The following is a 1153433-nucleotide window of genomic DNA, read 5'->3' on the forward strand; positions in this document are numbered from 1 at the left end:
AATTATATGTGCAAACCTAACCTCAGTTTGTAATGTAGAGTGATTCACAGGGGGAATAGTCAGGCACCTTCATTTTGTCTGAATCTTGCAGTTTCACTATCCAAAGCAAGATCTATAATAGCTTTCCAACCTCCGGCTCACACTCAAACACTAAAATATACAAGTTACAAAGGTAATGCCCCAACAGAGTTAATGGAAAGCCTACGTTTCACCGTTACTTGCCATGAATAAGTTTGTGTTCCTCTGCCGTGCACAGCTCCCCTAGATCCAAATCAAGCACTCCAGATCAGAATCTCCCCTGTTTGATCGTGTTCACCTTTGCTGATTGCAGCCAGATTCCATCCAAACAGAGGAGTGTCACTAACTATGCCTAGAGTTCAGGTTGTTATTGCTGTAAATGTTCCTGATGTTCCTCAGTTTTAATCTGCCTTTGATCTGCCCTTGAACTTTTCCCTTTAAGAGGGTTTATTTTCAGGAGGTGAATCAGGAGAGAAATGATGTGAAGGTATGAATCATCTACCATTTTATAATGGTTTCATATCTCTTCATCCTTTAGTAAGTTTGCTTCTGAACCACTGATTCCATAACTATGCTTAATACTCTATGACTCTATGCTTAGATGGGCATCTTGGTCGGCATAGATGAGTTGGGCTGAAGGGCCTGTTTGTGTCCTGTATGATTCTCTCGTATATGGTTACTTGGAGCATGACATTCTATGCAATGGCAAGGTCATGTAACGGCAAGACAATGCGATGTAAGGGTTCTGCTTTAACAAGCTCTTGCAATGGCAAGTTGAACATTTCTAATAGCATTGACTATAAGAATTGTGTTTGAGAGGAAGGGAGGGTGAAGGTGGGTTGATGGAGTCTACAGGCTCGTGGAGTGTTGGGGAGATAGGACACCGAACAAAATAAAGGAACAGTAATGGTGGTGGTGAAAATGGGGACAAGAGAAAGAGCTTTAAATGCTGATAGCATCAGTGGGAAGAAAATGAACACAGAAGTACAGGAGTAAGCTGCACATGTACACATGGGCATGAACATGCACATGCTTATACACACACGTACAAAAATGCATGTAAAACACTGTAGGCACACAGACACACATGCATAAGCACAAAATGAACACAAATGTGAAGAGACTAATGTATAGATGTGCACACGTGCGCAAATATACGTATGCATACACCCACTCTCGCTCGCACACACACACACACACACAAGGCAATCCCATTGTGACATTGCTAAAGCAATATAACTGAAAGGGTTAACAATTGCCAACCTATTATTATTAGAAACATGCAGATAAACTCACTGATGATGACTGACAGAATCTGATATTGAGGCCAGCTGCGGTCATTCCCGAGATGACACTGATGAAAATGATAAGCTAAATGCCACAAGCATCCCAATTGCATTATCAGCTGAGACTGTGTAAAATGTCAGTGCCTCGCTGCTTTCTGTGAATAACTAAGTCGGACTGTACGTAATGAAGGGAGATATTTGTCATGATTGAAATGTGCTGCCATTGATCTTCCAGAAGTTGCTTCTCTGAAATTCATCTTTGTCTCATGTAGCTGAAATCGAGATGACCTTGTGTTGGCTTTTGTTACCCGGAGCTGTGTTGGTGAAGCAAATGTGTCTACTTAACAAATATTTACAGAGCTCCAAGCTTCACCAGTGCAATTCTAGGGTTTGTGTGGGGTGGGGCGGGGAGGGTGATGGGAGAGGAGTGGGACAAGATGGTGGGGGAAGGGGTGGGGATAAGGTTATTACCAATGCTGCCAACTACTTCAAAATAGATGGATCAACTGCAATAATTGTCTTAACTAGTATAGTCAAGATCAAAGGACATAAGAAAAGGTAATGATTGAAAACTGAAATACAAGGTGGAAAATACTGAAAATAACAACAGATCAATGTAGCTGTAACAAGGGAAAGACTGCTTCTGGTGTAGACACAACCCATCAGCGATCTTGCAGCATTTGATTGACTCCTTTTTCTTTGAGTTCACTTGAAATCTTGTGAATTACTTTTTTTTCTGATTTAAATTGAACTGACATCGCTTCGTCAAGGGCCATGTGATACAAACTGGAGTACTTTGCTTCATGAAATACTGTGTGTAAATCCTTTGCATTAATCATCCTGGGTAGGTTAATTGGCCACTGTAAATTGCCCTTAGTGTGTAGGTGAGTGGTAGAGTCTGGTAAAATTGATGAGAATATGGGGAGAATACAATAGAATTAGTGTCAATGGGTGCTTGGATTCGTGTCAATGGGTTGGCACGGGCTCAGTGGGCTGAAGGTCCTGTTTCCATGCTCTATTTGCTCTGGGCTGGGTTATGGTCTGGGACTGTTTTCAGTGAAGTTATAGAGTCATAGAGTAATGCAGCATGGAAACAGGTCCTTCGGCCCAACTCATCTGTGCCGACTACAATGTCCATCAAAACTAGTCCCATTTGCCCACATTTGGCCCATATGCTTCTAAACCTTTCCTGTCCTTGTTCAAGTTTGCCAACAGGTAAGGATCCTATACCATCCAAAGCTATCGTCTTTTATCCGAGATTTCAAACTCAGGCCCAGGCTGTCCTCTCAATGATCACAAAGGATTCCTACGTCAAGGAAGAGGTGGGCAATTTTCTTTGGTGCATGGCCAATATTTAATCCTCAGTTACCACTTGAAATGACGTAGGCTTCATAGCACTGAAACAGACCAACCTGACAACTGCCCGATCCTGGTCAGTTAAATCTGCCGGTGTTTCATTCTATTCACTCCTCATCAGATCCTGTTTGCCACAGAGAAACAAAGGACTGCAGATGCTGGAATTTAGATGAAAAACCCTATGCTGCTGGAGGAACTCAGCAGGCCAGGCAGCATCCGTGGAGAAAAGCAGGTGGTCAACGTTTCAGGTAAGGACCCTTCTTCAGGACTGATGATGGGAAGCCCAATATATAGGAGGGAAAAGCAGAGCAGTGATAGGTGGACAAAAGAGGGGAGGCGAGGTGGGCACAAGGTGGTGATAGGTAGATGCAGGTAAGAGATAGTGATAGGCAGGTGTGGGGGAGGTGGGGAGAGCAGGTCCACCGGGGGATGGGTCAAAGGTAAAGAGGGGCAGTAAAAAGAGAGAAAGGTTAGGACAGGGACAAAAAGAAGAGACATGGTGGGTGTGGGGGGTTTGGGGGTTTCTTAAAGTTGGAGAATTTAATGTTCATGCCATCAGGCTGCAGGGTTCCAAGAAGGAAAATGAAGTGCTGTTCCTCCAGTCTGCACTTGGAATTCTCCTGGCAGTGGAGGAGGCCGAGGACTGACATATCCGTGACGGAGTGGGAGGGGGAGTTGAAGTGACTGGCAACGGGGAGATGCAGACCGCCACATCTGTGGTGGTGATTTTCCTTATTCTACCCATGCTGTGGACTAACCTGCCATTTGCAACACTTATCTGGGATTGTGCCTAAGCCAGTCCATCCCTGTTTCATATGTCCTGGAGCTTCCTACCCAATAGCACTGCAGCAGGTGAAGAAGGTGGCTCATCACCTTCCCACCGGCAGCTAGGAATGGGCAATAAATACTGGAAGGATGCACCTTCACTTTTGACCCCAGCTGGTGACGCTGGGGATATATGTTACACAGAAACATACACATGCATACATACATATAAGTATATGAAAGCTTACTGCAGTGGTTGGTGACCTTTTATTTCAATTGATCTGGAGTTATTAGTATGGAGTTGTTGTCCTTTAACGGTGTCGAACACTTTCTATTCTCTCCAGGGTTTAAACCAGTCTGACTGATACCAGGATCAAATACAATAACACTCAAGTGAAATTTCTTTATATTTTAATGAAGGAGTTACTCATTTTGATGTATATTAAACATAATGGCAAAATGCATTGGAGTTTAAATTGGGTTTATTGTTTGATTGTTTACTCCGATTTTTCTTCTCTACAATCCCCTGCCTTTGCAGAATAAACCTGTGCATTGCCAGTTCAATCCATGCACTGATTAGTTTTCACCTGGCTGGGAGGAGGAGGAGGAGGAGTGGGGTGGGTGGTGGGAGTGGGTTGTGGAGAGCTATTACTCATGCAGGTACAATAGTGAACTGTGTGTGCTACCGGCCCAGAGGTCAGTTCATGTCAAGATATGAAATTGCTGTCAACTGCAGCTCAATCAGTACCAGTCTCATTTCTCAATTATGTTTTTGTAGGTTCAAGTCCCACTCCAGAAAGCTGAGCATGAAAATCTAACTTGGCCATCAATGGTGCTGTGAAATTAAACTCATCTCCCACCGGCAGGTTTTGATGCAACGTTACAGAGTGCTGTAGACTGCACCCTGAGTACAGCTACAGTTTTGAATCATAGAGTCATATGGCAGAAAGACAGGCTCTTTGGTCCATTGTGTCCACATCAATCATCAAGCACCCATTCACACCAATGCTAGGCTAATCCCATTATTTATTCTTCCCACATTCCCATCAATTCTCCTCAGGTTCCACCACTCACCTACACACTAGGGTCAATTTATAGTGGCCAATTAACCTACCAACCCACACATTTTTGGGGTGTGGGAAGAAACTGGAGGACCCAGAGGAAACCTATGTGGTCACAGGGAGAACATGCAAGCTCCATACTGACAACACTGGAGGTTAGGGTTGGACCTGGGTCGCTGGAGCTGTGAGGCAGCAGCTCTACTGGCTGTGTCACTGTGCCACCCCACGTGGTTTGTAGGCATGGACTGGTCTCTATATTTTAGGAAAAATATTTGTTCATTGGAGACAGTGCAGAGAAGGTTCACTGGGTTGATTCCTGGGATGAAAGGGATGACATACGAAGAAAGATTGAACAGGTAGAGGCTATACTCATTGAAGTATGACAGATCCATTTCAAAGGAGAGCAAGCTGGCAGGGAAGTCCCTGGTGACTTAACCATTATTTATGCCTCAGTTAATATCTTTAATATAGATGATCTAGCCATCATAGTATTGATGTTTGTTGGACCTTCCTGTGCACAATCTGGTTGCTGTGTTTCTTACGTGACTACACTTTAAGGTGCATCATTGACTGTAATGAGGTTTAGGACTTCACATACATGGATGGCCATGGATAATGTGCCAAACAGAAGGTCCTGCATAAGGACACAAGAAAATAGGAGCAGAAGTTGGCCACTTGGTTCCTCAGGCCTTTCCCACCATTCAATATGATCATGGCTGATCTGCACTGGCCTCAAGTGCTCTTCTGTGCCAGTTTCCTATAGCCCCCAATACCCTGTCCTTTCAAAATAAATTATCTACTTCCATCTTAAATAACTGGAATGAGCTAGCCTCCACGATCCTCTGGGGTAGGGTATTCCAGAGATTCACTGCTCAGAGAGAAGAAATTTCTACACTCCTCCATTTTAAATGATTGGCTCTTTATCTTGTAATTATGCTGGTTTTCCCACTGGTGAAAACATCTCAACATCTACCCTGTCAAGTCCCCTCAGGACCTTCTTGCAGCTACCGTCGGACAGGAGGTACAGAAGCCTGAAGTCCCACATCAACAGGTTCAAGAACAGCTACTTCCCTTCAACCATTTGGTTCTTGAACAAACCAGCACAACCCTATTTACTAACACTATGACCACTTTGATCACTTTGCACTAAAATTGACCTTTTTTTTGTCTTAATTGCATTCTTTCTTGAAAAAAGTTTAATTTATGTTTAATTTATGTTTTTGTTGTGAATGTTGCTTATATAATGCTATGTGTTTGTGATGCTGCTGCATGTAAATTTTTCATTGCACCTGTGCATACACGTACTTGTGCATATGACAATAAACTCGACTTTGACTTTTTTTTAACTTTGATATGCCTCAATGAGGTCACCCTTTATTCTGCTAAACTCCAAAGAATACAGACCCAAACTGCTTAGCAAGATAAGAGTGCATGGGAGTTTTGGTAATATGTTGGCACAGATAGGGGAGTGGATAACTAATGGAAAACAGACAGGCTTGAGGGTTGAACTGGCTTACTCCCCCTGTTCCTGTTTCCTATGCTCATGCATTCTACGACTTCCTGAAAAGACGGTAAAAGGAGTTAAGCAAACGCAGGTCTTTATTTCACTGAACTTGTCAAGTTATTTTTAAGCTGGTGTGGTCACTGCTGGTTTATTTCAGAATGGTCTGCGCAGAAAAGAATCCATTGGCTCCCATTACACTCATCATGTCTGGTGTGGATGGCTCCAGCATGACTTTGCAAGTGATTCTTAATTACACCATGAGTTAGTCTTGTGAGTTGTATATATAATTGCTTCTGAGCAATCTTGCTTCTAAGGCAAGATGAAACACTGGGAAAATTAAAAAAAAATGTCTGAGCTTGAATAATGAGTGTTGGTGAACTATTTAGTTGAGATGGAGGCGAGGAGGAAATTCTTCCCTCATAGGGTCAGGAATTAATGGAAATTTTTATTCCAAAGTTATGTGGTGGGTGAGTCATTGAATTCACAGCTGAGATGGATAAATGTTTGGATATGGGAAGCCATGAGAACAAACAGGGAGGTGGAGCTGAAGTCAAGATCAGATCAGCCTTGATTTTATTGAACAATGGAGCAGGCTTGAGAAACCATATGGCCAACTGCTTCCTCTGGTTCTTCACCCTGCACATCCAGCAGGGGGCACTGGAGAGTCAGCTGAGGCCAACTCCCCAATGCAACCTCACCTGCCCACGCCCTAATTGCTCCCTGTTTATCCTTTACTCTTGTTCTCTCTGAACAAAAGTACTTTAGTTTAAAATTACTATTGTTCAAATCTCTGTCTGATCTCACTGTGCTCTATAACCTTATCTGCTACCAGTACTTCTCTAATTCTGGTGTCTTTCACATCCTTAATTTCTTTTGCTCTGCCATTAAAAGCCTCTGCCATCTAAGCTCTGGAATTCTCTTTCTAAATCTCTCTGCCATGTTCTCCCCCACCTCCTTTAAGAGGCTCTTTGGTCATCATTCCTATGATCTCCTATGTGTTTCAGTGCCTGATGAAGCTCTTTACTATATTCAATGAGAAATGCCAATGTAAGTTATTGTTGTTGCCTTGTCCTTAACATGTCTCTTTATCTGCTAATCTGGGTGGGGCAGAATCTTTCCAAGAAATTCACCCCTGGTCCGTCGTGTTAAATGTGTTGTATTCATGGTGCCAACACTTGTCTCTGATATTTATTCCATTGAATTTATTGACCATTAATTGGTGTTGAATTTCAGGGCAATTAGTGAGAGTCAATTTCTGCTGTTGGTACTCAAAACTGTTCCTCCTTAAGAAAGATCACAGTTTCCCCAAGTTTTTCAGCTACGAAAATAAATACCCAAAAAATAAGTGTCAACAAGTAAAAGCCCAACAAATTTTCACATTTGTCAATAGACTGGGTAAACATTTCAATGTTCTGAAGGTTAAAGGCAGTCGCACAGTCTAGTATTCTGTTTTGCTTTCGGCACTGTTACTGTTAAGAGTCTGTTAAGCACTTGCCAATAGAATTTCAATTTCAGGTGTGGGGAATTCTTCATTACGGTCAGTCAATCAGCAGAGAATTAGATGTAAGAGCCATCAGTGAACTGATTCCGAGCCACCTCAAGGTGTTTTCTGGGACCATGATATATTAGCAATAACTATGGACAACTCATTAGTAATTAACACTGAATTGTAGGATAGACAGAATGGGAAGTGGAAAATTAATGTTTCCATGGTCTCCTTAGAGTTAGGGCACATTATGTCAGACCAGTCCAGAGGAAGGATCTTGATCTGAAATGTTGACTTTTTATTTCCTTCTACAAATGCTGCCTGACTCACTAAGTTCCTCCGGCAGCTTGTTTTTTCCTCCAGGCATTTACGGTCTCTTGTATCCCCCACGCCAAGGTCTCCCTGGACATGAATGTTCCTATGGTCCCTTTTACTCTTTACGTCCGACCAGAATTTGACCTCGCAGAGTGCATTACCTCATACTTGTCTGAGGTAAACTCCATCTGCCACCACTCTGCCCAATCTTTAAAACCTATCTGCATTTAACTAAAAAATTATAGCAGTGTTCAGTCAAGGTGGTAAACCTGGCCCTACACTCACTTAACAGAGCAATTGCTTCTGGTTTAGCCTCAGGCAAGTTTTTGAGTTCAGCAATTGAGAGCAGTTATTGTGCTTCTGGTGACGTTGGTTGCCCAGGACAATTCTACTCACAGAATCATGACATCACAGAAGGAGTCTACCCAGCTCGTCAAGCCTATGCTATCTCCCTGTGGAGCAATCTGGTCAGTGCCATTCCTCTGCTCTTTCCCCAAAGGCATGACAAATTATTCTCCCTTTAAATCATTGTTCCACACAAAAATCATTTATAGCCTGTTCAGCTTCAAATAAATTTAAGTGTTTCTTGCTCTTGCAACTGAAATTGGCCAGGTCCACAAAAGACTTTCTGTGGAGATGAATACCTGACCTCTCTTCCTACCTCATCTGTATGTACAGTATGCCATTTGGCTAAACAAACAAACTGCTGGAGGAACTCAGTGGGTCTGGCAACATCTGTGGAGGGAAATGGGCAGTTGACGGTTCAGGTCATGCCCCTTTATCTGGACCGAAAGATAGAGGGGAGATAGCCAGTATAGAGGGGTGAGGGGAAGGGGTGGAGCAAGAGCTAGCAAGTGATAGGTGGATCCAGGTGAGGAGGGGTGATAGTCTGATGGAGGAAGGAAGAGGGGAAATAGCGACAGAAGCTGGGAGGTGATAGGTTGAGGCAACAAAGGGCTGCAGATGATGGAATCTGATAGGACAGGGAAGGTGGAGCATTGAACTATGGGATGGGCAGATAGGAACAGCTGACATCTTTCTCCCACGGTTGAAATGTCTAATGCTAGAGGCCATGCATTTCAGGTGAGAGGGGTAAGTTGAAAGGAGATGTGCAGGGCAAGTTTTTTTAACACAGCAAGATGAAGAGCGTTTCAATTGAATCTTCAAACCACAGACAGCGATGGATGCCTGGAATGTGCTGCCAGGGGTGTTGGTGGAGGCAAATACGATAGGGGTGTTTAAGAGGCTCTTAGGTAGGCGTATGAATGTGCAGAGAATGGAGGTATTGGTTTATTATTGTCACTTGTACCGAGATACAGTGAAAAACTTGTCTTGCATACCCGATGGTACAGGTCAATTCATTACACAGTGCAGCTACATTGAGTTAGTACAGAGTGCATTAACGTAGTACAGGTAAAAACAATAACAGTACAGAGTAAAGTGTAGTGACATAGAGTTTAATTTTAAAAGTGTAGAACAATTATAGTAAGGGTAATGAGTAGATCTGTAGAGAGCAGCTTGCAACGTGTTGCCACGCTCCGGCGCCATCTTGCTTTTTTTCCCATTGTGTAGGCAGAAGGGATTAGTTTAGTTAGATGTTTAATTACTAGTTTAATTAGTTCAGCATAACCTCTTGGGCTGAAGGGCCTGTTCCTGTGCTGCACTGTTCTATGTTCGATGTCCTTTTTTGGCAGCAGGGGGAGGGGACTCAGCGGGGGGAGTGTGTGTGGGTGATGGGCAGATGGAGTGAGTGGAACAGGGTAGAGAGTCGGGGGATAGGGAGACTGGGCTGGTGTAGGAGGAACTGGGTCGATCAGGAGATGCCATTTGGCTACATTTGTATAAAATACCCAAATGCTCCATTGGAGCGGTTTGGCCTCAAGACTAAATCTGAGTACTGTACCAGATTTCTTTCCAGCGTTTAAAGTACAGCACATACAAACAGCATTTATAAATATCCATTTGTCTTTAATGTGCCATAAATAATAATTTTCCTTAATGTGGGATAAGATCTGCCCAGGCAGGTAGGCAAGGACCCAAGTAAATGGAATTCATATTGACTGCAAGGAAGGAACATTTTTCTATTCTACTCTTAAGTGCTAGGCTGCGAGGACTTATTGTGTGTTAATAGACCACAAAGGTTCTGACAGCCTTTCTTAGATGTCAGCTTACATTTGTGCTGTAAGCTAATTCTTCATAATGACTCTAAGGTCTGCTTAGCTTGTGGCAATGCAGGATGAAGAGCGTTTCAATTGAATCTTCAAACCACATAGCTGGAAGTGATACTTGCTTTCCAAAATAGGCCTGTTTGAGCTTGGCAGTCTTGTGAAATGATAATTGCTGATCGCTGGAACAATTCCCCAGCTTAAGCTCAGCTGGTGACTTGGTTAAAACTCTGCTTTTGGAACAGAAAGAGATCCTTCCCCCAGTCAAGTCCCAAAATCCCAAAGCACAGCATTAACTTCCACATGTATGCTGGTTACGTGTCACCAAAACGTCTCTTATCTGCAGCACTGCTCCTCCCAACATTGACTCCTGGACATATAGGACTTCTTCCAATATTGGGAAGTGTGAAGCCAACATCTGCACTCCCTGTTACAGGTTTTATTTCCTAAACTCCAATTCCACCCATCTTCCCCAGCATTGTCAGAGGCTGATTGAGACTTTTTATTTGAAGTAAGAAATAACTGATGCTTAAAATCTGGAATAAAACCTGAACATGTTGGAATACCCAGCAGGTCAGGCAGCATCTATGGAGAGGGAAGCAGTGTCAAAATTCCATCTGAGACCTGAAATGTTGATTTTTTTTTAAAACAATTTATTTGTTTGTTCACTGGATGTGGGGCATTACTGGGAAGGCTAACAATTATTGCCCATCCCTAATTCAATCCTAAGCAAAATGGTTTTCAAGCCATTTTGGAGGGTACTTATGTGTCAACCACATTGTTGTGGGTCTGGGGTCTAAGCAGACCAAGGATGTCAGATTATCTTCTGTGAAGGGTATTGGTGAAGCAGTTGGGAGTTTGCAGCAGTCTAGTAGTTGCAGTCGCCTATCATGAGACTAACTTTTCATTCCAGCTGCCATGATTGAATGAAAAGTTATACCTCCCAAACAATGGCCCAGAGCTCTGAACACTAGTGCGGTGACATGACCACTGTACCAGTAACCCGAACTCTCAGCAACCCTGTGGTCATATCTGGCTCTGAGACAAGCTGCCTTTTGACATCCACACCATCACGAAGCCCACTTATTTCCACCATTGTAAAACTGACTGACAACGCCTCCTTCTGCTCCCCTCTGCTGAAGCCTTGTCTTCTTCATCATCTCTAAAGCTGACTGTTCAATTGCTCTCCTCCTGAACATTGCCCATTTCACCCACATAGACACGAGGACCTCCAAATCTCTGCTGCACATCTCTCCTTCACCCATCATCTGGAGTCACAGAGTTACCTGTACTCACTGACCTACATTGGCTTCCAGTTAAGCAACAACTTGATCTTAAAATTCTCCCACTTGTTTTAAAGTCCCTCCATGACCTCAGCCTTCCTCAGGACTTCCTCAGGGTAGTGTCCGAGACCCAACCATCTTCAGCTGCTTCATCAATGACCTTCCTTCAGTTGTAAGGTCAGAAGTAAGGATGTTTGCTGGTGACTGCACAATATTCAGCACCATCCAAAACCCCCAAGATAATGAAGCAGCCTACATCCAACTGCAGCAAGAACTGGACAATTTCAAGTCCTCCAAGCCATCCACCATCCTGACTTGGAGATACATCGCCGTTCCTTCACTGTCGCTGGGTCAAAATTGTGGAACTCCCTCCCTGACAGCATTGTGGGTATACCCACACCTCAAGGACTGCAGTGGTTCAAGAAGGCAGCTCACCATCACTTTCTCAAGGGCAATTAGGTATGGACAATTAATTGCTGGCTCAGTCTACAAAAAAGTCCACATCCCTTGAATGAATAAAAAAAAAAGTCCTCTTGATGCCGTGTGTTATGACAACAATCTAATAACAATCCTCATTTATTGGTTAGGATGCACAAAATCTTTCCTCCACTTTGCATTGGCTGCCAGATTGCTATTAACTCCTTGCTCTTCATCTCAGACATCCCCCACCCCCCCGGCACTTTCTGTCCTGCATTAAAAGATTCCATTGACTCACCTATTTTCTTGGCCTCACCAAAAATCATTTATCTTCCCCCTTCTATTTTCTCACTTACTATGACACATGACAGAGGTCATTCAGCCCATTAAATCCACACCCACTCTCCAGTAGGGCAATTCCATCAGTCACACTCCCTCTAGAGGATTTAGAGAGGGTGCAAAAGAGGTTCACCGGGATGTTGCCTGGATTAGAGAGAACTAGCTATAAGGAGAGCTTGGTCAAACTCGGATTGTTTTCCCTACAGCGTTGGAAGCTGAGGGGGCGACCTAATAAAAATATCTAAAATTAGGAAATGCATGGACAGGGGATAGTCAGAATCTTTCTTCCAGGGCGGAAATATCAAATACCAGAGGGCATAGCTTTAGGGTGAGAGGGGGAAAGTTTAAAGGAGATTTACAAGGCAGGGCTTTTACACATAATGTGGTAGCTGCTTAGAACACACTACCAAGGGAAGAGATGGAAGTGGATACAATAGCTTGTAATACAATATTATAAGAGGCATTTAGACTGGCACATGAACAGGCAGAGAATGGAGAGATATGGACCATGTGCAGACAGATGGGTTTAGCTTGGATTGGCATCATGGTCGGCACAGACATCATGGACTGAAGGGCTTGTTCCTGTGCTGTATTTCTCTATGTTCGATGTCACAGGGAGAGCATGCAAACTCCACATCGACAGAACCAGAGGTCAGGATTGAAGCTGGGTTGTTGGACAAGCTGCGCTACTATGTTGCCTATCAAGTTTTAAGGTTTTTCTGAAAGAACAAGAGAGAGATAGGGAGGTGGGGAGAGTCAGGGAGGGAATGCCAGTCCGTTGGTAGCTGAAGGCACAAGTGCCCATGGTGGAGCGAATAAGTTTGGGAATAAGCAAGAGGCCAGAAATGGAGGAGTTCAGACATTTCAGAGGGTTATCAGGCAGGAGGAGTTGTAGATACCCTGAGAGGTAAGGCTACAGAGGGATTTAAAAGCAAAGACAATAATTTTAAAATTAAATTGACTGCGACCCAAGGTAGATCAGTGAGCATGGAATCAGAGACTTGGTATGAGATAGCGCCTGTGTCACAGAGTTTTGGAGGTAACAGACATGGCTGAGATTTTCAGCACTAAGTGAGCAGAGTTAGGTTAGTTTACAGAGATGGAAGTAGGCATATTTGTGTGAAGAGTTCAAGAAATGTAAATAGCTCTCACTGAGATGGCTGGTTAAGGTTGCTCAGACACTTTTATTTATAGATTTCTCTGTTGAATGACATAATGAAGTTCCAACTACAGTGAGTCTTAACAAATAAAAAGAGGGATCAAGGCCCATGGGCCGCACGTTAACCAAAGACAGAGCCTTTGTACAAAATGTCTGCTCCAAAGTTATCTCTGAGCAGCAGGTTTAAAGATTAAAACACAGGAACAAAGGGAAGCTTAGAGGCACCAACAAATGTGCAGATATCATCCTCGATAACATTAAGGATTTTGTGACAGCAATTCATTCTGTGAATTTATCCTTTAAAATTTGCCTCCAAACAAATATCCCATCACAGTAAACCTTTCTGCTTTGTAGGAAGGTTTAATGATGAGATATTGCCTTTTGGAAATCCATAACGGGTCTTTCAAATGAGTCATTTATCAATTTAGAACATGCTTAAGATTCTTGACATTCACCTCAGTGAGTCCGTGAACCCAGTCGGTATTGTTGTAATAGGTTAGTCAACTTCTTACAATACATTAGTTTGTTGCTGGTTGTAACAACAGCGATGGTGAACCAGAGTTAAGCCCTTCTGTCGGCCATTGAGACAGATTGATCCAGACTGGTGGCAACTTCAGTAGAAAAAGACTGTTAGCTTTTAGGTAGCAACTAATGTCGCACCCAGGTTGACCTCAATGAGTGTGAGGCAGTTGCCTGGGCAGATTTCTCATCTCAAGGCCTTAATGTGTTTGGTAACCTCTGGAATTAAAGTGCTGTATTTCTGTTGATGTGCTTCCAAATTGACTTCACCATCAATTAAGTGGCAGTATAACCACACCCGCAATAAAAAGACAATTGGGTCCCCGCTGTAGTCCTCCGACTGGAATGAATCCAAAGCATCTGCAGGAAATGTGCTGACAAGAGTGTTGCCACAGTGCAGCATATGTCTTCTGCTCCATTGATCAGCTGAAGCATGACTTAAAATAAATAGCAATATCGCTGAAAGAATGTGGAGCACATAGTAGAGCTAACAATTAAAGAATGGAAGAAAGAAATGCATTTATAAAGCTCCACAACTACAAGATTTTTCAAGCATTCCACAGCCAATGAAGTACATGTGATTGATGTAAGAGTACATTCAGATGATGTAAGAGATCTGAATTGTGCTTCTTTAGCTAGCTTGAAATTCTTGCAAGCAAGCAGTTCTCAAATAATATGTAACTTTTCTTTAACTAGGCTGGTTTTGTTTTCAACTGTATCACTACTGTTTTAGCAATATAATTTCTACATATTTTAATTGTCAAATTAAAGCAGAAAGATATTCCAGCTCTTGGTAATTTTTTTTATTTGCTTTTGACCAGGTGAGTTTTGATAAGATTTCTTTATTAGTCACATGTACATCGAAACACACAGTGAAATGTATCTTTTGTGTAGAGTGTTCAGGGGGCAGCCCGCAAGTGTCGCCACACTTCTGGTGCCAACATAGCATGCCCACAACTTCCTAACCCATATGTCTTTGGAATGTGGGAGGAAACCGGAGCACCCGGTGGAAACCCACGCAGACACTGGGAGAACGTACAAACTCCTTACAGACAGCGGCCAGAATTGAACCTGGGTCGCTGGCGCTGTAATAGCGTTACGCTAACCGCTACACTACTGTGCCTGCTGAAGTTGAATGATGGGTCAAGAACATAAGAACAAATGAAATAGAAGCAACAGTAGGCCATTTGGCCCCTCAAGCCTACTCCACCATTAAATAAGACCATAGCTGATACTTTACCTCAGCATCACTTTCCTACACTAAACTGTATCCTCTAATTCTCTCAACATCTAAAAATCTGTCAAATATTATATAATATACGTATTATATATTACTTAAAAATCTCTTTCTTAAATATTCTCAAAAATTTAATGGAATTTATACCAGCTCTCTTTCTTGGATGTAACAGTTGCCAACATGAGTTTCACCCTGCTCAATAAATTATTACCATCTTTTATTCTGTGCCTCGTGCATGAGGGGCTTCTTCCTCCTATTTGACACCTATTCATAGTTTGCAAAAATTACCCTGTGTATAAGGAAATTGACCCATAGGTTGATTCACTGAACAGTATAAAATCTGCATTGCAGGTGGCACAGCAACACAGCTTGTAGAACGGTTGCCTCACAACACCAGAGACCTGGGCTCAATCCTGACTTGGGTGCTGTCTGTGTGGAGTTTGCATTGTTCTCCCAATGACTGTGTGGTTTCTCCAACTGCTCCAGTTTGCTCCCACATCCTAAAGACATGCTGGTTTGAAGGTTAATTGGCCGTTGTAAATTTCCCCCCAGTGTGTCGGTGAGTGTTGGAATCTGGGGAAAGTTGAAGAAAATGAAGGGAGAATAAAAAATGGGATTATTGCTGGATCAGTGTAAATGTGTGTTTGATGGTCCGTGTGGACTTGGTGGCCTGTTTTTGTGCTGTATCTTTCTGTGACTCTACTTTGCAAAGTCACTTTGAACATAAAATGTAAAGTCAAAGTTGACATGGCAAATGTTACAAGGGAAGCTATTGAACACTGCAGGCAAGCCCAGGTCTGTGGGACTGAGGGATGTACTTTGAAGCAATGTTGATGGAGCTGATTTATTGCAAAGGGGTGTTATTATTGGACCTACCAACCACAAATTGCTAAATATCCTGTTACTGAATATGATGAATCTAGCCTGACGTTTATGAAGGGGGTCCCATGGTAATAATATAATTCATTTATAGAATGTTAGATCTAAGGGAAAGTGATACTTTGCAACGGAATAACAAATGAAGTGTCTAATGTATTCCTATCATCCTTTCCCCTTGTTTATGAAAATAAATGTTTAAAAGGAGTGATATTTAAAAGGCAGTTATAAACCTATATTAAAAATACCAACTAATGACAGAATAGGGAGTTAATCATAATGCAACTGTAATTAAGTAAGCAACTCCTACACAATTTATTAAAGACATTTGGATAAATGTTAGAAGGAGGACTGAAATATATATAAAATAGTTGAAACAAATTATCTTTGCTGTTAAAATGATTCCATGTCTTTAATAGAGGCAAATGTTATAAAATTTTAATGACATTTTCTGTGTTCAGCAAAGAAATGACTATCAGGTGTCTGGCTTTAAGCCATAATAAGTGTAAGTTTAATAACATGAGCTGTTCCTGCCGTTATCTATATCAAAATTCAATATAGTCAGTGATAACCATGGCAACAGTGAGGTTTCAGCATTCTTAGCAAATCAGCCTGATGCCAGAATGCAGGATTTGTGAATGGCTCTTAAGATGCACACAGAGGTTTTATACCAGTTAGATTCATTCATTTATATTGAGCCCATCACCAAATCATATTGTGAGTGCTATATGCTCTCTCAACTCTACATAATGCATATTCTTGAGTTTACTGATTCCATTATATCTGCAAGTAATTTCAGATCTGTACAGGTATGGTTTGCTTTTGGGAATTGGAAAACAAAGCGATTGTAAAAATGTGCATCCCTGGGGCAGTAAAAATCAACAGCAACGTGGGCTAAAAGAACCTATTGTCATGTGGAAGATAAAACGTCATCCAAAACTCTTCACAGTGATGTAAGAGAGATGGATGCTGAACCAAAGAGAGACCAAGAATTTAATCCAAAAGCTTGACTTAAAGAGGTGGGTTTTAAGAAGGTTTTAAAGGTGATGAGAATCGTGAAGAGACAGAGAGTTGTGGAAAGAATGCAAAAGTATTGGGTTTAAAGCATGGTCACCAATATGGGATAAGGGGGATGGGAGGGACAGGATTGGCAAAGACCTGCTGGAGGGACAGAGAGTTTAGTCGAAAGTAATTGAAGAAAATTACAGAGCTAAAGTTTCAGAAGCTAAGTGTTTAGTTCTTGGCTCTAGAAACAGGAGACCAAAATCCTCTTGAAGATGTAACAAAATAAATATTCCATAGGCAAATTAGGGCAAAGATATTCCAGAAGATCCTTCTGCAATTCACTAATACACCAAAAGACCACAATAACCACAATTGCTCTGGTATTTCATGTGCCTTTTATAAAACATCATCTCTGCACTAGCCAAAGCCAGGGGCTACCACTTTTAACCCAGGACAAAATTAATTGCCATTTGGGCTAGTGATTCAAGGTCAGCGCTGATACAGTATGTTAATATTGATATTGGTTTATTATTGTCACTCGGAGCGAGGTACAGTGAAAAGCTTGTCTTGCAAACCGATTGCACAGGTCAATTCATTACACAGTGCAGTTACATTGAGTTAGTACAGAGTGCATTAATGTAGTACAGGTAAAAACAATAACAGTACAGAGTAAAGTGTCACAGCTACAGAGAAAGTGCAGTGCAATAAGGTGCAAAGGTCACAACAGGTAGATCGTGAGGTCATAGTCCATCTCATTGTATAAGGGAAATATTCAATAGTCTTATCACAGTGGGGTAGAAGTTGTCCTTAAGTCTGGTGGTACGTGCCCTCAGGCTCCTGTATCTTCTACCTGATGGAAGAGGAGAGAAGAGAGAATGTTCCGGGTGGGTGGGGTTTTCGATTATGTTGGCTGCTTCACCAAGACAATGAGAGGTAAAGACAGTGTCCAAGGAGGGGAGGCTGGTGTCTGTGATGTGCTGGGCTGTGTCCACAACTCTCTGCAGTTTCTTGCGGTCCTGGGCAGAGCAGTTGCTGTACCAAGCCATGATACATCCAGATAAGATGCTTTCTATGGTGCCTTGGTAAAGGTTGGTGAGAGTCAAAGGGAACAAACCAAACTTCTTTAGCCTCCTGAGGAAGTAGAGGCGCTGGTGAGCTTTCTTGGCCGTGGCACCTACATGATTTGACCAGGACAGGCTGTTGGTGATATTCACTCCGAGGAACTTGAAGCTCTCAACCCTCTCGACCTCAGCACCATTGATGTGGACAGGTGCGTGTACACTGCCTCCTTTCCTGAAGTCAATGACGAGCTCTTTTGTTGACATTGAGGGAAAGGTTGTTGTCATTAGACCATTCCACTAAGCTCTCTATCTCCTTCCTGTAGTTCAACTCATCACTGTTTGAGATACGGCCTACAACGGTGGTATCATCTGCAAACTTGTAGATGGAGTTAGAGCAGAATCTGGCCACATAGTCATGAGTATATAGGGAGTAGAGTAGAGGGCTGAGGATACAGCCTTGTGGGGCACCAGTGTTGAGAATAATTGTGCTGGAGGTATTGCTGCCTATCCTCACTGATTGTGGTCTATTTTATTGCCTGGCAAATTTAATGGAGCCTTTTGTTCATGTAATGGAAAGGCTGATGAATGTAGTGCAGTCAATATTGCAAATGTGGATTAATAAAAGGTGGTTTTGCAAAGTGTCACATGATGGACTTGTTTAAAAAAAATTAAGATCAATGAGATTTTTTTTCTCAAGCAACCCCTCAGCATTGAGGATAACTTGCTTTCACTCTGGGTTTGTGAGTTCTGAGGTGACTGAGGAGACCAGTGTCAAAGCCACAGATGGGACGGGTACCCGGCAGGGCGGGCAGGTGGATAGTTCGTGAGGTGATACACTCTTTCCACTGCAGAGCTTCAGTGTGCTCTTGATGCAATGGGCTATAGGACTGAGGGGATCAATGCTTCATGATTAAAAATTGGCTGAGGGGCAAAATGTATGGAATAAAAATAGAATCATGTAATCATAGAATTGTACAGTACAGAAACAGGCCCTTTTGGCCCAGCTCATCTAAGCTGACCATGATGGTTACCTATGCTAATCTCATTGACCTGCATTAGTACTGTATCACTTTATCTCTTTCCTATCCAAGTACCTGTCCTGGCTCCAACACATTGATGCAATCGCGAAGAAGGCACGCCAGTGGCCCTACTTTGTTAGGAGTTCGGTATGTCACCAAAGACTCCTACAAATCTCTACAGATGTACGGTGGACAGCATCCTTACTGGTTGCATTACAGCTTGGTATGGAGCCTCCATTACACAGGATCGCAAGAGGCTGCAGAGGGCTGGAGATACAGCCAGCTCCATCATGGACACAACCCTCCCCACCATCGAGGACATCTTCAAGAGGAGGTGCTTCAAGAAGGCGGCATCTATCATTGAGAACCCTCACCATCCAAGACATGCCTTCTGCTCGTTACTATCATCAGGGAGGAGGTACAGGAGCCTGAAGACCGACACTCAATGATTCAGGAACAGCTTCTTCCCCTCCATCATCAGATTACTGAATGATCCGTGAACCTATGAACACTACCTCATTATTCCTTTATTTTTACACTATTTTTGTAATTTATAGATTTTTATGTCTTTGCACTGCACTGCTGCTGAAATACAACAAATTTCACATCATATGTCAGTGATAATAAATCTGATTCTGATTCTGATTTTTATGATGCAGGTTTGTCAACCTGAAGCGTCAACCATTTCCTTCTTCAGCGATGCTGTCTGCTGAATTTGCAGCATTTTCTGTTTTTATATCAGATTTCTAGTGTCTGCAGTATGTTCTGATGAAGGGTCTGATACTTCTATTTCTCTCTCTACAGATGATGTCTGATCTGCTGAGTATTCACAGCATTTTTTAAATTTTTTAATTCAGATTTTCAGTATGGTAAGTTTTTATTTGCTTTTCCTCTGCAGCATTTTGCTTTTTTAATGAAGTAATTTTATAGGGTTGGTGAGCAAATATTCTGTCAAGTGTTATTTACCATTTGGCTTGGTTTCTTTCATGGCTATCCCCAAATTCATAGCACCAATGGTCCAAGGTATTAACAGCTGTACAGCACTTCACAATGAATTCCCAATATGTGGGCAAGGAACTGCAAAGAGTTGCTGTCCTAAAGCTGATGGAAGATCAATTATAACATGTACAGTGGCATCATCAAGCAAATTGTTTAAAAGTAGAAAAGTACTTATGGTGCAGTAGCTCTTAAATGGGCTGCTGAAAACTGTGGATCAATCTCAGCTGGTCAAAGATAATTTTTAATATTATTTTCTAATTTGAGTAAAGGGTAATTTTGTATAATTCATGTTTAATTCATGTTTTTCTTGTGAATGTTGTGTATCTGATGCTACGTACCTGTGATGCTGCTGCAAGTAAGTTTTTCTTTGCGCCTGTGCATACATGTACTTGTGCATATGGCAATAAACTTGACTTTGACTTTCAACTTTGACCCTAAAAACTTTGGCTTGAACCAAAGGGAATTGTCTTTCCTCACGAGGATGCATGTGGGTTTTTTCTGAGTGTTAGTTCAAACCTGACTTCCACAGAATAGAGAAGGTAAACAGTTAATTTTTTCTTAACAATCATTTACTGTATTTCCCAATCTGATTTTCACCTGTCTCTTTGATAGATCCTTTACAAGGTACAGCATTTTGTTTCTATTCATTTATGGGATGTGGATGTCAGTGGCATACCACCCTGGATAACCTTTAAACAGATTGGTTTACTTAGCCATTTCAGAGATAGTTGAGAATTGAAATGGCAGTCTGTGGTCATGTAAGGCCTGATTAAGTGGAGATGGCAGATTGCCTTCCTTAATAGGTATTATTGGTGTGCTTTCAAAGACAATCTGGGAGTTTTCTACTTGCTGGTCATTTAAATTTCATACTTGTTTCACTAAGGAGTTAATTGAAATGCCCCAGCTGAGCACTGAGTCAGCAAATGAACCTCTGCTCGATAAGAGCATAAGAAATAGAAGTATGAGTAGGCCATTTGACCCCTCGTGTCTGCTGCACCACTCATTAAGATCATGGCTGATCTTCTAGCTTGGCAATCTTTTCCCGCATTTAATCGCTTGGTTCCCATAATATCCCATCTGCAGGCAGGCACGGTAGTGTAGCGGTTAGCATAATGCTATTACAGCGCCAGCGACTTGGGTTCAATTCTGGCTGCTGTCTGTGAGGCGTTTGTACGTTCTCCCCGCATCTACGTGGGTTTCCTCCGGGTGCTCCGGTTTCCTCCTACATTCCAAAAAACGTACAGGTTAGGAAGTTGCGGACATGCTATGTTGGCGCTGGAAGCGTGGCGACACTTGTGGGCTGCCCCTAGAACACTCTACGCAAAAAGATGCATTTCACTGTGTGTTTCGATGTACATGTGACTAATAAAGATATCTTATCTTATCTTGTATCTAAAAATGCATTAATCTTTGTTCCGAGTATACTTAGTGACTGAGTCTCCTCAGCTCTCATGAATAGAGCATTCCAAAGACTTGGTGAAGATATTTCTTCCTGTCTCTGTCCTGAATGTCCATCCCATTGTCTTGACTCTATGACCCTCGGTTCTGGACACCCCAACCAGCAGAAACATCTGCTCTGTGTACACCCAAATAAGGCCCATAAGATATGATCCCCCAGGTGCAGTGAAATGCAGTTCTTGCTAGGAAAGTGCCTTGAAAACAGGGTTAACCTGTATATTGTCGAACCAGAGGGGCCAGGAATATCCCAGGTTTAATTTCTTTCCACTTGAAATTGACCCTTCTTCCCAACACACACACAAACACACACACACACACACACACACACACACACACACACGCTCTGATCCCTACTCCCATCACATTCTTAAGGTGCTTGATAGGGTAGATGCAAAGTTTATGTTTCCTCTGCTGGGGATGTCCAGGAACCAGGGGTAGGCCATGCAGGATAGAGACGAGAAGACGTTTCTTCACCCAGTGGGTGGTGAACTTCTTAAATTTTCCACTCAAGAGTCTGCAGAGTCTCAGCCACTCAGATGAGAGATTACAAGATTTTTAGTTGTTTTGGAAATTCAGGGGTATGGGGTTGACACAAGAAAGAGGCACCGAGGTGAAGGATCAACCATGATCTCATTGACTGGAAGAGCATTCAAGATATGGCCTACTCCTGCTTCTAATGTTCTTAAGTTCACCCAATTTGTTCTGAATTCATGTAGCCAAGGTAACCTCTGGCAGGGTGGGATGAAGACAGAGCAACAGTCTCTCAGCCAGCAGGGGAAATACTGCCAACACCTCAACCCTGATTGTTATCCAGTAACATCCCTGCTGAGAGGGAAAAAAAATATCAGCCTGGATTCCGACCCCCAATGGCTACCTAGCAACCACTGCAGGAGCCCATGTGTTGACACGTCATGGAGACCAGCAATGGGCCAGTCAGGAAGCCTCATGATTGAATGAGCTGCCAATGCTCGCTGTCAAGGATCATACATTCATAATGACCACCGGGAAGTAGCACCAAATGGCCCCAATGCCTGTGGAGCTTTAGCCCAACAAAGAGTTGAATCTTTTAGTAAATAGGGAAAAAGGTGACAGAGAAAAATTACTGAGAAAAGTAAGTGGAAAGGCACAAAGCTGCAATAGGAATTGCTGACGTCTTCCCATTCAGTGTCCACTACTCACACAGCTCAGGAAAGAGCAGCAGCTTGCTATTATAGAATTATAGACACAAAGCCCTCTTTTGAAGACAATAAGACCCACTTTGACCTGGCTGTCACTTGGTGAATGTGTTATCCCTTTAGTGTGCTGTACCAAGGGCCCACTTTTTATTTCCTTACAAATTCAGTGACTGTCTACCGAGGTTTCTTCAGAGTTTGTATTCATCAAATTAGCAGCTGCAACATGATTGTGGATTTAATATGTATTTTTTATATAGGCCCATAATTCGGCATAGCAAGGTTTGTAAGAGTTGGAAAAAAGTTGAATCAAGAAATAATAATTTGAAATTAATAATGATTAGCACTTTGATGAAAAGGACAGAGAAAAACTATTTGTAGTTTGAATAGTTAGTTTTGGCATTAATGGCTTCTATTAGCTGCTTTGAATCCTCCCAGAATCATAGAATCATTACAGTATAGAAGGAGCCCATTCAGCCCTCAAGTCTAGGAAGAGCTATGTATTCAGTCCTCTTCCTTCGCTCTTTTCCCCGATCCCTGTCCTCAAGTGCCCATCCAATTTCCTTTTGAAAGCCTTGACTCTTTCCACTACTGCTACAAGGAATGAATAAATAGTCCCAACCACATCCCCTCATTTCTGTCTTATGAAAGTGACATTCATTTCTGTTTTGTCAAAGTCTATCTCTCAATTTATATTATTTGCCTGGTAACTTATTAAATGTCATTGCCACTTCCTTGCCTTCCTTTATTTGCTGCTAATTTTCAAAGCTTTTGTAACCTTTATAGTTATTGCTCAGGTTCAGCTAATCAATTCTCTTCAAAATTCTGACAACCCCTGTTAGATTACCACAAAGTTCTTTCCAGTGAGAACAAATTTGACTTAACTTCTCTCTATAACAGGCTTTCTGAGCCCTGCTATCATCTTCAGTGATTCAACCTCTTGAGACCAATACTATCCAGTTTATGGTTTTGCAGCAAACACCAAAATACCATTAACTGTCTTTGGTCTAGTTTTCTACCTATACCAACTGCTCAGTCCTTTAAGTCCACAGCTTTTTACATTAAACACAGTCTTGTGCACTTATTTCATTCCTCAGTTTTCTCGGCTGAGAAATTTTGCCCAATCTTTTAAAACCTACCAAAGATTTAGTCACCTGTTTTTTTTAGCTTGGTTTAGTCACCTGTTGCTTAGCTTTTCATTTTATTATACTTTGCTGAACGTTTCAGGATATTAAAGGCAATCTATTCATGCAAGTTGCTGTTGTGGGCAGTACCTCTATTTGGAATTGTGTCAAATGCTTTTTGACAACATAAATCTATAACACCCTCTATGGGATCATTATATATTTGGAAACTCTCCAGCAGGTTAGTTAAGCATTGTCTGCCCTTTCTAATCCTTGCCTGTTATCAAGCTATGCCTTTCTATGTGTTTATCCACTGCATCCTTTGATATACTGATAATTTTCCCATCAGTGATGTCAAATTGGCCACCAACTGCTTAAATAGGATTCTTCCCCTGCAATAAAAGTTGAAAAGGTGCCAGTCTCTGTTACAGTTTTCACCACTCCACAAACAATACTTTATTCAGGTTTTAAAGAGATAGAACAAAATATTTTGTATATTTTATTGTTATATGTACAGATAAATAACTATAAATTAATACGAAGTAAGCAAAGAGACAGTTTCAGAATGACCCAGGTTTACTGTGTAGATCCAGATATCACACAGGTCACAACAGTTGTTCTGGGGAGACAGCGGTTTCCCTGAACAGGCCAAGTACATTATAGTGTTGAAACACCGCAAACTCTCAAACTGTCCCTCCAGGAAGCTAAAAAATGATGAAAATCCAGTCTGATGTTCTAAATTGTGCAAAATTGAAGATACATTTATGTTTACTTTTAAAGCTTTTGCAGATTTTACTTGAAAATATTCAGGAAATAATTGAATTAGTTGTAAAAAGAAAAAGAACCCAAAGATTTAACATTATTGTTTGGTTCAGTTGGGCATTTTGCATTAAAATATTTTGTGGTCAACATTATTTTAGGGTGATGATATGAAACAGACAGTATCAGAACAGCTACCCCACCGCAATCTAATATTTGGTCCCACTGGAACTGAGTTTGGCATTATGTATCATTGGTGGACGATCTGATAAAGATATCCTAAGTCACCAGCAAAAAAGAATTACTACTACTTTTTTTCCCAGTGTGAATGAAGAATATGCAAATGAGACTAGTTTCGATGAGTATCTTGGTTGGCATGGACCAGTTGGGCCGAAGGGCCTGTTTTTGTGCTGTATGACTCTATATGTCGAATTCTTCCATTCCAAATCAAAATTGTATTGAAATGCTCAGGAATGTCTGGTCATGATGCATTACTAACTTTGGAAAAATAACAAGTCAATTTTTTAAGCTTGTCAACAAAAGTATATGGAACTGAAGAGTACTGACAGGACCAAGCTACATTGCTGGTTAATTGTCGATAACTAATTCTCATCACAAATTCTGTCACTACCAAACAAATAAAATTGGTTCTAATTTATGAAATAAAGCAGATCATTTATTGGATAAAAGGAAAGATCAATAAGAAGCAAGCATTAGGCTATTTAACACAAAAAGAATCCACAAGCAAGTCTGAAAGGAATGCTGTTTTCATGAAGCTAAAACAATTAAAATAGATTTGTAAGTGGCGTATATGCAATCTGTTTTATATAACTAGGACTATTTACAGACAAAGACTATATATTCTGTGTCAACATCAAATTTGCAACAGACTGTAGTAGTTGTCGGAATTGAATAAAATCAAACACTTAGGATTTTTAACCACATGTCCACATTGAAACTCAATCTGAAGTGGAAAACCCCTCAGATGACTGGGTTGAGGTTGTGTCATCTTGAGTGGGACGGGACAGAACCTGGGACTTAAGCTTGTCTGTATTTGGGTTGAATGTTTTTTTGTTTGCTTAGGCACTATGTGCCAGCTGTCCCTGTACACTGCAGAAAAATAAAGGCCCGTCATGGTGCCTCAACAATAAATAGGCTTAGTCCAGAGTTCAACAACAGCTGGTAATCAGGTGTTCCCACTGCAGGACTGACATAAATCAGATGCAAAGAGAGTGCTCACTCTGTTCAATCTCAACCAGTATGGCTAGACTCCAACCTCAGAACTATATTTTCAATACTTCACCAGTGGGATATTCAACATGTGTGCAAAGTTTGGGGAGTGGCAGGGAGAGTAAACATGAGTCCCAGACCTTCTTTAAAAAATTATATGTCATGATGCTATGGATGTGCATGCACGTATTCACACTACAACACCTAGGATGTATACGTGGAGGCTCTCCAAAACTCAACAGATTCCATAGCCTGCACATTCATTTTAATACACTGGATCTCTTTGACTGCTAAGTTGCTCCAAGTACTTTTACTAACATGATCACTTCTTTGCAATGGACTACTTCTAACCATCAGGATAAGGTGACGTTGGCTTTAAGATGCTTGCATTCATGAGAAGCAAAGGACTTTCACCCCATGAGTCTACATTGGATTTACACTCACAGCCTGTATCGGGAACAGTGCTGTAATGAATGTTTTTACTAATAAAGATGAGATCCACATGAGAGAGATATATCTTACTTATTGTAACCAAAGAAGCAGTTTAGTTGAGCAATGACTACAGGGATCCTGGGGTTCCTTTGACATTAAGCTCAGACAAGCACACTCACTTCTTCACTGTGTCTACTAAGGCCAGATTGAAAGAAACCTAAGTTTTCCCACAGACTTAATCGCCGTCCTCACTCCACTGACTGTGTTCATTTGTTTGTGAAATGTCAGGGATTTATTCTGAGTTCCAAAAGTATCATTATTATGTTGTCCTCTCCATTCTGCAGTTGATAAAGAAGCAAAAGAGATAAAATACTGAAGCTCTGTTTGGTGTTGGATAAGGGGATGAATCACCAGACTCATGCAGTGCACAGATCCTAGCCTTATTTATAATCCTAAACTGAAATCAGCTATTATGTTCTGCCAATTAATAACTCCTAGGCAGGATTTTGAACATGATTTTTCTGAGAACAGAGGGATCAAACACAGCACAGGCAAAGAGTGAAAGAGTGCAACACACTCAAAACCATGGCACCTTTAACTTTTTGTCTTTGGCTAATTATAGATCCAAAATCATATTTGAATTAATATTATTTACTTAAGTGACCGACAGTGACTGTGATTTGTCTGCATAAATAAGACAGGGAAAAGTTCAAGAGCAACAGAAAGATTCTACCATAAAGGATCCAAATTGATTAACTGCAAAGTTAATCAATAATCCCAGGCATGGAGTATCTTGAAAGGTGCTAAGACTGAAGACCAGGAGGTGGTCCAGTGGTCAGATTCATGCTGGAGGTTGTTTGGCAGGGTGCGTCTCCAAGGAAAGGGGAAAATCTAAGTACAACCAATTGCAGGATATCTCCCTAAATTATCCAACTATATGAGCAACTTTCTGCTAAATGGTATCCTTTCAAAACATCTTCAGAAGATCTTTTTTGTGCTGGAGCTGCCTTGAAATAATTTCCAGTGGTCTGGCGTCAAATCCCACGATAGATCACCGTAAATATGTATCCAGCAGTGCACTTATACTAGACAGGGACACAGGTGAAAGTTGCATTCCTACAGTGTAGGGTCAGACATTGTGGCACAAATGGTGAGATTGCCTTTCAGTAGAATCACATGACCATTATGAAATACCAATCGGATTCATTAACTGAATTCATATACTGTGGAATTAATACTGAGAAGCCTTACCATACTTTGGTCTAATACTGAAATTAATAAAAGTTAAAAGACTGCTTTTGGAAAACACTTTGACTTTGCAATTGATTAAAAACTGTGTGGTTCTAGAATATCTTCTTTGAGGGTTTTGTATCCAGTTCTGTCCAGTCCCAGAAAAGCATATATACAAACACTTATAATCTAACCTTTAATTCTTCCTACTTTGAAGCCGTTCAGAGTTTATTTTTTGAGCTAAGAATTGCATCAAATACAGATGTTGAAGGGACACACTTTCTAAAGCTGTTAAAGTAAAAGTTATACAGCTAAGATCAGAGCACGTTTCTACAACATTCATGTAGACCGGCAGGATTAAGGTGTTGGAACCAGGTGGAATCTCTGGTGGTCTCTCACTGCAGAAGTGCCTTCAGGATTGCATTCACTTCCTCAGCCACAGCTGTCAGTGCAAACTCAAACTGCTCCTGCAGGAAAATAACCCAACACAGTTAGAATAAATTGCTATCTTATTTATGCGCTTATAGGACTTAACCTTTGGGAAACCATTTCCCTTATTCATTCCATGTTACAGACGTCCAACATTCATTACCCATCTCTCAACAGCTTGCTGGGCCATTTCAGGGACACAAGAGTCAAATACAATTACTTTCATATATAGGCCAAGCCAGTTATGGACAACAGAATTCTTTAAAGGAAATGAGCAACCCAGATGTGTTTTTATAATAATCAAATAGTTTTATAGTCTTTACAATTCCAAATTTTATTTTTAGTAGATTGAATTTAAATCCCACAAGTGCCATGGTGGGATTTCATCTCATGTTTCCACATTTACCAGGATGTTGCCTGGATTGGAAAGCATGTCTTATGAGGATAGGTTGAGCGAGCTAGGGTTTTCCTCTTTGGAGAGAAGAAGGATGAGACGGGACTTGATAGAGGTGTACAAGATGATAAGAGGCATAGATCAAGTGGACAGTCAGAGACTTTTTCCCAGGGCGACAATGGCTAATTTTAAGGTGATTGGAGGAAGGTATAAGGGGGATGTCAGGGGTAAGTTTTTTACACAGAGAGTGGTGGGTGCATGGAACACACTGCCTGCAGAGTTTGTGAAGGCAGATACATTAGGGACATCTAAGAGACTCTTAGATAGACACATGAATGATAGAGAAATGGGGGGCTATGTGGGAGGGAAGATAGATCTTAAACCAGGATAAAACATCGGCACAACATTGTGGGCCGAAGGGCCTGCACTGTGCTGTAGTGTTCTATTTCCAGTCCAATACTATATTCCCAACATTTTGACACGTGTCTGTTGTTTTTTTTCTACTGTAAACTTAAAGTTCCATGCTGTTGACATTAGTTATCCTTGCAGTTTTTGCGCCTCCTCTTCCTCATCTTCTTGGTCTTGTCACAGGAAAATTATCAGTACTCTGGCTGAAGTGTGTGTTGGTTACACAATGGACAGCCAGGTCACTCAAACAGTACTACTACCAACAAGAAGGACGAGGGCAGCAGCGTGTATGGGAACATCACTACCTGTAGGCTTCCCCTCCAAATCACACATTTGTCCCATCTTGGAAACATACGGCTGGTCCTCTAATATCCTTGGGTCTAAATCCTGGAACTCCCTGACCTACAGCACCGTGGGAGTACCTTGCCTAGAAGGACTGCAGCAATTGAAGGTGGCAGCTCAGCATTGCCTCCTGAAGGGCAATTAAGAAAGGGAAACAAATGCTGGCATTCCCAGTGACACCTCTTATTCTGAAAACTCAATCAACAAAAAACTAACTGGAACTAGCCTCTTAAGTGTGACTGTAAACATTGACTGGTGTCAATGGCAAGATGCTTGAATATGATCCAGTCCTCACTACAATGATGCCACTGCAGACTGTGGGGATTGGGGCTGATTTTCTCCTGACTCAAATTCACCCCAACCTGTTGAAGGATGGGCTCCAATTAGATAGGAAATAGGTCTGTTTTGAAATTTTGTCGTAGACCTGCTTTGAAATTCAAAATCCTTGAATTTGCCAAGGTTTTTAAACACAGGCCTCCTTCTTTCCATTAAATTTCTGCTCACAGCCAGACAACTGAGGACGTCAGCTGGGGAGGGGACTGGAATGAGAGAGATTGGGGGGTGGGGGGGGGTGGAGGTGGTGAGGTGGGTGTGAGTGGGTGGGAGTCATGATCATGTGGGGGGATCTGATGGTTGGAAGGGGAGGGGTCTTATGTTGGTCGGTGGGGCTTGTGTAGTGGTGATTGTGGGTCTGAGGGTTTTTAGAGGTGGTCCATATTGTTAGGGAGGGCAGAGACTGATGGGAAGTTGAAGGAGGGAGTTTCATGGTGGATGGGGAGAGCCTGATGGTGGGTGTTGGCAGGCGTGGGTTGAGAGCAGATATTTTGTGGTGTGCTGGTTTATTGGGTAACACAGAAATCGCTGGAGGAACTCAGCAGGTCAGGCAGCATCAATAGAGGGAAATGGACAGTTGACATTTCAAGTCGAGAACCCTTCATCTGGACCAGTGTCGACCCTAAATGTCGACTGTCCACTTCCCTCCATAGATGCTGCCTGACCTACTGAGTTCCTTCTGCACTTTGTGTGTTGCTCCAGATCCCAGTATCTGCAGTCTCAGAATCAGAATCAGAATCAGATTCAGGTTTATTATCACTGACATATGTCATGAAATTTGTTGCTTTGCGGCAGCAGTACAGTGCAAGACATAAAGACATAAAAATTACTATAAGTTACAAAAATAAATAGCGCAAAAGTGGAATAACGAGCCTCTTGTGTCTCTGGTGTATTGGGTAATAATGTTGCCTCGAAGGAAACATTCCTGCCTCTATGGCCCTCATATCACTTACTTCATACATTAAGGCCTTCTCACCAGCCTTGGCTGTTAAGTTTCCCAAGATCTGGGTAACCTGTCCAACATGAGCTAAGGTAGCAGGACTTCTAACAAAGGATCATTATGATAGTTAAAGGAATCCCGCGAGTGGATTAGTCACCTGTTTGTCCCACCTGGTGGGTGGTAGAAGCAGATCTTTTAATAGGGAAGATTGTTTCCTTCTTAAAAGCAAAATGAATTTCAGACCTTTGGGAAAAGTGTGGGGGTGGGTCTAATTGGATAGTTCATTTAGAGAATTGGCACAGGTATAATGGAGCAAATGACCTACCTCTATACTGTGTGATTTTATTTCAAACACTGGAAAGTCAGTTTTTAGAGAGACACGTTCCAACAAAGACTCCAGCCCTGAAACATGATCTGCCCTCCCTCCTCTCAGCTGTCCATGGACCTACTGTGTATTTCAAATGTACCTGATTTCTATTTCCCCTTATACAGGACTTGTGATAATGTTCTAATCATTTGACTTGCTGCTCAAACATTACGAAATAGCATATTGCTATTAGATGTGAAGAAGCTTTTTCTTTAAAAAATATTCCATTTTGACGGAGCTAATTCAGTCATCGGTAATAAGTGGGATGGTTAGTAAATGATGCTGGTACCAACTCTCACCTTCTAGTGTGTTACAGGACTTACTATAATTGACATTTCAAACCTGACTTTCAATCCACAGATTTAAATGAGTTCCAGGCCCTTTTAGTCTTTATTTGTATTCAGTGATGTGAGTGCATGGTTTGTTTAGATCCATCAAAAAACAAACCCAGAACTCTCCCGAGAGAACCTCCTGCTGGTCTGTAATTAGATATTTATAATTCACCACGCGTCTGAATAAATAAATTAGAGTGTGTGAGAAGGCATGTTGTTGCCTAGCAGCAGTTAGAGCAAGCTTCCGCCGTGATTAGGATTCTTCTACCTAGGTACAGGACTCAGAGCAGAAACTTGATTTGGTCCTTTAGGACACCTGAGAGGCAGTGCTTTGGGGAAAGCTTAAAATCAAACCTCCAGTCTCAGATAGCACTGCAAGCACTGAGCAAATGTTTCCATTCTCAGAATACATAAAAGATTGGGATTTCATCTTCCCCCTTTGCCTCGTTCTCTTTCTAATATGCATTGATTTGCTGCACATTTTCCATCTTCATTCAGGGGCATAGGCTATTTAATACCTCAAGCCATTCACTTTCTGGTCTGTGACTCTAACACCTTTCCTCTTTTTCCCTTATTATCTTTAGTAAAGAAAAAAAATAACTCTCAAATTTAAAATTGTCACTCAGCCTATCATCATTTGGGGTTTGCAGGAGAGAGTTCCAAATTTCTAACTTCCTCTGTGTATGGAAGTGTTTTCCTACTTTCATTCCAGAAAGGCCCCAGACTATGGATACCCAGGTCCAAAACTCCTTGACCAGCCTCTACCTTAAAAACTTAAGTGATATCACCTTCTAAATTCCAGGCTGCAGAGGCCTTCTTGTTATGGTCTCTTCTCATGACTTAACTCTTGTGGACAATCTAAATTTCAGTTTAACTTACCTTTGTCTGAACCATCATTGGTCTCTGGTCTCTCAGATGTTCCAGTGTAGCAGCTATATCAATCTCCTTAGCACCTGTAAATAAGCCAGAAATTGAAGTGATGTCAAAGTGTGCCATCATTTCCATAAAGCCCATGTATCTCATCAGATTAGATTCTGTTCCTCCTCAATGCCAACCCCACCACATAACTCACACTCAAATTAAAGATTTATTCTCTCACTAAAAACACTTCAAGTCATTGACCAAACATTTGCTTCAAATAGCATTATCATTAGGATTTCAGTAATCACAGTAGGTTCTGTGGTGTTCTCCAGTGTTCTCCAACCTAACACGGGTGAGCTTTACTTATCATTTGAAATGGCTGTTTCATTACCTTCTAGACAGACCAGATGGCTGTAGATTGCAGAACCAGGGATTGCAATTTCTATATATTTGGGGCATTCCATTTTGAATCAAGATCAGGAGAAATTTCTTCATCCAAAAAGTGATAAACTTATGGAATTCTCTAGCCCAGAAGGTAGTTGAGGCCAAGTCATTAAATATATTCAAGAAAGAGGTGGATATATTTCATAATGCTAATGGGATGAAGGGATATGGGGAGAACGTGGGAATAGGGTACTGAAGTGGACGATCAGCTATGATCATTTTGAATGGAGGAACAAGCCCAAAGGACCTTATAGCCTATTCTGCTCCCATTTTCTATGTTCTTCCCAGGAGTGGACAGTAAGTGCTAGCTTTGCTGGCAAATTTTGCTTTCAAGAATGAATTAAGGTGTTCAAAGTTCTGTCTGATCAAATCGTTATGCTATTTTGAACTGCTCTGCACTTGAAGTATTCACTTTTTGTCAGTGGTGGTGGGAACAGTTTGGAGTGGTAGAGTTGCACAGTGATCTTATTATGTGCATTTCTTTTCTTTCCCTTTTACAATGTATCGGTACCATTGGCCTGACAGTACTGGGTAAGCAGGAGGGAAGTATACAGTAATTGAGCATTGATGTACAGAGGGATCTTAGGGTGCAAGCCCACAGCTCCCTGAAAGTGGCTGCATAAATAGATAGGGTGGTAAAGGAGGCATATGGCATACTTGCTTTCGTTGGTTGGGGCATTGAGTATAAAAGTAGGAAAGTCATGTTGCAGTTGTACAAAACGTTGATTTGGCCACACTTGGAGTATTGCATGCAATTCTGTTTGTCGCTTTACGGGAAGGATGTGGAGGCTTTGGAGAGGGTGCAGAAGAATTTCATCAGGACGTCGCCTGGATTAGAGAGTGTTAGCTATGAGAAGTTGGACAAACTTGGATTGTTTTCTCTGGAGTGTCGGAGGCTGAAGGGCGACCTGACTGAAGTATATAAAATTATGAGAGGCATAGGGAGGATAGATAGAGTCTTTCTCCCATGGTGGAAATGTCAAATACCAGATGGCATTGGTTGAAGGTGAGAGGGGGGAGAGTTTAAAGGAGGTTTATAAAGCAGGTTTTTTTTTACACAGAGAGTGGTAGGTGCTTGGAATGGTCTGCCAGGGGAGTTGGTGGAAGCAGATACGACAGTAACGTTTAAGAGGTATTTGGACGTGCACATGAACAGGCAGGGAATGGCAGGATATGGACCTTGTGCAAGTGGATGAGATTTGTTAGATTGGCATTGTTGGCACAAATATTGTGGGCCGAAGGGCCTGTTTCTGTGCTGTATTGTTCTATGTTCTATATTCTATGGAGGAACACAGCTGGTCGAACAGCATCTGTGGGGGGAAATGAAATGTGTATGTTTTGGGTCGAGAGTCTGCATCAGGACTACTGGGTACCACTGCGGGCCATGGGAAAGTAGTATTTTCATATTATGAAACAGTGCTTTGTAAGGGGAAGGTTTACAGTGGTCAAACCATAAATAGACCCTGGTGCTGAGTCCTCATTATACGGTCCATTATCCTTGCTCTGTAAACTGTGACTCATCTGTCACATAAACCACTAATGCAGCATTTCAACACCTTTACGTTGACAGTGATCAATCAATAATTATCAGTGTTACAGTAATCACCTTGTCGAATCCCAAAAGCCTCCTTCTCAACTCCTGTTCTCTCACCTTTCCATTTTAATTGTGGCCAAAATCACTTATTGATGAAAGCCAGAATGGGAATAACTCACTGAACATTTACCTAATTGCTGATAACAAATCTGGCAGCCTCCTCTTCTGTCATTTTTTTAATAAAAAGAACCACATTTCACATAAATATTCATTAAAAATACACTTCCTGAACTGGCAGCCTGTGTTCTGCAGGATGTGCAAATTCCCAGCTTTGCGCAGTTAATTGCCCTTGTGTTGTTCCTGTTCAGTTTAAAATGGCTCGAATTTACAGTGACAGCAAAGAGGGTGTTAAGATTCCAAGCCGCACTCTTTGAAAGAGATTCAGCCACAAGACTTGAATAGATGCAAATGCATTAACGGCTTCAGGGTCATTATGCAAAGACAAAAGTGTGCAAGTGACAACTGAGTGAATATTGAACAAATTATATCCTTGTTTGTCAATGCAAGGAGTGCTTCAGATACCCCAGTGCTGATTTTATATCCAGGAGGGAGCTGGATTAGTGACAGAGCAGCAACAAACAATCTGCTGGAGGAACTCAGTGGGTTGAGCAGCATCTGTGGGGGGTGCGGAGGGGGAGTGGGGGAGGGAGGAGGAATTGTCAACGGTTTGTGTCGAATCCTGAAACGTTGACGGTTCCTTTCCCCCCCACAGGTGCTGCTCGACCCGCTGAGTTCCTCCAGCAGATTGTTTGATGCTCCAGATTCCAGCATCTGCTGTCTCTTGAGTCTCCCTAATGATAGAGGAGGTCACACTCAACTGCTGCTGAGGCAATCAGCAACCTATCTGATGCATTGCACACGTGAGGCCTGGAAGGCATGAACGCTAGGGCCTTACCTGCATAGACACCTCCCCACCACCAACATTCATCAGAAGCCAGTGGGAGGACAGAGCTACTTATTTGCAGAGGAGACACAAGAGACTGCAGAAGCTGGAATCTGCAGCAACAAACAATCTGCTGGAACAAGGTCCTCTCGCAGATTGTTTTTTGCTACTTACAGGCAGAGGCTGAATATTAGATGTGAGGAATTTGAAACACACCAGGATGTTGCCTGGATTGGAGTGTATTAGCCATTCAGGAGACGTTGGACAAATTTGGACTGCTTTCACTGGAGTGTTGGAGACAGAGGAGAGACCTGATAAAAGTATTTATAATTATAAGGCATAGATGGGATAGATAGTCAGAGACTTTTTCCCAAGGTGGAGAGGTCAAAGACTAAGGGCATAGATTTAAGGTGAGTGGGGTAAAGTTTAAAGGAGATTTATATGCAAGTTTTTTTTACACAGAGAGAGGTACGTGATTGGAGCGAGCTGCCAGGGGAGTTGGTGGAAGCAGATATGATTGCAACTTTTAAGAAGCATTTAGACAGACACATGAACAGACAGGGAATAGAGGGATATAGACCGTGTGCAGGCACATGGGATAGCGCCTCTACTTCCTCAGGAGGCTAAAGAAATTTGGTTTGTCCCCTTTGACTCTCACCAACTTTTACCGATGCACAATAGAAAGCATCCTATCTGGATGTATCACGGCTTGGTACGGCAACTGCTCTGCCCAGGACTGCAAGAAGCGGCAGAGAGTTGTGGACACAGCCCAGCGCATCACGGACACCAGCCTCCCCTCCTTGGACTTTACCTCTCGTTGTCTTGGTGTAGCAGCCAGCATAATCAAAGACCCCACCCACCCGGGACATTCTCTCTTCTCTCCTCTTCCGTCGCGTAGAAGATACAGGAGCCTGAGGGCACGTACCACCAGACTTAAGGACAGCTTCTACCCCACTGTGATAAGACTATTGAATGGTTCCCTTATACAATGAGATGGACTATGACCTCACGATCTACTTTGTTGTGACCTTGCACCTTATGGCACTGCACTTTCTCTGTAGCTGTGACACTTTACTCTGTACTGTTACTGTTTTTACCTGTACTACATCAATGCACTTTGTACTAACTCAGTGTAACTGCACTGTGTAATGAATTGACCTGAACGATTGTTTTGTAAGACAAGCTTTTTATTGTACCTCGGTACAAGTGACAATAATAAACCAACACCAATACGAAATACCATGGTCGGCGAAGACATTGTGGGCTGAAGGGCCTGTTCCTGTGCTGTACTGTTCTATGGTCTATATTCTATGTTTTATGTTCTACGACAGGGTGGATACGGAGAGGTTTTTTCTTGAGGAAGGATCTAAGATTAGTGGTCACTGTTTAAAAATGAGCGGTCATCAACTTATGACAGAGATGAGGTGAATTTTTTTCTGTCAGAGGGTTCTGGGCCTTTGGAACTTTCTTACTCAAAAGGTAGTGAAAGCAGAGTCTGTGACTATTTCAAAGACAAGTAGATTCTTGATAAACAAAGAGGTAAAAAGTTACCAGGGTGTAGGCGGGAATGTAGAGTTGAAGATACAATGTGATAGTGGAGCATGCTTGAGGAGCTGAGCCTAATTTGAATGTTTATATGCAAGTTGCCAACACTTAAATAGATCACAGCTGCTGGAATGGGATGGATACTCATGACAGGAAGCAGCTAAGGTTTTGTTATGGTGCCTTGTATGGAGGCTAAAGTAGTTAAGTTACTGCGTTGTTAACCAAAGAGTGGGATTGTTGGACAAACTGCTGGAGGAACTCAACGGATCAGGCAGCATCTGTAGATGGAAATGGGAAGTCAATGTTTTGGGTTGAGACCCTCCGTCTGGACTGGATTTGTCCAGATGAAGGGTCTTGACCTGTAATGTTGACTGTCCATTTCCCTCCACAGATGCTACCTGACCCGCTGAGTTCCTCCAGCATTTGTTTGTTGTTCCAGATTCCAACATCTGCAGTCTCTTGTGTCTCCATTTTTCTGCTCTGCTGATTTGGTCATTGACCTGACCATGAGAGGTTGAATCTCAGCATAGCAACTGGGCAATATAAATTTAAGGAATTAAGTATAATCTGGAATAAGCCTGCATCAGTTATTGTGAACACGATACTGCTGGATTGCTATAAAAATCCAATTGTTTTACTAATGCTCTTGAGAAGAGGAGATCTACTAATCTTATACATAACCCTAGACCGAGCACTGTGGTTCATTCTTATCTGCCCTTACAAACGCCCATACAACCCCTAATTTCAGGGCACTAAATGCCAGTGGCTTCCATATAATAGATAAAGTCATAGAGTCATACAACATGAAAACAAGCTCTTCAGCCCAACTGGTCCATGCTGACCAAGATGCCCATCCAAGCTAGTCCCACTTGCCAGCAGTTGGTCCATAACCTTTTAAATATTTTCTATCCACGTATATGTCCAAATGTTTTTTAAAAGTTGCCATTGTACCTGCCTCAACCACTTCCTCTGGCAGCTCATTCCACATACATACCAACCCTTGTGTAAAAAAAGTTGCCCCTTAAGTTCCTATTTAATCTTTCCCCTCTCACCTTAAACCTATGCCCTCTAGTTCTTGATTCCCCAACCCTGGGAAAAAGACTGAGTGCATTCACCCTATCCATGTCCCTCATGATTTTATACACCTCTACAAGATCAACAATTCCTGAATGAATGAGTAAAAGGTTTATCTGACAGAGAAGCTATGCCAAACCAAGCCCTGATGACACCATCTTAATCAGCAAGAGAGGATGCCCTGCTTCCCAGTGTTTGTGCCTCTCATAGAATGGACTTAACTTGCAACACATAGGTTGGAGCTGGGAGGCATTAATCCTGCAGACATTTTAACAGTTCTCCTTCCTGGATTCCTTCAGGTGTGCAGGATCAAATGTTGACCCTCAAACACCAGTACTAGTTATGGATTGCAGAGTAAACTTCACTCTGCTCATCCATCAATGTGACTCAATGGCAACCCACCCAAGAATTACTTCTGCACAACATTTCTATTTTCTGCACCAGTTATTATTATATCCTTCCCAGGGAGACTGTCAATTTAAGAACATTAAACATAAGGCATATGAGCAGGAGCAGGCCATGTGGCTGTTCAATCAGATCATGACTGATCCTCCATAACTCTCGATTCCCTTCAATTCCAAAAATCTATCTCAGCCTTCAATATACTTAATGACTCAGTTTCCACAGGTCTTTTGCTGAGAGGATCCTAAGAACATAGAACAGTACAGCACAAGAACGGGCCCTTCTGCCCCACAATGTCTGTGCAGAACATGATGTCAAATTATACTAAATCTCTCTGCCTTCATATCCATATCCTTCCATTCCCTGAGTATTCATGTGTCTATCTAAAAGCCTTTTAAATGCTACTGTTGTATTTGTATGGTGTGCTGGCCTTCATTAGTTGGGGGATTGAGTTCAAGAGCTGTGAGGTAATGTTGCAGCTCTATAAAACTCTGGTTAGACCACACTTAGAGCACTGTGTTCAGTTCTGGTCGCCTCATTATAGGAAGGATATGGAAGCTTTGGAGAGGGTGCAGAGGAGATTTACCAGGATGCTGCCTGGATTAGAGAACATGTCTTATGAGGAAAGGTTGATCAAGCCAGGGTTTTCTCTTTGGTGCAATGCAGGATGACTTGATTGAGGTGTATAAGATTATGAGGGGCATAGGTAGAGTGGACAGGCAGCAGCTTTTTCCCAGGGCGGCAATGGCCAATACCAGAGGACATCTGTTTAAGGTCGGAAGAGAAAAGTTTAGGGGAGATGTCAGAGGTGAGTTTTTTAACAGAGAGTGGTGGGTGTCTGGAATGCACTGCCAGAGGTGGTGGTAGAGGCTGATACAATAGGGGCATTCAAGAGACTCTTCGGTAGGCACATGGATATAAGAAAAATGGAGGTTTATGGGTTGGTAGGAGGGAACGGTTAGATTAATCAAGAAGTAAGTGTTTATATAGGTCAGCACAACATTGTGGGCCGAAGGGCCTGTACTGTGCTGTAGTGTTCTATGTTCTATGCTTCCACCATTATCTCTGACAGCACATTCCAGGCACCTACCACCATGTAGGTGTAAAAGGCATGCCCCACACATCTCTATACTTTACCCCACTCACCTTAAATGCATGTCCTCTTATATTTGACATTTCTACCCTGGGAAAAGGACTCTATCTATGCCTCATAATTTTATAAACTTCTATCAGGTCTCCCCTCAGCCTCCAATGCTCCAGAGAAAACAACCCAAGTTTGTCCAACCTCTCCTTATCCTTCAGATAGTTTCTCTCATTGTCCTGTCTGAAAGCCATTAACATAGCTATAAACAAAACGCTGGAAGATCTCGGTGGGTCAAGCAGCATCTATGGAGGCAAAACTTTATACTGACGCTTCAGTTCGAGACCCTGCTTCCATAGATGATGCTTGACCCATTGGGTTCTTCAGCATTTTGATTTATGCTTCAAATTCTAGAATCTGCAGTCTCTTTTAATGTAATGTAATTAATATCTTCATTAATGTAGCTGTGGCTGAGATGAAAGCACTCTCAGCCCTGAAAAGTGCAGGTTCAAGCTCCATTACGGCAATGAACACAATGATCTCACCTGATAGTTCAGAGATTGTTGTGCTGTCGGAGGAACCATCTCTTAAATGAGCTGTTAAACCTTATCTCACCTCACAGGTGGACAATTCAAGGGGTGTTATCCATAGAGTGCTACCCTAATGGTCTAATGTCTAACAAACATGTCTTATGAGGATGGGTTGAGTGAGCCAGGGCTTTTCTCTTTGGAGAGACGGAGGATGAGAGGTGACTTAATAGAGGTGTACAAGATGATAAGAGGCAAAGATCAAGTGCACAGTCAGAGACTTTTTCCCAGGGTGACAACGGCTAACAAGAGGGGAGGAAGATATAAGGGGGATGTCAGGGTTAAGTTTTTTACACAGAGAGTGGTGGGTGCGTGGAATGCACTGCCGGCAGAGGTTGTGGGGACAGATACATTAGGGACGTTTAAGGGACTCTTAGATAAACACATGAATGATAGAGAAATGGAGGGCTATGTGCGAGGGAAGGGTTAGATAGATCTTAGAGTAGGATAAAATGTCGGCACAACATTGTGGGCCGAAGGGCCTGTACTGTGCTGTAATGTCCTGTGTTCTATGTTCGAACATTGCTAAAACCAAATGGTCTGGCCATTGTCATATACTGTTTGGAGGAGTTAGCCGTGTGAAAATTGGACCGTGCATTTCTTACAGTATAACACTACACTTCAGAAAGTATTTCACTGGCTGTAAAGCATTGGGGCACTATGAACTCAGGTTTGTATATAAATTCAGGTATTTTATTTATTAGCAGAGGGTTTCCTGTCCACTAACTGTTTTTTTACCATAAATACCAAACAGATTAAGAGCCTTCAACCATGAAAGATTCTGCATATTTTAACCAACATTAATTAAAATAAAATAAAAATTAAATAACAGTGTGTTCTGACTGCTATTAAACATGGCATAAATTGTTCAAATTGTGGATCTTGATGTCTACAGATCCCTGCCTTCTCGTTTTCACCAACCCCATGCCCCTTCTTAACTGGCCTTTGTGGGTCTGTGGTTTATGAGAGGTACCATTGTCAGATATCATAGAATTAACAAGATAATTAATCATATAATTAACAGTCAAGAAGGAGACCAATCAGCCTCATGCATCAATGCTGACCAAAAATAGACAAGGACAATTTCCTGTTCTGAGTCCAAAGCCCTGAAGAATGAGCAATCGGTTTAGTCCAAATCCCTGTGGCCTCCATATCCCTCCAAGCATCCTGTTAGCTTCACTTTCAAAGCTATAAATGAACTGCTTCCACCACGCCTTCAGGCTGGGCACTCCAGATCATAGCTAGTCACTGTGTAAAGAAGCTTTTTCTCATCTGTTCCTTGGTTCTTTCACCAATCGTCTTTAAACCTTCACTTGATCTTTCTGCTGATAGGAACAGTTTCTCTCTTTCACTTTGTTCTGATCCATCATAATTTTGAACATTTTACCAAATCATGACTCATCTTTCCAAAGGGAACTATCTCAATATAGTAGCTGTAGCTTTCTGTGTATTAGTGAGTGCCTAAGCCATAAGCAATTAGGCAGAATTAGAGAGCTGTAAGGAGAACACTCTGAACTACAGTGTCTGGCCACAATTATGTGTTAAAAGTCAAACCATGTGATACCATCCTGTTCTTTGAGATACTCTACACACTCATAACAATATATACAAAACTATGCTCAGTTTCTCCAATCTATGCACCAAACTAAAGCCCCTCATCTCTAGTTCCACTCTGCTAATCGTGTACTCCATCCACCATTCACATTCTTAGATAACAAACTTTTTAAAAAAACTTTTTATTTATACAGCATGGTAACAGGCCCTTCCTGCCCAACAAGCATGCACTGCCCCATTACATCCATGTTAACCTACTAACCTGTACATCTTTGGAATGGGGGAGGAAACCAGAGCACCCGGAGGAAACCCACGCAGGCACGGGGAGAACGTACAAACTCCTTACAGACAGCGGCAGGAATTGAACCCTGGTTGATGGCGCTGTAATAGCGTTACACTAACTGCTACACTACCGTGCTGCCCTTCTTCATAATGTGGGGTGCTCAGAATAGACTTGCCACTCTATAAAGAATGTGTTTTATAAAGTTTCAGCATAACTTGCTCATTTTTATGTACATTATACTTCTATTAATAAAGACCAGAATCCCATAGCCTTTTCTTTTCAGAAATAGCCTCCATCCCATCCAGAAACCTAAGCTCCTAATTCTGTCTGCCAAGGTGTAAGTATAAATTTCTTGATCCCCATCTCCTGTCACCACCATCCAACCATTGTCCTTTTACCAATCCAATACACAGGAACTGAAAACAGCCCAGGCAGTGGAGAAAAAGCAATATTACACTGAAGATGAAGATCTACTGTGAATAGATTTCACATTCCCAGCCACCAGCTCAGATACTATCACTGTATGTTATTAAGCCTTGCAGTATTCCGGGAAAGCAAAGAGAAATGAATAAAAATGCAAAAACACAAAGTGCTGGAGAACTCAGCCAGTCAAGCAGCATCTGTGGAAAGAGAAACCAGTTAACACCTTGGTTCAACCATGTAGTCGCCACAGCCAAGAAAGCTCACCAGTGCCTCTACTTTCTCAGGAGGCTAAAGAAATTTGGCATGTCCCCCTTGATACTTAACAACTTTTATCGATGCACCATAGAAAGCATCGTATCTGGATGCGTCATGGCTTGATATGGCAACTGGTCTGCCCGGGACTGCAAGAAACTGCAGAAAGTTGTGGACACAGCTCAGCACATCACCGAAACCAGCCTCCCCCCATGGACCCTGTCTATACTTCTCACTGCCCCAGTAAAGCAGCCAGCATAATCAAAGACCCCACCCATCCGGGACATTCTCTTTTCTCCCCTCTCCCATCAGGTAGAAGACACAAAAGTCTGAAAGCACGTACCACCAGGCTCAAGGACAGCTTCTATCCCGCTGTTATAAGACTATTGAATGGTTTCCTCGTACGATAAGATGGACTCTCAACATCACAATCTACCTCGTTATGACCTTGCACCTTATTGTCTGCCTTATTGTACTGCACTTTCTCTGTAGCTGTGATACTTTACATTCTGTATTGTTTTATCTTGTACTACCTCAATGCACCGTGTAATGAATTGATCTGTGTGAATGGTATGCAAGACAAGTTTTTCACTGTACATTGGTACAAGTGACAATAATAAACCAATTCCAGTTTGGGTACCCTTCCTTAGAAATGGGAGAGGGGAGGGGGTACTGGAGGGGTTTCAGTTTACAAAGCAGAGTGGTGGGAGGAGTGAGGTGTAAGATAAAAGACTATATGGAGATAAGTTCAGACAGATCAGGAGCACAAATACTGACTATTAGGGAGGTATTTTACAGAAACATGGTGAGAAATGGAGAGAAGCATAATAATAGGAATTGATGAGAGATCAGTTTACTTGACATTGGAGAATTCAATGTTAATTCCAGAGGGTTGAAAAATGTCCAGATGAAAGATGTTCTTCTGGTTTATGTTGGGACTTGCTATGCCAGTGGAGGAGGCCACAGACAGACAGGTCAGAATAGGAGTGGGATTAAGAATTAATGTGGCAGGCATAAGGAAGCTCAGGATAACCTCTGCGGACTGAGCGCAGGTGCTCTGCAAAGTGGTCACCTAATCTGTGTTTAGTTTCCCCAATGCAGAGGAGGCCACACTGTGAACATTGAATGCAGTTCACTGGATTGAATTACTGCAGCAGCTGGAATGACTGTTTGGGTGCAAAGCATTTGACCATTGCATCTACCTTGTGATGGCTGGATTCTGTCCAAATTGTTCAGTAACTCTTCAGTCTGGGCATTCTCTGGGGCCTGATCAACCTGAGTGGATAAGAAGCACACCAAAGCCCAGGCACTCTTAACCCCGCAGTGTCTACTACTAAGAAGGGCAAGGGCAGCGGATGTATGGGAACACCCACCACCAGCATGTTCTCCTCCAGTTCACACATTACCCTGACCTGGAAATATATCATTCCTTTGCTGTTTCTGGGTCTAACTTATAGACCTCCCTCCTGGACAGAATTATGGGAGAACCTACAGCAGAAGGACTGAGCTCGCCATCATTTTTGCAATGGTAATCAGGGATGGACTTGCCAGTGATGCGCAGATGCCATAAATGGATCCAAAACAAAAATCACTGTGGATCAACCCATTGAGGAAGAGCAGAGTTGTTGGTCATCTCCATCCTTTTAACTTGGGGTCACGGGATGGAGGTTTGACCTTAGTTGCTTGTGAAGAATGCAGACAATACCATTAATGAAGTCAATAGAACCAAATTTCAGACGTGGATAAGGCATGCACCTCATTTAACACGGCCAATGGGATGATGACCCTAAAGCAACACATTGTTCATAAGGAAACCATGCCATCTGAAAGAATTATCCACTGAGGTTCCAGTGTCCCAGCTTTATCATTACTGAGCCCTCATGAAGGTATCCATTTCCTCCCTGAAAGCTACAACTGAATTTGGTTCTACTGCCCCTTACAGTGAGCAGAACAACTCGCTGCCTTAAACAGTGAATGTTTAATAGCCAACCAACTGAAAAATGCATTGCAATTAAACATAATATTCACAAGATCACAAGACAAAGGAGCAGAAGTAGGCCATTTGGCCCATCGAGTCTGCTCCATGAGCTAAACTAATACTATTCCTATCTAGCCCCAATTTCCGGCCTTATCCCCATATCCCTTGATACCTTGACCAATTAGATACTTATCAATCTCCTCCTTAAACGCCCCCAATGATTGGGCCTCCACAGCTGTACGTGGCAAAGAACTCCATAATTTCACTACCCTCTGGCTAAAGAAATTTCTCCTCATTTCTGTTTTAAACCGGTACCCTCTGATTCTAAGATTGCGCCCTCTAGTCTTGGACACATACTTTGTAAAAAAGAATGCATGCCAAGCAAGATACATCCCAGAAGTATCAGTTTTTATTTTGTTGAACTCAGCATTGTTTTAATGGTGGACTATACACAAAACCTGGACAGAACACACATCTCTGCAAACAACCAAATCCAATTACTGGATTTAAGGCAGCTACTCCTGAATATTTATATTTTATCCATAGGGATTAGCTGGGAAAGCTTTGCGGGTCACTAATGATCACAATTCACCAGAGCAACCTGATGCAATTTCTTTTCACAGAGCAGTCTGCAGTTGCTTTGGCAAAAGAAATACACAATTCTTTATTTTGGGAGGAAGACTTTACCTTGATCAATGAAGATGAAGATCCTATTGGAAGCAATTAATGCATGCCCTGTTAAGTGGAAATCACGCATTCCCCAACATAAGGTCTAGCAATGCTCCTTCCCTCATTGGTCTATCTACATACTGTGTCAAAAACGTTTCCTGGATGCACCTCAAAAAATCCACTCCTCTGAGCCAATAATTCTAAGGCAATCCTATTAATATTTGGGAAACTGAAATCCCTATAGTACAATCACCTTATTTTTATTGCACCTCTCTGATATCTGCCTACATTTCTCTTCCTCTATCTCCGGTTGACTATTGGGAGGTCTTTAATACACCCCCAGCAAAGTGAAAATACCCTTTTTGCTTCTAATCTCTACTCATATGGCATCATTTGAGGGGCTTTCCAGGATATCCTCCCTCAATAATGAGGTGATGCAATCTTTGACCAACAGTGCAATACCTCCTCCCTTTCTACTTCCCTCTGTTTTGTCTGAACATTCTATACCATGGGGTATTGAGTTGACAGTCTTGCCTGTCCTTCAACTACTCAGTAACGGCAACAATATTGTAGACCTCAATGTTAATTAACGCTTTGAGTTGATTTACTTTACTAATACTCCTTGCATTAAAATAGGTGCACTTTAGCTTTGAATTCCCTTGACGTTCACTGACTCATGTTCTATCTACTGGACTTACTTATTATGCTCCCGGTGCTTGTACCTCTTCATCTTAACAAATATACTGAACTCCCTTCCACTGCCAACTCAGTGCAAACCTTCTGCAACCTGCACTACCTGCCTCCCTGACTGCCCTTCCTGGTGGTCACTCATCTCTCTTACTGTACCTCAGAGTGACCAGCACACTAAATATACTATGTACTACATTCTCCACATCTCAGATGGTCTACGGTGAGTCCATCCACAGCTCCAACTGCTCTGGGCACTGCTTGTTCCCTTGTGCTTAAATAGAAACTGGAAATCCCATGTTGACCAATTTTCCCTTTGCAGAGTTTTTGACCTCTGACTTATCAGCCTGTCAAAAGCCAAGAGAAGGAAACACTCCAATCAAATGGATGGTACCTCTCTCTGGGAAACCAAGGTTTCATTTCTCACTGAACACAATTACACAAAATTACACTGGGCATTCCTTTAACAATTATTAATTGTTTTACTCAACTTTTTCTTTCAGAATATCAAGTATACAACTTCTCCAAATGAAAATCAAAAAAAAACTGCAGATGCCTGAAATCTGAAACAAAACAAAATGAAAACAAATTCTGAAGCCTGAAAGTGGCGTTGCAGCTGGACAGGGTGGTGAAGAAGGCTTTTGGCACGCTGGCTTTCATCAGTCAGGACTGAGTATAGAAGTTATTTTGCAGTTGTACAAGATGTTGGTGAGGCCACACTGGTAGGATAAGAAAAAAAAGGGGCACAGAGGGGAGTGGTTACTGGATGTTAGAGAAATCGAAGTTCATGCCGTCAGGATAGAGACTAGCAACGTGGAATATGAGGTGCTGTTCCTCTAATCTGTGTCTAGCCTCAACTTGGCAATAGAGGAGGATGTGGACAGGCCTTATCCCACCGTCCCCTTCTCTTTCCCCTCCCCTGCCTCTCGATCTGCCCAGCACCCACACATTCCTCCCTCTGGTTCCCCTCCTCACCTCCTTCCCTTTATTCCATGGTCCACTGTCCTCTCCTATCAGATTCCGTCTTCTTCAGCCCCTTGTCACTTCCACCTATCACCTCGCAGCTTCTTACATTGTCCCCACTCTCTCCCTCCCTCCCCTCTCTATCACCCCCCCTCACCTGGATCAACCTATCACCCACCAGCTCTTGCTCCATCCCCTTCCCCCACCTTTTTATACCGGCCATCTCCCCTCTTTCTTTCCAGTCCTGAAGAAGGGTCTCGACCCAAAGCATTGACTGTCCATTTCCTTCCATAGATGCTACCTGATCCGCTGAGTTCCTCCAGCATTTTGTGAGTTACATTTGGAGAATTGTGTTCAGTTTTGGTCATCCTGCAATAGGAAAGATGCCATTAAGCTGGAAAGAATGCAGAGGAAATTTATGAGGATGTTGCCGGAACTTGAGGGACTGAGATATGGAGAGAGGTTGAGCAGGTTGGGTCTTTTTTCATAGGAGCGTAGGAGAATGAGGGGTGATCTTAAAGAGGTATGTAACATCATAAGGGGTATAGATAGGCTGAATGTGCACAGTCTTTTACCCAGGGTTGGGGAAACAAGAACTGGAGGGCATAGGTTTAAGGTGGGAGGGGAGAGATTTAATACAAACCTGAGAAGCAATATTTTCACTCAGAGGGTGGTCTGTATATGGAATGAGTTGCCAGAAGAAGTGGTTGAGGCAGGTACATTAACAACATTTTAAAGGTACTTGGACAGGTACATGGATAGGAAAGGTTTAGAGGGATATGGGCCAAATGCAGGCAAAAAGGACTAGCTTAGATGGCAACCTTAGTCGGCATGGACCAGTTGGGCCGAATGATCTGTTTCCATGCTGCATGACTCTATGACTCTAAAAGCAGAAAATGCTGGAACAACTCAGTAAATCCACTGTGGAAAGAGAAACAGTTAACGTTTCGGGTCTGTGATCCTTTGTCAGAACTGTTCTGATGAAAGGTCACAGACCCGAAATGTTGACTGTTTCTCTTTTCACAGATGCTGCCTGACTTGCTGAGTTTTTCGAGCATTTTCTATTTTTGTTACTATTTCTCCAAAGTGGTTTTATTGCCAATTGCACGTATCGATTGATCCTTAATATAATTCTTAACCGAATAACAATGCAGTCTCAGTTCTGCTCTGCTGTGTCAGATTAGTTAGCGGACTAAACATTTAGGTAGGAAATTTAAGTCTCACAAGGAAATTTGGGCCTCATCCACTGTAGATCGCCCCCTCTTCCTATCCCCCCCCTCTTCCTGAGTATAACAACACTCTGTCTGCCAAATACTCCTTAGAACTGATCCTAATACTTCCTTTGTTAGTTATTTTCCACTTCTTCCTGACTATTCCAGGAAAAAGTCAACTGGTGGAATTTAATGGAAAACTGGGAGTTTCAAACGTGGTGGTCTTCATTTTAAGGTGGAAAAAATCTGTTTCCATCTGACATTCCACTGAGAGTTAAAATTGGAAATACTAATATTCCCATAATTCCACAAATCACTTTAATACTTAATTGTGCAAACAATCTATTTATATAATTCCGTGTGTATAAAACACTGATTTGCACAAAACACTGGTTAGGCCACAACTGGAGTAGTGGATCCAATGCTGGTCACCACATTTTAGGAAGAACGTAAAGGGTGCAAATAAAATTCATTGCAACAGTCCCAGAGATGAGGGATTTTGGCTGTAAGGTTAGGCTGGAGGAGCTGGGGTTATTCAAGGCAAAATAGGTTTGAGATGAGACGTGATACAGACATAAAAGATCATTATTGGTTTAGGTAGGTTAATTAAAGCAATTAATGAATGGTTCAAAGACCAGGGGACGCAGACTTAAAATTCCAGACAGAAGCTGTAAAAGCATTTATTCACAGAGGACAGTTATTAACTGGAACTCAGTGTATGAAGGGATGGTGGAAAGAGAATCAATCTGGCCCTTCAAAAGTGAATTGTGTGAGCATTTAAGACAAAGTAATTTGCAGGGCTATAGATAAAAGTAGGGCGATGAAATCAATGGGAAGGTGTTATTCGGAGCCAGCAAAGGTTCAAGGAAAGATGGCACAGTGACGTAGCTGGTAGAGCTGCTGCCTCACAGCTCTGGCAACCTGGGTTCGATCCTGACCTTGGGTGCTGTCTGTGTGGAGTTTGCATGTTCTCCCTACGACTGCGTGGGTTTCCTCTGGGTGCTCATGTTTCCTCCCACATCCCAAAGATAAGATTATTTATTTATTAGTCACATGTACATCGAAACACACAGTGAAATGCATCTTTTTGCATTACTGAGAATGTGCTGGGGCAGCCCGCAAGTGTAGCCACTTTCCGGAGCCAACATAGCATGCCCACAGCTCCTAACCCGTACGTCTTCCAAATGTGGAAGGAAACCGAAGAACCCAGAGGAAGCCCACGCAGAAACGGGGAGAAAGTACAAACTCATTACAGACAGCAGCAGGAATTGAACTGGGATCGCTGGCGCTGTAATAGCATTACCTGAACTGCAACACTACCGTGCCCCACCTACTGTGCGGGGTGGTAGGTTAATTGGCAGCTGTAAATTGTCTTTAGTTTGTAGGTAAGTGGTAGAATCTGGGGGGAGTTGATGGGAATGTGGGGAGAATAAAATAATGGGATTAATGTAGGATAATTGTGAATGGGTGGGTAGATGGTGAGTGGGCCGAAGGGCCTGCTTCTGTGCTGTATTTCTCTATGACTCCATGCCCGAGTGGCCTTCTCCTCTAAGATTCTATGACTCCTTTGTGTATATAACTGAACATCCGTATCAGTGGGTTCAGGATCTGATTTTTATGATGGTCACTGCCAACTTGGCTTTACCTTCACTGTTAATGTTTAAGATCAAGAGACTACAGATGCTGCAATCTGGACCCAGACACAAAAAAGCTGGAGGAACTTGGCAGGACTGGCAGCATCTTTGGAGGTTTGTGTTTTGCCTCGCCTTGACAATAGAAGAGGCCGAGGACAGATATGCCACTGTGGAAATTGGGAGGAGAATAGATGCTGCCTCCTTAGATGCTGCCGGTCCTGCTGAGTTCCTCCAGCTTTCTAGATTGTGAGTAATTTATTTGCATAATTACCCTTTACTTTGTAATGGACATTGTAGTGTTCCGTCCAAAGTTTTCAACTTGTCATGATCTCCTTCCCACTTTGTCAACATGACAGTTTCAGAAATTTGTGTTTTTTCAATCATTGCACTGGGTACAGTTACAGATCTTCACCATCTCCATTTCACTGACAAGCACCCGCAAGGTTACTGGAGCCACATCCCATACCCCTTCACATAGAGCAGCTCCTCAGACACTCGTCACTGTGAGCTTGTACTCTCTTTGCTAAAGCTCCACTATTGACCCCGCGTTAGAGAAGCAAGAGCCATTCTCCACGTCCCACACTCGCACATCACCCTTTTGTTTAGAAAGACTGGCGAGAGAGATTTAGTGGTCGACAACCTCACTTTAGCCTTTGATCAGCAGATGAACACTGGGATCTCTTTTGCTAGCCCTCAAAATTTTTTTAGCACAGACAAAGAGAGCCTTGGCCTCAGAAGCCAGGCTAGGTTTCTTTCAGAACAAAGTCTTTACTCGCCTCTCAGTTTGACAGCCTGGGAAAGACCCAGCTCAGCAGGGGTTCAGATGCCCACTCTGCCCTTTGATCTCTCCATTCGAACTGAAGACAAGAGCATTTCAGACCACATGGACTACAGGCAAAAGTAGCAGAGGTCAGTGATAGAATAGGATGGTGATCCATTTGGAGGAACATTCCTTCTGCCCAGTTTCACATGACTTCCTCTGTATTGTGCAAGCATTAAGCCCATGGTTTGAAAAGCAGCTCGACATTGTATGGTCGAAAGAGGTTAAAAAAAAAGGCCTTCAATGTACCACTTAAAAATACGGTCATTCCACAAAGCCATTTCAGGTTCAAGAATCTCATCCTTTTCTCCTCTTCCAAAGTAAATTCCATCCACCTCTTGTCTAACAGTACATTGGATCTTGCAGTTACTCTTTATTCTTTATTTTGTAACCATTAATTGCACTCAACTGTTACGCGATGCTTGGCCTTTAGTTTGGAATGAACTGACACAGAGAAGACTGTGGCAGTGCAAATAACCATAGGTCATTCAGCAAAGGGCAGAATCTGCCCTGAACATATTCTCATTTAGCCCATCTCTCGAATGCAAGTGCCTGTGGTTTCCAGGGCAACAGCCGCCACAACACACACGCGCGTACGTGCTAGGAAGCAACAAAAGAAGCCATCGACTCTCACCTTTGCCCATCCTATTCAGAACCATGTCAATCAGAATGTAGGTCCCAGTTCTTCCAGCCCCATCACTGCCAACAATAAGAAAGGAGGAAAGGAGGGGGGAGGGGAAATGGGGGAAGGAGGATAGAAAAAAAATTGCTATCAGCACCGTGTTATTCAGATGAAGAATACAGCTGCCATCATCTCTCTCAGGGTGTGGGGGCAGGGCTGAGAGACATATCCACCAGGCCCTCAATCAACAGTTTAGCAGAAAACTGCTGTTTTTCCTCAGTAGAGTGGGCTCAGTTGATATGGCTCCCTTTCCCCATCCCTTCGATTAATTAAAACAAAATCACCGAGGAGTTGTACTTGCCTGCAGTGAACAATTATCGGACATGAGCGTCCCCTGTAGCACTTGTTCACTTTTCTGCAATGAAACAGAAGAGATTGAATTTAAATAGGCAGCGTTATAGTCTGGAACATTAACACCTGACTGTTGAAGTTCATCACTGCCAAACAACTCAATTACACTTTAGGATTTGAGATTTTAAAACCACTGTGCAATTTGTGTGTGAAATTCGGACGTGTATTTTTTGCACAGAGAAGCACCTCACCCTCAATCGAGCAAAGTGACAAAAACGTACAGCAATTAATGATACAAACCAGCCTTCAGCTCAAGGGAGAAACCACCATGCAAACCGTTAGCAAACAAAGGTCAAAGGTCGTTAGAGGCCAAGGAGAGGATTTTTCCCCCGCATTGTTCCCTGCTGCAGAGTCACAGTTTCCAATGATCACTTTTGTGACTATGCAACTGGGCTCATATTACTAGCTGCAACATCACAAAAATGACACTGGCAACTGTTAATGAGCTGGTAACATAAGGGTTTGTCCATTTAAAGAGTGAATACTGTTAGTAAATTCTGTGGCACACAGCAAGAAAACACATCAGCTGAGGGTAATATTGAACAGAATTTCAAATTTAAGAGTCTTTCGCACGCTCTGGTTAATTTTTGCCCTGTTTTAGACTCACAATCTCCTTTCAAGAGTAAATTTGCTCCCTCTTGAGACATGGAATAAATTAATTAGACATATCAGCTATCTATCTGCAGTCAGAAGATGCTGCCTCTGCTGTGTTGGCTGGACTTCTTCATCGCGATACCACTCATGCATTGGCAGTCAATGTCCTCGCCAGCACCCAAGTCTGGCAAAATTGGTGCTTTAGGCCAAACATCTAAGCACGTTGACACACAAAGTCTTACAGGGTCACCGGTGAACTACCGATCGAGTTCTGCATTTCACTGGTGACACCAGCAACGCCTCCGAGCTCCCTGAGAATGGCAAGTGGCAGCGGGGTGGGGGGGGGGGGGTGCGGGTGGGTGGAGTTATAGGAAGCACACGGTGGGGATGAGGTGGGGCCCGTCTGGCTGCTGTACCTGCGGAAGTCCAGGAGGGACCGAGTGGACGAGGGGACGGCCTGGTCAAACCAGCTCAGGAAGTGGAACTGCGTCACTGTGCGGGTCTCGTTGGTCTGGAGGTTCTTGAGGTAAAAGCTGCGTACCAGGAAGTCTTCACACCAGATGTGCTCCGAGACGAGGTTAACCTGAAGTTGACAAAACCTTTCACAATTAAGGGGTTATTACCAAGAAGCCCACGTCACAGAAACAGATCGAATAAAAAGGGTTAAGGGTTACGGGGGGAAGACAGCAGAATGGGGTTGAAAAAAAATCAGCCATAATTGAATGGTGGAACAGACTCAATGGGCTGAATGGCCTAATTGTGCTCCTATATCTTATAGCCATTCAGTCCCTTGCTGCACATTAGCTTCTTCCTAACTTACGGCACCTCATCCCATCAACATAACCCCCTACTCTTTCTGTATTTATCTATTTTTTTCCTTTGGAACATCTATGTTATTTGCCTCAACTACTGGTGTTATTCTAACATTCACCAAGTAAGGCCATTTCTTCTGAATTAATTGGATTTATTGGTGAATGTTTTACACATGTTCTCCATTCTGTTCTTCGTTATACGTGCAAACATCTCCTCGATCTCTTTGGGTGGTTCCTGCTTTACATTAACTGGGGACTGTAACATGGATTTAAAGGTGATAGGATCTAGAATTCATGCTGAAACGGGTCTCACAGCCAGTCCATGCTGTGTTTATGCTCCACATGAACCTTCTCCCTCCCATCTTCTAATCTTATCAGAATACGTAGGAGGGAGGTGAAGGGGGGGGGTCCATCAACATGTTGCATGGCTCTGGAGACAGTGCAGCTTCTTCTCTCTGGGGTGCAGTTTAATTTTCTCTAAATCGGATTCATCTATCAGAATAAATGATCTGCTATCCTCCCCTTGTGCACTTACACACACACACAGGACAGGAGACCTTACACACTGACACATAGTATTAATCATTTTACACTCACAGATAAGGTGAAACCTCACACGCACGTGCATTGTGCGCACGCACACACACACACACACACACACACACACACACACACACACACACACACACACACAGGCAGTACACATTTATACATATAGCTTTACTCACTTAACACACTTGCAATTGAACACTTACCATGGCTTTCATAAAAATATCAAGACTAATTTTATCTTCCTTATACTAGTAATAGAGTCACAGAGTCATACAGCACAGAAACAGGCCCTTTAGCCCAACAGGTCCATACTGACCATCAACAGGCCATCTGTACTAATCCCATTTACCAGCACCTGGTCCATAGTCTTCTATGCCTCAGAGATTCAAGTGCTTGTCTAGATACTTCTTAAATGTTATGAGGGTCTTTCCCTCCACCACCCATTCCCGATTCCAACCACCCCTATGGAAAAACTTCAAAACCTCCTCCTCATTAGCTTAAACCCATGACCTGTGGTTTTATACACCTCTGCTATGTGGCCTAACCATCGACCCTCACTATAGCTCTCTTAATTTTGGAGTACCTCAATCAGGTCCCCCTTGGTCTCTTCCTCATGGAAAACAAACCCAGTCTATCCAATTTCTCTTCATAACTGAAATGTTCCATCCCAGGCAACATTCTGGTGAACATTGTGGGCCAAAGGGCCTGTACTGTGCTGTATACTCTCTGCACCCTCTCCAGTACATATGTGCCCTTCCTATAATGTGGTGACCAGAACTGCACATAGTGATCCAACATTAGCCTAACCAATGTTTGCAGCCTAATCTCCCTGTTCTTATATTCTATGCCCCAGTTTTTGAAGGCAATAACTCAAAGTCTTCTTATCCATTTTACCTGCTGCCACCTTAAGGTACCCTTGGACTTGTACACCAACGTCCCTCTGTTCCTCAATACTTCTTGGAGTCCTAACATTTATTGTTTATGTCTTAGCCTTATTAGTCCTCCCAAAATACATCACCTCACACTTAGCAGGATTAAATTCCATGTGCCATTACTCTGCTCATTTTACCAATTGATTAGTATTATCTTGTAGCCTAAAACTACCCTCCTCATCATCACCAACACCACCCTGTTTTTGTGTCATCTGTGAACTTACTAACCATACCTCCAACATTCACATCCAAGCTGTTAGTTTATATAACAAACGGTAAGCCTCTCAGCACTGATCCCTGTGGTACACCACTGATCACAGCTTTCCAACCAAAATAAAAGCAACCATCCACCATTACCCTCTGTCTCGTATTACTAAGGCCAATTTGGGATCCAATTTGCCAACTTCCCCTGGATCAGTCAGGCTTTAATCTTTACTAATCCCATTTACCAGCACCTGGTACATAGCCTTCTATGCCTTAGAGATTCAAGTACCTCATCAAAGGCCTTACTGAAGTATATGTAAGCGAGAGTAGCTGCACTGCCGTCATTAATAGACTTTGCTACAACATTGAAAAATTTAATCAAGTTGGTCAATTGGTCAATGATGGCCAACTAACAGCACTAATAGCGGCAGCTCACTATGGAGACCTCCAACAATCTTTTTGTGTGTACCTTATCAAGAGCAAGAACAGCGGAAATCTGGCTCTGCTCCTTTATTTTTTACTAAAGGACCATGACAAGTTGCACAAGAGGAATCAAAACTTAGTTCGTCAGTGCAATTAAGTCTCTGCATTCTGATGAAGGTCTTTGACCAAAAGCCTCTCTCCACAGATGCTGCCTGACCTGCTTAGTGTTTCCATATGCTCTGTTTTTATTTCAGACTTCCAGCACCTCCAGCTTTTTTGATTTTGTTGGATCTTTTATGGTATATTATAGATAGAGTAATGGAATTGTAGAGTAATCCAGCTCTTTCTCGTAGAGTATACGCAGCTCGTTGCATCTATGCGTGAAGAAGTTTCCCCTCAGGTCCCTTTTAAATCTTTCCTCTCTTACCTTAAAGCCATGCCTTCTAGTTTTTGATTCCCTTTCCCTGGGAAAAATACTGTGTGCATTCACCCTATCTATGCCCTTGTGATTTTATACACTTCTATAAGGTCTCTCCTCAGTCTCCTGCGCTCCGTTGTTCTACCTTTCCCTATAACTCAGGCCCTTGAGTCCTGGCAACATTCTCATAAATCTTTGTTGCACACTTTCCAGCTCAATGATGTCTTTCCCATGACAGGGTAACCAAATCTGTGCACAATACTCTAGTTGCGGTCTCACCAACATCTTGTAGAACTGCAGCATAATGTTCTGACTCCTTTACTCAATGACTGATGAAGGCCAGCATGCCAAACGCCTTCTTCATCACCCTGTCTACCTGTGATGCCACTTTCATTTTTTAATGCCATAAAACAATGCCAATCCTACATATTGAGGGTGGCACTCCATCAATGGAAGACTACCTGAAGACAAGGTTGAACTCAATTTGTATTTTTACAAGACCTTTTACCAGGCAAAGAGCAATATGGAATGCTCCTAGTGACTTTGACAAGAACAATTTCTGTTCGATGCCGAAGTGGGAAACTTGGTTGAATGTATTCAGACAAGAAATCTGCAAAAGGTGGACATGAATTTGAGAAGTGACAATTCATTCAGGGCCCAGTTGGGAAAGGAAGGTTGGAGATGAAGTGGCAGTTTGGAAGGATGAAAGGGTCAAGACTTGTGCTTTTTGAGAAGATGGTGAGGGCAGATTTGAAAGAGAGAGAGAGAGTCAACACCCATGGAAAGAGAACATTTCATAACCTGAGATAGGATGGATTCTTGAAAAGAAAGTTGGGTGGTCAGCAGTTTAGTGGGGTGAGGGTCAAAGGAGTGGAGGCGGGTGTCATGGACCAACTGAGCTGAAGAGAGATTAGAAGAAGATGCTGGTATGGAGTTAGGGCTGGAGGAAATTTACAAAGTTGGCCTTATAGGCTTGGGGGAATGAGAGAATTCGGAAAGACAGTTCATTGGATGACCCCAATTTTAAGGACATATAAATCTGGGAATATATGAAACAGGAGCAGCAGTAGGCCATTTGGCCCCACAAGCCTGCTGTGCCTTTCAATAAGATTGTGTCAGATTTTTTTTACCTCAGCACCATTTTCCTGCATTGACTCCATATCCCTTGAGATCTAAACACCCACCAACCTTGGTCTTGAATATACTCAGCAGCTGAGTCTACAGAGTCCTCTTGACACCCCAGCCAGGGAAAACATCAACACTCATTTACATTGTCAAGGACAAGACAATTCAGGGGTTTCACTGACATTCCAACATAATGTCTTATCATGTTTGAATCCCCACAGCATCTGGCGACCCTGTGATCTCTGTCTCGGAGGCGGATGTCATAACATCCTTCAAGAGGGTGAACCCTTGCAAGGTGTCAGGCCACAATGATGTAGCTGGCCGGGTACTGAAAACTTGCGCAGACCAACTGCCTGGAGTGTTCATGGACATCCTCAACCTCCCACTGCTGCAATCTGAGGTTTCCACCTTCTTTAAAAGGGCAGTAATCATACCAGTACCCAAGAAGAGCAGGGTGAGCAGCTGCAATGACTATCACCCGGTAGCACTCATATCTACCATAATGAAGTGCTTTCAGAGGTTGGTCATGGCTAGAATTAACTCCTGCCTGTGCAAGGACCTGGACTCACTGCAATTCACCTACTGCCACAACAGGGCTACAGCAGATGCAATCTCACTGGCTCTCCATTCTGCTTTGGAGCACCTAGACAACTGCAAAACATGAGTCAGGCTGCTGTTTATCGATTACAGCTCAATGTTCAACACCATCATCCCCTCAGCACTAATCATCAAGCTTCTGAACCTGGGCCTCTGTACCTCCCTCTGCAACTGGATCTTCGACTTCCTTATCGGGAGACCACAGTCAGTGCGGATTGGTAGTAACATCTTCTCCTCTCTAAAAATCAAAATAGGTGCACCTTGAGGATGCGTGCTTAGCCCACTGCTCTACTCTCTCTACACTCATGACTGTGTGGCTAAGCACGGCTCAAACTCCATTTATAAATTAGTTGTTGGTAGAACCTCAGATGGCGATGAGGAGGCATACAGGAGTGAGATAGATCAGCTGGTTGAGTGGTGTCATAATAGCAACCTCGCACTCAATGTCAGCAAGACCAAGGGACTGGTTGTGGCCTTCAGGAAGGGGAATTCGGGAGAACACATACCAGTCCTCATTGAGGGGTCTGCGGTGGAAAGGGTGAGCAGCTTCAAGTTCCTGGGTGTCAACATCTCGGAGGATCTATCCTGGGCCCAACACATTGATGCAATCACTAAGAAGGCATGTAAGTGGCTCTTACCGCATTAGGAGTTTGAGGAGATTTGGTATTTCACCAAAAAATTTTACAAATTTCTACAGATGTACGGTGGAGATCATTCTGATTGGTTGCATCACAGCTTGGTACGGAGGCTCCAATGCACAGGATTGCAAGAGGGTGCAGAGAGTTATAGACTCAGCCAGCTCCATCACAGGCAAAACCCTCCCCGCCATCGAGGACATTTTCAAGAGACGGTGCCTCAAGAAGGAGGCATCCATCATTAAGGACCCTCACCATCCAGGACATGCCGTCTTCTTGTTACTACCATTGGGGAGGAGGTACAGGAGCCTGAAGACCCACACTCTGCGTTTCAGGAACAGCTTCTTCCCTTCTGTCATCAGATTTCTGAATGGTCCATGAACCCATGAACACTACCTCATTATTCGTTTTTTTGCACTACTTATTTATTTTTGTAAGTTATATGTATTTTATGTCGTTGCACTGTACTGCTGCCGCAAAACAACAAATTTCAGAATCAGAATCAGGTTTATTATCGCTGACACGCATCGTGAAATCTGTCGTTTTGTGGTGGCAGTAAAGTGCGAGACATAAAAATCACTACAAGTTACCAATAAATAATAAACAAATAAATAAATAAATAGTGTGAAAGAGGAATAACCAGGTAGAGTTCATGAGTTTGCGGACCATTCAGAAATCTGATGGCAATGTGTTGGGCCCAGGATAGATCCTCTGAGATGTTGACACCCAGGAACTTGAAGCTGCTCACCCTTTCCACCACTCACCCCTCAATGAAGACTGGTGTGTGTTCTCCCGACTTCCCCTTTCTGAAGTCCATAATAAATTCCTTGGTCTTGCTGACGCTGAGTGCGAGGTTGTTGTTGTGACACCACTCAACCAGCCAATCCATCTCACTCCTGCATGCCTCCTCGTCACCATCTGAGATTCTGCCAACAACAGTGGTGTCATTGGTGAATTTATAGATGGCGTTTGAGCTGTGCCTAGCCACACAGTCATGAGTATAGAGAGAGTAGAGCAGTGGGCTATGCACACATCCATGAGGTGAGCCTCTGTTGATTGTCAGCGAGGAAATTTCATGTCATATAAGTTGGTCATAATAAATCTGATTCTGATCCTGATTTGAGATATATTTAATTACTTGAACTTAAATAACACAAGTTAAGTGGTGGGATTTTAATCCATGCACCCAGCTGATTAATCTTAGCCTTTAGTTACTGGTTTGATAACTTAATCATCACACGACCAAACCCCCTGCTTAAGCCCTCTTTCATTATCAACGTTGATGAAGCGTTCTCACACCCATAGTTGATGATGAGACTGGAGGAATCTAGGGTTTAAAAAGACCGTCTGCTGTAGAGAAAGGAAACCTAGGGTTATTTTTGCTATCGTGGGTGATGCTGGAAAGGTATGCTGTTCAGGCAGAATAGAGGGATGTAAGTGTTACGGACTCGGTGAAAGTCCCTTTAAGATAGTGTGTGTGTGTGTGTGTGTGTGTGTGTGTGTGTGTGTGTGTGTGTGTGTGTGTGTGTGTGTGTGTGTGTGTGTGTGTGTGTGTGGCATGCTTACGTCAATCGAAGATAAAGGACGTAATGACGTTGTTGAAGAAGTCAGAAGGAAGAGAGAGAGAGAGAGAAAAGGGAGAGAGACACCAGCCTGCTAGTCTCTCTATCGATGAATGAGAAACAATAACTGTGTCTGTTACTGCAATCCACGTATGGAAATTGGAAGTAATCCAGTGGAGTTCACCTTGTTGCTGACCTGTAGAAGGAAACAGGTATTTGTGTGTGGACAACCACGATTTGGATGCTTTTCGGGGTGAGAAAGTCACTACCAAGTAAACACTGAAGTGTCGTTTGGGTTCCAGCGTGGAACATCTGGATTTCGTAATTACTCTCCCTATGTTCTCTACATCTACATCTTATCTTCAGTCAACGGTGGTGGATGAAGAAGCCTTTGCTCATGTTTCACCTTATGGCTTGCTGAACTGAACTTTAAGAACCATTCCTGGACTTGGAGTTTGGGACTTTGCCACACACACACGAAGAGTTTAGTTGTGGGGTTAATGTTCAAGGTTTAACATTTTTAATTCTAATATATTAACATTTTTACTTCTATTTTTCATATTATTATAAGTAGTGATTAATAAAATAGTTTTTAACACTGAATCATGACTCAGTGTGTTTCTTTTGTTGCTGGTTCGTAACAGTAAGCAACATCTGTGGAAAGAGAAATGGTTAATGTTTCAGCTCTTGGTCTCAGACCTGAAGCAATTACTGTTCCTTCTTCCACAGATGCTGGCTGGCTTGCTGTGTTTCTAAAATTTCCTGCTTTTTATTTCAGATTTCCAGCATCTGTAGTGTTTTGATTTTCATTTCTAGGGGGATATGGTCTGATCAAGTCTGGCGATGAATGATTAAACCTGCTGTCCTCTATACCCAATGTAGACTGGCTTCTTGTCTTAAGAGAGTACAGATGAGGTCAAAGTGAGAGTGGGGCATCATATGTGGAGGCAAGGGTGTGGTTTGGCAGATCAGTGGCTGTAAAATCTCAAGTCGAATGTGAATCTCAGGCTACAGAAGTGAGATTTCCTTTATTATTTATTTTTGGGATGCGGACATCACCGATAGAAAAAATTTTAATGCTGATCCTCGATGCTTTTGAGAAGCTAATGGTGAGCTGCCCTCTTGAACCATCTGGTGAAGGCAGTCCAAAATTGTAGTGATGTAGCAAGTTCCAGGATTTTGATCTAAGGATATGGAATGAATGATACATTTCCAAGTCAGGATAGAACGTGTCTGGGAGGGAATCTATAGGTTGCTGATGCTCTTGATCCTCTAGATGACTGAGGCCTTGGGTTTGGGAAAAGCATTGGTGAGTAAATGTGGTGCATTTTGTAAATGGCACAAAAACTAGCCACAGTGCTCTAGTGGGAGTCAATGGTTAGGGTTAGATTGGATGTTTGTCAAGTGATCTACTCTGTCCTGGAAGCTGCAGAGCATCTTGATACAGTACTCGTCCGGCCAAGCGGACTGTACTCCATAACACTCTTGACTTTCATCCTGTAGATGGTTAGGAATATGTGTTGTGAAGATTTGATGGAGAGTCGGCCAATGAAATCAGAGGATTGAGAGCAAGGTGAATTGAGAAGGAGGTTGAAGTCACTGGGGTGAGAAGTCAATCGACGCAGGGGGCTGAACAAGGAAAATTGCGAAGATATTTTGATGATAGATTAGATGGGCAGTACTTCAAATGAGGTGAGGGGGTGGAACAAGATGAGGAAGGATAGGGCGGAAGAGGACCAGGGGTCAGACCCAAGATGTGGTTTGGTGAGGGGTTTGCTTGAGTGGGGAGGAGGGGGTAGGTGAGGAGACAGTATTTTGGCTGATGGCATCATGGACCATTAATTGGGTTCTTTCAAGACACGTTAAGCTTCCACAGTGAACCCATGGTTGGCAAGGGCCTTATTCACAAGTGAGCCGCCATCCTTGAAGAAGAGGTAGAGGAGGATGGTGATAGTTGATTCCTTAGCACAGACCCCAGGGACTGCCCTGGGTAAGGTGAGTTAGGTGGGCAAGGTGAGTCTTGAGGTAAGAGGGAGGAGTGGAGTGGTTGTGCGTGGAGAAAGCAACTATCATCTCAATGGGTTCTTCAGAGGGTAACATGCAAGATGTGGGTGGAAGCTGTAGGTTTATCCAAGTCTCAGGGTGAACCCTTATTTAGCAGAGGGCTGGAAGGGTTGGTAGCACTTTGGTAGTCCTGGGAACATGCTACCAACCCTTGCAGCCCTCCACCAATTCACTTCCAAGATCGTGATTGATGAGAGTGGCACGACTGGGGGCAGAGGAGGAATGTCAGTCCAGCAGACATAGGAATGCATCCCACTGTAAGATCAGCAGAAACACCAACAGCATATGATGCAATAGAACACAACAGGCAAACACCACTGCCATTCAAACTCATAACCAGGTTTGTGAGCTGCTATCCTCTTCATACCAAACTATTCACGATGACGATATCTATCTGTGGAGCTGGCCTATAGCCAGGTTTCTTGGGGATTGTGAGCCATTTACGTATTCTAATTCCTTCTCTCTCATAGTTTCATTGAGCGACTATCTTTTTAATCTTTCCAATTTCACATTATTGCTCTCTCGGTCAAAGTTTATGGGGATGCACTGCCTCGTCAAATAAAATATTTTTACAGTTTCAAAGGTTTAACAGTGTCATTAAACACTCTTCAATTTTCTGTTTCATTTTAGTTAGAAATTGCATTCGTCCTAGAAGCATTTAGCCAATTCCTAAATCCTCTACTAGTTCATCATTTGTTCAGTTTTCTTCCCTCCAATGCAATTAAATTTTGATTATAACATTGTGATTCTATGACTCTATTGCATGCTGTAAGGCCCTGGTTTAATTTCACATTCAGTATGGCTACGATAGTGGTTGCAAATAGGACATCAGGTCACTGGTAGTGATTGACTGTGCATTTAAGATTCGACAAATATGACAGGGCTAATTAAACATTGTAAACTGTGACCATGAGAGCAATAATGTGAAATTACAAAGATTAAAAAAGGAGTCTCTCAGTGAAATTGTGAGAGACATGATGGTTCTCTGAGACATCTGACACTAAGCTACCTAGTTAAAATAATACTATATAGATTGATACAATCATCATGAATAACTTAGTCCGAAGGAAAAGGCAGAAAAGTTGCAGCTTAACTTTGCAAACAGTTCATTTTTAAAGTTGTTGCTGTGTGTGTTAGAGTCACAGATTGAATAAGTGAAATACTGATCTTCAATGAATTACACTGCACCTTACCTCATAGATGTGGTAGAGGTTTGAACCCTCATCTGGCCAATAATGGTGACACTGCTGGACTCCATTTTCTGTCAAGGGCGTCAGCATGACGATAACCACACAGCCGTGCTCCCAAACCATCTGAAGGGAAGTAGAAATGACTGTGGTCACAATGTGAAGAGATAATTACTTATTATCACTGGATCACAATCAGAAATCACACACACCAACTAAAAGAGAAACATTTTTCAATTCTTATTAATGTTTTGTTTGCCAAGCTGTAGAGAAAGCTGATTTTGCAGCTTCCACTCAATGCTATTATTTTCTCCAAGAATTCATAACTGTGATGGAGATACTAAGTTGTATAAACATGATAGAATTTTTATAAAAATGACATTTCCTTTAGGAACACAGATTTCTGTTTTCACTGGTGCTTAACACAAAAGGCTCATTCCCAATCCCTATGCAACAACGTCACTTAAATGTTCCATTGCATTTCACTTCCCATAAGGTTGGTACAGGGATCGGAGAAACTCTAATCAAAATGAGAAGAAATACATTTTTATGCTCATCACCAATAAAGGGAGCATTGGTTACTTTATCTGCAGTCCAAAGGCCACTCATACATTGTGCAGAATTCTGGAGGGAAAAGTTTGGAAGCCTCATTAAAATGCTTGGTGAATTTGGGAAGATCTGTTGATGAGGGCATTCAGATACCTTTCTAAAGCTCAAAGACTGAAATGTGACCTAACTTCATCCGTGATGTGACTGGTGTAAACTGCTTGAGCAAACGACAAACTGCCGGAGGAACTCAGCAGGTCAGGCAGTCGACGTTTCGGGTCAAGACCCTTCACCTGGACTCGATGGAAAGTCAGATGAGGGGTCTTGACCCGAAACATCGACTGTCCATTTCCCTCTGCAGATAATGCCTGACCCATTGAATTCCTCCAGTAGTTAGTTTGTTGCTCCAGATACCAGCATATTCAACCTCTTGTGTCCCCAGCAAACTGCTTGAGTATCATTACTCTGTTTCTTTCCAACAAGGACACCTAAATTGGGCTTAGTCTTATTGTGAGGGAAGGTGTTGAATTTACAGCCTCCTGTGTTTCTTATGGAGTGTGTACAGAATCAAGGGGAAGGAACTTGGTTTGGTTGCAAGTGTAATGTATTGAGGTCAATGGAACTGAGGATCAGGAAGAACATAAGAATATTAGAAAATAGGAGCAGCAGTCGGCCACTCAGCCCAACAAGCCTAGCTGTCCATTCAACATGAATCATGGCTTATCTGCCCAGGTCTCAACTCTTCTTCTGTGCCAGTTCCCCATTGCCCTCAATTCCCTAATCTTTCAAAAATGTATCTATCTCCTGTTTAACGATCCCCAATGATCCAGCCTCCGCAATCTTCCAGGGTGGGGAATTGCAAAGATCCACCACCATCTGTAAGAAGGAATTGTTACACAACTCAGTTTAAATGACGACCTTTGATCTTGTAACTGCAAGTTGTGGTTGATAGCCCTGCACACATTCAGCACTATAATCACCCTCTGCTCTGAGTATTTCACCAAACCTTTTTCCTATCTTCCACCCTCTTTTCTCACATCCCCTTGCGAAAATGAATCCCCATACCCCTCAACCACTAGGTATTTACTAAAAATTTTACAAAGCCTTCAGGCCTTATTTTTAAATTGATCTGAAAAGATACCAGTGTCAACTGTTGGTTAAAACTGTGGCTTATTCCTGCAGCTTTTTATCCCAGTTTCTATTCCCCTAGCTCTTATCATTATGTTTCTGAAATGTAAGCAAAGCTCTTACCTGCCAGAAGTCTGCCACCGTGGCAGGAAGTGGCCCTTGAGAAGCAATATATGCGGGGTTCCTGGGGTCATGGTCCATCTAGGTGGAGGGAGATAAGAGGTATGTGGACATCACAGAGATCTATATGTTTGGTAACAGTGCGATTCATCATCGCCGTGTGATTCATTACAGTTCAGAATTTTCAATGCTGCCATCCAGGGTTGTTCTCACAGGCAAGCTAATAACTTTTGCAGGGTTTGGGATGGAGCAGAACAGAAGATGGAAACTACTAATAATAAAAGTAATAGATTTTTATTTACATAGCATCCTTTATGACCACAGTACATCCCAACTATATTCAAAATAAGTACTTTAGAAATGTAAGCATTTCAGTAATTGGCCAAATTCCACACAAAAAGCCTATTGACATGACTCTGCCGCAAGAAGGCAAATATCTATCATCAAAGATCTCCACCGTCTGGGCCACGCCAGCTTCTCACAGTGACCATCGAGCAGGAGGTACAGAAGCCTGAAGTCCCACACCACCAGGTTCAAGAACAGCTACTTCCCTTCAACCATTCGGTTCTTGAACCAACCGGCACAACTCTAATCACTACCTCAGTATAACAAAGCGACGAACAATTTGACCACTTTGCACTACTATGGACTTTGATTTTTTTTGTTCTAATTGTGCTGTTTCTTGTAATAGTTTTGTACATGTGCCTGTGATGATGCTACAAGTAAGTTTTTCATTGTATCTGCGCATACATGTACTTGTGCATATGACAATAAACTCGACTTTAACTTTGACTTGAGCATCTGGTGACATTCAACGACGGGCAGCACACCAAGTATAACTCCTCAAAATACAAATACTACACCCACTGCACAAGGTAGCTGAAACTTCCATTTAGTGCCTTATCCAATAGATAGCACAGATCAGCACTCCTTCGGTTCAGCACTGGAGTGTCAGCTGAGATCCTGTGCTCACATCTAAGGAGGACAATCTTCTTTCTCGGAGACAAGAGAACAACTCACCGAGCCAAAGCAAATGTCGACAGGCTCAGTGGGCCCATCAGTTTTGGGTTATTCATAAATGTGTTCAATCAAATTTTCAAGCTGCGAGACAAATCCTTTCTTCTTATTCATTGTACAATAAAAAAAATTCAATAAGGTTAGAGTCCAGTAATCAGAAATGAAATAGAGATGCAGATCAAAAAATTAAATCAGATACAAATTTAAGAAGCAGAGCACTTGGGAAAAAACTGGTCTAATGTATTCCTCAGGGATGGAAGATTCAAAGAAAAACCCAGCAGTACTGGAGTGCTGAATCAGGACTCTTTTCAGCTTTATTGATAGGATTATTTATCAATCAGTGGACCATGATATAACTGGAGGCACATTATCACAAGATGGTCTTTCAGGGTTGAAGTCTGGATGCGATGATAGAGCCCATACCTAAGGAAGGCCAAGTTAACCCACATTGTTACTGGAGATATTTCTGATTTATTTACTGCACCAGTTTTAAAAATGTACAAACGTAAACCATATAATGCCCTGGAGCATATTGAAATCCTCCTCCCTAGACACTATATGCAGCCTCCCTACTTACGCACTGTGTATTACATTCCCAGTTTATGGCTGTCAGATCCTGAAAACACTCAACGAAACCATCCGAGACAAGGAAACAAAATTGTTCACAGCTGAACACCTTTTTGTGTGGAAAGTGGGCACAGCTTCAGAATCCACACCTCATGCAGAGGTTAACCCACACCTGCAATGCCCAGAATTATCCTGAAGATATTTATGTCCGTTTTGAGCTGCAGGAAAACTGAAGCCATTAAGAGGTTGAACATTTGCTCTCGATACCTGAGATTAATTTAGGCTCTGCTTCAATGCAATTAATACATGGCTAAACTGAAACAGGTATCCAATATCTTTTGACATTCAAGAACCTTTCAAGACCACACCCAAAGCTAGCTCACACTGAGGGACTGAGTAACATTTTAGTCAGGGACAGCAGCATGTTGAGACAATACCAGATAATGCATAGCTCATAAGTACTGACATCTCCAACTAACAACTATTTCAAATGACTGCCTTAAAATCTAAGCATTGAAATACAGGCAGTGTTTACTTCCACCAGCATGACTGGGCTGTTTCACAATGCTCCACCTTAAAATACACGAGTCAATAGACTCCATTAAACAGCAAGTGCATAGCAGTGAAGGGCTCTGCACCCTTTACATTCTCTTTTGAAAATTGCTCATAAAAATTTCTTTACAAGAATGTGAAGAGTTTTTAATTTGGGGATAATGATGTCGTTATGAACCACAATTAAAGCACTTCATGCTACAATAAAAACGAAAAATACTGGACACAGTCAGCAGATCAGATAGCATCTGTAAAAAAACATAGTTAACATTACAGGTCAAAGTTTGTCAGATGAAGCATCTTTGACCTGAAACATCAGCTCTGTTTCTCTTTCCATAGATGCTGCCTGACCAGCTGAATGAGTCGAGCAATTTTTTAAAATTTCAGATTTCCCGTATCTGCAGTGCTTTAGATTTTCACTTAATGCTGTAACTTTACTTATTAATGTTAGTAAATGGAAGAAAATTACCATACTGACCCTTTCTGTCATGTGCCTGATGTCAGAAAAATTGTTGTATAATTTGACACTGGTTTTATCGATGAGAATGACAAAGTAGAAAGGAATGTACAGGGTGTGCTCCAGAAGAAATTTCTATGCTCTCATCTGCATGAGCTCTCGTTAACTTAGCCTAACGGTTCAGTGTGACTTACATCAAAGGGACTCATCTCTACCCTAGCCAGCGGCTGAATAATAAATCTGCTTTTAACAATTGTATTATGTTGCAAGTCCATTGGAACAGAAGCAGAACCATTTGGAGAAAATGGGTTACGGTAGCATTGTGGTTGGTTTAAAGTCATGCTTGGACTATTGATTTGGAGATTTGAACTCAAGTTCCACCATGGAACACATGGAACTTAAATTCAAGTAAATAAATCTGGTTTTCATTATCACTAATGGTAACCATGAAACTACTGGATTGTCCAAAAATCCCCATTAGTTCACTAATGTCCATCAGAGAAAGAAATCATCCATTCTAAATCATTCTGGATTAAATGTGACTCGACCGCCTCCATTGTGATTGACTCTTAACTGCCCTCTGAAGCAACTTGCTGAGCACTCAGTTCAGGGGCCATATGGAGACGGGCAAAAAAAAATAGCAGGTCCTGAGAATGAACTGTACATCAACATTAAAACATTTTCTCTCTTGGTACTAAAGAAATAGTAGAATAATTTTTCTTTGTGTGACAACCACAATTTTCACCATTCTTTCTTTGGCACCACAGTGTTCATCAGGTGGATGTCAATGCTCAGATTACATATGAACGTAAAAAAATGGTAGCAGGAGAAGGCCACTTGACTCTTCAATCCTGCCCTGCCATTCAATGTGATCATGGCTGATTTGCACCAGGACTTCTCTTCTGTGTCAATTCCCCATAGCTCTCAATTCCCTGAACTCTCAAAAATGTATCTGCTTCGCCTTTAAACACTTTTAATACCCTCTGGGGTAGAAAATTTGAGAACCTCTGTGAGAAGAAGTTCCTACACACCTCAGTTTTAAATGTCTCCCAGCCCACTTTATCTTGTAACTGTGTCTCCTTATTCAAGATTCTTCCATTAGTATTAACATGTTGACATCTGCCCTGGCAGATGAAGTGTGATCTTATATGTTTCAGTAAGATCACACTTCATCCTTCTAAATTAAAAATATTAAAGACCTATTTTCTTTGGCTGCTCATGATAGGACAACCTTCTCATGCCAGGGATTGACCCAGCGAATAGAGAGACCTAGGGGATCCAAGTCCATAGTTCCCTGAAAGTGGCAATATTGGTCAATAGGGTGATGAAGAAGGCGTTCTTGCCTTCATAGGTCAGGCATAGAATATAAAATAACATTCCGTTATTTTGCAACTTTACAAAACACTGGTTAAGCTGCATGCAGTATTGTGTGCAGTTCTGGTTGCCACACTGTAGGAAGGATGTGATTGTGCTGGTGAGAATGAAGAGGAGATTCACCAGGATGTCGCCTGGATTGGTGGACTCTAATTATCAAGAGAGATTGGATAGGCTGGGCTTTTTTTTCTCTCGAGCAAAGCAGGTTAATGTGTGACCTGAGAGAAGTATGTAAGACATAGATAGGTAGATGGTCAAAAATTTTTTTCCCATGGTAAGGGTATCAAAAACAATAGGGCATAGTGTAAAAAACTTACTCCTCAGAGCCTCTTTAAAATTCCTTCCTTTCACCCTCTCATAAATAAGCTTTATGTACAGACAGTGGTTGATAGCTGGAACACACTGCCTAAGGAGGTGGTGGAAACAGATTCAACTACTACATTTGAGGAGCATTTTGAGAAGCATCTAGCCAGGCACTTAAATAGGCAAAGCATAGAAGGATACTGATCTAATGCAAGCAAAAGGGATTAGAGTAGATGAGTAAAAATATCAGCATGAACACAGTGGGCTGAAGAACCTGTTTGTGTGCTGTACAACTCTATGACTCTATGAATCTCCTTTGAACTACCTCCAATGCTAGTATATCCTGAAACAAGGGGACGAAAACTGTGTACAGTACTCTGGGTGTGGCCTCACCAATACCCTGTACAATTGTAGCAATGTTTCGAAATACCAACACTCCTGCAATATACCATTTGCCTTCCTAACCACTTGCTGTTCCTGCCTGCTAACCCTTTGCGTTTTGTGCACAAAACCATCTAGATTCCTCAGTACTTCACTTGTCTGCTATCGCACACATTTCAGATCATTCCTCTGATACCCTCTCCCCTTTGCTCAGTGGGAGCAACAGAAGACTGGAAAGCATGTTTGGTGAAGTTCCACAGGACCTTTCCCACTCCACCTCTGGAGTCCCATCTAACTGTGTGGGCAGTTCTATGTTGGTAGTCTGGCCAATCAAACACTGAAGGAGAAAGACAGGAACTCCCCAGCCAGGCTCCTCACTTTTGCTTGGGATTTGAAAGAAATACCTTTTGCTTAGGAGTTGGGCCTTTCATTAAGATTTTCCTTCTGTGCCCAAAAAATGGTGGCCCTGCATTTCTTGCACATCTTCTGACTGTCTCTGAACTTCTCAAGTTGCTCTGCCGTTCAACAAGATCATAGCCAATTGTTCACCTCATCTTGATGTAAGAGAGTCCTGAGGTGGAAGCAAGCATGGTCATCATTATACTTTTTACCATATTCTATATTTGGAGACTTTGGGGGATGTGAAGACGGGGAGGGGTGCAGATGCTAAATTAACATCACACACAAATTAATCTTTCTTTTGGTGCTATGGCTATCAATCAAATACAGAATATTTAACAATAACCTTGATCTGAAGGCATCAACACTGTGGTCCATTATATTCTGAATCGATGTCATCAGATATGGTCCATGTAGTATTCACACTCATATTCAAAATAATGCTAGCAAGGCCAGAGTTAATATTCATTTAACTCTGTAAAAGGATGTTTTAGAAACAGAAACTAATATATAGGAGTCACTTTTAAGAATTCAATCTAATCTCAAGGGTCAGATACTGGTCCTTAAAGGAAATTCATATTTTAATAGTCTTCCAATCTGATGAAGTAATTAGGGCATCAGAGGAATTTTCTTGCTTTTCAGATTTGCCTGTTAACTGCAAGCTTCAAGCACCAGCAAGGAAAATCTGTTTTAATTCTTTAACCAAATGCATAATTAAGCTTCTTTTATGCCTGTGTCATATAACTAGAGAAGCAGGACATAATAAGCTTGAATTTATAAAAGACCCCATTCTGCGACCTTCACATGCTTTCTGTATTCTGTTGTGCATTTCATTATCCTGCTCCTATCTGGGTCACTCAAAATTCATCAAGCTGAGGGTGCCAATTACGGATCAGCCAAAAAGTTCTGACTGTCACTCAAGGAATTTCCAGTGTAAATCTCTGGAGCGTACACAAAGCAAAGTCACAAATTCCTCACACAATCTGGCTGTCAGTCGAAGGGTACACAGCCAGCAATTACAGCATTCAGAGAAAAAGATGGGAAATAAACAGAGACTGCACGTTCTCCTAGCAACACGTAACTTAGTCCTAATGACAGTCTTTTGCACAGAGCTGTAATTTCTCACAGCGTAATTAAACTGAGACCTTGTATTAAGATTCTCCAGGCTGGAAGAATGTGGTTTTCAGAGTATTTATTTTTTTTCTTTTTCTCCGTCTTTGCCTTTCAGTTTTACGTATTTAAAGTAATCCAGTAGTTTTCATGATGCAGGAACACCCAGGCTTCTTTCTAAATGCCATCAGATAAATCAGCAATTGGATACACTCAGATCCTGTAAACCTGGCACTTACCACAGCCACTGTAGCCACTAAACCAATCATCACTTTCACCATTACATGAAAGATAATTGCAGTGTTTTGCCCCTGCATTTCAGTAAAGAAAGGAATTAGTGTCATCTATTGTAATTATGTTAGACTACCAAAAATTCCAGGATTAATGGGTTAAATTGTGCAAAAAAAAGTAAACATTGTGTTTTGTTCTCAGAGGGTTTGGATTAGCACCAGCAAAAGTAATCAAATGTCGCTGCCTTCCTTTGATTTTTGTGAAATTAAACTGTTTACCAGGGTGGAATAAAAGGGGAGGACCATTTAAAATTAATGCCAATCACAGTGCTAGCAAGGTCACAATCAGATGACAGGCAAGTAAATCTGATGAGAATTGCTGCTCCACTTGCAACTCACCTCTACACAATCAGTGAGCAGGTCAGAGTGCATGTGCCTGGGGCATAATGCATAATGCAGTTTGCTTCTGGGATGGGTGCAAGAGGAGCAACATTGTTGTGTGGACAGCCTTCAAGTTTGGATGAATCTTAACTTCCCCGTTGAAATGGCCCAGCAAGCCAAGGGCAGTTGGAGGTGAACAACAAATGCTGGTCTTCCTAGCAATGTCCACATCCAGTTGAGAATAAAGGTACAGTGACTCCAGCTTACTTTTTTTGAAATGCGAATGCAACTGAATTAGAAAAGCACAGGGGCAGAGAGCAGGGATAACTGAAGAGGAAATGGGTCACCAACACTGACATTAAACATCTACTGTGTATGTTGTTCAGGGAGTAGAGAGAGGGAGGAGAAGCTGTGGGCCTTATATTAAAATATTGGAGAAGAGTATCAGACATCCAGCATCTGCAGTTTTTTTGCAATTCAGGAAGAGAACAAATATTTGACTTACTAATGTTACATTGCTAGGATGTTAGATGAATAAAGAGCCTCTCCTTAAGTTCCTCATGTTTTAGACTCCTGTCATTGATAACTATTTAGCATTGCTGTTTGCCCTGAAGATAATAAACACATGTAAAGGATCAAGGAAATCCAGGTTTTATGTATATAATTACACCATCCTCAAATTTCCACCTTTAACAATGGTCTTCAATCCTGGCACCTGGACACATCTCAGCCCATTGGGGTGACTCACCAGCTCACCTGAGACACACAGGTCAATTTCCTGCAATAATGAAGGTTCAACATTGGTATAAAATTAAGCCAAGAGGTTCAGGAGCAATCAGCCCAGAACTTTGTTGTTATAGAGTCATAGAGTCATACAGTTATACAGCATGGAAACAGGCCCTTCGGCCCAACTGGTCCATGCTGACCAAGATGCCCCATCCAAGCAAGTCCCATTTGCCGATGTTTGGCCCATATCTTTCTAAACTTGAAAAATAAAAGTAAACACAAAACACTGTAGATGATGGAAATCTGAATGAAAAACAGAAGATGCTGGAAATACTCAGCATGTCAGGCAGCTTTGTTGTGATCTTTATAAGGATTTAAAAGCAATTTTTCCTTACTGAGACCAGATCTATCTTTAAATGACATCAGTCAAAGTCATGTTACAAACAGATGTGCCTCTTTTATTCAATGTGGCTGGAGCGAAGATGAAAGAAAGATAATTAAGATAAAAAAGTAAGTGCTGGAAATCTGAAATAAAACAGAAAATAGTGCAAACACTTTGTAGGTCGGGCAGCATCTGTGAAAAAGGAGAAACCCTGGTCTCAGACCTGAAACGTTAACTGTTGCTTCTTCCACAGTTGCTGCCTGACCTGCTAAGTCTTTCCAGCAGTTTCTATGTCTATTATGAAACATATTTAGAAGTTTTGAAACTTTTCAAATATAAATCGGAAAGGTATTGTGTGAATTCTGCAATTTCCTCAGGCACTGTTTACTTAAGGCCATTTTTTTTGTTCCAGAATTTGCTAATACGATTGGCAGGAAACTTGGATGTAGACATTGGCAAACAGGTGCACAGAAATACAAATAGACAAAAGGATGTGACAAGGTAGATGATTAGAGGATGTTTCCCTCATGTGGGAATCTAGAATAGAGGGTATTGTTTCAGAATGTTTCACTCATTTGAAATGATGAGAAGGAATTTTTTTCTCACAAGGGTCATGAATCTTTGGAATTCTCTACTGGAGACAGAAACTGTGGATATATTCAAGAACTATATTGAGATCTTGTCATAGAGTCATAGAGCACGGAAACAGGCCCAATTTGTCCATGCCGACCAAGATGTCCATCTAACCTAGTCCCATTTGCCTGTCTTTGGCCCACATCTATTACCTTGTTATTCCTTCTTTTCACACTGTTGATTTATTTTTGTAATTTATAGTAACTTTAAGTCTTTGTACTGTACTACTGCCGCAAGACAAAAAATTTCACGTCATTTAAGTCAGTGATAATAAATATCATTCTGATTATCCCTCTAAACCTTTTCTATCCATGTACCTGTCCAAGTGTCTTTTAAATGTTGTTAATGTGACTGCCTCAACCACTTCCTCTGGCAGCTCATTCCATGTACGGATCACCCTCTAGGTGAAAAGGTTGCCCCTCAGGTTCCTAATAAATCTCTTCCCTCTCAGCTTAAACCTATGCCCTCTAGTTCTTGTTTCCCCAACCCTGGGAAGGAGATGTGTGCATTCACCCTCTCTATATCCCTCATGATTTTATACACCTCTATAAGGTCACCCCTCAAATCTCCTATGCTCCAAGCCTGCTCAACCTCTCCCTATAACTCAGGCCCTCGAGTTTTGGCAGCATTCTTGTAAATCTTCTCTGTGCTCTTTCTAGTTTAATGATGTCCTTCTTAAAACAGGGAGACCAAGACTGTACACATACTCCAAGTGCGGTCTCACCAACGTCTTGTACAACTGCAACATAACGTCCCAGCTCCTAAACTCAATGCCCTGACTGATAAAGGCCAGCGTGCCAAACACACCTTCTTTACCACCCTGTCTACCTCTATCTACCTTTGGCTATTGAGTCAAGGGTTATGAGAAACAGGCAGGAAAGTGGAACTAAGGCCAAGATCAAATCAGCCATTGTCTTATTGAACAGTGGAACATGCTTGAATGGCCAAATGTCTTACTCCTGAGGAAATAAATGAAAAAAAGGATTAAAAATTATTTTTGTCTAATCAGCAGCTATTAATGAGTTAATAACTCAGTTGAAAAGCTTCATAATTGCCTCCTTGAATAGTCTGATATAATATATAAATAATTATGAAATAATGGTTGTAGATTCCAACAAATTCCAACAATGAAATTCTTCAAAGACTAGAATAAGCTCTTCAATGACATTACTTTTAAAAATTTGCAAATCATATATGACTTTAACTATGATGAGCATAAACTTTTGTTTGTAATTATTACTGTTAAATGGTTCACTTTGTATTTTAATCTGATTTAATCTGTGTCTTAAAAGACCCTTATTGAACATTAACTGCTTAAAAGCAAATTAATTGTACCCTGTAGCCCACGTTCAAGAGTTTAAAGCAAACTAAGCCTTTAATGCACTTGACGATTTCTGGCTGCCAGTCTCTCTGTGACGACTACAGCTTCACATTTACTTACACAACCCCTCCATTCAGAAGGAAGATTAGCCATTATTCCTCCATGGTTGATATTTCACTACACGTTAATAATGATCCAGTGCATCAGCCGTAATTATCACAATTTTATTCGGCGCAGTAGTTCTCCTGACATTGTAATTATAAGTCTTTCTTGCATCTAGCTGAATAAATATTGCTTTTAGTTTTTTTTAACACATTGTTTAACAAAGACAGGGATGGATTAGGCCTTCACCCTTCTTACTGGATTTACGCAACACGATAAAAAAGATTAGTGTAGGAACGTTTGTACGTGATTTGAGCACAATTTCCTATGTACACATGAATCTGTGGGTTGCTGCCATTCCAGTCTCTAGCCCTCTGTCTTCTTTCAAAATAGGGCAGCATTTTAAAAAAAAATGATCTTCTGGTAAAAAAAACAAATTCTCTCCTGAAACATTAACATATCTTTCTCTTTTGGAGGTGGACTAACGGGCAAATGTCAGCAATTGTTTTTCAGGTTACATTGAGATGGCTATCAGCCTATTGTGATTGCTCTGTATTGCTGCTTGTAACTGTGCAATCAGCATCAATATTGAGAGTCCTGGGTTGCTTTTTTGCTGAAACTCTTAAGTTTGCATTATGTTCATTAGAATACTTTCATTGGCTTCAGGGCCAGACCAGTAAAAAGTGAGCCCTCAACTGACAATTTTGAGGATGTCAGAGAATCATAGATTGATAAAGACAGTCATAGAGAGATACAGAATGGAAATAGACCCTTTAGGCAACAGAGTCCATGCCGACCATCAAGTACTCATTTTTACACTAGTAAAAGACATTTGGATAATTAAAGGACATTTGGATAACTACATGGATAGGAAAGATTTAGAGGGATATGGGCCAAATGCAGACAAATAGGATTAGCTTACATGGGCACCTTGGTCAGCATGGACACGTTGGCCGAAGGGCCTGGTTCTGTGGTGTATGACTCCATGACTCTAATCCTACCCTGAACCATTTTAGTGTTCCCACATTCCCATCAACTATATCCAAGATTTTACCCCTCACTTACACACAAGAGGCAATTTACAGTGGCCAAGTAACCTGCTAACATGCATGGTTTTTGGTTTTTGGGGTGTGGGAGAAAACATGAGCTTCTGGAGGAAACCCAAGCGCCGCTGGAGATCAGGATTAAACCAGGGTCGCTGGACCTGTGAGGCTGTTCTGACCACAGTGTCAATTAGACATCAACTGATCTGGCTGGGAGGGTGGGGAGGGGCACGATATTTTGACCCTACCAGGAAAAGCTGATAAAGGGAGAAAATGGAAAAAAAATTCCCCGTCCATGAAAGTTCGTCGGATGTCAGCCCACACCAGCCCCCAAGGACTTGGAGGCACAGGGAACTAGTTGGTTGGGCTGTCTGATTCTCCATAGGGTACCTTTCACAGTGACAAGGTTGGTAAAGGTGCAATCCTCTGGCAAGGCAGAGTCTTCCTTCTGGCAATAGGCTTGAGGCATAGTCTTGTCATAACCAACGTACTGTTTGGTCAAACAGGCAAGCACAATGACCACGTGGCAACACCCCCGGTAGCTGTAGGATTGTATCATTGTCCAAGTGAGACATCACAAAGATGTTTGCATCACCTCTACCGTGACAGGTATTGATGGCTGATGGACTGATGACTGTCTAATCCACTGTTACTCCAACTGCTTGGCCCCAAAACAAGGGCAGTACCATAAACACTGCTGCAAGAAAATCAATGTCAAAGGTTAGGTTGTGAGTTAGTGGGTAGTGGGAAAACTATCCCTCTTGTGCTCATTGATCTTGTTACTGGAGATTCAGTCTCACTGGACCCTGCCAGTTTAATTTGGCCCACACCTTCATTATCCTGGTCCCTCTTCACTCACCTTTATTGTGATCTGTGCCTTATTCTTGATTCCATATCTTAATAGGGTGGGATAGGGGTCCCAGGTATCGTAGTTGTGTATGTGAGGTGGGAGTGGGAGGTTAAGTTGGGTTTGTGGAGGGCTTTGGCTTGTGGGGGTGTTGGCAAGGGTTTGTCAGGGAGTTCATATTTTAATAGTCTTCCAATCTGATGAAGTAACTTGGCCATGAGAGGAATTCTCTTGCTTTTTAGAGAGCTGATCTCAGACAGCATTTCACAGCAAGGCCCCAACAGAACATTGCTGCAGAAAGTTTACAGTGTCTGGACTGCCCAGAAGTCCACTATAATTAATACCTTTTCTGCCAGAAAACAACAGGACTGGTTTGATGAGAATGATCAGGTGATCCAGGAACTAATTACTCAAGGTGTTCCTGGATTGGATACTCCATGGTTCTGAGGGTCATAGACTGCACAAAGTCTTTCTCCCAGGATTGGGGGATCGAGAACTAGAGGGCATAGGTTTGTTAGAGGGGAGAGGTCTAATGGGAATTTGAGGGGCAACCTTTTCACCCACAGAGTGGTCAGTATATGGAATGAGCTGCCAGTGGTTGAGGCATTGAAAAGGTACTTGGATAGGTACATGGAGAGGAAGGGTTTAGAGGGATATGGGACAAACATGGGCAAATGGGACTAGCTTAGATGGGAATCTTGATCAGCATGGCCCAGTTGGGCCCAGGGTCTGTTTCTGTGCTGTATGACTCTATGACTCTGGTGCCTTAAGGGAAAAGAAAAGCTCTGCAGGCATCTGAAAGCCAAGGTCCAATGGCAGCCCATGACCTAAAGAATAGATGGTGAGTGGAAATAACACGAGATCCAGCAGCTTACTCCTAACTATGAGATGTGTGGATTCTGCAGCACTGTCAAGGCCATCCACAACCCAAATGGTCAAATTAAGGTGAAGTTATCAAGGACAGAGAGGCCGCCACTGCCTGCTGGAAGCAGGATTTTGAAGAACTCCTCAACCATGATATAAGTGCCCTTGACTCCCTCTCACACAAACTATCAGGTCTAACCAACCAATAAGAAATCAAATAGGCTATATCCTAAGTGAAAAACAACAAGGCCTCTGGAGCAGCTGATATCCCTGTTAAAGTTGTAAATCTTGGCAGAAGGGAACAAATTGACAACCTTGGGACACAAGAGACAGCAGATGTTGGAATCTGGGGTAATACACAAAAACCTGGAGGAACTCAGCAGGTCAGGCAGCATCTATGGAGGGAAATGGACAGTCGACATTTTGGGTCAAGACCCTTCATCTGGATATGATGAAGGGTCCAGGTGAAGGGACTTGACCTGAAATGTCAACTGTCCTTTTTCCTCCATAGAAATTGACAACCTCAGGTCCCTGCTGGAGTGGAGCAAATCCAAAGGACAAATGGGAAACTGTTCAATCTATGCCATCTCCACTTCAGAACTGTAGTCACCTCAAGTTCAGTCATTGAATCACGGCATGCTTATGTATGCATACGATTAGATGTCAAGCTCAAAGTCATTGTTACTCATTTACTGAAGCATAGCATGGCCTTAATATCCACAAAAGACTCTCTACCTACCTGCCTGTGTTGTATAACATTACCCTTTGACAACAGAATCAAAGAATCATAGAATTACAGAATCGTACAGCATGGAAACCGGCCATTCGGACCAACTTGTCCACTACAACCAGTGGGCACCTTTCTGTATTAATCCCATCTCACAGCATTTGATCCAAAGCTCTCTAGCCTAAGGGATTCAAGTGTTCATCTGGATTCTTCTTAAATCCTGTCAGCGACCCAGTTTCAACCACACTCTCAGGCTGTACATTCCAGCTACTGACCACTCTCTGAGTGAAGGTCCCCCTCATATCCCCTCTAAATCTCTTCCCACTTACCCTAAACCTGTGTCACCTAGTTTTATCTACCTCTGATATGGGGAAATGTTTCCTGCAGTCTATATCCCTCAAAACATTTTATACCTCAATAATGGTCCACTATGAGAACTCAGCAGTCGAGCAGTATTGCGGAGGGAAATGGACTGTCGACAATCGGGTGAAACCCTTCATTTAGACTAAAAGAGTAGAGGGGAGGCAGCCAGTATAAAGAGGTGAGGGGAAGGGGTAGAGCAAGAGCTGGCAAGTGATAGGTGGATCCAGGTGAGGAGGGGTGATAGGCCAATGAAGGAGGGAAGAGTGGAAATAGTGACAGAAGCTGGGAGGTGATAGGTGGAGGCGACAAAGGGCTGCAGATGATGGAACCTGATAGGACAGGAAGGTGGAGCATTGAACCAATTAAGGGAGGTGGGGAGGGCAGATGGGAACAGTGAGGAGAGGGGACCCAGTGGGAGGAGTGTGTGGGTGATGGGCAGATGGAGTTGGTGGAGGGGGGGGAAAGAAACTGGGTGATGGGGGGCTGGGGGGCTGAGGTGGGGTGGGGTGGGTGTAGGAGGAACTGAGTAGATCAGGAAAACAGAGAAAAGAGAAAAGGGACAGAGGGGGAACAGGTTACCTGAAATTAGAGAATTCAATATTCAAGTCATCAGGTTGTAGACTACCCAGGTGATGAAGGGTCTTGGTCCAAAACATCGACTGTTCAGTTCCCTCCACAGATGCTGCCTGACCCAATCAGTTCCTCCAGCTTCTGCAGTCCCTTGTATCACTAAGTGAACCAGTGTCAGCTTCCTTTCCCAGGTCAACACCCTCAACACTGAGGCCCTTGTTATGTTCAGTCAACTCCGTTGGGCAGGCCATATTATCCCCATGCCAGTCTTCCAAAACAATCACTCTATTCTGAGCTCTGTTACGGCAAGAAATTATCAGGTGGACAGAGAACAAGATTCACAGATATGCTGACACCCTCTTTGAAAAAGTTTTACATCTCCACTGACTCCAGGGAATCCCTAGCCCATGACCACTGAAAATGGAGATGGAGCATCCAGAATCGCATTGACAACCTTGAGTCCATTAATTAGAAGCACACAGAAGCCAAGTGCAAATGGCAGCAGGAATATATCCCCTCAACAAACCACTCACCTGCCCATATCAAGGATCACCGACCTATCTGTGGCAGAGTCTGTGGGTCACACGTTGGCATCATCAGCCCCCTCAGAACCCGTGGAACTGGAGTGGGGGCAAATTGTTCTCATGGATTCTCTTTACAGACCCACGATTTTAGTCTGTTCGATGCCAAGTCTCTCTTCATCACTAATTCCTCCAAGCTTTGTCGACTCTGGACAAAATGTTAAACTGTTCTCACCTTTTAATAGCCATTTCTTTCAGATTTCCAGCACACAATTTTTCCTTCTGGTGAACTCAGATAATTATTCTCCTTCTTCCAATCATAGCTCCTTCAGATTGATCCCCAATGCCACCCTCTTTCACTTTGTACTATAATCCTTTTCGTCTCCTCCGTCTGTACTTTAGGGTCAGTTTATCTTTGATATGTTCCAAAGCCTGGCCTGCTGAGCATTTCCAGCACTTCCTGTTTTGAGTTCAGATTTCCAGCATCTGCAGTATTGTGCTCTTGTGTCAGCCTGTCCTCTGAACAGATGCTGATGGAAGTGCTGCATGGCTGCAACATTGGAGACACAAGAGACTGCAGGTTCTGGAAGATGCAGCAAAAAACAAGATGCTGAAGGAACTCAGCAGGTCAGGCAGATGTTGCAACATTGCAGGTGCTGCGATGCCTGCAATATTTCCCGCTTTCCAGGGTTCATATCATTGTCTTCCTCCGTAGTGGGTATGGCTTCTCACCCAAATGTTCTGGATATACTCCGAGCCCTTCCTGTGGACACAGTACCATACAATACTCACAGGGTATCTGCTCAGGCCCTGACCCCCTTCACCAACTCAGAGCCACCAGGATGTTGCCTGGATTGAAGCATTTCATTTATAAGGAGAGACTGGATAGTCTAGGTTTGTTTTCTCTGGGGCAGAGGAGGCTGAACAGTGACCTGATAGGGGTATATAAAATTGTGAGGGGGATACGTGGGGTAGATAGCTATAATAATTTTCCCAGATTTGGTGTGTCTAAGACAATAGCTTTAAGGTGAGAAGTAGAGGTTTAGAGGGGATCGAGGGGGAACATTTACACACAGAGGATGGTTATAATCTGGAATATGCTGCCTGAAGAGCTGGTGGAGGCAGATACGCTCACGGCATTTCAGAAACATCTAGACAAGCACTTGAATTGCCAAAGCTGCATGTAATGCGGGTAAATGAGATCAGCAGAGGTAGGTGCACCGGGCGGCAAGGACACGGTGGACTGGGGGGCCTGTTTCCATGCTGTATGACTACAGAAGTTTCTGCTCCACCTTTGAAGTTCAGTGGCACCTTAGAATGGAATTTAAAAAACTAGTGATCGTCGAAGTTAAAATTACATTACGTGCCTATTACTGGCAGTCCTCTGGTAGGTGAAAGTAAACCTCGCTACTCAAGCAGCTGATTGTGCTCATGGTTTAGAGGAGTCAGTGCTAACCTCACCAGCTCAAATGGGCCCCAACGACACTGTTGACCAATTAGCTCTACAATTAATTCACCAATTATCTCCTGATGCATGCTGCAGTATTATGTGTTGCACACTTAACTGCTGTAGATTTAGAAATCAAATTCATTTCCATGTTTCAAAACAACATCTCCCATGGGGGTTCAATGGGTACTGAATCATGCTGATTAGAATGTCCTCCAGCTGGATTGTTGACTGAAGAATTTAGAAATAGCGTGGGTAGGGTCCTTGAGACTGTTCTGGCATTCGTTAAGATCATGGCTGATCTTCCATCTCAGTCCCACTTTCCAACACTATCCCCTTGATTCCATTAACGTCCAGTAATCTTTTGATCTTGGTTTTGGATGAATTCAATGACCCAGCTTTCACAGCTCTCCAGGTTAGAGACCATAAGATATAGGAGCAGAATTAGGCCATTCAGCCCATCAAGTCTGTTCTGCCATTCAATCATGGCTGATTTTGAATTCAATAGAGAGTTCCAAAGATTCACCAATCTCTGAGTGAAGGAATTTTTCCTCACCTCATTCGACATAGCCCATCCCTTTCTCTGAGACCGTGGCCCCAGGTTCTAGTCTCCTCAGCTAGAGGAAACATCTTCCATGCATTTATCCTGTTGAGTGCTATAAGCATTCCCAAATTTTTAAAAAGATCTCCTCTCAGTGTTCTAAAATCTAGAGAATACAGGCTTAGTCTACACAATCACCATGGACAGAACAGAGGAAAGACATCCAGATTCCCGTTCCTCACTTCCATCCTGTAGCCTTGTGTCTAATATGCAGGGAGGCAAAAATGAGACCCACTGCACATAGTGTCTACACTCATTGGAGTTCCGGAGAATGAGAACTGATCTCATTGAGGCAGATAAGATTCTAAGAGGAATTTGAGCATAGAGGCTATTTCATCTGGCTCCATGCTCAAATGAGATGAGAAATAGAGGGCATAGTCTCAGGATATGGGTTTGGCCATTCAGTACAGAGCTGAGGAGAAATTTCTTTGTGTATACCTTTGGAATTGCCTCCTTCAGATGACAATTACAATGTTTAAAAGACATTTGGACAGGTACGTGAATAGAAAAGGCTAGAGGGATATGGGCCCAACACAGGCAAATGGGACTAACTCAGATGGACATTTTGGTCAGTAAGGACAAGTTGGGCTGAAGGGCCTTTTTCCATGCAGTATAACTCTATGACTTTATGACCATGGATGCTCAGTTACTGAGGATATTCAAGGACAATAATGATACATTTTTGGACACAAGAGAAGTCTAGGTGTTTGCACAGAGATGTTGCCTGGATTGGAGGGGCTTAGTCATAAGGAGAGATTGGATAGCCTGGACTTGTTCTCACTGAAGCAAAGAAGGCTGAGAGGTGCACTTATAGAGATTTATAAAAGTATTAAAGGCATAGACAGGGTGGATACCAAGAATTGTTTTCTCAAGGTGGGGGGATCTAACACAAAAGGGCATAGGTTTATGGTGAGAGGAAGGCGGGGATCAGAGGGGAAAGTTATTCATATTGAGAGTGGTTGATATCTGGAACGAGCTGCCAGAGGAGGTGGTGGAGTCAGATACAATCACAATATTCAATAGACGCTTAGACAGGCACTTGAATAGCCAAGGCACAGAAGGCTAACATATTGTGTTTTACTTGCTAGGTACAGTATAGCTTGCTGTGCAGTACCTCCTTCACATGCAGGGGGCGATGTGAGTGTGAGCATTCCAGTACTTTGCGTCATGAGGTGCAGGAAAATGGGTCAGCTTCCAGTCCCTTGGTCGAGGAGGAAGATGCATCCTGATCCCTCTGATTCTGCTACCATGTGGGTTTCCTCTGGGTGCTCTGGTTTCCTCCCACATCCCAAAAATGTGTGGGTTGGTAGGTTAATTGGCCACTGTAATTTCCCCTGCAGTGTAAATGTCCATCTGAGTTAGTCCCATTTGCCTATGTTGGGCCCATATCCCTCTAGCCTTTCCTATTCATGTACCCGTCCAAATGTCTTTTAAACATTGTAATTGTCATCTGAAGGAGGCAATTCCAAAGATATACGCAAAGAAATTTCTCCTCAGCTCTGTACTGAATGGCCAAACCCATATCCTGAGACTATGCCCTCTATTTCTCACCTCATTTGAGCATGGAGCCAGATGAAATAGCCTCTATGCTCAAATTCCTCTGAGAATCTTATCTGCCTCAATTAGATCAGTTCTCATTGTGGTAGAATCTGGGGCGGGGGGTGGGGTGGGGGGGAAAGTCGATAGGGATGTGTGAAGAATGAAATAGGGTAAAGGTAGGATTAGTGTAAATGAATGGTTGATGATTGGTGAGTAGTCGGTGGGCTTAAAGGCCTGTTTCTGTGTTGTATGTCCCTACAACTCTAAGGCTCAGATCCTGCTCACGTCACTGGGGGAGGATCGGAACCCACACACCTTACAGAATCAGTGAAGGGAGTGTTACTAACTGAGACACAGACAACACCTGTGAGGAAAACTGAAACATCAGAGTGTACATCTGAGCAGAGTAGCATGCAATCTCCGTAGGTTTCCTCCCTTGTTTTAGTTTCTGCTGGGAACTTTATTAGATAAATGCCCGTGCATCACAGACTAGAATAAAAATCTAACTCAGCCACGCAAGTTATTTTCAGAGGGATCATGTGATGTGGAGATATAATAATCAAATTTTAATTTAGGCTGACGCATCGCTTCAACAGTCTAAATTAAAATGCAGATGAATAAATCGGGAGCAGGACTGTCATAGAATTAATAAGGAGATGCAGACATGTTTTTCCTGAGTGAGTTTGTAGATTAAGCCTCGGAGGCAGAAGCTGCTTCTTGATGGAGTATTAGAGAAGGACAAAAGATCCAAATCATCTGTGAATGATGTTTTGGACCATTTCAGAGTTGGCCAACAAAATCTGGAAACTCCAGTGAGAAGAATGTGTTCAGATGAGGTACCGAGACAGAAACCCACAGATTTCAGGTGGAGATAGCATGGTTAGAATGAGATCCACTGCATGAAGCCATGGGGAGAGGTTAAGGTGAAGGATATTGATGTATTGGAGGGCAGGCTGGATATGCACAGGAAAGGGAGCCAATAAAGGCAGACAAAATTATGAGCAGTACAGATAGGAGGTTAGTGAGAAACTTTCCCCACAACGGAGATATCTAAAACTAAAGGAAATAGGTTTAAGATGAGGAGTAAGAAGTTTAGAGGGGATCTCAGGAACTTTATTTTAGCCAGACGGTGTTTGCAATGTGGAATGCACCTCTGAGAAGTAGTGGAGGCAGGTATTCTTACAACATTTACAAATACCTGGGTGAGCACTTGAGTCACCAAGACACAGATATAGCTAAGGGCCAAACTGGTTAGTGGGATTAGTATCAGCAAACAAGATGCTGGAGGAACTCAGTGGGTCAGGCAGTATCTGTTGAGGGAAACGGACAGTTGATGTTTCAGGATGAGACCCTCCATCTAGACTGACAGATATAGTGAAGGTAGCCTGTGTTAAAAGGTGAAGGGAAGAGGTGGACGAAGTGATAGGTGGATCCAGGTGAGGAGAGGTGACAGGCAGATGGAGGAAGGAAGAGGGGAAATAGCGACAGAGGCTGGGAGGTGAGAGGTGGGGGTGACAAAGGGCTGCAGATGATGGAATCTGATAGGAAAGGAAGGTGGAGCTTGGAATAAAGGGAGGTGGGGAGGGCAGATGGGAACAGTAGGGGAGCAGACCCAGTGGAAGGGGTGTGTGGGTGGTGGGCAGAGGGAGTGGATGGAGGAGGGGAAAGAAATAGGGTGATGGGGAGTTGAGTGGGTGTAGGAGGAACTGGGTAGATCAGGTGGAGAGTGAAAAGGGACAGAGGGGGACAGTTTACCTAAAATGGGATTAGTATCGATAGGTACTTGATGGTTGGCCTGGACATGGTGGTCCGAAGGGCCTGTTTTTATGCAATTCTATGACGAGAAAATTATGGGCTGGATGAAAAACTGAGAGTAGGTTCATGTGCAGCATGGACTAGTTAAACCGACTGACTTGCTTCAGTTCATTTGGTGCTGAGAATGTAATTCTAATCACAGAGAGAAGGCAGGATATTTACCACACGCCACTCATATGAAGCCACTTATATTCACATGCACAGCCATTGGTGTTTAAGGCCAACAGAGCTAAAGGGATGGTACATCCCAAGAAGGTCCCTACAAAAGCTCTCTTCTGGCAAATAATCTCAAAGGATCAAATGGCAAACATTCTTTTTAGCAACTGATGAGCATCAAAGCAGCATGGCGGTAACAGGCAAAGCATTCTGATTGTGGGGTGACTTCTCATCAGCAGCTTTTGGAGGATTTAAACTGCTAAAGGTGCAATGGAATATTAGATCAAGCCTGAGAGAATGCTAATTTCAACTATAATTTTATTTCATTATAGTCTTAACAAAATAAAATTTATTTATTCTCCATCAGCACTATTCCTCACGTATTTCACCCTATGAAAAATAAAGCTTCAGCAAAAACTGTGAGGCATCCTGTAATGTGCATGAATGAGCAATGGTCAATGTGAGACTATGTCAAAAGTAAGACTTGCATTTTCAGAACACTGTTTGTCGCTTTAGGTCATCCCAAAGCCCTCTGCAGCTAATGAAGCACTTTATAACATGTAGTCACTGTTGTCATTTAGGAGACTCAGCTGCTAATTTGTACATAGCAATCTCCCACAAGAAGCAAGATGTTGAAGAGCAAGTTATGTGTTTTAATGTCCAAAACAATGCTCCTCTTTGGATAGGACCAGTTGACCTTTTATGTTCTTCTGAGAGAGCTGATATGGCCTTCGTCCAATAGTTATTCAGAAGAAGGCATCACAACAGTACAGCATTATTGTACTTGATGGTCAGCTCAAGTCCTTGGAAAAGTACTTGAACCCACAAGCTTCTGACTCAAGAAATGAGAGCATTACCAGCTGAGACATATTTGTATCCCAAACTACCATTAAAATACTTCTTTTGGATTTCATTTTCAAATCAAAAACCAATTAAATTGACATTTAGTGCACAATTACTTTGCAACGACAATGCATACAAAGGCGCATAGCTCAATGATCAGATCAGCAGTTGGACTCACGTGTGCATTGAAGTGGATCAGTTAGCTTTGGTTGGTGGTGGATGGGTGGGGTATAGCTCCAGTCTGCCTGAGATTGGTTGGAAAGCTGTCAGTGTGCAAAGTAGAGTTTCCGTTTTGCACTTGCGGATACTTTACTGCCAAATATACTGACAAGAGGTGATTTGCTCCCAGAGTCTTTCAGTGAAAACACTTATTTCATCACCACGTTTTTAAGCGTTACGAATCCTTTTAAAAAGAACATTGGTTTGGAAAACTCTAGCTACAACAGCAATATGTCTGACAGTCATTTTCACTGGTAGTGTGGGATTACAGTTTTGTCTTTCGTGTTTCCATATCTTGTGGTAGAATATAAAATGGGTTTAGTGTAGGATTAGTGTAAATGGGTGGTTAATGTTCAGTGTGGATTTGGTAGGCCAAAGAGTCTGTATCCATGCTCTGAATTTATGAATCATCACAGCAGCAGTTCCATCTACCCTGCCTTCACATCTGCTGGTAGCAGATTCAAAAGTAACTTTCAAAAGATAGGAAAAAAAGATTTTCAAAAGGAAAAAAAAGTAGGGTTACAGGGAAAGGGCAGGAGTTTGCAACTAACTGGGTAGCTCCCTTAAAGGAGAGACTTGTTCTTCGATGGCCTCTCACAACACTCCAGAGGGCATCGAGCCAACAAAGTACTCCTGAACTGTAATCGCTGTTCTATAGTAGGAAATGCGGCAGCCCATGGAAGATCGAATTTGAAGGCAGAATACAAAGTTAATGGCAGGACTTCTAGCAGTATGGAGGAACAGAGGGATCTTGGGGTCCACGTCCATAGATCCCTCAAGGTTGCCGCGCAGGTCGATAGGGTTGTAAGAAGGCGTATAGTGTGTTGGCCCTCATTAGTCAGGGTATTGAGTTCAAGAGCTGCGAGGTAATGTTTCAGCTCTATAGAACTCTGGTCAGACCACACTTGGAGTATTGTCTTCAGTTCTGGTTGCCTCATTATAGAAGGATGTGGAAGCTTTGGAGAGGGTGCAGAGGAGATTTACCAGGATGCTGCTTGGATTGGAGAGCATGTCTTATGAGGATAGGTTGAGTGAGGTAGGGATTTTCTCTTTGGAGAGAAGATGAGAGGTGACTAGATAGAGGTGTACAAGATGATGAGGCATGTGGACAGTCAGAGACTTTTTCCCAGGGCGAAAATAGCTAACATGAGGGGGCATAATTTTAAGGTGATTTGGAGGAAGGTATAAGGGGGATGTCAGAGGTAAGTTTTTTTACACAGAGAGTGGTGGATCCGTGGAACGCACTGCCAGCAGAGGTTGTGGGGGCAGATACATTAGGGACATTTAAAAGACTCTTAGATAGACACCTGAATGATAGAAAAATGGAGGGCTATGTGGGAGGGAAGGGTTAGATAGATTAGATAGATATAAGAGCAGGATAAAATGTCAGCACACCATCGTGGGCTGAAGGGCCTGTACTGTTCTATGTTTTATTTGTACACAGTAGGCACACATGCATACTAATGTGATAATGACCAATAAACTGATTTAGAAATGTTGATTGTCCAACACATAGAACCATTGCAGCACAGAAGGGGGCCATTTGGCCCACTGAGTCCATGAGTCCATTCTCAAACCATCAGCCCCATTTCCCCACTCTTTACCCATAATCCTGCAAATTATTCTTTTATTTTTTAATAACGATTGATTAGGCCACAGGGAATAACTCCCCAACTCTGTGTGGAATTTTTTTTGTTTACACCCACTTTTCTTGTTGATAGGTTATTGACCTGAAATGTTTTCCAGCACAGATGCTATCTGACCTGCTGAGAATTTGCAGTACTTTTTGTTTTTATTAGTACAGATGGGGGATTGGTTTAACATCCCATCCAGACGTCAGACAGTAAGATACTCCCTCGGTCCTGCAGTGGAATGTCAGGATAGAGTCTGGAGTGAGGATTTGAACCCAGACTCTCTTGACTTGCTGGTGGATTACTTATTGGGTTATAGCTTATACTGGGAAACTGCTGACACGATTGGCCAAATGTCTTGGACAGGATGATATGTACCCTTCAGACATTTCCATCTTATCTCAGGCATTTCCATCTTAACCACTTAGATAATAAACAGGCAGGGCAGAGGACCTGTCAGTTATAGAGCCACTTGAGTCACGTCCATCAATAATGAGTGGCTATATCTTTCACCCAGCTAAAATGGTGAAGGTCAAAATGATGACTAGTGTGATAAATTTGCTTCCCAAGTACACTCACTGTAGGCAAGCAAAGCCGGCCAATGTTCGATGATGTGAAGTACTTACTATTGGGCTTGCGTTGATGTAGTCCGAGTTTGAGTGACTCAATTCAGCTTTGAGTGTTATTCTGGAGTGATCATCTGCAGAAAGGAAAAATATGTCAGCTCAACATTTAGGAAGGCTTCTTACCACTATATAGATTTCCTGCCTCCTCATTATCATTCAGTTTTCACTCCTTTTTCTTGCTTGTTCCTCGTTGATTTGGGACTCATTTTTACGGGCGCTGGGCCTTGTGACCCTCATTTAGGCACCATTCTTCACATCAGTGTCAGGCTCCTTGACCACAGTCCTGCCCTTGTGTGTTTCCAGCAGGATGTCAATCAAAAACATTAACTCTGGATGATTTTCCCCTCTCGCAACCAGAATGAAGGCATCGAGTTCACTGCAGTGCAGCAATAAGTAGATGAGTGCTAAGTCATTTCTGAAGCATCATTTTTCAAATTGTTGCTCGATTTTGATCAATTCTCATTCTCTCAAACACCAGGGAACATGGCCCAATCTTGGTCAATCTGTCTTCACAAGAAATCCTTCTCATCTCAGGAATTAACTTGGTGTTGATTCACTTTTACTTCCAGGGCACTCAATGTGCACACCTGTCATTTAACTTTCAACTGGCAGGAGAGGGTGATATACTTATAAGTGATACAAGAGAAGGCCATTTGGCACATCAGGTCTATGCCAGCTCCCAGGGAGCAATCCCATTGGTCCCATTCTCATTATTTCTACGAACACCTGCAACTTACTATCTCTCATACATACCTATTAGCTCCCCTTTGATTCTTTTTGCTATTCACCTATAATTTACAGTGGTTGATTAACCTACCAGCCTGACTTTTGATGGCGGGAGGAAAACGAGGCACACAAACTCACACAGTGATGGGAGAGAATGTGCAAATTCTGTAAGGGCAGTACCTGAGATCAGGATCAAATCTGGGTCCTTGGAGCTGAGAGGTGCCAGCACTAACTGCACTAAAAAGCTTAATCAATTGCTGCATTGCGATTTGCTGACAAGATTTCAAATGAATGCTCCTCCATCGCTTTGAGCATAAATGACACGTCCATTCGTCTCCTTAGCAAGTACAGCATCAGCATTACAATGCAACTCATGATGGCTTTAGCACTTTGTGTGAAACTCTGGCAAACTGTGCAAACCATATTGTAATCACTCCAATCAAGTGAGTAAACCAGACATCAAAAGGCCAACTACCCAAACCATTGATCTGGCTCAGAGTGACTCGTTCAAAAGTATGAATTTAGGAGGAGGAATGAGCCACTCAGCCTCTCGATAACTGAGGGCACGTACCACCAGACTTAAGGAAAGCTTCTACCCCACTGTGATAAGACTATTGAACAGTTTCCTTATATGATGAGATGGACTATGACCTCACGATCTACCTTGTTGTGACCTTGCACCTTATTGCACTGCACTTTCTCTGTGGCTGCGACACTTTACTGTGTACTGTTATTGTTTTTACCTGTACTACATCAATGCACTCTGTACTAACCCAACGTAACTGCACTGTGTAATGAATTGACCTGTACAATCAGTATGCAAGACAAGTTTTTCACTGTACCTCAGTACAAGTGACAATAATAAACCAATACCAATACTAATACCAATGACTGATCTGATTGTAACTTGTCCTCCTAGCTTCAATTCCATGGTTATTTAAACAGATAATAAACCAGTACCAACTCCAAAATACCAAATTACTTGGGCATTTTGTAGCTGCTTTCTTTCCCAAATAACCATAGGTCACTTTTCTTGTCAGAGAGGAGGAATAATGCTGTGCTTTGCAGTGAAGGGGAAAGAAAGGGAACATTGACGATCGAACATGACTTTAATCCACATTGATTAATGGCAAGGAGTGGCATAGTCATTGCAGAACAGCCAGTAAAACAACTGCCTCACAGCTCCAGTATTCCAGTTTCAATCTGGTGCTCTGTGTGGAGTTTTGGTGTTCTCCCTGTGACCGCGTGGGTTTTCCCCCGGTGCTCCATTTTTCTCCAGTTTCCTCCCATATCCTCAAATTGTGTGGGTTTGTAGGTTAATTGACCATTGTAAATTCCCTTTAACTGGGAGGTAGAATTGCAGATATCATGGAGAGAATGGGTTATGGGGAAAATTGGTGGGGTAATGGGTTTGTAAGCTAGTATAGACCTGATGGGCTGGTGGTCTTCCATGTGGTAAAGAAATATGGAAAATTATGGAAAAAATTCTCAGCATTAAATAGCTTGTTTTTGAATTAAAGTAATAGCGGGATACTTAAAGTCTTGCCTGAGAGTCAAGCATGTTGGGGAAAAAAGTGAGTAGTTGGGAAGTTATGGGTTTGTGCAGCACTGTTTGCTGGTGAGTGGACAAGTCTCCAACCACCAGGTATCTGGTATAAACAGCCAAACCATCACATCAAACAAGTATAACTGAACCTCAGCTTCCACTTAGGTATTACATTTTAAAGATTCTTGGTCAGTAGTACTAAGTGAAAAATATTTCACTTCTGATGCAAGTGTAAGTGATTTTTGGAAGCACAGTACAAAGCACATCCACTACTGTTTGGCAGGTTTAGTGCAAACAGCCAAGGACAAATTTCTCATCAAGTCACTTTGGAGCTCTTTCCCCTTCCAATTTAGCCAATCAAGTGCATGCTATCTCCTTATCGAGCGATCCATTTCCTTGCTCTTTTGCCAATACCCTGCAAGTTATTCTTCTTCAGTCATCTACCCACTCCATTTTTGTAAGTCCATGTTGACCGCTGGATCTATGTAAGAAGGTTTTGCACTTACAACTTTGTCATGAATATCCAACAACACGGATCTTCTCCCACTGGGAGACATTAATCCTATCCACATCTCCCCCTACTTCAACTTAAAACTAACGTTCTTCTCTCTGTCACAGTTCTGATAAAAGGTCCTCCTCCTGAAACGCTAATTCTGCTTTTCTTTCCTATTTGGCTACCTGACCTGCTGAGTGTTTCCTTTGCTTTCTGTTTTTGGTTCAGATTTCCAGCATCTTTTGATTTTCAAGAACTTAACCTACATGGCACCACCAGTTGAGTTCTGTTCTTCTTTTCGTTCTCCTCTCTGTCTGCGATGCTGCTGTTGTTCGGCTCCGCCTGGTAGGCGCTCAGAGCTTCCCATTCTTTCACCAGACGGTTTTTGTTTCTTAAGTGATCCTCCATGTAAGACTAAAGCACAAAGAAAACAGACAGGACAATTTAATGATATCCCTCTCGTAATCTTACCTTGTAAAATTAATTGGAGAACAAGGGCATAGTTTGAAAGTTGCCTTACAGTATCTCACAAAATTTATATCCAAACCCTGCAGGAGTTTCTTTGGGATTTATTCCAGCACCAGTGGATTTTGACAGGATTTATTGCAAATTCTGTGTTTTACTATAGAATTCTAACAGATTCATTCTAAAACCCATGGCTTTAAGTTGTGCTATCGTGTGAAAGCTTCTCTTTAGTATTTAAAATGCTCCTTTGTTATGTTAACTAATAAAGACAGGTGTGCAAAATTATGAGGGGCATAGAGTGGATAGTGAGAAACATCTCCCCTTATCAGAGGTGTCTATAACCAGAGGGTGTACGCTTATGCTGAGGGGTAGGAGGTTTAGTGGGGAGGTGTGGAAGGGTGATTGGAATCTGGAACTGAGTGGGTGGTGGAGGCAGGTACTTTCACAACATTTAAAAAAGTATTTTGATCAACACTTGAAACATCATGGCATTGAAGGTAATGGGTTGAGTGCTAAAGAATGGGATTACTATAGATAGGTATCTTATTGCTGGCAGAGACAAGGTAAACGGAAAAGTCTGATTCCATGCTGAATGGCTCTATAGGTTTATGATCTGTCAAGTTTCCTCAGGATTTATCCCAAAATTCATAGAAATCAAAAGATTTACTTTGAAGATTCTGCATGTGACTAAAATGAGGAACGTTTATTTTGGGAAGATTGTGTTTATTTCTATAGTGGAACAGAATGGGTTACTTCATATATAAAAGAATTTTGCAGCCCATTCTGATACAATTGTTCTCATATTGGTTGTTACTGTTGAACCAGTATCATAGAAGGACATTAAGCCAACTACAAACATCTTGTCTGATATGCTCAAATATATTTTTCATCAGCTGCCCTTTTCTGAATCCAATAGTTCTTCAAATTCACTTGGTCCCTGTTACGTAGTTGAAGGGATTATCAATTTGTATTTTCAAATTTGAATTTTCATCTGAGACCGGTGATTTTTCTGTGTTTTTCCGACACAGACAAAATTAACTAATGGACGTCTGTAGAAACGGAACCTATTTATTATTTGAGCATGGCCTGTATAGTAAAACCAAATAAATGAAATCCAATTAATTCAATAAAGTGCATATTACTTGCAACTTTACCTCTCTCCTTCGCAGCCATTCAAGTAAAATGGGGCTGTAAATTCTGCACCATGACTAAACTGGCACAGGTTTAGTGGATAACTTTTTCAGTTTAACTGTTAGAAGGTGGTAACTCTTTTGCTTGACTTCATAAGGAGTCCAAGGTCAGAGCACAAAATCACCAGCGATCAAGAATTTTGGGGCTCATGTGTGTTTGCATCTGTCGCTAGTTCCTTGTGGTACTGCCAATGTGTGTAATCCCATAGGATTACCCATTTTTAATAAAGAATTGATGCTTCTCCAGGCTTCTAGCATCTGCAGTATTTTGCTTTGAATTTTTTCCAAGATCTTGAAATGATAATAAACTAAAGCATTTTTTAAACATAGACATATTGCTGATTTATAAGGGAGACTCAGCAGAGCAATAGGTCTGGTTGTAAGACACCTTCTTTCTATTAATCTTCATCTATTAATCATCAGATGACTCAGAAGATGCTTCTCAGAAGATTCTGTGACCTACCAGTAAGAGCATTATTGCTGAAGTTCTGCAAGAAATCAAATCAAATTGTTCAAAATACCAAAAGAAAGAAGATACTTGCTGTGCATTATTTTTCAGTTGCAAAGAACACCAACTACTGTTACACAAATGAATGTGATATATGGGCTTGCAAATTAAATAGTGTACATCTAGCATCAGATTGACTCTGTAACGTAGTATACTGTAGTAACCACTTTTGTAAAGTAGAAAACACAGCAGCCAACTGTGCACAACAAGATCCCACAAACTGGAAGATTATGACCAGATAACTTGCTTTATTGATGTTGATATTTTTTGATATTTATCAATTGATAATTTTATAGTTATTCATTTCCTGGAGAGGCCAGCATTTATTGCTAATCCCTGACTTTCCCAGAGCTAAGTGATTTGCTCAGCCACCTTGGAGGGACAATTAAAAGAAACCAAATTGCGATGGTCTGGAGTCACCTATAGGCCAGTCTGGGTAAGGATGGCAGATTTCCTTCCCTGAGGAATCCTGGTGAACCTGATTGTTTTTTTTGACAGTCCAGTAGTTCTAAGGTCAGCATTACTGACATTAGCATTTTTTTAATTCCAGGATGATTCATTTGAATTTAAATTCCCCAGTTGCTGTACTGGGACTCAAACTCATGTCTCCAACCCAATATTCTGGGCCCCTGGATATTGATTCAGGAATAGATACCAGCCAGGTCAACAATCCCCAATTAGTTCAGAGGGATTCCTACTCTATGATACTTTTAAATATTATTATCAACATGCAATAAATGACCAGTTAGCTCAGCAAAATAGAGTGTGCTTGTATTGGTAGCCTCCTTATATTTTACTACATCTCCCTTCTCCCTGAGGTCAAGCTTGCTCCCTGAGTATCAATGAGTTACTTATCAGGACTGGTGGGTGGAGTTGGGGGGGGGGGGTGCGTGGTTGCAGATCAGATGCTGCCCTTGACTGAATAGAATAAGATTCCAAGAAACTGAGATCTTCGATAAAATGAGGATTCCAATCATTTTGGTCCAATACTGGGATTTTACCCCTTCCAAAACACAAATAATGGCCTTCCTGCACAGCTTAGGAACATTTGAAAGCTTCCCATCATTGCTCTGGAACATTTGAGGAAATATTATCTTCATGATGCACACACCACTATCCTCTCATCACTTCTTCATGAGATGTCAGCTACTTCAACATAGACTTAAGGAAACAAGTCATGCACGTACTTGGCATCTTTCATACACCTTCATGCCTCAGAGTTCTTCCCAACCAATACAGTGCTGTTGAAATGTTAATGCTGTTGCAATGCCAGCAAACCCCAAATGGCTCTGTTGCGTCCATGGCTCAGTACCACATTCCATAATGCATTTGTCCACCACACCCCTGGAGGTTACGATGATTTATTCTTATCAAGTAAAACACGAACTAAATTATGGGATGAACTTCAAAAAATTGCAGATGAGTTGTGTACAAAATAAACCAAACTGTGGAAAAGTTGTTACTTAGATTTTCTATGTTCTGATGCTGAGATAGAGCATCAAACATGATTGCGTTGAATGGTCAGGCAGGCTAAATGGACTCGATGGCCTTCTCCTGCTCCTATATTTTTTCTCTTTTTGTTGGAATAATTTGCAAATATCAGTAAGCATGTTCATGTTGAAAAAATACTTTTTTGTACTTAGAAGCACTTAATATGTGCCAGTACTACATTTCTGTGGAATGTTTTATCTTAGTAACTTTTAATTTCACAAGGCACACCCCTTGGTGCACTGAAGTCCATTGTTCAATCCGTGGATTGGGGATGTGCTGCAGAAACAGGTGAGTCTGGGCTCTGCAGATGGCAAGCCTGGATGTGACCAAGAGGGAGGAGAGGGATCCAGGAATAGCTGAGATGGAGCCCAGAGATCTTGGGAACAGTGACTAAGAGCAGAGACTCTGGGAACAGTGGTCGAGGGCACCGACCCTGGGAACAGTGATCAAAGGCAGGGACACTGGGAACAATGAATGGAGGTGGAGACCCTGGGAACATGATTGTGGGCAGAGACCCTGGGAACAGTGAGTGGGGCCAGACACCCTGAGAACTCAGTTGTGGGTGGAAACCCTGGGAACAGTGATTGAGGGGAGTGACCCAGGAAAAGCGATCAAAGGGAGTAACCCGGGAAAAATGATCAAGGGGGGGGTGACCCAGGAACAGCGATCAAGAGCAGAGACCCTGAGGGTGAGAAGAAAGCCAGAGACTCTGGGAGTGACTGAGTTAAAGTCTAGAGAATCTGAGAGTGTCTGAGAGGGATGCCTGAGACCCCAGGAGCAAGAGCAGCTGGATGATCTGACCCATTGAGCAGAGGCCTGACACTACAGAATCTGCAGTACTGTAACTTGAGGGATCCTTATTCTTGGATGTAGTGGAAGTGTTTCCACATGAGGAGGCCAAAAGTAGGTCCAAATGATCTCTAACAAATCCAGCATGGATTGTTGACTCTGAAACTGTTGGAAACTCTGAAGCAGTTGAGCTGATCAACCTTTACGCATTTAAGGGAAAACTAGATGGAGACATGACGGATAATGGAATAGGTTAGGCTGGTGGAATGTGATGAAACAAGTTTAGAGGAAGATCATGTGGGACATAAACACCAGCATGGACCAGTTGGGCCAAATGGCCTGTTTTTGTAACCAGACGCACCACTGACTTCCACACCATTAAATACTGTTTGTTTTCATTTCTGCAGCTGTAAATGGGTGTACGTGAAAATTTGGAATGTTAAATTTGTACTTGGAAGAGCTGGCTTTGTCAGGTTTTTGCAACAACTGATAGGTTTCTGGAAAATTTACGAGGAAGCAATGTGCAATGAAGAAAAATGTCATGGGAATGAACAACGACAGACTTGCCACTTTAGTAATCAGTGCCGCGTAGCCGCCTTATGTGTCAATGGCATCAAATTTATGTCAATCACCTCTCTTTTATATAATAGCTTGTATTTCCCTGGTTAGATCTCCGGGCAGAGTGTCTCAATTAAAAGATAATCTTTGTGTACTCATATAATGTAAGACCAGGAAATCTAGGCTCAAAACTCCTGGGCCTAGGGTATACTTAATGAGTTCTGAGTTGGGAGCACTTTGGGAGCTGTTACCCAGAGTACTGCATACAGTTTTGGTCACCTTATTTAAGAAAGTATTGGCCTGCCTTGTTTATTTAAGAAAGTATTGGCCTGCCTTGGAGGCAGTGTAGAGAGCTGCTAGATGATTTGAAAAAAGGGGGTGTCTTATGAGGAGAGGTTCAGTAGATTGCCGTGTAGAAAAATAGCAGATAATCTTACTAAAGCATATACGATCCTGAGGAGACTAAATAGATGCTTTGAAGATATTTTGCTTGGTGGGGGCATCTAGAAATGAAGACATAGCTTTAGAACAGAGGGTCACCCTTTTAGGATAGATTTTTTTCTCTCACTAGGTTATAACTGTTTGGTATTTCCTACTCCAGAGAGCTGTGGATGCTGAGTTATTGAATATATTTAAGGCAGATCTTTGGACTATAGGGGAGTCCAGGGTTATGGGAACAGGCAGCAGTGGGGAGCTGAGGTCAAGATCAGATCAGTCATGATGTGATGTCGGTTCTTATATTCTTTTTATATGTCTCTCCTGAATTTTTTTCTATTTCCATTGAACCTAAAGCAGTGGACACATTCCAGTGCAAAGAGCCACTGGAAGTGAGAATGAATCACTTTGCACTGCTTGACATGTATCAACGTTAGGCCAAAGGGTATAATGATGGATGAGACAAAGTCATAATGTCATGAAAGTGAAACTAAATTGCCTATCACTTTATTCCTATTGGGTAGTGTGAGATAGAAGTGCTGGGGGTGACCTTAGGGGTGGCCCAGTGACACGGCTGGGAAAGCTGCCACCTCACAGGTCCAGTGACCTGGGTTCAATCCTGACCTGTGACCATGTGGGTTTCCTCCAGGTGCTCCAGTTTCCTCTCACATCCCAAACACATGTGGGTTGGGAGGTTAATTGGCCACTGTAAATTGGCCCTAGTGCATAGGTAAGGGGTAGAATCTGGGGGACGTTGATGGAAATGTGGAAAAAATAAAAGAATGGATTAGTGCAGGATTATTGTATCTAGGTGGCCGCTGGTCAGCATGGACTCGGTAGGCTGAAGGGCCTGTTTCCCTGCTGAATGACTCTATGATTCTCTATGACTCTAGACAACATCTCTGTAATTCATTCTTGATTACCACATACTGTTTTAGTTATACAGTGTGCTTAATGCTATCGACCAGAGATGAATTTCTAGGCCATTACATGCACATTATTTCGATGGGTTTGCTGTTACTGTTGACAGATCGCCACGCAACTGCCCACTAACGGAGGACGATATTGTGTGGATCAATCAGCCTGACTCGCTCAACTTCCTGGTTGCCCTGATGGTAGGAGTTTACACTGCAGAAGTTCTCACAGTGCAACTCTGCACTGGGTAGACCTGTGCTGCACTTCCAGACAAATCTGGCTCCCTCCTCTCTATGCACGCCAGATTTTATTAGCAATATTAAAGTAGTAATAACAGATGTCAGCAGTGTGTAAAAGGATCATGGCAATCCAATCAAGAGCTGCCGAGGTATTTCAGCTTCAGACACTCTGGATGCAACCACTTTAATCAGCCCAGTCCACTACACCACAATCTACCCTCCTTCCTGACTGTACAGAGGCAAAACAAATACATATAAAATTACAATATACAATGCTGAGCATGAATTGATGCTCAACGTTTTTCCAAAATACACAATTAGTTGGGAGGTAGTGCTCCTGACACCATTAATGTTAGTGTCGGGGAAGAGAGCAATCAGATCCTGGCTGTAGCTTCTCCATTTTGTTTGCTCCTATGTGATAGTGCAGAATAAGCTCTGAAACTATTCCATTAATGAAAGCTGCAAGGAAACTGAGTGTAAAACAGCATCAGTCTTGCATCGCTATTACCTGCTATAAACGCCCGTCAGCAAAGTCAGATCCAGGGTACCTAAAACCATGGGTTTTAGGTTTCATCACATGATCACTCTCATCTACCCTGCCCCAGCTTGTTAATCAGCCCTTTGAGGTATTCTACAAATAGATAACACTCACTTTGATGTTTTTATAATTCATAAGGTGCTTAAAGAAAATTTAAAAAAAACAAATCATTGGACTTTTTCGAAAGGATTCTTCCTCCTGGACTCCAGACAACCACTTCCAAGGAATTAATTGTCGATTCTTGGAGAATCCAGGACAGAGATGAAGGGTTGGCCATCCTAAGGCATAGCTGTCACCTTCTACTTAGTTTGAAATGCTTGACTATAGCTGGTGAGTGGCTACAGAGAGGTCGGAGGCATGACGGTGCAGAACTGGGACTCCAGACCCACTTTCCTTGCTAATGATGAAAATTAATTGAAAGTGTAGTGTGTAAAATGTGAGTGTACCATGTGATGTGACTTTGATAGACTATTTTAACAGAGCATTTGTTAAGAATCTACGCCTTCAGTAAGGATCTGCTGTCGATAGCTCCACCTCTATTAGTAAGCAGCAACAGCATATTGACCATGGGGATGGGATGCTGCTGTTTGAGGGAGAAGCAGGACAGAGATAAAGTGTAAAGCAAATGGGTTACAGAGTTCTCCAAGTAGCAGATGGCAGGAAGTGGGCTGTGAGGTAGAAGCAGACTCAGCCACTGGCCCTGCATATGGAATTACTGGAAGTGGTCCTGAGCAAAAATGATATTGTTAAGTTCCCACGGGGAGGACACAGAACAGAGAAATGGGGAAATATGTGGGACAAAAGAGATGCTGGTGGGACTGGAGACCAATGAGATGCTGATAAGCCTGTTGGTGCCACATGCTACCAACATGGTCTGTAATGAAGAGAAACTTAGTGGGTCAGGCAGCATCTGTGGAGGGAAATGGACAGTCGACATTTTGGCTTGAGACCCTTCATCTGGACTGAAAGATAGAGGGCAGATAGCCAGTATAAAGAGGTGAGGGGAAGGGGTGGAGCAAGAGCAGGCAGGTGAAAGGTAGATCAGGGGAGGAGGAGTGATAGGCAAATGGAGAAGAGTGGAAGTAACGACAGAGGCTGGGAGATGGTAGGCGACAAAGGGCCGCATACAATGGAACGGAAGGTGAAGAAGAACCAAATAAGGGAGGTGGGGTGGGCAGATGGGAACTAGGGGAAGGGGATCCAGTAGGAGGAGTGTGTGGGTGATGGGCAGGCGGAGTGGATGGAGGAGGGGAAAGTAACAGGATGATCGGGGGCTAGGGATGGGGGTGGGTTTGGGATGGGTGGTAGGAGGAACTGAGTAGATCAGGAGAGAGAAAAAGAGGGACAGGTCACCAGAAATCGGAGAATTCAATGTTCATGCTTTTGGTTTGTAAACTACAGGCGGAATATGAGAAAACCTTGGAAGGGACATTTTGATATGGCACTGTTGAGGATTTTTGAACACTGCAGGTTTGATATTGCAGTCTGGGAACTGAGGAAACAGATGTTTCCGGCTAAAGATACTTGCAAAAAGGTGCAATTTCCAGACCTCTTTAGATTGGGCATCAGGATTGGTGGTGAGTGGACTGGTGAAAGAGAGGGTTCACAGTGAATATATGGTTCCGGAGGTAGATTGAATAGGTGCCAGAATGAAAATGGTCCTTAAAAATGAGAGGCATGATTCCAAAGTTCAGGTGGGAAATAAGACCACAGAGATGGCAATGGTGGCATGGTCTTCCTTGTGGCCAATTTGTGTGGACACCACAGGTGGGTTCAGTTGGAAACAAGTAGGTCATGTGAGTGCCAAGGCTGGGAAGGCAACAAGCCACATGGCTTTCAAAAAATGAGAAGCCTTGCCATGCACATTATGGGAGCCATCGGCCTTAGAATACCTGTTCAAGATGGCCTGAGGAGCAAGTCCCAAGAGGCTATTTGCCAGAAAAGATGATTGCCCCTCATATGGGCTTGACAGAAGGGGCCAAGGTTACAGAACAATCCCACAGGGACACCATTCCCATGGTTGAAACACATAAAGTGGAGCTGGAAACTGGAATGCTGAATAGGATCCATTGCATACCCCTGGAGAGCGATGAAAGACATTTAAGGCCACTTTGTTGATAATGGAAGCAACTATTAGAATGCAGCAAGCTGATCTGTCAAAGGCCAAAATGTGTATCTGAAACACCTCAACCATTTCCCTCGAGGTGGAGCAAACCAGTGTTGGTCACATGTGCAGGAAGGGCCTTGGGGGAAGTAAACAGTTGGGTCAATAGTGGAGGCAGATGGGTCCAGTTAGGTCCAGGTTATGGAGAGAGTGATCCCTGAAGAAATCACGGAGAGAGTGATCACTGCGGAAAGAGCCCTGATGTAGGGCTTCGACCCGAAGCATCAACAATTCCTTTCCCCCCACAGATGCTGCTTGACCCACTGAGTTCCTTCAACAGATTTGTTTGTGGGTCCAGTTGTCAAATGTAGTTATGGGTTATGAGCATGCACAAGCAACCATGGGAATAGATTGGATCAAATCATTCATGTTGAGGGACAGTGTTTTTGAAAGGATCATAGGATTAGGCTTCAGAAACCACTCAAACTTCCAGATGTACTGGCTCCATTGGAACAGACCACTGGTCTGTGACTCTCTGGTCTGATGGGCTTGAGAGGTGCCAAGCATTCAATTGACAGGCACTAACAGACCACAGGAAGGCATGGAACATTTTGATAGTCAGAAATGGGGTTGTTTGGTGATGATTGCACAATGTTTAATTCCATCTGCAACTCCTCAGCAAATGAAGCGGCCCATGACCTAGTCAACATTCAGGTATGGGTTGACAAGTCACATGTAACATTCATGCAACAAAAGGCGACGTCCTTTTCCAACAAAAGAGTGTCTCATCATCTGCTTTTGGAAATTCAATGGTGTTGCCATCCCTGTGTCCCCTACCATCAACATCCTGAGTTCACCATTGACCAGAAACTCAAGTGGACCTATCACATAAACCCTGTGACTGTAAGAGCAGGTCAGAGGCTGGATATCCTGCAGTGAGTGACTCACTTCCTTTCACCCCCAGGTCCTATTCACCATCTACAAGGCACAAGTCAGGAGTGTGAAAGGATATTTCTACTTGTCTGGATGAGTGCAATGCCATCACTGAAGAAACTCGACTCCACCCAGGACTAAGTAATCTGCTTGTTTTGTACCCATCCAGCACCCTACCCTGATGAAGGGTCTCTATCTGTAATACCGGCTATTCCTTTGCCTCCACAGATGCTGCCTGACCCACAAGAGTTTTGCCAGCAGTTTTTCCTTTGCACCATTCATTCACCACACTACAGATACCCAGTGGTTACAGTGTGTACCATCAACAACATGCACTGTGGTTACTCACCCAGGCTGCACTGACAGTACCTCCAAAATCCCTATCAGACGAAGGACAACGGCAGCAGACACATGGAAACCACCACCACCTTCAGGTTCCCTTCCATGTTATGCCATCCTGACTTGTAAACATTTCATCATTCCTTCATGGTCATTGGCTCTAAATCCTGGAACCCACCCTCCCAACAGCACTGGTTCAAGAAAGTAGCTCACCACCAACTTCTCAAGGGTAATTAGGGTTCAGCACTGAATGCTGGTCTTGCCAACTAAGTGCCGATCTTAAGAAACAATGAATAAAGATAAAAAGCTATGAAATTTTCTGGGACTGTGAGACAAAATACAATCTGGAACAAGAGTGTAGTAAATGCAAGCATCCCTCTCCAGAAGGCAGGTCTGATTATCAAGGGCAAGTGGTGATAAACAGGTACCAACACAGTTGGACTTTGATGATAGTTCATCAGACAAAGCAGAGACTGAAACGAGAGCCAAGCAGTTTAACTTAAGACATTCCTGGGAGGAGGGAAGACTGCATTGTGGCCAAAGAATGTAAATGTTGTGCACTAAGAAGCCTGAAAGAAAGTTGCATGACACAGACAAAAGGCCTGTGATGAAGCACATAGAATGGGAATGTGGAATCTTTAGAGAGTGGGTAATACTAACAAAGGATTTACCTTCAAGAGGCACAAAGAGAATAGTGAGAACATTCTTCAAGAGTCATGGATTTGCAGTGCTAGCTGCTTGTGTGTCTGATGGTAAGAGCTGGACGTATGTCTACTTTGCTACAGGCCTTTGGTCTCTTGGCTGATCATTGATGGGAGTGAAAGATTAGGACAGAGGACGGCAGTAACAGAAGCTCCTACCAAATGAGGTTAAGAAACTGACCTGCAAAGAAAAGTTACAAGCCGATCAGAGAATTAGACCAGGGTGGTGACACAGTGGAAAAGACGTTCAGAGTCCGGGGCCAGAGGAAGACAGCCCACTATGGGTAGCTTGACTCAAAGGCATCACTTGGACAGTGATGTGGCAATCTCAGGCCAATGGAACCATTCACAAGCTGATGGCAAGCAATTCAAATCAGGAGTCAGTAAGATGTCTGAAGAGCATGGAGAGCCAGTTTCAGGACCACAACTGTGCCACCACAAGAGTCCATAAGCAAGATTAGAAGCAAGGGGCTCTGCATGAGGTGCTGCAGTGTGATAATGCCCATTGAGTCTGGCACAGACGATATTGACAGAGAAGATTAGACTGCACAAATTCAGGGGAGAACTCAGTGTCTGGAAGACCCACTGGTTATGGCATTGCGGCCTGGATTGACTCTAGTGCAGAGCAGCTTGGAAACTTTCAGGGTAGACTGCATTGCAATGTGACAGCAGGTCCAAAGCTTTGAAAATCCTGTGAGAGATGTCACAGCAGGTATGGGCTTATTAATGGCAGTCAAATGCAGCAAAGTCAGAATGCTGTAGGATAGCCTGAGAACAGGCACGGCAGAGATGAAAGACTTGGAGACGACCCAGAAAGGGAAACTCAGGGGAGCTGACTTTGTAACTTCAAAAGGGACAGCAGGAAAGAGGGAAGTGGCTATATGTCAAAGAGTCAAAGAGGGAGTCAGGATGCAAGATGGTGTGAAAGCAGAGACACAAAGATGGAGAGTCATTAAAAGCAACCAAAGTAGAGAATGTTGCAACTCACTTCCTGGTATCCAATAATGTACCAAATACAATATAATTGGAACCATGTAATTATTGATAGTTATTAGTCCCCGTGTTACAGTTTATGTAGAGTGGTAGACAAATCATGATCCAAATTGTGTAATACAACGTATTCAAATTCAGTAGAATAATTTTGTTAATGCAACTGTTGCGTAGAAAGGCACAATATATGAATGAGACCTACATAATGAGGTGATTCACTGAAATCATTAATGCCTGAAGTAGAAATTTCAGAGATGCTATGTTTAGCTTGTAGTGAGATTGAATGTTTACAGTTGTATATTATTATAAATAGTCAATGGACTGCATAACAATAGAGTCACAGAGTTTTGCAGCCTGGAAACAGGCCCTTCAGCTCAACCTGTCCATGTTGACCAAGTTGTCTACTTGAGCTAGTCCCATTTCCCTGTGTTTGGCCCACATCTCCCGAAACTTTTCTTATCTATGTACTTGTTTACATGTCTTTTCAACTTTGTAGTTGTACCTTCCTCTACCACTTCCTCTGGCAGCTCATTCCATATACCAACCACCCTCTGTGTGAAAAAGTTGCCTGTCAGTTCCCTTCTAAATCTTCCCCCTCTCACTTTAAGCCTATCCTGGGAAAAAGACTGTGGCAATTTACCTTATCGATGCTCCTCATGATTTTACATACCTCTATAAGGTCACCCCTCAGCCGCCTATATTCCAGGGATAAAAGTCCCAGCCTATCCAGTCTCTCCCTTTCAGTCCCGGTAACATAATTGGGAACCTTTTCTGCACTCTTTCCAGCTTAATGACATCCTTCTTACAGCCAGGTAACCAGAAATACACACAGTATTCGATATGCAGTCTCACCAATGTCTTGTACAGCTTTAACATGACATCTCAAATCTTGTACTAGTGCCCTGAAGGATGAAGGCAAGCATTCCAAATGCCTTCTTCACCACCTCGTCTACAAGCGTCTCCACTTAATGAATGTAAATAGTGAATAGTTTTGATGGGTTTGCTACTTGTTTAAACAGAAAGCAGAATAATGTATCTAGGTGTAAGTGTATCTTTAAGAATGGAGTGTACCATCTGGTATGACTTTGACAAGCTTTATAAATGTACAGGAGTCTACAGACACCACATGATGCATTACCAGTGGCTTTATAAACCTGCTGTCCTAATTTTGCAAAACACAGAATAGATATGAACAATCAGCCTGCATCTTGGTAAACACCTGCAAAGATTACTTCAGAGTTGGAACTGGTCAGTTCAGAAGTGGATTTTTGCCAATTTTGTGCAATTTTACAGCTTTACATTCATGAAGCTATTCCTAAACCTAACTTTTAAAGCTATAATTGGTATGGATGGATACATCAAAGAGAAATAAGTATGTTACTATGGAGCAATAACAGGAATAACATATTAACAAGTATGGGAGTAACATGGAAAACAGCACAGCCAGAGATCAGAGAAAAATAAAGAATGAGGACATAGAGCGTTTGGAAATGAAATGCTGAGTGCAATGAGAGAGTTGACAGAGGGAGGAGAGGGAGGAGAGGAAGTGGAAGCATTGAATGGGAAGCTGGAGAGAGTACCGCGAGACAAGGAGAGAGGTAGCAGCAAAAGGGATGATTGAGAGAGCACAGAGAGAATTTGGAGGGAGTAATGAGAACATGGAAGAACGCTATCAAGTAAGGATGGTCCATGGAGTCACAGAGCTATACAGCATAGTTATGGACATAGCCCAGTGCGTCATGGAAACCAGCCTCCCCTCCTTGGACTCCGTCCTTACCTCTCGCTGCCTTGGTGAAGCAGCCAGCATTATCAAAGACCCCACCCACCCGAGTCATTCTCTCTTCTCTCCTCTTCCATCAGGTAGAAGATACAGGTGCCTGAGGGCACGTACCACCAGGCTTAAGGACAGCTTCTACCCCACTGTGATAAGACTATTGAACGGTTCCTTTATACAATGAGATGGGCTATGACCTCACGATCTACCTTGTTGTGACCTTGCACCTTATTGCACTGCACTTTCTCTGTAGCTGTGACACTTTACTCTGTACTGTTATTGTTTTTACCTGTACTACCTCAATGCACTCTGTACTAACTCAATGTAACTGCACTGTGTAATGAATTGACCTGTATGATCGGTATGCAAGACAAGTTTTTCACTATATCTCGGTATAAGTGACAATAATAAATCGATACCAATACCACAGCAATGGGTACTTCAGCCAACCAAGTCCATGCTGACATTTTTGCCCATCTATACTACTCCCTTTTGCCTGAACTAGGCCTGTATCTTCCTATGCCTTGCCTATCTAAATGACTATTAAACATAGTGCTTGTATCCTACTTCACCACCTCATCTGGCAGAGAGTTCCAGATATCAACCACTCCCCGTGTAAAAGACTTTCCCTTTACATCCCCTTTAAAAATTCTTCCTCTCATCTTAAATCTATATCTTCTTGTTTGTAATACCTTGACCATGGGAAAAAGATGCTGCTTCTCTACCTTATCTAAGCCTCTTATAATTTTATAAATCTCTATAAGGTCACCCCTCAGCCTCCTTTGCTCCAGGGAAAACAAACCCAGTCCTATCCAATTTCTCTGTTCATCAACATTCCTTAGCGCCCCACCTTTCACTGTATATGGCCTTCCCCTATTTGACTTCCCAAAATGCATCAGCTTGAATTTGTCGGGATTGAATTGCATCTGCCAGTGCTCTGCCCAATTTTCCACCTGATCTATATCCTGCTGTAGCCTTAGACAACCTTCCTTGCTATCCATAACACCACCAATTTTCATGTCATCCGCAGTCTTACTAATCATACCTCCTACATTCATATCCAAGCTGTGTTTATATATCAGACAACAATGGTCCCAGCATTGATCCCTGTGGTGCACCACTGGTCATGGACTTCTAAATGGAAAATCATCCTTCCACCACTACCCTCTGCCTCCTCACACTGGCATTATTAGCCAGCTCACCTTGGATCCAATGTGTCTTACCTTCTGGACCGGCCTACTATACGGGATCTTGCCAAATGCCTTACTGAAGTCCATATAGACAACATCTACCTCCCTGCCTTCTTAGTTACCTTCTTAGTAATGAGGTTCATGCTACAGTAGGAACAGTATGCATACTGTGGAGTGAAAGAGTGCCAAGAGAGAGAATGAAGACATGAGAGAGAGAACGTGCTTATACAGGATCAAGGGAATGCTGTGAGGAGAGATGGAGAAGAAGAAAATGCTCAAGAGAAAAAAATGTTGGCCATTGAGAGGAGACACCTCTGATGAAACGTTACTGATCTGAAACGTTATAATTCTTTTTCTCTTTCCACAGATGTTGCCTGACTTCCTGTATATTTGTAGCGCTTTCTAGTTTTATTTCAGATTTCCAGCAAGTGGAGTGTTTTGATTTTATACTGAAGTCCCCTAACTCTGGTCCCATTCCAGTTTGCCTTCTCACACCCTGTCCAAGGCCCTGATCTCCTTCCTATAATGTGGTTTTAAGAATAATTAGTACATAACAACATATGGCAGGCAATGACCATTTCCAACAAGAGAAAGTCTAATGACTTACCCTTGATATTCAATGGTATTACCATTACTGAGTGACCACCGACATTCTGAGGATGAACAATCACCAGAAACTTAATTGTACCAGGCACACAAATACCATGGCTACAACCGCAACTGCAGGCTGGGTACCAAGAACAATCAAGAAAGTTGACACTATCCTGATCAAACCAACTCCCTTCATAGGTAACTCAACCTAAACATACATTGTCTCCACCACCAGCACACCATGGCTACAGTGTGTGGCATTTACAAAATGCACAGCAGTTACTCCCCTTGGCTACTCCTGCAGACCCTCCCAAACCTATAATCCCTATTACAAAGAAGGTTGAGGCTTCAGGTGCATGGGAGCACCACCAGCTGCAGGTTCCTTTCCAAATTACAGAATACCTTGACTTGGAAATGTATTGCCATTGCTTCATTGTCGTTTGGTCTGAATCCTGGAACTCTCCATCCAAAAACACTGTGGAAACACTTTCACAAAAGGACTGCAGTGATTTGAGAAGGCGGTTCAACACCAGTTTTTCAGTGTCACTATGGATGGGCAATAAATTCTAACCTTGCCAGTGACATCTACATCCTGAAAAATAAATAACAATAGAAGTGCTGACAATCCAGCTGGACCCACATTTCCTTGCTTCTATACCCTATGGCTCTATTTATGAAGCCAAAGATCCTGTATATTTTTTAACAGCCCTCTGAACTCGTCCTGCTAATTTCAGCAACATGAGTGCACATCCTTAAGTCTCTTTGTACCTTTCACAATGATACCCTTTAGTTTTATTTTAAGATTCCTCATTGTTCCTATCAACATATATCACTTGACACTGCTCAATTAAATTTCATTTGCCACATCTCTGCCCATTTCACCAGTCCACCTACTTCTCCCTGAAGTCTGGTTCCAACCTCCTCATGATTTATAATGCATCCAACAATACTCCAAGGAGTTTGATTGTGAATATTAACTTCCAATCTACTCAACAAAACATGCGGAGGAAAGAAACACTGTAAACCATAGAACCTCACTGCACTTGGATGAATGAATGTTAAGAATGTGGATAAGACAATTGAAAAGGAAATGGTTTATATAACATTCTTGGAGTTCATGAGTTGTACTTTTAAGCAATTCAAATTAATTGACTGGTGTCTTGAATATATCTCATAAAATCATTATTTTTGTTCTATTCTGTTAATTTCTTATGCTTTAATCATATATTATCATCATATATGGATGTAGGGTTTCAATATGTTCTTCCATCTTCTACTCATCTGAGTTTGTAAGTGATACCCAACCTTATTCCTTAATTGTAAACCTTTTCCATTTTTATTATAGGTATATTTTAACATAGATGCAAGTTAGATCCATCATTTCTGCACAAGGAACTCTTTACTCCTTTTATGCAATAAAAGTAGATGCAATAATAAGGCACACCGATATTCATTTGGTATATGATATTTGTTTGTTGAATTTAATGAGTTGAAGGAGCTGATTGTGCGGGGAGGTTCTACCGGATGGGAAGTACTTCTTCAGCACTGGGTACAGAGCTCATGAGTTGGGTTTGAATGAAAAGTCCCATGAGTTTCACTTTTCCTGAATAGTAACTCAGCCTAGAATCTCCTGGAAACCTGTGCTGTAACAATGGCATTAATATACTAAAACATGCACCACCAGACTCAAGGACAGCTTCTATCCTGCTGTTATAAGACTCTTCACAGTGAATGGTAGGGCCCTGGGAAGTGTTGTAGAACAGATGTACCTTGAAGTTCAAGCACATGGTTCCCTTAAAGTGGAGTCACAGGTAGACAGGGTGGTGAAGAAAGCTTTTGGCACGCTGGCCTTCATCAGCGAAGGCATTGAGTATAAAAGTTGGGAAGTCGTGGTGCAGTTGTACAAGACGCTGGTGAAGCTTCTCTTGGAGTATCATTTTCACTTTTGGTCACCCTGCTATAGGAAAGATGTTATTAAACTGGGAAGACTGCAGAGGAGATTTATGAGCATGATGCCAGGACTTGAGGGAGTGAGATATGAAGAGGGGTTGAAGATGCCAGGACCTTATTCATTGGAGTGTAGGAGACTGACGGGTGTATAAAATCATGAGGGGCATAGAATTTTTCCCAGGGTTGAGGAAACAAGAACTAGAGGGCATAGTTTAAGGTGAGAGGGGAAAGATTTAGTAGGAACTTGAGGGGCAACTTTTTTACACAAAGGGTAGTATGTATATGGAATGAGCTGCCAGAGGAAGTGGTTGAGGCAGGTACAGTAACAACTTTTAAAAGGCAATTGGACAGGTACATGCATAGAAAAGGTTCAGAAGGTTATAAGCCAAATGCTGGGACTAGCTTGGATGGACATCTTGGTTGGCATGGACCAGTGGGGCCAAAGGGCTTGTTTCCGTGCTGGACTACTCTTTGACTCTTGAACGGACCTCTTTTAGGATGAAGATAAGCTCTTGACCTTACAATCTACCTCGTCGTGGCCCTTGCACCTAATCGTCTACCTGCTTTGTATTTTCTCTGTACTGTAACAGTAACACCATATTCTTCATTCTGTTATTGCTTTTCCCTTTGTACTACCTTGATGTACTTGAAATGATCCGTATCATCTTCAAAACAAAGCTTTTCATTGTATAGCAGTACATGTGACAATAATAAACCAATTACCAATTAAATCTCTTTTCAGGAGTGAAATAATGATTAAAAAATGTCACAGATGTGTTAACTACATTGCTCCATAATTTTCTGGGATGTTGAGAACCGTTCTCTAAAAAACTCATCAACATGAACCTGCCAATATTCAAATGAGCTGTGTGAGTGAATTTCCTGGATTCATGCATACACTGAGAAATTTGGGCTCAGGTATGAAAGAAGTCAGTGAACTCAAGCCAACAATGTAATTTATGACTTAGATTTGATTCTCATCATTTCTCACATTGAAGTCTACTTCAACAGTTTTGGTCATTCACTCTGTGTCCTTCTGCAACTTCTTGCTCCTGTTGCTAGATTATTCCACCTCTGATAGTATGCACACCTGGTATTGAGTTTTGCTTGCCTAAATTATTACTAGATCTAGAAATGTCCTGGAGACCTGGTGGAGGGAGGAGGCTCCAATTTTTTTATAATACTGCCAGCCAGAGAACAGACCTTGAATTCCACTCTATCTGTCTCCTATTACCAAATCTCTGATCTATTTGTAAGATGATACAGTTGTCATACTCAGCCTTGAGAGTCAGCCCTTTGAAGGGATATATGCACGTTATAAGCAGCAATCATCCCGCTGCTGGAAAGAGCTGTGGCTTCAAGATTTGGCACTGTAATCATGGGAGAAGGGAGGGAGAGGTTTCCAAGGACTCAGGTGGTCCTGGACAGACTAGTGGAAGTAAGTATCTGTAGAGACCATGTCTTTTGTGTAAGGGAGCTACAAAGTCTTTGTATGCCAGTAGTTTGGGGAAGGGTGCAATGGTAGGAAACCCCCATGTCCGCTCTGTCCCAGGAGGCTGAAGAAAACAACATAAAGTCTTCTCCCCTTGGGTTAGATGCTTGGGTGACCTCTTTAATGCAAATGTGAGCAGCAGACTGTGAGATGTGGCATAACTTTCAGCATTTTGTTGCAGAAAAATAATATTCCAGCCTTTGGGGCTGTTTATTTTTAGATGTCAGTCAGAAGTTCTATTTATACTGTAAAAAGAAAAAAAAAGAGAAAGATAGAGAGAGATTTCAGTGGATTCGGTGGGAGGAAGGGCCTGTTTCCGTGCTGTATCTCTACGACTATGACCTGGAATTTTCTGGCAGGGCATGATAGGACAAGTTGAAACAAAAATTTTGCTGTGCAAACTTATGCTACAATTTCCTTGAGAACTAACGTGCACCAGAAAATAGCACTGCCATGGACCTCAGAGGATGCAGGACTAATACCAGTCCCCTGAAGCCTCGGAAGACAGCATTACTGATAGTTTAGAATGACTGTCTCCTGCCACCGCCTTTCATCCAGGGAGCCTCTATCTCTCCTCTCCCCCAATGATGAATAAAGGGGGAGTGCCCAAGGTATTAGGCGCTCTGTTTATTGGACAACAGATTGAAAGGTGGGGATTCCTAAAAGCATCAGTATCAGATACTCACAAAGAAGTTTAGAAGAATGAGGGGTGATCTATAGAAGTTCCTAAGAGGGATGTCAAGATGTTTCTTCTCGTGGAGGAATCTCAAATAAGGGAACATAGATAGAAGATAAGAGGGCAGTCATTTAAAACATAGGTGCATAGGAACATCTTAAAAGAGGGTAGTGAATCTCCAGATTTCCCTATTCCAAAGGGTTGTGGAAGCTGGATCAGTGGGAATGTTTAAAGAGGAAGCAGGAAAACTTTTGAAAGGTCAGGGAATTGAGGTCTGTGGGGATCTGGTACAGAAGAGGAGGTGAAGCCTGGGGCTGATCAGCCATGATTATATTGAATGGTGGGGTAGGTTTGAGGGGCCAAGTGGCCTACTTCTACTCCAGTTTTCTTATGTTCTTATGTGAGAACTGTCAGAACAGTAGACGGCAACAAATGGAATGAAAGAAAAAACACAAAAGGTGAAAATACATTGCTAAATTATGGCCTAGAAATTCCTTCTCACATTGTTGAAAAGAAAGCACTGTGCAATTGAAACTAGGCTGAAGCTGGAGCAGGCGATACTGTACCCATCTCTTAGCCTCTTAAGTGCCCGGTGGAGAATTTGATCCTTGGTTTTCTTTTGCATGAGAAAAATTTTTCTGGCTTAAAGCTCCCCCAAATAATTCACCATTGAACAATATTCAACTCCAGAGTGATTTCAAACTCATTGGTCTGAAGAGTGACAGTTTAGTCATGGAACAACCAGCTTTTACTTACCTTGTCTCCCCTGAAACAGTGCAACAGGCCAACACGCACACTGTGTTCTTTGCTAGGCTGCTCTCCAGCACTCTGCATCCTCACTGCTCACACTCAACACTGGGCCTTCCTTGCATCTTCAATGATTTTCCTTTACTCCAAAAAGGTTTCCAATGGGGATTTGCCTGCACCTAACAGTTCTCTTGATAGAGGGTGTGGAGATGGATCATAAGCATCAGAGCCACACAGGCAGTCAAGAAGACCGTGTGAGAGGAGGTTTAAAAATGCTTATCAGGCACGGTAATGTAGGGGCAGGCATGGTAGTGTAGCGGTTAGCATAACGCTTTACAGCGCCAGCGACCTGGGTTCAATTCCGGCCACTGTCTGTAAGGAGTTTGTACATTCTCCCCGTGTCTGTGTGGGTTTTCTCCGGGTACTCTGGTTTCCTCCCACTTTCCAAAAGACGTACAGGTTTGGAAGTTGTGAGCGTGCTATGTTGGCACCGGAAGTGTGGCGACACTTGTGGGCTACCCCCAGAACACTCTGCGCAAAGGATGTATTTCACTGTGTGTTTCTATGTACATGTGACTAATAAAGATATCTTATCTTATCTAGATCTTATACACCCAGAATGTACATAGACCCATGCTCATAGTTGGACTCCCTTGAGGATCATTATCCATGCAGTTCCGGCAGTTCAGAACTCACTTGTTTCTGGACTACTCTGCCCATGGAGGTCAAGGTCACAGTTGCTCTCAACTTCCCAGCCTCAGGATCAGGCAGGTGCTGATGCCACACAACAGGCTTACTATTAAGAATGGGAGCCCATCGAGTTTTTGCGGCAATAGCAGCATGGGAAGAAAACTGGCTAAGGAACAGGAAAGAGAGAGTAGTAGTGCACAGTTGTTGGAAATTCAGGCACAAGAACACAAGAAAATAAGAGCAGAATTAGGCCGCCTGGCCCCTCAAGCATGCCCTGCTATTCAATAGCTGCTCTACCCCAGGCCTGAGCTTCTCTTCTGTCTCTGTACTCCAGAGCCCTCAATTCCCTTTCGAAAATGTATCCACCATCTTGAATACTTCTCATGATCAAGCCTCCACAGCCCTTTGTAGAGAATTCCAGGGATTCACCACCTGGTGTGAAAACAAAAATTCTGTGCAGCTCCATTTTAGAGGACTGGCCCTTATCTTGTAAGCAGGGCAGGCAGAAAAACTGATTAAAATCATACAGGATCTTGGGCTTTATTTATAAAGGCATAGAGTGCAAGAGCAAGGAAGTCATGAGGAATCTTTATAAAAGACTGGTTCGGCCACAGAGTGTCCAGTTTCAAGCTCCACACTTAAGGGAAGAGTTACGGCTGCAGTGAGAGTGCAGAAGATATTTGCTAAAATGATTCTATGGATGAGGGACTTTAGTTGGGGGGATTGACTGCAGAAGCTGGGGATATTCTCCTTGAAATAGTGGATGTTGTGAAGCAATCTGATGGAGGCAGTTCAAGTCAAGAGGGGTATAGCCAGAATTGATAGGGAGAAACTTTTCCCACTGGCCAAAGGGTCAAAAACCAGGGGACACGGAATGAATGTGATTGACAAAGAACTAAAAGTGACACGAGGCAAAGGTTTTGTATGTAGTGAATGGTTAAGGACTGGAATGAAATGCTCAGTGGTGGTACTGGTGATAGTTTCAGCTGTTGTATTCAAAAGCAGCTGGCTAAGTATTTGAGAGGAAAGAATTTCGCAGGGTTATAGGGAGAGGGTGGTTGAGACACACTAAGCCAGTAAGGACTAAATGGATTGAATGGCCCCCATCTATGCTGCAACTATTCTGTGATTCTGTATGTTTTTTAACCAATAAACATGAATCATCCAGAATTTAAACCATTCAATTTGCTTTAAGGTGGTTACATGTGATTTTAAAAAGCACATAGAGACTGAACCCCAATCCTTCTTGTTTGTGGAATGCACCAGTCAGTGGTGTGACAGTGGTAATAAAATCTGGCAGATTAAAAGCATGCGAGAAACAAGATTCTTGTACTTGTTTATAAAAATAAGGCTTGAATGAATGAATAAACTAAGGTAAAGCCTAAACTACCCTATGTTATCACTGTGGATGTCAATTCAGTTTCACTTTATAGATACTGAAAGTTCATGAAAGTGGGGTTTCTTCAATAAATGAAAATATCAAATTTAGTCAAACACAGAAAACTGCCCCAAGTAGCATCTTGAACCTAAACAAAAGTAAAACCTGGAACATTCCTGTCTTCAGCACCTGACATACGGCCATGAAACCAGACCAGACTGCCTAACTGGGTGCGATTACTGATCACATTCTCTGTACAGCTCTAAATTTGCCCTTTAATATCCAGTGTGAATTCAAATAGTTCCAACACCTGAAAATATGCCAACTGTGACATTAACATGTCAAATCTAAAGTCAGAATCTCTCCCGCTGACATAAAATAAACACTATCGTCTAGGAATCCTTCATCACAAAGTTATTAAAAAAATTCAACTTTTTAACTTAAGTTTTGAAACAAGCTGAAAGTAAATATATTAAAGGTAAACATGAGATAACAAGAAAAAGATAGTGTAGGTCCGCTAGCTACATACTTATGGAGCTTGAAATTTTTGGGGATTAACCAAAAACACTCAAAAACATACAAATAGACGACTTGAAAAAAACATCCTGTGTCTTTATTCATGAATTTGACATGTTGGGAATCTTCAGCTGTGCCACATTTACACTTTCGTTCATTTTGTTTTACTAATGTTGCATGTGGATTTCAACATATCCACATGTACTTCTGACCAATCCCAATAGTTTGTGGAATGCACTGATCAGTGCAATGCTGGTGGTGACCTGGTAGGTTATGGGAAATTTTAATAAATTAATATGACTTTGAATGTCTATGTGTTATTATTACTGATTTCAATTTATACCGTCTGGAGTCCAAAAGTTGATGTATTCCTTGACTGTTTTTTAATAACCAAAAAATATCCCATTTTGTGAAAAATAGAAATGAAATAGAGAAACTACTCCCCAACTGAGCCAAAAATACCAACTGGAAAATTCAAGTCCTACTTATAACACACATAATAACCATTAACCAATCAGATCTTACAATGCACAGCAAGAAGTGATCTCTAAATGTGCACTGAAATCCTCACAGATTCCTAAAAACTCGAAGGGGTACAATCGTCAATGTACTGTCATTTTGAACTAGACTGCCTTGAACATTCGGTTACAAAATGAAAGTGATCTGGGACCAAGCTGCTCCCTTACAAAGGAATCCAGTAGTAATTGAAAGAGCAGAATTTTGACCTTGATTCCTCATCTCCTCTTTTGGTTCTTCTTGTCAGCTCATCACAGACCAGGAATCAGATTTTCAACACTCAGTTCTGTATAACTTGATGACAAACTCAAAGAGCAAATATCATGTTGTGTGAACGGTATAAAATAAGCACCTATTATCCTTGTAAATTGAAACACAGAAGCACAAAAAATGAGAACAGGAGCAGGCCATTCAGCCCATCAGGTCTGTTCCATCATTCAACACAAAAATCACTTTGTTCACTTTAGTACCATGTCAAAATAAATATTTGAATAGATCCCTTCAAAATGGCAAGGATGATCCTGCTGGCTTTATTCAGGCTCTGGGCATTTCAGGAGACAAAATTGGGTGAAAGGTTCAGTTCAAGCGCAGATACCATACAATCTGTTTTCTGCTGAGTTGCAGGCTTAAAGCATGGGCAGCCATGCCAAGAGAATGAATCATGTGTAGGTGTGTGTGCAGGATTTGGTGGGGATGGCAATAGGGAGATGGACCAGCAGGGGCATATGCAAAAAGCTGGAGGAACAGCGGATCAGGCAGCATCCATGACGGAAATGGACAGCCGACATTTCAGGTCGAGAGCCTTCATCAGAGACATATAACCTGTTAACAATCACCTTAAGGATGTGTGTGTATATGTGTTTAACATGCCCTCCAGAAGTGATCATACATAAATTCCCTGGGACCAAGGCTCTGTCTCATGGGACGAGAAGGCACGTGGACCAGGGTAACTCCTTAAGCCTGCTGTAAGAAAGCCAACTAGGCCAGAGTGCCCCTGCGGATGCTGTAGTTACAGCTTACAGATGGGTCCTCTCAGCTCTTACAGGTTGTCCCTGCAGTATTTGAAGTGCCTTTTTCAGAGCTATGGTAATCTTCCATTCCTCTGTCAGCTTGGTTAGTAGCATTCTCGCTTCTGAGTCTGAAGGTTCTGGGTTCAAGGTCTCGAAGGAAAGTGATCTGGGACCAAACTGCTCCTTTACAAAGGAATCCAGTAGAAATTGAAAGAGCAGAACTGCTCGTGAACTGTGTGCAACGTCTTCAGAGGCTTGAGCAAAAACAAAATCCTGTGCTGTACTGAAGAACTGCAAGTATTTTCACAGCAGATGTTAAACTAGCAAGCCCAGTGCTCTCGGAAGCAAAATATCTCATGGCATCACTTTGAAGAGGATCCCAGAGTCCCGGTCACTGTTTATCATCATGAGGACAGATTATTTGGTTTGAAAACAGAAAATGCTGAGAAAATTCAGCAGGTCAGGCAGCATTGTTTTGGGTTTGTTACCCCTTTATTTAGTTGTTGTCACAATGCTGCTTAGGGGAAGTTGTCGTGAACAAGAGAGCTGCTGAGTTTCCGACATCATCAAGGGGAATTAAAAGTTGCAGGGATCAGTCAGTGGATTTAAGGCCAAGATCAGATAAGCCATGTTGTTATTGAATGTGGAGCAGGTTTCAGGGTCCATATGGCCTATTCTTGCACCTTATGTTCTTATTATTACATTGTCCAAAATTACTTAATTGATTTTGGGATGTGAAAGGTACTATATAAATGCAAACCTTTCCTTTGTTTACACTTCCCAAAGTGCAATCATTAGAGAGGCATCCCATAGGAGTGTGGTACTGTGTTGTAGTGGTTGGTGCTACTCCCTCACAGCTCCAGGGACCCACGTTTGATCTTAATCTCGGTTGCTGTCTGTGTGGAGTTTGCATGTTCTCTCTGTGACTGTGTTTTTTTCCCAGGTGCTCTGGTTTCCTCCCACATCTCAAAAGTATGCTGGTGGGTTAACTGGCCACTGTAAATTATCCCTTAATGTCAAAGAGTGGCAAAAGAATCACAGAGTGATCATATCTCTGTGATATTGGGATCATATCAGGAGATAATTACAGTGTTATAATAGGTGAAATGCTTTCCTTTTCCTTCTGCTCTTCTATGTCTGGAGATGCATCTAACACAGAGCAGGACATATTTTCAGATGAACAGGTCATTAGGTTGATTCACAATCCCTTACTGTAAAGAAAGGCAACTAGATTGGCATCTTTGTCACCATGGGTGGTCCTGCCATGACTTGAACACCCATCAGCATGGCCTTCAGACCATGCATTCCTGTCAATTCTATTCTGGGTGCCAAAAGGTTCTGCCTTCAATAGAATAAAGACAGGACACTGTGCTGTGCATATTCAGAAAAATAGGATCAGGCAACTTCAATCTATTCCATACGAATGGCTAAATCAGTAGCCAGAAATAAATTTTAGAATTATCATCTCAGCAAGAACTCAGTTAGCAGCAGAATTTAGAAGCAATGGTCCAGATATTTGACCTTTGCAAGGAAATGAATACCTAAATGCACTTGATAGCTATTACAGAACATTTTCGAAAGAGAATTGGATAAATGCTTGAAAGGAAAAAAAATGCAGGGGTAAGGCAAAACAGCTGAGGAATATAACCATCTGGGCAGCTCTTTCAGGACAATTACAGTGGGGCTATGGTGATTCAAAATTCAATTTTACCTACAAGGATGGAAAAATGCTGGAATCCATTATTAAGGAAGTAATAACAGGATATTATTACTTGTTGTCAGCCATCAGTTGCGGCAGGGTTTACATGCTATAACGGGCTATAAAATGAAGTCAGGCAGCATCATTGACAGCAGTGCATCCCTTCCTGATGAGCTTAATGCATTCTATGCACATTTTGAACCTCTAATGCACCTGAACCCATAGTCACCGTTGAGGACATAAGTTCAGTCTTCCACAGAAAGCAACTGGCCCGGATGCTGTCCCTGGCCGTGTTCTTAGATCCCGTGCAGATCAGCCGTCGGGGCTTTTTGCAGACATTTTTAACCTCTCCCTGCTTCAATCTGAGGTTCCCACCTGCTTTAAGAAGACCACTATCATCCCGGTACCAAAGAAAAACAAGGTAACATGCCTTAATGACTACCGACCAGTGGCTCTGACATCCACCATCATAAAGTGCTTCGAGACACTGGTCATGGAATGCATTAACTCCAGCCTCCCAGACAACCTCGACCTACTGCAATTTGCCTGCCACTGAAGCAGATCTACGGTGGATGCCCTTTCCCTGGCCCTACACTCATCTCTGGAGCATCTGGACAGTAAAGATACCTATGTTAGTCTATTGTTTGTTGACTACAGCTCCACCTTCAATACTATAATTCCAAGCAAACTCATCAGCAAACTCTGAGACCTATGACTCAACACTTCCCTTTGTAACTGGATCTTTGACTTCCTGACCAATAGACCGCAATCAGTAAGGATAGGCAGCTACACCTCTGGCACGATTATTCCCAACTGCACAAGACTGTGTCTTCAGCCCCCTACTCTACTCCCTATACATTCATAACTGTGTGGCCAGATTCTACTCTAACTCCATCTACAAGTTTGCAGATGATACCACAGTAGTGAGCCGTATCTCAAATAATGATGAGTCGGAGTACAGGAATGAGATAGAGAGCTTAGTGACATGGTGTCATGACAACAACCCTTCCCTCAATGTCAGCAAACAAAGAGCTGGTCATTGACTTCAGGAAAGGGGGCGGTGCACATGCTCAGGTCTACATCAATGTTGCTGAGTTTCAGAGGGTTGAAAGCTTCAAGCTCCTAGGAGTGAACATCACCAATAACCTGTCCTGGGCCAACCACGTAGATGCCACGGCCAAGAAAGCTCACCAGTGCCTCTACTTCCTCAGTATGATAAAGAAATTTGGCATATCCACTTTGACACTCACCAACTTTTATTGATGCACCACAGAAAGCCTCCTATCCAGATGCATCACGGCTTGGTATGGCAACTGCTCTGCCCAGGATGGCAAGAAACTGCAGAGAGTTGTGGACACAACTCAGCACATCACGGAAACCAGCCTCCCATCCATGGACTCTGTCTATACTTCTCGCTGCCTCGGTAAAGCAGCCAGCATAATCAAAGACACCACCCAGCCCGGACATTCTCTCTTCACCCTTTTCCCATTGGGCAGAAGATACAAAAGCCTGAAAGCACGTACCACCAGGCTCAAGGACAGTTTCTATCCTGCGGTGAAAAGACTATTGAATGGTTCGCTCGTATGATAAAATGGACTCTTGACCTCATAATCTACCTCGTTATGACTTTGCACCTTATTATCTAGTTGTACTGCACTTTCTCTGTAGCTGTGACACTTTGCATTCTGTATTGTTTTACCTTGTACTACTTCAATGCACTGTGTAATGAATTGATCTGTATGAACGGTATGCGAGACAAGTTTTTCACTGTACCTCGGTACAAGTGACGATAATAAACCAATTCCAATTCCAGTATTTAGGACAGGTCCAACATGGTTTCAGGAAAGGGAAATCGTATTTGACAAATTTATTACAGTACTTTGAAGACATCATAAGCTGGGTGTATAAAAGCGATTCAGTAGATGTAAATGTATTATAATTTCCAAATGGCAGTGCATAAGGTGGCACATAAAAAGTTACAGCACAAGGTGTGGCCCTGGGGTTAATTTAGTATGTATAGAGGATTAGCTAACTAACAAAGATCAGTGAGTAGAGTCATGGAGTCACAGAGTAATACAGCACAGAACAGGCCCTTCAGCCCAACTCGTCCATGCCAACCAAGATGCCCATCTAAGGGATAAATTGGACATTTTCAGGTGGGCAAGCTGTAACTAATGAACTGCCACAGAGATCCTTGCTCAGGCCTCAACTGTTCGAGAACCAAGTGACCTGAAGCTAAATGTGCTGATGTTGCAAAGACAGGAGGTAAAGCAAGTTGCAGAGAGGATGCAAAAGCCTGGAAATTAGATTTCATTCACCTTTGATGCATGAAACACATGTTGTGTTTTCCATTAATGCTGAGTCAAGTGTGACCAAAAAAAATAGCAAAATTGGGGCACTGTTTCTATAAGAAATCACAGTTGTGGGTTATTCCCATTTAAAAACACTGGGAGACAACTTGCATGTTCAAAATGACAATGGCTGCCTCCTCACTCACAAGCTCCCTGATGGGAAGTTCACCAGAACTTGTAGTGTATTTGATCTCTGTGTGGCAGACATGCAAGGGGAAGATCAAATGGCACACCGATGTGACGTTCCCCATCGTGCTACAAAGTGGAGTAACAAACAATCCAGATTGTTTGTTGCTCCCGATTCCAGCATCTGCAGTCTCTTGTGTCTCCATGCTCCTGAGTGGCTCTGCGACAAGACTGGGTTGCTGCCACATGGTCTTTATGAGTGTTGCCCTTCTGTGAAAGAGCAGCAAGTTAGAATCAAAGTTGGGGAGTCAGTGAAAACAAAAGCAATGTCCCAGTGAGGACCCTCTAATTCATGTGTGGTTCCCGGCTTGCTGTGTGAGGTACTCTTTTCTTTGAGTGAACCACGAAGATCACAGGTTATAACACTCTGATCACATTTCTGTCAATAATTTGGAAACACCCAGTGTGCATGACCTTGACATAACCAGTCACGCAAAATAAGAGACCCAGGTTAGGGTTAGTCATGACAACAAGTGTCCAGCCCTATTTAATGATGGGAAGACCTCTACAGGAAATGGATATAAGCACTGCAAAGTATGTGCAAAACAGTTTTTTTTTATGTGGTTTATCCATAAATATTTAGGACTTGGCAAACTGGACATTGGAAAACATTGTGCTGGGGAACAAGAACACTTTGCACTAAAAGGCGTACAGGATGTTAACGAATGATATTAAGACAACCATAATCATACCCAAATTGCTTAACACTACACTCACCCCCATCCCTGCATTTTCTTTCATGCTCACCTCTTCACAACATTACTTTTTCTAACCTCTTCTAAAAATTTAAGCCATGCCCTAATGATAGAAACAGACTGTTGAATTGGCTCTGGATCGTTATGATTGGCTTTGATACAGCAAGTAAAAAGAAAAGTAACAAAAGGGCAAAGATTGAAGGTTAGTGCAAAAATGCCACTGAGAGTTGAGGAATATTTTTAATGCAGTGACTGGGTAAGATCTAGAATGCACTATCTGTAGGGAAAATGAGAATTCATTATTAATTTCCAAAAGGAAATTGGATAAGTCTATGAAAAAGAGAAAATTACAGGAAATGGGGATAGATTGAAGATGGGATTAATTGGGTCAGCCCTTTAAAATGTTGTCACTGCCGTAAATGACTAAGTGGACTCCTTCTGTGCTATTAAACTCATTGATAGTTTTCTGTCCATTTCAAACATAGATCACCAAGTAGAGAGGTGACAACACTCAATTGCCTAACACTATTCCATACAAAGCAGTCTGCTTGATGCACATCCCATCTTCGTTCTAAACATTAATTCCTCCACTCACAGGTACACTGCAGCTCCAGTGCGTACCATCTATAAAATGCCCTGCAGCTGCAGAGGCAGCCCCTTCCCGACCTGCAACCTCAGCCATCACGGAGTATGAGGGCAGCAGGTAGGTGGGAACACGTCTGCCAGCAGGTTCCCCTCCAAATCGTACGCTATCCTGTCTTGGAGATATATCACCAGTTCCTCATTGTCACCAGGTCTAAATCCTGGAACTCTGACCCCAACAATATTGTGGGAGCATCTTCACCAAGGCATTTGCAGTGTTCAAGAAGACAGCACACCACCACCTTCTCAAGGGCTATTAGGGATGGGCAATAAATGCTGGCTTTGCCATCAAAGTCTACATCCCAAAAGGTGATTTGAAAAAAAAATAATGGGTTACTTTCTGACTGAGTATGAAACAAACATCCACTGGATTTATACCATAACATGAGATGGAGTTTTTGCTTTTGAGCAGATGCTTGGTGAATATAATTCCCCCATTAGACTGAGTCAGGAGGAGGAATGAACTTTGCATTTCATTTCAGGAGTCCCACAGTGTCTTATATCTATTCAATTAACACCAGTGGAGGCAATAGTGAGGAATGCACGGGCAACCTAATTCATTTGCACTACTTTCAATACATCTATCATCAAAGATCCCCACCATCCAGGCTATGCCATTTGCTCGCAGCTACCATCGGGCAGGAGGTACAGAAGCCTGAATTCCCACACCACCAGGTTCAAGGACAGCCACTTCGCTTCAACCATTCGGTTCTTGAACTAATCTGTACACCCCTCAGTCTACACCTCAGTATAGCAACACTTTGACCACTTTGCACAACAATGGACTTCATTGTTGTTCTAATTGTGTTCTTTCTGTATAATTTTGTATAACTTATGTTGTTAATTTATGTTTTTCTTGTGAATGTTGTGTATCTGATGCTATGTTGCCGCGGCAAGAAAGCTTTACATTGCACCTGTGCATACAATAAACTTTGACTTTGACAGGAAGCAGCTAAGCTTTTCCCACCAGCAGCTATCAGTTATAATATGACAGGAGGAGTTGAATGATTACCAGTATCATGTGTCCCGTGGAGATGTCCATGTTGGACTGGACTGGCTCCTCGCACCAGGAGGAAGTGCTGCTCCGAGTGGAAGGGCTCGGCTGTGGACCATCGCTGAACTGAGAGGAGACACTATTGATGCGAGAAGCATGGGCAGTCTCCGGGCGCTCTGATGTCTTGATCGCCATCCGTTGGCGGCAAAGCTCCTGAATCACAGGGAGAGAAAAATAAAATTAATTGGAATTTATCCAGGTTTTTTTTAAACAGCAGTCACTTGGGAAGGAGGTGGGATTCTGCCTGTGCTATCAAGATTGAAACATAGAAACAAAGAAAACCTACCGCACAATTCAGACCCTTCGGCCCACAAAGCTGCACCGAACATGTCCCTACCTTAGAAATGACTAGGCTTACCCATAGCCCTCTATTTTTCTCAGCTCCATGTACCTATCCAAAAGTCTCTTAAAAACCCTATCGTATCCGCTTCCACCACCGTTGCCAGCACCGTTCCACTCACCACTCTCTGAGTAAAAAACTTACCCCTGACATCTCTTCTATACCTACTCTCCAGCACCTTAAACCTATGTCCTCTTGTGACAACCATTTCAGCCCTGGGGAAAAGCCTCTGACTATCTACCCGATCAATACCTCTCATCATTTTATATACCTCTATCAGGTCCCCCCTCATCCTCCGTCGCTCCAAGGAGAAAAGGCCGAGTTTCCTCAACCTGCTTTCATAAGGCATGCTCCGCTTGATAGGCTTGATCGGATTTGAGTGTGAAACTGAAGTGAGACATTGAACATCAATCTGCAGCTTTCTCCACATCAGCTCCCAGCCACCATAAAGGATTGGCTGACATCCAGAAAATAAACACTAACACGTTCATATAACATTCTAATGCACAGAAAGTCAAGTCAATTCCTTTAAGTTCCTGATCCTTCTTTCATATATAACATTAAAGACAAACAGAAAACACTGGAGATACTCAGCAGCCTATGCAGTGTCTGTGGAGATCGTAACTGCGTCAGTGCTTCAGGGTACCGAACCACTGACTTGAAACAGTAACTCTGTTTCTTTCCTCACAGACACCTTTCCTTGAGAAATCCGTAAAAAGACCCCAGGTTGTCCCTGAAATGAAAAAAAACAATATTCAGCAGGTCAGGCAGCGTCTGTGGAGAGAGAAACAAAACCAATGTTTCAGCTTGGTGATCTTTTAGCAGAAACGGACTTATCTTCCTGCTTTGCACTGCAAGGTAAAACCCATCAGCGCTTCAAGAAATAAGTCGTGTGTCAAATGCAAGCTGTACGTCTTGTAATATGGAACAAAATGGTGACAGTCACTCCTCCAGGCAGTGTTACAATGAGCTGGCATTGTCACCAGTTATTGCACTGAGTAAGACCAAGGTTCTCATTTGCTGGTTGTTTTTGATACCAAATGGTTTACTGTCAAAGTACCTATAAAGTATCCTGCAGCAGAGAGTCAATAACTAGGGGGATAGATTTTCTTCAAATGCGAGAAGGATTAGAGAGGAGCTGAGTGAAAATTATTTCACTTAATAAGTGGCAGATGTCTGAAACTGATTATCTGAGAGAGTGACGAAGGCAGAAATCCTAACAGCATTTTAAAACTACCTGCATGATCACTGGGTGAGCTGCAGCCTAGAGCACTATGGACCAAGGGCTGAGAAGTGGAATTAACCTAGAGATTATTTTTGGTTGCCGTGGACACAGTGGACTGAATGCCCTCCTTTTGCACTGTGCATTTCTATGATTCTACGATTGCAGCATTTTGAGCTATTAAAAGAGCACACAACTTTATGTATAACTTTTACATTAAAAGAAATTTCATGCTGTAATCCTTTCATTCATTGAAAAATACATATAAAGAACTGTAACTCAAGTGTTGAAATGAAGAGAGCAGAAGACTAATACAGCCACATTGATTCTTTTCCATTCACAGGATGTGAATGTCACTGGCAAAGCCAGCACTTATTACCTGTGAACTGACAAGGCAGTTAGCAGTCAACCACGTGGTGCATCTGGTGTAACACACAGGCCAGACTGGATGGCAGATTTCCTTTCCTAGAGGATATTTGGAGGGAAGATGGATTGTTATGGAGGCCGGAGAGACTTGTAGGACACTATATTTGGAGATGAATGGGCTTGCATGAAGACTTGAGAGTACAATTCTGCCTTTATGATAAGGCAGGTGATTCTAATAAAGTGAGTTATCAACCTTGCAACCTACAACCCACCCAGATTTCAGGGCTCCTCTGCTTCTAACCTCTTGACTGTCCTATACTTTTATTGCTCCACAATTGGCAGTCATGCTTTCAGCTATCTGCACCCCAAGCTCTGAGATTCCCTTTTTAAACCTCATCTCTCTGTGTTCCTTTAAGATGCTTCTTAAAACCAGTCAATTGCCTGATGTGACCCTTGGTCAGAATTTGTTTACCAACTCACTTTAGAAATGCAGGCTAGAAATTCATCTATGCAAGACTCAAAAATAGACATTGCAAAGACAAAAATCACATTAACAGCATTACCAAATTTTGTGCATTACCAAATTTTGTTATTCCTTGGAGCGTAGGAGAATAAGGGGTCACCTTATAAGGTATGGATTTCCTGCCGTGAGAATTTTGTGCACCTCAGCACTGCTCAAATGACATCGGCAGTTAGGGAACAGCCAAAAATTGTTGCTGGTAATATTTTCAACTACATAGGTCTGAATCATGACCAGTACGGTTCACATACAGAAAAAATCAGCCTTTAGTAATACTGAAGGCTCAGACTGAATATCCTGGTCAGACACATTTCTCCAACAGTCATAAGCAGAGCCTTGTACATTTCTCCACTGAACAAACAGAGCTAATGTGATAGGATTGGTAATAGGATAAGTAACGTAATTGCAGTGTGATATGGTCCTAACTTAGGCAAATCAGATTAATGTCGATGGGCAAAAAGGTCGGCATGGATCGGCTGGGCCGAAGTGAACACTTCTGTGCTGTACGACTCTATGACTTTGCAAAACTCAAGTAAACTGACCCAAACTGGAATCTCAGTCATGTTCTCTTTCAGCAGATTCCCCCCTGAACTGAAGTAGCCAGAAATGAAGAAAGAAATCTTGTAATAACTAAACAAGGCATTTGACAAGATGTCACATAAAAGGTTGGTGCACAAGAGCTCATGGTATTGAGGGAAGAGTGTTAGCATGGATTGAAGACTGATAATTGCATAGGAGACAGAGAGTCAAACTAAATGGATCTCTTTAGGATGGAAGTATGTAACTAATTGAATGTCCCAAGGATCAGTCTTGGCCCTCAATTATTTATTATCTATGTTAATGACTTGATAGAGGCGGCCAAGGCATCTAAGTTTTGCTGATAATACAAAAATAGGTGGGAGGACATGCTGCAAGGAGAATATTTGGACTCTGAGTGTGTGAGTGAGTGAGTGAGTGAGTGAGTGAGTGAGTGAGTGGGTGAAAACTTAATAAATGGAGCTTAATTTTGGAAAGTGCAAGGTCATGCACTTTGGTAGGAAAAATCAAAAGGCAGACAATTATCGAAATGAGTGAAAATCATTGAAAGCGGCATCACGGGTAGACAAGATGGTGAAAACAATGTTTAGCACACTGGCCTTCATCAGTCAGAGCACTGAGTATAGGAGTTGGGACATAATGTTGCAGTTGTTGGTGAGGCCACACTTGGAGTACTGTGTACAGTTTTGGTCACCCTGTTAAAGGAAAGACGTGGTTAAACTTGAAAGAGTGCAGAAAAGATTTACAAGGATATTGCCAGGACTAGAGGGCCTGAGTTATAGGGAGAGGTTGGCCAGGCTAGGTCTTTATTCCTTGGAGCGAAGGAGAATGAGGGGTCACCTTATAGAGGTTTATAAAATTGTGAGGAGCATAGATAAGGTGGATGGTAGCAGTTTTTTTCCCAGGGTAGGGGAGTCCAAAAGTATGGGGCATAAATTTGGGTGAGAGGGGAAAGATTTAAAAGGGACCTGAGGGGCAACTTTTTCACGCAGAGGGTGGTGCGAATATGGAACAAGATGCCAGAGGGAGTGCTTCAGGCAGATACAATAGTTTCTTTTAAGAAGCGCTCAGATAGGTACATGGAGGGTGGGGCTTAGAGGGATATGGGCCGAACGCAGGAAATTGGGACTAGATGGATGGGCACCATGGTCGGCATGGACTGGTTGTGCCGAAGGGTCTGTATCCGTGCTATAAGTACAGAGATCACCAATAGCCAGTCCTGGTCCAACCACATGGACACCACGGCCAAGAAAGCTCACCAGCGCCTCTACTTCCACAGGAGGCTAAAGAAATTTGGCATGTCCCCTTTGACACTCACCAATTTTTATTGATGCACCATAGAAAGCATCCCATCTGGATGTATCATGGCTTGGTATGACAACTACTCTGCCTGGGACCGCAAGAAACTGCAGAGAGTTGTGGACACAGCCCAGCACATCATGGAAACCAGCCTCCCCTCCAAGGACTCTTGTCTATACCTCTTGCTGCCTTGGTGAAGCAGCCAGCATAATCAAAGTCCCTACCCACTCAGGTCATTCTCTCTTCTCTCCTCTCCCATCAGGTAGAAGATACAGGAGCCTGAGGGCACGTACCACCAGGCTCAAGGACAGCTTCTATCCCACTTTTCTATAAGACTATTGAATGGTTCCCTTATACGATGAGATGGACTCTTGACCTCACAATCTACCTTGTTGTGACATTGCACCTTATTGCCTACCTGCAATGCACTTCCCTGTAGCTGTGACACTTTACTCTGCATTCTGTTATTGTTTTTACCCTGTACTATCTCAATGCACTCTGTACTACCTCAATGCACTGTGTAATGAATTGATCTGTATGAACAGTATGCAAGACAAGTTTTTCACTGTACAAGTGATAATAATAAACCAATACCAATACCAAGTGGTAGATTAGCCCTCATTGCAAGGGTATTGGAGTTTAGAAATAGACAATTTTTATTATAATTGTATGAGGTGTTGGTGAGGCTATACCTGGAGTACTGTACAGAGTTTAGGTCCTCTTAATTAAGAAAGGATACATAGTCCAGAAGATATTCACTGGGATAATTCCTGGGAATCCAGTGCTATCCTATTACGAATGGCTAAAGAGCTTAAATTTGTATTGCTTGGAGTTTGGAAGAATGGGATTTGATCTTACTGCAATGTAAAAGATCTTAAGATGTTGAGATGTTGCCACCAGTGGGAAAGTGTTGTCAAGGGGAAATAGTTACACAATGGAGGAGTGGGTCATCTAAAACTCAGGCACAAAGGAAATTCTTCTCACGGAGGGCGGTGAATCTTTGGAACTCTCTGCTCTGGAGGGTTGTGGATGTTACATCATTGAAGATATTTAAGTGAAAGTGGATACATTTTTGAAAACTTGGGGAACTGAGGGCTACGGCGAGCTGACACAGAAGAGAAATTGGAGAAATTGAGGCTTTTTGCAGATGAGCCATGATCATATTGGCAGGGCAGGTTTAAGGAGCTGAGCGGCGTACTTCTGCTCCTATTTTCTTGTGCTCTTATGTTCTGCAATGCAAAGGTGAGCAGCAGAGTGTCATATGTTTCTAAGCTCACCAAAGACAACTTGATGGATACTGAGACAACGTTTCTGAGAGAGGACAGAGTTTGTTGGCCGAGGTTTGTCCAGCATTCTAAGTTGCTTGGAACAGTTCAGGGATTTTGTTAACAATGTCATGACAACAGAACAGACAGATTTTGAGGTTGCAGTTTGCTATTCTAACAAAATTTGATTGCAATGTTGCGACTTGGTACAACAACCCAACAGAACCAAAGGTTGTATTCTCCCTCAACCAATTGCAAAAATACTGTTCAAATCACCCACCAGACGAAAGTAAAAAGAGGGTAGCGTTCAGCTTTTACTTTACAGTCTGTCATTAAGCAGATGTTGCAAGACGGTGTAATAATAGTGAATAAAACACAAACTGCTGGAAATACTCAGCAGGTTGGACAACGACAGTGGAAAGAAACTTAATGTCTCAATGACCTTTCTACAGAGCTGGCAAAAGTTTTAAAATGCAGAGAAAGGAGGAAGTGAGGAGCGAACACAGAGGAAGCTCTGTGACAGGGTGGAAGGCAGGAGAGACTGAGTTTAAGAAGGGGTGATAAAGTCGAATGAAAAGGGATGTTAAATCGAGTGAAAGAGAAAAGGTTTGAGGAGGTGCAAGGAGGAGAAGATAAATAAAGTCTGAAATAACCTGAAAAAAAAACTGAGTATGATGGGAATGTAAAATGCTAAAACTGGAGTTACTAATTATCTGAAATTGCTAAATTCAGTGCTAGCTGCCGTTTGTTATTCACTGATTCCTTCTGCCACACTCTTTCAGCTGGCTCCACCACAACTTGTGTCTTTCAATTCCTCCTGCCTTCTGTAGATATTACCTTTTAGATTCTCCTCACTTCCCCTTTTCTTTGTACCTTAAAACTTGTTTCATCTCCAAAATTTTCCAGTTCTGATGAAAGTTCAACATGAAGCATTAACTCCCTCTCTTTCTCCATGAATGTTGTCTGATTTCCAGCACTTTCTGTTTTATTTTGGATTTCTAGCTTCTGCAATATTTTGATTTGTAATAACACTGACATCATCTCTATGATATATAACCTATTAATTAAATAATATCACAAAAATATTCCTTGCTGACTGTAAACATTCTCCGGATGCATTCTTAAGCATGCAATATTTCATCATCAAAGATATTTTGACAGTAAGATATCAAAAACCATTTGACCACTGTATAGCAAATGGAACCAGCAAATGAGAACCTTTGATTTACTCAGTGCAATAACTATTGCCAATGTTGGGCATTTTTATACTGCCAGGAAGAATGATTGACAGCATTTTGTTTCAGATTATAAAATGCATTGTTCACTTCTGACACTCTACTGATTACTTGAAGCGCTGATGGTTTTACCTTCCAATGGATACCAGGAAGACAGCAATCCATCAAAGATGAGTGTAACCATTCCAAGCATTTTGGTAAAATGTGATGAAAGCTATGGGTGTTTGGCAGTGTGGGGGAAATCTAGTATGCCTTGTCTTTCCTCGTTCTGGAGAATGGTCTAGGACCTAAAACATTGAAAACATTAAACATTTCATAGATGCTGCCTGACCTGCTGAGTGCTTTCTACATCCTCTGTTCATATTTTAGCTCCTTGAGCCTGTCCCACCGTTTGATGAGATAATTACTGACCTGTGACCTCACCCCATGAACCATACTTTTCCCCATCTCCCTGAATGTCTTTGATTGACAAAAATGTACCAATCTGAAATTGAACAACGAACATAGCATGAACTGCCATTTGTAGCAGAGGGATCCAAACTTCAACTCCAGGCACAGTCTAGGTCAGACATTTATAAAGCTGAAGCTAAATCTCCGTGCTTCTACATTTTCACCATTTGACAAGTACTCTGTTCTATCCTGAAGAATAAGAGGTGATCTTATTCAAACATCTACAATTCTAAGAGTGCTTGATATGGAAGATCATAGAATCATAGAAACAGTATTGAAGCGGGCCCTTTCAACTCTTTGATCCATGCCCACTGTGGTGTCTATCTATGCTAATCCCATTTGCCCACATTAGGCCCGTATCCCTCTACTTTTTTCCTATCCAAGTACCTGTCCAAGTGCTTTTTAAACATTATGATAACATCTGCCTCCACTACCTCCTCTGGCAACTCATTCCAAATATTTGCTACCCTCTGTGTGGCTTTCTTTCATTAGCCAGGGCGTAGAATATAAGTGCAGAGAGGTCTTGGTACAACTTTATAAAACATTGGTTCGGGCACAGAAGGAATAATGTTGTGAGGACGTTTTCTCTGGTAGATGAAAGTTGATGTATACTATCAGGATTGGGGGTGGGCATCCATTTGACTGAGAGAAAGAAGAATTTCTTCTCCAAGAGTGTTGAGAATCTTTGGAATTCTCAACTCAAGAATGATGAGTGGTGAGTCATTAAGTATATCCAGGTCTGAGATAAATAAATAGACTTTTGGACTGGAAATCAAGGATTACAGGGAACAGGCAGCAAAATGGGACTGAAGTCAACAATCATATCAAACATAATCTTAATGAATGGTGGAACAGGCTCAATGATGCTCCTATTTAGGTTCTTAAAGTATAAGTCCTCATGCTTAACATTAATATGTCTCTTAATTTAATTCTTCCATCTATACTGCTAATACTCTGAAGACAGACATGAATGCAGGAAGTATGTTTAGTAAGTTTGCAGATGACAATGAAAATTGGTGGGGTTGATTGCAGTGAGCTACAGAATGAGATTGATCAGCTGGTAAATTGGTTAGCGCAATTGTAAATGGGGTTTAATCCTGTTAAGTGTGAACTCGTGTATTTTGGGAAGTCTGACAAGGGAAGGACATAAACCGTGAATGGCAGGGCCCAAAGGATTATTGAGAGACCTTGGTGTACAAGTACGAGATCCCTGAAGGTGGCAGCACAGGTTGATAATATGGTGAAGAAGGCATAAGGGATGCTTGCCTTTATTAACCAGGGGCAGCCGGGGATTAGCCAGACTAGCATAGAATATAAGTGCAGGGAGGTCTTGGTACAACTTTATAAAACATTGGTTAGGCCACAGTTGGAATAATATGTGCATTTCTGGTTACCATACCACAGAAAGGATGTGATTGCATTGGAGAGGGTGCAAAGGACATTCACTAGGATGTTGTCTGTGATGGAATCCTTCAGTTAAGAAGAAACTTGATAAGGCTGAGTTTGTTTCCCCTGGAACAGAGGAGGCTGAGGAGGAATCTGATAGAGGTGTGCAAAATTATGAGATGCATAGTAGATAGTAAGAAATTTTCCTCAGTGGAGATGTGTCTAATACCAGAAGTCATAGGGTTAAGGTGAGGTGTAAGAGGTTTAGAGAGGATCTGAGGAAGAATTTTTTCACCCCGTGGGTGGTTGCAATCTGCAACCTGCTTCTGAGAAGGTGGTTGAGGCAGGTACTCCCAAAACATTTAAGAAGTATCTGAACAAGCATTTGAATCATCAGATTCTTCAGATGAAATGCTGGTAAATGGGAGTAGTATATGGGTACCTGCTGGAGGTATAGACATGGTGGGCAAAAAGGGCCTGTTTTTGTGCTGTATGATGTTATGACTCTAGTGCTGCGTATCATTGTGTCATCAGGAATCTAAGTCACATATAAATATGGTGAATCCCTCTGACAACACCCTGCAAATTAGTACATGTGCATCTTTACTCTCTGGCTTCTGCTGCTAGGCTGATACCTAGCTTGACCAATAACTTACCTTCAATGCCTTAACTTTTAACTGTAGGTAACAGCCCTTATGAAATATTTTATCCAATGCCTTCTGGAATTTCATATGAATCGCATCCATTGATGCTCCCTGTCCACTTTGTTCACTGTCTCTTCAGTACATCCAATCAGGTTGGGCATATGAGTTTCCCTTCACAAACCTAAGTTTTTCATCTGCCTGTGGGTCAGAAGATTGTGAGTTCAAAACCCACTCCAGTAGCCTGAGTGCATGATTTAAGCTGACACCTCAATCAGTATTTACAGGGTTCTGTATAGATGGAGATGCTGTTTGTCATACAAGAGGCCTTGTTTGACCTCCCAGGTAAACTTAAAAGATCCTGTGACACTACTTTGAAGAGGAGCAGGGGAGACCTTCCATATGAACAATAATTAATAATTATAAACTATAATAGCCAGACCTGATGGTGTTCTGGTAACTCCTACTTACATTAACAATATGATCGTTACAGGAGCTTCAAACAAGGGTATTCATTTTAACTCCAACAACAAGGAATTTACTGCATGCCGTCTGATCACATGATGTTTTACATAATGATATACCAACAAGCCACACTGCTTTCCTTCTCTGAAACAAAATGTGCAAACTCTTTTCACAGTTGTACACAGTACTTGTAGATCCATCTGTTGACTCATTTGTGTACTTGGCTCTGAAGTTGTTACTGTTACAACCTCTACATGTGACTCTTAATCAGTAGTTGATTCCATGTTAATGTCAGGAATAGATTCATCATCAAATGTTTCTTCAGTACTTACAAGTACATCACTTGTTATGACTATATGGAATATGGACATTTCTGATCTGAAGTCCAAAACAAACCAAAACACCGTTCTGGACGGCAGATGTGGACAACTTCACCAAGTCTTGCATTTCATTCTGGACGTATCACAGCTTGGTATGGCAACTGCTCTGCCCAAGACTGCAAGAAATTGCAGAGAGTTGTGGACACAGCTCAGTCCATCACGAGAACCAACCTCCCCTCTACTTACTCTATCTGCACTTCCTGCTGCCTCAGGAGGCAGCCAACATAACCAAGGACCCCTCCCACTTCGGTCATTCTCATCTCCCCCCTTCCATTGGGCAGAAGATATAAAAGCTTGAGAACACATACCACCAGGCTCAAGAACAGCTTCTGTTCCGCTGTTATAAGACTCTTGAATGGACCTCTTATATGATAAAGATGAACTCTTGATCTCCCAATCTACTTCGTCTTGGCACTTGCACTTTAATTGTCTGCTTGCATTGCACTTCCTCTGTAGCTGTAACACTATATTCTGCATTCTTTTTTTTCCCACCTTTTGTACTACCTTGATGTATTTATGTATGGAACGATCTGTCCGGATGGCATGCAGACAAAAAAAAACTTTTCACTGTATCTTGGTACATGTGACAATAATAAGCCAATTCCAATTACCAATTTGTTGCCTGGGCTGATGAATCTAACTCTCTTACTTAATTGAAAATGTTTCTCATTTGCTTTAATTACTGCCTCTCTACTCTCCCCACAAAGTTCGGCTGTATGAAGCTCAATCACACACCAAGATGACAATACATTAACAGCTCTGCCAGAGTAAAACCAATAGTAGTGTGGGATCACAGAGTGTTTAAACAAGAAGTTAGTCCACTAATGACTCATATAGCGTAACTTTATTCATGTAATCTTTTTGCGACCTAAGTGGAAACAGGATGGTATGGAAGAATCAGTAGAAATTTGATAACATTATATCACAAAAGCTCTCAAATAAATGCAAAGTGAAACATGGTCCACTGTCGGACACTATTTCTGTCAGTATTCCTTACGTAGCAAAGATCCAATGTTCAACTGTCATACAAGTACCTACATATCTAGCTTCAATTCATTTTGATAGTGTATCCATAAGCAGAATGAAATGACCATAGCCTTTTTGACCAAGGCTACTTGGACTCTCTTTGGAAATCTACTTGAAATCTCCCTTCTAACTTCTCTTGGATTTATCGAGTGTATTTAAGGCAGAGACTGACAGGTTCTGGATTGGTAAGGGGGTTAAGGATTACAGGGAGAAGGTGGGAGAATGGGGTCGAAATCATAATCAGCCATGATTGAACAGCGGAGCAGATTCGATGGGCCAAATGGCCTAATTCTGCTCCTATATCTAATGGTCTTATGCAACTTTTCTTCTTGGGAGATGCAACAACAGGATGCAAACTATTGACCAGAGAAGATTTTTTTGGGATCCGTTGCATAAATTTCTGTGGTATATTATGCGTAGTCTATTTAGATATTTATTTAGTTATTATTTTATTAGTCACATGTACATCGAAACACACAGTGAAATACATCTTTTTGCATTACTGAGAATGTGCTGGGGGCAGCCCGCAAGTGTCGCCACTCTTCCGGCACCAACATAGCATGCCCACAGCTCCTAACCTGTATGTCTTTAGAATGTGGGAGGAAACTGGAGCACCCGAGGGAAACTCACGCAGACACGGGGAGAACGTACAAACTCCTTACAGACAGTGGCCGGAATTGAACCCTGGTCACTGGCGCTGTAATAGTGTTACATTAACTGCAACACTACCGTGCTGCCCACAGTGTTTAAAGAGGGTTTGAAGTTACACATAGGCCAGACTGCGTAAGGATGGCTGATTTTCTCTCCTGAAAGACATTAGTAAACCAGCTGGGTTTTTATGACAATTTGGTGTTTCTTTGTAGTCATCATCATAGGGCCTGTAAACTGAACTTAATTTCCACAGTTAGCATGGCGGGATTTGGACTCAGGTCCCTGGACTGTTAATCCAGGTATTTTACTAGTTTGATAATTTAACCATTATGTCACCACCATACTAAAGGGACAGTTCAGCAATGAATTATCTGTTTCCTTGCAGTTCTGAAGTCTACAATTTGGTAAGAACAAATCACAACAAATTTAAGCAAACTGCATTGCACTATCAATTGGATGAATAATGGGAATATAATAGGTGTGGTTTGTAGATATGTTAAAAGATATTTGATGAGGTATATCAAAAAGGCTTGTTAGAAATTTTCAGGCAAATGGTATAAAGCAAAATGGAGCCAGAGTTAAGTTATAAACTGAAATGCTGGAGACACACAGCAGGTCAGGAAGCAACTGTGAAAAGGATTCATCTGGTGTTTGGTTTGGAACGGTTCAGAAGAACAATCATCGACCTGAAGCATTAACTCTGTTTGTCTCTCCAGAGACGCTGTCTGACCCGCTGAGTGTTTCCAGCATTTTCTGTTCTTATTTCAGATATCTGGCATCTTTGCTTTTCAACGGACTTGAGTGATGGCCAGGAAATAACAAAATGTAGTAAATAGGTGCTGCTTACATTAGAAATAGGTTATGAATAATATCCCCAGGACATCTTTGCAATGGGTGGCTTTGGGAGGATTGGTATAGATTGGCAGGATGGGCAGACTTACGCAGATGGGATTTATTGTGGATAAGCAGAAGGAATGGACATACATCTTTAATGGAAAGAAACTAAAGATGTGGTGAACAGTGAAATGTATGGTTTCAAATATTTAATTTCCTAAAAGGTAAATTCAGATGACTAAAGCTACATAAAAACAGGACAACAGTATGTTAAAAATAAGGGCATGTACCGCCAGAATAAATGAAATATTCCTATAAACGATACATAGGTTAGGCTACTGTTAAAATACCTGTGTTCATTATAGAGAGGCTATCAGAATTACCCAGTGGATACAAGTAAACTCACCAAGACTAGAAAACTATAATTAAGAGAAGAATTGGATAGGTTTTGATGGGATTTAGGAAGAAATTTGATGGTTTGGTTGAGAAAGGCTATTTCCTCTGATTAAAAATTATTGCACAGTGAGGAAAGAAATGGAGGAAATGTATTTAAATGCAAAAAAAACAAACTGTTGGAGGAACTCAGTGGGTGAAGCAGCATCTGTGCGGGGGGTGGGGGAAGGGATTGTCGATGCCTACTGTCGAGACCCTGCAGGGTCTTGACCTTTCCCCCACAGATGCTGCTCGACCCACTGAGTTCCTCCAGAAGTTAGTGTTTTGATCAAGAATCCAGCAACTGCAGTCTCTTGTGCCTCCAAATGTATTTACATTGTGGGGAACCTGCAATCCTTTGCAGTTGATGATCACCACAGAGATCATTGGATTTTTTTTGTGGAGGAAAATCAGATAAATATTTGTATTCAGGAGAAAACACATAGCTCTGGGGTAGATGAGGAGACAGCAAGATTAGCTCCCTATTGATGCATAGAGTGCCAGGATAGACACAATGAGAAGAATAGCCTTGTTTGATGCTGCTAACATGCACATTAGTTAAAGAAAGAGGAGCATATCTACTGGTTCTGCTATTTATACCTCAATTGACAAGCAGAGAAATATGAGATAGAAAGTATAGCAAAATAGAATATTTTTTAAATGGTGAAATACTAGTAAATAAAAATAGAAAATATTGGAAATACTCAGCAGGTTAGGCTGCATCTGCGGGAAGAGAAACAGGGTTAACGTTTCAGGGTGAAGACCCTTCATCAGAACTGGGAAGGAAACAAAAGAAGCTCGTTAAGCTGCAGGGAAGGTGGGAGAGGGTGGAGGAGGGGGGATGTCTCTGACAGAGTAAGTATAAACAAGGTTATCTGGGCAGTGAGTGACATTTTGATTTTCACTTACTGGAAATACTGGTAATTTATAAACAGAAAGATTTTAGTTTGGTAATTCACAAACCACAGGAAGTAAACATACGGGTAAAGGAAGCAGAAAGGAGACCAAATTGTGAATTGCCTTTTAGTTCAGGAGGAAGAGAATACAAAAGGAAGAAATCTTGCCGCAACTGCACAGGGCTTTGGTAAGGTGACACCTGCAGTACTGTGTGCAGTTTTAGTCCCCATACTCAGGGACTGATATACTTGTCTTATTGTCGGTGAAGCAAAAATTCACTAGAATGATTACTGATATGACAGAAGTATGAGGATAGGCTGAGTATGTTCGGCCGAAAGTCATTAGAGTGTAGGAGACCAAAAAGTAATCTAACTGAGTTTTACAAGATTCGGAGAGTGATTGGTAGATAAATAGTGAAAGGCTGTTTACTCATACTGGAGTATCTAGAACTAGGATTATGGTCAGAAGATAAGGGGTCAGCCATTTAGGTGATATAGAGTCATACAGCATTGAAACACACAGAGGATTGCAAATCTTTGGAAATCTGTACCTAATAGGGCTATGTATTTTCCAGGATGAGACTGACAGATATTTGACAAAGGGAATCAAGAGGTTAGGGGGATTGAATGCATAAGTGGGCTTGAGGCACTGAATGGCAGAGCTGCCTCAAGAAGCCACTTCCACTGCTATTTCTTACATTACAAAGGACGTTGAACTTTCCTTACTGCATGGAGTAAACAAAAATGGTGTCTCTTCGCATCGTGTGAGGTTCTGACTTCACATAGGCCCAATTTTGTGAAGGTGAGAGAAATGGAGTTGAAGTACAAATCATTTTGTAGGCCAGTTCTGGAAAATCAAAAGCAATGCCTTAAGACACAACTATTTACTTTCTCAGTCAGTTATAGACTACAGACCTTCCAACTTACCTTATTTCAGGGGTGACATTCTGAGTGCACAATTATGCTTTCATTATAATACATACTCAATGTTTTTTGCTTTTTAAAACCCTCCTGTTTTGTTTGTGCCATCTATTCCAGTGGTTACAAAGTCACAGAGCTTTACGGTTCCCTTTCTGTTTTGGTGTCCTCCTGTATGCTGCCCATTGTGTTCGCCCGAGATGGACAGCAAATGCCTATGCAACCATGCAATGTATGACAGCCGAGCCTGATCCCGTCCACAAACACAATCTTCCCAGCAGAGGTTGCTGAATAGATATTGAGATCAAGAAACCTGGTTGACCTTTCCCATCACCAGCCTAGAAACGACATGGTCTACTGCTCTCTTGAATATTCATTTTCTTTGTCCAGATTAGGTTCTGCTGCTTGGTTCAAATCAGGTTGTGAGACTGAAATCTTCAAAGTCTGAGCAGTGGATTTATTGACTGAATCATGATCAGAACTCCCCACTGAGACTGTTCACCTCAGGTTCTTAATTGTTTTCTCATTCCTGGTGAGATATGATGAGTGTGCTCAAACTAAATCAAAGTAATACTCAGTCGTGTCCCCCTCTGAAAATGTATTTGCTGTGCCTGAGGTAATTACATAGAGTAGCAGAGATGGTCCTTTATGCTTCGCAAGTCCAGCAGTAATCATTAATTACTTTATCAAATGATGTTTGGTACTAGTATTCTAATCATTTCAACAAGTAACCCTCCCTTTAATGTCAAACCATGGAAGTTCTAAGAAACGATCAGTCAACAAAGTGGTGAAAAGTCACTGCCTAGAAACATTAACTGTTCTCTTTGTTGAGCATCACAAACAAATATGCTCTTTTTTAATTTCGGACTTCCTGCATCTGTGGCATTTGGCTTTTGTTGGAAGAGAAAACCACTTGGCATTAAATGGTTTTTGTTCTAATTTCCACCCACCTTCTCAAGGTGCTGATGCTTAGCAGGTACAGTTCCAGCAGCTCTGGCTGCCCTGATATTGGCAACCATACTATACATTGGCAGATTTGGCAAACCTTGGCAGTCAAGATTTGCCTTACCCACCTGCAAGGCCATTTATCATGTGTGAACATGGACAGCGCACATCAGTCACATCAATCCTGCGCTCACCCACTGTCTACCATTCCAGCAGTTGAAGTACATCACTCAGGACCACCAAGGCTTCGTTTGCCAAGGTTGAAGGCACCATAGTCACTTGTAGCATCTTAACTACTTCTACCTATGAGATCAGCTCACATAGTCAAAGTCATGACCAAATTAACGGCTTTCTGCTCAGAGTGGCTCAAAACTATATGAAGCAGTGCACATCCAACACAAAGCTATCAATGCAGCTTGCCATCAGTTTTGAACAAACAGTCTCAACTTTCATTAGCTTATTAGCTCATCTGATCCAGTTATACATCAGTTTCAAGTCGCTGACTTATTGTTGAAGGCCATTAAACGTCAGTTCTTTGTGTGTCATTGCACTGATAATCATGACCTAATGGGAGCACAGATAGATGTGATGGGCGCTAAGATACTCCACTTACTAGCTCATGCATTTCCTCTTCCCTCTGCCAATACCCTTCGAAAGGCCTCCCCTTAGCTCCTTCCACAGCATAGTCAACCATTTCTGTTCACCTATAGCTGTCATTTACCCAATAAATATAAGATTTGCTTTCTTATTAACTCAACTTGAGCTCATTATAAAATCAATATGGATTTAACTGTCAGACCCTCAGGAGAAAAGGCAGTAAGGTCGCACACAGAAACTTAAACAAATCCAGCATGGAGAAACAAATGTTTAATTACCAATTCAATTAATGAGGACTGTTATACAATGGAAAATTTTCCTTATAATAATCAGAGCTTGAATGTGTAGAATGTATTTAAATGATGTGGAAGTCAGATACCCAAAGCTGGTCCACATTTTAAAATGTCTTCATTAAATTCTTTCAGCAACATTGCAAATACAAGTTTTAACCCAATCAAGCTAATCTTGCAATATCATTAGTACCTCAGTCTTTCCTCTCAATGTATCAGCTAATGGTAGCGTTTTTTTTGAAGCGAGTACTCATGCAAATCTTCAACAACTTGTACTGAAGTTAAATCTGTATATTGATCCCACACAGGGATCTCCATAAATGGGAGTGACTGCACTTACAAATTCAGTCTGTCGTTTAACAAAAACTGCAGCTGTATTTGTAGCTTGGAGCTTTCTCACACCTGATGTGCAGAATGATTGTCAGCTTATTAATGTGAACTCGTCTTTTTAAAGTCAAATTATCAGATACTCACAGGGCTTCTCTCGAATCCTGAGTGAGAAACAATTGTTGGCATACCTAACTATACGTGGTTTTCATTTTGGTGTAATGTTTAGAAGTATTATTACTATTGACTATACCTGAGAAACAAAGCTGATGTATGTACCCCTGTGTAAGAAGAAGAGGCAGCATTGTATGTATGCAGTCGGCAGCCTGTGGTGATTTCCAATATGAATGATAAATTGCTCTACACCAGCTTATAACTACATTCAAATTCCTGGTGATCTGTGGTATTATGGGAAATAAAAAGATTAATGGACATTAAAATATTTTCATTTTCATTGATATTAGAGGCCTTCAGCTCCTTTTGAGCCCCATTCCAAATAACTAGTTCTCATTCATTGATTTGAATGGGAAGACGAGAGAATTTAAACCACTAAAGATCTTTACCGCTAAATACTGAAATTCCACCAGGGAATCTCAGTGCTGAGAATGTATTGTCTTGGTTCTATTACATCTTATAACGTTTGTCGATAGCTTTTAAGGAGCATTGTTTTGGATTGATTATTTTCAATATACTTACCCACACTACAATATTTGTCTTGGGTTTTATTCTACATGTAATTATTTTTAAATGATTGGACTCATTATTTTAAAATAGGTTGGTGAGTATCATAGTTCTAACTAGAGCAGCTTCCGCTAAACTGAAAATGATGCCTTCTGCTTATCACCCACCCTGTGTATTGGGCAGAATGGAGGGGTGAACTCTTATCTGAGGGATCAGTTACTCTTTGTTTTAGGTACTGATTTCTTTGGTTTTGGATCTTTTAGTCTGAGGGGTTACTGTGGGAGCTGCTTTTCATCCTTCATCCCCAACCTCTACCTATCATCACTATGAAACACACTCGGACATGCTAAGTGCTAATGCACACTTGGAAAACTTGACTAATCAATTGTACATTCTTGGCTACTCTTTGAAGACATGGCAGTCTTTCTGTGTTTCAGATGCACCTCCATGCCACCACAGGCAACACATAATTTTGACTCCTTGTGCCCTGGAAGATTTTCAGCAAAATTTCAATATTCTGCAACGCATACAAACCTGTGGTGAAGACCTGCCTTGTAACGTGCTTTGGCTAAGCAACCTTAAAATGCCACCTATTGTACAGCTGGGCAAACCAGAGACTTGCTGTGTGTCTCGCTCTCCCCCTCAGTCCAGTGTCATAGCTCTGATCCTTGCACTTAAACAATCAAAACAAAAATTAGGCCCGAATATAATCTAAGCCTGAGCACAACTAATGGAAGAGTTTCCACAATAGCATTCACTTTTATTTTTCCACTTTTTGGATGTTAATATTTTAACTTGTAAGATTTGTTTTTTTTGTGTGTAGTTTTAAAAAGAGGATAGGGGCTCAGGTTTACTGTTGATAGCAGTGGGGCAGTGCACTGTAAATCTTATGGATTGTTAGGGATTAGCCAACCCTGCAACCTGACCTCTTGTTTCTCTAACCCGTCCTTCAATCCTGAGCTGGTTTGAAAATAATAAGAGCCAGACAAAAGTAGAATGTTAATTATGTTCCATTACAAAATGATGGCCTTAAGTACAATGGATAAGGAATAACAGTCATTTCTTCCATTTAAAGGTGGGTTAAGCAACAGGAATGGCTGTTCAGACTCTAAATAAAGATAATTATTACCTGGTAGGCGTTTGTGGCATCTGAACTGACTGTGGCATCATGTCCCAGTGCGCTCAGCTTCTCCTTCAGTTTGTGGTGAGAGCGATGCCTAAGGCAGTAGATGATCCCTGATGCAACAAGAACCCCAATGATGCAGACGATGGAGATTATTGTTAAGATAATAAATTTGGTCGAGTCCTCTTCATTGGCCCAGTGGGGGGATGCACGCAGTTTGCTCTTCTGTAGTGCGGGGGGCGGGGGGGGGGGTGAGTGGGGAAAGAAAGAGAGGTTGGTTAAAAAAAAATGTTTCATTTGCAGAACAATCCAGAGATCAGTGGGTGTGATTTTTGTTCTGTAAAAGATTGCATTGGCCTTTGCAATCTTCTGGTTTATTCCTTTCTACTGCGAGACTCTACAGCAATTCATCGTTGTCAGCATTAATCATTAGATATATTAATAACAATTTAAAAAGAAGCAAAACAAAAAGAAAACAAGCATGCAAAAAATTTTGCTTGCAATTGCCAACAGAAATTAATTTAAACTCATGCACAGTTGTTGCAAGATGGGGAACAATTAGCACTCTTTCTAGTACCCATTTTCACTTGGTTACAAATGGATTTTTTAATTTAACTCCTGAAAGCTTAGCCAACCTATTCATTATCTCTACTATTCTGCTAGTAATTTTCTGCTCGCATTCACGCGGCCAACTTCTAATTTATGCTTGTAAGCAATGTATAGAGAGCTGGTTCTAGCCCAGTCCATTTCAGTCCCTTTCACCATAAAGGCCACCGAGCAATTATCAGTAGGCTCGACAGTCGGAGCTTGTCCCTAATTAGCCTCTTGCCTTCAGTCCACGGGATTAGCTGCTGCTGCCACTGAGGCACAAGTTAATGGGAAGCTCATGCTGAATAAAGGCTCCGAGATCTTCCTGCTTTGACTATGCACCGCAGAGAAGGATAGTGAGGCGTGGTGACCCCCAGGAGGTGAATTGACAGCAGCCCCATGCTAAGCCATGCAAAATTGTTTTTCTCCTTAAATGTATCTGTCCTTGAAATCTTAGTTCCCGGGTGTCGTTACATATAAAAAATTCTCTATTTGTGGCCACTCACTCCAGAGCAGGGCTATCCCTTAAAAGATGACCCTAAACATACTTTATACTCTTTACTTCAAAGATTTTTTTAAACTTGGAAAAGATTTCAGGATAGGAGTCTGCCTCAGTGTGGGTGCAAATCAGACCAGACTAGAATCAAATATTTAATTCTGTCCCAAGTCATTGAAATTAAATATCAGGTGCTGTGTAGGATGGGCTTGTCTCTGCAATACTGCCTGGTTGGTATTGCCACCTGAGAAGAATTTCTCTCCTGTTAATTCTCTAATACCGATGATTAAAATAAGAAGAAAAAGTTTCTGCTTGCAAATGCATGAAATTTCAAAAGATTTTGTTCCTTTAATAGATTTGCTTGGCTGACTTACATTCATCTGAAACAGCTAAACGTGAGCTATAAAAGCCCTGAATTAGCGCTGTCAATCTTTCCCTTTGAGCAGCCTTCACATGACTCTCAATAAGGCTGAATGCTTAAAATGTTAGGGGTTTTGAGTGGTGGGTGGGGAGAGAATCCTTTTTTTGTGCGGCTGTTTCAAACGATTTTGCATCAAGCAAGCATGGAGTTTAATTAGCTATTCTTACACAGGATATACAAAGGGAAAGAAAATGCCAAATGCTTTAATTTTAAGTGCAATTAGAAGAAGAGAAACAACATAAATATATCTGTGTGATCTGGAATGGGTTGCAATCCCTTTATAAACATCACACAGAAATTTGTGGAGGACGTTTGTTTAGTTAATAACATGCTCTTGCTTTTCTTTTAAACACCTGATACACGAAAAGTTCTTCACAACCTGAATGGTTAATCGTGTTCTGTGATTGAAGAATTTTGGTACACTATGTAAGAAATGATGAAGGGAGATGCTTAAGTGTTTTATCTACTAACTCAAATCAATTACTTTATACTTCAACATTTTGAAATTGTATCAGAAAAATGATTTGACCTTCCCAGAGCTATATAATCATGCCAGAAAAAAGGTGTTTCCCCCTTCTTTGTTATGTAATAATGCACACATATGTTGATGGTATGAGTTTAAGTATGTTTTATGCATGGTGCACACTACTAAGATCAGTTGAATACCATTGTATGAATGATGAAGTGCACCATACATTCCTGTTTACAACCAATTCACCTCCTGAAGGAACATTATGATTAACATAGATTGAACTGAATTTCCAGACAAAATTTTTTCATGGTTTCATTTGTTTTTGCAAAAAAGGAAGAAGAGAAATGTAATATTTTTAAAATGCACTTGGAAATATTAGGAAGAATTGGCTCGTGTGAATATTTATGTTTGAAACTCAAGAGGATTCATCTTAGTGATTTGCAGAACAATATCTCCTAGAAAACCCAGGGCTGTTATCTTCTACGAGGCGATGGTTTTCCATGCTAGATGTTGAACAGTCACTAAGTTAAGATTTAAACATTAATTTGACTAGGCCTGTGGTATTTAAAGATCAGTTGTTGACCTGACATGTCCGTTTTAGTACATCCTTTCAAATTCAAATCCAAGTCTGACGCTTTTTTCTTGAATTTCAAAATAAGCTGCACAAGAGGATATGAGGAGATATTAAAATGGCATTTTGCTGACTAGCTTTATATTTAATAGTAGTCAAGATGCAATAGAGATCTTCATCCCTGGAATTGGAAGCTGAATTTTAAATGCAATAAATTTTTAACTTTACATAAAAGAATTAAAAGAACAAATTTAGGGTTCTCGTAGAAACATATTACAAAAATTTGCCGTGAAATTATATATTTCATTATAAAATATTCAAGCAGGAAGTCAGTGTTGCAGTATAGAAAGAATCCTAAATAACTGGATTTATAAAATGAGACAAGGATTGAATGTTACTTAAATGTTAAAAGGGATTTGATAGAGTAGATGTACATAAACCACTTCCTTTGGCATGGAGGGTCATGAATGAGGTGGGACATAATCTCAAAATGAGAGCAAGGCCTGTTAGGAGGGAAATCTGGAAGAACTTCTTCAACAAAGGGCAATGAAATTCATGAATCCTCAGTCCCAGAGGCTGTGGAAGGTGGGAGAAATGGTGCTTTCAAGACCGAGAGCCACAGATTTGTGCTGGGTCGAGATATCAAAGGGCATGGGAGGAAGGCGGATAAATGTAGTGGAGGTGCAGTTTGGTTATGGTCTAAATGAGTGGCGGTACAGACTCAAGGGGCAGACTGGCCTCTTCGTCTTCCTAAAGGTACTCAACAAGCTTGATTACTTCGGGATATTAGGGAACCGTTAGCAATTCATTTATTACTGTAAGTCTAATGTTCAATCAGTTGCTAAACCCTCAAACATGCACACAGTCTCGGATTTTTTTTTAAGGCATAAAAATTGTTGCAAAAATAATTCTGGATGTCCTTGCAAGAAAGGAAGCAGTCAACTTATCACCAGCAGCACCAGAAGCCAAGAATTAAATGGTTTAATTTTGCAAGTTTGGCTTATTTTATCATCCTAGGGGGAAACTGTTTCTGCATTTACTTCTGGGCAGATGTATGATGTCTTTTCTGGGGCCCTTTCATACACTTTAGCAAAATACGTAGTTCTACAATTTTTTGAGTAAAGCAGAGGGTAAATATAAATGTATACACATAACCATTTTTTCATAGCTCAATATGTTTTAATAAATTAAGTGCTAGGCAGTGCTCTTTTTATATTTCAGGGCGAAGCAAATAATTCAAAAGGAAAGTCCCAAAAGCTTTTTTTTACACCAATCATCATCTCCCCCCCATCAATATTTAAACTTTTGTGTTTTTTTAAAAAAAGAAAAATATATTAAATGCATTCACTCAAGCAGAAATAATCGTGTATTAACACTTGACATTACAAAATCCTTTCAAAAAGATATTACTAAAACATGAGGCATTGTCATTTAAAACTGCAGGAGAAAAATAAAGCTTTGTGCCCCTGATCACCATTGTCCCGCTATATCACTGAAAATTGTACTTGCAAATTTATCATTCATTGTAGCCGAAAGGATGGAGCAGTTAATATTTAAACCATCTTCTTCAATATAAATTTCTATTTAATTGACAGTTGCTGAGATACTGCCATGTGATGCCAAAATCTGAAAAGTTTATTTTCTTTTTTTCCTTCTTGTGAACACCTTCCTTATCTGTCCTGTCTCTCAAAAAAAACTTTTCGATGTTACCATGGTGCAAACCAATACTAGAGAGCACTCTCAGTGTTCTGCTTTTAATTTTGGGTGAGTTTATTCTTTTCTGTCCAACAAACAATGAGGCATCAATTTATCAATCGGAACGGGGTCGGTTTTAATAGTTTTACCTTTTCAGAAAAAAATCTGCCAAGACAAGGGATTTAAAGACATTTATTCTCTTGAGTGAGGGTATAAAGGATTACAGAAATCAAAAAGACAAAGGGTAGAAGGATTTCTGGAGGTCTGGCTTATTCAAATCACTGAGAAAGGTCATAGCGAAAGGCACAGACCTATTCATATGAAGAGACACAGTGATCTTTCAGTGACCTTAACACCAACGCTCACATCATCTGTAAGTGGAAAAATGACACTATTCCTACTGCTTTTCTCTTTGCTTTATTTTCCAACATTATGAACTTATAAACCTGAACAAAGAAAATATTACGGAGAAATCTACGATGTTTTGGATGCTAACCCGTTCTTCAACGAACAAAACAAATCCCCAATTGCGCCAACGTTTCGAGGCTACTTTTAAGATTCTTTTGAAATGCAGTCCCGACCCTTGTTCCCCCACCAATACCCCCCATCAGTGCCAACTGACTGATGCAAAATTAATGGAAGTAAGAGCCCTATTATTACTAAGCACGCAAACACAATTCACTCAAACCTTCTACGGTTCAAAGAAAGTTACTGTTACTGAATTGGCACTTTGTAAAAAGAAAGATCATGAAAGAGGAATAATTGTTTAAAAAAAACATCAAGTTAGTCAAAAAAAATCACCAACACAGGATCCTCAGAGATAAATAACCAAAAACCGGGGCAATCTGATCATAATATGAAACAAATATCACATACCTGAATTCATTGCTAATAATTTTTCAATTTCAAAGGTTTTCAGCTGCTATCCTTTTAATGCAAAGAACCAGGGGGAAAGATTTGACCCGAACGCTTCATTTCTTTTTGCTTCTTGCACTTCCAGCTTCTGATATTAACCGTCCATCATTCATTTTTCACAGGGATGAAGCCAGCAGCTGCCTTGCTTCATTCAGCTGGAGTGCTTGCAGTGGTTTGAACTTCACAAGAAGGAGGAGGAGGTGGAGGTGGAGGAGGAGGAGGCAAAAAAAAGGGAAACGCAAGATTCTCTTCTGTGGCCTCTCAGTCTCAGAACTGGCCTTGTGTGAGAGGGTGATGGGTTTTTGACCACAAAGTGGTGGTCTGAGCCCCTCCTTATATTAGCCAGCCCCAAAGCCCCTGTCTACACCACATGTCACATCCACTGGTTGCTATGGTGATGCTTCCACATGTTGCTGACAGTAATTAGATAAGAAGCTTTTCTGTTAATAAACCTTACAGGAGTGTGAATACGAATGGATATCAATTTTGTCACTCATTTGTAAAGCTGCTTGAGACTTCTGTTTGTACCCCGCTCAATTTTTCCGTGTTAGCTGCATGCGAGTTCCCTACAATGTTTTTTTTAAAATTTTCCCTTGGCACCATTCATGAGTTCAGCCTGAGAGTGACAAAATTTGAGCCCCAAACTAAATTAACCCTTGTGTGAGCAAAGGGATGTGGGTTCAGTCCATGGGCAGAAAAGCCGAGGTCCGAATAGAAAGGTGAATATGAACTACAAAGCATATTAATTAGCTTTTGGTTGGGTTAGGCGAGCTTGCATAAGGCAACAGCTGCAGCAAACAGGAAAGGGAAAGAAAGGAAGGGGGGAGGTAGTTGTGAAGAAGAAACCATGTCAGGCGCAGATGACAAATCTTGGGAGGGCTCTTCAGTTTATCTTTCTATTCAATCCCCCTCCCTCTGTGTTTCCCCTATTGTTTCTTCCTGTGACAGCTGGAGATGGCAGTCCTGAAGACCTGACAAAATGAGCTCTTTCACAACGCACCAGTCTTGGCGCTTGCGGAAAGAATAGCGGCCCCAGGAAGGTACAATTTAAACTGAGGCGCAAATATGGCCTACAGCTTTAATTCTACCAAACCCAAGTCAAAACGTCCCTCGGAGAACCCCGAGGTAATTATTCCGTCCTTAATCCACTGCCAGTATTAGAGTGCAATTGATCTCAAGTGCTGGCGTCTTGGCTGATGTGACCAGAACGAGGTTTGCTTGATTAATATGATCGGCCGTCAATAGATGTTCGCAATTGATTGAGATTTTTTTTTCTAGCAGCCATCGTCATAATATTTCAGAAACCAGCCGTGGATGGAAAGAGGGGTGAATAAATCCCCATTCCCCCGATGATAAGCAAATTCACCCCAGGCATCCGTGGTCCAACTAGCCAGCAGGAACTGCCTCACTGCTCGGAATTGTGCTTTCAGATAATCACCTTTGCCACTAATTCCACACTTGTTTCTCTTACATATATTTATTTTAGCAAATTTATCCACCTTCCGGCACTGAGTGTTTTGATGATCGTGGATGTAATTGCTTAGCTTTGGTAGCCACTACAGTCTTCTGCCTCAGTGGATGGTGATTTCCATTCTGCTGTGGTTTCTGATATAAATCCATACGATCAAATGTAAAAATTAACTGGTGCAGATCACAGTTGGTGTTAACAGCAAATGAACATTTAACACATTCATCTCTCCATTATATTGGCGGAGGTGTTAATGAAGGTATTTAAAAAACCCTCATAAATGTTAAACAACACATTAAACACAAACAGCAAATTCTACCCTTAAATACCATACCCACCTCACCCATGGCTGCCCCACTCTATTCCACTAGGGTCTTTTATACACTTGGAAAAGCAAAGTGCTGCACCTTGAAGTGATTGATGTGCAAGAATTGGAACAACGTCTTTATCTGCGCCAACCTTGAGGGACATTTGAAATTTGAAGAGGGTTTTCGGGCGCTTCTTGCTCCCAAGGCTGAAAAGCTGGGCAAATTACCTGACGCCAGGTCTCAGCCCATCAGAGCTTCAGGTGTGCCTGAGAATGCAGCCGTTCAACAATCAGAAAATTTGAGAGCAGGGCACAGCCCTGATAGATGCTCTTGGGAGGACAAGGCTCACTCACTGGGAGACCAGAGTGAGAATTATTATCTAATATATTGTGCCAGCACAGTACTGAAACAATTGCCTGCATCTGTCAAAAATACCGTCAAATATATTCAAGTAAGTCAGGCAGCACCTGATGAAGGGTTCTTACCCTGAAACTTTAATTCTGCGTCTCTTTCCACAGATACTGCCTGAACTGATGAATTTTCCCAGCATTTTCTATTTTTACTTCATATTCCAGTGAATGGCAGTTGGTGGCTGTCTTGTGAATGAGGATGGATAATCAAAGCCAGTGTCTGACTATTTGACCATCTTTTGTGTCTCTATTTGACCATTTCATTCACTTATTCATTTTTTTTTAAGGGGAATATTTTGTGGAAAGAACCTTGCTCTGGGGAAACCCCTGACCCAGGAAATTTGAATGCATTGTTAAAGGCGGCTACTGAAATATTACTAGAATTCCTTGAAGGGTTAAGAAGAATAAAACAAACATAAAATGACTTGTTTTCTAAAGCAGTTCAGGATTTACAAGAAAGGCAACAAGGGGTGGGCGCAGCGGCAGAGGAAGTAGAGCTGCTGTCTCGCAGCTCCAGCGACCCAGGCTCTGTCCAGTTGAAGTTTGCACACTGTCTCAGTAACCATGCAGGTTTCCTCCACGCACTCTGGTTTCTCCCACATCCTAAAGATGTGGAGGTTAGTAGGTTAATTGGTTACTGTAAATTGTAAATAAATGAACCATGGGGTTGATAGGAATATGGGGAGATTAAATAGGTTAAATTAGGATTAGTATAACAATGGATGCTTCATGGACAGTGGGCTGAAGGTTCTGTTACTGTGTTGCGAGACACCAGGTAAAAATTTAGCTCTGATTAGACCTGACCAGGTTTGTGCCATACTAGGTAATCTAATTGCCCTTCACAATACCAGGGTGTTATAAAATGCTTTGCCATGGGGTACTTCTTTGAAGTGAAGGCAGTGTTGCCACATAGGACACGCAGCAGCTAATCTGCTCATAGGACAGTCATGTAAACATCAATGCAGGTTGAGGATCATCTGTATTTAGATGTTTGTTGAGGGAAAACATTGACCAGCTGTTCCAAGCAGTTCTACTGGATCTTTTACCTTCAGTTCTGAAGATATAGGGAACATCTCTTCAGAAAGATGGTGCAGAGCTCCCTCAATACTCTGCAGGGAGTATCATGGTCAAGCCTTTGGAGTGAAACTTGAACGTGCCAGCTTTGGATGAACAGAGAAGATAGCTGTGCTTGTATCACACCAGACAATTGAATGACAGTCTAAGTGTCTTCATGGCCATGGAATGATCTGGTTTAGCTGTATTATTATTTACTATTGAACAGTCTGCCTCTTGAATAATGGTCAAATGCAATAGCTGTCAACACGTAGAAGACATTTTTGTGACTGTCTTCTGATAAACAATAAATCAATTCAGGAAAGGAGGGAGGTGCTGAAAATCTGGGAAAAATATAAACCACTTTTATCAGATAAATCATTTATGCCAATATTCATCATATATCAATGAACTCTTCCCAACAGGAACGGGGAGACAAGTTGGCTAATGAACAAAGTATCCATTTCCCAAAGTGTACCATTGGTGCTTGTTCCTGTCTTAGAAAAGCCTGAATGTTATGAGCATAAATGCAGTAAGCAAAATGGTATTGAAGGAAGGGAAGCATGTTGGCTGCAATAGTTCAAATCTACAGTTAATTTAATTTGCTGTATTAATATTTACACTCTTGCCACATATGGTGATGCTCTCTTTGGTTAAAAGGTCGTTGCCTTGATTAAAAAAGTCCATGAGCAACCCCTTGGAATCAAATTGGTGGTGTCAGGATTGCCAACAACAGTCAGTCACACGTAATGGATTCCTTGCTAAACCCGGTGCTGTTGTGGACAATTTGCCTTTTCATCTCTAGACAGTTGTCGTCCTTTTGCAACCTAATCCACCCTGAGCAAAGCGGCATGAAGTTTCTTTTGACAGACCTTGGGGACAAGAGGTTGTTCACCTGTAACAACCCTTTCTACTGGCCCAACCACTATTTAATGGAAAAGGAATACTTACATTTAAACCATTGGAAAGGTAATATCAAAATACTGTAATAACATTTAATAAGAAAAAAAATCTGAGCTGGTTTAGAACGCGCTGCCTAGGGAGATGATGGAATCAGATGCAATTATTACATTTAAGAGACACTGAGACAAACACTTAACTAGGCAAAGCATAGAAGGAGATGGTCCTAATGCGGGCAAATAGGATTAGTGTAGATGGGCAAAAAGGACGGCATAGATGTGGTGGGCTGAAGGGCTCGTTTCTTTGCTGTACAACCACTATGACTCTGTGACTCTAATCCTACCCTATCCCATTATATTCTCTCCACATTCCCATCAACTACTCCCTAGATTTTACCCCTCATTTACAAATAAGAGATAATTTACAGTGGCCAAGTAACCTGCTAACACACGTTTTTGGGATGCTTAAGGTCAGTAGTATCAAAATGTTATACTTTTGGCCTGTTCCTTGCTATCATCACGAGGAAGAGTTTCAACCCCCAACCTTCCTGCTTTCATTTAAGGAAGCAGCATGGCTAGAAATTGGATTGATGTCAGAAACAGGTGCCAATGGCAATCGGTTGGCAGACATGATGCTTTCACCGAGTTCAGTGGTGGGCCTTGGCCATAAATGGCTAGGAGGGATCCACAGTGGATTCTACCTGGGTACCTCCAGTACCACTTTCTTAAGGCTTTTCTCATGCTTTTTTTTTGTTAAATTAAACTTCATTCGCAAAGGGAAACTGAGAACCCATTGACTCGATAATATGGAAGTTCTTAAAAATAATCGACAGAAATAATGGAGACTTTGCTCCACTAAATAGCATCTTGGAAGAGCTACAGAGAGATGGTGCATATATTTGATCTCTATACAGAAGCTGCCCAGTTCCTCCGGCGGGGGGTTTGATGCTTTGCCATTGAAAAAACATTTGCACCATGAATAAGGAGGCATCAGCAGACTTAAAGATGAAAGAGACAGCAGGTAAGAGTGCTCCTTGGGACAACAATTAGACTACACTACACAAGTGGCAGAGAAAGAGTTGGGTGGAAAGCTTTTAGCTCGGCTTCAACAATGAACCGGGTAAGATTAAATACAGTAGCAAAGGCACAAGGTTACAGCTGAGGAATCCAAAAGCAACTGCAGATGTTGGAGATCTGAAATAAGCATCGTGGGTATACCCACACCTCAAGGGCCGCAGCAGTTCAAAAAGGCAGTTCACTACCACCTTCTCAAGGGCAATTAGGGATGGGCAATTAAATGCTGGCTCAGACACATCCCTTGAATGAATAACAAAACCCCAGAAAACACTGGGAATGCTTAATGGGCCAGGCGGCATGAGTGGTGAGAGAGACAGAGCTAATGTTAACCAGCGGGACCTGTTCAGTACTTCCAGCATTTCAGCATTTTCTGTTTTTATTTTATATTCGCCTATAAATAACTGCTACAATCACAGGGCATGACTTTGCCCACTTCCCTTACTTTTCAGATGATAAATGCCCCTCTTAAAATGACAAAGCAATGCATTTGTACAGCCAATGTGTTAAAGGAAAATTAGAAGTTACAACTTAAATATTTACAGTTTTGTCAACAGTGTGTTTCAGATTATCACCCCGCAACTTTAACCCATTTCAATTATTATCAAACACACACAGGTAGGTCTGTTTGTGTTCGCTAAACAACGCTGATAATTTTAACCCTAACCTTATTCCTTCCTCTGGGAATCCAGATTTTTATCCAGATATATATGGGGAGGATAACATCCAGTAGAACTGGACAAAGGGCAATGAAGAGCGAAATAAAAGTGGGGGCTACCAATAAAACTAAGAAGTTGGGAGACAAGAACAGTAAACACACCAGGGGTAAGTGCCCTGCTGCCAACAAGCTCAGGACCTAACCCTAAACCAATATTGTAATGGTGACACTATTGAGTTATTTCTCGCTCTTCCCCAACTCTGCCCTGCTTCAGCTCATTTGCTGTTTAAACTCACATCTATGCTGTTATTGACTGTAAACTTGACCAATGCACATCTGCCTGTCCTCTACGGCACATGTTCTAACCCAGCCAGTCCCCTTAGCCATTGTCCCTGTTCTTGCTAACTTGCAGTGGTTCCCATTAAGCAATATCTCAATTTTATAATTCTAATCCTTACTTTCAAACCTCTTTATGGTCTTGCCCTTTCACATCTCTGCAATTAGCTCCAATACTATTTCCTTCTGAGACACCTGGGGTCCTCCATATAGACTTCTTCAGAATCTTAGAATTTAATTGCTTCTCTACTCACGGTTGTGCCTTCAGATGCCTTGACCCTAAACTCTGGAATTCCCTCCCCAAAGGTTTCTGCTTTTCTACCTCTGTGTCCAAGCTATAGGACATCAGAGTTAATTGCACTTATCTGGTGCTGACTACTTCATTTGATTGTCCTCCTGTGAAGCACCTCAGGATGTTTCTATGAGAACTAAATGGAATTTGTTGTTGTCATTGGTTTATATTACTGAGATCTATATTTATTTTTCCATTTAATAGATTTATGTAGGATTACATAGAATATATGGCACAAAAACAATCATTCAGTCCAACCCAACCATGCTGGCAATTATGCTCCCTGGAATCTTCTCCTGTTTTTCCCCACTCTATCTACACCAATTCCACATTCTCATCACTTTTTGGATAAAGCAGCTTCTATTGAATTCCCTACTGGATTTCTTGGTAACTCTCTTCTATTGATGACCTCTTCACCATAAATAGAAACATTCTCTCTACATCCACTCAATGGAAACATTACATAATTTTTAATATCTTGATTTGATCTTGATCAGCCATTTTCCCTCAAGCAAAAGGAGGCCCTACAGTTCATCCTTTCTGGGTACATATACCCATGCATTTTTGGTACCTCCTCTGCAAATTTTTCTTGCACCCATTCCATTGCCTCATATTTCCTAGCTATAATATGATAACCAAAACAATACATCATGTAGTACAACCACGGTTTGATAGGTTCTTCATGACTTCCCCTACTAGTCTGTTCTATCCTATAGAAATAAACCCAATTGCTTGGTTTGCTTTGTTTCTGCTAATCCTGTGGTGCAACCTTTAATGACTAGTGCACTTGCATTCCGAGATCCCCATTTCTCTACCCCACTCATACCTTCTAAGTAATATGTCAGCTGCCTTTTCTTTCCACCAAAATATACTAGCTTGCATTTATGTACATTGAACCTTACCTGTTAATTATTTGCTCATTCTACATGCTTATTAATGTCCTGTGGTTTGTTGAATTCCCCTGCACTTTTGATTATATGTTCTCTCGTAGTAGTTTTGGGATCTTACCATATACACATTACAAAAGTCACGATATTTCAAACACACTCTCAGTATTGTAGAGCTGCTTGGGATACCTCGAGCTTTTAGTAATGCAGCTCTGCTTATCTTCTGGATATCAGCTGGAAAGGAGAGTCGTAGAGCGGGGAGGGGAAAGACCCTGTTGATGGGGTTTCTAAGAGGGCAATTCCTATGACAGGTTGGGGAGAATGTTGTTTATATGTGGAATTGGGCTGCCTGGGCCTCCAACCCTGCCAAGCAGAGTAATAATAGATACAATCAGGAAGTAAAAGAGTTGTGGTGCATTGCCACATTGCTTGCGATCACCTGGATAAGAAAATGGAGAAACTGGGGAGAAAGGTCCGGGATTATATCCTTTCTTAACCACAAAATCTCAGCAATATTATTTTTATAAATACTATACATTTTTCACTTAAATACATTACGAATATCAAAAATCATAAATTAATTTTTTTATATGACTGACACCATTATGTGAAATGTGTTGTTCTAAAAATCTAATTTTAATTCTCTTTATCAGTGAAGGTCACAAGAGCTAGAACCTAGGCATTAAAGTCCATCCACAGCTTTTAGTCACGGTGACTGGGTTTAGCCACACCGTGGTTGACAAAGTAAAACAATGGATGTTGAAAAGGCCATCCACCCTATCAGGACCACAGAGGTGCTCCATCATCTGTCTCTATTCTTACTTCAGTCCCCAGAATCTATGAAGCACAGACAATAGAAAAACACGAAACTATTACTGAACTCTGAACTCTAGTTAATGAGCAGATGATCACTCCTATCAAGAGCTTTCTCCACACACGTCACATTAAAGAGTAAGGTTTCATCATTGGGATGTTGTTGTTGTTTAAAAATGTTACAAAGATTTAGTTCTAATGGCAAATTTTCTGCACTGAAGGCGTGAATCTCTATTTTCTCCCCACTCTGAGGTCTCTGCCCCCACTCCTCACTAATTTCTTAGGCCACTCACAATTCACAGGAGAAGTTAAGGCCACTTTCATGCTCTTTCAGTCTCCCTCTTGCTTTTGTACAATTTAAACACAGAAGAATGACATGCGCATCAGGAGCTGCACAGCACATATATACATATATATATAGATATAGATAAATAGATAGATAGATAGATATAGATATATATAGATAAATATTTCTTCATAATTACTGGGCTCAGTTAACACCCCCACAAGGTGTAAAGCAGATCTAGGATAGGCGCTAAAATAGAAGGGGAACTCCTACACATTTTTCTCCTGCCACAGTCTGACCTATTGGAATATTGAATTGAAAAAGCAAAGACACTGACCCTAAGGAGGTGGGGTCCTGCTTAACTATGCAGATTGGGCTCCAATGATACCAATCAGGTGGCATACAATTTTAACCTGAGTGGGAGGAGCTGCTGTGGCAAGAATACAACTACTATCATGGGAGTTGGCAGTGCACGGCTAATGGTAACTAATTTTAGAAAACTTTAATGACATTGCCTGAAAAAGAATTAGAGGTATGAATAAAGCTGAAATTTTAATCACCGTGGAAGGTTCCAAAGAGATATATTAAGACAAAAAAATACTGTTAAAGTAAGAATGAACAATCACATTTAAGTTATTAAGGTTAAAACTAATTAGTGACATAACATGATAAGTTTAACACAACCGTATGATGGCACTGTACTAAAATAGTTGTATTTTTAAAAAATAAAGGAATTTATTAATTAGCACTTTCATTGTGATTCTTTAAAAACATTTAAAATAAACAACCCACTTTTTCAGAATTTTCTGGGTTAAAGTTCTTGTGCTTCCCTTCAATTATGACAACATTTTGCACTCATAGCAAACTAACGAAACACCTAAGCTCCGAGTGTACCATTAGAACCAGAGACCAATACAATGGCGGAAGAGGAAAAATGAAGGGAACAGGATGAACGTACAGTCAAAAAAGCAGGGTTTGCTAATCTTAGACTGAAGCATTACGTTGAAGGGGAGAGATCCTCAGTGCATGATGTTCCTTTGCTTAGCAGTTGAATTTAGAACATTGCACTATTGGTCACAAGCAGACCAACTTATGTTTAAATTTACTCCTGTGCATACTTTGGCATGTATTTCAGCAGACTCTAAAACAAGAACAGAAATTGTAGAAAAAAACGCAGCAGGCCAGGGAGCAGCTGTGGAGAGAGAAACAGAGTTAATGTTTCAGGTCGAAGGCCCTTCGTCAGAACTGGGAAAGAGAGAAAATGAAGTAATTTTAAATTGCCAAGATGGTGAAGAAAAGGGAATATATCTGATAGAGTGAGGCCATGGTTGCTATGGAGATTTAAAAACAGAAAAAGAACAGAAAATGCTGGAAACAGTCAGGAGGTTAGGAAGCACCTGTGGAAAGAGAAACAGAGTTAATGTTTCTTTCAGAGAGAGATGGGGGAGAGAGAGAGAGAGAAACAACATAAATAGTGGAACGTAAAAGATATGAAATGCAAATCTATAATGCTTGCCCACTGACAAGGTTCATTGCCTAGTACTAGATCCAGCATGGCCTCTCCTCTAGTTGGCCTGTCCACATACTGTGTCAGGAATCCTTCCTGACCACTTCTAATAAATTCTGCCCCATCTAAACCTTCTGCTCTAAGGAGGTGCCAATCAATATTAGGGAAGTTGAAGTCACCCATGACAACAACCTGGTTATTTTTGCACCTTTCAAAAATCTGCCTACTAATCTGCTCCTCAGTGTCCTGGTAGCTACTGGGGGGCCTATTGAATACTCCCAACAGAGTGATTGCTCCTTTGCTGTTTCTGACTTCCACCCACACTGACTCAGTAGACGATCCCTCTATGATGTCCTCCCTTCCTACAGCTGTGACACCATCGCTGATGAGCAATGCGCCCCCCCCCCCCGACCTCTCTCCCTATCCCTTCTGAAGCATCTAAACTCTAGAACCTCAAGCAGCCAATCTTGCTCCTGCGACAGCCAAATCTCTGTAATGGCCATAACATCATAATTCCATGTACTGATCCATTGCTCCTGGTTTCATTAATAATTACAGTTCCCATGGACTGAGGTTTGACTGGAATGGAATTGAAACTAGGCAAGCTTCAGTGAATTGAGGAGAATTCAGATTCAAATTATCAAGTTAGACCACTTCATGGACAGGATCACCATTGGAGCATCTTCAGCTCTGATATTTTAGAGTACAAAATATACTTACTTCTACAATGTTTCTAGAGGGTGCATTGATGAATATGGTTCACTAAGTAGATATGGATGATCAAAGCTAAACAGAAAATAAAAAGGGAAGCAGCTAATAAAATTTGGACCAATGATATTACTGTTGCTGTCTGTTTGCCCCATTACAGGAAGGATGTAGAGGCTTTAGAGAGGGTGCAGAAGAGGTTCACCAGGATGCTGCCTGGATTACAGTGTATTAACCAAGAGGTTGGACAACAATATTTCTCTGGAGTACCAGAGATTGAGAGGAGACCTAATAGAGGTTTATAACATTATGAGAGGCACAGAGAGGGTGTTTTCCTAGGGTGGAAATGTCAATTACTAGAGAACACAGCTTTAAGGTGAGAGGGAGAAAGTTTAGCGGAGACGTATAGGGTAAGTTTTTTCATACAGAGCGTGGTAGGTGCCTGGAACTGGCTGCCAGGGGTGGTGGTGGAAGCAGACACAATGGCATTTAAGAAGCATTTAGACAGGCACATGAACAGGCAGGGAATGGAGGGATATGGACCATATGTAGGCAGACAGTTTTAGTTTAATTTGGCATCATGGTCAGCACAGACATCGTGGGCCAAAGGTCCTGTTCTGTGTTCTATGTACATAATTTGGGCTTTGGTGGAACATTCAGATTTGCTAATAACACGAGATAGTTGGTTAAGCAAACATCAAGGTGCTTCAGAAGGATACACACTCATTATAGGAATGAGGATACAGATGGCAGATGCAATTTAATTTGGAAGTGGTTCACTTTGGAAAACAAAATACTGAGAAAAAAACTGAATGAAAAAAAAATCCAAAGTGCACGAAGGAACGAGAATCCTAAGGGAGCGTATATATAATTCCCAGAAAGCCATCAAAAGGTCAAAAAACACTTTGGATGTTATAAGCAGTGGCTTGGGAACAAGAGCAGGAAGATTAAAATAAACTTCTGCAAGGGAATGGGAAGACCACAGTTGTATGTCATTTTAAGCCACCTCAGAGAAAGAATATTAAAGCCATAAAGGGTGTATGATGTATAGGATGAAATCAGCAATAAGAAATTATGGGTCATTTTCATATACTCTTTACTGGGAAAATTTACTTTTTGGGTTACACAGTTCAGTATTGCTTGGCTCAGCTATTGTTTTCCATCAATACTGGAAAACTCACCTCTGGTCAGCTAATTTTTCACTAAGAATGGAGCTCTTATTTGTACCCAACATACTGTATGTAATTCCTTTTAGATTAATTCAGCAAGAAAACCTGCTCTTAAGTAAGGGTCCTCAGAGACCTGTTGTTTATAATACCCAAGGTAGCAGTCAAGCTCCACAGGTTTAATGTTAAGTTAGAGCCTAGTGGCAGCTCGGGGAAAAAAATATTTCAACATGCATCAGTACCCAGTCTCTGGATAAGAATAGCAACATATTACACAACAAAGCTGATGGGTGAACATCACTTGCTAACCAGTGAGGAGGGTTTAACTTCAAGACTGCTCCACTGCATCTGACCCAACAGAGCTCAATGCTGGCATCTGAACAATGGGAAAAATTTGGGGGCAATGGGAAATTGAGAAATGTAACAACTCATTGCACTTTCATTGCATTCACCAGTAATGCTATTAAACATGTTAGTAGAGAGGAAAATGAAATGATCCCAATACTTAATTACACAATCTTACAAGTCTTTGGTGTTAAGAATTACTCTTAAAGGAAATTAAAATCAAAAGATTGTCAATACTCAGAAGGTCAGGCATCATGTGGAGAGAGATACCAATGAAAGATCATCAAATTGACATATTAACTCTGTTTCTCTTTCCACAAAAGATGCCCAATCTGCTGAGTATTTTCAGCATTTTCTGTACTTAATTCAGAGTTCTAGCAACTGTGATTTTTGTTTTGCTTTAAGATTACTTATACAGGATCTTGCCATAGTCAATGGGATGGACTATAGACCAGCAGATGTTATCTAATATGAGATGATGGCTATTTGAACAGGAAACAGGTATGCACCCATTGAAGATGTTGAGTGAGCAAAAGACTTGGGTATGATTATGTATTATTCATTGTGCAGTTATCTCCACAATGCCAACAAGTGTTGAGTTATGTCTAGGCATACCATTAACCTTGCATTGATCATTGCTAGTCTTCAAAATTCTTTGATCTTATCTTAAGATTTCAATATGTTCATTAAAATGTAATGGCAAAATGGACAAGAGAGAAGACAGCTGAATTTTCTGACAAGGTAGTAAACATATGGAACTAATTTTCACAAAAATATGTTGAGCTGATTTATATAAGACAAGGTCATGATAAAAATATTGCAAATAAAACGATTTGAGGTTTCAGAAGTATAAATAGAGAAGACTGAATTCAGTGTAGACACTAAACCCCAGGGCCGCTGGGACAATGGGAATTTTGGGCCACAATTTCCTTAAAGCTTGTCAGAACAATGGCACAAGTATGATATGATAATGATTTTTAGTGCAAAAGATTAAGGAAATTCAAGCAATTTTTACTTTGTGCCCAAATTTCATCAATCTATTGCAACAATTCAGTGAAACCTCTGGCAAAATTCTCTCCCACTTATTATCACAAGCCAACCCCTCCTCCATTTACACCAGCTGTGAATTTTAGGTACTGTTATATCACGGTTACATTACACTTAAGGAAAACCTTAAGGATTGTTGACTCATACATCGACATTGTATTTGCTGTTTCCTTTGAAATGCAGTCAAAGCAATAGAGTAATTGAAAAGATTCTCCAATCATCTTTTCGTAAACTGGTTTTGAGTATCATACTGCATAATTCATTTAACTGCCACTATGTTTCCAGTTCACATTTTCAAACTTTATAATCTTCATGCACAATATAGGGAGCATGTATAGAATTGTAAAATGGTTGCAGCACAGAAGGAGGCCATTTGGCCTATTGTATCCACAACTGTGCAATTCACTCATTCCATCCCTTCAAGCCCTTTTAATTCACACCATATACTTATCCAACTTTCTCTTGAAAGGCACAATGGAAATGTCTCCACCACAGGCATGAGTTCCCTGTTTCTTTAACACAGGGCTCATTTGTCACCAATTTTGCATTGCAGTGTCTCCTCATGAAAGTCTCCGGAAATTCTGGTGCAATTTGCTGTTTGAGTTAATTCTAGGTCATTGGCTGTAGAATGCATCTGGGGCATTATTTGCTTTTGGGCTCCAGGTTCATGCACTTATAACAGGTGCTACTCTTAAATGGAAATATGTATTTTGAAACAAGTAGCATACATTCGTCAAAAATCAAAATGAAAATGTCAGCCATTTAACCAAAGAAAGGTTATCTTTTACCATTACATTCCTTTCTTCTCTATGAATGCCTTAATTATTCCATCGCAACCCTAGCTCTTTGTTGTGGTGTCACTTTTGCCAGTTTTCTTTCCCCAAGGGGGTTGGTGGGGTGGGGTGGGGGTAGTTGGTGGTTTAAGACATATCCAGAGATTTATTTGATTCAGTGAGGCAAATTTGTCAATGACAGAAGTGAAATATGTGGTAAAAGTCGGGAAAATAATACTGGTTTTCTTGAATGTGACAGTAAATCATTAGTTTATTATGTTCAACGTTGTGCTGATAATTCTCATGATTATATGTTAAGTATTGAGTGACCAGCAATGTGCAAAAGAATCCTTAATTCAAAAGTCATGGAAGGACAAAAAAAAGTGTTCCTGGAATATTTAAAATGATAACAGTATACATTGAAAAAACAAATTAATTAACCGTTGCCTTCCCTTGGATAAAGGAAAAGTTCCCTTTGTCCACGCTGTGCTGAGACCACTTAGACCAGCTGCTGAACCAAAATGCCACAAAGCAATCGCTCAAGCTTTCTCACACAATTTAATTTACAATGCTCTGTTCACACCTACAGACACAACTTCAGCTCACCACCCCTGCAAGTCTACATCCATTAGCTGTAGAGAAATTGGAACTGGCTGGTTTCCTGTAAAGTCATAACAAAGAACTCTATGGGTGTGACCCTCCCACAAACATTTCTCTTTCTCTCTCTTGCTCTACATACAAAAATGCACATTTTCTTTGGAATTATCACACCTAGTACGCTATTTCTGTAATAACTAAACAAATTTAGACCAATAAATAATTCAGGAGAATTCTAAACACGTATATTTACAACATGGTAAAGAAATTCAAAAAAGGGGGCATTTACACATGATAAAAGTATTTGAAAAATGTCACATGTATACATGTTAAAATGCTTATCTGAACACAGGATGGTGGCTGGAGCTACATTTTCTGGCTGTCTTCACTTGCTGTTGAACTGAGTCAAACACATTTGTGGGTCTGGAATCACAAATAGTCCTGACCAGGTATGTGTGGTACATTTCCTTCCCTTAAGGTTATCAGTGATTCAGATGGGCTTTTATCACACGCCACAGGGTGAGTCATATTAATGTTAGAGCCACAAAAGTTGCAGCAGGCTCTTTTAGAATGAAAACCATTCACAAAAGACTTTAATCCTCAAAGCGTTAGCTGCAGTAGTTGTTATCTACCTCTGCTTATTTATTATGCTGAATGTTCATTTAGTCATAAAGTTATTGAGGTGACCATGTTATTAGTGTTAATGACGAATTTATTAACAATATCTGCTGTATGAATCAGCTATTATTAGAATGTCTTTTGGCAGAATACCAGCTAAAACCTGTGAGTCATAGTCTGCCGAGCAAGGCTGACCTGATCTTAAGCTGCCTGGGCAGAAACATGAAGATTTCAAACCGTTTGTCAATAACCTCAACATCAGCTCATCAGGAGATCAACACAGATTCCAATGCTGTAAATGATTGACCAAAAAAAATATTATGGGCAAGGGGGGAAGGAGCGGGTGGAGAAAACACTGTAACTTCTTCAGAGATGGATGCAAAAGATGCTGCAAGCCTAAAGTAGGAAACAATATAATGTAACAAAGGCACATATTTAATAGAACATAGAACATAAAACAGCACAGCACAGGAACAGGCCCTTCGGCCCACGATGTTGTGCCAAACTAATTAACCTAATAACACCCAATGCCTTCTGCCTGCACAAGGTCCATATCCCTCCATTCTGTGCACATTCCTGTGCCTATCTAAGAGCCTCTCAAACACCTCTTTCGTATCTGCGTCCACCACCACCTCTGGAAGAGCATTCCAGGCACCCATCACTTTCTGTGTAAACCACTTTTCCCGCACATCTCCTTTGAACTTACCCTCTCTCACATTAAATGCAAGGGACATTTTGACCCTTGGAAAAAGATACCGAATATCTACTCTATCTATGCCTCTCATAATTTTATAAACTTCCATCAGGTCTCCTCCTACCCTCCGCCGCTCCAGAGAAAACCACCCAAGTTTGTCCAACCTCTCCCAATAGCACATGCCCTCTAATCCAGGCTGCATCATGGTAAACCTCTTCCGCACCCTCTCCAAAGCCTCCACATAATGGGGTGACCGGAATTGAATGCAATACTCCAAATGTGGCCTAACCAGCATTTTGTAAAGATGCAACATAACTTCCTGACTCTTGAACTCAATGCCTCGATTAATAAAGGCAAGAATGCCACACGCCCTCTTTATCACCCTATCAACTTGTTCGGCCACTTTCAGGGAGCTATGGACCACAAGATCCCTCTGTATATCAATGCTGTTAAGAGTCCTGCAACTAACTGTGTACCTTCCCTTGACATTTGATCTCCCAAAGTGTAACACCTCGCACATGCCCAGATTAAACTCCATCTGCCATTTCTCTGCCCACATCTGCAACTGATCTATATCCCACTGTATCCTTTGGCAATCTTGTACACTATCCACAGTGCCACCAATCTTTGTGTCATCTTCAAACTTACTAACCCACCCATCCACATTTTCATTTAAGTCATTTATATAGATCACAAACAGCAGGGGTCCGAGTACGGATCCTTGCGGAACACCACTAGTCACAGACCTCCAGCCAGGAGGTCTGGACCACTACCCTCTGTTGTCTATGAGTGAGCCAATTCTTAATCCAAATGGTCAAGTCACTGTGGATTCCATGCATCTTAATCTTGTGGATGAGCCTACAATGAGGGACTTTGTTGGATGCCTGATTATAATCCATGTAGACAATATCCACTGTTCTACCTTCAGTAATCACCTTTGTCACCTCCTCGAAAAACTCAGTCACATTAGTAAGACACGACCTGCCCCATACAAAGCCATGCTGACTGTTCCTAATTAGGCCATGGTTTTCCAAATGCTCATAAATTCTATCCATGAGCTTTCCTACCACTGATGTGAGACAATAATTTCCAGGATTATCCCTACTTGAACAAAGGAACAACATTAGCTACTCGCCAGTCCTCTGGGACCTTGCTTGTGGCTAGAGAAGACACAAAGATCTTGGTCAAGGCCTCAGCAATCTCATCACTTGCCTCTCTCAATATTGCATCAGGCCCTGAGGATTTGTCCACCTTAGTGTTCTTCAAGAGACCCAACACCCCCTCCTTCTTTATCTCAAAATGCCCTAGCATATTATCATGCTCCACAACTATCTTCCATGTCCATCTTCATGGTAAATACTGACGCAAAGTACTCATTTAGGACTTCGCCCACATCCTCCACCTTTAAGCACATGTTTCCTCCTTTGTCCTTGAGTGATCCTACTCTCTCACGGTAGTGTAGCGGTTAGCGTAATGCTATTACAGCACCAGTGACCCGGGTTCAATTCTTGCCGCTGTCTGTAGGGAGTTGGTACGTTCTCCTTTTGTGTCCGCGTGGGTTTCCTCTGGGTGCTCTGGTTTCCTCCCACATTCCAAAAAGACGTACGGATTAGGAAGTTGTGGGCATGCTATGTTGGTGCCGGAAGCGTAACGACACTTGCGGGCTGCCCCCAGAACACTCGACGTAAAAGATGCATTTCACTGTGTGTTTCGATGTACATGTGACTAATAAATAAATATCTTATCTTATCTTATCCTTTTGCTCTTGATGTATGTATAGAATGCTTTGGGATTCTCTTTAATTCTATTTGCCAAGGACTTTTCATGGACCTTCCTGGTTTCCTAGTTCCCTTCTTGACTTTTTTTCTGGCTTCTTTATATTCAAGGGCCCTATTCGATTTTAGCTTTCTAAGACTTAAATGTTTCCTTTTCCTTCTCATCATCCAATCTCTCTCGTCATCCAAGGTTCCCTTACCTTGCCATCCTTCTCATTCCTTCTTACTGGAACATACCGGTCCTGTATTCTGTGCAGTTTGTCTTTAATCTACAGATGTGGACTTGCAGAAAAACAGCCGTTCCCAATTAACTCTCCACAGCTCCTGCCTAATACCTTTATAATTTGCCCTCCCCCAATTTAATACTTTCCTGCAAGGTCATGGCTACCTTAAGATATAAGGAACTGTGTTTACTGTTTCCTAAATGTTCAGTCACCCGGCCAGGCTCATTTCCCAATACAAGATCCAGTATGGCCCATCCTCTAGTTGGACTATCCACTTACTGTTTTAAGAAATTCACTTGGATGCACCTAACAAATTCTAGCCTGCTTAACCCTTTTCCACTAAGAAGGTCTCAGTCTAAATTGGGGAAGTTGAAGTCATCCATTACGATAACCCTGTTGTTTTTGCACCTTTCCCTAATTTGCTTGCATTTCTGATCCCCAATGTCCCAGTTGCTATTAAGGGATCTACAGTATAATCCCATCAGAGTGATTGCACATATTGAGTTCTACCCATACAGAGTTAGTGGATGAGCCGTCCATTATGTCCCTTCTGAGTGCAGCTATGATACTGTCCCTGATTAGTAGTGCAACTCCTCTCCCTCTTTTACCTCCCTCTCTACCTCTTCTGAAACATCAAAACTCTGGAACATTAAGTAGCCAGTCCTGTCCCTCTGTCAACCAAATCTCTGTAATGGCCACAACATCACAGTTCTACATATTGATCCATGCTTTAAGTTCATCTCCCTTCCATCCCATCGTGTATATTACCTTGCTTCTGCCTGTCCTTCCTTGCAGACTTACTGGGCACGACATCTACCTTCCCTTCAATATTTCCACTTTATGACCCAGTGCTTTGGTTCCCATCCAATTCTGTATGAACTTCCAGTCTCCCATCTGCTTCACTGCTGCTTTGGATCCCACCCCTCTGGCCAATCTAGTTTAAACCCTCCCTAGGTAGCTCCCATGTTGCCAATATGGAAAATTTGCCATTGTAGAATTGGCTGGAAAATAATGCCTAGAAAGGTTTATAGGGCAGGCAGTGGGAGTAGGTGGTTTATCATTGCTGGACCTGGCTCATACTAAAGCTAAATTTCAGGCCCTTTTTTATATTACTCCACAGATGTGGTTGTACCTTTCTGTTTCAATTTGTTTGTTGTTTCCTCTTCTGCCTCCGTTTTTTTAAGTAATTGGCCTTTGATAACTTTGGTCTGTATCCTATCACAGACATTCCCTCTGTTCTCTCCATCTTTCCTTCTCTCTGTGACTTAATTCATGCTTGCTTCCTCACTCGTCCCATTCTGATGAAAGGTCCCTCACCTGAAATGTTAATTATACAGAAGCTGTTCGACCTGATGAGCTCTTCCAGCATTTTTCTGTTTTTATTTTGGATATCCAACATCTGTAGTTTTTTTGTTCATATGCTAAAACTTTTATGTTTAAATTTTGTACTGAACTTTACCTATTGCTGGTAAAGTTCTGAGCTTTGCCTATCTGACTGTGCTCATTGTTAACAGAATTTCCAAGAGGGGTTCCTTAGGCTGCTGTTAGCCCTTTAATTAACAAATGAATGGGGCCTAATGCACACTTTGGCCTGTCACCCTTAAAGCCTGCAGCCACCTACATCAACCTGGTGACACTCCTAATTCAGGCCTTGAATGAGGATCAAACCCCTATTTTCTACCATAAGTTCTGCTCCTTGTCTTCATGAAGCAGAATTAATGAAAAAGATAAGGAGAAGCGGCTGATCCTTTTTTTTTCTTTGTTGGTGGAAAAGATGAGAGGTTTCTGGCATTTTCACAAGCTGCTATTGAAAGGATTTTAGTCCACAAAGGTTAGTCAACTAATTATGCACACTGAACTAATAAGGTCCTGCGTGCAGCACAAGACCCGTAACATTAACTTGGCACTTTATTACCATGTGTCCAGGATTATTCAGCTGTAATTAGAAACTTATTACACTCTGGTCCCTTTTGGTTTTTCTTTAAGTGAGCAACCCTGTTCTGAATACTTTATATGAAATTACGATCATTTATAGTTAGTTGACAGATCAAAAATATCCTAATAGACTTTTATTCAGTCGTCAGAGATCAATATAATTTTCAAGGTTATTTAAATTATGGCTTGTAGATTAAAATACAAATTTCAAGCAAAATGATTAGCTGGCTATTTGCTAAATAATTGAATACAATACTATTTAAATGATGATTGCATTCCTAATTACCTGATTCATTCACCATTCTATGTGAGTAATTCTAAATGGTATTGCAACTAAATAATGTAATTTGGACCGAATCAGTTACATTATTCAAGGTGACGGTCCTTTACTAAGCTTGAGCACATGGCAACTCTCAGGGATGGGGAAGGGGTAAGATACAAAGAGCCTATGGGGGAAGGGAAAAGGGCTTCACATAGCAGCTGCTTGAGGGCAAAACTAGCCAGAATTTAAACAATATTCTGTATTTATATTGCACCTTTGACATTACAGAGACCAGGATGATCATTAAACAAAGTAAAACTGACACCGAGCCCCATACGGTCGACTTAAAGGGGAAGGGAAAAGATAGACGCCTTGAAATTGCATCACACAGAACTGGTTCTAACTTGATTTAGCCCAGAGCAAATTGCATTCACACCCTTTGCTGGCTCATATCACATTAGCATCCATAGAATCTCTCACAAAATACAAAATCGGATTGTAAGTGCTTCTATATACATGTAAAAAGGAAAAGAGTAGTGCAAGTTAATGTGGGTTCCTTACAGAAATTATATTTGGGAATGAGGAAATAGCAGAAAAGTGAAATAAATGGAAGAAGATACAGAAAGTGTCCCAGAAATAGTGGAGAACTACAGGTCTCAAATAAATGTGAAGTTCAAAGAAATGAATGTTAGTAAAAAATCAGAACAGGAGAAATTAATGGGATGGAAAAGCGACAAGTCCCCGGGATCTGATGACTTGCATCCCAGGGTTTTGAAGGAAGTGGTTTTGGAGATAAAGGATGCAGTGGTTGTCATCTTGCAAAATTCTGTTGCATCTAGAATTCTTCCCACAGATTGGAAGATAGCAAGTATTTAAGAAAGGAGATGAGGGGAAACAGGGAATTAGCTTCACATCAGTCATGATCTTCCATATATTGCAGGGCAGCTTTTTCTCGGGCTGAGAAACTCAAGTCTATTCAGTGTTTCAGTTGTGACTCACCACATGATCTCTGGTGTCTTTAGTGTTGGAATACTTTCCCTGCTTCTTAACAGCCAGAGTTGTGCATGTGGTTTAATCAGAACAATACGCAATTTGATTATTTCCTCTTCTGATTTATAAGCCATCCTTCAGTTACGTATGCCTGACATGAACATCCCTACATACAAACGAGCTCCCATAATGTTACTAAATTCAAAAGTCCAATGTACCTACATGCATTCGCTCCTACAAAGAACAGAACTAGTTCCCTCTCTCTCTCTTTCCACTTTTAGTAAATGTTCTTTCTTATCAGTCTTATGTGCTTTTGATGCCATTCATTACAATACTGTGGATGCGTGTTTACCATATTGAGTGATCTTTGTGTACTTTCTGACTTATGGACAAAATTGACTTATGGATGTTTGTAAGAACATAACCGATTCATTACCCAAGGACGGCCTGTATATTCTACTACTTAAGATAAGAAAATTATTAGTCACATGTACATCGAAACACACAGTGAAATGCATCTTTTGCGTAGAGTGTTTTGGGGGCAGCTCGCAAGTGTTGCTACTCTTCCAGCGCCAACATAGCATGCCCACAACTTCCTAACCTGTACGTCTTTGGAATATGGGAGGAAACCGGAGCACCCAGAGGGAACCCACGCAGACACGGGGAGAACGAACAAACTCCTTACAGACAGTGGCCAGATTTGAATCCGGGTCGCTGGCGCTGTAAAGCGTTACGCTAACCGCTACACTACCGTGCCTGCCGAAGTACATTAACATCCTACTGGCTTTGTGGGCTGGATAGAGGTTGGACCTACACTTATTTTATCCTGAGGAACAAAAGGTGAAAACAGAAAATACTGGAAACACTCAGCAGGTCAGACAGCATCTGTGGAATGAGAAACAGTGAACGTTTCAGGTCAAAGACCCTTCATCAGAACTGAGAGAGCAAGAAGGCTCGTTTAGGTAGCAGAGAAGGTGGGAAAGGACAACGGGTGGAACAAGGGGAATGTCTGCAATAGGGTGAAAATGATGTAGCCATTAAGTGAGGTGATTTTATTCAAATACAAAAGACCGAGAACTTGACTACAGAGTTAAACTGGAAAGGGTGCAGAAATTCACAAGGATGTTACCAGGACTGGAGGGCTTGAGTTACAAGGAGAGAACGGATAGGTTGGGACTGTTTTCCCTGGAGCATTGGAGGCTGAGGGGTGACCTTATAGAGGTATATAAAATCATGAGAGGCATAGATAAAGCAAATGGTCTCAGTCTTTATTCCCAGGGCAGGGGAATCTAAAACTACAGAACATAGACTTAAGGTGAGAGGGGAAAATTTAAAGGGGAGATGAGGGGCAAAGGGTGGTTTGTAATGCAGAATGAGTTGCCGGAGGACGTGGTAGACATGGGTACAATTACAATGTTTAAAAGACATTTGGATAGGTACATGGATAGGAAAGGTTTGGAGGGATATGGCCCAAACACAGGGAAATGGGTCTAGCTCAGGTAGGCAACTTGGTCAGCATGAATGAGTAGGGCCAAAGGGTCTGTTTCCATGCTGGAGGACTCTATGGCTCTATGACGTGATAGGTGGTTCCCCTCGTGAGGGAACCTGGAACTAGGTGGCTCACCCATTTAAGAAAGACAAGAATGGAATATTTTCTCTCGTCTAGAGAGCTGGGTAGGCGATGTCATTAAATATGTTGAGGACTGAGACGTACAGATTTTTGGTCTGTACATCGATTTTTGATCCTTAGTGATGTTAAGGGTTATGAGGAACAGGCAGAAAAGCAGAGCTCAGGTTAAGGTCACACCAAGACCAAGATATTACTGAATGGCAGACTAGGCTTGCAGGGCTACCTAACTACTAGCTTTGCAATATTGCCAACCTTATAAAATTCACCTCAAAACACGACTTTTCCTTCCATTGCATAGCTCTTCATATTTCTCTGTATAACATCATATTAATCTACACAGAACTCATCTCAAATAATTGATATTAAAAATGAATCTTGCAATTATAAGGCATCTTTCATGACCCCAGGCTGTCCCAAGGTACTTTATGGCCAATTCCGAAATGTGAAAATGTAACCACCACCACAGCACAGCCACCAATTTGCACACACACCTTCCCACAAACAGCAATGTGGTAATGGCTGGATAATCAGTTATTGATGTGGCCTGAGCAGCAGAGATAACTCTCCTCCTCTTCCCGAAAACAGTACTATGTCATCTCATATATCCACCTGAGGCAAGGGCTCGGTTCAACATCTCACCTGAATGGCAGGACCTCCAGCAGTGCAGGGATCCCTCAGTACAGCACTGGAATCTCAGCTTAGATTTAGTGCTTTAATTCCATTACAGCAATTGCTACAATTGAAATGTATTTCATCAATGGTCTGCACTTATTGCATGTCCTCTGTTCTATGTATGTCCTCTGTTGTGTGAGTCTGGGGGAAACGACATTTCGTTCCTCCATGTGTTTTTATAGCATACGGGTGAAAGACAATAAAGTATAACTTAACTTAACTTAACTTAGGAAAGCTATGACTAAGTGAGAGAGGGTACAGAAAAGATTCACAAGGTGTTGCCTGGATTGGAGGGCTTGAGTTATAAGGAGAGATTGAATAGGCTGGGACAGTTTTCTTTGGAGCACGGAGGCTAAGAAGTGACATGATAGAGGTGTATAGAATTTTCAGAGGCATAGATAGGGTATACAGCCAATGCCAATTTCCAATGTTAAGGGTGTCTAAAACTAAATGGTACAGGTTTAAGGTGAGAGGGAGGAGGTTTAAAGGGGATCTGAGGGGTAAATCTTTCACACAAAGGGTAGTTGGTATCTGGAATGAGCTGCCAGAGGAGATGCTGGATGCAGGAATAGTAAAAAACATTTTAGTAAAAACCTTTCCCGCAATGTAAAAAAAGAGCTGGTCATTGACTTCAGCAAAGGAGGCAGTATACATGCACCTGTCTACATCAAAGGTGCTGAGGTCAAGAGGGTTGAGAGCTTCAAGTTCCTGGGAGTGAACATCCTGGTCAAATCACGTAGATGCCATGGTCAAGAAAGCTCACCAGCGCCTCTACTTCCTCAGGAGGCTAAAGAAATTCATAGTGTGTCCTTTGACACTCACCAACTTTTATCGATGCACCATAGAAAGCATCCTACCTGGATGCATCACGGCTTGGTATGGCAACTGTTCTGCCCAAGACTGCAAGAAACTGCAGAGAGTTGTGGACACAGCCCAGCGCATCACGGACACCAGCCTCCCCTCCTTGGACTTTACCTCTCGCTGCCTTGGTGAAGCAGCCAGCATCATCAAAGACCACACCACTCGGGTCATCCTCTCTTCTCTTCCATTGGGTAGAAGATACAGGAGCCCGAGGGCACGTATCACAGGCTCAAGGACAGCTTCTATCCCACTGTGATAAGACTATTGAACGGTTCCCTTATACAATGAGATGGACTCTGACCTCACAATTTACCTTGTTGTGACCTTGCACCTTATTGTCTACCTGCACTGCACTTTCTCTGTAGCTGTGACACTTTACACTGTACTGTTATTGTTTTTACCTGTACTACATCAATGCACTCTGTACTAACTCAATGTAACTGCACTGTGTAATGAATTGACCTGTACGATCAGTATGCAAGACAAGTTTTTCACTGTACCTTGGTACAAGTGACAATAATAAACCAATACCAATACATTTAAGAGGCATCTGGACAGGTGCTTGAATGAGCAAAGCCATAGAGAGATATGGAATTAATGCAGGCAAGTGGGATTAGTATAGATGGGCACAATGGTCAACATGAATGTGTTGGGCCTGAGGGCCTGTTTCTCTGCTGTACAGCTCTATGCATGTATGACTCTATGACATGCTGTGTAAAATAAAATCCTAATGTCACAATTAGTTATTTTCGCCCTTGTTTTATACCTGTGACATCTCGTCCTTCCTCCGTCTACTAACAGGAATATCCTCCCACTATCGACTCTGACCAGAGCATAAATCGTTTTATACACTTCTATCAGATCTCCCTTCAGCCTTCTCTTCTTCAAAGAAAATCTTCCCTGGATCTTCTCTAATGCCTTCTATAATGTGATGAACAGAACTGAAGACAATATCCAAGCTGGAACAGTGTTTTAAATAGATTCAACATGACTTCTCCACTTTTATACTCAGTGCCTTTACTGATAAATCCCAGAATTGTGTATGCCTTATTAACTGCTCTCTCAACCTGCCTTGACATCTTCAATGACTTGTGCACCCACCTGCACCAGCCCACGTCCCCCCTCGAGTCCCTCTGCTCCTGCACCCCTTTTAGAACCACTTCCTTTATTCTATATTGCTTCTCATATGTCACCTCACTTTTCATGGCATTAGACTTCTTCCTCCCAGCCTGCTTATCTCCTGCTGCAATATATCACTGTCCTCTGCTCAGTTCACAATAGAGCCAAGTTGTGCATCATCTGCAAATTTAGAAATGTGGCTTGCTCTGCCATGTCAAAGTCATGAGTTCAGATCAAATAAAGCAATGGGCCTAATACTGATCCCTGGGAACAGCACTATACATTTTCCTCTGGTACAAGAGTCAACCAGTCACCATGAACCTCTGTTGCTTGTTACCAAACCAACTTTGTATCTGTGCTATCAATGACGCCTTTATGTTGCACACTTTAACTTTGCTGATAAGGCTGTTATGTGGCACCTTATTAAAAAGCCTTCTGGAAGACCATGCAGAGCATATCAACTGCATTACCTATTATCTCATTAAATAATTCTACCAAATTTGCTAAACAAAATTTGCCCTTAGCAAATCCATGCTGGCTTGCCTTAGTTAATCCATTTTCTTCTGGGTGATTATTAATCCTGCCCTGGATTAATGCGACTAAGAGCTGAGGTTAAACTGACCGGTCTGTGGTTACTAGTCTTACCCTTACTCCATTTTTTGAACATGGAAGTAACATTCACCACCCGCAGGTCCCCTGGCATCAGGCCAGTATCTGAAGATTACGGTCAGTGACCCTGTGAATTCCTCCTGTTCGTCCCTCAAAATCCTAGGATGCATCCCACCCAGAGCTGATGATTTACCCATTTTCAGTACAGCCAACTGTTCTAATTCCTCAGTAAAAGAAAATCATCTAACTGCAGATGCTGGAAATCTGAAACAAACACAGAAAATGCTGGAAACACTCAGCAGGTCAGGCAGTATCGTGGAAGGATAAACATTAGCATTTGGTGTCTGAGACCCTTTGTCTGAACTGGGAAAGAGAAAACTACAAGTCAGTTTTCAGTAGGAGAGGAGATGTGGGAGGGACGTGGGAGGAACAAAGGAAATATCTCTGATAGGATGAGTCCAAATGACTTTATGGGAACTATTACCAGTACATAGAACTTCTTTGTGCAATGTGTTGTAAATGGTGAGGCTGTGGGGCATGCAGCAGGCCTAACTATATAAATAGAATAAGAAAAAAATGAGCCAACATGATGACAAGCAGAAATGGCCAATTCTGATACATACAGAAAGAGTCAGCTACTTAAAGTTAGAAAATTCAATAGCATCCCAGACAGAAGGTGTTTTTGTTTCCTAATACCTCCAAGCTACCAAATTTTTAATGTACCTAGTGTCTTAACCATTTACTCTTTTTATTACATTTTGAGAATTTTCTTCACTGGTGAAGACAAACGTTCAGTTGTTGAGCATATTCAACATTAACTGAAAGAATTAAGTGATGTGGTGAACCAGAGGGCAAGAGAATAAAGTACAGGATCAGCCGTGGTTTCACTGTATGGCACAGCTGGCTCAAGGACCCAGCTTCCCCTGCTTCTATTGCATAAGAAGGAAAACACACACAATTTTTAATTAATTTTGCAAACATTTTACACACCACTAACCAAAGATTGGAACATGCACATACCATTAAGGTAGAATCTGAAATGGCATAAATAAAACATGCAAAAAAATAACAAAAATAACTTTATTTTGAAATAAATTATATTTTGAAATATTTATGTGAGGTAAATACAATCCAGGTACGTAACATTGGCTTTTAGGGCCAGACAGTTTGCCAAACTGATTATGAATTAGTATGCCATCAGAAACTCACTTTGACTTCGTGCAGGAAACAAGATATTTTCAGAATATTTTATACCAAGCCTAATTTGTGAATGCCCCTGGAAGTTTTGTCAGTCCAACTGATTTTCCTTGACTGTAGGGGAGAAGTCTGCTCAACGTCCCAGCCTGTGGAGAGAGCTGAATCACTGAAGGCAACAGTGTGATCTCTGTGTTAAACTATGCAGGGATCTCAAAGAGGCTTGACTTTCATCGTGCATTATCAACTGATACCAATATTTTTCCAAGACTAAATCTTCAAAATCTGTGAATTAGTATTTGAAAACTGTTTCCTGTCAAAGTGACAGATGTTGGGGAAACTGAGAAGTGGACCACAAGCCAGCAATCCAAGGGGAAAACCCTCTTCTACACCCCTTCCAGCTCTCCACTACAGTTGGTCAGGTGGAGGATGGACGACTGGTGGAGTGGTAGAACCTTTGCAAATTGCATCCATTCCCCTCAGTGCATAACTACTTCCAAATTTAGCAGCAGCAGCAGGTTGGAATCATCTGTTCCTTTATATCCAAGTTAATCATTCTATTTTCACCCCATCATTAAAGCTTTTGCTGTCACCTTGAATATACATCATCATATAATCCCTATCCTCCTCTTGCAAGTTGCACACACTCCCGAATTTAAAGTACATCACCATTCCTTCATCATCAAGAAATCTAAATCTCCCTACCTAATGGTACTATGGGGTGGGGTGGTGGACAGGGTAAGTAAGGAGGTGTAAGGATGGAACTGATGCTGGAAATAATTCTCTGGTGAGAGGTCATTGTCCTGAAATGTTAACATTATTTTTTTTCTCACATGAAGTTGCCTGATCTGTTGTCTGCAGGCATGGACTGGTTCATTTTCTGAGCAGTTGCAAATGGAAAATGAGCATTGCGCCATCAGCAAACATTCCCACTTCTGACATTATGGTGGAAGGAAGGTCATTGATGAAGCAGCTGAAGATGGTTGGATCCTGGAGATTACCCTGATGATCTCCTACAGTTATGTCCTGGGGCTGGGATGATTGAACTCCAACGACCACAACCATCGTCTTTTGTATGAGGTATAATTCCAACCATTAGTCTTTTCCACTTAATGCCCATTAACTTCAGTTTTACCAGGGCTCCCGAATTCCACACTTGGTCTAATGATGCCTTGGTGTAAAGGGCAGGCACTCCGACCTCACCTCTAGTACTCAGATCCTTGGTCTAAGGTCGTGATGATGTCTGGTGGAGGACTTGTGGAAATTCGGAGCTTACTGATGGACTTGGAACCTCAAGTGTTTCATGAGATTCCACCTCAACCTCCACATCCTCCCCAATTATGCGAGAGAATCTCACAGATCCTGTGTCACATCAGGCCTGACGTGGAATGGTTGAGCACATTGAATTTTATACAAAATGTTAATAGTGGTGATTAGAACAACAGCAATGAATGAATGAGCAGAACCCAATGGCCACAAAAGGGAGACGGGGAAGGAGAACTCAAAGGAACTTGGTTAAAAGAATCACACTTGCAGAAGTCTTGCAATTAAATTTATAATCAACATTTGCTGGCATTTTGCCCAAACACTGACATTGCTTCAATAATCCATCACTGCAATAATCTACTGATTGTTTTTGGATTTTAAAACTAAAATCTGTAATCTTATGGATATTCTGATATATAATTTATAAGTATAATGAAATCTAAAACTATATTTGACTTTTAAAACTTATTACATTTTGCACAATTCTCTCTTAATATTTTATGAAGCACTTAAAGCTATTTACAAGTTTAAAACCATTGAGGAAGGCTTTTAAATTGCAGCAGTTCAGACTCACTCTGGGCACCTGTCAATTTTTGTAGGCGAGGCTTGGTCTATTTTATCACACATTGGTCACACTTTGGACTCTGCACTGGTGCATCCAGTGATGACTCTGCGAGGGGATTGGACCTCCCAGTTTAACACCAAGTAGCTCTGACAGAGAATGGTAGCGGACTTGAGTGGGCGGCCTAAGCTAGCAAGTTTCAACACACTGAGCCACATCCGGTGAGCTTGTCCTGCCAGTTGGACAGGACATATCCATGGGTAGTGATGTTGGAGTCTGGGACATTGCCTGGTAGGTCTGACCGTTGGTCAACAAGTCTATTAAACAGGTCTCCTAAATTAAGGACCAGTTCCCAAATGGTAATGATTTTGCATCGTTAAGAGGGAGATCACTCAACCTAATAGGTCCATGTGAGATTCCAGTGGAGCAATCCAATCAGTCTCATTCCCCCTGTCCTGCAACTTATTCTCTGTCACATGCCCATTAACTTCCTTTTGTCCTTTTGCCACTTACCTACACCAACGTTTCTAAGAGCGGAGGTTAAACTGACTGGTTTGTAGTTACCAGACTTATCTACTGTGCCACTTGGTTGGAGCAACAAACAATCTGCTGGAGGAACTCAGCAGGTCGAGCAGCATCTGTGGGGGAAAGGAATTGTCAACGTTTTGGGTTGAAACCCTGCATCAGGACTGAGAGTGGAGAGGGAAGATAGCCGGTATGAAGAGGAGAGGGGGAGGGTGAGACAGGGGTCAGGGGTCAGTCTGTAGTTGGTGGACTAAGGAGGGGTGAAGGATGATGGGCAGACAGACCCAGGTAGGGGAGGGGGAGGGCTGGGATTGGGAGACAAGAGGCTGGTGGATGATAGAAAGAGGAAGACAAAAAAACATAGAAGGAGCCAGGTGTGGGGAAGGGAGGGTGAAGGTGGAGATATCTAGGAATCTAGGAGGGTGATAAGCAGGAACACAAAATCTACCAATGCTGGAATCTGATAAGTAAGGAAGGTGATAATGGGAAGCGTTACGGGAGAAGTGAATGGCAGATAGAACCAGATGGGGCAGGAGGTATCCGATGGGAAAATGTGTGGGTAGTAGGTCGACAATTCCTTTCCTCCCACAGATGCTGCCTGACTCACTGAGTTCCTCCAGCAGATTGTTTGTAACTCCAGATGCCAGCATCTGCAGTCTCTTGTGTCTGCCACCTGGCTGGGTTCTTCTTCGATGAACCTCATGCCTAATTCAATGTTTGGTGGTTCATTAACTTTTATTCTCATTGCATTTATTGCGATGTTTGAGTACAACAGAGTGGTTTGCTGAACTATTTCAAGGAACAGTTATATGTCAGTCAGACTGCTGTGGTCTGGAGCCATGATTAGGTCAATCCAGGTAGGAATGGGAGATTTTCTTCCCTTATGAACCAGATGTGTTTTTTATCATCATGATCACCATTATTGACATTAGCTTTTTATTTCAGATTATATCTAATTAACTGAAGTTAAGTTCCCCAGTTCCTGTGGTAAGACTTCAGATCATCAGTCCAGACATCAGAACTATTCATAAATTCATAGAGTTCGACAGCACAGAGACAGGCCCTTTGGCCCAATTTGTTTATGCTGACCTAGATGCCTATCTAGGCTAATCCCATTTTCCTGCATTTGGCCCATATCCCTCTAAACTATTATTCCATCACACCAGTTAACGTGGTTTCGTAAAAGTCCCTGTCTATATGAATTGTGAATCCACAATCTTGGATTGTGCTTCAGTCCTTGAGTTGGGAGACACAGGGGCAGGTTTCCGATGCAAGAAAAAAACTTAGCAGGTCTAGATTACTGGATACCATTGAAATTTAAGCTCTGTGGGTAACAGAACCTGCAGAGCTGTCTCTTTAGGGGGTTGACTCCTCGTGGGTCTCCATATTGACACAGTGTTAACTTGTCACTTTTGCCAGTACTGTAATGTTTGTTAATGTCTGCTAATGGACACTCAGTTAACAAAAATATTCATTCTAAGTGAGCATTTACTCAGAGAGCCATTTGCTCCTGGTAATCAATTCCACAGTGATTGCCAAACAAGAATAAATGTATATGGGTGATGAATTTCACATCACAAATGTGCAGAGTGACAGAGATGGGAAGGGCCTGTAGTTATATGTCAAATAGGTGACTGATATATTAATACAACACTTCCCAACATCCGAGGATGTCACCAAGTGCTCTACAGCAATGAAGTCCCTTTGGAGTGTTGCAACTTCTGTAACACTATACTTCTCGCTGCCTTGGTAAAGCAGCCAGCATAATCAAAGACCCAACCCACCCGGGACACTCTCTCTTCTCCCCTCTCCCATCGGGCAGAAGATACAAAAGTCAGAAAGCACGTACCACTGGGATCAAGGACAGCTTCTATCCCGCTGTTATAGGACTATTGAACAGTTCTCTAGTATGATAAGATGGACTCCTGACCTCACAATACCTGCCTTGTTATGACCTTGCACCTTATCGTCTACCTGCATTGCACTTTCTTAGTGGCTGTTACACTTTATTCTGCATTTTGTTATTGTTTTACCTTGCACAACTTTGATGCACTGTATAATGAATTGATCTGTACGATCGATATGCAAGACAAATTTTTCATTGTACCTCGGTACAAGTGACAACAATAAACCAATTCCAATTCCAGTGCACATGACACACTGGGCTGCATTATGCTCAGCCTAATCCATGTCACAAGTTTGTATCCTGCGCAATCCCTGTGGCCATACTTATCTCTTGCAACCCTGTAGGACAAGTCGAGCCCCAGAGCTTGGTGCCATGGCTGTCTCACAAAGCAGAGTAGTTTGTGAGTGCAACTAGGTCTCAGGTGATGGATCCTGAGGCCCTGCATCTGAAACACCCTGATGGCCTTTTGACAGCCTGTGTTGGCATAGGCCTTTTCAATTGTTTCTAAATGTCCTAGATTTAAAATGGATTAAAATAAAAATAATATTAAAAAGTACAGAAATATAAATTTATTCAAAACACAATTAACTGATGTCTTATTATAATTAGTACCAACATTTTTCATGAAAGAAAACAAAATCCGACCATTTACCTTCACTGACCTTTTCCATTTGGATTAGCGACCCCAAGCAAATGAATAGGGCTGTGCTAAAGAAGCTGAGGGGGTCAGGTGTGAACTATACCTGTCTCCTCAGCTCACAATGTCTGGATTCAGTGCTGAGTTCAATAGGGGAGCAAGAGGTCAAATGTGTAGCACCTGACCTCCTGTCTACTCCTGGTTTCCTGAATGCACTGATCTGCATGTTGCTGTTGGTTGGCAGTTCTCTGTGGAACCATTGGCTGGTGAAGTGTAATCTGGGCCATGATGAGCCCAAGCAATTGGAAAAATATGAAGCTTCTCCATTTTATGGCTGGAAACTGAATCACTGGAGAAACGTCACAACATATTTTGATCTCTTGATTTTGCTTTATCACTGAAGTCACTGAAGTCACTTCATTTAAATGTCCCCAAAACATGGACCTATGTGCCCCATGGTTCAATAACAGAGATCCTATCGTCAGCCTTGAATGGGCTTATAATGAAAGTAAGAGCATTATAAATCTGCATTGGAGATGCTCCTGACTTAAGCCTTGCAGATGGTGGTAAGGTTCTGGGGTATTGGGAAGAGTGCCTGGATGAGTGCAGCTCCATCACAGTCAAGTAGTTTGATTCCACCACTTTAAAGTCCCTCCACCAACTATGCACGGTGGCTGCAACCATCCACTAAAGGCACTGCATTTTCTCACCTGTGCTATGAAAGCACCACCCACACCCTATGACATCCACCACCAAGAAGGACAAGGGCAACAGACACGTGGAAACCCCAACCCCTGCATGTTCCCTTCCAAATCACATCGCATCCCAATATTGCTGGTCTAAATCCTGGAATTTCTTACCCAACAGCATTGCAGGAGTAGCCACACCTTCATTTTAACCCACTGTGACCCTCCTGCCTGGGAGTTAATAAAGAGATACTGCACAGAATAGGCTCTTCCGCCCACTGAGTCCGTGTTTGAGACTAAACCTACCCTAACACATTTAATTCTCCCCACATTCCCATCAACTCCTTCCCAGATTTGAAACAACATGGTGTGACAGGCAAACAGTAAAATAGAATTTGCAGCAGGAAGATAGTGCATCTTACAAAGAGTGTAAGTACTTTGTGCAAATCTATCTGTATTATTGTCCGTACATAAGATGCCACAGTTATTTTAATTGTTATGATGATAATGAAGCTGCACTTCTAAAACAAAATTTCAGGGAATTTTCTCACTGGATGGGGCCTAACATCAAAAGTAAATGTGCTTTGAAATTTGTATTTCTACTTAAAAAAATACTAGAATATTGTTCCTTGATCTGCCATAGCCGATGGCTATTTATTTATAATGGCCAGCCATCAAAAGCAAGGAGTAATTAGTTGTATTAGAATTTTCCTAGTTACTTTATCTGTGCTCTAGTTGTTCTGTACATGTTCATTACTGGAACAGCAACCTATGCACGTAAGAGAAAGGATTTTTTAAAGAAACTCCTAACCCACAACTGCGTAACCAAACAAACCAGACTCGCATAAAGAAATCCTATGGCCATGTTGTCAAAAATCAATTATGAGTGTGGCATCTGTTTACACACCTGGATTTTAATAGATAGATCTATACATTATAACCAGGGGTTATTTAGGTTCCTGAAAAGATATTAAGTTTAGAAGTGCATAGCACATTTCAACAACAATTTTTATACAAAACAAATTGCAACATCAATAAAAATAATGCACTATGAAATTTGAGAAGCCCTTTTAGAAAATGCTGCAATGATGTTCCTTCATATACAACGCCTATTCATTTGAGATGACCAAAATTAGCTGAATTGGAAATTGTTTAATCTGCTTTATCTGCATGTAACAGATAATCTTAGATTACATGTGATATATATGGTTTTCCTCAGTCATTATTCACACACAAATGAGCAATACTATCTCAAATTGACAAACAAATGGGTATGGTGGTGTAATATAATGCGTATATACTATTTCAAGTACCTTTAAGAACTAGTTTAAATCATGTGGTTTGACTGATACATTGTCGTGTGCAGACATTGAAGCTCAGCTGACTTACTGCTGTAAATAAAGGATGTTCTATTTATGGCTCCATGTTGTCTACTTGCTAATGCTTGCAGCAACACAGACGCCACATGGTTAATCACTAAACTAGTCTTTGGAGACCAAAACTATCGATCTGGAGAGGTGAATTTGAATCCCATCAGAGCAGCTGAGGAATTTTAATTCAGAACAAAAATAAATCTTTTCTTTAAAACAAAAATGGCCAGTGCTGGTAATAGTGACTGTGAAACTACTGGACTGTTGTAAAAACCACTGGTTCATCAGTGTCCTTCATGGAAGGGAATTTGCCATCTTTACTCAGTCTAGCCCATGTGTGACTCTAGAGCCTCTTCAATGGCTGAGCCAGCCTCTCAGTTCAAGGTCGAAAGGGATGGACAATAAGCGCTGACCATGACAGTGATGTCAATATCCCAAGAACAAACAATTAAAAGTATCCCATGTCATAATCAAGTCAACAAAATGTCCCCAGGCAGCTAGTCCAAGATTTGTTATTGTCCTTCTGTTACTTTTAAAGATGGCGAGTGGTAGGTGATTGCAGGATAGGGGGGTTGATGAGAATGTGGGGAGAATAAAATGGAATTAGTGTAGTATTAGTGTAAATGGGTGCAACAAACAATCTGCTGGGAGAACTCAGCAGGTCGAGCAGCATCTGTAGGAGGAAAGGAATTGTCGAGTGTAAATGGGTGGTTGATGGTAGCACAGACTCAGTGCGACAAAACATCCATTTCAGTCTATATGATTATTATCCCTGTTATGTTTTGGCCACTGCAAGGTTGAACTGATTCAATGTACAGATGCAGGTCTAAGCCCAGCCATAAAATAAACTAAACAGAGGAAACATTAATCCTATTGCATCGTCATCATCTGCACGATGTCGTAGTGCAGGAGGGTTTCCAGTTCCCAGGATTCAGGATGACAAATGAGGATGAAAGGACTGTCACAGCACTTGGGAGAGCCAGGAGCCAGGCTGCAAGTGAAGCCCCATGACTTCAGGTTTCCAAGACCACTGCCTCAGTCACTGTTGATGTACATCTTCCTATTGCTACTCAGAAATTGATGTTGTCCCTTTGTCTGCTTCTACCAGCAATACGTTTCCTTCCCTCATTGCACTGGTAAACCTCTGCCTGGGAGTGGGTGGGGGAGGGATTTACTAAATTTTTTTTTATTTACAGTGTGGTAACAGGCCCTTCCAGCCCAATGAGTCCACGCCGCCCATTTTAAACCCAAATTAACCTACCCGTACGTCTTTGCAATGTGGGAGGAAACCGGAGCACCCGGAGGAAACCCACGCAGACACGGGAGAATGTACAAACTCCTTACAGACAGCGACGGGAATCGAACCCTGATCGCTGGTGCTGTAATAGCGTCGCGCTAACCGCTACACTACCGTGCCGCCCCAAATGTCGAACATGGGAGAGTGGGGGACAGGTGGTATTACTGTTTCAAACTCACCTTGTGGGTCAAATGGCAGAAATGGCTGAAGTGGGTGGTGTTCTCATTCTCCTGTTGCCTAGGGTTTGGTACAATAGTGGTTAGCTTTTGGCCTGAACAATATCCAGAGGCCTGAACAATGGATCGGCAGACATGAGTTCAAGTCCCAGCCTGATAGCTGGGGAATTTAAATTCAAGTAATTAAATAAAGTCTGGAATTAAAAAGCAAGTGTCACTAACGGAGATTCCAGAGTGTCATAATGAAAACTCAGCTGGCTGCATACTATCCTTCAGGGAAGCAAATGGCACCAGGGTGGCACAAGGCATACTGAAATGTTAAAGTGGGATCCAAAATATAACAAACATGGCATGCAGAACAGTGAAGTTGCAATTAAATTCTGAGTTACCTTTACACTGGAATATTTCTAAATCACTAAAAGAGTTCTTTAGGTCCTGGGGAAGGGGAGGGATGGATTTTACCCATCTGGTGGGTAAAATGTGCATATGGGAGGTGGATGTAACCAGGAGGAGGAGAAGGATGAAAATGAGTGATGTTGGGCTGGAGGAGGTGGGGGTGGCATGGGAAAGGGGGAGAAAATGGGAGGAGGATCAGGAGGAGAGGGATGGGGGGAAATAAACACACTGGAGGTGAGGGTTACTTAGAAAATTCAGTGTTCATACTATTGGGTTATAGACTACACAGGCAGAATTTGTGCCCCCCGCTCTCTCCCCCCCCCCCCCCCACAGATGCTGCTCAACCCGCTGAGTTCCTCCAGCAGATGGTTTGTTGCTCCAGATTCCAGCATCTGCAGTCTCTTGTGTCTCCACTCACCCCCAGCCTCCCAAACACCAACTGTATGCCCCAGGCTCCCGACTGCCACTGGATTGCTGCCCACTCACATCCAGCCCCCTGAATGCCGATTGACTGCCCTCCCATTCACCTTCTACCCCAAGACTGCCGATCGACTGCCCCCACCCCACTCGTCCTTAGCCCTCCAACCACCGACTGACTGTGCCCCGCCCCCCTTTGCCCCCCTGCCCCTCACCTCCAAACTCCACCTGTCAACTCTCACCGCCCCCCTCCCCCAGTGCGTTGAGCTGCGGGCAATTAACGTGCCTCTGGAGGTGCCAATGAATTTCTAGGTGGACGCCTGCAAAGGTTGGATTTCTGATTAAAGAGCAGCAATCTCGTGAGCGCTCCCTGTGTGAGGAGAATAGATCAACACATCAGAAACCGGTGCATATCACATCGGAAATGATACTGTGAGACAGGCTTGTGGTTGGGGATAACAGAATCCCTCAAATTAGGTAAAACCTAATTAACCGTACATATGGAAAAGGTCCCTGGAGCCCCAGAATGGGAAATTTATGACGAGATTATCATATACTTGCCATCCATGGGACTTCTTTAGTGTAAAAGTGCCTCTTGTGCACTGAACCTTATCTTGGGAAAGGCTCTGTGCTTCCTGATTCCTTACAATGGAAGAGTCATTGTAAAGTTGCTCTGTGGGTAATTGATGCCTTATATTGTAAAAGCCCGTAGGGCCAATTATGTGGTCCCACTGGAGTACTGGCAGGACGGAGCTGCTTCACAGGTTTGCCACAATGAACTTGGGGAGATGACCTCCTGTGAACAGACAGGAGTTCATTTAATTTTAATTCCGGGGTGTGCACATCTTGCGTGGCATTTTCCATGGTTCTGAAATGCAGGGTGTGAGGTGTAAATCATGGATGTACAATGTTTGCAGGACGTGTGCAAGGTCACAAATGAGGTTACAGTAAATGCTAAGCTGGGAGTACTTTCAAGCACACTTTGACTGCTTTTCTGCCTTGCCTGATACTGAGGGAATTTTAATATTGAGGAAAGCATGGGTTTGGGTGTGGATTAGGGGTTAAAGCCAGTGGGATTCACAGACCAGCTCCCTCCAATTTGCCAGTTTCAACACCTGAATCCTGCTGTGCGCATGCAGCCCACTGAAGAGAGGCAGTCGGCAATTACTGTAAAATGAGATCATCACAGACACACTTGGCCAAGGCTTCTGCCTCAATACCAGCACTTATACTGGGACTTACCCACCCATCAACGCACAAAATGCCGGAGCAACTCAATGGGTCGGGCAGCACCTATGGAGCGAAATTAGACAGTCAACGTTTTGGGTTGAGGCCCTTCATCTGGACTGAAAGATAAGAGGGGAGGTAGTCAGTATAAAAAGGTGGAGGGAAGGGGTGGAGAAAGAGCCGGCAGGTGATGGGTGGATCCAGGTGAGGGGGGGGGGTGTGATAGGCAGATGAGGGAGGGGGGACAGTGGAAATGATGTCAGAAGCTGGGAGGTGGTAGGTGGAAGTGACAAAGGGCTTAAGATGATGGAATCTGATAGGAGAGGAAGGTGGAGCGTGGAATAAGGGGAGGGTGTGGGGAGGGGAACCAGTGGAAGGTGTGTGGGTGATGGGAGATGGAGAGGGCGGGAGAAGGGAAAGAGATAGATTTATGGGAGCCAGAGACGCAAGAAATTCTGCAAATGCCGGAATCTGGTGCAATATGCAAAAATAAGTGCTGAAGGAACTCAGCAGGTCAGGCAGCATCCATGGAGGGAAATAAACTCGACGTTTCGGGCTGAGACCCTTCATCAGGACTGGAAAGGAAGAGGGCAGAAGCCAGAATCAGAAGGGGGAGGGGGAGGGGTATACGCAGGCAGGGGATAGCCAGGTAGATCAGGAGGAGCAAGAAAAGGGAAAAAGGGAAAGAGGGAGATCAGTTATCAGAAGTTTGAGAATTTGATGTTCATGCTGCCAGGTTGGACACTGCTCAGGTGGAATATGAGGCTTGTTCCTCTAATTTGCATTTAGCCTCGACCTGGCAGTGGAGGAGGCCATGGACAGACATGTCAGTGTGGGAATGGGAAGTGGAATTAAAATGGCTGGCCACCAGGAGATCCCGGCTGGCACGGCGATGGAGCGAAGGTGCTTGGTGAAGTCGTCCCCCAATCTGCATCCGGTCTTCACTGGCGTAGAGGAGGCTACAATTTGAGCACCAGATACAATAAATCCAGATATCCCTGTGGAAGTCCTGTTTCCCAGTGTTAGACCTGGGAGCAGTTCTCTCTCCTTTTGTGGCTAATAGGGCTGAGTAACCTCCCACGGGCTTCCAGCTGGCATACTGGGAAACATGCCCGTTGAAACCTGGCTCAAGTAACAGCAGCCCTATTTAAATGAATTGGAGACAGCAGCTGCCGGGAGAACAGTTTTATAATTGTCTGTTCAAGTTAGTTTCACTGCCATGAAATGACTTTTGAAAGAGTGAGTGCGTTTTTACTGTACTATATGTAAAAAAAATTCTTAACTGCATTTTTATTATTTTAACAGGTCTTAAGCGAAACTGAAAGTTTATGAAAGTCGAAGTGTTCAGAACTGTTCAATATCCACTGAGGGGTGGGGCCTCGACAGCCTCCAAAGCCATTGTGTGAGAGCAGCCGGCTGCCTGCACTGAAACAATCCTGCACTTCACCAGGTTGGAGAGCCCAGGTTCTTACTGAACCCTGTGTAGGAGTCACGTTGGAAGAAAGTGTGTGGCCCAGGGGCAGTGGCCAGTGATCTCAGGGTAACAGAAGATCTACCCAAATACTGAAAGGCCTGGATAGAGTGGATGTGGAGAGGATGTTTCCATTCATAGGGAAGTCTTGGATCTGAGGGCACAACCTCAGAATAAAGGGACGTCCGTCCAGAACTGAGGTGAGAAGGAATTTCTTCAGCCAGAGGGTGGTGAATCTGTGGCATTCATTGCCATGGTGGGCTGTGGAGACCAAGTCATTGGGTGTATTTAAGGCAGAGATTGATAGGTTCTTGATTGGTAAAGGGGTTAAGGGCTATGGGGAGAAGGTGGGGTTAACAAAAGAAATCAGCCATGATTGAATGGCGGAGTAGACTCATTGGGCTGAGTGGCCTAATTCTGTTCCTATATCCTATGGTCTTATGATCTTATGGTCTTAAACCACTCACTCAGTTAGGCATCAGGGTTCTCCCAGCTTCCTGACAATCTCAGAGCATACAGTGGTAATCAATGATGTCAAACCAACCTCAGCCACATGCGTTAGGAATAGGAGGAACAGGCTCATTCAACCTGTTCCACTATTCAGTATCAGCGTCTAACTCATGTCAGATCCTACTGGGATCATACAGCACCGAAACAGTCCCTTTGGCCCACCCAGTCCATGCTGACGCATTTACACATTTTATTCTCCCCATCTAGAAAAATGGAGGGCTATGTAGGAGGGAAGGGTTAGATAGATCTTAGAGCAGGATAAGATAAGATCTTTATTAGTCACATGTACATTGAAACACACAGTGAAATGCATCTTCTGCGTAGAGTGTTCTGGGGGCGCCACGCTTTTGGCGCTAACATAGCATGCCCACAACTTCCTAACCCGTACGTCTTTGGAATGTGGGAGGAAACCGGAGCACCCGGAGGAAACCCACACAGACACGGGGAGAACGTACAAACTCCCTACAGACAGTGTCCGGAATTGAACCCGGGTCTCTGGCACTGTAAAGCGTTACGCTAACCACTACACTACCGTGCATAAAATGTTAGCACAACATCGTGGGCCAAAGGGTCTGTACTGTGCTATAATATTCTGTGTTCTATATTCCCATCAAAATCATTCAGATCCCACCATTCACCTATGCACTTGGGGCAATTTACAATGCCCTATTAACCTAACAGCCCACTCATCTTTGGGGTGTGGGAGGAAACTGGAGCACCCAGGAAAACACGCACAGTCATGGGGAGAATGTGTACGCTCCACACAGACAGCACCCGAGGTCAGGACTGAAATGGGGCTGCTGGAGCTGTGAGGCAGTGGTTCTACTAGCTGCACCACTGTGCCACCTATATCACGATGTCCTCAAAAGGGCTCAGCTCCTTTGAGGAATCACCATCAGGAATCTCCACTAATAACTACCACAGGAGCAAGGACCCTGGAGGTAAAAGACATGGCAATTTAAGAATATAGGACAGCACAGTGGCACAGTTAGTAGATGTGCTGCCTCACAGCTCCATTGACCCAGGTCCAACCCTGAGCTCTGGTGCTGTCTGTGTGCAGTATGCACGTTCTCCCTGTGACTGTGTGAGTTTCTCCTGGGTGCTCTGGTTTCCTCCCACATCTCAAAGATGAGATGAGGTGAGATTTCTTTATTAGTCATATGTATATCGAAACAGACAGTGAAATGCATCTTTTGTGTAGAGTGTTCCGGGGGGCAGCCCGCAAGTGTTGCCACGCTTCTGGCGCCAACATAGCATGCCCACAACTTCCTAACCTGTACATCTTTGGAATGTGGGAGGAAACCGGAGTACCCGGAGGAAACCCACGCAGACACGGGGAGATCGTACAAACTCCTTATGGACAGTGGTCGGAATTGAACCCGGGTTGCTGGCGCTGTAATAGCGTTATGCTAACCGCTACACTACCACTAATTGGCTGCTGTTCACTGTTAACTACACCTACTGCAGGTGGGTGGTAGAATCTCGGGGAATAGAGGAATGGATCTGAAAATAAGTTACAATGAAAACTAGTGGGGGAATGGAATTGCTGTGTGAGCTAGTGTAGACTTGATGGGCTAAATGGTCTCCTATGTCATAAAGAAATACGTTACAGCCTGGAATGATGGGGATGATTGCATTTCTCCAGTGGCTGGAACAAGGTCAATGTGCCTGCATGCCATGTGGCTTTTATTTCATCATGTATCCAAGTTGCTCTGTTGTCTGGGGTGCCAGCATCATGGGTCTATTGTTCATCTTATACTGTCCCTGCCAGTTGCCAGATCTTTGGAGCACCCCCTCCCCCACCATCAGACTCTCTCCCTCTCCCTGGTGTTCTGCAGGAGCCCCACTTGCAAGGAAGGAAAGTCAGGACATTTTACTGATTGCAGTGCCACATGTTCATCCAATGGGATGGGTGCTTTTAGGAAGGGTTATTATAGGGGAGCTGCAAAACATGGGAGGGTGAGGAAGTGATCAGAAAGTGAGCAGTAAGTGATGGAATAGACATAAAGTCATGCTGCACAGAAGCCCTTCAGTCCAACTAGTCCATGCCGACCAAGATGCCCATCTGAGCTGGTCCCATTTGCCTACGTTTGGCCCATATTCCATAACCTTTCCTATCCATGTACCTGTCCAAGTGTCTTTTAAATGTTGTTATTGTGTCGACCTCAACCACTTCCTCTGGCAGCTCATAGAACTTAAAACATTACAGCACAGTACAGGCCCTTCAGCCCACGATGTTGTGCTGACATTTTATCCTGCTCTAAGATCTATCTAACCCTTCCCTCCCACATAGCTCTCCTTTTTTCTGTCATTCATGTGGCTATCTAAGAATCTCTTAAATGTCCCTAATGTATCTTCCCCCCCAACCTCTGCTGGCAATGTGTTCCACGCACCCACCACTCTCTGTGTAAAAAACTTACCTCTGACATCCCCCTTCCTCCAATAACCTTAAAATTATGCCCCCTCATGTCAGCCATTTTCACCCTGGGAAGAAGTCTCTGACTGTCCACTTGATCTATGCCTCTTATCATCTTGTACACCTCTATCAAATCACCTCTCATCCTCCTTCCCTCCAAAGAGAAAAGCCGTAGCTCACTCAGCCTATCCTCATAAGACATGCTCATTCTATATACACACCACCCTCTGCATGAAGAAATATTTCCCCTTTCCCCTCTAGTTCTTGATTCCTCAACCTTGGGAAAAAGACCATGACCATTCACCTTATCTGTGGCCTCCTTGATTTTGTACACTTCTATTAGGTTACCCCTCAGTCTCCTATGATCTGATGAATAAAATCCTAGCTTGCTCCACTTCTCCCTATAACCCAGTCTCTCGAGTCCTGGCAATGTTCTTGTAAATCTTCTTTGCACTCTTGAGCAGGTCGAGTGAGGGAATGGAACAATATGAAGGCAGTTGAATGTGCTGGTGCACTCGCCTTTCCTGTCCATCTTCTCCAAATTACCTTCCTTGAGATTAGATGAGTGATTTTTCACAGTCATAGAATCATGCAGCACAGAAACAGGCCTTCTGGTCCAGCATGTTCATGCCAACCATCAAGTACCTATCCATAATAATCCCACTTGTCAGCCTTCCTTCCCTTCCTTATATTCTAGATTGCAAAGTTGAAGAAGCTGGCAACTACCATTGGTGCATTCAGTAATTCCACTGTCCTGAGTTAGGTGTTGCTTAGCCACGGTCATGGGTTTGGAAACCAGGGCTTCGACACTGAAGCGGTATCTCTGATCCCCACATCAATTAAAGTGCTGCTCCAACATGGTTTGTTGGACTACTGAATTTATCAGTTTCTTCAATCATCTGATGTAAGGCTGATCAAAACGGCACCGATCAACTCAGTCTCCGGTCCTCAGCCTTTTCAGATTACTCCCCCATACACTACTGAAACAGGCCCTTCTGCCCATTGATGCACTGATTCATGTCTTGATGTAGAGTCTCGACCTGAAATGGCTAACACGAGGGGGCATAATTTTAAGGTGATTGGAGGAAGATATAAGGGGATGTCAGGGATAAGTTTTTTACACAGAGAGTGGTGGGTGCGTGGAACACACTGCCTGCAGAGGTTGTGGGGGCAGACACATTAGGGACATTTAAAAGACTCTTAGATAGTCACATGAATGATAGAAAAATGGAGGGTTATGTGGGAGAGAAGGGTTAGATAGATCTTAGAGCAGTATAAAATGTTGGCACAACATCTTGGGCTGCGATGTTCTATGTTCTATGAAAAGTCGACCATCTCTCTGCCTCCACAGATGCTGCTTGACCTGTTGATTTCCTCCAGCAGTTTGTTTTTCTTTGCTCCAGATTACAGCATCTGCCGTCCCTTGTGTTTCCTTCCCATTATGTTCACGCCAGCCATCATGTCCCTATCTATACTCATCCCATTTTCCAGTACTTCAATGCCTTGGCATTTCAAGTGCTCAGCTAAATCTCTTTATGTTGTGAGAGTACCTGCCTCCATCATCCCTCAGGTGGTGTGTTCCAGATTGCAACCACCCTCCAGGAGGAAAAGTTCTTTCTCACACCCCCTGTGAAACATCTTATCCCTTATGATAACTTATGCTGTTTTCGGCACATCTGTTCAAGTGAAAATTTCCTGCTCTCTATCCTATTTATTCCACACATAATTTTGCATACATCCATCTGTCTCCCCCTCTCAGTCTCCTCCTCTCCAAGGAGAACAGACCCAGCCTATCCAGTCTAAGCTTCTCATAGCGAATTTTCTTAGGAGTGAATTTCCTCAGAAGCAAGCGAATTTCCACAAGAATAAATTTCTTCAAGGACTGAAGGTCCCTGCGCAGTGGGGAGGGTGGTTGAATTTCCTCAGTAGAGTGAATTTCCTTGGGGATATATTTTCAACAGCAAGTACACTCTCGAGGGGAGATATCTTGAGGAAAATTCACCTATTCTGAAGAAAATATTTTTAGCAAATTTAATATCATAAGATACTCATTTACCATTAGCAAGTCCAAAACGTACAACAGCATAAAGCAAAACAACCAGTTAGAATTCTTATGAAATAATTGTCAATATCGCCTTAAATTCTTGAGGGAGTTGCAGTTAACATGTTCCACTTTCCGTGCACAGAATTAATAGATGAAAATGGCACCCAACGCAGACACACTGTGGAAGCTTAAAAACAATATTGCCTAGAAAGTCAGTAGCAATGAATGTGCAATATATGAGCATCATTGCTTGTGCTCTGCGGAAATGCATTTATTAAGGCAGTGGAATGAATTTCAGAAGCACAGCGCAAGACAGTTATCATTATATTGCCTGTTTAGCACTTTTGTGTGGGGAGGAATTTCTAGGTGGAAGATATTGACGTTTGAATGTAATTGTTATGCTAGAATTTGAGAACCAGTGATCCTGGGAGGCACTGGGAATGCTGATGCAGAAGCTACTGTTCAGAATTCTCCACATGGAAAGTTCATCATAAAATAAAATCACACATATAAAATATAAAATAACATATAAAAGACATAGACTTTTGAGTCTGCAATCTATGTGGGAACCCCTTCCCTTGGGAGTGACCATCATCTGCCCAAACACATAATAGCCTAATCCTACTACTACTTATGTTCTTACAATCAGAAGGTGCTAAATAGCAGTACACTTTTGTAAATATTTACATTGCAACTTAAAAAGGATGGTTTATTGAGAAGAAAATGTCCCTACTTTGGTGGTTTTGATGGAACATGCTCTTAGTGCACACATCTACAATTTTGCTACAAACAAAGGCTTGAAAATCCCATAGCTCTCCACTTTATTGTGCTTAATCTCATAGATATAGATTCAGAGAATGTTTGAATTTATTTTCATTGGATTACAGAATCATCCATATAAAGGGCTCCATAGAAATGAGAGAAAACTGAATGAGATAAGCTAGAAATGATACACAATGCACTATATATTCTGGCTGGTGGTCTTAAAATGGAAAATAAATACTTTAATACTGGTTCATTGCAGTCAAAATGAACAATCTCCTTTCTGAATTAGTGGGGGCAATTGGACAGCAGATTGATGTTCAAGCCCTAAGTGACGATGAACTCTGACCTTCCTAATGCATCATTATTTCCATAACAAAACACAATGAACAGGCACCTCTGAAAATTCTTTAAGCTCTCTATCTCTGAAAACAGGCACTCTAAATGGCTCAAGCTTAATGATCGGCCTTTGGTCAAGGTTTAAGGTAATCATGGTTAAGATGCGTTTTGTACCACGTGCCTTCGACAGTGAGGTGTTGTTGAGCCAATGAATTTTTTCAGAAGGCAATCAATCAATGAAAATAAACAATAAAAACCCAAACAAAAAGGTGTGTTAGTTTTATCTACAACTGTAAAATATCATAATGTTTGACAAAGAACAGCCTTTGAGGGTATAGAGCACAGCCCATTGCAGCACAGCACCAGACAGACCAGGTTCAATCACATTACAGTTAACTAAACACTTGCATTCCCCAATCTCAGTACAACCCATAATAAAGTACTTGTAAGGATAGCTAGCCCCTGTAGCTAAAAATGAAATGGCACTCAATCAACTCTGCAGAGTCCCACAAATAGCAATGGGACAACATTGAGATAACCTGCTTTGAGGACATCAGTTGAGAGATAAACAGGGAAGAAAATCCCTTTGATCCTCTCTGGAATAGTGCTATAGGACCTTGTACATCCAGCAAAGTGGGCTGACTATGCCCTGGTTTAATGTCATATCCAAGAGGCGGCACACCCTCAATACTGCACTGGAGTGTCTGCCTGGATTACAAACTCAAGCCTCTGCCTTGAACTCACCACCTTCTGAATCAGAGGCAAGAGTGAGTCAGTGATGATGACCCCATTGCCTACAGCCACGTTGGTACTAAGGGCAGAATTTTATGCATCAGCGAACGATAAGAAGTTTCATCTTCTGATTGTCCTTTAATGATTTACACTCCGTGTCTCACATCTGTACTGCAGGTTCAAATAAGCAAAAACAGTTACACTAGGCCAAATGGTTGTTATTGCTTTGAACTTTCAATGATCCGATGCATCAATACAGACAGGATCCAATTTTACGCACCTGTAAACTTTGATGATTTAGCTCCTAAATTAGTATTCAAACTGCGTAATCAAGTATAAACAGTAATCAAATTGCTGCTCCTTGTGCTAGCTATTGCACAAACTCCAAACTGTACTGTTCTTAGAAGACACTACACAGTGTTCTTAAAGATACTAGAACACAACTACACTGCAATAACCTTGCTGAAATTATACACTGCCCACAATCACAAGGTTCACCTATGAAGAATGGGATCTTAATAAAGCACCAGAGATTAACTGAGTCCCATGGTGGCTTGGACAGTTTGGGTGCTTTCTGCAAAGGAGGGAAGGAAATTTGAATCCAAATACAGTTCCTCCTTGAAAATCAAAAAAAACTGTAGATGCTGGAAATCTGAAATGAAAACAGAAAATGCTGGAAACACTAAGCAGGTCAGGCAGCATCTGTGGAAAGAGAAACAGAATTAACTTTACAGGTTGAAGCTGAAACAGATGGCTGTTGCAGGTGTTTGTTCCTGAAACTGTTGTGAGGGGATGTGAGTTCAATTCAGCGAGCTTCCTTTCTGTTTCTCTTCTTGGGCCATAAGGTGAAAGTAGCAAAAGTTGAAGATGTATCATCAATGGTCTTTGACCTGAAACATTAACTCTGCTTCTCCCTCCACTGATGCTACCTGACATGCTGAGTGTTTCCAGCATTTTCTGCTTTCATTACAACTTCTCCTCTCCTGTTGCTATAATGGCATTGTACAAATGAGAGCCTAAGTCAGTGAGCCATGTCATTTGGTAACCTGCCTGCGTGTTTTCCCTCGTGTTATCTGGATAACTCTATTGCTTGAAGTGATATCATGTCATCTGCAGCTTATGATAGCATTCATTTTGCATTTAAATTGGTTTAAAAGCTGTGAAAGCATTTATATCGGTGACACGATGCATTTGCGTTCTACATCAACTGAGTGTCTAACTGATTTTCCAGCATCAAAAAGCTGGACCTTATCCTTAGTGAAATAATCATAGTTCGACAGTTGGATCTTTCAAGAGATGGATGTGTGACTTACATGGAAAAAATGAGATGCTTTGCCATTTTGATAGTGTTTGACATTACTGTTTCTTAAAGAAGGGATCTTCAGCTGAGAGCAGGCTGATTATAGGCAGTGCAAGCAGCTGAGCTTCTTGATTGGCAAGGGAGTTTTTGATACTGTGAATCTTCAAAGTAGACGGACAATGAAATCCGGTGCTCATCCCTCCCACAGCTTGGCAAGATGCGGAAGGCTAATGTCTTCTTAGAAGTGAGCAGCACATTTAGTGACACATTTAAAGGTCTAGCGTTTACAGTGAGTAATCAGCAAGGTTGTACTTTTCACTTTTGAAAACTGCACAAAATTCTCTTCACAAACTATGAGTAAGATTCTAGAAATACAATGTGGTTACTTCAAAATTTGAGTGCAAAAAAAAGGCCAAGAAGTTGGATTGATTGATGCTGTTTATTTCAATGCTATTGAGAATATACTTACCTCGGAGTGAAAGATGATAATAACTATTTCTGGGTCTTACTGTGTCAATGTGGTTCACTATTAAGTACCATCCGAAATGTCCAAGCAAGCCACTATGTTCAGGAGACAATTAGGGATGGGGAATAAATGCTGGCCCTGTCAGCGACATCCATATTCTGTGAATGAACAAATGATAAAATATTAAACAAGGACAGGGTCAGGCTCAGCTATGATGACTGCAGAGGTGAAATTGTCCAGCAACACTAATGGTATATGGGTAGAGTACAGGGGGAATGTTCAGTCTTATGATGAGGCAAAAACCCTAGGCTGACACTCACGTGAGGGAGTGCTGCACTCTTAGGTATGCTGTCTTTGGACCAAGAGCCCAACTTCTGTCTCAGGTAGAGATAAAAGGTCCTGTCACACATTCTGAAGAAGAGAAGGGGTGATTTGCAGCCAGCATCTCTGAGAACATTATGGGGGGGGGGGTGGGGGGGGGTCCCTGGGTTACTTAAGGGTTCCGCTCCTGAGAACTGTACGTAAACTAAATTTTCCAAGAGTCAGAAACAAACAATTTCCTCCAACATAATGTGAAATCGTTAGCCACGACAGCCCTTAGGGATTGATTTGCAAGGACTAGACCGGGGAAGGTCAGTATACTGTATGTGATGGGAGTTGTTACCAGCAAGTGAACTGTGACAAATGTTTGTCTGAATTCAGCCAGGTGGAGTGATGGGGAGAGATGATCTGCTGATCAGTGAGAAAATTATCAGCCATTTAATAAAAGAAAGTGCACTAACAGGAAGTGCTCAGGGTTCATAATGTTTGATCTATCCTGAAGGACCGTTTGGAGAAGGCATTGTCTTTTTCTATGGGTGATCTCTGCATTGTTTCCTGGTGAAGAGATTCAAGTACTGTACCTGAGAGCAGAGTCTGGGAGGATTTGCGTAAAGTCAGATTTCTGTAAGTCAGGTCTTCTGTAACCTGGGGATACCCCGATTTATTTGTCAATGCAAATCATTGCCTTTCATTTAAAGGAGAGCTTGATTAGGTAAGAAGGAGCCTGATGCAGGGTTTCGACCCGAAACATTGACAATTCCTTTCCTTCCACAGATGCTGCTCGACTCGCAGGGGTCCTCCAGAAGATTGTTTGTTGCTCCAGATTCCAGCATCTGTAGTCTCTTGTGGTCCTGATGCAGGGTTTCGGCCTGAAATGTTGACAATTACTTTCCTCCCACAGATGCTGCTCGATCTGCTAAGTTCCTCCAGCAGATTGTCTGTTGCTCCAGAATCCACTGTCTGCAGTATCTTGTGTCTCTGAGGAGCCTTGTGTGTTCAGAGGCCATTTTAAACTCACATGTCAAGAATAAGTTGGTTGCTTCTATTCAGAAAATTGTGATCTTTGCCAACTAAAACAAAATATTTCAGTTATTCGCATCCAGGTGCCAGAATTGAAAATGTTTTGATAGGATTTTATGCTCATTATGTGTGTCAGTATGAAGTGGTGTTTCCATCAGTAAGTGCTTACAAGCAGGTGTGGCACAGGCTGTGACCTCAGCAACATCCTGGCAAGCATCCCTTACAACATCAGGGATGCTCCCTGCACTGCCCTGCAGTTAGACCTTTGACAGTGCTCTGCTCTGGGCTCACAACCAGGAGGAACTGAGCTGCCATGGGCCAAATACAACTCACGCAGAAGCAATACACTTCAGACAAAGGAAACTTCTGAATCCATCCAAGGTGAAACCTGACTCATTAATACAGCATCAGAATGGTGGTTCACTAAATCAATTCCTCGGTTTTCCCCCCGAGATGGTAGGGTTTGGCGGGGTGGGGGTGGGGGGACGTTGGTTGAGGCAGGTGACTGTGTATTGGTGGTGAGTGTGTGAGACAGGAAGGCAGTGGTAGTCACAGGCTTGTATTGTGGTGAGGTGTGGCAGGTTTACAAATAACAGAGCAGTTTTTACGTGACCTATATTAAAATCCTAGACAAGCATTTTAAACCCATAAAACTTAGAAAAAAAGATGAAGGGTGTATATTCCACTGTGTATGAAGTAAAAAAATGATATTTTATATCTACAGTCATGGTGTTTCATCATTGTTTCTGCTTAACTCAGAGCAGTGAGACCTGTGATGTACAAGAATTTAAATTGGTCCAATTCTGAGGGGCAATTTAAATGCATATTATACAACTCATGCTTACACCTGTGTCCTTCATGTCCTTAATGACACCCCAGATGCCCTCCACCCCTGTGCTCCAACTGAAACCACATAGGTCAAAATCACCCTCTGTGATTGCCTTCACATTTAGCTTCATCCTCCTTAAACCCTGCCAGCCAAGGATAGTGCTGCCAGGACATTGCCCTGCCACACATCAGCCCGATGTCATTACCATCCGTGAAATTGTCCAACAAATTGTATTCAACCAGCCTCTTTAACATGGTGAACATCTTGGGGGATTCCATAGAATGGGAAGAGAAATTAATTAAAGGAAATTAAACATCAATTATCTCTGCTGGAGCAACAAACAATCTGCTGGAGGAGCTCAGCGGGTCAAGTAGCATTTGTGGGAGGAAAGGAATCGTCAAAAATTCGGGTCAAAACCTGGCATCAAGACCCTGCTCCAGATTCCAGCAACTGCAGTCTCTTGTGTCTCAATTATCAATGCTGTGAGTATTTAGGAAAAGTGAACTTCTGCTTGGTTATCATGAGATTTTCAAAACCGGATAGAAGAGCCTTCAGGCTTAAAGGAATGGATGCTGAAGTGTCACTCTGAGGAGAATGAAGCCTATGCCACCATTTAAGGATTGAAGGGAAGGAGAGCTGGAAGGTCAGGAGTTAATGCTGCACAGATATTTGCAGCTGAGTTCTAAGCAAGTTAGAGTTCATGCAGAATGGAAAGTGGGAGAGTGACAAGGAGAATATTGCAAGTTGAGTCCAGATTAAGGCTTCAGGGCACTGGAGGTGAGACAGGGCAGAAGCAAGTAATGAGGCTGAGAGAGCAGGAGGTGGCTCTGCTGTAGATGGCTGGTTGTGTGTGTGAATGCATGTATGTGCATGCATATGAGCATGAATGCTTAAGTGCATGCAAAAGTTTGTATGTGCATGTATAAATGTGGGTAAATTTGTGCGTGAGCATGTGTGTGTGTATACTTGTGTGTGTGTTTAGAAATGCATCTGCATAGGCAGCACAGTGGTGCAGCAGAGCTGCTGCCTCCCTGCTCCAACAACTCGGGTTTAATTCTGATCTGTTTCCTCGTGGTGCTCCGGTTTCCACCCACCCCAGGTTCAAACTGCCCTTAGTGTGGAGAAACAGGGGGGATCTGAAGGAAATGTGAGTGGAATTGGTCACAGGGAAAATTCATTAATTTTCCATTGGCTAGAACATTTCTTATTCTACACAGGAGACCATTGGCTGAATGGTCTCCTGTGTAGAATATAGAAATGTGTGTATGTGCATGCATATGCCTGAATGTGTTTGGTCATGCATATATATCTTCGTGTAGGGGTGTGCCTGTCCTCATGCATGTGTGCATCTGCTTTGAAAAGTGTGCAAAAGGAATGAGAGACATCCAACAGAACAGGCAAATCTCTGCGCAGGCCACCTTAACAGAGGATGTACTGGCACTGGAAGCAATCCAAAAGAGATTCACTCAGGCTAATTCCTGAGATGAGAGGATTTACTTAACATGAACAGCTAAGGAAATTAGATCTGTATAGAATGAGGGTGGGAGGGGCGAGATCTTGTAGAAATATGTAAGATCCTTAAGGGACATGATGGGGTAGATGTTGAGATGCTTCCACTGGTGGGAGAATCTCGAACAAGATGATATAGTTACAAGATACAGGACAGTTATTTAAAACTGAGGTGTGTAGGAATCCTTGGAATTCTCTATCCTAGCGGGTTGTGGTGGTTAGATCACTGGAGTTATTTAAAGTTGTGGTAGAAACATTTTTCAAAGATCGGGGAATTGAGAGCTATGGGGAACTGGCATAGGCGTAGGATAGATCAACCAAGATCATATTGAATAGTGGGGTAGGTTTGAGGAACTGAGTTGCCTACTCCTGCTCCTATTTTCTTATGTTCTTAAGCTGTTCAATGCACTTGAGAAATGTGAGAGGAATGAAAACAATTTGTACTTAGGAAGCAGCTTTAAAATAACAAACATCCCAAGGTAACTAGGGAGCAACTGCCAAACAAAGTTTAGCTCCAAGCCTCAGAAGACCATGAATGCAAGTAAGTTTTCATAATCTTAAAAGGTGGGTGGAGAGGCTCCAAGAGGGAGTTCCAGTGGTTTGGGTTCGACAGCTGAAGCCAACTGTGAAAGCCAGCAAGAGGTCAGAAGTGGAGGACTGGAGGTCACGGAAAGGGGGCAGAGGTTATGGAGAGATCTGAAAGCAAGGATGAGATTTTAAGATCTTGCTTTTCCCAAATGGGCACCAAGGAAGGTCAGCAAGCGCAGGGGTCAATGTGTTAGTGGAACTTGGCGGGGGTTAGGATACAGACGGGAGGGTAATTAAGGGATACTGGGAGCTGAAGCCCATCAGTGAGAACAGAAATCTGAGAACAAACCAACTGCAAACATTGGGGAGGCAAAAGTCTCCTTTAAATGAAAACAGGAGCATATGGGTTTTATCTTTCTCCAGAGAAACTGGTAAGACTACCCACCATGAACAACTGCCCTCACCAACATGTCCCTCCCACTGCCAGTCTGTCAGAGAATGCTTTAAGAATTTAGGCTGCTATTTCTGTCAAAAGTACAATTTTTGTACCAACCGCTCCCCACTGACCTCAACAACACTGAGGGGTCTTTTCACTCTGAGGACATCCTGCTAGGACTGAGAGTGATATAATACCGTGGCTACTGAAAGACAGAAAACGCTGGAAACACACAACAGAATAAGGCAACACCTGTGGTGAGACTGTTTCTCCCACTGAGAGTTTCCAGCATCATCTGTATTCATTCAAGAGCTGCACAAGTTCTGGAATGTCAATGTGAAAGTTATTAATCCATCCTTTACATTGCTCTCAGAGCTAATACATTCAATGCCATTGGCACAAAGTCCATTAAATTGTCTCAGTCCAATTATAATGACAAATATAGCTAGATTATACCTTTCCTCTGCTTCCTTTTCTCTTCTTCCCTGGTTGCACAGACTGAGCCCTGAGTGTGTTTATTATGAGCCGAGCCCAGTCCTGTGCCCACTGAATCCCCATACACAAACACTCTGGAACAGGAGATGCTGAGTAAGTAGGCTTTCTGATTCAGGGTTTTGGCCCGAAACGTCGACAATTCCTTTCCTCCCACAGATGCTGCTCGACCCGCTGAGTTCCACCAGCAGATTGTTTGATGCTGAGTAAGTGATCAATGGCTGGTGACCTTACCCCTAGAATGTGGCACACCTACCACCCTAGGAATGGAGGTCACCTCACCTCGGAGGAGTGCTGGCATCTGAGTCCTCCCATTTTGTATGACCTGTTTAAATTCCTGCTGGGATTCAGAAAGACCCATTGCACAACTCAGCTTGTGATTGATTTTGCTCATTTATACTTACGTTTCCTTACAGCATAGAAGAAGGCCATTTGTGCCATTTCTGTCTCTCAGAACAATCCCATCAATCCCATTCCCCCCCTTATTACTCTGTACCTTATTCTATTTCCCAATCCTCCTAACACCCACCTGTACTACGGGCAATATACAGTAGCCAATTAATCTAACAGCCAGGACATTTGGGATGTAAGACAAGACAAGATATCTTTATTAGTCACATGTACATCGAAACACACAGTGAAATACAGCTTTTGTGTAGAGTGTTCTGGGGGCAGCCCACAAGTGGCGCCACACTTCCGGCACCAACATAGCATGCCCGCAGCTCCTAACTAGTACGTCTTTGGAATGCGGGAAGAAACCGGAGCACCCGGAGGAAACCCACGCAGACACGGGGAGAACGTACAAACTCCTTACAGACAGTGGCCGGAATTGAACATGGGTCGTTGCCGCTGTAATAATGTTATGCTAACCGCTACACTACTGTGCCTGCCCTGTGGGATGAAAGTGGAGCACCTGCGGGAAACCCATGTGATCACAAGGATAACATATTACTCTACACTGTTAGCACCTGAAGTCAGAAGAAACCGGATCAATGCAGATGTGCCATCATGCCGCCCATAGTTTAGAAGTCAGCTGTGGCTCATGGGGTGACACCTTTTCCCCTTGGATCAAAGGTTGGGGATTTAAGCTCCCCTCGAGTTACTTGAGCTTAAAATTTGAGACTGCCGCTCTGGTGCTGTACAGAGGGAGCATACCACTATCAGAAGTATCGTCTTTCAGAAAAGACACCAAACCAAGACTCTGCCTGCTCTCTCAGTTTGTATAACAGATCCTATGACACTGCTTCGATAAAGAGCTGCATAATTAGCTCTGGCACCCTAACCAATATCCATTGCTCGATCTGCATCATAAAACAGATTTGCCTTTATCACAGTTGTGGGATCTTACTGTGCCTAAGTAACAGTTGTGTTTCCCACATTACAACAGTGGCTGCACTTCAAAATCAATTTATGGCTTTAAAAACATTGGAGATGTTGAAAGGGGTGTGGTGAGAAGTTGTTGCTATTTAATGCAAGTCTTTTGAATTCTTGTCAATTGAAGTTTCTGTGCCTGTAGTGGATCTGGTCCCTTATTGACACAGTCACCCCACCGTTGGAACTGCCATGCTGATCAGGATCAATGCCAGGAGGGAGCTCCCGAAATTTGAACCGAAGGCTGTGGTGCTTAAAACAAAAAATTTAGGGACTACAAAGCTTAATGCATCAGCTGGGAGAGAAGTGCAAGGTTTAATAGTTCTCAGGTTATTATCATGGAGGGTCACACAGGTCGTGGGGCTCTCAGTTCAAGTTGGAGCCCCTCTCTGACTCCAGCACAATGAGATTAAGAGACATTTTGACAGGCCTGGCCAAAAGCATCCCAATTAGAGTCTCAGCAGCACAGCAGCAGACTGGCGGAGGGGAGCACTGTGCTGCCACAGCTCGATATTTCTGGGAGGGTTACATTTTCCTAAAACAGTTTTATGCCATTTATCAACAAACAATTACTGTCGTCCCTCTGTTTCATCATTAGGCCTGCTTCTCCTTGCCACGAGTTTAAAAAAAAATGCACTGGTGCTTGGCCTAATTTTTCATTATCATCTTCATTAACCGCAGCAAGTGGGAGCAAAAGGGCTTATCCTCTCTCCTGCCATCACTATGGCAACCCCTCCATAGCTTGGCTGCCGACTGTCCACAGGATAGGAGAGATTGTTATGTCCTTATTATTCCGCCTCTCTCCCCATGGCAAAGGTGAACAGCAATGTGCCAAGCCCTTGATTTATCCCCAATGATTTCTCCTGACAGGCTGGTATGGTATCTCAAGTTAAGGCAATCACTCTGATTTCACAGTTTAATTACTGCTAATCTGAGGGAATGTGGCCAATGCTAATGAGGCAAAAGCAATCAGCAGAGTACGCAGGAGTCTGTCACGCCTGATACACCTTTAAAATGACAAAAATATTGCCTGAAGCACAGTGTTGATCAGAAACTCTTTTGAGGCTATCATTTTCAAGTACCTGACCAAATCCCTCCTTTTGAAATATCTGCCATAAAGCTTCCCAAAGAGCCAACACGTTTACCCAGTGAGTGACTGCATCATGTAGACTAAACAAGTCCCAGCAACAGAACCCCACACAACCTGCCCAGTTTGTGCTGGGTATCAATGAAAAACAGAAATGCTGGAAGAACTCATCCAGTCAAGCAGCATCTGCAGAAAGAGAAACTGGTTCATGTTTCGGGTTGAAGACCTGAACTCAGCAGCTGCAGTTTTATTTGTTTCCCTCCTGTGCGAGGTTTGCTGCTTGTGTAGTGTCAGAACAAGGTTCTCAATGCTCCTGGGTTAAGAAGCGATAAAGCACTCCAGGATAGATAGTGTTATTTTATTTAACATGCCTGTCCCATGCCAATGTAGTAACAGTGTAAAAAATATTGTGCATGTTTGTTACACCTTTTAGCTTTCAAGCTTTTGCAGAACAACAGCATTGAGACCCACAGTCTTTGTCAGCACTCTCCCTCTCCCTCCCAGCCCTGATGAAGGGTCTCGACCCAAAACGTCAATTGTTTATTTCTCTCCATGGATGCTGCCTGACCTGCTGAGTTCCTCCAGCATTTTGTGTGTGTTGCTCCCTCTATTTAGATTTCTTCTAACCACTGCTTCAACCAAGACTTGGTATTTTTGAAAACCATGGCATTAACTGTGACTGTTTCATATATCTCTGGAGGGCAGGTTTAGTAAAGGGTTGCAGGCTTGAACCCCATTCCAAGATTTTAGCAGACATTGTCCACAGAACAAAGGAGCTAGTCATTGACTTCAGGAAGTGGAGCGAAGCACATGCCTCTGTATATATCAATGGTGCTGAGGTGGAGATGCTTGAGGTGTAAACATTACCAAAAGCTTGCCCTGGTCCTACCACGTAGGTGCCATGGCCAAGAAAGCACACTAGTGCCTCTACTTCCTCAGAAGGCTAAGGAAATTTGGTATGTCCCTGTTCACCCTCTCCAATTTTTATAGATGCACCACAGAAAACATCCTATCCGGTTACATCACAGCTTGGTGTGTCAATTGCTCTGCTCAAAACTACAAGAAGTATCAGAGAGTAGTGGACGTGGCTCCATCTATCACAAAAACCAGCCCCCCTCCATGGACACTGTCTGTACTTCTCGCTGCCTCGGAAAAGCAGCCAACTTAATCAAAGACCTCACCCATCCCGGATATTCTCTCTTCTCCCCCTTTCCATCAGGCAGAAGATACAAAAGCTTGAAAGCATGCACCACAAATTCTAGGACAGCTTCTATCCCGCTGTTATAAGACTCTTGAACAACCTCTTGTACTTTAAAGATGAACTCTTGACCTCACAATCTACCTCATCACAGCCCTTGCACCTTATTGTCTACCTTCACTGCACTTTCTCTGTAACTGCAACTGTAATACTATATTCTGCATTCTGTTATTGCTTTTCCCTTGTGTTACCTCAATGTATTTATGTTTTGAAATGATCTGTATGGACAGCTTGCAAAACTAAGTTTTTCACTGTACCTCGGTACATGTGACAATAATTAATAAATTCCAATTCCAAATAGACAATCTGACACCCTGGTGAAGATACTTCAATCAGCTGGCATTGCTTCTTTGACCTGAATTCACCTATGCAATGGTGCCTGCCATCCATTGCAATCCATTAGTTGTGAAACATCTGCAGTATTTATGTTGTGCAGAACAATGAAATGGACTCAGGACAAAAGCAAGAACTCCTTTCCTTTCACTCTTAGCCACTGGAAAGAGATTAATCATTTGTTCTTCTCCTACTATACACAATTACTATAGAATAAAGAGTGGCTTGGCTTATAAATAGCATTATATACATAGAGTTATACAGCATGGAAACAGGCCCTTCAACCCAATTTGTCCCAATGTTATTGTACTTCCAATATCTCCTTCTTTTTCAGCAGACCCTCAGGATTGAGGATGAATTGCTTCCCTTCAGGTTTTATGGGTCTGAGGTGGTTGATAAGGTCAATATGGGAACTGTACATGGGTAGGTGGTGCCTGACGGATTGGGCTGGTGGGTAGTTTGTGAGGTGGTGTACTCCCACTGTTTACACAGGGCTTCTTTATGTTTCTGATGTATAATCCAGCTTTCACCAACATGGGCAGGCAGTTTTATGAGCTTTTATGAGCTAGGGCCTTCTTCCTTTTAACAGGAACTGCATTACAAAAGCAATTTGCCTACTAAAGTGCTTTAAGATGTTTTGCCAAATTCAAGTATCACTCTTTATTATTGAAGGGAAGTGCAGAATAGTTTCAGTTGCTTTATACTTCAGGGAAAGTTAATGAGATGCATTTGAATGATGGAGAAGGTGAGAAAGAAGATCACACATGGCATTGAATCTTTTGATTGCTGAACACCTCTGGTAAAGCTCTGAGGAAAAAGTGGATGCTCTACAATGTGAGATTTCCCAAACACAGCTGCATGAAGGGGCACTGGTTGCTCTAAGCTGTCTTACTGAGCTTGAAGTTAATGGAGATACTCATGGAGAGCAACTAATAACTAACCCACCCCCTCATTCCCCAAAAGCATCTCCATAAACTGAGCCAGTATTATTATCACCCACTAAGGAGCAACTGCATCAATCTTCATTGATCAGTGCAACAATATAACATGCCAACTCTCTATGGTACCTTGACTAAAAATAGTACATGGGATGAAGGGATCAGTCATTTCTGAACTGAGGTTGAATGCTGAAGGGCTGCTGAGAACCATGTCGTGAATTCTAGCCATTAACACAAGCCACTATTGTACTGCTGCCTATTCTAAAGGGAGATGGGAACGCTTTGAGCTGTATCCTGACATGCACACTGCTACCCATCTGCTCTGATCTACCTCACTCACCACAACTACTTTTTCTGGCTGAATTCCCCATGTGATATGTTTAATATCCTCTCTCCAATCCATCCCTCTCCCTGATTTCTCTGAAACTGAACCTGGCTGCTGGTGTTATATTTGACGCCAGGATGAGTCAAAGTCAAAGTAGAGTTTATTGTCATCTGCACAAGTACATGTATGCACAGGTGCAACGAAAAACTTACTTGCAGCAGCATCGCAAGCACATAGCATCATTTAAGCAGCATTCACAAGAAAACATTAATTATGCGCAATGTGTATACACTTGTGCCACAGTGTGTTTCCAAATACCCCTGCTTATCTGCTGTTGAAACTTTCATCCATTTCTTTATTACCTCCACCCTCAACTCTTCAATTGTTCTCCAGGCTGGCCTCCCTTATTCTACCTTCCATAAACTTGAGTTCATCCAAAACTCTTCTGGCAATATCTTATCTAATACCAAGTCCTATTCCCCTATCAATCTTGTCTACATTAATTTGGGTTAAGTAACTTTAATATTGTCAACCTTATTTTTATACCCCTTTACAGATCATCTTCTATTCTGTCTGTAACTTTTCTAGATATATGTGCTCTTCCAATTCTACCCTACTGATCATTCCTTAGCTTACTTGTTTCTTCCTTAGTAACACCATCTTCACCTGCCAAGGCCCTAAACTCTGGAATTCCCTCTACCACCCTTTCAACCTTTAAGACCCTCCTTAAGTCCTAACTCTCTGACCAAGCACTTGGTCACTTTTTCCAACATCTCCTTTTGTGGCTTGATACCATGGTTTACCTGGTAATGCTCTTGCAAAGCATCTTGGACATTTTGCCTAAATAGCTGCTTTTGAAGTCATGAAGACAGATACAATGTATTGGTCAAATGTCCCCACCACTGTTTTATTACTCATTATAATTTCCCGTCTTTCCCTATAACTGACCTACATTTATTTTCACAATCAACTTGCTTTTTGTGTACATATAGGAATTTTTCCAATCTGTTTTACAGTCTCGTGCTACCTTAACAACAGTGAATGGTGCCTCAGTAAATCTAGATGCTCAGATGTTAATTAATGTGCAGCCACTTTCAGTGCTGCATCTACCTTTCAAAATTAGATTAAAGCAAGGAAGTTATAGAGTCATATAGAGTCATACAGCATGGAAACAGGTCCTTCAGCCCAACTGGTCCATGCCAACCTGGACTTCTATCTAAGCCAGTCCCATTTGCCCTGTGCTTGGCCCATATCCCTCTAAACCTTTCCTTTCCATGTACCTGTCCAAGTGCCTTTTAAATGTTGTTAATGTATCTGCCTCAACCACTTCCTCTGGCAGCTCATTCCATATATAGACCACCCTCTGGGTGAAAACGTTGCCCCTCAGGTTCCTTTTAAATCCCTCCCCTCTCATCTTAAACCTATGTTCTCTAGTTTTTGATTCCCCAACCCTGGGAAAAAGACTATGTGCATTCACCCTAGCTGTGCCCTTCATGATTTTATACACCTCCATAAGATCACCCCTCATTCTCCTACATTCTAATTAACCTACTCAACCTCTCTCCATGACTCTGTCCCTTAGGTCCCAGCAACATCCTTGTAAACCTTCTCTTTGCTCTTTCCAGCTTAATGGCATCTTTCCTATTGCAGGGTGACCAAAACTGAACACAATATTCCAAATGTGGCCTCACCAATGTCTTGTACAACTGCAACATAACATCCCAACTTCTATGCTCAATGCCCTGACTGATGAAGCCAGCATGCCAAAAGCCTTCTTCACCTCCCTTTCAGGGAGTCATGTACTTGTACTCCTAGGTCCCTCTGTTCTAAAACACTCCCCAGGACTCTACCATTCACTGTGAAAGTCCTACCCTCATTTGACTTCCCAAGATGCGACACCTCACAATTAATCGAACTAACTCCATTTGCCATTCCTCTGGCCACTTACCCAGCTGATCAAGATCCCTCTGTAAACCCTGATAACCATCTTCACTGTTAATGACACCACTTACTTTAGCGTCATTTTTTTACCTATTTTAATGGCAAACTTACTAACCATGTCTTGTACGTTCTCATCCAAATCATTGATATGGAAGTTGTGTAAGTTTTAGAGGTAAATTAATCGCAAGTTAATTTCTAAGATATGTCGGGTAGACAGCAAATACAAAAATCAACAGCTAGTCAGAGAAAGCCTACTTTAGAAATAAAGGATTTTCTAATTTCTTGTGTTTTCACTAATTGGAGAGTCTTGAATGAAGGGACAAGATAAAGAGCCAGTTACTTGAAATGGAGGTGTGTAGAAATTTCCTTTGAAATTTCCTCTGAAATTTCCTCTCTCTGGAATTCTCTACCTTATAGGATGGTGGAGGACAGATCATTAGAAGTATTTAAGGTGCAGGTAGATACATCTTTGAAAGCTTGGGGAATTGAGAACTATGGGGAACTGGCACAGAAGAGGAGTTGAGGCCAGCATAGGTCAACTATGATCATCTCTAATGGCAGGGCAGGCTTGAGGGGCCTAGTGGCCTACTCCTGCTCTTGCATGTCTCACGGCTGTGAGATGTGAATTAAGGTACATAACACCTGCAAGGCATATATCAGTGCCTCTGAGCTGGGAGTGGTGCGGTTAGGAGAACAGTAGTGTAAAGGCTAAACTCTGAACTGAACAAAAGGAGCAAAGCATGTCTCAGCCAGCTCAGGTAAGTCGACAAAGCTTTCTATCGTAAGGAGCAGAAGATATACAGTGCTCTGTTCACACTTCTTCCACTTCTCTGTGTAATTGTGGCTTTCTCTGTTATCTTTCCATCAAGAGCAATTTATTTCCTGAGAAGCAATGTATTCCTGTACACAATGGGGCTTTGAGTACTGACACAGTTTTACAGCAGGGGCTAGGAGGGTCACTTCCTCCACGCTCAATGAAGACAAAGAAAAAAAGTAGCCTAATGGTTTTGCTGGGTTAGACGGTAAAAACATTCAAAAGTGTGCATGAGTGCGCACTCTTCAGTGGCAGATTAGACTTTCTTTTTTGTCCTTGTTTCCCAGTTGGTTGGCCTGAAGACTAAAGCTTTTCCTGGAGAAGGTGGGTCACAGTGTTTCAGTAATGAAATGAGGATCTGACCTTTGAACCAAGGGTCACTTGGCATGTCTGCTTTGAGCCGCCCCTGCATGGAGGTCTCCCAGATCCGTGAATTTCAAAACAGGACCATTGAGCTCAGCTGTCTTAATGACAAAGCTGCAACTGTTTAGAAAAACCATGTATTCTGGTGTGAGGAATGGGAATGGAAAGAAACTTCCTCCTCAGATCTCTTTTTCCCTCTCAAAAAACATTTTGCAACCTGGCTTTTAGGCTCATTTCCTGATATTCTTTTGGAACTCTCAAGAGTCAACTGCAGAGTTTTTAACTGATGTAAACTGATAAATTGGTAAATTGCTTTAGTATTGTCACAAAGTATTGCTTTGTTTTGCATGCCATCCATACTGATCATTTCATCACATCAGTGCATTGAAGTAGTGCAAGGGAAAACAATAACAGAATGCAAATAAAGTACTAAAGTAACAGAGCAGATTTAAAAGAACATTATTAATAATTCTTACAGTCATAGAATTAACATAATTGGCCCAGGTTATGTGATTATTATGAATGCAAGATCCAGAGCAGCTGAGATTTCAGCATATAAGTTGTTTGACATGTAACTTCCAAAGTATCTTCATTGGCAACATGGTCTTGCAGCCTTATGCACTGTCATACTGTAAAATACCTTGACAATATTACATTTTGCTGCATCAAATTAAATGAGTTTATTGTTATTGCTTGTAGTTCTTGCCAGCCCTGACTTTATGTATGTGGATTACAATTTTCTCTCATGAATATTTCAACATATAACTGATTTTTCAATAATAAATTTATTTTTATTTTTAAAAAAAGTTTTATTTATAGTTCAGCTTCTACCTTTAATCTTATATGTGTGTTACTTTAGTGCTCCCACTCTGACCTCCCTACCTTTCTGTGCTGGCACAGAGTTGAGGGCAACATAGATCAGCCATGATCATATTGAATGGCAGGGCAGGACAGATGAGCCTGGAGGCCTACTCCTGCTCATATTTTCTTGTGTTCTTACTCTGGTATGTCTCATGACTGTGAAATATGATTTATTGAGGTTATTTGGGTGCTATGCCCACCAACTGGGGAGCAAGGACAAAAAAGGAAAGCCTCAGTCTAATCTGCCACTGAAGAGTGCGCACTCATGCACATTTTTGAATGTTTTTACCGTCTAACCCAGCAAAACCATTAGCCTACTTTTCTTTCTTTGTATTCACTGAGAGTGGAGGACTCAGTGTGGAGGACATGCTTCCTATACTGTTCTATAGAGCTCCATGTAAATTTGAGGCAAAAAACCCTCATCTCACCAGGCACATCACAGTTTCTGGATTAAATGCTGAATTAAATAATTTCAGACAATCGGTGATTCCAGACTTGTTTCTCACATTTCGGGTGGTCACATTATACTCTCTCTCTCCCTCTCCCTCTCTCTGCCTTTCCCTGTAGCTTCAGATTTCATTCTTCTCCTACTTACAACTTCCCCAATCTTACTTTGTTCTAGATTCCAGCACCTGCAGTCTCTTTGGTCTTCCCCCAGTCTTAGCCTTTGTCATTCACCACACTTATGGTAATTGGTAATTGGTTTATTATTGTCACATGCACTGAGATACAGTGAGAAACTTTCTTTTGCATGCCATCCATACAGGTCATTTCATTACAACAGTGCATTGAGGTAGTACAAGGGAAAACAACAACAGAATGCAGAATAAAGTGTTACAGTTACAGAGAAAGTGCAGTGCAGGCAGACAATAAGGTGCAAGGCTCTGACAAGGCAGATTGTGAGGTCAAGAGTCCACCTTATCATACAAGAGAATCAGAATCAGGTTTATTATCACTGACATATGTTGTGAAATTTGTTGTCTTGTGGCAGCAGTACATTGCGAGACATAAAAATTACTATTAGTTACCAATAAACAAATGAATAAATACTGTGAAAGAGGAATAACGAGGTTCATGGACCGTTCAGAAATCTGATGGCGGGGGGTGGGAGGAAGCTGTTCCTAAAATGTTGAGTGTGGGTCTTCGGGCTCCTGTACCTCCTCCCTGTTGGTAGTAATGAGAAGAGGGCATGTCCCGGATGGTGAGGGTCCTTAATGATGGATGCCGCCTTCTTCAGGCACTGCCTCTTGAAGGTGTCCTCAATGGTGGGGAGGGTTTTGCCTATGATGGAACTGAGTCTACAGCAGACTCTTCCAATCCTGCGCATTGGAGCCTCCATACCAGGCGGTGATGCAACCAGTCAGAATGTTCTCCACCATATATTGTAGAAATTTGCAGGAGTCTTTGGTAACATACCAAATCTTCTCAAACTCCTAATGAAGTAGAGCCACTGGCGTGCCATCTTTGTGATGCATCAATGTGCTGAGCCCAGGATAGATCCTCTGAGATGTTGACACCCAGGAACTTAAAGCTGCTCACCCTTTCCACTGCTGACCCCTCGATGAGGACTTGTGTGTGTTCTCCAGACTTGCCCTTCATGAAGTCCACAATCAATTCCATAGTCTTGCTGATGTTGAGTGCAAGGTTGTTGTTGTGACACCACTCAACCAGCCGACCTATCTCACTCCTGTACACCTCCTCGTTGCGATCTGAGATTCTGGCAACAACAGTGGTGTCAATGGCAAATTTATAGATGGCATTTGAGCTATGCCTAGCCACATAGTCATGACTGAAGAGAGAGTAGAGCAGTGGGCTAAGCACACATCCTTGAGGTGCACCTGTGTTGATTGTCAGTGAGGAGGAGATGTTATTACCAATCCTGACAGGCTGTGGTCTCCTGAAAAGGAATTCAAGGATCCAGTTGCAGACGGAGGTACAGAGGGCCAGGTTTTGAAGCTTGTTGATTAGCACAGAGGGGATGATGGTGTTGAACACTGAGCTGTAATCAATAAACAGTATCCTGACATATGTATTGCTGTTGTCTAGGTGCTCCAAAGCCGAGTGAAGAGCCAGTGAGAAGAGCCACTGTAGACCTGTTTTGGCGGTAGGCAAATTGCAGCAGGTCCAGGTCCTTGTTCAGGCAGGAATTAATTCTAGCTATGACCAACCTCTCAAAGCACTTCATCACAGTAGATGTGAGTGCTTCCGGGTGATATTCATTGAGGCAGCTCATCGTGCTCTTCTTGGGCACTGGTATGATTGATGCCCTTTTGAAGCAGGTGGGAACCTCCAACTGCAGTAGTGAGAGGTTGAAGATGACCTTGAACACTCCAGCCAGTTGGTTGGCACAGATTTTCAGTACCCTGCCAGGTACACCATTGGGTGCTGACACCTCACTTGAGAGGTCTCTTGAATAGCCTTTACCACTCTCTTTCAGTTAGCACCACCACCGCTTCTGTCACTCACTCTCCTGGATTCCACTCTATCCTATTCCTTCTCTTTAATTTGCTCTGTACCCCCACTTTTTCTCCCCAAAATGAAACATGCAGAACATTTCCAGCATTTTCTATTGCTACTTCAGATTTCCATTACTTCAGTATTTTGCTTGGGTGCATGTTCTGAACTTCGAGACCCTTCATCAGGACTGAAAGATGGAGGGTCTATCTCCTCTCTTACTTCTCAACTCGAAACATCAACTGTCCATTTCCCTCCACAGATGCTGCCTGACCTGCTGAGTTCCTCTAGCGCTGTGTTTGTTGCTGTCTGAGAGCTTTCTTCAATGTGAGTGGCCACTCAGCAGCATGCCAACATCACTGAGACTAGAGGGATCAGGGATTTATTTGAACTGTTGTCTGATAGCAACCAGTGTTGGAAAAAGGACGTCCTCTCCAAGAGATTACTAGATCATTGTTGGCAACACTCTTCGAGGTCAGTGGTAGGCACCATTGCTTCACCACTGACTGCAAAATCCATACATTAAATCAAATAATTTTTACAACTGTCTTGTAAAATACCCTCAAAATATTATACTTTGTTGCATCAAATCTAAGTGAGTTTTTATTTATTGCCTTAAAGACTGGTGCCAAAGGCACACATTATTTTGGATTAGGTTTGTAATTCTCTCCCTTGTTGACCACTTCTTGATTTTGCCATGTTGCTGACTTGCTGCAACCCACAGGGTTGTGGAGCAAGTACTGGAAGGTTGATTAGGCTGAGTAGCTCCTTATCGATCAACAGAGACACAACGGCCTCTTCTTGTATTGTAACTGTTCTTTGTGTCATAGAGAGACACAGCACAGAGGCAGGTCCTTCAGCCCACTAATTCATGCTGATCCATCAAGCACCCATTTTTACGCTGAACCTACCCTAATCTATTTCATTCTCACCACATCCCCATCAATTCCACCCCCCCCCCCCCCCAGATTTTACCACTCATCTACATAGTAGGACTGATTTACAGCATTCAATTAACCTATCAGACTATACATCTTTGGAATCTGGGAAGAAACCAGAGCACTTGGAGAAAATCCGTGTAGTCCCAGGGATAACGTGCAAACTTCACACAGACAACACCGTAGGTTGGGATTGAACCCGGGTTGTTGGAGGTGTGAGGCAGTGGCTCTATTAGTTATGCCATTGTGTCACCTTTGATTCTCTGATTCTATGATTAATTTGTTTCACTGGCATGGTTTGCTTTTACTTCTGTACTCAGTTTTTCCAGGTTTAGTTTGCATTCAGAGCCCATGTCTTAGGAGCTTAACTCATCTTCATCAATTGCCCGTTCTTGGTGCATTACGAAGACAGTTTACTTCTGTACACTGTATCTACTGAAGACACTCAACTCCCAAGTCATTAGAAACAGGAAATAAACTGACATTTCACTTAAAAGCTGAACAATCTTTTAAAGAGCTCAACAGGCAGTCAGACACTGAGGCTGTTAAAATTTGGTGTGTGATCATTGGTAACCTTTAAAGGGTTTATAGAACTGAATTGAATCATTTCCAGACTATAACAAGAGATTAAAAGGCAGCATAAAGGGAATATTTAGCTACACTGTATGTAATTCTCTCTCAAGATATTTTAAAAATCGTATTAATGTTTTATGTAGGTTGCAGGGGATTTGTTAGAACACAATGGTGTGTGGCTATTGAACCACCTCCAAAGGTGCACCATTGCTACAGTGAGGTGTTTGGAGAGATTTTACCGCTTTGTACCACGGGAAGCAGAGTGGGAAGATGACCTTGACCCTTTGGCATTTCTGCCATTGGTAATGTGACCCTTTTCTTTAAATGCATTTGTTTTCAGCTTAGCTCACACAATGGAAAAATAACTCATTTTAGGAAATGAACTTTCAGCTCCTCCTGTGTGCTGGGAGCCTGAGTATAACCCACAATCACCAATTACATACAAAGGGGGCACTGAAGTTAGAAAATGTTGGGGAGAAATGGCCAATCCATCCAGCAAAAGCTCAGAAGATCAAAGTTGCTCACCTTCCATCTGTGCTTTCAGTTTCAGAAAATCATTGGCAACAAGAAGAAAATATTTCTGCTATTGCCGGCTGAAGTGTGCCAGAGAAATCAAGGCACCAAAACCAGCAAGTCTGCGTTTTTATTGCTGTCTGTAAGCAATTCAGAAAAATACCACCAGCTGTTCTTAACTTGGGCCCATATCACATCCCCCAGTAGGGCCTGATCACTCTAACTACATCCATTTGTCCATCACTTCAGCTGTGCTTCAGGCTCTGAGTTAGAGCGTTATGAGTTCCTAAGACATGAAACAGATTGCTGTTCCTGTGCAACATTGTAAGCCTGCTACACAGTCAGAGGTGTTGGCCCTTAGCTGCAGAGTTAATTTAAGGCCCTGCCTGACCTCTTCAGTGGATGCAAAAGAGCCTATGGCACATTTTCAAAGAAGCACGCAAGAGCTATCTCTGGTGTCCCTGCCAATAGTCAGTCCGCAAGTCACTAAAACTGATTATCATGGTACTTGCTGAATAGAAATGGGTTCTTGTATTTCCTACGTTACAACAGTGATATTTCACTGAGTGGAGGATAGTGTGAAAGATGCACAGGTTGATAGGGTGGTAAAGAAGGCGTATGGCATTTGGCCTTCATTAGTTGAGTCAGGAAGTTACGTTGCAGCTTTATAACACTCTTTTTAGGCCACATCTGGAGTATTAGGATGGCGCGGTAGTGTAGCGGTTAGCATAACGCTACCACAGTGCCAGCAACCTGGGTTCAATTGCCGCCGCTGTCTGTAAGGAGTTTGCACATTCTCCCCGTGTCTGCATGGGTTTCCTCCGGGTGCTCCGGTTTCCTCCCACATTCTAAAGACGTACGGGTTAGGAAGTTGTGGGCATGCTATGTTGGCGTGGCGACACTTGCGGGTTGCCTCTAGAACACTCTACGCAAAAGATACATTTCACTATGTATATGTGACTAATAAAGATATCTGATCTTATTGCATTCAATTCTGGGGGGCCCATTACAGGAAGGATGTGGAGGCTTTGGAGAGGGTGCAGAAGAGGTTTACCAGGATGCTGCCTAGATTATATCCATGCTCTAGGAAGAGGTTGGACAAACTTAGGTTGTTTTCCCTGGAGCGGTGAAGCTGAGGGGAGACCTGATATGAGAGGCATAGATAGAGTAGACAGCTGGTATCTTTTTCACAGGGTTGAAATGTCTATTACTAGAGTGCATGTATTTAAGGTGAGAGTGGGTGCTTAAAGGAGATGTGTGGGGCAAGTTTTTTTTACACAAAGTGTGGCGGTCCCTTAAATTAAGATTAAGAGATTAAGATATCTTTATTAGTCACATGTTCATCGAAACACAGTGAAATGCATCTTTTGCGTAGAGTGTTCAGGGGGCAGCCCGCAAGTGTCACCACACTTCTGGCGCCAACATAGCGTGCCCACAACTTCCTAACCCGTACCCGTACGTCTTTGGAATGTGGGAGGAAACCGGAGCACCCGGAGGAAACCCACGCAGACACGGGGAGAATTATGATGTGGAACTAAATCCCAAAAAGAAACAAAAGAACCTGCATTTGCAGTGTGCCTGTCGTGTCCTGGGGACATCCCAAAATTCCTACAGCTATTTATTTTTTGAAGTTGGTTATTATAGTTTTATTTCTTCTTACTCTGTCACTTGAAGTCAAGAATGCCTTGAACCTATTCCAATCCTGTGGTTCTGAGGTGACAAGTGACCCAAAAGTGGAACAGGTGGTGCCTGACAGAGTGAATGGGTGACTTGTTTGGGACATCGGGTGCTTTTCCTGCAGCTTGTGCTTGGCCTCCATGTGCTCCTTTATAAGAGTTTCAATGTGCCCAGAAGCATCATCGATGCTGCTTCTTCATTTTAAATTGTCATGAGCTACAGAGTCTTATAGAGGAGGGGGGCAGATGGTGAAGATCTTACATATTTCTCCAAGAAAACTTTGAGAATGTTCTTAAAATGTTTTCTCCTAGAAATCACGTGCCTCGGCAGAACTTTGGTGATATTTCTCCATTGCAGTGCGCTGCCTAGTGGAGCAGAGGCATTTAAGAGGCTCTTAGATAGGCACATGAATGTGCAGAGAATGGATGGACATGGGCATTGTGCAGGCAAAAGGGATTTGTTTAGTTCGGTGTTTAAATACTAATTTAATTAGTTTAGTACAACATTGTGGTCTGAAGGGCTTGTTCCTGTGCTGTGCTGTTCTATGGTCCATGTTCTATGTTCTATGCTCTTTAGGTGCAAGTGCTTCATTTCCTGCTATCTGCAGTCTTAGCTTCTGTCCACTCAGTAGCACTACAGCATGGCTCCAGCCACCTATAACAGGGACTGAGATCTCCACCATCACAGTCTCCAGCCAATTCAACCTAATATCAAAAAATGGTTGAGACCACTGGATACGATGAAGGTGACAGGACCAGACAGCATCCCAATGGTAGTACTGAAGACTTAAGCTCCAGAACTAGCTGTACCTCTGGTCAAGTTGCTCCAGTATAGTTACAACATTGGCATCTACCCCAACAATGTGGAAAATTGCCCAGGTATGTCCTGTTCACAAAATACAGGTCAAATCCAATCCAGTTAATTAATGTGAGGTCTCCTCTCAATTATCAGCAAAGGGATGGAAGCTGTTGTCAATTATGCTTTCAAGTGGCACTTACTCATCAACACCAGAGTACCAAAACAGACAGAATATTCCATGCTTTGTGGTAGGAGGAGATTACCAGGTGGACAGAAACAAGGATTCAAGGATGTGCTAAAAGCCTCCACGAAGAAGAGCAACATCACCACAAACTGCTGAGAATCTCTGGCCCATGATCATTCAATGTGGAGAAGCATTCATCAGGGTATTAAGAACATCAGGCCAAGTATCAAGGACAGAAAGAAGGTCTGCATAAATGATGGAAGGCATGCACCAGCTCATAAACTAGGTCTAAAAACTCCCTCCCCAAGAGTAATGTGGAAGTACAGTGATTCAAGAAAGCAGATCATCACCATCTTCTAAAAGTCAATTAGAAGTGGGCAATAATGCTGGCATAGCCAGTGATGCCTAGTTCCCAAAAAAAAAGAATCCAAAATAATGTGGAACAAGCCAATTTACAGACCATGTACAATCTACACCATATCAAGAATTCTATCCAACTTGCTTCATCTTATAAGACTCTTGAATGGACCTCTTGTACGATAAAGATGAATTTTTGGTCTCTCATTCTACATTGTCATGGCTCTAGCACCTTATTTGTCTACCTGCCCTGTACTTTCACTGTACCTGTAACACTATATTCTGTATTCTGTTATTATTTTTCTCTTTGTACTACCTTGATGTACATGTTTGGATTGATCTGTCTGGATGGTATGCAAAACAAAGTTTTTCACTGTATCTCAGTACTGTGAAAATAATAAACCAATTACTTCTGCAAAAAAGATCTGGTCACTCCTAGGATCCTGCTCCATCTCACTGATAGACTACTGATAGGAAGCCTCCAGTGCAAAGAATCCCATGTGGCATGACAAGTTAGTGTGGCACAGGGATTGTGCTGAGATTGCCTTTGGAGACCTGGGCTGCATGATAAGACCCACTGAATCAAAATCCAGTGTCCTTCCAGCCATTTCTACGGTTCTTTACTTCAGTGTCCAAGCCTGCCCTGAAAACTTGGTAAAAGCCTTTCACTCATTGATCTGTAGGACCTGTTTGGGGAGCTATATATTTAATAACAAAGAAGTGATTGCATGGCAGCAAATTCATTTCAGGGCTTACTTCTGGACCTTGAGAATTGGGAGCACCATCTGGAGCCCGTCGATCACATGCCAGTGCAGGAAACTCTTTAATCAGATTAACATATCAGCAATTCCCATCAATTTCTGTAGCTGTTACTTCCTGTTCAATGTATCCTGGCTAAGCAATTTCACAATAATCAACTAAGAGGCTAGTGTGGAATACAGATGATGAGCATAAGTTACTGCACATCTGCAGGAGTAAACTAGAACACTGATGATGAAGCTATATAAATATTTCTTGTTTGCTGGATGGATTTCTTAATGTGGGGAAACAGTTTCAATATCTTCCTGCAGTACAACAGTGACAAGGTGTCAAAAATCACTTCAGTGGCTGAAAAGCACTCGAGGCCTTATGAGGCCATTGAAGTCTCCATCTAATTGCAAGATGTTTTGTTATTCTGGGAGAGGGCTGCTCAGGACGCCAAAAGAATGGTCACTTTTGAATAAGCTTCAATGAACCAAGTTGGGCAAAGTAGATGATGGTGTAGATTGTACATGGCATGTAAAGTGGATTGGTTTATAATGGGTAGATTCTTGTATTAATTTTCTTAATTAAATACATGAAAGGTGTCATCCATGTTAAAGTTGTACCTGTGGCAATAACACAGCACTACATACAACTATTCTCTGACAATGCATAATCCAGACCCATTTTATATGACTTCAACATATATAAGTCATATAAGACCCTGAGTCAGGGCATTGAGTATAAGAGTTGAGATGTTATGTTGCAGTTGTACAAGATGTTGGTGAGGCTGCACTAGGAAAGATGCCATTAAGCTGGAAAGAGTGCAGAGGAGATTTACGAGGATGTTGCCGGGACTCGAGGGACTGAGTTATGAAGAGAGGTTGAGCAGCTTGGGACTCCTTTCATTGGAGTGTAGGAAAATGAGGGGTGATCTTATAGAGGCGTATGGAATCATGAGGGGTGTAGATAGGGTGGATGTGCACAGTCTTTTTCCCAGGTTGGGGAATGAAGAACTGGAGGACACAGGTCAAGGATGAGAGGGGAGAGATTTAATAGGAACCTCGGGGGCAACCTTTTCACCCAGAGGGTGGGCAATATATGGAATGAGCTGCCAGAGGAAGTGGTTGAGACAGGTCCACTAACAACATTTAAAAGGCACTTGGATAGGTACATGGATAGGAAAGGTTTAGGGGGATATGGGCCAAACACAGACAAATGGGACTAGCTTAGATGGGAATCTTGGTTGGCATGAACCGATTGGGCCGAATGACCTGTTTCCATGCTGTATGACTCTATAACATCTAACGATAAAATTATTGTTATTGTGTTACAATTAAATCAGATAAGTCAAAGAGTGAAAGAGAGGCAAATAAAATTGCAGAAAATATGTCAGAGGTGGCAGAAGCAGAGATACAACCACATTTTGTAATCTGCATCGTGCTGAGATATTGGTCACCACTCCAAAGTCCTTCAATACAGTGATGTGAAAAATAAAGAAACCTCTCCTTAAGCTTAAGTTGTTCCATATTCTGGAAGAGATCTGGTTCTAATTAATTCCATCACTTCTATATCTACTCGTCAACCTGTAGAGTTCTGTAGTGTGTTGACATAGTTATAACATGCCCATAAGCTAACTCAAATTCTAAACGTGAAAAATCTTCCCACGTTATGGTCTCCATTATTGCTGCTATTGGGCAATTTAATTAACACTTCTGGTGGCACTGCAAATGGTTCAATAAGCCAAATTTTCACTGATATGTGGCAAGATAGTAAAGAAAACTTGTGATGCTTGCACTCATCGCTATTATTGAGAGCACTGCTCCAGGAGAGAGTCTTACCACTTAACCTTGCCATTCAATGGCGTTACCATTACCGAGTCCTCCCGCATCAACATGCTGAGGGGGGTCACCACTGAGCTTAAGTATAACTAGTCCATTCACATTAGTAGAGCAGATCAGAAGCTGGATGAGCATCCCGTGATAAGTGACTCACTCCCTGATTCCCCACCATCACCACTGCGCATGTCAGGAGTGTAACACAGTATGCTCCACTTGCCAGGATGATTACAACTCCAGTAACACTAAAGAAGCTCAAAACCATCCAGGATAAAGCAATGCACTTGATCTGCACCCCATCCAGCACCCTAGACATTCATTCCCTCCAACATCCACACACCATAGGCACATTATGTACCACAGAGAAAATGCACTGCAGTAACTCACCAAATCCATGACCTCTGTCAGCTGAAAGGACAACAACGGGCACATGGAAATGTCATTATTTGTAAGTTCCCCTCCATGTCTCACTATCCAAAAATGCCTTTGTTAGTCTGTTTTTGTTTAAAAGGATACATCGTACACTGGAACACAGCTTCTTCAATGCAAACATCAATCCAAGATTGTCTCCCACCGGTCTGACAGCAACCTCTTGAAAGCTCTTCTCCCTCTGTTCGAACCAAAGTAACATCTACAGCAATAATCAGATTCCAGAATGCAGTGGACTGTGCTGTAGTTACATCTTCAATGAAGGAGCTACAAACAGCTCCACTCCTGCTCTGAAGCTTACAGCAATTGAAGGTTTAACATGAATGTCAGTAGAACAAAAGTTTTCTAGCAACTTGCTCCTAGTCATCATAACCAGCAAAGAACATCCACACTGACAGTGAGGAGCTGGAAAATGCAGAATACCTTGACAGCCATCTGTCCCAGAGGGTAAATATACATGTTGAGATTCAGTACAGAATCCATTGTGCCAGCCTTGCCTTTGGCAGACTATATAACCAGATGATCAATAACCATGATATCAAAAGATATTTGCTTTCAACTGCCACCCTGCACTCACTTTCCCATGGCCCAGATATGCCACTTCTCTTCCTTTGTTTGACTTCTTTATCTCCATATCAGGAGATAAATTGGCAACTGATACCCATTACGAAACCACAGCCCACTATCTCCATAACACTTCCTATTGTGATACTTCAGAAATATCTTTCCTTTTCCTTAACTGTGGCTTCCCCCCTACCATATTAGACAGGGCTCTCAACCGCATCTCTTCTTTTCCCCACTCTTCTACTCCCACTCCCTCTCTTCCAAGGCAGAACAAGTATAGGGTTCACTTGTCCTCCATCCACCACATCAGCCTCCACGTTCAAGAAATCATCCTTCAAGTTTTCACCAACTTTAATGAGATTCCATCTCCACACACATCCTCTCCTCCCTTCCTCTGCTAGCTTTCCCTCCACAATTCCATGGTTCACTCTTCCATCTCCACCACTTACTCTCCTTCTCATAGAGCTATCCAATGCAATCACAGGAGATGCAACCAATTCCTTCCCACCATTCATGGATCCAAACAGGCCTAGGCGAAGCAGTGATTCACTTGCATTTCTTCTAATCTAATGTATCACATCTGGCGCTCACGATGTGGTCTCCTCTACACTGAAGAAACCAAAAACAGATAGGGTGACGACTTTGCAGAGTGCGGCTGTTCAGTCTTCCCCAGCTTCCAGTTGCCTCTCACTTGAATTTTCCATTCCACTCACGTTCTGACCTCCCTGCCTTTGGGCTCCCATCCCAACAAAACCCAATGCGAGTTTGAAGAATAGCGCCTCATCTTCCATCTTGGCACGTTGCAGCCTTTGGGATTCAATACTGAATTCAACAATTTCAGATAACCAGCCCTTCCTGCTTGTATCTGAACTGGCCAATCCTGACATAAGACGTCACCTGTAACATTTACTCTTTTATTTTTTTCTCCTCAGGTGCTACCTGAAGATTCAATATTTCCAGCCTTCTCTTCAGATTTCAGATTTGCGGCAGCTGCTCTGTTCCTTTTCTCAGAGTTCCAGTACCTTTCTTCTCTCTCTACTGCCCTCATTCATCTTCTTCTATTTCAATGTGATAAGACGGGACCTGCAAATGTAAACTGGGAGCAGGTGTTGGTATGGGTTTATTATTGTCACATGTACCAAGGTGCAGTGAAAAGCTTTCGTTTGCGTGCCATCCAGTCAGACCATGCCATACGCGGTGGTGAAAAGAAAAACAGAATGCATAATATAGTGTTGCAGCTACAGAAAAATGCATTACAGGTAAACAAATAAAGTGCAAGGGCCACGATGAGGTAGACTGAGAGATCGGGAGTTCATCTTTAACATATAAAAGGTCCACTGAAGAGTCTTATAACAGCGGGATAGAAGCTGTCCTTGAGCCTGGTGGAATGTGTTCTCAAGCGTTTGCATCTTCTGTCTGATGGGAGAGGGGAGAAAGGAGAATGGCCAGGGTGGGAGGGGTCCTTGGCTGCTTTCCCGAGGCAGTGGGAAGTGGGGACACAGTCAATGGAGGGGAGTCTGGCAAATCTACACTGACGTGGGGGTTATGCAAAAGGGAAATGGAGTTCAGGGCCTACATGCTCCTGTAAGGGTGAAGGATAAGGACAAGTCCAAGAAACCCTGGATATCGTGGATTAGCAGGTACAGAGAATTGAAAAGGGGGATAGCCTAACTACAAATAATGTAGGGGGATACTTAAAAGGGAAATAAGAATGGCAAAGTGGAGGCATGAAGATGTCACTGGCAGACAAGATTAAGCAAATTCTCAAAGCAATTTGTAAGTATATTAAGGCCAAGAAGGTAACCAGGAAGACAGTAGGACCTATTAGGGACCAAAGGGACAAACTATGTGTGGAACCACAGGATGTAGGTGGGGGCTTAAATGAGTATGTCTCACCTGTTTTCATTAAGGAGTAAGAGACAGTAGTGAGAGAATCCAGGGAAAGGGCTAGTGAAACTCAAGAACAAGATATTAATGAGGAGGAGGTATCAGATGTCTTTGGGGGCTAAAAGGTGGATAATTCCCTGGATCCCGATGAGGTGTATCCCAGGCTGCTACGGGAGGCTCAGAAGGAGATTGTTGGGGCCCTGACAGAGATTCTTAAATCTTCATTGGCCACTGGTGAGGTGCCAGATGAGTGGAGGACAGCAAATGTGATACTCATCATCCCTCAGTTAATGAAGGGTTAGGTTGCTAAATAACTTTGGTGATGTGAAAATTCAGGCCAAATCACTGTTTTCATGTTGTATATCCTTTATAATGTAATCCTATGCAGTTCTGGTCATTCAGGCCTTAATAGGCTCAGACGTGTTAACCTGGCATTATTTTTGCCCACTCCTATGGTTCTGAATGAAGTGCGGAGAGTACGTACAGTAATCATAACCATCTGAGACAGGTCTCATGTGCAGGAGATCATTTTCTATCCTTTGCTTCTCATAGATTTATATACTGTAGCACCATGACTTCCCAAGCAAAGCTTTCTCCTCTGTCACCATGCATGGTAACGCTACATTATGTGATGACTCAATCAGGTTTAACCTAGCAACCACAAATGTATACTGGAGGGTAAAAATCCTGGGTAATTATAAATGTACGTATAAAGTCAGAAGTATGTGGGTGTGCACTTAGGGTTCCTTGAAAGCCAAAAGATGTGTGAATCATTTGAATTCCTGATATATAGCTTATTCCTAGCTATCTATTACATCCTTCATATAAATCATAGCTCTGAGCACTTGACAGTTGCATCCATTTCAAGTATTTAAGAAAGTAGCTGGTAAATCATCTCTTATAAAAGCACTGAACAATAAAGTGGTACTATTTCTGTCACTTCCAAAACATTGCACTGGAGTTACTCTGTGTGACATTATTCCTACCTTTCAGGTTCGTCATTGACTACAATGTAACGCTACTATAATTACAGACCATCCACAGATTTCTTCAAGTCTGCACTGAATAGAAGAGCATGAGTCAAAGAAATCATAGAATCATTATGGTACCGAAGGAGGCCATTCAGTCCAGCAATTCTCTGCTAGGTCCTTCTAGAAAAACCTAATCCCTCCCATTCCCCCCCATGCCCTGCTTTTCCTTAGAGCCCTGTAAACTGTTTTCCAATATGCCAATCCAGGTTCCTTTTTGAAAACTGATTCCGTTTCCACCAGATCTAATAGGCATCAACTCTGAGAACCTTATGATAGGTCCCATTTGAGGAAAGACACTTTTTTGTGTAAGTGGGAGGAGGGGGTAGGCAGTGATTGGAGGCCATGGGTTTGGGAAGCAGCAAAGAATAGGAAGCCTCAGGTGCGGCCATCTTGGGAGTTTTGGAGGGGTACAGATGAAGAGACAGGTGGGCCAGGAAGGACGAAAATCAGGGATCAGGAGCCTCCTACGCAACAGGGAGCCTAAGTAATTTATTCACATCCTTGTCAAACATTGCACAAAGACATGCACCTAGAGGACAACAAGTTCCATGTTTCCCAGCAATGTTTCATTGGATTTTCATGGGGAACAACGTCATCCTGTTCATCCTTGAATTGGAGATCACATAGGTGGTTGTAAAACTGACTTGCTCTTGAAACAATCTGGAAATGGTTGTTAGCATATTTCCCTCTAGAAATATTGATTTCCAACTACATAATACTTAAAAATGCTGTAATTGAATCTCCAGGCAAACATGCTGTAAAAACTAAGAACGTCATTGTTGGCATCAGAGGGAAAGAAACCACTTCCAGCATTTTTGTCTTTATTTTAGATTTCCAGCAGCTGCAGTTTTTTTTTGATTTGCAAATATGGAAGAGAATGGATGGGAATTTTTTGAGTGTTCTTTTCGAATTGATCTTGAGGCAAAGAAGAGAAAGGTCCTAGCATCTTTCTTGTGGTTGGGGGAAGGATTGCGCAAGGTCTGTGCTACGATTGGGCTCAATGGGCCAAATGACATTTATCTCACTTCCTGCACTCCTGTGTTCTTTTGTTATACTTATGTCCCAATTCCGATATTTGGAACCATTGTGCTACGGGCCATTTAATCAGTCATTAGGCAATTCGATCTTCTCTATAAACGGAGCACTTAAAACAAAACTGATCTTGCACAAGAGCGATCAGATCAGGTTTCAGAAACATCCTGCATTCTCTGAGCAAAATCAAATCAGATCTTTGATTTTCTATATTTATATCTTGCTGAGCTCCAAATGGAAAATTAAGGATACTTGAGAACACTCTCAAGACACTCATTATACTGCGATCTCAAGCTGCTCATGCATGGAGCTTGCCAGGAGCTGCAGCATGCAGAGGGGTTTAAAATGCACAAAGGTGCAACTGGCAACATGTGCTTCTCCAAAACTTCACAAGTACACTTGTTTTGTCCTGATGCAGGGTCTTGACCACAGAGCTCATCCAATAGTTTGCTTTTTGCTCCAGATTCTAGCATCTGCAGTGCTTCAGAACTCAGAAGTCATCTATGTCTTTATGCAAGGGTCATTTTACAAGAACAGAAATAACAGAAGTAGGAATAGACCATATAGCCCTTTGTGCTTGCTCTGCCATTTGTCGAGATCATGGCTGATCTCCAAGCTCAGCTTCATTTTCCTGCTCATATACTTTAATTCCCTTATCATCATAAACCAATTGTTTTGAATGAATGGAATGATTGAGCCACCACAGCCCTCCTAAGTAAAGAATTCCAAAGAAATGTTTCTTCATTTCAGATTTAAATAGCATTTCTGACACAATACTGCAATTCTGACACAATTGGTGCATTTTCACCAATGTCCTACACAACCATCATAAAACCTCTTTACTCCTGTGCTCAAATCCTCTTGTAACATACCTCCTAACAGCTTTCTGTACCTGCATTTTGCTTTAAATAATTAATTTACAATGACATCTATGTCCCTTTGACTACCTGACACTATAATAAAGTCACTCTGCTTTTCTGCTTTGTGAACCAACGTGGAGGACCTTATTGTTTTTCCACATTATATTCCATCCACCAAGTTCTTGCCCACTTACTCAGCCTGTCTACATTTTCTTGAAGGCTTTTTACATCCTCCTCACTACTCACAATCCCATCCAGTTTTGTATCATCAGCAAACATGGAAATACGACATTTGGTCCCTTCAACCAAATTATCGATATACTTTGTGAATAGCTGGGGCTCAAGCACCAATCATTGTGGTCAAAGCCCACTAACCTGAGAAAGACCTATTTATTCTCACTCTTAGCTTTCTCTATGTTAACAACTCTCCATGCCAGTATATTACCTCCAATTCCATGTACCCTAACTTTGTTGACTAACCTCTTGTTGGAATCTTATTGAAAACCTAATTACTCCACTTCCACTGGTATCCCTTAATTATTTTACAAGTCACATCCTCAAAGAACTCCAATTGATTAGACAAACATGATTTCCTTTCATAAATCCAAGACGACTCTGCTCAATACCTTTAATCTTTTCTCAGTGTTCTGTTATTATATCCTTCATAATAGATTCTAGCATAGCATTGGATGTGTCCCATGGAATCAATATATGGAGTACCAATGGCACATATTTAAACACTGATAACATGAGATCTCCTTTTCTTCCAATTCTTTTCCCATCCTCTCTCTTCTAGCAGTTTATGGTTCTTCAAGTGCCCATCTTGGTCCTTTTTAAATGTGGGGAGAGAACAAGTGTAGAGACATCTTGCTTCAATAACATGAGGCCTGGTGAGATTACAAATTGTGAACAGGTTCAGTCTCTACCTGACGTAAGATACCTGAGCAAAGTGTTTAAAAGTGGGATAGTAAGAGTTCAGAGTCAGCATGTCCCTGTAAGGGTAAGATTCAAAGATGATAGGTTATCAGCTACTTTCTTAAATACTTGAAATGGATGCAACTGTCTCAGTGCATCCCTATCAGTCCCTTCCCTACTTATTTTCCTGTAAACTGTTCTCCTCACATCCCCATTAGGTCCCCCCAAGATTCTACTACTCACCTGCACACTAGGCACATTTTGCAGTGACCAGTCAACCTACCTGCAACACAGCTTTGGAATGTGGGAGGAAACCAGAGCACCCAGGGGTCCCAGAGAATGTGCAAGCTCTGCACAGAAGACAACTGCGGTTAGAATCGGACACATATCACCGGAGCTGTGAGGTAGCAGCACTACTTGTCGAGTCACCATGGCACCGATCTATACTAAGGAGGCCGATGTGTACAGGTCAGGGGCACAATAAAATCCACTCATTTTACAAAATGTTCTGCACAGCATTTGGTGACCCTGTGATCTCTGTCTTGGAGGACGATGTCAGGACATCCTTCAAGAGGCTGAACCCTTGCAAGGTGTCAGGCCCCGATGGTGTACCTGGCTGGTTACTGAAAACCTGTGCTGACCAACTGGCTGAAGTGTTCAAGGACATCTTCAATCTCTCACTGCTGTAGTCTGAGGTCCCCACTTGGTTCAAAAGGGCAGCAATCATACTGGTGCACAAAAAGAGTAGGGTGAGCTTCCTCAATGACTATCTCCTGGAAGCACTCACATCCACCGTAATGAAGTGCTTGGAGAGGTTGGTTATGGCTGGAATTAACTCCTGCCTGAGCAAGGACCTGGACTCGCTGCAATTCACCTACCGTCACTGGCTCTTCACTCTGATTTGGAGCACCTAGACAACTGCAAACATACGTCAGGCTGCTGTTTATCGATTACAGCTCAGCGTTCAACACCATCATCCCCTCAGTACTAATCACCAAGCTTCAAAACCTCAGCCTCTGTACCTCCCTCTGCAACTGGATCCTCGACTTCCTTATTGGGAGACCACAGACAGTGCGGATTGGTATTAACATCTCCTCCTTGCTGACGATCAATCCAGGTGCACCTCAAGGATACGTGATTAACTCACTGCTCTACTCTCTCTACACTCATTACTGATTGGCTAAGCACAGCTCAAATGCCATCTATAAATTTGCCGATGACACCACGGTTGTTGGTAGAGTCTCAGATGGCGACGAGGAGGCGTACAGGAGTGAAATAGATTGGTTAGTTGAGTGGTGTCGCAATGACAACCTCCCACTCAGCGTTAGCGAGACCAAGAAATTGATCATGGACTTCAGGAAGGGGAAGTCAGGAGAATACACACACCAGTCCTCATTGAGGGGCCAGCGGTGGAAAGGGTGAGCAGCTTCAAGCTCCTGGGTGTTAATGTCTTGGAGGATCTACCCTATGCCCAACACATTGATGCAATCACAAAGAAGGCACACCAGCAACTCTTCTTTGTTAGGAGTTTGAGGAGATTTGGTATGTCAACAAAGACTCTTACAAATTTCCATAGATGTACAGTGGAGAGCATTCGGAATGGTTGCATCACAGCCTGGTTTGGAGGCTCCAATGCACAGGATCGCAAGAGGCTGTAGAGGGTTGTAGACTCAGCCAGCTCTATCATGGGCGCAACCCTCCCCATTGTTGAGGACATCTTCAAGAGGCGGTGCTTCAAGAAGGCGGCATCCATCACAAAGGACCCTCACCAGCTGGGACATGCCCTCTTCTCGTTACTACCATCAGGGAGGAGGTACAGGAACCTGAAGACCCACACTCAATGATTCAGAAACAGCTTCCATCCACCATCAGATTTCTGAACAGTCCATGAACCCATGAGCACTACTTCATTACTCTTTTTGCACTATTTATTTATTTTTGTAATTTATAGTAATTTTATGTCTTTGCACTGTACTGCTACCGCAAAACAACAAATTTCACGTCATATAAGTCAGTGATAATAACCCTGATTCTGATTTTGATTCTGATTCTGACATTATAATGTCAAAAATGAAAACTTTATGTGGCTAAGCTTAGCATTATAGAAACTGGGAGATCAGGAAGGGTGTCTCGTTTATAGAACTGAGGGATCATCATCAAGCTAATTGTAATAGGATGCCAAGGTAACAAAATCCTATCTATTATTTTATGTTGTTAGCCTATGAAGTTAATCCATTAAAGGGAAGGAATTCTTCCACAAACTGAGCATTCATTCCTTCAGATAATCCCAAGGTGCTTTACATGCAATTGAGTGCTGTTTCAATGAGGCTAAAACACAGCAGTCAATTTGTATGCACCGAGGATCCACAAATGGGCAAATATTAAGGTTTGTTGAAGGATTGGCAAGGAGAACTCTCTTGCTGTTCTTCAGAAATCCACAACTGGAACTTTTACATCCATTAAAGAGGGCTGCTGTGGCCTCAGTTTAACACCTCATTCCAAAAAGGCAGCACCCCTGGCTATGCTGCCCTCCCCAGGTAGTGTGCTGGACTGCCGCCCTAAACATAACTGAAAAGTTTGACAGAAACCCTTAATACTTAAAAACCTCTATTATCCGGCAAGCAACTTAACTTCTGTTTTCTTCAAGGATGCTACACCCCTGAAAAGATGATTGGTCTGACTTTCTCTACAATATATATAAAATTGCTCCTGAAATGTTTATGGAGAGTCTCCTCCATAAACATTTCATAAGTCCATCTTTCTTGCAAGCAATTTTAACAAATTATAATGTTTGTTCTGTAATAACATGAGAGTCACAGTGATGACCCTGTTCTGAAAAGGCAGGGGTCTCACAACTTCAGCTAAGTTTACCAGTGGATGTGGTAATGAGGTTGAGGGGAAGTGAGATGGTTCAGGCAATGTTACCAATATTTACAAATGTTTCTCCATCTCAGAAAGGTGGGATAGCTATCAATCACAGCCCTGAATATACTGAATATCCACATTCAGTATATTCAAGGCTGTGATCGATAGATTTTCAGACACCAAGTTAATGAGCTGATACAGGAAATCTATCAGGAACACATCCTGGAACTTGGGACCAGACATGATTCGGCCATGTGGCCCCTCAATAGCTCTTATAGCTATGTTCTTATTTTAGCTGATTAAATGCACTCCCTGCTTAACAAGGCATTGTTGCAGCTTCCTTAAAGGTACTTAGGAAACTGTAATTTTGAGGATGAAAATTTACAATATTCCAAATGGTGAGAATTCATAATGAAACTCAGAGGATATTTTACATTGGCTAGGGATTTTTATTTTGCATAACATGACTGTTTAAGAATAATGGGACAAATTGATGATTCGCCATTATGACATATCACAAGAGGAGCTTTATGAACTTATTTGCAGTTCTGCCGTTCTTCTGGTTTAAAACACACGGCAAAGAACCTGAAGCTGTTGTCACGAGTAAATTAACCTAACCAGATATTCAGGTTTTTTGCTAATAGCAAAGAACTGCTGAGGAATATTTAGAAATCTTAACAACAAAAAGAACCCCAGAAGTTGAAGCAACTCACAAATTTTGCATTTAGTTAATCATCCTAAAAGATAACGTAAACCTATCAAATTCCAAATTGTTGAGGTATCAAATTTGCTGTGATAAACATTTATTGCAAAAATATATCAAAGCTGACAGCCCATTATAATTTCCTCTCTGAACAGTGAGCATCACACCGTTTGAAGCTAAGCTTGAGGCATTTTTTTTATTTGCCGCTAGACAAAAGGAGTCCTTTTTTTCCTCACTTATTCGCGTTATGTGGCATGAAAATGGGTGGCAAGTTTTACAGCTGGTTAGATTTCACCTGGGTCATTCAAACTCACGAAAATGCAACACCGGAAGGATTGGCTGGCAAGGCATTTCTAGGCAGCTTTTCTGTCGAGTGCGGCCACAGATGCTGGTAGCAACATCTGATGAGCCGGACACCTCTAGTGTTGTCTCAGCGTGATTGTGGCCTGAAGGACTTGGAGTGAAACTAATTTCCATATCAAACCCAATTTAGATGAGATGTTCTTGGTTAAAAAGAAGCCGTCGCTTCAATAGCCCCTTGATTAGATTTCATCTCCAGAGCAGACGATCCAGTCAAATATGAATATTTATTACCAAGGATGCTGATCTTCTCCCTTTCATCACACTGATACCGAATATTTTTCACCACTAATTTTATGAAAATGTAGGCAAAAGAATGTTTGCACATAAACTGACAGTGCTTCAGATAATCCTGTTTTTTTTTGTCATATTGAAATGATAGCTTCCCGTTCATTCATGTGATAACAAGACCTCAAACATTGTTTTCCATCTCTAAATCTAAATCTTAAGATCTTTTGGAAATTAAAGGCGAACATGTACAAAAGACGAACTTTAATAGCTGGAATATATTTGCATTTATTTGAAGGCAACATTTTCGTTTATTGGCCGGCACTAAAAGCTGGATAATTCACCGAATAATAATCGCAGCCTGAATGCACGTTTTCTCCATCCAAAGGTTAGCCTTCCATCAGATCTCCATATAGGAAAGAGCACAGACCTGATCCTCTATGAAGGTGACAGTACATTATTTGGATTGTTCCTGGGATAATTTGTACTTTATGTTCAGGTGCACTTAATTTCCCCATTTAGCAATGTATTGATGATATCGGAACAGTGGTGCAGCCAGAAGAGCTGCTCCCTCACACCTTCAGCAGGTTCAGTCCTGAGTGGAGTTTGTACATCCCTCCTGAACCCAAGTGGGTTTCCTCCTGGTCCTCTGGTTTCCTCCCACATCCCAAAGACGTGCGGGTTGATAAGCTACTTGGCCAATGTAAGTTGCCCCTAGTGTTTAGGCAAGTGGTAGACCCTGGGGAGAAGTTGATGGAAATGTGGGGACAGTAAACACAGGCTTAATGTAAATGGGTGCTTGATGGTTAGCATGACCTCAGTGGATGGAAGGGCCTGTTTCTGTGAGGTATGACTTTATGGCTAAAAAAAATAGCAACTGACTATAATAATTACAAATGCATCAGTTTGTATGTCAGAGAAATATCATCTCAAGGAAAAAACTGTCCTTGGATTAGAAATACTAAATGAAAATTAGCATCTGAATATTATTTAAAGGGTTCTAAGCTGAGGTCCATTTGAATAATGATGGAGCAGTCATAGAGTCATAAAGCACCGAAACAGGCCCTTCAGCCCAACTGGTCCATGCCGACCAAGATGTCCACCAAAGCTGGTCCCATTTGCCTGCATTTGGCCCATATCCCTCTAAAGCAGTCTACACAGACTCCTCTCATGTAGCATGTCAGATGCATGGAGGATCTGAAAGGATTATAGCAGACTTTACACAACTTGCAGTGAGTCTCCAATTTACCTTTATGTCTTATTTCTGTCTTATTATGTTTTGTGTTGCTAAGTTATTTGATTTCTGAGCAGGCATTTTTCAAAAAGTGGTCTGCAAAAAAATAAAATGAAATAAAGCTTTAAAGTGGTCATGAAAAAGTTATCAACATCAATCTCAGCCTGGTATGGCAACTGTCTGTTCTAGACCGACAGAATCTGCAGAGAGTGGTAAACACAGCCCAGTCCGTCACAGGCTCGTCATTTCCTTCCATCCAGTCCATCTTCATGGTGCGTTGCTTCAGGAAGGCTAATAGTATCATCAAGGATGCCTGCTACCCTGGCCGTTCCCTTCTCTCTCCTCTACCTTCTAGGAGAAGATACAGGAGCTTGAAAGCCCAGACATCCAGACTTAAGAACAGCTTCTTCCCCACTGCTCTCAGACTTCTGAACCAATCACCTCTTTCACCCCCTTCCCCGGTGATGCTGCCATGCTCTTGGACTCTTAATTCTCAGTTTTTCTGTTATTGTCACTTTAGCATTTCTTTTTACATTACTTTCGATTGCACTGCAATCTTTGCACCATTCTGTTGTTTTGTGCTCATCGCTGTATTTATTGTTGTATTTATTATTACCATGGATGCTGTTTACTCTGCGAGCTTCACAGGAGCAAGGAATTTCATTGCACCCTGGTGTATATGACAATGAACTAATCTGAATCTGAATTTCAAGACTGAAGGTCGGGAAATAAAAGAGGAAATAGTAGCATTGGACAGAAAATTGGCTAAGTAACAAGAAACAGAGAGTGATAGTAGTAGTGAATGGTTGCTTCTCAGAGGGAAGCAAACAGTGGAGCAATCCAAGGGCTGCTACTTGGACCACTGCTTTCCCTGTGACTGCGTGGGTTTCCTCCGGATGCTCCGACTTCCTCCCACATTCCAAAGACATACAGGTCAGGAAGTTGTGGGCATGCTATGTTGGCACCAGAAGCATGGTGACACTTGCGGGCTGCCCCCAGAACACTATGCAAAAAGATGCATATCACTGTGTGTTTCGATGTACATGTGACTCATAAAGATATATTAAAAAAATCTTAATAAATATTAATGCATCAGACTTGGGAGTACAGAACACAGTTCCTAAATTTACAGATGATGCAAAGCTTCGAGTTGTGGTGAAATGTGAGAAGGATAGTAGTCGACCAAGGAGATGTGGACAGGCTGGAAGAATGGACGGATAAGCGGCAGACAAAATTTAGTGCTGAGAAATGTGAAGTGTTGTATTTTCAAAGGAATAATGAGAACAGGTGATATAAAGTAAGGGGAACAATTCCTACAGGCATTTTAGAGCAACTTGGTTGGCATGGATGAGCTGGGCTGAAGGGCCTGTGCTGTATAACTGTTACTCTACGGTTCTACCTCCCGCTGAGGCTGCTCCAAGAGGTGGAGTGTTCCCTGTGTATCAACAGGGCATCAGTGAAGCCTGAGGCCCTGCCCCTGACCACAATGATAGTTTTTGACTGCTCACTGCCCTTTAATGAGACTTTAAAAAGCCCCTGATAATCAGAGACATTTAAAAATCTTTTGTATGGATTAAATAATTTTTAAAGTATTTATAAAAAATAAAAATAATACATTTCCTTTAAAACACTTTTAAATGAGAGAACTTACTTATAATATTGTACAATGAAAAAATCATATTCCTGCACTTACCTTTTTAATCAAGGTTGTCAACCTATTCAAATGACTGTGATTGTGCAACTTACACCAGTGCATTAGTGAGCCAGTTCAGGGTGTTTGTACTCTGCTTCTGGATTCAGCACTGAGTCTAATGGCTGATGGGGTGGTCGGATGTGTCAGGACCTGTCCTCTAGCTTGTTCCTCACCCCGTGTTACAATAGGCAGGCATGGAAATCAGGGACGAGCTGACTCTTACACTGCACTAACCAATAGCATAGCCAGTGAGCAGCATCTTCCTGGTTGGCAGGTATTACGTGCGTCATCTTTCTTATACACATTATTGATATTACTCTTAAATCTTCCATCTAAATCAGCCCGACACTTGTTAGGAGTTACTTCTCTCTCGCTAAAAATCCAAAAGTACTGATGAGAGTGTATGCAATCTATGAAAAGTGTCTTAGCTAAACATTCTCATTTACTTTAAATAATCAGGTTTTTCTCCTATGCCATGGTTCAGGCATTTAAACAATTTTAAAATCCCTTTCTTTCTCAAGATAGCTTGTCCACCACTTGTCATTCAAGAAAAACCTCTACAGTAATCTAATGCACAGATGAAGATGATAGACTACTTAGATAAATACTAGTCCAATACTCCTCAAGAGCCTTCAAGGTTATGTACTTAAATGTGGTCTTGGATATAATAAGCTGTTGATGATGTTTTCTCTTTATTTGCCCACAGAGTCGATGGCTGCATTTTTATTGTCAGCTCTTCTTAGGATTGAGGATGACTTACTTCCACTCTGGTTTTGTGGGTTCTGTGGTGGCCAATGAGGCCACTGCAGCAAACCACATAACCTTCTACAGATGGGGCAAACGATGGTTGACGGGATGTGTGGGTGGTCAGTTTGTGAGGTGGTCTGTTCGTTCTGCTGCTTATGTAGGGCCTCTGTGTTCTCCCAATGCAAGGCTTAGAGGTTCTCAATACCATCCAGAATGCTCTTTCTCCACTTCGAAGAGCCATGGGCCAGAAATTCCCAGGAGTCAGTGAGGATGCTGTATTTCTTCAGAGAACATCCTTGAAACTTCTGTCTCCCTTGTAATCTCACATATTCAGAGCTCAAGCAAATGTTGCACAGACTTCCTCAATCACCTGTTATCAGGTGAATGTGTGAATATCCATTCATTTGTTAATTTCCTGATGTATGTTTATGGTTGGCTCCAGTACCACACTGGAGCACCTTAAGGCCAGATGTACCCTTATGCCTTTAATTTGGGTTTGAGGGGTGTGTTTGCCCTGAGACAGAATATTTATAGCCCAGCAATGAATTTATCTAGGCAAAGAAATAAAAAAAGATATTCACAACAACTAGATGTCCCCAAAGGGCCTACTACTTTTGAAGCATCATCACGCTTGTGATGATGTAGGGAACATGGCATCCTGTCCCTTTGAACAGTGCTGTCATCATTATCTGATAAACCAGTTCAATGACGCTGGTTGAGAGACAAACATTGAGGGAATTCAAAATCTTTTCTTTGAAAAACTGTGATTGTTTTTTAAAAGTCAACCACAAAGGGTTCAGTTTAATCACCCATCTGAAAGAACCTATTTCTGACAGTGCGGCACTCTCTCAGTACCACATCAGAAGCATCCGACCACACAACTTCAGCAGGACGATGAAGAACCAACTTTACAAACATGGAGTTACAGCCATATTAAGACTCACCATGTCGAAACTGAAAGGCAACAGTTCAGATACTAATGCACATGTAACACTTGGAGAAATTATGAAGCTATTGTGACTTATTATTTTAGCCTTTATTACCAATGGTATAGCACAGCCAGCTGACTTGGCTGAACTGCCCCCCTTTAGTTGTGACAAAATGTCCCAAGCTGATTTTACTTTGTGACCAAACAAATAAAGCTGTGGTGTGCCTTGTTAAGTGCGAAACAAGCCCACACTTTTGTTCGCCGCCACAGTTTGTGGGCTTTTTCCTCTGGAATCTTTTGGAAGGGCCGCTTTTCCCTGAGATAACAAAGAGCCAAACACCCAGCATAACTATTCATGGAACAATGAATCCCAAAGTTTCAATTGTACTGGGTCATGGCTGGAGTTAAAGCAGCATAGGTTGGAAAACCTGCTTCCATCACTTCTTTGCAAGGTGCAGGGAGAATGAAATATAGAAGCCAAAAGGCCTACCTGGAGTAAATCTGAAAAGAAAAACTGTCCATAATTAAATTCTGAATGGCATCAAGTGGCTGAGAGCTAGAACTGGCTGCTTGAAACCCCCACTCTACAGACTGCACTCTGATTGCAATGTTTCATGCAAAAGCAGTTACCACTTGCCACCGACTGGAGTGAGGTTCACAGGTAAACAACTAGTAATCTGTCTTAAATTATTCATGAGCAACTTGACCTTCACTGTAAGTAATAACAGTAATAGGAATAAAAGTAACACACCCTCTGAAATCAGTCAGTGTCTATGTGCACACAGAACCAATTGTACAGCTATGTCCACCAACAATGATGCACATTTCCACATAATTCTTTTAGTCTCTTTCCACCCCAGTTCCGATCTCTTTCCACTTCTCCAAATTTGACCCACTGTGTGTCCTGCACTCCTTCCTGTCCACCATCATTCACTCCTACATCTTGGATATCTCCACAAACCCTTGCCACTTTGCAGGCTCTGTCCTCCCCTTCACAGGTCTCTTCAAAGCCTATCCCTCTGTTGATGGTTGGTCAGCTCCCCTGATTTCTTTTGCATTTCTGTTCTGCAAACATGATTGAATGAAGCATCATGTTATGTGCAGAGAATAACTGAGCATGAAAAGCAGTAAGCTCTCAAAGACTATCAACATCTGGAACAGAATACTGCCTAATATACACTATGCTTCAAACACACCAATTGATATTCATGTTTCATAGACTCAGAGTTATACAGGAACGTCTTGTACAGCTTTAACATGACATCCCAACTCCTGTACTCAATATCCTGGCCTATGAAAGCAAGCATGCCAAATGCCTTCTTCACCAACCTGTCTACCTGTGTCGCCACCTTCAAGAAACTATGTACCTGCACCCCTTGACCTCTCTGTTCTACAATAGTGCTCAGGGTCCTACTGTTCACTGTGAAAGTCCTGCCCTGGTTCACCTTATCAAAATGCAATTGCATCCACTCACCACACACACTAGGGACAATTTACAGTGGCCAGTTAAATTGTCAACCAGCACATCTTTAGGATACCAGAGAACACCTGGGGAAACTCACAGGGTCACAGGGAGAATGTGAAAATTTCACACATTCTCCCTGTGACCCTGTGAGTTTCCCCAGGTGCTCCATTTGGAACTCAGCATTGAGAATGGCTGGTTCAGTGATATCGTGGTTAGTGTTGCTGCCTCACAGCTCCAGACACTCAAGTTCATTCCTGACCTCCGGAGGTCATAGAGAGATACAGCACAGGAACAGGCCCTTCAGCCCACCAAGTCTGTGCCGACCACTCATTTACACTGATCCCACATTCATCCCATTTTTAAAAATTCTCCCCACATTCTTATCAGCTTCGCCAGATTCTACCATTCATCTATAATCTAGGGCCAACTTTCAGTGGCCAGCTAACCTGCCAACCCACACATCTTTGAGACATTGGAGGAAACTGGAGCACCCAGGGAAACACATGAGGTCACAAGGAAAACGTGCAAACTCCACACAGACAGCGCTGGAGGTCAGGATTGAATCCGAGTCTCTGGTGATGCGAGGCAGTGGTGCCAAACTGTTGTTGTATTTCATTCTGGGTATGGTGAATTTTTGATCATATAATGGTGAAAAAAGCAGCTCTATGCCATGAAACCTCTTGGCTCCACTATATTCAGCAGACAACCCACAGATGACTACACAATGCATTTAATCTGTAACCCTGCAACAGACTGCCAATATATACCATGCTGCAACTGGACTGAATTCAATGCTAACAGGCAGCCATGGCTTCAAGCATCACCTTTTTCACAACTGCTTTGATCTGACATTCTGCAAGGGGAAAATACACAAGAGTTTGTTTCTTAATTTAAACTTTGCTTCAAGGTAAATCATTTCATCACCTGCTATATTTTAGGACATTTCAGATGGAACACAAAAAAATTGTTTGGTAGAATCTGTCCAGCAGAGTTAAATTTTTGGGATTGATCGAATCTAAAAGGATGTACCCTGGTCATTCTAGGAGACAGCACAATTGTCAATCTGAGTACGGAGACAGACGGAAGAACAAAAAAGAAAAATAAAGGTCTACCGAACTGGAATGAAATAAATATGACAAACATCAGTCAAACAGTGGGCTCATGGCAAAATACTCCCGGCGATCTGTGGGAAATGCATGTTGATTTGTGGGCTTAATTATTTTGGCTGTTAATTATGATTGTTACTTTAAGGTTATTATTACCTTAAGAAATTGTACACACCATACTTTGGGTTCAGCTGAACGTCAACTGCTACAATAAATGTGAATCCTCGATACTCCTCGTCTAAGTGAGTTACGTAATATTCGTCAGTAGAGAATAAGAAGAAAAGAATGCACTCCTGATAAGGAAAGACCTATTATGAAAGTCTGCATTGTTATAGTGAGACTGATGAGTTTGCAACTTTAAAAATCTTGCAAAAAACTAGACTACATCTCAATACTTAAGTAAAAAGTAGCACAGAAAATCAGGACTCAAGTCAAGATGTCAGAAACTCCACACATTGGGTGCATCACGAAACTCGGTGAATATCATGGAGGCATTTAGCTTTTACCTTGAATGATTGGCTACGTTCTTTCAAACTAATAACATTGTAGAAGTAACAGGCGAGAATGCTAAAGAACAAATGTAATGATCCGTGAGTGAAAAAAAGGCAATGCTCCTCAGGGCCCTGCCATTTACTGAAAACTTTCCTCTTATATTTGACCTCCCAAAGTGCAAACCTCACATTTGTCTCAATTAGACTCGACCTGCCATTTCTCGGCCCATATTTCCAACTGATCTATGTCCTGCTGTGTCCTTTGACAACCTTCCTCACTATCCACAACTCCACCAACTTTTGTGTCATCTGAAAACTTTCTCAGCAGATCACCTGCATTTTTGGTCAACTCTTGTCTATATATCACAAATAGAGGTCCCAGCATTGATCCCTGCGGAACACCACTGGTCACAGACCTCCATTCAGAATAATACCCCTCCACCACTACTCCCTGTCGTTTACGGCTAAGCAAAATTTGAATCCAATATACCAAGTCTCTGTGGAACCCATGTACCTTAATCTTCTGGTTCAGCCTACCACGAGGGACTTTGTCAAAAGCTTTACTAAAGTCAGTGTAGACAACATCCACTGCCCTACCCTCATCCATCATTTCTGTCACCACCTCAAAAAACTCAGTCAAGTTTGTAAGACATGACCTCACCTGCACAAAGCCATGCTGAACATCCCTAACAAGTCCATGCTTTGCCAGATGTGAGTAGGTCTTATCCCTAGGGATCTTTTCCAATAATTTCCCTACCACTGATGTAAGGCTCACTGGCCTATAATTTACTGGTTTGTCCCCATTGCCCTTCTTAAACAAAGGAACAACATTGGCTATTCTCCAGTCCTCTGGGACGAGTTTGTAAAAACCGGCAGAAAATACCAAATATTAAAAGCTGCTATCTGCAAATGTCACACAGGCAGGGAAAATATTCAGAACACACCAAAGGCGTGCCTTGAATGTCATAGAAGTAAATGAAGTAAAGGAAGAGTGTATTAACCCCACAGATGGAAACAGAGGACAAGCTTCTGTAAATTTAAACAATTCCTCTGAAGCTGTCCCTTGGGATCGAGGATGGCTTTTGCTCTGTGGATTCTGAGATGCCTGATGCATCCAATGTGAGAACCATTAACTCTGCCACAGGTAGGGTAGAAAATGCATCATGGGGCAGACAGTGGATACCTCGGGAAGTGGGGTGCTCCTTCCGCTGTTTTCTTTGAGCTTCTGGGTGCTCCTGAAGAGACTTGAGGCTACCCCGCATGCTCCATCTCCATTCTGAATGGTTGTTGTCCAGGACTAGTGGAAAACTGTTCAACACTGCTTTACTCTGGAGTTTAGAAGAATAGGAGTTGAACTCACTGCAATTCTTGATCCTGATGCCGGATCTCGACCCGAAATGTTGACAATTCCCCCTCCCACCCCAACAGATGTTGCTCAACCTGCTGAGTTTCTCCAGTAGTTTGTTGTTTACTCCAGATTCTAGCATCTGTAATCTTTACTGTCTTTATTTAAATTTTTACAGCTTTGATAAGGCATATGCATAATCAGTTCTCCCCCTAGCTTGAGCATCTAGAACTGAGTTGGGGAATCAAAAACAAGGGCATAGGTTTAGGGTGAGAGGGGAAAGATTTAACAGGGAACTGAGGGGAAACTTTTTCACCCAGAGGGTGGTCTGTATATGGAATGGCCTGCCAGAGGAAGAGGTTGAGGCAGGTAGATTAATATTTAAAAGACACTTGGTCAGGGACATGAATAGGAAAGGTTTAGAGGGATATGGGCCAAACGCGGGCAAATGGGACTAGCTTAGATGGGTGTCTTGGTCGGCATGGACTAGTAGGGCCGAAGGGCCTGTTTCTGTGTGGGTCGGGCAGCATCTATGGAGGGAAGTCTGGAGGCAAGCATGGTAGTGTAGAATTTAGCATAATGCTATTACAGCACCAGTGACCCAGGTTCAATCCCAGCAACTGTCTGTAAGGAGTTTGTACGTTCTCCCTATGTCTGCGTGGGTTTCCTCCGGGTGCTCCAGTTTCCTCCCACATTCCAAAGATGTGCGGGTTAGGAAGTTGTGGGCATGCTATGTTGGCGCTGGAAGTGTGGCAACACTTGCGGGCTGCCCCAGAACACTCTATGCAAAAGATGCATTTCACTGTGCGTTTCGATGTACATGTGACTAATAAAGATATCTTATCTATGACTAGCTAGGGATCACAGTGTCAAGGTAACGGGGTGAATCTTCAGGAGAGTGAATTTTCAGGATTCTCTGCCTAAGAGCTCTGTGGAGGATCAATTGTGGCATACATTCAATACAGAGATCGATAATATTTCAATTATAACGGGGATCAATGGATTATGGTGTTAGTGCCGTAACGTTGTAAAAAGTCACACATGGTCTTATTGAATGTCGGAGCAGATGTGAGGGGCAGAAGGGCCTACTTCTACTATTCCTCATGTTCTTATGGCAGTGCTGAATGCATGTCATAGTTATCAAAGAGTTGCTGGATCTCCCGTTCTTACTCCTCGATCTATTCTTTAATTCAGGAGATTTCTGTTGGACCTTGGCCTTCCGATGCCTTGTAGAGCTGATGCCTTTCCCTTCAGGTATGGTGAAGTTTCCAATTCAAAAACTGTGCTTGCAGTTATTTGGCTCTGGATCTCCTGGTCACTGTTATCAAATCACTCCTGGTATTCTCTAATCAAGGAGCCAGGATTCGCTTTACACCTTAATGTACCTGCCTCAGCCACTCTCCCTGCAGCTCTTTCCATATACAGACCACTCTCTGGTAAGAGCACAAGCAGGTCATCAGGCTCCTCAAGCCTGCTGCACCAATATAATGACCAAGGCAGTTTCTATCACCTACCGAGGCAGAGAATTCCAGAGATTCACCATCCTCTATGAGAATAAATTTCTACATACTTCCTTTATCTAGCTGTTACAGCTCATTGTTCAAGACACTCTCACTAGTGAAAACATTTCAACATCTACTCTATCAAGCCTTAGGATCTTATACATCTCAAGAAGGTAATGCCCTCGTCACGTTATTACCACTGGGGAGGAGGTACAGGAGCCTGAAGACCCACACTTAATATTTCAGAAACAGCTTCTTCCCCTCTGCCATCAGATTTCTGAACGGTCCATGAACCCATGAACACTACCTCGTTATTCCTCTTTTGCAGTATTTATTCATTTTTGTAACTTACAGTAACTTTTATGTCTTGTACTCTACTGCTGTCGCAAAACAACAAATTTCACGACATATGTCAGTGATAATAAACCTGATTCTGATTCTTATTCTGATTCTTCTGATTCTGAAGGTCACCCCTCATTCTTCTAAACTCCAAGGAATACCAACGCAAACTACTTAGTCTCTCTTGGTAGGACAAACCTCATATCCAGGAATAAGCCTGGTGAATCTCCTTTGTGTGACTAATAAAAATAGCTTAACTTAATTTCTCAGGTAAGGGAACCAAAGCAGTATGCAGTATTGCAGGTGAGGCCTCACTAATACCCTGTACAATTGCAACAAAACCTCCCTATTTTTAAGTTCCAGCCCCTTTGCAATGAAGACCAAAATGCTGTTTGCCTTCTTAATTACTTGTTGGACCTGCCTGTTCATTCTTTGTAATTCATGCACCAGAACACCTAGGTCCCTCTGTCATGCTTGCTAGTTATGATGGGCTTCAGGACACTCTGTGGCTCCTGTTGTTTAGAATTTGCCAGGTTGTCTATGAGGCTCTGTCTGAGGAGGGCTTTCTTTGCAATGTCCTTTAGACCTTCAACGTTGATTTTCTTGCAGTAGCACTTCTGTTGCTTTGGTGCCAGGATGATGAAGATAATGGGGCAGATTAAGTTAAACTGCAATTAAGATAAATGGTCAGAGTGGTGTGAAGCATTTCAATAAAGCAGCAGGTCACTGACTGGAAGTGCAAGACCCTTCCAGGAGCAATGTCTTACCATGCTAAGAATACTTGGAGAGATCTTTGAGATAACAGGGAAATTGGGGGGCTGGTAATCAGTGTAGACTACTTGAAAATCAATAATGGATCAGAGGGAATGGATCCGAGTACCTGAGGCAAGCCCATTTTGTTTGAGCCTCATGTTGCAGAAGATGATTAGGGGTAGAGAGCAGGGTCTCTTTTCTCTCCAAAATCACATGTTCTGACACTGGTTCATCTCAGCAAAATGGATGGAAGAGATAGATGTTCAGGATAAACAATGGTACAGACTAAAATGGACAGAACCTGGGAGGATCAGAAGCAACACAATGAGCCGACAGCAGAGAAAGGCGTGGCTATAGGAGAGCAGTCTAGTCCAGACATGGTGGAAAGCACTGAATGGGTAGACAACATGCACACTTGAGGAAACAATAGTCTGTGGGAATGAAATGTCAGTCCATGTGGAACTGCTGATGTTCAGACATACAAGCTATATGAGTATCCTGAGGGAATGGTCCTTGCAGAATAGGAGGCAAGTCAGAATGAAGTGGAGACACAGATCAAAGTGAGGTCATCTGGGAGCTGATGATGACCCTTCAACATCACTAACATCCAGAGCAGATGTGGGGAAGATGCAGATCACTGCTGCATTGTTTGGAAAGTCTCAGAGGATTAAGAAATCTGCAATATACTCAGAGCTGATAATGTACATACATGTGTTGATAGCATCCTGAATGTAACAAGTTCATTACTGACATGTGTGAATTTACCTGTGTGTATCTGTTCTTAATGTAAATACATTTAGGTCTTGCCCCATCCCTCCCCCTCCAGCTCTTGCCCCACTCTCCCCCCAACAGCTCTTGCCCAACCCTCCTCTTCACCTCTTTATACAGGCTATCTTTCCTCTATTCTTTCAGTCCAGATGAAGGTTCTCGACCCAAAACACTGACTGTTCATTTCCCTCCACAGATGCTGCCTGACCCTCTGAGTTCCTCCAGTAGTTTGATTTTTGCTCCAGATTCAGCATCTGCAGTCTCTTGTGTCTCCTATTTGTCCCTTATTGTCCAGAAATATGCCAGTCTGTGCTATGAATAAACATAATGACCGAGTCTCCACCGCTGACAAGTGTAGAGAATTCCAAAGATTCACTACCCACTGAATGAAGACATTTCTCCTCCTCTCAGTCCTACATAGCCCATCCCCTTTCATCAAACTGTGCCCCTTGGTCCAACGCTCCTCACCTTGAGGTAACATCCTCCTTGCATCCAGCCTGTCAAGGCCTTTAAGGATTTCTTAAGTTTCAATGAGATATCTTGTCATTCTTCTAAACTCTGGGGAATACAGCCCCTGTCTGCTCAATCTCTCCTCATATGGGAAACCCGCCATCTCTGGAACCAGTTTGGTGAATCTTTGCTGTACTCCCTCTAGGACAAGTGTATCCTTTCTTAAGTAAAGAGATCAAACTGTACACAATACACCAAGCCCAGTTTCATTAAAGCCCTATTGATTTACTAATATAGTTCATTACTCCTGTTCTCAAATCCTCTTGTAATAAATACTAACATACTACTTGCCCTCCTGGTTTCTTGTTGCACCTGCATATTGGCTTTCAGTCACTTGTGTACAAGCACCCCTTGGTCCCTTTGAACATCAACACTTCCCAATAACTGAACATTTAATAAATACCTTGCCTTACTGCACCAAATTGTCTAACTTTACATTTTTCCACATTATATTTCATCTACCATGTTCTCACCTTCTCACTCAGCTTGTCCACATCCACTTGAAGCCTCTTTACATACTGCTCACAACCCCACTCAGTTCAGTATCATCTTGGCAAACTTGGAAATGTGACGTTTGGTCCCCCCAGCCAAGTTGCTGATATAGAATGTGAATAGCTGGGGCAAAGCACCAGTCCCTGTGGTACCCAACTAGCTATATCCTATCAATCTGAGAATGATCCATATATCTTCACTCTTGCATTTTGTTCATTAATGGTCAGCAAATTGCCACTGATGCATACCCACTTCATGAATGTTAATAATGTTTGTCCTTCCAACCTACTTGGTCATTGACTTCAGGGAAGGGGGCAGTGTACATACACCTGTTTACATCAATGGTGCTGAGGTCATGAGGGTTGACAGCTTCAAGTTCCTGGGAGTGAACATCACCAACAACCTGTCCTGGACAAACCATGTGGATGCCACGGCCAAGAAAGCTCACCAGCGCCTCTACTTCCTCAGGAGGCTAAAGAAATTTGGTTTGTCCCCTTTGACTCTCACCAACTTTTACCAATGCACCACAGAAAGCATCCTATCAGGATGTATCACGGCTTGGTATGGTAACTGCTCTGTCCAAAACCGCAAGAAGCTGCAGAGAGTTGTGGACACAGCCCAGCGCATTACGGACACCAGTCTCCCCTCCTTGGACTATGTCTTTACCTCTCATTGTCTTGGTGTAGCAGCCAGCATAATCAAAGACCCCACCCACCCGGGACATTCTCTCTTCTCTACTCTTCCATCGGGTAGAAGATACAGGAGCCTGAGGGCACGTACCACCAGACTTAAGGACAGCTTCTACCCCACTGTGATAAGACTATTGAACAGTTCCCTTATACAATGAGATGGACTATGACTTATGACCTCATGACCTCACGATCCACCTTGTTGTGACTTTGGACCTTATTGCACTGCACTTTCTCTGTAGCTGTGACACTTTACTCTGTACTGTTATCGTTTTTTTTGTACCTGTACTACATCAATGCACTCTGTACTAACTTGATGTAACTGCACTGTGTAATGAATTGACCTGTAAGATCGGTTTGTAAGACAAGTTTTTCACTGTACCTCGGTAAACCAATACCAATACCAATAGATTTACGCACGATATTCACTCTTGCAAGAAGTGCACTGTGAGCTTGTTATTATCTGCACCAGGTTCATTTTCTGCCCTGCCTCTGAAAGCATGTTACAGTAGGATGCATTGAAGCCCAATTGTTCCACCTTAGGAAAACAGCATTTCTGACCACAGGCTAAAACTCTTGTTGGCTACCTTATTTTGTTGGTAGATTTAATTAATATTAATCAAGCACACCAGTATCTCCAGAGATATTATTGCTCCAAGCACCAGATTACAGAATCAGCTCACAAGGATATCCTATGTATCTATCTTACAATAATTTTCTCAAGCAGATTGTGTCAGAAGGGGAAAAAAATGAGCTGAATAATTTTAAGAACAAGACTTAAAGTCTTAAAGACTTAAAGTGGCAGGCATGGTAGTGCAGTGGTTAGCGTAACGCTTTACAGCGCCAGCAACACAGGTTCAAATCCGGCCACTGTCTGTAAGGAGTTTGTACGTTCTCCCCGTGTCTGCGTGGGTTTCCTCTGGGTGCTCCAGTTTCCTCCCACATTCCAAAGACATACAGGTTAGGAAGTTGTGGGCATGCTACGTTGGCACTGGAAACATGGTGACACTTGCGGGCTGTCCCCAGATCACTACGCAAAAAGACGTATTTCACTGTGTGTTTCGATGTACATGTGACTAATAAAGATATCTTATCTTAAAGTGAGTGAGGACAACTTGCTGAAAATGAATTTGTAAATGGTAGGTATTTGATTGTTGTCATGGACATGGTGGGCTGAAGGGTCTATTTCTGTAGTATATGACATTATATAAAGGTTGGTTATAAAAGGGTGTAGCATCATTTGAAATCAACTGCTTATTACGGGGATAAATGCACTACTTTTTCATTAATTTATTAGTAAGTCTAAATGCAAGAGCCTCTTTGTACTGACTATGACTAACACTAGAAGTAAAATGTGGTGAGCTCACACTTGAAAGCCTGTAGCCACACTGCCATACCCATTGATGTGATCCATCTTGATACCAAAGCAGTGTGAAAAGGAGGTGGAGGAAAATGGTGTAAGAAGGTAAGATAAGATATAATTTATGTAATAGTTTGGAGGGAGGGGTAAAGATAGAGCAATGCATTAGAGACACCACTTGGAACTGAATCCTACACAATTTGGCCCATTGTACAAGCACCAGCATTTTCGGAAGAGCCACCTAATTAGTCCTTTTTCCATACTTCTGCAATATTTTTCTTTCAAAGTACACATCCAATTTTCCCTTCTGATGACAAGCCATTCCTGGTGCCTTGCCCAGAATTGTTTATGGAGCCTCTCCAGAAATAGAAACAGCTGTCAATTACGATAGCAATAACATCATTTTCAATATCATCCCTTCATCCAATATTTTTACACGTAAAACTGGATCTGTTTATATACTAGTAGGTAATCACAAGAACTATTATATATCCTTATAATTTCCACATCAAATGCATTTAATACATAACTGAACAGTAAGACGGTTCTGTTCCAGGGAAGTTCCTACCTAATTATAGAGACAATCTGAGTGCTAATCTAACATTGTTTAGCTATTGCTCATAAAGAGCATTGCAATTGTGTCTGTGTAATCAATAAAACCAGTGAAATCAAGTACAAAATGTCTAATCTTTGTTGAAACTGCAAATGAATATTTTTTTGATTCAGAAGTTGGGGCTATTTCTGGAAGCAATTTAGTAGGGAATAATCCGGGAATGCAACAACCTCTTAACTGTCTTGAGGAATTTATTGGTTTAGCTTTGTAAATGCTAATCTGCCTCCAAAATTTTCCACTTGCTTGCAGTTTAATGAGTCCCCGTCTCCCCATATTATTTATTCAGAGCCTGATACGGTAACGTTTCAAACATCACAAAGCGCTGGAGGAACTCAGCAGGTCAGGCAACATCTATGGGGGGAAATGGATAGTCAACGTCTCGACTCAAAATGTCAACTGTCCATTTCCCTCCACAGATGCTGCCTGACCCGCTGAGTTCCTCCAGCACTTTGTATGTTGCTCCAGATTCCAGCATCTGCAGTCTCTTGTGTCTACAAAGGGTCACTGACCTGTAGTGTTAACTCTGCTTCTTTCTCCACAGGTGCTGCCTGACCTGCTGAGTATCCTCAGTATCTTCTGTTTACATCTCAGGTTTCCAACATCTGATGTTTTTTGCTTTTCATCATGAAAGGACTGGACTGTACATCCGGCAATGAGTCAAATGCCAGGGGTCAGTCGCAGACTTCTTGTTGAAGGGGCCAAAAGTCAGAAATCAGGAGGAAGCCCAATGACTTATCATATCACCCACTTGCACAAGAAGCAAAGTTACCCTCAGTGAATAATTGAATAAGTGTGGGAGCCACATGGTTGAAATTCCAGGAACCACCAAAGGAGGTGAGCCAGTCCTATGGGAAAGCAAATTCAAATAGTGCCATTTGTATTTTTGCTTTTTACCTTTAATCTTCTCCCCGTCTTTTACCAACCTGAATAAGAAATAAAACTCATCAAGTCTTGTTCAATCAAACTAAAGAATCACACTAGATAGTCAAATTTACCAAGGTGTCTTTAGTGCTCTGGGATGTGCTTCATTGATACCCTCACAGAGTGTTAAGCAATTAGTAACACTGCTGTCAGTGCCTTAAAGTTTGGTGGGTTTGATCATCTACTTAGCAATGGTACTGGAATAAGCAGCAACACAATATTATGGAGCTGTTCAGGGATTTAATATTAACCACACTCAATGTGTGGGATGACTCCAATGGAAAGTTAAAATTGAGCAGGATTTAAAATGAGTGTTATGAATGATACCAATGGATCAAAATCTCCCCTGTTGTCCTGCAGAACCTTTCTAAATTCACATCTAAGTAAAACAGCTAGGAACTTTACATATGGGACAAAAATATAGATGGTAGTTAATTTTTTTACAGATGATTACAAAGTTGTGGCCTTTGGATCGGGCTTTGCCCCACACACTTCTCAACCCAGACCACAGATCGAGTAATCTAATCAAGTCCCTAATGAACTAAAACCTGCACTGTTATTTTCTGGTTCGTCCAGGATAGGGTTCCCCGGCTGAACAATTGGCTGCAAATCACTCACCATAGAGAACATAGAATGACCACCTCATTCTCAGTAAAGAAGCAATGTCCAGTGCATACTGTATATGCTGAGCTATTCAGTTATTGTAAGAAATCTGAAGACAAAGCAACGTAACAATTAATTAGAGCCAGCATTAGTCCACAGGGTGTTCAAACATCCATTTTCCCTGGAAGAAACTTCTTAATTTAAGAACTGCTCTACAGAATTAAACTATGGGGCCTATTTCTCTGTACACCTTTGAGTTGAATAGAATAGGTCTGGATATGCTCTGTAAGTTTAAAAACTTGCAACCAAAACTATGGTTTTAACCGATGGGATTTCTTTCACTGAAGCCCATGTTTTGAAGTAAGCAAAGACTTTAAAGCTTCACAGATAATGCCTTACTTTTTAATATTTTACCCTTTGCACTAGTCACAAGAAATCTCAACTCCATCAGTCAACCAGCAAGGATTCACGTTTCAAATAAAGGCACTTCCTGAACAGAAAGCATTGTGAATGGACTGATCTTCTCCTAACTTAAATATGTGCTTTAACTTGGCCTTAGCGATTGATGGGTGAAAAACAAAGCTTATCTCAGCTGGGCTGTGAACAACCATCAACCACAGACAGTAACAGTACAGAACAGCCCATTGTAGAGGTTCCTTTCCAGAGACCAATAAAATGATCACCACCATCTTACCTTGTAAACTTTTCTGCTTCGAAGTTATCACAGAAGACTGTCTGTTTCACTCATTCCCATGCACCTCCTGTATAAAGATATTTCTCCCAACCTCCCATCTCACTCATTTAGAGATTAGTTCAAATTTATGACCCTTTGTCATTGACTCCAAGAGAGTGGAAACAGTCTTCACTTACTCAGAAGTCATTGTAATGTTAAATTGTTTGGCTATTTGTCCCGAGTGGGTCCAGTGAGAAGTTAATTACAGGATGTGGACATAACAGGCAAGGTGAGCATTTAATGGCCTTCCCTCATTGTTTGCTGAACTATGTGACCCATTGGGCCATTTCAAAGGGCAGTTAAGAGTCATCTACTTTGGTGTGGGTCTAGAATCCTTCATGGGGCTGACTGGGTAAGAGGTTTCTTTTAAGTGAACCAACTGACTCCATGGGCCACTATTGCTGATAGAAGCTTTTTAATTCCAGAATTTAATTAATCAACTTTAAATTTTCCAGCCATGTGGGTGGGATTTGACCTCCTAGCTATACAGCTGTGAAGAGTGTTAGACCCACAACTTCACCAAATTGACAACGTACTTGCACCCTGGTACAATCACTATACTGGGCATGATATTGGCCACTTTTAAATTGAGGCCCTGATCCATTTGATGCCACAGATTTCTCTAAGGAAGTTAACAGAAGCAATTTACTGAGGCTTCCGAGGACTGAAAAAGGATGAAAACCACATGAACATAGCACACCCAGTTTCACACAAAGTTTGACTATTGGTGTCCCGTAAGGGCTTAATTACTAGCTTGCTTGCTGGGCTACCCTCCTACTTCAGGTGGTAAATAACTTTGACTGAGTGCTGCTGTGTGAAGAATGCCTTTGGTTGTACTCCAACAATGGTGTACCCATTGGTGGAGTCAAAGAGAATGTAATGATATTTCAGGGTTCAAGACTAAACTGAAATGCTTCTGTTGTCGGATAGTCAGAAAGCACAGAAACAGGCCTTTTGGCCCACTGAGTCCGCAGTGACCAATGAGCACCAATTTACACTAATCCTATCCTAATCCCATTTTATTTTCCCCACATTCCCCACAACCTTCCTCCAGATTCTACACTCACTTACACACTGAGGCAATTTACAGTGGCCAATTAACCTACCAACTCACACATCTTTGAGATGTGGGAGGAAACCGGAGCACCCAAAGGAAACCCACCTAGTCATGGGGAGAATGTGCAAACTCCACAATGACAGCACCGGAGGTCAGGATTTAACCTGGGTTACTGGAGTGTGAGGCAGCAGCTCTACAAACTGCATCATTGTGTCTTCTGTTCTGTGTTTGTGTTGTTCTCCAGTATATTCATGTTAAGCATACTGACATGTCTGTGACGTATTTTAAAGGAGATGTAATGCATAGCTAAAAATAATCTCTCGCACATGACACCAGAAACAACATACGCAATCAGAGGATTCCCAGAAGGACACCCAGCCTGTTACTGCTGGGCAATCAATCACCAGATCAATAACTGCTACTGGGTTATGATAAAATCATACAAGCAAACTATTGCATTTGTCCACCTAACACTGTTGATTAAACGGCACCAAGAGGACCACTTACCATCAATCAAGTGAACGACTTTTAGACTTGTGGTTTATGAGTTTATTAGATTTGCTTTGCAGCTCACAGGTAGCTATTACTGCATATTTGTATGCTAAAGGGGATGGAATGCCCCAGAGATTCCTCCTGTTAAAAGTAGTTTCCCATTTTATTAAGTTGTATAACAGATAGGGAAATGGGGAAGATGGATAGGACAGGAGGAGGCTGGTGTGGAAAGCAAATTGTGGGATAGTTGGTTTAGATGAATGGTCCTCTTGTGTGCTGTACAGATCATCAGTTTTGTTTGTCATTTTAGTGACTGGACTGTACAGCTTGCATTGATGCAAAACTAAAAGCAATTTTCATTGATATAACTTGAGTATATAATTGAATCATTAAACATTAAATTTCATCCTTGGATTGGTAGTGCTGACCCTGTGACATGGGGACACTTGGCCAGTCTGCTCTGTATTGAAGTTGATCAGACCTACATTCGCAAGCAGAGTGCAACATGGAGATGTTACTATATCATGTGTCTCATGCTACTGATCTGAGGATCAATTTTTTCCCTCCTAAGGATAAAAGAAGTTTTGTTTCAGAAGTGTATGTGGAATGATACACAAGTCCTCTCATGCCATAGTCTAAAACCAGGAAATGAATTGCTTTTGTCGACGGTCAATAGTATCATAAAGTGGCACTAATTCAGATTCGAGAAACCGAATACCTGGCTGTTCAAACAGACAGTACTTGCAGCTTACCTCACCCATGCCAGTTTGTAAGATTTTTAATCCTGTTTCCTTTTCCAGTTTTCCTTTGTTGGCCACTGAAAAAACAAATAAAAGTGAGACAGCTTAAAATGGGGCTAAATGTACAGAGGATTGCAAAACCAAAACTGTGAAGCAGCACATTGGCAAGGAAGATGCCAACAGCATCAGAACCTTTGGGTATGTCAGCCTGCCCGACCCTCAGACCGGACTTTCTTTCAGTGGGGAGACAATGTGCTGAGCCTAATTTTAGAAACAAAATGTGACTTGGTGCATTTGGGTCCTGAAAAGCGACAGGCAAATCTCCATTGGAAATTCTATTACATTTTGCTTTTGAAAATCCATTGGAAAATGGCTGGCTTTCAAAGTTCATGCACAAAGAATCCTGATGGAATCCAGTGAGGGCTGTTTGCCAGCAGAAATGTACCTTTTTGAATTAGGAAAGTTAGACAATTGTGAGGCAGCATGGAAAAGGTGGTTAACACAGATAGAGCCAACTGAGGAGATATGGAGAAGAGAATTAGCTGCAGCAGGGATCAGTTGGGCTGAACATCTGTGCTGTTCATTTTGTATAATTCAATGTGAGAACAGCACACAGGAATGAAGTCTCAACACAACAATGCTCAGATGAATTTCACCAACCAAAAATTCTATCCACTCATATACTGCTGGGTCCTGTGTTTATTATAAATCGTGACACTATGAGAGTCATAGAGTCATACAGCACAGAAACAGACCATTCAGCCCAACTGGTCCATGCCAACCAAGGTTTCCATCTAAGCTAGTCCCACTTGCCCACGTTTGGCCAACATCCTATCCATATACCTGACAAAGTACCTTCTAAATGTTGTTAATGTACCTGTCTCAACCACCTCCTCTGGCAGCTCATTCCATATATTGACCACCCTCTGGATGAAAAAGTTGCCCCTCAGGTTCCTATTAAATCTCTCCCCTCTCACGTTAAACCTATGCCCTCATTCTTGATTCCCCAACCCTGGGAAAAAGACTGTGTGCATTGACCCTATCTATGCCCCTCATGATTTTATACACCTCTATGAAATCACTCCTCTTTCTTCTATGCTCAAGTCCTGACAATATCCTCGAAAATCTCCTCTGCACTCTTTCTAGCTTAATGGCACCTTTCCTATAGCAGGGTGACCAAAACTGAACTCAATATTCCAAAGGCAGCTTCACCAACCTCTTGTACAACTGCAACATAACATCCCAACTTCTATACTCAGTGCCCTGTCTGATGAAGGCCAGCATGCCAAAAGCCTTCTTTATCACCCTGTCTACGTGTGAAGCCACTTTCAGGGAACCACGTACTTGTACTCCAAGGTCCCTCTGTTTTACAACACTCCCAAGGGCCCTACTGTTCACTGTGAAAGTTCTACCCTCATTTGTCTTCCCAAAATGCAACACCTTGCACTTATCCAAATTAAACTCCACTTGCCATTCCTCGGCCCATTACCCAGCTGATCGAGATCCCTCTGTAATTCCTGATAACCATCCTCACTGTCTACGACACCACCTATTTTAGAGTGTTCTTTTATAAGATGGTTAATTTCCCCATAAATTGCAAAGAGTGAAAACCTTTACAATGGGAGGTGAGCAATCCTAAAGCTTCGAAGAGCAAATAGCAAAATGAAAGGAAAGCTTGCATTTATGTATTGCCTTTCAGGCTCTAAAGGTGTCTCACTGCACTCTACAGTCAAGGATATACCTTGCAAAACTAGTCATTGATGTAGAGTAGGAAACACAGCAGTCAGTGTACAGACAAGCTCCATCCAGAATCGTTGAATACACAACACAGAAAACAGCTCCTTTAGCCCACTGCGTCAGTGCCGCCCATCGAGTACCTGTCAATACTATTCCCATTTTCCAGCACTTGGCCCGTGGCCTTCTATACTTCAGCAGTTCAAGTACTCCTCTAGATACTTCTTAAATGCTCTCAGAGTATCTGCCTCCATCATCCCCTCGAGTAATGCGTTCCAAATGTCACCCTCTTGCTGAAAACATTGTTCTCCAAATCCCCTATAGATCTCCTTAAACCTATGAGCTCTGGTGTCATAACTCTTCTGCAAAGGGGAGGAATTTCTTACTATCTGCATCACTACGCCTCTCATAATTTTATATATCCCCTCAGTCTCCTCCACTCCAAGGACAACAAACTGAGCCTACCCAGTCTCTCCTGATAACTGAAACATTCTATCCCGGCCAACACACTGGTGAATCTCCTCTGCACCCTCTCCAGTGCAATCACATCCTATGGAGAGCACTGTGACCTGAACTGCACATAGTGCTCCAACTGTGACCTAACCAATGTTTTATTAAATGGTACCTTAACCTCCCTGTTATTATATTCTGTGCATTGGCTAATGAAGGCAAATATCTTGTGCTTTCTTCACCACCTATCTACCAGTGCTGCTGCCTTCAGGGATCCTTGGACTGCACACCAAGGCTCCTCTGGTTCTCAGTACTTCCTAGGGTCCTACCACTCACTCTGTATATCCTAGCCTTATTAGACCTCCTAAAGGTACAGAGGCCTGAAGTTCCACATCACCAGGTTCAAGAACAGCTATGACCCTTTAACCATTCGGTTCTTGAACCAACCAGCACAACCCTAATCACTGCAGTTTAGCAAAACTATGACCACTTTGATCACTTTGCGCTAAAATTAACTTTGTGTTTTTTATTCTAATTGTGCTCTTTCTTGTAAAAATTGTGTATAATTTATGTTCAATTTATGTTTTTCTTGTGAATGCTGCTTATATGATGCTATGTGCCTGTGATGCTGCTGCAAATAAGATTAGGGTTGTGCCGGTTGGTTCAAGAACTGAATGGTTGAAAGGATGTAGCTGTTCTTGAACCTGGTGATGTGGAACTTCAGGCTTCTGTAACATTGAGAGATCTAATAAGGCTAGGATATACACAGTGAATGGTAGGACCCTAGGTGCATACGTGCGTATGACAGTGACTGTGGATGAGAAGTTCTCAGAGACTTTTATTTAATTCAGTCAGTAATGCCTTTTAACTGTGTGGCTTTTTTGCATTTTATTTTTGAGTTAGTAATCTGAAGTATTTTTATTTTTTAACACCTCCTGCGAGTTTTCAGTATTCAACGTCAGTGACAGCTGGTGAGCCTGGGGACTTACTGGTTGTTGAAGCCATCCTGGGAGTGCGGCCAACCCCTTGTGCAGGGAGAGGCCCTGTACAGCCATGGGTCTTGTCTATGAGTGGATGTCCGCACCCAGGAGCCTGCTGGAACTAGCAATGAGACCCAAGGACAGCAGCTCTGACATCAGGGCAGCCGATGCTCAGTCCATTATGTACCCACACATCCAGTTCCTCTCACACCCACCCCAGTCCCCATCACCCTGCTTCTTCCCCCTCCTCCACCAATTCCATCTGCCCATCACCCACACACTCTGCCCACTGCTTCCCCTCCCCTTACTGTCCCATCTGCCCTCCATCTCCCCATCTGCCCTCCCCACCTCCACCTTCCTCTCCTATCATCTGCAGCCCTTTGTTGCCTCCATCTATCACCTCCCAGACACTGTCATTAGTTCCCCTCTTCCTTCTGCCATCTGGCTGTCACCCCTCCTCACCTGGATCCACCTATTGCCTACCATCTCGCTCCACCCCTTCCCCTCACCTCTTTATACTAACTATCTGCCCTCTATCTTTCAGTCCAGATGAAGGATCTCGACCTGAGACGTCGACTGTCCATTTCCCTCCACAGATGCTGCCTGACCCGCTGAGTTCCTCCAGCAGATTGTTTGTTGCTCCAGATTTCAGCATCTGCAGTCTCCTGTGTCTCCATGTACCCACACATCTTTGCTACCAGTGTGAACACTGAAAATGATTTCACTCAGCAGAATCTTCTTTATTTATCCATTCTTCAGGATTTGGGCATTGCTAACATTTAATGCTCGGCTCCAATTTCTGTGAGTTGGGCTCGCTGCACCATTTAACAGTCAAACATGTGGGTCTGGAATCACACTTAGGTTAGACCAGGTAAGCCTACAGTTCTGTTAATAACAATCCAATAATGTTATGGTCATCGTTACTAATGACTAGCTAAATTCCAGATTACTAACCAAATTTAAATACAGCTGCCATAGAGAGATTTGAATTCATGTCCCCAGACTGCTAGTCTAGGCCTTAATCACTGCGCCACCAGCATACTCAGAGTCATTGGTGAAAAGTAATTGACTCCTCCTGAGGAGCTAGGTCTCCATCTGGCCAGGTATGGTGACAGGTACCTGAGGGAGAAACTTGGAGTGGGAATTCTTCCCCTGATGCTATACTCTTTTTAGCTGTGTGAAGTAGAGCCATCTCAAATGTAGAGAGACACGATGGTGAATGAATGGTTGGGCCAATGTTAAGTTCTCTAAGAAAAGGCTATAGGAATGATATACTGGAAGGATAAAATCAAAGGACATGAAAGGAACTTCTTCATTCAAAACTAACGTGTAACCTTTCAATGAAAGGATATCGGAATTTTTATGGCATTGTAACAATCGCTAATGTCACAGGGAAGGAAATTTTATGCAAGGACACGAATGTTTGAGAAATATATAGAACCACAACAACACAAAGAAGGCCACTTAGCTCTACTAAGTCCATTTTGGTTCTTTGAACGGCATTCCATTCAGTCCTATTCCCTTGCTCTTTCCCGGTAGTTCTGCAAATTGTTTTCACTCAAAATGTCCATCCAATTTTCTTTTGAGCACCCCGAAAGTCTCTGTTTTCACCTCCTTCACAGGCAGTGAGTTCCAAGCCTTAACCATGCTCTATATATTAAAAAAAGCCCTCACAATGCCTCTGGGTATTTTTTTTCTCTTTGAACCTCTGCCTGTCTGGTCATTGAACTACCTGCTTGTCAGAATAGTTTCTCTCTAATTACCCTGTCTAAACTTGTCATGGTCTCGGACACCTCTATCAAATTGAGCAGGGCAGTTTCAATCCTCTGCAGGGCATCTACATTTTAAAGAAGCTTCCCCTTTTAAATTTCACAAACAAGTTTGCACCAAATTCTGAATATCCCAATGTTTGTAACGAGGCAACAAAACCATGCACTTGGGAAAGGAGAAATTTAAATCAAATATTGCTTCTTTTAATACCTAGAATTATGCTAACACACCATAAATAAGACAGAGTTTCTAAACTTAATGCATTTTGCTGCATGTAATTAAAATGGAGGTGATTGTCTGATACATATTAGACCTGGTCTGCTAATTAATCACATAGTCCTTTCAAAGCAGACAATTAGAGAAGCAAGGAATAGGGAAGGATGAAGGCTAGTAAGTAGAAACAGCACGTTACTAAAGCTTCAACCAAATTATTGTCTGCAAATCTTTCATGAATGATGCCCATGAACAAAAAAAGGGCCTTTTAAAAAAAATAAAACTCCCCAGATGAAGGATATGCAAATAAGCTGGAAGAGCTGAACCCTATAATGTTCTCAAAATTCTGCAAAGGCCTATTTAATTAGTATTTTAATTTATCAAAATTATTCTTTGCACTTGACAATTTATGCAGTATTCTATGTAATTAAGCATGCGGCTTCAGAGGAATAATCTTGCCAACGCTGCTAATAGCAGTTATTCTACCCTGAAAGGAACTGTGTATGTCTCAACTCTGATCTAGATTACAATAAGGAGAAATTAATGGCTTTTTTTCTTTACCAAGCTGCATGCTGGGAGTTCCACAGAATATACCGTTCCGCAGCAGAGCAGTGGTAATCAGCCAAGAAGGGTAAGTATTTTCAGTCCTGTGTATATGCCTATTAGCAGCTTGTCAATATTAGTTCCCAGCTTAAAGAAAAACACACTGCTTGTTTCTAAACGCTTGATCTGAATGTGTGGCTTGCAGTAGAACTGATGACAGCTTGGTAAATGTTGGTGTCAAGACCAATTTTAAAACCATTTTTCAAATTATTTTAATTAGATATTTTTCCCATTCTCACTTGCATTAATTTAACTTCTGGTTTCAATGTTTTAGCTTTCAATCTGTTTGCATGAATTTTCTAGTCATCCAATGTGACCTGAAGTCATTTAACCAGGCAATAGGCTGGGAACTGGGTGAGGGTGGGACACACTACTGTCATTCCTGTGGCTCTAATGGCCAACTCAGCCATTATGTTTTAGTGAGGTGTACCTTCTTTCAACATATATTAAAAAAATGAATTGAGTCTGTGGCAGCTTTTCTAAAGCATGGAATGGATGACAGAGGTTTTTAAATTAAATATCTTAAGACTCAGTCTCTAGATTGCTCCCACAAATCACTGGAAAGAGATTTCCAGCCAAAGCAGTTGATGTGAGACAATTAAAGGTTAAAATGATTAAAAATAGCAGTGAGATTTAATGTTGGCAAACTAAAAGATAGGGTTAAAAACAAAAGAAAATGCTGGAAACACTCAGCAGGTCAGGCAGCATCTGTGGAAAGAGAACAGAGGTAACATTTCAGGTCGAAGACTCTTTGTCAGAACTGGGAAAGAGAGAAAGCAAGTTAGATTTATGTCGTAGAGAGGGTGGGGCAGGGACGGATAGGACAAAGAGAATATCTCTGACAGGACGAGGCTGGGATTGCTGTAATAATAAACTGTAGATTGAAGCTGCAACTTATCAACCGGATGTTATCATCTGTAGTTTATCCCCATAATAAACCTGATCTCACCCTAAAAGAGATATTCCCTTTGTCCTGTCCATCCCTCCTAAATCTTCCCTGCAATTTAAGTTAACCTATTTCCTCTCTTCCCCAGTTACTGCTAAAGGATCTTTGACCTAAATTGTTAACTCTGTTTCTCTTTCCACAGATGCTGCCTGTTCTGCTAAATGCTTCCAACATTTTCTGAGTTTATTTCAGATTTCTAGCATCTGCAGTTTTTTTAAACTTTGATTTAAAGGACGGAGCTCATCTCCAAAGTCCTCTGGAGAATAATACACACATATTAGGCACATGAGGAGATCACTCAGCCCCTCAAGCCTGATCTGTAACTTATTAAGATCATGGCTGATTTATTGAACATCAACTCTAAATTCCCATCTACCTGTGGAAACCTTTCACCCTCTTGCATGCCAAGGATCTATAGGGAATCCATTTTATGTAAAAAAATAGAGGCATCTGAGAGGTTACAAAAATTATGTAGAAGGATGAAAGCAAAAGTAAGAAATTACAATGATCAGGAAAAATTGAACTCTCTGGGCCTTTGTTCTCCAGAGAATGGACAACTGAGAGTTGTGCTCAGTCCCTAAGATGAGGAAGAGTTTTGAAAGGATAGCAGTAGAGAAAATGATGGGGAGTCCAAAACAAGGACCATTACTATAAGATTGACACTAATTAAGAACTCAACACTTTCCCTCTGTTTAGTAGTGTGTTACAATGAGCAGCAGCTACCAAGAGGAATTGTGGCAAATGCCTTGAGTGCACTTAATGGAAAGTAATGTGAACACAAGGAAGAAAGGGTTATTCTGAAAAGGTTGGCAAGAGGTTCATGTAGAGAATAACTGGCAGCATGGATTGATGTTCTATCTAATTCTATGCAAAAGAAGGAGCTTTACCAATGGTTTGAAAATTTTAGGACTTTTATTAAAGAGCTCAGTCACAGCTAAGAAAACCCATTACTCCACAGACCATGAAGGAAATTCAAGATAACATCTCCACCAAAAGAATATTTTCTACTTTCATTTACTTATATTCCTGCCATTGGTTATGTAACACATGCAGCCTTGTGATGCACCAACTTGTTGTGCCCAATTAAGATGGGAGAGGTATGTTTTGTTTGTCACCTTTGCAGCAAAATCATAACTGTACTCTTCACACACAGATAATAAGATTTTTAAAATATCTCCTGAAAGCACTTCTGTGGTCATTATTTCTAAAGCACCAGAAACTTCAAAATAATACTTTATCCCCCTCTTCTGAAGGATGATGAACGTCCTAAAATACAATTTCTCTTCAGATTGTGAATAAAGGGGATTTTATCCTCAAAGTTTCTTCAAAGGTTCAGCAGTTATGCTCAAGTATGGAAGAGATGGCAGACTAGGTTGCTTACACACACAATACTTTGACTTTTTCTCCAGTGGCCCCCACACAGTGCTAATTCCATACACAAATGAAATCCTATCGTAAAATGCTTTAAGAGCACAGCAATTGACCCTGAGCCAAGAGGACATACAAACATATGAGTTACGAGCAGGAATAGGCCACCTGCTTCCTCATTGCTTGTTGTACTTGCACACCAGCCTTTGTGAGTCATGCACTAGGACACCCAGATCCCTCTGTGTCTCAGAGCTCTGCAATCACTCACCATTTAATTAACATGTTTCCTATTTATTTTTTCCATCAAAATGGTTAATTTTGCATTTTACCACATTGTACTCCATTTACCAGACCTTTGCCCACTCACTTAAGCCTCTTTATGTCCTCTTCTCCCCGAGGGGAGATGTCATTGAAAACCACTGGATACTGAAAGGCCTGGATAGAGTAGACGTGGAAAGGATGTTTCCATTAGTGGGAGAGTCTAGGATCCAAGGGCACAGGCTCAGAATAAGTGGGAGGTCCCTTTAAAACTGAGATGTGGAGGATTTTCTTCAGCCAGAGGGGTGTGAATCTGTGGAATTCATTGCCACAGAGGGCTGTAGAGGCCAAGTCATTGGGTGTCTTTAAGGCAGAGATTGATAAGTTTTTGATACTTAAGGGGGTTAAGGGTTATGGGGAGAAGGCATGAGAACGGGGTTGAAAACAGTTTCAACCATGTTTGAATGGCAGAGCAGACTTGATAGGCCAAATGGCCTAATTTTGCTTCTGTATCCTATGGTCGTCACAATCTACTGTTCTATCTGTCTTTGCATCATCAGCAAATTTAGCAACCATATCTTGCGTGCCTTCATCCAAGTGACTTGTATAAATTGCAGTGCAGGAATGTTAACCTTTCAGCATTGCTCCTTGGAATTAAATTTTCTTTGTATGTCTGACAAGTTTGCTTTCTACTGAACTTTCCCCTGCCCCTAACAACCATTGGAATAGTGGAACAGGAGTAGCAGGTTATTTAACCCTTGAACCTAGAACTTAAAAACTTGCACAAGGATTATGGTCTACTAGACAGTGATGGTCCCTGTCCTCCTATGTGACTCTGAGATTCAGACTACCTACTGCAGACACCTCACTGGAGAGAAAACACCAATTCTAATTCTGAAAAACCCTATAAATTCATTTGAAAGATAAGTGAACCAATGTCAGTGTTCTTGCCCAGACCGACATTCTCATTATTTACACAAAGGATAGATATCATCCACCATTGGTAGCATTGACGGAGGCACTGCCTCAAGAAGGCAACATCCATCATCAAAGATCCCCAGCATCGGGCCTTGCCATCTTCTCGCAGCTACTATCGGGCAAGAGGTACAGAAGCCTGAAGTCCCACACCACCAGGTTCAAGAACAGCTACTTCCCTTCAACCATTCAACTCTTCAACCAACTGGCACAACCCTAAGCACTACAGTTTAGCAACACTATGACCACCTTGATCACTTTGCACTAAGATGGACTTTGCAGTTTTTGTTCTAATTGTGTTCTTTCTTGTAAAAATTGTGTATAATTTATGTTTAATTTATGTTTTCTGGTGAACGCTGCTTATATAATGCCATGTGCCTGTGATGCTGCTGCAAGTAAGTTTTTCATTGCACCTGTACATACATGTCCTTGTGCATATAACAATAAACTTGACTTTGACTTTGGTCTGGAACTCACTGAGTGCACACATAGTGGAAACAGACTTAATCGTACATAACCAATCATAGAGAACTGGATGGGCACCCAAGAGAAAATAATTTGGAGGGCAAAACAAGGGGAATAGCATGGGTGGAATTGCTCTACTAAAGAGTTGGAATGGCCTTGATGGCCTAAATGGCCTCCTTTTATCTGATTCTGTGATTCTATTGAAATAGTGCAGCATATATTTACTGGGCTGGTCCAAGGAATCAGAGACTTAAAACCATGCAATATGTTTATTAGATTCCAATGGAAGTGTTCTAATTTCCCAAAATAAAATTTAATTGAGTTTGCATACGGCTAATAATTTACAATAACTTTCACAGGTTAAAAAAGAATAAATGGTTGTGTGGGCCTCATTACCATTGAGTATCACAGGAGATCAGACTCTTATACTTTTTAATTTTAAGCGGTGATCAGAGTAAGGGGTGTGTTAAGCACAGGTGGCTGTCAAAACTGAATTAATCACACAATTTAAGGGGAAATTAGATAAATACTTGAATAGGAAAACTATTGAAGGCTAGGGAGACACAGTAGGAAAGTGGGAAGGATGATGCACCAAGATTTCTCCAGCTGCGAAACTGGCTTTGGATAGCTGTAGAGCATTAAAGTCAGTGGAACTTGCTACGGATGGAGGTGTTAGGATGGGGAGGCAGTTATGAGTTGGGTAGTGGGGAGAGAGGTGGCTGTAGACTGACTATCGACTTGAATGTGCTTAAATGAAAACAGAAAATGCTGGTAATACTCAACAGGTCAGGCAGCATCTGCAGAGGGAGAGATAGAAATAACATTTCATCAGAAATGGGGGAAAGTCAGGGGTTTTAAGATGCAGAGAAAGGGAGGAAGGGAGGGCAGGAGAAAGCAAAAAGGTCTGTGAGGGTGGCAGATGAGCGATTAAATGACATAAAGCAAGGTGAAAGAGTTTTGTAACACTTAAGGGGTCAGAATCGGATGCTATGTCCAAATGTTCAAGGCTACTTTAACCCCCTATGATCCTAAAATTTCAATAGCTTGAGAAAAGACCATGGAAATCCTCTGACTGTTGTCACTGGACAGAGAAGAAATCCAGTCTCCAAAAGTTTATTGGTATCTTTCATCACCACAAGACTCTTCTTCTTCACCAGTCCCTCAGGATTGAGGACCACTCACTTTTACTCCCAGCACGTGGGTTTCAGAGAAGCGTAATCATAAGCAAATCCTTTTATAGCGAATGCTGGTGTTCTAAACTGGAAGTATTCTATACCTAGCTCACAGGTGGGATGCTCACTGACTGTCAAGCCACCAACTGCACATCCCTGTCGAATATGATTTTTTGGGTCAGAAATGAAATGAGAATTTTGCACAAGCCTTTGGGAATAGATAGTTCAGTCGCTGCTCACTTCTGGTCCATGGTTACAATGCTTGGGGTCACGAGCCATGTTATTTGAAGAAAAGTTCCAACTAACGGGGTACGAGCATCAACAATAATGATGACGGAGTCAGCCTAAGGTTGAGGACAATGGAAATGTTAAAGATGTACTTTAGTGGCAGGTGAAAATTCATCCTCAGAAGCCTGTGTTAAATATGCAGCATTGCTGGAGGCTGCAAGTCACATTCTTATTCTGAAATCTGTAAGTCGAGACAAATTTCGGAAGCAGAGTGCAGAGATCACCATGTTCCACTTCTAGTACCAACAACTGAGGACAAATTTCACCTCTGTTCTCTAACCAACAGCTTAGTAGAATCTCAGAACTATGGGTGGAATTTAACAAGAAGGAGGAGAACTGAAGAGGCCATATAAGATGTGGAGAATAGAATGAAAGAACCCAATTAGCTGCCTGATTGACTGTGCAAATCCCCAGATGAATAAACTGAACAAATATTTGGGTGAAATAGTCTTGTCTGAGCTTGGCAGGCACCACAGTCGTGCTTCAGGTGAAGTAACTGTATCCATAAATATTAAATAATTCAACTAATAAACAGATCTAGCCAGCTGACAAAACTCATCTCTGGTGACTTTGCTCAAACACACTGATGTACGCCCGTCAAACGAAATTTGGCAAAAATCCCTGGCTTCACTGACAGTAATCCACAAATGCTGATTAGCACTTGAAAAGCTGACAGGTGACTTCCAGTTTATTTATTGCTGGCCTACCTGTCATTTTCTGTAGCAATCAATTCTAACAAGATTGTTTACGTTGCACTTTCCATCGTGACAATGCAAGTACAGGAAGGTGCCTGAAACAAAGGACTAACAAAGAGAAGGGATGGATGAGATGGAGCAGAAGAAAGTATTGGACAGAAGGAATCTTTAATGTCAATTTGGTCACCTGTTATATTCTACCTAGGTGAAAAATCAGGAAAATTTGACATGAATATCAGCTTCTGGTCAAATCACGTAGATGCCACGACCAAGAAAGCTCACCAGCACCTCTACTTCCTCAAGAGGCTAAAGAAATTCAGTTTGTCTCCTTTGACACTCACCAACTTTTATCGATACACCATAGAAAGCATCCTATCTGGATGCATCACGGCTTGGTACGACAACTGCTCTGCCCAGGACCACAAGAAGCTGCAGAGAGTTGTGGACACAGCCCAGTGCATCACGGACACCAGCCTCCCCTCCTTGGATTCTGTCTTTACCTCTCGCTGCCTTGGTGAAGCAGCCAGCATAATGAAAGACCCCACCCACCCAGGTCATTCTCTCTTCTCTCTTCTTCCATCAGGGAGATACAGGAGAAGATACAGTATCCTGAGGACACATACCACCAGACTTAAGGACAGCTTCTATAAGAAGATTATAGTGATTATAGTGACTATTGAACGGTTCCCTTATACGTTGAGATGGACTCTGACTTCACAATCTACCTGGTTGTGGCCTTGCACCTTATTGCACTGCACTTTCTCTGTAGCTGTGACACTTTACTCTGTACTGTAATTGTTTTTACCTGTACTACATCAATGCACTCTATACTAACTCAATGTAACTGCACTGTGTAATGAATTGACCTGTACGATCAGTATGCAAGACAAGTTTTTCACTGTACCTCGGTACAAGTGACAATAATAAACCAATACCAATACCTTTAATTGGTCCTGTTTAGCATTTGAAATTTTTTGCTCTGAATAGATTATCAACTCTTCAGACACATTCCTCACCTTTGGTATTGCATGAAAAACTGCACTTTCAAATTTCCAGATGATCAACCACTGTACTAGGAACTAACATGAACTTGATAGGTCGAATGCCCTTCTTCTGTGCTGCAATAAGTGTATGATTCAGTGTGTTCATTGATCTCCTGAGATGTCAAGTTGAGAAATAATTTACCTCTCTCGATGGATCTTAAGGGCCAGGTTGATGTTCACCTGGACTCATGGCATTATCATTAAAGTTTAAGATAAACGCAAGCAGTAAGAAATGACTGCTCACGGTGTGGAACTGTTAAGTAGATTCTGGCTCAGCAGGATGGAGTTGGGTTGTTTATGAATGGAGCCCAAACCACTACTAAACTCTGGCCAAGGCTGGCAGTTACAATGTATAAAGAGGAAAGGCTGCAAAGAACCTTAAAGAGAAGGTTAGAGAGGATGTGAGATTCGCATGTTACACGGATTGCTTGTGTTCAAGGTCATCATCCGATTCTACAAATTCTTAATCGCCTGCTATAGCTTTTATGACAAATTGTATTACCTATGTGGACAGACATCAATTATTTTATATAGAACATAGAACAGTACAGCACAGGAGTAGGCCCTTCGGTTCACCATATCTGCACCAACCATGAAGCCAATCCAAACTAATCCCATCTGCCTACACATGGTCTTTATCCCTCCATTCCCTGCCTGTTCATGTTCCTGTTTAAATTCCTGTTAAACATCACTATCGCATCTGCTTCCACCACTTTCCTGGGCAGCCCATTGAAGGCAACAACCACATACTGTGTAAAAAACCTGCTTCGTAAGTCTCCCTTAAACTTTCCTTCTTTCACCTTAAAGCTATGCCCTCCAGTATTTGACAATCCTATCCTGGAAAAAAGATTCTCTCTACCCTATATATGCCTCTCAATAATTTTACATACTTCGATTAGGTCACTCCTTCGCTTCTGACACTCCAGAGAAAACAATCCAAGTTTGTCCAACCTCTCCTTCTAGCTAATACTCTCTAATCCAGGAAACATCCAAGCGAAACTCTTCTGCAACCCCCTCCAATCCACATCCTTCCTGTAATGCAGTGACCAGAATTGCACACAATACTCCAAATGTGGCCTATACAGCTGCGACATGACTTCCTGACTTATACAGTATACTCAACAACTGACTGATGAAGACAAGCATGTCCTCTGCCTAGGGCAGACACGATAGTATAGCCGTTAGTGTAACACTATTACAGCACCAGCGACCCGGGTTCAATTCCCGCCGCTGTCTGTAAGGAGTTTGTACGTTCTCCCTATGTTTGCGTGGGTTTCCTCTGGGTGCTCCGGTTTCCTCCCATATTCCAAAGACGTACGGGTTAGGAAGTTGTGGGCATGCTATGTTGGCGCCAGAAGCGTGACGACACTCGCTGGCTGCCCCCAGAACACTCTACTCAAAAAAGATGCATTTCACTGTGTGTTTCAATGTACATGTGACTAGTAAAGATATCTTATATTCTTTACCACCATCTTTCTCCAAGGAATCTGAATTATGTTCACCCCACATCAAAAAATTTGAAACCAATGAATGGAAAATGCAACTACTTCACGTCACGTGCTGGTTGTGGCCAAAGTCTCCCTATTCATCAATAAGTAACCTATGGCATGAACAAGGTGTGGGTTCAAACCACTCCAGGCACAAATACAAAAAAACTAAGTTGGCACAGCAGTGCAACGTCACTGGAGTGCCACAGTGTCAGAGGTGCCATTTTGTAGAGGAGGTATTAAATCAAGGCCCTGTCTCCCCTCACGTGAACTCAAAGATTCTCTGGCATTTGTTTGAAGAAGGAATGGGTCTTCCTGGTGGTGGAGTTCCCATGGAGATTCCCAGGTTTAAACCCAGCAACAATGAAGGAATGGTGGTATATCTTCTAATTAGGATTGGAGGGAAACCTGCAGGTGGTGGCGTTCCTTTGCATCTGCTATCCTTGTCCTTCCTGCTGATAAAGGTTACAGGAACGGGAGTTGCTGTTGGAGTACCCTTGGTAAGTAACTGCAGTGCAATTTGTCAATGGCACACACTGCAGTCACACAGGTGGAGGGATAAGTGCTGAGGGAGGTGGACAGAGTGCCGATCAACGTGCTTTATCCAGATTGGTGGGAAGCTGAATGAATAGTGACACGAAAAAGACCATATCCCAATGGAAAAAATAACAAGGCCTTGGGAAGCAGATGGTATCCCCATTGTTATCCCAAAACTTGACAGTGAAGGGCTTCAGTATCCAATCCACAACTTCGCGCTCACATCTGAGAAGAGGAGGATGTACCAATCTGCCTCAAAGATGGGGGGTTAGCTCAGGTAGGCAACTTGCTCGCCAAGAATGAATTGGACTGAAGGGCCTGTTTTCCATGATGTATAGCTCCATGACTCCATGATCTTACTCAAGAAAGGAGACAAGGGGTGGCAAGGTAGAAGTGATCCCTGCTTCTTCTATGCATCTGAGACCTGGACTAACTACAGTAGGTACCTCAAGGGACTGGAAGGATGCCTTCAATGCTGCCTCTGCAAAATCCTCCAAATTCATTAGAAGGATCAATGCCCCCTTCCAGGCCAACAAAACCAGCGCAAGGCCCTTGTTACACTCAGTCAGTACTTTGGGTAGGCCACATCATTTGCATGTCTGATACCAAACTCCCAAAACAGACATAGAGTCATAGAGCTACACAGCACGGAAAACAGGCTCTTCAGCCCAATTTGTCCATGCCAACAAAGTTGCCTTACTGAGCTAGTCTCATTTGCCTGTGCTTGACCCATATCCCTCTAAGCCTTTCCTATCCATGCACTGTCCGAATGTCTTTGAATTACCATAATTGTATCCGCCTCTACCACTTGCTCTGGTAGCTCATTCCATATACCCACAATCCTCTGTGTGGAAAAAGTTGCCCCTCAGGTCCCTTTTAAATCTCTCCCCTCTCATTTTGAACCCATGTCCTCTGGTTTTGGATTTCCCTACCCTGGGGAAGAGACTGCGGCTATTCACTTTATCTATCCCCCTCATGATTTTATAAACCTCTATAAGGTCATCCCTCAGCCTCCTATGCTTCAGGGAAAAAAGTTCTAGCCTATCTAGTCTCTTCTTATAAATCAAACCCTCCAGACAACCTGTTCCATGCTCTGCCACGGGGAGAGATTACCAGACAGACAGATGGAATGTTTCAAGAATGTGCTGAAAATTCCCTTGAAAACCTGCACCCATCCCTCCTGACTCCTGGGAATTAATTGCCCATGATTGCTCAAAGTGGACATGGAGCACTTGGGATGGTAGTGGGATCCTTGAGTCCATGCATCAGGAGTTCACAGAAGCCCAGTGTAACCATCTCACAAGCTACGCACCTGCCCACCCTTTCAGACATCTCAAGATGATTTCGTGAAAAGAAGCGTGGTTGAAGCGGAAGCTTAGACATGGTGGATTTGAGGAGCATTTCCAGCACAGTTGGATATCCATGAGGCTGGCCAATCATATGGGCCGGTTCCCCTGCACCCCGCTCTGAATCCTATGCCACCTGTAGAGAAACACTGGGTGCCAGGGACAATTAGGAAGGCACAGGGGAATGTGATTAGTTGGATTGGTCTACAAGGACTTCAAGAACTGAATGGCTGACTGCGCACTATTGATTCTTTATGCCCTTGCATTAAATATCCCTCCCTTTGCTAAAGCAGCAACCTGTCCAATTTTTAAATAGGTTGACGCCTCTGTTGAAGTAGCAGATGGAGGATTGATATTGCACATTATAATTTTAACTCAATGGACCTATCAAACTTTGCCACTCCCACTCACTCAATTAGAACTCTGAGTAATCCATTGCTTTGTTACTAATACAGCAGAAAAATTACCTCAGGAGAATCACAAATCAATTTAATAATGCATCCATCAATTTTAAGCTATTTGTTAATATTTTACACATTTTATTGTTTGTGCTTGATGAGCCACTTTTTGTTAATCTGAGCCAAATTCAATATTTTTGATGTTGCTGAGATGAAAGATCACTTCGAAAGTACAAACCCTCAGGTGTATGTCTCCTGATGGATTTAAGAGCCACTATTTATAACTTAGACGGAAACAATCCGTTTACTGGATGGAAAACTTCCACTTTTTGTGTGCTGTTATTGCTAGATTCTCTAAGTAAATTTTCATGGAAATCTTAAATGCTTCACATACATTAACTGGAGGCTATCCCCTTTATCCAATGACTCCAGGAATACCATCGTTTTAGCTGTTAAATTTGAAATTTGGATCTTTCACAACCATGCCTAATAATATTAACCCTGTCCCTCAAAAACTCCCTTTCACCTAGTTCGATCAAACATTACTTCTGTTTCCAATTCCTTCTGTTGCTTTCCTTCCCTCTACACGCGAGTCCACACCTTGTATTCCAACTCTGGATTACTGATCTTCAGAGAGACTGAGAAAATAAATGACGAGTAAGGAGACCATTCGACCCATCGATTCTATGATGGCTGTTAATGGGCTACCCAGTTCTATCCCAACTTCTAGCACTTTGTCTGTCGTTCTGCAGGCTATGGCTCTTGAAGCACACTTCCAGTGGGGCGAGAGTTTCTGCCTTGCCCACCCTTTCAGGCAGTGGGTTCCAGAACCCTACCGACCTCCAGATCAAATTATGTTAATTTTTGATCCAGAGTGAAGCTCCCTCTACACCGTCCCATCACACACTCCCAAGGCCAGACACAGTGTGAAGCTCCCGCTACACTGTCCCCCATTAATGCCCCTCTAATCCTTTCAACCTATGCCCCCTGGGTTTTGTTCTCTCAGCAGAGGGAACTGGTCCTTCTTATTTACTCTACCTCGCTCCCTCATACTTGATAATTAAGTCTCCCCTTGACCCCTCTGTTTGAAAGAAAGGAACTCCAACCATGCCATCTTTCCACACAGCTAAAATTGTCTTGTAAATCTCCCCTCCATCCTCTCCAATGCAATCACATCTTTTCTGTGAATATGGTGACCACTTAGATTGCATCAACTCCATTCATACAAGAGCACTTCCTGGCTAGTACTTATCCATCAGCAATATCTAAGGACCACTGGATTGTCTGATCTCTGCTAATTTTGGGAGCTTTCTGCGCACAAATTGCCTACTCTGTTTCCTACATTACAACAGTGACCATACATCAACATTACTTAATTGGCTCTATAGTGGCAGGCGACATACAGTATGTAGGTCTTGAAAGATGTTATATAAATGTAAGTCTTTCTTTCTTTGAACAGAGCAAAGAAAAACTGCAGTTTAACGAGACTATTACATTTTTGAGATAACTTTGGAAACATTCATTAGGTTGTTCCATGAACAACCTCATTTGCAGTCTCTTAGCAAAGAACTACCCACACGTACTGCTGGGAAAATTTAGAATGTTTATCTGTTCCATGTTCAACCTAAGCCTTTGAATTCCCTGCAGGATGGGCAGAGACACAGACCTCTCTATTTTTACCTGCTGTTTCAGCTCTCGACCTGCAGGTTTTATTCCTTGATGGGCATAAAAACTTGTAATACTACACCACAGCCAAAAAAAAGCCCTCCTGTGACTGGTGGTTAGATTTCTGGCTTCCGAAGGCTATCAGGTGATATTATTTTCCCAGACTTTTTTTCTTCCATTATACTGAAAACTGACTTTCAAATTAAAACAAAAGGACTTGACTTTAATGAAAACCAATGGTGAATCAAGATCTTCTACTTGCTGAATGACAATGAGGCATAGCAGTGGACTTTCTAGTGGTTTGGGAACTGGGGAAGAGAAAGGTAAAGGCTTGAATTTCAAATCACTTAAACTTTCATTTATAAAAATAACAGGGTGGATCTTGTATTGTCTCAGGAACTGAGGAGTTCATGTTGAAGCAGCAACAGTTTTCTGATGTTATTGGAATAATGATGGGTGTGTATAGCTTGATGCACAGAATCCTGGTCTTCAGTTTTGACCTCTTGATCATCCCCAAATCTAACTGCTCCATCAGTAGCAGCGATCCTTCAGCATACAAAACGCCCTGGTTCCACAATTACCTCCCTAAACCTCAGCCTGTATACCTCTTTAAGATGCTCCTTTAAACTTACCTCTGACTAAGCTCGTGGCCACCTATTCCAATGCAAGGCTCAATGTTCAGATTTTGTTTGTGAAGTGCCTTGGAGGTTATAGGATTTTAATGCCATGGTCTAACTGCAGTTGAGGTTGCTGTAGTAAAATCTCCTGGGAGGCTTCACAGGAGCCAAAATCAAACCGACGTCCATTGCATCAGTTGGTCTTTGTAGGTACTTCAGCAAACAGCCAATAGATCTTTTGGCAGCAACTGACCTATAGTATGTAACACCTTCCATTGTGAAGAAATGGTGGCAAAGTATTTTAATCAAGGATGCCGCCATTTAATGGATCTTGCCTAGGCTGGAGACTTATAGTTATGAGGTCAACTCTCTAGGTTGGGATTGTTTCCATTGCAACAAAGGAGACAAGACTGGGACAAGTTCTTATTGAGGTGTATCAGAGGCCTGGACAGGACATCTGAACATACTTCTCTTAAGCAGAAAGGTCAACTGTGTGAATGTGTGTGTGTGTGGGGGGGGGGGCAGGAGTGGGGTAAATGCGTGTTGATGTGTTGATTTAAGATATCTTTATTAGTCACATGTACATCGAAACACACAGTGAAATGCACCTTTTTGCTTAGAGTGTTCTGGGGACAGCCCACAAGTGTTGCCACACTTCCGGCGCCAACGTAGCATGCCCACAACTTCCTAACCCATATGTTTTTGGAATGTGGGAGGAAACCGGAGCACCCAGAGGAAACCCACGCAGACACAGGGAGAATGTACAAACTCCTTACAGACAGCGGTGGGAATTGAACCTGGGGCGCTGGTGCTGTAATAGTGTTATGCTAACCGCTACACTACCATGCCTGATTTAAGTTAATTGGTAGAAAACTTAGAGGACAGTTGGGAAACTATTTCACTATTTCACTCCATGAGTGCTGGGAGTCTGGAACTCAATGCCTGAAAGGGTGGCAGAGGCAGAGACCCTCAGCTCATTTAAAAGTACTTGGATTAGCACGTAGGGTCATACAGCGCAGAAGCAGGCCCACCATGTCCATGCCAACCATCAAGCACCCATCTATACTCATCCCATTTACCAGCACTTGGTCTGTAGCCTTCTATTCATTGGCAATTCCTGTGCTCAGATGGATAATTCTTCAGCGTGAGAATACCTGCTTCACCAGCTTCTCAAGCAATGTGTTCCAGATTCCAACCATTCTCTGAGTGAAAATATTTCTCCTCACATCCCATATCTTAAACCTAAATCTTCAGCTATGGGGAAAACTTTCCTGCTATCCAGCTTATTTATGTCCCTCATAATTTTGTCGATCTACATTAGGTCCCCCCTCAGCCTTCTCCACTCCAAGGAAAACAAATCCAGCTCATCCAGTCTCCTCACAACTGAAATGCTCTATCCCAGGCAACAGCCTGGTGAATCTCCTCCTGAAAAGCTGTGATCGGCAGGGTTCTGGAAAACAGGGAGTGGGACTGATCTATAGGCTGAATGTCCTCTTTTTATGCCTTTAATATCTATGAACGCTAAGTTCTGGCGAGATAAGGGCAGCGAGAATATTATCCCTCCGTGTCTCAAGGTTCTGATCACATTGTCTTTTCATTTTCTTTTCAGACTGCATCATTTGAGATTTTATTCATTTCCTGATCTCCCCATTAGGAATTACATTTCTTTCTGCGCCATGCATTGCTTCGCACTTTGATGGCGGTGAGATTGCCCCACAATCACTTTCACTCGCTTGTCAAGCAAGTTAAGGACTCTTCTACTGGTGATTGCCCCATTCAAATAAATGCTGAATGACACGTTTATAATTAGATCCTGAAACATTACACTTTTCAGTTAGTGGAATACAAAAAATGTGAGCCTGTCAGGAATTCCTGAGTAGTCTGCTAAGCAGCTTTGATTTTCAGAGTTGATTAAGGAATTGTTGCTACGGTGACACCCATGACACCAACAGACTACCTTTATTAGGGAGCAGCGATTGCAGGCAGCAAGCATTGTAGAAATAGAATGAAGAAACTCAAATTATTTGCAGCCAGCCAGGCTAACAAGTTGAACCATGATTGGTGAGGAACATTTACTAAAGGTGCTGAAATTATAGAATGCTAAAATGAGAACACTTGAGACGTGCATCTGAAAACAAAACAGCAACCTGATGAATTGGATCTCACTGCCAAAATGTTCACCAAGTACTGGGTATACTGAGGCATATAGTCCTTTCTGTGCTTAATCAGTAAAGGGCAGGGAAATTATATATCAAAGTCTCGGTAGGTACAATTCCCACAGAACTAAGAGTGGATAATCAATTTACCAAGCCTCAGAGCCTAGAAATCTGACACTGTTCTGAGTGATAGTGAGGGTTTTGATATATTCTGTGATAACACTCTTAACACAATGTTAAACTGGTTGATTCAATTTTCTTTTACAAACAATTTAAGAGAGGAATTTCATGCAGAAATTTTAACTTGAGCTGCAATGAATTGTTCAGTCTTGGAACTTCCACTGTAGATTCTGCTGTGATCTGCAGCTGACATCTGTCTGTGTGACATTTCCAACTGTAGCAACCAGACAGAAGCCCTGGGGGAACCTTCCCCTTCCCTGGCTCAGGATACTGGGAAAACTGCAACATGCTTATCATCATGCTACAGGTATAATAGAAAAATTTAAAAGACAGGGCAAATAAGGGCAAATAGGACTAGCTTGGATGTGCATTTGGTCGGCATGGACCAGTTGGGCCAAAGGGCCTGTTTCTGTGCTGTGTGAGTCTATGGCTCTATGACTCTACTTGAAAGATCCATTCCACACAGATCAAAGAATCTGAACAAAGATTAAATCTGGGGTGGAGCATTATTGGCATCAAGAACTGCATTTTGGTTGATCTTCTGTTTACCAGAATGCATTTTTATGACAGCAGTACCATAGTAAAGTTTAAAAAACCTTTACGATTATATGTTCTTAGATAAATTTAGCCTAGAAGTTCAACTTCGGTGAGTGATGCAAAATGCACTCCATTGTCCCTTAGCACATTGTACCCTGTTGCTGAAGTTCAGTAGAGTTAAAGCCATGATCAAATCAGCCAAGATCATACTGAATGAGAGAGTAGGCTTGAGGGACTGTATAGTCTACTTCTGTTCCATTTTCTGACCTTATTCTGTTCAGTGGAATGAACTTTGGAGGCAGATTACAACATTCTTATGGCACTATGTAGTATGCTTCCAGGGATGAATTTCCAGCACACTGACTTCTACAACTAGTTTGACTACATTTCCTCCCATTCCATTTCTCTAAGGACACCATTCTTTGCCTCATTTCTCAGTCTCCATTGCATCTGTCTCAATGATGCCACCTTCCACAAAAATACTCCTGATATGTCTTCCCTTTTCCTCAACTGTGACTTCCCTTCTACCACAGTTGACAACATCTTCTCAATTTCCCATACTTTTGCCCTTTCTCCCTCTCCTCCACCCAGAGCAGGATCCCCACGTCCTCCTCTTCCATCCCACCAATCTCTACATTAAATTCCAACAGATTGTCACTATCCAACCCCTTTCAGCATTCTGAAGAAATTATTCCCTCTGTGATGTTCTGGTCACTTCCATCTCCAATAGTACCCACTCTCCTTATGGTCCCTGCCCATAGAATCACAAAGGATGCAACACCAGTTCTTATATCCTCTCCCTTCCTGTTGTCCAGGGATCTCAACTGTAAATTAACCAGTGACTTACCGGTACTACATCCAATTTAGAGTATTGCAAAAATGCTGAAGATGTGATCTGCTCTTCACTGGAGAAACCAAACACGGATTGGGTGATTGCTCTGCAGAACTCCTTGTGTGCAGTCCACCACAGCGACCCTGAGTTCCCGAAACCAATCATTTTAATTCTCCATCCTACTCTGATCTCTCTTTCTCCTTTCTTTTCATCACTGTTCCAACAAAGCCCAATGTAAGCTCAAGGGACAGCATCTCACCTTCTGACTGGGGTCATGACAGCCTTCTACACTCAGCACATAATTCAATAGCATCAAGTAATCAGTCATTCTGTATCTGTCTTGTATCTCACATTTGCAGCATTTTTTCCTCCTTCATGTCCTCTGGTAATTTTAAATTTCAGTCATCTCCTCAAAAACAAGAAGGCATAGGTTTCAGGTGAGAGGAAGGAGTTTTAAAGAGGATTTGTGGGGAAAGTTTTTTATTTTACACAAAGAGTGGCTGAAATCTGGAACTTGCTGCCAGAGGAGTAGGTGGGAATCAGATACAATCACTGCATCTGAGAGACGCACTTGAATAGGCAAAGCATAAAAGGATGCAGGCTTAATGTGGGCAAACACGCTAAGTGTAGATGGGCAAAATAGCCAAAGGGCCCGTTTCTGTGCTGTATGACTCCTCCTATTTCCACTTCCTCCTTCAACAGATTTTGTCATTCTTTCACCTTCACCACCGCTCCAATCATTCCATCTCACTTGGTTCGTTCTCTCCAGCCCTCCCCCTCTCTCTGCAACTCATTTTTCCTACAACCTCTGATGAATGTCTGTCGATCTGAAATATTAACTCTGTTTCTCTCTTCACAGGTGTTGCCTAAAGTGCTTGGCGTTTCCAGCAGTTTTTATTTTGCTTCAAACTTGCGGATGTCATTGGGGATTTGTAGTGCACAAAAGCTGAAATGATCCCCAACATAATGGGGAAGCAATGAACATGACTGAGATCTTGTACAGCAGCCGAGAAAAACTGAGAACAGCAAGCGATGTTACAAGGAGTGAAAACAAAATCTGAGTGTCACAATTCACATTGACACTTAACAAGTATAAGGAAGGGACATCGATGTATGCAGTATGATGATTGAGGACACAGTGGCTCAAGCAAGTATTGCTGCTCCCTCACAGCTTCAGCGACCTGGGTTTGATCCTGACCTCCAGTGCAGACTGCGTGCAGTTTGATGCTCTTCTTGTGACTATGTGGGTTTCTCCTAGGTACTCCAGTTTCCTCCCTTATCCTGAAGATATGCTGTTTTCTAGGTTAATTAGTACTATAAATGATCCCTAGTAAAGGTGGGTGGCAGGAGAATCAGGGGAAGTTAATGGACGTGTAAAAGATTAGATTACAGGAAAATGTAGGGAAATGGGACTGATGGCATTGCTCTGAAAGCAGACTTGAGGGCCTCCTTCTTTATTATGAGAAATATGAATTGTCATTGACCTTAAGCATTCACCTGTTTCTCCCTCTACAGATGCTGGCTGACTGGCTGAGTATTTCCAGCATTTTCTGTTTTTACTTCATGTATGTGTACTCCTTTCACAATCTCAGGACATCCCAATGTGGTGTGCGGCCAATTAAATTTGGTCCCTGTTACAATCAGCCTGCTCCTGAAGATCCTCAGGAACTTCTTCTGTAGGTAAGAGAAGGATGACTAATTTACAAGTGGGTAAGTGAAAGTATGAAACTGTGCAGATTCTGTCATCTAAAACTGATTTATTTACAGGGTTGGATTGTCCTCATGGCTAGCCATTGGTTCCACAGAAATCCAACAGCCAGTTGCAGAGATGAAGGGTGGACCACAGGTATATCTGATCTCACACCACTGAGTCCAAGGAGCTCCGTAATGACCTGAACTAAGCAGCCACACACACTGATGCCAATCATGGTGGCTGACTTAGTCCAGTCCCATTCACCTGAAAGAGGCCACCAACTTTCAATAAAAAGACATCTTTTTATTGACATTATTTTAATTAGTAATGATGTTTTAATTAACTTACATCAGGTAATTATGCTTCTAAGTGAATAAGTTATTTACATGTTTTTGGTAATAATGTTTTCAAGACTATTTAAGTGTTATTCAAACTTTGCAGATGTTTCATCATCAGAAGCACTTGGAAGAAGTGAAAAGGCCTTTGACAGCTCAAGCTGTCACAAGGCCATCAGAGTAGTCCAGAGGCAGGGACTCAGACTGGCCTGCCCAAGGCCTGGTTGCCACTTGCAGACTATTCTGCTTGGTGGCTGTGAGATTGTTGGGAGCTATGCATGGGTCAATTGTAGGCCATGTTCAATGTGATCCAGCCCAATGTAACCTTCTTCTTCCAAAGGGTCAGGTAAGAGGATGAATAGAATATAGAGAGGTGGAGGGCCCTCACTCTACAGGAGATGTCATTCTCAAAGTCCTTGATCAAGGCCCCAACATGTCCTTGGTGATAGAGACCAAGAATGCGATCCTTCTAAATGTACATTCTCCTAGCTTCAAATATATTTCATCAGATACAAAGCTTTCAGTGTGTTGCACTGGAGCATGTCCCATGTAAAATTTGCATATATATGGTAGCCTGTTGAATATGAATAGTGATTGACTCAGATATCTTTCTCTTACTATTATATTGTCATGCCTGATATGGTCTACTGCTCCTTACCAGTGCAGAGGCCAATTTGAAACAGGTTTCAGCCCTGAGTTGACAAACTCTGCTGTGATTAAGAAGTGGGAATTAGTTTACTTTGTGTACAAAGGAGTGAGGTAGGATGGTGGAGGCGTTTGGTTTGAAGAAAAATTAGCTGGTGAATAAGAGGCACAGCATCATGAGATCAAGAGCACCTTAGTGTGACACTCAGGCCAACTCATAAGCACAAAGATATGCACTCTCATGAAGTAAGAGTTCGCTGTTTTGAGCATTGAAACCTGGAAGCTTGCCTCAATAACAACATTCGCACAAGAGATCTCAGATACACAGAGGCCAAGTGCGACGAATGAGAAAACTTAATCTGCAAATGTCTTTTATTTTATTGTGAACGATCAGCATTGTTCAATTTCTTTTCATTTAAGTGCGTCAGTATTTTGCTAGGAATATTGTACTTCCAAGTAAGCAGTTAGTACAGAAGGAAGTAGAACATTTATTCAGTATCACCTTCTAATGGTGTCCTCATTTTATGACAACAGTTTGGTCAAGTTAATCAGAAGCAAGTTATTGACATGAAATTTCATTGTGCTGTGAGTGAATGCTCAGAGGAAATCCAGACAGACAGCAACTGAGTACTTGTAACTGAGCCTGCCCAGTTACCTGGTCACCAAAGAAATCTGAGGGTGGTGGTAGATGGAGCATATTCTGCCTGGAGGCCAGTGACCAGTGGTGTTCCACAGGGATCTATTCTGGGATCGCTGCTCTTTGTGATTTTTATAAATGACTTGGATGAGGATGTGGAAGGGTGGGTCAGTAAGTTTGCTGATGATACAAAGGTTAGTGGTGTTGTGGATAGTGTAGAAGGTTGCTGTAGATTACAACAGGATATTGATAGAATGCAGAGCTGGGCTGAGAAGTGGCAGATGGAGTTCGGCCCAGAAAACTGTGAAGTGATACACTTTGGGAGATCAAATTTGAAGGCAGAATACAAGGTTAATGGCAGGACTCTTAGCAGTGTGGAGGAACAGAGGGATCTTGGGGTCCATGTCCATAGATCCCTCAAGGTTGCCGTGCAGGTCGATAGGGTCGTTAAGAAGGCGTATGGTGTGTTGGCCTTCATTAGTCGGGGTATTGAATTCAAAAGCTACGAGGTAATGTTGCAGCTCTATAGAACTCTGATTAGACCACACTTGGAGTATCATGTTCAGTTCTGGTCACCTCATTATAGGAAGGATGTGGAAGCTTTAGAGAGGGTGCAGACAAGATTTACCAGGATGCTGCCTGGATTGGAGAACATGTCTTATGAGGATAGGTTGAGTGAGCTGGGGCTTTTCTCTTTGGAGAGAAGGAGGATGAGAGGTGACTAGATAGAGGTGGAAAAGATGATAAGAGACATAGATCGAGTGGACAGTCAGAGACTTTTTCCCAGGGTGAAAATGGCTAATACGAGGGGGCATAATTTTGTGATTGGAGGAAGATATAAGGGGGATGTCAGAGGTAAATTTTTACACAGAGAGTGGTAGGTGCATAGAACGCACTGCCGGATGAGGTTGTGGGGGCAGATACATTAGCGACATTTAGGAGACTCTTGGATAGATACATGAATGATAGAGAAATGGAGAGCTATGTGGGAGGGAAGGTTTAGATAGATATTAGAGCAGGACAAATGTTGGCACAACACTGTGGGCCGAAGGGTCTGTGCTGTGCTGTAGTGTTCTATGTTCAAAAAGAAGGAGAGGGAAAAGGCCAGCTTCTGTAGGCGATGGACATTTTCTCAGCAAGTTTTCATCCATGCACTGAGCCTGAATGTGCAAGCATCTGATTCCTGTGACAAGCTGAGAGAGAGAGAGAGAGAGAGAGAGAGAGAGAGAGAGAGAGAGAGAGAGAAAGTAACTGAGCGAGTGAGTGAATGAATGAGAGGGAATGTGTAGGTGAGAGGGAGAAAACATGAATGAGTGTGTGAAAGAGAAAGTGAATGTGTGAGAGAGAAAGATAAAGATAGAGAGAAAGAGAAAGACGTAACAGAAGGAGGCTGAAGGGTGACCTTATAGATGTTTATAAAATTATGCCGGGCGTAGATAAGATAGTCATGTTTTTTTTTCCAAAGGTAAAGTAGTCTATAACTAGAGGGCACAGGTTCAAGGAGAGAAGGGAAAGATTTAAAGGGGATCTGAGGGGCCGGTTTTTCACACAGAAGATGGTGGTATATGGAACGAGGAGGTGGTAGAGGCAGTACAATTACCATGTTTAAAATGACATTTGGACTGTACATGGATAGGAAAGGTTTAGAAGGATGTTAGCCAACTGTTGGCAAATATGATTAGCTTAGATATGCAGTCTGGTCGGCATGGATGAGTTGGGCCGAAGGGCCTGTTTCCATGCTGTATAACTCTATGAATCTCTATGAATCTATGAATCTCTATGAATATATATGTATAAAGCAGGAAGGGTACTAAGTGTTGAAATCACACAGAGTACCTGTGGAATCTGCCAGATTCCTAGTGTAAATCAACATGCCTCATTAACCCTGAGACACTGGCTCAGCTAGAGCATCTCTCAGGAACATTCTCAATGACTTCATGAAAGCATTGATATGCACACTTCATGCCAACCAGCCAGCTTCCACGTATTTGGAGACAGCCTCTGGAGGACCAAGGCATGGGCTCCAGTGAACTCAAGCCAACTCGAGGCACAGTCTTCCAGAATGGCAATGGGTACTGCGAGGATTCTGATTCAGGTACATGGATAAATAAAGCTGCACATTTTTACAACTTTGTAAATAACAAAAAAGCAGTGACTCTCAAAACATCATCCACAGCTTGACATGGACAAGGGACAGAAGCATGTCACATAATCAAACACACTACATCATCTGGGAAAAAGTAGCTGGAAAAGATTCTCAGGCCAAGCCACAGTATATATGAGCTTTGCAGCAAACTCAGGGAAGGCTCAGGAACGACCTTTTCCGGTAGCGCGTAATCTAGGAGTGTCATTACAACGTCAAGCAGCATTAGTTCATAGAGGTCAATGACAACCACAGCAACAACAATTTACTTTTATTTTGTAAAATATCCCAAGACATGCATTTAAGGTGAGAAGGGGAAAAGTTCAAAGGAGATGTGCAGGGCACGATTTTTACACAGAGCATGGCGGGTGCCTAGAATGCGCTGCCTGGGGTGGTGGTGGAGGCAATTACAAACGGGACATTCAAGAAGCTCTTAGATAGGCACATTAATATGTGGGAAATGGTAGGATATGGACATTGTGTAGGCAGAAGGGATGAGTTTAGTTGGGCATTTTATTACTAATGTAATTGGTTCATCACAACATTGTGGGCTGAAGGGCCTGTTTCTGTGCGGTACTGTTCTACGTTCTACTTCATTCCAGTCACCAACAAAATCTGACATGGGCTTCCTAAAAACGTATCAATGTGACAAAATGCTTGATCAAGGAAGTGAGATTTAAAATGAAGTGCATCAAAGGAGGAAAGGGAGATTGTGAGGCAGCAAAGTTTGGAGAAGGAATTCTGGACCCCAACAGCTGAAGGCAATGGCGGAGTGAGGAGACTCAGGGCTGATCAAGACGGCAGAATTGGAGGAGTGCAGATACCTTAGAGGCTTGTCCAGCCACAAGAGGTTGCAGACATACAGAGCCACAGGGCCATGCAACGATGCGAAAATGAGGAAGGAATTAATAATCAAGGCATTGATTGGTAGGGAGCCAATGTGGTTTGGCAAGCACAGGATAATAAGCTGATCTGGATTGTGTGTGGGCAGAGAGAACATCTTCATTATTATCCTCGATGCTTTCCACATACAGAGTAGGTTGAAGGGTGCCCTGCCACAAAATTGCTGCTTCTTGCCAGTTTCTTGTCACCCTCCTGAAGCTGCACATTCTTACAATGTAGCATCCAACTTGTCAGTTCACGAGACATTACATTCTGCCAGCTCTTTTAGGGCATGCAGCAGATTTGTGAGGGTGGAGGGAAGAGCGAGGAAGGCTTGCCAACAGTATTAGATGAGGTGGCCCATGGGAAGTTGAAGGTCTTGCACAATATCAGCACTGGGTGGACTTCTTTTCCATATAATTTTCCCAACTCAAAAACTTGAGCTGCAAGGATTGAGTCCTGGCCAGTCCCAAGAATAACTGTAAGACACTATTAGTCCTGAAATCACTGACAGAGGCAATGTTTGGTGGTCAGCAATGAGCTCCCAATTACCTGAACCTGCCTTAGAGAAATCTTCCAAATGTGCACAACAGGAAGTGCCAGAACTCATCCCAATAGGTCAAAGCAAGTTCTGTCCACAATAAGGCACACCCATAACACATTTACCCTTTTCCTTCTTCTTCAGCAGCCCCTCGGCATTGCGGATGACTTGCTTCCACTCAGTTTAGTGGGTTCTGAGGTGGCCAGTGTGGGAACTGCAGACTCGTCCACAGATGGGGCAGGAAGTGACTGGTGGGATGGGCAGGTGAGACGTTTTGTGAGGCAGTGCACTCCTTCCACGCGATTCTGATACGTGGTCTCAAGGTTGTCAATACCAACGTGAAGCTTTGAGCACATCTCTGAATCCCTCTTTGTTACTCTGGTAATCTCCTCCCGTGACCAAGTTCAGAAGAGGGTGTTATTTTTGAGAGTCTGGTTTAAGACATGTGAACAAAGCAGCTGACTGGATGCGACTTGGGCTTCAGTGGTGGGGATGTTGCGTAGTGGAGGACACTGCTTTGGTTCACTTTTCCTACCAGTGAACTTGGAGGATTTTGTAGAGACAGCATTGCTGGTAAATTTCCAGTGCCTTGAAATGCCTGCGGTATATGGTCCAGGTCTCAGAAGCATGTGAGAGGGAAAGGATGATGGCCTGGCACATAACTCATGGGCTAATGGGCAGCAATGATCCCTTCCCTCCAAATGCCTCTGAGACCTGGGCTACTCATGACACAGAACAAGCTCTGCCTACAACCACACCTGCTTACAACACATGCACTGTAGTTATCCCAACCCATAGCACGCCCCGCCCACAATATAACAACCCACAGTTGGAAGTGTATAAAATTATGAATTATGAAAAAGAAAGCAATATCTTTTTCCCATTATTGAGCAATCCAATACCAGAGGGCGTGCATTTAAAGTGAGGGGGGTAGGTTCAGAACAGATGTGAGGGGTACTTTTTTACTCAGAGAGTGGTGGATGCCTGGACTGCGTTGTCTTATAGAATGGTGGAGGAAAATTCATTGGGGGCTTTTAAGAGGGGCTTGGATGGGCACATGAATGAGAAGAAAATGGAGGGATGTGGAGATTCTGTAGGTAGGAGGGAATAGCTATGTCGGCACAACATTGTGAGCTGAAGGGCCTGTTCTGTGCTGTACTATCCTACGTTCGATGTAATCCCAACCCACAAACAGCTCTGCCCACAACAGGACCCACCCAGAACACATGTACCTGCATTAATTTCAACTCACAAATAGCCCCATCCACAATACATCTACGCACAGTAATCCTAGCCCACAACAAACCCAGCTCACAACATGCCTACCTACAGTAACCACAAGCTCTGCATGAGATAAGCTCTGACTGCAAACTGAATCCTAACAAGCTCATCCAAAACACACACATGCGCATAGTCATCCTGATCCACAACAAGATCCACCCAGTACAATTTCTGTTCACATGTCCCTAATTTTCGAAGTGCAGTTTTGGGCTGCACTCCCTCATATTTCCTATGTCGTTCTCATTTGTGGGATTCAAACTATGAACTCTCAACTTCATTCATTTATAAACTTGAACGAGCTCTTTTAGTCAAGTGAGTCTTGCCAGTTCCATTTGGGCATGCAGTGTGTGGTTCCTGCTTCATCTGAACGAAAATGGTAAACACTCACTTCAACCATATGACACAGGAGCAGAATTAGGCCCATCAAGTTTTCTCTCCCATTCAATGATGGCTAATTTTTTTTCAACCCCATTCTCCCCACAAACTTTAACTCCCCCCCCCCCCTTACCAGTCAAGAACACATCAGTCTCTGCCTTAAATACACCCAACGACTTGGTCTCTACAGCCCTCTGTGGCAATGAATTCCACAGATCACCACTCTCTGAAGAAATTCCTCCTCATCTCAGTTTTAAAAGGATGTCCCTTTATTCTGAGGCTGTGTCCTCGGATCCTAGACTCTCTTACTGATGGAAACATCCTCTCTGCATCCACTCTATCCAGGCCTTTCAGTATCCAATAGATTTCAATGAGATTGCCTCTCTCATCTGCTGAGCACCATTGAGTACAGGCCCAGAGACATCAAACGCTCCTCATACACTTGCTCCACCTGCATCAGACATTCTGTGCAGGAGCAGAATTGGCGAAGGGGAAATAAAATCTGCACACTTGAACAATAATGAGGATTTACCACAGCTCAGCTTTAACATTACATATCGGAGGCAGAAAGTTCTCAGAATTAGAATCAGATTTATTATCACTGACATATGACATGAAATGTGTTGTTTTGCGGCAGCAGTACAGTGCAAGACATAAAAATCTATAAATTACAAAAATAAATACATAGTGCAAAGAAAAGGAATAATGACGTAGTGTTTATGGGTTCATGGACTGTTCAGAAAACTGATAGTGGAGGGGAAGAAGCTGTTCCTGAATCATTGAGTGTGGGTCTTCAGGCTCCTGTACCTCCTCCCTGATGGTAGTAACGAGAAGAGGGCATGTCCCGAATGGTGAGCGTCCTTAATGATAGATGCTGCCTTCTTGAGGCACCACCTCTTGAAGATGACCTCGATGGTGGGGAGGGTTGTGTCCGTGATGGAGCTAGCTGAGTCTACAACTCTCTACAGCCTCTTGCGATCCTGTGTTCTGTGTTCAAGCCCAGGAGTAGTGCAATGCTCAGAGGAGCTGCCTTGATAGGGGATATTGTTTTGGATGGGACGTTAAACTTACACAGATCTAACTGTTCAGGTGGCCACACAGGATTAAATGGCAGAGTTTGAATGGAGCATTTCATTCTCTCAGTGGCCCAGACAATGCTCCTCTTCTCTCAACCCCCGCCACCCAAAACAGGGTCATTACTCACCATAAGACAAAGGTGTGAGCAATTTGACTATTGCATTTGCCTGCATAAAAGTGACTATACTTCAAAAGTAATCATTGCGAAGTGCTTTGGGGTAGCATGAGCTCACGATTAGATGTGATATAAATGCAGGCTCATTCTTTTCCTCATAAGAGAGCTGCATTTGGGTGAGAGTACTTAAAACTCAGCTGAAGTAATAGGAATAAGACTCGCTGATGAGCTGCCTGGAGTCTGCGGACAGAGACATCTCAAGTGAAGGACCTACTCACATCACTTTAATAAACCTGGTTCTAACTGAGCAACTTCAGAAGAAAAATATGGCCAGCTTTATGTGTCAGGCATGCAACTCACTTCTATTTGAACACGGTTTGTGAGGAAGATGGATAATATAACATGATATCCCAAAGCACTTTGTAATGATTACTTTTGAAGTGCTTCTGAAGAGAATGGTGCCAAGTGAAAAGAGGCTGAATGACAGTTCTGAACAACAGACGAACCAACTGAACCCTGTTTGACCCCTCCCCCCATGACCCTTCACCCCCCCACCTCAGTCTTAGTCGCCTTCCTTTGCCTCAGTATTGGACCATCCCTCTCGGTTGTAGCTCCCCCCACTGCTGCCCTTGGCCCCCCTCCCCAGCCACTGTAATAAATGAACGACACCAGAAGAAAAGTCTGGGAACTCCTTTGTTGCTCCAGATTCAAATCAAGCAGGAGGACGAGACTTTGTGCTTTTCACACAAGGAACAATCCCAGCACAGCGGTCGGCCAGCAGAATGGATCGGGTGGGTAGTTGTGTTCTGGAGCAGCTGACTCCGTTTTGAAAGAATGCAGGTTCCCGTCAAATCTGAAAGCTAAGCATGGGAGGAAAACCTCAGGATCCCATGCAATACAAGAGGTAACTCATCCTGCTGCAAAATCAAGGCAGGAAAGGTCCAGTATCCACTGGAAAAAATAGAGGAGAAAAAGATTTTGCATTGAGTTGAAAGATGGGGAGAGTCTTCCCATTTATAGAAAATAGGCGATATCTGACATGTTATCCTGGCATAAGGGGCTGAATGGCCTCCTCCCATTGCTAAGGCACAAAACTGACAGACACAGGACTATGGATGAGAGCCCACACTGTGGAACCATTGCATAGGACATGCAGAACGAGCAGTGTCAGGAGGATTTTGTTTTCTGCCCCACAGATCAGCAGCTGGGTACCAGATGGAGACACAGTCTGCCTGGTACGAATAGCACATACCAGGGATCACTGCCTTCACATTCTCTGTAGCATTCTTTTCTCCACTTTTCATTGGATGCTACAGAGAATATGAAGGTTTAAAACAATTTTTTCTTAAAGTAAAACAAAATGAGAGGAGATGCATCTTTTTGCAGCCTTACATTCCACTGAACTCCTGAACCTTCTCATGTGTTTATCCTTAAAGAAGAGAAAGTGAAGTGGCGTTCTCTGACATACCAACAGACCGACTGCCTTTGCATTTTGACTGATAAATGTTTCATCAGTATTCTGTACAAGATACGAAATAGAACATGGGACAGTACAGCACAGGAACAGGCCCTTTAGCCCAGTGTCTGTGCAGAACACAATGCCAAATTAAACTAAATCTCTTCTGTCTGTACATGATCCATATCCCTCCATTTCCTGTATATTCATGTGTATATCTAACAGCCTTATAAACTAGTGTGCCTGTCTAAATGTCTCTTAATTACAACCATTGTATCTGCCTCCACCACTACCCTGCTTGTTCCAGGCACCTACCATTCTCTGTGTAAAAAACTTGCCCCACACATCTCCTTTAAACTTTCCCCCCTCATCTTAAATACGTGTCCTCAAGTACTTGACATTTCTACCCTGGGAACAAGATTCTGACTGTCTATCCTACCAATGCCTTTCATAATTTTGTAAACTTTTATTGGGTCTCTCCTCAGCCTCCGATGTTCCAGAGAAAACAACCCATGTTTGTTCTGGGGCAGGCACATTAGTGTAGTGGTTAGCATAACGCCAGCGACCCGGGTTCAATTCCGGCCACTGTCTGTAAGGAGTTTGTACGCTGTCCCCGTGTCTGCAATGGTTTCCTCCAGGTGCTCCAGTTTCCTCCCACATTCCAAAGATGTACGGGTTAGGAAGTTGTGAGCATGCTAGGTTGGCACCGGAAGCGTGGCGACACTTGCAGGCTGCCCCCAGAACACTCTTTGCCAAAGATGCATATCACTGTGTGTTTCGATGTACATGTGACTAATAAAGATATCTTATCTTATCAACCTCTCCTTGTAGCTCATACCCTCTAATCCAGGCAGCATTCTGGTGAACCTCTTCTGCACCCTTTGCAAGGCCTCCACATTCTTCCTGTAATGGGGTGATGGGGTGACTTAGAGAGAGGGAGAGAGAGACAGAGATTGGAGCTTGTATGCTCGGATTTTCCTCTTCACATAGTTGAAGACAGAACTTCAAAACTTTCTTAGTCTCCCAGCCCAGTGCTGTTCGTTGAATGCCAAACTACGACAACCCAGTTGCCTGTTAATGCTTGAGAGGCAATGAAGCCACTTTTCAGATGCTGATCACAGCAGAGCTGGGGAACTATCATATTGCAAGCTTGGCACATGCAACTGAGAGAAAACTTCCACTCTATCGTGCATTTAATCTGTCTAAGATCAAAGAAGTCTATTTTAAGTGAAAATAGGTCATATTTCCAAATTTAAAAACATGGCAGTGCAATATTTTATAAAAGTGTCCAAATAATAAATGAAGGGAAGATCAAAGATGACGAGATCTATTTTGCTGCAATTGCAATTGGTTGAAATAGTTCCCCCAGAAAGGTTCATTCAGCTGTTAATATCTAAGAATTAGAAACATAGAAAACCTACAGCACAATTCAGGCCCTTCGGCCCACAAAGCTGTGCCGAACATGTCCCTACCTTAGAAATTACTAGGCTTACCCATAGCCCTCTATGCGGGAATCTTGTGCAGGAATCCATACGATTACAAAAGTTACTAATGAGCAGTAAGTGATTGCTTCCCAGTTATCAGGAAGATTTACAGTTTCAATTGCAGTAGGTTAATGCAGAGATAGAAAGAAAAATGGAAAGTGCCGAGAAACCTGTATGAATAAAATTATCTTCAACTTTTCTTCTATAATCTAAGTAATGACCACATAAATGTCAACATATTGGTGGGAACCAATTCTTCACAAGTTCTATAGAGATTAATCTGGGGGTATGGTAGTAAAGTAGTTAGAACATAAAACACTACAGCACAATACAGGCCCTCCGGCCCACAATGTTGTGCCGACATTTTATCCTGCTCCAAGATCTTTCTAACCCTTCCCTCCCTATTTTTCTATCATTCATGTGTCTATCTAAGTGTCTCTTAAATGTCCCTAATGTATCTGCCTATTGCTAGATTACAAGATTAGTACATAAGGTAAAGTGGATATGATTTCAAATCCCTGCTGGAAATTTAAAATCTAGGAATTAAATAAATAAAATTCATCAGTAATCAGTGGAGGTTTTTTCACCTGCATGGTTCACTAATCTTCTTCAGGGAATGAAATCTGCTGTCCTTTCCTGGACTGGTCCGTATGTGACTCCAGTCCCATAGAAATGTATTTTATTCTTAAATGCCCTCTGAGCAAGAACATGAACCATTTTAAACATAAGTTTCAGCATGGAAAGGATTAATGCATTTACATGTGACTAATCATAAGATCAAAGAAATACATTTAAGCAAAAATTGATCATACTACTAAATTTCAAAATGTGGCAAAACAATGTTTCATAAATATATCGAAATATTAAATGAAGGGAAGGTTAAAGATCAAGAGATCTATTTTGATTGAAATAGTTCCCCTGAGGTGGGTGACACCGTTAGTGCTGCTGCCTCACACTTTGGGTGCCCTCGGTGCAGAGTCTGCATGCGGTTTACCTCTGGTGCTCTGGTTTCACCCTGGATCTCAGAGATGTGCTGGTAGGTTAATCGGCTTCAGTAAATTACCATTTAGAGTAGGTCAGTAGCATAGAGAATGAAAGGGGAATTGTTGGACATCTGAGAAGGAGAATAAGTTGCAGGCAGGGCTGCAGAGAAATAAGGAGGGGGGAATAGGTCTAATAGATGACTAATAGAGCTACTGTCTCACAACTTCAATCCTGACTTCTAGTGTTGTCTGTGTGGAGTTTGCACATTCTCCATGTGACCTCTGGGTGCTCTGGTTTCCAAGGTTAATTGGCTACAGTAAATGCCCCAAGTGCAGGTGGGAGGGGAATGTGGGGAGAATGGGTTACGTGGAAAATTAGTGGGGAAATGGGATTGTTCTGTGACTTGGCATGGGCTTGATGGGCTGAATGGCCTCCTTCTATGCCATATGAAAATATAGAATATGGAAACACGGTATTGCTTCCTTCAGAGCCAGCACAGACTCGATGGACTGAATAGCCTTCTACTGTGTCATTATAAATATAAGAAACAGGGTTGGAAGCTCAGGAGAAATTCAAACCAGGCACCAAGGTAATAAGCAGTCTGGTTCAGTCTGAGAGGAGAAGGGATTCAGTGGCAGAAGTATGGAGGCAATGACTACTCTGTCTGATATTTAAAAAGACGTGCAATTATATAGTACTTATTGCAACCTCAGAGTGTCTCAAAAGGCTTCACAGCTATTGAGGTACTTGATGAAGAGTAATTGCGTTTTTTAATGCAGGAAATATGACAGACAACCTGCACAAAAAAGGGACCAAGCAAATCAACATGTTAATGACCAGGTAATCTGGTTTTAGATGCTGGTTAAGGGATAGAATTTCTGCCAGGACACCAAGGGGAACTCCAATGTTCTCCTTCAGAATTGTGCCCTGATATCTTTTTTACATCTACCTATAACCTCCTCGTTGTCCATGGAAATGGTACCGGAGGATTGGAGGGTGGCAAATGTTGTCCCCTTATTCAATAAAGGTAGTAGGGATAGTCCAGGGAATTATAGACCAGTGAGCCTTACATCTGTGGTGGGCAAGCTGTTAGAAAGGATTCTAAGAGATAGGGTCTATGAGCATTTAGAGAATCATGGACTAATTAGGGACAGCCAGCATAGCTTTGTGAAGGGAAGATCTTGCCTCACAAGCCTGATAGGGTTCTTTGAGGAGGTGACCAGGAAGATTGATGGGGGTAGTGTAGTAGATGTGGTCTACATGGATTTTAGTAAGGCGTTTGACAAGGTTCCACATGGTAGGCTTCTTCAGAAGGTCAGAGGCCAAGGGATCCAGGGAGCCTTGGCCATGTGGATTCAGAATTGGCTTGCCTGTAGAAAGCAGAGGGTTGTAGTGGAGGGAGTGCATTCAGATTGGAGGGCTGTGACTAGTGGTGTCCCACAAGGATCGGTTCTGGGACCTCTATTTTTCGTGATATTTATTAATGACTTGGGTGAGGGGGTGGAAGGGTGGGTTAGCAAGTTTGCAGACGACACAGTGGTGTTGTGGATAGTGTGGAGAGCCGTCGAAGCTTACAGAGGGATATTGATAGGATGCAGAGCTGGGCTGAGAAGTGGCAGATGGAGTTCAATCCAGAGAAGTGTGAGGTGGTACACTTTGGAAGGACTAACTCCAAGGCGGAGTACAAGGTTAATGGCAGGATTCTGGGGAGTGTGGAGGAGCAGAGGGATCTGGGGGTTCATATCCACAGATCACTGAAAGTTGCCTCGCAGGTGGATAGGGTAGTTAAGAAAGCTTATGGGATGTTTGCTTTCATAATTCGTGGGATCAAGTTTAAGAGCCGCGAGGTAATGATGCAGCTCTACAAAACTCTGGTTAGACTACACTTGGAGTACTGTGTCCAATTCTGGTCACCTAATTATAGGAAGGATGTGGAGGCCTTGGAAAGGGTGCAGAGGAGATTTATCAGGATGCTGCCTGGATTAGAGAGTATGGATTATGAGGAGAGACTAAAGGAGCTAGGGCTTTACTCATTGGAGAGAAGCAGGATGAGGGGAGACATGACAGAGGTATACAAAATATTAAGAGGAATAGATAGAGTGGACAGCCAGCGCCTCTTTCCCAGTGCACCAATGCTCAATACAAGAGGGCATGGCTTTAAGGTAATGGGTGGGAAGTTCAAGGGAGATATCAAAGGGAGGTTTTTCACCCAGAGAGTGGTTGGTGCATGGAATGCGCTGCCTGGGGTGGTGGTGGAGGCTGATACATTGGTCAAATTCAAGAGATTATTAGATAAGCATATGGAGGAATTTAAAATAGAGGGATATGTGGGAGGAAGGGGTTAGATAGTCTTAGGAGTGGTTTAAAGGTCGGCAAAACATGGTGGGCTGAAGGGCCTGTATTGTGCTGTATTGTTCTATGGTTCTATGAATGACAGCTGCAGTGACCCAGGTTCAATCCTGACCTCTGATGCTGTCTGTGTGGAATTTGCATGAGTGATACGACAGAGCTCACTCAGGACTGCACTGAATTTCAGTTCAAGTTTTGCATTACAACCCCACCCACATTCTAACCCTGAAGTGACAGCTCTACCAATAAACCAAGGCTAACTCCAGTGAAGCAAGACAGAGCCAAGGTAATATGGGCTTATTTTGAATAGTCACAATGGCAGTGGAATGGGTAGAGAGAAGTGGGTGAGGGGGTACCTCTCTTGTCAGACCAGTTGGTTGCATTCTCACCAGTGAATCAGGAGGTTATAAGTTCAAATGCCATCCCAGAGGCTTGAATATAAAAAAAAATCTACACTTAAATCTGGGCGCCATACTGAAGTAATGCTATATTGTCAGGAGAATCACCTTACAGATTAGGATGTTAATCAATGCTGTCTGTGCTTTCTCAGGTGAAGATAAAAAAAATGAGGGGAGTTACTCCTGGCATCCTGGCCAATAGTTACCTTTAAATTATCATTATTAACATTATTTGCCTGGATTTACCACTTTGCTGTTTGCATGAGTTTTGCAAGGGCAAATTTGCTACTGCATTTCCTATTTATAACGTAAGATAAAGAAGCAGCAGAAGGCTATTCGATAAGATCACAGATAATCTTTTAGCTAAGCATCTTTCCTGCACTAACTCCGTATCCTTTGATTCCATTAATACCTAAAAATTTATCTCCATTGCTACACTGACTATATTTCAAGGGTTGTAAAGTACTTTGGGACATAGTGAAAGGTGAGACTTAAAACAGAGTTTTTTTTCCTTTATGTTGTCAGAATTTTTTCAGAAGGGTAGTGTGCCAAAAGGAAAGTGGAGAGCAGGCCAGGGATCTGAAGACTCTACAGATATCGGTGCTGAGGGGGAGGAAAGCCATTGATGGAGATATGTGGGCTGCATGTTAAAGGGTGGGAGCAAAGGTGGTCCCACCCAGCTGAACTACGAAGAAACACTGTGACAGTATCGATCATGCTGAAAGCTGCAAGAGGACAATGAAGGTAGAAAATGCACCATGGTTACAGTCACAGCGCTCGTCTTCAGTGACCCTCGCCATGTGTGCAGTGTCAATTGAGGAGATTCATACATAGAGTTACGGAAAGGAAGGAAATGGATTTGAAGGAGTACTCCTCATAAAAGCAGGGGATTAACAGTAAAGAGAGCAAAGCAATCTCACAACCAACGGATCAAATCAAGACTGCCACCTTGAGTTATCGATGGTGGTGGACAATTAAATAGCTAACTGCTGCAGGAGGCTCCAAGAACATCCCCGTCTCCAACGATGGTGGGCCCAGAAGGTGAACGATACATGATCCATCTCGGCTCCCTCCTGAAATCCCTGCCATGACAGAAGCTAGTCTCCAGCCAATTTGATTCAGAGAAATGGCCTAGAGCATGAGATACAGCCGAGGCTATGAGACCAGACAACATCCCAGCTGTAGCACTGAAAGCTTGCAATCCAGAATCAGCTGCATCTCAAGAGTGAGTGTGATCACCTGCCTTTGACATTCAACAGCATTACCATCACTTACTCCCCCTCCATCAACTTCTGGTCAACTACCATTAACCAGAAACTCAACAGGACCAGCCAGTTAAATACTTTGCCTGCAAGAGCAGGTCAATGGCTGGATATCCTGTAGCAAGTGACTCACCTCCTGAAACTCCAAGATGTTTTCATCATCTTCAAGGCGTAACTCAGGAGTCTGATAGAATCCTATCCACTTGCCGGGATGAGTGCTTCACCAACAAATCTGAGGAAGCTCAATACCATCCAGGACAAAGAAACCACTTGATTTACACCCATCCACCACTCTAAATATTCATTCCCCCCACACTAACAGAGCACAGTGGCTGCAGTGTGTATAATTTACAAAATGCACTGCAGTTACTCACCCAGGCTGATGCTACACCAACTTCTGTCACATCACCTCTACTACCAAGGACAAGCTTAGCAGATGTATAGAAACACCACCACCTGCAGGTTACTCTCCAAGTCACACACCATCCTAACTTGGAAATATATTGCCATTTCTTTATCATTGTTGGCTCAAAATCCTGGAAATCTCTCCTCAACAGAATTGTGAAACTATCTTCCAGAAGGACTACAGTGAGTCAAGAAGCTGGCTCATGGCCATCTTCCCAAGGGCAATTAGGCGTTGGCAGAACATAGTGCACTTGCCAGCCAAAGCCAGGTCCCAAAAATGAATTAAAAAAAGGGGACATTCAAGCAATGTGGAGAGGAAGGGAAGGTTGGAACTGGGATCCATGTGATTACACAGGAGAGGGTGCAAAGGAGGTTCACTAGGATATTGCCTGAGATGGAGTGTTTCAGCTATGAGGAGAGTCTGGATAGTTTATGGTTCCCTAGTACGATAAGATGGACTCTTGACCTCACAATCCACCTTGCACCTTATTGTCTACCTGCGCTGCACTTTCTCTGTACTGTAACACTTTATTTTGCACTCTGTTATTGTTTTACCTTGTACTACCTCATGCACTGATGTAATGAATTGATCTGTATGGACGGTAATGAAGGCAAGTTTTTCACTGTACCTCGGTAAGTGTGCCAATAATAAACAATTTACCAATTTACTCCTTGGACCTGAGGAGGCTGAGGGGACCTGATGTGGGTATACAATTATGAGGGGCATAGACAGGTAGAAAGTGAGAAACCTTTCTCCTGAGAAGTATCAAATACTATAGGGCATAGCTTTAAGGTGAGAGGGGGAAAGTTTAAAGGAAATGTGTGGGGCAATTTATTTTTACGCAGAGAGTGGTAGGTTCCTGGAACAGGCTGCCAGGGGTGGTGGTGGAAGCAGACACAATAATGGCATTTAAGAGGCATTTAGACAGGTGCATGAACATGCAGGGAATGGAGGGATCATGTGCAGGCATTTGGGATTAGTTTAATCTGGTATCATGGTTGGCACAGAGATAGTGGGCTGAAGGGTCTACTCCTGTGCTCTTCTGTTCTATGTGCTACGTAGTAGTGATGTCTCTAACTAGAAGGTATAGGTTTAAGGTAAGGGGTAGGAGAGTTAGATGGGATTTGAGGACAATTATCTTCATCCAGAGGGTGGTTGACTGTACTGCCTGAGGATGTGGTAAAGCCAGGGTCTCTCAAAACACACACCGTGGCGTAGAAAACTATGGACTAAGTGCTAGAAAACAGGATTAGTATAGGTAGTTAATTGATGACCAGCATAGACTCAGTGGGTGGAAGGGCCTGGTTTCCATGCTGCATGGCTCTATGCAAAAGCTCATGGGTGCAGGGTTGGTTCGTAAGGAGAGGGGTTGATCAGAGCCCTTTTGATCAGTCAGATGATTTGAAGAAAATGATAAATTCAGCAGTCCAACAAACCATGGTGTGGTAATCAGAGATACTGCTTCAGTATGGTAACCCTGGTTCCCAAACCTATGCTCCCACTGATCGTGCCTAAACAACACCTGACCCAATGGAGCAAAATTACTCCATGTACCAATGCTGTTCGCCGGCTTCTTCAACCTTGCATTCTACCATACAATAAATAGATGAGCCTGCTCCTCAAAGATAGCACCTGCAAACGGTGCTGTACTCCCTCAGCACTGTATTGGACAGTCACGTTAAATATTCCTGCAGAAGTCTCTGAAATGATTCTTGAACAAGCTACAGCTAGACCTGCCATTGCAGGTAGGGAGAGGTGTAGAACTTCCACTCCGAAAACTAACTAGGTTTTCACTAAGTCTTACAAGTAATTAGATTTGGATAAACAAATTGAACTCTTATAAGCCCACTGTACTCCTATTAAAGCACTATAGTTCTTTCTGCAGATAAACAGATGTAGTCTCAACAATTACTGGATCAATTCTAAACACAATATGGGGTAGAATAAAACAACAAAGCTAAGAACTGATTGGCAACATCAAAGGAAATAAAAAAAATCACTGAAATGTATTCCAGCCAAGCACAAGAAGTAATCAGCACCTTCCCTCCACCTTCAGGTTGCAGTTTATATTCTAGTCAGCAACGTCTGGAAAATGAGTTTGCAAACAGTAGGCACTTCAGTCTGAGGCCAAGCTAAGCACAAGTTGCACAGCTGTCTTGCAAACATATCAATCAATAGAGAAATTTTAAAAAATGTCAGCTGTATGCTTTCAAGAGATGATGTATCTGTGAACCTGCATTGGTGAATTTGGTGATAATATGCAGCCAGTTTATTACAACAATCATTAAATTGCTTACTATGCCTGACAAGAGTGTTGAATGGCCGGCCTTCAGCTTTCCAGACAAACCGTTTTGTGTGTGTGTGTGTGTGTGTGTGTGTGTGTGTGTGTGTGTGTGTGTGTGTGTGTGTGTGTGTGTGTGTGTGTGTGTGTGTGTGCATTCAAATGCGTGTGTAAGTATGCATATTTATTCTGTGTATAGCATGCATGTGCATTAATTTATGTGTACGAATATATTTGTATGTATGCGTGCATTTGCGCAAATGTCTGATACACGGCTGTATGCATCCATGTGTATGCTGTGTCTGCATAAGTGCATTTATGTGAGCATGCATGTGCGCATGAGTATCTGTATGCATGTACACGTGCAGCTCTGTGTGCATGCAGCTGGTGTGGATGTATTTGTGCATATATATGTATGTGCATATGTGTGTGCATGTGTGTGCACACACACCTGTGTGAACACGTGTATGTGTGTTTGTGTGTGTGCGATGTCAGGGTGCATTTGCATGTGATTAGGGTGTGTTTGTGTGTGTATGTATGCATACATGATCAATCAAAGCTCTTTGAAGCATCTGAGAGCTCTTTTTAAGATGAGACATTCATGGAGCTGCTTTAGGATTTGTTGCGCTTGAAAAGGGTTGCTTCAGAAAACGTTACTATGCAAGTGAAAGTGGGCTTTGAAGTTTACAGAGCCATCAGATGTACATGAAAAGGGACAGAACAGGTGAATATCATCAAAGAAATAGCCAAAACAGCTGAAAGCAGCACTGTAAAAAGCAAATATCACCTGCAGTTAATTATATGTCAGTGCGATGATACTTTGCCTCCCTTCCCCAGGGTCCTTTCATGTCTCCCACAGCAAAACAAACTAACTGAGTAGAGTGTTTAATGCTCTTTTTAAAGAGGATAGCTGAAGGTGGTCACCAATGTTAACTTTAACTATATTTAGACATTTATGGCATTTTACATATCCCTTTTTCAAAAAGACAAGGCAGCAATGCAATGGAGAACAAGCAAGAAATCTCAAATAGTGAGAACCAGCCATTTGACTTTTACAATCACTAGAGAAATAGTGATTAATCAGGAAGATTTTAGTACATAAATGCTATGGTTTATGTCTTGATGCTTGTTGAGTATGTGCCCTTGTGGGTTGTTAGTGAAGTAACACGTAGTGTGCAAGGGACTTGTGAGAAATGTGGAGAAGTCTAAAAGTTGTGTCCAGTTTATTTTAGGTCCTCAGCCTGTGCAGAAGTGTACAACAGCGCGCACACAAGCAGATACATCGTAAGCGATGTCACTAATGTAGAGTCAAAGAGTCATACAGCATCGAAACAGACCCTTCTGCCCGCCATGGCTACGCCACCCGCTGTACCTAGCTACACAAATCCTATTTACCCGCATTAAGATCTCTTTATTAGTCATATGTACATCAAAACACACAGTGAAGTGCATCTTTTGTGTAGAGTGTTCTGGGGGCAGCCCGCAAGTGTCGCCATGCTTCCGGCGCCAAGATAGCATGCCCACAACTTCCTAACTAGTTCATCTTTTGAATGTGGGAGGAAACTGGAGCACCCGGAGGAAACCCACGCAGTCACGGGGAGAACGTACAAACTCCTTACAGTGGCCAGATTTGAACCCTGGTCACTGGCGCTGTAAAGCGTTACGCTAACCGCTACACTACCGTACCATGCATTAAGTCAGTAGCCTTCTATGTCTTGATGATTCAAGTGCTTGTCTGGATGCTTCTTAAATGTCATGAGAGTATCTGCCTCCAGACCTCTTCAGGCAGCGCATTCTCCAACCAGCCTATGTGTGAAAAAAGTTTCCCCTCAGATCCTCTCTACACTTCTCACCTTAAACCTATTCACTCTTGTCTTAGACACCCACACTGTGGGAAAAAGTTTGTACTATATACCCTACCTATCCCCATCATAAGTTTATATATGTCTGTCAGGTCATCCTCAGCCTCTGCTCCACGGAGAGCAAACCCAACCTATCCAATCTCTCCTTATAATTGAATGCTCCAGTCCAGGCAACATACAGATGAATCTCTGCACCCTCTCAGTGCAATAGCATCCTTCCTACAGTGTAGTGACCAGAACTGCACACTGCACTCCAGGTGTGGCCGAACCAATGTTTTATAAAGTTGTAACATGATACTCCAGCTCGTATGCGCACATCACTTGTCAATGTGCTTAGTTATCTTTTCAAAAAAATTCATTCAAATTTATTAGACATGATTTCCCACAAACAAAGCCATGCAGACTATCCTCAGTCCATCCGTGCCTTTCCAAGTGAAGGTAAATCCTGTCCCATGGAGTTTTTTCCACTAGTTCCCACCACCCACCCCCCCTCCCCAATTGACGTTAAACTCATTGGCGTGTAATTATCTGGCTTATCACTGCTGTCCTTCTTGAATAGAGGAACAACATTTGTTTTCTTCCAATCACCTGGCACTTCACCCATAGCTAATGAAGATGGAAACATGTCCGTTAGGACTCCAGCAATCTCCTCCCTTGCCTACACACACACCACATTTGCTACTTTGTGAATTCCACACTGGAACCATTTACTCTAATCTCACGCCTCCTGTACTCTCTGACTTTATTCTTCTGATTCTCTATTCATTGCTGAGAGATTAGCTTGGTCTAGGTAACTACTGTAATGTCTTTCTCATTCTAGATAAGGAGATTTCGGAATCAGAATCAGGTTTATTATCACTGACTTACATGCCGTGAAATTTGTTGTTTTTGCCGCACTACAATGCAAAGACATAAAATTACAATAAATTTCAAAATAAATAAACAGTGCAAAAAAAGGAATAATAAAGTAATGCTCATGAACAGTTCAGAAATCTGATGGCGGAGGGGAAGAAGCTGTTCCTAAAACATTGAATGTGGGTCTTCAGGCTCCTGTACCTCCTCCCCGATGGTAGTAATGAGAAGAAAGAGGACATGTCCCAGATGGTGAGGGTCCTTAGTGATGGATGCCGCCTTCTTGAGGCACCACCTCTTGAAGATGTCCTTGATGGTGGGGAGGGTTGTGCCCGTGATGGAGCTGACTGAGTCTACAATCCCCTGCAGCCTCTTGCGATCTTGTGCATTGGAGCCTTCATACCAGGCTGTGATGCAACCAGTCAGAATACTCTCTACTGTACATCTATAGAAATTTGCAAGGCACACCAAATCTCCTCAAACTCCTAAAGGAGTAGAGCCACTGGTGTGCCTTCTTTGTGATTGGATCAATGTGCTGGGCCGAGGATAGATCCTCCGAGATGGTGACGCCCAGGAACTTGAACCTGCTCACCCTTTTCACCTTGTTTTCTTGTTACTTCCGTGATATATTGACGACATCCCAAATGCAGGCAATTATTCTGCTCTCAAATGTTTCAAATTTGTCAATAGTGGGAGAGAGTTAATAATCTTTTTTTAAATTATATGAATTATGGATAATTTGGATATAAAAATAATTATTCAATCCAGACACAGGATTAGTAAGTGGAAGTGGAGTCACAGGTAGACAGGGTGGTGAAGAAGGCTTTTGGCACACTGCCTTCATGAGTCAGGGCATTGAGTATAGAAGTTGGGAGGTTATGTTGCAGTTGTACAAGATGTTGGTGAAGCTGCACTTGTAGTATTGTGTCCAGTTTTGGTCATCCTGCTATAGGAAAGATGTTACTAAACTGTAAAGGGTACAGAAAAAATGTAAAAGATGTTGCCAAGACTCAAGGGAATGAGTTATAGGGAGAGGTTGGACAGGCTAGGACTTTTTTCCTTGGAGGGTAGGAGGCTGAGGGATGATCTTATAGAGGTGTATATAATCATGAGGGGCATAGATAGAGTTGGGGAATCAAGAACTAGAGTGCATAGGTTTAAGCTGAGAGGGGAAATATTTAATAGGAACGTGAGGGGCAATTTTTTTTTACACAGAGGGCGGTATGTATAGGAATGAGCTGCCAGGGAAAGTGGTTGAGCCAGGTACAATAACAACTTTTAAAAGACTGTTGGAAAGGAACATGGATAGGAAAGGTTAACAAGAATATGGGCCAAATGTGGGCAAATGGGACTTGCTTGGATGGGCATCTTGCTCGGCATGAACCAGTTGGACTGAAGGGCCTGTTTCCATGCTCTATGACTCTCTGACTCCGGTAGACATGACATTTACTGGGGTGAGGAGAAAAAAAGATTTTCACACCCAGCACAAGGAACCACACATGTGCCTTTCGTTGAAAGACCAGACCACTGAGAAGACAAAAGAAACAAGGGGAACTTGTGCTTGGATTCCTGCTCCCTACCAGGGATGGAACTTTCTTCTATCACCCTAATGGAGTAGATTCTGAGCAAAGGTCAATAGGTGTGTGGGAGTACCTTCACCAGAAAGACTGCAGTGGTTCAAGAAAGTGGGTATCCATGACCTTCTCAAGGGCAATTGGCCATGGGCATGAATACCACTTCACCAGCAAAACACAGATCCCAAAAAATAAATAAATAAAACAATACAAAATAATTCATTTATAAATATTTAATTAAGACCAATACTGAAGATCATACAGATAAAGTTTTTAACATAGATAAACACTTGACTGAAAACCTGCAATGTTATCTACGCAAGTCAACAAGCCAAAATTAGATAATGTGAATTTTAATGTGCAGGCACAGTCCCCGTCTCAGCAGATTAAAAGCATGAAAATGCTTGATAAGGCTCATGTAAAAACTCAATTCTTTCACAGTTCAAGCTATCAAAAATTCTACTTCAATTATTTATCTATTCTTTGCCAAATAATCCCATGGGACCTTTCAAATCCACCTGGGCTGCCGAATGGAAGTTCAGTTTAACACCTTACCAGAAAGAGCAAATCTTCAACAAAGGATTCTCTCCTGGAATAAACAATATCTCCACATAGTTCATTCATAAAGATGAATCTTGAAGTCTACGGGAAAGGCTGCCAAGGCTGCCAAGGCTGTATGGCTAATACACTGGAACTATGCAAGTACTAAATGCACCATCTGAACCACAAACTCAAATCATAAAATAAGACTTAAACTCACAGTTTTCCTCACTCAGAGAAAACTTTGCTCTAAATGTTTAGCTGGGTAAGCAATGCAGCCTACTCTTGTAACCTGCAAACCAGTCCCCAAGCATAAATTTCACAAATTCCATTTTGAGACTATCAATAGATGCAGTCTTGGCTGTGATTGTTAGGAATCTGTTACCCGCAGCAATATCTTGTCCTGTTTCTTTGAGTTGTTGATGAAATTCGAGGGTGGTATAGATTTTTGGACTACGGGGGAATCAAAGGCTATGGAGATCAGGCTGGGAAGTAGAGTTCAAGCCAAGATCAGATCAGTCATGATCTTATTGAATGGTGTGGCTATATGACAGATTGCTGCACCTACCTCTTATATCTTAACTTAAAATACTGAAAACTTTGCCATCTAATTGCTAGTTAGTCCAAGTCAGATAGCTTGGAGTATTGTGTGCAGTGCTGGTTGCCACACTATGGGAAGGATGTAATTGTACTCGAGAAAGTGCAGAGGAGATTCACCAAGATGATGCCTGGATTGGAGGCATCTGCTATCATGGAGAGAGATTGGATAGACTGGGCTTGTTTTCCCTGGAGCAAAGGAGGCTGAAGGTTGATCTGATAGAAATACATTAGATTATACAACTGAGAGAATGGGCAAAGGTATGGCAGATGGAATTTAATGCAGGCATGAGGAGTGATGCATTCTGGGAAGTTAAATCTGGTCAGAACATACACAGTAAACAACAGAACCCTGGGGAATGTTCTAGAACGGAGGGACCTAGGGGTACAAGTTTATAGTTCTCTGAATGCGGCAACACAAGTAGATAAGGTGGGGAAGATGATGTATGGCATGCTTGCCTTCATCGGACGGGGCATTGAGTACAAGAGTTGGGACGCCACGTTGCAGTTGTATCGGGCATTGATGAGACTGCACCTGGAAAATTGGGTACAGTTCTGGGTGTCATGCTACAGGAAGGATGTGATTAAGCTAAAGGGGGTGCAGAAAAGATTCACAAGGATGTTGTTGGGACTGGAAGGCTTGAAGTAGGAGAGACTGAATAGGCTGGGCCTGTTTTCCTGGAGTGAAGGAGGCTGAGGGGTGACCTTATAGATATTTATAAAGTCATGAGGGGCATAGATAAGTTGGATGGTCACAGCCATTTTCTTAGGGTAGGGGAGTCTAAAACTTGAGGACACAGGTTTAAGGTGCGAGGGGAGAAATTTAAAGGGGATCTGAGAGACAAGTTTTTCCGCAGAGAGGGTGGTGGGTGCCAGAGGAAGAGGTAGAGGTGGGTACAATTACAACATTCAAAAGACATTTGGACAAATTCATGGATAGGAGAGGTTTAGAGGGACATGGGACAAATGCAAGCAAATGGGACTTGCTCAGGTAGGTATCTTGGTTGGCATGGATGAGTTGGGCTAAAGGGCCTGTTTCTGTGCTGAATAATTCTATGACACTATTATGAGAGGATAGGTAGAGTAGGTAATCAAAATCTATTTCCCAGGGTAAGGGTATCAAAAACAAGGGGGTAGTTTTAAGGTGACAGATGGGAGATTAAAAGGGGATCTTAGGGGTAAGTTTTTTTACACAGAGAGTGGTTGATGTCTGGAAGTCGCTGCCAGATGTGGTGGTGGATAAAATTACCATGTTTAAGAGACATTTAGACAGACACATTAAAAGCCAAGGCTTAATAGGATGAAGTCCAAATATGGGCAAATGGAATTAGCATAGATAGGCAAACAGGTTGGCATTTACTGACACTTTACTCTGTACTGTTGCTGTTTTTACCTGCACTACATCAATGCAGTCTGTACTAACTCAATGTAACTGCACTGTGTAATGAATTCACCTGTACGATCGGTATGCAAGACAAGTTTTTCACTGTACTTTGGTGCAAGTGACAATAATAAACCAATACCAATACCATGGACATGGTGAAGGGAAGGGCCTGTTTCTGTGCTGTATGACTCTATAACTCCATGATTATGACTGAGCTTGCTTTGGTTAGAATAACTTCATTTGTAACCAGCTATTTGATGAGTATTATTATCTAAAAACATTTTGGTCAATCTTGATGAACCATATCCAGATACTTTCACATCTTTTCTCATGGAGACCTGTGGCCCTGTATGTGCTTGATGCCTGTCCAATGGAAGAAGCAGGCCTGGTGATCGAATTGTTTCATCTCAGTCCATTTGGATTCTGTTGAAAGTGAGCCACAGAAATATACCTGGCTCTAACATATCATACACATTCTGTCAGAGAGATTTGCCTCTAGGTGTCTGCGTGTTAATGATGAACCTTTGCAGAAATTTGATCTATCCCATGTGGTGAGTTGCCAGCCGAAGAATGACTATAGACATGGTATGCAGCCAATGAGAAGCTGATGACCAAAGAATCTGCTACCAGCGTCTTAACAGATTACAGCCTATTACACAGCTACCCCAGCTGTTTGCAGAGTGACAGACTGTGGCCGACTCAAACAATGTAATGAAGATTATTACAATAACATGATGAGCCAGATATCTACACACAAGGGGCCAGGTCTGCATAAACGAGAAGTCAGGTATCTACACACAAGGACTAAGTCGCCATAAATAAGAAGCTAGGTTGCCACGCAGGTTGATGGGGTTGTTGAGAAGGCGTATAGGGGGTTGGCCTTCATTAATCGGGGTATTGAGTCCAAGAGCCGTGAGGTGATGTTGCAGCTCTAATAGAACTCTGGTCAGACTACACTTGGAGTATTGCGTTCAGTTCTGGTCACCTCATTATAGAAAGGATGTGGAAGTTTTAGAGAGGGTGCAGAGGAGATTTACCAGGATGTTGCCTGGATTGGAGAGCATGTCTTATAAGGATAGGTTGAGCGAGCTAGGGCTTTTCTCTTTGGAGAGAAGGAGGATGAGAGGTGACTTGATAGAGGTGTACAAGATGATAAGAGGCATAGATCGAGTGGACAGTCAGAGACTTTTTCCCAGTATGACAATGGCTAATGCGAGGGGACATAATTTTAAGGTGATTGGAGGAAGGTATAAGGGGGATGTTAGGGGTAAGTTTTTTTACACAGAGTGGTGGGTGGGTGGAATGCACTGCCGGCAGAGGTTGTGGGGGCAGATACATTAGGGACATTTGAGAGACTCTTAGATAGATACATGAATGATAGAAAAATAGAGGGCCATGTGGGAGGGAAGGGTTAGATAGATCTTATAGCAGGATAAAATGTCAGCACAACATTGTGGGCCAAAGGGCCTGTACTGTGCTGTAGTGTTCTATGTTCTAGGACTCTACCCAGGGAGCCAGGTATCTATACTAGGTCTCCACACTCTGGGCAAGGTCTCCATGGATGAGAGGACAGACATCCACCAACAAGAGTTCAATATCCACCGACAAGAGATCAGACGTCCACTTACAAGGGCCAGATTTCCACATACAAGGAACCAGGTTTTCACACACACTGGACCAAGTCTCCACACACAAGGAACCAGATCTCCACATACAAGGGGGAAGATCTCCATAAATGAGAGGGAAAATATCCACATGTGAGAGGCCGTATCCACAAATATATCCAGAAACTAGCAGCCAGGCATTCACGTAAGAGGCCAGGCATAAGAGGCCAGGTATTCACATGAAGTGACAAGTATCCACTTATATTTATTCATTTTTCAGGATCTTAATATCTTGGCAAGATCAGCATTCATTACCCTTAATGCCCCTCAGAAGTTAGAGGTGAGCGATATTCTCCAACCACTACAGTTCTCCTGGTGAAGGTGTTCTGAGGTGAATGCAGGAGATACAGGATTTAGACCCAATGACAATAAAGGCAAAGTAATATATATGACTTATAGGGGAACCTGCAGATGGTGGTATTTACATGTGCTTGTTGCCCTTGTCCTTCTTACTGGTAGAGGCTGCAGGCTCAGGATGAGCTATTAGAGTAACCTAGTTGAGTAAGTTGAGTTTTTGTAGATGGTACACACAGCAGCCACTGTGCACTGGTGGTGGAGGTTAAGGGTGTGGATGGGGTGCCAGTCAAGTAGGCTGCTTTGTCCTGGATGGTGTGAAGCTTCTTGAGTGTTATTGGAACTGCACCCATCCAAGCCAGGGAAGAGTATTCTACCATGCTCTAGATTTGTGCCTTGCAGATAGTGGAAAAGCTTTGAACATCAGGAGACAAGTCACTCGGCACAGAATACCCAGCATTTTGCCTGCTATAATAGCCAGAGTATTTTATGGCTGATCTAGTTGAGCTTTTGATCAAGTGGTGACCTCCTCAATGTTGACTGTGGGGGACTCATTGAAGGCAATGCCATTTAACACTGAGGATAGGAGGTTAGGTTCTCTCTTGTTGTTGATAGTCATTGTCTGGCACTTCTGTGGAGTGGATGCTACTTGTGACTTATCAACTCTGTGCTTGAATGTTATCTTGGTCTTGCTGCAGGCAGGCATGGGTTGCTTTATTTGCCAAGGAACTGCAAATGAAAATGAACGCTGTGCAATCATCAGCCAACATCCCCACTCCTGATCTTATGGTGGACATTGATGAGGCAATAGAAGATGGTTTGGCCTTGAACAGTGCCCGGTGGAACTTCTGGAGTCACATTCTGGGGCTGGGATGATTAACCTTAACAACCACAGGACATGGATCGGAAAGGTTCAGAGGGATATGGGCCAAATGCAGACAAATGGGACTAGCTTAGATGGGAATCTTGGTCGGCACAAACCAGTTGGGCCAAAGGGCCTGTTTCCATGCTATATGATCCTATGACTCTGTGATTCTATGACCTTATGACTCTACTTGAAAGTACCTGCCTCCACTACCTTCTCAGGTATTACGTTCCATATGATCTCTGCATCACCCTACCTGTGCTGCCACTTTCGGGGATCTTTGGACGTGCACCAAAATCCCTTTGTTGTTCAGTACTCCCTAGGATCCCACCATTCATGGCATATGTCCTATCCTTTTTTAGACATCCCGAACTATGTACCCTGGTACGTATCAGGATTAAGTTCCAGCTGCCACTGGCCAATCCAATTTCCAAACCGATCAATATCATTCTGCAGACTAAGACTATCCTCCGAGTCCTGTATGGCAAGATAACTAGATTGACACCTCATGGACAGATTGACACCTCGGGACAGCATGTCCTCTGCACTCCTCATTGAACCAGGATTGACCCCCTGGGTTGTTAGTGATGGTAGAGTGAGGGATATGCTGGGTCATAAGGTTACTGATTGTGTTGATGTACATTTCTGTTGCTGCTGAGAGTCCACAGTGCCTCATGGACACTCAGTTTTTAACGGTCTGATGTGCTCTGAGTCCACCCCATACAGCATAATTACAGTGCTACACAACACATTGGAGGGGGACCTTGGTGTGAAGGTGGGACTTCATCTCCACAAAGATCACTCCACAAAGTTCACTTCTACCAATGCTGTAACAGGTAGTCTGGTGAAGAAAAGGTCAAGTCAGTTTATTGTTTGCATTGGTTCACTCACTACCTGCCGCAGACCCAGTCTGGAATAATATCCTTCAGGACTTGGCCACTGAGATCTGTGATAGTGCTATTGAGCCACTCTTAAAACTTTATTTTTTAAAAATCTTTTTTATTCAGCATGGTAACAGGCCCTTCCGGCCCAACAAGTCTGTGCCGCCCAATTACACCCATGTTAACCTCCTAACCTGTACGTCTTTGTAATGTGGTAGGAAACCAGAGCACCCGGAGGAAACCCAAGCAGTCACGGGGAGAACATACAAACTCCTTATGGACAGCGGTGGGAATTGAACCCCGATAGTTGGCACTGTAATGGCGTTATGCTAACCGTTACGCTACCATGACAATGAAGTCCTCCCCCCCACCCCCCCAGATACGTTCTGTACCCTAATGCTTTTCCTTGGAGCCGAGGAGGTTGAGGGAGGACATGATAGAGGTGTACAAATTTATGAGAGGCATAGAAAAGGTAGAGAGTAAGACACTTTTCCCCAGAGGGTTCAGGTTTAAGATGAGGAGTAAGCAGTTTAGAGGGGAATCTGAGGAAGATTTTTTTGTCACGCAGAGGGTAGTTGGAATTTGGAACACACTGCCTGAGGGGTCAGTGGAGACTCTCACAACAGTTAAGAAGCCATAGAGCCATATAGCACAGAAACAGACACTTCAGCCCACCCTGTCCATGCCAACTGGCAATTAACACATGATTAATTAGCACTTGAATCAGCAAGGCACAGTAAACTGTGGCAAAGTGCTGGAAAATGGGATTAGAATAGAAAGGTACTTGATGGTCAGCATGGACACAAGGGGCCAGGTGTCCAGTCACAAGACAACGGACAACATCTATACAAGGAGCCAGGTATCTATATGAGGGATGTGGTATCTATTTTTTCCAATTAAATGCAAGGTCAGACGCTTACTAATGCCCTGCAGAAAATGTGTCTGATATGTATTAACAAGAATTAATGGAAACAATTATCACTGAAACACAGTTTCAGATCAATATGAACTGTGATATGACAACCTTTCATCACAATGCCCTTCAAAAATGAACAGACACATTCCCTGTCACATTTGTATTGCTGTTGTTTTTCATGGTTTATTCCTAATCTCAGTAATCTGTTGATAACAACAAACTGCATTGATACTTTCTGTCTGATCAAAAGCAATCACTGCCCTTTGTCATGTGTTCTGCCTTTGGAACGTGTGACTGACCACTGAGCAAAGGATGCCATTTCATTCAAGATGATAAAAAAATGGTAAGGGCCTTGGCAATATGAAATGGAAATAAATCCATTTTAGTAAAAACGAAAATACTCCTAATTAGGTTTTGCACTCATCACAATTTAATAATTATTCGAAAGATGATTGCCTACTGCATCAGTAAACCCTTTCTGTGAAACAAATTTTGATATTCGGACCAACTTTGTCTACACAAGAGTATGCAGATGCTGGAATCTGAAGCAACAAAGTATTGCGTGTAGTTCTGGTTGCCACACTACAGGAAGGATGTGGAGGCTTTGAAGAGGGGGCAGAAGAGGTTTAGCAGGGCGTTGCCTGGATTGGAGAGGTTGGACAAATTTGGATTGCTTTCTCTGGAACATAGGAGGCTGAGGGACGACCTGACAGAAGTAAAGTGGCATGCAAAAGTTTGGGCACCCCTGGTCAAAATTTCTATTACTGTGAATAGCTAAGCGAGTGAAAGATGACCTGATTTCCAAAAGGCATAAAAGTTAAAGATGACACATTTCTTCAATATTTTAAGCAAGATTACTTTTTTATTTCCATCTTTTACAGTTTCAAAATAACAATAAAGGAAAAGGGCCCGAAGCAAAAGTTTGGGCACCCTGCATGGTCAGTACTTAGTAACACCCCCTTTGGCAAGTATCACAGCTTGTAAACGCTTTCTGTAGCCAGCTAAGAGTCTTTCAATTCTTGTTTGGGGGATTTTTGCCCATTCTTCCTTGCAAAAGGCTTCTAGTTTTGTGAGATTCTTGGGCCGTCTTGCATGCACTGCTCTTTTGAGGTCTATCCACAGATTTCTGATGATGTTTAGGTCGGGGGACTGTGAGGGCCATGGCAAAACCTTCAGCTTGTGCCTCTTGAGGTGGTCCATTGTGGATCTTGAGGTGTGTTTAGGATCGTTATCCTGTTATAGAAGCCATCCTCTTTTCATCTTCAGCTTTTTTACAGACGGTGTGATGTTTGCTTCCAGAATTTGCTGGTATTTAATTAAATTCATTCTTCCCTCTACCAGTTAAATGTTCCCCGTGCCACTGGCTGCAACACAAGCCCAAAGCATGATCGATCCATCCCTGTGCTTAACAGTTGGAGAGGTGTTCTTTTCATGAAATTCTGCACCCCTTTTTTCTCCAAACATACCTTTGCTCATTGCAGCCAAGAAGTTCTATTTTAACTTCATCAGTCCATAGGACTTGTTTCCAAAATGCATCAGGCTTTTTTAGATGTTCCTTTGCAAACTTCTGACGCAGAATTTTGTGGTGAGGACGCAGGAAAGGTTTTCTTCTGATGACTCTTCCATGAAGGTCATATTAATGCAGGTGTCACTGCACAGTAGAACAGTGCACCACCACTCCAGAGTCTGTTAAATCTTCCTGAAGGTCTTTTGCAGTCAAATGGGGGTTTTGATTTGCCTATCTAGCAATCCTACAAGCAGTTCCCTTGGAAAGTTTTCTTGGTCTTCCGGACCTCAACTTGACCTCCACTGTCCCTGTTAACTGCCATTTCTTAATTACATTACGAACTGAGGAAACGGCTACCTGAAAACGCTTTGCTATCTTCTCATTGCCTTCTCCTGCCTTGTGGGCATCATTTATTTTAATATTCAGCGTGCTAGGCAGCTGCTTAGAGGAGCCCATGGCTGCTGATTGTTGGGACAAGGTTTGAGGAGTCAGGGTATTTATAAAGCTTTGAAATTTGCATCACCTGGCCTTTCCTAACGATGACTGTGAACAAGCCATAGCCCTAACAAGCTAATGAAGGTCTGAGACCTTGGTAAAAGTTATCTGAGAGCTCAAATCTCTTGGGGTTCCCAAACTTTTGCATGATGCTCCTTTCCTTTTTTCACTCTAAAATTGTACAAAACAAAAATAATACACTAATCTTGCTTAAAATGTTGAAGAGAATATTTCATCTTTAACTTTATGACTTTTGGAGATCAGTTCATCTTCTACTCACTTAACTATACACAGTAACAGAAAGTTTGACCAGGGGTGCCCAAACTTTTGCATGCCATTGTATATAGAATTATGAGAGGCATAGATTGGGTAGATATTCAGAGTATTTTTCCCAGGATGGAAGTGTTAAATACTAGACGGCATAGTTTTAAGATGAGAAGGGGAAAGTCCAAAGGAGATTTGCAAGGCAAGTTTTTTTTACACAGAGAGCGCCTAGAATGCAGTGGTAGAAGCAGATACAATATCAATGTTTAAGAGGCATTTTGACAGACACATGAATAAGCAGGAAATGGAGGGATATGGACCACATGCAGGCAGATGGAATTAATCTAGATTGGCACCATGGTTGGTGCAAACAGCCTGGGCCAATGGGATTGTTCTTGTGCTCTACTGTTTTATATTCGATGTTTAGACCAGACTCATGAAACATGTAAAGTGTGAGATGAGTTGGAGATTTTCCACCTCATTCCTCTTGGGTGAAGGCCCATAATATATCAAGGTCTCTAATTTGCCAGAGGGACAATGCTATACAAAGAGAGACCACAATCATTACAGCCATTGGAAACATAGTTTACTGGTTCTCTTTTCTTCTTGAGGCTATGTTATTGTGCGAGCTTTACCTCACCTCTAGAAAGACAAGGGTCTCAGACATGTGACAAATCCCCAGGACCAGATGATTTCTACCCATAGGATTTTAATCGAAGTGAGAACAATGCAGGTGCCTGAAGTTTCATTTTCCAAAGTTCTTTTAATATGGGAGTCATTCCTTTAGTATGGAGCATAGTGCATGTCACTCCATTGGTAAAAAGGGATGAAAGAAAGAAATTGTGAAATTGTGGACATTAGCTTAACTTCTGCTGCTGGGAAAATATTAGTGTATAATTACGGATGGATGTAATTACACATTTTTTAAAAAATTACCTGATTGGAGGAAGCCAGCATGGATTTGTAAAGGCTAAGTCATGTCCAATGAATCTGACTGGATTTTGAAGAGTTGACTAAATGATTGACTTAGAGGAAAACATTTTGATTGTTTAGTATTCACGTGCCCACCATATATCTACTATTCTATTTTCATTCTTTTCCTTTACTTATTTTATTTTTCTTTTCACTTCCTCCCTCAGATTACTATTTTTGGTGTGATTCTCTTTAGTTACTCACCTAGCATGTGTCACACAGCCCTGTCTTTCATATCATCATCTTCTCTATCTCCTTTCTCACCCAAGGAACTGTGGCTCTGATTCCAGTATATTTTCCCCTTATGGCAATGCAACTAGCCTGTTCCCAACATATCTTGGCATAGAAATTAAATCGCAGAGTGCTGTGCATTTCATAGAGTCATACAGCACGGAAACTGGCCCTTTGGACCAACCTGTCCATGCTCACCAAGGCGTCTATCCAAGCTAGTCCCCTTTGCCTGCGATTGGCTCATATTTCTCTAGGCCTTTTCTATTTATGTACCTGTCCAAATGTCTTTCAAATGTTGTAATTGTACCTGCCTCTACAGCTTCCTCTACAACTACCGAGGGAAAAAGATTGTGACCATCCACCTTATCTATGCCCCTCATGATTTTATAGACCTCTACAAGGCCACCCTTCAGCTTCCTACGTTCCAGGGGAAAAATGACCTATCCTATCCACCCTCTCCTTATAACTCAAGCCCTCCACTCCTGGCAACATCCTTGTGAATCTTTTCTGCACTCTTTCCAGCTTAAAGACATCCCTCCTATAGCTGAACAACCAGAACTGAGCACAATACTCCAAGTGCTGTCTCACCAACAACTTGTACAGTTGTAACATAATGTCTCAACTCCTGTACTCAATGCACTGACTGATAAAGGCTAGTGTGCCAAATGCCACCTTCACCACCCTGTCTACCTATGTTGCCAGTTTCAGTGAACTATAGAACATAGAACACTACAGCACAGTACAGGCCCTTCAGCCCACAATGTTGTGCTGACATTTTATCCTGTTCTAAGATCTATCCTACCCTTCCCTCCCACATAGCTCCCCATTTCTCTATCATTCATGTGCCTATCTAAGAGTCTCTTAAATGTCCCTAATGTATCTGCTCCCACAACCTCTGCAGGCAATGTGTTCCACGCATCCACCACTCTCTGTGTAAAAAACTTAATCCTGACATCCCCCTTATATATTCCTCCAATCACCTTAAAATTATGTCCCCTTGTGTTAGCCATGTTAGCTATGTGCCTGTACCCCTGGGTCTCTCTGCTCTACACTCTCCAGGGCCCTACTATTTACTGTGTAAGTCCTGCACTGGTTTAACTGACCAAAATACAAGAATGCTGCACAATTAAAATTAAATCTTTGAGAGAGTGAAACGGACTGTTTCTGACTTGTTCTGTGCCAATCTAGAAATTTGAGTGAGCACCGAGTCTCAATTGTGGGTCTCATACAGTTTCATCAGTAGGCATGCATCAAACTCCATTAGTCACCAAGCTATACCCACTTTGGGGCGCTGAAGGAAACATGGGGCCATGTTATTCAGGAAGCAACCTTAACCAGATGCTCCCAAGACAACTAGGTTTTAATAGCACAGTTTCCACTGGGATCCCACAATGGAACATCCCATTACTTACCTTTATACTTCAAGATCCATTGCATCTACCAACTCCTTCCCCAACACACATCATCTGAGGCCCCAGACTCTGCATTACATCTTTTTCTCTTTGGCACATACGACATTCAGCTCCATCCAGCAATATAAGATCTTTTTGTTTCGATAACATTATATCTTCTGCTCTCTTCAGCATTTAATATCCTCTTCTCTCACACACTGTACTATTTTCCTCTCTCGAGCATTATAACATCTACTTTCTCTGACACTATAAATTCTTACTCTCTCTTCAGCACCGTAATATCTTCCTTTCTTTGATCTCTGCTACATATTGCTTTCCCTGGCACAATAACATCTTTTTCCCTTACAAGCATGGTAATATATTCCTCTCCCTCCAGTCTCATAATATCTTCCTCCAACACTTCAATGCCTTCCCCTCTCTCCAGTACTATAATATCTTCCTCTTTCTCCAGCACAATAATATCTTCTCTCTCCTGAACTATAACATCTTTCTCTCCCTTTAGCAGTGTTTAATTACTCTTCAGCTCTGTAGTATTTTCCTCTGTCCCTCTCCACCTCCATACTGTATTTCTCCCACTCCAGTACTGTAATGGCTTTTTCCATCTCCAGCTCTGCAACATCGTCCCCCCTCACCAACATCATAACGTTGACCGCCTGCTTTTCTCCAAGGATGCTGCCTGGCCTGCTGAGTTCCTCCAGCATCATTGTGTTTTTCATCTAGATTCCAGCATCAGCAGTCCTTTGTTGCTCTCATAACATTTTCTTCTCTCTCCGGCAGTAATATCCTCTTCTTTCTTCAATACTGTAAAAGCTTCAGCACAGTTACATATCCCTCTCTTTTCTGACTCTGTAATATTTTAGTCTAGACCGGTAATGTCTTCCTCTCTATTTAGCACTGTCATTTCTTCCTCTCTTCCTTGCATTGTATTATATTTTTTCTCTCTCCACTGTTATATCCTCCTCTGTCTCTGGTACTATATCATTCTCCAGCACTGAAATATCTTCCTCTCTCTTCAGCATCACAATATTCTCCTTTATCTGTCTAGTACCCTGTTTCCCTTCTTTCCTTCCCTATCTTCTCAAAACACTTTACATCCAGGAATATTAAATGCCTTTCAGTTCTCAGGAGTACATCTCATTCCCAGTTCACCAACTTTATTCACCAGATTTGGTGCATTTATACACATGCATCTTCAAATGTCTTCTGTGAAATCTCCCTCAATTTGCTAATAACTTTTTTTTCACTTCAGTGCTACCTAAGACTCCCACTCCATTGCATATATTATTTCACTTTTCTACTGTTAAATGTTGATACCTATACTCCTGCCAAATTAATGTTAAACCTTCTGCAAAGATGTGAGCCTCCCAGAACCTGTTGAAGTGCAACCCATTCACCTTGACAGGCTTTTCCTCCCCAGAACTGGTCCCAATGTCTTAAGTTTCTGAGGATTCATGCATCATGTCATCAGCCATGAATTAATCTACCTTATCTTTTTAGATGGACTCTGACCTCACGATCTACCTTGTGACTTTGCACCTTATTGTCTACCTGCACTGCACTTTCTCTGTAGATGTGACACTTTACTCTGTACTGTTATTGTTTTTACCTGCACTACCTCAATGCACTCTGTACTAACTCAAGGTAACTGCACTGTGTAATGAATTGACCTGTACGATCGGTATGCAAGACAAGCTTTTCACTGTACCTCGGTACAAGTGACAATAATAAACCAATACCAATACCAATATTTCTGCTTTTGCTGGGTTATGTTTAAATCTGCTAGAACAATGACAAGTGTATGACAAAACCTTCTTATTACAGTTGAATTAGAACCTTTGGTCCCTGCTAATGAAATTATAAAATGAGCCAAAAAACAAATTGCTGGAGGAAACTTAGTGGGTCAAGCAGCATCTGTGGAGGGAAGTAAACAGTTGATGTTTTGGGTCAAGACCCTTCCTCTGGACTCAGATGAAGGGTCTTGACCCGAAACATTGACTGTCCTTTATTTGCTCAAGATTCCAGCATCTGCAGTCTCTTGTGTCTCTGTAAAGCTATAATGGTTGCCTATAAAGGTAAACCAACATGACAGCAGTACCGCCGGCCTGGATTTTCAGGGGAAAATGCTGGCAGAGTCACCTACATCTTCCAGCATGACCATCACTAACTTTGTTTTTTTCACCTGTGTGTATTCAAATCTCAAAGTTACTGTGTGCAGTTCACAATTATTTTGCCAACTGCACTCTGATGCCAGACCTCTCATGGAATTCAATGTAGAAGCAGAACGGTGCAGAGAATTCACACAAGAATCCTAAACTGTATTGGACCTATTCATTTAGATTTTAAGCCCCTTTAAATATTTTTATGATTCACAGATATTTAATTTTTTCTTTTATTTTAGAAAATTTTTGAAATGTTTAATAGATTTTGCTTTTACAGTTCTTTACCATTATCCTGTGGTCACTGAGGAGAAGAGTGGAGATGTCATTAGGGCAGACTTTCAATGCTCCCTCCTCCTTTCAATGAGTGAAAGTGTGCATCATCTCTCATTGTCCATACCCACACATGAGGATTGGACTTTTGTGGGAGTGGTGCTGCAGCAAATGTTGCCTCCCCTGGGACAAGGCAGGAGACATTGGAACAAAAACCAGGGCAATGTATATTTCACGAGCTGATGTCCAACGTAACCAGCAGGAGGGGACTTCCTTGAGGAGAAGGTCACTTTTTCTCACAAGCACAGGAATCCTGGCAATAATCTGACTGAGGCGGAAAGTGCTTGATTAAAATGTGGGACCCATGGCTCACTTAAGCAAACTTGCATATTAATATTGGTTAATATGCCCATTCACAACTCTCTTTAATGATTGCAGGCCTGTTGTGTCAGACTTGGTATAAATATTTTTTTTGAGTAAAGGGTTGCTCCCTCATGGAAAGCTTTCTACTACAGTGAATTCAGAGTGAAATACGGCTTTGTTTTCACAATAATTCCTAAAGAAAACAGTGGTTAAGAGGCAATAGCAGTCCAAGGTGACTTTATTAGAGAAATTTGTTCTAGTTGTCATTATACATAAAATATAATGTCACTCAAAACTATGGGAAAAAAAACAGGACACTGACAGATTGCACCGTTGATTAAACGTAGAGAATCCCTTCTTGCTTAAGTGTCAGTTGCTGTACTACCCGTAACTAATTCCGATGCTTGGCAAGATGTATGGTTACAGGCTAATGTCTGAAGGTGTCAATATATCGAATTTTGCCATTGCTTTTTGATCATTTTAAAAACCAGAAAATTCTTTAAAATCCTGAAAGCAAAATGTTTTGGACATTCTCCCAAGTGGGATATAAATGAATCCAGTTGTTAATTCATTATGCCTGGGGAAATAAAAAGGTCATGTTACTTATGGCCACTACTCCTTAACTGTGGATAGAAGCTTTGAGGAACGACTTGCTGAACTATGAATACACTTAAATAATAAAAATGATTAAAGCTGCCCTGCTGTGCAACCCCTTAGCAGCAGATGATGGTCCTACAGATCCCACCTCTCCATTTCTTCCTGTCTAAAACCATAGCAACCAATAGTGAAAACAAAGCAGCAGAGAGCAACCGACGAACAAGGTAATGCAAACCTTATGAACAGCAACAGATGCTGTTACATTACTGCAAGAATGAATTGGGATCTATATTGTGATAGGTACAAGCATACTATTTGTAGTTTTTGTTCAGCATCACTCACTGGTGCACTACATTCTGTGCAGAAAATGTACATTGTATCTCTTGATGGCACATGAACTGTGTTCTGAAAATAAACACGGGGCAAGACACAGATTTGGGTCTTAAAATGTCATTTAAAAATAGAGCTCTGGGAACAAGACCTAACACATGCCTTATGAAAAACAAACATAAAGCTGTTAAAGGGGAGTGGAGAGGGTGTAAGGTGTGAGTATGACAAAATAACATGGACCTTCAGCCTACTGAGTCCTTCATCTGCCTGAGATTTCTTGCTCCATTCAGATAATCTGCTACCCACACTCACCCACCCTCCCGGTAATAAAATATCCTCCTGTATTTTCTAATTGTTACAACAAATTCCAAAAGCAGTACTATCACTAAAATAGAACAAAACCTCCTTCCAAATCTACCCATAAAATAAAAGTGATGCAACCGGCAGCAGAGCCTGTGTAATACAGAACAAGACTCCTATGACTGTGTGGGATTCTTCCACGGGCTCCTGTTGCTTCCCACCCCCAAGGCTAATTGGCCACTGCACATTGCTCCTAGTGTGTAGGTGAATGGTAGAATCCAGGGAGAGTTGATGGGCATTTGGGGAGAATAAAATAGGATTAGTGTAGGATTCGTGTAAATGAGTACTTAGTCGTCAGCACAGACTTAGCGGGCCGAAGGGTCAGTTTCCGAGTTTGTATCACTCTATGACTTAGTCAAAAACAAACTGAAGCAACTGGAGAATCTCGCAGAAAATAGGCAACAGACAGAAACATCAGTACCTAGAGGAAATTTTCAGAGCAGTGATTGCAAAAATATCCCCACTGAAAACAATAAAACCAGTTTACGGTATCCACAACTGAAGATTTAAAAAATGTTGGACCCTAAAAAGCAGCAAACTGAGACAAGATATGATCTAGGTTTTCCCTAGTATTGCAAAAGGAGAAATGGTGGAGAATTTAAACGAGTGGAACAATTATACAGCTACAGGAAGAAAGCATATCATAATGCACACTTCAAGGAGTATCCCAAACCACCAGAAGATGCCACATGGTGTCACCATGGGAAGTGCAGAGACTGGATGCTGTTCTTCAGCCTCTGCACTTCCCAATCTCTTACCAATATCACAGAGACTTAGTGTTGGGTGCTCAATTATATTTAATTTCCCAATCTCAACTCAACCGTCCAACTTTATTTGCAGCCCTTGTTAGAACTCTTTGAGAATTTGGTATATGGACAAAAAGGGACAATGACCAAAAAAAGATCAGCCAGAGCACCCTCAGTCCTCTACCCACTGCCACTGTCCAGAGTTCCAATGCTATTCAGCTTTAAATGTTAAGGAGAATGGTGGAGAGATCCTATTTGTGGAGGATGAAGATTATGCAATGGATTGTCCAGAGAGAGGTTCTGGAGGCCAATTGCATTTGAAAGTTCACGATTAATGATTAAGTATCTAGAGAAAAATATTGTTATAATATACGAGAGGATGCAATAAGTCATTGACCTGGGATTGACTGGCAAGACTGGTAATTCTTTGTTTACACGTGGCTCAGATTTTATATCTCTTCCCCAAAAAGCAGCACCCTCAATAATGCTGCTCTCACTGCTCACTGCTACTCAGCAGTGTCAACCTGGAGTTGGTGCATATATCTCTGGAACTGAAACTACATGCTTTGGGCTCAGAAGCAAGATTGCATCACTGACCCAAGGCTCTGTCTTGGAGATAATAAAATTCTCAGTCTGAAATTCAAACAACAAAAAAGTCTGCTTGCATTCAATAATGAATTACTTTTCTTTTACATGAAATCAATCGTTCTGGCAATCAATGGCAAATTATTGCAAGCAAATTACAGTAACAATGTCAGAAAGATGGTTAAATCTTGAGACTGTCACTATGCATCAAGGACACACTGTCAGACCATCAGCAAGTATTACACAAAACACACACACACACACAGACACACACAAAATACACAAATATTCATGCATACACACACATATACACACACACAAATACACATCTATAGCCATAGACATCCACACAAATACATACACACACAATGCATACTTACACACACAAATGCATACTTACACATATACATAGACACCCACCACATACAAACACCCAAACACACACACACACACACACACACACACACACACACACACACACACACACACACACACACACACACACACACAAATGTGAACATGGCCTGTGAAGATTTTGTTGTTTTTAGAGTCATAGAATCAATGTGTTGGGACCAAGATAGATCCTCTGAGATGTTGACGCCCAGTAACTTGAAGCTGCTCACCCTTTCCACCGCTGACCCCTCAATCAAGACTGGTGTGTGTTCTCCCAACTTCCCCTTCTTGAAGTCCACAGTCAATTCCTTGGTCTTGCTGATGTTGAGTGTGAGGTTTGGTATTCAGATTTGGTACGTCACCAAAGATTCTTGCAAATTTCTACAGATGTACGGTGGAGAGCATTCTGACTGGTTGCATCACCCACTGGTATGGACACTCCAATGCTCAGGATCGAAAGAAGCTGCAGAGGGTAGTAGACTCAGCCAGCTCCATCACAGGCACAACTCTCCCCACCATCAAGGACATCTTCAAGAGGTGGTTTCTCATAAAGGCAGCATCCATCATTAAGGACACTCACACCTGGGACATGCCCTCTTCTCATTACTACCATCAGGGAGGAGGTACAGGAGCCTGAAGACCCACACTCAACATTTCAGGAACAGCTTCTTCCCCTCTGCCACCAGATTTCTAAATGGTCCATGAACCCATGAACACTACCTCACTATTCCTCTTTTGCACTATTTATTTATTTTTGTAACTTTTAGTAATTTTATGTCTTTATGTCTTGCACTGTACTGCTGCCATAAAACAACAAATTTCATGACATATGTCAGTGATAATAAACCTGATTCTGATCTGATTCCGAATCATAGTTATACAGTACAGAAACAGGCCCTTCACCCCAGCTTCTCCATGTCGAGCAAGCTGCCTAACTGCATTAGTCCCATTTGACTGCATTTGGCCCATATCCCTCTAAACCCTTCCCGCCCATGTACCTGTCCAAATGCCTTTCAAATGTTGTACTAAATGTTATTTTTCGGGGGTGGGAGTGGGTAGTGTTGGGTAGGTCTGTAGTGCTGAGTGTTCTGGCTCTGCTCCTCCATGACGTTTCAGCATGCTTCTGAACCAGGTTCTCTATCACCTTCATTTCTTATCTAGTTTTAGTCAGATGAGCCCGAGTTGTGAGGGTTCATCCAGGATGAAACCCAAGCACCTTGGGTGAGGTTCTGTTGAAGGAAACCCACTGCTCTTTCATGAGATTCTTGTTGGTTGGTGGGAATATGGGCATCAGCGTCTCATCTGGGTCAGAGACTCCAGGTCTGGAAGTAGCATTCCGGTTTGTGCACACTGTTTGAGAGCATCCCACTTACTTCTTCTAACATTGACTCTTCTGTAAGCTGTCCAATATCAGTGGGGTATAGATGACTTCCCGGGATTCACTGCAAGACCTTGCAGCATAGATGCTGGAAAAGCCAGGTGCAAGCAATGACCCCAGCGGCATGGTGTTGTTGAATGTTTTGTTCAGCTGGTTTTGTGGCCAAGAGAGAAGAGAAACATGTTTTCTTCACCAGGGTGCTAATAACCCTGACAGTTCTGCAGCATTGAATGATCCTGGGAAATTTCCACAGTCGGTCTTTGTTCCAGATTGTGCCATATGTCAGCGACAAAACTGTGAAAGCAGTTCCAGCTTTCATCTGCTTCTGGAACCCTGCTTCAGTGTTAACAAGGCTTCGTCAGAGCAACTTCTTCCCTCTCTGACATCTACCTGCTCAGTTCAATGGGTGACTTCTGTTTTTACTCGGTTAAGGATGAGCTGATCAAACATCTTATACATTGTGGGAACTTATACACACACACTCATACATTAGCAACTCAAGTCTCTCACATATATAAACACACATTCAAGCATATACATAGGCACACTCACACAAAGATGTATGCTCAGTGTGCATACACAGTGATGCTTAAAAAACACAAGAACATCCACGCGTATGTTATGCACTTGCACACAAACATGTACACACATACAAGAGTGTGTATACACACATGAACACACTCAAAACTAAGGTGGGGCTCAGTTAGATACCTGTGCCACAACCACGAAGTGTGATTAACCCACATCTGTCTGTGACCCAACAGCAGTAACTGTGCTATTGACTTCCTGAACACATCACCTCAGAGCCCTGACACTTGCAACCACACGTGCAGACACAGTTATTTCAATCATTATAGAGATAGGCTCAGGCAGAATCTGCACCTGGTTAGACAAAGGCCATGAGCAGTCTGCAGTGGGTTCAGGGGGCTAGCCCCCTGGTGGATGAGGTCACACACTTGTTCACCAGGCCAGGACCTTGAGTAGCCAGAAGGTTGAGGGCCATGCACGATGAAAAGCTTAGTGCAGTGTATGTGGACAACATCAAGGGTCAGGGTGGAGGCCAGACCCCATCCAGGAACATTAGGTTCCGGCTCCCACCGAGGAATATCGGTCCCGTTCCCACCCTGGAACGCCGAAGTCTAGACCCGACCCAGGAATGTCAGAATATCATTTGGGATCCCACCCTGGAATGTCAAAATCTGGGTGCCATCCTGGAACATTGGAGTCTGGCTTCCACCCAAGAACAGCAGTGTCTGGCTCCCAGCCTTGCAAAGGGCCCTGCACAGAGCCCAGTCTCCAACGTTTCCAGCATGAAAGTGGTGCCAGCTCTATTTCTATAGTCAACTCAATCACCTTTCAGCATCTGATTTGCCAGTGTCCCAGCTGCCATTTCAACCAAAACTGTGGGGAGGCGGTGAAGTGGTGTTAGGGGTAGCAGGGTTGAGAGGAGTCAGCGAGGTGGAGCTGAAGGGAGGTGGAGTGGAGGGGAAGCGGTTAGGTGGAGCTGTCTGTTGTCAGTGTATCTGTGGAGCCTGATGAGTTTTCCACTGAGGTCTTCTAGCAGCAAAATGAAGGTCAAGGTGGGGCCAAAGGACATATCTCTGGCAGACCCCAGGGCATGTAATGCTGGAGAAGGAGCTCAAGTAGGCTTTGCAGGTGAGACCTTGGCTAAGGATGAAATCAGATTCACGTGCATCTGTACAACAAGGCATTTGATCCATATGCTAAAGGCAAGACGTTAGCCAGGGAGAGGGTAGGACAAAGGAGGAAATTTATGCCTGGAGCCAGAGGAAGTGGGTGAGGTAGTAAATGAGTTCTTCACGTCAGTGTTCACCATGGAGAAGGACATGGATAATAGTGAGATCAGCAAGGGTTTTGCTGATATTCTACGGCACGTTTCAATTAAGGAGGAGGAGATGTTAGGTTTCTTGATATTCTTCAATCAATGTGGATAAGAAACTAGGGCCAGATGGATCTATCCCAGGCTACCCATGCAGGAAGGAAATTGTCAGGGCCTTGGCTGAGATATTTGTATCCTCTCTGGCCACAGGCGAGGTCCCAGAACACTGGAGAATAACCAATGTTTTTCCTTTGTTTAAGAAGGGCAATTGGGATAATCCAGTAAATTACAGACCGGTGAGCCTTACATCAGTGGTAGGGAAATTATTGAAGAAGATTCTTAGGGACAGAATTTACTTGCATTTGGAAAAGCATGGACATATTAGGGATAATCAACATGGCTTTGTGTGGGGGAGGTCATGTCTCACAAACTTGATGGAGTTTTTTGAGGAGGTAATGAAGATGATTGATGAGGGTTGGGTAGCGGATGTTGTCTATATGGACTCTAATAAAGGATTTGACAAGGACCCTAATGTTAATCCAGAAGATTACATGGGACATAGGATCCACAATGAGTTGGTAGGTTGGATTCAAAATTGGCTTGGTCGAAGACAGAGGGTACTGGTGGAGGGGTGCTATTCTGGCTGGAAGTCTGTGACCAGTGGTGTTCCTCTGTTGTTTTTAATAATTATAAATGGTTTCCATGAAAATGTAGATGGTCTGATTAGTAATTTTGCAAACAACACAAAAATTGGTGGATTTGTGGATAGTGAGGAAGGTTGTCAAAGGATACAGCTGGATATAGACCAATTCGAAACTTGGGTGGAGAAATGGCAGCTTGGTATTTGGTATTGGTTTATTATTGCCACTTGTACCGAGGTACAGTGAAAAACTTGTCTTACAAACTGATCTTACAGGTCAATTCATTACACAGTGCAGTTACATCAAGTTAGTACAGAGTGCATTGATGTAGTACAGGTAGAAAAAAAACAGTACAGAGTAGTGTCACAGCTACAGAGAAAGTGCAGTGCAGTAAGGTGCAAGGTCACAACAAGGTAGATCGTGAGGTCATGAGGTCATAGGTCATAGTCCATCTCATTGTATAAGGGAACTGTTCAGTAGTCTTACCACTGTGGGGCAGAAGCTGTCCTTAAGCCTGGTGGAATGTGCCCTCAGGCTCCTGTATCTTCTACCTGATGGAACAGGAGAGAAGAGAGAATGTCCCGGGTGGGTGGGATCTTTGATTATGATGACGTTTAATCAGGACAAATGCATTTTAGGAGATCAAAACAGGAAACTATACAGTAAATGACAGGTCCGTTAAGGGCATTAATGTACACAAAGTTGCACCACAGGTTAGCAAGGCCACTGAAAAAAAACAAAAAAATTGTACTTACTTCCACAGGTAAACTAGGGAAGCCACACAAAATCAAACCTCATGCTGCATACATCTCTGGTCACTATTTTGTATACAGAATATAGAGGTTTCAGAGAAGGTTTACAAGGGAAGTACCTGAAATGCAGGGATATACCCACCTAATGAACAGATTGGACCTCTTTTCTCTTGAGAAAAGAGCTCTGATGGATGATTTAATAAAGGTCTTCAAAGTTATGAAGAGTTTTACTGGGGTGGATCCACTTGTGCTGAAGAGCTCAACTGGAGCACATCAATATAAGATAGTCATCAAGAAATCCATGGAGCTTGTTCTATAGGAAGTGATTGAAGTTAACAGTATGGACATACTTAAGGGGAGGATAAACAAGCATAGGAAGGAGAAGGGGATAGCAGGTTATGGTGATAAATTTAGTTAGGGAAAGATGGGAGGAGGCTCAAGGGGAACATAAAGGCTAACAAACAGAGTGGGCCAAATGTCCTGTTCCTCTGTTGTATATCCAACGTCATCCCAAGTTTTGGAAGAGGATGCTGTGGTAAACTGCAGATGGAGGGAAGTTAAGAACCTATCGAATGCCAAGCTAGCCTCAAAGCTGTATAATCCTCTGACTCTCTGACAGCCAGTCCAATATTCTAGAAACCCATCCTATATGTGATTCCAGACCCATGATGATGTAGCTGGCTCATAACTGTTCTCTGCAATGGTCCAGCAAACCATTCTGTTCAGGGGGCAATGAGGGACTCACATAAATTTTAATCTGAGCAGTGACAGCCACATCCCCCGCATGAATAAATAAACCAGCCCCAGTAAAAATAACCTTAAAATACGTTCCTCAAAAAATCGGTTTCCTCCAGAGGTTTCTGTTGCGATAAGGCAAAACTCAACAGAGAACAGCAGAAGTTAAAAAAAAAGATTATATTGGAAGAATGTCAAGAAGCCATGGCTATTTGATCTCCTTTCATGACTGCTTTATATTCAGTAAGAGTGGAGATCCCTGTACACTGCTGCAGGCAGTGTGGCCCAGGAGGGCTGGTTATGTAGTGGGAAGTCAGCAAGGCAACACTTCCTAACTTACTAGAAGTGGGCAGCTGCCACAATGACAGTGGGCCTCGTGGCTCCGCAGATCATGATACAGCCTCGCAAGGGAGCTGGGGAACTTGATTTGCTCACGTCAAGGTTACTAGAGCCTAAACAGAGATACATTGCCACAGTGCCTTGGGCATGAAAAAAAAGCAAAGCACCTTGTTGGCCTGAGAGCAAGACTGCCTCCAGCCTGCTTGTGACTTAATTGTTCCTTGGATGCAGGAAGGGTGAGTGGGAGGAAAGGTTAGGGTTAGAATTGAGGAAAGGTGATGATGGAGAGAGACTGAGGGAGGAATGGGGGATGGGAGGGAGGTGTTGCGAAGTGGAGAGTGACCGTATGGTTCTCATTATACCTATGTTCAGGTGTTCTGGTGGTTTTGCATTGACTGAAGTGACAAGTGCTGAAAGGATGACCATTGTCTCCCTGTAACCACTCTTTGGTTTAGTGTCCTGGGCTCAGCCATCTTCAGCTGGTTCATCAGTGATCTTCCCTCCATCATAAGGTCAGAAGTGGGGATGTTTGCTGATGATTACACTGTGCTAGATCCATGTGTAACTCCACAACAAATGAAGCAGCCTTTATCTGCATGTCGCAAGGCCTGGACAACATTCAGCCATAGATTGATACGCGCAAAGTGATACTTACACCACAAAAGTGACAGGTGATGACCATAGAGAGTCTAAGCACCTAGCCTTAACATTGAATGGCGTTACCGCCACCAACACCCCCCTCCACCATCATCCTGTGTGATGGATATTTACTTTTCAGACCCCAAAAGGGCTTATTGCTAACCTCAACTTTTTAGCACAGCAGCATGACCTGTCCAAAGGTCAAGAAGTGGTTGCTCATTAAGCTGAAGTCCCTTTTGCAAAAACAGCAGAAGTTGTCCAAGGCTCAAGATGTTTGTTGTTTGCTAAATTAAACTTCTAACCAATATTCCCTGCTCAGCCTCTTAACATAAACAAGAGAACAATGGGATCCATGTTTCCTGAATTAAACCCTCCAGTCACCTGGCCTGAAAATGTGGTTGAGAAAATATCACATGCCAATAATGTCAACTAAGTGAAAAACAGTATAAATGTTAGAAAGCAGTCAGGGTAGGGGGAAATGACACAGAGAAGGGGTTACAGAACAAAGACCTAGAATTAATTCCTCAGCCTTTGGATTTTGCGATGGATGACTTGCTCATTTGCAACTTGTTGGTATGACTTTTTAGCTTGTAAGAATTGTACTAGTGTTTGGAAATCCTTTGTAAGTTACAAGTCATTGTTAAGAATTACTTATTAGAATTAAACGTGTCTCACTTAAAATAAACTGTATTTAAACTGCTTCATTAGCTGGAAGTATCTTCTCCCTGGTTGGGAGGAGGGACCCACCGCTTGAAATAGTGATTATTAACAGCTAGACCTTTCTGTAGATGAAAGTATTGAAGTAAACTAGTCGAAGTGTAGGTTGATACAGTATAATCTCCCTATGGTGAGGGTACTCGTAGGTACTTATGGCAGATAGAACTTAAAGTCTTGACTTAAGTTTAGAGCTCTCGGACAGTACACTCAATATCATCACACCTGTAGGTCCCCATTGACCAGAAACTCAACTGCATTAGCCACAAAATACTGTGGTTACCCGGGCAGGCTAAAATCTGTGATGAGTAACCCACCTCCTGACAACCCAAAGCCTTTCCACCATCTTCAGGACACGTCAGGAGTGCAATGGAAAACTCTCTGCCGGATAAGTGCAGCTTCAACAATTCTCAAGAAGCCTGACACAATCCAGGATAAAGAAGCCTACCACAATCCTAAACATTGATTCCCTCCACCACCAGCATGTGTACCACCTTCAAACTGCACTGCAGTTACTTGTCAAGACTACTCCAACAGTGAATCCCAAACACACAAACTCTATGCCCCAGAGAGGGACAAAGGCAGCAGGTGTATGTTACTACCACATCCTGACTCGGAAACATTCTATGATCCCTTCATTATCCCTGGGTCAAAATCCTGGAGCTACCTACCCAACAGCACTGTGGGAGCACATTCACAAGAAGGACCAAGCAGTTCAAGGTAGCAGCTCACCCCCAACTTCTCAAGGCCAATTAGGAATGGGCAGTAAATGCTGGTCTTGCCAAAGCTTTCCGTCATGGTAAGGCACCCTGCACCACCCAAACAGCTTGCAATCTGGCACACACACATGCTGATTGACACTGTCTGCCAAGGGAGAAGCAGATGGATTCTGCTCTCTAGGGGTATACAGTGTCTGTGACCTCACTAACCCAAGGGTGTGGAATGCAAGCTCCAAGGATAATAGCCTTGGTCTCCCAATGTTTCATGGGGGAGAGGGCGGGGAGGGACTGAAGAAGGGGTAATTGGGAGTGGGGGGGGACAGCAGGAAGGGATTTGGGAGGCAGGAGGGAGTGGAATTGGGTGGGGGCAAGGGGAGGGGAGAGGCGAGGCCTTATCTTTATCTTCATCCTCAAATTGCTCTTCTTTCTCTCTCTCTCCCTCTCTCTCCATAGCAGAGTGAAAAGGTGGCCTTCAGCTCATTCACAAAGTGAGCGGCTTGTCATGGTAATGGAAGTTGAATTAATCAGCTCCCTGCCTGCCATTTTCCATGTGTTGTTGCTGATGCATTCAACAGTCGTCTTTCAAACGGATCAGCGTCAATAATCATCAACTTAGACAGAACACAAGAGAATGTACGGAGACTGGGGCTGCTACCAGAAAACCTCCACTAGTTCCAAACACCAGTAAACCCTGTAAAAAAGATCTTCAATGATGCTGACAGTCTTGGCCAAATGGCTCCAATGTGAAGCCATGTAACTAATATTAACTAATCATGGTCTGCCGGCGTATTAGTTAACCCCTTTCCTCCAGTGGCAGGTTGAAGTCCCACTCTTTGACTGTTCAGTTGTGCTGAACTGCTGCTTTGGTGACAAACCTCCCAATCCCTCTTTATTGCCAAAGATGAACAATTTAAAGATTCTGTCTTCGTTTCAGTGGAGGAAACCTGACAGCCTAGACTCTCCAGAGAGTTAATGAGATGATCCTCTTTTTTTCTGTAAAATTCACCGTGGGCTCAATACTGCCCAGGACTAATGTAATGTATTGGAGACACAGAGACTGCAGGTGCTGGAAGCTGGAGCAACACACAAGATGCTGGAGAAACTCATCGGGTCAGGCAGCATCAATGGAGGGAAATGGATGGTCGACGTTTTAGGTCAAGACCTTTCATCTGGACTGAAAGTTAGAAGGGAGATAGCCAGTATAAAAAGGTGGAGGGAAGGGGTGGAGCTTGATTCAGCAAGAGATAGGTGGATCCAGGTGAGGAGGGGTGACGGGCAGATGGAGGAGGGGAGAATGGAAGTAGCGACAGAAGCTGGTAGGTGATAAGTGGAGGTGACAAAGGGCTGAAGATGTCTATATTTCTTATGATGAACAGAGAAGATTCAGAGGAGTGATGAGTATCATTGAATTGATAAAACAAAGAAACTAGAAAGGCTTAGTAGTTTAATGCTAACATGTAAACATATGAATTAGATGCAGGAGTCGACCACTTGGCCCCTCAAGCCTGCTCCACCATTCAATAAGATCATGGCTGATCTCACTGCGTTCCAGTGTTTGCATTCCATGGTAAAAAGTAAATGAAAATCTGGGCAGAATTTTCTCAAAATATTTAAGGTAGCAAACATGTTTTTACTGCTCTAGACTCTACCAAGAAAATCTGCTTGTGACAGAACCTGAGTTTTTCACTGATTTTCCACTGGAGCCTCATTATATTTACCCTGCTCCCAAGTAACATCCATCCACTTGAATCCAATTATGGGAGGAACAAAGTCCATCTGCATAACAATGACCTGCTAAAGCAAGTTTCATGGTTATCAATCATTAGTCGAAATGTTTCTTGATTGAGATCATCTGCATCGTCTTTGCACAAGACTTTCTTGGCAACTGTTGCATTGAAAACAAAAGTTTTGCTATTTCTTTAATTTACTCATTTCATGGAAATGGTAAAGCCAGCACAAATGGTAAAGGCCAGCATTCTTTGCTCCAAATGCTCTTGACGAAGTGGTGGTAAAAATACCCATCCTTTCACGGACCTTTCATTTATTTCTCTCTAATCCTTCCCCATATTTTCCACACTGTAAGATTTGCCTTATCCCTAACTTTTCACAATTCCGATGAAATGTCATTGATCTGAAAAAGTTAACTCAGCTTCTTTCTCCACAGGTGCTGTCTGACCTGCTGAGTGTTTACAGATTTTTATTTCAGATTTCCAGCATTGGCAGTAATTGGCTTTTGAGTCCTCAACAGTATTGTTAAGTAGGGAGTCCCAGGATTTAAACCCAGTGATGATGAAGGAACAATGATAGATATCCAAATGAGGATGGTGTTCAACTTGGAGATGTACCCGTAGGTGGTGATGCTCCCATGACCTCCTCCCCTTGTCCTTCTTCATGGGAGAGGTCACTGGTGTGGGAGCTGTTGTTGGAGTAGCTTGAGTAACTACAGTGCATTTTATAGATGGTACACAGCGTGCCAGTGGTGGAGTAAGTAAATGTTTCATGTAGTGAAAGGGGTGCCAATCTAAAGATACCCCATCTAATTCTGAAACATGATGTGGCTTACAGTGTTTAAATGGCTGTTTGATGGCTTCAAATGTATCCTTTTTATAATTGATAAAATAATGAGGAGAGATGATGTTTCATTGAAGGATGCCAGCTTGTCTCTTGCTGTGTTGAAATGGTGTTCTGTTGAATGCTAATAAGCTACTCAGGAAACTTGACCATAATTTGATAAAAGCAAAAAGACACCAACATATATTCTGGTTTAGGTTGAATCAAGGTAACTTCAGCTTAGATCTGCTGGGAAACAAATTTCAATGGCAGATAGTTTGGCTTTTATGGCAATTAGCTTCCATCAAATTCTTCCTGGGAGGCACCAGAAGAAATATTAAGCTTTGAACCCTCGAGTAACCACACCAGGAGTGTGCACATAAATAAATATAAATATGATATGCAGCTCATCTATTTTGTTTCCTAATACACACAGTTGATGGAAATTAATTTTGACAATGACCGACTCCAGTGCCAACGTCCTGTTCTGTAATGCACAGAAGTATTCAACAAGTCCATTGTAGCCATGTAATCGAACCCCTAGGACGCAACCCCTTTGTATCTGCTTATAAATTCCACAGTCAGAAGCGGCAATCCAGCTGAGACTGGAGTCTGAAGGTCATTAGAGATATGTACCAATAAAGGTACACACATAAACACACACACACACACACACAGACACACACACACACACACACACACACACACACACACACACACACACACACACACACACACACACACACACACACACACACGTAATCAAAATGAACTACTGTAAAGAAATGCTTTGAGAGGTTGGTTATGGTTAGACTTAACTCCTGCCTGAGCAAGGAACTGGATTCACTGCAATTTGCCTACCGCCACTATGGGTCTACAGTGGATGCAATCTCGTGGGCTCTCCACTTTGCTTTGGAGCATCCAGACAACTGCAAAACACATGTCAGGCTACTGTTTATTGATTACAGCTTGGCATTCAACACCATCATCCCCTCAGTACTAATCACCAAGTTTCAAAACCTGGGCCTCTGTACCTCCCTCTGCTACTGGATCCTCGACTTCCTTTACGGGAGACCACAGTCAGTGTGGATCGGTAGTAACATCTCCTCCTTGCTGACAATCAATGCAGGTGCACCTCAAGGATGCATGCTTAGCCCACTGCTCTACTCTCTCTACACTCATGACTGTGTGGCTAAGCACAGCTCAAACACCATCTATAAATTCATCAATGACACCACTGTTGTTGGTAGAATCTCAGATGGCGATGAGGAGGCATACAGGAGTGAGATAGATCGGCTGGTTGAGTGGTATTGCAACAGCAACCTCACAATCAATATCAGCAAGACCAAGGAATTGATTGTGGACTTCAGAAGGAGGAAGTCAGTAGAACACACACCAGTCCCCACTGAGGGGACAGCAGTGTAATGGGTGAGCAGCTTCAAGTTCCTGGGTGTCAACATCTTGGAGGGTCTATCCTCAGCCCAACATGTTGAAGCAATCACGAAGAAGGCACGTCAGCAGCTCTACTTTGTTAGGAGTTTGAGGAGATTTGGTATGTCACCAAAGATTCTTACAAATTTCTATAGATGTACGGTGGAGAGCATTCTTTCTGGTTGCATTACCGCCTGGTATGGAGGCTCCAATGCACAGGATCACAAGAGGCTACAAAGGGTTGTAGATTCAGCCAGCTCCATCACAGGCACAACCCTCCCCTCCATCGAGGACATCTTCAAGAGGTGGTGCCTCAAGAAGGCGGCATCCATCACTAAGGACCCTCACCGTCTGGGACAGGCCCTCTTCTTGTTACTACCATCGAGGAGGTGGTACAGGGGTCTGAAGACTCACACTTAATGATTCAGAAACAGCTTCTTCCCCTCCACCATCAGATTTCTGAATGGTCCATGAACCCATTAACACTACTTTATTATTTCCTTTTTTGCACTATTTATTTATTCTTGTAATTTTTAGTAATTTTATAGAGTCATAGAGTTACACAGCATGGAAACAGACCTTTCGGCCCAACTGGTCCATGCCGATCAAGATGCCCCATTCAAGCTAGTCCCATTTGCCAGCATTTAGCCCATAGCCTTCTAAACTTTTCCAATCCATGTACCTGTCCAACTGTCTTTTAAAAGTTGTTATTGTACCTGCATCAACCACTTCCTCTGGCAGCTCATTCCACATACATACTACCTTTTGTGTAAAAAAAAATTGCCCCTCAAGATCCTATTAAATCTTTCCCCTCTCACCTTGAACCTATGCCTTCTAGTTCTTGATTTCCCAACCCTGGGAAAAAGACTGAGTGCATTCATCCTATCTATGCCCCTCATGATTTCATACACCTCTATAAAATCACCTCTCAGTTTCCTGCACTCTAAGCAATAAAGTCCTAATCTATCCAACCTCCCCCTATAACTCAGTCCCTCAATTCCTGGCAACATCCTTGTAAATCTTTTCTGCACTCTTTCCAGCTTAACAACATCCTTCCTACAGCAGGGCGACCAAAACTGAACACAAAGGTGCATTTGCACTGTACTGCTGCCGCAAAACAACAAATTTCACGTCATACAAGTCAGTGATAATATATCTGATTCTGAGAACATATGTACACACACAAGCAAGGCACACACACAGTTCAAACACATACACATCATACACAATCAACATGCTCACACCACCCACACATGCACACAATCAACACACACATGGACACCTGCATAACACATACATTCACACGCAAACATAACACACCCATAGAGAAAGACATGTCCTGACAAACACATACATGAACTACAGATACAAATGCAGACATTAACACACACTGACATGGATGCATACAATCTCGCACACGGACATGCACACACAGAAACAAATGGATATAGAACATAGATCAGTACAGCACAGGAATAGGCCCTCTGGCCCACGAAATTATGGCAAACTAATTAAACTAGCAATTAAGTGCCTAACTAAACTAATCCCTTCTGTCTACACAAAGTCCATATCCCTCTATTTTCTGCACATTCATGTGCCCATCTAAGAGCGTCTTGAAAGCCTCTATTGTATCTGCCTCCACCACCACCCCTGGCAGTGCATTCCAGGCATCCACCACTCTCTGTGTAAAAGTCTTGCCCTTTGAACTTACCCCTCTCACCTTAAATGCATGCCCTCTAATATTAGACATTTTGAACCTCAGAAAAAGATACCGGCTGTCTACTCTATCTATGCCTCTCATAATCTTATAAACTTCTTTCAGGTCTCCCCACAGCCTCCCCCACTCCAGAGAAAACAACCCAAGTTTGTCCAACCTCTCCTTATAGCACATGCTCTCTAATCCAGGCAGCATCTTGGTAAACCTCTTCTGTACCCTGTTCAAAGCCTCCATATGCTACCTATAATTGGGTGACCAGAAATGAATGCAATACTCCAGATGCAGCCCAACTTGAGTTTTATAAGATTGCAACAAAACTTCCCGACTCTTGAACTCGATGTCTCGACTAATAAAGGCAAGTATGTCATATGCCTTCTTGACCACCTTATCAACCTGTGCAAGCACTTTCAGGGCGCTATAGAATTAGATCCCAAGATCCCTCTGTACATCAGCACAGTTAAGGGTCTTGCCATTAACAGTGTACTGTCCCTTTACATTAGATCTCCCAAAGTGCAACACCTCACATTTGGCTGGATTAAACTCCATCTGCCATTTCTCCACCCATATCTGCAACTGATCTATATCCTGCTGTATCCTTTGGCAACCTTCTACACTATCCATAACACCACCAATCTTTGTATAATCTGCAAAATTATTAACCCACCCATCTACATTTTCATCCAGGTCATTTATATATATCACAAACAGCTGAGACCCCAGTACGGATCCCTGCAGAACACCACTAGTCACAGATCTCCAGCCAGAATACTGGCCTCTATGGGCAAGCCAATTCTGAATCCAAATGGCCAATTCACCATGAATCCCATGCATTTTAATCTTCTGGATGAGCCACCCATAAGGGATCTAAAATCCACATAGACAACATCCACAATTCTACCTTCATCAATCACCTTCGTCATCTCCTCGAAAAACTTAATCAAGTTAGTAAGACATGACTTGCCCTGCACAAAGCCATGTTGACTATTCCTATTTAGGCCATGGTTTTCCAATTGCTCATAAATCCTATCCTGAAGAATCTTCTCCGGTAGTCTCCCTACCACTGACATGAGACTCACCGGTCCATAGTTTCCAGGATTATCCCTATTTCCCTTCTTGAATAATGGAAAAACATTAACTACTCGCCAGTCCTCCAGGACCTCACTTGTAGCTAGGGAGGACATGAAGATCTTGGTCAAGGGCCCAGAAATTTCATCTCTTGCCTCTCTCAACAACCTGGGGTAAATCCCATCTGGCCCCGGGGACTTATCCATCTTAATGTTCTTCAAGAGACCCAACACTACCTTCTTCTTTATCTCAAAATGCCCTAGCACATTAGCATGCTCCACACTGATCTCCCTATCCTCCACAGCCTTCTTCTTGGTAAATACTGATGCAAAGTACTCATTTAGGACCTCTCCCACATCCTCCACCTCCAAGCATAAGCTCCCTCCTTTATCCTTGAGTGGTCCTACCTTCTCCCTAGTTATCCTCTTGCTCTTCATGTATGTATAGAATGCCTTAGGTTTCTCTTTAATCCTATGCACACACAAATTCATTCATAGAGTACACATATATGCACACACATACAAACGACATACATACATGTCTCTTTCTCTCTCTCACACACACACACACACACACACACACACACACACACACACACACACACACACACACACACACAATGTTCAAATTGATTAGCAGACCAAAATGTAGCCACAGTGATCACCAGGGCATGTAGGCTCACACTGTTGAACATTTCATTTAAACTCCTAGGAGTTACTTGTATCGAAGGCTAGTGCCTAGAGGATTTCTGAGCTGCAGCAGGTTTTGAAACCTCCAGTGTTTGTTGGCAGCTCAGCCAATTAATATGAGGAGAGTTGATCCAGTTACAAAGTGTCTGGCAACACAGTGTTTAGCAATTAGGCAATGTGATGTAAATGCTGCACACCGTGCATTAGGACACAGAGAGAACAGTGCACTGCATATGAAAAATTTAATTGTTTTTCCAACAGTGGGGGAGAAGGTGAAACTAATCATATTTAAGGATAGGGTTTTGCCTCGTGGTGTGCTGTGCTACACCAGTTGTGAATAAAGAATGTGCTTTCTGCTGTATTCTGCTTGGAACACAATACTGTTTAACACAGAGATGACCTGCAGCCCTTAAGTGGCAGAACGGCTGGCTCTTTCTCTCATCTCCAGGAGGTAAGTCCCAGCACGAATTGGAACACAGAACATAGAACATAGAACAGTACAGCACATGCCCTTCAGCTTGCAATGTCTGTGCTGAGCATGATACCAAGTTAAATTAATCCCTTCTGCCTGCATATGATCCATTTCCTGCATTTTCATGTGTCTAGCTACAAGCCTAGGGGACTTAGGGGGTGGCCATTGCAGGGAGAATGCTAACAGCACAGAGGAGGCATTTGGCCCCTCAATTCCCTGTTGGCTCCTTGCAAGACCAAAACAGCCTTTTCCCTGTAACTCTGCACTTTTCTTTCAGACATGACTCAGTTCCTTTTTGAAATGCATTGAATTTGCCAATCTCAAATTATAATAGAGGAAATATCAATGAGATATTCTCAAAACACGAGAATTTCAAACTCTTCTTTATGAAATAAAAATACGTTTCTTTCATTTTCTTCCCCGGCAATAAAGTCCAAGAGGGATGGGAGGCATTTTTTTATTATCTGGAATGCATGACGGAAGTAGATTGAATAATAAATAAACATATACTTGGAAAGAGGGCATTTGAAGGTCTATGGGCAAAGAGGAATGGAAATGGGAACTAATTGGGAATGTTTAAGAGGAATTTAGACAGGCACATGAACAGACAGGAAATCAAGGGATCTAGACCATCCCAGGTAGATGGGGTTAGTTTGGATTGGCATCATGGTTGGCGCAGACATGGTGGGCTGTGCTGTACTGTTCTATTTTCTAATTGGAGAGCTCCTTCAAAGAGATGTGCAGACACAATGGGCTGGCCAGCAGTAAACATGATCAAGATAGTACCTGACAGAAAAGAAATGAATGTGTCAACAGAAAGCTTATTAAAGTGAAACTTGCTGGTTCCAGTATAAATTTACATCTTGTTCTTTGCAGTAAAGCTGGAAAATATTGAACAGAAGCTGAGTCATGTGTCCCTCGAAGATGAGGAGACGTACATGAAGGCTATTGGTCTGGTGAATGCCTGTTGGTGTCTCTCAACAGAAGTCAGTGACTAATGTCAGAATGAGCAGAACTTGCAAAGGAAGTTAGAGGAAGGAGAAGTAGCAATGGGTAGTTTTGAACCAAATCATCTCTCAGAAGAATGCACAAATGAAAGTGATCCCTACTGTTGTGAATTCTCCACTGGCTGATCCAGCACTATCCACAGAATGCAAAAGGTAAAACGCATCTGTATAAAACATTGGCCAGGCCACATTTGGAGTATGGAGACACAAGTGACTGCAGATGCTGGAATCTGGAGCAACAAACAATCTGCTGGAAGAACGCAATGGGACGAGCAGCGTCTGTGGGAGGAAAGGAATTGTCAACATTTCGGGATGAAACCCTGCATCAGGACAGTTGGAGTATTGTGTGCAGTTCTGGTCCCCTATTACAGGAAGGATGTGGAGGCTTTGGAGAGGTGCAGAAGAGGTTCACCAGGATGCTGCCTGGATTAAATAGTATTAGCTATAAGGAGAGGTTGGACAAACTTGGATTGTTTTCTCTGGAGTGTCAGAAGCGAAGGGGCGACCTGATCGAAGTATATAAAATTATGAGAGGCATAGACAGGGTAGATAGTCAGTTAGAGTCTTTTTCCCAGGATGTAAATGTCAAGTAGTACAGGGCATAGATTCAAGGTGAGAGGGGGGAAAGTTTAAAGGAGGTTTACGTGTCCAGTTTTTTAACACAGAGTCATAGGTGCTGGAACACAGTACCAGAAGAGGTGGTAGAACCAGATAAGACAGCAATGTTTAAGAGACAGGCACATGAACAGACAAGGAATTTAGGGATATAGACCACATGCAGACAAATATGCAGCTTAAACTGGCATCATGGTCAGCACAGGCATCGTGGGCTGAAGGGCCTGTTCCCTTGCTGTACTGTTCTATGTTCTATACATAACAAATAGCCGCCAATCAGCACTCTGAACCCAGGTTTTTGTCTTGCTCCCCTCTGAAATTTTATTCAACCTACATTTATTTTATAACATCACTGACATGAGTAACATCCCAAGGTGATGTATGGTAACAAAAGCAAACAATGGACTGGATACCAATTCAGTGAGATATTGGGAATGGGATGGGAAGGTGGGAGGAAGAGAGTGATAAAATGCTGGATTCAGAGGTAAGTGTTAAATCAGCGGCTAAGAATAAAGATTGAGTTACAACTTTTTAACTGATGCAGTGTTGGTACTTGCCTGAAACAAAATAGCTTACAAACATTCATTTCATAAATTGATTCACTCCTAGAGAACAACTTCAAACATTAAGAACAGGGTTTCTCCTTGCCAGTAGGCAATGTTTCAGTCTACACTAAAGAATGCTGTGGAAAAAGGAATTTAAAGAAGAGCTTGTAGAGTCGGTAATCTACATCTCTCTCCCCTTCCCAATGGTGGGTGCATCTTATTCAAGGTCCAAAGGATGTTGATGGGCATGAAGATAGGGATTTTCAACTAAAGAGGTTTTGGGAGAGAAGGCTCTGTTAGACTGGAGATTGTGGGAAGCAAGACTTGGTGTAGAGGTTTGGATGAGTTGTGTTTTGAGGCAGGTTGGAGAAAGTAGGAGCAGGTGGGGGGAGTGTTTCCAAATAACCAAGCATTCCAGCAGCAGATCAGCTGAAGCAGGTGCAAGTGGACAAAGTTACAGAGATAGACATATCAATCTTCATGCTGGAGAGAATAAGGTATCAGCCATGGGTACAGTCATGGAATGGTCAAATTACTGGACTAGTAATTCTGAGGTTTGGAGCAAAGAAACAAAGGATATAAATTCAAAACCCAAATGTTCTAAAATTCTTGAGTTAAAGATAATCTTGATATTAAAGAATCATATTTGTAGAAGTGACAATGAAGCTGTTAGATTTTCATACAAAATAAATTAGCTCAAAAATGTTCATTGGAGAATTCCCAGCACAGGGTGCCAAGCATGGTTAAGGTCATCCTAACTTTTTCTGGCCCTATAAGGTTATGACAGCCCTACACCATTGTGCTTGGCCATCAAATGCCCTCCAACATGGGCTGGCAAGCCATCCCATTGCATCACCATATTCCCGGGACATCTAGTCATACCAGTCTTCATACTGAGGCCCAGCTAATGAATGATTTTAAAGGATGCTCAGATCAAGGTCAATTATGACGGTCATAGAATTATAGAATCTTACAGCATGGAAGTAGGCTATTCAGCCCAACTCGCCCACCTCGACCAGTGGGCACCCTTCATATTAACCCCATTGTTCGGCACTTGGTCCATAATCCTCTGTGCTAAAGGGATTCAAGTGCTCATCTAGACACTTCTTAAATGCTGTTAGCGACCCAGCTTCAACCATTCTCTCTGCTTTTGAAGTACTTACCTGTTTCTGCTTGAAGAAGGTCCCCTTCATATATGCTCTGAATCTTTTTTCCCTCTTATCCTAAACCTATGTCCTCTAGTTTTATCTGCTTCTGATATGGCAACAAGCAAAATCTTTGGCTAAGATCATCTGGATTTTATAGATCAGTGGAATTAAGCCAGGTCAGTCCCATCAAACAGGGTAATGAAGGAGAAAATAGGCGTGAGAAACCGGTGGGAGGAATCAAGAACAAGCAGGCATCTTAATACCAGGGTTTACATTTCAATTCAATTACCTGTCTGAAACAGTAATTTTCTCTTTCTCTCCAGACGCTGCCTGACCTGCTGAGTCTGGACATCCAGCATCTGCAGTATTTTGATCTTGAACCATGAATGAGAACTGGCCACTCGAGAGTGAAATAAGAAACAAACAGTCTGGAAGTCTGTAACTCTCTCCTCCACAAGCCTGTGGATGTTGGCTCAATTAACATTTTCAAGACTGAGATTAATAGGTTTATGCTCGCTGAAAGTATCAAAGGACATGAATCAAAGACTGTTACATAGAACTGAGGTGCAGATCAGCCACGATCTAATTAAATGACATAATAGGCTTGATGGGTTTATTCTCCTATATTTATAAAACACTTTGCTGTTAGCTTTGATATCCCTTATATTTTTTATGCTCCCTTTTGTAGTTTTATTACTTTCTTTGCATCACTGTGATGTTTTTATAGTTCTCCCAGTCCACTGGATTTTCATTGTTCTTGCAGTTGTGCTGTATCCTTGCCTTATTTGAACTGCTGGCCTCAGTAGGGACTTGTTTCCCCAGCACTGCTTGTGGGCCAGCAGTGCTTCTCCCAGTCTCCCAAATCAAACCTCCTATAATCTGCCCCTCCCTGAAACCCATCAACCTCTCTGAAACCTCCCACCCTCTCTCCCCTGTCCCCACAGTCTTCTCTTCACCACCTGCAACCAGATGACTTGCCCCACCCCTGATCCGGCTGCTTCATCCCATCCACCACCCTCCCCCAATTCTGATGACTCACCACTTACCAATTCACCCCTGCCACCAACTAACCCTTCCCCCTATACCTGACCTGGCCACTTCAATTCCCCCCTCATGATCTAATGACTCAACAAACTCCCCCCCACGCCCCCCCCCCCCCACCACCCTCCCCAACTGGATCTGGCTACCTCTCTCAGCCAACAATTTAAGCACCATCCTTCCCCTCAGCTATTCTGCCATCTGATGTTGCAGCTTTCGTCCACCCATACTTCCATTCAATGCCTGATATCTTGGTTAAACCTTAACTTTGTCCATTATCTTTCTCCTTAGCCTGGGATCAGTTCTCCCCACGTCCACAATCCAATGCCCCTACCGTCACCTCTTTCTTCCTCCTCTCTGTCCCCAGCTGCAACCTTAGAGAGCGGGATGTCCCACACGGCAGCCTGATTCTCCAGTGAGGTCAAGCCATTAAATTCATAAACCTCACCGTCCTCATATTTATTGTTTCATGGGCAGGCAGTCACCACAGCAAATATTGGGGCCATTGTTTGGGAAACCTGTTCCAAATGTTCTAGATTTAAGCTATCTGTGTATCCCAGACAAGTGATAGTCAAATTCTCTTATATCACATTGTTTCACTGCTTTTCATATTTATACATTCCTTATTAAATTATTACTACTAGTTGGCAGGTAGCAAATTCCTCCAGCAATGCTTCTAAATTCTACTCAGGGTACATCCACAGCCAGATCAATTATACCAAAATCCAGCTTCTTTTTATCAATGTTGCTACATACTGTATCCTCCTTTCTCAATCTCCCGGTAAACACTTGAATTTGTATCTCCTGTATATTCAGCTGCTGATCATGCCCCAGCTTGTAAAATCTACCACATATTTTACATTGAATGTGTGCACATCTAACTCATTTCAAATTCTGGATGCTTGATGACGCCCAAATGTAATCACTCTACAACTGTCATAGAGTTATACACAAGGACACAGGCCCTTCAACCCATGGAGTCTGTGCCAACCAGCAGCCACCCACTTACACTAACTTTACATTAATCCCATTCTTTTATAGACAGAATTGCCTTCAGTTGCCAGGGTTCTCATTTCTGGAATTCCCTCCCTAAATTTTTCCATCTTTCTTCACCACTTTCCTCCTTAAAGACACCCACTGAAACATACCTCTTCAGCCACACTTTTGATCAACTGCATTAGATTCATGTGGCATGGCAACACATTTTTGTAATTGTATTCAGATACATTAAAGGCATTTAGACAGACATTTAACTGAGCAAGGCATAGAAGGATACATAATGCTGGAGAATCTCAGCAAGGCCAGGCTCTGGTACTGGAAACCATGTAGACTATAGCAGTGGAGTCAGGGGTCTTGGCACTGGACACAATGCAGACTGTAGCAGTGGAGTCAGGGGCCCTGGTACTGGACACAATGCAGACTGTAGCAGTGGAGTCAGGGTTTTAGCAGTGGACACAATGCAGACTGTAGCAGTGGAGTCAGGGGCCCTGGCACTGGACACAATGCAGACTGTAGCAGTGGAGTCAGGGTTTTAGCAGTGGACACAATGCAGACTGTAGCAGTGGAGTCAAGGACCTTGGCTTTGGACATCATGTAGACTAGAGCTGTAGAGTCAAGTGACAAATACAGCTTGCTGAACCTGTAAGTAAGTCTTGGACTTTTGCATTTACTGGTGCACACATGGAAGTGTTGGACATTTCAGTTTCATTGATCAATTTCAGGTCACTGACATTTCCAATCAGAACTCCCAGCAATGGTCTACAGGATCTGTCCCAGTATATTTTTAACTTTATCATTCTTGATTTATTTTTAACATGTGATTTATCATTCCTTTCTGCAATATTTAGAGGTTGGTGGGAATTTCTGATTCTTTAATATACTTTGATCTCTGTTCTTTCCATCTCTTCAGGTCAATGACATCCTCACCAAATTCCACTCTAATTCCGTGGTTAAGTTTGCAGATGACACCACCTTAGTGGGACGGAAGGAGATAGAGAGCCAAGTGGTATGGTGTCAAGGCAGCAACTTTTCAGCAAAACAAAGGAACTGGTCATTGACTTCAGGAAGCGGGGTAGAGTACACAGCCATATCTGTATCAATGGTGTTAAGCTGGAATTCCTAGGTGTAAGGAGCTTCAAGTTCCTAGGTGTAAGTATCACCAACAATTTGTCCTGGTCCAGCCACGTAGATGCCATGGCCAGAAAAGCACACCAACACCTCTACTTCCTCAGATGTCTCATACCGATTTTTATAGATGCATCATAGGAAGCATCCTATCCAGATTCATCACAGCTTGGTATGGCAACTACTCTGCCCAAGACTGCAAGAAATTCTAGAGAGTTGTGAACGCAGCCCAGTCTATCATACAAACCAACCTCCCCTCCATTGACTCAGTCTACACTTCCCGCCGCCTCTGGAAAGCAGCCAACATAATCAAGGATCCCTCCCACCCCAGTCATTCTCCCTTCTCACGTTGGGCAAAAGATGCAAAAGCTTGAGAGCACGAACCACCAGACTCAAAGGTAGCTTCTATCCCACCTTTATCAGATTCCTGAATGGACCTCTCATACGCTAAAAGATGAACTCTTGATCTCTCAATCTACCCTGTCATGGCCCTTGCACTTTATCTGTCAACCTGCACTGCACTTTCTCTGTAGCTGTAACACTATATTCTGCATTCTGTTTTCTTTTTACTATCTTGATTTAATTATGTATGGAATGCTCTATCTGGATGGCATGCAAAATAAAAACTTTTCACTGTATCTTGGTACATGTGCCAATAATAAACCAATACCCCTTTGACTAAGTTATGGTCCTTCCTAGAGTCCGACTTACATTTTGCCTTCAGTTTGGGTGCACCCTTCCCAGTAGCTTCTGAACAGCGATGAAGTTATATTGTAGCACAATATTCAGACCTGAGGGACAGAGTCCAATCATTTTCCACATTCACAGAATTCCATAGTGTTCAGCCACCAATTCATCAAAGTGAGGATTTTGTTGGCAAGTTCTTGGCTAAGATTTTGGACTCCTTCATTTGAGTATAATAGCTTTCTTAACACAAAAATACTGAAGAGTTATTTTAAAAAGCTTTGTGGAGTTTACACATTCTCCTTGTGATTGCATGGATTTCCTGAGGTTGCTCTGGTTTCCTCCCCCATCCCAAAGATGTGCTGGTAGGTTCATTTACCTCTGTAATTGCTCCTAATGTGCAGGTAGCTGAATGGTAGAAGAGTCATAGAGTCATACAGCATGGAAACAGGCCCTTCAGTCCAACTGGTCCATACCAATCAAGATGCCCATCTAAGCTAGTTCTATTTGCCTGTGTTAAACCTTTCATAGAACATAGAACACTACAGCACAGTACAGGCCCTTCGGCCCACAATGTTGTGCTGACATTTTATCCTGCTCTATCTAACCCTTCCCTCCTGCATACAGTAGACCCCTATTTTTCTATCATTCATGTGTCTATCTAAGAGTCTCTTAAATGTCCCTAATGTATCTGCCCCCACAACCTCTGCAGGCAGTGCGTTTCACGCACCCACCACTCTCTGTGTAAAAAACTTACTCCTGACATCCCCCTTATACCTTCCTCCAATCACCTTAAAATTATGTACCCTCGTGTTAGCCATTGTCATACTGGGAAAAAGTCTCTGACTGTCCACTCGATCTATGCCTCTTATCATCTTATACACCTCTATCAAGTCACCTCTCATGTCACCCATCCATGTACTTGTCCAAGTTCCTTTCAAATGTTGTTATTGTACCTGCCTCAACTACTCTCTCTGGCAGCTCGTTCCATATGCACACCACCCTCTGTGTGAAGAAGTTGCCCCTCAGGGAGAACGTAGGGAGAATAAAAACATTGGATTAATGTAGGAATAGTTTAAAACTGGCGGTTGATAGTGAGCACAGACTCAGTGGGCCAACAGGCCTTTATCTGTGCTGTATCTCCCCATGACTCTGTGACTCTTTTATTTTCCTTTCCACTCTCTCCCTGTCACTCTACATCAGCTTGTTCATGGGAGAAGGGGATTGTGCCACACAGCCAATTTTCATCGTGCCGTCTTCCAACAACCCTGCATCCATATCCATCAGGAAACTTCATGGGAGAGGGATTGGAATTGAATTACTGCCAGTTTAACCTTCCCATGTCAAAGATCGATAGACTGACACAACACTTCCTTTCCATTTGCCTGGGAACAACCATTGAAATGGCAGCTGTGAAATGGGCGGCCAGTCTACATGGTTTGGTTTCACAGTAGCCAGTGAAACCCAGAGGCTGCATTCAAAACCCACCCTGATGGATTGTGAAAATGAACTGAATAAACCTGGCAAATTTGGAAACCAGCATCAGAATAAAAAAGACTAAGCAGGCTCATCAACTTCCTCAGGCAAAGCAGCCCTCCACCCTTACGCAATCTGACAGAAATATGCATAGCGGTTAGCATAATGCTATTACAGCGCAGCGACCTGGGTTCAATTCCTGCTGCTGCCTGTAAGGACTTTGTACGTTCTCCCCGTGTCTGCGTGGGTTTCCTCCGGGTGCTCCGGTTTCCTCCCGCATTCCAAAGGTGTACTGGTTAGGAGCTGTGGGCATGCTATGTTGGCGCCGGAAGAGTGGTGACACATGCGGGCTGCCCCCAGCACATTCTTAGCAAAGCAAAAAGATGTATTTCACTGTGTGTTTTGATGTACACGTGACTAATAAATAAATATCTATATATCTTGTACATTTGGGACTTGTGCTCACTGATGTCAGTGAAACAAGCCACACTGATGTCAGAGAAACTTGGGGCAAGCACTAAACGTTACACTGCCAGCATCATCTGCATCCTAAGGAGATTCATTAAGGACAAAGCGAAGAGAGTTACAAAAGACAAATCGTATGTGAATCATTTGGTTATTTTGGACTCATTAGAGAAAAACAAATGCATGCTTATTTTGTGCTCAAAAGATATCAAGCCATTTTGAATAGCTTTCTAAAAGCATCCATCCAAATTGCTCTGTTAGGCCATCCAAAAACTTTCCTGATTTCAAGAAGATCTTCCTAACACTGGAAAGTAACATGAATAGTCGTGAACAAATTTTTGCATGTTTAGAGGGGTAGAATCTTTTGCTAAATAATTGAAATTGTAACACTCTTCCCTGTTACATACTGGTGGATTTTTAGGCTTTGTTGTGGTTCATCTGGTTGATGTAGTTTCATTCTGGGAGATCTGTGCTGCGCACTGACTCATCATTGGACAGCAAGGATATTGATTTGGATAGTAACCAGAGGCCAGGTGAATAACAGAGGCTGAAATACGCTTCTTGATAGTTTTGCATTATTCATGATTATTTATTTGTGTCCACGTGCACACATAACTGCAAGGATTTCGGTGTCAGCTTTCTTAATGTCCCAACATACAACCGAGACATGAAAACTAGTCTGTGCTAACTGAATGTTATTGCATTCTTCGCATGCACTTTCACTCCTTTCAAGCAGTGCATTTTAAGTGTAAATCCTTTAATATCTACCTAAAATTAGTTGAAAAATAAATGTCACTATATTACAGTTCCAATTATACCACACATAACTCTAAACCAAGATTTCAAAACCACTTAAACAACAAATGCCAAATGATTGTGAGGTATTGCTATCAGCTGAAAGATAGATACCAGGATATGGTCACACCAGGCTGACAACCCCAGCAGTAACTCAGTGTTTTTCTCTCTGCAGATGCCAGCCAATCTGCTGAATATTTCCAGCATTCTCTTTTATTGCAGGTTTCCATCAACTGCTGTGATTTGCATCTCACAGTTGCTGCATATCTTTTTCCTCCCTTTCCTGCCCTCATTCAACGTTGCTCTATTTTCACTCACCCAGACACTCTCCTCAAAGGTCACCAAAACCAAATGTGTCTGATGGTCCCAGATGTATTGCCAGCCAGGGAGTGGATACCAGATGTAGAGACACTGAGCTGCCAGTCCCAACCCTGTTATGGATACCACATTATTACAACACTGGGTTGATGGCCCCAGCTGTACTATAGATATCAGGTAATAGTAACTAGACTCACAGTCTCAGCTATGGCATAGATACCAGGCTGTAGTAACACTGGGCTGATAGTCCCAGCCCCAACTATACTATTTAAATACACAGTCCATGCACAGATATCAGGCTATACCAATACTTGGATGATGGTCTCAATTGTATTAACAATATTAGATTATAGTAAGACCTTGCTGGCAGCCCCAGTTATACAACAGGTACTAAGTCATCCTTGATCCTGATAGACTACTTATGAAGAAGATAGATAAGTAGATAGATATGAGGTTTTAGTAACACTGGGCTGATGGACCCAGCTGTACCACAGATGATAGATTGTACTAAAATATAGCACCAGTAAAAACTTGTGCACTTATCATCCAGAAGCCACCTAAAGCCTTGAAATTAGTGCCAGGCTCATTAGGTGGTCAGCAGGTCAATTTGCAGCATTTGTCTCACTTTGTTTGAGGGATGTAACGGCTGAGTTAGACATGTGTCCAAAATCTGCAGTGCATCTGCCAGTTACCAAAAGATCCTGTGCTTATTTTGGGAAAATATAAATGCAGGATTCAGATATGAGAATTAAAATAATGTCCTGGGTCACGTTTATAACCTAAGCAACATTCCACTGTAATTTCGGAGCTGTAAAGACTTCCAAGCTAAGACTGCTAAAGAAACCCATTTAAGAAATGTGCAGGTGTCTGTGACTGATGCATTTTCCTGATGATCCAATTTTATACTAACAGCAATGACATGATGTTTTTTGACATCTAAATGATTGAATCTCTGCTCTCACTGCATGCTTTGCCAGGTTACACAATGTGATATCGTTATGGGTTACCTCCTTATTACTGATCTCATTAGACACTGAGATTGATCGCCAGCAGGGCAGATTTCATGTTTAGTATTTAGCTCTTCCTTTACATAACAATGTCTTTTTTGAAAAATAATCAACTAAGTTTGTCACTAACGCTTATTTGGTGATTTTATTTTGCCATGTATTGGATATAATGACAGTGTGGTGTCTGGGTATGTTGCCATGAAATTGCTTGGCATTATAGAACATAGAACTATACAGCACAGGAACAGGCCCTTCAGCCCATCATCTGTGCTGACCATGAAGACAACCTAACTAATGCCTGCTGCCTACACATGGTCCATATCCCTCTATTCTCTGCCTGCTCATGTGTCTGTCTAAGTTCCTTTTAAACATTGCTGTCATATCGGCTTCTACCACTTACCCTGGCAGTGTGTTCCAGGCACCTACCGCTCTCTGTGTAAAAAACCTTCCTCATAAATCTCCTTCTAAACTTTCCTTCCCTCACCTTAAACCTATGCCCTCTCATATTTGACATTTTCACCCGGGGAGAAAGACTCTATCTGACTGTTATGCCTTGCTTTGTCAAATTAAGGTGGGCTGACATTAATAATAAAACAATACATCCATTTATCATAACTTAAACAGCTCAAAACACTTCACAATTTGTAAATACATTATGCTCAGCCTGATAATAACTACCTCTTCTGCCCCAACATTGCACCAGCCCTAAGCTTAGAGTTCTGACTGTTATTTCCACCACTGATCTCTCTAACTGGAATTGACAGCAGCTCGTATTTTATATGTTCTGAAAGTGAGGGTTGTTTACGGCTGTGTCCACCAGAACATTGTTTGAGGCAGCCATTCCATATAAGGTCACTGGAACCAAACACTTTCACCCCATCAGCTGACCTGGATTCAGTGCAACTGCCTGAGATATCAGCAGTACTGCTGGCCAAACACTTACCTAGTCAACAACCTAGACTCACTTTTTCATGGACAATTGTATTTGCATTATAATGAAGGATAATGACTGGATAATCTCTATTTGGTGTTGTTTGTAAGATAAATATTGACCAAGACACTGAAGGAATGATAAACTATTAAACTTATCCCACATTGTGCAGTTTTTCTACCCAGATGCATATATTATTAACATAGGGTTTTAGCTCCTATATTACTGGAGTGATAGAATAGTCATGCAAACAGGCCATTCAGCCCAATGTCCATATTGACCATTGGGCACCTTTCCATATTAATCCCATCCCCCTGCACTGGATCCATTGCCTTCTACGCCAAGGCAATTCAAATGCTCATTTAGATGCTTCTAAAAGCTGTCAGTGTCCCAGCTTCAACCATTCTCTCAGTCAGTGTATTCCAGGTACTTACAACTGTCTGGGTGAAGAAGTTCCTCCTCATATCCCCACTAAGTCTCTTCCCCCTTATTCTAAATCTATGTCTTTTAGTCTTATATAGGGAAGTGTTTCCTGCAGTGTACACTATCTATACCTTTCGTAACTTTATATATCTCAACTATGTCCCCTCTTAACTTCCTCCTCTCCAGGGAGAACAGACCTTGCTTTTCCAGTCTCTCCTCATAACTGAACTGCTCCATCCCAGGCAACATCCTGGTGAATCTCCTCTGCACACTCCAGCACTATCACATCCTTCCTATCATGTGGTGACCAGAAGTGCATGCAGTACTCCAGCTGAGGTCTGACCAAGGTTTCATGTAGTTGGAACCTCCTTACTTTTGTAATCAATACTCTGATTAACGGTCAGCATCATACATGCCTTCCTCACCATTTTATCTACCTGTGTCACCACTTTAAAGGATCTTTGGACTTGTATTCCAAGGTTCCTCTATTCCTCAATACACGCCAAGATCCCACCATTCATAGTGTATGTTCTAGCCTCATTAGTACCCCCAAAATGCATCACCTCACATTTGATTAACGTTCATCTACCATTTTTCATCCTACTTCACCAACACATCCATATCTCTCTGCAGCCTGAGAACAGGTTCCACACTATCAACAACTCCGTCGACCTTCACGTCATCCGCGAACTTACTGATCATGCCTCCTACATCCACGTCCAAATCATTCGTGTATATTACAAACAGCAATGGTCCCAGCACCGATCCTTGTGGGACACCATTAGTCAAGGCATTCAATCACAAGACCAACCCTCTACCATTGCCCTCTGTCTCCTACTGCCAAGCCAATTCTGGATCCATATTCTGGATACACCTGTCTACATCAATGGTGCTGAGGTCGAGAGGGTAGACAGCTTCAAGTTGCTGGGAGTGAACATCACCAACAACCTGTCCTGGACAAACCACGTGGATGCCATGGCCAAGAAAGCTCACCAGCGCCTCTACTTCCTCAGAAGGCTAAAGAAATTTGGTTTGTCCCCTTTGACTCTCACCAACTTTTACCAATGCACCACAGAAAGCATCCTATCAGGATGTATCACGGCTTGGTACGGCAACTGCTCTGTCCAAGACCGCAAGAAGCTACAGAGAGTTGTGGACACAGCCCAGCGCATCACGGACACCAGTCTCCCCTCCTTGGGCTCTGTCTTTACCTCGCATTGTCTTGGTGAAGCAGCCAGCATAATCAAAGACCCACCCACCTGGGACATTCTCTCTTCTCTACTTTTCCATCGGGCAGAAGATACAGGTGCCTGAGGGCACGTACCACCAGACTTAAGGACAGCTTCTACCCCACTGTGATAAGACTATTGAACAGTTCCCTTATACAATGAGATGGACTATGACCTATGACCTCATGACCTCACGATCTACCTTGTTGTGACCTTGCACCTTATTGCACTGCACTTTCTCTGTAGCTGTGACACTTTAACTCTGTACTGTTATTTTTTTGTACCTGTACTACATCAATGCACTCTGTACTAACTTGATGTAACTGCACTGTGTAATGAATTGACCTGTAAGATCGGTTTGAAACACAAGTTTTTCACTGTACCTCGGTACAAGTGACAATAATAAATCAATACCAATACCAACTTGTCCTGGATTCCATGAGCCCTAACCTTTTGAACTAGTCTCCCATGTGGGACCTTATAAAAGGTCTTACTAAAGTCCATGTAAATCACATCTACTGCTCTGCCTCATTGATACACTTTGTTACTGCTACTGCTTGAGGAAATTGGCTTGCAAGCTGAAAGGATTTATAACAGTATCTTTGGTTAAAAGGTTTTGAAAGATGGTTTCCAGCTGGAAATCACAGAAGCAGGCTGAGGTGATGCCCATAGTCCACCTAAGATGGTACCAGTATATTAGCTGAAACAGGGTTAAGGAGAATGGAGGCGATGTTACGAAAACACTCAGACAGAATAAAAGATTGAGGTGGGGTTTAAGAAGGGTCCTTATCTGGATAGTCGTAAATACAAAGCATTGTAAGGATACAGTAGGAAGATCAAAGATAGGAGAAAGATATATGGATGACACTACAGTTCTTCAGAGGAACCTAATAACTGCCCATTAGCATTTGATTCGTTAATGGGTTAAATTAATAGTGATGGACAGGCAGCTCTCAGAACGGGCTTTCTTAAGTTGGTGCATGAGGGAAAGGTAGGAGGAGAGTGGCCTTCAAACTCCTCATGAGGTTTGCTCTGCTCTGGGCAGTACCATACAATTCGTTTTGCAGTTCCCCTCTCTCCTCCTTCTGCCGACAAAGATGCCCAGGGGCAGAAATTCACCTTTGGCACCCCGTGTGTAGGAGACTACCAGCAATTGTGGTTTCTGTCATGCATCTGGTTCCTTGCTGGCCTTGGCCTATTCAATGGAAGACTCTGCTGCTCTCTGGCCTACTGCCTACTACTGGCTCAGCTTGTCTGGACGACTGGGTCATCTGCTTGTACTTGGCATGATTATATATTTTAATAATTATGGTAACAGTTATTAATTATGAACCAATAAACTGCAGTATCTTACAACCCTGTCTCAGTAATCTGTATTGAGATAGAATCAAAATCTTACATAATTAATTCCATAAATAATCCATGATCTACATAGCTTCTGGGGAAAGAAAAAAAAGTCCTGCTGCATCTCAGCAACTCAATCAGAGTGACCTTAAGCTGATTTTTAAGTCAAGTCTCTGCTGATACCATCTGAGGAAGAGCAGCAAACTCATCGTGTGGCCTAACCAACATTCATCTCCCAACCAAGACTTTGATTAATGAGTTCAATTCTGCATTGAGGCAAAATGGCTGCCGTCCTTGTCAATAGTGCAGAACTTAGGGTGGACGGTGGTAAAAAGTGGCCCATCCTTGTTCCTAGGACAGGACCCTTGAACGCCTACAATTGTTTGCTTCCACAGCAGAGCTCAGAACACCACTTGGGCTCTTAATCACTTTTTCTGTGAAGACATTAATCCCAGATTTGCCATCAAGTGGTTTTTGATGTGTGGTCCTGTACTGACTGAACTCAAAGTAGCTCTCAAGATGAACCCTATTTTTCAATTCCACTTTGCAGCTTATAGAATCTCAATAAAGTTACACCCTATTTTCTTCCTTTGAAAATCAAATCGATTAAGGTATCACCCCCCAACCTCTGTTGCTATCTCTATCCTTCTCTCTCCCTACCTGTGGCCAGATTCTGCTCTAACTCCACCTACAAGTTTGCAGAGGATACCACTGTTGTAGGCCGTATCTCAAACAGCGATGAGTCAGAGTACAGGAAGGAGATAGAGAGCTTAGTGGAATGGTGTCATGACAACAACCTTTCCCTTAATGTCAACAAAACTAAAGAGCTGGTCATTGACTTCAGGAAAGGGGGCAGCGTACATGCACCTGTCTACATCAATGGTGCTGAGGTCGAGAGGGTTGACAGCTTCAAGTTCCTGAGAGTGAACTTCACCAACAGCCTGTCCTGGTCAAATCACGTAGATGCCACGGCCAAGAAAGCTCACCAGCACCTCTACTTCCTCAGGAGGCTAAAGAAATTTGGTTTGTCTCCTTTGACTCTCACCAACTTTTACCGATGCACCATAGAAAGCATCCTATCTGAATGTATCATGGCTTGGTACGGCGACTGCTCTGCCCAAGACCGCAAGAAGCTGCAGAGAGTTGTGGACACAGCCCAGCACATCACGGACACCAGCCTCCCCTCCTTGGGCTCTCGTCTTTACCTCTCGTCTTGGTGTAGCAGCCAGCATAATCAAAGACCCCACCCACCCCGGACATTCCCTCTTCTCTCCTCTTCCATCAGGTAGAAGATACAGGAGCCTGAGGGCACGTACCACCAGACTTAAGGACAGCTTCTACTCCACTGTGATAAGACTATTGAACGGTTCCTTTATACAGTGAGATGGGCTATGACCTCACGATCTACCTTGTTGTGACCTTGCACCTTATTGCACTGCACTTTCTCTGTAGCTGTGACACTTTACTCTGTACTCTTATTGTTTTTAACTGTACTACATCAATGCACTCTGTACTAACCCAATGTAACTGCACTGTGTAATGAATTGACCTGTATGATCGGTATGCAAGACAAGTTTTTCACTGTACCTCGGTACAAGTGACAATAATAAACCAATACCAATATCAATACCATCTGTCAATCAGCCCTCCTCACCTGGATCCACCTATCACTTGCCAGCTTTTGCCTCACCCCTTCCCCTCACCTCTTTACACTCACTCTCTCCCCTTTACTCTTTCTGTCCAGATGAAGGGTCTCGACCCCAAATGTCCACTGTCCATTTCCCTCCACAGATGCTGCCTGAGCCACCGTTGCTCCAGCAGCTTGTTTTTTGCTCCAGATTCCGGCATCTACAGTATCTTGTGTCTCTGCTGAAAGTTCATCATCCTAAAGCATTAACTCTGTTTTCTCTAACTGAAGATTCTGCTCAGTATTTCCACTATTTTGTGATTTTATTTCAGATCCCCAGCACCTGCTGTATTTTGCTTTTGAATTATAAACCTCTCTTTAACCTTGCCTCAATTATAAGAGGACTCATCATTTTAGTTCTTTCCTTCATTATCCATGATTCCTTGATACCTTCTGTCTATTGAGAGTGTGGTGCCCATTGTATAGACTAGCCAATTCATCATAAAACCTCAGTGTGATGACTTCAAATTATTAATGAACATACAAGATCAAATATCTGCTGAGAGGGAAACTAAGGTAATGTCTCAAGCCAATGAATTGTTATTAATCTAAAGTAATAACTCCGCTTCTTCCTCCACAGATGTCAGCTGACCTGCTGAGTGTTTCCACCATTTTATTTCAGATTTCCAGCATCTGCAGAATTTTATTTTGAGATCTGTTTGCCTTGAATTGGCTATGGTCAATGACGACTGAGGCCGTTAACCTCTGTCTCTGGTCCAGCATGTATCAAACAATTCACTTCGATGTTCGTGAAAATCAACAAAGCTGCAGACACTGGAAATCTAAAACAAAAATAGAAAATACCAGAAATACTCAGGAGGTCAGGCAGCATCTGCATGGAACAGACACAGTGTCAACTTCAGGTTGGGAACCTTTCGTTGGAACTGAAAAGGAGACAAAAGAAGCTTGCAGGGAGGTTGGGGAGAGGGATGTCCCTGATAGAGTAAAACCAGGGTGACCATGGGAATAAGCTGTGAACAAGGTTAAATTGTTCATCTGCAATATTAACTCAGCTGGTTTATTTTCTCTCTGGGAGTGGAGGACATGCTCCCTGACCTGTTGGGCAGGTCCTGTGGCTCTGCATTTTGCAACTTTCACATTCTTTTGTCTGTGTTCTCATCCTCTAACTGCTCCCATTCACTCATTGACCAGATAGCCTTGTTTACCCCAGTTTTACCCGATCAGAACATCCCCCTCACCCACCCTCCCTGCAGCTCTCCAAGCTTCTTTTGCCTCCTCTTCAGTTGTTTGTTTTCATTTAGATGCCCCTCTCTTTCCTCCTCCTGATGAGAAAGACACCCAGGGACAGAATCATAGCACAGAAACAGGCTCTTTTGGCCCACCTTATCCATGCTGACCGTGATGCTTATCTATGCTAATCCCATTTGCTCTTATCCCTCTATGTTCTTCCTATCCAAGTACCTGTCCAAATGCCTTTTAAATGTCGTAATCATATCTGCTTCCAGTACCTCCTCTGGTAGCTCATTCCAGATTTTCACCACTCTCTGTGTGAAAACCCTCAGGTTTCCCTTAAATTTCTCCCCCTCCCCCCTTAATCCTATGCCCTCTAGTTCTGGACTCCCATGCCCTGAGAAAAAAGATTTTATCTATCCTATCAATGCTCCTTATAACTTTATAAACTTCTCTAAGGTCACCATCTCAGCCTCTCACATTCCAGTGAGAATAAATTCAACCTATCCAAATCTCCCCTTATAATTACCACCCTCCATTCCAGGCAACACGGTGCTGAATCTCTTCTGCACCCTTTCTGTTGGTGTCACATCCTTCCTGGACAGTGGCGACCAGAACGGCACACATCTTTGGCCTCCAGGGTGCACTATTATCCACTGCCAATTGTAGCCACTGCCACACATCCATTTCCCAATTTTTGATCCCACTGAACACGAGAGCAGTTGCTCTCTTGCCCAACGTTGTTGAATTTCGTAGTCAATAATTCTTCCTATTGGTTCTTAAATTGGTTCTTCAAGGTTCTTAAATTTCTTGGCTTCTTTGGGATTTGGCCAACTACTTTTTTCAATCAGTTCTTGTAAATAAATTACAAACAAAAGGTTTTTAACACTGATCTTTGGTGCACTCTACCCATTACATTTCCTCAACCTTGCCTAACAACAATAATCAATCTCAGCTTTTAAAAGTTCTACTGACAGCCTAGACACCCTTTTGGATGAGGATGTTCCAATTCTAAAAGCTCAGCTCTTATTTTAAGGTTACTTCTCTTTGCTTTTGACTCCCCACCAAAGGATGTTCTTCCTCTCAGCATATCCTATCTGCTTTAACACTTCAAGTAGGAAGCTCAATGTAAGCTTGAGGAACAGCCTTCTGTCCAGGTAAGTTGCAACCCGAAGGACTTAACTTTGAATTCAACAATTTCAGGTAACCAGCCCCTTTGGCCGGTTCCGGTGTATCGTTATCTCTGTTTTTTCTCTTTCCACAGATGATACCTGATCTGTGGAGTATTTCCAGCCTCCTCTTTTGTATCACCTCATCTCCATCTTGTCTCAGGTATTCCTTTAGTTCTCTCTACCCCACTCCCTCGCTGCAGCTTAAACCACTCTCGTTTTCTCACTTTTCAAGTCCTTGACCAGAAATATTAACTCTGTCTTTATCCCAGTCGAGTATTCCCAGTATTTTCTGCTCTTATTTCATATTTCCAGCATCTGCAATTTATTGCTTTTTAACTTCAGCAGGTTCACCCCTTAATATAAGAGAAGATAAGGTATTTAGATGGACTATGACCTCACGATCTACCTTGTTGTGACCTTGCACCTTATTGCACTGCACTTACTCTGTAGCTGTGACACTTTACTCTGTGCTGTTATTGTTTTTACCTGTACTACATCAATGCACTCTGTACTAACCCAATGTAACTTTGCACTGTGTAATGAATTGACCTGTACGATCGGTATGCAAGACAAGTTTTTCACTGTACCTCGGTACAAGTGACAATAATAAACCAATACCAATACTAGTCACATGTACATAAAAACAAACAGTGAAATGCATCTTCTTACGTTACTGAGAATGTGCTGGGGACAGCCCGCAAGTGTTGCCACTCTTCCGGTGCCAACATAGCATGCCCACAGCTCCTAAACTGTACGTCTTTGGAATGTGGGAGGAAACTGGAGCACCTGGATGAAACCCACGCAGACACAGGGAGAACGTACAAGCTCCTTACAGACAGCGGCAGGAATTGAACCCGGGTCATTGGCACTGTAATAGCATCACGCTAACCGTTACACTACCATGCCACCCACACTTGGAAGAAAACAAATTTCAATAAACAGAAAACACTGGAAGCTCCCAACCGGTCAGGCAGCATCTGTGGAGAGAGAAACAGACCAAAAGCCTCAGGCCAATGGCTCTTCAGAATTATCTGATTTCAGATTGCCATCATATGTTGGATATGCATTTAAGGTGAGAGGGGGGAGATTTAAAGGAGATTGTGGGGCAAGTTTTGTTTTAGACAAAGAGTGACTATAACGGGCTGCTGGGGTAGTGGTGGTAACATATGATAGAGGCATTTAAGAGGCTGTTAGATGGTCACATGAATATGCAGGGAAAGGAGGGACATGGATCACGTACAGGCAGAAGACATGTAGTTTGACTTGGCGTCATATTTGGTGCAGACATTGTGGACTGTAGGGCCTGTTCCTGTGCTATACTATCCTATGTTCTATGTTTTATACTCTGTGACTTTCATGCGAGCAAGGAATTTCATTGCACGCTGGAGTATATGACAATAAACTAATCTGAATATTGTTCTTAGAATACAAGTTTAATCTAACCAAGATGGGGTGAGGATAGCTTCTTGCATAAACCTAGATGGAATCATTGTTTCCCTGTCCCGCGAATACCCCAATCATCACCCACATGCCTTTCCAAAGATCGGTATTGCAGCTTGCACAAGGCAGACGCCAGAGCCTGTCCTCTACTTATACAGTGCTATCTCCCAATGCACACATATTATGATTGCAAAAGGTTGTTCTTTTTCTTCTTTGCAGCTGTCAGGAAATAGCCCACAATGCTCCTCTCCCACTTTGGTGGATTATGAGTGCAATTATTCGAACATCCAATCCATTGTTTTCCTGAAAATAACATTTTAATCAAAAGAGTCACACAAAAAAATGAGGAAAATATTTCAGCATTGTTTGCCCCATTATTAGCTTCCCTCTTTTATTTGTCATCCCTTTTCCTTTTGTAAAGGTTTTCTGTCTGTTGTAAGTGCCTGAATATTACTATCAGATAAATAGTAGGAACTGTTTGCTTCTGGTAAATAGCCAGTTTTATTTTGCATTCATTATAATAACAAGTACCGATTGCTTATTGCAGCTTTCTCGACAACAAAACAACGCATTTTCGCAACTCGACTCGCACTGTTCCATAATGAAACAGATGGTTCTGATGTGCACACTTCTCCTTTTCCATGAATAAATATTTTGTTGGAAACCACTTCTGCATTTTCAATTTAATTTCTTCGATTAATTAAGTATACCTTACCAGCATTACATACAGGCCTCTATCTCAATATTCATAAAAAGTCTAATCTGCATTAATAATGATTAGAAGCTGAATGCAGAAAATACTGGAAACAGACTCTATGTACCCCTTGATATCTAAATTGAGGAACCATTAGTTATTTTCCTGAATTTGTAGTTCTTCTTTAGTAATTGGCTTTTCAATTTTAAATAATGCCAGCGAACTTTTCTAGCACAGATGTTTATCCATTTTGATAACACCCTGCACTGTATAGTTAATGCAGGGTCCTAATCAAGACAGTGTAGAGCTCAGCTGCAAAAAAACACACATTTAATGAAATGTAAGCTTACAAAGATAGTAAAAAAATCCCACTGCTGTATATTGACATATAGTGAATACAACTTCCAGAGGCTTCTGTCTCTAAGTACAAGCTGAAAGTGTTGGGGGAAGAAAACATGATAACATTGTCAACATCTGAAAAGGTAAGAGACAGTCTTATCTTTTAGGCAAAGGTTGAAGGATTCCTACTGGTAATTCTTCTTTAGACAAGTTGAGACAGCTGTTTTGTACTTCATGTTAGATTTCCATCATTTGATGCTTTACACGTTTTTTAAAATCTCAGCCTGCAGGGGGAGTCAATTCTGTAGGGCTGGGGCTATTGGGTGGAAGATACGCACCCTTACCACTCTGAATCAGTTTCACTGAACTCCAAGAAAAGGTCCATTAGAATGACTGTAAACTAGATGTGGAACCATTTATGACAGAGCAACAAAGAACCTGGTGCAGGAACGCAGTGGCCAAGCAGCATCTGTGGGGGGAAGGAATTGTCAGCAACACACACAAAATGCTGGAGGAACTCAGCAGGTCAGGCAGCATCTATGGAGGGACATGAACAGTCAACGTTTCGGGCTGAGACCCTTCATCAGAACCGGAAAGGAAGAGGGCAGAAGCCAGAATAAGAAGGTCAGAGGAAGGGGAGGAGCACAGGCTGGGAGGTGATAGATGAGTTCAGGTGAGAGGGGGAAGGGAGGTGTGTGGGGGAGGGGGAAGATGTAAGAAGCTGAGAGGTAATAGGTAGGAGAGGCAAAGGGCTGAAGAAGAAGGACTCTGGTAGAAGAGGGCAAGTGGACCACGGAATAAAGGGAAGGAGGTGGGCAGATGGGCAGGTCATGAGGGCGAGGGAATGGGAAAGAGAAGGGGTGAGGGGGGCCACAAGAATAAGGGAAGACAAAGGAGAAGGGGGAAGGAAAAAAGGGCAGGGGGGAAAAGAGGGGAGGGGTTACTAGAAGTTATAGAAATCTATGTTGAGGCCATCAGGTTGGAGACTACCAAGGCAAAATATGAGATGTTGTTCCTCCACCCTGCGTCTGGCCTCAAAGTGGCAGTAGAGGAGACCATGGATAGACATGTCAGTATGGGAGTGGGACATGGAATGGAAGTGGCTGGCCACCAGGAGATCCTTGCTTTTGCGGCGGACGGAGCGAAGGTGCTCGATGAAACAGTCACCCAATCTGTGTCGGGTCTCACTGTTGTAAAGGAGGCTGCACCGGGAGCCTGGATGCAATAAATGACACCCTCAGATTCACAGGTGAAGCACTGCCTCACTTGGAAGGACTGTCTGGGGCCCTGAATGATGGTGAGGGAGGAGGTGTAGGGACAGGTGTTTGCACTTAGTGCAGTTGCAGGGATAAGTGCCGCAAAGGTCATCAGTGGGGAGGGATGAGTGGACAAGGGAGTTGCAGAGAGAGCGATCCCTGTGGAAAGTGGCGGGTGGGGGGAGGGGTGTTGCGAATATGTGCCTGGTGGTGGGATCCCATTGGAGGTGGCGGAAGTTGCAGAGAATGATGTGTTGGATGCAGAGACTCAAGGGGAGGTAGGTGAGGACAAGGGGAACCCTGTCCCTATTATGTCAGGGGTGGGATGGGGTGAGGGCAGACGTGCAGGAAATGGAGGAGATGCGGGTGAGGGCAGCATTGATGGTGGTGGAAAGGAAACCCCACTAACTGAAAAAGGAGGACATCTCAGATGTCCTGGAGTGGAAAGCCTCATCATGGCCTCCGCCACATCTTCTGGTGACTAGCCACTTCAATTCCACATCCCACTCCCATACTGACATGTCTATCCAAGGCCTCCTCTACTGCCAGGTTGAGGCTAAATGCAGGTTGGAGGAACAACACCTCATATTCCAACTTGGTAGTCTCCAACTTAACGGCCTCAACATCAGTTTCTCTAACTTCTGGTAATCCCTCCCATCTTCCTCCCCTCCACCCCCCTATTTTTCTTCCTCCCCCTTTGTTTTCCCTCATTGCTGTGGCCCCTTTACCCCTTCCCCCACCCTCATGACCTGCCCATCTATTCCCCACCTCCTTCCCTTTATTCCATGGTCCACTGCCTTCTCCTATCAGATTCCTTCTTCTTCTACCTGTCACCTCTCAGCTTCTTACATCTTCACCACCCCCCCCACCCACCTCCCTTCCCCCCTCACCTGAACTCACCCATCACCTGCCAGCCTATGCTCCTCCCCTCCCCTGACCTTCTCATCCTGGCTTCTGCCCTCTTCCTTTCCGGTCCTAATGAAGGGTCTTGGCCCAAAACGGTGACTGTTCATTTCCCTCCATAGATGCTGCCTGACCTGCTGAGTTTCTCCAGCATTTTGTGCGCTTTGCTCCAGATTCCAGCATCTGCAGAATCTCTTGTGAAAGGAATTGTCGATATTTTGGGTCAGAACTGGAACCCTACATTGTTTGTTGCTCCAGATTCCAGCATCTTCAGTCTCTTGTGTCTCCATATGTGCCAGAACCTGGTCTTGCAAAGAAGTCCCCTTAGTGACCAGTTGAGGGCAGACAACAGCCAGTGGGAAACTCAGTCGTCATTGTGGATGGGGTGGTGAATGGACGAAGAACACCATGTGTGAGATATTCCCATGTACTAAGCCCAGAGCATTAACTCAGGCATATTTCCCTGCCCATTGGCTTTGTGGAGACCACTTGAGATAGGATCAAGTCCAGTTTTATGATTTCCCATTGGAAGAGTAATTGAAATGTTTAAATGATGTCCCCTTTGTATGTAAACAGTGTCTTAAAGAGACCCGAATCTCAATTCTATCACTCTCACCATGGAGCCCGAAGGCATTTAAGGACATAATCTATGCTGATTCCAAAGAGATTTTAAGGTGAATTCTTACTGTTGACAGTGTCATCTTTTGAATGAGATTCCCCAGAGGGGCAACTCTGCCTGCTCAGATATAAAAAATTCCATGCTACCATTGGAAGGAAGTTGTCTCAGTGTCCTGGCTGACATTCACCCAATAATGTCACCACTGGGAAGATGTAGTATTGAGCTGCAGAGAATAGGTCTGGATTAGATTTGGGACATAGGGACCTTCCCAACTGAATGGTCTGCTTCCCTCACCGCTTGGGTTCACATATTACAAACACCCGAAGGGCTGGAGGGCAGCCGGTCCATAGAGCCAGTTTCAGGCTTTGGGAGAGGAGGGAAGGTAACTCGGATTGGGAAGTGGAAGCAGGGCACTTTTCTGTTGAGCAAGGAATGGGTGTAGAAGCGAACACAATAAGACAAAAGAAGCGATAACTTTGGAGTAATAAGGGAACGTTTAACACCAGGTGTTATGGATTACTGTTGGCAGATTCAAAGCCTGGAAAATCTGCTCAAATGCAAACACAAATAACCACTTGTACAGATTTGCTGCCACACCAACAGTGGCAGAAGACTACACAGCCTATCCTCTCAGCTGCAGCTGGTAAGTTGCCTGGGGAACAAACAGAAAGATTCATGTGAGACTCGGTAGGAACACATGTTGCTGTCAGCCCTGAAGACACCAGTGAAACTGGCCTGCCCTCAGTGTTTTCTTCTTTGCAAAAGGAGGTAAAAACTCTTATTTCAATTTATCTAAGTGTGTAATTATTTAAAATAACAGGATTGTAGAAGCACTGGGAACATTAAACTGCAGCCAAAGGCTTATAGAACATAGAAAAACTACAGCACAATTCAGGCCGTTGGGCCCACAAAGCTGTGCTGAACATGTCCCTACCCTTTTATGTAGAAATCGAGAGGAAAGAAGGATTTCATATCAAGCCTATGAAGGTATAGGTGTGTTACAAAAAACACATCCTTCATGTGCTGGGAAAAGGGAGGGAAATTGGAGTAAAATAATATTTTGTTGGTTGCAGCCACTCAAAACAAAAACAATATTTTAATAAAGCAAAATACTACAGATGCTGGAAATCTGAATTTAAGGGCAGAAAATGCTTGAAATGCTCAAGCATCATTGGTGGAAAAACAAAGTTAATGTTTCAGGTTGATGACCTTTTGGCTTAAATAAAGCTACTGAGCAAACAGAGCAAGAACTTTGGCAGAAAAGGGTAATTCTATTTTAGTTGAACCCAATCCAGGTTGGAATGGTCCCAAATTAAACGTCACTTCAGTTCAGAATTAAAAGAAAATAATAGGACTGTCACAGCCAAGCAAAAATGTCATCTTGACACAGCTGGTACTATGCCCACCGTAATTTCAGAATATTGATGGTTCCAATCCCAGTTCAGGATCTGAGCATGTAATCTAGGTTGGCATATCAGTATAGCACTGAAGGACTGTTGTACCACTGGAGCTGACACCCATCAGGTGAGCTGTTAGCCTCTGCCAAGATCTGCCATTCCTGGTGATTCAGTTCAATGTTACATATTCCCATTAGCCATTGTGTTTGCCTGCAGTCACTCTAATGCCACAGCAAGTCATTGCATGCTCTTGGATTGCTTCTGAGAGACACGATAATCCATGAAGACATTTGTGTCTTTCTTTGCTTCACAGTTATCTTCATGAGTCAAGGTACCTGGTTTTGATGGAATTTGGACCAGCACTATAAAGGCAGCCACAGTATCATTCTGTAAATAAAATTCAACAAGTAATGTCCAGCACAGCAGGGTAGTACTTGCTGGGTATGTCTCACAGCCCTGCTATTAGCAACACATAACACAAAACCAAGAAGCGTACAGACCATCCCCAGGTTATGAGCACATGACTTATGGACACCCCTACATACAAACAAGCTCCCATAATATTATTAATTTCAAAAGTCCGATGTACATAAATACGTTCGTTCCTACGAACAGTAGAACTATTTTCCTCTCTATCTCCGCTTTTAGTAATTGTTCTTTCTTATCAGTTTTATGTGCTTTTGATGTCATTCATTACTATATCGTGAAGGTATGGTTACCATATCGAGGGACTTTTGTGCATTTTCTGACATGGACAAAATCAACCTATGAACGCCTGTAAAAACAGAACCGATTCTTTACCCAGGGACAGTCTGTAATGTGCTTCTGTCACATTAAGTCATCTGACCTCACCCTATCAGTGATATTCCTTTTGTTCCACCCATCCCTTCCCCTACCTCCTCTGTTACTGAAAACTAACCCGCTTTCTCTCGCAGTTCTGACCAAAGATCTCGGATCTGAAACATTAACCGTTTCTGTTTCGACACACACTGCCTGACCTGCTGAGTGTTTCTAGCATTTTCTGTTTTTAGCATAGTACCACTCCACATGGCCCACCTAGAAAGCAATGTATTCTGAAAATTAAAAAATAAACATTTTCCTGTAAATATTAAATAAAAATATCGAAGGATCTTCAACCTGTAATGTTACCTCTGCTTCTCTTTCCAAAGATGCTGCCTGACCTGCTGAGAGTTTCAAGCAATGCATTCTCACAGACTGCCACTTGGAGTGGCTTTCAACTGAAAAGTAAAACTGAATTTAAATTAGTCCCTTTAAAGGATAATTATCTTGTGTAAAAGCAAGCAAGCCAGCAGGTTATCTCAGTGCAGAGATACTGCAGAGAATGTTTTATTCCTTTGCATTTGATGGGAGAAAAAATATCAATGAGCAAACTGACAAGATAAAGCAGTTAGCACCTTTATCCTGCAACTCAAGTTTAGCAGGAATCCCATTCTGCTTCCCCTCATTTCACTTGCTTACAGTCTGAAACAGGTGAAAGAATAATACCAGAAGATAAATAATGCTTCCTATTAAGTTGTTAAACACTCCAGAGCTATTGCTATATTTACTTACTCATTCAAGGATTGTGAGCATCACTGCCCAGGCTAGTATTTGTTGCCTACCCCTAACTGCCCTTGGGAAGGTGATGGTGAGCCACCTTCTTGAATCGTTGCAGTCCTCGTGGTGAAGGCACTTCCAGAGTGTTGCTCTGGGAATTGGACCCAGTGGCGACGAAGGAAAGATGGTACATTTCCTTTCTTTCTTTTTCAATCTTTTTATTAGTTTCCAAATTAATACAGATTAATATATAACATTGATGATTGTACATATAATACAAAGAGATCAAGAGAGCAATCATGACATAAATAATCATAAAGAATAATAAAATATAAAAAAAATCTTTAGATCTCATGATCTCTTAGTAGATGAATATAATATAAAAGAAAGGAAAGAAAAAGATTTATTGTGTATATAACTGAAAGGAAAAAAAATCCCCAAATCAATAAAAAATTGTAAATAATCAAACCAAACTAAAAAGAAAATTTCAAAAAAAAAGACAAAAAAAACTGGACTGAAATTCCTCAATAGAAACAGAGCAATATTATGTCGTCAACTCCGTTCCTCTAAATTGAAAAGTTATTGAAAAGGGATCTATGTCATATGAAAGTATTGAATAAATGCACTCTAAATGTCTTCAAATTTAAGTGAAGGATCAACAGTACCACTCCTAATTTTTTCCAAGTTTAAACATGATATAGTTTGAGAGAACCATTGAAAAGTAGTAGGGGGTATTGGATCCTTCCATTTAAGCAAACTGGATCGTTTGGCCATTAGTGTGACAAAGGTAATCATACGGTAAGCAGAAGCAGATAAATGGCCAGACTTTATCCTTGGTAATCCAAAAAGGAACATTTCCAGATCAGGATGACTTGTAGATTGGAGGGAGACTTGCATATGGTGTTCCCATGCACCTGCTGCCCTCATCCTTTTGAGGAGGGGATTGGCTAGGGCTGCTTAGCTTGGCCAAGTTCTGACGGAAGATACAGGAGCTTGAAAGCCCGGACAACTAGACAAGAAGTTTCTTCCCCACTGCTGAACCAATCACTTCATTTACATCCCTTTCCCAGTGGTGCTGCCACATTTTGAATCCCTTAATTCTACCTCTTCTGTTACTGTCACTTTAGCATTTCTTTCTACACTACCTCAGTTTGCACTACTAGACTTTGCACCATTCTCTTGTTTTGTGCTCGTCACTGTACCTATTGTTGTATTTATTATTACCATGTATACTGTTTACCCTGTGAGCTTCATGCAAGCAATGAATTCCATTGCATCCTGGTGTATATGATAATAAACTAACTTAACTAACTAACCAGACCCAGTTCCCTTGGCAGTACCCCCCTGACCCAACACCCACTGGGTACCTCTAAGGGACTGAGTCATCACTTCTGTAAAGTGATGACTCAGTTTGAGTTTAAGGCAGAGCTAATGTACCCCCTGATTTTATTTCCATCATCTCCTTGTTCCACAAATATTAAATACACAAACTGCCTTCCAAGGACAGAAGTAATGGCAGACTACAGGAGAAACAAAAGCATACAAAACGATAGGGTCCAATTCAATTAGCTGCTGAATCTGTGAGAAGCATCTGTTCCTGACATAATCCATTTCAAAGGCACTGAATCTTTCAAGAGTGTTTTTACTATGATCTGCTTTTGCTGTATATCTTGTAATTGTGTAGCTGGTAGCATACTAGTAGCATATTACTCGAAAATTTATTCTTCATTACAGAGTGAAGGTTTTCTTGTTAAAATTTTCGTCCTCACGAATGAGTTTGCTTTCATCTTGTCCCCAGCACTTCTAGATACCTAATTTCAAAATTACTTGTTCATGGCTGGATTTCCTACCATTATTTCACTGACAGGTGCAGCTATTGCTTCCCACCCTTTGAAATGTTTTACTCTGGACTCTCTGATAGCTCAAAAGGTCAATGCTATGAATTACTAAGTCACACAGCCCAGATGCATCAGTCAGTCAGTCTCAGGAACATCGCTGATGTGAAAATTAACCTCAGTACTTCAAGGTGAAGGAGGCACAAAATCAGTAATCAGGGCAGAAATTTCTGATTGCTGACTCCACCTCAGGAAAATACTTTCCAGAAAAAACCTGCAGTAACTGTGCAGAAAAGTGAGCGAACCAGTTATACTGTACTGTTTTGAAATTAGCATAAACCCAGCCACCAATGTAAATGAAGAATTAGACTTAGGGGACAGAATGCAGCCCGATTAATATTTGAGCATGTGGTTAATTTCTGTTACCCATCTTGCATTTGATCAGTTTTTATATCAAAGGGTAACTGACTCCTGTTTACATCAATGGTGCTGAGCTCGAGAGGGTTTAGAGCTTCAAGTTCCTAGGAGTGAACATCACCAATAACCTGTCTGGTCCAACCACGTAGATGCCACAGCCAAGAAAGCTCACCAGTGCCTCTACTTCCTCAGGAGGCTAAAGAAATTTGGAGTGTCCCCTTTGACCCTCACCAAATTTTTATCGACGCACCATTGAAAGCATCCTATCCGGATGCATCATGGCTTGGTATGGCAACTGCTCTGCCCAGGACCGCAAGAAACTGCAGAGAGTTGTTGTGGACACAGCTCAGCATGTCAAGGAAACCAGCCTCCCCTCCATGGACTCTGTCTACAGTTCTCACTGCCTCGGTAAAGCAGCCAGCATAATCAAAGACCCCACCCACCTGGGACATTCTCTCTTTTCCCCCCTCCCTTCAGGCAGAAGATGCAAAAGCCTGAAGGCACATACCACCAGGCTTAAGGACAGCTTCTATCCCACTGTTATAAGACTATTGAACAATCCCCTTGTACAATAAAATGGACTCTTGACCTCACAATTTACCTTGTAATGGTGTTGCACCTTATTGTCTGCCTGCACTGCACTTTCTCTGCAATTGCAACACTTTATTCTGCATTCTGTTACTGTTTTCCTTGTACTACTTCAATGCACTGATGTGATGAAATGATCAGTACGGATGGCATGCAAAACAAAGTTTTTCACTGTACCTTGGTACATGTGACAATAATAAATTAATTTACCAATTTAGCAATTTACTCACTATTTCAAGGGAGGTATAAGAAAAGCAGGGGATTTATCCATTCTTTATCCCTCAACTATCGCAAATCATCTGCTCAGTAGTACCACGCAGGTTGTGGCAGCTTGCTGTGCAACTTGATTGCCATCTTTTTTCCATTACAATCATGACTGCACTCCAAAATTCAATAGCTGTAAAGCCCTTTGAAACATCCTGTGGCCTTTAAAGATGTTTTATATATGCAAGTCTTTCTTTCTGGAGGTCTTGAGATAGTCTTTCAGAGAATGGTGGTAATATGTTCAAGTCAAGTTGAGGTTATTGTCATATGCACAAGTATAGTGAGGTACAGGTACAGTGAAAAACTTACTTGCAGCAGCACTACAGGCACTTAGGTACAGGCAACACATAGCAAGTTGGTTAAATTAATTGAACAACATGTGGACCATATCCCCAATCCCATGGTTCAAAGCAACTGATTTAACAGCATCAGAGTCAAATGAAATTGCAGATCTTTAAATGATTCGAGGCATATTGCTGAACACAGTGAGAACAGTGAAAGGTTGAGGGAAATATTGTAGAATTGTATGATTCATAGAATCTTAGATGTACATACTCAAAGGAGATGTTCATAGTCATAGATTCATGCAACATGGAAACAGGCCCTTTGGCCCACCATGTCTGTGCCAACCATTAAGCACCCAATTATACTAATCCTACCCTAATCCCATTTTTTCTCCCCACATTCCTATCAACTCCCTCTAGATTCTGCTGTTCACCTTCACACTGGGAGCAATTTACAGTGGCCAATTTACCTCGCAATCCGCATGTTTCTGGGATGTGGGAGAAACCCGGAGCACTTGAAGGAAACCCACATGGTCACAGGGAGAACATGCAAAGTTCACAACATACAAAGCTTCCCAGGTCAGGGTTGAACCCAGGTTGCTGGAGCTGTGAGGCAGTAGCTCTACGAGGAACACCACTGTGCAGGCCAGAAACTAAGTGGAGGCAGTGTCAAATTAGGTAGATTTTCAACATCACCCAAGGAAGGCTCAGTGTTAACAAGCTGAAATCTAGTGCTATGAAGCAGAAAGGCAGATGTGATCATTGTGACTGCACACAATATCAGGCTAATGAGTGCAGACACAAGGAGCCTCCTTGTCAAAACTGTGGTATCAAGGGACATTTGTCAATAGCTTGCTTAAAAACAAACCTAGACCATGGGCAGCATGGTGGCACAGCCAGTACATAGAACCATAGAACACTACAGCACAGAAAACAGGCCTTTCGGCCCTTCTAGTCTGTGCCGAAACGGTATTCTGCTAGTCCCATTTACCTGCACCCAGTCCATAACCCTCCAGACCTCTCCTGTCCATGTATCGATCCAATTTATTCTTAAAACTCAAGAGTGAGCCCACATTTACTACATCAGGTGGCAGCCCATTCCATACTCCCACCACTCTTTGAGTGAAGAAGTTCCCCCTAATGTTCCCCCCAAACCTTTCCCCTTTCACCTTAAAGCCATGTCCTCTCGTAGTTATCTCTCCTAATCTAGGTGGAAAGAGCCTACTCACATTAACTCTGTCTATACCCCTCATAATTTTGTAAACCTCTATCAAATCTCCCCTCATTCTTCTGCGCTCCAAGGAATAAAGTCCTAACCTGTTCAATCTTTCCCTGTAACTCAACTCCTGAAGACCCGGCAACATTCTAGTAAATCTCTTCTGCACTCTTTCAATCTTACAAATATCCTTCTTATAGTTAGGTGACCAGAACTGCACACAATACTCCAAATTTGGCCTCACCAATGTCTTATGCAACCTCACCATAGCATCCCAACTCCTATACTCAGTACTTTGATTTATGAATGCCAGGATGCCAAAAGCCTTCTTTACAACCCTGTCTACCTGCAACGCCGCTTTCAGGGAATTACGTATCTGAACTCCCAGATAAAGGGTTCCTCTGCACTGCTCAGTGCCCTACCATTTACTGTGTATGTCCTACCTTGATTTGTCCTTCCAAAATGCAGCACCTCACACTTGTCTGCATTAAATTCCATCAGCCATTTTCTGTCCCATTTTTCCCGTTGGTTCAGATCCATCTGCAAGCTTTGAAAGCCTTCCTCTCTGTCCACTACGGCTCCAGTAGTACACCAGTAGTGCTGCTGCCTCTCGGTTCCAGCCACCTTAGTTCGATTGAGTTTTATGCATTTTCCCTGTGTCAGTGTGGGCTTTCCCCTGGGTGCTCTGGTTTCTTTCCACTTCCCAATGATGGGCTGGATGGTAAATTATTTGTAAATTGCCCATTGTGTGTAGTGATTGTAGTGGTAGTGATAGAATCTGCAGAAAGTTGATAGGAATATTTGGGAAAATACAGTGGCTTTAATGTAGGAAGAGTGTTGATGGTGCTTGATTGTCAGCACAGACTCAATGAGCCAAAGGAACTGTTTCCTTGCTGTATGACTCCAAAACTCAAGCAAACAAACAGTGCAAAACTTATTCAAACAACAGTAAAATACAACATCCATGTGTATTAGGTGAAGAAGCTTACAACTTCGAAGGATCACATTCATTTTTCAGGCTGGATCAAAAGGAAACTCAATCTTCCCACATGTACATAAATATGGAAGGAAAGAGAATGTCAATGAGCATTGGCACTCGTGATGCAGTATCAGTTACGTAGAAGCAAGGATTTAAGCAACAATGGCCAGATCGTTCAGTGAAGTTCAAGGAATCATCTGCCTTCCTTCATACCTACCCTGGGGAAATGATCAAGGTAAAAAGGGATGTGTGAAGTTAGAGTGAGAAGTGGTGAAAGAGCTGTCTCTTCTGATTGTCTCAGGGAAAGGATCTAATTTGTTTGGCCAAAGCTGACTATCAAACATAGGGTGAAATTGGGTGATCAAGAGAATGAAGAAACTGTCTATATCGGTTGCACTTGACAAGCAACCTGAGGTGTTTCATGTTGAACCCCCTAGCATTCAGGATGTGCAAGTCAAGATTCACCCAAAGGAGAACGCTGCATTTCAGGATTTTAAAGCATGACCTGAACCTTATCATCAGAAGTAAAAGGTTTGGAAAGAGTTGAAGAAACCACAGGAAGCAGATTCAGATTTTGACTAGACTACTCTGATTGTTCCTGTAGTGGAGACAGACATCATTATGATCAATGGAGCTGCAAAGCAGACTGATATCTGTCACGCAGCTAGAAGAACTCTTGACCTGTCAATTTGTCAGCATGGAGGAGTTGGGCCAAAGGGCCTGTTTCCATACTATGACACTATGACTCCATAGCATGCTTATTGGCAGATCGAGTTATACAAGGGTTCAAAGCAGGAATCAGTGATGAGTACTTGTTTTGCATTGTTCCACTACAATAGACTTCCACTTGGAACAGCCTCATTTCTGGGAATTTGATCCTAGGACTGCCTAATGTTGTAAAGGTGACATTTTAGTGCCTGGAAAGATGGAGCAGGAACACAAGGAGAATTTGGAAGGTGAACTTTGATAATTAGGAAGCAGGACTGTGGCTGAGGAGAGTAAAGTGTGTCTTGGCTGTCTTGGTTATAAAATAGATGCTGAAGGACTCCATCCAAATAAGAACAAGGTCAGGACAGTACTGGATGCATCTTCATGGTTGAAGCCTGTCACAAGTATCATGTTTATTTTTTGCCACCTTTAAGCAAAGAATTAGGACCTTTACTTAAGATGCTGAATCATAAGACAAAGTCGAAGTTGGCACAAAGCTGTGTTACAATGGTCGAAGCAGTTACCGCAGAGTTCACAATCCTTGTTTATTATGTATGGTCCAGCAAAGCTGCTGATGTATTGCTTTGGTGAAGATTTGTCACAGAGGTTGGAGAAGGGAGATGGATTTGCATTAACGTTTCTTTCCCATACAGAAGAATGATACTCTCAGCTAGAGAAAGACAGTTTAACTATTGTCTATGAAGTAAGGAAGTTCAACAAGTAACTGAGTTTCAGACCACAAACCTCTGGAGGGAATTTTTGATGAATCCAATAGATGCCGCAGATGGCTGTGGCTAGAGTTTAGAAATTATTGTTAACATTGTCTATCCACAATAAAAGTAGACATTATAGTCAGAATATTGTTGCGCTGAGTCAACTGCCAGCTGGTGTAACTCAATGTGACATGCCAGTACTGAGTGCTGCATCACAGCTTGGTGTGGCAAATGCTGTACCCAAGACCAGACAAAGTTGCAGAGTTGTGGACACAGCTCAGTCCATTACAAAAACCAGCCTCCCCTCCATGGACTCTGTCTACACTTCCTGCTGCCTTGAGAAAGCAGCCAACATAATCAAGGACCCCTCCCACTCCAATCATTCTCTCTTCTCCCCCCTTCCATTGGGCAGAAGATACAAAAGCTTGAAAACACATACCACCAGGCTCAAGAACTGTTTCTATCCCACTGTTATAAGACTCTTGAATTGACCTCTTGTATGATAAAGATGAACTGTTAATCTCACAATCTACCTGATTTCTACCTTATCTGTCTACTTGCACTGTACTTTCTCTGTAACAGTAACTGTTATTGCTTTTCCCTTTGTACTACCTCAATGTACTTATGTTATGGAATGACCTATATGGCTTGCATGCTAAACAAAGTTTTTAATTGCATCTCGGTACATGTGACAATAATAAACCAATTTCCAATTGAACCACTGCTGGAATACATGGACAATACACCTGTCACAACCCAACCACTTGCTCCTGTCACAAGGCATGACTCTACCCTCTCACTGGTTACTACCACCTCAAGCATGGATGAGAAGAAAAGTGTTAAAAATGACTGATTGTTAACATATTATGGAAAATGGCTCAAGCTCAGTGCATAGAATGGTTGGTCCTTTGGGGATCAAGACTTGTTTCTCTAAGATAAGGAAGAGCAGCTTGCCTGAAGCAGTTTCATGGGCACATAGGAACATCTCCTTTTGAGCAAGTTTCCAGAAATTTTGTCTGCTGGCATGGAACCGGCAAGTATTTGGAGGAGGCAACTTAAAAGAAAATGTTACCATCTACTGGTGATGTTTCAGCACAAAAAGAGCTGCATCATTCACAACAAGCAAGGAAACCACCAGATGGAGTAAATTTGTATGTATAGAAATGTTTATTTTGATGCAATATTTTAATGTATGTTTTTATCTAAATTAAGGGGGAAGAGAAGTTATATCCTGAGGGCAATTTAAGAGATGACATCACTGTACAGATGTTATGATTATATTGTTAACAACATGGCTAATGGATGAGTAAATGTTGCTGTGGTGAGTAGTACGAGTACGGGAGTGGGAAGTCTCGTTGCTGTGGTAAGCAGGACGGGAAGCAGTTTGAAAAGGTAGGCCCGTTGTTGTTGTTCTTGTTGCTGTGGCGAGTTGATAAGCCTGTTGATTAGCTAATTGGATAATTAAGCAGCAGCTGCCAATAAAAAGAAGTTAGGGTCAAGCGGAACAGCCATTGTGGAATGGCCATTGTGTGAGTGGACAGTGTTAGAGTGGGGAGCTGAGGCTTTGGCTAAAGAGGGCTCGGTGTGAAGAGGCAGAGGCTTCTGGTAGGTTCTCTTTCTTTCTCTGTTATTTGTAATCTTCGTATGGAACAGTAGGAATGGCAGTCAGGGCAGTAGTATGCTCCTCCTGTAGGATGTGGGAAACCAAGGAGACCTCCAGTGTCCCTGAGGACTACACCTGCAGGAAGTGCATTCAGCTGCAGCTCCTTACAGACAGCGTTAGGGAGCTCTGGATCATTTGGGAAGCTGAGGAGATGATGGTCAGGAGTTATCAGGAGGTACTTACATCTAGGGATGTAGGTAGTTGGGTGACCAGTAGGGGAGGGAATAGGAATAGGCAATCAGTACAGGATAGCCCAGTGACTGTTTCCCTTGATAACAAGTATATCGTTTTGGATGCTGATGGGGGCATGAATCGCCAGTGGATAGACACAGCAGCCGGGTCTCCGGCACGGAATCTGGCTCTGTGGCTCAGAAGGGAAGTGGGGAGAAGGGAAGTGCAATAGTGATAAGGGATTTGTTGGTTAGTTGGGGGGGGGGGGTACAGACAGGAGATTCTGCAGACAAGAACAAGACTCCTGGATGGTATGCTGCCTCCCAGGTGCCAGGGTCAGCAACGTCTCGGATCGAGTGCACAGCATTCTTAAGGGGAAAGGTGAGAATCCAGAAGTCATGGTGCACATTGGCACCAACAACATAGGTAAGATAAGGGATGAGGTCCTGAAGAACAAGTATTGGGAGTTAGGAAGGAAGCTAAAAAGCAGGACCTCAAGGGTAATAATCTCTGGATTGCTGCCTGTGCCACGTGCCAGGTAGGGTAAGAATAGAAAGAGACGGCAGACTAATGAGTGGCTGAAGAGTTGGTGCAGGGGGGCAGGGATTCAGATTCGTGGATTATTGGGATCTCTTCTGGGGTAGATATGACCTGAACAAAAGGGATCGGTTACACCTGAACTGGAGAGGGACCATCGTCCTTGTGGGTAGGCTTGCAAGAGCTGTTGAGGAGGGTTTAAACTAGGTTGGCAGGGGGATGGGAAGATTAGAAGGTGGATCAGTTGGTGTAGAAGTAGACGCAATGTGTACAGAGAAGGTGAGGAAGGATAGGCAGGGGACGGGGCATAAATTCAATCAGTTAGATGGGTTGAAATATGTTTACCTTAATGTGAGAAGTGTTAAGAATAAGGATGATGAACTTAGAGCATGGATCAGTACGTGGAATTACATTGTTGTGGCCATTACAGAGACTTGGCTGTTGCAAAGGCAGGAGTAGCTGCTTGAAGTTCCAGGGTTTAGATATTGCAAGGGGGTAGAAGGGGTGAGGGGGGTGACATTGATAATCAGGGATAGTATCATAGCTGGAGGAAGGGAGGACATCATAGAAAGATCTTCTATTGAGTCAGTGTGTAGAAGTCAGAAACAGGAAGGGAGTGATCACTCTGTTGGGAGTATTCAATAGGCCCCCAGTAGCCACCATGACACCGAGGAGCTGATAAATAGGCAGATTTTAGAAAGATGAAAAAATGACAGGGTTATTGTCATGACTTCAACTTCCCTAATATTGATTGGCACCTCCTTTGTGCAAAAGGTTTAGATGGGGCATAATTTGTAAGGTGTGTCCAGGAAGGATTCCTGACACAGTATGTGGACAGGCCGATTAGAGGAGAGGCCATGCTGGATCTAGTACTAGGCAATGAAGCTGGTTCAGGTGAAAAACCTCTCAGTGGGTGAGTATTTCGGGGATAGTGACCACAACTCCCTGATCTTTAGCATAGCCATGGACAAAGATAGGAGTAGACATTACAGGAAAGTATTTATTTGGGGGAGTGCAAATTACGACAGTATTAGGAAAGAACTTGGAAGCATAAACTGGGAACAGATGTGCTCTGGTAAATGTGCTGCTGAAATGTGGAGGTTGTTTAGGGATCACTTATGTGAGGTTCTAGATAGGTTTGTCCCGCAAGGACAAGGGAAGGAATGGGAGAGTGAAGGAACCATGGTTAACAAGAGAGATGGAATGTTTAGTCAAGAGAAAGAAGGAAGCATATTTAAGGTTTAGGAAGCAAAATACAGATAGAGCTCTTGAGAGTTACAAGGTAGCCAGAAAGGACTTGACAAGTAGGGTCAAGGAAAACCCTAAGGTGTTCTACAAGTATGTGAGGAACAACAGGATATCTAGGGTGAGGGTAGGACTGCTCAGGGATAAGGGGGAAGAAATGTGTCTGGGGCGTAGGAGGTAGGGGAGGTCCTAGATGAATTTTTTGCTTCAGTGTTCACCAGGGAGAGGGGCTTTGACGAATGTGATGTTAGCATAGAACAGGCAAATGTGTTGGAGCGTGTCGAGGTTAAGAAAGAAGCAGTGTTGGAGCTACTAAAAAGTATTAGGATAGATAGGTCCCCGGGGTCGAACAGGATATACCCCAGGTTACTATGGGAAGCAAGGGAAGAGATTGCTGGAGTGTTAATGATGATCTTTGAGTCCTCCCTGGCCATGGGAGTGCTACCAGAAGATTGGAGGATGGCAAACGTTGTTCCATTGTTCAAGAAAAGTAAAAGGGATCATCCCAGGAATTATAGACCAGTGAGTCTTACATCAGTGGTGGGCAAATTATTGGAGAGGATTCTTAGAGACAGGATTTATGAGCATTTGGAGAAGCATAGTCTTATTAGGGATAGTCAACATGGCTTTGTGAAGGGAAGGTCATGCCTCACAAGCTTAACAGAGTGTTTTGAGGAAGTAACAAGACAAATTGATGAAGATAGTGCAGTGGATGTGGTATATATGGATTTTAGTAAGGCATTTGACAAGGTTCCCCATGGTAAGCTCATTCAGAAAGTCATGAGGTATGGGATCCATGGAAAATTGGCTGTGTGGATTCAAAATTGGCTTGCCTACAGAAGGCAGAGGGTGGTTGTAGAAGGGGAGTATTCGACCTGGAGGTCAGTGACTAGTGGTGTTCCGCAGGGATCTGTTCTGGGACCCCTGCTCTTTGTGAATTTTATAAATGACTTGGATGAGGAAGTGGAAGGATAGATTAGTAAGTTTACAGATGACACAAAGATTGGTGGTGTGGTAGTTAGTGCAGAAGGTTGTCGGAGGTTGCAACGGGATTTAGACAGGATGCAGAGCTGGGTGGAGAAGTGGCATATGGAGTTCAATTTGGAAAAGTGTGAAGTGATACCCTATGGAAGAACGAACTTGAAGGCAAAGTACATGGTTAATGACAGGATTCTTAGCAGTGTGGAGGAACAGAGAGATCTTGGGGTCCAAGTACATAGATCCCTCAAAGTTGTCGCACAAGTAGATAGGGTGGTTAATAAGGCATATGGTGTGCTGCTCTTCATTAGCCAGGGGATTAAGTTCAAGAGCCGAGAAGTAATGTTGCAGTTCTATAAGACTCTGGTTAGACCACACTTGGAATATTGTGTTCAGTTCTGGTCACCACATTATAGGAAGGATGTGGAAGCTTTGGAGAGGGTGCAGAGGAGATTTACAAGGATACTATCTGGGTTGGAGAACATGTCTTATGAAAAGAGGTTGAGAGAGTTAGGGCTTTTCTCTTTGGAGTGATGGAGGATGAGAGGACACTTGACAGTGGTATATAAGATTATGAGAGGCATAGACATGGTGGACAGCCAGCACTTTTTACCCAGGGCAATAATGGCAAATACTAGAGGTTACACATTTATGATGTGTGGGGGAAAGTTCAGGGGAGATGTCAGAGGTAGGTTTTTTTACACAGAGACTGGTGGGTGCCTGGAATGGTGGTAGGTGCCAATACGATAGATTCATTTAAGAGACTATTAGGCACATGTACGAAAGAAAAATAGAGGGTTATGGGAGGTGAAGTAGACAGGGGGATAGATTGAATGGGGATAAGGCTTATATAGTTTGGCACAACATCGTGCGCCAAAGGGCCTGTACTCTGCTGTACTGTTCTATGTTGATCTATGTTAAATGGTAAAATAAAGTGGCAATATAAATGGAGCCATGTGTGGCTTTTACTTTAAATTCGCAAACATTGAACAATAGATATTATTAAATGTTGCACATGGTTTAAATTTTAATTTTAATGTTGGCAAAGCATATCCTTCCTGCTTACTACCTGGAGAATAATTTCGTTGCTTTTAAATTATTTATTCTTCTAAGATATCAATGTTGAAACTGTTTGTCTGTAAAGCCGGATCAATTTTGACAATAACACAAAATCAAAATAGTGCAGATGCTTCAGAAATAAAAATAGAATGTCCTGTAAATACTCAGCAGGTCAAGCAGCATCTATGGGGAGAGTTAACATTTCAGTCAGTGACTTTTCATTGGAACTCAGAAAAATTTTGCACTAAAATGGACTTTTTTTTTGTTCTAATTGTGTTCTTTCTTGTAAAATATTTCTATAACTTATGTTTAATTTATGTTTTTCGTGTGAATGCTGCTTGTATGATGCTATGCGCCTGTGATGCTGCTGCAAGTAAGTTTTTCATTGCACCTGTGCGCACATGTACATGTGCACATGACAATAAACTTGACTTTGACATTGACAATAATTCTGACCACAAATGATGCTTGACCTGCTAAAAGCTCATTATTACACTAGAATATTTATTTATTATGTTTACCTTTGAACACAATAAAAAGGCACACAACCCCCCAAGCCTGGTCCGTATTCAATAAGATCATGGCTGATCTGATCACTGACATTAAAATGTAGCAGCTGCTACCGTGATGCGAAAATAAAGGCGTGAGCCTGTGAACTGTTGAACGAAACTGATTTTTCTTGCGCCTTCCGTGGGCCTTTCAAGGAGTGCGGTTCCCACCCTCCGAACTCGGAAATGACGTACGCGCTACGTTATCAACTTTTCGTGCACGTGGGTTCTCCCCCGTCGCTCGGGGAAGATGAAGGCCCAGCGCCATCTTGGGCCTCACCCATTGCAACGACGTGCGCCCCGACCGTCGAGCCAGTTCGCTTGCTCGGACAGTGAGTTGCTATAAAAACTACTTTTCTGCCTGTTCCCCATAACCCTTGATTCCTCTGTGGTCCAAAAAGCTCAGCCTTGAATGTATTCAATGGAAGAGCACCCACAACTCGCTGAGGGAGTGAATTAAAAGGTTCACAACCACCTGTCAGAGGAAATTCCTCTCCATCTCAGCATTTATACAGATCATTTGTCCCATAACTCTGATTCTAATTTTAGTTCCAAACTCGATGGACCAAATGACTATTCTGCGTCATGAGAAATTTGGGAATATTCCCTCAATAGAAGAATACCTACCCTCTCAAGCCCCCTCTACAATACTTTACCAGATTACTCCTCATTCTTCTAAACTCCAGAGAAAAGAGCCCAATCTTCTCAATCACTCCTCAAAAGACAATCCTTTCATCAATCTCGTCTAACATCTCTGCACTGCCTCCAAGACAGGTACATGCCCCTTTAAACAAGGTTACCAAAACCGTCTGCAGTACTCCAGGTGTGGCTCACAAAAGTCCTCTACAGAAGTAGCAGGACTCCATTACTTTTCTACTCTCTCTCTCTCTCTCTCTCTCACCTTCCAATGAACCATCATAGCTGCATACTAAGTTTTGGTGTTTCTTGTAATGACAGCACCCAGATATCACTTGACCACCAGCATTTAATAGTCATGAGCCATTTATTCTTTCTATCAAAGTGGATAACCTCATATTTCACCACATTTTACTCCATCTGCCATCTTCTTGCCCACTCACTTGACCTTGTAAGTATGAAGAGTACAGGATGGAAATGAATGTAGACAGTACTTGAATACTTGAGTCCTGAAGAAGGGTCCTGACCCGAAACATTGACCGCCTGCTTTTCTCCACGGATGCTGAGTTCCTCCAGCATCATTGTGTTTTTCATCTAGATTCCAGCATCTACAGTCCTTTGTTTCACTTGAATGCTATTAACTGAACATTGAAAACCAAGCACTATTATTAAAAAAAACAAACTGCTAGAGGAGCTCAGCAGGCCAGGCAGCATCTGTGGAGGCAGAAGGATGGTTGCTGTTTCGAGTCAAGACCCTGCATCAGGGCTGAGAGTGTAGCGGGGAGATGGCCAGTATAGAGGGAGTGGTGAGGCAGTGGCTGGCAGGCAATAGGTGGGACCAGATGAGGAGGGGGATGATGGACAGGTGGAGCCAGGTGGGGGTGGGGTAGGGGTGGAGTTGTGAGACAGCAGCTGCTGGGTGATAGGTGGAGACAAATAAAGAGAGAGGAAAAACAGAGGAGCAGGTGGAGGAGGGGAGGTTCAGGGTAGAGACAGTGACTGGAAGGTGATAAGAGGAGACACAAGAGGCTGCGCATACTGGAATATAATAAGTAAGGAAAACAATAAATGGAACCAAATAAAGAAAGGATGACGGGCAGATGGAACCAACTGGGGTAGGGGACAGGAGACCCAGTAGGTTAATTATGTGGGTGATATACAGATGGATCAGAGTGACCAACAGAGGATCTCTTTAATCTCTGGGATTTAAGGATTAGGAAATCAGTATAGGAAAGAATGAAGAAGATGGAATCAGGGAGTGAACTCAGTGCCAGGAACAACAACCTAGCCCTTAACATCGGCAAGACAAAAGAGCTGGTTGTTGACCTAAGGAAGTGGGGGAAAGGGGATTGGTGAACGCAACCCTGTCCTCATCAGTGGAACTGCTGTAGAGATGGTCGACAGCCTCAAGTTCCGAGGCATCCATTTCACCAGCAACCTCTCCTGGTCCCTTCATACTGATCAAGAAAACACATCAGTGTATGCACTTTCTTCGGTGCCTGAGAAGGTTCGATGTCCACGAGGATTCTCTCGAACTTCTACAGGTGCACTACAGAAAGCTTCCTGATGGGTTACGTCTCAGCCTGGTGTGGCAACTGCTCTGCTCCGGACTGATGGAACCTGCAAAGAGTGGTAAACACAGCCCAGTCCATCACAGACTTCTCACTTCCTTCCACCCAGTGAGTCTTCACTCTGTGTTGCATCAATAAGGCTAACAGTATCATCAAGGATACACTCATTGCTGTATTTACTGCCATATTTATTATTACCATGGATACTGTTCACTCTGTGAGCTTCACGTGAGCAAGGAATTTCATTGCACCCTGGTGTATATGACAAGAAACCAAACTAACGAGCTAGCAACAGAAAGAGAAATAAGAGAAAAAACTAAATTGAATATTTGACATTTTTAAGATCTCCCTGAAAAAAATCAAAACCCTGAAGTCACTCAAATCAGATTCCACTCTCATAACAGCTAATTTTCAGTAACACAGAGGTTGATTGGCAGTCGTTACATTTATGGCATTGCTGAAAGGGTACTTACACCTGACAAAAAGACTTAGATTTTGGTGGTGAGTTTAATGGGAAAATTTAGCAAGTTCCCATTGAAAAGGGAGTTTAAGGGTGAGAATTTGAGATTAAAAAAACTGACAGCTGGAGAGTTTATCTAAAGGCTACAATGTATGCTTGAGTAGATTTAATCACTTTGCCTGAAGTTGCTACTTTATTTACCTTTAAATAACATTGAGTGTGTTCGTTTGACAATAAAACCTTTGATATTCTTTGATGGGAATGTTATAAAGGATTTGGGAATCAAAACAGAAAACTACTATAACTTGAAATTTTGTGGCTTGATGTGGGAAAAGGGGGAAGGTGAATTCATTACTACACCTTCAACAAACTTCAGCTAACTTACTCTTTAAAGGCTTTAAAATAATGGGTGGCAAGTTCAAGGGAGATATCAGAGGAAGGTTTTTACCCAGAGGGTGTTTGGGGCACGGAACACGCTGCCTGGGGCGGTGGTGGGGGCAGGTACATTGGTCAAATTCAAAAGATTACTAGATAAGCATATGGAGGAATTTAAAATAGAGGGATATGTGGGAGGAAGGGGTTAGATAGTATTAGGCGAGGTTTAAGGGTCGGCACAACATTGTGCACCGAAGGGCCTGTATTGTGCTGTACTGTTCTATGTTCTATGTACTCGAATTAGCAAAACATGCATTACCATATGCAAATTGTAAAAAAGTAAGACAGAAAGAGCTGACATCTTGAGTAAAGTCCTAAACTGAAAGGGTCAAAAATCCTTAAACAGCACCATAGTTCGGGCATGTGTTAATCTACAAAATGGAATATTTAATTAAATATTGAATTTGAGCACCCAGTTAATACAGAGCCTCAAGGGATTAATGTGGAGATTAATCCAATTAAATGTTGCTATTGAAGATGCATTATAATGTAAAACTAAAACGTATTAAAAATGGTAAGCTCCACAGAATGAAATTCCACAGATGGTGAGTTGACTTGATTCGAAGAGTCTTTAGCCTTGGAAAGGAAGTGAGAGATAGAGTAAGTATATGCAGCTGCATTACCAGCAGGGAGTTTTAGACAAATCTCCAGATGTGTTTTTGATCCTTTACCACCTTCCTTCACTTGGAAATGCTCCTATTACTGTGCCCACCCCAAACATTCTCTCTTCTCCCCCTTCCCATCGGGAAGAAGATACAAAGCCTGGAAGCACATACCATCAGGCTCAAGGACAGCTTCTATTCCGCTGTTATAAGACTGTCAAACAGTCCCCTAGTATGGTAAAAAGGACTCTTGACCTCATAATCTACCTCGTTATGGCCTTGCACCTTATTGTCTGCCTGCACTACACTTTTTCTGGAACTGTAACCCTTTATTCTACATTCTGTTATTGTTTTCCTTTGTATTATCTCAATGCACTGTTGTAATGAAATGATCTGTATGGATTGCACGCAAAACAAAGATTTTCAAAGTTTTTCACTGTACCCCATCATGTGTGACAATAATAAACTAATTTACCAATTTACTATTACTCCAGGCCCTCAAACAACACTGTAAAAGCACTTGCCTCATGGATTCTGCCCTTCCTGTCTGCTGCGTTTCCCAGCCATTGGGCATCTTGGCTAGGCTTAGTTAAAAAATAGAATGGCTATCAAAATGAAGACAGAGCTGGTTGCACTATATTCAATTGGCGACAAGGAAGGCGTACAGGAGTGAGATAGATCAGCTGGTTGAGTGGTGTTGCAACAACAACCTCGCACTCAACGTCAGCAAGACCAAGGAATTGATTGTGGACTTCAGGAAGGGGAAGTCTGGATAACGCATACCAGTCTTCATTGAGAAATCAGCGGTGGAAAGGATGAACAACTTCAAGTTCCTGGGTGTCAACATTGCAGAGGATCTATCTTGGGCCAAACACATTGTTGCAATCACGAAGAAGGCATGCCAGCAGCTCTACTTCATTAGGAGTTTGAGGAGATTTGGTATGTCACCAAAGACTCTTGCAAATTTCTACAGATGTACAGTGGAGAGCATTCTGACTGGCTGCATCACCGCCTGGTATGAAGGTTCCAATATGCACAATCGAATAAGCTGCAGAGGGTTTTGGACAGCCAACTCCATCATGGGCACAACCCTCCCCAACTGCCTCAAGAAGGCAGCATTAGTCATTAAGGACCCTCACCATCCTGGATATGCCCTCTTTTCGTTACTACCAACAGGGAGGAGGTACAGGAGCCTGAAGACCCACACTCAACATTTCAAGAACAGCTTCTTCCCCACTTCCATCACATTTCTGAATGGTCCTTGAACCCATGAACACTACCTCGTAATTCTTCTTTTGTACTATTTATTTATTTTTGTAACTTATAGTAATTTTTATGTCCTGCACTGTACTGCTGCCGCAAAACAACAAATTTCATGACATATGTCAGTGATAATAAACCTGATTCTGATTCTAACTGATCTGTTTTCCAGAAATGAAGTTGATGTCCACTCCTCAGTCCACTCCCCTGCCCATCCTCTCCATTAAGACTGGATGTGAGTAGATTCCATCCCAGAGTTTTTACAATTTCACTTTTGACCACCAAAACCAATCTAATTCTTGGGAATTGAAATTCACCCTGTGTCTGCCATTTTTTCCAGTTCATTAGATGACCCTATCTTCATTTGAAATATGACATTTATGATTACATTTCAAAATTATCCTGCTAGCCCCGGCCTGTTCTGAAGTTGTGAAAGGTGGTACCTAAACATACGTCCTTTCCATCTTGCGTTTGATTTATGAGAGGATAATACATTTTTTCATATAGTATAATAAATAAGTCTCTCTAAGACTAGGTATTTGTGCAAGAATTATTATAAATGTTATGTTCTAATTTAAATGTATATTTCCTAAGTAAATAATAACAGCGGTGTGCTTTTTTACAGTAAAAGTGATCTACAGTTACATCTGCAGCAATGAAATCTGGCATTAAACTATTCGTGAATAGCCTGCTTTACCAGTTAACCAAGCCTCACTAGTAATTAATGTTCTGCACCCTTGCCATGTTGCATAATTATTGTCAATTCTTTTTTTTCCAATTTAACTTTAGAAGAACCATAGAACCATACAGCACAAAACAGGCCCTTCGGCCCACCATGTTGTGCCATCCATCAAACCACCCTCACACTACCTAACCCCTTCCTCCCGCATATCCCCCCATCCCACACTCCTCCATATGCCTATCCAACAAGCTCTTGAACCTGTTCAATGTATCTGCCTCCACCACCACCCCAGGCAGTGCATTCCATGCACCAACCACTCTCTGGGTGAAAAACCTCCCGACATCTCCCCTGAACCTCCCACCCATAACCTTAGAGCCATGCCCTCTCGTCTTGAGCATTGGTGCCCTGGGAAGGAGGCGCTGACTGTCTACTCTATCTATTCCTCTCAGTATTTTATGTCTCCTCTCATCCTCCTCCTTTCCAGTGAATAAAGCCCTAGCACCTTAAGCCTCTCCTCATATTCAATACTCTCTAATCCAGGCAGCATCCTGGTAAATCTCCTCTGCACCCTCTCCAATGCCTCCACATCCTTCCTATAATGAGGCGACCAGAACTGAACACAGTACTCTAAGTGTGGTCTAACTAGAGTTTTGTAAATCTGCATCATCACTTCACGGCTCTTAAACTCAATCCCGCGATTTATGAAAGCCAACATCCCATTGGCCTTCTTAACTGCTCTTTCCACCTGTGAGGCAACTTTCAATGAACTGTGAATATGAACCCCCAGATCCCTCTGCTCCTCCACACTGCCAAGTACCTTGCCATTCACCCAGCACTCTGCCGTGGAGTTTGTCCTTCCAAAGTGTACCACCTCACACTTCTCCGGATTGAACTCCATCTGCCACTTGTCAGCCCAGCTCTGCATCCTATCAATATCCCTCTGTAAGCTCCGACAACCCTCCACACTATCCACAACACCGCCTATCTTAGTGTCGTTCGCAAACTTACTAACCCAGCCCTCCACCCCCTCATCTAAGTCATCTATAAATATCACAAAAAGTAGAGGTCCCAGAACCGATCCCTGCGGGACATCACTAGTCACTGCCTTCCAATCCGAGGGCACTCCTTCCACCACAACCCTCTGCTTTCTACATGCAAGCCAATTCCTAATCCACACAGCCAAGCTTCCTTGGATCCCTTGGCCTCTGACCTTCTGAAGAAGCCTACCATGAGGAACCTTATCAAACGCCTTACTAAAATCCATGTAAACCACATCCACCGCACTGCCCTCATCAATCTTCCTCGTCACCTCCTCAAAGAACTCTATCAGGCTTGTGAGGCAAGATCTTCCCTTCACAAAACCATGTTGGCTGTCCCTAATCAGTCCATGATTCTCTAGGTGTTCATAAATCCTATCCCTTAGAATCCTTTCTAACAGCTTACCCACCACAGACATAAGACTCACCGGTCTATAATTCCCTGGCCTATCCCTATTACCTTTTTTGAACAAGGGGACAACATTCGCAACCCTCCAATCCTCTGGCACCATCCCTGTGGACAACGAGGACTCAAAGATCCTTACCAGCGGTTCAACAATCTCCTCCCTAGCCTCTCGAAGCAGCCTGGGGAAAATCCCATCAGGCCCCGGAGATTTATCTGTCTTAATATTATTTAACAACTTCAACACATCCTCTCTCTTGATATCTACAACCTCGAGAACATTACCCCTACCAGCACTCCCTTCCGCGTCATCAAGACCCCTCTCCCTGGTGAATACCGAAGAGAAGTACTCATTGAGAACTTCCACTTCCGCCGCCTCCAGGCAAATTCTCCCACCTTCGTCCTTAATCGGACCTTAACTTTACAAAGTTTTGAAAATACTTTGTAATATCTTTGTTGTACTTAATGTTTAATTATTGAGTACTTTTGCATTTCAAAGAAAAACAACCTTGGCAAAAGGAAATTGTGGGATTCAGTGTTTTGGTAAGTTGGTTTCAACACTATTCCTGTGGCTGACTGTCCCATTGCCTCCACAGGTGCTGCTTGACCCACTGAATTTCTCCAGCAGTTTGTTTTCTTTAAATTCTTGTGGTGTTGAGCACACAGCACTAAACACTTACTAATTCAAAGTTAATTTGCACTCAGCAGTACAATGGAGACACAAGAGACTGCAGATGCTGGAATCTGGAGCAGCAAACAACTTGCTGGAGGTACTCAGTGGGTTGAGCAGCATCTGCACGGTGAAAGGAATTGTTGACATTTTGGGTCTTGATGCAGGGTTTCAACCCAAAACGTCGACAATTCTTTCCCCCCACAGATGCTGTTCAACCTGCTGAGTTCCTCCAGCAGATTGCAGCACTCAGCAGGCCATGTTTCCCAGAGAGGCTACAGAAGGATGAAGATGTCAGTCCACATAAGGAAGCAGAGCAGTTGTAGTTCAAAGACATTTCATAACTGCAAAAGCAGGATAACTGCAATACGCAGAGAAAACACTGGAAATCCACAGCAGATGAAGAAAGGTTAAGATTCAATATTGTGAATCCTTCAGGATTGACCCGACATCACCAGGAATTGAAGAGTAATCTGCAGAATTCTTTTGCAAGCAATCATGGAGAAAAAATATAGAAGCACTGTAAGTGTTGCTATGTTATGTTATTGTATTGACTTTAAGAACACTGTGTAATTCCCTTTTAAGAACACTGTGTACAAATTGTGAATATACACTGTACCAATGCATGGAAATATAGAAACAGCCACGAATCCAATTTATTGAACAACAATGTTTGTGTTAATAACTAATATAGGAATTAAGTCACAAAGAATTTGCAGGAACTTAAAGAAGAATTACGGATTTTTGCAATTTTTCTCTGATGATTTCTGTTTATTATGAATAAATAATATTGAAAGTAGGAAAAATGGATCTTGGGTAACAGAATCACAGAATAGTTACAACACAGAAGGAGCCATTTGACCCACTGAATCCACACTGGCTGTACATCACAATACATCTACAGTAGTTTCACAACCCTGTCTTTTTCTATTGTTCTGCAAGTCTTCAGATACTTACCCAGCTACATATGAATTTGCTTCCACTACTGCTCCTGGCAGTGCATTATAGATCCTAACTTCTTGTTGAAGGTGCCAGAAATTATAGACGGTGATCTTTTGAAAATAGTTGTGGAGTCAAACAGTATAAAAGAGCTTTTTCTGACGTTAACTTAATTTTGTTTTCCACAGTCTTAACCCTTGGAACAGCTTCTATCTACTTCATCTATATCTTTTCTGATTTTTAATACCTTTATCAGATCTTTCTTTGTGACATCCTCTGTTCCAAGGAAGACAAACCCAGCTTCTGCAGTTTATCCATGTGAAGTCCCTCATTCCTGAAACCTCCAGCAGCTTTTTACAACCTTCTTTTCTAAAGTGTGGAACCTAAAACTGGACAGAATACTCCAATTGTGACCAGACCAGTGATTATAATGTTCATTGTGGCTTCCTTGTTCTTGTACTCTATGCCACTGTCCCACATACTTTCTTAAACACTTTCTCCATCTGTTCCATTTCAGAATTCAACGCTGAACTCAACAATTTCAGATGACTTGCCTTTAATGCTCATGTCAAAACAGGCCTTTCTGGTGCAAGGTCATCAATCTGTAACACCAACTCATTTTTGCCCTCTTTCCACAGATGCTGCCTAACCGCTGGGATTTTCCGGCACTCCCCTTTTACTTCAGATTTCAGGCAACTGCAGCATTCTCAAAAGTTGAAAGTCGAGTTTGTTGTCATGTGCATAAGTACATGAATGCACAGGTGCAATGAAAAACATACTTGCAGCCCAGCGCATCACGGAAACCAGCCTCCCCTCCTTGGACTCTGTCTTTGCCTCTCGCTGCCATGGCAAAGCAGCCAGCATTATCAAAGAACGCACCCACCCGAGTCATTCTCACTTCTCTCCTCTTCCATCAGGTAAAAGATACAGCAGCTTTAGGGCACGTACCACCAGGCTTAAGGACAGCTTCTATCCCACTGTGGTAAGACTATTGAACTATTGAGATGGACCCTGACCTCACAATCTACCTTGTTGTGACCTTGCACCTTATTGCACTGCACTTTCTCTGTAACTGTGACACTTTACTCTGTACTGTTATTGTTTTTACCTGGACTACCTCAATGCACTCTGTACTAACTCAATGTAACTGCACTGTGTAATGAATTGACCTGTACGATCAGTATGCAAGACAAGTTTTTCACTGTACCTCGGTACAAGTGACAATAATAAACCAATACCAATCACAGGCACATAGCATTAGAGACACAATATTCACAAGAAAAACATAAATTAACCATACATTATTCAAAATTATACAATAAAGAACATAATTAGAACAAAAAAAACAAAGTCCATGGTAGTGCAAAGTGGTCATAGTGTTGCTATACTGAGGTAGTGATTAGGGTTGTGCAGGTTGGTTCAAGAACCGAATGGTTGAAGGGAAGTAGCTGTTCTTGAACCTGGTGGTGTGGGACTTAAGGCTTTTGTACCTCCTGCCCGATGGTAGCTACGAGAAGATGGCATGGCCCGGATGGTGGGGATCTTTGGTGATCCTCTATATTTCTCTGTATCTTCTTTCCTGCATAGTTTTTCTTTCTGTCTCCTCGTATTGTCCTCCAGAAAGACTGGCTGCTATTAACAAGCCATCGCCACTGCCTCTGTCAACACCAATCTGTGTCGTCTACTTTCTTTTGGTTTCCAACCTATCAAAGATATTTATTCCCTGCCCTCTTCCTCCACTACTATCATACAGCAGTAAAAATCATCAGAGTCCGTTTGGTGTGAAGAGACAATGCATTGTGATGATGGATCTTATTCTGGGTGCCCAATGAAATTCAGAGGGACAGTGGGGAGGGGTGGGGGGAGGTAGGAGCAACACATGGAAGCAGGAGAGCATGTGATGAGAACTCCAAGAATGTATTCCCAAAGAAGTAGCTTCCTGTGGGACACAGGTTGCCGTGACATCTGATATCACAGGTTGGGCAGTGATGACATGGGATAAACTACTCAATGTTGCTGGCAAATTCACAGGGGATTTTTATGATCATTCTGGCAAATAAAATGATTAAAAGATACAAGAGATATATTTTTGCTCTTGCCCAAAAGTTACAAACATCTGGATGTTCCTGTAGTCTTAGGTTTCTAGCTTTCATTTTTGGATGCTCGCTGTGCACTGTTGCTAAATTTTGGCTTCACTTCCCAATGCCAAAGATTCAATGTTTTATGTTTAAATTCAGTATTAGGTCAATGTTGGAATATTACTGTTGCAATACTGAAAGATAGATTTGAAAATTCACTCCAAGAACCTACTTTGCACACCTGGGAATGTCCTCCTGTCTTCTGATCAAATTCTGTTCAATACTGAACTGATTGATTAATATTCAGACAAATTAGCAAACTAAGTAGCGAGATATGACATTCAGACAAAACCAAAAAAAGACATGGAATGTTGAACTGCGTGTGATTTTGCAAGTCAAAACTTTATCCAAAAAAACAATTTACAGAATGTGGATGCTGCCATCAGAATTTCTCTGTTCCATTTATTGTAGGATAATTATTTCCTACTGATACGTATTCTTTTGAGGGCAGCCTTACTTCTCATTGAGAAGGACTTTTCATGCATCAGTGGCTAAATTTCTATTATTTGGACACACTAATGCAATGTGACAGCCTCGTATGCAGATGGGGATCTCATGTCCATACCTTTGACAAAAGAAAACATATGTCTATATTCATTCCATCACTTCCCGCATGAACAAACCCTCAGCCTTCCAATCCAACATCCAGATGATGTGAAAAATACTGACTAGGTTCAATCATTTGGTTTCAATGGCTCTACAACACAAGAACTGAACCTACCTGCATTTCAACAGACAATAAAGTCACAGAGGCAAGAATACAGTTTGTTTAACCCATTCCGTCTTTGGCAACGTGAAGCACATTTCATACTTTTTAAAGATTTAAATGAGGTAAAGTTTGTTCATTTGAAGTGGAATATTAGGTATTAAGAGGCTCTCTGAACCTTCAAAGGTGTGGTTAGCAGTCCCATTGTAACGTTCCTTTTAATCCACAATGGAACGAATTTCAGGCGCAGATACTGTGTGCTGACCATTGGCACTTAGTGCTCTCTACTGGGGATAAATTTTTGCCAAGTTCCCTTTAGACTAGAAACTAGTCTACATAGTTCCTGCATAAATGTGAAGACTCAAAAGATAGAACTACAGCCCTAGCAGCCTCATCTCCAAAAATGGAAAGAAACAAGAATGGATCAGAGTAAATGATTATCACTCATTTACATTCTACATTAATCACAACTTTTATTCTCTCCACATTCTCACTCCCCTCAGATTCTACCACTCACCTACACAGTAGAGGCAATTTACAGTGGCCATTTAACCTACCAACCTACACATTTTTTGGATGTGGGAGGAAACCAGAGCACCTAGAAGAAACTCACGTGGCCACAGAGGCATCCATTGCCCTAAAGGGTGAACATGGAAAGTCCGTTCAGATAGCACTGGAGGTCAGGATAGAGCCTGGGTCTCAGGTACTGTGAGACAGCAGCTCTACTAGCTGCACCACAGAGCCACCCATCGTAGACTCAAGGAGCTCAGATCATTTACTTCAGAGCAGTGTCTTTGTCATTACTAACCATCTAGTCAGTGCCTGATAAATGGGGGAGGATCAGTGCATCTGGATTTACTCTATTTAAGAATAGCAATCGTTTGGACTGGACTTTCCTAGAACCTCTTGTGTGGTGAGTGTTGACTGCATGCTTCCAACAGGAAGCTAGATTCATCTCTTACTGGGATAGAGATCACATCAAGCTCATCCTTGTTTCTTTTTATTTTGTTCTGAGGTCTATTCTGTTCTGAATTCCTTTCCATATTTACTTCATTTCTGAGTTTGGTCACCAAAATGTCGCAAAAGAAAATGCAGTAAGACAAAACAACATATCATCAGAATGAAAGCCTGAGAAAAGAGAAACAAAGCAGAATAAAATGATAATAAGAAAAAGGATAATCAGAGACCTGAGAACAAATGCAACGAAAAAAACTGGAACAATACAAAGGAAAGTTGGAGAAAGAGAGAGGGAGACAGAGGGAGAATACATTACTTACAAACACCAATAAAATTGAAGAACTGGTCCAATTCAACATCAGGACATGCAATCTAAAAAATTGATTTTTTTTGCTGCTAAAGTCATATTTTTTCTCCAGAAGCCATTTCACTGTAACTTAGCTCTTGATATATGTGGAGCATAATGAATGCAAAATATTGGTGGGAGGAAGGGAAACTTCTTCTGTAGTAATTTTGGCTAAAGCATCAGCATGGGAACAATGCTGGAAGTTGAATCTTGTTCAAAAGCTGCCTACTTCTGCCAAAGCCAAAGAGACTTCACAATGAGTTCTGACAGACAGCCTCAGACCTGAAACTTAACTCTATTTCTCTTTCTATGGATGTTGCCTGACCTGCTGAGTGTTTCCAATATTTTCTGTTTTAATTTCAGATTTTGAGAACCTGCAGTTTTTTTTTAACTTCATCCTTTCAATGGGAAGAAGAATTGTGGAGATTGAGTTTAGGGTATTGGAGTGAATTGGGTCGATAGAAAAGGAGGCACGGTGCTTCATAGTGTGACTCAATTTCCAGTGTATAAGGCAACATGCTGTGATATTCTAGCTCTAATGGAAAAAATGTTTCCATTGTTACACTTCAAATGGAAAACCATAATCCTGTATCCTGCCAATGTCTGTATTTTGATATCTGGAACTCACTGCTTGTAAGAATGGTAGAAAGTGGTAATCAAACTTTTCAAAATGTAATTGGATGGGTATTTAAGGGAAAGTAATTCACAAGGACACATGGAGAGAGCAGAGGAATCGGACTGAATAGAACACATAAGAACATGAGAAAATACAAGCAAGACTAGGCCACCAGACCCCTCAAGCCTGCTCTGCCATTCAATATGATCACGGCTAAACTACCACAGGCCTCGGCTCTTCTTCTGTGCCTGCTCCCCATAACACTCAATTACTCAAAATTTCAAAAATGTATCTACCTCCTCCTTAAGTACTTCTTATGATCCAACCAAGAGGAGGCTGTTCTACAAAGAGCCAGCAAGAACTCAATGGACTGATCAGTAATATAACAATTCTGGGACTCTATTCAATGTTGACTGAGAACTGTTGACATTGTCCCAGTGAGTCATCTTGGACAGCACAGCTTTGGGCCAGACCTATCCAGTAGCTCAAGATTGCAAAGGCTCAAGATCAAAAACTGAAACCCTGCCAAAAAAAGATGGAGCATGGTACTCCTCTCTAAACAACCAGGTAATTACATCTGGCGTTTTGACAAGTGTGCACTACAGTGAAGGTCAAAACCTTTAGCGTTCACAATCTATGCTAATCAGCTCAGCTGGTGAGCAGCTCGCCAGCCAAGGTTTGTGTAATTAGAAGATCTGTAAGTGGGTTTTCACTGTCGCTTCACACACCATGTAAGTGAAGTAGCAATGTGAGCTAATTTCATTTGTCACGGGTTTCTTACCCATTATTTAATGGATGCCCCACTGGTACCACTGTTTGCCTCATAGTTGATCATATGACTTTGTTAGCTGGTAAAATGCAGAGCTTCTGAGATGGAGCCTCACTCTGTCCCACTGCCTCCAACACTTCCCAATTCCACAGCATATCCCTACCGCCAAATCTTTCTCTGCCCCCCACCAATTCAACCACTTCTCTCCCTCCACTGCCAACTCCTCCCAATTACGATCATTTTCACTCCTTTGATTCCCGTTATTTGCCCTCTCCCCAATTCCAACTGTTTCTCCCCGTCCACCCTCCCTCAGTTCCGGCCATCCCCTCACAACACCAACTGCTTCTTCTCATCTATCAACTCCAACTGTTTCTTTTCCTTGATCCTAGTCCGTTTCCCTTTCCTTCCCTTCAGCATCAGCTACATCCACACCCACCCCTCCCCCCAACAGATTCTAGCTGTTTCCCTGTCCGCCCCTTCTCCCAACCCAGTGTTTCAAAGAGACTGCATCGATGCCTCTGGTGGCACAGGGACCCACCTCAGCATATGCTGAAGGTCCTCCAGTATTATTGGTGCCGCCGGGATATCCCTCACCACAAAGTCAAAGTCGAGTTTATTGTCACATGCACAAGTACATGTATGCACAGGTGCAATGAGAAACTTACCTACAGCAGCATCACAGGCACATGGCATTAGAGACACAACATTCACAAGAAAAACACAAAATTATACGATAAAGAACACAATTAGAACAAAAAGAAACAAAGGCCATTGCAGTGCAAAGTGGTCAGTGTTGCTATACTGAGGTAGTGATTAGGGATGTGCAGGTTGATTTAAGAACTGAGTGGTTGAAGGGAAGTAGCTATTCTTGAACCTGGTGGTGTGGGACTTCAGGCTTCTGTACCTCCTGCCCAATGGTAGCTGTGATAAGATGGCATGGCCCAGATAGTGGGGATCTTTGTTGTCTTCTTGAGGCAGTGCCTCATGTAGACATTTCCAATGGTGGGGAGGGATGAATTGGTGGAGTGGTGAAGTGGTGCTGACACCAGCTCTGCTTCCTGTTCCATAGCTCAACCAACACCAACAGAGGTCCAGCTGACCAGGAGACAAACAGCAGTCGGCCATTTTGCTCCTTTCATGTGAATACAATATAAACTCTTATCAAATCTGTGGCAAAACAAAGCTCTCAACTTGCAAGTGGCACCAAATGAGATTCTAAATTCAACATCTGGATTGTGGCCACACAGACTAATGACTTTTAAAAGGCCCATTACTGAAATGGGGCCATTTTTCACTGCAGCCTGATGCTTGGATTTATGTACACACCACCTTGCTTTTATTAAAACAATAAGACTGTTCTCCAAAGCACCTATATTACAATCCACAGAGGAAAATAATAAATCATCGACCTGACACTCCTATTTGTAAGAAGTGAAGCAAAGTATTGCTACGTAGAGGGTTCTCCAGCTGTTTCGAAGGGAGGCTAATTACTGTTGCAAACTAATATAACTTTGCCCCCAGCATATTGCTGGCACCCATAAACACCCACAACAATCAGAGGAATACAATAGATTACAGGTACTGGGTGAAAAGTAGGATCAAGGAACCAGCCTGGCTCACTATATAATAGGAAATAGTGCTCAGACCTTCCAGACTGTGGATTTCAATGGAACGTTACATATCACTCATAATTTGCACAGATTAGTCAGAATTAATAATAAAAAATGTAACTTTTTCTGAAATCTCTCTACACATAAAACCTTTAAAATAAAATCCAAGAGCTTATTTATTTTGGGAATATGGGGAAAAATTAGTGTCACTCAAACTTCTTTTCCCAGGAAATATTGTGATCAATTTGGCTTGTTCACCACTTTTTCTTAAAAATTTGCTCAGAATGAAATCATCATCAATTCTTTTGAAGAACTGTTAATAGATGTGAACATCAACTAATCAGCTGTAAGGTATTTAAATTGAATTTGAATAAAGTGAGAAAGCCTAAAGGGTCTGTTATGATATCACTTTCAGTCAGTTGCAATTGTGTTCTATAACAATAGAGGTCTTGATGTCTGGAAGGAAACAACAAAATGTCCACTGAGTAAATTACTAGATTGAATGTACAATCTAAAAAGAATACATCTCACTGTTCTGGTGTTCATGCTCTCTTTACGTTAATAATCTAGGAGCTAGCCAGAAAAAAAAACAATTGTCATAAAAACCCATTGGTTCATTAATATTCCTCTACTGCCCTTACCCAGTCTGGCATATATGTGATTCCAGACCCACAACAATGTTGTTGACTTCAAATTGTTTTCTGAAATGGACCGCCAAACCATTCACTTGTAATCCTCAATGTTACTGTCGCCTCCCGAAAAATGAATTTAAAAGAAGCCTTCTCCCATCTTTTCTCATCAAAGTTTATCAGCATGATACTTAATTCCCCTTAGTTCAAAGACAAATCACTCCTTAAACACTATTCACCTCAACCACGTTGCACTCCCTGTACGAAGAGATTTCTTCTGAATTCCCTATTGGTTTCTTACTCTTATGTTGACGGCCGCCAGCTTTGTTCTTCCCTGCAAGTGGAAGCATTTTTTTGACTTTATCAATACCATTCATCATTTTAAAGGTGTGCGTTTGGTTACCATCAGTCTTAACTTTTCAAGAGCAAGGAGATGTCGTCTGTCATCTTCGCTGTCCTCACATCTTCCTTGGATTGTTTTTTGCTAAGTACTCATCAGTGCTTTCATATCCTTTTAATAATACAGAACAGTGTGTGATAGTTAGCACTGGCCCAATGCAAGTTTGCTGTAACTTCTCTATTTTCAACTCTGTCCTTCTGGAAATAAACCCCAGCTGGTGCTTGGCTTGCTTTTATCATGGTGTTATTAACCTTTGTCACTACTTTTAGCAATCCGTGAATTTCTACTCCCAGAACACTTTGTTCCTATACTCAATTTAGTTTCTTATCATTGGAAAATATGTTCTTATTTTTCTTACAAAAATGTAATGTTCACAATATACTGAAATTCATTTGCCCATTCTTCAAGTTTTTGAGGTCATCTTATAATTTATTGTAGCCCTTCCCTCCCTCCAAAATGGTAGTCATCCACAAACTTAAACATTTTATTTTTAGTTTCAAAGTCTAAACTGTTGAATAAATTGTGAACAACAGGTGTCTTTGTGGGACCGCATTTCCAACCTTTTGCAAACATCGATTGCTGTCCTTTATCTCAGCTCTTCTCCCTTTGTCCTTCAGCCAGCTGGATAACCATTCTCCAACTCATCTCCTGTTTCCACATGGTTAGATTTTATCATTGATTATTACATGGTACCTTCTTGAAGGCTTTCTGGAAAGCTTGACAGAATGCATCAGCTGCATTACCCTTGTCTTATCCCCTTCAAAATAATAAAATATCCCATGGCATTCCACAGGAGCTTTATCAAGAAAAAAACAACCCAAAGAACTAATAGATCTGATGGTCAAAGGGGTAGGTTTTAAGGAATGTCTTAACGAACATAACACGAAAACAGGCCCTTTGGCCTAACTGGTCCATACCGACCAAGATGCCCATCTAAGCTAGTCCTATTTGCCTGTGTTTTCCCATATCCCTCTAAACCTTTCCTATTCATGTACCTGTCCAGGTGTCTTTTAAATGTTGTTATTATTGTACATCCCACAACTGCTTCCTCTGGTAGCTTGTTCCGTGTATGTACCACCCTCTATGTGAAAAGGCTGCCCCTAAGGTTCCTATTAAATCTTTCCCCTCTCACCTTAAACCTATGCCCTCTTGATTCATCAACCCTGGGAATCTTATCATAATGCACAGAGGTAGCCTATTCAGCTGATCAAGCCAGTGGTAACACTGTTTACTATCCTCTGGTCTAAAATACAATGGTTTACCATACTTCTCTGATGTCTTTTTTTAAAGACAATTTCCTATCCTGCTGTGTGGAAGAGGTGGCAAGGAGAAGGCTAATGGTGGAGCAAATCATTTCAAAGTTGGTTAACCAAATCTTTCCCTTTCAGAATTTATGGTGACTATTCATGATGAGATTTTTTTTGAATTTGATAGCTTCTATTGTCTCTTTTAATAAGAATTCTGTTACTTTTTCTACCATTGATTGCCTGAGGGATCTGTGGTAAACATTGAAGCTAAATAATATTTAATATTTCTGCCATTTTGTTACTGCTGCCAGTGAATTTATTTTATTCATCACATGGTGGCTCAAGTCCCATCCCAACTTCTCCGACTTCTATGTGAAAGATTTTACTACATTGTTTTTCACTAATTTCATAGTTGCTGTCTGCTTTCTTAATCATTTTATTTCTTGATTTGGCTCCTAATCTCTTGGTCTTCTCCCTTGTCTTGTTCCCTCTGTTTGATTTCTGCTCACTGTGTACCTATTTCCTTACAATCAAGTTTTGAATTACTTCTTTATTCATCTGTTGCGTCTCACCGGTGCTTAGTTTGTTCTTGTTCTTTAATAGAATATATTTTTCCTGGACTCAGTTCAATACTTTTTTCAGCTTTTCTCCAATCTATCACCAAGGACCTCGACATCCACTTTAACTATAGCTTTACACCACAATATATGAAGATCCCTATTGTGTGGATGTTCTCCTAGTGTTCTCTTGTCTGATCTGGTTCATTCCCCATTGCAAAACAAAACAGTATATCTTCAACTTGTTAGGCTTCTTACAATATTTTTTAGAGAGGAATCCTCTTCTCACTGTAGGATCTCCCTGAATATTATTGTTATTATTATTATGTTTCTTTAAACTTATTTTCCCTAATTTATTACCTCTACCTCCCTAAAACTATTGGTGGTCTGTAGACTACTCCTATTACTAAAATTGAGGGGTTTCAATTTTTATAGATAGGACAGTTTCATTTGACCAACATAAGGTCATAACTGATACTAATGGTTGTTTCGTTATAATATCAGGGAAAATAAATAATAGACCAATGGTATTGGCTAATATTTATGCTCCAAGTACAGATGACCCAGGATTTTTTGAATGATTTTTGTCATTTCTACCAGACTTGAACTTTTATTCTTTGGTCTTGGGAGGAGATTTTAATCTCTGGCTAGATCCCAAATTAGACAGGTCATCTACTAAATTAGCGGTTCCTAATAAATCAGCTTTATTTCTTCAATCGTTTTTAATGAAAACTAGGGTTATTGACACCTGGTGTTTTTTGCATCCAGAGGATAAGGAATATTCCTTTTTCTCTCATGTTCACCATACATATTCCAGGATTGATTACTTTTTTATTGATAACCAAATGATTTTATCAGTTCGATCCTGTGACTATAAAGAGATTGCTCTTTCAGATCATGCTCCTGTGCTTCTTTCCTTTAATTTCCCTGGGCTCCCTCAGACAAATAGATTTTGGCATTTTAACCTAACTTTGTTATCGGATAAAAAATTTTTCCAATTTATGGAGAAACAAATTACTTTTTTTTAAAGAGAATTCATCAGAACAGATTTCTAGTCTTATTGTTTGGGATACTTTCAAAGCCTTTATTAGAGGTCAAATTATTTCTTATACGGCAAGCATTCGGAAAAAAGCTGACAGAGAAAGAGCTGATCTAGTTGATCAATTGAAACTATTAGATCAAAAATATGCTTTGGATCCAGATCCAGCTTCATATAAAAGGCGAGTTGAAATTAAAACTAAATATGATCTTCTTTTAACTTATCCAATTGAAAGTCAACTTTTAAAAGATAAAAGTCAATTTTATATTCATGGAGATAAAACAGGTAAATTACTGGCTAACCAATTAAAAATTTCCAGAGCTAGACAACAAATTAAAGAAATTTCGAAAGCCAATGGTGAGAGGACAACTGATCTTTTAGAAATAAATGATACTTTTAGAGAATTCTATTCTAAACTTTACAGTTCTAATTTTCCTAAAGATAATACTGTAATGGATAATTTCTTTGACCAATTAAATGTTCCACTGAAAATCGAAAACAGTTGGATCAATCTATTACATATGAGGAAATCGCCGAGGTTGTGCGATCTTTACATTCTGGAAAGACTCCGGGTCCGGATGGATTTCCCGGAGAATTCTATAAGGCCTTTTCCTCTTTACTTATACCTCATTTATGTGCTGTCTTTTCGGATTCTTTTAAATTGGGTAGGCTACCACAATCTTTTTATGAAGCTTCTATTTCACTATTACTAAAATTGATCCTTACTTACTTTTGGCAAAAGCATATGGGATCGGCTTCTGTCTTACTGAAACCCCTGCCACATTTTACTTCTGATCCTATATTATTGCTTGCAAGTACAGTAGCTCCTCCACCTCTGTTGCCCTCTCTATTGTTTCAAAAGAATCAATTCTAGACTTGATTGTTCCACGGCCAGCTTCAGAAGTTCCAACTATATCTAGGTTGATATGGATTTTCTGGGATATCTTCCAGTGCTTTGGGGCTAATTCTAAAATCCTATCCCTCGGAAAACCAAAATACATTGATAAATATTTATGCAAATATAATTTAAGCTCTTAAAAGAGACTAAATACAGTAATTTAGCATGCATGTTGTGCCAGTTGGAGATACCACTATTTAGCAGCAACAGTGGGATTTACCAGCACTGGAATTGCTTCTGGATGTTGACACAGCAGAGGTATGAAACTTTGGTGTTCAGCAGCACCGGATTAGGTACTCAGGAATAAAGTAGATTTCTGATGTCTTCATCTTTCACAGAACCAACCTGACCTTTCATGGACTATTGATCAATGTGGTGTTTGTTTCTTCCAGTCTGCGCTATTCCCACATTTTCCAGGACAACCTCCCATCTCCTGCCCTTTAAAACTAAACTTCAGTTTATCCAAAACTCTGCTTCCAAGTCCCCTCCTTCTATCACCCTTGTGCCTGGCTCCAGGCCAAATAACAATCCAGTAATAAGACTCCCTTTCTAGATTTCAAACCCCTGAATGGCCTTAGCTATCCTGACCTCTGTAACTTTTTCCAGCATCTCAGACCCCAAGATCTCTGCACTGCTCCAATTTAAGTCTCTTGATTTTAATTTCTCCATTTTGAAATAAACCTCTCCATTTCATATCCTTTGAAATCTAATTTATTGACCAAACTCCCTAAGTGGCATGGTGTCGAATTTTGCTTAAAGATGCTGCTGTGAAGTACATTGGATAGTTTTATTTTGTTAAATGAGCTGTATAAATGGAAGTTCTTGTCTCACTGGTGAATCTGAGGCATTTTCCAACTCCAACTGGAGTGGTAGGGAATGGACTACACACAGAGGTTCACAAGCACTGGTTTGTAATCTTCCAAGAGAATTTGGCAAAAAATGAATGCAATGTTTTGTGAGGAGTTCCTTGAGTCTGTAGCTACATGACTGTACCCCAGCTGTCACCAATTAAGATGTTTATGTTTTCTAGTTATCAAGGCACAGTGGATGGTAATGAGAGCCCTTCTTTTGCTTGAGAGGTTTTTGAAATTTCAATGAATTTAAATTACATTGTAGATACACACACACACACACACATAAACACACACACAACTACTTGATGCATTTTCTGAAGTACAAAAAAATATTTTACTAATAAGTGCACTAGACAACTTTCAACCTAAATTGCCAGAATTAGCACACCTCACAGCAAGTGGCTTGAACTGGATTTTTTTTCATTACTCTTCAGTTTGCATTACACTTCCAATGTCAAGTAATAGAAATGTAAATGGGTAATGGCATCAGCCACCTGACGGAAGTCATGCCCAGTTGTTGATTTCTAACCTAAGGGAAGATGAGACAGAAAGATACAGAGAAGACAACAGGGAACATGGTGAACTTAAGAGAGAAGTAGAGAAAAAGAGTGCAGTTTACAGAAGAGAAATAGAAAGGAAAGGCAACAAAAAAAGGAAAAATAACATGCAGATCAAGCAAAAGAGGAGGACATTGTATTCCAGCTGTGGGTCTTTAAGAAGTTGTAAACAAATAGAAAGTGGGTGTGTGAAATGTGCATTCTTGAGCCATGGAGTATGAGCCAGTTTGATCATCTTGCTTGAGAACAGCAAAACAGCATTCAGGTGAATTTCTGGAAGCAAAGGGACCGAAGTCCGCCCAGTTCATTTCCATCATCCATGTGAAGCATGCTGAAAAGATAACAAAGCAATTGATCCCTATCCCTGATAGGAGATGAGGAAACACCCAACAATGGGAAACAGAAGATCCAAAGGCAACTTTTTCCTCCCGGGTGTGCCATGTTCTGTCACAAATTACTTCTGCCCACTGCGTCTATGCCGACCAGCATCCTATCTACACTAATCCAACTTGCCTGCATTAATTCCATATCCCTCTATACCCTTCTCATTCGTACTTATCAAGAGGCCTCTTAGGTATTGTTACTGTTCCTGCTCCGCCTCTGGCAGCTCCTTCCAGATACCAACTACTCTGTGAAAAATTTACCCCTCAGATCCCTTTTAAACATCTCATCTTAAACCTATACCCTCTAGTTTTAAGCACCCCTACCTTGGGAAACAGACACTGGCTATCTATGCCTCTCGATCTCCTTCGCTCCAGGGAAAACAGACCCAACCTATCCAATCTCTCCCAATAACTCAAGATGTTATTTCCTGAAATAAATTTATCCTATTTGTATTTCTAAGTGTCAAAGCAGCATTTTATTTTACCTCCTGACACTAACAAAAGTGTAGATGGCAAAAAGATGGTACCAAAGTACAGTCCGGTACAAAGTGTTTTAGACTTCTTAGATAAGCTTACTTGCTGTTGGAAAAGACCACATCATCTCACTGTTCTCCCTTCGACCCCCACATTGAGTTGCACATTAGGACCATGACCCACATCATTAAAAGGCATCCATATGGCATCAACCGTCACTCTTATATGGGTGCGATGAGATTAATTTATATTCTGGGAAGAAATTCAGCAATTTCTTGACATGATGTGTCGAAATAGAAGCCGATGAAAGGTTGGAATGGTTTTGGTTTAGTCTGGCCTAAGAGTGAAGTGACACATATTGCCAAGTAATCAGTAAGGAATCAGAACTCAGACCATACCCCCACACCATAAATTGCTGGATTTTTCACATTTTAGTTCTATGCCTTAAATATGCCATTACTTTTTTCCCAGAGACATTGAGTTCAAATGACTTTCAGACTTGCACACAAATTCCAACACTGTTTTACAGAAGTGGCCTGACTCTTGCCACCAAAAGCATAATTTAAACATAAGCAGAAGCTGAAAAATGACACTCTTATTTATGTAATATCATTTTCTTCCCCCGTAAACATAAATGCTTCAATAAACGTCAACTGAACACAAGTTTCAAAATCTATCGTGTTGCTTATTTTCAAATAAATTTGAATAACAACCATACAACACTGGGATGAAATCATTTACATTGATTAAGCTGACTAAAGCCCAACAATTCATTTACAGAACTGGACATTGCTGTAGTTGACTGAGTGACAGCCCTTGGCAAAAATATTGGATCTAAACCCAGCAGGGAATAATTAGTGTACACAGCGAACAACTTAATATTTACATGTAATCAATTTCTTGTGAATTGTTACATTTGTCAACATCTTTTAAATGCTGCAATCTGTATTTTCAAAATTTGAAACCTCAGCCACTGAGAAAAACAATGGCTTTGTAGGACAAAAAGGCTCAAACAATTTGATCGGTTCATGTTCTGTCGGTGTGGGTTTGCCAAATAATTTTTCACAAGTGGTTGTTTTCAGATGTTATTATTGGGTTTTTTATTGGTTATGTGCAAGCCACTTTTTCCTACTTTTGATTTGTATAATCCCCATCACTACAAATGTGATTATTTTAAACCAATTATCTTGTAGGGTGGTGAGAGATTGAAAGTAAATGAGGGATGTTTTCGGAAGCACAGCAGGAAGTGGATGCTCCCTGACAGGAAGTGCTAGCAGCCTTGGAACACAGGCCATTAAGTTTCTCAAGCCTGTTCCATCATTCATTTGGACTGTGGCTGCTCTTCATCAGTGTCCAACTGCCTTTATTCAAATAGTTCAAGAATAGCTAGTTCCTTTCAACCATTCGCTTCTTGAACCAACCTGCACAACCCTAATCACTACATCAGTATAGCAGCACGACAACCATTTCGATCACTTTGCACTACAATGAACTTTGTTTTTTTTGTTCTAATTGTGTTCTTCCTGTAACAATTGTGTATAATTTCTTGTGAATGCTGCTTATCTGATGCTATGTGCCTGTGATGGGCACAAAGTATCAGATATGCTGTGTGCTGTGCAAGTAAGTTTTTCACTGTACCTGTGCATACATGCACCTGTGCATATAATAATAAACTGGACTTTCAACTTTCGAGTTTCTTATTCCACCTGTGTAACAAAAACCTGTTAATCTCAGTTTTTTACGATGTCATCTTAGCCCCAGCCTGCACAATGTTGGGCAAAGCGAGCTCCAGATGTCCACACCACTTTAGGTGATGAAGTGCTTCCTGGGCTGGCCCTGTATGGTCCACCTCTGCATTCCCCCACCCGATGATGCAGTTGCAACCTACACTACTGGCTCCTTTAATCATCTCAAACCCCTTTGATCTTCTGTATACAATAAACAAGTCTTTGGAACCTGTCCTTAAGGTACTAACGCATTTGAAGCAAAACAAAAGGCAGATGGTACACAAAGGAAGTGCTGCCTTGGGACACAAGAAGATGAATGGGGCACTTAGACCCTTGAACTTGTTTTGCCATTTAATGAGATCATGGCTGTTCTGTGACCCTGGCCCTGAACTCTTAATTCATCCATTCCTCAATTTATAAAATGGATGAATTCTTGGAAAATGTTTTGTCAAGTGAAATTTTATGTCAGAAAAGCTGAGTGAAATGCATCGTGAGTATTTTGGTGTATTCGTCCCTGTGGGCAGAGACTTGTGCACAATGCATTTTAGTGAGAAATAAGAGTCGAAAATCAAAGACATGTACCCCAAAACGTCAATGCCATTACAGTGAAAATTCATAAACTGAACCACCTTAAAATGATGAATAAGTGGTACATTTGATGAACAAAATGCTACCAATCTCAGATTTAAAAGTAACATCTGCTGAAGTTTGCACATAAAATGGCTTCGTGCAAATATCAGTAACAGGCATCCGAATAGTAATGCTCATGGTGAGATGTGAAATTCTTCCCATGACTCAATTGCCCATAATTGTGGGTAGGGATACTGGGCAGCTCTGTGACAGGCAACAATTCATGCCTCGCCCTCTTATTTTCTCACACTGCAACCACCTTATGCTGGTAACAAATTGAGATGGGAAGAGATTGACTTGGAAGATATTAGAGGAGGAAGCAATACTTTAATATATCATCAGGCAAGAGCAAATGTAGTTTTCGGCTGCAGTGGGTTCAGGGGGCAGAAGATAATTGGAGCAGAGAGGACAGACATAAATTCGACTGGTCAATCTTGAGGAGATTGTTATGGTTAAGCCAAAGTAAATGTTTATCGTAAAGGTGAGGGAATCTACTCCCAAATTTTGTTTAACCTGCTGCATTTTTAAAATGCCCATTTTCTATCTCTCCCACCCTTCCAATAAGTGAAGGACTTTTCTACCCAGTTACTGTTTGTTCATAAAACTACCACATTCTCTGCTTGCTGGCAATTTAAAGAGTGATTTTCATGAACCTACGTTCCCAGCAGGGACCTGCAATGAAAGCCGTGTATGGGCCAGAGACAAAGCTGCTAGACTGTTGGATCGATTCTTTGACTCATGTTGCATTCAGAGTCAGGGTCACTGAATTGTCCCTTAAATCCAAACTCTGATTCACTAAAGGGTTGCTGACCATATTGCTGGCTGCTATGGTAACCAGCTGGCAACCTACTCCAACGTCAGACAAACTGAGAATAGAAGAGTGTCTCAGTCATTTAAAATACCTTTTGTAGCAACTCACCGTCCGAGCAAGCGAACCAGCTCAGCGGTTGGGTCGCGCGTCGTCGGAGCGGCAAGGCCCAAGATGGCATTGGGCCTTCGCCTTCCTCGAGCGATGGGGAGAACCCGCACGCGGGAAAAGTTTGATGACGTAGTGCATACATTATTTCCATTTTCGGTGGGTGGGAACTGTTCCTCTTAAAAGGCCCGCGCAAGGCGGGAAAATAAACTAGTTTTTGTCCTGCAGCCCACCGACTAGTGTCTTGCTTTCACATCGCGGTAGCAGCTGCTACACTTTAGTCATAGATTCATGGAGTTATACAGCAAGGAAACACACCCTTCAACCCACCAGGTCTGCACTGACCATCAAGCACCAATTTACACCGATCCCATTTTATTCTACCCCCACTCCCGACCTAGACTCTACCACTCACCCACACCAGGGGAAATTACAGTAGCCAATTAGCCTACCAACGGGCACATTTTGGGACGTGGGAGGAAACCGGATTTGCCGGAGTAGACCCATGCGGTCACAGGAAGAATGCGTAAATTAACACAAACACTGGACGTCAGGACTGAACCCAGGTCACTGGAGTTGTGAAGCAGCAGCACTACCAGCTGTGTCACTGTGCCTTTCCGTTTATTCTCCTAGCCTCTCACTCACTCCCTCACTCAGTGTGAGTCTCTGACTCTGTTTCCTCTGCTCTCCATGTATCTCTCAGGTTCTGTGCATCTTCTTGATTTAACATTCACACTTCTCCTTTTGAATCCTTGCCAAACATATTCTCTTCCCACATTTATCTGGGATTGAGTCTCCTGGCTAAAGCCCATTAGTCTTTTGTCTTTGGGCCTTTGTTGTTCTTGGGGCTTATTGGAAGCATAACACTAGACGTGGGTCACAATTGCAACCCCGTCCTGCTCCACACCAGCTGTGCGTTTTCCCCGAGGCTGTTCAGCCATGCCCTTCCTGCGAGGTGCAATAATCCGTGAGCAGCAACCGGACTCAGGTAGCTACTGTGGGTGCCCTGATGGTCTCGTAACAGCTCACTCTGTCAAATTGTTTTCAAATGTCTTTCACAAATCAGTTCAAACAAAAACATTAAAAATCTTAACAATTAATAAAAACAATAAATCAACTTTAGATCCAATTAGCTGATGTAAATTAATTAGAGGATTAATATTAACTGAAACGAGGTGGGGTAAACAAACCACTTATCTTCACATGTTTTTATGAAGGTTGGCAGCTCTGTGCAAGTGAAGGGGACTGTCCGAGATGTGCCAACTGTGACTGGCATCACACTGAGGGACCAGACGCAGAGCGTATCTGGCCGCTGAGCTCAAGGCATTACAGAGCTCCTCTACACCCAACGGTGAGTCCAGGGACAGAGTGGGAGTCAGATCTTGCCCACTGTGTTTAAGTCAGGAAGAATTAGTGGACCAACCAGGAGTATAGAGGATTTTTGACCTGTGGTAGGGAAAGGGCTATTAGCACAAAGGGCACCTTAAATGTTATATACTGTATATGCACATGTATCATTGACTATTATTTAGGGGACAAGGGGTCTTGTTATAGTGCCCTGGTGAATGGTGCAGTGGCGTTGACTGTTCCCTGGTCAATTTCTCCAGTTATCAACTGGGTAGATTGTGGTTGTAGTTGCCAGGAATTGAATCACATGCGGAGGCAGAAGACACTGCAGATGCTGGAATCTGGAGTAAAAAAACAAACTGCTGGAGAAACTCAGTGGGTCAGGCAGCAGCTGTGGAGGGAAGGGAATGGTCGACGTTTCAGGTGGTGACCTGCATCAGTGTAGAGGGAGGACAGCCAGTATAAAAAGGAGAAGGGGGGTGAGGCAGGGGCCAGTGGGAGATTGGTGGACCTGGATGGAGTGAGGGGTGATGGGCAGATGGAGCCAGGTGGGGGAGAGGGAAGAGTGGAGCTGAGAGACTGGGGGTGGAGGGGGTGACAAGTACTGAGAAAGGGCACGTGGCTATAGAAGCGAGTCTTAGTGAGAACGTGGTTAGTCTTGGTGAGAGTGTGGTGGAAACCACAGATGGGAAGCAGTGAAAGAGGGACTCTCAGGACTCCCGTTGAAGGGAGGCACGTGTGGAGGCTTGCACTAGACCAGCATCAGCACGTTCTGGTGCCAACTGCACAGGATTCTCATGTGAGCACTGCCTGCAGACTTAAGTGCTTCAGAAGAGTCAGTGAGGGGTTCTTGTCCATTTGTGAATACTGACTGAAATATCCTGAGCGGAAACTGTCCTGAGCTGAGTAATGTCATTGCTGGGGTGGCAATCTTTGACCCCAGGATGGCTAGGAGCTACTGTGCAGCTTGGGAGACCATGTGGAGAAATGGTGAAACAGGTACAGGAATGAGCACTCTGCTTCACTGATGCGGACTTTGAAGAACACAAGAAAGTGCGAGCAGGGGTAGTCCAGCAGGTCCCTCAAGCCTTGCCCATCACTTAATATGTCCATGGCCGATACATGCTGGTCTCTTCAGTGCCAGTTCCCCATAACCTTCAATTCCTCAATCTTATAAAAAGTTATCTATCTCCACCTTAAATAAATCTAATGATCTGGCCTCCATTGCTTTTTCAGATGCTTCCAAAGATTCACTACTCTCTGAGAGGAAGAATTTCTATACACCTCCATTTTAAATAACCAGCCCCTTTTCTTGTAACCATGTGCCATTGTTTGTGACTCTCCCACTAGTGAAAACATCTCAACAACTACCCTGCCAAGTCCCCTTGGGATCTTGGCTGGAGAAACAGTGTCCTGTATGTTCGGAGCTGAGGATGCTCCAATGGGAGGAGGTGGTCAGGGAGGTCAATGATGGGGATGATGCTCCAGGACCTGATGTCAGTGCAGGAAAAAAATAATGACCTCACTGGTTATGGTAAGTGAATACTGGTAAAAGTCAGTGAAAGCATTTGCAAAGTCAATGCCACTTCACCATTCAGCAGGGTGGTATAACAAGACCCCTTGTCCTCTAAACAATAGTCAATGACACATGTGCATATGTATAACATTTAAGTTGCCCCTTGAACAGCACTCAAATATAAATTCCTGTGTAAGCCTCTGTCGTTTGCAATTCATTTCTTGCTGCATAGAATGAGACCATTCAGCCAAGTTGGCACGTGGTGCTTCATTGAAGGAGCTACCCATTGATCCCTTTTCCTTATCTTTGCCTCAGACCCCTGCAGTTTTCACCCCATCATCCAATTTCCATTTGAAAGCTGTGTTTCAGTCTTCCAGGCAATGCTTTCCAGATCCCAATAGCTCACGGCACAAAGAAAAACTCTTCTTTTCTCACTTCTGAATCTTTAGTCAGTGATCTTAAATCTGTGTCCAGATCCAAACAAAAAATGAAAGGTTCCATGATATCAAACATAAGCTCCACAAGCTAAGAACAAAAGACAAACTGCATTCTGCAGTAATTACTGAATCTGTGGTCAAAAAGTCAAAAATAAAGACCTTTCGTTAAAGCACCAGGATTTGTCTAAAGGTTGCTGAAGAAGGAGTAGTGTTGGGTTATTAGGGGAGCAGTTTACTCCCGGAGGGAATTACTATTATAACAGGATGTCTGTGTGCATTGATTCACATTGTGGAGGTGCATCACGTGTAGCATCAGAAGATCCAAGGAAGCTATAGCTTATGTTATTTAACAAAGTACGAATGTGCATTATTAGGACCAATTTCTAGGGCATTAAATGCAGGGTGCTTTTTTCTCCAAACCTTGGGATTTTGGCTTGCCTGTCAATGCTAAAATTAATTGGTCATACCCACTCATCTTTGAGCTGGGGTGATGACAAAGGTTTTCCTTCAATAGATACAGTCCATGTAATGAGGATGTCCTCACAACATTGCATACTGCTGAATTTTCAACCAATATCAACAAAAGGGACGGGAACTTGGAGGTGATGGAGTTTCTATGTTTCTGCTGCGTTTGCCTCAAAGGATGGTGGAAGTTGCAAGCATCGGAGGTACTTCCAAGGAAGCCTTGATGTGCTGACCTCCAGCATTTCTGGAGAGTTAGACACAGTAAGCCATTGAAAGCAAAAGAGGATATTTAGAAGCATTCATGCAGAAAGAGAAACAGAGTTAATGTTGAGGACCCTTACAATTATGAGTGTCTAAATAAGAATATAAGAATGTAAGAAACAGGAGTAGGCCATTCAATATCATGACTGATCTTTTACCTCAGCACCACTTTCTTGCACTGACCCCATCTTCCTTGATACCCTTATTATCTATAATCTATTGATCTCTGTAACAGGGACAAAGAATCATAGAGCACAGAGATAGGCCCTTCCACCCATCATCTATGACAATCATCAAGTAGCAATCTGTACTAGTCTCACTTATCAGCATTTGGTGTGTAGTGTATTATGCCCCGGGAACTGGCCTAAGAAGTAATTTTCTGTTTTAAATGTACTCAGTGTCCATGATTTCACAGTCATCCTGAGTAGAAAATTCCACAGATTCATTACCATGTGGATGTCAAAATTTCTCTGTCTATCCTGAATAGTGAAGCCCTTAATCTATCTCCCCTGGTTTTTGGCAACCCTGCCAGAGGAAACGTCAACTCTACATCTACTCCGTCAAGTGCAGCAAGAATTTTGTACATTTCATTGAAATCACTTCTCATCCTCCTAAAGCTCAAGAGAATATAGGTCTAGTCTGCTTAATCTCTACTCATATGACAAACCTGTCATTCCTATTCTTTGCTATTAATTAGGGATGAGCTCAATACAATGGCGAGAAACAATCTTGGCTTGTCCAAAACAGATCTTTCTCCAGTTAGAAGTTTATAGAAACATAGAAACATCGAAAACCTACAGCACAATTCAGGCCCTTCAGCCCACAAAGCTGCGCCGAACATGTCCCTACCCTAGAAATTACTAGGCTTACCCATAGCCCTCTAATTTTCTCAGCTCCATGTACCTATCCAACAGTCTCTTGAAAGACCCTATCGCATCCGCTTCCACCACCATTGCCGGCAGCCCATTCCATGCACTCACCACTCTCTGAGTAAAAAACTTACCCCTGACATCTCCTCTATACCTACTCCCAAGCACCCTAAACCTATGTCCTCTTGTGGCCACCATTTCAGCCCTGGGGAAAAGCCTCTGACTATCTACCCGATCAATGCCTCTCACCATCTTATATACCTCTATCAGGTCCCCCCTCATCCTCCGTCGCTCCAAGGAGAAAAGGCCGAGTTTCCTCAACCTGCTTTCATAAGGCATGCTCCGCATTCCAGGCAGCATCCTTGTAAATCTCCTCTGCACCCTTTCTATGGCTTCCACATCCTTCCTGTAGTGAGGTGACCAGAACTGAGCACAAGTGGGGTCTGACCAGGGTCCTATATAGCTGCAACAATACCTCATGGCTCCTAAATGCAATTCCATGATTGATGAAGGACAATACACCATATGCCTTCTTAACCACGGAGTCAACCTGTGCAGCTGTTTTGAGCGTCCTATGGACTCAGACCCCAAGATCCCTCTGATCCTCCACACTGCCAAGAATCCGACTATTAATACTATACTCTGCCATCATATTTGACCTACCAAAATGAACCACTTCACACTTATCTGGGTTGAACTGCATCTGCCACTTCTCAGCCCAACTTTGCACCCTATCTATGTCCTGCTGTAACCTCTGACAGCCCTTCAAACTATCCACAACACCCTCAATCTTTGTGTCATCCGCAAACTTACTAACCCACCCCTCCACTTCCTCATCCAGATCATTTATAAAAATCACAAAGAGTAAAGGTCCCAGAACAGATCCCTGAGGTACACCACTGGTCACCGACCTCCATGCAGAAAACGACTCTTCAACAACTACTCTTTGCCTTCTGTGGGCCAGCCAGTTCTGGATCCACATTGCAATGTCCCCTTGGATCCCATGCCTCCTTACTTTCTCAATAAGCCTTGCATGGGGTACCTTATCAAATGCCTTGCTGAAATCCATATACACTACATCCACTGCTCTCCTTTCATCGATGTGTTTAGTCACATCCTCAAAAAATTCAATCAGGCTCGTAAGGCAGGACCTGCCCTTGACAAAGCCATGCTGACTATTCCTAATTTAAATTTCAATTTTAAATTTAAATTTTATTTACAGCGTGGTAACAGGCCCTTCCGGCCCAATGAGTCCACGCCGCCCATTTTAAACCCCAAATTAACCTACCCGTACGTCTTTAGAATGTGGAAGGAAACCGGAGCTCCTGGCGGAAATCCACGCAGACACGGGACAACATACAAACTCTTTAAAGACGGCGACAGGAATCGAACCCCGATCACTGGCGCTGTAATAGCGTCGCGCTAACCGCTACGCTACCATGCCGCCCCTAATATTATACCTCTCCAAATGTTCATAAATCCTGCCTCTCAGGATCTTCTCCATCAGCTTACCAACCACCGAGGTAAGACTCACTGGTCTGTAATTTCCTGGGTTACCTCTACTCCCTTTCTTGAATAAGGGAACAACATCCGCAACCCTCCGATCTTCTGGAACCTCTCCCATCTCCATCGATGATGCAAAGATCATCGTCAGAGGCTCCGCAATCTCCTCCTCGCCTCCCACAGCAGCCTGGGGTACATCTCATCTGGTCCCGGCGACTTATCCAACTTGATGCTTTCCAAAAGTTTCAGCACCTCCTCTTTCCTAATATCTACATGCTCAAGCTTTTCAGCCCGCTGCACATCCTCACTACAATCCCCCAGATCTTTTTCCATAGTGAATACTGATGTAAAGTATTCATTAAGTACCTTCACTATTTCTTCCGGATCCATACACACTTTCCCACTGCTGTGCTTGATAGGCTCTATTCTTTTGCATCTTATCCTCTTGCTCTTCACATACTTGTAGAATGCCTTGGGGTTTTCCTTAATCCTGCCCGCCAAGGCCTTCTCATGTCCCCTTCTGGCTCTCCTAATTTCCTTCTTAAGCTCCTTCCTGTCAGCCTTATACTCTTCCAGATCTCTAACATTACCTAGCTCTCTGTACCTCTCGTAAGCTTTTCTTTTCCTTTTGACTAGATTTATTATAGCCTTTGTACGCCACGGTTCCTGTATCCTCTCGTGACTCCCCTGTCTCATTGGAACATGCCTATGCAGAACTCCACACAAATATCCCTCGAATATTTGCCATATTTCTTCTGTACTTTTCCCTGAGAACATCTGTTCCCAATTTAAGCTTCCAATTTCCTGCCTGAGAGCCTCATAATTCCCTTTACTCCAAACGCCTTTCTAGTCTGTCTGTTCTTATCTCTCTCCAATGCTATTGTAAAGGAGATAGAATTATGATCACTATCTCCAAAATGCTCTCCCACTGAGAGATCTGACACCTGACCAGGTTCATTTCTCAATACCAAATCAAGCACAGCCTCTCCTCTTGTATGCTTATCTACATATTGTGTCAAGAATTCTTCCTGAACACACTTGAAAACTCCATCTAAACCCCTCACTGTATGGAGATGCCAATCAATGTTTGGGAAATTAAAATCTCCCATCACAATAACTCTGTTATTATCACACCTTTCTAGGATCTGCTTCCCTACCTGCTCCTCGATATCTGTTACTATTGGGCGGCCTATAAAAAACACCCAGTAAAGTTATTGACCCTTTCCTGTTCCTAACCTACACCCACAGAGACTCAGTAGACAGTCCCTCCATGACGTCCACCTTTTCTGCAGCCGTGACACTATCTCTGATCAACAGTGCCACTCCCCCACCTCTTTTGCTTCCCTCCCTGTCCTTTCTGAAACATCTAAAACCCAGCACTTGAAGTAACCATTCCAATCCCTGAGCCATCCAAGTCTCTGTAATGGCCACCACATCGTAGCTCCAAGTACTTATCCAAGCTCTAAGCTCATCCGCCTTGTTCATAATACTCCTTGCGTTAAAATAGACACATCTCAAACCGGTCTGAGCACGTCCCTTCTCTATCACCTGCCTATCCTCCCTATCATACCTACTACTAGCTTTCTCTATTTGAGAGCCAAACACCTCTTCCCCAGTCTCTCCAGTTCGGATCCCACCCCCCAGTAGCCTTAGCAAACCTCCCTGCCAGGATATTGGTCCCCCTGGGATTCAAGTACAACCCGTCCTCTTTGTACAGGTCATACCTGGCCCAAAAGAGGCCCCAATGATCCAGAAATCTGAATCCCTGCCCCTTACTCCAATCCCTCAGCCACACATTTAACCACCTCATTCTATTCCTATACTCACTGTCACATGGTACAGGCAGTAATCCTGAAATTACTACCTTTGAGGTCCTGCTTCTCAACTTCCTTCCTAACTCCCTATAGACTTTTTTCAGGACCTCATCCCTTTTCCTACCTAAGTCGTTGGTACCAATATGTACCACGACATCTGGCTGTTCTCCCTCCCTCTGCAGGATATCTTGGAGGCGATCTGAAACATCCCGGACCCTGGCACCTGGGAGGCAAACTACCTTCTGAGTTTCTTTCCTGCGTCCACAGAATTACCTGTCTGCCCACCTAACTATAGAGTCCCTGATCACTACTGCCCTCCTCTCTCCTTCCCTACTCTTCTGGTAGGCTGTCTCCCCCAACAGTACTCAAGCAGGAGTACTTATTGTCAAGGGGTACAGCCACAGGGGTACTCTCTAGTACCTGACTATTCCCCTTCCCCCTCCTGACTGTGACCCACGCCTGACTCCCGTGGCTCCGGTGTGACCACCTGCCTATAACTCCTTTCTCTCACTTCCTCATTCTCCCTGACCATACAAAGGTCATCGAGCTGCATCTCCAGTTCCCTAACACGGTCCCTTAGGAGCTGCAGCTTGACACACCGGGTGCAGACGTAGCCTTTCTGGAGGCAGGGAGACTGTGGGAACTCCCACACCTGACACCCAGCACAGAAAACTGCACTCATTCTACTTCCTCTTCTCAAATCCCCTACCTCGCCTTGCCCCTTTACGCCTAAGCCCATTGAGCCAAAGCCCAATCACTCTGCTCCCTCTCACTCCACTGCCTGCTCCGACGCTGCCCGCTGGATATGGTGGTCTGCTTTTTAAACTGCCCGCGCGCTACCTGCTGATGTCACGCGCCTGCGCAGTCCTGCCCCACTATTCCCGATGAGAATTATATAAAAAAAACTTATCTGTTCTGAAGTCCCGAAGCCTGCCGAAATGAAACCAACAAAACCTCCGAAGTTTTTTTCACCCGCTTTTTAAACTGCCCGCGTGTTACCTGCTGACGTCACGCGCCATAACCAGAGAAGTACCACAGGTATTGGTGCTTGAGCTCCAAATATTCACAATCCATATCAACAATTTGGCTGAGTGGACCTAATGTCATAATTCCAAGTTTGCTGGTGATATGAAACTAGTTGGGAGGACAATATAAAGAGGCTTCAAGGGGATATACACACATTTAGTGAGTGGGCAAGAACATGGTGGATACAATATAATGTGGAAAATCTGACATTATCCATTTTGATGCACAAAACATAAAAACAATTTTTTAAATGATGAGAGACTGGGTAATGTTAATATTCAAAGGGACCTAGGTGTCTTTGTACACAATTCATAGACAGATAAATTTTGACATCCACATGGTAATGAATCTGTGGAATTTTCTACTCAATATGACTGTGAAGTCATGGACACTGAGTACATTTAAGATTAGCTTGTGTCCTTGTACACAAGCTAACATGCAGGTGTAGCAAGCTACTAGGTACATTGGCCTTTACCTGAGAGAATTTGAGTAGAAGAGCAAAGATGTCTTATTGCAATTGTATAGGGCATTGGCAAGACTGCACTTGGAGTACTGTGTAGACTTCTGATCTCCTTAACTAAAAGGGGATATAGATGCCATACAGAGAAGGAATGCAGCAAGGATTCATCAGACTAGTTCCAGGGATGGCAGATTTGCTGTATGAGGAGAGATTAAGAAGACATGGCCTGTGGTCTTTTCCCCAGGGTAGGGGAGTCCAAAACTAGGGGGCATAGATTTAGGGTGAGAGGGGAAAGATTTAAAAGGGACTTGAGGGGCAACTTTTTCATGCAGAGGGTGATGAGTATATGGAAAGAGCTGCCAGAGGAAGTGGTTGAGGCAGGTACAATTGTATCGTTTAAAAAGCACTTGGATAAGTACATGGACAGGTGGGACTTAGAGGGATATGGGCCAAATGCAGGAAATTGGGACTAGCTGGGTGGCACCGTGGTCAGCATGGATTCATTGGGCCAAAGGGCCTATATCTGTGCTGTATTGTTCTTTGACTCTATGACAAGTTAAGGTTTGTCAGATGTAACTTTGAAACGATCTGGACTCTTGATATGGTTGTGAACAAATCTTCCACTTTTGTGAAGTATTGGGTGGATTACATTCAAGAATTTGATTAACACCTACATTATAATCACCACAGACTCTTATGCTACCATCCGATTTTGGTACTCCAACTATGGGCCTGGCACAACAACTTTGTTCTCAGACTTGAGTCTTTTCATTTCATGCTCCACCTTTCCTCTCAATCTGGGTATGGCTTGAAGTGAGCAGGTCTTGCATTCCTCTCAATTCTTACAATAGTGTTGAACCCTGGAACTGTAATGCCTGTATTAGTGAACAGCATTGGGTACCTCGTTATTATGTAGCCTTGCAATGTAAATTTTGCTTTAGTGTGAAATGTCTCATTCCAGTCTAGTTTCAATGAGCCTAAGCAACTTTTTCCTGACAAGGCTGGTTTGTCTCCTTTCACTGCAATCATTCGTAATTGACACATTGCTCCTGTGCGTAGAACTTGCACAAGTTACAACAATCTTGTCTCCTCCATAGCTGCGTAACTCTGCCTGTGATTTCTCCAACAGGTGATTACTCAGCTTTACCGCAGTACCAACTGATGCATCCAAGTCAACCTCCATGGTAACTAGAGTTCTTACTCACTCTACTTCGGCAGTGATGCCCTGCAAATTGCTGATGAATATTCCTGCACTCTTGATGAGGTGAACCTCAAAGAAATCAACCATGTGTTGTTCTTTGATGATATGGCAGTGACTGATGAGTCCACCCTCCAATATTTTCTGTACTGTTCCTTTTAGACATCCCTTCGCAAGATGGCCAATCTTCTTGTAACTATAGCATTCTGACTTCAAGAATGGATAATTCTGTGCCAAATGCTGACCAAGGCACTTATAGCAAGACTTTGACTTATGTTTGCCACTGTGTTCACCATGGCCACCTCCTGTTATCTGGGAACATTGACCACTTGCCACAACCAAAATCTTGTGAGCTGACTGCCTTCTTGCCTGCAGCTTATTTACTTTTGAAGATCCCTGTGGACTATTCTGGGCATGGACACTCACGCAAACCTTCACCAAATAGATCCATGGACAGTGTTGTTTGACAAGTCAAAGGAAAAGTCAAATTACGAACCATCAACAGTGTTCTTTCTATAAACCAGACAAAAAAAAATGTTGCACAATGCTCCCACCAAGCAATGTCCAAATTGGCAATTTATTGAAAGCTTTTAGAGTGCTGTAATTAATTCACAGTTTGGAGTCCTTGTACCAAAACATAAAACTTCAGCAATATCCAATGGCTCAGGATTGTAATGCTGTTCCAACTTTGCCAAAATATCTTTGAGTGATGTTTCCTTTGACTTTGCTGGGACATGCAAACATTTAAAGGTTTCATAAATCTCAGGACACTTCTTCAGTCTTAAACATTCCCCTTTTTCTTTTGATCACCGTCAAATTTCAATCTGGGTCAACGGAAACTTCCACATTATTCTTTGTAGTTAAAAACCAAAAGTCATTGCCGTACTTTCCTTCAGTCACCTCCGTGCATCAGATGAGTGCTGCATCTTGGAACAACAGAGCTGTCACATGTATACTTTTTACAGGCTTCTCTACCTAATCCAGTTCCAGGACTCACCCTGCTCTGTAGGCCTCAAAATAAAACCAGATTTTGTTTTTTTTACCTTTTAGGGAAAAAAAAGATGCATCAAAAAATCCCTCCAATGGTTGACAGGTTTATCCTCCAACAAAGTACTTCAGCTGGGAAATCTGTTATCCTGTACCATCTTTGCTGCAAAACTGTGATATTTTCCAGGGGACTCATATCACAATGTTCCTCAAGTTTATTCTGCTCAGAGCTGTAGTCTATTCCTCCAGCCATAAGATGGCACTATTATAACTAGTTAGGGCAGCACTTCCTCACAGCATCCGCCATAGAGTCATGAAATCATATAGCATGGGAACTGGTCCTTCGGCCCACCAAGACCATGCTGACCATTAAAAACCCATTCACACCAATCCTTAACTAATCCCAGGTTTTAATGATGAGAGATCAAGTGGCAAAGTTTGTACCTCACACTGACTTTGTTGTTAATACATGTTTTATGCACAGTTAATGTCTGAAGGCTTAGGATTTGTGATTCTCCTGCATAATGTACACAGTGCAATATCACTCCTCCCACTTCCCCCACCCCACAACCTGACTATAAATGGGTGCAAATCCCTGCACAGCATAGCTGTAACCCACAAAAGCTGTGTCAATTTTAAAATGCCGCATTGGTAGTCGTATCACCCAATTTCAATTAAGCTGATCCAAAATGGGGTCAAATGCTTCCTTCTTACCTCTGTCTTTCACTGATTTGTGGCTGGGCTCACAGCTCGTACTGCTTTCTCCTGCCAGCTAATTTTTTTGGGCTTTGCAGTCTGAGTCAGTATTTAATTGCCCATCCCTAGTTGCCCTTGAGAAGGTGGTGGTGAGCTGCCTTCTTGAACCGCTGCAGTCCTTGAGGTGTGGGTAATATTGTTAGGGAGAGAGCTCCAGAATTTTGAACCGGCAATGGTGAAGGAACGGTGATATATTTCCAAGTCAAGATGGTGTGCGGCTTGGAGGGCAACTTCCGGGGGGGGGGGGGGTTGGAGGGTGGTGGTGTTCCCCATGCTTTTGCTGCCCTTGTCCTTCTAGCTGGTAGATGTGGTGGGTTTGGAAGGTGCTGTCTAAGGAAGCTTGGTGAGTTGCTGCAGTGTATCCTGTAGATGGTACAAACTGCTGCTACTGTGTGTTGGTGGTGGAGTGAGTGAACAGTTGTGGATGGGGTGCCTATCAAGCGGGCTGCTATGCCCTGTATGGTGTCAAGCTTCTTGAATGTTGTTGAAGCTGCACACATCCGGGCAAGTGGATGACTGCAGCATGCCCATTAATTAACTATTCTACCCTCCACTCAGTGACCAGCAACATTTCTTCTTCACCTGCCTGCCCGAGTTACCATTGTCTAAACCCATCAATCGAAAAATGCCAACAATTATCAGCCACAGAGCATGTGCAGTAATGATTTTTATTTGACACACACAAGAGCATTCTACAAATCCCGATCAATGTTTTATTATTACATCTTTTCTTGGGCAGGTTTCAGCTCTCTTTTTTTCTCTTTAGTCTAAATCTGCCTTGTAAATTGGGAATTGAATGCTTCAAGCTGGAGGAAGATAATGATCAGATATCACCTTCCTTCTGGCAAGGATGTTCGGTGTGATGCTGCATTCCAGCTCGATGATACATGGAGCAAAAGTTGCACTTTCACCTCCTCCCTGTTCTACCTGCAGTGCATGACAATCTGCCTGGATCACTTCTGATGGGGGAGCCAAAAGAAACAACCATTCCCCCACCCTACACCTGCCCCTTCCAACCTCCCTCCTTGCCATCATTATTTTGCTTAGGTCAGACACTGCTATGAAATAAGAAAAATCATTATCAAACCACACCAGGCTACTGTACACCAGTGACCAGAGGCTCAGGGTTTTGTGCATTTAAAATTTCAAGAGTTATATCAGAGAAAAATAATTGTTCACCTTGGAATATTAATATAGATGCTGCTTTCTTGCTCCCAGTAAACACTAAATGTGCTCCCTGTGGCAGAAAGACAATGTATAAAAGAGGGAAGACAGTTCTAGTCTGACAGTTGTCAGAGTGCAAGAGCCTTTGGGACTGCCTTGATTTTGCCACCTGCTCTGATAGAGATACAATCTGGAAGAGCAAAAAATTATCAAGCAACAAAGGAAATAGCACCACAGCATGGGATCATCCATCAACAGATTAAAATACATTGGTGTTGCCACTGAGGGTAAACATTAGCTTAAAATTCTGTTCAAGGAATACAACTGATGGAGTGGTATGAGCAAAGGTCTGTGTCCCAAGTCTTTGTGGAACAAGAACAGGAGATTCCAGGTACATTTGATGCACATGGAATATATTGATGTACATGCTTTTATACAAAATAATGTTCATGGGATCAGAGTGAAGAGGATAAAATAAGATGACAAGATATAGGAGCAGAATTAGGCCATTTGGCCCATCGAGTCTGCTCCGCCATTCAGTCATGGCTGATCTTCTTTTAAACCCCATTCTCTGGCCTTCTCCCCATAACCTTTAACCCCTTTACCAATCAAGAATCTATCAATCTCTGCCTTAAATACACCCAATGACTTGGCCTCCACCACCCTCCGTGGCAATGAATTCCACAGATTCATCACCCTCTGGCTGAAGAAATTCCTCCTCATCTCAGTTTTAAAGGGACATCCCTTTATTCTGTGCCCTCAGATCCAAGACTCTCCTACTTATGGAAACACCCTCTCCACAGCCACTCTATCCAGGCTATTCAGTATCTTGTAGGTTTCGATGAGATGCCCCTCATGGAATTTATTGTTGATTTGCAGTTGCTCAGAGAGAATGCCCATGAATCTTCTTCTTGAATACATTTCTTATTGGATGGGACTTCCCGGGTGTTGTCTAGGGTGACTCATCCTCAGTTTCATCTCGGATTTCACAGGGATTTAGGTTAATAGAGTTTCATTTGCCTTGTAAGCTCCAGGGTTAGTCTTTCAGACCAATGGCCTTTCATCAGAACTAAGAAAAGTTGGAGCTGAAATAGGTTTTAAGATGGAAAAAAAAGGGGGAGAGGGAAATAAGAATAAAATGGAAGGACCATGAATGGGTGCATTAAATGGCAAAAAGGATAACAAAGTCAGGTGCAAGAAAAATATAAAGACATCACTAATAACAAGGAAGTGCATATCCTTCCACACCAAAGTGGTCTTGAAGGCCCATGTTTTTCTCCTTGAACAGAGGTGCAACTAGTTTCCCTCTACCAACATGGTCATTTGTCTGGCTGTATGTCTTTAACTCCACTCACCTTCTCCAGATCGAATGTGTAGCTTTGGACACTCAAGTGGGCCTAAGCTATGCCTGTCCTTCGTGGAATCTGTGGTTAAGTCTTTGTCTCAGTCCTACTTGGGCCCACTCCTTCAACTCTTTCCCAGTACATCATATACCGGTGTTGCTTCCCACACTCATACAGAACTCAAAAATTTCATTACTTTTGTTGCCAACTTCCACCCGATTCTCACCTTCCTCTGACCCCTCCCTTCCCTTTCTGGATCTCTCTCCATCAATCATAGCTGAAAGGTTAGTAAAACAAAAATCCAGTACAAGCTCACAGACTCGCACAGCTATCTTGATCATACTTCCTTCCATTCTGCCTCCTAGGGCAGGCATGGTAGTGTAGCGGTTAGTGAAACGCTTTACAGCGCCAGCGACCCGGGTTCAATTCCAGCCGCTGTCTGTAAGGATTTTGTGCGTTCTCCCCGTGTTTGCGTGGGTTTCCTTTGAGTGCTCCAGTTTCCTCCCACATTCCAAAGACGTACGGTTTAGGAAGTTGTGGGCATGCTATGTTGGCGCTGGAAGCGTGGTGACACTTGCGGGCTGCCCCCAGAACACTCTACGCAAAAAGATGCATTTCACTGTGTGTTTCGATGTACATGTGACTAATAAAGAGATCTTATCTTAGAGTCAGAGAGTACAGGGTAATACAGCAGAGAAACATGCCCTTCAGCCTACCATGCCCATACCAACCATAAGTACCTATCCATATTAATCCCATTTACTAGCACTTGGTCTGGAAGCTACTATGCCTTGGCGATTCAAATGCTCATCCAGATGCTTCTTAAAGGTCGTGAGAGTACCTGCTTCTTCCACCTTCTCTGGCAGCGTGTTCCTGTAAGGACACCATTCCATTCTCCTATATCCTCAGTCTCTGCTGTATCTACTCCGATCATGAGACTTTATACACTGAGATCTGCCTTCCTTCTTCTTGAACTGTGGCTTCTCCTCTGTCATAGTGGACAGAGCTCCTGAATGCACCTCAAGTATTTCCCACACCTCTGTTTGTGCATCCTCTCCTCCTCTACAGAACAATGATGGAGTTCCTCCGGTCTTCACTTTGCATCCCAGCAGCCTCCACATTCAATGGATTTTCTTTCACAACTTCCACCACCTTGAATGAGACTCCACCACCAGACACATTTTCCCTGCCCTCCCTTTCACCATTCCAAAGGGAGGACTCCCTTTGGGACCTTATGGTCCACCAACCACTCCCCTTTTCATTATGTAACCTGTCCTTTTACCTTTCCCTTCCTCAAAATCCAGGGACCTATACTGTTTGTCCTGGTGAAGAGCAATTTACCTGCACTTCTTCCAATCTAGGGTACTTAATTCAGTGCTCACAATGTAACCTCATCTACAATGGAAAAAAGGAAACATAGATTGGGTAGTCACTCTGCAGAGCACCTGCATTCAGTCTGTTGGAGTGACCCTTAGCTTTCAGTTGCCTCCCACTTTAAATCTCCATCCCACTCCTGCTCTGATCTATTTCTCTGTGGCTGCCTTCACTGTTATAAAGAGGTCCAATGGAAGCTTGAGAAACAGCTTCCATTTGGACATGTTGCAGCCTTCTGGAGTCAACATTGAATGAACAGCTTCAGATGAGTTGCTTTCTCTGTTGGTATCAGAACTGGTCTTTTCTGGTGTAGGTCATCCATGTACAATAATATTTCGGTTTCTTCCCCACTATTGAGCATTTTTTGCAGACCTGCATTTCATAGCTTTTATGTTTCATTTCTCAATCTCTCTCTCTCTCTCTAGCTATTCTCATTTATCTATTGACCAGATCACCTCATCCATACTGCAACACTATCAGCTATTCCCTTTATCATATTCATCCCTCCTCCACTCTCTGCAGCTCCCCTCTGAACCCTTAATGCAGGGTTTCGACCATAAACGTTGACAATTCCTCTCCCCCATAGAAGCTGATTGACCCGCTGAGTTCCTCCAGTAGATTGGTTGTTGCTCCAGGTTCCAGCATCTGCAGCCTCTTGTATCTCTTTAAAACTAACTTTTTTTTCTCTCATTCCCTGTTCTGACGAAGGGAAGGGATGGAGCAAGAGCTGGCAGGTGATAGGTGAATCTATTGAGGAGGGTTGGGGGGAAGGGGGGGAGGTTTGAATAGGCAGATGGGGGAGGGGAGAGTGGGAATAGCGCCAGAAGCTGGAAGGTGACTGGCTCGAGTGACAAAGGGCTGAGGCCTTTTGTGTGTTGACCCAGGTTCCAGCATCTGCAGCCTCTTTTCCAATAATCTGTTCCTGAGGCAATGAGCTGAAGGATCTCTGGCCAACCATTTTCATGCAACTAAATGGACTGTTGAACACTTGAGCTGTAGTACAGCTCAGTTTCCTTCCAATTCCATGGTGCTTTGCTTATTAGTTGGGTCAAAAGTGAATCCAGAGTAGGTTGCAGATCTAAAGACTTTTGAGTACTGATACTGAAACCTACTTGTTTATAATGAAGAACTTAATACCTTCTGCATCTTGATTTCTACGCACCTGAACATTCTATGTCCTGAAGGAGTCCCAAGGACATCTTACCAATTCATCTCAGACTGTTGGGACGGTATCGTTCAAAGAAGCATAAAAACTTTTGAAGTACGTGGATGCGGTTGAGAAGAAACAATCTGCTGCTATAAAATAATCAATAGATATCACCATCCCAGGGTCAAGACTTTTAAGAGATAGTACCTTCATGGTACATAAGTGTGGCAAATTAAACTTGGATTTGGGCCAAAGACAAATATACAAACTCATGCTATCAACTGCACTTGGAGATGCTGTGAGATACAACTAACTCCACCTCTATCGAGAGGGCATTGTTAGACGTGAAAGCACACAGGGCTACACGGGCATCAGATATCCAGTATGCAGGGACTTAATGTCACCACATGGCTGGTTCACAAGAAGACAGTATAAGCCTGTGTACAAGGCAATAATATCAGGCAGCATACAGGGGCATAACTATTTTGAAGCCATACTTATAAAGGCTGAAGCATTCTCCTGATAAATCTACCTAACCTGAGTGTCCCATACAAGGAAGCAAATGTCAACTGTACACATCTCATCACAGATACATCACCAAAGTCTGATTGTGCCTGTTTTTTTCACCAAATTTTGATAAATCCAAACACAGACCTTTTCAAACACAAAGATAACATTTTAACCAGAACACCAATGGACAAAACCATCGAGCTTCAGGTCAGATTATAATGCCATGGGATAGATTCTCTCCTTACTTTATGTACATGAAATTGGTTCCGTGCATCAGTTATCTTCCTGTTACTGCAGCTGCCACACTTTCACCTCAAAAGGAAATAATTGTCAGTGTGTTTCTATAAAGGCTGGTTAAGTTGAACATCTACACCATAACATCAACATCTGCACCTCGCACCAGGCCTGGTGAGCAGACAGGCATCTTTGTTGGTATAAAGTTGACTGAGAACAATGATAAATGTGTTCTGGGTTTCGTACTCTTGAGAGCACTTTCAACATGGAGCATGTTTCTCTATTCAGCTTGCAGCTTACCTGACATGGTAGCTATTGCTTCACCATGAGAGGATTAATAACTCTATATAGCAGGTTATCAGGTGCACAGGAAAGAGGAGGTGATAAAAGAAAGATGTTTAGTGGGAAGGGGGAATTGGCCTTAATCATTAAAGATGAAATCACCTCAATGATGACAGGACATAATAGAGATAAGCAGACAAGGAACATTTTACAATCAAGAAATGAGGAATAGAAAAGTTTGTTCAGGATAATCTTCCACAACAACATGCTCTAGAACAAACAAGATGGCAGGCCAAATTAGATTTAGCAATTAGTGAAAAGACAGCTTCAGTTAAAAGTCTAAAAATATTTGAATATTCATCTAATAGCAATAATAAAATTATTGAACTCAATGAAGTGCTCAAAAGGTAGAAGTGTAAAAGAGCTAATATTTAGGCACCATTTAGGACCTGTTATTTTATCATGGGCAGCCTCTGCCTGTGTGCAGTGAGACAGAGACTGCCCTGCGGTAAATTAGACCGATCTGCAAATGGGTGAAATCACAGTAGATCAACAGGAGGCATTGATATAATGCAGGAACAGTTTATACTAAGAAATGATCAGGTGCACTCCCTGCCAAGAAAAAACAGCTAGGCAACCAAAGAAATAAGGCATGGCATAAAACTAAAAGAAAAAAATAGATGAAAAGGGAAATATTAAAGCAGACCCTGGGAATTGGCATGGATACAAAGAGCAGCACAAGATGATAAAACAGATGGTAAGTGCTACAAAGAAAGTAAGAGGCATAAAAATCAACATAAAAATTGTTTGATTTATATTAGGAAAAAGAAGATGGTGTTCAGGAACAATGTGACCCCTTAAAATGGAATCAAGTGAGACTAGAACTAAAAATACGACAGACATATCGAATGATTACTCGGAGCCAGATTTTATAGTCAGGGAGAAGTTAGGAAACTGAATGTTTCAAGGAAACTAATATCTTACTAAAATCAACTGAATAGCATAACAGTAGTGAAGAAAATACTGGTGTTAAAGGCCAGCAAATTCTCAGAAGTAATAATCCAAATCCCAGGATTTTAAAGGAACTATAATTATCCTAAATTCTTGAGATTCAAAAACCAGACCTTTGCATAAGTTTATTGAGAGGGGGAAGCCAAAAGATTATGGTACAATGAGCTTAACACCTGTTGTTGGCAGATTTCTATGGTTCACAATTACAGATGGAGTGACCTTGAAAATCTTCAGTCACACACAGAGGCAGCCTGGAGCTGTGAAGACGCCTGACAAACACAATTACATTTTTTGAAGAAATGTAAGGAAGTACACAGAGCAAACTTGACTTTGATGTGGACTTTTAGAAATCCTTAATAAAGTTTGTTAACAAAAGTTGAACTTCACAGAGCTGAAGACAATTCACTGATCTGGCTAGGAAACTGGGGTACAGCAAGAGGTACAAAGCAAGCAAAATGGACAGGTATTCAACTTGGCAGTATGTGACTATGGAAACAAAAACAGAATCTTAGGTCATATCCTGAGACATTGATGCTGTTTCTCTTTCCGTAGATGCTGCCTGACCTGCTGAGTGTTTCCAATATTTACCATTTTTATTTCACATTTCCTCTGCAAATTTTTTTTGGGATTTTCAGGATGAGACTACGGTTGTCCTGTAAGCTCATTTATTGGGGCTACAACTCTCAACAAGACTTATAAATGATTTAGTTGATGAGATAGAAAACTATTTATCCCACTTTCTCAATGGCACCATGATATTGTAAGCAGTGTAAAAGAAAGAGATAGCAATAGATTGTGAATTGGCAAAACTAACATAAATGGTTATGCTGGAGCACTTGTGGTTGTTCTCCTTACAGCATGGAAAGTGGAGAGGAGATTCGAAATAGATACAGGAGATCATGAGTGATTTAGGTTGGAGGAATAAAGGCAAACTGTTCTCATTAGTGGATGCTTTGAGGAACCAGGGCATGGATTTACAATTCTGGACAAAACATAGCAGTGGGACAGGAGAACAACCCTTTTCTAGAACATAGAACATAACAGCACTGTACAGGCCCCTCAGCTCACAATGTTGTGCCAACATTTTATCCTGCTCTAAGATCTATCTAACCCTTCCCCCCCACATAGCCCTCCATTTCTCTATCATTCATGTGTCTATCTAAGTGTCTCTTAAATGTCCCTAATGTATCTGCCCCCACCACCTCTGCCGGCAGTCCGTTCCGCATACCCACCACTCCCTGTGTAAAAAACTTACCCCGACATCCCACTTATATCTTCCTCCAATCACCTTAAAATTATGCCCCCTCGTGTTAGCCATTGTCGTCCTGGGGAAGAGTCTCTGACTGTCCACTCGATCTATGCCTCTTATCATCTTGTACACCTCTATCAAGTCACCTCTCATCTTCCTTCTCTCCAACGAGAAAAGCCTTAGCTCACTCAATCTATTCTCAAAAGACATGCTCTCCAATCCAGGCAGCATCCTGGTAAATCTCCTCTGCACCCTCTCTAAAGCTTCCACATCCTTCCTATAATGAGGCAGCCAGAGCTGAACACAATACTCCAAGTGTGGTCTCAGCAGAGTTCTATAGAGCTGCAACATTACCTCGCAGCTCTTGAACTTAATACTCCGACTAATGAAGGCCAACATACCATATGCCTTCTTAACAACCCTATCGACCTGCACGGCAACCTTGAGGGATCTATGGATGTGGACCCCAAGATCCCTCTGTTCCTCCACACCGCTAAGAGTCCTGCCATTAACCTTGTATTCTGCCTTCAAATTCGATCTTCCGAAGTGTATCACTTCACACTTTTCCGGGTTGAACTCCATCTGCCACTTCTCAGCCCAGCTCTGCATTCTATCAATATCCTGTTGTAATCTACAGCAACCTTTTACACTATCCACAACACCACCAACCTTAGTATCATCAGCAAACCTACTAACCCACCCTTCCACATCCTCATCCAAGTCATTTATAAAAATCACAAAGAGCAGGGGTCCCAGAACCGATCCCTGCGGAACACCACTGGTCACTGACCTCCAGGCAGAATACACTCCATCTACCACCACCCTCTGTCTTCTTTGAGCGAGCCAATTCTGAATCCACACAGCCAAGTTTCCCTGGATCCCATATCTCCTGACTTTCTGAATGAGCCTTCCATGAGGAACCTCATCAAATGCCTTACTAAAATCCATGTACACCACATCCACTGCTCTACCTTCATCAATATGTTTTGTCACATCCTCAAAGCATTCAATCAGGCTCATGAGGCACAACCTGCTCCTCAAGAAGCCATACTGACTGTCACTAATCAGCTATGGTTCTCTAAATGCCCATAAATCCTGTCTCTAAGAACCTTCACCAGTAATTTGCCCACCACTGAAATAAGGCTCAATGGTCTGTAATTCCCAGGGTTATCCCTACTTCCTTTCTTAAACAAAGGAACAACATTTGCCACCCTCCAATCATCTGGCACTACTCCTGTGGCCAGTGAGGACGCAAAGATCATCGCCAAAGGTGCAGCAATCTCTTCCCTCGCTTCCCATAAAAACCATGGATATATCCTGTCTGGCCCTGGTGACTTATCTAACCTAATGTTTTTCAAAACTTCCAACGCATCCTCTTTCCTCACATCGACATTCCCTAGTGTATCTGCCTGTCGTACGCCATCCTCACAAACATCAAGGTCTCTCTCTCTGGTGAATACTGAAACAAAGTATTCATTAAGGACCTCCTTACCTCTTCCGACTCCAGGCACATGTTTCCTCTTTTAACCCTGATCGGTCCTCCCCTCACTCTAGTCATCCTCCTATTCTTCACATACGTGTAGAATGCCTTGGGGTTTTCCTTGATCCTACTTGCCAAGGACTTCTCATGGCCCCTTGTAGCTCTCCTAAGTCCATTCTTAAGCTCCCTCCCGGCTACCTTCTAACTCTCCAGAGCCCTGTCTGATCCATGCTTTCTAAACCTCAGGTAAGCTTCTTTCTTCCTCTTGACAAGATATTCAACCATGGTTCCTTCACTCTACCATCCTTACCCTGCCTCAATGGGACAAACCTATCCAGAACCCCATGCAAGTACTCCCTAAACAACCTCCACATTTCCACTGTGCACTTCCTCAAGAACATCTGTTCCCAATTTACACTCCCATGTTCCTGCCTAATAGCATCATAATTCCCCCTCCTCCAGTTAAATACTTTCCCATATTGTCTGCTCCTATTCTTCCATAAGGCTATGGTAAAGGTCAAGGAGTTATGGTCACTATCTCCAAAATGCTCTGCCATCAAGAGATCTGAAACCTGATCAAGCTCACTGCCTAGCACCAGGTCCAGAATGGCCTCTCCTCTAGTCGGCCTGTCCACATACTCTGTCAGGAATCCTTCCTGGACACACCTAACAAATTCTGCCCCATCTATTCCCTTTACAGTACGGAGGTGCCAATAAATATTAGGGAAGTTGAAATCACTCATGAGAACAACCCTGTTATTTTTGCACCTCTCCAAAATCTGCCTCCTGATCTGCTCCTCAGCATATCTGCTGCTATTGGGGCTCTGTAGAATACTCCCAGTAGAGTGATCACTCCCTTCCTGTTTCTGACTTCCACCCACACTGACTCAGAAGACGATCCCTCCAGGACGTCCTCCCTTTCTACAGCTGTGACACTGTCCCTGATCAGCAAAGCCACTCCCCCACCTCTTTTACCTCCATCCCTGTCCCTTTTGAAACATCTAAACCCCGGAATATCCAACAGACATTCCTGCCCTTGTGACAGCCAAGTCTCTGTAATGGCCACCACGTCATAGTTCCATGTACTTACCCATGCTCTAAGTTCATTACCTTTGTTCCTGATACTTCTTGCATTAAAGTAGACACACTTCAGCCCATCCAACTGACTGCAATTTTGCCCTTTCCAATCCTTCCTTTCAGTCTTTCTACACTCTGCATCTACTTGTACACTAAATGCACCAACCTCTGACCTATCACACTGGTTCCCATCCCCCTGCCAAACTAGTGGTAGGTACACCACCTATTATTATTGGTTATTTATTATTGGTTTATTGTTGTCACGTTTACTGAGGTACAGTGAAAAGTTTTGTTTTGCATGCCATCCATTTCATCACTTCAGTGCATTGAGGTAGTACAAGGGAAAACAATAACAGAATGCAGAATAAAGTGTTAGACTTACTGATAAAGTGCAGTCCAGGCAGAAAATAAAGTGCAAGGCCATAATGAGGTAGATTGTGAGGTCAAGAGTCCACTTTATCGTACTGGGGGATCGTTCAATAGTCTTATAACAGCAGGATAGAAGCTGTCCTGATGGAGACAGAATCAAGCGAGGCTCTCAGGAAGGAACTGAAGGTTAGTGATCTTGCAGGGCTACAGGGAGAGTAGTGGAATGGGTGCTGGTACAGACTGGATGAGACAATTGACCTCATTCTGTGCTATAACAATTCAGTGATTCTATGATTCAAAATAATTGAGTGGGAAGTCATCCGATTTAGACCAAAAATGGTTGAAATCACCTACTTTTTGAAGTGATAAAAAGCTCCAAGCAGGTGTGAATGCCAGAAAATAAAGGCCAAAATTAAAGACAAAATTTCACAGACAAAATATGCTGAACAGTTCGGTGAGGGAGCAGGAAAATTGCATTTGCTCCAATGAAAGACACAACAGGAAAAGATATGGACTTTTTTTTCAACCAAATCTTTTCTGATGCCATGAGAAACAATGAAGGAAAGCACTGGCCAGACTCTGAGAGTATCATGGCAGCCATTACTGTCTCCAACCTAAATTTCTTCAGAAGGATGGATAATGTCACTGCTTCTTCATTTTTTAAAATGCTTTCCATTGGCCCAATGCTGCCACCCCACACCCAATAAAGCTATGTCATCTTTCTACTAAAAACTGCTAAGAGAAAAAATCTTCCGACTTTCAGAGGGTCCATTTGTAACACACATTTTCTGTTTACGGTTCAGCATTCATGCATAATGTCACAGCAAGTCCAACACCTACATCCCGCGCAACTGGTCTCTCAGTTCGTTCACAGGGACCTTCTCCAGGAAAATATTGCTTTGTGACCATTAGATTTCAGTTTGAGATAGGTGCTGCTCAGTCAGATGGTGCAATCAGCATTTACCAATGGGATGAACTGTCTCCTTCAGTGACCTTATTGTCTGCTTATTATCATCTTCAAGTCCTAATTTTAATTTTGCTCCAAGCACAATGCACGGAGAGATTTCACTATTCTATGCCATGTCTACATCTCTTAATTTACATCCATCTCTTCCACAAACAATGAAGTCACCGGCTGTCTTAATTGACTCAGTGCTGTTACACTTCAATTTCCCATCTGCGGCACCAGCCTCTTGACTGTCTCTTCCATTAAATGTCAATTTACTTGTGCGTGTTTGACTCTTGGTGGTGGGGGTGGGTTGGTGGTAGTGATAACAGCAAGGTTCTTTTCATAGATTTTACATACAGAGTAAAAGCAATATTCCTACCTGCAATGTCCACTACATCAGCAGTTGACAGGTTTTGACCATTGACATCAACTTGGAAGGTCACGGCTGGTCCAACCATACTGGAAGATAATTGAAATTGATGACAGGCTTTAGAATGAATTCTATACATGTGTGACAGGCAGATTCATTTCTCAGTATATTTTATAAGGTAACAAAATAAAGATTTTAAGTAACTCAGGGCTGATTTGGAGTAACATATTACCATTTTAGTCATTATTTCAATCGTAAATATTTCATTATAAGTTGTTCACCCATATATGTATTACCTGGTCATGATTACATCAGTGTTTGTGTCGGCATTCTGTGCAGAGATTAGCTGCTACATTTCCTACTTTACTGCAGCAGCAAAAAAAAAGTTTGAGGGCTGTAAAGTGCTTTGGGACTTCTCGTGGTCATGAAAGTTGCTACGTAAATGCAAGTCTATAAAAGCTTAATATCTAGGAGCAACTGATGGATCCCTGACTTCAAACTTCACCACAACAAGTCATGCTGTGTCCCACATCATGTGGTTGGCTTGGAGTGAGAGAAATGCATGCTTTGTCATAGAGTTATGAAGTCATAGTGTTAATCATCACGGAAGCAGGCCCTTTGGCCCAATGTACATGCTGACCCACATCTCTTCCTGAGCTGGTTCCATCTGCCTGCATTTGGCCCATATCCGTCTAAACCTCTTCCATCCTTGAACCTGTCCAAACGTCCTTTTAATATTGTAATTGTACCTGCCTCTACCACTTCCTCTGGTAGCTCGGTCCATATACCCACCAACCTTTGTGTGAAAAACTTGCCCTTTACATCTCCTTTAAATCTTTCCCCTCTCATCTTAAACCTCTGCCCTCTAGTTTTAAGCTCCCCTACCCTGGGAAAAAGATTGTGACAATCCAAAAAATGGCACCAGAGCATGGCAACTCATTGCAAGCTGCTCTCTACAGATCTACTCATTACCCTCACTATAATCATTATACACTTTTAAATTTAAACTCTATGTCACTAACTATTACCTGCACTACATCAATGCACTCTGTACTAACTCAATGTAACTGCACTGTGTAATGAATTGACCTGTACGATCGGTATGCAAGACAAGTTTTTCACTGTACCTCGGTACAAGTGACAATAATAAACCAATACCAATACCAATACCACTCACAATTTTATAAAACTTTATAATGTCTCTCCTCAGCCTCCTTCACTCTAGGTAGAATAATGCCAATCTACCTGGGCTCTTCTCATAACTTAAAACTCCCAGTCCCAGCAACATCCTTGTGAATCTTTTCTGCACCCTCTCTAGCTTAATCACATCCTTCCTATAGCATGGAGACCAGAACTGCACACAACATTCCAGGTGTGGTCTCACCAATGTATTGTACAGCTGCAGCATGACTTGCAATCTCTTGAACTCACCACTCTATCCGATGAACTCAAGCATGACATATGCTTTCTTCAACACTTTGTCTACCTGTGTCACCATTTTCAGGGAAGTATGTACATGTACCCCTCTGTCTCTCTGTTCTACAACACCCTCCAGGGACATGTCATTTACTGTGTAAGTCCTGCTCTGGTTTAACTTCCCAATATGCATCACTTTGCACTTTTCTGAGTTAAATTCCAGCTGTCACTCCTTTGCTCACTTTCCCAGTTGATCTAGATCCTGTGATAACCTTAAGCCAAATTTCTTCACAGTCCACCACACCGACAATTTCGGTATCATCCACAAGCTTACTAACCATGCTACTTATATTCTCAACCAAGTTATTAATACATAAGAAAAACAACAGGGGACACAGCACTGATCCTTTGTCAGTAACTCAGATGAGGAACTTACTGAACTCAATGCAGCAGATGATTGGAAGTGGTGTTTTTTGGCATTGACTGCCACAGATCCAGGATGTGTTTGCAGCCAAAGTCCTCAGGCCATTAAAGGATGTCCAATAAATAAAATTCAGGTGTTCACATCCCAAGAACAAATGAAAAGGAAAGGCTGATTAAAGTCATCAAGATCTGCCAATTTCGCCAGAATGTACAAAGTTTGCAAATTTCTACAACAGCTCCTCCACTTTCACATGGCAGACCAGCTGCAAAGTCTGGGCACAGCTCCACAAGAGACTATTTTACTTCTTTAAGCACTGAGAACAGAGCTGTGCAAACTGCCAGCCCTGCGCAGCAAGAGCAAAAGAAAGATTGAAGACAAACAGAAGCTGGGTTTCACAAGCTGGGGAGCGACAGCTCAGTTCAGCCAAGGACATCCAAGGCTCCAATGAATTAAAGCACTAACTTATAGTGCAACATTTTCTAAAGTCCCATTTTAACTCTGCACATATTTCTTCTGTGGCTCACAGGCCTGTTTAGTTGCTGACCAGATAAGTGTGTCTGCACCTCAGCTGCCACAACTGACCAACAGATCAGCCACAATAATTATTCAGCTGACATCATGTGATCTAAGAGAACAAGCACGTTAAGAGCACATATCTTAGCATTATAAATTTTAACTTCAAGCAAAGAGAAAATGCCAGCAGGGAGGCTGAAACAGATTCAATAATAACTTTTATACGAAGGAAATTAAATAAATGCTTGAAGGCGGAGAACTTGCAGAGCTATGGGGAAATTGTAGCATAGTGGGACTGACTGGGTACCTCATTCAGAGACCAAATGCCCCACATCCACACTCTAACATATCACTATTGGATGAAGACTGCTTGGCACTGCAGCCTGGATGACATCCTGGAGCAACAAGCCAATGGTATGAACATTGAATTTTCCAATTTCAGGTATCCCTTACCTCCTGTGTTCCCCCTCCCCCCCTCTTTCCCTTCGATCCACCTCCAGTCCTCCTATTTTTGTTCCTTTCTCATAACAGCCCTCCAGCCCCCACGTCACCTATTTTCCAACCAGTCCCTCTCCTAGTTCCGTCCACCTACTTCCCACAAATTTTACCTACAGTATTCTCCCATTCACCATTGACCCCTGTAGCCTCTGTGTTCCTGCTTATCACCCTGCTAGCTGTCTCCATCTTCACCTTCCTGACCTGGTTCCATCTGCCTTTTTTTTGGCTGCCTCCACCTATCACCCGCCTGCTTCTGTCTCCCAACTCCACCCCTCCCCTCCCCTACCTGGCTCCATCTGCCCATCATTCTTCACCCATCCTTGGTCCACCAATCACCAACTGGCCCTTCTCTTCTTTACACTGGCTATCTCCCCTCTCCACTCTCAGTCCTGATGCAGGGTTTCAATTCAAAACGTCGACAATTCCTTTCCTCCCACAGATGCTGCTCGTCCTGCTGAGTTCCTCCGGCAGATTGTTTGTTGCTCCAGGTTCCAGCATCTGCAGTCTCTTGTGTCTCAATTATGACTGACTACATTTTGCTGGCAAACAGCCTATTTCTTCACACGGGCTCTGCTGTAACACATTTTCTTAAAGTGAAGAAGAAGCAAAGCTCTGCTCCTAAGTTGTCACTTCCTTGAGTATGGCATAAGGAGTGCCTGAATCACAGCAAGGTTACACTCTGGAAGGAGGCCTTCCAGTGGCACAGCTAGAAGAGCTGCTGCCTCACAGCTCCAGCAACCCTGGTTCAATCCTGACCTTGGGTACTGTTGGTGCCAAGTTTGCACGTTCTCTCTGTAACCAGGTGGGTTTCCTGTGAGTACTTCATTTGCCTCTCTCATCCCAACACCATGTGATTTGGTAGGTTACTTGGCCACTGTAAATTACTCTTAGTGTTCAGGTGTGCAGAAGAATCTGGGGGGAGTTGATGAGAACGTGGGAAAATAAAAAAATGGGATTAATGAAGGGTTAGTGTAAATGGGTGGATGATGGTGAACTCAGTGGTCAAAAAGGTCTGATTCCAGACTGTGACTTCATGAGCTCCATGTAGATTACCAACTCGGACTGTTACCCAATCTCCATTTCCTTGGGAAGAGGTGACTCTTCCCATCTGTATCCCCATCCTCAACAATGGTGGAGACCAGTTCATAAGACTGTAAGATATAGGAGCAGAATTAGACCATTTGGCCCATCGACTCAGCTCCGCCATTCAATCGTGGCTGATTTTTTTTAACTCCACTCTCCTGCCTTCTCCCTGTAACCCTTAACCCCCATGAGTGCATCCTGACAACATCCCAGGTGTAAGCTGTGCTCCAGAGCTAGCCACACCTCTAGCCATGCTTCATTACAGCCACTATGCAAAATATGAAAAAAATCCCAGGTATGAGCTGCCCTCGAATAAGACAACAACTGCAATCCAGTATTGGCTTATCAGTTTACTCTGAAACATCAGTAAAATGTGGCAGGTATCATCAGTAGTGCTCACCAGTAACTGCTCACTGATGCTTAGTTCAGGTTTTCCTGGGATAATTCAGCTCCAAACTTTAGCACAGCTTTGGTCCAAATACAGACCAAAGAGCTGAATGGAAGTGAGAGGACTGTCTCAGACATGATGGCAGCATTCAGCCATCATGGATTTACCTAGAGCCAATGAGCAATAAAGAGTAAAGGTGGTTGTAGTTGTTGGAGAACAATCTCCTCAACCCTTGGGCATTACTATAGGAGTTTCTCAGGATGATGTGCTAGACCCGACCATCTTCCATGCAGTACTTCATCAATGACCTTCCTTCCATCATAAAGTCAGAAGCGGGGACACAATGTTTAATTCCATTCTCTACTCCTCAGATAATGAAGCAGCCCATGTCTGCAAGCAGCAAAACCTTGACATTGTTCAAGGCTGATCCAAAAGGTTAGAACCTGCAGGATCCAGGCAGGCTAGCATATAGATCCGCAATTGGCTTGGTAATAAGAGGCAGAGGGTGGGGGTGGAGGGTTGCTTTTCTGACTGGAAGTCTGAAACCATTGGTATATCACAAGCATAAGAGTTGGGATCTTTGATGTTTGTGAAATACATTCATGACTTGGGTGCGAATATAAGAGGGATAATCAGTAAGTGTGCAGCTGATACAAAAATTGGTGTCACAGACAGCAAGGTGTGTTGTTTCAGGTTCCAGTATGATATACAGTATTGAGCAGAGTAATGGCAAATGGAATTTAATCCTGACAAGTGTGGTGTGGTTCATTTTCGGAGGGCAAATAAGTATAGCACGTACACAGTAAATGACAGGGCCCTATGGAGAGTTGATGAACAGAACAACAGGGTAAAAGTCCATGGATAAGGTGGTGAAGAGGACATATGGGATGCTTGCCTTCATTGGTCGTGGCATAGAATATAAAAGCTGGAATGTCATGTTACAACTTTATAAAACACCGGTTCAGCTAAACCTGAAGTAGTGTGCAGTTCTGGTTGCTACACTATAGGAAAGTTGTGATTGCACTGGAGAGGGTGCAGAGAAGATTCACTTGGATATTGCCTGGATTGGACCATTTCAGTTATAAGGAGAGATTGGATCGGCTGAGTTTGTTTCCCCTGGAGTGGAAGAGGCCGAGCAATGACCTGAAAGAGGTATACAAAATTATGAAGGGGATAAATAGGGCAGATAGAAAAAGCATCTTTTTCCCGTGGTGGGGAGGTCTAGGAGGGAATAGGTGGTTTAGAAGGAATCTGAGGGAGAATTATTTTTTATACAGAGGTTGTTTGGAGTCTGAAGAAGTGTGGAGGCAGAACCTCTCATGACATTTAAGAAGCACCTAGACAAGTACAAGGTACAGATGGCTGTAGACCTAATTCGGGTAAATGGAAGTAACGTAGATAGGTACAACGGGCGGCAAGGACTTGGTGGGACAAAGGGACTGTTTCCGTGTTGTATGACTCTATGAAGAAATTTAAAGTAAGTTGCTGATTAATCTGCTTGTAACAGGCTTTAGGGCAATGCATTTCATATCAGAGCAATTTACTAATTAATAAAATTCTCCTAATTTCCCACCTGCCTTTTTGGCAAATCGTCTTCAATTTGTATCCCACAGTTACTGACCTGCCTTCCAGCAGAAACATTTTCTTCTCAGCCGGTCTATTGAAATGCCTAACAATTTAGGAGCCTCCATTAAAACTCCCCTTAGCCTTCATTGCCAGAGGGACAACCCTTCCATCATGTAGGGTCATGTGAACATTTGCATCTGTCACTTGCATTAAATAAGGAACAACATAGGGACAGACACTGCCTCAAATCAACTGGTAGACAAAAAAAAGATAGACAAAAAACAGAGAGGTTGAAACTCTTAAAAAATTATAAGAGGCTGGGGATAAGCAGCAGGTCTGAGTACTAATGCGTCTCAGTCTGAATCAAATGTGTATATCTTCTCTTCAGACATTGATAATCTTGCTGAGTATCTGCAGGGTTTCCTGAAAAAAAGGTTTAAATGTCAATAGTGCTGCTCATCTTTGTGTGAGTACATCCTCTTGGATGTGTCACAGCTCAGACCACAGGGATCAAGGAAATTCAAGTAGCAATTATTGAAGGTGTTTTTTCCTGAAATAACTGTAAACCATTTTTGCAGGCAACAGGTGATGTATTAATATCGTTCAAGGTATCATTTTATAAATAGCTCCTGAAATTTGCTGGGATAACTAGCAGTTCCAATTAAAACATTTTCTCAATTATAGAACTTGCCTTTGCAGAAAATACACATTTTTCCTTCTACTATTGGCAGAATTAAAAGTTTGGGATGTACATCAAGAATTTAAATTTGCATCGCATCATTATAATGAGATGACAACTTCAAGTGCTCGATGTATCTTCATGAATATATTTGTCATCTTGCACATTGCGTGCAGAGCTATATTGAACAGAGGACAATTTGTAATGGATCATTTTTGAAAGAATGCTCATTTAACTCTTCATATCTTTTTATATCAATTCATCACCCAAGCCAAGAGCACGAAAACTAAGTGTGAGGAGGCTTTTAGACTGTCTTTCCTTACAGTAAACCTTTCTACTAGTATTCATTTATGTTCCTTTTTATTACAAAAACAATGATGGTTTCTTGAACTTCATTATTACCATAATTACAATAATCCACCCAAAACTAACACACCATAACACCTTAGAAATGAGTTGAGAGTGAATACATTCGACATCAAGACAACATTTGATGTCAGCGCGGCATTAAGGAAATTTGGCAAAAATTAAAGAAAACTGTTGATGGCATGCTGAGTGCTTGTAGCATTTTCTATTTTTATTTCTGGTAGAAATGAAGTGAATGAGTGTCAACGGAAAAACACTACACTGGTTGGAATCGTAACAAGCATAAAGGAAGATGGTTGCTGATGATTACACGATGCTTAATTCTATTTGCAACACCTCAGCAGATGAAGAAGTATAATGCAAGATCTAGACAACATTCAGCCATGGTCTGGTAAGTGGCAGGTAACATTTATACCACAAAAGTGCCAAGCCATTATCAACTCCAACTGATGCACCATGGTGAAAGTGAGAACCATCTACAAAATGCAATGTAGTTACTCACAATCCTGATTTGGGTAATTTTTTGGTGTTCCTAAATCCTATAACTATATTGTAGCAATATCTTCATCAGAAGGACTACAGAAGTTCAAGATCACCACTGGCTTCTCAAGGGCAATTAGGGACAATGAATGCTGGCATTACAGGCAGCTCCCAGATCCCAAAAATGAATATAAAAAGTCTTAATGGTCTGTGAATTTGTAGCGGTCTGCTCAATAAGTAAATTGGTTTATTACAGTCACACATACCAAAGTACAGTGAAAAGTTTTGTTTTGCATGCCATCTGTACTGATCTGTACTGATCAGTGCGCTGAGGTAGTACAAGGGAAAAACAATAACAGAATGTAGAATAAAGTGTTACGGTTACAGAGAAAGTGCAGTGCAGGTAGACAATAAGGTGCAAGGTCATAACGAAGTAGACTGTGAGGTCAAGAGTCCATCTTATTGTACTAGGGGATTGTTCAATAGTCTTATAGCAGTGGGGCAGAAGCTGTCCTTGAACCTGATGGTATGTGCTTTCAGGCTTTTGTATCTTCTGCCCGATGGGAGGGGGGGGGGGAAAGAGAGAATGTCTGGGGTGGGTGGGGTCTTTGATTAAGTTGGCTGCTTTACCAAGGCAGCGAGCAGTGTAGACAGTCCATGGAGGGGAGGTCGGTTTCCGTGACATGCTGAGCTGTGTCCACAACTCTCTGCAGTTTCTTGCAGTCTCAGGCAGAGCAGTTGCCATACCAAGCCATGATGCATCTGGATAGGATGCTTTCTATGGTGCATCTATAAAAATTGTTGACAGTTAAGGGGACATGCCAAATTTCTTTAGCCTCCTGAGGAAGTAGAGGTGCTAGTGAGCTTTCTTGGCCATGGCGTCTACATGGTTGAACCAGGACAGGCTGTTGGTGATGTTCGCTCCTTGGAACTTGAAGCTCTCAACAATCTCGACCTCAGTGCTGTTGATGTAAAGAGGATCATGTGCACAACCCCCTTCCTATAGTCAATGACAAGCTCTTTTGTTTTGCTGACATTGAGGGAAAGGTTGTTGTCATGACACCATGCAGCTCTATCTCCTTCCTGTAATCCGACTCATTGTTATTTGAGATTTGGCCCATTATGGTGGTGTCATCTGCAAACCTGTAGATGGAGTTAGAGCCGAATCTAGCCATGCAGTCATGAGTATATAGGAAGTAGAGGGCTGAGGACACAGCCTTGTGCGGCACCAGTGTTGGGAATAATCGTGCTAGAGGTGTTGCTGCCTATCCTCACTGATTGCAGTCTGGTGGTCAGGAAGTCAAGGATCCAGTTGCAAAGGGAGGTATTGAGTCCCAGGTTGAGGAGTTTGAAGATGAGTTTGCTCAGAATTATAGTACTGAAGGCAGAGCTGTAGTCAATAAACAGTACCTAGTCTAACATAGGTATCTTTACTGTCCAGATGCTCCAGAGATGACCGTAGGGCCGGGGAGATGGTGCCCACCGTGGACCTGTTTTGATGGTAGGCAAATTGCAGTGGGTTGAGATTGTCTGGGAGGCTGCAGTTAATGCGTGCCATGACCAGCCTCTCGAAGCACTTCATGATGGTGGATGTCAGAGCCACCAGGCGGTGGTCATTAAGACACGTTACCTTAGTTTTCTTAGGTACTGGGATGATAGTGGTCTTCTTAAAGCAGGTGGGAACCTCAGATAGAAGTAGAGAGAGGTTAAAAATGTCTGCAAATACCCCCACCAGCTGATCTGAGCAGGATCTAAGGTCACGGCCAAGGACACCATTCAGCCAGATGCTTCCCACGGGTTCACTCTCTGGAAGACTGATCTAATGTTCACAACGGTGACCGTGGGTTCAGGTGCATTGGAGACTGTCAGAGTGGGTGGTGACATTCCATTCCCCTTCTGTTCAAAACATGCATAGAATGCATTACGCTCAGCGAAAGAGATGCACTGTTGTTGGCCATGCTGCCCGATTTCATTTTGTAGCTCATTATAGCATGTAAGCCCTGCCACAACTGACAGCTGGTCTGGGACTTGATTTTGGACTAATATTGTCTCTTGAACATAGAACATAGAACATTACAGCACAGTACAGGCCCATCAGCCCATGATGTTGTGCCAATATTTGGCGTCCCTGACATCTTGGCATCCCTAATAACTTTATGAAGGTATGCATAAAATGAAGACTTCATATTGAAAAGGGAGTCTCAAATTTAATCCATACAAGTATGCGGTAATGCATCTTGGGAGGTAAAATTCTGGTGGGGTATATTGTGTAAATAGCAGGGACCTTAGGAATGTTGACGTACAGAATGACTCAAGTCCCAAGTGGCACACAACTGGATAGTGTAGTGAAAAAGCATTTGGTATGCTTGTCTTCATGGGCTGTGGCATTGAGTGTAAGAGTTGGGAGGTCATGTTGCACTTGTACAAAACATTAGTTAGACTGCACTTGGAGTATTTTGTACAGTTCTGGTCCTTCTCTGTGCATTGTCACCTTGTCATGGTGGAGGTCCCTGACAAAGAACAATCCAACCAAGACCTCAACGGTGGAACAGGCGGACGAAGTTATTTCAAACTCAACGGCTGTGAAGGCGAATGAAGGCTGCAACAAATCCATCAGCTCCAATCGTCGTGGTTTCCATGCCATTGGAATTAGTTGGTTGATTTGTGAAGTACTGTGTGCGTTTTGTAGTGCAACATCAAGTACACGTTAAACAAACACATGCACAGGCGTCTTCGCTCTGTGGGCTTAATTTTCAGAGCCAAGATTGGACTCATAAGCCACTTGAGAGCCCATAAATAGATCAACGGAATGAAGACCATCATCCTCGAGGGATAGCCACGACAACGACGACGACGACGACAGTTCTGGTCACCACACTACAGGTAGTGTAGATGGAGTCCCTGGCTGTGTCCTTAGATCCTGCACAGATCAGCTGGTGTAGACTATGTGGCAGCAATGGAGAAAGTACAGAATAGATTCACCAGGATGTAGTTATAGGGAAAGACCGGACATAGAGTGGGTTTATTCTCACTGGAACGTAGGAGGCTGAGGGACGACCTTAAAAAGGTTTGCAAAATTATCGATAAGAAAGACAGTCAGAATCTTTTCCCCAGGGTAGGGAAGTCTAAAACTAGAGGGCACACGTTTAAGGTGAGTGGGGAGAAATTTAAAGGCGATCTGAGAGTTAAATGTTTCCATACAGAGGTGTGGTGAATATTTGCAACAACTTGCCAGAGGAACAACTTGTGGAGGCAGATACTATTACAGCATTTAAAAGGCATTTGGACAGATATTTAAAGAGGAAAGGAGTGGAGGGATACGGGCAAATTAGCATAGACAGGCATCATAGTCAGCATGGTAGAGTGGGCTGTAGGGATGCTGTACTGTGGGATTCTGTGCTGTACATTTTTATGATTCTATAAAACTAATTCTTGCATGGTCAAAGGAAAATCTGCACTAGGACAGTGGTGTGGAAATACAAAGCTATCTTATTCTGAGGTACATGTCTGTCAGGCAATTTAGTAAATCTTACTGAAAGCAATGGACTTGAATACTACGCAATTTCTTCTTATTTTCTAGACTGCAACAGTAATTACACTTTGGCTGTAAACAACTTTGGGAATCCCAAAAGTCACTACTTAAATACAATTCTTCCTTTAAAATGGCAGATATTTAGCAATGCAGCATTTAGAATCAGAATCAGAATCAGATTCAGATTTATTATTACTGTCATATGATGTGAAATTTCTTGTTTTGTGGCAGGAGTACAGTGCAAAGACATAAAAATCTATAAATTACAGAAGTAAATAAATAGTGCAACAAAAAAGGAATAATGAGGTTGTGTTCATGGACCGTTCAGAAATCTGATGGAGGAGGGGAAGAAGCTGTTCCTGAATCGTTGAGTGTGGGTCTTCAGGCTCCTGTACCTCCTCCCCGATCAGAGTAATGAGAAGGGGGCATGTCCAGATGGTGAGGGTCCTTAATGACGGATGCCGCCTTCTTGCCGTTGACTTGTAAATAAATTTAGTAATTTATTTACAAGGAAACACTTTTTTGCATGAAATACAACTTATATTTAAACTGTGTTGTTCTTCTGTTTGAGAAATGGAAACCAGCTACGTGTCATGTCTAAACTGAGCTCTTCTAATATAACGCAAAGGCACCAGTCACATCTGTACACAGACTTGTCAGCATCAGTGTCCCCAACCTTCTGCACGTTTCCAGTGTAACCATACCCCCTAGTGGAAGGTGACAATTCAGCATCATGTCACCTTGGCAATTGTCTCTGAATCTGATCCTGAATCCACTTCTTTTTCTGATCCCCACTACAAAGAAAACCATTTTGCTTAAAAATATAGACTCAATGTTCCAAAGTGTTCCAAATCTCCCACAATTCCATGCAGATACAATAGTGGCACTTAAGAGGCTGTAGATAGACACATGAATATGCGGGGAATGGAGGGATATGGATCACGTACAGACAGAAGAGATTCCGTTTAATTCAGCATCGTGTTCAGCGCAGACACCGTGGGCTGAAGGGCCTGTTCCTGTGCTGTACTGTTCTATGTTCTAGCTCAACTCAATTTGATTGGTAGGTTAATTGACAAATGTAAACTACCCTTAGTGTAGGTGGGTGTCAAGAGAATCAGAGGGGTTAAAGGGTATGTGAGATAGAAAGTTACAGGCAAATGGGATTGATAGGATTGCTCTGAGATCTGGCATAGACTCGATGGGATGAATGACTTCTTTTCATGCCCTGCAGAAAAATGGCGAGACTGACAATGCAATATTTACTACCACCAATCAATTTAGAGGAGGCAACTAGCATCCAAGGTACAGTTGTGATGCAAGAGGAGTTGAAGTGTCCTGAATATAATGAAGCAGTAAGTGTTTGAGAAAACTGCAATAATGGAATTGATTGTGTAAAGTGAGGTTTTAAGGATGTGGCGTTGCTGTTCAATAAAACCACTGATGATCGGAAGAAAAAAAATATAATTGTCTTTCTTTTATGTCTATAGTTTGTGAGCAAGTATGAATAAAACAAGTGGTGGCATGTTCATTCACCAATGACTACCAGATCTGGACTGTTGAAATAAAGGGATCTGAGGGGCAACTTTCTCCACACAAGGGGTGGTGGTTATATGGAATGATCTACCAGAGGAAGTGGTAGAGGAGGGAACAATTACAATGTTTAAAAGACGTTTAAACATGTACATGGAGGGATATGGGCCAAATGCAGGGAAATGGGACTAGGTTAAGTAGACAACTTGGTCAGCACAGAGGGCCTGCTTCGGTGCTGTTAAAGTTCTATGACTCTAAAAGCTACACAGTGGTCACAGTGACTAAAACCATCCAGCATTAGAGATTTACTTTGCATTAACATATATTTAAATAGAGGTTGAAAATGAAAAACTTCAGATGCACCGTGTGTCTAGTATTCCTTTTGCTGCAATGCTAAGGTTACAGATCTTACAAATCCACAATCTGCAAAGAAAAAATGCAAGAAACATACAACAGTTCTGTCAATCCCCCCAAAAATTACAGGTTAACATATGCTTTTATTTGTATTAATTTCATTCATAAATGAAGTAATTATATTTTTATAACAGATTTCAAGACATCAGGAATTCCCACTGTTGTAGGAAATGTGCCAGTAAAGAGCAGTGCGACAATGATACAGTAATTCATAAAGTTGACATTGGTTGAGGAATAAATATTGGTCAAGATAAAGAAAAGCTTGCCTGCTCTTCTTTGATCAGTGCCAGGAATCTTTTTTACCTCTACCTGAGAGGCAGGTAGGGCTTCATGGGAAAGGGAACATCTCTGGCAGCACAGCACCTCCTCCCAACCGCACTGGCATTACATTTCTGTACCCAGTTTCTGTGCATTACATGAAATTTCTTGCTTTGATTTCTCTGAAACAAAATATCTGCCAACTTAAGTATCTGCAGGGACTGTGGGGTTGGGGAGAGGGGGGATTGGGGAAGATTGTTGGGGGGTGGGTGGCGGGTGGGGTAAGAAGACTTCATTGTATCTGGACTAGACATTGCAAGCCAGCATTAAATCTTGGCCCCTTGACTGAATTTTCAGTCGTGTTTGGCAGCTTGTTCCTCAGGCTAAGTAATTTTTTGCTATTGTTTTAGTTAAGATTATCAAGCAGAGCTACTCCAGCTTAAAGCAATAACCCAGTGGTGGATCAGTAGGAATATAAACCATAAATATTTAACTGGGGACAATTGAGACTGCAGATGCAGATATTCAATTGGGGTTCCTTGAACCCAGTGGATCACAAGGATCTCATAAATCTCCCGTCACTACATCTGGGCAATCTTTTTGAAGTCACAGAGCAATACAGCATGGATACAGGCTCTTCGGCCCAACCAGTCCATGCCAATCATGGTGCCCACCCAGCTAGTCCCAATTTCCTGCGTTCAGCCTATATCTCTCCAAGCCCCGCCCCTCCATATACCTATCCAAGTGCTTCTTAAATGATACTATTGTACTTGCTCCAACCACTTCCTCTGGCAACTCATTCCATATACTCTGTGTGAAAAAGTTGCCCCTCAGGTTCCTTTAAAATCTTATGTGCAATTGTTTCTTTCTTCGGTGTACTCATAACATCTATCACAATGGCTACACCATGTTGCTATCAGTGCTGCCCAGAACCCAAGGTCTGGATTCCCAAACCAACCCCACTTTGATCCTCCACCTCTATCAGGATCCACAATACACTCCTTTAAACCCGCAATGTCCTAATCTGGTTTAACATTAAATTTTTATCAATAATCCCTCTAGCCATTAAATAGTGATGCATATATGTAAATTATTCTTGTACAACAGTGTCCTGATAGTGTGATAAACCTCGTGCCAAAGGCTCTCAAGTACACGGAAAAAACATTGTGTGGAGTAGCCTGAACTGTTCAGAAAGCACAAGGGATGTATTCTCAAATCACAGATCCAGTACAGTGTCACAAATCTTCCCCTGTAACAGCCCATATGGATTAACCAGGCAGTAACTGTCCAGACATTCTTTACAGCTGAGATCTATCTTCGTGCAGTCTTGCCTCCAGCCAAGAGTACAGTGTCCTCATCCCTGAAGGACACAGTACTGACACTGTTAACAACAGAGAGGACAATTAAACCATCAAATCAAAGAGTTAGAGGTGTTGGATTTACAACCAGAGTACCCTGTAACAAGGTATTGCTGGATGAGGGAGAGGAATAAGACGCATTGTAACGGCCAGTTGTAAATTAGGATTTATAACTAAACTGTGTTAAATCAGAAAAGCTAAATGCTCCTTGCCTTGCTCTACTGTTGCCCATTTTACATAGACTGCAATCTACCAGAACAATTACAAATGTAAATGAAAATCAAAAATACTGCAGACGTTCAAAATCTGAATTAAAAGTAGAAAATGCTGGAAAAACTCAGCAGGTCAGACAGCATCTTAATCCTGTCAACCAACCTGTTCAAAGACTCCAGAGATTTAATTCCACTGCCTTCCCTTGAACAGAGATCCTGTGTTAATCATTGCTCAGCAGGGTCCAATTCTTTGGAATCTCTGCCCCAAGCGCCCCAGCTTTTCTTCACTCTTCTTTCAAAAAGCCCAGGTCTTGGTGCCCCACTTCATCTCTTCTTCCTGAACTTCTCCTTCTAGTCTGATTATCCCCATCCATATGGAAGTTAAAATTCCCTATTGAAACTGCTTTAGCACACACCTGTCTGATTCTTGCACTAACGTAATGCTATGATCGCAGAAACAAAAGCCGTTCCATCATGTTATGTGAACTTTTAGGGACAATCAGGACGGAGACAACAGAACTAGATGGGTTAAGACCACATCAATACCAACTCCAACAATAGTTCTACATCCTCAGATGACTTCTTACCCCTCGGTACATCTCTTATTATTGACCTCTTTCATCTTTAACTACCACAGACCTTGTAAACTGACATATTTACTTCCCAGTTTTGATTGACTTGCAGCCATGTCTCACTAGTAGCTACCATGTCAGACCCTACATGTTAAATTTACACCTGCAATTCATCCAATTTATTCCTTAAACTATGCGTTTATAGAAAGACCACATTTTATGGGCCACCCACCCTCACCATGTTCCTTATTTTGACAGATTGCAGAGTCATAGTTGCACCCTCCACTACCACTTCCTCTGGCAGCTCATTCCATATACTCACCACCCTCTGCATGAAGCAGTTGCCCTGCATGTTCCTTTTAAATCTTTCCCCTCTCACTTTAAACCCATGCCCTCTGGATTTGGACTCCCCTACCACGGGGAAAAGACTTTGGCTATTCACCTTATATATGTCCCTGATGTGATCCAAGTGGACTCTCCTACCTGTGAATGGTAGATTGGTTGAGGTTATTCCCCTGTGATGACTCTCTCACTACTTATCATAATCCCAGGCAGTTTGGTCAGTCATGATACCAACATTATTGTCTTGTTTATAAACATTGAAATAGCTGAGCTGACAGCATTTTCTGCCCATGTACTCCAATTCTTTTTCCCTGGAGGTGTCCAACCACTAGGTGACTTCATAGGGTCTGGAGTCAACATTCAGACTCCAGGCTCCATGAGGGCATTCCCCCCACCATCCATCATCCTCTAGCCCTCTCCAGTCTCTCCGTCCATCCTACTGGCAATGAAGGTGCTGGGATTTTGGGTGATGGATATGAATGGTGTATTAGAATGTTGCTCCACCAGTCCCCCAAATATGGCACCAGTCTCCATCTGCTGGTGAGGAGAACCTTGGAGGGTCAACTGAGCTGGTTGTGGCTTTCTTACGTCCATGATTTGACACCTGAATCGCAGCTGAGTGGTCTGATCATTTTCACTCCCTGGCTGTGAAAGTTGCTGCTGTTCACGTGCATCCCATTGCCTCATCGTTGCAGGTCAACTTAAATCATTACAAGGTTAAACTCTGAGTGAAAACCCTGTAGTCTATACGACCCTTGATGTTAATAATATAGTGAGTCTGGTGAGAACGGTTTTATTTTGCATTCATTCAGGTTTGTTTTGCTGGAGGCAGGTGATGTGGTGCTTCACTGGAGTGTGGAAAACTTGAGTGGGTGAATACAATGATTTATGCAGCACTATAACTTGAAGTACCGTGCATTGTACAATTCAGTTTGACTTGAAATGCCGTTTTATTGTATCTTGCAGCAGGGCAGAGCAAATGAAAAATAGTAATGAAAGATCTGGGGGTAGAAGTCAGTCATGCACAAAACATATTTTCGAACAGCACTTATTACCACACCGCATGTTTAGCAAGTACAACAGAGGACACATTTCCATCTCCTACACTCTTAAAGCTAACACGGCATTTCCTTTCATAGGTGCCGACCGACTGATCTGCATGGGCTACAGGAGCATTGTGGTTGATTTAGTGGACTAACACCCAGCGGCTCAAACCAATGATCTGGAGCCATGAGTTTGACTCTCAACCATGGCAGCTGGGGACTGTAAATCCAACTAATTAAATAAATCTGCAATAAAAAAGCTGCTATCAGTAATGGTGACCATGAAACCCCAACTGATTCATTATGGCCCTTTATCTGATCTGGCCTGTGTGTGATTCTAGACTCAAAATAGCGTGTTGGCTCTTAAATGTCTTCTCAAACATGATAGAAAACTGTTTACTTCTGGGGAATTAGGAATAGATAATCAACTGGCCTTGCTAATTATGTCCAAATCTGATACACAAATAGGGGGGAGAAAACACATCTTTTAGTGTTTCAATTTCAGATTTTTCAACATGCAGTTTTCCTTTCTTATTGTATAACATTTCAAATATTACTCATGCATCCCACCCACAGTCAAAGTCCATCGTTAATTAGTAAAATTAATTAATAAATTCAAGGCTTGTTCTGTCAAAAGCAAAATAAGATGAAAAACTTCTCTGGGTGATATTTACCTATTTCTCATCACTTTAAAGTAAACTTAGAGCCTATAATGTGATATGCAAGAGTTTTGGTAACTATAAGAAAGCACTATAGAACCATAGTTACAGAAATAGGCCCTTCAGCCTAGCTTATTCATTCCGACCGAGGTGTCTTCCTGAGATAGCCCCATTTGCCCCAACCCCTCTAAACCTTTCCTATGCACGAACTGGTCCAAATGTCTTTTAAACTTTGTAATTGTACCTACCTCCACCATTTCCTCTGGCAGCTCACTCCACATACCCACCACCCTATGTGTGAAAAAGTCATCCCTTGAAATCTTTCCCCTCTCACCTTAAACATATGCCCTCTAGTTATAGACTCCCCTTCCTTAGGAAAAGTACTGTGACCATCCATCTTATCTATGCCCCTGATGATTTTATAAACCTCTAAGGACACTCCTCAGCTCCAGGGAAAACGGTCCCAGCCTATCCAAATTCTCCTCATAATTCAAGCCTTCCAGTCCTGGCAACATCTTTGTGAATCTTTTCTGCACCCTCTCTAATTTAATCACATCCTTCCTATAGCATGGTGACCAGAACTGCACACAATATTTCAGGTGCGGTCTCACCAGCATCTTGTACAGCTGTAACATGATGTCCCAACTCATGTACTCATGCCCTGTTTGATGAAGGCAAGCATCCCTTTGTGTAGCTGTGCTAGTTGCCTTTTTTTGTTTACAGCATTCCATTGTAACTTTTACTATGTTGAAATGTACATTTCTATTTGATTTTGGAAGCAAAGAAATATATGCCCTCCAGATAGCAATGACTGCAGGCTCAGTATATCAATTAAATGAAAGCCAATATCAGAGCTTTTCAAATTAAAACCCTCCGTCCTTCACAATGAATGTTAATGCAGTGGTACTCCTTCCCCAGCACCCTTCTGTTTGCAAGGCTCTCTTGAGAAGATATTTCTCAATTCATACTCCTTCTGTGACCAAATGCTACAACGGTTTTCTTCTTCTTAGGCAGTCCATCAAGGTCAAGGATGACATCCTTCCACTCAGTTCGGTGGGTTCTGGGATCCACCTGCCCTGCCGTGGATGAGGCAGGAAGTACTAATGGAGTTGGGTGCTCCTTGCGCTATTTTCACTTGGCCTTTGTTGCTTCCAATGAAAAGGCTCAACTTCTCAGTGCCTTCCTGGTTGTCCCTTCTCCATTTTGAGCAGTCACGGGACAGGAATTCCCATGAGTTGATGACACTGTTACATTTTTTTCAAGGAGGCTTTGAGAACATCCTGGAATTGTTTCCTCTGTACCCTTGGTAATCTCTTGTCATGATGGAGTTTGGAGAGGGCAGCTTGACTTGGGAGAATGGTCTTGAGCATGAGAACAAAGTGGCCCAGCCATCAAAGCCAGCTGAGTGTAATTAGAACTTCAGTGTATGGGATGTCGACCTGGAAGCAGGACCTGACTTTGATCATGTGTCCTGCCAATGGACTTGGAGGACTTTGGAGAGTGCTTTCGGATGCCTTTTTAGGCTGCCCATATTTAAAAAATCTATATAGAATGGCAGGGATCACTGTTGCCCATTAAAACTTGAGCCTCATGCTGGGTTTGAGGTCTTGGCCATTGACACATTCTGTCAGATGGCCGAACGGCTGTGCAGGTGCACTAGGGATGCTGGTGAATTTCAATATCATTGATATCAGCCCATGCTGATTGGTGGTTTCTATGGTATGGTAAGTGGACAAAATTTTCCAAGGTTTCATCGGGGATCTCAACTCTCAGGGAGTAGTATTTGTGTGGCAAGCAGATTGGGAGAGGTGCTAGGTTTTGTGGATGTTAAGCGTAATACTCATTCACTTCTATGCTTCAGTGGATATGCAGACACTGATTTGAAGTTTGGCCTCTCAATGTGCAAATTTTGTCTGCTTACTGCAGCTTGATGGAGTAATGTTGGTTCAAGAGTTTTAACGTATAAAAGTAAGGAAGTGTTGATGAGGCTCTATGGGGCACTGCTGAGGCCTCATTTGGAATACTGCATGCAGTTTTGGGCCGCTTATCTTAGGAAGGATGTACTGATGTTGGAGCAGGTTCAGAAAAGATTTACGAGGATGATTCCTGGAATGAGAGGGCTTATGTACGATGAGTATTTGTTGGCTCTTGGACTGTACTCACTGGAGTACAGAAGAATGAGGGGGGATCTCATAGAAACATTTAGAATATTGAAAGGACTGGACAGAGTAGATGTGGCTAAGCTGTTTCCCTTGGTGGGTGAGTCCAGGACTAGAGGGCAGTCTTAGAATCAGAGGGTACCAGTTTAAAATAGAAATGAGGAGAAATTTCTTTAGCCAGAGGGTAGTGAATTTACGGAGTTCTTTGCCACATACAGCTGTGGAGGCCCAATCATTGAGGATGTTTAAAGAGGAGATTGATAGGTATCTAATTAGTCAAGGTATCAAGGGATATGGGGATAAGGACAGAAATTGGGGCTAGGTAGGAATAGCTTTAGTTTAGCTCATGGAGCAGACTCGATGGGCTGAATGGCCTACTTCTGCTCCTTTGTCTTGTGATCTTGTGAGTTGTCCTGTAAGTTCGTTGATCAGTTTCATTCAAGCAGGAAGCTTGATGGAGGGGAGGTGCAAAAATCCGAGAAAAGCCCTGGGCCGATGGTGCAACCTTGCTTGACATTGGTCTTCACTCAGATTGTGTTGGACTCATTGGTTAGACACAAACTGCATGTTAACACATAGCAGGCACAAGATGGAGATAGGTTTCTGAGGGCAGCCAAACTTGTGAAGGATTTTCCATTGTCCTTCTCAATTAACAGAATCAAAGGCCTTGTGGGCTTAAAAAGACTGAACAGTGATTGATGGTTCTCCCTGCATTTTTCTTGGAGTTGACATGTGGTGATCATGACACTGTGACACTAGGTGGATGGAACTTCCACTGTGCTTCGGGGATCAGCTCTTTGGCCACTGGAAGGAGGTAGATGAGGAGGAACCTGGAGATGATGAGTCCTATGGCAGACAGTAAGGAGACCTCTGCCATCAGTGCAATCAGATTTGCCTCTTTCATGGGCATAATATGGCATTACTGTCATCCACACTTCCCAGAAGTGGGAGGTGAGGCTGTGAATTTGCATGGGAAGTTCTTCTCTGTTAAGTTATAGGACCTCTCCATTCTTGATAAGCTTCCCCTCATTCTTAACTTTCAGCTGTGTGGGCCCAAGGGTGTTTTCGGCCATAGGTGATAAATTGGTTCATTATTGTCACACGTACCAAGGTACAGTGAAAAACTTTGTTTTGCATGCTGTCCACACAGATCATTTCATCACATCAGTGCACTAAGGTAGTACAAGGGAAAAAACAATAACAGAATGCAGAATTAAGTGTTACAGTTACAGAGAAAGAGCAGTGCACGCAGACAATAAGGTGCAAGGCCTTAATGAGGTAGATTGTGAGGTCAAGAGTCCATCTTATCGTACTAGGGGACAGTTCAATAGTCTTATAACAGTGGGATAGAAGCTGTCCTTGAGCCTGGTGGTACGTGCTTTCAGGCTTTTGTATCTTCTGCCCGATTGGGGGTGGGGGGGCAGTGTGGAAAGAAGAAAGAATGCCTTGGGTGGACGGGGTCTTTGATTATGTTGGCTGCTTTATTGAGACAGAAGTGCAGAGAGAGTTGATGGAGAGGAGGTTGGTTTCCGTGACGTGTCGAAATGTGTCCACAACTCTCTGCAGTTTCTTGCAGTCATGGGCAGAGCAGTTGCCATACCAAGCCGTGATGCATCTGGATAGGATACTTTCTATGTTGCATTGATAAAAATTGGTGAGGGTCAATGGGGACATGCCAAATTTCTTGGTGGTCTTGACAACATTGAAAAATCCACACACTCCATGGGTATCAGCAAGTTGTTTGACCTCTTGTACGCTTTCCTCTTATCTGTTCTTTTGCAAATTGGCCTTCAAGTACTGGTAGAGACATTTCCAATCCAGTAACCCCTAGCTCTTGGTAGTTCTCATCAAACCAGTCCTCCTGGCAGACTAGACACAGTGGAGACTCTGCAGTTCCTATTGGCTGAGGCTTGTCAGGTTGCCTGTGAGACGCTGTCTGAAAGAAGCTCTTTTTGCAGCATCCTTAAGACCACTGGCATTGATTTACTTGCTGCAGCATTTCTGTTGCTGTTGTTGTTTTGAGGGGGCATGATACTGACCAATTAATTGAAATTTTTAGCTCTAATTTTAGAGTCTTCTGCTGATGTAATTCCCCAAGGAACATCTTCAAACTGAAAATGTCATAATTCTCTTTAAATTATGCTTGCACAAAGTCAAAGGTGTAAATCATTGCAAATGACACTGGCACCAGTAAGGGGATAAAGAGGAATTGTGCTACAGGGACAGGCTTCAGTTCAAACAGAGACCAGTCAGCTAGCAGCAAGGGTTAAGGAATCTCTTGGTAGGGCTTTAAGATTAAATAGAAGAGGGATCAGGTGAAAGTGAAGCAAGCCTGAAGACATCCTGAGGTGAGAGGAAAGATCAGACCAAAACCTCATCAAGGGTGACATAAATAGTCAAGGAACAAATAGAGTTAGAAATTAGTCTAAAACAACTGTTTGAGATAAAATGAGATGAATATTCAGTAAAGGAATATTTAACTCCCCACCCAATAAAATAGGCAGGAACAATCTGTAGTGAGGAACCTGTTGTTATCAGAGTAACTGAAACATGGCCTCACAAAAAACAGGCTTGACTGCATAATACTGTATAGCATAACCAGAAAAGGACAGAGGGAAGAAATGGGCCCATAGAGCTCAACTAAAGAAGAAACACTGCTGCACCTTGTAGTGGGAAATGAACGAGAGCAGATAAAGATTGTAAATGTAAAGGAGCATCCGGGCAATAATGATCATAACATAATAAGCTTTAAGACAAACACCGAAAGAAAAGGAGAAAGACCAAAGTAATATATTTAATTCATTTTTCAGGCTGTGAGGATCACTGGCAAGGCCAGTGGTTATCACACTTCCTAATTTCTCTTTAAATGAGTGGCTTGCTAGGTAGTTCAGAATGAACTGCATTTCTGTGAGTAAGGCCAGGGTGAATAAGTGTGGTAGATTTCGTTCCTGAAGGACATTAATAGAAATTAGAATAAAACTGATTTTAAGGGAATGGCGATGAGAATGGAACTCATGTGGATACACTGGAGGATAAATAAAAAACACGGTAGTGGGAAACAAATGGTGATCAATTGAGTCTCAGTGAAATATATTCTACTGAAATGATGACACATTGTGGATGAAGAAAGAGAAAGATAAACCTGAAACTAAAGATAGAAACATTCACCAAGGACACAGACAAGCAAAGGAAGGAAGACAAATGAGAGAATGAAAAGAATAGGAAACAAGCCAGAAAATAATTAGGAAGCAATGGAGAAAGTACAAAATAGGACAAAAAGGACAATACAGGTGTTCCCAAACAGGAAGCCATGGATGAACCGGGAGATCCACTCCCTAGTGAAGGAGAGGACCGCCGCACACAAATCTGGTGGTCCTGATCTGTACAAGAAATCGAGGTATGACCTTTGTAAAGCTACAAGGGATGCCAAGAGGCAATACCAACTCAAAATAGAATCCCTGACCAGCCATCAGTTATGGCAGGGCTTACATGCCAAAACAGGCTACAAGACAAAGTCGGGCTGCATAGCTAACAACAGCGTATCCCTTCCTGATGAACTTAATGCATTCTATGCACGTTTTGAACAAAAAGGAAGTGGATTGTCACCATCCACTCTGACAGCCACCAACGCAGCTGAACCTGTGATCACAATGGAGGACGTAAGATCAGTCTTCCGGAGAGTGAACATGAGGAAGGCACCTGGCCCAGATGGTGTCCCGGGCCGTGTGCTCAGATCTTGTGCTGATCAGCTGGCAGAAGTATTTGCGGACATATTCAACCTCTCCCTGCTTCAATCTCAGGTTCCCTCCTGTTTTAAGAAGACCACCATCATCCTGGTACCGAAGAAAAGCAAGATAACATGCCACAATGACTACCGACCAGTGGCTCTGACATCCACCATCAAGAAGTGCTTTGAGAGGTTGGTCATGGCACGCATCAACTCCAGCCTACCAGACAACCTGGACCCACTGCAATTCGCCTATCGCCGAAACAGGTCTACAGCGGATGCCATCTCCCTGGCCCTTCACTCAGCTCTGGAGCATCTGGACAGTAAGGACACTTACGTTAGACTATTGTTGATTGACTACAGCTCTGCCTTCAATACAATAATACCAAGCAAGCTTGTCACCAAACTCCGAGACCTAGGACTCAACACCTCTCTCTGTAACTGGATCCTTGACTTTCTAACAAACAGACCGCAATCAGTGAGGATAGGCAGCAATTCCTCTGGCACGATTATTCTCAACACTGGTGCACCTCAAGGCTGCGTCCTCAGCCCTCTACTCTACTCCCTATACATTCATGACTGTGTGGCCAGATTCTTCTCTAACTCCATCTACAAGTTTGCAGATGATACCACCATTGTAGGCCGTATCTCAAACAGTGATGAATCGGAGTACAGGAAGGAGATAGAGAGCTTAGTGGAATGGTGTCATGATAACAGCCTTTCCCTCAATGTCACCAAAACTAAAGAGCTGGTCATTGACTTCAGGAAAGGGGGCAGTGTGCATACACCTGTCTACATCAATGGTGCTGAGGTCGAGAGGGCTGACAGCTTCAAGTTCCTGGGAGTGAACATCACCAATAACCTGTCCTGGACAAACCATGTGGATGCCATGGCCAAGAAAGCTCACCAGCGCCTCTACTTCCTCAGGAGGCTAAAGAAATTTGGTTTGTCCCCTTTGACTCTCACCAACTTTTACCGATGCACCATAGAAAGCATCCTATCAGGATGTATCACTGCTTGGTATGGTAACTGCTCTGTCCAAGACCGCAAGAAGCTGCAGAGAGTTGTGGACACAGCCCAGCACATCACGGACACCAGTCTCCCCTCCTTGGACTCTGTCTTTACCTCTCAGTGTCTTGGTGAAGCAGCTAGCATAATTAAAGACCCCACCCACCTGGGACATTCTCTCTTCTCTACTCTTCCATCGGGTAGAAGATACAGGTGCCTGAGGGCACATACCACCAGACTTAAGGACAGCTTCTACCCCTCTGTGATAAGACTATTGAACAGTTCCCTTATACAATGAGATGGACTATGACCTATGACCTCATGATCTACCTTGTTGTGACCTTGCACCTTATTGCACTGCACTTTCTCTGTAGCTGTGACACTTTACTCTGTACTGTTATTTTTTTTACCTGTACTACATCAATGCACTCTGTACTAACTTGATGTAACTGCACTGTGTAATGAATTGACCTGTAAGATCGGTTTGTAAGACAAGTTTTTCACTGTACCTCGGTACAAGTGACAATAATAAACCAATACCAATACCAATAAATATAACTATCAAGGAAATAGAATAAGGACATTTTCCACACTGTATATAACCTGAGGAAAACCAGGATAGGTGTAGGACCAATAAGGAGTAAACACAAGCCTCAGGTAAGGACAGTGAAAGTGTTAATATTAAAGAATGATAGACATGACATTAGAAGAGATCAAAAAGAATGTTAATACATTTTCATGAATGACAACTGATAAAATATTTCTTTTTATTATGTAGATGCAACAATGCCTCTGCTTTCTCTTGCCTAAAGTTTTTTTTCATTATGCACAGTTCTGAAGTTTGGTTAGTTTAAGGAAGGTCCTTACTGATAGACAGTGGATATGATTCCTGTGAAGGCCAGTTTGCTTAATGTCAGTGATAATCGAACCCTTGAACAAATACCTAATAGAAAAGCATTTAGAAATTGGAAAAAAATAAGAATAGCATGAATTGCAAAAGGAAGTTTTGGGGCATTCTTGCAGCCTGACATCACTTTTACTGGAACCAACCTGGACACTTCTGCTGAAGTCCCAGTTTCCAGTGCTGGCCTGGGCCTAAATCAGTAGTGCCTTCTTCCAACTTGCTGTCACCCATGTCAACCGCCCTGCAGACTCCTGGGACAGATCACATGCCCACAGGCTACAGTCCATTTTCTTGCCTAACGCTGGGTTAAACCTGAACCAAGCACATGGGGCCCATTCAAAAGGGAAGAAAAGTGTTCAGCTGCCAGAAGTCAAATTATTTATTATTGATGATCTTAATGTTTTTCATTGTTTTTCTTTTTTGTCTTTTTAAGTGTCTTAAATGTTGAAAATATTAAAATTCATACAGTTACTGAATGTTTGGAACAAATATTCAATTGTTCCAGTAACATTGAGGCTTTAACAACCAGTGAGCCTGGGGCAAGGCCTCACCATGTGTTAAAGGCATCTTGTGAGTGCAGCCAGCTGCTTGCACTAACACAGCTGCCATTTGGCAGTCTGTCACACCAGAGTGTTGGGAGCTGGGCTGCCTGCAAAAGGCTGAACTGGGGGTCGCACTGGAGGAGCAGGAAGCTAGTGTTCTTGAGTTATCAGAAGATCTACCTTCTTATGCTTGACTGATCATATGGAACTCTTAAGTAGTATCAGAAAGGGTCAATAAGGGCAATACAGGAGATGCAATTTGATTCTATGATTCTATAATTCATTTAGGTTTTTAAAAAGGCTTTGTCAGGTTTAAGATAAGATAAGATATCTTTATGAGTCACATGTACATCGAAACACAGTGAAATGCATCTTTGCATAGAGTGTTCTGGGGGCAGCCCACAAGTGTCGCCACGCTTCTGGCGCCAACATAGCATGCCCACAACTTCCTAACCTGTAGGTCTTTGGAAAGTGGGAGGAAACCAGAGCAGCCGGAGGAAACCCATGCAGTCACAGGGAGAACGTAGAAACTCCTTACAGACAGCGGCAGGAATTGAACCCGGGTCGCTGGCACTATAATAGTTACGTTAACCACTACACTACCGGATTGTAAATTGACTTTAAAAAATGTGCAGGGATTAAAGTCATAAAAATATACAGCACAGAAATAGGCCCTTCTGCTCACTGAGTCTGCACTGAACATCAAACACGCATTTATACCATTCCTACATTAATCCCAAATTCTCATCAACTCCCCCTCAGATTCTACCACTCACCTGCACACCAGGGGGAATTTAGGGTGGCCAACTAACGTACCAACCCACACATCTTTAGGACGTGGGAGGAACCTGAAGGACTTCGAGGAAACCCACACACTCACAGGGAGAACATACGAATTCCACGCAGAGATTGCACGCTGGTCTCTGGCTCTGTGAGGCAGCAGCACTACTATCTGTGCCACTCTGCTACCCATTAAAAGTAATTACTGTTGAAAGATGGGAAGTGGTGTCTCCCCAAGTGCTGGAATCCCTGGTGTTCCCCATTTACCTTATCAATTTCAACTCAGGGAGAGAATATACCACTATACAATTTTAAAACTTGTTGATGAGTCCAAGTTAGGGGTGTGACTAATGCAGGAGAACATTAATAAAAGGATACAGGGACATTGTAGATGGTGCAAAAAATATACTAGAATATCACAAATGGGAGGTCACAAGCATTATGATAGATTGAATGGGGTGTGATCTCTAGAAAAGAAAAAGTGACCTGATAGAGGTCTTGGAAATAATGCAGGGTTGAGGACAGGTGGAAGAAGATGGCAAGATATTTCCATGTGCTGACAACACCATAGAGTCATAGATACTACAGCACGGAAACAGGCTCTTTGGCCCATCTAGTCCATGCCGACTTGATCTTCTGCCTAGTCCCATCTACCTACACCCGGACCATATCCCTCCAATCCCCTCCCATCCATGTACCTATCAGAACCCCTCTTAAATGTTACAATTGAACCTGTATTTACCAGAACCAGGGATATAAATATATGGTACTGAAAACCCAGAGGGGAATAAGTGAAATTAATTACCACAGGGAGAGTTGAGGTAAATAATACAGATGCATCTGAGATCATGAGTGAGAAAAGAACGAGATATGCTGACAGCACTAAATGAAGAATGGAAGAGCATAAACAGCAGTATAATAGGGCTTATTTCTACATTGAGAAGAAGTTGTAATTCAACTAAATGTCTGTCATGCTTCAAAAAGTATTTCATTGTCCTTAAAGTGTTTCAGGACAACCTGTGGCATCATGCAAATACAAACCTTACTTTCATTGAAATTTATCAATTACTTCTTGGAATTGGCATATTTATGAATAGAACTTTTGCCATCCAATAGAAATAAGTATTCAGTAGGTCGGATTTAATTAGAACCAGGGCCTGACCGAGTGCATCCTCAGACTTTGTGGGAGGCTAGAGAAGAAATTGCAGAGGCCCTTGCAGAGATATTTGCTTCATCGTTAGCCACTGGTGAAGTTCCCAAAGACTGGATGGTGGCTTATGCTGTATCGTTGCTTAAGAAGGGTAGCAAGGACAAGCTAGGGAACTACAGGCCAGTCAGCCTAACATCAGTGGTGGGGAAGTTACTGGAGGGAATTCTGAGGGACAGGATCTACCAGCATTTGGATAGACAGTCTGATTAGGAGGAGTCAGCATGGCTTTGTACGTGGAAAGTCGCTCTTGACAAATCTTTTAAAGTTTTTGAAGAGGTAACCAAAAAGGTAGATGAGGCTAGGGCAGTGGATGTTGTCTATTTGAACTTTAGCAAGACCTTCAACAAGGTCCCACATGGTAGGTTGGACTGGAAGGTTAGCTCCCATGGAATTCAGAGAGAGCTAGTTAGGTGGATTCAAAATTGGCTCAGGGGTAGGAAGCAGAGGGTGGTGGTTGAAGGTTGTTTTTCGGAATGGAGGCATGACTAGCGGTGTACCACATGGATTGCTGTTGGGACGCTTGTTATTCTTTATTATTATATATGAATGCACAAGGCTCGATCAGTAAGTTTGCGGAGGTGTTGTTGACAGTGAAGAAGGTTATCGTAGATTACAGGGGGATCTTGATCAATTAGGGAAGTGGGCCGAGGAGCGGCAAATGGATTTTAATAGTTAAGTGTGAGGTGATGCATTTTGGAAAGTCAAACCAGCGTAGGACTTATCCTATGGATGGTAGGACACTAGGGAGTGTAATAGAACAGAGGGACCTAGGAGTACAAGTGCATTGTTCGTTGAAAGCGGTGGCACAGGTAGTCAGGATGGTGAAAAGGTGTTTAGCATGCTGGCCTTCATCAGTCAGGGCGTTGAGTATAGGAATTGGGAAGTTATGCTGCAGTTATACAAGATGTTGCTGAGACCACACTTGGAGTACTGTGTACAGTTTTGGTCACCCTGTTACAGAGAAGAGGTGGTTAACTGAAAAGAGTGCAGAGAAGATGTACGAGGATGTTGACAGGACTAGAGGGCCTGAGTTTTAGGGAGAGGATGGCCAGGGTAGGTCTTTATTCCTTGGGATGTAGGAGAATGAGGGGCCACGTTACAGAAGTGCTTAAAATTATGAGAGGCATAGATAAAGGTGAATGGTAAGAATCTTTTCCCCAGGGTAGGGGAGCCCAACACTAGGGGGCATAGGTTTAGGGTGAGAGGGGAAAGATTTAAAAGGGACCTGAGGAGCAACTTTTTCATGCTGAGGGTAGTGAGTATATGGAATGAGCTGCCAGAGGAAGTGGTTGAGGCAGATATAAGTGTATAATTTAAGAAATACTTCGATAGGTACATGGAAAGGCGGGGCTTGGAGGGATATGGGCTGAACGCAGAAATTGGGACTAGTTGGGTGGGCACCGTGGTCGGCATGGTTGGGCTGAAGTCCCGTATCCATGCTGTATTGTTCTATGACTCTAGCTGACACCTTGAGACTTTACCCATTTAAGTTCACAGAGCTCCACTGTAATGTTGGTAGCACACTCATCCCCAATCCAGGGACCTGAACACAAAAATTCACTCTAATCTCATAATGAAGGATTGAGAAAGTGCTGGAGGTACAGTTTTTTTTTTATTAGGTGAGCCTTTAAACCAATGTCCCAATTCTCAGATGGATCAACCAGAGACCATAGCACAGTTCTGAAGAAGGGCAACTGATTAGAACGTCAGATGCTTGCCAATGCTTATACTGCAACCGACTTTACTGAAGTTAACTGCTGCCTTTGGAAGCCTGTGTGTATAAACTGGATGCTGTGGTTTCCTTACGTTACATTTGACTACACTTCCAAAGTACTTTATTGATAATGAAACACTTGGGACAGCTGAGATTGTGGATGGTGTTACATAAATGTACATCTCCTTTCTTTTCATTGCAAATTCACCTTTCATCCTGAATTCCAAATCTATTCCATACAAAACAAGCATACCTGACCTGGGCAAATTACCTCAACAATGATCCAAATATCAAATTTTGCAGCTAATTACCATGCAGACGAGAGGCAATATGACTCAAGGGCTCATTCAACACTTGTTATCTTCAACTTTTACTACATCAACAGCAATTCCCACCCCTACCGATGAGCCATTAATCACAACACTTCAAAACATCCAGCTATCAGATGGAAAAGAACAGGTGAATTAGGAATGCTCACTTGTTTTATATTTTCCAGGTGAAACTGTAGCATGAAATATTGGTGAGTAAGACAGTAATGCAAGTTTATTGGTATGAACTTCTTGTCATTTTAATCAAATGTTGACTATTTAAAATTGTAGTGTAATTCCACAGTAGTGTAGCAGTTAGCATAACGCTTTTACAGCGCCAGCAACCCGGGTTCAATTCCTGCTGCTGTCTCTAAGGAGTTTGTATGCTCTCCCTGTGTCTGCGTGGGTTTCCTCCGGGTGCTCCGGTTTCCTCCCACATTCCAAAGGTGTACGGGTTAGGAAGTTGTGGACATGCTATGTTGGCGCCGGAAGCGTGGCGACACTTGCGGGCTGTCTCCAGAACACTCTACGTAAAAGATACATTTCACTGTGTGTTTCGATGTACGTGTGACTAAATAAAGATATCTTATCTTATTTGCCTGGTTAAATGTCTGAAATTAGTTGCTGTCAGGGTGGTAATTCCAAAGCTACATTTAGTGTCCATCTCTGATTGTCCCAAGAAGTGACAGGTTGCCTTCTAGAGCACTGAAATCCTCCCCCTGTTAGTGCTGTGATAATAGTGTTGGTACACATCAGGCTGTTAGTCCAGTGACAAAGAAGGAACAGTATGGCTAACATGGCAGGCCGATGGGTTTGTTCCTATGTTCTAATGTCTTGAGGCCGAGTCCATTCTTATGATCTTGCCAATCTTACACTTCTTGATGGGAGGATCTGGTCTCCAAACTTCAATTTCATGTTATAAATTAGCTTTATAGGGTGGGGTATGGTGATCCTTTTAATCAGGCACCACCATCAATAGGGCATAGTGGCGTTAGTGGTATGTTACTGAACTAATAATCTGTGGTCTGCAGAAATGATTGGAGCCACAAGTTCGAATTCCACCACAACAGCTGGGGAATGTAAAATTAGTTCAGTAATAATCAGTACTGGTGATCATGGACCAACATCAATACCTGACTGGTTCACTAATGTCCTAGATGCAAGGAAATCTGATGTCTTTACCTGGTCTGGTCTAGAGTGACTCCAGACACACAGCTTTGGGATTGACTGCCCCAGGAGACCACTTTGTACCATCTATAAGATGCACTGTAGTTGTTCTTCAAGGCTTCTCCCAAACCCATGACTCTACTATGAAGAAGATAGGCTTGGAAATTCTAGCCCAGCCAAATCTGTGTGCTTATGTGAAACACAGCCAGTCACAAACTACTATTTTGGTCATGGACTTCCTATTGTAAATTTCAGTCAGTAGTGTACGAGTCCTTTATCATTGGAAATTGTGACACCTGTGAGTGAGGAGTGGCCAAGTAAGTTTCTTTTCCCCAAAAATATACTTTAATCATAATACATAGAGAAAATGCAATTGGGCCATGTCTTTCTCTATGATCACTGTACCAGCAATTCAACACATTCTCTTAAAATGACTCAACATCACTCACGTTTCTTCTTTAAACAATGCAGTGTGAGGTGTTTGAGAGGCTCCACACAGGTTCCAGCTCCTCAGTGCCCCGCATGCTTCCCCACAGATCCTTTACAATAGCTGCACTGAGCTTCAGTATTGGGTATGCCTCTACCTTGGGGAAGCACCTACCCAAGCCAGGTTCCTTGCACCAGCTTGGATCTAAAAATCAGTCACACTGAACTGGCCACAGGGAAGCCCACTCTTGCAAGTGTGGTCCGTGGGTAGAGCAAATGAGAACCCCCGGTAGTGGTGTTGCACTACACTGCACGTGACTGCACCTGCCCGCACCTGCCCAGGGTCCTAAGTGCTTCAGGCAAAAGAGGCAACCCAGAACAAACATGGAAACATCACTATTTTCAATTATGTTTGATATTTCATTGAAATTGTGCCACACAAGAAACTTAGAGTCATGAAATCCAATTTAACGGCACATATTTTCTTATGAATTACTGGATTATTCAAAAATCCATATATCATGCCCGAAGGCATCACTTATAGCTCAGTGTAAGTCACTCAGCAACATGGATTCCTTAATTCTTGGACTTTCATGCGTCAGATAAATGCATGTGCACAGTTGGGCAGGAGCCAAATGCAAGACTTGCTGCAGCTAAAACAGCAGCTGGCACATAATCACTCAGATGTGTCAGAAACCCTCTGAGACACAAGAAGGATCAAATGTAATTTCCTTCAAACATGAGCCTCAGCGTTTTGGAGATACCCACAATTGCCCTGAACTAGCAGCAATACCAGGGTAAAAAAAGACGGTCACATTGTAAGAGGCAGTACTCAGCCTAAGGAAACAACATGGAATAAATTTTAGTTGGAGAGAAAAGATGTTACATTTTGAATGCAATGCGAACAACACAATCATTGAAATGTTACTTTGAAACTTTGACATTCAGTCAAAGTTTATTTAAAATAGGAGCTTTGCAAATGCAATCCCTTTGCTGTAAACAAATTCCTCCTCATAAATAATTCAATGCCCTAAATTCTCATTTGCAGTCACCCAGCAGTGTGCCATTTGTTCTGGCCTGGTGTTACATTGAACAATTTCACTGCATTACATGTAAAACGTTTTTGGCTCCAGAATTTCCCTTGGGAGGAAAATATAAAGGAGGGAAAGGGAAGGAAAAAATAAAGCCGCGATGAGCTACAGAAATGTAGTGGCTGTGAAAGGAACTATTTAAGAAACTTCAACACTTTGTCCAAACAGGTTGTGCCAGTCAATAATTTCCACCCTCATTACAAGCCTTTAATATTGCGTGGTGCCTGTTTGTCAGGAAGGAAGACGTGGAGGGCTGAGGTTTGGATCAGTTATGACTTTATTCTCTCAAAGTCTATGTTTCCCACTGCGTACTTCATTAGCAAAAAAAAAAGTAACTCAATTAGTTTTGAAAATGCTTTGGTTTATTTCCAACTGATAATTTGACAAGGCTGCAATACCTTAATTAGTCTGGCAAAATGAGTCTGCTGCTAATATTGAATTTTGAAAATAAATTAGATTCAAAAGGGTAAATGGAAAATGTCTTCCAATTTTTTATAAAAAGAAACCAAAAGTGCTATTAAAAATTGTGGTTTGGCTCAGCTATATAAAACTTTGGTTAGGCTGCACTTGGAGTATTGTGTGCAATCCTGCTCGGCCAATTACAGGAAGGATGTGGAGGCTTTAGAAAGGATACAGAAGAGGTTTACCGGGATGCTGCCTGTTTTAGAGTGTATGAGATATTAGGTTGGACAAACTTGGGTTGTTTTCTCTGGAACAGAGGCTGAGGGGAGATCTGATAGAAGTTTATAAAATTATGAGAGGCGTAGATAAGGTAGACAGTTAGAATGTTTTCCCCCCAGGGTAGTAATGTCTAATACTAGAGGGCATGCATTTAAGGTGAGAGGGCGAAAGTTCAAAGGAGATGTGAGGGGCAAGGTTTTATTTTAAAAAAACACAGAGTGGTGGGTAACTGGAATCTGCTGCCAGAGGTGGTAGTGGAGGCAAATAGGATAGAGGTGTTTAAGAGGCTCTTGACCATGTGCAGGTGGAAGAGATTTAGTTTAATTTGGCATTGCGTTCAGCACGGACATTGTGGGCTGAAAGGCCTGTTCGTGTGCTGTACTGTTCTATGTTATCCACAATTCAAGAAACATGGTTTATTGAAGTGTAGTCACTGCTGTAATGTAAGAAATAGGGCAGCCAGTTTCTTGCATGGTAAACTGCAGACAGTAACAGTTATAGTGTTGTGCAGCAAGGAAACAGGTCCTTTGGTACAACTTGTCAATGCCAACCATGGTGCCTATCTGAGCTAGTCCCATTTGCCTGCATTTGGCCCATATGCTGCTAAACCTTTCCTCTCCATGTAACTGTCCAAATGCCTTTTAAATGGCATAATTGTACCCCTCTACTACTTGCTCTGGCAGCTCGTTCCATATACTCACTACCCTCCGTGTGGAAAAAGTTGCCCCTCAGGTCCCTTTCAAATCTCTCCTCTCTCACTTCAAACCTTTAGTTTTGGACTCCACTACCCAGGAAAAAAGACTGTAACCATCCACCTTAGCTATGCCCCCTCATGGTTTTATAAACTGAGGTCATCCCTCTGACTCCTTTGCTTCAGGGGTAAAAAGTCTTAGCCTACTCACATTACTCCAAATGTGGTCTGACCAATGCCTTATAAAGCCTCAGCATTACATTCTTGCTTTCACATTCTAGTCCTCTTGAAATGAATGCTAACATTGTATTTGCCTTCCTTACTACTGACTCAACCTGCAAGTTAACCTTTAGGGAATCCTGCACTAGGACTCCCAAGTCCCTTTGCACCTCCAATTTCTGAATTCGCTCCCCATTTAGAAAATAGTCTATGCCTTTATTCCTTCTACCAAAGTGCATGACCATACACTTCCCTACACTGTATTCCATCTGCCACTCCTTTGCCCATTCTCCCAACCTGTCCAAGTTTTTCTGCAGACTCCCTGCTTCCCCAACACGACTTGTCCCTCCACCTATCTTTGTATCATCTGCAAACTTGGCCACAAAGCCCTCAAATCAGTCATCCAAATTATTAACATATAATGTGAAAAGTAGCAGACCCAACACTGACCCCTGCGGAACACTTGTCACCGGTAAACAGCCAGAAAAGGCCCCCTTTATTCCTACTCTTTGCCTTCTGCCAGTCACCTTTCCTTTAATATCATGGGCTCCTATCTTGTTTAGCAGCCTCATGTGCAGCACGGGAGTACGTTATAGTGACACAGATCAAGAGAAAAAGCTCTGAAACTCCCTCTCTAAACATCTCTACATTGTCATTGGGTCTAAACCCTGGAGCCCAGTACCAATGTGGGAGCACTTAACCCCACAGACGGCAGTGTCATAGAGACAAACAGCATGGAAACAAACTCTTCAGCCCACTGAGTCCTCACTGACCATCAAACACTCATTAACGTCAATCCTATACTGACCCATTTTATACTTCCAATCAGCCCAGCACATCCACATCAACCAGTGGGCAGCCATCCACACTAATCCCATCTCCCAGCACTTGGCCTATATCCTTCTATGCCTAAAAGATTCAAATGCTCATTTAGACACTTCTTAAATGTTGTCAGTGACCCCACTTCATCCTCTCTCTCAGGCAGTGCATTCCAGGTACTCACCATTCTCTGTGTGAAGACCCCCTCCCCCCACCTCAGATTCCCTCTGAACCTCTTCCCCCTTATCCTACATCTGTCCTCTAGTTACAGGGTGCAGAGGAGATTTACCAGGATGCTACCTGGATTGGAAAGCATGTCTTATAAGGATAGGTTGAGCAAGCTAAGGCTTTTCTCTTTGGAGAAAGGGAAGATGAGAGGTGACTTGATAGAGGTGTACAAGATAAGAGCCATAGATCGAGTGGACAGCCAGAGACTTTTTCCCAGGGCGGAAATGGCTAACATGAGGGGGTATAATTTTAAGGTGACTGGAGGAAAGTACGGGGGGGGGGGGGGATATTAGAGGCAAGTTTTTTTTTACACAGAGAGTGGTGGGTGCGTTGAACGCGCTGCCAGGGGTGCTGGCAGAGGCAGATACATCAGGGTCATTTAAGAGGCTCTTAGATACACACATGGATGATAGAAAATGGAGGTGTATGAGGGAAGGAATGTTTAGATTGACCTTAGAGTAGGTTAAAATGTCAGCACAACATCGTGGGCTGAAGGGCCTATACTGTGCTGTAATGTTCTATCCAACTTCTTCTTATAACCCAAGCCCTACAGTCCCAGTAACATCATTGTGAATCTTTTTTTGCACCCTCTCCTGTTTAATGACATCATGCTGAGCAACAAGATGAACAGAACTCTAGGCTGTGGGGCTAAATATTAGTCAGGTCACTGGCAGCACACCCTCTCTCTAAGCAACAGGATCAGAATAATGGGCAAAAGCCATGAGGGAGATGTGTGGAAAAACCTTTTGCTCAGAGTGCTGACAATTTGACTCCCCAGCCTGTAAGAACAGTGGATCCAGTCAAGGCATTCAAAAGACTATTGGATAGACACCCGAGAGAGTCATTTAAGGTGGCATGGGGAGAGAGCAGGGAAAGGGGCAAACAGAAGTGCTCTTATAGGGAACTACCATCATCTTAATGGGCTCTAATCATTCGATGATTCTTCATAAACCAGAGTTGTGGGCACTTTTCTATCCAGCTTATAGAGCAAATGCAGCCTTGGTTTAACATTTAATCCAAAAGACAATCCCCATACGAATGAGCACAGATCACAGCAGTGGGATAGGATGCTGGACCTTCAGGGTCTGAGGGCATACTGAGGGCAGATGAGTTGCCTAGTTCTGTATGGCAGGCGATTCATCAGCTGGGTCTGTGATGTAACGGGGATTCGAAAGCATCAAGCTTATGGGAGATTCACTGCTCAGGTCACCATTGCAACTGGATGGGTGAGCTTTGCTGCTACTCCTATTATCCATTTATTAAGATGGAGAGAATCAAGTTCTTATAACCACAAGTGCTGCCTCAGTCAGGGAAACCTGATTACTATTTGGTCTCTGATAAACATTTGCTCCCACTCCCAACCCCAACCCATCCAAAAAGACCACAAAAGGATTCTTCACGGAGTTGCTTTTGTTAATTGTGCAAATCCCTAATCAAGGAGAACAAGCCTACTATCTATTATCTTTGGTAAATATTAAATCAGTTGCCATCCACTGCACCTTTGAAGTCTGAGCTCCAAATGATTGGAAACCATGGCACAGTGTGAAGGAGAATGATTTTGTACCAAATTTATTATAACATGGAGCTTTCAAAGCCCTTTTATTGATTCCAGTAAAGTAACCTTCAATCCCCCCACCTGTTTACCACCTTCATCCTGAACGGTTACCATGGTGATAAATGGCTTGTGGGCTGTTTGAAGACAATATTATGCAAAACAAAAATAACTCATAGCTCAGTGGTTTTTAAAAATGTGTTATTTCAGACAAGGGACCCACACTTCATAGAAGAATGGAATTTAACTGCGCAGGAGACCACCAATGTTCCCATCGCCCCTTGCTGGTCCTCTGAAAGATCCGTTTTATTAACTCCACTCCTCAGCCCTGGGTGTTGTTCCTCAGCAAGCACAAAATCAACTTCATTTTCCAGCTCCTGTGGCTTCCACTACCCTTTACGGCAGAGGTTGAATTTAGTTGTAACCCTCAGTGATCCCATGAAGAACAAGTTATTGTTGCCCACCTCCCCAATGGAGAAGCTAACCCTGCTCCCTCCAGTTTGTCTGGTTTGGCCACTACACCTTGCTGGGAGGGAAGGGATGGGTGGTGAAGACAGTGGACATCCCCTGGGTGTTTGCAGACGTAACAGTGTGGACACAGGTCATTTGAGCCATGGGCACTGCATCAGTGTTTAGGGTCCACTCCAGCCTCCTCTCACCCTTCTCCATCACACATCTTCAGCAGATCCTTCTCTTTCATTTCCCTACATGTACACATTGAGTTTCCCCTTAAATGCATTGATGCCGGTCATCTCAACCATACCAAGTTCTACGTTGTAGCCAGGAATGGAACTTCCAATCAGTCAGTCAGTCATACAGCACAGAAACAGGCCCTTCAGCCCAACAAGATCATGCTGATCATCAAGCATCCATTTACACCAAGGCCATTTTATTCTCCCCACATTCCCATCAACCCCTCTAGATTCTACCATTCACCAACACACTAGGGGCAATTTACAGTGGCCGATTAACATACCCACACGTGTCCTTGGGATGTAGGAGGAACTGTAGTCTCTGTACTAGTAATGTCCAACCAACTGCCAGAAATACCAAGCAGTGCTCTTCCAGTCAGTCACCCAAACGTGGATGACGTTGGCATCTCCCTCAACCATCACGGGCACAACTCTCCCCACCATCGAGGACATCTTCAAGAGGCAGTGTGTCAAGAAGGCAGCATCCATCACTAAGGACCTTCACCACCTGGGACATGCCCTCTCCACATTACTACCATCGGGGAGGAGGTACAGGAGCCTGAAGACCCACACTCAACGTTTTAGGAACAGCTTCTTCCCCTCCGCCATCAGACTTCTGAATGGTCCATGAACACAACCTCGTTATTCCTCTTTCGCACTATTTTTGTTTGTAACCTATAGTAATTTTTATGTTTATGTCTGTACTGCTGCCGCAAAACAACAAATTTCACGACACATGTCAGTGATAATAAACCTGATTCTGATTGTAGCACCACACTGCCCACAGCAAAGGGCTGCTGTAAAATTAATTTCATTCAGTGTTAGCAAACTGAGACGATAGGCTATCCATGGGCTGGTCCACTCCTTAGGCAGTTACTTGGGGTCGTGGATGACTTATGTCCACTCCGTTCCATTTCTGAGACGGCTGATGAGGCCCATGTGCACCAACAGGCCGTGTCACAAATGGGCAGGTGGCACTTGACAGGGAAGGTGGCTGAGTAATTTAGGATGTTCTGCACTCCTTCCACTGTTTATGTATGATCTCCATGCTTTAAAGATGTTTAGTGGTTTTTTTCCCTGAAAGCATTCCTTGACCATTTTGATTGGTCACAGGATAGGGATTCCCATGAGTGAGAGAGGGTGTTACAAGTTTTCAAGGAGGCTTCAAGAACATCTTTGAAACATTTTGTCCGTTCTTCTGGAAGCCCCTTGCCGTGACAGAGCTCGGCATAGCCGGCATGTTTTGTTTCTGGTATTGGGTGTGCAGATGATGTGGAGCTCAATGTGAAGGATGTTGTTCTGGGGAAAATTACAACACTGGTTTGCCCATCCTGCCAATAGATTTGGTGGGTTGACAGAGGAAAAACTCAGTGGTGGTACCTTGCCTGTGTTCAGCCATTATTTTCTACGTCCAAATAAAGAAAAACGTGTTCGCAAATATATTTTCCTTTCAAAAACCATGCCTCCGAAAACAGCAACTCCCACTGATCCACTTTAATGTATCCATCTTCAAATACCTAATTTTGTTTTATCTTAAATGTATTATTAAAGTGTCTCTAGGGGATAAATATATATTCCACGTCTTCTGTTAACAACCCAAAGGCTATGATGTGATGACAATATATTCTCTCAGATGTCTTCCATTATGAAAAAATCATGATTCCCTCTGAGGGAATGTGTTAATCTTGAGAGATTTCACAAAGGGTTCATTTGTTTCTAAACATCTCCCTGCTTCTTAAAATTATCCTGCTAACCAGCATCCTTGCACATATACCTGAGCCTGTGTACATACGTCTGTATATCACATAAATTCCTTCAAATATATCCACTTTTACATAATACTTTCATGCAAGTGCCAACATGCAAGTTACAAATTATATTCCCATCAACTGGCTTGTTTACAAGAGAGTAGGGAGCAATGAGATTACTTGGGATGATGAGCTGATATTGTAGATACAGAATATTTTTTGATAATTTCTGAAAATGCATCCAATCGTTGAAAATTTTATGTAAACAGATAATTAGTAGGAATTGATATTCTTCTCCCAATGACTGATTTTAAAATATCATTACAGTTCTTTTAATGAAAAGGCAACATTTTTTTTCTTTAACTGAATGAGCTGGCACATATTCAGACATCTAGTTCAGTGGCAACTTAGGTACTCAGTGAATGGCTTAAAGTCAATAAAAATGAATAATCATTGGCTTAGGCCACTTTAATGAAATTTAAAATGTCTTGTCACAAGGGACCAGCACAGAAACCTGCCTTGTGCAGGGAGGAGAGTGTGGAGTCTGTTTCATTTATGCAATGTTTTATGGATTCAGGATATCCTCAGCTGCACATGACAATGATGTATCCCTGGGCTTCATGCACCACTTATACTTTGAGCTAAACATGACCAAGAGCACTCAGATTATAAAACTCACGCATTTTCTCATCCCTGACAAGGCGTGGCCTCTCCACTCAGTTCGTAAGCTCCTCCTTTTAATTACAGGACCCTGAAGACCCACACAGAGGTTCAACAACAGCTTCTGCCCCACCGCTGTCAGGTTCTTGAATCGACCTGAAAAACCTTAACACTACCCCAGCTATTCTTTTTTCTCTCTTAAATCTTGCACTGGTATCATAATGTTTATTTTGTTGTTTATTTTGCATATATGTATGTATAATTTATGTTAATTTATGTGTATGTTAACTTATTTTTGTCCCTTTCTTGTAATGTACTGTGCTGCTGCAACACACTAATTTTCATGGCATTTATACCCTGTGCATGTATTGCCTGTAACAACAATAAACTTGAACGACTGACTCTAACCCCAAATCTTTTCCTCATCTTCAAGATACCTCTCAAGTCTGTGGACACTTATTTACTCCTCCTTGTCCTGACTAGATTAATCTTCTTTTGCTGACTGCATCTACTCTCAGGGAATGAACAAAGATAAAAGTGAATCCAAGGCGAGGAGCAAAGGAACAGTTTGCAGATGGAGCAGGGAGCATTTGAAGAGCTTAGATCGCCTCATGCCCAAGTGTGGACTTGCAGGCTGCAAAACTTAAAGCAGATTTTCAGATCCAAACCAAACCACAAAACTGAGGTCAAATGAGAGAGGCTATTTGACCCAAGCAACTCATCCTGTTGTAGTCTTGATAATTCGGTGTTAAGGTGATTTACAGCCTCTCAGTTTTGTGTGTCTCATTAATATCATCGCAAACATGCAGAGATCTGAGGTACGTAAACAATAGGCACATAAACAGGCCATTCAGCCTACCCTGTCCATGCCACTCATGCATCTTTCCATCTTTCCTCATCTAAATCTGTGTTACCCTCTATTCCCCTCTTCTGCTTAGACTTGTCCACAGTCACCTTAATTTAAAACATTTACTTCAAACACTTCCTGCAAAGGTTCCACATTCTCTCCACACTTTGGATAAACAAGTTTCTTTTGACCTCCTTACTGGCTGCCTTGTGATTATCTTGCATTGATAGCCTCTCGTTATGCTCTTCCTGTCATGTGGAAATATTCTTCTTGCACCCACTCTATCAAAATCCATTACAAGTTTAAAGAAATCCATTGGGTCAACCCTCAGCATTCTTCTCTCAAGAGGAAACAGGGCAGTTTGTTCAACCTTTAATGATAAATATTCTTGCATTTCTGGCACCTTTATAAACCTTCTTTGTACCCTCTCCAATCTTTAAAATATTTTTTAATAATCTGTCAAACAGAAATGTATGCAGTACTCAGAGGGAGGTTTAGTTTCCTTATTTTCCGATTCCACCTCTTCAGAAATTAGCATGAGTGGTTGGTTTCCTTTAAAGCCTTGCTAATCTGTGGTGCAACGCTGTGATCACTACATTTGTACTTCAAGATTCACTCAGTTGCACCATGACCATTTTATTGAAATAGAAGAAGGAAGAGCTCGACATTACTGCACTGACAGAATCATGCCTAACCAACAAAAGGGACAGACTCCTCCATCATAACGCCTGGGAATGTCCTGGTCCACTGGAAGGACAGACCCACCAAGGGATTGGTTCTGTGAAATGCAGACATGTAGGGGGCAGATCCTAGTGTCCTCAACATTGACTCCAGATCCCAATAGGTCCCAAGGCATAATGTCAAATATGGGCATGGAAACCTCTGGGTGATAATTACTAGCAACCACATCCCATCAGGTGATGAATCAGGGGTCCTCCATGTCGGGCAACACTTGGAAGAAGCATCAAACATAGCAAGAGCACAGTATGTGTTCTGGGTTGGGTCCTCAGTGTCTATCACCAAAAATAGCTTGGTAGCACCACCAGACCTGGCCAAATGCTGATGGGTTTAGTTGCCCGAGTGAATTAACACAAGGGAACAAAATAACAGCAATCTGTGGCAGATGCATCTGCCTAGGACAGCACTGGTGGAGGTGCTAGCCTGCACAGTCCTTGTGAAAATGAAACCCCATCTTCAACTTGAGAACACTGTCTCGTTGGGTGACACTACAATCATGCCAAATAAGACAGACTCAAAAGATCTGGCAGCTCAGGAGTAGGCATCCACGAGGTGCTCTGGACCATAAGCAGCAGCAGAAATGGACAGCCTCACAATGTGTAACCTCATGGCCCAGCATATCCTTCACTCTACTATTGGTCTCAAGCCTCAGGATCAACCCTGGGTCAATGAGTGCAGAATGGCATGGTGGAAACAGAGTGCGGTCTCAACCATATCTCTGCTACAACACAAATACATGCATTCTAATCAGCAAAGACATGCTCTGAAAAGAGCCGAGGGGTCCCTCAACCGACAGGTAAGAGCAAAACTCTGCAGTGCTGCATAACTAGACATGAATCATTGTGGACAATTAAGTAGCTAATGGGTGGAGGTGGTCCCAAGAGCACCCATCCTCAACTATAGCAAGAGTACCAGGCAATGCACGTCTCAGACAGGAGAGAATTGAACTATCTACCCTTGATATTCAATAGCATTACCATCACAAAGTCACTAACCATCAACATCCTGGGATTCACCATCAACCAGAAACTCAACTTTGATTGAGTTCAAGAGCCATGAAGTAATATTGCAGCTCTACGAAACTCTAGTTAGACCACACTTAGAGTATTGCGGTCAGTTCTGGTCACCTCATTACAGGAAGGATGTGGAAGTTTTAGAGAGGGTGCAGAGGAGATCCACCAGGATGCTGCTTGGATTAGAGAACACGTCTTATGAGGAAAGGTTGAGTGAGCTAGGGCTTTTCTCTTTGGAGCAATGGAGGATGAGCGGTCACTTGATAGAGGTGTATAATATTATGAGAGGCATGGACAGAGTGGACAGCCAGCACCCTTTCCCCAGGGCAGCAATGGCCAATACCAAAGGACATCTTTTTAAGGTGAATGGAGGAAAGTTTAGGGGAAATGTCAGAGGTAGGTTTTTTTCTTATATATTACACACACACACACACACACACACACACACACACACACACACACACACACACACACACACACACACACACACACACACACACACACACACACACACACAGCAGTAGGTTCCTGGAATGCACTGCCAGGGTGGTGGTAGGGCTGATACAATAGGGACATTTAGAAGACTCTTTGTACTACCTCAATGCAATCTGTACAACCTCAATGCACTGTGTAATTAATTGATCTGTACGATCAGTATGCAAGACAAGTTTTTCACTGTACCTCAGTACAAGTGACAATAATAAACCAATACCAATAGGCACATGGATGTAAGAAAAATTGAGTTATGGGCTGTGTAGGAGGAAAGGGTTAGATTGATAGTGGAGTAGGTTTATATAGGTTGGCACAATATCATGGGCCGAAGGGCCTGTGCTATACTGTTCTATGTTCAACTGGACCAGCCACATAAATAGCAGGGCTACAAGAGCAGGTCATAGGCTGGGTGACTCACCTTCTGACAGACCAAACCCCTTCCTTCCTCTACTAGGCAGAAGTTTGCAGTATGATGGAATACCTCCACTTGCTTGGTTGGGTGTTACTCCAGTGTTATCCAAGAAAGAGCAGCTCACTTCTTTGGGTTCCCATCCACCACCCTAAGATGTCATGCCCTCCACCAGCAATAACATAGTGATTGCAGTGTGTACTACCTGCAAAGTGCACAGTCACTTAGTCACCTACACATCTCCAATCACAACTTCCAAACCCATGAGTTTTACTACCAAGGAAGACAAGGGCAGTAAGGAACATGGGAACAGTTCCACCTGCTGATTTCCCTCTAAAGCACACACCATCCCTACTTGGAAGTATAATTGCTGTTCCCTTCATTTTCACTGGGTCCCAAGCCTGGAACTCCTTATCCAACAGTGCTGTGGGAGTACCTTCACCAGGAGGACTGCAGCATTCAAGGTGATAACTGCTGGCCTTGCCGGTGACACTCACATCCACCCATGTACACATTTTTGATTTTTTAAAGAAAGAGACTGCTGCATTATTCCAGTCATCTATAAACAGAGTTTGCTTCATTGAGTGATGCACACAGATTAAATTCCAAGAACATTCATATAGCACTTTGGAGCAAATAGGCGAATAAAATCTGAACCTGAGGCATGAGATATTAGGACAGGTTTTGAGGATAACCCAGGAGGTTTTAATTAAAGGAAATCACTAGGCTTTGGGTCCAGGCTGCGATAGTGAGGGAAGGAATTGGTGGAGGGTGGGTGGGGGGGGGGGGGTGGGGAGATGCACAGTGGGCTAAATTTGGAGGAGTGCAGAGATCCCAGAGGGATGTAGAGCAGGAGAGGAGGAAAAGATAAAGGTAGAGAGGTCTGAGTGGGATGGGGGAGAGAAAAGAGACAAGACCATACAGCGAATTGAAATCAGGGATGAGAATTAAGGATATATAAAAAGATTATGATGTTCTTTAAAGTTATTATTCTGTTTAATGTTAGTTATCACAAAATGTCCACTTTCCATTCCCTTTTGGTTTTAATAATGTTAATACAAAAATCATGTGGCTCTAACACATTAAAATTAATTTCCTCCTCATTGTAAGATCTATGGAACCCCCTGCAGTGACCTGATGCACCCTTAGTGCTTGTTATTCCATCTCACTCTGGCAAATTATTCCCTTTGGTTGCTGTTGAGTTGCCAAATGTCAGACTTCTGTACACCTGCACCTGTTTCATTAGCGTTGTATCTTCCCCCAAAATAGTCAAATTAGACACGACTGCCATCAATCCAGCAACAATTTACAACAAACCCAATTTGATTTTGGGAGCACAAGTCAATTAACAGTTTAAGTTTGCATTGATTTAGCAGAGTGTAAGTTTGTAAAAAAACTGTGCAAGGTACATGTGGTTTCAAAACTAGCAATTAATGAGTCACCGAACAAAAGGAACCGATTTAAAATCAGCCAGTATGCTAACTAGATCTGCTGAAAGGTTACTGGCTAAGTGATGCAAATTTTTCCAGCAGATGATTCATCTGATTAGGGCACCTTAGGAAGCAAAGTGAGTTGTGGATGTCACTGGACTGGATTTTATTGCCTATCCCTAACCGTCTCTAAATATCCCCAAGCCAAGTGGCTTGCAATATTATTTCAGATGACAGTAGGAGGATCAAAAAGAAGCGAGAAAGGTTCGAAGTGAAAGGAGTATGTTTTAAAAGGGGATCCAAGGGGCAAGTTCTCTTTACAAAAAAAAGAGTGGTTGACATCTGGAATATGCTGCCAGAAGCAGTGGTGGAATCAGATACAAAGATTACATTTAAGAGGCATTTAAACATACACTTAAATAGACAAGGCATAAAGGATACAGTGCACCTTATTGCACTGCACTTTCTCTGTAGCTGTGACACTTTACTCTGTAATGTTATTGTTTTTACCTGTACTACATCAATGCACTCTGTACTAACTCAATGTAACTGCACTGTGTAATGAATTGACCTGTACGATCAGTATGCAACACAAGTTTTTCACTACCTCAGTACAAGTGACAATAATAAACCAATACCAATAATGCAGCAAATGGATTTAGTGTAGATGGACAAAGTTGGCATGGATATGGGGGACCAAAGGACCCATTTCTGTGCTGTATGACTCTATTAGAGTCAACTACTTTGGTCTTAGCCGGCTTCTGATATGGAAAAGCAGCCTATACTGACTTGACTATCTGTGGACCTGCTTTGTTCCAACAAGGTTCAAAGTGAGCTTGACAGCAGCTCATCCTCCATCTGGGCACATTGCCACCTTTGGGACTCAACATCAAACTCAAAAGTTTCAGGTAACATGCTTTCACTGTCTCAGAACTGGCCAGTTCTGTTGCAAGGCTGTGCATTTGCAATATTAATCCAAGTTTTTCTTCTCTCCACAGACACTGCCCAATTCGGTGGCCATTTCCATCATTCTCCTTGAGATTTTAGGCTCAGCAACAGCAATGGCCTGCATTTCACAGCTTTACATGTTCTGTTGTTAACTCTCTCTCTCCACCAACTCCCATGTTAGAGTCTTACAGCACAGAGGCAGGACCTCAAGTCCACTCTGCCCATGGCAACCACTTTAGTTACCAATACAAGTCCCATTTGCCCACATTTGGTCTGTTGTATTCTTTGCCTTGGTGAATCAAGTCCCCTCATTAATCTGTTAACCAGAAAATCCATAAATGTCTGGATCACCTCAGCAACCCTGGTCTCGCCCTGTCAGAGATATTTCCTTTACCTACCCTTGCCACTACACTGAACTAATTAGTTTCCTCACTTTCCCAGTTCTGACAAAAGGATTTCAACCCAAAACATTAACTGTTTCTCTTTCCACAGCTGCTGCCTGACCTGCTGAGCATTTCCAGCATTTCAGATTTCCAGTATCTACATTTTTTGATTTTCAGCCACAATGGTGATTCTGGAGACAAACTGGGGTGGGCAAGGATAGCACATTTCTTTCTCAGAAGGACATTATTCAACCTGCTGGGTTTCTCTAACAATCCTGTAGTTTCGTGGCAACATTACCAAGACCAGCTCTATGTTTTTGTGATGACTTAAATCCAAATCCTCAGGTGTCCTAGTGGGATTACAATGTGTCTCTGGATGCTACATTTTAATACTTTGCCCAGATGGTCACTTTGCCACAAATGTGTCACACAAAATGTTTGATTTATTAGAAAACAAGCAAGAGCTGGATTCATGAGAAATGTCAATGAACTTCAGTGCAGCTACAATCACGAGGTAGGTAGTGGGAGCAAATCGAGCTGATCTTGACCGACGCACATCAGTGGCCCAGTTGTAGAAGATGCAGTGTTAGAAGCTTCAAACACCACAAAAGGTGGAGCAAAGGTGCTGCATTGCTGATTTGCATTGCATGCCATTACAAGATAGAGACAGAGACAATCCTGAGAAATCCTCAAAAGGCAACAAGGGAGAAATTCCCTGAACCTGCTGCTTGCTTCACTCACTTTCAGCTCAGTTGCCATGCCGTATCAAGCTGGCACAGAACTTTGTACAGAGCCCTTCCTTTCCAGCTTGGGAGTGGAGGCCAACTCCAAACCTGTGGACCAAGGCATCATGACAGCTGATGCCTCGGCTTCCATTACAGAACAAGCAATAGCCTGATAGTATTGCAGTGGAATCAGAACTGCTGCTATCACGAAGACACAAGATACTGCAGATGCTGGAATCTGGAGCAACACACAAAGTGCTGGAGGAACTCAGCAGCATCTATGGAGGGAAGAAAACAGTCGACGTTTCGGGCCGAGACCCTTCATCAGGACTGGAAAGGAAGAGGGCAGACGCCAGAATAAAAAGGTAGGGGAAGGAGCACAGGCTGCCGGGTGATAGGCAAGTCCAGGTGAGAGGGGGAAGATAGGTAGATGGGGTGGGGAAATGATCGGTGAAGCTGGGAGGTGATAGGTGGAAAAGGCCAAGGGCTGAACAAGATGGAACCTGATAGGAAAGGACAGTGGACCATGGAATAAAGGGAAGGAGGTGGGGAACCAGAGGGAGGAAGGTGTGGGTGATGGGCAGGTTGAGAGAGCAGGGGAGGGGAAAGAGAAGGGGTAATGGGGCCAGAGGAGAGTGGTTACTGGAAGTTAGAGGAGGTGATGTTGATGCCATCTCCAACCTGACAGTAACACTGTCCTCTCCTATCAGATTCCATCTTAGAACATAGAACAATACAGCACAGGAACAGGCCCTTCAGCCCACAATGTTGTGCCAAACCAATTACATTAGTAATAAAATGTCCAGCTAAACTAATCCTTTCTGCCTACAGAATGTCCACATCATACCATTTCCCACACATTCATGTGCCTATCTAAGAGCCTCTTGGACGCCCCTATCGTATTTGCCTCCACCATCACCCCAGGTAGCAGATTCCAGGCACACACCACTCTCCGTGTAAAAAAACTTGCCCCGCACATCTCCTTTGAATTTACCCTTAAATGCATGCCCTCTGATATTAGACATTTCAACCCTGGGCAAAAGATACTGGCTGTTAGAGTAAACACTATCTATACCCCTCATAATCTTATAAACTGCCATCAGATCTCCCCTCAGCCTCCGCCGCTCCAGAGAGAACAACCCAAGTTTTTCCAACCTATCCTCATAGCAGATGCCCTCTAATCCAGGCAGCATCCTGGTAAACCTCTTCTGCACCCTCTCCAAAGCCTTGATATTCTTACTATATGGGGGCAACCAGAACTGAATGCAATACTCCAGATGTGGCCTAACTAAAGTTTTATAAAGCTGCAACATAATTTCCTGACTCTTGAACTCAGTGCCTCTACTAATAAAGGCAAGCATGCCATATGCCTCCTTTACCGCCCTATCAACCTGTGTAGCCACTTTCAGGGAGCTATGAACTTGGACCCCAAGATCCTTCTGCTCATCAACACTGTTGAGGGTCTTGGCATTAACAGTGTACTGTCTTCTTTCGTCCTTTGCCTCTTTCACCCATCACCTCCCAGATTCTCACATCATTCCCAATCCTGCTCCCCCACCACCTACCTATCTTCCCCCTCTCACCTGGATTCACCTATCACCCGCCAGCTCGTGCTCCTTCCCCTCCCCCCCACCGTTTTATTCTGGCTCCTGCCCTCTTCCTTTCCAGTCCTGATGAAGGGTCTTGGCCCGAAACATCGACTGTTCATTTCCCTCCATGGATACTACCTGATCTGCTGAGTTCCTCCAGCATTTCTTGTGTGTGGCTGTAGCTATCATGATAATGGATAGATTAGTTTAGACAGGCTTTGAGGACATTATGGCATTTCAACAATCAGTCCTCAATAAGGACCTCACAGATTCAAGTGGAAAACTAGCTGCCTTGTATGAAATCAGTATGCTACCCCATCCCCTACTTTCCTAAGTCAAGTCAAATCAAATAACGAAGGTGGTGTGAAGTCCCACACCACCAGGCTCAGGAACGGCTACTTACCTATAGCCATCAGAATCTTGTACTAACTTGCACAACCCTAATCCTACCTCAGCAATGGTACACCACAGATCACCTCTTGCACTACCATGGTCTTGTCTGCGATTGTGCAAAAACAAGACCTTAGTGGACAGTTAAATATATTTAGCCGATCTGGAGTGGACAGTATCTATGAAAGGAAAAGTGCACAGCAATTTCAAAATGAAGCAAATGTCCCCGGCTAAGCCTGAAGAGAGCCAGAGGTGCAGGAATTGATGACCACCATGACCACAATGGTTCCACTCCTATTCTATGGCGAGTTTGTGTTTGGTCTCCTACATTGAAGCAAACTCACCTAGCACACTGATCTTCACCAATGTGCAAGTAGGAGAGCTCGCCCTGAAGATACAGCCTCCTGCTGAGAGCCATTCTACCCTCTCTCCCCATCATCTAACAGGTTCACTGCAAGCCTTCTACTCATTTTCTCTATCAAAGGGCACTCTTTGGGGAATGGTAACTACAGCAATCATGTCCAAGAGATGCAATGATGTTATCATACATACATCATAAGCACATGCATTTGTTATTAGTTGATAGTAAAGTCTACACACATATTTAAGCCCCTTTTGTCTCCCAGAGTTTACTGGTATCTTTCATCACCACAAGACTCTTCCTCTTCACCTGTCCCTCAGGTCTGAGGACGACTCACTTGCATTCCCAGCATTCTGTGGTGACTGATGAGCCAATGTGGGAATGCAAAAACTTCTGCAGATGGCTGACAGTATAGTTTCCTTTCACTGTTTACACCGAGCTTCAGACCCAGGGATTTAAGACTCTCGGTGCTATCCCAATACTTCGCCACTTTGAGCTGTCAAGAGCCAGGGATCTCCAAGAATCAGTGGGGATACTGCAATTTTTCCAAGGAGGCTTTGATTCATGGAACATAGAACAGTACAGCACAGGAACAGGCCCTTTGGCCCACAACGTCTGTGCCGCACACGACACTGAATTAAACTAAATTGCTTCTGCCTGTACGTGATCCATATCCCTCCATATTCATGCATCTATCTAACAGCCTCTTAAACATGACTTTTAGGTAGATATTAGATTCATTTCCTCTGTCCTCCTGTTCGTTTTTTGCCATGACAGAGCTTTGAACAGGATGACTTGGGAGTCTGGTGTCAGGCTTGCAAGTAACATGGGCAGCTCCACAGAGCAGGGTATAATTAGGGCCTCAGTGCTGGGGATGCTGGCCTGGGAGAGGACTTTGACACCAACTTGCTTATCCTTACAAGATGACTTAATAAACCATCACCCCAAGTGCACTTTAAATGGTGATAAGGACATTCACAACAATAGGCATGTTTCAGCTCCAGAAATAAAAATGGCATTTTGAAGAAAATCTTCAAAGCATTGATTGTGTACTGTGGATTAAGAACAATGACCACAGGACCTCAATAGTCTGCAGTCAGAGAGGGAATACATCTTGAACATCAGGTGATTCACTGGGTACACAGTAAACCTGTGCAGTGGCAAGAAAGGGAAACAAAACCAACAGCAGCTATCTACAGCACAGAGAATTGCTGGGGACAAAAGAATTAAACAGACAGAGAAGCAAGCACAGGTTAGACCATAAGACATAGGAGCAGAATTAGGCCATTCGGCCTATCGAGTCTGTGCCACAATTCAATCGTGGCTGATTTTTCCCCCCTTCAACCCCATTCTCCCACCTTCTCCCTGTAACCCTTAATCCCCCTAATGATCAAGGCGGCATCAATCTCTGCCTCAATTACACCCAATGATTTGGCCTCCCCAGCCCTCATGGCAACAAATTCCAAAGACTCTCCACCATCTGGCTAAAAAAATTCCTCTCATCAATTTTAAAGGGACGCCCCTTTATTCTGAGGCTGCTCCCTCAGATCCTAGACTCTCCTACTAATGGAAACATCCTCTCCATACCCACTCTATCCAGGTCTTTCAGTATTTGGTAGGTTTCAATGAGATCCCCCCTCATACTTCTGAACTCCATCGAGTACAGGCCTAGAGACATCAAATGCTCCTTGTACGTTAAGCTGGTTAGACTGGTTTGTGTGGTAACACAGCAGGAAATGGACCTCAAGCACATACAGGCTATCTAAGTAGCCTAAGCTTGTAGATTTGGGCTTGTGATGAGCCCATCACAACAAACAAGGTTGGAAATGTTCTTCATGGTAAATAACATTCTCAAAATACAGGATCATGTTGAAAACGTGTGGACTCTAAACACGACTATAATGCAGTACAGGGTGGCTAAGGTTATTTTGCACTGAGACTCAATGCACATTTACTAAACTGGCGGCTCCACAGAAAGCCAAAGGTATTCCATTTACAGAAATAGTGCAGAGATTGGAGGATTGCTTCAATGCACAAGAATTTGAAGGAGCAGAAAGTTACAAGCGTGCCATGTGGAATCAAAAAGGAGAAACAACATCGGTGACAATATTGTTGCAGTGAATAATTTATCCAGACGTTCCAACTTTGATGAACTCTTAAACTGTGAAATAGATTGTGCATGGCTTCAATGCTGAGTGCACTCAGTCCAAATTGTTAAGCACGCCAGAGTCCCATGTTTGGCTTGTGGAAATGGCAGTGAAAAATGTCAAGAAACTTTGCCCATTGCAAGGCACAAACATTATAGTGGCTTCCAGTCAGAAGGCACCAGCAAAGGCTCTGTTCTTGAAATAATATCAGCATCATGTGAGTGCAACTGCAGTGAATTCTTGCTTCAATTACAATGGCAACTATTCACCACGCATCTGATACCTTAAGGCAGCAGAGTGTTAAATGAAATCAGAAGAAGGAACATAAAGTGATGGAATGTATCTCCAAGCCTAGGACAATTAATAAGAGCAATGGGATAAATTCCATCCCTGCACTGAAAGAAAATTTGACCATTAGCAAAAAATAAAAATCAAAGCCAATTCCAATAGAGGAGAACTGGACTTGCATAAGCTATTGGCGGAAATGACAGGAGGCAGCAGAATTTCAAGAAGTAAGTACAAATAAATAATCAGGATGGAGAAATGGATATTAACACAATGGGTTATTCCATCATAAGTAGTGATACTAAAGTAGGAAATTCAGTCATCTACAGACGAAGCATTAAAAGTAATAAGTCAATTACAATGTACTGTGTTTTAAAACAGTCAACAAATGAAATTGCCAATAACCATAGCTATTACACAGAGCATATGGCATTACTGAGCAAGGATAGGCTACGAAAACTCCCAATCTATTGGAACAATGTCTTTAGTGTCCATGCAAGCACTGAGACCATATTGGAAACACTATTAACTACAGGAAGAAATCTTTACAAAGCACACGTACAGTAGACGTCAATGCCAAACCAGAGCATTGTAAACCTTGGATCATGCCATATTTTACTAAAGATAGGTCTAAGATGAATAAGACAAGCTGGGAAGCAGTGGAGTCAATGTGAAATTGGGTCAAAATGATTGGGCAACCCCAATCATGGTTTTACCCAAAGTTGACAAGATGATTAGATTAAATAGCAACTATAAAGTGATCTTCAGCCAGGCATGTAATAAGAAGCTATACCTATTGCTAGTGCCACAAGGTGTTTTCCTGTTACAGAGTTGGTGGGAGCCAAGATCTTCACAAAATTAGTCCTCTTGCACACATACTCTCAATTACATGTCGGCAAGGAAGGTCTACATGTGGTCTTTATGAGAGCTAATTTTACGACAAACAGATAAATATCAGATCAGCTATGATCTTGTTTCTCCCGCCTTGATTTCTTACAATATGGAAGGAAGCCATTCCATTCTTCAAGTCTACACCAGCTCGCAGAGCATTTTCATCAGTCCCATCACCCCTCTTACTTGCATGTAACCTATTCTCACAAACTCCGAGACCTAGGACTCAACACCTCCCTCTGTAACTGGATCCTTGACTTTCTAACAAACAGACCGCAATCAGTGAGGATAGGCAGCAATTCCTCCAGCACGATTATTCTCAACACTGGTGCACCTCAAGGCTGCATCCTCAGCCCTCTACTCTACTCCCTATGCACTCATGACTGCGTGGCCAGATTCTGCTCTAACTCCATCTACAAGTTTGCAGATGATACTACCGTTGTAGGCCATATCTCAAACAGTGATGAATCGGAGTACAGGAAGGAGATAGAGAGTTTAGTGGAATGGTGTCATGACAACAACCTTTCCCTCAATGTCAACAAAACTAAAGAGCTGGTCATTGACTTCAGGAAAGGGGGCGGTGTACATACACCTGTCTACATCAATGGTGCTGAGGTCGAGAGGGTTGACAGCTTCAAGTTCCTGGGAGTGAACTTCACCAACAACCTGTCCTGGACAAACCACGTGGATTCCATGGCCAAGAAATCTCACCAGCGCCTCTACTTCCTCAGGAGGCTAAAGAAATTTGGTTTGTCCCCTTTGACTCTCACCAACTTTTACCAATGCACCATAGAAAGCAGCCTATCTGGATGTATCACGGCTTGGTATGGCAACTGCTCTGTCCAAGACCGCAAGAAGCTGCAGAGAGTTGTGGACACAGCCCAGTGCATCACGGACACCAGCCTCCCCTCCTTGGACTCTGTCTTTACCTCTCGCTGTCTTGGTGAAGCAGCCAGCATAATCAAAGACCCCACCCACCCAGGACATTCTCTCTTCTCTTCCATCGGTTAGAAGATACAGGAGCCTGAGGGCACGTACCATCAGACTTAAGGACAGCTTCTACCCCACTGCGATAAGACTATTGAACAGTTCCCTCATACAATGAGATGGACTATGACCTCATGACCTCACAATCTACCTTGTTGTGACCTTGCACCTTAACGCACTGCACTTTCTCTGTAGCTGTGACACTTTGTACTGTTATTTTTTTTAACCTGTACTACATCAACGTACTCTGTACTAACTTGATGTAACTGCACTGTGTAATGAATTGACCTGTAAGATCGGTTTGTAAGACAAGTTTTTCACTGTACCTTGGTACAAGTGACAATAATAAACCAATACCAATACCAAATGCCAATCAATTCCTTCCCCTCTGCCCCATACCCACCAACACTAGGGGCAATATACAGTACATACCAACCAGCATATGTTTGGAATTTGGGAGGAAACCAGAGCACCCTGAAGAAACCCACGGGGAGAATGTGCAAACTCCATGCAGACAGTACTGGAAGTCAGGATCAAATCAAGGTTACTGGAGTGGTATGGCAGCAGCACAATCTGCTCAAGAATAGGTCAACCATGATCTTATTGAAAGGTGGAGTAGATTTGAGAGCCATATGTAGTGTAGCGGTTAGTGTAACACCGTTACAGTGCCAGGGACCTGGGTTTAATTCAAGCTGCTGTCTGTAAGGAGTTTGTACGTTCTCCCTGTGACTGTGTGGGTTTCATCTGGGTGCTCCGGTTTCCTCCCACATTCCAAAGACGTACGGGTTAGGAAGTTGTGGGCATGCTATGTTGGTGCCGGAAGCATGGCAACACTTGTGGGCTGCCCCCAGAACACTCTACACAAAAGATGCATTTTACTGTGTGTTTCAACGTACATGTGACTAATAAAGAAATCTTACTTTAATATTCAACATTACCTCATATAAATATGCACAGAGGTCTGTACTTTTTAAATACCAAATTGCTATTTGGAATTAAGTCAACACTGGAAATTTTCTAGTCTATAATGTCAAGACCCTGCAAGGCACAGACCAATATTTCTCTAACTAAGATCACCTCCTCACTGCCACCACTATTAAAGAAGCCATTTTAGAGCAGACTTTCAAACGTCACTATGATGTGAAACTTAAACCAAGTAAATGCACCCTTGTCCAACCAGACAGGCACATGGACAGGCAGGGAATGGAGGGGTACAGATCATGTGCAGGCAGATGGGAGTTTAATTTGCCATCGTGACTGGCAAAGATATTGTGGCTGAAGGGCCAGTTCCTGGGCTATACCATTCTATGTTCTAAATGAGGATCTACAGAGTAAATAATTCATGCAACAGCAAGAACACAAGAATACAAAAACAGAAGAAGATAGGAGGAGTAGTAGGACAAGGCTGCCCCACCATTCAACATGATCATGGCGGATCTGCCCCAGGTCTTATTCTTTTCTGTGCCATTTCCTCTCCTCAACTCATGCTCCCATTTCTTGCTCCCTTAGGATCTGATATTCTCATTCTGCTAAACCCTAAAGAATACAGATCTAATTACTTTAACTGCTTGTGAAAGGACCACCTTCTCATCCCAGGAATTAACCTAGTCAATCTGTTTTAGACTGCCTCCCGTGCTAGCATATCTTTTCTTCAAAGAAAGGAAATGGACCAATATTAGTGCATTATTACACAGTGATATTGAAGATTAAGTATGACCATCAAACTAAGTGGACACTGTTGTTATCAGTTATATCATGGATGGTAAGAAGCCAATGTATAAGGTGCCAGCACCATTTTTGGAGTGAAGACTAATCTCTACTGCAAAGATATTTCACATTTGCATAGTTTAGACTTCTAGACCTCCTGATGTTAGAGCTCCTGGTGTTTGATTATTATAGATAGCACCTATCAACACCACAAGCTCCTTAATCACCTCTAAATGCACCCACCCATGTCCAAGGGCAACAAGAATTTGGTAGAAGTGAAGAGTTAGCAGCATTCTTTTCTGCACACCACTCCCTGTAGACCTCGCAAACTACACTGAGGTCAACACCACCAGTAGCTTAGTCCAAAGCAGCATTCTGTAAGTCAGCCAGCAGCTAATCTAAATACAATGAAAGATCTCTTTAAACAGTACAGGGGTTGGGGTTTGAGGAGACAGTTGGTGATCTTCCCTGCTGCTAAACTCTGGCAAATCCATGAGATTGAACACAGGGCATTAGCGGTGTTTAATTTCATGCTGATCCAGTTTGACACTATTGACATCAAATGAGTGCCAATTACATAGAACATTACAGTACAGCACAGCACAGGCCCTTTGGCCCACGATGTTGTGCTGACATTTTATCCTACTCTAATATTTATCTAACCCTTCCCTCCCACATACAATTTGCCTACTCTGCATAATCCCAACATACAAGACCACCACACATTACCTTTCTTCCCAATATTGCAAACAGGATAAATTGCACTGCAGAAGAAGTGCATCAAACATCATGGAACCAGTTCACCACCCACAGTGCCCAAACAATGGCCACTTTGCATTTTGTAGACATAGATGGTTATTAGCAAATCCCATGGTGAAGTCAAGCTTCTGACATTTGGCCAGCTGAAAACACAATGAGATGTAAATGCCTTACTTGTTTGGGATGAGCTAAGCATGAACCTTAGCGGCTGAATTCGCTGCCCACGCATCTTATAAGAAACAAATTAGATATGAAAGAAAAGCCTTCAACCCAAGTTGAATGCAATAGAGGCTTAAGAGAAAATCTTCTATTATAATAAAATCCTATAGTTGCCAAATTAATATCTCCTGCAATAAGGTTATATATTCGGGATGCACGAAAGATTTCTTTAAAGTAATGGCTTTGTCAGAGATGGTGTTTCATATAGATCATGAGGCATCTATGCCTAGAATACATCTGAAGAGGCAGTGAATCTATTGTAACATGAATGGAGATACATCAACGTGCTAAATCACAGCATAAGTCAGTTAATACTCCCATCAGTCTTTTTCAATTTTAAAAGGCTAAAGAATGCAAATGATACCTCACGTTGAGGGCACTTGTGAACATCTTAATAGCTATCCAGATCATAGCAACAAAGAAATGGAGCAGGCAAGAACTCCAAGTTTAAGCTGGGCATGAATCATCTATTACCCAAACATTTCAAAATCCTCCCAAGAGAAAGATGCAATTTAAAAAGGCTTTTAAGAAGCAGACAAGAACCAAGTGAGTGATTTACTGACATATGACAGGTCCACATTCACATGCAAATTTATGTTTGGGAAAGAAAAACGAATTGGGATGGAGTGGCCCCATGCCACAGAGTGGGGTGCCGGGTCACCTCTTCAAACAATGACTCTTTCAGTGAAAGGTAGGCAATGAAAAGCACATTTGCTGAAAGGCAATAATGTTTACAGTTGTGGGATTCAAGACTGATGATTACACAGTGAATGATAAATTTGCAGACCTGAATATCGATCAATAGAAACAGCACACCAACACAAAATTAGCCCCAACATGTCTCTGTGTGTTAGCTTGCAGATAACATGGCCAAGTTCACATCAGAGTGGTACAGTGGCACTGCTGGCAGAGTTGCTGTCTCACATCTCTGGCAACCCAGCTTCAGTCCTGACCTCCAGTGTTGCCCGAGTGGAGTTTATACATTCTCTCATTGGCTGTGTGTGTTTCTTCCAGATGCTGTGTGAAGGTGAATGGTATGATCTGGGGGAAGTTGATGGGAGTGTGTTGCAAATAAAATAGTATCGGTGTAAATGAGTGCTTAATGGTCAGGGCAGAATTGATGGACTGAAGACCCCATTTCCAAGCTGTATGTAACTCCCTTCTCCAGTTCAACATAATTCACACCTGGAATACTGCAAAAAAAACTTTGGGTGGAAGGATATACTTGCATTGAAGGAAGTTCAAACAAGACTCACTAGTACAAAGGAATGAGAGAAGATTGGATTTATACTCATTGGAGTTTAGAAGAATGAGAAGTGACCTCATTTTAAAGACATTTGGATAAGTACATGGATAGAAAAGGTTCAGAGGAATATGGGCCAAATGCAGGCAAATGGGACCACCTTAAGTGGGCACCTTGATCAGCATGAATGAGTTGGGCCAAAGGGCCAGTTTCCATGCTCTATGACTCATTGAAATAGAGGAGGTTCTGAGGGAGCCTGAAAGGATAGAAGCTGAAAGGATATTTCTCTTGGTTATACAGGATATATCTACAACCAGGGCATGGTTTCTGAAGAAATGATTGCCTGCTTAAAATGGAATTGAGAAGGAATTTCTTCACTCAGAGGGTCACAGTCAAGAAAGACAGTTTTGAAGGAATGATGGGGTACTGGGTTAGTACAGAGAAGCAGTGCCGAGGTAAGAGACCAGCCATGATCTGCTGGAATGGAGGCATGGGCACAAGGGGCCAAATGGCCGACCACTGCTTTCTCTGTTTGTTGTTTGGTCTACAGGGGGTCTGATGGTAATGTGGACAAGAAAACAGAGCTGAGGTCAAGATTTGATCTGCCACAAACATACTGAAGAGTGGAGCAGGCTTGAAGAGCTATACCCTTTCCCATTCCTTGTGTTCCTATCTCACTTCTACTACTGAGGAATGACTATTTGGAATGCGTTTCAGCTTCCTTCCATTGATGCTAACAGTCAACGGCCAACACTTCTGCACCAAGAAGAAACTGGATGGACTGAATTTCTGGCTGACACCTCTTTTAATACACTGCCTAGGCAATTCAGACTGCACCTCTCACACCCATCACCTCTACCACCAAAAGGACCATGGACAATAGGTTCGTGTAACCACAGCCACTGCAGAATAATGGGAACACCAGCAGCTATGCGTTCCCCTCCACTTCATACAACATCCTGACTTGGAAGTATATTGCTGTCCTTGCTTCATTGCTGGGTCTAAATCCAACTCCCGACCCAACTATCCTGGGGTAGCCCCAGCATCAGAATAACTACAGTGTTTCAAGAAGGTGGCTTAACCAACAATTTTGAAGACAATTAGAAAAACATGATTAAATAAAAAAAAGAGACTGACCTCTTCTGTGCGCTGGGTAGCCACAGCTAATGGGTTAACATGTCCCTCTTATAATCATAAAATGCTCAATAAACAGTCAATAAATTAATTTCAGTTGAACTAATTATAATGTAGGAAAGCATGTTCATTAATCTGCACACTGCAAATTCCTGCGAACTGCGTGAGATGAATAGTCAACTAATTTTACTTTTGTCCAATTGATCATGTCGGCTAATACCCTGTTCCTCAAAACATGTTGAGGAATTTGAACTGCCCATGCCCTAGGTACCAGCAGTTAATTAGTTCTAACATTTCCTGGGATCACTGACAATGCAATGCTCCCTCAGTTTTGCACTGAGCATCCACCTGTATCATGTACTCCAGACCTGGACGCAGTCCAAGCATAGAATCTTCTGGCATTAATGAAAAAGTTACCAATGCAACCAAGCCGAAAATTAGAAAGAATAAGACACAAGCAATCAGTGTGTAACAGAGAGTTAGGTATTCAAAAAGAAAAATCTGGAAATGTTTTGATGTATCAAGAAAATGACCCATCAGGGATAACAGGACTGGTAACTGCAGATCTTAGGTACTTGACAAAAGGACCCGGGGGGGGAGGCGAGATGAAGATAATGTTCTTATGTAGCAAACCGTTAAGCACATTGCCTGAAAGGACGGCGAAGTAGTAGCAGTGGAAAGAGAAAGTGGAGAAATAACAAGACGACAAATATTTGCAATGTTATGGGGAAAGGACAGGGGAATAATTGGACAACACTCTCAAGAACTGCATGGGCCGAATGGAGACAAAAGGCTGCCAATGGTGGAATCTGGAGCAAAAAACAAACTGCTGGAAGAGTTCAGCAGGTCAGGCTGCGTCTCTGGAGGCAAAGGGCTGGTCAACATTTCAGGTTGAGACCCTGCATCAGGACTGGGAGTGTAGGAGGAAGATAACCAGTATAAAGAAGTGAGAGGAAGGGATGAGACAGGGGCTGATAGGTGGAACCAGGTGAGATGGGAGATGACAGAAAATGGAACCGGTGGGGGAACTTGATAGGCTGCATGTCCACACTCTGCACTTCTGTACTATTCTGTGATACTATTTTCTGGAAACTAATCTCCCTTCTGCCAATGGTTTGGAAGAGAATTGCTTGGTAGGTACACTTTGCTGTTCAGCATTTTCATGTGCAGTATACATTGGTTTACATGGACGTCAGGAATGTGCTGGAAGTCCGGTGCAGTGGTATCTGACCTCCAGCACAGTCCCGACTTCTGCTCTTCTACACCTTTGCACCCCAAACCTCACCCCCATAACAACTTCCCTGCTCTACTACTGGACGCTGTATTCAGACTCAAGGCCTACCCAAAGCGTAGTTGCCTTTTGCTCAGCCTTGCTGGGCAGCTGCAGTTTGAACAGATTTACGGGACAGCAAAAGGCTAGTGCAGCTACAGAGTTGGTGTAGGAGAGAGGATGGGGATGAGGGGGCAATGACGAGGCAAGACTCAGATTGAGCACCTTCCAGCTCATAGTGTTGCTCTCCAAAAGCTCAGATTAAATGTAAAAGTGAAAAGCAAACAAGCAATAATATTTACTGGAACTAATGATAAGCAAATTCAAAGAAAGGAGCCAATTGTTGCATATGTATTACATGTTCTTTCCCAAGAATATGCTGATAGATAAATCACAAATTCATTAAAAATCTAATAACTATTAATTCAAAATTAATGACATACTTAGGAACTTCTTTTGAATTCATGAATTTTACAAAAGCACACATATTGTGAAATAGTATTTGTTCAAGGTCAGTACTGCAGAGAGCCAAAACACCGTAGACTGATTAAGTTCCAAAGTATGGAGATGCCTCCTGTAGCAGGGAACTGATGAGAGGCAAGGCCTTTATTCAGTTGCCTTCCTCTCTTCACTGTTGGATTTCCACATGCAGTCTATTACTGCACTTCAATCGCAAGCTGTTGTTGCTATTTCCATTTGAGATTCCAGAAGCTGAGAGCGCAGGAGGCAGTTCCTGGGGCTTTTGTGCCATTTATTTGGCATACCAGTAGACACAGGTCTGACTGGCAACAGTAAATCTATTTAACCTGTCGAACTGGATTTAAAACCATTGGCAATGGGAGCTGGATAACAGGCCCTAAGTTCTCAAAATGTAAAGGATGCTGGAAATAGAGCCAGTCAGGAAAATCAAAAGGGAATTGAAGGGGTAGAATCATGAGCTGCATTATAGAAATGATGAAGAAAAATATATTTATATGGTTCCTTTTGGAATCTTGATATACCAAAGCACATCATGGCCAACTGGGTACTTTTAAAGTATTGTCATTGTTGTAAAATACAAATCCTGATGATCAATACTTTGCAGAGCAAAGTCCAATAAACAGCAGTGACATTAAAGATCATTTGCTTTTTCATGAGAAGTTGGTTAGGAGGCAAGGAAGACTCCCACATGTTCCTTTTAATAGTCTTATGCTCTCCTGAGAGGGCAGGCAGAGCTTCAGTTTACATCTCATCTTAAACTGTGCCTCCAACAGTGCAGGGTGCCCTCCGTACTGCAGTGGAATGTCTACTTGGAATTTCAGTGCACAAGGGTTTGGAGTGGGACTTGAACTCACAGAATTCTGACTCAGAGGCAAGAGGATTACAACTGAGCCACTGCTGATACATGAAGCTTAACCTGGGTCGGTCAATTTCCATTTATTGTCCCATCAAACAAACCTTGTAGCTGAAATGGAAACAACATTCCTGTTACAGTGAAAGGTCAAGTACAAAATCTCAATGTTGTGTAAGCCATGACTGATCTGCAAGGAGAAGTAATGGAGGAAATATCAATAGAAACTTGTCCCTCTAGGTGAAATCTACTTAATTAAGTGTCCCTTGCTAAGACAAGTCTATTAACAGTGACAGTTTTACTACACTGCTTCTCAGCTCATTTCTCGGTTCATTCTCTGCAAAATGTCATTTGGCACCATTTTACCTTTAAATGGTGCCTTACTGACCTGAGCAGATGTTTGGCAAACGTGTTGTAGCTGGAGGACTGAAAATTGCAGAGAATCACAGAAATCATAAAACTGTACAATGTTCAAGGAGACTATTCAGCCCATTGTACCCGTGTTGGTCAAGAAAAGAGCTACCCAACAATCCCTAGGTCTGTTGCTCTGCGGATCTTGGCTCTTCAAATGCACATTGGAAGTGGAATTGGAAGTGGTTGGTTTATTATTGTCATATGTACTGAGATATAGTCAGAAGCTTTAGCTTGCATGCCATCCAGGCAGATCATGCCATGGTAGTAAAAGGAAAACAGAATGTAGAATATAATTTTACAGAGAAAGTGCTGTGCAGGTAGACAAATAAAGTGCAAGGGCTACGACGAGGTAGATTGGGAGATTAAGAGTTCAACTTTTAGAGTACAAGAGTTCCATTCAAGAGTCTGATAACAGCAAGATAGAAGTTGCCCTTGAGCCTGGTGGTACATGCTCTCAAGCTTTTGTATCTTCTGCCCATCCAAGTACTCTTTAAATGTTTTGAGGGTTTCTGCCTCTACTGCCCTTTCAAGCTGAGATGTCTAGACCCGTACCACTCCCTGGATGGAAAATATTCTCATCTGCCTTCTACCGATTACTTTAAATCTATGCTCCTTGACTCTTGACTTCCCTGCCAAGGGAAATAGGCATATTTCCTCCATCTAGGCTTCTCAGTCTTTTAAAAAAAAATCATTATGTCAATTAAATCCCCCCTCAGACTATTTTGTACCAAAGAAAACAACAGCAGTCTTTCTGATATTTCCTCATGGCTAAAATTCTCCAGTCCTGGCAAAGTCTTTCCAAATCTTCTGTGATGCATAATCCTCCCCTTCATGTTGCATATCTCAGCTAATAAAGGAAATCCTGCAGGCTCAAACATTTTATTGAGCTGCCCTGCTTTCTTTAAGGATCTGTGGACACACATTCAAAGGTCCTTCTGTTCCTCCACACCACTCAATATCCTCCCATTTGTTGTATATTTCCTTGCCTTGTTGCAGCTGTCCAAATACAATACCTCATATTTCTCAGGGTTCAAGCTTTTTTCTCATGTCCCCTACACCTGTCTGAATCATTACTCTAAAAAACCATTACTCCTTGCTTCCCACCACTCTTGAATCACTCCCTGTTGGATCCCACAACCTTTTACCTTTTTGACTATCTGGCCATGTGGCACCTTGGGGAAAAATCCTAGCTAAAAATCCCTGAAATTGGATCAAATGCAGTGCTCCCATCAACCCCTCTTGCTGCCTGTTCAAAAAAATTCTGAGAAGTATTTTGACCTTTATCTGGCATTGTATGCTGAGGGAGTCAACAGTTATATAAAAACTTATGTAAGATTCTGAGGGGGCTTATCAAGGAGGAAGCTGCAAGAACATTTTCCATGGTAGGACAGTCTATTACTGCAGAGGCAGTCTCTGAATAAAAAGGTCAGCCATTTAAGATTGAGATGACGATGAATTCTATCACTCCGATGGTTGACAGTCTTTGGAATTCTCTGTTCCAGACAGCAGTGGATGCCAAGCTTTTAAGTACTCAAGGCTAAGAAAGAGATTTTTGTATGATAGGGGAGTTAAGGTTTGAGTTTTAGTGAAACGTCATTAACCATTACTTCCTTCCACAGCTGTTGCCTGACCAGTTGAGTACTGCCAGTATTTTCAACTTTTATACTAAATTAATGGGGGCCAGGTAGGAAAATGGAGTGGAGGCCAATGGTTAGATCAGTCATGATTGTATTGAATAGTGGAGCAGGCTCCAAGGGCTTCTATCTTACATTCTACTGACTGCCACTTTTGAGTTTCAAATCAATGTACACTCAGGCAGAACCTCTCCTAGTTCAGTATCATGCTAAGAATTAAACCCAATTTTACTAAACTTGTTCTATCAATCAAATTAAAGTTCTTATGGAGAAATTAATGTTTCAAGTCAATGGCAGCACAGAAGTACAGCTAGCAGAGTTGCTGCCTCATAGCGCAAGAGACCTGGCTTCAGTCCTGACTTCAGGTCCTATCTGGAGTTTGCACATTTTCCCTGTGTTTGTGTGGATTTCTTCCCGGTGCACTGGTTTCCATCCACATTCCAAAGACATGCAGGTCAGTAGGTTAGGTGGCCAAAGTAAATGTGAAGTGTGCAAATGAGCAGTAGAATTTGGAGATCTGATGAAAATGTGGGGAAGATAGAAATATGGGAAAAATGTAGGATTGCTGTAGATGGGTAGTTGATGATCAATGCAGACTCAGTGGACCAAAGGCCCGATTCTGTGCTGTTTGTCTCTATTACTCAATGACCTTCATCAGCACGAATGATCCGTTTTTCTTTGCACAGGTGTTGTCTGACCTGCCGAACACTTCCAACGTTTTCTGTTTTTTCTTTCAGATTTCCAGTATCCGGGGTATTTTCCTATCGAAAGAGCAATTCTCATCCAGTCTTTGGTCATAATACAGAGAGGAACAAAGGCAAAAGTCACTGAGACCTACAGATTTCTTGCACTTTGTGTGCCATTGGAGCTGGCATGGAGAAAAGATAAATCTCATTTTTTATCCCTGGCATAGTCATCCCACAATTTGTTTGGCAACTTTGTGATACTAAGCAGCTACAGAGTAAATCTATCCCTGCAAATATTCTCAACAGTTCTTTTTTGTCGGCTTTGCACTGCCATTGCTCAATTCATTTTATTTCCTGCAACGTCACTTCCCCGTTGAATTCTGAATTTGTCCGCACATTGCCTTTGTACGAAACTGGCTCGTCTTTTTTCCTGAAGTACACACACTGCTAATTTGACTCCAGCTCAAAGGGGAAGCTGAGCCCAATTCATGTCTCTTCTGATTTGTATTTTCATTGACTTTAATGTAAAAGGGAAATCTGAGGGAGTGAAAAACCAGGCTGCCGAATTGTTGTTGCACAAAGTTGAAATTATCACCATTGTCTTTCACTCAGCAAGAACTAAATTTTCTTTGCTGCAAAGGCCCTTGCCACAAATATATGGGGGAAAAAAACTGCAGACCAACCTGACTTCAATTTCCCAAGCATTACTGTTAACCTTGGGTCTGTGTGTAGCTTGCCACCAAGTCACAAGTTGTGGGTTCAAGCTCCACTCCTGAAACCCGAGCACAAATTCTCGACTGACACTCCAGTTCTATACTCTGGAAGATGCTATCTTTTAATCTGGTTCTCCTGTTCCTACAGGTGAATGCAAAGGATTTTTAGAAAAGGGGAATTCTTTCCTGTGTCTAATCACTACTTATTCCTGAACCAATATTATTAGAAGAGATTCTGTAGTCAGTTGTATTTTGCCGTTTCTGGGATTTCACTATCTCCAAAGTGGAGGTGCATTTCCTACAATACAACATCAACCATGATTCAAAAGTAATGCACTTGCTGTAAAGCATTCAGTTTGGGAAATATGCTATGGAATTTCACCAATAGGAGTGGGTTATGATTTAGGTCTCCCACACACACAAATCAACATTTAGTTCTGCTAAACTGCAGTTCTGTGGCTAATTCAAAAGGATCTCTCTAAATAGCGCATGCCAACATTTCTTATTCTCTTTGGCACCCACGACTATATCAGACTAGCAATATCTAGAGATTGGTTGGAAAAAAGTGTAAGAAAACAATTGATTGGGAATAGCCATGTTTCATTCCAGTTATGCCATCAACCTTCCACTGTAACACAACAAAACCAGCCCATAACTGATCAACATTTAAATCCGAATAAAAAGCATGCCTCTCAATACTCCTTTCAACCTACAGCTGACATCCATAAGACTGAATACTACACAATTTGTTTCATCTCACTCATTCATTTTACCCTGGTGCTTATCCGCAACCTGAACTTAAGTTATTTACTAAAGCAATACAATTAAAGTTTAAAAGAAACTATGTTTCTATGCATCTGATCCATTCTATCTCACTGAAATTAAAAATAACCCTTGTGTGTTTCGAACTGCTTCCACTCAAAGATGCATAAATACTACTTATGACACTTCAGACTGAAGCACTAATGAAATAATATTTTCTGACAGCTGTGGAATCATTAAGAGTGCCAGGACTATACGAGGAGAGCTGTAACTCTGTGCACAAGCAGATGTTCCTGGCAGCAATATTCAGGAGCTTGGAGAGATTGACTGTTGAAAGCAATGAATGTGGAATGGGTAAATTTCATTTTAATCCAGCAGAGACACAGTTATGGAAATGGTTTGCTGACTGGTTTAACCTCAGCAGTAATCAAAATGTTAAAAGGGGTTTAAGGTGTGTAGAAAGCAAAGACTGGGATTACCTTTAAAAGAGTTGACTGATTGAAACACAACTGATAAGCAGAACTTTGAAAACTGATATTCAGCACTGGAGCAAACCTGGAACAACTTGCATTAAACATCACCCGCTTCCCTTTTCCATTGGAAGTCATGGAAGACAGCCAATGATGGTATAGCCTGATGGGAGCAAGATAGGGGGAGGGGTGTGGGGAACAGATTTGCAAATGGATGTTATTACAACTGGAAGATGCCACAATTGCCAAAGGATTACTGCTTGGGACAGATACCTGTCAAAATATACACAAGTTATTCAAATGTGTGGGAGCCATTAGCAAAACTGGTATTTATACTGATCTGTATTTATACTATCTACATAGTGAAGCTAGATATTAATTATTCAGTGGGATCTGGACTACGTAGATATTGATGCCAATTGGAGATAAAGTGCAAGGTGGTGAATACCGGTGCAAGGAATATTAACATTACTGCAAAGTGAACAGCTGTGGCTCCTGCATGGAGTTGGAGGATACAACACAGACTATTGTGTACAATTCCAGACCGAGAATCTGGGAACCATGCAGAAGTTTATAAAGGGTGAGCCAGTGGGTTTGTGTCCTCGGGCAATTATTAAACAATAGAGCAAGCTGACCCATAACAAAGTGGACACAGACTCCATGAATAATTTCAAAAGCACCTCAACCAGATTTAGAATTGGCAAAGGCATCAGAGACTGAGCAGAAACCAATAGGTAATATCCATTTTCCGTTTCATTAGATGAAAGGAAGTTCCCAGACTGAACAAGCATTTTCTCAGGTTGACCGGCGATTTGCTGTCTTAATTACTGCCACCATATACCTTGTACCTTTCCAACATCCTAAAGAAACATTATTTGTACATAAACCCTCCCCAGACAATATAAGAAAAGAAATACTATACATACTTGACATCGCTGAAGACGTTCATCTGCAACTTCAGAAGATGTGCCAAATCTTCCATCAATTCCACGCCTTTCTCTACACTCAGGGGGCTGTTGGGAGGAAGGAGTGGGGGAGGAAAATATAATATCAATAATAGGAGTTCATTAATAGCTGTTGAGTTAAAGGTCCCAAATGAGCCATCACCTTTGACCATTTGAGAGTGCAAACAGCAGCACATTATATTCTTGTCAAACTGCAAGTTTAATGGCAGGAGAATTGGGATCAGTCGCTGCTTAAGACATGATGAATAACCTAAATTCTCCACCAATCATAAAAACAATTAGCCGCAAATGGAATAGATATAAAAGATAAGACGCATCAATAGTCAGTCTTTGTCTATTAACAAACAGAAAATAATTAAACTTACCATAAAGTTTCAATTTCAAGTGTGGAATATAGCCCAATTGAAACATTAATTCTATAACTAAAGCTTTGGTTAAAGGATATTGCTCGAACTTATTCAAGTGTTTCTTTCTTCCAATCAGCTCCTCTTACAAGTACCTTGGGTCAACTAAAAATGATCATGAGAAAATTAAATGAGATTATATGGGGATGTGCATTATTTAGGATGTTTATAAAGCTAAACTATTCTGGCAGGGAATGTAGGTTTTTCTACTGACATTTTTGTTGTTTAATTGTTCCACATCACTTGGTGCGTCTGGTTACATGGGGTTCCAGGAACATTGGATGTAGAAGATATGCAACAGAGTGAAATGCAAGTTCTTTCCTAATTAGTGCAAACTAATCTTGCACATCATATCAGAAATTTAAATTTTTAAGCACCAACTTTCCCAAAAAAACATTTACCTTGATGAAAGATTTAGGATTTGAACATGGGATACTACATAATATAAAATGCTGCATTAATATATTCAACTAGATTTTGAAATATCCAATGCTGCTGTGAACCAACAAAGAGTAAACATTGCTAACTATGTAAAACAGTCTTATTGGTAATCTGTAAAAAGAGAATACATTTTGACCACGAGTTCAATGCACAACACGATGCTGTTTCAGATGGTACTTGTACCATCACTGAGTATAATGTTATCAAATTTCAGAAATCTCCAGTGCACAAATGCTGCTACATTGTGCGTTCAGTGCAAGCGACTATTGACAAATTCAACCCTGTAGTCTCTAACGTTAAGGAAGTTCCCAGAATGGGGTGATTTGCGTTAGTTTCACCAAAAGACAAAACTAATGTGGACGGCACAATGGGGCATCTAGTACAGTCACTGTCTCATAGATCCAGCGACCTGAGTTGACATGTTCTCCCAATGACTACGGGGACTTCCATCGGGTGCTCTGGTTTCCTCTCTTTTCCCAAAGACATGCACATTGGAAGGTTAATTCTCCACTGTAAATTGTCCCTAGTGTGTAGGTGAGAGGAAGAATCTGGGCGGGGGGGGGGGTGCAGTTGATGGGAATATGGGGAAAATAAAAAGGGATTAGAGTAAATGGTTGCTTCATGGTTGGTGTTGCCACTATAAATTATGGTTCTAGAGTCATAGAGTTATACAGCATGGAAACAGGCCCTTCAACCCAACTCATCCATGCCAACCAAGATGCCCATCTAAGCTAGTCCCATTTGCCCTCATTTAGCCCATATATGTTGGAATTGAATGTTTATATATATCTCATTCTTTCCTGGAATCTCAAGGCCATGGAATTTCTTCCCACTTCCTATCTCCTTCTACTCTTATTCTCTGCAGCCATTCTCCAACATACAACTTCTACTTAATGTATCAGGGCTTATCTCCTACTCTCTATAAGCTTGGTGACTTAGCACCCTGCAAGCAGAACTCCTGTGTGGTGCTTTTCCATAGAACATTACAGCACAGTATGGGCCCTTCGGCCCACAATGTTGTGCTGACCTATATAAACCTACCCCATGATCAATCTCACCTTTCCCTCCTATACAGCCAATAACCCTCCATTTTTATTACATCCATGTGCCTATTTAAAAGACTCTTAAATGTCCCTATTTAATATCATAAATATCAGCCTCTACCACCACCTCCAGCAGTGCATTCCAGGCACCTGCCACTCTCTGTGTAAAAAACCTACCTCTGACATCTCCCCTAAACTTTCCTCCTCTGACCTTAAACTGATGTCCTCTGGTATTGGCCATTGCTGCCCTGGGGAAAAGATGCTGGCTGTCCACTCTGTCTAGGTCCCTCATAATCTTATACACCTCTATCAAGTCAGGTCCAAAGAGAAATGCCCTAGCTCACTCAACCTTTCCTCATAAGACATGCTCTCCAATCCAGGCAGCATCTTGGTAAATCTCCTCTGCACTCTCTCTAAAGCTTCCACATCCTTCCTATAATGAGGTGACCAGAACTGAACACAATACTCTAAGTGTGATGTAACCAGAGCATTATAGAGCTGCAACATCCCCTTGCGGCTCTTTAACTCAATCCCCCTGACTAATGAAGGCCAGCACCAGAAGCCTTCTTAAACTCCTATCAACTTGGGCAGAAACTTTGAGGGATCTATGGACTTGGACCCCAAGATCCCTCTGTTCCTCCACACTGCTCAGAATCTTGCCATTAACCTTGTACTCCACCTTCAAGTTCATTCTTCCAAAGTGTATCACTTCACACTTCTCTGGATTGAATTCCATCTGCCACTTCTCCACCCAACTCTGCATTCTGTCTACATCCTGTTGTAACCTACGACAACTTACTACACTGTCCACAACACCTCCAGCCTTTGTGTCATCTGCAAAATTACTAACTCACCCCTCCACTTCCTCATCCAAGTCATTTATAAAAATCACAAAGACCAGGGATCCTAGAACAGATCCCTGTGGAACACCACTAGTCACTGACCTCCAGGCAGAATACCCTCCATCTACTACCGCACTCAGCCTTCTGTGGGCAAGCCAATTCCAAATCCATACAGCCAAGTTTCCATTGATCCCATGCCTCATTACTTTCTGGATGAGCCTACCATGGGAAACCTTACCAAAGTCCATAACCACCTTATTAAAGTCCATATACACCACATCTACCACTCTATTTTCATCAATTTGTTTTGTCACCTCCTCAAAAAACTCAATTAAGTTCGTGAGGAATGACCTGCCCTTCACAAAGCCAAGCTGACTGCCCCTAATAAGACTATGCTTCTTCAAATGTTCATCAATTCTTTCCCTAAGAATCCTCTCCAATAGCTTGCCTACCACTGACATAAGCCTCAATGGTCTATAATTCCCAGGATTATCCCTATTACCTTTCTTAAACAAGGGAACAACATTAGCCATCCTCCAATCCTCTGGTACCACTTCTGTGGCCAGTGAGGATGCAAATATCATCGTCAACACCCCAGCAATCTCTTCTCTCGCTTCTCGTAGTGACCTGGGGGTACATCCTGTCTGGCCCCCAGAGATGTTTTTCAGTAGCTCCAACACTACCTCTTTCTTAAGCTCAATATGCTCCAGCACATTAGGCTGCTCTACGCTGACCTCGCATTTGTCAAAGTGAACACTGAAGAAAAATATTCATTAAGAACCTCCCCATCTCCAGGCACAAGTTTCCCCCTTTATCCCTGAGCAGTCCTACCCTCACTCTAGTCATCCACCACATATGTGTAGAAAGCCTTGGGGTTTTCCTTAATTCTACTCGCCAAGGCCTTCTTATGTCCCCTCTAGCTCTCCTAAGTCCCTTCTTAAGCTCCTTCCTGGCTACCTTATAATTCTCAAGAGCCCTGCCTGATTTTTGCTTCCTAAACCTTAATTATGCTTCCTTCTTCCTCTTGACTAAATGTTTCACCTCTCTTGTCAACCATGGTTCCTTTACCCTGCCATCCTTTCCATGTCTCAGTGGGACAAACCTATCCAGACCCCATGTAAGTCATTCCTAAACAACCTCTATGTTTCTGCTGTGAATTTCCCTGAGAGCATCTGTTCCCAATTTACTCTCCCAAGTTTCTGCCTAATACCATTGTAATTAGCCCTCCCCAATCAAAAACTTTCCCATATCAAACTTTTCCAGTTAAGAGGCAAACAAATTTTATCACTTATCAATAAATGGAAATTGATAAAATATCATAGAAATTTGGCAGTGTAGTGGCATAGCTGCCTCAGAGCTCTAGCGACCTGGTTTCAACCTGAACCTCAGGAGCTGTGCTGTTTATGTGAAGTCTACACGTTCTTCATGTGACCACATGGGTTTCTTTCATGTGCTCCTGTTTCCTCACATATCCTAAAGACGTGCAATAGTAGGTTAATTGGCCAATGTAAGTTGCCCCTGGTGTGTAAGTGAGTGGTAGAATCCAGGGGAAATTGATTGGAACATGAAGAGAAAAAAATAGGATTAGTGTAAGATGGGTGTTTGCTGCGGACTCAGGACCTGTTTCCGTGCTGTAGGACTCTATGATTCTAAGTTTGATATAAAGCTGACAATAAGCTAAACGTCTCTTGGTAAATTCAGTCTTTCAGAAATGAACAAGTCTTTGATAAGAAGGAACGAAGTAGCAAGCTCTACCATAACAAGCATTGGGAATCTCAAATAAAAACATAGCATGCTGAAAACAATCAGATTTCAGGCAGATGAATTGTAACTGTTTTTCTTTCCACACATGCTTCCTGACTTGCTGGGGGTTTCCAGCATGTTCTGTTTTTTGGTCAGATTTCCATCGTCTGCAGTCTTTTTGATTTTCATTGGGAATTTCAGTTTTATGTTGGAAAAGCACACAGTTCCATGTGCATTGAACTACATGGGAGATCAACCGTAACAGAACACAGTAACAGGTGCTTCCATAAACTGTTTAACAACATTTTGAGATCAATTTGAAAGAATGTAAAATAAAACTGCAGGTAACTCTTAATTGATTTTCAATTAATATTGATTTCCCACTCGCATTTCTCCCTCCGCCCCCACTGCTCCCATCCCAAAACATCTGGCCACACAGACAACAAATACCTAGGTCTGGTCAATGCCAAGTTACCTGATTTCAGTCACCATTTCCACAATGACCCTCAAAGGTTCCAATATGGTAATAAAAGCCTTGCCGCTGTCCATTAGCTGACAGCTGTGGTTTGAAAGCAAATGGACTTTAGTGCAAAGGATTAAGTGAGGAAGTCTTGTTGCAAATATACAGCATTTCGTGAGACCACACCTGGAGTGCTGTGCACGGTTTTAACGTATGTACCGAAGGAATGATATACTGTCTTTGTGTCACTTAATTCCTGTGACGAGGGGTTTGTCCCATGAGGAAAGATTGAATAAAACTAAGCAATACTCTGGTGCTTGGAAAAAAGTAAGAGGTGATCTTACTGACATGTACAAGATGGGAGATACTGAGAGGTTGTTTCTCCTGGATGGAGAATCTAGAAATAGATGGCTTTCTCTCAACTTATGGGCTTGGCTGTTTAGGATTGAGATGAGAAAGTTCTTTACTCAAAGGGCTGTGGAGTCTCAGAAGTTCTTGACCTCAGAGGGCTGAGAATGCTTAATCACTGAGCATATCTAAAAATATGATGAATAGATCTTAGGGTATCAAGAACATGGGGATTGGGAGGGAAAGTTGACAAGCCACAGGAGTAACTCTGATCTTGAATAGTGGACAGGCTCCACCAGTCCATGAAATGAATTCAATGCCAATCTTCAGGTTTCAGAGTGAAACCAACAAGCTGCAGCAGTTTCTCTGACTGATGGAGGAAAACATAACTGCAAGGTCCAGCCCTGCTCTCAACCAACGGACACACATTTATACTTTGGGTAGAACCACCTGATACTACAGAAATGGCAACTGCACGTGGTAGTTCAACACAAGAGCAAAACACAGAGGATATTGCAAACACCTAGCAGGTCAGGCAGCATCAATGGAGACAGTGTTAACAGTTCAGCTTTCTTTGTCACAGATTTGGAGGCTGCATTTGGAATATCGTGTTCAGTTTTTGTCACCCTGCTATAGGAAAGATGCCATTAAGCTGGAAAGCGTGCAGGGGAGATTTACGAGGATGTTGCCAGGACTCAAGGGACTGAGTTATGGAGAGAGGTTGAGCAGGTTGGGACTTTTTCCATTGGAGCATAGGAGAATGAGGGGTGATCTTATAGAGATGTATGAAATTATGCGAAGCATAGAAAGGGTGAATGCGTACAGTCTTTTTCCCAGGGTTGGGGAATCAAGAACTAGAGGACATAGGTTTAAGGTAAGAGGGGAGAGATTTAATAGGAACCTGAGGGGCAACTTTTTCAGCCAGCGGGTGGTCAGTATATGGAATGATCTGCCAGAGGAAATGGTTGAGGTAGGTACATTAACAACATTTAAAATGTACTCGGACAGGTAAGATAGATAAGATTAAGATATCTTTATTAGTCACATGTACATCACAGTGAAATACATCTTTTGCGTAGAGTGTTGGGGGGGTACATGAAAGGGAAATATTTATAGGAATATGGGACAAATGTGGGCAAATGGGCTTAGCCTATCTGGGAATCTGGGTTGGCATGGACCAGTTGGGCCGAAGGGCCTGTTTCCATGCTGTATGACTCCATGACTAAACGAGGAAGAGTTTGGATGAAAGGTCATCGACCTGAAGCATTAACTCTTTCTCTCCATGCCCGGATGAGTATCTCCAGCATTTCCTTGCCTTTTTAATGCTGATTGTTTCTTCACCTCCACCCACCCAGCCAAACCTCAGGAAGTCCTAAGAACCTGACCTTTTCATCCAAGTTGTAAGAATAGGATTAGACTCCTCCTTGGAATATGTTGGGAAGATTCAGAGAAGTATTTGTGCATTGCCATTTCCTCAATTCTGGCCTCTTGTTAGTTGCCACATTCAATTCCTTCAACATGGTCAGTCATGCCTTCAGCTGCCAGGAATGTAAGTTCTAGAAATCTCTTCCAATAAATTTCTAGCTCTTTTCCCTGGATGATGCTTATTAATACCCATTGCTTTGACCCATCTTTAATACTCTGGCCTAATGTCATTACATTCTACAATGTCAAATCTTGACTGGTAATGGTGCCATGAAGATGCTTGGATGTTTATACTATGCTAAGCTGCTACATGTGAATGTGGTTGTTGTTATTTTCAGGTTCTGGAAGTATTCACGTGGAACAGAGCGGGGAGCAAATTCTAAAGAAGCTTGGTCATGATGGATTTTACTCCAAATGGATCTTCTTGACCAATTAACTCATACACCCTTATCCACATGGATGATAAGACGAGGAAATAAATTTAATTTTAAGCTTTAAAAATCATTGAAGCAGCAGCTGGCAGAACACAATGGACAATTTCTTCTTCACCATCTGTCATTTTTCCACTGATGTCTAATCTAAAGGAACAAGTGAACATTTTCTGAACAGACATGAGAATAAGACCTCATCTATGTGCAGTTCTGGGCACCATGTTATAGGAAGGATGTGATAGCACTGGAGAGGATGCAGAGGAGAATCACCAGGATGTTGCCTGGGATAGAGCAGTTCAGTTATGAACAGAGATTGGAGCTAAAGTTTCAGCCTTTTTTTTTGTCATTACTGAGGAAAAATTTGGATGCGAGGTCATTGACCTGAAGCATTAACTCTTTTTCTCCGTGCCCTGATGAGTATTTCCAGCATTTCCTTGCCTTTTTAATGTTGATCGTTTCTTCACCTCCACACAAGAAGAACCTGACCTTCTCATCCAAGTTGTAGGAATAGGATTAGACTATTATTTTCTCCCTTGAGCAGAGGAGATTAAGAGGGGGCATGATTTATAAAATTATGAGGAAAGGGCTAGGGTAGACTGCAGAAAACTTTTCCCTATCTTAGAGGTAGATAAAGCTACAGGATTTAGGGTTAGTGGGAAAAGAGTTGGAGGAGATACGAGGGGGACCTTTTTCAACCAGAGAGTGATAAGTACCTGGAACGCACTGCTTACGGGAGTGGTTGAAGCTGGGACATTTAAGAAGTGTCCAGATGAACACATAAATCACTTAGGCATAGAGGGCTATGGACTAACTGCAGTGCGATAGGGATAACAGAAAATGGTGAGCACTGGACAGTGTGGATGCGTTGGACCGAATGGCCTGTTTCCACATTGTATGATTCGATGATTCTACGATTCTAAAAAAAGGAAAAATCTGCAGAGCCGTTGAGAAAGAGCAGATGTTTGAGACTAATTATTTGTACCAGCAAAGAGCTAGCATCAACATTATGGGCCAAATGGCATGGGTCTGTGCTGTATCACTAACATTACTAACATGATTAGCTCTAGCAGATAGAGGATACATTCTAGACACTCAGGTTTTGCATCAGAGCCTTCAGTGTTAATGACTTTTGCAGATCATGAAATCTTTGGTGGAAGGAATTGGGTCAGGAAAGCACTAACTCACATGACCTTCCATCAGATTATTCAAATTGGGTGAGGATTGGTCTGTGCACAGACCTGGACCATTCAGCCCAAATACCATATACTTGTGTTTATGGTCCACATGAGCCTCTTCCCACACTGGTTCACCCAACCTTATCAGTAGGTCCTTCTAATCCTTTCTCTCTCATTTTTTTAATGTTTCCCTTAAATAATTTTTTGTCTCAATTGCTCTTTGTGAAATTCATTCCACTTTTCTTCCATTCAGTGGGTAAAACAGTTTCTCCTGAACTGACTACAGAATTAATCAATAACCTTCTTGCATTTATGCCCTCTCATTCTGACTGCCTTGCAAATGGAAACCCTTTCTCCACATCTGCCTTATCCACTCTTTTTCACCATCTTAAAGACCTCAATCAGTTCACCCCTTGTCCTTTTTCTGAAGAATAAAGTCAAAGACAGTTCACTCTTTCCTTATAATAACAGCTTTTCTGTCAAGGTATCACCTTGTCATCAATGCCTCTGTATCCTTGTTATGGACCAGAACCATTTACATTTCTCCAGTTCTGTGGTGGGGAGTTGCACTTTCCTTAATGATCTATCAATGAGTTTGCTGATTTGCTGCTGATCCACCTCTGTGGGAGCAACAGAAAGGCACAAAAGGTGAATGAGATCCAGGTGAACAGTTTCCAAGGACAGGATGAATTAATACTATAAAATAGCCCCCTAATGGCTCTACCTGGGGGTTTCTCTAGTTAATGCTGATCTTGTCCTTGGCTCCCATGCAGCCTCACTGAAATTTTCCACACTTCCATTTACATCATCTACCAGTAACTTATGCCTGGCTTCAAATGAAAACATTTCATTCAAAGAAACCTCTTGAATTAACAAATCACCAGTGTGACTCATCTCTTGTTCTTTAGAGACAGAGGTTTGGAACAGAGTAATTAACAATAATTTATCTTGCCCTATTATTATATCCACTAGTTGTCACTTCTGTGAATCCTTTTTACACTTTTTCTAATATCTATAGACCGGAACTGTGCAGAGTTCTCCAATTGTGGGAGAGGGACTATCATGGTTCTTATGAAAGGCATTGACCTGAAATGATGACTCTGTTTAGCTTTCTATGGATGTGGCCCTCTATTCCATCCACAGCAAACCCAATCTAGGAGAACAAAACATCACTGTCTGGTGAAGTTCCCATTATAATTCACTTTTTTGTTAAAGACATGATAGTCCCGATACTTACTTTTGTTCTGTCACGATATATCCACAAAGATCGTTTTTTGATGATTCTACATCCAGGCTCAAGTCTCCAAGCTGAGAATTTTTCTTCTGAGTTTCTTTGTACAGAAAATTCCCATCAATTTCCTGATTGTCAAAATCTGACCCATCTTCTAAGCCAAAGATGCCACTTTTGGACTTCCTGGCAGTGGACACCTCTCTGGTGATAGTGTTGCTTTTCACATTTTCTATACCAACTGTTCCACTGGACGAGAAGCCAAACCTTTTGACCTGGTTTTTGTGAGAGTTGATGTACAAGGCGTCAAGACCCAGAACTTCAGTAAGAATTTGCTTCTCTTCACTGCTCATCTCCTCTGTGTGGGGAATTTTCCTCTGTGAAAAGGATTAATCAGTATTAGTTAATATTAAATTATAATGATGTTTAATTCCTTTAGACACTTATGTACAACAGGCTCCACACAATGGTCAGACTAAGTTCCACATAGAAGTAAAACATCCACTTTGTTATCACTTGCTTGATGCATTCGTTATATACCACTTCAGCATTGTTGCATTTAAGGTTTGGCACAATGGTACAGCAGGTAGTGCTGCTGCCTTGCAGCTCCAACAGCCTGGTTTGATCCTGACCTCCTGTGATTCTGTACAAAGTCTGCACGTTCTCCCTGTGACCATATGGGTTTCCCCAGGTGTTCTGGTTTTCTCCCACATCCCAAACACATGCTTGTTGGTCAGTTAATTGTCTATATAAAATACCTCAAGTGTTGTTAAGTGGGTGGAAGGAGAATTAGGCTGGAGTTGATTGGTGTATTAAAGAGGTTGCAGGAAAATGAAGACTGATGCAAAATACTTATTCAGTTTGTCCGCTATTTCTTTGTTCCCCATTACTATCTCTCCAGTGTCATTTTCCAGCAGTCCAATGTCCACTCTTGCCTCTCTTCTACTCTTTATATATCTGAAAAGACTTTTGGTATCCTCTTCTATATTATTGGCTAGCCTATCTTCATATTTCATCTTTTCTCCCCTAATTGCTTTTTTAGTTGCCTTCTGTTGGCTTTTAAATCCTCTAGCTTCCCATTATTTTTTTCAATATTTTATGCCCTCTCTTTTGATTTTATGCTGTCTTTGACTTCCCTTGTCAGCTACGGTTGCCTCATCATCCCTTTATAATGCTTCTTCCTCTTTGGGATGAACTGATCCTGTGTCTACCGAATTACTCCCAGAATCTCCTGCCATTGCTGCTCTACCGTCATCCCTGCCAGGGTCCCCTTCCAATCAACTTTGGCCAGCTCCTCTATCATGCCTCTGTAGTTACCTTTACTCAACTGTAATACTGATACATCTGATTTTAGCTTCTCTCTCTCAAACTGCAGGGTGAATTCTGTCATATTATGATCACTGCCTCCTAAGGGTTCCTTTACCTTTAAGCTCCCTAATCAAATCTGGTTCATTGCGCAACACCAGGTACTGAATTGCCTTTTCCCTAGTGGGCTCGACCACAACCTGCACTAAAAAGCCATCTCGTAGGCATTCTACAAATTCTTTCTCTTGGAATCCAGTGCCAACCTGATTTTCCCAATCTACCTGCATATTGAAATCCCCCATGACTACCATAACATTGCCCTCCTTACATGCCTTTTCTATCTCCTGTTGTAATTTGTACCCCACATCCTGGCTACTATTCAGACGCCTGTATATAACTCCCATCAGGGTCTTTTTACCCTTTTTCTTAACTCTACCCACAAGAACTCTACATCTTCTGATCATATGCACTGCTTGCTAAGGATTTGATTTCATTTTTGACCAACAGAGCTATCCCACCCCCTCTGCCCACCAGCCTGTCTTTTCGATAGGATGTGTATCCTTGGATGTTTAGCTCCCAGCTGTGATCTTCTTTCAACCACGACTCTGTGATGCCCACAATGTCATATCTGCCGATTTCTAACTGTGCTATGAGCTTATCTACCTTACCTCGTATATACTGTGTACATTCAAATATAATACCTTCAGTCCTGTATTCACCACACTTCTTCTCAAATTTGTCTCCATGTTGCCTGAAGTTAAATTCTTAGCCCTTTCTAAGCTTTCTGTCTTATTCCTTATTCTGTAGACTTCAGTAACCTCTCCTGCACTCTCCTTCCCTTTTACTTTATCCATACTCTTCCAATGTTGAACCCACCCCCCCCCCCCCTACTATTTAGTTTAAAGTCCCATCTACAGCCCTAGTTATGCAATTCACCAGGACCCTGGTCCCAGTGTGGTTCAGGTGGAGCCCGTCCCTCCTTCCCCAGTACTGGTGCCAATGTCCCACAAATTCAAGCTCACTTCTCCCACACCAATCTTTGAGCCATGCATTTAAATCCCTGATCTTATTTACCCTGTGCCAATTTGAACGTGGTTCAGGTAGCAATCCAGAGATTATTACCTTTTTGGTTCTGCTTTTTAATTTAGTCCCTAGCTGCTCAAATTCCCTCAGCAGAACCTTTTTCCTTGCTCTACCTACATCATTGGAACCCACATGGACTATGACAACTGGATCTTTCCCCTCCCATTCCAAATTTCTCTGCAGGTCAGATGAGATGTCCTGAACCCGGGCACCAGGCAGGCAACACAGCCTTCAGGTCTCTCGATCCTTGCAACAGAGAATTGTGTCTATTCCCCTGACTATACTATCCCCAATCACAACTACATTTCTCTTCTCTGCCCCCTCTTGAATGGCTCCCTGAACCACGATGCCACGGTTTGGTTGCTCATCCTTCCTACAGCCCCCACTCTCACCCACACAGGAAGCAAGAATCTCAGACTTGTTGGACAAGTTCAAGGGCTGAGGCTCCTCCAGCACTACCTCTTGGATCTCCCTACCTGCCTCACTCACAGTCACACCCTCTTTTCCCTGACCACAGACCCTAGTTAATCTAATGGGCGTCACTGCCTCCTGAGACACAGCGTCCAGGTAACTCTCCCCTTCCCTGATGTGTCGCAGTGTTTGAAGCTCAGATTCCAGGTCATCAACTTTGAGCCTGAGTTCCTCGAGCAACCGCAAAGGGGTCCACCAGCTCCCACATCATGCAGCTACAACACATCACCTGATCCTGCATCACTATTTTATTTAATTAGTTATAATTTGATGCCTTTTTATTTAACTACTATAAAAAAACCTTATCTGTTCTTACCTGCCAGTTTCTTCCCTACCAATACTTTGTGGTTCAATGACAATTTAGTGTTAGATATTTGTTTCTTTTATAAAGCTCACACTAAGCATTTCATTGTTATCTGTAGCAATGGGCAATCATCTCTGAAGTCCTCATAATTCACGTTTCAAAATGTGTTTGCTTTACAAAATAGATCACAGTTCAAAAAAATATTCTACAAACCTGTATAGAGATCCTTTCATTTAAGTCATCCGCTTGTTTTCCTATAAATATAAAAGATAGCATCCATATTAAAATGTTTCATTGGTAAACCAAAATATCTTTAGATAAAAGTATATTCAAATATTGTAGCCCCTCCACTTTCTCCTCCACACAATGCCATGGGCTGTTGAATAAACTGTACACTACCTCGTGTGGGAATGAGCCAAACAGTGCTGGTATTCCTCATATTCCATCCCATTCCACAACAAATCCACTGTCTGTTGTGGATCTACCAGACTGCTTCACTATGGTCAGATGGGGGGGAGGGGCAAGGGGGAGGGGTAGTGAAGAGGTGGTGAGGTTCGAGAGGGTGACCTAACTCAACATTGCAATGAGCACCAGAGTGCCTCACACATGAAAAGAAATTCCTTCATCCGGAGGGCCTTGAGGTTTATAGTGCTTAGTTTATGTGGGCTTCAAAGGTATATTAATGGGTGAATAGGAAAGACAGGTAGGTGGAACACAATATGGGAAAATGTGAGGTGATCTACTCTGGTAACTTTTGTACTTAAAAGTTTGAGTAACTTTTGTACTTTAAAGTTGAAGAAGGATTGAAAGGTCTTGGTGCTCAAGGGGTCCTAAATGTCCTTGCACTGAAAGTGAACATGCAAGTACTGTGAGAAATTGGGAAGGCAAACAATCTCTTTATCGCTGCAAGAGGATTCATATACCAAAGAGATACCTTGTTTCAATTATCAGGAGCTCAGGTGAGCCTGCATTTGGAATTCTCTCTACAGCTCTGGTCTTCTTGTCTAATAAAGAATATACTTGCCATGGAGGGAGTGCAGCAAAGATTTACCAATGATTCCTAGGATGGTAAGTTTGTTATTTGAGCAGAGATTAAGCAGACTATACCATTACTCTTTTCATCTTAGAAAAATGAGAGCTGAAACATACAAAACTAGTGGCTGATTGGGATGTCTAGAACCAGGAGTCACAGCCTCAAAATAAAGGGTCAGGTTCAGAGATGAAAAGAAATTCCTTCACCCAGAGGGCATTAATGCTTTGGAAGAGGTTTGAAGTGCTCAGTTTATGAGTCTATTTCAAGACAGAGATCAATAGATCTTTAGACATTAAGGGAATGAAGAGAAATGGGGTTTTAGAAAAATGGTGCTGAGGTAAAACATCAGCCTTGTTTTATTGAATGGAGGAGCAGGCACAAGGGGGTGGAATGACCTACTCCTGCTTCTGTTTCTTATGATCACAGGAACACCAGTACGTATTAGACAGCATGATATAGCCCCTGTATAGTACTGATGCCCAGACTCAAAAACATCATCCTATATTTTCAGTTAGCCTAGAGTTACAGTGTGTAAATATGTCTGAAAGTTTATCATAATGACAAGTGCATTGACAATTAACCTATAACATTCTTATTAATAGTATTTCATGTTTTTTTCAATTCCTGAGCACCACTTGGGAAGGTTATTGCTTACAGTGGTGAGTATTTACTTTTGTCTGGTATACAATTGACCAGAGGACCCCCCTATTAATAGTGCTAAACATGCCATTAGCAGAGGCCAAGAGCATGCTGAACTCTGCACTAGCTTATACAAAACTGCTAATATTTTGCATGTTTAATGCATCTGACTGAGCAGGAATGTTTTGGAGAATCTGTTTATTCTTGTTTTCATTAATTTACATGGTTCCCATAAATCTTGGGATCTTGATTTTGGATTTATCCTTAAGCAAGGCAAGCGTCCCTCCAAAGCCTCCACACTCGCAACATTCAAACAGGCCAAGCAAGCAATAAAGGAGAGCAAGTCCAAATAAGACTGCCAGGTCTGGGCTTTAGAGCTCCAAGGTCACATTTGGCCAATGAGCTGCAGACACAATATACATGGTTCATGACAGCTGTGATTAGGATAATGACAAAGTACAAAGAAGTCCATTCCCTGAAGCCCAGAGTGTTCAGACTGCTGGCCCACAGAGCACTGATGGAGCCTGTGGATATTATGATGATTCTCAATGAGCCTGCAGTCCTGCATTAGAGTTCCTATTGTTTTATAGCACAATAGCACAGACCTCACTCTTCCTATAGGGATTCTCTCAATCAGATCTGCACTACATTGGATTGCCTTTCACGTTCGTCCTCATAAACATCTGCTAGCTGCATTATGTCAGGCACCAAAAACTTGGTAAAAGCATGATTGCTGCTAAAATGAGGCTGAAATGAAACACACTGTTCAATTCTGTTCTGCACCATTTTACCTGGGAGAGCCCGACTCCATCAGTTCAATGTCCCAGTTCAGTGCACATCCTCACTCAACACTAGGGCTCTCATAATGGTGTCATTAATATTCTCTTGATTTAACATTCCACATCATTTCGGCTGCTAATACCCAACATACAAGTTCCAGAAGTGACCAGTCTGCCTGCACTGATGCATTGTACAAAGGTCACCTTGATTGTAACTGAAACTAACTGAATAGCATGGAGGATTACCAAATCAGCTTCTGTTTTGCAGTGGCCGTCTTAAGACAACTGTTGTCTGCTAAGATCCTAAGGGGGGGATAGGATAAATTTTGAGATGTTTCCACAAGTGGGAGAGTCATGGACAAAGGGACATAGTGACATAAATAGGAGCCTGTTATTTAAAACTGAGGTACATAGACATTTCTTCTCTCAGAGGGTAGTGTATCTCTGGAATTTTCTCCCACCAAGGGTGGTGAAGGTCAGATCTTAAGATATATTTAAGGTGCAGGTAGATAAACATTTTAAAGATTGAAGATTTGAGAGTTATGGGGAACTTGAGGCCAGCATATATCAGCCATGTTAATATTGAATGGTAGGGCAGGTTTGAGGGGCTGAGTGGCCTATTCTTGCTCCTATTTTCTTGTGTTCTTGCTGGCAGTCAATCGCACAATTTACTTATATTTTCAATGTCATTCTTTGGTTACAGTGTTCTAGACTGGCCCTCCAACTATGATCTCTCGCCTGGTAGAACTCATTTTCAAGCCTTTCTCACAGAGCGCTGCCAGTGGTTTAATCAAATTCTAGAGCAAATGATTGTCCTTGTGCACTGCCATCTCCGATGAGCCACAAACTAACCGAGCCTGTTGGAGATATGTGCATTCATTGCCTGGAACAGCTGCTATTCTCATCAAATGATCAAAAAACTCTTCAGTTTTTTAAACAAATTTTCCGGTCTACATTCACATTATTGGGAATATGATTTTGCTGCATTTTTATGACGTGAGCAGTGTGTGTCTATCAAGAGAAAGGGCAGAGATACTCAATTATCAGATTAACTAGCAAGGTCCCACAAAGGATCCGTGCTGTAGCCACAACTATCCAACTTAGTTTTCTCCAAAAGTCTTATGGATTCATTTCTCCAACGACAAAAGACAGGTGGCATGACAGATAGTGCAAAAGGATTAAAAAGAGATGAAATTATGTGGCAAAACTGGTAAATAAATTCCTATGGAGGGATTACATATTTATCAGAATCTTTCAAGGGTTAAATTACATGGAGACGGTCCTTATCTGTAAGAAAGTTAAATTGTCCTTTTACCACATAATCAAAAGTTGTTCCTTTTCAAAGCCATTCTCCCACCTTCACCCCGTAACCTAAACCCCTTTACCAATCAAGAACCTATCAACTTCAGCCTTAAATACACCCTATGAAGGGCAGTGAATGCAGAAATTGATAGGTTCTTGATTGGTAAAGGGGTTAAGGGTTACAGGGAGAAGGCAGGACAACCAGTTTGAAAATAAATCAGCCATGATTGAATAGCGAAGCAGACTCGATGAGTTGAGTGGGCTAATTCTGCTCCTATAGCTTATGATCTTGTAAGTTGCATGGAGAACAGATGGCTCAGAAGCCAGTTGTTTTAGGAATCAAAACCAGGAAATTAAAAACTGGGCTTTGGTCTTTCTGCTGGCAACCACTACAAAACCTATCAGAACTTGGCCGAACAATTTAACAGATTGACGGTGGTTACCCAAAGAGGAATTGTGGCATGTGGTTGGCCAGGAGGAATTCAGCCATTGCTTCCTAATTGTGGAGAAAATGCCCCAACCCCATTCATGAAATTTTCCTCAACTTGCCTGGGAACAGGCCATTCCCTCTCCTACCCATAGCAATTTGAAGTGCTGTAGGTAGCAGGGGGAAGTACTATGTGAGAGCGAGTTCTCCTTACCCTGCACGATCTCATCCCTGTTGATGGTTCCCTCTTCTTCCTTCTGCTGGGCTTCTTGGCTGCTTTTGTCCCCTTCTTTTGTCCTGTCATTGTCCACAACCTGGAGAGCATCGGCTATGACACTGGACAATGCATCCAGCTGGTTGGAAGTCAGGCCGTCCAGATCCACATGCTGTGTCCCCAGCTGCTGGACCACAGACCGAATGAAATTCTCTGTTGGAAAGCAGAATGCAAATCAAGATGGCTCTAATAAAGAGGAACAAGTGGGTCTCCCGCAGCATTTGGTCAGAGTGCCTCAGACAACACCAGAAAATGTGATGGCTGAATTGTGACAGGAAGGTCAACTGCTCTGCCCAAGAACACAATAAATTGCAGAGAGCTGTGGACACAGCTCAGTCCATCACAAAAACCAGCCTCCCCTCCATGGACTGTCTACACTTCTCGCTGCCTCAGAAAAGCAGCCAACATAATTAAAGACCCCTCCCACCCCAGACATTCTCTCTTCTCCCCTCCTTCCATTGGGCAGAAAATACAAAAGCTTGAAAACACACACCTCCAGGCTCAAGAGCAGCTTCTATACCGCTGTTATAAGACTCTTGAATGGACCTCTTGTACGTTAAAGAGGAACGTTTGACCTTAAATCTACCTTGTGGCCCTTGCACTTTATTGTCTACCTGCACTGCACTTTCTCTGTAACTGTATCTGAAATATTATATTCTGCATTCTGTCGTTGCTTTACCCTTGTACTACCTCAAAGTACTTATGTTTTGAAATGATCTGTACGGATGGTTTACAAAACTAAGTTTTTCACTTACCTCGGTACATGTGGACAATAATAAACCAGCACCCAATACCAATAATGGAAGTATATCCTAAGTCTCTTAATGTCAACGTTATGGGATTCACAATAGAACGCAACAGATAAGCTGACTCACAGCACAGTATAAATTTAAATTGGTATATTGGTTTATTATTGTCATATGTACCAAAGTACAGTGAAAAACTTGTCTTGCATACCGTTCATACAGATCAATTCATTACAACAGTGCATTGAGGTAGTACAAGGTAAACAGTAAAAGAATGCAGAATAAAGAGTTACAGTTACAGAGAAAGTGCAGTGCAGGTTGACAATAAGGCGCAAAGTCATAACAAAGTAAACTGTGAGGTCATGAGTCCATCTTACTGTATTAGGGGACCATTCAATAGTTTTTAGAACAGCAGTATAGAAGCCATCCTTGAGCCTGGTGGTACATGCTTTCAGGCTTTTGTATCTTCTGCCCGATGGGAAGGCGAAGAAGAGAGAACATCCAGGGTGGGTGGGGTCTTTGGTTATGCTGGCTGCTTTACCAAGGCAGTGAGGAGTATAGACAGAGTCCATGGAGGGGAGACTGGTTTCCGTGATGTGCTGAGCTGGGTCCACAACTCTCTACAGTTTCTTGTGGTCATGGGCAGAGCAGTTGCCATACCAAGCTGTGATGCATCCAGATAGGATGCTTTCTATGGTGCATCGATAAAAATTGGTAACGGTCAAAGGGGACACGCCAAATTTCTTTAGCCTCCTGAGGAAGTAGAGGCGCTGGTGAGATTTCCTGGTCGTGGCGTCTACATAGTTGGACCAGGACAGGCTATTGGTGATGTTCACTCCTAAGAACTTGAAGCTCTAAACCCTCTCGACCTCAGCACCATTGATGTAAACAGGAACATGTGCACCGCCCCCCTTCCTGAAGTCAATGACCAGCTCTTTTGTTTTGCTGACATTGAGGGAAAGGTTGTCGTCATGACACCATGTCACTAGGCTCTCTATCTCCTTCCTGTATTCCAACTCAACATTATTTGAGATATGGCCCACTATGAAATTTAGGACTCAAAAGGAGGGCATTTGGCCCATCATGTCCATGCCAGTTCAGTGCCACCTAATACTCATTTCCTGAAACCTGCTCCTTAGCTTACAATATAGCAAGTGCTCATCCAAATATGAGGAACAAATGCTGAACGTACCCTTTGATATGGAAACAATATATGATTTAAGGAAGTGCTTTATTCAATGTGGAGCATGTGCAGGGAACCACACTGAGATGTCCCTCAAAGCACTAATGATACAACTGAGTCCCAGTAAATGCATAGTGAAATACCTTACGTATCTAAGTTTCTTTCAAAGCAAAATTAGTGACACTGAAAATAGAACTCTCCAACGCACAGTATGATCTAATACTCTCTTTGACTGGCTCCAAAAGACCTTACAGGGGTTCATTGTACTGCAGTTGTTAGGCAGAGGCAGAGTGAAAAATCATAACAGAGTTGAATAAACACGTAAGAAAGAAAATAAAATGTAAATGTGTAGAGGAGAGTGAGAGGGGACTAAACAGATGGCTCAGTCAAAGACACATCTGTTGGACCAAATGGCTCCTGTGCTGTAACATTCCATGGTTCTATGATAAATAGCCTTTATAAACTGCAGATCTCTACAGTTAAATATATTCATTTACTTATTCCTTCATACCATCCAGGTAACTCAGTGGGTCTTTTCCACTGATCCTACTGGGTTTACGTGGCATCCTCTCCTCCTTCATTCCTCGGTGCTGGTCATCCATTTCCCAATCCGGCAGCCTGCCCCTGGCCGTGTTTGGCCCTTCCTCCTGTTCCTTCCTTGGTGCGGCCAAAGCTTCCTGACTCTGGACGTCTGGTTTGACTGACAAACGGACTCCCCTCTCAGCTGACTGCACTGCCAGCTTCCGCGCCATGTAATCCTCCAGCAGCGCTGCCAGCTGTGCCTTGTCAAGAGCTTCACTCCCAGGAGGGTCCTGCTGCTGCACTGGACTGAAGAGCTGAGGCTGCTGGTGCTTCTTGCCAGTGTACGGATGATGGGACGCAGGGAAATGGTCTGATGGTACTCGCCCTTGGACTCTGGGTGGGAGCTCTTCCGAGGAGGAGGAGGAGGACTGAATGGCCTCGCTCTGCTGCGAAACAAAAAGAAGGCAACGTGGGTTGCAAATCATCACATACTCCATGATTTTTCATTGAGATAATCCAGGATAACAAAACACAGAGTGTTATTTTTTAATCATTGACAGACAAGCTGGCATTTATTAGCCCATGCTGTATTATTCCATGGCACTATAATAGGTATTCACACAGACGAAGGCCTTTGAGAAAGAGCTGCTGCAGTCCTTAGAGTCATCCATCGGATCATATAACGCAGAATCAAGACCTTTAGCCCCTTGTGTTCATGTTGGTCATCATGTACTATTCTATACTAATCCCATTTTCCAGCACTTAGCCTGTAGCCTTCAATGCCTTGGGATTACACGTGCTCATCTAATGCTTTGTAAATCTTTCATGCAGAGGGTGCTTGAAATCTGGAACACACTGCCTCCACCAAAACTGTTCCAAACTTCAAACATCCTCCGGATGAACAATTTCTTCTTCGAGTCCCCTCCAAACCTCCTATTCCTTACCTTAAACTAATGCCCTCTGGTTACAGACGCTTCTGCCATGGGGAAAAGTTTCTTATTATCTACCCTATCTTTGCCCTTCAAAACTTTGCATGCCTCAATCAAGTCCTTCCTCAGTCTTCCCTGCTCCAAGGAAAGCAAGCCCAGCCTGTCCAGTCTCTCCACATAACTGAAATGCACCATCCCAGGCAACATTCTGGTGAACCTCCTCTGCACTCGCTCCAATGCTATCATGTCCTTCCTATGGTGTGGCAACCAGAACAGCTGTGGCCTAACCAATGTTTCATAATTGTGTACCATAACCTCCCTGCTCTTATATTCTATGCCCTGGCTAATGAAGGCACATGTCCCATATGCCTTCTTAACCACCTTATCTAGCTATGCTACTACCTTCAGGGATACTTGGACATGTACACCAAGGTCTCTCTGTCCCTCAGTACTTCCTAAAATCCTACCATTCATTGGTTTGCTTATTAGTCCTTGCAAAATGCATCACCTCACATTTTTCAAGGTTAAGTTCCAGCCCCCATTTCTCTGCCCTTCTTGGCATCAATATTATTCTGTAGCCAAAGACAACTCTCCACACTATTAACAACATCACCAATTTCTGTGTCATCTGCAAACTTACTAACAATACCAGTATTCATATCCAGATTATTATTCTCCCAGTTTAAGTAACCCCCCCCCCCACCACCAAACTTCTTCTCTTCTTCCCTTTCCTAGCCTCTTTTTTCCTACTCTTTTTTCTCTCCTTATGTTTGACCCATCCCCTGGTGGATCTGCTCTCCCCTCCTCCCCTGCACCTGCCTATCACTAACGCTTACCTGCAACTACCTATCACCACCCTCTGCCCACCCCGCCTCCCCTCTTTTGTCCACCTATCACTGCTCTGCCTTTCCCTCCTATATATTGGGCTTCCCCTTTTCCTACTTTCAGTCCTGAAGAAGGGTCCTGACCCGAAACATTGACCGCCTGCTTTTCTCCATGGATGCCGCCTGGCCTCTAAGTTCCTCCAGCATCATCGTGTTTTTCATCCAGATTCCAGCATCTGCAGTCCTTTGTTTCTCCAGATTATTAATGTATGTAATAAACAGCAGGATTCCCAGTATAGATACCTGTGAAACACCAGTGGCCACAAAATTCCACCCCACAAACAATCCCCCACCATCACCCTCTGCCTCCTATAACCAAGCCAATTCGAGATCCAATTTGCCAAATTGCCCTGGATCCCACAAGCTCTAACCTTTTGGACCAGCCTCCCATAAGGGATCTTGTCAAAGACTTTACTGAAGTCTATGCCAACTACATCAACCGTGCAACCTTTGAAAAATTCTAATTAGTCAGTCAGGATCTCCCCTAAACAAAGCCATGCTGATTATCCTTGATTAATCCCTGCCTCTCCCGATGAAGATTAATCTTGTTCCCCAGAATCCTTTCCAATAATTTCCTTACTATCGATCTTAGACTCACTGGCCTATAAGTACCTGGCTTTTCCGTGCTGCCCTTCTTGAATAGAGGTAGTACATTGGTGCCAGCCCCCGGTCATCTGGCACCTCTTCTGTGGCCAGGGAAGATCTGAAAATTTCTATCAGAGCCTCTACAATCTTCCCTCTTGCCTATACAGAGGTTATAGGGAAAATTAGTAGGGGTTGAGATTGCCGAGATTGAGATGGACTGAATGCGTTGCTTGGAAATATGGAAAGCTCATCAGGACCTGGGGATTTATTTACTTTTAAGCTTACTTTTAAGATATCTACCACCCCCTTTTCAACAACAATCTGTTATAAAATTCCACTTTCCCCCTACAGTGACAATGTTGTTCTGTATAGTAAATTCAGGTGGTAAGTATTCATTTAAGACCTCACCTTCCTCCTCTTGCTCCAACCACAGATTGCCACTTTGGTCCTGAATGGGATTTACTCTTTTCTTGCTAACCCTCTTGCCCTTAAAATACTTATAAAATTCTTTGGGATCTTTTTTAATGTTGCCCACCAATGCTATTTCCTGCCCCATCTTCACTTCCTCCGTTTTCTATACTCCTGCAGGGCCTCAACTGTTTCAAACTCTCTGCACCTGTCATTTTATCAGTACTTTATACATATCTTTCTTTCTTTACCCAACTCTCGATATCCCTTGTCATCCAGGGATCCTTGCACTTGCTGTCCTTAGCTTACAGGAACACGTTGGCACTGAACTCTCACTACTTCATTTCTTAATGACTCCCACCAGCTGCATGTGGATTTACCTGCAAGTATCATCTCCCAGTCCACTTTTGCCAGGTCCTGTATTATCATTTTGAAATTGGCCTTCCCAATCCAAGACCTTAACTTCTGGTCTACTTTTGCCTTTCTTCATAACAACCATATTATTGACAGAATTATGTTTACTATTTCGGAAATGACCTCCCACTGATATTCCCTCCGCTTACCTGGCTACAATTGGAGTCATAGAGTCATACAGCATTTCGGCCCAACTTGTCCATGCCAACCATGGTGCCCACCAAGCTAGTCTCATTTGCCTGTGTTTGGCCCATATCCCTCTAAACCCCTCCTATCCATGTATTTATCCAAATGTCTTTTAAATGTTGTTATTGTACTTGCCTCAACCAATTTCTCTGGCAGCGCATTCCATATACGTACCTCCCTCTGCGTGAAGAAGTTGCCCCTCAGGTCCTTTCTAAATATGTCACCTCTCATCTGAATCCTATACCCGCCAGTTTTCAGTTCCCCTTCCCTGGGAAAAGGACTATATTCGTTCACCCTATCTATACCCCTCATGATTTTATACACCTCTAATTCATACACTTCTAAGACATTCCCAAAGATTAAGTCAGTGTTTCCCACGATCTACATACTGGCTCAGAGAGTTCTCCCAGTGCACTTTAAAAACTCTGCCCCATTTATACCCTTCACATGAAGGCAATCCCAATTAGTATTGTCGTATGATTGCATTTGTTACATTAATGGCCAAGAGATCCATTCTATTTAAATGGAAGGACCCTATACCTCCTACCACATTTCAATGGTTTTCTCAAACTATAACATGTTTAAACTTAGAAAAAATTAGGAGTGGTACTGTTGATCCTTCGCTTAAATTTGAGAAAGTTTGGAGTCATTCAGTATTTCCATATGATATAATCAGACCTTTATCGAATCCCTTTCAGTAACCTTTGAATATAGAGGAGCGGAGCTAACAATATAATAATGTTTTTTTTAACCAAAGAAATAACAGTCCAGCCTTTTGTTTTTGAAGTTTTTGGTTTGCTTTTGTTTATTATTATTTTTTTTTAATTTGGGGGTACTGTTTTCATATAATTAAATTTCTTTTCAAATTCTTTTGTATCATGCTCACTTAGTAAGAGATTGGGAGAGTCAGATTATATATTTTACTCCCCATGAGTGTACATGTCAACTGTTATTATTGTAATCCCAATCGCTTCGCACCATGTGTATAATCACTAATGTTATGTATATTAATTTGAAATTTAATAAAAAGATTGAAAAAGAAAAGTATTGGGAAAATTAAACCCTCCTACTATTATTACCTGATTAACAATTCTCTACGATTATCTACACACAGAGTCATAAGGCTAGAGTGTTAGAGTTATACAGCATGGAAACAGACTCCTTGGCCCAACTTGACCAAGCCAACCAAGTTGCCTAACTGAGCTATTCCCATTTGTCTGTGTTTGGCCTATACTCCTCCAAGCATGACCTATCCATGTAACTGTCCTAATGCCTTTTAAATGTCATAACTGTACCTGCCTCTACCACTTCCTCTGACAGCTCGTTCTGTATATGCACCACCCTCTGTGTCCAAAGTTGCCGCTCAGGTCTCACTTTCCCCTCTCACTTTAAACCTATGCCATCTAGTTTTAGGCTCTCCTACCCTGGGGAAAAGACTTTTTGGCCCTGCATGATTTTATAAACCTTTATAAGGTCACCCCTCTGCCTCCCATGCTCCAGGGGAAAAAGTCCTAGCCTATTGAGCCTCTCCTTATAACCCAATCCAGTCCAGGATTTATATCCTTGTAAATCTTTTTAGCACACTATCCAGTTTAATGAGATGCTTCCTATAGCAGGGCAGCCAGAACTGCACACAGTACTCTAAATATGGTCTTATATAGCAGTCACTGCATCTTTTCTTCTGGATCTTCAACAAACTGTTTGGAAGCCTGTAGTATATCCCCAACAAAGTGATCACCCCTTTTGTTTCTAAACTCTACCCATATGGTATCATATGAAGAAACTTCCAGGACATCTTCCCTCCTAATGCAGTCACAGAATTCATGATTAATATTGGAATGGCATCTCCTCTTTTACATCCACCCTGTCATTACTGGAGATTCTATACCCTGGAATGTTGGGTTGCCAGCTGTGCCAACTTTCAACCTTGTCTCTCTTTAGTAACAATATCATATCCCCTCATGTTGATAAATACCCTCAGCTTATATGCCTTACTTGTCAGACTCTTGTGTTAAAATAGATGTACTCCAGCCTTGCATTCCTCCCATGTACCTTATCAAGTCCTTGTATGCTTTACCACTGGACTGAATTTGTTTTCTTCCTGTGACTGGCAGCCACCCATTCCCTCGCGGACTGTATTCCTTAACCGGCATGGTGACCACCTCTAAAAAGGTGCTACCTGAGTAACTCTCAGCCAGCGCTCAAGCTCTGAAACCTGGCACTCAGGCTCATCAAACTGATAGAACCACCTGCAAACATGGTCATCTTCATCTTCTGTTGAAGGTACTCACATTGAGTTCCAGGATTCTGACCCAGTGACGATAAAGAACTGGTGATTCCAAGTCAAACTGGTGTGTGACTTAGGGGGGAAGCTGCAGGTGGTGGTGTTCACATGCTCCTAAGCCTTTGTCCTTCTTGGTGGTAGAGGTTGTGGGTTTGTGGACTGCTGTTGGGAGTAGCCTGGATGAATAACTGTAGTGGATTTTGTAGGGAATACTCACTATAGTGCATCAGTGGAGGAGGAATGAATGTTTAGGATGGTGAATGGGGTGAAATCTATATTTTCAGACAATATAGAATTAGGCCAGAAACAAAAAAAACTGCTTTAGGAACTCAGCGGGTCAGGCAGCAACTGTAGAGAGAAATAGACAGTCAATGTTGCGGGTCGAGACCCTTCATCTGGACTCTGGATCTTTAGACAAGATAAGGGGTCCTGACTCAAAATGCCTACTGTCCATTTTACTCTACAGATGTTGCCTGACCCATTGAGTTCCTCCAGCAGTTTGTTTTTTTGCTCCAGATTCCAGCTTCTGCAGGAGAAGCTCCATAGAAGATGGCCATTCAGCCCACTGAATCCATGCCAGCTCTCAGAGGGTGGCACGGTAGCCTAGTGGTTAGCGTAATGCTATTACAGCACCAGCGATCAGAGTTCAATTCCCGCCATTGTCTGAAAGGAGTTTGTACGTTCTCCCCGTGACTGTGTGGGTTTCCTCCAGGTGCTCCGGTTTCCTCCCACATTCCAAAGATGTACGGGTTAGTAGGTTAACATGGGTGTAAATGGGCAGCACAGGCTCATTTGGCCGGAAGGGCCTGTTACCATGCTGTATAAATAAAGTTTTAAAAAAAAGTTTTGAAAGTTTTAATTCCCAACAATCCCATTCTCCCAATTATTTCCCTATATTTCCCTATAACCTGTTCTCCCTTACCTGCCCATCAACTCCCCTACAACCAACCTACACAAGGAACTATTTACAGTAGCAAATTAACCTACCAATCAGCATGTTTTAAGTAGACTGCTTTGGCCTGGATGCTGTCCAGCTTCAAGGGTTGGAGCTGCACTCATCCAAGCAAGATGAGTGCATTCAAACACACTTCTGACTTTTCACCATTTTTTCAGGAGACTTAGAGTAGACTGACAAGAAAGTAAATAGATATTAGGTTTATCCTACTTTATATAAGCAGAACATACTCAGCCAATGCTAGTAGTGCAATTGGCCTATAACCCATATAAAAAGGTCTATTTTCTAGGAAAGAAAGGTCTAAGGAGGCACGGCAGGGTAGCGGTTAGCGTAACGCTATTACGGGTTCAATTCCAGCCACTGTCTGTAAAGAGTTTGCACGTTCTCTCCGTGTCTGTGTGGGTTTCCTCCAGGTGCTCTTGTTTCCTCCCACATACCAAAGATGTATGGGTTAGGAAGTTGTGGGCATGCTACGTTGGCGCCGGAAGCATGACGACACTTGCGGGCTGCCCGCAGAACACTGTGCAAAAGATGCATTTCCTTATGTGTTTCGATGTACATGTGACCAATAAAGATATCTTATCTTACTTTATGTCCAATTGGTCTATGTTAAGATTCCACAAATGAGTTTTCCACAGCTCTACTGACCTACAGACAGCAATGAGTTGCAAAATCTACCTGAGCATTATGACTTCTTAGACCTTAGAGAGGTGGCTCAACCAATGTTATAGGCTAGTCTGATACTGCTGTTGATTATGACAATCTCCACAGGAGAAAGGAGCTTTGAACAGAAAACAAGCCACCGCTTTTGGAGCAGGACATGACTCAACCTAGGAAATAATCATTTTTGAGAAATGGGAAATGGAAAAGCAGGCAGGAAAGGCAGAGCCAAGGTGTGACTGAGGATTCTTTGACCTCTTGCTTTCTCAGTCCACGTAATCATTGGAAATGATAGCTACATCAGGCTAACAGCAAATGGGCAAATCTATAGAGAACTGTCAGCTACCTGCAGTCCATGTGTTGGTGCGTTCCAGACCTGCGTGCCTACACACTGCAGCACAGAAGAATGGAGGTCAAATGAGGCTGCATCTTCGAGTTCTCGCCCTCCTCTGGAGTCACCATTAGGTCCATGGGCTTTCCATGAACCAAATGGCTCTCCTTTCTGGATCTTGCCAGCAATGTCCACTCCTACTATCGTTAAAGGATGCTTTCTGTCTGGCCCCTCAGCTATATAACGGCCACGCCTGGCACATCAAGCACTGTGGTGGGATTTCAACCTATGTCTCCAGATGAACGGTACAGGCCTTTGTCTGTTAACCACTTGGTTGTCATAGCCTCACATTCTTTTTTACCCATTTGGTTATGAGATGCGGACATTTCTATAGGGTCATCAACCTTCATTCTAAAGTAAAGTGAATGTATGTGGTTTCCTTTTTACTGAGTGAATAAATTATATTCATGTTATAATAATTTACATCATTTTATAAATGAATTTATTTTTAATTAACTATTAATGATTTTTATTTTCTAATTTTCCCCCTACTTGTTTCTACATGTCTACAAGTATCAGAGACATTCGGAAGCAGTGAAGGGGCTTTGAAGCCCGAAGCTGTCAGGGAGCCAACAGGGTACCCGGAGGCTAGGGCCTCAGTTTTAACTGCCTGAAACCTAGTTGGCCCTCGCGGCCATTTGGAATGTCCCTGGCAGCAAGGCTTTAAGGGGCAAGATTAGTGTGGCTGTGGAAACAATGTGAGGTGCATGCCGGACGCAGTGACACCCAGTCCATTATCAGCTTTGACAATGTTTCCTCGAAGATGACGCCAATGATATGGATGGTCAAGTACAATCCAGGCTCATTCTGTATTTGCTCTAATAGTTATTGTCCTTTCTGTCTTCACTGCAATGTCAGAGCAAGCAGATTCCTCTGCAGTAACTGCAGCCAGCACCATGCCACAACCCCAATGTATGGCATGCAGTGACAGAGGGACTTCCACTTGGGCATGTTAACAGAGAGGATGAGGCACAGTAGAACAAGAGCAGGAAGAAAGCCTCTCGACTAAGGACAGTCAGAGGAAGTTGATGGTCATGTAAGAGAGAATCAGTTGACGGGAAATAGATGGGAGAAAATGCTGGACTGATGGGAATGCTCTGAATGCCGGCATAAATGCAATGGACCAAAGGACCTCCTTTATGTCACAAGAAATTATGAATACGAATGGTCTGTCCTCCAATAGCAGCACAGTGGACAACAATCTCCTTGTTTCCATAGGAATATGTTACCACACTTTGTGTGTAAAGAGGTTGAATTTCTACCTGTGATGTCCACATTCATGTTTTCTGCTTGCCTGTAGGCTTCTGGTATTTTGATATGTAATGTCAAGTTTGTGCATCAATTCTTCCTCGTTGGTTAGATCTCTGGGGATGAATTTTACTTTACTTTCACCACTGTGAAGGAATCTGGCAGGACGTATTGATCACACACTTTGGAATCTGCCCAATTTCTTTCCTATTAAAAGTCAGCCAGGTTCTACAAGGGTGGACGATCAAATTGACCAAGTGTAAATCGACCCCTCTGTACTTAATTCTTCTCTAATTGGTTCATTTGGCTACCATCTCTATTGTTATTCATCAGTTCTATATGCAAAACCTTCCTCCAGTTTTAATTTTCTCTGCTAACAGTGCCAAGCAGCACAATGTAGTAGAAAACAATTCCCAGTGATACAGACTGCTTGCTAATACCCAACCATGCATACACAGAGAATATCTTTTGATTAAATAATTCAGCTAAAAACTTGTGTGTTCAAGTCCCACTCAAGGCCTTCCATCTCGTATAGCAGAAGTGGTGCATTGGATTTTTTAAATGTACTCTTTCAGAGGCAGTGGAGATTGCTGGCAAGATGCGTGGCATTTATTGTTCACCCCTGATTACCCTCACAGACTGGCGGAAAAAGCCAACAAGTCAGTGGTCTGGAGTCACATATAGGCCCTGACAGGATAAGAATGACAGATTCCCTTTCCCATTCCCTGAAGTCTATTACTAAATTAGTTGAATTTTGAAGAAAACTTAGTGGTTTAATTGTCACTGTAAAGGAAAATAGCACTTTATTCCAGATTTATTTAATCATTTAAATATCCCTGCTGAAGTGGTGGGATTTGAAGTAAAGTATCCAGCTAATTGGTCTGAACCTCTAAGTATGAGTCCAGTAACTTAACTCTTACACTACCAGGGCATGATTGGATGTCTAATGTCTAGCAGAGCCAGTCAAGCAGTTTCATATCCCATGACAATGAGTGAGGAAATGAAATTATACCAATCATGTGGGCAACAAATTAATGAACAATCTATCGAAAAGCAAAAAAAACTAAAGGTACTGAAAATCTGAATTAAAAACAGAAAATGCTAGATATATTCAGCAGGTCAAGCAGCATCTTTTGAGAGAGAAACTGAGTCAATGCTTGAGGTCAATGAACTTCCATCAAACCTAAAACGTTAACTCTGCTTCTAATTATTCAGCGGCCTTCCTCCTGTCCGAAGGATTAGGCTGCATTCAAGTCATTGCAACTGAAGCTGGATGGGTCCTTCCTGAGAGTTATCCTAAATATATTACATTTTATGCTACTATTATTCTAAACGTGAAGGATGCTCATGAGCAAGGAAAGAAAAAGACAATCAATTCAGGTCAATGTTGTGGAGATGGTATTAAGTATTGCACAAAGGAACAAAAAGTGGTGAACGTGCATACTCCACGAATGGTATTGGAATGTTTAAGGATTAAAATTAAAGAGACCAATAGGATTTTTGCACAACCAGCACAGTTTTCAACAAAGCGAAACAGCCTTTGGAGTGGTGGACACTTTTGGTGAAGGGAAGGAGGTCAGCTGGGTATAAGAGACACAGACATCTTAGAAACCTTTCAAGTCAAAGGTGGAGTTATTGTGGCAATTGTTTCTAGAAGGAATCTCCCAGTTCAGTGAGCACAGATTCTGACAATAAGTAAAAGTAAGAACGCTGGAGACACCCAGCAAGTCAGGCCACATCTGTGGAAAAAGAAACAGGGTCAACATTTCAGGTTGGTCTGCTCTCCGATGCGATTTCCATCTGTCTCTTTCGCCTGGTTCACACTCCGTGGTGTCTCTTCTCCTCCTTGTCTTTGCTAAGGTGTTGACCAAAAATCTTTAGGGTCTCCAACCCGAAACATTGACTCTGTTTCTCTTCCCACAGATGCAGCCTGACCTGCTAAGTATTTCCAGCACCTTCTACTTTTGTTTTAGATTTCCAGGATCTGCAGTTTTTTTTCTGATATTCGATCTGTGGAGAAACAGACTGGAGAAATGTTTCAGGTCAAAGACCTGTCATTCAAATCACTTTGAATGAAAGGTCATTAACCTGAAATGTTAATTATGTTTCTCTCTCCAAACTTGTATGAGTATTTCCAGCACTGTGCTTTATCTCAGATTTCCAGCTTTCAAAGCATTTTGCTTCTGAAGATAGAGAGGATTGTGGGGTCAACACATGTACTTTAGGGTCAAAGGCACTGAAATTGGGGTGTACAATGGCTGGAGAAGGTGTTTTGAATCGCAGGAGAAGGTTGCAGAAAAAGAAAATAACATGGATAAGGATCTTACAGTCAAATCCCTCAAATAGAGTGAGGAAAGGCAGAATATGAATATAAAGCACTTAGTCAAAGAATCATAGAGTCATAGAGCACGGAAATAGACCCTTCAGCCCAACTGATCCATGCCGATCAAGGTTCCTATTTAAGCATTTGACCCATATCCCTCTAAACTTTTCTTATCGATGAACTTGTCCAACTGTCTTTTGAAAGTCGTTACTGCACCTGCCTCAACCACTTCCTCTGGCAGCTCACTCCAGATACATAGACAATAGACAATATAGACAATAGACAATAGGAGCAGAAGTAGACCATTCGGCCCTTCGAGTCTGCACCGCCATTTTGAGATCATGGCTGATCCTCAACAATCAATATCCTGTTCCTGCCTTGTCCCCATATACCTTGATTCCCCTATCTATAAGAAACCTATCTAGCTCCTTCTTGAAAGTGCCCAGAGAATTGGCCTCCGCTGTCCTCTGAGGCAGTGCATTCCACAAATTCACAACCCTCTGGGAAAAGAAGTTTTTCCTCCCCTCTGTCCTAAATGGCCTAGCCCTTATTCTTAAATCATGCCCCCTGGTCCTGGACTTCCCCAACATCTGGAACGTATTTCCTGCCTCTATCCTGTCCAATCCCTTAATAATCCTGTATGTTTCAATCAGATCCCCTCTCAATCTTCTCAATTCCAGCGTGTACAATCCCAGTCTCTCCAACCTCTCAGCATAATACAGTCCCGACATCCCCGGAATTAACCTCGTAAACCTACGCTGCACGCCCTCTGTAGCCAGGATATCCTTCCTTAACCCTGGAGACCAAAACTGTACACAATACTCCAGGAGTGGTCTCACCAGGGCCCTGTACAAATGCAAAAGAATCTCTTTGCTTTTGTACTCAATTCCTCTTGTAATACAGGCCAACATTCCATTAGCCTTCATCACTGCCTGCTGCACTTGCTCATTCACTTTCAGTGACTGATGAACAAGGACTCCTAGATCCCTTTGTATTTCCCCCTTACCTAACTCCACACCATTCAGATAATAATCCGCCTTCCTGTTCCTGCTCCCAAAGTGGATAACCTCACACTTATCCACATTAAACTTCATCTGCCAAGTATCTGCTCACTTACCCAACCTATCCAAATCACCTTGAATTCTCCTAACTTCCTCTTCACATGTCGCACTGCCACCCAACTTTGTATCATCAGCAAACTTGCTAATGTTATTCACAATGCCTTCATCTAAATCACCAACATAGATCGTAAACAGCTGTGGTCCCAGCACCGAGCCCTGTGGCACCCCACTAGTCACGGCCTGCCATTCTGAGAAACATCCATTCACCCCTACCCTTTGTTTCCTATCTGCCAACCAGTTTTCTATCCATGTTAATACCCGCCCCCCAATTCCATGAGCCCTAATTTTACCCACCAATCTCCTGTGTGGCACTTTATCAAATGCCTTCTGAAAGTCGAGGTATACAACATCCACTGAATCTCCCTCATCTATTTTCCTGGTTACACCCTCAAAAAACTCCAGCAGATTAGTCAAGCATGATTTGCCCTTAGTAAATCCATGTTGACTCGACCCAATCCTATCATTGCTATCCAAATATGCCGTTATTTCATCCTTAATAATGGACTCTAGCATCTTCCCCACCACAGATGTTAGGCTAACTGGACGATAGTTCCCCGTTTTCTCCCTCCCTCCTTTCTTAAAAAGTGGGATAACATTAGCCATTCTCCAATCCTCAGGAACTGACCCCGAATCTAAGGAACATAGGAAAATGATCACCAATGCATCTACAATTTCTAGAGCCACCTCCTTTAGTACCCTGGGATGCAGACCATCTGGACCTGGGGATTTGTCAGTCTTCAGCCCCATTAGTCTACCTATCACCATTTCTTTCCTAATGTCAATCCACTTCTGTTCCTCTGTCACCCTCTGCCTTTTGTCCATCCTTACCTCTGGGAGATTTCTTACGTCTTCCCCCGTGAAGACAGATCCAAAGTACTTATTAAATTCTACTGCCATCTCGCTGTTTCCCGTAATAATTTCACCCGATTCGGTCTTCAAGGGCCCAACATCGTTCCTAACTAACTTCTTTCCCTTCACATACCTAAAAAAGCTTTTGCTATCCTCCTTAATATTCCTGGCTAGCTTGCCTTCGTACCTCATTTTTTCTTCCCACATTACCTTTATAGTTAAATTCTGCTGCACCTTAAAAATTTCCCAATCTTCTATCTTCCCACTCAGCTTGGCTCTGCCATACTTCTTCCTTTTTAACACAATGCTATCTCTGACTTCCTTTGTCAGCCACGGTGGCCCCTTTTCCCTCTTTGAGTCTTTCCTTCTCTGGGGAATAAACTGATCCTGCACCTTGTGCATTATTCCCAAGAATACCTGCCATTGCTGTTCCACTGACAATTCTGCTAGGATGCCCACCCAGTCAACTTTAGCCAGCTCCTCCCTCATGGCTCCATAGTCTCCACGCTCCGTGTAAAAAAACTTGCCTCTCAAGTTCCTTTTTAATCTCTCTCCTCTCACCTTAAACCTATGCGTTCCAGTCCTTGATTTCCCAACCCTGGGAAAAAGACTGAGTGCATTCACCCTATCTACACCCCTCATGTTTTAATATACCTCTATAAGATCACCTCTCAGTCTCCTACACTCCAAGGAATAAAAACCTAACCTGTCCAAACCTCTCCCTATAACTCAGTCCCTCAAGTCCAGGCAACATCCTTGTAAGTCTTTTCCGCACTCTTTCCAGTTTAATAATAATTTCTTATAGCAGCGCAACCAAAACTGAACACAATCGTCCAAGCGAGGCCTCACCAGCGTCATGTACAACTGCACCATGACCTCCTAACTTTTATACTCAATGCCCTGACTGATGAAGGCTAGTGTGCCAAAAGCTTTGTTCCCACACCGTCTACCTGTGACTCCACTTTCAGGGAAAGTGGAACGTTTTCTCATAAACTGGGCCACAAAGTAACTTTCTGCAAAACTTTCATACTGCTGTAATGCGTAAGAAAAATCCAAGGAAATGCTGGGAACAGTCAGACGGTCAGGAGGCAACTATGGAGAGAGAATAAAGGGTCCATCAATACTTTGTTGCTGGGGAGAGGGAAAGATAATATGTGTTCAGATGCAGAGAGTTTTGGTGGGGGGTGGTGGGATAAAGAATGAAAGGGAAGATCTGTGCAGGATGGATTACACAAGAACATAAGAAATAGGAGTATGAGTAGGCCACCTGGCCCATCAAGCCTGCTTCGCCATTCAATAAGATCATGGCTGATCTGGCCGTGGACTCAGATCCACCTACCTGCCTTTTCCTCATAACCCTTAATTCCCCTACTATGCAAAAATGATGAGATGCATGACAGGGTGAGGAGAAAGGAGATGGGGATGGGACAGGTAACAAAATGGAAGACCAGTGTACAAGAAATCTGCCCTTCCCATTTGCACCTCTTCACCATTTGTTTCCCTACTTCTCCTCTGTTGCCTTAAACCATCAAGATAGAGGCTCTCAGTTCTGCTGAAAGATCTTTGGCCTGAAATGTTAACATTCTCTCTCTCCATGGTTGTTGCCTGACCCGTTGAATATTTCCAGCATCTTCTGGTTTTATTTCAGATAACCAACATCTGTGGTATTTTGCTTTTGTACCATGATGGATTTTATCATTTAATCTCTGCTGACATTCACCCGACCGCAGACATTCCTTCTGGTTTTCTCCTCCCCTCTCTCTGTTCTCCGCCACTTGAACCTTCTGGAGACTTGATACAATTCTGACTTCTTCTAGTTCCGGGGAAAGCTCCTCAACCTGAAATGTTAACTCTCTTTCTCTCCCTGCAAGTGCTGCCAGATATCCTGGAGTTTGACTTTGTTATGCTCTGCCTGCTTCCCAAGACAACTGTAAGGTGTGCAATTCCTTCCATTAAAAAGAACCATTGCTGCTATATATTGTAACATGTTTTATAGTTTTCAGTGGTAGTAACTGTCAAGGGCATTTATATATTACTGACCATTTTAAAATGGAATAATGAAAATCAATACTAACCTTGTCAGTTCTGGTCTTATGAGATGGCATGGGATTATCTGGTTGGGATAAAGCGCTGAGAAACTGAAGATATTGATGGAGGGACTTGAATCTTTGCAGGTCACCGTCTTCTGCCCCTTCATAATTTTCCTCACTTGCCATTTTTTGCTTTGTAGCCCTAAACAATTAAGAATTAGCAGTCACGTGAGTTAAACTGCAAGTGACATTCAAGCAATGAGCTGCAACAGTTCAGCATTAATTGATTGAGCAAGTCACTGCACACCATAAAACACAACAGACTTCACTCAGCAACTAAGAGGCCACGGTTCTGACACAGCCTCAGCCCAAAGCATTTGATTCACAACAAGGATCTTAATTTCATCTTTTAGTCTTGTCTTAGAGTGATTTCCTAGAGGATGCCTAATGTTTGGAATTACTTATCTGGTAGGTGGATGAGGTTGTTTAGTTTCATCAAATCTTCCTTTTCCCTGTGCTCTAACTCCCTGTGACTACATGGATTTCCTCTGGGTGCCCAGGTTTCCTCCCACATCTCACATACATGCAGGTTAGTAGGTCTAATGGCTACCACAAATGCCCCAAGTGTGTAGGTGAGTGGTAGAAGCAAGTTGATGAAAATGTGGGGAGAATAAAATGTGGGACTGATGTAGGATTAATGTAAATGGGTGATCAATAGTCAGTGTGGACTTGGTGAGCTGAAGGACCTGCATCTCTCTACGACTCGTTGACACTATAACAAGCTAGTATTCACAGCCCATTAACAAAATAAACATAAAATTCTTACAGGGCTTCAAAGGGTAAATACTGAGATGCTGTTTACCCTGGCTGGAGATTCTGGAACTAGTGATCCTGCTACCAAGATCAGGGGTCAGTTGTACAGGACTGAGATGTGGAGGACCTTCTTAATTGAGAAAGTTGTGAGTCTCTGGAATTGCCCTCTCCAAGAAGCAAGTTCTTCCAAATCCATGAGAAGGATGAGGACAGCAGGCACCCGGGAACACCACCATATCCAGGTGCTACTCCAAGATGCTTCCCATCCTGATTTGGAAAATAAATTGCCAGTCCTCCATTGTCACCGTGTCTCACTCCTGGAACTCATTCCCTAGCAGCACTGTGAAGCACCTTCACCAGAAGCACTGCGTGCTTTCAGAAGTCTTTGATTTGAGTGTAACCTCAACTCTGCATCCTCATTTGCCCATGATAACCTTTTATCCCCTTGCTTATTGAGTGTCTATCTACCACTGCCTTTACGCAAATGCTAAGTTCAAGTTTATTGTCATTGAATGTTTCCAAGGATGAGGGAATTTAGTTATAAAATTAGTTTTGAGAAGCTGGGGTTGTTCTCTGAGCAGCAATGAAGGTTAAGAGATTTGGCAGTGGTGTCTGTGATTATCCTAGATTTAGCCAGGGCAGATGGAAAGATGCAGCTCCCACTCGTGAATGGTTCAAAATTTTTTTTGATATCTTTATTAATCACACGTACATCAAAACACACAGTGAAATACATCTTTTGTGTAGTGTTCTGGGGGCAGTCTGCAAGTGTCGTCATGCTTCCGGCGCCAACATAGCATGCCCACAACTTCCTAACCCGTACGTCTTTGGAATGTGGGAGGAAACCGGAGCACCCGGAGGAAACCCACGCAGACACGGGGAGAACGTACAAACTCCTTACAGATAGTGGCCGGAATTGAACCTGGGTCGCTGGCAAGGGATACAGAGAGGAAACAAGGAAAACCTTATTTACACAGAGTGGTAATGATCTGGAATTCACTATCTGCAAGAGTAGTGCACAACCAGAATCGATCAGAACTTTCAAAAGGATAATAAGTTTCAGCCTCCTTGGGAAAGAGAGGGGTAGGGAGTGAATGGAATTGATGAGATGGCTCTACAGAAAACTGGCACAGAACTCATAGCCCAAATGGATTCTTTCTACGCAGTTACAATTCTATGATTACAATTTCTGGACAAATCAAAGCGAGGGACTGGATGTAGATTTGATTGAATGGAAGAAAAGGCTCAAGGGGCCATTTAGACCACACCTGTTTTTATGTCTTAATGTTCCAGCAGAGCTCCTGTGTAAGCTACAGGCAGGATTGTGGTAAGATAGGATCAAGACATCCATCTAGTCTCTTGACAGCCAGTTAATAAGGCTCGATGGGTGGAAGATGTAGCAGAAGAGAAGCACAGCATCACAGGTCAGCACCTTCACTAAATTTGATCATATTATATAAAAGTGGCACAATGTTTAGTCAGTCTGCATGCAGAGGCACAATGGATTTTTCTCCATAACCTGACAAGGAGAACCATTGGACAATTATTGGGATTAGTCATTTTCACTGATGAGCCTCCTTTTTCTCACACTTTCCTGGGGTTTTCCAAGCATTTTCTCCTTATATGTCTGCAATGGGATGGGGGCAGGGGGGCAGCTAATAAAGTCATCATTAGGGTACAGAAAGGAACTATTCAGCCCATTGAATCACTGCAGACTCTAAGTAAGTCAATATTCCAAATTTTATGCCCCCACTCCTTCCCCAGAGCCCTGCAATTTATTTTCTATCAAATGCCTTTTCAGTTCATTTTTGAGGGCACTGATTGATACAGCCTGTAAAGAACAAGCCAGTGACCACACTCAGTGGCATGACATACGAGTTAGGAGCTGGAGTGGGGTCACATGGGATCTCAAGACTGCTCTGCTATTGAGCTAGATCATAGTTGTTCTGCGACTCCATATTCCCACCTACCTGCGGTAGAATTACACCCTTTCCTTATCAACTATCTATCTACCTCTGCCTTAAAGATATTCAAAGACTGTTTCCACTGTTCTTTGAGGAAGCGAGTTTCAAACGCTCTTGAGCTTCTCAGCGGAAAACAATTCACAGTTTAGAATTATTATTCTTCCAAATTTATTGGTTCAAGAAGAATTATTACTCCTACTAGAAACAGAAAGGAAACCGCAATTGTTGAGAAATATTTTTGCCTCTCAGCCTTCACAAGGGTGATAAATGAGAAATAACTGACAAGAGACAGGAAAGGGACACCATGTACAGGAGCAAAAGGGAGACGTCACACATGGAATGACACAGCTGAATCCAATAGGGGCAGACATACTCGGATTTCAACCACAGATGAAATGGCTTCTGATGATTATCTGTCATACGTGAAAGAGAATGAATGAAATTATAATGGAACTAGTTTATATTCCCTTCTTGTTTCCAAAGAAACTTACCATGAAGATCGATCAAGCTCCCCATATGGGACTTAACTGTTCTTCAATATTTAATGGTATAATTTCTTTCATGTTTATGCCAAACATCTTTTTGTTCACAAATCAAAATTTGTTCAAAGCTTTGTGCAGGATTTAACTGTTTGAGGATCTGCAGAGGTACTGCTTGGGGATTACTGCAGAGGTACATGGAATATAGAACACTACAGCACAGGAGCAGGCCCTTCAGCCCACGATGTCTGTGCCGACCATGATGTCAACAGGAACTAAGCCAATCTGCATGCACATGGTCTATATCCCTCCATTACCTGCCTGTTCATGAGCAAGTACCTCTTAAGCACTACTATTGTATCTGCTTCCGCTGGCAGCGTGTACCAGACACCTACCACTCTGTATAAAAACTTGCCTTGCACATCTCCTTTAAACTTACCCACCCCCCCCACCTTAAAATAAGATAAGATTTCTTTATTAGTCACATGTACATCAAAACACACAGTGAAATGCATCTTTTTGCGTAGAGCTTTCTGGGGGCAGCCCGCAAGTGTCGCCACGCTTCCGGCGTCAACATAGCATGCCCACAAGTTCCTAACCTGTACATCTTTGGAATGTGGGAGGAAACCTGAGCACCTGGAGGAAACCCAGGCAGACACAGGGAGAACGTGCAAACTCCTTACAGACAGCAGCCGGAATTGAACCCGGATCGCTGGTGCTGTAAAGCGTTATGCTAACTGCATTCCCTTTAGTATCTGACATTTCCATCCTGGGAAAAAGACTCTGGCTCTCTACCCTATTTATTCCTTTGATAATTGCATCAATTTCTATCAGGTCTCCCCTTAGCCTCTGACGCTCAAGAGAAAACAACCCAAGTTTGTCCAACTTCTCCTTATAGCTAATCAGGAATATTTTGTTGTGTGTGTCTGAAATATTCTGAGTTTATTATCTTAAAGTGCGATTGTATTTTACTTGTAAACATTTTGTCTTTAAAGAAACATTTCTAACTTCCTCCTATTGTGGAATGCACTACCAGCAGAGGTTGTGGGAGCCGATACATTAGGGACATCTAAGAGACTCTCCGACACATGAATGCCATGGATGAACTGGGAGATCCACTCCCTACTGAAGGAGAGGACTGCTGCACACAAATCTGGTGATCCTGATCTGTACAAGAAATCGAGGTATGACCTTCGGAAAGCTATCAGGGATGCCAAGAGGCAATACCGACTCAAAATAGAGTCCCTGACCAGCCGTCAGTTATGGCAGGGCTTACATGCCATAACAGGCTACAAGACAAAGTCGGGCTGCATAGTTAACAACAGCGCATCCCTTCCTGATGAACTTAATGCATTCTATGCGTGTTTTGAACAGAAAGGAAGTGGATTGTCACCATCCACCCTGACAGCCTCCAATGCAGCTGAACCTGTGATCACAGTGGAGGACATAAGATCAGTCTTCCGGAGAGTGAACATGACGAAATCACCTGGCCCAGACGGTGTCCCTGGCCGTGTGCTCAGATCTTGTGCTGATCAGCTGGCAGAAGTATTTGCGGACATATTCAACCTCTCCCTGCTTCAATCTCAGGTTCCCACCTGTTTTAAGAAGACCACTATCATCCCGGTACCGAAGAAAAGCAAGGTAACATGGCTCAATGACTACCGACCAGTGGCTCTGACATCCACCATCATGAAGTGCTTTGAGAGGTTTGTCATGGAACGCATCAGCTCCAGCCTCCCAGACAACCTGGACCCGCTGCAATTCACCTGTCACCGGAACAGGTCTACAGCAGATGCCATCTCCCTGGCACTACACTCAGCTCTGGAGCATCTGGACAGTAAAGACACCTACATTAGACTTTTGCTTATTGACTACAGCTCTGCCTTCAGTACAATAATCCCAAGCAAGCTTGTCACCAAACTCCGAGACCTAGGACTCAACACCTCCCTCTGTAACTGGATCCTTGACTTTCTAACAAACGGACCGCAATCAGTGAGGATAGGCAGCAATACCTCCGGCACAATTATTCTCAACACTGGTGCCCCACAAGGCTGCGTCCTCAGCCCCCTACTCTACTCCCTATATGCTCATGACTATGTGGCCAGATTCTGCTTTAACTCCATCTACAAGTTTACAGATGATACCACCGTTGTAGGCTGTATCTCAAACAGCAATGAGGTGGAGTACAGGAAGGAGATAGAGAGCTTAGTGGAATGATGTCATGACAACAACCTTTCCCTCAATGTCAACAGAACAAAAAAGCTGGTCATTGACTTCAGGAAAGGAGGCAGTGTACATGCACCTGTCTACATCAATGGTGCTGAGGTCGAGAGGGTTGAGAGCTTCAAGTTCCTGGGAGTGAATATCACCAACAGCCTGTCCTGGTCAAGTCATGTAGATGCCACGGCCAAGGAAGCTCACTAGCGCCTCTACTTCCTCAGGAGGCTAAAGAAATTTGGTTTGTCCCCTTTGACCCTCACCAACTTTTACCGATGCACCATAGAAAGCATCCTATCTGAATGTATCACAGCTTGGTACGGCAACTACTCTGCCCAGGACCGCAAGAAACTGCAGAGAGTTGTGGACATAGCCCAGCGCATTACGGACACCAGCCTCCCCTCCTTGAACTCTGTCTTTACCTCTCGTTGTCTTGGCGAAGCAGCCAGCATAATCAAAGACCCCACTCACCCAGGACATTCTCTCTTCTCTACTCTTCCATCAGGTAGAAGATACAGGAGCCTGAGGGCATGTACCACCAGGCTCAAGGACAGCTACTACCCCACTGTCATAAGACTATTGAACGGTTCCCTTATACAATGAGATGGACTACGACTTCACGATCTACCTTGTTGTGACCTTGCACCTTACTGCACCGCATTTTCTCTGTAGCTGTGACACTTTACTCTGTACTGTTATTGTTTTTACCTGTACTACCTCAACGCACTCTGTAGTAACTCAATGTAACTGCACTGTGTAATGAATTGACCTGTACGATCGATATGCAAGACAAGTTTTTCACTGTACCTTGGTACAAGTGACAATAATAAACCAATACCAATACCAAATGGAGGGCTATGTGGGAGGGAAGGCTAGATAGATATTAGAGCAGGATAAAATGTCGGCACAACATCGTGGGCCGAAGGGCCTGTACTGTGCTGTAATGTTCTATCGTACTGGTGGAATTTTTTGACATCTTATGAGTATTCCAGCTTTGCAGTAATCCCAGTAAATGTGTCATAGAAACATAGGAAAGTACAGCACAGGAACAGACCCTTTGGCCCACCATCTCTGTGCCGACCATGATGCCAAATTAAACTAATCCTATCTGCCTGCACATGCTGCATATTCCTCCATTCCCTGCCTGTTAATGTGTCTATCTAAATGCTTGCTAAACATTGGTATCATATCTGTTTCTACCACCACACCTGTCTTCGCGTTCCGGCACCTAACATTGTCGGTGTAAAAAACTTGCTGTGCAAATCTCCTTTAAACTTTCCCCCTCACTTTACAGCTGTGCCCTCAAGTGTTTGACATCTCCACCCTGGGTAAAAGACTATGACTATCTACCCTTTCGATGCCTCTCATAGAGTTAGAACATGGAGCATTACAGCACAGGACAGGCCCTTTAGCCCACAACGTTGTGCCGACCTTTTAGCCTACTCTAAGATCAATCTAACCCTTCCTTCCCACATACCCCTCCATTTTTCTATCATCTATGTGCCTATCTTAAGAGTCTCTTAAATATCTCTAATGTATCTACCAGCACCCCGGCAGCACGTTCCACGCACCCACCACTCTCTGTGTAAAAAACTTACCTCTGACTTTCCTCCAATCACCTTAAAATTATGCCCCCTCATGTTAGCCATTTCCGCCCTGAGGAAAATGTCTCTGACTGTCCACTTGATCTACGGCTCATCATCTTGTGCACCTCTATCAAGTCACCTCTCATCCTCCTTCTCTCCAAAGAGAAAAGCCCTAGCTCACTCAACCTATCCTCATAAGACAAGCTCTCCAATCCAGGTAGCATCCTGGTAAATCTCCTCTGCACCCTTTCTAAAGCTTCCACATCCTTCCTATAGTGAGGCGACCAGAACTGAACACTATCTTCTAAGTGTGGTCTAACCAGGGTTTTATTTATCAGGTTACCTCTCAGCCTTCAATGGTACAGAGAATATAATCCAAGTTTGTCCAACCTCTCCTTATAGCTAATACATTCCAATCCAGGCAGTATCCTGGTAAACTTCTTCTGCACCCTTTCCAAAGCCTCCACATCCTTCCAATATTGTGGACAATACTACACATGATACTCCAAATGTGGCCTAATCAAAATTTTGTACAGCTGCAACATGATTTCCCAACTTGCCCCAACCAATGAAGGCAAACATGCCAATATGTTTACTTCACCACCCCATCCACTTGTGTTGCCACTTTCAGGGAGCTATGGACCTGCATCCCAAGATCCCACTGTACATCAGTGCTCCCAAGGGTCCTGCCATTTACTCTATACCTTCCCTTATACTTGACCTCCCAGAGAGCACCACCTCACACTTGTCGAGATTAAGCTCCATCTGCCATTTCTATGCCCAAATTTCCAACTGATCTGTATTCTGCTGAATCTTTTGACAACCTTCCTCACTATCCATAATTCCACCAATTTTTGTGTGGTCCGGAAATTTGCTACTCAGACCTACATTTTCATCCAAATCACTAATATATACTACAGACAACAGAGGTCCCAACACTGATACCTTGGGGAACACCACTGGTTACAGACCTTCAGTCAGAATAACACACCTCCACCACTACCCTCTGTCTTCTCTGGGCAAGCCAATTTTGAATCTAGCCTACCAACTCACCATCGATCCCATGTGACTTGATCTTCAGGACAAGCATACCATGAGGAACCTTGTTAAAAGCTTGACTGAAGTCCAGGTAGACAACATCCACTGCCCTACGCTCATCAATCTTCTTTATTACCTTTTCAAAAAACTCAATCAAATTTGAGAGGCATGACCTCTGCCACACAAAGCCATGCTGACCATCACTAATAAGTCTATGCCTTTCCAAATCAGAGTAAATCCTGTCCCTAAGCAGTGTCCTAAGACCAACCGTCATCAATTGCTTCATCAATGACTTCCTTTCATTGTAAGTCAGAAGTGGAGATGTTCGTTGATTGCACAATGCTAAAAATTGATTCACGTCCCCTCACCAAATGCAGATGTTTATGCAGCAAGACCTAAACTATAAACAGGCTGGCAAGTTGCATGTAACATTTGAGCCACACAGCGCCATATAACTACCCTGAAATTCTAACCATCACCATGTTCCACGGGTTCCATGGTGAGTTGGTGGGTTGGATTCAAAGTCGGCTTGGGTCATAGAAGACCAAGCGGCAAAAGGGTGTTATCCTGACTAGAGGTCTGTGACCAGTGTTGCTCCACAAGGATCAGTGCTGGGACCTCTGTTGTTTATAAGTTATGATAATGATTTGGATGAAAATGCAGGAGCTCTGACTAGTAACTTTGCAGATGACACAAAAATTGGTGGAATTGCGATACTTGGAGGATTGTGTGCAGTTCTGGTTGCCTAGCTTTAGGAAGGAAGCCATTAAGCTGAAAAGGGTGCAGAAAAGATCCACAAAGATGTTACTGGGACTGGAGGGCTTGAGTTATAAAGAAAGACTTGATAGGCTGTGGCTTTTATCCCTGGAGCGTAGGGAGTTGAGGGGTGACATCATCGAGGTATATAAAATTATGAGGGGCATAGGTAAGGTGAATGGTCACAGTTCTTCTTTCCAGGGCAGGGGAGTCTAAAACTAGAGGACACAGACTTAACGTAAGAGGGAAAACTTTAAAGGAGGCCTGAGGGGCAACTTTTTTGCCCAGAGAATGGGGGGTATGGAATGAGCTACCAGAGGAAGCTGTAGGGGCGGTATAATTACGACGTTTAAAGGACCTTTAGATAGATGCATGGATAGAAAAGGTTTAGAGGATATGGGCCAAACGCAGGCAAATGGTACTAGCTCAGGTAGGCAACCTGGTCAGCATGGACGAGTTGGGCCAAAGGACCTGCTTCTGTGCTGTATAACCCCATGACTCTGCAGTGAGGAAGGTTGTCAAAGGATACTGCAGGATATAGATCAGTTGGAAATTTGGGCAGAAAAATGGCAGATGCAGTTTAATCTTGACAAGTGTGAGGTGGTGCATTTTTGGAGGTCAAGTGCAAGAGGAAAGTATACAGTAAATGGGAAGACGCTTAGTAGCATTGATATACAGAGGGATCTTGAGGTTCAAGTCTATAGCTCCTTGAAAGTGGCAACAGAAGTGGATAGGGTAGTTAAAAAGGTATACGGCATGCTTGCCTTCACTGGTCAGGACGTTGAGTATAAAAGTTGACAAGTCATGTTGCAGCTATATAAAACTTTGGGGAGGCCACATTTGGAGTATTGTGTGCAGTTCCGGTCACTGCATTACTGGAAAGATGTGTAGGCTTTGGAGAGGATGCAGAAGATGTTCGCAAGGATGTTGCCTGGATTAGTGTATTAGCTATAAGGAGGGATTGGACAAACTTGGACTGTCTTCTCTGGAATGAAAAGGTGGTAGCATTAGTAGTGGTGACGACTCCTCGTGTGTTGTGTGGACATTCATGCCAGTAGGCAAACAGCTTACCGGCATGAACGTTCATGCAACACATAAGGAATGGTCACTGCTATGAGATATTAGAAAGTCACTGAACCATGAGTCTTAGAATCTTAAAGTAAGATAGGAAGAACTTAGATAAGGAATGTATTTTGTGGTTCCCTTTAAACTTGCCAGAAACTTCACCCTAGTACCTGCACTAGGTGCTGTTCAACCTTCTCCTTGAAGGGGACATTGGCCAAGTAACGTACAGCAATGCTGATGTAACTTTTATGCAGTGCCTTCTTACATCTCCCACTGATCCAAGGAAGAGCATCCATGACCATCAAGCTGACAAATCTTAATATACAAGGCAAGTGAAGAATGACATCTCTCTTTAGGAACAAAGTTAAAATAGAACCATGGGGGGGGGGGGAGAGGGGGGAACTTTCAAGGTTTATCTCCAAATGTTGCATCACAATCCAACAAGCATTTTTCAGACAGAGTTTTCCCACCACCATTTTGAATCTGGATTTCTTTTACATATTCACTTCTCTGATCTGAAATGGTTCGTTTCAAAGCAGCTACAAGCACTTCTTGAGGGCTTTTGTCACGAACCAGCAACAAAAGAACCACACTGAGCATGATTCAGTGTTAAAAACTATTTTATTAATCACTACTTATGATAATATGTAAAATAAAAGTAAAAATGTTAGTATGTTAGAATTCAAAAATGTTAAACCTTGAACGTTAACCCCAAAAACTAAACTCTTCGTGTGTGTGTGTGACAAAGTCCAAAACTTCAAGTTCCGGAATGGTTCTTAAAGTTCAGTTCCGCAAGCCATAAGGTGAAAAATGAGCAAGGGCTTCTTCAACAACCACCGTTGTCTGAAGATAAGACGTAGATGTAGAGAACATAGAGAGAGTAAATACGAAATCCAAATGTTCCACGATGGAACCCCAGCGACACTTCAGTGTTTACTCGGTAGTGACTTCCTCACCCCGAAAAGCATCCGAATCGTGGTCGTCCACACACAAATACCTGTTTCCTTCTACAGGTCAGCAACAAAGTGAACTCCACCGGATTACTTCCAACTTCCATACATGGATTTCAGTGGCAGACACAGTTATAGTTTCTCATCCATCGATAGAGAAAACTGGCAGGCTGGCGTCTCTCTCCCTTCTCTCTCTCTCTCTCCTTCTTCTTCTTCTAACTTCTTCAACAACGTCTTTACGTCCTTTATCTTCTATTGACATAAGCATGCCCCACACACGCGCGCGCACACACTCTCTATCTTAAAGGGACTTTCACTGAGTCCGTAACACTTTCAAAAGACATTTGGATAAGTACATGGATAGGAAGGGTTTAGAGGGATATTGGCCAAACACGGGCAAATGGGACTTGCTTGGTGGACACCATGGTCAGCATGATTGAGTTGGGCCGAAGGGCCTCTTTCCGTGCTGTATCACTCTATGATTTCTCATCAAGTCCAGTGCTTTATTTGCTAATTCTTCATCAATCACATCCCCAGAAAGCATATTTCATATATAATTCTTAGCCTCTCTACCTACTCATCAATAACCACACATACAGATTTAGTGTCTTTAAGAATGGAAACTGGTCCCGTGTTTATGTATTCCTGAAATCTTTTATTGTCCGCCTTGCTGAATCATTTCTTTTTTGTCTACAGTAAAGATCAATTTTATTTATTCCTCCATCTCCACAGATGCTGCTTGACCCACTGAGTTCCTCCAGCAGTTTGTTTTTTTTCTCCAGATTCCAAGATCTTCAGCCTCTTGTGTCTCCGTCTATGTACACTGAGAATTAAAAGTATACCCAGCATGGAAGACACCACTTCCATTCTCAACTCTGATGAATTATCACCCACTGTTTCTCTCTCCACAGATACTGCCTGACCTGCTGAGTATTTCCAACATTTTCTGTTTTTATTCCAATCTGAATAACCCTCCTTTATCTAAACCCAATGCTGCTCTATTTCTGCATTTGCCATAAGTTTATCCAGCAATTATTTAACCTGACCCCTCTTTGAATACCATCTGTAAACCTATATATACTACATGTTTCACCTATTCAATCATGCATCTGCTTTATCTATTCCCCACCTATTCAATCCATCATCACCTGCAAAAAGTATTATTACATTTCTTCAACTTGACTTTACAAAATTCTGTGGAAAATATTTTATCTCATGTTCAGTGTAGGCGGGGTAGTTCCACTGTTAATACAATCAAACATATTCAGAATGCGTAGGCACGAGGTTCGGTGAGAAAGGAATAATGAGGGAGGGAGCAGACAATTGCTGTCCACCTGGTGAATTTCAAAGTTAACAAAAAGTTGTACATGCTTTCATTCTTGGAATTCCTTCTCCATCAATATCTATATGGTACCCATCTTCAATTTGCTAGCATCTTCCAGAAATGCCCCTGCCTGTGTTGAGTGGCTTAAATGAAACTCTACACTCAGATTGCTTTCATAGTTATTTATTACCCACAGAATTGGTCCTCACAGGAGACCCTACTGAGGACAGGCTTTCAGCAGTACCACAGCAATTCAGCACTTTAATTCTCACCTCAAGCTGTCTGAAGAACCAGTTTCAGGATGCAGGTGACGGGTCAGGTGGAGATTGGAAAGTTCTTTAGCAATTACCTGCTGTGTAGCTTCATCATGCCACATTAGACCTGTCAGAAATAAAGAGCAGAAGTGAATCGAAAATACAATTATTCTGCCTCTTTTCTACCAACGTCAAACATTACCTTCCTAAATTTAGGTTTGCTTCTCAAAAAAGGCTGAGTGTTTTTTTAAGTTAACATGTGTGAGCCCAGGTGATAATGCATTTTAGACCAATAAAGTGTGACCACATTGCATATTGTAGTGAGAACATTTGTTTAGTTATTTCATGGCACTAACAATGATCTCCAGCAATGTCTTCTGCCTCCAGCCTCTTGGACATTGACAGTAGGTGCCAGCAGATCACTGATCTGAGTCAAATACAACCACATCCTAACAGCAAATTGTCAGGCAACAGCTACTGGTAACTTACACAGGACCTTCAACATGGCAAAAACACCCCGAGAAGCAGAGACTGACAACATTTAGCATCTGCATCATAGGTGGAGTCAATGAACGCTCTGTCAAAGCAATAGATGGTGAGTAGGATCTTAAAGGCGAGGGAGAGGGGTGTAGTAAGGGAGCTGGTTCTGGACGCAGGCATCTAAAGACATCACCACCAATGGAGAGAAGGATATTAAAGATAAATAAGAGGCCAAAGTCGCAGGATTAATGAGACCCCGGGGAACTCTAACATTTGGAGCAGTTATAGAGCTAGAGAGGGGTGAGGTATGATCTCAAGAAGAGCGGGTATTGATATAACCCCTTCAATATTGCAACAAATTCCAAGATGCTTTATAAGAATGTCATTGAGCCATGTAAAAAGGTGTTAGGGCAGCAGAGTTCTGGATGACATTTGGTCAACAGAGAAGGTAGTCCGTCTGTACTGGACCTGGTGAAGTCTGGAGTGATGGAGACATAGCCAAGTTTTTTAGCAGTAGGTAAACTGAGGCAGGGATAGGGCCAGGCAATGCTGCAAAGGTGGCAGTATTGGTGTGGATACATAATCCGAAGCCCATCTCACACCACACCATGGCTGTAAACGCTTGGGTTCAGTCTTGAATGACTCACTGGTCAGGAAAGAGAGATACTGGATAGAATGAAAAACAATGGGTCAGGAAACACTGACAATTAGACAGCGGACATTAGTGTATTCTAAATATCTGTGTCCAGGCACTGAAACGCCAAGGTATGGAACACACAAGAGGTCAGCTGTGAATGGATCTGCCTCTCACCCTGAACTCACCATGAAGTCCAGGATATTCCATAAGTTTCTGAGCCAAAGGACCAGACATACCTTGCATCTAGCACCTCAGCCTTAACCCTGGTGTACCCAGTGTGGCCCATTCACTTCAATGAGATCACCAAACTTTACAAGATAAGTATTTTCCTTTACTACATTTTAATTAGTATTATTACTTTTATTAATTTACACATTCAATTTGGTTTTAAGTCAATTTATTAATGCTATGTTCCTAATATTTAAAAGACAGTTGGGCAGATACATGGATAGTAAAGGTTTAGAGGGATACGGGCCAAGTGGAACTAGCTTAGATGGGCATCTTGGTCGGCATGGATGGGTTGGACCGAAGGGCCTATTTCCATGCTGAATGCCTCTATGACTCTATCTAATATTTAATTTTTTTAACTACTTAAATATTTTTCAACTGCATCTAAACATCTCACCATCAGACACTTAGAAACACAGACAAGGTCTTTGGCTGCCTGAGCTGACCAAAGGCCCTCAGGATGGCCCATTCAATTCTGTCACTCGCTGCACCTCACAGAAGGTTCACAGCTGCAACCCTAGCGAGGCCTCAGGAAGTGGCTTGGCCACCAGTGGTAGGTGCCAGAACAGGGCTAGTGGAGGCAATGAACAGGAAGCATGAACACAAGGTGTGAACGGGAGGCACAAATGTGAGGCATAGGCTGGGTTCAGCACAACCTGGCCCATTGACTTTAGTGTACCAAATATTTTTTTTGGGGGGGGGGGGTGGGGGGAAATCTGCTCAACCTGTACTGGGTGTCAAATTGCCAGACAATTTTAAACTTTATTTCAAGCATTATTTATACAGCACGGTAACAGGCCCTTCCAGCCCAACGAGCCCACACCGCCCAATTACACCCACGTTAACCTACTAACCCATATGTCTTTGGAATGTGGGAGGAAACCGGAGCACCCGGAGGAAACCCACACAGTCATGGGGAGAACATACAAATTCCTTACAGACAGTGGCGGGAATTGAACCCCGATCACTGGCGCTGTAATAGCGTTACGCTACCGTGCCGCAGTGGGATGAAGTTGGGTGGTGCTGAGGCAGAGCTGTGTGTCGCCAATGTACACATGGAAACTGACATATGATATTAGTTTATTGCTGAGTACTAGCCATGAGGAAGATCCCTCCTTATTCTTGAGCTTGCTGCAGCCTGTGACAGCAAACATTACTCACTCATGGAGATCAGTTAACTCTGATTCTCACACTTATTACTAAGGTTCTGACAGGATACATGTGCCTGGCTATTTAATTCTAACATCAAGGGACTTAGTACAATAGTTCATTGTCACCATCACATATAGTAAGATCGACATTGAAGGGAGATGCGCACAGCGTCACTTAATGTCAACAGGGATTGTGAAAGGACGGTCTGCACAGGGAGCACTGTGGATCAAACTATGCCTTGGCAAGGACTGTACCTGTTATTTATCTATTCCATTCTTACATTCAACATGCTTACTTTCATAAGCATAATAAATCCTTGAGGAAATTCACACTGTGTTATGCAAATACTTATATTATCAATGTATCCTAACCTAAATAATATCTGTGTTTACTTACAGCGGGCAGATTACATTAACAATCTCTGCTTTAATACTGTCATTCCATTTACCAGCTGAGATGAAGCAAATTAAATCTAATGTGGATGCTGAGTCAAAGCTGACATAATCATTATGGCACATTCAGCTCATAAAGTCCATGTTGGCTCCTTGTAGATTAATCCTATCAGTCCCTTTCCCCACAACTATTTTCCCTTAAGAACTTATCTAATTCCCTTTTGAAATCCTTGAGTGATTCCATTTCTACCAGTCAGTGAGTTCTTGATCATAACTACTCTCTGCGTAACAAGGTTTATCCTCACTTTCCCCTTATATCCTTTACCAAACTTTGTATTTGTGCAACACACAAAAAACGTTGGTGGAACTCAACAGGTCAGGCAGCATCTATGGAGGGAAATGGACAGTCAACGTTTCGGGTTGAGACCCATCATCTAGACCCTATGTTTGCGCCACTGGTTCTAAAATCACCCATTAATGGGAATTAGCCTCCAGCCTCTACCTTGTCTCAACCAGATGACCTTTATCAAATCTCGTCTCAACCTTCTCCATTCCAAGGAGAATGACATAAGCATGTGAAGTCTAATCTTGGAGCCGAAATCCTTCATTCCTAGAACATTTCTAGTAAATCTTTGCACAAATGTGGGATCAGGTGTTCTGAGGATCGGGCACGAAAATGGAGCTGAGGCTAAGCTCAGATCAGCCACGATTTGACTGAAAAGCAGAACAGGCTTGAGGGGCAATGTGGCCTATTTCTACTCCTGATTGTTATGTTTCTATGGATTCATAGATTAATGGAACTACACAACATGGAAGCAGGCCATTCAGCCCAACTCATACATGCTGACCGAATGCCTATCTATGCTAATGCCATTTGCCTGCGTTTGGCCCAAATCCCACTAAACCATTCCTTTCCATAAACCTGTCCAAATGTTGTTAAAGATTTTAACCTATTAAAACCTATTAAAGATATAAAACTGATATCGTGGGGGTGGGGGGGGGGCGGGAGAACTGGTTTACCCATGAGTGACAAATGCTTGGAATAATCTACTTGGTAAAAGATCACAAACATCTGGACTTTCAAATACTTCATTTAATAGCTGCCATAGCAACAGATGTAAGAGGATGAGTGTTTTTATTTCTTTTTCCAGTATTTCTTCACAGCTTTATTCTGATAGCCCACCTTTTTCAGTAGCAGTGAAATTGCCTGCATTTGTGACCTATGTACTGTGCAACTTCTGAACAGTAAGTTAAACACGGAAGCTACTCAGAGTGACTCCACTCGCTGCACTGATTTGCAGCCTTCTCCAGCGTAATCTCCAGAATTGGTGAATCAGGAAAAACTTTCTACCAGAAACTGACCAACTATTCTTTCTGCAAAATATGCTGAGAATGTCAGCTTAAATGCTCCGTAACTGAATTTCAAAATTCAATGGATCTTGAAGGAATAAAATATTCTTTTCTGTTACATTTTTGACAACCTTGCTAATTATGTTATAGTCCTACCTTGATTTTGTGTGTATGCCTCATCCATATTTGCATTTTTGCACAATTTAAAATATTGGTTAAAAAGTTTAATTTTATTTTCTGTTCTATCAGAATTTTTCAATGTGATTGGCTGCTCAGCTTGCTTTATGCCATCGCTGTTGCAGGACACCAGGGACCTCTTTGAACCAACAGGATACCATGTTGGAGGAGGGGAATCCCACACTACAGACCTTTCGTAAAGCTCAGATGCATCTCCATTGAATGCAAAATGTATGCACACTGAATGTTTTCATGTTAAAATCCCACAGGGTCTTGTAAAGGCCAACGTTGTTTTAAGCAAAATATTCTTCAGGCTTACAACTTAACAGGCACACACAAACTTTGTTAAAAATTTAATTCACAAGAAAACCTGTGGTGCAAGACGCTGAGTCCCAATGTTTTATTTTAGAGACTCCAGATCAGAAAGTAATTTCCAAGTATTCACTGATTACAAAAGACCTGTGAAGCAATGGGAGATCAGTTAATGACCGCTGGCAATGAAGTGTAGGAAATGCTCCCACTGTTGACTGTGCTTTGGTTGTGAATGCCACTTCAGCTGAGCATGCAAGGAAGGATCATTGCTCAAATTGGCAGAGTACTCGTGTTTCTACCTTCAAAATATGAGCACAGGTAAACACACAGAGTTTTGGATACATCTTTAACATTTGTTACGTCACCTTATACTGGGGAATAAAGGTGGTGGGGGGAAGGTGATTGCTCCAGGAACCAGCAGAGGCTCACTTCTATGTCATAAGAAGTATAAATATGAGAGATCAGAGAATTAGAATGGAAGCTGTGTCACTCTGTCACCCTCTCCTTCCACCAACCTTGGTTCTGCACCCCAGAAGAAACTTGCCCATGGTAAACCTATCACTTTCAGATTTAGGGTTAGCAATTGAACTCATTTCAACTGATTTCTGTTGAGAGATTTCCACAGCTCAATTTGCACAAAGAAGTGAAAAATCAACAAGCTGCAGATGCTGGAAATCTGAAGTAAAGCGTAAAAAACATATTTTGAAGTTATTTACAGGTCTGTCTGATTTTATAGTCACATTCTCTTGTGCCAGGTTCTCTCAGCAGGAGAGAAAGTCTCTCTCAAGTCATTCCTAAAATATGTCAAACCTATCCCTGGCAACCATACGTTCTGTTGCTCTTCTCTGCCTTCTCCTGAAGAATCTGGCTTCAGGCAGGGGTAAGGATTGTAAGACAGCACCCTTTGCACATTAGGGACCAAACCTGACATCCCATCTGATGGATGCTTCCTCCAGCAAGGTTGCTCGGCAACTGTGAAGAGAGGGGATGCTGACCAATTACTTCCTGCACAACAAACCCCCACACCACCACCACTACTTACTTCCACCTGACCTATCACTCTTGCCGATAGACAGAGTCATAGAGAGATACAGCTCAGAAATAGGCCATGCAGCCCACTGTCACTGCAACCCCATCATGTCAACCATCCACCACCCACTTACACTAATCCTATGTCAATTGCATTTTTTGTTCTCCCCAAATTCCCACCTACTCCTCCCAGAGTCTACCACTTACCTACACACTAGAGGCAATTTACAGTGCCCAACTATAAGGAAAGAGTTAAATTAGTCAAAAGTCATTTCTGATTCCTCCTTAGTATGTGCAATAGAGTGTATCACAAAATGGTGTCAGCTCAGAATGTGGGAATGTTTTGAGAACTTATGGGAGAACAGATGCACATCCTTGAGATTAGATACTGGTGAAGAATGTTTTCTTCTTTACAGACCTGTCGTTTCTGTTTCTAAATTGGGTGTTTAGGCCGAAGGTCATGAGTGATAAGAAGATACAGGCTGGTAGCACTAAGGAATGGGAAAGTACTGGGGTAAAAGTCATGTTAAGCTTTTGAGGGTTATAAAAGGGGGCACCTTTGTGCAAATCAGGATTTTCCCTTAGGCTGGGTGGCGACCAATGCTAAGACACAGACAGAAAGCTACGTGATAGGCTGTCAGACACCTGAGGTTCCCTCCGGCATTATATAGATCAGTTCATTGATTGGTTGATAAGTATTACTTTGCTTCCTTCTGTATTTTAAGTATTCTTCTTTCTTTCTGTATTTTATTCTTCATCTAACTCTAATAAAGTAGTTTCTATAACCTTTAACACGTGTACAGTGCCTCCTTTGTTTGCGAATACCTCTTGTTGCTGAATCAGGAAAGAACAAGGAATGAATTTGAAAATATTTTCGTTACACCAACTGACCTACCAACCCGAACGTCTTTGGGGTGCGAGAGGTAACTGGAGCACCCAGTGGAAACCCACATGGTGACAGGGAGAACGCGCAAACTCCACACTTACGGTCCCCCAGGTTGGGATTGAACCCAGGTCTCCGGCGCCATGAGCCAGCCACTCTACTAGCTGTTCCACTGTGCCACTCCCACCAGACTTGGGTCAACAAACTTGAGAATACCAGCAGATTAACCATGTGGTCAGCATGTTTAAAGCAGTGACTAACACACAAGCTGAGCCACTGGGGAGGCCATAAAAAAGTTATAAAAACCGATTGACGTAGAGAAGGCTATTCAGCCCATTGAGGATATGCTAGCTCTCAGAGCAACCACATCAATTCTATTCCTCCCCTTATATCCCTGTAACCTATTCTCTCTCACATGTCCATCAACTCCATCCTGAATATCCCAGTGCCCGCCTACACTAGGGGCAAATCACAAAAGGCAATTAACCTACCACCCAGCAGGACTTTGACATGTGGGAGGAAACCCATGCAGTCACATGGAGAACATACAAATACGTGACAGCACCGGGGGTCAGGATTGAACCCGCGTCACTGGAGCTGCGAGGCAGCAGCACTAACTGCAGCACCATTGTCCCACCCACCTTTTGGGAAAAAAATACAACATTACTTTAAGGTTCACAGGATATGGACAGTGCTGGCACAGCCATTATCTCCCACCTTACTGCTTAACCCTGAACTGGCAAGGCACTTAATCCTCAACCACAGGCACGGTAGTGTAGCGGTTAGCGTAACGTTATTACCGCGCCAGCGACCCGGGTTCAATTCCAGCCACTGTCTGTAAGGAGTTTGTACGTTCTCCCCGTGACTGCGTGGGTATCCTCTGGGTACTCCAGTTTCCTCCCACATTCCAAAGACATATGGGTTAGGAAGTTATGGGCATGCTATGTTGGCGCCAGAAGCATGGCGACACTTGTGGGCTGTCCCCAGAACACTCTATGCAAAAGATGTATTTCACTGTGTGTTTCGATGTACATGTGACTAATAAAGATACCTTATCTTACATTGGTGGGTCTGGAGTCACATATTGGCCAGACCAGCTGACAGCTGATTTCCTTCCCTGAGAGAGACATTAATAGGTTTTTACAAAAATTCATGATTATTCATTGATACAAACTTTTAATTCTTGACTTAAATAATTACTTGAATTTAACCAGACAGAGTAGTCTTGTTTTCCCTGCAGCAGCGGAGACTGATAGAGGTGCAGAAAACTATGAGGGTTGATAGAATCCTTTTTCCATGGTGGGGGAGTCTAAGAAGGAATAGATTTAATATGAGAACCGGGAGCTAAAGAGGGGATCTGAGGGGATATTTGACGCAGAGGGTGAAGCCTGGATTGCACTACCTGAAGAGGTGGTGGAGGCAGAACATTTAAGAAGCATCCAGATACACACTTGAATTGCCAAGGCAAAGAAGGCTACGGACCTAATGTGGGCAAATTGGATCAATGTAAGTAGGTAGAACAGGCAACATGGATGTGGAGGACAGGATAGTCTGTTTTTGTGCTATACAACTCTATGACTCCATTAGGGCCCTGTATCTAAGGAAAGATGTGCTGGCCCTAGAGAGGGTCCGCAGGAGGTTCACAAGAATGATCCCAGGAATGAAAGGCTTAACATTTGAGAAGCGTTTGATGTCTGTGGGCCTGAACTCGATGGATTTCAGAAGGATGAGGTGGGGATCTCAATGAAACCTTCCGGATACTGAAAGGCCTGGATAGAGTGGGTGTGGAGAGGATGTTTCCATTGGTAGCAGAGTCCAGGATCCAAGGGCACAGACTCAGAGTAAAGTGATGTCCCTTTAAAATTGAGATGAGGAGAAATTTCTTCAGCCTGAGGGTGGTGAATCTGTATAATTTGTTGCCACAGAGAGCTGTGGAGGCCAAGTCACTGAGTGTATTCAAATTTAAATTTTTAATGTTTTATTTACAGCGTGGTAACAGCCCCTTCCGGCCCAACGAGTCCGCGCCGCCCATTTTAAACCCAAATTAACCTACCCGTATGTCTTTTTGGGAATGTGGGAGGAAACCAGAGCACCCGGAGGAAACACACACAGACATGGGAGAACATACAAACTCCTTACAGACAGCGACGGGAATTGAACCCCAATCGCTGGCACTGTAATAGCGTCGCGCTAACTGCTACGCTACCGTGCCGCCCCAAAGGCAGAGATTGGTAGGTCCTTGATTGGTAAGGGGGTTAAGGGTTATGGGGAGAATGTGGTTGAAAAAAATCAGCCATGATAGAATGGCGGAGCAAACTCGATGGGCCGAATGACCTAATTCTGCTCCTATATCTTATGGTCTTATAGTCCATGACTCTAGATTCTTCAGCAGCCATGGTGGGATTTGAACACACACCTCTGCATGAATGGTCTAGAATGCATCTAGGGTCCAGTAACTTAATTACTATGCTGTCGTACCCCCAATGGTAGAGAGAGCAGAGACAGATGTGATGCAGGCACATGTTGACTGTTGATGCAGAACGCAGCAATAGGCCCTCGGGGAAGATGCCATACCCCTGCCTTTTCCCTGGAGCAGTAACTCTGTGTGGCCATCCACACCAAATCTATCAGGTCGGAATAAGCCTTAAGTATTTCTGTCATTGGCCTCAGTCTGAATATGTATCCACCACCACTCACACACTAGGACAATTTAAAATAACAACTTTTGACAGATACTTGGACTGGTACATGAATAGCAAAGGTTTAGAAGGATATAGGCCAAAGGCAAGCAAATGGGAGTAGCTTAGATGGGAAACTTAGTCAGCATGGACCAGTTGGGCCGAAGGGCCTGTGTTCATGCTGTATGTCTCCATGACCAGTCTATGACTCTAACAATTAAACTACTAACCTGCACGTCTTTGGGAGCAAACTGGAGCACCCAGAGGAAACCCATGCAGTCATAGGAAGAACCTCAAACTCCAAGTAAATTTACTTTTTAAAAAAAGTTAATTTTAAATTAACATCTCTGGTCATCAGAGACATTTAAAAATTACTTAAGGGGCATTGACAGTGATGAGCCGATAAGAAGGGCCGTGAAGGGCAGTCTGGGAGCAGCATCCACCACCTCCTGAGCCCTAGTTGCCCCTGATGTGACAGCTAGGATAGGTGGGTCTCAGGGGGATTGCAGAATGTGCAGATTTGGGGTAAACGTGGGGGGGGGGGGGAAGGGGGTGTTTGACAAGCACCAGTGGCCAAACCAAGTCGAGTACGATAATATAACAAGTAATATTAGAGGGCATGCACTTAAGGTGAGAAGGGGTAAGTTCAAAGGAGATGTGTGAGGCAAGCCTTTTCTTACACAAAGTGGTGGGTGCCTGGAATGCACTGCCAGGGACGGTAGTGGAGGCAAATACGATGGAGGCGTTTAAAAGGCTCTTAGATACACACATGAATGTGCAGAGAATGGAGGGATATGGACATTGTGTAGGCAGAAGGGACAAGTTTAATTACTAGTTTAATTAGTTCGACACAGCATTGTGGGCTGAAGGGCCTGTCGCTGTGCTGGACTGTTCTATGTTCTATGTGTTTGAATAGTGAGTGCAATTATGAAAATAAATGCTTAAGTTTCTCATTTTCTCAGCAGGTGCCAAAAGAAGCACCAATTCACATGCCAAGTGTGGTGGTGGCTTGAACTCTGTGCAAGGTAACCTAACCACAGTCAAGTAAACAGGAAAGGCTTCAACATTCAAAGCAGAGGTGAAATGGCAGCTGTATCCACATTGCCCCCTTGTGGATAGAGTCATCCCTGACTAGACAGCAAGCAGCAGTCAAGTCCCATTTGTCTAGTGAATGCTCATTTTTTTATTGCAAATTTTATTGTTATTTTTACTGTATTGAAGATATGCTCCCTGGGAATGCTTGAAAGCAAATGCACACTCCAAGGATCCTGAAGAAATCACTAACCCACTCTAGCAGTAATTTCCTACAAATATTAACTCTCTCCCAGCGACACTTGGTAAATATTAACCCAACCTACAGCAACAGTTGAAAATATCTGTGCACATCCCACAGAACATTCTCTCAACCTTCTGTAATTGTTAACATGTTCCAGGAGAATACAATCCCAGGACTCCTGCAAACATCCTCACACTCTCAGGGGTCCTGGCAAAGCCAAGGAAATTTGGCATGTCCCCGTTGACCCTCACCAATTTTTATAGAAAGCACTGTAGAAAGCATCCTATCCAGATGCATCACAGCTTGGTATGGCAACTGCTCTGTCCGAGACCACAAGAAGTTGCAGAGAGTTGTGGACACAGCTCAGTCCATCTCGAAAACCAGCCTCACCTCCATGGACTCTGTTTATACTTCTCTCTGCCTCAGAAAAGCAGCCAACATAATCAAAGACCCCTCCCACCCCAGACGATCCCTCTTGTGTCCCCTTCCATCAGGAAAAAGATACAAAAGCCTGAAAACATACACCACCAGGCTCAAGGACAGCTTCTATCCCGCTGCAATAAGACTCTTAAACATACCTTTTGTACATTAAAGATGAACTCTTGACCTCACAATCTACCTCATCATGGTCTGCACCTTATTGTCTACCTGTACTGCACTTTCTCTGTAACTGTGACACTATATTCTGCATTCTGTTGTTGCTTTTCCCTTGTACTACCTCAATGTACTTATGTTTTGAAATTATCTGTACAGATGGCATGCAAAACTAAGTTTTTCACTGTACTTCGATATATGTAACCAATACCGATACCAATACCAAAATTCCCACTCGAGCAGGGACCTGACTTCCTAACCTTCCAAAAATGATGTCATCTATTGCACAGCAGTAGAAAATGTGTTTGATAGCAGGCAGAACTACTGGGTAGGGATGCAAACAGGTACAGGAAAATCAGAATGTCACACTAAAGGTTCACTTCGTCAGCCTTAAACCCACAGACCAATGATTCAAAGGTGAGGTTGATCTTTGGGGTTGAAACATTGCTCCGTAACCTCCTCCAGCCCCATGAACATAAGAGTATAATAGGAGCAGGAGTAGGCCAATCAGCCCCTCCCCCAGCCAATCAGATCAAGGTTGATCCATTCTCAGCTTCAACAACCTTTCAGTTTAAATGTCTGTCAACATATCCAATGGCCCTGCCTTTCATGTTGAAATATCCAAATTGTCAGGAAATTCCTCCTCATCTCCATTGTAAACGGGCAACACTTTATTTTGGGACTATGTCCTTCAGTTCCAGATACCCCCATTAGGAGAAACATCTTCTCAGCATCCACCCTGTCAATCTCTCTCTCTCTCTCAGAGTCTTATATGTTTCAATAAAATCACCTTTCATTCTCCTAAACTTCAATGATTAACCTCAACCCCTTCTTCACAAGAATCAACTAAGTGAACTTTATCTGCACTGCCTCCAGTGCAAGTGCATCTTTCCTTAAATATAGAGACCACAACCACACACAGTATCCCGGTGCAGTCTCATCATCACCTCTGAAGCTGCTTGAAAAAATAGTCCCTACTTCTATAATCTATTCTCCTTGCAATAAAGGCCAACATTCCAAGGGCCTCCTATGCTGTATTTGCACACCAGCCCTTTGTGTTTCATGAACTAGGACCCCCAGATTTATTCTGTAAAACATTCTGTAGTCTGACTCTATTTATGTAATAATTTGTATTTTCATTCTTCCTTCCAAAGCAAATAACCTCATGTGTCTCCATATTATATGCCATTTACCAACTTTCTTTTCCTATATGCCTTTGGGGGCTCTTTGTGTTCTCGTCAAAACCTGCTAACCCACCAACCACTGGTAAATTTGGCGACAGTACAATCAGTCCCTCCACCCAAGTCATTAACGCAGATTGTCAACAGTTGAGACCCCAACACTGATCACCCCATCAGTTACTGACTGCTAATTCCAAAATGGCCCAAATTTTTCTCGTCTGTTAGCCAATACATCACCACCTACTCAGCGCACTCTTATCTTGTGCAGTAACCCTTTATGTGACACTTTATTGGAATGCTATTTGAAAATCCAAAATCTCTGCACCTACCAGTGCTCCTTTATCCACCCTGCATGTTACATCCTCAAAGAACTCAAATAAACATGACTTCCCTTTCAGAAATCCATACTGACACTGTTTTGCTGTCTTTTGATTTTCTAAATGTCCAGTTATTACCTCCTTTAATAATAGATTCTAGGTTTTTCCTCAATGACAGACATTAGGCTAACTGATCTATAGTTTCCTGCTTTCTTGTATAGTGGTTTCACATTTGAAGTTTTCCAATTATCTGGGACCTCTCCAGAATTGAGGGAGTTTTGGTAAACTACAACCAACGCATCCTCAATTTCTACTTCCTTTAAGATCCCAGAAGGCAAACTATGAGGTCCAGGAATATTGTCAGTCTTTAGCCCCATTAGTTTGCTAAGTCTATTTTCTCTAGAAATAGTGATTAGTTTATGTGCCTCCCCACCCCCACCACCTTTTCGCCACTTGCTTATCTATTATTTTTGGAGGTTTTTTTTTAGTGTCTTTTACCACTAAAATGGACTCAAAATAATTATCTAGAATCATTGCATATTATTAATTCCCCAATATTATCCTATAAGGAACCAACCTTTGCTTCAACTACCTTCTTTTTACATTCCCAACAGAAGCTCCGACCGTCTGCTTTTAAATGATTTTCTGCTTTACTCTTATAGCCTAGGTTCTCCCTCTTCAAAATATTTTTAGCTATCCATCTCTAAAAAATTCCCAATCCACTATTTTTTGCAACATTGTATGTCTTTTCTTTCAACTTGATGCCATCCCTAAATTTTTTAGTTAGCATGGATGGTGCATCTTTCCTGTAGAGTCTTTCTTCCTACCCAGAATAGGCCTCTTTCTCTGCTGAGAGTTATGAAATATCTCCTTAAATGTCTGTCATTGCTGACCTATTCTTAAATCTATTTTCCCGGTCCACTTTAGACTCCCACAGAAATCACTATGCTCTTCCAGTTCTGGGCTCTTCTGCACCCCTGCTGAACATAGAACACTACAGCACAGTACAGGCCCTTCGGCCCACAATGTTGTGCCAACATTTTATCCTGCTCTAAGATATATCTAACCCTTTCTTCCCACATAGCCCCCTATTTTTCTATCATTCATGTGTCTATCTAAGAGTCTCTTAAATAACCCTAATGTATCTGCCCCCACAACCTCTGCCGGCAGTGCATTCCACGCACCCACCACTCTATGTGTAAAAAAACTTACCTCTGACATCCTCCTTATACCTTCCTCCAATCACCTTAAAATTATGTTCCCTTGTGTTAGCCATTGTCACCCTGGGAAAAAGTCTCAGTCCACTCGATCTATGCCTCTTATCATTTTGTACACCTCTATCAAGTCACCTCTCATCTTCCTTCTCTCCAAACAGAAAAGCCCTAGCTCGCTCAACCTATCCTCATAACACATGCTCTCCAATCCAGGTAGCATCCTGGTAAATCTCCTCTGCACCCTCTCGAAAGCTTCCACATCCTTCTTATAATGAGGCGACCAGAATTGAACACAATACTCGAAGTGTGGTCTAACCAGACTTCTATAGAGCTGCAACATCACCTCGCGGCTCTTGAACTCAATACCCCGACTAATGAAGGCCAACACTCCATGCGCCTTCTTAACAACCCTATCAATCCTATTGATGAGGCTACCTGATGAAGGTGGGGTGTTGCGGGTGGGGGGGGGGGGTGGGGGTGGTGTCGGGGGAGGTTCCATATTCCAATAATGCCAGCTCAAGACCTGTCAGGTGAAACATCCTGTTTCTGTGCTGGAAATACTACACATCATAAAGGAGGGAGAATGGAATAGTACGATACTGGGGCTGGTAGGGGCCAATGGGGGAAGTCGAGGGAATCATTATAGTTGTATGGGGTGCAAATACTAGACCACAGAGGCCAAGGGTTGTGTTTGTGCCCCAGATTCTATGTTATTCTGTAAAATAAATATAGTATTAGTTTGCCTTCATCTGTTATACACTTAAGGATCACTAGATGGAGGTAGGTATCCACCAGCACGATTTCACAAAACTACCTTGAATTTGCTGAAATTGAACAGCCTGGATTCAAAAGAATATTTTAACTTTGAAGGTGTGTTTGCTCAGTCTATAAAAAACACACACTCGGTAGGGTTGAATCGGGAGACGTTAAGCGATACACCACAGAAAACAGCAGAACACCACAGTACCAGCAGTGAGCTCGCAGGGCTCACTGACATGTCACATCCAAGCTTGGGTCCCAGCCACTGTTTACAAGGATGTTGGAGCGTAATGTGGAACAGCCTTGCCACTTCAGGTCGGCATCTAGAAAGCCGGAGATATCGCTGACGCAGGATCAGATCGTTCACTCTGACCCTGGAGCCCCAAAGGGCTTGGGAGGTTTGCCACCAGATTGGCAGTGCAAAGGCATGGCTGGGTTACTGCGCCAGGAAAATGAAAATAAAAATGTCATGGAGATTAGGAGCAAAGCTAAGTGAGAGAATAAACAGACGGAGAGCGAAATTGGGGGAGAATGAACAAGAGGGAGTGGGACCAGGGAGAGTGAACAGAGGAGTGTGGACAGGGAAAGGGTACAGGGCAGAGGGGACCTAATGGAGAGGAAAGGCACTGCGTGAGATTTGGCAGGGGAGCAGGGCTTTTGGAGTGACCAGGACTTTTGGAGTGACCGGGAAGAGAGGCAATGGACGTGAACAAGCATGGGAAAATAGCCCTGGATTTTGTGGAGAGCAACACTAAGTGAGGTGTAATAAACAGAGAACATTACTGCTGGAAGAGTGGGAGAGCTTGGCTCCCTCCTATGCCAACAACAGTATGCCTTGCAAAGAGGATACCCTAGACTGCAATGAACTGTGAGGCAGCAGGAATAAACTATCCTCAGGACGTAGCTCTATTATTTCATTGCTATGATTTGTCAAAAACACTATTAACATTGCATCGGGACTTGCAGAAAGTGAAGACCTTGGTCTTTTATTGTCTTGCAATTCCCAAACTCCTACAACTGAAATGCAGCATTAAATCTTTAATTACATTGCACTTTAATATTACCATGGCAACATGGACACAAAACTCTTTGCTTTGATGCCTAGAAACAAGTAACTGTGTACAGAGAACACAGATCACAGCTTTTATTGCTGTTTAATTCTAGACGTTATCAAATCCACTTTTTATGACTGCAGCTCCTAGGATAATGCAAGAGGCAGCTGTAAAGAGCAATGAAGGTGGGTTGTAATACATTGGCTATTGAGCAAATATATGAGAGATTTATCAACTGCAATTTGATAATTCAGCTCACAAATCATGAACGAGGTTATTATGAAATTTCTGACATTTAGTGGGCTCTTCCAGGACAGATTTTTAATAACATTTATCCAACAGAGCTGTGAATGTTCAGATTATGATGTTGGGTGTGGCTGGGCTAACATCTAGCTGCTGAAACAGTAGGAAACAGTAATTGAAATAGGGACCTTGGGCTTTTTTAATGAAGCCATGACATTGTTAAAATCATCTGAGGTGTCCTGAATCATCAATAGGCAGAGTGAGTACTTTCCGTGTCTTCGAAACCAGGAGACATCCCAAAAAGCTGGAAATTTGAAATAAAGCCAGGAATTGCTGAGTACTTCCAGCACTGTCTGTTCTTATTTCAGTCATTCTGTCTTCAGTTCTACTCCAAGACCCTGATAAAAATCTATGATGCACAGTAAAATATCTCCAGACCAAATTCCTTGAGACTCAGTAACATTTGGATTATGAATAAATTTAGATCATAGATCAGTGGAATTTTTGAGTACCTAATGAAACATTTAAATGTTATTTGCTTATTATATTTTGTTTTACACTTAAGTAGTACAAAGAAACTGTGTGGAATTTATATAAAGCATTTATTTGTTTTATTTATTACATTCATTGAGTTACTTGCTTCATGAAGTTTGGATCTTGAATGTTTCCAAATTACAGATATACAAGACCAATTAGAACAGAAAATATTGGGATACTCCATGGGGTCAGTGGAGAGAGAAATAGAGTTGATATAAGTTGATAAATTGGTTTATTAATGTCACATGCACCGAGGTACAGTGAAAAGCTTTGTTTTGCATGCCATCCACACAGATCAATTCATTACAATAGTGCATTGAGGTAGTACAAGGGAAAACAATAACAGAATGCAGAATAAAGTGTTATAGTTACAGAGAAAGTGCAGTGCAGGCAGACAATAAGGTGCAAGGCCATAACAAGGTAGGTCAACAGTCTATCTCGCCATAGTAGGGGACGGTTTAATCGTCTTATAACAGCGGGATAGAAGCTGTCCTTGAGCCTGGTGGTACATGCTTTCAGGCTTTTGTATCTTCTGCCCGAAGGGAGGGGGAGAAGAGAGAATGTCCGGGGTGGGAGGAGTCTTTGATTATGCTGGCTGGTTTACCGAGGCAGTGAAAAGTATAGACAGAGTCCATGGAGGGGAGGCTGGTTTCCATGATGTGCTGATCTGTGTCCACAACTCTCTGCACTTTCTTGCAATTTTGGGCAGAGCAGTTGCCGCACAAAGCCTTTTTAATAGAGCCGATACTGGATTCCATCCACCAATCAGCCCTCCTCACCTCGAGCCACCTATCGCTTGCCAGCTCTTGCTCCACCCCTTCCCTTCACCTTTTTATACTGGCTATCTCCCCTCTGCCTTTCAGTCCAGATGAAGGGTCTTGACCTGAAACGTCAACTGTCCATAGATGCTGCCTGAGCCACTGAGTTCCCTTCCAAGCCTTAGGATCTTATATGCTTGAATAAGGTCATCCCTCATTCTTCTTCATAAGGTCACTCCTCCATTCCCCTTGTGACAACTCGATGTCATGAGCTTAAGCAAGGCTCCAACACTGCCACAAATTAACAACAGCAAAGGTCTGAGCACAGGACTTTGGGGCATTTTCTCCCTCCATCTCTTAACAAAAACAAACTGCTCCCTTTCACTCAGCCAACTTCTTATCCATTTTCTGCCTTGAGTTCCAGCTCCCCCCACCACCACCACCACCCCCACAGCTTTAAGCTAACACAGCAGCCTCTCATGAGGATCTCTTGACAAATGTTTTCAGAAGTCCAGCTGTAAAGCAGTGAAGTCTGGCACAGTTCACTGCATATGTCATGAGATGAGCTGCCCGACATTTACAACCTTTCTTAGTGATGCTCTGAAAAACTGATTAGGAATGACAATTTTGAAATGGGATCTTCAAATATTTCAAACTGCTATAATGTTCAGATTTGCACCAAATACCTGATAGCCTGCAACACCTAGAGTCACAGAGAGAGATACAGCAGGGAAACAGGCCCTTTGACCGACCAAGCCCACATCGACACATCAAGCACCCACTTTTACACTAATCCTGTCATAGAGTTGTACAACACGGAAATAGACCCTTCGGCCCAACTCGTCCATGTCCACCAAGCTAGTCCTATTTGGCCCACACCCCTCTAAACCCCTCCAAGCCAGGTGCTTATCCAAATGTCTTTTAAGTGTTATTATTGTACCTGCTTCAACCACTTCCTTTGGTAGCTCATTCCATATACGCACCACCCTCTGCATGAAGAAGTTGTCCCTCAGGTCCCTTCCTCTCACCTTAAATGTATGCCCTCTAGTTTTTTGTTCCCCCTCCCTGAGAAAAGGATTATGTGCATGCAAACCCCTCATGATTTTATACACATCTATAAGGTCATCCTTCAGTCTCCTATGTTCCAAGGAATAAAGTCCCAGCCTGCCTAACCTCTCCCTATAATTCAGGCCCTCAAGTCCTGGTAGCATCCTCATGAATCTTCTCTGTGCACTTTCCAGTTTAATGATGTCTTTCCTATAACAAGGCAACCAAAACTGTATGCAATACTCCACGTGCGGCCTCATCAACCTCTTGTACAACTGCAACATTACATCCCAACTCCTATACCCAAGGTCCGGACTGACGAAAGCTAGTGTGCCAAACACCTTCTTCATCACAGACGCAAAAAAGACTGCAGATGCTGGAAATCTGGAGCAACACACAAAAATTGCTGGAGGAACTCAGCAGGTCGGCCAGCATCCATGGAGGGAAATGGACAGTCGACGTTTTGGGCAGAGACCCTTTATCATGTCTCTTGGGTCCTGATGAAGGGTCTCGGCCCGAAACTTCATCTGTCCATTTCCCTCCATAGATACTGCCTGAGCTGCTGAGTTCCTCCAGCATCTTTTGTGTGTTGCTCCTTCTTCATCATTCTGGTTGGCATGGTAGCGCAGCGGTTAGCGTAACGCTATTACAGCACCAGCAACCCGGGTTCAATTCCGGCCGCTGTCTGTAAGGAGTTTGTACGTTCTCCCCATGTGTCTGCGTGGGTTTCCTCCGGGTGCTCCAGTTTCCTCCCACATTCCAAAGACGTACGGGTTAGGAGCTGTGGGCATGCTGTGTTGGCGCTGGAAGAGTGGCGACACTTGCAGGCTGCCAGCGCTCTCAGTAACGTAAAAAGACGCATTTCACTGTGTACATGTGACCAATAAATAAATAACTTATCTACTTGTGACGCTGCTTTCTCCTTTGTTCCTGTCCATTTGCTTGTCCTAACCCACTTTACTCTGCCCACACTCCCATCAATTCTCCCCGAGATTCCACCACTCATTTACACAAACTAGGACAATTTACAATGGCCAATCAAACTACCACTTTTGGTACATGGGCGGAAACCAGAGCGCCTGGAGAAAGCACACATGGTCACAGGGAGAATGGGTAAACTCCCCACAGGCAGCACAGGCAGTCAGGATCAAACCTGGGTTGCTGGTGCTGTGAGGCAGCAGCTCTGCTAGCTGCAGCACTGTGTCACCCTGCCCAGCTTCATGTCACCTTCAGCAATGCTGCTTCTCCCAGTGAGTTGATTAGCCTCTTCAAAGGTGGCTGTATTGGCCCTGATTACAGGCACCTCCAACGTCTAAGCTTCCTGAAGAAAACGCGGCCATTGAAATATTCATTGCATTCAACCTTTTCCTATCTGATCATGCAACCTCTTCCACCTATTTCAATCTTCTGTGACTTTTTGTGCTTCCATCCAACTTAACCAGATCTACTTTTATTTCATGCTGCCACAGCTAATCACCGCTACATTGGGAGAGGCTGCTCCAATCTCCTCTGGTTTCTGGTAGAATTATTAAGGCAAACAAGTGGGCTATTCAGCCTACTTAGCCTAATCAAAAGAAACCTGCAGCAAGGCTCCTTCACAAATTTGAAGTGGGTGAATGATTAGAAGGGAGTTCTACTCAGAGGATGCTGAGGGTTTGGAACTCACTGCCTGAAAGAGTGATGGAGGCAGAAATCATCATTGTACTCGGAAGATGTGCTGCAACTTACAAGGCTGTAAACCAAGAGCTGCAAAGTGTGATTAGCTTAAATAGTGAAAATCAAAAAAAAAATTGTAGACGCTGGAAATCTAAAATAAAAACAGAAAGTGCTGGAAATATTCAGCAGGTCAGGCTGCATCTGTGCGAAGAGAAGCAGGGCTAATGTTTCCAATTGAAGACCCTTCATCAGATCTGGCTTGTCTTGGCTCGTAAAGTAATGATTTACAAGGATGTTGCCAAGACTAGAGGGCCTGAGTTATAGGGAGAGGTTGGCCAGGCTAGGTCTTTATTCCTTGGAATGTAGGAGAATGAGGGTCAACCTTACAGAAGTGTTTAAGATGATGAGAGGCATTGATAAGGTAGATGGTAAGAGTCTTTTCCCCAGAGTAGGGGAGTCTAACACTAGCGGGCATAAGTTTAGGGTGAGAGGAGAAAAATTTAAAAGAGACCTGAGGGGCAACTTTTTCACGCAGAGGGTGGTGAGTATATGGAATGAGCTGTCAGAGGAAGTGGTTGAGGCAGGTACAATAAGAAGCACTTGGATAGGTACATGCAGGGGTGGGGATTGGAGGGATATGAGCTAAATGCAGGAAATTGGGACTAGCTGGGTGGGCACCATGGTCAGCATGGACTGGTTGGGCCAAAGGGCCTGTATCCATGCTATATTACTCTGTGACTCTATGATATCAAGGTCCATTCACCTTCATTGATCTGCCAATCTAAATCTCTGCTCCCTTTCATTTTGCAAATGTCTAAATTGTGCCTGGAGTTTGACAGACATAAGATAAGATATCTTTACTATTCACATGTACATTGAAACACACAGTGAAATGCATCTTTTGCGTAGAGTGTTCTGGGGGCAGCCTGTAAGTGTCGCCACGCTTCTGGCACCAACATAGCATGCCCACAACTTCTTAACCCGTACATCTTTGGAATGTGGGAGGAAACTGGAGCACCCGGACGAAACCCACGCAGATACAGGGAGAACGTACAAACAGACAGTGGCTGGAATTGAACCCAGGTTGCTGGCACTGTAAAGCGTTATGCTAACCACTACATTATCTGTTAAATATCTATCCGAAGAATCTGCATAGTTTCCTTGGAAGAACCCAAAGTGGTCTCCAGGTTTTGACCCCTGTCAACATCCAGACCTCAGAGCCAACAATGATTATATGGAAGTACAGGAAACAAAGGCAGCCAGTCTCTATAGTGTGAGCAGCTTCACATATCCAAAAAAGCCCTATAGTCTGTTTTAATTTATGTGGGCTCTCTCATGGTCCCACCATACACTTTGCTTTTAAGAAAAACACCTAAGTCCTAAATGATCACTATTCCTCACACTGAATATCACTGTGTCTGTTGTCAATGAGTGGCACCAATTTAAGACAGACATTAGATATATTTTTTCTCTGTTTGCAAGTCATGGGTCTTTGGAACTCTCTTCCTCAAAGGGTAATGGAAGCAGTCTTTGAATACTTTTAAGGCAGAGGTAGATAGATTCTTGATACTCTAGGGGGTGAAAGATTACTGTGATAATTGGTAATTGGTTTATTATCGTTACGTGTACAAAGATACAGTGAAAAGCTTTTGTTTGCATGCCAACCAGATGGATCATTCCATACACAAGTACATTGAAGTAGTACAAAAGGAAACAAAAAACAGAATGCAGAATATAGTGTTACATTACAGAGAAAGTGCAGTGCAGGTAGACAAATGTAGACAGTGCAAGGGAAACAACGGGGTAGATTGAGAGATCAAGAGTTTAACCTTATCATCTAAGAGGTCTGTTCAACAGTCTTACAACAGTGGGAGAGAAGCTGTCTTTGAGCCTGGTAGTACATGTTTTCAAGCTTTTGTATCTTCAGCCCTCTGGATGGGGGGGAGAAGAGAGAATGACCAGGATGGGTTGGGGGTGAGAGCATCTTTGATTATATTGGCTGCTTTCCCAAGGCAGCAGGAAGTGTAGACCGAGTCAGTGGAGGGGAGGCTGGTTTTCGTGACGGACTGGACTGCATTTACAATGCTCTGCAATTTCTTGCGGTCTTGGGCAGAGCAGTTGCCATACCAAGCTATGATGCTTCTGAATCGGACGCTTTCTATGGTGCATCTGTAAAAATTGGCGAGGGTTATTTCCTTAGCATTCTGAGAGAGTACTTTCTTGGCCATAACGTCCACGTGGGTAGACAGGAATAGGAGCTGAGTTTAAAAACAGATCATGCTATGTTCTCATTAAATGGCAGAGCAGGGAGAATAAATTGGTAAATTGGGTTATTATTGTCACATATATTGAGGTACAATGAGAAACTTTGTTTTGCATGCCATCCATACAGATCATTTCATTACAACAGTGCACTGAGGTAGTAGAAAACAATAACAGAATGCAGAATAAAGCATTACAGTTACAGAGAAAGTGCAGTGCAGACAGACAATAAGGTGCAAGGCCATAACAAGGTAGATTGTAAGGTCAAGAGTCCATCTTATTGTACTAGGGGACTGTTCAATAGTCTTAGAACAGTGGGATAGAAGCTCTCCTTGAGCCTGGTGGTACATGCTTTCAGGCTTTTGTATCTTCTGCCTGATGGGAGGGGAGACAAGAGAGAATATCTGGGGTGGGTGGGGTCTTTGATTATGTTGGCTGCTTTACCGAGGCAGCGAGAAGTGTAGACAAAATCCATGGAGGGCAGGCTGATTTCCGTGATGTGCTGAGGTGTGTCCACAACTCTCTGCAGTTTCTTGCAATCTTGGGCAGAGCAATTGCCATACCAAGCTGTGATGCATCCGGATAGGATGCTTTCTATGGTACATTGATAAAAATCAGTGAGAGTCAAAGGGGACATACCAATTTCTTTAGCGACCTGAGGAACTAGAGGCGCTGGTGTGCTTTCTTGGTCACAGCGTCTACGTAGTTGGACCAGGATGAACTATCAGTGATGTTCACTCCTGGGAACTTGAAGCTTTGAAAGAGTGGCTTACTCTTGTCCCTAATTTGTAACTTTGTACATTGGACCTTTCAGAAAAGGTCACCTAAGAAGGATCAAAGGTTTCCTCCATCCTTACCTATCCAGTGCTATTCCAAAGGCAAACATCACATTGATTGAAAATAGCTGCTTCCCTTGTGTCTGAGGTACAGCATTGGATTAAACTAAGTGGAATGATTCACATATAACCCAGGGTGGATTCCATGAATGCCTGGGATGTTTCCCTTTCCCACTACCAGCAATCTTCAGCAACAAACAATCAGCTGGAGGAACTCAGCAGGTTTTGTGTCACCCACATTCTTCACCTTGATAAGAACATAACAACAGGATCAAAGCTGAAAAGTTTGTCAATCTGAGACCCCACCATTCAGTATCATTGCCTATCTTCTGGCTCCCACTCTTACCTCCCCCCGCCCACATCCCATGATTTTCCAAGAATCCAAAATGCTACCATCCTGAATATGTTCAACAACTGAGCACCAGTGGCCTTCTGGGCCAGAGAATTCCAACGATTTGCAACTCGTTGTGTGGAGAAGTTTTCCATCTCAATCCCAGATGGTTATGCCTAACTCTGAAACTGAGAACCCCTAGTTCTAGACTCCTTCATCAGATAAACAGTCTCCTGGCATCAATACTGTCAAACCACTTAACAAATTTATGTGTTTGATTGAGATAATCTTTCATGGTTCTAACCAACGTAATATACCTAGTCTGCTCAGCTTATTCTCTCCTGCCAGGAACTAGACTAATGAAGCTTTGTTGCTCTTCTGCTGAGGCATGTGTATGTTCCTTAAGTACAATAAAACTGCAAAATATACACCAGGGCGTGGGCTCACCAAGCCTCTACATAATTACACTGAGACCTCTTTATTCTTATGCCCAAACACTTTGTAATAAAAGTTAACTGTTTGTTTGGTGCATCTACATTTTAAGTATCTATGACTCATGTACAAGGACACCCAGGTCCCTCTAATTACCTTATTTCTCAACACTTGAGCAAGTACAAATTCTGCAAATCAAAAAAATTTAAAATGAGATGGGGCCCAGAAGTCAATGGTTACGCCTATAACCTTTTCTCCCTGACAACTGAAGACTGTTAAACTGTTACCATTTTTACAGTTGCACCATTAATTCGTAAAATCAACTGCTCTGTGTCACAAGCCCACGCATGAACTAGGTTCAAATAAATGTATGTAGCACAAGACAACAAATGTTCAGGTTGTTTAAGATTGAAACATATTTGTGAGGATGTAGTGCAGTTATACCAGAACAGTGAAGCTGTACTTTCTGATCACTTACACCCATTCTTCTTTCTCTTCTTCTACTTAGGCAGTCCCTCAGGATTCAGGATGACTTACTCTGTTTTTTGTTGGCTTTGAGGTGGCTATTGAGACCGGTGTGAGAACCACAAACTCTTCCAAAGATGGGGCAGGAGGTGGCTGATGGGGCAGGCCAGTGGGTAGTTTGTGGGGTGGTCTGTTCCTTTTATCACTGACACAGGGCTTCTGTGCACTTCAGATGCATGGTCTTGAGGTTCTCAATACCATCCCAAATGCTCTGCCTCCACTATTAGCAGTCCTGGGCCAGAGGTTTCCAGGAGTCAGTGGGGATATTGCTCTTCTCCTTCAAGAAAATCTTTCAGTCTTTTTCTCTGTCCATCTGGTAATGTCCACTCAGAACAGAACAGTGTGTCTGTTTCAGGAGTCTGGTGTCAGGCATGCAAACGACTTGGACTGCCGAAAGTAACAAGATCCTCAATGTTGGGGACGTTGCCTGGGAGAGGAAGTTAATGTCATTCACTTATCGTTCCAAAGAATTTGAAGAATTTTGCAGAGACAGCAATACCTTGAGGCACCTGCTGTAAGTAGTCCAGGTCTCAGAAGCATATAGGAGGGCAGGAATGACTGCTGCCCAGTAGACCATCAATTATGTGCAGGTCTGAGATTTTGATCTGCAAATACTTTTGTTTTTCTCAATTGACCCAGACAGTGCTGGCACACTCAGGGGTGTGGAGAATTGGTGGAGACGTGGTGGAGAGGAACTTCAGCCACAAATTTACAACCTCAGCTTCAGAGCAGAACATGTCAGGAATCTCAGAGATGCCAAAATTGTGATAACATTCAAGAAAGGAGAGAAATCTGATGGTGGTAACTATAGAAGGATCTCCCTGCAAGTACCAGTGACAACTGTTCATAGCTTTTTTTAGACCTCTCAAAAGCCTTTGACTCCATTAACCAAAAGGGATTGTGCAGCATCCTTCTTAAATTTGGCTACCTGCAGAAATTCGTCTCCATAATACATCTGTGACACAATGGCCAACTTGTGATCTTGGTCTACAACAGTCCCACTCTCAGTCCAGAAAGGTGTCAAGCAAGGCCCAGTCACCCCATTGCCCTCTTCTCAATCTTTCTCCCTAGAATGTTGCACTTCACCTTCGACAAAGAGGAGTGCAGCTAATCTGCAGGATGACTAGGTAATGGTTCACTCAAGATCAGCTCCACTCCAGAACAGGTCACCCCAAAGTTCAGTCACCATGTTGCAGTATGCAGGTGACATTAGCATAAGCACACATTTGGAGATCAAGCTTTAAGCTGTTATCAACTTCACTGAAACACGTGAGAGCACAAGGCACGCCAGCATGTTTACTTTCTTAGGAAGTTAAGGCAGTTCAGCTTGTCACTGAACACTAACAAACTTTGACAGATATACTGTTGAAAGTATCTTGACTGGTTGCATCATGGTCTGGTGCACCAATTCAAATGCGCAGGAATGTATAAGAAGCTGTAGAGAGCAGCGGACTCAGCCCAATACATCAAGGGCACATCCCTCCCCACCATCTACAGTATCTACAGGAGGCGCTGCCTCAAGAAGGCAACATCCATCATCAAAGATCCCCACGATCCAGGCCATGCCATTTTCTCACAGCTACCATTGGACAGGAGGTACAGAAGCCTGAAGTCCCACATGAACAGGTACAAGAACAGCTACTTCCCTTCAACCATTTGGTTCTTGAACCAATCGGCACAACCCTAATCACTATAGCTCAGCAACACTATGACCACTTTGCATTAAAATGGACTTTTTTTCTGTTCTGATTTGTGTTCTTTCTTGTAAGAATTGTATATAATTTATGTTCAATTTATGTTTTTCTTGTGAATGCTGCTCATATGATGCCATGCGCCCGTGATGCTGCTGCAAGTAAGTTTCTCATTGCACCTGTGCATACATATGATAATAAACTCGACTTTGACTTCAACTTACAGTTACCATTTGCAAAATGAAGGACTTCTATCAATCTGCCCCTGTTGTGCAACACCAGCCTCCAACGATAAAGGTCCATAATATGACCTTGGAAAATGTGATGCACTTTCCATATCTCAAGAGCCACCTCTCAATGAAGACAAACATCGATGGTGAAACTCTCCACCACTTTCAGTGCACCAGCACAGTCTAGTAATCTGGAGAAAGGGGTGTTTGAAATCAAGATCTTAAACCCGACACAAAGTTCCTGGTCTACACGGATTTCTTCTCTCCTGTATGCTCTGAGACCTGGACCACCTATAGAAGGTGGCATAAAGCACGGAGAGAAAAAACACCGATCCTGTCTCTGTGGAATTCTCCTGCTCAATTGGCAAGATAAGCAAACCAATCTCCTCCTCTAGGCCAACATCCACAGCTCTGAGGCCCTAATTGGAGTCATAGAATCACAGAGCAATGCAGCACAGAAACAGACCCTTCAGCCCAACCAATCCATGCCAACCACAGTGCCCACTCATCTAGTCCCAATTTCCTGCATTCAACCCATATCCCTCTAAGCTCCACCCCTGCGTGTACCTATTCAAGTGCTTCTTAAATGATACTATTGTGCCTGCCTCAACCACTTCCTCTGTCAGCTCGTTCCATATACTCACCACCCTCTGCTTGAAAAATTAGCCCCTAATTGCATTGTTGGCTCAGATGGGCAGGCCATGTTGCTTGCCTGCCCAAAACCAGGCCCCCAAAACAATCACCCTATTCCACTTCTGGGTGATTACTGGGTGGACAGCGGAAATGATTTGAAGATGTTCTTAATGTCTCCTCAGAAAAGAGTAATGCTGACTCATAGGAACACATGCCCCATGTCATAGAGCCATACAGCATGGAACAGGCCTTTCAGCTGAACTGGTCCATGCCGACCAAGATTCCCATCTAAACTAGTCCCATTTGCCCATGTTTGGCCATATCCCTCTAAACCTTTCCTATCCATGTACCTGTCCAAGTTCCTTTTAAATGTTCTTAATGTACCTACCTCAACCACTTCCTCCAGCAGCTTATTCCATATACTGACCACCCTCTGGGTGAAAAAGTTGTCCCTTAGGTTCCTATTAAATCTCTCCCCTCTCCTGCCTGGAATACGTTGCCTGATAGGGTGGTGGAGGCAAATTCATTGGGGGCTTTTAAGAGGGGCTTGGATGGGCACATGAATGTGAGGAAAACAGAGAGATATGGGCATTCTGTAGGTAGAAGGGATTAGTTATGTCAGCACAACGTTGTGGGCCGAAGAGCCTGTTCTGTGCTGTACTGTTCTATGTTCTCTCACCCTATACCTATGTCCTCTAGTTCTTGATTCCCCAACGCTGAGAAAAAGACTGTGTGCATTCACCTTAAAATAGAGGTAGAGCATTTGGGATAACACTGAGAACTTTGAGACCCGTTGTTGGGAACATAAAGAAGCCCAGCATGAATGGCAGAAAGGGGGCATGACCTCCTGAACTACTGATGCACCTTCTCCATCAAGCAGATCCTGCCTCAGCTATGGCCAAGTCTGTGGGTCCCAAATTAGCTTCAGAAGCCATCTCAGAACCCACAAAATTGGAGTAGAAGCAAATCATCCTCAGTCCTCCGGGAGTGCTACAGAAGACAACGTAGGGACTCAGACTGCCTGTGCAATTCGCAAGAGCTTGCTTGCATCTCTCCCACTAAGTGCGGTTATATCAATATCCAGTTCCTTTCACATATAAACAATCTCTTTAAGAGTTGCTGTTGAATCTGCTATTACCAACCTTTCAGGCAGTTCATTCCAAATCATAATGAGTCATTGCATAAAAACATTTTTCCTCTTCACATGTGCCCTGGTAATTTTGCTAATTATCTTTAGTCTGTGCATTCTGGTTAAAGACCTTCCTGCTAGAGTGGAAACTGAAGCAATGACGGAATTGTACTTTTTTGGTTTAACCACCAAAGGAAATAGAATGGTCCCAGGAATGAGGGGATTCAGCTGCGGGACCATAAGATATAGGAGCAGAGTTGGGCCATTTGGCCCATCGAGTCTGCTCCCCCATTCAATCTTGGCTGTTTTTTTTCCCCAACCCCATTCTCCGCCCTCCTCCTCATAACTATTAACCCCTTTACCAATCAAGAACCCATCAATATTTGCCTTAAGTACAGCCAATGACTTGGATTGCACAGCCCTCCGTGGTAACAAATTCTGCAGTTTCACCACCCTCTGGCTGAAGACATTTCCTCCTCATCAGACCTCCTCAGATGTCCCTTTATTCTGAGGCTGTGCCCTCCGTACTGAGACTCTCCTGGCAACGGAAACATCATTAAGAGAAGGTGGGAGAATGGGGTTTAAAAAAACGTCAGCCAAGATTGAATAGCGGAGCAGACTTGATGGGAAGAGAGTTGATAAGATATCTTTATTAGTCACATGTACATTGAAACACACAGTGAAATGCATCTTTTGTGTAGAGTGTTCTGGGGGCAGCCCACAATTGTTGCCACACTTCCGGCGCCAACGTAGCATGCCCACAACTTCCTAACCTGTACGTCTTTGGAATGTGGGAGGAAACCAGAGCATCCGGAGGAAACCCACACAGACACGGGAAGAATGTACAAACTCCTTACAGGCAGCGGCCGGATTTGAACCTGGGTCGCTGGCGCTGTAGAGCGTTACGCTAACCACAGGATGTAGACTGGTTTAGATGGGGTAGATAGAGAAGAGTTGTACCCATTAGCAGATGGTTCCAGAACCAAGAGGCACAGATGCAAGGTGGGGGGGAGGGTGAGAGGGAAAACATCTTCACTCAGAGTATGGCTATGATCTGGAATTCACTTCCTTTAGGTTTAATGGAAACAGCACCGGTCAGCGCTTTCAGAGGGAAAATGGACTGCATCTGAGAGAGAACAACTTGATTGGCTAAAGTGAATGAGCTGGGTGGATGGGGGGGGGGGGGGGGGTGCGGGGGGAAAGGGGGGTGTTGGGGAATGGGAGATTGCTAGATTGCTCTGGTAGGACAGTACATGGACATTTCACCTCCTTTTGCCTCCCTTTTCTGCCATGATAATTCAATTGTGCAAGTAGATGGGTCCATTTTTCTGGTTGCAAGATTTTATCCAAGCCATAGAAGCTCTGTCCAACTAGAGCCCAAAACGCTGACTCCTTTCACAAGGAGTCCTTAACCTTTGTCTGCAAAAAGGAGAAACATAAGCAAGTTATCTACATGGAGGGAGGGTAAAATGAAAGACAGCTGAATTATGGCAGCTCCGTGAACACACCACCAATTGATTCAAGAGAAACTCTTGCAGGAACTGTGGAAAAATGTATCTGTTCATTTCCCCCAGTCAGGAAGGGCTGAATGAAAAGAGAACATAGAACAACATTGAAAAAGATGGAGCAAGACAGATGCTGTCCACAATTTTTATTGGATCACAAGATAAACTAATAGACAGATGGGCTTTGAAGTGTAATCAGAATGCCTTTCCTCTCAGGTTACATAACTGCCAGAAGTCAATTAAGTTTAAACTACAGCAGTGCACAGCCATTGATTCAGCAGATTTGAAGACTTGCACTAAATGACCTGGGGATGGGGGGTGGGGGTGGGGGAAGACACCTGAAGACAAGTAAAAACATAATATTGTTTGCACACGTGGCTGGGACCAAGATTAATTTCAGCGTAAGCCCAGTGCTGACAGTGTGGGCATTCAATTATGACAACATCTCCCCAGAACAGTTATCTATGGACATATTAAAGAAAAGATTAATAGATTCATAAACTCAGCCCGACTTGTTCATGCCGACCAAGTTGCTTATCCATTCTAATCCAATCTTCCTGCATTTGTCCCACAGCCCTCTAAACCTTTCCTATCCATGTACCTGGAGACACAAGAGACTGCAGATGCTGGGATCTGGAGCAACATAAAAGGCGCTGTAGGAACTCCACAGGTCAGGCATTTTGAGTTGACGTTTCAGGTCGAGACTCTCCAGATCTGGACAGTCCAGATGAAGGGTCTTGACCTGAAATGTTGACTGTCCATTTCCCTCCATAAATCCAGCTTGTCCCGCTGAGTTCCTCCAGCGCCTTTTGTGTCTATCCATGTACCTGTCCAAATGCCTTTTAAACATTGTTATTGTATCTGTTTCTACCAGCTCCTCTGGCAGCTTGTTTCATATCCCCACCACCCTCTGTGTGAAAAAGTTGCCTCTCAAGTCCCCTTTAAATTTTTCCCTTCTCACTTTAAACCTATACCTTCTAGTTTTAGACTTCCCTACCCTGGGAAAAAGACTATCTACCCAACTATGCCTCGATAAGGTCACCCCTCAACCTCCTATACTCCAGGGAAAACAGTCCCAGCTTATTCAATCTCTCCTTATAACTCAAGTCCTCCAGTCCAGGCAACATCCTTGTGAATCTTTTCTGCATCCTCTCTATCTTCCTATAGAAAGACAGTTGAATTCATACAACACCTTTTGAATCACAGAGACATCCTAAAGCACCTCACAGCCAATGAAGTTCTCTTCAAGTGTTGTGATGTAGGAAAAATGGAGTGACAGCTAACTTGTAATATTAAGTTCACACAAAAAAGCAGGGCCCAATAATCTATATTTGTAATGTTGATGAAGGAATAAAGAAGGCCTGCACAACAGAAAGAACTTCACTCCTCCCCACCTAAACAGGGTTATGGGATCAAGTCAATGCAATAAAAAATCTCCAGACCAATCGGCCCAACTGTTTCATGGTGAGGATGTTGCTCCATTTAAGCCTAACCCCACCAGTGTTTTTCTCCATTCCTTTCTTTCTTTTGGGACGATCCAGCCTTCCCCTGAAGTGCATCCAAGCTATTCACCTCAACCATCCCTCATGGTAGTGGGTTCCACATTCTAGACTCTCCCTGTATAAAGAGTTTTCCTCTAAGTTCTATGGATGCCAAATTCCCTCTCATTGTACAACTACAGGTCACAGACCACAATCAACTGCTTCATAATATCACAAACATACATAGAAAGATCCTCCTCTGGTTTCCAGCTACATTATAAATGTTTAAGAATATAAATTAAAGTTCATTTTCACCTTTCTATGGATTCCTACTTAATATTTAAATTACTTTAGCTCTGCCCACATTTGGGTTCCTTTTTTCAGTGCTCTGAGATTCTCAAACAATGTGTAATGCTAAAGCTCTGAAGGCTTCTATGTGTATATTCAAGCAGTTGGTCACTGCATATCTAGACACAGACCACCTTAACACTGAAAGGTTAAAAACTACTTCCTCATATTTTCTCTTGATATAGGAGGCCATTCAGCCCATCAAGTCTCAACCAGCTCTCAGAACTTTCCCATCAATCCCATTCCCCTACATGTTCCCCTGTAACTTATTCTTTCTCACATGCCAGCTAACTTCTCCTCATTATACATAGCTAGTGGCAATTTACAGGGACTAATTAACCTACCATCATGTCTTTGGGAAGAAAGTGAAGCATCCAGGGGAAACCCACACAGTCACAGGGAGAACATGCAAACTCCACACAGATAGCACCAGAAGTCGGGATCAAATTCGGGTTATTGGAGCTGTGAGGCAGCACTATATCTGTGCCGCCTTTCTGTTCAATAATTCCACAGTACTGACATTGAGGACCGTGATGTCTATAAATGTATCATCTGTCATAACATATACCAGGGGTATGGTGAGATTGGTGACTTTCAGTGGGGACCCTGATGAAAGATAACATGTGTCCTCCTTCTGCATCAGTAGACTGCACTGGGCACGTAACTCACAGCTGGCTTGGAATACTCCAGTTATCGAAAGTTCAATCGTAGCCCCTGGCAGAAGTGTCAAACATACACAGCTTGAGGTAGGTCTGAACTGAAGGAAGAGAAGAACTCTCTGGCTGCTTCTCTGGTGATGAACAGCCAATGAGACAGACTCTCAAGACAAATGTGATTAGTTCCGTCTTAGTCAAAAGACACATTTCCTTAAATAGGCCAGATCTCCTTTCATCTCCAAAGCTAATCAGAGAATAAAGACCTTCAAGTAATAAAGCATGTATGGATTTTGGATATGCATTTTAAACAGCAGCCGTTAAAAGTCACATTTGGAAAATAATGAGGCAAAATAAAACTCATAAATGCAAGGGGCCATGTAACAAGCAGTAATATATCAATACAAATGTGAAATTTTGAGGCTAATAGTGACATTCACTTTAAAGTTGCATTTTTCAGATTGGCCAAATGAAAGAAATTGCATCTTCCCTATTTCTCAGTGCCCAGAATTAGATATAAAACTCCAATTAAGTTCTAACCATTGATTTATAAAAGTCAAGCAGAATTTTGCACTCTGTGGTATTGTACATGCTTTCAACAACTTTATCATCTTTCAATTGCGCCTTCAAAGATTTATCTATGTGACCTCTCAGGTTCATTGTCATTCATGCCCTTCCAATCTTCCTTAATGCATACATACATCCCACTTGATCAAGCTGCATATTAAATTCACACCATATATAATAAGATTCAGTGTATAAGTTGCACCTGGATATAATTCACTCCCCACTTTGAGAGATGTCAATTTTTGGAAAAGTTCCTGGTGTAGCGACTCACCGCACCGGCATCGAACCGGCTCCCGACATCGCGACGTTGTGGGAGGCCCCGATCCAAGATGGCGCGGGGCCCTCCTTCTTGCCCAGCATTGGGCTGGGAAAGCCCGCAAGCAGGAAGGTCAGGTGACATGCGCGTGACGTCAGCGTGGGAACTGTAGCGCGGGAAGTTTTCAGCTATTAAAGGCGCACTGCTCCCCGGGTCAGCATTCGACCTCTGATTTTGAAACCAGCAACTCTGTGTCTTCATTTCATAGTGTGTAGCTAGCCGCTACATTGGTGACCCCGACGGGCCCAAACGTTTTTGGACCCACGATGTCTGCACAGCAAGAGGTACAGGCAGTAGCCCTTCAACTGCCCACCTACTGGACCCTCCGGCCCCGTGTCTGGTTCGACCAGGCCAAGGCCCAGTTCCAGGTTCGCCAGAACACCAGGGACGACACCAAGTACTATTATGTGGTGGGCGCCCTCGACCAAGCCACCGCTGCCCAGGTCGAGGATTTCATCCAGGCGCCCCCGGAGGAGGAGAAGTACGATAAGTTCAAGACCGTCCTTCTCGAGACTTTCGGCCTTTCCCGACGCAAACGGGCCTCCCGCCTACTTCACCGCGATGGGTTGGGCGACAGACCCCCCTCCGCGCTCATGAATGAGATGTTGGCCCTGGCAGACGGGCATAAACCCTGCCTGCTGTTTGAGCAGATCTTCCTGGAGCAGTTACCTAATGACATCCACCTGCTCCTGGCGGATGCCGATTTCAGCGAACCCCGGAAGGTGGCCGCCCGGGCGGATGTCCTTTGGTGGGCGAGAAAGGAGAGTGGGGCGTCCGTTGAGCGTGTTGCCACGCCACATACCCAGTGGCCCAGCAGGCCGGCCACCATGCAGGTTTCCGGGAAATGCCAGAGCCAGCCGCCGCTGATGGCTACGGCGGCTAGCCACCCGGATAGCCTCTTGCATGTGTGGGACAGGCATTCCGGACGTCGGTTCCTGGTGGACACTGGAGCCGAAGTCAGCGTCGTGCCTCCCACCGGCCGCGAGACTCGCAACTGCACACCGGAACCCGCCCTCAGAGCTGCCAATGGCAGCGCCATTTGGACCTTTGGCACCCGGTTGGTAGACCTCCAGTTCTGCACCTGCAACTTTACTTGGAGGTTCATTCTGCCGCCGTCGCGCAACCACTCCTTGGGGCAGACTTCCTTCGTGCCAACAGTCTGCTGGTTGACCTGCAGGGTAAGCATTTGGTACATGCCAGGACCTTCCAAATGTTCTCGTTGGGTGTGGCCAAGCTGCTGGCCCCACACCTCGACTCAGTCACCACATCAACCAACGAGTTTGCCAGGGTCCTGGCAGAGTTCCCATCTGTACTAACGCCCCAGTTCTCCACCACCTTGTCCAAGCACGGCGTCCAACATCACATCCCCACCCAGGGCCCTCCCCTCCACGCCCACGCCTGGCGGCTACCCCCAGACAAGCTCCGCCTCGTGAAGGAGGAATTCAAAAAAATGGAGGAGCTGGGGATCATCTGCAGGTCGGACAGCCCATGGGCCTCTCCGCTACACATGGTCCCCAAGGCAGCTGGAGGCTGGTGGCCCTGCGGCGATTACCGACGCCTCAACGACATTACTACCCCGGACCGGTACCCCGTGCCGCACATTCAGGACTTTGCTGCCAACCTACATGGGCGGTCCATTTTTTCCAAGGTCGACCTCGTCCGCGGGTATCACCAGATCCCGGTGCATCCGGACGACATTCTGAAGACGGCGCTGATCACATCTTTCGGCCTCTTTGAATTCGTCCGGATGCCCTTTGGTCTCGAGAACGCTGCTCAGTCCTTCCAACGACTCATGGACGCGGTCAGGCGTGACCTTGACTTCGCCTTCATATACCTCAACAACATCTTGATCGCCAGCAACAGCCGCCAGGAACATTTCACGCACCTCCGCCAACTCTTTTCTCGCCTGAGGGAGTTTGGCCTGACCGTCAACCCAGTCAAATGCCAATTCAGGCTGGAGACAATCGATTTCCTGGGTCATCGGATCGACAAACATGGCGCCATGCCCCTGCCTGCGAAGGTCGACGCCATCCGCCGTTTCGCCAGACCCCCCTCCATCAAGGGCCTGCAGGAATTCCTCGGTATGGTAATCACCGGTTCATACCATCCGCGGCCCGCATCATGCGCCCGTTGTTTGCTGTCCTGTCAGGTGGAAGCAAGGACATTGTTTGGTTGGAAGAGGCTCACACCGCGTTCGTTGAAACCAAGCAGGCCTTGGCGGACGCGGTCATGTTGGTGCATCCGTGCACGGACGTCCCGACTGCCCTCACGGTCGACGCCTCCAGCACAGCGGTTGGAGGCGTGCTGGAACAACTTATCGAAGGGCGTTGGCTACCGCCGGCGTTCTTCAGCAGGCACTTTCGACCACCAGAGCTCAAATATAGCGCCTTCGACCGCGAGCTGTTGGCGTTGTACCTGACCATCAGACACTTCCGTTACTTCTTGGAGGGCAGGCCTTTTACTGCTTTCACCGACCACAAGCCATTGACCTTCACCTTCCACAATGCCTCAGATCCCTGGTCCGCACGGCAACAGCAGCACTTGTCGTACATCTCAGAGTTCACCACTGACATCCGCCATCTGTCGGGGAAAGAGAACGTGGTCGCGGATGCACTGTCACGGCCCACCATCCAGGTTTTGTCCCGGGGGTGGATTTCAGCGCCTTAGCGGAGGCACAGCAAACGGACATGGAGATGCCCAGCTATCGCACCGCAGTCTCAGGCCTGCAACTGCAAGACCTTGTGGTAGACCCCGTTGAGCGCACCCTGCTCTGTGATATCTCCACGGGTAGACCCCACCCCATCGTCCCAGTTGCCTGGCGCAGACTGGTGTTTGATGCCATCCACGGCCTTGCACACCCATCCATCCGGACTACTGTCCGGATGGTGTCAGACAAGTTCGTCTAGCATGGCCTGAGTAAACAGGTTTCCGAATGGGCCCAGTCCTGCACTGACTGCCAGACCTCAAAAGTACAGCAGCACGTCAAGGCCCTCTTGCAGGATTTTCAGCCTACCCGCCGGAGGTTCAACCATATCCACGTCAACCTGGTCGGCCCCCTCCCAGTCTCCCGAGGAGCGCGGTACCTCCTCACGATTGTCGATCGTTTTACCCGCTGGCCTGAAGCCATTCCCCTCGCAGATACCTCCGCCCAGTCCTGTGCACGGGCCCTTTTGTCAACTTGGGTGGCCCGTTTCGGTGTCCCGGCACATATCATTTCTGACAGGGGAGCTCAATTCACCTCCGGCCTGTGGTCTGCTGTCGTTGACTTGTGGGGTTCCCGGATCCACCTCACCACCACCTATCACCCGCAATCCAATGGGCTGGTGGAGAGGTTCCATCGCCACCTGAAGTCGGCACTCATGGCCCGCCTTAAGGGGCCTAACTGGGTAGACGAACTCCCCTGGGTCCTGCTGGGGATACGCACCATGCCAAAAGAGGACCTGCATACCTCGTCCGCGGAGACAGTCAACGGAACGCCCTTAGTCGTCCCGGGCGAGTTCCTACCAGCCCCTCGGGGGCCAGAGGAAGGACCTACCGTGGCGCTCGACTGGCTGCGCGAGCGGCTTGGAAGCCTGGTCCCGATTCCCACCTCGCGGCACGGACAGGTCCCGGCCCATGTGCCAACTTCCCTCCAAGACTGTAAGTTTGTCTTCGTCAGGAGGGGTGCACCCCGATCACCGCTGCAACAGCCATATGAAGGACCGTTCCGGGTCGTCAGGAACAATGGATCTACATTCGTGCTGGACATTGGGGGGCGTGAGGAGGTGTTTACGGTTGACCGGCTGAAGCCAGCTCATTTAGACTCAGACCAGCCTGTAGTGGTACAGCGAGCGCGGCGCAGGGGCAGGCCACCCAAGTCATAGTTTCTTTAATTCTGGTTTTCGCGACGGTATTGCCGGTTCTGGGGGGGGGTTATGTAGTGACTCACCGCACCGGCATCGAACCGGATCCCGACATCGCGACGTCATCAGAGGCCCCAATCCAAGATGGCGCGGGGCCCTCCTTCTTCCCCAGCACTGGGCTGGGAAAGCCCGCGCGTGGGAAGGTCAGGTGACATGCGCGTGACGTCAGCACGGGAACTGTAGCACGGGAAGTTTTCAGGTATTAAAGGCGCACTGCGCCCCGGGTCGGCATTCGACCTCTGATTTTGAAACCAGCGACTCTGTGTCTTCATATCATAGTGTGTAGCTAGCCGCTACACTGGTATCATTTCATGAACTGCTCTGTCCATATGACTGAGAACTACTCACTTTGCAAACTGTACAAGAACACAAGAAAATAAGAACAGACCACCAGGCCCCTCAAGCCTGCCCCGCCATTCAATATGAACATAGCCGATCTACACTGGGCAGGGCACGGTAGTGTAGTGGTTAGCATAACGTTTTACAGGGCCAGCGACCCAGGTTCAATTCCAGCCACTGTCTGTAAGGAGTTTGTACGTTTTCCCCGTGTCCATGTGGGTTTCTTCTGGGTGCTCGAGTTTCCTCCCACATTCCAAAGATGTACAGGTTAAGAAGTTGTGGGCATGCTACGTTGGCGCCGGAAGTGTGGTGTCACTTGCGGGCTGCCCCCAGAACACTCTACACAAAAGATGCATTTCACTGTGTGTTTCAATGTACATATGACTAATCAAGGTATCTTATCTTATTCCTCTTCTGTGCCAGTTCCCCGTGGCTCTCAATTCTCCAATCTTTCTAAAAATTACCTCCTTTCTCTTTAAGTACCTCCAATGATCTAGCCTCCACAACCCTTTGGGGGTAATGAATTTCTGAGATTCACCACCCTCTGTGAAAAGAAATTTCTATGACCTCTATTTTGAATGACTGCCCTTTAATTTGTAACTATGTCTCCTTATCTGAGACTCTCCCACTAGTGAAAACATCTCAACATCTACCCTGAGATCTTATATTCTCAATAAGTTGACCCCTCATTTTCTCTAAACTCCAAGGAATACAGGTCCAAATTGTCCAGCCTCTCTTATTAGGACAATCCTCTCTTCCCAGGAATTAGCCTGGCAAACCTCCTTTGTACTGTCTCCATTGCTATTATAATCTTTTTTTTAGGTAAGAGGACCAAAACTGTGCACAGTATTTCAGATGAGGCTTCACCAACACCCTGTACAATCGTAACAAAACCTCACTATTTTTAAACTCCAAACCTTTTGCAATAAAGGCTAAAATGCAGTTTGCCTCCTTAACTACATGTTGGACCCGTCTTCCAAATTTTTGTATGGGAAAACTTGTTGCCCAGATTACAAGGTTTGAAAAGCTTGCAAAGAAAAGCATTACTTCATGACCTTCCCTGAAGTCTATCAACAGCAGTAACGTAGGTAGGTACTGTAGACCGTCATTACTGAAGCAGCAGGTGAAGGCGATCCCCAGGGATTTGTGCACAGAATAATTACAACAGGGAGAGTAATGAGAAGCCAAACCAGAGAAGTCGACTTATACCCCAAAATTTATGGTATCACTAAACGTTCATTTAAAAAGAAAGGACACTATTTTTGCCAAGATAACACCACTGTAAAAATGACGAAAAATCAATGTCACCACATAAGTGTTTGGATAGGATGTGGTACTCTTCAGCATTAGGTGGGAACTGTTTGTTCCAAGTCTAGATGACCTATAATTCCTTTGACTAGCAAACTCGTAACTGACACAGTTTCGATTAGCTTGTTACACAGCCAAAACCGCTCTCTATCCTTCACCACAAGTTACTAATGAGTCCAAGATGGAATTCAGGAGAAACCTCTTCACCCTGAGAGAGGTCAGAATGTGGAATGAAAAGCTGAGGCCAACACCATTATTGTATTTAAGGCAAAGCCTAATAAGCACGAGAGGGTAGGAGGGACAGAAGTTATGTTCATAGAATCACAGAGGAGCACAGCACAAAAGCAGGCCTTTCTGCTCACTGAGTCCATGCCCATCATCAAGCACCCATTTTGCACTAATCCTACCTTAACCCCCAGATTCTACCACTCACCTACACGAGGGGTGGGGTTCAAAGCAAAGTTAAAGTTGAGTTTATTGTCTTATGCACAAGTACATGTATGCACAGGTGCAATGAAAAACATACTTGCAGCAGCATCACAGGCACATAGCATCATATAAGTAGCAGTCACAAGAAAAATATAAACTAAACATAAATGATACACAATTCTTACAAGAAAGAACACAATAAGAACAAAAAAAAAGTCCATTTTCATGCAAAGTGATCATTGTGTTGCTAAACTATAGTGATTAGGGTTGTGCAGGTTGATTCAAGAATCGAATGCTTGAAGGGAAGTAACTGTTTTTGAACTTGGTTGTGTAGGACTTCAGGCTTCTGTACCTCCTGCCCGATGGTAGCTGTGAGAAGATGGCATGGGCGGGATGGTTGGGATTTTTGATGATGGATGTAACCTTCTTGAGCAGCGCCTCCTGTAGATACTACGAATGGTAGGAAGGGATGAGTTCACTACTCTCTGCAGCTTCTTACGTTCCTAGTTTGAGACTCGTGGGAGGAGGCTTGGTGGATCCAAATTGCTGCCATTGGCCAGTTGAACCTAATGGCCTCTTTTTATGCTGTGGATTCAACTTAATGTAACATATTAGAACAGAGAACATAGAACATTACAGCACAGTACAGGCCCTTCGGCCCATGATGTTGTGCCAACATTTTATCCTGCTCGAAGATCTATGTAACCCTTCCCTCCCGCATAGCCCTCCATTTCTCTATCATTCATGTGTCTGTCTAAGAGTCTCTTAAATGTCCCTAATGTATCTGCTCCCACAACCTCTGCCGGCAGTGCGTTCCACGCACCCACCGCTCTCTGTGCAAAAAACATACCTCTGACGTTCCCCCTTATATCTTCCTCCAGTCACCTTAAAACTATGTCCCCTTGTGTTAGCAATTTTTGCCCTGGGAAAACATTTCTGACTGTCCACTCAACCTATGCCTCTTATCATCTTGTACACCTCTGTCAAGTCACCTCTCATCCCCCTTCTCTCCAAAGAGAAAAGCCCTAGCTTATTCAACCTATCCTCATTAGACATGCTCTCCAATCCAGGTAGCATCCTGGTAACTCTGCTCTACACCCTCTCTAAAGCTTCCACATCCTTCCTATAATGAAGTGACCAGATTTGAACACAATTCTCCAAGTGTGGTCTAACCAGAGTTTTATAGAGCTGCAACATTACCTCCCAGCTCTTGAACTCAATACCCCGACTAATGAAGGCCAACACACCATATGCTTTCTTAACAACCCAATAAACCTGCATGACAACTTTGAGGGATCTATGGACATTGACCCCAAGATTCCTCTGTTCCTCCACACTGCTAAGAGTCACATATTAATGAGAAGCAGCTTAGGTACAGGCACAGTAGTGGTCCGAAACACAAACTGCTCCTTTGCTTCATGCTTTTGGATGATATGGTAAGGCAGTAGCTATTTTTCCATCTGCACTGCAAGGCTGTTTCCATCCTAAATGAATATGTTGGGCTGAAAAGCTTTCTTGCTTCATAGTTACATCTCATGGTGGCATTAGTGATTCCAATTAAGTGACAGGTATATGATGGGACAAGTAATTGCATTCTTCATATGTTTATCCAACACATGATAGGGAACACAAAATAATCAACAGCTGCTTGAAGACATCAACACCTTCTAATTTCCTTTAATAGACCTTCTGTTCAAACAACTTTGATGTGCATGTTTACAAATCTCTCAAATAACTCTGCTACCAGCAATGCAGATGACAGTCATCAAAGATACAGGCTGTTCACCATCTGATCTATTAACAATAGCAACATATAGTCAGCAGGATTGATATTATAATGGCCACGTCCACTGTTCCAATAAATATTGGGAAGTGGCTCACCATCTGGGTTCCAAAGGATTAATTACCATGGACCCATTTACTAAATGTGTATGAATCATAGTGTGTATTTTTTTTAATTGTTACTATTCATTCTCAGGATGTGGGAGCAGTTGGTAAGGAGGGCATTTGTTTCCTGTATACAGTTGCCCTCTGGTAGGTGATGGCAGACTTCCTCCTTGAACTGCTGCAGTCTGTGCACCAAAGATGCAGTCCACAAATGATCTGCTGGAAGATCTCAGCGGGTTGAGCAGCATCTGTGGGAGGAAAGGGATTGTCAACATTTCGGGTTTTCGACCCAAAACATTGACAATTCCTTTCATCCTGCAGATTCTGCTCCACCCACTGAGTTCTTCCAGCAGACTGCTTGTTGCTCCAGATTCTAGCATCTGCAGTCTCTTCTGTCTCCAAAGATGCAGTCTAATCAGGAGTTGCAGGTTACACATCCAGCAGCAATGAAGGAACAGCCATAGGTTTGCAGTTGAGGCTTGTATGTGACTTGGAGATGCTGGTGTTCCCGTGTGCCTATTACCTTTGTCCTTCCAAGTGCTTGAGCTCAGAGATTTGGGAGATGGTCCACAGATCATAAGTTATTGCCGTACAATCACCATACAGATAATCAACTGTATCTTTCTAGACAGGTGAAAAGTACTCTGTCACATGCCTGTCTTTTGCCTTCTGCGAAGATGGAGAGGCTTTGGAAAGTCAAGTGGCAAGCTCTTGTCACAGGTTATATAGCCTGTTATTTGGCTGACTGAGCTCGTGGGTGAGCACCCCCCCCCCCCCCAAGCTGTGAATTGTGTTACAAAAGATGAGGAAGTCAAGAATAGGGGAGTTAGTTCTCTCAAGTTGCCATTGATCAACTTGTGTGGCTTCACAAATTTGGATCTTGAAACAGAAGCTTATTGGAGGCCCAAGAGGTTTTTAGTTAAGGGTAGTGGGAGATGGGATTTGCTGTTATGTTCCTAAAATGGAGCCACCTTCATTAGTGCTGCAGGCTTTGAACAGTTTTCACTTGTTAGGTCTAACAAATTTACCTAAAACCTAAGCTGCCAGGAAAGAAAAAGGAAGTTCTCCATTAGCTTTTGGCTCCCAGCATCTAGCTCCTTACTCTTGAGATGTTTTCACCCATATTACTCTCAGCTGACCAGATCAGTGGTCTGCAACGTCCTTGTCTAGTAGCAGAAAAGGCAATTAGGTCAGTGATCATGCACATATTTGGCCTTTTGGAAGGCTTTTGATAAAGTCCCACACAAGTTGGTCACAAGGTGTTGCACACAAATTTATGGGTAAAATACTGACATGGGACAGGAAGCAAATGTTTTCGAGGTGGGCACATTAGCAACATTTAAAAGCCATCGAGATAAGTACATGGATAGGTGAGGTTTAGAGGACTATAGGCCAAATGCAGGCAGATAAGATATCATTATTAGTCACATGTACATCAAAACACATAGTGAAATGCAACTTTTGCTTAGTGCTCTGGGGACAGCCCGCAAGTGTCGTCACGCTTCCGGCACCAACATAGCATGCCCACAACTTCCTAACCCATATGTCTTTGGAATGTGGAGGAAACCGGAGCACCTGGAGGAAACCCACACAGACATCGGGAGAACATACAGATAGCGGCAGGAATTGAACCTGGGTCACTGGCACTGTAATAACGTTACGCTAACTGCTACACTACTGTGCCTGCCCACTAGCTCGCTGGGCATCACAGTTGACATGGATGAGTTGGGCTGAAGGGCCAGTTACCGTGCTGTATGACCCTATATAGTGTGAGTCAACCAATCTTTCTTTGATTGGCAAATTGTGACTACTGGTGTACTGTGAGGATCAATGTTTGGGCCCCAGGTAGTCACAATCTATTTCAAAGACTCGGGTGAAGAAACCATTGTCCTATTACAAAGTTTGCTGATGGAAAAAAAAACTAAATGGGATTTTCATTAGGGAGAAGCATGTAAAGAAGCTTGAAGGCAATATGGAGAAACTGGGAGATGTTGATGGAGAGAACGGGTTACAGGGAAACATATAGGGAAATGGGACTGATGGGAATGTTCTCAGAGCCGTCAAAGACTCGATGGGCTGAATAGCCTCTTAGCAAATATTAAAGGAACTAAATTCAGATATAACAGCTGGAAAAAACTGCACATCCTATTTACAACCAGAACTTAATGTTGCATTTCAAAAGCACAGGCCAGGATTTAGAATATCGTGCTCCTCGCATCTCATCACCAAAAACTCTCATTCACAATTTTTGATTTTTAATACTGACTGCATTATCCTAATACTCCATCTGCATTGAAAGTTCAAAGATGATAAATCCTTTGAACTTCTCCAGATTTGAGCGCAGTTTGCTTTTCAGGACATTAGTGCAGTCTGTACTAATAATGTTTGCATGTTTGCATAGACGCAAACTGCCATTGTCATAGCAACACACTGCCATGGTACCGAATCACATGCCACTGAAATTATTGCTCAGCAAATAAATATTTGCCTCTACAACATGGTCATTAGTCTTCACTATTATCTTAACCTAATGTTGAGCCAAGCTGCCATAATATTTGATTAGTCTCTTCTATCCCTTCTCATGAAGGCCTGTGAGACCAGTTTAAGAAATCAGTGCCAGAAAAAAATCAAAGTACAAAAATGTCACACCATGGTAGATTTTATCTGACCTCCTGCTTCACAGGTCTCCATTCTCACATTCTCCATGTATCAGTCATGGATCGAGCTACTCTATCCCGCTGCAGGGAGGAGTGCATATTCATAGAGCTGCATTAAATAGTAATGAAGTTAGCTTTTTCGGATCCAACACCAAGGACACAGTAAAATAAAAACAGAAAGTGCTGGAAATACTCAACAAGTTAGGTCGCATCTGTGGGAAGAGTGTCAGCTTGAAGGCCCTCCGTCAGAACAGCAGAGATGACAATCACTTAATACTGAGAGCAAGTGCTATCCTGCAACATATTCCATTTTCTTTCCTTCCTTCTGTTTATATGATTTGTTGACTGTTTCTGTTTTCAGAGAACTCCAGTACAGGTTTCAATACAGGTTCCAACCCCTTCTGATTCAAAATAGATTGTTAAATCTTACAGGCAGCGAGCTCCTTGTTCACATCGACATTATTGGCTGTGGTCCATTGGAACCTTGATTCGGTCACAGCATTGTGCATTGGGGTCTTGTCTACCCCCTCAGTGGCTCCCTTCCAGAGAGATGCTTGGGACCAGTGTCAGTCCATTTGAACTTAAAGTTTGGCATCTGCCTTTGGGTTTTCAGTTTGTCTTTGGCTTCGTCTCACTCTCTTAGAATACATTTGTCTGATTGAATGATATTCCATGCTGCTTCCAGAATTCCATATCTATCTCATGGTCGTTTATAATTTGCCTTCATAACCTTCCAGGGAAGCAAATGTCATCTTACAGAGGGCAATCTGTCTTACATGAGGTGTTATTAGAATAGCCTTTAACATTTGCCTGATCTAAATAAAATGGGACCTTGCCCATGGACTCTTGTCTTGCAATATGATATTTGTGCTGTACATAGAGGATTCTCAGGTCTTTGATGGAGTTCATCTTGATCTTCGGTTCTTGCCCCATATTTATTTTCTCAGAGGAAAAATTCAGGCAAACCTTTCCTACATTGAATTGGAATTGGTTGCAATACAGTGAAGAGGTTTTGTTTGCACGCCATCCAGACAGATTATTCCATACACAAGTACATCGAGGTAGTAAAAAGGAAAACAGAACGCAGAATATAGTGTTCCAGTTAAAAAGCAGTGCAGATAGACAAATAAAATGAAATGATGCAGATTGGGAGATCAAAAGTTCATCTTTAGCATATGAAAGGTCTGTTCAAGCGTCTGATAACAGTGGTATAGAAGCTGTCCTTAGCTTGGTGGTATGGGCTCTGAAGCTTTTGTATCTTCTGCCAAATCTGTACAGGGAAATGGACAGTCGACATTTGGTTCAAGTCCCTTCTGGATTCCAGATCTTTAGTCAAGATGAAGGGCCTTGACCCAAAACATCAACTGTCCATTTCCCTCTGCAGATGCTGCCTGACCCACTGAGTTCCTCCAGCAGGTTGTTTGATACTCACTTGAAAGGTGTGCAAGTCCACATGGCTTCATCTGGAAGGAGCACTCAGAGCCTTAGTTGGTGGTAAAAGGACAGGTGTTGCATTTCCTGCGCTTGCGGAGGAAGATGCTATGGGAAGGGGTGTTGGGGTGATTAAGCAGCAGAATCAGGGATTCACAAAGGAATATTAAAAGCAGGGGTGTGGTGAAGTTCCATGAGCTGGAAGAAATGTGGAGTGATCTGACAAAAGTAGAACTTGGTGGGGTGGGAGATGAAGACAAGAGGAACTCTACTGTAGTTCTGGGAGAGAGGGGAACAGGCAGAAATATGGGAAGTGAGGTGGAGAGAACAAGACGGAGAGAAATCCTTGGGTGAGGGAAAAGGAAGACATCTCAGAATTGGTATAAAAGGTGGCCATGGCAGAACGATTGTATTGGAGAGATTACAAGAATGCAACAGAGGGGGAACTGGTGGATCTGTTGCCTTACAGCGTCGGTGACCCGGGATCAATCCTGACCTCCAGTGCTGTCCATGTTCTCCGTGACCATGTGTATTGTCCCATGGATTTCTCTTGGCTTCCTCCCATATCCCAAAGACAGGTGTGCTAGTTGGTTAATTGCCCTTATTGTGAAGGTGGGTAGTAGAATCTACGGGATAGAAGGGATTAATGGGATTGTGAAGAGAATAATTTGGGATTAGTGCAAGATTAGTGTAAATGGGTGCTTGATGGTCTGCATGGATTCCATAGAACCATACAGCACAAAACAGGCCCTTCGGCCCACCGTGTCGTGCCGTCCATCAGACCACCCTCACACTACCTAACCCCTTCCTCTCAATGGTCTAAAGGACCTATTTCTGTGCTTGATGACACTGACTTCTTACTGGAACCAGGGCGGAAGTGACAAACAGTTTTGGGATGAAAAGTCCTAACAGCAAGGGGGATTAGAGGAAGTGTGTCCAAGCTGGTTGGAAGTCAGAGAATTTGTATTGGATATTGGTCATCAGCCTTCCCTATATTACTGCTTGTGAACACCACAGATTTTAATTCAACTGCTTATCATAGAGAGCTGTGCCTGATTTGGAGAGAACAGTTATTGCTTTGTGCTTGATTAATAGACTGTCTACAAACTAGTTAGTACATTCCAAAGTTAGCTGAAGGTCTGAGGAGTTTGAATTCTCAAACTGTTTATTACTAAAATACCATTGCTGACTTTGACCAGGTTTAACTTGGATGCTCATTGTTTACTTCCATGGATGATCTGACCTGCTTCATCCTGGAGTTGGTGGGTTTTCACAGCTGAGCAACCTCTGTTCGGACATACTAAAGTGCCATTTACTCAGCTTGTAAACAGCCCACTTTCACCTGTCAAGCAGCATTTAAATTCAATGACGATCAAGTCAATTATTTAGTGGAACAGCATGATTGCACAAACCACTTACGATGCTGAGCAAATTCTGAAACTGTTTCAAATTTCATTTCTCTACATCACATAATGAAGATTTTAAATTTATATGACAATTTCCATAGTACTCAAACCATTTCAAAGCACTGTACAATCAATCAAGCAGTTTAAAAGAGTAATCAGATGTAGAATATACGTGACTTTTCCCAAATATCTCAATAATCTGACATATCCCATGATGTAACTAACCCTTGTGAGGGTGAGACACATAACTGGTGTTCTATTAAAAGCTGCTGTTTAAAAAGATAAACATCCTACTTAATGAGTACCTTTGAGGGACAGTTCCTGTAGGATATCACGGAGGCGCTGAAGATCGTTTGGTGAAACTTCGTATTTGAATACGTCTATCGCCGTGACCAGCTGACACCTCCCAAATATTCCATCTGCAAAAACAACAGGAAGCTTCCTGAATTATTGTTCAAAGATCTATGCATCTCTTATGGCATTGTCTACATAAAGAAAGGGGAATAAGGCATATATTCATCATCACACAAACTGAAGGACCTTTCAGTTTAAGTTGACATATCGAAAAACAATCTTAATTAATAGCGAACATAACGTGCAGAGAGAGGGAAAGCATGTCACTATGACACGCGTATTCAAGCTCGAAAACGAGCACTGCCACCTAACATTAACGATTTTAGTTTGAATTAGTCATTGAAAACTCAGAGAGGAGCACTGGGAGATGATCAATATACTAGTCACAAAGCTAATTACAGCATATTCACGACATTCCTGTTCAAGCTGTCAGCTATGGTCAAGTGTGGAATATAAATTGCACTTTATTGTTTATCCTCTCCCCGCACAAGGAGACTGCAATAATCTTAACTTGCTGGGTTTATTACAACATTGATGTCAATGCGGCTCACAGACTGCATGCGTGATTGAAACAAATTTAATCAATGTGGCATGAGGAGAAATATTGAAAATGGAGGGGCCCAGCAGATTGTAGGATAAAAGCACAATGCCACTGAATACTGTAAAACACATCCATTTGTAGAACAGTTTCTCGACTATATAAACCCTGAAGTGTTTCAAAGTTGAGTTTAAATTGACATTATTGTCATTTGCACAAGTATTTGAACGCACCGGTGCAATGAAAAACATACTTGCAGCAGCAAAACAGGCCTATAGCATCATATGAGCAACATTCACAAGAAAAGCATAAATTGAGCATAAATTGAACATAAATTATACACAATTTTTACAAGATAGAACACAATTAGAATTAAAAAAAACAACAAAGTCCATTTGAGTGCAAAGTGGTCACAGTGTTGCTAAACTGTAGTGATTTGGGTTGTGCCATTTGGTTCAAGAACTGAATGGTTGAAGGGAAATAACTGTTCTTGAAGCTGGTGGTGTGGGACTTCAGGCTTCTGTACCTCCTGCCCAATGGTAGCTGCTAGAAGATGGCACGGCCTGGATGGTGGAGATCTTTGATGATGGATGTTGCCTTCTTGAAGCAACGCCTCCTGCAGATACTACCGATGGTGGGGAGGGATGTGCCCATGATGTATTCAGCTGAGTCTACTACTCACTGCAGCTTCTTATGTTCCTGCACATTCAGACCATGATGCAGCCAGTCAGGATACTTTTCAACCAATAAGTTTTATAGTTAATGATGTACAAACATAGCCACTGTTATCAAATGTAGCAGCCAGTTTGCAAAGAACAACGTCCCACAAACTGCAATATGATTTTGTTTTCATTAATTTGCAGGAAGTGGATGTCACTGACAAAGCCAGCATTTATTGCCCATCCCTATCTGTGCCAACAATGAGGAGGCAGTCAAGAGTTAACCACAATGATGGGTTTGGAGTCACATATGGGATGGACCAGGTAGGGATCAACAAATAAGAAGCTGGAGGAACTCAGTGGGTTAGGCAGCATTTGTGGAGGGATATGGGCAGTCAGCGTTTCGGCCGAGACACTTGATCTGGACTGAAAGACAGAAGGGAAGAAGTGGAGCAAGAGCTAGCGAGTGATAGGTGGATCTTGGTATGGATCTATTTAGAACCATAGAACAATACAGCACAATACAGGCCCTTCAGCCCACCATGTTGTGCCACCCTTCAAACCACACCTAAGACTATCTAAGCCCTTCCTCCCACATATCCTTCTATTTTAAATTCCTCCATATGCTTATCTAACAATCTCTTGAACTTGACCAACATAGCAGCCTCCACCACCACCCCAGGCAGCGCTTTCCATCCACCAGCCACTCTCTGGGTGAAAAACCTCCCTCTGACATCTCCCTTGAACTTCCCACTCATTACCTTAAAGCCATGTCCTCTTGTTTTGAGCATTGGTGCCCTGGGAAAGAGGTGCTGGCTGTCCACTCTATCTATTCCTCTTAATATCTTGTATACCTCTATCATGTCTCCCCTCATCCTCCTTCTCTCCAATGAGTAAAACCCTAGCTCCTTTAGTCTCTCCTCGTAATCCATACTCTCTAATCCAGGTAGCATCCTGGTAAATCTCTTCACCCTCTCCAATGCTTCCACATCCTTCCTATAATGAGGCGACCAGAACTGGACACAGTACTCTAAGTGTGGCCAAACCAAAGTTTTGTAAAGCTGCATCATTACTTCGCGGCTCTTAAACTCAATCCCACGATTTATGAAAGCTAACATCCCGTAAGCTTTCTTAACTACCCTATCTACCTGTGAGGCGACTTTCAGTGATCTGTGGATATGAACACCCAGATCCCTCTGCTCCTCTACACTGCCCAGAATCCTGCCATTTACCTTGTACTCCGCCTTGGAGTTTGTCCTTCCAAGGTGTACTACCTCACACTTCTCTGGATTGAACTCCATCTACCACTTGTCAGCCCAGCTCTGCATCCTATCAATATCCCTCTGTAAGCTTCGACAGCCCTCCACACTATCCACAACACCACCGATCTTTGTGTCATCTGCAAACTTGCTAACCCAGCCTTCCACCCCCTCATCTAAGTCATTAATAAATATCACAAAAAGTAGAGGTCCCAGAACCGATCCCTGTGGGACACCACTAGTCACAGCCCTCCAATCCGAATGCAGTCCCTCCACCACAGCCCTCTGCTTCTACAGGCAAGCCAATTCTGAATCCACACTGCCAAGCCTCCCTGGATCCCTTGGCCTCTGACCTTCTGAAGAAGCCTACCATGCAGAACCTTATCAAACGTCTTACTAAAATCCATGTAGACCACATCCACTGCACTACCCTCATCAATCTTCCTGGAGAGATTTCACTGAAGAGATTAGTGAGGGGTTAGCACCAAGAAATCCATCTCTGGTCAGTTGCACTAGATGTGTTATACATTCATGCCAATGCCTTGAACTCTGCCTCTGAAATTGATTTGACTGAAGTCAGTTCTGATGTGATGGTAGGGTTTTAGTGCTACTGACTGGAGATGACTCTAGACTCCAGACAACTCTGCTTCAGTGATGTTAATTAAGGGCTCTTTTATATCCACCTGAGAGAAAAGAGAGCCTCAGTTTAAACTTTCTTCCCAAAAGCAAGACCCCCAACACTACAGCATTCCTTCAGTTCTGAGCAGGTCTGTTAACTTCACCTCTGTACTCAGCTTTCTTGGGTGGGACTTGAAACCATGACCCTTGGACTCAGATGTGAAGATGCTGGAGCACAGCCACAGTTCATTATACAATTTTTGCATGATGTAGCCTTCAAGATGTAACATTGAATTCAACCATTTCAGGGAATTTTATTTTCTCTGTTTGTAACAGAACTGGCCAGTTCTATTTTTGGTTATGCACCAGTAATATCTGCTCAATTTTTCTCTCTCCACTGATCTGCTGACACTTTCTACGGCTCTGACCTGCATTTCACAGCTTTTTCACGTCCCTTTGTTTGTTTTCTCTCTCAAATATCCCTCACGAATCTATCAATCAGATGGCTTCATCAACAACTTATCAGCAGAGCAACCCCAGCCTCACACTATCAGAGGCTTCCTTCTGTCCTATCCTTCCCTTCCCCACCTTCTCTACAACTCCAAACTAACTTGTTTTTCTCTCTTTTCCAGTTCTGATAAAGGGTCTTCAACATGAGACATGAAGTGTGTTTCTTTGTCCATAGCTGGTGCTTAACCTGCCATGTATTACCAGCATTTTCTGTTTCTGTAACTTTGGCTCTATTCAAGTCAATATGAGTATTGGATGTTTGGATACCACACATTTGGATAAATTTATAGACATAAGTGGCATCAAGGGGTATGGAGAGAAAGTGGAAATATGATATTGAGATAGGTGTCCAGCGATGATCGTATTGAATGTCAGAACAGGCCAAATGGTCTACTCCTGCTCCTATTTTGTATGCTTCAATGAACAGGAAAGGCAGCAGGTCAGTTCCATTAGAAGCTTCTTGTTTTAGAACCAAATTGACTGAACAAGGATATTCAGTGAATTCAGAAAAGAGAAGAAAGGAAAGCTTGGAACTAGTCACAGTCATTCTGACACTTGCCTGCAATTAGGAAGAAACACATACAGATTTCTTTTCAGTGAGCTACAATGGTGAATAAATTTTAAAAGATTGTTGTTAAGTGTTCTGAGAACACACTTAGGCTGTGAGGGGCTCAGTACAGTGTTATTTTTTTGTCATTAATAATGGGACTGTGTCAAGACAGGATCTCAATGATTTGGGTCCACTGCATCATCATAACACAACACCCAGTTCCCGCTCACATCTCTTTTCAATAAATGGCTCCTTTCTACAATGCAACAATTTAAATATTAACTAAAATGTTGGAAACATTTAGGACCCTGCAATCATTCACATGCACCCAACAGACTAGGCATGGTCTCAGTTTTGACATCTCAGAAATCCCAGGCTTTTTACCCGGTTAGTCTGAGCAGATCTATCTCAGTCCCTTGACGCAGTAGTGGAAAATTACCCAAGGCCCCTTCCTCTTGGTTAGGAAGCAGTGAATTCTGGCAATAAAAACTTGTTGTGTCTGTTAGGTTCGGGTGGTATTAGCTCTCATTGTTGGGCCATTTCGAACTAAAGATACCAGCATTCACACCCCCCAGCCTGAAGTGAGAAACAACATCTTGCATGAGGAGGTACAAGAGGCTACAAGTGCTGAAACCTGGAGCAAGACAAACCAGCTGCTGGAAGAATTCAGCGGGTCAGGTAGCATCTGTGGAGGGAAATGGACAGTTGATGTTTGAGGTCGAGACCCTTCATCTGGACTGGATGAGGGGCCAGAGGAGGCAACACTTGAGGAGCAAGTTTCTCTGCAAATCACTTGGTACCTCAAGGGAAGGAGGGAGAGAAAACAAGAAGAAATAAGGAAGAAAACTCAGACAAATGGAAAATGTAAGGAATTATTATAGGCTATGGACTGTGACATTCAGAGTAGTTGGTTAGAGTGCAAGAACTCTGCTGAGAGTAACTGAGGCTACCAACCAATTCAGCCAAACTTGAACTTGCTTTGTTCACTTTTGGGATCTGGATGCCACTGGGAAGGCCAGCATATATTGCCTTCACAAATTGTCCTTGAAAAGGTGGTGTGAGCCACTTTCTTGAAGAGCTGCAGCCCTTCTGGTGAAGGTAACCCCAGAGTGCTAGAGAGGAGGGAGTTCCAGGACACAGACCCATCAAAGATGAAGGACTAACAATATATTTCTGAGTCAGGATATTGAGCAACTTGGAGGGAAATCAGTAGATACTGGAAAGGGTGAAGAAAAGACTCAAGGATATTACTGGGACTGGAGAGCTCGAGTTAGAAGGAGAGGCTGGATAAGCTGGGACTGTAAAGTGCAGGAGGTAGAAGGGTGACTTTATACAGATATATAAAATGACGAAGGGTGTAGATAAGGTGGATGCTCAAGTCTTTTTCCCAGGATACGCGAGTCTAAATTTTGAGGACGTAGATTTAAGGTGAGGGGAAAGATTTAAAAGGGACCTGAGGGGCAACTTTTTCCACACAGAGAGTGGTTGGTATATGGAGTGAGCCACCCGAGGAGGGTGTGGGCAGGGAGGGGGGGTGGTAAAATTACAACTTTTCAAAGATGCTTGAACAGGGTCATGGATAGAAAAGGCCGAGAGGGAGATAAGACACCGCAGATGCTGGAATCTGGAGCAACGAAATCTATTGGAGGAACTGAGTTCCTCTCCTGGGAGGAAAGGAATTGTTGACGTTTCAGGTCGAAGCTTTGCATCACGTCTTTGCTGAGTTCCTCCAGCAGATTATTTGTTAGGCATAGAGGGATATGGGCCAAGTGCAGGCAAGTGGGACCAGCTGAGATAGACATCTTGGTTGACATGGACGAGCTGAAGGGCCTGATTCCATGCTGTATTACTCTATGGTGTTCCGATGTATCTGCTGCCAGTCCTTCTCAATGGTAGAGGTTGTAGGCTTTGGAGGTGCTGTCACAATAGCTTAGGCGAGCAACTGCAGTGCATTCTGTTGACAGTACACATTGCAGCCACTAGATATTTTAGATATTAGATATTTATTTATTAGTCACACGTACATCGAAACATACAGTGATGCGTCTTTTTGCGTTACTGAGAATGTGCTTGGGGCAGCCCGCAAGTGTCGCCACTCTTCTGGCGCCAACATAGCATGCCCACAGCTCCTAACCTGTACGTCTTTGGAATGTGGGAGGAAACCAGAGCACCCGGAGGAAACCCATGCAGACACACGGGGAGAATGTACAAACTTCTCACAGACAGTAGTGGGAATTGAACCTGGGTCTCTGGCACTGTAATAGCGTTACGCTAACCAGTACACTGTGCCGGTGGTGGAGGGAATGGAGAAAGGGAGGAGAAAACTAGGTGGGCAGATGAGTGTGTGGGAGGAGAAGGCCAGGGGTGTGGGTTACCTGAAACTGGAAGATTCAATATTCACACCATTGGGTTGTAAACTGCCCAAGCGGAATACAAGATTGTTCTTTCAATCTGAGTTTGGGCTCTCTGCAGCAACGGCAAAGGCCGAGGACAAACAAGTTGGTTTGGGAGTGGGAAGGAGGGTTAAAATGACATGCAACTGGAATCTTGAGATGGCTGTTGTGGACAGAGCACAGTGCAACTGTCAATGCTTGGTTTCACATTGCGAGCACTGAGTGTGGTAGACCAGGTTGGAAGAGGTGCAGGTGAACCTCTGCCTCACTGGAATGGCTGTTTAGGTCCCTGGATGGTAGTGAGGGGAGAGGTTGTACTTGTAGGGGAAAGTGCCAAGGGACAGGGAGGGGTGGGTAGGTAGGTAGTAATGAGAGTTGGGAGCAGATGAGGAAGTCCCAAAGAGAGTGGTACCTGCAGAAAGCAGAAAGGAGGGGAAGATATGACTGGTGGTGTGATTGCAATGGAGCACTCCCACTCCATCACAGACACTTCAGCCCCCACCCCCTCCCCCCCACTGCATCACTGATGTCAGTCCTCAGCCTCCTCCACTGCCAGAAGTCCAAGCGCAAACTGGAGAAATAGCACCTCATTTTCCATCTTGGAACCTTGCAGCCTAACAGCATAAACATTGAATTCTCCCACTTTAAGAAATCCCCTCAACCCCAACACCCCCACACCACCCCCCCCCAACCATGCCTCTTTTCTTCCCTTTCCTCTCTCTTTTTTTCTACCCTTTTTTCCTCCTTACCTTTGATCCATCCCCCAGTGGATCTGCTCTCCCCTCTTCCCCCGCACCTGCCTATCACTATCTCTTACCTGCATCTACCTATCACCTCCTTGTGCCCACCCCGCCTCCCCTCTTTTGTCCACCTATCACTGCTGTTTTCCCTCCTATATATTGGGCTTCCCCTTTTTCCTATCTTTAGCCCTGAAGAAGGGTCCTGACCTGAAATGTTGACCACCTGTTTTTCTCCACGGATGCTGCCTGGCCTGCTGAGTTCCTTCAACATCATAGTGTTTTTCATTTAGATATTCCAGCATCTGCAGTCTTTTGTTTCTCTTGCAATGGAGCTGATGGGAATAGCGGAGGATGATGTATTAGATGCGGAGGCTGATGGAGTGAAAGGTGAGGACCAATACTGTTGTTCGGCCTCGGGGGGGGGGGGGGGGTTCAGAGTAGACATAAGGGAATATGGAGGAAATGTGTGTGAGGGTTCCATCAACTATGGCAGACAGGAAGCCACACTTCTGGAAGGAGGAGGACATTTCAGAAGCTCTAGAATAGAAAGGCCTCATCTTGAGGACAGATGCAATGTATTTGAGAAAAGGGGAATGCATCCTTACAGGAAGCAGGGTGGGAGGAGGTATAGTCGAGGTTCTTCCTATCACCCACCAACCTCCAACACTCCCCCCCCCCCCAATGTACTGAATGTAACGCTATATAGAACATAGAACAGTACAGCACAGGAACAGGCCCTTTGGCCCACGATATCTGCACCGAACACGATGCTGAATTACACTAAATCCCTTCTGCCTGTACATGATCCATATCTCTCCATTCCCTGCAGTTTCATGTGTCTAATGGCCTCTTAAAGACGACTATCATATCTGCTTCCTCCACCAGCACTGGCAGCTCGTTCCAGGCACCTATAACTCTGTAAAAAAAAAACTTGCCCTGCATATCTCCTTTAAATGTTCCTGCTCTCACCTTAAATGCACACCCTCTAGTATTTGACATTTCTACCCCGGGAAAAAGATTCTGTCTACTCCTCTCATAATCTTATAAACTTCTACCAGGTCTCCCCTCAGTCTTTGATGCTCCAGAGCAAAAAGCCCCATTTATCCAACCTCTTATAGCCCATATCTTCTAATCCAGGCAGCATCCTGGTAAACTTCTTCTGCACCCTTTCCAAAGCTTCCACGTCCTTTCTGTAATGGGGTGACCAGAATTGCACACAATACTCCAAGTGCGGCCTAACCAAAGTTTTATAGAGCTGCAACATGACTTCCTTACTCTTATACTCAATGCCCCAACCAATGAAGGCAAGCATGCCATATGCCTTGTTTACCACCCAATCTACTCACGTGGCCACTTTCAGTGAGCCATGGACTTGGACCCCAAGATATACTCACAATCCTTCCTGTTCCCTCTCAGTCTTGATGCAGAGTCCTGACTTGAAACTTTGACATACACTTTTTGCCTCTACAGATGCTACTTGATCTGCTGAGTTCTTACAGCATTCTGTTTCTGTTCACCCCACAATGTGCCTTCCCAAAAATCAAACAAACTGCAGAAGTGAAATTCCCAAATCGTCACCGCTTTTCACACCCACATAATCACTTCAGTTTGAGTGCTGTCTTATTCATTAATGTTGATTTCTAATTACGATAACTGAAATCTGTGTTTGGGGATGAATCAATTGCTGAATGTGTGAGTTACAAACTGTTCACACACAACGAGAGTTATCAGTTAGCAGTACTTGACTTGATTATTTGGCAAACTGTCCCAAGTTTACCTAAAGGGACATTTTGCACATCTTGCTGAAGCAGATGTATTCTCTCTCGTGGAAGCCGAGTAGCTCTTTTATAAGGACAGGGTTTTTTCAGATAACGAAGTTAATCAACTCAAAGAAGCATCTTGCACCCAGCTTTCTTAATCCTGGCCCTCTCTTGAAAATGAAATATACATTAAAACTATTTGTATCTTGGATTCCCTTCCTTGTAGTTTCATCCACAGTTCTAATGCTTTGGTTGATGTTTTTTCACCTGATTTGCTTCTAATTAATTTCAATTTCAAATCCATTTTTATCATACTACCATTTCTAATCCTCTTCACATTCTTGAAATTATCAAGAAGGTCATCTTAAAACCTTCAGTGTTGGAAAGAAATAACTGAGGTGAACTCAGTTCAGCACCATGTCCATGCTGTCTATTTCAACTCGTACACAAAGCATGAAGAGAAAGAGTGAACAGAAAGTTAAAGTTAATTAGACACCTCATAACATGTGAACATTAACATTAGGGCAGTGCATTTAAACTGCTCTTCCTCTGATGGTGGAAAGCGGAAACCCAACACCTCTCATTTTCAAAACCAGAAAATGCTGGAAACACTCATCAGGTCAGATAAGATTTATTACTGTCAGGCAGCACCCGTGAATAGAGAAACAGAGTTAACATTTCAGGTCGGCGAACCTTCATCAGACCATTTTGATAAATGATCTCTCACCTGAAATTTTAACTCTGTTTCTCTATCCACAGATACTGTCTGACCTGATGAATGTTTCCAGCATAGTGCAGAGGACTGTCAAAGGATACAGCAGGATATAGATCAGTTGCAGACATGGGTGGAGAAATGGCAAATGGAGTTTAATCCGGCTAAGCGTGAGGTGTTGCACTTTGGGAGATCAAATATAAAGGGACAGTACAGAGTTAATGGCAGGACCCTTAACAGTGTTGATGTACAGAGGGGTCTGGGGTTCAAGTCCATAACTCCCTGAAAGTAGTTGATAGGGTGGTAAAGAAGGCACATGGCATGCTTGCCTTTATTAGCAGAAGCACTGAGTTCAAGAGTCTGGAAGTTATGTTACAGCTTTACAAAACTCTGGTTAGGTTGCATCTGGAGTATTGCATTCAATTCTGGTTGCCCCATTATAGGAAGGATGTGGAGGCTCTGGAGAGGTTTGCCAGAATGCTGCCTAGAATAGAGGGAATGTGCTATAAGGAGAGATTGAACAGACTTGGGTTGTTTTCTCTGGAGTGGCAATGGGGAGACCTGATGGAAGATTATGAGAGGCAATGACAGAGTAGACAGTAGGTATCTTTCTCCCAGGGTCGAAATATCTAATTCCATAGGGCATGCATTTAAGGTGACGGAGGTAAGTTCAAAGGAGATGTGCGGGCCAAGTTTTTGTTTTACACAGAGTGCTGGGTGCCTGGAATGCACTGCCAGGGGTGGTAGTGGAGGCAAATATGGTTAAGGCTCTTAGATAGGCACATGAATGTGCAGAGAATGGAGGGATGCGGACATTGTGTTGCTACAAGTGATTAGTTTAGTTAGACATTTAATTACTAGTTTAATTAGTTCGGCAGAACATCATGGGCCTGTGCTGTACCTTTCTATGTTTTGTGTTCTATGTTCTAAAAAACTGCCTGTGTTGGAATTCAAAATATGAATAGAGGCCAAAAATGTTCAGCTCAGTTGGAAAATGAGATGTGGTGAATAAAACAGGCAGTACTGGATTGGAAAGGACAATCAGGCAAGTTGTATAATGGGGGACGAGTCTGATATTGCCAGTTCCATGCCCTCCCTCCTCTCCCCCAATCCAACTGGTTACTAATTCCACTCGGAAAATGCAGGTGTTAACTAAAACCACCAATTCCTGTAACAGGAGCGGAGTCTTCTGCAGCACAAAGAATGTGGATGGCTACTCCACATCATTCTGTTCAACAGGACCAAAAACCAGTTGAGGGATATGGCAGGCAACCAATATGACACCGTCTGATTCACACCATTCCATAGACTGAACATCAGCCCCAACAAAAGACAAAAGCATTTATTTTTAAGGCACGTTCTACATTGCTTTTAGAACGTGCCAACATGCTTTACAGCCAGAAAAGTACTTTCAAGATGAGGCTACTGTTGTAATACAGGGAACATGGCAGCCAGCATTTCACAGTGAGCTCTTACAAACAGCAACCATCTATTGATTATCTATTTTAACAACACTGAGTGATGGATAAGTATTGGCAACAGCAAAAACTAAAGGACTGATTCAATTTTACCACTATTTCTTGACAAAATAAACAAGATTTTACAATAATTTTTTATATATTTTAAAATAAAAGGCAAGTAAAATTCATTTATATAAAAATGAAACCAAGTAAGGGCCAGGGGAGATCTACTGGTGGTAGTAAGTACAAAGTAAGATATCTATCTCATAATAACCAGTTTCACTGACATTTTGGGAAAAGTATACCTATAATCTATGCAGATTTTCAGCAATATTTCAACCAAAAGCTGTGTTATTCCTTCCAATTTGCATTACAATTCAGAATTCCCTGTCAGAAGCAGAAGTGTATTGTCGGATTTACATGAAAAGGTTTTATATTCATTTCACATCTTCCATATCCCTTTCAGAATATCCTAAGATGCCTCGTTGCCTATGAGGATCTTTTGAAATGTAGCCACTGTTGTAATATCATAAATGTGGCTGTTAAATTCGTTCACAGCAAACTCTTACAAATACCAATGTAATACTGACCCGAGAATTTGGGTTTATCTTTACTAATGCTGTGTGACTGATGAATATAGGCCAGGATTAAGTCCCCTACACATCTTCAAACATCTAAGCATGTTCCTCCGCAACACTTTAGTTTTTTTATTTTCAATAAAATTTGTTAAAAGAAATAATGTTATTTTTACAAAAAGCAATTGTATCAGAGCATGGAGAAATTTTCTACTAGTGTTAACAATTTACAAAGCTTCAAATCTCATAACAATCGGTTCCACTAACATTTAATCTTTCTGGAGAAAAAGACATTACATTTAAATCCATGCAGATTTTTTGCTAAGTTTCTATCAAAAAGCAGCGTAACTCCCCCCTCTTCAAAATACTGCTGTGCAGCTTTTAATACATTGGATTTGGATGCCCTGGTAATGCTGGCATTTATTGTCCATCCTTAATTGCCTCTCAATTGCTACAGACCCAGGACTAATTTCTATCCATGAGTTAAGTGGCTTTATTTGACTCCTGAAGTGCACTTACATCGTTCTCTGCCATACCAGAAATCAGTCAATATGAATGTACTGGTAAAAAGTTTAAATTACTTTCTCTTCTGTGTGGAGGGCACATACTGTACAATGGATCATCCAAAAGGCAGCACCTCTGACAGTGTAACACTCTCTCAGTATTCAAACGCAGAGGTTTACTCCAGAACAGTGTTGCCAACATGGACTTGCTATTTTACATTTAAAAAAAATCACATTAATGTTTTGCCATTTTTTGCTGCTAATTCAGAAGTCATTGGGCAAGGATTTTAATAAACACTACGGCAATCAAGCAATCCTTTCGCCTTCCAACTAGATATTTTGAATTGTTAAGGGGTTGGAAACTATGATGTGTTGCTAGGAATGAGCTGTTATAGTTTACAGTAGTGCCTGGGAGCCAGTTTATGGGTGAGCCACTTGTTTTGGGCTTGTTTTGAATGGCAGAGGCACTTGCTTTCCTTGCAAAGCCTGGCAACATTAACTCAGAGGGAAGACGATTCTAATGTTGACCAGCAGAGATACATAATGGAATTATCTTGTAATATTTCCATGGAAAGGAGCACCTGAGCTACCCATACCCATAATTCTGGCTGGAATGAAGACAATCAGCAAAGAGGTGACAGAAAACCCAGAAGAGGTGGATACCCTTGCATTGCCCAGTCTCAAACGGAACACAATGACACATGACTATGAACACTTTTTTAATGCATCAATACTCAGAACTTTCACTCAGTTCCACTTTGCACCACAGGTTCCCATTTTTTTTTAAAGAAAGGATATACTAGCATTAGATGCAGTCCAGAAGAGATTCACCAGGCTAATTTGTGGGATTAGAGGGTTGTCCTATCATGAATGACTAAAAACAGTTGGATCTGTATTCTGTGGGGTTTGAGAGAATGAAGTGTGATCCTACTGAAATACAGGAGATCCTAAGAGGGCAGGACTGGGTAAATGCTGAGAGGTTTCAAATTGTAGGACAGTCTCAAACAAGGGCACATAATTACAAGGCAAGGGTGTGGTCATTTGAAACTGAAGTGCATAGGAATTTCTCCCCACAGAGCATGGTGGATATCCGGAATTCTTCATCCTGGGGGATTGGGGAGGTTAGATCACTGGAGGTATTTAAAGAGTACAATTATAAAAAACGTCTCCCTCCTTCTAATCTCAAGCTTCCTTGCAGTAAAGGCCTCAATGTCATATTATTGACATAACATTATTTTATTGTATCCACTTTAAAACTCTGCATACTTCCTTTTAAAGGATACCATATTTCATTTTTTTAAGATCATATTGTACAGTTGTGACTGTGTTCAGAGAATAAGGCAGTAAAGAAGCAGAACACTGCTCCAAAAAAGTCCTCCAACATGGATGTTTAATCACTAACACTGAGGCTAAACTTTCAGAGTTAATGCCTCAAACGTCTCCACGTGGTTAGATTGCTTCATAAACCTCCAGCGTTGGAAGTTTCTCTAAATACTGGGAATCCTGAAACCATTCTGCTTCCCTCCTCAAATCTCATTCCCCAGTATAACATGGTCGTAACACATCATGGCTCATTCTCCGCTTCAGTTCTTCTACCAAGATCTTCATCCATGCATTGTCACTTGCAGACCCAATTCTTCTTTCATTTAACTCACAGGATATGAGCAACAGTGGCAAGGCTAACATTAAAGGCCCAGCCTCAACTGCACTTGCATAGATCCACTTGCTCAGCCATTTCAGAGGGCAGTTGAGAATCAACCACATTGCTGTGGGTCTGAAGACACAAAGACTGTACTGGGTAAAGAAGGAAAGTAGTTTCTCTTCTACAAAAGACACAAGACCTGATGACCATTAAAATGTAGTTCTGGTTGGCTCCCCACATTCCCATCAACTTCTACCTTTCCTCCCCAGTTGTATCACCCAACTACAACTACAGGCAATTTACAATGGCCAATTAACCTAACAACCCACACATCATTGGGATGCGAGAGGAAACTGCAGTACCCAGAGGAAAAAATATGCAAGCTCCACACAGACAGTACTAGAGAACAGGACTGAACACAGGTCACGGGAGGTGAGGCAACAGCTCTACCAACTATGCCACAGTGCCAAACTTCCACAAACTTGACATTACCCAAACCTCTGCTGCTGATCCGAGTGCAGATCATCATCACCTGTACTCACTGGCCTACCTCAGCTCTGGATTAGACAATCGGCCAATTTTAAAACTACTTAGTTTGTGTCTCAGACATATGGCTCACAGAGATCTGTCTACTCCACAGCAAACAGAAAAGAGAGTCTTTTTAAAAAGTGAAGGAAGAAGAAACTACAACTTCTCCCAATCAAAGCAAGGCAATTTCTCCAGAAAAGAAATGCAGTGAGTGCAGGATGGTTACATATTAAGGAAGTGCATAAAAACAACCTGAACTACATACAGCCACGTGGGCTCTTAGCTTGAATGACAAGGGAATTGCCCAATTACCTCCATCTGCAGGCTCTTAGCTTGAATGATGGGAATTGGTCAATCACCTCCATTTATGGGTGCTAGGCTTGAATGACAGGGGAATTACCCAATCACCTCCATCTGCAGGCTCTTTGCTTGAATAACAGGAGAATTGTCCAATCCCCTCTATTCTCACTGCCTTCAGTGCTGCTACTAAATGCAAACCTTTTAAAATTTGTTCTCTTGATGTCAGCAGCTCTGGCATTTTATTGCCCATCACTAATGGCCCCAAAAGCTGAATTTCAAAGCAAGTCGAGTTCCCAAATGTTTGTAGCAACAGAAAGATATTGTTGGGTTTTTCTATTAAATGTTCCTGAATAAGCATTTATCAGCCCTTTTCCCACCCATAATCAGTCAGGTTTGCATTGCGTCTGAGTTTCTCCAGGCTTTAGCATCATAATTTGTTTTATTGAAAGGTTTGTTGTGTAAAATGAAAGAGCAATAGCAGGGAACCTTTCTACTGAACTAGTATTTGGAATCTCCTTCAGTGCCAAACTGCTGCTGTTGCTAAGCAACCAGACTAGACAACCTCTTAACAGATTTATAATGTTTCACTGGAGACCAGCAAGACAGACAAGGCCCTGCTGCTTAGGATGTGGTATGTGCAACTTAGCCATACAGTAGAAGTTGGACACCATCAGGACACACGTGTGTGTGGCAGAGTCTGCATGGTCTGTTTACACAGTTCTCTCGTGCCGAGAATTCCAAAGTTTCACAGCGTCCTGAGAGAAAAATTCTTCTTCTCAGTCAAGTATCTGACCTGATATTCTATTCCACTTTCCATCAACGGGGAGAAGTCCAGGCAAAATCCATCCTGTCAAATTTCCTCAGAATGTACATTATTGAGTATCCTGAGGGAGGGGAAAGTCTATATAAAATTCTTATTATATTTTCAGAAGTGCAAACATATATGTTTTGTGGAGTTTTGTGGAGAGGACAGAGTGCTGAATAGTAAATACACTTAATTGAAATAGGCCCACACAGGTGCTGCTTGATAAAGGCTTTGCTGAGTTCATAAAAGCAAACTAATGCATCATGAGGTGGTCAAGGACTATCTGCATAAATCCAGTGTAACACAGTAGTGTAGCAATTAGAGTAACGCTATTACAGTGTCAGGGACCGAGGTTCAGTTCCGGCTGCCGTCTGTAAGCAGTTTGTACGTTCTCCCAGTGTCTGTGTGGGTTTCCTCCGGGTGCTCTGGTTTCCTCCCACATTCCAAAGACATACAGGTTAGGAAGTTGTGGGCATGCTATGTTGGCACCCGAAGCATGGCGACACTTGTGGGCTGCCCCCAGAACAGTCTACGCAGAAGATGCATGTTCCTGTGGGTTTTGATGTACATGTGACTAATAAAGATATCTTATCTTATTTGTTCAGCTGAGCTACCACACAGCAGTGAGGGTTAATAGGAGAGCGCTCCATGGCTATGCGAGGACAGGAATGGATGGGGGAGGTGATAAACTTCCGGAGATCAAATTTGAAGGCAGAATACAAGGTTAATGGCAGGACTTTTAGCAGTGTGGAGGAACAGAGGAATTTTGGGGTCCACGTCCATAGATCCCTCAAGGTTGCCGTGCAGGTCAATAGGGTTGTTAAGAAGGCGTATGGTGCGTTGGCCTTCATTAGTCAGGGTATTGATTTCAAGAGCCGCGAGGTAATGTTGCAGCTCTATAGAACTCTGGTTAGACCACACTTGGAGCTTTGTGTTCAGTTCTGGTCACCTCATTATAGGAAGGATGTGGAAGCTTTAGAGAGGGTGCAGAGGAGTTTACTAGGATGTTGCCTCGATTGGAGAGCATGTCTTATGAGGTAGGTTGAGTGAGCTAGGGCTTTTCTCTTTGGAGAGAAGGAGGATGAGAGGTGACTTGATAGAGGTGTACAAGATGATAAGAGGCATAGATCGAGTGGACAGTCAGAGACTTTTTCCCAGGGTGACAACGGCTAACACGAGGGGGCATAATTTTGTGATTGGAGGAAGATATAAGGGGCATGTCAGGGGTAAGTTTTTTTACACAGAGGGTGGTGGGTGCGTGGAATGTACTGCCAGCAGATGTTGTGGGGGCAGATACTTTAGGGACATTTAAGAGACTCCAAGAGACACATGAATGATAGAGAAACGGTGGGGCGGGGGGGGAGGCTATGTGGGAGGGAAGGGTTAGATAGATCTTAGACCAGGATAAAATGTCGGCACAACATTGTGGGCCAAAGGGCCTGTACTGTGCTGTAATATTCTATGTTCTAAGATGAAAATTGCAGCAAAGAACCCCCCACAGGAAAAATGCAGTGAGTGGAGGATGGTGACATAGTAATGGTGCACAGCGAGAGATAGGAGTTTTCAAAAGAAGTGAGTCTCGGGACTTTCTGTTCAGTTTCACCTAGCAGCAGCCTAAAAGAGGCACATTTGCAAATTGTTAGTTGAAAATTGATTGGTCAATTAGCTAATTGGCAGCAGCCAATAAAAAGAAGTTACGGTCAAGTTGAGCAGCCATTGTTGGAATCGGCAAGTGTTAGAATGGGGGATCTGAGGTTTTGGCGTGAAGAGGTGGCGGAAGTGAGCAGAGGCTAAGGTAAGGTTCTGGTAAGTTCTCTTTGTTTCTTATTCCCACAGTTAGAGCAGTGGGAATGATAGGGTAATGGTATGCTCCTCTTGTAGGATGTGGGAAGTCAGGGAGTTCTCCAGTGTCCATGATGACTATATCTGTTGGAGGTGCACCCAGCTGCAGCTCCTCATAGACTGCATTAGGGAGCAGGAGTTAGATGAACTCTGGATCATTCTGGAGGCTGAGGGGTATATAGACAGGAGCTACAAGGAGACAATCATGCCTAGGATGCAGGTAGCTGGGTGACTGTCAGGCGAAGGAAAGGTGATAGGCAGTCAGTGTGGAGTACCCTGTGGCTGTTCCCCTCAATAACAAGTATATCACTTTGGATACTGTTTTGGGGGGTGGGAACATACAAGGGGAACGCCACAGTGGCCAGGTCTCCGGCACTGAGTCTGGCTCTGTCCCTCAGAAGGGAAGGGGGGGGGGGAGGAGAAAGAGAAGTGTGGTAGTGATAGGGGATTCATTAGTTAGGGGAACAGACAGGAGATTCTGTAGACAAGAATGAGTCTCCCAGTAGGTATGTTGCCTCCCAGTTGCCAGAGTCTGATGTCTCAGATTGATCCCACAGCATTCTTAAGGGGGAGGGGGAGCAGCCAGAAGTTGTGGTACACATCTGTGCCAATGACATAGGCAGGAAGGGTGATAAAGTCCTGCAAAGTGAGTTCAGGGAGTTGGGTGTTAAGTTAAAAGATAAGACCTCCAGGGTGGTGATCTCAGGATTGCTACCTGTGCCATGTGCTGGTGAGGCAAGACATAGGAAGATAGTGTAGTTTAACATGTGGCTAAGGAGATGGTGCAGGAGTGAGGGCTTCAGATTTCTGGATCATTGGGCTTCCTTTCAGGGCAGGCACAAATGGGATGGTTTGCACCTGAACTGGAGGGGGACCAATATCCTTGTGGGAAGGTTTGCTATTGCTGCTTGGGGGTGGGGTTTAAATTAGAGTTGCAGGGGGCTGGGCAGGGCAGCAAGTGGAGAGGCTGTGTGGAAAGTAGATCTTAAGCCTACAAGCAAAGACAAATCAACAGGTTGAGCATGGTGGGACTAATGTTCTGAGATGCATCTATTTCAATGCAAGGAGTATTGTAAGTAAGGCAGATGAATTTAGCGTATGGATTAGCACATGGAATTATTGATGATATAGCCATTAGTGAGACTTGGTTGCAGGACTGGCAGCTCAATGTTCTGGCATTCCAATATCTTAGACATGATAAAGGAGGTGTTTGGGGGGTGGGGGCTGCTGGCATTACTCATCAGGGAAAATGTTACGCCACTGCTCAAAGGACATACTGGAGGGCTTGTCTACTGACCCAGTATGGGTGGAAATGAGGAATAAGAAAGGGATGACCACGTTAATGGGACTATATTATAGACCTCCCAATAGTCAGCGGGATTTAGAGGAACAAGTATGTAGAGAGATAGCACACAGTTTCATGAAATAAGGTTGAGGTAGTAGGTGATTTTTAACTTTCTACATATTGACTGGGACTCGCATACGGTAAAGGGATTGGATGGCATAGTTTGTCATGTTTTCAGGAAAGTTTCCTTGGTCAATACGTAGAAGTCCCTGCTAGAAAGAGTGTGATACTGGATCTCCTCTTAGGGAATGAGACAGGGCAGGTGACAAGTGTGTGTACAGGGACACTTTGGATCTAGTAAACCATAATTCCATTAGTTTCAAGATCTTTATGGAGAAAGATAGGACTGTTCCTCTAGTTGAGACTCTAAATTGGAGTAAGGCCAATTTTGGTGGCATCAGAAGGGATCCGGCAGGCATGGATTGGGATAGGCTGTTTTCCGGCAAAGATGCTTGGTATGTGGGAGGCTTTCAAAAGTGAAATATTGAGAGTACAGATTCTGTTAGAATAAAAGGCAGGGCCAACAGGTTTGGGGAACCTTGGTTATCGAGGGATATTGAGAACCTGGTAAAGAAAAAGGTGGTGCATATCAGGTATAGGCAGTTAGGATCAAATGAGGCACTTGAGGAGTATAAAAATTCAAAAGAACACTTGAGAGAAATCTGGAGGGCAAAAAAGGACATGCAGTTGCTCTGGCAGACAGGGTGAAAGAGAATCCTGAGGGTTTCTATAGCTATATTAAGAGCAAAAAGGTAGCAAGGGATGAAATTAGTCCTCTTGAAGATCAGCATGGTCATCTATGCATGGAGCTGAAAGAAATGGGGGAGACCTTAAATGAATTTTTTGCATCTGTATTTACTCTGGAGACAGACAGGCTATTGAGACAAAATAGTGGTGAGGTCATGGACTGTACACAGATTAGAGGAGGAGGTGCTGGCTGTCTTGAGGTGAATTAAGGTGGATAAATCCCCCAGCACCTGACAAGGTGTCCCCTCTGACCTTGTGAGAGGCTAGTGCAGGAATTGCAGGGGCCCTGGCAGAGATTTAAAACCACAGATGAGGTGCTGGAGGATGGCTAATGTTCTGTTGTTCAAGAAAAGTTAATAAGTATAGGCCAGTGAGCCTGACGTCAATCATGGGTAAGTTATTTAAAGGTATTCTAAGGGACAGGATTGTATAAGTATTTGGATAGTGCCTGATTAGGGATAGACGACATGGCTTTGTGTGGTAGGGCATGTCTAACCAATCTTGCAGTTTTACAAGGAGGTTACCAAGAAGGTTGATGAAGGAAATGAGTGGACATTGTCAACATGGACTTTAGCAAGGCCTTTCCCAAATTCCCACATGGGAGGCTGGTCCAGAAGGTTAAGTCACTTGGCATTCAGGATGATGTAGCAAATTGGCTTAGCAAGAGAAGCCAGAGAGTGGTAGTAGATGGTTCTCTCTCTGATGGGAGGCCTGTGACTAGTGGTGTACCACAGGAATCTGTGCTGGGTCCATTGTTGTTTATCATCTATATTAATGATTTAGATGATAATGTGGTAAATGGGATCAGAAAATTTGCTATTGACACCAAGATTGGGGGCATAGTGGACAGCAAGGAAGGCTATCAAAGCTTGCAGTGTGATCTTAACCAGCTAGGAAAATGGCTGGAATTTAATGCAGACAAGTGTGAAGTGTTGCACTTTGGGAGGACAAATCAAAGTAGGACTTGCACAGTAAATGGTAGGGCTCTGAGGTGTGAGCTAGAACAAAGGGACCTGGATTACAGATCCATAATTCCTTGAAAGTGGTATACAGGTAGATAGGATTGTAATGAGAGCTTTTGGCACACTGGCCTTCATAAATCAGGGCACTGAGTACAGGAGTTGGGATGTTATGTTGAAGTTGTACAAGATGTTGGTAAGGCTGAATTTGAAGTATTGTGTGCAGTTCTGGTCACCTACCTACAGGAAAGATTGTAAGCTTGAAAGAGTGCAGAGAATTTACAAGGATGTTGCTGGCACTTGAGGGCCTGAGTTATAGGGAAAGGTTGAATAAGTTAGGACTTTATTACCTGGAGCACAGGAGAATGAGGGGGGGATCTTAGAGGTATACAAAATTGAGAGGTATAAATAGGGTGAATGCATGTAGGCCTTTTTCCCTTTCAGGTTGGGTGAGACTAGAACTAGAGGTCATAGGTTTAGGGTGAAAGGTGAAGTATTTAAGGAGAATCTGAGGGGGATCTTCACTCAGGGTGGTGTAAGTGTGGAACAAGCTGTCAGTGGAAGTGATAGATGTGGGTTCAATTATAACATTTAAAGTTTGGATAGGTTCATGGATGGGAGGGGTTTGGAGGGATATGGGACTAGGCAGAAGATCAGGTCAGCATAGACTAGATGGGCCAAAGGGCCTGTTTCTGTGCTGCTGTATTCTATGACTCTATGGGGGTGGGGGGGAAACAACCTGAACTACATGTTTGCTTTGAACTCAGTAAAGGCTTAATCAAACAGCAACTGTGGAGCAATGAACAAAATGCTAGAGGAACTCAATGGGTCAGGCAACATCAGTGGAGGAAAATGGACAGTTGATGTTTCTGGTTGAAACCCTTCATCTGGACAAAGATAAAAAGGGAGATAGTGTAAAGAGGAGAAGGGAAGGAGTGGAGCAAGAGCTAACAAGCAATAGTCACCTTCAGGTGAGGCAGATGGAGGAAGGGAGAGTAGAAATAGTGACACAAGCTGGGAGGTGATGGGTGGAGGTGACAAAGGGCTGCAGATAATGGATTCTGATAGGAAAGGAAGGTGGGGTATGGAACTAAATATGGGAGGTGGGGTGGGAAGATGGAACATGGGTGTGGGCCTATTTCAACTAAATGCATTTGCTATTTGGTGCCCTGCTCTTCCCATCAGACCGTTGCTTGAGGTATAATTTTTCTTAACTTAAGAATATTATGTAGCCTTTCACCTCCCTCTGGTTTCTGAGGAGGTTTGACAGAATTGGTTCTGAGGATTTCTCCCATGGAAACAGAACATCTGGTCAGCCTCTTGACCAAGAAGAGGAATTTCTTCCTTTAGGAGGCTGTGAAACTTTGGAATTCTTTACACTAGAGAACTGGATGCCAAGTCATTATCTATGCTTAAGCCTGAGAGATTGTTGGACTACAAATGTTTGTGGAAAACAGACAGTGGAATTGAGGTCAAAAGTCAGATCAGCTATGTTCTGATTGAATAATAGAGCAGGCTGGAGAAGCTGTATGTTCTACTCCAGCTCCCACCTCTGATCTTGTGTCCAAATCACTCAGTCAACCACAACCCACTTGGAAGATATTACTAGGAAAGATCAAATGGCTTCTTTCTTGAAACAAATTGGTCATCCTTAAGCTGAAACCAAGATGAGTCTTCCTAGTTCTTCACATATGTGAACACAATAAAGCAGTAGATAATTGCTACTTTGCACTCAGAGTTGCTAAGTTTTGTCTAATTGGCATGACTGGTCAGAATTGTTTGATACATTCTCATGCTCTAGTTATCTTATTACTCATCCCTAATTGCCCTGAGAAGCTGGTGGTGAGCCTTCTTCCTGAACTGCTGTTAGTGGTTTGATACAATTGAATCATTCGCATGGTGGATCTGTTAGAGTGAATCACATTGGTGTGGGAGTGGAGAACAGAACTAGTAATGATGTCAGGTTCCCTTCTCAAAGGAGATCAATAAACAACTTTTTGTTCTTTATTTTAAAAATCTAACTTGCTCACATTTGTTGTCAGCTTTCGATTTCTAGATCATTCAAAGTGGCCTTAAACTTTCAAAATAGTGCTGGTGGGCTTTTGAACTGAGTTCTGAATTACTTGTCCAGTAGCATAATCATTGAAGTCCCCCATGCTACACTTATTTTAACATTGCTTGTTTTAAAGAGAAACTTTTAAATTGGTTTGTTTTAGAACTTCATGTTTCCCAAAGCATGTGGCAGCCAATCAGGCTCGAATAAACTGTGGTTGACAAAAATGTGACCAAGGCATTGGCATGAACTACCCTGTTGTTCCTCAAAACAGGCCCATGCTTCTTGGAGTTTAGTGAACAACCCTCTGGAGCAGGACTTAATCTGCTGCCTTCTGACTTCAGGGTGAAACTCCTACTAATTGATTCATAGCTGACAACATGCTTTGCCTCTGCAAACTTTGCAGAATGCCTCTAAGCATCTAATGTCTCTAATCAGGATGATGTAGTAGTGCAGCTGGTAGAGCCACTGCCTCTCAGCTCCAGTATCCCAGGCTCAATCCTGACCTCCATGTGTGGTGTTTGCACATTCTCCCTATAACTATGGGTTTCCTCCCACATCCCAAAAATGTGTGGGTTGATCGGTTATATGGCCATGGGTAAATTCACCCTAGTGCATAGATGAGAGGTAGAATCTGGGGGGAGTTGATGGCAATGTGAGGGAAATAAAATGGGCTCCATCAAAATGGGTGCTAGATGGTTGGAGTGAATTCAATGGACCAAAGGGCCCGTTTCAGCACAATGTGACTCTATGACCCTGATGTGTGAGCTTGGAAAGATTGTACTCTGCCTCTGAAACTTGATGCAGTGACTTCATTGGAATGAAATTCAAAGGCAAGCAGTAGTCAATGTGTGGATATGGCCATGTGGTGCCATTGACAGGGGATAAATTTCTGGCTCAGTAACCAAAATGAAGAAATGGGTGGCTTGCTGGATCTGCTGGGAACCGTTCAAGCAGCATTTTTGGAAAGGAAAACACCAACATTTCAGGTCAAAGACCCTTCATTAGTTCTGTCAGACTAGCATTTTATTAAGTAATATTTATTAGAAATAATTGTTCTAAATATTTTGATATGTTAGAGTACAATGCATTTTTTTATTTTGATTGTTCTGATGAAGGGTTATCAACCTGAAACTATTTCTTTCCCCAAATGCTTCCTGATAGTTATGGAAAAGGATAGGACTGGTCCACAAGTTAAAGTCCAAAGTTGAGGCAAGGCCAATTTTAATATTAGACAGGAACTTTCAAAAGTAGATTGGGGGAGGTTGTTGGCAGGTAAGGGGATGTCTGGCAAGTGGGAGGTTTTTAAGTGAGATAACGTGAGTTCAGGGCCAGCATATTTTTTGGTAAAGTGAAGGGCAAGGCTGGCAGCAGTAGGGAACCCTGGATGACAAATATTGAGGCTCTGGTTAAGAAAAAGGAGGCATGTCAGGTTAAGGCAGCTGGGATCAAGTGACCCCTTGAGGGGTAAAGGGAATATAGGAGTACAATTAAGAGGGAAATCATCAGGGCAAAAAGGGGACATAAGATAGCTTGGCAGATAAGGTAAAGGTGAATCCAAAGTCTCTACAGGTATGTTAAGGTCAAAAGAGTAACTCGGGAGAGAGCAGGGCCCCCTAAAGATCAACAAGGTCATCTATATGTAGAGCCACAGGAGATGGGTGAGGTTCCTAAACAAATTTCTCATCTGTATTTACCTTGGAGAAAGACATGGATGCTAGGGAACTCTGAGAAATTAATAGTGATGTCATGAAGAGTGTCTGCATTACAGAAGAGGTGTTGTATGTCTTAAAATGCATAAAGGTAGGTAGTCATGTCATCATCTTATAGCTACCATTAGGCAGGAGGTACAGAGGCCTGATGTCCCACACCTCCAGGTTCAAGAACAGCTACTTCCCTTCAACTATTCTGTTCTTGGACCAACCAGCACAATTCTAATCACTACAGTTTAGCAACAATGACTTTGATCACTTTGCACTAAAATTGACGATTTTGGTTCTAACTGTGTTCTTTCTCAAAAATTTGTGTTTAATTTGTTTTTCTTGTGAATGCTGCTTATAAGATGCTATGTGTCTGATGCTGTTGCAAGTAAGTTTTTCATTGCACCTGTGCATACATGTCTAAAACAACATTCACACTGAGGTAGACCCATTTTGGATGTCATCTGCAGCTTTCTGGGAGATAGAAGTAATTTCCAAGTCCTACTTGTCACACAGAAAAATCCAAGATAAAAGAAATCCTTGTTTTTCCTGAGAACTCTAAACAAGTCTGACATGAGACCAGCTGCAGCACTGCACTATGTGCCAGTGATTGGTCCCTGTTGCCATGGTGATACAAGATCCTTGGGATCACTTTTTGTAATTTTCTAGAGGTCCTTCATCTATCAAAGAGAACCAGAGGCCAATTGAAGTAGTCCCTTAATAGATCTGAATTTCTCTCCTATAAGTGCAAAAACAAAGTCTGATAATGCAGCAGCAAGCTCCTCTTGATTAAAATCACAAACCTATCCCTTTCCAGTATGCTCAGACAACTGTTCACTCGGTATGCTACAGTGTGTGACCATTAATTCACAAAGATAACACTCTCAAAAATAAACAACATTGCAGCACAGACTCGAAGGGCTGAATTATCTTTGTGCTATAATTATTAATGGGCTCTTCACAAGTTGTTTAAATTCACCTGACTTCTATTTTTGTCTGTATACATATTTTATCAATGCATTGGATTATGCCTGACTTGTACCCTTCTTCTCCCTGGGATCAATTGAACTCGAAGTTTGGAGGACACAGCTATCCTGTGACACAGCTGTCTGTGACCAGTGGATCCTGTAGCCCCACCCAAGACCACCCCGATGGCCTTTTAAATTGTTTTTTCGCTGATGATCAAGATATTTAAAAACACTTCAACTAGATTAATTGCAAAATGTCAAAATTGTTTATTTTTTAAATTTTACTTTCTTTACACTTTTAATTATGATTGTATCTCATGAATTTTAAACAATCACATCTATACACATTGTACTCTAGGTCAGCTATCCTGTGCAAGTTTATTATGCTGGCAGTGTGAAGGAGATGCCAAGTGCATTCAGCCCAAAGCTCAGGATGTTTGTTTCATCACTGGGCTCAAAGGGCAGGCACGCTAGTATAGCGGTTAGCATTACACTTTACAGTGCCAGTGACCTGGGTTCAAATCCAACCACTGTCTGTTAGGAGTTTGTATGTTTTCCCAGTGTCTGCATGGGTTTCCTCTGGGTCCTCTAGTTTCCTGCCACATTCTAAAGATGTATGGGTTAGGAAGTTGTGGGCATGCTATGTTGGTGCTGGAAACATGGCAACATTTGCAGGCTGCCCCCAGAACACTACACAAGGATGCATTTCACTGTGTTTCAATATACAGGTGACTAAAGATATCTAATAAAGTTATCTTATCTGAAGTGGGAAGTCTGTGCTGGCATTTCAGTTCAAGCTCATCTCTGATTTCTGTTTCAATAAGAGGATACAGACATCCTGGAGGTATCACCCAATGAGGCCAAATGGGTAGAACCTGGGAATGAGAGGGGTGATCACTTTGCAGTAAGGCATTTGACAAGGTCCAGTGTGATAGGCTGGTGCAGAAGGTTAAGGTACATGGGATCCAAGGCAAGCTGGCTAATTGGATCCAAGCTGACTTGATGATAGGAGTCAGAGGGTAGTAGTGGAAGGATGCTTTCACGATTGAAATTCTGTGACCAGGGTGTACCCCAGGCATCAGTGTTGGGACACTTGTTCTGTTAATATACATTAACTGATGAACTGAGTGAGCATTGATTCAATGTGTGGTCTGGAATTTTAGAGGATCAGAGTGGAACATCCCTGGCCTGTGTTACACAGCAAATGAGAACCTCCCAACTCTAAAGATGAGATGTAATGCAAAAGTGGCCAGTGGTTTTCTGTTCATTTTCTTTTCCTCTTCTGAGAAATTATATAACTTGGGGTGCAGGATCCAATTATAGAGTTGTACAGCAATAGAAGTAGGCCCTTTAGCTCACTGCACATGCCAACCATCATGCCTAACATTGAACATATAGAACAGTACAGGCACTGGATCTTTGGGCTATGATGTTGCGTCAAACTAATTTAAACTGGTAATTAAATGCCTAAATAAACTAATCCCTTCTGCCTACAATGTCCATAATCCCTGCATTCTCTGCACATTCATCTGAGGCCTCTTAAATGCCTCTATCGTATTTGCCTCCACTGTCACCCCTGGCAGCACATTCTGGGCACCCAATACTCATTTTCCCCCTCTGGTATTGGTTTATTATTGTCACTTGTACTGAAGTACAGTGGAAAAACTTGTCTTGCATACTGATTGTACAGGTCAATTTATTACACAGTGCAGTTACATTGAGTTAGTACAGAGTCCATTGATGTAGTACAGATAAAAACAATAACAGTACAGAGTAAAGTGTCGCAGCTACAGAGAAAGTGCAGTGCAATAAGGTGCAAGGTCACAACAAGGTAGATCATGAGGTCATAATCCATCTCATTGTATAAGGGAACTTAAATGCATGCCCTCTAGTATTAAACATTTCAATCCTGGGAAAAGGATACCGGCTGAATCTTCTATCTATGCCTCTCATAATTTTATAAGCTTCTATCGGTCTCCCCTCAGCCTCTGCTGCTCCAGAGAAAACAACCCAAGTTGTCCAACCTTTCCTTGTAGCACATGCCGTCTGATCCAGGCAGCATCCTGGTAAACCTCTTCTGCACCCTCTCCAAAGCCTTCCTCTTTCCTATAACAGGGTGAGCAGAATTGAATGCAATACTCCAGATGCAGCCTAAACAGAGTTTTATAAAGCTGTAACATAAGATCTATATTCACCTCACTTGCCTGCATTAATTCCATATCCCTCTATGCCCTGCTCATTCAAGTACCTGTCCAGATGCCTCTTAAATGTTGTTACTGTTCCTGCCTCCACCATCTCCACTGGAAACTCATTCCAAACATTCTTTGTGTGGGGAAAAATTCACCCCTTGTGTCTCTTTTAAACCTCCTCCCTTTCACCTTAAACCCATGCCCTCTAGTTTCTGACACCCCTACCATGGGAAACAGACACTTGCCATCTACCCTGTCTAATGCCTCATCATTTTGTATACCTTTGTCATGTCACCTCTCTCAGCCTCCTTCACTCCAGGGGAAAATAGACCTCGCCTATCCAATCTTTCCTGATTACACAAGCCCTCCAATCCAAATAACACCCTTGTGAAACTTTAATGCACCCTTTCCAGCTTAATCACATCCTTCCCATAGTGTGGTGACCAGAACTGCACACACTATTCCATGTGCAGGCTAACCAACATTTGGTTGTGTTTCTGCGTTGCATCTGAAGAGGGTAGGATTTTTAATGGTGATTCCTCTGCTTTTTATGTCAATCTATGCAACTACTTTCTCTGGAGCAGCACAGTGGTACATGTGGTAGAGCTGCTGACCTACAGTTCCAGCGATCTGGGTTCAATGCTGACCTCTGGCGCTGATTGTGTGTTGTTTTCCTAGTGACCCTGTGTAGTTTTCCACAGATGCCCCAGTTTCCTCCCATGTGCCAATTGTAAGTTGACCCTAGTGGAGGTGGGAAGTAGAATTGATGGGAATGTGGGGAGTTAGCTCAGTTAGGCAACTTGGTCAACATGGACGAGTTGGGCCAAAGGGCCTATTTTCATGCTGTATCCTCTGATTCTTAATAGGTTACAGGGAAAATTAGTCGTGGAAAAGAGTTGTTCTGAGCTGGCAATAGACTCGATGCACTGAATGGTATCCTTCTATGTTACAAGGAAATATGGGAAAATATATTCCACATGAGGAATTATACTGTCCACAAAAGCTTAAGGTGTATATTGGACTGAACACCACCCTTTACATGACATGTATGGAATACATATCTGCTCTTTACTAAACTGCCTGCCATTAAGTATCCAGATGAACTACTACTGTCCTTTGCTTTGCTGCACTCTGATGTCTTATTACCCAGCTGCTCGAGAATTAAAGGGAGAACAAAGGCTGTATTGGAATCGACTCCCTTTTGAAAGCGAGCCAAGTAATAATTAGTATGGCTCTGGGTTATGTTTTATAAAACTGTGAACAACATAAAGGTTACAGCTACTGATTTGAGAATTTTTTTTCACAAGGTGCCCCATGCTCCTGGGCTAAGTACAAGCCCAAAATGATGTGATATAAGTCTCTTTAGATTGCTGGATAATGGCTCCTAAATGAAGTGAATTTTGGCTGTTTGAGATATCCCAATGGATAAGAGCCTATGAAAATTCTAAGCACAAGACATTAAAACTCTACCTCAAGGTTTCAACTGTCTTTGATTTGATTACTAAATTAGCTCTTCAGCATGAACAAAATGACCGGGCAGCTCATGAATATCAGTTGAAAAAAGAAATCCAAAATAAAAATTTGGTGTCAATGGTGACCATGAAACTACCTGATTGTTATAAAAAGCCCTTTGATTCACTGGGGTCCTAAAGGGACAAAAGTCTGCCATCCTTAGCTGGTTAAGCCTATGTGACTCCAGACCCACCTCAGTGGATGACTCTTCACCGCTCTTTCACTGCTGTTGAAAATGGCATAGAGAACCACATGAGATGTGCAATAAATGCATGGTTGTCTACAACCTACTGACTAATAAATGGTAGTGCAAATTGGGAACTCTGTGTCCCATCAGCTGGTAGACCTTTCAGCAGAGCACAGATCCAATCTTCATGTTCCCTCCTCCTGGGAGAGGTTGGTATTAGTCACCTGGATTTTTTTTTAGCAATGAACTACACATCCCACCACGAAAAGCTATGAAATTAAGTTCAACAATTTGCAAGTCAGATGAGAAACCAGGATTGAAAAACACCATATTAAATTTACCCAGGCATTCAACTGTTACAAAGAGACTGATTAAAACCAGTCCAGAAAGTCTCCCCATATCATTCACTGGGATTGTTTATTTGATTCAACCTCGAGTAGCCAACTACTTTATAAAGCAACAAGGGCAAGTACAGATATGAGCTGTAATTACCGAGGAAAATGTGTTCTCCAGATTGGTATCGATCAGTAATCTATTAAACATTAGCACAGACTCCTCCAGCAAAGTCCCTGAACAGCTATCCAAACAATATATGCCTCATTGAGTTGGAACTATACACAGAACACCAATGAAAGAAAATGGTTCCTCTCATGAACCTGTTTGCTGTAGCATGCATGTGACTGTAGATATTGTAGAATTTACAAGAGAGCCTCTGGATTTCAAATACATTTAATGTATTAAGCTTTGTCTCCCAAGAATCAGTGTCAAAAATACTCTCCTAACAAGAGTCCAAATGAAAAATTCTCAGTGTTAGATGCTAACATCTGAGTACAAGGGTAAAGAGCTGAAACCACTAAACACACAAGATTCGTCCGTGGCTGAGCTTCAAGTTGGATTGTGATGGAGGAGGCTCATCCTGTTCTGCTTTTTATGCTGTGGTCCCCATGGCTGTATGACTTGAAGCTACACTTTGCAGACTATAATGCTTGACCATTTAGCCCAGTTCTGGTTTGTGATTTCTTCCTAGTCCTTAAAACTCTTCCATTCCCAAATGGGGAACTTGCCTCTCTGTGGTTCAAAATGATAATTACTTCCTCCTGGGTGCTCTCCTCCTCCAGATAAGAAAAGATCACTTGGTTTCCTTATTGGCTGCCGCGAATGTACTCCTTCTAAACTGTCCTAAAAGCAGTTCTTGTACTTATACAGATTCATTCACAACCTCAGGACTGCTGAACAATTTTGCAGCAATTAAGATATTTTCATGAAGCACAGTTACTAATGGAATATAGGAATTGTAACCTTAATTTATGTGCATTGGAAGATTCCAAAAAAATGAAACCTCATGTGACCCTGACATTAATCTGTGAGATGAGGGAAGCATTGACCAACACTCTTGAAGAGAAAGTCCTTTCTCTTAGCTTAAGATATTTACTTTAAACACCTGCAGCAAATGAGAACCACCAACTGCTCCAGCAACCCAGTTTCAATGTTGCCCTTGGTTGCTGTCTGTGTGGACTTCGTACATTCCTCCATGTGCCCTGGTTTCCTCCCAAATTTCAAAGAAGTGCTGGCTGGTACTATTTGGCAACTGTAAATTATCTGTAGTCCAGGCACTCGGTGGAAGAATCAGCAGGGGAGTTAACGGGCAAGTGAGAGAGAACAGGTTACAGGGAAATAAGCAGGGGGAAATGGGACTGACGGAAATGCTCTAAGAGCTAGCATTGACTCGAAGGGCCAAATGGGTGGATGGTTGTGGAGGCTAGATCATTGGGGGTATTTAAAGAAGTAGATACATTTTTGAAAGATCAGGGAATTGAGGGCTTTAGCAAACTGGGACAGAATGGGAGATGAGGTCTCGGGCAGATTAGCCATGATCATATTGAATGATGGGGTAGGCTTGAAGAGTCTAGTGGCCTACTCCTGCTCCTATTATATTCTTAAGTTATATTACCTCTTCCAACTTAAACTCCTGTAACAAGGGGAGAAATGATTCTTGGTGGGATGTCCTGAGAGACGTACCTTGCCTTAGTTTTCTGTGCACAGGTGAACTGAATCACAAGCACCATTGAAAGAGGAAGGGTCTTCGACGTGAGACATTAACTCTCTTTCTCATTCCACAGATGCTGCCTGACCTGCTGAGTGTTTTCCAACATTTTCTGTTTTTATTTCAGATTTCCAGCAGCTTCAGTTTTTTGCTTCTCACAAATTCAACTTATTGGGCATGATGTAAAAATAATCATTACCAAGACATGGTTACAAGTGCTAAGAGTAAAATTCACCAGGCTGTAAGGATAGATGGCAAACATGGTGGAGGGGGGAGAAATTGCCTTTGTGATGGAGGATGAAATCATTTCAAATGAAGACAGAAAATAAGAAGAGGTAGCAGGCTGTGGAGATGGGTAGAATTCTGTTCCATAGTGGGAATTGAGTATGGGTCCTCTGGTTGCAGATGTTAAGTGACAGAATGCACAAATATATAATCAGCATGTGTAAAGCTAGCTGTTTTATAGAAGAATTTAACTCTCAGATAAATTAGGATAAGTAGAGGTGCATTTGTCAGAAATTTCTGAATTCTGCTCGGCATTGTTTTCTGCACTTTTACACCCCTGAATCAACAATGAGGCAGGCCATATTATAATTAACAATGAATAATAAGGCAAATTTAATTAATAGTTTAATGGTCCGTGAACATTTGCTTAATGGCATTCATAATATAATTGAATTTAATGTGATGTTTAAAATGGAAAAGCATGAAACAGTTGGACTAATATCCAGAAATAAAAGGCTGTCTTCTGTATTATCAGACAGAGACTGTCCAGAGTAAAATGGGTAAAATGACAGAAGGTGTTCGGAACTTCTTTATTATATAGATTTTTAGGAATTTGAGCATTGCCAGCATGGCCAAGTTTTACATGTCCTTGAGAAGGTGGTGGTGAGCCACCTTCTTGCATCACTGCAGTCCTTCTGGTAAAGGTGCTCCCACCGTCCTGTTGGGCAAGGAGTTCCAGGATTTAGACTCGATGCTCATGAAGACCTGGCGAGGTATTTCTAGGTTAGAATGGTGTGTGAATTGGAGGAAAAGCCACAGGCAGTGGAGTGCCCATGCAACTTCTGCCTTTGTCCTTCTGGGTGGTGGGGTTGAGGGCTTGGGAGTTGCTGTCAGAGTAGCCTAGGCAAGTAACTGCAGTACATTTTGCAGCTTAGGAAGAATTATTGGACTGGGAGGGAGTGCAACCTAGATCTACCACAATAATCCCTGGACAGCAAATTAAAAGAAATAGAGTTAAATTACAAAAAGATAACACAAAATATAATTTATATTTCCTGGAATTTAGAAAGTTAAGTCATAAAAAAAAGTATCCCCAAATCAATAAAAAAAATTGTAAATAATATAACAAACTAAACTATAAAGAAAAATTTTAAAAAAGAAATGAAAAAAAAAGAAAGAAAAATCTGGACTGAAATTTCTCAATAAAAACAGAGCAATATTATGTTGTCAACTCCGTTCCCTTAAATTGAAAAGTTATTGAAAAGGGATCTGTATCATATGAAAGTATTGAATAAATGGACTCCAAATGTCTTCAAATTTAAGCAAAGGATCAACAGTACCACTCCTAATTTTGTCCAAGTTTATACATGATATAGTTTGAGAAAACCATTGAAAAATAGTAGGGGGTATTGGATCCTTCCATTTAAGCAAAATGGATCGTTTGGCCATTAATGTGACAAAGGCAATCATACAGTAAGCAGAAGCAGATAAATGGTGAGACTGTTATCGTTGGTAGTCCAAAAATTGCAGTGATAGGGTGAGGTTGTAAATCAATATTCAATACAGTTGAGATAATGTTAAAAATGTCTTTGCAATATTTTTCCAAAAGAGGACAGGACCAAAACATATGTGTCAGAGAAGCCACATTCGATTTACATCTGTCACATATAGGATTATAACGGTGATAAAAACAGGCTAGCTTATCCTTTGACATATGGGTCCTGTGTACTACCTTAAATTGTATCAAAGATTGTCTGGCACACATTGAAGATGTATTAACTAAATGAAGAATTTTCTTTTTTTATATACAATAAATCTTTTTCTTTCTTCTCTTTTATATTATATTCACCTAGTAAGAGATCGTGAGATCTAAAGATTTTTTTATATTTTATTACTTTTTATGATTATCTATGTCATGATTGCTCTCTTGATCTCTTTGTTATTACATGTACAATCATCGATGTTATATATTAATCTGTATTAATTTGGAAACTAATAAAAAGATTGAAAAAGAAAAAAAAAGTTAAGTCATGCTTTTTCTTTAAAATTTTCAGAATATTATAGGATAACTGGGCAATTAGAAAGAAATGACTCCCATTGATTGGAGAATTTTAGGAATCAATTGTGCATGAATAAGAGAGATAAAAATATGGCATCCTTATTCACAAATGACAGTTGATGCTAGATCAACTCTGAGTCTGCTAGATCAACTCGGATTCTGCTAGATTTGTATTAATTGAAGGTATTATGGGTGTAGAGAGAGTTAGATTTCACAGAATGGTCAGGCCAAGAGGTTCTTCCTGCACCTGTGTTGCCAGGTTCAACCCATCCCTTTTTGTATATTAATTATCTTTCTTTCCATTTAATAAATGTGATTTTGGAGCCATCAATATAAGGCAGTCATTAATCAATCTCATATTTGTTAGGGTGAGAAAGGGAACACTTGAGGAAATTTGTATGGATGCATTCGAAGGGAAGGCAAATGTGTATGAGGAAGTAAAAATTAGAGGAATTACATTGACAGGATAAGTTTAAGAGTGATTGTAAACTGTAGCATGGATCAATTGGGCTGAATGGCCCATTTATGTGCTGTAAACAACCTTTTAATATTTTGCATATTTTTCTGTCTTATTTTTGGTTCAAGCCTTCTGGTCCTGAGCCAGTTCTTTGGATTCTTGAACTAGGAAACAACACGTATGGATCTATTCTAATTAATGCATTCCTGCTCCCAGCTGTCCCTCTATACTCATCAATGTTATGTTCTCCTCTATGTGAAATTTGAACTGACAATGTGTTGTTGCATCACCAACAATGCAACACAACTCAAAGTGTGAAATTTCTCAGAAAAAGAAAGGGCCTGTTATTTTTTTCCAATCAAAATTACATGTCAAACTTCCCTTCTCAATTTATGTAATGGCTAAGAAAATTCTCCCATCTGTCACCACAAGCATAATTTTATTCCTTTTGCAATTTCTGAAGTTATGGAATTATTTCATCCCCCATCAGGGAAAAGATTCTGCATGGATAACAGATACAAGTTGACGTCAATGTTTTAACAATAATGCACTGGTTGTGTTTATTCATTTTTCAGGACATGAGCAATACTGGGAAGCCCATTCCCAAACTACCCTTAAGAAGGCGTTGGTGAGCCACCTTTTTGAACTCCTGCAGTCCTCCTAGTGAAAGTACTCTCATAGAACTGTTAGTTAGGGAGTTCCAGGACTTAGACTCACTGACAACAAAGGACTGCTGATATATTTACAAATCAGGATGGTGGCATGACCTCAAGGGAACCCTCAGATGGAAGTTTTCCTTTGCAATTTTCCCTTGTTGGTGGTAGCATGGCAGGTTCGGGAAGCTTAGAGTAGCCCAGGTGAGTCATTTTTTTTTACAACAGAAACAAAAAGCAAAGTCGAAGGTTGATTTCATCTTTAGAGGAATCTCATGTGAAATCTATTATTTTTATTGATACCATGCGCAAATTGCATTACAAAATAAATCTAAGATGGTAGTTACTACAACTTGATTTGAAGTAGGGCAAAATGGATGTTCCTTGTTGCCGCCCTTCATAATTAACAATGGAAGGGGCACAGATCTTCTGCAGAATACCTTTATAGTAACAACAGTATGCAGTTTGTCTTTTCTATGTTGTTTTAATAAGACCGTCAACCCTTTTAACATTTGAAAGGGTTGAAATAGTGTGCAGTTCGATATTTCAACCACTGTTAAGCTTTTCAAACATTCTAATGCAACTATATCAAGAATGCTGCCGTCTTGATCTACATGATGATGGAGAGCAATTCTGAAGTATTTTGTTGCAGGCTGTTTCTGTTTAAAAATGAGTCGTAATGTCATTTTCAGTGAGACACCCCCATAGAAGATATCTCCCTTTCCTCTGAATTAGGCTCATGAAGTGATTGAGATGAATACAATTCGACCTTGAACATATTTTGATAAAGTATTCAGTGCAGGCGTTTGGCACAAAAAGAGAATTGCAATTAAATGAAAAGTCCAATGTGTAGAAATGAAAAATGAATGAGAGCAGTACAATCTACACTGAAGGCAACTGGATTTGTATCACGTAACTCTGGCACAGAGGCACAAAAGTCTTAATGATGTGGATTAGTGCCAACATAAAGTAAGAGTTATCTCTTCTGCTCCAGATTAGTTCTGTAACAGAAATATGTATACCTTTTTTTCCTTTGTCATTCATTACTTCTTGGGTGTCAGCCGTAGCTCAATGGCATTGCTTGCACCTCAGAGTGAGAAGATGGTGGGTTCAAGACTCACTCTAATGCTGCACGGTCAGAGGTTCCATCTTTCTGAGGCAAGGTTAAGCCAAGGCCCTGTCTACTCCCACAAGTGGATCTCATGACATTACCTCAAAGAAGAGCAGGGCTACTTTCCCCAGCTTCCTGGTCAACACTTATCAGAGCTGTGAGCACATCTCAGTCCATCACACAAACGAGCCTCCCCTCCATTGACTCCATCTACACTTCCCACTGCCTCAGGAAAGCAGCAAACATGGTTAAGGACCCCTCCCATCCTGGTCATTCTCTCTTGTTCCCCCCCCCCCCACTGGAAAGAACATACAAAAGCTTGAGAGCACTGACCACCAGGCTCAAGGACAGCTTCTATTCTACTGTTATCAGACCCTCTTATAAAATAAAGATGAAGTATTGATCTCTCTGTCTACCTGCACTGCACTTTCTCTGCAATTGTAACACTACATTCTGCATTCTGTTTTTCCTCTTTATTCTACTTTGATGTTCTTATGTATGGAATAATCTGTCTGGATGGCATGCCAAACAAAAGTTCTTCACTGTATCTCAGTACATCTGACAATAATAAACCAATTATCCCTCTATCAACAGCACATGAACAGATTGGCTAATTGTTATCACTTGACTGTTCGTGGGAGCTTAGTTTGCACAATTTAACTGTCACATTTCCTACACCGGGACAGTGACTCCACTTCAAAAAGTGTTTAACTGGTTACAAAGTGAGTCATAACATGCTCCATACAACTAACGATGCCGAGAAATTGGATTAGAGAAAATTCATTTATGCCTATTACTAAATGTCAATAGAGCATGTTTTGCAATATTTGAGCACCTCTCTTAGGGAAATTTGGCCTGAATCACCCCAATACCAATGTCATTCCCCATCATATTTTGTGCACATAACAACATTATCAATACACACTGGGCATTTTATTTTTTTACAGCAGAAATTGGATTAAAGGGCTGCAATTGCCTTCCTGTGTTATTAGCATACATTTCAATGAGAAGCACATCACGCAGACCTGAGTGAGTTATTTCGAACAAATCCCTTACTGCTTCTTTTGAATTTTACCAGAACAAAAAATGTCTGCCGCTCATGACACAAGGTCCAATCATGGTCCTTGATACATTCTCTGGCACATTTAAAACCAATCACAGCCCTGGGCTCATCCCCAGTTTGATTGCAGCCAATCACAAGCCCCTAGCTCAGCCCCCAGCCCACTGGCAGCCAATCATCATCCCAGCTCTTTCCCGGACTAGTTGCACAATTGTGCCCCTGGCCTGATCTGCCTGCTTGCACCCCAACTTGATAAGGCTGCTCCATTGCTCAGGAGACTCTCCCACCTAAGTTTCCCCACTCCACATCAATCTCCCTTGATTTCCCCTTCCCCCTGTTTCCTGCCCTCCCACTCCTTCCCTCCACCATTTCTCTGCTTCCTTCATATCCATGGCAGCCTGCCAGAGAGATCACTTTCACACTGCTGACCCACTTCCATCGCTGCTGCCTGTCTTAAAAAACAGCAGTTTGTGTAAAATGTACAGATTGGATTTCAATGTTTCTTTAAGTATGCAAATCATCCTAATGCTTCTTTAAACTATGGATGTCCCAGTTTTGCAATACTTAACATTTCATGCATCAAAAATATGTGCAGTCCAGTCTCTAAGCAAAGATGTCTTCTTCTTGATGGTTCTCCTAAATGTATTCGAATTCATGACAGCTTTCCGTCTATTAGAGGTGACTTTATACTGAGTTTTGAGTCATTTCTACCTCAACTGTAAAGAGCATAGAAAGGGGCTCATTTCATGCTGGTTTCTACTTATCTGCAATCAGAAATTCACAAGCAGCCGTGACCCATTATACACAGCAGTATATTATAATTTTACAGCACGGACTGAAGCCACCTGTCTGACAGGTCCATGCCAGTTTGTGTTCAACGTGAGCCTTCAATGGCCTCACTATATACTTGCCCTACCAGCATATTCCTGCCATTCCCTTTTCTCTCATGTATTTATCTAGCTTCTCATGAAGTACACCCCAGTTTACTGCATCAAGCACTCAAATCCCACAATTTTATGAATCTCCTCTCACCTTTTTTGCTTTGCACATACTTAGAATTATCTGCCCTTAAAGGGGAAGATCAGATCAAACATAGTTGTAGCTTCATCGGAGGACTGCATGCACAGTGGATGACCTGACCACAGCTTTAAACTGTATCCTCCAACTTAAGAGTCTGAACTAAAAGAAGAACAGAAGTGCTCGGCATTAATAATGGAGGACCTGTTGTCTTTCCTTTTTGGAAAGAGAGTTCTCTGTTTATCCACACATACTTTTACAGAATCTTTATTCACTACCTCAACATGGCTCCATTCACCTCTGTATTCTCCCTCCACAAGGTCTTGCAGATCCTGGTTCCATCAGTGCTTTAGTCCATCATGCATTGGGGTTTTCGGTCAAGCACTCAGCACTCTATCTCCATACATCTCTTGGTTCAATCCCTCCATTGCCCTATACTCTTCACAAGCTTCCAACATTTCCATAGCAACTCCATCACGGGCACAACCCTCCCCATCATCGAGGACGTGTTCAAGAGGCGGTGCCTCAAGAAGGCAGCATCCATCATTAAGGACCCTCAGCACCCGGAACAAGCCCTTTTCAATTTACTGCCATTGGGGAGGAGGTACAGGATCCCGAAGACCCACACTCAATGCTTCAGGAACAGCTTCTTCCCCTCCGCCATCAGATTTCTGAATGGTCCATGAACACTACCTCATTATTCCTCTTTTGCACTATTTTTATGTCTTTATGTCTTATACTGTATTGCTGCCACAAAACAACAAATTTCATGACATATGTCAATGATAATAAACCTGATTCTGATTTCCCTATCCCAATTTATTTCATTTCTATCCTGCCATCTACAGATCCCTTCAGTAATTTTGATCACCACATCTCTGTGCATCAGCCACCTGATCCCACTTTGGACTCATCAGCCACTACAGAACCCACAGAACTGGAGAGGAAGGAAGCCAGCCTCAAATCTGAGGCCCAGATCTTGTAAACATATATGTATCAAATTTATTTTCCTCATGTTCTCAGCCACTGACTCCCCGGGCCTGAATCAAGACGCAAGAATTAAATTAATAGCAATGCCACTCGTGTCCTTCACACATGAACGAATGGCTCACTAGAAGCTCTGCAAACACTTTGGGTCCTGGATCTGAAACATTAACTGTTTCCCTTTCAACAGATGTCACCTGACCTGCTGAGCGTTTCCAGCATTTTCTGTTTTTATTTCTGCAAGCATTTATCCCTGTTTTCCTGGTCAGGGGTCCAGCCTCCACTTCCCAACTTCTGAAGGAATGTAACTGGGATCAAACATTTTGAGGTCTATTTCTTCTTCTTTCCCTTCTCTTCTGGTTCCCTCTCTAACCACAGAACCTCCTGCTAGTATCAATACATGGGACCTTCCTGCACTGCTTTCCAGCACCGTCTGTTCAAAGGATTTCTTGGCTTGGTTCATCTGAGACAGCTGTTACATTCCAGTATTAATTGCACTAGAAACAACTGAATCGACAAAATCAATAACAATAAAGATAAATCAAGCTTCATGTATCAAATGTCACCCATTGCCAGTGAGAGTTACAGAGAGGTCGATATCACTCCTAACTTGATAGGTGAACAGCTGTTTCCACCATGATCCTCCCCCAAACCCACCAGTAGTAGGCAGTGGTATTACTGAAGGCCACCAACTCAGTTTGAGTTTGAAACGCTATACTGCAATGCAATATGCTATATTGAAGTACAAGAGTATAAAGTCATCAGGGGCATAGATAGGGTGAATGCACACAGTGTTTTTTTCCCAGGGAAAGAAAATCAAAAACTAGAGGGAATAGGTTTAAGGTGAGACAGGAAGGATTTAAAGGGGACCTGAGGGGCAACCTTTTCACCCAGAGGGTGGTGGGTATGTGGAACAAGCTGCCAGAGGAAGTGGCTGAGGCAGGTACAATAACAACACTTAAAGGACACTTGGGACAGGTACATGGATAGGAAAGTTCTCGTGGGGTATGGACCAAATGTGGGCAAATTGGACTAGTTTAGCTGGGCATCCTAGTTGGCATGGATGAGTTGGGCCAAAGGGCCTGCTTCTGTGCTGAGTTACTCAATAACCCGATGACTCTATGCTATGACCATGAAATAGGCTGCAGACTGTTTAACAAACCACCAGGAGTACAAGATTATGAGGGACATAGAATAGGTTGATAATAAAAAACTTTTCCCCAGGGTGGAGTTGTCTAAATTGAGAGGGCATAGGTTTAAGGTAAGGGGTTAGAGGTTTACAGGGGATCCAAGGAAGAAGTTTTTCACCAAGGGGGTTGTTGGAATGTGGAACTCACTGTCTCTCACATCATTTAAGAAACACCTAGAGGAATACTTGAATCGCCAAGGCATGGAAGACTATGGACTAAGTACTGGTAAATAGGATTAGTATTAATGAGTACTTGATGGTTGGCATTGACGTGGTGGGCTGAAGGGCCTCTTTGACTCCATGACCTTTTAGCTCTAACTTGACTCTGACTGGTACAAAATGACCATGGCACCCATTGCACAATTAGAGAAAACTCTTTAGACTTCACTTCATAAAACATGTAACACACTTCTCCCCAATGGCAGCAAATTAATAACATCCCTAACATTATGATAATTGTGCAAACTGCAGATTCTGCTGCATATAGGCTCTACCACAATGAGCCAGAACAAAAATATCTACTGACTTTTGCAAATTGATGTTTTTAATAAAATATACTTTTCTGCAATATTGTCTGTTTTATCTGCAACTCAGTCTGAATGTTTTAATTTCATCCTGCAATTTAAACAGTGCCTAAAGCATCACAAAACTTCTGGACTAAAATGACAGGGATGTGCAATGGGAAGAAAACCCTTGGAGCAAAGTTTGCAGCATTTTTGAATGATAACAGTTACCATAATTAGATTTGAACCAATAATTCAATTCCAGGAGTTCCTGAGGACCATAAAAGGTGTAGTCTAGTGCTCTTAGTTTATGGTGCCAACATAGATTTTCAATTGGATTCTAACTTTAATCCACTTACTGCTATTTATGATCTTCTCTGGAAGACATGCAAACTGTTCACCTCAGTTCCTAACCAACTGAAATTACATTCTAAGGTTACCCTTAGGAAAATGAAATCAGATTTTCCTTTCTTTATAATGACCTGCAGCTCTGAATGTGTGACCATATCCTCAGTATTTTTCTGTATGGCTTTCCTGCTGGCTAATGATGAGAATGTGACATCACCATGTGCTCCGCTGGACTGGATTTGACTGCCCCTTAAAAGACATTACATAGATGGGTACTTGATGGTCGCCCTGGATGAGATATGCCAAAAAGCCTATTTCTGTGTTGTATGACTCTATGACATGAATGTTTTCTCTTTTTTGAGACTGATCCAGGAGAGGACATTACTGTGTGTCTTGGAGGTGAGAGACAATGGTAGAAGGAAGGGAAATCTGTGTGCAGCAACCAGCTTGGTGCATGACATTGGTTAGATGGACCTGTTGGTCTTCTCCTACCAACTTCTCCAACCATGTGGCATAGTTATTAACAGATCCTGGGGCAGAGGAGATTGGCCAGAATCTGTTACCTGGATTGGAGGAGTTTAGTTATAGGAAGAGATTAGATAGACTGGGCTTATTTCCCCTGAAGCAAAGGAGGCTGAGGGGTGACTTGCTAGGGTTATATAAAATTATAAGAGGCATTGATAGGATAGATCATCAGAATTGCTTACATACAGTAGAGGTATCAAAACAAGAGGACATAGGTTTAAGGTGAGAGGAAAGAGTTTTAAAGATCTGAGGGGAAAGTTTTTTTTTCACAAAGAATAACTGATACCTGGAACTCACTGCCAGAGGAGGTAGTGGAACATAACGGTTAGCGTAACACTATCACAGCGCCAGCAACACGGGTTCAATTCCGGCTGTTATCTGTAAGGAGGTTGTACATTCTCCCCGTGTCTGCATGGGTTTCCTTGGGGTGCTCGGGTTTCCTCCCACATTCCAAAGACGTAGGGGTTAGGAAGTTGTGGGCATGCTATGTTGGCGCTGGAAGCATGGCGACACTTGCAGGCTGCCCCCAGAACACTTGATGCAAAGATGCATTCCACTGTGTGTTTCAATGTACACATGACTAATAAAGATATCTTATCTTATCATACACTCATACATTGAAGAGACATTTTGACTGACACTTGAAAACGCAGGGTACAGAAGGATACAGAGTTAATGTGGGCAAATGGGATTAATGTAGATGGACAAGATAGACATGGTGGGCTGAAAGGCCTGCTTCGGTGCTGTATGACTCTATGACTATGAGTGACAGCTCTTTGAATTCTATTCCTCAAGAAGTATGGTGGGACTTGTATCCATCTCTGGGCAACATCCTCTCCTCAACCATCAGCATACCATGTCTGCTGTATGTTAGCTATGTTCAACAACAGCTTGTAAACCTGTACTCTTCACCAACTAGAATGATAAGGTACATCAAAATACCAAGATCCTCTACAACCCACACGCCATCCTGACTGGGATATATGTTGCTGTTTCTTCATCATAGCTCTGTCAAAATCCCGGAGGTACTCTCGAAGTAATCCCACTATATGGAATGCAACTATTGAAAGAGAAACACCACCACCTCCTCAATAAGGGCTCACTACACCCTCTTCCAGAATGCAGCTCAACATGCACTGCTGGCAGTCAGCTGTGTGATGTTCAATGGGACTTCCAGCTCCTAGCAAGAGTCACAATGGTCTACATAATTTTAATCAATCTTTTAGATACAGCATTAATGGAGTTACATTGACTGGCACAACTGTGTACTTAACCTTCGTGTACTTAACAAACATTTGCTCATGAGCCATCTGGCAGAGGGAAGGGAACACCAAGCTGTGCTGATCCCGTGAAGTTTGCAAATCAAAGTTCATTTCTTTATCAGAAACACAAGAGACTGCAGATGCTGGAATCTGGAACAACAAAGAATCTGCTGGAGGAACTCAGCGGGTTGAGCAGCATCTGTGGGAGGAAAGGAACTGTCAACATTTTGGGTTGAAATCCTGCATCAGGATGGGTTTTTGACCCAAAGTATCGACAATTCCTTTCCTCCCACAACCACTCGACCCGCTGAGTTCCTCCAGCAGATTGTTTGTTGCTTCATTTCTCTACCACTCAAAACTTGCAGCCGAACATTACCTATCTTGAATGCTTCTTCCCTTTCCTCACTAAGCCAAAGTGTTTTTTTCACTCCTATGGTTCTGAACTTGGCTTTATCACTGCTACCTCCCCATGACACCTGTCCAAGTTCATCTTGACTGTGACAGCCACCTCTTTCTCCATTGACCCCAGTTCTAAACTAATGACCATCCAACTTCTCCACCTGTTGGAGCTCAAGGGAGTCAATAAATCTTTGAGCACAAGGAAACTAGAATGACAAGGGCATCAGGCAGAAAAGCAGGGACTAGGCGGAAGTTGCACATTAAGTGATTCATCACACCCAATGGGTCGTGGAACCTACACTTGCCGTAATTTCTTGGGTACAGTGTGGTCCTTAATGTTGGAATTGCCGATATAGTACCAACAAATGGCAGACCCAGTGGTACCCAGAGTTGGTACTGGGATGTGATTGCACTGGAGGGGGGGCAGGGGAGAATCACCACCATGTTGCCTGGGATCCAGCATTACAATTATAAGGAGAGACTGGATAGACTGGGGTTTGTTCTCCTTGGAGAGGGTTCGGGCTGAGGGGAAACCTGATAGAGGTAGACAAAACTATGAGTGGTATAGATGGGATAGAAAGCAGGAAATCTTTCTCCATAGCAAACCATAAGCCATAGTTTCAAAGTAAGGAGGAGATCCGAGGGAGAATTTTTTTCACCTTGAGCATGGTTGGAATCTGGAACACAGTGCCTGAGGGGGTGGTGGAAGCAGGTAGTCTCGCAACGTTGAAAAAGTATCTGGACAAGCAGTTGAATTCCCAAAGCATAGAAGGCTATGGACCATGCTGGGAAATGAGATTAATATGGATTGTACTTGATGTACAGCATGCACATGATGGGGTGAAGGGCCTGACTCTAGGACTATGTATCTATAATCACTGCTTTCCTTGGCAGGGATGACTGCAGAAGATTACATGGGGTGGGTCAGTGAGGCTTTAAGAGCAGGTAATCTAATTTTTATAAAAATATATGTACAATCAGCACACTAGCTGTCTGGTAAAGCTGCTAAAGTCCTTAGGAATCCTCACGACAGCCCCACTCTTTAAAAGGTGCTGTCTGTGACAATTTTGGGATGGCGGCAGGGAGAGTGTACTTTACCATGTGTGAACAAGTAAGAACAGTAGACACTCGTCTCTTCAGGTAATAGGATAAACCATTTAATATGTTTGTCATCAAGATGAAGACCAAGCACTAAAAGGGACTTTGGCAGAAAACTAGCTAAGTAACAGGAACCAGAGAGAAGTAGTGAACAGCTGGAGCGAAGTGTGCAGTGGAGTTTCCCAAACACCCAATACTGCTTTTATTAATATCTATTAATGATTTGAACTTGGGTGAACAGGACATAATTTCCTAAACAGCAGAACTGTTGTGTGTGAGAAGGATAGTAATCTGCTTCGAGGATATAGCCAGGCTGGTGGACACATGATAGATGATACTGATATTGATGGCATTGAGTATAAGAGTTGGGACATCATGTTAACAGTTGTACAAAACATTGGTTGGGTCGCCATTGAAGTACTGTGTGCAGTTCTGGTCACCACATTACAGAAAGTTTATGATTTAGATAAGATGGACTCTTGACCTCACAATCTACCTCGTTATAGCCTTGCACCTTATTGTCTACCTGCACTGCACTTTCTTGGTAACTAACACTTTATTCTGTGTTCTGTTATTGTTTTCCCTTGTACTACCTCAATGCACTGTTGTAATGAAATGATCTGCAATGATCTTTCACTGTACTTCTGTACATGTGACAGTAATAAACCAATTTACCAATTTTGGTAGAGAGGGTGCAGAAAAGATTCACAAGGATGTTTCCAGGAGTAGGCAGGAGACGTAGGATAGGCTAGGTCTGTTTTCTCTGAAGAGAAGGAAGTGGAGAGGTGACATGATAAAGATACATAAAATTATGAGAAGCATAGTTAGCCAGTGTCTGTTTCCCATGGTAGGGGTGTCTAAAACAAAGAGGTCATAAGTTTAAGGTGAGGGGGAGGAGGTTTAAAGGGGATCTGAGCGGCAAATTTTTCACACAGAGAGTGGTTGGTATCTGGAATGAGCTGCCAGAGGAGTTGGTGGAGGCAGGAACGGTAACAACATTTAAGAGGCATCTGGACAGGTACCTGAATGAGCGGGACATGGAATTAATGCAGGCAAGAGGGATTAGTATAGATGGGCATAATATTCAGTATAGATGCAGTGGACCTGTTCCCATGCTGTCCCACTCTATGGTTCTATGATATTCAACAAAGAAAAGTGCAATAAAAAGAGAAAATGCTGGAAAAACATTTTTTTTTGATTTTCACAGAACAATGCAAACTGTTACATTTTGGTCGAAAGAACAGCAAGAGGCAGTATAAACTCGAGGGCACAATTGTTGAAAACCCCAATAGAGAGATCTGAGGTTATGTGTGCATAAGTCATTGAAAGGGATGGGGCAGTAAGTTGTTAAAACAGCAGAAGGGATGCTCGACTTAATAAATAGGGAGATTGAGTACAAGAGCAAGGGAGTTATGATGGACCTTTACAAGACATTGGTTTCGACCACAACTGTTCAGTTCTAGACACCAGGGAACTGGATAGCTCTTACATAGAACTGGCATCAGACTCTGCTGGCCGAATGGTTTTCTTCCATGCTGTAACCATTCTGTGATTACATGAATTGTCCAAAATAACCAGAGAACTAATTTTAAGGTCATACATTCTGCCCTTATTCATGCACACAATTTTGATAGTCTATATTAATCATAAACTTTACAGAAATTTCTAAGGCATAATTTAGTTGGGACATTAAAATTTACCTATCATCCAAAAATGATGCAGTATGTTGTGCTTACAGTGACAGCTTCACAGAGGTCCTATCTGTTATGGATGTGGACTCCTGGGTGTGGAATTTGTCGACGGCACAGGGAATCAGATGGAATGTAAAACAGCCTATTAATCTGGGTATCTATCTTGGTACTCAAGACAGATTTCACCCTCGGGTATTCATAATGGAAAAGCTTTGCATAAAGATGTGCAAACAGGAAGTATGTAAACAGTGGAATGTAAGTATATTTGTGACATGAGATTATAACTGTTCCAAATCTTGGATTGAATAGATATCACCATCTAGTGCATAAAACAGACAAGAGTGAATACACTTCAGCAGTATGTCATTGGTTGTTAAAGGGCTTTGAGGCATTCTGAGGCTGTGAAAATCTTTCTCTCACTCTCATACAGAAACCACTAAACACCAACTGCATGCTTTGTCTTGAAAACAATCAAATCAAGGTGAGCTGCTCCATAATACATGAATATAGATTGTACTCTCACATCGAACCAGTTTATTAGATTTCCCCAGAGTGAAACACACTTAGTTTTCTTTCATATCCAACAGGATCATCATCTCAGGCAGTGTGTGCACAGTCCCTCAGTGGCCAAAGCAATGCATCCCAAATGGAGTTCATTGGGTCATAATGGATGTACAGGATGTATGGTATGCATATCGATCCAGATTTATTGCTGCATTTATATAACAGCTTTCCTGATCAGCATCTTGAAATATGAACCCACCAATTAATCAAATAAATCTGGAATATAAAATCTAATAACAGTGAGAGTGAACATAAAACTAGCAGTGTCATAAAACCCATCTGGTTCACTAATGTCGTTCGGGGAGGTAATCTTATCTGGCTGGCTTATACAAGAATCCAGAGCCACCAATGTGGTTGACTCTTATCTGTCTCCTCAGTTCAGGAGCAATTAAGGATGGTTAAATAAACGTCAGCACATCCCAAGAACGAATTCGCAAAAAATCTCCAAAGCAATTTACTATCCATGAAGTATTTTTGAAGTCGCTGCTGCAAAGCACAAAACACATCAGCCAATTTGCACTCTGCAAGCTCCCTCAGATAACGACGTAAGAATGATCAGATAATCTGCTTCTTTGTAATGTGGAGGGGGGGATAAGTATTGGCCAGGACACCCTCCTAGTCTTCGAAATGGTACCATGAAATCCAATGGATCCACCTGAATGCACAGAAAGGGCTCAGATCGACATCACATCTGAAATACTGCACCTCCAACAGAACAGCATTCTTTCAGTAGGGCACTGGAGCCCAGATTTTTGTGCTCTGGTATGAATCCTGGACCCACACCATGGCTCAGCATCACGTCTAACATTGAAACTACTAACGTACCTGTGCACCAAAGATATGAATGTCATGAGAGTACACAAAAACACAGGGAAGTAGCAGGAGTGGGCCATCTGCCCTTGCAACTTCCTCTTGCTAAATGCCCTGAAGATTGAAACCTGTCATTAGCCTCCATCATAAAAGCTGTGAGCCTTGCTGTGGACCTGACCGCAACCCTCCACCACCCAAGCCACTCCCTGTATCTGGTTGATGTAACCTCCTATTCAATGTAAGCAAAACATCAAACCCATATTCCCTTACTCATCAAGAAAACCCATTCCCTACATCAACCTGCCACAGCCCACTTGTAGCTGAGGCCTCAATTTATGCCTCTGGCTCTCTTGGCTGATCCCCACCCTTCACCCTCCATCCTCCATAAACAGGAATCTTGTCTATTGATCTTGATATGAGTTCAAATCCCACTATGGTACCTGAGGAACTTAAATTTAAGTATGTAAATAAAAATCTGGAATTGAAATAAAAAGCTGGCTTCAGTTATGTTATCCATGAAACCACTAGATTTGTTCATTAAAATCCTTCATCTTTACCCAGCCTGGCCCATATGTGACACCAGAGCCACCAACATAGTTGTCTTTTAACTTCCTCCTTGGTTCAGGGGAAATTAGGAATGGACAATAATAGCCAGAGATACCCACAGAGATACAAAAAGTAAATAGCATTAGCGCATTCACTGATCTGCTGTCTGTATCCTATTCCACCTCCCCTCACCAATCACCCACAAACTTGCTGACCTAAAATGGCAACTATTCTCCCAATGGCTCTACTTTTATATTTTAAAAATTAGGTTCAACCAGACTAGTGGGACTGGGGTCAAATTTAGGATAGACCTGGTAAGGTTGACAGATCTCCATCTCTGAACGACCTCAGTGAACCAGATGGGTTTTTACAGTCATCAGCTGGTTTCATGACTACCATTACTATGAGAGTATTTTTTTCAAAAATCCAGACTTTTAGTTAAAATCTCCCAGCTGCTAAAATGAAAATAACACACACAAAATGCTGGAGGAACTCAGCGAGTCAGGCAGGAATCTATAACCCGTTGAGTTCCTCCAGCATTTTGTGTGTGTTGCTCCAGATTTCCAGCATCTGCAGTCTCTCTTGTGTCTCTAAAATGAGGATAACAGCTTTCATGTCCACAGCCACTCCCCATCTCTCTGACTCTGGCTTTGAGTTCAATCCCCCCTCTCTCTCTCTTTTCAATGGATGGGAACGAATAAGGGAACACTGGCTAAGTTGGGACAGCTGTTTCCTTCGCAGAAGAGGACACTGAAGGAGATGTATGTAGTCTAGGGGTACAAAATTAGAGAGATCTAAGCATGATAAATAGGAAGGGGCTTGGGTGAGTGGGCAAAATCATGGCTGAAGCAGTATGGCATGGGTAAAAGTGAGGTTATCCATTTAAGCAAGGAAAACAGAAAGGCAGCATATTATTTAAATGGTGCTAGATTGAGAAATGTTGATATACAAAGAGACCTAGATGTTTTTGTACACCAGTCATTGAAAGCAAATATGCAGGCACAGCAAGTAGTTGTAATAATGGTTTTTGCAACAAGAGGATTTGAGTACAGGAGCAAGAGTATCATATACAATAATGGAGACATGGGATACTCTTCATGCTGTAATCTGAAGCAAAAAACAAACTGCTAGAAGAACTTAGCGGGTCAGGCAGCATCTGTAGAGGCAAAGGGGTGGTCAACATTTCAGATGCAGGGTCTCGTATATGGGATACTACAGGAAGGTGGGAGCTGGCCTGAGAGATCATCCATGATCTTGACGAATGGCAGAGCAGGCTCAAAGGGCTACATGGCCTATTCCTACTTCTGTTATTTCTGTATAAAGAAATAGATCATTTCTGTGTTCTGAAACTTACCAAAACAAGGAGACACAAGAAACTGCAGATGCTGGAATCTGGACCAAAAAATAAACTGCTGGGGGAACTCAGGGTCTTGACCCAAAACATTGACCATCCTTCTGCCTCAACAGATGCTGCCTGACCTGCTAAGTTCCTCCAGCAGTTTGTTTTTATGTACAGTGCCTTGATGAGACTACAATTTAGCCCAGACATAATTCTGAGGAAACTCAAATTTTATATATCTTGACATTTTTAAAGCACTTCCTGGAAAACTTTTAATATATTCACCCACCATCTTATCAATGTGATTTCAGAGGTGATAGAAGTAACATCAACTCGTTATGTAGATAACATAATCCGGTCGACAATGGTTCCCATTTAATATGGGTCATGGAAACTTGACTGGGTCCATTACATTTTATTTGCTGCTTCCTGCTATGTTGAGTACCATCCTTTGGCAATGAGGCAGACACTTGACACTCCATCACAGCTTGGGTTGTCTCACCTGCCAGTTTTTTCCTTCCCGCTTGTGCTTAGAAACTCACACATTTAATTACTAACATATGCACAAGTACTGGGGCCAAAAGGTCTTTTGCAACACTCCCACCATAACTCTGCAAAGTTCGGCTGGTGCCCAGAAAGACAAGATCCTGATTTTGTCTGAGAATTTCCCTTGAGTGTTGTTAGCTGGGCAGGGGTGGGTGGGATGGGGTGGCATTTGGTGTGATAGAGGGTGTGGTGCTACATCTCTTACCGGACAAGGCCAACATAAGTGGGAGCGTATATGGAAGCAGGCATTCCCAGAGCTGAGGCTCTCAACTCCCTGGACTGATAAGATTGACAGTGGGCACACAAGTTGAGGATGTCTTCTCAGTCTGCTGACCAGGAGAAATAGGCCAAATTGTCCAGGCCTAGATCGAAGCTTCCATTTCCAAAGACTGGGCATATTGTGTGTTTATTTTTTTGGTCCCTCACAGAGGGGGTACTTCACATTTCTCTTTACTGGATGAGCTGTCAGCCTTGGATTCAGTACCTCTCCTGTGCAAATTCCCATGAGCTTAATCCTTAACTTTGTGATTGGACACATTGCTGCTCAGAAAAATGGAGTCAGCCATGCTGCCTCCTTATTGACTTGCAATCTTCTGCACATGCTCACAACCATACACAGTGTTCTTAAAAGGGAAGTATGCAAATGTTCTCAAAAGAGAAACATATGGTGTTTGCAACATGGATACAATAATAAAACACCATACCCCGACTTCCTTTCACTCCTCACACCAGAACACAGTCTCCAGGATATGATTGCAGGGATCCATCCCCAACTCATGCAAATGAGGTGACCTCCCTCAGGAACAACCCACCTGTGGGCACAGGCACTTACTAAGAAAACAAAGGCCAGTAAGCGTGTTGACTTTAAGTAATTTACTGGACCATTTAAAGTATTTGAATGAAGGGACTGCAATAAGAGCCTTGCACTGACATTCAAACAAATGCATCTCAAGGTACTGCCCATTTCCTTGTGGTACGTTCAAGGTTAATAAGTCATGCAGGAATTAATTCATGAACGAAGATCACATTCCATTTCATTCACTGGAAAGAGCAGGAAAATTGGACTTACTGGACTGCTCTTACAAAAGGATGGCAGTGGCTCAATGGCACTGGCTTCCAATGTGTTATAATAATTCTATTATTACAACTATTATAACAGAGGGATACTGGGTCCATGTCCATAGATCCCTCAAGGTTGCCACGCAGGTCGATAGGGTTGTTAAGAAGGCGTATGGTGTGTTGGCCTTTATTAGTCAGGGTATTGAGTTCAAGAGCCGTGACATGATGTTGCAGTACTATAGAACTCTGGTTAGACCATACTTGGAGTATTGTGTTCAGTTCTGGTCACCTCATTATAGGAAGAATGTGGAAGCTTTAGAGAGGGTGCAGAGGAGATTTACCAGGATGCTGCCTGGATTGGAGAGTATGTCTTATGAGGATAGGTTGAGTGAGTTAGGGCTTTTCTCTTTGGAGAGGAGGAGGATGAGAGGTGACTTGATAGAGGTGTACAAGATGATAAGAGGCATAGATCAAGTGGACAGTCAGAGACTTTTTCCCAGGGCGAATATGGCTAACATGAGGGGGAATAATTTTAAGGTGATTGGAGGGAGGTATAAGGGGGATGTCAGATGTAAGTTTTTTTACACAGAGAGTGGTGGGTGCATGGAACATACTGCTGGCAGAGGTGTGGGGGCAGATACATTAGGGACGTTTAAGAGACCCTTAGATAGCCACATGAATGATAGCAAAATGGAGGGCTATGTGCGAGGGAAGGGTTAGATAGATATTAGAGCAGGATAAAATGTTGGCACAACATTGTGGGCCAAAGGGCCTGTACCGTGTTGTAATGTTCTATGTTCTATTCTATGATCTAGTTGGCTGGCTTCCCGGTCAGTGGTCCCAGAATACAATGATAATGGATTTAAACAGGCCATGCTATTGTTATCAATTCATCCTGGACATGATGTCAGGAAATACCCAAAGATGGACTGCAGTGGCGTCATGTTACATTATTGTTACTCTATCCACTTTAACAACCCTGTGTATTCCCCTTTAAGTGTCCTGTCTACAGTAAGTGAGCATGTGCAGCAGATTGCAAGGCAATAAAGTAGCACTGTGGGCATCATTCCGTGAGCAATAATGCACGTGTTTAATCAGTAACATACAACTACAACTGTCAGAGTTTGGAAACTCTAAGCCCAAGTCCACCTTTCCCTATCTAAGCATGCAAGATTTATCGGATCATCTCAAATTCTTCAAATATGTGAAACTGAAACGTAAGGATTGGTACAGAAAGTCGCACAGTGCTGGTCTGAGGAAATAGATGAGGTTCTGCGTGACTGCTTTGAGTCGGTAGACTGGTCCATATTCAAAGACTCAGCAGCCAACCTAGATGAGTATGTCACTACCGTCACAGACTTTATCAGCAAGTGTGTAGAAGACTGCATACCAAAGAGTTCAAACCAGGTGTTCCCAAGCCGGAAACCATGGATGAACCGGGAGACCCACTCCCTACTGAAGTCAAGGATTGCAGAGTTCAAATCAAGTAATCCTGACCTATAGAAGAAATCAAGATACGACCTTTGTAAAGATATCAGAGATGACAAGAGATGACCAGACCAAAATCGAGTCCCAGACCAGCCAGCAGTTGTGGCAGATCTTACATGTTATAATGAGCTACAAAATGAAATCAGAAAGCATCATCAACAACAGTGCATCCCTTCCTGATGAGCTTAATGCATTCTATGCACGTTTTGAGCAGAAGGGGATTGGAATGTCACCACCCACCCCGACAGCCTCCAATGCACCTGAACCCACAGTCACCGTTGCAAAAGTAAGATCATTCTTCTGGAGAGTGAACCCGCGGAAAGCAACTGGCCCAGATGGTGTCCCTGGCCGTGTCCTCAGATCCTGCACAGATCAGCTAGCAGACCATCTTAACCTCTCCCTATTTCAATCTGAGGTTCCCACCTGCTTTAAGAAGACCACTATCATCCTGGCACCTCAGAAAATAAGGTAACTTGCCTTAATGACTACCACCCAGTGGCCATGCCATCCACTATCATGAAGTGCTTCGAGACGCTGGTCATGGCATGCATCAACTTCAGCCTCCCAGACAACCACGACCCACTGCAATTCACCTACCACTGAAATAGGTCCACAGCGGATGCCATTTCCCTAGCCCTACATTCATCTCTGGAGCACCTGGACAGTAAAGACACATACATTAGATGATTGTTTATTGACTACAGTTCCGCCTTCAATACTATAATTCCAAGTAAACTCATCTCCAAACTCCTAGACCTGAGACTCAACACCTCCCTTTGCAACTGGATCCTTGACTTCCTGACCAACAAACCACAATCAGTAAGGACAGGCAGCAACACCTCCACTACGATTATCTTCAACACTGGTGCCCCACAAGGCTGCATCCTCAGCCCCTATTCTACTCCCTATGCACACATATCTCATGGCCAGATTCTGCTCTAACTCCATCTACAAGTTTGCAGATGATGCCATCGTAGTGGGCCGAATCTCAAATAACAATGAGTCAGAGTACAGGAAGGAGATAGAGAGCCTAGTCAGCAAAACAAGAGAGCTGATCATTATCTTCAGAAAGGGAGGCGGTGCACATGCTCCTAATTACGTCAACGGTGCTGAGGTCAAGAGGGCTGAAAGCTTCAAGTTCCTAGGAGTGCACAGCTCAGCACATCATGGAAACCAGCTTCCCCTCCATGGACTCTGTCTACACTTCTCACTGCCTTGGTAAAGCAGTCAAAATAATCAAAGACCACACCCACCCCAGACATTCTCTCTTCTCCCCCCTCCCATCGGGCAGAAGATACAAAAGCCTGAAAGCACGTACCACCAGGCTCAAAGACTACTTCTATCCTGCTGTTATAAGACTATTGAACGGTCCCCTAATACAATAAGTTGGATTCTTGACCTCACAATCTACCTCGTTGTAGCCTTGCACCTTATTGTTTGCCTGCACTGCACTTTCTCTGTAACTGTAACATTTTATTCTGCATTTTGTTACTGTTTTCCCTTGTACTACCTCAATGCACTTTTGTAATGAAATGATCTGTATGGATGGCATGCAGAACAAAGTTTTTCACTGTACTTCGGTACATGTGACAACAATAAACCAATTTACCAATTTACCAAATCCCAAATGTTATTTTTCTGGAAAAATTCTTATTAATTTGCATTTAAATTATTTAATCCTGACTGCCTCCATCATCACATGGATCACATGTGACTCCAGTGTCAATACTTTGCCCAGTATCATATATCATGGCTTCCTAGTATAATACTCCTACATGTCAGCTCTGTCTTGCCTAACACAACAAAAGCCTCTGAACCTTGCTGACCACAACACATATCATTTTTGGGTGGCACAGTGGTACAGTTGGTAGAGCTGCTGCCTCACAGTTCCAACGACCTGGGTTCAGTGCTGGCTGTGTGGAGTTCGTATGTTCTCCCTGTGACCAAGTGGGTTTCTTCCGGTGGTCCAGTTTCTTCCTACATTGCAAAACATGTGGGTCGGTAGGTTAATTGGTGACTGTAAATTGTGTATAGTTGAGCAGTATAATCTGGGAGGGGGGGCTCAGATGGGAATGTGGGGAGAATAAAATAGATTAGGGTAAGGTTAGTGTAAAAATGGGTGCTTGATGGTCAGTGTGGACTCAGTGAGCTGACAGGCCTGTTTCCGTGCTGTACCTCTCTATGCATGAGAAAGTCCATTGGGAGTGACTATTTACCTAAGTAAAAGACCTTCATAAGGACTCTTCCTGAAGATTGCACTGTTACTTGTGGAAACAGAACAGCTCCATTTCCCTAGGTGATTGAAATTCAGTAACACAGACAAACATTATGAACACTGCAAATGGAATTGGCTCAAAATTCCCATCTTGTCTGTAACTAGGAGACTCAAAATGATGCTATCTGCCAGAGGTCGTGTCGCTGTTCCACAAATGTCTCCGAGCTCTTTAAAGAAAAGTCCTCCTTTAAAAGAGAAAACAAAATCACACAGATACAGGAGCGAGATGAGTGACTCAGGTTACATAATATTTCTTCCACCAATGGAATTAGCCCCAAATTTGCTGGATGAGAGTTCCCTACCCTTGAAGAAGGGCCCATGAAGTCTCCATCTGTGAACCCGTAACACAAATGTACACCCTCATTTGCTGCAATTTACGTGCTCACTTAAGTGGGTGACATTTGTGAGCAGTGTGGGGATGGAAGTGCCCTGGTCCATTCTCCGAACCCTTCTGGACTCTGAGACACAATTTGAAGCTGAGAAACAACCAAAAATCACCTGCCTTTGCTACATCCGATCTGGTTCCAGTACTGTAACTTATGTGGCTGATGTAAGATCGTTGGTGCCACGTTAAGAATTTTATCAATAGGGAATACAGTAATGTTGTGGTCAAGATAGTTCTGTACTATTGATCCAGAGACATGGGTTTGAATCTGACTATGGAAGCTGGGGAATTTAAATTCAAATAACTAAATAAGGTTGGAATTTAAATATAAACGTTAGCATCAATAATAGTAAGCCAGTTGCTATAAAATGTATTATCTAGTTCATTAAAGTCCTTCAGGGAAGGAAATCTGCCATCCTGATCTGGTCTAGTCTATATATCAGTCCAGACCCACTAATGTGACTTCTATTGAGACACAAAAGACTGCAAATGCTGGAATCTGGAGCAACAAACAATCTGCTGGAGCAACTCAATGGGTTGAGCAGCATCTGTGGGGGGAAAAGAATTGTCCTGATGTGGGTTTGGACCCAAAACGTCAACAATTCCTTTTCCCCTACGGTTGCTGCTCGACCTGCTGAGTTCCTCCAGCAAATTGTTTGTGATGCTTAATAGCTTTCTCACTTCTAAGGATGGACAAAAAATGCTGGCATTGCCAATGCCTCCACATGCTATGAACAAATGAAAAAAAGCTAGAAACTGCTCTATGTCTATATTGCAACAGTGTTTATAGTAAGTCTCTGTCTGTGGTGAGAAGCTACCTGCCTGTGTGGTAATAGGTCAATAGTAGAGAAATGCTGTATTGCACAATGCAAGTCTGTTTATAAACAAAGTACCTTTGCTGGTTCAAATAACAGGCCACCTTCCAGTATCTTAGTGAGTGAATGAGAGAAAGATGCTGAGCCAAGAAACACTTTATTGGTGCACTATGGAATCCCCAGTAATCTCCTTTCACATACCGAAGTGCTCTCCAAACTTACAGTACCTCTTCAAAAGTCTCTCCTAAATGATTTAATAAAACTCAGGGCTTGCTACCTTATCCATTACCCTTTATTTGCTATCATTACTATAACATTTTCCACTGTTAAATTTAATAATCTCATTGGCCAACTACACCACAGAAGCCTTGAAAGTAGCGATGAAAGCTTTGAGTTCAGATGCCTTTCCAAACTGCATTCTGGCCAACTCTCATTCCCAGAGGCAAAACATTGCGTTTTCTGGAAATCAACATCTGAACTGGGAAAAGTTAAGAGGTAACAACAGTTTTTGGATGCAGGGAAAGGGGAAGGGGTGAAAAAAGCACAATGAAAGGTCTCTGAGGGAGGGGACTGGAGAGATTGAGTAACAAAAGGGACAACACACAGTCAGGTGAAGAGGTTGGGAAAGGCATTAGTGAATAACAAACACTGGGTCTAGAAGAGGTGCAAGTAGGAAAAGATGAATAACTGTCAGAAATTAACAGCAGAGAAACAAACCATCTGCATTTTTTGATGTTATGAATGCAGGAAATGAGACAGAAAGTCTATATGCAAACTATAAATTTCCTCAGATTCCCTCAATTCTCTTAGATACAGTATATCTCTTAATTCTGCATAGAACAAGGGGAGCAGCAAGTCGTGATTTACATTGTTTGTATTGTAATCAGAAGACCCTAATCAAGGGGCATCACATCAGTCATTATCGGGTACTAGACAGCAATATAGTAGGATGGTATTCCAAAGTAATTTTAAAAACACCATCTGTTAAGTCTGCCTTGTTTCGCAATTAGTCCAAATCAATGAGATTTTCATTCTCATTCCAAGTGCATTCTGATCTGCAGTACTAATAACATCTGCTGGTATGTTCAATTTACTGCAATTACTCAAGTCCAAAGCAAAAAATTAACATCTAAACTGCTCGATAATAAAAATAGATAAAGGTCAGCTTCTATTTTGCAGAACTACAAAAAAAATTTATCATAAGATTAAAAGTACCTCTGAACTGGACTTTGACGTTGTCAAAAACAATCAACTTACTGTGGATGTTCTCAAATTTTGTAACATAAAAATCCTTCTTATTGCAACCCTATCACATTTTCCCACAACATTGCTCATATATGCAGGATCATGCTTTTTGTGTCAATCTGGCCTGTCCCTTTAAGACCAAGTCATTAAAATAATTCCAGCTTGATAAAAGTGAAGGCAAATATGAAGGCAGCTGGGAAATTTCTGGTTGCACCACCATGAATGACTTCCCTAATTTCTTCTTTTCAAGACTATTTTGTTAAAGATGTGACACCTTAAAGTCTGGCCTGTCAGCTGGAGTGAACAGTTGGGTGATGGATATGTGCGCTATGAACTTCCTCAGATTCCTTCAACGTATTTTACCACATCATGTAGGCTTCCTTAATTAAACTGCCCACAGTGTAGCAGTACAGTAGGGGTCATAGAACAATAGAAATTCACAGCGGGGAACACCATGCAGCTCCTTGAAACTTTGGTTAATCCCACTTCTTCATAAACTCCAGAAAATTTACAACAATGACCACCTCCAACAAGAGTGTCGAACCACCTACCCTTGACATTCAATGGCATTGCCATAACTGAGACACCCACCAGCAACATGCTGAAGTCACCACTGAACAGAATCTCAACTGGATCAGCCAAGATCAATAGGTCAACAGGTTGATATTCACTGTTTAGTGACTTCCTGACACCCCAAACCTTTCTGCCACCCCACAAGGTAAAAGTAATAGAGTCATAGTTTTACAGCATGGAAGCAGCCCCTTTGGCCCACAAAGTCCATGCATCCATCAAGTACCCACTTGCATGAATCTACACTAATCTTGTTTTATTCTCCCCATACCCCCAGCATCTGCCCCCAGATTCTACCACTCACCAAAACATGAGGGGTAACTTGCAGCAACCAATTAACCTACCAACTTGCATGTCTTTGAGATGTGGGAGGAAACCAGAGCATCAAGAAGAACCCATATAGTCACAGAGAGAATGTACAAACTCCACACAGACAGCACCGGAGGTCAGGATTGAACCTGGGTCACTAGAGCTGTGAGGCAGCAGCTCTCTTCGCATGCATGTGAGGGAATATTCTCGACCTGCCTGGATGAGGGCAGCTCCAAAACACTCAAGATGCTGCTCACAAGCCAGGAAAAGGCAGCTCACATGATTGATTTCCGATCCATCACCTTAAATATTTATTCCCTCTCCCACTAGTGCACTGTGGCTGCAGTGTGTGCCACCTAAAAATGCACTGCATTTAGCTTTTTTTTTAAATGGTGAGAGATTGGGGAATGTTGACATTGAAGAGATGTGTGCGTCCCTATATGCAGTCACTTCCTGGAGTACTGTGTAACAGGTTGGCTGCCCTACCCTAGGAGAATTTAATTGCTGTGGAGGGAGTGCAGCAAAGGTTCAGCAGAGTGGTTCCCAGGATGATGGGTCTATCTTATAACGAGCAATTGAGTAGGCTGGGCCTATATTCTCTAAAGTTTAGAAGGATGAGAGGTGACCTCCTTGAGATATAAAAGACAGGGATCAACAGAGTGAACACAGGAAGGATGTTTCTCCTGGCTAAGGAGTCTAGAACCAGGGGTCATAAAGGATCAGCTGCTCGGGACAGAAATGAGGAGAAGTTTATTCATTCAGATGGTTCTGAGTCTTTGGAACTCCCTGCCAAGGAGGTTGTAGTGGATCAATCACTGATTGCAGTTAAAAGAAAGTGGGATAGATTTCTGGATATTAGAAGAATCAATGGATATAGGGAAAGGGTAGAAGTATGGTATTGAGATAAAGAATCAGCTATAATCTTGTTGAATGGCAGAATAGGTTTGAGGGGATGACTGACCTAATCCTGCCCATATTTCTAACATGCTTATATTCTTATACTAATGCTACTCCAACAGAACCTCACATAACTTCTATCACCCAGAAGACCAAGGTCTTAAAGATATATGGGAACACCATCACCTACATGTTACCCTCAAGTCATCCCAACTACTTGGTGATTGTCACTAGGTCTAAATCCTAGAACTCCCTCCTCAACAACACCACATTCTCAAGGACAATTAAGAATAAGTGTTAAGATGCTAACTTTGTCAGCAATGCTGCAATTCTGAAGAATTAATAAAGAAATAAAAATCTTCCTATTAATCCAATTAATCCATGACACCAGAAGACATTTAGAACTTATCCTCTTGGTAACCCTGGCCTCACCCTATCACAGATATTCCCTTTGTCCTATCCATCCTCCACCCCCATCTCTGTAACTTAAAACTAGCTTATTTTCTCTCTTTCCCAGTTTGGATAATGGGTCTTTGAAATATTAACAGTCTCTCTTTCCATAGACGCTGTTTGACCTCCTGAATGTTTCCAGTTTTCAGTCTTTCCTTTGAGTCTCAATTAGTCTAGCACATATTGTGAACCATGTTCACCACAAGGTGGTGTAGAGTTCATTTTCGGCCCGGAGATTAAACAACAAAGAGAATAGTTATACATGCATGTTACTGTATCTCAAGCTTGTGAAGTGCTGCTATTGTTTCACTTATTTCAATCCCATGTCAAGTTACAGAGGTAGATTTTAATATGGGGCAGGTTTCATACACCAAGCACACTCAGCAAACCAAGTCTTAGTCTGGAGAGCAACAAACAATCTGCTGGAGGAACTCAGCAGGTCAAGCAACATCTGTGTTGACAATTTGGGGTGAAACCCTGCATCAGGAGTGAGAGGGGAGCAGGGGAGAGAGTCAGTATAAAGAGGAGAGGGAGAGTGGTGGGACAGGGGCCAGTAGGTGATTGGAGGACTGAGGAGGGGTTGAATACTGACCAAATATTCATCTTCCAAACTGTGTGTATCCAGTGCATCACAAATTTGAACTACTTCAAATACTGCTCAGTCCTAAAGAGTTTGGACTGGAGATCCTATACTGTGTTAACTGGCCATTTCATTCCTTTCTCCTGTTAGGACTGGCCTTTTGCCATATAAAGGAGGTCAAATGTAAGAGGAAAATATACAGTAAGTAACAGGACCCTTTGGAGCATTGACATACAGAAGGATTTTGGGGTCCATAGCTTCTTGAAAGTGGTGATACAAAGTGTAAAGAAGGCGTACGGCATGCCAGCCTTCATTGGTCGGGGCACTGAGTATAAAAGTTGGGAAGTCATGTTGCAGCTATATAAGTTCTGCAGAGGTTCACCAGGCTGTTGCCTGGATTAGAGAGTATTGGCTATAAGGAGGGGTTGGACAAACTTGAAATATTTACCCTGGTGTTTCAGAGGCTGAGGGAGCCACCTGATAGAAGTTTATAAAACTGAGAGGCAATAGATCAGGTAGACAGTCAGAGATTTTTTTTTCCCAGGGTAGAACTGTCAAATACCAGAGGGCATAGCTTTAAGGTGAGAGAGGGAAAGTTTAAAGGTGATTCATGAGGCAAGTGTTTTTTTACACAGAGGGTGGTAAGGTGCTACCAGGGCAAGTGGTAGGAGCAGATATAATAGCAATGATTAGGAGGCATTTATACAGGAACATGAACAGGCACAGAATGGAGGGATATAGACCATGTGCTGGCACATTGGATTAATTTAATTTGGCATCACGATCGACACAGACATGTGGGCTGAATGGCCTGGTTCTTTGCTGTACTGTTATATGTTCCATGCTAAAGCTCAAAACACACAAGGAAAGTCAATGGATTTTCCCAATTGCTACTCTTCCCATTTTACACAGAGCTCTTCTCCTCTTCAGTGATGCTGCACAAGCATCAGGAAACATGACTGATTAAGGAGTTTTTCTGAAGATGCAGTCTACTGGATCAAACCACCCGGAAAAAAATCAATCTTCAAGGCAGAAGGAATTGAGATGCACCTTCATTTTAAAATTAACTGATTTGCGTCATGTTTAATTGCCTTCATAGTATACAATGATCAATGATAAATGTACAGATATGGATGGACAGGTATAAATATGCATACATCGACACAAGTGAACGTACACACACTCCACACACTCATGCATGTGCTGTACACACCCACACGCACACACCACAAACACACACACACACACACACACACACACACACACACACACACACACACACACACACACACAGCAACAGACGTACTACCATTTACATAAACAGAACCACATTTTTTGTTTGTTCATTTGCAGGATCTCGACATTATGGGAAATACCAGCATTTAATTGTCCTGTGAGGCAGCACAGTGGCACAGCTGGTAGAGCTGCTGCCTCACAGCTCAAGCCACCCATGTTTGATCCTGACCTCTGCTGTCTGTGTGGAGTTTGAACATTCTTCCTGTGACTGTATGGGTTTATTCTGAGTGCTCCCGTTTCCTCACAGATCCCAAAGATGCACAGGTTGGTAGGTCAATTGGCCACTGTAAACAGCCTCTAGTCTGTCGGTGGGTGGTAGAATCTGGGAGAAGTTGATAGGAATGTGGGGAAAATAGGTCAACAGGAAAATTCATGGGAGAATGGGGCTGCTCTGTGAGCCAGCATCTACTCAATGGGTCTAATGGTGTCCTTCTATGCCATAAGGAAATATGGAATAATGGACGGGTCCCCAAATGCCCATGAGGTGATGGTGGGCACCTGCCTTCTTGAACTGCTGAAGCTCTTCTGATGAGGATACTCCTACAATGTACAGAAACAGTTTAATAAAAAAAGCATTCTTTGGATCTGGGCATTTATTTTTAAACTTGGCTGTCCTTGAGAATGTGGTGGAGAGACATATTTTTTGAATCACTGAGATGAAAGCACACTCACAATAATGCTTGGTACGAAGTGCACCATTTTGACCCAGTGAAAATGAAGGAACAGAGATACATCACATGTGTGTGTGCGCGCGGGGAGGGAAGGGGAGACATGGATGTGATTGCTTTCCTATGTATCTTCTGAACACAGACACACATGCAAACATACGCACAGACACACACGCACACCTTCCAAATCAGCAGATTTGCAGTAGAGAGGCTCTTGTTTTGAATAAGATCTACAAACTAGGTTTTTAAACAGCTGCTGACACATTTTATCACTGAAGGTTGAAATCTAGCCACAGGTAAGTGCAAATAACAATGGGTTAGAACAAAAGAACACAAGCTGGAGTACTGCGTACAGTTCTAGTCGCCACAATGTAGGAAGGATGTGAGCTCATTGGAGAAGGTGCAGAGGAGATCTACCAGGTTGTTGCCTGGAATGGACGTTCCAGTTATAAGGAGGGACTGGATAGGCGGGGTTGTTCTCCTTGGACTGGAGGAAGCTGAGGGAGGAACTGACAGCGGTATACAAAATAATGAGTGGCAAAGGGAGCGTAGATAGTGAGAAATTTTCCCCATGGAGACATCTAAAACCAGAGGACAAAAAATTTAGGTGAGGAGTAAGAGGATTAGAGGGGAACTGAGGAAACATTTTTCACCCAGAGGCTGGCTGTAATCTGGAACACCCAGCCTGAGAAGGTGGAAGAAGCAGGTACTCTCACAGTATTTAAAAAAACTTCTGGAGGAGTACTTGTATCACCAAGGCACAGCAGGCTATTCATCAAGTGCAGGTAAATGAGATTAGTGTATAGGTCCTCCCCAAGTTACAAACGCCTGACTTATGGACACCCTGTGCATACGATCGAGGGTTTGGGATGGGGAGGGATCTACCACAAAAATTGCCATCAGCAATTTGGAGAATATGGCTGTTGCTGCAGTTAACCCACAAGCCTGCAGAACCTCATCAAGAATTCAAAGGAAAGATGGCATTAATTCTGATTCATAGCATCATTCATGCGGGGCTACAGGCATCTTCTACCAGGTGGGAGCGGGGCATCTCCACGTGCCTTCTCTCCCTACTGCCCCACCCCCCTCCCCCATCCCTGAACCACAACAATTGGGGGCTGGATCGAGACAAGCAGAGCTGGGAGCACTGAGCAGACCCACTCACTGAGGCTGGCTGACAGCTATTCTGCCCGTACCTGCTCACTCTCCTGGCACAGCTGTTTCTGTGATCCTCCCCCACTCACTGTTTCAGTTCATTTCCGACTTCAAGTTATGAACAGTTCTCAGGAACCTGTACATGGGACATGGTGGGCCAAAGGGCCTGTTTCTGTGCAGGATGAGTCTATGACAAGAGAGTAGGAGTAGGAGTAGCCACCTGGCCCACAAGCCTGCCCTGCCATTCAATGTGACCATGGCTGATCTGCTTCAGGGCTCAACTCATTTTCCATGCCAGTTCCCCATAGCTCTCAATCCTTAATCTTTCAAATATATATCCACCTCCTCTTTAAATACTTCCAATGGACTAGCCTCCAAGGGATACAAGAAAGGGTGCAGAGGAGATTTACAAGGATGCTGCCTAGATTGGGGAGCATGCATTATGAAGACAGGTTGAGGGAACTCGGCCTTTTCTCCTTGGAGCGACGGAGGATGAGAGGTGACCTGATAGAGGTGTATAAGATGATGAGAGGCATTGATCGTGTGGATAGTCAGAGGCTTTTCCCCAGGGCTGAAATGGTGACCACAAGAGGACACAGGTTTAAGGTGCTGGGGAATAGGTATAGAGGAGATGTCAGGGGTAAGTTTTTTACTCAGAGAGTGGTGAGTGCATGGAATAGGCTGCCGGCAACAGTGGTGGAGGCAGATATGATAGGGTCTTTTAAGAGACTTTTGGATGGGTACATGGAGCTTAGAAAAATAGAGGGCTATGGGTAAGCCTAGTAATTTCTAAGGTAGGGACATATTCAGCACAGCTTTGTGGGCCAAAGGGCCTGAATTGTGCTGTAGGTTTTCTATGTTTCTATAAAAGCATGATAATGGGAAACAATGCAGTTTAGCTGAATTTGGAGAACTCAGTGCTTATTGCAGGATGTTGGAAAGTGCACGCACAGAAGATAAGATGTTGTTCTTCTACTTTGTGTTCGGCCTCACTATGGCAGGAGAGGAGGCTGCAGATAGTCAGGTCAGAAAGGGACTGAGAGTTAAAGTGGCAAGCAATAGGAGTCTCAGGATCAGCCCTGCTGACTGAATGTTGGTGCTCCACATATCGATCACCCAATCTGTGTATGATTTCTCCAATGTGGAGGAGGCCACCTTGTGAACACTGAATGCAGCAGGTTAGATTAAAAGTGCAAGTGAATTGTTGCTTCACCTGAAATGATTGTTTGGGGTCCCTGGATGGTGGGAAGAGGTGAATGGACTGGTGTGCAAATTTTCCAGTTGCATGGGAAGGTGCCGTGAAGCAGGGGTGGTGGGTGGGATGGAAGGGTGGTCCAGGGAGTCACAAAGTGAGCAGTTCTATTAGGGGAGGAGAGGAGAAGACATGACTGGTGGCGGGATCACGTTGGAGCTGGCAGAAATTGCGGAGGATCATGCATTAAATGCGAAGTCTGGTGGGGTGGACTGTGATTAGCAGGAGAGCTCTATCCTTATTCTGTCTTGGGGAGAGGGGGTGAGAGCAGACATGTGGGAAAAAGAGAAAATATGGTTGAGAACTTCACCGCATTAATTACATGTCTGCAAGCAATAGTCAGCAGGCATTAAAATGCCCACTTATGCAAAGCTAATGGTGATGCATGTGCAGTGCTACTGCTGTATATTTCTATTGAACTGTGCATCCACAGACCTCCATTGTCATTGGACTAATTATGCACCGTTAGGTTCTCCAGTGTTCTGACACCAATAACTGCTCATGAAGATTAAGAGCCATATTTAAATCCATTATGGCTAGATCAATACCTGTTTAATGTTTAAAACATTGTAAACAACTCTTTCTAATCATGTAAATGACTAAAGGGTATTGCAATTATTTACCATTTCTCCAGATCATATATCCATGATAACTCACTTTGGGAAAGGATTAACAACCAAAGCCCTACCAATGTTAAGTGTGCTTTATCAGTAGGACAATGTGCACTATGTGTCCAATCTTCCTCAGCTCAAGTGACTTCTATCTTATTCATGATCTACTAACATTAAAATATTTCACTTTGACCAAGGTATGTGAGAGATTCTTCTTTCAAGGACCAGACTAATCTTAGTAGCACTTATCATTGGGATACATACATCCAATTTCAATTGTCATAACTTTTTTCTATTTGTTCAGTAAATGGAGAACATGCTGGCAAAGTTGGCATTTATTGTCTGTCCCTATTTGCCCCTGAAATAAAGCAGTAATTCAGAGTTAACTATGTCAGTGGGATATGGAGTCACATAGATAGGCCAGACTTGTTATGGACAGCAGATTTTCTTAAGGACATTAGAGAACCAGATAGGTTTTTATGATGTGATGAGATGTTTATATAATGTGAATAAGGGATAAACATAGGCTAGGACACCAGGGATAACTAGCCTATATTTTATCAGAGTAGCATCATGCTTCTAGATTAACGAGAAGGAATATCTCATTCAAAAGACAATATTTGCAAAGAAGCAGCTTGAACTTTGGTCTTGTTTCCAATAAGACATTCCAGCTCACAACTTCACCTGACTACAGGCAAGAATGCTACCAACTGAAGTATGCATGACAAAATACTTGCAATTACAAGCAGCCTTGTGCCATCCCTTGCTGATCATCATTTAGCAACAATATCAATGATGGCCATTCTATACATCCACTGTTAAAAAAATATGAGGGTGAAACCAATGGCAGGATACCGCTCCTAAAATCGTTGCCCATTGCTGCATTGTATAGAATCATAGAGAGTCACAGAGTCAAACAGCACAGAAACAGGCCCTTCCGTCCAACTGATCCATGCCGATCAAGATTCCCATCTAAGCTAGCCCTATTTGCCCAGGTTTGGCCCATATCCCTCTAAACCTTTGCTATCCATGTACCTGTCAAAGTACCTTTTAAGTGTTGTTAATGTACCTGCCTCAACCCCTTCCTCTGGCAGCTTGTTCCAAATACTAACCACCCTCTGGGTGAAAAAGTTGTCCCTCAGGTTCCTTTTAAATCTCTCCCCTCTCACCTTAAACCTATGCCATCTGGTTCTTGATTCCCCAACCCTGTGAAAAAGACTGTGAACATTCACCTTATCTATGCCCCTCATGATTTTATAGACCTCTATAAGATCACCCCTCATTCTCCTACGTTCCAATGAATAAAGTCCCAACCTGCTCGACCTCCCTCCATAACCCAGTCTCTCAAGTCCAGGCAACATCCTCATAAATCTCCTCTGCACTCTTTCCAGCTTAATGGCATCTTTCCTATAGCAAGGGGATCAAAACTGAACACAATATTCCAAATAGAGCCTCACCACCTTCTTTTACAACTGCAACATTACATCCCAACGTCTAAACTCAGTGCCTTGACTGATGAAGGCCAGCATCTATAATGAGTTTAATATTCTTGGTCTGTAGTCTTGGCAGCATAAGCAAATAAATAAAAACATTAAAAATACATACTTGCACTGTTAATAATTACGGAATTACCATCTGGGTGATTTTGTTCTTTATCCTGAGCATGACAAGAAATAAAGAGAATCCATCATTCCACTTGTAATAGAGTGCTGGGTCAGGTGCTGGGATTGAAATACTCATACTCTCACTACGTAAAAAGTTCAGTTGACTTAAGTCAACAGAAAGCTCCAAGCTACAGCTGTGTTATTATCAACAGAGACTGAAATAAGTGATGGTTGTTTGATGATAGTCCAAGCATGGGGAGTAATTTCCATCGACTTAATGTTTACTTCAAGCACTTGATTTGGTGATTCTGATTTTAATTAATTATTGAAACTGAGAGGAGATTGAACATTCAATTAGTTCAAATTTATTCATGTGTAGGAAAAAACCAGGTATGATGTGTTGGGATCAAATGTGATAAAGGATTGCACAGTGTTGCCCAAAACTATTGCTATACTCTGCAAATTGGACATATCTTTTATTTTAAGCGAGGCCAAGGAATTTCACCAATGAAGAAATGCTGGAATTTTGAAAGTGAAGCAGAAAATTCTGGGAACAGGCAGCAGGTCAGCTGGATTTTACAGGAAGAATGAGAGCATCGCAGGTACATCTCGAGCGTGGGCAGCCAGTGGATCAGAAGGAAACCTTGATGGGACTACGGGGGAAGGATGGAGGTGATGACCCTCACTACGACATTGAAAATGTCCAGACAACAACCATCTACAACAGCGAAAGTCTAATAGTATATCCTCGATATTTAATGGAACCATTATCACAGAGCATCCATCATCAGCATGGGCAGTAGTAAGGTGGTCACCATTGACCTGGAACTCATTTGGGACAGCCACATAAACAGCATGGCTAAAAGAGCAGGTCAGTGGCACGTGTCTCACCTCCAGATATCCCAAGGCTCTTCCACCATCCACAAGGTTCATGTGAGGAGTGCGATGGAATATTCACCACTTGCCTTGGTGAGTGCCACTCGAACAACATTAAAGAAGCTCAGTACCACCCAGGACAAAGCTGCCTGTGTAATTGGCACCAAAGTCACCACCTTAAAATATCATCTCCTCCTCCACCTACACACAGTAGCTGCAGTGTGTGTCATCCCCTGCTGTTACTTATCTAGTCTATTCTTACAACACCTCCCAAACCCACAAATTTGATTAGGTTTTTTGAGGAAGTGACAACGATGATTGACGAGGGTAGGGCAGTGGATATTGTCTACATGGACTTCAGTACAGCATTTGTCAAGGTCCCTCATGGTAGGCTGATCTGGAAGATTAAGCCACATGGGATCCACAGCTAGGTAAATTGGATACAAAACTGGATTGATCATAAGAGACATGTAATGGCGGAGGGTTATCTCTCTGACTGGAGGTCTATGACCAGCTGTGTTCTGCAAGGATCAGTGCTGGGACCTAATGATCTGGATCAAAATGTAGGTCGTCTGATTAGTAAGTTTGCAGATGACACGAAAATTGTTGGAGTTGTGAATCGTGAGAAAGGTTGTCAAAAGATACAGAAGGATATAGATCAGTGGGAAATTTGGGCAATGAAATAGCAGATGGAGAAACAAAGGACTGCAGATGCTGGAATCTAGATGAAAAACACGATGATGCTGGAGGAACTCAGCAGGCCAGGCAGCATCTGTGGAGAAAAGCAGGTTGTCAATGTTTCGGGTCAGGGCCTGGAAATGAACCTGGATTCCACGTGGAACAAGATGGCGGCTGCAAGCAACGTTGACCGCCTGCTTTTCTCCACAGATGCTGCCTGGCCTGCTGTTCCTCCGGCATCATTGTGCTTTTAAATAGCAGATGGAGTTTAATCTGGACAAGTGTGAGGTGTTGCACTTTGGGAGGTTAAAAGGGAAGTATACAGTATACAAAAGGAGAGTGTACAGTAAATGGCAGGACCCTAAGGAGCATTGATGTACAGAGGGATCTTCGGATGCAAGTCCATAGCTCTCTGAAAGTGGCAACACAAGTGGACAAGGTGTTAAAGAAGGTGTATTGCATGCTTGCCTGCATCGATCGGGGCATTGAATATAAAAGTCGGGAAGTCGGGAAGTATTAAACTTTGGTTGGTTCACATCTGAAGCATTGTTGCAGTTCTGGTCGCCACGTTACAGGAAGGATATGGAGGCTTTGGAGAGAGTGCAGGAGGTTCACCAGAATGTTGCCTGGATTGGAGAGTATTGGCTGCGAGGAGAGCTCAGACAAACTTGGATTGTTTTCGCCGGAGTATCACGAGGCCGAGAGGTGACCTGATAGAAGTATATAAAATTACGAGAGGGATAGATAGGATAGATAGTCAGAGCCTTTCTCCCCAGGGTGGAAATGTCAAATACTGGAGGATACAAGCTTAAGGTGAGAGGGGGTAAGTTTAAAGGAGAGTCATGTGGCAAGTTTTTTTTAACCCAGGGAGTGGTAGGTGCCTGGAATGTACTGCTAGGGGAGGTGGCTAAAGCAGATACAATAGCAACATTTAAGAGGCATTTAGGTAGGCACATAAACAGGCAGTGACTAGAGGGATACAGTGAATGTGCATGTATATGGGATGAGTTCGATTGGTCTCATGGTCAGTGCAGGCATGGTGGGCCAAAGGGCCTGTTCCGGTGCTGTAACTTCTACTATGTAAGTTCTACCACCAAGAGGTTCAAAGGCTTCAGGTACATCGGAACACCACCACCTACAGCTTCCCAGTTCTACATCACCATGACTTGGAAATATGTTCATTGTTGCTGGGACTAACTCCTGGAACCTTCTTCTTAACAGCACCACGGGAATACCTTTACCAGAAGGACTACAGTGGTTCAAGAAGACAGCTCACCAGCACCTTCTCAAGGGCAATAAATGCTACCCCAACAGGTGATGCAAGGGTCCCAGAAAATGACTAAAGGGAACCAAATGTTTACATAGGACAGTGCAGCACAGGAACAGGCCCTTCAGCCCACAGTGTCTGCTCCAAACACAATGGCGAATTAAACTAATTCTCTCCTGCCTGTATACGGTTCATATCCCTTCATTCCCTGCACATTCATGTATCTTTCTAACAGCCTCTTAAACACCTCTCTCCCCAGCAGCCCTTTCCAGGCACCTACCACTCTCTGTGTAAAAAAATCTTGCCCCACACCTCTCCTTTAAACTTTCTCCCTCTCACCTTAAATCCATGCCCTCTAGTATTGGAGATGTTGCCAAGAAACAACTCTCTGTTTAATTTATTAACATTGACATTATCCACCATCTTTTCTGAACAGTAATTAGTAAGCAGTGTTTTAATTTTGTTTTTCATTAGCATCTGTGTAAAGTCATTAAAGAAATTACCTCTTCACCATTCCCTCATTCAAACCCAAGCTTGCACTCTATGTTTGGAGTTCTTGGTTACACCATATTGTGAGCCATGAGCTTATTCTCACAAGGTTTTGGCCGAGTCTGATGCCAATTCATTTTGAATAAAATTCATTCCATCAATCATCACATAACTGTAGGGTGGATTCAAGACCTGAAGCTCTACTGTGCCAAGCAGTTATTGAACACTTACAGAGACTTATTAGCTCTGCTACTTAATGCTTCACAGTATTTGTCCAAGCAGATGTGATATATATCTTGCTATCAAATTTTATCCTGATAGTCCAAGTAGAAAGTGAATGAATTAGCAGAAAGAACTAAGCAGTGCACTCAAAAAGAAAAAGAAAATGGATCACAACATTTTAAATGAGAGTTTTAACAAGTTAAGTAAGGCATGAGGTCAAATCAGAGTATATTAAGTTTAAAATAATATTAGAAAAAACATTTTTTTCCATTCAAGGAATGGTAAATGTCTTGGAAAGATCACAGGAAAGGTCATGGAATGAATAAACTAGGGGATATTCAAATACAGTAGGCTGCTTGGGAGTACCAGAGTGACCCCAACCCTCCTGTACACTTCAGAGACATGGACTATCTACAGCAGGTAGCTTAAAGCACTGGAGAGGTGCTCCCAATACTGTCCTCCAAATCTGTTGGCATACGTCAATCATTGCTAGTGTCCTCTCCCAAGCTAACATCTCCAGTTTCAAGGCTCTAACGACATACAGTCAGCTATAATGTGTGAGCCACATCGTTTGCATGTCTACCATTGGACTCCAAAACGGGGACTCCGATACTCCAAGTTCAATCACAGCAAGGGACTACCAGGATGACAGTGGAAACTACTCAAGGATATTCTCAAAGCCTCCTTAAACAAGTGCAACATCCTCGCCCATTCTGGGAATTCCTGGCCCCTCAAAATAAAGGCAGAACACTTAGGGTGGCACTGGGAAGCTCCTTCAGCAGCAAAAACCCAGTGAAAACATTAAAACAGTGTACCACCTCCCATAATACTTACCCACCCACCCTGCATACCCATAATACCAACCCATCAAGCAGACCCTGCTTCATCTGTGGCAGAGTCTGCAGATCCCACCTCAGAGTGGGAGTGGAAGGAAACAATCCTCAATCCTCAGGGACTGCTGCTGAGCAGACCAGGTAAAAATGGTAGGTTACCTCCTCTGGTTCATTAGTGAACCAGATGAATTTAGAGGACATTCCAGGAGTTATGATAAGCGTGTGGGCAGGCACGGTAGTATAGCAGTTAGGGTAACGCTATTACTGTGCCAGCGACCCGGGTTCAATTCTGGCTGCTGTCTATAAGGAGTTTACACATTCTCCCCATGTCTGCATGGGTCTCCTCCGGGTGCTCTGGTTTCCTCCCACATTCCAAAGACGCATGGGTTAGGAAGTTGTGGGCGTGCTATGTTGGCGCCGGAAGCGTGGCAACACTTGCGGCCTGCCCCTAGAACACTCTACGCAAAAGATGCATTTCACTGTGTGTTTCGATGTACATGTGACTAATAAAGATAGCTTAAATCTTATCTTTTTATTCCAGATTTATTTCATTATTTTAATTTATATTCTCCAGCAGATGTGATGGGATTTGAACTCACGACACTGGATCAGTAGTTCAGGGTCTTTGGACTGTAACTTAACCATGATGCTACCATCCCCAAATTAAAAAGTGGTGGAACCATTCAGCAGCATCTGTGAAGAAAGAAACAGTTAACACTTTGGGGTGAGACATCACAGGTTTCATGCATTGCAGAGTCCAGGAAAAGTGGCAAAGGGTCTGTTGGAGGTAATTATGGCAACGGGTCCCTCAAAGTCTGGCAATATTCGTAATGGGTCTCAGGAAAGTTAGGTTTTCTAAGGAGTCCTTATAAGGAGTATAATTTGAAAAGCACCAATCCAGTTTATTAGAAGTCAAATGAGCACACATATTTCAGACACAGAATGCTTCTGGCCAAATGTATCTCAAAGCAAACTCAAATATAAAAAAGTCATAAAGCTATTCAAATGAACCTGCAGTAACTAGCAATTATCCATTACCCTGCAGCAGGGGAAAAAAAATCACACAATATGCTTCTGCAGAGGCTATTATTCACAGTAAAATTCTCTAAAGTGCTTTGCTTTACTTACAGTCAATTAACATGCTTCCTTCTTGGGAAGAGTACTTTGGAAGTGATGTAATTCAATAACCCACATGACCGTGGCAAATTTAGTTGCAGTAAAGTGACCAAAAGTGCTGGTTGAAGAAATAATAGGAAGGAAGGTCAGGACACTGCTGTTCCTTTAGGAATTGAATCCTATTCAGTTTGGTGTTTGTGGGATTCAGATACCATGAATCACAGAAATATTATAACTTCTAGATAGGAAAAGCAAGGAAAAAAATTACAGAGCTTTTTAGGTCCTCAGTTACCCTAAATATTGGACAACCAATGAGCTGCAGGCACTGTTGACAGGCACTCATCCACTTTCTGCACAGCAAGGTTTATCACAATGAGTGAATGAGTGAACAGTTAATTGGCCAGGATATCAGTGAAATCTTTGGTCTGCCTCAGATAAAGCCACAGGATCTTATTACATCCTTTTGGCCAAGCAGATGGAACCTCGGTGTAACACTTCATTCAGACAGTATACCACTTATAGATCGGAACAGAGAGAAATAGGAGCAGGAATAGGCCATTCAGCCTTTCAAGTCTGCTCCTCCACTCAATACTATCACAACTATATCAATATCATACTCCCACTCTCTCCCCATACCCCTAGATGATTTTTATGACAAGAATTCTATATCTTTCTTAAATATATTCAGTGACTTGGCATTCACAGCCTTCTGTGGTAGGGAATTCCTCTGAGTGATGGAATTTTTCTTCATCTCTTATCCCATATCCTGAACCCTGGTCATAGACCCCTCAGCCAGGGGAAACTTCCTCCCTGCATCCAGCCGGTCGAGTCACAGAGTCATACAGCACAGAAACTGGCCCTTCAGCCCACCACGTCCAGGCCGACCTTTTTGCCCATCTACGCTAATCCCACTTGCCCACATTAGGACCATATGCTCCTATACACGGTAGTGTAGCAGTTAGCGTAACGCTTTACAGTGCCAGCAACCCGGGTTCAAATCCGGCCACTGTCTGTAAGGAGTTTGTACGTCCTCCCCGTGTCTGCGTGGGTTTCCTCCCACATTCCAAAGACGTACGGGTTAGGAAGTTGTGGGCATGCTATGTTGGCGCTGGAAGTGTGCAACACTTGCAGGCTGCCCGAGAACACTCTATGCAAAAAGATGCATTTCACTGTGTGTTTTGATGTACATGTGACTAATAAAGATATCTTATCATATTTAAGTGTCTGTCTAAATGCCTTTGAAACACTGTAATTGTATCAGATTCCACCATCTCCTCTGGCAGGGAATTCCAGATATCAACCAGTCTCTGTGTAAAAAAAAGCTTACCCTTCAGATCCCCTTTTGAAACTCCTTCCTCTCACCTTAAACCTATGTCCTCTTGTTTTTGACACTTCAATCATGGGAGAAAAGATTCTGACCCTACCTATGCCTTTCATAATCTTATGCATTTCTATCAGGTCACCCCTCGGCCTCCACTCCAGGAAAAACAAGCTCAGCCAATCCAATCTCTCCCCATAATTTAAGTCCAGTTAACATCCCGGTGAATCTCTGCTGCACTTTCTCCAGTGTGATCACATCCTGTGAAAAATTTGTAGGTTTCAGTGAGATCTCCTCTCATTCTTCTAAATCCTGGTGAATGCACGCCAAATCATCCAATCTCTCCTCATACAACAGTCCTGTCATCCCAGCAACTCTCCTTCAATGTTGCACTAAAATGTTCACCCTGATGATGGGTAAAACAGAACACGAGCAATTCCCATCGGGACTCTACTTAATTCAGCACAGCTGGAGTGACAAACAATCTGCTGGAAGAACCCAGCGGGTCGAGCAGCATCTGTGGGAGGAAAGAAACTGTCGACGTTTCAGGTCGAAACCCTGCATCGGGACTGAGAGTGGAGAGGGGAGGTGGCCAGTCAAAAGAGGGGAAGGGGAGTGGTGAGAAAAGAGTCCGAGGTGATTGGTGGACTGACGAGGGGTGTAAGATGACAGGCAGGTTGTGCCAGGTAGGGCAGGGGAGCGGAGGGTGGAGTTGGGAGACAGTGGCAGGTGGATGATAGATGAAGGCAGACAAAGAGAGAGGGGAAAAAATATGGAGGGGCAGATGGAGCGAGGTGCGGGGAGGGGAGTGTGAAGATTGGAGCCAGCTGCTGGAGGGAGATAGACAGGAACACAAGTACAGCTGCTGGTACTTCACTGTGCAGCTGTCAGAGAAGGGTGCCAGCCCTGAAAGGGACACTCTCAACAGCAGCCAAGCAGCGGCCACTCTCATCACTGGCATTCCATGCCCAGCAATATGTTCAAGCCAACAGTGTTAGATAATGACATCGCTCACTATAAGTCCCAGTGGTCTGCCAGCTGGCTAGGATTGCTGCAGATCTTTTGATGCATCGCCTAATAAAGCTGCTAGTGTCATGCATTTCTGGTCTATTGGCTTCAGGTCAATCAAGCTATTGACAGACGTGTTTCAATTGAAATGGACTGCCTCGCTGCAGGGGGGTAAACTTGAGGATTCATATGATTGGTGTCAATGCTGCCATCTTGCTCTTGCAAAGTGACCTTCACTGTGAAGTCAATTCCTATGTCAGAAATCTTCTTCCCTGGTTGGTCTTGCTCATGTAACTAAAGCAGAAATTACTGGAAAAGCTCAAGGGATCAGGCAGCGTTTGTGGAAAGAGAAACAGTTAACATTTCAGGCCGAAGACTCTTCATCAGAACCAAGAAAGAGAGAAAGCTGGACTAGCATGGCTCCCGGAAACTTGCCGTTCGCCACCAGGGAATTCTTCCCATGATCCACAGTGAGCTACACGTTGTCTCCAAGCTATTAAGGGAAACCTTGAGGGCACATGAGCAGTCAATGGCTGCCTGTACTTAGAGTCATAGAGTCATAGAGCAATACAGCAGGGATACAGGCACTTCGGCCCAACCAATCCATGCCGACCATGGTGCCCACCCGGCTAGACGCAATTTCCTCCGTTTGGCCCATATCCCTCCAAGCCTCGCCCTCCATGTACCTATCCAAGTGCTTCTTAAATGATATTATTATACCTGCCTCAACCACTTCCTCTGGCAGCTCATTCCATATTCTCACCAGCCGCTGCATGGAAAAGTTCCCCCTCAGGTCCCTTTTAAATCTTTCCCCTCTCACCCTAAACCTACACCCCTTAGTTTTGGACTCCCCTACCCTAGGGAAAAGACTGTTACCATCCACCTTATCTATGCCTCTCATCATTTTAAACACTTCCATAAGGTCGCCCCTCATTCTCCTTCATTCCAAGGAGCCTGACCAACCTCTCCCTATAACTCAGGCCCTTCAGTCCTGGCAACATCCTCGTAAATCTTCTCTACACTCTTTCCAGTTTAACCACATCTTTCCTATAACAGGGTAACCAAAACGGTACACAGTACCCCGATTGTGGCCTCACCATCGATTTATACAACTGCAACATAACGTGCCAACTCCTATGTTCAATGCCCTGATTGATGAAGGCTTGTGAGAAACAAGCAATGCCGTCAAATCCCAGTGTCCAGGATTTCACTTTTGCCTCACTGAAATTAAAGTAATTCATATCATTTTTTTGCAAGCACAGCATTTTGGGGATCTCTCTGATGCTGCAAACAGCCACAAGTTTAGAGACATGGCAGAATCTGCTGTGACCACTTGGAAAGATCCCGAGGTGAGTGAGTTGAGAGCCAATGTGAACCATGACCTCTACAAAGAGAGCAGCTGAAGCACAAAATGTGGCTGAAGGTCTCCCTGCAGAATATCAGATAGCTTCGTGGTGACGGTCTTGGGAAACCCGATCCTGTGAATAAAGATGTCCTAGGATGTTGTGTCTCTGAAGATTCTGTGGGAATAGCTGTGGGAATGTCTTAACCTCCTGCTCAATAGTCCCCAACCCACTCTGACTGATCGTTACAGTGCCTGCAGTAATGGAGTGCTGCCAGTGGTATCCGCACTGAAGAAACCATGAAGTGACTACCTCAGCAGTGAATGATGGGGGAAGAACTCACTGTTAGCTGTAGCACACTCTATGGACACTGAAGTGTCCAGTCAGATCTCTCGATGTCAGCAATGTGTCCAATTTGGGTGGGGATGGTCAGAAATAGAAGCTGCAAGAATAATTATATTGGTTAGATGCTCGTCCAATGCCAGGGAAACATCCTAGCAGGAGGAATTGCAGCTCAAAGAACACACTCTAAATTTGCAATTGGAACTATTTGTCCCAGAAAAGATTGCTAGCAAGATCTACTCCGGGTAAGAGTGAAGCGGGATCACATAGAGCAGAAAGAAACAGCACTACACAATCTGATGTCTTATATGGCTACTTAGACAATATCCCCATCAGATTATTGGAGCCTCTGAGGGCCAACATAATGAATCTGTGGAAGCCAGAGTAAATACGACTTACTGTTCTGACAAACGGTCTCCATTCTGATACGTTGAATCCACAGATGCTGCCTGACCTGCTGAGTGTTTCCAGCATTCTATACTTTTATTTCTCATTTCCAGCATCTGAAGATTTTTTGATATTCTTTCAAACACAGCCAAGCAGAAAACAATTTTGGACAATAGAACATCAATAAAAAGAAATAAAAATAGTAAATTTTGGAAATACCAGGAGAGGCATCATCTGTGGAGAGAGAAACAGAGTTAATGTTATAGGCCAATGCATTTTAACAAAAGGATATCAACCCTGAACATTTGCTTTGTTTCTCTCTCCACAGATGCTGGCCAACCTTCTGGGTATTCCAGCATTTTCTGTTATTTGCGATTTCCATGCCTGCAATTTTTTCTACCCATTAATAACATGCAGCTCCTCTCACTACTGAGAAGAGTCTTATATTATTAATAGAAAGGAAAATACTGCAGGTGCTAAAAGACTTTTATTTTCAATGACTTGTTGAGAGACTTATACATATCTAGCAACAGCTGACCCACTCTGAGTGACCATTACAGTGCCTCTAGTAATGAAGTACTGCTAGTGGTGTCAGCACTGAGGAAATTATGGAATGACTACCCAGGAAAGAGTTTGACATCACTGTAGACTGTTCTACAGTGCATATGGGATCTCCTGTACAGTGTATATGTAAGTGCTTTAGTTGAATTCACCTCCTCCTGAAGCCCTAAAGTTAATTTCTAAAAAAGTGAATGTGAAGTCAAGCAGAAAGCAACTGACATTTAAGCTCCAGATGAAGGCTATTTCTACTATTGCCTGATGTTTGGTTCTGCTTTATAAACATCCCTAGTATGTACTACTTATTGTTCTTTCCTGCAGTTGGTGAGATAGTTGTTGCATTGGTTTTTAATTTTCCAAATTCCATAGATTTCAGGAAGCTTCCACTGGCTTGAAAAATAAACAAGCAGAATTCCTTTATTTAAAAAGGGAGAGAGACAGAAAGAGGGAAGCTACAAGCCATTAGCTTAATTCTATTATAGATATAATGTTAAGATCTATTATTAGACACTGTAGCAGAGCACCTGGAAAACTTCAGGTAAGTCAATACATTTTTGTGAAAGGGAAATTGTGTTTGGCCAAAATATTGGAGCTTTTTGAAGAGGTAACATGTATTGTGGATAAAGGGAACTGAAGGATTATTGTACTTCGAGTTCCAGAAGGTACTTGAAAAGGCACCGCATCAAAGGTTATTGTGAAAAATAAAAGGAAGATATTGGCATGGATAGATGGTCAGCTGGCTGAAAGGAAAATGGGAGTTGGCATAGATGGGTGTATTTTTCAATGGCAGGATGTAACAAGTGGTACACCGCAGGGATCAGTGGTAGGTCCTCAGTTTTTTACAATTTATATAAATGACTTGGATACTGATTTGTTAAATTTGCTAATGACACAGAGATTGGTTGTAAAGTAGGTTGTGAAGTGGATATGAGAAGGCTATAAAGGGATATTGATAGGTTAAGTGAGTGGGCAAAGGTCTGGCCATTGTAGTATAATATGAGAAAATATAAAATTCTCCTAATTGGCAGGAATTTTTTTTTAAATATATCTAAATGGTAAATGATTGCAGAGCTCTGAGATGCAGAGAGATCGGGAAGTCCTAGTGCATGATTCTCAGAAAGTTAGTATGCAGGTACAGCTAGTAATTAGGAAAGCTAACAGAATGTTATCCTTTATTGCTAAAAGAATTAAATACAAAAGTAGGGAGGTTATGCTTCACATATAGGGCATTGGTGAGACCACATCTACAGTACTGTGTACAGTACGTCTTATTTAAGGAATGATGTTACTGCATTGGAAGCTGTTCAGCAAAGGTTTACTAGACGAATACAGTGAATGAGTGGGTTGCCCATTAGGAAAGGTTGGACAAGTTGGCATGTATCCACTGGAGTTTAGAAGAGTGAGGAGGGACTTGTTTGACATATCTAAGGACCTGAGGGTCCTTGACAAGGTAGAGAGGGTGTGGAGAGGATGTTTCCTCTAGCAGGAGCTTCTAGAAGTTAGGGTCATTATTCAAAAGTAAGGGGTCACCTAATCACAACAGAAATAAGACAAAACATTTTCCCTCAGTGTGTCATGAGTCTTTAAAACTCTTTTCCTCAAAGACCAGTGGAAGCAAAGTCTTCGAAAGTTTTAAGATGGAGGTTGATAGATACTTGAAAGGTTACCAGATAGATGGGAATGCGGTTACTATCCGATCAGCCCTGATCTTATTAAATGGCAGAGGAGAACTTGAGAGAGTGAGTAGCCTATTCCTAATGTTCCGAATGTACACCCCCAACTAACATTGCTGGCAGTCAATGAGGACCAAAAGGTTGTGCATTACTTTTTGAGTTGATTTGAGAAGTTAGGGTGTATTCTGGGATGCTCAACGTTACACTGGCCTGAATTTGTAAGTGGCACAGGGCATCTGTTTCTGTTGGTGATAAATGAAGACCAATGGATGGTGAATGATAAGATAAGATAAGATAAGATAAGATAAGATAAGATAAGATAAGATAAGGTAAGATATCTTTATTAGTCACATGTATATCAAAACACACAGTGAAATGCATCTTTTGTGTAGAGTGTTCTGGGGGCACCCGCAAATGTTGCCACACTTCCGGTGCCAAAATAGCATGCCCACAGCTCCTAACCAGTATGTCTTTGGATGGAGAACCCGGAGCAAACCCACACAGACACGGGGAGAATGTACAAAGTCCTTACAGACAGCAGCTGGAATTGAACCCAGGTCACTGGCACTGTGATAGTGTTACGCTAACCGCTACACTACTGTGTCCCAAGTAAACTAGCCCAGTGCTCATTGACCTACATTGTCACTCCCTATGTGCCCAAACCCTGGAGCCAAAATACCATAGAACCATACAGCACAAAACAGGCCCTTCGGCCCACCATGTTGCGCCGTCCATCAAACCACCCTCACACTATCTAACCCTTTCCTCCCGCATATCCCTCCATCTCACATTCCTCCATATGCCCATCCAACAAAACTCTTGAACCTGTCCAATGTATCTGCCTCCACCACCACCCCAGGCAGCACATTCCATGCACCAACCACTCTCTGGGTGAAAAACCTCCCCCTGACATCTCCCCTGAACCTCCCACCCATAACCTTAAAGCCATGGCCTCTCGTCTTGAGCATTGGTGCCCTGGGAAGGAGGTGCTGGCTGTCTAATCTATCTATTCCTCTCAATATTTTATATACCTCTATCATGTCTCCTCTCATCCTCCTCCTTTCCAGTGAATAAAGCCCTAGCACCTTAAGCCTCTCCTCATATTCCATACACTCTAATCCAGGCAACATCCTGGTAAATCTCCTCTGCACCCTCTCCAACGCCTCCACATCCTTCCTATAAGGCGGCAACCAGAACTGAACACAGTACTCTAAGTGTGGTCTAACTAGAGTTTTGTAAAGCTGCATCATCACTTCGTGGCTCTTAAACTCAATCCCACGACTTATGAAAGCTAACATCCCATAGGCCTTCTTAACTGCTCTATCCACCTGTGAGGCAACTTTCAGTGAACTGTGAATATGAACCCCCAGATCCCTCTGCTCCTCTATACTGCCAAGTACCTTGCCATTTACTTTGTACTCTGCCCTGGAGTTTGTCCTTCCAAAGTGTACCACCTCACACTTCTCCGGATTGAACTCCATCTGCCACTTGTCAACCCAGCTCTGCACCCTATCAATATCCCTCTGTAAGCTCCGACAGCCCTCTACACTATCCACAACACCACCAATCTTAGTGTCGTCCACAAACTTACTAACCCAGCCTTCCACCCCCTCATCTAAGTCATCTATAAATATCACAAAAAGTAGAGGTCCCAGAACCGATCCCTGCGGGACACCACTAGTCACTGCCCTCCAATCCGAGGGCACTCCCTCCACCACAACCCTCTGCTTTCTACAGGCAAGCCAATTCCTAATCCACACAGACAAGCTTCCCTGGATCCCTTGGCCTCTGACCTTCTGAAGAAGCCTACCATGAGGAACCTTATCAAACACCTTACTAAAATCCATGTAGATCACATCCACCGCACTACCCTCATCAATCTTCCTCGTCACCTCCTCAAAGAACTCTATCAGGCTTGTGAGAGAAGATCTTCCCTTCACAAAGCCATGCTGGCTGTCCCTAATCAGTCCATGATTCTCTAGGTGTTCATAGATCCTATCTCTTAGAATCCTTTCTAACAGCTTACCCACCACAGACATGAGACTCACCGGTCTGTAATTCCCTGGACTATCCCTACTACCTTTTTTGAACAAGGGGACAACATTCGTCACCCTCCAATCCTCCAGCACCATCCCCGTGGACAACGAGGACTCAAAGATCCTTACCAGCGGTTCAACAATCTCCTCCTTCGCCTCTCGAAGCAGCCTGGGGAATATCCCGTCAGGCCCCGGAGACTTATCTGTCTTGATATTACTTAACAACTTCAACACATCCTCTCTCTTGATATCTACAACCTCGAGAACATTACCCTTACCAGCACTCCCTTCCGCGTCATCAAGACCCCTCTCCTTGGTGAATACCGAAGAGAAGTACTCATTGAGAACTTCTCCCACTTCCGCCGCCTCCAGGCACATTCTCCCACCTTTGTCTTTAATCGGACCTACCTTCACCCTAGCCATCCTCCTACCCTTCACGTACGTGAAAAAGGCCTTGGGATTTTCCTTAACCCTACTAGCCAACGCCTTTTCATGTCCCCTTCTAGCTCTCCTCAGCCCTTTCTTAAGTTCCTTCCTTGCTACTCTATATTCCTCACGGGCCCTGTCTGAACCTTGCTGCTCATACCTTATGTATGCTACCTTCTTCTCCCTAACTAGTCGTTCCACCTCTCTCATCACCCACGGTTCCTTCACCCTGTCATTCCTTCTCTGCCTCACCGGGACATATTTATCCCTAACATCCTACATAAGATCCCTGAACATTGACCACATCTCCATGGTACATTTCCCTTCAAAAAGGACATCCCAATTTACACTCCCAAGTTTTCTCCTTATAGCCTCATAGTTCGCCCTTCCCCAATTAAATATCTTCTTGTCCTCTCTGCACCTGTCCCTGTCCATGACAATTTTAAAGGTTATGGAGCAATGGTCACTATCCCCCAAATGCTCACCCACCAATAGATCCTTCACCTGCCCCAGTTCATTTCCTAAAACTAGATCTAACATGGCATTCCCTCTAGTCGGCCTTACGACATACTGCATCAGGAATCCTTCCTGGACACATTTAACAAATTCCGTCCCATCTAAACCTTTGGCACTAAGCAGGTTCCAGTCTATATTTGGGAAGTTGAAGTCTCCCACTATAACAACCCTGTTATTTTTGCTTCTCTCCAAACACTGCCTGCCAATCTGCTCCTCTATATCTCTACTGCTACCGGGGGGCCTATAGAATACTCTAGTAGAGTAACTGCTCCTTTTTGTTCCTTACTTCCACCCATATGGACTCTAGAGATGATCCTTCTACAACATCCATCCTTTCCGCAGCTGTAACAGTGTCCCTGACCAGTATCGCCACCCCTCCTCCTCTTCTCCCCCTGATCTTCCTGGTCTTCAAGTCCCTCCAAAGCATGACTTTTTCCTTATCTCTGTAACTTCCTCCAGCAGAATAACTTTTCAACAAATCTGTATTCATCCTATTCTGACCACTTAATGCTTCTCCCATTACTCATGGGCTGGAAATGACTCCGATGTCATAGAACATAGGACAGTACAGCACATGAACAGGCCCTTTGGCCCACAATTTCTGCGTCAAACATGATACTGAATTAAACTAAATCTCTTCTGCCTGCACATGATCCATATCCTCCCATTCCCTGCATATTCATGTATCTATCTAACAACCTCTTAAAGACACTACCATATTTGCTTACCACTATCCCTGGTAGCCTGTTCCAGGCATCTACCACTCTCTGTAAAAGAACTTGCCCCACAAATCTCCTTTTATCTTTCCCCCTCTCACTTTAAATGCATATCCTCTAGTACTTGATATTTCTACCTTGGGAAAAAAGATTCTGACTATTCTACCCTATCTATGCCCCTCATAATTTTATAAACTTCTATCAGGTCTCCCCTCAGCCTCCGACGCTCCAGAGAAAACAATCCAAATTTGTCAAACCTCTAATCTAGGCAGCTTTCTAGTAAACCTCTCTTGCACCCCTTCCAAAGCCTCCACATCCTTCCTGTAATGGGCCAACCAGAACAGAGTAGATGTGGCCAAGCTGTTTCCCTTGGTGGTGAGTCCAGGACCAGAGGGCACAATCTTAGAATTAGAGGGTACAGGTTTTAAAACAGAGATGAGGAAAATTTCTTTAGCCAGAGGGTGGTGAATTTGTGGGATTCCTTGCCACGTACAGCAGTGGAGGCCAGATCATTGGAGGGCTTATAGATATCTAATTAGTCGGGGTATCAAGAGAAATGGGCATAAGGCCGGAAATTGGGGTTAGAATATTTTTTTTGCCCCCTCCCTCAATTTCTCATTTCTTTTTCTTTTTTCCCTTTTCTTTGGAGCAGACTCGATGGGCCGAATGGCCTACTTCTGCTCCCTTGTCTTGTGATCTTGTGATCTTGTGAACTGCACACAATACTCCAAGTGTGTCCTAACCAAGGTTTATATAGCTGCAACTTTGTTGCTCTCAGCTTTAACAGGGCAGCTTGTTTGCCTCCAAAAACTTAGCATCTCTTCCCACTAGTGTGATGGACAAAATAGGTTTGTTTCAGTATAGGGATTATATTGTACTTTGGGAGAGGACCAAACATAGAGCCTACAGATATAAGACAGGCACTAATAAATCTATAAGGAATTAAGGAGCAACTTCGCACTTAAACAGTTGTTAAAATGCAGAATGAACTGGCACAGGGAGCTGTGTGGATCATAGTTCACCGCCTGTCATGGAGAGCTGGATAAGCATGAGGTTATAAGGGATAAGATGGTTTGACTGATAGGGAAGCAGAATGCGAAGAGGATCATGGGGAACTGCAACATGAGACAAATGACCTACTTCCAACTCAATGTAACATTCTCTGACACCCACCCCAGAAACAAAGAAAGGAAAACCCCTTCTTCAACTTCAAGATGTCCCAAAGCATTTACAGTTTTGAGATGTCATCACCATTGGGCAGGAAATGCTGCAGCTAAACCATGCAGAGTAAGATTCCACAATAATAACCTCTCTTTCGTGAGGTTGACTTGAGGAATAACTACCTGCCCAGACACTTGTAGCCTTATTTTTACATTCAATTGAGAGAGAAAGCTGGTGGTTCCTGCAAACAGCAATGAGGTAATGTTCAGAAAAATGGCGTCACTGCAGTTGCTGCCTCATCCAGGTTTGATCCTGACCTCCAGTGCTGTCTGTGTGGAATTTGCGCTTTCTCCCGTTTCCGGTTTCCTCCCAAATCCCAAAGGCATGCTGGTCGGTTGGTCAATTGGTCACTGTGAATTGCCTCTCGTGTGGATGGGCGGCAGGAGAAGCAGGAGTCAGGGTGGTAAGTTTTTCCATGTTTCTTTATGACACAGAAGGAGACCATTCAGCCTGCTGAGCCATGCTGACTCGCAGAGAAATCCCATTCCCCCATTAATTTTCCCTGTAACTATTCTTCCCACATTCCCATCAACTCCTCCCAGATTCTCCCACTTGCCTAAACACTGGGGGCAGTTTACAGTGTCTTATCTATCTGCCAACCTGTCTCTCTTTGGGATGTGGGAGAAAACTGGAGCATCCGGGAGCAAACGCACACGGTCACAGTGAGAATGTGCAAACTCCACAGAGGTAGCACTAGAGGTCAGGATTGAACCTGAGTCACTGGAGCTGTGAGGCAGTAGCTCTACTAGCTGTGCCACCATGCTGCCCTTTAGTTGATGAGCAATTGGTAATTGTTTATCGTTGTCACATGTACCAAGGTACAGTGAAAAACTTTGTTTTGCATGCCATCCATACAAATCATCTCACAACATAAGTGCATTGGGGCAGTACAAGGGAAAAGCAATAACAGAATGCAGAATATCATGTTACAGTTACAGAGAAAGTGCAGTGCAGGTAAACAATAAGATGCAAGGTCATGACAAGGTAGATTGTGAGGTCCATCTTATACAAGAGGTCCGTTCAAGAGTCTTATAACAGTGGGATAGAAGCTGTCCTTGAGCCTGGTGGTGCGTGTTTTCAGGCTTTTGTATCTTCTGCCTGCTGGAAGGGGGGATAATAGAGAATGTCTGGGGTGGGGGGGATTTTTGATTATGTTGAGAGAATAGGTTACAGGGCAATAAGTGGGGGAATGAGATTGAGGGGATTGCCCTGAAAGGCAGCATAGAGTCAATGGGCCAAGTGGCCTCCTATGTCTTAACAGAATATGGGATATATAGATAATAATGTTGGTTGAGAGCTGAATTTTGGTGAAGACAGGAGGACTCCTCTGCTCTTGTCTGAAAAGTACCATGAAAACTTTTACCTCTGGGGCCTTGTGTTGATGTCTCATCTGAAAGGTTGTGTGCCTGGCAGTGTAGCACTCCCTCACTGCTGCACGGCTGTGTCAGCTTAGACTTTTGTGCTCTGGTCTTACGGACTGTGCAACAGACTTCACATACATGTCCAATACAGAATAAACATCGGCTCTTTCATTTCCTGGCAGTCAACCGTAAATTACCACACAGCAATTAAGCCATATTATCCTTCAAAGACAACAGCCTATGAGAGAAAAAAGGCATCAACAGCTTCCTCTGTTTCTCTGAGCTCTAAAATGTTGGTGATAGTCAAAAGGATTCAGCCTGCAGCTTAAATAGTTGGGAGTACATTGGTCGAGTTCACCTCCCACTGAAACTCTCAAGGTAATTTCGAAGAATGTGATGTGAACTTGAGCAGCAAGCAGCTGACATTTAAACTCCAGATGAAGGCTGTTTCTAATAATACCCAGTGCTTGGTTGTGCTTCACAAACACTCCCAGTATCTGCTCCTTATTGATCTTCCTCAGGCAATCAACACAATGATTAAAATCAAGGAAGATGGGGTGGGTGGCTGATTGCATCTTTGTGATTTATAACAGAGGTGTGGTAATTTCCTTAGAATTATACCAGTATGATTGAATTATGAAAGTAATTGCCTCCGGATGGCTGGCAATCCTGCTGGAGGCACACTGTGCCTTTTCCTAGTCCCATCTCCCACATACGAGTAATTAATGTGCTGAGACAGACTAAGGTTCACTCCTTCCCCAAGAGTCAATTATGAAGCAGAACCAACTACAGTTTTAAATCTGCGAGTGACAGCATGTGCTCTCTTCCTTAACCTGTGTCACACAGAAGTTATTTCATTATCTAATCGTCTTGTGCCAAGAGAAGTCAGAAGAGCAATGCAACCTGGGACGTAAACATGACTTACACAAACAATTAGAGAGCAGTGTGTGTATGCTATCTACAGAGCATCCATTTCAAACCACAGCCCCTAATCCACTTTAGGAGCAGGAGTAGGCCATTCAGCCCCTCAACCCTACTCTGACATTCAATAAGATCGTGGCTGATCTGACTGTGAACTCAAATCCACATTCCTGCTTGTCCCTAGTTATCTGTCACCCACTTGCTTCTCAAGAATCTGTCTGCCTCCACCTAAGGTAAATTCAAAGACTCTGTTTCCATTGCCCTTTGAGGAAACTAGTTTCGAAGACTCACGATTCAAAATTATTTTCCCTCATCTCATTCTTAAATGATTATAAGGCTTAAGGTTTGAGCAACTTTCCTTCCAGTAATATTCATTCTCATTCATTCCTAATAACCACAGAGCGATGGCTGAGTAATGATCATGGTCCCAGTAATAAGACGGGGAAGGGGAGGCCCAAATCAGCCAAAGAACCCTGTAAGTCTAGAGATATGGAGCCCCAACTGATCTCAATGACAGGGCCTTGATAATGAATCATAACACCAGCTTCCACCATACTGCAAGTCCTGTGGGTTGTGAGATGTTGGCAGGAGCCCTTAGTGATGATCCCTGGTACAGTGACAGGAGAGGCTGACTCAGTAGGCAAGTGTGCAGCCTTGGTTTGGCTGCAACTCAGGGTCGGGGATTGTTGGTGAAAGTTTCTTTGAAGGACATCAGGGATGAGGATTTCTGTCTCTGGCAGCTTCTCCCCCTGGGATGTTCTGCCAGAGACCACCCCTCCCCTCCCCCGCACATCCAGCCTATCCGATGGTTACTGTAAAACTCAGGAATGTCACCAGCTGCACAATGGCGCATTAAACAGGCTCCCTATCTATCTTTTGTAGCAGCTACTGACCAATTTCTGCCCTCTAAAATTCTAAGGGATGGGAATGTCAGCCATGTAGTCCAATCCTGATTTCTTAACCTACTACCTCCCAACTCTATCCTGTCTGTTTGAAGGAGAGTATTGTTGGGGTCAAGGTTAAATTCAACGTTCCTGCTTTTGGATGACAACACATCAGCATGGCTGGCATGGACACAGGTTACAAAGGGCCTGTTTCCGTGCGGCATAACTCGATGACATGAACTGACAGAGAAGTTATTTTGACTGGCTGTAAAACTGCACCATCTCAGTCCTTTTGCCTCGGCACTCCACAGTTCCCCTGTCACTGTATCCAGCTCTCTCTCAAATGAAGCCAAGGCTTTCAAATTCAAATGAGTGTTCCCGTCAGGCAAGGCTTGCCTCTGGCTGCAGGAGGTCAGGAAGCACCTGCAGTCTACCAAAAGGTGGCAGAGCACCAGCAGAGAGGAGCTTGGACGGCAGTGTAAACCACAAGCTGGGCACGCAGCTAAGTTGGAGGTGGCATCCAGAAGGCACACTGGCTTCCAGCCTGAGGCAACTCCCTGCTGCAGATTTAGAAGTCTGGATTTAACCTGATGGCTATCGAGCACCCACGGGAAAAGAGCCCGTTATTTTGCAATGACTTCAAAAGTTTAATAGTTTTCTACCCAGAACAACTTTAGTGTCACAGTCATACAGCACAGGCCCTTCAGCCCATCACATCCATGCTGAGCTTTTTGCCCATTTACACAAATCCCATTTGCCCATATTAAGTCTGTATCCTATTTAAGTGCCTGTCTAAATGTCTTTCAAACAGAGTGATTGTATCCAACTCCAGCAGCGAGCTCCAGATATCAACCACTCTCTGTGTAAGTAACTTTCCACTCAAGTACCCTTTAATACTCCTTCCCCTCCCCTTAAACCTGTGCCTGGGTTCAATTCCGGCTACTGTCTGTAAGGAGTTTGTACGTTCTTCCTGTGTCTGCGTGGGTTTCCTCCGGGTGCTCCGGTTTCCTCCCACATTCCAAAACGTAAGGGTTAGGAAGTTGTGGGCAGGCTATGTTGGTGCCGGAAGCGTGGCGACACTTGTGGGTTGCCCCCAGAACACTCTACACAAAAGATGCGTTTCACTGTGTGTTTCGATGTACATGTGACTAATAAAGCTATCTTATCATCTTTTTTATGACACCCATAGCATGGGAAAAGATTCCATCTATCCTATCTTTGACTCTTATAATTTTATATACTATTAGATAAGCCCCTCAGCCTCCTTCACTCCAGAGAAAACAAGTCCAGCCTATCCAATCCCTCCCCATAACTCAGGTCCTCAGGTCAAAATCCTTATCTGCAGGGAGAGGTTCAAGACCTTAGGACAGTACAGGGTGCAGCGGGCAGTGCTGCTGCATCACAACCCTGGAGACCCAGGTTCGATTCTGACCTCTGGTGCTTACTGTGTGGCATTTGCATGTTCTCCCTGTGGCCACATGGGTTTCCCCCAGGCGATCTGGTTTCCTCCCATGTTGCAAAGACATGCTGGTCAGTAGATTAATTGGTTATTATAATTACCTCTCGTGTGGGTGGGTGGGGAGTTGATGAGCATGTGAGAGAGAATATGTAAGTGAATGGGAGAATGGAGACACAAGAGACTGCAGATGCTGGAATCTGGAGCAACAAGCAATCAGCTGGAGGAACTCGTCAGGTCGAGCAGCATCTGTGAGGAGGAAAGGAACTGTCAGCATTTTGGGTCGAAACCCTGCATCAGGACTGAGAGTGGAGAGGTGAGACAGGAGCTCGAGGTAATTGATGGACTGAGGAGGGGTGAAAGTTGACAACCAGGTTGCACCAGGTAAGGGGGGGGGGGGGTGTGGTAGTGTTGGGAGACAATGGCAGGTGAATGATAGATAGAGGCAGACGAAGAACAAAAAAACATGAGAGGCAGATGGAGTGAGGTGTGAGGAGGGGAGGGTAAAGGTGGAGAAATCTGCTGCAGGGGGAGATAAGCAGGAACACAAAGGGCTACTAGTGCTGGACTCTGATAAGTAAAGGAGGTGATAATGGGAACCATTGGGGAAAAGGTGAATGGCAGATAGAAACAGAACCAGGTTGGGGCGGGGGTGCAGCCCGTGGGTGAACTGTGTGTGGGGGAATGGGATTGATGGGGTTGCTCTGTGAACCAACATAGAATCAATGGGCCAAATAGCCTGCTTCTATGTTGTGAGGACTATGAGAAACAGCTTTGATCTTGTGAGCTCTTCTATGTGGTTATCATATTAGTCAGACTTTCCTTTCATAAATATCCTCGTGTTTCTTCTGTTTTTATTCAGCTTATCGTAACTCATTGTTTGTGCGGTGGTTATCTCTTGGTACATATGTTCCTCTGCTATTTGCTCAATTTAGCCCTTGTTGTTGTAAAACTGACCCGGTGTGTAAAACCATGGCTGGTGACCATCACTCAGTGAAACTGGGCCATGTCAGTAAACAGTAAGTGAGTGCATCTTTTCAGCACAGATCCATGGTCTAATTTCTGCATTTACTCAATGCTGCTTCAGTCCAAGGACCTCTTCTGTCCAAAGGATTTCAGTCCTTCTCAGCTCTCACGGTTTGCAGACAGCAGCCTACAGATGTGCATACAGTTGTTGGTCCTGGTCTCCCAAAAGCCTTAGTGTTTCCTCTCATTCAAAGATGTGTAGCTGATGCTTCCTCCCTGCTTGCTGGGTTACTGAGACCACCACCAGGTTATAAGGATACCATCAGCTTCTAATAACCAGGCATTCTTGTCGATGTGTTGCAAGTCCTCACAGTGATTACTGTGTAACACAGTAAGTGCAACGTTTTCAAGCACCCCTCAAAGGGACATGCCGCTATAGAAGCCACATACATCCAATTGTTCTCCAGAACTAAGAGGGAGTGTTGTCAATAAATGAATGGATGTTGCAATAACTGGAAGTGGTCAGAGGGACCTGGACAAGCCGGTGTTGAACATGCTTGCAAGCCATAAGAAGTAGGAACAGGAGAAGGACATTCAGTCCCTTGAGCCTGCTCCACCATTCAATAGGAAAGTGGCTGATCTGACATTTCTCATCCACTTTCCTGCCCCTAACCCTTGATTCCCCAACTGATTACAAATTTATCTCATCAAAGACTTACAACTCTCTGAGAAAAGAAATTCTTCCTCAGCTAGTCTTATGAGGATGTTGCCAGGACTCGAGAAACTGGGTTATAGGGAGCGGTTGGGCAGGCTAGAACTTTAAACTTTAAATCCGTACTATAAGTATGGATTCTCCAGAGCTAGTTCCTGGCAGGAGGTTGCCAGGGAGATCTCTGTAAGGAGACATAGGTCTCTGCAAGGACATGAGTGTGGTTTAGGAATGCCTGCACTTGGCAGAAGCCTGCACTGCAGCCCACTCCCCATACATGTTCTGCCTGAGTCACAGAGTCATAGAAACACACCCTTTGGCCCCCCAAGTCCTCGCCAACCATCAAGCACCCATTTTTACATTAATCCCAAGCCATTTCAGCAAGCACCCATTTTTACATTAATCCCAAGCCATTTCATTCTCCTCACATTCCCATCAACTCCCCCCACCCAGATTCTACCACTCATCTACACACCTAGGCACAGCCTACTGCAGCCAGTTAACCTGCTACTCTGCACGTCTTTGGGATTTGGGAAGGAAACCAGATCATCTGGAGGAAATCCACATGGTCACAGGGAGAATGCACAAAACTCCACACACACACACACACACACACACACACACACACACACACACACACACACACACACACACACACACACACACACACACACACACACAGCACCAGAGATCAGGACTGAACCTGGTCACAGGAGCTGTGAGGTAGCTGCACCTCTGCAAAGCCGGGTAAAGCAATCATGGCACTCGCAAGCAGATGCAAAAACCCACAGACAATGAAAATTGGAAATAAAAACAGAAAATGATGGAGATGCTCAATATGACAGTGGTACAGCAGACTAGGTGGCAATGGCACAGTGGGTAACGCTGCTGCCACACAGCTCCAGCAACTTGGGTTCGATGCCGACCTTGGGTGCTCTCTGTGTGGAGTTTGCACGTTCTTCTTGTGCTCCAATTCCCAAAGATGTGCTGGTAGGTTAATGGTCTACTGTGAATTGCCCCTTGTGGAGGCAGGAGAGGTGGGGGGGGTGGGATTGAGGGGCTGGTGGTGAATTGATTGGTAAGAATAGGTTGCAGAGAAATAAGTGGGGAATGGGATTGATGGGAACGCTCTGAGGGTTGATATTGAGTCAATGTGCCAAATGGCCTCCTTCAATGCCGTAAGAAAATATAAATATGAAACGTGAGAGGAGTTTAGGCATAAACTAATGAGAAGTATCAAAGAGAAAGATCCTGCATCATGACACAAATTACAGCAAGTCCTTGAGAGCAATATGCAGAATTCCCTTGAGCCTCACAATGCCTTGCAATATTAAAATGCCACAACCTGCCACAGTTGAAAAATAAATCAGCCTGATCCTTTCAAATTATACTTTTGGATCTCCAGTGAATGCTGACGCCTGCCACTATAATCTTAAGGAGCCACCATTCGATCCAAAGGGAAAGCAGCAAGATCGCAGTATATACAAAAGAGTAAAAATATCAACACATGGACAACAGTGTCACATGGACAATCGGCAGTTATGTAGCTGTGGAAATCACATTCCTGGTTAAATACTGAGGAAGAAACTACATTAACAGTCAAGGTTAGATGACCTTAGTGGATGAAGGAAATGTGATGTGATGGTGTTGGAAGTATAGTAGATTTATATCCAGCTAATAGAGCTGTTGCCTCACAGCTTCACTGACCTGGGTTCAATCCTGACCTCTGATGTTGTCGGTGTGGAGTTTGCACTTCCTCTGTGTGACTGCATGGGTTTCCTCCAGGAGGAAAGCCATGTGGGTTGGTTGGTTAAATGGCTACTGTATGTGTGTGGGGGCGTTGATAGGAATGTGAGGAGAATGAACTGGGATTAGTGTAAATGGATATTGCATAGTTGGCTTGGATTCATTTGGCCAAAGGGCCTGTCTCCAAACTGCATGTCTCCATGACTGACCTGGAAACATGAGTTGGAATCCCATTGAGGCAGCTGCAAAGTTCAATTAATTAATCTGGAATTAAAAAACCAGCATCATTGAAGTACTAGATTTTTGTTAAAACAATGGCACACTGCTTCTGAGTGCTATTATACAGCAGCAAACTTGGGAAAAATTCCCATAGGCTTTAAAATCTAACTGCTTTATAAACAGATGCAAAGACTTGCTAATTTTTTTGGAATTTAACAATTTAAACGGAATAACAATTGAGTGAATTCCATTCTTCAAAAAAACAGCACTTGAATCTAAGTGCAAATTTCCACAACCATTAGACATCCCAAAGCACTGTACAACCAATTTAATAGTTCTTGAAGTGCAAATGCTGTTGTAACATAAGTATGGCAGTCAATCAGTACACTTAGCATTCCACAAACAGAATCGAGATAATGATGAGATAATCTATTATAACAATGTTAACTGGGGGAATAAAATTTGGCAAAGCATTGGACTTCTTTGCTGACCCTTTAAAAGTATTGTAGGGCCTTTTAAGCCTGTGAAGAGGCTTCGGGTTAATGTCTCATCAGAAACAGCACTTCCAGTAGGGCAGCATTTCTCTCAGTACTGCTGGAATGTCAGCTTGGATGAGAGTCAGAGAGTGAGACAGCATGGAAACTGGCCCTTTGGCCCAACTCTTCCGTGCCGACCAAGATGTCAGTCCAACTTAGTCCCAGTTGCCCGTGTTTGGCCCATATCCCTCTAGGTCTTTCCTATCTATGGACCTATCCACGAACCCATCCACATGTCTTATAAATATTGTAAATGCATTTGTATCTGTGACTTCCTCTGGCAGTTCGTTCAATATACCCATCACCCTCTGTGTGAAAAAGTTGCCCCTCAGGTCCCTTTTAAATCTTTCCCCTCCCACCTTAAACCTATGCCCTCTAGTTTTAGATTCTCCTACTCTGGGAGAAGACTGTGACCAATCATCTTGTCTACACCCCTCATGATTTTATAAAGGTCACCCCTCAGCCTCCTACGCTCCAGAGAAAAAAGTCCCAGTCTATCCAGTTTCTTCTTATAACTCAAGCTCTCCAGTCCCAGTAACATCCTTGTGAATCTTTTCTGTAACCTTTTCCAGTTTAATGGCATCCTTCCAATAGCTGGGCAACCAGAACACGTAACGCTTTACAGTGCCAGCGACCCCGTTTCAAATCTGGCCACTGTCTGTAAGGGGTTTGTACGTTCTCCCTGTGTCTGCATGGGTTTCCTCTGGGTGCTCCGGTTTCCTCCCACATCCCAAAGACGTACAGGTTAGGAAGTTGTGGGCATGCTGTGTTGGCGCCGGAAGCGTGGCGACACTTGCGGGCTGCCCCCAGAACACTCCACGCAGAAGATTCATTTCACTGTGTGTTTCGATGTACATGTGACGAATAAAGATCTTATCTTATCTTAAAACTTACAATATTCCAAGTGCTGTCCCACCAATGACTTATACAGTGCTTAATGCCCTGACTGATGAAGGCAAGCTTGCCAAATGCCTTCTTCACCACTTTGTCTACCTGTGTCGCCACTTTCAGGGAACTATGTACCTGTAACCCTGGGTCTCTCTGTTTTACAACACTCTTCAAGGCCCTACAATCATGTCTTCCATCATAGATACAAAAACCTCTGACTCAAAATTAAGGGTGCTGCCACTGAACCATAAGGAGGATGTAAAACCTAGTCTGTACAACATTTTGTTTGCACGTATCTTGAATGCTGTGTCCAATTTTAATCATCCAAGCACACAAGGAACAATTTAAGTAGGTACCACCACAAAAAGGGGAAGGGTAAATTGGTAAATTGGCTTATTATTGTCACACATACCAAGGTACAGTGAAAAGCTTTGTTTTACATGCCATCCCTACAGATCACCTCATCTCATCAGTATATTGAGGTAGTACAAGGGAAAACAATAACAGGATGCAGAATAAGGTGTTACAGTTATAGAGAAAGTGCAGTGCAGGCAGATAATAAGGTGCAAGGCCATAATGAGGTGATGGGATTAGTCCACCAAGACCCAACACTGATTCGATGGGCCGCAACCTCCTGCATTGTAATGCAATGATATGATAAAAGTTGCTAGTGTCGGAAGATGAAGTTATGAGCAGAGACTGCATCCTGGACAAGGGAACGCTGTTGAGATAACCCATATAAATGATACAGAACAGCAGATTAGGGAAACCATAGGATGTGGCATTCTGATTCAAACCAAGGAAATGTAGAAATTACATCAACAACTTCTTTCTTCACATTAACAGTGATAAACGTGCAGGATATAACTTTATGAACTCGAGCTCCCAAACCAGCTGGTATGCATTTTGGAAATTCAAGTGTAGGGCAAAGGCAGATTTAAAAAAGATTCTTGTCGGGTGAGCCTGAATATCGAGAGTTCTTAAATCCAAATATTCTATCTATGGGGTGGAGTGTATGTTAAGGTATAGAAGTGATGGGTCTGTGGGTCTTTCTGGAACAATGAGCCTCAGTGTTTAAGCATTTAAAACACAATGAACACTTAAATATGAATAGATGCAAAATCATCACTTCATGTAGAAAGCCATTAAATTGTATTAGAAGATGTGCAAAATGTATCCTACACCCCATTTTCATTATAGCTAGACTTGTCAGCTCATAGATCGGAACATTCGATCTTCCCAAGTTAGGAGCTGCAGTTAAGTGTAACAATGACCTAACAATTTGCCGTATTGTCCTAGGACAATACAAGGCAATTATGCAGATCTATGCATCCAAGATCTACTCTTTCCATGGGGAAGCAAACCAGGAAAACAATACCATGAGCAAATATTTCCAACCTAACCGAGATATGTTGGGACCACTGAATTAACTGCCCCTCTCATGAATGCAGGTTAATAACTACATGGTAGCATTGAGCACTTCAAGGAGTGTTGTTGTGCATGAAGACACTCAGAGCTGGCTAGTGTTATGACATCAGTGTGATGTGCCCACAAACTGTCCAAACAGTTTGTACGAGTTGGATGTCAGAGTCCAGCCTGACGACCGTTTCCGTGGAAACCAGCTGGTGGCTCAAGTACAAGTACAGCAGGAGGTGAATTTTGGAGCCAAAACAGCAAAATAAACACAGCTGAGAATATTTCCCTGGAGTTAAACACCAGAGGAGAACAGAAAAAAAGGAAGCATGAGACCGTCATGCCTGCCCTGCCATTCAATAAGATAAAGGTTTTTATCTCAGTGTCATTTTCCTGCACAAACCACATATTGCTTGATTCCCTGAACATCTAAAGATCTATTGATTTCTGTCTTGAATATGAGAACAGATTGTGCTTAGTGTACCATACTCAATTCTCCTGGTAAATCTTCTTTTCAGTTTTATTGGACTTTGAAAACAAGGTCCATGTTTGCACTGTATAAACGTTTAGTCTATTTCTGTGACCTGAAGCAATGCAATAAAGGAAAAAGAAAACTGCAGACAACCAGGACAAAAGTGCTTCTGTTTGTTTCATTAGTGAAAGGAAGAAAAGTTTGCATTTATATAGCTTCGCTCACATGCTCAGACCATTCCAGTCAATGCGTTACTTCTGGAAGTATAGATGCAGATGCTGTTGTAGTGTTGGAAATACGGCAACCCATATTTCCCTGGAATTAGGCACCATTTGGTATGTCACCAAATACTCTTCCAAATTTCTACAGATGTACGGTGGAGAGCATTCTGACTGGTTGCATCACCGCCTGTTATGGAGGCTCCAATGTGCAGAATCGCAAGAGGCTGCAGAGGGTTGTAGACTCAGCCAGCTCCATCACAGGCACAACCCTCCCCACCATCGAGGAAATCTTCAAGAGGCGGCACCTCAAGAAGGCAGCATCCATTATTTAAGGACCCTCACCATCCGGGACATGCCCTCTTCATCGAGGAGGAGGAGGTACAGGAGCCTGAAGACCCAGACTCAATGTTTCAGAAGCAGCTTCTTCCCCTCTGCCATCAGATTTCTGAATGGTCCATGAACCCATGAACACTACCTCGTTATTCCTCTTTTGCACTACTTTTTTTGTGTAACTTACAGTAATTTTTATGTCTCGCACTGTACTGCTGCCGCAAAACAACAAATTTCACGACGTATGTTTGTGATAATAAACCTGATTCTGATTCTGAGCCCATTTGCACACAGCAAGCTCCCATTCTTGACCGGATTACCTACTTCAGTAATGCTGATTAAAGACAAATTTTGTCCAGGGATAACTTCCCAGTTCTTGTTCAAAATAGAGCAAATAGGATCCTTTATGTGCTTGTGAAAGAGCAGGCAGGGCTTTGGTTTAATGTCTCACATGAAAGTGGGCTCTTCTGACATTCCCTTGGTACAATACTGAGTTTTTTGTTTAGTTTGTTTGTATTTTTATATTTCAGGGTTTTGTACTCCAGTCTCCAGGGTGGAACATGAAGGCACAGCACTGTGACTCAGAGGTGAGAGTGAGAGCTACTAACTAAGCTGACACTGAATCTGGTGGTCTAGGTCCCAGTGCAAATCCAGAGCACACATTCCCACATTAATTAACGAGGGAATGTTGCACTATCAAAGTGGGTATCGATTGTAAAACAGAGTACTGATCTTCCTGTTCCAAGATTCCTTTCCACTGCCCAGAAAAACAAGCAGTTCCCCCATCTGCCTAGCCAATATTCTTCCGTGAACCTGCACCATCAAAGCAGACCAGTTGATAATTCAGCTCACAGTTTCTGAGGGATCTTGCTGTGTGTAACATGATCACCAATTCTGCCTCCATCACAGCACTGATTGCATTTCCAAGAACTTGATGCCTTTGTGAGTGGCCTGTTACATTGTAATAAAAACTCAGTCTCTCTTTATTGCTTCCTTAGCACAGAAAATGAAACAACTGCTTCTGGTGCTTCCTATATACAGAAATGCACAACTCCCCAGTTGTCCATTGCTACATCACAGTGTATTTGTCAGAAGTTTCCAATGAGTCCATCAAAGTTATCACAGACAAGTGGAAGAACTGCTTCAGAAACAACAAACAATGTGCCGGAAGAATTCAGCGGGTTGGGCAGTATCTGTGGGAGGAAAGGAATTGTCGATGTTTCAGGTCAACAATTCCTTCCCCCCCCCCCCCCCCCATCAGATGCTGCTAGCCCCGCTGAGTTCCTCCAGCAGATTGTTTGTTGCTCCAGATTCCAGCATCTGCAGTCTCTTGTGTCCCTGAACTGCTTCAGAAATTTGACCCATCCTTCCTGTCTCCAGTCTTGCCAACAATCTCAATCACAGTTAATATGTTCCTTGTAACTGTTGTACTGGTGCAGAGACAAAGGCCCCACGTGAATGGCATCCAGCTCAGCACTGAATACAACTGACCCTCAAGGCCAGTTGTGACCGTTAATGTCCTCCAGCATTCTAAGACTGTCGATAACCAAAGTTTTCCAGATAAACTATTATCAGAATAAAACACAGAACAGTACAGAAGAGTATGGACCCTTTGGATCACGACCTATATAAACCTACTCCATGATCAATGATCAATCTAACCCTCCCTCCTATCCAGCTCATAACCCTCCATTTTTCTTACATATCCAAGAGTCTTTTAAATGTCCCTGTTGTATCAGCCTCTATCACCACCCCCGGCAGTGAGTTCCAGGCACCCACCACTCTCTGTGTAAAAAACCTACCTCTGACATCTCCCCGAAACTTTCCTCCACTCACCTTAAACAGATGTCCTCTGGTATTGGCCATTACCGGCCTGGGAAAAAGGTGCTGGCTGTCCACTCTGTCTATGCCTCTCATAATCTTATACACCTCTATCAGGTTGCCTTTCATCCTCTGTCGCTCCAAAGAGAAAAGCCCTAACTCGCTTAACCTTTCCTCATAGGACGTGTTCTCTAATCCATGCAGCATCCTGGTAAATCTATTCTGCACCCTTTCTAAAGCTTCCACATCCTTCCTATAATGAGGCGATCAGAACTGACACAGTACTCTAAGTGTGGTCTAACCAGAGTTTTGTAGAGCCGCAACATTAGCTCAAGGCACTTGAATTCAATCCCCCGACTAATGAAAGCCAGCACACCATACGCCTTCTTAACCACCCTATCAACTTGTGTGGCAACTTTGAGGGATCTATGGACTTGGACCCCAAGATCCCGCTGTTCCTCCACACTGCTAAGAATCCTGCTATTAACCTTGTACTCCGCCTTCAAGTTCAATCTTCCAAAGTGTATCACTTCTCACTTTTCCGGATTGAACTCCATCTACCACTTCTCCGCCCAACTCTGTTGTAACCTACGACAACCTTCTACACTATCCACAACACCTCCAACCTTCGTGTCATCTGCAAACTTACTAACTCACCCCTCCACTTCCTCATCCAAGTCATTTATAAAAATCACAAGAGCAGGGGTCCCAGGACAGACCCCTGTGGAACACCACTGGTCACCAACCTCCAGGCAGGATAGTCTCCATCTACTACCACCCTCTGCCTTCTGTGAGCAAGCCAATTCTGAATCCACGCGGCCAAGTCTCCATGGATGTCATGCCTCATGACTTTTGGGATGAGCTTATCATGAGGAACCTTGTCAAACGCCTTACTAAAATCCATATACACCACATCCACTGCTCTACCTTCATCAATTTGTTTTTTCACCTCCTCAAAAAACTCAATTAGGCTTGTGAGGCACAACCAGTCCTTCACAAAGCCATGTTGACTATCCCTAATAAGACTATGCTTCTCCAAATGCTCATAAAGCCCGTCCCTAATAATCCTCTCCAATAGTTTACCCACCACTGACGTAAGACTCACTGGTCTATAATTCCCAGGATCATCCCTATTACCTTTCTTGAACAATGGAACAAGTTTGCATTCTCCAGTCCTCCGGTACCACTCCTGTGGCCAGGGAGGATGCAAAGATCATTGTCAACACCCCAGCAATGTCTTTCCTCACTTCTCGTAGTAACCTGGGGTATATCCTGTCTGGCCCCAGGGACTTATCCATCCTAATGTTTTTCAGAAGCTCCAACACTAACTCTTTCTTAACCTCGACATGCTCCAGCACATTAGCCTGTTATACGCTGACCTCACATTCGTCAAAGTCTCTGGTGAACACTGAAGCAAAGTATTCATTAAGGACCTCCCCTACCTCCTCCTCCTCCGAGCACATGTTTCCCCCTTCATCCCAAGCGGTCCTACCCTCACTCATCCTCCTGTTCTTCACACACATGTAGAACACCTTGGGGATTTCCTTAATCCTACTTGCCAAGGCCTTCTCATGTCCCCTTCTAGCTCTCCTAAGACCCTTCTTAAGAAAATTTATGATAGAGAAAGATGCCATTTGGTCCTCCATATCTTACATACATTGCCTCAACTAATAGTATCCATTCCTTCTGCCACCATCCTGCAAGTTAAAATGACTGTTTTCATCTTTTTCCCAGTTCAGACTAAGGGACTTTGACCTGAAACAGCAACTATTTCTCTTTCTACAGGTGCTGCCTGACCTGCTGAGTATATCCACTGTTTTCAGGTTTTGTTTCAGATTTCCAGGATCTGCAACTTTTAAAAAAATTTTCAGAGTATAATATCTCAAATGTTTCTTCTTCAACTCTTTATCTACCTATCCTGCTGCCTTTAAGGATCTGTGGGCAGTCACTCCATCGATTCCTCCCAACACACTTCCATTTACTTCCATTTCCTTTGCGCTATAGTGCCTCCCCTAATGCATTATCTCACACTCCTCTGGACTAAGTACCATTTGACAATTTTTGCCCATCTGACCACAGGGCCAATTTAGGTATTTTTGTAAATTTCCTCCACAATTGTCTAAATCATTTATATCACAAGAGTCAAGGGGCTGAGTACTGATCCCTGTGGGCCCCCAATGACCTCCTAGTTACAAAACAAAACATCAGTCATTAGCCTCTGCTTCCTGCCTCCAGGCCAATTTTGGATCCAATTTGTCATTCTCACTTCAGTCCCATGAGACTTAATTTTTTTAATCTGCCTGACTTGCAGGAGCTTGTCAAAAGCCTTGCTGAAAATCATGTAGACTACATCAAGTACACTTCCCTTATCGACCATCCTTGTTACCTCCTGAAAAAATTCAGTCACGTCACTCACGTATGACCTTCTCTTGACAGATCTACATTGACAGTTCTTGACTAGTCTGTGTCTTTGTAAATGAAGGTTTATAGCTATTACTGGTGTACAGGATCATGACTGGTTTAGGTAAAGCAAATAAATGGGCTGAAACCTTCTTTCTGTCCTTTCCAGAGAAAGCTTGAGGTAAGCACATGTAACTGTATGATTAAATTCAGCAAAGAGAGAAGACAGTTCTACAAGCAATGTGCTCTCAATAACAGATAACCAATCACTGCATCCAGTTATAGTGAAACCTATTTATGCAAGAAGTGAACATTCCAATCTATCACACACACCTTGCCTAAAGCAGTGACTTCAATCACTCCCAAGCACAAAATGAACAAGACAGACGAGATATTCTTTTGCTAAGTATCTATAATATCAGCTGTTTTACAATGTACACTGTTCCTAATGTTCAGCTCTCTTGAATTCCCTATTAGATTTATTAGTGAGGGAACCAACCACTGAAGGGGAATAAAAACAGAAAATTCTGGTAATACTCAGCAGGTCAGGCCGCATCTGCAGGAAGAGAAACAGAGTTAGCGTTTCAGGTCAAAGAGCCTTCGACAGAACCAGTTAACTCTGTTTTTCTTCCCACAGATGTGGTCTGACTTGCTGAGTATTTCCAGCATTTTCTGCTTTTATTTCAGATTTCCAGCATCTGCAGGGATTTTTTTATTTTAACTCCTCGAAGGAGCTGTCTGGATGGAGTTTGTCAGCAGTTTCCAAGTTTCACCAGTGATTTTCTTTCTCCGCTCCAGATGTGAGAGAAGGAGGGTATTGAACAGAAAGGCACTATACTCTAGTGCCTTTCTGCCCAATACCCTCCTTCTCTCACTCTGTTTCTCCCCATCAAGTAGATTGACAGCGCAGTCAGGTCCAAACAGGCCGGACTTTACAATTTCAGCTAACATCCAAGTGGCTGAGAGAGGAGGGCTTCCAGCCATTTCTCTAAAATAATATATTACAAATCATAAAGAGATACAGCACAGAAACAGGCCCTTTGGCCCACCCATCAACCACCCATTTAACTAATCCTACATTAGAACACAGAACATAGAACATTATAGCACAGTACAGGCCGTTCGGCCCACAATGTTGTGCCAACATTTTATCCTGATCTAAGATCTATCTAACCCTTCCCTCCCACATAGCCCCCCATTTCTCTATCATTCATTGTCTATCTAAGAGTCTCTTAAATGTCCCTAGTGTATCTGCCCCACAACCTCTGCAGGCAATGCGTTCCACGCACCCACCACTCTCTGTGTAAAAAACTTACCCCTGATATCCCCCTTATACCTTCCTCCAATCACCTTAAAATTATGTTCCCTCATGTTAGCTATTGTCGCCCTGGGAAAAGGTCTCTGAATATCCACTCGATCTATGCCTCTTATCATCTTGTGCACCTCTATCAAGTCACTTCTCATCCTCCTTCTCTCCAAAGAGAAAAGCCCGAGCTCACTCAACCTATCCTCATAAGACATGCTCTCCAATCCAGGCAACATCTTGGTAAATTAGTCCCATTTAGTTTTTATTCTCCCTGCATTCTCATCAACTCTTTCCAGATTCTACCATTCACCCACACACTAGGAGCATTTTACAGAGGGCTAATTAATCTACCAACCCGCACTTCTTTGGGATGTGGGAGGGAACTGGAGCACCCAGAGGAAACCCATGCAGTCATAGGGGTAACGTGCAAACTCCACACAGACAGCACCGGAAGGCAGGATTGAACCTGGGTCTCTGGCATTGTGAGTCAGTGGCTCTGCCTTCTATGTCACTGTACACCCCCCCCCCCACCCATTTTATTCTAAGGTACAGCTGTGGTCAAAGAGAAAGCTATTTTTAATTTCCAGTTACCAACAGAATGTTTCCTTCACTTTCCCTTTCCTAAACTCCTAATTAAGATTTGCCCAATCAATTAAGAAAACTATTGTAAATTTTTGTTGGCTATTGCAATCCATCTCTCACCAATTAAATAGCTTTGTGAATGATAAACACGTTAAACATGACTCAATATACTTCAGGTTTTTCAGTTAATTAGTGAGTTTTGAGTCACACAGGCTAACAAGATGCCAACACTCAGGGGGGAAAAAAAGCTGTTGGCTACATTTGACTCAATAACAAAAGCTAGAAAAGAGCTCCAAAAGTTCGTAGAAAAATAGGCAATGATCCTCTTCATTAGCCAGAGACATGAAATCCATTGGTACCATGAGCTCTGCATTGGCTCACTATCCAATTTGAAAGTGAAATGAATTGGTGGCTTCACAATGCACCAAAAAGGTTCAGGGGGAGAGCCTCACTGCTCCACCCTCTGGTTCACCAGTCTGTCTTTTCTTCCCCTCAAAAGTTCAAACTCTGAAACCAGGTAAGCTCCGCAAACAAACAAGCTCCACGTGGAAAGGTGCCACAGAAGTGAGAACATCCAGAGATTTAAAAACTCCCCTGTTGAAGCAGAAAGTAAAAGAATTTTAAACTGTGAGCACTGGGTAAAAATAATCAATCCAGAAGATATTACCAGACAATAATAATAAATGAACATCTTTAACTGTTGTTTTCCTATTACAGAAGCCAATTACAAGTAAGCATTTATATAGCATCTTTATGACCTCTGTGTGTGCCAGAATGCATTACAACTAGTGAAATACTTTGCATTTCATTTGGTAATACAGGAACCAGAGCAGCTGTTTTGAACACAGCAAGGTCCTGCAAGCTGCAATGCAATGGAATCACAAAATGATACAGCACAGAAGGTTCCCAGTTGGTTAGTGCTTTAAATGGCTGTTTGGAGCTCTCCATAAGTCCATCCCTTGCTCTTTCTCTGTTTAAAAAACAATAATCCAATTTCTTACTTGGAAGGAAAGGTTTAGATGGATATGGGCCAAACGTGGGCAAATGAGATGAGCTTTGATAGACATCTTGGTTGGCATGAACAAGTTGGGCCGAATGTCCTGTTTCCATGCTGTATTATTCTACAACCCTAATCGTTCAAGGGTTGCAATCTATGTACCTTAAATCATGCAAATGCACTTGCATGCCAAACATAATAACATGCCAGTGGAAGAACAGAAACATCCAAGATAGATTTGTTTGGCCCAGTGTAAAACTAATTCAAGAGGAACCCTGGGGACGATGCTAAATTGTGGGAGGTTGAATGCAGAATGGCCAGGTTTCACTGGTAACTGAGGAATTGCCAACAATCATTGTACTGGCAACCACAAAGAATGCTTTTCTTCCTCATGTTACCATCGATGGGGTTTCATGTTTCTTTTCAATTGCAAATATTCACAGCAGTTTAGAAGAATTAGAGGAGAGCTCATGGAAATATGCAAAATTCTTACAGGATGTGGGATAATTATTTCCCCTGAGTGGAGGATCTAGAACCAATGGTCATTGTCTCAGGATATTGGATGAGACATTTAGGACTGAAATGAGGAGAAATGTATTCACTAGGGAGTGGTGAACCTGTAGAATTCTCTGCTACAGAATGCAGTTAAGGCCAAGTCACTGAATATATTTAAGATACAGGTGGATACAGTTCTTGATACAAAAGACATCAATAGCACACTGGCATTTATCAGTCAGGGCATTGTGTATAGGAGCTGGGACTGTTGCAGTTGTATACGTCATTGGTGAGACTGCACTTGGAGTACCGTGTTCAGTTTTGGTCACCCTGTTATAGGTAAGATATGGTTAAACTGGAAAGAGTGCAGAGAATATTTACAAGGATATTGCCAAGACCAGAAGGCCTGAGTCATAGGGAGAGGTTGGCCAGGCAAGGTCTTTATTCCTTGGAACGTAGGAGAATGAGGGGCAACTTTATGGAAGTGTTTAAAATTATGAGAGGCATAGATAAGGTGGATAGTAACAGTCTTTTAGCCAGGGTAGGGGAGTCCAAAACTAGGGGGTATAAGTTTAGGGTGAGAGAGGAAAGATTTAAAAGGGACCTGAGGGGCAACTTTTTCATGCAGAAGGTGGTGAGAATATAAGAATGAGCTGCCAGAGGAAGTGGTTGAGGCAGGTACAACAGTATCATTTAAGAAGCACTTGGATAGGTACATGGAGGGGTGGAGTTGGAGGGCTATGGGCCGAACACAGGAAACTGGGACTAGTTGGGTGGGCACCGTGGTCGGCATGAACTGCTTGGGCCAAAGGGCCTGTATCTGTGCTGTATCGCTCTATGACTCTATGACTGTAAGAAGTATGGGGAGAGAGAGTTAGAATATGGTATTGATATGGAGGATCAGCCATGATCAAATTCAATGGCACAACAGGGTTGAAGGGTTGAATGGCCTACTCCCGCTTCTATCTTCTTTGACTATGTTTCCGTAAAAGGGCACCACACTGCAAGCACCCTCTGCGGGTCTGAGGCGCGAGGGCTCTCTGTCACAGGAATAATGACACTTGGATTCATGCAAAGGTGAAAACAAACTGCAGAATTTTCATTTCTGTTTATCTGCCTGTCCGGGACAAAGTGCCTGAGTGAATGAAGGACAAAGTGTTTCATTGCCACACACGGCAACATCTGAGCTTACAATGAACTCAGAAGTATTCATGCTATTGCAGAGATACCATGAGTATCAAATTAGAAAGGGTGTTTCAGTTCTGCCAGCAAACATGATAAATACTGTGTCATAAATTCTTTTACCCTGGGTTTTTTGAGCTATGATTAAAAGAAGTTGTGCAAGTTTCGAGTAACAATGACCATTTGGTTATAGTGTCGATTTCTGGTCACCACACTATAGAAAGGTGTGAATGTCAAGAGAGGATGCAGAAGAGATTGACTAGAATGGCTCTTGGTATGAGAGATTGGACAGTCCTGATGAAGGGTCTTGACCCAAAACGCGACTGTTTCCCTCCATAGATGCTGCCTGATCTGCTAAGTTCCTCCAGCATTTTGTGTGTATCACAAATATAGATAACCCGGTCAGTACAACCTTGCTGGTTGATGGAGTTTGCTGAAAGAAATAGGTTCTCATGGTCTCTACATCAACATGCTGTCTACCATTTCGAAGTATTTCATTGACATTAGATTTATAAGGGATATTGTGAAAGATGCTATCTAAAAATAAGTCTTTCTTTCCTTTCTTTCTTTCAGGATCGCAAGATGCCCATACTCTTGAATTCCAGTATTTTCTGTCTAAAACTCCAAGCATCCCTGTGTACACATCCCAGCGCCTACAATAACCTGGTCAGTGGGACATCAGTCAACACTGGTGTGGGACTGGAGTCACATATAGAACAAACTGACTAACAATAGCAGATTTATAGCTGCTTTTAAGGATATTAGTAAACTAGCTGGGATTTTACAATAGTCACTTAGTTCACAGTCAGTCTGACAGACACCGGCTTTTTATTTCTGCAGATTTCCTTGAACCATATCTAAATAAAAATTTAACTGGAGTGTGAGATGGTATGGGACAATAAGCAATAGTTTAAAATTCATATCAAACCGCTCCATGGCCTTACAGGTTTTTAAACCCAATGCATTAAACACAACGTGCAGTAATTTTCCAATCCAATGTATTCTAAATGTTACAAGGCAAATAAAATAGGAAAAGATTGTAGACTTTCTACTCCATTGCATCAGCAGTGTGTTCCAGATTCCAACATCCCAGCAAGACTACCCTATCTGAAAACCAACTGGACAATCTAACTAACTATACTGGGCAACCTTTCCTTCTGCAGATTGGCCCACGACCTCTGAAGTCAGTTGTAGAGGTTGATGCAATGTTCTTGATTAACATGTTAGACAATGCCCATTCCTGTTTAAAGTATAAATGTATAATGAATAGGTTAGCTTAGCCTTGCTCGACCCTTCAATGGCAAAACAAACAAAGAGGCACATCAATCTTCCCAACTGTGGTGTTACACCTCGCTCTAGTGTGCACCCACTGCACATGTTATTCCACTCTTTAACATCAGTCAATAAATTAATGCCATGTTATAAGAATAGAATCAGGATCAGAATGAGGTTTATTATCACTGACATATGTTGTGAAATATATGAAACCTCATTCTGATCCTGATTCTATTCAGTACAGTGCCAAGACACAAAGACATAAAAGTTACTGTTAGTTACAAGGTTCTGCATGGTAGGCTTCTTCAGAAGGTCAGAGACCAAGGGATCCAGGAGGCTTGGCCGTGTGGATTCAGAATTGGCTTGCCTGTAGAAAGCAGAGGGTTGTGGTGGAGGGAGTGCATTCGGATTGGAGGGCTGTGACTAGTGGTGTCCCACAAGGATCGGTTCTGGGACCTCTACTTTTTGTGATATTTATTAATGACTTAGATGAGGGGGTGGAGGGGTGGGTTAGCAAGTTTGCAGATGACACAAAGATCAGTGGATAGTGTGGAGGGCTGTCAAAGCTTACAGAAGGATATTGATAGGATGAAGAGCTGGGCTGACAAGTGGCAGATGGAGTTCAATCCGGAGAAGTGTGAGGTAGTACACTTTAGAAGGACAAACTCCAAGGCAGAGTACAAGGTAAATGGCAGGATTCTGGGCAGTGTAGAGGAGCAGAGGGATCTGGGGGTTCATATCCACAGATTACTGAAAGTTGCCTCACAGGTGGATAGGGTAGTTAAGAAAGCTTATGGGATGTTAGCTTTCATAAGTCACGGGATCGAGTTTAAGAGCCACGAAGTAATGATGCAGCTTTACAAAACTCTGGTTAGACCAGTCCTGGTCGCCTCATTATAGGAAGGATGTGGAGGCCTTGGAGAGGGTGCAGAGGAGATTTACCAGGATGCTGCCTGGATTAGAGATTATGAGGAGAGACTAAAGGAGCTAGAGTTTTACTCATTGGAGAGAAGGAGAATGAGGGGAGACATGATAGAGGTATATAAAATATTAAGAGGAATAGATAGAGTAGACAGCCAGCACCTCTTTCCCAGGGCACCAATGCTCAATACAAGAGGGCATGGCTTTAAGGTAATGGGGGGGAGGGGGGAGTTCAAGGGAGACGTCAGAGGGAGGTTTTTCACCCAGAGAGTGGTTGGTGCATGGAATGCGCTGCCTGAGGTGGTGATGGAGGCTGATACATTGGTCAAGTTCAAGAGGTTGCTAGATAAGCATATGGAGGAATTTAAGATAGAGGGGTTAGATAGTCTTAGGAGTGGTTTGAAGGTCGGCACAACATGGTGGGCCGAAGGGATTGTATTGTGCTGTATTGTTCTATGGTTCTATGGTATAAAAATAAATAAATAGAGCAAAAGAGGAATAATGAGGTAGTATTCATGAGTTCACGGACTGTTCATGGGTTCATGAGGATGTGCAGGCGTTGGAAAGGGTGCAGAAGAAGTTCACCAGGATGTTACCTGGATTAGAGAGTATGAGCTCGAAGGAGAGGTTGAACAAACTTGGATTGTTTTCTCTGGAATATCTGAGGGGCAACCTGGTCGAAGTATACACAATTATGAGAAGCATAGATAGGGTAGACAGATGGAGTCTTTTTCCCAGGGTGGAAATGACAAATACTAGAAGACAATGGTTTAAGATGAGAGGGAGAATGTTTAAAGGAGATTTATGTGACAAATATTTTTACACAGAGATTGGTAGGTGCCTGGAGCGTGTTGCCAGGGGAGGTAGTGGAAGCAGACATGACAGCAATATTTAAAAGGCACATGAACAGGCAGGAAATTGTGGGATATAGACCATGTGCAGGCAGGTGGACAGTTCAAATTGGCATCATGGTTGGCACAGGTATCATGGGCTGAAGGGCCTATTCCTGTGCTGTACTGTTCTGTGTTCTAACATAAGAAATAGAGTCATACAACATGGAAACAGACAGTTCAGCCCAACCAGCAGGCACCCTTCTGTATTAATCCCATCTCTCAGCACTTGGTCCAAACCTCCTACGCCTAAGCGATTCAAGTATTCATCCAGCGACCCAGCTTCAACCTCTCTGTCAGGGACTGATTTGCAGATACTTATCACTCTCTGAGAGAGGAAGGTCCCCCTAAATCTCTCCTCCTTTACCCTAAATCTATCTCCTTTAGTTTTATCTACCTCTGATTCTGGGAAAAGTTTCCTGCAGTCTACCCTTTCTATACCCCTCATTATTTTATATACTTCAATCATGCCCCCCCCCACTTCAACCTCTCCAGGGAGAACAGACCTAGCTTCTCCTGTCTCTCTTCAACTGAACTGCTCCATCCCAGGCAACATCCTGGTGAATCTCCTCTGCACTACCACAGCGCTATCACACCCTTCCTACAGCATGGTGACCAGAACTGCACGCAGTACTCCAGCTGAGGTTTGACCAAGGTTTTATAAAGTTGGAACATAACCTCCTGACTTCTGTATTCGATGCCCCAACTAATGAAGGCCAATATCCCATATGTCTTTTTAACCACGTTGTCTACCTTTGATGCCGCTTTCAAAGATCTGTGGAATTCTAGAGAGAGTCATAGAGTCATAGAGCACTACAGCACAGAAACAGGCCCTTCGGTCCATCTAGCCCATGCCGACCTGATCTTCTGCCTAGTCCCATCTACCTGCACCCGAACCAAATCCCTCCAAACCCCTCCCATCCACGCACCTATCCAAACTTCTCTTAAATGTTACAATTGAACCTGCACCTACCACTTCTTCTGGAAGCTTGTTCCACACTCGCACCACCCTCTGAGTAAAGAAATTTCCACTAAGATTCTGCTTAAATATTTCACCTTTCACCCTAAGCCTATGTCCTCTAGTTCTAGTCTCACCCAACTTTAGGGGAAAAAGCCTGCATGCATTCTCTCTATCTATACCCCTCATAATTTTGTATACCCTTATAAGATCTCCCCTCATACTCCTGCACTTCAGGGAATAAAGTGCTAACCTATTCACCCTTTCCCTGTAGCTCAGGTCCTCAAGTCCCGGCAACATCCCTGTAAATTTTCTCTGCACTCTTTCAAGCTTATTGATATCTTTCCTGTAGTTCTATATGAAGGTCCCTCTGTTCCTCAGTATTTGCTAAGACCCTACCTTTCATGGTGTTTGCCCTAGCCTCATTAGTGTTCCCAAAATGCATCACCTCACACCTGGCTGGATTAAACTCCATCTGCTATTTCTCAGCCCATTTCACCAACACACTGATATCTCCCTGCAGCCTAAGACTACCTTCCACCCAATCAGCAATCCGCCAATCTTCGTGTCATCCATGAACGAACTGATCATGCCTCATGAATCAGCATCCAAGTCATTCACGTATATAACAAACAACAAGTTTCCTGGCACCTACCCTTGTGGGACACCACTAGTCACAGGCATCCCATCACATAAACAACCCTCTACCATCACCCTCCTTACTCAATTGCCAAGGCAATTTTGGATCCTGTTTGTCAATTTGCCATAAGCCCTAACCTTAGGAACCATTGTCCCATGTGGGACCTTGTCAAGGGCCTTACTAAAGTATATGTAAATCACATTTACTGCCCTGACCTCATCGATATCCTTTGTTACCTCTTCAAGGAATTCAATCAAATTTGTCAACAGGATCTGCCCATGATGAAGCCATGTTGGCTGTCACCGATTAGTCCCTGCCATCCAAGTGATCATTAATCCTCTCCCTCAGAATTTTTTCCAGTAGCTTCTCTATCACTGATGTTTGGTTCACAGGTCTATCATTACCAGGCTTTTCTTTGCTGCCTTTCTTGAAAATGATGACCATGTTTGCAGTCCTCTGGTCCTCTGGTATGCCACCTGTGTCCAGTGAAGATCAAAAATCTCAGCCAGTTCCCCAGCAATCTCTTCCATTGCCTCCCGTAGGAGAAGTAGGCCATCTGGCCCTCCGAGCCTACTCCACCATTCAGCTAGATCATGGCTAATCTTCTATCTCAGTGTCATTTCCCCGTATTCCTTAATTCCCTTGATGTCCAGAAATCTATTTCTGTTTTGAATTAACTCATTAATTGAGTTTCCAGAGCCATAAGGGGTAGGGAATTCTAAAGGTTCATACCATCTGAGCAAGCTCTCCCTGGATCCCATTCAATCTAACTTTCCATAGCAGCATACCATGCAGAACCTTATCAAGGGCTTTACTTAAGTCGATATAGACTATGTCTACTGCCTTGCCCTCATCGACCTTCTTGGTTACTTCTTCAGAAAACTCAATCAAATTCGTGAGACATGATCTCCCATGCACAAAGCCAAGCTGACTATCCTTAATCAACCTGTCTTTTCAATGTATGTATATCTTATCCCTCAGAATCCCATCTAGTAACTTACTTACCACAGATGTTACGCTTATTGGTCTATTGGTCTATAGTTCATACATTTTACTTTATAGCCTTTCTTTAATAAAGGCACATTAGCCACCCACCAGTCTTCCAGCACTAACGATGCTAAGGATGATGCATATATCTCAGCCCGGGCTCCCACAATTTCTTCTCTAGTTCCCACGGTGTTCTTTGATATACTTGATCAGGTCCTGGGGATTTTTTCTACCTTCATACATTTGAAGACATCCAGTACCTCCTCTGTTGTAAATGCAGACTATCCCTAAGACATTCCCAATAACTATGTCAAGTTCCAATGTCCACGGTAAAAACAGAGGAGAAATATTCATTGAGGACCTCACCTATCTCCTGCGGCTCCACACAAAGATATCCACTTTGATCTTTGAAGGACCCTATTTTTTCCCTAGTTACTCTTTTTCTCTTAATATATTTCTAAAATCTCTCTGGATTCTCCTTAATCTTCTCTGCCAAAGCTATCTCACACTCCCTTTTAGCCCTTCTGATTTCTTCTTAAATATAACTTAAACTCCTCCAGGGATTCACTTAATCCCAGCTGCCTGGACCTGATTGATGCCATCTTCTTTTTCCTGACCAGAGCCTCAATATCCTTCGTCATCAAGGGTTCCCTACCCCTGCTAACCTTGCCCTTCACTCTAACAAGAACATGCAAACCTTGAACTCTTGTTATCTCATTTTTAAAAGCCTCCCACATGCCGACGTCCCTTTGCCCTCAAACAACCTACTCATGGTAAAAACCAACACACTATTTGCCCTCTTGGTGCACCTGCATGCTGGCCTTCAGAGACTTGAGCCTGGGTCATTTTGAATATCAACACTACCCAATCTCTCTCCATTTCACACATTTTCTGTTATGTTCATCAAAGCGGATCACCTCATATTTTTCAACATTATATGTTGGGGAAGGATAGTGGCTGTTGAGGATGGGACGGGGAAGGTTAGAGTGTGCATGGGCAAGATTGCTATGAAGAAGAAACATACCTGCCCCCTCAAATTCTCCGAGTAAGATTGAGTCTGTTAACTGATGGTGAAGCAGGCCAAAACCACCCAGGCAAGTTCTGCTTTCAAGCCATTTGTGGGCCTTTTATGTACAGCAGAGTGTTCGGCAGGTGATGTCAACTCAGCGTCATCTGCTGTTTGATGTCCCTGAGCTTCCAGCAGTCTCTGTACGTACAATGGCAGAGCACACAGTGGCCCAAACCTGAAGCTCAGTCTGGCCAGGAGTCATCAGGTGATGGTGTCCTATGCCTTTGTTTATCCACAAGTGTTTTTTGAGCTTCTATCCGAGGTCACACTCAAGTACCTCAGACAGGGATTATGATAGACCCACTGGACATCTGAGTTGACATTAAGATTATATTTTGGAGAACGTATTTAAATTACCACAGTCTTGTAGGCACTACAAAGGTGTTGGTTCATAGGTCTCCAGCCATCTCACCTGATTAACTAGGGAGTGAGTGCCAGACTGTGCTCACTCCCTTTCCCCACCTAACTCTCTCCTGTTTCCTGTTCTTTCAACCTCGGTGGTGTTCTGTGCTATGGAGCCCGGGTCAACTCACACAAAATGCTGGAGGAACTCAGCAGGTCAGGCAGCATCTATGGAGGGAAGTAAACAGTTGACGTTTCGGGTCGAGACCCTTCACCAGGACTGGAAAGGAAGAGGGCAGAAGCCAGAATGAGTTCGGGGGAGGGGGAGGAGCACAGGCTGGCAGGCGATAGGTGAGTCCAGGTGAGAGGGAGAAGGTAGGTGGGTGGGGGGGGGGGGGTGAAAGTGGATTTTGTGGCGTGTGGGGTGTCTGTTGTACAAATAAACATTTCCAATCACTGGGTGAAAAGCCCCATGTCAGTAAAGGAAAAACCCAGGCACAAGGGACTGCAGATGCTGGAATCTGGAGCAACAGATAACCCGCTGGAGGAACTCAGCAGGTCGAGCAGCGTCAGTGGGGGGAAAGGAATTGTTAACATTTCGGGTCGAAACCCTGCATCAAGACTCAGAGTAGAGAGGGGAAGCAGCCAGAATGGAAAAATCCAGACCTTAGTGTGTCCTCTTTTGCCTAACTTTTAACGAGGAGTAACAACAGCCACCAATGGTTAGTTGGTCCTTCCAATTTTTTTAAGTCTTACATAAACCTATTACTTTGGGAGTGCTTACACAGGATTATCTGGAGCTCAGCGGTTACAGTAAAAATGATGCCTACACTGAAGTCACACAGCTCCTTTGCAAAAGTAATTTATGTTTCTCTTAGCTGTTCTTTTGCAGCCACAGTGAGAGTCACTGAACTTCAGAGTCATTAATTTTGAACCAGCATAGGTTGCTGGAGATACAAACTGTCAGCTTCCCTGAGGGCGAAGCAAGAATTTTCAGTGAGTTACAGTTACTAAAGTAGCAGGGAATGATCACCTCCAACAAGAGTCCAACCATCTCCCTTTGACATTCAGTTGCCCACACCCCCCAACCCCATCAACATCCTGAGGAGGGTCACTGACCACAAACAAGATGGAATAGCCACAGAAGTACTATGGTTACAAAGGAGGTCAGAGGCTGGGTATCCTGCAGTGAGTGAGTCACCTCAGAATCAGAATCAGAATCAGGTTTATTATCTCTGACATATGTCGTGAAATTTGTCGTTTTGCGGCAGCAGTATAGTGCAAGACATAAAGACTTAAAAATTACTATAAGTTACAAAAATAAATAAATAGTGCAAAAGAGGAATAATGAGGTAGTGTTCATGGGTTCGTGGACTGTTCAGAAATCTGATGGCGGAGGGGAAGAAGCTGTTCATGAAATGTTGAGTGTGGGTCTTCAGGCTCCTGTACCTTCTCCCCGATGGTACTAACGTGAAGAGGGCAAGTCCTGGGTGGTGACGATCCTTAATGATGGATGCTGCCTCCTTGAGGCACCGCCTCTCAAAGTTGACTTCTCAAGACCTTTCCACTATCTACAAAGTACAAGGCAGATGCTTGATAGAATACTCTTCATTACCCTTGGTGAGTGCAGCTCCATCAACTTTCAAGAGGCTCAACACCATCTAGGACAAAGCAGTCTGCTTGATCATGGCAGCCACTTGTATTATTCATTCCCTCCAACACCAGTGCACACTGGCTGCAGTGTGTAGCCCCTACAAAATGCACTGCAGATACTTCCTAGGCTACCGACACATGACTTCCACCAACAAGAAGGACAACATCTCCAAACACATGACCTCTACTAACAAGAGGGATAAAGACAGCCGTAACATGAGAACATTACCCAAAGGTTGCCCTCCAGAACACAGACCATTCTGACTTGGAAATATATTACCATTCCTTCATCATTGTTGGATCTAAATCCTGGAACACCCTCTCCAACAGCACTGTAGGAGAACCCTCACTAGAAGGACTGCAGTAGTTCAAAAAGGCAGCTCATCACTGGCTTCTCAAGGGCAATTAGGAATGGGCAATAAATGCTGGTCTTGCCAGCTGAAGCCTAGATCCCAAATTATGAATCAATAAGAAAGGAAACTTCATTACTTGTCTGTGACAAATCAGTTGATCACATATTTAAGTGTCAGTAAAGTTAACACGATATTTGACTCTTATAGCTTATCTTGGAACAATTCCCACTTCTACCTTGGGTCAAAAGAAAAAAATAAGATTTGCATTTATGTAGCAACCTTCACTTCTTTTTCAGGACATTCAGGTATTGTCAAAATGCAGTGATCCTTTAAGTTGATCTCAGCAAAAAATCTCAACAAGCAAAGTCAAGATGACCAAAGCAGTTACATTAAATGGGATAAATATTGGTCACATCACCTGTGATAACTATATTGCTCCCCACAGATCCCCATGATCTTTTACACCCACCCTAGGGAGCAGATAAGGCCTTGGTTTAACATCTCATCTCTCACACACAATAAACAGTCATTTGTTCACACCCAACCACCAAATGTGAGCCATGCTTAATCCTGCTCTCCACTCTGGAACTTCCTGTCGAATGCATGAAATTTATTTTTATGCTCAGACTCCTCCAATGCTCCATTGGTCTCCGGAAAACACCTCCATTCTCTCCCTCACCTACTGGATATGTTACCATCTTTTTGCCATCATTACACCTCCCACTTTCACCCCCCCCCCCCAACCCTTCACCGGATGTCCACCTTCACTACCCCATCATCTCATACACGTTCACCACCTCACCAAAACCCTCACCTTCACCACTTCATTAATCCCATCTACAAACCCTCACCAAACCTCAAACCCCTAACTGCTCTCCTTCACCAATCCCCTAACTCCTTCCCTTCACCAATTCCCCTACCTTCACCCTTCACCAAACCCCAACCCCTTGACCTCCCCTCTACCGATCCACATTCACCCACGTCCAACTTCTTCCCTTCTCCAAATCCCCACCTTCACCCCCCTCAATCACCTCCTGTAACCATCATCTCTCCACTATACCTCAAATACCTCATCACCATCCTCTCAGCTTCACCCTTCAACAACGTGCCCCCACCTTCGCCCCCTCACCATCCCATTTACTTTCACACCCCCACCTTCAACCCCTCACTGGTCCTCCATCTTCATCCCCACACCCGCCCCTACACCCTCTCACCTCCATGCACCTTCACCCCCTCACCCACCCCAATCACCCCCTTAGCCTCAGTTCCTCACCTGACCTCCCTTCAACCTCTCTTCGAAGGACCAAGTCTCTGGTGAAGTGGTGCCAGGTAGGTTAGAACATCATTGGATCTGCCACCTTAAAGATCGGTGTAAAATTATACTCGTGTTGGCATGAACCTGATAAACAGGAGAACCTCGTTCCCTGCCAGAATACAATACAACTTTGGCCTGTTTTTACTGCTAATGGTAAACCTCCCTGCCATGTGTTGTGGCTACAGGCGATGACCAACTTGCCAAATCCCCACGTCTCTGATTCTGACACTCACTCTCCACTCATTGACACTGATTCATTGTTTCATCCTAGAATTTCCTTTCACAACTTCTCACTAACCTGCGGTACGATACGGATTTAAACTCTCCACCTCGGGGTAAATCCGGCCCTATGGAACTTCCCTGAACCTGCCTGTTTCCCAACTCCATTGATTTCAATCATCCAAGTTGAAATGAAACACGTATATATTTAATGTCCTCACAAAACCACACCTAAAAGAACAGAAAAAGACTTACTTATGTTTCTCAGTCCAGGTGCTTGCTGAATATTAATAAACTCGACATAAACTTGCATGTCTTCCATTCCCCAAAGTAAGCTGTGCTATGCAAAGGGCGGTATCAAGTTCAAGTCATGGAATTTTCCAGCAAAAAGTGAGGAGTTTGATAATATTAATTTAACTGCAAAAGCAGCAATTAACCCTCTGATCCTAGGCTTTCCCTCAATCTCTTCCTTGGCCTGTAAACAACCCCAGTGATCCTAATGTACAGATTGATAATCTGTGCCAATTATTTTCACTCAGGCTCTTGGTTTCTCTTTGTTCTTGCAAAGTGTCTTCAAAATTCAGACCAGTGCAACTGAAATAATAGTTTGCAAAATCATCCTTTGCATTTAATCTTCTCCAGTGATGCAGCACTTATCATAAAGTCCAATGTATACGTCAATTTTTGAGATATGTTTTTAAAAGTTCCAAGACATGGTGGGAGGTGAGGGTGAATTTATACAGCAAAGGACATAAGAAAATAGGAGCAGGAGTAGCCTGCAATCATTGATCTTTCAAAAATTTATCCACCTCCACTTTAAATACTTATAATGAGCTAGCCTCAATAACTCTAGGGTAAAGAATTCCAGAGACCAGTACAACCTTTATACAGGTGTGCACTATAGTAGATATTTGCAGACTCTTAGGTGCAGCATCTGTTGGGGCTGTATTAAGCCTAGCACATTGTCTCCAACATCAGGCCTTTCCCTGTCCCACCTGCTGTTAGACTCCCCTCTCCACTCACACCATCAGTTTAAAGTATGAAGCTCCATCAATGCTTTTCTGTCCTGTGAGTCATGCAGCGTTGTGCTTAAGGCCCAGAAATGAGCTTCCTGAGGGATATTAGTTTAGTTTAGTTCTTTGTCATATATACCTTGGTGCAAAGAAATTCCTTGATCACATGAAGTTCACAGTAAACAATATACACTGTAATAATACATACAACAGTAAATATAACGACAAGCTCAAAAACAATGGAATGGTGCAAAGTCTGAGGTGGTGCAAAAAGAAATGCTGAAGTGACAATAACAGAAGAGGTAGAACTGAGGGTTTGAGAACATGGCAGCACCACTGGGAAGGGGATATGAAACAGGTGATTGGTTCAGAAGTCTGATAGCAATGGGGAAGAAGCTGTTCTTGACTCTAGTCATCCAGGCTTTCAAGTTCTTGTATCTTTTCCTGGAAGGTAAAAGAGAGAAAAGGGAGTGGCCAGGGTGGCAGCCATCCTTGATGATACTGTTAGCCTTCCTGAAGCAAGAAACAGTGAAGATGGATTGGATGGAAAGAAGTGATGAGCCCGTGATGGACTGGGCTGCGTTCACCACTCTCTGCAGGTTCCGACGGTCCAGAGCAGAGCAGTCGCCATACCAGGCTGAAAAGCAACCCTTTGGGATACTTTCTAAGGAAGTTCAAGAGAATCCTCCTGGACAAGCCAAATCTTCTCAGATGCCTAAAGGTACATGCGGTGATGTGCTTTCTTGATCACCGCATCAGTGTGGAGGGACCAGGTGAGGTTGCTGGTGATATGGTTACAAATGTACAAAAGAGCTGGTCATTTGACTTCAGGAAAGGGGTTGGTGCGCACGCTCCTGTTTACATCAATGGTGCTGAGGTCGAGAGGGTTGAGAGCTTCAAGTTCCCAGGAGTGAGCATCACCAATAGCCTGTCCTGGTCCAACCATGTAGACACCATGGCCAAGGAAGCTCACCAGAGCCTCTACTTACTCAGGAGGCTAAAGAAATTTGGCATGTCCCATTCGACCCTCACCAATTTTTATCGACACTCTATAGAAAGCATCCCATCTGGATGCATCACGGCTTGGTATGTCAACTGCTCTGCCAGTGACCACAAGAAACTGCAGAGTTGTGGACACAGCTCAGCACATCACAGAAACCAGCCTCCCCTCCAGGGACCCTATCTACACTTCGCGCTGCCTCAGCAGAGCAGCCAGCAAAATCAAAGACCCCACCCACCTGGACATTCTCTCTTCTTCCCTCTCCCATCGGGCATAAGACACAAAAGCCTGAAAGCACATACCACCAGGCTCAAGGACAGTTTCTATCCTGCTGTTATAAAACAATTGAATGGTCCCCTACCATGATAAAATGGATTCTTGACCTCACAATCTACCTCGTTATGGCCTTGCACCTTATTGTCTGCCTGTATTGCACTTTCTCTGTAACTATAACACCTTATTCTGCATTCTGTTATTGTTTTCCCTTGTGCTACCTTCAATGCACTGCTGTAATGAAATGATCTGTATGGATGGCATACAAGACAAAGTTTTTTTTACTGTACCTTGGCACAGTGACAATAATAAACCAATTTACCAATTTACCAACCTTTGTCAGAGTCTCTCTTCCTCACATGGCAGTGGAAGCAGACTCTTTGAATACATTAAGGCAGAGGTAGATAGATTCTTGATTAGCAAAAAGTTGAAAGGCAACCAGGGTGGGGCAGGAATGCAAAAATGAGGTTACAATCAGATCAGCCATGGCCTTACTGAACAGTAAGACAGAGGAGTCAAAGTACCAAATGGTTTACACCTCCGAATTCTGTCTGTTTTAATTGAGACAAAACAAGGTACCATTTCTCTTGAAATTACACTCAAAGGAATTGCACGGAGACTTATCTTTGATAATACATGGAATAACTTTAACATAATAGTTCCCTGTGCCTTCTGTTCTTGCTTCAGTAATGGGAGTAAAGTACTGCTGGTGTTGTATTATGTAGTCAGCAGTGTTTCTCCATGGGTTTGCCAAGTGAATGCAATATGAAATCAGGTTATTTATTACAGCAATTCTTTTTTCTCAAAAAATTGACACTTTTTCATTTAAAACAACATTGACATTTTTGAGATAAACAGCTTCCATTGCTATTTTAATCCATATTAAAAAGTAACCTTTAAAGGAATTGATTAACCTTTAAATGGCTGTGTGCTGTTTTGTTCTCTGAACATTTGTCAAGCTCGCAGTTTTAGATCATTTCTGAACTCCACACCTTTGAGTACTACAGCTCAATCCACTCCAGCTGCGGCAACAAAACTTAAAAATAAGCCGAGTACAGGTGTCAGTTTTAAACTGCGTACGTGCTGTGTCTGGAATTAGAGCCAGCAAAAAAAAATCAAAGAGGAATTTTGTCACACTGGTATAATGTGACACTTTTCACAATCTCAGAATGAAATCCTTTCCCAGCCTGTAATATAAGCTGTGCTTATTTCAAATCAATCAAAATACTACCAGCAGCCGTTTTCAAGTGTTTTAAACCTGTGGGGAAATCATTCCTTCCAGACACTTGCCCATTCTGTATCAGATGCAAGATGCCTCACTATCGGAAGGCTCCAACGTAAGAGTGGAAAATAAGATTCACAGGAGATCCCCTAATCATGGAATAAACCAACGATTCTGACAAGACTCAAAAGCTGGTGAAACATTTCCTAAGTTTATTTTCACCAATTACACTTTCTTTTATTTTCAATGGCATGTCTAATAGATGAGATTATGTATGAATCTCATCCATTAAACTGGGCTGGTGACATTATCTGCCAGCACTACTGATAAGGAAACAAGTGTCCTCTTGGTGTGAAAATTTAAAGGGCACAGACTTCAATGAAATATTCAGCAGATCTATTATTAGTTGTCAAACAGTTCATTGAGATGCTATAATCCACTGTAACTCTAATTTGCAATATGGAAATGTCAGCGTGCCATTACTTTGAAACCCTTTCTCATCTACTCAGGCTGAACTTCCTTACACTGAAGACAATATTAGCAGTAAGGAGTTTATTTGACATTTGAAATTCATTTTCGGTATTTTAATAAAAGCATATATTTTTCCAGCCAATCCCTTTTAAATTTGTGCTGGAATAAAAGGGAGCAAATCTATGATCTTACAGCTCCATTGTGCAATGACGTTCAGCAAGTGGGTCTCACCGGGACAGGGTCTGTGCCTTTCTCAAGATTTGCCCAACACTAACCAGGCCACGTTAGCTGGCCCTTCCTTGTTGCCCTGAGGAAGTGGTGACGAGACTTCCCCTTGAACCATGGTCGGGAGTTCATCAATCCTTCCGCACCAGGAATGGTTGGGAGGGGAAATCTATTGGAATGGAGCTTTGTAGTGATGCTGAGCTTTTTCAGCTCTTGTTCTTAGTGGTAGGGGTCAAAGAACTGGGAGGTGCTTGTTGTAAAGCTCCTTAGTGATGAATGGATTCAATCACTATTAAAATTAGTTTGCAGTTCCATTAACACCCCTGCATCATGACCAACTGATAGTTATTTATGCATGAGGTACAACATTAATACATGAGGAAAGACTGACAAGCTATTCAACTTGAACATGATGGGAGTACACTGCTAAATATACTGTCCAATCACACATGTGCATCAACAAACGTCACAAGACATTAATTAACAAGAACAGAAGCCCAGGCTGATTTTCTTTATGCAGCTTTGAGGCTTACAACCTTGCCTAACCTTGCTGACATTATCTGACAGATAAGGAACCAGTTTGGGATCTCCCTGGCCTGTGTGGCTCAATTACTCAGCAGATATACTCACCAAGTAAAAGGATGGTCATCAGGTTGCTTTCAACATCCTCTTAAGGACATGCACACAGGCTATCCTGAAAGCTGGAGCAATAACTTTAAGTAGGTTAACACAGAGCAATCTACGGCTGGCAAGAGTCATAGAACCACACAGCACAGAAACAGGCCCTTCAGCCCACCATGTTCATGCCAGCATTTTCGGCCATCCAGACTAATCCCATTTTCCTGCATTAGGTCCATATCCTTCTACGCCTTGCTTATTTAAGTGCCTGTCTAAATGTCTCAGATATTTAGTTTGTATCTGATTCCACCACCACTTCTGGCAGCAAGTTTCAGATATCAACCACTCTCTGAAGAACTTTCCCCTCAAATCCCCTGTAAAACTCCTTCCACTTACCTTTACCTATAGCCCTCTTGTTTTTGATACCCCTAACATGGGGAAAAGATTCTGACTATCTACCCTATCTATGCCTCTTATAATTTTATATCCTTCCATCAGGCTACCCTCAGCATCCTTTGCTCCAAAGAAAATGCCGTCCGATCTTTCCCCATAACTAAAGTCTTCCAATCCAGGCAACATTCTGGTGAATCTACTCTGCACTCTCTCCAGCACAACCACATTGCTTCCCATAGTGTGCCGACCAGAAATGCACACAAGACTCTGTGTGGTCTAACCAGTGTTTTGTAAAGTTGCAACATAACCTCCCATCTTTTATATTCTATGCTCCAACCAATATGCCTTCCCCTATGTCCTACCCCCATTTGACTTCCCAAAATGCATCACCTCACACTTGTAGGGATTAAATTACATCTGCCAATGCTCTGCCCATCCGATCTATATTCCTCTGTAGACTTAAACAGCCTTCCTCACGATTCACAACATCACCAACTTTCATGTCATCCACATACTTACCAATCATACCTCCTACATTCAAAGGCAAGTTGTTAATATATATCACAAACAACAAGGATCCCAGCATCGATTCCTGGGGTACACCACTGGTCCAGAATTCCAATCAGAAAAGTGTCCTTTCACCACTACCCTCTGCCTCCTTTCATTAAGTCAATTTTGGATCCAGTTAGCCAGATCGCCTTGGAACCCATGTGCCTAACCTTCTGGACTAGCCTACCATACGGGACCTTGTCAAATGCCTTACTAAAGTCCATATAAATCCACCGCCTTACCTTCATCAACCTTCTCAAAAACTCAATCAAATTAGTGAAACAGGATTTCTCCCGCACAAAGCCATGCTGACTATCCCTGATCAGCTGCTACATTTCCAAAGTACAAAAATCCTATCCCTTAGGATTTTCTCTAATAATAACTACTGATGTAAGGCTCTCTAGCCTGTGGTTACCTGGCTTAACCCTGCTGCCCTTTTTAAATAAAGGAACAACATTAACTATCCTCCAGTCTTCTGACAGTTCACCTATGGCTAATGAAGATACAAAATCTCCATCAGGACTCTAGCTATCTCCTCCCTTGCTTCCCATAGCAACATGCGACAGATCTCATCAGATCTTACAGACATCAACCCATATGCATCCCATGATATCTAACAGCTTTCCACATACCCCTTCCTGAACTCATTATCTTCAACGTGCTTCTCCTTGGAGAATACAGATGAAAAGTATTCATTTAGGACCTTGTCCACATCCCCTCCACACATAGATTACTCCTTTAGTCCCTAAGGGGACCCACTCTTTCCCTGGCTGCACTCTTGGTCCTGATGTACTTATAAAATGTCCAGCGATTCTCCCTAATCTTGCCAAGGATATTTCATGGTCCCATTTTGCTCTCCTAACTTCTTTCTTAAGTTCTCTCCTACACATTCTATATTCCTCAAGAGACTCCCTTGATTCCAGTTAGTATAGCCATATGCTTCCTTTTTTTTCCTGATCACATAGGAACAAAAGAAATAGAAGCAAGTTTAAGCCATTTATGACTGATCTGCCATTCACTCCAGTCATCTCTGAGCTTCTGGCTCAGTGCCACTTGCCTGCATGAACGCTATATGCCTCAATGGCCTTATTATCTATAAGGTCTGTTGATCAATGTCTTGAATACACCCAGTGACTGAGCTCCACAACTCTCTTGAGCAGAGAATTCTAAGGTTCACTACCTTCTGGTGAAGAAATTTCTCCTCCTCTTAGTCCTCAATGACCACCCTTTATTTTTAAGACTGTATACTGTGCTTGTAGACATCTCAGCCAGGGGAAAAAGCATTCTTGCATCTACTTTCTTAAATCCTATAAGAATTTTTTACATTTCAATGAGATCATCTTTTATTTTTCTCAAGTCTCAAAAGTACAGGCTCAATCTTTTTCATCTCTCTTTAACAGATAATTCCCCCAGTCCAAAAATTAATCTGGTGAACCTTTGTTGCACTCCCCCCATCACAGATATATCCTTCCTTGGGTAGACGGACCAGACCTGTCCACACTTCACTGCACAGGAGAGGGTGCAGAGCAGATTCACTGGAATTTGCCTGGGACAGTGCATTTCAACTATGAGGAGAGACTGAAGGGGATGAGTTTGCTTTCCTTGCAGCGAAGGAGGCTGAGGGGGGACCTGATGCAGGTAGATGGTAAGAAGTGCTTCCCCATAGCAGAGATATCTAAATCTTAAGGGCATGGGTTTAGGGTATGGGGTTAGAGGTTTAGAGGGGATGTAACAACAAACTTTCTCACCTAGAGGATGGTAGGAATCTGAAATGCTGCCTCAGAAGTTAGTGGAGCCAGGGACTCTCACAACATTTAAGAAGTATCCAGATGAGCACCTGAATTACCAATGCATAGAAGGCTATGGACCGTATGGACAGTAAAAAAGGATTAATATAGATAAGTTCTTGATGGTCGGCATGCATAAACCATGCCAAAGGGCCTGTTTCCCTCCCTGCTGTATAACCATGACAATATTCCAGATGTGGGTTCACCAGGGTCCTATAGAAGTGTCATAAGATACATTTTCACTTTTACTTGAATCCTCTTGCAATGAAGGCCAACATACTGCTTCCCTCTCTTGATGTTCCTGCACGTTGACCGTCAGTGATTCAAAGACAAAGACTTTCTGGTCCCTCTGAACACCAACACCTTTCAATCTCACACAGTTAAGAGATACTCTGCCTTTCTATTTTTCTACCAAATCCATCAGTTTAACAGCCGTGGTCTGACATCCACATGTACAAATAAATTCAAAAGGTGTTGAAACTACTCACCATTTACACAAATCTCATAGGGGTTGCACACATCAGCTTCAAAAAAGCAGCCTGCAAGATAAAAAAGGAAATCGATTACAAATGCATTTATATTCCAAAGCTGTAGGCAGCCTCGATTGTAAGAATCTACAGAGACAAGAATGTTTGTTAAATGACATCTGACTGTGCTTATATAACAATCTCATATTATCACAATTTTCTATCGAGTTCCCAACTTCTTTGCCAATTTTTCCCTAATGCCTCTTGCAGAACAGAGAAAAGTAGGAATAATTATAAGATGGTCTTTCTGACTGACTGGATGACCTACCAGAGGGATATTTGTCCTGCTCATTCCTATCTCCTTTACAGCAATAATAGATTGGACAACACTCCCAAAATTTATCCCCACCTCCATATTTTCCTGCACATTCTCCCTTTTTAAAGTTGAGTAATGTTCCTCAGGATGGTCAATGCCCCTTCTGTTGTGCCAATAATACAGAAACACATTCATAATTGATACTTATTGTACCCCATGCCTAGATGCAGATCAATAGCTCGCATTTGCTGTGCACCCATGTTAAGCACTCATCAATAAATGAGATTCATTCTGCCGCCTCCAAACATCCACCACTTGCCTGGATAAATACAGCGCCAACAACTCTCAAGGGGCTAAACAGCAGCCAGGACAAAGCAGCCCGCTTGACTGGCACCCCATCAACTACCCTAGACATACATTCACTGCACTGGTGCATAGTGGCTGCAGGGTGCACCATGTGCAAAATACACTGCAATCACTCTGACAGCAGCCTCCAAATCCACATCTCCTACCACCAAGAAGTACAAGGGCAGCAGAAGCATCAGAACCCATCAACTGCAATCTTCCTATCTATCAACTGAGGTTGACTGAAAGATTCAATGCTAACTATTGTCCCGGAAACTTTTTAGATCTGGAACCAAAGGACATTATTGGACACGGAATAGGGGATGTTTTACTCTGTGAAAAATCATTCTACCCGTTATAGTGAGTGGTTGTCATGGACACAGGAGGCCCCTGCTATAAAAGCATATTGTTTCAGTGGTGATGTCTCTCCCCTTTAGAAGCACAAAGGATTCACCAGAGCAATAAATGCTCCAGTAACATTTTAAAACAATTAAGTTTTGCAAATGTACAGAGCCTGGTGTATGAAGCTCTTAACTTTCTCACTGTTTCCACGTGAACTCTGCATAATTTGCCTGTGAAATCACACTCCATTGTAGCTTCAGTCTGTTGCACAGCATGAAGCTTCTGGAGTACATTTGGTACGGAACTGAGTCTAGTTTAATGTTTAATTCAAGTCAAATAAATAAAGATGCTGAATGCATATAAATTACTTAAGCAAAGCATCACTCAGTTCCTTTTCCTATCATATTGTTCAAAGAATGCCGGAGAGAAATCATTCCTTCCAACTGTTGGATTTGGATGGGCATCCTCAGCATAATTTTCAAGTTCCACTGGAGTCATTTTCATCTTTACCAAACCATCTTTTACTTGGTCCCATTGATATTAATTGAACAAACATTCTATAATTGGCATGTGTTTTAGTCTACCTCCCCAATAGCATTTCCCCACAGTGTTCACAGTGATTGCAAAACACAAACTGGTGACCTTGCAATGTCATGGGCACTGTTAATTTTATCCAGGACAATACCACATTTGCATCTCATTTGCTTGTCAACACAGAAAAGTCTCTCAATTTATAAGCAATCCTCATCCTTGGTTTTCAAATCCTTCCAGAACCCCATATCTCCCACCCCACCTTCATAACCTTCCCCAATTCTTCAACCAGCCAAAATTTCTGTGTTTGGCTGGCTCTGATTTCCAGCAAAGTGGCTCAGATAGTAGAGCTGCTGCCTGACAGCTCCAGTGATCAAGTTCAATCCTGACCTCCGGTGCTGATGTTGTGGAGTTTGCATGTTGTCCCTGTAACCTCATCGACTTCCCATGGGTGTTCCCATTTCCTCCCACATCCTAAATACCTTCCTGTTGGCAGGTTAATTGGCCTCTGTAAATTGCCCCTAGTGTGTAGGTGAGTGGTAGAATTGGGGGGGGGGGAAGGGTTGCAGTGTGGGGGGAGTTGATGGGAATGTGAAGAAAATAAAATGGGATTAGTGTTGGATTAATAGAAATGAATGCTTGATGGCTAACATGGACTCGGTGGGCTGAAGGGCCTGTTTCCATGCTGTCTGACTCTATGACATTGGCAAATGTGTCTGCAATTGCTAAGCCCGGTAAGTTCTTGAATTGCCTCCTAAGTCTTCTCACCTCTCTCATTTGCATTCTAAGATGCCCCATCAAATCGAACTCTTTATCTGTCCTTAAGTGGTTCAAAGCTACGTGTTTAATAATGCCTTTGTGAAGCATCTTGAGAGGGCTACGATGATGAGAAGATAAAATCAGTTTGCATTTAAATAACATCTTTAAGGTATTTATCCCTCCCAGGATGCTTCACAATAGCATTATTAAACATTTTAACATAAATGAATATTAAGCACTACTCAACACAACAGTTCAACTTGTACATCTGATGGCTTCTATTAGCAAAATACCAAAGCTGAGTGGACATGAGTCTAGAGGTTAAAACCACACAGAAGCTTGCTTGGCCTGAGGAAGTATTACACACTCACAGCCAAATTATTGTTAAACACAATCTTTAATAGTGGTTCTCATCTAGCACTTTGAACACCAACTCTGACCACACAAGTCCTTTCACCGGTTGGGACTGTAGGTTATGACAATGGGCTGGTCCTGCTGACAAATCATTCAGACCATGGTACAATCCATCAGTACAAAGATCCTTGCTCTCATTTCCAATGGTGCGACCGAAGGCTGGGTCCAGTTTCACTGTTCAGTATTTGTATAATGTCTGTACTTTCAAAACAAAAATCACAGGAAAGGTCTTCACTCCTGTGGTTTTGTCATCTTCCAGTGAAAGACAAGCCCAGGTCAGTAATACCCATCATCTTCAGGCAGCGGAATGAGCCTTAATTAGTCCTTGCCTCATGAAATAATACAAGCTCTGGACAACAAGGATGCCATGTAACTTACTGGCTTATGTCATGCAACTGAAACAGACCTCAAGAAACTCTGCATGAAGCATGAAAATATTCAGTACAAGAAATGATTCATTGTTAAAAATGAGCTCTGGTGGGAAAGAGCCAACCTTGCACTAAGGCTACCATGGTTCAGTGCTATGATGGGGGGGGAGGGGATCCATGTAAGTCTTGGCATCAGGATTAAAACCCAATGCATCTGATACCAGGAGCAAGAAAAAAGCATCCATAAGCATATTCACTGTTAATGCAAATGGCATTTAAAATATCCTTCTACATGAACTTCCAAGCAGTAAGTGAGATGAATGTTTCCAATTTCCCTGTGCGCTCTCACTCAAATGGACTATGGGCCAACTTTTGTATTATAAGGGCACCCACAAACATTAATTTTTATCTTCAAGGAATGTGCAGCCAACTCATTTTACTGCGGTGACAGGCAATGTTAACAGTGCATTTGCTCGATTTATTTATAAGCAGATCTCCCATGGCATTGCTCCTAAGTAGATGGAAATTGGAGCAGGAAGCATAACTAATTCATTCACATGGTTTTATGGTGTAGCTCATGTGTACCCTGTGGCATGTTCCAAATCCAGATAACTGCAGCTAGTTATATATTCCTGAGATCAACAAGAGGATGAACTAGCAGTTTATAATTTTCTGCCTCCAGCTCAGATGTAACCACCAAATTGTGACTGTTCTTCAAGCTCCTAGATTTAAGGTAAGAGATTTTGAGGGGATCTGACGGGGGACCATTTTCACATGAGTACCTGGAATACACTGCCTGAGAGAGTGGTGGAAGCAGAGACGCTGACACCATTTAACAGATATCTAGAGGAACACTTGAATTGCCTGGTCACAGAAGGCTATGGACCAAGTGCTGGAAGATGGGATTAACAGAGATGGGTCATCATGAACATGATGGGCTGATGGCCTTTTTCCATGCTGTATGACGTTACGATACTATGAATGAGACTATTTACCCTACCTTCTCAGTCTTCTCCTATTGTCGCAGCTTCATAAAACTGTGATTAGGCCGTATTTGGAGTATTACATTCAGTTCTGGTTGCCCTATTACAGGAAGGATGTGGAGGCTTTGGAGAGGGTGCAGAAGAGGTTTACCAGGATGCTGCCTGAATTAGAGCGCACATTCTATAAGGAAAGGTTAGACAAACTTGGGTTGTTTACTCTGGAGCAGTTGAGGCTGAGGCGAGAGCTGATAGAAGTTTAAAAGATTATGAGAGGCATAGATAGACAGCCGGTGTCTTTTTCCCAGGATCCAAATGTCTAATACTAGAGGACATGCATTTAAGGTGAGAGGGGGTAAGTTCAAAGGAGATGTGCGGGGCAAGTTTTTTACACAGGGCATGGTGGGTGTCTGGAATGCGCTGCCAGGGGTGATAGTGGAGGCAAATATGATAGAGGCGTTTAAGAGGATCTTAGATTGGCACATGAATTTGCAGAGAATGGAGGGATATGAACATTGTACAGGTTGAAGGGATTAGTTTAGTTAGGTGTTTAATTACTAATTTAATTAGTTCGGCACAACATTATGGGCCGAAGGGCCTGTTCCTCTTCTCTATGTTCTATACGTATATCGAACATGCTGTATGCTCTATGTTCTATTCCAAAGACGTACAGGTTAGGAAGTTGTGGACATGCTATGTTGGCGCCGGAAGCATGGCGACACTTGTGGTCTGCCCCCAGAACACTCTATGCAAAAGATGCATTTCACTGTGTGTTTCGATGTACATGTGACTAATAAAGATATCTTATCTTATCTTACTACAAGGGGTTAGTATTCTCTCCTTTACTCTTTCTTTAATTGATGATTAAAACCCACTATCATTCTGAAATCCCTCTTCAATTTAACAAGCATTTTACATTTGATTCACAGGAAAATGTGGAAGCAAAATTCTTAAGGTAGTCATTATGGTTTTTAATTTGTTTGCAAATGCATGGTAGAAATCAGCATGACCATATAGCAGCAGGAAGTGGGAGCCAACAGTGTCAGTGTTGGAGCTGTCAACATTCCCGGGTACTGTGAGCAGTGACATCAGTAACAGTACAGCAGGAAGGTCTTTAAGTTGTGTGCCAGTTTTGGTCAGGTCAATGGTTTCGCAAGATTTCTCAGGCTGGTGCACATTCATCATTGGAACATTTGGAAAAGCAGTTTCAATGCTTGATCGTTCTCTCACCAGATAATGAGGCACACAATACTGAGCTTTAGCAACTAAAGCATACTGTCGCACTAGAAAATTAAATACATGCAACACAAGATGGTAAGGGAATTAAATATTCCCTTTATCCAGAAAGTGGCTGCACATCCACCACTTGGTTGCCAGATGGCGCTGGAGATGAGATGAAAAATAAAATACCTTTATTAGTCACATGTACATCGAAACACACAGTGAAATGCATCTTCTGCATAGAGTGTTCTGGGGGCAGCCCACAAGTGTCATCATGCTTCTGGTGCCAATGTAGCATGCCCTTAACTTCTTAACCCGTTCATCTTTGGAATGTGGGAGGAAACCGGAGCACCCGGAGGAAACCCACGCAGACATGGGGAGAACGTACAAACTCCTTACAGACAGCAGCCAGAATTGAACCCGGGTCGCTGGCACTGTAATAGCGTTAGACTGACAACAGGTCAGAAAGATTCATTTGGTAGGAAGCCAGTTGTGATGATGTTTGATTTTAGACACTGCTAAATATTTCCATATTCCTCCAAGCTACATTTAAAAAGTAGCTTTTCGTGCCTTGAATAAACCCTCCCGGCAATAAACGTCGTTCAACAAAGCCTACCAGGATTTATACCCATTCACTGGTGTTAAATATAAAATATTGTGGTTGAATTTAACACTTGTTCTAGATTACAATTATAAATGACTCAACTCCTTATCAATTTTTCTATTTTGGGCTATACCGCAAAGCACCTTATGGTGCACTGATTTGGATATCTGACTAGCAAATCGTGAAACTGAACTCAGTAACCCAGGTAATGTGTGGGCTAATGCATGTTCAAAAATAAACTGCTAACTTGTAAACATTTAACTGGTCCGCCTGTGCCCTTCGAGGAAATAAACAGCCGCTCCTACTCAGATGGGCCTACACCACTCCAGCAAATATGTTTACTTTTATTCTTGCTGGATCTGGACATGACTAGCTAGGCCTGAACGACTGCAACCCATCTGCTGAAGATACTCCAACAGTGCTGTTGTATAGAAGTTCCAAACATAGACAGCCACAATGAAGCAACTGCAATATATTCCCAGCTCAAGGTAGTGTGTGACTTGGAGGCAAACCTGCAGATGGTGGTGTCCTCATGTGTCTGCTCTTCTTGTCCTTGGTGGTAGAGGTCATGGGTTTAAAACATGCTGTACATGTAGCCTTCATGAGTAATTGCAGTGCCTTGAGTTAATGATATATATTTGTCTCTGAATGCCTTCTGAAGTGACTTAGCTTTTCATGAAGGCAGCTCACCATCTCTTTCAGTGCTAACTGATGAATGAATATTGAAATGAAGCCATTCAAAAAGAATAAAAATTAAAGTAGGTGTATCATACACCAATTCTGAAGTCAACACAAACGTCAAACAGAATTTTTTTTAAATGTATTTGTTCACTGGATGTGAACGTTGCTGGCATTGCAGCCCTTTCTTGTCTTTCCTTAAATGACCCTCATCTAATGACCCCCATCATTAAGAGTCAAGCACATTCCTGGGTCTGTAGTTTTTGACCCCTTTGACTCTCACCAACTTTTACCGATGCACCATAAAAGGCATCCTATCTGGATGTATCACAGCTTGGTACGGCAACTGCTCTGCCCAGGACCGCAAGAAACTGCAGAGAGTTGTGGACACAGCCCAGCGCATCATGGACACCAGCCTCCCCTCCTTGGACTCCATCTTTACCTCTTGTTGTCTTGGTGAAGCAGCCAGCATAATCAAAGACCCCGCCCACCCAGGACATTCTCTCTTCTCTCCTCTTCCATTGAGTAGAAGATACAGGAGTCTGAGGGCACATACCACCAGACTCAAGGACAGCTTCTACCCTACTGTGATAAGACTATTGAACAGTTCCCTTATACAATGAGATGGACTGTGACCTCACGATCTACCTTGTTGTGACCTCGCACCTGATTGCACTGCACTTTCTCTGTAGCTGTGACACTTTACTCTGTACTGTTGTTGTTTTTGCCTGTACTACATCAATGCACTCTGTACTAACTCAATGTAACTGCACTGTGTAATGACTTGACCTGTACGATCGGTTTATAAGACAAGCTTTTCACTGTACCTCGGTACAAGTGACAATAATAAACCAATACCAATACCAATACAGTTACCATAATAAAAAGGGAGCTGAGTTTCTTCCTGAACACATTTCCAACAATCGTAACATTTCATGGTCACAAACACAAAAGAGTTTTTAACCTATATTTACTTAATAACTTGAATGTAAGTACCCCGGCTGCAGTGAAGGGGTTTGCATCCCTCATGTCTCTGAATCAACAGCCCTGGCCTCTGGATAGAAGTCCAGAAACTTCAGCCACAATATTACTTAAAGAAAACCAGATGTGATGAAGGATCGTCCACCTGTAAATTTAAAGTTATTTCTTGATACATGTGTTGCTAGACCTACTGAGCATTTCCAGCATTTTATCTTTATTATAGAAAATTATCTTGCTTGCTGTGAAATATTAGCATGGTGTAGTTATGCTGTGTAATTTTACACAGTGAATCTGCTAATCTGTACCTTAGGCATGGTACAAATTAAAACACATTCCACATATCACTGCCAACTTCTACTTTACAATAGAGACCACAATTCAATAGTATTTAGATATGCTTTAGGAGAACTGGAAGGACTGTAAAAGGGCTGATATGAATGTAAGTCTTTCTTCCTTAACCTTTCAGGTTATAACGTTTTCTTAACCTGAAATACTTGTACTTGTAGAAGACCTTATCTCATTGCTCATGTCACACCAAGTACTTCACACAATGTTCCAGCTTTGAAGTGCAAAGAGTATTGAAGATAGAAATTAATTGTGATGTCCTTCCAGTTATAAAGTGAGCAAATGCACCTTGTTCAGAGGCAAGTCAGTGAGAAGAGTAGGAAAAGTTGCCAAGAGAGGTAACACATAACCTTCTATATTGCATTAAGATTTTAAGCAGCTCATTGGTTTTGTTTTGCTGCCTTTTGTTGACTTGGCTAGCTCTCGATAAGCCTGGATTTCCAGCCTGAGTTCACACATCTGTAGCTTTTCTTTCACACGGAGATTAGTCAATGAATCAAAGCTGTTTACTTAAAAATGAAAGGAAGCAGGATAGACTGCTGTAGACAGGAGTGCATCAGATTGATTTGTGTGAGTCATCTTGAGCTCTGCCATTCAAGCTCCTTTCAATAATTCTGAATGGCATTCATCAGTGGGGAGGTTTAAGGTCACAGTGGGAAAAGGCCATGGATTTAGTGCTCCGTTCTCCATCATCACCATAACCCAAAATTAAACCAACAGAGTGAAACTGTCCCGGGGCAGTGATGATCAGGGGTCATTCAGTACCCAGGGGTCAGCCAACCAGGGATTGACCAATATCACAGAGTAACTCCATCCAGGAGACTCCATCCAGGAGATAGTCAATGCCACAGAGTGACACAATCCAAGGACTGGTCAATTTTGTTGCGATCCCCTCCCCCCAAGGGTTTGGTATATGTCATAGAGTAACCCCACACTGTGGTTGGTCAGTATCACTGAGTGTCCCCCTCCTAGTGGCCTGTCCATATCACAGGGTGACCCCATTCATTGGTTGGTCACTATCACAGACTGAGCCTGCCTGGACATCAATGTGACCCCACTCAGAAGTGGATCAATGTCATACAGTGACCCCTACTGTGGGGTTGGTCAATATCACAGATAGACCACATGCAGAAGTTAGTCTATACTACAGAGCAATCATCCAATATCATAGTCATTAAGACAGTGTGACCACATCCAGGGGTTAGTCAACAGCACAAAGTTACCCCATATATTAAGTAGACAATATCACAGAGTGACCTCACTCAGTGGTTGTTCAGTGTAACAGACTGACCCCAACCAGAGTTTGGTCAATATAACAGTGATCACACCCATGTGTTAGCCAATGTCACAGGGTGACCACACTTGGGGGTTGGTCAATATCACATAGTGATCAGTCAAAATTATAAGTATAAGAGTCCTTCTTCTTCAGCCCTTTGCCGCTTTTACCTATCACCTCTCAGCTTCTTACATCTCCCCCCTCCCCCACCCACCAACCTTCCCCCTCTCACCTGAACTCACCTACCACCTCCCAGCATGTACTCCTCCCCCTCCCCCGACCTTCTTATTCTGGTTTCTGCCTTCTTCCTTTCCAATCCTGATGAAGGGTCTCGACCCAAAAACGTCAACTGTTTATTTCCCTTCATAGATGCTGCCTGACCTGCTGAGTTCCTCCAGCACTTTGTGTGTGTGCTCCTAAAAGGTTTGGTTAATAGCCGAGGATGACCCTGTCCAGGGTTGATTAGTTCACAGGATGATTCCACTTTGGAACTTGTCAATGTTACCATACCGACCTTATTCCCCTGGGTTTTGTTTATATCACAGTGTGACCACGTACTAGGGTTGATCAATATCACAGTGATTCTATCCAAGTGTTGGGCAATATCATTGTGACTCCACCAAAAGTTTGGTCAATAGTTTAGCGTCCATACCACAAAGTTACCACACCCAGGATTTGTCCCACACTGCAGAGTAACCATACCCAGAGGTTGGTCATTGCTGTATTACAGCAATTTCAGCTCATGGTGAGGAGAGACATGAAGGGTTCCAGCGTGAACCATGTCAATGAGGTGGTCAGGGGTGTGCTTGTGGTGGGGAGAGGCCAGGATAAGAATCAAGGTGAAACAGAAGAGAACATGGGGACAGGACAAAACACAGTGGTACTGCACCATGAGTGATGTGATGCAACATCGCCAAGGACCTCTTCGTGTGAGGTCAGCGTATGTGGCTGAACTGTAGGATGAGACAGAAAATGGAAAAGTTGGGAGGGTGTCAGGAAAAACTTAAATCAATTTAAAATATTTTATCATAGGTTGTAACAATTTTAAAACAGTGTTAAATTTTGTCAATAATTTCCCTGCTAAAAATGGAAAAGGAGAATAATTTTTTGCCCCACCTTCTAACCATACCTTTAGTAGGCCACAGAACCTTTTTAACTGGATTTAGCACTGAATACAAAGATTTGAGAAAAACAAAGTGTATAGCCATGTGGTAAATGCTTACTGTGTTTACTGCTATAACTGATTCTATTTATAGTAAAATGTTATGGAAGTTCTTCCACTCCAAGTATTTGTCTGAAGAGCCACTTGTGCAATTCATTTGATGAAATGTTTAAACCAGTAGATGTCCTGTGGTGTTTCCTCAGAGTGAGTTGAAGATTTGTAAGAACAGCTGTTTTATGTCACAAAGCATTAGCATGAAAGCAGACTCACTGGAATTTGGGAATGGACCTGAGAGCTGGTAGAAGCGAGGCTGGGAACAAAGGCCACTGGAATTAAGATGGACCAGTACTAAGGTAGCAAAGAGGGTTCAAGGTACACTGGTACAGATCTGAAATCAGACTGTGAGGGAATATATCACTAACTCCTTATGCAACTTGGTGACATGTTGCAGTCTCAAGAGACTGAGAGCACTGGGGATATGGAACAGGGTTTTCAAATAGAGAGAGTGCTTTGGGAACAGGTCCCAGCGTCCAACAGAGCTAACGAAGGAATTATAATGTTCCATGGAAGCCAAAGCCAGGCAATATTGGGTGGATGGGGCAGCGGGTATGTTGTTGAGATCTGGTAGTATTTTCGGGAACAAAGTTTTGGGAAGGAGAAAGTGAGGGAGGTGGGAAATCAGAGACAAGACAACTTTTGAAGGCGTGAACCTCGTCCCATCACCTTGTGAAGCCCCAGTGCCACACTTTCTTAACAGCCAGTTCTGCTCATTCATGCAGCAAAAAGAATCTTCTGCTTCCCAAAAGTAATGGAGAGGATAGAATGAGAAGAGGTACACAATATACACATATTCTTAGAAAGAGCGCAGAAGGTGAAACTTGAGACCCTTAACAGTTGGTTTGTAGAGTTACAAATTACACAGCCAGCATCAACCATAACAAACAACAGTTACTCAGAAATACTTTAGAACTTCAGAGGAGAGAATTTTTTACAGAACTTTCAACCTCCGGGAACAGCAATCTGTTCTCAATATAAAAATAGTCTTTCCTCTTGCAATGGAAGCACAAAGTTGCAGCCACAGGTGCTTCCGTTCTCACTTTAACTTATTCACCTGCTCATCATTTATAAATTTAAATGTACGACCAACTTGCCAGAAGTACAAGGTCCTAAGAATCTGAACTCTAGTTTCTTTCAAAATCTTTCGGACGAAGCAAAGAGACTCACAAATCCTCAGAGGATGGCATGACTCTGCGTGCCACTCCTGGCAATGAACTGGTTCGAGAGCTGAACATGTAACAATATCTCCAAAGGCTTTCTTAGCTGCTGCAAGGTAAAAATAGCGAGGCACAGCCCAGGAGTACTGTGTCAAACTGACAGCGTATTAAAGCACATTATTACTTGAAATAAAACAATAATCACATATGTGCAACAATCACACTGTAAATAAATTTGCATTTCATTTCATTATTACACAGGCCCATAGAGGTTTCTTTGCAAACTGTTTGCCTAATTGCAGCTAAAGCCTTCATTTTTTAAAGCCAACATTCATGTGGTCTATATTTCATTAAAGCTTTCTGCCATTTATTTCTACAGTACTGCAAACCACTCATGTGCTCCCTTCTATTGGCTTCACTCAACATTTTTGAAATGTCCAGCGAGATTTACCACCACAATGGGTTTCTCTCTACATACAGCCATTCCTCCATTTTTAAATTTTTTTTTTATTTACAGCATGGTAACAGGCCCTTCCGGCCCAATGAGTCCACACCGCCCATTTTTTTTATACCCAAATTAACCTACCCGTACGTCTTTGGAATGTGGGAGGAAACCGGAGTACCCGGAGGAAACCCACGCAGACACAGGAGAACGTACAGACTCCCTACAGACAGCGACGGGAATTGAACCCTGATTGCTGGCGCTGTAATAGCGTCGTACTAACTGCTACGCTACCGTGCCGCTCTTCTCTTCTCTCCTGTCCTTGCCCTTCAGGTCAACAAATATTCATCAGATCAGCTTTTTGATAAATGGGAGGACACTGAGAGGTTGACAAGAAGAGGGACCTAGGCGTGCATGTCCATGGATCCTTAAAGGTGGCAGGGCATGTCAGTAAGTCAAATATAGGATGTTTTTCTTTATTGGCCAAGGGATTGAATAAAAGAGCAGGGAGTTTACATGGAAGTGAGGCTTGAGTACTACATTCAGTTCTGGTCACCATATTACAGGAAAGATGTGATTTCACTAGAGAAGATACAGAGATTTATACAGATATTCACATGACTGCAAAATTTTAGCTATGAGGAAAGACGTCTCTGGCACAACGGAAGCTGAACAAAGACTTAACTGAGAACGTAGAACATAGAACAGTACAGCACAGGAACAGGCCCTTCAGCCCACAATGTTGTGCCAAACTAATTAAGCTAGTAATTAAATGCGTAACTAAATTTAACCTTTCTGCCTACACAATACTCCATTCTCTGCACATCCATGTGCCTATCTAAGAGCCTCTTAAACGCTTCTATTGTTTTTGCATCCACTACCACCCCTGGCAATGCATTCCAAGCACCCACCACTCTCTGTGTAAAAAAAATTGCCCCGCACGTCTCCTTTCAAATTACCCCCTCCCACCTTAAATGCATGTCCTCCAGAATTAGACATTTCGACCCTGGGAAAAAAGATACTGGCTGTCTACTCTATCTTTCTCTTTCATAATCTTATAAACTCCTATCAGGTCTCCCCTCAGCCTCCACCACTCCAGAGTAAACAACTCAAGTTTGTCTAACCTCTCCTCATAGCACATACCCTCTAATCAAGGCAGCATCCTGGTAAACCTCTTCTGCACCCTCTCCAAAGCTTCCATATCCTTCTTATAATGGGGCAACCAGAATTGAATCCTATACTCCAGAAGTGGCCTAACTAGAGTTTTATAGAGGTAATTAAAAGAAAGGGGCTAGATAGAGTTAACAGGATGGATAAATGGGGGTGGGGGGGACAGCACGGTACAAAAACCAAGGCACAAATTTAAAACAATTGTTGAAGGATTAGGGAGGAGATGAAGATTCACACAGAGGATGGTGGGAATCTGGAACACACTGTGAAAGGGTGATACGAGGTGAAAACCCTCATCACATTTAAACGTACCTGGATGTATATTTGAAAAGCTGTGATCTGCAGGCCCATGGACCAAGTACTGAAGGATAGGATCAGGTGAGGTAACTTTTTCCATCTGAGACTGATACAATGGGCCTCATTCTCCACCTCAGATCTTTCATGATTCTAAGGGACTTGAGGAAAAACTCTTCCACTTAAAGGGTGATGGACATCTGCAACTCACATCCTGAATGGAGGCAATGGAGGCAGAAGTACTCATCACACTGAAAAGATATCCAAATGGGCTCTTGAAGAGTTAGAACCTGCAGAGCAAAGGACCAAGAGAAGAGGACCAGGACTAACCTGAAGTCCCTTTGTGGTCAATGAGAACAAAATGGGCTGAATGGTCAGTGATTGCATGCTCAGGCTTTAATTTTAAATCCTGGTCTATTGCATGAATTTGTTTGAGAAGGTTCCTGTGAGGCACCATGGGATGTTTCATAATAAAATTGCTATGTTAATGTCATAGATTCCTCACTCAGAGCCAATTCTGCACCATGCTAACTTCACTGCAGAGCAGACCCTTGGTATTGAAGCTGGGGAGTACTTAAGGCCCAAAGTCTTACTGAATCCAGTGGAATCTGCCCCTTGATTCACCTGGAGGGAAATAAATTGACATCACATTGACAGTAAAGACGGCGGTATCCCTGGGAGAGACATGCTTTAGATGGTAATGACTGACAATGTCATTTGTCATGCTGTGATTCATGGCTGATGTTTATATACCCCAAAACATCCCTAAGAACAAGAAGAACAACTTATGGAGATTCCTCCCAAAGGCAGATCTGTCCCAGGACACCCCAAAGCACATCATGGTAAAATAAGTGTGTTTTGTGGTTTGCTTGGAGTTTGGTAACTGAATGTAGGAGCCAGTCTGAATGCAGCAAAAAGAGTGACTGAAGAATCATTAAATAAATTCAGTATGAGAGGGCAAAGTCTTAAAGATAGAACTTGGCTATTTGGAAGTGAAATTATGTGTTTTGATGGCTTTGGTTGAGAGGTAAGTTCAGACAAGGAGAATGCCCTTGCTCATCTTTGACTGATGCCATCTGAATCTGAACAAGCATCCACAGTTTAACATCTCATCTGAAAGATGCCATCTCTGATAATGCAGAACTTCATTGGTGTGTCATCCTGGATTACAGAACCACAGAATGGTTACAGCACGGAAGGAGGCCTTTCAGCCCATCATGTAATGGCTCCATCTAAGAGCAATCCAACTAATCCCACTCACCCTCCCTCTCCCCATAGCCCTATTCTATTCAGATTCTCATACAGCTCCCCTTAGAATGCTAACATTGAATCTGCCTACCTCTGACAGTGCATTCAGAACCTTAACAACTCCCTGCATATAAAAAAATTTACTACATTTCTTTGCCAATCACCTTCATTCTACACTCCTAGTTCTTAATCCCTCAGACAAAGAAAACAGTTCCTTTCTATTGAGTCTATAGAGTCACAAGAGACGTAGAATTATGGAAACAGACCATTCAGCAACTTGTCCATGCTGACCAAGTTGCCTTCCTGATCTACTCCCATTTGCCTGGGCTTGGCCCATATCCCTCTGAACCTTTCCAATTCATGTACCTGTTCAAGTGACCTTTAAACATTATAACTGTACCCACCTCTACCACCTCCCCCAGCAGCTCATTCAGTGTACCCACCACTCTCTGTGTGAAAAAGTTGCTCCTCTATTCGCCTTTAAATCTTTCCCCCTTAACTATTCCCTCCAGTTTTAGACACCCCTACCATGGGAAAAAGACTATGACCACTCATCTTATCTGTGCCCCTGATGATTTTATAAACATCTATAAAGTCACCTCTTTATATTTCCATGAGTTTAGACCAGATTCACTCATAGCCTCTCTGCCCAAAGACAATGACCCCAGCTTCTCTAGTGGTCAACATAACTAAAGTCCCTCATCCCTGGAATCATGGCAGGCATGGTAGTGTAGCGGTTAGTATAATGCTTTACTGCGCCAGCGACCCGGGTTCAAATCTGGTCACTGTCTGTAAGGAGTTTGTACATTCTCCCCGTGTCTGCGTGGGTTTCCTCCGGGGGCTCCGGTTTCCTCCCGCATTCCAAAGACGTACGGGTTAGGAAGTTGTGGACATGCTATGTTGGCACCGGAAGCATGGCGACACTTGCAGTCTGCCCCCAGAACACTCTACGCAAAAGGTGTATTTCACTGTGTGTTTCGATGTACATATGACTAATAAAGATATCTTATCTTATCTTACACACATATATCTGATCTCGGAGAATTGTAGAGGGAATGGACTGCATTTAATAATTGAATGTAAAAGTGAACTTTGGGTAACATTTTATAATCAACAACATTGACATTTATTGTGAAGCATTATATAGAGATGTCCTTATTTCTGTAATAACTACCAAAATGAAATCACTTTAAAACCTAGTACATAATTGCCATTTTAATGAGTGGATTTGCCAGATTTGCTTGAATTTGCAGAAGTGAGGACAGACCACAAAAAGGCCTAACATTCAACTGACGTCATGGATAAATGGAATATAAATAATGCAAATTAATACATCTGTGCAATTGGATTCTGGAATTAATGAGCTGAAATAGTCAGCATCAATATTTGCTGAAGTTCTTAAGCACATGGACAATAGCTTGAACAAAAAAAATCTAAGTGAAAAATAAACCTGTTAGAATATGAAAATATCTTTCAGCAACCAATCTGATACTCCTGGGTATTCACTATCGATACTTGTTCTGCATAAAGCTGGCGTGTACTGGAAGTAATTTGTATTTAAATATGTAGCACACTTTAGTGGTTAGTGATGCCTGCAACCCATTGCACACTCAGCACTGCTGCTAAATTTTCAATGGGGAAAAATAGAGACAGCTATTGGGGTTGTTATGGCAACTAAAACTAATAACAACCCAAAGATAAGAAATGAAACAAACAAACGGGTTCTGATGCAAAGCTTTTTATCAGTAATGTTAATGTGGTTTCCCCCTTTTCAGGATAACAACAGACCAATTTCCAGTAATGTTTGTTAATAACCTAGCATTCCCATTCCATGATTACATATTTAATGAAGAGATAAGATACATCTCCAGGCACAACCACCCACTCACATAGCTTGTGCCATGAGGTGAATATGCTGTATAATCTGCTGCATGGTATAAGGAAGTCCTCTGTTCAATGAGATACAGTTGATTCTGCAGTCAAATATCTTTGTGCAAACAAAAACCAAACCTGCTTTCGCCTAACCTGTGGTAAATGGACCAAACATAATGCAGATCACGTCACAGAACGGTGCTCCTTTCAAAGCTGTAATGTTCCATTTGTAAGGTATCTGGTTTTACAAGATTAGGCAAACAAAACCATTTATACTATAGTTTGCCTTAGAAAGACATTGATAATTTTTTTTATGGAATTTCTTCTATCAAGGAAGAAATCTGATGACCACAATAGACTTCTCTGTCTTTGGTCACCGACACTGCTCTAATGATGGCCAATTTAAGCTCCAGGAACAGCACTTCATCTTCCATCTGGATACGTTACAGCCATTGGGACGTAACCATTTCAGGTAACCCTTTTTTTCTCTCTCCACAGATGTGGTTATACCATTCTGTTTCAATTTGTTTCACTTTTCCATCTCCAACACCTAGTTTTTAAAGTAATTGTTATCTTGACAACTTTGGTCTAGACTCACAGACGTTCCCTCCGGTCTCTCCACAGCACCCTCACCACCATCTTACCGACACTACCTCCCCACTTTAGCCATGCTTGTCCTCTCAGCTTTCTGGTTCCGATGGACTCTTTTTCTCTCCACACTGATGCTGTCTGACTTACTGAGTGCTTCAGCAATTTTTTTTGTTGCTAATAGAATTAATGGCGTCTCAATTGTTTTCTCTGCTTTATTCCCTCTGGTAGTAAGTTCCACATTCTTGCTAGTCTCTGCATAAAGATGTTTCCTATGAATTCTCCATTTGATGGCTTGCTGATGATCTTATATCGATAGCTAGTTAAGGTAAGGTAAGATATCTTTATTCGTCACATGTACATCAAAACACACAGTGAAATACACCATCTTGCGTAGTGTGCTGGGGCAGCCTGCAAGAGTCGCCATGCTTCTGGCGCCAACATAGCATGCCCACAACTTTCTAACCTGTATGTCCTTGGAATGTGGGAGGAAACCGGAGCACCTGGAGGAAACTCACACAGACATGGGGAGAACGTACAAACTCCTTACAGACAGTGGCCGGATTTGAACCCAGGTTGCTGGTGCTGTAAAGTGTTACGATAACCGCTACCACTACCGTGACTTCCCCATAGTTGCAATACTCTGTATACAGTCTATCAAACTTTTATTTTAAAGACTTCTGCTAGATTACCCCGTGCCTTCTTTTTACAACAGGAAAGAGACCAGGGTTGTTCATGTTATCTGAACAGGTATAACCTTGCTGATCTGACATCATCCTCGAAAGTCTCCCTCACTTCTGCCTCCAAATCCTTTTAATTAAATACTAATGGGAAATGGCCTCAGCAAACAAAATTTTGTTTGCCCAGAACTTGACAAGATCGTTTGAATGGAATACTAAAACTAAAGATCCAAATATCTGTTCGATTTGATGCAAAAGACCCTGTACTATCAGAAGAAAAACCATGAGTAATCCTGACAAGCAGGCAAACAGGCAATGACTCTAACACCTGTCACTGAGAAATTAAGTAAGGATAGAGTGATTGAACACCCTGAAATTTTTCAGCTGACTAGACAACCAGCATGGATTTGCAAAGGGTAGGTCATCCCTGGTGAGCCAGACTGAATTTTGTGAAGTGCTGCCTAAATCGGTGGAAGTGAGGAATTAAGGATGTTACTTTCAGAAGACACCTGATTAATTCCATCTTAAGAGAATGTGAGATAAAGCTGAAGTTCATGGACTCTGAGGTTAAGTTATTGAACTAGTTTGAAGTAGAAGGCAGAAAGTAGGGTTCTCGTTTGCCAAACTGTGTATTTTCTTCTGAGGTGGAAGCAAGTTATTCGGCCCATTGAATCTTTGCCAGCTCTCAATTCATTTCTATCAATCTGTTCTCCCATTTATTTCCCTGTCACGTAGACTCTTTCCCATACCTCCCTCAACTCCCCTGATTTTCCTGCCACTCACTTACACTTGGGGCCAACTAACCTACTGATATATCTTTGGGATGTAGGAGGAAACCAGAGCACCAAAGGGAAACCTACACAGTCACAGGGAGGACATGCAAACTCCCCGGAGACGGCTCTGGAATTCAGGATCGAACCAGTGTTGCGGGAGCTCCTTCAGTATGGCACTGAAGCACCAGCCTAGATTCTGTGCTCAAGTCCTGCTTGTAATGTGAGGGTTTGACCACTGAGCAAGACTGAAGCAGTCTGACCTGGGCATTGAGTCTGGTCTGATCCTGTCCCATCTTTTACCATTCACTGTGAAACAGAAGGGCTGAGGTAAACTGTGGAGTGATGTCTAACTACTCACCCCTTTGTCAAGGCCTAAAATGATAAAATAGATAGCCACTTGTCTAAGTCTCCTTTACGTCAGCCAATTAACCTACCAAGGAGAACACTGGAGCATCCAGTTACTGGGAGAATATGCAATCTCCACATAGAGAGCATCAGAGATCAAGGTTGAACCCAGGTCCCTACAGCTGCAAGGCATCAGCACTAACTGCTGTGCCAGCATGCCACCTCCATACATAATGCTGTAGTTGTATCCAAAAGTGTTTTATATTTACTATGACTTCCCTGTTCTTATACCCCATACCTCCACTTGTAATATTTTGCATGCTTTTATGACCAGCTCTGCCACCTTCACTGATGATTCAAACACAAACACCCAACGTTTCTCTTTCTATTTCCCTTTCACTCTTGTGCCCTCCAGTTTACATTGCTGCTTTCCTCTCTTCTGAATAAGATCTAATGCTTCGCATTGCTCAGCATTAAATTTCACCTGCCAACTATACTCCCGTTCCACCAGCTGTCCTTATCTCCATGAAGTCCATTGCCACTCTCCTCACAGGACATTATTCCTCCAAGTTGTGTGTCATCTATAGTTTCAGGAATTGTGCCCTGTACACCTAAGTCCAAATTATTAAAATGTGTTAGCAAAAGCTAATTAGAGGTTCTAGTCTTCTCCTTCCTAGGCAGTCTCTCCGGATCAAGGATGACTTACTCTCACTGGTTTTGTGGGTGCTGAGCTGACTGATGAGTTCAAGGGGGGAACCACAGACTGTCCCACAGATGGGTCAGGTGGCGGTTGATGAGGCAGTCAGCTGGATAGTTTGTGAAGTGGTCTGCTCCTTCTGCCACAGACGCAGGGCTCCTTTGTCCTTTGGATGCATGCCTTGAGGTTCTCAGTACCATCCGGATGAAGGGTCTCAACACGAAATGTTAACTGTTTATTTCCCTTCATAGATGCTGCCTGACTAGCTGAGTTCCTCCAGCTTTTTGTGTGTGTGGCTCCACAGTTTCCAGCATCTGCAGAATCTCTTGTGTCTCCTGAATGCTCCTTCTCCACTTTGAGTAGCCAGGAGCCACAGATTTTCAGGAGTCTGTGGGGGTGTTGCATTTCCTCAAGTAGGCAGTGCACAATTGTCTTTCAGCACTCCAGGGAAAGAAGCAGGTCTCACAGCACATAAAGGTTCCATTAGTTAGAGTCAATTGTGCAGCATAGAAAAAGGCCCTCTAACCCATACATGTCCATGCCGACCAAGATGTAGATTCAAGCTAATCCCATTAACCAGCACTTGGCCCATATCCCTCTAAACTCTTCAGTTGTCTTGGTTATGAAGGAGGCAACAGCAATAGTACAGTGATTGCTGGAAGCCATGGCATCAGTCTTTCTCTGTGTTAGAGGGGAAGTGAATAAGGACACTGAAGCTATGCTTTGTTTGTTAACATTAACAGTAAAACCCTGATAATCAGCTATCAGACTATTCAGAAATCAGGGTCATAGAGAGAAACAGCATGGAATCAGGCCCTTCACCCACCGTGTCTATGTTGATCACCAACAACCCACGTACGCTAATCCTGCATTAATCCCATTCTCCCTATGTTCTATCAGCTCCCCCCAGATTCTATCATTCTACATATGAAGAGCAATTTACAGTGGCCAATTAACCTACCGTTGGATCTGGTTATTTTCAAATCTGCAGGTTCTTTCAGGAGTCCAAGAATGAGTTGAAAACAACTTGGTGCTTCACAAAGTTTTATTTGAAAAGTTTAAGACAAGGAAACAGTCACAGAGCACATGGCACGAGCTTTACTACTAGGAGATGAGCCAAGACAAAGGAACCAAAATGAGCTAGGGCCAGGGGGGGAAGAGAGCAAGAGAGTAAGATAAGCAAGCGAGAGATAGAGGCAAGAGAGAGTGCAAGATAAGCAAGAGGCAAGAGAGAGAGAAAGAGGCAAGCAAGAGAACAAGATAAGCAAGAGAGAGACAGAGGCAAGAGAGTGATTAACAAAAGACGACACATTTTATACCTGAGATAAGAGGTACTCCTTAGATAACAATAGTCCAATTAGAAAACCTATTAGGTACCTGTGGCCAAACCAACCAATGAGAAAACACGTATTCACCTGATGGATGAACCAATAAGCTAACAAGCAGTTATACCTTGTACAACCACGAGGTGTATTAAACACTATACATGTTAAAAAACTACTTTAAAAAGTAGTTTAAAAACTACTTTAAACACTACCGACCTGCGCGTCTTTGGAATGTGAGAGCAAACCAGAGCACCTGAGGAAACCCATGCGGTCACAGGGAGAATGTGCAAATTCCACACAGACAGCACTCAAGGTCAGGATTGAACCTGGTTCTTTCGTGCTGTGAGGCAGCGGTTCTACTAGTTGCGACACTCTGCTGCAGTTTGTCATCTGGCTCATCTGCCACACTTCCTTTCCACTCACCGGGGCCAAGTTCAACTTACCCTGTTCAAAAATTTTATTATGATACTGTGTAATATATAAAAAAAAAGTGAATTAGAAGAGTGTATTAATAGAAATAACATCCATTAGTCTGGAAAATATGCCAGCCAATACCACCAAAGTCCTGATTGTGTCAGATTATCGGAGTTTTACTTTATAATGGTAGTGTTTCAAAACCCACCCCACCATCACGGCTTGGTAATGGCAACTGCTCTGCCCAGGACTGCAAGAAACTGCAGAGAGTTGTGGACACAGCCCAGCACATCACAGAAACCAGCCTCCCCTCCTTGGACTCTACCCCTCACTGCTTTGGTGAAGCAGCCAGCGTAACCAAAGACCCCACCCACCTGGGACATTCTCTCTTCTCTCCTTTCCCATCAGGCAGAAGATACAGGAGCCTGAGGGCACGTACCACCAGGCTCAAGGACAGCTTCTATCCCACGGTGATAAGACTATTGAACGGTTCCCTTATATGATGAGATGGACTCTTGACCTCACGATCTACCTTGTTGTGACCCTGCACCTTATTGTCTACCTGTAATGCACTTCTCTGTAGCTGTGACACTTTACTCTGTACTGTTATTGTTTTTACCTGTACTACCTCAATGCACTCTGTACTAACTCAATGTAACTGCACTGTGTAATGAATTGACCTGTACGATCGGTATGCAAGACAAGTTTTTCACTGTACCTCGGTACATGACAATAATAAACCAATACCAACATTATGTCTATTTTTCTCAAGGGACCAATCTGGTTATTCATCAGTTGTTTTCAATGTGCAATTTTCAAATGCATTTTAATTTGTCCCAAGTAAAGTTGAAGGAAAGGGTGGAGAGCTGTAAATCCGCAGCATGGTGAGTTAAAATGACCAACCTAGAACCATCAGTGCTGATGATAAAGATGATCAAATAAGTTCTACCTCTTGAGGTCAGAACAATACAGAACGAGAGCTGATAAACAATGGAATAATGTACATTTATTTCACACATTGCTTGATGTATGGCTGACCCAAAGCTCTTTATAAAGCCAGTAGGCCATTTCTGAAGTGCGGTCGCTCTTGTACTGAAGAAGGAGGATATATTTTGTTCATCTTGTTATTTCAGTACCAATTACAGATGTAGTTCCCCAATCACTGACAGATAGCACATGGAGGAATAAAATGGGCAAGCATCCAATTGACACATATAACATTCTAACTAAATACTCGTGGAAAGTTTGAACAGACATGTTTGACTTGCACTGGAATCAATTTTTAATCATTGTAGATTAGTTTTCCAATTTTCCTATGAGGGCAATAAGTTAACTTTACCAAAAGTTCAAACATGATTGCACATTCCAAGTAGCAGTTTGCTCAATAAATTGTCCAACACAATGACATTTCGAACAATGGAACCTAGTTTGTAACAATGGCATCCAGAAAAGTTAAAGAGCAATGATTCGAACACACCTTCGTCATTATAACTGCAATACTTGAGAAAGGTGTTTTTCTTGAATATAGCTAAAAAAGATAAAATGCCAAGCTCCACTTGATCTTGTAATACACCTTGACATGGCGTAGCATCACTGGCAGATTTGGTGATGGGGTTTGGATGGGAAACAAGCTACCTTAGAATGATGCACCAAGGAATAATCAAGCCATAGAGCAAATGTCATCGTGGCTGTCCCTCGAGGTCGAGGATGATGGTCTTCGTACCGTTGATCTATTTATGGGCTCTCAAGTGGCTTATGAGTCCAATCTTGGCTCTGAAAGTTCTTCCGCATTCCGGACAGGTAGTTCCAGATGGCAGATCGGGCTTTGATTGTTGCTGCCTCTCTTTCCATTTTCTTGTCTTTTCCTCTAATTCTGCACATCTGTTGGCTTCAAAGGTTGCTGTTCCTTCTCGGATGATGGTTTGCCAGAGTTTCCTGTCCTTGGCATTGGTTTCCCAATTGTTGATGTCGATGCTACGTTTCTTCATGTTGGCTTTTAAGACGTCTTTGAATCTCTTCTGTTGTCCGCCTCTTTTACGTTTGCCTACTTTAAGCTGGGAGTAGAAGATTTGTTTCAGCAGACGTTCGTCTTTCATCCGAACAACATGACCATAGAGCAAACACAACAGAGGTAAACCCGTGCACTAACTGAGGATTACTTCCAGGAGGTAATGAGAATGAAAACAACGGAATCAGCAACGATGGCCTGTTAGAATGGTAAGCAGCTGACTAAGAGGAACAGGAGGGATGCCATTAAAATTTCTGAACATTTGCACTGAAGATAGTTCAAGAAGCTAAAATCCTGGAACACCATTTAGAGATTCAGAGAGAAGAGAGAAACACAAGAGACTGTAGATGCTGGAATCTGGAGCAACACACAAAGGCGCTGGAGGAACTCAGCGGGTCAAGCAGCATCTATAGAGGGAAATGGACAGTCGCCATTTTGGGTCGAGACCCTTCATACGGACTTTCTAACCCCCTGAGTTCCTCCAGCGTCTTTGTGTGCTAACTCAGATTCAGGTTAGTTTATTGTCATACACACCAGAATGCAATGAAATACCTTGCTCACATGAAGCTCACAGAGTACATTATACATGGTAATAATAAATGCAATAATAAACACAGCAAAGAGTTCAAAACAACAGAATGGTGCAAAGATTGTTGTGCAAATCTGAAATAGTTTAGAAAGAAATGCTGAAGTGAAAACACGGAATAAGAATCTGAAAATGTGGCAGGCACGGTAGTGTAGCAGTTAGCATAACACCATTACAGTGCCAGCGACCTGGGTTCAATTCCCACCACTGTCTGTGAGGAGTCTGTACATTCTCCCCATGTCTGCGTGGGTTTCCTCCGGGTGCTCCAGTTTCCTCCCACATTCCAAAGACGTACGAGTTAGGAAGTTGTGGGCATGCTATGTTGGCGCCGGAAGCATGGCAACACTTGCTGGATGCCTCCAGAACACTCTACGCAAAGGTGCATTTCACTGTGTGTTTCCATATACGTGTGACTAATAAAGATATCTTATTTTATCTTATCTTATCACTGAGAAGGGGATGTGAAAGAGGTGATTGGTTCAGAAGTCTGCTAGCAGTGGGGAAGAAGCTGCTCTTAAGTCTGAATGTCCTTGTTTTCAAGCTCCTGGGAAGCAGGAAGAATAAGCTGGAACAGTCACCAACTGGAATCCAAATTCACTTGATAGGCCAGACTTTGAAGAGTGTTTCTTTGAAGAGAGTCAGATGTGATGTGCAGAAAATTCTATCCTGTTTTCTGGTGCTCAGTTCAGAATGATATGTGAACACCATGTGCTCAAACAAAGAATAACACTTTTTAAATGAAGTCTCAGACTTACTGAAAACAATTTTATGAATATTGTAGTTATGGTAAGGAATGACAGCTTTAATATCCTCTGAGTGCTGATGGCTGTGCTAACAATTCCTACTTCTGGTGGGTATATGAAACGAGCTACCAGAGGAAGCTGTCGAGGCAGGTACAATTACAACATTTTAACGACATTTATATGGGATTGGAAAGGGTTAGAAGGATATTGGCCAAACACAGGAAAACGAGTTGAGCTAAAGGGCCTGTTTCTGAGCTGCATAACTCTATGACTCTAAGCCTCTATGGTTATGAATCCTTGCAGATGACAATGCAGGCATGCGCCAACAGAGATTATAGTGCCAGGAGCCTTAGAGTTGTAGAGACATAGAGCACAGAAACAGGCCCTTTGGCCCAACGAGTCTGGCTGCCCATCTACCATCCATTTATACTAATCCTACATTAATCCCATTTTTATTCTCCTAACATTCTCATCAACACCTCTGAGATTCTATCACTCACCTATACACCAGGAGTAATTTACAGCAGCCAATTAACCTATTGACCAGCGCATCTTTTAAATGTGGGAGGAAACCAGAGAACCCAGAAGAAACCCGTGTCATCATAGGGAGAACATGCAAATTCTACAGGTCAAGATTGAACCTGGGTCTCTGGCACTGTGAGACAGTGGCTCTACTCGCTGCGCCACTGTGGCACTCTGGTGGAGGGGGCCACCAGTAAAATCAGAAGTAGATGCTACACGGACAGAGTTCAGTCAGCAAATGAATGCAGCCTCTCAAGGCCCAACATTTGGGACCAAGAGACAAAGGAAACTCAGAGAGGTCAGGAAGGCCCCTAGGGAAGCTGCTTGTTTGGGGCACATTTACGATATACAATGCTGTGTCCACACTGAAATGCAAAATGCAAGCATGGCATTAAACCCTGCTACCAACCTTCCTTCATACAACAGAAGGTGCGTGACAGAAACAGTGAGAAACAATAATAAGCACCCAACACTTTACATATCACCAGTAAAGGACTTGTGCCAGGAAAGAAAAGACGTTATGCAAACTGATGCAAGAAAGCTTGGCATAAAAAGAGGGATAGTTACAAGACAGGTGCTCCTCAGGCTGTTCAAGCTCAGTTACATCCTTCATTAATGAGTTTTGCTCAGGGGTCACTGCTACCCACACCCAGGAAAGTCAAGGTGTGCATTATACTGGAGCAGCTTTCACAGTGCATGGCTGGCTTCTCCATTCTACTCCAACTGATAAAACTGTTGTCCCAGCAAGGAAATAAATCACATTTGGTGTTGGTGAGGGCAAGGATAGTGAGGCTAGGCCACAAGGGCAGGTGACGGGCATGGACACTTCAGAACAGAATTGCATCCCACCACCTTCCCAGTATGGACCTGGGCCTGTCCATTCACCAGCCTGCACACCAGCTCTGCTAACTGTACTTGGTACAGCAGAACTCCAATAACCTAGCATCTGATTGTCCAGAAATAATAAAACCATAAGATATAGGAGCGGAATTAGACCATTCAGCCCATCGAGTCTACTCTGCCATTCAATGATGGCTGATTTTATTTTACAACCCCATTCTCCCACATTCTCTCCGTAACCCTTAAAGCCTTTACCAATCAAGAACCTATCAATCTTTCCCATAAATACACCCAACGACTTGGCCTCCACAGCCCTCTTTGGCAATGAATTCCACAGATTCATCATCTAACTGAAGGAGTTCCTCCTCACCTGAGTTTTAAAGGGACACTCCTTTATTCCGAGGCTGTTCTCCCGGATCCTCGACTCTCCTACTAATGGAAACATCTTCTTTTCGTCCACTCTACCCAGGCCTTTCAGTATCTGGTAGGTTTCAATGAGATCCCCCATTATCCTTCTGAACTCCATCAAGTACAGGCCCAGAGACATCAAACGCTCCTCATATGTTAAGCCTTACATTCCGGGATCATTCTTGTGAACCTCCTCTGGACCCCCTTCGGGGCCAGCACATCCTTCCTTAGATACGGGGCCCAAAATTGCTCACAATGTTCCAGATCCTGATGGTCCAGCATTTGGCTCGCTAATTAGTCAGGGATCCATGGTGTAAGTGGAGTGTTCAGCTCCAGAGCCAGAGGTTTGGAGTGCAGCCAGGGTCAAGGTCTGAACTGTGGGCCGAGTGTGTGGTTGCAGCCGGGTGTAGGTCCAGAACACCAGGGGTCAGGAACATAGGTAGGTTTATGACCCGAGCCAGCGTCCGGAGTGTTTGTACAGTACACACTCCCTTTAAACTCAGTGAGTCCAACGGAAAATTTATTACACTACTTATATCATGTAATAAAAGAAATAGAAGTATGTTTGGGTATTAGTTCAATAGTCTGGAAAAATCTGCTCGTCTGGCACTATCGAAGTCCCATGGGTACCATATTATTGGAGTTTTCAATTAGTAATACTATTAACCATTGCTGTTTCAAAGGAAATTGTCTTATAAGGAAAGAAAGACAAACACTGGCATCTGGTTTAAGGTGAAGTGCCATTTCATCTTCATTGGCATTTCAAAACTCTTCAACATCAGGGGTTTCCAATGGGAGAGAGGATTTAGTGACTGACGATGTTACCTCAGAAATTCCAAATACACAATTGGAAACAAAAGATTCTTCATTTAAGACGTACAATATAAAAAGACTATCTGGTCTCATTTACACGTTCCTCCAGCTGTGCTGCTACATGATCAATTATTTAACATGGGAATGACTATTAAAAATGAATGAAAATACTGCCATAATAGCTTTCATCTCATAAAACTCTACCACTGAACATCTCTCTTGAAAGCAGTTCTGGTTAGGGATAAATAAGTCTGCTTTTATTGCCAATTTAAAAAAGTCCTGCCTGTGTTTTGGATGCTCAGCAGGTCAGGCAGAATCTACATAGAGAGAGAATGTTTCAGGTTGATCACCCTCTCCTTAAGACCTAACTCTGTTCCTCTCTCTGTAGGCGCTATCTGATCTGCTCAAGATTTTCTGTTTCTCTTTCAGATTTCCAACATCTGCAGTGTTTTGCTTTCTTGCAAATTTATTTTTTTTTCTGTTGTAAAAATAAAAGAAATAAGTGGGTAGAAATTTGGCTGCAAGATATTCTGTTAATTCAGAAAAAAAACACCCAACTCAGATTTTGATCATTCAATAAAATAAGCAAAATGTTTTAAAAAATACTCAATCTAATTAAGTGATAAGTTGATGGATATTCTGTTAATAGGGCCAACAGCTAGCCTACAATTGTGTGCAGGATTTTTTTTCTTTTTCATTAAGAGTCCAATCAAGGACTCTTTGCATTTCATTTTGGCTCTATGTACTTTCCTATCACAATAATGAGGCAAAAATGCACCAATGCAGTCTCCACAAAATCCTCCAGGTTTTTTTTCAGCGTGGTTGATGCCTGGACCGCACTGCTAGAAGTGATGGAATCAGATACAATTACTACATTTAGGAAGCATTCCGACAGACACTTAAATAGGCAAGGCATAGATAGATATGGTCCTAATGCAGGCAAATGGGATTAGTATACATGGGCAAAAAGGTCATAATGGATGTAGTGTGCCAAAGGGGTCTGTTTCTGTGCTGTACAATCCTATGACTCTATAATAAATGGGTCCAACTCAGGTGGCAAGCTGCGAAGAGTGGAGTCTGGCAGCGATCTTTGCTTGGGCCCTAACTACTCACAATCCATGTCAATGTTTTGGCTGAGAGGATCAAATGTAACATTTTCAACTTTCAGAGGACACAGAAATAAATAGGAATGCGAGTAGTGATGAGGATGCAAAGAGGATGTAAAGGGATGTGGACAAGCTGAGTGAGTGGAAACCAAAATGGCAGATGGCGTGCAATGTGGTTATCCACTTTGGTAAAAAAAACAGACACTGAGTATTTTTAAATGATGAGAGATTGGGGAATGTTGACGTTCATTGAGCATCATTAGACATAAGTCACATTCAGGTGCATCAATTAGGAAGGTAAGTGGTACTTTGCTCTTTATTATGAGAGGATCTGAGTGCTAATTTGGTGAATTAGTTTATTATTGTCACATGTACCAAGGTACAGTGAAAACCTTGTCTTGCATTCCATTCACACAGATCAATTTATTACAACAGTGCATTGAGGTACAAGGGAAGACAGTAACAGAATGTAGAATAAAGTGTTAGTTTCAGAGAAAGAGCAGTGCAGGTAGACAATAAGGTGCGAGGTCATAACGAGGTAGATTGTGAGGTCAAGAGTCCATTTTATCGTACTAGGGAACTGTTCAATATCTTAAAACAGCAGGTTAGAAGCTGTCCTTAAGCCTGGTGGTACGTGCTTTCAGGCTTCTGTATCTTCTGTCAGATAGGAGAGGGGAGAAGAAAAGATGTCCAGAATGGGTGGGTCTTTGATTCTGCTGGCTGCTTTACCAAGGCAGCAAGAAGTATAAACAGAGTCCATGGAGGGGAGGCTGGTTTCCGTGACGTGCTGAGCTGTGTTCACACCTTTCTGCAGTTTCTTGTGGTCACAGGCAGAGCAGTTGCCATACCAAGTGCAAGGATAAAGACGTTTTTTCAGAATTATATAGGGCCTTGGTAAAATATTGTGCACAATCTTGGAGTCTTTTCCTGTACTTGCTATAGTGGGGCAAAGATTCACTGTACTGTTTCTTTGGATGCCAGGTATGAGAAGCGATCTGGTAGACGAAGCCTGTATTCTCTAGAGTTTAGAAAGATGAGAGGTGACCTCATTTAAGTGTACAAAATTCTTAGAAGCTCCATGGGGGTAGGTGCATGGAGCATGTTTGTCAAGGCTGAGAAGTCTAGAACTATGGATCAGAGTCTCAAAGTAAAGAGTTGGCAATTTAGCACTGAGACATGAAGAAATTTCTTCACTCAGAGGGTATGAACCTCTGGAACTCTCTACCCTTGCGGGCTGTTGAAGCTGAGTCACTGATTGCATTCAAAGCAGAGATGAATAGATTACTGAATATTAGAGAATCAAGGATTGTGGAGAAGGAGCAGGAAAATGGTGTTGTGGGAGATCAGCCATCTTGTTGAACGTGAAGCAAGCTTGAAGGACAGAGTGGCCTATTCCTGCTCCTCTTCCTTATGTTTTATGTTATAATTTCTTAAGTGATTAGCTCTTCTTCAAGTGGTGCATCTATGGAAGAAGGTGGCCCCACATGAGAATCTGGGCAAAGCAGTGCCAGAATGTTTCGATCATAAAAGAGGTAACCTTCTTGTGTAAAAAGGTCAAGTTTATTTTGGCATTCTGTCAATGCAAGGCAATTTTTGTTCCTCGTCTGGGTGGCTGACTTAGTTTAAAGAATGAGATGGCAATCATGAGATCTGCATTCAAAGGAGAGGTTAAATGCAGACATCAGCTGCTGATGGCTTTTAAGAGAGGGTTGCTACTAGAACGGGTTTACGACACAGTTGAAAGTGGGAGTCATTTGAAGTTACTGACAAAGATCTTGGCACTCAAGACATGTTCTGGGCTACAACTGCGGTCAAGTGAAGTTCACATGCTGAGCAAATACAATCGACTCACACTCTGTGTGATTGTCAAAGTGAAAAAGCCACACTCACTCAAAGGAAAATCAAAATCACTGCAGTTGCTGGGAATCTGAAATGAAAACAGAAAATGCTGAAGATATTCAGCTGGTGAGGCAGCATCTACAGAAAGTAAAACAGAGTTAACATTTCAGGTCATCAATGGGTATCAAAGTGTCTTCAACATATGCTGCCTGACTCATTTAAACAAACGGAAACTGCCAATGTGCCAATGAATTTTCAGAGTGGGTTACTGTTTGCACTCACACCCAGGCACACTTTATGATCAAAGGGCTTGCCAGAGCAGACTGTCCTGGTGGGGATATTGCCCCTCCTTATCCTCTTGAAAGCCTTTTCACATCAGAAGATGGTAACATTTTTGCCAAATTTTTGTTACTGAAAATAACGTCTGTAATCCAACATATAGCCTTGGGAAATAAACAATCTGCTGGAGGAACACACAAAGCACTCGAGGAACTCAGCGAGTCAGGCAGCACCTATGGAGGGAAATGGACAATCGCCATTTTGGCTCGAGACCCTTCATCTGGACTCAATGACATCTGGCCCAGATGAAGGGTCTCAATCTGAAACATCGACTGCCCAGTTCCATCCATAGGTGTTGCCTGACCTGCTGAGTTCCTCCAGCACTTTGTGTGTTGCTCCAGATTCCAGCATTTGCAGTATGTTGATGGTGACAAGGAGGCATACAGGAGTGAGAAAGATCGGCTGGTTGAGTGGTGTTGCAGCAACAACCTCGCACTCAACACCAGCAAGACCAAAGAATTGATTATGAACTTCAGGAAGGGGAAATCGGGAGAACACACACCAGTCCTCATTGAGGGGTCAGCGGTGGAAAGGGTGAGCAAGTTCCTGGGCATCAACATCTCAGAGGATCTATCCTGGGTCCAACACATTGATGCAATCATGCAGAAGGCATGCCAGCAGTTCTACTTCATTAGGAGTTTGAGGAGATTTGGTATGTCACCAAAGACTCTTGCAAATTTCCACAGTGGAGAACATTCTGACTGGTTGCATCACCGCCTGGTATGGAGGCTCCAATGCACAGGATCAAAAGAGGCTGCAGAGGATTGTCGACTCAGACAGCTCCATCACGGGCACAACCCTCTCCGCCATGGAGGACATCTTCAAGTGGCGGTGCCTCAAGAAGGCGGTATCCATCATTGAGGACCCTCACCATCCGGGACATGCCCTCTCCTCGTTACTACCATCAGGGAGGAGGTACAGGAGCCTGAAGACCCACACTCAACATTTCAGGAATAGCTTCTTCCCCTCCACCATCGGATATCTGAACGATCCTTGAACCCATGAACACTACCTCGTTATTCCTCTTTTGCACAATGTATTTATTTCAGTCACTTACAGTAATTTTTATGTCTTGCACTGTGCTGCTGCTGTAAAACAACACTTTTCATGACATACGTCAGTGATAATAAACCTGATTCTGATTCCGATTCTTGTGTCTCCGATCTGCTGGAGGAACTCAGTGGGTCAAGCAGCATCTGTTTCGAGGAAAGATCGACAATTCCTTTCCCCACCACAGACGCTGGTCGACCCTCTAACTGCCTTCAGCATATTGTTTGTTGCTCCAGAATCCAGTGTCCACAGTCTCCTGTGTCTCCATGAAGGAGATTCAACTGGATAATTCCTGGAATGAGAAGACTGTCCAATCAAGAGAGGCTAGACAGATTGGGTCCGTATTCTCTGGAGTTTGGAAGAGGAGTGTTCTATAGAGTGGTGACGTATAAGATCCTGAGGGGGCATGACGGGGTAGAGGTGTCTTCACTTGCGGGAGAGACTTGAATGAGGGGACATAGTTACAATATTAAGGGGCAGCCATTTAAAACCGAGGCATGTAGAAATTTCTTCTTGCAGAGGGTGGTGAATCTCTGAAATTCTCTACCCCCGAGAGTTGTGGAAGATAGGTCATTAGCAGTATTTAAAGTGGCAGTAGATAACCTTTTGAAAGATCAGGGGATTGAGGTCTGTGGGGATCTGGCACAGGGGAAGAGTTGAGGCCTGTGTTAAATCAGCCAGCATCATATTGAATGGCGGGGCATGCTTGAGGGACCAGGGCTACTCTTTATCCAATTTCTCTTAATATCCTTAATTTGCAGGGACTAATCAGTGTGGTGATTACACCAATGAACATTTTCTCTGAAGGCTTGCCACTGGGACTTTCTGCAAAACACAAAGCCCAAGATGCCAAACATTTCTGAATAGACCTTGCCTGAGGAAAGGCCTTGCCTTCTGCACACTTTGCCATTTTGGAGCATCTGAAAGAAATCCGGTAGTGGAGGTTGGTATGAGGTCATGGAGGAGAGATGGCAATAAGGGAATGTAAAGGGATTGGCATCAACTGGTAAGCTGAGAGATGGGGGAGAGGATTGATAGATACGGGTCTGAGAAAGGTTGGATGTCCAGGATTGGGGGTGGGACTGAGAGGAAGAAACAGACATCGGTTGTCGAGGAGTGTGATCAGTTGATGGCAAAGCCACTGATGGATCAGGAGTTGGGAAGGATAAAATAGTCAGGGAATGTAAGTGGGAGATTTGGTGGAGGGAAAGGGGCATCAGTGGCAGATGGATTTGGATCAGATCAAGTGGATGGTGGGTAGAAGGGGTATTTCTGTCATCAAACTGATGGGATAGGAGGAATGTTAGTTCAGATGAAGAACAGAAAGAGGTGGATGTAGTGTTTGCTCTTGGGGTTTGGTGGGCCCAAAGAAGAGCAGAGCAAGTACTTTGAATAGAAGATGAACCCAATGCTGAAGGACTACTTTTATATGAATGATTACTCCGAGACCCTCCTCTCCTTCCTCAGGTGCATGATCACACAGCACAGAGCAGAGGAGTTATTGCAGGTGTGCATGGTAGCCAACTCAACATTCCTAAAATGGCCCCTCCACAGAAGCTGCCTTACCCGCTGAGTGTTTCCAGCATTTTCTGTTATTATTATTAAAACAGTTTTGCCTTTGGAAGCAGAGAAGAAAATGTAGCTAAGACTATGTAACATGTGTACAATTCCAACCAAAGGATGAATTTCTGGGCAAGTTTCAGTGGATTACACAATGACTTCAACAGGATATAATCACCTCCAAAGTGGTTTGTAATGTTGCTAAAGTTACCAAATCTTCATTTAGTTTTTTTTTAAATCTCCTTTCCCCATTCCCAAAAGAAAGATGCCTGCAATCTGGTTCATGGACTGTAGTGCTTCCTAGATGTCCATTCTGGTTTCTGGGCAGGAACCTATAACTCGCGGCACTCTGTAGGATTCTTATGTGCTAAATCACACAACTAACCAATGCGAGAATAACTCATTAACCAAATCTTCTGCTCCTACCAAAGGAGGTGAAGAGCATTTTGAAAGAAAAACATCACTGGAAAATACAGGGAATAGTTTGATCTCATTATTTGGAGACAACGTTGGTGTTTGTAGCACTGATACAGAATAGGTAACACCAAAGCAGATTGGGTGACTGCTTTACCGAAAGCACCTCATCAGTCCACAAGGTTGATCCTGAGCTTTCAGTCATCTGTCACTTTAATTCTCCATCCCACTCCCACCCTGATTCCCTGTCTTTGACGTCCCACACTGTTCCATCAAAGCCCAACATAAAGTTGAGGAACAACACCTCTGGGCATGTTGCAGCCCTCAGGACTCAATACTGAATTCAACAATTTCAGATATCCAGCCTTTCCTGTTTGTCTCAGAACTGGTTAGTTTTGATATAAGGTCATCCCCCTGTTCTTCTCTCTCCACAGATGTTACATGACCCACTGAGTACGTCCTGCATTATCTTTTAGTGTCCCAAGCAGGTATTCCAGATAAAGCAGTTGCACTTCATCCAACTTGGTGTTCATGATCTGCTCTGCACTGGACAAAGCAAACCCATCCTCCATCCTATCACAGACCTTCCCTTCAGACCTATCTACTTACCTACTACACGCCCCCCTCCCAAATTTATTACTTTTCCAACTTTTCCCAGTTCTGATGAAAGTCTATCAACCTGAAACATTACTTCTCATGCAGATGCTTCTTGCCCAGCTGGGTATTTCCAGCATTTTCTGTTTTATAAAGGGTTATATTCAACCTGCTGTAACATTGTGCTGACAGCATCAAAAAACAACAGGTGGAAATTCACTGACTTCAATGGAGCCAAGTTTCAGATGCAGACTACTGCATACTTTTATTACTATAGCAAGCAGCTAGAGGATATATTTTGATCTCAATGTGCCTACGCCTTGGCGCAGTGGTAGAAGTGACACACTGTGGTTGTAACTTTACTAGTATGAGCTTTGTAGCTACTAGTAAAAAGATAGTGGCTGCCAATTAAACTGCACTCCCACTGGCATTAACCTGGTGGCAGTAACAGTGAAGGTGAAAAATCAATGAAAGTTTTGGGGCAGGAACTTGCAGCTGGTAATTATCCTCACAACATTTTATGTTTATGAAGGAATTTGTCCTTATTTATATTCTGGTCCTGGATATGTGTTTTGCAGGGCCAGCGCCTGAACTCCAGCTGTGTGCATTAGAGATCACAATGCCCTAAAATGGGCCATAAACTTACTCAACACACAAAATGCTGGCAGAACTCAGCGGGTCAGGCAGCATCTATGGAGGGAAATGGACAGTCAATGTTTCAGGTTGAGACCCTTCATCTGGACTCAAAGTTCCCTCTCTGCAGAGTCCAGATGAAGGGTCTTAACCTGAAACATCCATTTCCCTCCATAGAAGCTGCCTGACTGGCTGAGTCCCTCCAGCATTTTGTGTGCCACTCCAGATTCCAGCATCTTAAGTCTCTTGTGTTTCCATCAACTTACTGCTGCTCAAGTGTCTGGACTGAACACCACCAGCAGTAAGCTGGTGTTCTATTTTTCAGACTACAACTCACATGAAGATTCCATAATAAGAAAGAAATCATTTCTGATGCATTATTTCACAGCAGGAATCAATCAAATTTTGAGCAAGGAATCCTTCAATGTTTGAGCAATACTCTATTAGATCATAGAGTCATAGAGTTATACAGCACAGGAACAGGCCTTTCGGCCGTACTCATCCATGCCGACCAAGATGTCTATCCAAGCAAGTCCCATTTGGTCCATGTCACTGTAAACCTTTCTATCCACATACTTGTCTAAATGCCTTTTAAACATTGTAATTGTACCCGCTGCTACAGCCTCCTCTGGCAGCTCAATTCCACATACCTTGTAAAAGTTTCCCCTCAGATCCCCTTTAAATTTTTCCCCTCCCACCTTAAACCTATGCCCTCTAGTTTTGCGGTCCCTTACCCTGGGAAAAAGACTGTGACCATCCACCTTATCTATGCCTCTCAAGATGTTATAAACCTCTATAAGGTCACTCCTCAGAGCCCTACACGCCACGGAAAAAAGTCCCACCCTATCCAGCCTCATAACTCAAGCCCACCAGTCCCAGGAACATCCTCATGAATCTTTTCTGCACCTTTTCCAGCTTAATGATATCCTTCCTATAACAGGATGACCAGAACTGCACACAATATTCCAAATGTGGTCTCACCGATGACTTGTACAGGTGAAAGAAGAGTGCCCTGCATCACTTCAAAGAAGAAAGGGGTTACATTTATAAATAATCTTCCATGTTTGTCTTGTTTATTCATGAAAAATTGGTGTCATTGGTTGAACTAGCACCTCTAATTATCCTTGAAAAGGTGGTGGGGAGTTACTTCCTTGAAACAAATTAGAAAACCTTGTAAATATTCAGCAGGCCAGGCAGCATCTGGTGAAGGTATTCCCAGAAAGCTGAAAGATTGAAACAATGATGATAAAATACTTCCTTTTAATGTTAGTGTACGACGTGGAGGAAAACCTGCTGGTGGTAATGTTCTCTTACACCTGTTGCCAAGTGGTAGGGCTCACTCCTTTAGGGAATACTGTCAGAGATGCTTTACTGAGTTGCTTCACTACATGTGGTGGATGGAACACATTGCAGGTAATTGGTAACTGGTAATCGGCATTATTGTCACATGCACCGAGATACAGTGAAAAACCTTTGGCTGCATGCCATCCATACAGATCATTCCAAACATAAGTACATTGAGGTAGTACAACGGAAAAAGCAATAACAGAATGCAGAATATAGTGTTACGGTTACAGAGAAAGTGAAACGCAGGTACATAAATTAGGTTCAAGGTAGATTGAGAGATCAAGAGTTCATCTTTATCATACAAGAGGTTCATTCAAGAACATTAGGACGTTACAGCACAGTACAGGCCCTTCGGCCCACAATGTTGCGCCGACATTTTATCCTGCTCTAAGATCCATCTAACCCTTCCCTCCCACATAGCCCTCCATTTCTCTATCATTCATGTGTCTATCTAAGAGTCTCTTAAATGTCCCTAATGTATATGCCCCCACAACCTCTGCCAGCAGTGCATTCCACACACCCACCACTCCGTGTAAAAAACTTACCCCTGACATCCTCCTTTCATCACCTTAAAATTATGCCCCCTCATGTTAGCCATTGTCACCCTGGGAAAAAGTCTCTGACTGTCCACTCAATCTATGTCTCTTATCATCTTGTACATCTCTATCAAGTCACCTCTCATCCTCCTTCTCTCCAAAGAGAAAAGCCCTAGCTCACTCAACCTATCCTCATAAGACATGCTCTCCAATCCAAGCAGCATCCTGGTAAATCTCCTCTGCACCCTCTCTGAAGCTTCCACATCCTTCCTATAATGAGGCGACCAGAACCAAATACAATATTCCAAGTGTGGTCTAACCAGAGTTCCATAGAGCTGCAACGTTACCTCGTGGCTCTTGAACTCAGTACCCCGACTAATAAAGGCCAATACATCATATGCCTTCTTAACAATCCTATTGACCTGTGTGGCAACCTTGAGGGATCTATGGACGTGGAGCCCAAGATTCCTCTGTTTCTCCACACTGCTAAGAGTCCTGCCATTAACCTATTCTGCCTTCAGATTCGATCTCCCGAAGTGTATCACTTCATACTTTTTCGGGTTGAACTCCATCTGCCACTTCTCAACCCAGCTCTGCATTCTATCAATGTCCTGTTATAATCTACAGCAATCTTCTACACTATCCACAACACCACCAACCTTTGAATCATCAGCAAACTTATTAATCCACCCTTCCACATCCTCATCCAAGTCATTTATAGAAACCAGCAGGCGTCCCAGAACAGATCCCTGTAGAACACCACTGGTCACCGACCTCCAGGCAGAATACACTCCATCTACCACCACCTCTGCTTTCTATGATCGAACCAATTCTGAATCCACACAGCCAAGTTTCCCTGGATCCCATATCTCCAGACTTTCTGAATGAGCCTTCCATGAGGAACCTTACCAAAATCCATGTACACCACATCCACTGCTCTACCTTCATCAATGTGCTTTGTCACATCCTCAAAGAATTCAATCAGGCTCGTGAAGCAAGACCTGCCCCTCACAAAGCCACGCTGTCCCTAATCAGCCTATGCTTCTCCAAATGCCCATGAATCCTGTCTTTAAGAATTTTCTCCAGTAATTTGCCCACCACTGAAGTAAGACTCACTGGTTTGTAATTCCCAGGGTTATCCCTACTCCCTTTCTTAAGCAAAGGAACAACATTTGCCACCCTCCAATCATCTGCCACTACTCCTGTGGCCAGTGAAGATGCAAAGATCGTCGCCAAAGGTCAATCTTTGCATCCTCACTGGTCTCACTTCCCGTACTAACCTTGGATATATCACATCCGGCCCCAGTGACTTATCTATCCTAATGTTTTTCAATAGTTCCAGCACATCCTCTTTCCTCACGTCGACATGCCCTAGCGTATCAGCCTGTCATACGCCATCCTCACAAACGTCAAGGTCTCTCTCACTGGTGAATACTGAAGCAAAGAATTCATTAAGGACCTCCCCTACCTCTTCCGACTCCAGTCACGTTTGCTCTTTTATCCCTGATTGGTCCTACCCTCACTCTAGTCATCCTCCTATTCTTCACATACGTGTAGAACGCCTTGTGGTTTTCCTTGATCCTACTTGCCAAGGACTTCTCATGCCCCCTTCTAGCTCTCCTAAGTCCATTGTTAAGATCCTTCCTGGCTACCTTGTAACTCTCCAGAGCCCTGTCTGATCCATGCTTTCTAAACTTCAGATGTTTCTTTCTTCCTCTTGACAAGATATTCTATATCTTGTGTCAACCACGGTTCCTTCACTCTACCCATCCTTACCCTGCCTCAGTGGGACAAACCTATACAGAACCACATGCAAGTACTCCCTAAACAACCTTCACATTTCCACTGTGCACTTTCCCAAGAACATCTGTTCCCAATTTACACTCCCAAGTTCCTGCCTAATAGCATCATAATTCCCCCTCCCCCAGTTAAATACTTTCCCATATTGTCTGCTCCTATCCCTCTCCAAGGCTATGGTAAAGGTCAAGGAGTTATGGTCACTATCTCCAAAATGCTCTCCCACTGAGAGATCTGAAACCTGATCAGGCTCATTGCCTAGTACCAGGTCCAGAGTGGCCTCTCCTCTAGTCGGCCTGTCCACATACTCTGTCAGGAATCCTTCCTGGACACACCTAACAAACTCTGCCCCATCTATCCCCTTTACACTAAGGAGGTGCCAATCAATATTAGGGAAGTGGAAATCACTCATGACAACAACCCTGTTATTTTAGCACCTCTCCAAAATCTGCCCCCCCCCCCCTGATCTGCTCCTCAGCATCTCTGCTGCTATTGCAGAGGTCTATGGAATACTCCCAATAGAGTGATCGCTCCCTTCCTGTTTCTGACTTCCACCCACACTGACTCAGAAGACGATCCCTCCAGGACATCCTCCCTTTGTACAGCTGTGACACTGCCCCTGATCAGCAAAGTCACTCCCCCACCTCTTTTACCTCCGTCCCTGTCCCTTTTGAAACATCTAAACCCTGGAATATTCAGCAGCCATTTCTGCCCTTGCGACAGCCAAGTCTCTGTAATGTCCACCACGTCATAGTTCCATGTACTTACCAATGCTCTAAGTTCATCACCCTTGTTCCTGATACTTCTCGCATTAAAGTAGACACAATTCAGCCCATCCAACTGACTGCAATTTTGCCCTTTCAAATGCCTATCCTTCCTCACAGTCTTTCTACACTCTGCATCTACTTGTACACTAAATGCACCAACCTCTGACCTATCACACTGGTTCCCATCCCACTGCCAAACTAGTTTAAACCTTCCCCAGTCTTATTGTCTTAGTGTCTTAACAGGAGGATAGAAGCTGTCCTTGAGCCTGGTGGTGTGTGCTTTCAAGCTTTTAGAAGATAGAACAGTACAGCACATTACTGGCCCTTCGGCCCATGATGTTGTGCTGACCTTTTGTATCTTCTCCCTGATGGAAGGGGTGAGAAGAAAGAATGATTGGGGTGGGAGGGGTCCTTGGTTATGCTGGCTACACTCCTGAGGCAGCAGGAAGTGTAGACAGAGTAGTGGTGTGAGTGTGCCACTGGTGGAGGTGTGAACATTTATGGTGATGGGTGATGTGCCATTAAGCAGGTTGCCTTGTTCTGGATGTCAAGCTTCTTAGATGCTGTTGGAACTTCACTCACCCAGGAAAATGGAGAGTATTGCATCTCACACCAGAGTTGTATCTTATATATGCTGGAAAGGTTTTAGGATCAACAGAGTGAGATACTTGCGACAAGATACCTGGCCTCTGACTTGATCATGTAGCCATGATATTTGTGTCCTGATAAAAGGCCATTGGTCTAAAATAATAGTTTCTCTCTTCACAGATGCTGCCAGATTGGATAAGTATTTTTAGCATTTTCTGTTTTTCTTTTATGTGTCTGGTCCAGTTAAGTTTCTGGTCTATGGTGACCTTCCTTCCCAAGGTGTTGATGGGGTTTTATTGTTGGTGATAACACTGCTGAATGCCAAAGTGAAGTGGTTACTTGGAGTTTTTTTGCTTGGCACTTGTGTGGCACCATGTTTGTTGTCACCATCATCCAAGCCTGAATGCTATCTAGGGCTGCACATGGCTACAGATTGTCTCATGATCTGAGAAGCTACCATTTGAACTGAACACTGTACAATCAGCATCTGACCTTATGATAGATGGAAGGTGACAGATAAAACAGCTGAAGGTGGTTGTTGAAAAACTCCTAGTGTTGAAATGGGACTGAATTGTTTGAGGTCCAACAAACATAACTGTTTTTATTTGTCCAACGTATGACTTCAGCAACTCAAGAGTTATCCACTGAGCTCCTATTAATTTCAATTTTACCAGGGCTTCTGGACAGCATCCTCTGTCCAAGGTCACCATGATGTCAAGGGTTGTCACTCTTAATCTGGCCTGGAATTCAGCTCTTCTGTTCATATTGAAACTGGTTTCAAATCCTCAGACTGATATGAATTTATAATCATTGGGGAACACTTTGAGCGCCTGAGTTGTAGAGGGAGGTTGGGTAGGCTAGGAATTTATTCCTTGGAATGTAGGAGACTGAGAGGTGTTATAAAATCATGATGGGCATAGAGAGGGTGAATGCACACATTATTTTTCCCAGGGAAAGGGAGTCCAAAACTAGAAGGCATAGGTTTAAGGTGAGAAGAGAAAGATTTAAAAGGGACCTGAGGGGCAACTTCTTCATGGAGAGGGTGGTGCGTATATGGAACAAGTTACCAGAGGAAGTGGTTGAGGCAGGTACAATAGTAACATTTGAAAGACACTTGGACAGGTAAATGGGTAGGAAGGGTTCAGAGGGATATGGGCCAAATGCCGGCAAATGGGACTAGCTTAGGTGGGCATTTTGGTCAGCATGGATGAGTTGGGCCAAAGGGCCTGGTTGGGTGCTGTATTGCTCTATGACTTCAATTCAAAATAAGATTATACTAACCAGAATATAAGCAACGCACTGTGTTACATATTCTACAATAAAATAACAAACTGCAATAAAGTGGAACAAGCTGATACATTCCATTTCCAAAGTATCTGCAGTAAAACTCAAGAGAGCATGGGCACTGTCAAGGTAGATGAAAAGAACCTATGACCTAGAAATCCATCACCAATCTGTAGCATACAGAGCAGTCACATTGTGTTCTAGGCTAGAAAGCTACTTCAGCAGATATGTCCCAATTCCACCAATGCCTTCTACAGCTCAATAACATGGTTTAATATTACAGTATCATACCCAAAAGACATTACTCCAGTTTAAATTACACCATCCTCATGGATCACCATATTATACACCATCATACTTTCCCTTACAGCATCACACTTACTCCCATTGCAGTCATTATATCTGCAAGCAGAGTATGGAGCCACTGTTGCTGTATATTTAAGTTCAGCTTTGTCATTGCCAGAGATAAAAGTAGGCTTGATCAATGCCAATTATCCAATGGTGTATCCATCATTTAAATAGTTCATTATCTCACTGCCTGAATCCCATTAAGCTTTAATTGTGTCCCTAGTGTGCATCTTCAGTGTGTTTTGTCTCTCTCCCTCTCTGCAGTTCCTACTAATTTACCACAGTGTATTTGACGACTGGTACTTTCTGTAATTGTAAGATTAAAACAAAATGCAAGATGAGAACTTGGGATTCGAACAGCTGGTTACTTATGTCCCTGGAGCCTCAGGTGAACTCACACAAATTCCAACTGACCCACCCACAGCCAGGGATCACCCAACACAGCCCAGTCTATCAGGAAAACCAGCCTCCCCTCCAAGGACTGTGTCTGCACTTTCTGCTGCCTTGTGAAGCAGCGAACATAATCAAAGACCCCACCCACCCCAGTCATTCTCTCTTCTCCCCCTTCCAGTGGGCTGAAGATACAAAAGCTTGAGAACACATACCACCAGGCTCAAGGGCAGCTTCTATCCCACTGTTATAAGACTCTTGAACGGATCTCTTGTACGACAAAGATGAACTCTTGATCTCTCAGTCTACCTCGTCATGGCCCTTGCACCTTATTTGACTGCCTGCACTCCACTTTCTCTGTAACTGTAACACCACATTCTGTTATTTTTTCCTTTTGTACTATGTCGATGTACTTATGTTTGGAATGATCTGTCTGGTTGGCATATACAAAACAAAGAGTTTCACTGTATCTTGGTACATGTGCCAATAATAAACCAATTACCAATTCATGATGCTCTGCCACCTTATGCCAATTAGAAAGTGAAATAATTTTATAGTGCAGATCACTTGAGAATGCAGCTGATGACAACCACACAGCCTCATGGACCCCTAGTTTTGAGTTGCTGGATTTATTCTGAATCTACCTCACTAAGCATGGTGGCTGTGCCTCATAAGATGAAGCTGTTCTCAGTGCAAGGAAGGGAGATTGCTTCTATCACAATGGCAGGCACCCCTATTGAATTTCAGACATAAGAGATAAACGACACCTTGAGTGCTCACGGACAGATCAGAAAGTCAGTGTGGCAGCAGATAGTTAGAGGGAAAAATATGATGACAATTGTACAACAACTGGATTGTTTTTGGATCTTTAATATTTTGTAAATAATAAACCGAAATGTTCAAAGTTAGGTTCTGTTCTTTTCCCTCCTGGATCACTCCTGAAAATTACCCTTAATTCCTGGGAATCTTCAAGGCAATCCTGCAGGGTTGACAGCTTTCATCAAGTTCTAGTCTATTTGGGAAAAAAAACCTAGCTGGAGATTCACTGAATTACTGATGCTCTTCTCGACCCAATCTGCTTTGACTCCATCATCTACGTTAGCCATTCATTATTAATTTTACCAACATTTGGTAATTGGTTTATTATTGTTACATGTACCAAGATACAGTGAAAGGTTTTTGTTTACATGCCATCCAGACACATCATTCCGAACGTTTACCGGGCACATGGCTTCAAAAGGATCATTAGTTTTACTCTTCATTGACCTGCACTGTGCAAATGTGCAAGGATTTCAGCCCCATGTATTAGTCTACTGTGAAACAGTTAAAATATATCTTTCATTAATGGCTTCTTGATCCAAGAATTGCCTAAACCAAACAGTGAACTCCCAGTCATTCAGTTACCTCCTGCACAAGTTAAAGGATTGCCTCTATATGAGAAAGGGTATCTCTTTGGTTTATACAAAATAGTAATCCTTATTAAAAAGTATTCCTTTTAAAAAGTATTCCCAGAACATGAGCAGTGGTGACAATACCAATCTTTACTGCCCACCTTGCTATGACATGGGTCTGCTTCTTAAATCAGAATCAGGTTTATTATCACTGACATATGTGGTGAAATTTGTTGTTTTGCGGTAGCAGTGCAGTGCAAGACTTAAAAATTACTATAAGTTACAAAAATAAATAACTAGTGACAGTGGTTTAATTAAAGATGGTTGGCTTGCCTCAGAGGAAACTTTGAAGCCAACGTTTATTTGAAAATCAAAAAAACCACAGATGTTGGAAATCTGAAATTAAGAGAAAAGTGCTGGAAACACTCGACAGGCCAGACAGATTCTGTGAAAAGTGACCTTCCCTCACAACGTTCATACTGAATTCTTGTCATTGGGCACACCAAGTCAGGAGAGCAAGTTAACAGTGAACCAGCTAGAATTTTATGAAAACATTTTCATGGCCACTTTTAGTGATGCCAGGTTTCATTACCAGATTTTTCAAACAAATTAAAAGGATTGCATATCCTCAAATTGCTACGAATCCATTATTACAAGAGAACATTTCCATTAAAATCAATGGATTATAATAATGGGAATATAAGTAGTTAGATATTTTCTACTTTCCATTATAAAATAGCAAATTGTAATACAGTAGAGAAATCAGAGACATTTCACTTCAAATCTATCCACAACAAAACTCAAGGATTCAATGGGCATGATAAATCTACAAAGTACTTGAGAAGAAACATTTTCCTAGTAATTGATCCTGGAAGAACAGTATTAAATGCACCATACTGTAAAAACTTTGCATTCTATACTGCCTCTGAAATTGAGTTCCACTAAAACCAATGCAATGAATTTCAGTGGCAGTGAACAATGCCCAATCACTACTATTTAGGGCAACAGTTTCAGGGCAAATGTCCAGGATTTACTTTCTTTGGATCCTTTTTACCTATTTTTCTCCAGATCCTTTGTTTCAAAACTTTAAATTACCCTTATATCTGAGTTCCAGTTTCCCATGACCTTGACAGTGTCTTCATTAAACTAGATACGATACTTTAGAGAATATGGAGAAACACATTTGGTAAGTTAGTTTATTATTGTCACATGTACTAAGGTAAACAGTGAAAAATTGTCTTGATATCATCCATACAGATCACTTCATTACAGCAGTGCATTGAGGGAAAATAACAATGCAGAATAAAGTGTTAGTGTTACAGAGAAAGTGCAGTGCAGGAAGACAATAAGGTGTAAGGCCAAGTACAAATGTAATGAGGTAGGTTGTGAGGTCAAGAGTCTAGTATGATAAAATGGACTCTTGACCTCACAATCTACCTCATTACATTTCTACTTTAGCTAATGGAATTAACTGTAGATCCGCAAGTAACTCAAAAGCATTTACACCATCAACAAGGCACAAGTCAGGAGTATAAAGGAATACTCTCCACTTGACTTAATGAGTGCAGGTCCAACAATACTCAAGCTTGACACCATCTAGGGCAAAGCAGTTCCTTTGTTTGATAACTCAATCACCACCCTAATCTTTCTCTAAACCAGCACATAGTGGCTACAGTGCATACTAGCTACAAAATGGACTGCAGTTACTCCTCCAGGTTATTCTGACAGTATCTCCCAAAGCTGTGACCTCAAAACATGAAGTACAAGGGCAACATGGGAACACTGCCACCTGCAGGTTCCCCTCCAAGTCACAAACCATCCTGATCTGGAAATATATCTCCAGTCCTCCATTGTCACTGGATCAAAGACCTGCAATTCTCTACACAACATTGAAGATTACAGTGTTTCAAGGAGATATCTCATCACCACCATCTCAAGGGCAATGGGAATGGGCAATAAATGCAGGTCTTGCCAGCGATATCCTGATTCTGAGAATGAAGAAAGAAAAACAAGTTCTTCTGTCTCTTAAAGAATGATAGAACATCAAAACTTGACCGGCAAATTAATTTGATTTATACCAAACAATTGATCAAATGGGAACACCATTTTACAATGGGATTCTTCTGGCTTCAAGAAAGCAACAAAACTTTTTTCACAGTTTTTCAACACTTAGTTTTTCTATTAAATGCATATTTTGTATGCAGGAATTCTTTCCACTCTCAGTTCAATGGGAGTTCCATTCCTCTGACCTACCTCTTGAAAATTAGAAGCCACAATGTTCTAAAAGGTTCATTTTACTTAAATACTTCTGAAACAATGGCTGGGGCTCTTTAGACAGAAGTGACATGCAAATCATTTAGAAAGTGCATTTCCCAGTGAAGTGTGTAACTGAACCAATCACACAGCACCTACTGCCCAGCTCTTCTCCCAAATTCTGAAGACAGCCAACTAAATCTCCAGGCAACTTCATCATCTTAGGCTGAGGAGAAAGAGTTTGGCTGCTCTTTACTTTCAGGGTGCTGAAAATGACACTCAAAATCCACAAAACCCATCCATACCCTTCCAAACCCATGTCCTCTACCTTCTAGAAAGACAAGGAGAGCAAAAACATGGGAAAACCTGGAAGTTGACCTCCAAGTCACATGTCATCCTGACTATATCGCCGTTGCTTCACTGTTGCTGGGTCAAGATCCTGGAACTCCCTCACTGACAGCATGGTGGGTATACCCACACCTCAAGGAAGATTTGGAATTGGAATTGGTTTATTATTGTCACTTGTACTGAGGTACAGTTAAAAACTTGTCTTGCATACCATTCATACAGATCAATTCATTACACAGTGCATTGAGGTAGCACAAGGTAAAAGAACACAGAATGCAGAATGAAATGTAGCATCTACAGAGAAAGTGTAGTGCAGGTAGATAGTAAGGTGCAAGGTTGCAATGAGGTAGATTGTAAGGTCAAGAGTCCATCTTATCGTACTAGGGAACCATTCAATAGTCTTAAAACAGCGGGATAGAAGCTGTCATTGAGCCTGGTGGTATGTGCTTTCAGGCTTTTGTATCTTATGCCTGATGGGAGAGGGGAGAAGAGAGAATGTCCCGGATGGGTGGGGTCTTTGATTATGCTGACAGCTTTACCGAGGCAGCAAGAAGTATAGACAGAGTCCATGGAGGGGAGGCTGGTTTCCATGACGTGCTGAGATGTGTCCACAACTCTCTGCAGTTTCTTGCGGTCCAGGGCAGAGCAGTTGCCATACCAAGACATGATGCATCCAGATAGGGTGCTTTCTATGGTGCATTGATAAAAGTTGGTGAGTGTCAAAGAGCACATGCCAAATGTCTTAGTCTCCTGAGGAAGTAGAGCACTGGTGAGCTTTCTTGGCTGTGGCATCTACGTGGTTAGACCAGGACAGGCTATTGGTGATGTTCACTTCTAGGAACTTGAAGCCCTCAACCCTCTCAATCTCAGCAACTCACCACCACCTTCTCAAGGGCAATCAGGGATGGGCATTACCTGCTGGTTCAGTCTGCAAAGCCCACATCACTTGAATGATTTAAAAAAACTTCAAGCATAAGTATCACTTAAGGTGCAGACAGAAGACTTGACAGTTGAGGTTTGGAACAAAATGAAGTGGGGCTTGTGAGGAAAATGGGTCTGAAGTAAAAGATGAGTCCCTGTCTTACTGAAGGGCAGAGCAATCATGAAGGGCTGAATGGCCTATTCCAGCTTCTATTTCTTACGTCTTGTTGCCCATGATAAACGTAGGTGATATTATTTCCTCTCAAAAGAAACTATTCATCAGATTAAACTTAAGAGATATTGCTATTTTCTCAATGTAAGTTTGGGGTCATTATTTACCCTGCAAACAATTGAAGTTTATTTGTCTGTAACATTTGAAGCAAGTGTGAAAAACCATGACTACTGTTTCAAAGAAAGAGGGTTACTTAATTAAGGCTATTCCTTTAGCCATTATTTGAGATATGACTACATAAATCACTGAACCATTCAACCTATTGATCCAATGAAAAACACTAAGGGCTGTGGTAATCTCGATCTCTCTCACAATTGAGGTAAAGTAACCTGAAAATGCCAAAACTGAAGATGACCCAGTGCTGTAGGTAAAGGTATTAGGGTTTACAGAACAAACATAAGTAGATGGACTTACACTATGGATCAGTCACAATCTGACAAAATGGCATAACATGTTCAGTGACCTCATCAGCCTACATCCATTCCTAGATCCCGGATGTGCATCAGGAAGAACATGCATTCTCTTTTTCTATTAATTGTAGTTACTACTCCCTTCTCCTGCTGGGGCCAAGTGCACATCTGAAGAAATGAATACTGTTTGGCCTGCGTTACTTTAGTGTGAAACATTTATTGGATACTTTACATGTGCACTGTTAAAAATAAGCATGTATTATGTGGAGTTGTTAAGTGGAAGAACAAAAGTTAAAAATTGAAGGATGAATGAGTTTGATCCAAATCATTTGATAAGTTCAGCACACTGATTAGTACATTGAGTGAAAATTATTTTTTTTTTCCTTTGTTAAGCACACCAGCATTGATGCATAATTTACTTATTCCAGATCTTTGATCCTCAGAACATAGCTAGTTTATCTTTGGCAAATAAACAGCAACCATCAGAGGAAGGAGGCCTGTGGAGTCACAAGCTGGTCCTCAAAGAGCTTCTGTGAATCCTCTCAATTTGTGCCAATCAATCACAGCATTTATGTACATGTTCTGCTCAGTCATTAGAAATTAGCATCAACTTGCATAATGGCTCAGGTTCAGTGGCTCTAATGATGGTCAAACTGCCAGTGGTTCACCATTGTTACAGCAGGAAACCAAGCAAGTTTCTGGTGTAACAACATACTCTGTCGACACAGAAATCCATACATTGCTGTCAGTGATCCACTGTCCTTCAAAGCTGTGCAGTTTGCCACACTTCTGCAAATTACAGTAACCACCACAAAAAGATAAATGAATTGACAATAACTTTAGAGGGTGTAGTTAAATTACTGCATTGATATCTGGAGCCCTGCACCATTGATCAGCAGAGATGAGTCCAAAGTCTGCCATGCCAGCTGAGTAACTTAAATTCAATGAATTAAATAAACTGAGAATTAAAAATCTGGTATCATTAATGGTAACTGTGAGCTCCTGGACTGCTGTAAAAACCCATCTGCTTCAATAATACCTTTACAGAGGAGGAAATCGAGCATATATATCTGGTCTGGAGAAACAAAGGACTGTGGATGCTGGAATATCTAGATGAAAAACACTATGATGCTGGAGGAACTCAGCAGGCCAGGCAGCATCCGTGAAGAAACGCAGGCGGTCAACATTTTGGGTCAGGACCCTTCTTCAGAACCTTTTAGGGTCAATGTTTCGGGTCAGGACTGAAGAAGGGTCCTGACCCTAAACATTGACTACCTGCTTTTCTCCATGGATGCTGCCTGGCCTGCTGAGTTCCTCCAGGTATAATGCTTTATATCAGGTCTGGTCTGGTCTGATCTATGTGTGACCCCTGACCTACTTCGCCTCCTCAGTTCAAGGGCAAAATTTGATGACTTAAAGACTCTTCTATATAGACTACAATTTCCACAGGTAGGCCATCCACCTGGGTTATTCTCTCTTCTGCCCTCTCCCATCAGGTAGAAGATACAGAAGCCTGAGGGTACATACCACCAGACTTAATGACAGCTTCTATCCCACTGTGATAAGACTATTGAATGGTTCCATTATACAATGAGATGGACTCTTTGACCTCGCAATCTACCTTGTTTGACCTTGCACGTTGTCTACTTGCAATGCACTTCCTGTAGCTGTGACACTTTACTCTGTATTCTGTTTTTTTTTTTACTTGTATACCTCAATGCACTGTGTAATGAATTGATCTGCACGAACGGTATGCAAATCAAGTTTTTCACTGTACCTCGGTACAAGTGGCAATAATAAACCAATTCCAATACCAATAATGGTCTTTAAATTACAGAAACAAAATCTTTAAAAAGTTTGATGCTTAATTTTTAATTTACAATCTTCATTTCACACTTTACAAAATGTTTAAAACATTAGTCAAAAATTGTGCTTTTTTACTATCTGTGAGAATTCTTGAATGTGACAGGGTGCTTAGCCAGACTCCTAACATCCCCACTGCTGAACCTACCCCTGATAAGAGTGAAATGTTTCCCACAGTCTACCCTATCTATACCCCTCATAATTTAATATACCTCAATCATAACTCCTCTTAACCTCCTCAGCTCCAGGGAAAACAGACCCAACCTCTCCACTCCCTCCTCATAATGGAACTGCTCCAACCCAGGCAAGATCCTGGTGAATCTCCTCTGCACCCTCTTCAGCACTATCACATCCTTCCTCTAGTGTGGTGACCAGAACTGCACGCTGAGGGCTGAGCAATGTTTTATAAAGATGGGAGCATAACCTCCCTACTTTTGTATTCAATGCCTGGCTAATGAAGGCCAGTTTCCCATATGCCTTCTCTACCATGTTATCTACCTGTACTGCCACCTTCAACGATCTTTGGACTTATCAGAATCAGAATCTGATTTATTATCACTGACGTGTCGTGAAATTTGTTGTTTTTCAGCAGCAGTACAAATGTAGGACATAAAAATCACTACGTTACAAAATAAATAAATAGTGCAAAAGACGAATAACGAGGTAGTGTTCATGGCTTGTTCAGAAATCTGATGGCAGAGGGGAAGAAACTGTTCCTGAAACATTGAGTGTAGTTCTTCAGGGTCCTGTACCTCCCCCTCAACAGTAGTAATGTGAAGTAAGCATGTCCTGGGTGGTGAGGGTCCTTAATGATGGATGCCGCCTTCTTGAGGCACCGCCTCTTGAAGATGTCGTCGACGGTGGGGAGGGTTGTGCCCATGATGCAGCTGGCTGATACACCAAGATCCTTCTGTTCCTCAATACACAGGGCCCTACCATTCATGATGTATTTTTGGCCTCATTAGTACTCCCAAATGCATCACCTCACATTGATCTGGATTAAACTCTGCCATTTCTGAGCCCATTTCACCAACACATGGATATCACCCTGTAATTTAAGACTACCATCCATAGTGCCCACCAATCTTCTTTGCTTTTCGGCACACCGGTCCTGCTGTGTCACCTATTGAGGGTCTGTACGCATCAAATCTTTGAATAAAATATGGCTCCGTTCATATTTTAACTTAAATTGGGGGAAATCAATGCAATGTGCAGATGAAATCCTCAGCAAATGTTTAATAATTCCCTACAAATACTTAATTAACAAAAGCTACCACCAAACGAGAGTATTGCATTAGTTTACTTCCAGGAAAATTATATCTATGTGGTCTGAAATTAGAAATCACACTTCATACCAATCAATAAATATAAAAACAAACAACTCACAATTTAGCATTTTCATTGATCTCCTTAAATGAAGGTGAAATTGTTCGCTAAGAAACCAACCACTTTTGCTCTTGCCAGAGAATGTTACAAATAAAATTCCGGAGACATAAGAAACTGCAGATACTAGAATCTGTAGCAAAAAGTAAACTGCCAGAGGAATTCAGCAGGTCAGGTAGCACCTGTGGAGGGAAATGGATGGTCAACATTTTGGGTGGGGACCCTTCATCTGGACTGAAAGATAAAGGCCAGATAGCCAGTATAGAGAGTTGAGGAGAAGGGGTGGAGCAAGAGATGGCAAGCGATAGGTGGATCCAGGTGAGGCGGGGTGATGGGCAGAAGGAGGAGGGAAGAGTGCAAGTAGCGACAGAGGCTGGGAGGTGATAGATGGAGGCAACAAAGGGCTGCAATAAAATCACAGGCACTGACATCTACTTTTAGAAAACAGAAGCTGTGACAGTTTGTTTATTTTTGATGAGAGATAAAAAATTATTGCTCAGGGATAAATCTGACACAGCAATATGCACATGGGGCATCTTCATACTCACCCAAAGGCAAAGGACTTACAGATGGGACACAGTCAAACCAAATCAGACTAAAACTGCTTGAAAATAAACAAGTTGACCATCCTTTTTTCTTGCATTGCTTGGAGTCCATTTATTTTAGGAGGAGTAAGGGGCAATGCTCTTGGAAGGTCCCTGCTGGTGACACAGTGAGTCTGGACACCATAAGTCCAACCTCCAGTGTGGGCTGTCACTTAGTTGCAGCAAAGAGGTACAGTGATTGGTCTAGCATCTAAGTATAGAACAATTTCACTTTTCTGACCCAGATGGTTGAAGGTGCTGCTCAGAATCCTGGTGAATGGCCTGCTAACTTTAATTTGTGCTAACTTTGCGCCTCTACTTCCTCAGGAGGCTAAAGAAATTTGGTTTGTCCCCTTTGACTCTCACCAACTTTTACCGATGCACCATAGAAAGCATCCTATCTGGATGTATCACAGCTCTGCCCAGGACCGCAAGAAACTGCAGAGAGTTGTGGACACAGCCCAGCGCATCACGGACACCAGCCTCCCCTCCTTGGATTCTGTCTTTACCTCTCGCTGTCTTGGTGTAGCAGCCAGCATAATCAAAGACCCCACCCACCCCGGACATTCCCTCTTCTCTCCTCTTCCATCAGGTAGAAGATACAGGAGCCTGAGGGCACGTACCACCAGACTTAAGGACAGCTTCTACCCCACTGTGATAAGACTATTGAACAGTTCCTTTATACAATGAGATGGACTATGACCTCACGATGTACTTTGTTGTGACCTTGCACCTTATTGCACTGCACTTTCTCTGTAGCTGTGACACTACTCTGTACTGTTATTGTTTTTACCTGTACTACATCGATGCACTCTGTACTAACTCAATGTAACTGCACTGTGTAATGAATTGACCTGTACGATCGGTTTGTAAGACAAGCTTTTCACTGTACCTTGGTACAAGTGACAATAATAAACCAATACCAATACCACTAACAGCCTCTTTGAAAGTGCTGCTTTCCTTTTGCATGTGGGCATGTGAGCTGTAGGGGAGAGCTCTCTCTGGGTCATGAATTCACTCAAGTGAGGCCGTAGGAGCAGATACTCTGCCACTCCTGGATGATCATTTCGGAAAAGAATGTGTGATTTGGACCAAGAAGAATGACTGCAAATGGCAGTGGCCTTCTTATCTCCCCCTCAATTCCTGTTTGTGTTGCAAGTGATTGTGTATTCCTTGTCCTGTTCCCAAGGTAGATTAGATTGGGATTTCCTGATTCAACTTTTGTTCTACAGTCAATGTTGACCCCTTGTTTGCACAGTTGAAAGTTATCCCCTTGGTACTTTTCTCCACACATTAAATGTCAAACATTGTTGGAATGCAGTCAATACTCTCTTTATTGCATTCCATTGTTGGAATGCAGTCAATACTCAGCACCATTTTGCTGTTTGGCACTCGTTGTTGTATTTATTGTTATATTTAATATTACTGTTTACTCTGTGAGATTCATGCGAACAAGGAATTTCATTGCACCCTGGTGAAAAGATTGTAGTGCAATCTGAGGTACTGCAAAAAAAATGCTGAAGCATCAATGTAAAATGGGTGCTTGAAGGTTGGTGTGGACTCATTGGGTCAAAGGGCCTGTTTCCATGCCGTGTCCCTCAAAGACTTATAGCCACCCCAGTACTCAAATGGCACAACCCTGAGTTAACCCTCATTGACTGTAGAAGAAAAGTTGAATCAGGAAATTCCAATCTAATCCATTTTGGGAACAGGACAATAAACTAATCTAATCTAATCAATTTTATTCATCCCACATTGCCATCAATTCCCCTCCAGATCCTAACACTCATCTACAAGCTAGAGGCAATTTACTGTGGTCAATTAATCTACAAATCCGCATGTCTTTTGGATGTCAGGAGGAAACTGGAGCACCAAGAGGAAACCCATACAGTCACAGGGAGAACATGCAGATAGAGATAGTGCCAGTATTGAACCCAGAGCAACACATGAGATGCTGGAGGAACTCAGCAGGCCAGACAGCATCTATGGAGGAAAATGGACAGTTGACTTTTCAGGTTGAGACCCTTCATCTGGACTGTGAGATAGAGGGGTGAGGTAGAAGGAGTAGAGGTAAGGGAAGGGGTGGAGCCAGAGCTGGGAAGCGATCTCGTGTGTTGCTCCAGATCCCAGCATCTGCAGTCTCTTGTGTCTCCAGTATTGAACCCCGGTTGCTAGGACTAGCTGCACCACGTGTTTTGTGTCTAAAGAGTATTGACTGCATTCCAACAATGTTTGAGACTTAATGTGTGGAGAAAAGTACCAAGGGGATAACATTCAACTGTGCAAACAATGGGTCAACATCTTCAAAAGTCAAGCAGGGAATTTAGTAAAAAACCTTTCCAACAAAACTAATTATCACACTTAGTTATCTATACTTCAGTGAAAATGGATTGTGATTTTTAAAGAGCTCTTTTAATTTAATTACATTGATGAACCCTTTATGTTCATCAAGGAAAATAGGATTCAATCAAGGGCTGGTTGATGGATCAAACTCTCTCCATGTCGCTCTGAGAAATGAATCATCTAAATTAGGTTCCAAGTCAGTACTAATTATATGCCTTGCTCAAACAGGACAGCTAAAGGAAGAAATGGGTAAAAGCATTCTGGTGTTCCTTCTGATGTTGATAATGAGCCTAGGTGAAAGGGCGGCTGAAGAAATTAGATCTATATTCTTTAGAGTTCAGAAGAACGAGGGGTAATCTTACTGAATCACATAAGATCTGAAGGGGGCATGATGGGCTAGATGATGAGATGTTTCTTCCAGTGGGGGAAATCTCAAACAAGGGGACATTGATACAAGATGAGGGGCTGGCCATTTAAAGCTGAAGTAGGAACTTCAGAGAGGGTGGTGAATCTCTGGAATTCTCTGCCCCAAAAAGTTGTGAAGGCGAGATCAATGGTAGTACTTAAAGAGGATGTAGATACATTTTGGAAGGATCAGGGAATTGAGGGCTGTGGGGAACTGGTACAGAAGAGGAGAGAGGCCTGGGTCAGATCAGCCATGATCGTATTGAACGGTAGGGCAGGCTTGAGGGCTGAGTGGCCTACTCCTGCTCCTATTTCTTATGTTTTTATGTCATTAGAAGTTCTGGAGAAAACCTTCATGAACACTGTAACATGAGGAGGTTTTTAAGCCACTGGAGGCTGCTCTGTCGTTCAGAGATCATGGCTGACCTGTGACTTAGCTCCACCTATATTCTTTCTACCTCTACCGCTTAGCAGTTTTGATCATAAAATAACATTGTGAAGCTTTGGAATTCCCCATCCCAGTGTGACGGGGCACTCAGTTGTTGATAATTTTCATGGACTCACAGATTTTTGAGCACTAAGGAGATCATGAATTGTAGGGATTGGCTGGAAAGGTGTTAAAGTAAAAGCATTTTAATAAATATTGGAGCAGCTTCAAAGGGATTAGAGTAAAACTCCGATAATCTCGCCTCCTTGGGATTTGATGGTGCCAGACAAGCTGAATTTCCAGACTACTGGATGCCATTCCTATTAATACCAAAACACACTTCTACTCCACTTTTTCTCCATATTACACAGTAGAGTATTGCATTTTCCTGTGAACCCCCATGAGCTTAAAGGGAACAGGAAATACACAGGCACTCTGGACCCTCGCTTCAGCTGCAAACTATCCATGTTTCTGACCCCTGGTGTTCCAGACGCCAACCCCATCTCCAGCCACACATCTGGCCCATAGTCCAGACCCTAGCTCCAGCCACACACACACCAGTTGCACCCTGGACCCTGGATTCACATTCCAGGCCAACTAGTGAGCCAGATGAAAAACCATCAGGATTTCTGAACAATTGGATGTCAGATTATCCGAGTTTTACTGTATGGCATATGCATGCTCCTATTTGTTTCGTTCTTTACTCAAGTGGTCTAAGGCACTGGATTTAGGCTCCAGTCTCTTCAGAGGTGTGGGTTCAAATCCCACCGCTGCCAGCGGGATATTTTCTGGCAGGTGCGGTAGTGTAGCGGTTAGCTTAGCGCTATTACAGCGCTGGCGACCCGGGTTCAATTCCAGCTGCTGTCTGTAAGGAGTTTGTACGTTCTCCCTGTGTCTGCGTGGTTTTCCTCCGGGTGCTCTGGTTTCCTCCCACATTCCAAAGACGTACGGGTTAGGAAGTTGTGGTCATGCTATGTTGGCGCCGGAAGAGTGGCGACACTTGCGGGCTGCCCCCAGAACACTCTACTCAAGAGATGCATTTTACCGTGTGTTTCAATGTACATGTGAATAATAAAGAAATCTTATCTTATATTATCTTATTTGATGAGCTTTGGCGTGCTTGTTGCTAATGGTGCCAAAGCCAAAAGTGTTTTCTGTTTCCTGGAACCAACATACCTCAACTGATTTTACCCCAGTTTTACCCTACCAGAGAAATCCCCCCTCCCCATCCTCCCTGCAGCTGAACGAACTTCTTTTGTCTCCTTCTCAGTTCTGTCAGAGAGTTCTCAACTTGAAACATTATCTCTGTTTCCTGTTTCTCTTCCCACAGATGCAACTTGACCTGTTGAGTATTTCTAGCATATTCGGTTTTAATATTAGATTTGGATAGAGTGGATGTGGATATAGGCCTGGATAGAGTGGACATGGAGAGGATGTTTCCATTAGTAGGAGAGTCTAGGATCTGAGGGCACAGCCTCAGAATAAAGGGACATCCCTTTAGGACTGAGATGAGAAGGAACTCCTTCAGCCAGAGGGTGATGAATCTGTGGAATTCATTGCCACAGAGGGCTGTGGAGGCCAAGTCATTGGGTGCACTTAAGGCAGAGATTGATAGGTTCTTGATTGGTAAAGGCGTTAAGGACTATGGGGAAAAGGTGGGAGAATGGGGTTGAAAGAAAATCAGCCATGATTGAACGGCAGAGCAGGGCCAATGAGCTGAATGGCCTAATTCTGCTCCTATATCTTATGGTCTTATTTTCAGCATCTGCAGTTTTACTTTTATTTTTTACCTTAACTGAGTCAATGCGTTTAGCTGAAAATTAATTTTGAAAAATAACTAATGAATCATCGATGGTCATCTGGAGAACAATTGCAAAGTTTAATTGCAAACCTGGTTTGATCCTTTAATGTCACATTCATTTCCAGTGCAAACTAATGTGTTTGCAAATTAGAGACCAAAACAGGCTATCCCCGGGTAATGAACAGGTTCCATAAGTCGGAAAATACACAAAAATCACTCAATATGGTAAACGTACCTCCACAGTCTTGCAATGAATGGTATCAAAAGTACATAAGACTGATAAGAAAGAACAATTACTAGTAGAAAGAGAGGAGAAGCTAGTTCCGCCATTTGTAGGACATCAGACTTTTGAATTTAATAGTATTATGGGAGCTCGTTCGTATATAGAGGTGTCCATAAGTTGGGTGTTCATAACGTCCTATAAATAGCTAGTAAAAACAGGTTGTGGTCAGATCAACACAACAAAAATATAGGACTTCTTTCTTTTTTTGTTGCATCTGTGACAATGTGAGAGGGTAGAAATATGATAAACACAACTGGACACCAGATACATCATCACATATATTGTTGCATTTCCTATCCTGTTGATCACGGGATATTTAACAATGAATTGATTTATGTTGTCAAATGCATATCATGCAATGTACGGTGCACTAATTTATTTTTAATAGTGTTTTGTCTCATCAGCTCAGTAAGGTCACAACATTCCTGCTCGAACGGTGTCCTCTTAGGAGTTGTGTATGCATGTGTGTGATATTGAGATTTTCATGAGTCTGAGCTCAGCTTCAATCATGATGACCAAAGTGTGAGAACCCATCTCCCATGCAAACAAGAGAAAAATAACATCTAGAACACTGGATGAATTCAGCAGATTGTTATTGCAAGGCAGCACTGGGCTCATTTCAAGTCCAATGGCAATTACTAACCATCTGCACAAATGGTTCGTTCTTACATATTTTGGATTCTAATCCAGTCTTTCAAATTAAAACGTGTGGCACACCATCTTTCATAGTCCATAATCTGTATTAATGAAAGTATAATTCACCAGGTCTGCACAAATTCAAAACTCTTTATGTAATTCTAACTTTTTGTCGTCCACTGATAGAACCTTTCAAATTTATTAATATAAAGTCTGCAGAGGTTCAAATGATTTGAGAAAAACTACACAATATATTATATCTTTGGGGGGCTGAATGCATTAATAAAGTGTGCAGTTTACTGTGTCTATGTTAATCCACGTGCAATGAGAAAGTAAGCAATTCACTATGTCAGTAGGAGTTTATCTGATGTATTAACAAAGGTGTAGGATCATTGTACTTACACCTCAGTATAAAAGCTAAGATACCCACAACATGTAATTACAGTATGCATTCTCTATAGATCCTCAGACAGGGTAACTATAATTCAGCTTTCTTTTTTGAGATTCATACATGTGATGTAGGTGTCTCTGGTAAGACATGCAACCAGCATTAATTACTAATTACTCACCACTAACTGCCCTTGAGAAAGTGGGAATGGTGAAAGTACTCCCTCAGTTCCGCTCTTGGGATCTGGCCCAGGAACAATGAAGGAGCGTCCATGTGTGTCCACATCAGAACAGTGTGTAAACAGGAGGTGAAGATGTTCCCATGTGGCCGGTGTCCTTGCAGAGCTGGCAGAAGTCAAGAGTTTGGGAGCAGCTGTTGAAAAAGCCTTCCTGAATTGCTCGTGGATCTTACAGGTAGTACTCGATATAACCATTCTGGTGGAGGCTGTGAAATTAAGGTTGCTCAAATGGTGCAGATCAAATGAGATGCTTTCCCATGAATGATGTTGAGGCTAGCTAAACCATTTTCTTTACTTATTCAGCCTAGCTGTTTTGATCTACTATCATAATGTCACAAATGTCAAAACCCTGGAGGCCACTGGATATTATAGTAAATGGGCAGAAGGCACTCATAGTTCTAACCTGCCTCCAGGAGATGGGTACTTGGCCACTGGTACAGGTTTGAGATATGGTGATTCTGTCCAGTTATTTCTTTTTATTTGTTCATGTGATGTGGGTGTCACCAGCAAGGCCAGCATTTATTATCCCTCCTTAATTTCAACCTGAACTTAATGGTTTGCTCTGACATTCAGAGAGTGGGCATAGTCAACCTTCATAGCATGACATAAAGGCCAGATTGGGTAAGGACAGAAGATTTCCTTTCCTGATGCTCATAGTAGTAAACAAGACAGGTTTCTTCATGGTCCCCATTAACTAATATTAACTTTCTGTCCCAGGTATATTTAAATGCCTCAACTGTTGGGGTGGGTCTCGAACTCATGTCCCCATGATCAATAGTCTATGTGTCCTGTAACTTAAACAATGTGCTATCCCTTTAAATCCTGGTCGATTGACTGCAGAGTCAGAGATTGATTGTTGCTTGTGAAGATCGTTCTTCATGCTTCTTTTTAAAGCATGTTTTTAAATTACTCCCAAGTCTGACCATGAGAGCATAACTCAAGCACCAGTAGGTAATTAATTTGAAGACATTTAATCTCAGCCATGTCCTAAGGCATTACACATCAAGTCAAAGGAGGAGATAATGTAATGGTAGACAGAATGCTGGGTCAACCAGCTGACTGTACTGCTGTTTCAAAGGATAATCAAAAAAAGTGCAGATAGATGTTTAGGAAGAGAATTCATATCAATGGGCTGAAAGCACAAATATCAATGCTGGGGCAAGGGGAGGGGAAAGTACACAGTTAATGGCAAGACCCTTAACAGCACTGATGTACAGAGGGATCTTGGGGTCCAAGCCCATACCTCCTTGAAAGTGGCAAGACAAGCAGATAGAGCAGTAAAGAAGGCATATGGCATGCTTGCCTTCATTGCTTAGGGATATTGAGTATTGGTATCAGTTTTTTATTGTCACTTGTACCGATGTACAGTGAAAAACTTGTCTTGCATACCATTTGTACAAATCAATTCATTACACAGTACAGATACATTGAGTTAGTACAGAGTGCATTGAGGTAGTACAGGTAAAAACAATAACAGAGTACAAAGTGTCACAGCTACAGGGAAGTGTATTGTAGGTAGACAATAAGGTGCAAGGTCACAACAAGGTAGATTGTGAGGTCAAGAGTCCATCTCATCGTATAAGGGAACTGTTCAATAGTCTTATCACAGTGGGATAGAAGCTGCGCTTGAGCCTGGTGGTACGTGCCCTCAGGCTCCTACAGTATGAGTCAGGAAGTCATGTTGCAGCTATATAAAACTTTGGATAGGCCACACTTGGAGTATTGCACGCAGTTCTTGTTGCCTCATTACAGAAAGGATGTGGAGGCTTTGGAGAAGACTCCAAAGAGGTTTACCAGGATTAGAGGATAGTAGCTGTAAGGAGAGATTGGACAAACCTGGATTGTTTACTCTAGAGTGGTAGGGGCTGAGGGGAGACCTGATAGAAGTATATAAAATTATGATAGGGTAGACAGCCAGAATCTTTTTCCAAAGAGAGAAATGTCGAATACTACAGGACATAGCTTTAAGGTGAGAGGGGGAAAGTTTAAAGGGGATGTGTCAGGCAAGTTTTTTTTTAAAACACAGAGAGTGGTAGGTGCCTGGAATACACCTCTGGGGGTGGTACTGGAAGCAGATACAATGGTGGCGTTCAAGAGGATTTTAGATAGGCACATGAATATGCAGGGAGTGGAGGAATATGGATCATCTGCAGGCAAAAGGGATTAATTTAATTTGGCATCATGCTTGGCACAAACATTGTGGGTCAAAGGGCCTGTTCCTGTGCTGTACTGTTCTATGTTCTACATCAAATTTGGTCTGGATGCCTGCCCTATTGTCCAGTACCTAAAGCAATATAAACCAGCTCAACTTTATTCATACAATCCTACCTCCTGTTTGTTTCATCAATTATTTTTTAATATTTTCCTTCAATTGCCATTGCAGGCAAAAATGACAGAGCAATGAAAATCGGAAAAAGCTCCCTGACATTTAAACAATTTTCACACATTCAGCGATAAACAAACTTCTATTTAGTTTGGGTAAATCTGGATCCAGTCAAATTGAGATTGCAGCTTACAGTTATCGGGTCCTCAGTGTTATAAACTGCCACCCCCCCCCCGCCCCCCGAGGAGAAGAACAAAGCAGCATGGACAGAGAGACAGGGTAGACAGTAGAAGAGCTGCCTGCTGAAGAGATCTGATTGAAATTAGGAGGCTAGAAGTGCCTCTGGACAGGCTGAGTTCCTCCAGCATTTTGTGTGTGAGGCTAGAAGTGTGTTTGTGTTTGTGTGTGTATGTGTGCTCATGCTGTCCATGCTGACCATCAAGTACCCAGTACCCATGCAATTCTGGTCACCTCACTATAGGAAGGATGTCAAGGCTTTAGAGAGGGTGCAGAGGAGGTTTACCAGGATGCTGCCTGGATTACAGGGCATGTGCTGTCAGGAGAGGCTGGACAAACTTGAGCTCTTTTCTCTGGAGCGGTGGAGGCTGAGGGATGATCTGTTAGAAGTGTATAAAATTATGAGGGGCATAGATAGGGTGGACAAGCAATATCTTTTTCCTATTATTGAGCAATCCAATACCAGAAGGCATGCATTTAAGGTGAGAGGGGATAGGTTCAGAAGAGACATGAGGGGTAAGTTTTTTTACTCAGAGAGTGGTGGGTGCCTGAAATGCATTGCCTGATAGGGTGGTGGAGGCAAATTCATTAGGGACTTTTAAGAGGGGCTTGGATGGACACATGAATGAGAGGAAAATGGAGGGATATAGGCATTCTGTAGGTAGGAGGGATTAGCTATGTTGGCACAACATTGTGGGCCGAAGGGCCTGTTCTGTGCTGTACTGTTCTATGTTCTACATTAATCCCATTTACCAGAATTTGGACCATAGCCTTCTCTGTCTTGGCGGTGTGTGCCTAGTGTGTGTGTGCCTATTGTGTGTGTGTGTGTGCATGTGTGTGTATACATCGTGTAGGCAATGCACCTAGCTCACTTGAGATATACTCTCTTGTAGAATTATTTCCCCATCCATGCCATAGAGAAATTTAATACTCAGACAAGGTGCTGCAGAATGCTGATGCCCTTAGAAACAATTCCGAACAATGAGTCAAATCCTTCAGGAGAGGAGAGAGAGTTGGTACAGGAGAAAGGAGAACTCTGGAGACACAAGAGACTGCAGATGCTGGAATCTGGAGCAACAAACAATCTGTTGGAGGAACTCAGCAGGTCAGGCAGCATCTGTGGGAGGAAAGGAAGCGTCAACGTCTCGGGTCGAAACCCTGCATCAGGACTGAGATAAATCAGGAGAACTTTGTCATGTTGATTGGGCCAAGGGTGCAATTTCTCTACATTACTCAAATTGGACACATTTGTGGGATTAACAAGGGAAGCATTGGAACTTCCAATACAGCAGGGTTCAAATTGAAGGATTTTGCCCCTGAGCCACTCTTACACACCTCTGTGTGATTTCAACCATTTGATTCTTGAACCAACCAGCACAACCCTAATCACTAGAGTTTAGCAACGCTATGACCACATTGATCACTTTGCAATTAAATTGACTTTTTTTTTGTTCTTTCCTGTAAACATTGTGTTTAATCAGAACCAGGTTTATTATCACTGGCATATATCATGAAATTTGTTGTTTTGCGGCAGAGGTACAGGGCAAAACATTAAAAATCTATAAGTTACAAAAATAAATAAATAGTGCAAAAGAGGCAAAAGAATAATGAGGTAATTTATGTTTAATTTATGTTTTTCTTGTGAATGCTGCTTATGTGATGCTTTGTGCCTGTGATGATGCTGCAACTAAGTTTTACATTGCACCTGTGCATACATGTAAGATAAGATATCTTTATTAGTCACATGTACATCGAAACACACAGTGAAATGCATCTTTTGCTGAGGTTGTTCTGGGGGCAGCCCGCAAGTGTCGCCACGCTTCCGGTGCTAATATAGCATGCCCACAACTTCCTAACCTGTACATCTCTGGATTGTGGGAGGAAACCGGAGCACCTGGAGGAAACCCACGCAGACACGGGGAGAATGTACAAACTTCTTACAGACAGCGGCCTGAATTGAACCCGGGTCACTGGCGCTGTAATAGCGTTACACTAACCGCTACATTACTGTGCCTGCCCCTTGTGCATATGACCATAAACTCAGCTTTGACTTTGAATGTGGTCACAGTGCTGGCTGCAGAGCATGTCACCAACCCAAGGGGGAAGGAATGGAAGGCTTTCATGATATTCATTATAATCGCACCATCGCAGGTGTATTTGGGCAAGTCTTGCTGATTCTCGATTAAAGTATCTGGTCTCTGGATCTTAATTAGTCATATCCACAAATTATAAACACCTTATTTATTTGAAATCTTCTAGAATGTTCAATTTAACCGAAACAGCTAGTGCACAAAAATGGTCTCTTGACAAGTTCAGGGTGGACTTGATTAATAACCACAGACAGTGTGTGACGCATTTGAGCATTTAAGAGAATGGCTCAGCTGAGAGGTGTCAATGTGAACCAGCTTATCAAATCAAGAAGATACAAAATCCAGACTGAAAGACTTTTCGTAGGGAAAGCAGATTGGATTATTAATTTGCAATTAAACATTTAGATACTTGTTTTTCTGAATGGTTTGAAATAAAAAAAATCAACAGTAATTTACTTTGCATTTGAACAGAGCAATGGGAATGTACGGTTGTGGTACTGGGGGATGGGAGTGGAAGAATTCGAGTTATAGGTCATACAGCACAGAAACAGGCGTTTTGGTTCACGAAGTGCCAATCATCAAGCCCCCATTTCACATTAATCCTATGCTAATCCCATTTCATTCACCCACATTCCCAAACAACTCCCCACAGATTCCACCACACACTAGGGGCAACTTACAGTTGCCAAGTAACCTACCAACCAGCAGCTCTTTGGAATCTGGGAGGAAAACCTGAGCACCCGGAGAAAAGCCAAGAAGTCACAGCGAGAACGTGCAAACTCTACACAGACAACACCCAAGGTCAGGATTGAATGCAGATTGCAGGAGCTGTGAGGCAGTAGCTCTATTGGTAGTGTCACTTCCCACCCCTTATTATTTTCTGAAAATTTGCAAAGTGGCACTTTGGAACGATTTTCACAAAGTTCAAACGACAAACAAAGTTCATAAAATGGCAGAAAAAATCCCCTAAACTTCTCACCCTTGTCCTGACTTTCTCCTATTGCAACCCCCCCCACCCACCCTACCACCCCTCCTTCATGTGCATGTTCACAGGTTGTGGGCCAGAATGTATTACTGTCTTTAATTGCCCAGTGAGCCAAGCAGTTTGCCAGGTCATTTCAGGGGGCTGTTAAGAGTCAACAATGACTGCGATTCGATAATCTGCATCTTTTGAAATCTGAAATAAACCTGAAATAACATTTCAGGACATTTCCTTCATCAGAAGTGGCACTAAAGAAAAGTCATTGACTGGAAAAGTTAACCCTGTTTTTCTCTTTCTTAGTATTAGTATTGGTCTCCACAGACGCTACCTGAGCTGCTGAGTATCTCCCACATTTTCTATTTTTATTTAAGAGTCAAAAACGTTGGTGGGTTTGAAATTTCAAACAGACCTGACTAGGTGAGAATAAGAGGTTTTCTTTCCTGAAGGACATCACTGAATAAGTTGGGTCTTTATGACAATCCATTTGTTTCATGGTTACCATTAGGTGGGATCTCTTTTTTATACCATATTTATACAATTACATGAATTTAAGTAGCTGCCAGGGGTGGGATATGAATTCATGTATCTGGATCAGTGGTCCGCATTGCATACAAGTCCAGTAACTTAACCGGCACAGCCACACACCCACTTCCACTCCCAGCCATCCTTCTCATATGATGGAGCAACACACAAAATGCTGGAGGAACTCAGCGGGTCACGCAGCATCTGTGGAGGGAAATGGACAGTCAATGTTTCAGGTCGAGACCCTTCATTTGCACCATCATCAGGTCTAGCCCAAAACATCAACTGTCCTGAGTTGCTCCAGCATTTTGTGTGCTGCTCCCAATTCCAGCATCTGCAGTCTCTTGGGTCTCCTTTCTCAGAAGATGACTCAATCAAGGGAAGACTGAAAGCTAGGGCTCACTGGTCAATCTTTATCTCTGCTCTTGCACAGCAACTGCCCTGGGATATCTGACGATAACATCGGACAGTGAAGACCAAGCCTGTTGTTGTCCAAAATACATTCCCAGGAATTTTGAGGACAATGCTCAGGAGTAGGGATTATGTTTCACTTTCCTTTACCAGACCTGGGAATTCAAAGCCCTAATGGTGTGCTCTTTCTCTGCCTATCTGAAATACAGAGCCTAAAATCTGGAACTACCCTACCCCAAGTTCTGAAGAACAAGGATTACAGCATCAGAAATAACTCTCTTAGAATGCACAGCAGTTGGGAAGTGAGCTTAAACCAAAGAACATCTTTGGCCTATGTGAACACGATGGGCCAAATGGCCACCTATGCCATAAAGTTTATCATTCTGTAAGTACTTACCTTATTTTGAGCATTCAGTGGCTTGAGTGAGTGTTGAGTATGATGCTAGTACAGAGATAGGAGGCTGGAGTTACATATTGGCCATAAAAGGTAAAGATGTCCAAAAGAACACTAATGAAGCAAATGGTTTTTAAAATGAAATTCTGGTAGTTTCGTGGTCACCATTACTGATAATAGTTTCTTTATTCCAGATTTATTTAATTAACTGTATTTAAACTCCTCAGCTGACATACTGGAATTTCAACTCATGACTGTGTTATTAGTCCAGGTTTTGAGTGCAGTATTAGTTCAGTAACAAAACCACTGCATTATCAGACCTCTGACATTCACAATGTCCAGACAGACAAAGTTCATCGTATACATCTAATTCTTCTGACATTGCCTCTCCCATCTGCAATAGTTTCAGGCACAGATTCAGCACAGTGTGATAGGTACCAGGGAAGAAACAGAAAATTGAAAGTGTTAAATTGAAAGGTCAATTAAAGGCAAGTGTTGTGGTAAGTGGGCCAAAATTCTGAAGAACCAAGCAGAACTTCATTAACAGCTTTTGCCAGAGCTTATGAGTGGACAGACTATAATGGTTCAGGCAAAATTAACGCACAGAGGCAAACATGAGAGTAACCAGTTCCATACCGATGGTTGCTGAAGTTGTGATAGAGTCATATAGCACAGAAATGGGCCCTTCGGCCCACCACATTCATGCTGGCCTTCATGCCCATCTATAGTAAAACCATTTGCCCACATTAGGACGATATCCTTCTATGCCTTGCCTATTTAAATATCCACCTAAATGCCTCTTAAATGTAGTAATTGTATACGATTCCAGCATCTCCTCTGGCAGAATGTTCCTGATATCGACTATTCGCTGTGTAAAAAAAACTTACCCCTCAGGTCCCCTTTAAATCACCTTCCTCTCATCTTAAAACTATGTCCTCTTGTTTTTGATACCCCTACTATGGGAAAAGGATTTTGACTATTTTTCTTATCAATGCCTCACATAATCTTAGATACTTCTATCAAGTCACCGCTCAGCCTCCTTTGCTCCAGGGAAAACAAGCCCAGCCTATCCGATATCTCCTCTTCACTAAAGTCCTCCAATCTGGGCAATACTCTGGTGAATCTCCTCTGCACTCCCTGCAGTACATTCACATCCTTCCTATAGTGTGGCGACAAGAACTGCAGACAATAGTCCAAGTGAGGCCTAATCAGTGTTTTATAAAGTTGCAAAGTAACATCCCAACTCTTATATTCTATGCCCAGCCTATGAAAGCAAGCATGCCATATGCCTTCTTCACCACCCTATCCATCTGGGTTTCCATTTTCAGGGAACTATGGACTTGGTTCATCAACATTCTTTAGTGCCCTTCCGTTTACTCTGTATATCCTACCCCTATTGACTTCCCAAAATGCATTATTACACACTTTGAGATTAAATTCCATTTTCCGATGCTCCGCCCAACTTTCCATCTGATTTATATTGTGCTGTAGCCTTACCATCCTCACCATCCACAATGCCACCAATTTTCATGTCATCTGCACACTTACTAATCATACCTCCTACACTCACATCCAAGGCATTAATACATATCACAATAGCAAAGGTGCCAGCACCGACCTCTACCGTACACCACCAGTCACAGACTTCCAATCAGAAAAAATGTCCCTCCACCGCTGCCCTCTGCCTCCTATCACCAAGCCAATTTTGGATCTAACCAGCCAGCTCATCTTGGATCCCAAGTGCTTCTGGACCAGCCTACCATGCGGGATCTTGACAAGTGCCTTACTAACATCAAATGCCTTGCCTTCAACAGTGTTTCCTAATTACCTCCTCAAAAAACTCAATCAAACTAGTGAGACAGGATTTCCCCTGCACTAAACCATGCTGAATATCCCTGATCAGCTCCTGCCTTTCCAAATATACATAAATCCTGTCCCTTAGAATTTGGTGATGGTGCTGCAAGATGGTTGCTCCTCCTTCTACACTACAATCCTGGCCCCATAAGCCAGGCCTGCAGCATGAATATAAGGGAGTCAGGTTTTAGATTACAGATGACAGGAGGGGCTGTCACCTACATGTTGGATATGACCATACGATTAAGGAATGGAAGTAGGCCACTCGGGCCCTTGAGCCTGTGCAGTCATTCAATGAGATCATGGATGGCCTGCTTGTAACCTCAACACATTCCTGCCACCCACAGTAACCTTTCAAGTATCTATTCACCTCTGCCTTAAAGATATTCAAAGACTTCCTTTCCACTGCCCTTTGAGGAAGAGAGTTTCAAGGACTCACAACCCACTGAGAGAAAACAAAAATCACCTCTATTCCAAGTCCATAGTTCACTGAAAGTGGCCACACAAGTAGATAGGGTGGGAAAGAAGACATCTGGCATGCTTGGTCGGGGCACTGAGTTTAAGAACTCATGTTGCAACTATATAAATCTTTGGATAGGCCGCCGCACTTGGAGTACCGTGTGCAGTTCTGGTCGCTTCATTACGGGAAGGATGTGGAGTCTTTGGAAAGGGTACAGAAAGAGGTTTACCAGGATGCTGCCTGGATTAAAGGGTATGAACTATAAGGAGAGGTTGGATAAACTTGGGTTGTTTTCTCTGGAGCATTGGAGGCTGAGGGGAGACCTGATAGAAGTTTATAAGATTATGAGAGGCATAGAAAGGATAGACAGTCAGAATCTTTCTCCCCAGGGTAGAAATGTCAAGTACTAGAGAACATGCATTTAAGGTGAGAGGGGGAAAGCTTAAAGGAGACGTGCCAGGCGAGTTGTGTTTTTACAGAGTGGTAGGTGCCTGGAAGGGGCTGCCGGGGGGAGTGGTAAAAGCACATATGATAGTGCTGTTTAAGAGGCTGTTAGACACATGAATATGCAGGAAATGGAGGGATATGGATACAGGCAGAAGAGAATTAGTTTAATTCGGCATCATGTTCGACGCAAACATTGTGTGGCAAAGGGCCTGTTCCTGTGCTGTTCCATGTATTTTAAATGTGTAACCCTTTATTTTTAATGAGTGACCTCCAGTTCTAGATTTTCCATTCTCTAATCTCCAGTGGATGCAAGCCCAACCTGTCCAACCTTCCTCAAAAAACAGCCCACCCATTCTAAAAATTAGTCCTGCATACCTTTACTGAACTGCTTCATTTAAATCCATCCTTAAATCAGGTGAATATTACTGTAACAGTACCCTAGATGCAATCTTACCAATGTCATATATAAAAGAAAAATAACCTTCCTACTTTTGTTCCCCAGTAATATTCTGCCTGCTTTCCTAATTGCTATACCTGCACTCTGTGCCTTGAATATTTTAAAGGCAGAAACAGAGATTGTCAATAAGGAGGCAAAGGGTTACTGCTGCATGCAGATGGGAATATGGAGCTGAGAGTACAATCAGATCAGCACATGATCTTTGTTAAAGGGCAGAGCATGACTAAGAATGGAAGGAACACAGGAGATACAGCAACTCACCCATAACCACAACATGCATGGATTCTTCAGCGCTGTCAAGACCAGCATAGTGGTTAGCATAATGCTTTACAGTGCCAGACACCCGGGTTCATATCCGGCCACTGTCTGTAAGGAGTTTGTACGTTCTCCCTGTGTCTGTGTGGGTTTCCTCCGGGTGCTCCGGTTTCCTCCCACATTCCAAAGACATACAGATTAGGAAGTTGTGGGCATGCTATGTTGGCGCCAGAAGCGTGGCGACACTTGCAGGCTGCCCCCCAAAGTCACTATGCAATAGATGTATTTCACTGTGTGTTTCGACGTACATGTGACTAATAAAGATCTTATCTTATCTTATGACCCAAACCACCCAAGGGCCCACCCTGCTTATAATTAAAAGCAGAGGAGAGTTTGTCAAAGGCAGAGAGTTGGTCAGCTACTGCCAGAGGAGCATTTTTAAAGAATTCGTCAAGCATGACTGTCTTCAACTCAAGTCTTCTTGACTCCATCCCAAAACAAAGTATCCAGGCCAGCTTTGTAGCTGTCCCAGACTAACAAGAAGTCAAAAAAGTCATATGCCAACTGGAAAACAACAAGGCCTCGGGAGCACTTAGATCTAAAATTTAGCAGAATGGAACTTCAGTCCTAAGTTTACAGTCTGATATCCCATGTCTGGGAAGAGTAGGATGTGCAAGGTTACCTCATCTCGAAAGGCCACAAATCCAAATTACAGAGGAGTCTCCCTGCCCTCTGCTAAAGGAAAATCCATTACCAAGATCCTTCTCAGCTGCCTCTTCACAATCACCAAAAAGCTGCTCCCTCAATCGCATGGGACATAGGGCATCGCAGTGGGACAGGGTGTAAAACTGCTACCTCACAGCTCCAGTGACCCAGGTTCAATCCTGGTCTCCAGTTTCTGTCTGTGTGGATTTTACACATTCTCTCTGTGACCATGTGGGTTTCCTCTGGTTTTCTCCAAGATCCCAAAGACATTCTGGTAGACCTCCTCTACACCGGTGACACCTGAAGCAGATCGGGTGACCACTCCATCAAGCGCCTTCGCTCTATCCACCGCAACAACCAGGATCTCCCGGCGGCCAGCCACTTCAATTCTACTTCCCATTCCCATACTGACTTGTCACTCCACGGCCTCCTCTACTGCCAGCTTGAGGCCAGTCACAGGGCGGAGGAGCAGCACCTCATATTCCATCTTGGTAGCCTCCAACCTGATGGCATCAACATCGATTTCTCCAATTCTGGTAACCCCTCCCCTCCCCTCTATTTTCCCTCATTCCTGTGGCCCCCTCACCCTTTCTCTTTCCCCTCCCCCACCCTCATGACCTGCCCATCACTGCCCCCTGGTTCCCCACCTCCTTCCCTTTATTCCATGGTCTACTGTCCTCTCCTAGTGGATTCCTTCTTCTTCAGCCCTTTGCTTCTTCCACCTCTCACCTCCCAGCTTCTCACATCACTCCCTTTCATCCCCCCTCTTCCACTCAACTACCTTCCCCCTCTCACCTGGACTCACCCATTCCCCTGCCAGCTTGTGCTCCCCCTCCCCCCACCTTATTCTGGCTTCTGCCCTCTTCCTTTCCAGTCCTGGTGAAGGGTCTTGACCCAAAACGTCGACTGTTCATTTCCCTCCATAGATGCTGCCTGACCTGCTGAGTTCCTCCAGCATTTTGTGTGTGTGTTGTTTCTGGTAGGTTAATGTCCTTCTGTAAGTTGTCCCTCATCTGTAGGTGAGTGGTAAAATCTGGGAAGAGTTTAGTGTAAATGGGTGCTTAAGGGTTGGTGCAGACTCAGTGGGTCAACAGGCCTGTTTCTATGCTCATTGACTGTCACTCTGCATCAACTCTAAAAGAAATGAAGTGAACAGCATAAACTACTGTATGTGGCATTTTCTGACTTCACAAGAACTTTTGAAACTACCAAATGAAATCAACAGGATGCATTCTTCTCAAGTTTGGCTGTCCACAGGAATTTGAGTTCACCTAGTGTCTGCTACATTATGGCACTCAAGCCATGATCTTAACAAGGGTCCACAACAGAGCAAATCTCATGTTAGACTGGGTTCAGGCAAGGCTTCATCATCGCCTAATGCTTCTCTCAATCTTCCATGCTTTAATGTGCCTTACCTCCAACAGCTTTTCAATGGAATAGAGCTAATCTACAAGATAAAAAGGAACCTGTGTAATTTACACTCCAGAATTAAAGTCACTCTAACCTCAGTACACAGTCAATACTTGCAAGTTTGAAGGCTGACTCTAAATCACTATTGTTCCAATCACTAAGGAGTAAATTTTACACTTAACATCCTAAAAACACAGGTACTTCACCACAACATGCCCTCCTGCACATCAACAAAAAAGATCCATGATGAGAGCTTGCAAAATGTGAACCACTTCCCATGTCTCAGTAAAGGCAACCATCTGAAGAAATTCACCATTATCTTCAATGGAGCAACGTGGCCTTTAAGCATCTGACGAAAGGATTGTTTGAAGATCAAGACCTCAATCTTAGTACAAAGCTTATGATCTATCAGACAGTGGTGATCCCTGCCCCCTAGTATGCTTGGGAGACATGAACTACTTACAGTAGCACCCAAAGCACAGGAGAGAAGCCACCAACATTGTTTACGCAAGATCCTCTGAATTTTGTGGCAGGATTAGTGAACCAAAGTTAGCATCCCCTCCCAGGCCAACATCCCCAGCATTTAGGTTCTAATTACACCCAGTTGGTTCTGATGAGCAGGCCACATTGTTTGCATACTCAACCAAGCAAACCAAGCTCCATCAGAATAGATAACCAAAGGAAATAATTCAAAGCCTCTTTGAAAAAGTGTACCATCCCCACCAATTCACTGGGTAAGGAGGAGCATTTGGGATGGCAACAAGAACCTTGAGTCCCTTTGTCAGGAGAATGCAGAAGCCCAGTGTAAATGATGGAAGAAACACACCAGCTCCTAGACTAGCCACCCACTTGCCTCATCTAGTATCTTCTAAGCAACTTCTGCCAGAGTCTGTGGGTCCCACAGTGGCTTCATCAGCCACCATAGACCCCGCAGAAATGGAGTGGCAGCAGGTCACCTTGACTTCTACAGACTGTCTAAGAAGAAGCTGTTTGTATTTCACTTCTACATGGGAGCAATGCGATGTGAAAGCTTCATTTGATTCAGGTAAAAATCGCCAATTTAGGCACCACGAGTACAGCTGCAACCATCATAGAAAATTTCAGCAATTAATCAGCACTCTAAATAGTACAAAGGCTAACAGCTCATTGGCAAAGCAAACCACAAAAAGCAAAGGAATTAAACTGAGAACATGACATGAGTTAAAAGATTCTATTGGTTAAAAGACTGACCCTACTTACTCCAGTCCAGGATTATGTTAATGTTTGGAGCCTTTGCGGGCACGTATTGGTTGAGACCTCAAATCTCCAACTTGTAGGAGTTATAAGGGCCACTTGCCAGTGAGGTGTTAAGAAAGAAGAGCTCACATTAATACTCTGAAACTTCAGCCTCTCAGCAATTGGCTGTGAGAGAAATGACTTCTGCTGCTCTGGGGTAGATGCAGTTTAATGGCTGAAGGTTGTATTGGCAAGAAGTGACTGCTGGCAGGATACCAAAGAAAGTTTTTTAAAATGGTATTAACAGGAGGACCAAATGGAAAATGTTTGACTGCCATTTCCACTGCAACATCAACACAAGAGTGAAAGGTAATTTTAATGGATGCAGAGGGGAACATTGCCTGGTTGCTTCCCTGTGACTGCATTCAGATCCACAGGCCATGACATTTTATCATGACCGACGCTTTTTTATGATATTGCTGCGATTTTATTACTAAATCCAAAAACTGCCATGCAACTAAATAATTCCCAAGATAAACACTTTAGGGTTCTACTTATTTTTTTTATTTCAAAAGTAAACTTTAATCATAATAAAATAAATATACAAAAGGAATAAACAGTGCAAAGCTTTACATTCTTAGTGTCATTTGGTCAATACATTCAGTGGTGTTAACACATTTTTATACATGGCACTATTTCCACTCATGTGGGCCCCCCCCCCCCCCCCGCCAGGATGATACAGCCTTTCGCTGCTTTAGGGCTTCCCCACCAGACTCAGCCCCCAATGTCCAGTAGCGGAAGGACCCTAGACTGTGGTCCTTCCCCAAAGAGCCTTTGCATTGGCTGCACCGAGCTTCAGTGCATCAGCACATACAACTGCAGTCTGGAATGTGCCAACATAGAACATAGAACAGTACAGCATCGTATGGGCCCTTCAGCCCACGATATTGTGCTGACCTATATAAACACCTGCTCCTTGATTAATCTAACCCTTCCCTCCTACCAGCCCATAACCCTCCATTTTTCTTATATTCATGTTCCTATCTAAGAGTCTTTTAAATGTCCCTATTGTATCAGCTTCTGCCACCACCCCCAGCAGTGTGTTCCAGGCACCCACCACTCTCTGTGTGAAAAAACCTATCTCTGACATCTCCCCTAAACTTTCCTCCTCTGACCTTAAACTGATGTCCTCTGGTATTGGCCATTACCACCCTGGGAAAAAGGTGTTGGCTGTCCACTCTGTCTATGCCCCTCTTAACCTCATATACCTCTATCAGGTTGCCTCTCATCCTCTGTCGCTCCAAAGAGAAAAGCTCTAGCTTGCTCAACCTTTCCTCATAAGACATGTTCTCTAATCCAGGCAGCATCCTGGTAAATCTCCTCTGTCCACTCTGTCTATGCCCCTCTTAACCTCATATACCTCTATCAGGTTGCCTCTCATCCTCTGTCGCTCCAAAGAGAAAAGCTCTAGCTTGCTCAACCTTTCCTCATAAGACATGTTCTCTAATCCAGGCAGCATCCTGGTAAATCTCCTCTCTAAAGCCTCCACATCCTTCCGATAAGGGGACCAGAACTGAACACAATACTCCAAGTGTGGTCCAGTTGGCAACGTTCACTTTGGATCTCTCATAGTGCTGCAAGACCAACAGGTTCTGGGCAGACCAAAGAGCACCTTTCCCTGAGTTGATGATCTTCCAGCAGCACTTGATGTCTGTCTGTGTGTGTGTCCCTGGGAACAGCCTGGAGATCAGAGAGTCCTCTCTTATGCAGCTGCTCGGGATGAACCGTGACAAGGACCCTAACATCCTTTTCCCCATCCTCTTCGCAAATCCACAGTTTGCAAAGAGATGGGTGACAGTCTCTAATCATCCATGACAACCTCATTGTCAGTCACTTAAAGATTCAGGTGTTTTCTCCTGCACTGTTCATTCATGTGTGCTTAGTGTGAGGAGGTTCTATCTTAAACATTCTTTTACCCAATTGACCTGTCCTGGATATTCTCTCATACTGATGCTAGTTTCTTCGCTATCACCCAATCTATAATTAGTACTTTACATAACCAAGCAGTTTATCAGCCACTCAACTGAAGTAACATGGTGAAACCCAAGACATGCCTGGCAGAGCACTGACTGAACCTTGGGGGAAAAGTGCTAAACTGGGGGAAGGCTAATCACAATGGTATCAGGCGAGAGTGGATTGGGAGCAGCTGTTATTAGGCAAGTCCACATCAGACATGTGGGAGCTGTTTAAAGGCCAGTTGGTCAGAATTCAGGACCAATATGTTCCTGTGAGGAAGAAAGACAAGGATAGCAAGGTTCAGGAACCTTGGATGACAAGAGATGTTGCAAATTTAGTCAAAAAAGGAAAAGAAAGCAAATGTAAGATTTAGGAAGCTGAAATTGGGCAGGGCCCTTAAGGAATATAAAGGAAGCAGCAGAGAACATAAACAGGGAATCAGTAAGGCCAATAGGGGCCATGAAACGTCCTTGATGATTAGGATTAAAGATAATCCCAAGATATGTTATACATACATTAAAAACAAGAGGGTAGGACCGCCCAAGGACAAAGGGGGGAAATTATTACTGAAACCAGAGGAAGTGGACAAGGTACTAAACAAGTACATTCACCAAGGAGAAGAACATGGAGGATAGCGAGATCGGGGGGTTTGCTGAAGTTCTTGGGCATGTCGATGTCAAGAAGGAGGCGGCGTTGGGAGCCTTGAAGGACATTAAGGTGGATCAGTCCCCAGGGTCTAATGGGATCTATCTCAGGTTATTGTGAGAGGCAAGAGAAGAGATTGCTGGGGACTTGACGGAGATATTTGCATTCTCTTTAGCCACAGAGGACTAGAGAACAGCCAATGTTGTTCCTTTGTTTAAGAAGAGCAACAGGGATAATCCAGAAAATTATAGGCCAGTGAGCCTTATATCAATAGTGAGGAAATTATGGGAGAAGATTCTTAGGGATGGGATCTACTCATATCTGGAAAAGCATAGACTTGTTAGGGATAGACAACATGGCTTTGTGTGGGGGAGGTCTTTTCCCAAGGGTGGAAATGTCAAGTACTAGACGGCATAGCTTTAAGGTGAGGGGTAAAGTTTAATGGAGATTTACAGCAGGTTTTATATACAGAGAGCGGTAGGTGCTTGGAACACAGGGGAGGTTGCAGAAGCAGATACAATAGCATCAGTTAAAAGGGCATTTAGACAGACACATACAGGCAGGGGATGGAGGGATATGGACCATGTGCAGGCAGATGGGATTAGTTTAAATTGGCATCATGGTCGGCACTTGTCTGCATGAACCCAGCTACAAACCATCAAGCTGCTTGACTTTGCAGCCAATAATTGAACATATGGAGTAAGTTTCTGTTAAGCTCCAGTAAGTTTCTCTCCATCCAAAAATGGTGGTGAGGTGGAATGGAGTGGGAGGAAATAAACTGCACACTCTGCGCCCTTCATTGCCAGATTTATGCTTTTGACTTCCCTCCTCCCAGTACAGATTATTCCCGGCAGTATTTGACTGAGCATGATTTCAAGGTGCCCTTAAGTCAATGGGCATCAAGGGAAAACACTCCAATCATAACTTTCACAAAGGAAGATCGTTGCTGCTTTGCAGATCAATCACCCTGATCCCCCCAGGTCCAGGACATCACTGCAAGTGTTTCTCAGGGCAGCCCGACCATCTTCAGCTGTTTTCTTCTATCACATGGCCAGAAAAGGGGATGTTCGCTGATTGTGTCCATTTGCTGATTGTGTCCATTTGCTAATTCCATTCACAGCGCCTCAGCAGATGAAGCAATCAATACCTGCCTGCAGCAAGATCCAGGCAATACTCAGGCACGGGCTGATAAATAGCAAATAACATTTGTGCCAGGCAATGACTATGTCCAACTAGAGAAACCAACCACCCACTGATATTCAACGGCATTACCATCATCAAGTCCCCAACCATCAATACACTGCTGACCAGAAACTTAACAGGACCAACCCCATAAATATTGTGACATTTAGAGCAGATCAGAGACTGGGTATCCTGTGGGAAGTGACTTACCTCCCGACACCCTAAAGCCTTTCCACCACCTACAAGACACAAGTCAAGAGCGTGAAGGAATATTTGCCTGCATGAATGCAGTTGCTAAAGCACTTGAGTTCTTCTGCATCCATGACAAACAAGTCCATTTGTTGGACATCTCATCAACCACTCTAAACATTCAATCTCTCCATCACAAATGAACAGTCGTTGCTGTGTGTACCATTTACAAAATGTATCGGAGCTAATTGTCCAGGTTACTCCAATATGACCTCCCAAGCCCATGAACTCTTCCACCAACAACAGCTTACCCAAGGACAGCAGGTCCAAGGAAAACTATCACCCACAGGTTCCCCACCAGTTCACTCACCACCCTGACATGGAGATGCATCATTTTTCTTCACTGTTACTGGGTCTAAATCCAGGAACTCCCTCCACAAGAACATTGTGGGAATATCTTCACCAGAAGGATTGTACCACCTTCTTGGGGACAATTTGGGATAGGCATTAAATGGTGACCTTGCCATCAATGTCCACATCTCAAAAAATTAATGAGTAAGTATAGTCTATCTTTCTGCATTGCTAGCTTTCAACTCCATGACTGCAGCTCCAGTAATCTGTTCAACGTGAAACGGCCCCGTCCAACCATTGACACCGCCCCACAGGGGGGTTCCCTTGTTTTGGGAACCATCCTAACTTCAGATAGCAAAGAGCAATGAATCAGACATCTTCTCCATAGTGGTTCAGCAACAAGTCTGTAAACCCCATTGGAGACACTTTCTCCCAGAACTACATGTTGCACTGAAACGCCGTGGTGCTGCATCATACTGACAGCACAATACTTGTTAGTACAATGTGACCATCTGGGATGAGGTATCAAATTTCTTGGTCTTCCTGGCTCTCCCATATGAAAGACCTGGGGTGAGACCAGTTCTTATTACTTTTTGTTTATTTGATCAGTTTGAAATAGACTTGAGTTGTGACATTCTCCAAACTGGTTCATTTGGCTCTGACCAATATCTGAAACCTAGGCAATTTGCTTTGTGCTAAAATTGAATGCTTAGGTATTACTTGACTCCTTTACATTCACAGAAAATGAAGAAAAGACCCCAACAAGATAAATATAGGTCATTGTACATGGGCCATTTCTTAACACTTCTTTTCATTTTGCTTTAGTTTCTTTTCCTCTGCATGTTTGTCACCCTTGTCTCAGCAACAGTGAATGGAAAATTCCCAGTATCACAGCCAACACCTAGCCATCAGTCAACACGAAAGCACAAGATTTGATGTTTCAAAACCACTGTCATGATCCATCACCTCAAAAATTGTTCCTCTTTTGCAGACTTACCCACCTTTCTCCAATGATCCTTTCTTCTGTCAGACCCTCAAGGGTAACATCTGAAACAAATGAATATTTTTTTTCCCTACAAGCACATACCTCAGTCAATGCTATTGGTTCATTAACATCCCAAATAGGAACTTTATATCAGTGAATATATTGAAACCAATAACCAGCTTGCTGAATCAGAGGTCTACCAGAGTAATTTTCTACTAGATTAACAGTTACAATTAACTCTAAAACTACATAGAACATTACAGCACAGTACACTACCTTGCGAAAAATTGCCAAGATGAATAATAGCATTTGCTAATAAACAACATGGCACTTGGGTACTCAGATTTACTTCATTTGCTTAGAATTTTACATAAACACAGACAAAAGTGTAAACTGAAGCTCCTCTTTAAAGTAGGCTAATGTATCATGCGAAAAAGATGAGGCAAATACCATCTTGCTGGAGCTCTATAATCATGCCACCTCACCAAAGTACAGCTTGTGTTTACATTATAATTTGGTCATTCCATTGTGCCTGAAGATAAAAATATTCTGATCAGTATCTACTGGCTATCATTACTAATAATGTCACATTACAATGGCATGAATCAGTGAGGGTGTGCTAGGTAACTTGTTCCCCTGAAGTGACTTTCTATCCATTGGCTCTATAGATCTTTAGACAATATTAGAGTATCAGCACCCGAACAGGTTGCTGAAGTTCCTGCTGTTATAATTCCTTGCCATGTGTATATTTATCGTTAAGTTGCTGCTGCCATTCCCATTGCATGTCAAGGTTATATGTGAAACAAATTTTTCTTTTTTAAACACTTTTAATGGGTCATACAGGAAAATGCCAGGAAGTGGTCAAACTATGTTCTTTGAACTTTATTCGAACAGTTCAAAAATATGCTTGTTCCTTTTTGCATCAGTGAAATAAGTGTAACTTCAATGTGGGATCAGAATCCATATCACAAGTAGCAGCTCTAACGTGCACCTTTAACTCCCAACACCTGTATTTATACTTGGTTCTCCAGTTAAACTAATCTGTAAACATGAATGTAAAATGAGACTCATGTATGTAGCCAATAACCTAAACAACAAACCGTATATTTAGCAAGTAAAGCCCTTTCATATTGCGCTAAATTTATCCCAGGGCGCACCCAAGACTTTCCTGAATTGAAGGAGAAAGGTTACAGAACTTTGCCTTTGATCACTGTTTTTGTCACTTTTTTTTAAAAAAGATTAAATCCTGACTACAATTTGGCATTTGTTATGCAAAACATCATTACAATCATCACTCAAAGGACTGGACAAAGAAAAAGTGATAGGTAAAATAAAAGCAGGGCCCCTGTGACTTTACGTGCATCGAGAATCACAGGTCAGCTTTTCAACAATACATAATGCACAATCTGAACCTCCTCCAACATTGTTTAAATAAACCAAGATGATTCATAATTTCCTGAGAATTCCATCTATTTCAACACATTCACCTATTTCTCAGAAGAATTGCTGCTGAGAGTCATAATAATAGCAAGAAGATAGAACCTGCACTTAGATGGTATTGTTGCAACCTCAGAATATCTTCAATGTGTTGTCATTGCCAAGGTATTTAGGTATCACTGTGGCACAGCTAACAGAGTTGCTGCCTCAGGTTCAATCCTGACCTCAGGAGCTGTCTGTGTGGAGTTTGCACATTCTCCCAGCGACTATGTGTTTCTTCTGGGTGCTTTGGTTTCTACTCACATCTCAAGAATGTGCAGTGGAGATGTGGACTTCTGATGCAGGGTTTTGACCCGAAATGTCAACAATTCCTTTCCTCTGACAGGTGAAATTGGTAAATCGGTTTATTATTGTCACGTGTACCGATGTACAGTGAAAAACTTTGTTTTGCATACCATCCATGCAAATCATTTCATTACAACAGTGCATTGAGGTAGTACAAGGGAAAACAATAACAGAATGCAGGATAAAGTGTTACAGTTACAGAGAAAGTGCAGTGCAGGCAGACCATAAGGTGCAAGCCATAACAAGGTAGATTGTGAGGTCAAGGGTCCGTCTTATCATACTAGGAAGCCATTCAATACTCGAACCAGAGTTCCTCTAGCAGACTGATAGTTGCTCCAAAAATGTGCAGGTTGCTAGGTTAATTGGACACTGTAAATTGTCCCTAGTGTGTGTGGATGAATGGTAGAATTTGAGAAGAGTGGGGGATATGCAGGGAGAATAAAGTGAGATTAATGTAAATGGGTGCTTGATGGTCGACATGGATTCAGTGAGCCCGCTTCCATGCTGTACAACTCTATAACTCTAAAAAGAGGATACAAATGATGCAAGGCTTAACATCTTTGGGCTTGGATGAACAAAACAGGGACTTCAGGTACTTGGGAATACCGCCATCTGCAGGATCCCCTCCAAGTCACACGTCACCCTGACTTGCAAATACATTGCCCTTCCTTCATCATTGCTGGTTCTAAATCCTGGAACACCCTATCCATCAAATGTCGGTCAAAAACAACACAGCACCAAGGGAGCAGCAGTTCAAGGTGGCAGCTCTCCTCCATCTTCTCAAAAGCAATAAATGCTGGAGTCAAAAAAAATGAATAACCAAGAAGAAAATGTGAAGCCAGCAACCATAATGAAATCATGTCACATCCGGATTGATGAACTACTGCTGTACCCTTTGCCAAATGGCTTCAACAGTGTCAGGAGCATTTGCAACCAAACTAATAATAAGGTTGGGATGAGATGGAAAAACAACTGAAAGGAAGGAATTAGTATTGATATAGTGTTTGCTGACAAATTTCTCTGGAAGTGTTTCCCTCCCCTGGCCCCCACTTACTCATCTTCTCACGAAAGCAGTCAATGAGCATTGTTTTGTGAGGTAAACAATCCTCAATGTACAGAAGAGAAAGATGCTCTTCGAAATCTATCAGTAATTCCTGTTACTCTTGTCAATAACCATATAATATCCAATAATGTGTTCAGTAAATAGATTACTCATTATCAGCCTCTGTAGTCATGAATGCAAGACATTGAAAGCCTCTGTAATCAAAAATGCAAGACTTTTGAACTACAAGAACTGGGTGTCAGGGTTGATTACATTTAAGCAGTTTGACCTCAAGGGTACTTAAAAATATGCTGGAAAAGGTTCAGCAATGGGGCTAGTTTGTAATTTATTAAAATTCATTTCTATGCGACAAACATTATGAAATGAATATTTACAATGCAGACTGGTAAATTGATTTATTGTTGTCACATGTACCAAGGTACAGTGAAAATCTTTGTTTTGCATGCCATCCATACAGATCATTTTTTCACATCAGTGCATTGAGGTAGTACCAGGGAAAACAATAACAGAATGCAGAATAAAGTGTTACAGTTACAGAGAAAGTGCAGTAAATGCAGACAATAAGGTGCAAGGCCATAACAAGGTACATTGTGAGGTCAAGAGTCCATCTTATCGTACTGGGGACAGTTCAATAGTCTTATAACAGCAGGATAGAAGCTGTCCTTGAGCCTGGTGGTACATGCTTTCAGGCTTTTGTATCTTCTGCTCGATGGGAGGAGGGAGAAGAGAGAATGACCGGGGTGGGTGGGGTCTTTGATTATTTTGGCTGCTTTACCTTGGCAGTGAGAAGTGTAGACAGAGTCCATGGAGAGGAGGCTGGTTTCCATGTTGTGCTGAGCTGTGTCCACAACTCTCTGCAGTTCCTGGGCAGAGTAGTTGCCATACCAACCCGTGATGCATCCAGATAGGATGCTTTCATCGACAAAAATTGCTGAGGGTCAAAGGGGACAAGCCAAATTTCTTTAGCCTCCTGAGGAAGTAGACGTGCTGGCCATGGCATCTACATGGTTGGTCATGACATCTACGTGGTTGGACCAGGACAATTATTGGTGATCTTCACTCCTGGAAACCTGAAGCTCTATTCATCTATTTCCTTCTGGAAATGCCCTTCTCTCTGCGATTGCTGCAATGTTTCTGACTGACATATAATGCATTTCTCATTCAACTTGAATTGGAGTTGGAATTGGTTTATTATTGTCACAAGTACCGAGGTACAGTGAAAAACTTGTTTTGCTTACCATTCATACAGATCAATTCATTACACAGTGCATTGAGGTAGTACAAGGTAAAACAATACAGAATGCAGAATAAAGTGTAACATCTACAGAGAAAGTGCAGTGTAGGTAGACAATAAGGTGCAAGATCATAACGAGGTAGATTGTGAGGTCAAGAGTACATCTTATGGACTCTCACCAATCTGTATGAACAGTACGCAAGACAAGTTTTTATTATACCTCAGTACATGTGACAAAAATAAACTAATTCCAATTCACATTGAATGAGAAATGCATTATATGTCAGTCAGAAATATTGCAGCAATCACAGAGAGATGGGCATTTCCAGAAGGAAACAGAGGGATACAAAAACATAACCATAGCCAGTACAAGAAAAACGGTTGCTTTGGGGACAGAAGGCATTTCAGCTATGTAGTTAGATCACAGCTGATCTGCATCTTAACACCTACAGCCTGTAACCCATACCTGTCAGAAATCTTAGCAATCTCAGTCTCAACTGACACTGTCTCAAGCAGCATGGGCGGTGCAGCAACCTTTCAGCTGGTGCTACTGTTTCTCAGTTTCAGCGACCTGGGTTCAATCCTGACTGTGTTGAGTTTGCACATTCTGTAAATTGCCCCAAGTGTCTAGGTGGGTGAGGGGGGAATCAGAGGGGGGCTGAAGGGCATGCAAGGAGAATTATTGAGAGGGTGATAAGCGGGGGAATGGGCCTGAAAGGAGTGCTCTGAGAGCCAGTGTAGACTCAGTAGGCTACATTGTTTTTCTATGTTGTAAGAAAACATAACATTTGAGTAATATGAATGGAGACTTCAAGATCTCCACTTCTTTTGTAAGGAGGAGTGATTCCTGTCCTTATCCCTGACTGGACAGGTGCCATGCTAAAACTACAGCCCTTTATTCAGGCCTTACCCAGACTCTAATTCTTGTGAGAAGATTAGGTTACAAAGGAAATTAGCGGGGGCACAGAATTGTGCTGTGAGCTGGCACAGATTTGATGGGCCAAAATGGTCTCCTTCGATATTGTATGGAAGTATGGAAACCCAGGACAGGTGGCCAGCAACTGGAGGTAGAGAAACCACAGGCCAATTAAATGGAACCACAGAGTGAGAACCAAGTAAAGGCTCTCTTACAGAACTTAGAGCAACTCAGTACTGGGCAGGCCAAATACACCTGATGTAGAGGTCTCTTGAAATAACTCAAAGCTTACCTTTTTTTATGGCCAACTTGGCTCCATTGACAGCAAAACTTGTTGCAAAGGGCACATGTCAACCGATACTAACCTGAAGTGGTATGCAAGGATCATCCATACATAATGGAACCCCAATCAGGATCTGTCCCGTGAACTGGCATCAGGTAGTAGATCCCAGTGAAAGTGGCAGTAAGCTAACTGTCAGCACCAACAAAGCATTGAATATGGATTCCATACTGAGAACACTTTAACGTTCATTGCAGCAAGTTAAGATCAACCTCAACCTGTAGGGATCATACCAGATAATTATGTACATCTAAAAATTACATAGAACACCGGTAGCCACTTCCTTTGACAGAGTACGAAATAGAGCATTGGTTTTGCAAGTCTGCTGTGTTGCATGGAAGCAAAGTGGCTTGCCCAACGAAGCAATCTGAATGTTATCAGGGCTTCAGTGTTGAAGATGTTAGCCTTGAAAGGATACTACAAGTTGGGAGACAGACAGTTTTCTTACAATCAGTTGTAAAGTAGAAAATATGACATCATGTGTGGCATTTACAGGATAGGTGGTCAACAGACAGGACTTACACATTCAGTGTAGTATAGTTGCCGGGAATGGCTTAATTGTGAACAGTTGAAGTGTCAGAGGTGGAAATTTTAACTTATTAAAAAGCCTCAAGAAACTGTTGGCAATTACACAAGAGACCATTCAGTAGAAATTATGCAAAAGTGATGCCCATACGGAGTCAGAGACTTCAATCTCACACTTCACACAGGATCCTTCAAATCCTGAGGATTACACCATTTCAATGATCAAGTTAGACAAGTCATTCCTCAGCAGAGCACTAAGTGCGTGGCCAGAGTCCTGGGGAGATGGAATCAGAAAGCCCAGAATGATATGAAGGGCATCTACCTGAAGCATCAACACTGTTCCTCTTTTCGCAGAAGTGCCTGACCTGCTGAGGATTTTCAGCATTTTCTGTTTTATCAGGGACAAAGCAACTGCTTGATTTCTTCAAGAGCAAACAGCATGGGCTCTCTTCACTAAAAAATAAATAGATCCTTTTTGGATAGATTGCTCTTTGCCCCTCTTTGTTTTAATCCAAGTTCCCTGATATTTGAACAGTTCCACACTTTGAAACTATTTGCAAAGTTATCTGGAGACACAAAGTCATTTGTTCCTTTCACTGTTTTGAGTTTTCTGAGGCACATCAAAATGCTTCTTGGTTCCTTTTCCTTGTTTTTGCTCAGATTATTTCCAAACGAACCTTCACAGTCAAAAGTTTTGCTATCTTTTTAACACCTAACTTCCTCTGTGATATAGCAATATCCTATTAAAGTCAAAGTTGAGCTTATTGTCATCTGCACAAGTACGTGCATGCACAGGTGTACTGAAAACCTTACTTGCAGCAGCATCACAGACACATAGCATCAGATAAGCAGCATAAGAAAAACATAAATTAAACATAAATTATACACAATTTTTACAAGAAATAACACAATTAGAATTAAGAAAAGTCCATTTTAGTACAAAGTGATCAAAGTGTCATAGTGTTGCTGAACTGCAGTGATTAGGGTTGTGCAGTTTGGTTTAAGAAACAAATGCTTGAAAGGAAGTAGTCATTCTTGAACCTGGTGGTGTGGGACTTCAGGCTTCTGTACCTTCTGCCTGATGATAGCTGAGAGGAGATGGCATGGCAAAAATGGTGGGGGTCTTTGATGATGGATGTTGCCTTCTTGAGGCTGCGCCTCCTGTAGATACTACCGATGGTGGGGAGAGATGTGCCCGTTATGTATTGGGCCAAGTACACTACTTCTCTGCAGCTTCCTACGTTCCTGCACATTTGAATTGCCATACCAGATCATGATGCAACCAGTCAGAATACTCTTAACAGTACATCTGTAGAAGTTTGTCAGAGCATTCGGTGACAAGCTGAACCTCCTTAACCTCCTAAGAAAGCAAAGACGCAAGCACACCTTCCTCGTGATTGCGTCTATGAGCCCAGGTCAGGTCAGCCAATATGTTAATGCCCAGGAATTTAAAGCTCTTTCCACCTCTGATCCCCCAATGTAGACTGGTGCATGTTCGCCCTCCTTCCCCTTCCTGAAGTCAACTATCAGCTCTTTAGTTTTGTTGACATTGAGCAAGAGGTTGTTGTGGCACCATTCAACCAGGTGTCCTATCTCGCTCCTGTAAACTGACTCATTATCACCTGTGATTCATCCAACAATAGTGTCATCCGTGAATTTGTATACAGGTATGTGCTTAGCCACACAATCAGGTGTGTATAGACAGTAGAGCAAGGGAATAAGCACAAAGGCTTGAGGTGCACCTGCGTTGATGGTCAGTGAAGAGGAGATGTTGTTACCGATCCTCACTGAGTGAGGTCTGCCGATGAAGAAGTCATGTATCCAGTTGCAGAGATTAGACACTAAATTCTGAATTGATGTTTAGTTCATTAATTCTAAAAACAAGGGTTAAAAAAAACTATAGGGTAAATAGATATTGACTTTAATGATATACAAACACCTTAGAGTATTAACACAAGAATTCTTGAGCCTCAACTACACGAAAATAGCATCAGAATTTTGTGTTTGCTTTTAGTTATGCTAACAAACCTCCTTTTGAACAAACCTTCACTAGTGAAAAGATTGTGTCTTTTCTAAGCACGTTTCACTCATTTTAGGCCTTAAATACAACACTGAGATTCAGTTGTTCCCTGGAAATAATTGTTGGTAATCTTGACTACCACATTTTCCATCTAACCTCTCAGCGCCAAATCCATCTCTCAACTGGAGTTCAGATCTGTTTATTCAGTCATTACAGTGAAGCAAATTAGCATTTCAAATAAATATTCATTCACATCTGCACGCTGATACCAAACTGCTAGTGGAACTGAACACATTGTCCTCAGTACTTTCAAAGCAGTACAAGCTGCAATCATCTTGGTATTATTTCTCTCCAACCCCCAAAAGATAGGGATGCAATGGGACTTTTAAAAGAGCACAGGGCGGAAGGCACGCATACTACCTTATTCAGTTCCTGTCCTGTGGCTACATAATCAATTAAAAAGTGTAGAAAATCACAAAAAAAAAAGAGACAAAGTTGAAAACTCCTTCCATCCACTCTTACAATTAGTTACTATTAGGTATACACTAGCTAAAATAATCCTGCCATAGTCACCATGCCTATGATTATCAGGTTTGAGGTTGTAACTAACACAGTACATAGTGCGGAACCAGCAGGTGCAATGGGATTTTCAAAAAGCATTTGATAAGGTAACATCCAAGATATTATTGCACAAAGTAAGGGTTCAAGGGATTGAGAGTAATGTGCAAAACTAAAACCAGAGAGTGTGAGCAGACAGATCATATTCAGCTCAGCCAGATGTTACCGGTGGTTTAGTGCAAAGATCAGTGTGCTTGGACCTCAGCTCCGTACAATCATAGATGTTGTGACAGCATGTACTATTTCTTGTTTTGCTTATGATGCAAAGCTAGGTTAGAAAGTAAGAGGGTGCAAAAAGACGGTGAAGGAAATGAGAACATAGAAATAGCAGCAGTAATAGATCATTTGACCCCTTAAGCCTGCTCCACCATTCAACAGGATCAGGGCTGATCTACTACCTCAACACCTTCACACTCCCCATATCCCTTGATCCCTTTACTATCCAGAAATTTACTGATCTCTATTCTGATTACGATCAATACCCAAGCCTCCACAGCCTACATATGTAGAGAATTCCAAAGATGCCACACAATGAGTGAGGAAATTTCTCCTTATCTCAGTCCGAGATGACCTGCCTCTTGGTTTGATTCTGTCCCATAGTCTGAGACTCTTTAGCCTGGGGATCATCATCAATCCAGTCAGGCCCTTTAAGAATTTTTAATATTTCAATGAGGTCACTTCTCAATTTAATAAACTCTAGAGAATAAAGGCCTACCCCTACTCAATCTCACCTCAAAGGACAGATCTGCCATCCTAGGGACCAGTCTTTGCTGTACTCCCTCTAAAACATGCATATCATTTCTTAAGAAATGAAACCAAAATTTAGAGCAACAAACAATCTGCTGGAGAAACTCAGCGGTTTGAGCAGCATCTGTAAGGAAGGAAAGGAATTGTCGATGTTTCCACCCAAAACATCAACAATGTCTTTCCCTTCATAGATACTGCCTGACCTACTGAGTTCCTCCAGCAGATTGTTTGTTACTCCAGATTCCAGCATCTGCAATGTCTTGTGTCTCTGTGAAACCAAAACTGTGTTTACTCCAGGTATGGTCATACCAAGTCCCTACTTAACTGTAGTAAGACATCCTTACTCTTGTGAGAGACAAAGTACTGCAGATGCTGGAATCTGGATGAAAAAAGCAAGATGCTGGACGAACTCAGCAGGCCAGGCAGCATCTATGGGGAAAAGCAGACAGTCAATGTTTCGGGTCAGGACCATTCTTCAGGATGGAAGATAGGAAAAGGGGAAGCCCAAAATACAGGGGGGAGAAACAGAGCAGTGATAGGTGGACAAAAGAGGGGAGGTGGGGTGGGCACAAGAGATAGTGATAGGCAGATGCAGGGGAGGAGGGGAGAGCAGATCCATCAGGGGATGGGTCAAAGGTATGGAGGCAGGTGCCCCATGGGGGGAGGGGAGGAGAGCAAAAGGAGAGAGAAAGTAAACTGACAAGAAGAAAATAGAGAGATAGACGAGGAAATGGGAAAAAGAAGAAGTGGCGGGGTTTGGACTTACTCACCTGAAAGGACTGTTTGGGTCCCTGGATGGAGGTGATGGAGGTGGTGTAGGGTCAAGTGTTACATCTATGGCGGGGGCAGTGGAAAGTCCCCAGGATGACAGCAGGATGGATGGGGAGGGAGGAGTGAACTAGGGAGTCGCGGACAGAGCGGTCCCTACGAAAGGCTGAAAGGGTTGGGGGGAGGGGAAGATATACTTGGTGGTGGGGTTCGTTTAGGTGACCATTTCATAACAGTAATCTGCATCTCCCCATTGCCAGTCACTGCAACCACCACCCCACCCCACCCCACCCCCCACACTCCATCACTGATATGTCAGTCCTCGGCCTCCTCCACTGCCAGGAGAAGTCCAAACACAAACGGGAGGAACAGCACCTCATTTTCTGTCTTGGGACCTTACAGCCTAACAGGGTGAACATTGAATTCTCCCACATTAAGTAAACCAACCACCCCCCCCCCCCCGCTTCATCTTTTCTTCCCTTTCCTAGCCTAACTCTCTTTTTTCTCCTCGTCATTTTTTTCTCTCTTTTTTTCTCCTCCCCTCCCTCCTGCCGCCTGTCTCCATACCTTTGACCCATCTCCTGGTGGATCTGCTCTCCCCTCCTCCCCCGCACCTGCCTATCACTATCTCTAACCTACAGCTACCTATCACCACCCTATGCCCACCCCGCCTCCCCTCTTTTGACCACCTATCACTGCTCTGTTTCTCCCTCCTATATATTGGGCTTCCCCTTTCCCTATCTTCAGTCCTGAAGCAGGGTCCTGACCCGAAACGTTGACCGCCTGCTTTTCTCCACGGATGCTGCCTGGCCTGCTGAGTTCCTCCAGCATCTTGTTGTTTTTTCATCCTTACTCTTGCATTCAAATCCTCTTGCAAAAACAAACTATTTGCATTTCTAATCGCCTACTACACCTGCATGATGGCTTTCAGTGACTTATGTACAAGGATGCCCAGGTCCCTCTGAACATAAAACATTATCCCTTCTCTCACCCTATAAAAAATACTTGACATTTCTATCTTTTCTACCAAAGTGGATCATACTGTACTTCCTCTCCCACTCATTATCCCCTTGGATATCCCCTATGGAATATCCTCCTCATATTCCTACTGTCATCAACAATTTTTGAAATGTCACATCTCAGCCAAACTATTCATGCAGCCAGTGAGTACTTGGGATACAAGCAAACACACCTGCAGCTCCCCACCAAGTAAAATCCTGCCAGCCTGACACTTGATATGTTAGTTGAATGTGCAAGAACATGACAGATGGAGTAAAGAAAGGTTATCAACTTTGATTGGAAATATTGGCAGCAGAACCGTGATAGATTGAGAAGTGTTTGGTATTCAGAGCGACTGTGTGTCCTAGTACACAGAGAACATAAAATCAAAATGCAGGTACAGCAAGCAATTAGGAAAGCAAATATTAGCCTTTATTACAAAGCAGCTGCAATGTAATACTAAAGTATCTCAATGGAAAGATATAGGGCTTTGGTAAGGGCATATCTGGAATACTTTGTACAGTTTTAATTCCTTTAAAAATAAGGGGTCAGCCATTTAAGAAGGAGGTAAGACAAACTGAGACAAGAGACTGCAGATGGAATCATGAGCAAGAAAACAAACTGCTGGAGGAACTCAGTGGGTCAGGCAGCATCTGTGGAGGCAAAGGGATAGTTGATGCTTTGGGTCAAGACCCTGCATCAGGACTGAGAGTGTAGAGGGGAGATAGCCAGTATAAAGAGGTGAAGGGGAAGGGTGAGGCAGCAGCTGGCAGGCGATAGGTAGAACCAGCTGAGGAGGGAGATGATGGGCAGGTGGTGCCAGATTTTGGGGGAGAGGAGGATGGAGGTAGAGGCAGGCTGGAAGAGATGAAACAAAGTTTTTTTTCAGCTGTTTGCGAGTCTTTGTAATTTTCTTCCCTACAGGCAATGGAAGCAAGGTATTTGAATATTTTTAATGCAGAATTAGTGAAATTCTCAATAGACGAGGAGTGAAAATTTACCTGGGGGTCAATGACAATGTGTTGAGGTTACAATCAGATAAACCATTATCTTGTTGTAATGTAATTGGTAATTGGTTTACTATTGTCACTTGTACCAAGATAAAGTGAAAAGCTTTTGTTTGCATGCCATCCAGACACATCATTCCATATATAAGTACATTAAAACAGAATGCAGAATATAGTGTTAAGATTACAGAGAAAGTGCCGTGCAGGTCGACAAATAAAGTGCAAGGGCACGACGAGGTAGATTGAGAGAACGGCAGAGCTGGCTGCGGAGAGCTGTGGGCTCCTCCTGCTCCGAGTTTGTATTTCCATATGTATCTAAGGAAGTGCAACAACTGGACAATGCTTGGGGAAGTGGGAATGGTTCCATGGGGAGAGTTGGACCCAATCTACATGCTGTAAGGATGTTTACCCAGCTAAAAAAAAGGGGGGTAGGGGTGTAAAGCCTCAGATTAAGAGATTTGCCCTCTGGATGCATATATACTCGTGGAGTTTTTGAGCACAGAAAAAGGCCCGTTGGCCCACCCTATCCATGCAAATTATCATACGAGGAAACATTTCTTCACTTAGAGGGTTGAATTTAAATTAATGACAGAAACTACGGGGATTAAGTGCTGTGGGGATTATGAGGGAAAGCGGAGTGGATGAAGGGAACCATGCAGGATATCACTCAATGGCCGCGCAGCGCGACGGGCCGAATCTACTTCTGCTCTCTTCTTACTGGACAGCTGATCCCAGAGGACGGTCAGCGGACAGTCAATCACAACAATGGAGTAATTCCGCCTGCACAGGACAACGGGGGCAAAACCAGCCGCGAAGTACCTGACGTGATGGGTGGGAATGGTTCCCAGCCGGGCACGGTATCGATGTGAAAGTTAACACGGTTACCAGTGCTGGACTACTTAAACCAGTGCTTGCGCTCAAGCCGCGGGCTCCCGCCCGTCTGAAGGCAGACTCAATATACCTGCAGGTCCGCTACGCACAGATGACAATCCCAGCTCATTCTCCACGGAAATTCATGGCAGGTTCGTGGAAGGATCGGCGCCAGGTTCTCTTTTTGCAGCCCGCCTTTCTGCCGCATGTTAAGAGATTTGGATGCGCAACCTGATGCACCCGCATCGAACAAGATCCTCACCTGACAACCAGTCCAGGGCGGGTATCTTTATTTTAAATATAACAAACACCACAAGCTATAAAACAAACTTACCGAATTTCTTGTCCGCTCGCACAATCAGACGGGAGTGGAGAGCCGACAGGACCAGGAGGATGGAGTAGATCACTTCCATCATTCTTCATCCATTGCACTTTGACTAGCAATCCATTCTGGGCGAGATGAAAGGGAGAGGGGAGAAGATGTGTGATGGGTGAAGGGAAGCGGCGCTCTCCAGCTGCTCGCAGTGATCAGCCGCTTCAAAGCCGACACGCTTCACTCCGCCCCTCTCTCCGCCTGTCAATCATCGCTCCCGGGGCCGCCCTCTGCCTTCCGTCACCGCGGACGGACCAGCCTCCCTGCGCGTCAATCACCGCGTTCGGACGTCTGCAGCCCCTGTCAATCACCGTTCCCGGGCCAGTCAAGATTCAGTCCCTCTGCGTGTCAATCACCACACGCTGACGGGCCCCGCCACCTGCCAATCACCGCGACAGGGCAGGCCCTTCCGCCTGCCAATCACCGCCGCTGGATAAGACCCGCCCCACCCGTGTAGCTGGCACCCTCAGCCCGTCCCCCAGCAGTGACATCAAGTGTCGTCGGGTGCAGCTGCCTGGTAACCAAAGGAAGAAGCTGCATGCATTGCACAACCATTGATCACAACTGTTCAGATTGACGCTGTCAAAGCAAAGGTCAACATAAAGAAAAATGGCTTTATTTTCTGAGAACTGTAATTTCCTACATCTTTGCAGCACCGTTCTGTGTTGTGCTCCTCTCTACTTTCTCTTCCCAGTTTACTTAATGATCCCAATAGGATTGTGGCGATTTAAAACTATTTTAATTGACAATTTATGTTTAACGTGATTCCCTACTCTCAATCCTTCAAACTTGACAACAGAATGGCTTTAAGACTTATTTCGTGATAACAAAAATATGAAATTGTTGTAATCTAGTTTCATCTCATTAACGATTCCGTGTAAATCACCAAACGTCTAGACTGGTACTCCAGTGAAATTATGAAAATGCTCCATCGGGGGCACCATTCTTTACCTGCAAGGACTCCATAGCAAATTTTCCAGTAAATGAAAAATCATAAAACTGCCTAAGCACGAAACAAAAGCAGAAATGCTGGAAGCATTCAGCAGATCAGGCAGCATCTGTGAGGAAATGATCTGATGAGGGGTCTTCAACCTAATACAGAGCTGTTTCTCTTTCCAAAGATGCTGCCCTGAATGCTTCCAGCATTTTGTTCATTTGTCTGAATTATTTTCCAGTTGAGGCTCTAGTGAGGTGTTGCTAAAAATTGGTGTTGAGGTTCTATATTAAATCAATTGGATGAGGGGAATAAGTGTAGTAATTTCAAGTTTGCAGATGATACAAAACTGGGTAGCTATATAGATTGTAAGGATTGCCTTAACACATGAAAATCTACCATTTTCTTTCACATGCTTCCACATTTATTATGCAGAATTTTGTACATTTTAATGAGATCACCTCTCATTCTTCTGAACTCTAGAGGCCAGGCTTGTCTACTTAATCTCTGATCATATAACAATCCCATCATCTCCCATCATTGCACTTCCTCCATTGAACTGTATATGTCTTTGGGCAGAGAGATCAATCTTGTACATAATATTCTCACGAGAACTGCATATAATTGGAGCAAGGCATCTCAATCTTTTTCCAGTTCAGGTTGATCCAAACATAGAAGAGGTAAATTTCAGTAACTGAGTGAAAGTAGCTGCTCTTAACATCAACGCAGCATTTGACCAAGTATGATATCAAGAAGCCCTTATAAAATGTTAAATGGTGATAACTGGGGAAGACCTTCTACTGTTTGGGGTCATACCTAGTGCAGAGAAAGATGTGTATAGCTGTTGGAAGTCAATCATCTCAGTCTCAAGACATCTTCACGGCAGTGGTCTTGTTTCAATCATTTTTAACTTTTTAATAAATGATCTTCCCCCTGAGGTTAGAATTGGGGATGTTCACTGATGATTGCAGTATTCAGTTCCATTCACAATTCCTTAAAAATGAAGCTGTCTAGGTCTGAATCCAGGAAGACCTGCTCCCTATGCTGGGAAATGAGCAGCTCCAGCAATAGAGAATCTAATTATCCTCCCTTAACATTCAATAATATTATCAAATCATCCTCCTCAACACTGGGTGGTTACTTTACACAGAGTAACACATCACCTGGTTCCCCAAAGCCTTTCCATTGCCTACAAAGCACAAGTAAGGATATTGATGGATGCATTTCACTTTCCCAAAGGATTGCAGTTCCAATAACATTGATAGACCAATCTACACTCCATTCTGTCCTAAGCATTGTGCCTGTGATGCACAAAATAAAGTGATACAAGGAACCTAAAAGTAATCACTTGAGGAACATGACAGGTTTAATAATTTTTTTAAGAAACTGTCAACACTTTAAATAACTGGAGACAAGGTTGATAAATCCTCAGAAACAGTCAAAACATTGCAGAACGGTTAGTTATAGCTTTTAAAAACTTTGTAGATTCAATATTTGTGCTTTTAGCTTAGAAAATTGGGAGATAAGGAACAGGAAAAGGAGCAGGGAAATTAAGTGGGAGATTAGGGTGAGCAATATGGAGGAAGTCACTTACAAAAGATACATGTATTTCAAAGGAAATGCCTTTTTAAAAATATTTATTAAATATCTATAGTACTATTATATATGCATTATTCCGTTTCAATAAAAATCAAAAGTAATTTATTTACAAATCATAAGTTTTACAGCATCAGCCAACCAATTTTTTTTAAACATGTTTTACATGATATTGTGTTTTGTATAATATACAACCACAATGTAATTGTTCTCACTACAATATTATGCATGTTTCAGTGACATCTCCTGGTGGACATATGCAATCCAAAACCAAAGTAGAAAATTTCATCTTCAACATTTCAACAAACAAGTCTTTTGGTTTCTTCCCCTCAAAAAATAGTGTGTCATATCCTTTTAGATCTTGGTTTCTGATTCATTCTAATTAGTACAAGTAACCAAATTGGTTTACAGATTTTTTTGGAAACATAGCACATGTAATTTCAAATTACATCAGAGCTACTTAACATCTTGCAAAATCAAAAAGAAAGTTTTTCTGCTTGAGTGCATCTATTTTCCTTTATGCTGATGGGGAAGGTACACTTACAATAATTCACAGGTGTAACAGATCATCCAGATGTTTGTTTGAAGACAAGTACAAGGCCCTGCAATACAGGAAAATCCATCAACATAACACTTTTTTAAAAATTGCATTTCAGCTAAATTATATTTAGCACTGAAAACAAAATGCTATTAACACTGCCCAATCTATTTTAGTTCAGAGAATACGATAGAAAAGTACAAAGGAAATAGGAGTAGGCCAAATGGCTCCTCAAGTCGGCTCTGCCATTCAATTATTTCATGGGTAACCCAATCTCTTACCTCAACTTTCTTGTCTGATCCCCTTAACCTTCCATTCTCTCATAGTTCTCAAATGTATCTGCCCCAGCACTCGGCAACCACAGCTCTTAAGAGGTGAACTTCAAAGATTTTAAAAAGTAGCCGACACCCCAAAACCGTGTCCCCAAGATCTGACCACCCAAATCTAATATTAATCTCTGCAGCCATAAAGAACAGGAGCAGGAGGAGGCCAATCAGCACCTCAGGCCTGTTCTGCCATTCATGGCTGATCCAATCTTGTCTCAACACCACTTTCCTCCACTCTCCTTGACTTCTTTGAGTCCAAATATCTGTCAATGTCCATGTTGAATGTATACAATGATACACCTCTACAACTTTCTGGGATAGAGAGAGAATTCCAAAGATATACTACTTTCAGAGAAGAAATTCCTCTCAAACTGTCTGAAAAGGCAACCCATTCTGAAATTATGCTCCCTAGTTCTAAGAGAATCTCATTTAGTGGAAAACATCCTCTCAGCATCCTCCTTGCCAACCTCCCTTAGAATTTTACATGCTTCAGCAAGATCACCTCTCATTGTTCTGAATACTGATGAATATAGGACCAACTGGCTAAACCCATCTTCATCCCAGGAATCAATTGAATGAATCTTCTCTGCAGTCTCCAATTCAAGTTTTTAAAAAAACTGCACCCAAAATCCTGCATAGTCTTGCCTACACACTGTAAAGTGGCATTAATTCCCTACTTTTACATCCCGTACTTATCTGCTTTTATACTCAATACCACTTGAAATAAAGACAAATATTCCAATAACTATTCTAGCTTCCGGACACCTAGATCCCTTTGTTCTGCAACTTGTGTAGAATGGGATAACCCATAACCTACAGAGGAAGCTACAATCTGAGGTATGCTCAAAATAAATATCAATGGCAAGCCCACTTTTGAAAGCATATCAGATGAAGGTGTTTATAACACGCCTTTGCAATTATATTTTTTTTAATTATTGAACTAAGGCTAGGTTTCTTTACCTTGGAGCAGAGGAGTCTAAGGGGAGATCTGATAGAGATATGAGGGGCATAGATAGGGTAGATAGTAGGAAACATTTCCCCATAAATTGAGAGAGTGTATACGTTTAGAGTAAGGGGCAAGATTTTTAAAGGGGAATCCAAGGAAGAACTTTTTCACAAAGGTGGCTGGAACTCAATGACCGAGTAGGTTGTGAAGACACTCTCTCAAGTGTCTGGACCAGCACTTGAATCACCAAAGCATAGAAGGTATTGAACACGTGCTGGTAAATGGGCTTAATGTAGATAGGTACTTGATAGCAGGCATGGACATGGTGGTCAAAAAGCCTGCTGCCATGCTGTACAACTCTGACTCTAAGTGAAAGAACAGAGCAAGTCATTCACCCCCAAGGCTACTCTACCATTTAAGCACTTGATGCACCTCATTTAGCAACTTTTGTTTCATATCTCTGATTATCACCAACTAATATCTCTATTAGTCTGATATTGATATTAGCCTTCAAAATGTCACCAACTCAATCTCCAGTACTTAGGGGGATAATTCCACTACTTTGGTGAAAACCCAGCTGCATTTAATTTTTGACAAACCATAGGAGGTGTTTACACAAAATCCTGCATAATTTAAACACAACTTCCCCTCCTTCATCAAATAAAACCTAATATTCCATTTATTTCTTTTTGATTACTTTTTGTACTATGCACTGTGTTTTAATGATTTGATTAAACGAACACCCAAATCCAAACAGGGCCCCAATGACACCACACTTGGAATAGGCTACAGATCTGTCCTCGCTCGTGAAAGGGGTATAGATAGGTCAGAACCAAAATTACTATAAAATAACAATAAATAAATCGTGCAAAAGAAGGAATAGTGAAGTAGTATTTAAGGGTTCTCATGGACTGGTCAGAAATCTGTTATCTGTTGATGAGGTAAATAAGAAAATTGATGAAGGCAGAATAAGGTAAGTAAGAAAATTGATAAAGGCAGGGTGGTCGACATGGTTAACAAGGATTTTGACAAAGTCCCACATGGTAGGTCAGTCCAGAGGTTTAGGGTGCATGGGATCCAAGGTGTGTTAGCAAACTGGATCCAAAATTGGCTTGGTGAAAGGAGACAGAGGGTAGTGGTCGAGCAGTGGTTTTCTGACTGGAGATCTGTAACCATTAATGTACCACAAGGATTGCTCCTGGGACCATTGCTGTTTGTCATATATGAATGACCTGAATGAGAATGTAGGTGGACTAATAAGTTTGCCGATTTCACAAAAAATTGGTGTAGTAGATAGTGAAGAAGGTTGTGAAAGCATACAGAGGGAGAGAGATCAGTTGGAAAGTTGGGCAGACTGACGGCAGATAGCATTCAGTATGAGGCAATGCATTTTGGGATGTCAAATACTAATAGGACACTTGCAGTAAAATTTATACTCCTCAGAAGAATGTGCCAGGTTGGTAATTCTTACCGTACAGCATATTATGGACTGACAAAAATTCTCAGCTACCCAAGGCTAAATATTAAGAATAGAGCAGAACATTACTGCAAATTATGATCAGCCTTTGCTTTGGACACAATGCATGAACTGAGACAACAGCACCACCTTGAATGTTGATTAACTTGCTCCTTATATTTTTTTTGGCAAAGTGCAAAAAAAGTGCAAGTAAAGATCACTCAAATGAAAAGAAACATCCATTGATCTGAAAAGAGCCGGTTTATCAGAGACAAAATTGTACTGATCTCAAACAACATATCCAGTAGTTTATGTACTAAACAGAAGCCTTTAAAAAAAACAACTCATTCTCTTGTAGAGTCCAAACAGAAACAATGTTCATCCTTAATATGCAAGCAAAATGTGTTATTAAATTCCTATCTGAATCAAACTAAACCTGCTATGGAAAGATAGTCAACTTTTAGGCTGCATGCCAGGTTAAATCAGCACAAACTTTTTAAAAAGGTATATATTTGATATAGATCATGATCAGACAACATAATTGTCTTACAATGTCATTTTCATGCTTTTGGCACTGTAATTCTTAAAGGTTCCTGAACGCCTACTAGCCTATCTTTTATTTAGTACAGCCTTGACTATATAAGTTAATAAGTACAGTATTTACAGACCAATGGAATTCAGTTTAACAATATCATCAAAACTTAATGTTATAGTTATTCTAACTAATAATTTATCACATAATGGTCTGGATTAGTGTTGCTGATAAAACAGAAAGATAGTAGCACCAAACATGCATTGTAATAAACTGACTATGTAGTGTGATGGAGGAGGATTAGAATATCTGTATCATGATCCATACATTCAGAGTTGCACAGCATCCTTTGTTACAAGAAAGAAAGAAATTTGGTATCTAAGATTCAGCCAAAAGGTCAAGATTATTTGACATTTTAAATTGAAATCCAAATTTGACTTCCTCTGCATAATTGCACACTTGGCAGCTTTTCAAAAAAAAAGACAAGGTTTAAAACACTTGACACACAAAAAAATTAATCTACTTTATTGAACATACCTTTCAAAGTCATTTAACTCTGATATAATTCCACTATACAGCTGAAACTTCCTGTGAATGGCTATCGCTGTGTCTTTGATTGCAGCTCTTTTCACGTTCACTTTACCTGCACACAGTTAAATTGGATTTTAGGACCAAAAGCTGCAAATAGGTTCGGCTACTTTGCTCTCCAGTTTTGCTTTATAACATCGATTCAGTAATAAACATCTGCATAATGGTGAAATTTTAAATAAAATATTATCCAAGCCCCCAAAAGGGGATCAATTTAAAGAAGGAAAACCTAAGATACTGCATATAAATTACTTCCACTTTTGCCATCTGTCCTCCAAGTTTATAATGTTTTCAATTATCACACGAAGATCTTTCATGAGCTCACCTTTGCATGTGAAGTAATGATGACTGATTATAGAAGTATGGGAGTGGACCAAGTACATTCCAGACAAATTAAGAACCAACATGCCCCGGATCGCTTGTGCTCTAATCTTCTGGGGCAACCTACCTTGCGGGAACCTGTCAATAGCCTTATCAAAGTCCATAAGGACCTCTCACTAACATAGGAGGAGGTCATTTGGCCCATTGGGTCCATGCTGGCTCCCAGGTGAGCAATCTCATTAACTCCATTCCTCATCTCATTTTCCTGTACCCTTGCAGCTTATTCTTGCTAACACACACCTATCATCTCCACTTTGATTCACTTGCAATTAACCCATACAAAGTGTAGTTCACAGCAGCAATTCGACCTACCAGCACATCCTTTGGGTGTGGGAAGAAACTGGAGGACAGAGGAAACCCAAGCAGTTACAGAGAGAATGTGCAAACTCTTCACAGAAAACACATGGGTCCCTGGATATGTGATGCATCAGCACTACCTGCAGCACTATCATGCCACCCCTTATAGTATTTGCCACCTAATAATATTTCTTAATCTAATAATAGTGTGGATTAAGGAATTAGTTAATATAGAAAATTCAACCATAACACAAGCAAGTTAGCTACTTTTATAAAAGAGGCTATTTTTCCTCAACAGATAGCCTAAATGCCCCTTCTCCAATGTACATTCTCTGTAATTTCTTTTGTATTTCTGCTTTAAAGAAAATGACAAAAGATGCAGACGAGAGGATAGTTATCCTTAGGCTTTACAACTGTTCAAATGACTTCTTCAGATAAAGTATGATTCTATCCTATGAAGTAATGAGCCAGATACTATTGTTGATCGACAATGAGAACTCGTTATTCTACAGGGTTAAAATTTGGTGAATTTTTGCTCGTGTTGTCTTCAATGATATTTAAAACTCACCTCTATTGAGTATGAGGAGGAAATGGAGAGCAGTTACCAATCCCACAATTCCTTGTATGGCTTCCGAATTGATGCATTCTACTAATTCATTTAAAAATGACCTAAAAAGATGTGAAATAGTTAAGATCAGCAGTGCTGCATTATACAACAATAATTGAAACCATTTTTTTTTAATTATACAGCCAGATTTTCAGACAAAAGGAGGTTTTTTAAACAGATGTTTATTTAACAGTTTACATTGCAATATCACTTCAGTCATGATTGGTATATTTCTGACAAGCTTTCCAAAGCATCAAGCACTTCATTTTATGCAGCCAAGAATCATGTAGCCAGTATGCCTCCTTGAAGTCTAGCATTATTGCTCATCCCAAATTGCTCAAGAAAGTAATGGTGAACCTGCTTGTACCCAAGTGAAGGTACTCTCAATGTTATCGAGCAGGGTTCTAGGATCCAGATTCCAGGGTCTAGACCCAGCAATGATGAAGAAACAACGATACATTTCCAAGCCAGGAATGTGCAGAGAACATGAAAGTGGTGGTATTCCCATGTTCCTTGTCCTTGTTAGTGCTTGAAACTGTGGCCTTGGAAGTTGCTATTACGATAGTCTTAGTGGGCAACTGCCATTATAGATCATTCAACACTGCTACCACTACCATTGCTGGTGGAAGGAAAGAATATTTGCTGGAGTACCAATCAAGCAGGCTGATTTGCTCTAGATGGTGTGCAGCTTCTTCTGTTATCCCATCTTACTCCTGACTTGTGTCTAAGGGATGCTGGCAAAATCATTAGTGCTGCTCCTTGCAGCTCCAGAGATCCACGTTTCATACTCACCTCAGGAACTGGCTGTGCAGAGTTCGTATGTTCTCTGTGACTGCATAGATTTCCACAGGGTGCTCCTGTTGCCTCCAGCAGTCCAAAGATGTGCTGGAAGATTAAAATCCCCCTTTGGGTAGGTTCATGGCAAAAAGAATCAAAAGGACATGTGTGTGAGAGAATAAATTGCAGGGGCACAGGGCATATCCTCCCAGGATACAGCATGCACCATTATAATCAGATAGAGGGTAGGAAAAGGCTTTGATAAGATGGAAAGGCTTTGGGTAGGAAAATCAGGTGAGTGTCAATTGCCACAGAACACTTAGCCTTTAATATAGTCATGTAACCAAAGTATTTATCTAGCTGATCCAATTAGTTCTCAGGTAAATAGTGATCCCCAGGTTGATGATGGAAGGGGGCTCACTATAGTAATACCATTAAATGTATAGAATGGGTGATTAGACTATGTCAAGCAATGACTTGTTAGAGACAGGTCATTGCCTGGCACTTCTGTGGTCTTTTGTCAGCCCACCTCTGAATGTTGTCCAGGCCCTGTTGAATGCAGGCATGGTGCTTCAATGCTGAGGAGCTGCAGATGGCACTGAACATTGCACAGTGAATATTCCCACTTCTGACATTGTCATAAGATCATCGAGGAAGCAACTGAAAAGCGATGAGTCCATTATAGTGCCCCTTGGAGCTCCTGCAAGTGTCCTCCAACAATCACAACCATGTTCCTTATGCAAGGTACAAATCCAGCCATCGAGTGCTTTACCCTTGATGCTCTTTTATTTAGGTTTAGCAAGACTCCACGATGCCACACTCAGACAAATGCTGCCTTGATGGCAAGGGCAGTCAATCTCACCTCACCTCTGGAATTCAACATATCAAACATTGGTCCATGTTTGAACCAAGGCTGCGATGAGACCTGGAGCCGAGTGGTCCTGGTGAAACCAAATTGGGACATGGGCGAACACATTACTGGAATATCGGTGCTGCCTAATAATACCGTCCAAGGACACCCCCAATCACTTTGCTGACGATCAAAGGTAGGCTGATAAGCCAGATTGAATTTGTTTTGCTTGTTATGAACAGGATACATCCTGGGCACTTTCCCATGTTGTTGCGTAGTTGTCAATGTCCCAGCTGTACAGGAACTGCTTGGCTAGAAGCACAGCTAGTTCTGGAGTGCAGGTCTCCAGTACTACAGTTGTGTCGTCAAATAGCTATTGCTGCAAGTCATCTTGGCTGTTGCTTGATTTTACGTGGAGTGAATGGAATTGCCTTAAAACTGGCTTCTGTGATGGTGAGGATCGCAGAAGGAAGATAGATTAACTCATCCACTCAGCCTCCTGGCTAAACAATCTTGCAAATGTTTCTGTCTCATCATTAGCACACGTTGTGTCCTGTTTTCATTAAGAATTGGGATGTTCCTGAAGCCTCCTCTTTTCATTAGTTGTTTAACCACCATTCACAACCAGATGTGGTAGGAGCGCAGAGCAATGATCTACTGGCTACAAGATGAAATTGAATTGCAGTGCATTTTAATCTTAACTGCATGCAGCTTCTCTTCGGCCAAGCCAGTTTACAGTTCCTGGCTATCTTGACAGAAAAGAAAAACCTTAAGGCTACAATGGAGTGGTGAGTGGAGGAGAAAACAGAATTTGGGAGATTTGCACTAGCATCAATATCAGTTTGAAAATTCAAATAGTTGCGTCTATGTTGGGATGCAAGAAGGAACAATAGTTATGAGAATATTGTCACTTTCTATGAATTCAACCCTTCCACTTGCCAGTTTTGGCAATGCCTGCCTAACAACAGCCTGCACGTTCTCCCCATTGATATCAGGGTATGCAGGTGCACCTTTGTTCCCTCATTAGCTCCCACTACTCCTGGTCAAATGCACCTAGCTCTGCAATAGAAAGTGTATGAGTTAGTATTCTGCAATGTATTTGGATGATATGGTCATCATAGTTGAATTTCTAAGTGCAAAGCTTTCAACGGGTTAGATGTCTGAGGGAGAAGTGAATATATAAATGTTCGGTAAGAGTCCAGATTGCTTCTATTTGCTTGTTGAATCTAACTTGAGCAGCGTGCAAGGCTACTGATACAATTAGTAGAAATTGGATTTGAAATGTAGCCTGTGACCTACTCATGATATTCATCTTGAGGCACCATATCCAGGTTCTCAGGCCTTGCATCCTGACATTCCACAACTAAAAATACCTATTCCCACTCTCTTCCAAGTGTGCAGCGAAGGGTGTTGCATTGGTGAAGGACCACTCTGCTTCCTCACACCTCCTTGACTATTTGTGTAGTGCCCAATCATCTTGGAGCCCATTCTGTCCAATTATGTGCCATCCTTTAATATTTCATTGATCAGATTCATTTCTTGCATCATTGCCAGCATCTATTCCAGCTGTAAATCACCTTTTCTATAGCATTCCTTTTGATATACCAGAGAAAGAGTCAAGGAGCACAAGGGCATTCTTTTTCTACTGGTGCAAGTCAACAGTTTTCAAAAACAAGAAAAAAAACAGTAATATTGCCCAGAGACTGAAAAACAAACACCTATTCACCAGTCGTCTATTAGTTTATTCTTACCTCATCACACTGGGGTACTTCAGCACAATTGACAGCAAGTAGCTTGAAAGTACTGGCAGATCAGCTGTGGCTTCTGGTGGAGTAAGGTCATCTGTGTCTGATTTCTGAATTTAAAAGCATACATCGAAGAATTAAATGCAAGAAGAAAGTTTTCTAACTTCATAGAAATTTCTAAGTAACCATGGCAGCTCTTATAACTACACATCCAGAATATCTTATTTTAACTAACTTGAAATATTTAAAATAATCAAAGACTCTTGCCTACAAAATATAAAACTATAAAAAATTTCTCACTTATTAATAAGCAGTCCTAATTGATCAATTTGTACTGGTCATTACATCACAAAATAGTCCATGCAGAATTCTCAACACATATTTTTAAAAACTCCAACTTAAACTATAAACATACAGAATTACAAAGGATAGGATATATTATTGCTGACTGGACTTTTATAAATGATACAAGAGTTGAGATCAATTTTATTCAAAATTGCAGACTTAGGTGGCATTTTCCATACATGTGTTATGGCCATTTGGGTTATGGAAATTTACCCTAGTAATTCACAAATCACTACTCAAAAACTTGAGCTGCGGAATAAAATTCTCTCTCATGGAATTTACATGACAAAAAAAGTAAATCTGTAGCAGCCCGGACCCGCAGAACTTGAATCGCCATCGACGGGCGCATGCGCGGGAGCACGACGTAGACTAACCACGGGGCGGACCTTCCGGCAGGGACCTCACGTCATGTCCGCCGGAGAGGCTCTCGGTTACTTTAGTGAGCGTGTGCGCTTTGTTTGAGTCAGTAAAAGCGTGCTCCAGTCTCCACATTCTTTTTCTTTTCGGCCGCGCGCTGCGTTCGGCTACATTTGGTGACCCCGACGCTCCCAGACAGCATCTGGAACCCGCGACATGAATCCTAACGACTCGCACAACGCAGTCTCGCTCAAGCTCCCAACTTTCTGGGCTGCTCAGCCCCACGTTTGGTTCGAGCAGGCTGAGGTCCAGTTCAGTTTCCGAGGCATTACAGCCAACGCCACGCGATATTACTACGTGGTCAGCGCGCTCGACCAAGACATGGCAGTCCAAATCATCGACTTCCTGCACATCCACCTACGGAGGACAGGTACATTAAGATCAAGGCACTCCTCCTCCACACTTCTGGACTCTCCCGCCGCGAACAAGCTGCGCGGCTTCTGGGCATGGACGGACTGGGCGACCGCAAGCCACCCGAGCTGATGGACGACATGCTGGCGCTCATGGGTGGCCATAAGCCCTGCCTCCTATTCAAGCAGCTGTTCCTCGAGCAACTGCCAGAGGACATTCGCCGCCTCCTCGCGGGTGAAGATTTCAGCGACCTGTGCAGCCTCGCGGCCAGGGTGAACATTTTGTGGCAGAATAAGCAGCGGGGAGCAGCTTCCATCTGTCTAACCACGACCGCGCAGCCTAAGGCCAAGACCCCACAACCGAAACCGCCGAGACCCACGGGGGACAAAGATGAGGGTTCGGACCAATGGTGTTTTTACCATCAGGGGTGGGGGTCAAACGCGCGCGGCTGCTGTCCACCATGTGCCTTCCCGGGAAACGCTGGGGCCGGCCGTCGCTAGTGGCTTTGATGGCTGGCCATCGCGACAGCCTCCTGTTCCTCTGGGACTGACTCTCCAGATGACGTTTCCTGGTGGACACCGGGGCCGAGATCAGCGTCCTTCCCCCCTCAAATATGGACACCTGTACCGCGGCCCCAGGCCCCGACCTCACCGCCGTGAACGGCACCACCATCCGGACGTACGGCTCCCATACCATCCCGCTGCGTTTCGGCCCCAGCTGTTTTACCTGGACCTTCGTGGTAGCAGCGGTGTCGCGGCCGTTACTAGGGGCAGATTTCCTATGGGCCAACCATTTTCTGGTTGACCTGAAAGGCCGGCGCTTGGTCTAAGCCAAGACTTTCCAAACCTTCTAGCTCGGGGAAGCCCAGTTCCCGGCCCTCCACCTGGACTCTATCACACTCTCAGGTGACGAGTTCACCAGGGTGCTGGCGGATTTTCCCTCCATCATCACCCCACAGTTCTCCACTACCGGTCCCAAGCATGGCGTACAGCACCACATTCCCACGCAAGGACCACTGCTGCATGCCCGGGCCCTTAGGCTTCTGCCCAACGAGCTCCACCTCACCAAGGAGGAGTTCCGGAAAATGGAGGAGATGGGGATCATCCGCCGCTCAGGCAGCCCTTGGGCATTGCCGCTGCACACGGTGCCCAAGTCTGCAGGAGGTTGGAGGCCCTGCAGGGACTACAGGAGACTCAACGACACCACAACCGCTGACAGATACCCAGTGCCTCACATCCAGGACTTCATGGCCAACCTCCACGGGGTGTCCATTTTTTCAAAAATTGACCTGATCTGGGGTTATCATCAGATCCCCATGCACCCCGACGATTTGCCCAAGACAGCCCTCATCACCCCTTTCGGGCTGTTTGAATTCCTAAGGATGCCCTTCGGCCTCAAGAACGCCGCTCAGACTTTCCAGAGGCTAATGGACTCGGTTGGGCGAGGCCTGGGTTTCGTCTTCATCTACCTAGACGACATCCTGGTCGTCAGCAAGTCACGCAAAGAGCATGTGGCACATTTGCGCCAGCTCTGCCAGTGCCTGAGCGACCACGGACTGGCAATCAACCCGGCGAAGTGCCAGTTCGGGCTGACGGAAATCGACTTCTTGGGCCACAGGGTCAACCAGCATGGAGCTGCCCCTCTGCCGGACAAGGTTCAGGCCCTCCGCCAGTTTCCCAAACCCAGCACGGTCAAGGGCCTGCAAGAGTTCGTGGGGATGGTGAATTTCTACCACTGGTTCGTACTGGCGGCAGCGCACATCATGAGACCCGTTCGGTCTCATGGCCGGCAAGGCCAAGGAGGTGGAATGGGACGTGGAGTCCATGGAAGCTTTCAAGCAGACCAAAGAGGCGTTGGCGAAGGCGGCCCTCCTAATACACCCGAGAGTCGATGTACCCACAGTGCTCACAGTCGACGCTTCTGACACGGCGGTCGGCGGAGTCCTGGAGCATATCGTCGAGGGCCAGTGGCGACTGCTCGCCTTTTTCAGCCAACACCTGCGACCACCGGAGGTGAAGTACAGCGCTTTCGACAGGGAGTTGCTAGCGCTCTACCTAGCCATCTGGCACTTTGGTATTTCCTCGAAGGGAGGGATTTCACCACATATACAGACCACAAGCCCCTCACCTTCGCCCTCGCAAAGGTATCGGACCCATGGTCGGCCCGGCAGCAGAGGCACCTCTTGCTTATCTTGGAGTTCACGACCGACATCCGCCACATCGCGGGGAAGAACAACGTGGTCGCCGACACGCTGTCTCGTCCCCACATCCACTCAGTGACTACCTCAGCCCAGGGGTCGACTACACGGCGCTGGCGCAAGCACAGCAAGCGGACACTGAGATCCCGGCCTATCGCACCGCCATTTCAGGACTCCAGTTGGAGAACATCCCCGTCAGCCCAACAGCAGTTTGGCTTCTGTGCGACACGTCGACTGGCAGACCTTGGCCCGTGATACCAGCAGCATGGAGGCGGCAGGTGTTCGACACGCTACACGGCCTGGCCCACCCGTCCATCCATCAAATTGGTATCAGACAAATTCATCTGGCACGGTCTGCGCAAGCAGGTCAGACACTGGGCCAGGACCTGCGTACACTGCCAGACTGCCAAAGTCCAGCGGCATGTGAAGGCTCCCCTCCAACAGTTCCAACCGATGCTTGGCAGGTTTCAGCACATCCACGTGGACATCATCGGCCCCCTGCCCGTCTCCCGGGGCGCCATGTATATCTTCACCACGGTCGACAGGTTCACCAGATGGCCAGAGGCTGTGCCGCTAGTGGATACGTCCACTGAGTCCTGCGCCAGGATGCTCATCGCAAACTGGATCGCCAGGTTCGGACTTCCAGCGGACATCACCTCAGACAGAGGGGCACAGTTCACGTCAGGGTTGTGGACAGCACTAGCACAGCTCCTGGGCACCTGGATACACCACACCACACCACGGCGTACCACCCACAGGCCAACGGCTTGGTCAAGCGTTTCCACAGGCACCTCAAGTCAGCCCTGATGGCGCGCCTCAGAGGGCCCAACTGGACAGATGAGCTTCCTTGGGTTCTACTGGGCATCCGCACGGCCCCCAAGGAGGACCTGGGCACCTCCTCGGCAGAGTTGGTTTATGGCAGCCCCCTGATGGTCCCGGGCGAGTTCGTACCGGAGGCCCAAGGTCCAGCAGGGACATCGGCGGAAGTGCTGACGAAGCTGCGGGACAAGGTGGGGAGCCTGGCACCGGTTCCAACCTCCAGACATGGCACTACACCATCTTTTGTTCCTAGGGATCTCAGGGACTGTGAGTACGTTTTCATTCGCAGGGGCATGCACAAGTCACCTCTGCAGAGGCCGTACAAAGGACCCTTCAAGGTGATCCGGCACAATGGATCTACGTGTGTCATGGAGGTGGGTGGCCGCGAGGAGACCTTCACAGTGGACTGCCTCAAACCGGCGTATTTGGACCGGGCAGCCTGTGAAGGTGCCCTCACCGCGCCGGCAGGGCAGGCCACCCAAGAGGGACACACAGATTGGGGATCCCATGCCCCTGATGGGCAATTCTGGGGGGGGGGGGTGGTGGTGGTGGGGAGAGTGTGCTGTAGCAGCCCGGACCCACAGAACTCGAACTGCCATCAGCGGCCGCAGGCTCATACACAGTAGCGTGACGTAGACTAACCACGGGGCAGGCCTTCTGGCAGGGACCTCACGTCACGTCCGCCAGAGAGGCTCTCGGTTACATTAGCGAGCACGCGCGCTTTGAGTCAGTAAAAGCGCACTCCAGTCTCCGCGTTCTTTTTCTTTTCTGCAGCGCACTGCGTTCGGCTACAAATCAACAATTCTTTTTTAAAAATCACATTTCTTGATGCATACTCAGATGAGGCAGCTTCACATTACAGAAAATTGTGAAATGTACTCTTTTGCAGGAACACAATCCTCTCGTAATGCAGGGTTGCCTTAGTTAGTTTTGGCATATTAAAAATAATGACTTCTTTAGGCAGTCCCTCGATATCGAGGATAAATTGCTTCCAGTCCAGTTTTATGGGTTCTGATGTGACTTGGGAAGCCAATGTGGAAGCCAATGTGGAAACCACAGACTCTTCCACAGATGGAACCGAGATGCATGATGGGATGTATGTGTGGGTGTTTTGTGTTCCTTCCACTGCTTACGCTCCTGATGCATGTGCTCAAGGTTCTCAATACCTGAAATCCACCATAACCAATAGCTACAAAGAGGCTCTTGGCTTCTCTGCCAAGAAGAACCAGGATTGGATTGATGAGAATGACCAGGTCAAGGAGCTAATTAACCACAGAAGCAAGGTGTTCTTGGGTTGCAAGCTCCACCATTCCTCAAGAGAAAAGAAACACTCTACAGGCAGAGGTCCAGTAGAAGTCCCATGATCTAAAGAACATATGGTTAATAGAAGTAGCATAGGAGACTCAGTAACTGACTGACAGCTGGGATTCTTCAGCACTGTCAAGGCCATCTATGGCCTAAACACCCAAGACCCCAGCCCATTGAGATCCAAGAACAGAGATGAACTTATCAAGGACTGTGAGACAGTCAACATCTGTAGACAGGAAGACCTCCTTAATTAAGACAGTTCTTAAGTACCCTTGATTCCATTCCATAGCAGCCCATTCAGTCCCACCTTGCCACCACTCCTGACTGACAAGTCACCAAAAAGCCCATATCCCAACTAAAACAAAATTACCAAGACCTTGGGGGAAGACTAGTACTGATGAAGTTTTAAGAATCAGAGGTGAAGAATTTCAGTGACAAATGCACAATCTCATCATCTACATCTGGGAAGAGGATGATGTTCTAGGTACCACAGAGAAGCCATAATAATGGCCACCTTCAAGAAAGAAGGTAGGTTTGCGATAACTACAGAAGGTTCTCGATGCTTTGGGAACCAGCATAAATTCAAGAATTTTCCATCTTCAGCAGTCCCTCGCGATCGAGGATGACTTGCTTCCAGTCCAGTTTTATGAGTCCTCCTCAGCCGTTTTCTCCCAGTTACTAAAGAACTGCTCCCTACATGTAGCATCACTACATAATTGTGTCTGTTTCCACCAACACCCCTGGCAGCACGTTCCAGGCTCCCTAAAGAACTGTTCTATGATAATAAATAAAGAACAGCTTGGTACACAACATCTTTGTTTATGATGGAAATTAGGAATATCCTTATAAAATGGTAACAATCAAAATGGGCCAAGAGGCCTGTTGACTCATGGTAATTCATCACTCCATTTACCTAACACAATAAAATCTAGGTAACACCACTCAAAGTGATCAATGAGCACGGCACTTGTCTGCAATTACAACAGAACATTTTTAAATAGATTACAATATACAAAATGTTTTTCCTGGCAATAAGGTACAGGAGGTAGTGTTTCTAATATACTGTATGTAAATACTGCTTTGTACAAAGAAAAATAAGAAAGATCACGGAAAATGCATACTTGTAGTCACTTCGGTTTATACAGATACATTGTTACAATTAATTTTCTTAAAGACCAATGTCCTTGAGCAGTTTTCTTTCATTAGAATATTCTCATCCTGCTGGCAGAGTTACAGAGGCATGAAATACTGGAATGTCTCCTGCTGAGAAAGGGGTATTGAAATGAATGAAGCAGTGCAAATATTGGGATCTGGATCATGGATATTATAAGCTGTACTGTAATTCAAATTATAAACAAGCATCAGTAGGAAGTTTGCCTATATCAACACTCCAGTTAATGAAACCGTAAGCCAATCTGAAATACAAACAAAATACTAGAATAATGGTACGAATACAGAATTTCCCTATTTCAGGTAACCCATCCTCCATGTTCCTTTTCCTCTGTAAACAGTCTACCCAGGGTCTCCATCCCTTTGTTCACCTTTTCCATCCCCTCATTACCTGTACTCTTCAACCTCTCTCACTCAGCTCCCTCTGCCACATACCTACCTACCAGAGTTTAGAACACAGAACACAGCAACAGGCCCTTTGGCCCACTATGTCTATGCTAAATAAAACTATTCCAATCTGTCTGCACATGATCCATATCCCTCTATTCCTTTCATGTTCATAATTCAGTCTAAATACCTCTTAAACACCATAATTGTGTCCGTTTCCACCAACACCCCTGGCAGCACGTTCCAGGTACCTACCAATCTGTGTAAAATAAAACTTGCCTCACACATCTCCCTTAACCTTTCTCCCCTCACCTTAAAGCAACACCCTCTAGTGTTTGCAAGTGAATCCTTGAGTTCCTCATCAGCAGACCTCAATCAGTATGGATCAGTAACAATATCTCCTCCTCACTGATCATCAACACAGGTGCACCTCAAGGCTGCATATTTAGTCCCCTGCTCTACTCTTTATACCCATGACTGCGTGGCTGAGCACAGCTCCAATACCATCTATAAATTTATCGACAACACCACTGTTGTTAGCTGAATCACGGGAGGTAATCAGTCAGAGTGCAGGAGTGAGGTAAAACATTTGGTTGAGTGGTTCCATAATAACAACCTCATGTTTAACATCGACAAGATCAAGGAGCTAATTGTTGACTTCAGAAAGGGGAAGTCGGAAGACCACGTACCAGTTCTCATTGGTAGGTGAGAGGTGGAGAGAGCAAGCAGCTTCAAATTCCTGGGCATTAACATCTCAGATGACCTGTCCTGGGCCCAGCTCATTGATGCAATCACAAAGGCGGCAGTTTAGCACCTCTGCTTTCTTCTAAGCTTCAGGAGATTTGGCAAGTCACCAAATATTCTAACTTCTACAGATGCACTGTTGAAAGCATCCCAACTGATTGCATTACAGCCTGGCACGGCAATTCCAATGGAAGGGAATGCAAGAGGCTGCAGTGAATTGTGGACACAGCCCGGTCCATCACGGCCACAACTCCCACCACCACCTACAGGAGATGCTGTCCTAAGATCGGCAGCAATGTTCAAGAAGTTGATAAGTTCAAGAAGGAAGTTTCTTCTCCCTTGGTTTACCTTTCCTATCCCCTCCCCTATCTGGTTCCATCTGCCCATCATCTCTCCCTTACCTGGTTCCACCTATCATCTACCAGCCCTGCCTCGACCCTCCCCGCTCCCCTCCTCATCTGGTCTCATCTGCCAAAAATTTTCTTTTTCTGATGTTTCCACTTATCACCTACCAGCCTCTGTCTCAACACTCCTCCCTCCCTCACCCCATAATCCCTTCTCATCATCTGGTTCCACCCATCACCTACCAGCCTGTCTCACACCTCCCTCTCACATCTATACATTGACCATCTTCCTGATACAGGGTTTCGACCCAAAATATCAACAATCCCTCTACCTCCACAGATGCTGTCCCTCACTGTTCTCTCACTGCTGAGTTCTACCAGCAGTTTATTTTTTATTAGAAATACTCAGCAGCTCAGGCAACACCTGTGGTGAGAGAAGCAGGTTAATGACTTTTCATCAGAACAACTTAAATCTGGTGGAAAGATGTCATGATTTCTCTTAATGAAGTTCCCCCAATGGATTGGGGCACCAAAGTGGGCCAAAGGTACACATAGCTGGAAGGCACCCAGTACAAAGGCCCAATTAGAACAGCATCAGATGAAGGTCGGGTGAAATGGAGCCATTTTGGTAATGTAAGAAAGGTCTATCAGCTCTTATACTGTTGTATGTATTTTTACTTTTACAGAATACAGGATTAATGGGGATACCTAACCTTTAAAGCTAATTTCATCATACCAAGGCATCTTAAATCATTGTCTTTAATTCAAAATTTCTCTGGCAAATAATCAACATCTACTAGTGCAGATATTTCCTCATGTTTTTTGAAATACTTTTTAAATTTATAACTGTATGGATTTAGTGCATGACGTTGTATAAGTGATGGCAATTACAAATGAAACTCAGGAATTTAGTCAAAAAGAAACCAGTGGCAGTCCCTCAAGATCGAGGATGACTTGCTTCCACTCCAGCTTTGTTGGTTCTCAGATGGCTAATGAATTAAATGTGGAAACCAGAAACTCTTCTACAGATGGAGCAGGTGGGTGAGTAGTTTGTGAGGTGGAGTCCACTCAAGAATAATGTTGCAAGTGGCAGAAATTGAATAATGGGTAGAAGAGTAGACTGGAAAAAGTACAAATCCTAATTGGTGGACATAGAAAAGGGGATTTTAATTGTGTACACAAAACTACAAGTTAAATAAAAATAATACATCATGTGTTACAATAGATGCAAATTTGATCAAACAACCAACTCATCAACTCATTGCTCTTAAATAATAGAGTACTGCAAAATAGATCCTGACAAATTTGACCTGGGTAAAAAGGAATCTGAGGCAAGAATAACAGTAATTGAACATTGAGAAGGCTTTTAAGAGATGATGATTCAGGTACATTCTAGGTACATTTCCACAAAGGAAAAGGGCAGAGCAATTAAAGCCAGGGGTATCTTGATGATCAAAGAAATAGAATAGAATAAAGCAGACAAAAAATTGGCACATGACAGATGACAACACATGGGAATTAAGCTGATTATATAAAGTTCAGAACATTGTGTAGTTGAAGGTAGAAATTGCTGAGGTAATAACCACAGTCTTTCAAAGATCTATAGATATGAGAATCATAGCATCCAATTATGGCCTTCAAAAGAGAGCTGAATAAGTACTTGCAAGGAAAAACTTTGGAGAGATATGTGGAAAGAGGAGGAGAGTGGAACTCTTGCACAAGTTGCCATGGAATCCCCAGGCTTAATGGCCTCAATCCATGCTGTAACCTTTCTGCGATTCAAACAGTACAATTTAGTTAAGAAAGATGTTATGAACAGAATCTAGATGCAAAGTGTAATAACTAAATATGTAGGTATGGCAAATGTAGGTGACAGTAGTCATTTCTGTTTCAATTAATGTTACTGTGCGATTTCTGATTACCCACTTACTAACTTATGGATAAGCATTTTGTTTTGAGTGGTTTTTTTGGCAATGTTGTTTTGAGTTCAAGCAACAGAGTCAGGAACTGAAAAAGCAAAAAAAAATTGTAGATGGAGGCAATAAAATAAAAACAGAAAATTCTGCAAATTTTCATTTAACAGCAATGAAATCAATCTTCAAGCTCACCTTTTTTATAGCATGAACAGTTTCTGCCAGCATTGCAGCCAGAAGTGTTGAGAGTATCTCTTGATGGACTGCTTCATGGACACCATGCCAGTTCTCAACAGTGCTGAGGAATTCTCCAAGAACCGACTGAATAGACGTCAGAATCTTTTACAAAAAAAATGTCACATTTCTATTATCCAAGCAGACATTCAAACTCTTCAAAATATAGGTCATAATACACTGGTACAATTAATCACACTTTATTTTGCTCCAACTTTGATCCAACTGTCCCATGTTGTTTATATAATTTTTTAATTATTCTCTGTAGTTTTTCATTATATTTTAATTATCTAAGTGCATGGACCCCAAGTATTTTTACAAACCTCCTGATGCTATTAGGAATGGAGTTCCATTATTACGACTCTGATGATACTTTTCCCAAGTCAAGTTGGTAGTCCCTAGAAAGGGAAATTGCAGGTGGCATTCCTTTGCAACAGGCGTTGTTGCCCTTATAAATGGTAGAGATCACAGATATGAGAAACTGTTTCCCATTTCTCAAATAATCTCTAAGGATTATGTGTTTTATAATTTAAGACACCCAAAAATACAGTGTTCAAAGTTTAACGTACAAGACATTGTTTAGATTATTATTTTTGAACTGTAAGTGTAATATAGCTTAGGAAGAACTGATGACTTTGGATATGTGAACGTTAACATTGGAATGTTTTCTTATCTCAAATCTAGTTCAGCTGCAGTCGATAATATATCATTGCACATGATAAGCAGCATTAGTTAAAGCTTGGCTATTCTGCAAGTAAGAACTGGCATTTTTCAGAAGCTGAAGGCTTCACTGGCGACAATTTTTCTGCTGCAGTACTATTGAAGTTACCTACAGAGTTTTATGCTGGAAAAATACTGCTTGGGAAAACCAGAATCTTGTCAAACAACAATTTTTCCAATGGCATTAGGTACTCAAAATACACACTAAAATGCTCTACTCTGGGTTAAACAGATTTTCAACTGCACAGCACTGATTCATTTTGGCACTGTCTAGACAAATTTCTATCCAATGACTTATTCCATTTTTATGAAGCTAACTTTGATTATAATAATAATCATCATCATCACCTTCTCACTATACACATACATGTGCCTGAAATATCCTTCCTCCATTTCCTGTCAACTTTCCACATCATGTCTTTTAATAGTTGTATTAAGCTTTATTGGTTGGATCAATCTAAACATCTCTATTAACCTAACTCAAAGAGATTTCAGCTTATGCAACCCACTTCACTCAATTCATTCTTTTATTGAGCATTTAGGCGTATCTTGAGATGGACATCGTGTAAGGCACCATCAATGCAAGACTATTATTCCCCTATTGTCTTCATAATTACATTGCTATGAACGACAATGTCAGAAGTTTGTAAATTTAAATTTACTACTTACACTAGTGAAGAAACAAGTTGAGGATTTACAGAGAATTACAATATATTATCAACCTTTACATTTTATGTCACTAAATAAATAATACGAATAAAATAGATTTTAAATTTATACCTGCAGAGCTTCTGCCTGGTTCTTTTTTGAACTACGAGCCAGGGTTTCCAAAATTTTGTGGAATACTTTCTGGATAATGTTAAGTATTTTAGTATTTTCATTGGTGCTGTCGATGTCCTGAGATAGGCAGTCCACTGCAATCTCTTTCAGAATGGATATCACTATCGGTAAACTGAAGATTCCTTTTTCTGAAATAATGGATCAGAAGTAGGAAGGTGCAAACAATTCACAATCACAATTTGACATAGAACAGCTATTTGGGAATATAATTCAAAATCATGGTCAGCTGGAGAAACTGATATAGACACTGAAATACAAAAGCCTACATCGTAGTAAATTTTAATTAAAGTAAATTTTTCAAGTTATTCAAATCTGTTTTAATAGTTTATAAATGTCTATTAGACAATTAAAACCCATTCAAAAGCTTTGACAGTGGCAAGCTTTCACTATATCTCACTTGCATGAAATGAAATATGCAGTCAGTTTCAACTTTCAAAGAACCAATTCTTGAAGTAATTCACTGTGTGAAAAATAGTGTTTTTGTTTCTTTTTTTAGTCATCTTGTAGAAACTATAACATAGGTCAAAACCTAAAAATAAATGTAATCAAATACATTACATTAAATGTTTAAAAATAAGTAACTTCCCCTTTAGATCAAATCGTGCTTATCTGCAGCCAATAGTTCTGCCAGATATCAACAAACATCTAAAGCAACTTGGATGCTGATTGAAATGCAGAAGTCCAAGATAAACTGCCGGCTAGATGGTCACACTATCTGACCTTCTGTCCAGTGACTTAACACACCAAGTCTAGCAATGTAGCAGTGACATGCTGAAGAGAAGGATCTGATGCAGTTTGCTTCCAGCCCCTCAGCTGCACATCAAAGAGAATTGCATACAAACAGCAACTTCATGCATTTGAGTGTGGTTTCTAACCCAGTGGAAAACTGTGTTACTCCACTCTATTTTAAAGTTTTTAATTATTTAGCATTGTAATAAAGTTTAATTAAAGTAAATTTTTCAAGTTATTCAAATGTTTTAATAGTTCATAAATGTCTATTAGACAATTAAAACCCATTCAAAAGCCTTGACAGTGGCAAGTTCTCATTGCCCTACTCCCGACTGGGAGGCCGAGAACAATTGGACCTACACATCTAAACCAGTTTTCTACAGGTGTGAGGAAAGGAGAAAGGGGACAGACTCCAGTTGGCAGAGTGAATCCAGCATGATTCAGTCGCTTAAACATCAAGGGATTTGAGTTGACCAGGCAGAGAACAAGAGGAGCAGCTGGTTCTCATCATCTGTTTTACCCACCACTTTTTGTACCCTCCAATATCCACAGGGCAAATTTCCAAATTTATGGAATTTTGGAAGATGATAACCAGAGCCTTCATTACCTCCATAGCTACCTCTTTCAAAACTGGAATTTGATCATCAGGTCTTTGGGACTGATTGGACTTTAGTCTTACCAACTTCACAGGTACTTTTTTTTTAAACAAGGTCAAAGTCAAGTTTAATGTCATATGCACAAGTGCAATGAAAAACTTACTTGCAACAGCATCACAGGTACATAGCATCAGATTCACAATATTCACAAGAAAACACAAATTAAATATAAATTATATAACAAACATAAATGCTTTTTTTTTCCAGTTTCCTCACTCTCACTAGACCTTTGATCCTCAGGTATTTCTGTCAGGTTATTGTTAAAGTCTTCTTCAGAGACACAAAGCAGTCGTTTAATTCCCCATTAAAAATTCTCCCATTTCTTTCTGTAAACGGCAAACATTTGGCCATGAGTTTTTCCTTTCTGGGTGGCTATAGAATCTCTTATAGTCCATCTTTATGTTTGTTGCCCAGTTTATTCCCATTCTGCCTTTCTTTAGCAAAGGAGTAGGAAGAAATTGATATGTGCTCCCAATGCTCAGGCTCGTTGCAATTCCTGTTATTGTGGAACTTCTTGCCATTTGAATTGCCCATTGGTTTATTTAAAATTCTTGTTCAATTCTCTTAGATTACACAGCTGATGGTGGGAGGAGAACCCAGAGGATGTGTCAAGCTGCAACGTGAATATATAGGGCAAAGTTGACAGTTCTCTTCCTTTTGTCATTGTTGTGTATCCTTATTAATGGTAATTATGTAGGAGCATCTCTAGGGCATTCAACAATCCAGGCATTACCTTAATTATGAGAATCCAGTCACACCCAGCATGGTCAAACTGTGACACATGAACTAAGTGTGACCAAGAAACTATGCAAGAAAGGAGTTTAAAGGTACTATAAACATGTTACCTGAGTTCATCACAGCAACAGCAAAGCTCAGCAACTGAGCCTGGAATTCTCTATCAGAGGCACCAACCATCACAATATCTTTACAGACCGAGAGGTACATCTATGTAAAAGAAATTCATGATTGGTATTCTTATAATTCTAATTCAATTTGCAAATATCAAGAGCCAGAAAAGATACATCATTAGATATATTTGTCAGCATTATTTAAATGAAGGTATTTATCCTAAAATTTATTTTTTTTTTGAAGAGAAAACTAGGTATGAAATTCACCCATAGAGTAGAGCTTCAACAAGACTAAGTAAAAGAATACAAGGCATATCCGGGGCTACTAATAAAGTAAGTTTTCAGAATGGATAAGGAATTCTTGGGGAGTTGAGGTTCGACAAAAGTTGAAGATTAGGGACTGCAAATGCGAGGAAAAAACTCAGATGAGTGGTTGCAATGTAGTACACACAAGAGAAATTAAAACAATTCTGGCCTTAGAGAAACTGAAAAAGAAAAATAACTTTTCCCTAGAATTCCCTCCAGTAATATATCATGTTTGGCCTATGAATGTCCACATGTCACCAGCATGAAGATTTTAGTTTCAGTTATAAGTCATCTCACAGCCTTTTGCCATTCTTCTGCTGTAATCTCTAACACCCTCATCTCCCAGCTGGTAATCTCTGTTCCACCAACCCTGGCTCCTTCCCTTTGCCTATAGACTGTGCCTGTAGTATTACCACATCCTACAATGTAGAGTTCTTTACTAAATACGAACATACAAATTAGTAGCAGGGATGGCCCCTCAAACCTGCTGTGCCATTTAACATGATGATGGCCAACTTGACTGAACATCAAAGTTACATTCCTACCTATACAAAGTAACCTTTTACCACCCTCCCCCCCAACCCATTTATCAGAAATTTAACTACCTCCACCTCAATGTTCAAAGCTCACCCACAATGATTCACAACCCTCAGGAAAAAAAAATTGTGCCTCATTCCTGACATAAATGGGCAACCCCTTATTTTTTTTTAAAAAAAGTGATTCCAGTCTATGTTCTCCCACAAAAATAGTGATTCTATCCATATTCATCTAGTGAAAACGCCCCAGACATTATGATGCAATTTATTCACCTTTCAACTTCTCAAGCGACTTCCTACACACCTCTATTAACTTTCAGAAGCCTATTCTGTGGATTTGATCTTTTACATCAACTTGAAAGAGTGGTTGAGGCTTTGATATAAAATCATTTTAAAAGATCTATAGAATCTATGCAATGCATAAGGGAAAAAGTTTATGATTAAGACTTTTTTGGTATAATTAGAAAATCTTCACATCTTAAACAGAAATGACCAAATCTTTGCCTCGTTGTTTAATATTTTCTGTGGTCCATGTCAACTGATGCATAGCATACACCAACAAGCATTCACACTGACAGCTAACGAGCAAATGAATTGAGAAGCATCAGCTAGGTGCAGCGAGCATCAGTAGGTATGTATCTGACCTTCCATTCAGTTTTATAATCACATTGAAATACATGTTACAATCAATGCAAAAATAATGTACCATATAAAATTAAATTTCACTAATTAACAATGGCAAACTTACATCAACCACTTGTTTTGCAACCTGGCTCTGGTGCTCTGACACTTCCATCTCCTTTCCTGGAATATGCATGAACTGCAACACTTTTTCATCAATCCAGCTTGCACTATCTTCAAGAATCAAAAGGTACTTTCTATCTCCTGCACTGATCTGGAAACAATAATTAGAAAACAAGTGAGGTCTGGTACTAAAAAGGTCTGCTACAAAAGTTAACCTTTTTAAAAAAATGTTAAAATGCAAATACACAACTGAACAGCTTTTGAAAAATACAATTCTTTTTAGTTAAAATTCACATCTTAGATATTAAACAAGAACAGATGGATATAATTTTCACAAGAGAAGATGACACATGATTTTAACTGTGGGCAATCCTGCAGTACCATTAAAAAAAAAACCTCAATGGCCTGTTAAAGAATACAGTGCACTGTAGCTATAACATTCCCACTTGTATTGGCAATCAGGCCACTGGAAAGGGAGGGTCAACATTTTGTTTTGTACTTTATTCATTCTACAAGGCAATGTAATGGACCATTGCCTGGTCAACCTGGGCAATACCTCAAATTTGTTATTCCACCCTAATCACTCCCATCATTGTCCTTGTGGACACACACTTGTCTTTTGCTGCTGCACAGCTACCAATAATGTCAAGATTTCAAGGCAGCAATCAGACCAAGCTGCAAGGCTGTACCGAAAACCTCCTGACAGCTCTTGCTGTTGGTAGGCCTTTTCCACTGTTTCTAAACATGTTGGATAATTGGGGGCATTTAGAAACAATGGAAATATATTTCAACAATATGTATATAAAGACATTCAACTGGTTTAAATTCAATAAAGATGTTAACATTAATTAACATAAAGACAACAAACCAGCCATCTTCACTTACCTTCCCCACTGCCATTGGTAACTTCATTCAAGTGAATGAGGTCACACCAGATGCATCATCTATGGGCCATGTAGACCTATGAGGCCAGTTGTGAAGTAAATCTGGCCCCTCAGTTCAGTAATGTGTGGAACCAGTCCAAGGATGGTACAGAAGATCAGATGCACAAACACAGATGCAAGAAACTGGCTGACAAATGGGCTAGAGAAATGGCAATCAAATCATCAGCCAGTCATCAGAGCGATCTAGTCCATTATGATCTGGTAATTTTGGTTCATGATTAGTCTAATTAGAGAGGCATTCATTCGTTTGGTTTCTGCTAATTGAGAAACCAATATAAAAAAAAAGTACTTTTCCTTAACTAAATCTACAGTGGTATGCAAATGTTTGGGCACCCCAGTCAAAATTTCTGTTACTGTGAATAGCTAAGCGAGTAAAAGATGACCTGATTTCCAAAAGGCATAAAGTTAAAGATGACACATTTCTTTAATATTTTAAGCAAGATTACTTTTTTATTTCCATCCTTTACAGTTTCAAAATAACAAAAAAGGAAAAGGGCCCGAAGCAAAAATTTGGGCACCCTGCATCGTCAGTACTTAGTAACACCCCCTTTGGCAATTATCACAGCTTGTAAATGCTTTCTGTAGCCAGCTAAGTGTCTTTCAATTCTTGTTTGGGGGAATTTTACCCATTCTTCCTTGCAAAAGGCTTCTAATTCTGTGAGATTCTTGGGTAGTCTTGCATGCACTGCTCTTTTGAGGTCTATCCACAGATTTTCGATGATGTTTAGGTCGGGAGACTGTGAGGGCCATGGCAAAGCCTTCAGCTTGTGCCTCTTGAGGTAGTCCATTGTGGATTTTGAGGTGTATTTAGGATCGTTATCCTGTTGTAGAAGCCATCCTCTTTTCATCTTCAGCTTTTTTTTTTTACAGACAGTGTGATGTTTGCTTCCAGAATTTGCTGGTATTTAATTGAATTCATTCTTCCCTCTACCAAGCTGTAACACAAGCCCAAAGCATGATCGATCCACCCCCGTGCTCAACAGTTGGAGAGGTGTTCTTTTCATGAAATTCTGCACCCCTTTTTCTCCAAACATACCTTTGCTCATTGCAGCCAAAAAGTTCTATTTTAACTTCATCAGTCCACAGGACTTATTTCCAAAATACATCAGGCTTTTTTAGATGTTCCTTTGCAAACTTCTGACGCTGAATTTTGTGGTGAGGACGCAGGAAAGGTTTTCTTCTGATGACTCTTCCATGAAGGTCATATTAATGCAGGTGTCACTGCACAGTAGAACAGTGCACCACCACTCCAGAGTCTGTTAAATCTTCCTGAAGGTCTTTTGCAGTCAAATGGGGGTTTTGATTTGCCTATCTAGCAATCCTACGAGCAGTTCCCTTGGAAAGTTTTCTTGGTCTTCCGGACCTCAACTTGACCTCCACCGTTCCTGTTAACTGCAATTTCTTAATTACATTACGAACTGAGGAAACGGCTACCTGAAAACGCTTTGCTATCTTCTCATTGTCTTCTCCTGCTTTGTGGGCATCATTTATTTTAATTTTCAGGGTGCTAGGCAGCTGCTTAGAGGAGCCCATGGCTGCTGATTGTTGGGACAAGGTTTGAAGAGTCAGGGTATTTATAAAGCTTTGAAATTTGCATCACCTGGCCTTTCCTAACGATGACTGTGAATAAGCCATAGCCCTAACAAGCTAATGAAGGTCTGAGACCTCAGTAAAAGTTATGAGAGCTCAATTCTCTTGGGGTGCCCAAACCTTTGCATGGTGTTCCTTTCCTTTTTTCACTCTAAAATTGTACAAAACAAAAATAATACACTAATCTTGCTGAAAATGTTGAAAAGAATGTTTCATCTTTAACTTTATGACTTTTGGAGATCAGTTCGTCTTCTACTCACTTAACTATTCACAGTCAAAGAAATTTTGACCATGGGTGCCCAAACTTTTGCATGCCACTGTAGATAATGCGAAGTAACTAACACTCAAACTAACTAGCAAATAAAGTATCTTATGCAACTAATTCAAGACTCAAGAACAGTATCACTAGAGAAAGAATTACTATTAATCATTTGGAATGAGACTTACTCCAATGAGTAACAGCAAATTATCTGTTGCACTGATTAACACAAGTGGCCCAACCAATTGTTAGTTGGAAATTTGCTGCTATTTACACAAGTAGTTCACATCTGGCAGTAACATTACACAAAGGAGCTTAATTGCCCACTTAATGGCTATATTATTTAATCCTATCAGACATTCCCTTTGTTTCACCCATTGCCCTCTCCACCTTCTCTGCTACGTAAATTAACTTGCTTTCTCTTTTTCTCAGTTCCGATTAAGGGTCTTCAACCCGAAATGTTTCTTTCCTCTTCCACAGATGCTGCCTGACCTGCTGAGTTTTTCCAGCATTTTCTGTTTAAGTCATGAACAAGTATTTTACTTGATAAAGAAATTAAATGCAATAACCTGGGGTCTGCACCAATCGAGACTAAATGGTCTAAAACAAAATATGTCTGCCAAGCATAAAGGAAATTTGTGTCCTTGTAAACCATTAATACTGGTATCAGTCAGCAGGTTCTGAATCATCTATAATGTAATGCTTTTACAAAAAGCATTTTACAGGTTATTCAGCCCATCTGATTTTTCTGAATGTTACTCCCTAGCCTTTATTGTTTGTTGAATTTTAGTTGAACCATCTTCCATATTTTTCTATCTTTTTCCTGCTTTTTCCCCCTAGATATACAGCAACTGTATTTTTCTACATTTTTAATAAACACTTCTGCATTGAAAACAATAAAATAAAAACTGTGAAGAGTATGCCACAGTCTTTATGAAGTTGTTTGCAAAAATCTGATCAAATACGAACATCTTCAGCTTCCAGAACACAAGTCAAGGCATTTCACCTGGAAACTGACACTATCCAAGTAAATTACATTAAGTCTACATAACCCATTGGTGAAACCACATACAGAATGTCTCCAAGGGGAAAGTTTCCTCTAGGTTTTAATACCAAAAATTTACTTCTAAATTAATTTTCATTAACTCAGCTCACTTACCTTGTTATGTAAATGAATAGCTAATCGACAATGTAAACTAAAAGCCCTGAGAGCCGTGTCCAAACTTATATCATGAAGTATCACTTCTGAAGTACTCAGAAAGGAAACCAGGAGTTCCTAGAAAACAAATCAACTCAAGGATTATACCAAGAATTAAACAACTAAATACGAACATCTTCAGCTTCCAGAACACAATAGAACGCAATAATAAATGGAAATGATTGTTATTAACTTCACCTCTGTGAAACAAATCTGTGAAAAGTTTGAAGTGGGGTAGTCAAAACATGCTTTTGTACTTCAGATCAGTATCAATAAACCACAGCTAGAAATCCTACTTTGCTCTGGTATGGAGGGGAGCATATAGAAAGGAGTCCAGCATACAAATGTCATGGTGGACTTTAATTTAAGTCACAATGGCATTTTCAATAACTAATCCCTCCTCATCTATCTACAGCCTTTTGCTCCTTCAACCAGTGTGACCAATGTTGTTGCCTTGTTCAAGAAGGAAAATAAGGAAAATCCAGAAAATTATAGGCTAGTGAGCCTCACATCTGTGGTAGGGAAGCTATTCAAGAGGATTCTTAGGGATAGGATTTACATACATTTGGAAAAACATGGCCCAATTAGGGACAGTCAGCATGGGTTTGTACAGGGCAGGTCGTGCCTTACAAACTCAATTGAGTGTTTTGAGGAGGTGACTAGGTGATTGATGAGTGGATGTTCTCTACATGGATTTCAGTAAGGCATTTGACAAGGTCCCTCATGGTAGGCAGATCCAGAAGATTAAGATGCATGGAATCCATGGTGACTTGGCTGTTTGGATTTGGAATTGGCTTGTCCATAGAAGACAGAGGGTAGTGGTGGAAGGGTGTTATTCTGGCTGGAGGTCATGACCAGTGGTGTTTTGCAGAGAGCGCTGCTGGGGCCTCTATTGTTTGCGATATATATAAATGACAGATGAAAATGTAGATGGGTGGGCTAGCAAGTTTGTAGACAACACAAAGATTGGTGGAGTTATGAACTGTGCTGAGGTCTATCAAAGGTACAGCAGGATATAGATGTTACAAATATGAGCAGGGAAATGGCAGATTGAGTTTAATCCGAGCAAGTGTGAGGTGCTGCACCTTGGGAGGTCAAATGCAAGGGGAAAGTATACCGTTAGTGGCAGGACCATTAACAGCATTGATGTACAGAGGGATCTTGGGGTCAAAGTCCATAGCACCCTGAAAGTGGCCACACAAGTAGGTAAGGTAGTAAAGAAGGCATATGGCATGCTTGCCTTCATTAGTCAGGTTACAGAGTATAAGAGTAAGAAAGTCACGTTGCAGCTATCTGAATCTTTGGTTACGCTGCACTTGGAGTATTGTGTCCAATCCTGGTCGCTCTATTACAGGAAGGATGTTGAGGCTTTGGAAAGGGTACAGAAGATGTTTAACAGGATGTTGTCTGGATTTGAGGGTATGAGCTATAAGGAGAACTTGAACAAACTTGGACTGTTTTCTCTAGATTGTTGATGGCTGAGGGGAGAACCTGATAGGAGGTTATATAATAAGGAGAGGTATAGATAGAGTAGACAGTCATAATCTTTCTCTTAGGGTAGAAATGTAGAAACATTTTCTCATATATAAACCCCATCATGTTGTCACTGCTCTAAATCATATGGTCTTTTTCCACCCCATTATCCCTTCTGCCAAATTTCCATTTTTGTCTGATTTCAACTGTGACATGCTTTGGGGATTTCAAATGCACTATAATTTTTATGACAAGAGATAAAATAATTATTGTTGCTGCAGTATTCTTACATTGCTTTCCAAGAATTGGTACTAAATGTTTCTCTAAATTACCTTGATAGCTTCCAAGGCCTTCAGAAGCTGGTTCAGTTTTCTCTGTGGCAGATCCAACAAGCATTCCCGACTCATGATATTAGTCAGCATATATTCTAAAAAATTTATTGCCAATTCCAGTTTGGGTTGTACCAGTTCTTGGATTCGAACTTTACGTTCTTGGATCTTTTTACTCTGGAAGATAAAGCAAAGATATACTTTTGCCTCTTTCTCACAATGATTTGACAATTCAATTATAACTGCAATTTTATAACTCTTGCACATTGCAATGTTCCTGGAGCTCACTTAACATACCTTAAAAATTAAACTGTGATTCTTATTTATGTCACTAATTAGAACAATTTTTTCCCCATTACTAAAGAAACAAAATATTCTTGTGATGACAGTCAGTTGAAAGTTCCATTTAGAAGTTCCTACAGACTATCAATTTTAGATATAGTCTTAATTCTTTGTAAGATCAATCTTCAGATTAAAATGGGAAGTGTCATCAACCAATGAGGAAGGAAGGGTAATGGGATAAAAATAACAAACAAGTGCCTGGGTCTTTTCCAGACTTCCACCACTATGTGAAGATATTGTGGGCTGAACGGCTTGTTCTGTGCTGTACTGTTCTATGTTCAAAAATAGAAACCCCTCAACCCATTTAGGTATAATTCTGAAATAAGTTCAACTTTTTTTTAATATATTTCAGTAGAATTTAAATTCAAATCAGGAAGCAACTGATCAAGAGGATCAAAGGAAGGCTATATATAGCATCTTCAGCACTGAATACTCAGTTCCAAAACACATATGGTATGCTAACACCAGAAGTTCATCATCATTGGAAACTAGAAATCTTGTTTGCTAAGGTTGTCTCCACATTTAGGATGTTTATATCTTTTCTTTTCTCTGGAAATACTTTTTTTCTTTACTCACTATTCAGAATCTCTCTCTCAGAATTACTCTACATCTTCCATTGTTCTCCTAAAGATCTAATTAGTCCAAACCAAGAGCACAACACTGCAGTTTTCATTCCATTATTATTCTTTTAAGAATAAAAATTGGTGACAACATTCCGTCTGGTGTATGAAGCATTTAAAATCTTAAAAGAATTATCTGACCTTTTGAGGAAACCCCTCTGTCAGCCAGTCAGTAATCAGCTCAACCACATGTCCGACTTTCCCCCATTGACAAAGGCAGTCTATTAATGAAGAATACTTATTCTCATCAGCGTCTTTATCCAAATTTTTTAACTTTGAGAGAACACCACAACTGGAAGAGATGATTAACAGGTATCAGAAAATCAAAGGCATGAAAATGAAGATTTTTACATCAACCTGGCATCTTCCTGGTGCCAATCTACCAAATAACAGAACAAAATAATTATGTCATAGTTTGCCACAATGAGAACAGTTTGCTAGTCCAGTAGTTTAATCACCCACTACCAAAAAATGCATCTGAAAAGAGAACAATATCTACCGTAATGTGATTCTTTTAGATAAAATTTGCACGCCAAGTAAACACCGATGAGTATTTGAGCCCACACGTATACCTTGCAGCCCTATCAATGAAGACTAGCAAAGCACTAGCAAGGTTCTGAGAGGATGCCAACTTCAAGCATTCCTGTTCAGTCACACACCATCCTGACTTGGAAACAGTCTTCCTTTCAACATCCCATGATCCAAATTCCAGAATTCCCTACCCAACAGCACTGTGGGAGTACTGTTGGCACAAGCACCATAATTTGAGAAGGCACTTCACTACCACCAAGAACAATTAGAGACAAACATTAAATGTGGACCTTGCCAGTCATGCCAACATTTACTGAGTGAAAGAAAAGGTTCTCTATTCCAATGTTTAAAACCTGTCTTTAAACTTATTGTTCAAAGAATCACGATTAGATGAATTAAGTAATTGTTAAATAAGTAAGGATATAGGAATAAAAGTAGGCCATTCAATTAAATCATAGCAGATCTGCACCCAAATTCAAATTACCCACATCTTATATTTAGCCTTTATAGCTCCAATTAGCCCAGGATTCTTATCATTTTAGGAGAGGAAATGCCAGATTTCTCTCCTAAACCCCATATGGGGAAAGAAAAGCATTTCCACAAGTTCCCTCATAAATATCCATGCTTTCATTGTAAGATTATATCCCCTTATTCCTGCTCCTCAAAGGAAATAGTTTTCCTGTTTATCTTTTTGAATAGTTTTAACTTTTAATACATTAAACAAAGTAATTAATATAAATACTTAAAATGGCTGAAAATGTGTTTACCTTTTTAAAACAGTACTTTGTTAGGATTTGGGGATTGACAATTCAGTGATTTTTATTGGTCATATCAGAGCACTCCAATCTGTGTTATCAATTAACATTAACATTTCTAAGTAATGTTCTCTGGCTGAATGTATAAAAAGATGGATCAATTTACTTCCATCACTCATAATCTTGACTAAAAAAAAATCAATCACTTAAAATTTAAGTGCAATACACAAACATAACTCCATTTGCTTCCAAAACTCTTTCACAGCTATAAGAATAGCCTGAAGTCTTACAGAATTTTTAAAAAATTTTATTTCCAAGGGGCATGCAATTTCCTGGTCAATGATGGAAATATTGTCTAGTGGAAACAGAAGCTATTTTCCTACAATGATTTAACTTCATACCAAACATTGCAGCATAGAAATTCTAATGTGTGGGATAATGCAATAAAATTTTATTAAAACCCAATCACTCTATTGTGCTGATTGCATACTCTGAGTTTTAATCTAACTCCTTTGAATTTATGTTGCATATATACATAGCTTAAATTAAGAAAGCAAAGATTCTTTCTTTGACTGTTCTTCCTGACCGATTGTTCCCAGCTTACTGCCAATCTGCTCAGCTGACCAATTCCCCTCCACTGATCATCATCTCCACCAATTAATGATTGTCACCAATCTATTTTCATTTTCTCAAAATGATGAAAGAATTTTGAAGCCACTGTACCTGAAGGTGAGAATTGCTGCTGCAGGCATGAAGGAAGCCAGAATTATTAAGGGAACAGTACAGCGGTCATCCTGTAGAAATGCAAACAATTTGGTCTGAACACAAAGTACAAGTGCAGATATTTTACCCCCCAAAAAATTGACCCAAATTAAAATATGTGGACAAGAGACAAAACCAAAATGGAACTATTTTCAGTCAATTTAAAATATGATTTGAAATATTAACAAGAATTTTTTTTACCGTTAAAGTTTTAAAATATTCAGGCAGCACAGTTGCAAACTTTGCAATTGTGTAGTTTTTAGCTTCTTCATTTTCATTCAGTGCCTTCTGGATGCTTTTCCATAAAATAACAATAATTTCCAGTAAGCTAGCCATTGTGGCACCATCATTCACTGACAGCACACTATCCAGCACCTGTTGGAAAGGATAATTGGTTTTCAACCCTTCGGTTAAAAGCATTCAAGTTCCTCTCTTCATCTCTTTCCCCCTTCAAATTTCTCCTATATCCTGGCATATAATCTATTTTCCAAAAAACATCAAGCACCAAAGGTGCAGAAAGGGCAAACTGAAATATCTGGAATGCTAGTAGAATGGTGATGGTTCTAAACATTCTATTGAAAAAAATGACAATACCAAATGCACTGCTGTTCATATCTAGAAATCTCAAATTGAATTGCAACAAGCTGTACAAATATCACACATATATTAAAAGAAACACAATTTGTTTTCAGCTGTCACTGGAGTACATAGTATATGTTTGATTTAGATTTCAATGTTAAACAACTGCTCAAACTCTGATGAATATTTATGTTTATTCAGTAGCAGGATCTTTGAAAAAAAGATACTATTTAATCATGGTGATTTAAGACTTTTAGGCTCAGATGTAGTACGATTCTTCTCAGTCCAGCAAAATATGAAGCAGTTCTAGTGCAATTTTTATTAAATGCTAAGACAACAGAGATGATAGTGTGCTCTGAATTGCTGGTTTAGCCAGGTCAACAAGGAGAAAATTCTAGGAATGGCAACTTCACCAGGGTTAGCGAAGAAGAAAATCCAATTGAACAGCAAGCATCTCAAACATAGTATTGTTTCTCAGTAGGTAAATGGTGTGATTATTCGTCACAAATCATTTTTAAACATGATCAAAATATTAGCTTAACAGTGCAGATCCTCAATTTTTCTTTCAGTAATGTAAATGCAAATCAAAATATTTATTTTAACTGATTCAATGCAGTCATTTGTTAATATCAGGTCACTGATCCTAATGATTATATGTGTTTTTTGTCTTCACCTTGATGTTTTACTGCTAAAAATGACAATCCAAGAGCAGCACAAAAACATAGAATTACGTTTCACCTTTCCAAAAGGTCTGGCATTAAAGGGGAACACTTCTGTGATTTCTCTTATAATACCCATTTATCCACTCTATTTCAAAGTTATTTCACCAGGCAATACAAAAATACAAATAAAAAGTAATTCATCTTCACACAAATCAAGATTGAATATTTGTGAGAGAAAGGATACGTTGCACTTACACTGATATTTTCCTTCTGATGTTCATCATCATCAGTATCACTTACATTATGCGCTGCTCTCTGAATACAGGCATTCAAGCATCGGCGAATCACAAGCATCAACTTGGCTGTTAAAGAAAAATAAGAATGCAGTGATGTAGCAGCATTCACCGTTCAACATTAAAAGTTTCTGCAGAACACCCACTTCCTGTGAATAAATATTATTCCTTGTATTACTTTTTAATCTTAAAATATATGCAGAAAACTTCCTTAAACCATACAGATTTATTATTAGGTAAATATTTTACAATGGAATAAAATACATAAACCATTCATAGTCACATTTATTCATAGCCAGGTAATCCAGGCTGACATTTCAGTATATCGGAGAAATGCATTTAGATATTAAACCAAATCTCTAACCATCCTCAAGTGAACATAAAAGCTTCCTTGACACTACTTCAAAGAGTCTTTTTCCCTTTGCTCAGGCCAATAACCATCCTTAACTATCAGGTAAAAATATTTTACCTGTTGGTTTACATCATTCCCACTGCACATTTTGAACAAATACTCTTTAAAAACTAACATTTACACAGATTATTTAATGGAATAAAGCATCCCTAATGCTTCAATGAAACTAAAGTTAATACCAGATCTCTTAAGGGGAAAGGACAGATGGCCAAAACCTTAGACCTAGAGGAAGATGTTAATTGTCGAAGAAGGGAATGTAGTCAAGAGGTGGAAACATTTGAGGATGGAATTTTGGAGCCAAGGTCTTGGCTGATGAAGTGATAGCTGCTAAAGACAGCAAAGAAAATTGTGATGCACAAGAAGACAGAATTGGATGGAAATCTCCGAGAGCTACTGGCCTGGTGGAAGTTATTAGGGATAGGGAAACACTATGGAGTTATTGAAAACAAAGATAAGGGTTTTAAAATTGACTAACAAAAGCAGCTACTTTAGGGCAACAAGCATAAGTCAGATAGGTGAATGGCACTACTCTCAAATTAGGATGCACAGTTTTGAAAGAATTGAGATGGTGAAAGGTTGATCAGGAAAACTTGGAATAGTTGAGTCCAGAGATTGAAAAAAAAAGGCATGGATTTACAACAGTTGTGCAATAGTACAAAACTGAGTCAAATGTATATTAGAGCATTCCGGGATTCTGCAAGGTGTTACAGAAATCTGTATTCTTTCTCATATTTTCCCATTACATGGGAGGCCAACAGCCCATCAAGTCAATGCCAGCTCTTTTATTCCCCCATTTGTTTTCATGCAAGCTATATTCTCTCACATGCCCCTGATTCTCTTACCGATCACCCATACTAATTTGATTTTTAATAATTGGTAAAGAGTCTTACCAATGTTTGTTGGTGCAGTGTGTTCATGTGCATATTGATAAAACTTCCTTGCTGCCATAGGATTCATTTGCACAATGGTGACACATCGTTCACACCATACTTCCTCAGGTTGATTCACAGGGAAAAAGGAGTTAAATAAGAGGTTAACAATCCGCCTTGCCACTGGTCGAGAGTCAAGCTCCAAACGGGCCAAAAGATGTTCCATTGGGCAGATTTTCCAGAACTTAATTTAAAAAGGACAACACAAGTAATCTCATTAGTGCAAGTCAAATGAAAGTATAATTATAACCATACACCAAATTTCCTCCCATTGCATGATGTGTGTTAAAACTTACTAAATATACAAACATCATGTCAAAGTATCTGGCATTCAAACATCTCCAAAGCTGTACTTGCTCATGAGAAAATAAAGCTTGAAAGCAGAACAGATAATTTAGTTCAAGAAGCCCTTTCAAAGACTTCTGTTGAGCTGCACCTGTCCTGCAAAACATTCAATTTACTTAATCTCCTGTAGAAAAGCAGTTCCCAGTGTCCTAGTGAAAATACATTCTTCAGTCAACATCAATGGATAAAATTGTTAAGTTTTCTGCATTAAATAGCAACTGCACTTCAAAATAAGAGCAAGCGTAGGCCATTCAACCCTATTCACGCTTCAACAGGACCATCGCTGTTTATCCAAATTCTGTACACTGCTCCAGCTTTCTCCCCATATCTCTTCATCCCCTAAGTATACACAATAGTATTTAACTCTTTCTTGAATATATGTAATAGAGTCATGGAGTTGTACTGCATAGAAACAGGCCCACCAGCCCACCACATCTATACTGGCCATCATGCCTATTTATACTAATCCCACTGGTCTGCATTAATTCCATCTCCCTCCATGCCTTGCTCGTTCAAGTATCTGTCTAGATGCCTGTTAAATGGCATTACTGTTCCTGTCTCTACCTCCTCTGGCAGCTCATTACAGATATCAACTACTCTGTGTGAAAATTTTACCCCTCAGATCACCTTTAAACTCCTCCCTTTCACCTTAAACCTATATCCCTTTAATAATTTGACTTCCACTGCCTCAAAAACTGCATCTGTAGCTATACAGTACTTGGGATAATCTGAGGAGCTATACAAGCGTTTCTTTCTTTCTTTATCAGCTCTGAAGAGAACCTCCACATTCACTTTTAAAATCAACATTGTTTGAGGACAACTTGTTGTTTCCTACTGATAACCTTAGTGACCATACATATAGGAATTACTTTATCACACTTACTTAAACTTAACCGAACGATTTTCATCCCCATTCTAACTGCACACATATCCGTTTTAAAATGGAGTTAGTGGCCTCTATTTTATTAGATTTTACATCTGTGGTTTCCGACATGTTGGCAAAGAACCGAACTTAACGTTCACCCAGCCTGGATTTATTGCTGAAGGCGTTGATATCATTCAAAGCTTTGATCACCATAAGGAATATTATTAGTTTGTAGTTTTTGTATTAAAATAGACAAAATCAAAATTTTACCTTTGCAGCTCTGACAGCTTTAACTTTCAGCAGCATATCAACAAAAGCTACTCGGACTTTTTCTGAGGTGTCATGGAGACTGTTTCTCAGTCCAGGAAGAATCTGCTCCAACAAAGGATGGCTCATTCTATTGTCCAAAGTAATTGGTAAACACTGCAGAAAAGGATGACATAGTATATTATCCACCTGTCCAGCCCCAACAGAGATTGAGAAGGCAAAGAAAAAAAAAGTGCAAATGGTGTAAGTCATAAATAAAACCAGAAAATGCTAAAAATGTTCAGGTTAGCCAGCAGATTAACATTTCAGGCCGATGGCCTTCCATTAGTTCGAAACAATCCAGTAGCCACTGACCTGAAAAATTTACTGTTTTGCCACATGAACCACCGAGTATTTCCAGCATACGCTGTTTTTACATTAAAGATTGAGAAACATCTGGATTTACCACTGATTTGCAAAAATATAAAAATACTAAAGAAAATTGGCTGAAACATGATGAATTTATAAATAGACAGAATACAAGATTAAGATATCATTATTAGTCTCATGTACATCGAAACACACAGTGAAATGCACCTTTTGCGTGGAGTGTTGCCACGCTTCCAGCACCAACATAACATGCCCACAACTTCCTAACCCGTACGTCTTTGGAATGTGGGAGGAAACTGGAGCACCCAGAGGAAACCGGAGCACCCAGAGGAAACCCACGCAGACACGGGGAGAACGTACAAACTCCTTACAGACAGCGGCCGGAATTGAACCCGGATCCCTGGTGATGTAATAGCATTACACTAACCATTGAATGTTCTTATAAATTTACTGTCCTGAAGCTTCCTAACTGTTTCTGTAATTTAAATGGTTATTCATGAACCACGCTGAAATATTGGTTTGTGCCCAAATTTAGGCAAAAAGTGATAGAAAAATGGATGATACAAGAACTAGTCCTCTTGCATTATCAAGATGAAACCAGCTTGTCGGAACACCAGTCACACTCCTCAAGATTGTAGTCCATCCCAAGGATGATAAGAATCAACTGACAAAAGTTGCTGACACAGATCCTGAGATACTTCTACTTTTAAAGGTGGGAACTCAAGTCAAAGTAAACAAGGAGACAAAATACCTTCTTACCTTAAAGACAGAACAACGAACATCAGCAGAGCTTGTATCAGCTGAAAGGTCACGTAGCACTTTTGTTAAGAGGTCAGTGAGGATGGAAGGAGGTATCATCTCCCAGTACTTTGCAGCAATTCTGCATACACCAAGCACACCCGTGGAACGAACAAGGGGTTGAGGATCCTCTAAAAGATTCTACAAAAACAATAGGATCACGTTATTAATAGCCATTTTGTTCTTTTAACAATCATCTCCTCCTCACTGACCATCAACACAGGCACACCTCAGGGCTTCGTGTTTCACCCCCTGCGCTACTCTCTATACCTACGACTGTGTAGCTAAGCATATCTCCAAAGCCATCTACAACTTCGCCAATGGCACCACTGTTGTTGGCAGAATCACGGATGGTGATGAGGAGGCATACAGGAATGAGACAGGTCAGTTGGTTGAGTGGTGTCATAACAACAACCTTGCACTCAACGTCAGCAAAACCATGGAACTAATTGTGAACTTTAGGAGGGGGAAGCCAAGCAAACAAGAACCAGTCCTCACTGAAAGGTCTGCAGTGGAAACAGTGAGCAGCTTCAAGTTCCTGGGTGTCAATATTGCAGAGGATCTATCCTGGGCCCAACACATAGATGCAACTACAACGAAGGTGCGCCAGCATTTCTACTTTCTTAGAAAGTTAAGTCGATTTGGCATGTCATCGAAGACTCTCACAAACTTTTATAGATGTACAATGAAAAGCATTCCGACTGATTGCATCACAGCCTGGTATGATAACTCCAATGCACAAGAACACAAGAGGTTACAGAGTAGTGGATGCAGCCAGCTCTCCCCACCATCAAGGACATCTACAAGAGGCAATATCTCAGGAAGGCAACATCCATCAATGAGGACCTCAACTACCCAGGCCCATGCCCTCTTCTCGTTGCTGCTATCAGACAGGAGGTGCAGGAGACTGAAGACCCGCACCTCAAGGTTCAACAACGGTTTCCTTCCCACTGCCATCAGGTTCTAAAACCAACCTGAAAAAAACCAAATGCTACCTTGGACTCTACTTTCCCTCAACTTACATGACAAAATACAAAATGACATTAGTGCATGTTATGTACAATTTATGTTAATTTGTTTATGTTAATTTATCTTTGTCATGTATGTTATGTAATGTACCACGCTGCTGCAAAAGCTAACTTTCATGGAATTTATACTCTGGGTATATATACACATGACAATAAGCTTGAACAAGTTTAGCACATTAAAAATATTTTCTTAGGAAAGATCATGTGTATATTTAAAAAACATTGAAAATGGTTTGAACGTATTTATTCATTCTTCTGGTGGTGCACAGCGTCTTCAGTATGAGGTTTCAGACGTTATAACAAAACAGCACACTGCATTCAATTACAAATTTAATGGTGCTCCCTCCCTCACTGTATCACTCCAGTTCTGCATTTCCATTTCACCTTAAAATACGTTGCACAAAACAATTTTTGGAACTGCCAAGGAAATAGGATAACAGCAGGAATAATTGACAGGGAACAGTCACAGCTGTTTCCATTTGATTCCTACTAAGAAATCTCAGCAGACCAATATTTTGTACATTGATTTATCTGGATCATTTACTATACTTACAAAAATTTCCTCAAATTGCTTTTGGATTGCAACATCAACATCTTCATTGGTTAGTGCAGGGTCTCGAATTGGAAATGCTTCAACAAAGAGAATTGCAGCATTTGCTCGTACTTCAGAATTTCTGGCCTTTAAAACAAAACAAACGTTAACTTGTGTGAAACAGTAACATTAAACACTAGATGAATCAAACTCTGCAAATTATGAGAACTGCATACAGTTACTCCAACTGTAGGTATAACAAAACAGTTCCAAACTATGTTGAATGGAAGTCCACATTCAGTAAAATGATAATGACATGATGGGCTACTCGTTTTAAGTTGCTGGTGTCCAAGGAATACCCAGGGACTACTGGAACTCATGACCAAAACAGCTAGTTTCCCCAAGCATATTTTGTATTTATATTTATTTCATGTCAACTTTAACTAAATTATTTCAATATCAAAGATTAATGGATCCCCTTTAATCTTTGACTCTCCCTTCCCCACCACGAGGCACTTCTGCATGTTCCCTATGAAAGGACTCGATGTTCTTCATGTCATCCCAAACACTCCTCCATTTTGAGCAGACACTGGTCAGGGATTCCCATGAGTCAGTTGATGTTACACTTTTGAGGAGTCTTTGAGAACAACCTAGGTTGGGTACTACTGGTCTAATCAATGTTATAAATTTAATTTCAACTGCTTTCACATTCTGTATTCTATTCCAACCAATTTGATGCCAACTACACAGATTGAAACCATAACTCCAATTACCAAGTCCAACTCATTTGTGTATGCAGTAAACAACAATTATCTCATTGTGGATCATTATTGGTGAACCACTTCCCACTTGGTCAGTCTGAGAAATTGTGTTTTTTTTGACAGGCATTTTTTTTTAATCCATTCTGCTGCCTGGCTTCCAATCTCTCATATCCAGAGCTTTTATCACATGTCATGTATGTGGTACCTTCTTACATGCATTCTGAAAGTCTTTGCATCTTGCATAAAGTGCACTAACTGTTTCTTCTATTGATGGTACCTCAAAGAATTGTGCAAACTGATTAAACATGACCATTCTCTTAGAAATCCATACCATTTATTATTGTATCTCATTTTCTGTCTACACGGATATTGTGATCTCTTCTGAGGCAGGCCAGGATCAAGGGTGACTTGCTTCTACTCTAATTTTCTACACTCTAAGATGGTTGATGAGGCCACTATGGGACCACAGTGGGGCATAAAGTGGTTGACAGGGCAGATGGTTGGGGAGTTTGGGCAGAGGTGTACATCTTTCACAATTTACAGAGTTCTGCATGATCCCAACATAGGGACTCAAGGTGATCAGTCTTTCCCGGAATGCTGTGTCTCCACTTGGATTTGGCATCCCCATCAGAATGAAAAAACAGGATTGGTTTTATGAAAATGACCAGGAGCTAACTAACCACAAATGCAAAGGCATTGATTGGAAACCACTACCCCTCAAGTGAAAAGAAATAGTTCTACAGGCATCTGAAGGCTGAACAACTGAAAATCCATGACCTAAAGATCAGATGGTGGATAAAAACCTGCTGAAACCATGGTACTCAGGGATTCTTCAGCACAGTGATTACAGCCCGATCACCAAGAGCCCACACCATTGCAAGTACTTTAAAGAACTCAACCATGATTCTGTCTTGACACAGATGCTCTTACATCAACTAGTCAGTCCAGCTTTGCACCATCCCAGACCGACAAGGACTCTGGAGGAAACACTATTCTCAATGAAGTTCTTAAAATTTGGTAGTTAGGAACAGCAGACACAGATTCTTAGGCTCATCTCCTATATCTAGGAAGAGGATATTGTATTATATTCTCTATTACGTGGTGTATTGTGCTGCTGCAAAAGCTAATTTTCATGGCATTTATACCCTTGGTATATATGCACATGACAATAAACTTGAACATGTTTAGCACATTAAAAACATTATCTTAGGAAAGATCATGTGTATGCTTAAAAAAAAACACATTGAAAATGCTTTGAACATAATTATTCAGTCTTTTGGTGGGACATGTTGTCTTCAGTATTATTAATATGATTACTCATTTTTTCCAAACCCAAGGTATCAAAATCAGTGGTTATACTGGAGGGCTAAAGAAAACCTGTCAGATATAATCAAGAAGCAGTTGTGATCTCAGCTCCATTTAATATGTTGCTAAACATGTGACAATTTAAGAAATATGATTATCGTATATACTACAGAACATTCCTAATCCAGCCGTGGAAGAAATTATAAGTCACGGTGTGAGCTGTTTAAATTTGGATTTAATACTATTACAACGAACAACTTGGTAATACATCCTGGAAGATTTGGTCCTCTAAATCCTCTTCGCATTATCTCGTGAAATTATTTAAAATAAAAAATGGTTCACTTTTGTTAAAATGGTCACTGCAAATGCATTTGTTAAACATTAAAAATGTACATAGGTAAAGTCACAATGACTTCAAAAAAATCTACAATAGTACCTTTAGCCCTCTCCACAGAATAGGCTGGTACAGACGATGCAGCATTTCATCAACTCCCTGGCGTAGTTTTTGCTGATGAAAGTAACTCAACAACTGCAAATAATAAAAAAAAAATCACACATTATGAACTGTTACAATTCAGGCTTTTCTCACATAATTCTCACAGCAAAGGAAAATTCCATAGACCTGCTAACTGCAAGAACCAAGAGTCCACCTCCTGCAATAAGAAACTGAGAATGGCATACTTCAGTTTAATAATTCAGGCTTAACATTCTGCAGTATTCACTAGGTACAGGCCAAACTCCAAACCAAACGTCTTCAGTTAACAGATGACATCATCAAATTGAAATCTTAAAAATACGGTACAAGAAAGGATTTTATGACAAAACAGTTAACTCAGTAATATGGCACTTCCACTTAAAAATGACGTTAACTTTCAAAACAGGAGTAGTCTGATTGGTCCCTCAAGCCTGTTATTCTATAAGATCATAGCTGATCTAAGCTTAGTCTCAATGTCATTTTCCCACTCTCTCCCCATAGGCCTTTGAGTTCAAATGTCTGCCAATTTCTGCCATGAATATATTCAATAACTCCACTTCCACAGATCCCTGAGGTAATGAATTCCAAAGAGACAGCACCCTTTGAGAGAAGAAATACTTCCTCGTCTGCTTAAACAAGTGATCCTTTATTCTGTAATTATGCCCCCTAGTTCATCATCTCAGCCATCCATCCTGTCATTCCCATAGAAACTTATGTTTCAAGAAGATTACAAATCATTCTTCTAAGTGTTGGCCCAACCTGTTCAACCTTTCTTCATACTTCAACCCCTTCATCCAGGAATCAGCCTAATGAATGTCTTCTACACTGTCTCCAATACAGCTAAGCATGGAGACCAAAACTATGCACAGTAGTTTGGTACAATGTCACCAATGCTATGTTAGGTTGCACTAAAACCCTCTTACCTTTATCTTCCATTCCTCTTGCAAAAAGGCCAACACTCCATTAATCTCCTAATTATTTTCTATACCTGTACACCAATCCTTTGAGTTTCAATGGCTCATGATCAGAAATGGCAATTGCATCATACTTACAGTCAATAACAAATGGAGCTAATCGAGAGTCAATAAAAAAGTAATCAATCCTAGAGTAGTTGTGATAAACATGAGAAAAGAATGAAAACTCTGTATCATATGCATGTAGAAATCTCCAAACTTCTAAAATTCTGGGATCAACTAATAAGGAATTAATAAAGACAGCAGATTTGTTTGGAAGTACGTGATTCGACACAGATCTATCCATCGAAGGGTTTAAACAACAATTGAAATCTCCACCCATAATCAACATATATTCGTTTAAATTAGGAAAAGATGCAAATAAATGTTTAAAAAACTTGGGATGATCAACATTAGGTACATAAACATTAACCATAACAACTTTTTTGTTATGAAGTAAGCCAGTAATTAATAAAAATCTACCATTCGGGTCTGAAATTGTTTCATGATAGACAAATGAAATTGAGGAGTCTATAAAAATAGAGACTCATTTCACCTTTGCTTGTGAATCAGAATGAAACTGTTGACCCCTCCAAAATCTAAAAAAGCACTGATTATCCTCTCTCCTAACAAGAGTCTCCTGCGTTCAGTCTATGAAAAACTTTAAAGATCTTCTTGCGCTTAATTGGATTATTTAAATCGTTCATATTCCACGAAACAAAATTAATCATCTTATCCATTTTAATAGACTAGAAACATATGGTATGCAAAGGGTTAACAATCCTTTGAGTTTCATGTAGGAGAATCCCCACACACCTTTGTAAAACATTTTGTCGTTTCCATCCATTTAAATAATTTGCTTATTTAAATATCTGCAGATTTGAGATCCTCGAGAACTTCCTGAGATTCTAGGAAATTCAGTAAATTTTAACCAACATATACATCATCTTTATAGCCACTTCCTTTAAAATCCTGAGATGCAAGCCATCAGGTCCAGGATATCTGTCAGCCTTTCGCCCTGTTAGTTTGCCTGTATTCTCCGAAGTTCCTCCCTCCCAATAGTCCCTGATTATTTCTTATCATTGGGATTTTTTTTAAGCATCCTCTACCAAGAAGACCAATTCAAAATAATAATTTTGAATCTTTAACATTTCTCTATTGCCCATAATTAATTCCCCAGATATTTACTTTAGTTACTCTCTTCCTTTTAATATACCTGTGGAAACCTTGCTGTTTTGTATTATTTTTCAGTTTACTCTCATAATCTACCTTCTCCCTCTTTATGATGTTTATATGCCCTTTAATCTATTTTCCCAGACCACTTTAACCAAATTGCCTTTATTTAACTTTGACATGCCTCCATTATTTCTTCATTTATACTCTGCTACAGTACAGCAACTCCCACCAGTGACTTATTATTTCTTATCTCACTCAAACAGAGCTACCAAACCAAATCTTTCCTCAGCATTGCAGTGAACTCATCCTTTATCAAAGTTACCCACTTCCCTTTTCTATCTACTTCTCTTCCTGAAATGTCAAAAATTCCTGAATATTCAGTTCCCATCCTTGGCCAGCTCACAACTCTGTAAAGGCAATCAATGCACCTATCCTGTTATGGAGACACAATGAATGGAGGAGATTATGAATGGAGATCACCCACACACCTCTCTGCTTGGGTTTCTTCTCCCTTGGTCTCATTTCCATTGAGATTCCACCTCCCCCAGAAATGGCCCCAGTTCCTCCGAAATCTAAAGCCCTCCTTCCTAAATCATTTCTCCTGCCACACATTCATCTACCTATTTCTATACTCACTAGTACATAGTAGTAGTAATAATCTAGACATTAATACCTTTGAGGTCCTGCTTTTTAACCTCTTTCCTAGCTCCCAAAATTCTGCCTACAGGACCTCAACCCTCTTTTAAGCTAAAATAACATTTCTATTTGGAGTACTTTCTGCACCACATATCACAAGCAAGGCCTTTAGTTTTGTAATGGTGGATATCCTACACAGGTAGTTCTGCTATAAAGCAATAGTTGCATTCCCAAGAAGCCTCGCGTCGTAGGAAATTCCGTTATACAAACAGCTGTGTCAACGGGGAAAAAAAGGCCAAGGGCCAGATAGTTTCACTCTCACAATAATAAAGTTATTTTTCCTGCAGGATTTTCAAAAATAATAGTGTTTTTAATAGTTAAGTTTATTTTATTTACAAACTAAAAATATTAATGTATGTTACATTGTTTAATAAAGTATCTTTGCACAAGTATCAATAGAAGCAATTACTTGTCAATTTCCAATAGCCTCCTGCAGTGAAACTAGTAGCCTGTGTTCTTAAGAGACAAATGGTATGAAAGGTTATATTTAAACAGTTTATTCTGCCTCCCAAGATTGTTGTTTTCCAAGACAGCAGTTTTTCTGCTTGTCAATTTCCAAATTAACTATTAAGTGGCTCTCTAGTTCACGATCAAAATCACGTTATAACCAATTCAGCCTGCGTAATACAAACGGTGTTTCCCAATTCATCAATTGCTTTGTATCCAATTCTCTTTATGGAAACACGCATTAAAGCAGAAATACATGCAAATGAACCAGGAGCAGGAATAGACTGCTTGGACCCTCAAGCCTGCTCTCCCATTTAATAAGATTATTGCAGATCTGAACCTCTACACCTCATTCCTATCCACCCATGGCAACCTTTCACTTCCTTGCTTATCAATATCTATTTTTGCCTTGCAGAAATTCAAAGACCTTTCTTCCACTGCCCAATGAGGAAGAAAGTACCAAAGACCTAGGAATCTTAGAAAAAAAAATTGCCTACTCACTCGCCTGAAAGGACAACCTCATTTTTAAACAATCCCACATATCCAAAGCAATGTGAAAGTACAAGTTTATGTCTACATACTAAATTCAACAGAAGAAACATTTATACCATGATGTCCGAACTACTAGTGCAATGCAGGCTTTATTCTAGACACATTTCCTTCTGACCTTTACAGAGAACAGCAATCTTGTTCTCTGCCACATATCAGCTCTCTGCCAACATGAGAAATAAATTCAAAATATAAAAATGGCAGATTGTGTAAAAAAAAGACATGTTTCAATGTGATTTTGTTAGAATATGAAGGCTTCAGAACTGGATTATTTTCTTTAAGAAGAAAAACCATTAAAAGGGAAAAAGAAATCAGTGTGATACATATATAACACAGTGCAGTAAGATTCTATGGTGCCAGTGGTAACCTGTTGTTTATGCATTGGTAAAATGCAGGATCAAGTTCACAATATGCTTATACAGTTATTCGTGACACATCATGCAACCCAAAGTAAGGTAGAAAGCAAAACAAATGAGGAACTTTTCCAAGTTTACCAAAATTTAATTATTCTTTTCACTACAACTGGATGCATTAATAATTGCTGTTACAAAGTATCAATTGTGCAATCCTCTCATAAATGAAATGGTTTAAAAATTGAACACACCTCTCGTACTTTAGAGTGGACTGGAGAGTTCCGTGGAAGATGAACTCCATGATGCATAAAATCCTGGATACAGTAGTTTTCAATAGTCTGAAAGAAGAGAAAATGCTCTAGAGGTATGCTTTCATTTAATTTACCAACATGTTCCTTTTAAAATAGATTGTGCATGCTGCATATCCAAAGTAGACTTGTGAAAGATGAATGTTTAAGATTTAAAATGGAAAAAGCTAGTAATTTTCAGCAGGTCATAAACATTTCTGTTTCTCTCTCCACAGAAGCTGCCTGACCTGACAATTCCATCATTTCTTCGTTTTATTTCAGACTTCCAGCACGAGGATTACTGCATTTCAAAATTGGTTAAGATTTGTTGGTGTTTTCTTCGATGCACAGCAGCATACTCATGTTTGTTCAATAATATAATTTGTTTAAACTAAAAGCATAAGTAAAAAGAAGCAAATGGTAGAAATCAAAGAGAAAAAACAAAATACTAGAAAAACCTCAGCAAATCAGGCAGCATCTGAAGAGAGAACAGAGTTAACTTTGCTTCTTAACCTGCTGAATAATTCCAGCACTTTTTAAATTTCAGGAATAGTTTGTCAACATGCTGGAAGTTCCACACCCCCACTTCACTCCATTAAATTTTATTGTCATTGCATTTTGGTTCATTGGACCAAATCTTTTAAATTTACACACCAATTTCCCTTGCGGTTTCTGATTGCTTTTTTCTATCAACTTTACAAAATAAAACATAATTCAAATGGTCGGTGATCGTGTAGCAACCAATGAGTTTAACATCAAAATTTGTATTGTGAAAACTGAACAGTAATCTCTAGCAACAATGGCAAACATAGGAACTAAGTAAGGTATTCAACATTTTCATCTTGTTCTGCATTTCAGTCAAATACAAGTCACCTCTATTTCCCTATTTATATTAGTTATATCTTTAACTAATGTAAGTACTGATTTCAATCATTTAAAAAAAAGTCCACTGATCTAAACCCATCATCTTTTGTGGTACTCAAGTGAAGTACTACAGTGTCAGAAATGTTGCTTCCTGATTTTAGTCCTGTATGGCCTGGCTTACTTTAAGATTACCACACTTTGTTCAGAATACACCAAAGAAAAAAAGTTGTTCTGAACCTGAAGGATGCTTCTAATCTTTTTGGAGGTTATCAGCGACATATGCACCTGCCAGTATACAGTAGTTAATTAAGTCTGTTAAATTTGTCCAGAGGAACTAGCAACTTCAAAGTCAATTAAGTTCCTGGTTACCGATAGGATACAAACAGTACATAAAAAAACTACAAAGAGCACACACAGATTCAATTCAATTAGACGAATCTATTACAGATGGAAAGGAAGAAAAATCCAACATACACCATAATTCACAAGGAAACATTATTTTGAGTCTATTTTGTCTGTTTGATTGATGTAATTTGTACATTTCATTTCCAGATGATTCCAAGAGGCGAACAACCTCCATAAACTTTCAATGGACTACACCTGACTCTTCAAAAGGATTCTATTTTAACCCCATATCCCAATTTATAAAGGTGGGTGTCCTGTTTCATCTTTAGGCAAAGTTCGCATTACCAGTTGAAAGACATACAAAGTTAGAGACACGGTGCATTATTTTATGAATGTGACCCTTAGGACTAACAAGAGAGTGATATCTTCTAGTCATTAACACTAACCTCCAGAAACAATCCAGATGCCTTCTTCCAAGCTCTAAAATATACTTCAGCGACAAAGGGCATTATGGACCTTGAGGGAAACATGAAATCAGAATCTTAACCACTTCAAGTTATACACGGCAACATGAAAAATGCTGCAAATATGATGCGATTATAAATGACTTTGCCCCAATTTAGTGACACTTATTAAGAATTTTATTAAGTGTTATACACCCTAGTTCAGTGCGTAGTAATTTCAATATGGAGCTTTGTAAAATCACATGGCACATCTGGCATGCACTACAAACTCTGAATGCCTGATATACCATTTTTGCAAAAGTGCAGCATCGTGGTTAAAGAAAACTCTGCGCAGAAACATAAATGAAAGCAAAACCAAAACTTAACATTCTCGCTTGGACCGAGAAGTGGGAGCCATATAAAGAGGTGAGTGTTGGGACCCAGTTCTTTTCCAGGTATTTCCAGACAATATAAGAGGCACAGCTGTGAATTGTTAGGTGATAATTGAATGGGAAATTAGCCAATTGGCAACAACCAACAAAAAGGTAGGGTCAAGCGGAGCAGCCATTGTTGGAGTGGACCAGTGTTAGAGTGGGGGGAGCTGAGGCTTTGGCGAGGAGTGGCTAAGTTAAGTTTCTTTCTCTGTCTGTTAGTGCCTAGCTAAAGTAGTAATAATGGATCCAGGGTCAGTGGTGTGTCCTTCCTGCCAGATGTGAGAGATCTGAAGTCTCCCTGATAGCTACTTCTGTGGGTGGTGCATCCAGCTGCAGCTCCTTACAGACAGTGTTAGGGAACTGGAGCTGCAGCTGAATGACCTTTGGTTCATATGGGAGAATGAGAAGGTGAGAGATTAAAGCTGCAGAGATGTAGCCACACAAATTGCAGGAGGCAGGTAGCTGAGTGACTATCAGGAGAGGGGAAGGGAATAGGCAGATAGTGCAGAGTACTCCTGTGGCCGTTCCCCTCAATAACAGGTATACTGCTTTGGATATTGTTGGGGGACGGGACCTACTAGGGGAAAGCTGCAGTGGTCAGGTTGCTGGCACTGAGTCTGGCTCTGTGGCTCAGGAAGGGAGGGGAGAAGAGGAGAGCAATAGTGATAAAGGGACTTCATAGTTAGGGGAGCAAACAGAAGATTCTGTGGATGTGAAAGAGACTCCCAGATGGTATGTTGCCTTCCAGGGTCAGGGACATCTCAGATTGGGCCCATAGCATTCTAAAGGGGGAGGGTGAGCAGCCAGAAGTTGTGGTACACATCAGTACCAACAATGTAGGTAGCAAGGATGAGGTCCTGAAAAGTGAATATGGTGAACGAGTTAGGAAGCTAAAAAGCAGGACCTAGAGGGTAGAAATCTCTGGATTGCTGCCTGTGCAACATGCCGGTGAGGGTAAGAATAGGTTGATTTACCAGATGAATGTGTGGCTGAGAAATTAGTGCAGGGGCAAGGTTTCAGATTTGTGGATCACTGGGATCTCTTCTGGGGAAGGTATGACCTGTACAAAAGGGACAGGTTACACTGGAACTGGAGGGGGAATCAATGTCCTTGTGGGCAGGTTTGCCAGAGCTATTACAGAGGGTTTAGACTAGTTTTGCAGGGGGATGGGAACCAGAGTGATGAGTCAGAGGATGGTGCAGTTGGTTTACAGGTTGATGCAGTGTATAGAGAGACTGAAGAAGGATAGGCAGTTGATAGGGCAAAATTGCAGTCATTTGGATGGGCTGAAGTGTCTATTTTAATGCAGGAAGTATCAGGAACAAGGGTGGTGAACTTAGAGCATAGGTCAGTACATGGAACTGTGACGTTGTGGCCATTAGAGACTTGGCTGTCACAAGGGCAGGAATGGCTGCTTGATGTTCTGGGTTTAGATGTTTCAAAAAGGACAGGGAAGGAGGTAAAAGAGGTGGGGGAGTACATTGCTAATCAGGGATAGTATTACAGCTGCAGAAAGGCAAGACATCCTGGAAGGATTGTCTGAGTCTGTGGGTGGAGGTCAGATAGAAGTTTACAAAATTGAGGGGTATAGACAGAGTAAGTGCAAGTAGGCTCTTTCTACCTAGATTAGGAGAGATAAGTACAAGAGGACATGGCTTTAGGGTGAAAGGTTTAGTGGGAACTTCTTCACTCAGTGGTGGGAGTATGGAACGAGCTGCCATCTGATGTGGTAAATGTGGGCTCACTCTTAAGAATAAATTGGATAAATACATAGATGGGAGAGGTCTGGAGGGCTATGGACTGGGTGCAGGTCAATGGGACTAGTGGAATAAAGTTTCGGCACAGACTAGAAGTGCTGAATGGCCTGTTTTCTGTGCTGTAGTGTTCTATGGAAAGTATTTAATTGGGGGAGGGGGAATTATGCTGCTATTAGGAAGGAACTTAGGTGTTTAAATTGGGAGCAGATGTACTCGGGGAAATGCACAATGGAAATGAGGAGGTTGTTTGAAGATCACTTTGCATAGGGTTCTGGATTGGTTTGTCCCATTGAAGCAGGAAAAGGATGGTAGGGTGAAGGAACCATGGTTGACAAGAGATGTGGAATATCTCTTCAAGAGGAAGAAAAGCTTGCTTAAGGTTCAGAAAGCAAGGATCAGACAGGGCTCTACAGAGTTGCAAGGTAGCCAGGAGGGAGCTTAAGAATGGACTTAGGAGAGCTAGAAGAGGGCATGAGAAGGCCTTGGTGAGTAGGATTAAGGAAAACCCCCAAGGCAAGCTACTTGTATGTGAAGAACAGGAGGATGACTAGAATGAAGGTAGGACTGATTAGGGATAGAGGCAGAAACATGCCTGGAGTCAGAGGGGATAGGGGAGGTCCTTAATGAATTGTTTCAGTATTCACCAGTGAGAGATGGCATATAACAGGCTGATATGCTAGGACATCTTGATGTTAAGGAGGATGTGCTGGAACTTTTGAAAAACATTTGGATAGGTAAGTCCCTGGGTCTGGATGGGATATATTCCAGGATACTACAGGAAGCGAGGGAAGAGATTTCCGAGCCCTTGTGTCCTCACTGGCCACAGTAGTACCAGATGATTGGAGGGTGGCAAATGTTATTCCTTTATTCAAGAAAGGGAGTAGGGATAACCCTGGGAATTATAGAGCAGTGAGTCTTACTTCAGTGGTGGGAAAATTATTGGAAAAGATTCTTAGGGTCAGGATTTGAGCATTTGGAGAAGCATAGTCTGATCATGGATAGTCAGCATGACTTTGTGAGGGGCAGGTCATGCCTCATGAGCCTGATTGAATTCTTTGAGAATGTGACGAAAGACTCTGAGGGTAGAGCAGTGCATGTGGTGTATATGGACTTTACTAAGGTGTTCCTTAAGGTTCCCCATGATAGGCTCATTCAGAAGGTCTGGAAGCATGGGATCCAGGGAAACTTGGCTGTATGGATTTGGAATAGGTTTGCCCATAGAAGGCAGAGGGTGGTTGTAGATGGAGCATATTTTGCCTGGAGGTTGGTGACCAGTGGTGTTCTGCAGGGATCTGTTCTGGGATCCCTGCTCTTTGTGATTTTTATAAATGACTTGGATGAGGAAGTGAAGGGTGGGTTTGTAAGGTTGCAGATGGAATAAAAGGTCTGTGGTGTTGTCAAGGGTTACAATAGGACATTGATAGGATGCAAAGCTGGGCTGAGAAATGGCAGATGGAGTTCAACCTGGAAAAGCATGAAGTGATTCGCTTTGGAAGGTCGAATTTGAAGGCAGAATACAGGGTTAATGGCAGGATTCTTAGCAATGTGGAGAAACAGAAGGATCTTGGGGTCCAAATCCATAGATCACTCAAAGTTGCCACACAAGTTCACAGGGTTGATAAGAAAGTGTATGGCGTGCTGGCCTACATTAGTTGGGGTATTGAGTTCAAGAGCCGCAAGGTAATGTTGCAGCTCTATAAAACCTGGGTTAGACCACACTTAGAAAATTGTGTTCAGTTCTGGTTGCCTCATTCTAGGAAGGATGTGGAAGCTTTAGAGAGGGTGCAGAGGAGATTTACCAGGATGCTACCTGGATTGGAGAGCATATCTTATGAGGATACGTTGCACAAGCTATGGCTTTCCTCTATGGAGTGAAGGAGAATGAGAGGTGACCTGATAGAGGTGTGCAAGATAAGAGGCATAGATCGAGTGGACAGCCAGAGACTTATCCCAGGACAGAAATGGCAAACACAAGAGGGCATAATTTTAAGGTGATTGGAAGAAAGTACAGGGGGATATCAGGTAAGTTTTATTTTTACAGGGAGTGGTCACGCTGCCAGGGGTGCTTGTAGAGGCAGATACATTAGGGACATTTAAGAAACTCTTAGATAGGCACATGGATGATGGAAAAATGGAGTGGTATGTGGGAGGGAATGGTTAGATTGACCTTAGTAGGTTAAAAGTTCAGCACAACATTGTGGGCTGAAGGGCCTGTACTGTGCTGTTATGTTCTATGTAAAAGCTATCATGTGTGTGCCTTCCAGGTGCACAATCTAATTGGCAGAGACGGGGATGCACAACAGCTGCTTCAAAAGGGACATAATCATGTAGGAGTTCAATGGACCGAAGAGTATAGTACAGTCTCATTAAGGTGTCACATTCCTAGAAAATCATCCATAGTGATTTTTCGTAACATAAACCCTTAAAAAAAATTGAAAACCCATTGTTCCTTTCACATTGTTATTTTTCTCTCAAACTCCATAAGGAATAAAAATTCACTCTTATCTCAACTTTTTTGGTACTTGGGTATTCCACAAGGTTGAATTTCCATTACCCCAACATCTGTAACGAGGGGGTACACCATATGGCATTTTTCTTCAGTGTAATTAAAGTTTAAATAATAGTCAAAGGCAAGTGACAATAGTTGCAGCATCTCTTTCCACTGTACCAACCAGTTCTTTCCTAAAATGCAGATGTGATCACTGTTGCTAACTTCACACAGATAAAAACATATGGTAATCATAACTGAAAGAAACCCTGGAATACCTACTATGATGCAGAATTTATGACATCAAGTTCTAAAAACTTAGTATAAATTACTGAATAAATCAATGAATTCACTTGCATGCCATGTCCATTCCCCAAATAATATGTACGTACTTAGGAAAGAAACATAACTGGTTCTTAATGGTCCCATGGATCATTTTGATGAATTCCACATCCCAGCTGAACAAAAAACTTAGAAAACGCCTTCCCTAAAGAGGAAAAAAAGTTTCAGAACTAAAGCCATTGTACTCCATACCTATGTTACATTTGAGTGCAACTCCAAAAGCAAAGCATTGCTTAAGCACATTACTTTTGTGTGAAAAGATGTACATTTTAAACCCTGTTCATTTTACTTCACTTTAATGTCTTTCCCACTACTTAATTGCAAATGTTGCCATTTACAATTTTTTTTAAATTCAACTCTAAGTACCACTTGTTACTAAACAGTGTGAAAAGGTAAAACAGAGTTTAAGTTTACCATAGAAATACTGCCCATACTTTTGAAGGAGAAAGGATCAATTTTATATTGCCAAAGCTATTCTGTGAAAGATGAACTCACTTTATGCCCAACTCTGCTGAAAAAAATAAAATCTGAGCATCATGGTAGAATCAGTAGGGAGGAATGCATCATATTACAATGAAAGTAAAAAATAGTTCCAAGACTTTTCACTCACTATTTCAAGTACAAGACCTTGCCTTTTCCTACAACTTTCTTTTAGTTTGTGGCCATATATATGCTCCATACAATTTAAGTACTTGTATGCAAGTGTTAATGCTTTAATTTCTTCTTAATTTCAAAAATATACTTTATTCATTAAAATTTATACAGGAAATACAATTGGTCCACATTTTTCTTTACATTCATTATACCACCAAATTAATACATTCTCTTTTAAGGTATCAATGTCACTCATGTCTTTAAACATGAAGTGTTTATGAAGCTGTTACACAGGACCCAGCCCCTTGTGGTCTAATGGGGGCAGGACTGTAGTCCTTCCCACAAAGTCTTTGAGGTGGCTGCACCAAGCTTTAGTGCACCCTCAGTACGTACTCCTGCATCATTGAATATGTCAGTTGGCAGTGGCCACAAAGGAACACATTACACAGGAATACTTGGGGGAATGGGATTGATCACATTGGTCTGAGAGCTAGGATAAACTTGATAGATTTAATGGGCTTCTTATGTCATAAGGAGATGTGAGAGTTTATTGGGTATTCAACACACCAACCCATATTGCACAGGAAAGAATCGATAGCAATGGTTTTACTCGAAACAAATTTGGGATGGGCAATGCCTACTGATGCTACATGCTCACGTACTGTAAACCAGTTCAGTGGTATAAGTTACTCCTTCAGTCTTACTCCTCAATGAGATGAGTAACAAATTGTTCCATAGTCTCTTATCACCTTGGCAATTGCACGGCAGAGTAACACATAGCAAAAATAGAAGTGTCAATTTAGTATAGTCAGTATTCAAAAACAATCAAACTAATGAAGAAAGAAACATGGTTTAATTTTTTTTCTTCTGAAAATAACTAAAGAAAGGGACCTAGCCCTGAAAAGTTTCGTCAAGCATTCTGTTCATCCAGTACTCTCAGTTCTTCCTCTGGAATGTTCTACTACATTTACATTCAAAAATTAATAACTTGCATAATTTAGGGACATTTAGAAATAATGTCTATAATAAATAAAAAGTCTAGCCCCTTCACTACTGCTAAATAGCTCCTCCATCTTAATGCTGACGGTAGCAACTGAACGTTGTTGCATACCTTGTAGTGATGTTCTTTCAGCCCCAGCATCACTGATGAAAATTAGCTAGCTCAATGGCTGAACTGAAGAAGATTACTGAACAATATGAATGAGGAAGAAGGGATGCCAACATTACATGAGGAGAAAAGCCGGTGAAGATACAGAGTGCAAGGGAAGGAGGAAGAAGAGTGGATGTTAAGAAAAGCATTAATTTTTCAAGAGGAAAAGGCCGTCTAAAGGTGGGTAATAGGACTCTGGAAGAAGAAAATACCATCAAAGGGCAAATGAGTTAATCCTTCATATCAGCTAAAGATTTCTAGAGCCTTCATTCCCTGACACAGATGCAGTACACAAAATGTCCATGAAGGAGTAGTCATGGACAACCCAAAACAGAACACCCAAGTTCAAGAATCTGCTGCAACACGAGATCAGGCATCAGTCAGACAATTGTTGATCAATCCTGCTGTGGCATATGTTCTGTTGTTGTAAAAATAAATCAAACTTTTTATGACCTTACTGAACAATAAGCAGAATGCAAAATCTTTATTGCTTTTTTGGAAATGCAGCCAGACAATGTTTTTTTGACTTGACGCAACATGAAATCATGTAATATTGTTTTCTTCACTTACCTCTTCTTTTTTTATATGGGCAATACTCATGAAGCACTGAAGCAAAACATCTTTCACTTCATTACTGGCTTCAGAATTAAAATCAAAGTTTTCCAAAGCTTGATGGAACTGCCATAGTCGAACTATGTCGGCATTCTGTGCATTACAAAATGGAAAAGAAAGCAACATTTACTTTACTGGCATCTAAGAACCACAAAATAATAATGAAGAGAAAATTTGTAACTTTTTATGTAACGAACAAAGGGAATACATACTGAAAATGTTGGTATATCAAGGCACAGGCACAAGCTCACAAACCCACATTTTATGAGTCATAGTATTTGTGTACCAATAAAACACAATCGAGAACAAGCAAATGAAATCAGGGATTGAGGACAAAGAGTCCAACAACCGAAGTATAGAACAGAAACATGTGAGAAAATAAGTGCAGCACTTGAATAAAAACATTTGGGAATAATGAAGAGTCAGTTATGAAAAAGAAAAGAAATTTGCTGAAAGAATAAGATAAATTAAACAATCTGTCAGAATCAAGCAGAGAAAGGAGAAACAATCACAGCGAGAGAGATGGGGAGCCATGTGATGACTTCTTTTCTCCCTCATGAGAACTATCTGATAAGATTGGATGGTATACATTAACATTCAGCAAAATTAATCTTCTGAACAATAAATATTAACATACAGAGAATTTTGCCATTAAGCTTTTCTCCAATAACATAATGAAGGCTGTTTTCCCCAGTTCTTCTTTCCCTTCCAATCCTTTGTCCCACCAAGCCTCAAACAGACGTTGGATTGTAATTTTCAGCACTCCTTGACACGTAGGCAATACTGGCATAATGCCTAAAAAAAATTAAACAGACATCAAAAGATTTTAGATCTACTGGTGGTGTCTTGGTTCTAGCCACCCTTTCAAAGTATTGGGAAGATAGAAATAATAATTTGGTTCTATTATTGCTGATCTTTAATATCCTATCACATAGAATTTCAAATGAAATCGTATTTATTCACGAAACTAAATTTTCTTGGTCAAATCATACAACATCCTTAGACGTTCACAGGCAAGATTAGGGCTGTACAACTGCACAGCTAGTAGAGCTGCTGCCTGAAATTCAAAGATTCGAACCCCCCCACCCCATGTCTGAAGCACCTCTTTAAAATAGCTCAATGAAAATGCATTGTGAACTGGCAAGAAACATATAGTGTGTACAAGTAGTGTACCCCAGTTTTATACTGTGACAGAGATGTCCACCTGTACTGTATATAAATTTTATACATTGACAGACTTTTGTTCATCAGTAATCTAGCTGTAACAGTACCAATCAGGTACACGTGCCCACCAGCTCTGAACCACATTGTTATCGGGCACAGACCTGTGCTGAACAATACAGTGCACCTGGATCTGGAATCAAGGCCTGACATGGTCCACATGTCTCTGATTCTTAGGTATATCATCCCTAGTTCCCTGGATTAAGGCCAGATTGGACCCAAGTGGACATGAGGCAGAGAGTCAAATCCTAAATCCAGTCTGCAGCACAGCATTCCCCGAGTCCCCATGCTTTCATACCCAATTATATTACTGAACTTACTGTAAGTAGTTTGGCTGTCATGGGGACCCCAGAGAACTGTAAGCAAGCTTTCAGCTAGGGATGCTAGGAGGATGAACAGTCAAACTAGACAGAACTAGCCAGATAGCAGTGGCTCAGGTAGTAGAGCTGCTGTCTCACAGTGCCAGAGACCAGTGCTCGATCCTGACCTTGGTTGCTGTCTGCGTGGAGTTTACTCATTCTCCTTCTGATGGCTCGTGTGTTTCCTCCAGATGCTCTGGTTTCCTCCCACATTCCAAAAACATCTGGGTTGGTTAATTACCCCTAAGGTGTAGGTAAATGGTAGAATCTGGGGGAGTTGATGAGAACGCTTGGAAAATAGAAAAAAGGGATTAATGCAAAATTAGTTTAAATGGATGGTTGATGGTCAGCACAGATTCTGGTCTGAAGGACCCATTGCTGTGCTGAATGTCTCTATGACTCTAACCTGAATTTTAGGTTACAACAAGGGCTGGGTTGGGAACTGTGCATAAGTTCTTAAAAAGTAGCATATGGCTCTGGAGCCACAGGCTGCCAATCCCAAGTTTTAGGTGAAGTCTTTTCTATTAGTTGGATTTATGAAAGTTGTAATAGAGCTGTAGGAAACAAGCGTTGTGGACACAGATGGAGGTTAGGTCACCGTCACAAACAAAGTGAGAAACTTCAGACTCGAAATAAAACTGACATTAGTCTACTTGGAATGGTTTCCTTTTTGTGTGTGTGGTAGATGCTCACTACAGATTTTCAGTCACCAGGAATAAAGCTATTGACGTTAGAGCAGCAGAGAGACATCCAATCATCAAACAACTCCTGCAAAGAGTTCAGGGATCAAAACCCGAGCATGCAGAAATGTTGTGTCCTCACGTTCACTGTAATTAGTTGTTAGGATTTGGTCATCGGTCAATGACTGGCTTAGTAAAATTGGTGTTTGTGATGTGGAGTAATGACGTAGAAGAGGGATTTTTTTGTGGGTGGTGTATAAATGATACAATCTCATAGTGTACTCGGAAAAGCCTAAGCTATGTATGACTGTACTAATAATAATGAGGCATGAACTGGAAATGACTAAGAATAATTTCTTTCACATAAGAACCCAAGAATACCATTCAAAGACAAGTGAAAATTAAATAGGAATCATTAAATCGGAAATACAATCATTAACAGCTTCTGTATGTGAACTCACAGTAAGTTGTGTATCCAATTAAGTATGAAATGAATACATACTTTAAAAATTACCCAAGTAAATTTAACACTGGCCCTCCACAAATAGACAATGGGCAGAATTATGCTCAACCCAGCCCACGATTTCTGTGGCCCCAATAATATGGAGGCCTTGCTACCACAGCTTGTGCAGTAGGTTGGTTTTCCCCCCACTGCTTCAAAATGACTTCAATGATCATTTAGATACAGTGCAAATACATCCAAGTAAAAATTAAAATAAATTTGAAAACTGTACTTCATGTAAATTAATTAAAAATGTTAATATTAATTTTTTTAAATTTAAAAACTTCTTAAGGAAGATTAATGCTAAATACAATAGCCATGTCTTATGTAAAGCTAAGAGGCCAGGTATAGTGTATCTGCCCCTTCAGGTTGGAACATTACATAAGCACGACTAATTTAGCAGTGAAGCTGGAGGTCAGATGCATCGCCATCCAAACAGCAGCTCACTGCAGGTAGCCAGCAGTTATGGGATCCAACCCAGTGTAATATTGTCTCTGAGTTTGCACAAACTTCCACGACAACAAATGGATTAAAGATTTCATACTCCATAGAAGAAAATGGGACCATGCCACATCCATAAACTCCACAATGGCAACCAGCAATAAATAAATTCTCAAAGATTTCTTGCAGTGAATTGAGAGTATGAACTACTGGTTTCACATGGTATAGTGAAACATACACACAAAATGACATTTTTATTCTACAACTTGTCTATATCTTATTAAAAAGATTCTATTTTAAAGCAAGTTATGTTGCACAATTAATAATGTTCTTATGTTGCAGTAATTTTATGTACTGCAGCATATGTAAAAATGTCTACTTTTCCAAGATGAAGAAATGAGACCATTCACAGGAAGGGTCAAGTGTTACAATAGCATTCACCTGGAGCTGCATACCAGAACTTCAGTCAGTTGACATTTTCATGATGCAAATGAAGGAGTGCCATCTCCAAAGTCCATTTTTCTCCAAAGTTAGCATTTAAAAGAAAAAAAATCACACTGATCCCATGGCCCAGGATTGAGCCAGGCTCAGAAATAATTAAGGTTATAACATATGAAGAAACAAAATCAAACAAGGCAATTGATTATTCACATTCAAAACTGTCCCATCACTAGGTGCAATAAAAACAATTTTCTTAGGTCACACTTTTTCCCCTCAGCAGCAGTCATGCAAGCTCCCTGAGAGAGGCACAAGTGAAAAATCCCTAGACCCAAAGGCAAGTACTGCAAGTATTCAAGCATTGGAAGGGTTCCTAAAGAGTTAATCAGAGTTGAACAGCACAGAAATCGACTACTTTTTGACCACTGTACCATTTGTTGGCTTGCATGGTGAGACTGGATTTAATAATCTGTGAAAAAGAATTGCTAATATCTAACCTCTAGTAACTGAAATAAAAACCTGCAGATACTGTTTTTCCAGATTTCCAGCAAGTGCTGTAAACACTCAGCAATCCAGCCATCATCCATGGATGGAGAAACAATTAATGTCCTGGATCAATAAGCTTTCTTTGTAATTCCAATAAAGGGTCGCTAACTTGCGATGTCAGTTCTATTTCTCTCTCGACAGATGCTGCCTAGCCTGCTGAATGCTTGCTGCATTTTATACTTCTATTTTTAAACTATACTTTGTTTAATATACATGATCCTTGGTCTTATCTAACTTAATATCCTATCTAAATGGACTAAACTCAATTCTTTATTGAAGAATAAAGTTTATAAAATTATGAGAGGCATAGATAGACAGCCACTATCTTCTTCCCCTTCCCCCCCCCACCCCAAGGTCAAAATGTCTAATACAAGAGGGCATGCATTTAGGTTAGAGGGTGAAGTTCAAAGATGTGCGGGCAAGATGATTTTGTTTTACACGCATAGTGTTGGGTGCCTAGAATGCACTGCCAGGGGTAGTGGTGGGAGACAGATACAATAGAGGCGTTTGAGAGGCTCTTAAGCACATGAATATGCAGAAAATGGATATTGGATCATGTGCAAGCAGGGATTAGGTGTCATTAACTTAATTAGTTCGGCACAACATCGTGGGCCTGTCCTGTGCTGTACTGTTCTATATTCTATTTACATCAAAAACCTCAAATTGATCTACATAATCTAAATAATTCCAAATTTCAAGGGAAGTGAAAATAAAACAAAACTGCAGATACTGAAAGTCTGAAAAGTAAACACAAAATACTGGAAGCCCTCAGCAGGTTATGCAGCATCGGTGGAAAAATAAACAATTAATGTTTGCGGTTATAGACCCTTCATCAAAACTGGGAAAGAGAATATGTTGGTAAAAGTTGCAGAGAGGGTGGAGGAGGCTTGAATAGAACAAAGGAAATATCTGAGAGGTTGACTCCTAACTTGTCATGGCAATATGCTACTGATGAAACCATCTGGTTGATTGCGAGCGCCAGTTCTCAGACTAAAAGTCAATCTCGAATCCACGTGAACCTCTTTATAAGATTACTAGCATTCATCACAAAGGCATTAAATATGGCTTCTTAGAAAGAACTACGTTATACGTCATCTAAGACATCCAAATTCTATTTATACCTATGAATCACCTTTTAACTTCACTAAAGACATAACAGAAATCCAAGCTCCTGAATAATTTAGATATCAAGGCTGAAATATTACCCAAAAATATTTACCATTCAAAATTATGGCAATTTCCAGCAGGTCACTGTAAACAACATTCTCATCAATTACAGCTACGGAGGCAGCAACCACTTCAGTTATACCACTAATCACAGACAGACTTTCCTTCTGAAGAACAAAAACAAGAGTTTTAATTTTAAACTTTTTTTAAAAAAATCAACATGTAATTGAATTTCATTAACATTTAAAGCCCTTAAAAATGTATCAAATCTTTTGAATTTCTGGGAAAAAAAGTATAAAAAAAAACTTTTTTTTAAATCAAGTACAATTAGTCATTCATATCGCTAAACAGAAGTGTTCCAGTGAGGCAATGGAGTTTAGAAATTTAAATGAGGCAGCATATTAGCATTGCATAATGTCCATCTGCAGTACTCCTCATGGTGAATGTAATTTCAGTAATAAGATTGTGGGGAGGTGAGAAAATCTGGGTAGACTCTCTGGGAAAATCATCACCTTCCGTGAAGACATAGGAACATTTCAAAATCTACCCAAAACAATACCTATGATCACTAGACAAGAATCATTACAATAAATGAATTAGTGGAGGCTGGAATAAATAGAAAATGTATCTGTGGTGCCTTAACTAAGATGCAAAATATACATCACCATATCTCCTTACCAAATCTAGTGCACCCTCCACTTCCATTTCATCATCACTGTCTTCATCATATTTCTGCCAATTCTCCACAGGATTGGCTAACAGAACATCGGACAAGAGAGTCTTCAGTTGCTTCCACAAAAGTACTTTCTGCTTCCGTGGGAACTCCTGCAGCAACTCATTCAGATCAAATGGATCTGAATTATTTTTCTAAAGGGAGGAAACATTAAACTGAAATCAAATACATGCTATTTTTGTGTTGGGTTAGTCAACATCTTAAACCAATGGAAACCTTTCACCATGTACCAGGAAACAAACATGGGTAAAGTTAGTTTGGCTGACATGAATTTAACATTCTCTCAGAAGTTTCCTAATTTTCCAAATAATAAATTAAAATAATTATTCTCTTTGTTCCACCCATTGCCCTCCCCCACCTTCTTTGCTACCTGGACTAACTTTCTCTCTTTCTCAGTTCAGAAGAAAATGTTTTCAACCCAAAGTGTTAACTATTTCTCTTTCTACAGATGTTATCTGCTGAGTTTTTCCAGCATTTTCTGTTTTTAAATCAAAATAATCAGGTCTGTCACAAAATTCTGTCTTGGTTCTGAACTTCCACCTTCATGCATTTTACCAGGATCATCTTAATCCCTCTAAACACTCCATAAGTAGGCAGTAGACATCAGGAGCTCCTCATAACAACATTTAGAAAACTGTAGTAATACTTTCTGTGCCCAACCAAATCTCAGTCTCTCCAAATAAGAGGGTGAACTAGGTGGACATGTAGAGCTTGATCAATATCTGCCAGTCTTTAAATCAAATACAAATAAAATTTGCCATTAACTAAATTTGAATGTAAATGAACATACAGCCCACACATCTTGACGGGCCTTAACATTTCCCCCATTTCAGCATCAAAATGATTTCTGGGTTTTGCCTCCAATTTTCTATCCATTCAATGTGATTGCCATATCATATGGATAAATTTAATGATACCAATCATGAATTTACTTTTGAATCCAATTTTTTTTTTGTTCTATTCTAACAGTTTGGTTCCAAGCCATTTTCTAGATTTACTAACCACTACATTCTATAGATTTCTCTAGTCTTCGCTTACACACCTGAAACCAAGGTCAATTAGGGGCTCTTTGAGCTGCCTCCAGCATTTGAATAGCTGAGGGAGCAGAACTCAATGTGTGGTCTAGCCAGTCAATCATTATACTGGAACCTATTTATTAATGGATAGGATCTTCACATTGTTAATTGGATAAAACAGTTAAAATCTCAATTTCCATCAGTATAATAGTAAAAATGACAATTAGGGAAAAAAAAATTACAACAGATTACAGCCATTTTCTGAAATGGAACTTTAGGTTTTAGAACAAGACAAGAAAATGTGAAGAAAGAAATATACGAGGTGAGTTATGATGAGAGCTGGAGTGCATTGCCTGGAGGAGAGACCAATGCAGATTTAATGATAACTTCCAAAAGAGAATTGGATATTTTTAGCAGAAATATTTGTACTGTTACAGTGATACAACAGGGAAGTAGCACTAGTTGGATAGTTCTATCAAAGAGCCAGCACAGGTAAAGGCCCAGATAGCCATCTTCAGTGCTTTATCTTTAAATCATAATGATCCAAGAGAATTCTTGACTTCATCTGAAGTTTGCCAGAACCAAGAATAATTGTACAAGTTTCACAACTAAACTTCTAAGATATATTTCTCTTTAAGTCAAAAACAGGTATGACTGGAAGGCCTACAGAACCTTTTCCAGTCTTATATATTGTTGTTCCTAAATTCCAGCAGGGTTACTAGATAGTCAAAATGGATAGTCACAAAATCAACAATAATGCAATACGTGGTAAATAAAAAGCAAGATGGTTAGAAAAGAGAACTTGGTATAAAGTCTATGGTTCTGGGCATTCTTTGGTGATACTTTTAATTTAAAATTTGATTGAAAAGTGAGCTTTTATAGGTAATCCTCTAAGCAGAGAGCTGTTGAACTCTGAACAAGGCAGAGACCATTGTACTTTCGAAAGAAGCAGAGCAATGTAATAATAAATAGCTCTAGGATGCAGCAAAATAATCATCCTAGAGGCATGCTTAATAGTTTTTTCTACAAGGCTACATGCACCAGCAACCACCTTTACAAAGCTAGATAAACTGCACCAAAAACATCCTTACATGGAGCAGAATAAAATTCAGGAATTCCTTCACAGAATCTTTGCACACGGATTGCAAAAAGGATTCACGCTTGGACATGATGCCCACTTCTCTGCATCAATCAAAATGGATTCTGAGAAAAATGAAAATATGTAGGTTATGAAGGAATAATTAAGATACTTAATAAACAATTTAAACTTGATTGCTCACTGGGGAAAAAAGAAATCAAATACCGCAACACGGCCTCACTTCTCATTCACATCGATAGTTGCAAGGCAAGTAAATTTAGTTAAGTTTAAATGATGCACCAAAATTCTGTGCTACCAGAGTATAAAACAACAGCCAAGCAAGGGGATATGATTGGTGAAAAGACACAAGGTTAGTGAAGAAGTTTACAGAACGACTTTAACCTTGTCAACACTACACAAAATGTTTCAACATATTCATTTCTTGATACCAAACTAAATATGGCAACAGAGAAAATTTAGGTGTTACATTCACATGGGGATGCTGACTCCATGAGATGGGCTGATTATGCAAATATCACTGAGGGTATAATTGGTCTGACTTGGCCTATGCCATTTCAATGGTACTTGGGTTCCACTGGTCATTTTTGATCCCGCAAGTTTCTACATTCAGGAATCCATGGAGAGTTGGCTAATTGGATACACAATTAGCGATGGTAGAAAGCAGAGGGTGATGGTAAGAGGTTGTTTCTCAGACTGGAGGCCCACGACTAGTAGTGTGCCTCAGGGGTTGGTGCTGGTCCATTGCTGTTTGTCATCAATATCATCAATTTGGATAAGAATGTACAAGAATGGTTAATAAGTCTGCAGGTGACACTAAAATAGGTGGTATAGTAGACAATGAAAAAGGTTATCATAAGTTACAGGGGGATCTCGATCAACTAAGTAAGTGGGCCAAGGAATAGCAAATGGAGTTTAATTCGGTTAAGTGCAAGGTGTTGCATTTTGGAAAGTCAAATCCAGGTAGGACTTCCACAGTGAACAGTAGGGCACTGGGGAGTGTTGTAGAACAGAGGGACATTGGAGTACAAGTACATGGTTCACTGAAATTGGAGTCACAGGGAGACAGGGTGGTGAAGAAGGCTTCTGGCACACTGGCCTTCGTAAGTGAGGGCATTGAGTATAAAAGTTGGGAGGTCAAGGTGCAGTTGTACAGGACGCTGGTGAAGCCACGCTTGGAGAACTGTGTTCAGTTTTGGTTGCACTGCTAAAGGAAAGATTGGTGTTAGTTTATTATTGTCACTTGTACTGAGGTACAGTGAAAAGCTTGCCTTGAATACCATTTGTACAGATCAATTCATGGCAGTGCATTGAGGTAGTACAGAGTAAAAACAATAACAAAATACAGAGTCAAGTGTCACAGCTACAGGGAAATGCATTGCAGGTAGACAATAAGGTGAAAGGTCATAACAAGGTAGATTATGAGGTCAAGAGTCCACCTCATTATATAAGGGAACCGTTCAATAGCCTTATCACTGTGGGATAGAAGCGGTCCTTGAGCCTGGTGGTATGTGCCCTCAGGCTCCTGTATCTTCTTCCTGATGGGAGAGGGGAGAAGAGAGAATGACCCAGGTGGGTGGGGTCTTTGATTATGCTGGCGGCTTTACCGAGGCAGCCAGAAGTATAGACCATGGAGTCCATGGAGGGGAGGCTGGTTTCCACGATGTGCTGAGCTGTGTCCACAACTCTCTGCAGTTTCTTGCAGTCCAGGGCAGAGCAGTTGCCATACCAAGCCTTGATGCATCCAGATAGGATGCCTTCTATGGTGCATCGTTAAAAGTTGGTGAGTAAGGGGACATGCCAAATTTCTTTAGCCTCCTGAGGAACTAGAAGTGCTGGTGAGCTTTCTTGGCCATGGCATCTATGTGGTTGGACCAGTACAGGCTATTGATGATGTTCAAGCCTCAGAACTTGAAGCTCTCAACCTCAGCACCATTGATGTAGACAGGTGCATGTATACCACCGCCTTTCCTGAAGTCAATGACCAGCTCTTTTGTTAAAAATGTTATTAAACTGAAAAGAGTGGAGAAAAGGTTTACAAGGATGTTGCCAGTTCTTCAGGGATTGAATTATATGGAGAGTTTGTACCGTCTAGGACTTTATTCCTTGGAGCATAGGTGACTGAAAGGTACTCTCATAGAAGTGTATAAAATCATGAGGGGCATAGACAGGGTAAATGCGCACAGCCTTTTTCCCAGGGTTGGGGAATTAAGAACTAGACAGCAGATTTAAGGTGAGAGGGGCAATACTTAATAGGAACTTAAGTTTTTTTTTACACAAAATGTGGTATCTATGTGGAATAAGCTGCCAGAGGAAGTGGTTGAGGCAGGTACAGCAACAGCTTTTAAAAGACTGTTGGACAAGTACATGGATAGGAAAGGTTTAGGAGGTTATTGGCCAAATCCTGGCAAATGGGACTCACTCTACGATTCTATTCAACAGAACATGAGCCAGATGGCAATCATAACCAGTGAATGCAGTTCATTCTTAACTGCCCTTAGAGAGGTGGTAAGCATCTACTTGAAACATGGCAGTCATCTGTTTTCCTTTCTACATATTCCACTTGTCAAATACTTACATTTTCTGTTTATATTTCAGCTTGATGATTGTGGTGGAATACAATTCAACAGCTGCTGATGGCCAATAATATCTCCTAGATATTTAGCTAAGTGCTAGATCTGCATTGATTTGTGCCATTGTGATGGCAACATCTCACACTTGATAGAGGGTGTCCTTGGTGCAGGGGGGTGATGGGGTTTGTGTAGTTGTCACTCGTACAGTCACTGTCACGTATCTGCAGCAGGTAGATTGGTGAGGATGTCATCTACGTTTATCTCTCCTGTTTGTTCATTCACCTTCTGCTATTGACCTACTCTGGCAGTTATGATTCATTCAGCTCAACCAACAGTGGTGCTACAGCGACAATCTCGAACGTGGACATTTAAATCCCCTGACATCAGACCCAGTTGTGGCATTAAGTGTTACTGTTACTATAGTCCTTAGACCCATTAATCATTACTGAACCAATTTTTGGTCCAGTCACCAGCAAAATACTCCCCAATTGCCTCGTGTAACATTCAAGTACAAAGCTCAATCAACAAACAACTTGGGGTTAGGGATGACTTCCTTTGACTTCAATTCAATGATTTCCAATGTGACTGATGAGGCTATTAAGGGACTCATAGACAGTTTCAAAGGTGCTTGATGGGTAGTTTGGGAGGTAATACACTCCTTCAGCTATTCACACAAGGCTTTAAATTACTCCGGATTATGGACTCAAGGTTCATATCATCCTCAACAATCCTTCTCCATTTTGAAAAGATATGGGTCAGCAATTCCAACATCAATTGATGTAGTATCTCTTGTAGGAGGCTATGAGAACATCCTTGAATTATTTCCTCTGTCCACTTGGTAATCTCTGGTCATCTTGCGGCTCAGAACAGTTGTGGGAGTTTGACGTTGGGCACGTGAATGACGTGGCCTGCCCATGATACAAAGATACACCGATGCTGCTCGACCCGCTGAGTTCTTCCAGCAGATTGTTTGTTGCTCCTGATTCCAGCATCTACAGCCTCTCATGCCTACAAAGATCAGTGGCATTGTGGATTGTGTACAGAACTGCCAAAGGATATAGCAGGATATAGATCAGTTGCGGATATGGGCAGAGAAATGGCAGGTGGAGTTTAATCTGGCCAAATGCAAAGTGTTGCACTCTGGGAGATCAAATGTAAAAGGACAGTATACAGTTAATGGCAGGACCCTTAACAGCACTGATGTACAGAGGGATCTTGGGGTCCAAGTCCATAGCTCCCTGAAAGTGGCTGCACAAATTGATAGGGTGGTAAAGAAGGCACATGGCATGCTTGCCTTTATTAGTCGAAGCACTGAGTTCAAGAGTCAGGAAGTTATGTTGCAGCTTTATAAAACTCTAGTTCGGCCGCATCTGGAGTATTGCATTCAGTTCTGGTCACCCCATTATAGGAAGAATGTGGAGCCTATGGAGAGGGTGCAGAAGAGGTTTACCAGGATGATGCCTGGATTAGAGGGCATGTGCTATAAGGAGAGGTTGGACAAACTTGGGTCGTTTTCTCTGAAGTGGCGGAGGCTGAGGGGAGACCTAATAGAAGTTTATAACATAATGACAGGCATTGATAGAGTAGACAGCTGGTATCTTTTTCTCAGAGTCAAAATGTCTAATACTAGAGCATATGCATTTAAGGTGAGGGGGGAAAGTTCAAAAGAGATGTGCAATGAAAGTTTTGTTTTTAAACACGAGAGTGGTGGGTGCCTGGAATGCATCGCTGGGGGAGGTAAGGAGGCAAATAGAATAGAGGCATTTAAGAGCTCTTAGATAGGCATATTCATATGCCGAGAATGGAGGGATATTGACCTTGTGTAGACAGAAGGGACTAGTTTAGTTAAGTGTTTAGATACTAGTTTAATAGTTCGGTCCAACATCGTGGGCTGAAGGGCCTGTTCCTGTGCTGTACTGTTCAATCAGAGCCAAATGAGTGTAACTGGGGCCTCAATACTCAGAAAATGAGCTTCCATAGCCTCCCATTGGGTACAGAATTCCAAAACTACACTATATCGAGTGAATATTTCTTCAACAAAGGAAGATGACAGCTTACAGGAAAGTACCAACCAGTAAGCACTGGGAAAACATCCAAAGCTATTTGTAAGAAATGTTATCAGAATCAGGTTTATTATCACTGACTTACAGTTGTGAAATTTGTTTAATTATTGCAGGGCACTTAGAAAAATTCATGGTAACAGGGTTTTGGGAGTAAGCAATCGAGTTTAACTAATCTATTGGAGTTCTTTGAAGAAGTAACATATGCTGTGGATAATGGAGAGCGAATGGATATACCATACTAAGATTTCCAGAAGGCATTTGATACTGTGCTTATCAAAGATTATTGCAGAAAATAAAAGCTCATGGTGCAGAAGGTAACATTAGAAGATTAAGCTGGCTAACAGGAGATAGCAGGCACAAGTAAATCTTCTCTTGGTTGGCAAGATGTATCAAGTTATGTGTTACAGGGTCAGTTCTCTCCAACATCCTACCATCAAATAAAACAGTACAGCTAAGGCTACATGTTTTTCCTGTTCAAATCAATTCATCACATCGAGCACCCATACAGTTCAACAGTTACCCAAATACCTTCAAGGATAAATCTTCCAATTCTGATGCACAGTATGTGAGGAAGTAATGAAATGATCAAAGTGACACTCAGGACGTCGCTGCAGATTAAATTCTGCACGCCTTTACACTTTGATTTCAGAGCATTCATACCCAGTGCCCAGGCCAATATCTATATCTCAACCAACATCAACAAAACAGCTTTGGTTACCATCTCAGAGCTCTTTGTGGGCGTTTGCTATACACAAACTGGCTGACACTTTTCCATATTACTTAAACAATGCCCTAAAATCATAAAACTTTGGGGATAGATACTGGAAATCTGAAATTAAAACGATAAGTGCTAGAGGAGTTAACAAAGATAACGCAGAGCAGTTGCGATGGTAGGTTATCGACCTGTTGCTTTCTCTACAAACGCTAACTGACCTGCATTCTGTTGATCACTTCAACAGTGATCGCACTTCCTTCACCTGTGAAGTGCTCGGTGCCATCCTGAAGCGACTTGCGTTCTTTAGTACAGATGGAAAGAGTTTTGATCGGATAGCAGGAAAGCTACCCACTTAAATCTACAAACAGACACACACACAGTCCCCAACATTTAAAAGTAAACACATTGCGGATAAAAACTCACATCAGCTGCAGCTTTAATTAAGGTGCGGGCAGTTTGCAGATCCCCCCTCTGATCTTCTGCCCCGTGACAGTTCGGGGAGGGAGCAGGACCGACTCTTACACCTTCCGTACCACAGTGCAAGCACCTCTCTCGTTCTCCTACCTGGCGACGAAGACACGGCAGAGCCCGACTGCCTTTTCCTCACCAACAACCTTCTCCGGTCGCCACACAAATCCGCGCGCTTTTCCCGGCGAGGCCCAGTGCGCAGGCGCGGGTTCAAACCTGGCGCCTTCCTGACAGCGAGACGTTTCCGCTTCTAACGGACGCCGGGCAGCGGACTTCCGACAACAACAACCTTTTAAAGTTTTATATAAATATACATATATATATATGTATATCCATTCAAGGGACATGAGTTTCGTCGACCGAGACAGTATCAAATTGCCTGTCCCTTGAGAAGATGCTGGTAGGCAGCTGCACGCCGTGAGGTGTGGGGATGCTCACCAACGTGGTTGCATTTAGTTACGTTTATGTAGCGCCTGTTTCGTCGGCAGATAGGCCAAGAGATGTTCCCTAGGTGCCTCATCACCTCCACCTGAGAGCGAGCTGCCTTGTGAGATAACGGAGCGAAGTTGGGAGGTTTTAAGGAGGATTTTGCAGAGGTCTAAGGAGGGACTTACAGAGTTTGGCGCTTTGGTGGTGGTTGTTCGTCACTTGTTCTGGAGAAAGACCGTGACATCTCTATAATGCTGCGATGTGTACAGAGATGGCTGATTAAGACCAACGTGGGCTCGAAGGTTCCTCTCACACGGGTGACAGAGGTGTAGGGATGCTGTAGCATTAATGGTTCTTGGTTTTTAACCATAGAACAATACAATACAATACAGGCCTTTCGACCCACCATGTTGTGCCGACCTTCAAACCACACCTAAAACGATCTAACCCCTTCCTCCCACATATCCCTCTATCTTAAAATCCTCCATATGCTTATCTAACAATCTCTTGAACTTGACCAACGTATCAGCCTCCACCACCACCCCAGGCAGTGCATTCCATGCATCAACCACTCTCTGGGTGAAAAACCTCCCTCTGATGTCTCCCTTGAACTTCCCACCCATTACCTTAAAGCCATGCCCTCTTGTATTGAGCATTGGTGCCCTGGGAAAGAGGCGCTAGCTGTCCACTCTATCTATTCCTCTTAATTGAAATTTTTGAGGTTCTCTTTTCCTCTTTGCTTCCCCCATTCTAGCTTCTTCATGAGTGAGCAGTGCTTTTTATGAACGTAGAACATTACAGCACAGTACAGGCCCTTCGGCCCACAATGTTGTGCTGACATTTTATCTTGCTCTAAGATCTATCTAACCCCTCCCTCCCTCCCATAGCCCCCCATTTCTCTATCATTCATGTGTCTACGAGTCTGTTAAATGTCCCTAATGTATCTGCCCCCACAACATCTGCTGGCAGTGCGTTCCACGCACCCACCACTCTCTGTAAACAAAAAACTTACCCCTGACATCCCCTGACGTATGCAGGTACGCAAGCAGGACATCCAGTGCCTGTCGTTACGCAGTGGTGTTTGTCAATCTTGAAACCCTTCGGGGATGTTCTAAGAGAGTCTTTGAATCTCTTTTTCTGTCTACTGTGTGATTTGAGGACCCAGCAGCTGATGTGATTGAATCCAGGATGATTAAATGGCTGGAATTGGAGATGCACAAAAGAAAACAATGTAGGGATTTTAAAAGCAAAAAAAGTTCAGATGCTAGAAATCTCAAATGAATGTAGAAGATACTGGAAATACTTAGGTGGTATTGCATCTCTGGAGAGAGTCACCGGAGATGAGAAGTGGTGCAAAAACTGTGCTAAGTTGTAGAGAAGAGGAAGGGTTGAAAAGAACCCAGGAAACAGCAATAATGCTATCTTCCCACTATACTCTCAATCCTGATACAGGGTCTTGAACCGAAACACCGACCATCCCTTTGCCTCCACAGATGCTACCTGACCTACTGAGTTCCTCCAGCAGATTGTTTTTTGCTCCAAATTCCATTTTTTAGCTCAAATGGCTATGATATGCTGGGATAATAGTTAAACAGCATGAACATTGGCCCTTTGGCCCAACTCGCCCGTGTCAAGCAATATGTGTATTCAAGCTAGTGTATTTGCCTGCATTTGGCCCATATCCCTCTAAACCTTTTCTATCCATGTACCTGTCTAAATGTCTTTTAAGCATTATAATTGTATCCTCCTCTACAAATCCCTCTGGCAGCTTGTTCCATCTCCCCACCATCCTCTTCGAGTTAGAGTTTAAATGACGGTAATTATGGTGGTGCCTGGTGAGATGGAGGCTTGTTAATTGTAGCCATTCTGTCTGGAGGAAATATAAATGGAAGGAGGTGAATGGGAACAGGGGAAGTTGCTGGAAATCTGAAATGAAAAAGAATACTGTACATACTCAGCAAGTCAGGCAGCATCTGTGGAGAGAGAAAAAGAGTTAATGATGCCTTTCATCAGAACTAGCCAGTACTGATACAAACCAGATTGGTTGGTTATCTGAATTGTTGAATTCATTGTTGAGTCCTGAGAACCTTAACATCCATAATCAGAAGATAAGATATTGCTCTTTATGATTGTGTTGGGTTTTGTTGGAACAGTGTCTTGTAAAAGTCCACGTTGGCCTCTTTGTCTTTGGTCTTTTGCATATATTATACATAAAATTTAGTCTATGTGTGATTAATTGCAGAAATGGAGAGGGGACTTGAACCCTCATTTTGGTCAGATAGCAAGTAAAAAGAAGTCTGAAACTTACTTTGTTTTAAAGGTGAGTAATCTGCACACTCACTGGTGGCATTTTGGTTGTTTCATTATCATATAAGGCTGGTTCCTCATTAACTACCATTTTCAATTTAACGGGGGAAAAGGGGAGCTAAGGTCAGTTGTGTGTAGGACATACTGTACATGCCCATCTGCATATTTGCTAGATCCACTTTACTCCCAAGGACCAGGAAAATTAAGAGTTATAGAGAACAGGCAGGAAAGTGGAGTTGAAGCCAAGATGAGATCAATTATGATTCATTTGTATGGTGGAGCAGGCTAAAGGGGGTGTATGGCCTGCTCCTTGTTCCTACTTATTTTCTTATCAGACACCCATCCCTTTACCATTCTCTCCATCTGATCTCCAACCTAAACTCTTGCAATCTCCTTGCTAGTACTTCTAATCTTCAGCATGTGGCTGGAAAAGATTTGAAACTTTGTGTCGGAGTACCCAGAATCTCCTTTGCCTCCTGTCACAGCCTGGGATACATCCATGCTATTATTGGTAGGCAAGGAATAGAATTCTGCAGCATTTTAAATAGTCTTTGTACTACAGAAAAGGTGCTGAGGAAGTGCAGGAATGATTTATGAAGAGAGACACAAGAGACTGGAATCTGGAGCAGCAAACAATCTGCTGGAGGAACTCAGCAGATCAAGGAGCATCTGTGAGAGTAAAGGAAATGTTGATGTTTTAGGTTGAAACTCTGCACCAGGACAAGTTATGTCTGTTCAATAATGGCAACCTACTCGTAAAGAGTCACTATGAGAGTTCACCACTAGATGGCAAAAATGTATTGTAGCTTGAATTTGTAGTTTGATATTTGGTTTAGTTTGGTGATTTTTCTGTTTTTATTAGTGTTTTGCCAAGATCGGTTACTTTCAGTTATTTAAACAAAACTCCGCAGAAGCTGAATCGACTTCTAGCCTCTGTAAGCAAACTAAACTGAAATCAGTAATACTAACAATTGTAAGCTGATTCAGGCTTACCTTAAGTATTTCTCAAACAAAATCTTAATTTTCTTTCAGGTAATTGTAAACATCTTTTGTTTTTCAATGTATTTCTACCCAAGCTTTTGCTCTTCTGACCTTTTTTCACCACTGTCACACCACTAACCAATGAATCCCAAAAGCAAATGGGATTTGTCAGTTTTCTATAAAGCATGCTTAAAGCTAAATAAATTGAATGAAAATGAGATATATTGTGACAATTATGATTTTCCATGCAGGGCTTTGAGGGTATCATTTTTTTGGACATTGATTAAGACTGAAAAATCCAAGCCCTAACCATAATTATAAACACCAGATAGAAAATTTAGAAGGAATTTCTATAACTTGGAATTTGTTGATCCATGGGATGATGGAATAAAATCAGGATTAACTTTGAGGGAGCTGGGAACCTGTGTGTGGGAGAGGAAAAAGAAGGTATCGCCTCCAGTAGGGTCATTAACTGATTTAAGATAATTAGCAAGATAAGCCAGAGGAATATTATTGTGGGACAAGGCCACTCATTCCCATCATCCTAGTCATAACAATAGCACATGTTAAAATCTAATATCTCACCTGTATGAGCAATTTCAGAGATGAAGAAAGCTGCCCACAAATATCTAGAGATTTCCTTTTGGCATGGATGTCTTTACCAGTGTTAGTTGATGGTATTCTGATTTTCAGCAACATCAAGCTGATTGCGGAACCAGTCACACTGAAGAATTTTCAAATGGAGCAAAGCAGAAAGTAATAAACAGTTTGTGTCATTTTACAGAGCACACTATGAAGTACAGTGGTGATTAATGTAAACATCCAATTTGGTAGGCAAAACAAAAAGATGGAATATTATTTAAATGATTCTGGATTAGGAAGTGCTAATGTACAAAGGGACTTGGATGTCTTTGTACACCAATCATTGAAAGCAAGGATGCAAGTGAAGCAAGCAGTTAAATAGGTAACTGGAAGGTAGGCCTTCATTATAAGACTTTACAAGTACATGAAGAAGGATGCCTTACTGCAACTAAACAGGGTCTTTGTGAGACCACACCTGGACTATTGTATTGAGTCTTGGTCTCTGTCCTTGCAATAGAGAGAGTGTAACAAAGGTTCACCAGATTGATTCCTGGCACATGGGACTATCATGAGATAATGGGCCAACTCGGGTTCAGAAGAATGAGAGATGATCTGATTTGAAACATTCAAAGTTCTAACAGGGTGGAAGCAGGCAGCATGGTCCCCCTGGCTAGAATGGTGTCTAGAGTGACAGGTCACAGGCTCAGAATATGGGGGTAAACCATTTAGGATTGAGGTGAAGAAAAATTTTTCACTCAAAAGTATGGTGAAATCTGTGGAATTCACAACCACAGAAAGCTGTGGAAGGGAATTAACATGTTTTAAATGTATCAAGAGGTATAAGGAGAGAAAAAGAATACAGTACTGAGATAGAGAATCACTATAATATTGAATGCAGGTTCAAAAGGCTTAATGGTCTGATTTTTTAATTTGTGCAATAAAGATTAAGCTAGAAGCTGAAATATCATGAATGATCTAAAATTAAATAATACTGTTTGTTTGATTTCTATTATATTTTGAAATACTGATCAGAGGAAATTGCAACCCATGTAGTCATAGGTTTCTTTAGGACAGGAGGGGTTGCTAAGCAACCAGATGCTACAGAGAAGCTGAGAGTCACTGACAAGAACTTTATGGTCGAGAAGTTATTGTAAGTTTGGAGGGGCCAGAAATTCTTTTGCATAGGACAATATATGTGCTGCCTGAAGAAATTTAATCAAATACACAATTGGATACTTACTTTGTATTCCTTGTAGAGTGCTGAGTTTGTTCCAGGTCCCTTGTATGACAGATTATACAAGGGAGCAGCTGGCCCTGTGATGTGAGGTGAGAATGCTTACCAAAAAATTATTTGTGCCTGTACACATGATCAGCAAACATTGCAGCCCATTTATAATAAAACAATGACCCATGTGCAATGTCTTTCATCTTTAGTCTATTGTGTCTTTAGAGGCACAGAACAGTTTCTGGGCCTGTATGATTCAGAGACATTTTTGTAAAAGATTTTTGATTTTCATTATTTTTTTTCTAGATATTGATAAGTGTTGTATTAGAACTATTTTCTTACAGTTTTAGCAAGATAGCTTCTGGAAAAGAAACATAACACTGATGGACAAACCAGTCAGTTGTCAATAAATGCACACAAATTCTGAAGAGGGTGATCAGAAACTTTCTTCCTCAGTAAGTATAAACTCCATGCAGTAGATTTCCTGTCACTTTGACTTTCGTGTCATTCCAACTCTGCCCTCTCATTGGCCTCTTATACTGTTCCAATGAAGCCATTGTAAGCTTGAGGAACATCATTTGATCTTCCAATGAGGCATATTACAATCCTCAGGAACAATGTTGAATTCAGAAATTCGTATCCAAACCAGCTGGTTCTGATGACACCTGTAACATTAACTTAGTACTTTTCTCTCCACAAATGCTGCCTGAATTGCTGGGTATTTTAAACATTCTATTTTCTTTCAGATTTCTGGCAACCGCAATGTTCTGTATTTCACAGTTTCAGCATTTTCTCTTTATTCATCTTTGATTTACATCTCCTCCAGATATCATCTGTAATTAACAAACCTTCACCACCCTTACTCAGACAGCAAAACCACAATCTGCATCGCAGTATCCCTTGCTCTCATAGAGTCATAGTTTTATAGAGCACAAAAACAGGTCCTTTGGCCCAACTCGTCTGTGCTGACCAAGTTATCCACTTGAGCTCGTCCCATTTCCATGTGTTTGGCCCATATCCCTCTAAACATTTCTTATCCATGTATCCAGCCAAATGACACTTAAATGTTGTAATTGTACCTGTCTCTAACACTTCCTCTGGCAGCTCATTCCATATACCAACCACCCTCAGTGTGGAAAAAGTTGCCCCTTAGATCCCTTTAAAATCTTTCCTCTCTCACCTTAAACCTATGCCCTTTAGTTTTAGACTTCCCTGGGAAAAAGACTGTAACCATCCTATCACAGAAATTCCCTTTGTTACCTTCTATTCTTCAACTTAAAACTTGCTTGTTATCTAACTTGCTAAGTTCTAAAGAAACATTATCAACTTGAAATATTAACTCTGTTTCTCTCTCCACAAACATTGTCTGACTTGCTGAGTATTTCCAGCATTTTCTGCTTGTATTTCATGCATCTCCCTTTTTTTTGCTTTCTGGTCCATGCAAAAGATATTATTTTCTGTTAATTAATTGATGAATATCAGATATTTAGCATATTTTCAAGAACTGAGTTTATGGTATTAATTCTTATTGTACAAAACAATATTGTACTCTAACTCCATTCTCTAAGTCACAGTTTTTCCGTTTAGCTATTTCATATAGCAAAACAAGTTGATATTTGGTCTTGATGAAATACATCTGTTAAGAAATTTAGGACAACACACATCCTTGGAAGTTGGAGCTATTTTATTGCAAGCAGATTACTAAAATGAATACTAAATTATGTACTAATACTAAATCCCTCCCACCCCTTTCCTCTCACCAGCCCAGCCCCCCCATCCCCCTTCCCCCCCCCACCCTTCCTCTTCTAGCCCCAACTCTAACCCCTGCCGAGTCTTTACCATCTCCCCTGACCTCCTCCTCTCTGAGGCTGAGCGGTCTGTTCTCAGCAAAGGCCTCACCTTCATACCTCTACGCCCCCACCTCAACAAATTCTGAGCTCAGCACGATGCCGTGCTCTTTTTCCTCCACCTCCGTGCCACCTTCGTTGGTAAGGAGTCCTCTTCCCCCTTCTAATGACCTGTTCTTCCGCCTCCAGCCCTCTTCTTCCGCCCAGACTCTCCCACCGGGCCTGTTACCTTTCCTGGACCTACCCATAGCCAATTGTCGGCACGCCATCAGCCATCTTGACTTTTCTGCCCCCCTCAGCTACTCCAACCTCACCCTTTTCTGAACGCTCTGCTCTCTACTCCCTCTGCGCCAACCCTGACATTGTCATCAAACCAGCTGACAAGGGTGGTGCCGTGGTAGTCTGGCATACTGACCTCTACCTTCCAGAGGCAAGACGCCAACTCTTGGACACTTCCTCCTATCTACGCCTGAACCATGACCCCACTGAGGACCACCAGGTTATCTCCCGCACCATCACTGACCCTATCACCTCGGGAGATCTCCCCTCTTCTTCCCCCCCCCTCCCCACCCCCCCACCACCATAGCTACCAACATGATAGTCCCGCAACCTAGGACTGCCTGCTTCTATCTCCTTCCCAAAATACACAAGAAGGACTGTCCCGGCAGACCTATTGCTCTTGCCCCACGGAGCTCGTATCGTCGTACCTGGACATTATCCTGTCCCCCCGGTCCAATTCCCTTCCCACTTACGTCTGTGACACATCACACACTCTCTCTCTCTCTCCACTCTCACACTCTTTCTCCAACTCTTCCATAGATTTAAGTTCTCCGGCATGCACAATCTCATCTTCACCATTATTCAAAAAAGGGTAGTCCAGGGAATTACAGACCGGTGAGCCTTACGTCTGTGGTGGGTAAACTGTTGGAAAGGATTCTAAGAGATAGGATCTATGAGCATTTGGAGAAACATGAACTGATTAGAGACAGCCAGCATGGCTTTGTGAAGGGAAGATCTTGCCTTTCAAGCCTGATAGGGTTCTTTGAGGAGGTGACCAGGAAGATTGATGAGGGTAGTGCAGTGGATGTGGTCTACATGGATTTTAGTAAGGCATTTGACAAGGTTCCACATGGTAGGCTTCTTCAGAAGGTCAGAGGCCAAGGGATCCGGGGAAGCTTGGCTGTGTGGATTCAAAATTGGCTTGCCTGTAGAAAGCAGAGGGTTGTGGTAGAGGGAATGCATTCGGATTGGAGGGCTGTGACTAGTGGTGTCCCACAGGGATCGGTTCTGGGACCTCTACTTTTTATGATATTTACTAATGACTTAGATGAGGGGGTGGAAGGGTGGGTTAGCAAGTTTGCAGATGACACAAAGCTCGGTGGTGTTGTGGATAGTGTGGAGGGCTGTCGAAGCTTGCAGAGGGATATTGATAGGATGCAGAGCTGGGCTGACGAGTGGCAGATGGAGTTCAATCTGGAGAAGTGTGAGGTAGTACACTTTGGAAGGACAAACTCCAAGGCGGAGTACAAAGTAAATGGCAGGATTCTGGGCAGTGTAGAGGAGCAGAGGGATCTGGGTGTTCATATCCACAGATCACTGAAAGTTGCCTCGCAGGTGGATAGGGTAGTTAAGAAAGCTTACGGGATGTTAGCTTTCATAAGTCGGGGGATCGAGTTTAAGAGCCGCGAAGTAATGATGCAGCTTTACAAAAAACTGGTTAGACCACACTTAAAGTACCATGTCCAGTTCTGGTCGCCTCATTATAGGAAGGATGTGGAAGCGTTGGAAAGGGTGCAGAGGAGATTTACCAGGATGCTGCCTGGATTAGAGAGTATGGATTATGAGGAGAGACTAAAGGAGCTAGGGCTGTTCTCATTGGAGAGAAGGAGGATGAGGGGAGACATGATAGAGGTATACAAGATATTGAGAGGAATAGATAGAGTGGACAGTCAGCACCTCTTTCCCAGGGCGCCAATGCTCAAAACAAGAGGACATGGCTTTAGGGTATTGGGTGGGAAGTTCAAGGGAGATGTCAGAGGGAGGTTTTTCACCCAGAGAGTGATTGGTGCATGGAATGCGCTGCCTGGGGTGCTGGTGGAGGCTGATACATTGGACAAGTTCAAGAGATTGTTAGATAAGCATATGGAGGAATTTAAGTTGGAGGGATATGTGGGAGGAAGGGGTTAGCGAGTCTTGGGTGTGGTTTGAAGGTTGGCACAACATGGTGGGCCGAAGGGCCTGTATTGTTCCATGGTTCATAGACATCCAGTCCCTATATACCTCCATTCCCCATCATGATGGCTTCACCACCCTCTGCTTTCTTGACCAGAGACAGAACCAATCCCCTTCCACTAACACTCTCCTCCGCCTGGCTGAACTTGTCTTCACCCTCAACAACTTCACTTTCTATTCCTCTCACTTTCTACAGACCAAGGGCATAGCTATGGGGACTAGCATGGGCCCTAGCTATGCCAGCCTCTTCATTGGCTATGTTGAACAGTCTCTGTTCCAAGCCTACTCCGGCCCCATTCCTCTTTCTCTGCTGTATTGACGACTGCATTGGTGCCACCTCTTGTACCTGTGCAGAACTCAACAATTTAATAAATTTTGCCGCTAATGTTCACCCTGCTCTGCAATTCACTTGGATTATCTCTGACACCTCTCTCTCTTTCCTCGATCTTTCCGTCTCCATCTCAGGAGATTCTTTGTCCACTGACATCTTCTACAAACCCACCGACGCCCACAGCTACCTCAGTTACAGCTCTTCCCACCCTGTCTCTTGCTAGGATGCTATCCCTTTTTCTCAATGTCTCCACATCTGCTCCCATGACATCCAAGGTGTCCAACTTCTGTCTAACTGGGGCATCCCCCCCGACTGGCCGAGAGAGCTTGCACCATATCTCTGCCACTTCCCGCACCTCTGCTCTCACCTTCACCCCTCCCAGACCCAACAGGGATAGGGTCCCCCTTGTCCTCACATTTCATCCTTCCAGCCTACGTATCCAACACATCATTCTCCGCCACTTCTGCCATCTCTAACGGGACCCCACCACCAAGCATATCTTCCCCTCCCCACCCCATTCTGCCTTTCGCAGGGATCACTCTCTCCGTAACTCCCTAGTTCACTCCTCTTCCTCCCCACCCCCACCCCCCCATCCTGCTCCCACCCCGGGAACTTTCCACTGCCCCCTGCTATAGGTGTAACACCTGCACCTCCATCACCCTCCATCCAGGGACCCAAACAGTCCTTCAAGTGAGACAGAGATTCACCTGCACCTCCCTTAATATCATCTACTGCATTCAGTACTCCAAGTGTGGCATCCCTACATTGTTGAGACCAAACACAGACTAGATGACCGTTTCGCAGAACACCCTGCGCTCTGTCCGTAACCGCGATCTGCATCTCCCCGTTGCCAGTCACTTCAATCTCCCCTCCCACACTACCACTGTGTTAGTCCTTGGCCTCCTCTACTGCCAGGAGAATTCCAAGCGCAAACTGGAGGAACAGCACCTCATTTTCCATCTTGGAAGCTTGCAGCCCTAACATCATGAACATTGAATTCTCCCACTTTAAGTAATCCCCACACACCCCCACCATGCTTCTCTTCCCTTTCCTAGCTTATCTACCATTTTTTTTTTCCTTTCTCTCCTTACCTTTGACCATCCTCTGGTGGATTTTGCTCTCCTCTCCTCCCCCACAGCTGCCTATCACTATCTCTTACCTGCATCTACCTATCACCACCCTGTGCCCACCCCACCTCCCCTCTTTTGTCTACCTATGACTGCTCAGCTTTTCCCTCTGATATATTGGGCTTCCCCTTTTCCTATCTTCAGTCCTGAAGAAGGGTCCCTGACCCGAAATGTTGACTGCCTGCTTTTCTCCACAGATGCTGCCTGGCCTGCTGAGTTCCTCTAGCATCATCGTGTTTTTCATGTAGATTCCAGCATCTGCAGTCCTTTGTTCTCCACTAAATTATGTAGATTACTGTAATGCGTATGGTTGTTGCATTATTTGTTATTTTTTTTAGGATCTGGACATTGCTGCCAAACCAGTATTTATTACCCTTAAGAAAAAGGTGGTGAACTGCTTTCTTGAACAGCAATAGTCCTTCTGGTGAAGATACTCGCACATTGCAGTTGGGGATTTAGTCCCAGCGATAATGAAGGGATGGTGATGTATTTTCAAATCAAGATGAGGGATAATGGTGTTCCCAGGCATCTGAGTCCTTGTCCCTTTTGGTAGCAGAGATGGCAGGTTCTCTCAGAGGATGAGTAGTGACATCTTTCTCAAATTATGTAGATGCCTGATGAGATCGCATCTGGAACATTGTGTACAAGTTGCTTCCCTAAGGAAGGAATAAACCTGCAATAGAGGGAGTCCACTGAAGATTCACCAAGATATGTCAAAAAGCCATGATTTATTGACTAGTGGACCAGACACAAAGAAACTGAATGACTAACTCCTGCTTCTGTTATGTTCTTGCACCATCTCATCTCTGGAATCCTGCTGTCTGGTTCTGTGATGAGGTCCGAGGCCAATCAATGCTGGCAAAACCCGAAGAGGATATCGGTTGAAGAGCAATTAGTAAGTATCATTTGATAGTAGAAAAAAACGCTATGATGCTGGAGGAACTCAGCAGGCCAGGCAGCATCCATGGAGAAAAGCAGGCGGTCAATGTTTCACGTCAGGACCCTTCTTCAGGTATGAGTCTCTGCTGACCATCAACCACCCAATTACACTCATCCTACATTAAAATCAAGTTTTTTTTTTATTCTCCTGACATTCTCAATTCCCTCCAATTCTACCATTCACCAACAGACTAGGGAAATTTATAGGGGCCAAATTAATCCAGCAAACTTTGGGATGCAGGAGGAAACCAGAGCACCCAGAGGAAACAATTGTGCAAACTCCACAGACAGAAATGGAGGTCAGGACCTAACCCAGGTCACTGGCGTTGTGAGGTAGTGGCTCTACCAGCTGCACCGTGCCACCCTTAAATTGGGCTCAGAATAACTTGGAGCCTCATTCTGTCAGCTGTTTAATCCATATCAGATTCAAGACTAAATGTAATCGAACTGCAGAGCTTTGATCTGATCCATTGATAGAGAGGTTGCTTAACTGTATTGTGTGCAGTTTAGACTTGTGTTTTATTTTCACCAGGTAGACACCTCATTTTTAGGTGTGTCTGTAGCAGCTCCCTGCATGTCCATCTGAACTCCTCATTGAACCAGCATCAATCCCCTTGCTTGATGGCATTGGCAGAGTGAAGGATATGTGTGGCCATGAGGTTACAGATTGTAGTGGTGTACATTTCTGCTGCTGCTGATGGTCCGTGGTGCTTCACAGAAGCCTACTTTTTAAGCTGCCAGATCTGTTCTGAGTCCATTTCATTAAGCATGATTTTAATACCACACATGAAGGATGGTGTTCTTTGTGTGAATATCAGACTGTGTCTCCACAAGAACTGTGTGATGGTGCATCTACCAATTATAACAATGATAGATGCTTCTGTCATAGATAGATTGAGTGTGGAGTCAGGTAGATTTATTGCTTGGGTTGGTGAATATCATCACTGAAAGGGAAAATGTTTGATTCTTTCAATATCAAACCTGAAGACTAGTCTGATTAGGGAAACTTTTATGAACAGGAGGTTGCATTTGCTAAATCTCATGTTTTTCATAGGGTATACCCTGAGCATGTTGATTCTGTGAGTATCGATCTTCAAAGCAGTTGATAGAGTATTAGGAGCATTTGGCAGTCACTCCTGCTTATGAATCACTGATAGTGGTCATAAAAATGCCTGTTAACTGTCACAAGGAACATACTATTATTAATAGTGCTTGTTTGCTGTGTTTCTAGATAATCAGGCATATCCAGAATATTTAAAAAAGATTTTCATAAATGATGAGTATATCTCTCAATGAGCGGAATGTGAAGCAGTGTCATTACTTTATGGTCATTGTAACTTCAATTTTCTGGGTCTACTGTTTGTTTTAAGATCATAAGATATAGAAGCAGAATTAGGCCATTCAGACAATAGTCTGCTCTGCTGTTTTTTTTTCCAACCCCATTCTCCTGTCTTCTCCCTTATCAATCTCTGTCTTAAATATACCCACTGACTTGGCTCCACAGCTGTCTGTGGCAATGAATTCCACAGATTCACCACCCCCCTGGCTGAACAAATTCCTCCTCATCTCAGTTTTAAAGGGACATCCTTTCATTCTGAGGCTGTGCCCTCTGATCCTAGGCTCTCCTACTAATGGAAACATCCTCTCCACTATCCAGGCCTTTCAGTATTCAGTAGGTTTCAATGAGATTTCCCCCTGCCCCATCCTTCTGACCTCCAAGTACAGACCCAGAGTCATCAAACACTCCTCATACGTCAAACCTTATATTCCTAGGATCATGGTTTTGATGTTACAAGTTTTCTCTTAAGTCGAATTTGTCTCCCTTATGCACCCCACCCCAACTGAATGGCTTCCTGTTCCACAATGCTGTGCACAGTTTGCATATCCTCTGTAGTCCCCACCCTCATCAATACCGGGAGAAAGAAGACTCCTACCTGTTGAACAATGGTAAGGCCCAAGGCTCCTCTGGTTTCCTTTACTTGTCTCTTCTGCAGTCACACCCATTCTGTCCCAGACCATTGGCCAGTCTAGCAATAGTAAATCTAAGAGGTGTGACTCCCGTCTGGAATAGTGTCCAGGCAATTCTACCCCTCCCTGATGTGGCACAATGTTTGGAGCTTGAATTCCAGCTCATCAATCCTGAGCTGATCTTTGAGCAGCCAACATTTGCTGCTAGATATAGTCACTATTTACCACAATGGGATCCACCAATATACTGATGGACCAGTCTTCCTGGACCCCAGGCCAACAGTTCTTGTAGCATTTTAGTGTTCCATTGTCTTAGGATTTCATCTCATCCAGTCTGCCAGTTCCAGTATTCTGGGGCCACATTAACGACCCCATTTAGAGTGTATGGAACTCTTCCAGTATCCAAACTAACACTTTTGACTCAACAAAGCCTAAATATAAAAAAAATTGACCAATTTAGTCTTTTTATCTCAGTTTGTTTGCTGGATTTTATGCAATTGTATTGTACAAATTGTATTCTGCTGATTTGTATTGTACTGAAATGTTAGATTTTAAAGATGTAAATGTTTATTAACAATAACAATGTGCATTTAAGTCTTAGTTAATAAATATTTCAAATCAGAAAAAAGCAAATCTTCTTAATCTTTTATTGATTGTACATGGCTGCCCGCAGATATAATTGATGTAGAAGACAGGATATGAAGCACTGCATACTGTAACATACTGAACAAAAACTGAAAGAATTGCATTTCAGTGAAGATACCAGGGCCAAAAACCTGAAGACTTCAAAACAATGATAGACTTTGGCTTTTTTTTTCTTCCCTTACTATCAATTCCTTTCTGTTGATGCTTCTGAATTTTTTTCCATTAGCATTGCAAAGCATTTTCACAAGACTATCTTAAGCAAGCCAATGCACAGATATCACAAAAATATTCCATTGCACGCCCCAGGCCAACATTTTTCTACTTTAGATGGGGAAATACTTCTGCAATTGTGATAGATCCCTTTGTGCCAAGAAGTCCTCACAACAAATTAATGACCCCTAATTTGGCAATCCCAATAAATCATTGTTTGAGGCTATGCAAATAGATAGAAAAAAGACTGCCTTTGTCATTAGGAACAGAGCGATGATGCTTTGAACACATCTTAATTCTTATGACCAAAAGAAAAGATACTTTATTTCTACAGCATTAACAGTTCTGCAAAAAAAAAGTCATAAATACAACAGCTTAAAATCTACCAAGTATGACTATCCTCAAATATGAATCAGTGTCCATAATATTTTTATACATCAATATTTAAGGCACAGTAATACCTGCGTGGAGCAGACAATGGTAGCTTGAACGAATAGACTTGGCTGACTCAGCTGCGGTGTTCTTCAAACAATGTTCGGCACAAACAGAAGTTACCAGAGTGCACTTTTCAGGGAAATTGCAGGAGAGAAATCTCATTGAGCAATATATGGTACAATCAATTAAGCAAGGATAACTGCAGCTACAAATTCCAATTTGTTGTAATTTACTTTTTGAAGTTTATTTCTAAATAGGAGACCTTTCAAAACTTCAATTGAAATGCTAATGTACCTGAAGAATGACTTTCACTGTGAATGTCAGCTATCTTTAGAACATGATAGAACTGACGAAATACAACTGTTGTGTTGGCATCACAAAGAACTGTACTGATATTCAGTCATTACTTCCAATATTTAAAATCAATTGAATTAAATAAATTTAAATTAATAAACTGAACAAACCAGTTGCCATAAAAATGGAAAGGCTTTTCATCCATTCAGAACTTAATATTGGTTCAAGCAGCATAAAACAAATATGAACTGCACTCAATTAAAATGCAAACAAATGATCTTAAGTTTATATAACTTACCTATGTTTTACTGATACACTCAATATTTGATTTTTAGATTCAAGTTTCATAATTTTCTGCAGCTCTTCTGTCACCATTCCCATTGCGCTTGAACCATGTACTTCCACAATAATAAACCAACACAGAATGAAGTGAAGAAAATATTTAGCTCTATGATTATGTAAAATAATAGGGCTGCAAGTAATATTTATAACACAAGATTATAGTTCTGCTTAAGTAAAACCAAGTTTGAGAGGTTTTGGGGGCAATAGAATCTCAAAATATTTACTTGTAAAGCTCAAACCCATAATACTCTAATAACAAAATGAGAGAGGGTGGCTACAATAGTTTAAATTTCCAAAAATCAAACAGCAGTAACCCACTTAATAATGGAGTTGTGAATTATTTGAATTATTGGGGTTGAATGAAACCTTCATGCACGGATGCCAAAGCAAACCAACAAAATGTGCTCTGATGAGGATCATTAACCTGAAACATTAACTTTGTTTCTTCCTCCACAGATGTTTCTTCCTGTCAGACTGAGTATTTCCAGCTGTTTCCATTTTTAATCTAATAAAAGCTGCCTTTCTGCATTTAAAAGAATAGCAATGTCTCAAATATGTTTTGATGCTTTAACCATACATGTAGTATGGGATACTAATGCCATAATACAGCATCCTGGTACACAAGCAATGTGTCTGGGAATATCTCTTTTCTGATTTACTACAGAGATGGATTTCTGATCTCATTCATACATCCAAAGGAAACTGAGGACACAATCGACACATAATGAACAATCTGGAAACAGTATCCATCAGTGTATGGTGAATGTTTACAGGAAAAGCACAATTACAATTGTAGAGGTTGAGGGATAATGTCTGAGCAAAGAATTTCCAGGACATAAGGAGACTACAAAGAGATATATAGGTTGGTTAAGAAAGTGGGCAAATGGAGTATAATATGGAATTGTCAATTTTGGCAGGAAGAATAAAACAGTATGTTATTTTAAATGGTGAGAAAAGAGATTGCAGAACTCAGATGCGGAGGGGACCTGCGTGTTTCTGTGCATGATTTGCAAAAGGGTAATATGAATGGAGGCAAGTAATTGATAAAGCTAACAGAATGTTATCATTTATTGCAAGGATTGAATATAAAAGTGAGGTGGTTATGGTTCAGTTAAAAAGGGCCACATTGGGAATACCTTGCACAGCATCGGTTACCTTGTTTAAGGAAGGATTGTAAATACACTGAAGCAGTTCAAAGTACTTGCAGTAGGAGTAATAGCTGGAATGGATGGGATGTAATACTAGGCTTGTAGTACATTAGAGTTTAGGGAGGCAACTTAAATACCCTGAAGGGTTTTCACAAGGTGGATGTGGACAGGATATTTATGGGAGAATCTAGAACTAGTCATCACTGTTTAAAAAATAAAGGGCCACCCATTTAAGTTAGGCGAGGCAAAATGTTTTCTCCAAGGATTGAGCATCTCTGGAACTCTCTTCCTGAAGGGGCAGTGGAAAGTGAGTCTTCGAATAGTTTTAAGGCAGAGGTAGATATATTCTTGGTAAGCAAGAGGGGTAAAAGATCACCAGTAGTTGGTGGGAGTGCAGAGCTGAGGTAACAATCAGATCAACTATGACCATGTATTGAATGTCAGAGTAGGCGTGAGGGACGAGTCACCTATACCTGCCCCTAAATTCACGTGTTCATTAAGTAGTGCTCACAGTTCTACAGTAGAACGTCAAAACTAAAATAAATAATTGGTTTTGAATCCCTGCGGCGAGTTCTAAAGAGTGCCAACTGAAAAGTTTCAGTTTCCTGCTCCATGGCTTGCATTCGCTGCTAAGTGCACTGTGTAACATGTTAGACCCGATAAGTCAGTAAGGCCTATATTATTTCATTTTACAGCACACACTTTAATGTAGAACTATACACTACAAGGCTACCAGAAAGAGCACAAGGCAATTGCTCAGTGAGGACATGCCTGCCACTTTAATAAATGCAATATCTTTCCTCCCATATCCTTCACAAACATCTGACTTTGCATATTCAATACATAAATCATACTTGCTGTATTTACACGTTATACATTGCAAACCTACAGAAAATAAGGTGGAAGAAATTCTGGATCAACCATCTGCCTTGCAGTATTTTACAGTCTTGTACAGGAAAGATTCTTTGACCAAGGGGACAGTCAGCATGTACACCACAGGTATGTACTACCAATAATTGTTTTAATTACAAAAAATAAAAAATCTTAACTAATAAAAGTAGGTGTTTTTTAAAATGCAACAAGCAGTGCTAAAACTCAGTAAATATATACGGGGAAGGTGACATTTTCTGAAAACTCTGTGGTGCATTCATTGCATGTGTGCAAAGCTTTAGGTGTGATGCTGGTGCTCCCAAGATATTTTTAAAAAACAGCTGAAAGCCTTCGAGACCAATGGTATCAACACTGGGTCGGTACATCCTCTAGGTCTGGGGCTGGTGTCTTGTACCATCCTCTGTCAGATCATACCTGGAAGATAGTTAAAGATATGATCACCTGCACTGCGAAGGCTACAAAGGAACCTGGTTCAAGACAAGCATTCACAATCACTTTCTGAAACAAAAAGAGATGGTGTATTTTCTTCATGTGTGGTGTAGTAATACTTGGAAAGTTTGATCTTTGTTTTGGTTTCCTGATATCAGACTGTGAACTTGAATGAACACACCGAGTTGATTGGAATGAACTCTTAACTCTCCATAGTGTTTCACAAGGCAATGACACTCAAAGCAGCCCCAAATGGCTTGCAATGGAGCCTTAAATCTCAAGCTCAACTCCAACACAAACAATATGCAGTAAATATATGAATAATTGCCATTAGGCAGTCTACCCAAATTCTTTTCTTATCTAAGCCCTAGGTTGCTACATTTTAAGGTCACAGAACAAAGAATGCAGTGAAGGACACTGACTGGGTTTGTATACTGTTCTTCCACCTGAGGGACCAGATCCATAGCCCTCCCCACACTTCAGGCCTTCATCCCTCCTTGATTATTTAGACTGCCTACTGCCCTTACAATGTTGGTTATTTAAAATTTACATTCTAAGTATTCAAATCATTTCATGCTTCACCCTTCATCTTCCCTGCCCCTTCCCAAAACCACGCAACATGTGCCCTCAAACTCTCAGCTCCTTTGTCTTCCTGCATCTTGTGCAAATCTTCCCATCCATGATGACAGCTCCCTTGGGCTCAGGTCTGGAATTCCCTAACTTGATCATCATGCCTAGTATCTCCCATTTTTTTCAACAACACTGTGATTGCCTTGGGACAAGTTGTTCAAAAACTGATCACGTCAGCTGCTATAACCTACATGATGCATTCCTATTGAAACAGTGTTGTTGTAGACTTGGTACTTACCACTGTGTAGAGCCTTTAGTCACTTCCTCAGTCATTTCTATCAGGAGCTACAGTGAAAGAACAAGAGAGTCATAAAGCATCTTAACACTAGAGATGCTACAAGGAATAATTTAAACCAAAGTCAGATGCACTTGAGGAGAGGATAAGTACATAAATGAGAAAAGACTAGTTTCTGTCGATAGCAACAAATGAAGTAATAGAGAGCATGGAGGCATAACATAAAATGCCAGCATGGGCCAAGAGACCTGCTCCTGCAATTTATTTTTGTTCTTTCAAACACCGGACTGATCTGCTGTGATTTTGAGAATTCTTTTCATTTAGAAGTAATGGTTCAAAAGAGTGGAGACAAAGTAATGCATTAAAAAAATGATCATGCAATAAAAGAACAGACCCATATTGCTTGTTGGAAATTCAGACAGGTATATGGAATGAAACAGTCAAAGGAAATGGGCCAAATGCAGGCAAAAGGGACCAGCTTAGATGGGCACCTTGGTTGGCTTGGACAAGTGGGTTGAAGGGCTTGGTTCCATGCTGTGTGGTTGATAGTTTGCTTCCCCCATCACCATCTTTAACCCCTTTCTTTCTTATTTTAGTTTAGCAAAAGCAAACTTGAACTTATTACTTACAATTAAAGTGATGAAGTGTTGTATGTTAAACAATAACTAAATACCCTGTGCTATTTAACTCATTCCTTATTTAGTCCCTTCAATGCAAATTTTATCATAGCAATTAGGCTGTATCCTAACTGGAAGTTAGGGATAGAATTTAACTTGCAGGACCAGCTCTCTTGGCCCATGCTGGCATTTTATGTTATGCCTCCACACTCTATTACTTCATTTGTGCTATTGACAGAAACCAGTCTTTTCTCATTTATGTACTTATCCTCTCCTTAAGTGCATCTACATTTTTGGTTTAATTATTCCTTGTAGCAAGTAAGTTCCACATTATACCACTCTCTACGTTAAAACATTTCTCCTTAATTTCCCATTAGGTTTATTGATGACCCATTTTGTTTTAAGAGACTCATTTTCTTTCAGAACTTGTCTGGTATACTTTGTGTAATTACTGCAATTTGTAATTACAAAACATGGTCCAGCTTGTTTTACTCTGAGCTTCATAAGCAAGCACTGAGACAATTTTTATCTTTTTCTTTTCTCTTGCCTTATTTCTGTCATGCTGTACCTCTAATTCAGGAATACCTCCTTCTAATGTTATTGCTAGTTGAGCCATTCTTCATACACAATCAGCATAATTTTTTCTTTTGAGTACTACAATAACTATAAATCCTGATCAACAAGGATCCACCCCTCATCAGACTGTGATGTTGATTGCAGGAGTGTCCCCATCACAGCCCCAAAACCTGACTGCTAATCCTACATTTAAGTATACCCATGCCAAATTGCCTGCCAATGGAAAGATTCATAACCTTTGGTGGATGGACACAAGACGACTACTAGGAGATGAATGCCACATTCCCCAAAGCATCAAAAGCCCGTTTGCATTTGGAGGTCAAATTCTTTATCCTTTCTCCTCACCACAAATTACAGCCTACTCCTCGGCAGCTGTCTGAGGTTGAAACAAATTGCCTACAAATTTGATGCCATTTTCGACACAGATGTAGTTACAGCCATAGAATTATACGTACAGAAACAGGCCCATCAGCACAAGATGGTATGATGATCATGCCGAGTATCAAACACTCATCTTTCTTTTTCAATCTTTTTATTAATTTTCAAATTAATACAGATTAATACATATAACATCGGTAATTATACACGTAATACAAAGATCGGGAGGACAATCATGACATATATAGACGTAAAGAATAAAAAATATATTCTAGGCCCCACGGTTTCTTGGTAAACAAATATATTATTAAAAAAATCAAAAGGAGAAAGGAAAAGATATTATATGAAACATACCCCAAATCGGAAAAAAAATTGTAAATAATAAAATGAAACAAACTAAAAAAAATTTTCAAAAGAAAAAAAAAACTGGACTGATATTTCTCGATGAACAAAAAGCATTATGTTGTTGCGGCGACTCATCGATCCGGCTCCCGACATCGTGAACGGAGGCCCTGATCCAAGATGGCGCGGGGCCCTCCTCCTCCTCCATCGTTGGGCTAGGAAAGCCCGCACACGGAAAGGTCAGGTGACCCGCACGTGACGTCAGCGCGGGAAGCTTTCGGGTATTAAAGGCACACCGGGCCACTGTTGTTCATTCAACTCCTGACTTCAAACAATCAACTCTGTCTTCATTTTGTAATGTGTAGCTAGCCACTACATCAGTGACCCTGATGGGCCCAAACGCTTTTGGACCCACGATGTCCGCACAACAAGAGGTACAGGCCCTTAAAGTGCCCACCTTCTGGACCCTCAGGCCTCGTGTCTGGTTCGACCAGGCCGAGGCCCAGTTCCAGATTCGCCAGATCACCAGGGACAACACCAAGTACTACTACGTGGTGAGCACCCTCGACCAAGACACTGCAGCCCAGGTCGAGGACTTCATCCAGGCGCCCCTGGAGGAGAGGTACGATAAGGTCAAGAACCTCTTTGAGACTTTCGGCCTTTCCCAACACGAGCGGGCCTCCTGCCTCCTCCACCTTGATGGGTTGGGTGACAGACCCCCCCCCCCTGCTCTCAAGAACGAGATGTTGGTCCTGGCAGACGGCCACAAACCCTGCCTGATGTTTGATCAGGCCTTTCTGGAACAGTTACCTGACAACATCCACCTGCTCCTGGCGGATGCCGATTTCAGCAACCCCCGGAAGGTGGCTGCCCGGGCGGATGTCCTTTGGTGGGCAAAAAGGGAGAGCGAGGCATCTGTCGAGCGCGTTGCCACGCCACATACCGAGCAGCCCAGCAGGCTAGACCCGGCAATTGAATGCACCCCACCCACCACCAGGTCTGAGACACCGACTGACCAATGGTGTTTCTATCACCAGTGGTGGGGCGCAGACACCTGCAGGTGCCAGCCACCATGCAGGTTTCCGGGAAATGCCAGAGCCAGCCGTCGCTGATGGCTATGGCGGCTGGCCACCCAGAAAACCTCTTGCATGTGCGAGACAGGCATTCTGGCCATCATTTCCTGGTGGATACCGGAGCCGAAGTCAGCGTCATGCCTCCCAACAGCCACGAGACTCGCAACTGCACACCAGGACCTGGCCTCAGAGCCGCCAACGGCAGCGCCATCTGGACCTTTGGCACCTGTTTGGTACACCTCCAGTTCGGCACCTGCAACTTTACTTGGAAATTCACCCTGGCCGCTATTTGCAACCACTCCTCGGGGCAGACTTCCTTCGCGCCAACAGTCTGCTGGTTGACCTGCAGAGTAAGCGTTTGGTACATGCCAGAACCTTCCAAATGTTCTCATTGGGTGAGGCCAAGCTACCGGCCCCACACCTTGACTCCATCACTATGTTGATGGATGAGTTCGCCAGGGACCTGGCAGAGTTCCCGTCTGTACTAACGCCCCAGTTCTCCACCACCATGCCCAAGCACGGCGTCCAGCATCACATCCCCACCCAGGGCCCTCCCCTCCATGCCCATGCCCGACGGCTACCCCCAGACAAGCTCTGCCTTGCAAAAGAGGAATTTAAAAGGTTGGAGTTGGGGATCATCCGCAGGTCGGACAGCCCATGGGCCCCTCCGCTAAACATGGTCCCCAAGGCAGCCGGAGCTGGCGATCACCGACGCCTGAACGACATTACTACCCCGGACTGGTACCCCGTGCTGCATATTCAGGACTTCGCTGCCAACCTGCACGGGCGGTCCATTTTTTCCCCCAAGGTCAACCTCATCCGTGGCTATCACCAGACCCTGGTGCATCCAGACGACATTCCAAAGACAGCACTGATCATACCTTTCGGCCTCTTTGAATTTGTCCGGATGCCCTTTGGCCTGAAGAATGCTGCTCAGTCCTTCCAACAACTGATGGATGCATTCAGGCGCAACCTTGACTTAGTCTTCATATACCTCGACGACATCTTGATCGCCAGCAGCAGCCGCCAGGAACATTTCACGCGCCTCTGTCAACTCTTTTCTTGCCTGAGGGATTTCGGCCTGACCATCAACCCAAGCCAAATGCCAGTTCAGGCTTGAGACAATCAATTTCCTGGGCCATCGGTCAACAAACATGGCACCACGCCCCTGCCTGCAAAGGTCGACACCATCCACCATTTCGCCAGACCCACCTCTATCAAGGGCCTGCAGGAATTCCTCGGTATGGTAATCACCGGTTCACACCATCCGCGGCCCGCATCATGCGCCCGTTGTTTGCTCTCCTGTCGGGCGAGGACATTGTTTGGTCAGAGGAGGCTCACACCACGTTCGTCAAAACCAAGCAGGCCTTGGCAGACGCGGGTCATGTTAGTGCATCCTCGTATGGATTGTCCCGACTGCCCTCACAGTTGACGCCTCCGGCACAGCGGTCGGAGGCGTTCTAGAGCAGCTTATCGAAGGACGTTGGCAACCACTAGCGTTTTTCAGCAGACACCTTCGACCACCAGAGCTCAAATATAGCGCCTTCGACCACGAGCTGTTGGCGTTGTACCTGGCCATCAGACACTTCCGATACTTCTTGGAGGGCAAGCCGTTTACAGCCTTCACCGACCACAAGCCGTTGACCTTCGCTTTCAACAAGGTCTCAGATCCCTGGTCAGCACAGCAGCAGCGGCACTTGTCGTACATCTCAGAGTACACCACTGACGTCCGCCATCTGTCCGGGAAAGAGAACGTGATCGCGGATGCACTGTTAGGGCCCACCATCCAAGTTTTGTCCCAGGGAGTGGATTTCGGCGCCTTGGCGGAGGCATAGTGAACGGACATGGAGATGCCCAGCTATCGCACCGCAGTCTCTGGCCTGCAACTGCAAGACCTACTGGTAGGCCCCGGTGAGCGCACCCTACTCTGCGATATCTTCACAGGTAGACCTCGCCCCATCATCCCAGTGGCCTGGCGTCAACGGGTGTTTGATTCCATCCATGGCCTGGCACACCCGTCTATCTAGACAGTAGTCCAGATGGTGTCCAACAAGTTCATCTGGCATGGCCTGAGTAGACAGATTTCCGAATGGGCTCAGTCCTGCACTCACTGCCAAACCTCGAAAGTACAGCAGCATGTCAAGGCCTCCTTGCAGGATTTTCAACCTACCCGCCAGAGGTTCGACCATATCCATGTCGACCTGGTCGGCCCCCTCCCAGTCTCCCGAGGAGCGCAAGTACCTTCCTCACGATTGTCGACCGTTTTACCCCACTGGCCAGAAGCTATTCCCCTCGCAGACACCTCCTCCCAGTCCTGTGCACGGGCCCTTGTGTCAACTTGGGTGGCCCGTTTCAGTGTCCCAGCACATATCACCTCAGACAGGGGAGCTCAATTCACCTCCGGCCTGTGGTCCCTGTCGCCGACTTGTGGAGTTCCCGGATCCACCTCACCACCGCCTATCATCCGCAATCCAATGGGCTGGTGGAGAGGTTCCATCAACACATGAAGTTGGCACTCATGGCCCGCCTTAAGGGGCCCAACTGGGTGGATGAACTCCCTTGGGTCCTGCTGGGGATACGTTCCGGGCCAAAAGAGGACCTGCATGCCTCGTCCGCGGAGATGGTCTACGGAACACCCTTAGTCGTCCCGGGCAAGTTCCTACCAACCCCTCAGGGGCCAGAGGAAGAACCTGCTGCGACGCTCAACCGGCTGCGCGAGCGGCTTGGAAACCTGGCCCCGATACCTACCTCGCGAGACGGACAGGCCCCGACTCGTAGGCCGACTACCCTCTGAGACTAAGTTTGTCTTTGTCAGGAGGGGCGCACATCGTACACCGCTGCAGCGGCCGTACGAAGGGCCATTCCGGGTCGTCAAGAACAATGGGTCTATGTTCGTGCTGGACATTGGGGGGCACGAGGAGGTTTCTTTTTACAATTGACTGGCTGAAGCCGGCTCATTTAGACTTGGACCAAACCGTAGTGGTCCAGCAAGTGCGATGCAGGGGCAGGCCACCCAAGTCATAGTTTATTTAATTCTGGTTTTCGCGACGGGGGTTATGTGGTGACTCACTGCACCGGCATCGAACTGGCTCCCGACATCGCGAACGTCAGAGGCCCCGATCCAAGATGGCGTGGGGCCCTCCTTCTCCATCATTGGACTAGGAAAGCCCGCGCACCGGGAAGGTCAGGTGACCCGTGCGTTACATCAGTGCGGGAAACTGTAGCGCGGAAGCTTTTGACTTCTGACTTCAAACAATCGACTGTGTCTTCATTTCCTCGTGTGTAGCTAGCCGCTACATCGTCAACTCCACTCCCCTAAATTCACAGATTATTGAAAAAGGGATCTATATCATATGAAAATATTGAATGAATGGACTCAAAACTTCCTCAAATTTAAGCGAAGAATCAACAGTACCACTCCTGATTTTTTCTAAGTCTAAACATGGATATAGTTTGAGAAAACCATTGAAAAGTAGTGGGAGCTATTGGATCCTTCCATTTAAACAAAATGGATCGCTTGGACGTTAATGTAACAAAGGCAATCCTACGACAAGCAGCAGCAGATAGGTGGCCAGATTCCATCATTGGTAACCCAAAAATTGCAGTGATTGGGTGAGGTTGTAAATCAATATTCAATACAGTTGAAATAATGTTAAAAATATCCTTCCGATATTTTTCCAAAAGAGGACAGGACAAAACATGTGTCAGGGAAGCCACCTCCGAAGTACATCTATCACGTATAGGATTTATATGGTGATAAAAACGGGCTAACTTGTCCTTTGACATATGGGTCCTGTGAACCACTTTAAACTGTATCAAAGAGTGTCTGGCACACATTGAAGATGTATTAACTAATTGAAGAATTTTCTTCCATGTCTCTGTGGGTAAAAGTATCTGGAGTTCTCTTTCCCATTCATTCTTAATTTTATCAAGTGTCTCTGGACGTATTTTCATAATTATGACCATAAATTATGCTATCAAGCTCTTCTGATAGGGATGAAAGCCTAAAATTTTTTCCGTAATTTCAATTTTATATGGAGTCGGAAAAGAAGGCATAGTAACTTTAAAAAATTTTTAATCTGTAAGTATCGAAAAAAGTTTGATTTAGGCAAATTGTATTTATTAGACAACTGTTCAAAAGATAAAAAAGTTATCAATGAATAGATCACGAAAACATGTTATTCCCTTCATTTTCCATAAGAAAAAAGCTAAGTCGATTCTGGATGGTTGAAAGAAAAAATTAGATTGAATGGGCTTGATAAGTTAAATTTATTCAATCCAAAGAATTTACTGAATTGAAACCCATATTTGTATTGTATGTTTAACTATTGGGTTAGTCATTTGTTTACTCAATATCAAGCACTCATCTGTACTAATTCCATTTACAGGATTTGGTCCACAGCCTTCATAATTTAAGTACCTGTCTAGATACTGCTTAAATACCCTGACTGTCTTGTCTCTGCCACACCTCAGGAAACGTATTCCAAAATTCCAACCTTCCTCTGGGTGGAAATATTCCTCAGATTCCCTCTAAATGTTCCACCCCTTACCTTAGTTTTAGGCACCTCTGCTATGGGGAGAAGTTTCTTATCATTTCCTATTTATGCCCCTCATGATTTTGTCTACCCCTATCACATCCCCCCACCCCCAGCCTCCTCAACGCCAAGGAAGATATCTAAGCCTATCCATTCTCTCATCATAACAGAAAAGCTCTATCCCTGGTGAGTCCTCTGCATCCCCTCCAGTACAATCATGCTCTTCCTAAAGTGTACCAGCACTCCAACCTGTGGCCAAGCCAATGTTTTTACGAAGTTGCACCATTCCCTTCCTGCTGTTATATTCTATGTCCAGCTAATGAAAGCAAGTGCCTCACAAGCCACCTTCAGGGATCCTTGGACTTGTACACCAAGAATCCCTCTCTCCCTCAATATTCCCTGGAAGCTTTGCATCCACCCAAATATCTGATATTTCAGAAAGACACAAGTGCAGATGCTGGAATCTGGACCAACAAAAATCTACCAGAGGAACTCAGTAGGTTGAACAGCATCTGTGTGGGGGGGGTAAGAAATTGTCAATGTTTTGGGTCAAAACCTTGCATCAGGACTGTGTGGAGAGGGAAGATAACCAGTATAAAGCAGAGAGGGGGAGTGGTGAGACAGGGGCCAGTAGGGGTGATTGGTGGACCAAAGATGGTGAAGAATGTGGTTGAAGAGTAAGAGAGCAGTAGAAACCATAGAGGGAGAACAATGAGAGAGGGTCCCAACACTCCCGAAGAGAGGACGAAAATTTCTTCAAAGTTGATATGCCTTGAAGAGACTTGGGAGTGGAGTAGTAAAGTGGAGACATGAGACTGCAGACACTGATATCTGGAGTAACAAACAATCTGCTGGAGGAAATCAGTGGGTATGATATTTCACCCAGACTGTCTACCTCCACCTCTGTAACACTGCCTGATTACACCTCTGCCTCAGTTTTTCTGCTGCTGAAACCCCACCCATACCTTTGCTCCTGTTGGACTTGAATATTTCAATACTCCCTTACTCAGCTTCCCATATTACAAATTTGCACCAATACCTGTCCACCCACCACCCCCATGTTCAGTGACCAACAGAAATTCCTTACTTGTCAAGACTGCAAATTAAAATTCTCATCCTCGTTCTTAACACCATCACCACCTCTGCCCCCATGACCTCATCACTCCCTATCTTTATACCCTCCTGCAGCCCAACCACACTTCAAGATATTTGGACTCATCCAATCCCAGCCTCTTACCACACCAACCACCATATCCAGCTCAGTGACAGAAGTCTTTTGATAATGCTCATGTGCAAAGAATTTCTGGAAGTTTCACCATATCAAAAGGAGTTACATAAATGTAAATTACTAATGTTTTTGATTAAAACCATGAGTGGCAAATAAATCATTCCACGAGTATAAAATTCTGCATTTGAACTGAAAGTAGACAGTGAAACTTGCCTTTCCCAGCAACCCTTTGTCCCTTGATAAAAAGCCACCACTGTTCTTCACAGCGACATCCAGAGTCCTCTTCTGTACCTCTGCTTGTGACACAATGAACTCAAATCTGTCAAAGAAAAAAATTAGAAATATTTCCTGAAATTCTGTTTTAACAAAAAAAAAGTAACTCCACCTGAAACTAAGAGCATTAACTACCACACATCACATGGCATTCATGAGATTAACTTTCCCACCAGCATATCTAACTCATTACTGCATTAGTATTACCTTCTGTCCTATTAGAGAGACATAGCTTAAATAACTGATGAAATTTTGAACAAAGTATCCTGCAAAAGTGTATGCTACATTGTGCCGTGATTTTAGTCAATGGGTCAACAGGGAGTCACTGAATGGGGATCACACTTCCTTCCCTGCATCTAGTTGAAACCCAACAGAAGAATAAGTGTCTCTCTCCCTCCCTTTTGTACTCCTGCCCGCCTGAGTAATACACGACGGTGGGTGGAATTACTGTGCGAGAGAAGGGAAAAGACTTAACTCCAGTCTCTTTCCTTATCCCCAGGGCCAGTAGGCTCCAACTTTTATTACCTTCATGTGTGAACTTAACTATAGGTTCAAAGTGGAAGAGTTACAATGCTATGGTTGATTCTATCCTCACCCAGGTTTCAATAAAAAATACAATAGCTAGCAGGCATTATTTAATAGAAAGGAGGAATATTGGCTAATTATTTCTTTTTTTCTATTCCCAGCTCAGGAAAACAAAAGTCAACTAACTCAGCACAGCAGAGGCTTGAAATCTGCATCATTAACAATTAGTGGGATTCAGTCCATATCAGGTTGACCACTGAGTGGAGAGAACATACCAAATTTATAACCTAAAGGCACTTTCTACAGAAAACAGTAATGTTTTAACTCTGGTAGGCTTAATTATTTTTTTGCAAATCTAGCAATTTTTGCATATTATATCTAAATTGTATTTCCAGTATTGAGCCTTCAGCCGCCAACACCCAAGAACACAACAGTGGCCTAATGCTGGAATATTTTCAAATAAATGAAAAAGGATATTCCACCCACGTTTCATCATAGACTGGATTTAGCTGTCGTTTCAACACAGATGTTTTTCTCCTTCCTGATCTTCTTTTGTCAGGCAGCAAATACAATCGAACATATGGATCTGAGCCGTCCTCAGAAAAAGCTATTAAGTTACTGCAGGAGAATAAAAGGTCATAACTTAGAGGCTATAATTACATTGGTTTCCTTACACAAAACACCACAGAACTGATGCAAAACCAGATTACAACATTGCCCTAAATTAACCAAGTTTAACATTTACCCAAGTTGGTTCTTTTATATTATGCCAATTAATATGATTTTTATTTTCTAATTCTAGCAATTTTTAAAAAAAAGTTCTCCATGTACTTTATCAGCCAGTAACAGCATAACACCTCAATTTGTTAGACACAAATCAAATAAATTTAATCTCTAAACCTATCAATCGACATCTGCATTGCAACACAAAAAAAGCTGTGGAGTGAAGATTTCAGGCATACAAGGCTACTCCTTCCAGTCCATATACAGCTTATCTGTATCCATCCAAGACACCTTTGCTCTCTTCCTAAGTTATGTAACAGGACAGAAGCAGGAAAGTCTGCACCCTGTCAGTTTTAACCCAACAGCTGCCCTTGGTTTTTATCAATTAGACATTCAACAGGCATCTGTAATAAACTTGATTCCTGAGTGGTTCAATCCCATCTCACACACCAAATTGCAAACTACTTGATTTTCAAATCGCTTACTTTACAAACCCCACATATACATGCGTGAACACATCACCGGCATGCTCAGTTACTTACCGGCAAGCGTGTACAACCACAATGAGCTTGTTTCTCTGAGAACTGTGCCGAAGTGTCAGTTGAATCTGACCCAGTGGTGATTGGCCAAGAGTTGTTCCACTACAACACAAAAGCAGCACAAATATTCACTCAAAAGATCAATTCCGATGAAACACAACATAATTAAAATCACTTATCACATATATCACTTATCACACTGTCTTATGCTGAGAGGTTGGAGAGACTGGGATTGTATACGCTGGAATTGAGAAGATTGAGAGGGGATCTGATTGAAACATACAGGATTATTAAGGGATTGGACAAGATAGAGACAGGAAATATGTTCCAGACGTTGGGGAAGTCTAGGACCAGGGGGCATGATTTAAGAATAAGGGCTAGGCCATTTAGGACAGAGGTGAGGAAAAACTTCTTCTCCCAGAGGGTTGTGAGTTTGTGGAATGCACTGCCTCAGAGGGCAGTGGAGGCCAATTCTCTGGGCACTTTCAAGAAAGAGCTAGATAGGTTTCTTATAGATAGGGGAATCAAGGGATATGGGGACAAGGCAGGAACAGGATATTGATTGTTGAGGATCGGCCATGATCTCAAAATGGCGGTGCAGGCTCGAAGGGCCGAATGGTCTACTTCTGCTCCTATTGTCTATAAAACAGAAGATCAGAGAGTAACAGGCTCTAAAACAATGTCTTAACATTTAGTTTTCAAGAATATCAATGCACTCAAACAGAAGTGGTTTAATTGAAACACAGTATTCTGAAGGCTCTTGACAGGATAGATGTGGAAAGGATGTTTCTTCTGAGGGAGAATCCAGATATAGGGATCAGATTGTTGAGACTTTGGAATCTTCCTCAAAGGGCAATGGAAACAAAATCTCTGTATACTTTTAAGGCAGAGGTAGTTAATAAGCAAGAGGGTGAAAGGCTACCATAAATAGACTGTGGAGTTTAAGTTACAAACATCAGCTACGATTAAATAGCAGAGCAGACTTAAGGGGCTGAGTGGCCTACTCCTGCTCCTAATTCATATATTCACATGAACATACTTAGGGTATCGCCTCTGTCAGCGAGGACGCAGGATGGATCATACGCAAAGTGAACTCTGCTTTGCCTCATCTCTAAGACCCTTATCACTTCTTCAAATGCTAGCAGTTGTAAGGCATTTAAGAAATATTGCTAGTTCGTGCAACAACATTGAACAACTAATTTTGCTCTGTATTCAAATGCTCAGTCACCTGTAATCTATTTGCACTCAGTTATATCAAGCCAGCAGAGTATCCATCAGTTTGGCCTGGGTTCCAATGAAGATGAGGAGGAGAATGTTTTGAATCAAATAAACTGAATATTGGTAAATTGATTTATTATTGTCACGTGTACTGAGGTACAGTGAAAAACATGTCTTGCATACTATCTATACAGATCAATTCATTACAACAGTGCATTGAGGTGGTACAAGGTAAAACAATAACAGTGCAGAATAAAGTGTTATAGTACAGAGAAAGTGCAGTGCAGGTAGACAATAAGGTGCAAGGTCGCAATGAGGTAGATTGCGAGATTAAGAGTCCATTTTATCGTCCTAGGAAACCATTCAATTGTCTTATAACAGCAGGATAGAAGCTGTCCTCGAGCCTGGTGGTACATGCTTTCAGGCTTTTGTATCTTCTGCCTGATGGGAGATGGGAGAGGGGAGAAGAGAGAATGTCCAGGATGGGTGGGATCTTTGATTATGCTGGCTGCTTTAACCAGAGTCCATGGAGGGGAGGCTGGTTTCCGTGATGTGCTGAGCTGTGTCCACAACTCTCTGCAGTTTCCTGCAGTCATGGGCAGAGCAGTTGCCATACCAAACCGTGATGCATCCAGATGGGATACTTACTATGGTGCATCAATAAAAATTGGTGAGGGTCAAAGGGGACATGCCAAATTTCTTTAGCTTCCTGAGGAAGTAGAGGCTTTGGTGAGCTTCCCTGGCTGTGGCGTCTACATGGTTGGACCAGGACAGGCCATTGGTGATGTTCACTCCTAGGAACTTGAAGCTCTAAACCTCAGTACCATTGATGTAGACAGGAGCATATGCACCACCCCCTTCCTGAAGTGAATGACCAGCTCTTTTGTTTTGCTGACATTGAGGGAAAGGTTGTTGTCATGACATCATGTTACTAAGCTCTCTCTCCGACTCATCATTATTTGACATATACCCACTACGGTGGTATCATCTGCAAACTTGTAGATAGAATTAGAGCAGAATCTGGCTACGCAGTCATGAGTGTACAGGGAGTAGAGTAGGGGGCTGAGGACACAGCCCTGTGGGGCACCAATATTGAGAATAATCGTGGCGGAGGCATTGATGCCTATCCTTGTTGATTGTAGTCTGTTGGTCAAGAAGTCAAGGATCCAGTTGCAAAGGGAGGTGTTGAGTCCCAGGTTTAGGAGTTTGGAGATGAGTTTGCTTGGAATTGAAGGCAGACCTATAGTCAATAAACAATGGTCTAACGTAGGTATCTTCAATTGTCCAGATGCTCCAGAGATGTGTTGGGCCAGGGGGATGGCATTCACCTGTTTCGGCAGTAGGTGAATTGCAGTGGGTCAAGGTTGCCTGGGAGGCTGGAGTTAACGTGTGCCATGACCAGCCTCTCGAAGCACTTCACGATGGTGGACATCAGAGCCACCAGGCGGTAGTCATTGAGGCATGTTACCTTGTTTTCTGAGATCTTGTTCTCTGATTTTTACCATCACGAACCAGCCTTGTGCTCACTAACACAAAAAAACTCCCACTTAATCAATACCTTCATTTTATAATTATTATCCTTCTTTTCAAACTTCTCCAGACCCTGCCCCATCCATTTATAACCTCTTACAATCCTCTGAGAGATTCACATAAACAAGGAAGTTCATTGCACCTTGGTGTGTATGACAATGAACTAATCTGAGTCTCCAATGGTGTGCCTTTCCGATTCTAACATGCACTATTTCTATTTTAATCATTCCAACACTGGCACCTATACCTTCTTAAAAGCTACCACTTTGACCAAGCTTTAATCCATCGTTACGTGGTCCCAAATTCAGCAAGTCCCTCTGCAGCAACCTGAAAAGCTTTACTCTGTTAAAGGCCCTACAGAAATAAAAATTGTTAACTAAAGCCAAAAACACCTTTCCTTCGGAGACATTTATATTGCAGCAAACAAAACCCAAATATTTGACACTTAAAGCTAGCTTGCAAGATGGAACCACAAGATTCCACGTGCCCCACCTCCCCCCAGTGTAAAAGTGAGTAGGGGTTATACTTCTGCAGTTGCCGCAGCCTCTGGTGCAACTCCTGTGTGGCGAAGGGTAGTGATATGTCAGAGGCGATACTTGGGGTTGATTCTTTGGCCGCAAGGTGTGAAGGAGAGCCCGTTTGACTAGAGGTGACGTGAGCTGTCGAAGTTTGTTGAAAACTTGTGGACCTCTGGGGACTCTGGGAAGAAGTACTGCTGATCTCCACCTTGTCCGTCTTCTCATCCTTCTTAATGCTGGCATTAGCAGGAACGGATAGGGCTGATTTGTTTGATTCCGTGGGGGCAACCGGCTGCATTTTTGGTGTTGACCTCCTGCTGTCCTTGCTTTGTGATGGCTGTTTCTTTAACTGAGCTGAGGAATGATCTGTAGCTTTGTCTTTCTTTTCAATGGCAAGGATCTATGAAGATGGCAAAATATGAGAATTACTTCACAACTTCTCTGATAAGTATAAAGACAATTTAACTGCAAGTCTTAAGAGTTTAGGACTGAAATTAAGATCTATAACGGGCAAGGATGAAATTGAATTGATTATCTGGAATATTCAACTTGTTTAAGAAAAAAACAGAAAATGCTGGATTTGCTCAGATTTCAAGCATCTGCAGTATGCTGGATCATTTCAGAAATTATTAGACTGCAACAGGAGAGCAGAAAAGTTCTCTGAAGGGATGATATTGAAGGAAGACCAACTTAATTCAACATTTGATTTCCCCTGTACGATTCAGCCCAAAGAGATGCAGACCAGTTATCCTGGCAAGATTTCTCCCTTTGACAGATTCCAAAAGGAAAGCCAGTGACTTCTTTTTAAGTTCAGTTGTTTTTCTCAAGGTTGAATTTGAGGGAAATTCCTTTTAGATCTTTTATCCAAATTCATTTTCCACGTCACATCAATCAGATTATCATGTCTATTTAATCTTGAACTTTTTTTAAAAAAAAGAGAACTATATTTCTGTAGATGACCTCAGTATTCATAGAAAACAGTAAAGATAATCTGTAGCAGTGTGCTGCTTAACAAATACTATTTGGTGGCAAATGAAACATTTTTTGCACAAAATTGCATCTTAATCCAGAGCTAGCTTTTCATCTCCAACTAATAACAAGAGAATTGAGCTAAATGATTGCACAAATCAGCAAGAGCTATAGTTTTTTTTCCCAAATTCATAAGCAACAACAAAGAGCAATTTCTATATCCTTACACTGCACTGCAAGGCACGATAAAGATAATTGAAATTGAACTACCAACTCCCTAATCAGAGTAAATTAGCATGGTACAACTTGTTTGTCTACATTTTTTTTTACTATCAACTAATCTACAGATAGATGTCATAGACAGGGACCTCCTTTTTCCCAAGATCCCATGTGATCTGCAGACACCACTTTTCTGACCACTGAGTGGACACCATTTTCCATCACTATCCCCACGTCCCTTGATTCCCTTAATATCCAGATACCTACTGGTTTTGAATATATTGTTTAATATATCGAATAGATTGCATATTTTGTTTTTTTTTTACAATACTACTGTTTCTACAATACTACAGTGCCTTCTTACTCTATTTCTCGTTTCAAACTGATTCTAGATCTTGACATACTAAGCCACATCATTCCTCATCACTGCAGTGATCACACTATCTATTAACAGAGCTCCCCCACCTCCTTTTCATTTCTTCCTATCCTTCCTAAATGTCAAATCCCCCCAAGGATAGAGTTCCTACCCTGGGCCACCTTGCAGCCAGCACTCTGTACAGGCTATCAGATTGTACCCATTTATCTCTATTTGTGCTGTCAACTCATCCACCTTGTTATGAATGCTGCGTGCATTCAGAGGATAAGCCTTTAATTTTATCTTCGCATTTTTCTGGTGTACTCTCATCCTTCTTCCCGATGCACTTTGTTTATCGTTATCCCGCATCACTGCCTTCTCTTTACTTTTACCCCTTTGCCTGAGCCTTTATCTCCTATTCTCAGTTGAGCTTTTCTCCCACTCAACTACCAAACCCCTCCCCAGCTGTGAAAATCCCATCACAGAGATATTGGTTCCATTCCCATTGAGGTGCAATTCATCTGAATAGTGGAGGTCTAACTTCATCAGAAACTGTCTCAATTCCTCGGAATCTAAGGCCTCCCTCCTACACCATCTCTCCAGCCACGGTCCATCTTAGTTCTGTACTCACTAGCATGGCACACTGCTGGTAACTCAGATTACTACACGTGTTCCTGCTTTTTAACTTCTTTCCTAGCCCCCTTAACTTTGCCTGCAGAACTTCATCCTTCTTGCATGGTACTAAGGCAACATACTATCCCGGATTTATGTCTGCGGCTGCAGAAACACCTGTCTGATCCCCTACTGTGGAACCACCTACCACTACTGCTTTCCTGTCATCTCCACTCACCCTTGCAGCGGGACTTGCAGAGGACTGAAAAGCTTGAGGATGTAGATGTTAGGAAAGAGGTGCTGAAACCTTTGGAAAGCATCAAGTTGGATAAGTCGCCGGGACCTGATGAGATGTACCCCAGGCTGCTGTGGGAGGCGAGGGAAGAGATTGTGGAGCCTCTGACGATGATCTTTGCATCATCGATGGAGACGGGAGAGGTTCTGGAAGATTGGAGGGTTGCGGATGTTGTTCCCTTATTCAAGAAAGGGAGTAGGGATAACCCAGGGAATTATAGACCAGTGAGTCTTACCTCAGTGGTTGGTAAGCTAATGGAGAAGATCCTGACTGGCAGGATTTATGAACATTTGGAGAGGTATAATATGATTAGGAATAGTCAGTGTGCTTTGTCAAGGGCAGGTCCTGCCTTACGAGCCTGAGTTGAATTTTTTTGAGGATGTGACTAAACACATCGATGAAGGGAGAGCAGTAGATGTAGTGTATATGGATTTCAGCAAGGTATTGATAAGGCACCCCATGCGAGGCTTATTGAGAAAGTAAGGAGGCATGGGATCCAAGGGGACATTGCAGTGGTGGATCCAGAACTGGCTGGCCCACAGAAGCAAAGAGTGGTTGTTGAAGGGTCGTATTCTGCGTGGAGGTCGGTGACCAGTGGTGTACCTCAGGGATCTGTACTGGGACCCTTAGCCTTTGTGATTTTTATAAACAAACTTGGATGAAGGAAGTGGAGGGGTGGGTTAGTAGTTTGGCGGATGACACAAAGGTTGGGGGTGTTTGTGGATAGTTTGGAGGGCTGTCAGGGGTTACACAGAGGGACATAGGATAGGATGGCAAAGTTGGGCTGAGAAGTGGCAGATGCAGTTCAACCCAGATAAGTGTGAAGTGATTCATTTTGGTAGATCAAATATGATGGCAGAATATGTATTAATGGTAGGACTCTTGGCAGTGTGGAGATCAGAGGGATCTTGGGGTCCGAGGTCCATAGGACGCTCAAAGCGGCTGTGCAGGTTGACTCTGTGGTTAAGAAGGCATATGGTGTATTGTCCTTCATCAATCAGGGAATTGAATTTAGGAGCAGTGAGGTATCGTTGCAGCTGTCTAAGGTCCCTGGTCAGAACCCCACTTGGAGTAGTGTGCTCAGTTTCTGGTTGCCTCACTACAGGAAGGATGTGGAAGCCATAGAGGGTGCAGAGGAGATTTACAAGGATGCTGCCTGGAATGTGGAGTGTGCCTTATGAAAGCAGGTTTGAGGGAACTCGGCCTTTTCTACTTGGAGCAACAGAGGAGGAGGGGGGGACCTGATAGAGGTATATAAGATGAGGAGAGGTACTGATTTGGGTAGATAGTCAGAGGCTTTTCCCCAGGGCTGAAATGGTGGCCACAAGAGGACATAGGTTTAAGGTGCTGGGGAGTGGGTATAGAGGAAGATGTCAGGGTAAGTTTTTTTTTATCTCGAGTGGTGAGTGCGTGGAATGGGCTGCCAGCAATGGTGGTGGAGGCGGATACGATAGGGCCTTTTAAGAGACTGTTGGATAGGTACATGGAGCTGAGAAAAATAGAGGGCTATTGGGTAAGCCTAGTAATTTCTAGGGTAGGGACATGTTCGGCACAGCTTTGTGGGCAGAAAGGTCTGAATTGTGCTGTAGGTTTTCTATGTTTCTACCCCCCCAATCAGTCCCTGCTCTCTGAATAGTTCAACCATCCACAAAACCTCGCACACATGCAGTTGTACGGCCAATGGGAAGAGTGCACATTGATGGCTACCCTCTCGATTTATCACCAAATGAGGACATTTAGTATTTTGTTCAGGCAGCATATTCCAATGAAAGACAACTCCTCAAGCAGGAATATTCTGACACATCTTTTGTACTTGGAATAATCGGAAAACACAACTGTTCTCCAGGAACAATTTCACTTTACAAAGGATCAGTCTCTAAATCAATGAATATCCTTGGCTGTAGAAAGCAGAACTTAGCCTTTTACTAAATGGCAACGGAGACAGATTACACATACTCGAAGCATTATCTTCATCTTGAGAGTGCTGCTGGGACCAGAGCTTTTCAATTGGAACCGCTGGTTTCATAGTTAGATCTTCAGCTTCCAGCAGCTGCTTAAGAGGCAGATTAAATGAACCGAGAGTGCCCTGGTGATGGTCATCTTTAACCCTGGACAGGGCAAAGCAGAAAAACAGTAAGATTGCAAATCAATTGAGCAAAACATAGAACATAGTACAGCACAGGAACAGGCCCTTCGATGTCTGTGCTGAACACAATGCCAAATCAAACTAAATCTCTTCTGCCTTCACATGATCCACAAGCCCCCCAATCCATGCATATTCATGTGTCTATCTAAAAACTCTCATATCTTCTCTCACCAGTACCCTTGGCAGCCCTTTCCAGGCACCAACTACTGTGTAAAAAAAAAACCCTTTAAACCTCCACCCTCTTAAATGCACGTCCCCTGTGCTTAAACAGATGGTAAGAAGAAAGGTAACATTCTACAGTTGTTAAGTGTGGTACCTCAATGTCCAGGTCCACAATCTGTGGATTGTGAATGCGGAAAGTAAATGCTTCCTCCCAGACGGGTTCTGTGGTCCGATATCGGATCTGTATATAGTGGCAGACAAGACCATGTGATTAATAAACTAGTACCCTACTGCAGCCACAAATATTGGGAATGACAGAAACAAAATCAGCAATGCAAGAAATACACAGCAGGTAAGGCACCATCTGTGGGAATGCTGCCCAATTTCTGCCAATTTAGAATTCTGCCAACTAATGACCAGTCCCAACACTTGTCAGTAAAATTGACTTCCACTTTGTGGAACTCAAGCACCAATTCTGACACCTGTTCTGTCTCCCTCTATACCCACTTCCCCCTCCACCAATATCATAAACGTTCCCGGGCACTAACTTCCCTCCATGGATGGAGGCCATCCCTCCACATCCTCAAATCTCATTGCACACACAAATGCCGGGCACATACAATGCTTCCTACCTTCTTCGTCCCTAAGATCTGGGACTATCCCAGTCACTTCTGACATCCTTCACACTTTAACATTGTTTAATTTCTTGGCCCTGACCATTTCATTCCCTTCAGGTGTGCCCAGTCCCTTAACATCTTCATCCCTCTTATTACTCCTTTGAACAGAAGCCTAAACAGTCCCATCCACTATCATCTGGGTGAACTTTCTCTCACATTGGACAACTTCTTTTACCACACACACTTCACTCAAATAAAAGCTGTTGCTATCGGGAATTGTATAACAAAGATATGTTGGTTTTTGGTGGGTTATTTGGAATATTCTCTAATCCTGATGTCTCCTCCCTCACTTCTTTTTCCAGTACAATGAAGACTGTATTGGAAGCAATTCCTGATCTCATCCTGAACTTAGTCTCTCACAATATTCCATTGTTATCCAAGTTTAACCTGAATTTGAGGAACATGACTATTTTCCAACAAGAGTCTCCAGATTCCATATTCTTCAAAATAGTTCAAATGCATTTGCATTTTCCTGCTGGTAATTCTGGAAATTATTCTGCTCTCCCCACCATTGAAAGCATCTACATGAGGTGCTGTTTAAGGCGCCTGCATCAATCATCAAGGATCCTCACCATCCAGGCCATGCCCTCTTCTCGCTGCTACCAACTAGGTAGGAGGTTCTGAAGTCCTACAACCACCCTTGTCAGGAATACTTGCTTTCCTACAACTGTCAGATTCTTGAACTGACCTGCACAACCCCAATCCTACCTCAGCAAGGGAGCATTATGGACCACCTCTTGCACTACTATGGACTTGTTTCTAATTGTTTTTACATTTAAGTCTTGTTTTACACATCTTTTCTTCACAGTCTTGTATAATTTATGCATAATTCTGTACATTTATGTGTGTGTTGTCCTGACCCTACATGCCTGTGGTGCTTGCTGCAAGCAAGATTTTCATTGTACCTGTACCCCACTGTACTTGTGCACATGACATAAACTCAACTTGACTTGCTTCTTCCCATTTACAGCTCCACTAGGTTGACTTCATTCCCTTGTCCCATTACCTTCCTCTTTCACCAGACACTCTCATCCCTCTTGTTATTTAATCTCCTGCCTTCCTCCCACTGCAATCTTTCTTTTCATTCGCTCCTCCACTCACCACTTTTTTTTTGTATCTGAGAGAGGTTTCTGACTTTTCCCGGGTCTGCTGAAGGTTAACAACGAAATGCTCACTCAGCTGCTGCCTCTACAAATGCTGCCTGACCTGCAAAGTATTTCCCAGCATCCACAATATTTTGCGTTTATATGATAACTCTTGGCACAGTCAAGACAATTCTAGAGAGTACTTAAGATAGACCTGTCTGAAATGGAATGGGAAGATGGCCGATGGAGATACGAAGAGAAGGGAACCAGACTGTGTTCCTTAACAAATATAAATACAGACCCAATAACTAAAGCTTGGCTCATGGAGCAGCTGCTCACCTTACTTTCCATATGTGTTATGTCCCACTGACAACTGGACAAATGGGTTTGGCTCACTGTTCATTTTCTTCCCAACTGTGATGGAAAATGAAAACATTGGAAAGTCAACCAAGAAGTTAAGTCAGAAATCTGTAATCAAACACATTCAAGTTTTTCTGTTTAGGATTAAAAAATGCTTTAAAGATTCCCTCTCCTTTCATTTATATAGTGGGCCATAAGAGCAGCTACTGGGTAGAATTCAAGAAGCCACTGCACAAACAAAATTGCCAATGTTATACTTTTCCCTTATACTTTATCCAATGGGGAAAGTTTTCCCCAAAGGCACATCCACAGCTATGGAATGAGCTCTGAACCATTCACTATGAAAGTAAATAAAGCCATTTGTGACCATCCCTTTGAACTGAGCTTGCCTCACAGCAGTAGACCCAGATTCAGGAACCCCACATGATGAGATGAATGAGTCCTCCATTCCTTCTGCACAGCATTGCTGCTCCAACGAAGTGCATCAGTTAGCAAATAGATTACTTTAAATTAGGGTGAAGCATCTGGAACCTGGGCACATGTCACTTACCTTACAGCGTTGGTGTGGTTCCAATATTTGTAAATCTCAATTGTTTGTTAGTTAGAATGGACAGCAAGTTTTCTATTTGAGATCCAAATTAAATGAAACTGCATTTATTGTATCCACTATCAAATCTGTTGTTAATCAAAAGTAGTGCGAATCTCAATAGAAAATAATTTTTCTTTAAAGCTGATGGTAATTTGTTACCAAAATGAAGTTAAAATAGAAAGCTCAAATCATCTACACACACACACATACAAACTTAGCGAATGAGCCCAATATTTTCAGGAGAATAGAAGCAATTGGCAGAAAAAATAACAAAAAGCAATAGTAATTTATTTTTCTTACCAAAGCAATGGAACTCGAAAACAATGTCAGGAAAGCAAGCAACATTTAAATGGTGTTTCCACAGTTTTAAGATAATTACTGATAACTTACTAATAAGTCCTGCAGTCCATTGCTTACCAGAAACAATCATGTCACTGTAATCCATTGGTAACAGCAGTCAAAAAGTCAGGCTTTTAGTAATCTATTCATGATGAATTCTTTGTTTATAATATAATGAACATACACGTTAACCTAAGCAGTAACAAGATCCCAATTACATTCTGTAGCTAAATTAACTTCAAATTATTTACTAAATTATTTTATCTCTCTCCCACCACCTTTTTTTTCCAGCCAGTTTTCTCTATTCTCCTGAAATCACTGCTGGGATATGATGCCACTCCTTTATTCAGGCGAATTTATGCAGGTGAGACTCAGATTAGGTATTTGACCAACTGATATCCTATGGCTGAATGTGTCTTCACCAAACAACCACATATACATGGATACCAGAATCTTTGGGCTATGATCAGGAGCAGAAAAAAGGGTCTACTTTCATTTGGGAAATATATTAGAACCAGTCATATTCAATAGAAATAAAACACAATAGTTTTGAACAATGAACTTTAAAATCATTTTAAACCTGCATGAACCCAGAACATTTAACAAAATGCTACAGTGAGTTACTGAAAAGTTAATTTGAGTCAATTCATGAGGCTAGGAAAATACTTCATAGTTTGAGTTTCTTTAATTGCTTCCTTTGTAGATTTTACAGCCATTACCATTATACTCTAATTTCCATCGTCTTTTATTTGGAAATTTGGTGAAAATATATACCCACCACCACTGTCCTGAAGATTATAATGCACAGTAATTTAGTCACTGGGTTAATTAGCGAACTAACGACGATTTTACCGAAGACCACAAAAAGTCACAATATGAAGGAAACATTTATCTAAATCTACAGACCTATTTTGGCATCATTCCCAGTGCAGTGGTCCTGGGAAGATGTGCCTGAAGAACAGCCATCAGCATTAAAAGATGGGCAATTCTGTACGTCAGCTAACTGCAAGTGACTTGGTACATGAAACCCACAAACCCTGTGAATCAGCAAAAAAATGCATGGTTTAACAAATTCCTTCCAACTTATTTATCCCTCACATTGTCCACCTCAAACTCAGATGAGATTCAATGTTGAGAAATGTGCAGTTGTACACTTTGGAAACAGAAATAAACGGGCAGATTATTATCTAGAAGGGGAGAAAATTCAAAGTACAGAAGTACAAAGGGACTTGGGGGTACTCGTGCAGGATACCTTAAAGGTTAACCACCAGGTTGGATCGGTGGTAAAGAAAGCGAATGCGATGTTGGCATTCACTTCGAGAGGTATAGTGTATAAAAGTAAGGAAGTGTTGATGAGGCTCTACTGGGCACTAGTGAGGCCTCATTTGGAATACTGTATGCAGTTTTGGGCCCCACATCTTAGGAAAGATGTGCTGATGTTGGAGAGGCTTCAGAGGAGATTTACAAGGATGATTCCTGAAATGAAAGGGCTTACGTATGATGAGCATTTGTCGGCTCTTGGACTGTACTCACTGGAGTACAGAAGAATGAGAGGGGACCTCAGAGACATTTAAAATGTTGAAAGGACTGGACAGAGTAGATGTGGTCAAGCTGTTTCCCTTGGTGGGTGAGTCCAGGATCAGAGGGCACAATCTTAGAATTAGAGGGTACAGGTTTAAAACAGATGAGGAGAAATTTCTTTAGCCAGAGGGTGGTGAATTTGTGGAATTCCTTGCCACATACAGCAATGGAGGCCAGATCATTGGAGGCATTTAAGGAAGAGATAGATTGATATCTAAATAGTTGGGGTATCAAGGGATATGGGGATAAGGCCGGAAATTGGGGTTAGGTTTTTTTTTTTGGCCCCACCACCCCCCAATTTCTCATTTCTTTTTCTTTTTCCTTTCTTTGGAGCAGACTCGATGGGCCGAATGCCCTACTTCTGCTCCCTTGTCTTGTGATCTTGTGATCCATCATTTCATTCCATCCTCCCCCACTGCAGCAATTAATCAATCACAATTAGAATTAGAGAAAATGTATGACAATATGAGATCATCATTCAGCTAATCATGCTGTGCTGGTCAAAATCAAACTAACCCACCTAATCTTGGTCCATAGCCCTTCAGTTCAAGTATACATCTAAACACTTATTATAGATGTAACTGGAGAATTTCTACCTCTACCACACTTTTGGTCAGTGAATTCCAGACCTCTACTGCAGTCTGGGTGAAAAAATATCCCATTATTATCCTTCTACCAATTGATCTATTGTTGTTGGCCCCTCAGCAAAAGGAAATGGATCCCTTTCTATTTGCTCTATCTGATAAATTTATACATCTTAGAACCCCTTCGGAACCTTATCTGTTCTAAAGAAAATAATCTTGGCCTATGCCCATAACTAAAATGTTCCAGTACTTGGAAACATCTTCATAAATTTGAAATAAAAATATTAAATCTGCTTCCCTGGTTTTTGATTCCCATCCCCCCATCACCATCCCATTAAGGCAAACAGGTACTTATTATTTGCTCTACTTTGCTCCCTCAATTTCATACACTCAAATTGTCTCTGCTCTGCCTCCTCTGATCCAATGAAAATGGCAGCTACAATTTTCAGTTCAAGCAACACTATCAAACCTCCCCTGCACCCTCTCCAGTGCAATCACATCTTTCTTATACTGTGGTGAGCAGAGCTATACACAGAATGCTAGCTGTGGTCTAGCTAATGTACACGGTTGTAGCATGATCTTCTTGCTCTTATAGTTAAAATCTCAGCTAATAAAGGAAAGCATTCCACACATTTTTTCAAAAATTGCCTGATCAACCCTAATGCTATCTTTAAGTATCTGTGGACATACTTTCCAGAATACCTTTGTTGCTCCACACCACATAGTATCCTGCCATTTACTGTATATTCTCCTCTCTTGTTGTGCATTCCCCTGCCTTGTTGCCCCTCCCCAAATGCAGAACCTCAAACTTCTCTGGATGAAATTCCATTTGCTACTTTCTGCCCAAATGAGCTTGGACAGAATTGATCCAAAGGCTTCAATTACTAAAAGAATGAATGAAAATTTACTGTGATCTATGTGACACACTATGCCATGAGCTGGTATTTAACAGTGACCTTCTCATATTATTTTCTTCATACCAATTGAGAACTTAATGTAAACCCAAGGCCCCCTTTCCCATCCCTATGTGACTGTGTATGGTCTTCGGTTTTTGATCATCAGATTACCTTTGCTGATTTGGAAATACTGGCCTTCTTCAAGCTTTCAGGGTTAAATTCAAATGGGTTGCGCTTTGTGCCAAGAGAGAATGAACATACAGGATTAACAAGTTGCACATGCAATGCAGTAACAGCATTCTGTTATAGAGAGATGAGCACAACATTCTATACAGAAATTTTGGAACTGAAATGAAAGGGAGGAATTTTGAGCATTGAAAGACCCCCAGAAAATACTTTGCTCTCCAAATAACCACAAACATTGAAGTCAAAGAATGCAGCTACTAAGCCAGGTGCCAAAGGAGTAAAATGTTTGGTTCATTTTAATTTGATTCATAGGTTTATTAAGATTTGTTAAATTCACCAGTGCAAAAGTAAGCACATTTTTAAAACTGGACAGTCTGGCCAAAAGATTTAAGTCTTCGAGGAACAATTCTTAAAAACACACAAGTCAATTGTTATAAAACAATTGTATTGATTTGCACATCAGTGAATCTTATAACAAACCAAGTTTTAGAAAGTTAAACAAGGTGGGATTAATAGAAAGGAACAACACTTTTAAACAGGTAGTCTTAAAACAATGGATATTAATTATTCTGCAGGTAGTGATTCTGATATCTGGTCAATCCCTTCATGGGTTGAATAACCTGAATGGGGAGGGGGGGTGGTTGGGGGCAAGAATTTAAATTACCATTTTTGTAAATATGCAGGCATCTATAATAGGGTCAGAGGGAGGCACCACAGACTTTGTGGTCTAGCATGGGAAGGAGGGTCAAAAATCAACAGCCATAGTGAAATTCAGCAGGTCAATGTTTATTAAAAAAAATACTGTCAATATCAGCTACGTTTCTGGTGCTGATTGAGACCATGCAGAGAGGGATCAACAATTGGAATGGACTTAAATATGGAGTGGTTGAAGCAGGAAAACCCTGGAAACAATTGAGAAACAACTAGAAATTGTAATGGGCAAAGTTCAAGGTTGCTGCAAATTAATAAATTATGTTGAACTAATTGCCTTTCCTCAGCCTCAAGTAACTGGTGACTACTGGAACATAAACAGGCATGCCACTTGAACAGTACCAGCTTGGCTTACACATGACAGGCACCAGTCCATTAGTCAGTCTATAGATATTAGTTTTATAGGCTTTCCCATGTAGAATCATCCAATCCAGGAGTGCAACAGAAGCAGTTAGGCAAGATCTATGGGACTGTATCTCAGCAAAATTCATTGCCTTTGTAAACAAATGGTAGGATAAAACAAAACTTCGATATGGTTTTTAATTTAGCTTATAATCAAAACCCAAAACAAAACAAATGCATACAACCTCCATTGAAAGATTGAGATGATTTTCCTTTTTCGCTCACAAACCATTTCTAAGTTTATATTTTGTGTAAAAACAAAGTTTCCTGAATGAAGGTAAATGTTTTATGCAACAAATTAACCCTATTACTTCCCTTTCTCAAAAGTAAGCCAGGATTTTCTTCCCTCCCATTCTGAAATAAGTCATCTGTGTTTTCTCCCAAAACAGCAAGTGCAATAATCTATATTCATTTAAAATAATTTTGGAATTGCACTTCTGTTTTCTATATCAGAACATGCACCAAAACGATAAACATGCTCTGCAAATTCAATCTAAATTTTAAAAAAATCCTGTATTAGTGTCAATCCACACTGTAGCACTACACACAGAAGAAAACAGAATAGAGCACTCACAAAAAAGTCTCTAAAGATTGAGCAAGTATTTTCACAAAATACTAGTCCTGCTGCTCTCCTCTCTCGCAAGTATCCACACTCAAAGTTTCCTTCGAAGACATTCTTAAGGAAGATGGAAGTGAAAGAGAAAGCAAAGAGTGATGGGATTGGGCAGGTATGTGTTGTAGGGAAAGGCAGAATGGAATGTAGGAACAGCCAGTTTATTGGCAATAAAACAGCGAGCGATTGAGAGAAATAGTAGCCAATGCATTTAATACTATTAAAGAATGATAATTAAAGAGTGCACGATTTGTCAAACTGCATGTGCATGCATAAGCAAAGAAGCAGTTCCTCAATCATTGTAGAAATTAGCATCAAATTCAACAATTCAAACTTGGAAATACTAAATAATTTCACATCAAAATACTACACCCAACAGAAGTTCTCCGCATAAAAAAATCAACTGATTCTTTTACAAAGTGTACTGTCCATAAGTTCCACAAGAGGGCGAGATCTCTTGTAAGAACTAACACAAAATCCTGTTGTCAAGTAACCTAGTTTCACAGAACAGCTAGTTCAGTCTCAGAAGCAAATCAGATTCTAAGTCTTCCCATTCAAGGATTTTTAAAGAATGACAAATAAACCACATATTGTCATGAGGGATAGCTACATTGTTGAAGATGCTGGATTGCATTCTGGCCCACATAAGATTTGGATTTTCATTGACACCAAATTTATTCTGTGCCAAAATGCAATCTAATGAAATCAGCCCATAAATGTATTGCAAAACTGAACTAATTTGTTCTGAAGCAAGGGTGGATTGAAATTTCTGTAACACCATTACAGCAGTAAGTATGTCTGACTTCCAATGGTCTACAAAGAAAAAGAGGAATTAGAGAAGAAAGAGAAATTAAAACCAATCTTAGGATACTTTCATATTAACTCCATTATCTCAAAACAAACATGTCCAAGTAGAGCATCATTGAATGTTTTACAGCTTTGTAAAATGCTTGAATACTCACCAAAGAACAGACCTGGGATCCTCAAATAGGAGGCAACACTAGCATTAGAAAACATCAGAAGCTTGAAGTAAACCAAAAAATTGTTAAAGAAACTTAAATAGAGTTTGAGAAGCTTTCATGAAGTAGTTCCAGATCCAGATTAATTCTGTAAAGCTCTGAAATGCATATATGGTGTCCAAAACAAAAAAATATTTTTAAATTTTAGAGGTAGAATTCTGGACTCCTGCATTTGGAAAAATGGTTAGATGATGACCTGTGACAAGTTGTTTGAAGATATAATGCAGAATGAATATGGATCAGGGAGGGGACTGGTTAGATGAGTATAGATTTTGACTCTTTGGTCTAAAAGGGTGAGCAACCAAAACAAAAATATGTTGCAGTTCTCAACTAAACCTGTAGCAATCAATATACTGTTCTCTAGCAGAAAGTACCAAGAATAAAATGTGACCAGGTGATTTTTCTCTTTTAAATGGAACAGAAAATCTTCACACAAACAACTTCCTGAAGAATGACTAAATTGAAAATACATCAACTTACTGGCAGATTCCTGGCACAGTCCAGATAGACAATGAGTAAGGCAGAGGAAAGCCCATCACTGGCAGTTCCTTTGATAGCTCTGGTGTTAGCCATTGCCTGGATCATAGGAAGAATAAGTGGAATTTTGCACCAATTAGGTTTATTACACCATTACTCTCACAGCATGCCAAATATGATGCCCCGCTCCCCATGTGAGGTAATACAATTAAATTAGAATCGCTTCAAGACTGTTCAGTTCATTGCAGTGCATACCTTGTGTAGGATGCCAATGTACCTGTAGTAAACATTTCTTTATTATGGGAGAAAATATTCAAGGTAATTACTATTCAAAGCATTGTTCCTAAAGTTCAAAAGTCCCACAAACTCAAACCACAGGAGCATGGCTAAAGCTTGGAAGAAGGAAGCTGCAAGATTAGAGTCAGCTTATGATTGAAGCATTTGCAGAGCATTGCCTGAGGAAACACCCAACAGGAAACTGGGTAGCAGTCTGAAGGTGTCAACAATTGAAGGTTTGGGTGGGGTGGGGGCAACCAGCTGTACCACAGAGTGATCTCCTTTCCTACATTCTAAAAGAATGCAGAGTATTCATTTTGAAAGCTTTTACAAAAGTAATCATTCAATGTGCGTGCTTAATTTGTTAGTGTATCCAAAGTCTTGTTTCACAAGGTGTAGCTTTCACTATTTTTAAGAACACCCCAGTCCAAGCATTTATTAACCAAACCAAAATGAGCACCACAGGAAAAAGTGAAATCAGTAGAGGTCTATTTGTCAAGTCTTCTGACTGATTTAGCAAGAGGATACTTCTGGGTAATAACTAATTAGCTTTGAGCTTAATTAATTCTGAGATGTCGTGTACGAATCAGAGAAAAATATCACATTCAGAGGAAAATCAATATTAAATTATCAGTATAAAAGTTTGGATTAAATATCCTTCTCCTAAGACTGGAACTAAACAGCACTTTGGTTAATCTAATGTACAAAGCATTTAAGTACCTGAGGCAGAAGGTCAGCTGTTGGCAGCAGAGACAGCCACTCCAACTTCAAGTGCAATTTTCCTCTGCTAACCTCATCCAAATCAAACCACTGTGAACAGATAAAATGATCAACTACCAAGAACATTGGACTCATAGGTCACAATCAACACCTGTTACTATAGTCCGATTTAAAAAAAAGTTTCCCCAATTCCCTTCCATTCAGAATTAGTCAACTTATTTTATTTCAACCCCATTTTGTTTAAGCAATAAATGATTATCCATTTGATTCCAATTGAAAAAAGGCCAATGCATGTAACCCAACATGTACCTGATCAATTAGCTGTTCCTTCTGAACTTCAACAAGGTCAATCATAAGGCTGAAATGAAATTATACATATTTTATAAAGCCAGCATTTTCCAAAGTTAAAATATTTAAAGTTTCTACTATGTACATTTAGTTGAGTAATTCACACCCTCATTTATTCTGCTTTCCAACATTCAGTTCTCTTTTTCGTTTGGGAAGGTAGAACTTTGCAGTGAATGTTGTGCTCTGCGACTTGCATTGGCATCGAAACACCATTACTTAGGTTTTAAAATTCTGGTCTCACCTTGCCCTATTTCTGTATCTTCCACGAAGTCTATATCCTGGGATCCTTCTAGGATCCCCGTTACCCATCCATCCACACACACAATTCTTCTGTATTTGTCACTTCTTCCAAATCACTACTGGGATCTGTGCCTTCGGCTGCCTAATCCCCAGCTTTTGGAATTTCCTCCCTAAAATCTCTTCACCCAAGGCACCATCCATCTACCAATGCAAATGGATGTGAAAGATTCCAAGGTACTATTCAAATGAGAGCAAAGGATTCCAGCACAACTTTTCTCCATCAAACACACCACCAAGAAACCATTAGCTGGTCATCAACCTTGGTATTTTGTACCAATGAACATAGAACAGTACGACACAGCACAGGCCTTTCGGCCCACAACATTGTGCTGACCTGTATAAACACCTCTGATCAATCTAACCCTTCCTTCCTACTCAGCCTATAACCCTCCATATTACTTTCTTCCATGTACCTATCTAAGAGTCTTTTAAATGTCCCTATTGTATCAGCCTCTACTACCACCCCTGGCAGTGTGTTCCAGGCTGTACATAAATCAGCTACTGTACACTCCTGGTCACAATTGGTTACATAGACCATGAAACCCAAAGGGCACCTACAGGCCCTTTGGCTCACCATGTCTACACCACCCATGGTGCCAATGTAATTAATCACATCTGAGTGCATACGGTCTGTATCCCTCTATACCCTACTTGTTCATGTGTCTAAATGCCTCAAACATTGCTATCATATCTGCTTCTACCACCTCCTCTGGCAGCACGTTCCAGGCATCTAATACTCTAAAAAAAACTTACCTCAAATCTCTTTTAAACTACACTCCCCACCCCCCCCCCCCCCCCCACAACTTTAAACCTATGCCCTCCAGTATTTGACATTTCCACACTGGGAAAATTAATATCTACACTTCTCATAATTTTATATACTTCAATCAGGTTTCCCCCCAGCCTCTGACAATCTAAGGAAAACAATACAAGTTTGTTCAACCTCTCCTAATATACTCAAACAGCCTCACCCAAACTAGTTTCCCCAGTTCCTGTCTCATACTGTTGTAATTAGCCTTCCCTCAATTTAATCACCCAAGGACCAATCTTATCCATAACTATCTAAAAACTTACAGAATCACTGTTCCCAAAATCCACTGAAATTTCAATCACCTGGCCAGGTTCATTCCCCAGTATGGTCTAGTACTGCTCCTTGCCTAGTTGGACTATCAACATATTGTTTCAAGAAACCCTCCTGGATGCACCTAGCAAATTCTGCCCCATTTTAGACCCTGGCACCAAGGGAATCGCAGTCATTACTGGGGAAGTTAAAATCACCCACTACAGTTACAATGTTATTACATCTTTCCATGATCTGCCTACACATCTGTTCCTCTATCTCCCACTGGCTATTGGGAGGCCTACAATATAATCCCATCATAGTGATAGCACCTTTCTTATTCCTGAGCTCTACCCATATGGCCTCACTGGATGAGCCCTCCAAGATGTCCTCTCGGAGTGCAGCTGTTACATTCTCCCTAATCATTAATGCAAATCCCCCACTTCTTCTACATTGCTCTATCACATCTGAAACATCTAAACCCTAGAATATTGAGCACTCATCCCACCCTTCTCTCAATCAAGTCTCTGTAATGGCTACAACATTGTAGTTCCATGCACTTATCCAGGCTCTATCCTCACCTGCCTTACTTGTCTTTAGACCATCAGTCCTGCCATGTTCATTAATCTGACACTGCCTGTTCTTCCCATTGGATGTATTTGACTCGAATCTAACTTCTCCTCAATCTCTCTACTTGCTGACCTACTGCTCTGGTTTCTGTCCCCCACTGCCACACTAGTTGACAATAATGAGTATTGAAACATACTGAGCACATGAAAGACTATATACAAATGCAAGCTTGCTCTTGTTTCTGTCTCTGCAGGCAGAAAACGAAGTAATTTAACCAGGCTTCTTGCTCCCGATATCAATTCTGCAATGCCTGCTGGAAAAGAGCATTAATTGTGTATCAAGTGATGGGACAAATAGGGTCATCTGCATAATTTCCACATAACAGTACCTATTCATAATGTCGGGTTATGATGTATATAAAGCCTGAATCTAACACTCCATTTCAACCTTCATTGAAAAGTCCCCTCAGGTTCCAACTATGGAAAATTCCTTGCATTCATTTTTACCTACTTTGCCTGTGGTGGCTTTTCAATATCTATAAAACATTCACTACTTAATCTCCAGCTCTTGCATCATAGGCAACGTCAAACAAAATACCTGATATAGTCTGTAAGGGGTTGCAGGCTCTGGTCATTGGGTGTCACTGTGGAGCAGCCTAAATTTTTAGGTAGTCTTATTAGATCTCTGATAGCTCACAGCAGAGTAATCCCATCAGCCCAATTCCTCTATACCCATGAAAAATTATTCTCTCACATGGCCATCAACTTTCTTTTGGTTCTTTTGCTACTTACCTACAATAAATGGTTTTTACAGATGCCAAATAGCTTATCAAAAGAACTTTGGGACGCAAAAGGAAACCAGAACATCTCATGAAAACTCACGCTGTTGCAGGAAGAACATGCAAACTCGCACACTCTGCAGCCAAGGTCAGGATCAAACCCAGGTCCCTGGTGCTGTGAGGCAATAGTACTACCTGCTGCCTCACAATGTCATATCATCTGAGTGTATCAATACACCCCTCTGCTTCTACCCATCTCATCCATCTACTGCCTACATTTTCCTCAGATGTCTTGCTTCTAGCCAACAAACCGACTGAAACATTACACATCAAGCCAGTTTCTTCCCTGTGACCATCTTCCCACTCCCCCAGCCACAACAAATCCCATGCCAATTCTCAAAGTAGCAGTGGGAAGGAGCATTTTATTCCCACCACCAATAGTTTACCCTGGTCTCCAACATCACTCCCACCAATCCACACCCTGCTTGAAGATGCACCAATGACCCCAATTGATCCTCCTCCAATTTATTCTACCAAGTAGGAAAATAGTTCCTTGTGCTGTGACCAATTACCAATGGTCTCTCTACTACCTGCAACCCCACTGACAAAAGGTACACAGACACACAACATTACACATAAATGGTGCAATATTTTGTCCTTTCTTAATACGCATTCATCAGTCTTTCGTCAATACAATGCAAAACTGTTCATTTTTACCTGCCAAGGAAATCATCTTTGTCTGGGTCTTCATCAAAGAGTTCAATCTCAAGTAACTGGCCAGGATTTTCATAAATCAGTGCCTTCGAACAGAAAATATTTAAAACAAAACTAAGTTGCATACGAAAAAATTAGGTCCTGTTTTTACAGAATAAATAATAACACCACTTCTCATATGACACTTTGATACATATACTTCAATGCACTAGCTTAAAAACTCTTTCAAATTTTCTCATTACACTCAGCCAATCAGAACTATTAACCACAGCCATTGGAGCACCCAACAGGAAAACCTGCAGTGTTGAGTACGGCTGCTATAAGGAACCTTAAGTTCCCAAAACAATGGGAATGTGCAATTGGGCTGATTTTAAAAGTGAGTTTTACTGTACCATCTGGGTCAACTAAACCGAAATATAATTTTCAGATATTTTAAATTGTATCAGCAAGCTTTCACTTGGGAATTAAAAATTTTTTGCATCTACCTCCTGTAAATTAAACTAGGTATCTAAATCAACTAATGACAATATTATATAACAGTTCAATATCATTATTCAAAATTTTAAGCTTAAGATAGCTAAAAAGTATTAAAAACATTTCAGGATTAATTGTTGGATGTCAAAGCACATAATAAGTCTCAATAATTTCAATTAAAAAGTAACCTACTTTCACAAAACCTACTGCAACACAAACATACTCCATGCTTAAGGCAACTTCCGAGTGGACTCTTAAATTTGTATCTTGCCATTGAATGACCTGGGCAAGTGTCCACGGAATTCTGGAGAACGTACAATGATCCAACTCTACCCTACCTGCACATAGAACTAGTAAAGCTGCATACTCAAAGCATAACTACCTCATAAACCTCATTCCACTTCGGATTTAGATTTTCCTTGATAGTTTTGCTTTGGAACATCTGGTTACCAATACGAACAATGCCATAAGGGTCAGATTTTCCTTTTGCAAGTCCTTTCATATATGTATCCTTCCATATCAGATCCTGAGCTTCAGTGAAGTATATTCTTAGAAACCCCTAAAAAAAGAGCAACAAAATAGTAAACTGAAATAAATAAAATCTATCATCTATCATAATTAGAGGAGGATTGATTACATTAGTAACTTCTTTGAAGTTGTCAAAGAGCATCAGTCACAAGGTAAAATAACGCAATACATTAACTACTGGTGTCATTTAGAGAGAAGAAAGAAAACAAGGTGAGTTGTTTGGTCAATATTTGCCTCAGTGTAAGCTTTCATACTTCAACCATTACACAAGCCTTGATGGACAGCTGGAGTATAATTCACCAATACCTATAAACAGGAGAGGTTCCAAACGCAAGTTTATTGAACCTTTTAGGATATAGAGCACTAATCCATGCATATTTCTTTACATGGATGAGTTCTGTATCATTCAATGTTTACTACAAATCTTGCAGCCCATGCAACCTTTCCAAACGAATGTAGAAATTTAAATGGACCAGAGGAAACAAAAGTATCACAACCAGATAACAGTCCAATGATTTCCATCTTTTGAGCGACATGCAGTAGTAAATAGAATAAGCCATGGCTCAGTAGGGAACATGCTAACCTGACCTTGGGCAGGGGAGGCGGGGTGGGACTTAAGTTGAACTCGCTTCTGCACAAAAATCTAGCCTGACACTCCTGTACTGTTCTGAAGGGACACTCTTTAACTGCTCTCTCAGGTAGATGGGAAAGCATAAAAGGCACTATTTTAAAAAAAAGTGTGGGTGGGCTGCACGCCCAGTATTTGTCCCTGTATCCTGGACAATATTTATCAATAAAAACATTGATTTTTTTTCAAATCTCACTGATATTACAGAACGGTGCTATGTGTAAGTTCACCACTGGTTTATTTCATTACAACAGGGACCACATTGAAAAGCAGTTCATTGGAACATTAAGGGTGGAAAAGGGCTACTTAAATTCAAGCTTTTTTTACCCAAAAATGCTGTAGGGACTCCATTGTAGCTTCCTGTTAGTAGAAACTAATTAAAACATGTTCTTTTTGTCACACTGCAAATGCTCTGCAACACAAGACTGTCCACAAGTTTATGCATTTAAAATAAGCTTTTAAATATTTCTCTATGGAAGGCCATTTGGCCTTTCAGTTCTGTGTCAACTCTTTGCCAGAGAAACACACATAATCCCATTGCCTTATGTTACAGACTCAGTGAAAGTCCCTTTAAGATAGAGAGTGTGTGTGTTTATGTGTGTGGGGCGTGCTTACGTCAATAGAAGATAAAGGACGTAATGATGTTGTTGAAGAAGTCAGCAGAAGAAGAAGGAGAGAGAGAGAGAAGGGAGAGAGACACCAGCCTGCTTGTTTTCTCTATCGATGGATGAGAAACAATAACTGTGTTTGCCACTGAAATCCATGTATGGAAGTTGGAAGTAATCCGGTGGAGTTCACTTTGTTGCTGACCTGTAGAAGGAAACAGGTATTTGTGTGTGGACGACCACGATTCGGATGCTTTTCGGGGTGAGGAAGTCACTACCGAGTAAACACTGAAGTGTCATTTGGGTTCCATCGTGGAACATTTGGATTTCATATGTACTCTCTCTATGTTTCTCTACGTCTACGTCTTATCTTCAGACAACGGTGGTTGTTGAAGAAGCCCTTGCTCATGTTTCACCTTATGGCTTGCGGAACTGAACTTTAAGAACCATTCCGGAACTTGGAGTTTGGGACTTTGTCACACACACACACACGAAGAGTTTAGTTTTGGGGTTAACGTTCAAGGTTTAACATTTTTGAATTCTAACATACTAACATTTTTACTTTTATTTTACGTATTATCATAAGTAGTAATTAATAAAATAGTTTTTAACACTGAATCATGCTCAGTGTGTTTCTTTTGTTGCTGGTTCGTGACACTTACTGCATAGTTCATCAGCTATATAGGCATGCTTGTAAACAACTAATGGTCATCTTAGCAAACCCAAATGTTACCAGTATGCTTGGGCAGTCAGTGCTCTGGAACTTACTTTTGGTACAGGAAACCGCAGCTGAGCTAACTGCACCTCATTCACAAGTGGCACAGTGATACGATTCGGCAGCACCAGATAGTTGGAAATGATATCAAGGATGATCGTATCTGACAATCCACTGAGGGAGAAAAGGACAAATGTGATTAAAACCATCCAGAGACAACACAGACTTATCATGTGTATTAAAAAAAAAGTGTCTATCTGTGCAAATGGAATCCACACTCCGTTATAGGCACAACATGAAAGGTTAACTCTCTTCTCTCATCTGGTGCCATTTCCTATTTTTATTTTGTTTTTGTCATATCTGCAGCATTTTGCTTTCACTCGCTTAACCTCTGCACTTTCAACCTGGAGCCTGAAATGGAAAACTTGCACCAGGTTGCTGTGACCAGACAGTATTTCACTCCATGTAACCTTGGTCTCTACTCATGTGATAATTAGAATGTGCATTCCAAAAGAGACACTGTTCTACTCAGTCAGACTAATCCACTGCAAATTAAATGATACAATACACCTCTACCTATAATATATTCAACCTGCTACAGGACATTAATTATTAAAAAGTAATCAAACTATCAGTAAGAATACAATACAAATTGAAATGTTTAGTACCCAGATTATTAGTTGGCTTTTTGAATGAATGGATCTAACAACGTAAAAGATACCACTATCTGGTCAATGCTTCTACAAAAGACTAATCCAAAAAACACTTTCTACCTCAAGAAAACACCAAAGATTAAATCTTTAACAATTACTTTCAAGAGCAAAAATGCAAGCATTTAAAAAGGGAGAATGATCAAAATCTTGTTAAATATTAATTCAAAATCCTGGCAGGTAAACATTGCTGACAAGTTAGAGTTGCTAGGCAGGCACGGTAGTGTAGCAGTTAGCGTAACGCTGTTACAGCGCCAGCGACCCGGGTTCAATTCCCACCACTGTCTGTAAGGAGTTTGTATATTCTCCCTGTATCTGCATGGGTTTCCTCCGGGTGCTCCAGTTTCCTCCCACTTCCCAAAGACGTATGGGTTAGTAAGTTGTGGGCATGCTATGTTGGCACCGGAAGCATGGCGACACTTGCAAAAAAAATGCATTTCTCTGTGTGTTTCGATGTACATGTAACCAATAAAGATATCTTATCATCAATACATAAAAATATATTTCTCCTATGTACTAACATCCAGATATCTCTAGGATATCTATGTAGAAGAACCAAATGGTACACACTGAAGTGTCAGAGACCACCAATGTTGCTCAATTCTGCAGGCAACTTGTGCGCAATTCTGCAAATAAAATTATTTGGCCTACTGTGCAGATTCAATTCTTTGTGCTTTACAAATGCCAACTACCAAGCAAGAGCCTGAGCTCCAATTGGTACTACCCCATACTGCTGTATATTATGTTTTTAGCTGTAACCAGATATCCTAATTTTCTTAGAGGGTTTAACGGCAGGTTTCCCACAAACCTACATTCTACTAGTATAAATTTTTGTACCGGGGGCTGGGGAGAGAGAAAGGTTGGTCATGACTGGTCTAATACTAGTTTGCTATAATTTTACCAATTCACCAAATATGAAGTGTGACCTTCCATATATTTTCCAGCAGAGGGCAATAGTAACTAAAAATACCATTTCTCACTCTCATGCTATTCATCACCAGAATGAGTATTTGATCAATGTTTTAACCAATGAAATTAAAGAAAAACTGAAGGCAGCGGTCAACCAATGTCCTACCACACCCACTGCCTCAAGTAAAAAAAGCACAGACAATGGGAGTGGTAGAGTAATCACTTACTAGTATTTTAACAGGTTCTTTGAGGTTAGTTTGAGCTGACTAAAAAAAACAGACAACCAGACACTTCTAATACAACAATTTCAATCATTCCCATTGTACAGAAATGCTGTTTGCAGCAGTCTCTCTCAGGGAATAAGCTGCTCTGAAAATTAAATTATTGCAGATAGCTTGTGCAAGGAAAATTAACCAGGGATGACTAAGGACTTGAGTAAATATTTCAGGAGGAATTCCACACTGATCCACAATTACTTGAAGTATACATCAGCGTGAAGCGTACGGTACTGTGGCAGTGCAGTTCATAGCATTATCAATTTGTTAGCCATAACACAATGTTAAAGGAAGCCAAAGCATAAACACTGAAACACTTAGTGAAACCACAATTAAAAGACTGAACAAAATTATACAAACTGAAAAATAAAAGGGAGGAAAATGTGTTGCAAGGTTCTTATGGTTGAGGAGAAGCAGTTCAAAATTGGAAGGATTTTGTCTACTTCAAAACTTAGATAGATGTTTTAATGGAACCCACACGAAAACCCTAACACTAGCACATAACACAAACCATTACCTTTGGAAGTGCACTGACGTTGGTTCTGAATTCTGCCTGTGTTTATAGATGGTCCTCCTTGAGCATCACTGAACCAAGTTCACATTTGCAAATGTCACATATCCGTGTGATACCACACCAGAACTACTTCTTACTGATGGTGTCATCCAAACACAGGCAGGTCATTCAACTCTCTTTAGTAATTAATTTAGATCACAGATGCATCCAATTTTGAAGTAGCCACTTATAACCCTGTAGTACATTTTTACTATATACAAATGTTAATTTAAAAGATATTTTTGTTCAATATCTGAGTTGTACTTTAGCAGTTCAGTTATTTCTCCAATCCCACTTAATGCTTTAGCCATAGTGTGGTGTTGTGGAGGCTAAAAGTTTATCAATGATATGAACTGCACTACCACATTTCATACTGATGCATACTTTGGATTTGTTCAAGTGAATGGGGATCAATCAACCTAGCTTTGATCCATGTTGCATGATACCCGCAGCTGTCTACCTGTCTGAGTCTTGAAATTTAAATTGACCCAGCAACCACAACTTTGAGAGAAGCAGTTCCAGATTTCCACTGCCCACTGTGTAAACAAAAACGTGCCTCATTTCCAAAAACAACCTTTAAAATTAGTGAGCTAGGTTATTTCCTCTCCTTCGATTAACCCAACAGTATTTGCCCTAACAATAAAGAAAAATAAATCGGGACCTGAAGGGTCTGATCACTGGGGGTGAGGGGATACAATTGGCTGGTCAAGAGGTTCAGAATCAAGATTTTGATACAGCATGTGGAAAGCTTTGCTTTATGCACCAGAAAACATAGCTGAATTGACAGGCTTGAAAGAAATGAGAAAAGCTGCAAGTTTAATAATACCTTACCGCCATTCGTGTATACATTGACATAATAGGAGGATATACATCTATTTTTGTTAGATAGATAGAACTGTAGCATTATTAATGATAAGAAACACTTGTACTGTTAAGGACCTTGAGGTGTGGTTATAACTGCTGCCTATTTTCCTACCCAAGCATTTTCTCTTTGTACAAACTGAAAAAACTGGTTATTACATTCTGGTGTCGTGTCTCATGAATTACTAACAGTGAGAAAGCTGTAGGAGCAGGATATGTGGAACACCTGAAGCCATTTTGGCTCAAATCAACTTCAACACAAGAGGAATCTGATCCTCTTCTGCAAGGCTTTCCATTCTGAATCTCCTCCACATGCAATCTATTTCATGCGGAAGAATGGGAGGAGGGGAAAGTAGTTCACAGGATCATAGAAATACACAGACGTAGGAAGTATCCATTTCACTTCAGCAAATTCCAGAGCAGAAAATACGCACCACACCTCAGTCACACCCATAAAGACCTCCCATGCAAAGTCTTCTCCCAGCTTTTTCCTAAATATATTGATATAATCAAGTCCTCTATTCAACATGGCTTTTTGTGCAAGAAGGATTTTTGAGTTTGCTTATGATGTTACAAGTCAAGGAACTAAGTATTTACTCTTAATTAACATGTCAAAAACTGATTGTTCAGTATCACATTTGATATACATAGTGAAGGGGATCAGGACAAGTTTTTACAACAATGACTTGACACAATCGTGACTGTATGTACAGAAAATACAAAAAAAGATGTCAAAAATGACAAAATTCAGTCTCATCTTCTACAGTATAGAATTAAATCCAGGGAAACAAAACGAGTAACCAAGGCACTCCTTGTGGTCAAGTTCTACCCACTCACTGCTCCTACTGGTAAACAAGCAAATCCAATATTAAACAGAAGTTAGTAAATACAGAACTATTTAATGACTTTGTGTTCCACAAGTCAATGTTCTCTGAAAAGATGTTTAGTTTTATTATGTGCATTAAAAGTAGTGGATTTGGTCAAAGCCAAATAGCACAATTCTTTGGATAAATGCAAATTAACAACTTACTTTATTGGAAAGTTAAAATTGAGACATTAGATTATCCAGGTTTTATCCCCCCCCCCCCAATCTTCATGAGACATGGCACCTTTATATTACTTCTATTAATTTCATTATTTTAATAATATTCAATATTTAGCAGACTAAAATATTACTGAGTGATTAATTAGACAACCTGAAATTGATTTTTCCAATCCATCAAATGCATAAGAATCAGATCAGTGAACAATACAACAATCATGGCCCATCGCAAATGAAAACAGTATTTATACCAATCCAACGTTACCTGATAATTACATCAAGCAGAGAGAACCGAGAAAATTTTAACTAAAAGTAGCCAAATCTGCATTTTAATGCAGAAATATTACCAATATTAACCAACTGCATTGTAGACAGATATTGCTCTCTTATCAACTAATACTAATGTGGATTTCATGAACAGTTTTCTATTTTTATTCACTTTCCCAAAGGACTCTAAAAGTGGAATTAATTTTACACTGCCACACCTCACAGCATGACTCACTTACAGATACAAAGTAGCATTCTTGAGCAGTTATTTGTAATGTCCTTTTTGTTTGGGAAGGCACTTGGCATTGAGGACCTCAGTAAGTTACAGCAACAGAGACTCGATAACTGCACTCAGGCACTGCTGCGAATCAATAGCCTGCATGACTAGTGAACTGCCTGTATTGCAATGTAGTTTACTTATGTAAAATAGGTGATGCAAGCGAAATTATTGCTAGTCTCCCATAAGATGGTGGTGGAGAGCTGCCATTTTAAACCACTGCTGTTTGTGCAAGGAAGGTACTTTCATAGTGCAGTCATAATGAGTTCCAGAATTTTTACCCAGAAATGTGGGGGGAAAAAAATTCCACTGCTGAAGGACAAAATTAGGCACCATGAATATCAGAAAGTCAGTAAAAAAAAATAACATGGCGAATTTCCAGAGAAGTTGCTTTGCTCAGATGTGTAGTCAGTGAGTATTCAAGCATAACTAAAGGCAAGTTAAGTAAGTTTAGGAGAAAGAACAAAATGAATGAGACAGCACGAAGGTGGTGGTGTGAAGCAAGAGCACCAGCATGGATGGGCTGAACGGCCTGTTCCCATGTTATATTCTGCATTTGTTCAATTGTGTGTGACAAATATCATGCACAGAGCCCAATTACCCTTTCAAATTGAACTAATAGTACCCTGCAAAGAAACAAAGCTTTCTGACTCCCACGATTGCAATGAATACTCATCCCAGCAGATGACAAATTGGCTGAAGCAGGGAAGGATATCACAGAAATTTATGACTTATCCTTAATAGGATGCAGCGAGCAAGGTAGCGACCAGACTTAACACCAAAGACTTGAAAGATTGACTAGCCGATCAGTTTAGTCATTTATGACAAAATTACTGCTTGGTGCAGTAGATGGACTTCTTTATCTCGTATCAAAGTTATTTTCATAAATCACATCTTAAATAGATACCATCAGAAAACTGAGACGCAAGAGACTGCATGTTGTAATCTGGAGCAGAGCCAGAGGTGCAGGGTCTCGACCCAAAACACCGACCTCTGCCTCCACAGATGCTGCCTGACTCAGAGTTCCTCCAGCAGTTTGGTTTTTGAGGCATCAGAAAACTATTCTGATGTAGATATACATTTCCATTTATTAATATCCAGAATGCCTGGAGGGTCCTCAAAGTCTCAGTCTTCCAGCTATTCAGTTATAATATTAATTTTCCCCTACATGCAACTCACAATTAATTCTAAAAAGCCTTTAAAACCTAATGAATTGACCCCAGTGCTTGTCAGGTTTAAATTTATAAGCCAGCCCAGCAAGACACAATGTTGAAGCCTGAGGAGATTCCTCAAGGGGTTCTGCACTTACTTCAACCCAGGAACGTCCAGAAGATTTGTTAGTCCTGTCCAGTTAATGGCAAGTAACTGTTGATTAAAAACAGGAAGAATTATTCTCAGTGTGCAACTCTGGAATAAAAAATGCTTAGCTTTCAAGGATTGATTAAAAGTAGGCCTTGAAATTATACTGGAGGATAATTTTCTTTGCTATTTTAATGAAGGTATTTAATGCATTTATTTCAAAAGAAATTAATGAATTTTCAGAAATAAAGTAGCATTTTATTGACCAAACTAAAAAAATCTTGCAGTTTTTGTTTTAAATCATTTGAACCAAAAGATGCATTAAAGATTTTAATTTTTATGTAAGCTTTATGCCATATAATCATTGAATTCAGTGGTATGACTGCTATTAAAATTTTTTTAGTTATCATATTGCATGCTGATACACGCTGAAGGATTAGTTACTATGATGCAATCATTGCAGGTTTATTGAGCAAAATAATTGATAGATGAAAAGTAAAAGCAACTATAGACAGGTTGCTTGGCATTCACATTGCTTAAACCCTTGGCAAGACATTGGCTATTAAAAGTGAAATTGTGCAAAGATTTCGGCATAAAAATTCCATGGCACCTCCAGGACCATGTCAAATGACAGTTTGCAGTCACCATTTGGACCCACCTACTGAATGTACCTTCATATGCTGCATCATGGCAAGGAGTGAAAGGAAAATAGCAGGTAAGCCCTTGAAGTGGGTTCTGGCCCAGGGTACAGCAGGGGAAAAAGAAACAGTCACAGCTGGGTGAGGGTCTTTTGCTGGAAGAGCTTGGGGATCATATCAGAGGATCAGTGGATGTCCAAGAATAGTAAGCTAGTTGGGTGAGAAAGGAGGGGAGGGGAGAGGGAGGTGGTTGTGGCAGCCGAAAGTAGTTCAGGTTTAAAGGCAATTTAAGGCAAACCTATCCAAGTCAGAAAGTCTTTCAAAAAGCAGCTTCAGAACTGTTAAAAACTTCTGAGACTACCCAAAAACAGGCGTTCCCCAGAATATCATTTGTTAATTTGCCTGGCAATGCTCCAGTACCTCCAGCATGCTGCAATTCAACCCTGAAATCAGCGTAATTGTAATCTACTCCAGAAGTAAGCAGTTAATGCTAGTAGTGCACCAAGTCTGAGTTTCTAGACCATGTAAAATAATTCCTTGTGGAAAGTGTGTGGCTGGACAAATGAAAAGGTTAGGATGGGAGTGGGATTAAGAAATAAAGTCACAGGTAAATCCGAAACTCAGTCTCTCCTGATGTGTTTTGCAGCGATCACCCAGCCTGGGTTTGGTTTCTGCAGTGCAGGAAACACTACATTGTGAGCATCAAATGAAACAAAAGAAATGGCAGAAGTTATAGTAGACACACTTGTGATAATTTACCAAAATTCTCTGGACCCTGGGCAGGTCCCAGTGGATTGGAAGACACCAAATGTCATGCCACTGTTTATGAAAGGATGTAGGCAAAAGGCAGGTAACTATAGGCCAGTTAGCTTAACGTCTGTGGTTGGGAAAATGCTTGAAGCTATCATTAAGGAAGAAGCAGCAAGACATCTAGATAGAAATGGTTCCATGAGGCAGATGCAGCATTGATTCAGGAAGGGCAGGTCCTGTTTGATAAACTTACTGGAGTTTTGAGGATATAATGAGCGCAGTGGATAGAGAGGTACAAATGAATGTTGTATACTTGGATTTCCAGAAGGCATTCGATAAGGTGCCACATAAAAGACAAGATAAGGATGCATGGAGTTGGGGGTAATGTATTAGCATGGATAGAGAATTGGTTAACTAATAGAAGGCAGAGAGTTAGGATAAATGGGTGTTTCTCTGGTTGGCAATCAGTGGTGAGCAGGGTGCCACAGAGGTCGGTGCTGGGCCCATACTGTTCACGAAATACATTAACGATTTGGAAGAGGGGACCGAGTGTAGCGTATACAAGTTTGCTGATGACACTAAATTGAGTTGAAAAGCAAATTGTTCAGAGGATGAAGAGTGTCTGCAGGGAGATATAAATAAGTGAGTGGGCAAGGGTCTGGCAGATGGAGTACAATGTTAGTAAATGCGAGATCATCCACTTTGGAAGGGAAAATAGAAGATCAGATTATTATTTAAATGGTGAAAGATTGCAGCATGCTGTTGTGCAGAGGGACTTGGGAGTGCTTGTGCATGAATCGCAAAAGGTTGGTTTGCAGGTGCAACAGGTTATCAAGAAGGCAAATGGATTGTTAGCCTTCATTGCTAGAGGGATTGAATTTAAGAGCAGGGAGGTTATGCTACAACTGTACAGGGTACTGGTGAGGCTGCACCTGGAGTACTGCGTGCAGTTCTGGTCTCCTTACTTGAGAAAAGATATACTGGCTTTGGAGGCAGTGCAGAGGAGGTTCACCAGGTTGATTCCAGAGATGAGGGGGTTAGCCTATGAGGATAGATCGTGTCGCCTGGGACTATACTCACCGGAATTCAGAAGAATGAGAGGGGATCTTATAGAAGCATAAAAAAATTATGAAAGGGATAGCTAAGATAGAGGCAGGAAGGTTGTTTCCACTGGTAGGTGAGACTAGAACTAGGGGACATAGCCTCACGATTCAGAGGAATAGATTTAGGATGGAGATGACGAGAAACTGCTTTTCCCAGAGAGTAGTGAATCTGTGGAATTCTCTTCCCAGGGAAGCAATAGAGGCTACCCATTGAATATAATTAAGACACAGTTAGATAGACTTTTGCATAGTAGGGGAATTAAGGGTTAAGGGGAAAAAAGGCAGGGAGGTGGATCCAAGTCCACGGACAGATCAACCATGATCTTATTGAATGTCATGACAGGCTCGATGGGCCAGATGGCCTACTCCTGCTCCCATTTCTTATGTTCAACTAAAAGTGCAAGTGAATTGCTGCCTCACTTGAAAAGATGTTAGACTGACAAAAGCCTCACCTTCTGACTATCTTCAGCATTTTGTGTTTTATTTCAGATCTGCAGTGAAGCAGAAATAGACTATTTCACCATTCAGATAGAACATGGCTGGTCCATGATGTCAGACCCACTTTTCTTGCACTAATTCTCTCTCTCTCTCATGCAAATAATCACTAAATCTGGGCGAAGTTTGTTCTCATTTGTTCCCGAGTGGCTGACCCCATATTTAAGACTGTCACCCCGTCAGGGAAACATCATCACTGCACCTACTCTGTCATGCACATGGCAATACTTATGCTTCAACAAGATCTCTCATTTTTCTAAATTTGAGAATATAGTCAAAATCTGTTTAATCTCCCTTCTTCAGACAAAACCCACATCCTAGGACTATCTACATAGCCCTCAATTGGTAACTGATTTATTATTGTCACATGTACTGTGATACAATGAAAAACTTTATTTTGCATGCCACACATACGAATCATTTCACATCACAAGTGCATCAAGGTAGTATGAGGGAAAAGCAATTACAGAATGCAGAATAAAAATGTTAACAGTTACAGAGAAAGTGCTGTGCAGGTAGACGATAAGGTGCAAGGGACTTGATGAGGTAGATTGTTAGGTCAAGAGTTCATTTTTATCAAACAAGAGCTCCATTCAATAGTCTTATAACAGTGGGATAGAAGCTGTCCTTCTGCCTAGCAGTGAGCACTTTCAAGCTTTTGTATCTTCTGCCCAATGGAGGAGGGGAGAAGGGAGAATGTCTGGGGTGGGAGGGGTCTTTGATTATGCTGGCTGGTTATTGAGGCAGCGGGAAGTGTAGACAGAGTCCATGGGGGGAGAGGGGGGTATGTTTTTCATGGACTGAGCTGTGTCCACAACTCTCTGCAACTTCTTGCAGTCTTGGGCAGAGCAGTTGCCATACCAAGCTGTGATGCATCAGGATAGGATGCTTTCTGTGGTGCATCTATAAAAATTGGTGAGGGGCAATTGAGACATGCTGAATTTCCTTAGCCTTCTGAGGAGGTAGAGGCACTGGTGTGCTTTCTTGGCCATGGAGTCAATGTGGTAGGACCAGGATAAGCGTTTGGTGATGTTTACACCTCAGAACTTGAAGCTCTCATCCATCTCCACCTCAGCACTCTTGATACAAATAGGGGCAGGTACTCTGGCCTGCTTCCTGAAGTCAATGACCAGCTCTTGTTTTGCTGATACTGAAAAATCTGTCATTGCCCAGCCATTACTCATAGACTGACCAGTAACAGTCCACTGTGGTAGTGAATTAAGTTCCAGGCAAATTTTAAAAATAGCTGGAATGCAAATTCCTAGAAATTTAGGGATCATGGCAACTGTATCATTCCAATAATATATTGTGCAAAAATCTGTAGCTATGTCAGAATTTCTAAACACCTAATTAAGATTATCAGTGTACTAGATTACATTGGTTCTACATCTGGGTTGGCCACATACATTCACAGGAAACTACCTACAGCCGAAACGAGAAGCTGTGGGTGCTGCAGTCATTAACACTTCTCCACAGTACGAGAGCAGTGAATTATCTATGGCTTCCACACAACAGACCTGACAGCGTTGGTGATTTGTACATTCTAACCACATTTCCCAAAAGCTGCAGAAAACCAGAAGAGATTTAATGCAGTTTCCTACAAGATAAAGTGGCTGCTGCATGGAATAAAAAATTGACTGAAAGAGAAATAGTGCAAAAAATAATCAGAATAAATGGAGAGAATAATAATAATGCATCGTACTCCATCAGGAAGAGGTCTGTAGGAATAATTTTGACAGCAAAGAAAAACCCTAAGAAAGCAACTGGTAACATGGTTTACAAAAAGATACAATTTGATTCAGTTGAGAAAAGAAGAGAAAATCCACTGCCTAGAAAAACATTTTAAAAAAATGAAATTTCATTCACTCAATCAATGCAAGTTGATGGTTTTGCCATTATTTCCTGATTTTAGTCATAAACTACAAAAGAACACTGCTTCAGGTTCAAAAAGGAAGCTGAAAAAATCTATCCCAAGGATGATGAACATAAGAAAGCTCCGGGGAGTGTATTAGAAAAATTCAAAAGGAGGCTGTATGACTATTTGGCAAGCACAGCACTTTATAGGTGGGTGTAACATTTGATATATTCCAGACTCTTAACATCAAACGTGAACAAAATACTCACAGAAGGCACTAAAATCCTCCCAGAAATAGTGGAGGACTTTAGATTTAGAGCAAATAAACAGCTCAAAAAAGCATCAGTTAAAAAATATTGGATTAGATAAATTTATGGCATTGACATTTGATAAATCCCCAGGACCTGATGACCTGCACTTCAAGATTTGGGAACATAAATGGCGATGGGAACAGTGGATAAACTGGTTGTCGCCTTCCAAAATTCTGTAGATTCTTTACCGAATGATATAAAGGTAACCTCACTAATGAAGAAAGGAGGGAGGTAATCTTTTGGAGGTTGTAACCAGCAGACTAAATAAAGGGCAAGTCAATTGATGAGATACATTTGGAATTTCAGATACTATAATTATAAAACAAAATTGGAGTGGAGGAGTTTGAGGGGGATCTGATAGAGGTATACAAAATTATGAGGGGCACAGATAGGGTAGGCAGCGAGAAACTTTTCCCCATGGCATGTCTAAAACTAGATGGCATAGGCTTAAGGTAAGGTACAAGTAGTTTAGAGGAGAACAGAGGAAGAATTTTGAACCCAGAGGATGGTTGGAATCTGGAACGCTTTGCCTGAGTGGGGGATGGAGGTAGATACTCTCACAACATGTGACATACATCTAGAAGACTAGAAGCTGAGTTGAATGGCTGAGGCAGGAATGCAGACCAAATGCTGGTAAATGGAATCAGTACAGATGGGTACTCGATGGCTGGCATGGATATGATGGGCTAAGAGCCTGTTTCTATGCTGTATGACTTTGACTGTGAGCAAATAGCATAGGGAATAAAATCTGCCGTGAACCAAGGAATGCTTAATGGACAGAAAAAAAAAATGAGTGAGGGAATAAACAGGTCATTCTCAAAATGAAAGGCTGTGCCAAATTGAATTCCATGAGAATTAGTGCTGGGCTCCGAGATGTTCACAATCTATATTAATGATTTGGTTGAGATGATTATGTGTAATATATCCAAGTTTACTGATAATACAAAGCTAGCTGACAGTGTGGGCATCAAGGAGGGAACCAAGAAGCTTCCAGCATGTGTAACTGTGGGGATGGGCAGGAAAAACAGACATGATTAGGAACGTAGCCAGAATTGAAGATTGAGAACACAAGTAGGTTTGCAGCTGGAGTCAGGGATAGGGCCAAGTAGGAGGCTGGGCTCTCAGACTGTAGATTGGAACCAAATGCATGAGCCCAAGACTGAGAATGGGCAAGCAGGCAAGAGGAGGCATGGCGGTATACAAAATTATGAGGGGCACAGATAGGGTAGGCAGTGAGAAACTTTTCACCATGGCATGTCTAAAACTAGATGGCATAGGTTTAAGGTAAGGTACAAGAGGTTTAGAGGAGAATAGAGGAAGAATTTTGAACCCAGAGGATGGTTGGAATCTGAAATGCTTTGCCTGTGAGCAAGGGCTCCTGTGCTAGTGCCCACATGTATGCACACAAGTCAGCAAGTGAGTGAGTGCTTGTCAAGAGGCACCTGCTTGTACAAGGATTAATACCCTTGGTGTGGTGTCCAGCTGTCTCGATCTTCCTTGCCACTGGATCAAGACCTTGCTTTGTGAAGTCCACATGGTAGCTGATGTTCAATGGCTACCCACAAACAATTTCCACTACATAATATGAAATTCAGGATCCAGCATGACAGGATGTTCATGAATAATTCCATCAGCAACAGACAGAAACTTTGCTCTGCTGTCATAGCTCAGGAAGTCTGGTTCTTTGCCAATGACATACCAAGCAAGATACAACTGGCATGATATGGTCAATCTGAAGAACAAGGCAGTGGGCATCTTCAGCTCCAGGGGCAAATCTGAAGATGAAGTTTTCATGAAACAAGCTTCACCATCAAGAATAAGCTACTGCCTCATCTCAGCGACTTCTCCTGCAGAATTTGTGAAGGACCTATTCCCCTAGTAGAGAGGACAATAATTGGTAGTCAAAGGCTTAATTGGTAAAAGGATTAGTGGAGAATTGAGAATTTATTTTCCCAACTAACAACTGAAAGAGAATCTCAATCTCCCCGACTGAAAAGGTGGTAGAGGCAGAAACTCTGACATTTTAGGAAGTACTTGGAGCTTAGAGCTGCTCCTATTTCCTATGTTCTAGATGTGCTGTAACCTACAAAGTGACTAACCAAGAGCTGGGACATGGGATTAGGCTGAAAGAGGGCACTGACACAACAGGCTGAAATGTTTATCTATGTGATTCTATGCATCTAAAAATTAACAAATGTTGGCAGAAGGCAAACTTAATATTTATTTACCTTCCTGTTTACCAACAGTCCTGTGTCTGACAAAATATTTTCTAGATTTTCCACTCTGTTTATGAGAAGGAATTCAGAAATAGGAGAAAGGTTCAAAATGTTAAATGCCACATACTTTGGTGTTACCACGCTCGAGAAAATTTCCATAAGCTAAACAAGCTATTGGGCAACTAATAAGGTTAGTTTTGGCTGCTTGTTCTAACTTTTATGACAATAATCTCAATGCCATATCACCCATGTTATGTTCCCAGTTACATGCCACTGGAGGAGACCAGTAGGGGGTGGGGGGAAGATGTGGAGGAAATAAAAATCAACACCATCTCCTTCAGGAGCTCCTGATTAAGACACAACTTAGAAAATTTTAAGAGTACTGAAAATACTCAACAATTCATGATTATTCAAGGTGGAAGACCAGCAAATCAGGATGGTATTGAAGCTGAGGATGTGGGAGCACACAAAAAGCCTCCATAAGTGACAGGAGTGCACCAGCTCACAAAACACTCATCCTGCCATCCAATCAACCACTTTCTGCCCCATTTGCGGAAGGCTCACATCGACATCACTGGCCACCTCAGAACCCACAAAGTTGGAGTGAAAGCCAATTATGCTCAATCCTAAGGGACTGCCTGATAGATTAATATAATTTACTCTGAGCATCACAGTATTATATTGCCATATTTACAGCACTTATACAAGGTTATCACATTTTTCCTTTTACCTTGCTATTGCTTAATGGTGTACGAGTTCTTCATACATTTTTGTTACTTCCTTGGAGTCCTGAAGCAACATGAAGTCAGGGATGGGGGCTTGAATGTATGTTGTCATTTTAGTTGGTTTTAACAATGTCTCTCTACACCTTTAGCGTGGATATAATAGGAGGAATTAGATCAGAAATTAACTCTGACTTTGTGGGAAGCATAGAGTACCGCACCTTCCCAAAGGATAGGAAATAATTTTAGAAATCAAGTGTATGCAATTTAGTGGAAACTGGTCACTAATCATAATATAATGCGACCAATCACAAGCAATTCATGTGCAAGATCATCCACTATGGTTGCGCAGTAATTCTTGACATTACAGAAGGGTAGCTTGTGCAGTGAGGTTTGTCCAGTTTCATCATTCCCCATACAACATGTTCCCAAGTGGAGTTTGGAAAGTTCAATTATCCCCATTTAAGGTATTCTCAGGCAAATACAGATGAAGATTTGACCACAAAATGCATTTTGAACTTATTCTGCCTGCAACTGCTGATAACTTCATCATAATCTTATATGGCAATATTAAACAACATACTGTTAAGAATTCCTGCTGTATGAATCAGTTCCAGACCGTCATTTTTACTGGAAAGAGACGAAAGTCAAATAGCATCCTGTGCTGCAGTCTTTGCCAAATTCCACAACATCCAACTGAGAAGGTTTTAGTCTCAGGGGAGATAAACCACAAATTAAACACTTTAATTAAGCTTTCTTTGACTTTAGATCTAGTTTTAAAATCTTCTGAAATTGAGCTGCTTTACCCTTGTAACAGATATTAACTCCAATAAATAATTACATACAAAGGTTATCTCAGAAAAAAGTATTACCTGGTATATGCAAGAGAACAGAGCCATTCTGATGATATAAACCACAATTAGTCAGCACAAGTAATTTTTAAAAGACTGTTCTACTCAGACACTGAACAGCATACTTAAATTCATTAAAGAACCCAGGAGATGCTGGAAATCGCAACAAAAACCAGAAATACCAAAAACACTCATCAAGCAGTATCGGTTCAAAAAAGTGGACAACTTCTAGACATTACAAGGGTGTTCTAATTTGAACCGTACTTGAAATGTAAACTGGCTTGTTCTATTTCAAGATACTAGCTAACTGACCCGTTACTTCTGTCCTTTCTGCCAAGTTTTAATCAGCCATTTTTTATTCCACATATTATATAATAACAACTATCTTCATTCTATTTTCTTCCACGTAGTTTGAAGACATATGGAGTCCGTTGGAAGATTATCAAATACTTTGCATGCGTTATTTATTAATCTATTACTATTGAGAAACAGATTTCCTGGTTCATTTCTAAAACCTGATCACATCTCTGTGCAAAGATCAATTTTCTATTATGAAGGGCATATTACTGCTGATAAAACTTCAACACAAAACATTGTTTTAAGCAATTTTTAAGCATAATTCCCCCAACAACTGCTCCATTAAACAGCAGTGAAAAAGACCTGTAAATTTAATTGGCCATTGCAACAAAACAGAATATAGCAAAATGCCGAAGTTTACAGATAATAGATCTGAAAACTAAAATACATGACTGACATCCTTCAGCTTAAAATATTTGAGTCCTCTGGTTAACAAGTTTCTCCTCTATCAGCACCCCAAGGTTAAACACTTTTCAGCCACAAGTACCGCTCTCCCCAACATCAAGGACACCTACAAGAGGCGACATCTCAGGAAGGCAGAATCCGTCATCAGGGATGCCCACCATCCAGGCCATGCCCTCTTCTCAATGCTGCCATTGAGCAGGAGGTGCAGGAGCCTGAAGACCCACACCTCAAGGTTCAACTTCAACTTATGCCCCACTGCCATCAGGTTCTTAAACCAACATGCAAAACCTCAGACAATATTTCTTTTTCTCTCAACTTGCACCAGTGTCATTGTGTTTATTTTGTTGTCAAGTTATGCATATAGTTTATATTAACTTAACTTGAAGTTTAGGTTAAAGTATGTTTGTAATGTACTATATTGCTGCTGCAAAAAGCTAATTCTCATGGCACTTATACCTTGTGTATGTATGCCTATGACAATAAACTTGAACTTAGTTCAAGATTCCCATTAAGCTGCTTAGCAGGACGCCCAATTAATTGACTAAAAGGTCTAGCTTAAGAGCCAGCAGTACAACATTGAGAAGTGTAAAGCATTCTCTCTGCATTCCTGTGACTCAGCATTCAAAGCTTCTCTTTGCAGCACCTGTGGCATTCTGCCACAAGACAACTCCGAGACCCTGGAGGAGCAACGTGAAACTGCATGATTAAGTATCATTAATGTTTGATGGAAATAACGGATTCCCTTTTTAACAAGTCTATTTATAGAAACTAATGTTGCTTTTAGAGTATTACAAGGCATTTGTTATGAAGATGTCCCTGTATTCCATGCTCCTGGCAAAGTAAATATACTAATAATTAATAAAGGATTGTTATGCCAGTTCCCCATTATAAGAGCAACTTTAAATTGCTTAATGTACATATCAGGATACTGAAATTTAGATGCTCTAACAGCAATCCATCAGGGAGAATAATTTGATGAGAGAAAGTCAACTTAATAATACAAAAGAAAATCAGGCTGAATATCCTGATGTGGAGATGTGAATAATGAAACACTGGCAAGAAAATAGATTGGAGGCTAAGATTACAGGTAATCCAAAACTTTTCTTTAAGCACTTAGGAATAAAAGGCCTGCCAATGAACCAATGGGGCAATTAAGGATCAATATGGAGATCTACTGATGGAAGCAGAAGGCCTGGCTTAGATACTAATCAGTACTTTGCATCAGTATTTGACATTTTTGAAAATGGTTGACACGAAAACTGGTTATACCAAATGACCCAAAAAAGGAAGTAGTAAAAAGATGTATGCTACTTTTAAAAGGGGATAGGTCACCAGAACCAGATTGAGATGCATCACAGACTGCCAAGTGAAATACGAACACAAACTACAGAACTACTCACCACAATCCATCAAAGCTTAGATAAAGGATTTGTGTTAAAGGATCAGAGGATTTCAAATGTTCCAATTTGTTCAAAAAAGGACAGAAAGATGAACTTGGCAAGACAAGGCAGTCAGTTTTACGGCTTTAGAACAAGCAAACAGTCACGTGAACAAGAGCCAAGTGATACAGAAGAACCAGCACTGACTTAATGAGAGTTTGTTGATGAGATAACAGAATGGGTGGATGGAGAAAGTATAATTGCTTTTGTTTATATGTAGCCCAAGAGATAAAAGGTTAATTTGCAGCACAGCTGTGAGGTTGGGGAAGAAATAGAATTGTCGTATTTAGCCTGGAGGGAGGCATACAATGAAGTTCTTAAGTACTCAATCTGCTTCTGTTTTTGGTATGCCTGGAGATATAGGACACATCTTCAAACTTTGCAGATGGCACAAATCTTTTAAGTAATTCAAGTGAAAGACAGTAGTAGGCTATAAGATAGACAGACACAGGCTAATGAAATAAGCAGATATTTGACATCCAAAACTGAATGTAAAAAAATCAAGAAAGAAGAATGAGGAGAAATATAGACCCTAAATTGTACAAATGGGGGACATGGGACATGAATATTTGTTGGTAGCAGGACCATGAAAAGCATAGAGCATTCTGGGCTTGCTTTAAGTTGAAAAAAGTTTACAAGCCAGAAAAGCATTCACCAGTCCCAGTTAGAGTACTTTGTGTTGTAAGGACACAAAAGGTTTAGAAAGGGAAGGAAGAGTTTTTTTTGGAATGTTTTGGAAATGAAGTATTACAGTTACATTGACAGACTGCAGAATCTGGCCTTGTTCCATTTGAAAAAGGGACAGCTAAACTGAGATACTGTATATTAAGGGCAAAAGTATAGCTGGTGAGAGAGCAGGTCTGCTTAAGGATCAGTCTGGTAATCTATGTGTGGGACCATGGGAAATGGGTGAAGTCTTAAATTAATACTTCTTGTCTGTATTTATCTTGGAGAAGGAAATGGAAGCAAGTGAGTTCAGGGGAGGGAACAGTGATACTGGTAATTGGTTTATTACTGTCATATGTATCAAGATACAGGGAAAAGCTTCTGTTTGCCTGCCATCCAGACAAATCATTCCACACTTCAGCACATCAAGGTAGTCCAAAACGGAAAACAATAACAGAATGCAAAACAGTGTTACAGTTACAGAGAAAATGCAATGCAGGCAGACAAATAAGATGCAAGGGCCATACAAGGGAGATTGAGAGATCAGGAGTTCATCTTAATTGTAGAAGGAGTCCATTCAAGAGTCTTGTACAACAGGATAGAAGCTGTCCTTGAGCTTGGTGCATCTTCTGCCCGATGGAAGGGGGGAAAAAAAGAGAATGACCGGGGTGAGTGGAGTCTTTGACTATGTTAGCTGCTTTACCAAGGTAGTGGGAAGTCCTGGAGAATAGCAACATTTCAAAAGGTCTTGAAATTCATAAAAGGAGGGGAAATCCCTGGGGGATCATCAAGTGCATCCTAGAATGTTATTGGAAGCAAGGGAGGAGATTGCTGGGGCCTTAGCAGAGATTTATGCATCTTCATTAGCCACAGGTGAGGTACCAGAAGACTGGAGAATGGCTAATGTTGTGCCTTTACTTAAGAAGGGCAGCAAGGATAAGCCAGGGAACTACAGACCAGTGAGCCTTACATCGTGGTGGGAAAGTTATTGGAAGAGATTCTGAGGGATAGGATTTATTTGCATTTGGAAAGGTAATAAGTGATTGTGGCTTTGTGCTTAGGAAATCATGTCTCACAAATTTGATTTGACTTTTTTTTTTGAAGAGGGGAGGGCGGTAGAAGTTGTTTTAGCAAAGCCCCAGATGGGCTAGAATGTTAGAACATAGGAGATCAAGGCCGAGCAGCAAATTGGATACAAAATTTGTTTGATGGTAGTTGACAAAGGATGGTAGTGGAGGGTTGTTTTTTTAAGATCAGAGGCCTGTGATCAGTGCTGTTCTGCAGGGATCAGTACTGGGTCCTTTGCTGCTTGTCATATGTATCAATGACTTGGATGAGGATGTGGATGGCATGATTAGCAAGTTTGCAGATGACACAAAAATTGGTGGGCAGTGAAGAGGTTGTTTGAGGTTACAATAGGATATAGATCAACTGGGAAAGGGGACAAGAGAATGGCTGACAGAGTTTGACTCTGACTGGGAAGATAAACCACAGTGAATGGGGAGTGGCCCTGGGGAGTGTTGTTGAACAGTGGGACATTGGGGTACAAGTACATAATTCCCTGAAACTGACAACACAGGTAGATAGGGTCATGAGGAAGGCATATACCATGCTTGTCTTCATCAGCTGAGGCAGCGAGTACGAGAGTTGGGATGTCATGTTACAATTATACAAAACATTGATTAGGCTGCACTTAGAGTACTGTATGCAGTTCTGGTCACCACACTATGATTATGCTGGAGAGGGGGCAGAAAAGATCTTGGCTGGATTGGCAGTCTCTAGATACAAGGAGAGATTGGAGAGGCTGGGTCTGTTTTCTTTAAAGCAAAGGAGGCTGAGAGGTGACAAGATCAAGGTATATAAAATTATAGGAGGCATAAATAGGGTAGATAATCAGATTCTGTTTCTCATGGTAGGGATGTGTAAAACCATAGAACACTACAGCACAGAAAAACAGGCCATTTGACTCTCCTAGTCTGTGCCGATATGTTATTCAGCTAGTCCCACTTACCTGCACCCAGTCCGTAACCCTCCAGACCTCTCCTGTCCACGTATCTATCCAATTTATTCTTAAAACTCAAGAGTGAGCCCGCATTTACTACATCAGATGGCAGCCCCTTCCATACTCCCACCACTGAGTGAAGAAGTTCCCCCTAAACCTTTCCCCTTTCACCATAAAGCCATGTCCTCTCGTACTTATCTCTCCTAATCTAGGTGGAAAGAGCCCACTCGCATTAACTGTCCACGCCGCTCATAATTTTGTAAACCTCTATCAAATCTCCCCTCATTCCTCTAGGCTCCAAGGAATAAAGTCCTAACCTGTTCAATCTTTCCCTGTAACTCAACTCCTGAAGACCAGGCAACATTCCAGTAAATCTCCTCTGTACTCTTTCAATCTTACTGATATCCTTCCTATAGTTAGGTGACCAGAACCGCACACAATACTCCAAATTTGGCCTCGCCAATGACTTATACAACCTCACCATAACATCCCAACTCCTATACTCAATACTTTGATTTATGAATGCCAGGATGCCAAAAGCCTTTTTTACAACCCTGTCTACCTGTGATGCCACTTTCAGGGAATTATGTATCTGAACTCCCAGATCCCTGTGTTCCTCTGCACTCCTCAGTGCCCTACCATTTACTGTGTATAAGGGGGCATAGGTTTAAAGGTGAGAGGGAGGAGGTTTAAAGGGGATCTGAGGGGTAAATTTTTCATGCAGAATATCTGGAATGAGCTGCCAGAGGAGGTGGTGGAGGCAAGAACAGTAACAGCATTTAAGAGGCATCTGGACAGTTACTTGAATGAGCAGGGCATTGAGGGATATGGAATTAATGCAGGCGAGTGGGATTAGTATAGATAGGCACGACGGCCGGGATATACTCCATGGGCCAAAGGGCCTGCTTCTATCCTGTAGGACTCTGATAGGAAGTGTTTAAAAATCATTTAAATTACCAGAATGGTAATCCAGAGATTCAAACCAGCAATCCCGAGTTGAAATCCCACCACAGCAGCTCTGGAATTCATATTAAGTTAATAATCCAGCATTAGAAAAATGACCCAATCATTGACTAAGTAACAAAATAGATAATCATTTCCAAACGGTTGAAATGTAAATAGAATGTAAAAGGTAAATCAGCAGAAGAACCAGATGCAACACGAGGAAAAACCAGTAGCAACATCCTCACAACTAATCATGATTTAAAAAGGTACCAAGTCAGGACAAGCACAAAGTCACAAGACACTGCAGAGATTGGAATCTGGAGCAAAATCAGAGTTCTTCCACCAAGTTGTTTTTTTGCTCCAGGACAATGACTGACTCTGCATTAATTAGGACCAACTGGCTCAGGGGTAACCAATAAACCAGAAGACTGTAGGATAAAGACCAAGTTTTCGATCCTATAATGTGAATATAGGAAAATCAGTAAAATAACCATCAGATTCCACCTTGTTCAGCCCTTTGCCTCTTCTACCTATCACCTCCCAGCTTCTCACATCATTCCCCCTCACCTGGATTCACCTATCACCCGCCAGCTTGTGCTCCACCCCCTGCCCCCCAACCTTTTATTCTGGCTTCTGCCCTCTTTCTTTCCAGTCCTAATGAAGGGTTTCAGCCCAAAATATCGACCGTTGATTTCCCTCCATGGATCCTGCCTGACCTGCTGAGTTCCTCCAGCATTTTGTGTGTGGCTCCAGATTTCCAGCAGTCTCTGCGTCAGTAAAATAACTAGCAAGTACAGCTTTGTTCAAGACAACATTTTTGAGAAAATTATAAATCTATCAGGCATTGTTCCTTTTCACTGGGAAAAGTTGTATAAATATCATATATTTTATATTATATATACACACACACTTATACACACACCTATTTATTTATCTATCTATTTTATATAAAATGAAACTACAACTTGAATTTTTTTTTAAAAACTGATGATACACTGCTGTGGACTACCAACAGTTGAATAACAAACCACAAAAATGTACAAACTTTTATTTTCAGTATTTGCTACTTTTTAGAAATTGGTATTTTTTTCCACCAACAGTGTACATGAGATTTTCATTACTATCTCTTAGGCAGAGTGTGTTGTGAATACTACTCTCCTGGATCTTTTATGTTAAAAGTTTGAATTTAAGTAAAGATAATCTTGAATTTTAAACAGCTTTTTTTAAATTATTGAATCTGTTATGAGAAATTCATTCAATGGCATTTTATTTTCAATCAATACTGCATCAAAATACCTTACTAGTTACGCTAGACTTTTTCATGGTTTTGCAATAATTGATGTTAAGTGTTTACATCTGGTGCTTCGAAGTTCATTTGCAACTGAGTAGCATGTTTTGTTGAAGCAAGAACTCAAAAAAAAACTTGGAAGGAACAAGCCACTCATAGCAATTCATTTGAAAACAATTATTTTTCCTTAAATATTTCATTTGAAAATCAGGGAAAATACAAATTTACAAATTAAACTGAAATACAGTGGAGATAAACATTATTTTTCAGTCATGGAATGAGTTAACTTGCATTACTAAGCATGAGGGCAGGGAGCATTCAGTACATGCATAAAACAATAAGACAAGCCAAGGAAGAAATAGTGGGTATTCTGGAATCCCTAGTGACTACTAGGGTGAATGTTTACATGAAGGAAGTTTGGCATGTCCCCCTTGACAGTCACCAACTTTTATCGATGCACCACAGAAAGCGTCCTATCCAGATGCATGACGGCTTGGTACGGCAACTGCTCTGCCCGGGACCGCAAGAAACTGCAGAGAGTTGTGGACAGAGGCCAGCACATCATGGAAACCAGCCTCCCCTCCATGGACTCTGTCTATACTTCTCACTACCTCTGTAAAGCAGCCAGCATAAAAGACCCCACCCACCCCAGACATTCTCTCTCCTCCCCTCTCCCATCAGACAGAAGGTGCAAAAGTTTGCGAGCACATACCACCAGGCTCAAGGACAGCTTCTATCCCACTATTAAAAGACTATTGAACAGTTCCCTATAAGATCTTGAACTCACCATCTACCTCATTATGACCTTGCACCTTATTACCTACCTGCACTGCACTTTCTCTGTAGCTGTAACATTTTACTCTGCATTCTGTATTGTTTTACCTTGTACTACCTCAATGCACTTTGTAATGAATTAGTCTGTATGAACAGTATGCAAGACAAGACCATTCCAATTCCAACAATGCCTGGACTTCCGAGTCCATTGTAATTAGCACCTGTGAAGAGACTGTTGGCTTCTCTGCCAGAAGATATCAGGAGATCCAGGAGCAGACCACCAACACAAGGAGCTCTTACATTCTATCATGTTATTTTCTCTCCCTTGAGACAACTCCACAGCCAACTGAAGGACAAGGTCCAATTAAAAGTTAGCAACCCAGAGAACAGATGGTGAGTGGAAAGAGTACAGGAGATGCAACAATCACCAATTATCAAAGTGTGTGGAGCTTTCCCACACTGTCAAAACCATCTATGGACCAAACACACAAAAGCACACCCCACTTCTTACTGAAAGCTAGGAATAGAGGAGACCAACGCAAGGCAGTCAATGCTCACTGTAATGGGTACTTCAAAGAATCCCACAATGAAAAAAATCTCTCCTTGATATGAGTATCCTTGACTAAGTCTCACAGCATGCCAACCGGTCCAGTCATGCTGCTACCTTAATTTAATAAGATGCTGAAAAGCCCAAATACCAATTGAAAAGCAACTATATCACTCTGAAGATCCAAAACATGGCAGAGATGAACTTCAGAACCAAATGCACAGCCTCGTCTCCCATATTTGGGAAAAGGACGACACCAAGAGCTTGAGAGGCTAAGAATGGGGACAAATCTGAAAATGGTAATTACAGAGAGCATTCCCTGCTCTCTGCCATAGTCATCACAATGGTTGCCCTTAACCACATTTACCCAGTGTACTGTAAATCGATGAATGATGTTTAGGTAATTTTTATTCTGGAGTAGAGACAACAAAGATTCAACAGTTTTCCATTTATCCTATGAATTAACTCCACTCCAGCAGGACACATATTCAAAGTGAAATACAGCATTGTGGCACAGCAGATTGAGAAGTGGTTTGGTACAATGACATAACCTTGGTTGACTCTAGTCTACACTGGGATGAGGTCTGTGATAAACCCCTTTGTTAGGATTGCAATTGCGCATCAGAGAGATTGAATGATAACACATTTCTGAGGTCAGCCAGATCAGAGGAGGATTCCCACATTCCCTCTGGTTTGAGACAAAGGCTTGCATGAAATTGAAAAAGGCCATACATCATGTTGACATTGATCTCTACAATTTTTTTTGGATCCGTCATGTGGTGAAGATCCAATCCTTTGCATCTTATGAATCCACATAGAGCTCAAGGAAGAGCTCTTGAGCCACTGGGAGGCAGAAGTTGGTGAGAATCCTTTTGGTTGTCAGTGGAGAGACCCCTGAATAATACCCCAATCCAATGCATTTCCTTTCTTAAAGATGGTCACCACTGCAATACTCAACCAGCTCCAATGTGCAGGTCCACATGCATGTTGCCAGGCTCCCAAAACAAGCATTGTTCCAAGCTTTGTCATGGCTTGACTTCTGAGAGGTCAGACAATATGGCTCAAGAACATTCTCAGCTTCCTTGAAAAAAAAATGCAGCATCCATACCATATCATGGAAATCCCTGGCCCGTTACTGCTCAAAGTGGAGAAAAAGCATAAGAAAATACTAAGTGTTCAGTTTCTATGACAGGAGCACCCTAAGGCTATGTGCAAATAGCAAGAAGAGCATACCACTTCCCAAACAACCCACCCACCCTTTCAAGCACCACCTGTGGCAGTATGTGTACCCACAATAGGTTTCTTCAGACATTCCAAAATCCACAGAACTGGAGAGAAAGTCAAATTGACCCTCAAAGACTGCCCAAGAATTCAACATACAACTTGTAACATCCCAAAATGAATTTCCCATTTTGAAAACTCTTTTGGTAACCGAAGACTCCCTCTCCGCCCTCAGAAAATTGAGCAAGTTTGATGGTGCTCCCACTCTCTCTCCAAGACCTCACTTGGGTCACTTAATACATCACTTAAGCTCCAAATAATAAATAAAATTATTTCTCAAATATTCACACCACAAGATACAAAACTATTAGAGCTACACAAGCAATTACTTCATAGTCCACAATTTGCCAATTATTTTGTAAACAACCTCATTTTTATTTCACTGCAGCACATGCTGAAAACAGAATTCTGGGTAGGGCATAATCCTCTCAGAAGTCTGCTGATTTGATTTCAAATGGAGGCTCATAACTGAAATAGATGCATAATACCCACATATTTAACAATATCTGCTAATGAGGTTCAAGAAAGAATGACTGTGCAAGGAAAATAAAGCAGAGAATTCTGGCTAATCAATTACATGTTGAAGTAATAAACTTGTCAGCACAAAATTAACTAGTTGGGCAATTGGGACAGGCACTGGAAGCAAAGCAGGTTTTAGTTGTGCCAAGCATTTTCATCATTACTAGCACTGCAACAAGGTAAATCAATGGCATGACTGTGATATAGCTTGTTTGACATACTAGAAGTCAGTAATTACAGAATGACCTGAAATCTCTACAGATAGATTTTCCTTCTACATCTTTCTTCCCTTCCCTCTTTCCCTTCCTGAAGGTGTTGACTCAATGTTGTGTATAAAACTATAAATACTGCATATCCGACAGCCTTGAGCTTGATCATAGCCTCGAGCTTGATCATAGCCTCATCCACGCAGTTTGGTCATACTCAGTCTTTCTGGAGAACGTGAGCAGAGGTATAGTGTCCTAGCTTTTGTACAAAATATGGCCTTCCAGGTACCTCACTAAACCAGAGATTCAATTATGTTTTTCTCATGAAGAGGCTAAAGGAAGGTCAGAAGATATCATAAACATTAAACAGTAGTTTAAAAAAGCAAATGGTGAAAGACTTCTTCTGATTGTTGAACATGTCACATGAGAACACAAGGATCAAGATAATAAAGTAAGTATGTTATGGGAATTTGGGAATATTTTCATGTTGAGTATTATTAGAATATGGAATCACATAATGTGGTTATTATACAAAAATAAAAAGGCAAGATTAAAAATCACAAAGAATAAAGATGATGGAACAGTTTTGTAGTTCCATCTGCTGAATACCAAGGTATTCAGTGTATTGTAACACAATTAAAGAAACAGATACCAGACATCATGGAGGGAGCTTTAAAATAATTCTGAGTGGATGATCAACAATGAGGTGAATAGGCTTCATTGATCTGCAATGCTCTCAGGAAAGTTAGAAGACAACCCCGAAACTAGGCCAAGTATGTAATACAGATGGCAAAGTACTAAGAATCTGCTTTCACTCACATTTTTTGCCCCCCAGACAGAACACCAATTTTGGTTCTGTATCTGTATCATTATTCCTTCAGAGCATGTATCATCACAAATAAAGGCATCACCATGTGGCTGGTACAGTCAACAAAAAGAACCAGACCAACTCCATGAGATTATTTTGTCAGAGAAATAAAAGATGCAGGATTTCAATTAATATCCATGAAGACATTGCAGTCAAAATGTACGAGGTACTCTGTAGCCTTGAAATAAGTAATTTTCTCCTTGACAGTAGTCTCTTGTAGTTTTCCCCACCACTAATAGTAGACCTATTGGCTTGTAGTTACCAGATTTATCTATTGCCATCTGGGATCAGTCTGACCACATAAAACATGGTAAGTTCTAAACCAGACCCAAACAGGTCACTGGGGCTGCAGCCACTTGATTCACAGAGAGTGAATTAGCAGCGCTGCAGAATGAGACCATGGTAACCATAATCAAATCATGGACCAGATAACAAATCATTGCCCAATGTACAAATTTGATGCTGACATTATGGAAATACATTTCCCCGTCAATACCATTAGAATGGTGAAATAATGTTAGGTTGAATATATAATTAAAAAGCTAAAGACTGCATTTGCTGGAACTCTAAAATAAAATCCTAGAAATACTCAATACAGCATCTGCTATTTTAGAGAAGAACAGCTAATGTTTCAGGTTAATGACTTTTTATCAGACCTTTGACAAAAGGTTATCATCTGAAAAGCTAACTGTCTCTAACCTTCAATGCTGCCCGACCTGCTGAGTGAGTAATTCCAGCATTTTTTTTTATTGCAGATATATAATTGTTGCTCCAAGTCAGCCGTATGAAAGAAGAAATCTCCCCTTTTCACGCAGATTAAAAATTGTTAATAGCTTCTCCACCACCCCTTTGCATCTATTTTTAGTCTATATCAATACATCTCCATCGTACCTCCTCTACTGTTTCATTAATGTCATGTTCTGTAGACTCAGATGAAAGTACTCATTCTGTAATTCATTTCACACCCTTTGTTCCCCCATCAACCCACCATTGTTTTAACTATTCTTTTGCTTTTTATGCTTATGAAAGTTTTGGGTTTCCATCTATAAAACTTTTATCCTCAATCCCTCGTTTCCCCTGTTACAACTTCCCCTATGGTCTCTGTATTTACAAAAACAAAAGCAATAGCAAGATACAGCAGATGCTGAAAATCTTAAATAAAAAGAGTCGTCATTTTAAACAGTGTTTCCAATTGATGAACTTTTATCACAACACTACATTAAGCTTAGATTCCCATTGTATTCTGCACCTGATGTTCATCAACTTCCTGTTCTTTTTTTAATTTTGACCTCTACTTCCTTTGACATCCAGAGAAATCTAATTTTAGGTGCCCCAGTTTCCTCCTAATGGGAGCATGCTTGGTTGTACCTTAACTAACTCTAGTTTAAAGGCTTTTCATTTGCTAATTTACAGATTTCCACTGCAGTTACTAAATCTCTTCATAATTCACCATCTCTTTTCCAAATATAAGACTGTTGTAATTTTTCCTGGTAGAAATATTAGATCCAAAATTATGATCCATTGGTGTATACCATTAAACTAAAAGCAGATTAGACCACATTTCTATAACAAAATAGAATTAAAGGAATTGCTATGGATTGCACAAGCCCAGCTGCTGCTGGTATTACTAAGCAATAGCTCAGTCAATTGTCAACACCCTCATCTCTGCATTAAAAGGTTTTGGGCTTAAGACTAAGCAAATGCTCATCTGTCTGTTCTGCTAAACTCAAAACTATAAAAGAGGAGATTGTTCCCCTGGAGTCCTGGCCAACATTAGTCTATCAAGCACTCATCCAAAATGTTCAGGGCTTTAGGGTGAAAGGGGAAAGGTTTAGGGGGAACATTAGGGGGAACTTCTTCACTCAAAGAGTGGTGGGAGTATGGAATGGGCTACCATCTGATGTAGTGAATGCGGGCTCACTCGAGTTTTAAGAATAAATTGGATAGATACATGGACGGGAGAGGTCTGGAGGGTTAAGGGCTGGGTGCAGGTAAATGGGACTAGCAGAATACAGTTTTGGCACAGACTAGAAGGGCCAAATGGCCTGTTTTCTGTGCTGTCATGTTCTATGGTTCATATTATTACTTGTTGGATTTATTATGCCCCAAATGGCTCTCAAATTTGCCTGTCATCGTACTTCACTTTATTTAAGTGTGACAAATACGGAAGAAAATAAAAGAGTAAATACCATTAAGAAAGGCTGCGCTGAAATGCCCATATCTACATTGTAATCTCTATGTATTTATGTCTTTTTTATAATATATATTAAAATGGATTAGGGTCCTGAATTTTCCACTCCATTTCATTTACTTAAATGCTGTATACCCATTGCATATATCAAAACAACAAAATTACTCAATTATTTAATTCCCCAGTTTCATGATTGATGTGTCACTTGCTTTAAATGCACTCACAGCTAATCATGGGCAAAGTGCCTAAATTTAGGAATGCCAAGTATTTGAAAAGAATACTTAAATAGCTTAGGAAATCATTTTCAGTAAAGAACTTAACATGGATAACACTGAAACATTGGGCAACATCAGAGAATGCTGCATTGCAGACATAAGGAATGAAGTCCAAGTGTAAGCCAATGATTTAGAGTCATACAGCAAGGAAGTAGGCCCCTCGGCCCAACTTGTCCATGCAGACCAAGTTGTCTACCTGAGCTAGTCCCATTTGCTTGTGTTTGGTCCACGTCCCTCTCAACCTTTCCTATTCATGTACCTAGCCAAACCTAATTTTAAACATTGTAATTGTACCCACCCCTACTACTTCCTCTTGCAGTTCATTCCACATACCCACCACCCTGTGTGAAAAGGCTGTCCCTTGGGTCTATTTTAAATTCCTCTCCTCTTACTTTAAACCTATGCCCTCTAGTTTTAGATTCCCCTACCCTGGGAAAAAGACTGACCACTCACCAAATCCATTTCTCTGCCCAAGACATTTAATTTACTTTTCCCTCTCTGACACACTTAAATGTTCTTTTTCCACCAAAACAGAATTACCTCATTCCAACTGAAAGATTTTAAAGATTGCTTCAAGAAATCTTTGTGACAGATTTTCAAATCCATAAAGCCATTTTCAGTTCTACCTTTATAATAATCTTATATTTGTGTCCTATTGTGGTCTAACTATTGGAAGCTGTTACTACTTCAAGCATAACCACTCAAACCAAAGACCTTGTAAAAGTTACTTAAACAACTTATACACCATGCTATTGTGCAGATGTGAGAATGTGCAATGAACAATGCCTAGCATCGAAAGTAACACTTATGTTAAATCACCAAGTTGACCACAAATTTAGCTCTAGGAGTTGATAGCTACACTCACAGGTCTGCGAAGAAAGAAGAGTGTTACTGCTCCAACCAGTGGCATGTCGCCAATAAGGGGCTCCAGAATTACTCGAAGTGTGCCATTCATCTGCAAATATATTAATAAAGATCATATTTCAGAAAAGACAGTATTTTCACAAATTAATGAATACCTAAATTGTGCTCATTACAAACCACAGGTAACCAGAATTTTCATCAAGATTTTTTAACCACTTAAATCACTGGGTTATAATGCCAAATATGTTCCAAAAACTGCCTCACTTACATATTTATATTTGAGCAAGGAAGACAACATTTTACAGGAAATTCAGCTCAAGTAGACACTCATGATCTGTTTAAAAATATTACAAACAAAACATTGAGAGGACAAAGCACTAATGAGGAAGGCTTCACAAATGAGAAAACAAAGGAATCTTACAGTCATCTTAAGCATTTCTGGTACAATTAGAAATAAGTGGAAAATCTAATCCTCAACACCTATAATTTTGTCTCTTTTTACAATTCCAGGCAATAGACAGCTCCAGTTATCAGGAGTAATGTTTTCTGATATACCAGAAATAATCTTCAGTAATCTACTAAAAACTTAAAAATGTGGATGAGAATGCCATTTAAGCAATTAAGGCCATTCCTCTTACAAATCATGATCTATTTCACCATAGACCCTGCACCCTTGCCACATTCAGGAAGAAATGACTAATCCTCAATCATGCAAAGTTCCACAATATTGATCTTTTCTCCATGCCTCTCCATCCTGGCACAAGTGAAGGCCAAATCCTGCTTCGTGTGTGCATAAAACCAGTCCAAAGCTGTTAATCTCTCCCAAAAATTATCCAATATTATTTATATTTCAAAAAAGCTCCTGAAACAATTGGAATCATGGAGAATAAGACACCCACCTGGATGCCTTTCACACCAGCTCTGCAAAAGTACCTTTTGATCTCAATGTCTATATCGCAGTTTCCAACATAGCTGAGAAAATAAAGAAAATACAGTGTACTACCAATATGCCAAAGGTGTTTTTTGTTAAATCAAATATCAGTCTTAAAGTCTGCTGGAAAGTTCAGGATGTTAATGCAAACATGAAGCAATGCAGACACTTCAACCCCAACAGGAATATCCTACTGTAGGAACAAATAATGAAAATGATTCTCAGTAGGGAAAAAACAGATTTCAGGAGTTCTGTACAAATATTCTCTATTCCATGAATGTGAACAAACCCACAGATTTTTTTTTTAAATTTTAGAGTACAATGCATGTGCATAGATTGAACAAGCAAGTCAATATTAGCTCCCACAGAATGAGAACATTACACAAATGGCAATTTTACCAATTATAACTTTATTTTTAGATCACGTTTTTAAATTCAGATGTGACCACGACTTCTCGTACAATTCTTGAGGATTTTATGAATAGTGTAGAAATGCATGTGTGCACAATATTTTTATATATCACAGCATCAGTAAGTTGGAGATAAATGAGATACAAGTGTTACGGACTCAGTGAAAGTCCCTTTAAGATAGAGAGTGTGTGTGTATGTGTGTGTGGGGCGTGCTTACGTCAATAGAAGATAAAGGACGTAATGATGTTGTTGAAGAAGTAAGAAGAAGAAGAAAGAGAGAGAGAGAAGGGAGAGAGACACCAGCCTGCTTGTTTTCTCTATCGATGGATGAGAAACAATAACTGTGTTTGCCACTGAAATCCATGTATGGAAGTTGGAAGTAATCCGGTGGAGTTCACTTTGTTGCTGACCTGTAGAAGGAAACAGGTATTTGTGTGTGGACGACCACAGTTCGGATGCTTTTCGGGGTGAGGAAGTCACTACCGAGTAAACACTGGAGTGTCGTTTGGGTTCCATCGTGGAACATTTGGATTTCGTATGTACTCTCTCTATGTTTTTCTACATCTACATCTTATCTTCAGACAACGGTGGTTGTTGAAGAAGCCCTTGCTCATGTTTCACCTTATGGCTTGCGGAACTGAACTTTAAGAACCATTCCGGAACTGGGAGTTTTGGACTTTGTCACACACACACACACACACACGAAGAGTTTAGTTTTGGGGTTAACGTTCGAGGTTTAACATTTTTGAATTCTAACATACTAACATTTTTACTTTTATTTTACGTATTATCATAAGTAGTGATTAATAAAATAGTTTTTAACACTGAATCATGCTCAGTGTGTTTCTTTTGTTGCTGGTTTGTGACACAAGAGGCTGTAGTTGCTGGGATCTGGAGAAAAAGAAACTGCAGGAGGAATTCAGCAGGTCAGGCAGCATCTTTGAAGGTAAAGGGATAGTTGATGTTTGGGGTCAAGACCCTGCATCTGGTTGGAGAAAAAAGGTCCATTCTAACCCCCATCTCAAAGTGCTTTTCACTGCACTATAGTGCTATTCTGCACAACTGTCCTGGCATTCCAACTTATTTCCAAAATGTCTCTAAAGACTCATTTGTGAATTACCCTTCCACCCCTTGTAGAGAAAATACTTTGCTTACCAGCACTCTGGAAAACACAATAAAAGTTATGAAACGTGAGAGAAAGACAAACCCACATTTATGTTGTTCTACCAAAAAAAAATCACAGCAGAGAAATGCTGAACATTACAGCTGATCAACCAAGTTACAGGTGGTGACATCTGAATAAATCTATGGCTCTCATGCATCTAGATTCAGAGCTGTAGAACAAAGTCAAAACCACTGACTTCAACTTCTCTTAAAACTTCAATTACTTTGTTGGCTCTGAAAGCTATGACCAGCACCATTGGAGGAAAAAAATGCATTCAACATTGTAATTCACTTTTGCAATGAAAATGATTTATTTACCCTGACCTTTGTTCTAGGAAAGCTCAATAAATAAAAAGATCTGCAGCTATTATACTACAGATTTGACGATCACTTAAAATTTGCTGATGAAGGAAATAACCCAACCAGTAAAGTAAAAGCACATAAATATAGACCCTCACTTCAAGATTGAAGTATAACATTAAAATGCAGTTTTGGCAGCATAACAAAACATGTTTGTGTTGCAGCTAATTATAAAAGTGGAAGGTATAGCAATATAATGCAACAAACTTGAACGAGTGGTTTGGCTATGTGACAATTGTAGATAGTTCATACCATTAGGCTAGACAGACACTTCCCTGAAATCTAATTGTTTTTAAAAAACACAATATTATGAGGTTCAGGGTTGAAATATCCATTGGTGCACAAATCTACATCAAAATGATTCTACATCAGCATGCTTTCCAGTTATAAAACACAAAGAACATGATATTCTTTTTACAATAAAGTGGAATACAGATCAGGAATTTGCAAATAATGGCTACAGCATCTTTTAACTGTAAATTTATTTTAAAAATGTAATGTGTTATCTAAAGATTTTTTGTCTCACTAGTAATAAGTAACTGGAACAAAATTAAAATACTGCAGACTAAACAATACAATTCTGGTGAAATGTCATCCACCTGAAACTTCTAACTTTGTTTCTAAACACAGCCCGACCCATCAGGTATTCTCAGCATTTTCTGCTTTTATTTATAATGCTTTGGATGTTGGAAGCTGAAATAACAGGAGAACAAGTCAGAAACAAAGCACAGATTAGACAGCATCTATGGAGAAAGGAACAAAGCCCATCAGATTGACGTTATGCCTGGCTATACTTTAAAAAGGGAATTAATTGCATCTCGGTGCATTATTTCAAGCAATAAATGGGTCATGTCCAACTTAAATAACATGTCCAGTCTGTGACCTTCACAAAATGCAAGAGCAAAACTCCAGAATACCTCAGGAAAACCTTAATACTCAGTTTAAAAATCATTACAGTAGTGAGTTTGTTTTTAATGTTGAAAATTGAATTAGAATGAAGAGAACTGACTGAAGTGTTTATAGTATAATAGTTAAGGAATTTGAATACTTGAACTGGGAAGAACAAAGTAAGAGAAAAAAAATGTTGCAGAACAGTTATGCAAATATAGAACTGGGTTAAATGTCAAAAGCTGCTTGCTTTTCAGATGAAAGTCATCGACTTCTGGAATAAATTACTAGACTGCTGGTGGAAGCAGTTATGCTGCTAATGTTCATCAGGAAGGCTTAACTCACTGCATACAATAGGTAACTGGGATGCTGGATAATGCAGCCCATGGCCATTATTAGCTCCTAGAAATTATTCTGAATACTTTCCATCCCTAAAGGCAATGTCCCACAATTATTTATCACAAACTTATTTTTCTTACCTGGAATATTACATGGATGGGAACATTAGAATGCTGTGCTGCCTAATTTCAACAATATATTGAAATAAAGAAAATAACTTGTCTGTAAGCAACTGAGCAGAGACTTTACTCATTAGACTATGTAAAATTCTAATAGATTACACTAATAGTGGTGACTGTGTAAGCCTGGACAAAAGCAAAACAGGGGTCACTGGCTGGAACAGTAGACCAATGATCAAGAATACAGATGGGGCTGGTTGATAGCCGATGGACTAATACAGCCAAAACAGAGAACACCAATTATCTGTGCAAGTTGTGATAGGATCCTTCTCTTTATATACCTCGTGGCACTATAAGCGAACACCTGGAACCTTACTGAAACTTCTCTTACCACCAACAGCACAGATGATGTTAAACTCTGCTAAGAATGAATTGGGGAAGATAAAGTTAGCTGTACTTGTACTAAGTAGTTCACTCAACATGTTAGCAAGTTTATCAAGTATACACCTTAGGCCTGTAGTCCATGGTGATCTCATTTTGAATCCTTAGTCTATGTAGCTAGCTAATTTCAGCCAGGTCAATGATTGCAATTGGTTACAGGTACTCAAAGTTACGCAAGGCAAAATAACATGGGTTTTCAACATCTGTTTATTCCTCAGCAATCTATTCATTGTGCAAGTGAAACAATACTTGGTGGGCACAACATTAATCTTAATGCACACGTGATCAACTAGCCAGCCCAGATTCCTCAAATTGGATGACAGCCACTTGGAATGTGCCAAAGGAAGCCTGGCATGAGTGGAACAAGGAGAAAGTACCTTCAGGAAAGAATGAAAATAAAGGCAAGCCAACAGTATTAAATAATCACGACACGTGAAAGCAAACCCCAGGATAATCCAATTCAATAATTTTTCTCCTCTTTTCCAGATTTCACATTCAAAAATATATATCACATACACCCAATCTAAAACTGTATGTACATTACCTGATTTGAAGGTCTAATATAATTTGTCTGTTGTCCACATTTTCTATGTATGCTTTTATCCCATCGATTCGCAGAGGCTGAAAGGACAAAAATAAGCGAGTGGAAAACCCTTCCCAGCATCTGGTGATAACAAAATTCTAAAAATTCTCAGGACATGAAAAGCAAAATCCACTTCCGAATGGATAATTGGGAGACTCCATAGGAAATGGTGCATGGGTGGGAAAAGATGCTTTTACTAATCATGCTCTGACATGAGAAGAGTCCTGAGAAGAGCTAATGAAGCAAGACTGAGACTCATGAACAATATGAGCCGAGATAGAGCATGAAGAGGAAAGTGTGATAAAGTAGAATGCAGTCCAAATGCAGCCCAAAAGCAGCTTGGCTTAAATGACATAAGAAAGCTGTACAGCTTGATGGACATTTTGCGTTAGCCTTCTATATAAAAAAAATTGGTGAGTTTCTTGGTGCAGGCAGGGGTAGAGGACTGCTGCAAAGAAAGGTTTGAGGTGAGGTAGTGAAGGAAAGAAAAAAGAGATGGGATTATATTTCCTTACCACTGCAGTCATCAGTGGTTATGAAACAGAAAATTAAAGTTTTGTTCAATGAGTTTGAGTTTTGCACTTAGCAAACTGAAAGCAGCATCCCTTTGAATTTGAAAGTGCAAGCAGAGTACTGTACTAGAGGTAACAACCAGGGTGGGAGAGTTCATGGTTTTACTGGGGCCAAAAGCACGAGGGGGTGCCTGAGCAAATCAACACTGAAGTACCAAGGGGAATAGAGGACCAACACCAGATAGATGAAGATGCAATTCCAAATGACTTCGAGACAAGTTTTTTTAATTCCAGAATCAAATAGGGTTGAAAAGTAGTCAGTGGGTGACGATGGATAGAAGTAAGTGGAATTATGCTTGTCAGTGATTGCAGCCATGGAAAACAGTAAAGATATGGATGACATTTTGAGCAAAGGAGAGACTGACTCAGCAGCTTCTGAGGAACAGCAATACATTTCCACATCAAAGTACAATGTGAACTGATCTGTTCTGTAGCCACAACATTTGTGTGGCTGAACCAGTTAACATTCTGGTCAACAATGTTGACTGAGGATGCAAGGAGCACTGGTAATTCAGACAGAAGTTATGGGATACAGCCACTGTAACACAGATGTTAATTGCCATTCATCAGCCCAAACTCAAATTTTATCCAAGTCTTACTGTATGTGTGCATAGATTGCTTCATTATCCAGAGAGCTAAATATGCCCAATTCCAATGTTACAGTGGAGAAAGGATCACCAATAATCATCACACAACCATCTCCCTTTGTAGAGTCTGAGTAATACAGCAATGGAAACAGGCCCTTTGGTCCAACTTGCCCATGACGACCATGGTGCACACCAAGCTGGTCCCATTTGCCCAAGTTTGGCCTATATTCCCCTAAACCCCTCCTATCCATATACTTATCCAAACTTCTTTTAAATGTTATTATTGTACCTGGCTCAACCACTTCTTCTGGTAGTTCATTCCATACACACACCACACCTTGCCTGAAGTTGCTCCTCAGGTCCCTTTTAAATCTTTCACCTCTCACCTTAAACCTACGCCCTCTAATATTAATTTCCTCTTCCCTGGGAAAAATACCATGTGCTTTCACCCTATCTGTACCCCTCATGATTTCATACACCTCTACAAAGGTCACCCCTCAATCTCCTACGTTCCAAGGAATAAGATCCTACATTCCAAGGAATAAAGTCCAACTTCTCCCTATAACTCAGGCCCTTGAGTTCTGGCAACATGCCTGTAAATCTTCTCTGCACTCTTTCCAGTTTAATGTCTTTCCTATAACATCCCAACGTAACATCCCAACTCCTATACTCAATCTTCTGACTGATGGATGGATGAATTTTCCTCAACAACTTCAAGTCATAGCCCTCTGCAGCTTATTAGCACTCCTTGATACCACGTACTGTCAAATGTTGCACTGACATCAACACTTTGACCTTGCTTCTGAAATGTTTGGTCTAAGACTGTAATGAAGTCAGGTGTTGAATGGAATCAAAACTGGCCATCGGCAAGTTAATGGTCACCAACTTCAGCTTGATAGCAGTGTTGATGACACCTTTCATTATTTTGCTGATGATTGACAATACAATGATGTGGAGATAATTTTCAGAAATTGATCTTCCCTTTTGGTGAACAGGACATTGCTGGGTAACTTTCCTGTTTATTCAATAGATGCCAGAGTTACAGATCAACTTGAATAGCTTGGCGAGCTCTCTGGAGCACATATGTTCAGTATTATAACTAGAAAGCGAAGAGAGCCCATAGGCTCTGCCATACACAGTACACTAAGCTAAGGTGTTTCTTTCAATTGTATGGGGTGAATGAAATTGGCTGAAGACAGGCCAATTTCATTCACCACATACAATTTAAAGTTGGGGACCTCAGATGACTGAGATGGATTATTTATTCAAAACCAACGATGGAAGTGCCACCATTGAAAGGAGAAATTTCTGGAAAACAGAAGGCATTCAAGATTTGCAGTGTTTACTACTTAGTCAGTCAAATTATTTGCAACAGCAATTCTTTGCTTTCTTACGTAAAGATCTAAATTTTAAATATGGTCAGTTCTCACCTTGCTTCCCATGTCAATCTTTGTGAAGGTGAAGGTACTGAGGTGGCTGTTTGCTCCCCTCACAGCTGGTTCAATGGTCTCTTTAAACAGTTTCTCCACAAATTGACTGATATATGGCCATAGGTGTTTCACTGTCTGAAGGAAATAAAACATCTTGTTTAAACTAGATTTGGAGTCCAAAAATACAAAAAAAACAGACATTTCATGCAGTATTTTGTGGAATCACAAACCTTAAGAGGAGGAAAAAAAACATTAGTTCCACCAAGGGCAGCTCTCTAAATACTTCCAATCCTTTCCATCTTCAGCACTAAATAATTTTCTCATTTTACTCATATTTCAGATTCAGCTTAGTTTATTATCATACACACCAGGATGCAATAAAATTGCTTGCTTGCATGAAGCTCACAGAGTAAACAGTATACATGGCAATAATAAATTCAACAATAAATACAGCATTGAATGCAAAGTCTAATAATGCAAACTGAAATAGGGCAAAAAGAAATGCTGAAATAACAATAACAGAAAAAGTAAAATTAAGGGTTCAAGAATGTGGCAGCACCATCAAGAAGGGTCCATTCAGGCAACAGAGTCTCTGCCAGCTTTCAGACCCAGCCCATTTTCCTGCAACCTATTCTCTCTCACATATCCATCAAAATCCTCAATTCTTCTGCCACCCTCCTACACTAGGAATGATTTAAAGTAGCCAACTAAATTACTAATCAGAACATGTTTGGGATGTCAGAGGAAAATGGAAGACCCAGAAGAAACCTAAATGATCATAAGGAAAATGTTCAAATCCACACAAATAGCACAAGAGTGTAGAATCAGACCTGGGACACTGGAGCAAAGAGACAGCATCATTACCTGCTGCAGCTCTGTGCTAACTTCAAATATTTAAGAAGAACTAGGAGCAGAAGTAGGGTATTGGGCCCTTTGAGCTTGCTCCACTATTCACTGGATTAATTTAAATTTCCCAGCTCTAGATCCAAGCCTTACAAGTTATAGCTCTTCAAATGGTCACCTAGGTTCTAATTAAGTCTCCACCATGCTTCTGGGCAGCAAGATTCAGCCCCCCATCAATGCAATTCCTCTCAGTCTCCTTTAAAGCAGCTTCTTCAAATGCTTTAGAACAGAATGGGAATTAATTATTCACGTTATATTGAAGCCAACCTTAAATGTACATTTCTGCAACAACTCAGCAGAAACCCTCCAGAACTTTGGCACCCCCCATGTACATTTCAGAAGTTACCCATGCTTGTTACAGTTGCCTTTAAGCACATTCTTAGGTCAGTTATCATTCAGTATAATCTACTGCATGGAATTAATAATTTAATTCAAAAGCAAGCATGGAAAATACTTTAAGTATAAAGATACGAGTAAAAGTGAACGAGAACATCAAGTCTTTCAAGTCCCTCATCTCATTAACCATTCTACTTTTAGGAGCCTGGCAGCAAGCTTCAGTTTCAATCCTGCCAATTGATCTTCATCCACCTTCCATACAAGTACATTTACAACAGGCCTCTAGGACAGATGAATGGACACCCTGCTTTTCTATCTTCTCATTTAAGAACTCTTCAACCAGAGCTACCACTCAATCTTTACTAAATTTTTAAAACAAAAGCACAGCAGTGGCCCCAGCAGAATAAAGTTATACATCATGCTGCTTAATAATATCTAAGTGAACACTGAATAATTGCAGAGGAATAAACAATCTGGTGGAGGAACTCAGTGGGTCAAGCAGCATCTGTGGGAGGAAAGGAATTGTCAACGTTTCGGGTCGAAACCCTGCATCAGGATTCTATCAAGTTACTTAACTCCATTAATTTTCTCTGCTTCACACTACACAGTAATTCATAATTACTTATCCTAGATTTTCTAAAAAACTCCTCATACTGGTTATTGTAACAGAATTACTTACCACAAGTTTAAGGATGACATAAAAGTTGGTGGTGTTACAGGATAGTGAGGAAGGTTGTCCAAGGCTAGAGCAGGATATAGATTGGATGGAAAGTTGAGCAGAGCAATGGCAGATGGAATGTACTTCCGAAAAGTGTCAGGTTATGGATTTTGGGAAGTCAAATAAGGATATACACAAAAACATAAGAAATGGGAGCAGGAGTAGCCTATCAAGCCTGCTCCGCCATTCGATAAGATCATGGCTGATCTGGCCATGGACTCAGATCCATATACCTGCCATTTCCCCACAACTCTTAATGCCCCTATATGCAAAAATCTAACTGTATCTTAAATATATTTCATGGGGTAGCCTCTACTGCTTCCCTGGGCAGAGAATTCCACAGATTCACTACTCTCTGGGAAAGCAGTGCATCCTAAATCTACTCCCCTGAATTTTGAGGCTATGTCCCCTAGTTCTAGTCTCTCCTACCAGTGGAAACAACCAGCCTGCCTCTATCTTAGCTATCCCTTTCATAATTTTATACGTTTCTGTAAGATTCCCCTCTCATTCTTCTGAATTCCAGCGAGTATAGTCCCAGGTGACTCATTCTCATAGGCTAACCCCCTCATCTCTGGAATCAACCTGGTGAACCTCCTCTGCACCGCCTCCAAAGCCAGTACATCCTTCCTCAAGTAAGGAGACCAGAACTGCACGCAGTACTCCAGGTGCAGCCTCACCAGTACCCTGTACAGTTGCAGTATAACCTCCCTGCTCTTAAATTCAATCCCTCTAGCAATGAATGCCAACATTCCATTTGCCTTCTTGATAACCTGTTGCACCTGCAAACCAACCTTTTGCGATTCATGCACAAGCACTCCCAAGTCCCTCTGCACAACAGCATGCTGCAATCTTTCACCATTTAAATAATAATCTGATCTTCTATTTTCCCTTCCAAAGTGGATGATCTCGCATTTACTAACATTGTACTCCATCTGCCAGACCCTTGCCCACTCACTTATCTCTCTGCAGACTCTCCACATCCTCTGCACAATTTGCTTTTCAGCTCAATTTAGTATCATCAGCAAACTTGTATACGCTACACTCCGTCCCTTCTTCCAAATCGTTAACGTATATCATGAACAGTTGCAGGCCTAGCACCGACCCCTGCTGCACCCCACTCACCACTGACTAACAACCAGAGAAACACCATTTATCCCAACTCTCTGCCTTCTATTGGTTAACCAATCCTCTATCCATGCTAATACATATACAGTAAATAGCAGGACACAAAGGATGGTTAATGAACAGAGGGACCTTGGTGTTTAAGTCCACAGTTCCCTGAAAGTGGCATAGATGGATAGATGGGAGCATGGAATATAAAAGCTGGGATGTTATATTGCAACTTTACAAAGCACTACTTAGCACACACTTAGAGTACAGGTCATCCCCGAGTAATAAATAGGTTCTGTTTATACAGATGTCCATAAGTCAATTTTATCCGCAGGCTGGAAAACACAAAAGTTGGGTATTCGTAACCTGGCCTGTATTGTGCGCAGTTCTGATTGCCACACCATGGGAAAGATGTGGTTGTGCTGGAGAGAATACAGAGGAGGTTCACCAGGATGTTGCCTGGATTAGCAGACTACAGTTACGGGGAGAAATCAGATAGGCTGAGCTCGTTTTCCCTGGAGCGAAAGAAGCTGAGGGGTAACCTGAGAGGTATAAAATTTTGAAGAGAGGCATATAGTCAGAATCTTTTGGAGTGTCAAAGACAAGAGCGTATAGGTTTAAAGGAGAGAGAAAGGAATTTTAAAGGGGAACTGAGGGGCAAGTTTTATTTTTCTTCTACACACAGAGTGGTTGATATCTGGAACTCTCTGCCAGAGGAAGTGGAGTCAGATACAACCACTATATTTAAGATACATACTTGAATAGGCAAGGCATAGAAGGATATGGACCTAAAACGGGCAAATAGAGTAGGATTAGTGGACATGGACGAGGTGGGCCAAAGGGCCCTTTTCTCGCTGAACATCTAAGTAGCTACAGGGGGTAAATATATTTTTAAAAATTGTTAAGTATTGAAGGATTAGGATCACAAATAAGCCTTTCCACATCTGGTTACTATTTATACTTGTGTTTATTCTAATCAACTAATCTGAACTAGATCTATCCAAATCAAACAGAATCCAAATAAAATTTAAACAGGTTATTGCATGTTTTTTTTGAGAAAGGAAAATGACATTTTGGAAACACTGCATTTAGGCACTATGAGTATATATCATGTGGCAGTTGAAGTAAATAGCACAGATGCAATTTAACAAACAAGAGTAAAATATATATTAGGCTGGTAGATATGAAGGAAGCAGCTGTGAACTCATGGGGTTGAATGGACACATCTGTGTGATAAGCTGCTCAATATTTGTGCAAATGAAATACCAAAAGCACAACAAATATGGATGCCTCACTGCTAACCCACTCTTCTTTTACATATTACAGTCTGCAATAAAGCTTCACATGGAATTAATTATGCTCGCTGAAATCAAAACCAAGAGCTACCGATCCTCTGCTGCCACATTACTCATTCCATGCAGGAAAGACTAAACTTCTAACTTACTTATCAACCGACTTAACAATGTGCTTAAAGGCAATTGCAACAACTACTGGTGGCTTTCAAAATGAACATGGGGGGTGCGGGTAATCTGAAGAATTGGTGCTAAAGTTCATGCCCCATTAAATTTGGCTCCGAAATTATTAATCCTCATGTTCTCTAGAAAGCATTTATACAATTTACTTTCCCAGTAATTCAAACAAAATTACCCTACCTTGTTTAACCATTCCACCCTCTCCACATCTGGGAAGTGAACCTGAAATGACAAGAGATGAAACATTAGTTTAAAATGGCAACAAAAACAGTAAAAGTCTAACAGGAACCAAGTCAGAGACAGGGATGAGGTCGTGTGGGGTAGAAAAACAGGTTATTTGTGGCAGAATTTTAGCTCCAATATGACCAACCACACAATGCACATCTTACATGGGTGAAAAACACCAGGACACCTGTGTGTAGGAAACCATATGGGTTGGAAGTGCCATCAGCTGTGGGAGCTCAAATTCTCAAGCATGGAACTTGAGTGGCAGCTAGCATCACTGTAGTGAATTAGAGACAGCAGGATATTTCAAGCAAAATATGAATGGATGACTATTATTAGACAAAGCTAGTGGTGCAGGAGTCTCCTGTGAGCATTTCCTCCCATATTGGTTTTCAGCTCTGAACACTTGCAAGGGAAATAGCTCCTCTATGGAATTCTGCCAGAGTCAAGTCCACGATATCATGCAAATTTTTTTTTTAATTTTTAAGTTTTTAAATTTTACTTACAGCGTGGTAACTGGCCCTTCCGGCCCAACTAGTCCGCGCCGCCCATTTTAAACCTAATTAACCTACCCGTACATCTTTGCAATGTGGGAGGAAACCGAAGCACCCGGAGGAAACCCATGCAGACACAGGAGAACGTACAAACTCCTCACAGACAGCGACGGGAATCGAACCCCGATCGCTGGTGCTGTAATAAAGTTGCGCTAACTGCTACACTACCGTGCCGATGATGGAGAATTTGTTTTAAAAGGCACACAGACAGATACTCCTTTGGCTACAGATTGAATTCCAGTGTGGGATGCTTGTTATAGGATTGAGCAGCCTCAGAAACTCGGGGATCAGCCTGGTCCATACCTTCCCTAAACTCAACCACAAAGAGAGGAGATCTAGTGGGAACAGAAAGAATTTATGAAGGAAAACTTCAAAAATAGTTGTCTCCTGATTAATACGGGTACCACAAAGTATACAATTGTGCAGAACAATGAGTAGCTGAAAAGACTGGGGGAAAAGACATTTAGACTTAGAGAAAAAAGACAAATGCTTCAACATAGAAAACAGCAGATTCCATGCTTCTTTTGTCTCCTTCCCAGTTCTGATGAAGGATCTCTGAACTGAAACTTTAGCTCAATACTTTTTCCTCACAGATGTGTGGCCTGACCTGCTGAATATTTCCAGCGTTTTCTGGTTTTATTTCAGATTTCCAGCATCTGAAATTTTTTATTTTCAATAATGTATCCAATTCTCCCTGGCATGGTGCAGAATGGTCTTCAAACATGTTACCATGGTGTTTTTTTAAGAAAAAAAGCAAAACAAAGATTTCTATTAATTACAGACCATTCAGTCCAACATTAGCAGTAAAAAAAATTGTTTAAAAAAATCATTTATAAACAGATTTGTCAAAGACAGCTAACATGGAATTGTTAAGAAAAGGTCAATTTAATTGTGTAGTGCAATAGCTTCAAAATGCAATGTACATCCATTTCCAGTGTCTCAAAGAGGCAGGATTTATTTGCAAGACAGCACACTGTTTACATGTTAAGACTGTAGGCTCTCAGTGCAAAGTGAATGTTTCTGACCGTCTGTGAAACTACTACATTGTTTGAGAGATAGGCTCACCCCATGATGCTGCTCTCCAAAAGTTTTACAAAATAAACACAGACTCAAATACATAGAAAACATGCTTAAAGATACTTAGCAACAAGATAACAAAGTAGGTCAATGTGGTTTGCACTTTTGATATCATCTGCATGGATGTTGACAAAGCATTTGACAAGGTCCCACATGGTGGCAGAATGGTAAGAAAAATAGGCACTGTTACTAAATGTGATACACTGGTACCTCACTACCCCAACAGACACCAATTCATTATATGCTCTTGGTCCTGAACATACACAGGTATGTACCCACGCCTGCCCCCTCTCCCCATACTTTAAAGACATATGCTTGGGCAGTGATGAGAGAGACCACAAGATCAGAAGTTCTGTCAGCATGTGGAGAAGCCACTGCCAGTCCTCAGAAATAGCCCAACAGCACTGTCAATGGTCACATTCCTGGAAATACAAACTGAGCACTAAGCAAGCTACCAGTGTACCAATAATTTATTACATTGCACTTCCCTGATAACATCTGCCTGGTTTATCAACAATTTTCATCAAAATTAGAAATATCCATATATTTGGCATCTTGCTTTTTCTGTTAGCAGAGCCATCTTTTGGCATGTAATTCTAAATTTAAAATATTTGATTCACCTTAGAAGACATACCTGCTGAAAACATGACAAGGACAGGTGGAATTATCTGACACTACCTTCAGCAATAGGTTCAGTCCTTGAACAACTCTAGTCATACTTAGATAAGCCAAGTACTAACAGCTTGCTTGTTTAATTCAGTACTACAAAAACCACTTTACACTGGGTGAATAGTGATGACAAACATTTCGAATCATGGAAAATAACCAAAATAGAAGGGGGGGCTATTCAGCCCATTCTGTTGCTGCTGGTTAAAAACTATCCAGCATAATTTCTCCCTTGCAGCACTAGCTTCGTGGCTCTGCAGATTAATGCTCTTCATGTCCACATCCAAACACTTTAACCATGAATAGTGCCTGGCTCATTTTCCCTTCCTCTCCTCCTCCCCACCCCCTCCCCAAGACAAAAGACCCAATACCACAATGTGGGTGAAAATCTAACCTTCATGTACCCTCTAATCATTTTACCAATTACTTTAAATCCATGCCCTGTTATTTTTGATCCCTGTTAAAGAAAGCAGGTTCTTCTCGTTTTACTTTATATAGGGCCATCATAAGTTGTACATATCTCAGCTAAGTCTCCCCTCAGCTAACTTTTTCCAAAGAAAATAACAACCCCATCCAATCTTTCCTCATAACTAGAATTTTTCAATCTTAGCTATATCCTCACTTTGTCATTTTGCATCACTCCAAAAATTTTAACAGCACTTTCTGACACTCTGAAGACCCCAGTCTCCCCAGCCACTGACCCTGATCATCTTGAACTAAATACAACCCACAATTTGAAAAGTTAATGTAATACAAATTCAACTATTGCTTATTTCCCCTACTACTAAAGCAATAGAAAAAGTTAGGGCAATCTTTAAAACACTTAATGCCCCTCGTTACATTGCTTCTGAAAACAGTTTCTACAGTCAGTGAAATACTGCAGAGCAAACCTTAATTTTCATAGCAAAATATCCCATTCAAAGGTTCAAATGCTTCAAAAGGGAAAGTAGCCAACAACATTTGATGCTGAGCCACATATCATTATCTGCCCTATATTTCTCCTTAAGCTCAACTAAGACATAGGCTTAAATAAACATCTGGAAGGAGGATAGAGAGGCAAAGGGATCCAGTGAAGGAATTCCAGATTTAAAAGGCAGCCGAAAATATAGCCATCAATAGACAACTGATTAAATTCAGGGAGAATTGGAGGAGAGCAAATAATGCTCAAGAAGCAGGGGCTCAAGGAGATTGCACAATTGGGAGAACAAGACCATAGAAGGATCTGGATACAAGAATGAATTTTATAATCAAGCCAATGCAAAAAAAAGGCACAGGAAGAACTGGTGAATGGAACTAACTGCAAGTTAGGAAATGGAGAGTGGAGTAATCTCAAGTTTATAGAAGGTAGAATGAGAGAAACCAGACAGAAGTGCATAAGAACTGTTGAACCTGATGATAACAAAGACATGGGATGAGAGTTCCAGTTGCAGGTGAGCTGAGGAAGGGGTAGAATCAGGTCATTGTTATGAGAGTAAAAATGATCAATCCCAATAAAACTAGCACAACCTTCTTGTAATACTTATTCGACACTTATCCATTTTTGTACATGCTTCCAAACAAAGCAGCTACCAAGTAAATTAGGTCAAAAATCACACACAGCCCAATGAACTCACAACTAACCATTGCTCCCAGATGGGTATATTCCAATTAGTTTAATTGCAAAACTTGTGGCACGTTAACTATGTTACTGGTATGAAAAAAATAAGCCAACCAGCTCAGGGAATTAATAATAAATTATGCAACATGTTGCAAAATCGACAAAACTTGCTAGCTGACTGCACAACAGAGCATCGCCCCTTTGTCTCCCAGTTATTTTTAAGAATTGACACAATTAGGATAGAATCTGTGCCTGAACTAGTTTCACCCTGCAAGAGTCTAAACGAGGCACATTTGCAAATTGTTACCTGCTGATTGGTTTATCACAGCAAGCAAATAAAGATAAAGCAAGTATAAGCAGAATGGCCATTTTGGTAGTGGCCTGTGTTAGAGTGGGGAGCTGAGGCTTTGGTTCAAGAGGCTTTGATGAGAAGAGGCAAAGGTAAGTTTCTTTCTTTGATTTGGTGTTCCCTGTAGTGCAGAGTAATGAGAATGGCTCCAGGGTCAGTGGTGTGTTCAGCTTGTGAAATGTGGGAGGTCTGGGAGACATCCAGTCTACCTGATAACTACATCTGCATGAGGTGCATCCAGCTACAACTCCTTACAGACAGTGTTAGGGAACTGTAGCTGTAGCTGGATGACCTTTGGCTCCCATGGGATATCCAGGAGTACATAGACAAGAACTACAGGGAGGCAGTCACTCTGAGGCCGCAGGAGTCATGTAGCTGGGTGACTGTCAGGAGAAAGATGGAGAATAGACAGGTAGTGCAAAGTACCCCTGTGGCTGTTCCCCTCAATAATAGGTATACCACTTTAGATACTGTTGGTAGGGGATGTCCTACCAAGGGAAACTGCAGTGACCAGGTCTCTGGCACTGAGCCTGGTCGTGGTGCAGAGGGGGGGAGGGGGAGAAGAGCTGTAGTAATAGGGGGTTCCATAATAAGGGGGTTGTTGTGAGAAAAGGTTCTTTCAGGTCTTAAAGGCAGAGGGCTTCAGACAAGTCTTTCTCCTTTTAAGAAGGAGAATTTATTTGCAAAGACAAACACGGGGACAGAATGGATGGGAACTGATTGCAACAGGGGTGAGGTGCGCACGACACAATAACTGGTTACAAATGATCAAGGAATAAACCAATACAATGTTTGACCCTGATTCTGGACAAACATTGACTCTTTGGTCTCGAGTCCTTAACTAACTGCCCTGAAGTAGTGCACAGCTTACCTCAACATCCTTGGGGAGAAAGAACCAAACATGCAGCACTTATACTGCTGGATGGTCCAGCAAGGACAAAGGTTTTTAAATGGGCCAATAGTTAGGTGCAAAGGTGCTCACAAGGACCAATCCAGGTGGTCCAGCAACGACAAGCCAGACCTTTGACAGTGGTGTCTCTTTCGGCTGTGTGCTCAATGGCCTCATTCCCAGCCAGAGGGGTCAGCGTTGTCAGTCACATGACAGCCATGACCTTTCACACTACAGGGGGCAGACAGGAGATTGTGGATCTGAAAGAGACTCAGATAGTATGTTGCCTCCCTGGTGCCAGGGTCAGGGATGGCTCTGATTGGGTCCACAGCATTCCAAAGGGGGAGGGTAAACAGCCAGAGGTCATGGTACCAATGACATGGTAGGAAAAGAGACTAGGTTCTGAAGAGGGAATATAGGGAGTTAGGAAGGAAGCTGAGAAGCAGGACCTCAAGGGTAGTAATCTCTGGATTGCTGCCTGTGCCATATGCCAGTGAGGGTAAGAATAGGAGGATTTGGTAGATGAATGCATGGCTGAGAAATTGGTGCAAGGTTTCAAATTTATCATTGGGATCTCTTCTGGGGAAGGTAACAAATGGTACAAAAAGGATGGGTTCCACCCGAACTGGAGGGGGACCAATATTCTTGTGGGCAGGTTTGCTAGAACTGTTAGAGGGTTTAAAACTAGTTTGGCGAGGGAATGGGAACCAGTGATAGGTCAGAGTGGTTCATTTACTGTACAAATAGATGCAGAGTGCAGAAAGACTGAGGAAGGACAGGCAGTTGAAAGGGGGAAAATTGCAGTCAGTTGGATGGGCTGACGTGTGTCTACTTTAATGCAAGTAGTATCAGGAACAAGGCTAATGAACTTAGTGTGGGTAAGTATGTGGAACTATGATGTGGTGGCCATTAGAGACTTGGCTGTCACAAGGGCAGGAATGGCTGCTGGATATTCCAGGGTTTAGATGTTTCAAAAGGGATAGGTGGAGGGAAAGGAGGTGGGGGAGTGGCTTTGCTGATCAGGGACAGTGTCAAGCTTTACAAAGGATGGATGTCCTAGATGGATCATCCACTGAGTCAGTGTGGGTGGAAGTCAAACAGGAAGGGAACAACCACTATTGGGAGTATTCTACAGACCTCCCAATAGCAGCAGAGATGCTGAGGAACATATTGGAAGGCAGATGAGAGGTGCAAAAATAACAGGGTTGTTGTCAACTTCCCTAATATTGATTGACACCTTAGTGTAAGGGGGATTGATGGGATGGAGTTTGTTAGGTGTGTACAAGGATTCCTGACAGTGTGGACAGGCTGACTAGAGGAGAGGCCATAATGGACCTGGTACTAGGCAATGAGACTCATCAGGTTCAGATCTCTGTGGGAGAGCATTTTGGAGATGGTGACCATAACTCCTTGACCTTTATCATAGCCTTAGGGATAGAAGCAGACGATATGGGAAAGTATTTAACTGGGGAGGGGGAATTATGATGCTATTAGGCAGGAACTTGGGAGCGTAAATTGGGAACAGATGTTCTTGGGGAAGTGCACGGTGGAAATGTGGAGGTTGTTTAAAGAATACTTGCATTGGGTTCTGGATAAGTTTTTTTGTCCCATTTGAGGGCAGGGTAAGGATGGTAGAGTGAAGAAACTGGTTGACGAGATGTGGAATATCTTGTCAAGAGGAAGAAAGACACTGACCTGAGGTTTAGAAAGGCAAAGATCAGACAGGGCTCTGGAGGTTTGCAAGGTAGCCAGGACGGAGCTTGGGAATGGACTTGTGAGAGCTAGAAGGGGGCATGAGAAAGTCCTTGGGGAGTAGGATCAAGGAAAACCAAGGCATTCTACATGTATGTTGAAGAATAGAGGATGACTAGAGTGAGGGTAGGACTGATCAGGGATAAGGAGGAAACGTGCCTGGAGTCCGGAAGAGTAGGGGAGATCCTTAATGAATACTTTGCTTCTGTATTCACCAGAGAGATCTGGAAGTTTGAGATGGTGTATGACAGACTGATATGCCAGGGCATGTCGATGAGGAAAGAGGATGTGCTGGAACACATTAGGATAGATAAGTCACTGGGGCCAGAAGGGATATATCTAAAGTTATGGGAAGCTAGGGGAAGAGATTGCTGTGCCTTCAGCAATGATCTTTGCATCCTCTCTGGCCACAGTGGTGCTGATGATTGGTGGGTGGCAAATGTTGTTCCTTTAAGGAAGTAGGGAAACCCTGGGAATTACAGACCCAGTGAGTCTTCAGTGGTGGGCAAATTACTGAAGAAGGTTCTTAGACAGGATTTATGGGCATTTAGAGAGCAGAGGCTGATTAGGGACGTCAGACATAGCTTTGAGGGGCAGGTTGTGCCTTATGAGCGTGACTGACATCTTTGAGGATGTGACAAAGTTACATTGAAGGTAGAGCAGTGGAGTGTTTGATAAGGTTCCTCATGGAAGGCTTCATTCAGGAAAGTACAGAAGGCATGGGATCCAGGGAAACCTTGGCTGTGTGGATTCAGAATGGCTCACCCATAGAAGAGAGGGTGATGGTAGATTGAGCATATTCTGCCTGCAGGTCAGTGACCAGTGGTGTTCTGCAGGGATCGGTTCTGGGACCCCTGCTCTATATTTTTTATAAGTGACCTGGATGAGGAAGTGGAAGGGTGGTTAGTAAGGTTGATGATTAAAGGTTGGTGGTGTTGTGGATAGTGTAGAAGGTTGCTGCAGATTACAACAGGATATTGATAGAATGCAGAACTGGGCTGAGTGGCAGATGGTGTTCAACCTGGAAAAGTGTGAAGTGATGCACTTTGGGAGATCAAATTAAGGCAGAATACAGGTTAATGGCAGGACTCTTAGCAGTGTGGAGGAACAGAGGGATCTTGGGGTCCATGTCTGTAGATCCCTCAAGGGTTGCCACGCAGTGTGATAGGGTTGTTAAGAAGCCATATGGATGGTTGGCCTTCAGTAGTTGGGGTATTGAGTTTCAAGAGCTGTGAGGTAATGTTGCAGGCTCTATAGAACTCTGGTTAGACCACACTTGGAATATTTTTCAGTTCTGGTCACCTCATTTAGAAAGGATGTGAAGCTTTATAGGGTGCAGAGGAGATTTATCAGGATGTTGGCTGGATTGGAGAGCATGTCTTATGAGGATAGGTTGAGTGAGCTAGGGCTCTTCTCTTTGGAGAGGAGGATGAGAGGTGACTTCATAGGTGTACAAGATGATAAGAGGCAATAGAGTGGACAGTCAGACTTTTTCCTGGGGTGACAATGGCTAACATGAGGTGACATAGGTGATGGGAGGAAGGTATAAGGGGGATGTCAGTCAAGTTTTTAAAAAGTGGTGGGTGTGTGGAATGCACTGCTGGCAAGGTTGTGAGGGCAGATACATTAGGGACATTTAAGAGGCTCTTAGATAGCCACCTTTTTAAATCATTCATGTCTATGTGGGAGGGAAGGGTTAGATAATCTTAGAGTAGGATAAAATGTTGGCACAATATTGTGGGCTGAAGGGCCTATACTGTGCTGTAGTGTTTTATGTTCATATGAAGCAGTGACAGCAAAGGGTACTTGGCTCAAATACATTCAGGCTCTCTACAGGAGCAACCTCTTGACTTTTCACTGTCATCTACTTCTTGACCCTTCCACCTTCTCTCTATCTACTGTCTAGATTGCTCATTACTTTGTACACCACCATGTTTTTTAACCTTTAATTTTTTTTGTAGTATTATCCCAGTTTCTCCAGCCTTTCCATGCAAATAAAGTTCCCCATACCAGTAAACCTTTCCTGCACAACCTGTCCATGCTGACCAAGAGGTCTATCCAAGCCAGTCCCATTTGGCTGCATTTTGGCTTTTATCCCTCAACTTTTTCTATCTATGCAACTGTCTAAAAGTCTTTTAAACATTGTACCTGCCTCTACAGCTTTCCAAACACACACACACCACTTTGAAAATGTTTCCCCTTAGGTCCCCTTTAAATCTTCCCCTCTTAACTGAGATATGTCCCTTAGGTTTGGACTCCCCTATCCTGGGAACAAAGGCTGACCATTCACCTGATGCCCCTCATGATTTTGTATACCTCTAAAGTCAACCCACAGCCTCCTGCATTCTAGGAAAAAAATGTCTCAGCCTAACTAGCACCTCTCCAGTCCTAGGAACACCCTCTTTTTCTGCACCCTTCCCAGCTTAATGACATCCTAAAGCTGAGTGACCAGAACTGCACTATACTCCAAGTGTGGTCTAGCCAATGATTTTAATAAGCTTGCAACAAAGTGGGATACAGATGAATTCAACCAGGCAACAAAGTAGAGCAGATAATGACCCAGCTGATCAGTCCTCAACTTGACAGCACCAAATAAATGTATTTCAACCTTAGAACAAACATGCATTTTAAAACACCTTCACAACATCCCAAAGCAGATTACAGCCCATTTTCAACTATATAAATTCCATAAATAGCAACAGTAATGACAACATGGTGTTTTAATGTTAAGAGGAATAAATATCAACATGGATACTAGGAAGAATTTTATGGGATCTTACAAGGGGTAGGTGATCAGAAGATGATATCTGGAAGATGGTGCATGCAACAGAGCAATACTCCACCTCCACCTACCCCTTCTTTGTCTGCCTCCACCTATCCTCCATACTTGCCTGTCTCCCAACACCCCTCACTCCCCTCCCTGGCTCAATCTGCCCATTGTCCTTCAACTGCATGCCCCCCACCCCCCCCCCCCCTTAGTCCAATCACCTACTGGCCCCTAATTCACCACTCTAGCTCTCCTCTTTATACTAGCTTTCTCCCCTCTCTACCTAGTCCTGTTTCAACCCAAAACTTCAATTCCTCCCCCTCCTCACTTCCCCCACAGATGCTGCTTGACCTGCTGAGTTCCTCCAGCAGATTGCTTTTTTTTTATTGCTACAGTATCTTGATTTGTGTTCAAGTCTCTGAAATGCAATCTCTTGTCTTGACTGAGTGTTATTACCAAGATTCAGCTGACAACTATTCCTCTGAGCAGCCGGACTTGCAAAATGACATTTTCAGACAACAGGGCTAAAAATATTAAAAATTAATTAGACAGTTATAAATAATTCAGCATGTTGATTTAAATTGATGCAAGTTCAACTCATCTGCAGAATTGTTAAAAAATAAAAATCATTAAAGTTTCAAAGATACAAAAGGAAAATATTTAACTTATTACTTAAACCTTTGGAAACATGGTTGAAGGTCAAGGAGCAGTTAACTTCTCAATTTCTACCACTTTTGCAATGGTTAGGCCACTTTTTGATGTTCCACTAGAGCGCACAAGAATACCAGATCTCTCATCTGAAATCTGTGGCCCTGAGGCACAGAATACTGTAAACATTCAGTTAATTGACCACATATGGTCTGACAAAGGTTAAGGGGGTAGGCAAAGCAGGGCTTGCAATCTCACCTATTTCCAATTTTCAGAAAATTGAAGGGTGTTCCCTGTCTTTGATCAGATTAAAAAGAATCAACAACTCCAACCTCCATGCACTGTCTAAAGAAAGTCAGGATGGGTCATTAAACAAATCAATGATAAGAATATATGCACACCTTCCCCCATCACCCCCCCAAAAATTACATTCACCAAACTGCATCTCATGAGAAGTTGAGACTCAAGTCTCAAACTCAGCTTAAAGATCTATTGAAAGGAATTCCTGCTCCTTGCTCAAACCAATAGAAAGCCACTTAGCTACAGATGGCAAATAATCCACATGCAATGCAACTAAAAATCAACAACAGGCCTAATGGTATATGACACTTCCTCCAACAGTGATGAAAGAAAAATAATATGAAGGTTGTGAAGAGGAGATGGCATCTTAACTCTCCCTGTCCTGGCACAGAATCATTGAATCATACAGCATGGAAACAACACCTCATTATAGGAAGGATGTGGAAGCACTGGAAAGGGTGCAGAGGAGATTTACCAGGATGCTGCCTGGATTAGAGAGTATGGATTACGAGGAGAGACTAAAGGAGCTAGGGCTGTTCTCATTGGAGGAGGAGGATGAGAGGAGACATGATAGGAGGTGTACAAAATATTAAGAGAATAGAGTGGACAGCCAGCACCTCTTTCCCAGGGCACCAATGCTCAATACAAGAGGGCATAGCTTTAAAGTAATGGGTGGGAAGTTCAAAGGAGACAGGGAGGTTTTTCCACCCAGAGTGGTTGGTGCATGGAATGCACTGCTGGGGGTGGTGGTGGTGGAGGCTGATATGTTGGGCAAGTTCAGGAGATTGTTAGATAACCATATGGAGGAATTTAAGAGGGATATATGGAAGGGGTTAGATAGTCTTAGGTGTGGTTTGAAGGTTGGCCCAACTTGGTGGGCCGAAGGGCCTGTATTGTTCTATGGACCAAATCACACCGAACAGTGGTCACCTTTCCATTTTAATCCCATCTTCCAGCACTTGGTCCATAGCCTTCTATGCCTAAGCAATTCAAGTGCTCATTTAGACGCTTCTTAAAATGGTACATATCCTAGCCTCATTAATACTCCCAAAATGCATCACCCCATCTGCCATTTTTCAGTTCATTATTCCACACAATCAACTGTACCAATCTGTCATCTGCGAACTTACTGACTTTTGCCTCCCACATCCACATCATTCCACTATATTACAAATAGCAAGGGACACCACTAATCACAGGTATCCAATCACAAAAACAACCCTCTATCATCACTGTTTCCTATGGCCAAGCCACATTTGCCAACTTGCCCTGGATCATGGGCCCTAACCTTTTGAACCAGTCTCCCAATGTGAAACCTTGAAGGTTTTACTGAAGTCCATTATAAAACATATACTGTCCTGCCCTCATTGACATACTTTGTAACCTCTTCAAAGAATTCTATCGAATTGGCCAGACAGGATTTGCCCTTGACAAAGCCATGTTGGCTGTCACTGATTTGTCCCTACCTTTCCAAGTGATCATTAATTCTCTTCCTTGAAGATTTTTTTTCCCCCCCAGCATCTTCCCTACCATTGAGGTTAGACTCATATCTATAGTTACCAAGATTTTCCCTCCTGCCTTTCTTTTTAAAAAAAAAACATGTTTCCTGTCCTCCAGTCTTCTGGTACCTCACTTGTGTCCAGCAAAGATTTAAAAAATCTCATCTTGGACCCCACCAATCTTTCCTTGCCTCCCATAGCAGCCTAGGACCAATCCCACTGGTCCTGGGGAATTATCTACTTTTCTTACCAAGGCAGTGAGCATCTCCTCTTTACTTATGGAAACAGTACCTCCTCTAATTATGAAGCATAAACAGGCAGGTACGCTGTTCAAATACTTCAGGTTACAACTCAAAGCTGCTCAGAATCACTATTGCAAATTTAACAGCAGCTTCCAGTAATTAAGCTGCTTGCCCACAGCTTTTGGCCTCCTTAATTCAGGCCTGTCAGAAGAGCAAGATGTAATTTTTGAGCCAGGCTTGCTCCAGCCACAAAGGCCTTCATAGAAAGGATCAGAAAGCTGAAGAGGCCTCAGTGCTTTCTTAATTGCTGTTACACCATCAGATGGAGTTAAGGTGGCTTTTCCAATCCTACATAGAATGTTTGAGCCTCTTCAGCCCTAGACTCTGTGAAACTTCCAAGAACTAATTTCTCCAAACTTACCTGGGTTTTCCCTAGAGGCTGGCAAGCAAAGGAATATTTCACAGCTTCATTATACTTATTCTGGATAGAAACTACAAAAATACATACTTGTATATTAAAAATGAAAAGGCCCTTTGAATAACAATATATTAAAGCACTAACAAAAAAAGCATCTTTCCTGATTTTAAGCAGATCCAAAATGTTTTAAGCCAATATGTTGAAAGAAAGGTACTGCTATAAAGTTAGTGTAAAATTTGGCAACTTCAATTCTAAGTTACCAGAAACATTAAAGTAGTGACCAGATAATGTTAGTGAATAGGTAAATATTGGCCAGGACAAGGAGGTAAATGTTCCTCCTTCAAATAGGTCTAGCCAAGTGAACAGATAGGGTCAAGACCTGTGTCAAATGCCAGCTTGTCTGACTACACAGGAGTCCCTCACCACTTAGACTTCCATAATGAGGATTAAGCACAAAGCCATCTATATGGGATGCAACAGTACTACCTTGAGCCATGACAGACATCCCAAATAAAAATTTTATGGAGTCCAATAAATGGACTGTTCAAAAATATATAAACTCTTGTATGGCTTTCACTATAATAATTTTACTCTTCCACCACTCACCCACCCCACCATCCCATCTTTGTCTTGCTGTAGTATCAATACCTGCTTATCTCAACCCTCTCTCCTTTTAAGTCAGCATTTCCTTCCTAGAGTTGTGCAGCACAGGAACAGGACCTTCAGTACAACTTGTCCATGCCAACCAAGTTGCCTACTTTAGCTTCTGTTTGTCCACATTTGGTCCATATTCATCTTAACATTGTGATTGTACCCACCTCTGCCACTTCCACTTGCAGTTCATTCTATATAACCACTGTGAAAGCTTGCTGCTCAGGTGTCCTTTAAATCTTTCCCCTCTAGTTTTTGACTCCTCTACCCTGGGGGGAAGACTGACCACCCATCTTACCTATGCCCCTCATGACTTATACACCTCTATAATGTCACCCATCATCCTCCTATGTTCCAGGGAAAACAGTCCCAGCCTAACCAGTCCCTCCTTGTAACGCAAGCTTTCTAGTCCCAACATCCTCGTGAATCTTTTCTGCACCCTCTCCAGCATAATCGCATCCTTCCTATAGTATGGTGACCAGAATGGCACAATACTCCAAGTGCAGTCTCAATGTCCTATACAGCTGTAACATGACATCTTAACTCTTGCACTCAGTGCCCTAACCAATGAAGGCAGGTATGCCATATGCTGCCTTCACCACTGTTTAACTGTATTGCCACTTTCAATTATGTACTTGTACTCTTAGGTCTCTGTCCTACAACACCCCAGGGCCTGCCATTCACTGTTTACGTCTTGCCAAAATGCATCATTTTGTATTCAGCTGAGTTTAATTCCATCTGTCATTCCCTTGCCCACATCCCCAGTTCATCTAAAACCTGCTGCAACTTTCGACAACCTTCTGTCTACTATACCACCAATTTTGGTGTCATCCACAAACTTACAAACCACATCACCTACATTCTCATCCAAATCATTATTTAACAAACAGGACCCAGCACTGATTATTGTAGCACACCACTGGTCACAGGCCTCAACTGGAAAAACAACCCTCCACTACCAGCCGCTGACTCCAACCACCAAGCCAGTGTTGTATTCAATTGGCTAGCTAGCCCTGGATCCTATACAATCTCACCTTCTGGACCAGCCTACCATGCAGAACCTTCTCAAAGGCCTCACTAAAGTCCATGTAGACAACATCAACCCTGCCTGGCCTCAGATCTGTTGGCCATCTCTTTTTAAAAAAAAAACACCACATTCCTGAGACATTATTTCCCACACACAAAGCTATGCTGACTATTCCTAACCAGTCCTTGCCTTTCCAAATGCAGATAGATCCTGTCTCTCAGAATCCCCTCCAGTAACTTTCCCACCACTGATGTTAGGTTCACCAGTCTGTAGCTCCCTAGCTTGTCCTTGCAGCCCTTCTTAAATATAGGCACAAAATTAACCACCCTCCAGTCTTCCAGTACCTCAATGTGGCTAATTAAAATACAAAAATCTCTGCCACCCCATCAATTTCTTCCCACAATGTCCTGGGATACACTTGGTCAGCCCCCTGGGATTTATGCACCTTTGTGCTTCAAGACCAGTAACACCACTTTTGTGATGTTTATATGGTTCAGGACATCACTGTTCTCTTCCCTGGACTCACCATCTTCCATGATCTCTCCCCCTCCTATACGACTTTTTTTTGAATGATGTACATTTCTTAAACAATGTGTGATTTTACGCAAAGCAAAGTTAAAAATCAATAGCAAAGTTTAAAAATCAACCAAATCGCAGGCAAGCATATCTGGTGAAGCAAGGACACCACACATTGGAGGTGATCAGTTATGTGAAAAACTTGGGACTCACTCATCCAGGATGGAGTGTATTTACAATGGGACTAATCAACAGTATACACATTCATTAAATTATTGAGCACATGGGCATAAACAAAACTACAAACTAATCCTTTGATGTTATTTCCATCATCTCAGCTACATAAGCAGGATTAATTTTCTACAAATGCAAAAAGATAAATCAACTTGTACATTATGGGTCACAGTACTAGTACTAGGATTTTACTGCTCCAGGTCTAACATTTGTTTTAAAAAAAGACTTAAAAGCAGAGGCCTTTGTAAACATATTTCACCTTGGCTCCACAGCAGAAAGGATAACCTGGCAACAACATAATAGACAATAAAAATGTCTAATATTAAACAGATGCACTTTAAGACTGAGAAATAGGGACAAAATACAAGGATATCTGGGGAAGACAAAGAACGACTGACCAACAATATGGCATGTTGTTGCCTTCAAGATCCATCTTTTCATTTTTCCACTTGTCTCACTGCATTCATTTTATCTGATGCCATTATCTAGACTGGGCCTGCCTTCCACCCTAATTGTGGGCCTTTCATTTCCTCTTCTCTCCACTCACTAGCTCTCCCTGCCAGTTGTTGGTTTAAAAAACCTACCGACTCTACTTTTCCATTTCTGACACAAGGTCTTTTGAATCATTGATCATTTTCCCCATCGATGCATCTTAACTTGCTGTGCATTTCTGCTATCTGTTTTTAGTTTTGATTTTTAGCATCTACCATATTTTACCTTCTGAAAAGGAAATCCAGAGGGAGCATTGGGAGAGGTGTGTGAAGAGGTAGGACAGTTGTGTAAAAGCAAGGGTGGGTGGGGGAGGAAGAGAGAATATAACAATCTCTCTAACCAAGCTATTCCAATACAAGTGTTATACTGGCATTTGTCCAACAACCTGGAAAACTAACCAGGTTTTTCCAACACCAAACTGCAGGCAAGCATATCTGGTGAAGCAAGGACAAAGAACAGGACAAATCCATACTGTTCAATTACCACTCCTACAAACCTCCCTCACGCAATAAAGTAATGGAACATTTAATCAACAAGCTGCACTTAAAAGCCATTGATGTGCTCACTAATACTCATTTTAGGCTCCAGCAGGACTGCTTGTCTCCAGACCTCATTTCCTTTGTGTTTGGAACAGAGGTACAGAATTCCAGAATACAGACGAGAGCAAATACCCTAGATATAAAGGCAACAATTGACCAAATTTGGTATCATACTGAAATCATAATAACCATAACAATAGTGAAGCAGTGTGAATCAAATGCAAATTTTTGACTGACATTCCTAATTTCATAAATCAGTACCAAGTAGTTTGTAATTGTTGGGCATTCACCACCATCACCAAATCTTCTTGGAGTAGCCTCTCAGATCACCTTTAATAAATAATTTAACTGAATCAGCCACTCACAAATGCTGTGGCTATAGAGGTCAGTCAGACACTGGAATTCACCTCCTGCCTTCCCAAGCCATAAGCCGTGTGTGATGAAATACTCACCATTTGCCTCAAGGACTGCCAACAAGAAACACCACCATCCAGAGTAAAACAGTCAGTATCTTATCCAACAGCCTACATGTTCGCTCCTTCCAGGGGCAATGCACCATGGCTGCAGTTTACATCATCTTCTAAATGCACAATAGTAGTTAACCAATTATTTTTGCAGGAGCTCTCTCATCTACCATCTGTCACCCAGGCATGAAAATTTGGGCAGATGGAGTATAATCTGGACAATTGCGAACTGCCTATTAGGAATAGTCAGCATAGCTTTGTCAAGGGCAGGTCCTGCCTTACGAGCCTGATTGAATTTTTTTTGAGGATGTGACTAAACACATTGAAGGGAGAGCAGTAGATGTAGCATATATGGATTTCAGCGAGGCATTTGATAAGGTACCCCATGCAAGGCTTATTGAGAAAGTAAGGAGGCATGGGATCCAAGGGGACATTACAATGTGGATCCAGAACTGGCTGGCCTGCAGAATGCAAAGAGTGGTTGTTGACAGGTCATATTCTGCATGGAGGTCGGTGACCAGTGGCGTACCTCAAAGGGATCTGTTCTGGGACCCTTACTCTGATCTTTATAAAACTACCTGGATGAGGAAGTGGAAGGATGGGTTAGTAAGTTTGCTGATGACAAAGGTGGGAGGTGTTGTGGATAGTTTGGAGGGCTGTCAGGGGTTACAGAGGGACATAGGATGCAGAGTTGGGCTGAGAAGTGGCAGATGCAGTTCAACGCAGATAAGTGTGAAGTGGTTCACTTTGGTAGGTCAAATATGATGGCAGAATATAGTATTAAGTAATATATATATTAAGTATAGTATATAGTAAGGCTCTTGGCAGTATGGAGGATCAGAGGGATCTTGGGGTCCGAGTCCATAGGGCACTCAAAGCAGCTGCACAGGTTGACTCTGTGGTTAAGGTGGCATATGGTGTATTGTCCTTCAAACGGGGAATTGAATTTAAGAGCAGAGAGGTAATGTTGCAGCTATATAGGACCCTGGTTAGACCCCACTTGGAGTACTGTGCTCAGTTCTGGTCACTTCACTACAGGAAGGATGTGGAAGCCACAGAAAGGGTGCGGAGGAAATTTACAAGGATGCTACCTGGATTGGGGAGCATGCCTTATGAAAACAGGTTGAGGGAACTCGGCCTTTTCTCCTTGGAGCGACGGAGGATGAGGGGGGACCTGAGGTGTACAAGATGATGAGAGGCATTGATCGTGTGGACAGTTAGAGGCTATTTCCCAGGATTGAAACAGTTGCCACAAGAAGACACAGGTTTAAGGTGCTAGGAAGTAGGTATAGAGATGTCAGGGGTAAGTTTTTTTTTAAACTCAGTGGTGAGTGCGTGGAATGGGCTGCCGGCAACAGTGGTGGAGGCGGATATGATAGGGTCTTTTAAGAGACTTTTGGATAGGTACGTGGAGCTGAGAAAGAGGGCTATGGGTAAGCCCAGTAATTTCTAAGGTAGGGACATGCACAGCACAGCTTTCTGGGCTGAAGGGCCTGAATTGTGCTGTAGGTTTTTTGTTTCTATGTGATGAACTTTGGGAGGTCAAATCAAAGAGGGAAGTATTGAATCAGTGGTAGGACCCTTAGGAGCATTGATGTACAGAGGCATCTTGGGGTGCAAAGACCATAGCTCCCTGAAAATGCCAACACAAATGGATATAGTTGCAAAGGTGGCATATGGCATGCATGCGTTCATCATTCAGGGCATTGAATATAAAAGTTAACAAGTCATGTTGCAGCCGCACAAAATTTCAGTTAGGCTACATTTGAAGTATTGTGTGCAGTTCTTGCCACCACACTATAGGAAGGATGTGGAGGCTTTGAAGAGAGTGCACACAAGGTTTACCAGTATGTTGCCTGGACTGGAATGAATTATGTACAAGAGGTGGTTGGACAAACTGGGATTGTTTTCTCTGGAGTGTCGAAGGCTGAGAGGTGGCCTGATAGAAGTGTATACAATAGGCAGAGAAGGTAGATAGAACTCCATCCCCACCAGAGTAGAAATGTCAAATACTAGAGGGAACAGTTTTAAAGTGAGAGGGGAAAGTCTGGAAGGAGATCTACAAGGCAAGTTTTTTTTAAAACAGTGGTAGGTGGCTGGAAGGCACCACCGAGAGGTGGTGGAAGCAGATACGATAGCAATGTTTCAGAGGCATTTAGACAGGCACATGAACAGGTAGGGAATAGCAGAATAGAACTACATGCAAGCAGATGGAATTAGTTCAGATTGGCACTATGGTCAGCACAGACATGGTAAGCTGAAGGGCCTGTTCCTGTACTGTTCTATATGCTCATTGTAGATAATTAAGGGCAGCAAGTGCATAGGAATAGCATCCCCTCAAGTTCCCTTCCAAGTTAAATACCAACCTAACTTTAAAACACCACTTCTTTAAACTTACTGTGCGAAAATCCTAGTAGTGCTTATTGTACATTGTAGGAATGCTTATACAAAAGTTAAAGTAGTTTAAGTAGTCAGCCACCAAAGGGAATTAGGATTTTGAAACTAAATGCAAACTTTGCCAGTGGTACAGATCTCATGGAAAAAAATTGAATGTGACAGCCAGAAGAAAGTTTGCAAATTTAGCCAACGTGCCACATCTATGCAATTTCTACTACCCATTCCTTGTTCTCAATTCTTATTAAAGTAATATGCAACAAATTTTAAATACTGAATCAAAGGATCAGGATTATTTGTGGGCATCAAGAAAGTAAACATGACAGCAGTGCCAAGCAGTTTCAGATGGAATATCACAAAAATCAAAAGTTTTTGCTTCATTTTAAATTTGTAACTTAGCTCAAATTGTACAAACAGTAAAAGTTTGACACTGAGTAAAATACTACATCTGTGCAGTCTGATAAAATGCCTGATGAAGCAGACAAACTTATTTTACACAAATCTGCACGTAGTAATCTGTTGCAATTTTATTCTAGGCTGACATGCAAATGAAGGCACCCTATCACTAGTTTCCACAATGCAGTGAGACAGATAATATCTGGGAATTATAGCGAATACCACTTAGTTGTACACTTAAATAAATCAATTGAACCAAATTGCAGGACTCCAATTTACACATACTATTTTATTCATGAACTTCCCTATTCTCAGTTTCTTTTCCAATTATCAGAAGGAATTGATCTAGCACCAATGATATAGCATCATTTATAGAATCATAGCAGCCTAGAAAGTTTATGACACAGGTCACCAATCCACCCACTATGTTCCTGCTAGCTGAAAAAGAACTTTCTAACCTAATCTCACCTTCCACCAATTGATCTGTAGCCCTGCAGACTGTGGTCCACATTTTTACAACATGCCACAGGTTAATGCTTCCAACAGCCTCCTGGTTGGGAGTTCGAGGCATCTCTAACCTTCTGAGCAAAAAACTGTTTCGTTATCTTCCTCCTAATCCTTCCACCAATTATCTTAAGGTCATACCCTTGGTTTTTAACCCCATAGCCAAGGGAAATAGTTGCTTTCCAGATCCTTCAATTTTATACAACTTAATTCAATTTCCCCTCTGCCTTTTCTATTCCCAAGAAGGCAAGCCTAGCTTATCCATCATTCCCTCAGCTAATTTCTGGTAGCATTCTCATGTCTCCTCTGCATGTGTTCAAATGGAATCACGTTACTGACGTCCTGAAGTTTTTTTTTAAATATAGGCAACCCCTAAATGCTTTAAGTGCAATTACTTTGGTATTACAGTAACTTTCACTAAGCAAGCTGACGATAACCAAAAATGTGTTTCAGTGCTACAGACTGGAAGATAAATGTTGAGCAGAACACCAAGGAGAAACTCCTCTGCTTTATTTGAAATGGTGTCATTGGATTTCAGTGTTTTTAAAAAGGCACAGCTTGAAAGTACATTACTTCTTCCACATTGCACAGTAGTATCGATGTAGACTTTGCTTCCAAATCACTGGGGTGATAAAGTTAATGTAGTACATCAGCAAATGCCACTTCGAGACATTAAATGATCTAAAGCTTGGTAAAAGTAGTCAGTTTTAAGACTTTAAAAGGAAGAGAATAGAGGCTTATGGAAGGAATTCTAGAGCTTAAAGCTAGACAGCTGAGTTCACAGTAACTAAACAGTGAAAATATAAAGTGGGCAAGAGGCCAGAATTGGAGGACAGCAAAGATCCTGGACAGCTGTAGGTTGTACATCAATTGCAAATATCCATATGTAGTTACTTGAACATTATTGCACATCTCTGGGATTTTAATGAACGTGACTGGGTTACCAGGAAACAGCCATATGTTGTACTTTGCTAACTGCAAATGCAGTATTTGTCCTCAAACATGCTACTGTGTTCTTCCTGACTGTTAACTAAATAACAAAACTGGAGTTTGTACAAGTGCCACCATGAGTGTTTCTACCATGAAACTTAAAATATAATGCAACTGACATAATTCAGGTGTCAGGACAATTTTAGTAACACCTTACAGGGTAACCACAAGTGAAACTATCATTACCCAATTCTTGATATCCTTTTCTTTAAAAATCTGCACTTCAGTTCCATTTCCACAACATGACTCCATATCCCAATGCCCCCACTCAACAGAAAACTACCTCAAGTACTAGGAGATTGTGATAACTTGGTTCATCTGTTGACAATACAAATTATCATGCAGAAAGAACTTAAGCAAGTGTGAAATACTAAACTGCTTAAAACAATTGAAAATATGTAACTTTTAAACAAAATTCTTATCTTCACATGGAACCATTCTACCAAATCTGCCTAAAGTCTAATTGTATGGTGACTGTTTTACTTTTTGTAGATATTTCATAGACCTGTTTATAAACTAAGTTGCAGCTTTTTGGGGCCTTTTATTTTAAAAATTTGTTCATGGGAGGTTTGCTTTGTTTATCCTTCATTAATCAGCCATTTCAACCATTTCAGAAACTTGAAAAGAATTAGTCTGTGTTGCAGGTTGAAGGTTAAAACTAGGCAGAATAGAAAGGTTAACAAATTTCCTTTCCTAGATATTTACTTTTTGCTTGTTTACATGTAGGTCTTCAACCAGCTTTCAGGATCCAAGCAAACTGCGAATCAAGACACTGCAGAATACAGGTTGTAACAGTTTCTTCAATCAACAATTGAAAACATACTTCTAAAAATCTGCTTGTACAGGCTATTTCCTCATATTCAACCAGAGTGAATCAGATGACACTAAGTTAGCACAAAAAGTAAACAAGGCATGTTGGAGCACAATGTTGTCAACAAACCAATGCAGACAGATTAAATAAGTAGGCAAAATTAAGATAAAACTACATTCAAAGTGCAGAAGTACACGATCATCCACTTTGGATTTACAAAAGACCTGGCAATATTTTACCTAATTGGCAAGACTAAAAAGTCTGGAGTACAGCATTCACAAGAATGTACAAGAAAATGTAAGCAGGAATAGACCATCAGACCTCTAAAGCCTGCCCTGCCATTTAATATGATCATGGCTGTCCTCAACTCCTGTGCCAGTTCCCCATAATCCTTACTCTGTCGATCTTTCAAATATTTATCTATCTCCACCTTAAATATATCTTATGATTTAGCCACCACCACCACCCACAGAGGCAGAGAATTCCAGAGATTCACTACCCTCAAGAAATTTCTACACACCTCAGTTTTGAATAACCAGTCCCTTTTCTGTGGGGACAACTCAGATTGCTGATCTCCTACTCACGAAAATATTTCAACATTTACCCTGTTGAGCCTCCTTAGGATCATGTGTTTGAATAAAGTTATTCCTCATTCTGCTAAACTCCAAGAAATACAGACCCAAACTGACTAGCCTCTATTGATAAAATAACCCTCTCCTCCCAGCAATTAGCCTGGTGAATCTCCTTTGGACTGCCTCCAATGTTACCATGTCCTTTCTCTTCCCCCATCTCCCCCCCCCCCCCCCCCCCCATAGGTAAGGGGACAAAAACTGCACACTTTTAAGCACTGGACCTCAATATTCAAATTTACAAATTTAGATTTACTAGTTTAAAGGGTTAAATTATACAATCAGGGTACATAAGCTCAGGTTGAATTTCTTTAAAAGGTAGATGGTGATTTGATTGAGATATGAGAAGATGATCATGGAATTCAATACTGTGCAAATACAAAAACTTTACTCTTTGGTAGGTGAATCCATAATGGGACATTATTTCTCTTAACCACCCTGGTTCCAAATTTTTTATGTAGGGCATTAAGACGTGGAATGTCACACCAAAAATCTAAATCCAAAACAAATTTTTGAAAGGATATACAACTAACTATTAGGAAAAGTAGACAAATAAGAGAACAAAACAACAAAAATACCACACAGTGCACAACACTTTGAAAAAGCTTTTGAGACCAACAAACACAGGAGGTATAGCTGAGTTTCACAGTTGGCAAGTAAAAATGACAGGACATTCCGAACATTACACTGCAATATATGCAGCTGCCGATGAAAACCCTGGACTAGTAGAACGCACTTAGAATAATAAAAAAAAAACCACCATGCACGCAAATGCTATGACACAAACAGTCATGCCAACCAGCAACATCTGTACAATCATTTCATTAAAATGCACATTTCAGAATTCCTTTTGGATCTGAAAAGTATTTTGTCTGCTCTTTGCTGAATTAGTAATCCAAATTTTGTTTTCAAGCATCAGGAAGTCTAAAGTTCAATTTTAAGACTATAACACAGCAGTAGATTTGCACGGAAGGTTAACTAAACAATTTATGTAAGAACTAGAAGATTAAACATTATGATAAACCAGAAATTCTATAAAAACAGCAGAACAACAAACAAAACAGCAGGGATGCATACAATACTAATGAGGTGCAAAGACAAAATAATTTGGTTTCAGTATTTAGGAAAATTCTTTAAGCTAAGAGTGATATGTACATAAATAAAGTAAATGACTATCAAATTCTTCAAATTGCTTGTTAAGTTCAAAGTGGAAGCAGTTGGAGGGTGGGGGCATGAAATAAAATAAAAATCTGACAAGATTAATCACAGCAGGATACCAGCAAATTACAATAAGCTTTATCCAAATATAAACTAAAGACTCAATAATCTAGCAACTAGAGTCACAGCAAACACTACCAGTCTTTAGGGAACAAAATACAAGGTGGTGACCTAGAATCAGGGAAGTCCATTCATAATGCCAGCACTTCTAACAAGGACAAACTTATTTTTTTATTCTTTCAGGAGTCATCTACTGTCCAGACTAGGCAAGGATGGCAGATTTCCTTCCCTGAAGGACAAAACCAAAATGGTTCTTTGTGACAATCCAGGTGTTTAGTGGTTACCATGACTAAGACGGTCCTTTCTAAGAATTCCAGATTTGTTAAACCATTTGAATTTAATTCCCCAATTGTCATGTTAATTCCCTAACCCCATATACAGTTGTACTAGACACTGATGAGACTGCATGAAATACTGTGTGCATTTCTGGTTGCCTGGGTATAGGAAGGATGTCATTAAGCTGGAAAAGGTGCAGAAAAGATTCACAAGGATGATGCTTGGACTAGAGGGCTTGAGCTACAAGGAGAGACCGGATAGGTTGGGACATTTTTCCCCTGGAGCATAGGGAGGCTCAGGGGTGACCTTAAAGGTTTATAAAATCATGAAGGGCTAGGTAAGGTGAATTGTTATAGTCTTCTCTCCCCCCCCCCCCCCCAGAGTAGGGGGAGTCTAAAACTAGAGGGCATAGGTTTAAGGTGAGGTGAAAGATTTAAAAGGGATCAGAGGGTGGTGAATATATGAAATGAGCTGCCAGAGGAAGGGGTAGAGGCAAGTACAGTTATATTGTTTAAGAGACATTTAGACAGGTATGTGGATAGGAAAGGTTTAGAGGGTACGAGACAAAACGCAGGGAAACAGAACAAGCTCAAGTTGACAACTTGGTCAGCATGGACGACTTGGGCCAAAGGGCCTGCTTCTATGTTGCATAACTATGATTCCATGATGGGATTTGAACTTGTGACCCTTGATTGATGAGCTAGGATTCAGATTGCTCATCCAATAATTTGACCCATGTTGTCATACCCCAAATTACTCAGAATTGCTGCTGATCTTGAAGGTAATAAGAGTTGTTATTGTGGGTCTTCACATGGAGGCAAAGGCAAGAACAAGAAAGGAAGGCTGGCACAAAGCAACAGCATTCAAGTTTACCAACTTAGTTGTCAGCCTCAGGCACAGCTACTAGGTGGCATTAGCATTTTGAAAGTAAAGAGTAGTATTAATTTAGTATGGTATCGGTTTATTATTGTCACTTGTACTGAGGTACAGTGAAAAACTTGCCTTGCATACTGTTTGTACAGATCAATTCATTACACATTGCATTGAGGTAGTACAGGGTAAAAATAATAAATTTAGAAGAGTAAAATGACACCAGTAGAAATAATGAGTAGCTCTGCAGAGAACAGCTTGCAACAAGTCACCATGTTCCAGTGCCACCTTGTACTTATTGTTGGGAGATGTTAGGCAAACTCCTGTTCCATGAATCCTCCTAAAGCCAGGAGCACAGACCTTTAATCAGCACCTAGGAGTGGGGCTGAAACTCAGACCTTCTTAGTAGACTTTGTTGTGTTCAATGTGGCTATTTAAGTAGCTCTCCTGAAATTATGAATATACGTCTATAGGTAATTTATTTGTCTTTAACACAAGAATGTACATTTTATAATCAAAGGAAATTTAATGTAAAATTGGATAATTTTCTTCATTTTCATGAACTTTGAATTCTGCTAACCTAGAAGTTTATTATTTTGAACCTTTGCTCTCTTCACACTGACTGTGCAGGTGGCTTCAGTGAACATGTCTATGATTTGGAACAGTACATGAAAATAAAGATCCTTCTGACAATGAAGGTCCAAGGCAAGGCCCAGGAATATGTAGACCACCTACATCTCAGGAGCCACCTCTAAGCAAAAGTAATGACGAAATTTACCACCTCTAGTGTGCCAGCACAGCATTTAGTCATCTGAGAAAAGAATTGTGTGGAATTCCCTCAATCATGACCCAAAACTCATGGTCTACAGGACAGCAGTGACCCACTTTTCTGCACACTGATACATAGGCTACACACAGCATGCATTTCAAAGCACTGGCAAGAAAGCACCTCTGTAGTTTCTATAATATCCTCCAAATCCACAGGCAGGATTAGCCAACCAGCAGCAGCATCCACTCCCAGACCAACATCCCCAGCATTGACCCTCTAATTACACATCATTGGCAGACCCAACACCAGGCACTTAAACAGAAATTCTACTCTGAACTCTGTCACAGAGTGATTACCAGAAGGACAGAAGATAAGCAAGGTGGTTTTCAAAGACTGCTTGAAAAAACTGAAGTCCTCACTGACTCCTGGGAATTCCTAGTTCATAATAAATTAAAACTGCAGATGCTAGAAATCAAAAATAAAAACAAAATCCTGGAAAAGTGGCCTGGCTGGTTGAGTATTTCCAGCATTTTCTGTTTTAATCCACGTTCATGACCACTTAAAGAATAGGAGCATCCAAGATGGCACTGTAAACTCAAGCCTCTGTTCAGCAAAAAATGGAAGAAATGATCATTACTGGAACTTGCTACCCAACAGCAACATGGAAATGCCTTTACCAAGAGGACTGCCGCAATTCAAACTGGTGGATCACCACCATTCAGAGTTAGGCAACAAAATTCTGGTGTTGCAAACAATGCCCAGATCCCAAGAATGGACAAAAGAAGTCAACCCTCTCCACATTCAGCACATCTGCAGTGTGACTGATCCATTATAAGCACTGCAACAATTCACAGGCAACTTTGAGTTTGTTCTACCCCATCTTTACTATTAACAGAAGATAAAGAGTACAATCACCTTTAATTTCCTCTCCAAATCAAACACCAGCCTGTTGTTGGACATGTTCACTGCTGGGTTAACATCCTGGAATACCATTGTGGGAGCACTAACATCACAAGGGAAAGAGTGGCAAGCAACAGCCAAATAATTCCTTTCAAAGAGTGAGTACAATAAAAGGAACTAAATTTCTGGGCAAAGTAAACTAGGTCACCAACATCCATCTTCTAGCTGGCTTAGAATTACTGGTGTAAATCTAGCAAACTGCCCGAATTGCATTGGATAATTCAAAGGGGGCTATGAGGCAAGGGAGAAGAATATAAACAGTTAAATCTTCATCAGATATAAAGAAATTACTGCCAGAGTTTACTGCACTCAAACAGATGTGTTCATCTTAAACTGTCACAATTAACAGTTGCCAGTAAAGTATGGACAACTTGTAAACGTGCTTTCCTATTGTGAAAACTATTGTTTTTGTATTTTATCTTGTGATGTCTAGAAAAATTGTTACTCACAGTAACTCAAATAGTTTCCTTAAACAGTTCTTTCCTCACCATTATGCTTTCATTTGGGAACTTTAGTTCTACAATATTGTCATACTACAGCTGTATAAAACTTTAGTTAGTCCACATTTGGAGTACTGTGCAGTTCTGGTCACCATTACAGGAAAGATGTGGAGGCTTTGGAGTGGGTGCAGAAGAAGTTTGCCAGAATGTTGTCTGGAGTGGAGTGTATTTGCCATAAGGAGAAGTTGAACAAACTGATTTCACTGGTGCATCAGAGACAGGTGTGACCTGGTTAAAAAGTATATAAATTATGAGAGGCACAGTTAGGACAGATAGTTCTTTTCCCTAGGATGGAAATGTCAAATACTAGAGGACAAAGGTTTAAGGTGAGAGGGGGAATGTTTAAAGGACAAATCTGGGGCAAGTTTTTGTTTTTAAGATGCAGAGAGTGGTAGGTGCCTGGAACATGCTTCCAGAGTTGTTGGTGGAAGCAGATATAACAGCAGCATCTGAGAGGTATTTAGAAAAACATGAACAGACAGAATAGGGAGATACAGACCATGTGCAGACAGATGGGATTAGTTAGACTGGCATCATGGTCAGTAGAGACATGGTCGACCAAAGGTCTGTTCTTGTGCTGTACTTTGTTCTATTAATTTCTTTTTGGCCACTGATAAAGGCAAGTATATAATTTTATCTGGAAACTTTCAAATGCCAATACTGAAGCTTGTTCAAACTTTATCAAATAATTAAAATTGTGAAAACACATCTGAAAGTATACTAGGTCACAAGCTGGAGATGCACCAAAAGACCTAGCAGTCAGGATATCAATTACAGTCATCACACAACACTGGAAGATATTTGCCAAACATTAGTTGAAATTTAAAATTGTGGTGTCTGATATGATAATACAATTGAGTGGTCAATCAGCACCTAACAGCTCCCAGAACAAATTGGAACTCAGCCACTGGCCCAATTCATTCTTCCCCTGCAAAACAAACACACTGTAAATTTCAACTTGGACAGTCTCCACTTTAATCCAGGTGGTCAGCTGATATGAAACAATTACACAAACAGAAGGTCCCAAGTACTGACTGTGCTCCAATCCTATGTGATTTAACTGGTGGTCTGTACACTAACCTCTATTGTGGGACTTTATCATAAGCCTTCTGAAGTCCAAATAAACCAGAGCCACTGGGTCCGCCTTTGTCCAATCTGCCAGTTAAATCCTTAGTAATTTACTGACCTGCTAGAGCAAAATTAAAAGGAGAGAATAGACAACTCTCCAAACTCCCCCATCCTGCAAAAACCTTCAGACAGAGGCATAGACACCAATTCTTAATGGCTATTTCAGTTGTGAAACATTCCAAGATCATTCACAGGAGTATTACCAAACAAAATTTGTACATGATTGTCCCAATGTAACAATAGACTTGCATACTTGAGTAAAGTTGCACTGAAATTTTTATAAAAGCATATTTGTACAAATATTGAATTTGAACAAAACTTTTAACATTGATAATCTGTAAATCAACTAAACATCAAGTTTCAGGTTCTGCCATCCTGTCCTGGAGAGTGAGAGATCTGCTTCACAAAGTGATTCTGAAGTTTTGCCTCAGTACATACATTTTTTTTGTAAAGAAAGAAAACCCAAGGTCTGGCCTCTGGATATACCAATGACATGTTAACATATCGTGGCTTCAGTTTAGATTTACAACCAAACCCCAAAATGGCAAGCTCCTTTTTGCAACCAGAACAAAGAGCATCATTTAAGGTAATGGGGCAGCACAGCAGAAGGAGAGGAACAGGAATCGAAGGAACTGGTTTACATCCTTAAATGCTCATTTACTTCAGTGTAGTTGAATGAGAATCTAAAAACCTGGAAGTCCACAGATGGCAACTCAGTTGAGTTTAGGTCATATGCAGTCATGAGGAAAAAGGGAATGGATAAAAAAAATTTTTAAAAAGTTTATGTTACCAGCTGACAGTTTTAGTTTTGCTGCTCTTTGAAAATGTTATCAAGATATAAACACAACTTTATCTGAAAAAAATTCCCATAAAGAAAACTAAAGGATGTTTCATTATTTAGGTTCATAGAAACAACAGAACCATTTTTCAATTCAGAATTACATATGCTCTCATATAATGTCACATTAAGGAAGTTTACAAACGTTTGGTTTAAGACAAAAACTTTGAAACAAAACTGATTTTCAGCAGTAAAAGATTCTCAGTTTTGGAACTTCACATCTTTTGATCACTCCGTTCTGACCCAATTACGGAATCTATTCTTGGTCAACTTCATTCCAGTCTCTGCTGAGAACTTTGGAAAAGTATTACAAAAATGGCAAACAAAACAAGTTGGCTTGAATGCATCCATGAAGCAGGATCTTATCAGGGTGACAACTGTAAAAGTAAACACTTTGCAGAAGCAATTTTCCTTATTGCAGAGATAATAACTAAAGTATTGCTCTGGAGTCATTATTGCAAAAATTGACTCAGACTATTTATCAATATTAATGCTCATTTTAAATAATCCTACACACTTTCTATTCTTGCACCAAAGCTGAGAAACAGGTTCTCTTTTCTTCCTTCAAACACTGAACTTGCTTTTTTCCTTTAAGCACAGCCAGATACCTTACGAGAGCAATTAACCATTCTATGCCACTTGCCGCACTGAAGTGATACAGTGCTATATGCTTTCAGAGTACAAGAAGTTGCATAAAAACTTTGAGGTTATTGGCAAACTTACTTACCAAGCCGATGTCATGATTAGAATATTTGTTGTGATAATTAACTTCTAGTTTTAATGCAGTTACAAACAGGAAGCTGTATTCTCAGTTGAGGGAAACATTTAATTCACGTTTAAATGCGTGATCAAGGCAGGATCTCCTGCTTCTGACTAATGTTGTTCTCAGGAAAATAAATTAACAACCATCATTAATCACCTCAAACAAAAAACATTACAACTTCATTTGACCTATATGATATTTAAGTCCACATTAGCAAGGTTGCCTCTTAATTGCTCTCTGCAATGACCCATTTATATTAAACTGCTACAAAGAACAAGAATAAAATCAAATGCTACACCAAACTGCAACATAGCCATAGTTCAAGGTAGTTACATCCAGAATAGTCAAGCCAGCAATGGAAAAAACTGTAGATGCTGGAATCTGAAACAAAAAAAAGAAAATGCTAAAAACCTCAGCCAGTCAAGCTGCATTTGTGGAAAGAGAAATCAGTTAAATGTTTCAGATCAGCAACGCTTCCTCAGAACTGGGGGAAGAATAGAGGAGTTACAGTTTTAAAACAGAGCTGGGGAGAGGAGCGAGGTGTAAAACAAAAGACTTTATGGAGATTGGTAAAAGACAGATCAGGTGATAAACAAATTTCTCACTACTATTCTGAATGCTCCTTTGCCATTGAGTTATCATGGTCTAAAGATTCCCAGGTATCAATTGGGATGTTGCATTTCTTAAAAGAAGGCTTGACCACATTTTTGAATCCTTTTATCCATCCACTGTACAGGCTGTCCGCAGGTAACGATCAGGTTCCATTTTTATAGATCTCCACAAGTCAATTTTGTCTACAAGTCAGAAAACACAAAAAAAACTCGAGATGGTGATCTACCTCCAAAGTCTTGTAATGAATGGCATCAAAAACAAAGCTGATTAGAAAGAATAGCTACTAAAGGTTGAGAGAGATGAAACTAGTTTGGCTATTCGTAGGAATGAATGTTTGTACGTACATCAGACTGTTGAATTCAATAATATTATGGGAGCTCGTCTGTACATCCAGGTGTCCTTAAGTTGGGCATGCGTAACCTGGGAACCGCCTCCAATCACTTCATGATGGAACTCAGAATAGTGTAGCCATATATTGGGAGTCCAGTGTTGCTCATGCAAAATGTGGTCTGCCCAACATGGGAGACAGAATGTAACAAGCACCATGACTCTGGGCATTTTAGCCTGGGAGAAGATACTGACAATGGTTCACTCATTCCTAATTAAACCGGCACCATGCTCCCTGAAAATAAGGATACATGTAGAGTGGTAGCTAGCCTCTGCTACTTCGCCCTGGGTCATTTATTGAGCCAAACTCATTCTTGTATTCATGCAATAGATCACTGCAGTTTTAACCTTGGATAATGAAAGTATAAACCCATGGTGATGTTCACATTATTGGCTCGGGACCATTGTGGGCATTGTCACATCAACTGAAATTTGCTCATTTCAATGGAAAACTCTTTTTGCCTTTACATTAATCAGTTCAGCCAGCAGAATTGACATTACTCTCATTTACAAAATAAAACTAGCTCTGTACTCCAGCAGCAGAATCACATGTTCATGCTTCTTGAGATCTGACATACTTGGAAGATAAGGTGGGGGGGGTGTAATGGAGTCTGAGGCCTTTATGAAGCACTAGCAGATGAAGAAATGATAACACATATCTGCAATAGGGACAGGCTGTTAGTCCAAGGACAGAACATGGAACCTTTGTCCTTCCCAAAATGGTTAGTGCAGTTTCCAAACTTACCCTTAAAGCTGCACTTAAATACTGCAATCACTATTAATATGCACAAACTTTTTGGGTTTTGTAACTGACTTTGGATACATTAAGCAGCTTGTCTTTGGCTCCACAGCATTGGGATTTAACAACTGCCCAAATTGGAGTTAAAATGCTTCAGACAAGGGAGTTCAGCCAAGCCTCAGCTGTTTATCATGCTCCCAAAAGCAATCAGAGTCAGATCTCAGAGTGCCTGCATTTGAAGACAAAATGTAAATTATTTGTTGTCCAGAAACAACACAATTACATTTGCCAAAAGGCATGAGGGGGCTGTTAAGTCAGAATGCACCTTAACAGGTTTGCTAAATACCTGCAATTACGAGCAATAACTGAATGTTTTCAGTAGCTATGAAGTTTTTGCTTCCCCCACCCCAACTATTTTCTTCATGCATAAATTTTACAGCAGCGTCTACTGCAATGGCAAGGTTCCACGAGCTAGGAGCCATCTCGGGAAAAACTCATTTTTTAAAAAGACAAGTATGCTAATAAATCATCTCTTCCCTCAGCCACAGGAGCTGGATAGCCTTCGACTGTCACCTCTGGATTAATATCACAATGACAAAAAGTTTAAATGTTGGATATACTGGGAGTTGGAGCAAGGTTGTGGTTAGTCTTTCCACAAGCAAGAAACTACATTCCAGACGTTTCAGCAAATGTAACAGAATACCTAAACTACGGCTTGGCATTTCTCATTCTGTCAGAGTCTGGTCAGCTGCTAAGTGCATTTTAATTTTTGAGTTATGAGATTTTCTCATTATAAAATAGCTGAGCCAGTTCTGATATTTTCATGATAAAACAGCTTTAGAATGATTAGGATAGAGGTCAAAGTTCAACAAGCCAAAAATTCTTAACACCTGATGTTGCTTGCATTGCTCAGACATCTGTTGTGTGGATAAATGGGACCTCAAGAAGCTTTCTTCTGACGCATTTAGTTATTAATCTAGACTATTAGGGATAACATGCTAGCTGGCTAAAGCCAGTACACTGTTTCATGAACTTGTCCCACATCAACAACATACTAACTGAAAGCAAACCAACAATTTATACAAATTTAGTCAATTCACTAATCTATTTAAGCAATGTCACCGATGCCTATTCGGCATATTTTACAGCAATGAATCTTCCTATAATTCTTCAAGTTTGTGTTCCCAGTAGAAGTAGTTACATTCTCACTGCACCAATTTTCACAGACTAGACCAATGCTACTAGTGGAAGAAATGCATTGGTTTGACAAAGGATGCAATGGTTAAAACTGATATTTTATAGATTTGTAACATTTCTTTTTATTGAAAGAGGCAATAACCAGCACTTACGCAGTACTTGTAAAAATAATTTTCCACACAGTGATCTAGTATGGTTGTTCTACTGTTATTCACTCTTTCATGACCAAGACTGAGAAATAATTACAGGAATAGGCCAAGTTTTACAATGCACAAAAATATCATAACAAGCTATAGGCACAATTATATATAGACTCATTCCTCAGAAAGGTCATTCATAAGTATACAAATTTTTCAAAAAGCTATCCAATTATTCCACATGCCTTCAATTATTTTTTCCATTTCAAGTATCTGCCCTATTCCCTGCACTTTTTGGTTGCTAACAAAGATATACTTATTAAACTAATAGAAACTTAGTGTGTAATAGGTATAAGATTGCCCTGCTAACGTGCCTGAGGATTGATTTGGAACAGTAGAAAGAATACAGAGATTGATATTAAGAAAGTTGCCAAAACAATTTCTGGGTTCTTAACCAGACATTACTTAGATTCAATAATGTAATCAGAGTGAGTTAAAAATGATCATTTGATGGGACAAAAATTATACAAATCTACATGAAATCTACTTTTGGTATTTCATTTAGGCCAGTACTGTCTTGACAGGAGTAGGCTGCCCAACATCCAATGCTCACCCCAATACCAATCCACCATCTCCCACTCCAGCTAACTGTGATATTCAATAAGACGATGGATGATCCATAGCCTACCACAAAAATACCAACCTTTTCCCCACACATCTCTTAATACCTCTGGTTAAATAAAATCCACTTATTTTAATTCAAAAGTCAACAATTAACCAATCATCAAATGCTGCTTGCAAAAGAGAACTTAGTTTGTACCGCAATCTTCTTATGTACATGATTCCAAATTTCATATTGGACTCTAATTTTTGGACTGTAACTCCTAGTTCTGGACTCCTGAATCAGCAAAAATAGTTTGGAATGACTCATGTTAGTTCGAAGTAGAAATAAAATCTGAACTTCACTGATCACAACTACAGAGAACATCTAATTCATCATTTGCATGGAAAAATGGATTGAATCACAATTCCAAAAATCCTGAGAACTTAATTCATGAAATTGAAAAAGCAAAAAACTGCAGATGCTAGAAATACACAGAATAACTGGCAACATTCTGAGGAGAGGAGAACAGTTAATGTCTCAGGTTAATGACCTGTCACCAGAAAGTACATCATTAATGAAAATGAAATTTGGCTTTAAGGCATCATAAATCTATTTTGTGAATGAAGAGTTCATTTGAAACAGAACATTTAAATTCCAATAATGCCAATTTGTGCTGAAAAGTTAGGGTGCTCAATAGGAATGGACACAAATGGGAGAGATTCAGAATTATGTAACAACCTTTCTTAATATTAGTCCCCGTCAGATTACATTATTGAATCTAAGTAAGCAAGCTGTAAGCAAAGTGTATTCTTGTGGCTTCCAGTGTCTGGTTAAGAATCAGGAATTGTTTTGGCAGCTTTAATACTAGTCTTTCTGTCAGTTTGTAATCTTTCTTTCTACTGTCCTAAGTCAATCCTCAGACACATTACCAGGGCAATTTTATACCTTTTTGTTAACTTATGGTTTGTCACGTTTGTGGTGTACTGTGCTGCAAAGGGCTAATTTTCATGGCATTTATACCCTGTTTATGTATGTCTATAACAATAAACTTTAACTTGAAGTAAATTACCATTCTCATTACTAAATTACATTTGCAAGTGTAATGTCTGGTACAAAAATAGTAACGTGTTTTGCTGTAATGACGCAAAAGCTCTGGTGTAATTATTCCCCAGACATTGGAATTGTCAATATCATGCAGAGATGAAGCAACATTAAATGGTAGTTTTCAGGAAATATCACAATATACTGTTTTAATGAAATGTTATTGTCCACTTATCCAGCTTTAATAAGAGAAAACTGAGTATTAGGTGTTAACAGCTTCCATTATCAAGCTGCCTACTAATACAAACAGTTCAGATGTATACAAAGAATGGGGACTTCTGAATCAATTTACTGTGCTCAATGAAACTGAAAGTACAGCAAGCTCTACTTAAACAGCAGCAAGCTTTTCACACGTTCAAAACATTCAACATTCATAGGAAAGCAAGCACTTGGAGAGCCCCAGAATGGCTTTTCCATTCATTCAGAGGTATATTCCACAAGTCAACACACAAGGTGGCTGCCTGTTGAGCCCACAAATTATCTTAAGGAAATTACATAGCAGTTTAAAAACAAAATACGGGGCCCAAAGCATTGCGTGACTCACAAAGAAAACATGCTAGTGAAGGCATAAAAAGGGGAAAAAAAAACAGGTCAGCTGCAACATCTTATGACTCCCAAGGAAATAATCTTCCATACAGACTCGAGAGAATCGAACTCAGATAGATGTGGCTCAAATAAAATTATGGGACTACCAGTTTAAGATGTTCATGAACAGAATATGTGACAACAACCAACACTGAACTGTGGTCCAAGCAACAGCATGGCATTGACAGTATTCAAAGTACTTGGGTCAAATTGACGTTTTCTCAGTTCACATGACACACAATGGTGTGGTCATCCCAACATAGGGAGGAAATGAATAAAAGACTATTCTTGCAAAAATTAATTATTCACACCCTTACAATGTATCTATCTCCATAGCGTTTTCAACCACCTCATGAATTTTGAAATATATTTTTATCATTGATGAAGTCAGTGACTGAGGGGGATAAAGTGGATCTTGGATATATAAAAAAAGATTCACAAGAATTTTACTGCATGCAACAATTAAAAATAGCTTCAGTATACGTTGCACTAAACAGGAAGCAAAATCTTGTGGGTAGTAACGTTCAAGGGCCACGATAAGCTCAGGAACATACTCCTGGCATATTTGTGGACTGCAAATCAGAGGAGGAGCTAACTACACAAAACAAAATCAGCTTACTAAAATGACTAAATCACAAGACCTGCAGATGGCTTGCTCGTGAGCAATTTGGGATACTACATTGAGTATAATTTGGTAAAGAATCGTTGGTGACAATGAAAATGGAATGTAGACTTCACATCTGAGCAAAATAAAAACTCAACTTCACAAGCATAAGGGGCTAATGTTATAGTGTTTGTGCACATTTTCAACAAGATTTACTATCTATGCAGACATTTCATTCAACCCATCATAACATGAAATTTCCTTTCACTTTAGAAATTTTTCAATCAGTAGACATTTTAAGAACTGTGCAATGGAATCTGAAAGAGTGTTATGTTTAAATTTCTCCCAAACCCTGAGTCAACCACAGTAGGAAGACAATGAGCTATTTGTACTCCATTCAACATAACACAGATGTGATACTCACTCTTGTTTACACAGCATTCTAATATTAGACTTACAGTAAAAAGGTATCAACTGTAATACAATTCCACGATATGACATTTGGCTTCATACTGTTTTAGCAATATATTTTACATCCAAAAGCTGTACGAACTGCTTCTGGCAAAGCTACAGAGGAAGAGCAACACTAAGTTACGACTACAAATGAATTAACTAATAATTTTAGACCACGACTTATTACACTGCTTATGAAAACAACCAAGAATTATTTTGAAAAACTTGGTATTCTCTATACAGAAATTGCTGGACATGTAATTAAGAACAAGATAAATGAATGGATTGTTCAAGAAAATTAAGATAGATGTGTGATAGGTTCAGTGTCCTCTGACTAACTGTATTTGTTTTTGGCAAATAGAATGTATGAAATAGAAAGTGTACATCATTCACCCTCTTGCACCTGTTCTGCCATTCAGTAAGATCATGACTGATCTATAATCATAGTGCCACTTTCCGGTACTAATCTCATAACCCTTAATTCCCTTAATATACAAATACTAAATCCTCATTCTGAGAAAATGCAAAAATGTGGCAAATATGGATCATATGCACACTCTGAAAGCATTGATGAAATCCCACTCACAAAATTGAGAGGATATCATTTATATCAAAAGCATTAATGGAGCTCTCCCAGTTTTCTGGCCAGTGTTCACAGAATGTAGAACACAGAACAGTACGACACAGGAATAGGCCCTTCGGCCCATGATGTCTGCACCAAACAGTGCTGAATTAAACTAATTCTCTTCTGCTTGTACGTGATCCATATTTCCCACCCCCCCCCCCCATTCTCTCCATATTCATGAGACTGTCTACCGGCCTTTTAAATGCCACTATCATATCTGCTTCCACCAATACCCCAGGCAGCCCATTCCAGGCAGCTACCACTCAAAAAAAAAACTTGCCCCACACATCTCCTTTAAACTTTCTCTCACATTAAATGCATGCCCTCTAGTACTTAACATTTCTACCCTGGAAGAAAGATTCTGACTGTCTACCCTTCCTATACTTTTCATAATTTTATGAACTTCTGTCAGGTCCTCCCTCAGCCTCCAACACTCCAGCGAAAACAACCCAAGTCATTTCCATTCTAGTTGCCAATAAAATCTCCAGTTATTTCTAAGCTGTTACTAGCACACAACTGTATTCATAATATTGCTCACAGGACATAGTCATCATTAGTTAAACCAGCATTTATCTCTAATTGCCTTTTGGACAGTAGCATTGTAAGCCATGTTCCTTTGAGGGCAGTTGGATGCTAACCATGCTGAAAAAAATCTGGAATCACACAGACCAGACCAAGTTACGGATAGCAGGTTTCCTTCCCTGAAGGACATGAACAACAATCCAGCAGCTTCACAATCATCATTCCCAAGTGAAGCTTTTCCTACATAATAGTCACTGACCTCAAATTAATTTGTTAAGAGCTTTGAAAAGTTTCAAAAGTCTCAAATAAAAATAATTTGTATTTGCTTCTTGAACCTAATCGCATCTCACCTGCACACTTACTACTAGCTGTGATATCTTATATCTGTGATATCATTGCACATTAAAAACCTGAATCTGAGTCTTGAAAATTTCAACCAAACCAGCTTAGTCTATTGAGTGGGAGTATCTAACTCTTAAATTGTTAATGCCAATTTTAAAATTGTTCTCATTCAAGATTTATCCACTAGACAAAATATTTTTCTAAACAAAAACTCCAAAGACAAATTCTAGGGACTTCACCCATATATATATATATGCAATCTTCAAAAAAAAATTAAGCCCTAATATTGAAAATGCCCAAAAAGGTCAGCACATCCTCACATATGGCTGTTTAAAATGTACAGTGCACAATGACATTGCAATATTGCACATTATTTTTATGCATAACATAAAACAATTTACTGATATGTTTATGGATCAGTTTAACAGTACCTAACTGAATTAATAAAACAAAATTAAAGCATCCTGGCATTAGAAACCAGAAACCAGATACTTCCTGTCAAATCTAAACCTCTTCTGAATCATTGCTTAAGCAACACCTAATACAATAATTAAGTGTTCTGTGATAGACCCCAGAATAAAAGTGGCAAGTTGGAAGACCTCTTGCAACACTGGTTTCCTCAAAGTATGCATCATAAAAATTTGTCAACTTTGCTCAAAATGAAGAACAACAGCTTACCTAGCAACTGCACACATTTCTGCTGCAAATTCCCTGTGGTTTTCAAATACCCAAAAACTTTTAAATTATATAGCTTTGCTCTTTCCTCTATTGTTGGTCCTGGTTTCCCACACACTATGGTATTGGTTTATTATTGTCACTTCTACCAAGGTAGAGTTTAAAAAAAAACTTGTGTTGCATACTGATCGTACAGGTCAATTCATTACACAGTGCAGTTATGAGTTAGTAACGAGTGCATTGAGGTAGTACAGGTAAAAACAATAACAGTACAGAGTAAAGTGTCACAGCTACAGAGAAAGTGCTGTTTTTGATTCTACTAAACATTGCTCAGAACCAACACAGGAAACCACACGAGGGATCTGGGCAACACCAACACCTCAGCAAGTAACATTTGTGTCACAAGTACCAGGCAATGAAATATTTAATGAGAATGTGTAACCACCTACACTTGATGTTCAATGCTATTACCATCACCAAGTATCCAGTCATCAACATCAGAATCTCAACTGGACCAACTACATAAATACCGTGACAACGTGAGCAGGTCAGCAGCTGGGCATCCAATGAGAGACCAGTCTCCTGCATCCTAAAGCAACACCACCCACCCCCCAACAATGTACAAGACACAAGCTTGGCAGTTGATGGAATATTTTCCTCTGGTCTGTGCAAATACAGGTCTAACACAAGAATCTTGACACCATCCAGAATAAAGCAGCCTGCTAGTCTAGCTCCCCCATCCACCATCATAAACATTTAGTGCCTCCATCACAAGAACAATGTCATTACAATGTGTGGCATTTACAAAATACACTCAAGTTACCCACTAAGGTCCTAAACCTTGGTACGTAATTTCACCTCCCAAACTTACAACCATCACCACTACCATAGACAAAGGTAGCATCACTTGCAGGCTTCACACCAGCCTTACTTGGTTCCTTCATTATCATTTAGTCTTAATCCTGGAACCTGCTACCCAACAACCCTGTGTGAGCACCTTCAGCATAAGGAATGCAGCAGTTCAAAAAGGTGACCCCCCCCCCCCCCCACCACCTTCTCAAGGGCAATTAGAGATTGTCAATAAATGTTGGCCTTGCCAGCCATATCCAGTTTTAAAAGTGAGTTTAAAAAATGATGTAAAACACCAGCCATCAATAACTACTCAAAAATCATAAGAGACCAGCCATTCAGGGCAGAGGTGAAAAAAAACCTTCTGAACCACAAGTGTGGCCAATATTTGGAAGTCACTATCTAAGAGGGTAGTGGAGGCTCAGTCATTGTGTTTCTTCAAGGCAAAAATGGGTAAGTGTCTTTTCTGAAAAAAAAGGGTGATGAGAAGTAAAGGGTATAGGGTTAATGCAGGAAAGTAGTACTGGATGGTAGAGCAGGCATCAGGAGCTGAATAGACTATTCCTCCTATTTTCTTAAATCTCTCACCAAAACAGCAAATTACCAGAGTGAGAGCAGATGGCAATTTTTCCTCTGACAGGATTCCAGTCAGGGTTTATTGCAGATCAATATTTAACTGCAACTTCACTGATAACATATGGCTCTTACAAGATTCAAATATGCACATAAGAAAAATCAGCTATCTGAAGGTAAAATAACAATAAATGAACTATTCTACTGTCTTAAAAGTTCAAGAGTAACGACATTTCAACATAATCCAATGTTCTTGAGGCATTTGGAAATGTTTCTGAAAGATTTTAAAAAGGGCAATGACGACAGCATTTTTTTTGATATATAAATCCATTTGCAATGTTATCATACCAAGTATGAATGGTATCAATATCACCAGGATCATACAGTTTTATCCATTGTTTCCATTACAACAATGCCCTTCAAAATGAAAAATATAATCCAATTCTACTTCCCCTAAACTTATTTCCTTTTATATTTTATTGGATATTCAATCTGATGTTTAAAGGTCATAGTTTCTGCATCAATAATGCTCCTGTGTTAAAGCATTCTACATTCTAAAGTATGCTTAAGTGGAAAAAATTTTAACTTTCACTTCATTCCACCAAAAATAATACTGAATTGATGCACACTTCAACCAAAATGTTAATTTATCACTTCTTTCAAATGCTTAGAACTTCCACATTATTCAATATCAATTTATGGCAAAGCTTTCTTGTCAAGCAGATTAATGGGTCATTTATCTCATCAGCAGTTGCAGGACCTTTAAGTGCAATTTAGATATCCTGTCTGTCAATCTCACTGACTACACTAAGGAAAGGTGTTGATTGCCTGGGATAGCCAAGGTACATAACAGTTTAATGGAAGTGCTTTATCAAATTTCTGATTGCAATCAACTTTATAAACATTACAATTATTGAAAATAAATGTGAGGGAATGATTAGCATTTATATATTCTATAATTCTGTTCAAAAAGAATCCATTGTCATTAACAGGTTATGCTAAAATCAAAGCAATAACACCATTAGTTAAAGCCTTGGTTCAGAGAGTGAAAGAACAGTTATTGTTCTAAACTGACAATTTTTAAAACTTTGCTGTTATCTGTCAGATGTTACACCTATATAAAGCTTTCGTTGGGCCACATTTGGAATATTGTGTGCCATTCTGATTGCCACATTACAGGAAGCATGTGGAGGCTTTGGAGAGGGTGCAAAAGACGTTCACCAGGACGTTGCCTGAATTGAAGTGTATTAGCTGCAAGAGGTTGGACAAGCTTGGATTGTTTCTGCTGGAGCATCAGAGGCTGAGGAGCAACCTGATAGAAGTGTATAAAATTGAGGGGCAGAGATTGGGTAAAGGTCAGAATCTTTTTCCAGAGTGGAAATGTCTTGTTACTGTCATAACTAGAGGATGAAAAAAAAGCATAGGCCGTTTTGCATTCAGTTATTTAATGGGTCACCTTCGGAATGTGGCATTTCCAAGTGAAAAAAAGTGTTCTTAATTAGAATTTACAAGACAAACTGGAGAGGGATTGTCTGATTTCTCATAATCAGAAACTCCAAAGAACCCCAACAAGCATGGGAACTGCTCCAAAAACTGATGTTCTTGACACCCCTCACTGTCATCTTTCCAACACTATCAATGCAAACAACTGCATCTACTAAGCAAATAAAATAAAAACTTCTGTTCAATTACTCTAACTCTCTCAAACACTGCACTGCACAAGCAGTACAAATGCCACGGCTTATTTCACTGCAGTTTACATCAATTGTATTATCAGACTGCACAAGCTGATAGTGAGATACAAATACATTTTAGGGGATGTCTCAATAATACAAAATGCAGATTTAATTATTTTGTTATGATCTCCTGAGACTTACTTCACCAGGAAAGATCAGAAGTCTTGTCACCATTAGCAGTACCCTGCTGTGCATCAATTTGTCCATGGACTAAATAAGTATTTTTGACAATGTCCCTAAAATAAAAAAGCTTCTATTTTAGTGTGCTCACAGAATCAGTGTCTAAAATAAACCTGCTGAACAGTGTAGTGTTCAGATCCAGCAGACAGCTGCAACAAATTCGCTCTAATCCTGCTTCACCGATGAAGGCTAAAGGATCAAAAGAAAGTGAAATCCCTTTCTGAAAGTAATCTATACAGGTTTATTTTATCTTCCAAGAAGTTATATAATCTTTTTCCTACTAAAGTATAATCAATTCCTATGCAAGTTGCATCCACTGCTGTATAGTTGGAGGGCAGAGAAAATAGGCTGGAAACAGAGCTGTGTGGCTCATTCACTGCTTGAAGTGATCAAAAAGCATTTTTGATTTATTATATTACTTTCATTATTTAAATGAAAATATTAATCCAACTTTTTGTATTAAAATGGATAATAAACAAAAGTATACCTCCTTTGTTGTTCTTTATTGCCTGTAAGGAATACCTAGAGAAAGAATCTAGGGGCCTTAACCCAGCAATTTAGTGGCATGAGCCAGCAGCAAAACAACCATCGCTAATTTAGCAATAATTGATGGTCTCCTTTACTTATCATAGCTGGGGTCTAAACCATGGACACACTGACCCAATGATGGTGTGAGTACTGTCATCAGAAGGACTGCAGCAGTTCAATGAAGTAGCTCACCACCGAGTTCAAGGTAATTATGAAGGTGCAATAAATTCTGGCCTTGTCAGTGGGCCTATATCTCAAAACTAAATTAAAACCAATTTAGAATGGCTGATGTGGGAAATGCAAAATCCACCTTTGGTATGTTAGTGAGTGATCTCTTGAGGCAATATTGCAATGTTATCAACTGTTCTACTATGCTCATTGTACAAAAAACATCTGCTCCAACAAATGAATGTCATGATATCCTCATGTGGAGCACAAGACACAGAAGTAGGCAAGTAATATAATTAAATGTTCAGTTAATTTCAGCTCTAACTGCTTCAATTATTTTTCCAAAATAGTGCTGCAAATAATAAAAAAAATTCCCTATTTACAATGTGGGCATTTATATTTGCTTTTGTCTACCAACTGTCCTGATCTTACTGAAGGCTTGCTAACAGATTTTCCTTTATTATTTTATTTTCTTTGGACTAAAGTCAGCATACTCCTTTACATGAGCCCTACGATCTGTATGTGAGACTTATGTAAAACATCCCTACAGAGACATGCAAAATTAACCAGGAAGTTGAATAATTAATGTAAAAGTTTTCTACATGCAGTGGCAAAACAGATAGCAGATTAAAAAACAATGTTAAATAAAAGCATTAACGTTTCTAAAAGATATTCAATGATTAAGATCTGAATTAATGATCAACACATGTAAAAGCTAATTTTCAGTGCCAGAAATATTACATGCTTGTACTTAATTGGAGAAGCCCTATCTATCTGTTGTTCATTTTGTAAGTATGACTTGGACAATCCAGTTTTACACATATACTTAAGCCTGCTGAGGTACACAAGACTTCTGGAGGAAAAAAGTAATCTTCAACAGCAACATCTCAATTTCTGCACTTCAGCAAGGGTAGAAACCAGAAGGCACATGCCACTTTACTGTAATGATGAGTGTCATAACCCTTATAAAATCTGAATCTTAATTTCCAATGCATCCAAAATGTTGAAAACTGCAACCTATATTACTTGTATGCATATTAGACATCTTATAATAAGAGAAGCACATGCAAAGTACAAAAGAAGCATTCTTGAAATTTGCACTGTGCAGAAGCATTTAAAATTATTAATTGACTAAAAACGCCACACAGCTAACTGCCATAAAACGGCTTTCAAATTTGCTTTAGTAATCCCCTTCCACCTGCAGCTCCACAAAATGCTTTAAAAATTTTGTAAAAATTGGATCACACTGGACAACCATAGTTAATTCAACAAGTTTTTTTTCTGCAGTGCTGTAAATGCAATGCTTGTAAAAAAAAACAAAGCCAAAGATATGCAATCCCTACCGGAGTCAGAGTTTCAATGTAACAACCAAATATTTTGTTTCAAAGTACTGTCAAAGAGCTTTCACCAATCTCCAGTTTTCATATTAAAAAAAACAATATATACTCTGGGTGTACCTGCAAATGTTCAAAATGCAAGCTCACTATATGACAGCAATTTTTATTACAAACAGAATGAGAGTATTTGCAAGTACAGATTAAGTACCAGATGGTTATATATTGATCAGTGTATAACTATCTGGTTCTTAAAATGTACTTTGAAATACTATCCTATAGTTTGTATTGGTTTTTCATTTCCCTTTGAAAAACCATTATCAATTTGCTTCTACCTCTCTTACAGGAAGTTTTTTCTCCCCTCACGTTGCATCTCTGGAAATTACTTGAAAAGTGGATCATCCAATTACTCACCTTTCAGCCACTAAAAAAAAGTTTAGTGAGGCATAGATTTATAACCAAAGGAGTTAGGTACAGGAGCCTGAAGACTCTCAGTCAATGATTCAAGAATAGCTTCTTCCCCTCTGCCAGATTTCTGAACGGTCCATGACCCCATGGACACTACCTTGTTATTCCTTTGTTTACATTTTTACTTTTGTAATTTATGGTAACTTTATACCTTGACACTGTACCGCTGCCACAAAACAACAAATTTCACACTATACAAGTGAGTGATAATAAATCAGATTCTGAAAGGCCACAGATTCTTATGCTTCTCAACTCATCCAGCTACCACAAAGACTCGTGTACTCAAATCTCCATGTCTTATTTCCTGCAGCCCCATTAAAATTGGTTGTCTTTGTTCCTTTTAACATAAACGAATGCCTACTTCTAATGGGTTAAACTTCACCAGCCGCATCTGCCCATATGTATATAAATACTGGAAAGAAAAAGATGGTACTCTGCCATTATGCCATCTCTACAGATGAACAAATGCCAAGACTGAAGTACTGACTAATTGGATACAATAATAAAATGTACCCAGATAAATGGCATTCATATAACAAACACAACAATGAATTAATACTTTTTAAAGTGGAAAGTTATGAAGCAGAGTAATTACAGAACATTATTACCCTTTCCCTTACATGCCATATAATAAATCAAGTTTTAAATATTACAAGTTTCACTTAAATTTAATCAGAAATGTGTCACACTATTCCTCCCTTCAAAGAAATAAATCTGGTTGTCATTGTTTCTGTTCCTTATGGGAAGACAAAAACAGATCACCTTCAAAGAATGCAGTGAATTTCAATTTAACCACTCGCAGAAATATTTGGGCTCCTTTTTCAGATGCAGAATTTGATTATTCTTCCCTCTTCATAGGGGTTTCTTGGTCTAATTTTAGATTCCAGGCCTAATTAGATAGTTCATTTTTGAATCATTGATGAGGATCACAGAGCAGAAAAAAACTCCAAGAAACCTTTTGCATATTTTCCTTACGACAACTCCTGCGCAGGCCTTTTTGCCAAATCTTCTGTAGCAGTTGGCATTACAGCAAGTCTGATGACCTAGATATTGGCTTTAAGCAGCAAAGACAGGACAAATAGCTTTGATGATGCTGTAATCTGGGGTACAGAAGCTAGGTAGTTTTATTATTGGTCTAACAGCATGAACCTTTGATCTTGATTCCAAGTAAATGGGCAACCATGGTAGTTGAGGAATTACATTCAGTTAAGGAAATAAATGTGGAATTAAAATACTTATCAGCAATTGTGTCCATGATTCTTAATATCCATCACAAACACCCTTCAGGGAAATAAATTTGCTGTGTTTTTACTTTGGCCCATAATGGACTCCATACCATCCGGGGGATTTCCTCTCAAATCACTGCTCAGGAGCAACTAGACCTGGCTAGCAACATTCATATCCGATGAATGAATTTTTAACAAGGCAAAAACTCTAGTAAACCTTTGCAACATTTCTGGCATGCAGAACTCCAAGTGTTGAAATGACCTAGACGCAAATCTATTAATTCTTAAATAATTGCTGGAGTAAGTGACAACATTTTGTCACATCATTCTATCAGTTTTTTGGAGATTTATATCGGATCTTGGAGTACAATTTAATCCACCCAAGTGTATTATTAAGGTACTATTGATCACCAGAAACATATAACACATTGATGCAGTCAAAAACAAACTTTTGTTTCCAATCTAATTGTTTCTCAGTGATCTATCCAATACATCCAAAGGCACTAAGTGCACTTTGTGATTACATCCCAGAAATCTCAATTGCGTAGAGCGTTAAGCAGAATTCACAAGATTTCTTTCTGTGAGAATTACTGCAGGCAGATGAATACTATGCTTTTCAGCTTGCTAAAAAGCAAAAAGGAAGCTATAACCAGTGATAATATATTACTCTGGTCAATGTTTAACAGGAAGTAAAATATATCATGCCTAACATTTCTATCACAACTTTCTCCAGTCATCAAACCAAACTTCAGATTCTACAGTGGTAATATGGCCCACAAGGCATATTCAACAACCACACCATCAATTACTCAAAATTTCTCAAACTTAAATTTCAAAAATAGCTTCTTAAAGAGCAGTCTATGCATTTTCCTCATTGTTATCTATACAGGTGACCCCACATTACGGAGGGCTGTATTCCTAGGAAACGTTTTGTATGGCGATTTTCCATAACACAAAGCCACATCACCTGCACATGCATCAAGAAATGCAAGAAATGAAAAAAGATAAATTGTTTGTTTACTTACTTTTTTCCTCCCCCCCCCCCCCCCCACAAATTTAGTAAGGGCAATTTTTTTTGTATCCCTGATTTTTTGGTAGTGATGTGTGAATTCCATAAGGGCAAATTTCCATTACCCACACTGCCATAATGTGGGGTTTGCCTGTATACGTGTAGAGCAAATTTAATCAAAGCACCACGTATTGGTAAATTGGTTTATGACCATCACATGTACTGAGGTACAATGAAAAACTTTGTTTTGCATGCCATCCATACAGATCATTTCATCACATCAGCGCACAAGGATAGCCAACAAAATCTGATATTGCATCAGATTAGTTTAGGTGACCAAATGACTACTATTTGTATTGGTTTATTATTGTCACTTGTACCAAAGTACAGTGAAAAACTTGTCTTGCATACCGATCATACAGGTCAATTCATTATTAAAACAGTAGGTTCTAAAAAGAGTCTTAAGTAGGAAAGAGGTCTAAAAAGGCGGAAAAATTTAGGGAGGGAGTCCTGGAGCTGTGACCTTGGCATTTGAAGGCAAGGGCCCCCAAAGGGAAAGAAATTAAATTCAGGGATGTGCAATTGGTCAATCATAGCAGAGATCTCTGAAATTTATGTCTGAACGAGGTGAAGAGAGAAAAAGGAGGAGAGGGGCCATGAATAGACATGGGAACATGAATATTTTTTTTTAAATTGAATCAGTGCCAGGCTAAAGACACGGGCGATGGATTAACAGGATTTAGTGTGAGCAACCAATGTCAAGTTTATAGAAAATGGATGAGAGGAGAAAGGGCAGGAAAGCACTGGAATAAACACAGAGTGCCTGAAATACTCGGGTCAGGCAGCATTTATGAAGAGAGAGTTAACATTTCAGGTTGATAACTATTTCAATGCTCAAATAGAAATTCTGATGAAAGGTTAAGTTTGGTCACTGTGATATAGTGAAATATTTCAGTCATCAAGTGAGGAAGGGGTAGATTGGATAATGCTGTAGTTCTTAAAACTTCACCTTTTCTTATACCCATTAAGAAGCACAATCCAAATCTACATTTGACCAAATTACAATCCCAGAATCTCCTTCATGTCTCTGCACAATTTGGGATCTTAAAAAGGTTCATAAATGTACACTGTTTTGAATGACAGCTTGCATCATTTCATTCCCAAAAGATTAGTACACCACCACCAAGATATGGGAATTTTACAGAGATTACACACATTATTTAGGTCAAAACAAATGTACATACAAATTGATCACAACAGGCAAATATTGAGATTGTAATTTCCAATAATTAGGTGAACAACTCTGAACAATGCTGGCTCTATTAAGGCAATGCATTCTTCAGTCACCTGGTGTGGATCAACAAATATTAAGGCACAGTGGACAAAATTATTGTAAATATTTATGCCCAAAGCTAACAGCAATAAAAGATTAAACAATATTGCAAAACCTTACGTGATAACTCAAAATAGTACAGGTGACCCAGTATTACAGCCGTTAGGTTTAGGGAAATTAACCCTTACAGAATTCACAAATCACTACCCAAAAATTTGAGACACAAAATAAAATGCACTCTCACTGAACCAGTGCGATAAAAAGAAAATAAACCAACAAAATTTTTTATCAGCTTTCTTGATGCATGTGCAGATGAAGAGCTTTGTGTTATGGAAAATCACAATACATACCATTTTCTAGAAATGCAACCCCTTTCCCTGTAACATGGGCAGCACCTGTATACTGTTTAATCTATTCACCTTCGTATCCATGCTTCTACTTATTAAAGTACAGTAGATCTCCAATAATCCAGCACGTTTGAGATTTTGGTCATGCTGAACCAGAAAATTTTCTAGACTACTGGATATTGCTCCTATTAATACCCAAACAAACCTTTACAGTAAGACTCCAATAATCCAGGCTGGGCATCAGTGGCACAGTTAAGCAGAGCTGCTGCTTAAGAGCTCCAGTGATACAGGGTCAATCTTGAACTCGTGCTGTCTGTTTGGAGTTTGCACGTTTTCCACGTGACCATGTGGGTTTCCCCTGGTTTCTACAGTTTCCTCCCACCTCCTAAAGACATGTAGGCTGGTAGGTTAATTGGCCACCATAAATTTCCCCCAGTGCATAGGTGAGTGACAGAACTGGAGGAGAGCTGATGGGAATCTGGGGAAAATAATGGGATTACTGCAAATAGCTACTTGAAAGTCAACATGGACTCAATTTCTTTGCTGTACAACGCCTATGATTTGATACATCTGCTATCTAATTAGTCTGCATCTGGCTCACTGAGACCCTGCTACCACATTGTCTGGTCTGTTTTCTGCACTCCCATGAAATTTACCAAGTTCACTGGAGAATTTATTGCACTACTTTACTGTGTAACCTCATTTTTTTAAAAAAGTGAATCAAAAGAGTATTGGAGTCAGAATATTATAGCACAGAAACAGGCCCTTCAGCCCAACTGGTCCACACCAACCAAGATTCCCATTTGACCATGTTTGGCCCATTACCCTCTAAACCTTTCTTATCCACGTACCTGTCCAAGTACCTAGTAAATGTCATTAATATACCTGCCTCAACCACTTCCTCTAGCAGTTCATTCCATATGCTGACCACCTTCTGTGTGAAAGAGTTGCCCCTCAGATTCCTTTTAAATCTCTCCCCTTTCACCTTAAACCTATGCCCTCCAGTTCTTGATCCCCGAACCCTGGGAAAAAGACTATGTGCATTGACCCTTTCTACACCTCACGATTTTATACACCTCTCATTCTCCTACACTCCAAAGTACACCCCAATCTGCTCAACCTCTCTCCATGACTCAGTCCCTTAAGTCCTGGCAACATCCTCATAAATGTCCTCTCCTATTAATTGGGAAAACATCCAATAGTATGGGAAAACATCCAATAGTATGGGAAAACTGCGTCCAGCACCACCAATCCCAAGTGTGCCAGAATTACAGGGTTTTTAAACTGTATTTCACTTTATTTACATGTTACACAGAAGTATAACAAAATTTCCAGTTAACCCATGAGTTAAAAGGAATGGGAAATGTTCAAACACCTCAGACCCCAATTCCAGTCACAAATCTATCCAGGTTCCTGGTCCCAGACATTCTAGGTTCCAGCTGCACACCCAACCTGCAGTCTGGACTCCAAACTTACATTCCAGAATAGCGAGTGCACCAGATGTAAGACCACCAGGATTTCTAAACAACCCGATGCTGGATTAGAGTTTTACTGTACTGAGAATACCAACTTTAATATTAAATATAGAAAACAGCAAAATTTAATAACACAAGTTCAAAAGGAACACTTGCTTTCAATGGAATTCAAAATAAATTATTTAACTGCTCCTGAGCCAAGTATATATAGTGCTCCAAATTACTATACAAGCCTGTCCCAATCTGCAAGTGAATGATCTAATGCTACGTTTCAGTGTACCCATGCTCCATCAATCTCCAAAATGGGACGGATGCAAAAATGATTTTTGATTAATTAAAAATCCACTATGAAGTCCACAGAACATAGAAAGATCAAGAGTACAGGTATCACCATCATCCAGCTTAAAAATGAAATGTCTCAAGTGCAAGATTAGTGACTCAATATTTTTTTTAAAAGTTCTAAATTTACGAAACAGTAAAGTACAAAGTCTCCATTCCAATTACAAAACTCCATATTCCAATTTCTGAATCAATTTTAAGTATGGTGTTCTAATGCTCTGCACTATTCTTGGAAACATCAAGTACACGTTAAACAAATACACGCACAGGTGTCTTCACTCTGTGGGCTACTTCTTAAGTCTTTCGGCGATAGGGGGAGGGCGATGGGAGCAGACAATGTGATGGCTGGAAGCTCCTAGCCAAGAACTGGACTCATAAGCCACTTGAGAGCCCATAAATAGATCTACGGAACGAAGACCATCATCCTCGACCTCGAGGGATAGCCACGACGACTATTCTTGGAATCAAACAATACATCAAGTAGTCTTTTAGCCTACTGTTTGTTCCTTTATCAGTTCTTTACAAGGTGTTATTCAATTTACTCTACGTTTTTGCCTTTTTCCTATAGCCTGCAAAACCCAATGCTTTTGAAATTTGCTATTGTATGTCTGCCTTTTGTCAGGCAATGCATCCCAGATTAAAAACCTTCTGTGGGATAAAAGTCCTTTTCCTCCTCTGATTCATTGGACAATTATATTAAATCTTTGTCCTTTGTTTACCAACTCCTCTGCCAAAAATTGATTCTTTTCCACTAAAGCAAATCCTTCATGATTTTAAAAACCTCTCTCAAATCTCCCTTGTTTTCCTCTGATCTACAGAAAACAATGCAAGTTTCCCTTTCAACTGAAGTCCTGTGTTTTAGTGGTCCTTCTCTGTATCCTCTTTAAAAAAGACTTACAGACACCATACCCAAAAGATGGTGAACAGTATCATGCACAATACTCCAGCTAAGGCCTAACTAGCTATTTATCTAGTGTTTGCAATAATTTCCTCACTATTGCATGCTATGCCTCTATAAAGTGAGATATTCATCATGATTTTCCAACACCCATGAGAACTCATTTTCCACATTCAAGGATTTGCAGGTATACATCCCCACATCCTGACAGCACTTGAAAACTGGAGAATTTCAGTTCTATTATCACTTCTCATTCATCCAACTAAAATGCATTACCTCATGATTGTTCAAGATAAATTTCATTGGCAATCTATCTGCCTACATGCCCACCTGAGGAATGCTACTATCCTCTACATTTCTTATATTTCTGAGTTTCGTATCATTTGCAAACTTTGAAATGATGCCTTGTAAATCCAAATGCAGCTCACTAATGAATAGCAAAAAGTGCTATATTCGTCAATCTTGAAAACAAAATTCCTCCAGCCTAAAAAACTAATTTTGAATCCACACTGCTTAACCCATTTAGTCCTATTTGACTGAACTTTGTTAACAGGTCCATTTATCAAATGAAAAAATAACTATTCTGTATCACTACCAGAGCTAGGGTCTGTGAAATAAGCAAAATAGAAAATATACATTTCATTATATCTGCAGCCAAGTAAACTTCACCAGTCCAATTTCCATCATATTGTATTTTTCCATGAATATTTCTAACACAACTGCCAGGTACATAGGCCAAATCCATGCCATATTCTCATCCCTTCTAATTAAAGGCAATCATTCCAACACCTTGGGAAAAAATTAAAAGCCAGTAACATGAAAAGAAACCAAAATTCTAACTTTATAAATGTTTATCATGAGGTTGGGTGTGAGGACAAAGGGAGGGAAAACTTGTAAAATTTCACACCATCTGCGTGATATTAGTGTGTGCCTCGTGCTTACTACCACGAGTGTGATAACTGGAACGCCAGTGTGGCAATTTTACTTGACAAATGCTATCTGTCAACGAACTGACAAAACCACTACTACTCTTCACACGGTCAAACTCAAGTGTGCTCTGATAAACTCAAGTTTACAAAGCACTGAAGTATCGAGTAGGGTACCTTACATGAGGGAAGTACAAATCCTAAACCCCTTGACACAGAAACGCGTCGTGGTGGTCGTGTTTGCTAATAATTAAAAACACAAATAGATATTACTCAATGACAACACTGTACCACCAGCGTGGTAAAAGTAGCCTCGATTCTTGCCTTAGTTGTGGTCCAAGCTACTGTAATAGAATTCACCCAATTGCACAACTGTAGGAGGGCAAGACACTTCGGGCAACATTAAAGCTAACAGATGTAAAACCTAACTTTTGAACTCCACAAACACAAGTAAAGGCTCTACTAAACGACACTTAGAATGCAATTCCAAGTGCAAAGAGTGGAACAGCACATTCTGTCGACACAGGCGGCAGGGGGCATAGGGAAAAGCGGCGGGGGGGGGGGTGCAACGGGGGCAGGGGGGCAACCATACGCACCCACGCCGGCAGGTCGGAGCTCGATATGTCACCCTGGAAGGGTTTCTCTTCATGCTCGAGGAATGCCAGCGCCCTGTACAGGCGGGAGCGCTTGTTGCCCCGGTTCCTCCGCCACCAGAAGAAGACGAGCAGTCCGATCAGGACCCAGCTGAAGCTCAGCCCCAGGTAGCCCAGCACGTACACCGGGAAGATGACCACGAAAGTCTTGGCGAACTGAACAAGGACGCCGGCCACGTCCACGCTGATCATCGGCGGCGGCGGCGGCTCCCTCTCCAGCTCCTCGGCCACGCTGCTCTTCCGCTGCCCGGGCATCTCCTCCTCTACAGCCGCCGTCGCCCCTGCGTCCGTCCCTTCACCCATCCCGGCCTAGTCTTCCCTGGTTAAATTTGGAGCCACTGTCAGCCCCCCTCCTCCCGTGTTTATAAAGGAGCCGCCTCCTCTCCCCGATCGCTGAGCCCTCCGCGGCTCTCCCGTCACCCAATCCCGCTGCCTCCCTCTCCTCCCCCGGCAGCAGCGCCGCCCCCCGATCACCGCTCACTGCGGCTGTGGCCGCCCCACCGCCCCACCGCCCCACCCATCGGCGCCGTCCCGCCCCCCTGACGCCACACGCACACCTGCGTCTGACGCCATCCCGTCGCACCGCCGCCACCCCACCCGCCTGTGATGTCATTGTTCCGTGGAACCGCCTGCCTTCTGCGTGACGTCACGGCCGGAGGGCGGACCCAATTGGGGTCCGCAGGCAGGGGCACTTTATCTCCAGGGCATCAGCAAGCAGGGGCATTAACACCCTTCCCCAATCAATCATTAAATACCACTGGTATTGGTATCGGTTTATTATTGTCACGTACCTAGGTACAGTGAAAAACTTGTCTTGCATACCCGATGGTACAGGTCAATTCATTACACAGTGCCGTTACATTGGGTTAGTACAGAGTGCATTGAAGTAGTACAGGTAAAAACAATAACAGTACAAAGTATCACAGCTACAGAGAAAGTGCAGCGCAATAAGGTGCGAGGCCACAACAAGGTAGATCATGAGGTCATAGTCCATCTCATTGTACAAGGGAACTGTTCAATAGTCTTATCACAGTGGGGTAGAAGCTGTCCTTAAGTCTGGTGGTACGTGCCCTCAGGCTCCTGTATCTTCTACCTGATGGAAGAGGAGAGAAGAGAGAATGACCTGGGTGGGCGGGGTCTTTGATTATGCTGGCTGCTTCACCAAGACAGCGAGAGGTAAAGACAGAGTCCAAGGAGGGGAGGCTGGTGTCCGTGATATGCTGGGCTGTGTCCACAACTCTGATATTAGAATCACTGGCCTGTAAATACCTGGCTTATCCTCCATGAATCTTCTACATCTTCTATAGATGTACTGTTGAAAGCATCCTGGCTGGTTGCATCATGGTCTGGTACGGCAATTCGAATGCACTGTAGAGAGTAGTGGACTCTGCCCAATACATCACAGGCACATACCTCCCTACCAGTATCCACAGGAGGCGCTGCCTCAAGAAGGCAACATGCATCATCAAAGATCTCCACCATCCGGGCCATGCCATCTTTTCATAGCTACCATCTGTTTATGTTTTTCTTGTGAATGCTGCTCATATGATGCTATGTGCCTATGATGCTGCTGCAAGTAAATCCCTCCACTTGCCTGGCTACATTCCTGAAGTGAAATCCAGTACTGTCACTTCTCTGGTAGGACTATCTCTGTGTTGGCTTAAAATGCTCTCTTGGGTGCAGTTTAAAAATTCCTCTCCCTTCGCCTTTCACACTGCTACCCCAGTTAATATTGGGGAAGTTGAAATCCCTTACTACTTTTCCCCTATTATTTTACAGCTTCACTGTGACTTGCCTCCATACTTGCTTCTCTGTCACCCACTGCCTGCTGTCATACACCACCAACAAAGTGATTGCCTCCTTTCTGTTTCTAAGCTCCACCCTATTGCTTCATTTGAAGAATATTCTCGGATATCCTCCCTCCTTACTGCAGTAATGGACTCTTTGATTAATATTGCAACAGCACTTCCTTTTTTCCACTCCACCACCCACACCCCCTTCCCTCCTCCGCCACCCCCCCCCCCCCCCCCCCGCACCAATGCGCCTGAACATTCTATCTCCTGGAATGTTGAGCTGCCAGTCTTGCACAGCTTGCACCCGTTGAACATAACCATCCAAAAGCAGTCAAATCTAAACTCCTATCTTTCCCAGCTAATTTATTTAATTGATAAGGATAGTCATGTTATCAAATCCAAAACCCTTAAACCCAAAACCCTATGAGTCCCTTTTTTTTAGAGAGGGTGTAATTAATGTTACAAATTATGATCAGAAAAATATTTAATCAGATTGTAATTTTGTTCCATTAGGAACTCCAGTCGTTCCTGTGGAAAGCCTCAAGCATGCCCGTGGAGTCTGCAACTCCAGGAGTAACTGGAAAATAGATATGGATTTCTGGATATTCAGGGAAACAAGGAAAATGAAGATAGTGCAGAAAGATGAATCTGTGGTGGAAGATCAGCCAAGATCAGGCTTGAATGACCAGATGGCCTATTCTTTCTCCTGCTCCTAATTCTTATGTTCTTATGTTGGGAGCATGGGTGTGAGTGTGGAAACCCTGGTTCTTCATCTCTGATTGAACTCAGTAATTGAGCCTTCACAGCTATCCACATAACTATCCACATAAAGAATTCCAAAAATTCACCACTGCATAATGAAGAAAAATCTCCTCTTTTCAGTCCTATGTGGTTACCCCTTACTTTGAAGTTCTGAACCCCTTCATTCAGGAGAAACATCTTTCCTGCATTTACCCTGTTAATCCCTCTGTGAATTTTGTAAATTTCAATGAAATTTCCTCTCATTCTCCTAGATTCTGGGGAGTTTAGGGCTCATCTACCTAATGTCTCCTCATAGGGCAAATCTACCATCCCTGGAAACAGTTTGGTGAATCTTTGTAGCACTCTTTCTACAGCAAGTGAACCCTCTTTTAGATAAAGAGATCAAAATATACACCGTATAATCCAGAAGGAGTCTCACCACAGTCCTATGTAACTGCAATAAGACATCCTGTATTGAAATCCTCTTGTAATATGAACCAATATACCATATTCCTTTATAATTACCTGCTGCAGATCAAAAAGCATATTAGCTTTCAGTGGCTTGTGCTCTAGACTACTTAAGCCCTTTGAACATCAACAGTTCCCACTTTGTAACCATTTAAAAAACTACTTTGCTTTTCTGTTTCGTGCACAGGTGTAGATGACCTCACATTCCACACATTATATTCTATGTGCAAAAAACAAGATGCTGGAGGAACTCAGTGGGTCAGGCAGCACCTGTGGAGGCAAAAGGATAGTCTATGTTTTTGGTAGAGACTCTGTATCAGGACTGAGAGTGTAGAGGAGAAATAGCTGGTATAAAGAGGTGAGGGGGAGGGGTGAGATAGGAGCTGACAAGTGATAGGTGGATCCAGATGAGGAGACGTTGATGGGCAGATGGAGCTGGTGGGTGGGTGAGGGAGGGATGGAGATAGCAACAGAGGCTGGAAGGCGATAGTGGAGACAACAAAGGGCTGCGTGCCTTGTCCTCACCTATTCGTTTAGCTTTTCCATATTTCCGTGAAGGCTCTTTACATCCTCCTCCCTAATCATAATCCCACTTAGTTTTAAATCATAAGCAAACTTGGAAATATAACATTTGGTAGCCAAGCCCAAATTGGTGATATTGATTGTGAATACCTAGGCTTTAGCAATGATCCCTGTGGAACCCAATAGTCACAGCCAGCCACCCTGAGAAAGACAAATTTATTCCCACTCTTTTCTATCTATCTGTTAACCAGTTCTCACTCCATGCCAGTATATTACCCCTAATTCCATGTGCTCTAACTTCATTGACCCACCACATCAATTGGTTCCCCCTTATCTATTCCATGTGTCACATTCTAAGAGAACTCCAATAAATTACTCAAACATGATTTTCCTTTCAATAAATCTGTGCTGACTCTGCTCAGTCCTTTTTTTCACTAGCACTAATTTGCTTCAGTTTCTTGGTTTTCTCGTACATCTGGCAGGTTTTTTGTGTCATCTGCTGTGAATATTAACATAAATAGTTTATTTAATTTCTCTGCTACTTTCTTATTATAAATTCTCCCGTCTCAGTCTGTTGCCCTCAAGAGTCTTTTCCTTTTTACATAAGTCCTCACTGTGCACTGCAATGTTTCTTGGCAGTTTGCCCTCATTCTCTACATTCCCTTTCTTTATCAATTTCTTGATCCCCCTCTGCTGAGCCCCAAAATAGTCCCAATCCTCAGGCCTACGCTACTTCCAGAGATTTTACATGCCTTTTCCATTGAGACAATACTATCTTTAATTTTTCCTGTCAGCCATCAATGGACTAATTTTCCTGCTGGAATTTTTGTGCTCTAAAGGAATATATCATTTTGCAAATCTTGCATTATTCCTTTAAATATTAGTCATTTTGTGGCAAGCATCAATCACCATCAAATTGCCCAAACTATATTCATAGTTTAAATTTTAAGTCTTAGTTTCAGATTGAAAACATAACTTTCAAACTCAATGTAAAAATCTGTCATATTATGGTTACTCTTCACTGAAGGATCCTTTACAACATTATTAATTAATCTGTTTTCATTGCATAAAACTATATCTAGAATAGCCTTTTCCCCATTAGTTCTTCAGCATATTGAAAGCCGCGATCTATGCAGTCCATGAATTAGTACTCCACTTTATCATTGCTAATTTCACTTGTCCAGTGTATATGTAGATTAAAGTGCCCCATCATTTTCCTGTTACATGCACTCTAATTTCCTGATTTATGCCGTGCCCAATATTACTACAACTATTTGGTGGCCTATAAATAACTCCCACCAATGTTTTCTGCCTTTTACTATTTCATAGCTCCACCAAAACTGATTCCAATGCTACATCATGATCTGCCAAGCCAGAATCATTTCTCAATCCTTGTCTTTTATTACTTCTATAATCCTGAGGTTATTACTTTTGGGGTCTTGCTTCTTAATTTCTTTCCTAGCTTCCTAAATCTGCTTGCAGGACCTCATCCTTTTTAGGATCTGAGTACTGATATGAAACACAAATTCTAGTTTTTCACTGTCTCCTTTCACAAGACTCTGCAGCCATCCAGTGACATCGTTGACCCTGACACCAAGAAGGCAACATATTCTGGAGTGACGTCTTTAGACACAGAAATACCTCTGTGTCCTCCTATCTATTTAATTCCTTGTCACCATTGCAGGGCAGGCACGGTAGCGTAGTGGTTAGCGTAACGCTATTACAGCGCCAGCGACTCAGGTTCAATTCTGGCCGCTGTCTGTAAGGAGTTTGTACGTTCTCCCCGTGACTGTGTGGGATTCCTCTGGGTGCTCTGGTTAGGGCTAGCATGGCGACACTTTGCAGGCTGCCCCCAGAACACGCTACACAAAGATGCATTTCACTGTGTGTTTCGATGTACATGTGGCTAATAAAGATATCTTCTTCCTGCCCTCCTGCGCAGCTGAGCCACTTGTGGTGTCACACTTGTGGCTCTGGCTCAGGGGACTCCTGCATCACCTGCCTGGTGTTCAACCATTCCCTCTCCGCCTGCAGAATCTTACACTGCACTGCGACCACCTTTCTCAACATGATATCTACCTTGTGGATGCACCACAGCTCCATAAGCTGATCTTCTGTATGGACATGTGGATGGCGAGATCACTGGAAGTGTTCACGATTTCCAACACACACAGAATGTGCATTCCACTTAGCAGAGCAGCAATATCATCCCTTAAATTGACAGCTTATGATTTATAAAGTGGAAAATACTCGCTGGTTACTCACCAATCAGCTTCCTGCCTTCTACATAGAACATGGAACAGTACAGCCCAGGAACAGGCCCTTCAGCCCACAATGTCTGTGCTGACCATGAAAGCAATTGAACATCTGCCTGCCCATGGTCTATATCCCTCAATTTCCTGCCTGCTCACATGCCTGTCTAAATGATATCATATTATCAATGCTAAGGTCCTATTCCCAAGAACCTTCTCTAATAATTTGCCTACCACTGATGTAACACTCACCCGCCTGGTTTGTCTCCACTGCCCTGACAACATTAGTTATTCTCCAGTCCTCCAGGACCTCGACAGTGGCTGAAGAGGATACAACGATCTCTGTCAAGGCCCATCAATCTCCTCTCTTGCCTCTCTCAATAACCTGGGATGGATTCCATCAGGCACTGGAGCTTATCCACCCTAATGCTATTCAAGAGGCAGCACGGTAGCGTAGTGGTTAGCCCGACGCTATTACAGCGCCAGCGATCGGTGTTCAATTCCCCTCACTGTCTGTAAGGAGTTTGTACGTTCTCCCGTGTCTGCGTGGGTTTCCTCCGGGTGCTCCAGTTTCCTCCCACATTGCAAAAGACGTACGGGTAGGTTAATTTGGGTTTAAAAAAATGGGCGGCGCGGACTCGTTGGGCCGGAAGGGCCTGTTACCACACTGCAAATAAAATTTTTAAAAAAATTTTAAAAAGAGCCCCAACACCTTCTCCTTCTTGATATTAACATGCCTGAGGATATCCCTGATCTCGCTATCCTCCATGTCCTTCTCTTTGGTGAATACTGATGCAAAGTTCTTGATTAGTACCTTGCCCGTTTCCTCTTGCTCCAGGCATAAATTCCCTGCTTTGTCCTGGAGAGTTCCTACTCTCTCCCTATTTACTCTTTTGTTTTTAATGTATGTATAAAATGCCTTGGGGTACTCTCTAATCCTACTGACCAAGGACATTTCTTGGCCCCTTTTAGCTCTCCTGATTCTCTGATAAAGTTCCCTCCTGCCTCCTTTATATTTCTCAAAGGCCCTGTCTGATTTCAGCTTCCTAAACCATATATATGTTTCCATTTTCTTTTTGACTAAATTTGCAACACGTCTCATCATCCAACACAGAACATGGAACATCCAAGGTTCCTAAACCTTGCCATCCTTGTCTTTCTTCCTCACAGGAACATGTTGGTCCTGAATTCTGACCAGCTGGCCTTCAACCGACTCCCACATGTCAGATGTGGACTTACCCAGTAACAATTTCTCGCAATCTATTCTCCCCAGCTCCTGCCTAATATTGTTGCAATTATCCTTTCCCCAATTAGCACTTTTCCCGGAGCTCAGGTCTTATCCTTATCTTTAACTATCTGAAAACTTATGGAGTTATGATCACTGTTTTTCTGACATAATTTTTGAACTCTTGTATTACATTTTCAAATCCCTGCTAGTTCTGTCATTATGATGTCCTTATTGGGTTCTGAAATTGGTTTTGCAGGGCTCCTTACTCATACTTATTTTGGATGGTTAACTGATGAAACCAAATCCCTTAACACTGAGAGCTATTGCTTTAGAGGGGGAGTAAACAATAGTCCAAATTATGATTAAAAGAAAAACACTCTGCAGATTGTACCTCAGCTGGGAGCATTTTAACTTAGCTGGTCCTGAGACACTTCAGACCACTGACTCCAGTAACAGCGACATGTTTATTAAGTGCTTTTCATGGCTCAGGGCCATGTCCAGGTGTGCTGCTGTGTGAGGCACCTGATGAGTAGATCCTGCCAGATGCATAAAACACCAGAAATACAGGTTTTTGTACACTCTCCCTACAAAAGTTGCCAATCATGGCATTCCATCATGAAAGATCCCACTAATGTTATAGCCAAGAGACAATGATAAAGAAAATCAAGTTTCCCCACTGGCTCTAAACACCAGCCAGTGCTTAAAATGACAAGCAAAGTGTGACAGGCTGGGATAGAAAATGTGAACAAAAGTATTCAGCGCAGAGCAAATCCAGAGTTAGTAAAAACAGTAAACAAAATCAAAGTTTAAGGATTTTTATCAGAATGCACGTAGCATGGATGTGTGTTACCATGGACTGGAAACTGGTTGTCACATGGGAAAAAAAGAGTTAGAATAAAAGTCTCGACCCGAAAGGTCAATAATTCCTTCCCCCTCACAGATGCTGCTTGACCTGCTGAGTTCCTTCAGTAGATTGTTTGTTGCCGTTGGAATAAATGGGTCCTTTTAAGGCTGGAGAGATGTAACTAGTGGAGTACCCCAGGGATCAGCTCTTGCTCCTCATTTGTTTACTGTTTACATTAATGGCCTGGAGGAGGGAAAGAAATGCAAGGTTTCCAAGTTTGCCGATGATATGAAAATAGGTGAAAGGGCATGTTGTGATGAGGACATTGTGACTCTGTATCAGGATATAGATAGATTGAATGACTGAGCAAAAGCCTGGCAAATGGAGTCTAATGTGGGAGAGGTGTGAGGTCAGGCACTTCAATAAGAGAAATCAAAAGGCAGATTATTATCTAAATAGAGAGAGACACAGCAAATGAATGAAATTCAGAGGGATCTAGGTGCTCTAGTGCTTGAATCATAAAAAAACAGCAGGCAGGTCCAAAAAGTAGTTAAGAAAGCAAATGGCACATTGGCTTTTATTGCAAAGGGTTTGGAATTTAAGAATAGGGAGGTTTTGTTACAGTTATACAGGATGTTGGTGAGGACCACCTGGAATACTATGCACAGTTTTGGTCCCCTTACCTTAAAAAGGACATAGTAGCATTGGAAGCAGTCCAAAGGAGATTCACCAGGCTAATTCCTGGGACGAGGGGGTTGTTTTTTCACAGGAGGCTGGACAATTTGGTCTGTATTCCTTGGAGTTTAGAAGAATGAGGGTGATCTTATTCAATCATATAGGATTGTAAGGGGGCTTGACAGAGTAGATGTCACTCGTGGGAGAGTTACAAACAGGCAGACATGTGTGGAAAGCCTCAAATGTGCTGGTGAGCACTGCAATGTTCCTCCTCCAGGGGCACTGGGTTGCAGAAGTAGCCATAGGAGAGAAGCAGGAATGGTGCAGCTCCAGGGACCCACGTTCGATCCTGACCCCGGGTGTTGTCCATGTGGAGCTTGCACGCTTTCCCTGTGGACTTCCTCCATGTGCCTCCCACATCCCAAAAATGTACAGGGCTGTAGGTTGATTGGCCACTATTAATTGCCCCTACAGTGTAGATGAGCAGTAGCATCCAGGTTGGGAGAGTGATGGGTATATGGGATGAGTGGTAGAATCTGGGGGGTGGAAGTTGATGGGAATGTTGGATAAATAGTAGAATCAGGGGGAGTGATGGTAGTTGGGAATGTGGGATGAGAGGTAGAACCTAAGAGGAAAGGTTGAAGTCAATGGGATTGTGGGAAGGACAAAATTAGTTAATGTAAAAATGGCTGCTTGGATTAGTGTGGACTCAGTATGCCAAAGGGCCTGTTTCCATGCTGTATGACTCTATGACTCCATGACCTACATAAACTCTACTCTGCCTGGGACTCAACACCTCCCTCTGCAACTGGATCTTTGACTTTCTGACCAACAGACCGCAATCAGTAACAATAGGCAGCAACACCTCTGGCGCGATTATTCTCAACACTGGTGCCCCCCTACTCTGCTCCATGTACACTCATGACTGTGTGGCCAGATCCTGTTCTAACGCCATCTACAAGTTTGCAGATGATACCACCGTAGTAGGCCGAATCTCAAATAACAATGAGTTGGAGTACAGGAAGGAGATAGCTTAGTGACATGGTGTAATGACAACAACCTTTCCCTCAATGTCAGCAAAACAAAGCAGCTGGTCATTGACTTCAGGAAAGGAGAAGGTGTACATGCACCTGTTTACATCAATGGTGCTGAGGTCGAGAGGGTAGAGAGCTTCAAGTTCCTAGGGGTGAACATCACTAATAGCCTGTTCTGGTCCAACCACACAGATGCCATGGCCAAGAAAGCTCACCAGCACCTCTACTTCCTCAGGAGGCTAAAGAAATTTGGCATGTCCCCCTTGACACTCACCAATTTTTATTGATGCACCATAGAAAGCATCCTATCTGGCTGTATCACGGCTTGGTATGGCAACTGCTCTGCCCAGGACCACAAGAAGCTACAGAGAGTTACAGACACAGCTCAGTGCATCACGGAAACCAGCTTCCCCTCCATGGATTCTGTCTATACTTCTCGCTCCCTCGGCAAAGCAGCCAGCATAATCAAAGACCCCACCCACCCGGGACATTCTCTCTTCTCCCCTCTCCTATCAGGCAGAAGATACAAAAGCCAGAAAACGTGTACCACCAGACTCAAGGACAGCTTTGATCCTGCTATTATAACAATATTGAACGTTTCCCTAGTACAATAAGATGGACTCTTGACCTCACAATCTACCTCATTATGTTCTTGCACCTTATTGTCTACCTGCACTGCACTTTTCTGTAGCTGTGACATTTTACTCTGCATTCTGTATTGTTTTACCTTGTACTGCCTCAATGCACTGTGTAATGAATCTGTGTGAATGATATGCAAGACAAGTTTTTCACTGTACCTCGGTACAAGTGACAATAATAAACCAATTCCAATTCCAATTCATAGCCTGTTCTACACATACAACCACAAGGTAGTTCTCTGACCAAGTTGCTTCCCTCTGCACCAGGTCACTAAACAACAGAAGCATGGACTGAGGTGTCACCAGAAATTGAGGTACAAACATCCTTACACAATGGAAGAAGTTATTGGGAGCCTGGGAGAACATGTTGTTATCCAGCAGTAATTCCTTTCTGGAATGCCAACAGTTTTTATCATTGTTCAAAGACTTCCCTTGACATTGTCTATTAAGGACATCAATGATCATAATGAAAGAAGACATTTTAAAGGGACCTCTGCAGGGACGGCTGAGAGTACGCCATTTTTCTCTTCTTAACCTGTGATCTTTACAACTGCATAATTTTTTGACAAAACCCCCATTCGCCACTGACCAAAAAGTGAATGGGATTTCTAGATGTGATCATTTTTGTTCCACGTCTTATATTTTTTTCAATTTTCTTCTTGAGTGTACACTTCATTGTATATTTTGGACCATTAAAGAAATTCTTTGATGTAATGTAAAAAAAAGGAAGGAAGACTGCAGTCCCTCACAGTCTTTCCATGAAACAGATCTTATACAGGCCACAAGAACGACAGACAGTTGGAGAACCTTGAATCAACATAAACATCCATTTCACATGATAGCTAGTGCAACAGTTAGTGGGCTTGGAGAGGCAGCAACAAGATCAGGGTCTTAACTTGAAATGTAGACCATCTCTCTACCTCCACGGATACTGACTGAGGAGAAGAGATGTGAGGGATAAGTTTTCTTACCCAGAGAGTGGTGGATGCCTGGAATGCATTGCCTGATAGAGTGGTGGAGGCAAATTCATTTAGGGATTTTAAGAGGGGCTTGGATGGGCACATGAATGAGAGGAAAATGGAGCGATATGGGCATTCTGTAGGTAGGAGGGATTAGCTATGTCGGCACAACATTGTGGGCCAAAGGGCCTGTTCTGTGCTGTACTGTTCTATGTTCTGTGTTCTATGACCCACTGAGTTCCTCTGGTAGTTTGTTTTTTTGCTCCGTATTCCAACATCTGTGGTCTCTTGCGTCTCTAAGACACTCGTTTGCTGAATTTCAGCTTAGTATATGGTATGCATTCTACCGTTGGAGCATTGCAGGACACACAACAGCCTAATTAACGACATTAGTTGATAATATCATCACCAAAGGAAGCTTGCAGAAAATGTATTAGGTACTTGATGCAGAAGGGTTGTTTTAGTTTAAGGATGCAGTCTTACTGTGGAAAAATGGGATTGGCGTAGATGGGCAAAAAGGTCGGCATAGATGCAGTGGGCAGTAGGAGCCATTTCTGTGCTGTACCAAGTTCAAGTACTGAATGCACTGTTGCATCAAAAACTAGTTCAAAGAAGGACAGAAGGAGGACATTGAATCTCCAAGGAAAACCATTAGAGACAACCAAATATATCCTCCCTAAACTGTTAAGACATGTCACAGGTTTCTACTAGTCAGTATCTCCTACGAAAGAACACGTACACACATTAAACAATTCAACAGCTATTTCAGTGTGGCTTTCTGTTCCATGTATCACCAATGCAGATGATACATGAATTCAAGCTAGCTCAGGGTAAAGGAATAGTTAGCTTATTTAATATGCAGTAGTACTGGGCACGAATTAGTTCCCTAGTTAATGTGCTTAATGTGAAACCAGCAGCTTCTTTGTCAAATCATGACACCATTCTGTCTTCAATTTTTGCCAGAGGCACTGCAGTAATGCAACAGGTTTTGTAACCATGTCATTCCTTCAGTAGCTGAGTATATTCTAATCTAGATTATTATAGAATTGGCTATCTCTTAAATGCTAGAATCTACCCAAAAACTCAGTATTCGGTACATCTTTAAGTGGAACAGCTTTTAAAAATAACATTTGAATGTCACACGCAGAGGAAATATTAGTCATGAGGTTCTTCTAATATCCTTTTTTATTCAAGTCTGCTGAAAGTAACATTGAGGCAATAAAATATCCTGGAGAAGGACAGCAATGGAAGTTCAAGTTCTGGCATTGCAAATATTATGCACGAAATAAAGCTTTGAATGTTTACATTGTTTGTTTTCAACTGGTTTATATGAGACAGTGTGAGACATGGAAGCATTCATAAAGAGATTCATTGTATTTCAATAATATTGCATTTAAAACTGTTTTCAGAGACTTTACCACTTTGTTTTCATGTTTTAATGACAAAATGCCTTTAACTATTTACAGTGCCACTTATCAAATGGAATGGTTTTGTGTTATTGTGACTACAACACAAGCCCCTTGCTTGGTGTTACCAAGGCTCCATGGATGTCCTGGTGCCTGCAGGACACTATGTTGAGAAAGCTAAAAAGCATGGGGCAGTAAAAAATTGTATGTTTTTTTCGTTTTCTTTCAACAGTTTTATTTATTAATTCTAAAAATATTGGAGACAAAAAAAGTCAATAGTTATCCATTCAGCTGACCGCTTTCCAGATAGACTCGGGAAGGTGAGCTGTGAGGTGAAATGTGTGAGATAACCTATGACAAACTACTTTAAGGCAGGTCATGTGACAAAGCTCCATCCAGTCTTTGTTCAATTTCTGACGTTGAGGTTATTATAATGCAGTTTAAGATTCAATTGAATCATGATATTTCAAGTTCTGTAGAGATGTAAATTTAGAGGTGCTGATTAGAAATCTTAACTGAACAATGAGGCAGTCTAATGGGAGGTTGCCTGGTGGGATCAAGGTAAGATCACAGTGAATGAACACTACAAGAAGAAGCTTACCATTTTAATGGGAGAGACATAAGGTGCAATGGTTCAATTACTGAACTAGGAACACAAAGGCCTGGATTTACAATCCAGAATAATAAAAAGAGAATATGCTGGAAGCACAAGAGACTGCAGATGCTGGGATTTGGAATGCTGAGTCCTGAAACAGGGTCTCAACCTGAAACATTGGCTATCACTTTGCCTCCACAGATGTCGCCTGACCTGCTGAGTTCCTCCAGCAACTTTTTTTTGATGCATCTGGTGAAAACACGTAGCAGGTTAGGCAGCATCTGTGGAAAAAGAAATATAGCTAACATTTCAGGTCTGAGGCCATTTGCCAGAACCATAACAATGCATAGACCTGAGTACAAATCACAGCACGGCAGCTGTAAACTTCAGTTTATATTCTGCACGTTATGTTGCATTTGTATAAGATGCTGATGAGGCCCCACCTGGAGTATTGTGTACTCTGTCATAGGAAAAATGTCATTTAGCTGGAAAGAGTGCAAAGAAAATTTGAAGAAGTTATGAAGCCATAGATAAGGTGAATGCACACTGTCTTTTTCCCAGGAAAAGGGAATCAAAAACTAAGGGCATGAGAGAGAAAAGATTTAAAAGGGACCTGAGGGGTAACTTCTTCACACAGAGGGTGGTGCATATATGGAAAAAGTTGCCAGAGGAAGTGGTTGAGGCAAATACAATAACAACATTTAAAAGACACTTGTACAGGTACATGGACAGGAATGGTTTAAGGGGATATGGGGCAAATACAGGCAAATGGGACTGGCTTAGATGGGAACCTTGTTCGGCTGGACAAGTCAGGCCAATGGGTCTGTTTCCATGCTGTATGGCTCTATGACTCTCTGACTAACTATAACTAATCTAATAATGATGATGACCACAAAACCACTGGATTGTAATAAAAAAAAAATCTGGCTCACTAATGCACTTGAGGGAAGGATATCTGTCATACTTATCCTGCACAGCCCTTACATGATTCAATATCCACCAAGGTAATTGACTCTTAAAATGTATTCTGTGAAGTGGCCTAGCAGGTTGGGGTCTATGAAGGATAGACAGCTGCTCTTGTTTGTGATGTCCGCATACTGAGAAATTATTTTTTTTTAATAAGAAATGTCACTCCTGTGGTAAGAATCAATGAAAAACCATTTTCATGTATCAATCAAACTTGGAAAGATTCCTTGGAAGTAGTAATTTCTTCCTGTTGTGTATATAATCTATACTGCCTGCTGAAGTTGGGGGTAGGAGAGTCACCAGGAAGTGAATGCCTTATAACTTAGTTAGGGTAGAATCAAATTATTAACAATAATCTTAAAGTATTATTTCACCAGGTGAATGGTATTGGTATTGGTTTATTATTGTCACTTGTACCGAGGTACAATGAAAAACTTGTCTTGCATACCGTTTGTACAGATCAATTCATTACATAGTGCATTGAGGTAGTACAAGGTAATGTAGTGGTCAAGTTACTGGACTGATATGCAGAATACTGGATCATTAATCCAAGGTATTGACAGTCAAGGAACATAAATTCAAGTATCTCTCATGAAAAATGTATCTGGAATGATTTTAAAAAGCTAGTCTCAGCATCAGTGACCTTGAAACTACCAGACTGTTGTAAAAGCACAACTGGTGCATTAAGGCCTTTCAGGAAAGGAAATCTTTACTTGGTCTGGCCCATATATGACTCCAGACACACCAATGAGTTTGACTCAACTGCCTCCTCAGTTCAGGGGCAACTGATAATGGGCAATAAGTACCTTCCCAGTGATATACACATCTCTTAAATGAATACGACAAACCCTGATTATAACTTTGAAATTGTGAGAGAATAGGGCAGTGGCATTAGTTTTGGATTACTCTATACAGCCTTCAGAATGAGAATCAGGTTTATTATCACTGACATATGTCGTGAAATTTGTTGTTTTGCGACAGCAGTACAGTGCAAGACATAAAAATTACTGCGTTACCAATAAATAAATAGTGCAAAAGAGGAATAGCGAGGTAGTGTTCATGGGTTCATGTACCGTTCAGAAATCTGATAGCAGAGGGGAAAAAGCTGTTCCTAAAACATTGAACGTGGGTCTTCAGGCTCCTGTACCTCCTCCCTGATGGTAGTAATAAGAAGAGGGCATGTCCTGGGTGGTGAGGGTCCTTAATGATGAATGCTGCTTCTTGAGGCACCGCCTCTTGAAGATGTCCTCGATGGTGGGGAGTGTTGTGCCTGTGATGGAGCTGGCTGAGTCTACAACCTTCTGCAGCCTCCTTTGATCCTGCACATTGGAGCCTCCATACCAGGAGGTGATGCAACCAGTCATAATGCTCTCCAATGTATATCTATAGAAATTTGCAAGGTTCTTTGGTGACATACCAAATCTCCTCAAACTCCTAATGAAGTAGAGTCGCTGGCATGCCTCCTTAATGATTGCATCAATGTGTTGGGCCCAGGATAGATCCTCTGAGATGTTGATGCCCAGGAACTTAAAGCTGCTCACCCTTTCCACCACTGACCCCTCAATGAGGACTGGCGTATGTTCCCAAGTGACAATAATAAACCAGTACCAATACCAATACCCTTCCTGAAGTCCACAATCAATTCCTTGGTCTTGCTGACATTGAGTGCGAGGTTGTTGTTACAACACCACTCAACCCATCAATTTGTCTGACTCCTGTAAGTCATAGTTACTGTAGAATGAATGATCTCCCTCTGTGTTGTTAACGTCCATGGTTTCATACTGTCTCTATCTGAAGTCCACTTGAAAAGGTCCAATCTCATTCAGGATCAGGGTTGCCAATCTTAAGTCAAATTTCAGCTGTTATTATAGAAATTATCAGAAATACTAGAAACATCTCCTCATTCCCCACCCATGTTGTGTTGTCCCACTAAGAATCTATCTTGTTGCCCTGCTGTTTCCCATCCTCATGCTGTCCCTGAGCAACAAAATCTAAAAACATTGTGCTTTTAGTTTCCACATGTACACTGATGACATCACTTCCCTTGACCGTACCCATCACTTCCCTTGACTCCCCCCACTCTCTCAAACTGTTCATTCAACAACCAATACTCAATAGGCTGAAGTATCTTTCAAGTAATCATTTGGAAGAGTGAAGACATTGTCTTCGAATCTCATCACTAACTCCATTTCCCAGCCATCAACTTCATCCTTTTCCCTGACGAAGATCTGAAACTGTATGAGACTGTTCAACCTTGGCGTCATATCTGACCACCGGTTTAGTTTTGAACCTTGTATCATTGCTGTCGTTAGAACCATCAATTTCCACCTTTGAAACATTGGATAGCTCTGCTATTTCCTGCAAAAATCTTCAAATGTGGACCTTTACCTCTGGACTTGCTATTCTGGTACATCCCTGGTGAAATTCCCTCATTCTTTCCTCTTTAAACTTATCTAAAACCCTACTACCCTTGTACTAGCTTGCATCACTTCCCATTCACCCAAAACACTTGTGCTTGCTGACTTACATTAGATTATGGTTACATTGACTTACATTGTACCCCAATTTCCTTTCTAAATTTTTCTAGGTCCTGACATTTCAAGAATAGTATTAAACCCTATCTTTAGACCACATTTTTGTATTTTTCCCTTACTCTTACATTGTGGGTTGACATTTGTAAAACCCCGCTGGATATTGTTTCTTTATTAGATGTGATATACTTTTGCTTGATTAACTGCTGATGTAAATTCATTCAAAGTCATTTCTGGGCCTCAATGTCCTGGGAATTCTCACCACTTATGCACTTATGCCGCTTGTGCTTATTGCATTTGGATACCTGCCCCAAGCAAATGTAGCGTATTGAAGTTTGCTGATGACACTAAATTGAGTGGAAAAGCAAATTGTGCATAGGGTGTGGAGAGTCTGCAGAGAGATATAGGTAAGTTAAGTGAGTGGGCAAGGGTCTGGCAGATGGAGTACAATGTTGGTAAATGCAAGGTCATCCACTTTGGAAGGAAAAATAGAAGATCAGGTTATTATATAAATGGTGAAAGATTGCAGCATGCTGTTGTGCATGAATCACAAAAGGTTGGTTTGCAGGTGCAACAGGTTATCAAGAAGGCAAATGGAATGTTAGCCTTCATTGCTGAAGGGAGTGAATTTAAGAGCAGGGAAGTTATGCTGCAATTGTACAGGGTGCTGGTGAGGCAGCACCTGGAGTACTGCATGCAGTCTGGTCTCCTTACTTGAGAAAAGATAAATTGGCCTTGGAGGCGGTGCAGAAGAGATTCACCAGGTTGATTCTGGAGATGAGGGGATTAGCCTATGAAGAGAGATTTAGTTGCCTGGGACTATACTCACTGGAATTCAGAAGAATGAGAGGGATCTTATAGAAACATATAAAATTATTAAAGGGATAAATAAGATAGAGCCCGGAAAGTTGTTTCCACTGGTAGGTGAAATTAGAACTAGGGGACATAGCCTCAAGACTCAGGGGAGTAGATTTAGGATGGAGATGAGGAGGAACTGCTTTTCCCAGAGATTAGTGAATCTGTGGAATCCTCTGCCCAGGGAAGCAGTGGAGGCTACCTCATTAAATATACTTAAGGTACAGTTGGATAGATTTTTGCATAGTAGAGAAATTAAGGGAAAAGGCAAATAGGTGGATCTGAGTCCACGGCCAGATCAGTCATGATCTTAACAAATGGTGGAGCAGGCTCTATGGGCCAGATGGCCTACACCTGCTCCTATTTCTTACGTTCTTATGTTCTTCAACAGATTTTCACCAAAGAAGCCGATTACAAATATAGCACTCATAATAAGAGTGCTGACTATTTTGTGCACTTTAATGTACCTAGTTAACTTCCTGTGCAGAATCTAACAGTGCTTTTATCTCAATGAAAAAAATCTATGAAGTATCTGTGCTGCCATGTATTTCTCCTCTGAAATGTTCTGAATTCTCCAGTCTTCACAGGCATTGCCTTCACTGTTCTCACCTTACTGTAGGGAGTCCAATGCAGGAGTGTTGTTATCTTGTCCTGTTCTAGCTGATAAACAGGGAGTGTTCTGAAGAAGTCTAGCATTAAATGGAAAGATATACTGTGAGAATTGGTTTTCCAATCCCCCACGTACCAGCCACCACCCCGCTGAGCAAATAAAACTAGTAGATATTTTGCTGCTCTAAGATTGGCAAAGAGTTTCAGGTAAAGCTGGAATATCTGCCCAGTAGCATCATGGAAATATCTTCACCTCGTGTTCTGGAACCATTTAAAGATCAGCTGTATAAACCTTTGGTTAGGCCATATTTGGAGTATTGTGTGCAGTTCTAGTCACCACATTACAGAAAGGATGTGGAGGCTTTAGAGAGGGTGCAGAAAAGGTTCACCAGGGTGTTGCCTGGATTGGAGAGTATGAGCTATAAGGAGAGGTAAATTTGGATTGTTTTCTCTGGAGCGTCAGAGGCTGAGGGGCAATCTGATGGAAATGTACAGTATACGATTATGAGAGACATAGATAGAGTGGATAGTCAGAGCCCTTTTCCCAGGTTGGAAATGTCATATAAAGTGAGTGACTGAAAGTTTAAAGGAGATGCGCAAGGCAGGTTTTTTAGAGTCATTGAGTTATACAGCAAGGAAGCAGATCCTTCGGCCCAACTCTTCCATGTCAACCAAGCGGTTTCACTGAGCTAGTCCCATTTTGCTGCATTTGACCCATATCCCTCTGAACATTTCCTATCCATGGACCTGTCTAAATGTCTCTTAAGCATTGTAATTTTATCCACTTCTATGACTTCCACTGGCAGCTTGTTCCACATACCTGCCACCATCTGCATGAAAATATTGCCCCTCACGTCCCTTTTAAATCGTTCCTCTCCCACCTTAAACCTACGCCCCTTAGTTTTAGACTTCCCTACCCTGGGAAAAAGACTGTGACCATTCATGTTATCTATGTCCCTTAGGGTTTTATATACCTCTATCATGTCAAGCCCCAGCCTATCCAGTATCTCCTTATAACTCATGCCCTCCAGTCCTGGTAACATCCTTGTAAATATTTACTGCACTCTTTCCAGCTTAATGACATCCTTCCTACAGCTAGGTGACTAGAATTTCTCACAATACTCCAAGTGAGGTCTCACCAATGTCTTGTACAGCTGTAACGTGACGTCCCTACTCTTGTACTCAATGCCCTGATCGATGAAGGCAAGTGTGTCAAATGCCTTCTCTGTCACCACCCTGTCTATCTGTATCACCACTTTCAGGAAACTATGTACTTGTTCCCCTGGCTCTCTCTGTTCTACAACACTCCCCAGGGCCCTGCCATTTACTGTGTAAATCCTGCCCTGGTTTAAGTTCCCAAAATGCATCACTTCACACTTGTCCAAGTTTAATTCCATCTGCCGTTCCTTGGCCCATTTTCCCAGTTGGTCTCGATCCTGATTTAATCTTAGATAACCTGCTTCATTGTCCACTATACCACCAACGTTACTGTCATCCACTAAGCTTACTAACCAGGCCAACAACATTCTTGTCAGAATTGTTAATATAGATAACAAACAACAGTGGACCCAGCAGCAAACCCTGCAACACACCACTGGTCACAGGCCTCCAATCTGCAAAACAACCCTCCACGCCCACCCTCTTAGACTCCTACCACCAAGCCAATTTTGTATCCAATTGACTAGCTCACTCTGGATCCCATGTGATCTCACCTTCCACACCAGCCTACCATGTGGGACCTTGTCAAAGGCCTTGCTAAAGTCCATGAAGACAATGTTTACCACCCTGTCCTCATCAATCCTCTTAGTCACCTCTTCAAAGAACTCGGCCAAATTCATGAGACACGATTTCCCACATACAAAGCCATGCTGACTATCCCTGATCAGTCTTTGCTTTCCAAATGCAGATAGATCCTGTCTTTCAGAATCCCATCCAGTAACTTTCCCACCACTGATGTTAGGCTCACCGGCCTGTAGTTCCCTAGCTTGTCCTTGTAGCACATCTTAAGTGAAGGCACAACATTAGCCACCAGTACCTCACTTGTTTTACACAGATTGGTAGGCACCTGGAATGCGTTGCCAGGGGAGGTGGTACAATAGCAGGTACGATAGCAACACTTAAGAGGATTTAGACATACACATGAACAGGCAGGGAAAAGAGAGATGTGGACCATGTGTAGGAAGATGGGATTAATTAGATTGGCATCATGGTCGGCCTGTTGCTGTGCTGCACTGTTCTATGTTCTTCACCATTTCGGCAAGGACAAATGGCAATGGGAAATAAACTCTGGCATTGTTACCTGCTTCATATCCTGAGACTGAATAAAGAAAAATGTAGGAGTACATTTATCTCATCAGCTTCATCCATTTGGTTTACTGGCTGCAGGAAGATGGGGAATTGGATTTGCCGGAAAATGCTTTCAGATTTAACATCCTTTAAGCACAATGTAATGTAAAGTATTAATTGAATGAGAGTGTCGTGCATTCTCCTCCAGTGAGAGGTCAGAGGGGAAAAGATAAGTAATTTAAGGTTGAGAATTCTTGGTCAGTCCCTCTGGATCCCTCTTCCACTCCAGTTCAATGGGATTTGAGGTGGTTGATGAGACTGATGTGGGAGCCACAGATTCTGTCGCAAGTGGGCTTTGGAGAATGGTTCAAAGGGTAGTATGGGACATCCTGCACGCGCACATGCCCTTTGTGCACTCCCATTGCAGAGATTCAAGGAGCCCAATGCCTCCCAGATGCTCCTTCACCACTTTTGAGTGGTCATGGGTCAGGGATTCCCATGAATTGGCGGGAATGTTACGTTTTGTGAAGGAGACATGAAAATACATCCCGAATGTCTTTAACCTCATGAAAAATTTTGCTGTAAGTTGGAGTAGAGTGCTTGTTTTGGGAGTCTGGGGTCAGGCATATGACAAGGTCACCTGACCATGGAGCCAGTTGAGCATGACTAAAGCCTCACTGCTGGGGAGGTTGGCCTGGGAGAGGACACTGATATTGGTTCACTTGAACTATCTGTGGATTTGTGGATGCAGTATTAGTGGTGTATCTCAAGTGCTTTGGGGAGCCTATTGTAAGTCTGGGACTCCAAAGCACATAAGAGGGTGGGGATTGCTGGTGCTCAATAAATCCTGAACGTTATGCTAGGTTTGAAGTTTTGGTCTTCGATTACCCCTTTCCTCAATTGGTGAGCTGGCACACTGGAGGCACACGCTGGTACATTGTCCACCTTTGACATATGAAAAGAAGTCCCTGTTACTGTGGAGTTTGATTGCTAGGGGGCAGTGTTCTGCAGTAGAGGTAAATTGAGAGATATCTTTAGTCTTTCAGATGTTTAGTGTGAGGCCCATTCTTTCACATACTTCAGCGAAGAAGTTAACATTGACTTGGAGCTCAGTGGCCAAGTGTGCACATGAGTGAGTGCCATTTGTGTACTGAAATTTGATGACTCAAGCTGGAGTGGCCTTGGTTCTGGGGTGGACATGACGAAGGCCACATTGGGAGCATCCGGTGCTCCTGATGTGACCTCCTCTACATTGGTGTGACCAGGCGCAGACTTCGGCAACCGTTTTGCCAAGCACCTGTGCTTCATCTGCCATGGCCTCCCACTTGTTAGCCATTTTAATTCTCCTCCCCATTCCCACACTGACATGTCAGTCCTTCAATGCCAGGGTGAGGCTAAATGCAAACTAAAGGAATATCATCTCATATTTTGCCTGAGTAGTCTAAACCAAATGCAATGAACATTGAATTCTCTAGTTTCAGGTAAACTGCTCCCCCTTTGTTTAGGGATGGGCACAAATGCTGCCTGACCCACTGAGTTCCTCCAGCATATTGTTGGTTGAACGATGAAGTTTGAGCAGTTTCCACTTGCTCTGCAGATGATTTCCACTCCTGTAGGAACTTGTCATTGCAGTGTAGTGTTGTAGTGGGGAAGATTGAGAAGAGGGTTGGAGTGATGACACAGCCTCGCTTGAGCCCATTCTGCTCTGGGGTTGGGTCTGGGGTGAATCTGTTGGTTGGGATCATGGCTTGCATCTAATAGGGGACCTGGAATGGTGATGAATTTCTGAGCTCAGCCAAACTCCTAGGTCGGGTTGAGGGATACAATTGATAAGTTCTACATGAATTATTCCATCCATTTACTATGGTCATCATTTATCCAGGCTCTCTCTTTAAAAGAATAATCAGTGACCACTTGCGAGAATGCAGATAACTGTGCAAATTGCGTGCTGGCAGCTTTTCAAAGGCTGCGTCAAGGCTTTATTAAATATCCAGTTGAGCTGTTTACAAACTATTGTTGCATCAGTATATTCCAACCGGATTTCCACTCATCTCTCTCCACGTACCCGTTTCTCTATGGTCTTACAACAGGTGTTTATTGACTTTATTTTTAAGTCTGGCAGTCTGGGGTAGTCTTGAGGTCATATGTGCAATTCAAAGATTTTACCTTTTGTAATTAAAACTATGCTTGTCCCTCATTCTGTTCGTATCTCTTTCTTTTCTCCACAACATCCCAGAGTGAGAGTCAATGAACCATGAATACTTGAAGGTTTGGTTGAAGGAGGGAACTCTTGTTATTATGAAGATGCCTAGTGAAGGGGGAAGGAGCTGAGCAGGAGGGTGAGTGAGTGATGCAGGGGAAGAGGAAGAAGTAGGGAGGTTGAATGAATGGGTACTGAAGGAAGGAGGGATCAGGGCAGGAGAGAGGTGCAAGAATGGGGAGGCCGAGGAAAAGCACACGGACGGAATCATTTGACTGTGTCTTGTGTTTGTGCTGAGCATGTGTGTATGCGTGTCTACATTATATCCACTAACGTTTGCGTCCTCTGTGCAACAGAGCCTGGTCTCCAGTCACCTTGGGCCTCCTTGCCAATGGACCAAGACCTTGGTCTGTTGAGACTGTGTGGTTGCTAATTGTGAAAGGCCAACTAATATTAAAAGGTATCTTTCACTCCTCACAACTCGAGTGGAAGCAAGGCATCCTCGAGTCTGAGGGACTGCCTCAGAAGAAGAAGGTTTATTAGATTCCTGTCTCAGATCATTTGCTGCAGAAATCTTCAATGCTTTTGTTACCTGTAGAGCTATTAGTTCCTGTTGGTTTTCCACTTTGCAACCTTCCGATTGTTCTCTTGCATAACTTTGCTGCCTAGATGCAAATTTGTATGCAGAGAGCATCCAACCTTACTTCATCAACACACAAAATGCTGGAGGAACTCAGTGGGTCAGGCAGTATCTATGGATACTGATGAAGGGTCCTGACGTAGGGTCTTGACCATGCCTTATACATTCTCATCCAAATCATTGATATAAATGACAAATAGCAATGGCGCTAGCTCCAAGCCCTGAGGAACACCACTGGTCAATTGTTAGACTGCTTATCCAAAGTCCAGTAATGAATAAGAAAGTTCATCCAGCTAAATACTGGGCAGAGCGAAGCTATTGTCTTTAGTCCCCATCTCATTTTGACTGGAAGCAAAAAGGGAGCCAATATACTCTAATGCTGTATTATTAATAGTGATGTTGGTCCCATGATAATTTAAGAAAGCAGTTAAAACACATGGGTTTGTCGGCTTTTCAGAATGGCAGAATAGAATCCTGAAGCATGGAGAATTATGTCATACCTTCATAAACCGCTGCTGGACACCACACGTTATGAAGGATATGAAGTCCTTGAAGAAAGTGCGAAGGAGAGTTTGTAGAATGTTAAAACACTTTGGTTGTGTGAAGAGACTGGAGCAGAAAGAATATTTGAAGATAAAAACCCCAGGTCTAGCGTAAATTGAACATAAATTATCCAAAATTATACACAAAAGAACAAAAAAAAGTCCATTGTAGTGCAAAGTGGTCATGGTGTTGCTAGACTGAGGTAGTGATTAGGGTTGTGCCAGTTGGTTAAGAACTGAATGGTTGAAGGGAAGTAGCTGTTCATGAAGCTGGTGGTGTGGGATTTCAGGCTTCTGTACCTCTTGCCTGATGGTAGCTGTGATAAGACGGCATGGCCCCGATGGTGGGGATCTTTGATGATAGATGTTGCCTTGTTGAGGCAGCGCTTCATGTAGATATTTCTGATGGTGGACTGAATCCATGACTCTCTGCAGCTTCTTACGTTCCTGCACATTTGAACTGCCGTACCAGACCATGATGCAACCAGTCAGGATACTTTCAACAGTACATCTGTGGAAGCTTGTTAATGTGTTCAGTGACATGTCGAACCTCATTAACCTTCTAAGAAAGTAAAGGTGCTGGCATGCCTTCCTTGTGATTGCATCTATGTGCTGAGCCAAGGGCAGGTCACCCGATATGTTAATACACAGGAATTTGACAAGAATCTAGAAAAGATGGACCATTCTCCCTACCTTGGAAGCCACCTTTCAATGAAGGCAGACACCGATGATGAAACTTGCCATTGCCTTCAATGCGCCAGCAGTCTTTGAGCATCTGAGGAAAAGAATATTTGAAGATGAAAACCTCAGGTTTAGTATAAAGCAGTGATCCCTGCCTTTCTGCATGCTTCTGAGACATGGAGTCCTACAGCAGGCACCTCAAAGCAATGGAGAGGTACCACAATGCTGTCAGAACCCACAGAACCAATGGAAGCAAGTCATTCTCAATCACAAGGGACTGCCTAAAAAGTGAAGGACCACAGTGGGTAAGCTCACATTTACCTACATTGAAATCCATTTGCCACAATTTTGTCCATTCGCTTGATTTATTAATACATCATTATAATTTAATGTTACCATGCTTATAATGCCACCTATCCATTGATAAACTTGTGTATATAGATTTCTATCACTGACATATACAACTTTACAAAGACGCAAAATTGCTAATAAATGTAGTGATTTGCTGAGACCCCAAAGTGGACCCATCTAATAATTACACCCTAGCTATTGGAGAATCCATGATTCCCATGGATACTTCATTCTGCCTCCTGATACCCAATCCTACTCCAAATGATAATTTTACCGCAACTTAAACTGCTTCAAATTTAGCTGAAAGTAAAGAGGGACTTTATTGAATTTTTTGAGGTTGATGTAAATAATACTCCTAGACTTCCCCTTTACAATATTTTAGTTATCTCTTTGCAAAACTCTAACCAAGATGCAGCAGGACTTCTTCAGAGTTCAGGCTTGGACTGATCGAGGCAAATAGCACATTTTTTTGGTCAAACATTCAGGCAATGACCTCCCCAACAATAAAATATCTAATTGTTTCTTCTTTACCTCAAACGGCATTATAATTGTCAAATCCCCCACTAGCAACATCCTGAAGTTTTTGGTTTTGATTTTGGTATTGGTTTATTATTGTCACTTGTACCGAGGTACAGAGAAAAATTTGTCTTGCATACTGATCATACAGGTCAATTCATTACACAGTGCAGTTACATTGGGTTAGTACAGAGTGCATTGATGTAGTACAGGTAAAAACAATAACAGTACAGAGTAAAGTGTCACAGCTACAGAGAAAGTGCAGGGCAATAAGGTGCAAGGTCACAACAAGGTAGATCATGAGGTCATAGTCCATCTCATTGTATAAGGGAACCATTCAATAGTTTTATCACAGTGGGGTAAGAGCTGTCCTTAAGTCTTGGTGGTACGTGCCCTCAGGCTCCTGTATCTTCTACCTGATGGAAGAGGAGAGAAAAGAAAATGACCCGGGTGGTTGGGGTCTTTGATTATGCTGGCTGCTTCACCAACACAGCGAGAGGTAAAGACAAAGTCCAAGGAGGGGAGGCTGGTGTTCGTGATGCGCTGGGCTGCGTCCACAACTCTCTGCAGCTTCTTGCGGTCCTGGGCAGAGCAGTTGCCATACCAAGCCGTGATACATCCAGATAGGATGCTTCGGTAAAAGTTGGTGAGAGTTAAAGGGGACAAACAAAATTTCTTTAGCCTCCTGAGGAAGTAGAGGCGCTGGTGAGCTTCCTTGGCTGTGGCATCTACGTGATTTGACCAGGACAGACTGTTGGTGATGTTCACTCCCAGGAATTTGAAGCTCTCGACCCTCTTGACCTCAGCACCATTGATGTAGATAGGTGCATGTACACTGCCCCCTTTCCTGAAGTCAATGACCAGCTCTTTGTTTTGTTGACATTGAGGGAAAGGTTGTTGTCATGACACACATTTCCACTAAGCTCTTCGAAGTGAAGGGTCATCATTAACTAAACAGCCACAAATTACTGTGGCTACTAGAGCAGATCAGAGATTGTGTATTCTGCAGCAAGAGATCCTTACTACACTGTCCAAGACAAGGCCGCCCTCTTAGTCAATGCCCATCATCCATCTTAAATATTCATGCCCTCCACCATGAGCACAGCAAGGTATATCACCTACAAGATGAATTGCAGCAACTTACCTAGGCTTCTTCACCAGCACCTCCTAAATCCTCTGGGACTTACAAGGACAATTGGAGCATGAGAACCCTGCCACTTTCCTCCTCCAATTTAGACAGTGAAATCTTAGAATTCACTAGAGTATCTTAATCAGACAGATTATCCTGGCTCAGGTAAGTGTATCAAGAATAATTAGTAAGGGGCAAAAACTTCTGGCCTTGCCAGTAATACCCACATCCTCGGTAAATTAAAAAAGAAACTTGGTTCATCTGGTAAGACCTACATTTACAAATGCATACAAGATCCCTCTGATCATTTAAATACTTCAAATTGTTCATTCTATCCCTAATTATAGATTCCAGGTGTATTGTTCTGCCTGAGTACTTTCTAGAAATAGTAATTTTATTTATTTTTTTGTGATACTAGGTTCTAGTCTTGAGGTTGAAAGGACTCCAGATGACTAAGATTTTGCCTTGTGTTTGCAAAACCATTTGTTTACGTGGTTCAGTGATTCAGGGGTAGTTTTTCCTATTATCAACAAAGATTTCTTTTGGAAGTAATTCACCTTGCAGCCCTACCCAGCTACAAAATGGGAAACTTCACATAAACGCAGGAAGAAAGAAGTTCTTTATGGAATGTATTGTGAAATTTGAATAGGCTTTGTCAGTAAAATCAAGTCGAGTTTATTGTCACATGCACAAGTACAGTGAGGTACAGGTACAATGAAAAACTTGGTAAGTTTTTCAAAAAGCAGCAGTAGGTTCAGACAACACAGGGAACATAAATTATACATAAATTATACAAGACAGTGAAGAAAAATGACTGTGCAGAACAAGGCATTAGTGCAAAAAGAAAATACAATCAGGGACAAATGTTAATCTACTATTTCCTTAAATTATACAATGGTCTCTAATGCAATTGGTTCCCTGATAATCCTTTGTATCAAGAAATTTCTGTGGATCTCTTTCTTCTTACTCTTAAAGATGATCTACCTTCTGCTGACACCTCACAAATATTAGTCATCGACTCATACAGCATAGAAACAGGTCAGTCAGCCCAGCAAGCCTAGGCTGACTCCAAAGCACTCATTTAAAGTAATCATACACTAAACCCACTTTGTTCTCCCCACATTGCACTCAGCTCCGCCCCCTCAGATTCTATCACTCATCTACTCACTAGGGGCAATTTACAGTCACCAGTAAGCTCCTAACCTGCACATCTTTGGGATGTGGGAGGAAACTGAGACATCTGGGGGAAAGCCACACAGTCACAGGAAGAATGTGCAAACTCCACACACACATCACCAGAGGTCAGGATTGAATGAGGGTCACTGGAGCCATGGAGCAGCAGCTCTACCAGCTGTGCTGCTATTGTAAGACCATACAAAGTTGTTCCTTGTTTACATTACTATAATGCTGCATAATTTTAATAGATTTGAATAAGTTATGCCTTGACCTCAACTCCCATGAAAAAAGTCAGAGTATTTCAATGCTCTGTTTAGGTTCAATCTTGTGCATCTATACAAGAACTGCACATTCCCACCCAGGAACCCTGTAAAAGATTTGGACATTCTGATGACTGTCCTCCAATCAAGGCTGTGTTCAGTGTTATTTGCAATGTGTGGAATGGAACAGTTCTGTGAGCCAGTGGCAACATGTAACCTTTCCTCCTCGCTGCTCTCCAACATTGGCATTGAACTGAGGATGAAATGACCAGGCCAGATCATGCTGGACCAGGCGCATTGCCTGGAATTGTTGTCTGCAATCCCTGCTTACTGGGCTCAGAAGTAGTGGGCTTACTAACCCTCTGTGGACTTGAGTCAAGTGGCAGGGTCTGAACAATGACGAGACTGTGAGTGGCATACTGCTGAGATCCCACCCCTTAAACAGTGCTGACTTAAGGCAAAATGGGGAACAGGGCTTTTGCCTTCCATCAAAACTCTCATTGAATTTAACAGCCGTTAAATACCTCTGATATTCAGGGACTTAGAAAAAACTGAATTAAAAAACCAGATATTATTCAGAAATAAGTGAGAAACATATGGAAAAACCAAGAAAAACCCATAATTGTTAGACTGAAGCGAAACACTAAAAAAGTCTGTTGTTTCAGAATCCCTATTGAAATCAATGGTGTCATAATGCTGGGGAATCTCAGCAAGATAGGAGCTGCTGTTGAGTGCCATAGAGAGGCTAATGACAGAATGTAGAGAAATAAAGGACTGCAGAGGACTACAGCGGCACGGTAGTGTAGCGGTTAGTGTAACAATATTACAGCGCCAGTGACCTGGGTTCAATTCCGGCCGCTGTCTGTAAGGAGTTTATACATTCTCCCCGTGTCTGCGTGGGTTTCCGCCGGGTGCTCCGGTTTCCTCCCACTTTCCAAGGGCGTACAGGTTAAGAGCTGTGGGCATGCTATGTTGGGGCCGGAAGAGTGGCGACACTTGCGGGCTGCCCCCAGCATATTCTCAGCAACGCAAAAAGATGCATTTCACCGTGCGTTTCAATGTACCTGTGACTAATAAATAAATGTCTATCTATCTATGATGAGATTGTGACAAAGTCTTCACTATCTTGCGGCATAGATAGAGTGGACAGCCAGTACCTTTTCCCCAGGGCCGTAATAACAAATACCAGAGGACATCTGTTTAAGGTCAGAGAAGGAATGTTCAGGGGAGATGTCAGAGGTAGGTTCTTTACACAGAGAGTGGTGGGTGCCTGGAACGCACTGCCGGGGGTGGTGGTAGAGGCTGATACAATAGGGACATTTAAAAGGTTCTTAGATAGGCACATGGATGTAAGAAAAATGGAGGGTTATGGGCTGTGCAGGAGGGAAGGGTTAGATTGATCATGGAGGAGGTGTTCCTATAATTCGGCACAACATCGTGGGCCAAAGGGCCCGTACTGCGCTGTACTGTTCTATGTTCTATCTATCTAGATGAAAAAACACAATGATGCTGGAGGATCTCAGCAGGCCAGGCAGCGTTCATGGAGAAAAGCAGGCAGTCAATGTTTCAGGTCAGGACCCTTCTTCAGGACAGAATATAGTGACAGATTCAGCACCTCCCCTCCACGCACCCTCCCCCCACCCCCCCATATCTGTCAGAAAGTCCAGGGATCACAGCATGTGCTTGTAAGTCCAAGATTTACTTGAATTTTTTTCTGAAGGAAGGCAGTTTCATTCACAACTGGTGCCACAGCCCTCAGCCTGGTAAACTTTTTTTATATTTTTTTTAAACGCTGGCATTTATTGCCCATCCCTAACTGCCCTTGAGAAGGTGGTAGTGAGCCACCAACAATTGAGTAATTTGCTAAACCATTTCAGAGTCAACCACCATCCAAAGACATACCAGTAAGTTAACTGGCTACTGTAAATTACCCCTAGAGCAGCTGGTTGGTAGGAGATTCAGGATGGAGTGGATGGGCATATGAAAAAGACTAAGTTGCAAGAAAACAAATGGGGTAATGGAATTGAACTGAGAGCTGGCATATACTTTATGTTGAGTTTATTGTCATATGCACATGTACGGTGATGTACAGGTACAATAAAAACCTTGCTTGCAGCAGCATCACAGACACATAGATTCAGACACACAGAACATACAGTAAGTTATACATAAACTGTACATAAGTTATACAAGACAATGAAGAAAAAGACCATATAAAACAAGACATTAGTGCAAAAACACAATTAGAAACAAGCCCATGGTAGTGCAAGAGGTGGTTCGTAGTGTTCCATTGCTGAGGTAAGATTCGGGTTGTGCAGGTTGGTTCAAGAACCTGGTGGTTGTAGGAAAGTAGCTGTTTCTGAACCTGGTGGTGTGGGACTTCAGGCTTCTATACCTCCTACCTGTCTGTAGCAACGAGAAGAGGGCATGGCCCGGATGGTGGGGATCCTTGATGATAGATGCCGCCTTCTTGAGACAGTGCCTTACATAGGTGCTTTTGATGGTGGGGAAAGGCTGAGCCTGTGATGGACTGGGCTATATCCGCTACTCTCCGTAGCTTTTTGCATTCCTGTGCATTGGAATTGCAATACCAGGCCATAATGCAACCTGCCTGCTCAACTACATGGGCTGGGTCTCGATTCACATGTAAGTCAGGTGGAAGATTTCTTCATCTGAAGTGAACCAGATTAACAATTCAACAGTTTTTGTAGCTATCATTGCTCAGGGTGGTTGTTGTTCCAAATCCTGAGCTGAATTTAAATTCCACAGCTGCCTCTGGATTGTTGATCCAGTACCACTACACCACAATCCTACCCTTAGGTGGAAGCAAGAGCAAAATCAAATTAGGCTGGCTAGCTGGATATCTGATGTTTATTGTTGTTAAAATGATTAAGAGTTGCAACAGATTAAACATGGAGAAAATAGTTCCTCTTCTTCTCCATGGATTGTCACCTTGTCGTGGTGGAGAAGCTTGTGTGGTCCTGAGATCCTGAGAGCGATGCCGTCTGGAGCTATGCTCCTGGTAGAGTTACCCATGGCGGTAAGGTCAATGGTGAGGTCCCTGACAAAGAATAATCCAACCAAGACCTCAACGGTGGAACAGGCGGACAAAGTTACTTCGAACTCAATGGCTGCGAAGGCGGATGAAGGCTGCAACAAATCCATCAGTTCCAATCATTGTGGCTTCCATGCCATTGGAATCAGTTGGTTGATTTGTGAAGTATTGTGTGCTTTTTGTAGTGCAACATCAAGTACACGTTAAACAAATACACGCACTGGCGTCTTCGCTCTCTGGGCTACTTCTCAAGTCTTTCAGCGATCAGGGAGGGTGACAGGAGCAGGCAATGTGATAGCTGGAAGCTCCTAGTCAAGAACCGGCATGAAAGCGGTGAATACTTAACCCACTTAAGAGCCCATAAATAGATCACTGGAACGAAGACCATCATCCTCGACCTTGAGGGATAGCCATGACGACAACGAGTTCCTCTTAAGGGGGATCATGAAGGAGGGGGATAATCTTAACTTAGAGCTATTTAAAATCATTACAGTGAGATCACCAAGAAATTTTCCACACAAAGGTTGGTCTAAACCTGGAACTCGCTATCACAGACATGGATCAATGAAATTCCCAAAACTGAGATTAGCAGATTTTTGTATTCAAAAGATATAGGAAGTTGGCATAAAATGGAGCTGCCATGCAGATCAACCACGGTCTTATTGATTGAGGAATAGATTCAGGAGACAAAAGGGATATTTCTGATCTAATGTTTCCAACCTAAAAATAAATAAGAAAATGGTTGAAAGGCAAAGCAGCAGGTCTTAGTTAGGAATAAAAATGGAAAATTCTGGAACACTCAACAGGTTGGGGAGTATCTGTGAAAAGAGAAACAGAGATAATGTTTCATGTCCAAGGTTTGAGTGGGTGGGGGCTTTGGAGACAAGTATAGATACTGTACTAAGTATAGTTGCTGAAAGTTACATAAAGACTGAGCTTTATGTTCAATCAAACAGAATAACAGCAGATAAAACTTAGTATGATCAATACAAGGCTTAATACATTTAAAAATAAATTAAACAAGAGTGCTTGATTCAGCTGCCACTGAACTCAAACTCACACCCTTTCCACACCCGCCACTAACCTGGTTAGTGATCTGTGCCTCCAATCGTCCTGGGCCTCCTGATACCAGATTTGGAGGGGGAGAAGGCTCCTGGTGGGTGACTAGGCCTCATCCTCCAGAACACCCCAAAAATCTTTCCTAGCTGTCAAACCCTTCTGAACAGTATAATCTGATCAAAATATTTGTAAATTATTTAGGTTTAAATTTTTTAAAAGATTAAAAAGTAATTAAAACACATTAAAATACTAACAAATAATTAAAATAAACTAGAAATAACTCAAGCACTTACCTATTTCCCAGGGTCAGCAATCTTCTTCAAATAGATGGGTTCATTGTTTGTGCACTCGCCTTCTCCCTGGATGAAAAAGTGAGGGGCTATAGGGAAGTGCACTCAAAGTACTCAAAGTGTACTCTCCCATACATATCTGGCTGTCACTGGATGCAGTGGTGAGTCTTACAGTGGCACTAATGTTCTGAAACCACCAGCTGCTGGTAACATTAGTTAACCCGTTGAATTGGTTAAGGGAAAACTTAAAACATTCTCTAAACTGATTTTGTCTCAAAGCTAACCATGAGCACTCATTGCAGAATAGTAATCAGAAAGCTGTATCAGAAAGCTATATCTCTGATCACTGGAAAACGTTCAGGAGACAACCTGGATCTGTAGGTGGGACAGTTAAGGTACGACCAGTAGTGTCAGAAGAGAGCTATGACTAAAAGGCCAATAAGACTCGAACATTGAAAGTTGAATGAGAAATTACTTTAAGTGGTTATACACAAGGTATTGGTATATCTGGGATTCCTACAGATTTGACCTGAGTTTTGAGGTGGATTTCTCCAGAAGGGCTCATGTGAGAGCATGGATCTAGACGATGTTGAGAGTGTCTTTAGTTCTAACACTCCTTGGATTAGAGAGAACTATCTAACTTGGATCACTTTTCAGTGTTGATTGGAAAATAGAACCATCTAATTTTGATTTTGGAAACAGACACTACAGACTTTGACATTAGACACAAGTCGATCTTTTTAAATATATTATCAACTCAGTGAGTATCTTGGACTGTTCCTTGGGATTGAGCACAACCTGGTTCCACTCTGGTTTTGTCATTTTGAGATGTTTAATAGGCCAATGTGGGAACTACAGACTCCTCCAGAAATGGGCAGGTGGTGGTCGCTGGGACGGGTGGGTGGGGATTGGTGAGGTGGTCTGCTTCTTCTGCCACCTTTGTGTGGTCTCAATACATGTTTTTAAGGTTCTCAATACTATCCCGAATGTTAACATAAGAAATAGGAGCAGGAGGAGGCCATCTGGCCCATCGAGCCCGCTCCGCCATTCAATAAGATCACGGCTAATTTGGCCGTGGACTCTGATCCACCTACCTGCCTTTTCCCCATAACCCTTAATTCCCCTATTATACAAAAATCTATCCAGCTGTGTCTTAAATATATTTAATGAGGTAGCCTCTACTGCTTCCCTGGTCAGAGAATTCCACAAATTCACTACTCTCTGGGAAAAGCAGTGCATCCTAGATCTACTCCCCCAAACCTTGAGGCTATGTCCCCTAGTTCTGGTTCACCTACCAGTGGAAACAACTTTCCCGCCTCTATCTTATTTATCCCTTTCATAATTTTATGTTTCTATAAGATCCCCTCTCAGTCTTCTGAACTCCAGTGAGTATAGTCCCAGGTGACTCAATCTCTCCTCATAGGCTAACCCCCTCATCTCCGGACTCAACCTGGTGAATTTCCTCCACTTTGAGCAGCCATGGATCAGAGGATTTGGTGAGCATGTAAAGAGCCTTCAAAAGGGATGTGGACACACTGAATGAATGGACAAAAACATTTCAGAATATAGTGTGGTAAAAGGGTGATGCCATCCACTTAGATACACCAAACAGAAAAGCAGAGCATTTTTTAAATGGTGACAGATTGGGAAATATTGATGCTCAAAGAGTGGTGAGCAGTGAGGAACAAATGGTGAATCATGTTCAAGTGATCAACACCTGATTAGCCTCTACTGTATGTGAGAAAGTGGAGCTGTGCTGGCACAGCTCTGTGAGCTGACCCTGAGCACAGGATGAGAAGATAAGGATGTTCTGATATGTTCAAACATCCTGTGACAGTGTGTGAAGGACATTCTGGTAAATTGCAGAGGCATCCTGATAACTGCACAACTGGTGGTTAAAGTGTTAAAGTGATTCTAGAATGGTACCAGCAGGAATTTGAAGAACATGAGGAACCAAGTACACATATGGAAAGGAGTTAACTTATAGCCACGCAACTGGCAGTAGGGAACCAGGTTATGTCTGGGAGACATATAGAGGAATGCACAAAAAGCCACCTCATAGGACAACTGACAGAAATGACTCTGGAGAATGCAGAAGAAGACTCTGAGTCAGGGACTTAGAGAAGAATTCGCTGCAGCAAACCTTGGACAGGTTCATCTAGGGTGGGTATTATCTGAATCCAAGTAGTGAGTTTTGAAATTGTTTGAAACTATGCAGTGAATCTTTGAATTGTTTGAAACTAGTCGTGATTTCTAAATATAGTTGTTGGGCAAAGTCATTGTTAGGTGTGCTTATTGTGTGCTGCATTGAATTCACAACGAAAGGGATGTAAGTGTTAATGTACACAAGTTGATACAAGCTAACCAGCTCTCATTAACATGGCAGGTGCTGGCTCAGGTTACTCAGGTCAGATCCTCATGTTCCAGGTGGATTTGGGGTTTGATGATGCTTGCATGCCCCTCCATCACCTTAAACTACTGACTGGTGGCTTGGATGTCTGATGCCCTCTACTGCTGTTTCCTCCTGGGTTGGGTCAGAACCTCGTCCATTAACTGTCTTAATTCCTGTCTCAGGGAATCCACTTGTATCTGAACCTATTGGAGATCTACAATATTTACTCAGGGTGTCCCAATGTTGCCTCCTGTCACCACGTCATTCATCAAACTGCCTTTTACATTGGTGGTAAGACTGCAAGTATTCATTGGCAACTACTCATCCCATTTGGGAACCCTGGTCTTTATCATCACAGATCAATACAAATATGTTTCAAACTACAGACTTCTCAAGTACAGACCTCCCATTGCATGGGCAACAGGTGATCAGTGTACATCAAACTTATGGGTAGCATTTAATGCTATACTTATCTAAGTGATCACATTTCTAGTCAGTGGGAAGATCCTGCCAATCATGCCAAATGTCGTGGATTCACTCACACAAGCCTATTGTCAGGGCAAACAGAAGTGTACTTATTTGATCGATCTTTCTCTTCAAGGCAGGAGAGGAAGGGCCTGTTCACTTTACTGGTGTGCTCTACACACATTTTCTCTAATTGTACAAAGCATGGCATCTGTATTCAAATTTACAGATAAGGTACAGCATCTTCACCAATATACAGACATCCAGTTGCCACTTCTTGACCAACTAGAGGCTAGAATATGCATGATTACTCACTTCTGGCATCACCTTTCCTGTGTGATCAACATATGCCTTATACACCCCAGCCTTTGATCAGGGTCTGATGGTCTCATGGCTAAATCATCCTTCTGTTCAGTTGAAGCCTTGGAAACCATGATGATGGCACCAGGAAGGTACGAGAACAGGCCCATTATCTCACATTGCATGCACCATTTCTCTTATCTTGCACTATGTTAATTAACTAAACCCATTACCTGCATTTACTTGATACATCATCACTTTCCAATATATCATTACTATGTAATTATCTATATCCCCCAATCAAGACTTTGTTGTAATTCATGCTCCTGATTACCATGGATATAGCCTTGCAACTACTCTGATGGCATCTCCAGGAGGACAACACAAGATCACAAGACAAAGGAGCCATAAGTAGGCCATTCGGCCCATTGAGTCTGCTCCATGAGCTAAACTAAAACTATTCCTATCTAGCCCCAATTTCCGGCCTTATCCCCATATCCCTTGATACCTTGACTAATTAGATACCTATCTATCTCCTCCTTAAATGCCCCCAACGATTGGGCCTCCACAGCTGTATGTGGCACAGAATTCCATAATTTCACTACCCTCTGGCTAAAGAAATTTCTCCTCATTTCTGTACTCCAGTGAGTACAGTCCAAGAGCTGACAAATGCTCATCATAAATAAGCCCTTCCATTCCAGGAATCATCCTTGTAAATCTCTTCTGACCCCTCTCCAACATTAGTACATCCTTCCTAAGATATGGGGCCCAAAACTGCACACAGTATTCCAAATGAGGCCTCACTAGTGCCCTGTAGAGCCTCATCAACACTTCCCTACTTTTATACACTACACCTCTCGAAATGAATACCAACATAGCATTCGCTTTCTTTACTGCCGATCCGACCTGGTGGTTAACCTTTAGGGTATCCTGCACGAGGACCCCCAAGTCCCTTTGTACTTCTGTACTTTGAATTTTCTCCCCACCTCGATAATAATCTGCATGTTTATTTCTTTTTCCAAAGTGTACAATGGCACATTTCTCAACATTGACTCTCATCTGCCATTTCTTTGCCCATACTCCTAAACTATCTAAGTCTCTCTGCAACCTTCCTGATCCTTCAATACTCCCTACTCCTCCACCTATCTTGGTGTTGTCTGCAAACTTAGCCACAAAACCATTTACTCCATCATCCAAATCATTAATGTACAAAGTAAAAAGAAGCGGCCCCAACACCGACCCCTGCGGAACACCACTAGTAACCGGTAGCCAACCAGAACAGGATCCCTTTATTCCCACCCTTTGCTTTCTGCCTACCAGCCAATGCTCCACCCATTCTGTTATCCTACCTGTAATTCCATGACCTCTCATCTTATTAATCAGCCTCTTGTGCGGCACCTTGTCGAAGGCCTTTTGAAAGTCTAGATACACAACATCTACAGCCTCTCCCTTATACACTCTACCTGAGATTTCCTCAAAAAACTCCAATAGGTTGGTCAAGCAGGAACCATGCTGGCTTGGACCTATCTTGCCTTGCACCTCTTGGTATTCCATAACCTCATCCTTGAGGATCAATTCCAATAACTTTCCTACCACCGATGTCAGACTAATAGGTCTGTAATTTCCTTTATGCTGCCTCCCACCTTTCTTATACAGCGGAACTACATTTGCGACCCTCCAGTCCTCCGAAACCATGCCGGAGTCTATCGATTCCTGGAAAATTATCACCAATGCCTCCGCAATCTCTAAAGCCACCTCCTTCAGGACCCGGGGGTGCATCTCATCCAGTCCAGGAGACTTATCTGTTTTTAGTCTATCTAGCTTCCCTAGCACCTTCTCTCTAGTAATCTTGACTGAACTCAGTTCTATCCCCTGAAACCCAGTTTTCTGGTTGTATCCCAGGGTACACATCCCAGTGTACTGCTTTACAATCCAGATGTAAGTATTTTGGTGAGGTAGAAATACACTTTTGCTTTACAACAGGCTTTACAATATAATATGCAAGTTAACTTTACAGTCTAGGTCCCGTGTCCATGCATGCGCCCCTTCAACATATTGTTAGGGACTCTTGTGCCTTACTGGGGGAGTACTGCACTGTTTGAGGTGCTGCCTTTTGCATGAAATAATAACTGAGGCCACATGTTCCACCTCAGGTGTGTATAAGAGATGTAACTGCACCATGCAACTAAAAGTACAGGAGTCCTGTGTTTCCTAAGTTACAACAATGACAATGACAGTGCTTTAGAATGTCCTGAGGTAGTGAAAAGGGATTCGAAAATACAAGTTCTTTTTCTCCTTTCCTTCTTACTTTTTGAATACATTAATTCACGAGCTGAGCTTAGATGTTGGCATATTTCCACAATTCACCCAACTGGATATTTGTCACACGGATCTTGACCTTATTTAACTAAGAAAGCATTACTATGTTTAAGAATGTGCAATGCATACTATGAGAAATCAAACCCAAAGCTGTAGAATCTGTTTGTGAGATATGGAGTGAATACTCTCTCCCTTTGGAGTTATTTTCAACTTAATTAAGTCCAGTTGCAAGTAAGACGCCTGAGACTTCAGTTATGAATAGGGATACGACTGAAATTTCACACAAGATGCTGGAAGAACTCAGTGGGTCAGGCAGCATCTATGGAGGGAAATGGGCAGTGAACGTTTCAGGTTGATACCCTTCATCTGGACTAAAAGATATAGACAGTGTAAAAAGGTGAAGGGAAGGGCTGGAGCAAGAACCAGAAAGTGATAGGTGGATCCAGGTGAGGAGGGGTGATAGGCTGATGGAAGAGAGAAGAGTGGAAGTAGGGACAGAAGCTGGGAGGTAATAGGTGGAGGCAACAAAGGGCTGCAGATGATGGAATCTGATAGGAGAGGAAGGTGGAGCATTGAATAAAGGGAGGGAGGTGGGGAAGGCAGGTTGGAACAGTGGGGGGGGGGAACTAGTGGGAGGAATGTGTGGATGATGGGCAGATGGAGGGGATAGAAATAGGGTGAGGGGGTCTGGGGTGACTGTAGGAAGAACTGGGTAGATCAGGAGGAGAGAGAAAAGGGACAGATGGGGAGCAGTTTACGGAAGTTGGAGAATTCAATGTTCATGCTATTGGATTTTGGATTACCCAAGCGGAATATGAGGTGCTGTTTAACTAGCGAATGATCCTAAAAGTTTCCTGTGTGATCATCAGTCATATAACTTTTGCTTGATCACCTAAGATCAATAGGGATATAGTAAACAGATTGCTCATTACACTGTTATTTTTCACTAGTGCATTACACATTTATTCATCAGTCGAATAATTCAATTTTGCATCTGGTTGAAGGAAATAAGCAACATTAAGTCTGGATGAAATTAATCCATTAGTCTGAAACGCAGTCCATCTGGGTATTGAGTCACTTTGTTTCTATTAATCAATAAATGCAGTGTACAGGCTGTTTAATGGTTACTGTTAAGACATGGAAAAAGAGAAAGAACTTTGTGACCCTGATTGAACTACTGCTTGATATAGAATTGGAGGAAGAACAGGAATGGGTTCAATAGGAATGGGTTTTTGATCTGCACACAGCTGCTTGTCTAGGGAACATGCAAAACATCTAAGAGTAAAGCTTCTATCATCATGACATGATTCAGTTGGTTAACACCCCAGTGTGATTTGGTATTAATCCACACAGCCCAAGAAACTCCCAGGTCTGTGCGTCATCTGATTTTACCTTGGGGTAATGGAATGAAGGGAATGGGTGAGCTGGTCAATGAATGGCCTTGTAGCGACTCACTGCACCGGCATCGAACCTGCTCCCGACATCGCGACGTCGTCGGAGGTCCCGATCCAAGATGGCGCAGGGCCCTCCTTCTTCTCCAGCGTTGGGCTGGGAAAGCCTGCGGGCGGGAAGGTCAGGTGACCTGCACGTGACGTCAGCGCGGGAACTGTAGCGCGGGAAGTTTTCGGCTATTAAAGGCGCACCGCGCCCCGGGTCTGCATGCGACCTCTGATTTCGAAACCAGCGACTCTGTGTCTTCATTTTGTGGTGTGTAGCTAGCTGCTACATTGGTAACCCCGACGGGCCCAAACGTTTTTGGACCCACGATCTCTGCACAGCAAGAGGTACAGGCAGTAGCCCTTAAACTGCCCACCTTCTGGACCCTCCGGCCCAGCGTCTGGTTTGACCAGGCCGAGGCCCAGTTCCAGGTTCGCCAGATCACCAGGGACGACACCAAGTACTATCACGTGGTGGGCGCCCTCGACCAAGACACCGCCGCCCAGGTCGAGGATTTCATCCAGGCGCCCCCGGAGGAGAAGAAGTATGATAAGTTCAAGACCCTCCTTCTCGAGACTTTTGGCCTTTCCCGATGCGAACGAGCCTCCCGCCTACTCCACCGCGATGGGTTGGGCGACAGACCCCCCTCCGTGCTCATGAATGAGATGTTGGCCCTGGCAGACGGGCATAAATCCTGCCTGTTGTTTGAGCAGATCTTCCTGGAGCAGTTACCCGACGACATCCACCTGCTCCTGGCGGATGCCAATTTCAGTGAACCCCGGAAGGTGGCCGCCCGGGCAGATGTCCTTTGGAAGGTGAAAAAGGAGAGCGGGGCATCCGTCGAGCGCGTTGCCATGCCACGTACCCAGCGGCCCGTCAGGCCGGCCACCATGCAGGTTTCCGGGAAACGTAGTCACTGATGGCTACGGCTGCTGGCCACCCAGAAAGCCTCTTGCATGTGTGGGACAGATGTTCCAGACATCGGTTCCTAGTGGACACCGGAGCCAAAGTCAGCGTGGTGCCTCCCAATGGCCGCGAGACTCGCAACTGCACACCAGGACCCGCCCTCAGAGCTGCCAACGGCAGCGCCATTCGGACCTTTGGCACCCGGTTGGTACACCTCCAGTTCAGCACCTGCAACTTTACTTGGAGGTTCATCCTGGCCGCAGTCGCGCAACCACTCCTTGGGGCAGACTTCCTTCGTGCCAACAGTCTGCTGGTTGACCTGCGGGGTAAGCGTTTGGTACATGTCAGGACCTTCCAAACGTTCTCGTTGGGTGAGGCCAAGCTGCTGTCTCCACACCTCCGTCACCACGTCGACCAACGAGTTTGCCAGGGACCTGGCAGAGTTCCCGTCCGTACTAACGCCCCAGTTCTCCACCACCTTGCCCAAGCACGGCGTCCAGCATCACATCCCCACACAGGGCCCTCCCCTCCACGCCCGCGCCTGGCAGCTACCCCCAGACAAGCTCCGTCTCGTGAAGGAGGAATTCAAAAAAATGGAGGAGCTGGGGATCATCCGCAGGTCGGACAGCCCATGGGCCTCTCCGCTACACATGGTCCCCAAGGCAGCCGGAGGCTGGCGGCCCTGTGGCGATTACCGACGCCTCAACAACATTACTACCCCGGACCAGTACCCTGTGCCGCACATTCAGGACTTTGCTGCCAACCTACATGGGTGGTCCATTTTTTCCAAGGTCGACCTCGTCCACGGGTATCACCAGATCCCGGTGCATCCGGACGACATTCCGAAGACGGCGCTGATCACACCTTTCGGCCTCTTTGAATTCGTCCGGATGCCCTGTGGTCTCAAGAACGCTGCTCAGTCCTTCCAACGACTCATGGACGCGGTCAGGTGCGACCTTGACTTCGCCTTCATATACCTCGACGACATCTTGATCGCCAGCAACAGCCGCCAGGAACATTTCATGCACCTCCGCCAACTCTTTTCTCACCTGAGGGATTCCGGCCTGACCGTCAACCCAGCCAAATGCCAATTCGGTCTGGAGACAATCGATTTCCTGGGTCATCGGATCGACAAACACAGCGCCACGCCCCTGCCTGCGAAGGTCGACGCCATCCGCCATTTCGCCAGACCCACCTCCATCAAGGGCCTGCAGGAATTCCTCGGTATGGTAAACTTTTATCACCGCTTCATACCAACTGTGGCCCACATCATGCGCCCATTGTTTGCTGTCCTGTCAGGCGGAACCAAGGACATTGTTTGGTTCAAAGAGGCTCACACCGCGTTCGTCAAAACCAAGCAGGCCTTGGTGGACGCAGTCACGTTGGTGCATCCGCGCACGGACGTCCCGACTGCCCTCATGGTCGACGCCTCCAGCACAGCGGTCGGCGTGCTAGAACAACTTATCGAAGGGTGTTGGCAACCGCTGGCATTCTTCAGCAGGCACCTTCGACCACCAGAGCTCAAATATAGCGCCTTCGACCGCGAGCTGTTGGCATTCTACCTGGCCATCAGACACTTCCGTTACTTCTTGGAGGGCAGGCCGTTTACTGCTTTCACCGACCACAAGCCGTTGACCTTCGCCTTCAACAAGGTCTCAGATCCCTGGTCAGCACGGCAGCAGCGACACTTGTCGTACATCTCAGAGTTCACCACTGACGTCCGCCATCTGTCGGGGAAAGAGAACGTGGTTGCGGATGCGCTGTCACGGCCCACCATCCAGGTTTTGTCCCGGGGGTGGATTTCGGCGCCTTAGCAGAGGCATAGTGAACGGACATGGAGATGCCCAGCTATCTCACCGCAGTCTCGGGCCTGCAACTGCAAGACCTTCTGGTAGGCCCTGGTGAGCGCACCCTGCTCTGCAATATCTCCACGGGTAGACCCCGCCCCATTGTCCCAGATGCCTGGCGCAGACGGGTGTTTGATGCCATCCACGGCCTTGCACACCCATCCATCTGGACTACTGTCTGGATGGTGTCAGACAAGTTCGTCTGGCATGGCCTGCGTAAACAGGTTTCCGAATGGGCCCGGTCCTGCACTCACTGCCAGACCTCGAAAGTACAGCAGCACGTCAAGGCCCCCTTGCAGGATTTTCAGCCTACCCGCCGGAGGTTCGACCATATCCACGTCGACCTGGTCGGCCCCCTTCCAGTCTCCCGAGGAGCGTGGTACCTCCTCACGATTGTCAACCGTTTTACCCGCTGGCCTGAAGCCATTCCCCTCGCAGATACCTCCGCCCAGTCCTGCGCACGGGCCCTTTTGTCAACTTGGGTGGCCCGTTTCGGTGTCCCGGCACATATCACTTCAGACAGGGGAGCTCAATTCACCTCCGGCCTGTGGTCTGCCGTCGCCGACTTGTGGGGTTCCCGGATCCACCTCACCACCGCCTATCACCCACAATCCAATGGGCTGGTGGAGACGTTCCATCGCCACCTGAAGTCGGCGCTCATGGTCTGCCTTAAGGGGCCCAACTGGGTAGACGAACTCCCCTGGGTCCTGCTGGGAATACATACCGTGCCAAAAGAGGATCTGCATGCCTCGTCCGCGGAGATGGTCTACGGAATGCCCTTAGTCATCCCGGGCGAGTTCCTACCAGCCCCTCGGGGGCCAGAGGAAGGACCTGCCACGGCGCTTGACCGGCTGCACGAGCAGCTTGGAAGCCTGGCCCCGATTCCCACCTCGCGACACGGACAGGTCCCGACCTGTATGCCGACTTCCCTCCAAGACTGTAAGTTTGTCTTCGTCAGGAGGGGTGCGCCCCAATCACCGCTGCAATGGCCGTACGAAGGGCCATTCTGGGTCGTCAGGAACAATGGATCTACGTTCGTGCTGGACATTGGGGGGCGCGAGGAGGTGTTTACGGTTGACCGGCTGAAGCCGGCTCATTTAGACTTGGAGCAACCCATGGTGGTACAGCGAGTGCGGCGCAGGGGCAGGCCACCCAAGTCATAGTTTATTTAATTCTGGTTTTCGCGACGGTATTGCTGGTTCTGGGGGGGTTGTGTAGCGACTCACCGCACCGGCATCGAACCGGCTCCCGACATTGTGACATCGTCGGAGGCCCCGATCCAAGATGGCTCAGGGCCCTCCTTCTTCCCCAGAGTTGGGCTGGGAAAGCCTGCGCGCGGGAAGGTCAGGTGACCAGCGTGTGACGTCAGAGCGGGAACTGTAGCACGGGAAGTTTTCGGCTATTAAAGACGCACCACGCCCCGGGTCTGCATTCAACCTCTGATTTCGAAACCAGGGACTCTGTGTCTTCATTTCGTGGTGTGTAGCTAGCCGCTACAGCCTTCCCATTCCTGGATTAATAAGCATAAAGGAAATGATCTTTATTCTTGATCCTAAACACTCATAACCAATGCCAACCATGTGTCACGGTTGTGAATGTTTAGATCCTGACAAGGAGAGGATTTGACCGAACTTACATGCATTTCAACATTGAAGAGCCAGCCGTGATTCATTTCCCAATCATCTACTACCTGTTTACACTCAAAAAATGGCCATTTCATTGAGAAACCTATGTGCCATCAGCTCTGCCCTGGAGAAGAACAATAAATGGAAGCCCATAGAAAAATAAAAGATTCTGAAGCCAGACAAATTTAAAATTAATAAGAATTTCCAAGAAAGATTAATATTTAATAACAAGGAAATTATTTTTTGCAAAGAAAATATGGAAGATTTGTAGAGCAGGAACTACTGTAATTTTAGCACATAAAATATAGAACAAAATGTTAAGTAAAGAGATGAAGAGAAAAATGAGAATTATTTTAAAAATAATTGAAAATGCTAATCCAAAACATTACAGCAACATTTACTCAAAATAAATTAATTTTCTTACCAGGAAATAGTCAATTCATTATCATGCTAATGGATATTTATGATTTGGACTTGAAGTATATCATTAAATATTAACTATGTAATTTCAAGCTTTCTTCATTAAGCTGCATTGTATAAACATACCCATTTAACTTTTTTTTGCTAATTTGTAGATATTCTGTTTTTTCTCTCCTCCTGGTTCTACCATGTGCTTTGGTACACTCCAACTTCAAGAGCAATCCTTTCCAAACCTTAGACACAAATTTTCTTCCATATATATGCATGCCTGATCAGTGAATTGGCTCAGGATTCTTGACTATGTGAGTGCAGCATAGCCTGTCCTAATTCTGTCCTTACCCTAAGTTCATATACATTTCAGTAAGGATCCCTGTAGTGAAACTATGAAGGCCAAAGAGATCTGGTATGAATTTACTGACTTCAATTAGATTCAGATTAATTTATTGTCATATATACCAGGTGCAATGAAATTCCTCACTCGCATGAAGCTCACAGAGTTAACAGTATACAAGGTAATTACAAGGTGGTTAAGATTGAACAGGGAAGGGAAAAGTGGTAGGTCCCTAATTTTTATAAATATCAGGGTGCATGCACAGTTATAAGGGGTGGGCAGGGACAGGTTTGTTGCACTGGCCCTCAGAGCCCAATATCTTACCAAAACTGACTTCCTGAAGTACACAGAGAATGGTCACTTGGTCAAGATAATAGAGAAGACAGCAAAATGGGCTCTCCATTAGAAAACCCATTTTATACTAAAAGTATGTCTAAGGAAGAGAAGCAGAACAAAAATAGACAGGTTAAAAAGGTAGCAGGAAAAGAGAGCCAGATTGTCTGAGTGCAAGAGTTCAACTCAGGCGAACTTCATGAGATACCTTAACTTGAATGTTGCCAACTCTTATAATCCACTGAGGGAAAAAGCAACAGCTACCTTTTTTGGAATCCTGATGAAGGGTCTAAACCTGAAATATCAACTGCCCATTTCCCTCCATAGATGTTGCCTGACCTGTTGAGTTCCTTCAGCTCCATTGTGTGTTACTCCAGGTTTCCAGCATCTGCAACACAAACAAAAAGTGCTAGAGGAACTCAGCAGGTCAGGCGGCATCTATGGAGAGAAATAAATGGTCGACATTTCAGGTCAAGATCCTTTATCAGGACTGGAAAGGAAGAGGGCAGAAGCCAGAATAGAAGGTTGAGGAGGGGAGGAGCATATGCAGGCAGGTGATAGGTGAGTCCAGGTGAAAGGGGGAAGGTAGGAGGGTGGGGGAGGGGGGAGATGTAAGAAGCTGAGAGGTGATAGGTAGAAGAGGCAAAGGGCTGAAGAAGAAGCAGGAATCCGGTAGGAGAGGGCAGTGGACGGAGAGGGTAGTGGACCATGGAATTAAGGAAAGGAGGTGGGAAATAGATGGGCAGGTCTCGACCCGAAACATCGACTGTTTATTTTGCTCCATTGATGCTGCCTGACCTGCTGGGTTCCTCCAGCACTTTTTGTATGTGTTGCTCCAGATTCCAGCATCTGTAGAATCTCTTGTGTCTGTGTTCCAGCATCTGCAGCCTCTTGTGTCTCCAGCAAGGTGTACTGCGACTGTTTTGACTGTCATCTGGGAGGAAAATGTGACATGAGAACACTGTAAGGCTACTTCATTTCATGTTTTAATGCTTTTTCTAGCTCTAGATATCTGCCTCCATCCCACTTGTGTGTCAGCTGTGACTCCCCTATAGATCAGAAGATGCTGAGCTCAGGTTCCACATCAGAGACTTGAACCCAAAATCTAGTTGACACTCCATTAAAGTACAGGGTCATGCAAAGGACACAGAGACACATGTGTGTGTATTCAGATGTATAGTAGAGGAATATTGGACTATAAAGCTTGTGGTAATGTAATTGGTGAAATATATTAGGTTAGATTTTCGTTGGGGAATTTACCAATCTTTAGACAGAAGAAAAACATTCTTTGAGGGATTTGTTGCTGACATATTCCTCCTGGAACATCATTGTCAATGATCTTGGCTATCTGCTGATTTCTGTACCTACATAAGGATTAAAGATAAAAACTGAAAATGCTAGAAACACTTATAAAGTGCAGCAGCATCTGTGGACGGAGAAATAGAGTTAACGCTTCAGGTTTGAGTCCCTTCATCAGAACTGGGAAGGAGAGAACAGATTAGAGAAGGTGGATGGGTATAATGATGGCAATATCACTGACAGGGTGAGAGCTAATGAGTAAATGTGGCTGATTATGCTGCTTTGTCTGTGCTAAGCGTTTCTAATAGCAAGTCTGCCCAGCAGGCCAGGCTGTACTAATAGAGAGAGAAAAACTTAGCCAAGCTCACAGATGGATGACTGGGCAGAAATCGCCAGATCTGATACAGGCAGAAAGAAAGAGCAAGTTACCTAAAGTTGGAGAATTCAATATTGAGCCCAAAAGGCTGTAACGTGCCTGGATGACAGATGAGATGATATTTCTCAAATTTTCATTAGGACTCATTGTAACAGTGTAGGAGACCATAAACAGATAGGCCAGAGTGGGAGTGGAATTAAAGTAGCTGGCAACGGGAAGCTCAGGATCACTCCTGTGTACTGAATGCAGATGCTCTGCAAAGTTATCCACCCAATCTCCATTTGGTTTGTCCAATGTGGAGGAGACCATATTGTGAACACTGGAAGCCGTAGGCTAGGTTGGATGAAGTGCAAGTGAATCGCCGCTTTATCTGGAAAGATTGTACGGGTTCCTGGATCTGGAAAGAGACAAGGACCTGTACTGCAACTCCTATGGCTGCATGGGAAAGTGCCATAAGACAGGGAGTGGTTGGTGGGGATGGAAGAGTGGACCAGGGAATTGCGAGAGGAGCCATCCCTTTGAAATGTTGAAAGGAGAAGGGAGGGAATATGTGCCTAGTGGTGGAATCTCATGGGAGCAGGCAGAAATTGTGAAGGGTGAGCCGCTGAAAGTGGAGGCTGGGAGTGGGGGAGGAGCATATGAGGACCAGAGTAACCTTGTTCTTGTTCTGTTTTGGAAGAGAAGGGGTTAAAAACAGAGCTATGGGAAATAGATGAGATGCAGTCAAGGGCTCTGTCCAGTATGATAGAGGGAAAACCACGGTTCAGAAAGAGGGAAGACATTTAAGAGGCACCAATGCGGATAGTCTCATCGTCAGAGCAAATGTGACAGAGACAGAAAAACAGATGTCAGATTTCCAGTATCTGAATTTTTTTGGATTGTCATGCAGATTGAGGACTTGGCTTTGACATACTTAACCACTTGAATCATTAGTTCAGGCTCTTATTGTTCATTGAGGTCTGGGATTATTTCCACAAGAATCTTATAAAATGTCTAAGTTTACATAGAGTACAGAATAATATGAACCGGGAAACAGTGGGCACAGTAACTTCAGACACATGCAGCTTGGTAGAAGAAGTTATTTGGACATAAACTGTATAATCTTAAAAAGCCAGGATGTATTAGAACACTGCATATTGCTTTTTAGAAAAGCTAGCACTTTTGCATCAACTTGACATTTGCCCCTTGATGGGGTTGCAAAATTGAGGGAAGGAAAGTGGCTGGTTATTATATACTTAAACTTTCCAAATAGCCTTTGATAAATGGCCATGCATGATGTACCTTATGGACTGGGTGCCAGGTATTGTGGCAGGATGAAGAAATGGTTACACTTGTGCAGATGGAAGTAAATTATTAATGTTCATAGCTTTACATAAAGGCCAAGCCCAGATAGGGAGGTATAAAGGGCTGTACTGTGGCTCATTTTTGTGCATATTCACAATTGAGTTGAAGGCATTGAAGGAATGACTCACTTGCAGGTGACTGGCAGCCATATGACCACGTCCTCTGACAAACTAATTAAAGGGGGAAGTCTTGCAGACAAGATGGCACAATACTATTAATGGGATTAGACAAGTGCAAATATCCATGTGCTAAATGGAAGTAAGACCTGGGGGTTGCATTTCTTTAAGGTCCTTCACCAGTATCACAAGGTTGTTGCGAAAGGATGTTAGGACACAAAGTGAGCACAATAATACATAAAACTGTATGTTTGTTTTTGTTATGCAAGGGTTGGTTTGGCAACATCTTGAAAGCTGTGTTCCATTTTGGTTCCATCACATATTGGTTTGTTACCTGAACCAAGGCCTTGGAAAAGGTTCAGTGAAAGGGCTATTCAATCTCCACCCAGGTTAAGAGCCAATGTTTATTGAGAAAACCATGATGACCAGGAGAACTAGAAATTCTACCATGGAACACAAAGCTTGTGTTATGGAATTCCATCAGAAAAAGGGCGGCATGGTAGAGTAGCAGTTAGCATAACGCTATTACAGTGCCAGCGACCTGGATTCAATTCCTGCCGCTGTCTGTAGGGAGTTTGTACGTTCTCCCCGTGTCTGCATGGGTTTCCTCCGGGTGTTCCGGTTTCCTCCCACATTCCAAAGACGTACAGGTTAGGAGCTGTGGGCATGCTATGTTGGCACCAGAAGAGTGGCAACACTTGCGGGCTGCCCCCAGCACATTCTCAGTAAAGCAAAAAGATGCATTTCACTGTGTGTTTCAATATACATGTGACTAATAAATAAATATCTAAAGATGATCACTAACTGAGAATGGAGACTCATCATGTTTATAACCAAGTCCACAATTCTCTTTAACCAGGGATTTATATGTGTTATGCACTGACGCAGGGAGACTGCCAGTTATGTGTGGTGGTATCCAGTGGTAGAATGCACATCAGGATGTCACCGCCTCAAATTTAATTTGTGTGTGCATGATAAAGGAATGTGTGGCTCATTCACACAACAATGAGCTTTTGCTGTGAATGTCAAATATTAGTGCGGACATGAGAACTGGAGGAAGCTGGTTACCTGACCCAAGCCTGTCTGGCACTGACTTGACACCCTGGGTTTGTCTCTGGGTCCAGGGTCAAAAAATTTGCAAGCCTTTGTGCTCAGGTTCACATCAGCCCCACCTAGGCCTGCTCTTTATTTCCTAAGGCACATTACTACATTGTGTGATAGGGCTGAGTGCTCGCAAATAGCAGAAAAGAATGCAGATAAGTGCTTCCTATTTCTTAACATATGGATTCACAGAACACCTTGTATAAGCTGATGAGCATTTAAGTATCAGCTTTACGCAGCATCTTTCTTTGATTTTCATTTTGTGCAAGAGAGCTGGTGTTGCCCAGAAAATATTGAGAGACGGGTTACTGTCTGTTGACATGTCTGAACAGCACAGTTCCACGATAACTAGCTAAAGTGGTACAGAAAATGAGGCATTGAAATTATGAAGTAAAGCACAGTACCTGATATGAATAGATGTAATTGGCTAGCTTTCAAAAGGACTTTTTAAAATTAGTGTTTCTAAAAGGTATGATATTCCAAACTAATGTATAGTCTGGTAAGATGGCTAAGGGTAATTCCAAAAAGGTTTTGAGAATATCATTTCAGTTGTATACAGCAGTCTATTTGGCGTAAATGGATGCCATACTACTAAAAAGATGCGGTTGCACTGGACACAGTACAGAGGAGATTCATCAGGCCGTTACCTGAATTGGAGGATTTCCATTTATGGGAAGATATTGGATAGGTTGGGCTTGTTTTCCCTGGAGTGAAGGAGGCTGATGACTGACCTGATCAAAGAATACAAGATTATAAAGAATCAGAATTAGGTCTAATATCACTGACTTATATGATGTGAAACTTGTTGTTTTGCAGCAGCAGTACAGTGCAAAGACACAAAAAATGACTATAGATTACTAAATAAATAAATAGTGCAGAAAAAAGGAATAATGAGGAAGTGTTCATGGACCATTCAGAAATTTGATGGTGGAGGGGAAGAAGCTGTTCCTAAAACATTGCGTGTGGGTCTTCAAGCTCCTGTAGCTCCTGCCCGATGGTAATAATGAGAAGAGGGCACATCCCGGATGGTGAGGGTCCTTAGTGATGGATACCGCCTTCTTGAGGTACCACCTCTTGAAGATGTCATCGATGGAGGGGAGGGTTGTGCCCATGATGGAGCTGGCTGAGTCTACAACCCTCTGCAGTCTCTTGCGATCCTGTGCATTGGAGCATCCATACCAGACAGTGATGCAACCAGTCAGAATGCTCTCCACCATATAGCCATAGAAATTTGCAAGAGTCTTTGGTGACATACCAAATCTCCTCAAACTCCTAACGAAGTAGAGCCAATAGCATGCCTTCTTTGTGATTGCATCAATGTGTTGGGCCCAGGATACATCCTCTGAGACGTTGATACAGGATAATTAAAGAGGCACAGATAGGATAGATAGTCAAAATCTATTTCCCACGGTAGAATATGAAAACCAAGTGTCACTTAAGGTGAAAGTGAGGAATTTTAAAGGGTATCTAAGGGGTAAGTTTCTTTTACACAGAAATGGTTGATATTTGGAATGTACTGCCAGTGGAGGTGGTGGAATCAAATACAATTGCTATCTTTAAGAGGCATTTAATCTGACAGAGCAAAGGAAGGGCCCCAGAGAGTGTTAACTGCATGATAATGTAGCAAGCAGTTAGTGTAATGCTACTACAGCGCCAGCGATCTGGGTTCAATTCCTAATGGTAGGGTGAAGGAACCGTGGGTGATGAGAGAAGTGGAACAACTAGTTAGGAAGAAGACGGTAGCATACATAAGGTGTAAGCAGCAAGGATCTGACAGGGCTCATGAGGAATATAGAGTAGCAAGGAAGGAGCTTAAGAAAGGGCTGAGGAGAGCGAGAAGGGGACATGAAAAGGCTTTGGCAAGCAGAGTCAAGGAGAGTCCCAAGGCTTTTTCTCTTACGTAAAGAGCAGAAGGATGGCTAGGGTAAAGGTAAAGGTAGGTCTGAATAAAGACAAAGGTGGGAGGATGTGCCTGGAAGCTGTGGAAGTGGGTGAGGTTCTCAATGAATACTTCTCTTCAGTATTCACCAAGGAGAGGGGTCTTGATGATGCTGAGAACAGTGTAGGTGAGGGTAATGTTCTGGAGTATGTAGATATTAAGAGAGAGGATGTGATGGAATTGTTAGAAAATATTAGGACAGAAAAGTCCCTGGGGCCTGACGGAATATTCTACAGGCTGCTTCGTGAGGCGAGGGAGGAGATTGTTGAACTGTTGGTTAGGATCTTTGAGTCCTTGTTGTCAACGGGAATGGTACCGGAGGATTGGAGGGTGGTGAATGTTATCCCATTATTCAAAAAAAGTAGTAGGGATAGTCCAGGGAATTACAGACCGGTGAGCCTTACGTCTGTGGTGGGTAAGCTGTTGGAAAGAATTCTAAGAGATAGGATCTATAAGCACTTGGAGCAACATGGACTGATTAGGGACAGCCAGCATGGTTTTGTGAAGGGAAGATCTTGCCTCACAAGCCTGGTAGGGTTCTTTGAGGAGGTGACCAGGAAGATTGATGAGGGTAGTGCAGTGGATGTGGTCTACATGGATTTTAGTAAGGCGTTTGACAAGGTTCCACATGGTAGGCTTCTTCAGAAGGTCAGAGGCCAAGTGATCTGGGGAAGCTTGGCTGTGTGGATTCAAAATTGGCTAGCCTGTAGAAAGCAGAGGGTTGTGGTGGAGGGAGTGCATTCAGATTGGAGGGCTGTGACTAGTGGTGTCCCGCAGGGATCGGTTCAGGGACCTCTGCTTTTTGTGATATTTATTAACGACTTAGATGAGGGGGTGGAAGGGTGGGTTAGCAAGTTTGCAGATGACACAAAGATTGGTGGTGTTGTGGATAGTGTGGAGGGCTGTCGAAGCTTGCAGAGGGATATTGATAGGATGCAGAGCTGGGCTGACAAGTGGCAGATGGAGTTCAATCCAGAGAAGTGTGAGGTGGTACACTTTGGAAGGACAAACTCCAAGGCGGAGTACAAGGTAAATGGCAGGATTCTGGACAGTGTAGAGGAGCAGAGGGACCTGGGGGTTCATATCCACAGATCACTGAAAGTTGCCTCGCAGGTGGACAGGGTAGTTAAGAAAGCTTATGGGATGTTAGCTTTCATAAGTTGGGGGATCGAGTTTAAGAGCTGCGAAGTGATGATACAGCTTTACAAAACTCTGGTTAGGCCACACTTGGAGTACTGTGTCCAGTTCTGGTCGCCTCATTATAGGAAGGATGTGAAGGCGTTGGAAAGGGTGCAGAGGAGATTTACCAAGATGCTGTCTGTATTGGAGAGTATGGATTATGGGGAGAGATTAAAGGAGCTAGGGCTGTTCTCATTGGAGAGAAGGAGGATGAGGGGAGACATGATAGAGATATACAAGATATTGAGAGGAATAGATAGAGTGGACAGCCAGCACCTCTTTCCCAGGGCACCAATGCTCAAAACAAGAGGACATGGCTTTAGGGTATTGGGTGGGAAGTTCAAGGGTGATGTCAGAGGGAGGTTTTTCACCCAGAGAGTGGTTGGTGCATGGAATGCGCTGCCTGGGGTGGTGGTGGAGGCTGATACATTGGACAAGTTCAAGAGATTGTTAGATAAGCATATGGAGGAATTTAAGTTAGAGGGATATGTGGGATGAAAGGGTTAGATAGTCATAGGTGTGGTTTGAAGGGCGGCACAACATGGTGTGCCAAAGGGCCTGTATTGTGCCGTATTGTTCTATGGTTCTATGGTTCAATTCCGGCCACTGTCTGCAAGGAGTTTGTATGTTCTCCCCGTATCTGCGTGGGTTTCCTCTGGGTGCTCTAGTTCCCTCCCACATTCCAAAAACATACGGGTTAGGAAGTTGGGGGCATGTGACTAACAAAGATATCTTAATCTTATCTTAATTGTAGAATCTGTCCTGTTACACACATTGCCTTGGGCTGAATGAGAATAAAGTTTGCACTGACTGTGCCATACAACCTGAGGGCTTCTCAATCCATACTAATGGACCATACAGCGTCCTCGGGCAAAGCTGGTGCAGGAGGGGTCTGCTTCTTAATCAATAACTCATGATGCTCGGATGTGACGGTCCTGGTGAGCTCCTGCTCACCCAGCCTGGAATATTTAACAGTGGAGTGTCGACCATACTACCTGCCACAGGAGTTCACTTCAGCTACCCTGATGGCAATCTACATCTACAATCTACATCCCACCCCAGACGGACATGAAGCCTGCACTCAATGAACTATACTCTGTGATTAACAACCTTGAGACAGGATACGCTGAGGCCCTCTTCATTATTGCAGGTGACTTCAACCAGGCCAACCTCAAGAGTCTGTCACCAAAGTACTACCAGCATGTCTCCTGTCCCACCAGGGGCCCTAACACCCTTGACCATTCCTATACAACCATCAAAGATTCTTTCGGAGCCACGCCTCACCCTCACTTTGGTAAATCAGACCACCAGGCTGTGCTCCTCTTCCCTGCATACAAACAGACCTGAAACGGGAGGATCCAGTAAAGAGAGTCGTGCAGTGCTGGTCTGAGGAAATAGATAAGCTCTATGTGACTGCTTAGAGTCAGTGGACTGGTCCATGCTCAAAGATTCAGCTGCCAGCCTTGATGAATATGTCACCACCATCACAGACTTCCTGTATTGAGAACTGTGAACCATAGAGGACAATACGGGTGTTCCCAAACCGGAAACCATGGATGAAGCGGGAGATCCACCCCTTACCGAAGTCAAGGACTGCTGCGTTCCAACCAGGTGACCCTGACCTTTACAAGAAATTGAGATACAACTTCCGTAAAGCTGTCAGGAATGCCAAGAGACAATACCGGTTCAAAATAGAGCCCCAGACCAGCCGTCAATTGTGGCAGGGCTTACATGCTAATAACAGGCTACAAAACGAAGTCGGGCAGAAGAGTCAACAACAGCGCATCCTTTCCCGATGAGCTTAACGCATTCTATGCATGTTTTGAACAATAGTCTAACATAGGTGTCTTTACTGTCCAGATGCTCCAGAGATGAGTGTAGTGCCAGGGAGATGGCATCCACTGTAGACCTGTTTTGAACAGAAGGAGAGTTGTTCGTCACTACCCACCCTGACAGCCTCCAATGCAACAGAACCCGTGGTCACCGTCGAGGACGTAAGATCAGTCTTCTGGAGAGTGAACCCGAGGAAAGCATCTGGCCCAGATGGTGTCCCTGGCCGTGTGCTCAGATATTGTGCTGATCAGCTGGAGAGGGTATTTGCAGACATTTTTAACCTCTCCCTGCTTCATTCTCAGGTTCCCACCTGTTTTAAGAAGACCACTATCATCCCGGTACCTAAGAAAAATAAGGTAATGTGCCTTAATGACTACCAACCGGTGGCTCTGACATCCACCATCATGAAGTGCTTCGAGAGGCTGGTCATGGCATGCATTAACTCCAGCCTCCAACCTCGACCCACTCCAATTTGCCTGCCACCGAAACAGGTCCACAGTGGACGCCATCTCCCTGGCCCTACACTCAGCTCTGGAGCATCTGGACAGTAAAGACACCTACGTTAGACTATTGTTTGTTGACTATAGCTCCGCCTTAAATACTATAATTCCAAGCAAACTCATCACCAAACTCCGAGACCTGGGACTCAACACCTCCCTCTGCAACTGGATCCTTGACTTTCTGACCAACAGAGCACAATCAGTGAGGATAGGCAGCAACACCTCCAGCATGATTATTCTCAACGCTGGTGCCCCACAAGGCTGCGTCCTCAGCCCCCTACCCTACTCCCTATATACTCATGACTGCATGGCTAGATTCTGCTCTAACTCCATTTACAAGTTTGCAGATGATACCACCGTAGTAGGCTGTATCTCAAATAATGATGAGTTGGAGTACAGGAAGGAGATAGAGAGCCTAGTGACATGGTGTCATGACAACAACCTTTTCCTCAATGTCAGCAAACGGAAAGAGCTGGTCATTGACTTCAGGAAGGGGGGCAGTGCACGTGCACCTGTCTACATCAATGGTGCTGAGGTCGAGAGGGTAGAGAGCTTCAAGTTTCTTGGAGTGAACATCACCAATAGCCTGTCCTGGCCCAATCACGTAGACGCCATGGCCAAGAAAGCTCACCAGTGCCTCTACTTCCTCAGGAGGCTAAAGACATTTGGCATGTCCCCTTTGACACACACCAAACTTTATCAATGCACCATAGAAAGCATCCTATCTGGATGCATCACGGCTTGGTATGGCAACTACTCTGCCCGGGACTGCAAGAAACTGCACAGAGTTGTGGACACAGCCAAACACATCACGGAACCAGACTCTCCTCCACTGACTTTGTCTATACCTCTCGCTGCCTTGGTGAAACAGCCAGCATAAGCAAAGACACCACCCACCCTGGTCATTCTCTCTTCTCCCCTCTCCCATTAGGCAGAAGATACAAGAGCCTGAGGGCACGTACAACCAGGCTCAAGGACAGCTTCTATCCCACTCTGATGACTTTTGAATGGTTCCCTTATACGATGAGATGGACTCTTAGCCTCACAATCTACCTTGTTATGACTTTGCACCTTATTGTCTACCTGCAATGCACTTCCCTGTAGCTGTGACACTTTATTGACAGCTGTTTAGTGACAGCTGTTATTGTTTTTGCCCTGTACTACCTCAATGCACTGGGTAATGAATTGATCTGTACGAATGATATGCAAGACAAGTTTTTCAGTGCACCTCAGTACAAATGACAATAATAAACCAATACCAATACCAGTGGTGGAACCTTGCAAAAAAATTCATTGGCTTGTTACTCGCCCTTCATTTAATGCAATATTTCGGCTGTGTAAGCATTTCAAGAGGAACACAAGAATATAGAACATACAGACAGAAGCATGAGTAGGACAATGCACTCTTCATGCCTACTCTGCCATTTACTAAGATTATAGTTAACCCAATCTTGGCCTCAACATCACTTTCCCATGCTCTCCCCATACCCCTTGATTTCCTTGTTCAATTATCTTTCTACCTCTGCCATGAATATCTTCAATGACTCTGTTTCCACAGCTTTCTGGGTTAGGGAATTCCAAAGATTCAAGACCTTCCTCATCTCTGTTTTAAATAGTGACTCCTTATTCTGAATCTATGCTCCCCAAGTTCTGGATACCTTAACTAGGGGAACAACTTCTCAGTATCCACACTATAAATCCGCCTCAAAATCTGATATTTCAATAAGATTATATTTAATTCTTCTAAACTCCAATGAGTATAGGCCCAAGTTGCTTAGGTGAACGAACCCCTTAATCCCATGAATTGACCTAGTGAATTTTCTCTGCACTGTCTCCAATGCAAATAGATCTTTCCCTAAAAATAGAGATCAAAACTGCATGTGATCTCACCAGTGGCCTGAAAAGTGTTTTATTTTGCAAAAGCAGAGAGTTGATGAAGTTAAGAGTGGGCCATTTAAAATAATGAAGGAGTTGGATTCTGTCAACTTGGAGAGGATACCTTAAGGTAGACATAGAGGAGAAGAGTTAAGTATGTAAATGTAGTAGAATTGGTTAGATGCTAGGAACCAGTCTACAGTCATAAGTCTCTGGAATACATTGCTTAGAAATGTCTGTGGATTCACCACTGTGCAGCTATTCACAAAGGAGTTGGATAAATTGCTGCAAATGACAATTCAATTGATAGAAGGTAGTGTGTTAACAGATTTGGGAGACAGGGGGAAAGGAGGTTTGTGTGGTTTCTGGGAAGTGCAACTGTTTTCTTTCAATTCTTTCAAATATAGTTCTCTAAAATACTGAATAGGGTTACCAATAGTCTTTCCAAGGAGCTCCTGTCAAATTCTCTAAAGATTAAAGTTAGTCTCCTCATCAAAACAATACCACTGATGTCTGTCCCAAATTCCTGATTGGCAGGCATTGGGGAAATGGGAGGGACACCAGAACTTAAACTGGACTGAAAAAACCTGCAGATACTGGAAATCAGAAATAAAAACAGAAAATACTGGAAACACTCAGCAGATCAGGCAAGTCCATGGAAAAATAATCTGTTTCTCTTTCCACAGATGCTGCCTGACCTGCTGAGTATTTCCAGCAGTTTATGTTTTTATTTATTATAACTGGACAGGTTGCATTAAATCATTCTAATGGTGCTGTACAGTTCCAGTAATCCTAGACCTCTGCACTCCAAAACCACAGTTACCCAAATCTCAATCATTGAGGTACAGTATGCAGATGATATTTGCATTTGTGCAAGCTCAGATGCTGAGCTCCAAGACATTGTTCAAGGAACACAGCAGGTCAGGCAGCATCTAGTTCCTCCATAATTTTGTGTGTGTTGCTTCAGATTCCAGCATCTGCAGAATCACTTGTGTCTTCAAGACATTGTTGATGCTTTCACTGAAGCATTGAAAGGACGGGCCTTACACTCAACATCTGCAGGACAAACATCTCCTACTAACCTGCTCCCCACACACTGCCCTCTGACAGTAAAGATCAAGGTGAGATCCTGGATCAGTGTGTGGTACTTTCCATAACTTGGGAGCCACCTCTTGGTGAAGGCAGACATTGATGATGAAATTCACCACTGATTTTCACGCACAGTCTTTGGCCAATTGAATAAATATGTAATTGAAGATCAAGACCTCAAACCTGCACAATACATGGTCTAACAGGCAGCAGTGATCCATGTCCTCTTATATACTTCTGAGACCTGGAAAACCTACAGAAAGTATCTCAAAGTACCAGAAAAACACCACCAATGCTGTCTCTGCAAAATCCAGCAGAGGATTACTGGAAGTATAACCAAATCAATATAAACCAATATCAGTGTCCTCTCCTGAGCTAACCTCTCCAATACTGAGCCCCAGTTACACTCAGTCAGTTCAATTTGGTGTGCAAATGACATGCCCTGTGTGACACCAGATTCCTGAGACTGCACAACCATTCCAAGCTTACTCATGGGAAGAGATTACTAAGTGGACGTAAGAAAAGATTCAAGGATGTCCTGAAGCCTCCCTGAAGAAGCATTCCACTGACTCTCCTTTGAAACTTAAGCCCATGAACACTTGAAGCAGAGAAGCAGCATTTGGATGGTATTGAGAACCTCGAGACCAAGCATCAGGAGCACACAGAGGCCCTACGTAAGAGTGAAAGGAGCACACCATCTCACAAACTTACCAACTGCCTCCCCCAGTTGTGGAGGAGTCTACAATTCCAACATTGGCTTCATCAGCCCCCTCAGAACCTACAAAATGGCAGCGGAAGAAAGTTCTTGAGTGGCTATCTAAGAAGGTCATCCTTAATTAAAAGCAGACTTATTTTGGTCAATGGAAAATCAGAGACTCAATGAACAATATTTTCACTAATTTACTATATTATATAAAAAGTTAATGTTGTTTCAATAATGTGCACTTTACTATTTATCTTACATTGGTATATTTGTCCCTACCTGTAATATTCATGTTTATGTCCTCAGATCAAAATTGATGGTTGCTTAATTTGCATATTCATAATATGCACATTTAGTGAGTTATTGTTAGTTGATTATAAATGTGCACTTTACCTCTACAGTGTGCATAGAGACAAAGTTGACTCACATCCAAAGCACAATTTTATGTTTGGAGCGCCCCACACAGCAAAGGCTTGACAGGGCTGGAAATCGCTCCCAAAGATGCGCATGCTCAGACCGGCCGACGGCATGGGCGGCGGGGGATGAATGCTCAGTTGCCATGGTACCCCACCCGACGCAGTTGCCATGGTTTCCACCACACTTGACGCATGCGCTTTTGAACTTTATAATTAAAAATCCTCGCCCTACCAAAATGGCGGCTGGCTGGTAACTAAGGGAGCCGCGTTGGCGCCATAGTATCGCGGGCCGCTGCTCGCACCATGAAGCCGAGCAAGGTAAAAGGGAGACAGATCTAAAGGTAGAAACGTCCGCTAGCGAGTTTGAACGGTGGCGGCGAGTCTTGCAGCTGCCAGCCAGCGTCGGGTGGAGGGAGAGGCGCTGCAGGGGAGCAGGCCGGAGCCGTACTCGGCTGGCAGCCTGACTCCAACCTCCCTCCCTGAATCAATGTCCGGCAGCGACCGTCCGTTCCGTCTCTCCGTCTGCAGCGCTGGTCTCGATCCACCCACGCTGCAGTTTATGCTGAATGAGGCACAAGAGATTCTGCAGATGCTGGAATCTGGAGCAACACGCACGATGTTTTCGAAACGTCGACTGTTTATTTCCCTCCATAGATGCTGCCTGACCTGCTGAGTTCCTCCAGCATTTTGTGTGTGTTGTTCATTCTGAATGAGATTTGATTAGAAATATTTCCCAGTCCCGCTGAGTGAACAGATCCACAAGGATTAATAACTGGTCTCTTAACCTAATTAGGGAGACACAAGAGACTGCAGATGCTGGAATCTCGAGCAACAAACGATCTGCTGGAGGAACTCAACGGGTTGAGCAGGATCGAGAACTGTGGATGTTTCGGGTGGAAACCCCACATTTTTGCAGTCTCCTCTCAGTATTGTACTACTCCAGTGCGAAGCCTCTTCAAGGTATGCCGACTTTGAAGAAGTTCTCCACTCCTCTCGGACAATCCTGATGCAGGCTTTCCATCCAAAAATGTAGACAGCTCCTTTTCTCCTAAAGATGCTGTTCGACTCGCAGAGTTCCTCCAGCAGATTGTTTGTTGCTCATTATTTTACCGTAGGCCTCAACCTTCAATTGAACCTCTAGACTCCGTAGAATGAAAAAAGCACAATGATTTCAGATTCGGAAACCAATCACAGATCGGACTGACTACGTTCCAGATTTTGTAAAGCAGAAATAAAATGCGAAAGTTTGAATCTAAACAAATACTGAAAATGCTGGAAATATTCTTAAGCTCAGGCAGTATCTGTGGATTCAGAGAAAGCAGAATTAACTATACAAGATGATTACTTTCATTAGAACTGGTCAATTTTGATATAAATTGGTCATGTGAAGTTTTCAAATTTGGTGTTGAATACTGAGATCTGTAATGTACCAAGTCAGAAGATGAGGTACTGTTCCTTGAGCTTGTATTGGGGATCCTTGAATGCTTGCAGATTCGTACAGCTAATTTCACTCACTTCCTCCAAATCAAAGGTTGTAGCAACAAGAACAGTTCTGTTCAGTCCACAAGGCTGTGCCTGGGCTTTCACTTTTAATTCTTCATCCCATTCCCACATTGACTTCTTTCACTTTGGCATCTTATACTGTCCCAAGGAATGTATGGCTGTTGGATGTAAGATGTAAGTAAGGCAAAGGATGGTGGTGGTTGATAGGAAAGAAGCAAAGGTTGTCCTGATGTGGGATGGAGGTGCAGAGAAGTTGGTTGCCAATAGTGATAAAGAGCTGGATGGGACCTGCAAACTGTCAAAATTCTGGAGGGAATCAGAGCTATCATGGATGTGAGTGGGAAGACACAGGACAAGGGGAGAAAGAATAGAGTCAAGGTGGGAATAAAGATATTCTCTGGGACAAAAATGGGATGAATCAATGGTTACATCAAATTGTCCCAATTGTGGATCTTGGGGAGGAGGTGGGAGTGATTTAGGATTTAGTTTTGGAGAATGAAGTTGAGTGGTTGGAAAGAGTATTAGAGTATAAGAGTTGGGAGAATATTATTGTGGCAGTAATCATAATTAAGTTAGATTCAGCATGGTTATAGAAAAGGACAAAATTAACATTTCTAAATTTGGGGAAGGTCAATTTTATTAGACTGAGAATTGATGGCAGACTGTACATAGCTAGTTGAAAGTAAATCAGTCTCGTAACATGGAAACCATTTAAGGAGGAGGTTCGAGGGGTTCATTGTAAACCACAAAGGAAGAAGGTGGGACTTCCAAGTCAGAATCCTTGGTTGGCAAGATGTATCTCTGCTGCATAGTTAAGTAGATTGAATAATATGCCATGATAACCATGATTTCTGGAGCTTGCTTAATTACCTTGGTTAGATGGGAGCAATTTCCAGAATTTTTTTTCTAGTTTCTTTTGCTTGCTCCATCAGTTAGTATAACAACCAACTAGACAAGAAAATTCATGAGGTTCTGTAATGGTTCAAGTCAGCATTTAAAGGTCTGATGGGTCTTTATTTTAACCATCAGAGCCAAACAATTAGATGTCTTTATTAGTCACATGTACATCGAAACACACAGTGAAATGCGTCTTTACGTAGAATGTTCTGGGGGCAGCCTGCTGTATATACTTAATTTTCAAAGGTAGCTTGTATTTATGTAGTCAAACATTTGTAAAGAGGATGTTAAGCTAAGGCAGTAGAGGAGATATTAGTAGATTTAACCAAAGGATGGTCTTAGAGGAGGAGAGAAAGGCAGAGGAATTTGTGGGGGGATTCCAGAGCACAGAAGACGACAAGTTGAAGGTTTTGGTTAGCAATGGATGGAAGGGAGGAAAGGAATTCGCAAAGGACAAGAGAAGTTATTTTGCTGATTCTGCACATGCTTCTTATGTTCTTAAGTGACAGGAATGCAGCATTTGTGAGAGGATCGTTGAGCCAGAGGGGAGGATAAAGATAGGGTGTAATTTGCCTTCAGAAAGATTAGAAACAAAAAGTGAAAATTTTAAATTGTGGCTCAATGTAGATCAGTAAGGATTATGGTGATTGGTGAGTGGGATAGGAAGTGGATAACAGAATGTTGAATAAACTGATGTGTGCAACTGATGTTTGATGGAATTGCTGAGCATTGAAATATTTGAGTCTGTAAGTGAATGAGTGAGTGATGCTGATGCTGAAGTGGAAAATGGAATAAAGCTCCGTTCATTTGACACACGGGATTGTAGTGGTGCTGGACCAGTGGATGTTATTCAATTAATATTCCAATACAGTTTTAATTCATTTTTCTTAGATGTTACACAAAATAATAAATTTCCCAGTGAACACGGTAAGTTTAAAGGGAGTGTGTCCAACAGAACCAAGTGAGTGGAATGCAGGAACTGGGGCCCTAGTGAATGGAAGGGAAATATGGGAACTGACACTCTGCTGGGGGGAACGGAGAATGCATGATACCTCATGTAAGTCAGCAAATTGGTGTATTTTTTGCAGTATTTTTTAAAAATTTGTAGGTTTCATTATCTCACTTCTTAGATATGTTCAATTTTACTTTTATTTTAGGGGAAAACCAAAGAAGATACCTGGAAAACAGAGGAATTGCTCAAGTATATTAAAGTAATTGTTTTTATTTGCAAAATATAGTGCAAATGTAGACCAGTAACAACACCAGAAATTGTACTTAAGCCCGTTTTGCAAGGATTTTTTGGATGATGTAGGGTCCATGTGTGGAATAGATTTCTGTGCAGAAACAAATTTGAGTAGTGTTATAGATTATCAGTTATGAATTATCTGAGTCCTGACTTGTATCTGAGTAACTGTTTTGGAAGATTAGAATCATTGATGCATTTTTGATATTAATGTCGAAAGACCTTGATATTATTCGCACCACATAATAAAAAAAATCAGAGTCTTTATAGTCAGTTTCCTACTAGGTCAGTATGTTTCTTTTTTGGCCCAGATTTAACGAACAGTCGTGAGGGAATTGGACTCATTGCTGCTATCTTTCTGAAATAGCCCTCCATCTTTTTGAAGCCGGTATCAGCTTAATTGAAATTGTGGCATCCAGCAGCATATTGTTAAACAGTCAGATTATGCTGTCAATATTTCAGGAAGGACAAATACAACTTTTAATTATCCTATAAGCATTTTACAGAGGGCTATATAAAGATTGGAATATGGATGTATGGTTAAGGTTGAAGCTGAAATATAAATGAACTTTTTTTTTCAAGAAATCTATTTTAAATTCCTTAATTTTGAAATACCCTGTATTCTCTCCCGGTGAATAAGTAGCATTTGTATTTTGGATGACGAGGTCCACTGCACATTTAAAACTCATTAGACCTCATGGAACAATGTGTAATATCTTCAGAACATTTCACAAGTGGTCCAAGTTCGTGTCAATTCACATGATTTCATTTGGAGAAGGCTGCAAAAAAGACCTGCACTAAATGATGAAAACTTCACTGTTGCTTCTGAAGGTGTTGTCAATCTCACAGTGTAATAGTAGTGAACACAAAGTATATGTGGGAATTTTTCAGTTTCTATGGACGGATAAGTTGTATGGGTAAGTTGTGTTCTTTTAATTCTACAATATCAATGGTAAATTGGTTTATTATTGTCAAATGTACTGAGGAATAGTGAAAAAGTTTGTTTTGCATGCCATCCATACAGATCATTTCATTACAACAGTGCATTGAGGTAGTACAAAGGAAAACAACGCAAAATAAAATGTAACAGTTACAGAGAAAGTGCAGTGCAAGCAGACAATGAAGTGCAAGGTTAAGAGTCCATCTTGTCATACTGGGGGACCATTCAATAGTCTTTTAACAGTGGGATAGAAGCTGTCCTTGAGCCTGAAAATTTTAGGGGCAAAAGCTTCCAAACATAAGTACAGCTTTAGATTTTGGTATTCTGTTGTTATATTTGTTTCAATTTTATGTTTTCAAATGGAATTTTATTTTGCTGTAGTGTTTTGTACTGGCTGTGATTCTCTGGGTCCTTAATGTTCATGACAAATGTTGACTGAATGTACTAGGACATGAGCAAGGGAATTATCCCTGGTGTCCTGGACAATGTTTATCCCTCATTCAACAGAACTAAACAAAAACTGATTGGGCAAGATTGTACTTGATCTGTGCTGCTCCTTGCACTTCCCTCAACTTCACTGACCTTTACAGCAGGTTCAAATTGAATTCCAGGTTTCTCTACCAGGCCTTTCAATGAAATAGAATGATCTGCTTGTGGCAGCTGGATTTTAGCTGGTTCACTGAAGATTTATTCAACTGTTTCTAAATAATCAAAGACATTTAAAACCGACTGAAATAGATTTAATTAATAAAAAAAATGGAATGTTAAATGTCATAAATTTACTTAAAACATTTAAGTTATAGAAATTAATTTTAAACAATGAAGATCAGATAGAATGAAGATTAAAAAACAATAAACACTGCATTTTTCAATCTCAGTTGGCAGCCAAACCAAAAGGACCCACTATATATATCAGCCATTCCTGGCTTAATGCTGGGGGGCTAGATACGAATATATGTGGTACATCAGCTCAGCAGAATTGACCTCCAGTGCCTTAGTGAGATGTCAGAAGCTTTGGCATCATTGAGCAAGTTCCTAACTTCCACCTTACAGTAAGAAGGTGTGGAAGTTAGAAAAATGCCATGACCAATGCATTGCAGTTAGCTATCACTTCTCCACGGAATCACTGCTAGTCATCAGCATGACCTGGTCCGTAATTCTCAAGTTGCTTTCAGGGGAAACTCATTGTATACTTATAGATCAGTAAATTTCCTCCACTATGATTGTGACTACTGTACACTTCAGAGGTTTTTTATTCCTTGTAAAGAGCTTTGGGATGTGGAAGATATATAAATGCAAGTTTTTATTCTTATTTTGGACCGACACGTAGTTTCTCAGTAAATTGTAAATCCAGTACAGTCTGCTTTTGATTATTTGGCCATTTAATTATGTAATATGAATAAAATTAATAGAAAATGCTGTCTAGCTTTACAAGCACCCTTTTCATCTTCAACTCTCTTATCTTATTTCTGATTTCTCTTTTTTTCAGGCTGCCCAAGGAGATCATCCGGATGATAGTGATAAAAAGAACGCTGCAAAGAAAAGACATAAGGAGGATGAGCTTGAAGAGCGACGACATAGGGATAGGGACCGAGATAGGCAAAAGGACCGAAATGATGATAAAGTGAGGAGCAAAGAAAAGGAGAGTGATGGAGACCGACATAAAGACCTGGAACGTGAAAAAGTACACAAAAAAGTTAAAGATGAAGAAAGAGATAAAGACAGAGGAAAGAAAAAAGAAAGGGAAAGTGAGAAACGTAAAGATGGGGACAGGGACAATTATCAAGGAGGAGACAAAAATTCAGGACGCAGAGTTCGTGATGAGGATAAAGAACGGGATCTTAATATAGAGAGATCTACAAAGCGAGAATATGAATCTGAGAGGCACAGAGATAAAGAAAGAGATAGGAAAAAAGAACAAGGCAAACACCGGGAAATTGGGAGAGAAAATGATGGAAATGGTGACCAGCAATCTAAACATCGGCAGAAGAAGGATAAAGGTACATGTATGTTTAATGTGAAAAGTTAATGAAAATGAAAGGTAGTGTACTTTTTCATTAAAAAAATAATCTGTTTTTAAGGAGTGTCTTCAATAAAGCTACTGTTATATTTTGAGTCAACTTACTATTTCAAAAGAACATTTTGGTTCGTCTAATTTAATATTTTTCACGTTATCCCAATATGTTGAATTCCTGTTTTGCATTTGGTTCACCTAACTATTTGTTGATGAAGGAGATAAATCAGCTTTTTTCAGCTTGTTTATCCAGAATGATTCTCAGGTTGCCCATTGCAGCATTCTGTTTGTTCTTGACAGGGTTGTGTCTTCTGTTACCCGTTAAAATCAATCCAAGTGCTGAATACTCTGAAAAAACTTTCTTCCCAATACTAGCCTGAAAATTTACTGATAGTTTAAACCACTGGATTAATTTATCTGTTGTAATAATTTGTGTTATTTACTGTATATTTTTTGTCATACTATTTGCATTCTGCAAAATGATTTTCCAGGTATATCTTTTCCAAGGATGCATAGCCCAAAATTAAAATTATTCACAAAATCATAAATAGAGGAAGTAATTATAAAACATACTGCTTTATGTTTCCTTCTACTAAGTAAAAGTGCTGGATTCTTTTAAGTTACATTAAATTACCAGTTTATTTTATGATTCTGAGCTGCCCACTCTGATTTCACCATCTGTCCAAGTATGAAGTCATTTGTAAATTTTGACCATTTAACTGAATTTCTTAACCAAGTCGCTGACATAAATTTGAATTGAAAACACTTATCCCTGAAATATGGTATTAATTATCTCCTTAAGACCACTTTCTCTCTCTTTACAACCTTTCAACCAACTTCTTACTTATGTACGCTGTATAATCACGGCTCTGAATTTAATGAAGAACTTTCCAAAATAACTTCTGTAAGTCTAGATATGAGGTGATGTACGGATTATCACTTTGTCATGGTATTCCTTCAAAGACACCAAGAGAGTTGGTCTCACTCTAGAGAATGGAGCATAAAATTTGTGCTAACACCAGTGCTGAACTGAATATGTGTAGCTGCCATCTTTTCATTAAGATGGTAAAGTAAGGCTCTATTTGACTCTTCAGATGGATGTGAGAGATTCCACAGCACTCCTGGTGTCAAACAAATGTTTATCACTTAAACGGGCTTTCATTTTATTTTGCACCTTTGTTTTACGTGGATCGAAGAAAAATGATCTGACACTCATTATGAATATAGGGAATGCTGTTTTCTTGCCACCAGGGGCTCTATTATCTCAAATACACCAACGACCCTCAGAGTGAGATTGCTTAAACTTGATTCATGTGGCACTTAATAATGATCAGTTCCTCCCTTACCGTCTCATTACCCCTAGAGATGGAATATTTTTTGAATGAACTAATTTATCTTGGTCCTCCATTTGCTTGAAAATAACTGACCAAGGCATGACGTCTATGGTGAAGAGATAATTATCACATCTCATCTGTGTAGGTCCTTTGTTTTAAGACTGGTTGCATCTTTTATGATTTTAATTTCTTTGCCCTTTTCCTTTTGAGACAATTTTTTACTATTATGGCTTATGATTTCAGCTTCTCTTCTTATGGTTCTATTTTCCTGTGTGTCACGACTAAGTCTCTTAATGCCGGTTTAATCTAATCCCATCTGCCTGCACATAGTTTATATCCCTCCATTATCTGCCTGTTCACGTGCCTACCTAAATGCCTTTTAAATGTTGCTATTGTGTCTGCTTCCACCACCTAGGCATGGTAGTGTAGCAGTTAGCGTAACGCTTTACAGCACCAGCGACCCGGGTTCAAATCCATCCACTGTCTGTAAGGAGTTTGTACGTTCTCCCCGTGTCTGCGTGAGTTTCCTCCAGGTGCTCTGGTTTCCTCCCACATTCCAAAGATGTACAGGTTAGGAAGTTGTGGGCATGCTATGTTGGCGCCGGAAACGTGGCGACACTTGCGGGCTGCCCCCAGAACACTACACAAAAAGATGCATTTCACTGTGTGAAATAAAGATCTTATGTGACTAATAAAGATCTTATCTTATCTTACCTTCCCTGGCAGCACACTCTAGGTACCTGTCGCTCTTTGTGTAACAAAAAAACTTGCCTCTCAAATCTCCCTAACACTTGCCCCCATTCACCTTAAAGCTATGTCCTCTAGTGTTTGACATTTCCATGCTGGGCAAAAGACTTTGACTATCTACCCTATCTATGCCTCTCATGAGTTTATATATTTCTGTCAGGAGTCCCCTCAGGCTCCAATGCTCCAGAGAAAACAATCCAAGATTGTCCAACCTTTACTTATAGCTAATACTTTCTAATCAAGGCCACATCCTGGTGAACCTTTTCTGCACCCTCTCCAAAGCCTCCACATCCTTCCTGTAATGTGGCGACTACAAATGCACATAATACTTCAAATGTGGCCTAACTGAGGTTTTATATAGTTGCAACGTGACTTGCCAACTTTATACTTTGCCCTGACTGATCAAGGCAACTATACTGTATGCCGCCTTTACCACCCTACCTACTTGTGTTGCCACTTTCAGGGAGCTATGGACTTGCACCCAAGATCCTTCAGTACATCAGTTCTTCTAAGGGTCCTGCCATTTACTGCCTTTGACCTCCCAAGATGCAACACCTCACACTTGTCTAGATTAACCTCCATCTAACATTTCTCTGTCTATATTTCCAACTGATCTAAATCCTGCTATATCCTTTGACAACCTTCCTCAGTGTCCACAACTCTGCCAGTTTTTGTATCATCTGCAAATTTATGAATCAACCCACCTACATTTTTGTCCAAATGATTTGTATATATCACCAACAGCAGAAGTCCCAGCACTGATCCCTGTGGAACACCCAACGGTTATAAACATCCAGTCAGAATAACACCTCTCCACCATTACCCTCTGTCCTCCATGGCCAAGCCAGTTTTGAATCCAGTCTACCAAGTCTCCATGGATCCTATGTGCCTCAGTGTACCATGAGGGACCTTGTCGAATCCTGTATGTGACATCCACTGCCCTACCCTCAACAATCATCTTTGTTACCTCCTCTAAAAACTCAATCGAATTTTTAAGAAATGAGTAAAAAAAATAAACTGCTGGAGGAATTTGGTGGGTCAAACAGCCAAAGCGGGTCAGTAAGAAACATTGCCAATTCCTTTTCCCCCCACAGATGCTGCTTGAACAGCTGAGCTTGTCCAGCAGTTTGTTTTTTGTTCCAGATTCCAGCATCTGCAGTGTCTTGTAATACATGACCTCTCCTACACAAAGCCATGTGACCATCCCTAATAAGTCCATGGTTTTCCAGATGTGAGTAAATCCTATCCCTAAGAATCTTCACCAATAATTTTCTTAATACTGATGCAAGACTCACTGGTCTACAATTTCCTGGTTTGTCCCTATTGCCCTTCTTAAACAAGGGAACGACATTGGCTATTCTCCATTCCTCTAGAACCTCGCCTGTGGGTAAAGAGGATATAAATCTCTGTCAAGGCCCCAGCAATTTCCTCTCTTGCCTCTTTCAGTAACCTGGGATAGATCCATTGGGCCCTGGGGACATCCACTTTAATGTTCTTCAAGAGACCCAACACCACCACCTCCTTAATATCAACATGCCTTAGAATATCAGCATACCCCTCCCTGATCTCACTATCCTTGCATGCATATTGTGCCTTTTAATGTAAAATTAGTCAAGTCAGCTGATCATATTAAAATATTGTGCTTATTTTTACAATGACAATTTCTTTCTGATATTATACCACACGAATTTAGTCTGCGCTGCCTTACTCTTCTTGGTGAGGTTTGAATCTGGGGACGTTATTAGATCAGTACAGAGGTACCTTTATCCTGTATTTAAAGTCTTAACTAATATAATGGTGATCAGTTGCTTGATACCTGTGCAATTTTGTCCATCTGTATTTCAGGGAATTTGGAATTGTCAAAAGATGACAGATACGAAGAAAAAGAAAGAAGACACCGAGAGCAAAAAGAAAAGGAAAGGAGAAATGCTGAAGTGAGCTCGTTTTTTTTTTCCTCATGTTTATAATTTATTTATTAGCTCTTTTAGATCTGTTATTCTGCCTTCACAGAGTATCAGCCATTCCTTGACGATCAGACTGTTTTCACCCTTTGCTAAAGTTGCCATCATGTAAGTGAAAAACATGATTTCCTGGCTACATTTGGCAAATCTGCTGGTGGTGAAGATAAGATTGGCAATGCACATTGGGTCAGCTTGTCCTCAATTTGGACCCATGCTTTGTGTTCATCTCTCGCAGGTTCACTGTAGTTGCACTCTCTAAGATTCATTCAAGAGATGTGGGCTTTGTAGTCTGAGGCAGCATTTAATTGCTCATCCCCAGCTGCCCTTGAGAAAGTGGTGGTGAGCTGCCTTCTTGAACCACTGATATCCTTGAGGTGTGGGTATACCCACAATGCTGTCAGGGAGGGAGTTCCAGGATTTTGACCCAGCAACAGTGAAAGAACAGCAAAATATTTCAAAGTCAGGATAGTCTGTGGTATGGAGGGCAACTTTTCAGGTGGTGGTGTTCCCATGCTTTTGCTGTCCTTGTCCTTCTAGCTGGTAAAGGTTGAGGGCTTGGAAGGCGCTGTCGAAGGAACCTTGACAAGTTCCTGCAATGAATCTTGTAGCTGGTACGCTGGTGGAGTTGTTGATTGGGTGTCTATCAAGTGGGCTACTATGTGCTGTATGGTGTTGAGGTTCTAGTGTGTTGATGAAGCTGCACACATCCAGGCAAATGGAGAATATTCCATCACACTCTTGACTTTAGACTTCTAGATGGTGGTCAGGCTTTGGGGAGTTAGGAGGTGAGTTACTCGCTGCAGGATTCCTAGCCTCTGATCTGCTGTTGTAGCCACATTGTGTATATGGCTACTGCAGTTTAGTTTCTGGTCAATGGTAACCCCCAGGATATTGACAGTGGGGGATTCAGTGAAGGTAATACCATTGAATATCAGGGGGTGATAGCTGGATTTTCTCTTATTGGATATTGTCATTGCCAGGTACTTGTGGGACACAAATGTTACCTGCCACCTATCAGCCCAGTCCTGTATATCGTCCAGGTCTTGCTTCATTTGGATGTGGACTATTCCATTATCTGAGGAGTTGTGGATAGTGCTGGACATTGTGCAATCATCAGCGAACATCCCTACTTCTGACCTTATAATTGAAAGAAGATCATTAAAGAAGCAGCTGAAGATAGTTGAGCCTAGAACACTACCCTGAGGAACTCCTGCAGAAATGTCCTATGGGTGAGATGATTGACCTCCACTACCACAGCTAATTTTCTTTGTGCTAAGTATGATTCCAATCAGTGGAGGATTTTCTCCTGATTTCCATTGATTCCAGTTTAGCCAGGGCTTTTTGATGCTTTACTCGATCAACTGCTGCCTTGATGTCAAGGGCAGTTGCTCTCACTTCACCTCTGGATTTCAGCTCTTTTGGCCATGTTTGGACCAAGGCTGTAATGTGGTTAGGAGCTCAGTGACTTTGGCGAAACCCAAACTGAGCTTCATTGAGGAGGTTGTTGCTAAGCAAATGTTGCTTTCTAGCATCATCGATTATCCCTTCCATCACTTGCCTTTTGCAACTCTGCAGCTCCTAATGTCATTGAGGCCTTGTGCACTGAGGCCCTACTCCAAGATCTCAATGATGGCCTTCTAATAGCCTGTGCTGTAAAAACAAAAGGCCTTTTTTGCTGCCTTTCAATGTTTCTGATGATTAGTGACACTAAATCAGTCAGTAAATCAGATACATTTAAAAAGAAATATTTTTAGCTAGTCAACTGATATAAATGATTGAAACAATTGATATTAATTAATATTTAAAGAAAAATTCATGTAGATTACTTTGCTTTTTAATGGTCAGTGATTTTGTTGAAATGAATTGTGCCCTGCTAGATACAACAGATGTAAAATTGAGGGGTCGGGTACAATGTGTAACTGGTCCCTCGGCTCAGTAAAATTAGGAACCTCATACACAGTGCTGAGCTGAGGAAGGAGTAGTAGGTCGTATGTGCCTGGATCTTATCTCCAGTGCATTCTGTACATAGTCACTCGTCCAGAATGTGATATCTTGCAATGCAAATAGCTGGTGTTCAGTATAGAACTGCCAGCTTTCCTTCAGCTAATATGGCCCATTGCCTGGTTTATTGTGATTGTGAAATTGTGTTGAACTTGATATGGTAATTTGCTAAATGACAGCATCTTCAAAGATTACTTAAATGGACAGAAATGCACTCTGCCCCCTTACCCCTCCCCCCCCCCCCCCCCCAAACCAGCAATATAAATAATTACACTGTATTTACAGTATTGCCTTCATTTTGGTCCTACAGGTTTTTGAAATTTTGAAGTTGAATACAGGAAGTGGAAATTGGTAAATTGGTTTATTATTGTCACATGTACCAAGGTACAGTGGAAAAACTTGTCTTGATGCCATTCATACAGATCATTTCATTACACAGTGCATTGAGGTAGTACAAGATAAGACAATAACAGAATGCAGAAACAGAATTTAGATTTCAAAGAGTAGAATGATTATAATAGAAGTAATGAGTGGATCTGCAGACAGCCATGCTCCAAAGCCATCTTGCATCTTTGACAAAAGTATTAATTCTTCTCTTAAGATTATACCAATCTGATATAGCCTGTCATGTAACCTTTTGACAGTATTATTGAGTCATAGAGTTGTACAGCATAGAAACAGGTTCTTCAACCCACCGTGTCTATGCTGACCATCATGCCTATCTATACTAATCCCAATTGCCTGAATTAATTCCATGTTCCTCTATGCCTTGCTCATTCAAGTACCACCCAGATGCCTCTGAAATGTTTTTACTGTCCCTGCCTCCACTACGTACTCTGGCAGCTCATTCCATATACCAGCTACTTTTTGTTTTTTAAAAAAATAAATTTAGCCCTCAGATTTCCTTTAACCCTCCTCCTGCTCACCTTAAGTTTATGCCTTCTAGTTTTAGAGATTCCTAGCATGGGAAATGAGACTCTGGCTGTCTACCCTATCTATACCTCTCATAATTTTATATATCTCTATAAAGTCATCTCTCACCCTCCACTGCAGGGAAAAACAGACCCAGCATGTCCAATTGCTTCTTATAACTCAAGCCCTCAAATCCAGGCAACATGCTTGTGAATCTTTTCTGCACCCTCCCTAGTTTAATCACATCTTTTCTGTAGTGTGGCGACCAGAACTGCACACAGTACTCCCAAGTGCGACCTAACTGACATTTTGTACGGCAGTAATATAATGTTCCAACTCTTGTCCTCAAAGCCTCGGCTGATGAAGGCAGGCATGCCATATGCCGCCTTCAACACCATGTCCATGTGTAATGTTACTTTCAGGGAACTATTTACTTGTACCATAAGGGACCTGCCATTCACTGTGTATGTTCTGTGCTGGTTTAACTTCCCAAAATGCATCCCTTTGTTCTTGTCCGAGTTAAGTTCCATCTGCCATTCCCTTTCCCAGTTTATCAATATCCTGTTATAACCTTAGACATTCTTCTTCACTGCCCATTATACCACCAATTTTGGTGTCATCTGCAAACTTACTAATCATGCCATCTACATTCTGTTCCAAATCATTAATAAACATTACAAATAACATAGCAGTATTTAGCATGTCCTCATTATTGTATATTATTTAGTGTATTAGTATGAGGATCCAGCACCGATCTATGTGGCATGCCACTGGACGCGGGCCTCCAATCTGAAAAACAACCCTCCACTACCACCCTCTGCCTCCTACCATCAAGACAATTTTGTATCCAATTGGTGTGCTCACCCTGGATCCCATGTGATCTAACCTTCCTGACCAGCTTACCATGGGGAACCTTTTCAAAGTCTCAAAGGTTTTGCTAAAGTCCATGTAGACAGTGTCTACTGCCCTGCCCTTGTCAATCCTCTTAGTCAACTCTTCAAAAAAAAACAATCAAATTCATGAGACTGTTTCCCCTACACAAAGCTGTGCTGACCATCCCTACTCAGTCTTTGCCTTTCCAAATGCATGTAGATCTGTCTCTCAGAATCCCCTTCAGTAACTTTCCCATTACTGATGTTAGGATTACCAGCCTGTAGTTCTCTGGCTTGTCCTTGCAGCCCTTCTTAAATAAAAGAACAATGTGAGCCATCTTCCAGTCTACCAGTGCCTCACCTGTTTTACACAGAGTGGTAGTTGCTTGGAACATATACTAGGGAAGGTGGTAGAAGCAGATATGATAGCAACATTCCATCTCCCCATCATCCCCTTCCTCGTCTTGTTCTACATGTTCCTTGTTCCTCATCTGTTCCCAGTCTCTGCCCCACACCACTTTAGTACTGCTATAATGTGGAATGTTATGAAGAGAGACTAGATAGGCTGGGTTTACTTTCCTTGGAGCAGAGGAAACTGAAGGGAAACCTGTTAGAGGTATACAAAATTATATGCAAAAATCAGAATGCTGGAAGAACTCAGAGGGTCAAGTAGCACCTATGGAGGCAAAAGGTGTAAGTCAATGTTTCAGGGCTATAAACTAGCAATTTTTCCTGTTCCCTTTCAGTTTTGATGCAGGGTCTCAACCTGAAACATTGTTTTATATAATTTTGTATATCCCTAACAGGTTTCCCCTCAGTCTCCTCTGCTCCAAGGAAAATAATCCCAGCCTATCCAGTCTCTCCTCATAACATTCCACCCAGCAAGATCCTGGTGATTCTCCTCTGCAACCTCTCCAGTGCAATCATGTCCTTCCTACAGTGTGGTGATAAGAATTGCACACAATTTTCCAGCTGTGGTCTAACCAATGCTTTATAAAGTTGTACCAATACCTCCTTGCTCTCATACTTTCTGCTCTGGCTAATGAAGGCAGGCATCTTGTATGTCATCTTCACCACCTTGTTTACATGTGCTGCCATCTTCAGGAATCTTTGTATATCAAAGTCCCTTTGTTCCTCAATACTCCCTATGGCCCTAACATTCATGGTATGTATCCTACCCTTATTAGACCCCCAAAAATGCATGACCTTGCATTTATCAGGATGAAATTCTATCTGCCATTGCCCTGTCCAATTTACCAGCTGATCAATATCATTCTAAGACTACTCTCCTCACTATCAACAACACCACCAATTTCCATGTCATCTGCAAACTTACTAATCATATCTCCTACATTCAAATCTAAGTCATTAATTACGTGACCAAAGCAAGGTTCCCACCACTGTTCCCTGTGGTACACGGCTGGTCACAGGCTTCCAATCACTTAAGAGACTCTTAGACACATGAATGATAGAGAAATAGGGAGCTATGTAGGAGGGAAGGGTTAGATAGATCTTAGAGCAGGATAAAATGTCAGCACAACATTGTGGGTCGAAGGGCCTGTACTGTGCTGTAGTGTTCTATGTTCCAATCACAAAAACAACCCTCCACCATCACCAGCTGTCTCCTATTATCGAACTAATTTTGGATCTAATTTGCCAATTTATCTTGGATCCCATGGGCTGTAACCTTTTGGACCAGCCTTCCATGTGGATCCTTGTCAAAGGTCTTATTGAAGTCCATATTAATCACATCAACTTCAATGTCCTCATCAATATATGTAGTTACCTCTTCAAAAAAACTCAAACAAGTCAGATATGATCTCTCACCAACAAGTCTGTGTTGTCTATCCCTGATCAATCCCTGCCTTTTCAAGTGCAGATTAATCCTATCCCTGAGAATATTTTCCAATAATTTCCCTACCACTGATGTTAGACAAACGGGCCTATGCAAGGTATGCAAGAGTCCCACCAAAAATGCTTTTTACCATTTTTAAGTGCTGAATTATCAGTTATGAATGTCTAAAATACTGGTGCAATTGTAATGAATTATATTTTTTGAGAACTGTTTTGTTTTATTGATTAAAAATTGTAAAACTACAGGACTTAGTGAAAAATAATTTAGGTTATATGACCACCTGCTTGTGAAACAAGTAAAAGTATTAGAAGTCATAGGAACATACAGCATGGTAAAAGGCTATTTGGCCCAACTCGTCCACGTTGACCAGTGAGCACCCTTCTGTATTAATCCCACCTTCCAACACTTGGTCCATAGCCTTCTATGCCTAGGCGATCCAAGCGCTCCTCTAGACAAATGCTGTCGGTGACCCAGCTTCAATCACTCTCTCAGGCAGTGCATTCCAAGTATTTAGCATACTCTGGGTGAAGAAGGTCCCTCAAATCCTCTCTAAATCTCACAAGATCACAAGACAAGGGAGCAGAAGTAGGCCATTCGACCCATCGAGCCTGCTCCAAGAAAAAGGGAAAAAAGAAAAAGAAATGAGAAATTGGGGGGGGGGGGGGGAGGAAAAAAAACAACTATTCTAATCCCAATTTCCGGCCTTATCTCCATATCCCTTGATACCCCGACTATTTAGATATCTATCTATCTCTTCCTTAAACGCCTCCAATGATCTGGCCTCCACTGCTGTACCTGGCAAGGAATTCCACAAATTAACTACCCTCTGGCTAAAGAAATTTCTCCTCATCTCTGTTTTGAAACTGTACCCTCTAATTCTAAGATTGTGCCCTCTGGTCCTGGACTCACCCATCAAGGGAAACAGCCTAGCCACATCTACTCTGTCCAGTCCTTTCAACATTTTAAATGTCTCTATGAGGTCCCCTCTCATTCTTCTGTACTCCAGTGAGTACAGTCCAAGAGCCGACAAACGCTCATCATACGTAAACCCTTTCATTCCGGGAATCATCCTCATAAATCTCCTCTGAAGCCTCTCCAACATCAGCACATCCTTCCTAAGATATGGGGCCCAAAACTGTGCACAGTATTCCAAATGAGGCCTTACTAGTGCTCCGTAGAGCCTCATCAACACTTCCTTACTTTTATACACTCTACCTCTCAAAATGAATGCCAACATAGCGTTCGCTTTCTTTACCACCGATCCGACCTGGTGGTTAACCTTTAAGGTATCCTGCACGAGTACCCCCAAATCTGTACTTTGAATTTTCTCTCCTTCTAGATAATAATCTGCCCGTTTATTTCTGTTTCCAAAGTGTACAACTGCACATTTCTCAGCATTGAATCTCATCTGCCATTTTCTTGCCCATTCTCCTAAACTACCTAGGTCTCTCTGCAACCTTCTTGTCTTCTCAATACTCCCTACTCCTCCACCTATCTCGGTGTCATCCGCAAACTTAGCCACAAAACCATTTACTCCATCATCCAAATCGTTAATATACAAGGTAAAAAGAAGCGGCCCCAACACCGACCCCTGTGGAACACCACTAGTATCCGGTAGCCAACCAGAACAAGATCCTTTTATTTCCACCCTTTGCTTCCTGCCAACCAGCCAATGCTCCACCCATTCTGTTATCCTACCTGTAATTCTATGACCTCTCGTCTCTTATGCGGCACTTTGTCGAAGGCCTTTTGGAAGTCTAAATACACAACGTCTACCGCCTCTCCCTTATCCACCTTACCTGTGATTTCTTCAAAAAACTCCAATAGGTTGGTCAGGCAGGATCTTCTCTTCACAAAACCATGCTGGCTAGGACCTATCTTGCCTTGCACCACTAGGTATTCCATAACCCCATCCTTGAGGATAGATTCCAATAACATTGCCACCACTGACGTCAGACTAATAGGTCTGTAATTTCCTTTATGCTGCCTCCCACCTTTCTTATACAGCGGAACTACATTTGCGACCCTTCAGTCCTCCAGAACCATGCCGGAGTCTATCGATTCCTGGAAAATTATCACCAATGCCTCCGCTATCTCTAAAGTCACCTCCCTCAGAACCCGGGGATGCACCTCATCCGGTCCAGGAGACTTATCAGTCTTCAGCCCATTTAGTTTTCCTAGCACCTTCTCTCTAGTAACCTTAACTGAACTCAGTTCCATTCTGTGAAGCTCCTGACTAACTGGCACATTGCTGATGTCCTCCACAGTGAAGACCAATGCAAAATACTCATTCAGTTTCTCTGCCATCTCTTTATCATCCATTATAATCTCTCCTGCACCGTTATCAATTGGTCCTATATCAACCCGTGTCTGTCTTTTACTCCTTATATATTTAAAAAAAACTCTTAGTATCCTTTCGAATGTTATCCGCCAACTTCCTTTCATAATTCATCTTTTCTTTCCTAATGACCTTCTTAGTTTCTTTCTGCAGGTTTTTAAAAGTTTCCCAGTCTTCTGTTTTCCCACTAATTTTTGCTTCCTTGTACGCCCTCCCTTTTGCTTTTACTTTAGCCTTCACCTCTCTCGTTATCCACATTTGTGCCTTTTTTCCATTCAAAACCTTTTTTCTTGGAATATATCTATCCTGCATTTTCCTTATTTCTTGTAGAAATTCCTTCCATTTCTCCTCTGCCGTCCCTCCAGCTAGCTTACTCTTCCAATCAATTTGGGCCAACTCCTCTCTCATACCATTGTAATTTCCTTTGTTCCATTGAAATATCGATACACCAGTTATCAGCTTCTCCTTCTCAAACTTGAAACTGAACTCAATTATATTGTGATCACTAATCCCAATGGTTCCTTTACCTTTAGTTCCCTAATCACCTCCGGTTCATTACACAGCACCCAATCCAAAACAGCCGATCCCCTCGTGGGCTCATCAACAAGTTGCTCCAAAAAACCGTCCTGTAGACATTCCACAAACTCACTCTCCTGAGTTCTACTGCCTTGCTGGATTTCCCAGTCCACCTTCATGTTAAAATCCCCCATAATTATCTTCACATTGTCACTCTGGCACGCTTTTTCTATCTCAAACTGCAACTTATCGTCCACTTCCTGACTGCTATTTGGGGGCCTATATATAACTGCTACTATTGTCCTTTTACCCTTGCTATTTCTTAGCTCCACCCATTAGGATTCCACCTCTTCTGACCCAATGTCCTTCCTTTCTATTGATTTATATCACTACTAACCATCATGGCCACACCTCCCCCTCTGCCTACCTGCCTATCCTTCCTATACACTGTGTGCCCCTGGACATTCAGTTCCCAATCACATCCATCATAAAGCAATGACTCTGTGTGATTGCCACAATGTCGTATTTATTAACCTGTAGTTGTGCCACTAGGTCATCTACTTTATTCCTAATGCTACATGCATTTAAATATAGTGCATTTAGTCCAGTATCTGCTATTGATTTTGTTGTACTTCTATTGTTCAGCAAATTATCCTGCCTATCCTTCTTACCATCCTCACTACACACTATCTTAGACATGTTTCTGGATACCTCATTCTCTGTCCTAACATCCTGTGTCCTAACATCCTGATTTGTTGTACTTCTATTGTTCAGCAAATTATCCTGACTTCTCACCTGCCTGTCCTTCTTGCTATCCTCACTGCACACTGTCTTGGACTTGTTTCTATAAACCTCCTCCCTCACCCTAGCATCTTGTATCCTAACATCCTGGTTTCCATCCCCCTGCCAGATTAGTTTAAACCCTCCCCAACAGCTAAATTAAACATTCCCGCCAGGATATTGGACCCTTTGGAATTTAGGTGCAACCCATCTTTAGCGAATAGGTCATGCCTCCCCCCAAAAAAGGTCCCAGTTATCCAAAAATCTGAAGCCCTGCCCCCTGCACCAGTCACTCAGCCACGCATTCATCTGCCAGAGCTGTCTATTCTTTCTACCATTGGCACGTGGCACAGGTAGTAATCCTGAAATTACCACCCTTGAGGTCCTACTTCTCAACTTTCTCCCTAACTCCTTGTATTCCTCCTTCAGGACCTCTTCTCTTTTTCTACCTATGTCATTGGTACCTACATGTACCAAGACATCTGGCTGCTCACCCTCTCCCCTCAGAATATTCTGGACCCGGTCCGTGACATCCCGTACCCTGGCACCAGGGAGGCAACATACCATCCGAGATTCATTGTCGGTTTCGCAGAATCTGCTATCCATACCCCTTACTATAGAATCCCCAATAACCACTGCATTTCGCTTTCCCCGCTGGACCACAGTACCAGGCATGGTGCCAAGGTCCCGGTTGCCAAGGTCTTCCTCTGTCAGGTCATCCACTCCAACAGAATCTAAAATGAGATACCGGTTTTCGAGAGGGACTGCCACAGAGGTACTGTCTACAAACTCTTTATAACTCTTGTCTACTTCCTGCTCGCTCTCCCTAATCAGCCAAAGGTCATTGAGCTGCTGCTCCAGACTCTCAAACCCGTTCCTTGGGGAGCCGCATCTCGGTGCACTTTGTGCAGATGTAGTTATCGAGGAGTCTCGTAGTCTCCCAGGGTCCCCACATCTGACACTCCAAGCATAAGACCAACCCCAGATGCATACTGCTAAATACCACTGAGATCAATAAATTAATAACTTACCCCCTCTCTATAAATCTCGCCTCTTACCCGGTCTCGCCGAAGCCCGTTGAGCCAAAGCCCAAACCACTCTGCTCCCTCTCACTCAGCTGCCCGCTGGATATGGCAGTCTTTTTAAATCACCCGCGCGCTTCCGAGTGACATCACGCACCTGCGCAGTTACTCACCGCTATCCCGAGCGCTGGAAAAGGAAAAAAAAAACTCAGTCCTCATTAATTTCCGGCACACTCCGCTCTTTTGTCGCTGGAAAGTCGCTGGATAATCTCATTCCCTCTTATCCTAAATCTCTGGTTTTATCTACCTCTGATATGGGGAAAATTGTCCTGAAGTCTACTAATCTATGCCCCTTATAATTTTATATACCTCATCATGTTCCCTCTTAACCTCTTCCGCACCAGGGAGAACAGACCTAGCTTCTTCAATCTCTCCAGATAACTGAACTGCTCCATCCAAGGCAACATACTAGTGAATCTCCTCCACACTTCTGTATTTAGTGCTTCGACTAATGACGTCCAGTGTCCTGCATGCCTTCTTAATCAAGTTAGCTGCCTTTGTTGCCATCTTAAAGATTCTATGGACTTGTACTCCAGGGTCCCTCTGTTCCTCAATACTCCCTAATACCCTGCCATTCATGGTGTATTTTCTAGCCTCATTAGTACTCCTAAAATGCAGCACCTCACATTAGTCTGGATTAAACTGCGTCTGCCATTTTTCAGCCCATTTCACCAACACATTGATATATCTCTATTAATATAGCCTAAGTCTGCCTTCCACACTATTAACAACTCTGCCAATCTTTGTGTCATCTGATCATGCCTTCCACATCCAAGTCATTAGTGTATGTTACGAGTGCCCAAGTCATTCATGTATGTTATAAACAGATCTTCATATATTACAAATTGATCTTTGTTCTGACAGTGAATACTTGTTCTGCAATTTTCTTTGTCTCTGTTTTTGTTTAATTTTGTAATTAAATTTTTGAAATTATGTAATGATTGAGCTACATTGTAAATTGCCTGTTTACTCCAATCAATTGTAATATATCAAAGGTCTATTATAACAATGTTACTGAATGGAGTAAGCTGTCATTGCACCAAAACAAGGGAATGAAGTGCAATGAAAAGCACTGGGTATAAACTAAAATTTTTGTAGCAGCTTAAATAGTAGGTTGTGTTTGCAAAGGCTGTGCTTGTGTATTTTAACTAAAGAAAATTGCGAGCACAGCCTTGCTCAGTTTTTCTAGTAAATGAAATGAACCATGCACGTGAAAAGCATGCTTGTATTGACAGAGTAATGAAGAAAGCAAAGAGAAGAAAAGAAGATCTTCTGATTTTAGAGATGGTGATTATGAATGGCGACACAGGGAGCATAAAGATCATGGACATCGTGATGGACATCGGGAAAAGAGACGAAAGGACAGGGAAGAGCCCGGTTTGGAGGCCAGGGCTGAAGAAATGGAAAGGAAACACAGAGAGAGAAAAGTCAAAGAATCCAAAGAAGATAAGAGAAAGCATCAATACAAAGATACTAAGGATCCTGATAGAGAGTGGGAACACAAGGAAAGAGAAAAGAGAGATTTGGAAAGAAGGGAAGATCGAGAGCGAAAACATAGACTAAAGAAGGGAAGGGAAGAACAAGAAAGACATGGAGAATATAAGGTTAAACTTTCTAAAATTATTCATTGTTTTCTGAAATTTGTCCTTTGAAATATAGAACTAGACAGCAAAATTTGTGTGTTTTATATAGAATTCGCAAATACATCAAGCAAATAATCTATGCAGGAGGCAATATTTAGAAATGACCCACGTCTTACTTTGATAGAAACCAAGCCTATTGGTTTCCATTTACCATTCTTACTTTAATTAACTTTTCAAAGGGATTCCATTATGGGTATTTTCCAAATTTTAAATGATGATAACTTTAGGGTCAATTCTAGAAGTTAAGACAGAAAGACAGAGCCCTTCAAACAAGTGTCAAAAAATGTGAGCATACATCACAGACCTTATCTGACTAATTAGGTTGAATTTTTGGAGAGTCCTTGGATGATAGCTAGGGATGTGATCAGAATGTATTCATTGATTCCTCAAGAAATTGTTGTAACAAATTGAATGGGCATGAAATTGGAGATAATCTTTGGAGGTGGATATAATTCAGTGGGAGATGGAAGAGGGAGCAGCTAAAGAGAGATTTCTTTGATTGTCAAATATTACAAGTAATGTTTGCCAGAGATTTGAACAATGTCTAGCTTTTTATGAGATATATTAATGAATCAGATGAAGGTTTAGAGAGTTGTATATGTACTTCCAGGTGACATCATCAGTAAGAACATTAAGCTATGTTGGTGGAAACAGTAAGTTATAGAAATTTCGGCAGACAGTGTGTGAAAATTGTGGTGCTGAAATTCGTTGTGGAGAAATGCGCAGCTGAGAAAGAAAAATCAAAATATTTTCCTTTGGGTGAGAGCATAAGCCTCCAGAGGGTGGAAAGGATTTTGGTGCCCTTGTTAACAGACCCAACAGTAGTCAAATAGATAATGAAATGTTGACCATTGGAGATGGAGGCATAAAAGGAAGGAAGTGAGATTTCAGCCGTACAGAGCCTTGGTCAGACTGTATTTGGATACTGAGTCTCAAGAAAGATAAAAATACAGAAAATACTCATGACAATGCAGAAACAGAGCTAATCTTCCAGGTCAATGATCTCTAGGTAGAGGAGAGATTTACTAGAATGACACCCAGAATTAAATGATGAAGATTGGTTGTTTGAACTTTCCCTTTGAGTTTACAAGTTTCTAGAGTATCTGGTGAAGATACTCTAGTAGAGGAATTTGACAATGTAGATACAGGCAAAATTATTTCTTCTGATAGAGAATCTGTAAAAGAGAATATAATTTTGACATTAGAGCTAGACTTTTTAGTAGTTAAATAAGTCAGCACTATTTTCATATTAGGGCGTGGGAGATATTGAGTTCAGAGAGGAGTACGTGGATAGTATTAAGAAGGGGGAGGTGTTAGATGTCATGGAACGCATAAGGGTTGAAAAATCGCTAGGGCTGGATGAAATCTCCATGTCCTCCTTGGTGAATACAGATGAGATGTATTCATTTAGGACCTCAATCACAACCCTGGTTCCACACACAGATTACCCCTTTGGTCTCTCTTTTTCCCTGGTTGCTCTCTTGTTCCTGATATACTCAGAGACTGTCTTGGGAATTTCCTTAATTTTACTTGCCAAGGATATTTTGTGGCCTTCCTAATTTCTTTCTTAAATTCTCTCCTGCACATGATATTCCCAAAGAGACTCCCCTGCTTCCAGTTGCCTACACCTGCCATATGTTTCCTTTTCCTTGCTGATCATTATCCTTTTTCATCCAAGGTTCCCTAATCTTGCTATCTTTGCCTTTCACCATTACTAGAATATACGGGTCCTAAATTCTTACTAACTCTTTAAAATGACTCCCACGTCAGCTGTTGTTTTACCTGCAGGCATCTGCTCCCAATCTCCTTTTGTCAGGTCTTATGCTGTTGAAATCTACCTTCCCCCAATTCAAGATTCAATAGAGGACCATCCTTATTCCTTTCTGTAACTACCTTGAAATTTACAAAATTATCTTCACTGTTATCAAGGTGTTCCATCACTGACAATTCCACCACCTGCCCATTTCATTTCCAAGATAAGGTCAGGTAATTAGCATGGGAAGCAAGAGAGGAGATAGTTGGGGCTGTGACAGAGATTTATACATCTTTGTTGGCCACAGATGAGGTGCCAGAAGACTGGATCATGGTTAATGTTTCTTTATTTAAGCAGGGCAGCAGGGATAAGCCAGGAAAATACAGGTCAGTGAGCTTTACATCAGTGTTAGGAAAATTATTGGAGAAAACTCTAAGGGATAGGATTTGTGTACATTTGGAAAGATAGGCTGATCAGGAATAACCAGCATGGGTCTGTGCATGACAAATCCTGTTTTACTAATTTGATTTAGTTTTTTGAGAAGGTGACTAATATGACTGATGAGGACAGGGCAGTAGATGTTGACTACATGGCTTTTACTAAGGCATTTCACAAGATCTTGCATGGTAGGCTGGTCCAGGCGGTTAAGGCACATAGGATCCAAGAAGATCTAGCTAATTTGATCCAAAATTGACTTGGTGATAGGAAATGGTGGTGGAAGGGTGCTTTTCTAATTGGAATTCTGCGAGCAGTCGTGTACCCCGGGGATCGGTGCTGGGTCTTTTGTTGTCTGTGACTTGTATTAAGGACTTAGATGTGGATGTTAGAGGTATAATTAATATGTTTGCGGATAACACAAAAGATGTTATTGTGGATAGTGAAGAAGGTTGTCTAAGTCTACAGCAGGATATAAATCTGATGGAAAGTTGGGCAGAATGCTGGCAGCTGGAATTTAATCCCGACAAGTGCAAGTTGATGCATTTGGGAAATCAAATAGTGTTATGGCATGTATATTAAATGATAGCATGCTAATGTTGATGAACAAGGGGATCATCCATAATTCCCTGTAGGTGGCAACACAGGTAGATAAGGTGGTGAAGAAGTTATGCTTCCCTTCATAGGTCAAGGGATAGAATATAAAAGTTGGGATGTTATGTTGTAAATTTGCAAAACACTAGTTTGATTGCACTAGGAGTATTGTATTCAATTCTGGTCGCCACACTATAAGAAGGATGGGATTTTGCTGGAGAGAGTGCAGAGGAGATTCTTCAGAAGTTGCCTGGATTGAAGGACTTTAGTTTTGGGGAGAAATTCCATCGGCTGGGTTCGTTTTCCCTGGAGTGAAGGAGGCTGAGGAGTGATCTGATCAATGGATATAAAATTCTGAGCAGCATAGATAAGGTAAATAGAATTCTTTTCCCATGGTGGGGGTTATCAAAACCAAGAGGGTGTAGGTTTAAATTGAGAGGAACGAGTTTCAGAGGGGTTTGAGGGGAATGCTTTTTACGAGAGGGTGGTTAATATTTGGAACTCACGGCCAGAGAAGGGAATGAAACAGATATAATCACTACATTTAAGAGAGATTTAGACAGGCACCTGGAAAGACCAGGCATGGAAGGATATGGACCTAATGTGGGCAAATGGGATTAGTGTAGATGGGCAAAAAGGTCAGCATGGTGGGTCAAAGGGCCTGCTTCTGTTCTTTACAACTCAATGACTCTATAATAGGAATCCCACCCTCAAGATCTCCAGGGCCCCTCCCCCCACAGTCTTCAGGCTCTAATCCCAAGCCTTTGATCAGGCCTATTGCTGGGTGATAAAATTCTAATGAAATCCTGGCATTAAGTTCAGCAGGCCAAATGTGTTACCAGCCTTTTGGTGTTTTCCAACCGCTGACCAGTGTGCATCCTCTTCCCTCAGCTCCATAAACATTGGGATCCTCTGTGTTTCTCAGTTTCTTCCATGCAGGCTTTGCTGTTTGAGGAAATTTGTTGTGTATGGACACAGATCTGTCTGTTTGGGAAATTATGTAAAATACATTTGTTATTCGCATGCACTCTGTTATTTTTATTTATAGGAACAGTCTGGAAGGAGGAAAAGGGAACAGAGATCTGTGCCTGAATTTACAGATGAAAGCAGATTAAAGGGGTAAATTTCTACTGCTTTGATCCAGTCAATAATTTCATTTCTTTATGTTCATATTGTGGGAACTGAGCATTAGTGACAAGGCTCTCATTAATTGTTCTTGAGAAGGTGGTGGTGTGCCACCCTTGCTGTCACCCTTCTAGTGAAGGGACTCCCATAATGCTGTTGTGTAGGGACTTCTAAGATCGAGACCAAGTGATAAATGAAAGACTGGTGATGTATTTCCAAGTCAGGATAGTGTGCACCTTAGAGGGGAGCCCGCAGATGGTGGTGTTCCCCTGAATCTGTTACCTTTGTTCTTATTCTTCTTGATGGCAGAAGTCACAGGTTTAATTGTGATCAGAATTTTAATAAATGAAAACTATATTGGTCCAATGTTACCTCCGTGACAGGGAATTTAAGTTGTGTTGTGTTTCAGTTTGGACTTTGATGGTACAAAGCGCTGTATGTCCATTTGAGTGATTCTTGAAATGGTTGCGAAAACTAACACAGGTGCACTTAAGGAGAAACATTTTAGTTCAGCATGAAGAAAGGAATAAAATGTATGTTAAATAAATGTAGCAAATGCAGGCCTGCTTGAAACAAAGTTAATACTTCAGATGGATTATTTTCCATCAGCAGGAAAACTCAAGGGCTGGATGAAGAAAGGTGAGAAGAGGCCCAAGAGAAGAAAATAAAAAGCATGGTCCTTTTTGGATGAAATAGTCTGTTCTGAGCTGAAGATATGTTTGAGCCAGTGTCCTGACCCAGAGGTTAGCATTGAGCTATTTGACATTTTTTTTTAGCCTGTGGTAGGATGATTATATACCATAGAACCATAACCATAGAACAGTACAACACAATATAGGCCCTTTGGCCCACAATGTTGTGCCGGCCTTTAAACCTCGCTTAAGACTATCTAACCCCTTCCTCCCACATATCCCTCTATTTTAAATACCTCCATATGCTTATCTAACAATCTTTTGAATTTGACCAATGTGCCTGCCTCCATCACCACCCCAGTCAGCACATTCCGTGCCCCAACCACTCTCTGGGTAAAAAAAAAATATAGTGCTAGCTATCAGGAGACTCTTCACATTGTGAATTATATATTTTTTCTCATTTATGCTACGGTAATTTAATCTCTTTGAATTTGGAAAACACTTTTTGTTTGTTGTTCAGTTGTTCTGTTTAAATAATTATTACAGGATCATGTTTAAAATACAACCTTGAGGGAAGAGTTGAGATTACTCAGTTTGTCGATGAGTTGGTTAATGCATTGTGAGGCTGTGTTGTCCAGATCAGTGCTGATCCATAGTCAGTGGTAAATTAGCTATCACAACTGGAACAACGTAAAAATAGCTCTGGCACTGTTGGGTTAGGAAGGAAATGTATAGCTTTTCCTGATTACTGTCCAATGACCTCTGTTGGAATTGAGAAAAGAAAATTGAGTTCATCTGTTATGTTGTATTCCTATGTGGTCAAAGAACAAAGCATGTTTATAGGCTAGGCTCAGTTCAATTATAGTTTCTTGAATGAGGTATTAGAAGTATGCTGCAGAAAATAAAGCTAATGCCAAACAAGAAGAGAAAAAATGATTGCAATCCGCTTTCTGGTACTTATTGATTGTAGCAGAAAAATAAAATGTTAATGATTTGAATGAAAATAGCATATTGTAACATATCTGGGTTTATTAACAATGTATAGTAGGATGGTAAGTGAGCAGCAAGGGAGATACCAAGAGTCAAGGGGATGCCAAAAGGATTTATTAAGCATAAAGGTGGCATGGAATATAATCTGGTGAAATTACGAGATTATTCATTTTGGTAGGAAGAACAGAAAAACAGAATATTTTTTAAATAGTAAGAAACTAATAAATGTTCATATTCAAAGAGTCTTTGGTATTTTGGTTCATGAAACTCAAAATTAATATGCAGCAAAAACAATCAGGAAGCCTAATGGTATCTTTGCCTTTATTGCAAAGGGGCTGAGTTACAAGAGTAAAGAACTGTTGCTGCACTTGTTGCAGAGGTTTACTGGGACAACAACTGTGTGCAGTGTTAGTCCCCATACATAAAGAAGGATAAGTAATATACTAACTAGATTGGTACCTTGCTGAGCACTCAGGATATGTTCCTAGGAATGAGAGCACAAATGGATTCAACTCTAAAAGGAGTTGCAGGTTACTGACAATGCTGTTGGGCAGAGAACGTTACATAAATCCTTCCCTTCCTGCTGCTCTGCACTGTTCTGCTGACAACTTGGCACGTATCCTTGGCTGCAGGAGTTCTGGTAATAATGAAGTGGTGAGCTCATTGCCCTATGGCTTGGTGAGGAGTGAAATACTCAGGCAATGTGTAGAGGCCGCCTGTGAGAGCTGGTATTGAGCAGGCTGGGACGAAGAGTGCACTTGGATTTGGGACTCAGTGATGTGTCCCGACAGCCCATTGAGTGCATTGCTGGGAAGTGGCAGTGACTGTTCCATGTGCTGACACGCTCGTGGATACTACAGTCTCTGTCAACACCTCCTTGTGCATGTGATGGAAGCTGCTGTCTCCTCCTCTCTTTGGTTGCAAAGCTCTTCCAAGTCTAGAGATTTCCCTATAGTACCAGTGGCTGTCTTTGGCAGAAGGAGATCATAAAACAGACCATAAGATCTGGGCTGTTTGTCAGCACATGGAGTATCCACCGTCATTTGTTAGCAATGACCTCACTCATTGTGTCAGCCAGGATGCAGCCCTTATCCCCACATTTTGTAACTGAGTGGCCACATCGTTTGCCTCAGCTCCTCACAAAACCTGCTTTCAGAGGCAGCCTCTGGACATTGCCTCGCTGGTTAATTCTACGCAGGACTGGGGTGAGAAGGTCATTACCTTTTTACTGATTGAGCTCCAGTGGGCAGGGGACTGCATCAGGCTTCCAGCATGCAGCAGAAGTGTAAGTATTTGTACTGTTGGACCAAGAGCATTATAACAAATCAGTGTTTTTCCTTTGAGTAGAGATTGAGTAAGATTGGTTTTTGCTCATTGAAGGTTAGAAGTATGAGAGGTGGTCTCACTGAAGCATAAACAATTTTGAAATTGATTGTTAGGCTTAGAGGCTGCTTTGTCTCACTGCGGAAGAGCAGGTGGTGATGTCGTCTCAAAATAAGGGGTTGCCCAATTAGGCCTGAGATGAGGAGAATTTTTTTGCTCACTGTTTTGCAGATCTTTGGGATTTTGTTTCCTAGCTGGGCTTAGATGTTAAGGAACTCCATGTTCAAAACTAAAGTTGATAAATGTTTGAATAGTAAGAGAATCAAGGGATATGGGAACTGGGGAGGAAAGCCAAGTTCTTCCTGAATGGCAAAGCAGTCAAGAGGATCTTATGCCCCACTCTTCTGTTCATATTTTTATTTTTGCCATGACTTAATATTGATGTTTAGAGTAGGGCTTGAAATCTGTCATGGTTGTTAGGTTGGTTTCAACTGTAAATTGCCACTAGTATCATTAGGTAGTAGAAGAATCAGGGGGTGTTAATGGGCATGTATGAGAAAATTGGTTGAGAAGGAAGTAAATTGGGGAATAGGATTGCTCTGTGAGCTAATATCGATTTGATGGGCTATATGTCAGAAGAAAATATGAGAAATTCATTTCCTGAATACGAGTCAAGAAGGATGCATTATAATTTCAGTCAATGTGAGTTCATTTCCTGTACTTCAAGTTATTAAAATCATGGTGCTGTGTTAAAGTATAGAATAGAAATAGAAAAAAAATGAAGTCTATAATCGTAATGATTTAAAACTGTTTAATTTTTTAAAAAGAGGTTTTTGACTGTGATATTTCTTCATTAATATGTACAATACTGTACATTAACTTTGAACTATGTATTTTTTTAGGATTACGGGGAATCAAGAAAAACCTGCAGGAACTCTCTCAGAAGAGGTAACTTTTTTGAGTGCAATTAATGTTTTTTGGGTTCAAAGTGATTGAATGATCTTACTTAAAAGATTATTGCCATTCCTAGTAGGTACACATCATTTTGATTCTCCACAGGAAGAATCAGCTAGTAAAACTCCTCAACATAGTAAAATGTTTTAACATGTCTACTAAAACTGGTAACTAAAAGTCCATTGCTTTAGCTAACCTGCCTCTTATGTTGACTATTATATTTATGTGCACCCGCCAACTTCTACCACTCCACCATCTATCTTGCCTCCACAACCATTTCTGTTTAGCAAGGTTACCTGCCTGACTAAAAACATGCTCTACTGCAGTTGGACACTAAGGAGATTGAAATCTTTGTTTTTGACTTCCTAAATTTTGCTCTCTGGTTTTCTGTCTCTTCCTCGCTGTTACCTCAGACAGTGCAAGACATATACAGTACTGGATGCCACAAGATGTGACTGACAGTTACATTATTGCAAAAAATGCATGGAGGGCCCAGAAAAAAAATCATGAACCTTGTGTTGATTTTCCATCTTTTATTTTGCATTGAATTTGAATCTTATAAAACTGAAAAACATCACTGCATAATCCAATGCATATAATGAATTGGTAGACTCACTCAGCCATCTGACTCAACCTTGGTTTAGCAAACACAACCACAAGATTTCTGGAACCAATTTGAGAAAACATTAATGGATGCACTTATGAACAGCTAAAATATTGCTGTATTTTTCATATCTCTCACCTCATATTGCACTTTTGAAGAAGTAGCATTGACATATACAACAGCTTGAACTGTCCTTGACCTGCAATAAGTTATCAGGGAAGACAATTATGATACATAAATAGGCAAGGGAGAATTAGATGTCAAAAATTTGAGCAATATGTTGAAAGGCCAGGCAAGGCAAAACCAATCAATAATGGATGAACTTTATCTGTCTACTTGCTTCTCCTTTTTCTTTCATGTTCATATATTTATACAAGCATACTTGGATATTTCCTTTCTTGGAAATAAATCTGTTTGATATGGTCTACCTTAATTTAACCAGAAAAGGGAAATAAATTTATAGGATTTTAGTTGATTGTTTATTTCTTGCAATCAATGTGACACTTCATCCAATATGAAAGCATTGATCAAAAAAAGTTACAGATGAGAACTTGGATACTTCTAGGAGTCAGACGCGAACATTTTCAGATTTGAGCACTGCAGAGTGCATCCAACAGGTGGCTCAAATGCTACAGTCTCTAAGGAGTTCAGGTGTCCCCTAGAGGAAGGAACTGTGAATTAAATCTAGCCATCTGTCCAGATTTTTGCCCCAACTCCTGGGATTTCTCAGTGTAATTGTCAGTAAGTTAAGGGAATGGGCTTGTCCCAGATTTGCTAGCCAAGCTCCATTGGCCAATTCTCAGCTGTACTCCCATTGCTGGAGTTATCATGGAAAATCAGCTCTTGGATTCCACACCAGGTTAGATCTACATGCCCATTGTTTTCAATAGGGATTTTAAGACCGGGAAAGAATAAAAATAAGTTACTTCTTGGTTATTTATGGTTAATTTATTGTATTTTATTATTTAGAAGTGTTTTTAGTTGTTTTCACTTTTCTACTTAAAGTTTTTAAATTAATTCTAGCTTGTTACTTCTTTTCCATTTTTAACAGTTTTTAAATATTTCTGAATGTCAGAGACACCGATGGAGCAGTTGGCAAAGCTAGGGCAAGGCTTTGCTGGCTGTCAAAGGTTTGCTGAGGAGCTTCAGGAGTGGGTCACTCCTGGAGAGTCTTTATCACTGCATTATGTTGTTTGAGACCCTAATACTGCTCGGGGCCTTTGACTTAACATCAGGAGGCTTCAGGCCATCAAGAAATAAGTTAGGCCAAGGGGTGACCATAGCTGGCAGTTTCTGAGTGGTAGGCCATTCTCTCAGATTTATACCAGCTCTCTTTCAAATGTCATCATAGTGGTTCGTTCTGCAATACTATCATATTTTCCTCTGTGTATAATTTGTGATGATAATACTTATCTGTCTCCTCCACACTATCTCTGACATGATCTCAGGGTACAGGTAGACTTCAATCAACATGGCGCTCCAGTCAGGTCACATTAAGCGATGATGATGTAAGAATTTGACCCTTCATGAAGTAGTTCAATTAAGTTAATGTTTAGATTTTATTATTAGAATAAGGACATGAATAAATAGAAGTAAATAGTCCCTTGATCCTGCTTTGCCATTCTATGTCTTGGCTGACCTTTGACTTCAGTTCCACTGTCTTGTTTGATTCCAATATCCCTTGATCTCCTGGAGTCCAAATACCTTTCGATATCAGCTTTGAAATTACTTAAATGTCAAAGTTCTGTAGCCCACTGGGATAGAGAAAACTAGATTCTAAACAGTAGACTGTTGGAAACAAAGGAATGATTTGTTTGTTTCAAGATGTACAAAAAGATTTTATTAACTGAGTTGAAACATATTTAAAATGTTATTTTCCTTCCCTTCAGGTGCTTGTTAAATAAAATAAATGTTGGTAATTCCTTTTGAAATTCATAAACTCATGAAAGTTGAAAGCAAGTACCATCAATGTTATAAGAATAGAAAATCCTCCTGGGGTAGGCAATCAAACTCCTCTAACTTGTGCAGCCATGAATAGGATCTCAGCACCACTTGCCTGTGTTGACACTACTACCTTTGACTCCCTTAAGATCTATAAATTAACTTTCTTTATCCTGAATAAATTGAGCAACTGAGCCTTCATAGTCCTCTTAGATAGAAGATTCACTACGTTCTGGGTGAAGAAATTTCTTTTCATCTCCGTCCTGAATGGCTGACACCATATTTTGATACTCTGATTCCTGGATATAGACACATCACCCAGGGAAACATCAACCCCATATCTCTCATTCTTGCAAGTTTAAGAGAGTATATTTTCAGGCTGCTTAATTTCTCCCTATATAACAAATCCTTCATCTCAGGAATCAATCTGGTGAACCTTTGCTGAGCTCCTATTGCAAGTATATCCTTTTTTTAGGTGGAGAAATCAGATTTGTATACAATATTTTGTATCAAGTATTCCCTGCACCAAATATTATTGGAGCAAGACATCTCTCCTCTTTTCACTTGAATTCTCTTGCAATAAAGGTCATTGTACTGTTTGCTTCCCAATTTCATGTTGAACCCCCATGTTCACTTTCAGTGATTTGTGTACAAGGAGATCCCTCTGAACAATAGCACTTTAATCACTCACCATTTAAAAAGTACTCTAGTTTTTCTATTTTTCTACTAAAGTGTAAGTCTTTGCATTTTTCCACATTATATTTCATCTGCCATGTCCTAGTCGATTCACTTAACCTATATGTGTTCCTTTGAAACCTCTATGCATTCTTCTCACACAGTCAGCTAGCTTTATGTCAACTGCAAGCTTGCATATTGATCTCCTTATCCAATTCCTTGATGTAGATTGCAAACATCTGGGGCCCAGCACTCACAGGAATGAGAGCCTGCCAACCCAAAAACTGACCCATGTATTTCTGTGTTCTGACTGTTAACCAATTCTCAATTCATGCCAATACCCCCGGTATCGTGTGCTCTAATTCCATTCAATAATCTCCCATGTGGCACTTCGAGGGCCTGGAAGCCTCCAAAATATACCACATCCATTGTTTCCTCCTTATCTATTCTGCTAGTTACAATCTCAAAGAACTCAACAGATTTGTCAAAAAAAAATTCTCTGTCATAACTCAATGTTGACTCTGCCCAATCCTGTAATTATTTTCCAAGTGCCCTATTCCCATTTCCTTAATTATAGATTCTAACATTTTCCTATCACTGATGACAAGCTAACTGATTTGTCGTTCTGTTTTCACTCCCTTTTTAAATAGTGGGGTTACTTTGGCTCCCACTAAATCTATAGGAACTCTTTTAGAATCTATGGACATTTCTAAGATCCAGGTACATCTACCATCTCTAGAGCCAGCTCCTTCAGAACTCTAGCATGCAGGTTGGTGTGTTGAGGATATATAGGAAAGTTGTCTATGACAACAGTGGAGTATAGATGGAAAATTGGGTGGAGTGTTGGCAGATGGAATTTAATCCCAACAAATGCAAGCTGATGCATTTTGGGAAGTCAAATAGGAGTAGGGCATATGCAGTAAATGGTAGGGCACTAGAGAACGTTGATAAACAGATTGATCTTGGATTCAAGTTCATTGTTCCCCGAAAGTGGCAGCACAGGTGGAGAGTGTGGTGAAAAAGGCATATGGCATGCTTTCCCTCATAAGTCGGGGCATTGAATATAAAAGTTGGGATGTTATTTTGCAACTTTACAAAACATTGCTTTATCTGCACTTGGAGTGCTGTGTTCATTTCTGGTCACCACACTACAGGAAGGATGTGATTGTGCTGGAGAGAGTGCAGAGGAGATTCACCAGGATCTCAAATCAACCCAATGGCATGAATATTGAGTTTTCCAACTGTAGCTAAACACTCCCCCCCCCCCCCCCCCCCCCCCCATCTTTTTCTTTGATTTCCCTCTTTTGCCTCCGCCACCCCCCTTTCCACCCCATCGATCCCCTCTGGTCCTCCCTACTTTCCAACCTCCCACAGCCCCCCTTCACCCGTCTTTGTCCCCTTCTCCTCCTGGTTCCCACTTAGCATACAGTTCCTCCCACCACCCACCCACCCCACCCCCCCAAATCTGGTTCCAGTTACCGTTCGCCTTTCCCTTCTCCTCTAATGGTTCCCATTCTCACCTCCTTTACTTATCAAAATCCAACTCTGGTAGCGCTTTGTGTTCTTGTTTATTTCCCTCCAGCAGTTGTCTCCCATCTTCACACTCCCCTCTTCCGACCTTGCTCCATCTGTTGTTTTTTTCTTTTTTCTCTCTCTCGTTGTCTGCCTCCATCTATCCCTAAACAGCCCTTCCAGGTGAGGCGGCAGTTCACATCTGAATCCATCGGTATCATTTACTGCATCGGTGAGACCCAACACAGACCGAGGGATCGCTTCGTTGAGCACCTTCACTCTGTCTGCCACAACAACCAGGATCTTCTGGTGACCAGCCATTTGAATTCCACTTTCCATTCCCACATGAATGGAATGGATCTCCTATCAGATCTCACATTAATCTGGAACTTTTTTGTCTAATGCTTGAAATGCAGAAGTAATTCCCATCTGTCCACAGCCTCCTCCGCTGGCAAGTTGAGGCAAGACACAGAGGAACAACCCCTCATATTCCATTTTGATAGTCTCTAACTTGATGGCATCAACGTCAATTTCTCTAACTTTTGGTAACCAGTCCCCTTTTGTTCCCCCCCCCCCCCCCACTTTTGTTTTTCCTTATCCTTCTGGCCCTATTACCCCTTCTCTTCCCCTCCTCTGCCCTATGACCTGCCCATCACCCCCACCTTCCTCCCTCTGGTTCCCCACCTTCTTCCCTTTATTCCATGGTCTTCTGTCCTCTCCTATCAGATTTCACATCTTCAGCCCTTTGCCTCTTCTACCTATCAACTCCCAGCTTCTCATATTATTCCCACTTCATTCCCCCACCCCCACTTACCTCTCTTCACCCTCTCACCTGGATTCACTTATCACCGGACCAGCTTGTGCTGCTCCTCTTCCCCCCATCCTGCCCTCTTTCTTTCCAGTCCTGATGAAGGGTCCCATCCCGAAACGTCGACTGTTCATTTCCCTCCATAGATGCTGCCTGACCTGCTGAGCTTCTCCAGCATTTTTTGTGTGATGCTTCAGATTTCCAGCATCTGCAGTCTTTCATGTGTCTCCATTTATCATTCACCTGCCACAGTCCTCCAACTCCAGCCCTGCTCACCTCCCCCACCTGGCACTAGCTGCCTGTCATCTTACACCCCTCCTCAGTCCACCAATCACATCAGAAATCTTTCATGCCACTCCCCTTCTCCTCCCTATGCTGGCCATCTTGCCTCTCCACTCTCAGTCCTGATGCAGGGTTTTGACCTAAAATGTCGACAATTCCTTTCCTCCCACAGATGCTGCTCAACCTGCTGAGTTTCTCCAGCAGATTGTTCGTTGCTCCAGATTCCAGCATCTGCATTCTCTTGTGTCTTCACCAAGATCTTGCCAGGATTAGAGGACTTTAGTTTCAGGGAGAGATTGGATAGGTTGGGCTTGCTTCCCTGGAGCATCAGAGGCTGAGGGGTGTTCTGATAGAGGTATATAAGATTATGAAAGGCAGAGGTTGTCAGAATCTTCATCCCATGGTAGAGGTATCAATAACACGATGGCATTTAGTTTAAAGCCTTATCTACAGTCCTAGTTATTTGATTCACTAGTACACTAGTCCTAGGTGGAACCAGGTGAAGCAAGTCCCAAAGAAGCAGCTTCGTCTTTCCCCACTACTGGCGCCAATGTCCATGAATTAATTCTCACATTAATCTGGAACTTTTTTTGTCTAATGCTTGAAATGCAGAAGTAATTTTAATTTTTTTTGGTTGTATGGGTTAAATGTCAGTACTGCTACAGGTGACACTACTGTCTTGCTTCTAAGTCACTGAATTTCTTACAGTTGGTTGAAGGAGAGGAAATTGTAATGGAAAGCAAACCTGCTTTTGAATCATCAAACTATGAAGATGACTTTGAGGTATCATTCTTTAAGCTATAATGTTACAATATAAAGATAATATGCATGCCAATTTGAAATGCACAAGGACATTTTTTATTGGATTTATTTTAGTACCTAGAGTAGGCTTGTTTTCAAATTGTATCACAATTAGCATGTATGCAAAGAATATTCCTTTTAGTTTACTTTAAATGAAAAAGAATCACACTTAGATTATTCAGGTCAATTATGACAACAGAATTATTAAAAACATGTTTTCCCAGGAAGTATGTATCAATGCAACCACTAATGGATAGTGATCTGCAGGATTTTGGCTGGGTATTACCATATAAGAGTCCCATAATTCACAGGATTCAATCATGTGCTAATATAGGAAAGAAATGCAGTCTTTTAAATTGTCGAGTCTGAAATGGTGGCTGTTTAACCCTAAACTTCAAATGCCATGTTAACCAATTAATTCCAAAATGCTTTTTGTGGTTTTGTAAGATACTGAGCTATTTGATAAAGGATGAGAATAGGTTGAGAATAGGTGAAAGAAGAAAACCAAGGATTATTTACAGCTGTATGTGTGCACCTGTCTCTGTGTGTGTTTATCAAGTGTGAGAAATGAAAATGCTGCTGACAGATGAGAAATGGAAATCAGATTGGAATAGGGAACAGTTAACTGAAATTAAGTTTATTCCAAGAGGTCATTGTTCTACTAGCACTTATGTAACTGAAAACTAACAATAAAGGCATGGATGTATTATTTCCACATTAATGTAAAAAGGGACTGCAGGAATAAAGTAGTGGTAATGTCAGGAAAGTGTGATTGTTTTGTAGCTGATGAAGTTCATTCATTTATAACTCATTTAGAGCTACTTTTACTGCATACTCTTGTATTTATTAACTTTTTTTTAAGCTCCTCTAACTTTGCATGCCAGTTTCATTTTCTTTTGTCATTTTTCTTGATTTCTTTGATGAACAACTCTGACATGCAGGAAAAGGTAATTTAAAGCAGTTTTTTGAATTATATGGACCAATATACTGTATTATGAAAGGTTGAACAGAGAGGGAATATAAGAGCCCGCACTAGCCCTGAGCAATTCTTGCACGTCCTCTGGCAGGTGGATAAAGAACAGAAATGTTAGAAGTTTGGGGGCACACTAACCAGTGAAGAATGCTGCATGGTATGGATTGGGTTAAAAGGGAAAAAAATAAATCGGCAGAAGGTTTCCACCAACATCCTTGTAAAAATCTGAATACAAATTACAAGACTATAACCAAATCTTGGGGTGCAGAGAGCATCCAATACAATAGCAGAAGATTGTCATCTTAATCTGTAATCGTTATAAAGTCTTTAACTCTCTCACGTACCTGTTTGATTCTTTTGTCTGTGTGTGGATGATGCAATATCTATTCTTAGATAGTCAGCAGTCCAAGTGCTTCAGTGATGTTTACAGACAGTTACTGCTTTACCATTGAAGGAAGTTTTACAAAATAACCAATAGGCTGGAGGTAAAGGGTTTAACTTAACTTAATAACATTAAATCAAGGGTAAAGTCCAGTTGATTACATCAAGACCTTATTTGAGGCTCTTGTTGGATCACGTGCATGTATATTTATTCTCAGGACCATTGGCAGGCTGCTTATTGCCTATCCAATGTCTCCTGGAGAATATGGTGGTGGGTCTTCTATTTATTCATCTATTTGGAGAAAAAAAATCTTAATTTCCTGCAATTATTTTTCCCATTACAAGGGAATTTAAGAGGCATTTAGGCAGGCATATAAATAGGCAGAGAATGGAGGGATATAGACCATGTGCAGGCAGATGAGATTACAGACATCTTGGGCTGAAGGACCTGTTCCAGTACTGTTCTATGTTCCTATGTTCTTATTACCTGCTCATTAATTAAAGCATTAATTTACTTTAATTATGCAGGCCAATAAGCTATTAAATAAGGAAAACAATAAAAAATGCTTCTGACATGTATTTTTTTCTGAAAGAACATGGGAAACTTAAAGCACAGAAGCATTTTGTAAATAGTAATTGATTGTATATATGAGTCTTGCAGCATTTACCAGTGTTGTTTATGACTGTGTCTTTCATTCACAGTGAGTTTCTGATTTTCTAACCGTGTAGTATTAAAACAAGTCAGGTTATCAGAAGTTCTATAATCGGAAAAATGAGCAAAATGTTCCAAGTGTAAAGTACACTTTGAAGTTTCTTTATGAAGTACAAAGCTTTTATGCTTCTCCGCATAAAGGACTATGAGGATGACTTTGAGGAAGGGGAATGTGAAGTGGAGGAGGAAGAGGAAGGTGAGGAAAAAGAACAAGAAAAGGAGGAAATTCCAGCACGACAACGAGCTGAAATTGAAGCAATTCAAAAAGCAATTACTGCAGAAAATGAAAAGATCAGTGCAACATGGATTAGAAGCAATCAAAAGACAAATGAGGAAGAACCAAAAAAAGGTATTACCGATGTTTATATGAATTACCATGTCCTAAGAATACCAGTAGATTTATTTGCTGAGGAGTTGTGAATGGAATCAAACATTGTGCAATCATCAGTGAGCATTCCCACTTCTGACAAAGAAAGGTCATTTGTGAAGCTGTTGAAAATGATTAGGTGTTGGACACTGTCTGAGGAACTCTGTAGCAATGTCTTGGTGGTAAGGATGAGTGATCTCCAACAAATGCACCCATCTTACTATGTACTTAGTATAATTCTAATCATTGAAGTGTTTTTCTCTTGATGCACGTTGGCTTTAGTTTCATCATGGGGCCTTGATACCACACTTTGTCAAATGCTTAGTCTTGATGTCCATGTCAATCATTCACTCCTTGTCTCTGGAATTCAGCTCCTTGGTCCATGGTTGGACCAAGGCTATAATCGTTTTGGATTCCAGTCCTCTTGGTGAAACCCAACCTGGTATTGACTTGCAGGTTATTGAAGAAGAAATTCCGCTTGATGGCACTGTCTCTTTGTTAATGATTGATAGAGAGGGTAATTAGCTGGATTGGATTTTATGGAAAAAACATCCTGGTCAAATGTGCATGTTTATTTTTTAATCAAATATTCTTGCTTTTGCAATGCTGTTTATGTTATTTGTGTATAACGCTAATTGTTGCTGACTTAGATTTTGAAGAATCACAGTCTAGAGGACCTGTTCGTGGAACATACATTGATTTTGTGGCAGCAAAGCAGCGGGAGATCAGTTCTAAGGTGGCCTGTAAACAAAAGTGGGTAACTGAAAATATGTTTGTAGTTTACATTCAAAATGATACATATTGTAGGAGTAATTGCATTGGTGGGAGTAATTCTACAGTAAATGATGAAGGCATAGGTATTTGGGAATGCTGTCAAGGATGTTTTAAGATTATGCAAGTTATTTTAGAATGATTACGGAGAATAAGGACGCATTGAAATTATTACAGATAAAATGGATGGCAGTAGATAAATGCTAAGTAACAGCATGTCACAATGATAATGATGATTCTTGAATGTGAAACTATTTTTGGGCTTTGTGCTAGTGCTTAGTTGAGACTAGTTGTCGTTTTGAGTACTGTACAGTGAAACTGAATTGCTCCTTGTCATGAGTCCAGTTCTCTCCTTCTCCAGTTGCTCCTTGAACCTATTCATAACTTTCACTTCAATGATTTTCACTCTTAATTTTGTGGTGGTGTTGGTCTTGTCAGCAAATATTATTTTGGTCATGATTTCCTTTTTCCTCCTTTGGCACCCCTTCAAACCTGTCACAATTTTTGCCTGCTTCCCCACCCAGAATTCTGGTGGTTTTACCTACAGTAACTTTTGGCTTTCTGGATAGATCAACATTACAATATTTATTTCCCTGTTTAGCTTTTAATTCCATAAATTTCAACTTTAGTTAATAGAATGTCATGAGGGATTTTATTAAATGCTTAATGGAAGTCATTGTAATTATCGTAAGTGACAATTTCTTGTCTATGACTTTGGTCATCATTTCAAAAAACTTAATCTGCCCCATCAGGCATGATCTACTCATCAAAAATCCCCAATTAACTGAAAAATTTCAGTGTTCAATTGTTAAATATTGATTCATATAATTTCCCAATTTGTTGTTTTAAGTCATCAAAAATTGAACCAAGATTAGAATTTTTTTTTGGACTGCAACACATGGGTAATGGAAATCCCTTGACCCTTTTCATCTCATCTATTGCAGCAAAAAAATGTAATAGTTGGCTCTTTGCATGTCTCTTTTCATAATGAGAAGTTTAGAATTAGATCTGCCTTTCTTTTGTTAATGCACATTAAAAGATCTGATTTATCTGACTTTTTTTGCAGAAAGCGCAGTGCAGAGCTTCTCAGACTGATTGACTTGGATTTCTCAGTTAACTTTTCAATGCTTGATCTGCCTCCATTGAATGAATATGATGTGTACATCAAAAGCTTTGGGCGCACAAATACTAAACAGGTCTGTCTATTAGCATTGTGTATTAAGTAATTTTTTTAAAATAAGTTTCAGGACTGAGCAGGAACACCCCTCAGTCTCCTAGCTTTCAGTGGAGGCCGATGCAAAGTCATGACTTGATACATCAACCATCCTTTTGCCTCCACAGTTGCTTCTTGACCTGCTGAATTCATCCAGCAGTATGCTTATTGTCTCCTTTAGGAGGAACTTGTTTGTCTTATTAAACAAACAACTTATTATTTGAGCATATAAATCCAACCAAATATTGTCTGGAATTTTGGAAGTTTGTTTAGGTGGAAGCTCCACTTTTCATCCAAGAAGGCATTGTCTTATTTTTGTAGTTTTACCTGATCTTTCTTTACTTGTAGGCCTTTGTACAGAGCAACGAGGATGATGTGGACCAAGATATTCAAACAGATGAAATTGAAACAGTTGATAAATGGACGCAGCATCCTGGAGAGGGTAGCCTGGTGTGCGGAGGTAAGCATTTTTAAAGTCTTGATGTTTTAAGTTAGAAAAATCTAATTTTATAAAGGACGTTGCTTAATCTATCTATTTAATCACATTAGAGTTCTGGTGCCTTGACAAGGATTAGTAAATTTGATGTTCCTATCTTGGTCTTGTTATATCTTTCATTTTTCTTGCATGTGTACTTTCTGAACATGCACTTTTATGTGATTGATCATGAAAGCAGAATGGATTCCATACCATAAGCACTGTTACTGACGATAAAAAAAAGTGCATTTGTAGGTTAGTTATTAACCCAGTGCTTTACTTTGTTATTTATTCTGCACCTTGCTTAGTTGAATTAGAATTGCTCTTTATACACTGAAATAAAATTGCTTTTATTCAATAACAAAATAATATGGAACAGAGGCATTGTGACTATTTTACATTTTGCAGGATTCAGTCCTGTGTCACATTCTGTATGCATGTATAACAACAAAATAGAAAGTCTTATTGAATGTTTTAATCCAGTGTTAGTGAGTCAAAGTTTTTTAATGAACGTGTTCATTATGTGAAGATTTATTATTCTTGGTAAGTGCCTGAGGTCTAGGAACTGTTGTAGAGGGACTGGGTTCTTACAATACAGGAATGATGTGTTGATGTTGCTTTTGAGCAACCTAGGGATTCCTTAACAAATAAAGTTCACCTCGTTTAATTATCATCCTGATGGATGCTTTATGCAGTGACTATGGAGATTATCACAAAATATAATTTGTACTAATTAGTCTACAATGGATCAATGTATCAGTTGAAGACAACTTTCTGAAATGGCACCCATAAGTCTGAAATCACTTGTTAAGCCTACCAAATATCTCTGAGATCCTGGGAATGGTAAAGAGGAATAGTTTGAGGCAGACTCTGGTGGATGCAGTTCCTGGGATCTGGGTACTTTAGGTTTTCACACACACTTGCTTTCTCATTTTTTCCAGTTCTGATTAAAGGTCGAAGTGTTGAAATGTAACTCTGTTTATCTGACCGCAGATGCTGCCTGAGCTATTATCTCAGTCATTTTCTGCTTTTGTTTCAGAGTTGCAGCATCCACCGTTTTTCTTTGCTTTTTGAACACTGAAGAGGATTTTTTTTTGGATTATTGGGCCGTATCTATCAATATTGAGAATGAATTGGATATCACAATATGGGTGAAAAAGGAGCCTTCTGAGGAAAGTGTTCCTCCAGAAAGCAAACCAAGTTCTCTGTGGTTGCTGTTGGGGCCATCAGGTCTGAATATGGCCTTAAATGATAATGATGTGTGGATGTGGATTTCCAGCTTATGATGGGAGCATAGAAATAGTAAATTCACCCAAATGTATTCAAATTTGCAATTTGACAAATTTAATTCTTCATATAAAGCTTAGTAGCATATAGACATTTAATCCTTAGGGACCCTAATGTTCAGTGATAAATGTGCATCTTGGGTTATGTCACCAAGGCAGCCTTATTGAATTAGTGGGTGAAATAGAAATGCATCTAGAGATAAGATCATTGCCAACCAACCACATTTTGTAAATACACCAAGGTATCTGAGGTCAATAGTTTGCACAAAGAGTTCTTTTATTATTTTTGTATAATAACCTGTTCACAGATGACACTCCTGCCTCTAATGTTAGAAAGTTGTGGATTTTACTTCTACTTTACAGACGTTAATACAAAATCTTGGTTGATGCTCCATAACAGCATTTGGAAAGAATTATGTTTCTGTTGAGACTTTTTCGAGGAGACTTGTAAAAGGATTGCAGCCACTATTTCAAAAGATGGCACAGAAGGTCTTTGGGCCAATATCTATTCCTCAGGCAGCATCATTAAAACTGATTATCTCATTACCGTCGTCATATTGCTATTTTTAAATAGCTGCAACATTTAGTATATTTGGAAAAAAATTATCTTTCGTTGAGCTTAAAGTACGTTAGGATGTCTTGAATAAGTAAAATCACAGTATTTAAATTGAATTACTCTTTTTTTTGTTGGTAACAACATTCAATAAGGAAAGCAAAGACCTATTTTTGATCTTAATTATTTGCTACTTTCATGCTTCTTCTACAGGACTTCTAAAACCCGGTGGGTATATTCACATTTCTTCATTCTACTCTATTGATTGCACTAAGATAAGATAAGATATCTTTATTAGTCACATGTACATGGAAACACACAGTGAAATGCATCTTTTGCGTAGTGTTCTGGGGGCAGCCTGCAAGTGTCGCCACGCTTCCGGCGCCAACATAGCATGCCCACAACTTCCTAACCTGTATGTAAATTAAGTTAAATCAAGCAAAAACTGAAATTTTTATGACTGTATATTGATGCAGTTTTCTTTCTTCGAACAGGGGCAAATGTTAGTGATACCTTTTCCTCTGATTCATTGATTAAGAATATTGACTCTCAGAGACTGACCAACTTCCTAAGATCGGCTTGTCAGGTGTTGTATTTTCCTTGGCTGAACACCATGCAAAATAGTGCTGTATTTATTTTTGCAGAGATTTTGCAAAATGTCCACCCATCTATTTCTTTTTGAGTCAAAGTATATTGCTTGTGTAGATTTTAGTTAACAGTGGTTGATCAAAGTCTGCAAAGTAAATGTTTAGTACAACTTTCATCCAGTGATTTACACAAATACATGTAATTGTTTAAATATAACATTGTTTGGTCATGCTTGTGATCACAAAAGAAGCTGTTTTACAATCTTTCACTAAAATACTGGATGATTGCTGGTTATTTAAACTAACATAGTCTTATATTTTTAAAATAACTTCTGTGCAAGGCAGCATTTCATTCTTTGTTTCCTATTTCCTGACCCCCCCCCCCCAATGGGAACTGTTTCTCTCTATCTACTCTATCTATAATCTTTATGATTTTAAGTACCTCTCATATTTCCTCATGTTCTCCCTCTGGTTCCAGGGAGAATGACCTTAGCTTCTCCAGTCTATCCATATAATTAGAATTCCTCATCTTTGAAATCATTTTGGTAAACTTATTTTGCACTCTTCCAAAGCCTTACATCTTTCGTAAATTCTGCTGTCAGGAACTGGACACTACTCCAGTTGTAGCTTAATCAGTGTTTTATACATATTTGTCATGAATCCTTTGCATGCAGTGTTAGAATATAAGGCACAGATATTACAGAAATGAATTGTTAAATCAAATTATTAGAGTACAGACCTTCTAATGAGAGAGTTACTTTTTCTTCCGTGAATGGTATGACACTAATCACTCTAACACCATGGCAGGTAATTGCGGTGTTGCTTGAAGAAGATCAAGTGGAGGACCAAGCCAGTAAGAACATTCAATCAAAAGCAGCCAGTTTGTCAGTCAGTGACAGATGCTCTCAGTTGAACACAAACATGCCTTTTTTACATGGTAATAAATAGTCTAAGTGTGTTTCAGGACAAATGGTATTACAGTCTGCATTGACGTTTCTACATGCTTTGTTTATTTATCAATGCAAGTTCTTTTCCCAAGAAATCTTGTTTTGCCTTTTTTTTGGTACAAGGCTTTCACTTTGAAATGCATGGATATATATATTCTATTCTTCACTCATGTCTTGCTTTGGCACACTTGCTCCAATACAAGTTCTTGCAGAATTGATGCTATCATTCAATTATCAGTTTCACAGTCAGCTTGTCTAGTAACACTGCCCATGTTACATGGCCTTCCAGTGTTACACAGAAAACCATCGTTTTCTCTTCAAACAATGGTATCACATACTTGCACTGAATGATTGAGAATGCTTAATTAGGCCTATGCGTTTTGAAAGAGCTACACCACTAAAATTTTGATTATGTGCAGTAAATTTAGAAAAGACCTTATTAATTCTACAAGTAATCACAAAATTATAGTTTTAAGATCATATTTTCCTAATCCTCCAAGTGTAAGCATACATCTTTGTGATTTTTGTAGGTCGGGAGGTGTTATGCTTACATTTCTCACAGGTCCAAAGACAAACACTGCTTTCAGTTCACAGCCTTCCGAAAGAGCCTGGAATGGTCCAAGTTGCCAGCTATTACATAATCTGTGTTTGGAATATCTGGGAGCCATCATTTCCTCAGAAAGTCCTTATCTGTGAATCAGAGGTTTGTGAAAACTTATTTGCCTTTATTTGGAAAATCTGTCTGTAAATGATTAATTGACATTTTCCACACTTAATGAGGCAAGTAGAAGCCCACGTTCAAACCAGTGTGGAGTTTTCCTGAGCTATGTGGATTCTCAAAGCAGTGAATTATGAGCGATGTTACCCATTGAAAATACATATTTATCTTTCTAAAATTGCTTCAGATGCCCTATTATTCTAACTGCTCTGTTAGTCAAGTTGTACTTGAAATTTACATTTTGTTCAGGCTTTCTAATGTTAAGTTTGTTTTAAATCCAAGTGACAATATTGATAGCTTATTGAATAAAGAAAATGCTGATATTTTATGTCATTCCACTACAGGTGCAGTGTTGTTGCTTTGGCCCAGGTAATGTGTTATCTGTGTTTGCTGGAACAGTGGATGGTTCAATAGTGGCCTGGGATCTTCGTGAATGCTCCGTTATCCACTACAATCTTCAGGTTGGAGGACAGGAATGGACACTCAGATTCCCAACGTTCACCACTGGTGAGTCAAAGATCCAGCAGTGATTAAAATAGACTTATGATTGAAGGTAACGAAAATAATAGACAGGGGCATGTCTTTGGATGTAGGTTACATGAATCTAGAAAATATCTTTGATAAGGTTTCACATGAACAAAACTGTTAGCTAAAATTAATGCTCATGGATCTGAAGTCATGATTGATTTGGAAAGGAAGAAGAAAGCAAGGGTAGGCATATGCTCATATTGGAAAGAAGTACCAGTGATGTCCTGCAAGAATATGAGCTGGGATTTCAACTGTTCTCCATATGTATTAGCACAATTGGGACCTGACTAAGTTTGCTATTGATGAGGTAATAGTGTAGGTGCTTTACGGTTGGCACAGTCTCAGTGGCTGAGGGGCCTGTTTCCAAGATTCCTGTTTCATAGAACATAGAAAATCTACAGCACAATTCAGGCCCTTCGGCCCACAAAGCTGTGCCGAATATGTCCCTACCTTAGAAATTACTAAGCTAACCCATAGCCCTCTATTTTTCTCAGCTCCATGTACCTATCCAAAAGTCTCTTAAAAGACCCTATCGTATACGCTTCCATCACCGTTGACAGCAGCCCATTCCACGTACTCACCACTCTGAGTAAAAAAAAAACTTACCCCGACATCTCCTCTATACCTACTCCCCAGCACCTTAAACCTTTGTCCTCTTGTGGCCACCATTTCAACCCTGCTGAAATGGTGGCCACAAGAATATCTACCAGATCAATGCCTCATCATCTTATATACCTCTGTCAGGTCCCCCCTCATCCTCCGTCGCTCCAAGGAGAAAAAAGTTCCCTCAACCTGCTTTCATAAGGCGTGCTCTGCATTCCATTTAGCATCCTTGTAAATCTCCTCTGCACCCTCTCTATGGCTTCCACATCCTTCCTGTAGTGAGGTGACCAGAACTGAGCACAAGTGGGGTCTGACTAGGGTTCTATATAGCTGCAACAATACCTCTCAGCTCCTAAATTCAATTCCGCGATTGATGAAGGACAATACACCATATGCCTTCTTAACCACAGAGTCAACCTGAGCAGCAGCTTTGAGCGTCCTATGGACTCGGACCCCAAGATCCCTCTGATCCTCCACACTGCCAAGAGTCCTACCATTAATACTATGTTCTGCCATCATATTTGACCTACCAAAATGAACCACTTCACACTTATCTGGGTTGAACTGCATCTGCCACTTCTCAGCCCAACTTTGCATCCTATCTATGTCCCTCTGTAACCTCTGACAGCCCTCTATACTATCCACAACACCTCCAACCTTTGTGTCATCCGCAAACTTACTAACCCACCCCTCCACTTCCTCATCCAGGTTGTTTATAAAAATCACAAAGAGTAAGGGTCCCAGAACAGATCCCTGAGGTTCACCACTGGTCACCGACCTCCATGCAGAATAGGACCCTTCAACAACTGCTCTTTGCCTTCTGTGGGCCGCCAGTTCTGGATCCACACTGCAATGTCCCCTTGGATCCCATGCCTCCTTACTTTCTCAATAAGCCTTGCATGGGGTACCTTATCAAATGCCTTGCTGGAATCCATGTACACTACATCTACTGCTCTCCCATCATCGATGTGTTTAGTCATATCCTCAAAAAATTCAATCAGGCTCGTAAGGCAGGACCTGCCCTTGACAGAGCCATGCTGACTATTCCTAATCATATTATACCTCTCCAAATGTTCATAAATTCTGCCTCTCAGGATCTTCTCCATCAGCTTACCAACCACTGAGGTAAGACTCACTGGTCTATAATATCCTGGGCTATCTCTACTCCCTTTCTTGAATAAGGGAACAACATCCACAACCCTCCAATCTTCTGGAACATCTCCTGTCTCCATCGATGGTGCAAAGATCATCGTCAGAGGCTCCGCAGTCTCCTCCCTTGCTTCCCACAGCAGCCTGGGGTACGTCTTATCCGGTCCCGGCAACTTATCCAACTTGATGCTTTCCAGATGTTTCAGCACCTCCTCTTTCCTAATATCTACATGCTCAAGCTTTTCAGCCTGCTGCAAGTCCTCACTACAATCCTCCAGATCTTTTTCCGTATTGAATACTGATGTAAAATATTCATTAAGTACCTCCGCTATTTCTTCCGAATCCATACACTCTTTCCCACTGCTGCATTTGATAGGCCCTATTCTTTCACATCTTATCCTTTTGCTCTTCACATACTTGTAGAATGCCTTGGGGTTTTCCTTAATCCTGCCCGCCAAGGCCTTCTCGTGTCCCCTTCTGGCTCTCCTAATTTCCTTCTTAAGCTCCTTCCTGTTAGCCTTATGCTCTTCCAGATCTCTAACATTACCTAGCTCTCTGTACCTTTTGTAAGCTTTTCTTTTCCTTTTGACTAGATTTATTATAGCCTTTGTACACCACGGAACCTGTATCCTCTCGTGACTCCTGTCTCATTGGAATGTGCCTATGCAGAACTCCACCCAAATATCCCCTGAATATTTGCCACATTTCTTCCGTATTTTTCCCTGAGAACATCTGTTCCCAATTTAAGCTTCCAATTTCCTGCCTGAGAGCCTCATAATTCCTTTTACTCCAAGTAAACACCTTTCTAGTCTGTCTGTTCCTATCTCTCTCTGATGCTTTCGTAAAGGGGAGAGAATTATGATCACCATCTCCAAAATGCTCTCCCACTGAGAGGTCTGACACCTGACCAGGTTCATTTCCCAATACCAAATCAAGCACAGCCTCTCCTCTTGTAGCCTTATCTACATATTGTGTCAAGAATCCTTCCTGAACACACTTAACAAACTCCACCCCATCTAAACCCCTCACTGTATGGAAATGCCAACCGATGTTTGGGAAATTAAAATCTCCCATCACAACAACTCTATTATTATCACGCCTTTCTAAGATCTTCTTCCCTATCTGCTCCTCGATATCCCTATTACTTTTGGGCAGCCTATAAAACACCTAGTAAAGTTATTGACCCTTTCCTGTTCCTAACGTCCACTCACAGAGACTCCGTAGACAGTCCCTCCATGATGTCTGCCTTTTCTGCAGCCATGACACTATCTCTGATCAACAGTGCCACTCCCCCACCTCTTTTGCCTGCCTCCCTCCCTGTCCTTTCTGAAACATCTAAAACCCGGCACTTGAAGTAACCATTCCAGTCCCTGAGCCATCCAAGTCTCTGTAATGGCCACCACATCGTAGCTCCAAGTACTGATCCAAGCTCTAAGCTCAAAGCTCATCCGCCTTGTTCACAATACTCCTTGCGTTAAAATAGACACATCTCAAACCGGTCTGAGCACGTCCCTTCTCTATCACCTGCCTATCCTCCCTCTCATACCTACTACTAGCTTTCTCTACTTGAGAGCCAAACACTTCTTCCCCAGTCTCTCCAGTTTGGATCCCACCCCCAAGTAGCCTTAGCAAACCTCCCTGCCAGGATATTGGTACCCCTGGGATTCAAGTGCAACCCGTCCTCTTTGTACAAGTCATACCTGCCCCAAAAGAGGCCCAATGATCCAGAAAATCTAAATCCCTGCCCCTTACTCCAATCCTTCAGCCACGCATTTAACCTCCACCTCATTCTATTCCTATACTCACTGTCACATGGTACAGGCAGTAATCCTGAAATTACTACCTTTGAGGTCCTGCTTCTCAACTTCCTTCCTAACTCTCTATAGTCTTTTTTCAGGACCTTTATCCCTTTTCCTACCTATGTTGTTGGTACCAATATGTACCACGACCTCTGGCTGTTCTTCCTCCCTCTGCAGGATATCTTGGACGCGATCTGAAACATCCCGGACCCTGGTACCTGGGAGGCAAACTACCTTCTGAGTTTCTTTCCTGCGTCCACAGAATCACCTGTCTGTCCACCTAACTATAGAGTCCCCTATCACTACTGCCCTCCTCCCTCCTTCCCTACCCTTCTGAGCCATAGGGGCAGACTCTGTGCCAGAGACACTGCCACTGTTGCTTCCCCCAGGTAGGCTGTCTCCCCCAACAGTACTCAAGAAGGAGTACTTATTGTCAAGGGGTATAGCCACAGGGGTACTCTCTAGTACCTGACTATTCCCCTTCCCCCTCCTGACTGTGACCCACTTGCTTGACTCCCGTGGCCCCGGTGTGACCACCTGCCTATAACTCCTTTCTATCACTTCCTTATTCTCGCTGACCATACGAAGGTCATCGAGCTGCATCTCCAGTTCCCTAACACGGTCCCTTAGGAGCTGCAGCTCGACAGACCGGGTGCAGATGTAGCCTTGCCGGAGGCAGGGAGACTCTGGGAACTCCCACATCTGACACCGACCACAGAAAACCGCAAGTTTTCTTTCCTTCCTTTCCTCAAGTCACCTACCTTTCCTTGCCCCTTTAGTGCCTAAGCCCCTTGAGCCAAAGCCCAATTACTCTGCTCCCTCTCACTCTGCTGCCTGCTGGATATGGCAGTCTTCCTTTTAAACTGCCCGCCCGCTACCTGCTGCCGTCAAGCACCTGCGCAGTCCTGCCCCACTATTCCCGATGAGAATTATAAAAAAAACTTATCTGTTCTGAAGTCCCGAAGCCTGCCGAAACGAAACCTCCGAAGTTTTTTTTTACCTGCTTTTTAAACTCCATGGAAAACTGTGGCAGATGGATTTTAAAAGGCATTGTATAGGATTTTAATCATAATATAGATCTTGCTAAAATGTAATCCAAATGTGCTAAATGTAATCAAAAAAAGTATGTTCAATGTTGTTTTTGAAATCAAAATGAAAAAGACGTGATGCACACACATCTTTAGTGTCACTGCAAAGTAATTTCAAGTTTGCAGTGTAAATATGAAGTCTGATGCAACCCAACTCTTAATGGACTAGTCATAGAACCTAGAAAAGTACATTACAGAAACAGGCCCTTCAGCCCACGATGTCCACACTGAACACAATGCCAAAGTCTAGGATGTGATTGTGTCTGTCTACAATTAATTTAAGAATAGGTATTGAAAATGCTGCTGCCATGCTTGTAATTTCCAATATCTCACCATGATATCAATGAAAACTCAACTGAGATGGTGTAAATGGGTGTTACAGCAGGTTTCTTTCCATGATCCTTTGTCCAAAGTTATGGAGAATGCTGCTGAAATTCTGTTTATTAAAATTTCACTGCCTAGTGTTGAGCTTTGGAGTGATGTTCAAATCTCTCAGAATAATTCAAGGTAGTATGACAAAGAATCCTAGAAGAATCCTTGATAACCTCTAGAATCAAGAGGTTGCTGTCTGGACGAGCCTGAACTGTAGCTATCGAGACAGAGCTCTTAAGTGTATTCATTTACAATCATGGAATGAAGTGAAGCATAAATAAATTTGGCAATATGATAACAGTACAACTTAAAATAAAATGTAGATGTAACAATGATTGTCCATTTTGGTATTTCAGGGAAGTCCTTTTAGAGATATCAGATTTGTGATAAACATTAATCATTCTTGTTTTTTTCTCATAATCAGAAAGTTGGGAGGAGGCTCACATGGAGGTTGAACGGTGACATAAATCAGTAAGCCATATGTGCTGCTTCCATAGTGTAGACTTAATGCAATGCATAGTTCCTGATGATAAATGGATTTGAACCACAATAGCCAACATGATGCCTTTTGTAAAATTTCTCCTCCTGACATAACTTCAGTTTAAAAGTAGCCAAAGATTGGTATCTGAAGCCAAGATGAGAACAGAGAGAAAGTTTTGCGGGTATATATTGCCGAGTTCATATTCAGAGGTACAGCAGGAGGTGGAAGACCATTTGGCATACAGCATTGACAAAGCTCCTTCAGATGGTATAGCTGACAAGAATATGTCATATGGACCTGATGCCACTCCTTTCTATATAAATTATTGAGCAGCTCTAGAAAAAAAATCTGAGGAGGTGGGCTGTTATTTAAGTGAAATTTCCTTTCAGATGGAATTCTGACAGCTGCAAATCACGCATGTGCAGTGAAGGCTATTGATCCAGTATCATCTGCTTCCTATGATGATTGTATTGGGCTTTCACTCTTGACATCCCAGCAAGGTAGGTTTTCACACAGCAATGTAGTCCTTCCATCATTTTTTCTGTTGGGCATCTTCGTATATCTTGCTTGACAGAGTTACAAATTATTTTATTTATATGGAGTATAATTTAAAATTGTTGAATACTGTAAGAAAAATTATTTCTGAGAATTCACATCTAATTTTCTGTTAATGGTGTTTTATGCTTTTCTCCACTCTTTGGCATCTGAACAAAATCATGTCAGACTGATATTAGCTATTTAATAATTGGCCTCACCACTTGCAATGATGTAACTGGATTATCCTGCTCCAAGTATTTAAGATAGTGGTAGCTAAAAATAAAACTTTCATTTTCATCTTGCCAGTTTTGGATTCAAACAGCCTCTGCAGCATTCATGGCCAATGCAGCTGACAGTTTATCTCTGCCCAGCAGTGGACTCTGTAGTCACCTGCGTGGAGCTACAGATGGAAGCACAAAGTGACCGCTCTTACATTGTTGTGTTTTTTTTAAATTGGACACTTATCTTTGATAATTTGGCTGAGTCCAAACTTACCACAGAGGAATTTGTAGTCTGATCAACATGCTTATCTTTCCATGGCAAAGAGGAAGGCGATGAGAACCATTTTAATTTGCCTTAATTTGTCTGAAAAGCTGCATGCCTTTAATTCCTGGTTTGTGCTGAATTAATCACAGCCGGGGTTCATGGTAACGGCAATTAATTAGTTGGAAAATTGATAAAATAGGTGATCATTACCCAAGCAATCACCTGTATCATTTTCACACATGGATTATATGATGATCCAAATATCCATGAATTGCAAACTTTTTTTCCAAAATTACATGCTTTCTGTATTGAAATTAAATTAGTTTGGCAACAAAACTTCCAAAATGAAAATAGCAATGAAGTTCACACAGCATGTGATTACCATGATCCCATTCTAAAAATTAAACTATCTAAATGATATCCATTTCCAAGAAAATTGTCTCATGTAGACACTAGCAAAATGCTAACTACTCAGAGTCTGCATTGGTAGACACTGAGTGAAGACCAGAGACAGGAATGTCTGTGATAACTGTGAGCTTGAATGATTTCTCATCTTTCAGAGCTGAGGCTTAATGGGGTGTGGAACAGTACAGAACCCCAGAAAAAGATGATTTTTTTGCAAGGGAGGGAAGTAAATTAGTTGAAAAACATAAGAAACAAGTGAAAAATTTTATTTTAAATTCTGCCACTTAGAATTCTTTGTGTTTCTTTTTGAGTAATATTTAGAAAATGATAAACTCAATTTATTAACAGATCTTCCTGGATGGTTACTTTCTTGCTCTTCTGTATTTAATAAAGATTTTCTTTTATCTATTAGGGAGTTCTGGACTGTCATTTCAGCTGGCATCACTTGATGAAAGTGGTTTGCTTAATCTGTGGGTAAGTATAAGAGTCCACATAAAGTTTTGAGTGTTTATATTTTAAATTGGAGAATAGTTATAAGAAATATAAACACAAGTCCATTCACAGTGAAGTTGCAGTAATTTTATGATTCTATGTGTCAAACACAAGAATAATTTGCTGACATCTGTTCATATCAGAATCTTTATGAAAAGACATTAAGAGGAAATTTAAATTCTAAATTTTAATCATTTGGAAATTAATGCAAATCTCATAGTTCAGAAGAGCAAATTTTCTCTGTCCCAGCACATAAAATATATATCTTTTCTGTTCCCAAGAATATATTATTGTGAAAAATATTTTATAGTTTTCAGTAAGTTATTCCATGTTATTCCTGTTTAAATTGTATTTGTTAGCAACAATTTAAATATATAATTGTCCAAAATATGGATGACTGAGCTCTGATGTTGGACTCTTCATGGAGTCCAGTTGTGCAATACCAATTTCCTGCATTTGTGCTAGAAAGTGTGTCTGCTCAATGTTTCAGCAGCTCCACTCATTTCAATGGAGTAAAACAGCTGCAATGAAGGAGGGGCAAGTTGCAGGGATTTCTATTTTCAGAATTGATTAAGTATATTTAATTGATTTAGATGCTATTGAACATTTTATTAAATTAAGAAAAAAGTGATGGTCTGTTTAATTTTTTGTATATTTTGAGAAACATTTAAACTACTTGATAGTTTTGATAGGCTTAACTGGTTCTCAAAGCATCTCTTCAGGAATACATGTTCAGAAGGTCTAGTAGTTTGCTAGGCTTCATTAATTGGGATGGAACTTGCTTCTATAAGATCCACTCGGATAAGTGAAGACCGGGTTGGAAGAAGAGCAGAGAGCACAAATATCTTGCTGCTCCCATGAAATTCTGGGTCAATATCAAGAAAGTTGTGAATATATCTTTGGTCTAATATAAAACTACTCAAATTTCTGATAATTCACTCAATTAATTAATAGCTAATTAAACTTAAGTCGTTATTTTAAGGGTGTGATGCTGCCTGATGTGTCTTTTAGTATTTAGGAAGGATTTTTCAAGAAAACAAAATAATTACAGCAAATAATGCCATTCCTAAATTTAAAAAAAAGTAGTAAGTCATTTAGGGTCAGAAAGGTAGAGTGAGAAATGGAATATGTAAGTTGATTTGGGGAAATAAAGCAGTGTGGAGGAATGAACATAAAAACATGAGAAATGGCGGGAGAGGCCATTTGGATCCACATGCAGCTCCATGAATAAGATCATGACTGACCTTGGTCACCACTTTCCTGCTCATATCCCTTGATTCCCTGAGTATCTAAAAATCTATTAATCTCTTTGTTGAATATGTTCAGTGACTGAGCTTCTCTAGCCCTCTTGGGCAGAGAATTCCAAAGATCCACCAGCCCCTGAGTGAAGAAATTTCCTCTCATCTCTGTCCTGAATGGCTGAACCCTTATTTTGAAGTTGTAATACTTGGTTCTGGACACCCTAATTAGTGGAAACAACAGCTTTGCATTTACCTTGTCAAGCCAAGTAAGAATTTTAGATGTTGCAATGAAATCACCTCTCATTCTTTTAAAATCTACAGTGTATAGGACAAACTTGCCATCCCTTAACCTTCACTGCACTCCCCCTTTTCCATATGAGGATTCAGTAGGCCACTTCATAATAGGAACAAAAGGTCTCAATACTTGCAATTTTCTTGCAACAAAGCCAAACTTGCCTTCCTAATTGCTTGCTCTACCTGCACATTTACTTACAGTGATTTGTGTACAAAGACAGCCAGTTACCTCTGAAGACCAACATCTTTCAATATTTCAACACTTAAAAAAAATAACACCACTAACTTCTAGTTTTTCTGCCAAAGTGGATGACTTCACATTTGTTTTTTATTATATTTATTACATTTCATCTATCATGTCCTTGCCTGTTCATTTAGCTTGTATATCCCCTGAAACCTTTTTGCATGCATACAGCCCATCCTGCCACTGAGCTTTTGTGTATGATCTTGTATCTCCTTATGCAGTTTGTGCCAAATTTGGTTTGATAATATTCCTGTGAAGTACTTTATTTATATTAGGGTGCTGTATAAGTGCAAGGTTTTGCTGTTGAGGAATTGAAATGTGCTATGTAAATGCAGATGCTTTCTTTCAGGTTGTGGTTGAACTCCAAAAGGCAGACCTTGCTGGCTCTCTGACTGACTTAGGTATGTATGAAATATAATGCGGTAGGAAAACTAATTGAACAGAAAACTAGATTGAAGTACCACCTTTTTGAGTTGATAGAATTCTCGTCCTTTGAGTTAGAAAGTCTTGGGTTCAAGACCAACCTTAAAACATGAGCACAAAATCTAGGTTTGCCCTGCTGAAGGAGAACCCAATCTTTTACATATGTGACTCCATCTGCCGCGAATGGGGCCTAAAAAAAAATCACTTACACCATTCCAAAAAGAGCAGGGCAGTTATTCCATATCCAAGGCCAACATTTATCCTTGAAGTAACACAATCAAAAAAAGATTAAATTGTCATGTCTTTGTGGGACCTTGCTTATTAGAAATTGGTTGCTGTGTATTTGGGGGATAAAAAAGCTTTGACATTAAGTAATTGGCTGTAAAGTGGTTTGGGGCATTCTTTAACATGTGTTTTAAATACGTTCATTCTTGTCTTAAGGACATGAATTGCTGAGTGAGAGAGCAAAAATGAAAAATCAGGATGTGGGGAGCGAAACAAAGATTGTACAAAAAAGGGAATTGAAGATTTTGAAAAAAAGGGAGAAAGATGCCTTGGTGTTGGAACTAAAAAGGCAGTAGAACATTGACTAGAATAGTGGAGTAAAGGAATCTGTAGTTGGAGAAGTGAAGAATAAAGAAGTACCCCAGAAGTTAACTGAAGTAAAAACAGAAAATGCTGGAAATAGCAGGTTAGGCAGCATCTGTGGAGTGGGGAACAGACTAATGGGTTCAGGTTGAAAATTTTTAAAAAGTCTGCAGATGGTGGAAATCTGAAATAAAAAGAGTAAAATCTGGACTATAAGATAGTAAGGTGAGGTCATGGAAGAACTTAATATAAAGGATGAGAATCTTTGGTTCAATCTAGGCAGTCATTTGCATTTAGGGAGGGTGAAACATATAAGATAATGCAGTCAAAGATAGTCTCCACATGTTCAGCTGAATTTAGGACAAGAGGATCTAAGTACAATTTTAAAGCAAAAAGATGGCTTCATTTTTACTGATAATAAGCTAAATGAAACTTTGGGTCATCTAGATCTCTGCATCTTGCAACGGTAACCTTTAGACTGATACTGCTGGCAAGAGTTAAGCGATAAGTAGGTGGGAGAAAGGGAAAATGGAAGATTACAAATGATTCCCTCTTCAATTAGGGCAGAGGAGTCAAAGAGAAGAATTTAAAGAAATATTTGATGGTGAAAAAGAGCTCTCATGGAAAATCCTAGACTTGTGGATGGTTTTGGCTTGGTCGTGTTAATACATCTATAAATGATTGGGTGTGTTAAATTCATCTTTTCTATATTTTCAGGACTCATCCCTGGTGGGAAGATGAAGTTGATCCACAGCTCTGCTATTGACACAATCAGGTAAGACTGTATGGCAGACACAAGAGACTGCAGATGCTGGAATCTGGAGCAACAAACAATCTGCTGGAGGAATTCAGTGGGTCGAGCAAAATCTGTGTTGGGGTGGGGGGAGGGGTTGGGGGAAAACATTTTTGACATTTTGGATTGAAACCCTGCATTAGGTCTCTTGCTTCTATTTCTAATATTTTTGTGTTCTTGATGGTTACTTAAATGATGATACAAAAAGAAGTACTGAAGAGATCAGAAGTAAAAGGAAATGCTCAGCAGGTCAGGCAGCATCTGTGGAACATGAAACAGACGAAAGGGTTCAGGTTGAAAATTTAAAAAGAACTGTATGCTGAAAATCTGAAATAAAAACAGTAAAATCTAGACACTGAGAAGATCAGGCAACATCTGTGGAAAGAGAACTATTAGATCAAGCATTAGATTGAAGAGCTTTCATTAGAACCGGGGGTGGGGGGGAATGAAAATGATTTGGCTTAAAGTTACAGAGAGGATGGGGTAGGGACAAAGGGAATATCTCTAAGGTGAAGCCAAGGTTGTCGTGGGGATAAGTTATAAATGGGGTCATCGATTGATGGGTTAATGGAGACAGAAAGAGAAAAAACCTGAACAAAGACACATAAAAGCTATGAAATATGGGCTGAAGGAGCTACAAAGTACAAAATGCAGAAATGTAAGACATGCCCAGCAAATCAAGCTGTGTTAATGGAGAAAGAAAAACTGAGCCAATATTACAGATGGACTGGCCAGTTCTGATGGCAACTTGAATCTGAGTTTTCCTTGCAGACTGAAGGCAAGTGCTCCACAATCACCCAATACACGGATTAGTTTCTCCAATGTAGAAGAACTCACATTGTGAATACCAAATGCAATAGACTAGATTGGAAGAAGTACAAATGGTTTGTTGCACCACCTGGAGAACCCTTTGCGTCCCTGGCTAGTGGGAAAGGAAAAGGTAAAAGGACAGGTGTTGCATTTCCAGCAGTTGCATGGGAGCGGTTGATGAAGACAGAAGAGTGGACCAGCGAGTTGCAAATATTTCAGGTTGATGATCTTTCATTATCACTGAGAAATGTTGGAAATGAAACAAGTTTTAAATTGCAGAGAAAGTGGAGACAGGAAAAGAGAACAAAAGGAAAGATCTGTGACAGAATGTAGACCAGCAGAGATTGAATAACACAATTAGTGATATTGCTGGCTATAAGAATGTCATAAAGGCAAATGAAAAAGGAGAAGTCTCCCTGCGATGGAGTAAATAGGGGGAGCTGAACAAAATATGAAATGACTAGAAGTGGGAGGAAGAAACTGAATTATGGAAATACAGGATACAAGTCTGGTATGAATAATTTGATGGACTTGTTGAATTGACCGTTGACTTCTGAAAGCACTAAGACAAGGTGCTGTTCGAGTTCACATTGAGCTTCATTGGACTAGTGTAAGAGATTAATTACTGGATGGTCAGAGGGAACGTGCAATGGAGTATTAAAGTGAAAAGTTGAGGGTCATATTAATGACTTGGAGGAAGGAAATGAATGTACAGTCGCCAAATTTGTAAATGACATGAAAAATAGATGGAAAGGCAAACTACGAGGAGGATGCAAACAGTTTACAAAGGGATATTGATAGGTTAGGTCTTGCTGCTACTTTACAAGGCACGAGTGAGATCACATCTTGAGTGAATAATTTTTTTCCTATTTAAAGAACGATATTATTCCGTTGGACACAGTTCAGAGAATGTTCAGTAAGATAATCTGGGTATGGTGTGGTTGTCCGAGGAAGGAAGGTTAAATAGGTTGGGATCTGCTCATTAGAGTTTAGAAGAATGAGAGGTTATCTCATTGAAATATATATGATTCTAAGAGGGCTACATAGGGTAAATGTTGATAGGAGGCTTCCTGTCATGGGAGAATCCAGAACCAGATGGCATGGTCTAAGAATATGGGGCACACATTTAAGACTGAGATGAAGAAGAATTTCTTTCACTGTTGTGAGTCTTTGGAACTCCTTGCACAGAGAGCTGTGGAGGCAGAGTCCTTGAGTATATTTAAGGCTTAAATAGATTTCCAATCAGTTAGGGAATCAAGGATCATAGGGAAAGGTCTGAAAACTGGATGACGAAAGTCAGAATCACTTTGATTCTATTGAATAGTGGACTAGATTGAGGGGCTGAATGGCCGACTCCTGTTCCTTCTACTTACAGTCTTCTTGCGAATTGAAAGGAGGTGTTCTGCAAACCAGTCACCCAGTCTGCATTTGGTTTCGCCAATGTAGAGAAGACCAATATGTGAGCGCCCAAAGCAATATAGACTATTACTCAGTGTAACATGACCATGCAGAGTGCTGAATCATTATAGCATTTCTTCATTCACTCTGAACAGTCATAGGTATGTAAACTCCTGTTCTTTAAGAAAAGACATGTCCAGGTTGCGTGCTGCTATGCTGGGAACCTAGTGTGACCCCTTATCCTCCTTGTTGCTGCGCACTGCTGTGCTGGGAGCCTGGGTGCCAGGACCCTGATTGTTCCTGCTTTTGAACAGTGAATCACCTACAGCTCTGTTTGCAGAGGCTGCTTGTGAGGGTTGGTATTGGGTGGACTGGAGCAAGCAGTGTGACTGCTCAAAGCTGCACTGTGGCCAGCATGGTAAATGTGGGATGATGCTGGAGACTGGCAGAACCTGCTTAATGCATTGACAGGCTGCATGGATCCTGCAGTCTCTCTCATCACCTCCTGTTGTACCTGATGAAAGACATTGTCTCTCCCTATTTTTGTTTTATGTGAACAGCTCTCCCTCACCAGATATTTCTCTATGGTAACAAGCTCAAGAGCCGGCGACCACTATTGATCTTTTTACCATGGGAGTGGGGGAACAGCAGGGGTTCGCACCAGGTTCATGGCATAACTCTCTTTTTCTCGCTCTCTCTTTTTCTCGCTCTCTATGCTATAATGGCCCCTTTTAGTACTGATTCCATTTGTCCTCTATTTCCTGGAAATGTTTCCGGAGTGCTAATTGAGGTACCTGTGTACTAAAATGGAAGAAATGCAAGTAAAAGATGTGAAAAGAATGTTTGGGTCCCTGGCCAGCAGGGAAGAAAGGAGGTAAAAGGGTAGGTCTTGAATATCTAAGGTTGCATGGGAAAGTGCCATGAGAAAGGGATTGATGGAGTTGGAAAAATGAACAAGAGCATTCCTCAGGGAATGGTCCTTTCGGAATGCTGAAAGGAGAGGGAAGGGGAAGATGTGTCTGGTGGTAACATCACTTCTATTTAAAACAGGCTAGATGGAAAAACAATTCATGCATACATTAGAAGCAGGAATAGGCCACCTTGCTCCTCGAGCTTGCTCTGCCATTTAATAAGGTCATGGCTGATCTTACTGTAACCTCAGTTCTGTCAATTGCTTCCATTGCCTTCAGAGGAAGAGAGCTCTAAAGGCTCATGACCTTTTGAGAACAAAAAAATCTCCCACAAAATGAAGCATCCTTTCCGTACTTATCCTGTCAAGACCCCTAAGGATTTTATATGTTTCATTTAAGGTTTCTCTCACTCTTCCAAATTTAAGCAGAAGTTTAGCCTGTCCAACCTGTTTTCACAAGGCAACCAGCCCATTCCAGGTATTAATTGAGTAAACTCTCTAAACTGCCTCTACTGAATTGAGATCCTTCCTTAAATAAGGAGACCAATGCTGTACATAATGTTCTAAATGAGGTCTCATCAATGCCCTATATAGGTAAAGCACAACTCTCCTACTTTTGTATTTAGTTTCCCTGGCAATAAATGATGACATTCTGTGAGCTTTCCTAACCACTTGTTGTACCTGCTACTAGCCTTCTCCAAATCATGCACTAGGACACCTTGATACTTCTGCATCTCTGTAGTCTCTCAACCATTTAGATAAAATACTGTTTTTATTTTTATAATTCAGCCATAATAGGGAATACTAAATTGGGCTGATGTAACTTTACTTGGACTATTTGTAGTCCATATTATTCTATTAAAGAGCTGGCAAAGACTTGATGAACCAAATTACTCTTTCTATGGTGTAAATTGCTATTGCCCTTTACTTGAAGTTGTACTGTTTATAGATTCTATGCCTTTTTTGAAAATTGTCTAAATTAGCTGACTTTATTTAAGAACATAGAACCTTTTTGCCATCATTTCCTGGGTCATTCCTAAAGCAATTTTTACTTTGCTGAGTAAAGACAGATGGAAAATAATTACTCAGTAATTAATTATTCTCTGGCATTGTCTTCTTGAAATAATGTTTAATTCAACCAATACTTCATTTCACCATGTGCTTACTACATATACAGCTGAACAATCTTTCGCTGTTCGCAGCATTTTGTTAATGTATCTCATTGTGATTTTTCATCTGCTTAATGTGTCCTCTTATCTGCTGAATTCTTATTATCTATTGAAAGCCACTTGCTTATCATTCATAGTTCTGTTTTTACAGTTTTTCTAAACTACATTGGGATCTACTATCCTGTAGCCATTTTGATTGATTATTTACTTCCCATTTTAATGTGCAATGTAGACAAAATAAGTTAATTTCATTTACTTAGATTAAAAAAAGAACCAGATCATTTCAACAAATTATGCAAGAGAAGGATTGACACTTTTTGAATGACTGTTGAGAGTTTGAGGCTCAAGTGCATTGATTTAAAAATGGCTACATACAGTACCTACATGCTTTTAGTTCCTTGGATTTGGATCGTGTGGTTGATTGATTTCATATACTGGCATTCTGATGACATCCTTTTTGTGTGCTTTTGTACCATTTAGTAAATAAGGAACCTAATTTACACAAAATCAAGTTCAAGTTTATTGTTGTCATAGGCATACACGTACAGGGTATAAATGCCATGAAAATTAGCTTTTTGCAGCAGCAGCACAGTACATGACAAATTTAAATTAACATAAATTATACATAACTTACACATGCACAAAAATAAACAACAAAATAAACATGACATTAGTGCAAGAACGAGAGAGAGGAAAAGAAATCTCGTCCAAGGTAGTGTTAGGGTTTTTCAGGTCATTCAAGAACATGATTGCAGTGAGGAAGAAGCTATTGTTGAACCTTGAGGTGTGAGTCTTCAGGCTCCTGCACCTCCTGCCTGATGGTAGCATCGAGAAAAGGACATGGCCTGTATGATGGCGGACCCTGATGATGGGTGCCGCCTTCCTGAGACATTGCCTCTTGTAGATGTCCTGGATGGTGGGGAGAGCTATCCCCATCATGGAACTGACTGAATTCACTACTCTCTGCGGCCTCTTCCGTTCCTGCGCATTGGAGTTTCCATACCTGCTGTGTATAATTTCCACTGTACCCCTGTAGAAGTTTGTCAGAATCTTTGATGACATGCTGAATTTCCTTAAGCTTCTAAGAAAGTAAAGGCACTGGTGTGCCCTCTTCATGGTTGCATCAATGTGCTGGGCCCAGGATAGGTCCTTCAAGATGTTGATATGTAATGTTTTTGTTTTTTCACATATAGCGTGATTTCCACATATCCATTTTACTAATGTTGCTATTTTTCTGTTGGGGTTGTCAGCTTTTTCCCAAGAAACCTCTTGCAACTGGGACGTCCTCGGACACTGAGTATCAAGTTTCTGCCATCAGATCCTAATCATTTCTTTATTGGAACAGATATTGTGAGTATTGTTTGGAAACAAATGAAATCTTATGGAAACACAGGTATAGTCATCATGCTCCATTTGGTTGGCTTCATGTTAAAAATAAGATAGAACAGATTAAAATCTGGCGACCTGATTAAGCTACTGTACAGAACTATAAGCTTGAACTATAAACTAGAAGCAGCATGCTAATAAAAGAAAATGCTGGAAATACACAACAGGCTGCAGCATCTGTGAAGGGAGAAAAAGATTTCGCATCAATTTTACTTCAAAGTTCTGTCGTCCTACCTCACTCTGTCATGAATGTTGGTGACTGTCTAAACAATTAATGGGAGGAGGGTACAGGAAATGTTCACTTTCTCAGTCAAGGCAGAAGTCAGTGCAAGTGCCCAAAATGAGGCTGGAGTGTTTGCAGCCATCTTCAGTTCAAATGCCAAATGGATAATCCATTTTGGCCTCCTCCTAACGTCCTTACCATCACAGATTGCAGCCATTAGACGACTGACTCATTCCATTCCTTGTAAAGAAGGAATTGAGAGTGAGAGCATTGACACTAAGGCTACGGGCCTAAGGAACACTCTGCCTGTATTGTTAGAGACTTCTGCTCCAGAACTAGCTGTATAGGCAAACAGTGCAAGCTACTATGTTAACATTTAGTTATTCAGATACATTCTGTTCCCAAAAATTAGAACAAGTTTAATCTGGTTAATTTCCAGCCTATCAGTCTACTCAATGATAAGGAAAGTGTTTGAAGGTATTATTAACTATGCTGAAAACAGAGCTTTCTTGTCAATAACCTATTCATTGATGCTTGGTTTGGATACATGTTCCCTGATTTCATTACAACCCTGCTCCAACATGGACAAAGAGCTTTCTTCAGAAGTGAGATAAGAGTAGCTGGGTTTGACACTATGGCAGTAAGAAACCCTAATGAAACTGAAATCAATGGAAATTCAGGGTAGAAGTCTCCAATAGTTGCAATCAGATCTATTACAAAGGAAGATAGTTTTGATTGTTGGAGGCCGATAATTGGAGCTGCATGACGTCAACTGCAGAAGTTCTTGAGGATGATGTCCCAGGCCCAAATCCTTCAGCACCCCTCCATAAAAATATCAGAAATGTTAAACATCCACTGATGATTACTCCTCAGATAATGCAGCAGTTAATGGCTGCATGCAGGAAGACATGGACATGATTCAGGCTTGGGCTGAAAAGTGGCACGTAACCATTCATGCTGCCCAACAGCCAGGCAATGACCATTTTAAACTGGATGAATCTAACTACCACAAACTGTCATTTAATGACCTTGCTTTTTCACTGAATTGCTCATTATCCTGGGCATTGGCTAAAAACTCCAACTGAAAGAGCCACATAAATGCTGTGCCTAAAAGAGGAAAAGATGGGTGTCATACAGCAAATGACTCATCTTCCGTCTCCCCAAAGCCTTTCCACTTGCCTGGGTGTGTGTATTTCCAACACTTGAAGCTGAACAGAGCAGCATGCGTGATAACCCACCATTTACCATCATAGGGTGGCACAGTAGTGCAGCTGGTAGAACTGCTGCTTCACTGCTCCAGAGACTTGGGTTTGATCCTGATCTTGGCTGCTCTTTACAGAGTTTACATGTTCTTACTGTGACCTCATGGGTTTAACCCAGCTACTCCAGTTTCCTCCCACATGCCGCATACATTCTAGTTAGTAGGGTAATTTTCTACCATAAATTTCCCTCAGTGCAGATGGGTGGTTGTAGAATTGGTGGGAGTTGATGGGGATGTGAGAGGAAAAACTAGATGAGTGTAGATGAGTGCTTGGTGGTTAGTTGTGGATACAGTGGGCCAAAGGACCTGTTCCCATGTTATATTATTCTTCATGTATGACTAAACATTCACATCCTGCACCACCACTGCACCGTGCTGCCGTGCATGTAAGGTACTGTGGTAACTCTCCAAGGCTTCTTTAATATCAGTTTCCAACCCCATGGTCTGAAAGCATGTTCATTGTTGCTGTTCAGTTATTGTCACTGGACAAATCCTGAAACTCTCTGCCCAATAATACTAGGGGAGCACTTTCACCAGAAGGACTGTAGTGGTTCACCACCTCAAGAGCAATTAGAGATGGGGATTAAAATATAGGTCTTTTCGATGAAAACTCACACTCCCAATCTGGGTATATAGAAAAATGGAAAAGAATAAATTTTGATAATCATCGATTAGGGAAACATGAACTTGATGATTTGTTGTATTGTGTTTGATCATTTATTTGCTAATTCTCCTTCTGAAACATATCTCTTTCTCAGCATCTGTCTCTGCCACATGGGGTTTAGTTTAGATTTCACATTTGCTGTTTAAAATCCACAGTGATCTCTGTGATATTATGTGGTTTTGTTCTTATTCCTCAATAGCACCAATTATTTCATAAATGCCTTAATCTGCCATCCTGTTGCATCTTTTGCCAAATCCAGTACTTTAAAAGGTGACAAGGATCACAAACTTTGATGATTGGATGCCACCCCTCAGTAATCTTACCCTTCTGCTTCCAACTTCATTTCTCCTCTCAATTTTGTCTCTCGCCCAATTTTCTTTATGCTGTCCTCAGAAACACATTTTCTTCACCCATGCCCTGTTTCAACCAAGAGGCCTGTCTTTAATCCCTGCCCATAATTGCACTTCAGAAAGTAATGTTGAGCAGCCTTCCTGAACTACTACGGACCTTTGGGTGAAGTTGAGTGAAATTACATGTTCCTGATTTCAATCATGTCAATGAGCAGCATTGCTGTAGATCCCACACAAATCATAGCTATGTCTTCCTTTTTGTAGGATGTGTAATGCACTCCTTGTTCCACTCTAACTCGGATCCCTTTCCTGACCTTTTCTCCTGGTAAATGGCAGTTTTGGTTTGGCAGTAATAGAATCTGGCACTCCCTGGAAAGGGACATTTTGTTCTACCATATAAAATGCATTAATAAATCTCAGATCAGTGCTAATTATAACATAGTTGATGTAATAATTTCTACTTTCTTAACAGGGTCTTGTCAGCCGTGGTACACGTCATGGCTTGCAAGCAGCTCCTAGACTGTACAAACCTCAGACAAGTGGTGCTGGACCTGTTCAAGTCACTTGTATTGACTTCTGTCATTTTGGAAAAACAATGTTCTTGGTAAGAATACCATCAGTCATGGTTTGATTTTATCAAATGCATTATTTGTCTTTAACTTTACAGACAACAAGGATTTTTTCCCTTGTTTTCATTTCCCTCCTCTCCTATTGGGTTCCTTCCCTTTCTTATAGCATTGTCTTTTTGTTGGCATGTGGTACTTCATTGTTCTTTATGTGTGAGCTAACACAGTGCTAGTAGCCTTTTACTATTAATAGTGTCATACAGGTGTCTAATTTCGACATTACTCGATTTCCATGGCTGTAGTTCTAGTAGGGAACGTGATTAGGAATGGGAACTTTGATTTGTTTTTTCCCTCTTTCTTACTTCTCAGTTGTAACATTCTGATCTCAGTTGCTCACAGTCTCTAATTGGTGCCTGGCAAGAAAGATTGTACTTTCCATTCTGAATTCCATTAAAAGATTTCTGTTAGAAATAAGCAGTACTCCTCCTATTCATTACCATGGACTGGAGGGATGATCTCACATTTGCTGAATAGAAACTTGGTTCACAGGATATCCTTTTGTAATTCTAGTGTTGCTTGCATTAATCATTAATACACTCCTATCAGAGATTTAGTTGCAAGTTTCAGACGCAGATAAATCTGGGCATTTTTATCATGGGGCTCTCTCTGGTAGGAGTTGATATAGTAGTTTTAGTGCAATTTGTAATGAGATATTGTGACCCATCTACTATTATTGGTATATAATAATAGACCCATTCAATACAGTAGGCAAAAGAAAGACTGAATTTCCCCAGTTGATGACAGATGAATGTCATTCTTTTGTTGGAAATACCGTAATGCTGCATATTTTTTTCAATTTGGAGAATGACAGTAAAATAACATTAAAAAAAATTGTAGTGGATTTGGAAATGCAGAGATCAAAAATTACTAAATAGTTGGACAGACATTAAGCCGAATCACATTGGACTGAGCTCAATGTCAGAAATGATGGCCCACAGTCCCTGCCTAGCCTGGATGCAAAGGGCCTAACTAACTTACCAGTAGTATCTGGATGGTACTACTCCCTCAAATTGAGTAGTACCATCCAAGTGACAACTAAGATGTGGGCAAAGTAGTGTAGAGGATGCACCCCTCGGTTCCCCCGACAGACTAGCTAAGAGTAGAAAGAATTCAGCAGATCAAGCAGCATTTGCAGAGGCAAAAGGTGTCATTTAACATTTTGGGTTGAGACCCTGCATCAGGACTGACAGGAAAGGGACAGTTGGCAGAGGGTGAAGCGGTGGATAGTCTTTTTCTCAGGGTGGAAATATCTGTAAGGTGAGAGGGGGAGAGCTTAATGGAGATTTACAAGCGAATTTTTTTTATACAGGCAGTGGTAAGTGCCTGAAACATGCTTCCAGGGGAGGTGTGGAAGCACATACAATAGCAATGTTTAAGAGGCATTTAGAAAAACACATGAACAGACAGAGAATGGAGAGATATAGAACATGTGCAGGCAGATGGGATTAGTTTAAATTAGCATCATGGTCAGCACTGACATGGTGGGCCAAATGGCCTGTTCCTGTGTTCCAAGAAGAAAGATTACTAGTATATAGTAATATGAGGGGGAGGGGTGGTGGTGGTAGAATAGAGGCTGAGAGGTGATAGGTGGAGCCAGATAGGGAGAGGATGATGGACAGATGGAACCAGGCAGAGGGAGGGGAAAGGAAGAGGTCAACAAAGGAAGAAGAAAATGTGTGTGTGTGTGTGTGTGTGTGTGTGTGTGTGTGTGTAGAACACTGGGGGTATGGGTGACATGAAACTGGAGCCTCTGCCTTACCTGGAAGGGGTGTTTAGGTCCCTGGATGATGATGAGAGAGGAGGTGAAGAGACAGTTATTACACCTTCAGTTCCAGGAAAGTGTCAGGGGTGGGGAGGGATGAGCGGACCAGAAAGTCATGAAGAGAATGGTTTGCAGGGAGACAGAGGTTCATCTACACCTTCTGGTATTCACAATGTGTCCTCCTCCACATTGGTGAAACCAGGCATATACAAGGTGACTGTTTTGCAGAGAACCTGTACTCTGCAGTGGCCATCTTGAGCTTCTGGTTGCACGTCATTGTAACTCTCCTTTCCACTCCCACACTAACCTGTCTGTCCTTGGTCTTCTCCATTGCTACAGAGAGGCCAAACGTAAATTGGAGGAAAAACATCTCATAGAATTTTCCAGTTTCAGGTAACCCACACCCATATACACTTGCTGATCCCCTTACTTCTCCCTTTGTTCATCTCTTCTTGCCCCCTCTCTCCGCCTTGTTCCATCTATCCAACATCCCCTCCCCATCTGGTTCCACCTGTCACCTACCAGCCTCTATCCCAACCCCTTCATACTGCTATATGTTGTCAACCTTTCCTCTTCACTCTCAGTCTTGATGCAGTCTCAACCCATCTGCATACACGTGGTCTCAACCTGAAATATCGACTTGCACCTTATGCCTCCAAAAATGCTGCTTGGCATCCTGAGTTCTTGCAGCGTTCTGTTTTTTATTCTAAATTACAGCATCTGCAGTCTCTTTTGCCTTCAAACCAAGTGTAGATCTTTGCAAGCTGTGAAAGCTATAGTTGATTTTAATGGTTGTTAAATATCTCTGACACTCAGAACCTAATGAACATTGTGTACTGATGATTTTGACTAGAATCACCGACAAAATGCTCAGTGATGTCTGACCCTTAAAGTCATTGAAACGAAGGGAGTCATGTGTCAGAAAGTGTAACCACCACTAAGTGACAGAATAAGAATAATGTAGATTTCTATTCACTGAGTTGTTTAAAAGGCTGTTTGTCATGTTATCTTGCAGGTTGGGTGTTCAGATGGAACGATTAGACTGCACTCCGTGACAAAAGAACGCCCCATTTTGCAGTGGAATGAAAGTACTCAGGGCAATCCAATCCAGAACTTGCTGTGGGCTTTAACACGACCTGGCATGTTTTTTGTCCTTGACACAGCATCTCACGTTTATGTGTGGGATTTGTTGCAAGATGTTTCTAAGCCAGTCGCAGAGGAGAGTCTTCAGAATGATAGGTGAGTAGAATGATTTCAGTAAAGGAGAAGCTATTGCTATGTTTTTCTAGTAGCTATTGCACAGTAAATATTTATATTATTGCATAAGAACGTTAAAAATATGTGTAGGAATAGTCCAAACAATTCCCTCGAATCTGTCTTGCTTTTCAGTAAGATCATGGTTGATTTGGTCATTGGCTTGAACTTTGCTTTCCTGCCTGGTTGTCATAGCTCTTGATTTCCCTAAAATCTACAAACCTTTCCTAATCTTTTCTAAGGAGATCGAATGCAGTTGGCAAAACTTTCTTTGGAGAAAACCTCAAAAGGTAATAAATCTGCTGCAGATTGGCCCTCCTCAAACCTTATATTCTGCAAGCCCTGATGATATCATGAAAAGATGATGGTTTCATAGAAAAGAATTCCCTAAGACCAAATAAAAAGAAGCTTGCTGGAAATCTGAACTAAAAACAAAAATCATGAAAGAACTCAGCATGCCAGGCAGCATATTTGCACAGAGAAATAAAGTTAATGTTTCAAGCCAACAACCTTCCATCAGAACAAGTTTAAGGTAAAATATGTAAAACACAGGGAAAAAGGAAGGGAGGGAGAAGACAAAAGATGTCAGCAATAGAATGGAAAACAAGAAGGGAAATGATAGAAGTGATGGTGCCTTACAGCTCCAGTGACCCAGGTTCGATCCTAACTATGGCTGATGCCTGTTGTGGAATTTGCATGCTCTCCCTATGATCATGTAGTTTCCCAAGGCCCCATATCCCATGCTGGCAGGTTAATTGGCTGCTGTAAATTGCCCTTGGTGTAGGTAGACAGCAGGAGAACCAGGGAGGAGTTGATGGGCAAGTGAAAGAGAATAGGTAACTGATGAATAAGTGGGGTGTGGGGGTGAGACTGATAGGATTGTTCTGAGAACTGGCATAGATTTGTTGATAGGTAACTGGAAGCTTGGGGCCACACATGAGGGTGAAGTCCATGAAAGTGTTTTGCAAGAGGAAGAACCAATCCGCATTTATCTCCCTGCATTACAGACAACAAATAAAATGCTAAAGTGAAAACAGAAAATACATTCCACAGTTGCACCTGACCTGACAGTGTTTCCAGCATTTTCTGTTTCTATTTCAGGTAGAATGCTACTTCACCTGGAGAGGCCCTGGTATTGGGAAGTATAGGATAGGTCATAGTCATTCAGCACAGAAACAGGCCCTTCAGCCCAACTGGTCCATGCTGACCAAGATTCCCATCGAAGCTAGTCACATTTGCTGTGTTTAACCCATATCCCTCTAAGAATTTCCTATCCATGTACCTGTCCGAGTACACTTTAAATGTTAATAATGTATCTGCCTCAACCACTTCCCCTGGCAGCCCATTCTGTGGGTGAAAAAGTTGCCCCTCAGGTTCCTATTAAATCTCTCCCGTCTCACCTTAAACCTGTGTCCCCTAGTCCTTGATTCCCCAACCCTTGGGGAAAAAAAAACTGTGCACATTCACCTTATCTATGCGCCTCATAATTTTATACATCTCTATAAGATCACCCCTCATTCTTCTACACTACAATTTAAAAAAAAGTCCCAACCTGCTCAACCTCTCTCCATAACTCAGTCTGTTGAGTTCTGGCAACATTCTCATAAATATCCTCTGCACTCTTTCCAGCTTAATGGCATCTTTCCCATAGCTGGCTGACCAAACCTGAACACAATATTCCAAATATGGCCTCACCAACGTCTTGTATAACTGCAACATAACATCCCAACTTCTATATTCAGTGCCCTGACCGATGAAGGCCAGCATGCCAAGAGCCCACCTTCACCCTATCTACCTGTGATGCCAGTGCTGCACATATTGTAGTTGCTCAGGAAAGTGCTGTTGAGAGAGGAGAGGGTTTTCTTTCCTTTCTTTTATATTATATTCATTTACTAAGAGATCGTTGGATCTACAGATTTTTTTTATATTTTATTGTTCTTTATGATTATCTATGCTATGATTGTTATCCTGATCTCTTTGTATTACATGTATAAATATTGATGCTATTTATCAATCTGTATTAATTTGAAAACTAATAAAAAGATTGAAAAAGAAAGAGAAAGGAGAGGGAGTATTGGTGGTAATTAACCGATGAACCAGAACGGAGCAATTCCTCGAGATCAAATCTTTGGAATTCTTTACCTCAGAAAGTTGTGGATATTGACTATGTTCAAGGATAATACTCAGATTTTTTGAATACTAAGGGAATTGGTTTATGGGGAATAAGTAGGAAGGTGAACTTGATGCACAGGGTGCTCGGTGATCTTTTTAAATAGTACAGCAAGTTCATGGGCGCAAAGGATGACTCCTCATTCCATTTTTTATGTTCTTGTCTCTTGTGTAGACTTGGAGAAGATGACTCTGTTTCTAAGTAGACCAAAACTATGGCTATTACTATAAGATAAGGTCATTTGGGATTCAGGAGAACCTTTGTTACCCAAGGGAAATGTGGAACCTGCTACGATAAGGACAACTACAGTCAGAGCAAGCCATATAAGCAAGTAGGGAAGAAAGTATATGCTGATAGGACAGGGTAAAAGAGGTGGGAGGATGTTTGTGTGGAATGTTAGAACCAATGGTGACTGGTTGAGCTGAGTAACCCGGACCTGTGCTATGTTATTGTGCAGTGACTATATTAATCTCAAATCTACTTTCTGTTACAACTGTAGTTTGTGATTGACTCTGCATGATCATTGTTAAGTTTGGTATCTTTTAATTGATTTTCTTTATCCAGATTGTCAACATTCATCTAATATAGATTGATAGAATCATTCTATGCATAACCATGACCTTTGGCCCATTATGTCCATGCTGGTCATCAAGTACCCATCCATACTAATTCCATTTACCAGCACTTTGTACATAGTCTTTTATGCTTTGGCAACTCAAGTGCTCATCTAGATTTTTTTAAAATGTTTTGAGAGTATCTGCATCCACTACCCATTCAGGCAGTGTGTTTCAGATTGCAAGCACTCTCTGAGCGAAAAAATTCTTTCTCAGATTCCATCTAAACATTTTGCCCATTATCTTAAAACCATGCCTTTTAGTTTTAGACACTTCTATTTTCTTGCTTTCTACCATATCTATGCCCCACATAATATTGTCTATCTCAATCAGGTACCCCCTCTGCCTCCTGCTCTCCAAGGAAAACAAACCAAGTTTCTCCAGTCTCTTCTCATAAGTGTAACACTCCACCTCAGGCAATATCCTGTGAATCTCCCGTGCATCTACAATGTAATCACGTCCTTCCTATAGTGAGGCAACCAGAACTACACACAGTAATCCAGCTGTGGTCTAACCAGTGTATTATAAAATTGTACCATAACCCCCCCCCGCTCTTACATTCTTTAGTCGGGGCCCAGAATGTAAGTATCCTGTCTGCCGCCTTTGCCACCTTATCTACCTGTGTTGATGTCCCATATGTACCCTATAATTATTTCATTTTAAAAGACTGCAATTGCCTACATTGAAATTCATTTGGCTTAACTTTGACCATTTGCAAATATTGTCCAATTAGAGTCATAGTTATACAGCATGGAAACAGCCAATTCATCCATGCTAACCAAGATGCCTTCCTTCACTTGTCCCATTTGCCTGCATTTGAACCTTTCCTGTCCATATACCTGTGTAATGTCTTTTAAACATTCTAATTGTCCCCATCTCTATCACTTTCTCTGGCATCTCATTCCACATACCCACCACTCTCAGTATGAAAAACTTACCTCTCAGGTCCCCTTTAGACCTTTCCCCTCTCACCTTAAACCCATGCCCTCTAGTTTTAGACTCCCTTACCTTGGGGGAAAAGGACTGTGACCATCCATCTTCACGATTTAATAAATCTCTAAGGTCACCCTCAGCCTCCTTCACTCCTGGGAAAACTGTCCAAGTCTATGCAGTCCCTCTTTATAACTCAAGCCTTCCAGTCCGTGCAACATCCTTGTGAATCTTTTCTGCCCCCTCTCTAGGTTAATTACATCCTTCCTATAGCATGGAGACCAGAACTCTGCAGAATTTTCCAGATGCAGTCTCACCAGTGTCCACAAATCCATGCCTCGCAGTCATTTTTGATAAATGTGGCCAAATTAGTTTATGATTATTCCTTTTCATAATAGTTTATAGCAAAGATTACAACAGTTATAAATACCAGTCACTTTGTTTAAATGTGATGCTGCCATGTGGTGCATTATTCAATCTGTGATATGCTAATATCTTTGAAACTGGATTTTCTTGATGAAGCTGTCCTTGCACCAAATAAACTCATGTTAACCTTTTATATTTTGCTCTAAAAGCAAATAGCATCTTTAACAGAAAAAGGCATGGTTTTTATGTTTCTGAGTCTGAGATTTTCCATTTGAATTGATACTACAGTGAAAAATAAATTAACCACACCCTGGACAGAATATTTAGATGTCCATGATAGTTTGATGTCCGTGTTAAGGTAAGTTTTGATGGTACTTGTATCCTTGTAGTTAATATTAGCCATGGCCATTAAATATTCACATTTTCTTCCTCATCTCCTGCCACCCCCTCTCCCCACTTTAGCAGAATTGCAACCATGGCCATTCTAGGTGATCCAGAGAAACCAAGTGCATCTTCAGGTCTCATGTTGGCAAAGCAATCTGGAGCAATTGAGATGCAGTACCTACAGAAGAAGTGGTCAGAACCTCATCTCAATGAATTGGAAACTTTGCACTATCTTTTGCAGAAAACTGTGTAGAATTGTGTACAGACCATGGAAAGAATTATTCCATATATTGAACAGTAAACATGTCCACAGTTGGTTTGTAAATGTAAAAATTATTATAGATTTTTGTAAAAGTTATTTATAATTTTTTAATTATAGTAAATATTAAACAAAGCTATAAAGTACTTATAAAACAAATTGGCTTGTATGCTTTTCTTCATTCAAATGCAAATACTATTGTTTGTAGCTCATTGAATATGCCAGACTGATTTTGGAATCATTACTTCTCTCCTCTGTATCAACATTGGGAGATGAAAAAAATTAAATTGTTTGATGTGCCTTTAAAACCTTATGAATGCACAAAACCTGTATACCAGCCACTATAGAAAGAATTAGGAGCAACAGCTCTTGCTTTATAAGTGCTGCGCACTGATACAAATATAGTGGGGTGGAGGAATGGAACTGCTTAAATACAGAACTATTCCATTCAGCTTGCAAAAAACACTGCTGTCAGTGGTCTAGGTTCCACTCACATGAGGTAAATTGCATGTTTTAGGCAAACCTTTATTATGTTTATTCTCCCTGAAATATACATTGATATAAGACTCTGACAGGGTAGGTACTGAGAAGTCGCCTCCTCTGCCTGGAGGGCCTAGAATAAGGGGCCATAGTCACAGGATAAAGAGTTGGCTACTTGGGCCTGAAATGGGAGACGTTTCTTCATGCAAAGGACCTCAAAGCACCTCAAAAGACTCTGGATGCCATCATTGATAAATTCAAGGCTGAAGTTGATTTTTGAACATTAAAGTTGTGGAGATCAGCTAAGTAAATGCATGGTGCAGCAGTTAGTGCTGCTGCTTCACAGCTCCAGGGACCCAGGTTAAATCCTGACCTCAGATGCTGTCTGTATGGGGTTTACAGATTTTCTCCTTATGACCACATGGGTGTCTGCTGGTTTCCTGCCATATCCCTAAGATGTAGGTCAAGTGCCTACTGTAAAATCATCCCTTAATGTAGGCATTGGCAATAGAATCAATATGAGAGAGAATAAAGCAGGAGTGCAGGGAATTAAGGAGAGGCAGAATGAGACTAATGGGATTGCTCTGGTGGGAGTTCGCGTGGAGCTGATGGGCCAAATGGTCTCTTGAGTTGTAATAATTAAGGAACAACTTGGATCTTACTGAATGATGCAGAAGACTTGATGGCCATTTGGCTACTCTTGCTTCTATTTTTTTGTTTTTATAGCAGAGGGGTATAAAGTAAAATATTAGGAGATTCGTTTTCTCCTCAGTTTTATTATTATATGGCTTATTTCATATACATTTATTTTCAAGATCACAAGACAAGGGAGCAGAAGCAGGCCATTCGGCCCATCGAGTCTGCTCCAAGGAGAGGGAAATAGAAATGGGGAATGGGGGAATAAAAAATGTTTTAATAAAAAAACAAAATACTACAGATACTGAAACAAAAGCACAGACACTGGGAATACTCAGAAGGTCAGGCAGCATCTCAGGTGAGCGAAACAGAATCAATGTTTTAATATTATGATCTTTCAAAAATTAGGGAGAAATCAGGCAAGGTGGCAAAGGTTAGTGTTAGGGTAATTGCAGAGGAGTTAAAGAGATATTTTGCATCTGTCTTTATGTAAGAAGATATTACGAGCATCCCATTAATACCAAAAAAAATAATACAGGGGTGGAAGTAAATGCTGTCACCATTACTAAAGAATTAATATTGGACAAACTAATGGTGCTAAAGGCTGAAGGCCCCAGGACCTGATGAGTTGCATCTGAGCATCCCAAAAGAAATGGCTGCCAATGCTGGTGTTTGTAATCTTACAAAAATCCTTAAATTCTGGAGAAGTAGCAGAGGATTGGAAAACTACCAATGTGAAACCCTTAATCCAAAAGCAAAAAGAAGGTAACAATAGCCTGGTTAGTATAACATCTATTTTTGGGGAAAAAATATTAGGATCTGTTTTAAGAAGGTAATCTGATCAAGAATGTCAGCATGACTTCATTAAATGGAGAATCACGTCTGACAAACTATTAGAGTGAGGAAGTTTCAGCCAGGGTGGATAGAGGGGAGCCCATTAGATGTAGTATATTTGGGTTTTCAAAAGGTGATCTATGATCTACAAGGTATCACACAGAAGTTTTCTTCCCAAGATAACAGTTCAAGGTGTTGGAGGTAATATGAATACAGGGTCAGCAGGAAGCAGTGAGTAAGGGGGTCATTTTCAAGTTGGCATCCTATAACCTGTGGGTGCTACAGGGATCAGTGCTGGGTCTGGAACT

General features: G+C 42.1%; 4 protein-coding genes and 1 long non-coding RNA gene across 13 annotated transcripts; 2 read left to right on the forward strand and 3 right to left on the reverse strand.

Moving 5' to 3' along the window:
• Positions 1–24089: 24089 nt before the first annotated feature.
• Positions 24090–795633, reverse strand: ptprn2 (protein tyrosine phosphatase receptor type N2). Of its 2 annotated transcripts, none has more exons than XM_052016228.1 (23): positions 795413–795633; positions 705279–705329; positions 582496–582609; positions 535959–536067; positions 523540–523696; positions 508217–508670; positions 505717–505929; positions 501536–501576; positions 498169–498536; positions 488581–488667; positions 422029–422108; positions 249224–249288; positions 140394–140612; positions 121520–121714; positions 90476–90623; positions 87445–87518; positions 63701–63778; positions 61910–62029; positions 51809–51975; positions 50749–50802; positions 50400–50464; positions 31700–31773; positions 24090–27742 (listed from the first exon to the last, which is right to left on the reverse strand). In XM_052016228.1, exons 1-23 carry the CDS (start codon positions 795492–795494, stop codon positions 27671–27673), a joined length of 3087 nt encoding a protein of 1028 aa, XP_051872188.1. In that variant the 5' UTR covers positions 795495–795633; the 3' UTR covers positions 24090–27670. The 2 variants fall into 2 exon arrangements, with proteins under 2 accessions (XP_051872188.1, XP_051872187.1); XM_052016227.1 differs by having other exon boundaries at positions 508217–508673.
• Positions 795634–797925: 2292 nt separating this feature from the next.
• On the reverse strand, positions 797926–868752 carry ncapg2 (non-SMC condensin II complex, subunit G2). Of its 3 annotated transcripts, none has more exons than XM_052016341.1 (28): positions 868660–868752; positions 862740–862851; positions 860578–860766; positions 859952–860066; positions 855183–855340; positions 854504–854638; positions 852240–852334; positions 847172–847241; positions 845481–845567; positions 841017–841109; positions 838536–838661; positions 836916–837095; positions 835791–835943; positions 834272–834494; positions 832932–833038; positions 831637–831810; positions 831397–831467; positions 829529–829679; positions 828429–828602; positions 826585–826701; positions 822637–822783; positions 821044–821143; positions 818754–818941; positions 817215–817358; positions 807031–807134; positions 803614–803714; positions 802317–802422; positions 797926–798583 (listed from the first exon to the last, which is right to left on the reverse strand). In XM_052016341.1, exons 2-28 carry the CDS (start codon positions 862815–862817, stop codon positions 798532–798534), a joined length of 3438 nt encoding a protein of 1145 aa, XP_051872301.1. In that variant the 5' UTR covers positions 862818–862851; positions 868660–868752; the 3' UTR covers positions 797926–798531. The 3 variants fall into 3 exon arrangements, with proteins under 3 accessions (XP_051872301.1, XP_051872302.1, XP_051872300.1); XM_052016342.1 differs by having other exon boundaries at positions 852258–852334; positions 868519–868739; XM_052016340.1 differs by having other exon boundaries at positions 868519–868739.
• A 14412-nt stretch (positions 868753–883164) lies between these two features.
• On the reverse strand, positions 883165–1019076 carry esyt2b (extended synaptotagmin-like protein 2b). Its single transcript, XM_052016001.1, is given in 24 exon segments — positions 883165–886910; positions 887794–887840; positions 896753–896858; positions 897824–897955; positions 898603–898701; positions 901874–902265; positions 906272–906337; positions 906339–906423; positions 906779–906864; positions 908307–908310; positions 908730–908799; positions 916142–916241; positions 917139–917228; positions 917448–917496; positions 920912–920994; positions 921765–921941; positions 923912–924032; positions 930062–930117; positions 953621–953710; positions 954519–954591; positions 958817–958893; positions 961445–961579; positions 966164–966205; positions 1018564–1019076. Coding segments are annotated over 24 exon segments (2586 nt in total). The 5' UTR covers positions 1018924–1019076; the 3' UTR covers positions 883165–886864.
• Positions 970499–991779, forward strand: LOC127570427 (uncharacterized). Its single transcript, XR_007956364.1, has 3 exons — positions 970499–970543; positions 987900–987958; positions 991668–991779. It is a non-coding gene; the product is annotated as an uncharacterized LOC127570427 (long non-coding RNA).
• Positions 1019077–1077309: 58233 nt separating the features above from the next.
• On the forward strand, positions 1077310–1151334 carry dync2i1 (dynein 2 intermediate chain 1). Of its 6 annotated transcripts, none has more exons than XM_052016041.1 (25): positions 1077310–1077384; positions 1080624–1080677; positions 1083139–1083649; positions 1087590–1087678; positions 1099297–1099665; positions 1103535–1103605; positions 1107459–1107504; positions 1109563–1109622; positions 1114041–1114115; positions 1116341–1116548; positions 1117217–1117319; positions 1118404–1118533; positions 1118899–1119010; positions 1121359–1121450; positions 1122259–1122388; positions 1122929–1123101; positions 1123461–1123623; positions 1129526–1129636; positions 1130977–1131038; positions 1133185–1133236; positions 1134564–1134621; positions 1140177–1140276; positions 1143283–1143414; positions 1146214–1146437; positions 1150995–1151334. In XM_052016041.1, exons 1-25 carry the CDS (start codon positions 1077370–1077372, stop codon positions 1151167–1151169), a joined length of 3315 nt encoding a protein of 1104 aa, XP_051872001.1. In that variant the 5' UTR covers positions 1077310–1077369; the 3' UTR covers positions 1151170–1151334. The 6 variants fall into 6 exon arrangements, with proteins under 6 accessions (XP_051872001.1, XP_051872002.1, XP_051872004.1 ...); XM_052016042.1 differs by having other exon boundaries at positions 1077355–1077384; positions 1150998–1151334; XM_052016044.1 differs by lacking the exon at positions 1109563–1109622 and having other exon boundaries at positions 1077355–1077384.
• Positions 1151335–1153433: the final 2099 nt, after the last annotated feature.

This window comes from Pristis pectinata, chromosome 5 (assembly GCF_009764475.1).
Source record: "Pristis pectinata isolate sPriPec2 chromosome 5, sPriPec2.1.pri, whole genome shotgun sequence".
NCBI classification, from domain to species: domain Eukaryota; kingdom Metazoa; phylum Chordata; class Chondrichthyes; order Rhinopristiformes; family Pristidae; genus Pristis; species Pristis pectinata.

What these genes read in the sequence shown, in the direction of transcription:
- ptprn2 (XM_052016227.1), bottom strand. Translation starts at nt 795,494, where the DNA reads ATGATGGAAGTGATCTACTCCATCCTCCTGGTCCTGTCGGCTCTCCAC. An exon ending in GCGAGCGGACAAGAAATTCG is followed by an intron (nt 705,330 to 795,412) that starts GTAAGTTTGTTT and finishes TTTATCTTGCAG; the next exon opens with GCTGCTTTTTTGAAGCTGAT. An exon ending in GGTTCTTCAGACAGCTTGAG is followed by an intron (nt 523,697 to 535,958) that starts GTGAGAATTAAA and finishes TTAATTGTTTAG; the next exon opens with GGCTACAAAGCAAAAAATGG.
- ncapg2 (XM_052016341.1), bottom strand. Translation starts at nt 862,817, where the DNA reads ATGTCCAAGCGTGAATCCTTTTTGCAATCCGTGTGCAAAGATTCTGTG. An exon ending in ATCAGAAGGAAAATATCAGT is followed by an intron (nt 831,811 to 832,931) that starts GTAAGTGCAACG and finishes CCTTTCCAACAG; the next exon opens with GTGCTGGATAGTGTGCTGTC. An exon ending in TGTTGCTGTGATGAACTCAG is followed by an intron (nt 818,942 to 821,043) that starts GTAACATGTTTA and finishes CCATTATTTCAG; the next exon opens with AAAAAGGAATCTTCAGTTTA.
- dync2i1 (XM_052016041.1), top strand. An exon ending in AGGAAAGGAGAAATGCTGAA is followed by an intron (nt 1,087,679 to 1,099,296) that starts GTGAGCTCGTTT and finishes TTGTATTGACAG; the next exon opens with AGTAATGAAGAAAGCAAAGA. An exon ending in TGGCTCTCTGACTGACTTAG is followed by an intron (nt 1,133,237 to 1,134,563) that starts GTATGTATGAAA and finishes CTATATTTTCAG; the next exon opens with GACTCATCCCTGGTGGGAAG.